We start from the raw sequence: 1,019,006 nt of genomic DNA, 5'->3' as shown, positions 1-1,019,006 counted from the left end.
GCTGAGGGCCCTTTCCACAGCGAACCCCTCAAGAGCAGCTTCAGGGGATCATGGGGCCTGTTCGCAGACTCAGCCAATTGCCAGGTTGAAGATTGAATGGGAGGTGTGGAAGATTTGTTGGCTCATTTAAAGAAGATTGGAGGGAAAGGTAGGATTGACAGTGTTTCAGACAGAAAAAGGATTATATGCTGAGGATAAAGCACAGGTACAGAGGGTTGCAGTTAGTGCAGAGATCTTTTAAAAAATCATTTTAACCCAACTTCCAGGGAGATGGCATTTCTTCTGCCAGTCAATAATACCATCAAGCTGGGAGTTGGCCCTGACCCCTCCAGTCTTAGCTCCTGCTGCTGTAACAGAATAACACACCAGGTGGCTTATAAAGAACAGACATTTCTTTCTTACAGTTCAGGAGGCTGGAAGTTCAAGATCACGGTGCCATCATGGCTGGGTTCTGGGGAGGGTCCTCTTCTGGGATGCAGTGGCCAACTTTTCATTTTCTCATGGTGAAGGGTAAGCTTGCTTTGTGGCCTCTTATAAGGGCACTAATCCCATTCATGAGGCCTCCACCTTCATGACCTAATTGCCTCCCAAAGATGCCCTTCAAATAGCATCTTCCTGGGAATTCCATTTCGACATGAATTGTGGGGGATACATTCAGACCGTAACACCTCTTTTTCTCAACCTTCACATCCACTTGGCTCCCAAGCCCTGGTGGTTTTACACACTAGATAGGTCTTAAGTTCATCTCTATGCCTGCCATGGTTTAGGTTCTCATCATTCCTCCGGATTTGTCTGCAACACAGGCTGCCTGGTTGGTTCCGCACCTCCTAGAGCTGTAAGAGAGGGCTCTCTGATTCTTTACACCCCTGCCTCAATCCTCTGTTGCCTGAATTACCATCTCCTCATCACCTAGGGCATATCCCAGCTCCTTAGAGGCATGGAAAGCCTTCCATGTCTGACCCTGTCTCATACCTCAGACCCCTAGACCGCTGCTGTACCCCAAGGAGGTTATCTGCTCATTGGCCCCACTGTCTGGAGTAACCCCAACCCAATTCCACCCAATTTGGGAAAGCTTTCCAACCCCTTCCCTCCACCACCTCAAAGCTAAGTGAAGTGACCCTTCTTGCCTCCGTAACACCACCATGCACATTTCATACAGCCCTTGCTGAAACATAATCTAGTTCCCTGTTAGACTTAATGTTCCCTAAAGGCAGGTTTGAACCTTATTCATCTTTCTACATGTGGTGTCTAGAATAGTGCTTGCTTTATGATAGGCGCTCAGTAAAAGTTGTCTTGAATGAGTTGAGCAGATCCTCTAGGGATAGGAGTTGGGGAGCAGACTGCAAAGCCTCATAAGGGCAGGGCCATGCCTCTCTTCCTGAGCTTGGAATCTCCAGAGCCTAGTTCAGTGCCTGCCATGAAATTGTTCACTTCAATTGAGTGTTGGATGAGTCGGGGGCAGGGGGACCATGATGGTTTTCTTTCTCTCAGAAAGAAACCAGAGACTCAAAGCCCCGGCACCCTTCCTACAGCCACCTTCAGGATTTCATGTTAGAAGTGGCCCAAGTGATATTTTCTTTACTGTCCTATGAAGACAGCATATTGGCAACCCTGCAAAAGCAAAGAACCCCTCAATTCATGGCTTACTTACTTGCTACAAATGAGCTTGTGTTTCTTTCCATATAAGGAAATATCTGCTAGTATATGCATTAACACATCAAGAAGAGGCCAGATAGGATGGCTCACATCTGTAATCCCAGCACTTTGGGAGCCCAAGGCAGGCGAATCACGAGATCAAGAGATCAAGACCATCCTGGCCAACATGGTGAAACTTCGTCCCTACTAAAAGTAAAAACAATTAGCTGGGTGTGGTGGTGCGTGCCTGTAGTCCCAGGTACTCGGGAGGCTGATGCAGGAGAATCGCTTGAATCCGGGAGGTAGAGGTTGCATCGAGCCAAGATTGCGCTGCCGCACTGCAGCCTGGGCAACAGAACAAGACTCTGTCTCAAACAAACAAAAAAGAAAACATCCAGAAGAGCTGTGCACAGTGTCCCATGTCTGTAAACTCAGCCACTCAGGAGGCTGAAGTGGGAGGATTGCTTGAGGCCAGGAATTTCAGGCTCCAGGGAACTATGATTGCACCACTGTCCTCTAGCCTGTGCTGAGACCTCATCTCTTAACAAATAAAAATAAAAAGTCTAAGAGGATACACAAATTCTTAAGTGTTTACCTTTAGGGAAAGGGATTATGGGATCAGAGGTGAGGGAACTCGTGGTTTGGCTATTTCTCAATCTTTCTGCACTGTTTCAAATTTTTACAAGTGTTTATGATTGTACTTTTAAAAAGATTAGCTTGGCAACAAATCTCGCCTGAAGCGGGTGCTATTTTGAATAGTCTGAGTGAACAGTAAGAATTTAAATGAAGTAACCCCTAAACTCAGCCAGTCCCATTTTCTTTTAAACACTTGGAATATCTAATTCCATTTACACTCCATTCTTCAAATGTAATTTTAGAAGATGTCTTTTGGCTCATCCCTCGGTTTTAAGTATTATTATACCCTTTGGAGACTCACAAAACAAGCAGTCCCTAAATTCTTGCCTAGGAAAGTATCTTAGATTAAATGTTTTTTGAGAACCTTGAGAGTATATATGCTATGAAATAGAAGAAACAAGAATAGATAGTCATAAAGGCTGTTGATCACAGGCAATCTCTGCCGTCTGTAAGGTAAGTATAATATATATGGCAACCTGCTGAGTGTGAACCTGCAGCAGGTGAGGAAGGAACTGTGAACTCAACAGTCTTGTTTCTTCATTTCCCAGAGAGACACTCAGCAAAGTGAAAAGGACATTTCCTTCCAGATTATCTGAAAGAATTTCAATGCTTACCTTTAATCATGTGACATTATTTATCTTATTAATAGAAAAGAAGAGGTATTTATTTTGTGCATATTTTCAATAAAATATATGAAATGCAGTTGGTATATAGTGCAAAATATCATTAATTGAAAATATTTTAGCCTGATGCGACCGATTGTTGTTGCCTTTTTAAAATTCTGTTGAGATGAGCTTGTCAAGAAAATTTGAAAGATTCCAGGGGAAACATCAGAGTATTAAAATGCTTGGTTATTTTTAAGATAATGGAACTCTTTTCAGAAAAGGTAGCAATTAGCTCCAAGAGATATTTCAATGGCTGATATAAAGCTTTCCTTCCAATCACCATCAGATTTTTCATTACATTGCTTTGGGCAAGTACTAGCATCCAGTTTGAAACCGTTGGGAATGCTGAAGTACGGCAAACTGAGGTGACAACTTGGTCCTCAGTAGAGCCAGGCCTGCTTCCTAGTCTGTGGGATTCCACTTCTCTCCACTGGGCCTTCAAATTCAGTCTTGAGGCTAGGTGTGGTGGCTCATGCCTGTAATCCCAGCATTTGGGAGGCCGAAGCAGGTGGATCACCTGAGCTCAGGAGTTTGAGACCAGCCTGACCAACATGGAGAAACCCCATCTCTACTAAAAATACAAAGTTAGCCAGGTGTGGTGGTACATGCCTGTAATCCCAGCTACTTGGGAGGCTGAGGCAGGAGAATCACTTTAACCCAGGAGGGGGAGGTTTTGGTGAGCCAAGATTGCACCATTGCCCTCCAGCATGGGCAACAAGAGCAAAACTCCATCTCAATAAATAAATAAATATTGAATAAAGTTAGGAATCAGATATCAGTCAGTGGATATATTACCCCCCAACCAAAATAAAAACAAATTGGTTAGTTACAGATACAAGGAAATTGACACATCCATTAATGTTTTTTAGTCCTGTTTAGCATAGAGATGAGTTTGGGTACACTTCTCTTTTGCAGTAAGAAACATTGTCAGTCAACTGAAAATAATTTAGAAACCTCATCAGGCTTCAATTGTGTGTTATTACCCAACAGATCAGATCCAAGTCAAGAGAAAGACCCTGTGAAACTTCTCAATTTGTTAAAATTGACCATCGACTGGGAAAAACAGAGAAACAAACCTTTTCCTAAAAGTTAGAGACAGGGAGGCATGGTACCCGTTCTATTTGCTAAGGCACTCAAGGAGAAGGATCATATGCAATGGGTAATGTCAGAACCAAAAGTCTAGCAATTCTGCCAGACACATAGTAGGAACTTAAATATTTGTGGAATGGGCAAAGTCACATAAGAGGATTGGATGTCAAGAAGCCAGCTCGTGCCCTCCAGAGATTTTCCAGGCAGTTTCAGAGATGTGCTGCCCCCGTCTAATTGAAGGAAGGAAACAACTGTATAGAAGCAAATCTGCTCCATCCATCGCTGGCCTTTCAAAACCTACAATTCAGTGATGGCTGATAATCATAATGATGACTCATAAGTGTTGCAATATTCCTGCAGTACCTTCTGAATCATCAAAGACTCATTAAAATTCAGTATCACTTCACTACTAAGTACATTTTACCATTTGAATTACTGTATTTGAAGGTTGACCACCCAGGTATGATAAATGTGACCCCTGTCCTTTAACTGGAATATAGATTAGGCAAAATGTTTCCCTCCCCCTGCTATGCCAGATAGCAGAGCATCTGCTGCTGCTATAACCCTGTGGCAAAGGAGCCAAGCCTGACATCGTTTAAGCTAGGGAGGGGTGCTGAAGCGAAGAACACAGTTGATCAGGGTGAATGGAAAGACGCTATGGGACGAGGGAGTGTGTCCTGACAAGGATGTCAGCTCAAGCCCTGGGACGAGGGAGTGTGTCCTGACAAGGATGTCGTCAGCTCAAGCCCTGGAAGCCGAAGCGGCTGGTGTGTGGCAGAGTTGAGTCATTTCATGCCACTAGCATTGAGGGGGAAGGAAAACGCTAATTTTGGATGGTTTGTATCAGATTAGCAGGAGCATCTGACTTAAGAAAACAGAGTAATTACTGGTTTTTGTCAAGTGAAAAGTGAGGTTTGGTTTTGGATGCCACCTTTACAGTTTTACTTGAAAAGTGAGTAGGGTTGAAGAGAACGGGGGGAAGTTGAGATCTCTGGAAGGTAGGAAGAGAGAATGAATTTTCTAAAGGCTTTGTAATATAAGTAGCAAAAATTTGAGGGTATGTCGTTTGGGATGAGAGAGGAAAGGAAAGAGTAATGATGACATGACTGCCCCCAAAATGGGGAGAGATGGAAAGGACTTTACCCAACCATTTTCCTACCAACATTAAAGGGATAAAACATGCCTTCTGTAGGGAAAAGGATGTCCCATTCCAGAGGGATGCGTGTGCTTTTTTTCTAGACGGAGTCTTGCTCTGTCGCCCAGGCTGGAGTACAGTGGTGCAGTCTTGGCTCATGCAAACTTGGCCTCCTGGGTTCAAGTGATTCTCTTGCCTCAGCCTCCCGACTAGCTGTGATTACAGGTGCCCACCACCACACCTGGCTAATTTTTGTGTCAGGGTTTCACCATGTTGGTCAGACTGGTCTTAAACTCCTGATCTCAAGTGATCCACCTGCCTCAGCCTCCCAAAGTGCCGGGATTACAGGCATGAACCACTGCACCAGGCCAACGTCCATTTTGTAGAGTTGATTGGTTTCTGGTTATCAAGGCTGTGCTAAGATTTGTAGTAAGAGAAGAATAAACATTTATCTGTCTTTTAAGCTTCTATTCCAATGAACTCAAACAGTGGTTATGACATTAGAGAGAGGAAATACTGGCTGGACAAATCGCCTTTACTTTTGCCTTAGCTAAGAACACCAAGAGGTGAAATATTTGCTGTAATATGGCATTTGTGCATTCATTTGTATTATCTGTTCATTCATCAAATATGTATTGGGCTAGATCCTGTGTCAGGGCTGGACATACAGTGTTAAGAAAGTAAAATCCCCTGCCCTCATGGAAAGCAACATTCTTTGCAGAGTTTGTAGGGAATAGACTCCCTCCAGTACCTTGTGTTGCTCAGGTCTTAAAGTCGTCTTCTGCTCTGGATTTAAAAGCAAAAGAGGCATCTCCTGGTCTCTCATGTAATATTTGGAGGAACATTATACATTGCCCATGTCTATTTCATGCCTCTTTCCCAAGATTTTACTGCTGCTTCTACATGCAGCTAACAGTAGGTAGAAAACTTTAACCTTTTTTTCACTTTGTCCCCTTAGGACCTCCAGTTTTGGACTTCATCAAGCAAGCCTGGTTTCATTTCTTCTTGCTTAGCCTGATAAACCAGTATGCTGTGTACCACTGTTGGTAACACCTGTACAAAGTCCTGGAGCAGAACTCTTTCTGAATGTTAATCTCTGTGTTGCTGTGCCAGAATCAGGTAAGAAGGTGTGTGGGTGTGTGGGGTTGTGCGTGCACGTGTGTACTTACAAATGTACACCATTCTGTATGTTAGAAGGAAAGTCTGTGATCAGCTGTGAGCATAAACACAGCTAAGTGGGTTCTGGGTTGCTTCATGAATGCAGATCCCAGAACAGCTGTCAAGCTTTCCCCTTCCTTATCTCATCACGACCTTTTGGGAACAAAAGTGCCCAGACATCTCCCCCTCGAGATTAACAAGCTGCACTTCAGAGGAGCATTTACTGATAAACATCTGCCTTCCAAAGAGAAACCATTTATTTAACAAGCTGCTCTTTGGAAATTTATAGTTGCAGCTTGCCTTCTTGCCATTGCTCTAAACCAATATTCCCTTCTTTGTCCTCCTCTATTTTTCTTTACTAAAAATTTGCTTTTTGGGCATTGGTATAATTTCCAAGGAGTCAGTGTTCACACTAACATAAATTTTTTTTAAAAGCCCCAGCTCACTTCAAAATTACTTTTTTGTTCACTCATAAAGGGTATTTATGAGTAAAATCTATAAAGAACCCAGTTTGTCATATTAAACTGCCAGGCTGTGCCCTCAGATGCCTGGAAAAGAGAAATTCATTTAACCACCAGATCTCCACCAGACTTTATCCTCATCACTCCTCGGTTCTGTGTGTGTTGACTTGCGCCTAGTCACTCTTGTGTGTTTGAGGGTATAGATAATTTTGTAACTTTACTTACTTTATGTGGTATATGTATTATCTCCCATATTAAATTGTGGGATACTCAAAAAGGTAAGAACTGTCTCTTCCACTTGCTTTGTATGTTTTAGAAGCTCTAAGGAGTTTGAAGAGAGCAGAGGCGATGTGTGTTAACTAATAGTCTGACCTGAAGTGCACAGTTGTGTGAGGAGGCTCTGAGGTCAGACCTACCTTTGATCTTTTCAGAAAACCCGTATATGATTAGCTGTAGTGCATAAATAGGGTTCTGTGTTGTTTCATAAATGCATCCCCTATCATGCCTTCAAAAATTACTCACTAGGTGACTGTGGGCAGTTGTGTGGCCTGTCTATGAGGCGGCTTTCTCATCTGTAAATGACCGTAATGCTAGCTGACACTCACCTCATAGACAGTGCATGAACTCAATGCCTTAATCCACAGAAGACACTCAGCACAGAGCTTGGCTTAAAAAAAATCTGCATTAACTGAAGAACAATAATGAAATACATAATACGTTGTTGCTGACTATAGCCACTCGACTCTGCAGCTGTGCCTTATTTGTTCTATCTAACTGTATATTTATACCCAGTAACCAACCTCTCTTTATCCAAACCCTTCCAACCCACATACCCTTCCCAGCCTCTGGTATCTATCATTCTGTTCTCTGTCTCCATGAGATCAATTTTTTAGGCTCCCACATAAGTGAGAACAATATATACATATATTTTTACCTCATTTTTCCCATTCAGTTTTATGTCAGTCTTCAAAATGTTTTAAATGCCTATAGAACAGTCTATTTTAAACATGTACTGTAATTTTTGTAACCTTTTTTTTTTAATAGAACATTAGGGCATTTCCAGTTTTTCAGCATTGTAGGTTACAATAGAGTGAGTATAATTGAACACTAACCCTTTATTCATATGTCTGAGAATTTTCTAAGAATGAATTACTCAAAGCAGCATTACATTTAAAACCGTTGGTATGCTTAAGCAGATTGCTTTCCAAAAGGGTGTTCAGTCAGCAGACAGTGAGAATGCTGAATAGCACATCTTTTCAATATACTTGCTCAGGTGCAGGTGCAGAGTATCTCCAGAATCAGATGAGAACACCTGTGAACTTGAAGGACCACAGTAGCAGAATCTGCTTGCTTATTTGGGAACAAATAGCCTCATTTTCCTCTTTCTTTCTTTCTTTCTCTCTCTCTCTCTTTCTTTCTTTCTTGACAGAGTCACTGTGTTGCCCAGGCTGGAGTGTAGTGGAGCAGTCTTGGCTCACTATGACCTCCACCTCCTAGGTTCAAGTGATTCTTCTGCCTCAGCCTCCTGAGTAGCTGGGACTACAGGCTCCTGCCACCACACCTGGCTAATTTTTATATTTTTAATGGAGACGGGGTTTCACCATGTTGGTCAGGCTGGTCTTGAACTCCTAACCTCAGGTGATCTGCCCGCCTCTGCCTCCCAAAGTGCTGGGATTACAGGCATGAGCCACCATGCCTGGCCTCAATTATCTTTAGAATCAACAGTCTATTTTGAAAAATGGGGCCACTCACAGTGGCTCACGCCTGTAATCCCAGGACTTTGGGAGGCCGAGCTGTGTGGATCACCTGAGGTTAGGTGTTTAAGACCAGCCTGACCAACATGGTGAAACCCCATCTGTACTAAAAATACAAAATTAGCTGGGCATGGTGGCGTGCACCTGTAATCCCTGTTACTTTGGAGACTAAGGCAGGAGAATTGTTGAACCCAGGAGGCAGAGGTTGCAGTGAGCCGAGATTCTGCCACTGCACTCCAGCCTGGGCAACAAGGTGAGACTGTTGAGAGAAAGAAAGAGAAAGAGAGAGAAGGAAGGGAGGGAGGGAAGGAGGGAGGCAGGAGAAAGTTAGTCTGGTGGAGTTTCGTCTGTTGAGATTTTGTGGGCTTGGGTTAAAGGTGTTGGGCCACTGCATGTCAGCCTGGGCAACAAGGTGAGACTGTCAAAAGAAAAGAAAAGACAAGGAGAGAGAAGAAAGAAAGGAAAGGAAAGAAGGAAGGAAGGAAGGAAGGAAGGAAGGAAGGAAGGAAGGAAGGAAGGAAGGAAGGAAAGGGAAGGAAGGAAGGAAAGGGAAGGAAGGAAGGAAAGGGAAGGAAGGAAGGAAGGAAGGAAGGAAAGAAGTAAGTACGTAAGTAAGTAAGTAAGTAAGTAAGTTAGTTAGTTAGTTTGGTGGAGTTTCATCTTTTGAGATTTTGTGGGCTTGGGTTAAAGGTGTGACCTTTAAGGAATTTCTTTCTTTCTGGCATACCAGAGGTGAGATCACCAGACCACAGAGATAGTATAAATTTGAACTGCAAATACAGGAGAAAAACGATTCATGGCTAGAGTTCTCAGAGTAGTATTGGTTTTAAAGATAATGTAACCTTGAAGACAAGATGAGACCAGAAAGCTTTCTTGTCACATCTCTTTGCCAGTGGGTGGATGTTATTCTTTATCTACCCTTTTACTGAAGTGTAAGCCTTTGAGGATGCCAATACAGAAAATGAACACTCTGGCTTCCTACTGTAGATCCAAGGCTTTATGTCCTGTCCTTATGCGGCCATTAAAATAGTAGACCCTCGGTGATCAAGCCCAGCAAAATTTATCAGGGCAATCTGAACTGCATTTCTGTTTCATTTCTCGCTTTGTCCCTAGGGATTTCTCTTACTTTTTTGCAGGTTTAGTTATACATTTGAAATGATTTTTATTAGATTTGGTTCATAATTTCCAAGCATTTTTTTGGTAGGAGGGTTCTCAGTTAATTAATTTGCTGTATTGCAAAAAATGGAAGTCTGCCCCCTAAATTCCATGATTCTGTGACTGTTAACCACTCTTCTCCCATTAGCTAATTTGGATATTTATCTTATTTCATCGTAGCTAACTGGATGTTCTGAGTACATGATGTGTTGGAAGTATCCTCAGTTCTGTTGGAGGCATAGTAATAAGAAATTGCAGAAATGAACTAAAAACCTAAAAGCTAATGGCTATAAGTTTGATGTTTGCATGTTGTGGCTGACCCTAGCATGGAGATATTCAGTTGTCCTCCCTCTAGTATTTCAGCCTATGCCGTGATACAGACCATTAGGGTCACTTGTATTACTTTACTAGGTGAGTATATCTACCATATTGTGAAAGATTAAACTTAAATGGCAATATTATATTTTGGCAAAAGTTAAACCAGTGGTGTTCTAACAAGATTCCAGTTCTATCTAATGCCTAACACTGGGGAAGGTCTGACAGTCCCTTGGACTGGGTATAGTTTTGGGTTTCTTAGACACTGGAGGTTGAGGTACCTTATTTAGTCTCACAGTTCTGGAGGCTAGACAGCTACTATTAAGGTGTCAGTAGGGTTGGTTTCTTCTGAGACCTCTTTCCTGGCCTTGCAGATGGCCATCTTCTCCCTGTGTCCCAACATGGCCTTCCCTCTGTGTATGTCTGTGTACTAATCTCCTTTACTTATAAGGATACCATTCAGGTTGGATTAGAATCCAGTCATATAACTTCATTTTACCTTAATTATCTAAAGGCCTATCTCCAAATACAGTCACATTCTGAGGCACTGGATGGTAGGACTTCAATATTTGAATTTGAGGGACACAATTCACCCTCAGGCATGTAAAAGATGCTCTGCTAATAGGCCTATGGATTATCAAGTCATTATTTTTTTATTTTATTTTTTTTTAAGATAAGTGATTGTGCTTCTTTCTAGAGGTATTATAGCAGTTCATACTGGCTTAACTTTATTTTTTTCTCCCATTAATTTTCTAATTTGATAAAAGTTAAAAACTATCTGTTATGAAAAATTTCAAACAAAATAAAAGTTAAAACCATGTATTATGAAAAATTTCAAACTCACACAAAAATAGAGTAAATAGTGTAATGAATCCAGTGTCCTTACTGCCTAGTATGGGTTGAATCGTGTTTCCCCAAAATTCATACGTTGAAGTCCTAACCCCCAGCACCTCAGAATGTGACTGTATTTAGAGATAGAGTCTTCAGGTAATGAAGGTAAAATTAGGTCACATGAGTGGACCCTAATCCAGTCTGACCAGTATCCTTATAAGAAGAGGGGATTAGGACACAGACACACACACAGGGAAAATCACGTGGGGACATAAGAAGATAGCCATCTACAAGCCAAGGAGAGGGGCCTCAGAAGGAACCAATGCTGCTAACACCTTAATGTTAGTTACGTAGCCTCCGGAACTGTGAGACAGTAAATTCTGTTTTATAAGCCACAGCAGACACATGTTGCATGACTATTTTTTTCAGTACAGAATAGGCAAATCTGTAGCGATAGAACATAGATTAGTGATTGCCTAGGGGCTTATACATTGGAGGTAATTGGAAAGTGATGGCCAGTGGGTATCATGTTTCATTTTGAGGTAATGAAAACGTTTGAAAATGGACTGTTGTGGTGTTTGCCCAACTCTATAAACATACTGCAAAATATTGCACTATACACATTAAACGTGTGCATTGTATGATGTGAATTATAGTCCAGTAAACCTGTTTTTAAAGACTCAAAAAAATGAAAGAATGACTAAAAATTTCCATGTTTGATGAAAATTCCTAAGTTACAAATCCAAGAATCTCAGAAAAGCTGAAGCAGAAGAAAGATGAAGAACATGACCCCCCAAACACAACATAATCCAATTGCTTAAATTTGGGTCCTTTGGAATTAAAAGAAGAGAGAGAGAGAAAAAGTAGTGATAAGAAGAAAGCAGTCAGAGGGAGTTGGGGAAGGACGTTGTTTACAAGATGACAACAGATTTCTTCTCAGAAAGCAATGTAAACCAGAAGACAATGGAACCACACTTTTGGAGTTTAGGTGTTCCTTGACTTATGATGGGGTTATTTTCCAAAAAACTCATCATAAATTGAAAATATCATGTTTAAAATACACTTTGAACTTCTGATACTTTCAATTTATGATGTGTTTATCTAGACATAATCCCATCATTAGTCGAGGAATGTACTGAATGTGTTTCACTTTATACCATCATAAAATAAAAAAATCTTAAGTCAAACAATTGTAAGTCACAAAAAATCTGTACTGCAAGAAAAACACTGTCAACCTAGATATCTTTGTCTAGTGAAAATATCTTTCAGAAATAAAGATGAAATAAAGGCTTTTCATACCAGCAAAAGTGGAAAGAATTCATCGTGAGATGGTCTGCATGATAAGAAATGCTGAAGAAAGCCCTTCCCGTAGAAGAAAATGATATCAGATGCATATCTGGATCTCCACGAAGGAACAAAAAATACTGGGAATGAGAACTATCCTATGTGGATAAATACAAAGTTTAACAAATTATTTAAATCTCTTTAACGTGTTTCTTGATCTGGTTTTAATTTTATTCCCTGACAAAGCATCTTTAGACATTTTTCCGCTGACCAAATTCTCCCCACCTCCTGCATAACATTTTAACACCACAGATGTACCATGTATTTGTTTATGTTCTGTGGGCTTTTGGGGAACTATAAGTCATTGTGATATTGAACATTTTTTTCAGTCTCTAAGAACTATTTTTTTTTCCCCTTAGTGGGTAGGACTGGGCAATATAACCCCACTGAGAATGCAGGCTTTAAAGAAGAATTGATTGTTTAAAGAGAAAATCACAAATTATTGTGAGCTTTATGACGTACGTGGAAGTAAACTATATAGCAACAATAGCACAAAGCTGAGAGAAGAACTGAAGTATGTTCTTATACTATTTGTGAAGTGATGTAATATCACTTGAAGGTAGACTGTGATAACATAAGATGAATAGTATAGATCCTAAATCAAACACCAAAATAACACAAGAAGGAGGTTTAGCTTATATGACAACAAAGGGGGTAAATTTAAATAATAAACAAAAAACCTCAATCCAAAAGAAGGAATAAAAAGAGTAAAGGGAACAAAGAACAGATGGGACATAGAGAAAATCAGCAGCTATATGGCAGATTTAAATCCAATCATATCAGTAATTACATTAAATATACATGGTGTAAACACCGCAATTCAAATGCAGAGATTGTCAGATTGGACAAAAGAACAATATCTAACCATATGCTGCCAACAGGGAACCCACTTTAAGTATAAGAAACAGCTTACTTAAAACAAACAAATCATTATTGCCATCTATCAAGAATCCCCCTCTTATTTATTTATTTATTGAGATGGGGTCTTGCTCTGTCACACAGGCTGGAGTGCAGTGGCACAATCTTGGCTCACTTCAACCTTTGCCTCCTGTGTTCAAGCAATTCTCCTGCCTCAGCCTCCCGAGTAGCTGGGATTATAGGAGCACACCGCCACGCCTGGCTAATTTTTTGTATTTTTAGTATAGACAGGGTTTTACCATGTTGACCAGGCTGGTTTCAAACTCCTGATCTCAGGTGATCCACCTGCCTCAGCCTCCCAAAGTGCCAGGATTGCAGGCATTAGCCACCATGCCCAGCCTATTCTTATTTTTAAATCTTGTACTATGTATATCTTTCTGAGCTTCATCAAGTCCTTCCTGGAATGAGGCAAGATTTATGAGTGATGCTTGGGATGAAACATAATAGCTTTAAACGCTTATTTTAGGAAGGAATAAAGGCTAAATTTAATATGAAAAAATGAAGTAAGATAAAAGAGATGAAATCAAAAGAATGTAGGAGCAAAAACAAAAATAAGAGCAAACAGTAATTTTTTTTTTTAAATCCTAGAACAAAGCCCAAATTTGGTCTTTAAAAGAGACTGAAAAAGTAGTCAAATATCTATTGAGGTTGGTAAAGAAAAAATAGTAATATTGAGGTGAGAAAAAGGGCTATAACTACAGATACAACCACAATTAAAAGAAAATAATATAAACAGCTTTATGGTGATGAATTTGGAAACTTAGACAAAATGGATAAATTCTTAGAAAAATATGAACTATAGAGAAACTGTCTCAAAAACAGAAATAGTAAGACTGACTGGCTTGGCCAGGCGCGGTGGCTCACACCTGTAATCCCAGCACGTTGGGGGGCTGAGGTGGGCGGATCACAAGGTCAGGAGATTGAGACCATCCTGGCTAACACAGTGAAACCCCATCTCTATATAATACAAAAAATTAGCTGGGCATGGTGGCATGTGCCTGTAGTCCTAGCTACTTGGGAGGCTGAGGCAGAAGAATTGCTTGAATCTGGAAGGCAGAGGTTGCATTGAAGTAGTAGTTAAATTTTTTTACCCAAACAATACACCATGCCCAGATGATTTTTACAGGCAAGTTCTAAAAAGCTTTCGAGGAACACATTATTCCAATCTTAGACATGCTTTTCTAGAGCCTAATAAAAGATCAAATATTCTCCAACTCATTCTATTAGCTTAATTTAATCCTGATGGCAAAATCAGGCAAGCCCAGCAGAGGAAAAGAAAAAATCGAATTGCAACTTTAGTAGCAAAGATGAAATTCTAAACAAGTGATAGAAAATAGAATCCAGTTATAAATGTAATAAAAGATACTGTATCATAATCAACCTAGATTTATTCCGCTAATGAAAGAATAGTTTAATATTAGTGTGATGGCTAATGCTGACTGTCAACCTTATTGGATTGAAAGATACCACGTATTGATCCTGGGTGTGTCTGTGAAGATGTTGCCAAAGGAGATTAACATTTGAGTCAGGGGGCTGGGAGAGGCAGACCCACCCTCAGCCTGGTCTGGGTGGGCACCGTCTGGTCAGCTGTCAGCATAGCTAGAATATAAGCAGGTAGAAAAATGTGAAAACGGAGACTGGCCTAGCCTCCCAGCTGGATCTCTACATCTTTCTCCCATGCTGGATGCTTCCTGCCCTCGAACTCCAAGTTCTTCAGTTTTGGAACTCGGACTGGGTCTCCTTACTCCTCAGCCTGCAGGTGGCCTGTTGTAGGACCTTGTGATTGTGTGAGTTAATACTCCTTAATAAGCTCCCTTTTTATACCTATTCCATTTGTTCTGTCCTTGTAGAGAGCCCTTAATAATACAATTAGGAAAACATACCACACACACACAGCCCTTTATAAAATTAAGAGATGAAAGGAGAAAATAATATCACATCATAGATCTTATCAATAGATACAGAAAAATTATTTAATGCTTTTTAATGATAAAAATGTAGAAAACTATGAATATTAAAGAATATCCTGGATCTGATAAAAAGCTGTCTATTACAAAGTCACCTAAAACATCAGTCTTATTTTTTTAGATTCAGGAGGTACATATGCGAGCTTGTTACATGAGTATATTGTGTGACGCTGAGGTTGAGCTTCTCCTGATCCTACCACCCAAATAGTGGACAAAGTAGCTGACAGGTAGTTCTTCAACCCTTGCTCATCCCTCCCTCCCCTCTTTTGGAGTCCTTAGTGTCTGTTGTTCCTGTCTTGCACAAAACACCCATCTTAATGAAAAACCTCATGAGCATTCTCATTAAAAGAAAAGGCAAGTTACTTAAACATTGAATTGGTCCTATTCAGTGCAGTTAGACAGGATATTTGAGCCATAACTTACGCTTCTGGCTAGGACAAATTAGGTTACAGTGAACTGAAGTTTCTGTAAGAAAACAACTGGAAAGATTATGTTTTTGAAGATTAATTTTAAAACATCATCTGTTGTTTCCACTGAAAGCATCACAAGATACCTGAGGCAAACAGGACCTATCGGCTGCGATCCCTAGAGCAGAGCCCCACAGTGAGGGATGCCAATGTTGTGCCAACTTCTTTCCCTCCCACTATTTGCCAGTTGTTGGTCATGGGAGGGGGGAAGATAAGATTCTGGGCAGAAGGCTTAGGCAGAAAGCTGCTGCTAAGAAGAGAGATGCCTGATGAAATGTTGGCAATCTTACAAGACTAGAAAGACAGAAATCGGAGTTTAGGGCTAATAAGTCTTTGGAATTTGGAGTGGAAGGGAGCAGAAGTCCTGGTCACAAAAGAGGCACAACACATGTCTGCCCAACAAACTGCTGTTAGTCTTTTTAGAGATTTGTTGACTTTTTGAATTCTTGAACTGTTCTTGAAAACTCCTAATGGGTAAAGCAGAATTTTCTTCCATCTCCCAGTGCTGGGGAGGCCAGAGTTGGAATTTAAGACACACTAAGGGAGAAGGGCTTCAGTCAGCACTCCAGAACCTCAGCTGAGACTCCTGGCAGCCGTACCCTATGTGTAGGGAAAATGAGAGGTAGATGGAAACTAAAAAAAAAAAAAAAAAGCAAACCAGTCCCTTATTAGTTATGAGTTTATTTGCCTACCAGAAAATAGGACTAGCCCTCTCTGGAAGATGATGACATTTTCCAGAACCTCATACACAAACAAAAATTACCAAGGATACTCATAAAGAGGAGGAAAAAAGACAATGTAAGCAGACATACAGGTCACCTACTTATTGCAGTTAACAGATGGATGTTCAAATCTTTATCATTCTTATATTCAAGAGAATGAATGACAAAGAGGAGAATTCCGCTGGAGAACCAGTTAACCAAGGCTAGATGGGTTTATTGAAAGATTTTCCCAAGTATGAATAAAGCCACTGTAAATATTCTTGCACAAGTCTCTTTGTGAATACATTTTTATTTTTTAGGTAAATGCCTAGCAGAGAAATTGCTGGGTCATACATAGGGTCGGAGTATTATAACCTTATAAGAAACTGTCAAAATGGTTGCACCCATTTATATTCCCACAAACCTTATTCGTAATAACTAATCCTGAGGGGGAAAAAAATGTTCATTTAAAGAATGAAATCCTGGCCGTGCCTGATGGCTCATGCCTATAATCACAGCATTCTGGGAGTCCAAGGCAGCAGGCTCACTTGACCCCAGGAGTTCAAGACCAGCCTGCGAAACATAGTGAGATACTGTCTTTATAATTTTTTTTAATAGCAGGGTGTGGTGACACACACCTGTGGTACCAGCTACATGGAAGGCTGAGGTGGAGGACTGCTTGAGTGCAGGAGGTCAAGGCTACAGTGGTTTATCGTCACACCACTGCACTCCATCCTGGGTGACAGAGCAAGACCCAGTCTCACAAGGAAAAAGAAGGAAGTCCTGTCATTCAGGACAACATGGATGAAAGTTCAGGGCATTATGCCAAGTGAAATAAGCCAGTCATAGAAACAAATACTGCATGATCTCACTTAGATGTGTGATATGATCTGGCTCTGTGATCCCACCCAAATCTCATCTTGAATTGTAATTCCCATATGTTGGGGGAGGGACTTTGTGGAAGCGGATTGAATCATGGGGGCAGTTCCCCTGTGCTGCTCTCATGATAGTGAGTGAGTTCTCACGAAATCTGATGGTTTTGTGAGGGGCTTTTTCCCGCTTTGATCTGCACTTTTCTCCATCTTCTCTTTCTTGCTGCCATGTGAAGAAAGACATGCTTGCTTCCCCTTCTGCCATGATTGTAAGTTTCCTCAGGCCCAGCCCTAGGGAACTGTGAGCCAATTAAACCTCATTCCTATATAAATTACCCAGTCTCGGTTATTTCTTCATAGCAGCGTGAGAATGGACTAGTACAATGTGGAATCTAAAATAGTCAAGTACATAGAAGCAGAGAGTAGCATGGTGGTGGCCAGAGGCTGCAGGGAGGGAGAAACGGGGAGTTGTTCGACAGGTGGAGCTCCAGTTAAGCCGCAGGAGTGTGCTCTAGAGATCTGTTGTGTAATGTAATCACTATAGTTAACAGTACTACATTGTACACTTAAAAGTTTGTTAAGAGGGTAGGTCAAAAATTTGTGGGCCCGGCGCGGTGGCTCAAGCCTGTAATCCCAGCGCTTTGGGAGGCTGAGGCGGGTGGATCACGAGCTCAAGAGATCCAGACCATCCTGGTCAACATGGTGAAACCCCGTCTCTACTAAAAATATAAAAAATTAGCTGGGCGTGGTGGCGCGTGCCTGTAATCCCAGCTACTCGGGAGGCTGAGGCAGGAGAATTGCCTGAACCCAGGAGGCGGAGGTTGCGGTGAGCCGAGATCGCGCCATTGCACTCCAGCCTAGGTAACAAGAGCGAAACTCCGTCTCAAAAAAAAAAAAAAAAATTTGTTAAGAAGGCAGAGCTCAAGGCAAGTGTTCTTACCACAAAAACAAAAACGAAACCGATGTCCATCAACAGCAAATGGGTAAACAATTCATGGAACATTCATACACTGAAGTACCATTCAGCAGTAACAGGAATGAACTGCTGCTGGAGATCCAGCAGTGTGAACAAATGCCAAACGCGCTCTGTTGGGCAGGAGAGCTCAAATGAAGAACACATAATTTCCTGCTTTCATTTATATGAAGTACAAGAATAGGCTGAAGTCAAGTCATATGCCGTGGCTTACTCCTGTAATCTCAGCACATTGGGAGGCCAACATAGGGGAATCCCTTGAGACCAGGAGTTCAAGACCAGCCAGAGCAACATAGTGAGACCCCCAATCTCTACAAAAATTTAAAAAATAACCATGCATGGTGCTGTGTGCCTGTAATTCTAGCTACTCAAGGCAGGAGGATTACTTGAGTCCAGGAGTTCAAGGCTGCAGTGAGCCATGATTGTGCCACTACACTGCAACCTGGTAACAGAGCTAGACCCTGTCTCTCAGAAAAAAAAAGTAGAATAGGCTGAAGTATTCTACAGTGATAGACTTCAGAATGGTTATCTGTGGGAGCGAGGACTGACTGGAAGAGGACAGAGAGCAATTTGTAGGATAATAGAAATGTCCCATGTATCTTGGTTGCAGCAATAATTCTATGAGGTATAGATGTATCAAACCTCAATTGCACCCCTAAGATATCTGCATTGCACTGTATGCAAATTTAACCTCAAGAAGAAAAATAATTTCAACACCATCAAACTCTAGGTAATAGGTTTGATTTTTTCAGTGGTTTGGTGAAATTGGTGAATTGGTTTAGCAATTCTAAAACTATTATAGCTATTTCTCACTGTCAGAGAAAGTAGTTACAAACATGGAAAGGAGAAAAGACCACCAGCGTTCTCTGGTATTTTTTAAATTCGAATTTCTTAAAAAATTCTAGAATTTGGAGACATTTTGGATAAATGGGAATTTGTTGTAGAATGGATTAGAACCTTGATGCTTACATCTTTGATATGTCGCTTCTCACTTAGCATTAATTTCAGGACTGTATCCTAGGTGTCTAATAGATTTTGCTTTACTTTGGAGTTTCCAAAGAATGATTTTTAGAAATCCTTTCCTATAAAAAGAAAACAGTGGTTTTTCAAAACATGTACATAGAACAAGAGGACTTTCCTGTCAAAATAGGCAGGGTCCTCAGTGAGACCTAAACTGTCTGCTGTTTCCACTTTAAGCCTCTTAGCTGCGTTTCTGTTTCTATAGAGCCAGAGCAGATCTCAGAAAAGCAATTTTTCTTCTTTTGTTGAAACTTCTTTATCTGGCAGAAAATTGTAACTCATCAAACCTGCAGCAGAAGGCAACTTTTCAAGTCTCAGTCAATTTGATCAACATTAAACATCCATCAAATGTAGGATCGGGAGTGATAACCTTAAAAAACCCTGCTAGGCTACGGGTTATCGATTCTCTGTTCAGCCTGATGGATGAAGATGTGAAGGCAACAAGTGAAAGTGCAGACCTGGCTGCCGGCCTCCTCCGTGCCATGTTAGGCAGGACTTGAAAGGCACCATTGTTGGTTTTACCAAAAACGCACTGCCGTCATCATCATCAATCAGAATGTCATCCTAGCTGGAGATCTGCTCTTCCTGGCCTTTCCTTGGGATTTTCAGAAAAGCTCAGAAAACAATTTACCATAAAACTTAACTACTTTTAGCCTGGCAGTTTGTGACCCACAATGATTGGAACTATTTTAAGGATGATGTTTGCGATTTCTGCCAAGAAGAAAACACTGGGTACGATAGTAGTGTGGAGGAGCTTGTAGGAAGGGCTTACTTTGTTGTAGAGATTAAGTTCTTTTTGAGGGCTTTAAAAGCATTGATTCATATTAGAATAATAAATGTGCTAATTACAGTTGAATCCTTTCAACTCATTAAGCCAGTACCACAAGACCTCTCATTAGCCATGCAACATGAGTGGTTAAATATGGTTGTAGGTGGTGTCCAAGAACTCCAGTAGTCAATCAGCTGGTGCACGGCAGGGCTAGCCTTGAATAACATCAGAAAGTAATAGATCTTTCTGGCAGCATCCTTCTCCCTAAATCCCGCCCCCAGCCCTGTAAGTGTTCAGTGCCCTTAAGTTTTCTGCCTCTTAACACCTTTTGAGAGGTTTCCCTGGTCAGTTGCCTTAAGAAGGATCAAGTTAATGAGCTATGTTTTATGATGACACTTGCACCATCTTGTTATAATAATTTATTTAGGTTTCTCTCCTACTAGACTGTAAATTCTAGTCAATAAATTTTTATTGAATTAAATAATGTATAATTAAAAATGCTATAAATAGCACTATTTTATCTAAGTCAAAGTCATTAAAATTTAATAAACTAGATTGAAAGTTCCTGGTAGACAAAGAGTAAGTATTATTTAAGTTGCAGCCCCGGGGTTTGAGACAATATCTGACACAAAATGGCCACTTAATAAATAATAATGAAACAATGGTGACAAATCTCTTAACTGCAAGGGAGCAATCTCTGTGGGAGAATTATTTCTTTTTTTTAGAGATGGAGTCTTGCTGCATTGCTTAGACTGGACTTGAACTCCTGGGCTCAAGTGGTCTTCTCACCTCAGCCTCCTAATTAGCTGGGACTACAGGCACAGGCCACTGCACCTTTACAAGAGAATTCTGACCTTAGAGGAGAATAGATTATTGGATGAGCATCTTTCCAGTTGCCCCAAGGTTGTGGCCTTTCACTGGGAGCTCCAAAAGGGGAAACACTCGTGTGAGTGCCTCCCTTTAACCCGGACCCAGCAGAGCCATAGCAAATAGCTGGCTGACAGTAGTGAGTCTTCTGTCACTGGAAGTGTCCAGGGAAAGTCAGGTTGCATGAGTTGCTGGATCAGGGTCCCTCTTTGAGTGGATTATGTGAGCTCTGTGGTTCTCTGGATGGAACACTTACTTACTCCATCATTCACAGAGTGACAAAAGGGAACTGTCACTGTTATCTATCCGTGGCTCAGCATTACCAAAGAAACATGAGAACATTTTCCAACGCAGAGCGTGAAATGCTTGTCGCAGAATGCGCGAGCACACAAATCAGTTTCCATGTTAATTAGTATCTGCTCCACCCTGAAAATGGAAAGAGCCACAGAACCAAAGTTAAATAACTAACTTCCGGCTCCAGCCTGTGTCACCTGAAAATCCTTTCAGACCCTTTGTTCTGAGGATATCTTTCCTGTCTGAGAAACTGTGATTAAACAGATTCAGGCAAACAATTAATAAGAAAATATTTCAAAACCTCTCTTCCTGTGAGAGGGTGTAATTTGGCTGCATGTTGTATATTTACTTGAGTTGATTGAAAAAGGAAAACAGAAACTCATCTGGTACCATGCGAATTCAGCTCGTGAAACATCCAAAGGGTGTCATATTTTTATGAGACAGTCCAGCTGATTTACAGTGTTGGCTTAGGAAAAAAATATTATTTTACCTTCGCCCCTAAGTTAAAGGTTTGTTTTGAAAACGGAAAGAAACTCAAGAGTCACTCATGCTCCTTTCCAGCACTGACACAGAGGCAGTGGAAAAAAGAGACAGAGGAAGAGGTGATGAAGGTGCATTAAAAGACGTGATGCTGATCACGGGGCTGCAGCGGGGAGGGGAGTCTGTGTCCCTCTTCCTCAGCCCTCTCCCAGCTTCTTACAGCTTCATCCTCTGCCAGCAGGGACAACATCTTCCTCTAAGCCTTTTGAGGTAGGAGGTTTGAGCAAAGGATGACTTAGGCACACGTCTGGAGGATTCTGGGGAGGGATGTGTGTGTGCACTAATAACCATGTAAAATCTAAGGATTTTCCAAGTTCTAACATTTTTATTTCATCAGAGAGAGATTTTCTTAAAAAACTGTGAGGACACCATAGAAGGTGATATGGCTAGTCTGTGTCCCGACCCAAATCTCATCTTGATTTAATTCTCGCATGTTGTGGGTGGGACCCAGTGGGAGATAACTGAATCATGGGGGCGGTTTCCCCCATACTGTTCTGTGGTAGTGGATAAGTCTCATGAGATCTGATGGTTTTATAAATGGTTTCCGCTTTGGCTTGACTCTCATTCTTTCTTGTCAGTCGCCATGTAAGACGTGCCTTTCACCTTCCACCATGATTGGGAAGCCTTCCCAGCCACGTGGAACTGTGAGTCCATTAAACCTCTTTTTTCTTTATAAATTATGCAGTCTCAGGTAATTTATTGTCTGTCTCCTTTACTACAGAGGCAAGTCCATGAGGCAAGGACTATTTTGTTAATAGCTATGCCTTCAACACCTGATGTCCAGTGCTTAGTCAGAGTTCAGTAAATGTTTGCGGAATGAATATATCAATGAATGACTGTAATGTGTACCTATTTGCTCCCCTCCTCTCAGTTTTTGTGTCTGAACCTCTTTCCCTACCCCACACAGTGCCTACCACTTGGGAAGCTCCAAAGTGCCCTGAAAGAAAAGCACCTGTTCTCTTCCCTGCTCCTTTTATCTTCCAGCTACCGAGAGATTCACTTTTAACTCTCTAGTAGTTACTCCAGGACTACTTAAGTAATGATTATGTCATGACCCATGTTAGGTCATGCCTTTATTAATATAAAATGGGTATGAATGATGGGTATACATTTGTAAACCAAAAATAAAATTCGAAACCCCTTGAACGTCTGAATAGAGCCCTCCTCTTGGCCAAGGACATCCCAAAGTAAACCTGAAAAACGATTTTGGGCCATAATGGGAAGTGGGGCTCCGTCCTGTCTCTTAATCATTGACATGAACACAGACCGGAAGACTGGTAGAATAAACTCTCAGGTCTGATAAAAAGCATTTACAATCTGTTCTCCCTGAAGCCGGCTACCTGCAGCCTTCATCTGCATGACGAAACCTTGGTCTCCACAGCCCCTCATGATAACCCAGGCATTCCTTTCCATTGGCTCCAGGTCTTTAGATAATAACTCACTCAACTGTCAGAAAGTCTTTAAATCTGCCTGTGACCTGGAAGTCCCTGCTTCCAGTTGTCCTGCCTTTTTGAATAGAACCAATATATATCTTACATGTATTGGCTGATGATTTTTGTCTCTCTAAAATATATAAAACCAAGTCATAGGCTGTGGGCACATGCTCTCAGCACCTCCTGAGGCTGTGTCATGGGCATGTCTTTAAGCTTGGTAAAATAAACTCCTAAATCAATTGAGATATCTTGAGAGACCTCAGATACTTTTTGGTTTACAAGCCCTTGGAGCTCCTTCCAGGAAAACGTCATTATTAATGGTTGTGATTCTTAGGCTGCTTAAGATGGGAAGCCATCTGTAAGTCCTGCTGTTTACTTTTGATTCATGCCCAAATAACTGTTATGTTTGTTGACAATCAAAAACTTACCTCCTCAACATGAAAAGGCTTAAGGCTAATGGCCTTTCTTTTTTCTTTTTCTTTTCTTTCTTTTTTTTTTTTTTGAGCCAGAGTCTCACTCTGTCTCCCAGGCTGGAGTGCAGTGGTGTGATCTAAGCTCACTGCAGCCTCCACCTCCTGGGTTCAAGAGATTCTCCTGCCTCAGCCTCCCAAGTAGCTGGGATTACAGGCATGCACCACCATGCCCAGCTGATTTTTTGTATTTTTAATAGAGATGAAGGTTTCACCATGTTAGCCAGGCTGGTCTTGAACTCCTGGCCTCAAGTGATCCACCCACCTCAGCCTCCCAAAGTGCTGGGATTACAGGCATGAACCACCACGCTCAGCCAGGCTAATGGCCTTTCCTCCTGCTGTAGTAGAGATTTCCTCCTCCCAAATGGAAGATGTGCTGACCCTATGGAACAGAGCCAAGATGAAAAGGGCCACCTTATCCCCACCAGTGTACCCTCAGCCGGCTCTCAGTTCCCCCTCAGCTCACCCTCCACTAGCCCTGCACAGCTCTGCTCACTTAGCAGTTTCTATGTGACAGCTCTTCACTTTGCCTGAGCATCTAAGGCGGCTGCCAGACTAGGTAATGCTTTTGTTTATTGAGGATGTGGTGTCAGGATCACCCAGCTGCCATTGACTTTAATTAACACTCCTCCAGGCTGTGAAACTTCATTACCTGAAGCTAGTGACAGCACAAAGTCGTGAGAATCTTTGGAACCCATCCAGTCTAGCCTAGAAAACACCAGAGGAGCCATGATGACCATCCCTAAGGGGTTTTGGAAGTTGTTTCTTGAGATAGTGACCCTGGTGGTGAATGGTCCCACTTCTACTTCCTCCACCAACCCACAGTCCTGTGATAATGCAGCACAGTTGCATATACACCATAGAATTTAAACACAATACAACTTGGTGGCCTGGAAACAGTTAATTTGATGTGTGAATTGGTTTAAAGTTTTGTCTGATCTGATCATTTGGTTGTGCTCAGTTCCTCTTGACCATTACCACTTGGTCTCCCAGATGCATGTTCTCCTCTCAGCCCACTTCCCTCCCTAAGGTGGTATATGGAGCAGGGGTGAGGCTTATGCACATCTTTTGTGGTAGGGAATAGCTGTGATGCTTAAAGGGGTTCTGGTCTTTAAGCCAGAGGGGTGAGATCTCTGGTCTGCCTGGGACCTTCTCACCCTGCTAGCATTTGCAGTGTTAGCCTATGGCTACATAACTTGTGAACTGGTTTCTGTACCTGGCTAGAGCCCTGCCTGCTGGGACTAGATCCCTTCTGAAGTCTAGCTGTGACTCTCACTGGTCTGACACGAGCATCCATTATAGCCCTACAGATCCACCTCTTCCCTGCTGCTATGACCTCTGGGCAGCCACTTCTCTGCAGACTCCATCAGTCACTGGGGTCTTGCAAATACTCCCCTGGAAGTGAAGAAGGCTCAGCTGAGCTCACCTGACCATCCTGTGTAGCCCAGGTGACTGTGAGGTGATGGCATCCCAGGCTGGTACAGGAAAGCCTATGAGGATGGGAGGAATATCACCCTTTTCCCACAGGCCCTCAGAATAGAAAGGGGGGCTTTTCTTTTAGCTTCCTTTGGTCATTCTGTTAGTTTCCTGTGGCTGAACAAGTACCACTCACTGGGTATCCTGGACAACAGAAATGTATTGTCTCACAGTTCTGGAGGCTGGAAGTTCAAGATGAAGGTGTCGGCAGGGTTGGTTCTTTCTAAGGGCTCTGAAGGAAAGATCTGTTCCAGGCCTCTTTCCTTGGCTTGTAGATCTTCACGTTCACATGGCGTGCTACTAGATGGCTGCCTGTGTCCATATCTCACCTTTTTGTAACAACATCAGTCATGTGGATTAGGGACCACCCTCATGACTTCATTTTTACCTGATTACCTCTTTAAGGCCCTGTCTCCAAAGGAGTTCACATTCTGAGGTATAGGAGGTTAGGACTTCAACCTATGAATCTTGGGTAGATAGAATGCAACCCATGACGGTTAAAGTCCACTTCTCTCATACAACTCAGGTTGTAGAGTTATCCGCACCATGTAGCTGTCATGAGCCAAATGGGTTACCTTCTCTTCATTAGGGAGATAACTCTGTAATGAGAATCATCCAGGCTTGATGGCTGATATGCCCAGACCAGGAGACATATTTAGAAAATCCTTTATTAAAGCTGTAGCCTAGTCACAAGACCATTGCCTTTGTACTTAATCCTACAATATAGGTCAAAATCTGAATATTAAATAAGTCTTTCACTTAGCATTTTTTTCTGTGACATTCTTAATCTTCCCCTAGTCAACACCTCCTTCCCTCAACTGGTGTCTGCCCCCAGGCAAATGGTTGCTCACAACCAGCTATGAAAAAGTCATGAAATTAGAAAGGCAAAACACAGAGTATCACCAACCTTTCAAATATCCCCATTACAACCAATTGATGGGTAAAGTCAGTAACCTTTGGCGGGAAGAAACAATCTTGTTGCTCCTCTATTTGCCAAGCTGACTTTTAGTCAATTGCTTACTGAAACCCAAGGATCCTCTTTTTTAGTAGTATTAGTCATCGAGAGAATCTGGTATCCAGATTGGAGAGAGATCAATCTGAATTTAGGAAAAACACGTATAATTCAAGAAACGAATAGATTCAGGAAGCTAAGGAAGTAAGAGCAGCATACGACTAAGAAATAAAACTAAAATTCTAAGCCCCACACAGACTGAACAGACTCCCTCTTGGCCTAAGGTACCCCAGAGAAACCTTGGAAGTGGAATTCCCAGCTATGGTGGGATGGGAGATTAGACCAGCTTTGTTACATGCTCTTCCTCCCTAGTTGCCATTAGGCTTTCCTCTCCAGGGGCTAAACAGAAACTAGCCCTTTCAAAAGACTCCACGAGAGACTTCAACCATGACTGCTGCCCCTCTTTTCTGTAGTTTCAACGGGAGAACCAACCAGCATTCCTTCCTGTTAAGAGACCACCAACCACAGAGTGGTTCTGGCCAGTCTATGGAGGATGTGCAACAAGAGTTGTCCTCTGCTCCACCTTTTGACATCAGAAGGCTGAAAACCCCACCCTTGGATCATGTTAATGCTGCCATTTGTTCAACATGGGTCCCATGGAGAGGCGTGAAGCTCAATTGTGCATGTGTGTGTTTCTCCTTTCATAAATATTCATGACTGCTCCTATAGCTTATGGAATGTATGTATTTGGCCACTCCATCCAGCATCAATCCCTGTCTTATTCTTCTGATCCTTGAGGTGCCTGTTTTCGGCTTCTGGCCAGAGGCTATACTTCCCAGGCCATCAGAATGGCCATCCTATACTTTATAAGAAATAAAGCTCTCCTTTCCAGATTTATGAACCTCTTCTTCAGTTGATGTGATAAAATGTTGAAAGCAAATAATAGACTAAAGGTGAGTGGTTGGAAGTCTTTCTGCATCATTTTCTCCCCCACCTTCCCCTTGTTCCTCAATTCTTTCTTTTTCTCTTCCTACTCGCTCTCTCTCTCTCTCTCTTTCAGATCGAATCATGCTCTGTCACCCAGGCTGGACTGCAGTGGTGTAATCTTGGCTCACTACAACCTCTGCCTCCTTGCTTCAAGCAATACTTCTGCCTCAGCCTCCTGAGTAGCTGGAATTACAGGTGTGTGCCATCATGCCTGGCTAATTTTTGTATTTTCAGTAGAGACAGGGTTTCACCATGTTGATGAGGCTGGTCTCGAACTCCTGACCTCATGATCTGTCCACCTTGGCCTCCCAAAGTGCTGGGATTACAGGCGTGAACCACTGTGCCTGGCCCCCAACTCTCTTTTTAATTTTTCTTCTGCAGATCTTGCCTTCAGACCCTGGAATATTAGTACTTAGATGAATTACATATGAGTTAAAGGGATTTTAGGCATTGATGCAGAGATCCAACATTCCCATTGTTTTATGATTCCGTTTTTATTTTAAAAACAACATTGCACCATTGAAAGAAAACTGTTACTCATATTTCTATTATTCTAATACAAGCATATTCATTTTTCTATAATGCCTTCTTGGCAGGCCCATAGACATAAATGTTTCTCTGAAATTGTAAGCATGGTACACATACCAGTGGTATTTTCTAACTCCTTTACCCAACATTATATCACAGTTGTTTTCCATGCAACTACATTATTGATGCAATCGTTTTTAATATTTGCATGCTGTCACAACACACTGGTTTCTCATAATTTGTATTTATGTATTTTTTTTTTTTGAGACAAGGCCTCACTCTGTCACCTAGGCTAAAGTGCAGTGGCATGATCACAGCCACCTTATTCTACTGAATAGCTGGGACTACAGGCACTCACCACCATGCCAAGCTAATTTATTTATTTATTGTAGAGATGAGGTTGCCCAGGCTGGTATTGAACTCTTGGGCTCAAGTAACCCACCTGCCTCAGTACTGGGATTACAGGCATGAACTACTCTGTGCCCGGCCTTCTTAATTTCTTAAACCTTTCCTCGTGTGTATGTGGCACGATTAGTATCTAGTTTTTAAGTTTAACAACAAATAATTGAACATCTTTGCTCTTTTTGTGTTCAATTGTTGTCTCAGGGCACATTCCTTGAAGTGGTATTCCAGGGTCGATAATTATGAACACTTCCATGGTTTTTGACATGTATATGTAACATTTCATGGAAAAGTATTTCAAATGAAAATTTCTGAGTTTTTCAAATGAACTGCTATATACATAAAATTGTATCACGTTGTTGGTTTTTAAATTTTTGAGATTGCTGGGTGTGGTGACTCATGCCTGTAATCCCAGCACTTTGGGAGGATCAGGCAGCTGGAGATCAGCCTGATCAACATGGTGAAACCCTGTCTCAACTAAAAATACAAGAAAATTAGTCAGGCATGGTGGCACCTGCCTGTAATGTTAGCTACTTGGGAGGTTGAGGCAGGAGAATTGACTGAATCTGGGAGACGGAAGTTGCAGTGGGGCAAGATCACCCCATTGCACTGCAGCCTGAGAGACAAGAGTGAAACCCTGTCTCAAAAAAAAAAAAAAAATAGAGAAAAATTTGAGATTGACTATTTTGTATTATATTTGCACAATATAAATTTATACTTCTGAGTACAGGCACACCAAATGGATCAGTCTTCTCCTGAGTAGTGAGCATATTCTTGGCTTTGGAGAGCTACACTACTGTGCCTGAGGGCAGGATTTCTCTTACCTTTCTGTCCCCAGGACATGCTCAGCCTGCAGAGAACACTAACAAACGCATCTAGCTGGATTCTGCCACATGAGCTGCAGCAGGGGAGGAGAGGGAGTGTCTCTAGTGTACTGAGGTCTTTTTCCGGAATATTTCTGTGGGCGGAAGGAGTAGGAAGTGTTGTCAAGGCCTGAGAAACAGGACCCAGCTGCTTCTCAGAGCTCTCTAAGGAGATGGGAGTTTTCCTTGTGGGTTGCTGTCTATCCTCTTTCAGGTGAAGCCACAGTTTAACTATCTCGCTAATGGAATTCTCAGGAGGAGCATAGATTTGATTTTCTTACTGGAACCTGCAGCCAGCTCTCAAATACTTTCAACAGCTGGCAGGGCTGACGACAAATGTGTCCAGAGACAAAGGGATTTGACAGAGGAGGAAGAGGAACATGTCTCGCCCCTTCCCTCCCTTTCTTCCTCCATTTCTTCTTTCCTTTCTCTCTTCCTTTTTCACCTTTCCTCTGCCTTTGTAAAGCATTTGAAAACCCCCAGAACATTTTCCTTCAAGCGAAGAGCCAAATGTATGCAGCACATTTCAGAACAAAATGTGCTTCCCTACAAGAAGCCGTGGAAAATTGAGATTCTAGACCCTTCCCCACAGCTGTGTGCTGGGAGCTCCCCTGTCTCTCCTAAGCCTTTTACCAGCTAAGATTAAATTAACATGGCAGCCAGTACAGAGGCCAATGAGTGATGAAAGGCAGGAGCTCAGACTCAGCACGGCCCTGCTTTCTAATGAACCGTGGAAGGAGAATAATAATATTCTTCTTGAAGTGATAGGTGATGAAGCTGGATTTGGATCTGTTAAAGAAGTAGCTCCAGGGATGGGGATAACTCTATACCCTGTGTAGACTGGAAGCCATATTGAAATAGGATTAGCATAGTGAAGACGATCAGCTCTCAATAATGGCTGTCACGATGCATGTCAGGCCTTGTATCTTGAGCTCATTAATTCGCGTCTTCGCAGTGTGTTGAGGCATCTCACAAGGATCCCTAGGCACAAACTGCACTATCTTCCTGTCCACACTGAATCCATAGAAATAATAAAAAATATATTTTGAAAAATATGTATTTGTACCTCAAAACAAGAAGGAGAACTTATGGTGACTTGGAAACTTGAGAAATCTCCAGGAGAAAATAAAAGGAAGCCTCAGGTGCCAGGCCTGTACTTTAGAAAGCTGGCATCTCTCACACACACACACGTCCACACACACATTGATCAGAGGACACCTGGGTGCCTGGGTCCTGTGATCCAGCGCTCAGCTCTGGCACAAGGAGACCTGTAGTCTGAACATCTGCCCTTGAGACTAACACAGCTCAGGCCCCAGGGAATTACTCTACAGCTTTGCCCACTGTCTTCTCTTCCATTCTCTTCCCCAGGCCAAGCAGTGACAGTCAGGGTCCTTGTCTCTAAATAGGAATGGTGAGTGTGGGAGCCTGGGATGTTGAGAACAGAGTCCCAGGCAACAACACCACTGTGAACATGGAGGCCCCTGGGTGCCTTATCCAGTAGTCCAGACTGTCCTTCCCCTACTACCGCTAAAATTGGAGCAGGTTGGGGCAGTGGTGAACAAGCTTTCCCTCTCCTGAGCAAACTGTGGGGCCTTGACCACAGGAATGATAATGCAACTGCGAAACACCACATGCTTGAGAAAAGCCCACAAAAGGAGATAACAAACCGAACTTACACCTGAGGACACAAAGTTAATTGTACCATCAGAACAGGATTGTGGCAAAGCAAACTTAAAATTCACAAAGAAATAAAGAAGGGTGTTCTATCCATAAAATAAGAACAGGTGGTTATGAAACAAGAACATGTGGCTTTGAGAAGAGACCATTTGGTTATCCTGGAAACAGAAAATACAACTTTGCAAGAGCAACAGATCCTTCACTGGCAAAGCCGGAAGTCAGAACAGGCAGGAGGAACAGTTTTCAAGTTCTGAGAAAAAAAAAATGTGAATGCAATTCTACATCTAGCCAAATGATCATTTAAGAGTGGGGATGAAGCAAAGATATTTTCAGTCACATAAGATCTTTAGAAGATTCTCATATATAGATTCTACCTGAAAAATAACCAAGGAATGTGCTCCAGTTACAAGATAAAAGAACCCAAGAGCAAGAAGTGTTATACAACGTGAAATACTGAGAAATAAGTAAGCAAACTATGTTCTTTGTTTCAAAAAGTCTTTCATTACAAATGTGAACTGTCATGTAACCTGCACATGTTACAGATATCCACAGTTGTAAAGCTGGAGGAAGTGGGTATTAGAAAGTGTGTCTCTGCGGGACATAAAAAGTGTGTTCCTCGCTTGCATTAAGAGAAACGATATCAAGCTGAACCATGTGAACTTAGCATTTTTATAAACTAAAAATGGTCTAATATCAGCAATTTCACATGGGCATATAGATAAAAAATGACTCTACAAAGATGTCCATGAAAAGAGAAATAGGATGCCTAACTTTCAAATAAATTGAGGGGAGCAAATGGGGGATACTTCGCAGATAAAGAAATGAAGATATTTAATCAGTTGTTTTGGATTGGAACGTTGGTCTAGTCCTGACTCCCAGGACTCCAAGGTTACTTCAGATCAAGAGGGAAGGACAAAAACGCCAAACCACAAAACAAAGAGCTAGTGAACAGAACAGAGATCCCGCCATCACCCCTCCCTTCTCCTCAGTCCCTCACTCTTACCGAGGGTTACCTCTTTGGCACTACGCACCTCACCCGAGGGACCCATGCTGGATGCTGGAAGTTCCTCCATGGCAAACAGAAATTTATGAAGAGCCCGGATTGAGTCAAGATATATCCCCTGGGGCAAGCTGATCATTCACTCTAACCTCTAAGGACCTCTGCATTCTCTCCCCTCTGCTCTCCCGTGGGCATGGCCCTACTCCATTTGGGCTGCTAAAACAAAAATACCTTAGGCTCAGTAAATTATAAACAACAGAAATGTGTTGCTCACAGCTCTGGAGTCTGGGGAGTCCAAGATCAGAACACCAACGGATTCTCTGCTTCCTAGATGGTGACTTGTTCCTCACGTGGTGGGAGAGGCTGGGGAGCTCCCTCCAGCCTTTTTTCTAAGGGCACTAGCCCCATTCATATGAGCTCCACCCTCATGACCGTGACCGAGTTACCTCCCAAAGGTCCCACCTCTTAATACCTCTTAATCACTTTGGGGGTTAGCATTTCAACATACAGATTCAGGGGGTGGGGCACATACATTCAGATCACAGGAGTGCAGAAGCTTGAATTTGTGTTAGGGATAAAATGGAATCTTTGGGTAAGATCCCCACCCCCGGCCGGGTGCTGTAATCCCAGTACTTTGGGAGGCTGAGGCGGGTGGATCACGAGGTCAAGAGATCAAGACCATTCTGGTCAACATGGTGAAACCCCGTCTCTACTAAAAATACAAAAAATTAGCTGGGCATGTTGGCGCGTGCCTATAATCCCAGCTACTCAGGAGGCTGAGGCAGGAGAATTGCCTGAACCCAGGAGGCGGAGGTTGCGGTGAGCCGAGATCGTGCCATTGCACTCCAGCCTGAGTAACAAGAGCGAAACTCCGTCTCAAAAAAAAAAAAGATCCCCACCCCCAATCAAAAGGGCAGAGCTTTTGGTGGAGGGAATCAAGGGGCTGTCAACCGTCAGTCATTGTACTTTGGGGCGGCTTCATATCATATCTAAACAGGCAGGGACAGGCTCTGACTTGTGGGGAAGAGGCCCTTGAGCCCCCACACCCCACCCCAACCAAGGAGGCCTAAAGGAGGTCAGCGTGGGGTCTGCGGATACCACTGAGGGGCTTCTACTCCAGACCTAAAGCTGCTTATAGGGCTTACCCCATGTGAGTTACCTAGTGTTCACCAGAATCTGTGTGTGTGTGTGTGTGTTTTAATAAGTTGGGGAATCAGTTCAAGAAATTGTGGAGGCTGAAAGTCTGAACTTTGCAGGACAGCCTGGCTAGAGACCCAGGAGAGTTGATGTGGTAGCTCAGATCTGAAGGCTGCCTAGAGGCAGAATTCCTTCTTCCTCGGGGAACTTTAGTCTTTTTCTCCTAAGATCTTCAACGGATTGGATGAAGCCCACCCACATTATGGAGAATAATCTGATTTACTCAAAGTCTACTGATTTGTATATTAATCTCATATGAAAAATACTTACACAGCAATATCTAGACTGGTGTTTGACCAAATATGTGGGTACTGTGGCCTAACCTAGTTGACACACAAAATTAACCACCACTCCATGATTCTTTTCAGGGGATTTTGTTCAGTGTTTCAGGGGAGAGGGCAGCCATGGCCTTCCCACGTGCCTCATGACAGCAGAGCTGCAGCGAACAGGAGGATGAGAGTCAAGGGTTCTGAGTCTTGCTGTCTGTGTCTTATGAGAATACCAACTGTGCATGACTTTGTCTCCCTCCTGCCCTTCCCTCTTTGTCCAAAATAATATAGTAAATGTTCTTCAACTCCAGGAATTCAAGACCAGCCTGGGCAAAAAAGTGAGACCCTGCCTCTACAAAAAATACAAACATAGCCAGGCATGGTGGTGTGTGTCTATAGTTCCAGCTACTGGAGAGGTTGAAGTGGGACGATTTCTTGAGCCCTGGAGTATGAGGTTGCAATGAGCTATGATTGTGCCACTGCACTCCTGCCTGGGTGACAGAGCAAGACCCTGTCTCTAAAAACAACAACAAAAACCAAAACACAAAAACACTCAGTCTATGGTGTTTTTGTTATGGCCACTTGAGCTGTCCGGGAAATTTGGAGATGGATGGACCTGACTTTGTGTGCCAGCCCTATCATTTGTTAACCACTTGACTTTGAATCTCTTGAAGAATGAGTTCTTGAAAATAATTCGTATGGTTTTAAGAGACCGTGTGGGCAGTCCCTGGCACATAAAAGGCAACTCACAAGCACTGGTTTCCTCCACTTGTGTGTGAGGCAGATAGGAGGATTTTCAGGGCCCAAGAGTGGGTACATGAAAATTACTTGGCTTTATTAAAAAAAAAAAAAGAAGAACAACAGATGGAACTGTTAACTCAGGTGATGTAAATACTGATATTTTGAGATGAGTAAAACTGCTTTGGATACCTTCCTTCTGGGCTATCCTAAATTTCACAGGAAACGTGTAACACTAGGAAGTATATATCAGACAGTACAAAGCTTCTGAAGGGAGAGTCCTGGGATTATCAACGAGCTCTGCCTGTAACTTGCAGTGTGGCCCTGGGTAAGTCATTTTACCCTTTGTGGTCACCTATTAAGGGGATTGCGCCACTGTCTAATTTCCTCCTAGGTATAATATTTCATGGTTCTACATACCAGTGTTTGTATACTAAGGGTATTCAACTAGGTGTGCTATTTTATGGTTGACATCAAGCAGTGTTAAGTGCTGTAACGTGATGTTACTCAGTGACAGGCCTGTATAGTTTACAGCTAGAACAGTAGTCATTTCTGAGAGCAGATGCCTGGTTTTTAGTGAATTTTGCTTCTTACTACTCTTTTTGTGTGTATGTGAATTGGTGTCTCCCTTCTCCCCCTACCTACTTGCATAATCAGAGTCCAAATTCTGTTGACACAAGTTATGTAGTCTGGATTATTCAGAAATTTCAGCTTATTTTAGAAGTTCTGAATTCTGTAACTAATTGTTTTGGATCTTGCAGAAAAATCTTTTCTACTCCCCCAGAGAAACCTTTCAGTGCTTTCGTTTTGAATTAAAATCATAAATTCAACATTATGAGGAAGACACAGTTTTTCCCCATGGAGTCTATTGTGGATCTAATCTTATTTTGTAAAAGCTTAAAATTCATCAGAACTTGTTTATGATATCCCCTCTTCTGAAGCAGCCCAGGACTGAGCCCTGCCACCGCCATGACTCGGGCAAGCGCTGTCTGTCACGTCCAGGTTGGGTTGGGCTGTCTGAGAGAAAGATGGCGTATGAGGGTCCACTGGTTCGCAGGGGCAACTCCAACCACTAGGCTCCTGCCACTCATATGCTGTGCTTCCAAGACACAATCCCCAGCCAACAGAAGGATGAGGATGGGCAGTTACATCTACAGGCACATGACACATAGACTCACAGTTGGATTCTCATTTTTTCTCTCCCAAATTCCATTCTCTCTAAAAATACTGAACTTGTATTCAGATCACCTAGCTTCCTATTTGGACCCTGTGTCACCTTCAGCATGTCACTCAACTTCTGTAGACTTAGTTTTCTCATATTCAAAAGAGAACCACGGACTAAACTGGGAATGGCAAATCCAAGACCTGCACATTATCAGCCGCCCAGCCCACACAAAGGCCAGACATCACTAATCAACTGTAGCACTCCCAGCACTTGAGAAAGCCGTTATTAATCGATTGAGGTCGGCACATAAAATGGCAACTGTCATTCCTGCATGAAATGACCTCTGAGGTCTCCTTCAGGTTGAATTATCAGAGAGTAGAATAGGTTGCCAGTGGCCAGAATCTCCTCTACCTAGAAGTAGGAAAGTCCTACTGGAAGGCGGAGGAATAGGTAAAATGAACTTAAAATTTCTATGATCATTTAGCAACTGAACTCAATTAAGCCAACATTTATTAAACATCATCTATGATCAAAGATCTCTGCTAGTGAAGCTGGAATGCAAAGACAATGACCATCCTTTATCTCAAGGAACTAAAAATTGCACAGAAGAAGCAGGCAGAATGGCCTACATGTAAATAGCAATACATAAGCAACACATGGGCGCACAGGTGCTCGAAATAATTTTTTCCCTGTTCTAAATGCTTCAAGAAAACAAAACTCATTTTGTCCTCTCAAGAAGCACATGAGGAGGTATTTGTGTTATGCCCATTTTTCAGGATGAAAAAACTGAGACCCCATGAGGTTAAAAAATTTCCCCAAACTCATATAACTAGTTTAATAGCAAAATCAGGACGAAAACTCAGGATTAAAATCCTTTGTTAGGCGCCAACAAAGGATTCCAAGGGGATTAAGGTCAGTGTCACAGTAGGTAAACATCTGACTTGGAAAATTAGAATGATTTTAATAGGCAAGAAAAGGAGCAGGACCTTCCAGGCCAAGGAGTCCTGGGAGGGCCTGATGTGCTATGGGCCTTGAAGAACACCGTCAGAGCTGATTGCAAGCTTGTGTTCTGTTTATAAATATTTCCTAGCAAGTAGCAGATCCCTGGCTGTAGCAGAGGCCCAGTCAATGTGGATTCTATACATGGTGTTTGGATGAACTCTAAGGTGCATGTAGTGGGTGATGAGGTTGGAGAGTAAATTTGGAGACAGATTTTGCAGGACTCAGAATGCGACGATTATGAACAGCAACTTGGGATTCCCATTCTTGTGGAATTCTTAGAAGACCTGTGATGCAACTGGCCTTATGCAAGGATGATGATTCTGGCATTAATGTGATTGATGGATCAGAGAGGCGACAGCCTGAATGAGGGCAGATGGGGCAGGAGGTGGGCAGAGTTGTCTGGGGCTGAGGAGACCAAAAGATCCTAAACAAGGACAGTGTCTGTAAAACTGAGGGAGAGGCGTGGGCAGGTGAGTAAGTGAGTGTGGGTGAGCAGGCTCAAGATGATGCCACGGTTTGTAGTCGGGGTGACAGGGAAATATAACATGCACACACATGCAATGATGAATTCATGACTACACATGCACGTGTGTGTGCCCACATGCCCATGCTTCTGTGTCTTGGTCTGACACTATTCTGAAACTCATTTAGTGGCCAAGTGCGATATGCTTAAAGGCAGTGAGATCTGATTCCACAATCTAGTGGCTCATCAGATTTACAAAACAGAAAGCAGAGTTGGCCAAATAGAATCCTCTAGAGTTTGAGTCATTGCAGCAGAGGCCATGTGAGGGCAGGTAGATACACACAGAAGCAAAGGTGGGGGTTAACCCGAACCAGATGCTTCTTTCTAGAGTGAGGACCATTGCCTCTGACGTCAGAGTTGTTGATCTTAAGCAGGATGCTTCCAAAGGATCCAGGGAAATATGCTATCTGAGCATGCAGTCAAGCCCAGGAAGCAACGACTTATGCAGACATAAAATAATGGGATGAACTGTCAGAACCATCAACGTCAGGGGCAGAGAAGAACCTATTAGTTCAGCCAGTTCAGACCCACTACCACAACTGAGTCTAAGAGCTTGTCACCATGGAAGGCCACCTGGGAACAAGGTCCTTCCTGGGACTGACTTCCTTCTGAAACACATCCTGTTGAGATTATCAGATGGGTATGGAGTGGGGAATCCAGTCTTGCTCTTTTGTTACTAGCTGTGTCACTTTGGCAAGTCACAGACTGAAATTCTACAGATTTCTTCACCTGTAACACAGAAATGTTTAGAAACATTCCTCCCGGGCTGTCATGAGGTTTCAATGAGATTGTGCAATTAGCGCAGTGGCCGGCACATAGTTAGTGCTCAATAAACGTCAGCTATGGTCCTCTTATTAGACTCATTCACAATTTGAATGTGTCTCTATGGATTACATGCTGTCGATCTCAGTCTCCAGGTAGAATTTTTAATCCATCAGGTTTTGAGTTATTTGTAACAGATTCTGGCAGGAATCTTAGAGGTCATCTAGTCTAACCTCCAGAAAGAATCCTGGATGTAATGCCCATGTTCACATTTGCATTTCTTCTTACCCAAAGCAAAGCCTCTATGTTGGGATGGATATACAACACACATGGAAACCAAACAATTAAGAGCAAGTCCTCTTGAGGCAGCAGGTGGGCAGCGTTCAAATCAGCTGCTCTTGGCGAGGTGGGTGGTGGTGGTAAGTGCAGGAAGCTGTGTGGGGCGCAGGTTTCTGAATCACGGGGAGACTTTCCAGTAGCACTCAGGCTGAGAGATGCTCATTACCAACACGAGCTCGGGAGAGGGAGGGAGAGGGAGAACACGAGGAAGAGGGGGAGCCAGAAATGGGGAGGGGCAGAGGGAGACAGGGAGAGTGCAGAGAGGAGGAAAAAAAAGAAAAGGGAAGAGAGAGGGAGAAAGAAAGAAAGGGGAGGAGAGAGGAGACAGGGTGTAGAGAGAGACTTTTTACTCCCCCAGCAGAGGAAGAAATTGCAGTACAAGCATTGAAGATGAGCTGTAACTTCTTAAATTCTAGGATTTTGACCAAACTACATAGCAGCAAATAAGAACAGATACAGTCAGAGCTACAGAGATGCTGTTGATGACAATTCCAGATTTAGCATAAAGCCTTTCACCTGTTCTATTAGGCTCTATTTGCTGGGCTTCCCCTGCTGCCAGCTGTTACAAAGGATCCGTTGTTAAAAGTTCAGGTCCTTCCCTGCGGGTAGTCAGAGTGAGTTCAACCTGGAGATGTTAAACCTTCACTCAGCAGATCCCTAGGAGCCCAGAGGAACACAGAGCAACAGCTTCTCTCTCCTCTCTGCTAGAATTGGCCAGGGGCCTAAGTTCCTGGCGGTAATCAGTTTCCCTCCCATTTCCCAGCTGGGATGGAGGTCTATCCCCTAACCCCAGCCTCGCTTGCTGGGTCCCTGAAATCTTTGGTCAATTACTGCCAGCCCCTGCTCCACAGTGACTGAGCCCTGCTCCCTGTTGTCCTTGTAGCAGTTTTGGACAGAACTTTCTGGCCTCTGACCTTAGCCTTCCGAGGACAGAGACCCCTTGCTGCTGTTACCTTGCCTCTGGTCAGATCTTGGTGTCGTCAATGTGGCCCCAAGCATGCCAAGATTATCTACAGCCCTGGGATTCAGCAATGGCAACTTCCAGCCTTGCTTGACTATGAAGCCCATGTCAGGTTGAACTCCTCCACCCAGTTTTGTCCAGTTCATCTTTTATTCACACCGAGAAAAGCTGTCTAATCATATAGGAGGAGCCTGAGAATTCCCTGCAATGTATACAGTGGCCCTGACACAGAAAAGCAATGAGGCCACTCTCAGAACCAATGACCTCATTTGTGGAGTCCAGTGCAAAATGTAAATATGGGGCCCCTGCTTCCAAAAGTACTGAGAATTTCAAAACAGATGAAGCAGAGCATTGAGCCCAGCACGGGTGCCTTGTTCAAGGCTGCACACCCACAAAGCCAGCCTCGGCCTCATGGAACAAGAGAGGACACAGCATACACCAGAAAGCAATTCAGAACTGGGTGCCAGTACCTAAATGAGGACCTGGGCCAGTCCCGCACACTGAGAAGAGGTTGCATCCATTCCAAAACACATTGTGGTCATCTGTTATTTATGATTGTATGTCATGTATTTGAATAAACTCAATAACTTTATTAAGCTGAATACTGCCTTTTATTCTTGAGACTGAGTCTGACTCTGTTGCGTGATCTCAGTGTAGTGGCGTGATCTCGGCTCACTGCAACCTCTGCCTCCCGGGTTCAAGCGATTCTTCTGCCTCAGCCTCCCGAGTAGCCGGGAGTGGGATTATAGACACTCGTCATCACACCCAGCTAATTTTTGCATTTTTAGTAGAGACAGGGTTTCACTATATTGGTCTCGAACTCCTGACCTCAGGTGATCTGCCCGCCTTGGCCTCCCAAAGTTCTGGGATTACAGGTGTGAGCCACTGCACCTGGCCTGCTCTTTTTATAGAATGGTACCTGTTCTTAGTAAATAGCTTCTGTGGTTGTCACTGTCAGGCCCCAGATTGAAGAAGGCCCTAGGTATTGTTACAGTGTGAAGAGTTTACATGGATGTTGCAGTCAGGTTTCTGTTGCAAGCTGGGCGCAGTGGCTCATACCTGTAATCCCAGCACTTTGAGAGGCTGAGGCGGGCAGATCACTTGAGGCCAGGAGTTTGAGACAAGCCTGGACAACATAGTAAAAGCCCATCTCTACAAAAAAATACAAAAATTAGCTGGGGTAGTCTCAGATACTCGGGAGGCTGAGGTGGGAGGATTGGTCAAGCCCAGGAACTTGAGGCTGCAGTGAGCTATGTTTGCACCACTGTACTCCAGGCGGGGTGACAGTGAGACCTTGTCTCAAAAACAAAACCAAAACAAAACAAGGCTGGGCACAGTGGCTCATGCCTGTAATCCGAGCACTTTGGGAGACTGAGGTGGGCAGATCACTTGAGGCCAGGGGTTTGAGACCAGGATGTTTAACATGGCGAAACCACATCTCTAAAAAAAAATTCAAAATTATCCAGGTGTGGTGGTGAATGCCTTTAGTTCCAGCTACTTGGGAGGATGAGGCAGGAGAATTGTTTGAACCTAAGAGGCGGAGGCTGCAGTGAGCTGAGATTGCGCCACTGCACTCCAGCCTGGGTGACAGCGAAACTCCGTCTAAAAAATAAAAAAAGAAAAAAATATCCAACCAAACAAAAAGGCTGCCTTTTTAGTGGTGCCTTAAAAAAAAAAAAAGAGAGAGAGAGAAGTTTCTGTTGCAGTCAGGCTTGGGCAGCAGCCACTTTTTTTGTTTTATTGTGTGTTTATTTTGTTTGTGTTTTTGGTTTTTTTTGAGACAAGGTCTTGCCATGTTGCCCAAGCTGACCACCTTCATTCTTTAGTAACACAAGTGGATTCTGGCCAGGTAGGCAGCAGTGAACATCTCGGGAATTCAGCCAGGTTACTGGTAATCTTCAGGCCGCAGTTGGAAGGATATTTGGAATAAATCCTAGAGTGTGCTTTGCATTAATGCATCTCGCTTTTGCAGGAAAGAAAGGAGGAGTCGTGTTGGTTCAATCAACAAATATTCTGTTCATCTGGGCAAGGCTTTATAGCAGGTGTTGCAAGGGCCCTGAAAGATGAAGAGGCAGTCCTGGCCCCGGAATGTGTCCTCACGGAGGCGGTAAGTTGCTGTGTAAACAGTGGCTAATGGGGTGGTTCGGCCTTTTGTTCCTAAGAATATCCACGTCCCCCAGGCTGGGGAGGGCTACCTTGGATTTGTGGCTGGGTTCTGGGGGAACTCTGAGCAATTCTCACATCTTTTCTGAGACTCTGGTTCCTCATCTATAAATGGAGACGGTAGCTCCGTCAGACACGTTTGTCAGGATAAAATGTTATGCTGACTCTGATGGCACATTGTTACGCGTGTAAGCCTATACCAATATCAGATCACAATGATATCAGGATTTTCTCCTTCCCTTTCTCTGTAGCTTCCTCCTAATCCAATCCGTCCCCCTTCCTACGTCCTTGACTCCCTTATAATTCTTTGGGAATCTTCTCCAGACCTTTTCCTGACTGGGACTCACCTGTTTCTCATTTCTACTCCAGATCTCAATTAGCTGGCAAAGAACAGAGGATGTGTAAACCAATTTACATTTAGAAGTGTATCCAGGCCGGGCACTGTGGCTCACGCCTGTAATCCCAGCACTTAGGGAGGCCAAGGCGAGTGGATCACTTGAGGCCGGGAGTTTGAGACCAGCTTGGCCAACATGGCGAATCCCTGTCTCTACTAAAAATACAAAAATTAACCAGGCATGGTGGTGGGTGCCTGCAATCCCAGCTACTCGGGAGGGCGAGGCAGGAGAATTGCTTGAACCCGGGATTCAGTGAGTCGAGGTCACACCATCGCACTCCAGCCGGGGTGACAAGAGTGAAACTCCATCTCAAAAGCAAACAAGTGTATCCATTTGCACTGGCTACCGTAAGAACATGCCAGAATTGGGGACTTAACAGAAACTTATGTTCTGACACAGCTGGAGACTTGAAGGCCAAGGTTAAGTTGTCGGCAAGGTTGGTTTCCCTGCGGCCTCTCCCTGGTTTTCCGATGCTGTCTCCTCCCTGTGTCCACATAATCTCTCTGCGTGAAGCAGCATCCTAATCTCCCCTTCTCATAAAAGCGCCAGTCAGATTGAATTGGAATCTGCCCTAGAGCCTTGTTTTAACTTAATTACCTCTTCGAAGACCCTATCTGCAAATACAGTTACATTTGGAGGTCCTGGGGGTTAGGATTTCAACATATGAATTTGGGGGCACATATCCCATAACAAGGAGATAATGAGAAATAATCCCCCTCTTTTAAAATTCTTTGCATGTGTAAAGAGGATGCTGAAGGAGAGAAAAGTGTAAAGCCAAGGATGTCTGAAGGATTTAGGATCTCAAGACCAGTTGGACATGGGGGTATTTTTGGCTGGGGACCCTCTTGGCACTCCTCACATACCAACATATAGACAACCACCTGCTCTGCCCGCGAACACGGCTGGCACTGGGTAGACAGACCACATTTTCATCCTCTTTCTGGATTCCAAAGAAATAAAGCAGCCTCACCTTCCTGCCTCTAATGAACAGCAGGATTTTTTAACTGGTTCCTTATATGGCAGCTGTTCCAGCTCTGCCTAGAGAATTTAAGCCGTCAGCCTGGCCAACTGTTGAATACCACAGGGAGAGGCATTATTTGGCTCCCAGGAAATAAGAACTCCAAAATACCTACAACCGCAGGGCGTAGTCCTGAAATGACTGCCACTTCTCCAAGCCATGAAGCCAGACTCTGCTCCCACTGTGGCGAGTTGTAGAGAAGTAAATGACTGCCTGTGTTTTTGTGGGGTAGAGAAATGAGCTTTTTAGCTTTCTGTAAAAAGAGCGGGGTTCCTGCCTTGGGTAATTCAAACTCGTTGCGAGAATATGGAACACGTCGTTGGCAGAAAACAGAGGTGAGCCCAGCAGGTATGAGCTGCTTGCAAGGGAGGGTGTCAGGAACTCCACCTGTCCCCTGGAGAGACTGACTTCTTCAAATGAGATCCATGACTCATTTTTTGCCTGGAAAAGACAGAAACCTTTCATTATCCCCTTACTTGTAGAAAATAGGTTTGTGTGTATGCGCACAGAAATTTTGACAACATAGGCGTTGGAATTCAGAGACTGCTGGAGATTTTAGAACAAAAAAAGTTACAAATGCAAAATAATCTTATCTTGCTAATTGATCTACACACACGTGCGGTTAATTTTGTGCATTATAAAATAGGTGAAATGTTTTGCTCCATCCTCTGTCCTTGTTCACAGAAAATGAGGCTCACCGCACATCCAGGCCATCATAATAAGGATTGCTTTCTTAGTCTTTATAAAGCTCTCAAGCTCTAAGCCAAAGGCTGTTGTTTGTTTGTTTCCATTTACAGCTTGCCAGCAGCCTGCTAGGTGATGGCCCAGAATCCATAACTAGCTGCAGTCTTGCCAGACAAGACCTGGGGAAGCTTCTCCATCTGCCCCCAGTGGCAATCAGACCTGTACTGATGAAATGGCCTAAGTTCAGGGAAGGCTGGGATTCAGATAGTCAGAGAGATGAGGGAGGTAGACGTTTCCCTAGGACATGCTTTTTAGTCATTTGCTGAAAAGGCTTTCATTGCTGTGTAAAGCTGCTGGCTATCTAGAACAAAGAAAATACATAAAAGGGGCATTCTTGGGAATAAAAGGCATCACTACCTTTAGCAAAGAGGAATAGGACACAGGAACAGATATAGAAAAGATTCTGAAGGAAAAGGTAGATTCTGTTGCCCAAAAGAAAGCAAGATAGCAGAGGTTTTCTGGAGTATGGATTGGAATAGGAGGTGAATGGTGACAAGGGAACTGAAAAAGCAAGTCAAAGGGACATGTTTCTGGATAGGCTGTGTCATAGTGTGACAACAAGTATGACACAAGTTAAAACAGTCTAAGTTCATTTTTTTTTTTTTTTGAGACAGAGTTTTGCTCTTGTTACCCAGGCTGGAGTGCAATGGCGTGATCTCGGCTCACCGCAACCTCCGCCTCCTGGGTTCAGGCAATTCTCCTACCTCAGCCTCCCGAGTAGCTGGGACTACAGGCACGTGCCACGACACCCAGCTAATTTTTTGTATTTTTAGTAGAGACGGAGTTTCACCATGTTGACCAGGATGGTCTTGATCTCTTGACCTCGTGATCTACCTGCCTTGGCCTCCCAAAGTGCTGGGATTACAGGCTTGAGCCACCACACCCAGCCTCATCTTAGATATATTTTTTCTGACCCAGCTTTTAAGTTTACTAATTCTCTCTTCAGCTGTGTCTAATCTGATGTTAAACTCATCCAATATGTTAATTTCATTCATAACATTTATCCATATTAGAATTTCCATTTGGTTTACTTTTTATACTTTATAGGCATAATTTCCAGTTATCAAAATTTTTAAGTGAGTCTTTTATATTCTTAATCATATTAATCATTTCGTTTTAAAGTTTGTCTCTATTATCTGGACTCCTTATCAGTCTGCTTTTTCTGTTGTTTCTTTGGCCATAACTTATCTTCCTTTATGACTGATTATGTCTTGATAGGTGTCAGATATTATATATTAAAGTAGAGAGATAATTTGAGGCTTTGAATGCTGTTATCTTCTTCTAGAGAGGGCGCACTTCTGCATCTGGCTAGCATCTAGGTTAGAAACACTAGCAGTTTCAGGTCATATTAATTCAGCCAAGGATAGATCATTTGAAGCCCTACTTGAGGCCCCGTGAGGACTAACCTGTTGGTTCACACTTACGTCCGGGTACCTGGTAGCTCAGGGTGTTTACTAGGATCCCTAGGATCCCTCCTCCTCAGCAGTCTCTGAAACCTGCAGTTCTTTGATTTTTGGAGAACTCTCTTCAGCTTTTCAGTCTTTTAGCTTCCACTTTTAGAATTTGCATCTGCCTCTGGGGAAAAGTGGTCCCAAATTCCAGGCTCATCTCTGAGCCTCTGTTCTCTCTCATACTGTTTTCCTCACTGATTGGATATGTCTCTGATGCCTCTAAATGGATGTTGTTATATTTCACTAGGCTTTCTCGTTGTTCTCAGTATGAGAACCATTTCCAGAAAGACAACTCTAAGAAATGATGTTTAGATGAGCTCTGAATGAGGAAGAACTAGAATTATCAAAATCTGAGCAAGAATGTCCAAGCAGGGGAAACATCAAGAAAGATGTGTTGGGGTGAGTGAAAATTTGGTTGTTTTCAAGGAATAGAAAAGCTATGGTGTGTGGAAATTAGGGAGCAAGGTAAATGACTGACATGAGGTCAGCAAGGGTCAGATCACGTGGGCACTGGAGGCCATGAGAAGGAGTGAGGATATTTTTTAAAGAATACTTTCTATTTACAATCACAAAAACATGGAATCGACCTAAATGTCCATCTATGGTAGACTGGATAGAGAAAATGTGGTATATATACACGGTGAAATACTATGCAGCCATAATAAAAAAAATGAGACCGTGTCTTTTGCAGGAACATGGATGGAGATGGAGGCCATTATCCTTAGCAAACTAACACAGGAACAGAAAACCAGATACTTGCATGTTCTCACTTGTAAGTGGGAGCTAAATGATGAGAACATATGGACATATAAAAGTCAACGACACACACTGGAACCTATCGGAGGGTGGAAGGTGGGAGGAGGGAGAGGATCAGGAAGAATACCTAATGGGCACTGGGCTTAATAGCTGGGTGATGAAATAATCCGTACAACAAACCCCCGTCACAAAGTTACCTGTGTAACAAACCTTTGCATGTACTCCTGAACTTAAGAGTTCAGAAAAAGAATATTTGAAGAAGAATGGACTCAGTTCCCTATATGTGTTGTTGAATTGGCCTCTGCCTTCAGGGAACGTTCATAGAGGATGGTTCCTGTGTTACGTTCAGTTCTTAGGATCTTGAAATACATGAATGATCCAAAGGCTCTACTTGTAGACTTGAGAACTTCATCCAAGGTTCCTAAGTATTTGATTTATCCATAAACCAGGCTGCCTACCTACATCAGAGTAGCTTCGGCAAATTGGAGTAAAGTGCCATTCACTGGCACGGAGTAGCAGCCAGGGCTCTGGGAAAGGGCCAGTTGGAGTGCTTTTTACCACTTCTCCTGTTTCTTTCTCTCTATTGCCTGTTTTTTGAGATGCAGTCTCACTCTGTCGTCCAGGCTGGAGTGCAGTGATGTGATCTCAGCTCACTGCAACCTCTGCTTCCCAGGTTCAGGCGACTCTCATGCCTCAGCCTTCTGAGTAGTGGGTACTACAGGCATACACCGCCACACCCACCTGATTTTTTTACTTTTAGTAGAGGTGGGGTTTTGCCATGTTGTTCAGACTGGTCTCGAACTCCTGACCTCAGGTGGTTCACCCACCTTAGCCTCCCAAAGTGCTGAGATTACAGGCGTGAGCCACCCAGCCTCTCCATTGCCTGTTGCTTTCATGCCATCCAGTGTTTGGTCCAAAGTCCCCACCATGTCTAGGCCTTTTGGGAAGCCTGAGCCAAGCTTCCCCATTCCCTGAGGACGTGGCCCCATCTACTTACGGATCTCCACCCTGGAGAGTAGTAAATACATACTGAATGAAGGCATGGCTGAGTGAGCAGCCTAACTCACACAAAGATGTAACTTACTGTCCCTGGAGAGAGTTTTCTCACCTAACTGAATTGACAACCCCAAGATAACGTAGAGGAGCTAATTTTGAGCAGGATTTCAAATTATGTTTCTTTTCTCAAGAGCTCTTCCAGGGAAGAGAGTGCCTGTTCTCAGCATCCAAACCTCACATATCAGCCCCATTTCTCCCCCACCATTTAGAAATGGCTCACCAATTCACAAGTCGCCGGAGACAGAGGTTACTGCTTCCAGAGAGAGGCTTTGGTATGGGAAGACATGTATGAAAAGGCCCAAAATTGGAAATCATGTTTCCACGAATTCAAGGGGCTCATGCATTGGGTTCAGCTCACGGAAACTTGAAATCCATGATCCAAGAGCCTGACTTTGTAGACGAAAGACCCCATCTATCCTGAGTTTCAAGTATTGCTAGTTTATCCGTAAACCAGCCAGGGAAACCTACATAAGAGCCTACGGATATTCAAAACAGCAAAGAGCAGAGGCCAAACATCAGAGCGGAACCTGCGCCTGGCCTGCGCTCCTGCAGTTAGGGGCTGCAGTCCTGTTGCTGGTCCTCAGCTGGGCTGATCCACTTTTACATGCTTGAGGGTCTGGCGATCGTTCTGAACCCAGGCATGAATACCTGCATGATTATGCCACTAACAGGCATTGCTGAAAAAAGAGGAAAGAAGAAAGAAAAGAAAAATGCCTTTCTTTGCATTAAAATTTTGTCAAATGACATTTTCTAATACTGTGTCCTTCAAGCAGATTGCACCCATGGTGAAGATCTCCTGGGCTTGTAAATGCATCTTCTGTAGAAAAGGCCATCTGGCCAGGTAATCCAAGCACTTTGGGAGGCCGAGATTGGCTGATCCTGAGGTCAAGAGATCGAGACCATCCTGGCCAACAAGGTGAAATCCCGTGTCTACTAAAAATACAAAAAATAACTGGGTGTGGTAGCACATGCCTGTGGTCCCAGCTACTCAGGAGGCTAAGGCAGGAGGATTGCTTGAACCTGAGAGGTGGAGGTTGCAGTGAGCTGAGATCGTGCCACTGCACTCTGGCCTAGTGATAGCACGAGACTCCGTCTCAAAAAAAAAAAAAGGTAAACCATTCCATCTAAGGGGGTACGACGTGCTTTGGCATGCTCAGATGTGGATTTCTTGCCTTCCATCTGTGCTCACTGATGAGCCACTCATACGGCCTTGTATGCAACCCACTGTGATTTCTCTAAGTCCGTACCATTTTCACCCCAGAGCTCTTGCAGATGATGCATCAGCCTGCTTGGTTGTTTCCTGCGACATGTGTCAGGAGTCAAGCAGCATCTGACCATTTCATTCCAAATGAGCCAGGAAGGGTCTCAGCACTGTGCTCTTTGACCAGGGAATTCAGGGCCGGAAATATTTGAGAACACACAGCTCTGGGCTCTGGAAACGGCACTGGCTTCCTGCTCCATAGCTCCAGCTTGGGCAATTAAGATCACAGATGGCAGGAGAACAGGACCCTTCTGGGAGCTTTCTTAAATCAGATTCTAGAAAGAATATAGAACATAGTCGTTGTCCAGGAAGTGCCTATGAACAAACATCCTGGGTTCAAGAGCATGAGATTCTATTTACAGCTCTGCATGCCTCACAGGCAGGTGACATACTCATTTTTGGGTCTTTGAGTTAGGTAAAGAGCATCTTATGGGGAAAAAATAGAAAATGAGAGAGGTAAAGTGACTTGCTCAAGATCACTTTATGAGGCAGTGCCAGGTTGTTCTGAAAGGACCTAACTTCCTATTCCTGAAGCTCAAGATTTGGCAGCCCTCTCTGTTAACTGGCAGGGAGGGGTCCGAAGGGCCAAGTATTGATTCATTCAATTATTTTCATGTGAAGAAAGGGGCATATTTCACACTAGGCATTGAAAATAGCTGTGGGGAAGGCAAATTTGCTCTCTGCTCTTACAGAACTTTTATTGCATGGGCAGACAATAAGAAAAAAATCAGGATTGTGGTCCATTCTACGAAGGAGGGGCACAGGATGTGGAGAGAGTGGGTTCCTGAGAGAGGCTGGGGAGGCATCTCTCAGGAGGGAACGTTCAGGACGCCATGAGGGAAGGAAGTGCTGGAGCCAGCCACGTGGAGTCTGGGCGAGAGAGTGTCAGGAATGGGAGGTGGAAGAACAGCCTGGAACATTCTAGAAACAATCCTAGGCCAGACTGGGAAGCACTCGAGAGAACAGGGTGGGAAATTTCATTTCACTCTGAACACAAAGGGAAGGCAAGAAGGGTTTTAAAGCACCGAGGCCATATTTGATTTGAACTTTTATTTTTTATTTATCTTTTTTTTAGTGATGGGGTTTGTAAGTGCAGTGGTACAGTCATAGCTTACTGCAGCCTCTACCTCCTGGGCTCAAGCAATCCTCCCACTTCAGCCTCTGGTGTAGCTGGTACTACAGGCATTCACCATTGCGTCCAGCGAATTTTTTCTTTTTTTTTTTTTTGAGATGGTGTCTTGCTGTTGCCCAGGCCAGAGTGCAGTGGTGTGGTCTTGGCTCACTGCAACCTCTGTCTCCCGAGTTCTAGAGATTCTCTTGCGCCAGCCTCCTGAGTAGCTGGGACTACAGGCGTGTACCATCATGCCTGGCTAATCTTTTATAGAGATGGGGGTTTCACCATTTTGGCCAGGCTGGTCTTGAACTCCTGACCTCAGATGATCTGCTCACCTCAGCCTCCCAAAGTGCTGGGATTATAGGCATGAGCCACTGCACCCAGCTGTGTCTAGCTAATTTTTAGGGTTTTTTAAGAGAAAAGATTTCACCATGTTGCCCAGGCTGGATACAAACTCCTGGCTTCAAGTGATCCTCCTTCCTTGACCTCCCAACGGGCTGGGATTACAGGTGTGAGCTGCTAGGCCTGGCCTTACTTTGTGCTTTTAAAAGATCACTCTGGAGAGTGTGTGAAAAACTGAGAGTTTGAAGGCAAGAATAGCAACAGGAGGCTGAGTACAGTGGCTCATGCCTGTGGTCCCAGCTACTCAGGGTCTAAGATGGAGGGATTGCTTGAACCCAGGAGTTTGAGGCTGCAGGAAGCTATGAGAGTGCCCCTGCACACCAGTCTGGGCGACAGAGCAAGACCCTGTCTCAAAAATAAGAAAAAGTGTAGCAACAGGAGTTTGTTGCATCAGAGAGAGAGAATGGAGAATGGAGGGTGGGCCTGGTGGTGGCCATGGGGTGGGAGGAGTGGGTAGGGTCTGAATACATTCTGCGCATGGAATTGGCAGGACATACAAATGGTGGGTGTTGGGGTGGGCAGGATGAGGGGAGGGAGGAATCAAAGACATTACCTAGATTTTGACTTTAGTAAGTCACCAAGTGGAAAGAGGTTCCATTTATTGAGGGGGAAAGACAAAGGAGGAGCAGGTTTGCAAGTTGGGAGCGCAAAGAGTTCTTTTTTGCATATTCTATCCAAAAAAAAAAAAAAGCAGATGTGGGAATGGGCGGAGAAACACCCTCTCTCCCTTCCTCTCTTTCTCTCTCTCTCTTTTCCCCTCTCTCTCCTACTGAAGATGAGTCTGTATATTAAAATTCCAAAGCACAACAAATATAATGAAAAATAGTGAACAAACTGAACAAGTAGGAACATTAATTCCTGAAGCTCTTCAAATAATAGAGCAAAGTCTGAATTGAACTTAAGTGTATTTTATTCCTCAGAGACAAAGGTGATAATAACAGCTGTAAGGCAAGCATACAAATCATGAGCCAAAAAACAAGCGTCAAAAAAGTGTGAGAAGTTGGGCATGCTGGCAGACACCTGCAGTCCCAGCTACTCGCGGGGGGCTCAGGTGGGAGGGTCACTTGAGCACAGGAGTTGGAGTCCAGCCTTGGCAACATAATAAGATCCCATCTATAAAGAAAAAAAAAAAGGCATGGGAGCTCTGATTCCTCTGTCTGAGAGCACAGTGACCCCTGGCCCACTTGTCCCTGATTCCTTGCTTCCAGTGGTCTCTGCTTCTCTATCAGCAGAAGTGAAGAGGGAAACCCAGAGTCCTGTATGTCCCTGGTAAGACCCCCACTCCCCTCTCCTCCTGCCCTCTCCACATTTCTCCTCATTGCCACTCTGAGGCTCACTATGCCTTTTATCCCCGGTGACCTTGATCCCCATGAAAAAGCCAAGGTCATGCAGACTTCCCTTTCTCCTAATCAGCAAGGCAAGTCTTCACACTCTGTTCTCCTCCTCTGGGGTATTGTTTTCCACAGCACTTACCATTAACTGAAGTACTCTATGTTTTATTTAAATATTTTACTGAATTACTCATTTATGTCAGGAGAACGTATGCTTATGTCTTTTATTACTGCTGAGACCCCAGAACACAGAATAGTGTTTGGCATTTTGTAGATACATAATAAATGTTGTTGAATGAATGAATCGCAGAGATTTAAAAAATAATAGTAATGAAAACCTGCTGCCTTAACTCCTGAATCCCTACTCCCAAATCCCAAATCCCAATTATAAACTACAGGAAGGACAAATAGGGTTATTGAAATAATAATAAAAACATAGATTGGGTAAATCTATGGTGAAACTGCCTACAATCGAAGAGAGAATTTATGGATTAGATTATACTGCCAAGAAAATGACCCGGAACACGGCTCAGAGACAACAACATTGAGAAGACAGGTTGACAGGCTCCACTATAAGCCCAGCAGGGGTTACAGAAGTAGGTAAGAGCAGGGAATCAATATTTAGAAGAATTTCACTGAACTGTGAAAGACATGAATCTTTAAACCCTCAAATTGAAAATGCACACCAGGTGACTAGCAAGATAAATACAAATGAACCCATCTCTATACACAGAGAAACATCATAGTAGAAATGCAGAGTGTCAGGGATAGAGAGAAAAATCTAAGAAGCTACCAGGGAGAAAAGACAGGTTATTGTAGAAAGAATATCAGGCTGACCGTCAACTTTCATGAGCAATGAAGGGTACCAGAAATCAGTGCTGGGATAAAATAACTCATCAAAGTGTAGGTCAAATAGCTGTGTCGGGAAATCTATACACAATTAAACCCTCTTTCAAGAATGGGGAATGTAATGAAGACATTTTCAGGCATATGCAGGCTAAGAGTTTATCACTCATAGCACTTCTCTGGAAGAATTGCTAATGAATCTATTTTCACAAGAAGGAAAGTAAGCCCAGAATTAGGAGTGGAACATAGCAAAGACTGGTAAACGACCATATCAGTGAAACGTGTTGGTAAAACTAATGAACTACTGATCATTCCTATTAAGAATAGTTAGTATTTTGGCCGGGTGTGGTGGCTCACGCTTGTAATCCCAGCACTTTGGGAGACGGAGGCGGGTGGATCAAGAGGTCAGGAGTTTGAGACCAGCCTGGCTAACATGGTGAAACCCCGTCTTTACTAAAAATACAAAAATTAGCTGGGCGTGGTGGTGCACGCCTGTAATCCCAACTACTCTGGAGGCTGAGGTAGGAGAATTGCTTGAACCTGGGAGGCAGAGGTTGCAGTGAGCTGAGGTTGCACCACTGCACTCCAGCGTGGGTGACAGAGCAAGACTCTGTCTCAAAAAAAAAAAAAAGAATAATTAGTATTTTGTCTTAAGGCAAGAGTGGAGTGAGGAAGTGGTGATCACTTGCCAGCATAACTTTTTGAACAATTATTGTGGCTTTTCCTGATGCTTCAGTGTTTCATAATCTTCCATCCTTTCATTCACCGGCTGGCAGGTATTCAGGGAGCATTGGTTCTGCAGATTCCACCCTAGACTCCAGGTACAGCACAGAAGACGATAGACACATCCTCCTTCCCTTTTCTCCCTCCCTCCTCTCTTCCTTCCCCTGTCTCTACTAAAAATACAGAAAATTAGCCAGGTGTGGTGCCGGGCACCTGTAATCCCAGCTACTTAGGAGGCTGAAGCAGGAGAATCACTTGAGCCCGAAAGACAGCGGATTGCAGTGAGCTGGGATCACACCACTGCACTCCAGCCTGGGAAACACAGTGAGACTCTATCTTATAAAAAAACAAAATCAAAAAAACTCTTTTTCTTTATAAATTACCCGGTCTTTCGTATATCTTAATCAGCAGTGTGAAAAGGGACTAATTTCCTTCCCTCCCTCCCTCCCTCCTTCCTTCTCTCCCTCTCTCCTTCCTTCTTGCCCTCTCTCCCTTTTTTCCACTCCCCCTTCCTTTCCAGGATTCTCATGCTCAGTGGGATTCTCTCTGCCCTCTGCCCCTCTGCTAGGTGGGTGAGAGGGTGGGAGGGTCCCGCAGGTGTCAGTCTAGCTGCCTCCCCTCCCTTACAAAACAGGGCTCATCTGGGAAACACCAGTGAGGAGTGTTCACAGTGAAAACGTAAGACATTCTATTTCCTAATATTATTCTTGCATCTCACAGCTTAGATCAACTGAGTCCTTTGCTTCCTGGCTTTTGTCTATCACAAACATTTAAGGTTTTCCTCTCCTCATTCTGGTAGAAAAAGAGGCAATAAAAACTGGGAGAAGGAAACTCTGTATTCAACAAATATAAAGACACGAGAAAGGCTGGGGCTGGGCATGGTGGCCCCACACCTGTAATCCCAGCGCTTTAGGAGGCCGCAGTGGGCAGCTCACTTGATTCCAGGAGTTCAAGACCTGGCAACACAGTGAGTCCCATCCCTACTGAAAATTGAAAAATTAGCCAGGCATGGTGGTGCACCTTGTACTCCCAGCTACTTGGGAGGCTGAGATGAGAGAATAGTTTGAGCTTGGGAGGTTGAGGCTGCAGTGAGCCACGGTCGAACCATTCAAGATCTGGGGGCAGAATTCCTCTTAGGGGAGAAGTATTATTCAGCAAAGCACATAAGAAACCATTTGGCCTTTTGGAGTGTCAGCCCTCAGAATATGGCTTGACAGGCCAAAAGGGAGATGCAGAGACATGTCTCTGAGAGCTCTTGGGGGTATTTAGGAAGGAGAGAGAAGGAAGTCTGGAGAGAAAGAAGGGGCTCAGAAAAATAGCAGAATGCTGGAGGCCAAACCAAAAAGATCGTGGATGGTGGGAGGAGCCGAGAGCTCTGCAGAGCAGGTGAGTCTAATATTCCCCCCACCCCCACGGTCTGCCAAACTGAGTTACAGCATGGACTCCTGCCGTAACTCTTGAAACCCTAGCAAACTACTGTGCACAGTTATCTTATGTAAATGGTATTTGTTACGCATCCAGAAAAAGGGATGTCTTTGTTCTCTGCCTTCTACATAGAGCCCTCTGTGTGTGACCTTCCTGGGTAGGAGAGAGGAAAGTGGGGGTATTTTGATCTGTATCAGGCCTTCCCTCCTTTCGCCCCATGTTAATTTTTCCCACATCAGTTTTAAGAGCTTTGTGCTTATAGGAGGAAAAGCGTATCGGTTCAAATGTCGTTTGTTCAATATCACACTTGCTCAGGAAGAGTTAAAGCTTTGTCCGTGAGTAGAAAATTATTAAGTGTTCTGATCTCCTAGTAGGGTTGACTAAAGAACTCCAGAGAGTGAGAAGGGCTTGGACTTTAAGGATTATTATTTTTTCCATCAGGAAAAAGCCAGTTGGTTCAAAGGAATTAAACTGAGAAAGGGAGTTTCAGCTGAGGGTAATGAGGCTGCAGCAGAGGCCGGCCTCAGGGCGAGGCTGACTTGGCATTACATGGAGAATAGCCAGGAAAGAGGACTAGGGATAGGGGGTGCTGAACTCAGTGGGGTCCCCAACGCTAGAGACATCAGAGACAGACTACAAAAGATGAGGGGCTCGGTGTTTATCGGGCAATAAATAACTAGAGGAGGAAACCATGAAAACTAATCAAGTTGTTAATTCTGTGTGGACAGAATCAATGCTGAAAAGATCCCGGGAGAGGGAGGGGCAGGATGGTGGTCAGTGAGTACATTGGGAAGGGTTGCTCAGGTTTGCATCATGCTTCAAGCACCGAAACTCCTCGTGCTCTCTCTAGATCGTATTGGATTGGAGGAGAAAGTGCTGCTGGGATTACATGCTTTGAGAATGTGGAACCAAGGTGGGATGGAGCTTCTTTTTTTTTTTGAGATGGAGTCTCCCTCTGTTGCCTAGGCAGGAGTGCAGTGGTATGATCTCAGCTCACTGCAACCTCCACCTCCCAGGTTCAAGCGATTCTCCTGCCTCAGCCTCCCAAGTAGCTGGTATTACAGGCGTGCACCACAACACTTGGCTAAATTTTGTATTTTTAGTAGGGATGGGGTTTCACCAGTTTGGCCAGGCTGGTCTCGAACTCTTGGCCTCAAGTCATCCACCTGTTTTGGCCTCCCAGAGTGCTGGGATTACAGGCATGAGCCACTGTGCCTATGTTGAAGCCCTCTTACTCTGTGTGTGTGTGTGTGTGTGTGTGTGTGTGTGTGTGTGTGTGTGTGGTCCTCTGAGGATGGGGTACACTGCCTTAAGGTCCTGCGAAGGGCCAAGGAAGCATGCCCCATTGCTTCTACAGGGCTTCCCTCTGGGCTTCCTGGCAGCCACAATGGCAGGAGGGGAGGAGAAGCCTGGCCGGGATCAACAGTTGTAGTACCGGACAGGATGGATTCCACAATAATTACATGCAAGAAAAGGTACTTAGCTTTATTTTTAAAAGTTAGATTTAAAAAATTAGATTTAGATTTAGCTCTAAGTCTCACTTAGCATAATTTTGAGTAATTTAATCTTAATCATGTTCTGGGGGATGGGGTTGTTGGAGTTGAGGGGAGGGGAGGAAGGGCTACCATCTCATAAAATCATTTCAGAGTTCTTGGGGGTTAAGACATACACATCTTAGAAAATTTGAAGGGGCTGTGGCTGCTCTAACAAATTAATACCAACTTGGTGGCTGACGACAGCAAACATTTATTCTCTCAAAGCTCTTGCAGCCAGAACAAAAGTCTTCCATCAAGGTGTCAGCAGGACTCCACCCTCTCCAAAGCCACTGGGGAGAGTCCTCCTTGCATCTTCCAGCTTCTGGCGGTTCTTGGCATCCCTCGACCTTCCTTGGCTTGTGGTCTTCCAGTCTCTCTTCATATTCGCCTTCTCTGTGTCTTCTTTTCTCTCATGAGGATACTTGCGATGGAATTTAGGTCTCACCAAGAGAATCCCTCATCTCAAGGTCCTCAATCACATCTGCAAAGACCCCTTTTTTCAAATGAGATAACATGCGCAAGTTCCAGCAGGTGGACATGGACATCTCCTGGGAAAGCATTTTTTAGCCTCCCACAAGGACCTTCTGGTTTTATCTGCCTTTGCATTGCTGCAACCTTTTCCCAAAGCATATGATCCCTTTCAAAGCTAGAGTACAGGGGTGTTCAAACTGGGGTACAGAAGTGTTCAAACTGGGGTACAGAAGTGTTCAAGCTGGGGTACAGGGGTGTTCAAACTGGGGTACAGAAGTGTTCAAGCTGGGGTACAGAGGTGTTCAAACTGGGGTACAGGGGTGTTCAAACTGGGGTACGGGGTGTTCAAGCTGGGGTACAGAGGTGTTCAAGCTGGGGTACGGGGCGTTCAAACGGGTACAGAGGTGTTCAAACTGGGGTACAGAGGTGTTCAAACTGGGGTACAGAGGTGTTCAAACTGGGGTACGGGGTGTTCAAGCTGGGGTACAGAGGTGTTCAAACTGGGGTACGGGGTGTTCAAGCTGGGGTACAGAGGTGTTCAAACTGGGGTACAGAGGTGTTCAAGCTGGGGTACAGAGGTGTTCAAGCTGGGGTACAGGGGTGTTCAAACTGGGGTACAGGGGTGTTCAAGCTGGGGTACGAGGTGTTCAAACTGGGGTACAGGGGTGGGGTGTTCAAGCTGGGGTACAGGGTGTTTAAGCTGGGGTACAGGGGTGTTCAAGCTGGGGTACAGAGGTGTTCAAGCTGGGGTACAGAGGTGTTCAACCTGGGGTACAGGGGTGTTCAAGCTGGGGTACAGGGGTGTTCAAACTGGGGTACAGAGGTGTTCAAGCTGGGGTACGGGGTGTTCAAGCTGGGGTACAGGGGTGTTCAAGCTGGGGTACAGAGGTGTTCAACCTGGGGTACAGGGGTGTTCAAGCTGGGGTACGGGGTGTTCAAGCTGGGGTACAGGGGTGTTCAAGCTGGGGTATGGGGTGTTCAAGCTGGGGTATGGGGTGTTCAAGCTGGGGTACAGGGGTGTTCAAGCTGGGGTACAGAGGTCTTGTAAGGAGGATCCCAAATCTTGGCATTTAGTATCCTATTACCCTAGATCTCTGTTATCTAAGAAAACTTCATTCCCTCACCCCTCTACACTCCCAGAGAATATCTTTCCATGGGGCCTGGACGTCTTCATGCAAGCTCATGCTCCATTCTCCAGTTTAATCCTCCCAAAGGACTAGATTCCCAAACAGAGAGATTCGTGTCTGGCCATGGAGGCACAGCCTAGCGGGGGGTTACCAGGGCCATCCCAGGAGGACGTAAGCTAAAAGGATAATAGGAAAGACCGGGCTGCGGAGCGTCTAACAGGGAGAGCATAATAACGTGTTGGCTCATGATCCTTCAAGGTGCTGGAACACAAGCCAGCATTGCCAGTAATTACTCAGTGCTTGTCGCCTTCAAAACTCATATTTGAAATTTAATCCCCAATTCGGCAGTATTAATAGGTGGAGTCATTAGCAGGTGCTTGGGTTCTGAGGGCCCTGCCCTCATGAGCAGATTAATCCATTCATGGATTAATGGATTGGTTGATTAGTAGGTTATTGTGGGAGGGGAACTGTGGTTTTATAAGAATAGGAAGAGCAGGGCACAGTGGCTCATGGCTGTAATCCCAGTACTTTGGGAGGCTGAGGCGGGCGGATCACCTGAGGTCAGAAGTTCAAAACCAACCAGCCTGGCCAACGTGGCGAAACCCTGTCTCTACAAAAATACAAAAATTAGCTGGGCATGGTGGTGCATGCCTGTAATCCCAGCTACTCGGCAGGCTGATGCAGAAGAATCACTTGAACCCAGGAGGCGGAGGGTGCAATGAGCTGAGATTGTACCACTGTACTCCAGCCTGGGCGACAGAGCAAGACTCTGTCTCAAAAAAAATAATAATAAAATAAAGAATAGGAAGAGAGACCTGAGCTAGCACACTCAGCCCCCTAACTGTATGACACCCTGCGCCACCTTGGGACCCTGTAGAGAGTCCCCATCAGCAAGAAGGCTCTCATCAGTTGTGACTCCTTGACCTTGGACTTCCCAGCCTCCAAGAAATATATTCCTTATAATTATGGAGGCCGAGAAGTCCAAAGTCGAGGGGCCACATGTGATGAGAGCCTTCTTGCTGGTGGGGACTCTGCAGCATCCCTAGGTGGTGTAGGGTATTGCATGGTGAGGGGACTGAGTGTTCCAGTGTGCCAGCTCAGGTCTCTTCCTATTCGTACTAAAGCCAGCAGTCTCACTTCCATTATAATTATTAATTGATCAATAAATCAATCCCTGTAATGAGGGCAGAGGCCTCATGACTCAATCACCTTTTCTTTTGAGACAGAGTCTCGCTCTGTCACCCAGTCTGGAGTGCAGTGGTGTGATCTCGGCTCACTGCAACCTCCACCTCTCAGGTTCTGCCTCAGCCTCCCAAGTAGCTGGAACCACAGGCACGCGTCACTACACCCAGCTGATTTTTGTATTTTTTAGTAGAGACGGGGTTTCACCATGTTGGTCAGGCTGGTCTCAAACTCCTGACCTCGTGATCCACCTGTCTCGGCCTCCCAAAGTGCTGGGATTGCAGGCATGAGCCACCACACCTGGCTATGGATCACTTTTTTTTTTTTATTGCATTTTAGGTTTTGGGGTACATGAGCAGAACATGCAAGACAGTTGCATAGGTACACACATGGCAGTGTGTTTTGCTTCCTTTCTCCCCTTCACCCACATTTGGCATTTCTCCCCAGGCTATCCCTCCCCACCTCCCCCTCCCACTGGCCCTCCCCTTTTCCCCCTATAGACCCCAGTGTTTAGTACTCCCCTCTCTGTGTCCATGTGTTCTCATTTTTCATCACCCGCCTATGAGTGAGAATATGCAGTGTTTCATTTTCTGTTCTTGTGTCAGTTTGCTGAGAATGATGTTCTCCAGATTCATCCATGTCCCTACAAACGACACAAACTCATAATTTCTGATTGCTGCATAATATTCCATGTTGTATATGTGCCCCATTTTTCCAATCCAGTCTATCATCAATGGGCATTTGGGTTGATTCCAGGTGTTTGCTATTGTAAACAGTGCTGCAATGAACATTCGTGTGCATGTGTACTTATAGTAGAACGATTTATAGTCCTTAGGATATATACCCAGTAATGGGATTGCTGGGTCAAATGGAATTTCTATTTCTAAGGCCTTGAGGAATTGCCACACTGTCTTCCACAATGGTTGGACTAATTTACACTCCCACCAACAGTGTAAAAGTGTTCCTTTTTCTCCACATCCTCTCCAGCATCTGTTGTCTCCAGATTTTTTAATGATCGCCATTCTAACTGGCGTGAGCTGGTATCTCAATGTGGTTTTGATTTGCATCTCTCTGATGACCAGTGACGATGAGCATTTTTTCATATGATTGTTGGCCTCATATATGTCTTCTTTCGTAAAGTGTCTGTTCATATCCTTTACCCACTTTTGAATGGGCTTGTTTGTTTTTTCCTGTAAATCTGTTTGAGTTCTTTGTAAATTCTGGATATCAGCCCTTTGGTCAGATGGGTAAACTGCAAAAATTTTTTCCCATTCTGTTGGTTGCCGATTCACTCTAGTGACTGTTTCTTTTGCCGTGCAGAAGCTGTGGAGTTTGATTAGGTCCCATTTGTCTATTTTGGCTTTTGTTGCCAATGCTTTTGGTGTTTTGTTCATGAAGTCCTTGCCTACTCCTATGTCCTGGATGGTTTTGCCTAGATTTCCTTCTAGGGTTAAAAGTGTGGAACGCTTCACGAATTTGTGTGTCATCCTTGCGCAGGGGCCATGCTAATCTTCTCTGTATCGTTCCAATTTTAGTATATGTGCTGCCGAAGCGAGCACTATGGATCACTTTTTAAAGGCCCTACCTCTCAATACTGCTGCACTGGGGATGAATTTTCAACATGAGCTTTTGAGGGGACAAATACTTCAACCATAGCAATGTTATGTGAGTTTTAGATTTCCTTTTATTTGGTTTTGGTCTTGCTCTGTTGCCCAGGCTGGAGTGCAGCTGTGCGATCGTAGCCCACTGCAGCCTGAAACTCCTGGGCTCGGGTGATCCTCCTGCCTCTGCCACCTTGCCCAGCTAATTTTTAAAAAATATTGATTCAGGTTATGTTTTGGTTTTCTTCAGAAAAATACCAGTATGTAATTATCTTCTAGAGAAAATGCAGAAATGAAGTCGTTACTGAGTCATTCCGTCCCAGGCATCGCTTTTACCTGAATGACCTAGAAAGTTGAGATCAAACTATATTTTGACCCAAATATAACAAGAACTGCTTCAATTTCCCCATTTTGTCAGTGGCAGCCACGCCCTAGTTTGCTGAGATAAATTAGATTTTAGCTGAATGCAGTCATCTCTAGCCTAACTAATGATAAGTAAATGAGATTTCCATTTTATCTCTTTTTAAAATGAGGCCTTAGATTTACACTCATAGGTCATGGCGCTCGCGAAGGCGAGGTCATCAGTTCAAGGCTAACCTGAGCAACTTCATAAAGCTCAAACTGATTGGCAAAAAAAAAAGATTTACACTCATAGTTCTTTATGCACTTGACATGCCTCTGTGTGCACTACATTTTTAAACTGTGTGCACTTTTACTCTAAGGCTTAAGTAATCTTGTTTATAGAATAAATGCTTTGTTCAAATATCAGAAGAGCTACTGGTTATTGGTTTATTTCTTGAATTTGTGCCCTAGAGTCTGCCTCTTCCCAATTTTGAGCATAGTTTCTTCAATCGTATTTGAAAAGGGGGATTTTCCTTTCCTCCTGTCACTTTCTCAGTGAGTCCCCTCCTGAGAAGTGGCTGCTTCTTTCCACCTCACCCCTTGTTCCTTAGTCCAAGGCAAAAATACGAAATAACGCATAAAAACTAACTGGAGAGAGATTCTGTGTGTGTAGATCAGAAGGCTCAATATTGTGAAGACAACACAATATTGTCCTTCCCAACTTCGTTTATAGATTCCTTGCAATCCTAGCCAAAATTCTGCAAGTTGTTTTGTGGATAACACCAAATTGATCAGAAAATGTATACAGGAAGGCAGAACACCAGTAATAACAAACACAAATCCTGAAAAAGAAGACAAAGTTAGAGGGCTGACACCATCTGACTTCAAGACTTGTTTATAAAACTACGGTAGTCGGGGGAGTGTGCTGCGGTGAAAGAATAGACGATCAATGAAGCAGAAAAGAGAGCTCAGAAATAGACCCACGCCAATAGTCCACTGATCTCTAGCAAAGGGGCAGAGGCAGTTCAACGCAGAAGGGTTAGTCTTTTCAACAAATGGTGCTGGAACAATTGAATCTCTATATGCAAAACGAAACCAAAAATGAAACTAAACACAGACCTGACAACTTTTGCACAAATCAACTCAGAATATCATATATAGACCTAAATGCAAAATGTGAAACAAAAAAAAAAAGTTTGAGAAGAAGAAAACGTAAGAGAAAATCTAGTGACTCTGGGTTTGACAATGACTTTTGAGATACACCAAAAATGTGTTCCATGAAAGAAAAAAATGGATACGTTGGACTTAGAATTAAAAACTTCGTCTCTGAAAAAGATGCTAGTAAGAGGATGGAAAGACAAGCCACAGACTGAGAGATTCTCTTTGCCAAACACATATCCGATAAATGACTGGCATCCAAAATGTACCAAAGAATGCTTAAAACTGAATTTTAAGAAGACAGCTTAAAAAATCAGCAAAACATCTGAACAGACACCTCGTAAAAGGAAAGAGAAAGATAGGCGGACAAGGTGGCTCACGCCTGTCATCCCAGCACTTCGGGAGGCCAAGGCGGGTGGATTGCCTGAGATCAGGAGTTCGAGACAACATGGTGAAACCCTGTCTCTACTAAAAACACAAAAGTTAGCCGGGCACGGTGGTGTGTGCTTGTAGCCAAAGCTGAGGTGGGAGAATTGCTTGAATCCAGGAGGTGGAGGTTGCAGTGAGCTGAGATCACGTCACTGCACTCCAGCCTGGATGGCAGAGTGAGACCCACCTCAAAAAAAAAAAAAAAAAAGAGATAAAGATGGCAAATAAGCATGTGAAAAGGTGTTCAACATTATTTTTCACGAGGGAATTGCAAATTAAAACAGCAATAAGATATTGCTACAGACCTATTAAAATAGCCAAAATTTAAGAGAAGACTGATAATACCAAATGAGAATCATGATGTTGAAGCAGCAGAAATTTATTTAAAACCGTTGATGAGAATGCAAAATGATACATCTACTTCTGAAGGCACTTTGGCAGTTTCTTTTACTTTTCTTTCTTTCTGTTCTGAGACGGAGTCTTGCGCTGTCGCCCAGGCTGGAGTGCAGTGGGTGATCATGGCTCCTTGCGGCCTTGACCTCCTGGGCTCAATCGATCCTCCCACCCACCTCAGTCTCCAGAGTAGCTGAGACCACAGGTACACGTCACCATTCACGGCTAATTTTTTTTTTAAGAGATGGGGTCTTGCTATGTTGCCCAAACTGGTCTCAAACTCCTGAGCTCAAGTGATCCTCCTGCCTCGGCCTCCAAAACTGTTGGGTTTACAGGTGTGAGCCACCACATCCAGCCTATTTATTTTTTTATTTAAAAAACCCAACATCCCTTGTTTGATGTGGGTATGTCAGAGGGACACGGTAGTCAATAAGAAAACTCCCAATAACCAAAGCGGAAAGAATTCAACTAACAACACAAGTGAAGTAGTACTGGAGTAGCATAAATTATAAAATAAATATGTTTCAGTCCACACTGACACAAAGAAATGATTAGCTACATTAGCAAATGGAGGAGGAAAATAAAGAGACAAATCTCCCATGCAGAAGAATTCCCAATAATTGACTAGACAGCCCCAGGGAAGGGGAGCACAACTCCTCACTGCTTAGTGTGGGCTGCACCAGGAGCTTCCTTCCAACAGGACAGAAGAGAAAAGGGGGAAAAAAAGAGTAACTTCACAGTGGAGAAAGGAAAAACACAGCCGCAGTCAGGTGATCAAGTTTAAGGCCAACAGTAATCAATCATATTGTTAGGATATATCCTGTGTTATGGGATGAATTGTATCCCCCAAAAGACATGTTCTGAAGGATTAGGGATTAAGACAAACCCTAATCTCTAATCCCTCAGAATACGGCCTTATTTAGAATTAGGGTCTTTGCAGATGTAATGAGTTAAAGTGAGATGTGGTCATACTGGAGTGAGACAGGCAGTTCATCCAATATGCTTGGTGTCTTTATAAGAAGAGGAAAGAGTGGGCCTGGCCTGGTGGCTCACACCTGTAATCCCAGTGCTTTGGGAGGCCAAGGCAGGCAGATCACATGACACCAGGAGTGTAAGACCAGCCTGGCCAACGTGGTGAAACCCCATTTCTACTGAAAACACAAATTAGCCGGTCATGGTGGTGGATGCCTGTAATCACAGCTAGTCAGGAGGCTGAGGCAGGAGAATCTCTTGAACCCAGGAGGCCAAGATTGCAGGAACCGAGATTGCACCACTGCACTCCAGCCTGGGCGACAGCAAGACTCCTTCTCAAAAAAAAAGAAGAAGAAGAGGAAAGGCATGCATAGAGAGGGAAGAAGCAACGTGAGGGTGGTGGCAGAGTCATGGAGTTATGGGGCTAGAAGCCAAGGAATGCCTGGGGCTACCAGAAGCTGTAAAGGGCAAGGGAGGATCGTCCCCTAGAGGGTTGGGAGAGCACAGTCCTACTGACACCTTGATTTTGGACTTCTGGTCTCCAGAACTGTGAGAGAATAGATTTCCTGTTTCAAGCCATTCCGGTTTGTGGTACTTTGTTACTGCAGGCCTAGGAAACAAATGCTCCGGGATACCATCTGATGACAAGGCACTTTGTCTCTGTGCTCTTCCCTTAAAAAATCCATCACTCCACTTTGGGAGGCCGAGGCAGGTGGATCACGAGGTCAAGAGATCGAGACCATCCTGGTCAACATGGTGAAACCCCGTCTCTACTAAAAATTACAAAAAATTAGCTGGGCACGGTGGCGTGTGCCTGTAATCCCAGCTACTCAGGAGGCTGAGGCAGGAGAATTGCCTGAACCCAGGGGACAGAGGTTGCGGTGAGCCGAGATCGCGTCATTGCACTCCAGCCTGGGTAACAAGAGCGAAACTCCGTCTCAAAAAAAAAAAAAAAAAAAAAAATCCATCACTCCAGTCTAATCATGGGAAAAACATCAGGCAGATTGCAATACAGGGCATTCTACAAAATACCTGACCAGTACTCCTCAAAACTGTCAAGGTTGGCCAGGCACAGTGACTCTCGCCTGCAATCCCAGCACTTTGGGAGGCCAAGGTGGGAGGAACACTTGAGCCCAGGAGTTTAAGACCAGCCTGGGCAACATAGCGAGACCCCTGTCTCTACAAATAATTAGCAAATTAGCTGAGTGTGGTGGTGCACATGTGTGGTCTCAGCTGCTTAGGAGGCTGAGGTAGGAGGTTTGACTGAGCCTGGGAGGTTGAGGCTGCAGTGAGCTATGATTGCACATTGCCTGGGCGACAGAGCAGGACCCCGTCTCAATTTAAAAAGAAAAACCTTTTGAGGTCATCAAAAACAGGGTAAGTCTGAGAAGCTGTCTCAACTAAGAGGACCCTTAGGAGACATAACAGCTAAATGTAACGTGGACTCCTGGATGGGATATTGGAACAGAGCAAGGTATACAGTAAGGAGATCTGAATAAGCTATGGACTTTAGCTAATAGTAATGTATCAATAATGGTTCATCAATTCTAACAAATGTACCATACTAGTGTAAGATTTTAATAATAGGGGAAACTGGGGGTGGGGTATACAGGAATGCTCTGTACCATCTTCTCAATTTTGCTCTAAATCAGAAAGTGTTCAGATTAAAATTAAGTCTTTGAAAAATGAACATAAAACTAAAAAGAAAACAAAGGAACACCAGGTAGCCTTGCTGCTTTAACTCATAGTCAGCCTTCTTTGCTTACATGCGAGCAGTCTGCTTTTTATCCTCCCGTCATCAACATCCTCTCCTGCCCCTGCTTCCGTGAAGACTGGCTTCTCTTTAGTGTCCCCCACTTCTCTTCCCATCAGCAATCTCAGTACAGTATCACCGCTGTGGTCCATTTCTCAAAGTCCCCGGTTTTGTCAGGAACGTTGGCAGTGGGCTTTGGAGCTCTTCATCCCTTCTCATCTTCATCTCAAGTCTTACTCAATGTGTATTTAGAATACATTGTTTCTGAGAATAACTGTATATCCTTGCAAGAGATGAGAGGGAGGATATTTGCAACACAAATAACTAGCAAAGATCACTCAAGAATAATAAAGAGTTTCTAAGAATCACTAGAAAAAAGACAACCCAATATAGAAAAATGAGCAAAAGCCAGAGAAATGCACTTCACAGAAGAGGAACCACATATGGCCAATAAATATACAAAAAGATGTTAAATGCCAGGGGACTGCACAGTATCTGCACAAAGACCATTTTATTCCCATGTGATGATGAAATGAAGCCTGCCGATCCCAAATATTAGAGATCAAACGATCAGTGGAATCTCCTACATATTACCAATGAGAAGCGAAATTAGCACAATCGCTTTGGAAAATAATTTGGTAGTATTGTGTCTAATGGAATATTTGCATATTTAATATTCTACTTCTAGGGAAGTATCCAAGAGAATCTTTAGCACATGTCCACCAAGATAATGTACAAGAATGTTCACAGAATTCTTGTTCTACACAGGAAAGAATGGAAAAAAAGCCAAATATCCTTTGACAAGAGAATAGACAAATTTTAATATATCTACACAATGGAATATCATACCACAGTGAACATACCACAGTAACTTCAGCCACGTTCAACAACGTGGATGAATTGTAGCCATGCAATGTTAAGTAACAAGCAAAATTAAGCAGTATATCAGTTAGACCATACACATGTGCAAGATAAACCAAAACCAAAGGCAGAAACGGAGCAGAATGATAAACACAAAATTCAAAGTATTAACTTCCTTTAGGAGGCAAGCGGGGACATGTGATGAGCACACTGGGAGATGTATCTTCTTGGTAAATTTTTACTTTTTGAGTGAGGCTGGCTTAACAGTGTTTGTCTTGCAATAAAAATAAATAATGGAAATAAAAGAGGGGCTATGTAAGGACTGAGCATGATTATGTGTCATGAACCAAGGACTATGCTTGGTACAGTGCCATGCATTTAAAGCCCAAAATTAAACAAAATGAAAAGCTCAGTTAATAACTGTCTTAGTCTAGTCCTGCTGCGATGACAAAATATCACAGACTGGGTAATTTATACAAATTTCACAATAGAAATTTATTTTTTCACAGTTCTAGCGGCTGTGAAGTCGGGTTTGGTGTCTGGCGAGGGCTTCTTCTCCACTTCCAACATGGCGCCTCTCGCTGTATCTTCCGATGGCAAAAAAGGTGACAGGGACTATGGTGTTTCCTTCCACCTCTTTGACAAGGGCACTAATCCCACCGGTCACAACGATGGCTTAATCGCCTCCTAAAGGTCCCACCTCTCTTAATACTACTATCACATTGGTGATTATATTTCAACGTAGGAATTTTGGGGCCACATTCAGGCCATAGCAATAACTTTTTTTTTTTTTGAGACAGAGTTTCACTCTTGTTGCCCAGTCTGGAGTGCAATGGTGTGATCTCCGCTCACTTCAACCTCTGGCTCAAGCCTCCTGGGTAGCTGGGATTACAGATGTGCCCCACCACACCTGGCTAATTTTGTATTTTTAGTACAGATGGGGTTTCTCCATGTTGGTCAGGCTGGTCTTGAACTCCCAACCTCAGGTGATCCACCTGCCTCAGCCTCCCAAACTGTTGGGATTACAGGTGTGAGCCGCCATGCCTGGCCAGCAATAACTTTTATGATAAGAAAGACAAAATGTTTGGCTGATCATGGGAGTAAGAGTTGCATTTGCCCAGATAGCGACCTGGGTGACACATTCCAGGGGGAAGCCTTTCCTTGGAGTTTTTTCTTGGAAGCCCTGGGCTCCCCTTTACCCACCTCTGCAGTCCTGTGCCCGCTCCCTTCTCTGTCCCAACTCTCCGATCTTGGTACAGGTAGCTTTCCTGGCCCATTGCCTGTCCTCGGTGCCCACTGTCCATGTAATCACATACTTCTCATATTTTAACTTTATTTCCTTGTAGCTACTTACTTTTAAATTCATTTACCATTTTTGTTTTACCTCAGAAGTTTACTAACTGTTGCAATTAATTAATAATTTTTTGAGACAGGGTTGCCCAGGCTGGAGTGCAGTGACACAAACGAGGCTCACTGCAGCCTCAACCTCCTGGCCTCAAGCGATCCTCCTGCCTCAGCCTCCCTAGTAGCTGGGACTGCAGGTATGTGCCAGCACACTCGGCTAATTTTCAATTTTTTTGTCAAGATACAGTCTCGCTATGTTGCCAGGTTGGTCTCAAATTCCTGGGCTCAAGTGATCCTCCTGCCTCGGCCTCCCAAAGTGCTGGGATTATAGGCAGGAGCCACCATGCCCAGCCACTTGCTGCAATCTAAAAAGTGAACCACAATAAAGCAAAGTCAGCGGAGACAAGAAGGCAAGGAATTGAGCTTGCTGGTAAAAACTTGTTCCATTCCATCCATTGGTAAGATTTGGTCAAACTTGATTTTTTCCATCATGCCTTTTTTCTCCCCTTGGTGCCTTTAGGTAGGAGAATATCTGATGTAAGCCACAGAGTTTTACTCACAAATAGCACATCAGAAGTCTGGAGATTGGCAGTCCCAGAGGTGGTTCATACACTGCTTCCACCGTGTCAGGAACCTGGATGGGCTGCTCTTGGCTTTCCCTTTTCTGGTGCCAGCTCTGTGCAGCTGCAGAACAGAGCACCAGGTCCTCACAAGGCAACGTCCAAGCTAGGAGGCAGGGAGAGCGCTCTCCTATCAGGGAGGAGTATCTTTTCCCAGGTGTCCCAGATCTGAGTCGAATCACATGCCTGCCTCAAAGGAGCAAAGAAGGAATGAGATTTCCATGATTCATTCAGCTCAACTGTGATTCATTCCAGGGCACCAGACATAAAGCCAGATGCGACCTGAACACAACTGGCATTCAGCTAGCAAGAAAGAGGTGTGGAATGGAATGGCTGTTAGGAAAGCCAACCATGGCCTCTGTCACCCAGTTGCTCCCTGGGTGCTCACTTCAGAACTGGCATTCAAGTGATAACACCAATGCTCAGTATCTCATAGCATTTTGCAGTTTGCAAAGCTTTCATGTACATTGTTTCATTCGATTCTCACCACCACCGTGAGAGATGCAAGAACAGTTGTGCTTCTCTTTCTTGGACAGAGAGGGAGACTGAGGACTGTAGGCAGCGAGTGATTCACCCATGGTTTTGCAGCTTCTCAGAGCTAGAAATAGAACAAGGCTTGACATGGACGTCCAATATCTTTTCTATAATTTCTTCCAATGAGTGCGTGTGGAATATTACTGGCAACTCATAGATGTAAGTTGCTCTGTAAGTTCTGTGTGACTTTCCTCCATGGGCTGATGCCCTACGTGCTCCCAACAGATGTAGCGTGATGGGTGCTGTGTGGCTGAGCAGAGGCAGCTGCGGAGGAGTGCGTGGTGAGACATTTTTACAAGACATGTCTTGTGCAAACTAAGCAGTGCCTGGAATGAGGATGGTGTCCTGTGCTGAAGCAGCAGATGGAGGCTGCAGATGTGTGAAGGCTGCGTTCTGCCCACGTGGAATACAAGAGCTCCACAAGGCATCGTGGCTGTCCAACTTCCTGTCAGAATTGGCACTGAAAGGAGTGCCAGCTCCTAGCTTACACTTGATTTAAACCAAATAAGAGAGAGGAGATGGCTTTAAGGAAGCATCTGGGTGCACGGACAGCAGAGAAAAGCAGGAGATTGAAGGCAGTGAGAGTTCCCAGGATTTACAAACGGATCCCCTTGTCATTGCTTGTTATCTGGTCCCATGTCTGGTCCCCACCTCACGGTCAGCTGAAAAGCTGTCTGATAATGCGCTCTGGCAGGTATTGCTAGCAGCATGCTATGTTGAAAACTCCTTTTGGAAAATAGTTTGGAAATATATATGATATGTGAAAATGTAAGACCACTGAAACCATGGACCCCATTCTTGAGACTTCATATTAAGAAATAACTAAAATAAAGGAAATAATTAAAATGAAGGAGGCTAGGTGCAGTGGCTCACATCTGTCACCCCAGCACTTTGGGAGACTGAAGCGGGCAGATCACTTAAGGCTGGGAGTTTGGGACCAGCTTGGCAAACATGGAGAAACTGCATCTCTACTAAAAATACAAAAATTAGCCTGATGTGGTGGTGTGTACCTGTAATCCCAGCTACCCAAGAGGCTAAAGCATGAGAATCATTTGAACCAAGGAGGCGGAGGCTGCAGTGAGCCGAGATTGCACCACTGTGCTCCAGCCTGGGCAGCAGAGAGAGACTCCATCTCATAAACGAAACGAAACTAAACTAATGTAATAAAATGAAGGAAAACATCCATAGGTATGGCGATGGCTGTTATTTTGTTGTGCGTATGCAAGTGAAGAGTTGGAAGCAACCTAAGCCTTCAACAGCAGCGACCCTGTGGTCTACTTGATGGAGTCTAAGCCATGTTAACAAGCAGAATTATGAAGAGGGTGATGCATTCAACAAATATTTATCGAATGCCTCTACTAGGCCAAGCGCTGTGTTACAGACGGAAACAGTGAACAAAGCAGTGCAAGCCACGCCTCCTCCCAGCTGATGCTCTAGTGTGAACGGCAAAGGAGAGCTGATGCAACTAGAAAAAGGTGCAGACTCAGAGTTAAGTGAAAAACGCAGAGGAGAAAAATTACACCTATCACGTGACTCTTTCCATACAATGTGTTCAATTCCATGAGCAAGGATTGAAAGGAAACAAGGGGCCGGGCGTGGTGGCTCAAGCCTGTAATCCCAGCACTTTGGGAGGCCGAGGCGGGTGGATCACGAGGTCATGAGATCGAGACCATCCTGGTCAAAATGGTGAAACCCAGTCTCTACTAAAGATACAAAAAATTAGCTGGGCGTGGTGGCACGTGCCTGTAGTCCCAGCTACTCAGGAGGCTGAGGCAGGAGAATTGCCTGAACCCAGGAGGCGGAGGTTGTGGTGAGCCAAGATCGCACCATTGCACTCCAGCCTGGGTAACAAGAGTGAAACTCAGTCTCAAAAAAAAAAAGAAAGGAAACACAGATAAATACAGCCAGCTGATGGGTGCTGTGGCTCCGAACCAGTTTCTTTCCTTTATTCTTCTTCTAATGTCTTTAGTGCAATATTTTTTTAAAAATCAAAACAAGAAAAATATCTGATACTTTTATCATGTGCTCTCCTGTTTCAAAAGAGGTATATTTATCCAACTTTGTAGAAGCCAAAGAAAAAAATATCATAAAAACATGTTTGTTGAAAGAAGGGAAGGCTGGGTGTCGTGGCTCACATCTGTAATCCCAGCACTTTTGGAGGCTGAGGTGAGAGGAGTTCGCTTGAGTCCAGGAGTTCGAGAACAGTGTAGGCAACACAGGAGATCCTATCTGTACAAAACATTAAACAATTAGCCAGGTGTGGTGGCGCATGCCTGTGGTCCCAGCTACTCGGGAGGCTGAAGTGGGAGGATAGCTCGAGCCCAGTAGGTGGAGACTGCAGTGAGTTGTGCTCATCTCACTGCACTCCAACCTGTATAACAGAATGAGACCCTACACCCGAATCCCCAGAAAAAAGGAAGAAGGGAGGAAGGAAGGAAAAGAGAAGGGAAGGGAGGGAAATGGACAGATGTAGCTTTTGTGTTTATTTTAGGCTTTAATCTGAGCCCTTTTTTCTGCACACTTATCTCTCTAGGTTCCAAGCCCATGAGAATGAAATGAAAGGTCTAAAATATCATTCTGATTTGTTTTTGCAAATGATTCCGTGTATATCGTCACCACTGTAGTTCACTTGAGATCTAGTAAAGGCAAATTCTCTAAACATCTACAAAAACATCAAGTATCTGGGGACCTCCTGCAGCCAAATTGTATTATAACCTCTAAATTCTTTTTTTTTTTTTTTTTTTTTTTGAGACGGAGTTTCGCTCTTGTTACCCAGGCTGGAGTGCAATGGCGCGATCTCAGCTCATCTCCACCTCCTGGGTTCAGGCAATTCTCCTGCCTCAGCCTCCTGAGTAGCTGGGATTACAGGCACGTGCAACCATGACCAGCTAATTTTTTGTATTTTTAATAGAGACAGGGTTTCACCATGTTGACCAGGATGGTCTCAATCTCTTGACCTCGTGATCCACCGGCCTCAGCCTCCCAAAGTGCTGGGATTACAGGCATAAGCCACCGTGCCTGGTTTTTTTTTTTTTTTTTTTGAGAAGGAGTCTTACTCTGTTACCAGGCTGGAGTGCAGTGGCATGATCTCGGCTCACTGCAACCTCTGCCTCCCAGGTTCAAGTGATTCTCCTACCTCAGTCTCCCGAGTAGCTGGGACTACAGGCACCTGCCACCACGCCTGGCTAATTTTTGTATTTTTAGTAGAGGCAGGGTTTCACCATGTTGGCCAGGATGGTTTCAATCTCTTGACCTTGTGATCTGCCCACCTCGGCCTCCCAAAGTGCTGGGATTACAGGCGTGAGTCACAGCGCCTGGCCATAACCTCTAACTGTAAACTGTTTTCATAAGTACCTACTGTCTAAGTCCCAACCACCCATCCAGCTAGACGCAGGTGGCTCTATGTAGACTTTACTGTTGTAGGAAGACTGTGCTGTGTATTTCTTTTAAAACACTTTCTTTTCTTGTTTTCCAGATCCAGTGGGCAGAGTCCAGGGCACTTTTGGTAAAGAGGTAGAATTATGAAGCCCTTTTTTGCTGCTCCCTATGTTTTCTACCATCTGCTTCCATATTCCAGCTAGTTAGATTCCACCTGCTGCTTCAGCCATGTCATTTGTCTTCAGCTCCTGCCCTGGGCTCCTCTGTGACATTGCCCTGAACCGAACAGCTGTTGTTTCAGGACAGGCTGCATTTCTGTGAGTACAAGATGGTCTTTGCAGGTGGCTGGTACATGAATTTTAAGCTTGTTGAGTGCTTTGAGATAGGAAGCTAAAAATACATGTGAGAGGTGTGTGTGTATGTGTGTGTTTGTGTGTGTGTGTGTGTGAGAGAGAGATTATTCTTTGTACAAAGAAAACGTGGCAAGGGGTTAATGCTGCTGATGTTGCTGAGTCATCACAATCAAATACTGTTTATCAAGCTTCCTTCATATCAGTAATGTCAAGGGCTTGCAGATTCTTATAAGACAAGGGCTGGTTTCTCTTTTCCTCCTCTCCCTGTACTCAACCTTCAACATCATTCCACCCTTCCACCTCTTGCCTGAGCAGTTTTGTACTGGTTTTTGGACTAAGACTTGCATACTCAATGTTTCGAAGAACAGGAGTGCTGTGGTCAAAGAGGCATGTCCTAACCCGCAAAGCACACACCCTCACACCTTCTCAAAGAATACGACAGACATCACTTGAGCCTCTCTAAGGAAGCCCTGAAATGGTGTATCATCCTCTCTCATGGGGAGGATATTAAATACAAGTAGAGGGGTTCTGCTTTCAATAATGTCTTAGAGACTCCTTCCAATAAAGCCTTGTGGTGGCGCTAGAGATGCAGCACTAGATCCCCCTGTTGCAGGTGTGGAGAATCCCCTCACCTGCTGGAAGTGTGTAGGCAGACAGGAAGGCCACATCCAGTGATTGATCATGGCAGGGATATAAAGGCCGGTCTACTTTGGACCAACATGGGACAGACAACATGGGCCATGTTAGTTCCAGCACTCCTCATGGGTAATCTGTCACTAGCCCTACATCAATCTGAACTCCTCTCTGCCCAATCCTGCTTCTGTCTCCTTCTTGATACAGCTGTTAACCCAAGGGCCCTCCGTGAGAAATATTTAACCCTGCCTACTATGCACCTCGCTGTCTGCTTCCTGGAGAGCCCAATCTGCAATGATTGATTCTAGAAATGACTCAAGAAAGAGAAGATGGCTGGGCATAGTGGCTCGTGCCTACAATCACAGCATGTTGGGAGGCTAAGGTGGGAAGATCACTTGAAGCCAGGAGTTTAAGAACAGCCTGGGCAACATAGTGAGACCTTGTATGTATTAAATTTTTTTTTTAGAAATTAGTTGGACATGGTAGTGCGCTCCTGTAGTCTCAATTACTCAGGAGGCTGAGGCAAAAAGATCTCTCAAACCCAGGAGTTTGAGGCTACAGTGAGCTATGTTTGTGCCACTGCATTCTAGCCTAGGTGACAGAGTGAGACCTTGTTAAAAAGGAGAGAAGGTAGGGGGAGAGGGATGGAAGAAAGAAATGAAGAAAAAGAAAGAAAGGAAGGAAGGAGAGATACACAGAGAGAAAGGAAGGAAGGGAGTGAGGGAAGGAAGGAAGGAATAAAGAAGGAGGGAGGGAGGGAGAGAGGGAAGGAGGGAAAGCAAGTGTTAGATGAAATTTGAGATGAATCGCTCCCTGGCTGGCAATGAGGAACCTGTGGCTGGTGGTCAGTGGAGCAAAGACAGGCCTGGCACAATGTGGTGACCCAGTTGTTATGGCTTGTCGCTCTACTGAATGGTAGGCCAGAGGCAAGGAATGTTCTAGCTGGTGGAGGTATCTGGCATTTTAGGAATATGTGGAAATGGTAACTACAAGGACAACAGAATTGGGGAGCCACTGATGATCTGGAAGAAAGGGATGAAAGGCTAAGTGTATTACGAAGCTCTTATATTTTCCAGGAGGAGGACAGAGAAAGCTCAGGACAAGGCACAGGACTTCATTGTCAGCGTGGCAGAACTCCAGAGAGTTCTTGTGCATGAATGTTCATTGCAGCATTCTTTACAATTGCCAAAAGGTGGAAACAGCCCAAACGTCCATCACTGAACTGATGGATATCAAAACATATATCCACACCGCATGTGAAATACGATTTAGTCATAAAAGGAATGAAGTGCTGACACATGCTCCATGGTCAGACCTTGAAAACACAATGTTAAGTGAAAGAAGGCAGTCTCAAGAGTCCAGATATTATATATTCCATTCATATAAAAGTCCAGAAGAGGGAAATCTATAGAGACAGTAGATTTGTGGTTGCTTAGGGCTAGGGGTGGGCTAAGTCATAGAGATAGGTGAATGATAGCTAAAAGCAGTGAGTTTTCTTTTAAAGGTGATGAAAATGTTCTAATTTTAACCACAGTTAAAATGACTCCATGAATATACTAGAAAATAGTGAATTGAATGCATTAAATGAGTGACTTGGATGATATATGTAAGGTATATCTCAATAACGTTATTTAAAAAATAAAGGTTGGGCTGGGCGCAGTGCCTCATGCCTGTAATCCCAGCACTTTGGGAGGTTGAGGCGGATGGATCATGAGGTCAGGAGTTCGAGACCAGCCTGACCAACAGAGTGAAACCCTGTCTCTACTAAAAATACAAAAATTAGCCAGGCGTGTTGGCATGCACCTGTAGTCCCAGTTACTTAGGAGGCTGAGGCAAGAGAATCGCTTGAACCTGGGAGGCGGGGGTTGCAGTGAGCCAAGATCACACCACTGTACTCCAACCTCGGTGACAGAGCGAGACTCTGTCTCAAAATAAATACATACATAAATACATAAATAATAATAACAAAGGTGGGAATACCTAGGTGCAGACACCTTACAATACTAAATGGCAGGGGGCTGGGGGAAGAGGCCTTCTGCTGGTAATTGAGGCAAAACTCTCACCTCCATGGAGCAGCAAGACTCGCTCCCTCAGCCACGCAGAGTTCTCTTAAGATGATCTGACTGTTGATGGATAAATGCTGTCATTCATTGACATACCAGTTGACACACTGCAACAAAAATCACTGTGATGAGGGCAGAAAAAGTAAGTTCTACTAGATTCACCAAATCAATGACAAATGAGCAAGTCTACTTTCATAGCTGGGCAGACCTTTATAAAGCAAGCTGAGCACATTTCCATCAGGCCAGGCTGAGTCAGACTTTTCCAGCCATTGTGCGTCTCTACCGCTGCTTTCTGTCACCTCTTAAAGGGCATCAGAGGTTATTCCACAGAGGCGAAATTCCTGGTGACATATTTCTGGGAGACACATGATAAGGAGCCAGAGATTTCTGGTTATAGAATTGCCTCTGCCACCAAAGGCTGAAGATCTTTTGGAAATTCATTTAACTAAATGCGGAAAATTTCATTTTTTTTTTCCATCTAAAAACGCAGAGGGTGTACTCTGTGGTAACCTAACCTCTTGCAATGAGGATATTCTAGATGCTATTTTATGGGATACCTGAGAGCCTTTTGGTCTGATTCTGGATTTCAGGCTGAAATTCTACAGAGTACAATAACTGTGTAGTTGAATGTCATATTCTAAGACTGAGTTGAGCATCATCTGCCAAAAAGGGTCCTTCTGGCTTTGTTCTTATGGGAAGTCAGGAGCAGTGAGTGGTCCTATTATGTGGTTCTGGCACTCGGCTTTCCTAAGCTTTCATCTTGGAGAGGACTCTGGATCCCATCACCGCCCTCCATTAGAAGCTCTTCCAGCAGAATTGCCAAAGACCTCATCATTTCCAATAGCCTTTTAGTAGTTATTACCTTCTCTGTGGTAACATTTAATACCCTTATACCCCATGTTGTCTACAAAGCTCTCCCATTCTATGACTTCATGATGTTTTTTGTCTTTCTGCTACTCTGCTTCTTCTGGAACACACTTTGTCTGTCTCATGGGTCCTTCTGTGTTGTCCTCGCTTTGGAGTGGACATCCTTCCCTGTCTTCCCTTGGCCTTCGTCTCTCCCTTCTCCACTGGCTTCTTCAGGGAGATGACTCACTCTCACAACTTCAGCTGTTATTTTTGTGTCTCTCTGTCCTGGAACACATCTCCACCTCTGACCACGTTCTGGAATTGTAAGTTTCTAATGGCTTGCTGAACATCATCACTTGAATGTCCTGCCAATGCACTGAATTCAGCATACTCAAAATAGACCTTGTCTTTGTCCCCAAAGTGGTTCTGTTTCCTAACTAGCGTTTCCCAGGCACCTGGTGTCAAAACTCCCAAGGCATCCATTGATTACCATGGACACCTCCCCTACCCTCAGATCCCATATTGGGTCTGGTCTTCACAGTGTCTTGGCAACCTCTTAACTTTTGGATCTTCTGTGCCCCACTCAGTGGTAGACTTGCAGCTCTCATCCTCCCTTTCTCATGCCGTTGGGTATGAGAAAGTTTCCCTGATGGTGCTCTAGCTTCCATCCCCTCAGCCTCTTCGGCAAACGTCTCCATTGTTGCTGGCATTGCGTGCTTCTCTCCTCACTCTTCAGACTTTGTGTTTACATCAGTATTGTAATATCCTTCATGTCTGTGGAGAACAAGTTATCTATGCACTTATTTATTTTTCAGAGAAAAGGTCTCTGTCATCTAGGCTGGAGTGCAATGGCATGATCATGGCTTACTGTAACCTTGACCTCCTGGGCTCAAGCAATCCTCTAGACTCAGCCTCTTGAGTAGCTAGGACTATGGGTGTGTGCTACCATGCCTGGCTAAGTTTTATATTTTTTTGTAGAGATGGGGTCTTGCTATATTGCCCATTCTGGTCTTGAACTCTTGGCTTCCAGCAATCCTCTTACCTCAGCCTCCCAAAGTGCTGGGATTATAGGCATCAACCACTATGCCTGGCCTATATATCAACCTCTTCCTCCCATTAGCTTATGTTTAATTAAAATATTATTCACATACCATAAACTCTACCTTTCAAAAATACATGATTGAGTGGTTTTCAGTATACTCACAAGGTCCTGCAACCATCGCCACCATCTAGTCCCAGAACATTTTCATCATTCCAAAAAGAAATCCTGTACCATTTAGCAGTCTTTTCCCATTCTTCCCTTTTCCCAGCTCCTGGCAAACACTAATTGATTCTTTGTCTCGGTGCATTTGCCTATTCTGGATATTTCATATGAATGCAATCATACAACACGGTCCTTTGTGGCTGGCTTCTTTCACTTAGCATAGTGTCGACAAGGTTCATCTATGTGACAGCATATATCAGAACTTCATTCTTTACTGTTGAATACTCTGGCTTCTATTCAGATCTCTTTTGCTGTTTATGGTTGAATGATATTTCATTGTATCAATACCACCATTTTGTTTATTCAGTTCTTGATAGATGTTTGGATTTTTTCCACCTTTGGCAATGACGAATAATGCTGCTATAAATACTCACGTCCAAGTCTTTGTTTAAACACCTATATTCATTTCTCTTGGGTATATATCCAGGAGTACAAAGGCTGGATTCATGGTTGACTTTTTGAGGAACTTCCAACTGTTTTTCAAAATGGCTGCACTATTTCACATTCTTACCATCAATGTATGGGGCCTCCAATGTGTCCTTGTTCTTGTCAACACTTGCTATTGTCTTTCTTTTCTAGCCATCCTAGTGGATGTGAAATTTGCATTTTCCTACTGACTAAAATGCTTAGCATGTTTTCATGTGCTTTTGATTATTTGTATATCTTCTTTGGAGAGATTTAAAACTACTTCTCTATTTTTTTCATTAAATATTTTTAGACAGAATATTTGTGCTTTATTTTTTACTAGTTTTATTTTTAATTTTAATTTATCATGCCATATTGCAAATATCAAAGGTAAATTAAAATAATAAAACCAACACCCATATTCTTAAGAAATAAAATGTTACTAGCCAGGCATGGTGGCTTACACCTGTAATCCCAGCCCTTTGGGAGGCTGAGGCAGTGGGCAAATCACTTGTGGTCAGAACCTCGAGACCAGCCTGACAAATATGGTGAAACCCTGTCTCTACTGATAATACAAAAATTAGCTGGAAGTGGTGGTGCCTACCTGTCATCTCAGCTACATGGGAGGCTGAGGCAGGAGAATTGCTTGAACCCAAGAGGCAGAGGTTGCAGTGCACCACTGCACTCCTGCCTGAGCAACAGAGTAAGACTCCATATATAATAATAATAATAATAATAATAGATAAAATATTACCAGTGCCTTTAAAACCTTTGTGTACTTCCTGCTGATTGTATTCCTTCTCTATCCCTCCCCAGGGTATTTTACTTTTCTGTTTAACATTCCTATGATTTTTATTTGAAATCTCTCATTCCTTAACAACATTGCTTTTAAGCTTATATAAATTGTATCCTATTATATGTTCTCTTCTGCAAGTTGATATTTTTATTTAACTTTATGCTTATGAAATTCATCCATGGTAATATGTTTAGCTCTGGTTCATTCGTTTTCTCTGTTTTATTTCACTATATGAATATACCACAATAGACTTATCCATTTTTATGATTTGCCCCCCCAAATCAGTCTTCACACTGCTACTACAGAGATCTTTGTAAAATGTAAATTTGATTTGAATGCTTCCCTGTTTAAAATCTGCTAGTGTCTTCTCTTTGCCATCAGAAAGGAAAAAAAAATCTGAAGTTGTTTGCATGGTATAAAAACTCCTTGTGATCTGCATATAAATTCCTTGTGATCTGGTCTCTGTTACTTCTTCAGACTCATCTTTTTGTCTCGCTGCTCATAATATTTTCACTCCATCTTTCAGCAGTTTAACCATGTGTTTAGTGTGTGTTTTTATATATTTTTGTATGTGTGCATTTTATTTATCCTGCCTGGGTTCTCTCTGAGCTTCTTAAATCCATGGTTTGTTGTTTTTCATTAATTTTGAAAAATTGCTCATTTTATTCTTCAAATATTTCTTCCCCTCCTTTCTCTCTCCTCCTCTTCCTTCTCTTTCTCAGATTCAAGTTCCATGAATGGGTTGGGTATGGTGACTCATGCCTGTTGTCCCAGAGAGTACTTTGGAAGGCAGAGGTGGGAGGATTCCTTGAAGCCCAGAGTTCAAGACCAGCCTGGGCAACAGGGAGACCTTATGTTTACAAAAAATTAAAAAAATAGCCAGTATGGTGGCATGCACCTGTAGTTCTAGTACTTAGCAGGCTAAGGTGGGAGGATCACTTGAAACCAGGAATTCAAGGTTACAGTGAGCAATGATTGCATCACTGCACTCCAGCTAGGACAACAAAGAGAGACTTTGTTTTGAGAAAAAAATCTATAAATGTTAGACCATTTGATATTGTCCAACTGTCAGTGGATTCCCTGTTGTTTTTTTCTATTCTTTTTTTCTCTTTGTTTCATTTTGAATAATCTACTTTGTCTATATTCAAGTTAACTTTTTTCCTTAGCTGTGTCCAACTTTCTAATAAGCTTATAAAAGAAATGCTTGATATCTGATACTGCATTTTCTATTGCTAGTATTTCCATTTGTCTTCTTAAGAGAGTTTCCACTTCCCTGCTTAAATGTCTTATCTGTTCACGCATTGGCCCATCTTTTCCACTAGGTACTAACATATTCATCACAGTTATAAAAGTCCCTGTCTAATAGTTACATAATCTGGGTCATCTCTGGGTCTGATTCTATTGATTCCTTTGTCTCCTGATAGTAAGTTGTGTTTTCTTTGATTTTTTTTTGTGTATCTTGTAACCTGTTATTGAATGATGGTCATCATTTATAGAATAGTAGTGAATTAGGTAAATATTATTTACGCCTAGAAATAGAAACACCCCTTCTTTCAGCACATTAGTACGTGTGTAGTGGGTGGTTAGTCAATCTAGTTAGTAGTTGAGAAGGATTTGGATGTTGTGGTTTATTATCCTCAGTGCACCACAGGCTTCATATTTCCCTGTGGTGGGCTGCCAGAGGGACTTCTCAGTGTTTGTGCTCTCCTTTCAGCTTCAGTCATCTCTGCACATCAGTCTGATAGGGGTTCCCTCTCCACACCTTCCCCTTCTGTAGTGGGAGACTACTATTATTACTTAGTGCTGGGCTCATTGTGAGGGGTAGGCAGCTAGGGGAGGACCAGAGACAGCACCTGTCATTGATATGAGTGTGCAGGAAGTGAATACTGCCTCTTGGTCCAGCTCAGTTTTAGGCAGGGCCTGGGTGCCTCAGGTGTGAGGACTTCTTGGGATTCCTCCCTTTTCCCCCATCATAGCCAGACTTTGCCGTGTATCTTTGGTATATCTTGGGCAGGAGAGTATTTCCTACCTCTTCCCTGCAACAGCAGACTCCTGCCATATATTGGCACAGGATCATGGATCAGTGACGTTTTCCTGTCCCTCCTTCTGGAGCAGACAACTGATGCTTCTACCCTTCCTCCAGACATAGTAGGTCTTTCTTTGGATAATTCTGGGGCAGGGGCAGGATAGAGGGGTTTTTACTCTTTCCTTAGAAGCAGACAGGAGTTCTTCTTCCTTTTGTTCATCAGCCCTGGGGGAGACAGGGTTGCTGCTGCTCCCTCATGGCATGAGCTGATTGCATCATAGGAGAGGAAGGTCTGAGGAAGCAAGCAGTGTTTCATGCCTGTCCTGAGAGGCAGCATTCACTTCCTGCACACTTGTGTCAATGACAGGTGTGCTCTCTGTGGTCCTCCCCTAGCTGCCTTAAATCTTTCTTGCAGGTACTTGGTGGAGATTTATGGAGACCTTGGGATGAGTGCAAACTTTCTATATATCTGACTCTCAGTTCTAAACGGATAGGCTAGCCACCTATGGCTTTGAGGAATTTCTTCAATTTTTAGCTGATTTCTTTCTACAGACTCCTACCACTACTTCTTTCTCCTCCTGTTCTCTTCTAGTGGTAAAAAAGTTAATGTTTCATTTGTCTTTGTAGGCACTTGTCACTCATTAAAATTTAGTTCCTTTGGTTGCTTTTAAACCTCAGCTCTCTATTGGGTTCAAGGCAAGCTCTGATTTTGTAGATGATCCAGTTTTCTCTCAGCATTAGGATATGAGAAATATTCTTTTGGGGGCTTTGCACAACCTAAGAAGACATAGAACTCCCTGACTCATCTCTTTGCGCCTTCTCTTTGTATCCTAAGGCCTGTGGGAACAGAGCATTCTGTGCTACTGAGGCCATGCCACGCTGTTCCCTCTGCTAGAACTGTCCTGACCTATCACTTTCTTTTGCTTTTATTTATTATGTTGTTGTTTATCAAATTTATTCAGACATAGTTTAAAGCAAGCGTGTTAAAAGTCTTTCAAGTACTAAAGGCAGAGGTCCCTGCTCCTTCTCTCCCCCTTTTAAATCCCTTTCCAATGGGCTCCATGCTTGACTCCTTAGCTGATTATTTTGGCATCTACCTTCATATTTCCAAATAACATGCTTAGATGGCTGCGTGTTGAATTTTCAGCTTTCTATCACTATCAAATTACATTCCATTATGACGTATGGGGATTTGTCTCTCTTATCTTTTTCCTCCACCACAAACATCCACCTGTTTGTTTCTCCCATCCCAACTCCAAAAACTTTTATCATCATGTTGATAAGATTAATATTTAGGGGTTACTTTAATATGACTTTTTTTGAGACAGGGTCTCACTCTGTCACCCAGTCTGGAGTGTACTGGTGTGATCTCAGCTCACTGCAACCTCTGTCTCCCAGGCTCAAGTGGTTCTCCTGCCTCAGCCTCATGAGTGGCTGGGATTATAGGTGTGTGCCACCAAGCCTGGCTAATTTTAAAAATATTTTTAGTAGACAGGCTTTCGCCATGTTGGCCAGGCTGGTCTTGAACTCCTGGACTCAAGTGATCCACCTGCCTTGGCCTCCCAAAGTGCTGGAATTGCAGGCATTAGCCACTGCTCCTGGCCTAATATGACTTAAATGATTTTTTGATTAAATGTTAATCAAAACATAGCCATGCCATAGATTGTAATTACTTTAACTTTCATAAAAAATATTTTGCTTTCTCTGGAGTTGTCATTGTCTTATTTGCTTGTCTGCTTCATTTCTATCACCAATCCAATCCTAATAATTAGTTGAACCCTAAACTCTGTGTTCATGTCTCAACTTTTTCTTGATGCATTCCAATGCAACAGGTAACCTATCAATTTCATCTTCTTTCTAACATGCTCTAGTTTGGACCAGCTGCCTTTTATGCCTGGAATGTAGCTGTTATCCTGGGTCTTGCTTCTCTATCAACCTGGTGAATTCTCTGTGTGTTAATCTGTTTTTACATTGCCATAAAGAACTACCTGAGACTGGCTAGTTTATGAAGAAAAGAGGTTTGATTGACTCAAAGTTCCACAGACTTAACAGGAGGCGAAGACTGGAAAGCCTCAGGAAACTTACAATCATGGCAGAAGGCAAAGGGGAAGCAAGCACCTTGTTCACATGGTGGCAGGAAAGAGAGAGAGAGAGTGAAAGGGGAAGTGCCCCACACTCAAACACCCAGATCTCCTGAGAACTCACTCACTATCACGAGAACAGCATGGGGGAAATCCACTGCCATGATCCAATCACCTCCCACCAGGTCCCTCCCCCAACACTGGGAATTACAATTCAACATGAGATTTGGGTGGGGACACAGAGACAAACCATATCAACCTGTTTCCTGTGGCTGTGTCTTTATCTTTTCTTTTGTTTCTTTCAGTATTTTATAACTTCCTTAGCTAATTGATGTTCCCAAGGTTTATGACAGGTAAATTTATAAGATTTTACACATCAAAACATTGAAACATTTATTTTTTCCTATGTGGTTAATGGTTAATTTTAGGTGTCAACTTGACTGGATTAAGAGCAACTAGATAACTGTTAAAGTAGTATTTTTTAATGTGTCTGTAAGGATTTTCCCAGGGGAGGTTGGCAGGTTAGTCAGTGGACTAAGTGGAGAAGATCCAACCTCAGTGTGGGTAGCACCATCCAGTCAGCTGGGGGCTTGGGTAGAACAAAGACAAAGAGGAAGGGCAGATTCACCCTCTCTCTTCTGGAGCTGGAATGTCCTTCTTGTGACCTTGCACATCAGAGCATTAGACCTTTGGACTCCAGGACTTTCACCAGGGGCCTCCCCAGTTCTCAGGTCTTTCAGACTTGGGCTGAGCCATGCTACTGGCTTCCCTAGTTCTCCAACTTGTTGATGCCCTTTCATGGGACTTCTCAGCCTCCATAACTGCATGGGCAAATTCCTCTAATAGATCCTCTTTTATCGTTCTCTCTCTACGTATATATTCTATTGGTTCTGTCTCTCTGGAGAACTCTGACTACTATGCCCTGAAATCTGATTGATAATTTGACTGGGTAAAGTGTTCTATGTTGGAAATAATATACCCTTTACATTTTATAGACATTTCGCATTGTCTTCTCTTTCTGGTGCCATTTTGATTTCTGCTCCATTGTTTGTCTCTGGCATTCTGAAATTTTATGACAATATCCTGGGTACTTCCTGTATCCTTAGAAAAAGAAACCCTTTTGGTTCTAGGAAATTATGTTATGTTGTTGATAATTTCTTCCTGTTTCTTTTCTCTTTTCAGGAACTCCTTTTGGGTATTAGATCTCCTAAATTGGTACTCTAGTTTTCTTATCGTGTCTTCTGTGGTCTATCTATTTTTCTGTCTGCTTCACTTTTCTTGCTTTTGATAAGTTTCTCATATTTTTAATTTTTAAGAGTTGTTTTTTTCTCTGAATGTTCATGTTTGAAAACATTCTGTTTTTGTTTTATGAAAGCAATATCTTTTCTCTCTGGTGATACTTAAGAGAAGTTTGTACATTTTCTTCTGTGTAACTTCTGTTTCTTTCAAGTTTCCTTTTGTTGTTTGTTATTTTGGTTTCTAACATCTATTTTAGGGGCTTTTCTCAAGTGTCTGGTTTTCTTGGTTGCTCATTGTTAAGAGTGGCTTACTAAGAAGACTGTTGAAAGCTGTGTGTTTGTTCGTGAGGCTGGTGGAATTGTAGGAATCACTGTAAGGAATGTAACTCGGCTGTTGGGTTGAAAAAATAACCGTTAGTAGCATGAAGCCTTTCTTACAGGGAAAGTCAGATTCCTCTGTGAAGGCTCTTCCAATATCTTACCTAGAGAGATAGTATGTGCCACCAGCACGCTGGGAACTGAGTTTGGGAAAAGGGATGGGGATTTCAGCATCTATAAATAAGTGTTCACTGAGCCCTTTTGCTCTCAGTATTGTGCCCTCACTCCCAGCTGGACCTCCATCTCTAGTCCGGGGATCTTCTTCAGAGAACAAGCCTCCTGTCTCTTGCTGGGGCATCCACCCAACTCTTTGGTGGGAGGGAAAGGGAGGGAGTTGGGGAGAGGATCTCAGAATCTAACTCATAAGCAACTTAGCACCATTCACTTATACCTACTTTTACACACAGACACACACAGACACACACACATGCAAGCATACACATGTGCACACACATGCATATATGCAGACACACGCACACACATGCATATATGCAGACACACGCACACACATGCATATATGCAGACACACGCACACACATGCATATATGCAGACACACGCACACACATGCATATATGCAGACACACGCACACACGCATATATGCAGACACACGCACACACGCATATATGCAGACACACGCACACACATGCATATATGCAGACACACGCACACGCACACACCTGTTTTCCAGAGGTAACCACCGCCACCGATTCTTGTGACTTTGGGGATTCTCTGGTGTTAATTGGATTGATTCTTGGCCTCCTCCAATACTGGTTTAGCATTCAGCTTTCTCAGGTCTTCTAATTCATTATCACTCTCCCCAACTCACCCAAGCCCTCCCATCGGACCTTGAGAGATTAATCTGTCATCAGTATGTCAAATAAAAAAGTAGCTGGGTGTGGCAGCTCACGCCTCTATTCCCAGCTACTCAGGAGGCTGAGGTGAGAGGATCACTTGAGCCCAGAAAGTCAAGACTGCAGTGAGCTGTGATCGTGCCCCTGTGTTCCAGCCTGGCAACAGAGGGATGCCCTGGCTCCACAAAACAAAACAAAATGTAACAAAAATAACCCCAATCAAACAGAACAACAACAAAAAATCAGAGAAGGTTCAGGGGAGGAGTTAATGGAAGTGGCCCAAGTAAAGACAGGTGACTACAGGCTTCTGAATAAAGATGGCAACTTAAGCCTACACGTTTACCATTTCTCCCACCCGAAATGATAGCGAAGTAACTGTTTTGAAGGCAAAAACAAACAAACAACAACAAAAAAGACCTCTCAGGAGAAAAAGATGGGAGGAGAGAGGTAGCTCACATTAGGGAGTTATGAAGAATATAGTAATCAAGATCAGGCCAGGCATGGTGGCTCACGCCTGTAACCCCAGCACTTTGGGAGGCTGAGGCGGGAGGATCACATGAGCCCAGACAATCAAGACGAGCCTGGCTAACAAAGTGAAACCCAGTAGCTACTAAAAATAATTTTTTTAAAGTTAGCTGGGCCTGTTGGCAGCTGTGGTCCCTGATGCTCAAGAGGCTGGGGTGGGAGCATTGCTTAAACCTAGGAGTTTGAGGCTGCAGTGAGCCATGATTGTGCCATGGCACTCCAGCCTAACAGCAAGATCCTGTCTCAAAAAAAAAAAAAAGGAAAAGAAGTTGGGGTACAGCTGCATGGGAAGTTTGAGTTTCTCATGGGTGGCTAAGGTGAACGGTACTGACAGACTTGAAGGGATCCATCCTCATGGCCTATTTCAGTGGAAGGTGAGTCAAATGTCCAGGCCTAAAGTGTTTGACTAGAGCCATGGAGCCTAATGTCCATGGGTAGTTGACATTATGAAGTCTCTGGGCCATGGTTCTCTCTTGTGATAGAAACAAGCTTATTCCAGCAGACACTCAAGTTTTTGGCATCACCAATCTCTGCTGAAGCCCTCAGTTGGTGGGGCCTTTTGGAAAGGGTAGGTGTCCCTGGAACAAGCACATGGAGCTTCCTCAAGGTGCTCTGACAAGGGAAATATTGGGGCCCAGGGGAAAGTCTTATGGAGCACAGGGGCTCTCTACCCAATGTACACAGAAGCCAATGCTGGCCAGGCACTGTGGCTCACGCCTGTAATCCCGGCACTTTGGGAGGTGGAGGCGGGCGGATCATGAGGTCAGTTGATCGAGACCATCTTGGCTAACACAGTGAAACCCTGTCTCTACTGAAAATATGAAAAAAAAATTTTTAGCTGGATGTGGTGGCACACACCTGTAGTCCCAGCTACTCAGGAGGCTGAGGCAGGAAAATCGCTTGAACCTGGGAGGTGGAGGTTGCAGTGAGCTGAGATTGTGCTACCACACCCCAGCCTGGGTGACAGAGCAAGAATTCATCACACACACACACACACACACACACACACACACACACACACGAAGCCAATACTATGGCATGGGCTTTTGAGAAAAAAAGAGAGGTTTTATTGCAAGATGGGCCAGCAAGAAGACAGGAGGGAGGCTGAAAGCTCTCTCCTCCACTGGGGGTATGGGACAAGTTTTAAGGGCTCCCAGGGCATGGGAAAGGACTTAGGAATAGTTGTCTGAGCAGGGTCTGATAGGAGGATTTTACATTTGACCATTTAGGGTAAGGTATGTTGAAGCAGATTTTACCCCTGATCTTTGGGGCCAATGGACTCCTCACGTCTGAAAGAGTTCCAGCATTCAGGTTCTGGAACTTATGGAAGGACTTAGTGGTTCTGGGTGTTATTGGGGTGAATGCCTTTTCTATTGCTCGGGCTACATGATTGCAGTTTCTGGCTGTGTTATACCTACATGGTAACTTGACATTTTGTTATCAACCAAGTAGGCCGAGTTTCAGTTAGGCATGGTGGCATGTGCCTGTGTCCCGGCTACTCGGGAGGCTGAGGTGGGAAGATTGCTTGAGCCCTGGAGGTCAAGGCTGCAATGAGCCATAATTGTGCCACTGCACTCCAGCCTGGGTGACTCAGCAAGACATTGTCTCAAAAAAAAAAAAAAATATATATATATATATATGTGTGTGTGTGTGTGTGTGTGTGTGTGTGTATATATATATATATATGTATATGTGCGAACATAAAATTCGATTTAGTGAACTCAGAGTTCATGATGGTTGATGATAAGACTTTTGCCAGGCAGAGGTTTGGGGAGAGTAAAATGTTACAAAAATTCCAGATGGTGAGAAGCGTCTGTGATCTCTTGCTGTTATTCCTTCCCCCAGGACTGTCTTTCTGGCATGGTTCAATCGGTCACACAGACTCCATGACCCTGTGCCCCATGCCCTTGAATGGAGATGTGGGTTGCTGCTGGCACCAGGCCCCTGCCCATCCCGTGGATGACACGTCTGACCCACGTCCCCTCATGCCCTCCTGCTGACAAGACTGTGCTCACCAGCTTTGATAAAACCAAAGAGTGGGGAACAGCTTCTGGTCACCTGCTGGAGAGGCAGCATCTACACAGGGTGGCCTCTGTCCCCTCCTTGGCTGTTGGCTTTTTACACGTCAGTGTCCTCATTTCCCCCACAAGACCAAGGGCGCCTGACACTCCGTGTTACTCAGTGACTTCATTTGTGAAGAGAAGGGAAACAGGGCCAGTGCTGTGTTTCTCTAACACCGAGATCGACCTTTCAACACCAGAACAGCTGGTAGAAGGACACAGTTTTCCTCATCCTCACAGCTCTGGAGAAGAGGAAGAAAACACTCCCAGTTAAATAAAAAGCTTCAAAAGGCATCGTAAATTCCCATAGCGGGATATTTAAAGAATGATTTTAACGATCAGACTAAATAAGGCGACCTGACTCCGTGCCTGGAAAACTCACCCGGCTCAGGAGAGCTTTGTCATTATTACCTCATCTGAGAGCCACTTAACCCAGGCAGGCCCTGGACATGCCTTGCTGCCTGATCTCATGCGGGACTGCCGGTGCAGCGCAGGCAGGTGGCAGGCTGGCCCTGCCTCCTCACAGGCCCTGCCTGGTCACCACTGTTCGGATCCCATTCTTGTTTCTGTGCTGCTCAGAGAGCATAGAGGACACCTGCATGAACAGCAGCCGAGGCAGGGTCAAGGCAGGGGGTGGGCGCAGGTGTGCTCCTCCTTTCTGTCCATTCCTGCTGGGGGGCATTTCTCTAGGGAGAGGGAGTTAGGGTTTCTCTACAGCAAGAAACCCCCTTGCCCTTCCTCTCCATGATTTTGTGAGGATTCCCGATTCTGGCTCACGTGGTCCAAGTCCATTCAGAGATGCAGGTGTGAGCCAAGCCCCTGCCACTGACTTACTGTGTTAGCGAATAAATCACTAAGACTCTTTGGACAATTTGGGGACATTTAGGGGCCTTCCAGTTTGCAGTATTCTGTAATTCTGACAGCTCTCTGGGTGTCCATGGGTAATGCACAATTTTGCCTTTTATTGGCAGGCGCTGAGGATCATATTGATTTGGTTTGGTCTGAGAAGCAAGGAGGCCCAGGCACGCATCTTCTCCTAATTAATTTTTCATGCTCCATGGCAGCGATTCCTCCTACAGCCAGGAGAGGCTGTGCAGCGGCTTCTCTGATGCTTTTTTTTTTTTTTTTTAGCATTGGTTGTCAGCAGAAATGGCCCACCTCCTGGTCCTGCAGTCCCAGTGGGTGTCTGGGGAGGGGACACAGCTGTCCCTTCTGTCTTCTCAAAGACAGATGGCAGGGAGGAATTGGGGGACGGGACGGGGGGAGAGAGAAAGGAAGACAGAAAGGGAGAGGGCAGGAAAGAGGAAGAGAAGAGAGAGAGAGAGAGAGAGAGAGAGAGAGAGAGAGAGAGAGAATGGCTTGAATAATTGAATGAGAATTGTCTTCCCCAAGTTCGGCATGGTGGCTCATGCCTGTAATCCCAACACTTTGGGAGGCTGAGGCAGATGGATCACTCGAGGTCAGGAGTTTGAGAGCAGCTTGGCCAACGTGGTGAAATCCCATCTCTACTAAAAATACAAAAATTAGCTGGGCATGGTGGCGCACGCCTGTAATCCCAGCTACTCAGGCAGGAGAATGGCTTGAACCTGGGAGGCGGAGGTTGCAGTGAGCCAAGACTGCGCCACTGTATTCCAGCCTGGGCGACAGAGTGAGACTGTCTCAAAAAAAAAAAAAAAAAAAAAAAGCAACAACAACAAAAAAGAGAATTATCTTCCCTGAAAATGAAAAGGATTGTTTCCCAGCAGGAAAGCACTGGAGCCCCGGCACCCCCGATGGCTTCCTCTGGGTCAATGACAGCATAGCTGCAATGTGAGCTCCTGTTGGTTTTCTTCACTGAAGTAGGGCTGCTTTTGCCGTGAGTTAAGACATCAACCTATTTTGATCTTTCCAAATAGTCACTGAAAATAGTGGGGTGCATCCCCACATGCTCTCAGAGGGCTGTTTTTCTCTTACGGAGAAGTCCTGTGGGTCTTGTCCCACGGGGCCATGGAGATGTGGTTGGCACAGGGGACACCCCTTCATGCTTAGAGCACAATCGTACTGCTGTGGACTTGCTTTGTCTGAGCTCCACCAGGCTGTGAACGCTCTGGAGAGAGGAAGTCTGTTTTGTTTGTCTGGCTCCCAGGACCCCATCCAAAATCAGGAACCTAGGAGGTATCCATCAAACAGTTGTTCAGTGGATGGGAAATAAAGGAACATAAATATGACCCTTGCTGGCTGGGCGCAGTGGCTCATGCCTGTAATCCCAGCACTTTGGGAGGCTGAGACGAGCGAATCACGAGGTCAGGAGTTCAAGACAAGCCTGGCCAAAATGGTGAAACCCCGTCTCTACTAAAAATACAAAAATTAGCCGGGCATGGTGGCATGTGCCTATAATCTCAACTACTCAGGAGGCTGAGGCAGGAGGATCGCTTGAACTCAGGAGGCATAGGTTGCAGTGAGCTGAGATTATGCCACCGCACTCCAGCCTGGATGACAGAGCAAGACTCTGTTTCAAAAAAAGACTCTTGCTTGTATCTTCCCTGGGCCTCCCAGGCTCTGGCACTTAGACAAATGGTTCCAGTCTACAGAAGATGATTCTGTAGCACTGTGGTTTAGGAGCACAGGGCAGAGGTTCAGCCCAATGATCGCCCTTCAGTGCGTCAAATGCCCTGTGCTTCACTGCCAGCCTTTTTGAGGTGGCTGAGAAAGTTTACATTCAATGTCAAAATGCTCTCCTTGGGGAACATCTAACATGGTTCCCTTGAGAAAGTAAGTTAATTTCTCAGGTTGCTGCTGGTCAGTGTCCCTCTCACTGCCTGCTAGGAATCCTGCTTTCCAAGCCTGCACGCCTCTTACCATGTTGTTCTCACCCACTGTTGAGTCACTTCTTGTAAGAATAGAAATAGTGGCCAGGTGTGGTGGCTCACGCCTGTAATCCCAGCACTTTGGGAGGCCAAGGCAGGTAGATCACCTGAGATCAGGAGTTTGAGACCAGCCTGACCAACATGGAGAAACCTTGCCTCTAATAATAATATAAAAATTAGCCAGGTTTGGTGGCAGGTGCCTATAATCCCAGCCCCTTGAGAGGCTGAGGCAGGAGAATCCCTTGAACCCAGGAGGAAGAGGTCACGGTGAGTCAAGATTACACCACTGCACTCCAGCCTGGGCAACAAGAGTGAAACTGTGTCTTAAAAAAAAAAAGAAAGAATAGAAATGGTAGATGGTGCTGGTGGCTCACACCTATGATCCCATTGCTTTGAGAGTCCAAGGCAGGAGGATTTCTTGAGGCCAGGAATTCAAGACCAGCCTAGCTAGCCTGCGCAACTTAGCAAGACTCCATCTCCTCCCTGCCCCCCTCCACCTGTTTTTTAAGAGATAGTCTTCCTACGTTGACCAGACTGGTCTTGAACTCCTGGCCTCAAGTGATCCTCCCATCTTGGTCTCCCAATATGCTAGGATTACAGGTGTGAGCCACTGCACCCAGCCTAACAAAATATTTTTAACTCAGCTGGGCATGGTGGCTCACTCCTGTAGTTCCAGCTACTTGGAGGCTAAGATGGGACAATTACTTGAGCCCAGGAGTTCCAGGATGCCTTAAGCCATAATCATGCCACTGTAATCCAGCATGGATGGCAGAGCCAGACCCTGTCAAAAGAAGGAAGGAAAGAGAGAGAGAGAGAGAAAGAAAGGAAGAAATAAAGAAGGGAAGGAAGGAAGGAAGAAAAAGCAGAAGGAAGGAAGGAAGAAGGGAAGGAAGGAAGGAAAGAAGGGGAAAAGAAAGAAAAAGAAAAGAAAAAACAGTAAGGGCGGTGGGGGAAGAAGGATGAAGAGAGGGTGGTAATGGGTACAGACATATAGTTAGAAGAAATAAGTTCAGAGGTTTGATAGCACACTAGGGTGATGATACTTAGCATCAATGTTATGCATATTTTGAAGTAACTAGAAGAGAGGAATTGAAATGAAGCCAACACAAAAATGATAAACACTCAAGGTGAGGAATATCCCAATTACCCTGACTTGATCATTACACGTTCGTTGCATGGAGCAAACACTCACATGTACCTCATATACTCACATGTACTAATTTACATTAGTACATTAGTATACATCAATAAAAGGAAAACCAGATAATGAAAAAATAGAAATGGAATAGATTAAAGAATAGAAATTGAAAAGCAAGTATAGTAAGTGGTGGGGGGAGGGTGATAAAGTGAAGTGAGTTGCTTCAGAATGCAGTGCTCACCTTTGTCACTGTCCATTGGTTACCACGAAGGACTTGAAATTGTCATTTTTTTTCTGGATAAAACAAAGGGAAGGTAGGTATATATTCTGGTATCTCCCCATTTCTTTCTCTTATGCCTGAGGTTTCTCGATGAGTTTTGTTAAGTTCATTTGCAACCCGTTTGGAAACAGAGCGTCAGCTTGTTCTCTCTCTCTCTTCTCTCCATTCTTGCCTGGGCTGGGACTCTGTTTCCCGGGGTGATGGCAGATTGGCCATTGAGCTGCATCCTTGGTGGCTTTTCCTTCTTCATCTCATTGCCAATGAGGACACCGAGGAGGAAAAGGAGAAAACCAACCACCATCCACCGTCACTAAATGAGCACGCCAGGTTGCCATGCTGCACAGCTCCAGCCATATGGCCAAGATGGATGGATCCCTGACGAGGCATCCAGTGAGCCTGCATGGCCTGGGCAGCCCTGAAGTCAATAATCCTGCAAAAAAGTCATTCCTTCCCAGCAGAAGTCAGTGGGCTATCTTCCACAGACAGCCACGAAATTTCCCTCCTTTTCCTTCCATGAAGGGCTGGTGAAAACGTCATCATGGATCTGACCTGCATCTGGAGACCATCCTTCAGAGGCGCCACAGAGCTCCTTTCTGCCCGGGCATTTACGGTGCGTGAGAACTTGGAGAGGCGAGCTCTCAAGGGAGTTGGGGTTTTGACTTTGCCATGACTACTCAGGCCAGGATGAAGGCTGATACTTAACATGTGCATCCTTTGATTGACCCTTCAATCCTCACAATAACCCCATGTCACCAGGAGGAAACTGAGGCAAACTCCACACAACTGGCAAATCAGGTGTGACTCTCATTCCATCACAGCACTTTGCTGGGCACACACCGGAAACCAGATGCTCAGGTGAGTTAGTTCCAGGGGCTGCTTTCTTGCAGCCCCCAGACCTCCATTCTCTTCCCCTGCCGCTGACCTGTCACTGTTGCCTTCTTGGGGCCCTCCCAAAGCCTTGCTGATTTTCTCCCCCCCTGGGCTTTGACCAAGGCTTACTCATTTGGCCACACTCTCAGCAACTTGGGGGAAAGGATATGAGGTTGGACCCATTTCCCTTAGGAAGGGTCTGAGGCTTCTTATGCTCCGTCTAACAATCGTGTCTTTCTCAAAATATACAAATTTATGTTCCACAAGAGACTCAACACACAAGTGTACAGGTGACACACAAGGTAGCTTTTTGTCTACAGAGAAAGTGGAATGCAGGGTCCAGCCCCGCAGGGTCTAGCGGGTGTTCTTTTGTGTGTAGAGACAATAGATCGCAGGAAAGAAAGACACGAAACACAGAGATAGGAGAGGAATTCAGCTGGGCCTGGGGTATCACTACTGCCAAGGCGTGGAGTCCAGCATGGCCCCCAGTGCCCGGACACTCTGATTTTTATTGAGTACAAAGCAGTGGGCAGGGAAGGTAGGCGAGGTAATGGTGGTCAGTGACAGGGTCAGGTAAATCACGTGTCTTGGAGATACTGGCCCAGGACTTTCAAGTAGCCGAGGCGAGGAGAAAACCTCATGCGTCAGCACTTTTTCATACTTGTCAAGAAAGAACAAAGACATTAAAATTTATGTTACTCTTTACTGAGTCTATCTTTTAAGAAAAGGAGGGACCAGGTGTGGAAGTGGAACATGAAAGCGGACATGGAACGTGACCGCTGAAGCACAGCGTCACACAGAGACAGTGAAGCCCCCGGTGTCTGTGGGCCTCCCTGACAGCATCAGGCCCATCGCAGGAGCGTGGGGGAGCGGAGTTTTCTCCTCATCCCCCAGGAAGGAGACATCTCAGCCATTTTAAACATCTCCTTCCCTAGCTGGCTAAACAGCAGGCACTTTCCCAGCGCTGGTGCTGCCGCACAGCCGAGGCGCCCTCCAGCAGCCCTTATGCGGGCATGACAGGGGGCTTAGAGCACCTTGCCTTAGGATCACTTTGTTCACAGTGTCACCTCAGTTCCATGCTTCATAACCTGATAATCATTAGTAAAATCAAAGGTTATATTCAGTAAATATATTTCTGTGATTACATATGGTTAACTGTGTGATTATTCATGATTGTATATAGGAGTAACTATGTATGGCCCTAATTCTTTTCTAGTTCCGTATGCATACGGGAACAGGCTGAGGCTTCAGACCTTTGGCTCAGCACTTGCGGGGTCTCCCACGAGGTCTCCCACCCACAGTGGAAGCATTGGAGGAGCCACAGAGACAGAAGTGAGGGGTGGCAGGTGAGGGCAGCGTGATGTTTCTTCCTCTCTCAGCCAGGTTCGGTCCCTTCTTGCTCCAAGGGACAGGCTGTGCCCCTGTGGGAAGCCTCTGACCTCACTGCAGTGAGAACGGCAAAGAGAGGAGGCGACCCAGCTGGCCTTCTGCCTACTACGGCTGCGCAGCAGGATGAGCTACACTTATTGGCCAAACCCGACGGCGGGCCTTCGTTGCTGCTTTTCTATCCCTTAGTAGTTTATAAATGTTCCTTTCTCTTTTGCAGCTTTGAACTACACACCATTCTTTAAAGAATGTCAAAGTAAAAGTGGATACAAAAGAATATTTCTCACCATCATGCCATATCAGTTTTTACGTGTAATTTTGTGGCTATGCTTTCCAACCAGAGATTAGTGTTATAATATTCCGAAGTGAAAAGCGTAAAAGAGTTATTGCCACTGAGATGTAAATATGGATAAACACCCTTTTTAGAATCCAGTGATTTCGTCAGGCTTTCAGGAATGCTTGCTTGTCATTTTATATTTGCAATGAAACTGAAAAATAGACCTGAAATTATACAAAAATGCATCGAGGAGTGCCCTGTGTCTATGTTCTCCTAGTTTTTGAAGGCAAATTCTCTATGAATAGGACTTAGAGGGATTCTAATTGATCTTACAATTGAGTTTCCAGTAACTGGACATACCTTTTAGTCTTCTTTAGTTCAAATCATCATTTCGTGTCTTCTTCGTTACAATTACTGGTGCTGGAAAATAAAATGCAATCCACTGTGATTCGTGTGTAGAATGCTGGTTAGTTCAGCTCCAAAGAGCAAATAAGATGTTCTATGCACAGCTGTCTCCTGGGCCTGCTCATAATAGGTATTCAGTAAATATTTGTTGAATGATTAAATAAGTGAATGAGCGAATGGATACAAGGGTGCTGCTATGTAGCATATGTAACTTGATCAATTATCGTGTGTGTTTTTTACTGTCTCTCTCCCCTCAATAGGATGACGGCCTCTTGAGGGCAGAGGTTTTCGTATGATTTGTTCACAGGTGTATCCCAGGCACATAGTGTGATGACTGGCATGTGAGATACTCGGCAAATATTTCTTGAACCATTAATGAGTCTGAGGCTGTAGCCACAGATTGCACTTTCTATCTCAGCCAGATGGTTCTTAAATGTATATCTTCAGTCATAAAGGGAATTGGGAGAAATATTTTAGATGTGTTAAAGAATGAGAGCAGATTGCTCGCCGCTCCTGGTCTCTTTACACAAATGAGTCTGCCCACAAGAGCCCTCACTGGAAATGTGTGACAGGCGACTGTAGACCGCAGCGTTTCTCTCTCAGGAATTCCTTCAGGCCACCTTTAGTTTGTGTGCTTTGCAGATTCTCACCTTTTGTTTTTCACTTTTTGGTTCCTCACCACACTCATTTCTCATGAAAGCAGGGACTCAAACAGATGCGTATGCCCACGTTCGTTGTGTGCTGTTCACAGTAGCCAAAAGGTAGAAGCAACCCACAGTGAATGAATGGGTAAACACAGGGTGGTACATGCATACAGTGGAGAATTACTCAGACTTTAAACAGGAAGGAAATTCTGACACCTGCTGCAACATGGTTGGATCTTGAAGACATTATGCTGAGTGAATAGGCCAGTCACAAAAGGGCAAATACAGGCTGGATATGGCTCACACCTGTAATCTCAGCATTTTGGGAGGCTGAGGTGGGCGATTCAAGGTCAAGAGTTCCAGACCAGCCTGGCCAACATGGTGAAACCCCATCTCTCCTAAAAATACAAAAATTAGCTGGAGGTGGTGGCACATGCCTATAATCCCATCTACTCGGAGGGCTGAGGCAGGAGAATCACTTGAACTGGGGAGGCGGAGGATGTAGTGAACTGAGATCCCAACACTGTACTGCAGCCTGGGTGACAGAGCAAGAAAGACTCCATCTCAAAAAAAAAAAAAATACTGTGGTTAAAATGGTAACATTTATGTCATGTATAATTTTATCACAGTAATAAATAGTCTTTAAAAAGACCCGTCCATAACCACCCATTTGGGCTCTATGGCTCCACCCATGCCTTTGGCTTTGACTTGAGGTCCTATTTCTGAATAAATTTTCAGGTATGAATCTTGGCGAGACTCGAGGACTCAGCTATGTCCCTGACTCAGGTTCGATTGGCACCTTCTCTCGGTCACCATCTCAAACCTAAAGCAAAGAACCCACTCTTAGATGTCGTCTTGGTTTCAGTCAGGGACCAGCACAGGAGCGTTCTTTACTACGGTTTTCAGTTAAGCGTTCCGCTTTTTGCGGGTCCCTCAGAGAAGGTGAAAGGATTAATAGAAGATGAAAGGGCTGGAAGCTATAGATTGTGATTATTGTACTATTAAGATGGTGTTGCTGCTAGGAAGGAAATGACTCAATACGAGACATATGTATACACACACATACGCTTTGAGTCTATATAGAAATGAGTCGGTGCTTTCGGAAGTTGCTGACATATTATCCTAGAGCACGTGTGTTATGAAGGCAGGGATGTTTTCATTTTGTTCATTGTTTTATTCCCACTGTGCCTGTTATGGAGTAGGTGCCCAATCAACATTTGTTAAGTGGATGAATGATGTACATTTTAAACACACACACACACACACACACACACACACACACACACACACACACACACACAGAGATTGAGAGACAGAGTCATTGCTGCTTCTGGCTTAGTGCCAAAAAGAGTTACCTGCAGAGAAACTCAAATCTATTAGAGCGTTCAGCTTGTGACAGGCTTTCTTTCCTCCCACACCATAATTGTGTACTGTTGTAAATGATGTCTCTTCCCATGCTTTGGAATGTCGCCTTCTTGCCCAGGCTGGAGTGCAATGACGCCATCTCCGCTCACTGCAACCTCCACCTCCCAGGTTCAAGCGATTCTCCTGCCTCAACTGGGATTACAGGCACCTGCCACTGCCACCAGCTAGTTTTTGTATTTTTAGTAGAGAAGGAGTTTCGTCATGTTGGTTGGGCTAGTCTCGAACTCCTGACCTTAGGTGATCCCACCCATCTCGGCCTCCCAAAGTGCTGGGATTACAGCCGTGAGCCACCACGCCCGGCCAATTCTCCCTTTCTATACTGTTTTGCATATTTTCATTTTATGATCAGGTTGGAAGATGAATTTTAAGGGAGTTATTACCTATGTTTAGAGTACATAAAGAAGAAAAACACTGAAATTTTCTTTGTACAGTTTTAATGCTCTCATGGCAATTAAACAATTATTTAAGCAGGATGTAAAAAGTCATGCAGAGCGTGGATGTATTTGAGACACAGGTCACATGATAATTATTGGTGTTAGTAATACAGTTAGTACATGAACCCAATATTTGTTCATCATTACGTAATTCATTTTGTTAGTTGACTTTGGGTGATTCCTCTAAGGAATATAAGTGACCACACTTTTTTTTTTTTTTTTTTTTTGAGATGGTGTGTTGCTCTGTTGCCCAGGTTGGAGTCCAATGGCACAATCTTGGCTCACCGCAACCTCCACCTCCCGGGTTCAAGCAATTCGCCTGCATCAACCTCCTGAGTAGATGGGACTACAGGTGTGTATCACCATACCTCTCTAATTTTTTGTATTTTTGGTAGAGACAGGGTTTCTCCATGTTGATCAGACTGGTCTCGAACCCCTGACCTCAGGTGATCCACCTACCTCAGCCTCCCAAAGTTCTGGGATTACAGGCATGAGCCACTGTGCCCGGCCTACATATTATTAATTCTCATAACATTCTTGGGAGCTGAATATTGTCGTTCAGCAGTAACAGCATCTCAGATGTTAACTGATTGGCCATACAATAAAGGGGCTTTATTTATAAACATTCAGGAACAGTGAAAAATTAATGGTACATATATTTTCTATTTAGAATTGCTCTCAAAAATTCATGCCTGGTCCATTTTATCAAGCAAATGTGCAGCATGTTTCCCCTATAATTCTAGCTTTTCTTTCTATACAAGATTGAGCTGCAGTATTGTGCCTCTCAGGCAGTGAGTCTCAGGGCAACTTTGTGGTGGGGACACCCATACTGTGTTTTCCACTCCATGGGGACCTCGGACTTCCTGAATGCCCAGAAAAGAGAGAAAAGAGAGGCCGGGCACAGTGGCTCATGCCTGTAATCCCAGCCCTTTGGGAGGCCAAGGCAGGTGGATCACAAGGTCAGGAGATCAGGACCATCCTGGCCAACATGGTGAAACTCCATCTCTACTAAAACTACAAAGAATTAGACGGGCGTGGTGGTGCACGCCTGTAGTCCCAGCTTCTCAGGAGGCTGAGGCAGGAGAATTGCTTGAACCCAGTGAGCTCAGACTGTGCCACTGCACTGCAGCCTGGTGACAGAGCAAGACTCTGTCTCAACAAAAAGAAAAAGAAAAGAGAGATATTGAAAGGAAAGGTTAAGTTCTTGAATTCCTATTTAAATTCTGTGATGCCAAAGGGGTTAGATCGTTGCCAAAAGCTTACGCAACTGAGCTGAAAATAAAGCTTAATTGGAAATGATATAGCGAGAGAACAAGAGTTGGGTCAGCAGGTAGGAGTTGGTGGTATGCACTCCCTCTCTTTCGTTTCCCTGAGGCCTCTTGGAGGATCTCTTTCCCTCTCCTGACTCCACGTGTCCATCACCTGCCTCTGTTCACGCTTCATGGCAGCATCAGCAAAGGCAAGTCAGCCAGGGAGGGCCGCTGAGAACTGAGGTTCCAAAACAGGGGGAGCAGAAGGGGAGGGCTTGGTTTTTAAACTACTTCAGTTCTTCCTCCTCCTCTCTCCCTCTCTCTGCTGCCTTTCCCGGCTCATTTCATTTTCCTGTGCTGCCATTCTTTCTAAGTGCAACCACAAAGACACTTTAATATAGCATTAAAAATCCAGTTACCGAAAATCAATTTGCCTATGCAAACTATGGATGCAGGATAAACAGGATGCTCATTCTCTAACCATCTGAGGACTCTCAGCAGGAAAGGCAGAAATGCTGTGGGGAGACATTGACGTCCTACATCCATCCTGTGATCTTCCTTGTCCTGTTCATAAGTGGCGGAATGAGAGCAACTTGACCTTGACAATCAGGGCTGGAGAGGCCATTGTTGGGCTTAGGAACCCACAGGTAGAGATAATACTGCAGATAGAAAGTGCTTCAAACACAGTAACTGCGTCCACGGCCCAGAGAACAGGTATAACACACAAGGAGCAGGGCTGTGGCTAATGTGTTGGCATCTGGGGCTAATATTTCTTAAAATGATGTAATCTAGAGGTAGAAAAACAACTATCTTGTCCAAAATGAATGATGAAGAGCTGAAGTCACTATCGAAAGGACAGCAGCCTACTAACCAACAGACAAAGTAAAACATTTTCTAATCCTGTGTTAGATATACATTTTAAGTGATTTAAAAACAAATCTCACATAACCTCACAACAATCCTCTAATGTAGGCAGGAAACTATTACCACCCTCGTGTGACAAGGAGATCAGCTAAGTGCCTTGCCAAAGTCACCTGGCATTCACGTCTATCTGTGCTGCTGCAGTCTCTCTCACCCTGGGAACCTGCTTATTTCTGAATCATTCGAATTGCGGGTCACCCGTGCCTGGGCGGGGTACCTCCCGCTTCTTTCAAGCCTGCAGATTCCTCCTCTCCTTTCCCACCATGTTCTCACTAGCCCAGGTCCCTGTGGCCTCACTTTTGGTTACCTGTCAAGAGCCCCCTAGCTAAGGTCTATCTCTTCTTACAGGCTCCTCCATTCCCAAGGCTGTGGGACACAATTTTAATTCTTCCTGATGTCACTGTCATCCCCAGATGTCCCTGCAGTGCCCAGCACACAGTAGGTGTTGAATCAACCTTTGGTAATGGATATCTTTCCACTCTAAGACTCCACTGCCCTGTCTGCCCCTCCAAGTTCATCATCTAGCCCTGTTTTCTCTCATTTCACTGAGCCAAGACGCAGGCAGCCTTCCACCTTCACACCCAAACTTGCTCTTCATCTGGAAGGTAGTATGCTCTTGAAACTACCTTTGCAAATTTATAACAATAGGAGAAATATGACATAGTTGACTCCATCTTTCTATTTGTTTATTTATTTTTTGAGATGGAGTCTCTTTGGTCCAGGTTGTCCAGGTTGGAGTGTAGTGGCACGATCTGGGCTCACTGCAACCGCTGTGCGGGTTCAAGCAATTCTCCTGCCTCAGCCTCCCAAGTAGTTGGGATTATAGGTGCCTGCTACTGTGCCTGGCTAATTTTTGTTTTTTTTGGTAGAGATGGGGTTTCGCCATCTTGGCCAGGCTGGTCTTGAACTTCTGACCTCGTGATCCATCCTTTTTGGTTTCCCAAAGTGCTGGGATTAGAGGCATGAGCCACCGCACCCGGCCCTCCATCTTTCTTTTAACCTCCAAGCTGTCCTTTGTCATCCCTGGGTATAGGCCAAGATAACTTTGGTAGAAATTCAGTTTATAGTTTAACCGTAAAGCAAGGATGATAATAGCCCTTCCCCAAAACTAACCTGACTTTGTAAAACCAATGAAAGGCTTCAAGGTTAGGAAGATGAGAGGGCCTGAATTCTGAGATGTAGGCATAAATGATAACCAGCCATTGTGTTGAAGGTCACATGACTTACAACTTTACCAATTACTCCTGTAGATAGCATTTTTACTATTGTAGAAACTAAAGTTTGTCTTTTGAGGTGTTTTTTGACTCCTGTATTCCTGATAACTGGTTAACTCCTCCTAGACCTGCCCATTTTCCACAACCCTATGATTTCACCCCTAACCAATCAACAGTCCCCATTTCATAGCCCCCTGCCCACCAAACTATCCTGGAAAAGTTATAAGCTCCAAGCCTTTGGGGAGACTGATTTGAATGACAGATAACTGCAGCTGGTCCAGTGTGAGCTGGGTTCATGTCAATTCAACTCTTTTTTTTTTTTTTGAAATGGAGTCTCTCTTTGTTGCCAGGCCGGAGTGCAGTTGTGTGATCTTGGTTCACTAAAACCTCTGCCTCCAGGATTCAAGTGATTCTCCTGCCTCAGCCCCCTGAATAGCTGGGATTACAGGCACATGTCACCACACCCAGCTAATTTTTGTATCTTTAGTAGAGACAGGTTTCACCATGTTGCCCAGGATGGTCTCGATCTCTTGACCTAGTGATCCACCTGCCTTGGCTTCCCAAAGTGCTGGGATTATAGGTGTGAGCCACTGCACCCAGCCAATTCAACTCTTCCTTTACCACAATACCATGGTCTCAGTGGATCAATTTTGTCCATGAAGTGGCAGAAGAATCTGTTGGGTGATTATGCTCTCCTCCTTCCTGTGAACAAAAAGTAAAATTCTAAGGCCCCCAACCAACGGAATGAACCCCTCTCTAGGCCAAGGGGACCCAAAAAAACCTGAAAAACTAGGTCAGGCCGTACGGGAAGTGGGGGTTGGACATACCTTATTATACTTTCCTCCCTTTAGTGTTCAGGTGTAACTGAGCAAACTTAACACTAAAATGGAGATCTTTTTTCTTTTAATACTTTAAGTTCTGGGGTACATGTGCAGATCGTGCAGGATTGTTACATAGGTATACATATGCCATCGTGGTCATCTATCCATCCCCCTGTCATCTACATTAGGTATTTCTCCTAATGTTATTCCTCCCCAATCTCCCCACCCTCTGCTATCCCTACTCTAGCCTCCCCACCCCCAACAGGCCCCGGTGTGTGATGTTCCCCTCCTTGTGTCCGTGTGTTCTCATTCAGCACTCACTTATGAGTGAGAACATGTGGTGTTATTTTTTCTGTTCTTGTGTTAGTTTGCTGAGAATGATAGTTTCCAGCTTCATCCATGTCGCTGCAGAGGACATGAATGAATCCTTTTTTTTATAGCTGCATAGTATTCCATGGTGTATATGTGCTGCATTTTCTTTATCCACTCTATAATTGATGGGCATTTGGGTTGGTTCCAAGTCTTTGCTGTTGTAAACAGTGCCGCAATGAACATATGTGTGCATGCGTCTTTAAAATAGAATGATTTATAATCCTTGGGTATATACCCAGTAATGGGATTGCTGGGTCACATGGTATTTCTATTTCTAGATGTGTGAGGAATCGCCGCACTGTCTTCCACAGTGATTGAACTGGTTTACACTCCCAACAACCACGCAAAAGTGTTCCTATTTCTCCACATCCTCTTTAGCATCTGTTGTCTCCAGATTTCTTAATGATTGCCATTCTAACTGGTGAGATGATATGTCCATGTGGTTTTGATTTGCATTTCTCTAATGACCAGTGATGATGAGCGCTTTTTCATGTGTTTGTTGGCCACATAAATGTCTTCTTTTGAAAAGTGTCTTTTCATATCTTTTGCCCACTTTTTGATGGGGTTGTTTATTTCTTGTAAATTTAAAACAGATCTTAACACTGACAACACAGGTGCTTTGTAGCAATAAGATACCAAATTTCAACCTGACTCTAGTGTGATATCACATGACAGATAAAAAAGGAAATTGAAATATTTTACCCCAAAATATGTTTCCTTGACAAAGACCTGGGATTTCTTTAACAAAGAAACATATTTTGGGGTAAAATATTTCAATTTCCTTTTTGGAAATCATATTTTGGGGTAAAGTATTTTGATTTTTCTTATTTGTTTCCTATATCTATATATTTATTTATATATATATTTTTTTGAGACAGTATTGCTCTATTGCTAGGCTAGAATATGGTGGCACAATCTCGGCTCACTGCAAGCCCTGCCTCCCAGGTTCAAGTAATTCTCCTGCTTCAGCCTCCTGAGTAGCTGGGACTAGAAGTATGTACCACCTTACTTGGCTAATTTTTTGTATTTTAGTAGAAATACAGGGTTTCACTATGTTGGCCAGGATGGTTTCCATCTCCTGACCTCCTGATCTGCCCACCTTGGCCTCCCAAAGTGCTGGGATTACAGGTGTGAGCCACCGAGCCCTGCCTCTTTGTCATATTTTGAAATGGCCCTGCAAAGTCATCTTTTTTGGGGGAAAATATTCAGCTGTAAAAAATGTCTATCAACATAACCAGATCTTTCCCTGTCCAGGTCCTCCCAATCTTGAGGAGATTAACTGAGAGTCTAGCACCTTTTAGAATTCTGAATAGCAAACATTTGCCATCTATTATTTCTAAGGGTGGCCACCTATATGACTTCATCTACATAATAAAAAACTTGGGCTGGGCACAGTGGCTCACGTCTGCAATCCCAGCACTTTGGGAGGCCGAGGCAGGTGGATCATGAGGTCAGGAGTTCAAGACTAGGCTGACCAACATGGTGAAACCCTGTCTCTACTAAAAATGCAAAAATTAGCAGGGCATGGTGGCAGGCACCTCTAATCCCATGTTCTCAGGAGGCTGAGGCAGGAGAATGGCTTGAACCCGGGAGGCAGAGGTTACAGTGAGCTGAGATCAGGTCATTGCATTCCAGCCTGGGGGACAAGAGCGAGACTTTGTCTCAAAAAAAAAAAAAAAAAAGAGAAAAAGAAAAAATCGACAAATGGAAACCTTTTTCTCTGGTCCTATGATTTAAAAGCATTTAAATGTTAGTGTTGTCTACTTTCTAGATATGATCATCTGAAAGTTGAGGTAATCTGGGGTGGTTTTATTTTATAGTCACGTTTTCATTTTAGTGTATCTGGAATATTTTTGAATGCTGGTAGAGTCACGCAGTTCTATACTTAGCTATTTGGCCTATAAATAGAGTATGATCTTAAAAATAATTGCAATTGGGTGACGAATGTGACAGACGGGTGAAAGAACTTCGCGTCCACCCGGGTTGATGGTGCCAGGTTATAGAGGTGACAGCCAAGGAGAAGAGACAAACTCTCCCTTCCCACATCGTCGTTGGTCACCCCACTTTCCTTTTGGCCAACTTTTTACAGCTGGGCTCTGGATCATTCTCCTGAAGGCTCAACCAAGCTCCTGTTTCCCGCCTAACCCACACTGGAGGCACGAAGCGTATTAAAACTTGTTCTTCCTCTACCAAGATTCAGAGTGAAGACTGGGAGGAGAGCTCCAGAGTCAGCCCCAGTTCCCAGGGGAAACTCACCACTTTTCCTCCCAATGTCAGAAAATCTTAGGGAGTGGGCTTTGGCCATGGCTTCCTCTTCCAGTTCTGACCCTGCCTAGGCCATAGTCTCTACTCTGTAATGAGGTGTCTGGTACAGTGGTAGGAACTCAGCAAGTGGCTGAGCCAGATACCTCATTAAACAGGTCTCAGAGGATGGCTGAGTGTTTAGGTAGGTTCTGCCCTTGATGGCGGTACCATTGTGCCTCCTCTGGCTCTGAGACTCTGGTGTCCCTTGATGCTGTACTTTGTCAGGGGGACTGGGCCTCAGAAGGGAGCTTCCATAGCCTCTCAGTGCTCTCCATCACTATGCCTCATGTCCGTGTCTCAAGTTACGCCCAGGGTGAGACTAAATCTATGAATGACAACAACCTTTACCATTTATTGAGTTTCAGCGATAGGCTGGATATTATATTAGTGCTTATCACATGTCTTCTCATTTAATTTTCACTGCAAACCCACAAAGTAGGAATCTCCCTTTCCATTTTACAAATGAGAGGGATAAAAGGGTCAATAAATATAAGTAACTTGCAAGGATAAGGATATCTAGCTGGCAAATGAAAGTTGGAATTCAATCCAGGGCCATGTGAAGCTAAGCTAATACTCTCTTTTTTCTTTTCTTTTTTTTTTTTGAGGTCAGAGTCTCTCTCTGTCACCCTGGCTGGAGTGCAGTAGTGCAGTCTCGGCTCACTGCAACCTCTGCCTCCCGGGTTCAAGCGATTCTCCTGCCTCTGCTTCCTAAGTTGCTGGGACTACTGCGCACACCACCATGCCCAGCTAATTTTTTTGTGTTTTTAGTAGAGAGAAGGTTTCACTGTGATAGCCATGATGGTCTCGATCTCCTGACCTCATGATTCACCCACCTCGGATTCCCAATGTGCTGGGATTACAGGCACGAGCCACCGCACCCGGCCAACCTCATACTCTTAACAAATATTAGGACATGTTGACTTTCAACAAGATTTTGGATTTTTTTTCCCTTCCCAAACTACCTTCCTCTTTTCTCTTTCTGTTTTTAAGACTCAGAAGGTGAAATACCTAGGTCGCGTAAGCACAAGTTTATTTTATTTATCTCATTTGCATTATGCCCTTGGCTGGAGCAAAGTCTGTTTAATGCTTTTTTACAAGAGTATTTCCAAAGCCCCTGGATCAGTGCTGTGTACATAGTTGGCCCACAGTAGACAGGGATTGACTAATTAGGGCTAGGACCATGTTTCATAAACATAGGGAGAGGAGAGAGCGTATGACCTAGCTCACACTTTGCCCCAGAATCTGGTACGCTGGCAAAACCAAGTCCCTGACAGCACATTAGTCGCTATGGACTTGGCAGGGCATGCACCTGTCATCTACGAATAGTAGTTCAGTCAGTAACTGCCCTTTGTAGGCTGATGGGATGTCTAGCCCTATGTAAACATTTCTTTTTTAGCACGAGTTCTTAATTCCTGAAGCACTTGGTTTGTCACCAGTTTCTTGAGAAAATAATCTGTCCATGTTCTCCCGTCATGGGATGGTGACTCAGGCTGGGGATTCAGGCTGTTCTCTGTGCAGTAGCTGGACTTGCCGCCCTGTCCTGCTTGGACCCAAGCCAGCACACCGCGGAGAGGTGCTCCTTCCACCTCCCGGTGACCCATGCCAGCCCTTCTGCTCCTTCCCCTCTGCTGCTCTTGCCTCTGTGGTTGCCAGAGTAACCATAAAAATATTACTCCACATGCTGTAGGAACAAAATGTCATGCACTTTACTATTGTTTTAATTTAAAAACTAACGTGTGAAAATAACTCCAGCCTGGGAGAAATGCTCTTTCTGGCAGACGATTCCTTTTGGAAGGAGAGGTACAAAATCAGTGTGAAGAACTCAGGGGGCAGGAACGATACCTAGGTTTAGGATAAGAGTCTAAGCTTCTGTGTCCTATGTCAATGGTTAGTGTCCCATACATGCCTCTCCAATGAAAATGAAAGAATGAAGGAGTGGAAAATGTGACAAACTTTTCTGAAAAATTTAGGAATATATAAATGGGACATATGGATTTTAAAGTAAAACTCTTAATGCCTATCATAAATTATAGTAGAAATGCTATGATAGAGTTCAGGATGGTGAGTGAAGCATGTTGAGTAGTGTGCCCCCAATTTCATGTTCTTCTAGAACCTTGGAATGTGACCTTATTTGGATATCAGAGTCTCCGCAGACATAATGAGTTAAGGATCTCACAGTGAAAGCATTCTGGACTTAGGATCGGCCCTGATCCAATGACTGATGTCCTTACAGGAAGAGGAGACTGACAGGCATGGAGGCTCGTGCCTATACCTGCCCTTTGGGAGGCCAAGGTGGGAGGACTGCTTGAGGCCAGGAGTTCAAGAACATCCTGAGCAACGCCCCCAGGACACCCCCACCCCACCTCTGTATGTATAAAAAAATTTTTTTTCTTCATGTGGTTTTTTTTTTTTAAATTGTACTTTAGGTTCTGGGGTACATGTGCAGATCATGCAGGATTGTTGCATAGGTATACACATGGCAATGTGGTTTGCTGCCTCCATCTCCCCACTACCCACATCTGGCATTTCTCCCCATGTTATCCCTCCCCAACCTCCCCACCACCCCCGGCTGTCCCTTCCTTGGCCCCCACCAACAGACCCCAGTGTGTGATGCTCCCCTCCCTGTGTCCGTGTGTTCTCATTTTTCAACACCCGCCTGTGAGTGAGAACATGCGGTGTTTGATTTTCAAAAAAATTTTAAAAATTAGCTGGGCATGGTGGCACACACCTATAGTCCCAGCTATTTGGGAGGCTAAGGCAGGAGGATTGTTTGAACTCAGGAGTTCAAGGCTGCAGTGAGCTGTGATTGCCCCACTGCACTCCAGCCTGGGTGACAGAGTCAGACCCTGTCTCAACCATAACAAAAATAAGTTTCCTACAATGTAATGAGTTTATTTGTTCTCCCTCATTGAATTACCTGTCACCTTGATCAAAAGTCAATGGAGCTGGGTGCAGTAGTGCACATCTGTAGTTCCAGCAATTTGGAAGCTGCAATTGGGAGGATTGCTTGAGCCCAAGAGTTCAAGGTCAGCCTGGGCAACATTGTGAGACCTCATCTCTTTAAAAAAAAAATTTATTTTTTGAGATGGAGTTTCATTCTTGTTGCCCAGGCTGGAGTGCAGTGGTGCAGTCTCAGCTCACTGTAACCTCCGCCTCCCAGGTTCAAGAAATTCTCCTGCCTCAACCTCCTGAGTAGCTGAGATTACATGCACCCACCACCATGCCCAGCTAATTTTTTTTGTGTTTTTAGTAGACACGGGGTTTCACCATGTTGGCCAGGCTGGTCTTGAACTCCTGACCTCAGGTGATCCAACTGCCTCAGCCTCCCAAAAGGCTGGGATTACGGGCGTGAGGTACCACACCTAGTCAATTACAAATAAATTGATCACATATATGTGGGTCTATGTCTGTACCCTCTGTTCTGTTCTATTGGTTTATCTATTCTACGTTAAGAGCACACCATTTTGATTACTGTGGTAAAGTGAGTCTTGAAATAGGTAGTGTAAATTTATTTCCTTCCTTCCTCCCTCCCTCCCTCCCTCCCTTCCTTCCTTCCTTCCTTCCTTCTTCTCTCTCTCTCTCTTTCCTTCCTTTCTTCCCCCTCCCCTCCCCTCCCCTCTCCTCCCCTCCCCTCCTCTCCCCTTCCTTTCCCTTCTTTTCTCAGGGTCTCAATCTGTCACCAAGCTGGAGTGCAGTGGCATGATCACAGCTCACTATAGGCTCAACCTCCCAGGCTCCAGCAATCCTCTTACCTCCTGAGTAGCTGGGACTGCAGGCATGGGCCCAAATAATTTTTTGATTTTTTATAAATACGATGTCTTACTATGTTGCCTAGGCTTATTTTCTTTTTTAAAAAAGTTGGTTTGGGCTGGGTGCATGCCTCACCACTGTAATCCCAGCACTTTGGGAGGCTGAGGTGGGAGGATCACCTGAGGTCAGGAGTTTGAGACCAGCCCTGGCCAACATGGCAAAACCCCATCTCTACTAAAAATACAAAAATTAGCTGTACGTGGTGGTTTGCATCTGTACTCTCAGCTACTTGGGAGGCCGAGACAGGAGAATTTCTTGAACCCAGGAGATGGAGGTTGCAGTGAGCTGAGATCACACCACTACACTCTAGGCTGGGCAACAGACCAAGACTCTGTCTCAAAAAAAAAAAAAAAAGTTGTTTTGGCTGTTTTAGGTGCTTTGTATTTCTATATACATTTTAGAATTGGCTTGTGAAATTCTAAAATGTTTGCTAAAAGCAGGATTGCATTGAATCTATACATCATATTGGGGAAAACTGACAACAATATTGACTCTTCTGATCTAGGAATACAGTATATCTTTCCATTTTGGGGGGTCTTCTTTAACTATTTTTAGAATGGGATGCAGCTTTCAATGTACAGTTCTTGCATTTTAAATGAAATCTATTTTCAAGTATTTTAATTTTCGGTAATATTAGAGATTTGATTTTTAAAATTTCCTTTTCCAATTCTTTCCTGTGCCTGATAGAAGCACTCTTGACTTTTATACATTAACCTTTAATATTCTCTTGTTGCTGAACTCACTTTTTACTTCTAGTAGCTTTTTTGAAGCTCTTTGGATTTTTTTACATAGACAGTGCTATCTGTGAATAAAAACAGTATCACTTCTTTCTTTCCAATGTGATGGCTGTTGTTTCTTTTTCTTGTCTTTTTGTACTAGCCAGGACTTACAGTACAATTTTGCAGATGAAGGAAACCAAAATATTACACCCCAAAATATACGGCTTTAACATATTTCGAGATGGCTATTCAGCATGGCTGAAAAGCTGTCTTTTGTGGGGGAGATTTGCATCTATAGAGAAAGTCTGCATTGATGCCACTAGACTTTCTCTGAAGCTCTCTATTGTCTGATTTAGCAAAGACTGAGAGACTAACACTTTTAAGGTCTAAAAGAAACATTTACCACATAACTGCTATCTGTGTGATTTCATCCACAGAACAAAATGACCTTTGCTAGCCAGACCTCCTCTTCTCTCCCTCCCAAACCTTCTTGCCACCATAACCTGATTTACTACCATAAACTGTTTTTGGCCATGCTCTGAGCCAATACATGCTTTGGCCATTCTTTCTGTAACCTCAAGATGGAATATAAGCTTCTGTACCTTACTGGGGGGTTGTATCAATCCCTCCGTAGTTCTCCTCCATGCACCTTAATGCATTTGTATGCCATTTCTCCTACTAATCCTCCTTTTGGCGAATGATTTTTCAGCAAATCTTCCAAGGTGAAAAGGGAAAATTTCCCCACACCTCTATACACAGAACTGGTAAAAACAGACATCTTTGCCCTTTTTCCTAATCTAGGGGAAGGCGATCTTCACCAAAAAGTGTGATGTTAACTCAAAGTTTCTCATAGGTGGCCTTTATCAGGTTGAGGAAACTTCCATCAATCTTTAGCTTGTGTGAGTTTTTATCAGGAATGGACTTTGGATTTTGTCAGATTTTTTTTTTTTCCTGGACTATTGTGATGATCACATGGCTTTACTTTTTCGGTGTGCTGCCATGGCAAAAATACATGGATGGATTTTAATATGAAGTCAACCTTGCATTCCTGGAATAGAGACCCTACTTGGTCATGATGTGTTTTTCTATTATTCGTTGCTGAGTTGGATTTCTAATGTTTTGTTAGAAATGTTAGGATGCATGTCTGGCTATGAGGTTATTAGTCTCTAATTTTCCTGTCTTATAATGTCTTTATCAGGTCTGTTATAAGAAAACAAGTAGGAAAGTATTTTATCTTCTACTATTTTCTGAAAGAGTTTTCCTGCAATTGGAATTAAATTTTCCTTTAGTGTTTGATAGAATTTGCTAGTGAAACCATCTAATCCTGGAGACATTTTTGGGAGAAAAGTTTGTTGACAGTGAATTGAATTACTTCAATAGATAGAGAGCTAGTTGCATTTGGCTATTTCATTTGTGTTGCTTTTGATAATTGTGTGTTTTGGGAAGTTGAATAATTTCATCTAGTTTGCAAAATTTATTGACAAAAATATTCATAATGTTACCTTGTTTATTTATTTATTTTGAGACAGAATCTCTTTCTGTTGCTCAGGCTAGAGCACTGTGGCACAATCTTGGCTCACTGCAACCTCTGCCTCCTGGGTTCAAAGTGATTCTCCTGCCTGAGCCTTCTGAGTAGCTGGCTTTACAGGCATCCGCCACCATGCCTGGCTACTTTTTCTATTTTTAGTAGAGACGGAGTTTCACCATGTTGGTCAGGCTGGTCTCAAACTCCTGACTTAGGTGATCTGCCCACCTCAGACTCCCAAAGTGCAGGGATTATAGGCATGAGCCACCAAGCTTAGCTTACCTTATCTTTTTAATGACTGTCATAGAATCAGTAGTGATTTCTCCTTTTTCAGGTCCTTATATTGGTAATTTGTGTTCTCTCTCCCTCTCTTTTATCAGCTTAGCTAAAGTTTTATCAATTTTATTCATCTTTTTAAGAAATTTTTTTTGTTTTATAGATTTTGTTTCTATTGATCTTTGCTCTTAACTTTATTACTTTTTTCCCTCTGTCTGTGGTGGGTTTAATTTGGACTTCTTTCTTTGGGGTTTTAAAGTGGAGGCTTTTCAAATTATTGATTTGGAATCTTTCTTTTCTTATATGTTTATTTCTGTGCATTTCCCTTTCCACACTATTTGTCCTCTACCTGTACATTTTGATATATGACATTCTCATTTTCATTCAGTTCAAAATATATTCTAATTTTCCTGGTGTTTTCTTGTTTAATCAATGGGTTATCTAGAAATATGTTGCCTAATTTTGAAGATTTTAGGAATTTTTCAGATATTGTTCTGTTATTTATTTCATTGTAGTCAGAGAACATACTTTGTTTGATTTTTAGTACTCTTACATTTATTAAGACGTGTTTTATAGCCCGGAATATGGCTCATATTGGTGAATGTTTCATATAGACTTGGAAAAAATTTGTGTTCTGCTGTTGCTGGGCAGTGTTCTACAAATGCCAATTAGATCAAGTTGGTTGACAATGGTGTTTTATAGTCTCACTGATTTTCTCTCTACTTGTCCTGTCAACTCAATCAGAGATAAGTATTGATATCAACTAAAACTGTGAATTTGTCTATTTTTCTTGTCAGTTCCAGTTTTGCTTTGAAGTTTTGTTGCTAGGTACATACAAATTTAGGATTATATTCTCTTGATAGTGATGCTTTTACCATTATGAAATAATCATCTTTACTGAAACATATTTTATCTAATATTAGTATAGCCACTATGGATTTCTTTTTATTAGAATTTTGTGGCATATTCTATTTCATCCTTTTACTTCTAAACTATTTGTTTCTTTTTAGTTAAAATTAATTTTTTATAGATAGCATATGTCTTGCATTTTTTAATATCCAGTCTGATAATCTTGTTTTTTAATTGAAATGTTTAGTCCATTTACATTTAATGTAATTAGCGATATGTTTGGGTTTAAATCTACTGTTTTGCTATTTGTTTTTTGTTTGTCTCATCTGTTTTTTGTTTCTATTTTCTTCTTTTCTGCCTTCTTTTTGTTATATTATTTCTATGATTGTATTTTTGGGGGCTTATTGGCTATGCTTTGTTTTATTATTACATTTTGTGGTTGCTCTAGGATTTACAGTGTTCATCTTTAACTTATAGTTCAAATTTTCAAATAATATTATGCCACTTCACATATAGTGTAAGAACCTTACAACAATATACTTTAATTTCCTCTTTCCACTCATTGTCAAACATTTTACATAACTTTATACCATTTTATAAAAACTCTGCAACACATTATCACTTTAGTCGACTATCATTTAAACATGAATGAAATAAGAAAAAATGTTCCTTATTACAGTAAAAATAAGATAATGATATTTCCTTGCTTAAAACCTTTCAACAGTTTCCTGCTGCAGTTTCCATTACATCTAAACTCAAAATGTTTCACAGGTATAAGCTAGTTAGGGGGAGGGAACATGTCATTGTGTTTTTAGCATCTAGTTCCATGCTTCTTTCATGAAAAGTACTCAAGAACTTGTTCCATTATTAACTAATTTTCATTTTTGTCTAGTTTACATATCAAAGGAACTAATTAACCTAAATGAGTACCTGATGGTAAAAACTATAAGGTGACAATTTTACCACACTGCTCACTCTAGCTCCTAGGCAGAAGGTATATTACATAAGAGAGGGACATGTTCATTATTGTCTAGCACAGCTTCAGGCTTATCATAAACAGTAAGTATAGCTGAATGAATGTAGGGTATGTTGTCTTTCCAAGGGTACTTACTTACTGTTTTAGTTTCTGCTACTTCTCTATTTCCCAACAAATTACTGCAGCAGCTAGTGATATACCCAGGATCAATATAGAATTGTGCAAATTGAATCTTATACACCAGCTTGTCTTTGCCTTTGCTAAATATTCTGTATCCCGTGGTGCTTGGCAGACAAGAAATGAGAGCTTTAGAACATTTGTTCATCTTAAAAGACCTCTTATTTCAAAGGAGTCCTTGAGAGGCATTCATAGCCTGTTTATACCTTTCAAGACTTTTTTTCAGCGTCAATGCCAACCTAACTTACCTTCCCAGACTAAAAATTTTTTGAAAGTACTTTTAGCCTGTTATCACAGTTGATTATTTTAATTTCCTCATTTTTTACTCTCTTCAATTTCACTGTGTGTTTGTTGAGAGTGATTAAGTAATGCATACAGTATTCCAAGCATAGACACCCACAGTTTGTGTGTGGAGTTGGAGTCTCTTCTTTATTTATTTTTGTTCATTACTAAGGATGCCCAGCATAATGTTACACCATTTGGCCTTGGGGACACATAAGGTTTTCTACTTCTGGCAGTGACCTTGCCCCAGAGCCTAACATCTTCCTTGTGTATTTGAATACTTTCACTCACTTGGAAACTCATGGACCTTCTTTTCTAGCTCATTTCGGCTTGGGAAATCTTTACTGAGTTTTCAGGACCCAAAGTTTCACTACTTAGAAAAACCTTGATGTCATGGGTCACACTTGTGATGCTGTTTATTCTGGATTCCAAGTCATGGATATGTTTAAATAAAGTAGGTCTGGTACCAAGCCCTTGGGGACCCATGGGGTTTGTATTTAATTCTTCCTCTGTTTCCTATATCTAAATAGATTTGCTGTCCTAGAACCAGATTAAAGGCCCCTTGACAAAAAATTTTAAATAAATCACATGCGCAGGTTCAATCCTGTCCATGTGTTCTTTGTTTCCCTGAAAAAACTGAAGATGAGTTAGGCGTGACTTCCTAGGACAGAAATGATGGTGTCTCGTGCTCCCCCTTTAGACGCATAATCTGTATATTTCCAGGCACATGTTGCTATGGTGTGAATTTTGTGTCTCCTCAAAATGAATAAGTTGAAATCCTAACACCTCCCCAAGCTGATGGTATTAGGAGGCGGGACCTTTGGGAAATGATTAGGAAGTGGGATTAGAAAGGGATTTGGCCTGTAATCAGGCAAGCTCTTACCAGCTGCGAAATCTGCCAGTGCCTTGATCTTGGACTTTCTAGCTCCTAGAGTTGTAAGAAATAAATATGTGTTGTTTATGAGCTGCCTGGTCTATGGCATTTTGTTACAGCAGCCCAAACACAGGAAGACGTTTGTGATTCCACCTTTTATTGTTGTTTCTGCCAGTTTATCTGGGATGGAAGTAGGATTTACTGCCTGCTTGCTTGTGTGCACCTGCTCACTCGCTCTCTTTCTTTCCCCCTCCCTCCCTCCCTCTTTTCTTCCTTCCTTCCTCTTTCTTCTTTTCTTTCTACCCTGTGCTGCAGTTTTTTAGAAAAACACTCTGTTATTAGTTACATTAAATTTTTAAGAATATGGTCTTTGGATTTGTGATGTACCTTTCACATTTGTCTTGTGTTTTTAACAAGGTGTTTTGAAAACCTAGAGATTTTTTGCAAGCTATTTGCTCTGTTTTAAAAAAGACTGCTTTCTTCATTGGCAGGGCTCTGTTTGCTGGTGTAGGTCCTGGCTGGCTCTCTTCCTCAGCACCCGGAATTTAATTGTCCTGTGACTACTGTTACCCAGAACCACTCTGCACCTGTCGCTCTTAACAACTCAGTGAGCCGTCCAGTATATTTCCTATCCTGTGTTCCCTGAAGTGACTTGTTCTAGCCCCATACCTCATCTCCATGTGATCTAGATGAGGCACTCTGTCTGTGTGTGGGTTATGGGAGTTCTCCATTATTCTTAACTGACCGAGTTTGACGTTTCTCAGTGCTGTGGTCTGTCCCTGCCCAGTCTCAAGGCTTGGGTAGTGTTATTTCTGGAGCACTGCTGTGTCCCTGCTGTGCCCTCTCTTCATTCCTTCTGATGCACCATGCTGAGTGGAAGAGCGGATACATCCTTGACTCGTGTGGTCTGCTCCTTTCTCCAAACAGCCTCCCCTAGCCCATTCCAGGCAGCAATTTATTCACTCATTCCTTCTTTCAATCAGTGTCATGAACTACCAGGCCCTGGGACCTCAGGTACAAAGTAGCAGATTGCTCCCAACAACTCTTTGGCCTTTCAGTGATTGTAATTGGCTGTCTAACTTGGTTCTAAAGGTTGTAATTGTGATAATTAAATAAGAAAGTGTGAGCTGGCACAGTGGCTCATGCCTGTAAACCCAGCACTTTAGGAGGCCAAGGCGGGTAAATCATCTGAAGTCAGGAGTTCGAGTGCAGCCTGACCAACATGGTGAAACCCCGTCTCCACTAAAAATACAAACAATTAGCCAGGCGTGATGGCACACGCCTGTAATCCCAGCTACTCGGGAAGCTGAGACAGGAGAATTGCTTGAACCCAAAAAGCAGAGGTTGCAGGGCAGTGAGCCGAGATTGCACCATTGCACTCCAGCCTAGGGGACAGAACAAGACCATCTCAAAAAAAAAAAAAAGAAAGTATGGACCAGATTCTCTCCTCTTGCTGTATTGATGATGCCACATGGTAACGATGGTAATGTTGAACGTTTTCGTGTCTCTTGTGGCCATCTGCCAACTAGTCCTGCCATGGAATCGTCCTTGGTTTGGGCAGACCCTTGGTTTGGTTTTCTTATCACTGTCTGCTTTATTTATTTATTTTTAATCTGAAACTTCTATGAGTTAGATGACAGACAGACATATTTCCTAGAATGGAGCTCCACATCCTTCACCTTTCTCTATTTTTCCCCCTCTGTATTTTCATTCTACTTCTCGGAAATCTGCTCAACTTTAATTTGCAACCCAGAAACTGTTCCTTGTTTTCTTCTTATTCCTTCTGCCTAAGCACCTGTTCTTACTGGATGGCATAGTATCTTATCATTTCTGTGATGACTGTCATTGTTGCTGTTGTTGTCATTGTTTAGCTGTACTCTACATTCTGCACTTTCTCTGTTTTTTGGAGTCTTTTTTTGGTTCTTCCTGGTTTCTCTTTTTCATGTTAGTGGCTTTCCTGAGATGTCTGCTTATCCCTGGCTTTATACTTTATGTATGATTAAGATATAGTATAAGTTAGGAGTCGAGGACAAGTTTCAATAACACAAGAGGCCCCAAAACTACAGTTGCCTAAATACAATAGATGTTTGTGTATTTCTCTCATGGGCAGACTAGAGGTGAGTGGTCAGTCCCTGTTAGTGGGACAGCTCTCCTCTACAAGGCCATTCAGAGTCCAGTAAAAGGTGACTGTGGGCCAGGAGCCATAGCATGCCTGTAATCTCAGCACTTTGAGGGCTGAGGCAGGTGGATCACTTGAGGTCAGGAGTCCAAGACCAGCCTGGCCAACGTGGCGAAATCTCCTCTCTACTAAAAACACAAAAATTAGCCAGGCATGGTGGTGCACACCTGTAATCCCAGTTACTTGGGAGGCTGAGGCAGGAGAATTGCTTGAAGCTGGGAGGTAGGCAGAGGTTGCAGTGAGCAGAGATCGTGCCACTGCACTCCAGCCTTGGTGACAGAGTGAGAGTCTGTCTTTTAAAAAAAGAGTGATTGTGGCAATCAGCACCAAGGATTTGGGAAGGAACAGTAGAAACAGAAGACAGAACATGGAGTGAGTGAATGCACAACAAAAAGCTTCAATACAAGATAGAGGAGAAAATGAGTAGCACTGGTGGTGATTGGTAGATCAGGCGCAGAGACACCACCACCCAGGACTGTGCTCAGTGGCTTTCGCCTGTAATCCCAGCACTTTGAGAGGCCAAGGCTGTTCGATCACTTGAGCCCAAGTGTTCAAGACCAGCTTGGGCAACATAGGGAAACTCTGACTCTACAACAAATTAGAACATTAACCAGGTACAGTGGTGCACGCCCGTAGTCCTAGCCACTCTGGAGGCTGAGGTGGGAGGATTGCTTGAGCCCAGGAGTTCAGGGCTGCAGTAACCGTGATGGCACCACTACATTCCCCTGGGTGACAGTGTGAGACCCTGTCTAAAATACCTATATTGCCCAAGCTTATTTTCTTTTTTAAAAAAGTTGTTTTGGGCTGGGCACAGTGGCTCACCCCTGTAATCCCAGCACTTTGAGAGGCAGAGGCTGGTGGATCACTGAAGTCAAGAGTTTGAAACCAGCCTGACCAACATGGTGAAACCCTGTCTCTACTAAAAATACAAAAATTTGCTGGGAGTGGTGGTGGGTGCCTGTAATCCCAGCTACTTGAGAGGCTAAGGCAGGAGAATTGCTTGAGCCTGGGAGGCAGAGGTTGCAATGAGCCAAGATCGCGCCACTGCACTCCAGCCTGGACAACAAGAGTGAAACCCTGTCTCAAAAAAGAAAAAGGAAAAGAAATGGTGGCCAGGGAGACCTGTTGCACAGGATGTTTCAGCCAGGATCCAAATAGAGATAAGGAACCAGTCAAGTGACCTCCCAGGGAGAGTGCTCCACAGAGGAACACTTAGTGGGTGGCCTTGGCCAGTGCAGTTAAAGTGCATTGAATGAAGGGGGCAGGTATGGGACAATGAGAGGGGTGGGAAAGAACAGAGAGGCAGATCCTTGTAGGTGTGTGATCAAGGGCATGAATTCCACTCAAGGACAAAGAGAAGAGGTATGGGGGACCAGACTGGGTGGAGGCAGGAGAGAGAGGCTTTGGAAGCAGAGCAGAGGGGACCTCGGACTAGGGCACTGGCAATGGGCGTAATTAGGAGCATCTAGATTTGAGATCTATTTAGAAGTAGGACTTGCTGATGGATTAGATATGGAGATTGAGGAAAGAGAGTGAATCCAAAGATGATGCCTGCGTCTTTGGCTTGATAAGGAGGCACCATCTACTGAGATGGGGAAGACTTAAGAACAAGAGGTTTGGGGAAGAGATTTGGGAGTTGGGGGCTCTATCTGGGAAATGTCCAATATGAGGTGTCTACTGTCCATTCACACAGAGGGGCTGAGTAGGTTGTTGGATAGAATTGTGGAGCTTAGGGGAAGAGATGGATGCTAGAGATAAACTATGTAGAAGTCACAGCCTAGAGGTAATATTTGGATGATCTTATTTAGATTCTCATAATTTCTCTGGAGGCAGTTATGAAAAAAGAGTAGATGGGCCGGGCACAATGGCTCATGCCTATAATCCCAGCACTTCAGGAGACCGAGGTGGGCAGATCACTTGAGGTTAGGAATTCAAGACCAGCCTGGTCAACATGGTGAAACTCGGTCTCCAGTGAAAATGTAAAAATTATCAGGGCATGGTGGCGGGCACTTGTGATCCCAGCTACTCAGGAGGGTGAGGCACGAGAATTGCTTAAACCCGGGTGGAAGTAGCAGTGAGCCAAGATGGCATCACTGTATTCCAGTGTGGGGGCAACAAATTGAGACTCAGTCTCAAAAAAAAAAAAGAAAAACAATTAAATTAAAAATAAAAAACAGGCTGGGCATGGTGGCTCACGCCTGTAATCCCAGCACTTTGGGAGGCCAAGGCAGGCAGATCACCTGAAGTCAGGAGTTCAGGACCAGCCTGGCCAACAAGATAAAACCCCATCTCTACTAAAAATACAAAAAATTAGCCAGGCATGGTGGCGGACTCCTGTAATTCCAGCTACTCAGGAGGCTGAGACCAGAGAATCGCTTGAACCCAGGAGGCAGAGGTTGCAGTGAACCAAGATCGCACCATTGCACTCCAGCCTGGGCGACAGAGCAAGACTCAGTCTCAAAAAGTTAAAAAAATACATAAATAAATAAAAATAAAAAACAGTAGATGATGGCAGGTATGCCAGTCATCCATGGTGACCAGGCGTGTTGGCAGAACTCAAACTGCGGGAAGAATAAGAGCAGCAAGGAGGAGAGGTCAGGTCAACACGGGTTTCCAGGTCCTCTGTCTCTTGAGCAAAGCCTGACCAGAATAAACAAACAAAACTATTGCAGGAGACATACTTACACTAAGAAATTATTTGATACTTACCTGAAATTGAACTGTATCTGGGTGTCCTGTCTTTTGCCTGGCAACCCTACCTCGACATCAACAGAGGGTTGAAGGCTGCTTCTTTCCCTATAGGCCCTACGTTTTAGCATGCTGTGCTGTAATTGCTCTGAACCTTTTTCACTTAGACTTTGTGTGCTTCCTGAAGGCAAATCTTGTGTGTGTCACGCACCGTTGTGCAATTGTTACGTGGAAGGACCAGAGTTCAACAGGGATGCTGAAAGCAGCTGTATTCTTTCCTCTCGAGGTCCCTTTGCAACCTTGTGGAGGCTTGTTTTTTGCCCAGAGGACATTCCTGTCACTTTTAGTCCCGAGAATAGTCTTGGCTGCATGCTGGAATGTTCAGTCCAGTTTCACAACCAGGACTTTAAACTTCATATAAAAAGTGTGTCCCTCCCAGAGAATGGGAGGATCTAGCTTGGGAGGTCAGCTTCCCTTTAATTTCCCTCCTTTGAGCCTCCTTGCACCCTCACCAGGAGCCTCGTACCTTCCAGGGCTGGCAGTGGCCACTGAGAGTGAGGCCAAGAGCATAGCAGGAAGAGTCTTAAGTTACCAGCACTGGGAAGATTTTTCAAGGCGATTCTCTGAGCGATGTTTTTAGGGGTTGCTCAGAGGGCCACCCCTCTCCTCTTCAGCTACTTGCAAGTGGTGATGCCTCTGGCACCTCACCTCTCCCCAGCCCTGGTGCCTGCATCTTCAGCACACCTCCATCCAGACTCTTCGTGCTGAGGTTGCTCAGCCCCTGGCAGGTAGTTTTCTTGGGTAGGCTCTCTTAAGACAGTCCTAGGTTGCATGTCATAGCTTGGCTAAGGGAAATACTTCTCTCTGCAGTCTGTGGCTGGCAGCTAGCTCCTGGTGTGGCTGTGTATGGTCCCCTAAAAGAGCCGCTTATCTCCGAGTGCAGTGTCTCACGCCTGTAATCCCAGCACTTCGGAGGCCGAGGAGGGCAGATCACGAGGTCAGGAGTTCGAGACCAGCTTGACCAACATGGTGAAACCCTGTCTTTATTAAAAATAAAAAAGTTAGCCAGGTGTGGTGGCAAGCACCTGTAATCCCAGATACTAAGGAGGCTAAGGCAGGAGAATTTCCTGAACCCGGGAGGCAGAGGTTGCAGTGAGCTGAGATTGCACCACTGCACTCCAGCCTGGGGGACAGAGACTCTGCCTCAAAAAAAGAAATAGCTACTTACTATTTGCATTTCTCAGGCATGAGTCAGATAGAAATCTCCAGGGGACCCATATCAAGCTTTCTGTGTGGTTTGCTTGCAGCCTATCTTCCTGGCTTGAGCGGGGGGATGTATGTCTTGTGCCCCGTCTCTTCTCCCTGAGATAGGTGGGCGGGGTTAGGAATAGGACAGTACTCCAACTTTCTCCAAAGAAATCCTCTCTCTCAGCCGCTTCTACCTCTACTATAAGCTTCAAAATCAGTGTCCAGCACCCTCTCTGCAAGTCCCACATAGGTGTCTTAATATTGTCTTTAGAATGTGGTAGTCTTGTTTACCTGTTTTGTTGTTTTTGACCTTCTGGTGCCCTAGCTGAGGCTGAGATGAGAGAGTGCCATCCTGTTACATTTGTATTTTTAGCACCTTGTTCAGTGCTGGCTACATAATAGGTACTCAAAAACTTGTTTTCTTTTTTGAACAAAGAAATCATTAATAAACTACAGTAAGAAAAGAAGGGCCAGGTGCGGTGGCTCACGCCTGTAATCCCAGCACTTTGCGAGGCTGAGGCAGGTGTATTACAAGGTCAGGAGTTCGAGACGTGGCGGATACGGTGAAACTAAGGCACTGCAATATACAAGTACTAAAAATACAAAAGTTAGCCGGGTATGGTGGCGGGCGCCTGTAGTCCCAGCTACTCAGGAGGCTGAGGCAGAATTGCTTGAATCTGGGAGGCAGAGGCTGCAGTGAACCAAGATTGTGCGACTGCACCCCAGCTGGGCGCTAGAGCAAGACTCTCTCAAAAAAAAAAAGAAGAAGAAGAAGAAAAAAAGAAGGTTGGCAACTGCCAATCCAGATAACCCATGAGTGTAACCCAGGCAAAATATTTCCTTGGACCCTGAGATTTCACAATTGAGGCAAGATGAGACTTCAGGGAATTGAGAATGTCTGCTAAATTCCTGACTCCTCTAAGTACAATATAAAACTTGAAAATAAATCAGGGATGAGCTTTTATGTAATGACTTGGCCCGTCTCAGTTCAAGTGCAGATTCCTGGGATGATGCCACCATTTCTTTACTTCTTGGGTTCATCTCTAAGATCGCTTCCTTGGCCTTGGTCCTTCTTACACCCTTTCATCATGAGGGCCACTGGCCTTCCTGGCCCTTCCCGCCTCAGATCTGGGTGATGCCTTCTTACCATTCAGCTTACAAGTCACTTGCTCCAAGGAACATTCCAGCCTTTCCCCTCACTGCCCCATCTTATCTACCAGTCACAGCACTCACCTGTCTGCACTGTACACCTTGTAAGCTCCAGGAAGCAGGCACTGCCTTGTTTACTCAGGGAAGCAAGTGCAGAACCAGGCAGAAGTAATGCTGAATGAATGGGTGGATTGGTGCAAGAGCGTCAGCTGCAAACCCTCTGAGTGAGCCTTTACGGTAGGCTCGCCCTGCACATCTGCCTTCAGCTCTCATCAGTGCACCGCATATATCAGGAAGAGGATGTTGATCTGGGCAACGTCCACCTTCATGGCCGAACCAAGCCCCCACTGGTGGCCCAGCACACCTGCTGCCTGAAGTGTAAGCTCAGAATTCTGCCACATATCACAGCACAGAGGCTGAAAAATCACGTCACGCTTGAGGTTTAGAGCTCCTATTCTCTAATTCACGTTCCTCAGTCCTTCACCTTTAGAAATTTCCCTATGCTCACGATATCCAATGACAAATTCAAAAAGATAATTCCGTTTGTATCATAGCACAGTGACTCGGCTGAAGTCTAGTTAAGAGCCGCAGAAGCTGGTGTCAGCATGCTCCTGGATTTCCTAACCTTCCCAAAGCATCACCGTCTTAGCTCTGGATGTAACCTACCATTTTTCACCGGAACCACCTCTATCCCAGACAAATATAGTTAAGTCAAGTTGAAGCTAGAACATGGTAGGATCTTGTAGTTTAAACAACAACAACAACAACAAAAGACCCCCCAAAACCCCGACTCCAACATATTATATACAAAAGACATCTAATGTGTGTGACAGGAAGCTGTTTTAGAGATAGGGTCTTACTCTGTTGCCCAGGCCAGAGTACAGTGTCATGGTCATAGTTCCCTGCAGCCTCATGCTCTGACAGGAACATTTGATTAAACTGGAATCTGAAAACAAAGGAGGCTATTTTAGTAAATTATGTTATTATGTTTTTTGACATTTGAGGAATGTTAAGTATTTCCATTTGGAAATGATGAACATGAACCCCCTCATTTGATGACACAAAACATACCTCTTTTCTTAAGGGATTGTCTACAGTTCATGAGACTATCCTCTTAATCATAAAATCTAACATACTACATACATGTATCATATGACAAGACAGTTGAGGCCAAATCTGCTGGTTGCCTATTTAATGTTCACCTTCCTTTTTTTTTCTTGTCAAGGGAGCCCTAATTGTGTTGAGGGTGGCAATGGAGCCAGCTGAAACCCATATTTCCATTGCGTCTCTCATAAAGACAGGTGACTAAATTCTAGCCAATGAGATAGACGTGAAAATTACTGGTGGAACTTCCAGGAAAGCTGTTTAACTGGTGGATTAACTCATATGGCATGCTCCCTTTGCCCCACCATACAGGCCCTGCTCCCATCTGGAATTTGTTTGCAATGGCTGCTGCAGCAGCAGCCATGTTGCAACAGTGAGACTTGACTCCATGAACGAAGGATGAGGGACTGATAAGACGGGAGGTTGGCACACTGATGACATCATGGAGCCATGGCACTAGTTTCGGACTGCCTACTTTTAGACTTAATGTTACATGAGAGAAATAATCTCTGTTGTTTAAGCACCTCTTTTTTTTTTTTTAGGTTTCTATTACTTGTAACTAAAAAAAAATTCTAAAAGATAGTGGAATATTATGAGACAGTGAGTGTTTGTGCATCAGACGAGAACTTACCAAAGAAACTCTTTTAATATTGGTAATAATAATCATGACAGAAAAATTAGAAAAATCTATATTTTTAAAGTTGTTGCACTGAACATACCATCTGATTGATTTTATTTCTGATAATATAAATAATTTCAGTTCTAAGTTTAACAGGAGCCACAAACTTACATAAATACATACACATACATGCATGTACAATTTAGTGAGTGCGTCCATATTCTAGGCATTGCACTCTGCAAGATAGAGTCATTGTCTCATTTAATCAACAGGAACCTTAGGAGGTATTATTATTATCTTCATTGTATACACAGAAAAACAGAAGTTTAGACAGTTAAGTAACTTGCTAGTGAGTTGAAAGGAAGGGAAGAGAACTGAGTCTGTTTGGCTTGAAAGCCTATACTCATAACCATTATCTCGTCCTGATTCCTGGCAGCAGGTGAACATGAGTCCATTTGTTTACACCATCTCTCAAGTCAATAACAAGGCTGGTGAAATGTAGGGTGCCTTAATATCACAATGAATAAATACAATCCACCAAGCTGGACTTCTTAGCATACTTCAACAGGTAAGGAGAATTTCTACTCAGATGGTAGATTTCTAGTATCTAGGAATGAGAAATGCATAGAGAGCGTGGAGATTCAGGTCAGATGTTAAAATGGGTAGCCAGCTGGCCTAGTTGAAACCAGACTGAGCACACTAAACTCTTTTCCTGAAAAAAAAAGCAATGGATGTTCCCATTCGGAATGGGCAGGATGTGTGTTGTGTTCGCTGCCTCCCTGACCTCATCATCCAGCACCTTCCTGCTCCCTCTTTGCTCCGCCCATAGTGCACCACTGCACTGCCCTGCCCTGCCCTCCTCACAATCCTTCACACATGCCATACACACTCTTACCTCCAAGCCTTCACACATAGAATTCCTCTGCGTGGAATGCTCTTCCCTTAGAGAGCCACAAGGCTCATTCTTCGGCTTGATTCAGGCTACTGTTGCCATGTGACTTCATCAGGGCTGTCTTCCCTGACCATTTTCTCTACAAATCTGGTCCCTCTATTACCTTTATCCTGCCTCTTCCCTCCTTCCCTCCCTCCCTCCCTTCTTCCCTCCCTTCCTTTCTTCCTTTTCCTTCCTTCATTCCTTCTTTCCTTCCTCCTGTCTCTCCTTCCTTCCCTTTTCTCTTTCTTTCTTTTCTTTCCCTCTCTTTCTCTTTCCTTCCTTCCTTCCTCCCTCCCTCCCCCCCTTTCTTTCTTTCCTAGGGTTTCTCTATGTTGAGACCCTAGGAAAGGGTCCTTCTTTCTTTCTTTCTTTTCCTTCTTTCATTTATTTTCTCTCTTTCCTTTTTTCTCTTTCTCTCTTTCCTTTCCATTCTTTCTTTTCTTTTCCTTCCTTCCTTCCTTCCTTCCTTCCTTCCTTCCTTCCTTCCTTCCTTCCTTCCTTCCTTCCTTCCTTCTCTCTCTCTCTCTCTCTCTCTCTCTTTCTTTCCTCTTTCCTTTCTTTCATAGGGTCTCACTCTCCACTCAGGCTGGACTTGAACTCAAGCAATCCTACTGCCTCCACCTCTGCCTCCTTGGTACCTGGGGCTGCAGGCATGAGCTATTCCTCTCGGCTTCTGCTTTGTATTTTTGGTAGCACTCAATGCACGTGACATTCATTTACTTGTTGGTGTCTAGCTCCTCCCTTGGAATAAAAGCCCCATGAAGATAGGGCCAGTGCTTTATTTGCTAGGAGAAAGCCTAGGACACTCACAATAAATTTCTATCTATGAATGAACAAATAAAGAGTTCAAGAACCTGCTCATGTCCTATTGTTCTGTAAATATCTGGTAAAGGTTTCATCATGCTACTCAGACTGGCACACAATTAAAAATGTAGGAATTGGGCTGCATAGTGGCTAACGCCTGTAATCCCAGCACTTTGGGAGGCTGAGGCCCGTGGATCACAAAGTCAGGAGTTCGAGACCAGCCTGAGCAACATGGTGAAGCCCCGTCTCTACTAAAAATACAAAAATTAACCAGCTGTGGTGGTGTGCACTTGTAATCCCAGTTACTCGGGAGGCTGAGGCAGGAGAATTGACTGAAGCCAGGAGGCAGAGGTTGCAGTGAACCGAGATCATACCACTGCACTTCAGCCTGGGCAAGAGAGCAAGACTCTGTCTCAAAAAAAAAAAAAAGTAGGAATTATTTCTGGAATTTTCCATTTTATATTTTGGAACTTTGAGTAACTGGAACTGCTGAAAGCAAAGCTGTGGATAAGAGGGGTCTACAGTAATAAGCAAACCTCTAGTCAGGAGGGTCACCCGCTCTGTGTTGCCTAGGGCTCTTCTGGTTCCAAGAGGTAGATCACGTGTATTTTTACCATCTGCATGTAGTTCAGTCCTGACTCTGGAAATCAGAATACTAATTGTAGTTTGGGGCTTCATATTTTTAAAAGGAACTAATACGACAGTGATGAATAACCTTCGAGTCTTGAAACATTGATTTCCCCTAAGAATTCAAACAAAGGCATAACTTGGATTTTATCGCTGAACACATGGTAATCCCTGTTTCTTTCCAGAACTTACTTGGCATTCCAAGAGCTAGCAGGACTTGCTTTGGCCTGAAACCAGGGACAGATCTCCCGGGGCTGCCAGAGCCTTTTATAGCCCGTGCTAGTCTAGACTCTCTTTCGTGCTTTCTGATTTGGGATGGAGGTAGGGGAGTAGTCCTCGGACCCCTCCTCATCACTCAGCAGCCGCATAATCTTGGCCAAGCTACTTAACTCCTTTAAGCCTTCATTCCTTTTTTTTCCCAAAAGTGACATTGCTGGAAGATGAAAAGAAAAAATAAAATGAAAGTGCCTGAAGCATAGTAAATGCTCAATAAATGAGGTTTTGTCACCATTGTCATCATCCGTAATGTCATTGAGGTTTTGTCACTATTGTCATCATTCGTAATGTCATTTCTGGCTATCTTGCATTAATGCAGACCCAGAGATTCAGGCCATGTGATGGATGTGAGGACTTAGTGACCCCAGGGATTTATTTCTAGGACAGGTGCTCATCAGAATTCTAGTATTTTAGAACATGTGTAATAAGGATGTAAATAAAGCAGAAATTTTGTAAAATGTTGGTTTGTTGAGTTCTGAAGTGGGAATAGAAGATAGGTATGAAACGTTCCTTAGAGATTTTGAAACAGGAAATCTGAGTTAACAAGAAATGGGCTAAATCTCAGGATGTTAGAAGCTCTCTAATCCTAATTTTATAATGATTTGATGACAATTCCAGAGGCTTTCAAGTCAGTAATGAAGCCTTTAATGTATGTGATCGTAACTGAAAGAAGCTGAATTAAAATGATAACATTGAGTATCTTAGCTGAGTTTCCGTAGAAACCTTGAGGAAGAAGTTAATTTTTTAAGCTCATGTACATCATTGGGGAGCTTAGTAAGTTGTAAGTCAAAATGAAAAATCTTACATTTGTCCTAATTTTTTCTTCTTTAAGGCTGTCTAGCATAGTGAATAAGTGGGCTACAATGGCTCATTCTTACTTAGATGACTGCAGAAAAACTCTTAATTAAAAAAGGGGAAATAAAATTTTCCCTCTCTTGCAGAATATAAAATTAGTCATAAAGGAGAACATTTCCCAAATTTGGACTAAGAAACATAGAGATGTCATCCTCTGGACTTCTTATTAATAATTTCATGATTAATCAAGATTTAAAGTGGAGTGTTATATATTGAATATGGAGATTATAATAAAGCAATATTAATATAATAAAAAGCAAAATAAGCTATTATACATAACACGGATTCAGAAAAGGACAATTTTTTGCTTGAGAGAAGATCTTGCTCTGTCAGTCAGGCAGTAGGGCAGTGGCTTGATCATAGCTCACTGCAGCCTCAGACTCCTGGGCTCAAGCAGTCTTTCCACTCAGTCTCCCAAGCAGCTAGGACTACAGGTGTGTGTCACCATGCCTAGCTAATTAATTTTTTTTTTCTTGGTAGCGATGAGGTCTCCATTGCCTAGGCTGGTTTTGAACTCCTGGCCTCAAGGAATTCTCCCATTTTGGCCTCTCAAAGCACTGGGATAACAAGTGTGAGCCATGATGTCCCGTCAAGAAATATTTTAATAAAAATTACAAAATACATAGATATCAAATACTATATTGTAATGAACATGGTAAATAATTTTTTCTGTTGAACTATAGTTTTGTGCTTAGAAAAAGGTCTACTTGCTAATTCCTTTTAGTCTGAGTCTACAAGAATTAAAGACAGTAAACATAAACTTTAAGCTGTATCCAAATTACATATACTTTTTCTCAAGTAGGCTTAAAATTGAGGTCAGTTGGTATCCTATGATCTTTGCACTGGAAAACAAATTTTATTTTATTTTTTAATTGAGACAGAGTCTCACCTCTGTTGCTAGGCTAAAGGGTAGTGGCATAATCTCGGCTCACTGCAACCTCCATCTCCCTGGTTCAAGCGATTCTCCTGCCTCAACCTCCTGAGTAGCTGGAAATACAAGCATGTGCCATCACGCCCAGCTAATTTTTGTATTTTTAGTAGAGACAGGGTTTCACCATGTTGGCCAGGATGGTCTTGATCTCCTGACCTCGTGATCTGCCTGCCTTGACCTCCCAAAGTGCTGGAAACAAATTTTTTTACAATTGTCCACCAGAAGAAGAAACTAGGAAATTATAACTAAACCATCCAAAAGAGTTAATTTTTTTAAAAAAAGCTGTAAGTAAAAAGTTTCCATCGCTTTCACTGAAATTGCTTTCTTATAAAAGTTATTGTTATATAATTATGAAATGCAACAGAATATCAGAGTTCCAAAAATAATATTCCACCAATATGCCCATCAGCAATATTAAAACACTCTATATTTGCTTTGGTTTTCTTCTTTTTCTGAGAAAGATTCTCGCTCTGTCACTCAGGCTGGTGTACGGTGGCCCAATCTCGGCTCACTGCAACCTCCACCTCTTGGGTTCAAGCAATTCTTCTGTCTCAGCCTGCCCAGTAGCTGGGACTACGGGGGCATGCCACCTCACCTGGCCAATTTTTTGTATTTTTAATAGAGGCTGGATTGCTTTGTTTTTCTTTTTAAAAATAAATGTTGTATATCATTCTTAAACATATTTTTATAGTTTTAGAACAGACTAGAGATCCATAAACCTCATAATTTTGTATATATGTGTTGTAAAGTCCGCATACATGGTATAGTTTATAAACATCCTCTGCTCTGTGTCTACTTGCTGTTGAAGGCTGTATGGGGTGAATAAGAATCATTGAGTGTCTAGGCCATTTAGCATTATTCCACTTACACTGAGAGAACTAAAGAAATAATAACCATAACTCTTTCTGGAAAAGTTTACAGCCTAGTTAAAATGCCAAAACGAAGATGTGGTAAGAGTTTTTATATTATTTTACCTACCATCTGGGTAGAATGGAGTAATTAAGAAACCCGTCTCTGCATAGTTCCGAAAAAAATACTTTAAAATGTCAATTTGATATGTTCTAAATTTGGAAGATCATTTAACATTAAACTGTGAGCCAATTTCAGAATACAGTCATTGCTCATGGAGCACTTTTACCTGACCTTTTGGGAGCTCACTGGTTGTTCATTTCGAGACTTTGTAAGTTCACATAAATGTTATGTAAACGTTCACATTAATAATAATGGTTTAACGTTGGTTAGCCGACATGGCTACAAGGATAGGACACGTTTTTAGGTAAGATGACCAGTGTACTTCCGTGAGATAGGACAGAACAGTACTAGTTCCATCACGGCGAGTATTTATAGATATGTTTATGGTATTCATTCTCCTGGAAATATACAAAACCTACCCCAGTAAGTACAAAGTTAATGACTGCTTAAAAATAAAACGTAAACTGCGTAGAACTCACGGGTCGATTTTAATAACGAGTTAGATGCCGCAGAATGTGAGATGTAGGCAAACGGACGCCAAAATCCTTGTTTTACAATGATTACATCTGTAGTACTGACATTTGAAAACTTTACTTTGCACATACTTATTTTAAGTACGATAAATGAAAGCGCTGTGGACTAGGAACAAGAGATAAATGCTTTCTTGTCGAAATTGTCTCAGCCACTGTATTTTCTTAGTCGTTTGTTAAGCAGGGATTTGGTAGACTATTGCATGGAGGATTGCAAGAGCAAGATATTGACACCTGCGGTGGAATGCCCGAATTTCTTCTCTCAGCAAGGATAATGGATACCATAGTCTGAGTTTAGAGCCATCCAGGGGTTCAGACTTACAGATATTATCCCCTACTTTACTGCACTTCCTTGTTGAATTAAGGCTTGCTCTTCGATTATAGACTATAAACTCCTGGGTCTGTCTCGTACCACATTGCCTGGCATAGGAGCTCACTATATATTTGTTGAATGAATTTGTTAACGTTCTGTGCGCCCAGACCGTGCACTTTGCATCGATTATCTGCGAAAAGCATGGCACACTAAAACTAGATATTGAAAAATTCCCATGTTGATCATGAGTAGAGGTAACCCAAGTTTAAAATATCAGGTGTTGGGTAACCTCTATTGAAGATTAGCTACCCCGTGCGCCCAGGTGAAAGATATCGTGCCGTGCGATCCGCCCAGGTGAAAGATATAATGCGGTGCGATCCCGAGCGCCGTGGAAGTTAGTGCCCTAGCCCAGACCAGGAGGAAGAGCCATCGTGCCGGGGGTTTTAAGGTCAGAAGGAGCAGGGGAATGAGCCCAGGGACCCCAGAGGGGCACAGGTAGGAGGCTGTGCGCTCTCCGGGTGCGCTCCGGCCCCAATACCCAGCGCAGCCAGTAAGTGGCGCTGGGCCTCGGGTTTGGCGGCCCGGAGGAGCGGGCTGCGGATTACCTGCAGCAGCGGGGAGCCGGCGAGCTCCTCCCCGCCCGCCTCCACTCCCCACCCCCACCGCGGCACTAACCCCGGCTCCGCGGGCTCGGCGCACTCGCTCGGAGGAGCCGGGGCCGAGCGGACCGCCGGCTGCAGGCAGCGAGCGCGGCGGGGCTGCGGGGCTGCTTCCCCGCGTCCTCCGGGCCCGGCCGCCCTCCTCCCGCACAGTGCGGCGCACGGAAGCCCCGCGCCTCGACCACCCCCGCCCGAGAGCCCGCGCCCGCGCCTTCTCCTCCTCCGCTCTGCAGGCGGGGACCGCCGGGCGCTCGGCACCCGGCAGCGAGGCCCCCTCCCGCCCCCGGCTCCCGGCAGCAGAAGCAGCAGACAGCGCCAGGGGCCGCCGCCGGGCTCCGCGGGGCTCGGGAGCCGGCCCCGGCTAGGAGGCGCCGAACCATGGCCGATGGGGGCGAGGGCGAAGACGAGATCCAGTTCCTGCGAACTGTAAGCGTCTAGCGTCGCGTGTGCTCCCAGGGGAAGGGAGCGCCGGGGCTTCCACTAGCGGGGTCCAGGCAGAGTGACAGCGGGCAGCGGGGACTCGCGGGCGGGGGCGAGGGGTGCCCCCGGGGGATGCGGGAGGAGCCGGCATCGCCAAGTGTGTGCAGGTGTGCGTGCGTGTCGGGGCGAGGGAGGGCAAGGACGCGTGTCTGTGCGCGCGTGTGGAAAGCCAGAGGATGGAGCGCGGCGAGCCGGCGGGAGGCGCCCAGGCTTGGACCCCGGGCACGGGGGACCGGCGTCTCGGAGCGGCGGGAACCGGGGGAGGAGGGGACGGCCGGTCTGGCCTGCCCGGCGGCGGGGCTGGGACCTCCGGGGCGGCCGGGGGCAGGTTGTAGAGCGGGGTGGCCCGTGGGGGCGCGGGGAGCGGCGGGGACTTGGGCTGTCTCCGGGAATACCGCCCCCGGGAGGTTTCTTGGGCTTTCGGGCTGGACCCGCGCACCGTCACGGAGCGAAGACAGCGTGCGGCGCAGCTGGCCGGGGGCGGGGGTGATGGTGCAGGACGCTGCCGGGAGGTTTCCCCCAAGTCAAGGTGCTGCGAAGGCGGAGGAGTAGTCGCCTCCCTGGTCCCCGCGGTTCCTGGGGACGGTGCCATCCGTGGTGGTGCTGTGACCGCTTGCAGAGCGCGGAAGGCATGGGAAGCGAGTGTGTGTGCGTGTGTGCGTGTGTGCGCGCGGGTGTTGGTGGGGGAACATCGTGAACGTGTCGTTCTCTAAACGCTGGCTTATTGCATGCCAAGTGCAGCAAACTGTGTGTGTGTGTGTGTGTGTGTGTGTGTGTAAGGGCAGGGTGGTTGCCCCATACTGGGTGGCAGGCAGGGAAAGATTGGCTCCACACTAATACAATTCTTTCTCCTTAAGTACCTCTTGGTACTGCTCCTTCCTCTCTCCGATTTGTTCGAACACTGCAGATACCTCCCAGGCTGAGGCATTGCTCACCTCCAAGCTGGGACTGGAGAACCTCTCCAGAAAAGAAAATGTCCTAACTTCCTCCTAAGAATAACCTAGTTAGCATCCTTTGAGTCCTTCCTTCTCCACTTCTGCCCTCCTTCCCAAAGGATATTCCCTTGAAGGATTCCCCAGAATTCCCTAACCTAGAACTGCAGCTTCTGCTGATACTTCGTTACCTAAGCAGTTAAAAAATAAAAATAAAAAAAAGGGTACCATTTCCCAGTTACCTATAATCACAGAAAATTGTAGAGATGGTGGAATTTTGGAATATTAACTTTTAGGTGTGAAAATAGTCTTGATGATGTATTTGGGTAATAAACATGTGAAAACTGAATTTTCACAGGAACATTGTAAATGACTCTCTTTTTGCTCTTTTTCCTCTTTTTCTTTGGAGGTGGGGGAGGCAATCATTTGTGCATTAAACCGAGTGGGAGAAAGCTTTGGGAAGGATAAAATTCCAGGGTCCGCATCAGATGGCAACCTAATAGTAATCCAACCTGATAGCTGCATGGTATGAACCATTGCATATGCTTTTTAAAGTACTGTTGGCCCAGAATCAGGCTTGGAAGAGCGTCTTCGCTAATACCTTGCTCATGTATATATTAAGCCTGCTAGTAATACAGTTGTCTTTTCTGTAGAAAATTGTCTATAAGGTTTTTTTTTTAAGTAATTAAAACCACATTAGATTTTTTCTCAAAATGAAGGAATCTTTTATTCAGGTGGACAAATTTAGTTGCTGCATGATTTTTCAATCAATTTGTATTAAACTCTATGGGGTTAAAATTAGCTGGGAAATTTTGGTAGGCTTCATGCACTCAAAGGCTTCCTGCGGGCTTAACTGTTAGGCTGAGCTCATAGAGGTGGTGTTATCAGAATACTTAATGGGGACCGAGGGAACGTGCTGGCTGATGGGGTTTTGCACATATAAAGTAATGTTAACTCAGTGCCACTCAGCAGCTGCCTGTCAGCCAGAGCAACACCTTTGATAACTAGGTCCTGGGTAGAGATCTGGCAGTCCCAGGCTGGGATTTTTCTTTTAATAAAACATCCTTAGGTTGTTGTGCTGATGATAAATGACCTTGAAGGAGGTAGCACAGGGGAGCAGAGGGATTTTTTTTTTTTTGGTATAGCATTAACATCTAAAAGGAAAACATGCCTTTCCTTATGATTTTACAATTTTCATATGGAAATTCTCAAATCCTTTACCAGCTCCTCCAGCTATTACCTTTTCTCCTTTACCCACCCGCCCCCCTCTTTTTCCTCTTAACCTGAGAATGTTGGTGGTTCAGAAATGATGGGGTTAATAACAGGGAGACTGTAGTTCCTACATTAAAATAATTTCTTTTCTTTTCCTGAGGGCATTTATTTCTCTGTTACATACAAGCTTGTCAATATGAGTTATTTCTTCTTTTTTTTTTTAAACCAAATAGTCCAAGGAGTATTAGGAATCTGTACATCTTGATAAAACAGTTGTAGATGGAAGACTTTGTGATAGTGATGGATGAAGCTGTTTTGCACAGAAAAAGAAAAACAGTCATTAAGCCACCATAATTGTGAATTTGGCCATTTCATATGTTCTGATGAGAACGTCTGAATTATTGTCTTGAGCAAATCATTGTCTACTGGATTTGTATTCAGCACTCCAGCACATTGAGGCATCTTTCTTTTTGACCCCTGTCCACAGAAAGCGTTTTTTTTGCTTTTCTTGTTTTAGAAGAGGTCTGAGATCACTGTTAAGGGAAGAAGAGGTGAAATCTTTAATGGGCTGTATCTGTGAGTTATGTCTGTTCTGTAAATTAATTCCTCATTTGCAGAGGGTTTTGTCACTGGTTACCCTGTACCGGTCTCTCTGGCATCTCTGTTCCATTTGCTGCTGCTTCTCCAGTCGGCTCACATTCCTTCCAAATAGTTACGTAGATGAATGATCCTCTTCAACTCAGTGACTCCCCCATCTGCTGGAAACCTGCCCACTTGGGCCTGTTTATCTTTAAGAGAGATTGAAAATATGTTTGTGTAAACTCTGGATAGGCTGGGATACTTAGGAGAGAAAAATCCTATCATAAAATAAGCTCTCAGCCCGTAATGGATTTGTTTGCTGTCATATCCAAATATACCCATGATTTGGAATGTGTGTTTTATTTTAAAGGTTTTGTTAACTTACCAATGTAGCAACACACTGTCATTTGGTATTTAAAAACATGCATCCTTTTAGTTATGGTCCTTTTTTTTTTTTTTCAAGCAATTGTATAGAATTTTATAGAAGATATTCCTCTGACTTTAGGAAAACCATGTTATAAAATGACCTTGGTCAAGGATTTTTTCTCTTTTCTTGAGTACTTCATCTTTCTTTCATTTGTGTAAGCACAGCTGAGTTACCCTTGGGGTGTACTGTGTCATGTAGTTTTGTATTTACCCGTAGATGGAGATCTAAAACTTAGCTCTGGCTGTAAAAATGGTTCTGATAGGAATGCTTACAGTCTTCCCTCTTTGCAGAATGAAGTACTTCATCATAGATTTCTTCTCAGTGTTTATACATCTTGTTCCATAATGACAAGACGCATCTTTAAATATATTCATTGACAAATAGTAATAATTATGCAGTATAGATGCCGGTGTACGACACTGTGTAGTAGGTTGGACAATGGTTAGCCCTAGTTTGTAGAGGTCTGGGAAGGTTAATGACATGAAGTCAGTGCTCAGCAGTGCAGAACAAGGACTAAAATTCAAATCTTAGGCTAATAGTGTCCTTTCCAGGAGAGAAAGGCCTCTTTATCTGCTGTTCAAGTATGTTTTAGGTTTATACCAAATCAGTTTTCTCAGCTGTAGGAATGTCACAGAGTATAAATGAAAAGATGGAGTGAGCAGTGGAAATTTGCACTTTTCGCTCCCTTCATAATCAAGCCACGAGGAGCTTTAGATAGATACGCACTATGGCATTTTCCCAAGGAACTGATGGAAAGCCCACCCAGGCTTACATCATCAGACTTTTTATTTTTTAACTTAGAAATTAGCATGTACACATTGGCAGGAAGGGTGGGATCTAAAATACTTAGGGCACTAATTTATTTGACATTCAGTTGTATTTGTACTTTGGCTTCAGGTAAGTGTTTTTATCACAGCTGAATTACTCAAGAAAGGATTCCAGCAACACTAGGTGACTGCTTCTTTAGATAGCTTTTGGGAGAGAGGGAGAGGTGGTGAAGCACACATTTGTCCTGAAACTCTGACACTGTGGGAATTAGATTAATTTGGAAAGCATTTGTTGAGCACCTTCTGGATGCATAGCATGCTAAGGAAGTATTTAAAGTAAGTAAGAAGTGGTTTGCAGCTGTAATTGCAAAGAAAAGATTTAGAGGGTGGCGTGAAGCGATCAGAAGGGAAAGATGCATAAACAAACTCCAAAACATTAGGGTAGGAAGAGACCTTTAGAAAACATTACCCTGTCTACCCCTCCCCATGCCTCTCAGCTTTTGCAGATAAGGAAAAAAAAGTTCAGAGAGCCAAATGACTTGGCCCAGTGTCACACTCCAACTTAGTGGCATTTAGTAATGCAGAGTATGTGAAAACCCATGAGGAATTTCCAGAAAGGACGTTTACCAGCACATCGTTCTTTACAGAGTAGATTTAAACCCACTTGTTCCATTTTATCCTTAACTTGACCTTCATGGAGTTGCCTCTCCAAATCTGTCTCTTTGTCCTTCCAGCCACTGGAAAGGAGGGTTCTTTTCTCTTTTCTAATGTTATAATCCCCCACATGGCCTGAATCTTGGTCTAGGAAGCCAAGATGGGAATCCATCCTTTCCAGTTTTTGGGGTTTTTTTTTTTTGCCCTCCTATCCACTTACTCCTTTGGTTTATCTTGAAGCCTGTTAATTTCTCCCATCTCAAAATATCTTTCTTTGACCCCAATACCTTATTTGATTGCTCCCTTCCTTCAAACGTAGTCTTATCTCACTGCCGGTACCCCTGTTTATGTAATTATCTAGCTTCTCTTCCTTCTTAAATCCACTTTTGTGGATGTCCCCAGTAGCTCCCTCCTTGCCAAGTCTAAACGTCCTCATTCCCTCAGACCCCTTCTCAAGCTTCACTTCCCCGACTTTGCTTTTTGAAGCTACTCCTTTGACTTTGCAGACATGGTACCTTCTAGGTAATTTTTTACATTTCTGATCGTGCTTTCTCCAGGTTCCTTTCATTCCTTTTACTCCAAGTGTGTGGTTATCCCAAAAGATTCTGTCCTATTTCCTATTCTGTCTCTTCTGCCTTCATGAGCTTACCTATGTCACAAAATCTGGGATCTCTTAAATAACTGAGTTTGAAAAGACTTAACAATGACTTCATCCAGCTCTGAGAATCAGATGAAAGGAATGTTCCCAAAGCAACTTCTTTTTTTGTAGGAGAAACCCACTGCAGATTCTACAGCCTTGGGTTTTCATTTCAAGCCTCTGTTTAGACTTCCCTCCTGCCTCTCATAGCCTGGAAACACCAGCTTGAACTCACTGCCTGTCCAGTTCTCTTCCTCGTGTCTCTGCTGATCAGTGGCACCTGCCATTTCTGGCTCTGGCTCCAGTGTGATCCTAACCTGCAGCAGACCTGAGTCTGAGGTCCGAACCCACCAGTACTCAGCTTTATGGACTTGGAGCAACAGTGCCTGGCTCATGGGAGGGGCTCAATGTCTTGGTCTAGTTCTTTCTTCTCTTCTGTATCTAATTTGTCATCATGGCACATCATGTTTCTCTTTGCAGTCCAACTCAGATTTCGATGTCTTTCATACCCCATTCGCTTTTCGTTCTTATCCCAGGGCTCATTTCAACCTTCATCATGCTTCTCCCTGCAACGACTCGGCAACCCACCTAGAATCCTCCCGCCGTTTTAGGCCTCCTGAAGCCCTCGTGTCCATCCCCATGCCTCAGCACACATCCTTGCACACCCAGTCTCATTTCTCTACTTGGCTCATGAACTTCTATGATATGCCCCTTGATACCTTGCCTACGCTTTTCATCCTACACGGAGCTTTCTTGGATCCCTCCAGCCAATTCTGATTTTACCTTTCTCTGACCATTTATCACTAATTAGTAAAATGTATGGAACCAGTTGGGAAACTCAAACAGTGATGGACAGATAAGACTGTGACCATCATGCTCTATGGGAGAGTTGGGACCCTGCTGGGCATCAGTTTCCCATGATGCTTAGTGCACCATTACCTACAAGGACGGCCTTGAGAGAAATCTCATGGCAAGTAGAAGATCAGGAAAAGAGAAAGGATCCTCCTGCCCACCAGTTTAATGTGACTCTCACTTGAATGTGTCCAAATGCAGAAGGAAGGAACCTGCTATGAAGGAAGTAGGCAAAGATAGTGGGGGCGGGAGAATGGAAGTAAGATCTCTTCTAGAAGCAGAAGAGTAGGAGGGTTGGTGGATGAAATTTTGAGATGAAGACAGAGGAGGTGTTTAGGGTGTAGGTGAGAGAGGCCAGGGTGGTGTTTGGTGCTTTGAGAGGCTGCAGTGGCTCCCAGGTCCAGTACGAGAGGTCACCCAGAGAAGGCAATTAGAGAGAGGATAGTTATAGTCACTGGAGCAAGTCAACAAAGGATTAACTGAGTCTCAGTGACTGGGGCTGCCCAAAAGAAATACTGGTTTAGAGTCAGAACCTCTATCTCAAATGAGTAGCTTCCAGAGGGTGAGGTGATTGCCAGGGGCACTGCTAGAGTATCCAGTGGACCATTTTCATCCCCTTACTTTCCTCTGTATTAATCACGGGAAGAACATTGGGATGGGGACCCTGCCAACAAATGGTTCTGTGACCTTGGGGCTGGCAAGATCAGATAGAAATCTGTTTTGGAGGGTGAAACGGGGAGGTTTTCTCAGAGAGGCTCTCTGCGGTCATTTCCCATTGTCATGTTCATAGTCTTGGGGTCCACCAGACTCAAACCATTCCGCAGGATGAGCATAGCAAAACCTCACTCTGGGACAGGGAGGAAATGCTTTGAATGATCCTGGCGTCCCTGGAAATTCTCGTCCTGGTGGATCACAGGTCCTGAAAGCTGACGACAAGCTTTGTGCCAGGATTCTTGATGGTGGGCGGTTCTCTTTCAAGGAAGAGATGTTACCAGTGAGAGAAGGTTGCAGACAGGCATTTAGAAGGAGCTAGGAGAGGAACTCTCTCATGCCAGTGGTCCCCTTAGGAACTTAGAACTAAATGAATTTGGATCCACTTAGTAACTAAACTCCTAGTGAGCATGTCTGCAAACCCTCTCTGTTGTCCCAGCTGTGCTTTGGGTTTTTATGTTTGTGGTTCTTTTCTTCCTTCTTTCCTTCCCTTTCCCTCCCCTCTTCTCTGTACTTGCCTGGCTTCTGCAATCACCTTCTCCCTGGCTGGTGAAGAAATGACCCGTTTCTGGGGTCTCCTGAAATGTTACAGTCCGCCTCAAAGCCCAGGTGAAAGGTGTATTTACTGGTTTCTATTGCAAAAATTCTGTGGTGGTGTTGCTGCAATGACATGGAAGTCCGAGGCTTTCCCTGTTAGAAATGAAGTGTTCAGAGGACCTACACATAATTGCGTTCATACTCGTTACCCAAGCAAAGGACAGAGAGCGGAGTCGCTGACACGTGATCCCAGGGGGACCTTCCCTGGATGGCTGGGTGCAGGTACTTACCGCCCACCAACTGACTATCAGTAGCTGCCAATTTACTGGAAGAAAACCTGAAATCTAGCTGTGGAGCCAAGATGGAAGCTGGAGAAAGTGAATGGAACAGCAGAAAGTATATAGCAGCTCAGAGGCTGGCAGGGCCTTACTGAGTCTGGGAAGGGTTGAGGTGGGAATGAGGACACGTTTGCTCACTGGGACACGTGGTTCTTAGTGTGCAGGGGGAAACCACATGTGGTCACCAAGTGAGCAAACAGGCCCACACAACTCATCACCATGGAGGAAGGAACAATTCAATGTGGCCAATTTACTTTTTCTACTGGGCAAGCACTTTTATTCCTTTAACATTTTTGGTATTTTAAAAGAGGCTTTGTACATTTGTTCCACTTCTAATGAAATTTTAATTGTTTTTCTTTCCTCCTGAGTTTAAAATCTGATTCATAATGTACATGGGAACCCATGAATTTCACTCATATTTAATGCATACCCAAAGATATAAACTGAAATGGTACATTTTGAGATCAAGAAAAGAAAAAGGAAAATTACAGGAAAAATTATATCCTTCGTCTTGGGTAAATTGGGATATTGTTAAAATGAAACTGACTAGCACACTGAGTTGATAGCTGTTAGAAGTTGCATTCTTATCCTCCACAGCAGGTTTCTGGGTTTCCAAATAAAAGCGATTATGATTTAAATTGTTTGAGATTTTACTGGAGTTTGTATTTACTTCATAATCAAGGAAACTTTACATGAGGAAAGTTTGGCGCCACACACACACACACACACACACACACAACACACACACGTGCACAAATGAATGAACGGTATTACGTCGTATTTCTTTTCACCAATTTTGACTGCGGTGTAGAATTCAGTTAAATTAGTTCATGGGTAGCAGTGAATTGTCTGTTGGTCTCTGTTACTGCTTCCAGTGCTTTGTGTTTTTATGTTTATGGTTCTTTTCTTCCTTTCCTTCCCTTTCCCTCCCCTCCTCTTTGTCGTCCCTTTCCTTCCCCCACTTCCCTCTGCTCTCCTCCCCCTCCTTTCCATTTCTCAGGGCTCATGAGTGAGCTGGTTGTGAGTGATGCTATTTTGATAGTGGCAAGACCAGCAACAAACCTGTACCATCTCAGCATTCAGGAACAGTGGTGTCCACATGTCTTCTTGAGGTCGTTTGGGGCATTCTTAGGGCACATCTGAATAGTCCCACTGGCTGAGAGAAGTTCCTCTTAAATACTGTTTCAGCCCTGAGGAGTAACCATTTCTGTTCAGGAGATCAGAGCCCTTTTACCCAGTGAGTTACCTACTGCTGTTGGCAACTTTATTTCTTGGTGGTGGGTTGATATGTAATTGTCTTGCAGGTCTCTTCTAAGCATTCCGTGTATATTTTCTCATGAAATCCTTACGAAATCCCTCGGAGGTAGCTACAAGAGCGAAGTCAGCAGCCCAGTGTTTGCAGATACAGGCAGTGGGGCTGCAGTGTCAGACCTGGGTAGGCCAGCTCTAGGACTCTTGCTTAATCTTGCCACACTGGGGTCCTTTCTGGCGGGGACGGACATATTTTAAAACGAGGGAAACCTGGTGCCCTGCTTCTACCTTCAGGAAGGTACTTTAAAAAATCCAATGTGAATTTCTTACACTCCTAGTGCCTTGCAGGCTGTCTGCCTCATCACAGGCCCTGTGCTTAATGTTTGTGGAATTGCACTGAACTGATTCCATGAGATAGCATTTTACATAATAAAGACAGAAGAGGGTGATTGTATGCAGTTTAACTAGGGTACCTTAATGCAGTGTGCACGAACGGGATAGCTCTTTTGTCTGCAGGATTATACTCGGTACCTAGGAGATACTGTGGAGGTGGAAGCCATAGTCCTGTAGAGTTGAGATGCTCAAGCAGTGGAACCTTCTATGCACCATCTTGGGAAGAGTAAGCTTGTGGTCCTATGTGGATTGTGTCCTATGTAAAATTCAGAGGGTCCAAAGGGTGAAGAGATGATGGATGTGGTCATGGTATTGGGCTCCAAACCTCATGGAGTATATGGCCAGTGGCGAAGTACATGATGGTAAAAGCAGAGATTCTATTTCATTATAAAATATGGAAATAACAGGACAGGCATAATCCAGAATATAAAACATGTAAGGCAGGAATTAAAGTTTGAATAAAAATGCCACCTTGATCTCTAAAAGTGCTTCAGAATCTCTTTTGTAGCATTTTGTGAAATTTTGATTCATTTTATCTTTGAAACAGTTGACATTTGGGGAGGGGGCTAAGGAATGAAAATGTTTCAACATGCTTGTTTTTTTTTAAGGACAATATTTTCAAGGACTGTACTGCAGGGACATGTAACAGTATGAGCCTGTAGGGAGGAACAGAGGTTTGTTGTACATATTGAAGGATGATTAAGGCATTTGAAAAATGTAACGGAAACACACATGCACGCACACACATTTGCACACACACACATGCACATACATACATGCATTGCATACACAGGATTCAATCCCTGATGTTCTGTTCCTCTCTTGTTATTTTTTAGACTATCCCTTATTCCCCTTTGGTCTTAGACGCGTCTGTCATGACATCTTTCCAAGGACAATGCCCACAGTTGGGCACACATCCTTGTAGTTTCAACAGAATGTCAGGAGAACATTTCTTCTTGAGTCCCAGACAGATGAAAAGCTGGGATGACATGTTGATTGATGGCTGTCAGAGAAGCATAAAGACTTCTGCTTCACTGCCATTCCCTTTGTGACAGGGAAGGGGCCACCATCTCCTGAAGATGGGGCTGTGCTTCTGAAGTCTAAATGTCCTGCTCCCGTCGTGAAGAATTGCATCACACGGTGAAGCCTGCAAAGTCAGCCCAGCTTGAATCAGTCCTACTCACACCCAAGAGGATGTGGAAGCTGGTGAAGGATGAGTGAGAATTGGGATTTCACCTCTTCCTGCACCAACGCCTGGTCTCTTCTCCTTCATTCTGAAGTGTTCTCGGACTGCCTGATGCGTGCCGTGCTTCACACTGGGCAGTGGGACTCATATCCAGGCTTGTCCTGCCTTTGAAGATCTTATTCTATCTCTATGGGTGGGATAGGGAATAAGGAAAAAGCAAATATTCTACTACACAGCGGACGTAAGAGTCAGAAAACCGCCAGAGGACAGGATGTTGAGGAGGGAGGGCGCCGTGTCCCAGGAGTATGATTATCTAAGGCTGCGTTTCCAGCCACAGAATTTTCAGACTGAAAGGAACTTCAGCGATTGGGTCTAACCCCGTGATTTCACAGTGAAAGAATATGAAAGGACAAGTACACTGGCCGCCGTTATTCCTCTCAGACAGTATAGCTGCAATTCATTTGATTCCTGGAACAATCCATTTAGTCTATAAAGCGGTTAATTGCATTTATACAGATCAGGAAACTGAGTTGCAGAGAGGTGAAACCACTTGTTCAAGGGCAATTAATGAGGAAGTGATGTTGCTGGCGAGCCCAGGGTTTTAGATGCCAAAGTCCTTCTTTCTCTCTCTCTCCTCCCTCCCTCTCTCCCTCCTTTCTTACCTTCCTTTTTCCTCCCTCCCTCCCTCTCTTCCTCTCTCTCTCCCTCTTCCTCCCTCTCTCCCTCCCTTTCTCCATCACTTCCTCCTTTCCTTCCCTTTTCCTTCCTCCCTCCTTTCCTTTTTTCTCTACATCCCTCCCTTCCTTCCCTCCCTTCCTCCTGCCTTTCCTTCTTTATTCCCTTCCTCCCTCCTTCCTCCCTCTCTTCCTCCTCCCCTCCCTCCCTCCCTCCTCCCCTCCCTCCCTCCCTCCCTCCCTCCCTCTCTCCCTCTGTTCATCAGGAAAAATGGTAAAAGATTGTAAATTGGATTATAAGGAATGATTTGTGGCTCTCCTATCACAGTTGTCCATTTAGGTTATCTGTGCTTTTCATTTGTCTGGGAGCTCTCTTGCTACTCCGTTCAATTGTGGAAAACTGATAGTAACGATTCCTGAACTGTTGATTCTTTATTATAGAAAACGCAAATTGTGTCTTCTGGAATGCAGTTGTAGATACTGAGCGGGTTGCCTCTTATCCCGCAAATTCATCTCAGCCTTCCTGATGGGCTAATGCCTTTGTCTGTCCTTTGGAGTCCCCCTTTGAACCTGCTGTGGTACCACCCTGGTTCTTTAATGAAGAAATTAAATAAAATCTTTGATGTGCTCATTTTGTATTTGTTTGAGTCGTATTTTTGCTGTAAAAAAATTGCCGTTAACATCACTACTATGCTTCCTAAAATAAAAATGAGAGGGATCTTGCTGAATTTGGGTGGGGAGGTCAGGAAGGCAGGACAGATAAAATAGGAAGGTGAGTGGAGGCCGCGTGCTGTTGCTTCTGTCTCCCAATCCCCAGGGTGACTTTCCAGTCTTCTCTGCCCTGCTCTACGTTCAGGAGGCTCCTACTCTAGGCAGTGCTGGGAACACCATTTCCTCTCTTTGTTGCCTCAGATCAAGGGTAGGAATAGCTTCCCACTGTTACTGGTCCCTAGAAGTCCTGCCTCTGTCTGATGCTGTCATGCTCCCAAACCTACACCTTGGTAAAAGATCCCGTGTTTGCCTCTCTTTGGTTAAAACTTTGAGAGTGCTGTCTGTTTTTTGACGGGTTCCTGATACGCAGGAGGGAAGCACAGTGACACGTTGGGGAGGGAGATGGATGACCTGTGAGCCCTGCTGTGTCATCCTGGGGGCACTGGGGAGCCTTGAGACCAGGGTCAGGGGTTTGTTCTGAATTCATAAGGGAAAAGGGGCTCTGGAAGTTACTCATTTCTTCCTCCTTAAGGGAGAAAAATGGGTCAGAGCTGTCCATTAGAAAGATTAATGGGGCAGCAATTCATAAGATAAATTGGGATAGAGAGAGATCAGAGCAGGACTGGAGCTGAGAAGTCTATTAGGAGATAGTCACCACAGAGTTGGTGCAAGATAATTCGGGCCTAAATTTGGGTGGTAGTGGTGGGAATGGAGAGGAGTGGCGGGTGGAGGAAGGGTTTAGGGGTTGGTAACTGTAGATTTAAGGAGAGGAAAAAGACAAAGATGGTCTTCAGGTGGTGGTGGTCATCAGGAAATCAGGAGGAAGGGAAGGTTTCAGGGGAAGGCACTGGGCTTTATTTTGATGTATTTATTTTGAGATATGTTATGGACTGAATTATGTCCCCCTAAAAAGGTATGTTGTCATTCTAACCCACTGGACCTTAGAATGTGACCTTCCTGGGAAATAAGGTCTTTCCAGAATTAGTCAAGTGAAAGTGAAAGGTCATTAAGGTGGCCCTGGTCCTATGTGACTAGTGCCCTTATAAAAGGAAGGGATTAGGATGCAGGTACACACAGGGTAAAGATGGTGTGAAGACACACAGGAAACACACCTGTGAGGACTGGAGCACCACACCTGTGAGGACTGGAGCACCACTCCTGTGAGGACTGGAGCACTACACCTGTGAGGACTGGAGCACTACACCTCTGAGGACTGGAGCACATCACCTGTGCGGACTGGAGCACTGCACGTCTGAGGACTGGAACACTGCACGTCTGAGGACTGGAGCACTACACCTGTGAGGACTGGAGCACTACACCTGTGAGGACTGGAGCACTACACCTGTGAGGACTGGAGCACTACACCTGTGAGGACTGGAGCACTACACGTCTGAGGACTGGAGCATTACACCTATGAGGACTGGAGCACTGCAACTGTGAGGACTGGAGCACTGCAACTGTGAGGACTGGAGCACTACACGTCTGAGGACTGGAGCACTGCATCTGTGAGGACTGGAGCATTGCACCCGTGAGGACTGGAGCATTACATGTCTGAGGACTGGAGCACTACGTGTCTGAGGACTGGAGCACTGAACCCGTGAGGACTGGAGCACTACACCTCTGAGGACTGGAGCACATCACCTGTGCGGACTGGAGCACTGCACGTCTGAGGACTGGAACACTACACGTCTGAGGACTGGAGCACTGCACCTGTGAGGACTGGAGCACTACACATCTGAGGACTGGAGCACTACACGTCTGAGGACTGGAGCACTACACATCTGAGGACTGGAGCATTACACCTATGAGGACTGGAGCACTGCAACTGTGAGGACTGGAGCACTGCAACTGTGAGGACTGGAGCACTGCAACTGTGAGGACTGGAGCACTGCAACTGTGAGGACTGGAGCACTACACGTCTGAGGACTGGAGCACTGCATCTGTGAGGACTGGAGCACTGCACCCGTGAGGACTGGAGCACTACATGTCTGAGGACTGGAGCACTGAACCCGTGAGGACTGGAGCACTACACCCGTGAGGACTGGAGCACTACACCTCTGAGGACTGGAGCATTAGAACTGTGAGAGGCATGGAACAGATTCCCCTTCCCATTCTCAGAAGGAACCAGCCTGCCAACCCCTTCATCTCCGACTCCTGGCCTCCAGAACTGGGAGAAAATACATTTCTGTTGCCTAAGCCACCCAGTCTGTGATACGTTGTTATGGCAGCAGTAGGAGTTGAACTCAAGGCTCAAAGCTAGAAGTGTGGATTTAGTGTTTTGGAGAGAGGAGGGACCCAATGAGGCAGATTGGAGGCCACTGATGTGATTGAGAAACCACGAAAATAGGCTGGATGATCTGGGAGGAACTTGTAGAGGAGTCCGCCACAGAGGTTCAGAGGAAGGCACCTGAGGAGACTTTTGATGTGATCATTATGGGAGTTTCTAGAGGGAGGTTGAAAGTAGACTCCCGAGAAACAGGAACACTTTTACACTGTTGGTGGGAGTGTAAATTAGTTCAACCATTGTGGAAGACAGTGTGGCAATTCCTCAAGGATCTAGAAATAGAAATACCATTTGACTCAGCAATTCTATTACTGGATATATACAGAAAGAATGATAAATCATTCTATTATACAGACACATACACAGATATGTTTATTGCAGCACTGTTCACAATAGCAAAGACTTGGCACCAACCCAAATGCCCATTAGTGATATGCTGGATAAAGTAAACGTGGCACATATATACTGTGGAATACTATGCAGTCATAAAAAAGGATGAGTTCATGTCCTTTGCAGGGACATGAATGAAGCTGGAAACCATCATTCTCAGCAAACTGACACAAGAACAGAAAAACCAAATGCTGCATGTTCTCACTCATAAGTGAGTGTTGAACAATGAGAACACATAGACACAGGGAAGGGAACATCACACGCTGGGGTCTGTCGGGGGTGAGAGTCTAGGGAAGGGATAGCATTAGGAGAAATACCTAACGTAGATGACAGCGTGATAGATGCAGCAAACCACCATGGCACGTGTATACCTATGTAACAAACCTGCACGTTCTGTACATGTACCCCAGAACTTAAAGTACAATTAGAAAAACAAAGTAGACTCCCAATTTCAGGAGACCCAGAAGCAACAGAGCAGCTGTAATTGGACACAGACTATAGAGAGCACCCCATGTGCTGAAGAGGAAGAGAGAGGAGGCTGGAGCTTAAAAGGGAAGGAAGGGTAAAAGTTAGGGATGCTTTTCTTTTTTCATGAAAGAGACCATAATCTAAGGTTGCAGAGGAGGAGGGGTGATTGATGTTGCAAGTTCCTAGGTACCAGATGGGATATAGATGCCCCCAGCGCCACCAATATACATCACCACTGTTGGACACACACCTAAGCTGATGTATCGCCCCTCTTTGCAGATACCTAATTACTTACTGCTTTCCTTATTGAGAGTGCATACTATTTTCATTTGCCTTTGGTCTAGCTTTGCATCACTTCATTTTCTGCTGGGGACCTTTTGATACATAATTAAAATCAGAGCTCTATAAAGCTTAGTTGGTTCAAAGCTGGACGTGTTTTGTTTGCATGTTGCAGGGTGTTGGTGATGAAATAAGCCAGCAAGGCTTGAAGAAAGCATGTCTCATTAAGACAAGTGGGAGAAGTTGATATTGCTGGTGGGGTTTTTTCTCATAGATGCTAACTCAGAAAGACTGTAGGGCTTATATAGGTAACTATGCATAATTTTAAGCAAATGGTCAGCTTAGGAATATATTGGAGGGATTTTCTGAATGCTCAGGTTAGGGGAAAAAGTTGAAATATTTTAGGGAACAGAATGGTTCCGCTGGTAGTGACTGGCCTTGGCTCTCCTACTATGATAGACGCTGGCTAAAAAAAGTTCCAGTAATTTTTCAGAAAATTAGCAATTTATATTTTAAGAGATTTTTTTCCTTCACATTTTTGTGTAATTGGCACTATGCTGTACATATGATTTGTAGCTTGCAAAGCACTGCCTTTCAAAAAAAATCTGAAGAGTAAACCTATACAGTGTTTACATGTGTAAATTCCACATTTGTTCCATACTTCACACCGTTGATTTAAAAGTGAAAGCTTTCAACAAATGTCTGCACTTGACAACGGAGCATATATCTTCATCTCTTTAGTGTTCTGAATGAGTGCCTGTGATAGTTTCTTACAAGGAATCTTCCTTTGAGGCGGGGTGTGCGGTGGCTCACACCTGTGACCCCAGCACTTTGGGAGCCAAGGAGGGTGGATTGCTTGAGCCCACAAGTTTGAGACCAGCTAATATGGCAAAACCCTGTTTCAGTGAAAAATACCAAAATTACTCAGGTGTGGTGGCGTGTGCCTGCAGTCCCGGCTCCTCCGGGGGCTGATGTGAGAGGATCACCTGACCCAGAGAGGTGCAATGCATGGTGATTGTGCCACTGCACTCCTGCCTGGGTGAGAGAGAGAGACCCTGTCTCAAAAAAAAAAAAAAAAACGAAAAAGAAAAAAGGAATCTTCCTTTGAGATGATGATGCTTGTAGGACTTGCTCAGAACGAGCCAAGCTGCATGCTTACCATGCTTCAAATACATGATTAAGATGAAAGTATGTTACTTTCTGGCCCTGTCGAGTTAGATACAGTACATTTTACCTTACCTAAACGCATATGGATATAGAATGTATGTATTTACATAAGTATATGTTGGACGTCAATTCGAGTGCTAAAGTCTCTACTTTTTTAAGATGGAGTCTCGCTCCGTCACCCAGGCTGGAGTGCAGTGGTGTGATCTTGGCTCACTGCAACCTCCGCCTCCTGGGTTCAAGCGATTCCCCTGCCTCAGCCTCCCAAGTAGCTGGGATTACAGCCATGAGATGGGGTTTCATCATGTTGGCCAGATGGTCTTGAACTCCTGACCACAAGTGATCCACCTGCCTCGACCTCCCAAAGTGTTGGGATTACAGGTGTGAGCCAACACCGTGCCCAGCCATTAAATTCTCTAACTTTTTAAGAACTTTCTTTAACCAGTGCTAGGCGAGGTGCTAACGCTGCTGGCACTTCGCGTCCTTTAAACATGCAGAGGCCCCCCCACAGTTTGAAGGTCAAAGGTTCTACCTTGCCACACACCAGAATAAATTTAAGAAGAGGCCCAAACTCAAACTCACCAAGCCGCTCATGCTTAGTTCTCTCCCTTATTAGAAAACGAAACCACTCTTGCGCAAATATTGTAAAAGAGGATTTGAGAATCAAATGGAAGGAACGTAAGAGGTTGAACCAAATGACATACAGGCTTCTTCCTTCCTCCCTGGAGACCTCACCATCTTCTCACCTGGTTAAGGTGCTAATGGATGCTGGTCTGAAGAAGCGGAGAGAAGGGGCTTGGTAAGAAACAGGCACCGATTCGAAGGTGGGAGATAGCTCCTTACATTTTTTTTTAACTGTAGAGTGATAAAAACGGCCATATTGGGCCGGGCGCGGTGGCTCACGCCTGTAATCCCAGCACTTTGGGAGGCGGCGGGTGGATCACGAGGTCAAGAGATCGAGACCATCCTGGTCAACATGGTGAAACCCTGTCTCTACTAAAATAAAAAAAAATTAGCTGGGCATGGTGGCGCGTGCCTGTAATCCCAGCTACTCGGGAGGCTGAGGCAGGAGAATTGCCTGAACCCAGGAGGCGGAGGTTGCGGTGAGACGAGATCGCGCCGTTGCACTCCAGCCTGGGTAACAAGAGCGAAACTCCGTCTCAAACAAACAAACAAACAACAAAAAAACGGCCATATCTACTGCTCCTTGAACATTCTCTAGTTTTGGTCCTGCCTAGGACATTTTCTGCAGAAAATTGTTTTTTAGAATTTCACAGGTCTAGCAGAGCGAGAAACTGGGCATATGTTATAACCAACAAAAACGTTGCTCTGGGCAGGTCTAAAACAAGGACCTGAACGTCAGTAGGGAATGGACCCAGTGACTCCATAAATGACACCAGTTTCATGCAGTCATTCTGTATTTCATGCACACACTACTGTGTGACGGCATGAAACTGGTGTTATTTATGGAGTCACTGGTTCCATTCACACAGTAGAGAGGGAACAGAGATCGTTACCGTATTTCCTTCTAAATGGGCAAAATGAAGCCCACAGTTTTGTTAAGAGAGGGGGCTATTGTGTAACCCAGTTGATTTGCTAGGCTACAGAAATGGACTCTAAAATCTCAGTGTTAATAATGATGATACCATTGCCATCTAACATGAATAATGGAGCAGACTAAAATCTGACCCAAACAGAATCTGGGAAATAAATCAAGGAGAAGGACTTGCAAATCTTTGCATAAGAGAGGAAATGAGTAATGGCACTCTCTTTTGCTTGTTGTTCATACCAGCAGGAGTCAAGAACTCTGCATAACTTAGCAGTTGAGCTTCCAAGAAGGGCGCTGATATCGTGGATAAATGGAGTCTATTTTTAAGGTTAGATAAATCCAGCCTCTTTTTGTGGGCAGGGAAAAATTATTGCTGAAGTGTTTTTGATAAGATTCTTCTGTGCCATAAACTGAAATACTGAGAGCACAACAACTTTTTCATAAGAGGGAAGGAAGAAAAACTGTAAGTTATAGGAGACTAAGGCGATGCGTTTATTTGGGGACTGCATTAATACGTTTTCAGGCATTCACTTTTATTTAGCTACATGATTGGCTCTGCAGTTGTCCCAGTGCATGAAGAATGCCATAAATATTGGATTGACCATGGCTGATGATTTTTACTGCATGATAATACTATGAATGTGTTAGATGGAACCGTGATTTCCAATATATGTGTATTCTTTTTTTTTTTGAGACAGAGTTTTGCTCTTGTTGCCCAGGCTAGAGTACAATGGTGTGATGACCTCAGTTTACCACAACCTCTACCTCCCAGGTTCAAGTGATTCTCCTGCCTCAGCCTCTCGAATAGCTGGGATTATATGCATGCACCACCATGCCTGTCTAATTTTTTGTATTTCTAGTGTAGATTGGGTTTCTCCATGTTGGTCAGGCTGGTCTCGAACTCCCAACCTCAGGTGATCAACCACCTTGGCCTTCCAAAATTCTGGGATTACAGGTGTGAGCTACCATGCCCAGTCTTATTATGTGTATTATTTCATTCATCAAAATATACTAACTGCCTCCTGTGTGTCAGGTGTCTGTGGGGTGCTGTAGGCTTATACTTAAAGCTTTCTTCTTCATTTGTATTTTAAAATGGTTTCCACATAGTTATGAATAAGACTCCTAAATAGGAAGGGGCTGAGGCTGGAATCTGATGACCAACCAGGTAAAATTTCCTTCAAAGTCTGCGTCAAATCAGTTCTACATTTCTCTACATCAGTCTACATTTTTCTATTTTATTCAAAGGGATATTAACAAGGAAGATTAAATGCTGGCTGGAAGCTCTCATATTTGTATCCATAGAAATACAAATTATATATAAAATTAGATGATTACTACCATTATCATGATTATGTTCTTAGCCTTTCCAAATTCCTATTATATGCAAGGCTTCTACTAAACTCCATGGATATAATGGGCTATATAGTCCTCGCCCACAAGAAACTATTGCCAACACTAATTTATTTGCCTTTCATAGACTGTTTTTTCCCCTGTTAAATCTTAAGTAACTTTAAAAGAAACTTCAAAAGTTGGAGTGTAATGTATAACATACGGATAGTAAAGTACATAAATCTCAAGGGTACGGCTTGATGAATGTTTGCAGTGTGAACGCAGTTGTGTAACTACAACTCAGATCAAGACTTAGAATGTTCCCAAGGCTTCTCTAGCACTCCCTCCCAGTAGTTACCTGCCTTTCCAAAGGTTACCATTCTGTGGACTTCTAGAAAAATAGATTAATTCTGCTTGCTTTTGCACTTTGTGCAAATGCAATGACAATGCAATAGGCACTCTTTCGTGTCTAGTTTCTTTTGCTTCATTTGTACCTGTGAGATGCTGGTATGATGTTGCAGCTCCTGGTGGCTTGGTGCTCTGTGCCACAATTCATTTATCCATTCTGTTCATAGACGGTGGGTTGTTTCTGGTTTTACTAATAAAAACGAAGCCTTACTAATAAAAATAAAAACATTCTCAAATATGAAAGATTTAAATATTTAAGTGCACACCTGACGTAAGTGTACATTTCTGCTGGGTATTTACTTATGAATAGAATTGCTGATTGGGTTTTACACGTTCAGCCTTCTAAACACTTCCGAAGTAGTTGCCGCTGTTAACGCTTCTACTAGCAGTATTTAGTAAATGTTAGTTTCGGGAAAAAATAAAAATGAATCATTATGGTAGATGGGTAGAGGTGTTTCATTGTGATTTTCATTTGCATTTCACTGACAACTCATGATGGTGACCACCTGTTTTATATCTTTAATGTCCATTTGGATATACTGTATTCTTTTGTGAAGTACCTATTCAGGCTTTAGACTGTTTTGCAAATAAGGTGTTCTGTCTGTCTGTCTATCTAGTCACCTATCTAGACTGGGTCTCACTTTGTTGCCCAGGTTGGAGTGCAGTGGCGCAGTCATAGCTTGCTACAGCCTTGAACTACCCGGCTCAAGGGCTCTTTCTGCCCCAGCCTCCCAAGTAGCTAAGACTACAAGTGCACAACCACGCCCAGGTAATTTAATTTTTTGTAGTGATGGGGTCTTGCCATGTTGCCCAGGCCAATCTTGATCTCCTGGCTTCAAGAGATCCTTCCAAAGTGCTAGAATTACAAGTGTGAGCCATGGTGCCTAGACAGAATTGTCTTTTTAAAAATTAATTTTTGGAGAGTATTTGTTATGAATATGAATCTTTTGTTAGATATGTCTATTGCAAGTATCTTTTTCAACACTGTTGCTTTCTCCCCTCTATTACTGATGTTGTTAGTGTTGATTAATAGTTTTTCACTTTAAGGAAGTCCAGAACCAATTTTTTTAATTCATGGTTTGTGTTTTTTTGTATCTTCTTTGCTATGTTGTCTTCTAGAGCCTTTACTATTTTAACACTGATATTTGGGTCTGTGATCTTAGAATTGATATTTTGTTTATAGTTTGAGGTGTAGGGATCAGTCTCTCCACCTAAGGATGTCAAATTTATCCAGCATTAGTTATTTAAAAGACCGCCTTTTCATCATTGCATTGCAGTGGTTCCTGGGTAATGAATCAGGTGACTGAGCATGGATATCTGTTACTTGACTGTTCTGTTTCACTGGTCTATTTGTCTTTTCTTGGTCCAAATTTATAACTTTTAAATTAACTCTATATTTTTGTTGTGTGTTGATGTTCATCTTCTAACTTTGCTCTAATTCTTGAAAACTATCTTTGCTATTCTTTTATTTCAATTTTAATTTTGGAATTAGCTTACAAATCTCCACAAGATGAGCTGCTGGAATTTTTAATGAAATAGTGTCAAATCTGTAGATCAGTTTGAGAAGAATTAACATCTTTACAACATTAAGACTTCCAATCTATGAACATAGTATATCATTCTTTTATATATTTAGATATTTTAAAATTTCTCTCAGTATTTACACTTAGTTTTCTACAAGAGACTTGGCACATTTTGGGGGTCAGATTTATTCCTAGGGATTTGATGTTTGTTGATGTCAATGCAAATTATATCTTTAAAAAATTCTTTCTTGGATTGTAAACATATAATTGAATTTACATGTGACCTAGCTAGTAACCTTGCCAAGATCACTTACTAATTCTAATAGTTTATAGATTTTTTTGGATTTTCTGTGTACCCAGTCATGTCATCTGTCCATAATGACCATTTTATTTTTTGCTTCTGTTTTCATTTCTTGTTATTGCCCCATTGTACTTCCCAAATTCTTAGTAAATGCTGACTAGCAGACATGAGAGCAGATCTTTGATCCTTTCCCTCAGTTTCAGGGAAAATTTAGAGAATTTCATCAAGGACTTCATGATGTTTTCTGTGGTTTACTAAGCTGTTTTGTTTTGTTCTTGTTGTGTTTGGCCGCTGAATTCTGCCTTGACTTGGGAGTCTTACCCTGTGCATATAGAGCTTAAAAATATGAGTTTTAAAGTATGATTTTATTGTTTCTTTTCCTGTTACTGCAATGCGCTGTTTGTGTCTGCCCCCAAAATTCTTACGTTGAAATCTTAACCCCCAATGTGATAGTAGTAGGAGATGGTAGGTGATTAGGTCATGAGGGTAAAGCCTTCATGAATGCAATTAATGCCCTTATAAGAGAGATGAGCAAGCTCTCTTGCCCTACCATGTGAGGACACAATGAGAAGACAGGAAGCAGTCTGCAACCCAGAAGAGGGCCTTCACCAGAACCTGGCCATGCTGGCTCTCTAATCTCACACTTCCCAGACTCCAGAGTGGTGAGAAGCACATTCTTGTTGTTTTATACCCAGTCTGTGGGACTTTGTTGTAGCCGCTTGAGCTATGATAGTTCTTTTATTTCTTTATTTTTTCATTTTTTGCCTCTCTTTAGATTAATCAAATATTAACAGGCTTCTATTAGCTCGTGAGTTATTCATTCTTTTATTACTCCTTCAGTGTTTATACTAGAGATTATAACGTCCTTAATTTATTAGTATCTACCTTAAATGAATACTTTCATATTTTTCTGAAAAGCAAGTCTTTATATAATACTTTAACTTTATTTCTCCTCTCTTTTTGTGCTCTTCTGGCTATGTATTTTAATTCTACACACACACACACACACACACACACACAAAGTCTTCAACTCCTTAAGACATTATTATTGTTCTTTAACAGTCAGAATTGATGTAGATTTACTTGTGTGTTGTACTGTCTAGTGCCTTTCTGTCGTCCTGTTTGCCATGCTCACTCCTGGGATCATTTTGCTGCTGTCTGAAGAACTACCTTAGGATTTCTTTAATGATGGGTTTACTGACAAAATGTTCTCTCAGTTTTTGTTTAAAAACATCTCTGTTTCTCCTTGTTTGCATATGGAATTGGCAGTTGTTGGTGATCCACCCCCAGCCCCACCCCCAGCAACTCTGGTGTCCATTATTTCTCTCTGAAAGGCCAGCTGTAAGTCTTACTGTTTTCCTTTAAAGGGGTATTTTCATTCTGTTTATCCTGCTTGGGGCTTGTGAAGTATGTTGAATCTGTGGCTTGGTATTTTTCATCCACTTTGGAAAATTCTTGGCCAGTATTTCTTCAAACATTGCTTCTGCCTCATTCTCTCTCTCCCTTCTTTTTCGAATTCCAATGATAGATATTTTGTTCCTTTTTCTCATGTCTCTTTTACATTATTTTCTGTATTTTCATTCCTTTTATTTTTCTCTTTGTGCTTTAAAGTCTTTCCCACTGCCCTTTCTACCAATTCACAAATATCTATCTTTTTTGCTTTGTCGAGTCAGCTGGTAAATCCATATATTGAATTCTTAAATTTTGAGCTATTTTTATTTTTTAGTAATTGATTTTACATTTGATTCTTTTTCTAGATTCAAATTCTGTTGTAATAGTCTTCCTTTTCATCTATTGTCAAAGATATTTATTATTGTAATTAAGTCTAATACAAGTATCACATTTATGTTTGTTTCTATTGCATTTTTCCTCTGGGGTTTCAGACCTTTGGTCTTATTATCTGGCAAAAATGGTATTTTAAAATTCATTGGACATAATGTAAGAAAAGATGTAGAGGTTCTAGATGACGTTACCTTCTTCCACAAAACATTGGTTTTATTTTGGTAGGTATATAGAGTATGGGCACATCATTGTAATCTAATCGAGGCTTGTTTGTTTCCATATTACACTTCTGAGTAGGCATAACTCTTCTGAGGCCTCATGTGAATACCTGTGTGTGTGTGTGTGTGTCTGTGTCTGTGTGTGTGTGTGTTTACCACCTTCTGTCTGGATTGTGAAATCTCAATTCAGCATAACATTGCCCAAATTTCTACATTCTATGTAGGAAAATTGCATGCAAGCCTGCTACATCCTATGATTTGGTTGCTCTTCAGTGACTTCAAATAATCTTCTATTTAAGCTAGTGTTTGTACTTATACTCAGTAGAAAGTTTATTTCAGTACCAGCTTCTCCATTATAATCTGGAACTCATCCCCCACAAGAAGCCAACTTTTGGTGGTACATAACATCGTATTGTGTGTTTTATTTTAACTTGTCTTTAAGAAACTCTTCAGGTTGAAATAATGATAGAGTCACAGGAAGCTGAAACTCTCTAGTCAGTGTTCTCATTGGTTATGTTTTACCTGATATAGTACAATATTAAAAACAGAAAGTTAGCAATGGTATAATGTATGTATATGGTTTTATGCTGTTTTATCACCCATAGATTCACGTAATCACCACGGTGATCAAGATACAGGACTGTTCCATCCTCACAGTGAGCTCTCCTGTGCCATCCTTTTCTAGCCACACGCTACCCCCTCACTGCCACCATCCCTAGCCCATGGCAGCCGCTGTTTTTTCCTCCATCTTTGTAATTCTGTCATTTTGACAATGTAACTGTATGAGTCCGTTCTAGCACTGCTATAAAGAAATACCTGAGGCTGGGTAATTTATAAAGAAAAGAGGTTTAATTGGCTCATGGTTCCTCTGGCTGTACAGGAAACATGACGGTTTCTGGGGAGGCCTCAGGAAACTTTCAATCATGGCGAAAGGTGAAGGGAAGCAGGCATATCTTAAATGGCTGCCACAGGAGGAAGTGGTTTTAAACAACCAGATTTCAGGAGCACGCACTCACTATTACTAGAGCAGCATTGAGGGGGAAATCCACCCCCATGCTCCAGTCACCCCCAACCAGGCCCCACCTCCAATACTGGGGGAGATTTGGGTGGGGGCACAGATCCAAACCATGTCAGTAATATAAATTGAATGATGCAATATGAGACCTTTGAGACTGGCCTTTTCATTCAGCAAGATGCCCTTTTCATGCTGTGGACATACCACATTTTGTTTGATCATTTACAAAATGTCTTGCAAAATGCCCTTTCCCATGTCTCCTTTACATTCTTTTGCAAGACATTTTGACTGTTTTCAGTTTCTGATTATTGCAATGAAAATGGCTGTGAATCATTTGACACAGGCATTTATGCAGAAATGAGTTTTGTTCCTTTGGGACAAATGCCCAGGAATGTTTGGTGGGTTGTAAGGTAAGTCATGTTTAGTTTTTAAAGACCTGCTGCAGTATTTTCCAGGGTGGCTGCAGAGTTTTAGATTCCCACCAGCAGTGGTTGAGAGATTCCGTTTCTCCACACCCTTGTCAGCATTTGGTACCGTTATTGTTTTTAAATTTTAGCTGTTCTGCTAGGTGTGTAGTGATATCTCATCATGGTATTGATTTGCATTTCCCTAACGGTTAGTGATGTTAAACATCTTTCACGTGCTTATTTGCCATCTGTGCCTTTCTTTTTAGTCAAATGTCTCTTCTTGTCATTTGCTTATCTTTTAAATGGACTTTTTAAAAACTGTTGAATTTTGAAAATTCTTTATCAATTTTAGATGTAGCTCTTTTACCAGACACCGTGGTTTGCAAATGTTTTCTTCTTGTTTGAGGCTCATCATTGTTTTCCTCTCAACAGAATCTTTCAGAAACATGGAAGTTTTTAATTTTGATGAAGTAAAATTTATTGGCATTTTTCTTTTATGGATTGTGCTTTTAGCTCCATACCTAAGAACTCTTTGCCAAGCCCTTGGTCTTGAATATTTTCTCTTACCCTTTCTTCTAAATGTTTTATAGTTTTATGTTTTTCATCTATGATCTGTTTTTGAGTTAATTTTTGAATAAGGTATGAGACTCAGGTAGAGATTCTATTTTTTTTCTGTTAATCTCCAATGATTCCAGCAGCATTTGTTGAAAAGATTACCATTACTCCATTGAATTGCTTTTGTACAAAATTATTTGATCATATTTGTGTAGGGCTATTTATGTATTGTCTCTTCTGCTTCATTCATCCATGTGTCTAGCTATCCACCAATATCGTACAGTGTTGATTACTGTAGCTATATATACCAGAGTGTTTGCTCTCATTTAATTTCTCTTTTGCAAAATTGTTTTACCATTTCCTTTGTCTTTCTATGTAAGTTTTAAAATATTCTTGTCTATATCTACAAAAAATTTCACTGGGATTTCGATAAGAATTGTAGCAAACTTGTGTATCAATTAGGGGGTGAATTGTCATCTTTATTATTTTGTATTCCAATCCATGAACACTGTAGCAGGGGTTTTGATTTGGCTTGCTGTAACATTGTGGAAGAGTTCTTCCTGACTAAACCCTTTTCTGTTAACATCCTAGGCTTTCATCACTGCATCCTATTTCCTTACTTCCCTTAGCTGAGCTTTGAAACCTGCAGACATGTCCATTTCACATCATTTCTCTTTGATGATGTAGTGGATCTCTATTGCATTGTACTATACTCAGTTTGTGAGTATAATTAATCATGCCCTACACTTAAGTCCCTAGCAGATTCAACATTGCTTTTATCCAGCACTTTGCATTTTTTTGCTAAGAACTGTACCTAGTTTTAGACTCTTTTACTTTCTCATCATGTCAATATCAGACAATAGATAGCACTAGTATTTGGCTTTCTGGGGCCCGTTTTCCTCAAAGAAGCAAGACGTTTTGTTGTTTTTTAAAAAACACTTCTTGGCCGGGCGCGGTGGCTCAAGCCTGTAATCCCAGCACTTTGGGAGGCCGAGGAGGGTGGATCACGAGGTCAAGAGATCGAGACCATCCTGCTCAACATGGTGAAACTCCGTCTCTACTAAAAATACAAAAAATCAGCTGGGCATGGTGGCACGTGCTTGTAATCCCAGCTACTCAGGAGGCTGAGGCAGGAGAATTGCCTGAACCCAGGAGGTGGAGGTTGGGTGAGCCAAGATTGCGCCATTGCACTCCAGCCTGGGTAACAACAGCGAAACTCCGTCTTAAAACAAACAAACAAACACACACAAAAAAACACTTCTTGAAAACAAGTATATACAATATGGTAATTACAATAAAGTCACACTGACATGCAGAGACTAAGCCATCGGTGGGATTATCAAAATACAGCCAGATTATCAGTAAACAACATAAATGGGATACCTATAAATAGGCAAAATTTATGCCTCAGCAAAAATATTAGTTTGCTAGGTAATAAACCTTTGGCATGGCTCAAGAACAGTTGACATTGTCACGTTGCCCACGTGCTGTTGCAGCCTTTACTCTGATAAGATTGGTAAATTGTCCCTTACGTGGCCATTTGTGTCAATACATTCTTTACTTCAGTCTGTAATTGCGCATTTTCACTAGTGGATGAATATTCTCTATTCTTAGCGGTTTTTAAAAACCACTTCCCATGTGTTAATTTCATCTCATCTACCCTGTATTCTTCTTATTACGTTTGCTCTGACTTCTGCAAAAATGGGTTGGTTGTGAGAATTTCTTTAAGAAAGTCTTTACTGTGTTATGATTGAAGTGAATATGTAAATGAATTCTTCACTCATTTATTTTTACTTCGAGCTTTAAGTGGTTTTGCTGACTCCATTCTCTGGCTTTTGGTGTATAAAATGAACTTCCTTTTGCTGTTTTTAGATTTCTCTGTGCTGCGGCCTTTAACTGGCACTTTTCTTCCAATCTGCTCCTAGGTGAGCCAGTTGAGAAAAAATACATATAATGGAGAGATTGCACTGGGGCAAAAAGCTCCTGCGTCTCTTAATATTTGGCATAACTTCAGCAACTCTAGTAGAATTCCCTTTTTCAGAAAAGAAGTTATCAGTGTAAGAAAAGTTTAATGATGGGTGGAGGAAAATAGCTCATTAGGACATCATGGCCTCTTGAGCTGCGAATTGTTTAAAAATGAAATTAAATTCTGCTTTTCATAGGTTGTTCTGGCAGAGTGCTGGCGAATGAATTTTCTAGTCCAGGCCCTAGAAAAATTCATGAAATAAATTGCAGCTTATCCCATGTATATGTTGTTTACTGATAATCTGGCTGTATTTGGTGATGATAAGAGAAAGTGGGAAAGACTAATGGGAACCACGCAGAGGTTTAGCAATAGAACTTAAAGAGAGCAATTTTCAAAGGGTAATTTTGAAACATGTACTTAATATGTGAACATAAATGGATTTCTTTTGGAATTTAATAATTTTAATATCATTTATATCTATTATAAGTAAATACATTTCAAAACAGGGCACAGCAAGTTGGACATTTATTGCCTGTACGGTGAGTACAGAGAGGACTTTTGTACTGGACTTAATTATTAATGCCTGTCATCCAGATTACTAAGAGGAGTTCATGAAAATCAGGAATGTTTATTTAACATTTAACTTAAGAGAGAAATATTTCCCAAGGAAAATGTTTGATGATTTTTTTTTAAATCAGTCAATGCTACTGCCTTTCATAATTTTTTAAAACCTTAGTGAAATACTGAAATCTCAGGAGTGAGGAATTTCCTTCAGTATTCTGGAGAAGTCCATTAAAAAAAATGGTGTCAGGCAAGAATGTAGACTTCTTAATTTATGCTTTATTTTCAATGCTACTCACTTCAGGTTATTTTTATTAGGCTATATCTCAAGGAATATATTTAACTTTTTTGGTTTTTACTTTAATATTGTTTTTCCCTAACAATTACATTTTATTAGGAAGTTTTTCCTGAAAACTTAATATTTGAAATGAAATGTACAGACTATGGCATAATATTAATAAACATTTTCTTTTATTCTCTTACATTTTAAATTGTTTTCCATTGCTCATTGTGTTATAAAACTGGTCCAGGCAAGCTCTTAGAGAATAGTGTTACAGACCTGTTGGTGTTTTAACATTTTTTATTTTTGAGACAGAGTCTTACTCTGTTGCCCAGGTCAGAGTACAGTGGCATGATCACAGCTCACTGTAGCCTTGACCTCCCAGGCTCCAGTTATCTTCCCACCTTGGCCTCCCTAAAGTGCTGGGACTACAGGTATGAGCCACCATGCCTGGACTGTGTTTAACTTTTTGCCTTTCTGTCTTTCTTTTTTTTTTTTAAATTATACTTTAAGTTCTGGGGTACATGTGCAGAACATGCAGGTTTGTTACATAGGTATACATGTGCCATGGTGGTTTTCTGCACCCATCAACCCACCATCCACGTTAGGTATTTCTCCTAATGCTGTCCCTCCCCTAGCCCACCTTTCTATTTTTTATGAATTTTTCCTGCATGCTGACTTGAAGCAAAACTGGCAGCACGATCCCCCTGCTCAGCCTCCTGAGTGGCTGGGACTACAGGTGCATGCCACTGGGCCCAGCTAATTTTTAAGTAAATACGTCAAACCATCCTCCAACAGCTTAATTGGACCAGTTTTATAATATGATGAACAATAGAGAACAATTGAAGGAATGAAGGTCTTGTACTCCTGGTTTCAAGAGATTCTTCCGCCTCAACCTCCCAAAGTGCTGCTGTCACAGGATCCTTAGGGTGTGGCTTCACCAGCCAGAAACCTCTGTGGCTGGTGGTGCCTCTGCTTGGGCTTTGCTCATGCCCACTGGGCTCATTTCGCCCACTTGGCCCGGCAGCCTGTGCTTGGCTTACACTACGTGCCCAGATCCCATGCCTGCCAACGGCGGGCCAGGCACAGAGATAAGGGTTGTGTGAGCAGGTAAGTGTGGGGTCCAGCCCCTGCACATAGCTAGGCACACTGGCTGGGGTGGGGCGGGCTGCTCCAGGTGCTGGCGCAAATGGCAGCTCCATTCGAGGCGTGGGTGGATCAGATGTACTGCAAATGGCTTCTGCTGTGAGCACCAGTATCTGGACAAGGAGAATGCAAAAGCTTGGAGATGCCGGGAACTGCAGAGCCCCAAAGAGTGTTACAGCATGTCACAGCCCTGGCTCAGGGAGCCCCAGGGCCACTGCTCTTCTCGTTGCCTGCAATGTGGTGAGTGGGGGCATGTTTCTGCCCTGTTTGTATTATAGCTCTTTCAGTCCCACCATTCAGTGGGTCCTGAGTTCTAGTCCAGCATCCAGGAAGAATGAGGTTTGCAGACAACTGGAGGGTGAGCAAGTCCGAGAGGAGCTTCACTGAGCAACAGAACAGCTCTCGTGAGACCTGAAGTGGTCAGCTCCTTTCCGCAGGCAGGTCTTCCCAACGTGTGGGCGAGGCCAGCTGAGTCTAGAGTGCATGCTGACTGCTCCATGGTCAGCCATGGACAGGCCTGGAAAAAACACCATAAGCTCTTACCCTGTGTTGGGAATTCCACTGGGAACTGGCAGCCTGGCTGGAAGGTGGGGCTTCACCAGGGACCTGCCCCTTCCCACCTAGGAACCTGTCTGCCTCCTGTGGCCATCAACATTCTGTCTATGGCGCCCAGGCCGTTCACACCAAGGGATGCCCACCGAGCTGCCCTCAGCCCCCACTCCCCCACCAGCCTTCCTCCCTGCGCTTGTAGGTGCCCAAAGTATCAGAGGAGCATGAGGCAGCAGGGGGGCTGGTGTGTCAGTGCCGCCTTGAGAGTGGGCATAGCTGGCCAGGTTGCGACAGTGCCTGGGCTTGGCTTCTACTTTGCTGTGAAATTGGAGCAGGAACTGGGGGTGGGGAATGGCCAGGGAGCAGGCACTTCTGACCCTGCTGGGGGAAGAGGGCTTCCCTGGGCCCCCAAGAGCACGTGGATGCGCAGGTCTGGAGCCACAGCTAAGCGGCTGGGGCTGTGTCTGGAGCGTGGGGCTCCCACTCTGCCGCCTCAGTAAGGTACGGGGGTCCTGCCTGTTCCCAGTCCCCTCCGGCTCCATGGGGCATGCAGCCCCGACTGTGCTTCCCCTGATGCAGCTGGCATCCCCACAGTGGCTCCTTCAGACGGGCCACCGCCACCACCACTGGGATTATAGGCATGAACCACTGAACCCGGTTTGTGCAGCTTTTGAGATCAGTTGGAGTTTAGGAAATTTGACTTCCCACTGATCAGGGTCAACTTCCAGGCATTGGATGGGCAGAGAAGATGAGAGACAGATGAAGAGAATACTCCCAGCATAGGGTAAAGACAAGGAGATGTGAGCTGGTGTGGTGAGCGAGGGTTCATGACAGAGTTTTCATTAGTGCACCAGCCAGCAAGGGGGAAGTGAATGCCAATGGGAGCCATGAGGGGTTTTCTAGAATGTCAGTTATAAAGCTACTTGTTGCATGCATAACATGGATTTGGAAACCTGTATTTAATTTTAAAATCTTTTAGTGTATGCCAGAACATTTAAATCTGAAAATATTTAAAAATACTCACTGGTAATTCCAGCATTTTGGGAGGCCGAGGCGGGTGGTTCACCTGATATCAGAAGTTCAAGACCAGCCTGGCCAACATGGCGAAACCCTGAGTCTACTAAAAATACAGAAAATTACTCAGGCGTGGTGACAGGCACCTGTAATGCCAGCTACCTGGGAGGCTGAGGCATGAGAACCACTTGAACCTGGGAGGTGGAGGTTGCAGTGAGCCGAGATCATGCTACTGTGCGCCAGCCTGGGTGACAGAGTGAGACTTCATCTCAAAAAAAAGAAAGGAAAAAAAAAAATATATATATATATATATCAATCAGTTAGTATAACTAATGCCCCAGGAAGATGCTGCACATTTATCCCAGGGTCTATTTCTATCTTCACCCACTGTGCACCAAAACAGACACTTTAGGACCTAGCATAGGGGACTGTGAAGAGGGTTGTTATAAGGAGTTAAAGGCTAAAGCTGATTGTTATTTTAAGGAATTTGGATTTTATCCTGGAGTCTTTAGTTGATCGACTATTTAAAAAACATCTACAGAATGCCTGATTTGTGGTGGGTGTTGACAATACAGATAGGGGTCCTGCTTTGGAAGGGCCTTGCTTTCCAGCAGGCAGGGAAGATGGTGTCAGGTAGATGAATCCATACACAACGTGGACCACAGGTAGTGAGAGGGAGCAAGGCCAGAGGCGAACCTCCTAAGACAAAGGCAGACCATGTAGGAAGGAGGTCACTCTCCTGCTTTGCATTTGAAATAAGCATGTGGCTGTTGAACGCTTGAAATGTGGCCTGTTTGAGTTGAGGTGTACTGTAGGGGTAAGATACATAACAGATTTCAAAGACCTAACATGGCAAAAAGAACATAAAATATCTCATTAATAATGCTTCAGGCTGGGCACTATGGCTCATGCCTGTAATCCCAGCACTTTGGGAGGCTGAAGTGGACGGATCACCTGAGGTCTGGAGCTCAGGTCCAGCCTGGCCAACATGGTGAAACTCTGTCTCTACTAAAAATACAAAAATTAGTTGGACATCATGGCACGCACCTGTAGTCCCAGCTACTCAGAAGGCTGAGGCACAAGAATCGCTTGAACTCGGGAGGCAGATGTTGCAGTGAGCTGAGATCACACCACTGCACTCCAGCCTTGGCGAGAGAGCCAGACTCTGTTCTCCTGCCAACCCCTCACCAAAAAAAAGCTTCAGTATTGATTGAGTACATGTTGACATGAAAATGTTTTGCAGATATTAGATTATATAAAATATATGGTTAATTTCACCTTTTCCTTTTAATATATATATTTTTAAAAACACACAGCTATAAGATTTAAAATTTTTTGTGTAGGAGTCCCAAGTGGTGGCTCATGTCTGTAGTCCCAGCTTCTTAGGGGGCTGAGGTAGAGGATTGCTTGAGCTCAGGAGTTTGAGATTAGCCTGAGCAACGGAATGAGACCCCAATTTCTAAAAAAATGAAAATAAATTAGCTGGGCAGGGTGGTATGTTCCTGTAATCCCAACAACTTGGGAGGCTGAGGCAAGAGGACCATTTGAGCCCAGGAGTTCAAGGCTGTAGTGAGTTAACAATTATGCTACTGCCCTCTCGCCTGGGTGACAGAGCAAGATTGAGGCTGGGTTTCAAAAAAATACATAAAATTGTATATGTGTATAGTCTGTTGGGCAGCACTGCCCTAACCTAGGTACCAGCTGTGAGAAGGGGAAGAAAAGGATGGCTCCTTGGGAGGAAGATGTTGGCAATGGGAGGAAACTGATGGATAGAGGTTGTTTTACATCTCTGAGGCCTCAGGCAAGATTCTCCATGAGGTCGTCTGCATCCATCCAAAGTCACCTGCTTCTATTTTTATTTTTGCATAATTTGTTTCAAATGTTCTACCACAACCTCCCCCAGCCCAGACATACTTACGATGTCATTTTATCATTAGTCAGTCACCATTGGTAGAATGCTTGTTCCAGTGGCACATCAGCTATGACTTATGCAAACCCCGGTGGCCCTTTGACTTGGTCCTTCTTTGTCCAGTGGAAGAGTCTGTCCTGTGCCTGGGGAGGGCAGTCCATCAGAGAGGATTCAGGAGGTGTTACATTAGTGTGACTGGAACTATTGCTGTTTTATTAATAGGTAGAGGGCCATCCCTGCCAAGAGTTGATTTGCAGGTTAGGATAATGAGTCACTGATCTTGAAGCTGGTGTATGTCTAGGACGAAATACCAAACATGCAGCTCAATTGTGCAGCCAGGCCTTGTAGAGGGTCTGGGCTGATCCCACATGTTTGGGAGCCGTATTCATAGAGAGAAGGATGAGGGAGTCACCCATGGTTAGGCAGGCAGAGACCCAAGCACTGAAGCCATTCTCATTTAGGTTTTATGCTTGGATATTGGTGCTGTGAATTTAAAATCTGAGCCTCTAAGCAACACTTTGGAAAGGCTGTTTCACAGTTCTGCTTATGCAGGATTTTCTACCTTTTTTTTTTGGGTCCGTGTGTTTTTCTCTATGCTTAGAGGGAAAGAAATGCGAGAAGAAAGTGTGTTGGAAACAAAGTCAATCAAAGTCTGAGCCACAGACTCGACGTATCTGCTTTGGTTCAGGATCCACAGGTTTGTGCCCCTCTGTCCCCTTGTGTGGGCACCCACGACCCACACTTCAGGGAGGGCCAGGTTCTAAGGGGACAGCCAAGATCTACAGGAGACAACTCTCTTCCTTTACATATATGTACATGTATATATAAATACACCCCACATATGTACACAGGGACACATACATATTCATCACAATTTAGAAATTTCTCATGCATGCATTGTATGTTCCAGATATGTGTGTATGTTCCAGGTATATATCATACATATGGTGCGCTCCACCCCGTCTCTGTCAGTATTCCACCTTAATGACCCATCCAGGTGGAAAGATGGTTTTATTGGCTTTCATCAGAAACCTTGCCCTTCCTAGAAGACTTCCCTTGTTTATACGGATAGGAGGCAGGCGTTCCAATCGAACGACACAAACCCTTTTCTCATGAAGAGTCTTCACTTTCTCCTGTGGCATGGCCTTCCTGTCCCAGCTGCCATCCTTAAACTCTTCTTTTAATGGTGAGCTCCACTGTGCACTACTTGGAGGTGATCCCTGGCAGGCAGGAGACATCAGCACCTCAGGAAGGGGAAAAGCGAATTACTCCGAGATCACTGAATTTTTAATGGGGAGAAGGACTCAGCAGGCAAAGAATTCTTTAGCGATGAAGTTTTGGGTCCTAGTGACAGGCTGTGTCAGCAAGGTCCCCAGGGAGAATCTCGGTTTTCTGTGACCTGGTGCTGATAAGTATTAACTGATGAAACTAGTAGCTGACATTATTGAGCATGTACTGTGGGCCAGGCCCCGTTGTGAGCAGCTTTCCTGTATTGACTCATTGGCTCTTCACAGGACCATGTGAGGTATATGCTGTTATTAGCCCCATTTTAACTCAGGCACGGGGAGTTTAAACCACACAGCTCATCGTTTTGCGCCGGGACTTAAAACCTGTGTCAGAACCTAAACACTAAGCACTACTCTACTCTGCCATTAAGACAGAGGACTTTTGTAGGAAGCCAGTGATGAGCAAAGATGCCAAATGTGTCTAATGGTCTGGAAAAGAAGTATTAAAATTGTTATTGTCAATGCACCTTTGCATTAGTTTGTTGGTGCTCCTTTCATGCACTGCCTGTTAGCTTGATGGAGTTAAAGCCCCTGTGTTATATTCTTCAAATAGGAAAAAATTATATATATACAATCAGAGTAAACTGCCTCTTAGAGCTGCCCCTCCTGCAGTCTTGCGTTTCCAAGTTCTCAGTACCATAAGGTGAATCCACCAAGTCTTGGCTAAGCAGATGTGTGTGGGCTGAGTGCTTGTTAGTTTCTGTGAGTTTTTTCTATATGTAACAAGTGTTAAATTGGACCCTGCTATTGTTAAGGTTCTTTATTTGAGCAATTTAATAGGGAAAGTTTAGAAGTTACAAAATTTAGGTGTGAAATACACATTTTCATCGTCACCTGGTTGTCGGGTGATATTCTTTCATCTCCTTGCTTTTCTTATAAAATACTAGAGAAATCACGAAAGCCTGATGAATGTCTAGTTTTCTTGTGTTTCCAAGTTCTCAGCACCATAAGGTTAATCCACCAAGCCCTGGCTAAACAAAGACTTGGACATTTTAACAATTTGCTCAGGGATTTACCTTCTGTAAGCCCTTGCAGACTTTCTTCTTTATAAATGTTTATAGTAACTTGTTGCGCATTCAGAATTACTGCCTGGCCCTGCTTCTGGCACGCAGTCTGGTCCCACTGTTGCCATGAGTCCCCGTTCAGAAGTTAGAGGGAGCCATCAGCAGTTACCCTTTTCAACATTCATTTATTTGAAGATGAGGGAGGAGAAGGAAAAAGCAGCCAAGTGCTCTCTGGCAGTTTGGTGCATGCTTTGAAATTAGTGAGAAAATTTCTGACTACCATGTAGAAGTTTCCTGATAAATTTATATTCGGGTGGGTGTGATGTCTCACACCCGTATTCCCAGCACTTTGGGAGATCGAGGCAGGTGGATCACAAGGTCAGGAGATCAAGACCATCCTGGCCAATATAGTGAAACTCCATCTCTACTAAAATACAAAAAAATTAGCCAGGCATGGTGGCACCTGTCTGTAGTCCCAGCTACTCAGGAGGCTGAGGCAGGGGAATCGCTTGAACTCGGGCGGTGGAGGTTGCAGTGAGCTGAGATCGTGCCACTGCACTTTAGCCTGGGTGGCAGAGCAAGACTCCGTCTCAAAAAATATATGTATGTGTTCAAGTGGTGGCATTTGTGCAGGCAACAGCCAGATGAAAAGCCCGTAGAATCCCAGGTTCCAGTATGCACTTGTGGCTCTCATGCCATGCTTCTCTCAGGCCAACCAGGTAACCCTCTCTCAGCACTTCTAGCCTTTCACTCAGTGATCTCATGCAGAATTTAAAACAAAAATCAAAACAGAGAACGCCTAAGCTCCTTTCTTGATAAATTGCAGAATGCTGCTTTATTCCACAGCCTTCTCTCCTCTCTGCTTGTGTTGGTATATGAGCTTGTTTCCAGACGGTTCCGTGGGGATGAGAATGTGAACTGATGAGGCAAGTATGTCTGTGTCTTTCTGGGGAGAGAAGGAGATATGGGGTTATTTACAAACATCTGCAGGTCTTCCCTTTCACAAACAACAAAGCAAAGTGTCCCTTAACTCCACTCCTCTATTTCCCTGTCCCCAAATGCTTGACACAGCAGTGGTTTACTTACTGCTTCTGTACTACTGGCCTTAACACTCACCGAAATAGCACTCTGAAAGATAATCAGTGAGCTCACAAATGCTTTCCTTCAGTATTCATCCCCTCGAATGTCCCTGGAGGATATGGGACTTTTGTCCACTTAGGCATGAAAATGCAGTGTGTGTGTTATGCTCACAGTACATCTCAGTGCAGACCAGCCACAATTCAGGTGTTCGTGGACACATGTGGCTACCATATTGAACAGTGTGGCTCTGAAGAGTGGTTATTTTATGACCCACCCCCATTCTCCCTGGGCCTCTCTTGGCTCTCCCACTGTGCAAATGCGAATGCCTCCAGGGTGTGGTCCTGGGTCCTCCATCATCTGCCCACACATTCCAGTCTCCTCTTTGAAGATCTCATTCACAACCACAACACCAACTCACCGTGGCAAGGACATTACCCCGTGCCTCGTCCCCATTTTCACCTGGATGCTCATGGTATTTCAAACGCAGCTTATCCCAAATCAAATCCATCTGTGTCAAGCTGGCTTCTCTGCTTTCACCCATGCATCTTTCATTTTCCTGGCTTCTAATGCTTCGCTAATGTTATAAAGCAGTTAACAAGGCAATCAGGCTACGTAGGCAGAAATCTGTGAATACTAAGACCCATGAGCTGAAATTGAATGGTACTTGTAAGAAAGCCCAAAATGTATAATGATGTGCATAATTCTTACAGGCAGCAAGGTGACTAGGCATGTCTAATTATTCATGAACATTAAGGTTGTTATTGCTTTAATTCACAAGCAGAGCAAGCGTTTTGGGTAACAGATGGCAGGCGGAGGAGGGTTAGTTTGTGGCCCTCAGTCCCCTCACTGCTGCCAGGAGTTGAGGCTTGGCTTTCATCATCCCTCCTCCCAGCTACAGTTTTTTGGTTCCCAGCGTCACTGGTTAGGGAATAGTCCTTTGCTTTTGGTCAGGCATTTCTTTCTTTTTGAGACGGAGTTTCGCTCTTGTTGCCCAGGCTGGAGTGTAGTGGCGCGATGTCAGTTCACTGCAATTTCCGTCTCCCAGGTTCAAGTGATTCTCCTGCCTCAGCCTCCCAGTAACTGGGATTACCGGTGTGCACCACCATGCCTGGCTTATTTTTGTATTTTTAGTAGAGACGGAGTTTCACCATGTTGGCCAGGCTGATCTTGAACTCCTGATCTCAGGTGATTCACCTGCTTCGGCTCCCAAAGTGCTGGGATTACAGGTGTGAGCCACTGCACCCAGCCCTTGGTCAGGCATTTCTTGAATGTGCTAGTCCCTTTTCAGTTCCTTAAGAAGAGGATTAAAAGCTGACTTGGGTCCCGGTATAATATGGAGTCAACTGCTAATTTCACCCTGCAGGAAGCGTGAAAGTGCGTGCTTAAAGGGCCAGGTGCGGCCCTCTTGTATGCCCGGGTCTCAGAGAGCCCAGAATAACCTTGCTGCCAGAGCTGCATTCCTCCAAATGCTGACTGATGATAGGAAAGCACAAAATTCACATCGGCTTTTTATTTTCATTATTTCTTATTTTAAAGTAGGTATTTCAGTGAGTTATCTTTCCGCAAAAACTACTCAAGGGTGTGATTGCCGTTTATGTTCATTTCTTTTAGCATGAGTTGTGAAATTAGAAGTGCGACAGATATTTTAGTTTCTCTATAGGCTTACATAGTAGAGTGCATCCAATTAATATTAATTTAAAAATGATCTCGAGGGATATTAGGGCAGTGTTTACAGTGACTTATTTTTTTCCCTAATAGAACTATTTTATAAAACTTTGCTTATTTCAGCTACTGGTATGGAACCATGACTTGGCAAAAAAAAAAAAATAGTCTTTGGAGTCAAAACTACTGGAGTTTCAGTTATTGGTTCTACTATTGGAAAAGTTACTTTTTGCTTTCTGAGTCTCTTCCCTGTCGCGTAAAATAAAATCTACTTCATCAGATAAAATTCTTTAACTTGCTCAGCACATGTTAATTTCCTCTCTGCCGTTCCTGGAAGCTGAAGGAGAGAAGGGAAGCTGTGAGAAAGACCAGGAGGCTGCAGGCACAAGGGTATACAGCAGCTCTGATTTTAGAAGAGTGCAATTGCACTCGTGTGTGTTTAATCTATTTGATTAGATTGCTTTCCTAATATCAAGAACCAAGAGCATTTGAGGTGAAATGCCCCATTCTTTGATCGCAGTTGGAGGGGCCTGTAATCCTGGGGACTTGAGGGGAGAAGGAAGCTATTCAGACATAGGAAGATCAGTGAAGCACCTGCTTCTGACTTTTTTTTTTTTTTTGAGATGAGGTCTCCCTCTGTTACCCAGGCTGGAGTACAGTGGTTTGATCACAGCCCACTGCAAACTCCACCTCCCGGGTTCAAGTGATCCTCTCAGCTCAGCCTCCCAAGTAGCTGGGACCACAGGCATTTGCCACTACGCCTGGCTAATTTTTTGTATTTTTGGTGGAGACGGGTGTTCACCATGTTGCCCAGGCTGGTCTTGAACTCCTGAGCTCAAGCGACCTGCCAGCCTCGGCCTCTCAAAATACTGGGATGACGGGTGTGAGCCACCGCACCCAGCCTGCTTCTGACTCCTTGGCTTAAACAAACAGACATTTATTTCTTCACAATTCTGGAAGCTGGAAATTCAAGATCAAGCAGGCAGGGCTGCTTTCTTCTGAAGCTTCTCCCCTTGGCTTGTAGATGGCTCTTTTCCCTGTGTCCTTACGTGGTGTTTCCTCCATGTGTCTGTGTCCTAATCTCTTCTTCTAAACCCACTAGTCATATTGGATTAGGGCCTCACCCTCTTGTCCTCATTTCAACTCATCTCTTTAAAAGCCCTGTCTCTAAATGCAATCACATTCTGAGGTCCTGGGGATTAGGACTTTAACATAAGAATTGTGTAGGGGAAGGGACACGATTCAGTCCTTAACTCTTGTCATCTCAGTGGCCAACATTTTTGAACTTTTTTGTGTTTTAGGTTCACCCTTTCCTTCTTCCCAGTCTATTACCTTTGTCTTAAGATGGTGTTATGATGGGGAGGAGAGGGAGGGTGATGACCTCAACAGAGAGCCAGCCTGTGGCTTATCTAATCCAAGCCAGGGCTTGCACGGGGGATTTTTATTTCCCACAGTATCATGGGTACCCTGTGCAGGGTGGTGACGGGTACTGGGTGGGACCGTGTCACTTTACTTTGTGATGCTGGGAGTTTGTGGGCTTTGGGCGGAAAGGTCACAGCAGTGTTGTGGTTTGAGCAGGTAGGGATATCAGACCTTCTCTCTCCAGCTGCAATAGAACAAGGTTGGCAAACAGCAGTCAAACTTAGCTTTTAAACTAGATACGGTTGATAAGAATGGACAAGTTGGTGCTATCCCCGGAGGAACCTGACTACCTGTATTTGCATATGTATATGTCTACAGCTCTCAAATTACAATGTTAATGGCTTGTTGTGGTGTAGAGTTCTCTTTTCAGGCTGCAATGAATATTTTCATGGCCACTGACCTTGAGAAAGCAATTCTCAGCATGCACAGGTGAAAGATAGGAGGACCTCCTTCACATTAGAGACATGAAAGCTGTGGTTCCCTGAAGGAGGCACTGCATTTGGGAAAACATCCAAATTGCTGAATTTCTCTTCTTCCCTCATTAGTTGCTATTGCTTCCAGATGGCACCTGAACCAGCACCTGGGCCAAGAGAATAGGGTCCTAACCAGTCTTCATTCATTGGGCTTGGTTTTAGTGTGTGTGTAGCAACTCTGTTACATTTTCTCTGTTTCCAGGTTCAATTCCAGGTTTAAGATACACTGGTGATTTCACTTTCCTTTCCTCCTCCTCCCTCCTCCTCCTCCTCTCCCTCTTCCTCCCCCTCCTCCTCCTCTGCTAACCTGGTTACCTACCATGATGAATCATGTGATTTTATAGTCTCCCAAAATCAGGATAAAAAATCTAAATGTTTTTGTTTAAATGGAGATGCAAAATGTGAGAAGCGTAATGAGTAATGATTCACTCTTCAAGTACCATTTGGGGAGGGAGATTGATTCCTAATGCCAGATGCACCAACACATAGTTTTTTTTTTCTTTTCAGCCCACAGAGATGTCAATAAGCAGAAAATGGCATTCATGTGTCTTGTTAGAAACCAAGTGCATGGAAGTTTAACTTATCAGTGGATCTCACCACATTCTTATTCTTGGTGAATAATTTTTTTTAAGATATATATTTTATTGCACTTTAGGTTCTGGGGTACATGTGAAGAACATGCAGGATTGTTGTATAGGTACATACATAGCAATGTGGTTTCCTGCCTCCATCCCCATCACCTATATCTGGCATTTCTCCCCATGTTATCCTTCCCCAACTTCCTACCCTCCACTGTCTCTCCCCTAGGCCCCCCCTACAGACCTCAGTGTATGATGTTCCCCTCCCTCTGTCCATGTGTTCTCATTGTTCAACACCCACCTGTGAGTGAGAACATGCACTGTTTGATTTTCTGTTCTTGTGTCAGTTTGCTGAGAATGATGGTTTCCAGGTTCATCCATGTCCCTACAAAGGACATGAACTCATGGTTTTTTATGGCTGCATAGAATTCCATGGTGTATATGTGCCACATTTTTCCTGTCCAGTCTATCATCGATGGGCATTTGGGTTGGTTCCAAGTCTTTGCTATTGTAAACAGTGCTGCAATGAACATATGTGTGCATGTGTCTTTGGTGAAATTTGAGAAAGTCTCCATTGAATTGTGTGTGATTTTCACCTCAGAAGTTCTCACATTGTTTAGAATAGAGGAAACATTGTAGATGACTTTAGATAGATGGTATTCAACACAATTATTTCTCTGCGCTTGCTGGGTTAAGTCACTGGTATTTGTGCCACCATTTGGCACCTGCTGGCACCAGCTGAGAACTGTGCCCTGTACCTTCAGATTAGAAGTGAAATGAAATGCTGGCTGCCTTTGGAAATTAATGCAATATTGGATATATATAATATGGGATACTATTGGAAATTAGTCTAAGTGGAAGACACGATACTCACCGAATTTACTTTTTTTTCCAATCCCAAGTTGCTTGGGACTAGCCGTCTGTAAAGGTGTGTAAAGCACGCATGCCTGGCATGTTTGCGTTTGTGGATTGGCAGCCCTTGGTATGTGTGCCAAATGCAGATGTTTAGTGAGGTCCTGGCCGTCTCCACACTCCTGTGACCACCACTCATGAAGCTAGTGCCTGGTCAGGACGCTTGGCTACTTGTCCTTTCCTTGACCTTTTCTATTTTCCTTGCAAGACTAGACCATATTTACAGGTTCCTTCAGCAGATACGTAAGCGTGTATTGGATGCCTCCTGGAAGTTGAGTACTGGAATAAATGCTTTTCATAACTTGTTACCTTGAACTCCCGTGCCCTATGAGACAAAACAAAATAAAAAACAAAAGCCGGGGTGTTGGTGTTGTATATTCCTTTTCTAAGTTTGCTAATCAGTGATTTATCATTCCTCCATGTTTTTGAGTTCATTACTCGGCTTAGGATTAAACCAGGGACTCAGACATTAGCCTGGATTGGTTTTATGCTGTAGAAAGTATTTGAGGGGTAAGGTTAAGTTTTCTACCTACAAAATGCATTCTCTCCAGCCTTGTTTTTGTGATACATAGTCCTTTCTCCTAGTACTTAGATACTTTAGGTTAAGTTGTCATGTGAAAGTTGCAAGATATGGCTCATAATATCTTACCTTCGAAAGAGGCGAGGACAGTATTCTGAGAGAAGGCATTTTATTGAATTTCAGTTGAGTTTTTCCGTTACTTATAAAGCCAAAATAACCCTTTCTTGCCGGAGTTTCCACTGGAACAGGAGAGAAACCTTTTCTATTCCCAAATCACAAACCAAACCCACATGGGTCCCACAGAACCGGACCTCTTATCCTTAGATTAAAAATAACTGCAAATTCATGGAGAGGCATCCTTTAGTTTTTTGCCCTTTCCACCTGCTGAGTCACCTTTTAAAAATCTCAGACCTCTCAGGAGATCCCCTGCCAGTTACATCCATTTCATCTGCCTCCAACTTTAACCATTCTCAATGCAGGGTAACTGTATTCCATAATGGAGTTCAGATTAATTTTTCTTAGATGTAGATGAAGAAGGCTAATATCTAGGAAGGCCTGTTTGAGAATGAGCAGAGCCTTTTCTTCCCATTCTTTTAATTGTCATATTTAAAAATGCATTTCCAACTAAGATAGCAGTGTAGAAAAAATAACCATTTCTTTCCATATACTGTTTTATTCTTTTTGACCACTACATTTATTATAGGAAATTATTTTTTTGTTAATTCTATTACTAGTTCGGATATGTCCCTAAGAAATAGTGAGAAAGAAGTAACCATCTAGCCACGTGATTTTCTTTTTTTCTTTTTTCTTTTCTAACCATATGATATTAAAGAAATCAACCACTGAAAGTGAAATTAAACTAAATTGTATCTTGTGAAGTTTATATATGACCTCACATTGTATTGCTAGGCTTCCTCAAGGGATACAGCGAAATCCACACTGCTTTTAGCCAATAGAATTGTATGTTATCTTGTTAAGAAATATGAAAAGGTAAATAGTTCAAAATGGTTTAGAAGAATAATTCATCTTCCTTTTAGCGAATCCCAGTGTTTCCTGCCTGGTGCTGAAATGCAAAATGCAAGTATCAAACTTCAGTTGCTGGGAGCGTACGATGAATTTTTAAGTAATCTCTGGTATTTCAGAAGACTATTCTTAGTCTGCAGAGATGTATTTATAAGGCTGGTGTGGTCGGCTGAATAAGGGCCTGTATTAGTCCATCTTCATGCTGCTATGAAGAAATACCTGAGACTGGGTAATTTATAAGAAAAGAGGTTTAATTGACTCACAGTTCCACATGGCTAGGGAGGCCTCAGGAAACTTACGTGGCAGAAGGCACCTCTTCACAGGCGGCAGGAGAGAATGAGCGCCGAGAAAGGCAGGAAGAGTCCCTTTCAAAACCATCAGATCTCACGAGAACTCGCTATCATGAGAACAGCGTGAGGGAAACTGCCCCCATGATTAATTACCTCCCACTGGGTCCCTCCCATGACACGTGGGGATTATGGGAACTACAATTCAAGATGAGATTTGGGTGGTGACACAGCCAAACTCTATCAGGGTCCTCCATGAATGTCCATATTCTAATCCCCAGAACCTGTAAATATGTTACTTTACATGGCAAAAGGGACTTTGCAGATATCATTAAGTTAATGATCTTGAGATGATCTGGAGGGGGTGCAGTATAATCAGGAGAGTCCTTAGATGAGGGAGGCTGGAGGATCAGGGTGAGAGGAGATATGATGATGGAAACAGAGATCAGAGAGAGAGGTAGTTGAAGATGCCACACTGCTAGAAGGCCAGGAGCCAACAGATTTTCCCCTAGAATCACTGGAAGGAGTGCAGCCCTGCAGACCCATTTTATTTTAGATGTGTGACCTCTAGAACTATAAAATAATAAATTGGCATTGTTTTCGGCCATTATGTTTGCAGTGATTTGTTATAGCGGCAACAGGAAACTAATGAGGGAAAGCAGTATAGGAATGTGGGAAGCTGGCATAGACTTTGGGTATCCTTGGTTATAAATGACTGAATGACGGCCCTCTCTGATTCCTGGTGAAGTGCAGTCTGGCATTTGATTTTTGAGTGTGAAAACCATTTCAGTTGCAGAAAACTCACGAGACTTTTTTTTACCTGGCCAAGGGTTTCAAGAAGAAGCCTCCATTTGGAGAAAGAAGGTTGGCATGAAAGTTAGAGGCTCAATAGATGCTAGGTCATGTACACAGTTGGCTTGAGAGCATCACCCCATGTGCATTACACAATATAGTAATTTTGTAGTAAGTTAAGCCATTGAAATGGAAATTATGTACTTGTGTTTAATGTCGTACATTGATTTTGGGAACAACTTTCACGTGAGATTTGTGTAGAGTAAGAACCTGGTTTGGTGAAGGAGTCTTACTGTTCTGGAGGAAGACAGCAACAGAGATTGAAGTAGATGCTTAACTTTGAAAATGTGGCTTGGGAAATGGACTGAATAGCGAAAAGCCCGGGATCAGGCACCCATGCTAATCAGTGGAGGGCTCTGTGAACACCGGGAAATACAATTGGCAGCTCTTGTAGTGTGAACTTCACCATCAAGCAGGTTGTTTCAGGATTCTGACTGAGGGATTAAAACATTCTCTTGCACCCAGTCCAGTGAGTTTAGCATCCCTTAGGAAATGACTTAACCTAAGGAGGACACCATTCCCAAATCCCTGTTGTTTGACTCAAAATTATGGAAACACCAGGGACTTTTTAAAATATTTTGAGCTAGGGTCTCGCTCCATTTCCCAGGCTAGAGTGCAGTGGCGTGATCTTGGCTTACTACAACCTCCACCTCCTGGGTTCAAGCAGTTCTACCTCAGCTTTCTGAGTAGCTGGGATTACAGGTGTACAGTGCCAGACCTGGCTAAGTTTTGTATGTTTAGTAGAGATGGGGTTTCCCTATGTTTCCCAGGCTGGTCTCGAACTCCTGGGTGCAAGCGATCCTCCCGCCTTGGCCTCCCTAAGTGCTGGGATTACAGGCTTAAGCCACTGCTCCTCACCCAGGGACTGTTTTAAGATCTGTTCTTTAAATCCTAAATCTGAACTCTGATGTCTCCTTCCCCTTGGTCTTTAAATTCTAGACCCATGCTGCCCAGCGTGGCAGCAGCCAGCCAGAGCATTCCTAGACAAAGGAGCCCTGGTGCCCTGGAAGCAGAAAGCACAGCTTTTGATACCAGGGTTCCTGGCTAAGAAGATGGGAATGTGGAGAGAAGAGCAGAGTGTCTACAGGGATGCTTAAAATAGAGAAATGACACCGGGCATGGTGTCTCATGCCTGTAATCCCAGCACTCTGGGAGGCCACGGCTGGTGGATCACGAGGTCAAGAGATCGAGACCATCCTGGTCAACATGGTGAAACCCCGTCTCTACTAAAAAAAAAAAAAAAAAAATACAAAAAATTAGCTGGGCACGGTGGTGCATGCCTGTAATCCCAGCTACTTGGGAGGCTGAGGCAGGAGAATTGCCTGAACCCAGGAGGCGGAGGTTGCGGTGAGCCGAGATCACGCCATTGCACTCCAGCCTGGGTAACAAGAGCGAAACTCTGTCTCAAAAAAAAAAATAGATGTTTTGATACGATAGCCATGTGTTCTTTTTTCTTTTGTTTTGTCCTGTTTCTTTCCAGCTGTCTCTGGTCTTGATTTGACATATGGATACAGCTGGAATGACAACCATCTGATCAAAATATACTAGCGCATCTTTATAATACTGATTTCCGAGGAAAAGCATGTTGAGAGAGAAGATCAGCCATAAGGACATGTTGTAGAATGGGCTGTAGTCTGCCCACCCTTGGGTTAACAATGGGTTGATGTTACCTGGTAGCCGTTTAGAGTGGTGTTAAGGTCAAACAAAGGAATGTAATAGCAGGTTGAGATAGCCTTAGACACACTCCAGATGCCCTTTTTGATGCCTTGTGAGTCCGTCAAATTAAACAGTGTGTGTTTCCTTGACGGAGACCTGCTGTCTTCTCAGGCTTGCTGCTTGCTCTTGTGTGACTGTGCTATTCTGCCGTGTGAAATGTCCCATTTGAAACCATGTTATTTTAAAATACAAGTAAACATTCTTAACATATGTGATATACTATACAGATCAAAGATAGTCTTTTTTTTTTTTTTTTTTGAGACAGAGTCTGACTGTCTCTCTGTCACCCAGGCTGGAGTACAGTGGTGTGATTTCAGCTCACTGCAACCTCCGCCTCCTGGATTCAAGTGATTCTCCTGCCGCAGCCTCCTGAGTAGCTGGGATTACAGGCATGCAACACCATGCCCGGCTACGTTTTGCATTTTTTAGTCGAGATGGGAGTTTCACTATGTTGGCCAGGCTGGTCTTGAACTCTTGACCTCAAGTGATTGACCCGCCTCAGCCTCTCAAAGTGCAGGGATTATAGGCATGAGCCACCACGTCTGGCCAAAGATAGTTTTGTTATTATTTCAAAACCTAATTCAACTTGCTTCCTTCACAGCATTTCTTGGATAAATCCCACAGGAGCAGAATTGCCTTCTCCCTCTATATGCAGGACCTCACTTTGCTGAGGCCAGAGCAGCAGTGTGGGGTGTGTATGGGTGCTCTGTGACAGCACTGTCCCATAGAACTCCCGGCGAAGATGGGCATGCCTTATTGTCTGTGCCATCCAGGACCACTAGCCACATGTGGTTATTAAATCCTTAAAAATGTGACTGATGTCATCAAGGAACTGGATTTTAAATTTTATCTTATTTAATTAACCCAAATTTAAATACCCACAGGAGGCTAGTGGCCACCTTATTGGACAGCAGTGATGATTCCGTAAGATCATTTGAGTAGAGTGAATAGCCGCAAGCTAAGGATTGTGGGAGGCTCGCTGAAGGACATGTTGTGGTGACTTTGGCTGGGATGTGACCTCAGGAGCTCATAGTCATGGTGGGCTGGGGGAGGAGCTAAGAAGAAACTGAGATGTTCAGGAAAACTTCAGAATAGAAATTCACTCATATCATGGAGCTGCCCAGGCAGTCAACTTGGAAAGAGATATCAAATACGAGAGACCAAGGACAGTGTAGAGGAGCAGTGACAGGAGCAGCAGTCCCGGCGGGCTTCTGCAGGGGAGTACAGGCTGACCCTGGCTGGGCTTAGGTGACTGGAGAAAGCAGTTTCATCCCTGAGGACTTAGGTCTTTGTTTCCCCCGGACCGTGGGCTCTGGACAAAGTGATCAGCCCCGAATGGAGGTGGAGGGAGACATAAGCATTGGGCAGAGGGAGTTAGGAAGAACTGAAGGACTCTTAGAAACTGGATCTTAATGAGCAGCCAGAGCAGTGGCAGGCATGGGATCCGAGTGGCCAGAGATTCATCGCTTCTTCTGCCTAGTGAGGTAGCAGTGATGGTTTCCCTGTAATTGAGATAATCTGTGTGTGGCCTGTGTTTCCTGGGGTTCTTCTCACGCTGAAGTGATCAGGCCAGTTGAACAGCTGACTGAGCCTGGCAAATTTTAATTAACCCACAGAGTGGTGCAGCGCCGGCCATGGGTGGAGAAGCCAAAGGAAAGCAGACATCTTGGGCATTTGGAGGATCGATCCCCAAATTGTAGGCAGGGTGACGGGAAGGAGAGCAGGCCGCCGGGAGCCTCTGTTTGGAAGGGCCAGTGGGGCAGGCAAGCTGGCCTGACCCCTTTCTTCGAGTCCTCCGTTTCTACCTCTGTGTCTGCACAGATGCATCTGGCTTTACAGACAGAGGTGTTCTTGGAAAAGGAAGTCAAATGAAACAAGAAAATCTACGTTCAGCTCACATGCATTTAGGGGTCAGCTCACTATATACAGGAACCCTGCGGAGGATCCTTTTATTATTGCCAATAATTACCATCTAATTCATTGGTTCTTTGGCAGCTCAGTTGTTCCGTAGTTACACTTTAACCTCCTCTGTCTGTAGCATCTGTAAATGCCCTTAGGTGTTTTCAAAAGTGTATATCGCTAATCCAGCAGGTGATGAAATCCTTATGAGCAAAAACCATAGTATTTATTTTTTGGAGGATTCCGTTTCTCCATGCAATCTTTGAATGTGAAGACGCTTAATAAATATTGATGGACAGAAGTGACGTAATTTTTATCAAACTCCCCAGTTTCATGAATGCATCATTTGTTTTGTGTTCCTAAATATTATGAACGAGTAGCCCAAGCCATCATGGATCTGTTGCTTCCTGGATGGCTTGTCCTGTGCTAAACATAGTGTGTGATTTATGTCATGCACACCTCCAGCAGCTTTAGAGGTGGGACTGAACTTTAGAGATGCGACTTCTGAGGCTCGGAGAGGTTAAGTCAAGTCTTTGGGTTATGGTTGCAAATTAAAGTGTTGAAAGTAAGACCATGCACGTGGTGAACCTTTTCTCCCTTTAGTATTTTTTCCTAAACGTGTTAGAGACAACAAAGGGTAGAGGACATGTCAAAGGTATCTAAGACAAACTTTCTTTTCTTTTTTATTAAGACGGAGTTTCGCTGTTGTTGCCCAGGCTGGAGCGCAATGGTATGATCTCGGCTCACTGCCACTTCCACCTCCTGGGTTCAGGCAATTCTCCTGCCTCAGCCTCCTGAGTAGCTGGGATTACAGGTGCCCACTGCTATGCCTGGCTAATTTTTGGTATTTTTAGTAGAGAAGGGGTTTCGCTGTGTTAGCCAGACTGGTCTTGAACTCCTGACCTCAGGTGATCTGCCCACCTCAGCCCCACAAAGTGCTGGGATTACAGGTGTGAGCCACCATGCCCAGCCCAAAATTTCTTGATTGAATCAATTTTGTCTTGGCTGCAACTGTGAAACTTGGATGATTTGATCCAGAGTTGGGCACCTCGCATTTCTAGACCCTGGGTCTTCCACCGAACACTGCTATACCACGCATTTCTATGGCAGACGTTTCCATTCCAGGGCCGTGCGGCACTGTTGTGACATAGACAATGTTGAAATTACAGAACAACCGCCCTCCCACATATTTACAGAAAAGTGTAACATTCCACTAGGATCATCCCTGAAAGCACTCTCTAGCTGAAAAGTGCTATACAAAGCCAGAGGGTTATTTATCATAATTTTAGCTGACGGCAGGACTGCTGACATCTCTTTCTCACTCAAGGGAAGTGCCAACGAGGCGAGCTACAGAGCGTCCCCCTAGCCTGGTGACTGGAGATCAAAGAGGTAACCTTTAGTGTTCCATCTGTGAAGAACACTCTGCATCTGTGAGGCTTTGGGAAATGCTGGCAACCATCCATTTCCACAGGGTGGTCCCAGCTGGGGAGATTACATGCAAAGGAGATCCCTCAGAAAGCAAGATGGCATGTAGTGGGCATGTAATAAGCTACTCACTGCATGGCTCAACACAGCTCAGGTGACAGCTCAGGCAAGAAGATTCTGCAAAAAGAGGGATGGATGTCAGCGGGCTAGGTGGGGAAGTAGACTGTGGTTGACCTTGAAGTCTGGGCATTCCAGGTGGGAGGAACAGCATTAGCCCGGAGGAAGCCAGTGGAACCATTTTACTAGAATAGTTTTCATTTCTCATGCGGAGGTCCGGATCTTCAAATAAATTATTCTGAAAAACTGGACTTAGAGACTTATCACAGGACAATGATGAAGGTCACAGCCTCTGGGATCCTGAAAATTGTTTGGCACATTTATCAAGTTTCACAGTCCTGGATTTCTGGGCAGGAAGAATAAAAATCAGGTTTGACAGTGTCTTCGTCTAACAGAAGGGACCTGACATTAAGTAATGTCCTATTCAAATACTTTCCACTGCACAAAGGGTGCTGTCCACTTGCCAGTCTGGGAAGTCTCTTCCTGGGTTTGTTTGGTTTTGGGATTAAATCACATGGAACGCTTTTCTTCAGGTTGTGTCATAATATACTTGAGACACTGCTGTTTCTTCCCTTTTATTTTTAAATCGTGAACCTTTTCTTCTGCTTTTATTTCAACCCAGAAATGTGCACTTCTTGTTTATTGTTCTTATGACGGCAGTTTCTGTACAGCGATAGGAGGCCGATCGCAAGACCGGAGAGTTCAAGTGCGCAGGACCTCACCGCTTTCCATTCTAATTTTCCTAAGTGGCTTTGCTTAGGGAGGCAATATACACTCGTATATATCGGTATATATATATATGGCAAGAGAATATACATTGATATCTTATTTTTCTTTTTTTGTAGTTCTTAAAGGAATTTATTTGTATTTGAGGATACTTTTTTTTAAAATTATACTTTAAGTTCTGGTGTACATGTGCAGATCGTGCAGGATTGTCACATATGTATACACATGCCATGGGGGTTTGCTGCATCCATCCCCCTGTCATCTACATTAGGTATTTCTCTTAATGTTATCCCTCCCCAATCCCTCCAGCCCCTGCTCTCCCTTCCCTAGCCCCTCACCCCCGACAGGCCCTGGTGTGTGGTGTTCCCCTCCCTGTGTCCATGTGTTCTCATTGTTCAGCACCCACTTATGAGTGAGAACACATGGTTTTTGGTTTTCTGTTCTTGTGTCAGTTTGCTAAGAACGATGGTTTCCAGCTTCATCCATGTCCCTGCAAAGGACATGAACTCATCCTTTTTTATGGCTGCATAGTATTCCATGGTGAATATGTGCCACATTTTCTTTATCCAGTCCATCACTGATGAGCATCTGGGTTGATTCTAAGTCTTTGTTATTTTAAACAGAGCCGCAATAAACATACATGTGCATGTGTCTTTACAATAGAATGTTTTATAATCCTTTGGGTATATACCCAGTAATGAGATTTGCTGGGTCAAATGGTATTTCTATTTCTAGATCCTTGAGGAATCACCACACTGTCTTCCACAATGGTTGAACTAATTTACACTCCCACCAACAGTGTAAAAGCATTCCTATTTCTCCACATGGTATCTCATTTTTCTTACCTCAGTCATGATGTCTGAAATTATTGTTGGCTTTAGACTAAGCCATTCACTATTTTTAACCTTCAGAAAAAATAATTGAAGATACCTAACTATAAAATAAAGGCTACTTAGATTTTACCCCTCTGACAAAAGTTGAAAGTTCCGGAAGAGTACAAACTGAGCTGCCATGGCATGTTGTGAACCTGTTTTCTACGACATAGTCGCTAGACAGGGACACCTCATGCCCCCTATAAATCTGAGGGTGTGTCCAGGAAAGCCTGCCTCCTACATTGTATTGAATTGGAAGCCCTGTGCCTTGGAGGAATTGGCACTGATGGTGTGTCCTGCAGGTCTTCTGTTGGAGAAAAGTCCCGAGTGAAAGCTGTGCAGTTGCCCCTGCGATTTTAGTCTGCTTTAGTCTCGTCTGTTTGTTCAAAACCTTGCTAAAGTTGGAGTTGACTAATGACCTCCTTAAACTTCGATCGATTGTAGCTTGAATATGTATTTTCTTTTTTAACTTCTGGGTGGCTTATATTCCAACAAATATGATTCACGTATTCCAGTGAAGGATCCAAACTGTATCCCGTAGGTAGGGAGATAAATAGACAGTGGAATTCTTTAGAGCTACCAGACGGACCTTTCCCATCAGCCACTAAACTGTCTGAAAAAAGGTATTACGATTTAAGACCTTGAGTCAAAAGGGGGAAGAAGTGGAGCTGTTTGTTAAAAGATCCAGGGGACTCTCCTGTTTGCTTGTTCATTCTTGTGTATTAATATTTAATAAGGAAGTGAACCCCAGATGACAGAACTGATTTTTTTTTTTTTTTATTGAGTGACTGTCGAAATCTTTTCTGTTGCTTAAATCAGGTTAAATAAGAGAGAATGCTGCTATGTAAGTCTGGCCTCTGGGTCTCTGGTATATTTACAAAGATTTCAACTTAATACCCATTTCTGTTTCTCAGGCATCCTCATGACACCACCTTTTAGTAGAGGAGACCCAGAAGGATAAGATGAAGGCAAAACATTTTGTGTAATGCAATCAAAGCAACTTTTAATTTTTTTTGGCCAGGAGGATATGGGTTTAAGTAAAAGACTCATTTTACCCTTTCTGGGAATTAATTTATTTTTTAAACCAAGTACAATAATATTCCATGTACCTCCTCTACCAGTGATATTGACTATTGCTGGTCAGTGTCACCCCCAGGGATGGAATGGGCTGGAGACCTGGGGAGGCAGAAACCGAGCCTCGTATGCTGTGATCGCTTGACAAGTAAGTGCGTGGCATTTGTGCTGCAGGAGTTTTATTGGTGAGATTTGTATTTTAGATAAATATGTTAGGTCACAGTTGGAATTTCAAATGGAATTTTCTTTGCCATTTTTCTTTATTAAAATATATCCGTTAAAATTTTTATGCATGAAGTCAAATATCGAGATCGACTGATGATGTTTTATTCCCTATTTTATTTCCCATAGGAATGGTAACAATTCAATTATTCATCTATAAAAATGGCATTTAGGACCTTGAAAATGAAGAAAATTTGGAAAGTCGCTTGTGCTGTAAAATTTCTGAGAACAGAAACAGGGCCAGTGATTCAGTCTATATGGATCGATTGGTTGATTGATTTTAACTTCGTCTCCAGCTTTATTGAAGTTTAATTGACAACTAAAAATCGCATATATTCAAAATGGACATATGATGTTTTGATTTCACTGTGGAATGATTACCACAATCAAGTCAATTAATATGTCCATCACCTCACATAGTTGCCATTGTGTGTGTGTGTCCATCATCACCTCACATAGTTGCCATTGTGTGTGTGTGTGTGTGTGTCCATCACCTCACATAGTTGCCATTGTGTGTGTGTGTGTGTGTCCATCACCTCACATAGTTGCCATTGTGTGTTGTGTGTGTGTCCATCACCTCACATAGTTGCCATTGTGTGTGTGTCCATCACCTCACATAGTTGCCATTGTGTGTGTGTGTGTGTCCATCACCTCACATAGTTGCCATTGTGTGTGTGTGTGTGTCCATCACCTCACATAGTTGCCATTGTGTGTGTGTGTGTGTGTCCATCACCTCACATAGTTGCCATTTGTGTGTGTGTGTGTCCATCACCTCACATATTGCCATTGTGTGTATGTGTGTGTGTGTCCATCACCTCACATAGTTGCCATTGTGTGTGTGTGTGTGTCCATCACCTCACATATTGCCATTGTGTGTATGTGTGTGTGTGTCCATCACCTCACATAGTTGCCATTTGTGTGTGTGTGTGTGTGTGTGTGTCCATCACCTCACATAGTTGCCATTGTGTGTATGTGTGTGTGTGTCCATCACCTCACATAGTTGCCATTGTGTGTGTGTGTGTGTGTGTCCATCACCTCACATAGTTGCCATTGTGTGTGTGTGTGTGTCCATCACCTCACATAGTTGCCATTTGTGTGTGTCCATCACCTCACATAGTTGCCATTGTGTGTGTGTGTGTGTCCATCACCTCACATAGTTGCCATTGTGTGTATGTGTGTGTGTGTCCATCACCTCACATAGTTGCCATTGTGTGTGTGTGTGTGTGTGTCCATCACCTCACATAGTTGCCATTGTGTGTGTGTGTGTGTCCATCACCTCACATAGTTGCCATTTGTGTGTGTCCATCACCTCACATAGTTGCCATTGTGTGTGTGTGTGTGTGTCCATCACCTCACATAGTTGCCATTTGTGTGTGTCCATCACCTCACATAGTTGCCATTGTGTGTGTGTGTGTGTGTGTGTGTGGTGAGTCATTTAGGGTGTACTGTCATAGCAAATTCCAAGTATACAATCCAGTATTATTAACATGCTGTCCATTATTCACAACAGGCAGAATGAGGAAACAATCTAAGTGCCTAAGGCTGGGTGAATGGATAAAGAAAATGTGGTATATATACACAGTGGAATAATATTCAGCCTTAAAAAGAAGGAAATCTGGCCTGGCATGATGGCTCATGTCTGTAATCCCAGCACTTTGGGAAGCCAATGTGGGCAGATCAAGAGGTCAGGAGTTCAAGACCAGCCTGGCCAATATGGTGAAACCCCGTCTCTACTAAAAATACAGAAATTAGCCAGACATGGTGGCATGCATCTGTAATCCCAGCTACTCAGGAGGCTGAGGCAGAAGAATTGCTTGAACCTAGGAGGCAAAGGTTGCAGTGAACCGAGATTGCGTCACTGCACTCCAGCTGGCAGAGTGAGGCTCTATCTAAAAAAGAAAGAAAATAGGAAATCCTGTCATTTGTGACAATGTGGGTGAACATACTGGACATGATGCTAAGTGAAGTGAGTCAGACACAGAAAGACAAATACTGCATGATCTCACTTATATGTGGAATCTAAACATGTCAGACTCATAGAAGCTGAGCACGGTGTTTTCCAGGAACTTGGTGGGAGGGGAAATGAAGGGGTGTTGGTCACAAGGATACAAAGTTTCAGTTGTGCAGGATGAATAAATTCTGGAGATCTAATGCTTCCATCTTGACTGAAAGAGAAGTCCCTGTGATTTAGATTAGACTCTGCAAAATATTCAGCTAGGACCTGAGACAGTCTCTCTTCGTGGCACACCTCAGCTATCTTTGCCTCTGAATCACACATCACATTCACAAGTACAATGAAAAGAGCTCAGACAACCACTGTGCTTGTCACCTGCAGGGACACCAAGCCACCTTACTCCCGATAAATAAATGAGCTTTAAAAAATCATATTTCAACAACAAGAAGGTAGTGTGAACAGAAAAAAACCCCAGGAAAGTCAATATCACCATAAATATAATATTTAATTCAGCCCAGTTGGTCAGCAGAGGTTGATGTTATCACTGTGTTCCAGAACCACAGATGGCAAGCCAGCCTTGATGGCTTTTTAAGAAAATATTTGAGATACGGTCTTATTCTGTAACTCCAGCTGGAGTGCAGTGGTACGACCGTGGCTCACTGCAGCCTCAGCCTCCCGGGCTCAAACAATCCTCTCACCTCAGCCTCCCAAGTAGCTGGGACTATAAGTACACGCCACCATGCCTGACTAATTTTCAAATTTTCTGTGGAGATGAGGTTTTGCTACATTGTCCTGTGCCCAAGCGATCCTCCCACCTTGGCCTCCCAAAGCTCTGGGATGACAGACATGAGCCGCTGTGCCCGGCCTCTCAGTGACCTCAACAGCCCTTTGCCATTGGTTGCAAGATGAATCCAAGAAGACAGCGTAATGTATGAGGACAAATGACAAACTAAAAATCTTACACTGTACTAGGAGATTGTTCAGTACCACATGCTGCATGGCAGATCAATAGAATCTTCCTTTGCTATGAAAAACTACATTTTGAAACAAAAGTTTTGGTGTTTATTGGGGGCAGTGGGAGAGGAAGGAAAAGGTGACCCTATTGAGTGCCAGGCACTATTCAAGTACTTACTCATTTAATCTTTCCCCAAATATGAGGTAGGTGCTGGTTTTTTCCCTCCAATTTACAAATGTGGAAACTGAGGCAGAGGAGTTTTGTAACTTCCCCCTGGTTAAGTCGCAGTTAGAAGCTGAACTGGGATGTGAACCCAGCGGAGGGACTCTGGAGCTGCGCCCTCCAGCTGCACAGTATCCTCAGTGCTGCCTCAGCTCCTGGGGTTAAGGTCAAGGTTCCCTCTCTACCTTCTTTCCAGGACCCTTCTGCCTGCCCTTGTTAACTAAGATTAGAAATGGGTTAGTTTTCTGTTTTCCTTGGGTCTCCATTGGACAAGCTTGGAGCTTTTTGAGGGAGACTGACTAAAGAATATAAGCGGGGGAAAATGAGAAAAAAATAAAAGGAAAAAGCAAAGAAGGAAATAGATGAGGTGAAAGAGCATGAATTTTTTTCCCATCATCCACTCATTATTTCATTATTTTCTGAGTCCTCCCTGGACATGTCTGGGCCTTCCAGGAATTCCTGATCTGGGATGGATAGATTCATATTCTCTCTCTCTCTTTCTTTCTTTCTTTTACAGAGTCTTGCTATTTCACCCAAGCTGGAGTACAGTGGTGCAATCTCAGCTCACTGCAACCTCCGCTTCCCGGGTTCAAGTGATTCTCCTGTCTCAGCCTCCTGAGTAGCTGGGATTACAGGTGCCCACCGCCATGCCCAGCTAATTTTTGTATTTTTAGTAGAGATGGGGTTTCACCATGTTGGCCAGACTGGTCTCCAAGTCCTGACCTCAAGTGATTCACTTGCCTTGGCCTCCCAAAGTGCTGGGATCACAGGCATGAGCCACCGTGCCCAGCCCTGATCTGGGATTTAAAAGGGCAGTTGCTGAGCAAATAGAAGCCAGGGCAAGAAAGGATTTATGTGCTTGGGATTCTTGGCATTTTCCAGTCAGCCTCCAGTTCTGATATTTTTATATGGAACACTAGGGGTCCTTCTGAAGTTATCCCGGCCCCTGGGATGCTCATGTGGTATGGGGCCCCCTTCTGCCCTTGTCTCTTTCATCCCATCTGTCCTGGCCCCAGAGCCTGTCCTTGTTCCAGTCTGGTCCTCTCTGTCCTGCTCGGTTTGTCACCATGTGATGTTGGGATGGCTCGTCTTTGCCGCCTCACTTCCTAAGCTGACAGACGCATCTGCTAGGGGCCACCAACTCCCAAGCCATGTGACGGTGCTTTCCTTCAAGGTCCACAGACTTCCCTTTCAGCCTGGCCCATCTCCCACCTCCTAATGGCTCTGCTGTCTCTGGGGCAGCTCTCCTTTTTAACTTACTGGCAAAGCTGGGATGACGTTTAGGTCCCTGGCTTGGTGAATAAGCAAGATCAGAGACTTGGCTTTGGCCATTTTGTTCTCTTAGGCTCATCCTTGAATGCCAATGCGGAAATTACCTGCCAGGTTTCAGTCACTACTTTTTAGAAGTGAAAAACAACAACTCTCACAAACAAAATGTTTCCTTTTTGTGCAGGCACAATATGTAGTCTCTCTACTAAGAAGGGATCAATCTCCTTAGAGCAGTGGTAGATTTTTTTTTTAACATTCTTCATCTGTCTTTATTTCCATTTTTTCATCCTATAAGTTAATCAGTCAATTAATATTTATTGAACAGTTACTATAGGTGATCAAAAGCAAACACACACCTTCGATCTTACGAGAGCAAGAACTGCTTTTCATACATATACTTTCTCAATCTTGTTTAAAGTACACATACACATAAGGAGATAATTAATAGTACAAGGCAGAATCAAGTGCCACGTGGGTGGCAGGTGGTTTTATAAACACCACACAAACCTTTATTTGTACAAAAGAAAAGCAAGCAACCTCATCGTTAGGAGAGGACTTATGTCCCATAACCCAGGAACGTCTTAAAAATAAATTATACAAAGTGTACTTTTCTTTTTTTACTCTTTTTTTTCTTTAGACGGAGTCTTGCTCTGTCACCTAGGCTGGAGTGCGACAGTGTGCTCTCTGCTCACCACAACCTCCACCTCCCAGGTTGAAGCGATTCTCCTGCCTCAGCCTCCAGAGTAGCTGGGGTTACAGGCACGCATCACCACACCCTGCTAATTTTTCATATTTTGAGTAGAGAGGGGATTTTACCATGTTGGTCAGGCTGGTCTTGAACTCCTGACCTTGTGATTTGCTCTCCTTGGCTTCCCAAAGTGCTGACATTGCAGGCGTGAGCCACTGTGCCCAGCCAACAAAGTGTGCTTTTCATCTCTCTGTTTTTCACTTCTTCAGTCAATCAGGCACTTACTATTTCTTAAGTATTTCTTCTAAGCAAGACGGGGGAGGGAGAGAAAGAGATCATTCCTATGTTTATGATTCCAAACTTGTTTAAAGCTTTTTCATAAAACGCGAGTTAATAAGGTGGGCGGCAGATGAGTGCCTGGTGGGCCTCTTGGTAGTGAGTGTTACAGGAGTGTAGAGGTCAGAGGAATTGCTGTGGACCATGGTGGTGTGTGAAAGCTTCACGGTAGATTTTGACTTGAAGGTCAAAAACATTGTTGTGAACTTTGGTGGTGTGTGACGTCTTCATGGTAGACCGGGGCTGAGATGAGCCACTGGGAATGACCAGGACTTGGATGGGAGCTTGAGGAACAGGACAGACAGGTGGGGAGAGTGTCCCAGAGCAGCGAGGGATGGAGAGGGAGTAGATCAGTCAGCCTGGAGTTGAGGGTTTGTTTATCGGCGAGGTGCTGGTGAGGGTGGTGGAGAGGCATCCAGGAAGGTTGAAAATATATTTCTCTCGCCACCTGCCACCCTGCATGCATGCACACACACATGCACAGCAGTGGTCCTCTTACTGAGTGCTGCTTCTCGCTAAACACAGATACATCCATGAGGCTTACACTTACCGCTCATTTAGTAAAGCAGTGACGTCCCAGTGGGAGCTTGGGCATCAGGAAATAAACACTCAGATGTTTTCTTTCTAGTTTTGATCAGCTGCCCTGAAAGAATGAGATTTTAAAATAATTTGACAGCCCAGCATTTGACGGTGTCTCATGCCTCTAATCCCAGCACTTTGGGATGCTGAGGCAGGTGGATCACTTGACGTCAGGAGTTCAAGACCAGCCCGGCCAACATGGTGAAACCCTGTCTCTACTAAAAATACAAAAATAGGCCGGGCCTGGTGGTGAGCACCTGTAATCCTAGGTACTCGGGAGGCTGAGGCTGGAGAATCACTTGAACCCGGGAAGTGGAGGTTGCATAGGCAAGATCATGCCACTGCAACTCCAGCCTGGGCAACAGAGCAAGACTTTGTCTCAAATAATAATAATTTGATAGAGAAAATTGTTTCATTGTCATAAAACACACATATAAAACTTATCAAAACCATTCAAAACGATAAAGTCCAATTGTGTTAAGTATATGCATATTGTTGTTAAACAATCTCCAGAATGGCTTCATCTTACAAAACTGAAACTATCCATTAAAAAAACAACCAGTAACTTTTTTTTTTTTTTGAGTTGGAGTCTAGCTTTGTCACCCAGGCTGGAGTGCAGTGGTGCGATCTCGGCTCACTGCAACCTCCGCCTCCGGGTTCAAGCGATTCTCCTGCTTCAGCCTCCTGAGTAGTTGGGACTGCCGGTGCCCGTCACCAAGCCCGGCTATTTTTTTGTATTTTTAGTAGAGACGGGGTTTCACCGTGTTAGCCAGGATGGTCTCGATCTCCTGACCTCGTGATCCGCCTGCCTTGGCCTCCCAAAGTGCTGGGATTACAGGTGAGAATATTTTTACTTGAGCACAAGGGTACTTTCTGGGATGGAAGAACTGGAAGCTCAACGTTGGATATTACTGTGGAGCTGGGATTATGGATGGATGCCTGGGGCCAGTAGGAACCCAGAGACCATCCAAAATAAATGTATCCGTTGGAAATTGTGTTAGAGTCAGAAAGTGCTTAGTGGACATTATTATTTTAAAATTTGTTTTGGATATCCAACTTCGGAACACTGTCCTACATTTGGGAACCTCACTGTTGTGTGAGTCATGGCACCTCCTACAACAGAAGCTGGAAAAGTCAGGACCTGTTTTCTCACGTCCTGCCACCTGGGACATGCAACTGGACTTCAGCATGACCAATCTTCCCGGGGCCTGGGACTTTGAACCTGAAGAACAGGGGACAGGTGAGCGCCCACTCAGGTGTGGGTGCTGCTGATCCTAACTGCTTCTGTGTGTGTCTGGGCCGTGGGCCTTCTGGCCACCACCTTCTTTCCGTTCCTGCCCATTTTCCAGGCTACGTTCTCCAGTTTCCCTGTCAATTCTCTGAACACCTGTCAGCATTCCAACTTAGCTGGTTTCTGTCATTTGTAACCGAGAACTCTGCGTCTTTTATCTCATTGTCCCTCTGTGGTCAGCATGCCTTTCTCAGTCTACATCATCCTGGGCTGAAGTTCCTCATGTGATTCTTAGTTTCTTGTGGCCAAAACCTGCCTTCACTGCAGATGCATCAGTACCTCGTGATTTCTCATCTGGACTGCAAGGGGCTTTCCTCTTTCCCATCCGTCTCCCACCTTTTCATTTTGTAGGTAGAACCTGGAGGCAGCAGCAGTAACTCATCATCCCTGGAATGTGCCTGTCTGTGGCCTGGACCTGTGGGATTTGGCTGGTGTTCCCTTTGCATTACATTTGGTACTTGGAAGCAAGCATTCCTCAATAGTGACAAGGCTCCAGCTGTCCCTTTCATCAGGGCCCTGCCAAGGAGGTTTCCTTTGTTCAGCACCTCCTCCTGCCTGCCCTAAGGACCATCTTCCAAAAAAAATCAGCTCTGCCCTCACCCCCTGCCGTTCCCTCCCACCTGTAAGACCCAGCCAGCGCAGCACCTTTCCCTGTCTCCTTGTCTAGCACTGCTGCTTCTGTGCCATGCTCCAGCCTGGTGAGTTGACCAACACCATCGCTTAAATGTGCCGTGCCTTTTACAATGATGTGGCTTGGCTGGTGCTGTTCCTCATCTTTTTTTCTTTGCCTGATGAATTCTGTTGGTTTATCAGTCACTTCTCCTTTTGGATAGCCTTTGTGACTTTCTTAGCTGTTATTGGGCCCTGGTCATTGCCCTCCAGAGCCTTGTGCAAACCTTTCTTGCAAGTTTTTCCCACGGCACTGTACTTACTTGTATGTGAACGTCTCTCCCCGCCTAGACCTCCACCTCCCTACCGATAGGAAAGGAGTCTCCTCTTAATCTTCGTTCCGAGTTTGTAAGCACAGTGTCTGAGTGTGGGAGGCCCTCTCTCTGCACATGTTTACTGTCATGCAGTGGAGATTCAAGCCAGCTTATCTGTGCCTGGTGCATAATGGCTGTGATGGGTTCACCACGTTCCCTTCTCCCTTGAGGCATTTTCCAGTGATCTGATGGCTAATGCTGGGAATTTCAGGTATTCTGGCAGATTCTCAGGAGAGAAATTTCAGTGCGGAAGGGACTCTAGAACCTCATGAATAAGGGGTGCTGCTCACATCTTGTGACTTGAGTCTCAGTTCTGACAAACCTGGTTGGTTGAGCCCTGGGCTAGCCCAGCTGCTTTCTTCACCTTGTGTTTGGGGAAGGCTGAAATGTTTATTGAGCACCGACTGTATTCCACGCACTATTCTAGGTGCCTGCAATATACTGTTGAACAATACTCAGCCTTCATGGGGCTTAGGGTCTGGTGGAAGACCAGACTTTTTCACAGGGAAGACTTGTTAGAAAATAAATGTATTAAGTGAATTGCATTGCATGCTAGAAGATCGTAAGTACTCTGGGGGAGAATGAGAGTAGAACAGGATAAGGGGGTGAAGGAGGGAATGAGGGTGATTTTGAGTGTAGTTATCAGGCTGGGCACTGTGGCTCACGCCTGTAATCCCATCACTTTGAGAGGCTGAGATGGGCAGGTCACTTGAAGTCAGGAGTTTGCGAACTGCCTGGTCAACATGGTGAAATCCTGTCTCTACTAAAAATACAAAAATTAGCCAGGCACGGTGGCTAATACCTGTAATCCCAGTACTTTGGGAGGTCAAGACGGATGGATCCCTTGAGATCAGGAGATCGAAACCAGCCTGGCCAACATGACGAAATCCTTTCTCTACTAAAATACAAAAATTAGCCAGGGGTAATGGTGTGCGCCTGTAATCCCAGCTACTAGAGAAAGTAGTTGAGGCACATGAATCGTTTGAACCCAAGAGGCAGGAGGTTGTAGTGAGCTGAGATTGTGCCATTGCACTCCAGCCTGGATGACAGAGTGAGACTCTCTCAAAAAAGAACAATTCCAAATGAAGAATGTAGATATCAGAGTGGGTCATTTTTAGATAGTAGCAGTTGAGCGGTTTGAAGATAGAAAGGGAGTTAGTACATGGGCTTCCAGGCAGAGGGAATGGCCAGTGCCAGCACAGAGGTGGGAGTGTGCCTAGAGAGGTCAAGGAGCAGAGGAGCAGTGGAGGGAAGGCCAGAGGGGCTGGGGGTGTGGGCCGGGGCGGGTGGAGAAGGCCTTGAGGGCTGTCAAAACGACTGGGCTCTTGTCGTTAATATTAGTCATCAGGGAGGCATTGCAGGGCTTCGAGCTGAGGGCTAGCGCATTCTGATTTTCATTCTCAAAGGACTTGTCTGGCCATTGTGTTGAGGATAGATGCTGCCAGGTAAGTGGGGGAGGGCAGGGAGACCAGCGCCCCGACACCAGCTGCTGCTGGGCTGCAGACAGGATCTGATGTGACTTGCAGCGCGCTGGCAGCAGAGAAAGTGGCACTGAGCAGCAGGACCCTGGATATTTTCTTGGACATAGAAGGATTTCCTCATGGTTCTGATGAGGCTTGAGAGAGAAAAGAGAAGTCCGGATCAACCCAGGGTTTCTGGCAGATAGCTGACGTTTCACCAACCAAGATGGAGCAGGGCTGGGAGGAGTGAGCATCAAGAGTTTTGTTCTGGAAATAGGGGGTTTTTGCCATCTGTCATGGAGCTCTGGGGGTGCTTCGCGTGGGCTTCTGGAGAGAGGGCTGAAACTGTCCTTGAAAACAAGGATCTCTCAGTGTGGGTCTACAGTGTCCCTTTTTCGGACATGGTGTTTTGGTCCATTTGGGCTGCTATAACCAAATGCCATGGACTGGGAGGCTTATAAACAACAGAAACTATTTCTCACAGTTCTGGATGCTGAGGTCCAAGATCAAAGAGCTAGCAACGTGGTGTCTGCAGAAGGCTTGCATCCTGGTTCGTAGGCTATCTTCCTGCTGTATTGTCACGGGTAGAAGGGACAAAGGAGCTTTCTGAAGTCCCTTTTTAAAGGGTAGTAATCACCTCCCAAAGGCCCCATCTCCTAAAGCCATTACATTTGCGGGGCGGGGTGGGGGTTAAGTTTTTTTTTTTTTTTTTTGAGATGGTGTCTCGCTCTCTTGCCTAGGCTGGAGTGAAGTGGTGCAGTCTCAGCTCACTGCAACCTCTGCCTCCTGGGTTCAAGCGATTCTTCCAAGTGGCTGGGATTACAGGCATCTGCCACCAGGCCTGGTTAATTTTCTGTATTTTTATTTATTTATTTATTTTTAATTTTCTGTATTTTTAGTAGAAATGGGGTTTCACCATGTTGGCCAGGCTGGAACTCCTGACCTCAGGTGATCCACCCACCCCGGCCTCCTAAAGTGCTGGGATTACAGGTGTGAGCCACTGCGCCCGGCTGGCGTTAATTTTTAACATACGATTTTTGGGGGACTGAGGGACACAAACATTTAGTCTATAACACATAGGGAGGTTAATTTGGATTCAGAAATCTAAGGCCATGCAGGGGAAGTAAGATGGAGGACTAAAGAAGGATGCACCAATAAAAGTCTTAGAAGCATTATTGTATTTGCTAAAATCAGATAGACCAGCACATTAAACAGTGACATCAAAACATCCATGACAACATATGCTTTATATATCTTGACTCAGAAGTTACAGATGCTGTGGTAGGAGCCCCATGTATGAGTTCTTGCCTAATAGAAAACGCTGCAGGTTCTCACTTCTCTGCAGCTTTAGTTTTACCGACTTGCTGTTAAATTTACCTTGCTCTATTACAGGCAGTAGACGTGAAGCACTTCCAATTCCTGGCTCAGAGCTGGTAACTTCCATCTTCCACGGAAGGTGCCTCTGAGTCCACTCAGGATCCAGTGTGGTTGCAAGGGTGTGGGAAACATCTGGACACCTGAGGTAGAAGATGCTTTGGGGTAGTCCCTTCCAGAGCCAGTGTCCTGCCGCCTTGGCCCTTTCCAGAAGCACTGCATGCGTGTGGTGTCCACCTCGCCTACGCAGCCCAGGCTCCTCCCTCCTTCCCTAGGGTTCTGCTGGGCTTCACCCATCCTCATCTTCCTTTATTTTTCTTGAGGCATTGTTGAAAAACCTCTGCTCCTTGGTGGAGCTGTTTTACCTCCTGGTAAAAAGGTTCCAGTCCTGAGCTCACGGTGGTTTCTCTAAGTTCCCCTCATGGTTCTGATGAGGCTTGAGAGAGAAAAGAGGAGCCCGGATCCTCTGGGAGTAGTTAGGGCTAACCTTCACGATGGTGCTGGAAACGTCGGTGGAAGCTGGTTCAGGGATGCCTCAACTTTGCATAACAGGGAACACGACCCCAGAATATTCTTTAGGACAGCATTTCCCAAATTCCCAGTGCATTAGCATCTCCTGGGCTCCTGATTTAGACTTAGCTACCCAGAACCTCGCCTGGGGCTCTGCACTGTGAGGCTACTCTTGTTGGAGGGGTCTGAGGGGCCCAGTATGTGATCCTCGCCTTTCTTGCCCACTTCTGAATGAACTGAGAGGAAAAACAATGACGAGGACAAGTGAGAGGTCAAAATGTCCTCATAGAGGCTTGGCTGGAGGATGTTGTGTTAAGTCAGCCAGCCCAGAATGCTTGCTAATTGAATTCCTGGAATGAGGCTGATGTACGGAAGAGGCCTCCCTGGGAGCAGGGCCTCTGGAGCAGCAGCAGAACCTTGCAGCCTGCAGAAGCTCACGACCAAAACAGAGAGAGGGCCGAGGTGCGCTGAGCAGGGCTCTGGGATTCTCTCAAATCTCTCAGTCCAAGTTGATTCTCCTGAGGAGGACAGGGAGGAGAGAGGCCAGGAGTGTGCAGGGGGAGGCGAGGGTGTGTCTGCGGGGTGGAGGAGAGTCCCGCCTCCTGGCCATCAGGAATGGGAAAAGCATCTCCTTTACACACCCCCGGGGATTTGCATGATCAGGGAAGTCTGGGAATTGGGCCTTAGGAAGCCTGCAATGCTGTCTCTTGTCTGTGCTTTCCATCGCTGTTCTAGTTTGGCACTTTCAGTATTTCTGAGTGAGCTCAGCTTCTGTGTTTTGGGATTCTGGCTCCTAAGAGCAGCTGGGGGTGTGATTAGACAAGGATCCGCTTCACTAGTGTATTTCCATTGTGAGCGCACTCGAATATCACACTTTACATGAACGTGAGCAAGTGGGTTTAATTCTGAAGTCAGGGCTTGTGATTCTTGCCTTTGTGTCTGTGTATATGTGTGTTCAGCAGAATAACCAGCATGAAACCAAACCTGACATAACCGGAATAACCAGGGTAAAACCAACCATTTGTGAATATCCACACAAATATATATAAATGTGTGTGTTTTATATATACACATACATACATGTATATATGTACACATGTACTATGTATTTATATGTATATGTACATATATGTATATTATACATGTATATATGAAATATACATCTTTTATAATGTGTATATATAAAATGTGCATTATAAAATACATATACATATTTTATATATACATATACTTATATGTATATATGTAAAATATATATATATTTATATATAATGTATACATGTAAAATATACGTATGTAACTTTTATTTTGAGGTAACTGCAGCTTCACAGGTTGCAAAGGAAAATGTATAGGGAAGCCCCATGAACCCTTCCAGTTTATATGTTTTGAAATTGAGAAATATAATCTTAGAAGATGGTAAGGCTCTTTTTTTTTTTAAGTTGGCAAAGAATATGAAGTTAAATTCAGGCATGGAGAGAAAATTGCTTTGAAAAGGAAGATTTTTCTTGCATTGATTTTTGTGTGTGATACTAGGTGTGAGTTGTGGAAAATCTAAGAGCAATATCTGATGATCTGTGCTTTCTGTCCCTAACACAACCAACACCCAGAGGCTATTGACTCTTCCGAAGGGCCTGTGTGATGGGCCTGGGCAGGCGGAGGCCTCTGCAGCCTGCGGGCGGTGGATGGGCAGCAAATCCTCTCTGCAGTGTGATTGGCTTCAGAAATTTCCAAAAATATTTGCTGGGGTGGGTAGGGGGCAACAAATTTAGATAATGGTCAGCCTGACTACTGATATTTTCCCTGGATGATTACCTCCGTGAGGGCCTTTTTGCTTGAAATGTCACCTTCATGGTGTTCAGCAATGTTCACGGAGCGTGTGACCTGGCTTTGTGCACCGAGGAAATTGCCCCCTGTAACAGGTGCCACAGCTTGGTCACAAGACAGACCCAGGGCCAGTAAGGTGCGGTCAGGTGCACCCGCTGTGCTAAGCTGTGAAATTCTAATCCCCCGGCCCCCTTTCTGACGGTGGAAATGTTGGATTGTCCTATATCCTTGGATTAATTTTCCCTGTGGAATGATAAGACCCTAGAAGTCAGTTGTCTGTACTGCTGACTTTTATTCAGTTTTTACTCCAGTTGGTTCTCAAACTTGAGCGTGTGTCAGTCCCCTGGAGAGCTTGTTAAAATGGAGATTGCTGGGCCCTGGCCCCAGAGTTTCTGCTAAGGTGGGTCTGAGGTGGGGCCTGAAAAATGGGCATTTCTAACAAGTTCCCAGGGATGTTAATGCCTTGGTCTGGGGTTTACACTTTGAGAACTCTTGCTCTGGGCCGAGCTGGCAAGTTTGTCTCAGGTAGGGGCACACCCGCTATCTTCCAGGCAGGCGCTCTCCCTCTACTCCTCTGGGTCCTCACAGCTTCATTTCTCCCTCCGGGTACCAATGCTCCGAAACCTCCCAATGTGGACTGAAACATTCTCTTTGATTAATTCAAACTAAATATTCTATTTGGCATCAACTCAAATTTGCAGATATCTGGTGTCCCAGCCACTTTGCTGCAAGGTACTTGCATTTGTTATTTCATCTCTACCACAACCCTGCGAGGTCAATTTTGAAGTCCCCCTTTAATGAGACTCAAGAATTCGATGACATTGTCAAGGTCAAACATGATGCCAGGTCTCAAGCTTGGAGCCTCTGGTGCTGGGCCACTGTAATTCCTTCTCTCTAGCTTCAGCATCCTTCTCAAGAGCAATAGGGTTCTTTGTGAGGATGCTTGGAGGTTAACTAAGTAAAAGAATATCTGTTTGGTAAAACTGTTGACACGCTGTATCAGGCCACTCTAAGGGAGGGAAAGAGTTTGGGTTTGGAGGATGTCCAAGCGCTGTGCTTGTTGGGACATTTGTAGGACCGCCCCATCCAATGATTACATTTTGCTCTTCTTTCCCTCAAAAGTAGAAGAGGGTGGAGAAGGGGAAATGATTATAATTCCTTCCTTTCTCCTGCCTGCCAATTTTTTACAATACCCTTATTGGGAGGCCAAGGCAGGTGGATCTGAGGTCAGGAGTTCAAGACCAGCCTGGCCAACATGGCAAAACCCTGTCTCTACTAAAAATACAAAAATTAGCTGGGTGTGGTGGTGGGCACCTGTTGTCCCAGCTACTCGAGAGACTGGGGCAGGAGAATCGCTTGAACCTGAAAGGCAGAGCTTGCAGTGAGTATGCTGAGGTCCTGCCACTGCCCTCCAACCTGGGCAACAGAATGAGACTCTGTCTCTTAAAAAAAAAAAAGAATAGTGCACATTTGAAGTTCTGAATGTGAAGCAAATAGAAATGGCCAAAGAAAATACCCAGTGGAAGTCTCTGCCATCCTTGGGACTTCCTTTAGTTTTTGCTCTTTTTCGCCCTGCCTGCGAGGGTCACAGAAAGCTCTGGGATTTGGAGGTCAGACAAGCCTGCCTGGCTCCTGCCCTGATGCTGCTCCTTGAGTGTTCTAACGCAGGCAGCACCTCTGGCAGGTTGGAGGATTGCACGTCTCTGATCTAGAGAACTGGCAGAAGGGCACAATGTGATTGACTCCACGGTAAGCCCTTCCAAAGCAGGTGCCTTGTTTGTTTGACACCCCAGTGGCGGCCCGTGCCCCACCCAGCAGCTGTCACTGGTTGGGGGTGGGTGGGGGTGAGGATTAAATGAGATAATATGCAAATAGAGGGGAGTAGGTAAGGCCCCTCCATCACTGGATGTTTTTACTACTACCCCCCCCCCACCCTGTCTCTCTCTCTTTTTTTTTTTTTTTTTTTGAGATGGAGTTTCACTCTTCTTGTCCAGGCTGGAGTGCAGTGGCATGATCTTGGGTCGCCGTAACCTCCACCTCCTCGCTTCAAACGATTCTCCTGCGTAGGCCTCCCAAGTAGCTGGGATTACAGGCATGCACTACCACACCCCGCTAAGTTTTTTGTATTTTTAGTAGAGATGAGCTTTCACCACGTTGGCCGGGCTGGTCTTGAACTCCTGACCTCAGCGATCCGCCTGCCACAGCCTCCCAAAGTGCTGGGATTACAGGTGTGAGCCACCATACCTGACCTGCTCGCTGTCTATTTTTATCTCTCAGCTCTTTAGTTGTGTTCATTTTTGCACTGTTCATTTAATATTTTATGCATATTTATTTTGTTTAATATCACACTTTTTTTTTTTTTTTTGAGACGGAGTTTCACTCTTGTTACCCAGGCTGGAGTGCAATGGTGTGATCTCGGCTCACCACAACCTCCGCCTCCTGGGTTCGGTCCATTCTCCTGCCTCAGCCTCCTGAGTAGCTGGGATTACAGGCACGCGCCACCATGCCTGGCTAATTTTTTGTCTTTTTAGTAGAGATGGGGTTTCACCATGTTGACCAGAATGGTCTTGATCTCTTGACCTTGTGATCCACCCGCCTCGTTCTCCCAAAGTGCTGGGATTATAGGCGTGAGGCACCACGCCCGGCCCTAGTTATGTTCACTTTTATTTTGTTTACCTTTTCTGTTAAGGAAATTTTTGTCCAGGCTACACTTTAGACAGGGAGGAGAACTCCCACCTACCTCTTCTTGTGAAGCCACAACATAATAAATAAATAAATAGCTAATGGCGCTCTCCTTCCAGGCTAATTTCTAGGATTAAATGACTTAGTGCTTTCTTCCTCTGATCCAGGCCCACCTTGCCAGCCCACATACAGTAACGATTACAGTTTTATGTTTTAGGGCTCCACTGGTGTTTGATTTCTCTCCCCACGAGGATGTAAGCCTCTTAAGAATGGGGATCATGAGTCTCCCTGACTTTTAAAATAACTGAGTTTCCGGCTCCTGTTTAGTTTATGCTCCATTGTGTAATGTGCTGTCATTCTCCTCTTTAGCTGGTTCATTCTTAATCCTGTATCTCAGTTGTTTGCTTTTTTATCCCTAAGCGCCCTACCTTGCAGAGCCTTGGCATCTTGTATTTATTAAACGAACTTGAGGGAACCTCCACGGGGGCGCCGTTCACATGTCCCAGTAGTGTGCCTCTTCTACTTTCTGCATCCAAGGCATGATCCTCATAGGAATTCAGAACAAACCCCAGCTCTTTAGCCGCAAATGGTTTCTGAGGTTCGATTTTCAGAAAGTCAGAAAGGGGACTTTTCTCCCTCCCTCAGTGCCATCGATATTGTTGGCCTTTCTTTTTTAAAATTTATTTTATTTTTATTTTTTGAGATGGAGTCTCGCTCTATCACCCACACTGGAGTGCAGTGGCACAATCTCGGCTTGCTGTAAACTGTACCTCCTGGGTTCAAGTGATTCTCCTGCCTCAGCCCCCCGAGTAGCTGAGATTATGGATATGTACCACCACACCTGGATACATTTTTTGTATTTTTAGTAGAGACAAGTTTCGCCATGTTGACCAGGCTGGTCTTGAACTCCTGGCCTCAGGTGATTTGCCTGCCTCGGACTCCCAAATTGTTGAGATTACAATCATGAGCTACTGCGCCCAGCCAGCCTCTCTTTTAGAAGACTCTGTCCCATTGCCCTTTGGGGCATATCCCTTCCCTGGAGGTCAAAATCTTGTCATACTAATTTTTGCAATCCACAGCTCCTTGCACAATTCCTGGCCCAGGGAGTCAAGGTATGTGGAACAGGCTGCCATGAAATAGTGTAAAAAATCCACATAGTACACTCGTGAGAAAAGAGATAAGAACCAGAATTTTACAAGCAAAGGGATAGAGTGAGCTACAAGGTGGAATTTAGCTGGCTATTGGATGTCAGAGAGATAAATTTCAATCACATTTATTTAAACCTCTGTAAGTGCAGTATTTTTAAAGATCATACAAGAATAAAACTGTAGCATTGAACTTTAAGTGCTGAAGTGAAGGAAACGAATAACTCAACACAGGCCCTAGTAGACTCCGGCAGAACAGGTGGTCTTGGCATGACATTGCGCCAGCATGCATACAACTTGTCTCTTACTCTCTCAGCTCTTTGTGCCACTATTACGTGGTTGCCTGGGCATTTCTTTAGAAAGGGGGCAGAGACTTTTATTTCATGAAAATACAGATGTCCCAGGGAAAAATAATAATCCAACTGGTATAAGTTTATATCCAATCATATAGAGGTGTTTTTTTCTGGTTAGTCATTTTCATGAGGGTGAGAGAGTAAAGTCAGAGAACCGGGGACTTTCAAAGACACGCTTGGTCTGGTCAGTATTACTAGGATTGGCCCAGATGCTACCAAATCAAATCTTTTTTTCTTCCAACTTATTGAAAACACTGTTAAATTTGATATGTGACATATTTTTTCTCTAAAATGGTAGCCTTAGGAATAACATAATTTGCCTTACAAATTATGCAAAATGTCTTTGATTGACAAAGACATTCTATCACATTAAAGCCTTTGAAAGTGATGAAATGGACATGACATCTTCACCTTAGTGAGTGATACTGAATTAAAGAAGTTTGTATTACAGAATGGAGGAGTACAGGATAAAATATTTGAGTTCAGACACTTTAGAACTTGAACACTGTGAGAAGCTTGGAAATGCTTAGATTTTAAAGCTGCTACTCTTCCATTTACCTCACTGCAAGAAACCCTTTTAGAAATCATACTCTTGAGGGAAGAAGACATGAGGGATAGAGCATCACTCCACTGAGAAATGTTAATTTGGGAACATGATGAGGGAAGGGGCTGTAGCCTAGGGGTTAAAAACCCATGCTCTAGAACCAGACTGCCTGGCTTCACAACCCAGCCCTACCATCCACCCCTCCTTTTTTTGACAGAGTCTCACTCTGTCTCTAGGCTGGAATGCAGTGGTGTGATCTTGGCTCACTGAAACCTCTGTCTTGCAGGTTCAAGCAATTCTCCTGCCTCGGCCTCCCAAGTAGCTAGGACTATAGGTGTGTGCCACCACACCCAGCTGATTTTTACATACTTAGTGGAGATGGAGTTTCACCATGTTGGCCAGAATGGTCTCTATCTCTTGACCTCGTGATCCACCCGCCTTGGCCTCCCAAAGTGCTGGGATTTTGGGCATGAGCCACTGCGCCTGACCAGCACCTTTTAACTAGGATAGTGACCTTAGGCTGCTTACTCAACCTCTCTGATGCTGCTGCTTAATCTGTAAAATGGGATGTGTGGTAATATTGGCCTTGTAGGGTTATTTGGAGGATGACTTGAGTCAATGCCAGTGTAGGCACATCTTTAGCAGAATGCGATGACTGGACTTGCACTTAACTGGGGACTCCTTTGTTGTAAAGATTATCCAGGAAATTGGGAGGAGCAAGGTAGTCACTACCAAGTATAGGACTTGAGGGAGGTTTCCAGACCTTTGAGGTCCAAATTCCAAGGAGGAAGGGAAGAAAGGATGGCCAGGCAACAGTTAGGAGGGAAGTGATGACCCCAGGCTGTCTGTGGGTACCATTGCTGGTTTCTGGGAGGGGCAATGTCTGGACTCTGGAGACCATGCTCACTAAGAGACCACGCCTCCAGAGGCCACACCCTTCAAGAGACCACACGCTTCCAGAGGCCACGCCCTCCTGGAAGCCACACCCCCTTGCTCTGGGCCAGTTGGCAGCCCCTGCTCTTGTGGATGGACCACTGCTTCCCTGAGACCATCCATTGTACAGGAAAGCACCGTGGGCTTGGAGGAAAATCCCTCTTCCCTCTCCAGATCCTCAAGGACTGCAGAGAGCAGCCCTCACACAGCAAGGCTAACTCCTGGAAATCCTTAAGAACCCCATATCAGCTTGATTCCAACACAGAGGAGTAATCAAGGTGGTTCAAAAGGAGATGATGGCAAGTGTTTTGTGAAGCCTTTTTCAAAAGTGTGATGGAAAATTTTGCTTGTAGGGAAGAACATGTTCTCCTTGGAAATGAAGTTGATTTTAGTGATAATGACTACCGAAGACAAAGGTTCACTTTCACACAGACAATGTGATGAAGCCCCAAACACTGGAATTCAGCTTCGATTTCAAAATAGAGGTGTGAAGGTATCTACGCTTCTGGGTGAGAACAAACTTGTAGGCCTTAGTACTTTTGAAGGTGTGAAATGTTCTCTTTAAAAACTGCAAAATTCACTTAATAAAGTTTGAAACTTTGCTCCAAAGTTTTAAAAATCTTTTAAATAATTCATCTAGGAAGATTGAAACTGATACTGATGTTAACAAATTGCCCTATTTTTTCTTAGTGGATTAATTCCTTACTCCGAACAATACATTTCTTGTGTTTTCTTATCAAATGGCTGAAATACGAAAGAACGTGTGGACCCATAAGGAAAAAGGAGAAAACTATGAGGGGAATTTAATAGGATTGAGAGATGATTTCAGGTGATTTTTAAGGCTGAAATTATGATATTAAAATCTGAATATCCTTTTTTTTTTTTGAGACACTGTCTTGCTCTCTGGTCAGGCTGGAGTGCAGTGGCATGATCTTTGCTCAGTGTAACCTCTGCCTCCCGGGTTCAAGCAGTACTCCTGCCTCAGCCTCCCAAGTAGCTGGGACTACAGGCACGTGCCACCACTCCCAGCTAATTTTTGCATTTTCAGCAGAGACAGGATTTCACCATGTTGGCCAGGATATTCTTGATTTCTTGACCTTGTGATCTGTGTACCTTGGCCTCCCAAAGTGCTGAGATTACAGGGGTGAGCCACCACGCCCGGCCTAGAATCTGAATCTCTTTGATTTAAGAACTGTAATTCCTTTTGAGTGGTTTTGCAAGCCTTCTTTGTGGATCTTTGTGAATCCTTGCTGGGAGGGGAGAGAAGGTATCGTCTTGTTCTTGTTACGCAGAAGAAAAAGGGGAAACAGGCTGAGCACCTTGCCCAAGCACTTACCTACCTTGCCTGGACTGTTGCTTTCCAGGTGGGGGAGACAGCTGGGAGATTGTTCCTGTTCTTTCTTCATTAGGAATTTACTCTGTGCCGGAAACTGTGGTCAGGCATTGGAGAGTCACAGCTGGCTAAGACACCTTGCCTGCCTTCCAGGATTTTCTGGTCTCATGCAGGAGGCAGACATAATAGGGGGTACTCTTATATTAGTTGAGGTTCTCCAGAAAAGCAGAAGCAATTGAAACAAATAATTATATATGTTTATTTACTTATACACACAAATATACATATATTTACATACAAGAATGCATACATATATACATATACACCCATATGTAATTTATTTACTGTTTACTGTATTTATTTATCATGAGTAATGGGCTCACATGATCATGGAGGATCTGTCCTCTTCACGCTGAAGACCCAGGAAGGCTGCTGATATATGTAATAATTCAGTTGGAGTCTGAAGAGAAACTGAGCACCAGGGAGCTGATGGTGTAAATCCCAGCCCAAGGGCCAGAGAAGATGAGGGGAGATGTCCTAGCTCAGGCAGTGAGGCCGAGAAAAAGGCAGCAGATTCCTTCCCCTGCCTTTTGTTCTATTCATGCCCTGAATGGGTTGGGTGATACTTACCTACATTAGGTAGGGCCGTCTCCTTGACTGAGTTCACCCATTCACATGCTAATCTAATCTGGGCATCCTATGGTCCAGTTAAGTTGACATATAAAGTTAACCATCACATTGTCAGTAGAGGTGTGAGCCAATGGTCTGAGCTCATGGACCAGGAAGCAGTAACCTTGGTGTGTGTGAGTTAAGAAAGGCCTGTATCATGGAAGGCTCTGTCTTTGAGGGCAAGTAGAAGCTTCTTAAATAAAAAAGATGACAGAGGAGAAGGAAGACGAAATAGCAAATGCAAAAGTAGAGAAACTTAAGAGAACATTTTTGACAACAGTGAGAAGTAAACAGTATGAGATATTGTCTGGGCAGGATGGGGGACATGGTGGGAGCATCAGACAAGGCTCAGGTCACAAAAGACCTTCTCCATTTGCTAAGAGAGTCTGACCCATTTCTCTAGGTGGGGAATTCAGTGGAGGTTTATGAACAGAGGAAAAGGTCAAGTTGTATTAGGAGGAATACAGTAATTTGGAGGATGGACAAGTTGGGTGAAGGGAATAATTTCTTTTTGATTGTCTGCCTATATTGGGCATTTCTGGATTCCTGAAATGAGATTAAGTAGGGCTTCATGCCCTGGCCTGAGATACTGGCCATCATTAGGAGGAGGTAGGGTCCATGATTGATTTACTATTCTTTCTTTCTTTCTTTCTTTTTTTTTTTTGAGACAGTGTCTACCTCTGTTGCCCAGGATGGAGAGGAATGGCTCACTGCAACCTCTTCCTCCTGGGTTCAAGTGATCCTCCTGCCTCAGCCTCCCAAGTAGCTAGGTTCCACCACACTTAGCTAATTTTTTGTATTTTTATTAGAGACAGAGTTTCACCATGTTGGCCAAGCTGGTCTTAAATTCCTGACCTCAGGTGATCCACTCACCTTGGCCTCTCAAAGTGTTGGGGTTACAGGTGTGAGCCACTGCGCCTGGCTGATTGACTGGTGTTTGAATCAATTTTCAAACTTTGTTGTTTTCCAGCACGTACACGAATACCTGCAAATATCCTTTCTCACATTTTAAAAGAAATTGAAGGAATATATACATGCATAAGTACATTTTAAATTGAAATGAATTGAAATTTATTACTTCTTGGAGGATTCTTTTTTCTGTTACTGGATTTTTTTCAGGTGCATCTAAAACTTGAACTACACCGTAGAGAATGACAGTTCTTTCAATCCTCCTTACAGAAAGTCCTTTTCCATATCCCATGTGACAACTGTAGTCATTATGGCAGCCACAGACATTTGCTAGATAAAGTAAAGCAACTGGCATTTTTATCATGCAGTATCCTGCCACAACTCTATACTAGATTCTGTGCTTTGTCCTGGGGAAACACAGATAAAATTGGTAATGGTTGCTGTCTTCAAGTGGTTGGCTCATTAGCTATTCAGAAATACTCTATAGTCAAATGCACAGACACAAAGGTAGAACGATGATTGCCAGGGGCTGTTGGGAGAGAAAACAGGGAGTTGTTTAATGGCTGAAGAGTTTCAGTTTTGCCAGATGAGAAGACTTCTGGAGATGGATGGTGGTGAGGACTGCACCACACCGTGAATGTGCTTAATGCTGCTGAACCGTACACTCAGTATGGCAAAGATGGTGAATTTTATGCTAGAGGGATTTTTACCACAATTAAAAAAAATAATACCTGAGAGCTTCTGCACAGCAAAAGAAAGTATCATTAGAGTGAACCAGCAACCAACAAAATGGGAAAAAATTTTGCAATCTACCCATCTGACAAAGGGCTAATATCCAGAATCTACAAAGAACTTAAACAAATTTACGAGAAAGAAACCCCATCAAAAAGTGGGCTAAGGATATGAACAGACACTTTTCAAAAGAAGATATTTATGCAGCCAACAAACATATGAAAAAAGGTGCATCATCACTGGTCATTAGAGAAATGCAAATCAAAAGCACATTGAGATACCATCTCACACCAGTTAGAATGGAGGTCATTAAAAAATCTGGAGAAGACAGATGCTGGGGAGGATGTGGAGAAATAGGAACACTTTTACACTGTTGGTAGGAGTGTAAACTACTTCAATCATTGTGGAAGACAGTGTGGTGATTCCTTAAGGACCTAGAAATAGACATACAATGTGACCCAGCAATTCTATTACTGGGTATATACCCAAAGGATTATAAATCGTTCTATTATGAAGACACATGCACATGTATGTTCATTGTGGCACCGTTTGCAGCAGCAAAGACTTGGAACCAACCCAGATGCCCATCAGTGATAGACTGGATAAAGAAAACATGGCACATATATACCATGGAATACTATGCAGCCATAAAAAGGATGAGTTCATGTCCTTTGCGGGGACACAGATGAAACTGGAAACCATCATTCTCAACAAACTGACACAAGAACAGAAAACCAAACACCGTGTGTTCTCACTCCTAAGTGGATGTTGGACAATGAGAACACATGGACACAGGGAAGGGAACGTCACACACCGGGGCCTACTAGAGGGTGGGGGAGCTAGGGGAGGGATAGTGGGGGGTTAGGGGATTGGGGAGGGATAACATTAGGAGAAATACTTAATGTTGATGACAGGGGATGGATGCAGCAAACTACCATGGCACATGTATACCTGTATAACAATCCTGCATGATCTGCACACGTATGCCAGAACTTAAAGTGTAATAAAAAAAAATGTGTGTTTGTGTAACTTAATTATTTTCAAAGTATGTTTGAGTACTGTGATGGTTAATATTGAATGTCAACTTGATGGGATTGAAGGAAGTAAAATATTGTTCCTGGGTGTGTCTGTGAGGGTGTGCCCACCCCGATTGAGTCAGTGGATGGGGGAGAGGCAGACCCACCCTCAATCTGGGTGGGTAGCATCTAGTCAGCTGCCTGCACAGCTAGGATGAAGCAGGCAGAGGAACGTGGAAGGACTAGACCTGCTGAGTCTTCCGGCCTCTATCTTCCTCCAGTGCTGGGTGCTTCCTGCCCTCGAACATCAGACTCCAAGTTCTTCAGCTTTTGGACCCTTAGACCTACACCAGTGCTTTGCTGGGGACTCTTCGGCCTTCGGCCACAGACTAATGAAGCCTGAACTGTTGGCTTCCCTACTTTAGAGGTTTTGCGCCTCGGTCTAGCTTCCTTGCTCCTCAGCTTGCAGACAGCCTATTGTGGGACCTCACCTTGTGATCACCTAAGTCAATATTCCTTAATAAACTCCCCTTCATGTATATATTTATCCAAGTAATCCTGTCCCTCTAGAGAACTCTGACTAGGCCGGGTGCAGTGACTCATACCTGTAATCCCAGCACTTTGGGAGGCTGAGGTGGGTGGATCACCTGAGGTCAGGGGTTCGAGACCAGCCTGGCCAACATGATGAAGCCTCATCTATACTAAAAATAACAAAAATTAGCTAGGTGTGGTGGAGGGCGCCTGTAATCCCAGCTAGTAGGGAGGCCGAGGTAGGAGAATTGCTCGAACCTGGGAGGTGGGAGGTTACAGTGAGCTGAGATCGTGCCATTGCATTCCAGCCTGGGCAACAAGAGTGAAATTCCATTCCAAAAAACAAAAAGAACCATGACTAATACAGGTATGTGATCTGTAAGTACTGCAGAAGGTCTCACTGTCTTTATACCATAGATAAGGAAGCTAAGGATCAGAGTTTAAGAGCACACCTGGTCAGAGAGCGTGTGGCCAGTCAGGAGAAAACAGTATTATGATTCTTTTTCTTTTTTTGTTTTGAGACTGAGTCTTGCTCTTGTCACCTAGGCTAGAGTGCAGTGGCACAATCTTGGCTAACTGCAACCTCTGCCTCCCAGGTTCAAGTGATTCTCCTGCCTCAGCCTCCTGAGTAGCCAGGATTACAGGCACGTCCCACCACGTCTGGCTAACCTCTTTTTGTATTTTTAGTAGAGATGGGGTTTCACCGTGTTGGTCAGGTTGGTCTTGAACTCCCAACCTCAGGTGATCCGCCCACCTCAGCCTCCCAAAGTGCCGGGATTACAGGTGTGAGCCACCACGCTCCACCTTAAAATTATTTTTATTAAACATTTTTTCAAAATACGAAACTAATAAATGGTCCCTAACCCTTCTTGATATAACTTTGGCATAAGGATACATGTGAGTGTATTTTATTTTTAAAATTGGTGTCATTTTGAGCAGAGTTGTGTTTGATAACTTTTTTTGTTTTTACTTAGAGTTAGTTGTGAACATTTTCTAAGTCATAGACATTCCTCTATACGTGCTTTTGGATGATTGTGTAAGATGCCATAATACAGTTTATTTAATTCTTCAAATGCTGGACGTTTTGGAGGTTCCTAAAATTTGCTAACATAAAGCATGATGTGATGAACTTCCTTTTACATAAATGTTGTGAGTCAATCTCTACAGGCTGAATTGTTGGGTCAGTGGATTACATCTTTTTTTTTTTTTTTTTTGAGATGGAGTCTTGCTCTGTTGCCCAGGCTGGAGTACAATGGCATGATCTTGGCTCATTGCAATCTCTACTTCGTGGGTTCAAGTGATTCTCCTGTCTCAGCCTCCAGGGTAGCTGTGATTACAGACACCTGCCACCACGCCTGGCTGTGTTTTTTTTTTTGTATTTTGGTAGAGACAAGAGTTCACTGTATGCCCAGGCTGGTTGTGAACTCCTGAGCTTATGCAATCTGCTCGCCTTGGCCTCTGGAGGTGCTGGGATTACAGGCGTGAGCCACTATGCCCGGCTGGATTACACCTTTTATAAAGGTTTCCTATTCTTCTTAGTAACAATAGCATTCAAGTAGTTATGTTTAAATAAAGAAGCCTGAACTTTTTTTAAAGACCTAATTCACATGAAAAAGAAAAATCCCCTTATGCAAAAAATGAATTTTAGAATGAAACTGTTCTGACTGGGTAAAGAAGTCCATTTCTAATGTGGGGGGATGGGCTGAATGGTGTCCTTCCAAAATTCATATGTTGAAGCCTTAACCCCCCAGTACCTTAGAATGTGCCTATGATTGGAGATGGGGTGTTGAAAGAGAGATTGAAGTTAAAATGAGGTCATTAGGGTGGGTCTTAATCCAATAGACTGGTCTCCTTAGAAGAGGAGGAAGAGGTACCCGGAGGGTATGTGCGTGGAAACAAGGCTGTGTGAGGACATGGGGAGTGGACAGCCATCTGCGCGCCACAGAGGGGCTTCCTGAAGAAACCACCCCCGCCAGCACCTTCTCTCAGATGTCCAGCCTCCAGGACTGTGAGCCAAGAAGTTCCTATTAAGTCAGCCACTCTGTGGTACTTGGTTGAGGCAGTCATAGCAAACTGCTACAGTAATCGGGGGAACTGCGTGTGTTTGTGTGTGCATGTGAGTGTGAGCGTGAGCGTGTGTTAGTGTGAGTGTGCGCATGTGAGCCTGTGAGCGTGCACGTTTGTGCATGTGAATGTGTGTGTGTGCTCTCGGTGCACCTGTGCCAGCATCTGAATCCTCGAGTTGGTCATGACACACAGGACAGAGTGTCCGGAGGTGTCTCCAGGTGTCCGGAGACAGATGTCCAGGTGCAGTGGCAGGTGGGCCATTCAGGTTCCATGGATCCATCTCTCTTGCGATGGTCAGTTTGTTTGGAGGATCACATGGGATGAATGGAAGGAAAGGATAGCTGGCCTCATGGCCATGGCACTGTTCAACCCATAAACGCAGAAGTCAGGACCACAGAAACAGACTGTCCTAAAGTGGAGGACCTGCCTTTCGTTGCCATTTGGTTCTGGGGAGGCCCGGGGGAAAGCCTTTCACCTGGATGTGAAGATCTGGGTACTGATACCACATCTTCAGCCACTGGATCTTTCTCATCGCTCTTCTTCACAGTTTTGGTCTCTGGTTACAACATTCATGTGATTAAGTGATAAATGATTCCTAACTTTTTTAGATTAATAAGACACAGCAATCACCTCTCTCTCCGAGGGCGCAGGTAAATGTTTTTGGGCCATGTAGTCCGGAGGTTGTTTTAAAAAGCCTGGGTACCACGTAATGCTTATTTTTCTGATCTTGAGTCAGATCACTGGGTTTTAACTCCTGTCTCCTCAGTCTGCTTTGTATCATTTAGCAAATTGTCAGCTTCCCTGACCCTCAGTTTCATCATCTGTAAAATGGTTTAATAGTCATTTTTTAAGTCATGGGGTATTAAGAAGATTAATGAGGTAAGTTATTGTTTATATCGCGTTGCCTGATGCATAGTAAGCGCCTGATAAATGTGAGCACCTATTATCACATTATTAAGCATCCCATCAAACTGCACTTGAATTATAGTGGCTAGGAAATGCACTTTCAATCCCACCAGTTCTGGACTATTTAGCTCCACTTAAATTTGTGTCCGAAGTATGGTCGATGTAATGAAGCTGGCTCATCATTAAAATGCAAAGCTGTCCCGAATCTGAAAAGAGATGATGTCTGGGAAGTATTTAATATGGGCCCGCAATTTTCTAAGTGATCAATAAATGGTGGCAATAAATGTGCAGAGTCAAGATGGGTATGAGCTTGGTTTGGGGCCAGCTCTTCCAGTAAGTAGCTTTGTGACCTAAGGGACATCTCTTAAGTTCCTCAAGCCTCTCTCTCCTCATTGGTAAAGTATCAACAATATTAGAACCTACCCTTTTAGGTTTGTTGTGAGGCTCAAATGTACTTGGTGGGGCTTTGCACTGCTTTGTATTATGGTAGTGGTGGTTTTTCCCTGATATAGCGAGATATAGGACATATACGTATCCTCTCTAGGATATGTAATGGTGAAGGAGGGATAAGGGCTTTTCTAAATGGAGCTCTGAGCGGCTGTGAGAATAATCTGTGTGGTGCATCTGTGGCCCCACTGGCTGCCAGGTTTCTGGAGACCTGTGTGCCATCTTCCCCCCTCATGCCATGTGCCTCCCTCCTGAGGCTGTGGGCTGCATCCAAGAGAATGACCTTCCTCGACAGAGGAGGGCAGCTCTCCTGAAAGAGAAATGGGAGGAACTTCTTTCTGCTAGAACCCGCAACTACAGGTTTAAAATGCTCGTGTGTGTGTGTGTGTACATGCATGGATGTGTGCACGCGTGCGTGTGTGTACATCTTTAGTTAGAACACAGCAGGTGGTCTCCGGTGGTGTTTAGAAGGCACGGTGCTGACTGGAAAGGGAGGCAACAGAAATGATAACTAGGGAAGTGAGGCTCATGCATTTTGCAAAATGCAGACAAACTAGCATATGCCGTGTTTTTAAAGTTACATTTAGGTCAAGGAGAAAATGAAAAAGCCTTACTTGGGCTTCTGATGAAACGGCGAAAGGAAGAAAGCAAGTGTTTTTGGGCACCAGCTTAGTGCCAAGCACTGTGGCTGGCACTTCCCAAAAAATTCTTTCATTCAGATCAAAAGAGAGAGCACTCAACTCCTTTTTCCTTCTGTCTTCTTGATCAAGGAGAAAGCTGTTTACAGTAAAAATGTATTTGCAACAGAATTTAAGCCCGAGAAAGGTTAGAAAATGGCAAACTCCAAATGAGTTGGTTTCCCGATCCAGATTAATCATTTCCTAAGATTTTTCTCATGAATCATTAGTAGACATTGCTGGACCACTGTCATTAGTCACTGAGGAGCCGTAGAGAAAGAGGCAGTAGAAGGCAGAGATCTGAATCCTGCTAACTGTGGGTTGGTGTTTCTGATCTAGTCCCAGGTGCCATCTTGGACTGTTGTCATGTATACGTTCTGTGAGAGAGGGAGGTAGCAACCACCAGAACCCACCGTGGGCTCACTGGGGCAAGCATGGCGGGTGACCTCTGGGTTTGCAAATAGCAGCACTATGCCGGAAGCATTAGTGGAATATTGTAGATGTGGGATCTGTAAATTTAGACGTGGGGTATTTGATTAAAGTCTTTCATGGTATCCTTATAGAAATTAGGGCATGAAGTGCAGGAAAACAGAATGGATGATGGTTCATTGATGTGGAGACAAAATTAGCTCAGTGGCTGATTCCTAGAATACTGCTGGGTGATTTGAGAGCAGAGATCCCCTTGAGGAACACCTGCCTTATCTGTTTTGGACTCAACGTTTTTTATCAGTGCCTTGAATAAGGACCATGTATAACAGGCTTATAACGTTTGTGGGAAATTTAGAGTTACTTAAATGTTAGTTGCCAGAATGTTGAAGTTGCAGTTGGAGGCCGGGGATGCCGATGGGAAGCAACCCAGATGTGTGGGTCACATCAGCAGGCAAGGTCCCTCCACATCAACCACATGCTGATTTGAAGTGAAAAATGGGCAATCCCATTACTTGGTATATACCCAAAGGATGATAAATCACTCTGCTATAAAGACACTTGCACGCGTATGTTTATTGCAGCACTGTTCATGATAGCAAAGACTTGGACCCAAATGCTCATCAATGATACACTGGATAAAGAAAATGTGGCATGTATACACCATGGAATACTATGCAGCCATAAAAATGGATGAGTTTATGTCCTTTGCAGGGCCATGGATGAAGCTAGAAACCATCATTCTCAGCAAACTGACACAGGAACAGAAAACCAAATACCGCATGTTTTCACTCATAGGTGGGAGTTGAACAATGAGAACATGTGGACACAGGGAGGGGAACGTCACACACTGGGGCCTGTAGGTGGGAGCGGGGTGGTGGGAGGAATAGCATGAGAAATACCTAATATAGATGACGGGTTGATGAGTGCAGGAAACCACCATGGCACATGTATACCTGTGTAACAAACCACATTCTGCACATGTACCCCAGAACTTAGAGTATAATAAAAAAAATGGGTTCCTCAGTAAGGAAGGACTTAACATAATTATAATTTTTTTCTTTTCAAAAGAAGAATGTTAAAAGGGAACATGCACAAAACAATAGCTTACGTGGGATGAATAAAGACATAGCAAACTCTGGCCAGGTGCAGTGGCTCACTCCTGTAATCCCAGCACTTTGGGAGGCCAAGGCTGGATGATCCCTTGAGCCCAGGAGTTTGAGACCAGCTTGGGCAACAATATAGCAAGACCTAGTCTCTACAAAAAATAGGAAAATTAGCTGGATGTGGTGGTGCGTGTCTGTAGTTCCAGCTACTAGGAGGCTGGGATGTGAAGATCACTTGGATCTAGGAGTTCAAGGTTACAGTGAGCTGTGACTGTGCCACTGCACTCAAATCTGGGTGACAGAGTGGGACCTTGTCACTTAACAACAGCAACAACCAAAAAGTGATGAAGACTTCCTCCTTCCTTCCTCCAAAAACGGTCTCATTAGTCACCGTTTTTAAAACAGTGCGCTGGCAGAGAGTTAATACAGGTTTAATGCAATAGCTGTCTTTTCTTCTAAGGAGAAATTGTTTTATGTTATATCATATTACATCATTTTAAATGATGTCAAATGAAATACTTTTAGATAGAGAAGAGTTTCTATTTTCTAGCTGGAGAACAGTTACGGTGAGTGTCCTAATCATGAAACAAGCTGGCATCTTGCCATTGGTTTATGGACCATTTTGCAATGACGTGCCCAAAACCTGTCAGCCATCACATGTCCAGGAATTAGGGAAAAGAATTGCTTATAGACTCTTAGTGTAGGAAGGGCATGTAGAGGTCGTCTAACATCTCACCTAGCGCAGGGGTCACTTCTATAGTAGTTTCACAATTGACCATTCAGTATCTCCTTGATTACCTTCAGAAACAGGGGGCTCACTGTGTTAGTTTTTTTAACTTATTGCTGTAACTGATTACCACGTATTTTATGGCTTACACAAATTGATTATCTTACAATTTGTAGTTCACAAGTCTGTAATGGATCTAAGTGGGCTAAAATCAAGGTGTTGGCACGACTGCATTTCTTTCTGAGGGTTCTAGGAGAGAATCTGTTTCCATGCCTTTTTCAGTTCCTAGGGGTTGTTAGCATTCCATGGCTCATTCCATCTTCAAAACCAGCAATAGCTACTAGAGTCTTTCTCTCTTTCACTCTGTATCCTGTCACTCTGACCCACAAGTCTTTTGCTTCATCTATCTGTAACCTTAATTCTCTCTCGATGGGTAAGGTAACATTCACAGGTTCTAGGAATGATGATGTGGGCCTTTTTTGGGGGTGGAGAGCGTTGCTGTGCCTAATCACCCCATCCCATCTCCCCAGCTTTCCCCCTGGCAAGCCAATTCTACTTTCTGATGGTTCTAATTTTGAGAATCACACATGTGTTGACTTATGACAATGACTTCTATTCATGCAGCAGGTGAGTTTTTAAAAGTAAAATAAAGAATTCTGAAACCTGGAGATTTTCAACTTTGAGACAGTGAGCCATTACCAAGGCTGAAATGGAGAGAAAAGGGGTAGAAACTAATTCACGGGCAGTAACGTCTCCCTCTACTGGCTGCAAAGTTAACACATGCATTTTGCACAGAGAGAAATGCTTGGTGCTTGCCAGAAAGAGGATAAACCATGAGCTTTGAATAAAGAGCCGGGGAGAATCTGTGAGGTCCTAGGCTGGTGGATATCTTAGTTGCACGCTACTTACTTGATCAACGTGGAGAAGGTATTTTTAAGGTCGCCACGCCCAGGCGTCGAAGTTCGGTGGGTTGGGAGTGTTTTGGCAGTTGTGATTTTATTAGGGAGTTGGACCTGCTGAGGCGCGTGAGTTTGGGGTGCTGCTTGCGACTCTCATCCGCAGAGGGGAAATAACTAAGCAAAGGGATGACTTAACAAAAGCTGTTTAGTTTAAAAAAAAAAAAAAAAAAAAGGAAAACTTATAGATCCTAGTTGTTTTATTCTCTTAATGCTGAAATTGCAACGAGTTGAGTAGCCCTTTAAGTTATTTCACTATTATGAGGATGCCTTCATTTTGGAGGATTAAAATTTAATTGAAGACCAAAAACAGAAAGTTTAAGGAATTACATAAAAATGTTAACGTCATTTTTTTTTTTTTTTTTTTTTTTTTTTTTTTGAGATGGAGTTTCGCTCTTGTTACCCAGGCTGGAGTGCAATGGCGCGATCTCGGCTCACGGCAACCTCCACCTCCTGGGTTCAGGCAATTCTCCTGCCTCAGACTCCTGAGTAGCTGGGATTACAGGCACGCGCCACCATGCCCAGCTAATTTTTTTGTATTTTTAGTAGAGACGGGGTTTCACCATGTTGACCAGGATGGTCTCGATCTCTTGATCTTGTGATCCACCGGCCTCGGCCTCCCAAAGTGCTGGGATTACAGGCGTGAGCCACCGCGCCCGGCCAAGGTCATTGTTTTTATACTAAGTTCCTCAAGGGCATTTTAAATATCGTTAGACTGAATGAAAAATCAGTGTAGACAGCTTTTCAAATTAAATTTCTTTGTGAAAAACAAAATAAACCTATATCATAAAACATCACTTTTTCCTTTGTGCCTATTTTGGTTTTATTTACGCACAGGCAAGAGGAGGCCTTGTCACTTATAAATGAAAATATACATTTTCAAAATGCCACTTTCTATAATGTACAAAACTGAGTAACTTGGCAAAAACATGTGGCAAGAAGAGACCTTTGTTAGTTAATACATGAAAATATTCGTTTCGAAAGTGCCACTATCTTTAATGTACAAAGTTGAGGGTGGGCACGGTAGCTCACTCCTGTAAGCCCAACACTTTGGGAGGCTGAGGTGTGTGGATCACCTGAGGTCAGAAGTTTGGGATCAGCTTGGTCAACATGGCAAAACCCCATCTGTACTGAAAATACAAAAATTAGCTGGGCATGGTGGTGGGTGCCTGTCATCCCAGCTACTTGGGAGGCTGAGGTAGGAGAATTGCTTGAACCTGGGAGGTGGAGGTTGCAGTGAGCCGAGGTTGTACCACTGCATTCCAGCCTGGGTCACAGAATGAGACTCCATCTAAAAAAAAAAAAAAAAATTTGAATCATTGGCAGAAAACCCTGTGGTGGCCAGGGAGGTATGCCACTCAGCTGTCCTTCCAGGGAATCTACTATAAGAGTAATTGGTGACAGCCTTCAGCTATGGAGGTTATTCCAAACCCGCTGTCTCCTGGGGCCACCTCCAGCTGATGACTGGGCGTCATGGGTGTAGCTGGAACTGGGCCCTCCATACCCTTCCTGGGATTCTTCTGATGGGCAGCCTTTTATCTCCCTCCCTCCTACCATATCAGCCTGGCCAAGACTTGCTCAGAGCTCCCCTGCAGTCTGAGGCTCCTTCTCCATAATCTTCCTTCCTTCCCTTTCTCTTCCACAAGTGTCAGACTTACATCTGGGTCTGACGGTTGTCTACGCCTACTCCTCCTTTTCCCCGTCATCCTTCCTGGGTGTTTCCTCCAGAAAACCACTGGCAGGCCTCATTCTGTCTTTGAGTCAGCTCCCTGAAGAATCTGAACAGGTCCATGTATAAAGACTCACGGAAATAATTTTAAGATCCCTTCAGAAAATTGTTCAGTTGCCCTCTGCCAGTGATAGCAAAGAGGGTGGTCTAGCTGGAGTAGAGTGAATAGGGGAGGGAGTGGTAACAGTTGAGATTAGAGGTGGAGGTACAGATTGTGTAGGACCTCTTCGACCATTTTATGAATTTGGACCATGACTTTGAGTAAGTCGAGCCATCTGAAGTTTTGAGCAGAAGAGTGACATGATCTGAGGTATATTTTTAGTGAGGTCACCATGGCTGCCAGAATAGACTGAATGGCACAATTGGGAGGTCAGGATGGGAAGGACCAAGGTATAGTCAGAGAGAACAAGTGGGAGGCTGTTGGAGCGATCCAGGGGAGAAATGGTAGTGGCTGGCATCAGATGGCAGCAGGGGAGGTGGGAAAAATAGGTTGGATTCTGGATATATTTTGAATATAGAGCTGACAGGAACAGAGGCTGGATATGAGTAGAAAAGGTGTTAAAGTGGACTTCAAGGTTCTTGGCCTAAGCAATTTCAAGAATAGAGCTGTGATTTTCTGGAGTAGAGAAGATTGAAGGAAGAGAAGAGTAGCTTTGAGTGGGAAGAGGAGGGTCTAGATTTTGACTTGTTAAGTTTGAAATACATTTTAGATAGTCAAGGGCAGATGGAGAACAGGTAGTTAGATATCGGACGACTTTCCCCCACCCCTGTTGCAACCCTCCCGGCCCGAGACCCTGTCTTCCCTCATCTGGATTTCTGCAGGGCAGGAGCATCCCAGCTGATAGTCTTCCTTCTGCCATTGTCCCTTTGCTGTTTCCACACAACAGCTACAGTTAGTTCCTTAAAAATATAAGTCAGAAGACTTCTGGTTCATGTATTGATGGACTAGGCATTTTGGACCCCTATTGCTGTTGAAGGCAACCAAGAAGCCTACATAGTCTGAAAAAAATGTACTTGAAGACAGGTATTAGCTGCCTAGTGATGCCTAATAATGTGATGAAGAATTATTGTCCAAGATTTGGGAGAACACGGAAATCTAGAGAAGGGAAACTGACACTTGGATACATTTTTCGGGAGATGCGCGCTTAGTTTAGAGAATGCTGCTGAGAGTTCTAGAAGCAATTTTGACAGATTTAAGAGTCTGTGGTAGTGCAAATCTCTCTTCAGCATACAGATTCACACTTGCCAAGATAGGGAATCCACCTAAGTGTCTATATTGGGTAAAGAAGTGTGGTATATATATATATATATATATATATATATATATATATATATCTGTAGTATTTATATATATATATATATATATATACACACACACATGTATCATATGCATATATGTATATATACATTATATATGTACATATATATCTCATTGTGTGTGTGTGTGTGTGTGTGTGTGTGTATAGTGTAATAGTATAATGAAATACTATTCAGCCATAAAAAAGAATGAAATTCTGTCATTCTTGGCAACATGGATGAACCTGGAACTTGGCTAAGTGAAATAAGCCAAGCATCTAAGTAAAAATGCCACATCCTCTCACTAATATGTGTAATGTAAAGAAGTTAAATTCATAGAAATGACTAGTACAGTTGTGGTTTTCGGGAGCTTGGCTGGGGTTCGGGAGGACAGGGAATGGGGAGATAATGGTCAGAGTAGGAAGTTTCAGTTAGACAGTATGAGTAAGTTCTGGAGATCTATTGCACAGCATGGTGACTATGGTCAATGTATGCTTGAGAATTGCTAAGAGAGTAGATCTTAAATATTCTTACCACAAAAAATAAGTATGTGAGGTGATAGATGTGTTAATTAGTTTGAGTTAATCATTTCACATTATATACATATGTCAAAATATCACATTGTACACAGCAAATACATATAATTTTTATTTGTCAATTATACCTTTATTAAACTGGGGGAAACATGAAAAAGAGAGTATGGGGGAAAATGTGAAATTCCAAGCCAGCTAAGGGATTATCCTTTGTGTTTGAAATTGGCCCTAGAGAACTACACAACTAGGAAAAGAGTGAACTGAAAATAGACCAATAGACTGGTTATCACAGGGCCTTAAGGCCCCTTAAAAATCCTCTCACTAACAGTAGCCTAAGGTGATCCTGGAGTGTCAGACATCTAGCAGAAGCAAATGTTAATCTTTTCTAGAGAAAGATAACATCGCCATATGCTTCAAATTATTTATATGATCAATTTTTTAGATACGGGGTTTTATAGAAATCTAAAATAGCCCAGGTGTTTGCTGGCAGATGGGAAAGAAATTCTGAGAAAGTCTCATTTCTGAGACAGGCACACAGGGCTGTCTAAGACTGAGGCTGTGGTAAGAGAAATGAGAAACTCTCCTGTCTCCAATCTGAGCTTTACACCAAATAAAAAGCAAGACTATTATACTGCTGAGCAGGGGCAAAAGCCAGAGAGAGATAGCCCCTGGCACAGATGAGCAGGGCCTGCTGAAAGTGATTGTGAAGCAGGAATACTGAGAAAAGATACCCTGGGCCTCACATTAAGCACAGGGTAATGATAGTTCTCCATTGGAGAAATTTGAAGTCTGTGGAACGTTGGAGACAATGTTCCTGTAGTTACAAACATGTTTTAACTGTATGCTAGATCGACTTAACTTCTCACACTAATGGCCCGATAGAAGAAAAGGCAGGTACCATTGCTGGTTGTAAATGTTATTAGCTTTGATTCTTTTAAACAGAATGTTTAGTAATTGATAAAACATTATTAGATAAACAAAAGAGCAAGTGGTGGGGTAAGGGAGAAACAAGGCCCATTGTCAAGAAATACAATAGTCAACAGAAACTGATCAAGAGATGGCTTAGATACTTGAACTATTGGACAGGGCCTTTAAAAATAGCTATGAGTAATAGGTTGAAGGACTTTATGGAAAAGGTGAATAATAGGCTTGAAGTAATGGGGAATTTCAGGAGATTTCAACTAGAAATGCTGGAAATGGAAAACATAATATGGAGATGAAGAGTTATTTTGGCAGGATGGTAGCTAGCCTCCAAGGTGGCCCATAATGATCCCTGCTTTCAAATATTCATAATTTTTTTTTGATAGTCTCGCTCTGTCACTCAGGCTGGAGTGCAGTGGCATGATCATGGCTTATTGCAGCCTCGACCTCCAAGGCTCAAGTGATCCTCCCACCTCAGCCTCCTGGGTAGCTGGGACTACTGGCATGCACTACCATGCCTGGATAATTAAAAAAATTTTTTTTTTTTTTAATATATGGGGTCTCCCTATGTTGCCCAGGTTGGTCTCAAACTTCTGAGCTCAAGCAATCTTCCCACCTTAGCCTCCCAAAGTGCTAGGATTATAAGCATGAGCCATCGTGTCTGGCCCAAGTATTCAGAATCTTGCATGCTTTCTTCACACACTGAATAGACTTGGACTATGTAGCCAAAAGAATATTGCAGAAATGACTGTAATTTCTGAAGCAACATTGTAAAATATATTGTGGCCTTTGCCTTTTCTCTGGTCAAATGTTGTGAAGGAAACTATTCACTCTGTGATAAGGACACTCAAGTACTCTATAGTGGGGCCTGTGTGGAGAGAAATTGTGCCTTCTGCTAACAGTTAGCACTACATGAGTGAGTCATCTTGGAGGAAGATCCTCCAGCCCTAGCAAGTCCTTTAGATGGTTACAGCCCTGCATGACTCCATATTGGTAGTAATGTCATGGCAGAGCATGAGCTAGAGCCAATAGCTTAGGTGCTCTTGAAGTCCTGATCCACAGAAACTGTGAGATAGCAAATACTGATGGCTTTAAGCCACAAACATTTCATTGTGGGCTACTTTGCTATAATAGTTAACTAATGCTGATGGGCATTTCAGCAGACTGGACACTTCAGACACAGAGTTGGTGAACTTGAAGAGAGGTTAATAAACGTCATCCAAACCAAACACAAATAATGGGAAAAATGACAAAACTGAACAGTACATCTGAGATATGTGAGGAAAATATGAAGCACATGCAGTTGGACTCACAGAAGGGAAAGAAAGGGGTAAAAGGAATTTTTTTTGTTGTTGAGACAGAGTCTTGCTCTGTCACCAGGCTGGAGTGCAGTGGTGTGATCTTGGCTTGCTGCGACCTCCACCTCCTGGGTTCAAGCGATTCCCCTGCCTCGGCCTCCTGAGTAGGTGGGACGACAGGCGTGTGACACTATGCCTAGCTAATTTTTTGTATTTTAGTAGAGACGGGTTTTCACCACATTGGCCCGGATACTCTCGATTTCCAGACTTTGTGATCCACCCACCTTGGCCTCCCAAAGTGCTGGGATTACAGGTGTGAGCCGTGGCACCCAGCCAAAAGAAATATATTTTTTTAAATGGGGAAAATTTTTCTAAAATGAATAAAAGGAAACACATTACATATCTGAGAAGCTCAGAGAACCCCCAACAGGGTAAGTACATTGAGAGTAAGGATTGGAAAGATGTCAAAGTGTGAAGGAGAGAGGAAACTGGAATTGTGTGGGATGGTATGAGAGTAAACAGGGAAATGTCAGACGATTGACACTGGTCCCTCAGTGCAATGTTCCGGTAGAGTTGGGTTTTTACCAGGGATGGCTTTTTTGCCAGGCAAGTAAAGGGAAGGAAGAGAGGGTAGGAACTGAGGAAGCATGCAAGGGAGGTCCGTGATCATGGCTGATTGACTTGCTCTGGGTAATGAGAGAAGTAAGGACTTTGGAGGAGAGAGGGTGGGCTGGGAGACAGTGGGCTGGTGGCAGGATTAGGAATTGTAGGGTTCAGGGCTCAGACAGGTCTGCACACAGGACTTCTGAGAATGCAAGTGAGATGCTTGGAATTGGGGCTGCAGGGGGTGAACGTAGTAAGGTCCACGGAATGACCCTAGGTGTGAGAGATGGAGATCAGGTGGAAAGGTCAAATCCTGGGAGAGAGCTCCAAGGTCACTGGGAGAGAACAAATCAAGAAAGTGACAGACTGCTTTCTGAAATGTGATCGTCTGTGTGCTTTAGACCGTTGGTTTAGAATGCATTTCCCAGGCTCCCTTTTTTACTTGAATATTTATAAAAGGAAGTAAATGATTTGTTTAATCTTTGATGAAGACCTAAATATTTTGCTTACCTCCAGGTTTAATAGGAGGGAGGGTTGAGTTCTTTGTTGGAAGCTGAGAAGTCTAGTATTCCCACTCATTTGGAATGTCTTCGTTGTAATTTATGTACAAAAAGGAAATGTATAGATACTGTATGGTCATGGTTGGATTGTCACTCCAATTAGACGTTCCTCCTGTTGCAGTGTTGGTCAAGAGTAGGAGAAGAGAGCAACTTACATGAGAAGCGGGAGTCCTCCTTTAGTTAGGAAAGGTGTGAAAACTTATACCCTTTTGGTTGTCCATGTTTCTGTTGGTGGTTACTGGAGGTGTTTCCTTGGGTCTGAAGTACAAGCTCGCTAGGACGACTTCTGAAGGATTGACCATGAATCTGACTGAGCCAGCACTTGGGATGCATGAAGGACATGGGGCAGCTTCTGAGACACTGTGGTTTAGGAAGCTCATGAAGTTCCTGGCATAGAATCCACACTGATAAGCCTCGCCCATCCCCTTACTTGGCACACATTACTGAGACAGTCTCTTCCTTAGAAAGAGCAGTCACTGATTTCTGGGTGTTCAGTTATTTTTTTAACCAGTGTCTGTGTCCATTTTTATGCTGCTAATAAAGACATACCTGAGACTGGGTAATTTATAAAGGAAAGAGGTTTAATTTACTCAAAGTTCTACATGGCTGGGGAGGCCCCACAATCATGGCAGAAGAACAAGGGATGTCTTGTATAGTGGCAGGCAAGGGAGAGCTTGTGCAGGGAAACTTTCTGTTATAACATCATGAGGTCTCATGAAATTTAGTCACTATCACAAGAACAGGATGGGAAAGAACCACCCCCATGATTCAGTTACATCCCACTGGGTTCCTCCCATGACATGTGGGAACTGTGGGACGTACAATTCAAGATGAGATTTGGGTGGGGACACAGCCAAACCGTATCAGTCAGTTTGTTTGATGTTCTCTTTAATGATAATCTATGTAAGGATGATCAGGGTGAAATAGAATTTAATACTTCCTTTCAAAGCAGGTGGTCAAAGGAACTGTCAAAATATTTGATTCGATCATAATAATAAACAGCAAGTGCCAGGAATTGTTGTAAGCACTGTATTAACTTCCTTAATTCCCAGAACACTGTGATGATTTTTATCATCCCTGTTTTACAGATGGGGAAATTGAGTCATAAGCGGCAGGGCTGTGCTTTAAACTCAGATAATGTGGCTACCAGCTGTTAGCCTCAATCACTGTATAATCCTGTGCCTCCTGGTGGCGGGAAAAATGGACATGCCGATAACTGTAACGTGCAGCCAGAATCTAGAAAACATAAAACGTAGGTCAGTTTCATTTAACAAGTCAGCTGTTTGCAACATATTTAGTATGCAAGCCGGTGGTGGGAGATGACTCATGCTTTCAATGCCTTATGTAAGGTTGCTCAGACACATTTCATGTATTTTCAGGTATCTTCAGGAAGTCTTAGTAACAGCAACCAAGGAAGGTGTAGCATCACTTTTCATTTGTCTTTGTAATGGAATATCACGAGGCAAGTCAAAAAAATAAGTCCCTGTAATAGAATATCTTGGAGAACAGAAATTTCTCATCATCCTCCGGGGTTACAGATTTTAAAATGACACTGTCCAGCCTCCCCTCGGTGGCTTTAACTGTATGTATTTTACAACGAGTTTTTATTTATAGCTTATTGAGCGTCTCTCATTGGGATGTGTTTGTGTTTTGCACTGCTTTTGCTTTCACACATCGTGTCTATGTCAGAGAAGCCTTCCCATGCTGAAGGCAGACTTTTGAGTGGAAGATGTAAAGCCAAGAGAAAGGGCAGAAAGTCTGGCTACTCCTCCGCTTGGCTTTGGGGTCACTGGGAGTGCTGGAGTGGCCGTGGTTCATTTCCCACTGCTGTTGTGCAGGAAGCCACCTGCTTCCCTTCTTCAGATCCTGCATATTTCCACGGTGGCTGGGCTCCTCACTGGCCCTCGGGAAGGAGAGATGCATAGAATTACTAACATAACTTGAGTGTTCATGACAAATGACCCTTCCGCTGCTCTCCTAAACCACCAGCTTGGCCTGTTGAGTTTTATCACTGTTTGATGCAGTGGTGAACTGGAAGCCATGCTTTGCTACCTGCCCAGGATAGCATTGCCATGTAAAGGCAGTGATGTGGAGTGAAATCACCATAATGCGGGTCTTATTGGAAAAGTATCTAATGCCAGGCAGAGTTGCATAAGGGACTGAATAATCCCGGGTTAGTCTTACTGTGAAAAATTCCCTTACTTTTTTTTTCTATAGTTACCTGGGTTATGTAAGAGGTATGCATGCTGGGCAGGAAGGCCTCTGAGAGCTCTAGATGACACAGGGTCAAATTGACCCCTTTTCCCACCGACTGGGGTGTCAGTCCCAACCAGCACATGAAGAACACACCCTGCCTCCTCCAGCAGGCCCCAGACAGGCCCTCTGTCTCGCACAGTAGTGGTTTAGAACTCGTGTTGAATGCTTGGATCTTTCTAGACCAGGCTGTATATGGGAGGGGGAATATTGGCAAGAGGAAGAAGGTTTTCCTGTTCAAGCACACTACAGTGGGAAAGCAAAGTTGTGTTTTTTAGCACACCAACAGTTATAGGTTGGTGGTTAAAAAAGATGCTGAACAGGCTGGGCGTGGTGGCTCATGCCTGTAATTTCAGCACTTTCGGAGGCTGAGGCAGGTGGATCACCTGAGGTCAGAAGTTTGAGACCAGTCTGGTCAACATGGCAAAACTCCATCTCTACTAAAAATACAAAAATTAGCCAGGAATGGTGGTATGTGCCTGTAATCCCAGCTACTCTGGAGGCTGAGGCAGGAGAACTGCTTGAACTCAGGAGGCAGAGGCTGCAGTCAGCCTAGACCGCACCACTGCTCTCCAGCCTGGGCGATGGAGCAAGACTCCTTCTCAAAAGAAAAAATAAAGATGCTGAACAAAATATTTTATGCTGGTTTCCCTGTAGCCAGTGGCTTTACTCTAGTGTTCACGGCCTATACTAGGGACTTTGCAAAAGTTTACTTTGCTTCATGAATCACCCAGTAACATGATTTGTGTGTGTGTGTGTGTGTGTGTGTGTGTGTGTGTGTGTTTTCTCCTCATTGTGACCATGAATTTCAGTCCCTTTCAGGAACAATTCTTTGCTGATGGCAGGAGCCTGCGTCAGCAACAGTGGGGCACGGTACTTACCCCTCTATCACCTTGTCATCATGCCTTGGTGCTTGGGGGCTGAACTCTAGTTCTCCAGCTGGAAATAGTTTACAAGAGAGCAGGCACGGGGGCATAACAGTGAAAATGTTAAGTCTTCTAGTAGCTGCTGTGAGATGTCCTTTCCATAGCTCATAATTTCTTGGTGAGGAGGAAGAACAGGTGTGACCCTGAGGGTTGTGCTTAATTTAGACTTGACAAGAATGTCGAAGAGTTTATGATCTTGCAATGAACGTAATTTTCCATCAGTTTTAGCAAATGATGTTTCTCAAGCAGAGTCCCCTAGAAGAATGGGTTATCTTTGGAAGCAGTGCTGCTGCTTATCCTGACAGATAAGATGTGCGATGTGGCCTCCATTTGAACAAGTAGGAAGGATCAAAGGATGGTAATTTTACTCTTTGCCATCTTTTGATTGATTTTAAGTAATTTATTTCATAAGGCAAAAATCTCTCATTTCATACTGGTAAGTTTGCATGGGAAAATATTTGTTTTTAACCTTATTGTGAAATGTGAAATCCATACAACATCTAGAAACAGTTAGTAAATAAGAAGCAAACGCCTGTTTAATCACGACCTGAAATAGAACTTCATGAGCATCACGGACTCTCAGCGTGTGCTTACCCCTTCCCCAATAAATAGCCGCTATCCCGACTTTTATAATCATTTATTTGTGTTACTTTTTAATTTTATGAGTTTTGCACTGGATACATTTTATTTTATTTTTTTGGGGGATGGAATCTACCTCAGGCTGGATTGCAGTGGCACAATCTTGGCTTTCTGCAGCCTCTGCCTCCCGGGTTCAAGTGATTCTCCTGTTTCAGCCTCCCAAGTAGCTGGGATTACAGGCGTGCACCACCACAGCTAATATTCGTATTTTTTGGTAGGAACAGGGTTTCGCCATGTTGCCCAGGCTGGTCTGGAACTCCTGAGCTCAGGCAATCCACCCGCCTTGGCCTCCCAAAGTGTTGGGATTACAGGTGTGAGCCACCGCACCCATGCTGGATATATTTAAAAATGTACCCTGAAGGTGTTATTAATTTTGTTGTTCTTTTTTTTTTTTTTTTGAGACAGTGTCTCACTCCGTCACCCAGCCTGGAGTGCAGTGGTGTGATCTCAGCTCACTGCAACCTCTGCCTCCCAGGTTCAAGTGATTCTCCTGCCTCAGCCTCCCGAGTAGCTGGGACTACTGGTGTGCACCATCATGCCCGGCTAATTTTTGCATTTTTAGTAGAGATGAGGTTTCACCATGTTGGTCAGACTGGTCTCGAACTACTGACCTCGTGATCTGCCCTCCTCAGCCTCCCTAAGTGCTAAGATTACAGGTGTGAGCCATCACCCCCAGCCTTTGTTATTGTTCTTGTTCATTTAGTTCTGCTAGAAAGAACCATGGCCTGGGGAACGAGACAATGATTATTTTTGTTTTTCCAGCCCAATCTAGATTTGTCATTTAAAGTCTCAGGGCTTGTTTTCTTATATGTGAAAAAATAAGTGGATGTTTTTATTAGATTGGTGGTTTCATAATTATTTTCTTTTCTTTCTTTCTTTCTTTCTTTCTTTCTTTTTCTTTTCTTTTCTTTTCTTTTTCTTTTTTTTTTTTTTTTTGTGATGGAGTTTTGCTCTTGTTGCCCAGGCTGGAGTGCAATGGTGCGATCTCCGCTCACCACAACCTCAGCCTCCTGGGTTCAGGCAATTCTCCAGCCTCAGCCTCCTGAGTAGCTGGGACTACAGGCATGTGCCACCATGACCAGCTAATTTTTTGTATTTTTAGTAGAGATGGGGTTTCAACATGTTAACCAGGGTGGTCTCGATCTCTTGACCTCGTGATCCACCTGCCATGGCCTCCCAAAGTGCTGGGATTACAGGCGTGAGCCACCATGCCCGGCCCCATAATTATTTTCTTTTAAAAGTCAGATGAATTTTATGAAACCAGAATATAAAAACAAATTAGTATTTATTTTCTAAGTTCAGAGGTATAGAGTTTGCTCATTATAAAGTTAATAGATGAGAACACATTGACATATTGCCAGTATTCAGTGTGGGAAAATTTGGAATCTGGAGGTCCGCTAACTTAAAAGTAATTCTACTTTAAAAGTATGTAAAAGTTGAATGTGCCAAAGCCAATCAGCACATGAGAAGATGCTCAGCTTTGTCGGTTATTAGGGAAATGCAAACTCAAACCACAATGAGAAAGCTCTTCACATCCACTGGAATGACTGTGATGAAAAGGGCAGATAAGTGTTGTCAAGGCTACAGAGAAACCGAAAGTCTCATACACTGCTGGGGACCTGGTATAGCTGCCATGGAAAACAGACTAGATTCCCTTCAGAGGTGAAATATAGAGTTACCATATGACCCAGCAATTCCACTCTTAGGTATATGCCCTAGAGAAATGAAAACATATATCCAAGCAAAAAGTGGCTCATGATTTTCCTAGCAGCATTATTCAGCCAAAAAGTGAAAACAACTCTAATGTCCATCAGTTAATGAGTGCCTCAGCACAATAGGTGGCTTCCATACAATGGAATATTATTTGATCATAAAAGGAAATGAGATACTGATATATACTGCCACATGGATGAGTCTTGAAAACGTTATATTGAATGAAAGAAGCCAGCCACAAAGGAAAACATTTGTGGGATTCCAATGATATGAAGTGTCCAGAATAGGCAAATCTATAAAGGTAGAAAGTAGGTGAGTGACAGTCAGGGGCTGAAGGCAGTGGGAGGATTGTGTGGGGCTATGGGATGCAGAGCTCCTTTTTGGAGGGATAAAAAATGCCCTTATATTGATTGTGGCAATCAACTGTGTACTTTGAATGACTGAATGGTTTACGAATTCTATCTCAGTAAAGCCATTATATAAAAAGTTGAATGTGCCAAAGCAAGATCATAGTCTTGCGTGCTATTAAGTAGGGAGTGAGTGGTAGGAAGGAAACATCCTGTTCCTGAGAAAAACGTACCATGATAAAGCCTCTGTGAGCAGTACTTGATGTCTGTCTGGTGGGTTCCTTTTCTTCCACACTGATTATGACTAGAGTCACCTCTTCTGGCATGCCTACTGCCTGATGATTTTGTCTTCATTACCATTAGCATTTCTATTTCCAAAATATTTCTATTTAGATTCATTTTCATACAACACAAAACACTAACAGATTCAAATCATTTCACGGACTCCGTGGTACTGAAACTATGGTGGCTTTGACGAATTGGAATCCGTGTCTGGCAGGCAATGCCAGCAGTGTGCGAGCTCACAGTGTGTGTGCAGACATGCAGGCGAGTTAAAACTCGGGGGTGAGTAGGCGACGTGTGCCTGAAAGTGAGGTTTGTTCAAGAGCTAAACATAGAAAAGGGGATGACTGACTCTAACACATTTGAATGTGTATGTTTCTGTAAGAAAAGAAATCAGAATGAAGTGTTTATGGAACCGTTTGTAAACCACAAAGTTGAATTACACCTAAGGTCTTTTTTGGCGTTCATATTTTATGGTTTTACTTCATTTATAGCTACATTTGAACGTCTGTTTATCAGCTTTCATCCAAAAGACTTGATGGATAGATTTCTGATATGTGCCATCTTGGTAGAGTAATTGTTGTGCTTGATTATTTAGACAGTAGAGCTTAAAATTAACTTCAGTGGCATTGCATAATGGAAACTTTTTATAAGATACGCAAATGTATTATTAAGTGAATCATCACAAAATGAGTTGTGACTAGTTCACCACTCTGTGAATTTAAATTTTCTCCTGCAAAACACACAACAGTGATGCCCGTATTGAGGGTGTCTGAAATACCCCAGCACAAAATCCATTTACTCACAGAACTTATTTCTGTTCTCCTTATAAAATCGGAGACAAGAAAGGAATTAGGGATGACATGTTCCACTTTCTCATTTCCAAATGTGTGAATAGATTGAAATGAGACACTCCTAGTTGTGGAGTTTCTTGATAACATCTTTGACATCATTTTAGGAATTTGAAATGAGACCATATTTGTTCCTGAGGAAGAGGATTCATTATTGTAAGGTCACTCTGAAGCGTTGCAGCTGTGTTTGACTCACTTTGGATCATAGGATTTCTCTGGAGTATCTGCCTGAAGTCCATCTATTAAACAATGACCTGGTCTCGCCTTACCCAGCCTCTTAGTATCCTTGAGATACGCAGAGCTAGGCCGAGCTCAGTGTCTTCGTTATTAGCAGCTGCAGATGAGGGAGTGCATCTGCTGTGTTATAGTCACTTTTGGAAGTATAATGCGATGTATTTGTACATTGCCCTGTTGATGGACACTTGACTGTTTCATTAAAAAAATTTTCTCATAGAAAATAATTCTACAATGCACAATCTTGTACATGTGTTCTCATGCAAAGTGTGAGAACATCTGGATGCGTTTAGAAATGGAATAGCTCAGATAGAGATGCACATATTTTGTTTCTTTTTCTTGTCTGGCTGTAGCTTCTAGAATTTCTAGTACCATGGTTTATAGAAACAGTGTTGGTAGGTGTCCGCGTCTTCTTCCTGACTTCAAGGGGGATTTCTAATGTTTCACCATTAATTAATGTGCTTGCTCTAGGTTTTTGGTATGATCTCTTTGTCATGTAAAGGAAGTCTTCTTGTTTGGAAATAATTTTTATCATAAATGGTGGTTGAATATTTTCATCTTTCTTTTCCGCCAACTTGTTTTGATCCAATCCTCTGAGATCCTTCTAATGAGGCATTCCTCAAATTGCCACCTTAGTTTACGGGGTAGTCTGGGACCTTTGGTGACTTATATTTAGCCTTCATGCCTTGGGTGCAGTTAAGAGAAACACTGGGGAGTATAATGCCTCCCCTAGTCCCCCAACTAGGAAGATGTCCAGAGACCAAGGAATGACTCGCTTGGCAAGTAGGTAAGTTTGTTAAGACTTACATGTGGGGGTCTACTGGGCAGCAGCAGTTTAGCTGTAGAAATCAGTCCTGCCCACCGTTTCTAAGATGCTTTTAAGCTAGCTTTCTGGCTCTTTGCCTGCTGTGTGCAATGGAACTTTTTTTTTTGCTGTTCCCAGATCCTCTCCAGGATGTCCGGGTTCTCAGAGACACCTGCTCATTGGCTGGGCCCTGTGGCCTTGGCTCAACACTTGGACTTCAGGGTTCAACCAGTGGACATATGCCATTAAGTAACCTGATGGGGGACCTGTCACACTACAGAAGTCATGTGACTTTCAGTTAACCACTGTGCCAGGATCTTCACTTCCCCAGGGCACTTGTGGGATTTGCAAATAATAGATCCCTTCTTACAGCCAGCCAATCAGATATATTCTTACCTAAGAGGCTCCTTACTGGAGATACCTTATGACCAGGTGGGACCCCCATTGCCCTGACTGCCTCCTTGGGTCTTGTTGAAGCTCTGGGTGGCTGTCCTCAGGTTCTTGGGCATGTAGAGTGGCTCCAGCAGCCCAAGGGAAGGCATAAACACTTGAATACACCTGAGAGGGGCCCGAGCTACCCTCTCTCCTATTTCTCATGTTCTTATGCCCAAGAGTTTGCCAGGAGCTTGTATGAAACTGAAGTGCTAGAGTCTGTTATTCATGGACAAAAAGGGAGATGCTGTATTTTTGGTAATATTTGATATCCCAGTGCCCTATTGGCTCTAAAGGAAAGTCAAACAAGGCTGGAAGCTGGGGCTTTGAATTAAGAAAATGACCTCATGGTCCATTTATCTTAGGTAAATTTGAAGAACACTTCTGGGATTGGGCCCCTGGGAGGGAAGCAATATGGTCGATAAAGAGGAATACCCAGTAATTTGGAGTGCACCACGGGGGCATGGAGGAAAGGGGAATCCCACAGCTGACTGCTGCAGTGCTGCCAGGGTTCCCGCCGCCCTGTGATGAGGGGCTCTTCATTGGTTGGGCGTTGGGAAGAGCACGCTGCTTTCTTTGGGCAAAGAGATTTCCCATGTCATAGAGTTTGATCTCATCTGCACTGTGAGCTCCAGATCAGACACTTGGAGGGGTCTCTACTCCCTGGAGTGCAGCACTTCACTGCGCATTGATAGTTTATTCTATGTTAGCCTGCCCTTGTTTCACTGGAAGCTATGTATGGAGAGAGAATGCCAGAGGTATCATTACCTCTCACTTTTCTCTAATACAGATGGAAACCAGAATTGCGGGTAATTTCAGGGGCCTCTCGGTCGCACGGGTTCCCCACTGGGAAAGACATGCATCAGCTCCCTGCCTGAAAAATTGGCCAGCTCTCAGTAGGTGGATGCTATCATTTGTACTCCTTCCTTGATAAAAAGAAGGTTCAGTCATTCCTCAGTGTTAAACTTAACACTCACAGTTTGTCTTCAGTGAGTAACCCTAAGGTCCCTAACTGGAAATGCATAAATTTGCCAGGGCACAAAAGTACCTATATTTTCTATTGTGTTGCTATTCTCATTTGATGATGCAAAATGTAAATCAATGTAAATCATTATGTAAAACACAAATTGAGACATTCCTTTGAGGTTTTCTGAGAGCTTCCATTGCATTTAGGGTGAAACCCAAGCTTCCTTACATGAGATGAAGTAGCCACAGTGTCAGTCCTGCCTGCGTCTCTGAGCCTATTGCAGCCTGCTCTGGTTCACAGGGACTGTGTGCAACTCTTACCCCCCGCCAACTTTGGAGAGCTTTGTCTGGCCAATGTAGACCCTGTGACTCAACTTTGGAGCTGATTCTTCCAGACACTGCAGTTGCTTTGCCTATCGCAGCCCGTGGCTGTGAGTTAATGTCCCTGGCTGTCCCCAGCCTCCCGTAATTGTCCGGTATGGAAGCGTGAAAGCCCAGTCCATGCTTTCATGGGGCAGAACCTACCGTGTAGAGTTCTGTTTGAGTCTGCCATGACCTCCTTGCTTGGTGTCCACCCCATGCCTCTTTTGCTTCGTCCACACCCTCACTAACCTCCTACAGACACTTCTCTCCTAATCTTGCATTGGACTCTTCCTCTAGCACCTGTGCCTTGGGAATCCAACCTAAAATACATTACCCAATTGAAATAACCCCTCTCCAACCACTGCTGGGGGAAAATAAGAAAAACCAAAATCTCTTCCCAACCCAGTAAAGCACTCTACAAAGGTAGCAGAGAAAGAAAACAGTTTTCTTATTGAATAAATATTACACCAGAAAGTGACGCACATGACAGGCAATCTACTGAGTTGCCAAGACGGAAATCTGACCCCTTCGTATGGCCAAGTAGACAGAGCCCATTAGATACTTGTTCTCAAGACAGACTACTCCTTAAGAAAGAGGACTTGACAGCACTATTTGCTACATATAGTTTATGCTAAATTCACCTAGTAATTAGGGTAACCATTGGAGTTAATTCATTCCTATCTTTATGTCGGCAGGTAGTTTGCAGCCTGGCGCCTGGCGCCTGCTGAAGTTAGGCTGCTGTCTTCCAACAGAGTCTCCGAGATAGGGACGCTATCTTCTATGGATGTTTGTATTCCAAAGAGATGTGCGTCAGGTCCTGGAAAAAGACATTTCTGGGTCACAGAGCTGAAAGACACTTCATTTAGCTTTTAAAATAATTTACATTTATTTCAAAGAGACAAGAAAGGACTTACAACTTTTCTATGGTAAATATTCTAAGAAAAAGGATGGGCAACATCTCTTCCCTTATTTTTTATCTGTGAGAATTACACCTCTTATTTTAAAATTTTATTTGTCCTCATGCTACAGGTCTAGCTGCCCCAGAGACTCCATCATACTCCTTGTGTTATTTTATGCAGAGCTTTCTGAATGTTTGATACACACACAATAATTGATGTAACGTATATTTAAGTTATAAAGTCTGGTAATAAAGTAAATACCAGTGAACCATGCGTCCAGCTCGAGAGCCGGCTCTTAGGTATCCCTGATTATACCTGCAGAGGTCCCCTAACCTGCATATTATGTTTATTAGCACCTGGCTTGTACCACATACACACGCTTTCCTAACCAGTAGTTCTAAACGAAACCTGTAGTTTACCTCTGCTTAGTTTCGAAGTTAAGAAAAAAGGTGCACTGTGTGGAGACTCTCCGTACTAGCTTTTCACAATTAGCATTGTTTCTAAGACTCCCAGGCGGTTGCATTTGGCTGTGCATGTTCAGTTTCGTTACTATTTAAATATTCCTTTACGTGAATACATAAGCCTTTATCCAGTCTCCTGTCTGTGGACAACTGGGTTGTTTCCTGTTTTGTGATATGAGGAAGACGTTTCTCTGAACATTCCCGTTGTGTCTCCTGCCGTCATATGCGAGCGTTTCTCTGATGGGTACGCCTAGGAATGGAATGACTGGGCTCTCTGTTTTATTGTCCTATGGAAGCCTCTGAAAACATCTTGTTCATCGCTTGTTTCCTGCTCGCTGTGTGTCCCCTTGCCTCGTACCAGTGTCACCAGGGCTTTGTCCCACTCTTGGTACATGCTCAATCTAGACCTACTACTGTACCCGTGAACGTGAATGACCCAATTCCAGATGACCAGTTTTTTGAAACAGATCCTCCAGAAATCAATTACTATCTATTCTTGTAATAGCAGTGAAGATAAAAGTGAGGAAAACTGCGAGCCTGAAAATAGAAGTTTTAAGGGAGGAGTTGGTTGCCTCAGCTATATTTTTAAACATGGGGGTTTCTGACTGTCAAAGTCTATTATTAGTTAAAGTTAAAAGGGTTTTCTCTTCCAGCCGCCACTGTGTTTGAGTAAACAGAAATCCTGTGTAAGACTTCAGAATCTCAGTAAGCAGGGTAATGTCTGTATTAATAAAAATGTTAGAGTAAAATTTGCCAAGAGTTAGTGTGCCGATACGAGATGTTGGCAGCAGGGGGACAATAGCATAGATTTGGGTAACAAATTTGATACGTGGTGTTGTGTTTGGTATAATGAAAACGTAAGTCATTGTTGAATTTCTCTTAAAAAGCCGTCTCTTTAGAAGGGGTGGGAAGGGTTTATCAAGATGGTAGGGTTTGTAAATGTAGGCATGTGTTTAAATGAAACTTAAAACCTTACTTCATTGATTCCAGCAGTTTTAAGGCCATATTATAATGTAGTGTTTGATACCTATTGGTCCTAAGCCATCCATCTCATGAACACGGTGGTGCTGGAAAGGGGCATTGCCGAATTTAGCGTTGGTTTGTGTCTTGGAGAACGTTGTTCAGTTGACTTGGAGAGGAATGTGTGGGAATGCAGTTCCAAGAATCACTGACACGGCTCTCCTGGGAACCCACTTCAAATATGTAGATAACATAACATTCGGCATTCTTGGCGTAAACAATTCCCACTGCTTTGCGGGATACGTTCCTTCTTACAGCACTTTGCTGTACTACCAGCTGTTTTCCTTGACTAGTTCAATTGTGACAATGTAAACCCTTTTAAAATTCATTTTTTTTTTTTTACCAGTTTCTGTCCACTAGTAAAAATTTTCTCTCAGCTCCACTGAGAGTTGGGCTTTTTGAAATTGTCATGTTGCCAGTTTTCTTTCACTTGGAGGATGTGTTAATCTATTTCCAGAATGCATTTTAAGTATCACCCTCATCTATTCTTAAACTACAGATTTATCATGCTGTTTAATCTTTTTAAAAAAGAGATTAGAGTTAAGAGATACATCTCCTTTTGGAATTTCTTTCCAGTTAGAAGTTAGAACAATTGCCTGCTTATAATTAGTTTAGTGTCAAACATAATACTTTTTAAAATCTAAAATTGCCCTTAATTTTCTACCAGCTTGAAAGTTTGGGGAGCTGTAAATGCCTTTTATTCTGGGGCTGAGGATGATTAATGTGTGAAAAAAAAACTATAGGCAAACTTCAAGGTCAATTAGACAATAAATATCTCAATATCTGTTGAAAGTATAGCTCTGAAATCTCAGGAAACTCTTTTTACTTAAAAAAGAAATGCCAGATATAGGTGATGGGGAGGAAGGCAGCACATCACACTGCATGTGTGTACCTATGCAACAATCTTGCATATTCTTCACATGTACCCCAAAACCTTAAATGCAATTAAAAAAGAGCATTAATGTAAAAAAAAAAATTAAGTGCCAGAAGAGATTACGGATACTATGCTGAACTGCATGTTTAGTTGAAAAATTGAGAAATCTTTCTCTTCTATTGAAAGATTAAATGAATTTTAGAGCATTTTTAGTTTAGGTTAATAATTAAGCCAGTAAGTGAGATCTTTGTTAGTCTTGCTAGTTTTAATAAATGTCCCTATCCCTGTTACTATCAGAGGAAAAGGGCGTGCAGCTATTCTAGTAATGCCAACAGTATCCAATGAGACAGTAGTGTGAGGGGATGGGGGAGGGGTGAAAACACAATCGACTGTTGCTTCGAGTATTCTTTTTTCAATCTTTTCATCTACACCTGAGCCTCTCACAATTCTTCCTTCCTTCTGTTCAATGACCATTTTGTGCCTTCAATCTGAATGTGTCTGGGAGCAATCATGCAATTAAGGTTTCATTGGCGATCACATTTTAAATTTCATCATGAGTAATTTTTCACTAAGGTGGCTGCCAACCTCGTGGTGAATACATCATGTAAAACCAGCTCCTGGATTAGAAGAGCTGTTTCTTAACATTTGTACATTCTCCTCATGGTATACCTGGCACTTTGTCCTTGTGCCTTGAATGTTTGTCGAGCTGAATCCTTTGAAATCCTGTGGCTATCAGAGAGTCACAAAGTTTAAACTGGATCTAGCAAAGTCCGAGTGAGTATAGTTCCTGCAAAAGCTGCTTATGTTGGGATAATAGTGGTGGGATGTTGGCCAATTTCAACGGTGTTTTATTAAACAGAACCCCGCTACTCACCTTGACTTGACCTTGGCCTGTTCACAGCACCCTATCTGGTTTTATTCAAGCCAGACTTAATGTTAGTAAGGAAGTCATATGGTTGACTCATCTGGAAATTTTGCATAATATGACAGTTTTCTCCTAAAACAGTTTACAGCACATGTTGTGTGACGCATAGATTATGGTGGAGAAGGCATGGGCCTGCAAATGGACTTGAGCTGAAGTGTCTAGGGTCTCATAAAAGTCAGATGGTAGGATAAATAAGATAGTGAATATAACAGCTTCTAACTTCCCTTTTTAAAGGAGATATGTTTTCACTGAAATATGTGCATGTGCAGGAACAGAAAACCAAACACCGCATGTTCTCACTCATAAGTGGGAGGTGAACAATGAGACTACATGGACAAAGGGAGGGGAATATCACATACAGAGGCCTGTCAGGAAGTGCAGGGGAAGGGGAGGCAGAGCATTAGGACAAATACCTAATGCGTATGGGGCTTAAAACCTAGATGATGGGTTGATGGGTGCAGCAAACCACCACGGCACATGTATACCTATGTAACAAACCTGCACGTTCTGCACATGTATCCCAGAACTTGAAGAAGAAGAAATAATATGAGCATGTGGTGTGGTTATTGTAAACACAAGTTTATTGAAAAAGGCAGCATGGGAGAATAGTAAGAATTTGGGTTTTGAAGCCAGCTGGTCTGACTTCCTGGGTCCTGGACAAGTCAATCTGAGCTTCCATTTTTCTCTCATAAAAATAGTGGTAATTGGCCGGGCACGGTGGCTCAAGCCTGTAATCCCAGCACTTTGGGAGGCCGAGGCAGGTGGATCACGAGGTCAACAGATCGAGACCATCCTGGTCAACATGGTGAAACCCCGTCTCTACTAAAAAAAAATACAAAAAAATTCGCTGGGCATGGTGGCACATGCCTGTAATCCCAGCTACTCAGGAGGCTGAGGCAGGAGAATTGCCTGAACCCAGGATGCGGAGGTTGCGGTGAGCCGAGATCGTGCCATTGCACTCCAGCCTAGGTAACAAGAGCGAAACTCCGTCTCCAAAAAAAAAAAAAAAAAAAAAAATAGTGGTGATTATACCGACTTTGTGGGGCTGTTACCAAGTGTCTAGTACACAGTAGGCATTAAATACTAGGACTTTTGTGATTTTATTGTCATTGGAATTGCCCTACCCTTTCGGATCTGGATAAGATTGCCTTTGACCTCTATTTTTCAGATTTTGGAAAATCCAGTCCCCTACCCCAAATTTTGTGAATTCTTCAGGTTCTTACATTTTTGTGTTCACTTCTGTTCCTAAATTCTAGCTTCCTCTGAATTAATTTTCCTCTTTGAGTGAGCAAATCAAGTAGGATAAGTTGTTCAAAGCATGTCTGGAGTGCTCGGAGAGTCAAATGTATTGGGAGATAATCACTCTTTGAAAACTAAGGCAATAATTGATACCAACGATGATAGAGGAAATATTTTTAGATCTGGATAATTTGTTTGAAAGGTGCCACTTATTTTCTATGCCTATATCCTTGAAAGTTTCGGAATTGAAAAGACAATTTTAGTTTGAGGCTAGCCTGAGCAACATGGTGAGACCCTGTCTCTACAAAAGAAGAAGAAAACATTAGCTGGGTGTGGTGTGGTCCATGCCCGTAGTCCCAGCTACTTGGGAGGCTGAGCTATGTTTGCACCATTGCACTCCACCCTGGGGGGCAGAGTGAGATTCTGTGTCAATAAAAGAAAAAAAAAGAAGAAAGAAAAAAGAAAAATAAAGAAAAACCCCCCAAACAAACAAAACACGACAATTTGGAAAGGGCTGGAATAGAGGATTTGAGAAGTACATGGGATGGCTGGTCAGTTTACAAGGGTGTGGTGATGAGATTTAACAGTTAGACCTCAAAAGACACCTGAAGCCAAGTGCCATCAACAAAATAAAATAATGGATCATTTAATAGGATTAAGCCTAGGTGGCATTCCAACTCTGAGGGGAAGACTACAAGATATTCGCAGAATAATTGTCAGATTCCATTAAGAGCGGAATGAAGGCGTTTTTATTCTGTGAAGTGTGGTGAAGTTTCCCTCCCACACACCTGTTATACATTACCACAATATATTTGATTAGTTTAACTTTTATTTTGACTTCTTTATAAATTTCATTGGAACATTAAGATATTTTATAACTCATCATTGGCTATCTTATTTCCTTGTTTTCATGTGAATGAAGGCCAAGCTACTTCAATGCTCTCTTGAAATGCTGCCCTTCTGGGAATTTTTAGGTGAGGAAGATAGACATGAATATTTTCAAATACATGAACCGCTGGCATGATCGTTGCACACGCTGGCCCCTTTCCCACCCAAGACAGCTCATTAGGGGGCTTTTGTGTTGTATGATGAGTTCGAAGGCTCAGCTTCATACAGTAATTGCTACTGCTGTTGTATTAGTATTACAAAAGCAAGCAGCATTTACTGAAAACTTACATATGCCAGGCACAGTGCCAAGTATTCTCTGTGCATTGTCACTCAAGTGTATGCAGCAGAGTTGGGCCTCAAGCAAGACCTGTGTGACTCCAGAGCTCGCACTCTTGATCGCTGCTCTGTGGGTTTGCTTCTATAACAGCTGCTTCTGGAGATGTGGGAATTCAGAGGCATGGAAGGAAAGATAGCGTCTGGTTTCCTGTTGGATTATGGCGTGGCCCTCAAACTATCAATATTATTGATGGGATGAGTTCAGAAGATGAAAGGTTCCTGGAAAACAAGTTTCTAGATAGGGCTGGGACAGAGGCTTTTCTGTTTTTATATCCCCAGTGCTTCCCATAATACCTCGAATGTGGAAAGCCCCTGAAGACAGATATGGCAGGCGCTTTTCTTGGATTAGCAGTTGAAAAGAACTAAAAAACCACATAGCATACTCTGTACAAACATCTCCTTTATTCTCTGAAAGAAAACACTAGGTAGAAAATAGGCTAATGGGAATATTGAAACTATGGTGCATTTTCCAGGTTTTCAATAATAGATTTGAGGCATTTGACGATGCGAAGATGAAGCTCTTGAGTGTTTTAGCTGGAGGATTCTGGAAATCCTTCTGGAGTTTATGTCTGGAGGAATTAATAGAGAACGCCTCCAGAGTTTGGTTCTAAAGCTTTCGTTTTGCTTTTGATTTTCAGGGGTCTACTTAATTTCAAGTGCTCTGGAAGAAGAGAATGCTGCTTTGTTAACCTAAGGGTCAAGTGGTTAACTTAGTGGTTTTAGTTTTGCTTGGATAAGCTTTCTTGTTTTAGAACTCAGGGTTTCAATTCTGAAGTGAGATTAAACGAATACATCGAAGTCACAGGAAAAAGTAGGTTGGGCTGATCAACTTTCATCTAGATTTTAAAATGTATGATTAATTTTAGATCTAGGAATAATGGTACTGTTAGGAAAATAGTTTTAGAGGCTATTTAATTTTGCATTAGGAGTGTACTGTGCCTGAGTTTTCGTGTAGCTCAGTATTAAGAAATTAGTATTCAGATGTAGTTCTACATCTGCCAGAGCTGTCCAGAGGCAAAACTGCTTCTCCCGAAGGGCATCATTACGTACTTGAAACAGAAACTGGGTATGTGCCTGTTCCAGTAATGGACACGTCAGAGTGGAATAATTACCCTAACAGAGGCAGCCACCCTAACTTCTTGTGTTTTGACTAGAGAAAATAACTCTTAGTGATGCATAAGACACCCCCCAATGTGTTCTTTGAATGGTTGCTAATGCTATTTAGCAATAACCCAAATTAAATCAAATTTCTTGCTGTAACTGAGCTGTAAGCAGGGTATTGATATGATTATAGAACTCAGACCTAAGTTCAGAGTTTGCTACTTGGAATCTACCTGTATTTCCTTAAAACTTCAATTTCGTCATCTGCTGGGTGAGGATGTAAGTACTTGAAAAGGTGTATGGTGTTCAGCCAGGGTGTGAGCATCGTGTGTGTTGTTGGGTGTGATGATGCCAGTGTCATGATGACTGCTGATAAAACAGAGGCATACCCTTATAGTCAGTGCCCTTTAGGAAGGGATGGTGGGCTAGGGACAGAGTCAAAGGTTTTTAAGCAGTGGGGTGTGGTATGGACATGAATCAGCTCTTTTCTTTCTTTTTAAATTTTGTTTTCCTTTAATTTCTGGGCGACATGTGCAGAATGTTCAGGTTTGTTAAATAGGTAAACATGTGCCATGGTACTCTGCTGCACCTGTCAAGTTGTCACCTAGGTGTTAAGCACTGCATGCATTAGCTGTTTGCCCTGATGCTCTCTCTCCTGTACCCTCCCCCGCCGACAGGCCCTGGAGTGTGTTGTTCCCCTCTCTGTGTCCATGTGTTCTCATTGTTCAGCTCCCACTTATGAGTGAGAACTTGTAGTATTTGGTTTTCTGTTTCTGTGTTAGTTTGCTGAGGACGGTGGCTTTCAGCTTCATCCATATCTCTATAAAGGACCTGATTTCATTCCTTTTTATGGCTGTATAACATTCCATGGTGTGTATGTACCACATTTTCTTTATCCAGTCTATCATTGATGGGTATTTGGGTTGGTTCCATGTCTTTGCTATTGTGAATAGTGCTGCAGTAAACATACGTGTGCATGTGTCTTTATAATAGAATGATTTATATTCCTTTGTGTATATACCCAGTAATGGGATTGCTGGGTCAAATGGCATTCCTGGTTCTAAATCCTCGAGGAATCGCCACACTGTCTTCCACCATATTTGAACTAATTTACACTCCCACCAACGGTGTCAAAGTGTTCCTATTTCTCCACAGCCTCACCAGCATCTGTTGTTTGACCTTTTAATAATCGCCATTCTGCCTGGCGTGAGAGTATTTCACTGTGGTTTTGATTTGCATTTCTCTAATGATCAGCGATGTTGAGCTTTTCTTCCTATGTCTGTTGGCTGCATAAAACAAATATTTACTCCAGATGGATTAAAAACTGAATGTAAAACCCCAAACCACATAAACCCTAGAAGAAAATCTAGGCAATACCATTCAGAACATAGGCATGGGCAAAGATTTTATGATAAAATCACCAAAAGCAATTGCAACAAAAGCGAAAATTGACAAATGGGATCTAATTAAACTAATGAGCCGTTGCACAGAAAAATAAACTGTCATCCAACAGCCAACCTGCAGAATGGGAAAAAAATTTTTGCAATTACCCATCTGACAAAGGTGTAATATCCAGAATTTACAAGGAACTCCAACAAATTTACAAGAAAAAAAGAGGAAGATGAGTGGGAATTAAAAACTGCAACTTGGAAGAGGTGCTCTGGGCTGCATTGCAGTCATAAAATAACACCGCTCGCCTGTAATCCCAGCACTTTGGGAAGCGGAGGCAGGTGGATCACGAGGTCAAGAGATCGAGACCATCCTTGCCATGATGAAACCCTGTCTCTACTAAAAATACAAAAATTAGCTGGGTGTGGTGGCACACACCTGTAGTCCCAGCTGCTCGGGAGGCTGCGGCAGAAGAATCGCTTGAACCCAGGAGGCGGAGGTTGCAGTAAGCCGAGATTGCACCATTGCACTCCAGCCTGGCGACAGAGCAAGACTGCGTCTCAAAAAAAAAAAAAAAAAAAAGATAACACTGCTGATTTCCAATGATACCCCTGACAAGAAGCAACTCAGGAGTTGTGGATGCGGATTATGAGTTATGCAGTTTTTATGCAAATAAGATTCTGGGCTTCTCTTCAATTCCGATTTACATTTCCAAACACTCCTAGGGGGACTGGTTTGGTACTTTATTGTTATTTTATGATGACACAAATAAGAGGCTTTATCCAGTGATAAGCGTGTGATTCACTGCTGTTCTGAAGAGCTGGGAGCCGAGTGCTTTGGTGCAGGCAGGCTGAGATCTGCTGAAGCCTTCAGTGATGGAGATATCCCTTGCGAGGCTTGAAGGACTGTTGGCTGAGGAAAGTCAGTTGCAGCTTATTTTCAGTTTTTGATTGGTCAGTGAAACCCTCCAAACCTGCTTATCTAGCTTTCTCAAAATAATGTAGATTTTCAGGCAGGTGCAGTGGTGGGCCTATAATCCCAGCTACTCAAGACGCCGAGGAGGGAGGATTGCTTGAGCGTAAGAGTTTGACACCAGCCTGGGCAACCTAGCAAGAGCCTATCTAAAAAAAAAAAAATGTAGTTTTTAAACCAGAGAATTCAGTAATGGCCTGTACGGATTTGGCCCTTCTTCCTATCCCTAGAGGGAGATTTTATAGACTTCATCATATATAACATACATTGTTTAAAGTGTATTATACGTATATATGTTTTTCCTCATATTTTCTTCTTGTTAGCTTTAAGGATGAAATAGGATTTTTAAAAAGTTGTGTAAGTTCCTCTGTAGCAAGCCACCATTTTTGTCAGTAATAAAGGTGAAAAATGCCTTATTACTGAAAAGAAAATCAACACTTTCTCATTGTTCATACTTACTCCTCCTCCTTCAGATGCCGCTGGGGGCCAGTTGCATTCCAAGCCTCAAGGATCCTTAGGGGTGTTGGGGTTTACTTTGGTGACCATTGTCTTTTTCTGTCCTCAAATTAAACTCCCTGATAAAAGAGGGGAAGTGAAAGGAATTACTACGTGAAACCAAGAACTGTTATTGGATAATGGTATATTTAAGTAAGGAAGAGGAAATGAGGTCCCATTCTGGAATTTTATTTAGGGAAAAGGATAGATGATTTGATTGGAAGCTGAAGGTAGGTGCTTCCAGTTTGTATTGGAAGAAATCTTATTAAACTTTCACGAAACAATGTTGATGTTCATTGAAATGTTCTTACAGTTTGTTTCTAAATGGCTTAGCAGTCTTATGTATGGCCAGCTACTCAGTGATCCTTTGATCATGAAATATGCAGTTACATATCTCATTGGGATGAATGGGAATGGTTAGGATTGTTGCTGCTTCCTCTCCCTGGAAAGAGAAATTGAATTCTGGATCTCTTAGAAGGCATAAAAGTTTACCATCACCATGGCACTGAGGAAGGTAACACAGGCATAAAGTGATCTCATTGTTCAACCTTGTTACCAGTTGACCAGACGTTGGCTTACATATGGTGGCACCCTCTCTGAGAGCCTGTGAGTATTTTTTATAGCCCTGATCATGTGCTGTCTTTCTTAATGCTGGGCCTTTACCCTGCTGTTCCCTCTGCTGCCTCACACATGTGTTTCCTCTCTGACTCTGGTTAGACATTCAGGCTTCTTTCTGTTGGAAAGAACTGCCCTGGTCCTTCAACAGCGGTGTGGGCTCTGTGTTCTCTGACAGCATCCTATGCTTTTTCTACTGTATTCCTGACCATCCTGTCAAGTATTTCTCAAGATGTGTTCTCTGGGACCTTACCCAGGTTCCATTCTCCACAAAATCTGTTCTCAAACGTTCTAGAATGGATAGTAAGATGGTTGCACCACATTGTGAATGTACCAAATGCCATGAATTGTACATTTTAAAGGCTAAATTTGTTATGTACATTTTACCACAACACAAAAAAGAAATTCTGGGAAACATTCATATTACACTCACCTCCCAGAGGTTTTACAGTGCATATTAGTAAAGAATCTGAGATGTCTTAGAGGAAACCATTTAATTTTGCTTGATTGAGTGTTCCCAAAGCTATTAATAGACTTTAAGAAAATGCACAATTACCTGTTAATGTCCAGCTAGGTAATATTCTTAGGGATGAAAATTGTAATTGCCTGCTTAATTGTGCCTCTCCTATACTAAATGGTAGGGATGGGAACATATTTGTAGTTCTAGATCAGAGATCAGGATAAGTCTTCAGTAAATATGTATTGAATGAAATACTTAAGTGAATATAGTAACATGCAGAATGCAGTGGGGCATTGTGAGAGGGACATGGAGTAAGAGAGGGCAGGGGTTCAGTCCTCCCATGATCACATTTAGCTGTGTCACCTTCAGTGAGCCACTTGAATTCTGACCTTTGATTTCATCACCTATTAAATGGAAATACACCCCAGTTAAAATAGCTCTTATGAAAAAGGCAAAATAGTAGATGCTGGCGAGGATGCAGAGAAAGGGGAATGCTTGTGCCCTGCTGGTGGGAATGTAAAGTGGTACAGCCACTATGGAGAACAGCATGGAGGTGCCTCAAAAAAATAAAAACAGAACCACCAGATGGACCAGACATGGTGGCTCATGCCTGTAATCCCAGCACTTTGGGAGGCCAAGGCGGATGAGTCACCTGAGGTTACAAATTCGAGACCAGGTCTGGCCAACATGTTGAAATGTCAGAAAAAATTAGCTGGGCGTGGTAGCATGTGCCTGTAGTCCCAGCTACTTTGGAGGTTGAGGCAGGAGAATCACTTTGGACCCGGGAGGTGGAGGTTGCAGTGAGCCAAGGTATCATACCACTGCACTCCAGCCTGGGTGACAAGAGCAAAACTCAGTCTAAAAAAAAAGAGTTGCCATATGATCCAGCAGTCCCACTGAGTAAATATCCCAAACGACGGCAATCAGGATGTCTAAGATATCTGCACTCTTACCTTTATTGCGTCGTTATCCACCATATCCAAGATCTGGAGTCAGTCTAAGCGTCCATCAGTGGATAAAAGGATAAAGAAAATGTGCTATATACACACAGTGAAATATTCTTCAGCTGTAAAAAAAGAATGAAATACTTTCATTTTGAAACATTGTATCTTTTTGTCTAAAATATTCCATTTCTGTGAACAGTTAGACTAATAGGTTGTGAGCTCTTTTAGGGCAAGAATCAGGTCCATGTTTTGTCTCCTCAGTGCCGGGGGTTGTGTCAATACACAGTGGGTATGGAAGGAATGATCGCCAAATGAAGGAATGAATGAAGAAAGAGTGGATCTAGTTCCATGGACCTAAGACTGAGACCCTTGACCTCTAAGGTGGTGTGTGAAGTGCGGCATGGTAGCTGCTATTAGAAAGCTAGTCGTTTCCTCCAGTCCTGTTGTGATGTGATCTGGCAGAGGGCAGGATGCCCGTAAATCAACACACAGTAGTGTCAGTCATCCACTGCTGTTAGAAAGTTATGAGTAAAAGCAAATATAGAAATGGGAATGAAATCATAGTTATTTTGGTCCAGGATTAAGTATAGTCTATGGAGCACATATCTAAGGAAGAAGAGGTGATCAAATAGACAGGGGAATCATGTTACATGTGTGTAGATAAAGGCTCCATATCATTACAGTGATAAATACACATATGTTTTATGGTACTGTTCATTCGATTACCTACTTACGTAAGTGTGAACTCAGACCAGGCACAGATTACGGGCTCATGCCTATAATCTCAGCATTTTGGGAGGCTGAGGCAGGAGGATTGCTTGAGTTCAGGAATTCAGGACCAACCTGGACAACAAAGTGTGACCCTGCTGTACAAATAATCATATTAAAATAAATATGTACTCAGCAGTAGGTTGGGAATCAGAGGGCTACAAAGAGATTATGATGGAGCAATGCTTTGGGAAAGTTTCAGTTTATAGGGAAAGTAAACATAGAAATCGGAGCCATGTTTTAAGGCCTGTGTTAATCACCATCCCCACAAAATCAGCTCCATTGAGTGGAAACACTCCTTTGAAATTATTAATGCGCACTTGAAAACTTAATTTTACGCCACCTTATAGTATGTATTAATTGCTCACTCTTTGAGTATTAGCTTGTTTTCTTTTCGAGTGTGAATATTTGAGGTTAGGTACCATGCTTTATTAATGAAATAATCAATAGGAAATCGGTCACGTCCATGGAATATTCTTATGTGATTCCTGAAATCTCTAACAATCAGTACTTGACAAACACATACTGTTATCAACAGCAGAATCTTTGGATTAACTGTCTTAATAATGAAGAAGAATATCTTATACTAGTATAAAGCAGATCAATTTATAAAACACGTTTGTATGCATTATTTGTATCCTAATTTCATTAGGATCTGGAGCATACACAATGATCTAGTTTAGAAACAGTGGACTGTCAGTGGGTAGATGAATTGTTTTCAATGGTGCCAATGTGCTTCAATCATTTTATTATGGTCTTCAATTACATTTTCTTCCTTTTTTCTTCAATATTGCTTCTAAATTCTTAAAGCCTACTGATCAGTAATACCAAGTGATGTTCTCTTTTCTATTAAATTGTCTAGATTTTGCCATTCTAAAGGACAATGAGATTTCATTTTTATTTTTTTGGTCGGGTTTTAAGTCCTTGTTGTAGATTTAGAACTGATGTCTGGGTGTTTTTGGTGGTGGTGGTTTTATTTTTTTTAATGGAAGGGACTATGGGCAGTGTAGCCCTGGGTGTCTGAGTGTGTATTCATCCTGCTAATTGAGTTGTCCATTTTACTAATGTCTTCTGACAGCCTTTCATTGATCTTTATGGTTCTTTTCTGGGAAGGTGAGATTTTCCAGACCCAGGGTGATTAGTTTAAACTTGGAATTTTTTTCCCTTCTAATAGATGGTTTAAAAAACCCCCAAGGAACTAAGAAACTAAGAGTTGATTCTGAAAATTGATAAAAGAAAGAATTGTTCTTTGTGACTTCATTCTAAATCATTATAATTTATATTTTATTACTAATTACTTATACGTGTAGAAACAAAAATCATTTCCACAAAGGCTTATTCACATTCTTGGATTTTAGACCCATGATGAGATTGTGTTTAATTAGAGGTATTGCTCACTGCAGTTGCTTTTTTTTTTTTTTTTATACAGGCATTTAAGAAATCATGTATTTTAAACTTGCTTAAGATAAATCTAAATAATACATTGGGTGGCATATTAATTAGGAGACACTGATATTTATAGATTAGGAATTATTTGTTTAAACTGTGGACTTTGCATGAAAATATTGTAGGTAAAAAGAGCCATTTAAGTATTTTGAAAATCACATTTAACCATATGCTGTTGTGATTATAATGTCTATATCATTATGAACTTTTACTTCTTACAACAAACAGGATGGATTCGAAGCACTTTTGTCTAATGATAATCCCAAAGATTTAAATAATTTTCTAGATTTTTGTACTTTCCACACTATGTAAGACACTCCTGTCTTCCCTGTTAAGAAAATTTTGGGGAAAAATTCCATTGTGCACAGAGTTGATGATGAATTTAAATATTACTAATGGAAATACTTTGTATTTATATCAACTAGGAGGTTTTTTTTAGTTTATTGATTAATTCAGGCGTTTTAACTTAAAAATTGACTCTAAGAATGCTATTTCAGCTGCATTTGAATAAATGTGCAATTCACTAAACATCCTTTTCATGTAAATATCCACATGAATATTTCAAATTGTTAAATTACAAATGGATCTCTCTCTATGCATACAGGAGACGGCAATTATTTTGGAAGACAGTGTTTTTCATCCATTTACCCCTTTACACATTTATGGATACATGCAAATATTCTTATTAGACTCTTTTTCTAATGTAATTAAAGATGTGCTGATGGTACAGTGATGAAAAAAGACCTGACAACTAACATAAGGAAGTTCAAATCTGGGTAGAAACATACAAAACAATAAAGCAAAATATCAGAGCTAGTGAAATAGCTAACCAGGCTTCAAATGAAAGTCTACTGTTTCCAAAACCCACCTGTTTTCCATAGCAAATATGGAAAATCTTTGCTCATTTGTGTAGTGAACGTTTGTGGAGCATGTTATGTGCTAGAAAAAAATTTTGTTTGGTTTGTTTTGCATTGTCTAATATGGCAGCCTCTAGCTAGGTGTGGATTTTTAAATTTAAATGAATTAAAACAAAATAATATTCTGCTTCCTGAGGCAAATGTGACAACCAGGGCATCATCAGAGCAAGTAGAGGAGCTTGGGATAGTCTGTTAATCGTCTGCATCATACATCATAAGAGGTACTGTGCTGGAATTAGTGTTCTGAGGCCAGAGGTAGCTTCCTCTGGGGAGGGGAGGTTTGTAACAGATTGCCAACCTTACTGCTTTTGTGGATTTTGTACCTTTCTGCAGTATGTGAATGTGGAACGATCACGCCATCACGTAATTATGTAATTCGTCAACAAATCTTTATTGGCCACCTGCTTGTCGGAAAGCCTTTCTCATGAATAACCTTAGTCTCGATATCCTCAAGGAGCTTAAAAATGGTTAAATAGAGATAATTAGCAATGCAATGACCAAAAGCTACTTTAAATTTAACAAACATAAATAATTTGAACTTTACGAATATCTGATAAACTAGTAGAGAAGGAAAAAAATGGCTTCCCTCTTCCTTTCTAGGTTCTTTGGCTACGCTATGAATTAAATGGACGTAAAACAAGTTAACAGGAGAAAAGCCCATGTTAATAGGCTTATATAGAGAAGCCCTATGTAAACAGGAGGAAAATACCTAATTATGTATGTGTGCATTGGAGTCACACAGAAATAGACTCAGAGAGGGGCCAGATGATGGAAATTTATATAGCATCCTGAGCTACAAAAGGAATAGAAGCTTGTGGCTTCTGGTGACTGGGGATGGGCATTGGAGATTAAGTCATGGAAGGGTAAGGGGAGGAAATGTATGGGGAATAAAGATTGCTTTGTTATGCAGATAAGTCTCTCAGGTGATAGAAGTAGTCTTACTTAGCTCAGCTCTCTCCAGGATGTAGACACCTTCACATGAAAATTTCCTTTTTAGATGTAAATTTCTGTTTACAAAAGTGCAGTTTTTCAGAGCTACTCCCATGCCAGCAGTTTCTCAAAATAGCCAGCTCAAAATAATCAGTATGCCAAAAATACGTATTTTGAGGTATATTCCGATCTCCTATAGTTATATTTTGGGATGCTGTCTCCTTGGCACCAACAACCCAAAGCGTATTTAAATACATTAGCTGAAAGTTTCCAACTTTATGTTGCTAATACAATATTTGGATTGGAAAGTCAATGTTTTTGTTGTCGTCGAGTAATATTGATAGGAAATGAAACTAAATGTTGTGGAAAAATGCTAAAATAACCATTTCCAGATTTTTGAAATGTCTGAGAGGTACCATGGTGCACTATTATCTGAGCGTTCTGGTGGTTTAAGGAATGTGTGACATGGATAATTTTATATTTTAATATTTAAATAAGTGCTCTTACCCATTGCCTTTGTTGCAGAATGAAAGGTCTTAAATGCAACTGCTCCAGCCTTAACTTTTCAGCGAGTTTGATGGTTGTATCACATAAATATGGTATAAAAGTCACTTTGCCATTTCTTTTTTCTTTCTTTCTTTCTTTTTTATTTTTTGAGACGGAGTTTTGCCCTTGTTGTCTAAGCGGGAGTGCAATGCTGTGATCTGGGCTCGCCACAATCTTCACCTCCCATATTCAATTGATTCTCCTTCCACACCCTCAAGAGTATCTGGGATTACAGGCAAGTGCCACCATGCCTGGCTAATTTTTTGTATTTCTTTTTTTTTTTTCTTTTTAGTAGAGACAGGATTTCCCCATATTGGCCAGGCTGGTCTCGAACTCTCAGGCAGATCACCTGAGGTTGAAAGTGCTGGTATTACAGGCATTAGCCACAGTACCCGGCCCAACCATTTCAAAAACATATAACCTTACCAAGAAAGATATTAATTCTTTAAAATTCTTAAAATGTTTTCTTTCTACTATGAAGAAAAAAAGGGAGGAAATTGAAAAGGAAACCAGCATTTGATGACTTTCTATTTTGGACACACACTTGTACTTACTTGCACGTATATAAATGTCCTAGGGGAGAAAAGGGTAGTATCTTTACACATTGAAACGTTCATGGCTGACACCCCTATAACAAAGAGATTAACAGAGGAAAGCACAACATATTTATCTAATGTAAGTCTTATGTGACATGGGAACCTTCTGAAATGACAACCCAAAGACCTAGGGAAAACCGTGTATTTTTATGCTCAGTCTGGTGAAAAAAGTGGATAGTCATGGAGAAACATGATTAGACAAAACAGTTATGATTTAAAGGTAATAAACCAGGGGCAGCTTAGCAAGACCCATTTGTTCAGATTCTTTTTTGTGTCTCTGAATTATATTCCTCTCTCCTCCCCTCACCTCCATGGGCATGGGGGCAGGACACCTGTCAAATGAGAATCTTCAGGGAAGAAGGGAGGAGGGCAGAGAGTGATCTTCCTAGGATTTATGGCTTGCTTTGGGAAAGAGAAATTCTAGTGTCTATGGTTCACTTCTGGAGAGAAAGGAGGCTGGAAAAAAGGAGGTTAGGAATGATCAGAGAGCTCTTTCTTCTGAGGCCCTCCCAGTCTCCTTCAGCTCAAATACTCAGCATGCCGAGGTGCCATACTTTGTGGGTATTGTGTTCTGAACCCCCAACAATGCTCATTAGCTAATTTTCTGGATCCAGAGACATGAAAGAGCAACCTTTGTTCTTTTGGCTGTGGTTGTTCCAAGTCAACAGTTCTCAAGATTTTATGCTCGAAATGTATTGAGGGCTCTGAAGAGCTGTGGTTTATATGGATTATATCTATCATTATTTACCATATTAGAAATGCAAACAGAGAATTTTAAACATTATGAATTCATTAGACAACAGTAACAAATTCATTACATGTTAACATAAGAGTTTTTCTTTTTTTTTTTTTTTTTTACAAAAAGTTTTAAAAATGTGCAAAGAATGACATTTTTTTCATGTTTACAAATTTTGAAGGTTTGGCTCCATAGAAGGCAACTAGTTTCTCACATCTGTTTTTGAATTCAGTCTGTTGTGTTATGTCACTCAGCTACTTATTTGAAGTATATGAAGTAACTGTAGACTCACATACATCTGTGATTGGAAAAGAGAGGACTCCTGGATGAGGACCCCTTGGGGTGCTCAGATTTTATGGTTCTCATCTACAAACTCATCAGCTTTATTTTTATTTTTACTTCTTTATTTTATTATACTTTATGTTCTAGGGTACATGTGCAAAGCGTGCAGGTTTGTTACATAGGTATACATGTGCCATGGGGATTTGCTGCATCCATCACCCTGTCATCTACATTAGGTATTTCTCCTAATGCTATCCCTCCCCTAGCACTCTACCCACCAAGGCCCAGGTATGTGATGTTCTCCTCCTTGTGTCCATGTGTTCTCATTGTTCAACTCCCACTTATAAGTGACAATATGCAGTGTTTGGTTTTATGTTCTTGGGTTAGTTTGCTGAGAATGACTGTTTCCAGCTTCATCCATGTCCCTGCAAAAGACATGAACTTTTCCTTTTTTATGGCTGCATAGTATTCCGTGGCGTATATGTGCCACATTTTCTTTATACAGTGTATCATTGATGGACGTTTGGGTTGGTTCCAAGTCTTTGCTATTGTGAACAGTGCTACAGTAAACACACGTGTGCATGGGTCTAATAAAATGATTTATAATCCTTTGGGTATGTACCCAGTAATGAGATTGCTGGGTCAAATGGTGTTTCTATTTCTAGATCCTTGAGGAATCGCTACGGTGTTTTCCACAATGGTTTAACCAACTGATCAGGTTTTAAATAAGGTAATGAATTTGACAAAAAGTTGCCATCCCCAAAGGCTCCAGGCTTAGTATGGTAATAGCATATAATGAATCGACTCTGTTTGATTTAACACGCATTCTGGTAGCAGAGGCTGGAATTTGGGATACCCTTTTATTCATGTATGTAGTAAGAGCATTTTTTTCTTTTGTATTGTTTTATTGAGACAGGCTCTGGCTTTGTCACCCAGGCTGGAATGCAGTGACGTCATCACGGCTCACTGCATCCTGATTTCCCAGGCTCAAGTGATCCTCTCACCTCTGCCTCCTGAGTAGCTGGGACCACAGGTGCACATTACCATGCCTGGCTAATTTTTGTGTTTTTTGTAGACACTGGGTCTCAGTATGTTGCCTTAGCTGGCATCGGACTCCTGGGCTAGAGCAGTCCTCCTGCTTCAGTCTCCCAAAGTGCTGGGATTTCATAATAAGTGTGACTCTAGGGCTCTTCTAAATTAGGGAAGGAGGGACGTTGTAAAGTGGAAGAGTACTTACCCTGCTATGTAGAGAAACAGTTTCCATGGGATAGTGTTTTGTGGGCTGGAAAGATGAACTGCACGGCTCCTCGTCTAAACGCCCGCTATACATAGAGTTAGAATGTTCTCCAGGAGTCTAATGGGGCTGTTACAAAAGGGTGACTAGTAAGCAATCTGAGACTCTCCAAGGGAAAGAGGCTTCATCTCTACAACTGCTACTTCTGTAGAAACAGGAGTCCATCAGAAACTGCATCTGCTTATCCAGTGCTATTTGATATTATAGTTACTATGTTCTCTGTGGAATAGAGACAGAGAGGTTGAGTAATAGCATCCACTGGCCTTAGATATGTTCCTGTTTTAGCTTTTAATTTTGACTTGAAATAGACAGCCACCCCTCTCTACTGGTTGCTAATTTTGGGAACCCATGGTGGTCTCTAAGACACCTGTAACCCCATCCGTACATGCAGTGTTAACCAGCAGTTCTCCCTTTTACTATCCACCTAAGGAATATGCCAAGGCACATTCCCATCAGTTACAGAAAAGAGGTTGTAGCTTGCAAAAAGTACCGACCCCCTACTCCACAACCCCAGGCGTTTCCAGCATGCAGGAGGTAAGCTTGAGTACCCTCCCAGCCTCTGGGCTTGACCTTGGGATTACTGATGTAAATGTTGAGTGGTTCATCCGCAGGTCTCATGGTTTTATTTTTGTTTATTTGGATGCACACATCTGGGCCTGCATCTCATTGTGTTAAGGTGAATAATTCCTTGAGGACTGTTTCTTTGACCTATTTTTATAAAGGGTTAGTTATGGTTGGGCACGGTGGCTCAAGCCTGTAATCCTGGCACTTTGGGAGGCCGAGGTGGGCGGATCACGAGGTCAGGAGTTCGAGACCAGCCTGACCAACATGATGAAACCCCATCTCTACTAAAAATACAAAAATTAACCATGCATGATCATGGGCACCTGTAATCCCAGCTACTTGGGAGGCTAAGGCAGGAGAAAAATTGCTTGAACCCAGGAGGCGGAGGTTGCAGTGAGCTGAGATTGTGCCATTACACTCCAGCCTGGTTGACAAGAGCAATACTCTGTCTCAAAAAAAAAAAAAAAGTTGAACATACCTAGTTCTCTTAAGTTCATGTTAGTTAATGAGTGGTGGGAAAATTGGTCTTCCGAAAAATAGAGACAATAGACATAGGGGAAATACACCCCATGTTTGCGTTAGTTCCTTAACTTCTGGAGTGTTAGTTTTACCAGAAAGATTTGATCAACAATTGAGAGGTCTAGACTACAGATGTCAAACCTTTTGAGTCTGTTCGTGTGCACAGATACACACGAAGGAGGAAAGCTAAGGGATTGCCAAGGCATATCTCTGGGTGCCTGACTGCTCACCCAGACTGCTGATGGAGGCTCTGCCAGACTTCAGGATCGGAAACCTAATTTCATTAGTGACTGGGAGTTAATGAAACTACTGTTTCAAATTCCAAAAGCTCATATGAAACTGAAGGCTGGGTGCAGTAGTTCCTCCCTATAATCCCAGCACTTTGGGAGGCCGAGGTGGGCGAATCACCTGAGGTCAGGAGTTCGAGAACAGCCTGGCCCACATGGTGAAGCCTTATCTACTACTAAAATACAAAAAATTAGCTGGGCATGGTGGCATACACTTGTAGTCCCAGCTACTCAGGTGGCTGAGGCAGGAGAATCGCTTGAACCTGGGAGGCAGAAGTTGCAATGAGCCGAGATCACGCCACTGCACTACAGCCTGGGTAACAGAGTGAGACTCTGTTTCAAAAAAACAAAATAGAAACAAGTTCAGAAAGCTCATATGAAACTGAGGAATAACATCAGAATGCTGATCTGTTAACTGATGCTCAGAAATGGTACTGTCACCCGGGCTGGGCTTTCGCAGCTGCCCTGCCATAGATGTGGTGCGCCATGTCACTGTTTGGCGTACAGTAGGTTTAGGCTCTTGCGGTAGGGTGTAATCAAGACAAATATTCAAGGTTGGGATGAGAGGGAGGTGGAGTTTAAGCAGAGACAGACAACAAATAAATAAAAGAAGAGGTACAGCTCCCAGTTACTGATGAGGGCCAGGCGGTAGGGGCCGGCAGTAGGGCATTGTGGTTGGCACTGGCTGATGCTGGGTTAGGTGGGCTGGCCAGTGAGGCTTCTTGCACACTTTAGCCAAAGGGCCCTTGGTAGGCTTAAAAGGAAAGACCTTGACAACCTTTTACCATTTTGAATAGACATAGGTTTTCTTTAGTTATGTTTATCAATACAATCCATTTCAGGCCAAACCTCAAAGTTGATTTTGCATATTTTTCTTTTCAGTTTTGTTCTTCCCCACCTTTACTGGGGCTTGTTTAGTTCCTGTCCATACTCTGTATACCTATTCTGATGTATTTAAAATCGTAAAATAATCCTACTCTGTGTAGGAATATATTTCAGAGAATTATTTACAGTGTAAATGATTTCAGATGTTGTGCTGTTTATTCTTTTTTTGCTTTTAAGAGACACCGTCTCACTCTGTTACCCAGGCTAGAGTGCAGTGGTATGATGATAACTCAATGCATCCTTGAACTCCTGGCTCAAGCAATCCTACCTCAGCCTCCTAAGTAGCTGGGACTGTAGGCGCAGGCACCATACCTGGCTAATTAATTATTCTTATTATTTTTTTTGGAGAGATGAGGTCTCACTATGTTACTCAGGCTTGCATTAATTTATTTTATTTGAACAGATAGGGCAGGAAGAAGAGAGATAAAGTTGTGGATGTCCTGGAGATGATTGAAAATCAGTAACATTATAGAAATGAAACTTATTTTCAGGGGAAAAGTCTTAAGTGTTAATGAAAAATTCATGGGCAAACTCCTGCTGAACTAATAGACACAAATGTTCTTGAAATGGATCAAAATCACTGATCTTTTGGTTTGCTTCATTGAAAGCACTGTAAAGACAGATTGGTGAATTACAAATTTTTGAGACTGTCAAAAACTGGGCCCTGGCTTTCCTTTGGGTGGGGAAAGTTATGATCTGCTTATCCTCAAAGTACACAATATTGTTTAATATATTCTAAATAATGTCCTTCTATTTATAATTAAGTGAGGCCAGACATAGTGGCTCATACCTGTTATCTCAGCACTTTGTGAGGCCAGAGTAGAAAGATTGGTTGAGATCAGGAGTTCAAGACCAGCCTGGGCACCATAGTGATAACTTCATCTCCACAAAGAAACTAAAAACATTAGCCAGGCATAGTGACAAGGGCCTCAGCCTCCCAGCTACTTGGAAGGCTGAGGCAGGAGGACCACTTGAGCCCAGGAGTTTGAGACCAGCCTGGCAATATAGTGAGACCTCTTCTCTCAGAAAACAAAAAAAATTAGCCAGATCTGCTGGCTCATGCCTGTAGCCTATTGGCAGGCAGGGGTGTGAGGATTGCTTGAGCCCAGGAGTTCATAGCTGCAGTGAGCTATGATGGTGCTACTGCACTCCAGCCTGAGTGACAGAGCAAAATCCTGTCTCCAAAAATTAAAACAAATCCATCAAACAAAAACCCACAAAAGCTTGAAAGGGAAAAACTGTGTGAAGATGATCTTAATGACCCATTATCAGGATGGTGCCAGTCCTCTGTCAGGCCCCCACTGGGTGTTTATCTAGATGTGTGTTTCTAGGGGCTGGTTCCATTAGGCTGAAATGAGCCTGGGAATTTAGCTTAAGGACCAATGCCAGTTATCTGACCTAGAACACCTGGGTGTCTTGCCAACTTCCATCTACTTCTCTGATACTATTTGTCAGCAGTCTTTCAAAAATAATATTAGACAGTACCAGCAAAAACACAGTTACTTTCCGCGTGAGTGTGTTGGGAGCAGAAAGAGAAGCCAATTAAGCTATGAAACATTTGTACACATGGATGGAGCTTTGGAAATTTGTGATTTGCTACTCTTCAATGAAATTTAAGCTGAAGTCTCTCTGGTGCCTAGATTTTAAAATTATTTGCATTTTTTTTTAGCATGAAACTCTATAGTAAGTGAAATTAGCCATCTATTTTTAAATGCACAAACATAACAGAGTTAATGTTGAATAGCAGGTGAAACCTAGCACGTATGTTTTTCTCAATGTGGGATTGAGTCATGTAATACGAAACAATTCCCTGGAATGCCCGAATTCCATGCTGGCGAGTGGGCGCTATAAAGCATTTGCAATTCTAGTGACAAATTATACTGCAGTGCAGAAGGTCTCATGGAGCTTAGATCATTTGCTGCCTTACATATTGGTTCAGAGATGAGAAAATAAAAACATCACGGTGAACGTGCTAGGTTCTAGGGTTTCAGGTTCAGTCTCTGTACAGAAAGGCTTAACAAGAAAATCAGTAGTCACCAGAGATTATACTTGGCATTAAATTACACAAAGATGAAGTTAAATGCTTATGTTTGGGTTTGAACAAAAATATGCTGACAAATAATGAAGCAACAAATAAACAAAAGCAACCTCTTCACTGCAGATGGGCTGTTAACACTTAGCATTCTAAGCTCACCCATAAAAGCTGTAACCAAAGCTTTTTTATTTGATTTTGAAAGCTGTGCTTTGTTGAATATTTGATGAAACCGACTGCAGGGATCTGCAGTGATTTCTTGGTGAATCCCTGTTGGCAGCTTTAGGAGTCTGTCCTTTTGGAGATTTCCAGCAGTTGATTCTCATTCTGGGGAAGAGGGTGGGGGGAAGCACAATGATTACAGTCAAATGAATAGGCACCAGATATAGAACATTCCGAATTTTCTGCCTTTCAATAAAAATTTCACATACCGGTTAGAGCAATGGTTATCACCTCAAACAGAGTAATGGTCCTGCTTTTTTTTTTTTTAGAGGCTCAAGAACTGTTCAGCAACTTGGCTCCAGTAAGGGCTGCTTTGCTGAGTAGTATCTCGGGATGATGGTGAGGCTGTCCTTTAGTTTGCAATAACTTTTTGACTTGAGGAATAGAATAGTGTGATCATTCTTGCCTATAGGACAGAGAGGTAAGCAAAGCAGCTGTCAAATAGTAGTTTTCTCTGAGTTACGGAATAAAAGTAGTTATTCTTTAAAAGAAATTTTTGGAAGTTGATATTCTTTCAAAAGTTTTAATATCACATCATTTGAATTTGTCTTGACGCATTATATGAATGAGTTACTGTGTGTGATATTATTTAGTATGTGAAATTGATTAATGTGATATGAAATTGATCTGATGTCTGATTGATGTTCCACCTCGTCTTTTTTTTTTAATTTAGAGATGAGGTCTTGCTATATTGCCCAGCTGGAGTGCAGTGGCTATTTATAGATGCGCTCATAGCAGCCTTGAACTCCCTTAATTCACTCAAGTGATCCTCCTGTCCCAGCCTTCCAAGCAGCTGGGATCACAAGCACATGCCACCATGCCAGGCCATAAGTATAATTCTGTGAAGTCAGTTTAGAGAGAAAGTTCTTTAAAAAATTTTGCATGTTAGGAGCCTAGTCAGGAAATAAGCTGAATTTCTGTTTCTTAAAGCAAACCACAAACAACAACAATTCCTTCTTTTCCTGGATACCCACCCAGCCAATGGAAAACTGATCTTCTGAGGTACTGATCTCAGCAGAACAATAATCCTGGAGCTTGGGCTATCACAGTGTGTCTTGGAAAAGACCTGCAATTGCATGCAATTCATCTATAATTGGGATTTGTAGCCCTGGCCAGCTGTAGAGTAGAGGACAAATGTTAGTTTCATTCCATGTCAGTGTCCTTCAAGGATTCCCGGGCATTATTTGTTAAATGTTGTTAGGAATGAAGCTTTAAGAAAAACAGGTTTGAACTTCTTCATTCAGGGGGGTGCTGGGATGCTCTAGAAATAATTATACTATGTGTATCTAAATAGGTTTCTGTTGTATGGATAATTCATATATTATAGGCATGATAACCTGTTTACTGAAAATTCTAAGCATGTGGATTTTCTGTCTTTTGTGAATTTTTCATTTAAGAATTTCCTTTAAAATCAGCTGTTTTATATTGATTTAGCTTGAGTTTGGACATCTTTTTTCATTTTTTATTCATTCAATGAGTGCTTATTGTGGAAAGTCAGTATTATTGGTGCCAGAGATTCAGTGGTGAACCAAGTAGACAAATGTCTTTCTCCCTTGAAGTTTATTTTGGAAGACGGAGGGATTCTGGCAATAAAATAAGCAAACAGGGCATTTGCAGGCAGCATTTGGTTGTAAAGAAAAAAAAAAAAACATGGTGATAGGAAGAGAGCAACATGGAATTTGAGAGTAAAAAGGAGGAAAAGGTAGGTGAATCCAGTTATCCTTTTCTACGGATGTGCCACTTGGGTTGAGTCATGATGATGAAAGGGAACCACCTCTGGAAAGTTAGTGGGAGAGTATTCAAAGCAGAGAAGCAAGCAGCAAGTGCCAAGCTCTTAGGCAGCAGAAAGCTCCACATGTTTGAAGGCATCAGGAGGGAGTCTGTATATCCATTGTGGAAGGTGGAAGGTTGAAGGCAGAGGAGGCAGGTTCCCAATGAGGACTTGAATGATGATTATGCTGAGAGCTGTGGCCCTCTTCCGTTTCTGCTGGGTGGTCTGGGCAACTTTGTTGCTAACTGAAGACTGGTTGACTAATTACAAAATACGACTAAACAGAAACAGCTTTGTAGCTTAAAAAAGTATGTTATTTCATCTCATTTCACTCTCATTGAAGGCCTTTGTTTTGTCCTAAATCTTTGCAGTAAATATTTGTTAAAGTGCCTCATGAGGATACAAGAAGGAAATTTGGAAACTAAAGAGGTTATTATCCTACAGATACAGAAAATCTTTCATGAAGACGTTGAGGAGGAAGAAATGACCTATATCAGCTACTGTGTTGTGGGGCTGGAAGAAGATGTGGCTGGTGCAAAACACAACGTGCCTGAGCTTAGAGGTGGTTCTGGAAAACAGATTATGTCTAGGTGTAGGTTTCTGTTTAGGTGTGAGTCGAGAAGTGTAGGCATCTGGGTGACACCAGTGATGTTCAGTCTGCGTTCTGTGTAGTTCTAGTTCTTGGAGGTTCCAGAAGAGATGTTGTTCATGGTACAGGGGAGGAGGATGAGGCCAGCTGGGTGACTTTTCTTGAAAATAGATCCTCCCATTAAAAGAAGATATTTAAAGTACTCTCTTTTAAAATGTCGGTAACAGTATACCCTTTGACATGTAGTAGTCGCTAAATGATTGATACAGCTGCTGATGTTTTGGAGGTAGAGGACTTTCTCACTCGAAACCCTGTTTGCCACCTATCACTCACTCGCCAAGCCTGTCCTGTTGATCACCTCTAGAGGAAATACAGGCACCAATATGAGTAACGGCATCGGAATGCCTTTGGTTTATTTAATCTCTCTTCTGTATACTTATTTCCTTAGGATGTGTTAGAGACCCTCTCAGCCTAGTGTCTTAGATAACCGTTCTGATGAAATTTTGGCGGATCACCACTTGCACTATCAAAATACGAATCACATCTTATCTAGAAACAAAAATCTCTGAGAGTCCTCTGGAAACTATTATTCAAAACCTGATTTCCTCAGCCTTCTCTAATTATGCAGTGCAGTGGGTTAGAAAGAGGCTGCCATAGCTGCATCTGCATCTGCCTCGCTGCTTGGTAGTTTTGCATCTCACGGTGAATAATGGTATGGCTTTGCTTCCCAAACAGGTTAACGATTGTGAAGCTCGATGCTCACGTAAGTAGTTTTTCATCAAGAATATCTGCTTTTACCCACGGGTCTTTCTGTTTTGCCCCCGAGAGGTTAAATGCAGTTTTCATTCTCACCCAATTTGCCTTCACATCAGCGTCTGCGAAGCTGCCAGTCAGCCTAGCTTGGCTGTGCCCTTCAGAATATGCACATTTGAGAAAAGAGGAGGAAATGAATCACGGTCCCTGGCTTAAATGATAGCCATTCTCATCAGTACTATTGAGGTGTAATTAAATCGTGGTTTAATTCTTTCTGTTAGGGAGATCTTATTCCTTTTTAACCAAGTTCTTAATGTACGGTCCTAGAAGGCAAATTTCATCAGTAGGCAGTTTCATTAGACTTTGAATGTTGTTTGCTGTTGGGTAGGTGAAGCTAGGCTTAGGTCCAGACACACAACTTTTATCATTAACCTAGTTTTCATCAAAGGAACAAGGTACAAACCGGGTACCACCTGTGAGAAGCATCATTAAGAGGCCAGAGATGAGAATCTAGAAAATTATGTCACCTTGCTTGTTTAGAGGCCATTGTACAGAAGACACAAAAAACCTGGTAATTTAAAAACTGCTATTTTTTATCTTAAATACCCGCTTAATTTTTTTTTTTTTTTTTTTTTAATGAGGAAAGGCAATGCTTCAGTGAGAACATTCTCACAGGCAGGTAACAGATAGCATACTTTTATTAGGAGGGGTAAACAGAGACGCAGAAAGCAGGAAAATCTTTTCAGAGATGCATTAAATACTAAATTTTCTTTTGCGTAGGATGTTTCTGGCAAAACCAGAGTTTTATTGATGAACTTTCTTTACATACTCACTCGGCATTAGCTGATACATTTATAAGAAATCAGTGTGGCAGATTAGCATGTTGGAACCATAGGAGCTGCTGGCACAATTTGATTATACATGTGACTGTGGGGCCCCAGGGAGGTTCCCGAGGTTCTGGCTGGTGGTTCGAGTCAGGACTCAGATTTTCCTGTCGTTTGTATTATGCCATGTCATAGGCACGAAAGTACTTGGGATATTGAATGACAGAACTTGTTTTTAGAGGGATGACAGCAAGAAGCCTGCTAGTATGAGCTGTTGGCAATAATATACCCCATGTCATCCTAATAATAATTCTGTTAAAGTTATTATTATTACTGATACTACTAAAGCATATTGACTTAAATTTGTAGATGAGGAAAAAGGTTCGGAAAGATGAATTTCAAACCCAGGTGCCTTGACGTAGATGATACATGTAGATACAATGAGCTACTCATTTTTTTTTTTTTTTCTTAGCAGCGTGATACCTCCAGACAGGGTTTGAAATGGCTCTGAAAATAAAGGAAGCTCAAGAGCCCAATAGTTGTGTGTCTTCCTGCTTCTACTGGGGTTTGAAATGGAAGACAATTGGTTTGAGTCCTAGCACCTAGCTTATTAGCTGCATGCCTTGGGCAAATTACTTAATCTCTTCAAACCTTTATTTCCTCGTTTGTAAACTGAGGACGGTAATAGAACAGGATCCATCTCACTGGGTTGTGGAGAGAATTACAGGAGATACTTGAAAAGTGGTCTGAAGGGCACCTGCACAAGATCAGCTGTTTGTGATTGTTGCTAGTAATATTGTTAAGATTACTTTGAGAAAACACACTGACCATAAACCAAGGGTGCTTGCTGGAAAGAGTAGCTGGGCCAGGTGAGAGTCTTTCACCTTGGAGTGACTGATCTCTCTCTTTGCATGTTTTCTATTTAGACAGGCTGAGATATACATATATACATACTACAAAATACCTGTCTACACATGCACACAGACAGTTTATATGTGTGACTCTTAATTTCTTGGTAGACATTATAGAAGGGGACAAGAGCATTAAAAGAGGCTTTGACTCTCATGATAAAAGATTAACAGCATTAAAGTCATTTAATTTAAAAGAGATTGTTTCAAGATGCTTAGTTATGGTGGAGAATTCAACATTATGAGAATTTTTGTTTGATTTTTCTTCATTCAACCTAGTTTAATATTTAAACAATGTATTTAGTGAGGTTAAAGGCTGATACATTTATAAGAAATCAGTGTGGCAGAGTTTTCCTAAAGAATCTTGAGTTGGAATCTGTCTTTAGATCAGTAACAACATCAAAGAAATAGTAAATAACCGGTCTGTTCTCACTAATATCACCCCGGCTTATATCCCCTTATGTGACCTGGTTTCTTTCTTTTTTTTTTTTTTTTTTGAGACGGAGTTTCACTCTTGTTACCCAGGCTGGAGCCCACGATCTCGGCTCACTGCGACTGTCCTCAGTTTACAAACGAGGAAATAAAGGTTTGGAGAGATTAAGTAATTCTCCTGCCTCAGCCTCCCGAGTAGCTGGGATTACAGGCACACGCCACCATGCCCAGCTAATTTTTTGTATTTTTAGTAGAGATGGGGTTTCACCATGTTGACCAGGATGGTCTCGATCTCTTGACCTCGTGATCCATCCACCTCGGCCTCCCAAAGTGCTGGGATTACAGGCGTGAGCCACCACGCCCGGCGTGTGACCTGGTTTCTTGCTGTGCTAGGGCATCAATTTTAGTCCCTTCCTCCTGAAGTAGGCTCTGTTTGAAATGAACTTTGATTTCAAATGCCCCTGCTCTCTATTGATGTTGGCTGTTTGCATTTATGAATCTTCCTCTCTCACTGCTCACCTCCGACCCAGCCCCTCGCCTCACTTCTCATCTGGCCCTTCCCTACCTTTGATAACGCTCAGTGCAGTGAGTGGCCATTGCCTGTCTAGTTTTTGTTTTCCCTTAGACCTAATCTGAGATTTGCCAGTCTCATGTTCTGATATCCCAACTGCTTCTTCAAGTAGGAGTTAGCAGAGTATGGTGACTCCATTTTAATTTGTGCTGAATATTTAGGAGTAAATTCACAAATAGGGCTCTTCTGGACTCTGCTGTTAGAAATGCTCCAGCAGTGACACAGGATCGGGAGTCAATGGTATTTGTCAAGTGTTTCCATTTCTAGTGAGGGAAAAATGATCTATTAAATATACTCCACATTAACAAAAAAAAGTCCCTGATTTATGTAAGTTGATCAATGAAGTTTAAAAACTATGTTAACACTAAGGTTTTCTATTTGCAGAGTTTTCTGACAAATGTTTTTTTCTCCAGATTTTGTGTGTTATTATGAGTCAGCGTTTATGTTTGCAAAGCTCTAGTCTTGTTAATAATGTGTAACTTCCAAATGAGTCATATACTTATGCAGCACACTTAAATATGCAGATTTTATGACACAAGCTGAAGGCTCATATTTTTCTGTTTATTTTTAAAATGTTAAGTCTCGTTTGCATTACATTTTATAGATCTATTATGTACCATATAATCTCTACGAATCACAATCAATCTAGATAGTGTCCCTTAAGGCATGTTAATTACATGCAGTAGTTCTAGAATCCTTTTATGTGCTTTTTTAGAAATAATTTCTCCTTTTTATTTTCCTTATGAGGCATCTTAAAATAGCAAAAATGGTTGCTTTGGAACCTACCGTTATAGCTGCCAGTCTTCTGGAAGTGTTCCAGATTTTTTTTTTCTTTTTTGGCTTTTGGAACATTAAGTATTAGAGTTATGCCCATTATCCATAAATGGTATTTTTCAGTGGATGTCTGTCTCTATCCACCTACCTACTTATATACTCATGCTTGAATGTGTATATATGCACCAAAAATGTACCTGAAAAGTGGCTGAGTTGTCACTGTTTTAGTAGAGGAACTGAACCATTGATGTGAAGTCTTTGGGATACACTGCATCCATCTTAATGCCTGTGTCATACCTTACCTATAATTTTGAATGGCTTTTGGAGCTAAGGTATCTCTGATTTCAAGTTGGGTGCCCTGCTCACCAAGACAGTCCCAGCCAGGACAACACCTGTTGGGTTCTAGGTTCATTCTAGTCTTGTTCCTGTATTCCTCATTTCCAGGCAGAAGGACCTGTCACAGTGCTCTTTCCTGCCTCAGCTATTGCAACTTGTAAAGCCCGTGGCAGGTTTACTTGTGTGCTCCATAGCAGCAGCTCTGAGAATGTTAGACAACATGGTAGATGTGACGTGTTGGAAATTTAAATTTATGTTTTCTGGACCAGGCGTGATGGCTCACGCCTTTAATCCCAGCTCTTTGAGGGGCAGAGGTGGGAGGATTGCTTGAGCCCAGGAGTTCAAGGCCAGCCTGAGCAACACAGTGAGATCTTGTCTCTACAAAAAATCATTAGCCAGGCATGGTGGTGTGTACCTTTAGTCCCAGCTATTTGGGAGGCCAAGGCAGGAGGATCGCTTGGGTCCAGGCGTTTGCAGGGAGCTAAAATCACTCCACTGCACTTTAGCCTGGGTGATAGAGCAAGACTTTGTTGTTTAGTTTTCCGGGTGGGGGGAAATATATATATATACACACACACACACACACACACACACACGAAATATATAAAATATAAATGTATAATTTTTTTAATTAACTCTGGCAGATAGCAAATGTTATTTCACTCACATTCATGTTGTAGAATTTTCTCAGATAATGTTGTCTAATGATATCTAAATGTCTAAATGGTATCCACAAAATACCATTTATGGATAATGGGCATAACTCTAATACTTAATGTTCCAAAAGCCAAAAAAGAAAAAAAAAATCTGACAACACTTCCTAATTTGCTTTAAATTATGCTATCATTTATAAACGTACGGTTCTTATGAAAATCACAAAAATGGCCAAAAAATGATTTTGCTGGTTTCTGGCACTTTGTTGCCCTGAATGTCCTTTGAAATAAATAAACCCTTGATTTTGACTTGAAAGTCTTATTAAAAAAAAAATTCCTGCAGTATCACAGATTTTCTCACAGTCATACATTAGCTTTCGTATTTCTTCGATTTTTCTGCATTTGTGGTCCAGCTGTCAGTATGTTCTGTGCCTTGGCAACTACATGTTCTTTTAAAAAGTAAAATGTTTAACACTTCGGGTGTTAACTGTTTGCTTGGGATCACAGTGAAAATATTGATAGTTTATTTGATACAGTTGGTAGCAAACCTTCCATTTGTATTTTATTGCTGTGTGTCTGGTGAAGATGTTCTCAGTTTGTGTGAAAGCATAGTAGAAGGTTCAAGAACATACAGTACTTCAAGAAAACTTTGTATCTGCAACAAGTTAATATTAGAAGGAGATTTGTGTTTCAGATGTTTAATTAAAGAGAAGGAAATAATATCTTGATATTTACTGAGATTACCAGTGATTTTGCAAACAGATTAACTAGATGTTTTTGTCACCAAAACCTTGTCTTTAGTCTATGTTTGTTACTGTAGAAAATATTACCTCCTTATCAACCTCATAAGACATGGGAGCCTGGCTTTGGTCACTGTTATGAGCATTTTGCTGCTCTCTTGCTGGCAAGATCTTTGCATGAGTCCTTCTGAATTCGCTACTTCACATTAAAGTCAACTGTCTGCTTTGGAATGGCAGTATAATTTTAGGACATGTCAAGACCTAGCCGATTTTACCTTAATTTATTTTAATTAATAAAATTTACTTATTTAAAATCACATTACAGATATGTAAATCATGAAAGCTAATCATAAATTGAAAATGTGAGAGTACACTTCCCAGTTTAAGAAGCATTAGTAACTCACAGTGGTTCTCTGTAAGCATGTTCCTGAGCACAATTCCTTCTTCCCATTGATAACCCCCATCCTGAATCCTTGGCTTATTCTCTTGCTTTCCTGCTTTTTAAAAACTGCATGAGTGTGTTACTTTAAAATGATTTCACATACCATCTATGTATTCTGTTGCAACTTGCTATTTTCACTTATTATATCTCTAAAATTGATCAGCATTGATGTTTATAGCTATAGATCATTTCTTTTGACAAGTATACAGCACTCTAGTAAATACGCAGCAGTTGAACCTACTGTTGATAGTCCTTAGATTGTTCCTTTTAAAAACTATGCTATGAACAATCTTGTATATGTTCTAATGTACATGCAAGAATTTTAGGGTTTAAACCTAGAAGAGAAATTACTGAGCTGTAGAATATGGACATGCTCATTTTCACAAGATAATACAAGTTATTTTCCAGAGTTTTCAAAGAAACATATATAAAGTGCTTATATATAGAAAAATAAATGTTTTCCAGGATAACAAATACAGATTATAAGACAAAGACAAATGTTTTTCAGTGCGTGTCAGAGAGAATGTGTAAGAATTCTGGTCCTTCCACATCTTTGCCATCCTTGATATTGTCAGGCATTAATATTTTTGCTTATATGATGGATGTAAAACAAAATTTTAAGGTTTTAATGAGCCTTTCCCTGATTCCTTATGAGCTCAGATATCTTTTCATATGGTTACTGGCTGTTTATCTTTCTTCTAGAAATGCTTCTCATTTGTCTATTTGGTTGTCGTTTTTGTTAGTTTCTTCATTCTAGGTGCTGTCAGTGACATATGCCAAGGACATCTAACTTCCTCTAATTTTTGGGTGTATGTGTGTGTGTATGTGTATGTGTGTGTGTGCATGTGTATGTGTGTATATGTGTGTGCATGTGTGTGTATGTGTGTATGTGTGTGCATGTGTGTGTGTGTGTATTTAAAGAGATCCCTCTCCCTTCTAAGGTCATAGAGTTACAGTTTTACAAATTTTCTCTTAAAAATGTCAAAGTTGGCTGGTTGCAGTGGCTCACACCTCAAATCACAGTGCTCTGGGAGGCTGAGGCAGGAGGATCACTTAAGGCCAGGAGTTCAAGACCAGCCTGGCCAACATAGTGATACCCTGTCTCTGAAAAAATTAAAAACTTGTTTAGGCATGGTGGCTTATACCTGTAGTCCCAGCTCCTTGGACAGAGGTGGGAGAATCACCTGAGTCGAGAGTTCAAAGCTACTTTGAGCTCATTATACCACCGCACTCTAGCCTGGGTGACACAGCAAGACCCTGTTTCAAAAAAAGAATAGGGCCTGGCGCGGTGGCTCACGCCTGTAATCCCAACACTTTGGGAGGCCAAGGCGGGTGGATCACGAGGTCAAGAGATCGAGACCATCCTGGTCAACATGGCGAAAACCTGTCTCTACTAAAAAAATACAAAAAAATTAGCTGGGCACGGTGGCACGTGCCTGTAATCCCAGCTACTCGGGAGGCTGAGGCAGGAGAATTGCCTGAACCCAGAGGCAGAGGTTGCGGTGAGCCGAGATCGTACCATGGCACTCCAGCCTGGGTAACGAGCGAGACTCTGTCTCAAAAAAAAAAAAAAAAAAGAATAAAACATCAAAGTTTTGTTTTCAACCTTTAGGTTCTTAATTCACCAAGAATTTCTAAATTTCGATTTATGTGTTATATGGTGTGAGGTAGATATATAATATTATTTTTCCAAAATACATACAAACTACCATCCTTGCACTGCTGTTGGATTAGGCTGTCTTTGAGCATTGCTGCTTTTGTTGTATGTGTGTTTCTGAGATCCAGTTTTTTAAAATTTGCGTATTTCTGTGCCAGTGTCATCTTGCTGAATCATAATAGCTCTTACAATAAATGTGGTAACTTTTGGGGCAGTCTTTGCTCTCTTATTTGAGAATGCTTTGACTAGTAAATTTTATCTCTGCTGTATGGCTGGTGCCAGAGAAACAGAAAAAGAATTGGAATGTCCTTGTTGTTTCACTCATCTTCAGAAATATTTCAGATATGAAGAGACATACTCTTAGAGCCTGTTAGATAAAGATTCATTAAAACCACTATTTGCTGATAAGACTAATTACGTTGTATCGAACTCAGTCTTTCTGATTATATTTCTTACAGGCAAGGTTGAAGGTTTACCAAGAAATTCAGAAGCTGGTATTAGATTTTACTTGTGATCACCCCAGGAAATTCTTTATATTTAGGAGACTAGGAATACCTTCAGAAGTCCTTGAGATAGTCTTCTAGAAATGGGGAGGAAGAAGGAAGCAGAGGAGAAGAACTAAGATTTATTGGCATTTATGAATACCTACTGTTCCACTGAACTCTTTTTTTTTTTTGGAGACAGAGTCTCACTTTATCACCCAGGCTGGAGTGCAGTGGGTATAGTGGTATGATGTCGGTTCACTACAACCTGTGCTGCCTGAATTCAAGCAATTCTCCTGCCTCAGCCTCCTGAGTAGCTGGAATTACAGGAGACTGCCACCACGCCTGGCTAATTTTTGTATTTTTAGCAGAGCTGAGGTTTCACCATCTTGACTAGGCTGGTCTTGAACTCCTGACCTTGTGATCCACCTGCCTCAGCCTCCCGAAGTGCTGGGATTATAGGAATGAGCCGCCGTGCCTGGCCCCACTGAACTCTTTGTCTGCATTATTTCATTTAACTTCCTTGTATCTTTGGAATGGGATTCTTCTTCTTGTCTTATAGCTGATGTGTGATCTGACCTACATACCCTCTCTGTCTGGATCCACAATGTACATTCTTACTGCCCATGTACCAGCTGCCCCACCAACTGTGTTGCTGATGGTTCTCTGGGGCTAGCCAAGAGGAATGCCTGGAAGAGCTGTGGGTAGCCTCTTAGAGAGGAGTTAACTTTCAGCAGATGGTGCATCTGGAGAAGTGTGGGGGAATCTGCAGAGCTGAGTATGAAAAATGTTGGACATAGCTGGCAGCATCTATTGTCTTTGCTCTATGCTGGGACCACATTCTGCTTGATTGACCAAGTAAAAGCAAAATAGGGTCACCATGTCATTTGTAAGCTGGAAGGGCAGAGCAAGGTTTCAGATTGGCACTGGCTCTCTGATCATATTTCAGGTCTTGATGCAGCAAGCGATTAAGTTTTGACTCCTGGGTGTGTTGTTGGTGGGAGACCTGACTTCCTGAGCCATGTCCCTGTCATCCTGTTGGAAAGGGTTATTCAGGATCCTCAGTAATGAGACTGGCTGGGAGTTAGAGCCTGGGACAGTGGCCTGATGGGAATGCTGCAGTCAGTCCCCAGGTGAGGAGGCTCCGGGGGCTGGCTGGAGGACAGACAGGGGTGAGCACAGCTTAGGGGAGGAATGACAAGGGCAGATTCCATGCCGCTTACCCCCAGCCCTCAGAGCTTGCCTGTTCTCCCTCTCCTTTCAGCTGTGGGCACTGGGCTGCTGGCCGGGGCTTGCCTTTCACATTTTCCCAGTGATTTGGACCCTGACGTATCTCTTGATTGCTCTCTGGTAACGGACCCTCCAGCCTCTTCATTTCCAGTCCACAACTTGGCTTTATGTCCCTCAGACGCTTTCCCAACTTTTGATCTTTCAGTGCAACCCTTCTTTTTCTGCTTAGTCTTTCTGTTCGGCTCATATCGAAAAAATCCCAAATATATATATACACATATATATGTACACATATACATATATACACATACATATATATGTGTATATATATATTTGGGTTAGTTTTGATATAGTTATCTATGTAATGTATATTTGTGTATATTACTAACATTAATATTTACATCATAATAGCATGTCTCTATGTATATGTATATATATGTTTGTGCCTATAACATATATATACATAGATACATGCTATTATGATATAAATATTAATGTTACTAGTAATGTGCTAACATATCAACACTTACAGTCATAATTAACTAGCAATATTAATAAAATATGCTAATTAAATATATTTGATTATTATATTTAATAAATATGTAAATGCTAACATAGTGATTAATAATAAAAATTGCTAACCATCACTGAGTAGATTTAGCCAATATGCTAAGCACTTTTATTATTTATTTATTTATTTATTTAAGATGGAGTCTCGCTCTATTGCCCAGGCTAGAGTGCAATGGCATGACCTTGGCTCACTGCAGCCTCCACCTCCCATGTTCAAGTGATTATCCTGGCTCAGCCTCTTAAGTAGCTGGGATTACAGTACCTGCCACCATGCCCAACTAATTTTTTTTTTTTTTTTGTATTTGTAGTAGAAATGGAGTTTCACCATGTTGGCCAGGCTGGTCTTGAACTCCTGACCTCAAGTGATCCACCCACCTTGGCTTCCCAAAGTGCTGGGATGCAGGTGTGAGCTACTGTGCTTGGCTAGTACTTTTATACATTAACTTACCTAATCCTCACAGTAGCCCGAAAAACAGGTTCTAACAATTATTCCTATTTGGAGACACAGGAAAATTAAGTTCTTTACTCAAGGTCAACTGGTTGGTGAGTGGTGGAGTCAGAATTTGAACCCAGGTTGGGGGCTCCAGAGAGGTTCTTTCACATCCATGCATCAGGTATACTGTCACTCAAGAGACAGATCAGCAGATGTAAAAACCGTTAGGGTGTGTCAGATGAGAGATGTTTTAGATGCTGTGACAAAGCTGGGGACAGCCAAGACTCTCATACATACAGTTGGCTCTGGTATGCCTCACCTAGAAATAAAGCAGTACATAGGACACGAAACCAGCCAACCCGTCGACCTCCACGTCCTGTAAAAATCACCAGTGCACAATGGCTGCTGAATGTCTTGATAGGTCTAAAGGATGGGCTGCATGAATGCACAGTAGGTTCTGTGTACAGAGGGTTAAGAAACTGGATGATATAGTTAGTTTTGATATAAAAAGAAGGATTCATGATGACCTAACTTTTTTTTTCAAATCTGCAATTCCTGTAACAGCTGATTAGTTATGTGGTGGTTAATGGAGACAGACTAGACTCACAATCTTGTCATCAAAAATCGGTGACTCACCATTGCCAGAGCGAGTGTGAGTTAAATTGAATTGCAGTCTGGTCGGAGGCAGCTGTGGTCTGGTTCAGCAAACATGGACTTACATTTCTTTTTAAATTATGAGACATTTGGTACATACAAAAAAATGTATGTTGTGCATATGTAGATTACGTGGCATAAACGTAAGAGGAAACTCCCTTGGTCTTCTCTTTAATTATATCCCCTGCTTCACCTCCCCTTCCTGGAAATTGTCATCATCTTATTCTTATTTCTTACCCCCCTGCCTGCCTTTATTTTTTACCACAGGAATCATGAATATATTGTTAAACAGTATATTTTTAGATTTGCTTGCTTTTGAGCTTCATGAAAATGGTGTCAGATACTTTGTATTTCCTTCGGTGACTTGATGCTTCTAAAATACATCTGTAGAAATCCATCACTGCAGATTATGTGTTACAGCTAGTCCATTGTATGGACATACACAATTTAAAAAATCTGTTATAATAGTTTTTCTGGTTTTGGAGGTTGAATCCAGCTGGATATATTTGTGAGACCCGCCCCCCCCCAGCCCCCCCCAAAAAAAGAAGGCCAGGAAGATGTGAAAAGTACCCAGATGGCAGACATTCAGGCATTACAGGGCAGCATAAGGAGTGTGGATTTGATTCTAAATCCACTGAGACACCATCAAAGGATTCTAAGTATAAGTAGGGACCTGATATGATTGAATTTATGATGATTTACTTCATTTTATCTTTCAGAGTATCTCATTTATCTGGTGAAACAGCCATGAAAACAGGTAACTCTGGTTCAGCGTGATAAGTGCAAGCATTAGGTAGTTTGTTGATGAGTCTCTGCTCTTTGCCATCAAGATCCTGACTCAGGCCCTTCTGTATTCACCACTGTGAAACAAAATGGCTGTTTGGGACTTGCAGAGTGGAATAAAATTATAAGTCACCATAAATCTCTCTCTTTTTCAAAATATATCATCTTAACTTCTCAACCCTTTACACGCAGAATCTGCTTTGCATTGATTTGCTAGATTTATTGGTAGACTCCTAGGGCAAGCCATTCATGAGGCATTTGGTAGAGGAGAAAGAATCTGTAAAATGTGACTAGGAAAGATTAGTTGGAGCAAAAGAATTGGAAACAGGGAAGAGAATTTTAGAAGGAGGCTGGTTTTCAGTGTATAAAGAAGTCAGTAGTGGCAGGGGTAAGTGAAGTCTGTGGGTTTGCAAATTTCAGGTAGTCCTTTGGATTTGCCGGTTAGGAAGCCATCAGTGACCTTTTGATAGTTTAGGAAAGACATGGGCAGGGAACCACTGAGGACCTAATGAAGGAAAGAGTATTGAAATGTTAATACGACATATCAGGTTAGGAGAAAGAATTTTCAGGTAGTAAAGACAAGGCAAGAAATGAGTTTTGGGGGACTTTTTGAAGATAACCTCAGAGAGAAAGTAAAATGTTGCAGTGGAGATTTAGCCTAATCAAGAAACAGAGATGGCCGAAGTAACCTTCCTACATGTTGACGAAATATTTTGTCTCATCCTATGTTCAATTTAGAGACTGACTTTTGCTAAAATGCTGGTAACAAGGGGACGGGGGCCAATGAGAAGGCAGCATATTTATCTGTCGATGAAGGCAGCTGATAGTAGTCAGATTTTTCATAATCTCTTAGAGTTGAGCTGACAAGCAAAGAAATTGCTTCATATTGCATATCAATTTCTAGACAAATCAATGGTGAGAACTCTGAAACTCCAGCTACATAAGAGAAGGAGATTCCAAACACCATAAGATCTTGCAGTTAAAGTAGACGTAATCTTTTCCATATATTTTGTTGCTATAGGAGGCCTTTTGGGAGTACCTGTTCTAGCACTGATTTGTAACCCTTGGGCAGGATACACCCAGAGTCGGGTTAGCTGCAGCGACCTGGCCTGCCACTGCAGAGGGTAGTTGGGGAAAAGCCTACGTTCAAAGCAAGACTGACTGTGGCTGCAAAGAAGGACGCTGGCTCCCAGGAGCAGAGGACCAGGGCAGGAATGAGGAGGCGGCTGCAGAGTGCTTCATCTCCCTGCTGTCTTAGGGGGACTGTGGCTTCTGCCCTTTCTCCCAATTATGAGATGAGAAGATGCTGACTCAGGTTTCTCTGCTCTACGTGGTGCAAGTTTTTAAGTTTCCTCAAATTATGAAACACAATTGACAAGAGAAGAACTATTTTTCAGGAGCTATAAATAACCTTTATTAAAGCTTAATGTTATCAAGAGTGTATTTTTCAGAGACTTACATAATCCGTTTTCTGTTAAATAATAGGCACAGTTGCATGACTTGCAAGGTTTTGGCAGCATAAATAGTCTTTGACAAAAATAATACGTAGTCTACTTTTATTTAAAATTAGATGGACTTTAGCTGTTAGTGAAGTGCGATGCGAGGTATGATGGTGGACTTGTGAACGATCTGGGAGGTCCACAGCTTTGTCTTGGACGCTAATATTTATCAGATGATAATGCTTGTATTTTCCTAGTGTGATCACCTTAGTAGTAGGTTTTAATTTTTATTAATTAAAAGTATGCAGAACTTACTATGGTCTTGCCGAAAATGATGTCAGTTTTGTCTTTAGTTGAGTTGAAGTATCTTAGTACTTTGTGAAGAGGTTTTTGTTTTGTTTTTGTTTTTTTGACAGAGTCTTGCTCTGTTGCCCAGGCTGAGTGCAGTGGCATGATCACAGCTCACTGTAGCCTCAAACTCCTGGGCTGAAGCAATCCTCCTGCCTCAGCCTCCCGAACAGCTGGGACTGCAGGCATGCATCACCATACCCAGCAAATCTTTTATTTTTTGTAGAGATAGGGTGTACAGTGTTTCCCAGGCTGGTCTTGAACTCCTGGACTCCAGCAGTCCTCCCACCTCGGCCCCTCAAAGAGTTGGTACCACACCTGGCTGATTTCTTATTGTACCATCACAGCTGGCTAATTTTTTGTCTCATGTAGAGATACAGTCTCACTATGTTGCCCAGGCTGGTCTTGAACTCCTGGACTTAAGCCATCCTCCTGCCTTGGCCTCCCAAATTGCTGGGATTACAGGCATGAGCCACCACACCTGGCTACATAGAGGCCTTTACACCAAATATTCCTGCTCAGCACTGCTATACTGTTAACATAATCATAACCTATTTAGGTCCTGGTGTATTTTTCAGCGTTGGCTTTAGTTAAATTTTGTGTATCTAAAACAGAACTCATCACCTTTCCTGCACCTGCCATTTTGTCTCTCACATTCTCTGTTTCTAGCACCTTCACCCCTGGTCATTAGGTTGGCGGCCCTTGGATTCAAAAGAGACATCTCTGACTCTCTCTCAGTGCTTCCGTGTCAGTCAAATAACAAACCTTTGGTTACTTATGTGCAGTGGGGATACAGATACATAGCAGATAAGATTCCCTTGCTCATAACCTTCTGGTCTAGTTGGGACAGGAAGTGATGGTGTGTGGTTGCACATTCTCAGGGTAAAGTGAATGGGCATTGACCAGTGCTGTGGAAATTCCCAAGGCTTTATTTCTCTGGGACCGTTAGACTTTTAGAGATACAGACAACAAGCGAATCCGAAGTGAGTGACAGCCAAGCAAGCGTGAACATTTTGGCTCTTCCTGTGCTGGTTTTATGTGCCATGGTTAGACTTCAGCGTAGCTCCTGGCCGTTTCCGCCATGCGGTCCTCACTTTACCCTGTGCGTGTAGCCCCTGTTTCCTCAGGGGCTGGGCTGGAGAATTTTATTGTCAGGATTGCATGGATACAAATCGATCCCTGGATCTCAGGCCCCTGCTTTCTTTGGTTTCAGGGATCTGAGGGTTGCCCCTGCAGGCTCTCACGGGTCTACAACCTGGGAGCTGATGTTCCTTTTGAAAGCTAAAGCCCTCTTGCAGGTAAATGCCAAATCCTGATCCGTGAAAGATGGGACATTCATTGCCTTGCAGGGCTTTACAGTTGTGAATTAGAAAAATGTTTTCCTCTCTCTTTCTCTTTTTCTGTGTTCCTTTCCCAGATGTAATTATTCCCTGTGGTCAAGCTCCCTGTTAGTACAGGCAGTACATTCAGCACTGTTTTAACACAAGCGTGATGGCCACGTTTGCCTCTTTTATAACACACCATTCTGTATGTAAAACGGGCATGTGGTCCAGCGAGAGCCTTAGTACAGTAACGAGGAATCCATATTCCACTGTCAGTCCGATGCAGGGACATCTTAGCGTCTGTTTAAATCAAACACCTGGAGCTGCGTATTGAAATGGTTTGATTTTTTGGTGATCCCTAATTTTAGGCCAGATGCTTTGGTTTCCATTTGTGCTTTTTTCAACTTTGATTCCCCAGATTGAAAGATTTATTCTGGCTGATGATTCTGGGTGTTCCTTCTAATGGATCAGCAGACACAGAACAAGACTCGCTTGTAAAACAGGCCCCATCCCTGGAAAGCTGAAAAGCACAGGCTGACCTTTCCCTCATGTCCCCAGAAATCCCGTCATCTTGATTGACTGTTGAAAACAGAGAGAAAAGCCTTCAAAACATAATTATTCACGTTTCCTTGTGGCTGTGGCGGAGCTGAAGCCTGCAGTAAGTTTTCAGCATCTGGATGTATTTGTGTCAAATGGCTGCAAAACCGATAAGCTGCAGAGGCTGCAGCCCGCATTGAGTAGCCTCCGGAGAGCCTGGCTCTGCCGGCCACGAGCTCCTTCCACTGCGGCGTTTTGAGGAGGAGACACATGCCTCAGAGTAGCTCTGGGACTTGCCCTGATGAGTGAAGGAGCCTGTGGAAAGAAGGTCAGCTTTTTCCCAGCTCCAAAAGTCAGGCAGAGGCGGCTGTGTTGATTTACAAAGTGAATCAATGGGATAGTTGGCATCCCCACCTTCCAAATTCAGATTAGACTTGTAATAAAAGCATAGTGGCAAGAATGTCACATAGACTTTTTTCTTGGTGGGGAGGGTTCAAGTCTCACTTTGTCACTCAGGCTGAAGTGCTGTGGCACGATCATGGCTCACTGTAGCCTCAGCCTCCCAGGCTCAAGTGATCCTCCCACCTCAGCCTCCTGAGTAGCAGGGACTGCAGGCATGCACCATCACACTGGCTGATTTTGTAATTTTTCGTAGGTAGGGTGTTTCCTAGATATGGTGTCTATGTTACCCAGTCTGGTTTCAAACTCCTGGGCTTAAGCAATCCTCCCACCTCGGCCTCCCCAAAGTGTTGGTATTACAGGCGTGAGCACCTGGCCCACATAGACTTGTAAGTTATGAAATAGCTCTGGACAGAAAGCAGATGGCAGAATCACAATCTTCTGCAGCCAGAGAGACTCTTGGGATTATTTTAAGAACCTAAAGTACATCTTTTAGAGCAGGGATTTCTTGGATTTGAGTTTTTAGGTTGCAGTTTGCTTTTTAGTTGCATTGCCTGCAAAATCTCTTTGCTGGTTGTGACACGGTGCATACTTCTCAATGATTTTCTCTTTCCATTCTTTAACTTACTCCTCTCCGTGCCCAGATCACTAACGCGGCATGACTCAGCCAGCAGGATTAGCATATTCATCATCCCCAGGCCACGAGCAGCTAGTTTGAAAAGCTGAAGTAGGGCCGGGCGCGGTGGCTCAAGCCTGTAATCCCAGCACTTTGGGAGGCCGAGGCGGGTGGATCACGAGGTCAAGAGATCGAGACCATCCTGGTCAACATGGTGAAACCCCTTCTCTACTAAAAATACAAAAAATTAGCTGGGCATGGTGGCGCGTGCCTGTATTCCCAGCTACTCAGGAGGCTGAGGCAGGAGAATTGCCTGAACCCAGGAGGCGGAGGTTGCGGTGAGCTGAGATCGCGCCATTGCACTCCAGCCTCGGTAACGAGCGAAACTCTGTCTCAAAAAAAAAAAAAAAAAGAAAAGCTGAAGTAGATCTGGTGGCCTCATTGACTGCTGTTTTAGGTGAAGGAAGGTAATTTTGCTGTGGCAGGCCAGCGGATGAGTTGCATCTGTAAATGTATTTCTCCGAAGGTGGCTTTCTAGCATTGTGTGCCTCGCTTCGGTTGCTTTTTAAAGTTCAGCATTGCTTTTTCTTTTTTTTGCTATTCGTTTTTGGTTAATTAGGAAAAAGACAGCATCCGTTGTAGGTTTCGTTGTCTGGTGTAGATGACTGCTTAATCAGAGAAGGCCTTAGATCTTGCAGTTAGCAGTTGGACATTTCCCAGCACAGGCTTGGGGTGTGACTGCAGGATGTGACCACGCTAAACCTCACTATTTTATAGAACATGGAGATAATAATTCTAACAATTTGAATTATTAAATGAGATAATGCATGTAAACCTCTGTGCAGTTACCGTTAGGTAATTTAACATGGATTCTTTTTTTGCTTTTTTTGAGACGGAGTTTGACTCTTTGTTGCCCAGGCTGGAGTGCAGTGGCGTGATCTCAGCTCACTGCAGCCTCTGCCTGCTGCGTTCAAGTGATTCTCCTGACTCAGCCTCTTGAGTAGTCGGGATTACAGGTGCCCCCTACCATGCCTTAATAATTTTTGTATTTTTAGTAGAGACAGGGTTTCGTCATCATGGATTCTTAGATGACTTGGTCTAGGGAGTCTAGTGTCACAGCTTTATTTTGTAGACTCAGTAGTGGACTGCCTTAGTATTTGAACAGTTTTTTACAGTGTTTTGCTTTATGTCTTTCTTTTTTTGTGATGAAAAACATAAAACATTAAATTTACCATCTTGACCATCCCCAGGCATATAGTTTAAAAGTGCTAACTAACCATATGCACGTTGTTAGGCAATCAAGCCACAGGAACTTTTCATCTTGCAAAACTGAAATTCTGTACCGATTAAATACTAATTTTCCTTTCCTCGACCCCTCGTCCTCCCAGCCCTTGACAACCATTTTTCGACTTTGTCCGTATGATTTTGATTACGTTAGATCCTTTATGTGAGTGGAATAAAGGATCTGTTTGTTTCTCTCTTGCGACTGGCTTGTTTCACTTAGCATGGTGATCCTGAGCTTTATCTGTGGTGTGGCATGTCACGGGATTTCCTTCTTTTAAGGCTTTATAATATCCCATTGTGCATCTGTTTATATACATCACATTATCTTGTATATGTCTTTTGGATATAGATACCCATGTTATGGATGAAATATGTCCCCACAAAATTCACATGTTGAATTCCAATCCTGATATAATGGTATTTGGAAGTAGGGGGTTTGGGAAGTGATTAGGTCATGAGGGTGTGTACACATGAATGGGATATAGTGTTCTTTTAAGAAAAGGCCAGAGAGCTAGGAGGCTCCCTTCTGCCATGTGAAGATACAACATAAAGGTGACATTCTGCACCTGAAAGAGGGCCTTCAACAGAAATGGACCATTCTGGCCCCATGATCTTGGTCCATTCTGGCACAGTGAGGTCTCTAACTGTGAAAAATACATGTGTGTTGTGTGTAAGCCACCAACTCTATAACACCTTTTTATAGTAGAACACACGAAGACAACCTAAAAGGGGGATTGCTAGATTGCATGGTAGTTCTTTCTTTAATTTTTGAGAAGATTCCATACTTATTTTTGTTTGTTTTTGAGATGGAGCTTCGTTCTTCTTGTCCAGGCTGGAGTGCAGTGGCACGATCTTGGCTCAAATAATTTTCCTGCCTCAGCCTCCCAAGCAGCTGGGATTACAGGCTCCCACCACCATGCCCAGCTAATTTTTTAAAAAATATTTTTAGTAGAGATGGGGTTTCACCATGTTGGCCAGGCTGGTCTTGAACTCCGGACTTATGATGATCTGCCCACCTTGGCCTTCCAAAGTGCTGGGATAATAGGCATGAGCCACAGTGCCCAGCCATACTGTTTTCTGTATGGCAACACCACTTTACATTCCCACCAACAGTGCATAAGAGTTCTGCTTTCCCTGCAGGTTTGTCAACACTTATTATGTTCTTTTCTGTTGATTGTGGTCATCCTGATGGGTGTCAGGTTTTGTGATTTTGATTTGCATTTCTCTTAATGTGGTATTGAGCATCTTTTTGTATGGTTGTTGGCCACTTGTATATCTTCTTTGGAGTATTGTCTGTCAAATCCTTTATGCATTTTAAAATCAGGTTTTTTTGGTGGTTGAGTTGTAGAAGTTTTTTATTCTGGGTATTAATTGCTTGTCAGATACAGTTGTCTCTACCTGTGGGTTCCTTATCTTTAGATTCGATTAACTGCAGATTGAAAAAGAAAAACCAATAAAAATAACAATACAATAAAAAATACAAATAAAAATATTGTATAACAACGATATAACATTCACATTGTATTAGATATTATAGGTAATCTAGAGATGATTTAAAGTATACAGGAGAATGTGCAGAGCTGCCTGCAAATACGACACCATTTTATATCAGAGACTTGAGCATCCACTGACTCCAGTATCCACTGGTACTGGAACCCATCCTCTGAAGATGCCGAGGGATGACTACATATGATTTGCAAACATTTTCCCCCATTCTGTAAGCTGCCTTTTCACTCTGTTGACCTTTCCTTTGATTTGTAGAGAGTTTTTAAGTTTGATGAAGTCCCAGTTGTTTATTTTTGCTTTTGTGGTCTATGCTTTTGGTGTCATATCCAAGAAATCATTGCCAAACCTGTCATCTGGAAGCTTCCCCTCTTTTCTTCTAGGAGTTTTACAGTTTTATGTCTTAGTTGACGTCTTTAATCCATTTTGAGTTAATTTTTGTGTATGGTATAAGGTATGGGTCTAGTTTCATTATTTTCTATGTGGATATCCAGTTTTCCCAGCACCATTTTGTTGAAGAGACTGTCCTTTTCCCATTTTGTACCCTTGGTACCCTTGTCAAAAATCATTGACCATATATGCAAGAGTTTATTTCTAGACTCTTTATTCTGTTCTGTAGGCCTATATAAGCTTCTGTGCCAGTACCACACTGTCTGATTACTGTTGCTTTATAATATGTTTTGAACAGGGAGTGTGAGACCTCTAGCTTTGTTCTTCTTCTTCAATATTGTTTGGCTATTTGGGGTCCCCTGAGATTCCATGTGAATTTTATGTTTTCCCCCCCTATTTCTACAAAGAATATCATTGAAATTTTGATAGAAATTGCATTGAGTCTTGACTGTCTTAGATTGTATCGGAAACAATCTGTTTACCAGGCTTAACAAGAAATGTGAGCTATGGATAGAAAATATTTCTTTTGCTGCAGAGGGGTTCATGTTGCCAAGTGCGTGTTCTGATTGAGGCTGGCTGAAAGAACAGCACAATCAAACCATTCAATGCAGTCTGTGAACAAATCATCTCCAGCTCAAAATGATGAAAAGAATATTTTAACAACTTTTGACTTGATTTAATGATCTAAACAGTGATTATTTCTTATTCTTGCTGAGAAATATCAGTTTTATGTGAAAAACCCTCAATTAACAATTTAAGATAGCAAATGACTAATGGAAATTTTTTCCAGGGGAAGAAGTCAGAGACAGAGCTCTCTGTTGTTGCTGCTGTTACCTGCCAGATAATATTTGCTACGTTTTTGGGTCAGGTCCCTTAAGTGAGAATAAGTGGGTTTTGTGTATCTAAGTCCCTAATTAACTACAGTGATGCCTTTTTGAATTCCTTCTGTGGTCTTGTCACCTGCATCGAAGTAGGTGATGTAGGCAGAACAGGAATTTTTGGGAGATATTCAGTATGAAGAGACTAAGCTTAGAGAAGTCAGGCGATTTGTTTGAGGCCTGGTAACTCACAGGGACAGAGCCAAGAATTCAACCCATGCTTCACAATACTGCAGCCTCTGCTCTCTCCAGAAAAAAACATTTTATTTTTTTTTTAAACAATATTTATTTATTTTTTTGAGATGGAGTCTCACTCTGTCGCCCAGGCTGGAGTGCAGTGGTGCAATCTCGGCTCACTGCAACCTCCACCTCCCAGGTTCAAGCAATTCTCTTGCCTCAGCCTCCCAAGTAGCTGGGATTACAGGCACTTGCCACCATGCCTGCCTAATCATTTTTTTTTTTGTATTTTTACTAGAGATGGAGTTTCACCATGTTGGCCAGGCTGGTGTCAAACGATTTACCTCAGGTCATCTACTCACCTCAGCCTCCCAAAGTGCTGGGATTACAGCTGTGAGCCACTGCACCTGGCCAACAAAACCATTTTAGATAGTATTTAATAAATTTATTAGTAATTCCAAACTCTGTGACCTCACTTAATAGGAACTACATATTCTACTAGTAGGGCAGTTAATTAGCCTTGGGGCATTGCCTTTACACAGGAGTCAAAATATTATGGGAGACATTGATCATCTTAAAATTCAAGAAAGGGAGGAAGGCAGAGGGCATTTATTTTCAGCCAAGGGGTTTAGAAGAGAGATGTATGACTTAAGTATAGCTTACTAAGAGTCGGTTGTTTTGATTTTTATTTTACTTTATTTAAATGGGCTTCTTCAATTAATAGCAATAAATACTCACAATATGTATAGTAATCTGTGATAGTATTCTAGATAATATATGTAGTTAAATTATTTGATGTTATTTAGAATCCAAACCTAATGACACAGATAAAGCAGACGTGTTTTCCAGTATTCTTCCAAATCCCAAATTCGTGGGCAAGATAATACCTGATTGGAGTTTCTCTAAAAATTACCTTTCTCTGCCTTTGAAAAATATCTTGAATGATATATATATTTTCTGAGATGGAGTTTCGCTCTTGTTACCCAGGCTGGAGTGCAATGGTGCGATCCCAGCTCACCGCAACCTCCGCCTCCTGGGTTCAGGCAATTCTCCTGCCTCAGCCTCCTGAGTAGCTGGGATTACAGGCACGCGCCACCATGCCCAGCTAATGTTTTGTATTTTTAGTAGAGATGGGGTTTCACCATGTTGACCAGGATGGTCTCGATCTCTTGACCTCGTGATCTACCCGCCTCAGCCTCCCAAAGTTGGGATTACAGGCTTGAGCCACCATGCCAGGCCGAGTGACTCCTTCTAACTTGTCACAGTGGTGATGTTCAGTGATTAAAATGCTGAATCCGGAGGGAGTTCACTGCATTTCACAAATCAGTACTTTCACTGCCCTCAGCACTAAGCATTGAATACTGCTTTTTTGTGGGGGAGGGGGAGAAGCTGTTTTAAATTGCAGATGTATTTGGATTTCATTTTTATGTAACTCACATTTCTTACTTTTCAAAACTCTGGAGTTGCCTCTTTCCTCTAATGTCAAAACTGACGAGTCCTTATAAAGAGATACAAATATGATATAAAACACTATAAAACAAAATTATAGATAGCAGGACTTAGACCAGATTCCAGAAGAATGTATTTGTTACATCTGTCACTATTTCTCTCACTGCACTTCTAATAGTTGAATAAAAAAAAAATCTTACGAAGAAAGGATTGCCTTTCTTTTGCCTCAGACATTCTCATAACTTCTATTCTATTTTGAAGTTTTCCTTTTTTCTTCTAAACTTTGAAGAAACAGAATCCTTTTGATGTCTGAGTACTTGCCATTGATTGGAGCACTTGAAAAGGAATGCTGCTTGGAAATAAATGTCTTTTCCCTGCATTCTAAATATTTCCTTTGCATAAATATGTTTCATTTCTTCTTTTCTTGACCTTGATGTAATTGCTGGCAGAGTACAGCAAGCAGCTCTATGAGTTTAGAGTTCTTTGGCTTCTACTGATTCGCTTTTCTTATCCTGGACATTCGGGGTTGGCTTGGAGGGACCTAGATTGGAAATCCAGAGAAGGAAAGAGATTTTTTGGCTGTTGCAGTTCTACCAGGCACACAGTCAAGATCATTAATGAATTTATTATTCTTAAGCCCTTTGTTGGACCCATCATACTATACATGAGTGAGAAACAGCAGCAAGGAGCTCACAGTCCAGGCTCTGAGATTCCCGTGTAGGACAGGTAGGTCTGGGAATATTGAGCAGTGGTGTCAAGTCCAGGGGAACAAGGGGCGGAATCCAGGCGGATAACTGAGATAGGAAGGGATCGGGAGGGCCCAGAGCACTAGACCGCCAGGTGCTGGGGTGACAGAGTTCAGGAATTCAGTACTGACCATCAATATAGACACTGCCCACCCATGTGGATTCTGACCATGAGCCAGAGGCAGGCCCATATTTCTGTACTGAAGTAGCGGGGAGTGAGTGAGCAGGGCTGACAGAACTGTTCTTGTAGGAGAGAAAGATGACAAAGCATCTTTGCTTCTCCTGGATGCTGCCAAGGAGGTCCAGGAGTTTCAAGGGGTTTCAGCTGCCTGTTTCCAAACGTCATATAGTCTTCAACTGAATCTTTCCTTGGTATCATAGAAGGGCGGCCTAAGAATCGTCAGATAAACCCTGGGCTAGAATTCTGCTTTCTGTAGGAATTATCTGAACCCCAGTTTCTTCATAGGTAAAGTGGGGATCTTAAGAATAAGATGATGTGTGCACAAGAGGCTCACACAGAGCCTGGTACCTATTAGGTCGTCACTAAATGTTTATTCACTGACCTGTGAATAGGTATGTGAAGATTTTTCCAAATGTTTTTAGCTCTTTTAAGTTATCACTCAAGTTGTTAGGTTCATGCTCATAAACATATATTCTTGTAATTTTCCTAATATATTTACTTTTACTAGAAAATTTGAACATGCTGATTGTATATATTTTGTAAAATGTGAAATATAGAAAATACATAAAATGTAGGAAAATAAACTTCAATTCTTAAAATTGATTTAAAGTGAAAAATGACCTAATATCTTGGCACTTAGCAATAACCAGTGCTAGAATTTGTTGCTTCTCCTTCTTCCTTTTCTTTCTCTTTCTCTTTCTCTTGCCCTTTCCCTTTCCCGACAGAGTTTCACTCGTTGCCCAGGCTGGAGTCCTGGCTCAGCCTCGATCTCGGCTTACTGCAACCTCCGCTTCCTGGGCTCAAGTGATTGTCCTGCCTCAGCCTCCCGAGTATCTGAGATTTCAGGCATGTGCCACCATGCTGGGCTAATTTTGTATTTTCAGTAGAGATGGGGTTTCACCATGTTGATCAAGCTGGTCTCAAACTCCAGACCGCAGGTGATTCACCCACCTTGGCCTCCCAAAGTGCTGGGATTATAGGCATGAGCCACTGCATCTGGCCTCCTTCAGTCTTTTTTATACATTCATTAGGTAGTGTTCTCTATTTGACTTTTGCACATATGTGTGCATATATTGAAGGAGTATGGGTTAGTGCCTACAAGTATCATATTTGATACCAAATAGGATAGGCTCTAATGCAGTCATTGTATATTCTTGGCTTAGCTATTTCTCCCTTTTAGGCCTATTTTCTCATCAGTAAAAGGTGGTAATATTGCCCACTTCCTTCTGCAGAAATGAGGAATGAATGAGATAATATTCGTAAAGGGCTCAAGAAAGTACCCGGGAAGTAGTCAGCACTCAACAGATGTTAACGGTGCTTATTCTTGTTGAATTGTGAATATTAATGACAAGAGCAATTTGGGAAAGGTTCTTTATAATTGCAGCCTTAAAATAGCCAATGATCTCAGTATGTCTTGTTTGGCAAGTTGTAAAAGTTTTTGGGTCCTGAAGAGTTACTGAAGAAAATCCATGTGACCTTTTAAGGATATCATAGCAGCTCTTTGCTTTTTATAAGAAACCATTAATTACAAATGTCAAGTAAATGGCAGCTAAGAAACAACTGAGTATATTGTGGTCTCGGAAGTGTCCTTTTGGTAGGCTTTTCATGTTCTGATAACAAATTATCTTCAGAAGCATTTAAACTGCGATAAATATATTGAGACAAAGAAAATTTTAAAGAATTGTTGAGTTGGATAACAGGTAGAACGTGGAAACGTGCTTATCTGGCTCTGTAATAATACAGTTGCCTTCTGTGTTTTATGGTATACTTTGTGCTTTTCAAAGTGTTTTCATTTGCACCATCTTACTCACTTCTCCACAAAATTCTAATAGCTAGTTAGATATTAAAATGACAGCCTTTAATTTAAAAATTTTCTTCTGCTGGGCATGGTGGCTCACGCCTGTAATCCCAGCACTTTGGGAGGCCGAGGTGGGTGGATCACGAGGTCAAGAGATCGAGACCATCCTGGTCAACATGGTGAAACCCCGTCTCTACTAAAAATACAAAAACTTAGCTGGGCATGGTGGTGCGTGCCTGTAATCCCAGCTACTCCGGAGGCTGAGGCAGGAGAATTGCCTGAACCCAGGAGGCGGAGGTTGCGGCGAGCCGAGATCGTGCCATCGCATTCCAGTCTGGGTAACAAGAGCAAAACTCCGTCTCAAAAAGTAAAATGAAATGAAATAAAATAAAATTTTTCTTCCATGTCTTTGAAAAGTTTCTAGGTTTTACTTTTCACAATTGCTTATTGAATCCACCTAGAATTTATTTTGGGAGTTAACTTTTTTTTCCCATATTGATAGTGATTTACTGTTGTTCACCTTTACCCTGATTATTTTATATGTCAGCTCCAATATATATCAAGTTGTCTATACTTATGGATTTCATTTGGTCTTTGCAAGTCTGGGCCATTATCACATTATTTTAAGAACTTTACAATAAGTCTTGATGAGAAATACTCTACCTCGCTTTCATTTTTAAGATGTTCTTAACTATTCCGAGCACTTTGCATTTTCATACAAATTTAAGGATCAGCTTGTTAAAGTCTGTAGAATACAGGGTCAGTATTTTAATTGGAATGGCAGTGAATTTATGGATCAATTTATGGATTGAGTTATAAAGTTCATAACTTTATCGTATTGAGCCTTTCTGTCCATAAACATGCTATAGCTCTACATTTATTTTGTTTCTGTTTAAAGTATACTGATGAAGTTTTATGACTATATTCATAAATTCTCATGCATCTTTTGTTATATGCTTAAGTATGTCATTTTTTCTTGCTGTGAATGGACTCTTTAAAAAAGCATATGTTCTGTTTGTTTCTGAAATATATTAAGTAAAGTGCTTTTAAAAAATAGACTGGTCTTATATTTAGTTACCTTGCTGAATTGTCATTCAAATAATTTGCTGAAAGATTCCATAGCCAATCATATTGTCTATGAATAATGTCTTTTGTAATCCCTACACCTTTTTTTTGGTTTTATTTCATTGCACTAGCTCATACCTTCAGCTCAGGGTTCCATAGAAGTGGCAAAAAGGAGGTATTAACTATGATGTTTGCTATCGGATTTCAATATCCTTTATCAAGTTAAATTCCCATTCATCTCAATTTACCCAGTTTTGTTTCATAAATTGGTGTAAATTTAATTAAGTACTTTCACTGAACTTAATTTTCTGTGTCTTAATCTCTTGATTGTACATTTCTTAATTATGTCATCATATAATATTCAGATATTGAGGCAAAGTCTTTTCCAGATGAAAAGGACCTAACAGTTTTATCATAATGAGGAAAAGGAATCAATGTAATTAGTTAGGCAAATTCCTGAAAGATGCATTTATGTGGGTGTGGTGACAGGAACATATAGTTGACGAGGAGACTGAAGTGATGTCATCTTCTAGGACTGAGGGTGGTAAGGGATTGCATAGGGAGCTTGAAGAAGTGGTGAATGTCTGAATTGCAGCGGAGGGACTAGGAAGCAAAATGAATAGTGGTAGTGACCAGCTACAGTGTGCTACAAATTACATTTAAAAGAATTGAGACAGAGTTTTACACTTGTTGCCCAGGCTGGAGTGCAATGACACGACCTTGGCTCACTGCAACCTCCGCCTCCCGGGTTCAAGCAATTCTCTTGCCTCAGCCTCCCAAGTAGCTGGGATTATAGGCATACACCACCATGCCTGGCTAATTTTTTTATTTTTATTTTTTTCAGTGGAAATGGGGTTTCTCCATGTTGGTCAGGCTGGTCTCAAACTCCCGACCTCAGATGATCTGCCCACATTGGCCTCCCAAAGTGCTTGGATTACAGGTGTGAGCCACTGTGCCCAGCCAAAATTATATTTTTAATAGCACTTGTTACTAGAGTCTTAGTGGTCCTGCTCCATAGCTGGAGTTCGTGGGCAGAGCCTGGGAATTCAGGTAGTTGGATTGATGTAAGGATTTGAGTTTGCAAGCTGCTTATAGCATAGAATAGGGAACTACTGAGGGAACTGGTTTGAAAAAGCAGTTGATTGGATCTATCATAGGTTAGCGGATGTGCTGCTTAAGGGAGGAAGTGAAATAGAAACAGGTCTGAAACACGTGGGCATATTTTTGCTAATGAGGCAGTGGAAAGATGGAAGAAGATTGTGATCAGATAGGGGAAATTTGAGTGAACATTTCAGAGAGAATGAATGACTCAGTCCAGATTATGGTCATGCATTTTGGTGTTCTTGATAGAATGGTTTCCAGAGAGCACTGTAGGCGAGTCAGTTCTGGTCAGGCTGCCTGAAAATGAAATGACCCACTTGTTCTCAGCTGTAATAATAGTGTTTTATTACCACAGGACTATTTATGTGTCAACTCTACTAAAGTGTTGAGCAGTTATACAAATGTATTGCTATCTGAACCACGCCTCATTTTTGTGAAATGTGGTGTGTGGCGTCATAAAATCCTTGCATTTTATAGCGATTAGATTTTTAATAATCTTTTTAAGTATTTTTGAATAGAGTGTTTCCTTGACTTTTTTTGGTATGGAAGTATTTTCCTTTGAATTCCTTATTGTATGCTAGTTTGTACCTCTTTAGCATTTAGGAGAAATGCTAAAGGTGGAGAAAATCTTTGTTTTCTCAAATAGCTTTTCACTTTGAAAAATGTGAAGAAATTGATTTTCAGCCCAGGGAATTATTTATTCCTGGCAATTTGGCACGAACTTGACTATTCTTAGGAGCGACTATAGTTTAAGTGGTAAATAAATAATCTTCCCATTGGAGCAAAGGTCAGAATCTAATGAGTATCTAGACTTTATTTTGAAATTCACAATTTTTAGGGCCTTGGAAAACTTGGAGAGGATTCAGAAAACCACTATGGAAGAAAAATGTTTTAGACATACATAGTTGTATCTATTTTTTTTTTTTTCTGGAGAAGTAATAGTCTATGTGTAAACTAAGAAAGATTTTCAACAACTTTAAAAATGATAGGCTAACCTCTTTGGCCAGGTTTTCTTCATTTGCACTAAGAATTTAACAAACTTAATTAAATCCAGGTCAATGCCATGAAAATTATTGGCTGAGTAATTCAGTTATGATCGATTTGATAAATGCAAACTTCATGGGTGTTTCCTTGCCAGAGTCCTGCCCAGTGTGTGAAACAGAAGTTAGATATGATTTTTGTCTACAAGGAAATTTTACTGTCAGGATAGGGGTGAGACATTCTGTATTAGTCTGGGTTCTTTATAGGGACAGAACTAACAGGGTAGCTGTATATATGAGGGGGAGTTTATTAAGGAGTATTGACTCACATGATCACAAGGTGAGGTCCCACAATACTGTCTGCAAGCTGAGGAGCAAGAAAGCCAGTCCAAGTCCCAAACCTCAAAAGTAGGGAAGCCAGCAGTACAGCCTTCAGTCTGTGGCCGAAGGCCGGAGAGTCCCCGGCAAAGCACTGGTGTAGGTCTAGGAGTCCAAAAGCTGAAGAACTTGGAGTCTGATGTTTGAGGGCAGGAAGCACCCAGCACGGGAGGAAGGTGGAGGCCGGAAGACTCAGCAGGTCTAGTCCTTCCACGTTCCTCTGCCTGCTTTATCCTAGCTGTGCAGACGGCTGACTAGATGGTGCCCACCCAGACTGAGGGTGGTAGGGTGGGCTGCCTCTCCCTGTCCACTGACTCCACAGTTAATCTTCGGTAACACCTTCACAGACACACCCAGGATCAATACTTTGCATCCTTCAATCCGATCAAGTTGACACTCATATTAACCGTCACACATTCATTGATGAAAAATTAACGATATAAAACAGCATATGGTTGCATAAATTCTCAGGACTCTTTCAAATGTGGATCTGTGAAAACTAATTTTCTGTCTGAAAGCATCTTACACGCATGGAAAAGCCTGAATATTAAAGTTTCCTACTAAGTTAAATCTGTCATCTACACTAATATTGAATAAATTCCAAATTATGGCCAATTTGAATTTATATCAGAAATGTTTGTTAACTAGCTGAGTTTTGTTTATTGTAGTAAATATTTCAGGAGTACTTGCTGTGTGCCTGTGTACAGGCGGTAACGCGTGTAACCCGTCACAGGAAGTCTATGAGATAGGTCTATTATGATCGTCACTCTTTTAAAGATAAGGAAACCAGAGAGGTTAAGTAGTTCACCCAGTCACATCCCTGCTCTGGGGTGGAGCTAGGATTTGAATTCTGCCATCTACCTTCATCATGCTATGCTGTCTTTTTATTTATTTTGAGACAAAGTTTCACTTTGTCGCCAAGGCTGGAGTGTGGTGGCATGATCTCAGCTCACAGCAACCTCTCCCTTCTGGGTTCAAGTGATTCTCCTGCCTTAGCCTCCCGAGTGGCAGGGATTACAGGCACCCAACACTGTACCTAACTAATTTTTGTATTTTTATTAGAGATGTGGTCTTACCATCTTGGCAAGGCTAGTCTTGAACTCCTGACCTCATGATCCACCCACTGTAGGCTCCCAAAGTGCTAGGATTACAGAAGTGAGCCACTATGCCTAGCCCATTTCCTTCTTTAATGAATGAAGTAAAAGTAGATGTTAATTAGAAATGAAGCAGGAAAACTGCAGATTCTGGAGGGATTACTTTTCCCATTCTTGAGCATATTTTTAATAATCGTGACTACATTGATACTTTGGGTTGATATACCTCTTCTCTGGCCAAATAAGATAGACAGAAATCATAGAAAACAGCATAGTACATTTTCTAGAACAGTAGTGTGATTTTGAGTGCATATTTCTTTGAATTTGGTTTAAAACAATCTCAAATTTTCCATTGATTGCTAAAGTTATACATTCTCTGACTACTTTAGTTTTGATTCTCTCAATTATTTGCTTAGGGGTCTCATCCAGTTTAGTAATGGAGCTGAGACATCATTCAGGACACTGGCGCTATCAGTGTGTCGGTCACATGAGAGTCATCAATGGAGGGTTTCCAAATCTCATTATTTCTATTCCTTTTGCTGTGCCTATGGCACAGGATGACAGTTCTGGAAAGACAGTAAGGGTAATGATAAGAAACATCAAGTATCATTTTCTTGAGTTCTGATGTTAAAATTAGCCTCATTTAGCCAAGAATTGAAAATGACTAGACCAAGACATGTTTGACCTGTGTCTGTCATTGCCTTCCTCAGTAACTGAATGAGGAAATCAACCTCCCTTGATGTCTGTTAACTTCTTAAGTCTATTAGTGCCACACTGAGGTCCTGACACTGCCCTTACTGTTATTCAAGGTCTTGTTTTACTGGGAGAACTTGATCTCGACAGCTGTCTCTTTTGTTTCCCCTTAATAGTTCTGGACAGGTATGTTGATTTGTAGCAGCAGATGAGATGCACACTTGTGAGTCCAGACTAACATAGCTTTGTGAGTCTTGCTGTGAAATCTCATTTGTGTTTTTCTGGCCATTCTAGGGAAATTGCAGGCAGATATGAGTAGGATGTTTTTCTTCTAAAAGCTTGATGTATTAGATATGAAATTAATTATCGGTCCATAGCTTCAGTGCTTGCAGTAATTTAGGGAAGCCCATTATGCAAACTGGCATTAGTGTCCTCTCCACCTCCTTTCATCATCGTCATTATCATCATCACTGAGGTTGAAAAAAAGGGACCACTTTCTGGGTAGAATTCTCATTGGATGAGGGGCTCCCTGGGCTGACGAGGCCTCACTCTTCTGTGACTGTCTGATGACTCTGGCATTGAACTTTTGTCGGGAAGGCTGATGACAGTCCCGTTGTGGGCTCACATTATCTGTCAGAGATGGACTGGAAGGTGACGTATATTCAGGATTTGTTTGATAGGCACCATTGGGTTCTATCTATCTGAGTTATTTTATATCTACTGATACATTGAATTACTTGCCAGATGAATCGGAGACAGGCTATCTCAATTTGGCTGGATTTTCTCAGAGAAGAGAAAGGCAGCTGTAGATGAATGTGAGTGCAAGATAAAATGTTCGTAGAGAAATTGGAGAAATAAGGCTGGGGCAGACAGAAACCTTAATGTAGGATTCAAAAGGTGCTATTTGTTTTTTTCCTGTAAATCTGCTTGAGTTGTTTGTAAATTCTGGATATCAGCCCTTTGTCAGATGGGTAGACTGCGAAAATTTTTTCCCATTCTGTTGGTTGCCGATCCACTCTAGTGACTGTTTCTTTTGCCGTGCAGAAGCTGTGGAGTTTCATTAGGTCCCATTTGTCTATTTTGGCTTTTGTTGCCAATGCTCTTGGTGTTTTGTTCATGAAGTCCTTGCCTACTCCTATGTCCTGGATAGTTTTGCCTAGATTTCCTTCTAGGGTTTTTATGGTGCCAGGTCTTATGTTTAAGTCTTTAATCCATCTGGAGTTAATTTTAGTGTAAGGTGTCAGGAAGGGGTCCAGTTTCTGCTTTCTGCACATGGCTAGCCAGTTTTCCCAACACCATTTGTTAAACATGGAATCCTTGCCCCATTGCTTGTTTTTGTCAGGTTTATCAAAGATTGTATAGTTGTATGTATGTTGTGTTGCCTCCGGTGCCTCTGTTTTGTTCCATTGGTCTATATCTCTGTTTTGGTACCAGTACCATGCTGTTTTGATGACTGTAGCCTTGTAGTATAGTTTGAAATCCGGTAGTGAGAACACATGGACACAGAAAGGGGAGTACTAAACACTGGGGTCTATTGGGGGGAAAAGGGGAGGGCCAGTGGGAGGGGTAGGTGGGGAGGGATAGCCTGGGGAGAAATGCCAAATGTGGGTGAAGGGGAGAAGAAAAGCAAAGCACACTGCCATGTGTGTACCTACGCAACTGTCTTGCATGCTCTGCTCATGTACCCCAAAACCTATAATCCAATAAAAAGTTAAAAAAAAAAAAACAAAAAAAAAAAACAAAAGGTGCTATTTGTTATTATGAATTTTATTATACGTACAAAAGTGGTTTTATCCTAACACCAGTAAAATACGATATTTACTTATCCAGTTTACATTAACATTTCCCTCAAGGTAGGCACGTGTGCCTGATACCCCATGGATATATTTTTGCGTCTGATGATATTCTCCCGTTTCTTGGTCATTCATTTCTTATTGCATTCTCTTTTTCTGTCGGGGCACTTGAACGTTGGGAACAGATTTGATGGTCACTTAGCAAAATCTCAGTTTCCCCCAGTGCATTTCTTCTACAAATTATGCCGGTATTTTCCTTTAAACAACCTTTTTTTTTCCAGTCAGAGTCTCGCTCTGTCACCTAGGCTGGAGTGCAGTGGTGCTATCTCAGTTCACTGCAACTTCTGCCTCCCAGCGTCAATTGAGTCTTCTGCCTCAGCCTTTTGAGTAGCTGGGACTACAGACACGCATCCCTGCACCCAGCTAATTTTTCTATTTTTAGTATAGATGGGGTTTTGCTATGTTGGCTAGGTTGGTCTTGAACTCCTGGCTTCAAGTTATCAACCCACGTCGACCTTCCAAAGTGCTGGGATTACAGGTGTGAGCCACCACTCCTGGCCTTTAACAACACCTTTTTAACAGAAAGCTTGCTCTGAATGGTTTTCACTCAGGCATTCTGAAGATGGCCACCTGCATTTTTTAGCTTGCTTCTTCCCCACCCATTTCCTCTGGGCTCTGATCTCCTTGCTCTATGGTGGAAGGGGTGGAAAGGAGTTTAAGGACAATAGGAACCAGGAGAGCAACATTGTGAACGCTCAGCCCTTCCAAACAACATAGCCACCATAGGAACAACTTTCTAAAGTAAAATAATAGCATTTTCTTGAAAAGATCACCTGTTTGCTACTCTTGGAGGCAGGGGAGGCAGAGGCCCAGACACGCAGTGGCCCAGATAGCAGCCTCTAAGCAGGTGGAGCCTACATCCACCCCAGTTTGGACAAAGAAGCCCCCATACTCCCTGTGAAAACGATTTGCAGAAGCCGTTGTGAAAAAGCCACCACCACCAACAGCAAACACCACCCACCCCACCCACTCACCAGCACTAAAGATCATTTTTGAGTCTGATTTGAGAACTAGGGTCACATGTCATCAGGCCGATTGTATATTAAATGGGTGTTAATACAGATAGGTTACTTAGAACAGTTCCTAGGGTATATTAATTGCGTGAGTTTTAGAAACTATTGTTATTATTGCTGTTTAGTGTGTATTATCTTTAAATGTTTATAAAATGACAATAATGTTGGCTAAGTGGAAGAAATTAGTCTTTTCATACATTGTAGGTAAGAGTATACATTGGGTCATTATTTTGGGAAGAAAGTTTTACAATATGTCTCAAAAGTCTTAAATGAAATCTTTAATAAATAAAATTCTACTTTTGGCAATTTAACCTATAATCTGTATAAATATTTGCCCTAATGGATATTCATAGCAGTGTTACTTACAATGGTAAAAAGTTAGCAAAAACTTGACCTCCAGGTAAAGAGGTGGTTTTAATTTATTCATTAATTTCATTGACTCTGTAAACTTCATTAAAACTATAGTAAAAATGTTATTTTTTATTGAGGTAATATTTACACAAAGGAAAATACATATATATTAAATGAACGATTTGATGAGTTTTGAGAAATGTATACACACGTTAGCAAGCTCCCAGTCAAGAATCCCTCCACCCTCCTAGACAGCTTGCTCCTGCCCTCTTCCATTCAGTCTCCGCCTCCGTGGACTACGCTGTTCAGATTCCGCTCACCGTAGATTAGTTTTCCTTGTTTTTGGACTTCACATAAATGAACTAATACAGTGTGGGCTCCTTCGTGTCCGGCTTCTTTCATTGAAGATACTATTTCTGAGAACCCATTCATGTCATTGGGTTTTTGTCTGTTTGTTTTTGAGATGGAGTCTTGCTCTGTTGCCCAGGCTGGAGTGCAGTGGTGTGATCTTGGCTCACTACAACCTCCTCCTCCTGGGTTCAAGTGTTCTCCTGCCTCAGTCTCCCAAGTAGCTGGGATTAAAGGTGTGCGCCACCATGCCCAGCTAATTTTGTATTTTTAGTAGAAATGGGGTTTCACCATGTTGGCCAGGCTGGTCTTGAACTCCTGACCACGTGATCTGCCTGCCTTGGCCTCTCAAAGTGCTGGGATTACAGGTGTCAGCCACTGCGCCCAGCCATGTCATTGTTATATCAGTAGTTATTCCTCTACTTTTGATTCCCATATCCACTGCCCCTTTATTGCTGAGTAGTGTTCTATTTTTGAGTATACTAGAATTTGTTTATTTTCCCATTGCTGAGACTGTTTTTGTTGTTTTTGACTGTCATGAATAGAGCTGTTATGAACATTCTTGCAAAAAAAAAAAAAAAAAAAAGGAAGAAATCTAGGGTCGAATCCGGCAAAGGTGTTCAGTGGCAGGGTTCTACCCTAACAGCAAGGTCTGTGGGTCTCATCATCACATCTGGGAAAATGCTCCATTCTGGTTCTGCTTTCAGACTTCACTCTATATTGGTGGGATTTTAAAGCTAGAGGGGCCTTTATCCACTTACTCTTATGCATAGATCTGAATATGGAGGTTGAGAGGGGAAAGCGACATGTCCTAAGACATGTTGAACCAGAGGAGATTCAACGAAAAAACCAGACAATCAATGACTGAGCCCCTGGCATTTGCCGGACATTGGCAAGCTGTGGGGATGTGGGGATGGAGAAAGCAGCTCTTCTTTAAGGAGCTCAGCCCAGCAAGGGAGGCATATTGTTTGCAGGTAGGACCAGGCTTCCCTGCAGCAGAAGGAAAGGAAATCGGGGTCATGAGCCTCAGCAGGGATGGGTCTCCACGCTGCCCTGAGAGGATCGTGTGTGGACCCAGGGCTGTGGCATGGCCCTGCTTTGACCAGCTAGCTGAGCAGCAGGGCCAGGTAGGGCCTGGAGTGGTCTGAGCTAGGGGCTGATGTGAGCTTCCCCAAGGCACTGCATAAGTAATGTTAGCTTCTATTCGCACAGCAAAATCAAGGACACGGTTTTCTGGAACACAGGCTGCTTCTCCCTCCCCCAAGCCTAGCGAATGGGCTGCCCTGGTTGATGGGCCCTTGTATGTGACAGAGATGGAACTCTCTGCAGGGTTCCAAGTGCTGAGTTGTGGCCTGCAGGTAACTGGCAAGTGGAGGCAGAGCTGTGGAGCCCTTGGGAGCCACGGAGGGCCTGCTGCCTGCCGTGAAATACTCTCTCAGCAGCTGCTGGCCTGGCTGTGGGCAGCCGTACAAGCTATTTACAGCATCCTGGGACAGGTGGCCACAAACATGTGGATGCCATGGGGGAGCCAGGCATGCAGTACCACCGCGGCTTTTGTGGCCAAGAGACTTCATGCAATCAGAAGGAGGGAAGAGCTGGCCCAGTAGAATTTCATCCAGGTTGAAGGCCACAGAAAGGCCTGAGGCAGGATGGGGCTGGCACCCAGGCTGGTGGTGGCCTCACATCACTTATGCCTGAGGCCAGTCCTGGATTTCCTTCAAAGAAACAGTTTCTTTACTCCAAAGACATCCAAAGGAGTAAAAAAATGAGAGCCCAAATGCAGTCTCTGCTGAGGGAGCAGTCCTGTCTGTGGAGGGGCAAGGGGACAGCTGGAGAGGGAGCTCCTGCAGCTGCAAGTGAGGCCTCTGCTCTTCCTGCACTGGGCAGAGAGCCGTGATGTGCCTCAGCAGGCCTGCATGGAGGAAGATGCCTACTACCTGGACCTGGACCGGAGGCTTGGAAAGATGCAGGACAAGGGGAAGCTGTGAGTCAGACCCACGACTGGCTCAAGAAGATTGCACAGACCTGGCCTGGGAATTGGAAAGGACCTACCAGTTTCCAGCAGGAGATCCTCTTCCACAACGAAATGGCTCATGAAGGGTGGATAGCCACCAGGTCCACCGAGAGAGTGCTCCAGGAGCTCCGGGAAGAGTATGACTCCAAGAGGCAGAAGCCAGCTCACTGGGAGGCCAAGTTCCAGCCTTTCTGGACCAGCCCCTTGGCTCCTAGAGCTCCACCCATAGTCCATAGGGCATGCACCAGGAGCCGCCAGGATCCCCAGGTGGGAGGTGAGTCATCGTGTGAGGCCTGGGTCCAGAGCACCTGCCTGTGTGATTCCATTTTCCCCATGGCCGGGTCCTGAGCACGCTGAAACTCAGCCGAACGTGAGCCAGAGCTGCTCCCTTGAAAACACTTTCATCTCTTGTAAGTTTAGGTACCATTTATTAATTGAAACTGAATTGTTCTTGAAGAAGTTGGATAGATAGGAGTGTGAGATACTGTTCTACCATTAAAGATTGTTAGATATAAGAAAGACAACATGTTCACATTCCTTTCACTGTAGTAATTCAACTACTTCTATGTGCATTTGTGTTAAATTACGTCCCTATGCGTATAATACTAAGAGAGTTTTCCATAGGTTCACAGATACTTGGCAGTGTCTCATCCTATTATAATTATCTGTAATTTAATGTTAAATAATATTGTGTCATTTGGATATGCTTTAATTTATGAACTTAACTTCCCTATACAAACGATTTAGTTTATGTCCATTGGGTGGCTGTTACAAATACTGCAAATTAGTTTAATTATTCAGAAAATCGTCATTCGGGCATTCACCAGCCTACTGTTGGATGCTGTCCTAGACACTGCATTTTATGGGAGAATTCTAACATTGAGAAGTCCGCTAATAATGAGTTCCATGGGGCTAGCTGTTACAGGAAAAGTAGTTATTGTGGAATATTTTATGTTAGTTTACCTAACTTCCAAGGAGAACTATCCTATGAAAATGTTCATCATGAGCTATGGAACAAAATCTATGTATTCACTTGTGGTTTGAATGCGTTTCCTCTAAAATTCAGGTGATGCTTGGCTGGGTGCAATGTTTCATGCCTATAATCCCAGCCTTTGGGTGGCCAAGGTGGAAATCTCTTGAGCCCAGGAGTTTAAGACCAGCCTGGACAACATAGTGAGAAACTGTCTCTACCAAAAACAATAAAAAAAATTGAAATTCAGGGGTTGCCAATGCGACAGTATTAAGAGTTAGGACCTGTAAGAGGTCATTAGGTGATGAGAGCTCCTGACTTGTGAATGGGATGAAGGCCTTTCAAAAGAGGCTTCACAGCCAGGCATGGCAGCTCATGCCTATAATGTCAGCACTTTGAGAGGTGGAGGTGAGTGGGTCACTTGAGGTCAGGACTTTGAGACCAGCCTGGCCAACGTGGTGAAACCCCGTCTGTATTAAAAATAAGAAAATTAGCTGGCCCTGGTGGTAGGCACCTGTAATCCCAGCTACCTGGGAGGCAGAGGCAGGAGAACTGCGTGAACCCAGGAGGCAGAGGTTGCAGTGAGCTGAGATCATGCCATTGCACTCCAGCCTGGGTGACAGCAAGAGGCTTCTTGCAACCTTCATCCTCTTTTGCCCTTCTGCCGTGTGGCCATGTTGTAAGAAGCCCTCACCAGATGCGGGCTCATTGATCTCGGGCTTCCCAGCCTCCAGAGCTGTGAAAAAATAAATTTCTGTTCTATATAAATTACCCTGTCTTGGCTATTTTATTTTAGCAAAACGGACTGAGACATCACTAGTAGAATACCTATCCTCTAAAGCAATTTTCTTCCTTTTCACCTTGGCACATAACTGCAAAATGATAGTATTAGATTGGTGCAAACATAACAGTGGTTTTTGTAATAACTTTTAATCGTAAAAACTGCAGTTATGTTTGCACCAACCTATGAGCATATTAATCTATTTTTGTTTTTCACCTTAGATGGGGTCTTTGAAACTGAAGAGTATAAGGATTCAGATTTGCTCTAAGTGAAGCCCACACAGTTCTCACCCACTGTGTCTCCCAGGATGGGTTGATGTTGGTTGGCTAGTGAGAGTTATGGTAATAGCTCACACACGAGGGCACGTTTGCTCTGTTGCAGCCAGCACCGGCACACCGGATGCATGCATTTTGTAATTGTTTTTGTTGAATCAATGAATATATGTTGCATAGCTGATCATTGTGAAGTTGTTGCTGGTACCCATTGAGCCAGAGACAAAAACAGGTGCTATCTTCATGGAGTTTGCTGACTCTAGGATTTCTTGACATTAGGGACGATTTTGAGTGTTCAAGACTTCACAGTAATGTGGGTTGATGAGTGATTGCCTTCTTTGGGGATGTATGTGTGGGTTTTCTTCTGCTGGAGCATTCTGTAGTCTACATTACATAAAATAAGATGTGCCGTGTGATTTTTTTCCAAGAATGCTTGTGTAATATAGTTGTTGAACTGGAAGTGCTGAGCAGTATATGCTTCTTGGGATGCCTTATGTAGCTTTTGGTTGAATGGACCTGATTTTCGAAATGTCGTCATCTTAAAAGTTTTATTTCTGCTTTATGGTGGTATAGTTGACAAAATTGTATATATTCAAGGTGTACAAAGTGTACAATGTGATATACACATGCATTATGAAATGATGACCATAACCAAGCTAACGAATATATTTATGACCTCACAGAATTATCTTTTTTCTGTGTGTGTGGTGGAAACACTTAAGATCTGCTCTCTTAGCAGATTTCACATATCCAATGCAGTATTATTAACTACAGGGACCTGCCTTACTGTACATTAGGTCTCCAGAACTTATTTGTTTTATAACTTCAAGTTTACACCCTTTGACCAACATTTTTGCATTTATCCTCCCTATGACCCCTGGTAATTACCCTACGACTCCCTCCCATCTGTACAACCAAATGTCTATATAAATGTACTGCAATTGAGCTATGATTCAGCCATGTGAAAAATTTTTAAATAAGAGTTTAATATTAATATATGTGTGTAACACTTATATAAATATATTTGTATATTCTATGTGTGTTAGAGCACATATGATTATATACATATAACAGAATACATATTTATATATATAAATGTACTACAATTGAGCTATGATTCAGCCATGTGAAAAATTTTTAAGAGTTTAATATTAATATATGTGTGTAACACTTATATAAATATATTTGTATATTCTATGTGTGTTAGAGCACATATGATTATATATGTATAACAGAATACATATTTATATAAATGTGCTACAATTGAGCTATGATTCAGCCATGTGAAAAACTTTTAAATGAGTTTAATATTAATATGTATGTAACATATATAAAAATATTTGTATATTATATATGTGTTAGAGCACACATATGATTATATATGTATAACAGAATATATATTTACATATATAAATGTACTACAATTGGACTATGATTCAGCCATGTGAAAAATTTTTTACAAAGAGTTTATTGATATAGAAATGCTAATGATATAGAAACTTTAAAAAAGCCATGAATCATATGAATAGGAGGATTCCAAATTCATTTTTGAAAATAAAAGCAGAAAATATAAATATATATAGATAAATATATCTTTATCTATCTTTATCACATTTTCTCTATCCATTTATCCATTGCAGATTAATGACATAACAGATCTTTACAAATTGCATATAATATATAGGCATATGTGTCTTATTTACACATATTAAAGCCTTATTCTGATACTAGAGTTTATGGTACAGTGTAAAATCAGCTTATATATCTATATGTTGTTTTCTTTGGCCAGTGTGAGTCTAAGCAATTTGACAATGCCAGAGAGGGCTGGCACAGTGGCTCCTGCCTGTAAGCCCAGCACACTGGGATGCTGAGGCAGGAGGATTACTTACGTTCAGTAGTTGGCGACCAGGCTGGGCAACATAGCCAGACCCTGTCTCTACAAAACATTTTTTTAAAATTAGCCAGGTCTGGTGACGCATGCCTGTGGTTTCAGCAACTTGAGAGGCTGAGTTGGAGGGATGACTTGAGCCTGGGTATTTCAGGCTGTAGTGGCCTGTGATTGTGCCACTGCACTTCAGCCTGGGTGACAGAGCAAGACTTTCTCTCAAGAAAAAGCCAGAGAGCCAAGTGTGACAGCCTTAAAGCATTTCAGGATTTGAGAGGCTGTGCACCTCTCTCTGAATTTTAATTCTTTGTGATACTTTTAATGAGAAATATAACACGTAGACAATTTGGAAAACACAAAAATACAGACAGAAGAAAGTGAAACTGCTTGCAATTGTGCTGCCCAGAGATAAATTGCTGTTGAGATTTAACATATTTTATTCCGTTCTTTTTTCTATGTATCTGCATATATTGTTCTTTTTTTTTTTTGAGACGGAGTTTCGCTCTTGTTACCCAGGCTGGAGTGCGATGGCGCGATCTCGGCTCACTGCAACCTCCGCCTCCTAGGCCCAGGCAGTTCTCCTGCCTCAGCCTCCTGAGTAGCTGGGATTACAGGCACGTGCCACCATGCCCAGCTAATTTTTTTTGTATTTTTAGTAGAGACGGGGTTTCACCATGTTGACCAGGATGGTCTCGATCTCTTGACCTCGTGATCCACCCGCCTCGGCCTCCCAAAGTGATGGGATTACAGGTGTGAGCCACCACGTCCGGCCATGTCCTTTTATTTTTAAAAATAAATTTTTAATCATCCTGTTCATATAATGAATGTCTTTTTAAACTTTTTATATCATTAGCATTTTTATATCAATAAACTTTTTGTAGAAGTTCAGTTTGAGTGCCTTTCTCTTCTGATAATGTTGGCACTATTTCCTATTGGAGAGTCTTATCTACTTAGTTGGATGCTATTTCACCCCATTTATCCATTTTTGAATTTTAACAAAGGTGTCTTTTTTCTTGAGTACTCCTGAAATTTCTCCTTGGATCTGGAGGTTAAATTAGTATAGCAATCCCCGGCCAATTTCTGATGTCTCATTTCCTGTGTCTCTCATGCATGGTTCTGGGGTGGATGTTGGACTGAGACAGGATTTTCTCTTGCTTCTCTTGTAAGGGGATGTCCCTGATTTTTTCTGTCTCTGCCATTCCATTCTACTGGTCCTATAACCCAAGATCTATTGACTCCCCGGTCTCTGTTCTTTCTTATGGTTTGCATCACTGGGTGCCTTGTGTTGGCCTTGTGACAATCTCTGCAAAGAAGCTCTGATGCTGGCTGGGTGCTGTGTGTTGTGGGGCGGGAACTTCTCCCACTGTCTTGGAAAGCAGGCACCGGGCACCACAGGCAGGCTAAGATCCCTAGGGAAGACAGCGCTAGGATCATCCAGGCCAAAGTTCAGGATGATTTCTCAGGGATTGATACCTACTTAACTGATACTTTAAATCTTCAGCTGGTATACCTTTGAAGCTTTTATGTGTTGTCATGGGTGTTTCTGTTGGAAAATGTGGGATGGCAGATGGAGCTTAGCGAGTTAGCTGCTACTGCCACAGAGACGTCTCACACAGATCTGTCAGGGATGGTGTTGGACTGCTGGGATAGTGGCCTAATTCAGTACCATGTTCGATTTCAGCCTGCGCCCTGGATACGGCTTAGGTGATTGGGTGGCATTACCGTGTGGGGACGTGGATGCACATGCATTTTATCTTTGGTGAGATAGGGCCCAGAAGCCTTATCCGTTTGATAGCATCACAGAGTACAAAGGTCACCATGGCCTGTTTCAAGTACAGCACCTTTCCATGGCACTGACTCAGGAAGCTTTTCATAGACTGTGCCAGTACTTGGATTTAACTATATGTGTACAAGTGATTAATGTACTCTGCAGTGTTGCTAGAGAGGCTGAGATGTGTAGACCTTTGTTGTCCTCTTTACAAGTTATCTTTGTTAGCATGATAATTTGGCATTTGTAACCTGAACAACCTTCTCATATTTTTCAGTCACTATTCTTGCAGGTGAGGAGGTGAAAGTTGAGATAGATAGGCTTGCTGGAGTTTTCCCAGCTAGTACGTGCTACAGCTGGGATGAGAACAGAGATTTCCCTCTATTTAGTCCAGGGCTTTTCCCACCATGGCACCAGTTTTTAAACCAAACCACGGAATCTTCTACTTTCCAGAAGGCCATTTCATTGCAATGGGTTTATACTTTGCTTCATCATTTATCCATTTGACAAGTCTCTGAACCATGATTGCCCCATTTTAAAGAAATACCAACAGTGCCACACTTGATTTACCTGAATGCCAAAGTGCTTTCGGTGTGTATTGAGTAATTGTGGCATGTGTTTAAGGATCATTCTTAATGAGCCACTCCCCTTAATTTCACTCCATATGGCAAGATTTATCACTCCTGAGGATGGTTGATAAGTAGGATACCCACTCGAGGGAGGTGTCACCTTTATGGTGGGACATACGATAAAAATGATTATTGAAAGAGATGAAGTTAATTAGATGAGAAGTTAAAATATTTGAAGTCAGATGTGCACAGAACAGTGAAGATACTTGGAAATTTCATGATAGTGTTATCTTCATCTCCGGCAGATTGTAAGATGGTAAGCATTGAAAAATTGCAGACATCTCTCATTTTTGACTTTCTTTGGCTGTGTATTTCGTTTGTTTTGTTGTTGTTTACAAAGAAAGTTCTTTGTAAAAAGTTCAGAAAATACTAGAAATAATACAGAAAATATTAGGTTCACCCTTAATGCTGTTGTCTAGACATAAGTACCCCCATGCTTTTTTCAGTACTATACTTATTAATCTTTTTCCATTTACAACTATGTTGTAGACGTGTGTTCTGGGTATTAGGAAATCCAGTTGCTCACCAACATTTTTAACGGCTTCATGGTGTTCTATTTTATTCATCCCCCATTAATGAACATTTAGGTTGTCCCAGTATTTCACCATTGTAAATAATAATGCAGAGAATATCTTTATACATGTGCCTCTGAGAACTTGGGTTGACTTCTTTTTTTTAAGAAAAAATGCTACTTGGCATGGTGGCTCCATCCAGCCTGTAGTCCTAGCTACTTGGGAGGCTGCCGAAGGAGGATCAGTTGAGCCCAGGAGATGGAGGCTACAGGATGTTACATTGCACAGTGTACTCCAGCCTGACTACAGAGCAAGACCTCTTTTGTTACAAAGCAAAAAGGAAGCTTAGAAACAAAATTGCTAGATTAAAAGGCATGTAACTGGCCGGGCACAGTGGCTCATGCCTGTAATCCCAGCAATTTGGGAGATTGAGGCAGGTGGATCACAAGGACAGGAGTTCGAGACAAGCCTGGCCAATATGGTGAAGCTAAATTTGTATTTCTCTACAAAAAAAAAATACAAAAATTAGCTGGGCATGGTGGGGTGCACCTGTAGTTCCAGCTATTCAGGAGGCTGAGGCAGGAGAATTGCTTGAACCTGGGAGGCGGAGGTTATAGTGAGCTGAGATCATGCCACTGCACTCCAGTCTGGATGACAGAGTGAGACTCTCTCTCAAAAAAAAAAAACAAAATGCACATTTTAAAGTCTTTGGAAACATTTTGCCAAAAAAGTAATAATACTAATTTGATAATCTGCCTTCCCAGATATGGAAAATAATGCTCATTTTCCTGCAGGTAAACCAAATTGGTTATTATTATTATTAATCATTTTTACTTGTCATTCCAGTAGGTTAAAAAAAAAAGAAAAACCAAATACCTGTTTTTGCACTTTGGCTTATTTTGTAGGTTTTTAGATATAGATTTTTGAGACAGTCTCGCTCTATCATCCAGGCTGGAGTGAGGTGGTGCATTCACAACTCACTATAGTGTCAACCTCCTGGGCTCAAGTGATCCTCCTGCCTCAGCCTCCCAAGTGGCTGAGATTACAGGTGTCCATCACCACACCCAGCTAATTTTTGAATTAAAAAAAAAAATAAATGTGATCTCCCTCTGTTGCTTAGGTTGGTCGCAAACTCCTGAGCTCAAGTGATCCTCCTGCTTTGGCCTCCCAAAGTGCTGGGATTACACGTGTGAGCCACTGCATCTGGCCGATTTTTGTTTTGTATCTTAGTAGTGAGGTTGAACTTTCTCTATGGTTGAGTATATTGCTGCTTTTGTGAGTTTCCTACTTAATACGTTGTTCACCTGCTTTTCTAATGGGAGTGCCTCTTCTTCTCAATATGTAATGGCTGTTTATATGATAAGATTATTTACCCTTAGTGAATTAAGTACAATTGCTTTTCTCAGTTTGTAATTTACTTTCCACAAGGTTTATAGTGTGGTGCTTTTACATTTTTATGTAGTCACATATGTTTATCTCATCCTATCTGTATTTTATTAAATCATTTCATATTTTCCCCACTGTTAGGACTTAAATTTTTAACCTATCTGAAATTTATTATGGCAAAGCACAAGGAGAGCTTTGTTTTTTCCCCAAATTGTTAGCCAATTGTCTTTCTTTTTTTTTTCTTTTTTTTTTTTTTTGTGAGACAAAGTCTTGCTGTCACCTAGCAGGAGTGTAGTGATGTGATCTCAGCTCATTGTAACCTCCACCTCCCAGGTTCAAGTGATTCTCCTCCCTCAGCCTCCTGGGTAGCTGGGACCACATGCATACACCATTGTTCCCAGTTAAGTTTTGTATTTTTAGTAGACGTGGGGTTTCACCATGTTGACCAGGCTGGTCTCGAACCTCTGAACTTACCACCTCAGCCTTCTACTAAACTGCTTGGATTACAGGCGTGAGCCACTGTGTCTGGCTCCAGTCCATTTATTCTTATTGAACGTAGCTTCATTTTTCATTAGTATATTGTCTTTGTCCATTTGTATTGCTATAAAGGACTATCTGAGGTTGCGTAATTTCTAAAGAAAAGAAATATATTTGGCTCGTGGTTCTGTAGGCTGTACAAGGAGCATGGCACCAGCATTTGTCTCTGGTCACGGGCTCAGGAAGATTCCACTTACGGCAGAAAGGCATGGAGGAGCAGAGCAGGCATCACATGGAGAGAGAGGAAGTTAATGAGGAGGAGGTCCCAGGCTCTTTAACAATCAGCTCTCAGGGGAATGAATAGTGGGAGAACTCACTCATTACTGCAAGGTATTCATGAGAGCTCCATCCCAGTGGTCCCAACACTTCTTGCCAGCTTCCACCTCTGACACTGGGGATCACATTTGAACATGAGAATTGGAGGTGACAGATATCCTAACTATATCATATATTTTTCATATGTATTTGATTACCATAACTTTATTTTGACATGTGGTAATTGTAGTTTCACTCAATGCATTTCTTTTCATAATATTTTCTTTGCCTTTTTATGAATGTAGTCTTCCTGACAAACTTTAAGAATAAAATAAATGTTTATTGAATATATTTGCAATATTGATGTGAGAAATATACTTGGATTTAGATTGTGTTCTCATAGCAAAGGCATCCTGGAGTTTGAAATGGACTTGTAATTCTGCAAGGGATTATGGTTATTGAGCAGGAGAAAGAAATTGACCCAAGAATGTGTTCCTCATATTACATGATGTCAACTCAAAGAAGGTGAGGATATTATGGTTTAAATTCATTCTGTTCTGTAAGAACTGGCAACTTAATTTTGTCATTTAGTATATCTTCATTTGGCCTAAGAATTGAGCCAGGAATCTCAGGGTGAAGCAACCTTGAAATTTGTGTTTTTCCAGAATAATTTGAAAAGCTTTCCAGGAGGAAAACCTGTAGAATTGGCAAGATCTGAGTGAGATACAGTAGCCCCTCCTTTATTCTCAAGGAACAGATAAAACATGGAAGGAGAGATTAACTCTGAGACTATGTGGCAATGCTGCAGGTATATAGGGAAAACCCGTATATACAGGGTTCACTACTATCCCCAGTTTCAGGGACCCAGTGGATTAATGCTGTAAATGGGAATTCTTATTTTTTATTTAGCTGTTCTTGAACTCCTGGTATCATATGTAGTATTTTTAAAAGCATATTTGACTTCATATTTCCTTTATCACTTCATATTTTTTCTCTGTATTTTTGCTTCTAAGCAGGTATTTTGGCACTATAGTAAGCATTGTAAACTTATTAAAATACATGTGGTGTTTTCACATACAAATAAAGAGGGAAAGCAGAGTGGATTTTGAAGACCAGCAGAAAAAGATTTACTGTTTTGGAACCTTGGGAAATTGCCCTATCCTTGCCTTAAAGTGGGAAGTACGCAGGATGATGTATGTAAGATTTTGCTCCATTCATGGGATATGGTAGGTGCTTTCCATGACAACTAAAAAGCTTCTCTATAAATTCATGACAAACAGTTGGGGTTCAATACTGTTTACAGAATTCCCTGCCAAAGTTTCACATGTTAATGTTTAACATTAGTAGACCCAGGGACTGAACTTTACAGATTGTGGCAAGTCCTCCAAATATTTTTTACTATGTTCTAGTAATTACTAAGTTTCTGTTAGGTTACAAATTTTAAGCAGTTAAAAATATGGAGCTCTCACAGTGTCATCCCACACCAGTATTATTTGCACTTCAGTTTGTCCTATTAAGTCAATATTTACACGTTGAGATAAACATAAATTAATGTTTAACTAAGGAAACAATGCATTATAGCATTATCTGTGTAACTTCTGTAACAATGTATGGAATGAAAAATATTAATCCAATGAAAACATATATTAGGACCTTCAACTTAAAATCTAATTTTTAAAGAATTTTCAGGTTCATAGATGAAGGTTAGGTTCCATATTACATCTGATTCTCTATGAATTCAGTCTTTTTAGCTTATGTATGTGTTGCAGTAGTTATATTGAATTCACTATTCACCCGTGAATATTGGGTTTGAAAACAAAATTATCTGTGATTTTAAAAACAATCACTAAGCTATCTTAGGAATTTTATTTAAAAAACGTAGAAAAGTGAAGATTCTAAGCCTTAAGTGGAATGTTCAATTGATTGAATCTTTTAAAAACTATAATGTGGGCCGGGTGCGGTGGCTCCCACCTGTAATCCCAGGACTTTGAGAGGCCGAGGCAGGTGGGTTACCTGAGGTCAGGAGTTTGAGACCAGCCTGGCCAACATGGCGAAACCCCATCTTTAGTAAAAATGCAAAAAAAGTCGCCAGGCATGGTGGTGGGCACCTGTAATCCCAGCTGCTCAGAAGCCTGAGGCAGGAGAATGGCTTGAACTGAAAGCGGAGGTTGCAGTGAGCTGAGATCATGCCACTGGGCGACAAGACCAAGACTCTGTCTCAAAACAACAACAAAAACAAACTTCAATATACTATATAGGTATTATAATTTGAAGCATTTAATTTGGGGCCTGGGTAGCACGTGCTGCATAAATGGTGGCCCAGTGCTTTGTACATAGTGGGTATTCAGTAAATGTTCATGAAAGGGAAGGACTCTTCCCCAGATCATGCCAGCTCCTCCAGGGTACCTGAAATTTCTGTGACTGGACATATGTTTAGTCTCTAATAAGAATAAGGTTCAGGGCCGGGCGCGGTGGCTCAAGCCTGTAATCCCAGCACTTTGGGAGGCTGAGGAGGGTGGATCACGAGGTCAAGAGATCGAGACCATCCTGGTCAACATGGTGAAACCCCGTCTCTACTAAAAATACAAAAAATTAGCTGGGCACGGTGGCGCATGCCTGTGATCCCAGCTGCTCGGGAGGCTGAGGCAGGAGAATTGCCTGAATCCAGGAGGCAGAGGTTGTGGTGAGCCGAGACCGCGCCATTGCACTCCAGCCTGGGTAACAAGAGGGAAACTCCGTCTCAAAAAAAAAAGAATAACATTCTTACAAATTGGAAGAAGTCCTATCCAGATTTAACAAATTTAACAAATTGGGTAAGACTATTCGGATCCTTGCCCAAGGAAGGGTGCTTTTCTAGGGGAGGTGTCTCCGATGGGGACCTCGACTGGCAGGACACTGAGTATCATGGGTGACATGGAGTATTTATTATATTATAGCATCATTGCATTATTATAATATAACCTTTCCCTGTTCAGTGACTCAGGCTATAGGTAGTCTACATGCCTGACTTGTTGATCTACTCATCTTCCTGATGTCAGGAATTAAAATACTTTAAAAAAAATGTATATATTTTTTGAGACAGAGTCTTGCTCTGGAGTGCAGTGGCGTGATCTCGGCTCACTACAACCTCCACCTTCCAGGTTCAAGTGATTCTCCTGTTTCAGCCTCCTGAGTAGCTGGAATTACAGGTGCTTGCCACCACACCTGGCTAATTTTTGTAATTTTAGTAGAGATGAGGTTTCACCATCTTGGCCAGGATGGTCTTGATCTCTTGGCCTCATGATCCACTCACCTTGACCTCCCGAAGTGTTGGGATTACAGATGTGGACCACCATGCCTGGCCCAAAAACAATTTTTGAAGACTGTGGATACACCTAAAGTGATCATAGAAATATTGGGGAAATTATAGTTTTGGGTATCAGCTAGTTGTTACCAAGGTGCTTTAGGTAGTGGCTGAAAGTGTCAGCTTGCCTGGCTTTGAATCTCAACTGCACATCCCACACCAGCTGTGACCCTAGGCGGCTTCTTTTCTGGGCCTCCATTTCCTTCTCTGTCAAATGAGAATAATAATAACAGCACCAAGTTCATAGGACTGCAGAGTACTCAAGCAGTGTCTGGTACATGGTAAGAAGTCGGTACATATCAGCGGTGATGATGATAGGATGTGTGTGAATTCCAAGGTACTGGGTAGGCACAGCGTGAGGTGGTTGTGTCCATTGATTAGATAGTGGTGATGACTGCTGACTTGCTTTATTCTGTGCCTATCAGAAGAGACCCTCAGGTTCTGTCTGATATACCCTGAGTATGCCCCGAGAGAGAGCAGAGATAGGATTTGTGATTTGCATATGGAAGCTTTGCTGTATTTGTTTTGCTTGAAGGCTTATTGCTGTGGTATTCAGAATGTGAAATAATAGTTAATGGAGACAAGGGGATTAATAGCAGCATTTAAAGTCATTTAGTGACTAATAACTTTGTGGCTTCTAAAATCTGTACCTTGATATGCAGGGTGACTGTTCGATTAACATTTTTAAGCTGTTTAAAAGTGAGTTGGATGCTTTTTGGTTACACATTCATTTTTCATCTTTGCTCTTCAATTCAGGAAACATCAATAAAGTTTAATAATTTTCTGTCATTTCTGGAAAAATAAACAAGATTATAGATTGTTAAGGGTTATTTTTCATTTTGATGGTAGATAAACATTAGGAGGAATCCTTACTGAATGAAAATTGTGAATTATTGATTATGATCACAGGATTAATATGAAACCACTCATGTATTCCGATGTGCTTAGCTTTTTTTCTAGTGCTGTTGTGGATGGATTGAGGAATGCCATTAACTGTGATTATTGTGTATTAATCATTGAGCACCTACTATGTACCACACTGAATATATGACTTGTATGCATTGTATCTGGCCTGACTTTAGCTTCTCAAAGTAGGTATTTTATAGTTAAGGAAATGCAGGCTAGTAGAGGTTGGACAACTGACCCATCAAGGCTTTTAATATAATTTTTTTGCTCCTCAAAAAAATGGCTTTTTTTAACTTTAGTGAAATCTAGACTTCTGTAGGAGAAGATTCACCATGGGGGATTTGGCATTTGAGTCTTGAAGTTAAATGGCGGGGTGTGAGGGACTAAATTATTTGTACTCAGAATCCAGAGGGGAGTTATCACAAAGCCAATGCTTTCTTTTCACCCTGTCTAGTGTAGGGTTGGGCTCCCCCCATACAATCGAGATCCAGTCGAATACAGTAATCAAAAGAGTAAGCTGGGGAGTCAGAGAGACCTGAGCCTGGATATCGGGCAGTACATCAGTTGGGATGCTTTCAGCTGTAAGTAAGAGATGCGTCATCCCAAATGCAGTTTATCAACATAAGTCCAGAGGTGGAGCCAGTCAAGAGGTAGCAGCTGACCCATGTGATCCATCTTTCTTCTCTTCTAATACTTGATGTTTTGTTTGTTTTGTTTTGTTTTGTTTTTTTGGGGGGGACAGAGAGGACAGAGTCTCACTCTGTCACCTAGGCTGGAGTGCAGTGTCACCACACCTCTTCTTCCTGGGTTCAAATGATTCTCTGCCTCAGCCTCCCGAGTAGCTCGGATTACAGGCGTGTACCACGACACCTGGCTATTTTTTAATTTTTATTTTTAGTAGAGATGGGGTTTTACCATGTTGGCCAGTCTAGTCTCAAACTCCTGAGCTCAAGTGATCACTCACCTCAGCCTCCCAAAGTGCAGAGATTACAGACGTGAGCCACTGTGCCTGGCCTACACTTTTTGTTAATCCGCCCATTCCCTCATAGTAGGATGACTTCAGGACTTTCAGGTATCCCATTCAGATGAGTCACTGTCTGGAGGAGACCATTTCTTCTTGTGGCCCTTTCTTAGAAGAGGTGAACATTTTTCCAGAACCCTCTTGCCCTGGGAGACTTCTGCTTATGTCTTATTAACCAGAGTTTGGTCAAATGCCTGTTCATAATATAATTACTAACAAAGTAAAAATAACCTCTATAAATCAGAGTGTGATAGTGTCCCTTGAGGCACATGGCTCTGCTGGGGAGGAGTGAGTATTGCACAGACCTGAGATCCCATTAGAAAGGAAGAAGGAGGGAGGGGATATTAATCTCAAAGACTTAATTTCTTCCTGGATAAGTGGAGATCATAACACTTTCCTGACATGGTTGTGTAATGAGACAGCTACTGAAAACCAGCATCAGAACAAGAGATTGCTACACATTTTGAAGGAGTATGAAACCAGATGCCACAGTCTGGCCTCTGCTCAGGCTTTGTTACTTAAAACTGTGCAATTTAAAGCAATTTTAAGATCTCCTTTTTTCATTTACTTGACAACTGTCTTTTGAGAACCTATCATGTGGTAGGCACTGTGTCAGGAACTACATTCAGGACATACCTGTCCTGTGCATGGAAGTATAATAGCTGTGATTATGTGTAGCATAGTATGTTTGATTGGTTAGGCATTGATTACTGAACAGCTACTCTGATGGCCAATTTTAGGTATCAACTTTACTGGATTGAAGGATGCCCAGATGATTGGTGAAGCATGGCTTTTGGGTGTGTCTGGGAGGATGTTTCCAGAGAAGACTGACGTGACAGTCAGAGGACCTTCAGTGTGGGTAGTGGGGCACCATCTGTCTGGCTGGAAGCCCAGCCGAGACAAATAGGCAGATGAAAGGGGATTCACTCTTTCTGCCTTCTGTGTCCCTTCTGAGCAGGTCACTTTTTCTCCTCCTGCCTTTGGACATCCCAGTCTAGTTTATTTGGTCTTTGGAAACTGGGACTTTTACCAGCAGCTTCCTGGGGGCTCTCAGGCCTGACTGATGGTGCTCTGTTGGCTGCCTTGCTTCTGAGGCTTCCAGATTGACACTGAGCCTTGCTACTGGCTTTGAGCCATGTTAGCTGCTTCTCTTGTTCTGCAAGCTAGAGCTTGCAGTCAGCCTATATCGTGGGACTTCTCTGCTTCTGTGGTCCTGTGAGCCAGTTCCTCCCAATCATCCCTTCCAAATATACCGTATGGTTTCTGTCTTTCTGGAGACACCTGCCGTGTTTCACTCTGTGTTATCAATCTTACATGCATCATCTCTGATCCTCACAAAACCTTTTCAGAGTAGGTATTTTACAACTGAGGAAGCGCATGGAACAACATCAAGTGCATATTATCATCAGGAAGTAGTGGTTGGGGTAAAACCCCTCAGAATTAGAAAATATTTTTGCTGTTTTGAAGGAGTACAGTTTGTTAAAGTCCACCTGCCTCTTTCATTAATGAACATCGGGAGGCCAAGGTGGGGAGATCACTTGAGGTTAGAAGTTTGAAACCAGCCTGGCCAACATGGTGAAACCACATCTCTACTAAAAATACAGGAAAAAAATAGCTGGGTATGGTGGTGGGTGTCTGTAATCCCAGCTACTTGGGAGGCTGAGGCAGGAGAATCGCTTGAACCCAGGAGGCAGAGGTTGCAGTGAGCTCAGATAGTCCCACTGCACTCCAGCCTGGGTGACAGAACGAGATTCTGTCTCAAAAAAAAAAAAAAAAAGCAACACAACGCAACAAACAAATGAAAAACATTGGGGATAGGTCTGCGTGTCTTATTAGTTGGTAGCCGAAGTATCTCATGTGTTTATATTTTTGAAAATCCATTTTGTTTCTGGAATATCTTAATTTATTGATACTTTAGTCAGCAAAATATCATGCAAAAGACTTTCATGGAATAATTGATTAGATGGAACACTGAAACAGCTAAACCTTGCTTCCGCTTGTTTAAGACATCAAGCTGTTTAAAGGTCAGCTGGATGCTTTAATTTATGAAATGTGTAAGCAGAGGAATGATTTTCTGAAGGAAGTAGTTTATATTAGAAATAATGATTTAATTACCTGTTTTGATTACAAGCATGACATTTCTAACAGTAAACTTTATAGATAGTAAGATCATTGGGAAAGATTTATTTTAACAAGAGAGGGATATGAAAACACGGGGAAATTTCAGGATGTCGCAAACATTTCGCTAATAACACCTGTATTTTAGTCACATGTTCTGCAAATTTTTCAAGGAGAAAAGTTGTTTTACCATTTCCTTTGTTAGCTAAATTCAGAAGTAGAGTTGATAGCAGGTTCATACGTACTTCTTCATCTAAACTGCTTCTATTCGATTTAGTAAGAAGGGGTATGGTTTCATCTCATTATCAAGGGCTCGCTGAAGTATTGTTTTGTGGCTGGTGGTTAGCACAGACCTGTTTTCCATGTCAGAGGGTCAGGCTGATCCTTTCAGCCTTGCCCTGGGGAAGGTTGTGTTGGCATTTTCCATTTTTGTAAATGATATCACAGTCTTTCAACTCAATGGCTAGGGTCTCTGTTTTTTTTTTTTTTTTTTTTTTTTAAGACAGAAGTCTGTGAAATTTAAGGAACCACTTTCTCTACAGCTGATGATGTGGGAGATTTGTGAATAACCATTGGTTGGTCCTATGTAAAGGAGAGGAGGTAGCAGTCCATGGGGACTTGCGCACATGTTTTTATCTTGGAAATATTGCATTTGTGGTTTATCTTCTCTTTCAGAATGTGTCAAAATGGAAGCTTGGGGCCGGTGGACTTGTTGGTCCATATTAAATGGGTTGGAGAGACATGATCTAAATGTCACGGCTCTTCAAACATACTCCAAACCTCTCCTATTTGACCAGCCAGAATCTTTGTTATTATTGTTGCTAACCCCTCTTTCCCTATGTTTTTGATAGTTCACTGGAAAGAAATACCTGTCTTTAGTGAGGTTTTGATGATCCCTGCAACATAGACGAAAGCTAGGGTTTTAGGTTGGGGAAAGTTTCCTACCAGTACTCCAGTAGTGGCAGCATTTCCTAACCCCAAATTTATGTTTCTTCTTCATATTACTGTTTTAAATATTCTATATTGCTCTGTTATAGGTGAGCAGGCACTTGTGTTACTGTGTAATACTGTATTAGTCCGTTGTCTGATGTTAGGACAGAATAGCAAATGGAAAGAACAGACATTTCTTTCTCATTGTTCTCAAGGCTGGGATATTCAGGATCAGGGTACTGGCATCTGGTAAGGGTCGTCTTGCAGTGTCTTCACATGGCTGAAGGTGGGCAAGAGACATGAAGCCTCTTTTACAAGAGCCTTAATTCCATTCATGAGGGGAGAACACTCATGACCTGATTTCTTCTTAAAGGCCTCACCTTTTAATATGCCATCACATTGGTAATACCTGAATTTTTGAGGGGACACATTTAAACCATAGGATTAAATGAAGGCATAAAATCAATTTTGGTTGCTTATGCCAAAAAAAAAAAAAGATCTCTGACAACCTAACGTTATTCCTGTAGTTGGTATTTTAGCTGCAGACAGATTTGGTTAATTAAAATGTAATCTTGGGGGTCACATGACAACATTTTCCTTCCTTCCTTCCTCCCTCCCTCCCTCCCTCCCTCCCTCCCTCCCTCCCTCCCTCCCTCCTTCCTTCCTTCCTTCCTTCCTTCCTTCCTTCCTTCCTTCCTTCCTTCCTTCTTTCCTCCTCCGAGAGAGAGAGAGAGAGAGAGAGAGAACTCACTAGTCCTGGGCCATAAAAACTCTGAGCAAAGGATATGTGACTTTTCTTCTGTCAACCAGACATTATATGGTCACACCACAGGTTTGTCTGACCACTGTCTCATGAGGCAGTTTACACATCAGAAATTTGAAGAGCAGGCCTGAGCAATTATTGACATGAAAAACAAAAATGGAAACACAAAGCACTTTTAAAATATGTATGCCAAAGGAGTGCACTTACAGAATTTTCTCCTTTTGGTCTGTGAGGCAAAACTTTTTGAGGTGATGCTGTCTACGGTATACAAATGTGAGTCATTTTCCTACAATTTTTAAATTATTTCTAGTTCATTATTCTTAGGGTTCCACTGTAGATGTGAATTTAGAGAATGGGATCTGACTTATAATGGATGATTTCCTTTTTGCAAATCATCTTGTGGAACAAAATAATAGCATTAATAACAAGAGAAATGGTAATACAGTTGACCCTTGAGCAACATGGGTTTGAACTCCTTGGGTCTACTTATACACTGAATTTTTCCAATGAATATATTGGAAACTTTTTTGGAGATTTGTGACCATTTGAAAAAGTACTCAAAGATGAACTGCATAGCCTGGAAGTATCAAAAACAGAAGAAAAAGGTATATCATGAATTCATAAAATATATGTAGATGGTAGTCTATTTACATGTTAATCAACTGTTTGTGTTATAGTAGCTGTGTAGTTGGCAAGGTTTCTAGGCAACAGTAAGCTATTTTTAGTTAAGGTTTTGAAAAGTCAAAAGTTATATGCAGATTTTTGATTGCGCGTCTATGCCCCAACCCCCATGTCATTTGAAGGTCAACTCCATTAGTAATAGTAAAAGCTGTTAGTAAGAGCTAACATTTATTTAGCTTATAATGTCCATGTACTGTTCTAGAGTCTTCACATATATTAATAATTATGACTTACAGGCTAAGCATAGTGACTCATACCTGTAATCTCAGTACTGTGGGAGGCCGAGGGAGGGGGATCACTTGAGACCAACAGTTCAAGACCAGCTTGGGTAACATAGTGAGATTTCTTCATAAAAACATTTTTAAAAGTCAGATGTGGTGGTGCACACCTGTAGTCCTAGCTGCTAGAGGGACTGAGGTGGGAGGATCACTTGAACCCAGGAATTGGAGGCTGCAGTAAGCCAGGATTGTGCCATTGAACTCAAGTCAGGGTGAAAGAGCAAGACTTTGTCTCCTAAAAAAAAATTGTAAGTTACTATTTTCATCCCCACTTTACAGATGAGGAAAGTGAGGCCCAGGAAGGTTAAGAAATTTGCCCACAGTTTATAGTTGGCAGAGAGGGATTCAAACATTACATTCGCATTCAGATTTCTTGCTTTTAACCACTATGCTGTGTTCCCCAAGGTTCTGATCATTTCATAGGGTTTGTTTTCTGTTGTATGACTCAGAGAGCTCACTTTTGTTTGCATTCTTTCAGGCGGTATGAGTGCTCTGGAGTCTGAGTAGGCCATGTGAACAGCATCCATTTTCTTGTCTAGGTTCAGAAGAACTTGGGAAATACAAGAAGGGAGATGAAAGATTAAAGTGTCAAATTGATTACTGACGGAGTGCTTGTTCTTGGGAACTGCCCCCAAGGGGAAGAAACAGCTGGGCTGAGACTACCCACCTGTATTAGTCCGTTTTCATATTGCTCATGAAGACATGACCAAGACTGGTCTTTCTAATTTACAAAGAAAAGGAGGCTTAATGGACTCAACTTCCACATGGCTGGGGAGGCCTCACAATCATGGCAGAAGGCAAAAGTCACGTCTTACATGGCGGCAGATGAGAGAATGAGCCAAGTGAAAGGGGAAACCCCTTATAAAACCATCAGATCTTGTTAGACATACTACCATGAAAACAGTATGGGGGAAAAGTCCCCTATAATTTAGTTATTTCCCACGGGTTTCTCCCACAACATGTGAGAATTATGGGAGCTACAATTCAAGATGAGATTTGGGTGGAGACACAGCCAAACCGTATCATCACCTATTTTCGGATTTACCAGTCAGCTAAGTTAAGCCATCTCCTGGGGGTAGAGGGAGTGAATGGGACAGAGGGAGCCATAGAGTGGGTGGTTAGACATCAGAAGAGGGTTAAAAGGGATCCCCTGTAACACTGGCATTATGTGTTAAGTCTGGTATACAGAGAAAAGTTCACATTTCTGTTAGAACAGGGAACGGAGGGGTTAATGATGTGCACGAGCAGTATTATGGCTCAGTGGGAAAATTGCATGTTATTAAAATGTAGTTGGGATCCTCTACAATTTAACGTTTAATTCACGTTAAATTGCTGTGTATTTCACCTCACTGATTGCTGGAATTAAAAAATGCATTCCTCTGGACCAAGGTATTTGTGCTTCCTTTCCATGTCTTTGAAGTGCTTTTCCCCCCGTTAAACTGTCAATAGTGTGGCTTACCTGTTTTTGTTAGTGATAGTGTGGCCAATTATTGTGTTCCAGAAGGCATTGTTGTCTCTGAGGATGTTACATAATGTGAGTAGCAAGTTTATTTATTTAGAAAAACACCTCAGATCTCAAGCCAATTTGGAGAGCTAAGAAAGCAGTACTTGGAGAGACATTTCCGAGAGATAACTGAGTACATCATCAGAGTTCTCGTTCCTGATTCTAAGGGCCATTTAAGTGTGTGTCACTTTGGACTACTAGTGGGCCACATAGAGAGAAAGTGATTGGTGGTGAAATCTGTGGTACTTAAAAGTGATCACGGTGTAGGAGGACAGATTTCAGTTTCTAGAAGTGTCATTTTAGAATGGAGTGGAAAGGCATATATGTCATATAGTGGTTTATTTTGTTGTTGTTTATTTGTTTTGAGACATTTTGTCACCCAGGCTGGAGTGCAGTGGCTTGATCTCAGCTCACTGCAACCTCTGCCTCCTGGGTTCAAGCAATTCTTCAGCCTCAGCCTCCTGTGCAGCTGAGATTACAGGTGTGTACCACCACGCCTGGCTCATTTTTGTATCTTTAGTAGAGCTGGGGTTTTACCATGTTGGTCAGGCTGGTATCGAACTCTTAGGCTCAAGCCATCCACCCACTTCAGCCTCCCAAAGTGCTGGGATTACAGACGTGAGCCACCACGCCCAGCCTGTCACATAGTGTTTAATAACAATTATGTGTAGAGATGGAAAAATATTGGTCAGAGGGCACAAAGCTTCAGTTAGACAGGAGGAATGAGTTCTAGTGACCATGCTGTATAGTTCTAATGTAAGTATATAATACATTATTATTGACTAGAGTCACCATGCTGTATAGTAGAACTATACTCTAGTCAATAATAATGTATTATATACTTACATTGCTAACAGAGTAGGTTTTATATGTCCCCACCACAAAAAAATAGTAAGTGGGAGGTTATGGCTATGCTAATTAGCTTGACTTAATTTCCCAATGTAGATATATATCAAAGTATCATGTTGTATGATGTAAATATATACAGCTTTTATTTGTGAATTACGTCTTTGTTGTGAAAGCGGCCAGAGCCTATGCTAAAGGAATAGGCATGGCTGTGTTTTGATAAACATTTCTTTACAAAAATAGGCAGAGGGGGCTGAACCCAGTTTGCTGATGTCCCAAATAAGTAAGTTTTGTTCAATATTGTTCCATCATAACATCTATGAGCAAAAACGAAAATGGATTTTCTGGGCCAGGGCCAGTGTCTGAGTGGAGTTTGCATATTCCCTCCGTGTCAGCATGGGTTTTCTCTGGGTACTTCAGTTTCCTCTCATAGCCCAAAGCTGCACACATTGCATTTATTGGCATGTCTACGGGGTCCCAGTGTAAGGGTGGATTTGGGTGTGAGTGTGCCCTGTGACGTGGCCTGCCCAGGGCACATTGTTGCCTGACACCCTGAGCTGCTGGGATGGAATCCAACCACTTGCAACTCTGCACTGGAACAAGTGGATGATTATCTTACTTTTTATTAATCTTTCTTAAATATAGGTGTCGCTCACATTGATTTTGATGTTGAGTAGTAGAAGTGTTTTGGTCTTTATTTAGAAGGTTGGTGGTGGTTTTGTGACCAGAAATGTGTTGTAGGAACTTAACTCTTGTTTTTGCTTTTAGATTATGTTTTATTTCCATACGTTTTGGGGGACAGGTTTGGTTACATGAATAAGATCTTTAGTGGTGACTTGTGAGATGTTGGTGCACCCATCACCCGAGCAACATACACTGAACCCAATTTGTAGTCTTTCTTGTTTTTTGAGATGGAGACTCACTCTGTAGCCCAGGCTGAAATGCAGTGACGTGATCTCGGCTCACTGCAACCTCTGCCTCCTGGTTCAAGCTATTCCCCTGCCTCAGCCTCCAGAGCAGCTAGAACTACAGGCATGTGCCCCCACGCCTGGGTAATTTTTGTATTTTTAGCAGAGACAGGGTTTCACTATGTTGGCCAGGCTGGTCTCGAACTCCTGACCTCGTGATACACCCGCCTTAGCCTCCCAGAGTACTGGGATTACAGGGTGAGCCACTGCACCCCGCTACAGTTTGTAGCCTTTTATCCCACACCCCGCTACAGTTTGTAGCCTTTTATCCCTCACCCTCTTCCCACCCTTTCCCACAAGCCCCAAAGCCCATTGTGTCACTCTTATCCCTTTGCATCCTTATAGCTTAGCTCCCACTTATTGGTGAGAACATATGATGTTTGCTTTTTTCATTCCTGAGTTACTTCCCTTAGAATAATAGTCTCCAATTCCATCCAGGTTGCTGCAAATGCCATTAATTCATTCCTTTTTATGGCTGAGAAGTATTCCATCATACACACATACACATACACATACACACACACACACACACACACACACACACACACACACACACACACAGAGTTTCTTTATCCATTCTTTGATCGATGGGCATTTGGGCTCATTCCACATTTTTGCAGTTTTGATTGTGCTGCTATGAACATTGCATGTGCAAGCATCTTGTTCATATGACTTCTTTTCCTCTGGGAATTTAACTCTTCTATCATCCTGTTGTAAAACTCGTTTCCTTACAGGTCCTTTCCCTTAAGGTTTTGCTTTCCAAGAACCTATGGACAACATTGAGGATTTGCTGTGCGTGTGATAAACAACATAGCATGCTGATTGAGAAAAGGAACTCTGTGTTAGACCACCTAGGTTTGAATCTCTGCAGCTTCCTTCTCTATGACCTTGAGCAAGCGATTTAACCTTGCTGTGCCTTGCTTTCTCATCTGTAACATGAAATAATAATCCCAGTACTTTGGGAGGCCAAGGTGGGTGGATCATGAGGTCAGGAGTTCAAGACCAGCTTGGCCAACATGGTGAAACCCCATCCCTATTAAAAAAAAATTAGCTGGGCATGGTGGCAGGCATCTGTAATCCCAGCTACTTGGGAGGCTGAGGCAGAATTGCTTGAACCCAAGCGGCAGAGGTTGCAATGAGATCGAGCCATTGCACTGCAGCCTGGGTGACAAAATGAGACTCCATCTCAAAATAAAATACAGTAAAAAAATAATCATCCTCATAAGGGGAAAAGAAAAGTAAGAACCTGTGCTGTTCAAAGATTCTCTTCCTTTTTATGGTTTTTGAATGCTAGTTCGTGTGTAGCTTGACCTAGAAGCTTTGGGTGACGTCAACAAAATAGGGAGAAAAATAGTGATAGCTAACGTTTATTATGCACATGGTGCACCCAAGGACTGTGTGAACTGTCCTGTATCATTGCTTCATTTCACTCCAGGACATAGTGACCATTCCACAGATGTGGAAGCTGGGGCCTCGTGTGGTGGAACTGCTTCCCCGTGGTCTCATATTAAATTGGGATGGACTGCAGACCCAAGCCTTGGGACCAGATGCAGCATCTTCTCCAGGAAAGGAGAGAGGGTGGGCAGTGGTTTGCTTACCTGATTTTAATCTGGTGGAGGGGATAAACCTGGAAAAATACTCAAATGCCCATATATTAACATATGAAAAAAGAAAGTATTCCGCAGGAGAAATGTAGTACTTTATGGCCTATCATGCATGGTGGGGTGGGTGGTTTGCTGTTAATATTATACTTTGTTTCTTTTTGAGACAGACTCTTCTCTGTTCCCCAGGCTGGAGTGCAATATCGCAATCTCAGCTCACTGCAACTTCCACCTCCTAGGTTCAAGTGATTCTCCTGCCCCAGGCTCCAGAGTAGCTGGGGTTACAGGTGCCCACCAACACGCCTGGCCAATTTTTGTATTTTTAGTAGAGATGGGGTTTCACTGTAGTGTTATGATTGTTTACCTTTTGGGTTTCATTTCATTTGCAGCAGTGAGGCTTATCCTTTAATATTACTTGAATGAAGGACATTCGTTGAAGGTCTGTGTCCAAGGGCTGCTTTCCTGCTGCTCCAGCACAGTTTCTGGTGACCCGGAAGTGATCCTAAAATGGGGAATGTGGGAAGGCTGTAAACATCCTTGAGCTCCTGTCAGGGCATCGAAGGCATTGCCATCCCGGTGCCTCACACACAAGGCCTTAAGAGGCTGCTGGGGTGGGGAGGTGGCATTGGTGCTGGTTAGCTACTTCTCAGAATTCATGTGCTGGCAGGTGTTTATTTTATCTTGATCAAAACACAACAGAATGAAAACCAGGGGCTTTAAACTGAAGTGTATTGTGCTCTTAATTAAGTCCAAGGACACTGTATCTCTGTGGGTTCTAAACATAAGGTCTCCCACTATCCCTGTATCCACTCAGACTCCAGCACTGATCACCTTGTTGGGGTTGGAGATTTCCCTCTCAGCATCATCTCTGTGTGCTCATGTATAATGTTAGGCTAAGAAGATAGCCCTCCCCTTTTTTTTAATAGAGCTTTGCCATTTGCCTCCACAACGCAATCTAAATTATTTCTTTAGTATCCTCATATGTGTTTTCCATTTTAGAGATGGATAAAATGTGGAAATAGTATATTACCCTAAGAAAAATAACTACAATTAATCATAAAAGCAACTGTTTTAATTTATGCTGGAAGAAAGACAATTAAAAACAACCAGCTAACAAAAGAAAACCTAAATTGTTGCTCAGATAGGCAAAGAGTGGGAAAATGTAACTGAATGACAGATTGGATTTCTTTAAAAACAAATGTTACCAATATTATACCTAATGCTATTTTCTTTGCTTAGAAGAGAATGCTACATTAAACCTCACCTTTATATGTCACTATTATAGGTCTAGATTTGTTATCAAATCACTTCCTGGAAAATAGACAAAGCAAAGCAACACCCAACAATCACTTGAAATGAATAATCAGGTCTCTCAAAATTATGCTACATTTTTTTTTTCAAATCAAGATAATTGTAAGGAATTGACAAGTGGAGACAGTTTTTGTAGTGTTCTGTTTTTTAAGAAAGTAGGTTATCTTTTTACCAAATGTAGTCTTAGTCCTTCCCCTGATATTTGTCTTAACAGAAGTCAGTTATATACTAGGAATGTTTTTATTTTTTTATTTTTTATTTTTTTTGTTTTGAGACAGAGTTTTGCTCTTGTTACCCAGGCTGGAGTGCAATGGCATGGTCTCGGCTCACCGCAACCTCCGCCTCCTGGGTTCAAGCAATTCTCCTGCCTTAGCCTCCCGAGTAGCTGGGACTACAGGCACGCGCCACCATGCCCAGCTAATTTTTGTATTTTTAGTAGAGACCCTGTTTCACCTTGTTGACCAGGATGGTCTTGATCTCTTGACCTCATGATCCACCTGCCTCAGCCTCCCAAAATGCTGGGATTATAGGTGCGAGCCACCACGCCCAGCCTGTTTTTATTTTTAAAATGATAATCTTGGCCGGGCGAGGTGGCTCACGCCTGTAATCCCAACACTTTGGGAGGCCTAGGTGGGCATATCACCTGAGGTCAGGAGTTCAGGACCAGCCTGGCCAACATGGCAAAACCCTGTCTCTACTGAAAATAGAAAAACTAGACAGGTGTGGTGGCCTGTATAATCTCAGCTACTTGGGAGGCTGAGAGGAGAATTGCTTGAATCCAGGAGGTGGAGGTTGCAGTAAGCTATCGTACCACTGCACTCCAGCCTAGGCGACAGAGCAAAACTCTGTCTCAGAAAAAAAAAAAATACTCCTCAAATTATGACTAGTTGTAATTTAGAGTATGCCTGCTTTTTCCTGTGTTCAGGTTAAATCTTTGATCATCTTAAGAAGAGCATGATTTTAGCGTGGAGTGAGGAATATGAGATTTGTTTATGTAACTGATTGAATGTTTTGTTTCTAAGTGGTTGTATATCAAGGACTATCAAATAACTATATCTGTCATTTTCGTGAGTCTGTTTTTCCCCGTTTATTTTTTAAGTCAGTTAAATTCCTTACTGAATGAGAGTAGGGGGAAGAGAGAGGGTGGAATGATTGCTTTTCAGAGCTTCCTCAGCAAATTTAGTTATTTTTGTTCCATCTTTTTCAAAATAGAGATAGTGTCTTTTTTTTTTTTTTTTTAAATGGAGATAGATTCTTGCTTATGTTGCCCAGATTGGTCTTGAACTCCTGGGCTCAAGCAATCCTCCTGCCTCTGCCTCCCAAATAACTGGAACTACAGGTGCACACGGTTGCACCCATCCTTTAGTTCTTGTTTGCTGGATGTATATGGGGCTGTGATGGAGAGCCCAGCATTAGCAGTAGGGGGTAGACATGGCTTATTAAATCAAATGTCAAGCCTTGCTCGGGTTTTGTTTTACTCATATCAGCACCCCTTGAGGCTAAAGCTTTTCGTAAATCTCTCTGTAAAACAGAACTATAAACATAGAGCATGCTTTATGATGTTCTCTGATGAGAATTATGTGTGGATTTAGAGAAATCCCCAGCCAGGCAGTCTGGACTCAGTGGCCTATAGGGACTTATGTTCATAACACTGTGGTTATGACTCAAGCAAGTAGCAAGCCTTTGCCACTTCCCGACTGCCATCTGATTTTGTTCCATGTTGCTTTTTTCAAAGGAGGCGGCATGGATATCTCTTCTTCGCCATGAATGAGGGCGATGATAAACAAACTACCACTTAGCATCTCTGGGATTTCTGTGGACAATTGCTGTGATGTGTAGGTGGCAAATAAGATGAGGTCTTCCCACTAACGGCCCAGGATTTTTTTTTTTTTTTGAGACAGAGCCTTACACTGTTGCCCAGGCTGGAGTGCAATGGCACAATCTCGGCACACTGCAACCTCTGCCTCCTGGGTTCAAGCGATTCTCCTGCCTCAGCCTCCCGAGTAGCTGGGATTACAGGCATGCACCACCACACCTGGCCAATTTTTGTGTTTTTAGTAGAGACGGGGTTTCTCCATGTTGGTCAGGTTGGTCTCGAACTCGCGACCTCAGATGATCCGCCTGCCTCTCAGCCTCCCAAAGTGCTGGGATTACAGGCATGAGCCACCACGCCTGGCCTGACCCAGTATTCTTTAGCTTGTTTTCTAGTGAATTAGTTTTAGGTAGCAACTTCCTTATTCTACATGAGAAAATACGAACAGGGGAGTGATATTGTAAAATACGTACTTGGTCTTCAGTCTTTTTTTCTGGTATACAACTCCCAAAATTCTTAGAATCTCCAGAGTGATGTCTTTTGTATGCTAATGAACTGACCCATGGCTGGCAGAACTTAGGTAGCTTCAGAATTAATTCTGGTCACCTGAAAGACCCAGACAAGAAAAGAGGGTCGAGATTTTTTAGCCCCACCCCCAACAGCCGGGGAGAGAAGAGGGTCTGAAGGTTAAGTTGATCACTCATTTCCAATGGTTTAATTAATCACACCTACATAAGGAAGCCTCTATAAAACCCAAAAAGACAGGATTCAGGCAGTTTCTGGATAGCAGAACATGGGGGAGTGGAAGGTTCCTGAGTAACAGATGGAAGTTCCTTGTACCTTCCCTCATACCTCACTCTATGCATCTCTTCATCTGTACCCTTTGCAATATCTTTTATATTAAATAGAAGTAGGTGTTTCTCTGCGTTCCATGAGCCGCTATAGCAAATAAATCAAACCCAAGTTGGGGGTTATGCTCCAGATCATCCCAACTTGAAGCTAGTCTCTCGGAAGTTCCCGAGGCCCTACATCTGGACTGGTCACTGGTGAGAAGTGAGGAGGAGGGGGCAGTCTTGTGAGACTGAGCTCTTACCCGGGGCATCTGAGGCCATCTCCAGGTAAACAGCATTGGAATTGAGTTGGAGGACAACTAGCTGGTGTCTACTGCAGGACTGATTGCTTGTCTGGTGTGTGGGGAGAAACCAGCATGTATTCGGTCACAGAAGTCTTCTGTGTTAATGATTCCTGTGGTATCAGAGCAGAGGAAAAACCTCATTCAAGAGGACAGAAAGTTTCTGAGTGCTGGAACGATAGGAAATTGCATGAATGTGTTCCAGCATGGAAAGCATTTTGTTGACTATCACCCACGGAACGTTAGCAGTAAGCTGTGCATAACTGATACGTTTGTCAGCTTTGGACGGAATGACAGGATGCAGGAGAAAACCAGGAAGCCTATAGAAAGTGTGAAGATGAAAGAAACGCCACCTTCACTTAGGCAGGGCACCTTCATTAAGAAGAAATACTCGGAGATCATTCCTGTGTTCCAGGGAATGCTGTAAATCAGTTGGTATCTGTGTTTCCATTCACTTTAATGCCTAAAAAGGTGTTTATACTGCGAGAACACATTCCTAGATTGGAGTTCAGGCTGCTTTTAGAAGATCGTAGATGGCTTTTTCCTTCTTGCAGTTTCTCCTTGCACAAGCTTAACTACATCAGGTGAACAAACGTGTGTTATTTTTGGGAGAGGAGACATTTATGATGTAGATGATCATTTTAGGCAGACAGCGTTTTTCTTTTCTTCTTGATCTCATCCAGTAATCTTTTGTTAGTATTTGATGGAAATGTTTTAGGTGACTTTTTATACTCAGTTTTTCTTAGGTGAATTCTGATGAATGTTTACTGTATTTTTGTGCATGTTACATGGCTAGAACTCAGCATATGCATGAATCAGTCAAGAGTAATGGCTATTCGTTTTGCTATTCCCAGCTTGGTAGTCTTATTATTAATATCATTATTTTGAGCTGGAACCTTGCTCTGTTGCCCAGGCTGGTTGTGTAGTGGTGTGATCTTGGCTCACCACAATCTCCTCCTCCCGGGTTCAAGCAGTTCTCCTGCCTCAGCCTCCTGAGTAGCTGGAATTACAGGTGTGTGCCACCACACTCAGCTGGGACTTGAGGGGCACATCACCATGCCCAGCTAAGTTTTGTACTTTTTTGTAGAGATGGGGTTTTGCTATGTTGCCCAGGCTGGTCTTGAACTTCTTGGCTCAAGTGACGCATCCACCTTGGCCTCCCAAAATGCTGGGATTACAGTCATCAGTCACTGTGCCCAGCGACCATGTCTTGAAATTAGTCAAGGGTTAAATTTTTGAGGACCTGTAAGATATTGGGTCTGCTGGTCATTGCTAGAGACATATACGTGAAATACTGTTTAACCAACCTCAGGGCAATCACAGGGAATGCATGGAGTATGTGTTTTCCTTGATTATTAGATTATTATATCCTGAAGTAACTTGACCGAAGACTAGATCCTTTATTCTTCAGTAAGAATCGAGTCTCTCCCATGCCATTGCACCTTTTCTTCTACAGGCACAAATTCTTAGATAGCCAGGTCATCGAATCATAAGAAGTGGATGGAACCTTGGAAAGGAACTATGGAATCTTCCTCTGTCATCCCCGACAGTTTATGTGGGGACCCCCCAGCAAATTAAAGCATTTCATGCTTGTATGAATTCTTTTGCATACAAAGCCTATGAAAGTTGCAAGAGTTTACATCTAAAGTATCTGTTCGGTGGCAGTTGGCATGTCATTGAATCTCAGGTGTTAAAATACATTTTTACTTAATCTGTGTTGGAATGATGCAAAGTTTGTTAACGGAGGGAACGAGTTAAAATATGTACATTGAAATGTTGAAAATATGCTCATAATTGAAAATTAAATTTCTTTTTATTATGATTATTAAGCTGGTGGCAGATTCAAGGATAATATTCTGGACATTAGAAAATGTTTGTAGAGAGTTTATAAATTTTGCTTGGATACATAGAAATTAAGTTATAATTCTTTTTTTCAATTGTTCTTTGATTCAGCAACATTTCAGGGGTACTATTTTTTAAGAATTCCAGTAAATGTAGGGGATTCAAAGTTGTTATCTGTGGCTTCTGTCATCAAAAAGCTCGGAGTTTTGTGACTTTTTTCTTTTTAGACGGAGTCTTGCCAGACTGGACTGCAGTGGCGCGATCCTGGCTCACTGCAACTGCCATTTTGTGGTTTCAAGCAGTTCTCTTGCCTCAGCCTCCCAAGTAGCTGGGACAGGCAGGCACCACCACGCCTGGCTAATTTTTGTATTTTTAGTAGATTTCACCATGTTGGCCAGGACCGTCTCTACCTCTTGACCTTGCAAGCTGTCCACCTCGGCCTCCCAGTACTGGGATTACAGGTGTGAGCCCCAGGACCCGGCCATTATTTTTTTTTTGTTTAAATGCCTAAGAATTTGAATTTTTAAAGTAGCTTATGGATGGTGTCAAAAATGTGCCCTCTATTCTTAGTGACAGAGGTCCTTAAAGGCACTGATGTAGCAACCCAGGGTCCACTTGGTGTTCCTTTGAAGGGTCGTGACTCAGAAGCCCAGGCTTCTTCTCCACTCTTCTGACTGATTGTTGAAGGATTCAGTTTTGCTGTTAGATGTCTTTTTTCCACTCCCATTCTGTATTGACTTTCCCTTGGTGTATCGTATTTGCAAAAGAACAGAAAACATCCTAAAGCACTGTGATTTAACCGAAGGAACTTGGCTGGTTTTAGCTGAAGGCCCTTGAGGCCGGATCTAGCCTTTCCCAAGTTGCCTTTTCCCTTTCCTATGCACAGCTGCTACTGAGCTGGCATCTGGCCTCTTGAGAACAGCCTTGAGCGTGAAATATGGAGTTGGTGTTCAGCTGATGAAGTCACATGGGGATTTATAGAACTTCTGGTCTTGGCAGTACCAATCAGATTCTGTGTCTTGGTTAGTTTTATGGTTTCTGTAAACCACGGGAGTGTTTCTCAACGTGGTTCCCAGGTATTAGCCTCAGTTAATCTGAATTTGTGGCACAGTTCCTTCTGTAGTCACCAGCAAGCACAGTGGAGTTGATGGAGTGAACTGCTTTTGTCTGGTTTTCCAAACAGCCTGATTGACAGAGTTCAGGCCTGGGCACAGTATATATATACATATATACACATACATATATATATATATTTCCCATCTCTCTCTCTGTCTTTCTCTCTCTCTCTATATATATGTATGTGTATATATGTATATATATGCTATATTTCCCATCTCTCTCTCTCTATATATGTATGTACGTGTATGTATGTATATATACATGTACATACATATATAGACACATACATACACATATAGAGACATATATATGTATGTGTATATATGTATTTATGTGTATATGTATGTGTATATATGTATATATGTGTATACACATACATATATATAGAGACATATTTATATATATATAGAGATGGGAAATATATATATGTATGTGTATATATGTGTCTATTTGTTATTATTCCTTTTGAAAATACTTCTGCACTTATGCAGGTAGAGTGCTCAGCCTTTTGAAGCACGATTGTTTATCTGGGGTAATACGTGAGGCTTGTTGCCTCACACCAAGGAAATCAAAGACACAGACACACAGTGAGTGAGGTTAAGAGCAGAGGTTTAACAGGTGAAAGAAAGAGAAAAGCTCTCTCTCCTGCAGAGAGAGAGGGGCTTCCAAGTGGGTCTTCTGGTTTCATGGGGAAATGCATGGGGTTTTCTAGACTAGCTTGAGTAGGCAGTGTCTGATTTCCGTAGAGCCCAAAAGATGGATTGGACCAGGTGAGTCATTTCCATAGCAAGTGAAGAAGCTGGCTGCCCCACCCTAATCTGTTTTGTTTTGTTTTTTGAGACTGAGTGTAGCTCTATCATGCAGGCTGGAGTACAGTGGCAGGATCTCGGCTCACTGCAACCTCCACCTCCTGGATTCAAGCAATTCTTATGCCTCAGCCTCCCAAGTAGTTGGATTACAGGTGTGCACCACCACTCCCAGCTAATTTTTGTATTTTTAGTAGAGCCAGGGTTTTACCATGTTGGCCAGGCTGGTCTGGAACTCCTGACCTCAGGTGGATCTGCCTGCCTTGGCCTTCCAAAGTGCTGAGATTACAGGTGTGAGCCACCGCACCTGGCCCCACTCTAATCTTTTATTATGTAGATGGGTTTTCTATCGGCCCACACCATGTTGCTGCTTCTTTACTGCACACCTGGCGACAAAGAAGAGGGAAGAGGGAGCTTCCATGTTAAACATACCTGGCTTCCAGGCATCCCTTTGCTGTTGGCACAGCTGCCGGCATTTACCCATGCAGGCTTCTAGCGCTTATCTATGTTTGCAGCTTGATTTTTCAGGCTGCTTTGGGTTAGAAAAGAAATAATTTGGGGGCTGCTTTTTACTAAAAGGAAAATCTTTCTGAGGGCTCTATTACCTCACTGGCTAAATAATTTCTTTTTAGCTCCTGTATCACTTTGATGATCATACAGCAGTGTGCTTGCACAAGGCTCTTAATTTTTCTAGGAGTTGCTGCTCTAGGCAGTATATGTAGCAAGAGAACATCTCACTTTTTCATCAACTGTTTACTCTGTCACATTGCAAGGACTCTGAGGAATAATTAAGATATAGATATTCCCATCAGGGAGAGAAGAAATTTGGATAAAAGAGTATCTTTCCCTCTCTTTCTCTCAGGATTTTATTATTAGAAAAGATCATTTTGCTCCATCATTAAAATTGCCATTGCTGTTTAAGCAGAAGAGACACATACGTTTACCATATATAGTCTGTTGTTTTCACCTGGTCTTTTAATTTATTAGAACATAAAAGTATTTGAATTCCAGGTATTTTCAGAAGTTTTGGCATTCTGCTGATGTGAGATTACCATTGTCTAAGGCAGCTAGCAGCCCCCTTTTGCCAGAAAAGTTATAATTATTAGGGATATTTGGAGTTCATCTCCTGTCTGGCTTTTCAACACTGTATAATTCTGTAAGGACACAGAATTCTGGAGCACTGAATATCCCATAATCCCTCAAAAAAAGTGAATCAAAATATAATTCTAAATGTGACCCTTGGTGTTTATAGGTCCCAAACACCTTTTATTAATAAACTTACTGAGACTGTTTTATGCTGAAGTAGAAAAACAAAGGTGACACATTTGAAATGTGTATGCTGGTCATGGTCCTGTTACTCATTGTCTTGGTGGCCTTGAGTACGGTACTATAAACCAAACATTTTCACAGTGATAAAATGAGCCTGTTCTACTGGATGGCCTATAAATTCCACTTTGGCTCTGAAATGATGACTAAATACTTTCATTTTATATTTAAATATAATAAGTCAGGTGTTATATTAACCCCCTCTATAAAAGTAAAAAGAAAAAAACATACAGTGGGTCAGAGATACTATGTAGAGGATGCTCACATTGTTGGCTAAATTGGGATAAAGATCTTTAGGTTTCCTTCCTACTCCAAGATTTCATATTAAAGGTACTTTCTTCACATATATATATATATTTTTAAGTAGGTTGGTTGCTTAGGATAGAAAAACATTTCATAAGTGAACAAATGAGAACAGTAATGCTACTTTTAACATTATCATCATCTTAAGATGATATGGCATTTTATATTTTTCAATGAACATTCACAGGTAACATTTTAGATCAAATGGAAATAAGGTCAAATGAATAATATGGTAAATGTATATGCCAAACTGTAATTGTTAGATTCAAGGATGGTAGCATTTTAGGCAGAAGACAAATCTCTTTAATTAGAAACCCATACTGCTAGGCACAGCCAGTAATGAAGAGAGAAGAAAAGTCACACAGGGCGTACTGTTGGAATGCAGTGTTCTTTTGTCCAGGTCAGCCTAATCACCAGGCTATGAGGTTATACTAACTGCACATCAGCATATCTGCAGTATCATCTATGAAGCGTTCTTAGGTTAAACATGTTGAAACGTGACAAAAAGTGTCTTAGGATTAATGAAATGTAATATATCCCTAGAGCTGATTTTGGAAACTGATGGGCAACAGTTTGGCATTTGAATTACTCTTGCTCAGGCTAAAGTCTTCATATTAAATATTGTTGGTCACTGTATTTAAATATCTCTAAATGAAGAATGTGATGTAGTGATTGATATGTGGAGGTATATCTGGGGTGAATCTCAAAATCTGGACTCTGCCCAAGAGGCCAAGTGGGTTCTTGGCTTTACATAGGAAAGAATTCAAGAGAGAATAACAGAGGAACGAGAAAGGAAGTTTATTTAAAAAGTAAAGGAATAGGTCAGGCATGGTGGCTCATACCTGTAACCTCAGCACTTTGGGAGGCTGAGTTGGGTGGATCATGAGGTTAGGAGATCGAGACCATCCTAGCCAACATTGTGAAACCCTGTCTCTACTAAAAATATAAAAATTAGCTGGGCATCGTGGCACGTACTTGTAATCTAGCTACTTGGGAGGCTGAAGCAGGAGAATGGCTTAAAACCCTGAGGCGGAGGTTGCAGTGAGCCAAGATGCTGCCACTGCACTCAGCCTGGTGACAGAGAGAGACTCCGAAAAATAATAATGATTAATAAGAATAAAGAAACTGAAGGAATAAAATGGTGACTACACCATAGGCAGAGCAGCTCTAAGGGCTACTGGTTGGCTAGTTTCATGCTTATTTCTTGATCATATGCTAAACAAGGCGTGGATTATTCATGAGTTTTACAGGAAAGGAGCGAGGAATTTCTGGAACTGAGGGTTCCTTCCCTTTTCAGACTATATAGGCTAACTTGCAGACATTGTCATGGCATTTGTAAACTGTCATGGTGCTGGTGGGAGTGCCTTTAGCGTGCTGATGCATTGTAATTGAGTATAATGAGTAGTGAGGACGACCAGAGGTCGCTTCTGTCATCATCTTGATTCTGGCTGGTGTCAGCTGGTTTTGGCTGGCTTCCCTACCATGTCCTGTTTTATTAGCAGGGTCTTTTGATCTGTGTCTTGGGAAGCTAGTTCTACCCCAATAAATAGTTGAAAAGGTAAATGACAGATAGAGGGGCATAATTTTCTTCTCGACTGTTTTAAGGATTTGAAGTCTTCAGAGAAACAAAGTAAAAGAGGAAGAGTCCTGTTACTACTAGATATACTGTGGTGAATGAAAAAAGGTGATTTTTCCAGGGCTTACTCATGAGGACAGATTCATAACATATTGGTGACTTGGTTATGTCTGTCTTTTCTGTGTTGAATGCTGCATTTTTCAAGTCTAGGTTTTAGTTTCAATATGCCTAGGCATATTTTAATCACTGTTGGTTTTTTTTTTTTGGCCAGGTTTTGAACAATAAAATCACATGTGAAAAATCCTCAGAGAATTTTAAGAAGTAGGAGAGACTTTAGAAATCATTTAATATACCTTCTTCACATTACTAAATAGCGAACAGATTCAGGGAAATAAATGCTGTGCTCAGGAGGATAAACCTAAGTTATTGGCAAAGCTAGTACTAGAACTTCCTAGCTCCTAAACCAGGACAATTTTAGGATAACTAAAGGCAAGGACAGTAAAAAGCAGAAAGATGATTTTTCAAAATTCTGAATTGTGAGTCTTGTGGATGAAATAGATACTTTTGAGCCATAGGATCTTATGTAACCTAGGAGAAATTAGAGAAGACTTTTACCAACTGAGAAGCGTTTAACACACAGGACATGCATCCATACCATAGACGTTTTCACATGTTACTGTGCGATAAGGGCTTGAGAAGATATGTAACATGAATGTTCATGAAAGTCACTTCAGCACAGGTCCCTCTGAAATTTCCTATAGAAAATGACCTCCCTTCATTGAAGGTTTTAGGCTGAAGGCTCTGCAAATTGGAATTCTAATGTTGTCAGTGCTGTGTTGATTTGCTTGAGTTGTTGATGATAGGAGTCTTTGGTTATATTGGAGCTCTTTTGGATGTACTTGTAGAAACCTAACTGAAACTGGTGCAAGCCAAAATAAAGAAGTGATGTGTTACTGATTCACGAGTGAAAAGTCGAGGGTAGGGCTCAATTCAAGCATGACTTTTTCCAGGGCTGCAGACTCCCTCATTACAGCTGGCCCCCCTGTTTCCTGGTGGCCAGCACTGGCCTCATACGCAGGCAGGTTTTCCCCAGGAAAGAACTTTTCTTTTCCCCAAAAGAACTCTCCAACTGTGATTCTTTCCTGCGCTCACACTACCACAGCCATCAACACAAAAGAAGATTTCTGTGACCAAATTGGGGGGGGGTTCCCCACACACAAAGCATGAACCCTAGCTGAGTGTCCTCCTCCAATTTGCTTCTACACTATCTACCCAGAGAGAGTGTCAGATCCCACCACTTTGGGGCTCAGTCCCCGCGAGGTTCCAGCAACCCTAGAATCCAGTCTCAAGTCCAGGCTCCCAGAACGTCTGACCATCTGGCTTTGAGTTGGGGTTCCCACGATCCCCTGTTCGGGTTTTGTTTTTGTTTTTTTGTTTTTTTTTGAGATGGAGTTTCCCTCTTGTTACCCAGGCTGGACTGCAATGGCGCGATCTCGGCTCACGCAACCTCCGCCTCCTGGGTTCAGGCAATTCTCCTGCCTCAGCCTCCTGAGTAGCTGGGATTACAGGCACGTGCCACCATGCCCAGCTAATTTTTTGTATTTTTAGTAGAGACGGGGTTTCACCATGTTGACCAGGATGGTCTCGATCTCTCGACCTCGTGATCCACCCGTCTCGGCCTCCCAAAGTGCTGGGATTACAGGCTTGAGCCACCGCGCCCGGCCCCCTGTTCGGGTTTACTTTGCTGGATCTGCTCACAGAACTCAGGAAAACTTATTTGCCTGTATCGGTTTATTATAAAGACTCCTGCAAAGGATACAGATGAAGAGCTGTGTAGGGCAAGGTATGGGATGCAGAGCTCCGATCCCCTCCACGTGTTCAGCTCTCCAGGAGCTCCCCAACCCAGGACTCTTGGGTTTTAATGGAAGCCGCTTAATGTAACCATTCCTTTCCCCAGGGTGTAGGGTGGGACCCTATCTGGGAAGGGGCTTAGGAGCCACAATCAGAAAGGTTCGGTAACATTAGAGTCCTGCCTTGGGGCCTCTAATCCTGTTTGTGTTTACTTTGCTGGAGCCACTCACAGAACTCAAGAAAACACTTATTTACATATACCGGTTTATTATCAAGACTCCTGTGAGGGATACAGATGAAGAGCTGTGTAGGGCGAGGTATGGGGGAAGGGGTGCAGAGCTCCCATGCCCTCCCTGGGCACCACCACCCAGGGACCTCCACATGTTGATATCCAGGAGCTCCCCAACCCAAGACCCTTGGGTTTTAGTGGAAGCTTCTTGATGTTACCTTTCCTTTCCCCAGGGTGTAGGGTGGGATCCTATCTGGGCAGGGTCTTTGGAGCCACAATCACAAAGGTTAGGCAAGATAAGAGTCTTGCCTTGGGGCAGGTGAAAGGAGGGCAGGAGAAGATCAGAGAGATTCTGTTTCCTGAGGTCTGCTCCTGGGGCCAAACACACCCAACATTATAACAAAGGACTATGGGAGTTATGAGCCGGGAACAAATACTATGAACAGAAAACTGTATGTATCTATGTATCATAGCATTATACCACGATGGTCACCAGCAGCTCCAATCCCACATGATGCTAGCTGTGAGATAGGCAGAGAACTCCTCCTTCTTCCGGTTCATTGCTGGGATTGAGTCTCCTGCACCTTCCGGGGCCATGTCCCTAGGAAGATGGGAGGTATTGGTGCAGAGGTGTGAGCAGTGTGTAATCACCTTTATCCAAATCACTTGAACTGACAGTCTGGAGAGTGGATGGCTCCCTCTGAAGAGGAATATCAAGGTGTCTCACTGACAGGGGCACTGCCCATTGGGCTGTCCAAACAACAGATAACTTCTTCCTTTTGCTTAAATGTCACCATGTAATATCCCAGCGAGTTAGAAGTAAATGCCACGCTCTGAGTTCAAATTATGAGTCCTTTATTCAGCCAGTGACCAAGAGTCGGCTAACGCTCAAAATCTGTTGCTCCGAGGAAGGGGCTTGATTTCCCTTTATACCTTAATTTGGGTAGGGAGGGGGCAGCCTAGCTGGAGCGGAATTTTACAGAAGCAGAACAAGCAAGTTAGTAGGAGGAGGCTGGTAACCAGGGGGCAGGAGGCTCCCAGGATTATTGGTTGCTTAGGGTATTTCCATACAGTCACTAAGCGGGGTAGCAGGGGGAGCTTTCCTTACAGTCACCAAGGAGGGTATTCACGGTAGCAGGTAGACTTGCCAAGCAGGATGGTTACAATGGTTACAGGTGCTGTCAGCAGTGTGAACCACTCTTAACGGTTCAGAGCTTTGATTGCAGCGTGACCCAGTAATCCACCTGAGGGGCCGGGACAGGGAGGGAGAGGTCGAGAGCGCTTGTCAGGTTTGCTGCTAAGATGGAGTCAGTTAGGCTAACCCAGCTTAGGTTATTACAACCATTTATCAATGTTCATGCACAAGGTAGTAGTTAGGAACTTAGAAAAAATGTCATCTTGCCACATTCAGTGGGTCTTTGCTTCCAGTCTGATTTTGATATAGGAGTTCAGAAGAAATTACCTAGACAGATAGTGAGGGTAGGAGAGTCCTTGGTAAGATGTTCCTTTTCATGTAAAGCGGCCCCAAAATGGCGTGTCCAAAACGGCGGCTCCGTCTTCCCTTCTCTTTATCAGTCATGTGTACAGTAAGGGTCAGAGAAGATGGTATCTGTAGAGTGGAGAGTCTGTTTGCATAGTAAGTTTGGATGGGGTGGCCAGGCTTCTCTGCAGGCTATGTAAATGTCACACCTGATCGAACCGATGTGTGGCCCCCACGTAAATCAGATACCAGCTCCTCAAGCCTGCCTATAAAATCAGCGCATCCACCCCAGCTGGCTTTTTTCTCTCCGAAGCCCATGTCTGTTGCTAGAGAGGGAGCTGTTTTCATTTCTCTTTTGTTCTCTTTCTTTTGCCTATTAAACCTCCCCTTCTAAACTCCTCCTGTATGTCTGTGTCCTAAATTTTCTTGGTGCCAGACAATGAGCCTTGGGTATTTACCCCGAACAACATAAACACTTCAATTTCACTAGTCCCAGTGGAGGCTCCCATTGTCAAAGCCCTTTATAACAAAGCTCTTTAAGTATATTTGTTTCATAAAGTCCAAGGGATTCATTGTCTTATGTTAAAACTAATGCTTAATCACTCATTGTTTTTATGTTTTATCAGCACTTGTCAAAGATAAATTGGCTTGAGGCCAGGAGTTCCAGACCCGCCTGGGCAGTATAGTGAGACCCTGTCTCTAAAAAATAATAAAAAAAAAAAAATTAGTTGGGTGTGGTGGTGCATGCCTGTAGTCTCAGCAACTTGGGAGGCTGAGGCAGGAGGATCCTTTCAGCCCAGGAGTTTGAGACTCCAGTGAACTATGATTGTGCCACTGGACTCCAGCCTGTGTGACAGAGGGAAACTGTCTTTGTGAGGGGAGGGAAGCTTGTATTTGTACTGTGATCAGCCTCTTTGGAAGCCCCTGTTTGAATGGCTCTCCTTTTTTTTTGAGATGGAGTTTTCGCTCGTTACCCAGACTGGAGTGCAATGGCTCGATCTCGGCTCACTGCAACCTCTGCCTCCTGGGTTCAGGCAATTCTCCTGCCTCAGCCTCCTGAGTAGCTGGGATTACAGGCACGTGCCACCATGACCAGCTAATTTTTTGTATTTTTAGTAGAGATGGGGTTTCACCATGTTGACTAGGATGGTCTCGGTCTCTTGACCTCGTGATCCACCTGCCTTGGCCTCCCAAAGTGCTGGGATTACCGGCGTGAGCCACCCTGCCCAGCCTGAATGGCTCTCTTTAGAGATTGGGCATGGCATGGCTTACATTGAGCAATGGCATAACACCATTTCTAAGTAGGCTTCTAAAGGGAAGCCTGCAGCTGTTAATGTGGAAATAAATTCAGCTGTAAGTCCATGTTTGTCAAGGGCCCAGAACAGTAAGAATGTAGGGTTAGAACATGTAGGGAAATCCTTATTTCCATTAAAGCATATAAATAGAGGGAGGGTAGAGCTGTCAAAAACAAGTCCTCCCCACATTTAGACCGTTAATATAAATTAAGAAGTTGTCAGCTGTGTATCAAGGTGGAAGGAAAGACTCAACAAAGATAATGCTGGGAAAGGGCCATGTTGATTAGAGAGGATTTACAGGCTGATTTTGATTTAGGAAATGTCTTCCATCTACAATTTTCAACATTTTCTTTAATTCTAGAAGCAACTTTAATCTAGAAGTCACTTTATGCCTACATGTTTTGATCTGTTTTCTTTTCTTTCTTTGTTTTTTTTTTTTCCTCAAAACAGTCTTGCTCTGTTGCCCAGGCTGGAGTGCAATGATGCAATCTCCGCTCGCTGAAACCTCTGCCTTCTGGGTTCAAGTGATTCTCTACCCTCATCCTCCCAAGTAGCTGGGATTACAGGCATGCGCCACCATGCCTGGCTAATTTTTAGTATTTTTAGTAGAGATGAGGTTTCGCCATGTTGACCAGGTTGATCTCAAACTCCTGATCGCATGATCCTCCCACCTTGGCCTCCCAAAGTGCTGGGATTACAGGCATGAGCCACCATGGCTGGACTGCTTTCTTTCTTTTTCTCTTTTTTTGAGACGGAGTCTCGCTCTGTCACTAGGCTGGAGTGCACTGGCACAATCTCAGCTCAGTGTAACCTCTCCCTCCAAGGTTCCAGCAAATCTCCTGCCTCAGCCTCCCAAGTAGCTGGGATTACAGATGCCTGCCACCATGCTTGGCTAATTTTGTTGTTGTTAGTAGAAATGGGGTTTCCCCATATTGACCAGGCTGGTCTCGAACTCCTGACCTCAGGTGATCTCTCAGCCTTGGCTTTCCAAAATGCTGGGATTACAGGTGTGAGCCAATACGCCCGGACGGTTTTCTTTCTTTTCTCAGTTGGTTGGTCCTATCTCTGCCAACAGCATTATTGCATTACCTGGGGTTTGCCAGTGCTTCCTTTCCCCTTTCCTTTCCTTTTGTGGGGCCTCGCTATGTTGTGTCGAACTCCTGGGCTCAAGCAATCTTCCTGCTTCAGCTTCCCAAGTAGTTAGGGCTACAGGCATGTACTGCCACACCTGGCTTTGTGCCACTCTTTTTAAGGGAGGTATCATATTCTTTGCTTTGTTGAATGCCAATTTTGTTTATGAAACATTTGAATTCTCAAGTAACCTTGGTACCTTTACTCATTTTAAAAGTCTTTGAATCTTCCTCTTCTTTCATACATTTTTGGCCCGATTTTTTGTGGCATTTGCTTTATTATATTTGATTGGAATTTTGCTCAGTAATAAGATTCCACATCACGATTTTCACCTTTCAAATTTATTTTTGGATGATTCTATTCCATCTATAGGATTACGTGACTTAATGACTACTAGCATATAAATTCACTCATGAAATGGAGAGTCTAAACAATTGGTTACTAATTTTAGTTGGAAGATGCACAAAATTTTTTGTCTCAGTTATAACCTCATTTCTTGTGGTCCTATATATTATTTTGCGAGTGGCTATTGATATTAACTGAAAGATAACTTTTTGAATTTTTATTTTGTCTAGTAGTATCATTGGTATAAATATGACTATCATCTGCTCCTCATTTTAATTTGAAGGGAAACATCTTTTAATGATTCCTGCCTTATAAACCCTACAATGATTTTCTTTCCTAAGTTTTCTATAAGACTGCTTGAGAAGAAGGAAAAGCTCTCGACGCTATGAAATAGCTTACTGGAAGAGGAAGCATTTGAGCTTGTGCAAAAATAAGTGTTTCTTGAAAAACTGCTTTTTAGCTACAGCTACATTTTTCTTGTCATTTCCTTTTGCTCTCCAGTTTTAAATTACACAGACTTTCGCCGAGTGCCCACTCTCCCTTTCTCACCCATTCATTCTCTGGAAGGATTCCTGTCAGGATTAATGTTTAATAAGAGAGGCAGTTACAGTAACTATAGGGTGAAGAAGGGAACAGTAAAACATGAGCCCACTCAGATGTCAGGGCCCTGAAAGGTGCTGGTGGGTTGGAAGCATCATTATGCTCAACTGCCACAAGAGATTTCCTCTTGGCAGATTGATTAAGAAAAGGAGCTCAGATGACAGGTTAATTGGCTGCCCTTCGCCAGCCATTGTGGCTCAGCCAGGAGTGGGCATACCATGCAAAGGACACATAAAAGAGAAACGTTTTGCAGAACAAAGACCACTCCAGGGGTATTGAGGAACCAGGAGAAAGGTGGAAAAGAACCTTGTGGCAATGAAGGAAAGAGAAAAGCCATTGTTTTGAGTGGAAGTTCTGCTGCTGGTTCTGCTGGAAGAAAGTAGAGTCCAGGATATCGTAGGTGGGTCTTAAAACCGAAAAGTTACACTGTAATTGACACTAGGGGGAGGGTGAGCAGAGATCCAGAGTTTCCATCAGTGTTGGTACCTCAACTACAAAATAGGAATCTTAAAGGTTTTCACAGAATCTAAGTAGAAGTGATATAAAGATGACACATCCACTTTGGGAGGCCCAGGCGGGTGGATCACGAGGTCAAGAGATCGAGACCATCCTGGTCAACATGGTGAAACCCTGTCTCTAGGAAAAATACAAAAAGTTAGCTGGGCATGGTGGCGCGTGCCTGGAATCCCAGCTACTCAGGAGGCTGAGGCAGGAGAATTACCTGAACCCAGGAGGTGGAGGTTGCGGTGAGCTGAGATTGCGCCATTGCACTCCAGCCTGGGTAACAAGAGCGAAACTCCGTCTAAAAAAAAAAAAAAAAAAAAAAAAAGATGACACATCATTTAAAAAAAATCCATTGGCTTCAAAGGAGAAACACTGCTTTGGGTTGTGCATTAGTTGCTATTTATTTGACTGAGTCATGCTTTGCTAAGTATCTTCAACATGAACTGTGGGGATATTTTCTTGGTGTTTATTTCCCCTCATCACTCATCACCCAGAGATTCCCAGGCTGGAAATTTCTTTCTTTATTCATATGAAATTTTGTTTTTGCTGGTAATGTAGATTTCACATTGTTTTCTTCTTAGAAAAGGAAGTTTTAATATAACCTGGTATAAGCTGTGTTGAGGCATGTAAAACAATGAGGGGACTTAGGGAAATACAGTTGTGACAGTACGTTAATACTGAGAGATTTTTTAAAAAATCTAGTTTGGATTTTTAAAGACATACAAAGACGACTAGATATTGAATGAATGTACTCTTAGACAATTTTTTAAGTCTTTAGATTGAGCATCTTTGGATATCAGATACCAGTCGAGTTAAAATAACTAGTTTCCATCTAGACGAAATTTTGATGAGAACTTTTGGAAAGTTCTGGAAATTTTTGGAAAAATTTTTGAAAATCTCTTTGTCCAAACCAAGTGTAGTTTCTGATTACTCATAGTAAATGCCATTTTAGTTTTTCCTTCAAGATTTGTCTTGCTTAACACTGCTGACTGCCTTCCATGGGTCATACTGACCCAGGACAGGGTCCTGGTGGGTGTTCAGATCTCAGCAATATTGGTTTCTGATGCTGCTCAAATTGCATATGACCTTGTTCATGACCTCTCGTGCTACTCCAAGTAGCTGGGACGTGGATGTTAGTATTAGTAACTATTTTGTGGTACTTCATGTTTGCAAAGGGCTTTCATATGTTTTACTTAATTTGATTTTTATAGTAACTATGTGATATGGTTAAGGAGTAAGGGTAGATTTTTTATTAATGAATGAGATAATTGAATCTCATCAAAGTGGATTATTTCAAGGCTGACCAGCTAGAAAGAGAGATTTGGTATTTTTAAGTCAAGTGTGTCGACTCCTAGTTCAGAGTTCTTTCCACTCTAGTGTTGGCCTCAAACCCTAAGAAATTTTGTTAGTTCCTTCCTTTATTTTTGTGCTTTGGCTAGAGTTTTATTGGCATAATTTTAGATTAGCTTCTTTTCACTTGCTCATTCAATCACCAAACATTCTTTGAACAACTGTTATATTCCAGGGATGATGATAGACACAGGTGCAGCAAGAAGAAGACATGAGCCTCGTCCCTGCAGAGTACAGTCTAAGAAAGAGGGAGCCAAAAGTGAGCAATGTGATGAGGGTTGTGAGATGTGGTCCCAGTGAGGAAATCCATCAGTCTGCTCTATGATTTACAGAGTAGTGTGCACTTTGACCCTGTAGAAATGCAGTTTTTAGGTGAGTGGAATGGTCTTTCCTAATATGTCTCAGCTAATAGGATGGACTAATCCTAGGGAAGGGAAATTGAATGGCAGATTGAGAATAGCTTTACTGGTCTTTGTTACGTTTGACAGCTGGAGAGACCAGCACAGCAGAAAGATCATTGCTCCCCTCCCAGCGTGGCTCTTGCCTTCCGTGCACTGCGCTGGCATTTCGATCTTTTTTGTCTTGAGTCCTGTATTATACACAGACACCGTCAGGATCACTTATCTACTGGGTCCCTCAGAGTGGTCTCTAAGTACTTTGAGGGGCCTTGTTGCCAACATTTTTAGAATACTTAACTCAGCATGTCCAACTTGTTCACATGCCAGTAACGCATTTTATCTTCTCAGCCATTCGTCTTCTTCCATTCTCTATGTTAATACCACTTATTTCCTTGGTATCCTAGAGCTTAAAGATGTCTCTTATTTACAGGGATATCATCCAGTGTTCAAGTTTTGTCTATGTGTCTGATCTCAAGTGGGTTCTGGCCGTCCTCCGTTTCCCTGTCTCTTCTTCCTCAAAGCCCCTCTCCCCTTCTCATTCCCAGCTAATTTCACTGAGAAAACAGAAGCAGTTGGAAGAGAACTTACACATCCTCCCACTCCTAAATCAGCCAAACTCCCAGCAACTTTACCTTTGCTCCCATCTGAGGCCACCACCTCCACCTGTGCCTTGATCCCAGGTGGAGATACACCTATCCCACCTCTTACCCAAATCACTGCTTACTTGATCTTTTCAGGATTATTCCCGTCAGCTTGTAAATACATGATCATATCCCCTTACCGTCCCTCAAGTGTATCAAGAAGACTGTTCTTGGAACTTTCTCCTAGCTGGCCTATAATTTTCTCTCTCACAAATTCAGATTATGTTAGCAGAGACGTCTTCTCTGTATAGCCCATTTAAAACATCGACTCTATTTCTCTGTCCTACCCTACTTTGTTTATACCCATTCCCCAACAGATGTGTGCATGTGTGTGCTTGTGTGTGCTTTGTGTGTGTGTGTGTGTGAGTGCATATAGATACATTTTCTTTCCCTATTTTATTTCCATAAAGACAGGAGTTTTGTCTGTTTTGGTCTTTTCTTTCCATAGTGCCCAAAATAGTGCCAGAAATACCACAGAAACCCCCAGATATTTCCTTTCTTGACCCCATATCATGTCTAGCTACTGTACTATTTCTTTGCTCACCTTTGTATAACAAGCGAAGAGTTGTCTGTATCTGCTGCTCTGCTTCTCTTCTCATTCATTCTGGATCTCTTTCCCACAGCTCCACTGAAATGATCCTTGACCAGGCCACCAATGAACGCCACGTTGCCAAATGTAATAGCAGATCTAAACTACCTTTTCACTCAACTTCTCGGTAGAGTTCTACCTGTTTGACTATTTTTTTTTTTCTCTTTGCAATCTGTTTTGATTGGTTGGCCCTGATTTTCTTCCTGCCTTAGAAGACATTCTTTATAATTAGCCTTTATTGAATTTCTCCCCTCTTCCCAACCTTATAACATTGGTGTACACCAGGGCTCACTTTTAGATCATCCTGTCTTTTAGTTACCCATTCATTCCCTTAGTGATTTTGGCTGGTATCATGCCTTTATGTATATTCTTCACAGGGATGACTCACAAATATTTATCTTCAGCCATGGCATTTTTCTTGAATTCTAGATTTACATATCCAACTGCCAACTTGACATCTCACTCTGAAAGTACATCATCACAAACCTAACTCATCTGAAGCTGGCTTCACATTCTCCTCCCCTATTACCAACTAACTGCCCTTCCCTCAGTATTCCCCATTTCAGCACATGGTACCACCATTTACCCGGTTGTTCAGCCCTAAACCCTTCTAATCATTCTTTCTTCTACTGTTATCCCGCATCAGCAAATCCTGTCAATTCCACTTTCAACGAAAATATATCTGGATTCAGACCTTTTCCCAGCATGTCCACAGGTAACATCCTAAGAGAAGCCACCATCATCTTTTGCTTGGCTACAGTAATAACCTCTCATGCTCCTAGCATGGCAGCCTGAGTGGTACTTTTAGAGTGGAAATGAGCCATGTCATTCCTCTGCTTGTAACTCCCTGTGACTACCAAAGTACTTGGACTAAACTCCAAAGCCCTTCTCAGGCCTACATGGCCCTCTGAGTCTACCCTGCCAGGTCTCTGCCCTCCTTTCCTCCTATTCAGTCCACCAGCCCATTTGTTCTTCCTGGAACTGACTGAGACATTTCCTACTACAGAGCCTCTGTGTTGGCTCCTCTTTCCTACCTGAAATATTCCACAGGCTCACTCCCAGCTTTATGCTTTTCTTGGCTCAGTGTCCCCTCATCAGAGAGGTCATTTCCGACCACCTTATGATATAGCCCCCTTGATCCTTTAGCCCTGTCCTTAGAATTCTTGGCTTTTGTCAGAAGCTCACAATACATTTTGTAACTAGTCATTTACTTATTATCAATCTCTTCCCAAGTGTAAGCTCCATAAGTGCAAGAACTTGTTCTGTCTCGTTCACAATCTTATGTGTTGAATGAATGAATTTAATTTTTATAAAAATAGAAATGAGGAAGTAACAAATATTCATAGTCTTTTATATTCTGGTAATTGTTTCCTGGGTACTTCATTAAAATTATATTTTGATTAATCCCTTGTGACAATCCTCTAAGGTGGAGGTTTCAGAGAGGAAAAAAATTGCAATCCTGTGACTAGTAAAAGGAAAACTAGAGAGCTGGGATTCAAACCCTGGATGTATCTATTACAAAAGCAAATCTGTTTCCACTTAATCTGTATTATATATTTGTATAAATTATAAAATAATGGCTAAGCACAGTGGCTCATGCCTGTAATCCCAGTACTTTGGGAGGCTGAGGTGGGTGGATCCCTTGAGGTCAGGAGTTTGAGACCAGCCTGGCCAACATGGTGAAACCCCATCTCTACTGAAAATACAAGAATTAGTCGGGTCTGCTGGCACATGCCTGTAATCCCAGATAGTCAGGAGGCTGAGGCAGAAGAATCACTCGAACCTAGAGAGGGAGGTTACAGTGAGCTGATATTGTACCATTGCACTCCAGCCTGGAAGACAGAACAAGACTCTGTCTTAAAAAAAAAAAAAGTGATATAGTGAGTATACAGTGGATAAGTTATTACAAATTATTATTATATGACATTATTTCTGTCTAATCAATGACATCACTAAGGATGAAGTGACAGGTGAGTTACCTGGGGTCATGCCACTAGACCCCACCACTCATGCTGGAAACAGGACTTCAGAACCTGGTTCTGATTTGGCTTCACTAGGCTGTTTCTGTACAGCCACAAGATTTCTGCAGCTCATTTTAGCTGAGCAACTTTTATGTTTTCCACCCATTATATTTCACCCCTTGTAAACTTGCAGAGGCTCACATTTGTAAGTTCAACACCAAGCTTTTCAAAACCTGGTCCTAAAACTTGTATCATGATTTTGCTTCATGAAGTCCAAGCTAACTTTTGGTTTGTCTTTATAGTACCTGTGGAAACTGAATGAAAACAGCAATGGAACTGAAATTTGCTATTTTGCTTGTACTTGCTTTCTCCTATGCCAATGTACAACTGGACTCTTATCAGGAATAGTTTATTGCTCAGTTATAGTTTGCTGATTCATTGATTCATTTTCAGGCTAGAGAAAAGCCTTCAGCTGAAATATTTACCAACGGCAAATTTACAGAAAGTCTATAAAAATATGGAAGTGGTGGTGCCTGGTACACCAGATGATAATCTACATGTTAATTAAAGAATTACGTTTATAATTAGCCTGAAAAAGAAGATAATTTAATAAGTTGGTCAACTGCAGAAATAAATTGAAGGCTGACATTGCAAACTTATATTTCACTGTGTTTCTCAAAAGCACATCTTTGAATTGATAAATATTATATCCATACATACAGAGCTATGAAACGGTTCTATTAACATGAAATTGGGGAGATACATGCCAAAACATATCTCAGAGACAAGATTAAAAGTACTTATGTGAATACTATACCATCCTCCATGTTTTGCTGAAAACTCATGGGTGTTTATTCTCATACGGTGGTATACTAACTATCTGTCCAGATTATTGTTACATTTTTTTTTTTACTTTGTCTTGAGAATTTGCCCCATGTTTGTGAAATACAAGAAAAATACACTTGCTGAAGGTCATTGTGTTGTGGAATACAAGAAAGGACCATGTCTTCAAAATCACCTTTTCTTGAAATAATAGATTTTGGATGGAGAGATTTAGATGTTGAAAATTGCTTCTAAAATTACTTCTCCATCTTTTCTTGTGCAATATTTGGAGCTTATGCAATAAACCAGTCTTTCTGGTGTCTCTCTTTGAAATGTGATTTTTTTCAGCATCCTTCCTTAACGTGGGATAATTGTACACAGTGGCTTTCTTTTCGGAATTTTAACATGGTGTGTGCAATCTGAGTCTGGTATGGGTCTTTGAGAATGCCCACCACTTGTTTATTGTGGTATCATTCTTTAGAGAGGAAGGAGGATGGTTTTCAACATTCTAAAATATGCAAGCAACGGACACCAACGCATTATGGACACCAACATATTACTCTGTACATATATTTATACTTACACATGGGTCTCATCTGCTTTGCTTAGATACTAAATATTTCAGAGTAGTATGAATAAATACAGTTAATGTTTCATTGACGCATATATCTCACGGTATGTAGACTAGACAGTGCTCTCTGGTGTGATTACCAGGCTGATCCTAAGGGGCCAGCCTGCCTGGCACTGGCTTTCATCTCTGAATACTTCATGCTTATGGATTAACTAGATGACAAGGAGATGCCGTGGAGTGCTAAATTCTGCATGTGTCTATGTTTGATTTGAACTCTTTACATGCTAATGGGAACACTCATTTTCTTTAATAGCCACTTCTTTGGGCCTATTCTGTTTGTAGGTATGAGAGGCTCAGGAAAACTCTCTTATCCTCAGCACACACATTATGATGGATTTTAACCAGATTCTTGATAAATAAGCAGTCTTCAATGCCAACGGGGAAATTCAGATCATTCAGAACTGGGAACATAGGCATAGATTTTATTCATGCTATTTTTTAAGTGGAAAAGAGAAACAGGTGCATTTTTGTTGATGTTACTGTTTAGTGAATGTATCTGTCAATGTTAATTGCCTCTCACATGAAGCAGACACTGAGTTTGAATGTCTGAAATATGTCCAGTCTCTTTAGATCTGATGTTTTTACTCATATGCCAACTTTCTTAGGATAATTGTCAAATGCTTAATTCTTATAGTGGCTTCCATTGGTATGATTCCATGTAGATGACAACTATTATCCAAGCCATTTTAGGCTCTTCAATTCTTTTTATCTTTTTCTAAAAGTTAAAATATTTCAGGACCTTACTTAGTTTAGGGGATTATAACATAGGAACAAACAATTTTCCTTTGCCTCCTGGTTTCTGGGAATCTTTCTTTGCTTAGCATTTATCAAGAAGTATAGTTTGCCATCATTACATCTAATATGTATTAGATGATATTCATAAGGACAGTCTCAATTTTTTTCGCACATTTTAAAATCAGATTTCACCAGAGAATAGATGGGATCTGCCTTGCTGAAATGGATTTTCATGTGATCGTATGGACACATTGACCCCGACTACATCAGTTCTTCTGTGATTGGCACTGGATTGACTGCAGGAGTGGATCTGCATCCACAAACCTTTGTGTGCTGTTCTACTTATGCTGCTTGCTGTACCAGCTTGTATGTGTAAATTTAGCTTTCCTTTAGTAATTTCGTGGCTCTGATATTCTGTGGCCTGCAAAGCGGTACACAGGGGTATGGTAGAGGGAGCAGTCAGCCAGGTAGTTTGGAGTTTATTCCCTGACAGTCTTTAGAATTGCCTGTTGATGTGGTCTAGTTGTGTCCCCACCCAAATCTCATCTTGAATTATATCTCCCATAATTCCCACATGTTGTGGGAGGGACTCAAGTGGGAGAAAATTGAATCATCAGGATGGTTTCTCCATACTATTATGGTAGTAGTGAAGAAATCTCCCGAGATCTGATGAGTTTACAAGGGGAAACCCGTTTTGCCTGGCTCTTCTCTCTTGTCTGTCGCCATGTAAGACATGCCTTTCACTTTCTGTCACGATTGTGAGGCTTCCTCACCCATGTGAAACTGTGAGTCAATTAAACCTCTTTTTCTTTATAAATTACTCAGTCTCTGGTATGTCTTTTATCAGCAGCGTGATAACAGACTAACATGGTAAGTTGGTACTGGAAGTGTGAGAACAGACTAATATACCTGTGTATGCTGCTTATAGAAAGCAAACCAAATTTTCATCAGTAGATTACTATTTCAAAGCTCCCTACAAAGTCACCACCTGCTTGCCTGCATCCGGGGCTGGCTGTGCCCTTGACTACTCTACCTCCCTTTGGCTCTCCACTGCTCCTTTTAATGATTCTGTTTCCTGGATTTTAGGGTAAAATGGAAACTTATGAAAGCAGTAATTGAAGAGGAAATCACTCTTCTGACTTCTAAGCCAAAAACTTTGTTTTATCAAGTACTTGAATTAATTCCAAAGGATATGGCAGATGTTAATACATTCATTTTTCCTACGGTAGCCCAAAAAAGGAGGCTTACCTCTAGTGTTTCTCCATCTCTAAGATAAAAACTGAAAAGGTCACTTCCCCTCTTCTATGTTGATCTCCCTCTTCCAGTCTGCTTTTCTCTCCTTTACTAAAAATTTGAGTAGCCTTACTTTAGACTGCCCTTCTTAGTCTAACTTTTAATTACTGACTAAATTTTAATGACCTATTCATAATATATTCAGCCTTCTTTTTCTCACCTCACCATTGCATCCCACTCCTCCATTCAAACCAACTTGCTTGGAATTTTCTGTAAATTTGTTTTTCATGTGGTTTTGTTGTCATTGACACTATTCAGTGTGAATACAATAGGTCTATAGCCTATTGACGTTAGCTGTAGTCCACTATCTAAAGACATTTGGGCAATCACAGGACTGTACTTTGTCTTTTAGGGTAGTGGTTTGATGTCATTGTAGGACACAATCTAGCCTTGAGGCTAAGAGCATAGATTTCAGAGTTGTGTGGGCCCAGATTTAAGTCTCATTTGACCACCTGCATATCCATGGGCAAATGGCTTACTTACAATGGCTCTTTTTGCTCATTTGTAGAGTAACCATAATAACTGTAATAATACTTCACTCATAGAGCTCTTCATTTCTTAGCCATTGACGATCCCTTCTGTGCCAGATGATGTGCTAAATCATAGCTATAAGTTGATAAATAAGACTATCACGAACCTCCCTTTGCTATTTCATTGAGTCAGTAGGTAGTACCTGGGAATAGATGCTTAATGATATACCTAGGAAGGAGGTAGTTCTAGAATGTACTCAATGGTAGCTCCTTTCCCTTTTAAAGGTATTAAAGCATCATTTATTCCTTATTCTTCAAATAGAGGATTGAGTATCTGCTATGTGCTGGGTACCAGGGATGTAGTATGAACAAGGCCGGCAGAGTCTTTTTCTTCATGCAGTGTGCATAGTTGTTGTAGAGGACAGTGAGCAAGGAAACAGTTGAGTAAACTAATCAGTTACAGAGTGTGATGCATGTTATGAAGGAGCTAGAGAGATAGGATGGGAGGGCAGGCAGGGTGGGAAGGAAAGGAGAAGACTAATAAGACCTTAAAAATGGGACAGAGATTGTTCTTCTGGAGGACAAACAATCAAAGGGCTTTGTGGCTGGGTGTGGTGGCTCACACCTGTAATCCCAGCACTTTGGGAGGCTGAGGCAGGCAGATCACCTGAGGTGAGGAGTTTGAGACCAGCCTGGTCAACATGGTGAAACCCTGTCTCTACTAAAAATACAAAAAACAACCCAAAAAATTAGCTGGGGGTGGTGGTGGGCACCTGTAATACCAGCTACTTGGGAGGCTGACGTAGGAGAATCGCTTGAACCCAGGAGACAGAGGTTGCAGTGAGCTGAGATTGGGCCATTGCACTCCAGCCTAGGCAACAAAAGTGAGACTCCATCTAAAAAAAAAATACAAATACAAATAAAAAAAACCAAAAAGGTGAAGGAAAGGGCTTTGCACATCTGAGGAACAAAACAGAGGTATGTGTGGCCGGATTGTAGCAAGCAGAGTGGGGCATGATGTGAGAAGGAAATAGATCATTTACGTCTGATGGACTGTGGGAAGGTGACTTCCGCTGTGGCTGGAGTGATATCAGGGCAGGTGACAGGACTACAAGCAATCAGGAGGAGGAAGTTGTCAGGATGCTGCCCAGGTGTCTGGCATCCATTACTGTTGGCTTGGCAGTGTCACTTATCAAGATAAGGAACTATGGGGGATGGCAAAATTTGGGGTAAAGAAAGATTTATCTTGTAGACAGGTTAAATTTCAAGGAAGATAATAGACCTGTTAAAATGTGATCATTTTTGGTGGCTATTCATAAAATAAGGCTTATCTATAACTTCTTTTATGTTCCTCTTGGTTTCTCTGACATTTAAGAAAAACATTCAAAACTTTCTCTGAAGATGTCTCAAGTTTTAATTTTTGCTAAGTCTTAGTTGGCAGAAGCTGAAACTCCAGTTCACTAAAGATTGCTGATGGCCTATGAGGACAGCACAGAGTGAGATGGCATCAGCTGGTTGGCAGCAGTCAGACTGTTACAGAATGCTAAGGAGTTAACTTAGAGTTTATTGGTACAGTATACTTGCTCAGCACTGGTGGATTTCCTGATTTAGTGTATTAAAGATGAAAAACTCAAGTTCTTTTCTGATATAAGTGTTTATTTCTACTAAACGGGGAATAGAAAAGAGTTGATGAAATGTTTACATATTCAGAGCAACATTCTGCCTTCTGCCTTCTGCCTTCTGCTTGGCCGGCTGCCATCTCTGACTGCTGGAAATGAAGTGAGGGGTCTGACGTCACCTAGATGGTGTCTGGTCTTTGGGTGTTTCTGTCCAGTTCCCTTTGGTTGACATTACCAAGGCACATTGTTAATTCTGGCCTCACAGGCCATAATCTCTTACGTGTCATTTTATATTTAAACTTTTGCTTAAGTGTCATCAGCACACAGCAAAAGACTACTTCTGTAGCTATATTATTTTTTAGATAAAAAAGATATTACCAGGCCAGGTGCGGTGACTCACACTTGTAATTCCAGCACTTTGGGAGGCCAAGGCAGGAGGATCACCTGAGGCCAGGTGTTCAACACCAGCCTGGTTAACATGGTGAAACACCATCTCTACTAAAAATACAAAAATTAGCCAGTCATGGTGGCAGATGCCTGTAATCCCAGCTACTTAGTAGGCTGAAGCAGGAGAATCACTTGAACCTGGGAGGCGGAGGTTGCAGTGAGCTGAGATTGCACCACTGCACTCCTGCCTGGACAACAGAGTGAGACTCTGTCTAAAAAAAAAAAAAAGAGAGAGAGAGAGAGAGATACTGCTGTCATCTTGTATAAAACCATATACATAGCGTAAATAGTTAAGCCTGCTAATGAAATATCCTGTAGTTTCTCTGTTTAATAGAAGGCAAGAGATAGATCATACAGTAAACATGTGAAAGATAGAGTTAATTTCTCTGCTTGAATTTGCACATAGGAGGAATTATCTTCTCCCCTTTTGCCCTTTTCACTGAACCATAAATGTGAGGGCTGAAGGGACCTTGGAGGATGTTCAGTTCATCCTCTGGTAGGGAACTGAAGACTAGATAGTTACACTGTAGTTCAAATGCAATCACATCACTGCAATTAACATGATGACTGAGGAGACTAGATTTTTCTGTAATGTCACCATATTATGAATATGAATCACTGTCAGATAACAGATGTACATCATAATCAGTGATCAGTCACATCACTTCTTTCAGAGTCTGTGCATGATTGGTCACTGCATATGGGTTTTAGTCCATATTGGATAGAAAGCAAAGTGTGTAGTGATGTTACCTCCTTGTTCTCCAGTGATCCAAGATGTACAAAAAAATGAGTAAGCGGAAATTGACTAACACAGATGAAAGTGCATCAGATAAACAAAAAGTGATAACATTGGAACTGAAATTCCAATTGAACATAGAGGGGTTCTAAAAGGATGACCTGCCTGTGGCGTGATGACAGTCTTGACCTTTGACAGCCTGTAAATACACAGCCGGAGGAGCTTAGTAACAGTGAGCGTATTGACATGTACAAGGAAAATGGTTGTGACCAATGGGATGTAGGTGTTCCAGAGTAAATGACACCAGCTGAAAAACTTCACAATGAGCAACTCTCAGAGAGATTTCAGCATGTTGAAAACACAAAGGAGAAAATTCCTGAAGCTGTTTCAAAGGTAGGAGTGTGACAGTTTGTCTAGGGATAGCAAAGATGCTCACTCCACGAGACAGTTACATTGTGGGACAGTGAGGGCAGGTCACAATGACAAAGAAATTAAACACTTTGGTGGGGTGCTGTGGCTCACACCTGTAATCCCAGCACTTTGGGAGGCCGAAGTGTGCATGGCTTAAGCCCAAGAGTTCTAGAACAGCCTGGGCAACCTGGTGAGACTCTGTTTCTACAAAAATTAAAATAAGAAATAAAACACTTCAATTCTCTATGTTTCCAATCTTCTAAATTATAGTGTAATAAATACATTTAGTTTTACTATTTAAAAATTATTTTCTGTCCATTTATAACTCATAGGGAGTTTGTAATATTTGGGCAAAAATTCTTGAAGGTCATGGAACAATGATAAACAATGTTAATTTTCCCAAAGCTTGTCTGAGGACAGTCATTTTTATCGTCCTGCACTAGCATGCAAACTGAGGACTGCTTGTATTTTACATGAATAAATATAGACTCAGTGAAAGTCCAAAAATATTGGCTTTTTAAATTTGGAATTATCTCAACCTGCCCTGTTATTTGCTTTAAGAAAAAACAAATAGCATGCATAACATTTTATTTGGCTGTATGGCAGAAAAGTCAAAAGTAATGATGGGCTAAATGAGATCAACTTGTGCGCACTTATCACAGTGCCTGCAACATAATTGATACTGGATAAATGCAACATATATCTAGAATTTGATCGCTTCTCTCTGTGTCCACCATTACCATTTTGGTCTGAGCCACCATCTCCCTCCCTGAATGGTTGCAGTGACCCCTGCTTGGGTAACTCTGCTTCTTCCTTGCCTTTTTGCACTCCACATTTAGTACAGGACCCAGTGGCTCCTGTGCCCCTCAGTAAAATTCGGAGGTCTTACACTGATATGAAGGCTTTCATGGTCTGGGCCCATTACCTCTGACCTCATCTCCCACCTACCTCCCTGTAGCTTACTCTGCTCTACCTGCAAATTTATTGATGATGCCAAGACCGTGCTCTTCTGCCTAGCGGGCTTTTCACCATCTTTCCCTCTTCCTGGATTGCTCCTCTTCCACATCATCATTTGGCTAATATCTCATTCCTCCTTAAAGTCTTTGCTCAGAAGGCACCCCCTTAATGAGGCCCTGGCAATTCTGTTCAAAACCTCAACTTCCCCAAGCCCAGTAGCACTTCTGATCTCCTTATACTGTTTTTTTGTTTGTTTTCACCATAGAACTTTTCACCTTCTGGTCAGGTGCAGTGGCTTACGCCTGTAATCCCAGTACTTTGGGAGGCTCAGGTGGGTGGGTCACGGGATCAGGAGTTCAAGACCAGCCTGACCAATATGGTGAAATCCTGTCTATACCAAAAATCAAAAATTAGCCTTCTGGTCAGGTGTGGTGACTTACGCCTGTAATCCCAGTACTTTGGGAGGCTGAGGTGGGTAGGTCACGGGATCAGGAGTTCAAGACCAGCCCGACCAATATGGTGAAATCCTGTCTATGCTAAAAATACAAAAATTAGCCAGATGTGGTGGCACGCGCCTGTAGTCCCAGCAACTTGGGAGGCTGAGGCAGGAGAATAGCTTGAATCCAGGGGATAGAGGTTGCAGTGATCTGAGATCACACCACTGCACTCCAGCCTGGGTGACAGAGTGAGACTGCATCTCAGAAAAATAAAAGAACTTTTCACCTTCTAAGATTTTCAGAGTTTTAGTTTGTTATTTAAAACTCACTCTTTTCTCTTGCTAGAATGTAAGTCTAATAAGTTCAGGGATCTTTTCTTTCAGCCAATTTAGCTGTTACACTATTTCCTAGCATGTGTTACATCTGAGTGAATATCTGTTACATGATGAGTGACTATTGAAAGAAACTGTTGCTGTTGTTTGAGAATTGTTCTCTGTGTTGTATTGTTCCAGCAGAGTTAGCAACAGGGATTGTGTAAATCATCACAGAATTGCCAGAATCAAGTATTCCAGTTCTAGCCTTTCTTCCATAAATATTAGATCTCTGTTCTAAAGATTTTTTTGTTTTTCTTTCTTTTTTTGAGATGGATTTTCACTCTTATCACGCAGGCTGGAGTGTAACAACACGATCCCTACTCACTGCAACCTCCACCTCCTGGGTTCCAGCAATGCTCCAGCCTCAGCCTCCCGAGTAGCCGGGATTACAGGCACCTGCTACCATGCCCAGCTAATTTTTTGTATTTTAGTAGAGACAGGATTTCTCCATATTGGCCAGGCTGATCCCAAACCCCTGACCTCAGATGATCCACCTGCCTTGGCCTCCCAAAATACAGGGATTACAGGGGTGAGCCACTGTGCCTGGCCAAGTTTTAAAGTTACAGGAAATACACAAAAGAATTCAATTCAACATGCATTGTTGAATGTTTTCTATGTACAGTTGTCTAAAATTAATAATTAACTTGGGCTTTCAGGAAAGCATTTATTTTCATCAGTCCCCTGGTTTCTGTGGAGTTTAAGCTGACCTGCTGGAGAGAGAACCACAGGATAAGGTATATTTAGTGAGCTTTCTGAGTTGATGCTAATTATGGAAAATTCTCAGGATGTAACTTAGAGGACCAGTTACACAAAGTCTAAACTTGGAAAAATATCTTGGAAGACAGGAGTAGTAAGAGTTTAGGGAAAATATTTGGTATGGTGTGAGAAATTTTTTTAATGACCCGAGTTATTAAGACTACTTATTGGGTTTTCAAGAGTATAATATATGATTGATTTGTTTAGATTATGAACAGAAAGAGCATTGTTGTACTTAAAATAGGGGAAAAAGAAGGGACTGCACTGCTTTTTCCCAGTGATGCATTGGGTTTTATATTGATACTGGGGATGCTTATGATACATTAAAATTTGTCACAGCTATAATAGATAGGATCGGTAATTTTCCTCCAATATTGCCGTATTTCCTGGCTGCATGAAACCATGATATCACTTAATGGGATCATACAATACCAGCTTTGATTGGAAATTAAAGAAGATCTTACCTTGGCAGTTCTAAAAACAGACTCTGTCTGTCAGCATGACAGCATGTATTTATGAATAATCCAAAGGTGGATTGTGATAAATAGTCACTTGTTGAGTATGTTACACGTGCAGGCACAGTGTTACACAGTAGAAATATACTGGTGAATAAAACGGATCTTGTTCCTGCTTTCACACAGCTCCTAATACCATGGAAACCCATAGAGATGGGCAGAACTGGGTCTAAGTAACTGCAAAGGAACATCACTATCATGGCTTGTGAACTCTTCCTTGTTATTAACTATCATTTAGGAAATTGATGTGAAAGTGGCATGGGGAGACATTAAAATGTGTAGGCTCACCCTTGAATGCTTCAAAGATGTTTGTGTGGAAGGAATGGCATACCTTTTCTTTGATTCTTATTTGTTGTAATGGAAAGGCAGAAACGCCCCTAAATGCTACCCCTATGTTGTGATGGAATTGCGTTAGAGGTCATCTATTTATCTCTCCCCTCATCTAACAGACATTTTTTGATTGAGTGCTTCCTGTGAGCCAGTATTCTTGTAGGCTTTGTTGTTCACTGTTAGTAAATGTGAGAAGGTCCTTTCCCTTGCAGAATTTGCATTCTACTAGGGGAGGCTCAAAACATTTTTTAAAAAAGCAAATAGCATGTAATATAGTGTCAGGTAGTGATAATAAGGGGAAAAAATAAGACAAGGGACTCAGAGGTGATAGGGGCTGGTGTTTTACATAGGGCGACTGTGGAAGTGGTTTTCCGTGTGTGTGACCTCACAGGTTTGTGAGCAGCAGTCAAGCTAGCTTTGCTCAGAATTACTAAATGTACAGACACACGCACACACACACACACACACACGAGCATGCACATATGCTTTCCCATAATTCACTCCTCGACATGTCCCCATCGTACCCCCCTCTTCCACTGTCACCACCCCTGTGCCAGCATATAGGTGTTTCTATCCCTCAGCTTTCAGCTTTCTCTTTCTCCTGCTTTCGACATCTCCGGATTCTTTGAAGGTTTTCTGTTTTCTTTCTCTTGTTCTGGGATCATCTGGTGTACTGTCTGGCCAAGACTGAGGTCCCTAGGCATCCCTGAATGGCTTACCTACTTGCTTTGCTAGGGCTTGTATATATCTGCATTGAGGCTACAGTTTCTCATTTGTCCAGTCCTCAGTGTGATGATTTGGGGAAAGCAACATTTCTTCAGTGTTGAGAAAGATCTCATGTTGAACTTTGTCTCTGAACGGCAATGTCCAAATTGGGCAATTCAGTGAAAGGCTATTGGTGATTTAGTGGTATTATTACAAATTTTGGGCATTGTTTGTTCTTATTAATTCAGCTACTACTGGCAGGTCGCTTTTATATACCTAACATTATGCTAGATACTAGGGCTATAATTCTAGAAAGTAACAGACTCAGTTTGTTTTTTATTTTTATTTTCTTTGATACAGAGTCACGTTCTTGTTGCCCAGGCTGGGGGGCAGTGGCGCTATCTCGGCTCACTGCAACCTCCGCCTCCTCGGTTCAAGCAATTCTCCTGCCTCAGCCTCCCGAGTAGCTGGGATTACAGGCACCCACCGCCACGCCCAGCTAATTGTGTGTGTGTGTGTGTGTGTGTGTGTGGGTGCGTGTGCACGTGTGTGTGTGTGTGTATTTTTTTGTAGAGATATTGCTTCACCATTTTGGCCAGGCTGGTCTCGAACTCCTGAACTCAGGTGATCTGTTCACCTTGGTCTCCCAAAGTGCTGGGATTACAGGCCTGAGCCATCATGCCTGGCACAGACTCAGTTTAATAATCAGACAAAAATTACACAAATAAATGCATAATGGCAATTGAGGAAACTAACGAAAAAAATACAATGTTATGGGAGCACAAACCAGAGGAATTAACAGCCTGGTGGGTCCAATCTCAAAGAGCTTTGAAAGGATGCCTGGGTTGAGATTTGAAAGATGGATAAGTGTTAACCAGAGAAGAGAGAAAGGGGTTTAATGGTGCATGCAAAAGTCCTGTAGGAGCACAGGGATGAAGGAAGTTTGGCTGGAGATACTGGGCTGGTGCCAGACCACGCAGTGCAGGGCCTTGTCGACTGAAGGATTTTGTTCGTTTGTTTTGAGATGGAGTCTTTCTCAGTTGCCCAGGCTAGAGTGCAGTAGTGCAGTCTTGGCTCTCTGCAGTGTCTGCTTCCTGGGTTCAAGAGATTCTCCCACCTCAGTCTCCTAAGTAGCTGAGACTACTGGTGCACACCACCATACCTGGCTAATTTTTGTATTTTTAGTAGAGACGGGGTTTCATCATTTTGGCCAGGCTGGTCTTGATCTCCTGATCTCAAGTGATCCACCTGCCTCAACCTCCCAAAGTGCTGGGATTACAGGTGCGAGCTACTGTGCCTGGCTGGCTGAAGCATTTTTAGCTGTTAGCTTTAGAGCAATTGGAAACCACTGAAGGGTTTTAAGCCAGCATACAGTATAGTCCAGTGTGGCCTCACGCTAAAGCTACTTGGAAGGGAGTTTGTAGGGTGGAGAACCATTCAGTGGATTTTGAAGATGTCAGAATGAGAGATGATGGTAGCTTGGACTAGGGTGGTGAGAAGTTGATGGATTGGAAAGTATTGATGGAGTAGGATCCATAGGACTCCAAGGTGGATGTCACCCGTATGTAAGTGCTTCCATTTATCTTATTGCTCATGAGGTTTCTTGTAAATGGTTGATTATTTATTACTGCATCCAGAATTTGTATAAAGAAGGATCAGTAAATTAGTTTTTTCAAGTTTACTGAGTAAAGGGTGAATATTTAGGGTGCTTTCAGTTTTTATGGGCCAAGGTAAGAAAAATGATGGTCATCATGTGCATTCAAGCACTCAGAAACACTATTGGCACATGCAACCAAAATGCAACAGCAAGACCTGAATTACAGGTCTGCACCTCAGGGGCTGAATGGCAAACACTAATTCAGAAGAGGCCTTATGACCCAGGACGACACACTTTAATTAATATCTTTATTGTTCTGTAATGCAGGTTAACCCTCTGGATCCCGTCACTATTAGGTAGTGTTGCTCTTTATTCTTGGAAAATAAACTAGACTGTGTGTGTGTGTGTGTGTGTGTGTGTGTGTACACATACGTGTGAGCACGTGTGCATATATCCTTAGGTACTCTTCATATATATGGAAATTAGGAGATTTATTACGTATGGATAACAAGAAATAGAAAACATTAAGCTATTTATCAAAACCTCTCAATTGCCTACTCTGCATGCTCTCAGACCGCAGTGATTCTAGAGAGACAGTGTGCTTTGAGATGAATGATGGGATAATTAAAGGCAACCGGCAGGTCGCTTGTGAATTGGTGTTTGGTTTATTAAGTGTTCGGTATATTTTACTTCCTGTCCAAAAGGAACCTTTTGCTCACTGGAAAGTAAAATAAACACAGCTCCTGGGTAAACTGGCCAAAACTTTGATGAGTCTGTTGGGTTAGGTTGTGCCATTCAAAGCCGAACCGTGATTGAGAGCTGTGGCTATGGCCTCTCTCCTTGGTGGTAGAGCATAGCTCTCCTGAACTTAATGTTGCTTCATTGCCAGGTACTCCGTCATACAGTGTCAAGGCACTGGACTGATGTGAAACTTTGCATAAGTGAGTTGCTTTCATAGATTGGATAGGATAGCTTAATATAGCATTTAAATTTATTCCTTTCCCTTATATAATTGTTATGTCTCTCATGTTAATGGGCATCTCCACATGAGCTCTAATTTCTGATTTGTCCAAAGTACATAGGCTTAATTTGATATTTGACTGTTAATGATTATCTTCAAACTTCTATAGGTTTCCTATATCATATACCAAAAAGATACTCATATCTGGCTGGGCACAGTGGCTCATGCCTGTAATCCTGGCTCTTTGGGAGGCCGAGGTGGGTGGAATGTCTGAGCTTGGGACTCTGAGTCCAGCCTGGGCAACATAGTGAGACCCTGTCTCTATTAAAAATATAAAAATAGAGCAGGGCATGGTAGCGGTTGCCTGTAGTCCCAGCTGCTCAGGAGGCTGAGGCAGGAGAATCACTTGAACCCAGGATGTGGAGGTTGCAGTGAGCTGGGATTGTGTCACTGCATTCCAGCCTGGGTAAGAGTGAGACTGTGCCTTCAAAAAAAAAAAAAATACAAAAAACAAATAAAACAACCAAACAACAACAACAAAAAATGATACTCATATCTTTCTTAGAATCTGTATCTTTTCCGGGTCCCTTTCTGGGCCCTAGATCCTCAGCATGTGGGTTATACTTGAAAGCTTGTTAGAAATGTACAGTCAGCCCCACCAAAGAGCTTCCCAATCAGAATCTGCATCTTAGCAGGATCCATGGGTGGTAGGATGTACTATAAAAAGTGGTAAGAAGCACTTTTATAGACAACAAACATGGTAAAAATCAATTGAATCTCTAGAAGCAGTGTGGGACTACAGACTGAATTATATGAATCTAATTCAGATAAATTAGGCTTACTGATCAGTTTCTGGAAATATGTCTGATAAGCCCTCTGAGAGTAACAAGTTACTTTCTGCCTCATTTTCCTCATTTAGATATGTGTGGGTCATCGTTATACCACAGGGTATAGTGAGGATTAAGTAAGGTAATGCCAGGATGGGCATTCATTGTACTTTTGGTAAAGATGGTGTGCCTTCTCTTCTTCTGGGGCTTACTGAGTAAGCTCTGTTACTCCCACTTGTCCCATATGCCTGTGGTTTTGTTTTCACCCTGCCTTGCTGTCTTCTCTTATTCTCATTTCCAAACTGTCTTCAGTTAGTAACCAATTGTGTAATAATTTGTATTTAGATAGCCTCTAGCATCTGAAAGAGCTCATCTTACTCAAGAGTGTAGTTTGCATGTTAGAGTTAGTTCCGTAGGGTAGGGGAGACAAAATAGTAAACGCCTCTGGTGATCTGATAAGGCATTGAGCACATCAGCACAATTTTTGGTTCTTTTTTTTATTACACTACATATTTGGAACATGATATAGCTCTGATCTTGCAGATTATATAAGCTCCAAAGGACTTCATGATTGTTTTTATTAGAGCCATGCTGCACATGAATTTATAATCAGATGTACCCATCCTATGAGAGTAATGCTATTTCTGTAGCAAATGATTTTTTAAAGAAAACTAATGAATGTTCACTGAAAATCAGTGAGCACCTGCAAGGCCAGTTAGGAGGTGGTTGTTAAAAAAAATTTTGGCTTTGCCTGTGGCTGGTGCTGTAAGCTGTGCTATTAAATATTGCTGCTACCATATAGGAAATAAAGGCAAAGACACATGTGACAAGGATTTTAAATACAAATTAGAGTGGCACCTTTTTCATTTCTATAGCATATTCTTTAGTTAGCCAAACAAAACAAAACAAAACAAAAAACGTGTCTGCTTTTGAGGCTTGATCCCTATCACTTCTGCCCTGCCATTCTGCCTTGGTAAAGAGCTTCTAGAATATGTTGTGCGTCCCTTTTCTCTCTAATCAGAAGGGTTGATTATGTTGCTCATTCACTACTCTGTTACATTTTCTTTTGTTGAGGTTGACATGCCAAAACACGTAAATGGTCAGACTTTTTAGGTACTTGCCACTTAGAATCTGTATTTTCCATTTGCTTACTGGGCATTTGGCACCTTTTGTGTGCTAGTCATTTTGTAAGATGCTTTATTGGATTTCCTTCATCATTTTAGAAATTCAGTGCTTTGCCTCGAATCGTATAACCCACTGCATGGTGAGCTGGGATGGGGATCCAGATCCTGCTTCTTCTGAAGTCCACGATTTCTACAGCACTCCCGCTGCCTGTATTGAGTCATTTTATTTTTCATCTTTTCCCATGTACAGTTTCTTCACTAACCTTGCTTAACTAATTGATCGGAAACCCGTTTTGGCTTTCTGAGGACTGAAATAAGAAATTGTCTCTGTATATTTTCGAGCCATCCAGAATCCTTCCAGATATGATGAAGCAACTAATGCGTGGTTGGACTAAGATGACTTTTACCATCACTCTGAGAAGGTTCTGTTATTGACCTGTTTCCCCGTGTGAGTTTTGAAATGACACGTGCGCCTGCTATCCTTGGTGATACGTGGTGTCCTGGAAATGCATCAGACAATTGCTTGTTAATCGTGATGACTAAAATAGTGTTAATATGAAAATCCTGCATTTTACTTTCATTTGTTCAGGTTGCCTCTGGGGATCAGTCAGTACAGTCAGAAAACTACTGATTGCCTTGAACGGCGGTGGCTCCCGTCTTCTCCCCCCAACCAGTTGCCTTTTTGCAAATAAAAAGTGCATTAGGGATTGATTCTGTAGAGGTCTCATTTGGTTGTGTTTTTGACAGTAGGTATTTTGTTTTTCTTTTTCTTTTTTTTTTTTTTTTTTTTTTTTTGTGTGTGTGAGCCCACAATCTGGGCTCACTGTAACTTCTGCCGCCTGGGTTCAAGCAATTCTCCTACCCCAGCCTTCTGAGTAGCTGGGATTATAGGCATGCACCACCATACCCAGCTAATTTTGTATTTTTTGTAGAGATGGGGTTTCTCGATGTTGGTCAGGCTGGTCTCGAACTCCCGACCTCAGGTGATCCGCCCGACTCAGCCTCCCAAAGTGCTGGGATTACAGGCATGAGCCACCTTGCCAGGCCTTGACAGTCGTTTTTGCATTTGTCACAGGTTTTTAAAATACACTGAAATAACGTTCTTCAAGATCCGATGGGGACTGTGCAGTGGTGTCAAGTCTCACCTTTTCCCTCTCTTCCCCTTTGCAGGATGACGAAGTGGTCCTGCAGTGCACCGCAACCATCCACAAAGAGCAGCAGAAGCTATGCTTGGCAGCAGAAGGATTTGGCAACAGACTTTGTTTCCTGGAGTCCACTTCCAACTCCAAGGTGGGGTGAAGCCTTTCAAGGCTATTCAAATACGCAAGTTTTACTAGTGGCATTGAAGTTATTTATGAGCTCGTTACTATTTTCTGTGGAGCACATACTATATCAATGAAAGGGGGTATAAAAATGTTTTCACTCTCCATTAAGCTGATTTTTAATTGAGTCTCTCCTGGGTACAAAGAACTAGGGATGTGACTGTTAGCAAAAAATACACAAAGTCCTTGCCCCATGATGTTTGTATTCTAGTAGAAAAGCAAAGAAGTACATGAATGATATAATTTGAGAACTAATAAGGGCTTGGAAGATTTAATGGATTATTCAGTTTGAAAAGGAACCAACAGTCTTAGGCTAATTACATATTTTATAAGCTTTAATATATTAACAAAAAGTCAAAACTCTAGTTCTCAGTTCATGTTTAAAATATGTAAACTTGGGTATAGATGTATCTCACATAGATATATCTGGATTTGATTTTCATTGGTAGAAAATGGGATATGGCTTTTTTCCTCAAATTGGTATCTCTTGCATTGATCATAAAGGTGGCAAGGACAGAAAGATTGTTGGTAGTAAGTAGTCAGGCACTGTAAGTTATGTATGTACCCTTGGAAATGAAGCCAGAAATATCTTAAGCCACAGAATTTTAAAATCAAAGGCAGAACTTACTTTTTGAGACAAATGCTCCTAGGATATTTATTCTTTTAGGCCGATCTTTGCCTAAAAGGGAGTAGTTTATAATTTCAGCATAGATTTTCTCGCAGAAATATAAACACTTTAATCTGTTGATACATTTTGATTAGTTATTCCTGATTCCTAATTGTGGATAATTACTGTATATTCTGTATATGAATGACGTTTCATTGGTGTCTCTCTATTTCAGGAATTAGAAGTTGAGGTTTTGCTTTTAGGAGCTATTTACTTTGAGACAGACCCACCTTGTTGTTATTAAAAATTTAGGGAGAAATAAGAAATTATCAGGAAGGTATAGTTTTTCATCTCTTTGAATCTCATAGAACCAGATAGAGCTATGAAGAAGGTAAAACTCACACCTGTGGGTTTAGAGTATCTAAGACAAACTAAGTGGCAAGTTATTCCTACATATGGTGTCAGTTAATGTGTAGAAAAAGTGCAAGAAAGGCAACATGATTCTATTGTCTCCGAAAAACAGTGACAAATCCTTTCTGGAAAGCACGGTGGGCCAATGTGAAAACCGCAGCCACTCTAGGTGCGGTGGCTCACGCCTGTAACCCCAGCACTTTGGGGTCCAAGGCAGGCGGATCACTTGAGGTCAGGAGTTCAAGACCAGTCAGGCCAACATAGTGAAACCCTGTCTCTACTCAAAATACAAATATTAGCTGGGTGTGGTGATAAACACCTATAATCCCAGCTACTTGGGAGGCTGAGGCAGGAGAATCACTTGAACCCAGGAAACGAAGGTTGCAGTGAGCCGAGATCATACCACTGTACTCCAGCCTGGGTGACACAGCAAGGTTCTGTCTTATAAGAATAAAACAAAAAAAAAGGAAAAAGAAAATAAGCAAAACTAAGAGGGAGCAAAGGAGCCATGGCATGGTAAGGCGTGTTGTTTCTGGAATAACTTTGACCCTATGGAGTTTTATGACTTAACATGTAAAGCTCCTTTACAGGTCAAAGACCTGCTCTGCGAAGAAATTGCAGGGGTGATGGGGCAAAGGATAGAGAAGGATCAAACCAAAACATTAGAGGAAAGCAGAACCCACAGATATCAGAAGAGGCCATGTTTCTTTTTTCTTTCTTTTTTTTTTTTTTTTTGAGACAGTGTCTGGCTCTGTCGCCCAGGCTGGAGTGCAGTGGTGCAATCTCGGCTCACTACAACCTCCGCCTCCCAGGTTCAAGCAATTCTCCTGCCTCAGCCTGCTGAGTTGCTGGGATTACAGGCGCCTGCCACCTTGCTTGGCTAATTTTTTGTATATGACTAGATATGGGGTTTCACCATGTTGCCCAGACTGGTCTTGAACTCCTGACTTGGTGATTCACCCACCTCGGCCTCCCAAAGTGCTGGAATTACAGGCGTGAGCCACCACGCCCAGCCAAGAGGCCATGTTTCAAGCAGTGGTGAGAACCACAGAACAAGGAGCTCTAGAGCTGTAAAAAAACAAACAAAAAAACCCCAGAAAAACAGCACTCTCTCTTCTCCCTAAGAGTACAATAAAAAGCATCTCAATTTTTATCTGGACATTTGATGTGCTCGTGTTGCCTGTAGACATTATAATTTTATAATATGTATATAATTATGATTTATATGTATTAGTGGAGTAATGTAACTTACATAATTATAATTATACTTAATATGTAATTTACGTGCATATATATACTTTTATATATAAAAAAAGAATAAGCAGAATAATGTCTAAAGGTAATGAAGGTCAACTAGTTAAATAAAACTATGTCAAAATGAACTAAAAGATCAACATTCTTTTTTCTTTTTTTTTTTTGAGATGGAGTCTTGCTCTGTTGCCCAGTCTGGAGTGCAATGGCACTATCTCGGCTCACTGCAACCTCTGCCTCCTAGGTTCAAGCAATTCTTCTGTGTTCCGCCCTGAGTAGCTAGGATTACAGGTGCCTGCCACCACACCCAGCTAATTTTTGTATTTTTAGTAGAATGGGGTTTCACCATGTTGGCCAGGCTAGTCTTAAACTCCTGACCTCAAGTGATCCACCCACCTTGGCCTCCCAAACTGCTGGGACTACAGGCATGAGCCACCAGGCCAGGCCAACATACATTCTTAACTCAGAAGTAAGATGAGTAGATAACACAGATTTGGAAAAGGGAGCTGAATAACAGGCGCAAATTCCAAATTAAAGAAAAACCAATTTTAGACCTGGAAACTGCATGAGAAGGGACACCAGAACACATAAACCCACAGCTTACCATCTGCAGAGACAGAGAAGATAGAAAAGCAAAAACCTTCGAAAATACAAAGGAAATGATTTTGTGCGAGACAATTTTTCCATGAACCGGGGCTGGGGGGTGGTTTCGGGGTGATTCAAGTACCTTACATTTATTGTGCACTTTATTTCTATTATTATTACATTGTAATATATAACAAAATAATTCTACAACTCACCATAATGTAGAATCAGTGGGAGCCCTGAGCTTGTTTTCCTGCAACTAGATAGTCCCATCTGGGGGTGAAGGGAGACAGTGAGAGAACGTCAGGCATTAGATTCTCATAAAAGGGTGTACAGCCTAGATCGCTCACATGTGCAGTTCACAGTAGAGTTCGCACTCCTATGGGAATCTCATGCTACTGCTGATCAGACATGAGGCAGAGCTCAGGGTAATGCCAGCAATGGGGAGCCGCTATGACTACAGATGAAGCTCACCTGCTGCTGTGTGGCCTGGTTCCTAAGGGGCCACTGACTGGTACTGGTCCATGGCCCAGGGGCTGGGGACCCCTCCACTAGAGAAAACCAAATTACATTAGAGAGTCTGATATGAGGAATGGTAGTGAGCATTCAAGACACATTTATCCCGGGATCTGAGATGGAACGATGGTTTTAGGTGGGAGGGTGTCTCAGAGAATGGTTTTATCCTCTGACAAGGAATCAGTATGACTACCAAAAAATCGGAGACTGGGGAGAGTTTATAAAAATTCAACTTTCTGATTGCTTTATAGGTATAGTCTAAAAGAAAACAATAAACTTTAGTTGGGAGACAAATAATAGATTAGCTATTTGCAATATTGGTCATAGAACTAAGAAATAGTAATCAAAAAAAGGCCTTAAGGATATTATTTTAAAATATAAGTATTATGGAAGCCCAGACTTCCTAAACAAAAGAGATATATAAAAATATATATTACATATTTTATAAACATTTATATTATAAATAGTACAATAAAAACAAATACATTTATATTATAAATATAAAATATTTTATACATTTAGATTATATATTAATATATTTACATTATAAATTAACATATTCATATGTTGATTAATGCAGATTATATATTTTATATGGTATATGATATTTATAACATATATTAAATATTTACATATTCACCTTTATAATATTAATACTATAACAATTAATATAGTCTTAATATTTAATATTAAACAATATATACTTTATAATAAATATATAAACATGTGTATATTATAAATATATTTAATGTAGCTATGTGATAATGTAGATATGTTTCATTTAAATATAAAAATGCATACTAAATGCTCATATATATCCTATGTATATGATGTGAATATATGCATATTTCATATATATGCTATGGCTGTGTACTACACACCACATATATGACAGTGGTCCCATGTAAGATTATAATGGAGTTGAAAAATTCCTGTTGCCTAGTGATGTCTTTATGATCCCAGTCTCATGTAGGGCTATGACAATGTGTGTTTCAGTCTTAGTTTTCAACAAAAAAGTTTAAAAAATTAAAATTTTTTTTTAAATAGAAAAGAGGCTTCTAGAATAAAGATATAAAGAAAATATTTTCCTACAGCTGTATGTGTTTGTATAAGCTAAGTGTTATTACAAAAATAAAGTTTAAAAAAGTTTGTAAAGTAAAAAGTTACAATAAGCTAAGGTTAATTTATCATTGAACAAAGAAAATGTTAAAATAAATTTAGTGCAGCCTAAGTGTACAGCGCTTCTAAAGCCTACGGTAGGGTCATGTCAGAGGCCTTCACATTCACCTGCCACTCGCTCACTGACTCACCAGAGCAGCTTCCAGGCCTGCAAGCTCCATTCATTGCAGGTGCCCTATATGGGGGAACCATTTTTACCTTTTATATCACATTTGTACTCTTTTTATTTTGTGATATGTTTATATAAACAGATACCACTGTGTTACAGTTGCCTACAGTATTCAGTGTAGTGATATGCTGCACACATTTGTAGCCTAGGGACAATAGGCGATACCATATATACCTAGGTGTATAGGAGCTGTACCATTTAGGTTTGTGTTACCTACACTCCATGATGTATAGATAATGATGAAATCACCTGATGACACATTTCTAGAATGTGTCCCCATCATTAAGTGATACATGTCTGTGTGTGTGTGTGTGTGTGTGTATGTATATATATCATCCATGGGTGATACATACACACCCCCCCCCACATACCATACACATAAAATATTTTAACTAAAAGGAAAAATTTCATTTTTATTTAAAATGAAATTATATATTTACGGTAGCTTTAATTAAAATATGCATTTTAACAATCAAAGAGAATTGAAGCCAAAATATATCAATTATATAAATAATTATAAGTGAGTTTGACTTATTTATTAAAATAAGAACTTACCATTATAAGTGTGACTACAAAGCCAAATCTAACACTATGTATACAAAAACAAAGGCATTCAGAAAGGGCAAAATGAAAAGATAGAAAAGGATATACCAAGAAGAGCAAATAAAGAGAAAGCTGGCGTCTTTATCTCATGATTTCACAAGGTATAATTTAGACTAAGAAACTTCAAGATGAAGAAGGATTTTTTTTTATAATGCTAAAGGGTACAGTTCTCAAGAAGACACAGTAATTTCATGACCCCAATAACAGATTTAATTTTTACAAAGTAGAAACCTCAGGCGTTGCAAAGAGAAACAGATATATACCAATAATAAGAGATGTAACACATTTTAACTTGAAAAAAATAAGTAAAATGCTTAGCATAATCAATAAGGTTGACCTTACAGAGGTATGTCAAAATATGAACTGAAAAAATAGAGTATACCTTTCTTTAAAGTTTACAAACCATATTCAAGAATATTGACAACTTTGGGAGGCCAAGCGGGTGAATCACGAGGTCAAGAGATTGAGACCATCCTGGTCAACATGGTGAAACCCCGTCTCTACTAAAAATACCAAAAATTAGCTGGGCATGGTGGAACATGCCTGTAATCCCAGCTACTCAGGAGGCTGAGGCAGGAGAATTGCTTGAACCCAGGAGGTGGAGGTTGTGGTGAGCTGAGATCGTGCCATTGCACTCCAACCTGGGCAACAAGAGCAAAACTCCGCCTCAAAAAAAAAAAAAAAAATAGGCCACAAAGAAAACCTCAGTAGGTTCCAAAGAGTAGCAATAATACAAATTTAACTATGAAGAAATGAAACTAGTGAATTTTTAAAAAAGCAAAAACAAAATCACCCCCCTAAAAAACAAAAACTACACAAAAGACCTCTCTATCTGAAAGTTAAAATGTATACCATTAGTTAAATCTTGGGTCAAAGGCAAAATATAAAATAAAATTGAAGAGTTTCTTGAACATAATGATAATGGACATATGATGTTTCAGAAAGTGTGGGCTACAGCTAAAGGAGTTATCAGAATAAAATGTATAGCATTAAATGCTTATATTTGTATTTTATTTTATTTGTTTAATTTTTTGAGACAGCGTCTCGCTTTGTTGCCCACACTGGGGTGTGGTGGCATGAACTCGGCTCACTGAAACCTCCCCCTCCTGTGTTCAACTAATTCTCCTGTCTCATCCTCCTGAGTTGCTAGGATTTTAGGTGCCCATCACCATGTCTGGCTAATTTTTGTATTTTTAGTAGAAATGGGGTTTTGCCGTGTTGGTCGGGCTGGTCTGGAACTCCTGACCTCAGTTGATCCACCTGCCTCAGCCTCCCAAAGTGCTGGGATTACAGGTGTGAGCCACCCTGCCTGGCCTAAATGCATATATTATTAAAAATAAAAATTTAAAGTAAATGAATTAACCAGATAAAAACTGGGAGAGCAACAAAGTAAGCAAAATAAAGCAACAAAATGGTATTAATGAAGGTAAGAAGGAAATTGACGAGTTATTTTTGAAAACTGTTTTTTGAAAGATACCATCGACATAGACACACCATGAGTTGATCTAATCAAGGGAAAAGGGAGCACAAATATTCAATTATTAGACGTTACATATGGGTTGGAAGGGGATAATGATCAAAGAAGGAAATTAAGTCATAAGGGACCATTTGTGTAACTACATGCAAGTGAACTTTAAAATCTTCATGAGATGAATAATTTCAATAGAATAAAAATTTACCACATCAAGTTCATAGTGTAATGAAAATATTTCCGGCCACGCACCAACGTCAGATACTCCCTACTTAACTATGCTGCTGAAATTCTTCCAAAGTATAGTAAAAGAAGGAAAAGTTGCAAGTTTATTTTGTCAAATAAATGTAATATTGGTTTCAAAATTTAAAAAAAATTCACAAAGGTAATTGTAGATCAGTTCTATTGACACAAATTTGCTGAGATAAAATATTTTAAATAAATAAACCAATGTTGCATTAAAATCTTTATCATGACTAATGCAGGTTATTCCAGGAATCCGAGAATAGCTCAATACTATAAATCAATTAATATAATTATTCATATTAGGAAAGATAAGAAAAATTCTTTGAACTTTTCCATAATAGGGAAAACACACTGGACAAAATTCAAATTCTATTTATGTTTAAAAGATGATGGACTGGATAAAGAAAATGTGGCAGATATACACCATGGAATACTATGCAGTCATAAAAAAGGATGAGTCCATGTCCTTTGCAGGGACATGGATAAAACTGGAAACCATCATTCTCAGAAAACTGACAGAAGAACAGAAACCCTACATGTTATTACTCATAAGTGGGAGTTGAACAATGAGAACACATGGACACAGGGAGGGGAACATCACACAAGTGGGCCTGTTGTGGGTGGGAGAGTAAGGGGAGGGATAACATTAGGAGAAATACCTAATGTAGATGACAGGGTGAGGGATGCAGCAAACCACCATGGTACGTGTAAGCCTAGGTAGCAAACCTGCACGTTTTGCACATGTACCCCAGAACTTAAAGTATTATATGTATATACATACGGGGAAAAATAAATAGCTGGGTGCAATGGCTCATGCCTGCAGTCACAGCACTTTGGGAGGCCAAGGCATGCAGATCACCTGAGGTCTAGGGTTTGAGACCAGCCGGACCAATATGGAGAAGCCGCATCTCTGCTAAAAATACAAAATTAGCTGGGTGTGGTGGCACATGCCTGTAATCCCAGCTACTCGGTAGGCTGAGGCAGGAGAATTGCTTGAACCCAGGAGGCAGAGGTTGCGGTGAGCTGAGGTCACGCCACTGCACTCTAGCCTGGCGACAGAGTGAGAGTCCGTCTCAAGTAAAAATAAGTAAAAATAATAAGGTACCGACTTAACATTGTTTTATAAGCACGTGTGCACACACACACTTCAGTTCAAAAGTCAGCACTTTCTTTAAGGTAGTGCACTAGCAGTTAGAGTGAGGTATAAGTTAGAGAAGGATGTCCAGTATGGCCTCTGCAAAACATGCCTGTGCTGGAGGTAAGAGCCTATGTAATTAGACATAGAAGATCAGCCATGAAGAGGGCAAACTACTTCTAGTTGAAGATAATTTGATTATATACCTGAAAATCCCCCAAAATTCATCAATGGAAAAAACTATTACAGGAATGGATTGCTGAGAGAAATTCGTAATATAGCAGGTGATAAAATCAACGGCCACATAACCTGGCAACATACTGAGACCCTGTCTGTCTCCAAAACTAAAAAATTAGGCGAGGTTCGGTTTCTAAAGACCAGACCCTGTCTCTACAAAAATTTAAAAGTTAGCTGGGTCTGGTGGCATGTGCCTGTGGTCCCAGCTATTCAGGAGGCTGAGGCAGGAAGATTGCTTGAGCTCAACAGTTTGAGGCTGCAGTGAGCTGAGGCAGAAGTGAGCCGAGATCGTATCGCTGCATTGCTACCTGGGTGACAGAGTGAGACCCTATCTGAAAATAAGTAACTAAACAAATAAGCAAAAATTAATAGTCTTAGTCTAACTTCTCACCAATATAAAGTCATTAAACTTTAACATTATGTATGTTTATTTGCTATTTTTGATAATCTCACGAATGTACTATGTTCTCATCATGTATACCTGTGCTAATAAATTAATTTCCTATATTGGTACTGCATCAGTAGATTTTTCAGGATCGCAGATTTGAAGTGCAGTTTCTGTTTTTCTTGTGGATTTTTAATTTTGTTTTGAGTCAGGGTCTGGCTCTGTTGCCCAGGCTAGAGTGAAGTAGAGTGGTCTGGGCTCACTGCAGCCTCTGCCTCCTGGGCTCAAGCAATCCTCCCACCTCAGCCTTCCAGGTATCTAGGACTATAGGACTATAGGCACACACCACCACACGCAGCTAATTTTCGTTTTTTTTTTTTTTTTTTTTTTTTTTTTAGTAGAGATGGGGTGTCACTATGTTGCCCAGGTTGATCTCAAGTCCTGGGCTCAAGCGATCTTCCTGCCTTAGCCTCCCAAAGTGCTGAGATTACAGGTGTGAGCCATGACACCGGGCTGGGAGATTTTTTAAATTGGATAAGAGGGTTATGTAAATATAGTAATTCATCATATAGAAAATAATATGTACTCAGTCCCAGGAACCTTTGTTCTTGAAATAGAAAATATAGTTTTACCTTATTTATATTATTTTAATTAATGCTTTTAAAAATCTGATTAACTTTTAGAGAGAGAAGTATAGTATAGAACCATTTCTGAGTAGGAGATTAGGGAATATAATTTGTATTCCTGAGAGCTGGTGTTAAATTTTTGCAACCCAGTTTTACTCTTGGGCACATCCTTTTTATTTTTTTTTAATACTTTAAGTTCTGGGGTACATGTGCAGAACATGAAGGTTTGTTACATAGGTATACGCGTGCCATGGTGGTTTGCTGCATCCATCTCTCTGTCATCTGCATTAGGTATTTCTCCTAATGTTATCCCTCCCCTAACCCCTCTACCCCCCGACAGGCCCCAGTGTGATGTTCTGCTCCCTGTGTCCATATGTTCTCATTATTCAACACCCACTTATGAGTGAGAGCATGTGGTGTTTGGTTTTCTGTTCTTGTGTCAGGTTGCTGAGAATGATGGTTTCCAGCTCCAACCATGTTCCCCAAAGGACGTGAACTCATCCTTTTTTATGGCTGCATAGTACTCTGTGGTGTATGTGTGCCACATTTTCTTTATCCAGTCTATCATTGATGGGCATTTGGGTTGGTTCCAAGTCTTTGCTATTGTGAACAGTGCCACAGTAAACATATGTGTGCATGTGTCTTTATAATACTTTGGGTATATACCAGGTAATGAGATTGCTGGGTCGAATGGTATTTCCATTTCTAGATCCTTGAGGAATCGTCACACTGTTTTCCACAATGGTTGAACTAACTTCTCAACCCACCAACAGTGTAAAAGCGTTCCTACACCTTTTTAAAAGGAAACACACTCTGTGTGAATTTGATTTTAGTGTGGATCGTAAAGACTTAGGCACTGAACATGGTCTGGGCAGGCTCGCTTTGCTGCCAACCAGCCGTTGGGGTGGAGAAACATACTCCTGGGTACAGCAGCTCTGTCCTCATAGCCACCGTGAGGACATATTTGGGAATTACTCTTTCTCCTTTTTGCTTATAATTACTTTTCAATCAGTAAAATATTTGATTAAGTGGAATAATTGCCAGTTAAGCTAATGTTCCTTTAATAATATTTGGGTTACTCTAGGGTTTTAAGTCAAAGTACATCAAGAAACCATTCATAATTGCTGTTCAGTGGTTACAGTCAGGCATATTTCATATATGAGCAGATTTTAAATGTGTTATATATTTTTTTCATAGAGCAGAGTAACTTTAATCCACAGAAATGGATCAGACTAGTTTGAGTTTCCTCTTCAAGGAACAAGGATGTTTAAATAATGATTGTAAGAAGAATGGGCTAAGTAAAGCTGCCTTTGCACTTCTGTGAAGGATTGCTATAGTATTTGGCTCGACAATTTCACTGGAGACTAATTTATTTGGCTTTTCATGTTCATGACAGGGTGCAATTTATAATAATAAGCAATGGTTAACATGAATCATTTTATAAGACTGTCTATACTGCTGAGTCTCACCTCGTTCAGATGATCTAAAACAATAAATGCTTTAACAAATAATTACATATCTAATTTTATACTGAATGACATTCTAATGATTGTACTCCAGCCTAGGCAACAGAGTGAGACTCTGTCTCAGTCAATAAATCAGTTAATTCGATCCCAAATTCTACTAGATTATGAAGCAGTGATAGTTTTTAAGTGTTTGAGAATGATTATTACAGAAGTTTAAAATTGAGCAAAAAATGTTGCAAAGCCAGGAAAGATTTTAGCATCATTACACGAAGTTGAATCTCATGTAACACAGGGAGCAGTTTTATACAGGTGAGGACCATCATTTTATACAGATGTGACAGCTGAATCAATATCATGCAGTGCTGCCACCACAAAAGGGACATTCATTAAAAAATGGTATTCTTATTCAATTATCTGACTGCTGTAAGCATAGTTTTCTGGTATTGATCATCATGGACTCTGGACAGAGACAGTAAGAAGATCTTTAAGATTTGTTTCATCCAATATTTCAATTATTCTGTATTTCTGAGACTGATGCATATTCACAGTATGTATAAAACAGTATTGTTGATTTTTTTTTAAGGGACAGGGTTTCACCAGGTTGGCCAGGATGGTCCCGATTTCCTGACCTCTTGATCCACCTGCCTCAGCCTCCCAAAGTGCTGGGGTTACAGGCATGAGACACCGCGCCCAGCCCAGTATTGTTGATTTTTATCAGGTTTGCAAAAAGGAAGCTGGCCCCTGTAGATACAACAATATTGAGAGCTCTTTCTGTTTCTTTCAATTCTATGGCATCACTTTAATTAAAAGTATTTCTTCTCATAATGGAACATGATAGAGCAATACTTTATATTCGGTGACTTCTCATTATTCACCAGCATAAATAATGCATTCGGATATTAATGATGCATAATAGTTGTGATATTCCAGATGAACTGATCTTATTTAAGTGAGAATTTTTGAAGAATAAAAGTGTCAGTATAAGATAAATGCTAGATGATGTAAGAAAGATTCACTTCATAAAGTGTAGAAAACAGCTTAAACAGCAGTTACTTGTTTCTTAACGATTTCCCTAAAAATTTATTGAAATAATAAATTCTTATTTATAAGGAAAATAAATATTAACATTGTTGCTGTTTGTTCTCTCTACTTTCTTCCTTTTGACTTGTATGGAATTTTGTTTGAGGAAATGAGAGGCAAAAGACCACCGTGGTTGGGAAAGAACATAAATGATCAATAACGATATTTATTTTTCAATATTCTTATGTTTCAGTTACATAATTAATATTTGTTTCCCAATATTTTTAGGGAAAAGCAAAGTAGATGGGAAGTGTGGCAGAGGGGAAATATTCTAATATTTAATGATTATCTTGTCTATGTAGAATAAGAGATTAGATACTTCAACAGAGTTCGTATGGAACAAAAGAGTTATAAGAAAATATTTAACAGTTTTTGGCAGATAATTGGACCGGAATGGAACTGCTTGTTAAATTGTGATTTATAAGTTATGTGGAAATAATTCTTCTTAGTTTCTTTTTTTTTTTTTTTTATTTGAAACGGAGTCTCACTCTGTCTTCCAGGCTGGAGTGCAGTGGCACAATCTCAGCTCACTGAAACCTCCAACCTCTGCCTGCTGGGTTCTAGTGATTCTCCTGCCTCAGCCTCCCAAGAAGCTGGGATTACAGGCACATGCTACCATATCTGGGTAACTTTTGTATTTTTAGTAGAGATGGGGTTTCACCATGTTTTCCAGGCTGGTCTCAAACTCCTGACCTTAGGTGATCTGCCTGCCTCAAAGTGCTGAGATTACAGGCTTCAGCCCCCATGCCCGGCCTCTTCTTAGTATTTTTAACAGGCATTTGTGCTGCTTTCCAGTTAGGGAAGAGTGGTGACACAAAGGACACAGATGACATCATTGAAATTCCCAAAATAGAAGGCATTTTATGGAATAGTTGAATTACGTATCTAATTTTATACTAAATTAAATTCCAATGAATAATACAACATCAGTATCTTACCTAATAGTCCTTTGTGATATGAGCTAAAGTCTCATTCTGGAAATTTAAAAAAGATTTTAGAGAATTCTCATTGTAGTCATAGATGAGCTCCTAATTTCCCATTAAGTTTCTCATGAGATACAGAAAATGAAGCGAAATCAAAACTTAGGAAAACACTGAAGTCTGAGAGTCTCCACTAATTATAAGACAGAGGGAACCAGTTGGGAGAAAACCAACCTGGAGTTCACCTGTTGCACAGTTTCATCTCGAACACTGCAAAAAGATTGGCAGATGTTTTAATCCGTCTAACCTGTCAGCCTCAGACAAAGGGGGCTGGGCTATCAAGCAAAGTGCGCATCCAGCTTTTGTTCCTTCCTTCTCCTCTGCTCCATCCCATCATCTGTTCAGACTCCCCCCAGATGGTACAGGCGTTGCTAGGCAGTAAGCTGCTGATGTGCTGATGACCCGTGCTGTTCTGGAAGCCTTGGTCCTCACAAATACGGTATGGAGGGCTTATACAAACAGAAACAGCACCGGTGGAAATACAGATCAGGGATTGTGGTTTTGATGATGGTGTACCCACTGTAATAATAGAGAACAGCACTAAGGGTAGGGGAAGGAGAGGCTGTTAATTTAGATGATCAGAGCTGAATTAAGCGAATGCTTGTGAAAAACTGAAAACTACACTTGGGGTTTTATATACTTACTTTCTGAATTTAAGAATATGATTTAGCCATCACCGGAGCGAACGCACTACAGCAGCTGAAGCTGTAACACAGAAGTTGGCGCATTTTATTTTTCCTGTAAAGAGCCAGATGGTAAATATTTTAGGTTTTGTGGGTCAGATGTTTTCTATTCATCTTCGACATTGTAGTGTGAAAGCAGCCACAGACCATATGCAAACAGATGAACATGGCTGTGTGCCTAAAAAACCTGTACTTATGGGCACTAAGAATTCAATTTCATATTTTCATGTGCCATAGAAGTTTTTTTTTTCTTTTTCTTGCAGTGTTTTTTCAACTGTTGAAAAAAGTACACGCTATTCTTTTTTGAGATAGTCTCACTCTGTCGCCAGGCTGGAGTGCAATGGTGCAATCTTGGCTCACTGCAACTCCTGCCTCCCAGGTTCAAGGGATTCTCCTGCCTCAGCCTCCTCAGTAGCTGGGATTACAGGCACGCACCACCATGCCCAGCTAATTTTTGTATTTTTAGTAGAGACGAGGTTTCACCATGTTGGCCAGAATGGTCTCGATCTCTTGACCTCGTGATCTGCCTGCCTCGGCCTCCCAAAGTGCTGGGATTACAGGTGTGAGCCACCGCGCCTGGCCCCAAGCCATTCTTAACTCTTGAGCTGTCATTTGGTTTATGGCTGTGGTGTGCTAGCCCAGCTCTAACATATGGAAAGTATTATATTGCTAAAGGGAGAGCTAGAACAAATGCAATGGGAGCAACCGTCAAAGATACAATAGAGGCAAAGTTTTCTGCCTGTAGGTTCAGTGTACCTGCCTTCCTAACGCTGGGAAAGAGAATACTTATGGCTGGAGCTATTAGTGAAGTTGTATGAAGGTATAGGGATGGCATCTGAGTGGGACTCCCTGACAGATGGTACTTAAATTAATGAATGTTTTTGATGTTCAAAAGAATGAAAGAGTAAATGGGTAAAATGTGAATATAGCTCATTAGAGTGTGATATGGAAGGAAGTATTCCTTAAGGAAAAAGAACAAAGGCATAGAGAAGAAGCATTTGTTGGTGACTGGGAACTCCCAAGTGTTCTGCTGAGGGGTAAGGTCAGGTTTCAAATGCCATGTAACCAGCACAATTTTATTTGAAGGATGAGGGGAGCTTAGGAAAGCTTTCTAACAGTAGATCGCATTTTTCCTCATGTTGCTACTTGCCAATTTGCAGATTTAGACATGCACAAACATCCTTTGGATATACTCCGTTCTCTCTCTTCCTGGAAGACCATTGTACATTCTTCACCTGAAGGAAGCCTTTTCATCTTTAGATATCTGTAAAATGTTTCTTCCTTGTAAAGCTGTCCTGCATTTACAGTGTATCTCCCTCCTTTTTTTTTTTTTTTTTTTTTTTTTTTACAAAAAAAGACAGGGTTTCACCGTGTTGGCTAGGCTGGTCTTGAACTCCTGACCTCAGGTGATCCACCTGCCTCGGCCTCCCAAAGTGCTGAGATTACAGGCGTGAGCCACCATGCTGGGCCTGTATCTCCCTCCTTTACGACAAAGTAACTCTCTTTTCTTTCTTGCTTACTTGCTTGCCTGTCTACCTCCTTGCTTTACTATTTTTCTCACTCTCGTACTTTCTCACTTGCTTAGTTTTTCTTTCTCCCTCCCTCCCACGCTCTTCTTTTTCAAACAAAATAAAGTCCCCCTTTGACTGTGCAACTTGCTGCTAACTCCTGTGTCTCCTTACATTTACTTTGGCCTTTCTCAGATTATGAAAGCAGCTGCAGGCAGAGATGGCCTCTCAGTCATCTTGTATCACAGGTACATAATACAGTTTGGAAGGAAATAGAGTCTCAGTAAGTGTGCATTGATTTTGACTGGTTTTCCTTCTTTAGATAATACTTTCCTTTTTTAATAATACTGATGTAGCTATTTTAACATTTCAAGTTCATTTGACTTTTTATATCAAAAGTTCATTTGACTTTTTATATCCTACTGTAGTCTCCAAAGAATATACAGCCATTATCTTCCTGTTTCAAGGAATTTAATGTCTTCAGTGTTGCTGGTATAAATATTGATATTTGTTACTATATTAATGCTTAATCCTATGTAAATTGATAATGGTCTTGGTATGGTACATTTGTAGTAATATTTAATTTACTACTTTGTATCAATTTCTTTTTTATTTCATTAATTATTGGGGTACAGATGGTACTTGGTTACATGAGTAAGTTCTTTGGTGGTGATTTGTGAGATTTTGGTGCACCCATCAACTGAGCAGTATATTCTCCACCATATTTGTAGTCTTTTATCCTTTGCACCCCACCCGACTCTTCCCAAGTCCCCAAAGTTCATTGTATAATTCCTACCCTTTTGCATCCTCATAGCTTAGGCCCCATATATTGGGGAGAATATACAGTGTTTGGTTTTCCATTCTTGAGTTAATTTACTTAGAATAATAGTCTCCAGTCTCATCCAGGTCACTGCAAATGCTGTTAATTCATTCCTTTTTATGGCTGCATAGTATTCCATCTCTCATATACTCACATATCACAGTTTCATATATATACATATTTCATATATATATATATACACATATATATGTCATAGTTTATCCACTTCGTTGACTGATAGGCATTTTATTTATTTATTTGTTTGTAGCTATTGCAAAAGGGATTGAGTTCTTGATTTGATTCTCTACTTGGTTGCTGTTGGTGTATAGAAGAGTTACTGATTTGTAAGCTAATCTGTATGTTAATCTCGTATCCAGAAACTTTGCTGAATTCTTTTATCAGTTCTAGGAGCTTTCCGGAGGAGTCCTTAGGGTTTTCAAGGTAAACGATCATATCATCAGCAGTGACAGTTTGACTTCCTCTTTACTGATTTGGATGCCCTTTATTCTTTCTCTTGTCTGATTGCTCTCATGGCTAGAACTTCCAGTACTGTGTTGACGAAGAGTGGAGCAAGCGGGTATTCCTGTCTTGTTCCAGTTCTCAGAGGAAATGCTTTCAACTTTTTCCCACTCAGTATTATGTTGCTGAGGGTTTGTCATAGATGATTTTTATTACATTAAGGTATGTTCCTTGTATGCTGCTTTTGCTAAGAGTTTTAATCATAAAGAGATGCTAGATTTTGTTGAATGCTTTTTCTGCAGCTATTGAGATGATCGTGTGATTTTTGTTTTTATTTCTGTTTATGTGGTGTATCACATTTATTGACTTGCATATATTAAACCATCCCTACATCCCATGTATGAAACCCACTTGATCATGGTAGATTATCTTTTTGATGTGTCATGGATTTGTTTAGCTAGTATATTGGTAAGGATTTTAGCATTTGTGTTCATCAAGGATATTGGTCTGTAGTTTTCTCTTTTGATTGTGTCCTTTCCTGGTTTTGGTATTAGGGTGATGCTGGCTTCATAGAATGAATTAAGGAGGTTCATTCTTTCTCGATCCTACAGAATAGTGTCAAAAAGATTGGTACCAATTCTTCTTTGAATGTCTGGTAGAATTCTGCCGTGAAGCTGCTGGGTCCTGGAGCTTTTTTTGTTGGTAATTTTTAAATTACTGTTTTAATCTCGCTGCCTGTTACTGGTCTGTTCAGGGTATCTAATGGTATCTAATGATCCCTGATATCTCATCAGGGAACTTATTCATCTTTTCTAAGTTTTCTGCTTGATGTGTGTAAAGGTGTTCATAATAGTCTTGAATGACCTTTCGTATTTCAGTGGTGTCAGTTGGAATATCTCCTGCTTCATTTCTTAATGAGGTTATTTGGATTTTCTCTCTTACTGGTTAATCTTGCTAACGGTCTCTCAGTTTTATTTACCTTTTCAAAGAATCAGCTTTTTGTTTCATTTATCTTTTGTATATTTTTGGTTTCAATTTCATTGATTCTGCTCTGATCTGGGTTATTTCCTTTCTTCTGCTGGGTTTGGGTTTGGTTTGTTCTTATTTCTCTAGTTCCTTGAGATGTGACCTTAGAATGTCAGTTAGTGCTCTGTCACTATTTCTCATGTAGGCATTTAGGGCTACGAATTTTCCTCTTAGCACCACCTTTGCTGTATCCCAGAGGTTTTGATAGGTTCTGACATTATTGTTGTTTGATTCAGATATTTTTAAATTTCCATCTTGATTTCGTTTTTGACCCAGTGCTCATTCAGCAGCAGTTTATTTAACTTCCACGTATTTGGATGGTTTTGAAAGTTCTTTTTGAAGTTGATTTCCAGTTTTATGCCACTGTCGTCTGAGAGACTGCTTGATATAACTTCGATTGAGGCTTGTTTTATGCCCTATCGTATGGTCTATCTTGGAGAAAGTTCTATGCACTTTTAATAGAATGTGTTTTCTGCAGTTGTTGGATGAAATGTTCTGTATATATCTGTTAAGTCTATTTATTCCAAGGTATAGTTTAAATCCATTGTTTCTTTGTTGACTTTCTCTCTTGATGGTCTACCTGTCCAGTGCTATCAGTGGAGTATTGAAGTCTCCTATTAGTATTGTGTTGCTGTCTGTCTCATTTCTTAGGTGTATTAGTAATTGTTTTATAAATTTGGGAGCGCCAGTGTTAGGTGCATATATGTTTAGGATTGTGATATTTGCCTGTTGGACAAGGCCTTTTACCATTATGTCATGTCCCTCCTTGTCTCTTTTAAGTGCTGTTGAAAGTTTGTTTTGCCTGATATAAGCCTAGGTACCCTTGCTCATTTTTGGTGTCCATTTGCATGAAATGCCTTTTTTGACCCCGTTACGTTTATGTGAGTCTTTAGCTGTCACCTGAGTCTCTCTCCTGAAGGCAGCAGATGATTGGTGAGTTCTTATCTGTTCTGTGGTTCTGTATCTTCTAAGTGGAACATTTAGGCCATTTACATTCAATGTTAGTATTGAAATGTGAAGTCCTGTTGCGTTCATCACGCTCTTTGTTGCCTGCATAGCTTGGTTTTTGTTTGTTTCTGCTTTTTAACTTATATTTTTGTTTTAAAGGTCCTATGTGAATTATGCTTTAAGGTGGTTCTGTTTCGATGCTTCCAGGATTCATCTCAGGATTCAGAGCTCCTTCGATGGTGGCTTAGTCATGGTCAATTCTCTCAGCATTTGTTTGTCTGAAAAAGACAGTATCTTTCCTTCATATACGATGCTTAGTTTTGCTAGATACAAAATTCTTAGCTATTTGAGGAGGCTGAACATAGGGCCCAAATAGCTTCTAGCTTGTAGTGTTTCTGCTCAGAAATCTGCTCTTTATCTGACAGGTCTTCCTTTCTGGGTTACCTGGTGCTTTTGTCTCACAGCTCTTACGATTCTTTCCTTCATCTTAACTTTGGATAACCTGATGACAGTGTGCCTAGGTGAAGATCTTTTTGTGATGAAATTCCTGAGTGTTCTTTGTGCTTCTTGTATTTGGATATGCAGGTCTCTAGCAAGGCCAGGGAAGTTTTCCTCAATTATCCCCCCAAGTATGTTTTCCAAGCTTTTGGAATTCTCTTCTTCCTCAGGAATACTAATTATTCTTAGGTTTGGTCGTTTTATATAATCCAGGACTTCTTGGAGGCTTTGTTCATATTTTCTTATTCTTCGTTGTCTTGGTTGGATTGAGTTACTTTGAAGACCTTGTCTTCGAGCTCTAAATTTCTTTCTTCTACTTATTCAATTCTGTTGGTGACACGTCCCAGAGTATTTTGCATTTCTCAAAGTGCATCCAAAGTTTCCTGAAAGTTTTATGGTTTTTCCTTTAAGGTATCCATTTCCTTGAATAGATAGCTTTCTCCCTTCACTTCTTGTATTATTTTTTGGATTTCCTTGCTTGGGGCTTCGCCTTTCTCTGGTCCTTCTTTGATTAGTAACTAACATCTTGAATTGTTTTTCAGGTAAGTCAAGGATTTCTTCTTGGTTTGGATCCATTTCTGATGAACTAGTGTGAATTTTTGGGGTGTTGAATAGCCTTGTTTTGTCCTATTACCAGTGTTAGTTTTCTGGTTCCTTCTCATTTGGATAAGCTCTGTCAGAAGGAGGATCTAGGGCTGAAGACTATTGTTCAGATTCTTTTCTTCCACATGCTGTTCCCTTGATATAGTACTTTCCCCCCTTTCCTATGGATGTGGCTTCCTGTGAACCGAATTGCAGTGATTATTGTCTGTCTTCTGGGTCTAGCCATCTGGTGAGTCTGCCCGGTTCAGGCTGGTACTGCGGGTTGTATGCACAGAGTCCTGTGATGTGAACCATCTATGGGTCTCTCAGCTATGGATAGAAGTGCCTGTTGTGGTGAAGGTGGAGGGAGTGTGCAATGACTCAATGACAGTTCTCAGCTGTCGTGGTTCAGTGTGCTACTTTTGTGCAGGCTGGCCTCCTGCCAGGAGGTGGCACTTTCCAGAGAGCATGAGCTATGGTAGTATGGGGAGGAACTGGCAGTGGGCAGGGACCTAGAGCTCCCGAGATTATATGCCCTTTATCTTCCACTAGCAGGGTGGATAGGGAAGGACCATCAGGTGGGTACAGGGCTAGGCATGTCTGAGCTCAGACTCTCCTTGGGTGGGTCCTGCTGCAGCTGCTCTGGGGGATGAGGGCGAGATTCCCAGGTCACTGGAGTTGTGTACCTAGAGGATTATGGCTGCCTCTGCTGAGTCATGCAGATTGTCAGAGAAGCAGGGGAAAGCCAGCAGTCACAGGCCTCACTTAGCTCCCATGCAAACCGTGGGGCTGGTCTTGTTCCCACCATGCCCCCCACAATGACAGCCCTGAGTCTGTTTCCAGGCAGAGGGTGTGATGGGTTTTGAACACATACTCCAGGCTACTCACCTCCCAGCTGCAAAACAAAAGGGCTTGGTTCTTCCCCTGCCTGTGGAGTCTGTATAGTAGGTTTGCACCCTTCCCTGAGGTCTGGCCAGACGACTTCTCACCCCATTCAAATTGTTACAGAGTTCAGCTAGAGATTTCCTTCTGCCTGTGGAGTTTTACCCCATGCTCCTCTCCCCTTGGATCCCTGTGGTTCCAGGCAGGAATGGTGGCCTGCTAGGGGACCCAGCGAGCTCCCAGGGCCTTTCTGCTGCTTCCTTTACCCTTTTATGTTGCTCAGCAATCCACATTGACTCAGCTTCAGGTAAAGTCAGAAAGTTCTGCAAACAGACCTTCAGCTTCTCTAATGGGAGTGTGTGTTTGGGAGAGGAGGGTCTCCCTTTCCCACTTCTGTGGTTGGGGTACTTACAGTTTTGGGTGGTCTCCTGGGTCCTTCAGAGGGACTGTGGATCCTCTCAGGATTGCTGGTTTGTTTTTGCAGTCAATCTGGGGCTAAAATTCACAGTGCGGGCCCCCATATACTGCTCTGTCTGGAGCTGCAATCTAGTCCTGCCTCACACACTATGATGACCCTCTAATTTACTACTTAGTATTAGTCCATACTCATACTGCAAATAAAGACATGCCCAAGACTGGGCGATTTATAAAGGAAAGAGGTTTAGTGGACTCACAGTTCCACAGGGCTGCGGAGGCCTCAGGAAACTTAAAGTCATAGCAGAAGGGGACGTAGACATGTCCTTCCTCACATGATGGCAGCAAGGAGAAGTGCTGTGCAAAGAAAGGAAAGGTCCTTACTTACCATCAGATGCTGTGAGAACTCACTATCACCAGAACAGCAGCAAGGGGGCAGTCACCCCTATGATTCAATCACCTCCCACTGGGTCACTCCCATGACGTGGGGATAATGGGAACTACAATTCAAAATGAGATTTGGGTGGGACACAGCCAAACCGTATCATACTTTATATAAGGGATTCATTTTTGTTAGCATGCTTATATATAATTTAATTCAGATGCTTTACAGGAAAATCATTAAATATATAAATAATTATTAATAGATTTGGTACAGAAGGAAATGCTAAGTTTTTTTGTCACATAACTTTCTAATCCTTTAGCATAAAATTATTTTAGTTGCACTTTTTTTTACAGTAAGTAATATAGAACTTAAAATTATATTTCAATGCAAGTCGTGGTTGCTTTGGAAAACTGTTTGGCAGTTTTATAAAATTAAACATACGTTTACAATACAACACAGTGGCCTACTCCTGGTTATTTACCCCAGTTATTTATCCCGTTTCTACCCAGAGTCTTGTACTCATATGTTTGGAGCAGTTTTACTTACAATAGCCTCAGACTGAAAATGACCAAAAGTTCCATCAACTGATAAAGGGATGCTATGTGGTAACAAAAAGAATGAACTATTAATCTGTGCAACAACGTGGATGCAACTCAAAATCCTTAAGCAAAGTGACAGGCGCAAGACACTAAAGACTGTATAGCAAATGATTCCATCTGTATGAAATGGTAGAAAGGCAAAGCTAGAGTGACTAAAAGCAGATGAGTGGTTGGCAAGGGCTGGAGGAAGTAGGTGGGAATTTACTGCAGAGACATGCAAATGTTTTTATTCCATAAAAAAGATGGAAATGTCCTATTTTGTGATTGTGGTGATGATTAGATGATTGTAGAAAAGCATTAAATCTCATCAAGTTGTATACTTGTAAGTGGTAAATTTCATTGCATGTCAATTATACCTCAATAAAGCTGATTTTTTAAAAGTTCCCCAAAGCACCAACCACGAAACAAAGTGAAGATATATTTGACTAAATTAAAATTAAAGACGTCTGAATATCAACAGACACCATAATATGTAAAGCAAATAAGCCGGGCGCGGTGGCTGATGCCCTTAATCCTAGCACTTTGGGAGGCTGAGGTGGGTGGATCACCTGAGGTCAGGAGTTCAAGACCAGCCTGGCCATCATGGTGAAACCCCATCTTAAAAAAAAAAATATGTAAAGCAAATAAAATGGCGCAACATAAAAACTCCATTCCTACCACCAGCAAAATTATAAACCTCAGATTGGGAGAAGGTATTTTTAACATGTAAATATAAGTGGATAAAATTTTACTCTCCAAAGTCATAAAGGTCTCCTACCAATCAATAAGAAAGAAAGACTATCGTAGTTGGAAAATGTTCAGCATATTTGAAGAAATACTTCATGGAAAGGAGCACTCAGATGGCTTTCAAATATTTTAAAAGATGTTCAAGATTATTAGTTATAAGGAATGCACAAATTAAAGTCACATTCAAATTCCCATGCATGAAATTGGCAAAAGCTTTCGACTTTGACAATGTAAAATGGTGGCAAAGATGTGAACTAATAACAATTCTCATGCGTTTCTGTTAGAAGTGTAAATTGACATTACCGAGCAATGTGGTTGTACTACTAATGTTTAAGATGGTCATAACTGGAACCCAGCAAATTCATTCCAAGAAATATACCCGGCCTAGACCCACTCTTGCACTTGGGCTCATGAAAACATGCACATACGTATTTATGTCAATGTTATTTTTGTAATGGCAAGAACAAGCAAAAGATCACTATACATCTATCAGAAGAGCGAAAATACAAAACTCGGACCACCTCCGATGCTGGCGGGAATGTGGAGCAACAGGAATTCTCATTCATTCTTCATGGGAATGCAAGTGGAACAGACACTTTGGAAGATAGTTTGGCAGTTTTTTACATCGTTTTTCAAAGTAAAAAGCGATACTTTTACAGTCCAGTCCAGCAATCACAGTCCTTGGTATTTACCCAAATGAGTGCAATCTTATGTCCCCACAAAAACCTGCAGACAGATGTTTATAGCAGCTTTGTTTATAACTGCCAAAATGTGAAAGCAGCCAAGATGTCCCTCCGTAGGTGAACACATAAATGAACAGGTGCATCCAGACAATGGGATATTACTCAGTGATAAAAAGAAATGAGCTATCAATTAATAAAAAGACATGGAGGAACTTAAATGATTGTTACTAAACAAAAGAGGCCAATCTGAAAAAGGCTACACAATATGACATTCTGGCAAAGACAAATCTGTGGAGATACTAAAGAGATCAGAGGTTGCCAAGGATGGGGGCAGGGAGGGATGAATAGGTGAGCCCAGCGCATTTTTAGTGCAGTGAAACTATTTTGTAAAATACTATAGTGGTGGTTACACATCATTATAAATTTCTCAAAATCCATCAAATATCTAACACAAAGGGTTAACCCCAGTGTAAACTATACACTTTGGATACCTGAATGTAGGTTCTTCAGTTGTAACAGAGGTATCTCTTTGATGAGGGATATTGATAGTGGGGGAGGCTGTGCATGGGTAGGGGCAGAGGTATGTAGGAACTCTCTGTACCTTCCTACTTTTGCTGTGAACCTAAAACTGCTGTAAAAATAAATAAATTCTATTTGAAGCACAAACCAGCCTGCCAACCAACAAGAGATCCCTAAATGTTCAGCAGTAGAGAAACTGATGAAGCATATTGTATTCAAGCAATGTCATACTGTATATACAGTGGAACTATAAGCACACATATCCACAGGAATCAATTCCAGGAATGTAATATTCTGCAAAACTGAAATTGCAGTTGGATATCGGCAAATTGCAGATGAGCAGTGTGATACCATTTATATCATGTTGCAAATTAAAATTTGCAAAATAGGTATGAAATGTTAGAATATATATATGTGTTTACAGGAAAATTCTAAGAAAGTACACATTAGTGATAAACACTAAATTCAGTAGTGGCTCCCACTTCGAGAGAACAGGCAGAAGGAAATCAGGCCTGGGTACCTGCTTAGCTTTGATTGTGTATGTGTTAGAATATCGGTATTTATCGTAGAATTTTTATATATTTTGTATTTATGAAGCACTCTATTAGAAAATATCCATGGAAAATGCTGCTTGATTTGCAGCCAGAATATTTTAAAAAGAAGCAACAAATTCTCAAGAAAATAATCTGGGAGGGTTTTGATGCTGTAATAATTTTTTGTCTTGTGAGAATTACATTTTCAGGGCTATGCATCAAAATTCTGCAGAAGAAATTGCCTGTTCGATTTTCTTGTAACCCAAGGTTTGTGCTGGGGGAAGACAGTCGAGCTGGTGAATAGGAATGCCGGAGAGGAGAAGAGCTGAGAATGTTTGCGTGAGATAACTATACTGCAGCTCTGGGTAGGACTGGTCTGCAGTTTGCCTTGATTGTCTGGCCACTGCTTACTAAAGTCTCACTAAAATTACAAGCCTCCATTTGCATAAAACTTAGGTTCAAAGTTAGAGTTCTGGGAAAAAAGAAGGAGAATCTTTTTTTTCCTCTCGTCTCTCACATACCACTCAACACAATTCTGATACCAGGTGTGTGGGGGTTTATCTCCACATACCAAGCAGTTCTCCAGCGATACTAATTGAATGTTCTGTAATTTACCTCCGTTTTGACATTGTCTACCTGGTGATAGCATCAGATTCCACAAATTGACCCCTCAGCCATACAAGACTGCCCTCTACTTCAATTTAATTTTTCTTTCATTGGGTTGGGGGGTGGAGTCTCGCTCTGTTGCCCAGGCTGGAGTACAGAGGTGCAGTCTCAGTTCGGCTTAATGCAAGTTCCACCTCCTGCGTTCAAGATTCTCATGTCTCAGCCTCCCAAGTAGCTGGGACTATAGGCAAGTTCCACCACGCTGGGCTAATTTTTTTATTCTTAATAGAGATAGGGTTTCACTATGTTGGCCAGGCTGGTCTCAAACTCCTGGCCTCAAGTGATCCGCCTGCCTCAGCCTCCCAAAGTGCTGAAATTATAGGCACGAGTCACCGCACCCCACCTGCCCCTACCTCACATTCCAGTTACAGGTAGTAGATTGTCATCTTTACTTCTGTCTGACTGATTTAAATCAGGGATTCCCATGATCTGCCCTCAGGATAGAGCAGCTCACGTAACTCAGGAAAACACTTTACTGATGTTTACCTATTTATTATAAAGGAGAGTACAAAGCATACAGATGAACACAAAGACGGAAGAGATGCCTAGGGCAGGGAATGTGGGAAGAGGCACGGAACTCCCGTGTCTGCCCAGCATATTACCCTCCAGACACCTAGTTTCAGTTTAGTAACCTTGTTTTAATTCCAACTTCTATCTTTTTGGGTTTTTAAGGAGGCTCCATTTTGTAGGCATGGTTGATTACATCATTGGCCATTGGTAATCAATTCAACCTTCAGTCCCTCTATCCTCCTTGGAGGTCAAGGGTGGAGTTTGTTGGGGAAGGTTGAAAGTTCTGACCCCCCAATTGTGTTGTTGGTTTTCCTGGCAACCAGCCAACATCCTGAGGCTATCCAAGAGCCTACAAAGAGTCACTTCATTGGAACAAAAGATGATATTGTTATTTAGGAAATTGTAAGGGATTTTAGGAGTTCTATGTCAGGAACTAGGGTCAAAGACCAAATATCAGAACAGATATTCTCTGTATTCTCCGTGAACTATCTAAAAAGTACCAGAGGATATTAAAATGATAAAAAGAAAGGAAAACAGATTTTATACATTGCTCACATAAAAAAAAGCAAATTACACTATTGAGTTTGCTTTGTTTGGCAAAAAGAATCACTCTAACAGCATTAGAAACACCAAAATGGTTTTTATGCCCACTGTGGCACTTACCAGGTTTGTGTCCATGGGTCATTTTTAGCCTAATGCCTCAGTTTCTCATTATCTTCAACTGGAGAATATGTGAGGTACTAATACTTACCTTTTGGTGTTTTTATACTGATTATGTGAGATAAAGGATTGAACAGTCCCCTGTGTGTAAGTGCACAGTAAATGTCACCAGTTGTTTTTAATGTTTACTATAATTTCTGTTGTGGCTAATTAGAATGCCAATCAGTTGTTTTCCTTTACTACTGAAAATTAGATGTGAACAGATTCTAGTAATGATTTTGGATGGATTTACGGAAGAGTTTCTCAGAAATCATAGACAACACAAACAAATGGAAACACAGCCCATGCTCATGGAAGGATAGAATCAGCATTGTGAAAATGACCATACTTTCTAAAACAATCTATAAATTCAGTGTAATTCCCATCAAAATGCCACCATCATTCTTCACAGAACTAGAAAAAACAATCCTAAAATTAATATGGAACTTAAAAAGAGTCTACATAAGACTAAGCAAAAAGAATAAATTTGGAGACATCACATTACCCAACTTCAAACTATACTGCAAGGCCATAGTCACCAAATCAGCATGGTACTGGTATAAAAATAGGCACATAGACCAATGGGACAGAACAGAGAACCCAGAAATAAAGCCAAATACTTACAGCCAACTGATCTTTGGCAAAGGAAATAAAAACATAAAGTCAAGAAAGGACACCCTATTCAACAAATGGTGCTGGGGTAATTGGCAAGCCACATGTAGAAGAAGGAAACTGGATCCTCATCTCCCACCCTATGCAAAAGCAAGTCAAGATGAATCAGGGACTTAAACTGAAGACCTGAAACCATACAGATTCTAGAAGATAACATCGGAAAATCCCTCTTGATATTGGCTTTGACAAAGACGTCGTGACTAAGAATCCAAAAGCAAATGCAACAGAAACAAAGATAAATAGATGGGACTTCGTTAAACTGAAAAGCTTCTGCACAGCAAAAGAGATAATCAGCAGAGTTAACAGATAACCCACAGAGCAGGAGAAGGTCTTCACAATCTACACATTGACAAAGGACTAATATCCAGAATCTAGAAGGAACACAAACAAATCTGCAAGAAAAAACCATAATCCCATTGAAAAATGGGCTAAGGACATGAATGGACAATTCTCAAAAGAAGAGAAATAAATGGCTAGGATGCAAATGCAAAAATGCTCAATATCACTTAATATTAGGGAAATACAAATCAAAACCACAATGTAATACCACGTCACTCCTGAAAGAATGGCCATAATCAAAAGTTAAAAAAAAAATAGGGCCGGGCGCGGTGGCTCAAGCCTGTAATCCCAGCACTTTGGGAGGCCGAGGCGGGTGGATCACGAGGTCAACAGATCAAGACCATCTTGGTCAACATGGTGAAACCCCGTCTCTACTAAAATTACAAAAAATTAGCTGGACACGGTGGCGCGTGCCTGTAATCCCAGCTACTCAGGAGGCTGAGGCAGGAGAATTGCCTGAATCCAGGGGGCGGAGGTTGCGGTGAGCCGAGATCGCGCCATTGCACTCCAGCTGGGGTAACAAGAGCAAAACTCCATCTCAAAAAAAAAAAAAAAAAAAAGATGTTGGTGTGGATGTGATGAGAAGGGAACACTTGTACCCTCCTGGTGGGAATGTAAACTAGTACAATGACTGGGAAAACATTGTGGAGGTGCCTTAAAGAAGTAAAAGCTGCTTGGTCCAGCACTAGGTAAAAGAAGTTATGTGAAAAAGACACTTGCACACTCATGTTTATAGAAGCACAATTTGCCGATGTAAAAATATGGAACCAGCCCAAATATCCATGAATCATCAAGTTGTAAAAGAAATTGTGGTATGTGTACACACACACACACACACACCATGGAATACTACGCAGCCATAAAAAGGAATGAAATAATGGCATTCACAGGAACGTGGATAGAATTGGAGACTGTTATTCTAAGTGAGGTAACTCAGGAATGGAAAACCAAACATTACATGTTCTCATAAGCTGGAGCTAAGCCATGAGGCCACAAAGGCAGAAAAATAATACATTGGACTTTGGGAACTTGGAGGAAAGGGTGTGGGGGGTGAGGGATAAAAGACTACACACTGGGTGCAATGTCCACTGCTTATATGATGGATGCACCAGAATCTCAGAAATAAAAAAATTAAAAAGTTTCTTTCTCTTAAACGTAATTAAGCATCAGAATAACCTATAAATGACATTGGCAGATTTTTAATTTTCGGAGTTAAGAGAGTTTCTCTTGGACAGCTTGGAAATTTACTGATTTTACACTGGAAAGAAGGATTTTATTTCTCTAGGCCTATATCCCTGTCTCTTAAAAATTCTAAATATGTTTGTGAATTGTTGGATAATTTGTTAAAATTTTACACTTAGAAAGTTTTAGGCTCCAGGCATCGTAGGATATGTGACATGATCCCTAGTATCATTTAACCTATATTAAGCAGTAAGTTTTAGGCTCTTGGGAAAATATGATAAATGAATACTGTGTGGTGTTCTTGAACTTTTAGTGCCTGATATGGAGGCAAGAATTAAGTATTTGTCTACATATCATGAGTTCAGTCTAGGGTTCAGCACAAGATGCTAATGGAGCCCACAGAAAGGTCACCTTGCTCAATCTTGGGCTTTCAGGGAAAGTGATGCCTAAGTCAAGCCCTGAAAAATGAGCAAGGTTATTTGTGAGCAGAACCTGGGAATTACTAGACCATGGTTACACAGAGAACCTGCATATTATAGCAACAGAGAAGGTAGGTCAGCCTCTCAGAAGGGAGTGAAGCATGTATGGGTTTAAGTTATCTTTGGGTGTGTTATTCTTTGGGAAAACACAAATGTAGTAATAAGCTCACTCCTCATTGATACAGAACTTGCCTATTTTGTGAGATGTACTTTTGAGGTTTCAAGTTTTAAGTCAGATTTCTAAGGATGATTGAATATTTGGAAGAATTTCGGAATGAAATCAAATTTTGAGACATGACTTTTAGAATATTGACTTGTTATATCCGTTGAATGTTTCACATTTCATTGTTACTCAGGAGTTGACTGCTTGCATTGAACGTTTGCCAGTTTTAGTGAATAAAAGGAGATTGGTAGTAAATTGATAAGCAATAAGTTAAAAAATTTAAAATCAGTGAGTTAATAAGTTTACTGCTATAGCATGATTATGGCTCTCCTGATGTGTATAAACACAGGAAAGAATGGGTACTATATTCTAAAAACTTGAATTCCAGTTTATGTTTAAATGTTTTGGTTAAATTTTGGTTTAGACAGACCAGTCTAGTACTCAACAGTTATTTTTTTCTGATCCCCTTTTCCTTCCATCCTCCACCTTCAAGTAGCCCTGTATCTATTGTTCCCCTCTTCATGTCCATGTGGGAAGCAGTGTGTTGATTCCTTTAAGTGCTAAAACTGGAACTACCATTTAACCCAGCAATTCCACTACTGGGTATATACACAGAGGAACATAAATTATTCTACTGTAAAGACACATGCACATGAATGTTCACTGCAGCACTATTCACAATAGCAAAGACATGGAATTGATCTAATGCCCATCAGTCACAGATTGGATAACGAAAATGTGGTACATACACCGTGGGATACTATGCAGGCATAAAAAAGAACAAGATCATGTCTTTTGTGGGAGCATGGGTGGAGCTGGAGGCCATTATCCTTGACAGACTAATGCAGGAACAGAAGACCAAATACCGCATGTTCTAACTTGTAAGTGGGAGCTAGATGTAGAGATTTTCTTGAATGGTTTTTCATTAGTTCTAATGAAAATAGTTATAAAAAATTTTCAGACCCATCAGGGTAAATCAGAGAGGTTTTAAGGGATATTTCTAACCTTTTTACTTACTTATTTAAATAACATTTCATGAGTAAAAAGTGAGTTGACTTAAAATATAAAAATGATTTATTTAGTTGGATCAAACAGGGACAATGAATGTTTAAAATAGTAATGGGCAGCTGATCAGAAAAACTGAGTGTATTAAGGAAGACTTCTGAGGCAGTATACATTGTTATTCGCTTTGAATTGAGAGGCATATCAGTTGGCAACATAGTATTTGTATTGAGTTCAAGAAACGAGGTAGAACATAGTAGAACCTTTTAAAATATGGAGGCCCTTTTAATGTCAAAAGCATTCAGGACTCTAACATTGTTGTAGTTGTTTCTTTGGTGTCTGTTTATTGGGAAAATGGAAAATGACTAAAAATACTATAAATTCAGAAACACTACTGCATATTTAAGTAAAATATTTTATTGGATTAATCAAATACTTTTAAAATTGTACTTGCAATTTCAAATATATGTGTGTGTATACGCACACACGTATACATATATTCTCAAAATACATAAATTATTTGGCATATAGACAATGCTTCTGGTGTATACGGTGGTTTCAGTGATTGTTTTTTGTAACAGCCAACCCTCTGGCCCACAGGTATTGGGGACTGCAAGAAGGGTTGCTTAACTAGGGCACAAAGTCTTCATGAGGGGAGTTAGTGAAATCTTAATGGGTACAGTTTTTTGGGGGGAGGGGATAAGGGAGTGATATGAATAACATGGTGTTTGAGAAATTGTACTCAGAGGCCAGGTGTGGTGGCTCACGCCTGTAATCCCAGCAGTCGAGGAGATTGAGGTGGAAGGATTGCTTGAGGCCAGGAGTTTGATACTAGCCTGGGTAACATGGCAAAACCCTCTCTACAAAGGGTAGAAAAAAATTAGCTGGGTGGGGTGGTGTGCGCCTGTAGTCCTAGTGATTCAGGAGGCTTATATGGAAGGACAGCTTAAGTCTAGGAATTTGAGAATTTGAACCTGTAATGAGCTATGATGGTTGCACTGCACACCAGCCTGGGTGAAAGAGAAAGACCCTGTCAAAAAAAAAAAAAAAAAAAAAGAAAGGAAGAAGAAGAAGAAGAGGAGGAAGAAGAAGAAATTGTACTTCAGTGTTTGGAACAAAAATGAGTGAGGAAAGTCAAAAGGAGAAAGGGCTACTTTTTGTAGTAATTTTAATCATAATGCAATGAAAAGTCTGATCCAGATGCGTACAAAAGGAAGGGGCCCAGGAAATTTGGGGACAAAGCTATAGCAGTCCTTGGTGGTATTTTGCACATTGCTGGTAAAATTCAGATTAAATTCCTTAAATCTGGAGTAACATAAAATATGTTACTTGAGACAAAAAGACATTGAAATGTTAGTTATCTGCATTTTTATTAATTACTGAAAGTACAACAATTCAGAATGTCTAATTAACGCTATGTAGGATTTATAGGTACTGTAAAGTTCTGGAATATTTTAAACATTGTCTTTTAATATTTTTACTGCTAGAATTTCTATGAAAATTGTCTAAAATGACTAGATTTAATTGAGATCTTTTAATATATGTGATAATTTTCTATAAAAAGGAAAAAACCCATTGCCATAAAATTCATACAGTTTTAGTTTGTGTTTAAAATATATTTGTTATATGCACACAGTATATGACTATGTGCTAAGCAATGTCAAAGCTATGGGGACAGCAGTGATGGAGACAGGTTCATCATCTCATGGATATTTCATTCTAGTGGATGAAGACAGGAGATAAACAGTTTAGCTACTAATTAGTGATACATGTCATCGAGATAATTAAAATAAGTAAGGTGGTAGTAAACGACAGATGGGTCTGTTACATTGGATTGGTTTGTTGTAGAAGACCTCTTTGCTGAATAGCCAGAAGGAACCAGCCATTGGATATTTGTTTAGAGAGAGAGGAACTTTGAACTTATGTAGAAGATAGCGCAAAGACCCTAAGGTGAGAATGAATGTGCACTGTGCAAAGACAGAAAGAAGCCAGTGTGGCTGAAGTCCAGCAGGTGAAGGGGGTAAGTGATAGGACATATGACATCGAAGAGATGGTTGGGGGCTGATTATCAGGGGCTTTGAAAGCTGATTATCGGGGGCTTTTATTTTAAATTCAGTGGAAAACAAGAACTTTGGATTTTATTTTAGATTCAGTGGAAAGCTGTTGGATGTAGTGTATGAAAGGATTTGAATGATGTTTCTAAATAATTTTACTCTATGAAGAGGGGATTGAAGAAGAGATGAGAGTAATTGAATAGGGATGGAAGTAAAAAAAATACTTTGATTCAGAAGTTTCGTCAGATTGGATTTGAGAGGTAAGAGATGAAAGATTATTGGATTTGAGGATGTTGGTGAGCTGAGGAAGGCAGAAGGTGTAGAGAAAGGCAGACTTAAGTTCTGTTTTGATTGCGTTTGGTTGGAGTGAAGATGTCAAGTAAGCAGCTCGATGTTAACCTGGAGTCTAAGGAGAAGTCAGAGCTGGTGACTTAGATGTGAGAGTCATTGGGTTATATTATGATATTTAAAACCACAGGTTGGCATGAGAATCACCTGCAGGAATATGTAGTTACAGAAGACAAAGGGGCCCAGGTCAAGCACTTCCAGCATTTAGAGACAGATCACAGGAGAATGACTCAGGAAAACAGACACTTTTTTGAGTCTTCTAAAAAGATAAAAATCTTTCTTGGAATCCTTATTGTCTAAATAAAAGTGAAACAATGGACTATTCATTTAATAGGACATTAGCACATATTCATTTAATGTACAGAGCCATTGGGCGCTAAAGTGTAAATTCTGTATGCACTTGTATTTTAGTGGTAACTATATTTCATTGCTGCAAAAGTTGAAATGCATATGATGAACACAAAAAGTAAAATCACAATTTTGGAAATGACTTAACAGATGAACGTACCTGGGGAAAATCAGGGATGTAAAAGAAACAAACAGTTGTCAAAAAAGCAAATGATAAAAGTACAGTTATAATTATAGTCCTATTTCTTATGTGGAAGCGGAAGAAAAAAATTAATAGAAAACTCCATTCCAGAAATAGAAATACATGCAAGGGCAAAGATTGATTTATGAAGAAAAGGAGGGAAAGAATAAAGTAAAACCAAGCCATGAGCTGATCCATGAATTTATATATTTATAAGGAAAGGTCGTGTTTATTCTTTATTATAACAACTTGCAGGAACAGATAAGGTGTACGCTCTTCAGTGTGTTTAACACGAGTAATGACTTCTGTGAAAATTGAAATCGGCTGCTATTTTTGTAATACGCTACCCACAGAAAAGAAAGGTAAAGGTGGGCATTGGACTTAAAGGCTTCAGTACATCTTTAAAACTCAGGAACAATAGCCATTTCAAACAGTTTAAAAACATTTTAGTGGAACCACATCAGTTCGAAGTATAACATGATGGTTTCATTCAAAATAAGTTTGGATAATATTTAGGCTTAGATGTCTTCCCAGTTTCTAAAAAGTACTCCTCTGGAACTCATACTGAGAGTTTCACTGTACAAGAGTGTTCCTAATATATTGGGAACACTCACATGTAAGTTCAGTAATTGGCTTCTTTTAACAGGCTGTGCTTTGTCTTGACATAGTTTTGAGCCACAGGTCTTGCTCTTTTGCCCGGGCAGGAATTCAGTAGTGCAATTATAACTCACTGCAGCCTCAGTTTCCTAACCACAGGTGATTCTCCCACATCAGCCTTTCAAGTAGCTGGGACTACAATCATGTGCTACCATGCCTGGCTAAATTTTGTATTTTTTTGTAGATATGGGATTTTTCCATGTTTCCCTGGCTGCTCTTGAACACCTGAGCTCAAGCAAGCAGGCCATCTCACCTCCCAAAATTCTGGGATTATAGGCATGAGCTACAGTGCTCAGTCATAACTTAAGAAAACATTACAGTGATGCTACTGAGGAGTGGGAATCATTTGTTCCTTCAGAAACAAGTTACACCATTCTCTTAACCAAGCACATTATTCTTTATCATAATCACTCATCCATCACTCAACCATGGGTTCACATTCTCATTCATCAGCTCTCCCATCACCTGGATGCAGACATTGTGCTTGATGCTGGCAAAGGAAGACTAAGATGCAGTTCTTGAATTCAGGAGAGCAGAATTTCATGCCTGGACTCTAGTAATCCAAGGAAGGCCTTCAAGACTCAGTTCTTGGGTGGTATATCCAAAATGATTCATCTGCATATAGATTTTTAAAATCAGATTATCAATGAGATGTGTGGCCCAAAAGAAAAGACAAAGAATTACTGGTGTAGGCTTTACAGATGTAATGTGTGGTTGGAATACACAGTTTTGATTGTTTTAAAATTATTCTAAATTCTTCAATCCTCTCTACTTATGGGATCAAAATCCTTAACCTTGGCTTTATTAGCTTCATTCTGTTTTCTGTGAGCTTCCATCAGCACCTAGAGACCAGTCCCACTGTAGCAACATACCACTTATGTGCATTTTTTCATATAAAGGAAGTTTTAAGTTTTTCTATATAAAACTGAAAAATATTTTTTAAAGAAATATTAACTGGATGTAGTGACTCATGCCTATAATTCTATCACTTTGAGGGGGCTGAAGTGGGAGGGCTGTTTGAGCCTGGGAGTTTGAGACCAACCTGGGTAAGATGGCAAGACCCCATTTCCACAAAAAAATTTAAAAAATTAGCTGAGTATGGTGGTGCATGCCTTTTAAAGGCCGTGCTTTGTCTTGACATAATTTTGAGCCACAGGATCTTGCTCAGGTGGTGGTTCCAGCTACCTGGGAGGCTGAGGTGGAAAGATCCCTGGATGACACAGTGAGACTCCCCTCTTTAAAAGATGAAGACTTATTATTATCTTGCTTTTATATCATATGCATGCCTCTGTTAAATTACTCAACACATATCTAAATGTGCTCAGTATTATTTTTCCTGATCAAAATTATGAACAGTACAATTCATAGAGTTTTGGTTGTTTTTTTTTTTTCATTTCATAGGTCTACATAGGTTTTGGCCTAAATGAGAAACTGAGAGTTAATCTTCGCTTAAATCCTTAAAATGCTATGGACTTTTCTTTATTCTTATGGTAGAATTAAGATCAGAGTGTTTTCACGCTATTGTGGTTCCCCAACTGTGACTTTCTGCTAGAGAGAAAGAGCTGGAGATGAAACTGACCCTAGTTGAATATGAAAGAATAAAATTATAAGGTTGAGTTATTCAGTGGGTTGATAAAGAGAAGGAATGATACAAAATAAAATTATGAGGTGGGGTCTTTGAACATGAAACTGCTCTCAAAACTCTACAATAGAGAAAACTGTCAATACCATAAGGATATTTTTGATGTGCTGGACTTAGGGGCCAGAAGAGGTTTCCTTAGACACACAAATGCTTATCTCACATCCATCAGTTCCAGGTTATGAAATAGTAGGCACCGGGTCTGAGGATAGTATCCCTGAGTGGTGAGTCACACTATGGCTAATAAAAAGTTTTATACTTTGACATGTTCTGCTAAGTTTTTATTACGGGTTGTAAATGTTTAATGTAAAACGTAAAAGCCTCCTAGGGGCTTTTAGGAGAATATGTTTTCACAGCACATGTGGTGCTGTTATACTCTGAACCAAAGTAATGGGCTTTAATTATGCCAAAGGCTGTGGATCCCGGAAATGCCGACAAATTCATAATGTGTTTTAAATTGCTAGATGGGAAGTACAAATCAAAGGTTTAACCTGGAGTAGTGTTTAGAAAATAATTTCCTTTGCTAAGATGCCACCTGTCATTCTAATTTCTCAAGTTGAAGAATGTGGTTGAGTCATTCATGTATCTCATGTGACATTCCTATCCTTACCATGGAACAGACTAAACGCTGAAGTTGACTTTAGGAAACCCAGATTTGAGGCCCATGTTCTCACTCACTTTTTGTTTGAATTTGTACAAGTCACCTGATTTGAAAGACTTCATTTTCCACGGGTGTAACATAGGGGAGTGCTGTAACATGGGAAGACTGACTTAGTATTATTGAAAGAACCAAATGAGATGTTACATGGACCAAAAAGAAACATGTGAGAGAGCTCTTCCTTGTTTTAGTTGTGGGATGTTTAAGTTGTAACTAGCAGGCCTGCCAGAAGTTCTCTGCTTAGTTGGGAATCTAGTCAATGCTATTAAGATTTTTCCCATTTGATCCACATTGCAGGCTTCTAAGCTACTTCATTCCCTTATTCTATATAACATGGCTATCCTGGGGGTTTGCCATCCTTCCTTTTGCTTCCCAGTTGACATGCAGTCTGTGTAATTTTGGTATTTGCCTGATTTCCTGGTTCTGAAAATGGAAGAGGACCAAACACTGCTTGTTATTAAAGTTTCAATGAAGCTCTGCTCCAGTGATAGACATTTCAGTGATCACATACACTGGCTGACTGTTCATGAGTTGCAGGTGATCTTCAGGACAGAATTAGATCTTCAGTGCTGAGTTAGGCAAAGCACTTCTCTCCTCATTTTCCTGACAACACCCCTACAGTTTGCCATCAGATACAGGTAGCAATGATGATGATAGGGCATTAATTGGTACTTCAAAGGATACCTGTGACCTTTCCATATTTTTTTTTAACAACTGGTAATCAATTTATTGAAATAGATGACTTAAAGATCTGCACTGGTGATTTACACCTCAACTCCTGACTCAGTGCTGATGGAAGTAATCTGCTTAACCATCTCAGCGGGACTGTGCAAGTCCATGAGTCACTTGTCGATTCTCATCTGGAAATGATCCCATGTCTTAGAACCTTCACCACAAAGAGTTGCTCTTGTAGTGATTCTCAAAGTCTTGGTAGGCATTTGAACTGGTCCTTTGACTTTGAGATTCTTTTCCTTTGCTCCTCCAATCAAGTCAGCACACACCTTCTCCAGGGATTTTACCTTGCAGCTGGTTAGAGTGATTCAAATTCAGTGAATTGCCACTTCGGCTCCATGGGTGTTTTTCCGATACCCTTAAAAGCCATGGGTGCTGCGTGGCTTCCTGACCGACTTGTTCCTCGGCAAGAGCCAACAGCGGTGAGTCGGGAGCAGAATTGTGCAGATCCAGCTACAACCATGCCTTCCTCAAAGAGTACTATCTTTTATAAAATAAAGACTTAGGAGTTTTCTGGGGGATTCCATTCGTTACTCCCATAATACCGAGGACATCATCATGTCGATGAAATCTGTTTAGTTTTCTGCCAGTCAGACCGATGTGGAACCAAATATGTATTACTGTCTTATAATCATTGAAGTGAATTTAATGGAAAAGCAGAGTTCCTGGTCTATTGTAAGGACTCACTAGATGTTTGTGAAATTGAACTAAGGCCTTTCATTCTCAAAGCAGAAGGAAGTTGTTGTGTTTATTATAAGTAATCGTAGAAATTATGAACACATGGCTTTAAGTAGATGCTGACTTTGCAGTGCCCAGTCAAGTGCCAGTAATCTTTAAATACTAATAAGTTAAATCTAATAATTAGTTAACAGACTTTGAAAAATCACAATTTCATAATGAAAATTCTACATAGAGACTGAAAAGACCCTATGCTAATCTCTCCCTTAAGCTCATCTAAGATTGTCCTTGGTTGAGTACATGCCACTCAAATCTGTAAAACTCAAGGTTTCAAGGAGGTATTAGAACATGTAGTTTATTGTGTTTTTGTGAAGGCTGTGGTCGATCAGAATTCAAATAGTCAAGCAACCCCTTTTCTGAATACAGAGCTTTCTGCTACAAGTGTAAATTTTCTTCTTTAAGACATTTCTCCTAAATAAGGTATTATTAAGCAGAACCAGTTTCATATTAATGAAGTTAATAAAACAGGCCAGTCTGACGATGACTTCTGTGTCTTTTTAGAGACAAAAGCAATCTAATAATGACTTTCGATCCATGTCTATCAAGAGTTAAAGTGCTTGTGATAAAACCAGTAGCCTCACCTACTAAGGCCCAGGGATCTAAGTAAAAATCTCAGGTGCAGTATAATTGTCTAACTGTTGCTAATATTGTATCGGATTCTTTGACACTGTTCTCTTTGAAGAACTAACTCTGGGCCACACCACTTGAATTAAGACATAATTTACCTGAAATGTGAATGTGTAAATATATTATTGCAATATATGTTTTCACTTAATTTATAAAATTTGGAGTGACATGATCATTAAGGATATGTCTTTAAAAAATACCAAGCTTCAAACTTCCACTCAAAAGCTTTTGTTATTTTATTGATTCGTCCATTTATTTTCTGTCAAACAAGCAAACACTGAATTAGAAATGGGAAACTTTTCCATATTTCACTTCCCTTTACCACTAATTTAATAGCTTAACATTAGTTTTTAGTGTGATAGGAAACATACCAGCATGACTTATAATTATGGTAAAAAATTCAAATAGGTATAGACCCTTTTAACTTAGGAATTCTTGGAATTTAGACCAAAGGTGCAATCATTATGATAAGAGATTTCTGAGAGGTCATTACAAGCCTTGCTATATTTACAACGTCCATTCCTACAGCCAGTTCCTAGGTATGTTGTATTGGTAAATTGGAGTACCTGAGTTATACAGGAGATTCCTCTCACTACACAGCCAGCTAAGCATATCCTTCAGAAGTTATCCGCATTTGATGTTGGTTGTTATAGGCTTAGGAAATAACAGGAACATAGGCTAAGAGAATTGAATCTAAATTTATCAGACAGACAGACACGGAAGCCAGAATACCTTCAGCTAAAATCTCAGCTCTGTCATTTATGTCTTTGTTTGTTTTCCATTGTTTTTCTATTATAAACAGTACTACACTGAATATTCATAGGCAAAATAAATATCTCTGGGCACTGCTCAATATTGCCTTAGAGTAAATTCCCAGAAGTGAAATTCTAGGGTAAAGTCAGGTACTTTTTAGGGCTTTTGATATTTACAGCCATATTGCCCTTCAGAATAGTTGACAGTCTTATGAGCTGTGTTTCTACATCTGCACTGGGCATCAAAATAAGAAAAATCCTGCTAATCTGAAAGGCAAAAGATCTCTGTTTTGAAAAAATTGTACTTCTTTGATTAGTGGTGAGGCTGACCATTCCTGGTTCATATCCTTCGCTCATTCTTCAATTAGAATGTGTCTTTTTTTTTTGGCATATAGCTGCCATTTATACACATGAACACACACCACATGATATTGCATGTATATAACAATTTCCAGTTTTCTTGCTAATGTATTGCTTTGGTTATTAAAGTTCTAGAGGGTATATGTGTTAATAATTTATATAATTCATGTGAAAATAGCTCTGTGGTTGTCCTTTTTTTTTTTTTTTTGAGACAGTCTCAGTCTATTGCCCAGGCTGGAGTGCAGTGGTGCAATCTTGGCTTACTGTAACCTCTGCCTTCCAGGTCCAAGTGATTCTCCTGCCTCAGCCTCCCAAGTAGCTGGGATTACAGGTGCCTGCCACCATGCCTGGCTAATTTTTGCATTTTTAATAGAGATGGGGTTTCACCATGTTGGCCAAGCTGGTCTCAAACTCTTGACCTTAGGTGATCCTCCCCTCTCAGCCTCCCAAAGTGCAGGGATTATAGGCATGAGCCACCGTACCCAGCTGGTTATCCTTTAAAATTTAATATTTTAAAAGAATTGTATTACCTGAAAACTTTGTGAATTCATGGTATTAAATATACATACATATCTTTTTCTCACTTTTTTCTGCCAATCATATAAATTGTGACAGTCTTTGAAATCACATTGAGTAGAGAGGTTTTCTCTAGTTTTTAACATCTGCCTCGGTAATAACTCAAATATATTTGGAGACTGCTTTATATAATTATCTTATTGCTTAAAAATACAGACTCACAAGGTCAATTCTAAGAAATACCATCTAGCCAACCGGATATTCCTAGTTATCAGATAATTAAGTAATTCCAACCATCACAGGCATGTTTTCCTTTTTTTGTGTAAATTTTCTGTGTGGAGTAAGAGATATGTGAGATATTTCAGGGAAATCTTGACTTAGTAGAGAATGAATGGTGTGGAGAGCTACAGATCATCCTGTAATTCAATCTCAGCACTTTATGGACCCAGCTTTGCAATAGGGTGATTTTTGAGTATGATATGATTCTTTTATACAAGTATAATTCTTTGTACAAGTTGACTACATGGATGAGTCATATTTAAAAAAAAAGTCATCCCCCCTGCCTTGACAGTGTTAATTTCCCTTGGAAGGCAATCTAGTACTAAGGAAAGCCTGCTGGCTAGAGGTCAGGAGCCCTAGACTTGCTCATCCCATTTTTGGCAAGTCCCTTCAGCTTTTTTGTTTTCTGAGTTCTGAAGTGACAATAATAATTCTATTTCCTCATCCATTATAACTAAACATCATATAAAATATGCAAAGTACACTGAAAATACAGAAAGAGCTACAGAAATGTAAATTGTTCTTAAAGAGGAAAATCTCTGCCTGATTATTCTGAATCTCGGGATGTAAACTCAGTGCTCAGAAGATGCATATATGAGCTGTCACTTGGGCCGTCTGTTTCAAAGGCTACTTATTGATGTTAGACGTCCTCAGGCTATTATGCCATCTTCCGTTTCTGGGTGTGAGGAACATGAGATCAAGTTTTCAAAATAAAGGCAATTTATTTATATGTGTTTTATTCTTACAGATAGATAGGAGGATTATTTCATCAACGAAAGAGCCATGAATATTATATGAATGTCATTTTAACAGTAAAGCAAAAAGTACAGACTAGCAAAGAAAAACTCAGTTTTTAAAATTTGGTTTGTTAATTAGCAAAACATAAAATTTAAGACCTGAAAATATCCAGAATACGTAAAGTATTGCGGTCAATCAATACAAAAGTGACAACCAAATAGAAAAAATAAGAGATGCATTTCACAGAAGACAAAACACAGATGCTCCATTATAATGTGAAAATATCCTCAGCCTCATTATCAGTTGTAGAAATGAAAATGAAAAGGAGGCCAGCCATGGTGGCTCAGGACAGTAATTCTAGCACTTTGGGAGGCCAAGGCAGGAGGATTGCCTGAGCTCAGGAGTTCAAGATCAGTCTGGGTGACACGTTGAAATCCTGCCTCTACTCAAATACAAAAAAGTTATTTGGGCATGGAGGCATGTGCCTGTAGTCTCAGCTACTCAGTAGGCTGAGGCAGGAGAATTGCTTGAACCTGGGAGGCGAAGGTTGCAGTGACCCAAGATCATGTCACTACATTCCAGTCTGGGTGGCAGAGTGAGACTCCGTCTCAAAAATAATAATAATAATAATGATTAAAAGTACAATGAAGTATCATTTCACAGCTTGGAATGTGGAGAAATAGGCACTTTCACTGACTTCTGATGGTATAAGCACTTTGGCAAACTGTAACTATTTGGTAAACTTGAAGATTAGCATATAATGTAATTTAGGATTTTCTCTTAGGTTATTACTATATATAATAATATATAATATTGGAAAATCCTAAATTACATTATATGCTAATCTATGTAATTTATTATAGAACCAAATCAAAATATAATGTAATTTAGAATATATTCTAGTAAGACTTTTGCACATGTATACAAGGAAACCATACATAAAAATATATGTTGGAATATTGATGAGAGAAAGAATTGGAAATAGCAGTCTGGGGAAGAAGTTGAGCTATAGTCATACAATAGAAAGATTCTGAGCAATAAAAATGAATGACTGCAGGAGTCCATATCCACATCGATTAATCTCAAAAATATAACATTGTATCACTCAAAAAGTACAGAAGAATATATACTTTATAATACATATTTTATGTTTCCAGTTATATAAAGGGCAAGACCCAACAAAATTTTATTTTTGAGACAGGGTCTCACTCTGTCACCCAGGCTGGAGTGCAGTGGCAGTCACTGCTAACTGCAGCCTTGACCTCCTAGGCTCAAGTGATCCTCCTACCTCAGCCTCCCAAGTATCTGGAACTACAGGTATGCGCCACCACGCTGGGCTAATTTGTGTATTTTTTGTAGAGATAGGGTTTCACCATGTTGCCTGGGTTGGTCTTGAACTCCTGGACTCAAGTTATCCGTCAGCCTCAGCCTCCCAAAGTGCTGGTATTACAGGCCAACACATTTCGATAACATATTGTATAGGTCCACATAAATTTGTGGTAAAATTATAAAAAACAAAACAAAACAGGAAGGTTGTGGAGACACACAGAAAGCTCTAAAATTACTCATATTATTGAATTCTTCTACCTAGTTGTTGGATTCACGGGTGTTAATTTTATTTAAAATATGCATATATTTTCATACATACTTTGGAATATATGATATCTTTCAATAAAACCACGAGGGCCTAGAAGATGTTGGTTTGGGCTCAGTCTACAGACTCTGACCATAGCCTACAGAATTGTTAGCCATGAATGGAAAATTGTGTCTTAACTATTATTTTTACTGATGCTGCATTAATAAGCAGAGGAACTTGTATATAGATAAGAAAATGATTGACTCACAAACTGAAGAGAGAAATATTTACTAGGACTAGATTATTAAATAATCATATAGGTAGCTGATAGGATTAAATGCCATTTAATAATTTTCTGACTGTCTGTTTACCATGCTAAAAATTCACCCAATGAAGTCTTGTATTCAGTCAAAAAATGTACATTTTACTGTGTCTGGCCTGAAGGTAGTTCATGTGCCTATTAAACATCAAATTACCTGATTTCATGTATTTTTATCCTTGGATTGGGCGATGACTTAGCAATCAATGACAGTAATCTGGCACTATTTTAAAATACTTGTGTATGCTGAGTCTATGAAATATTCTATCGTTTAATCTTTTTTATGATAGAAAGTTTCAATTATGCATATCCCAAAATTTTGAGGACATTTAAATTGATTTCTTTGGATATTGAAAATGGAAAATAAGCAGTCAACATTGTTCTCTTGGTTGGACTTTATATGATTGACATTTAAATAATTATTTGACCTTTTCTTATGTGTGATAAACATCTTTCTCTTAATGCTTTGACTTTTTCATGTGGGTTTTAGTTTTCATGATTTAAATTGTCTTTGTGGCATTAAAAACCACAGAGGTAGATTTGTTAAGGATGTAACCAAAAAGAGCTAGAAGGAAAAGAAGAAGTAATTTTACATCTTCCGGTTTCATCTTGAAGAATCTGGGGCATGGAAGGTTAGGTGACACAACAAAAATTAGTCCTTTTAATGGTAGAGTCAAGCCTTATTTGGGCCTTCTGAGTTTTAGTTCTTCATTTCTACTATATCTCTTCTTCTCTAATGTGATGATTCACTATAATACAAATGTACAATTTAATTAGTAGAAAGATGTTTTTAAGTCTTATGGATACTTAATTATACTATAATAATTTCAGTAACTTGTTCCTAAGAAAATTGTAATACCTCAATGAGTCATATTTATTTTCTCTATTATATATTCTCTATTACAAGATCCCATTTTGTCTGCTGTACTTCAGCTAATATTTTCTTTTCTACCTAAAAGCTCTAGGATAATAATGTCATTACCACTTTTTACATGCACACGGTGTATCAGAGACTCTGCTAAGGCATTACACATACATTATTTTCATTTACTCTTATTACATCATGAGCAATAATCTAAACTTCAGAGTTTAAGTGATTTACTCCACATCACATAGCTGATGATAGCAGAACCAGGATTCTAATCCAGTTCTTTCTAATACAGCATGTCAAATTGTCCTTAGCATGAACTAAGAACTTTGCTCAGTAGTAAATTCACAGAATGTTCTTAAGCTTAAAAGGAACAAGGAATGCTAGTCTAGATTTTTATAGTATAATGACAAGATAGTCACATTCTTGTAAATTATTGTACAAAGCAGAAGTTTTACAATAATTCTATAACTGCCTTCGTAAATATGTTCAGTACGATTTTAGCTTCTATGTGTATTCATTGGCTTATTTGCTTTTTGAAATTTGTCATTTATTTATCAAGTTAACTTGAGTTTTGTTTTTGTTTTTCGTATTTGTTAGCATTCTGTGACACTTCAGGGATCCTGAAATAGTCAGTGCTTTAACCCTTAGAGTATGTTCTATTCCTTATGATATTTATGTAGATCCTGAAAACTGTTGCTTCCAGGTCTAAATGCAGTTTATTGTCACTTTACATATCTGTGAGTTAATTTGGGCTATTAATAGATGTCTTTCAAGTATGAGCCTTCAGTTTGCTGTACTTAATATTTTTTAAAGTATACAATAACAAAATTGTGCAATAAAGTTTGCATAATATTGTCAGAGGCATTCGAACCAGAGTGACTCCATTTTGAGCGAAGGCTAGGAAAATGAGGCCAGGACTTGCTAGGCTGCATTCTCAGAAATGTTGTAAGTAGAATTTTCGATTCCACAAAAGAAGTAGCACTCGAATATAAATTTCCTCAGAGAGGCAATTTACTTCTATAGAAGGGTGTGGCTCACAGATGGAACAATGGCGAGTGCACACCTGGACAAGGAGGGGAAGGGGAACTTATGCCTGACGGAGGCCGCCCCTACTGTTGTGTCATTCTTCTATTGGCTAGGGTTAGACTGCACAGTCTAGTCTAATTCCAACTGGCTATTTTAAAGGGAGCAGGGGTACCAGCGGTGGGTAGTTTGGCAAGAAGGGTGGTTACAGGCAGGTCAGCAGGGGTCAGACCAGATGACCAGGATGGGGCAGGGTACTAGGGGAATGGATGTGAACTATTGATTAGAACTGGTGGAAGAGGTTGTTTACTGAAACTACAAGGCAGTTAAACTTTAAAGAATTAAAGAATAAGAGAGCTGAACATTCTGATTCTTTGAAGAGAGACTTGGGGTTTCTCTTCACATTCTTATAACAAAAACAAAGTGGAAAATTGTGTGAAAAATAGCTATAATGGTTGACAATCCAAATCTTATTTCCCGAAACAGTAAATGAGCTCTTCGAAATCAGGACGAGACAGATTCCTCCTCCTACCCACAAAATTGGACATAAAGAAGAAATAAAAAATACATATGGCTAATAAACATGAAAAAATGACCAAACTCAAAAACAAAAGAAATACAATTTAAGACAGTGGTTGGGTGATCACATTGGCAAAAGTTTTAAATATTTATCTAACAGAAAGTTAGGCATTCCTAGCCTCTGGATGTTTATTATGGTTAAGGGAACAAATTAATAATGTTTACTAAACGGACCCAGACTTGGGAGGGTTGAGATATCCCGATAACTGCAGAACAAAGGCATTCCTAATTTTGCTTTAAAGATATCGATTCTTGCAAACAATAGTAATTAAGAATATTAATCCTTCATCACCCATCCTTACAGCAGAATACATCTCGCCATCTATACAAGCATTTTACCCGGAGTGGATGCACACTCCTCCTCTTACTTTTAGGAACATCCTACTCTGTCTGTGGAGTAGCTGCCTTTTCACCACTGTACGTTCTCAGTAAACTTGCTTTTGCTTTGCCCTGTGGACTCACCTTGAAATCTTTCTTGCACAAGATCCAAGAACCCTCCCTTGAGATCTGGATGAGGACAATATCATTATTCTGTTGCGATGTTTAGGATGATGGATGCTACTATCTATATTACTGTAGTCGTATCTACCACTTTAGCAGATACAAAGCAATTCGGTGGGGTGTGGGAAGATAATGTGAAAGGAAAACAAGAACTTGGGATCCCACTTCACTCTGCCAAAATGAAAAAATTAAACTGAAAGCTGAGTCATGCGAGAAGCTGCCTTTCCTTTTGTTTCTGAGCAGATAGCTACAGATAAAAGGTTAAATATCTCCACAGGTAGCTACTCTATGTTCACCTGTCCTAGGTAAAGTGCTGATTTACCCATGAACATGCGTAATTGACTGTTACCCTACTTGATCCTTTTCTTTTGCGCCTTGTGGATTACCACACCCTGCTCTTTCCCCTCCAGCCCACTTTACCCTTTAAATACTGAAGCCCTCAAATTCAGCTTTGGAGAAAGGCACACACTACAGCCTGTTTCTGTGATTCTGGGTCATTTTCTTCCGGGTGTGTCTTTAACCTTGACAAAATAAACTTCTAAATTGATTGAGACTTGTCTCAGATACTTTCTGGTTTACAGTAGTATAATGTCTCTTTATATATTATTATTATTATTTTTTTTAAATTTTTTATTGGATTTTAGGTTTTGGGGTACATGAGCAGAGCATGTAAGACAGTTGCGTAGGAACACACATGGCAGTGTGCTTTTCTTTCCTTCTCCCCTTCACCCACATTTGGCATTTCTCCCCAGGCTATCCCTCCCCACCTCCCCCTCCCACTGGCCCTCCCCTTTTCCCCCCAATAGACCCCAGTGTTTAGTACTCCCCTTTCTGTGTCCATGTGTTCTCATTTTTCATCACCCACCTATGAGTGAGAATATGCGGTGTTTCATTTTCTGTTCTTGTGTCAGTTTGCTGAGGATGACGTTCTCCAGATTCATCCATGTCCCTACAAACGACACAAACTCATCATTTCTGATTGCTGCATAATATTCCATGGTGTATATGTGCCACATTTTTCCAATCCAGTCTATTATCAATGGGCATTTGGGTTGATTCCAGGTCTTTGCTATTGTAAACAGTGCTGCAATGAACATTCGTGTACATGTGTCCTTATAGTAGAACGATTTATATATTATTTTTATCCAAAAATAGGTAAGAAAGAAACAAGATTTCATTAATATTTACTGTACAACTTGACTGTCTTTCCCTCGGTTGGTCTGAATGACATTTGGTTACACATCACCATAATTTGTTGTCTAAGTTATGCAAGATATTTTGTTAACAGGAATTTTGCAATTAGGGTTTCCTTGATTGGAGCATATCATGACAAAATATCAATTTGGTTTATTTAGTAGGTATCTATCCTATCTAAGCTTCCTGATGAATTGGAGTTACTAAGTGTCGAGTGCTTAAAACAGTAACAGACAGAGTAGGCAGTAGTTGAGTGTCTGCATTATCATTATTGATTATATTATTATTAAATAATCTGGTTCTGTCTGAATACACTCGAAAAATAGTTGGCTTTAACAGTTTCTGCAGAGAAGACACACAAGTTGAAAATTATGCTAGTTATGTAAGCACAAGTGGGAAAAAATAAACATAAAAGCTGATATTTCTTCATTTTCTAGCACAACTACTTCGTCAGTTACACTATGAGATCAAAAACATCCAAGTCTGTCAGAAAGGTATATGTGAATTTACATTATTGTTAATTATAAGTCTTATGGTGTCTATTGTGCCTTCAGCTATAAACTAATGACAGTGTGAAGTCATTACAGTGAGACATTTAAAAACTAAACATTTAGAACATGAAGTTTGAGTATTATATGATTTGGAATGTCCCTGAAAAATACATAGTTTTTAAGTCTAGATCTCACTCTGTGGCCCAGGCCAGAGTGCGGTGGCAAGATCTTGGCTCACGACAACCTCTGCCCCCAGGGCTCCAGCAATCCTTCCACTTAAGCCACCTGAGTAACTGGAACTACAGGTGTATGCCACCACACCCGGCTATTTTTCTTTTTTTTTGTGGAGATGGCGTTTTGCCATGTTGCCCAGGCTAGTCTCCAACTCCTGGGCTCAAGTAACCCACCTGCCTCTGCTTCCCGAAGTGTTGGAATTACAGGCGTGAGTCACCACGTCCAGACTGAAAAAAACCTTTAGAACTGTCTTTTGTGTCTTCCTTAACAGTGGAAGATAAAAAGCCATAGTCATTTGAGAAAACACTTATCATAGAAGTGGCTGAAATAATACTGTGAAACCATATTATCACATGCTATGTTGCAGTTCTATGCCTGTAAATATTCTTAAGAAATGTGTGGACAACATTGCTCAATATGTGAAAGAAGTATTAGGAAAATTACTCAGTACTGGGAGATTGACTATAGAATTGCATGGATTGTGTTTCAAGAATGAAAATCTTGAAGAGCTACTTTTTCTGAAGGAAAAATTATAGAGATGATAGATTGTGAATAGTGAACAAGTTCTTTGGTAAAAGCAAGGATTTGGGGGAGGTGTTCATGAAGCGTGTTCATAAAGAGAAACAGGTAAATATAACCCCTAATGGAGTTGGCTGCTTGACTGGGAAATAAAATAACAATCCCCAGGTAAATTCACAAAACTAACTTCCATGGAATTCATTATTTAACAGGCAAGCTGTTGCAGCAGAGATGTTAGAACCAGAATATAAAATCTGAATAGTATTTTATGAGATGTGCAATGACTTTACCATGGACTGTCTTCTTTTAATCTTGTGGCCAAGTACTTAAAATGATGAATTTTACAAAAAGTTAAGTGTTCCACGTTTGCAGTAATAATCTGGAGCTTTGTATGGCATACTCCCTGGGAGATATTTTCAGGGTGAAGATGACATTTTTAACAAGGGAAGACTATCTGCTTTCTGGTAACCTACCTTGGAGGGAATATTTTGAAATGGATGTTTGGATATGTTTTCCCATTACACAAATATGTCACTGAAAATGATGTAACACATCATGTATAAAATCTGTGACATAGGGAGACTATAAACCTGAAAGCCAAATTTCTTAATCGTTCAGATAAAGAGCTTGGGTGAGATTTGAATTCATTTCTTAGAAATATGAAAGTGAAATGTGTGGTTAGTTTGTAAGAACTTGGTGACAACAGGGAAAATTGGAATTTACTAACTGAATTGCAACAAAATCTTTTCATAATTGGTGGAGTAAAATGAAAATTAATCATTTTCCATTTGTGTTTGTGCATTTTTGTAACATTTCTTTTTCGGCCTTGAAGACCATTAAAACAAAACACTGAGATAGACTGAAGTTGAAACCAGTTCTTTATAGTATTGAATCACAAAGTTTTAATATAAGATATTTAATATAAGATATGAAGCATATTCAGTTGCATAGCATTAACTAGCAAAATATTATCTTTTATTAAAATATACAATATAGATCAAATTATTTTCTTATTTTTAATTTTAATTTTTAAAACAGGATATGTAAGTATTCAAGTACAGATATGGTTAAAATTATTAATATACTCCTTTTTGCAAATGTGTGTTCAGATACTTGCTTATGGAGTATGTTGCAGGCTGAATTGTCCTGAAAGATACCCCGTTTCTAATTCAGGGAACCTATGAATGTTGCATGATATGACAAAAGGTGATTAAGTTAAGGATTTTAGGGAGATTTTCCTGGATTATCTGGGTGAACTCTAAATGTAATCACAAGTGTCCTTGTAAGAGAGAAACAGAGTGAGATTTGACTGCAGAAGAGGGGAAGGGGATGTGATGGCTGAAGTAGAGGTTGGAGTGATGCACTTTAACGACGGAGGAAGGGGCTGCATGCCAAGGAATGTAGGAGGCCATTAGAAACTGAAAACAGCAAGGAAACGCATTCCCCCTGGACGGCTTCAACCTTCACTGATTTCAGACTTATAATGTCTAGAACTGTTAGAGAAAAAATGTAGTTTGTTTTAAGCCACTGTTCATGGTAACTTGTTACAGCAATGTGAGGAAAATAACACTAGGTATGTAGAAAAAGAAATTTGGAAACCATTATCTCTACTCTGGTTTCTAACTTAATGAAAATGCTTTTGCTAGAGGTTACTGAAATTATCCTTAGGTGCTTTATAGCATCCCGTTTTTTATTTATTGTCTTATTTATTTACTCACTCATTCACTCTCTGGCTATCTGTTATTTTGCTGATTTCCATGAGTTTCTGGACCAGATCCTAGTATTCAACATTTTCATTTTTTTTTTGAAAGGTTACATGAATAACTTGATGGCAGAATCAAATTTAGAAACGTGACTACTCAGCAAAAAAAAAGTTTTGTGTTTCAGCGTGAATTTCAAAGGCAAAAGTACTTTCACACAACTCATTAGGCGGGTTTGAAAATAAAACTTAGGAAGGAGCTCTCTTTTAAAACATGTTTATAGCTGAAGGTTTAAAATAATATGGGTTAAAAAGTGGTACTAGCCTTCCGGTTACCCAGGTTGCTCATCTGAATTTGTATATGTTATGACAAAGAAATGATTCATTTTATTGAGCATGTATCAATTCAACAGGAGCTGTTTAAGGTGGTTAGTATTACAGGTATATCATAAACTCAAGATGGTTGAGCAGTGAAATGCTTAAAGATCAGAATATCCTTTTGAAGAGAGATGAAGGCTTTCTTGAAGTCCCCGATACACTGTATTGCTTGCTCCTCACTTATCTTCATGTCCTGGTGCTCTGTCACAAAGCTATTTAATTTGGTTTCCTCAGGAAATGAGACTGGTTTAACAAAAATGCACTTCAGCGGGCACCAGACATTTAGTAGATTCATTCCTTAACCACTATGGCGGTGAACATAAACTGTGGCACAATGAAATTAACATAAACTGGGATTAGCTTGGAGAAAAGAGAAGGGTGGTTATTTTAATGATGGATTATACTATTAATATTAAATCTCTTTATGAGGATCAAAACTAACGGAAACCATTTGGCTCTATGATGGTATTTGCCATAAAAATATTTAGAAGTAGGTAATTTTTCACCAAAGAATTTGACTCCTGTAAAGGTCCTGTAGATCTTTCAGGTTAGTAACCTACATGTGAATGAACAAGATGAGTACATGTGTGTTTTCTTTCTCATCTTTGTCCTTTGTCCAATTTCTAACCATGCCTCAACTCCAAGCCTCTACCTATATGTGAATGAATTGGGTGTATTATTTCTACAATGCAGCATTCTGAAATAATGCAGATAAATTCTGTGCAGATGGTTCTGACATTTTAATGTTTGACTCTGAAGATATGATTTTTTTAACAAGCATAAATCATAATTTTTAGACTACCATCAAGTTTTTACATTATTTTAACAATGTACTCTTGAAAAATCATATCTACATTATTTAAATACTTGTTAATATTTTTAAATAATTCAATTTACAAACATTTCTTAGGGCTTATTTACAAATATTTTTTGGTGGTCCATTTGCAGCGAGGTGATAAGTGTTGTCATATCACAAAAATTGGGTTTTTCTGTAATATACTTTGAACAGGATACACATGCAACAATGAAGAATATTTAACAAAATGCATAATAAGTAGCCCCTGTGGAGGATGACAAAGTCCCAGTAGCTTATAAAGTCAGGTGGAAAGTATGTTGTAAAAAAATATGTGTAATACAAGGCAGTTTGAGTCATCAAGGAATGCTTCATGGATGAGACAGTATTTGAGTTTGGATTGAGGGATGGTGGAAACTGGACAAAGGACAAATGTGAGAAACGAAAATGTGTTTGTGAATAATAGAGTTATGTAATGTAGCTTAATAGTAACCATTATGTCCAAACTTTTTATCAAAAATTCAAGATACCAGAGAGGGGGTTTGCACTTAAATGTTTAAACGGTGGGATTTTTTTGTAAATCTCTGACCAGTCTAAAGTGATATTGAGGAAAGTCTAATTTGGTGATAATAAGTAGAAGGGACTAGAGATGAAGACATGGGGGTTAGAGAGATGACATTTAGGAAAACAGAGAAGACAGGTGTGAAGATTAGGAATGTTACCAAGTAAAATAAAAACTGATTTTAGAGATTACATTGAGAAACTGAATTTAAAATTCCCTTTCATGTCAGAGTTTAGTTTCTGCTTGGTTTCCAGTATCAGATGTGGATACTACAGCTTCTTTAGGACATCGATGCTTTAATTAAAAGTATATGTGAGTATATTAATGGCACCTTACGTCATTTCTTGCCTTTCAAGATACTTTTATACTTCCATTCTACATCTGTTATTGTTGTATGGAAAACCCAATCTTTTATAGCAGTTTTGAAATAGATTCTTCCCCTTTTACTAAAATTGGTGTCTTAAATCTCTCTGGTGATATCTTACTCATCAGTGCCAAAGGCTCTGACTTCCTCACCCTGTTTGACCTACATACTGTTGTGTATTCTCCACGGATGTATTATCTTCCTGCTCAGATTTGCTTCTCCTCCTGTGTTCCTTACGTCAGCTGATGGCAGCACCATCTGTGCAGTATTTCAGGTTCAAAACTATGGATCAATCCCAGTTCCTCCTCTACCCTCGGCGTCCAGTTAGTTTTCAAATCCCGTGTTTTCCCTTCCCTTGAATACTCTACATCACATTTCATTTTTACTCTGGTTTGGGTTCTTCTTAGCTCTATTAATTTATTTTTCAAAGCTGTTCATTTTACTTGCCTCTTTTCTGGGACTATTATTACAAGAGACAGGGATCTGATCACCTTGCTCCTATTTTTTATGGCCCTGGTATTGTCTGTGTGGACTTCCTGGATGACCAGCAACCATGAACCAATTCACTGTGCCAGAGAGAACCTGCAGACCCCACTGGTAGAGTGAGGGGGTTTCAGTGTTGCTACCACAGAAGGAGTGGTAGGCATTTTCTAAATTTAGATCATTTCCATGACTATTGGAAAGGACCCTGCCTCTCCACCCCCACAAAAGTCTAGTGATTGTGCTTCAGAGTAAATGGAAGTGGATGGAGGAGTGTTTATTTGTTCAGCTGAAATCAGTGTTATCCATCTCATTTAAAATGCAAAACTTCCAGTTCAAAGAAACACTACATACAGACAAAAAGCAAACAACATTTTGCATTGTTTGACTAGCTAGTCAAAGCAAAACCAACTAACTCTACCTCGGAAGTGTCTTCACTTAATGGTAAGATCTGTTGAAAGGCACATCAACATCATCAGTTACATAGTTCCACTCAGTTTTAGGGAGGAGTTTAACCATCCTGATGGGGAAATGATACAAAAGTTTATACATAGTTGCAGTTATTTAATGTCTTGATTATTTAAAGAAGGCATAATTTATTTTCTTACTGATGCTATTATGAGTGTCCTTGTTTTTCTAATTCCATTTTTCAGATGTTTTTATTAGTATATAGAATAGTTGATTTTTATGTATTGACCTATATTTCGGCAACCCTGCTACACTCATTTATTAGGACCAGTAGATTTTTTGTGAGTTACTTGGTATTTCCAGTGTACACTATCGTGGCATTTGGAAATACAGTTTTGCTTCTTTTCCAATCTGGATGCCTTTCATTTCTCTCTTTCTCCTTCCCTTCCTTCCTTTGGTTTTTAATCTAATTGTCCTTTCAATAGAAACAGTTCTTGTCTAAAAATCTATTTTCTGTGACTTGATGTAGCTTTTTCACCTCTCTAATGGTTAATGTTTATGTGATATGTATTTTTTTATGTTCTTTTACATCCAACCTATTTGTGGTTTTTTTAATTTATGATGTGTTTGTTGTAATGAGCAAACAGTTAGATCATATTTTTTTATCCTGACATCCTCTACATTTTGATCGAGTGTTTAAAACATACATACTTTGTGTGATATTGATATAATTGGATTTGCATTTGCCATGTTGGTTTTTCATATGCCTGCTGTATTTTTGGTTCCTCCATTCCCCCATTATTGCTTTCTTTTGTGCAACATAATATGCCATTTTGAAACCTCTGTTGATTTTTTTTACTATGTAGTTTTCGAGTTATGCTCTAAATTCTTATGTACTATGGGACTGCAATATGCATAATTTTAATTCATCTTAACATTGTCATAACTTCTACTTCAGAAAATACTGATTTAATTCCAGGAATAGAAAACCTCTCCAACATAGCTTCATTCCCTTTCCCTTTCTTTATACTCTTTGTGATATATATATAACCATACATCATACAGACAAGTTCCTAAACCAATAATATACTATTATAACTATTTAACAATTTCTTTATACATTCTTATATCTTTTAAAGATGTTAAGAAATAAAATTTTTAGAGTCTTTTATATTAATCCGCAGATTTTCAATTTCTGATATTTTTCAGTTCTTTTTTTAGATTTGAAGGAAGCTCCTTAAGAACTTCTTTTTGTATATAACTCTGCTAGGAACGAATTCTGTCTTTGTTTATCAGAAAATGTCTATGTTGTCTTCATCTTTTGAAAGATGAGATATGAGATTCTGGATTAAAAGATTTTTTCTTTTGATTCTTTGACTGTCTTCTCACTGCCTTCTGTCTTTTCTTTTTTCAGATGGAAAGTCAGCCATTAATCATACTGATGATCCATTTGATGGGATGTGTATTATTTTTCTTTTACTGCTTTAAATGCTTTTATTTTTGTCTTTGACTATCACACAAACAGTTTGACTGCAGTGTGTCTGGGTGTGGATATCTTTGTTTATCCTACTTGAGGTTTGTTGTGCTACTGAGATGTGTAAGCTAATATTTTCATCACATTTTGGAAGTTTGGGGCCATTCGTTATTTCTTCAAATGCATTTTTTTCTAACCACTTTTTTCTCTCCTATTCTTCTGAGATTCGCATTACACATCTATTGATGCACTTGACATTATCCCACAGGTTTCTAAGACTGTGTGCATTCTTTTGTCAATGATTTTTTTCTGTGTACTTCAGATTGAATAATTTCTGCTAATCTAGCTCTGATTCTTCTTCAATCTGAAATCTATCCTCTGTATATATTATTTTAGTTATGGCATTCAAATACAGAATTTCCCTTTGGTTTATGTTTGTAATTTTTACATCCTTTTTGATAATGTCTATTTGTTGATTTGTTGTTTCAATACTTTAATTTTTTAAGCATGCTTTTCTTTAGTTCTTTAAAAATATTTATAATAGCTGCCTTGAAGTCTTTGCCTGTTAAACGCCTTTGTCAAGATACCTAGAGAGTTTCTGATGACTATGTTTTCCTGGGTTTTTATTGTCTGTGTCATGATGTTTTGTTAAAACTGGACATTTTAGATAATATAACCCTGATTTCTTTTATGTCTCTACTGAAGGTTGTTGCTGCGGGGTTTTGCTTTTTCTTTGTTTAGTAAATTGCCTGGCCTGAGTCTGTGAAATGTCTCCTTGATGTTATTGCTTAATGTTTTACAAAACCATTCTTGTTTTTATGTTAAGACTAGCTTTCTAGGGACTTCCCTGTTGCTTCTTATCTTAGAGTTTAGGCAACGATGGTACAGAGGTGGTGCTCAGATACTTTGAGGAGAAAGTTTTTAGGCCTCTACCAGTGGAGCTGTGTGTGGATAGGGAAGTGTATAAGAAGTTCAGGTCATTTCAAGTTTGCCCAAGATTTACTTCCTGCTGGTTTTTAGGTGTCTTTCTTGTACCTGTCCAACTTTGGTCAAAAATATACTGAGTTAGAGTTGGTAGAGGGTCACAAGGTGTGTGCTAGCAGATCTGTTGGACCTCCCTGGGATGTGTCACTTTCATAGATGGTGCAGTGTTCATGGCATCTGCTCCAAATCAAGTGAGGCCCCTTTGACAAGGTGGCACAGCTTCTGCTTTTCACAGCTAGCCCATGCTGTGCCATGGTAGAACCTCCACATTAGCTGAGCTGTGGGGAGATGGGAGTAGCCCCGGGAAAGAACACCACAGATTTACTGTTCTTACCCAAATTTCATCAGGTTTTAGGCATAAAAGTTTCTTATATCTTTGTATGCCTTTGGTTAATTCCCACAGCTCTGAAGATGTTATTTTTGTCAATTTTATCCAGCTGGCTTTTAGGGAGAAGATTTGCCAACCTTCTCACTTGATCATGGGGGGAGGTGTGTATAATTTCTTTTAAAAAATGCAGTGCAGCTTATAAATATTTTTATCCTGAATTGATCCTTCAACATACAAAGAAGTGTTACATCATGGCTGTATCTTATCAGGTACCCAGCTGCTAGAGTTATCTTCCAAAAATACTCTTTGATTTGTTTGTACTACCTATAGACTTCTCCAGAGCCAAATTGTAGGTTGAGATGGAATTTTTGGTTTCATTAGCTTCAGCTATAGGTTTATTGTCTCTAAGGCTTAGTAGGGCCCTGGAGTACCTCCTGACCACCTGCTGTTAAGTCAGAGTCACATCTTATAAATACAGCTCTAGTTTCCATTCCATAAAACATTCCTGGCCTCATATCCTAAGATATATACCCTGACCTAGTTGTTTAATTACAGCATATATAACTCTGTCATCAAGATTCTTCAACCAGAAAATATATCTCCTATGGAAATGGTGACTCATCTGCAGTTAGCAAAGGAAAGCCCTCTACATCCAAATACATCTACAGCACATCCAACCAGAAAGGATCACAATATTATTGCCTTCTGGCTCTTTTGCTCCTGCTAGTACCTTCCCAGAGGAGCTCATATGAGGCTACAAGCTTCTAAAATGGCCTTTAAGCCAAAGTCATCCAGTGGAGGGTATTCATGACTCCATTCTCTCTCTCTCTCTCTGCTTTTTTAGAGCAGGCTCTCTGTCACTTTAGGTTTATTTTGTCATCACAAATTTTGCCACAAATGGACAGGGAAATAAAAGAAAATAACTGGGAGGCAGGCTGATATGACCTTGAGGGAGACAGCATGGTATGAATTTTAGGCTAAGCAGATAGGGCTTTTAATAGTTTCTGGCTTAAGATATGTCATTCAGTGTTCTAATTCACTAGTTACTCATTTCTAAAATGGGGATAATACTACTTATTCCATCATGCGAATTATGACCTAACACAAAGAGGACTCTTAAAAAGTGATATAGCTATTATTAATTGCATAACTGTCTCTACATTTTTAATATTCTTGAAACTGCATAGAAATTTCATGCTAGTATAATTCCTGGCAAGAATTCCAAGACACTGAATGTCTCAGTCTGAGTCTGCTTGGAGTTTCTCATTTTTATTATACTTCATTATTTCTTAAATAACAGATTTCTTAACCTGGAACCCAACTTCCCAGAACATCCTTCCCATATACTTATATGACTAGAACTTATGTGTCTTAGACAGAACCTAGGAAAGGGAGCCAAGGATGTTGCTAGAGGATCACCAGCTTCCTTGTCATAGAGTGATAACAGGCCAGTGCACAGAAGCCGTGGGAACTGCAGCAGAGAAAGAGCTTAATAATAGAATGACACCCAAATGAGGGGATGGGAGGGAACCTCAGAGCCTCTTTTTGGAGGAATATGGGACTAGGATTTTTAAGGGAATTTAGGTACACAGAGGGCTGAGGACTGGGGGCTGCTGATGAATTAGGGCATTGGGGATGAAGTCATAAACTGTATTTTTACGTTGAGTAAGTTCTTTAGAGGGGTCTTCAGCCTGGCTGGTGTCAGTGGAATAATACAGGATCTGGAAAGTATCTCAGCATGGAAAACATGCGGCTTCTTAATGTTAAGGATGTTATCTACAGAAATAGCAAACTTGTGACAGGGGTACCTGATTTTTAAGCAGTACCTATAAGGAAATGGGCTACAGGGCAAGCTGGTTAATGCTTAGCCATGCTTCTACTAAAAGGGTATGCTTTTATTGAAAACCTAGCAATTTAATTTTATCAATTTTATAAGGACAGTTTCAATGTTACTGAGTTGATTTCAGCTTGATTTGTTCAAACTGATACTGAGTAATTAATTTAGCTCTTGTCATTTCAAATCAATTTAGATGAAATTAATCCAACTCATATTCACAGAATGAGACACCTGCATGCAAACAGTGAGATGGTCGGTATTCGTATGGTTATGCCTGAATGAATCTGCACTGTATTACACAACTAGTTAAGTCTGAAGCCATCTTCTTATCACCTACACCACTTTGATTGTGGAAGCCGTACTTTCTGTCTTCACCTTTCTTTTCGCCTTTTGACTTCTTGTGAAACTCTGATAAGTCAGAATCTGTTGGTTGCCCTCATCTATATGTTTGTGTGAATTCTTTTTCCTTCTTCAAGGAGGGTATGAGACGGCGGACTACGGCTACTGTGGCAAAGGTCAAATTGCTGTATTAAATTGACCTGGTTATTGTAAAAAAATTTTTTTGTCCCAGATACTGTTTCAGGCAATAAATCTATGAATGGATTCCCCACAATATCCCTCACAGAACTCCCTAGAGACAACACTGCTGCTCGTCAGAAATTTTCACTGAAGGCTCTAACAAGTGTGTTCAGTCTGCGGTTCACTGAGATCCTGTAGACCGCAAAGCTGAGAAATTACTGCAAATAACAATTTTTGTAACAAATACTGAGTTCGTGCCACTGCACTCCAGCCTAGTGACAGAGCTAGAATCCATCTCAGAAAAGAAAAAAAATATTGAAAAAAGTTATAATGGTATCGTGCTCCAGGATTCAGATATCTTCCCAGTATTGTTTTCCCCAATCCTTAAAAAAAAAAAAACAAATACTTAGGCCATATGTTATTTTTGTCTTGGTTATTGCTGATCCCTGTTATCATAAGTAGGCTAACATGTAGGATGCCAGATGCTTCCTACATATGTAATAAACACGTGTGTGTGTGCATGTGTGTGTACATATAGTGTTAATTTTTTTTAAATAAGCAAACCTCTTTTGAGTAAATTGTGAAAATTTGCTCCAGAGTAATTTGTGGCTACAGAACCTGCAACAGTGTTTCAGATATTTCCATTTATTTATTTGTCCCTGGTGTGTTATTCACCCATTTCTTCAGAGATCGCTCAACTCTCTGAATTTAGTAGTAAGACTCCATAACTTTTCAAATAGTAGATTTCTCAACCTAGAATTCCACTTTTCAAAACATGATTCTGATATACTTGCTTGGTAGACTTGTGTTTCAGAGAGTTGGTATATGGAGCTTTTATTGAGATTATGACTGATTTTTTTTTTAATCATGAATAGTAGGATAGAAACCAGCCTGCCTGAAATGAATTTGAATTAGCAATGTTGAGAAGCGAGAGCCTACATCTGATGAACCATTAGGTTGCATATATGACTTTCAAGATACTTACATATTATCTCGAGCCTCAATTCATAGCAGTAGAAGTCTCTTTTCTGCTTTCTCTTTGAGTGTTTTGCTTACAAACACTTCCATGTAATTGTGTGCTCACGGACAATGGCTTTCTCTGATTTGACCTGAGTCAACATTCTCCTTATGGTATTAGAATTACAGAGGTATTATGGAACAGTTCGTCAAGTTTGCACTGACACATCTGAATTTTAAAATAATTGTGAAAATCAGATGGATTGGCCTATCTACTTAATATTAGATTTAAAGGATGTTGTATTATGAAAGTTGTATGTCAAGGAGCAAAATGAACACTGAGCAAACTATATGGAATGCTACCAATCCACTGGGGATTTTCATAATTAACCGCTAAGCTGGCACAGCTGTGGCTCTTTGTAGTGGCAATGTACTGCTAATTACCACTCATTTAAACCTGTTAGTATACCCCCTCCCACCTGGACCTTACTGTTGTCAAGAATGCCAAGGGAATGACTTGAGTTTTTCTGAAGATTCGAAGGATTTAGGACCAGTATAACCCAGAGACATCAGCTTCATGTGTCAGGATCGCATTTAGCCTTGTCTTTGAAAAACCTGACCAGAAAGAACTAGTTCACACAGGAAAAATCTTTCTTTCTCAAAGGCAATCATGTTAACCTCTGGTGCAAAATGGGTTAAGGGAAAAAGAACATGACAAGAAAAACTACCCAGAACTATGAACAGCCCAAAATGTGAAGCTCTGGAAATAACATTTCCAGACTGGGAATATGGTGAAATGTTACGATTGGGGTTTTGAAGCAACGTAAAGAGGAAAAAGTGAACTAAGATTCTTAGATCTCGCCTGGTGCTTCCTTTCCACAGTGTTTCCTATGAGTCAATGGGATATAACGCCACGTGTGTGTGTGTTTTTTTTTTGTCACTGGAGAATATATAAACATTTTAAAGGATATTATTCCCCATCTTGTAAGTGGCATTTTGCCTAGTTCATATCTCTGGTTGGTAAATTAAAACAACCACCACCACTTTATCTGTTGGAGGAGATAGGGGTTGAAACCTCCATCGTTTGGGGAGAAGTCGACCCTCAGCAGTGACAGTGCCTTCCCGAAGGCCTCGCAGCAGATGGGTGCCTAAGCAAAAACAAACCTGCCTCAACTTCAGACCATCTGCTCAGTTTTAAAGTATACTGTTTTCACATCTCTTGGTGGAAGAACAGCTTTTCTCTTAATTTATCTCTCTCTGATTCTGAGCTCTCAATCTGATTTAGGGTTTTCTTAAATTAGGCAGATAAAATTATAACTTATTGGCATCATCCAGATTATCATGCATTGATTTTCTTCTTTTGGCATCTTTGAAGTAGGATGTAAGAATTTTTTTTTTTTTCACTTCATAGGTGGGGAAGCTCAGCCTGACCCCCCTGAGGTATCTTGGCTAGTTACCCATCGGCTCTGAATTTGGTGTTCCTGGTGCAGTGACTTACCCTCTGCTGTGCTGTCAAACTCAACATCTACTGCATCGTTAATTTACAAAATACATTTTGAGATACCTGTGCTATGCCAAAAGTCACTTGGAGCCCAATTGAAAGGCAGTGTGAAGAGCGTAATTAACTTCTTTGCTTCTGTGTTAGAAACCTAGGGTAAATAGCCAAACCAAAGTAGATTGGTCATTAGGGCTCTAACTGCCTGTATCTCTATAGAATATATGCAGCTGTTTAACTTTCCAGAAATAGGTGAAATTGCAGTTTGAGGTTAGTTTATCAAACACTGAACATTTTCTTTGTGTAGATCATTGTATCAGGGCTGCCGCTGGTGGTGGTTGTGAGGTGGAGTGGGATCCAAGCTGGATAACAGTACTGCATGGCAGAGCACTTAGCTTTATCTTCAGCAGGAATGTGGTATATCTAGATTCGGTAGCGGTCATGATGATGAAGCAGATATATCTTTACTGGCAGGCGCTGATCTCCAAGATATACCAGCAAATTTAAAAATTGTAGTTTATGTAGAGTGAACCCACTAATGGAAAAAGCTAATCTATGTGTTTCTACTGGATATGAAAGCTTCTGCTGCTGTGGATACATAGCATATGTATACATGTAAATGCATAGAAGGAAATGGAAATACAGTATAAAGCTAAAGGAAGGGAAAGTGAGTATAAGTAAATTTGGAAAGAGAATTTTCTGTTTTTCAGTATTGTTTGACTTCCCTACAAGGAGATGTTTTTATGTGTGATTTAACAATATGAAATAGTTTGCAGAGATGGGGACCTTCATGCTGAGGGAGAAGAAAAATGTAAGCAAATGCATCAGGATGTGAAACAGAATAGTTTATTAGTATGCAGTTTTTACACAGTAATAATAAGAAGGATGGCGGCTTAATGTGACTTATATAGTCCTAAATTATTGGTTGTTATTCAGTTAAGGTAATGACATGTTTCAATAGGTTTTTAAGTGGGTTAGGCAGATAGTATCTGGAAGCCAAATAGTTTGATGGATACTTCACTTGGAAACCTAATTGATTTTACATAGCCTCCCCAGAGCCAGCAGAGCCAGATGCTGCTTTGTGGTTATTCTTGAGACTTTCTTTCTTCTCTAAGAGAATATGTTTGCCAGGCAGGGGAGGATGATGATCAGTTGAAAGAAACAGAGAGAGAGAACGAGAGAGAGAAAAGGGAGAGAGGAGAGAGAGCAAGAGTGAGCTAGTGAGCGCACATAGCCAGGCCGCCAGCCTAAAGTTTGTTACCTTTCCCAAAGTATACACATCCTGACAAAATTGGTGTTGTCTCCATATAAAAAGCATTATTAACCTCCTGCCGGCTTGCTTTGGGCACTATTCTGGGTAGAATAAATACACATGGACGTTTAGACAGACCAAATCTCTTTCTGTGATTTAATTTTGCATTACAAGTAAATGTCGAATGTGGTGTGTAAGAGGCAGGTAGGTATACATGCTTCACTGCAGTTTTTGGTTTTGTGTTCTGATGTGATCTGGGTATGTCAAAGCACTTACAATGCAGAGCATACTATATGAAAGTTCTCGTCCTTTGGTAGCACGCTCACGGTGAGGGCGAGGAAAAGTCTTACATGTTGAAGTTCCAAAAATTAACTTTCTCAGTAATAAGACTTGAGCAAAAACAAATTAAGACTAAGGAAAAGATGATAATTTGCAAATGGAAGCCTCTACTCTACATGTTTGTAGAATGTTTTACCTTATCTGCCGTTGCTGGTGTTGGGAATCATTTTGGTTCAGGGCCATTTATCAAAGATGAATGAATGAGGCCCTTTATTTTCCAGTGATGCTGCTTTATTTTTGGGAGTGGTAACAAAGGCTCAACATGCTACCATGGGTGTAACTGTACCAGTTTCAGTGTTCTTTGAAGACATACACACCTAAATGAAGAAATACTTCATTTGTTGCTTTAAAAGTTACCAAATTATACTGATGATTCTGTTACCTGAAATAACTAGACCATTTTTCTTTAGAGCAAAACAGACAACACTACAAAGTTCTGATGTGTACTGTTTTAAGTTTTCCTGAAAGGTAAACACTATTTTTTGAAAATGTCTCAGCTTTTCTATTACACTTGTGTGTGTAGGGGTAGCTGGGTACAAAGAGAAAGAGAAGGCATGGTGAAGATGACTCAGAACAAAATGGATGGCATGTGTAAGAGATAGAGAATTGCCTTTGAAGATTGTTGGCGTGTTTATTTATGCTAACTCCCACTATTTGGAAAAGTATCACTAGGAGGCTCATTGCTCTGGGGAAAAATAAAATTCATTTGACAGGATTAATTCATTTGAAACCCATGTGATTTTCAAGGATCTTTAAAATAATATGAAATATTATTTCAATCTTTTACATTCTGCTCTAAGTGAGGCATGAAACTATTGAAATGCACCCAGAATATAAACTTTTAAATATTACCGGAAACTGTCTTTTCTTAACAATACTGGAAGATTTTGGATGTTATGAACAGGTGCATAGTTATAGATCTGTGTTTTTAAACACTATTTGTCCAAAGTAGATTCCATGCAAGAACTGATTCTAAGAAATGAGTGGTGCTTCATAATTTCCAGAAATGGAGAGGAATTACAGTATGCAAAACTGATGATAATAGCTCACTTATTTTAAGTTCTTTTTATATTCCTGATACTGTGATAAGCTCCCTACATCTCATTTATTCATAACAACCCTATGAGAAGGGTATAATTACTATCCATTTTCTTTAGGGAAGGAAACCAAGGATTATAAAAGTTAACAGCTAATAAGTAATGATGCCAGTGTTTTTGCTTAGGTGGTCTGTATATAGGAGCCATGCTTTTAACTGTTAGGATATGCTGATTCTAAAGCAATTAATGGATATTTGTCTGAAATCATCAGTCTAATGGCATGCTGAAAACAGCTCTTTCAAACCGCCAAGAGTTGATTGTGAGACATTTTGGATTTTTGTAAGCTGGTTTGTAAACGTTGATCATTTGAAATCAGCAGCGATTGGAGTATTTACACCACAGGAATGGGCAAATGCTACAAATCAAGGGATTTTTTTTCGAGTCAGTTCACCAGCACACTATTTAATAACATAGTGCTCTGTCAGCACTGCCGAAGTATAAACCCTCACATTTTCAATGGATACAATGAAATAAAACCTTACATTAACAGATTTTCTTTTTACATAAGCATTTGTCTTGATCTCAGGAGACTATAATTAGTATGATTAGAAGTTTAAAAATTAAATTTAAGATCATGTATTCCTAAATTTCATAGTAGAAGAGAGTTCTTTTCCTAGCCTTTGAACTTTCATATGAGGATTTTAGAAAGAAAGCCCTTTCCTGGCCAACTGCGGAGTGTAAAAGCATTTAGCTGTGCCAGATTTGAGAGGACTCTTTGCTGGCTGAAACTGTTGGAGCAGGAATGGAAACTGATTGTGTTGGGTGAACAGGAGCCCGTGATAGGAGGATGGCAGAAACCAGAAAAGGAAATTTTATTTAAAAAAAAAAACAGAACAAAACATGGGAACCAGGGGGATTTGTGGGGTATGCATAAGCTTGTGGCCTTGTTGTGAACATCATTTATCCATAAAATAATTTTAGCTTTAATTTTGGAACTCCATTACTTAATTCTTCCTTGCAACCATAAAGCATCATTTTATGCTGCTGATGAAAAATCATTCCAATTATAGTGGTTCAGTTTAATAAAAACTTAAAACAATGCAAATTGTAATTTTGATGAATCGCATCAGCTTATCAAATTTATCCTCCTAATGTTCTTTTTGTGAGAAAGGCATAACTTGCTTTCGTGTTGTGTTTAATGTATTTGTACTGTTCTTCTGTTGCGAAGATCCTCCTTTGAACGTTTGCTTGGACCTGTCTGGTCTGCATACTGGATGATGCTCATCTAAGCAAAAGCATACAGGCTTCGTAGCTTACCGTTCTAACTCACCAATTAGTTATTTTTTGTTATTTGTCTTTATTGGAAAACATTTCCATAAATTGAAACAAAAGAAAGAAATGCACTCACAATTTAACCACACAAATGGAATTATCTTCCTTTTTTTATTTTATTTTATTATTCTTATTATTTTAGTGCTCAGCAAGCATATTTGTTGGTGGCATTGATAATTAACATTTTTTTTTTCCATTTAGGTAGGTTATAGGTCCAAATGATGTTGAGATCATTGAAGATTTTGCTTCCTTTCTATGTAAAATTACAGTCACATTACAAAAATAGGAAAAAAACTTAACATGAAAATGGAGTTCACCACCTGGGCTGTCAATGGCACTGTATTTTTTTTATTATTATATGTTAAGTTCTGGGGTACATGCGTAGAATGTGCAGGTTTGTTACATAGGTATGCACGTGCCATGATGGTTTGCTGCATCCGTCACCCTGTCATCTATATAGCATTAGGAGAAATACCTAATGTAGATGACGGGGTGATTGATTTTTATTTTTTGAGACATGGTCTTGCTCTGCCCCTTAGGTTTGTATATAAGGGTGTGACCATGGCTCACTGCAGCCTCAAACTCCTGGGGCTGAGCCTTCCTCCGGCCTCAGCCCTCTCAATTGTTGGGGCTACAGCCATGTGCCTTTTATTAATAAAAAAATTAAAATTTATGTAGATTAGTATTTAGGAAGTTCAAGTACAGCTCTCCTACATACACATATTGTGTGGTGGTAAAGTCTGGGCTTTTAGTGCACCCATCACCTGGGTCGTGAACAGCCAGTCCACTCATCCTGGTTCCTTCACCTTCTGAGTTGAGATTTTTGAGAATTTGCAGTATATTGATTGAGATAGAAGTTTAAGAGAAAGAGAAGAGAAAACAAATGGAGGATGAAAAAATAAAGCAACATACATACACACCGAGCAGTCGCCAAATGACCTTACTCTGAGTTAGAGGCAAAATACAGCGTCCAACTTGAATAAAACGAAGTAATTGCCATGTTTGTGGCTAAGGAGAAACCTGTGTCTGTGAATATTTTATACTATTTCAATTTTATATTTGCTTGACTTTGATATTAATTTGAGACGTGTTATTTTTCTGTCCTTTATTTATTTTTTAAAATTATTTTTTATCAGCGGACTGAGAGGTAAGTTAGAAATGAAGGCATGAGAGTAAGAGAAATCTGGATTTTAATCGTTAGTGTGGAAATTTTATAACTCTGTGACTTTGGAAAAGGAACCTAACTTCTGTTTCGCCTGTTCACACAAGTGATAGTAATAATCCTTACTACAGACGACCACAGGAGTTGTAGATAAAGCTCCCAAGACAGTGCATAGCAGAGTAAGCACTCAATAAATGGCAGCTGTTGCTGTCCGTGGTGGTTGAAATGCATTAAATGTGAGGAGTAATGACAGTGTTTCTTGATGATTGGGGAACGTGTGGTGGAAAGTTGACAAATACTCTACGAAAGAAACTGGAGCCTCCTAAGGTAAGCTGGGTCTGGATGCTCGATGAAGGTGACGCTACTAATGGCTCTTCCTCTTTCGGTGCAGAATGTACCCCCGGACCTCTCCATCTGCACATTCGTGCTGGAGCAGTCCCTCTCTGTCCGGGCCCTGCAGGAGATGTTGGCTAACACCGTGGAGAAATCAGAAGGGGCAAGTACCGGATTTATGTCAACTTGTAGTATTTTAATGAACTCACCTACTATAGGAACAATTTCTTTCACAGGTGTCAGGGATTTTCTTTTTGCTGAAATAAGTCAATGCCTTTCAGTTGGAATTTCCTTACCTTTGACTTTCTGCTTTATCCAGCGTATTTGTGGTGTCTTGAAAACTTAAAAAAAAAAAATCCATCCTTGATGTGATCTGTGTCACTAGACCTCGTGCTTATGTCTGTGGTTTAAAAGAGACCGTTCTTTGAGCACATCTGTGTCTCCTTACCTTTTCAGAGCTGTTATTGTTATTTTAACTCATAGCTTCGTGCATGGCTATTTGTCATCAACCTTTATTTCACTGTCCAATGCCTCTCACTATGTGACTCTGTTCTGAGCTTTTTCATGGCAAGTAAAATTTCATGGCACTGTTACATATTTTAAGTAACCAAATTTTGGTGTTAATGGTTTTAGTCAATTGTAATTTTGCAAACAGCTAATCATTTTCTTCTGAAAAGTGAAATATTTTTGTGGTCTCCTAATGCAAGTATTTTTCTTTCAAAGCCAGTTTGGTTATTTTATTTTCAATGAGACTTGCTATGACTGACATCTGAGCTGTTTACCCAGTCTTAATCAATTTTTTAAAGTTTAGAATTAAGCAGGAGGATTAATGGTCAAATTTTCATTTTGAGGGTTTTTTTTAATTTTTATTTTTTGGTACTGTAATTACTAGTTTAATATATTTCCATAAATAAAACTGAAAATTTTATTTTGCCATTATTGATCTATATATTGCTGTTGTTATTAATCATTACTCTGGTCTGGATAAGTAAAGAGATTAAAAAATGATAATACATAAGTGATTATTGATAGAACTGAGTGATCAATTGTAACATTTTCATCAGCCTTGTAGTTTTTAAAATTTTAGTGTCATGCAGCTTAGGACTTTACTTGACCTGTGTATTAATTCTAAATTAATTTAAATTTTAGCAGTATGCTGTTAAGTAGGGAAAGGAAACTTCAGTGATTTTTATTTGATATTAGATTAAAAGCTTATTATACAAAAAGCTTCAAATATGTTGTTAGTTTTTCAAGTTCATTTTTGTTTACAACAAAGTTTGAAACTATAAAGATATATAAAGCTTCTTTTAAAAATTTCTGTTCTTTAATGTAAACCATTTTAGGTACACTTAAATTGTGAAAGAGTAAAAGAATTCTCAATCTAGTTTCATTTCCACCTGAAATAACCCCTCCTGATTTTTAAACATCCCTGAGTCGCATCAACTTTGATATGCAAATATGCCTTTATAAAGAAAGATCATTTTTATTTGGCATTAGCATTTAAAAATACATCTTACCATTTCATCTCTCTTCATAGATAACAGCTTAGAACTAAATTGCCATAAATTTAATTTTTAAATTGCTAAGCTGCACTTTTTAAATTTAACAACATTGAGAAGATCTTTTATCTTCCTCAAATCATGAAGTTGGGCTAGGCAAACTCTACCGTTTCTTAGAATATAGGAAGTAATTTGAAATACTGTTTTAGGATTTATGGTTTTTTTTGAGATGGTGTCTTGCTAATTACCCAGGCTGGTGGTGAGCTCCTGAGCTCAAGCAATGTTCCTGCCTCAGTCTCTGGAATAGCTAGGATTACAGGGGCATGCCACTGTACCCAGCTTCTAGGATTTATGTTTTTAAGACACTTATAAGTTAGAATTTCTGGATCTCCTTAAATATTTTTATTTAGCTGAATTTAGTTTTGAATTGTTAACTCTCTAGAATGTCTCCATCACAGATAAAGTAGTAATTTGTGTGCTCTGTTGAATACTATTTTATAAAGCCCAGTATGGTTACTGTAAGACATTAATTTGAGAAGTATAATTTGAGAAAAAATCTGCAAGGAAGAAATACATTTCATGAAGCTGAAACCTATTTCTGGTTATTAGTAACTTTTAGAAAGAAACCAATGTCAAAGAGTTCAACAGGGTAGTGTATATTAGGGAAAATCGAAAGATTCTCTCATACTGCTGAGTATTTTTGATTACATATAGGCAGGAATGATATTCACTCCTAGCTTGCTACAGGTGCAAGTTAATTAGCATGGCCGAAGCCACAGCATCAGAGGAAGGGTTCTGGAAGTCTCTATTATATTAAGCAATGGGGGGTGTCCTGGAGGACCTCTGGGGTGGTCAGGGTTAGGGAGCACTGTGGGGACTTGGAGAAGCAACAGTTTACCAAGAAGAATAGATGTTTTCTACTTAACCATTTTATTCAAAAGAGTGCACACCAGCTAAATATCACGTCTGATGTTATGTGATCCATGAATGATATGTGATCCATGGATGCTGCTGGCAGTTGTAGGAACCAAGTCTTCTGGACTTCAAATGTCTTTTCTTTCTTTTTTTTGAGATGAATCTCCCAGGCTGGAGTACAGTGGCATGATCTCAGCTCACTGCAACCTCTGCCTTCTGGGTTCAAGCCATTCTCCTGCCTCAGCCTCCCTAGTAGCTGAGATTACAGGCATATGTTACCATGCCTGACTAATTTTTGTAATTTTAGCAGTAACGGGGTTTCACCATCTTGCGCAGGTTGGTCTCAAACTCCCGGCCTTGAGATCCGCCTGCCTTGGCCTCCTAAAATGCTGGGATTACAGGTGTGAGCCACCACACCTGGCCCAAATAGAATTTTTTTCCAGTGCTTTATAATGTCTCCTTTACACTCATTATGGAACTCTAATGGGGAACCCTTTTATCAATCAAATTACTGTCTCCAGGTTAATAAATCATATGTAGTTTGTTTAAACAAAAAGACACTTTTTCTAGGATGAAGTGTGTCACAAGGGAATGTGAATTTTCATGAAATCATTTTTTTTCTTTCAGTTTAACAGTGAATCAAAATGAACCTTGTGTTCCCTGATTCCCAATTCTTTCATAATCAACTTTCTTTACAAAGCCTTGTTCTTTTTTTATTAAATAATTCTTTTTAAATTTCTTATGTAATTGAGTAAATTAAATAATACTGATACTATTTCATGTCCAAAGGGCTATCATATGCACATAGTAATACCAACACACTTGGTGATAAGGAAAAAATTTTTCATTTAAAACCATGCCTTTGTTTCTCGTGGTTAAGGACCATTTTGCTAGTATTCTAAGGTCATGAATAAATACATGGTTTTCACAAAATGGTTAAGGAAACTTAGCAAAAACCCCCAACATCATTTGTGATGAAGTAAATCATGAAAATTATCATGCTAACAGAAGAAGAGATGGGTAAGGAGAAATGGGAGAAAACATGACCTCATTTATGAACTTTGGGTTCCCTAAAAAGGTGCTTATTGTGACTATTAGTAAAATAACTCATATTTTTGTGGCATCAAAATCATTCTGAAGGAGTTGATCTAAGAGGATTTTCTAAAATGTCTGTTTAATTTAAAAAAAAGAAATATATATATATATATGGAGAGAGAGAGAGAGAGAGAGAGAGAGAGAGAGAGAGAGAGAGAGAGAGGGAGAGAGAGGGGGAGAGAGAGAGAGAGACCTAGATCCAGTATCTATATGATTACATTGAATATTGTTTAGCTTTTATTCTTCTTAAACTCATGGCAATAGGAAATAGGCCAAGCCCTGTTACCTCAGTAGCTGCCCACACAACCTTTCAGATCCTGAGGATGGAGACGGTAGGCAGACACAAGAGGGAGAAGGTGTCTGTTGAACAGCACCCATCTCTGGCCCCACTGTCTCTGGGCGTCTGCAGGTGCATGTTCTTGCCTCTGCTGTCCTTTCTATTTCTCCCCTGGGTTTTATGTAGTTCTGGATAACTTGTCACTTCCACATTTACCTCTGTATTTCTCTTTTTGCTCTCCAGATCTATTTTGCGTATGGATGATATAGCACAGGGTTACAACAGGGGCTTGTTGCCTTAGAGAACTGTTTGAGAATACCAGTTCTGCCGTAGGTTAGCTCTGTGGCGTGGGGAAAGATAACTTTATCATCGAGTCTTGGTGATTATTAAATGATGGTGCATGTTATTATTGTTTTACTTACTCTTTTTTGTGTACTTTTAAACTCCCTGGGTTGGACTGTTACTAATTCCTGACTGCCTTTTTTCTGGCCTTGACGGCTTTCTTCCTTCCCTGGGACAGAGGCAGTCCAATTCCCACTTCCTCTCCTCGACCCCGGTATCCTAACCAATTCTGGCACATGTAGTTGCCAATTTAATGATGCTGTGACAGTGATAGAATATGGAGTTGATGGTAGCATTTGCTTATTTCCATATGTTTCGTAGTTAATAAAGTTTCACAATTTAGGTGATGTTGTGCTTTTGGCTCTTCATTTTATCTTAATTCACAATATTATGACGACTTTCTCTCATACAATTCTATTTGTAATGCCTGATTTAATTTAAGGAGTTCATCTCACGAGCACAGATACCAAGTGAGAGGTGACACAGTATAGTAGAAAGAGCTCTGGTTTTAGAGTCCAGGAAATTTATTGAAAATTCTGTTTCAAATAATATTTTTAATAATTATCACCTGTTGTAAAGGTATTGCTTTGATTTAATGCCGTGAGTCCAATATATGGTTTGTATATTCTGTTTAGGACCGCATATTTTAAAATATAACATTGAGTATCCTTTCTATCTTTCGGTTTAATTGTTTTAGGAAATTGTACGACCCTGCCCTTTTCAACTATCGCTTATGGCCACTTGACTGTTGGTCCCTTTATTGTTAGAATGTTGCAGATTAAACTAGAGAAAAATTAAAATAACCACTCTTTGCTCCTTACGTCCTGATCTTTGATGGAGAAATAGGTTAACATTTATAATTTAGGTGATTATGATTTGGATCATTCATCCATTTGCTACATATTCCTCATTATCATGGGTATTGGGAGTTTACCATACTGTAAGTTATAAATGTACTTTAAAAATCTATAAAATTCACAATGTAATATTATAAATACTATTTGTGATGAGCAAATCATATTGAATTGAATATCAAATAAATCCAATTATCACTTAGTGCTAACTTTTTGAACATTTTAGAGATAATTTCTATCTTATGAAGGCTCTATGTAAAGACATGTAAATGTGTATTTTGTCACTAATGACTTTACAACTGCAGGAATAGAAAAACAATTATAGTACAATTTCAGGTATGTTACAGAAGTATATATATAGTTATGTTAGCATGAAGAAGGAATTATGTATGTGGAACTTGTTATTCCTTTAAATTTTCTTGGCACTTTTTAGAATCATTTCCAAAACAATTAGAAGTAATATTAAAACCATTAATAAAAAAATCATTTCAAATTTTTTCCAGGGAACAACTTGAGCTCATTAGGCAATTCCTTAAAATTTTAATAGAAAACTACGCTTGTCAGAAAGGCAATCCAAAACATGTCTAGAGATATTCTTAAAATGATTTTTATGTTTCAGTTTAGTAAAATGGCTTATTGCTTTATAAGAAACCATAATAATGTTTCCTCTTTCTACATTATGTACTGTCTTCAAAGTAGAAAGCATTACAATGACTTAATTATTAACAGAGGTATAGATGAGACTCAGACATGTCCAGTTTTTATGGAAAATGGAGCTATAGAATGTGGAGTAGTAAAACACTTGTGTCAGCCGAGCATGGTGGCTCACGCCTGTAGTCGTAGCACTTTGGGAGGTAGAGGCGGTTGTATCACCTGGAGTCAGGAGTTTGAAACCAGCCTGGCCAACATGGAGAAACTCCATCTCTATGAAATATACAAAAATTAGCCAGGTGTGGTGGCACACACCTGTAATCCCAGCCAACTGGGAGGCTGAAGCAGGAAAATCACTTGAACCCAGAAAATAGAGGTTGCAGAGAGCTGAGATTGCACCACTGCACTCCAGCTTGGGCAACAAGGCAAGATTTCATCTCCAAAAAGTAAATAAAATAACACACTTGTGTTATTCTTTTTATAAAACCCCTGTCTCTTTAAGACATGTACTCTAAGAGCATTCGAAAATGCATGGGGCCAGGTGCGGTGGCTCATGCCTGTTGTCCCAGAACTTTGGGAGGCCAAGGTGTGTGGACCACTTGAGGTCAGGAGTTTGAGACAGCCTGACCGACATGATAAAACCCTTTCTCTATTAAAAACACAAGCCATTAGCCACACGTGGGGACATGTGCCTGTAATCTCAGCTACTAGGGAGGCTGAGGCACGAGAATTGCTTGAACCTGGGAGGCAGAGTTTGCAGTGAGCCCAGATCGTGCCACTGCGCTCCAGCCTGGGCAACAGAGCAAGACTCCATCTCAATAAAAAAGAAGTAAAAGCATTAGGAAGCAACTGGCTAAATTTACTGGTAAATAAATTTTTTTAAAGTACATTTTGAAATACTGAAGCCCATAAATTACTTTTTAAAAGTGCATTTATCAAACACTGAAGCTCCAGTTTCACACAGGTAATTGCATCTAACATCATTTTTTATAAATGCAAGAGCAAAAGATGAAGAAGATCTGTGTATTTTTTCATAGTGGTTAAAGCTCATAGGTTGTAGTGCTAACTCTCTGAGTTCAATTCCTGGTAAGATAAGTTACTTAACCTTTCTGAGCCTCAGTTTTCTTTTTTATAATTTGGGGAAAATAATAGCATCTCCCTTGTAGAATTGTTTTGAGAATTTCATAATATAAGTAAAGTGTATAGAACAATCTTGGCACACAAAAAGCACTGTGTGTATCCTACCAGCATTGCGATGGTCTCTGCCTTGAGTATGCCTGAGTGAGCTCCTACCAAATCTGATCCTTCTGAGGAAAACAACTATAATCTCAGGAAAAATATAAAAACAAAACAAGCTGGGTGTGGTGGCTCATCACTGTAATCTTAGCACTTTGGGAGGCTGTGGTGGGTGGATCACCTGAGGTCAGGAGTTCAAGACCAGCCTGACCAACGTGGCGAAACCCCCTCTCTACTAAAAATGCAAAAATTAGCTGGGCGTGGTGGTGCACGCCTATAATCCCAACCACCCAGGAGGTTAAAGCAAGAGAATTGCTTGAACCCGGTATGCGGAGGCTGCAGTGAGCCAAGGTTGTCCCCTTGTACTCCAGCCTGGGCAACAAGAGCAAAACCTGGCCTTGAAAAAAAAAACAAACAACAACAACAAAAAGTGAACACCCACAACAATAAAACCTTCAGTTATCCAAAGGCTGTAACTGTACTTGCTCTATGGCTGCTGTTACAAGTTACCACCAAGCTGGTGGCTCAAAACAACATAAATTTTTTATCTTCTAGCGTTAGAGGTCACAAGTCTAAAATCAGTCTCCATGGGCTAAAATCAGGGTGATGGCAGCGCTGCATTGCTTCCAGGGGCTCTAGGGAAGAATCTGTGTCCTTACCTTGTCTAGCCTACATTCTTGGCTTGTTGACCCATCCTCCATCCTCAAAGCCAGCGGTGACCTACCACGTCACATCTTCACAGGTCCCCAGGATTAGGACGTGCATGTTTCTGGGGTACCATTATGTGGCCTACCCTATCATGGAAGTACTGAGCTTGAGTACGATGTTATTGACAAGATCAAATGAAAATTAGAGCAATCCAGTTTAAAAATGACTGAAAAGTATACTTTTGGATTTGACAGGGGTCTGATTTTCTTGCAAACTGATCAATATGAATTTCAGTCTATCTTATGTACATACCAATTCATAGATTCACATACATTTTGTATTTAACAACTTCATTTTCTGAAGGTTTTCTGAGTTTTCAGTAATCACATGATTTAGAATTTAAGTAGATTTGCATATTGCGTACATAGTAGACACTAATTACTTTTAACAATGGCATCAATCAAAAATAACTAAATCAAAAAGGAGATATATATATATATATGTGTATGTATGCAATTTGTTGAATTCCTATCATATTCCAGACAGGCATCTTCCCGAATCACAAATAAAAAATAGTGAGTGTGATACTATTTTTCTTTTTCAATAGGGGCCTGTTCAGTCTGTGGCTACGGTCTCCTCCGTGGCAGATAGCTACTACACTTACATTATTTAAAGTATGGTCACAGTTCCAATAGCAGATCTTAACATTTCTTTTCTATCCTTATTTTTCTATATTGTAAAGGCTTCTTTGTTTAAGCTCTAGGGCAGATAGATCAAGGATCAAAATGAAAAGAGTTAATGTTGTGTCCACTCTGGTTGAGGTATATATTGATGATTTCTTTCCATTTGCTTTTTTCTCATTAAAGCACATTGGGGTAATGTGGAGGAAAAAGGAAGAGCTGATGAATTTTGTGGCTCATATGATATAAATTGTGTTCTGTATGTTATTAAAAGTAAGTTTCTCAAGTGGCTGGGCTCATAAATCACTGGAAAAGAATGGAGTTTGACACTTGATATTGTTCATTCATTTTCAAATATGCTCTTTTTAAGTCTCCAGTAAAATATAGAATTAAACTCCATCAAAATACAGAATTAGGATGTAAAACTGTGACCATACTTTAAATTGTGTAAATGTAGTAGATATTTGCACTATTTAAAGTATAAATATCCGCTACTGAAGAGACTATAGCCCGAGACTGAACAGGCTCCTGTTAACATAGAAAAATAATACCACACTCCCTATTTTTTGTTTGTGTTTCAGGAAGATGCTTGCCTGGAATATAATAGGAATGCAACAAATTGCATTTATATTTATCATCATTTGTTTATTTACTTATTTTTAATTAATGCCATTGTTAAAGGTAATCAGTGCCTACTATGGATACAATATGCAAATATACTTAAATTCTAAATCATTGAAATGTTTTATTTTTATAATAGTAATATATGAGTATAAAATAAAAATACCCTCTTTATAATCCTTATTCCCCCCTAAGATGGCCACAGCTAAAAGACTGGTATATAACCATCTATACTTTACGTATAAAAATATTTTTATGTAGATGGAATCATATACTGTCTTGTCATCTTTTACCACTTAATTATATATGGTTTCAAAAAAATAAGGACACAGAATGTTCAGAGGAAGAGAATATTCAGGTTTGATCCAGCTTTGGCTTAGATGTCTATAGTTCTCCTTGCTCTGTTCTGTGTTGCTTGGTTCATGATTACAAAACACCTTGTAGGAATTTCAGGGATGATATCCAAAGTCAGCATCATCAATAGGCACAAAAAGGAGCTGATTTTCTTTATTTCTAAAAGCAAGGCACTTTCCCCAGGAACTCCCTGGCAGAATTTCCCTCATGCTCATTGTCACACACCCATAGCTAATGTATTTACTCACAAGAGAAAATGGGGCCAGAACAACTGGTTCTGACCATGGAGATGGCAAGAGGGAAGGATGCTTTTTAAAACGAGGTTCTTTTATTGGGAGAAGGAAGAGAATTGTGTGGGAAATGAAGATCAGATAATTTCTAACACTGCTGCATTATGTGGCAGATGGGTCGTCAGCATCTGTATGCTTTCACTGGAAGTGTTTGTATTCGAAACCCTCCATGTTTCTGAGCCAAACTAGGACCAACAAGTGAAAAGAAATTTAACTCTGTGCTCAGGCGTCTCCATGGCCGAGAAATAGAAAGCATGTGTTCATTCTCCACTTGACTCATTCGCACAGTGTTCATTCTACAAAAATAGATTGAGTTTCTTCTGTGCATTCTGGAGCTAGGGGGACAGGGATGAATAACAATGCCTCCTTGCTCTTGAGAATCTTAGCAATCTAGTAACAGAGAGAAGATAAATATAATGTGATATGAACTGGCTTTGATAGTAAATAGTTCAATGAAAGAGCAGAGCAAAGATCTAATTACTTACCCAACACCGTCCCTTTGTACATCCTCATAACTGCGAAATGCTGAATGGATTGGTGTGTTTATATGGTAGAAAATATGATGCTACTAGCTATTTGTGTCTGAAACTTCAGACATAAATTTATGTTTATATTGTAGACAATATGATGCTACTAGCTATTTGTCTCTTAAGTTAGACTAGATATTTTGTATTTTGTATTTTAGACTAGACAGAATATCTAGTCTAACTTAAGAGAGTGTGTTCTGTTTACCTTCCTACTCAGAAGCATCCCTGGTAAAGCATAAATAGTACTTCAATAATGAGGTTATAATGCCAATAAATTCACAAATATACTCATTAATGTAATATTTAGCCAGCATCTTGTCCAAAACTCTGTATATAAATATGTACCTGCCCTTCATCTGCAAAATTGATGCAGTGATTTAAAGGTGAATGTGATCATAATCTCCTCAAGGGCCCACAGCTAAAAATATTCACTGAGCAACAATTATCTGTCACTTAGGTGAATGTGGAAATTTGTCTGTGGTTGAAGGATGCACCTTTTGGTTTTACTGTCTTTCTGTTTCTAGAAAGACAACTTTCTAATTTTTAATTTTTTTAAATTATTATTATTATTTTTTGAGACGGAGTTTCGCTCTTGTTACCCAGGCTGGAGTGCGATGGCGTGATCTCGGCTCACCGAACCTCCGCCTCCTGGGTTCAGGCAATTCTCCTGCCTCAGCCTCCTGAGTAGCTGGGATTACAGGCACGCACCACCATGCCCAGCTAATTTTTTTGTATTTTTGGTAGAGACGGGGTTTCACCATGTTGACCAGGATGGTCTCGATCTCTTGACCTTGTTATCCACTCGCCTCGGCCTCCCAAAGTGCTGGGATTACAGGCTTGAGCCACCGCGCCGGGCCGAAAGACAACTTTCTACGCAGAAGCCAAGGATACTCCATACTAAGCATTTGAATGACGTGGCTTCCAGACTCTGTCATCAAACTCAATAAGGAGGTCAATTTGAGCATCATGTAATTTAATCACAGTGGCATAGTTAGGCACTGTTTTAGATTATGAATCTTGAATGTATAGGTTATTTTATTTGATTAGTCTCATTCAATTTGTGTGTGCTTATAATAGAAAAAAGTTATTTATAAACATAGCAAATAAATAACATGGTGCATTTCTGATTCAGTTTTAATAAACTATTCTGCAATTTATGAGTGACTTAAAGATATGTGGAACCTATTGAGTCAGTCATTCTCTAATGTTTTTTTTTCTAGACAGAATCTCATTCTGTCGCCCAGGCTAGAGTGCAATGGCGCAATCTTGTCCCCTACAAAAAAAACACAAAAGCAAAAACAGAAACAACTAACACTCCTCCCTGCATTTTTTGTGTTTTCTTCAAAGCACTCAACACCTCCTGAAGACTGTGTATTCCTGGTCTGTTTATTGCCTTCCCATCCCCAGTAAAGTGTAAATCCCAGGAGTGCATGTCTTTGGGTCTGTGGAATTCACTTGCTATACCACTAACATCCAAGACAATGCATGTTATATACTAGATATTTAGGAAATATTTGCCAACTGGAGGGGGACCGCAAGATAGAATTCACAGACCAAAAATTAAGGGGCTGAAAAATACCAAAAATTCTGTTTCTGCTACTGTAGTAACAGGTTTTGAACATATGGTAGAGTTTTTTTTGGCTATTAAGTACGGCTGTTTTTGAATTTCCCTCTCTATTGTGGGTAAAAAGGAATGTTTTTGAAAGTGAAAGTCAGAAAATGACCTTTTGGGTTCGGATATCATACATCCTTGTTTGCCTGACACAATCCAGGTTAATACCTGTGGTCACAGCTTCATCACTGTTAGCTCCCCTCTTTCGCTGTCCCAAGTGTCCCAGTCTGGATGAGAAATTACATGGTTATCCCTTGTCATGGTGTCTTTGTGAATCAGATACAACTTAGAGATTTAATTTATAGAAGGCAATATGCACACATACAAAATCTGGCATATAGTCTCTGATTTGAAGATTTAAAAGAAGTCCTTTTTGTTTTGAGTTAAGTAACTTCCTTTTATTTGAGTTTATTCTTGCTCTGTTACCGAGGGTGGAGTGCAGCGGTGTGATCACAGTCTCGGCAGCCTCCAGTGCTGGTTCTCAAGGAATCCTCCTGCCTCCTGAGTAGCCAGGACCACAGTCACAAGCCACCATGCCTGTAAAGATGGCTCCTTGGTATATTGCCCAGGCTGGCCTTGAACTCCAGACCTTAAATGATCCTCCCGCCTTGACCTCCCAAAGTGTTGGGCTTACAGGTGTGAGCCACCTCATCCAGCTCACACAGCTTCTGTAGTAATTACAGCAGTCACACATTCTGAGAAGATACACTTTTTTTTTTTTTTTTTTTTTTTTTTGCATGTAATCCCAGAACTGTGAGAGAAGGGCAAAGACCAGCAGGATCTGTATAACCTGAGGGCTACAGAGACCAGATGGAACATTCTGATGGTGAGCCTGAGATCAGTACTGGTAGTACAACCTGATTACTTTCATGTGGCTTCTGAGATCCGGCCACACGTGAGCCCTGAGTTCATGGTGAAGCATTAACTCTTAAAGCCACGTGGACCTGTAGAAGAGTCCTGGAACAGGAAACCTTAGAACTGTCCTTAGACCACTGAGAAAAGTACAAAGAGCAGCACAGCAAGAACACACAGAATGAGTCTAGTATCATAGCACACTGATTTCCGCAGCTCTGCAAAAAGTGAGCCATATGGGAGACAAGAACAACATATTGAAAGCCTTAAAGTATCTGACAAAAAAAGGAAAAGTAGGCCAGGTGCAGTGGCCCACGCCTGTAATTCAAGCACTTTTGGAGTCTGAGGTAGGAGAATCACTTGAGCCCAGAAGTTTGAGACCAGCCTGGGTAACATGGTGAAACTGTCCCTACAAAAATAAAATAGCCTGGCATGGTGGTTAATAGCCATAGCCAGTGCACCTATAGTCCCAGCTACTTGGGAGGCTGCAGAGGGGGAAGTGCTTGAGCCTGAGAGGTCAAGGCTGCAGGGAGCTGTGTTTGTGCCACTGCACTCCAGCCTGAGTTACAGAGCGAGATCCTGTCTCAAAAACAAAAAAAAGTGTCCCAGATCTCACACAACAGTGAGATTGGACAGGGCAACGATAGAGGTAAATGACAGTTAAATAACATCAGAGACCACAGAAGAAACAGCAAAATGTAATACTTCATAAGCTGGTGTTCACCGCAGTTGTTTACTGTTGATATATGATGAGTAACCATGTTCTAGATTCTGTGTAGAGTAAATAGTGAGAGAACTGCGTTGCCACAGATGCTTCTTCCAGAACAGGACATAAATGGAATGTGTGCATTGTAGGTATAAACACTCAATAAATGTTTTTTTTTTTTTTTTTTCAGATGAAGGAATAGAAACAATATACCAAGGTCAAAGATAAAAACTGAGATTATCTTGACACACTCATGGCCTGTAAATTTTGTTTTGGTTCTAATAGTTTACAGAAGTGTTTGTGTGAATGACAATTACATTGCATGTAAGGAAATTAATTGCACCATTTATTGGTTCTTGAGGTACAGGCTCTTAAAGCTCCAGCGTGGATTGGAGGTAGATGGTATTAATGTTACAGATATTTAAGTTTTGTTGATTTGTATGTAGTTTCCCCATAAGGGATTTTTTTTTCCTTTTTTTTTTTTTTTTTTTTTGGAGGTGGAGTTTAGTTCTTGTTGCCTAGGCTGGGTTGCAGTGGCATGGTCTCAGTTCACTGCAACCCCTTTCTCCTGGATTAAAGCAATTCTCCTGCCTCAGCGTCCCAAGTAGCTGAGATTACAGGCACCCACCACCATGCCTAGCTAGTGTGTGTGTGTGTGTGTGTGTGTGTGTGTGTGCACCCACCACCATGCCTAGCTAATGTGTGTGTGTGTGTATTTTTAGTACAGACGAGGTTTCTCCACGATGGTCAGGCTGATCTTGAACTTCTGACCTCAGGTGATCCGCCCACCTTGGCCCCCCAAAGTGCTGGGATTACTGGTGTGAGCTACCGCCTGGTCATTGGTTCGGAAGAAATATGTGCACCTGGGTGAATCCAGCTAATGCTTGGATCACTCTCATGGTGTTTTGTCGGGGTTGCCTTGATGACGTCTTCTTAGATGTGGGTCTCTAACTTGCCTATGACTGCTGCACACTGTCTTTCCAGCAGACCGTTCCTAATTTAATTGCTATCATGTGACCTCAGTTCTCACAAAGGAATCTAAAACTTTAATCTTTCTTTATTTCTAGCTTTAATTACTTCTTTATATTATTCATTCTCTATCCAAACTGAGCTCATTCCCTGAATATGCTATACTTTCTTCAGGTGTATGTTCTCATATTCTTGTCACACGAATTCCTCAACTTAGAATTCTGAGCCTTTCAAAAGTTTACCCCACCATTCTCTGCAAATGCCCAAGGAGGCATCTTCCTTAAACCCTCTCACGATGCTCCCAGCCAGAAGTAGTATTTCTGCTCATAGAGTTCCTTATCACTGGGTGTTTACATCTTCTTATTTTTGTCTCTCATTTTATAGTATACAGCGATTATTTGGTATGTATTTGACACATTTTATTTACATTAGAATACGGTTTTGTTCAATATCCATTCTTTAACCAACATCACATTGTCTTGATTACTGTAGCTTTATAGTATGTCTTTTTGGAGACAGTCTTGCGCTGTTGCCAGGCTGGAGTATGGTGGCATGATCTCGGCTCACTGCAACCTCCATCTCCCAGGTTCAAGTGATTCTCCTGCCTCAGCCTCCCAAGTAGCTGGTACTACAGGCACGTGCCACCACACCCAACTAATTTTTGTATTTTTAGTAGAGATGGGGTTTCACCTTATTGGCCAGGATGGTCTTGATCTCCTGACCTTGTGATCTGCCTGCCTTAGGCTCCCAAAGTGCTGGGATTACAGGCATGTAATCTGAGCCTATAGTAAGTCTTGAAGTTGTATATGTCTCTGACTTTGTTCTTCTCCAATATTGTGATTACTCTGGGTCTTTTGCCTTCACATATAAATTTTAAAATCATTTTGTCAAAATCTACAAAATAACTTGCTGAAATTTTGATTGTGATTGCACTGAATTGTTAGAATCTTTTTAAAAAGTTCTTTATTCCTCTATGTACCCACGAGTTTTTAATAGTAGGCAGACCTAAAATTTATTTGAGTTTATTATTATATGAAATGTATTATTCATAATAGATCTAGCTGGAATTTAAGAGTAGTAATTAAATTGATTTTGTTCTACTAATATTAGCTAACCAAAAGTTTCATCATTATTCATGACTGATGATTTCTTTCCTTATATTTATTGTCATGACTTTTTTTTTTTGAGACAGAGTCTTCCTCTGTCACCCAGACTGGAGTGCAGTGGTGTGATCTTGGTTCACTGCAACCTCCACCTCCTGGGTTCCAGAGATTCTCCTGCCTCGGCCTCCCAAATAGCTGGGACTACAGATACCACACTCGGCGAATTTTTTTTATTTTTTAATAGAGACGGATTCACCATGTTAGCCAGGATGGTCTCGATGTCCTGACCTTGTGATCTACCTACCTGAGCCTCCCAAAGTGCTGGGATTACAGATGTGAGCCACCACACCCAGCTGAATCTGTTCTTAAATTAGATTATGGTGATGGTTCAGTACTTTGTAACTATACCAAAAGTATTAAAATTGTGTACTCTAAATAAATGAACTTTATGATATGTAAATTATATTTCAATAAAGCTATGTAAAGAGAACACGAGACCAATAGACTACAAGTAATATATGATACAAATAACTATATAATAAATATAAACTCATATTTCAAGAATAGAATTAAATGTAAGTAGATTAAATACTTCAATCAAAATTCGTAGATTATCAGATTTTATTAAACAACTGCATTGTATGCTGCTTACCAGAGATATCCTTTAAGACTGTCTTTCAGAAAGAGTGAAAGCAATAGGACGGCAAAATTGTATATACGGTAAAGTTGAATCTAAAGAAAGCTGGTATAACTATATTCATATTTGAGAAAGGGCCAGGCGCAGTGGCTCACACCTGCAGTCCCAGCACTGTGGGAGGTCAAAGCGAGTGGATCACTTGAGGTTAGAAGTTCAAGACCAGTCTGGCCAACATGGTGAAACCCCATCTCTACTAAAAAAACAAAAAATTAGCCAGATGTGATGGTGTGCACCTGTAATCCCAGCTACTTGGAAGGCTGAGGCAGGAGAATAGCCTCAACCCAGGAGGCAGAGGTTGCAGTGAGCTGAGATCACACCATTGCACTCCAGCCTGGGTGACAGAGTGAGACTAATACCACAAAAAAAAAAAAAAAAAAGTGATTGGAGAAAGAATTTAGGGCAGAAAGTATTGTGAAAAATCCAGATGGACATTTCTCTATTATAAAAAAAAAGTCAGTTTATAAGAAAAAAATAATTCTGAATTTACATGAATCTAATTATATAGCTTTCAAACTTATAAAAGCAAAAACTGCCAAAATTATCAGGAGAAATCAAACAGCAGTCAATGTATAAGACCACACTTCTCACAGTATTACAATAATCAGGCAAATAAATCAATGAGGATACAGAAAATCTAAACAGCATGATTAATTAACATATTGACATTTATAGAACACTGCAGCATATGCTGAAAAAATACACATTTGTTAAGTGCAGATGGAGCATTTACCAAAATTGATTATGGAGGAAGTATAAGTAAATTTCAAAGGTTTGAAATAAGAACTTATGCTTTTCTCATAATAGAATTATAGGGGAGGGACAGCGGGGGGTGGGGAGTTGGGGAGAGATAGCATGAGGAGAAATGCCAGATACAGGTGATGGGGAGGAGGGCAGCAAATCACACTGCTGTATGTGTACCTATGCAACAATCTTGCATGTGGTTCACATGTACCCCGAAACCTAAAATGCAATTAAAAAAATAAGTAACAAAAGGATAAATTGAAAGTCCGTAAGTCGATGAATGAACAAGTTAATCACAATGGCAAATTATAAGATATTGAAATTGGATAATAGTGGAAAACACGAGACATATCTAAAACTGATTAGAGGGAAACTTTTGGCCCTAAATACATAAGAAGAACTGAATAATAATCATCTAAATATCTCAAGAAGTCAACAAAGAAAAATATTAAACTGAAAAATGTAGAAAGAAGAAATAATAAAGAGCAGAATTTATGAAGTAGAAAGAAACATAAATCATACAAGCCAATAGCTGGTTTTTTGAAAAAACTAATAAAATTGATAAGCCCTTGGAAAAAATGAACACAAAAAAGAGGATAAAATTAACAAAAGTAGGAATGAAAATAGGAAATCACTTGTAAAACCTCCAAACAATGAAAAGATAATAAGGGAATATTGTGAATAGCTTTATTCCAAAGAAGTTAAAACTTTCTAAAAACAATATAGTGTTAGCAAAATACAGTTTACCAACCCTAACACTAGAAGTGGGAAGTATCAACTGTCTTATATTTATTAAATAAAATGAATTGATTATTAAAACCTTCTCACAAAGAAGACCAGGCCCAGATGGCCTTAGTATTGAATTCTACCAAACGTAAAAGGGAAAAACTAATACCAGTCTTAAACTTTCAGAATTCTTCCCAATTGACTTTATGAGACCAACATAATCCTGATCCTAAACTATGACAAAGACCTTGCCAAAAAAAAAAAAAAAAGAGGTATAGAACTCATCAGAGACCATAGATGTGGAAATCCTCTACAAAAAATAAGCAAATCTATTCCATTGAAATATCAACTCAATAGCCTGTTACAACCAAGTTGGGATTCAACACCAGTTACTGTTGTTTACCTTATGAAGAGAAGAAAAAGAAAAATATTTTCACTATAAAAACATTTGTAAATATTAAGCACCTATTTATTGCAATATTAGTAAGTTGGCATGTAAGAAAAGTTACTTAAACTGATAGAAATTATCTATCAAATGGAAAACTGGTGAAATCTTGAATTCTTTCAGGGCAGTGTTGAATAAAGTTGGGAAAAGTTGGTACTTTTAGAATTAAAAAATGAGCTTAGCAAAGTCATAGCTCACTATAAATAACTCAGTTACATTTTTATATTCTAGTAAAAAGCAATTACAAAATCAAAATAAGTCAGTCCACTTGTTAGTATAATAAAACAATGTACATTTAGGAATAACTCTAATAAAAGATGCGCAAACCTTAACACAGAAAATTGAAAACATTTTGAGAAAAATAAAGGTGACCTTAAAAAAAGGATAAATATATCACATTCATATATTGGGAGGCTCAGTATTACAAAGATGACAGTTCTCTTCCAATTGATCGGGTAGGTCAGTGCAATCTCAGTCAAAATCCCAGCAGGTTTTCTTTTTGTGTGCATGAGAGTTGACAAAGCCAGTTCTAAATGAAGAAGAGCAAGATTATCAAATACAACTTTCAAGAACAAAGTTAGATACTTTGACTACTGGATTTCAAGACTTATTTTAATGATACAATAAGACCATTTGGTATTAGAACAGAGATAGAAAAATAGACCAGGATAGAGTTCTTAAGTAGATCCACACGTTTGTCTCTTGACACATTAGTAAATGACAATGCCGTGCTAATGGGAAAAACATTTATTTTTTAATAAATGGTCATTTGGATAGGTATATGAGGGTGGGTAGGGGAGACAAATCTTAACTCCCTCCCTACCATCTTACATAACAAATCAATACCAGGTGTGTTGTAGCTTTCAGGTAAAAGGCAAAGTAATGAACTTTCTAGAAAATTTAATAGCTTTAGTAGCTTCGTGTCATTTTATTTTGTTGTATGTATAGCTCAAAACCTGCCACATGGTAACTGCTTTAACTTTACAAAATTATCCATCTTAAACAGTAAAATAAAGTTAATCAATTTGAAAGAAGCAAGCCAACTATTTTTTTTTTTTTTTAAGACTAGTCAAGTGCAGTAGTGAGAAGGGGGGAAAGAGTAGAACAAGGAGTTCGATCTGTAGCTGACTGTGAATAATCACTTGAGATAACTCATTACCTTCGGATCAGCTCCAAACTTTTTTTAAAAAAAGTTTTCGGAATAGTTCATGTTTATGTGCCCTAAATTTATACTTAAAATATGAATGTACAAGGTGGTTGGATCAGTTGAAGTCAGAAGTTTGAGACCAGCCTGGCCAACATGGTAAAACTAAAAATAGAAAAAATAGCTGGGTGTGGGTGGCAGGCACCTGTAATCCTAGCTAGCCAGGAAGCTGAGACAGGAGAATCTCTTGAACCCAGGAGGTGGAGGTTGCAGTGAGCCGAGATCGCGCCACTGCATTCCAGCCTGGGTGACAGAGTGAGACTCTGTCTCAAGAAAAAAAAAATGCAAAAATAGAGACGTCATTTGAATTATTTACATTTCATATGCTGATTTAATTTAAAAATGATTACTTTTATATTAAACTAATGTCCTCTCTGCTAAATCAAGTTGGCGTTTAAATAATTATTGTTTCTTTTAAAGGAAATTTTGTTTTTATTTTTAAAATGAAATTGCTCTTTTTATTAGTATTAATATGATAAAATATTTAATTTCCCACAGGTATTAAAATAGTCATTCTTTAAAGTAAAAATATCCATATGTATTTTTTAAATTCCACATACTTGGATAAGTTATTAGAAAAAATGTGCCTTTGTCTTACATGTTTTATAGGTTTGTAATTGCTTAAATTCTAAAATTGGCTAGGTTTACTGTAAATTTTGTATTTCCTTTTCTTGATTAGCTCCAGTTGAATCATTCTCTTCTTCACTGTTTGCAGGAATTTAATTAAATGATTCTTGTTAACAAGAGTAAGAGACGTGTCATGAAATCGTTCTGCATGGCTTATATGTGATAACAACTTTATCGTATGTTAGTGTTTTAACTGTGTGGACCATTTGTCTTGTCTTGTGTGTCTAGCTGATAATTCACTCGCAGCACATGCTGTTGCTAAGCCTTTCTTTGGGTATTTGGATATTCTGTTTATTACATTATTGCTCCTTGATGAATTGTGTTTGTTTTTTGTAATATAGAGCATTAAAGAGCTTCTGTTACTATTATTAGTAACTGTGACTCTTGATTAAAATTCTTTCCTCTGGAAACTTTTCATGACTTTATCTTTGCACTGATGGGAGTGTGTGTGTGCGTGTGTGTGAACGTGTATGCATGTGTGAATGTCTAACATGCAGAAGTGAACTTGCTGATGGCAAAATACAATGTCTTTGATAATCACTGATAGCACTACAAATATGGCATGTTCTGTTTTCCTGACGAATATGAAAAGGAAGTCATTTTTTTTTTTAGATTTTTTTGGGGAAGAGAATAAATATAAAAATTCGTCCTTTTAGAGGTAGAAAAATGCACAACAACGGCACTGTGCTGGACATGCCTCTTTTGCCTCCCTCTGCCCCAGGATCTAAAGAAGTGGATCCGTCATTCCAAAAGGTTAATGTTTAAAAGGAGATCTTCAGCTTTCTAATAGCAACGAACTATCTTGAAAAATTTGTAGTGAAAATCAGGCCTTTCTGCTCAGTCAAGTGTTTTTCTTTTTCTTTTTTTTTTTCTTTTTTTTGAGGCGGAGTTTCGCTCTTGTTACCCAGGCTGGAGTGCAATGGCGTGATCTCGGCTCACCGCAACCTCCGCCTCCTGGGTTCAGGCAATTCTCCTGCCTCAGCCTCCTGAGTAGCTGGGATTACAGGAGGCACACGCCACCATGCCCAGCTAATTTTTTGTATTTTTAGTAGAGACGGGGTTTCACCATGTTGAGCAGGATGGTCTCGATCTCTTGACCTCGTGATCCACCCACCTCGGCCTCCCAAAGTGCTGGGATCACAGGCTTGAGCCACCGCGCCCGGCCCTCAAGTGTTTTTCTTAAATAACAACAGTGTGTTTTTAAAATGCAAAGGAGGAAGTAAGTTTAGAACAGATTTTTCTGAAGACTAAGTGAATTACCAAAGAAGCCAAAACGCTCCGTTACAGGTAACCTGTTGAATTTCATCAGGGCTTCCTAACATTCTACCTGTATATTTAGGTTGATATCTTAAATATCACTTAGAACATTTTCAGAAGAATCACTCTGTGTGTTGCATTTTATGCACATCGCTTCCCCGAAGCTTGCTTGCCAAGGCGTTGGAGATTCCTAGCCAATATCCCAAGATTTCTGCCTAAGTAGCATTAGCTTCTTACCTAATTAATGAGTTTTGTAAGGAAAAAAAAATACAAATAATCCGTCAGACGGGAAGGGTGTGAAGCAAACCAGTTTCTACAGGACACCGATTATACATGCTGTAGATGGGAGGTGAGTTAAGAAAACTTACCTTTGAGACTAAGTATGTCTCTCAGTGTTGAAATTTTAAATTCTGATTTAGTCTTTGTTGACATACGGCTTTTGTGTGTGTTCTATTTACAATGTATATATGATTATAGTCACGTTTTAAAGAGTCACATAATGATTGAGACTAACATTCACTCATAAATACAACTTTAAAAATAATTTGATGCCCATATAACTTCAGAACTATTTGTTAAGGCATGCCTTTATATTGTGAAATTTAATAAAATGCTAGAAAGATTAGAGTAAGAGACATTTTAAGTGTCATGAGAGAAACTGTAGTTAGATACTATGTCTCTGAATTGTTCTTTTTAATTAAATCAATTTTTATAGTTAGAGAATAGTCGTAGTCTTAAATCAGAAGGCCTGTTGCATCTGAGAATTAGAGAAGTATTCATATTTGCTTTTGAATATATTGGATTTTCATTATTTCATGTACCTGATGCATTTCCAGCCTCATGCCTTTTAGAGTTCTGATGACTAAATTAATTGAGTTCTTTTTGTTTAGTGAGATTAAATGTTGTAAATGGAAAACTTGAATACAATGTTTACACTTTAGAATTGGAAAGAGATGGTGGTGCAAGGACCGAATTGCTTTTAATTCATTTAAATGATAGTAATTGAAACATTGCTAGGTATTTGTTTGTTTGTTATTTATTTTGGCTTTTTCTTTCCACAGCAAGTTGATGTGGAAAAATGGGTATGTGTTTCCATGTATTTGCAAAGAAATTGTGATCTCACAGTGCATGTTTGCTATTGCCTCTAATCTTTTACTTTGCTTCCTAGTGTGGCTTGTACTGTTAGTGTTCAAACTAACTGCCTCGTTGCCATGAACACGTGTTGTACAGATCTCTAGTGACAGCCTTATGTTTCTGGTTTTGCTTCATCTGAAATGGAGTATATTAAAGTACTTTCCATCCCTAGAACCATATAGTTTTTATATAATTGGTTTTGTAATTATGTGCTTCTGGCCAGCAGAAAGCTGTTTATTATTCATACTGTATATCTTTTGCAAAAAAACCTTGACTGTTTAATCTCAAAATTCCACCGCTTAGCCTTATATTTTTGCATGTACTATAGAAGAAGATAATTATATATATAGTCATAGAACTTTTTTTTCTCTTTCTCTCTTTTTGGTATAGACAGAGTCTTACTATGTTGCCTGGGCTGATCTTAAACTCCTGGGCTCAAGTGATCCTTCTGCCTCAGCCTCCCAAAGTGCTGAGATTACACACAGGAGCCACCATGCTCAGCCGTGTATAATCTTAAGCAGTGAAGGTGAATGACTGTATCATGTAGAAAAAGGCAGTTACAGGATTCTGGAGGCTAGTTCTTAGGGCCTATGCTGTCACGAGTTGTGCAAATAAGTTATGTTGCTTCTTTTGATCTCAAGTTTCCTCATATGTTAGGAATAAATAAAGGAGAGAGGGAATACACCAAGGTGCCTTTCAATACTTAACACACCAGGATTCTGAATGGAAATTAAAGTCTCCCCAAGACTGATATTCCTACTCCACTTTTTCCCAGGAGTCTAAAACAGTGAGGCTCTTTATTGTTGAGATGTTTTGTTTTATTTGCTCTGTGACTTTATATGATAGATCCTTTAAGATGGACTTAAGTGAAAGCTTCATTTTATCTTCATTATTTTTCTGGTCTTAGGATCCAATTTTCTTGATGCAATATTTTGAGAACTGTGCTGTCTTTTCAGTGCCCTTTCAGCAGTGCTTTCCAACAATTTAATGTTCACTTATCTGTTTTTGATGCTTTTAACCCTTTAAAGACAGGACACTTTTGTTTTCTAATTTACCATTTGGTACTGACCTTCAAGAACTACGACTGCTATGTTCTATTGCTGAGAATAACTTAGTCTTCATCTCTCTCTTTATAACTGAACTACTATTACTTTTGATTAACTATTTGTTTTTGCCATTTCCTACCTTTGTCTTTGATTAGAAAGTGCTGATCCAAGCTTCACAGTTGTCTTGTCTTGTGAGGGAAGCCTGCTTTCTTCTCAGATCATGTATGATGCCTCTTTGTCCTGTCCTTCCCTAGTATCAGCATCCTATAACACAGCCCTCTGTCCTTTCCATCTCTGCATCCTTCACTTCCATTATGCTGTTTCTGTGCCATATCTGGATTGGTATTGACCAGCCACTCCAGCTGCTTTTAATTCTTTTGTAAATATAGTTTGGCAGTAAATAAATCATCTTTTCACCATTGTCTGAAAGTCTTCCCCTCTGTTCTTCTGCAAATTTTGTTACTTTTAGATCTGCCTACTGTGTTATTTTTTATTGTTTATTCCTATAATAATTTATTTTTATTAAGTTTATTTGTAAATTATTGTAGAGAAGATTGCCTTCCAGTTCTGAGAAAATATTTCAGGTATTTTCTTAGTTTAAAAACCATGAGGCATATGTTTGGCAGTGACTGGCTTTATAATCTTTACGTAGACTATTTATTGGCTATAATCTCCTTGTTTGTAGATTAGAATCTCCATTACTCCTTTTTTTTTCTTAAATGTTACTATTATGTCAATGCTAAAACATACTGGCGCCAAAAGTATGTTCATTTAGAAGTCATGTAATAAAAAGATTCAGCTGGGTTTTAGACCACTGATCAGTATGTGTAAATGTTTCAACACATTTTAGACTGGAGCTATTCCTTTCTTTGAAGATCTATCCAGTTCAAACGTTATGCTTTGGCCATTACAAATTTGAAATTCTGCTGTTACAGATATACCTTGAAGGCCAACGGAAAATAACTTAATCCTCTACCCACCTACCTCAGGACTATGCAGACTGCTCTGTGGGGCTGAGCAGTCTCTGGCTCTCTCTCTTTGGTATAGACAGAATCTTACTATGTTGCCCAGGCTGGTCTTAAAGTCCTGGGCTCAAGTGATTCTTCTGCCTCAGCCTCCTAAAGTGCTGAGATTACACACAGACTCCCAAAGTGCTGGGATTACACACAGAACAAGAGACTCCTCTGTCCCTTGGATTAAATTAGAACCCGTCCCATGACCTTATTCCAAGAGTGAAATACCCCACAGACATTTCAAGTCATACAGATCTCACTTCAGTAATTAAAATGCCCAAACCTATATCATAAGCGAGCTTGAAGTTAATTGTCTGGGATGGAGCTGGAGGGAGGGACATCTGGGAAGCTGTTTCTTGCTTGCCCCGCCAAGTTCCTCATGCCCTACTTGGTACCTGGAGATTCTGCCACTCTCAGGTGCTGTGGGAAGGAGATAGAAGAGAAAACTTGGCATGCAAGGTCTGCTTTGATCATAGTATCATGTATTGGGCTTGCCAGGTTTCTAATGCTGACTTTCTCTGTGGGCGCTTCACACCGGTCTTTCAGGGAGCTTCCGTTTCCAGAAATCTCTGACCTGTGGGAGCTTCCGTTTCCAGAAATCTCTGACCTGTGGGAGCTTCCATTTACAGAAATCTCTTGCTGCAGACAAATGTGTCTCCACTGGCTGGTCAGTGGTGATTCCTTCCTCTTCCTCGGAGCTCTTGAGGAGCTCCTGAGGAGGCCTCTGAGACAGTCCCAAGCTGGCTCTGTCTAGTGTGGCCCCCATTTGCTTCTTGGCAGTGTGATCACTTCCCAGTTGTGGCCCTATAGGGCTCTACTCAGCCTTTTGCCTCTCGATCTCCAGGCATAGTCAAATACCAGTCTGCGGTGTCCCAGCTCCCGGGGGCATCAGGTATCCCTGAAGCCGCCCTTGCTAGGTTTGAAGTGAGGGCAGCTTGGGAGGCAGGCAGAATTCCAAGGCCACATGCACTTCTCTCATAGAAACTGTCTCTTTGCTCCCTGGCCTCTAATGACACGTGGAGGTGGGCAGTCAGCTAAGGGCAGCCAGTGGATTTGCAGCCACCCTCTATGGCATCCCTGCTTAGGTGGCATATGAAATATGTTTTGGAACATGACAGAACAGGTGCTCCTCCACTTAGAATGGGGTTACAACCTGAAAAACCCATCCAAAGTTGAAAATATCGTAAGTTAAAAATGCATGTAATACACCTAACCTACAGAACATTATGGCTTAGCTTAGCCTCCCTGAAATGTGCTGGGAACACTTACATTAGCTTCTAATGGGGCAACATCACTAACACAAAGCCTATTTTATAAAAAGTATTGAATATCTCATATAATTTATTGAATGCTATACTGAAACAGTGGTTGTATGGGTACTCAAAGTACAGTTTCTGCTGAATGCAAATCACTTTCACACTGTTGTACAGTTGAAAAATCATAAACAGAACCATTGTAAGTCAGGGACTTTCTTGTGAATCCCCTTCGGAGACTGGTCATTGTTTTGCTTTGGGACAGATGTCCTGTTTTAACTTCTGCTATACTTGCTTGTCGTGTGCATTTACCACTGCCAGATTAAGACCTTTGGGAGCCTTACAAAACTTAAATAAATATTGAAGTTACATGGCTTCTGTATAAATCTTCTGATAATATTATTCTGGATAGTTTCATCAAAGGTTCATCAATCACTTTCTCTTTCTTTCTTTCTTTTTTTTTTTTCTGAGATAGAGTCTCACTCTGTTGCCCAGGCTGGAGTGCAGTGGCTCAATCGTGGCTCACTGCAACTTCCGCCTCCTGGGTTCTAGCAATTCTGCCTCAGCCTCCTGAGTAGCTGGGACTACCTACAGGCATACGCCACTATGTCTGGCTTTTGTGTGTGTATTTTAATAGAGATGGGGTTTCACCATGTTACCCAGGCTGGTTGCAAACTCCTGAGCTCAGGCAATCCCACCCACCCCAGCCTCCCAGAGTGCTGGGATTACAGGCCTGATCTTTCTCCTTTTTCCCCTCCCTCTCTCCATCCCCTTTCCCTTTATTCCCTTCCTGCCTTCATCTCCTTCCTTCACTCCCTCATCAATATCTCTTTGAGCAGCTGTGCATCTGTTTAATCATAAGCCCACTGAGTTATCAAATGCTGCTCGTTATACTTTAAAAGAGAATAAAACTTCTGAGTACTGAATAAGAAAGTAACTAACGGTCATTTCTACGTACTCCACCCCCAGCCTTTTTCTAACCTGTAGCTTTGGTTTCCAATGTGGAAACCTAGGATTCAGGTCATGAGTAGGGGTGAAAACAACAGAAGCATGAAAGAGACTGAAATTGTTGTCAGTGAAACATTGCCTATAGACTGAATGATGTCTTACACATGTAGTTTCTCTTAAAAAAATGCTGGGATGCTGTTGGAATTGCTAAAATTCATAATCATTTCAAATGTTTCTCACCACAGAGTTTTTTCAAAATGCATAGCATACGGCTGCTATTACGTGAGGACCTGCAAAATGCTTTCATGCTGTCAAGGTTCATTCACGTTCGAAATGGTTTTTAAAACTATGTGGAGTCTTCTGTAATCTGATATGGGCAATTTTTTGTGTGTAGGTGGTGATTTGAATATAGGGCAAGCTTTGTACGTCTTCAGGACATTATTATCCATTTGCCCTCTGTAGAAATCAATGTGTTGTTTTTGATTTAGAGAAATTCTCTATTGAGACAAGCTGGGAAATGAAGAAAGCCCTAGGTGCCTCTTCTACTTCATGTTTTAGGCATTTATGTAGATCTTTGCTTTATAAATGTGTCACGGAGATAAAATGTGAGAACTTATAGTAGCTTATTGGAATCATTTATTTTTCTTTACCCTTCTAAAGAAGAACTAGATAATTATGTGTACATATATATGTCAAATTTATTATTCTCAAAAGAAAAGACATTCCATTTAACTACTGTCTGTACAGAGTTGTTGATAGGTTGAAAAAAAAAACAGTTGCTATAAATCTGCCAAAAAATAGAATGAATTCTTTTTAAAAGTATCTGCATCTCACATAACTAGATTCTTGTGATGGTCATTCATATGAGTGACACAAGGGCATTTCAATGGAATGTTTTCTGTCTATAATTGCTTATTCATGGGCTGACGGACAAGCCTCTTTCAGATGATTTCTGTACCTATAATCAACATGTCTGTCTTTTCACAACATCTTGGACATTTTCAGCAGGGGAACCCTAGAAAGTTAAGCATTTCCGTAGGATATATAGAGATACTTTTTAAGATAGGGTCTTGCTCTGTCACCCAGGCTAGAGTGTGGTGACATAATCACGGCCCATTGCAGCCTCAATGTCCCGGGCTCGAGCGATGCTCCAACCCCAGCCTCCTGAGTAGCTGGGACTACAGGCGTGCACCACCATGCCTAGCTAACTTTTAAATTTTTTTGTAGAGATGGTGTTTCACTATGGTGCCCAAGCTGATCTTGAACTCCTAGGCTCAAGCAGATTCTCCTGCCCTGGCCTCCCAAAATGCTGCGATTACAGGCATGAGCCACTGCACCCAGCCAGATAGTTTCATCATAAGTTAAGGTTTTTTAACCTTATATGCTATTAGATAGTGTATATTGATACATGTTTGGAACTTGGAATTGTTAGTGTTTTTTCTCCTAAAAATTGTTGAAACCATCATTAATTAACTATAGCTACCTAGAAACCCAAGTTTTTGGTGGTGAAATGACTTTCCTCAACATAATGAAATTTACCTGCTATTTCCTCACAAAGGAGAGGTTACCAATTGGAGAACTATGGAGAATCTTAGCACCTTGATACATGGAGAGGAAAAGATGGCAAAGAGGCTTAAATCTGATGCTTCTTTTGTGTGCAGAGTAGGGTATTTTGCCTCCTTAATAGAAACTTCATGCTAGAATGACTTCTGAGGCGATTCTGAAATTGTTGCATTTGATAATCCTTTTTAATGGCAAGTCCCCAAATATTTGGTGCTTTGTCACTAAATCTTTATCTATATAATTTTCGAGGAGGCATTTCAATAAAAGTTTCTTTTTAAAGTTCTAAGATAGGTATTCAGAAGTGTTACTTTTTAAAAATCATTTCTTAGTTCGTTAAACTGAAATACCAGTTTTAAAAAGTCAGGTTGAACTGAAAGCCATCATTAGGATGGAGGCTTTTCCACATCACCCGAATTACTGTTTCCTTCTTTGCACCAAGAACAGATTAAATATGCATTCTCTTGATATCCAGTATTCATTAGCAATTGTCAGAGTAAAGTATTGCTATTTGATTTTTCTATTCATAATCATTTGCATTTGCTAGGAAAATTCCTTAGGTCTTTTAGATCTACTACACTGAGTGGCTTATGCTTATAGAGAAAAGATGATTCTGCTTCTTTTTGTCATCCATTTGCCACCCAGGGCCATCTACGTGTGAAAATGTAGTGAGAGCAATTTCTCTTCCTGGCTTCCATGTTGATGGAGCATGTGCCGTCAGCTTTTGCTGTATTTGGAGCTTCCTCTCATCTGTCAATTCTGGATTAATCTAACCTGGGATGCCGACTTACTGACACTTGCAGTTTTACCCTAAATAACTAAAATTTCTGCCTTTGTGTTTCTGTGCAAATCGAACGTCATCCAAAAAGTTCTAAGACAGAAAGCAGGTTGGAATCCATGCTGTGTACCTGTCCTATAATTGTCCGTATAGTCATCCCTTACTCTATTTTGTGTAATGAAATTTTAGCTCTTGTCTATTAAACTTCTCATGAGTGAAATACATCAAATAGTTAATTTGCTAAACTTACCGTAAGCACAAAAATTACATTCTTCACACCCAAAGAGGCTGCTTTCTTCAATATTTATCTGTTTGTGTTTTCTACTTTCCATCATATCCATTTTTAAAGGATTTTTGTTGTTATTCTTTTTTGGTTTGTTGCTTTTATCATACAGAAACAGTGCTTACACTGAATTAAGCTAATATACTCACTTTTTTTTGTTTTAATGCACTTTGCTTTCTTCTTTGCCCTTCATTGATCTTTTTGAATGTTTCCTGATGCTATAATTTTGGTAATATCTAGCACTTAAACTAAATTGAAAAAGAAACTATTTGTACAGAGAGTTAATGTCAATAATGCCACTAGTACCACAAATAATTTTTCATGTTCTTGATTATCTTTTGGAAATGACATGTGTGTTTACATCTGCTCTTCTTTCTCATTCTGCAGAAGGATATTTCAGCATTTGCTGATTTTGAGGAGTCTTTCTATTTAATGGTGTATGCAGATTGCTCTCTGTGTCTTACTCTTCCAGCAGTTGGACATAACTTAGCAATGCAGAATAGCAGACCTCAGTCACTTGGCTTACCACTCTTTTTTACTGTTCATATCCTAGTTTTAAAGCAGTTCAACTTAGATTACCTGACAAAATCAGGCTGAGAATGTTTTCTAAAGAAAAATCTCTCATACCTAGCTTAATTTAAAACAAAAGTCTCATGAAGAAAGTATCTCTTACAAGCCATGTGCTGTACCAAAATGTTAGGTTTTTGTGTTTCTTTGAAAAAGGCTTAATAATGATTTTGCCTAATTCTTTAGTGATATCTCTACCATTAGTGAGTCACATGTAGGCATATGATTGGTCGGTTTTCAACATGGAAAGTATGTTTTCTAATATTATTTATAATTAATATCAGTTATAAAAATGTAACTAAACAGCCTGTATTTTCTAAGCCAAGGATGAAAGCTTCTTTATAGTTTTTCCTTAAAATTGCAATATTGAAAATAAAACAATTAGTTTCAATAGAATTTCCCTTTAATAATGTACATGTTACTATGTAAATATGTTTCAGGGAGAAGTTGTGATATTTACAAGTATCTATATTAGAAAACTTTCTTTGCTGTTTTTTCTTACAAGTAGTGTCTCTGTGCATATTTTTTTCCCATAGGACTTAGACATCAACCTGACAACTAAATTCGGCCCTAAGTTTGGAAGTACATTTTTTTCTTTTTCATACTCTTTCATCTGTATAACTCTCCTAGGAATACGAAGTCAAAGAAACTTTAGAGGTCTAAAGAAAAATGAAATTATTTGTAAATACGCATATACACACACACATACATACACATGTATACACATTATGTTTTATAGAAAAAAGGCTATTATAATTTATGAAAGGAGACTGTCATTTTAAGAGAAAAAGAAATGTTTTTGCGATTTTTCTTTGAAATTCACCTTTCACAATATTCAGTGTCTAAGAAGTTGCTGTTATTTTGCATGAAATGAGAGCCGCTCATTGCAGCATATTAGTTTACAATCTACCTTACCTGTTTTAATCTACTGTTTTTATTAAAATTGGTTGGGTTGCTGTTTGTTTCTATCACTACATTTTTATGCAAAAGATGGAAGTTTGTTTTTTCAGAAAGCATTTTCAGAGGACCGATTTTTAAGATTATATCTGTTTGATGCTTAAATAGGTTGTAAATGAAATCACTCGTTAATGTAGAGCAGCATGTTTTCACAGAAAAAGGAAAACTGATGTAAAAACATTTTTAAAGAGTTTTGCTTGCTCCAGCTTTCTCTAGCATGTAGTTGGTACTAAGTATTGCCGCAATAACACAGTGAATGTTTTTTTTATGTTTATTGTTTATATAGCTCCATTTAGGATAATGGAGTCTTTATAAATAAGAGATATTTTTAAGTAAGTCTTTGATATCATGTATGTTTAATGTTTCCTCTCTTTTCCTTATGCCCCTACAGAAATTCATGATGAAGGTAAGACATCTTAATAAATATGCGATGTATATATATAGCAGATATATTACTGTATATGGATTGTATATGTATATATATGCATATTAGTATATCTGATATATATATATGAAACTATCAGCTATATATATGTATGATATTTTGTGTGTTTTATGTATGGTTATACAGATTTGTTTTACTTTTGAATCCATGTAACTTTTCTTAACCTACTTTTAAAAAGTTTTTAAAACTTAAACTTTGGAACTTTTAAATTTAGATAAGTCACGTTTAGATTTAGCAACTCAACAAACAACATTTGACGTTTTTGGGTCATATTGTAACATATTACATTTAATTAGCTAACGTTAAGAATTTCTCTTATTAAAACCATTTTAATAGCTTGCCATTTAGAATGTTCCCTCTGGGGATTATGTTGACTTTGCCTTTATGCAATTTGGTATGAACACACAATGGGAAATCCTTCCACTGGGAAATTCGGAGAGGCACCAAGACACTACTTCTCCTTACTCCAGGAGAAGTGACAGTAATTCATCCAGCCCCTTTTCATTCCTCAACTAAACTGGAAAAGTGAAAATATTGTAAAAATAGACAAATAAAAAGAAAAGAGTAAAGCATGTGGACACGTCATTGAAGGAATATGTAAGGGACAAACAAGACCTGAATATGGTTATTTTAGGATACATGATGGAAAATTTTTGTTTCATTTTTGTATGCCCACTACATTTCTCCTACAGCATTTATGGGCTTTAATTTTTTAAATGTTAAGCGGCAAGAAACATTGGGTAGGTAGAAAAATTTATCCATATTCAGTTAATAAAGGCTTAATAGAACTTATAATTTTGAAAGAAATAGACTATGAGAAATATTAAATCAAAATTCCAAACGTAAATGGAAAAGGTTGCTTTGGAAAAAGGAAAGTGTTTCTTGCCCATCTGTTGAATTTTGTGGTTAAATCCATCATGTGTTATAAAACCCTGAACCAGATGCATTGAGGGATACCCTAAACTGGACCTATTCACTAGCAGTAAGAATTTGGTATTTTGGAAGGGATTACAGAACAGAGCATTTTTTGAAGCTGTCTGTCAATCAGGACATGGAACATCTTCCAGAATTTCAAATAACTTGAGCTTTTATTTTTCAGTAGAAAATATTATGATTACATTGTGAAGAGAGGATGTTAATCCCTGAATTAGACATATCATGAAATGGTAGTTTGGGTTGAAAAAATACTTAAAAACAGCAGCAAAATAGGAGTGTTTCCTCTCCTTGCAAATACTGATAACTAACTTGTGATTTTGGGTTGGAGAAAATTTAGGTTTTCATGCTATATCTGCATTTGCTATATTCATTTTATCTCATTCTTAATCCAGCTGTACCATACTGTATGGACTTCCCCTTATGGAAAGGTGAATGAAATGGTTGCCTGAAACAGACATCTTAAGGTCTCTTGTGAGAACAAATGGATATAAAAACCAGAGCGAATAGAAAGATGATGTAGAATTAGTTAAAACCAGGTGGTATGCCTAAAATAATTTAATTAGGCCCCCAGTTCTTTTAACTTCGAGGCCAGAAGGCCGATAGTTATTTTCACACTTGCGGTGGATGATCTGGAAAGGTTAGAATTGGATTAAGGGGAGGGCATATGCATGCAATTACAGTAATTTAAGTCACTTACATGGAAGAACATGGTGAATTTAATCTTGCTTTCACCGTCAATCATACTTTGCTTGGGGTTTCATATGGAAAAGGCATTAGCTTTTCAGAACCAGATGGCTGCTTTCTTGTGGTGGGAGTCTATTTCTGCTGGTTGGTGCTAAACAGTGATGCATTAGGACTTTCCTAAGCCTGATCTGTTCCCTGAGGAGAATTTCCATGAAGACACCATCCCAAGTAAGCCAGTCCATGTCCAATGGATGTCTGGACAATGTTACACTGGCCTTTTCAGGCACATTTATCTTGAACTGAGGCCAGGATTCTCATTGATTGTACAGTCCTTCCGTGACCCTGTTGTGTGATTCACTACTTATTTTAGTTTTTAAGAGACAGTGTCTTGCTCTGTCACCTGGGCTGGAGTACAGTTCCTGTAACCTGGAACTCCTGGGCTCGAGTGATCTCCCCACCACAGCCTCCTACGTAGTGGGGATGACAGGCATGAGCATTGCCTTGCTCTGCTCTGCCTGTATGTAAAAAACACAGAGCCAAACACAAAAAAAGCAAACCAGAAAGAACAAAATACAGAGCCAGTGATTTTCATGTGTGTGTAAACCTCTTTAGTAATATACACACACACTCACACCCACGTATTATATGTAAATGAAATATGTAGGCAAAGCTTTATAGTAAAAGCACTTTCTGGATAACTTCAAGATCTTGTCCTTCACTTAAAAAAAAATTGTTTGACTAGTGTGGCTGTTCAAGTGGACTTTGTAGCTTTGGAACTGAAATCTGTAGGAAAATGTGAGCTTCTTTCAAAGTAATTCAAACCAGACAACGTAAATAAAATTGTTCTTGGCCACAATAAATCAAATGTGGTATAGAAAAAATAAGCACTCTCTAAAGAGAGCCTCGTTTTCTGAAGAAGTATAACTTTTCAAAGTCGATTTTTCCCTTTTCAGTTATGTGAAAAAAAGTGATTTTTTCAGAAGTTTTTATTTTAATACCTTTTAATATATGTTTTTAGAATAGTTCTGAATTTTTTCAAGCAAAACATAAAGTTATTTTAAGAAATTATATGGAACAATAAAAATGTGATATATGCTTACTAAAAAGGTTATAATAATATTGGATATTAAAGCATCTTTCTGCACTTCCTTAAAGGACAGGTCAGTATCATCACTCTTATCCCCAAAATTTTTAAAGACCTTTTTTTCCTGCAAAAAGAAGTACAAACTTCTTGTCATAATATTTTATGCCTTCCATGATCTTTCTCTGATTTAATTTTATAATTCCTGTGAAGTTTTTCTATGCAACCCAACACTAAAATCCCATGATTACCTCCCCTTTCTTTCTTTCTTTCTTTTTTTTTTTTTTTGAGATGGAGTTTTGCTCTTGTTACCCAGGCTGGAGTGCAATGGCGCAATCTCGGCTCACCGCAACCTCCGCCTCCTGGGTTCAAGCAATTCTCCTGCCTCAGCCTCCCGAGTAGCTGGGACTACAGGTGCGCACCACCATGCCCAGCTAATTTTTGTATTTTTAGTGGAGACGGGGTTTCACCTTGTTGACCAGGATGGTCTCGATCTCTTGACCTCGTGATCCACCCGCCTCGGCCTCCCAAAGTGCTGGGATTATTATAGACGTGAGCCACCGTGCCTGGCTGATTGCCTCCCCTTTCTTACATACCTTGTGATTATATACCATGAGCCCTTTATACATACTCCTTACTCAGCCTGACGCGGGCTTCCCCATACCCAGTTTTTCATTTGACAGTTGTTTACTGAGTGCTTACCATGGCCTGACTTCAGGCTTAAAGCTGGAGGTGAAATGATGTTCAGGACAGTGTCATTATTGTTGAGGCGTTTTCAGTCTGATCAAGAAGAGGGTTCTTGAGGTGTAGAGTGTCAGGTCAATGTACGAGTATATAACTAGGGCTGGAGGAGGGTGGGGAGAGTGACTAGCTTTGAGGAAACTGGATGAGGCTTCAGAGAGGAGGTAGTCTTTAATCTGAGTTTTAAAAAGTAGAGGGGGAGGCTGGGCGTGTTGGCTCAAGCCTGTAATCCCAGCACTTTGGGAGGCCGAGGCGGGTGGATCACGAGGTCAAGAGATCGAGACCATCCTGGTCAACACGGTGAAACCCCATCTCTACTAAAAATACAAAAAATTAGCTGGGCATGGTGGTGAGTGCCTGTAATCCCAACTACTCAGGAGGCTGAGGCAGGAGAATTGCCCAAACCCAGGAGGCGGAGGTTGCGGTGAGCCGAGATCGTGCCATTGCACTCCAGCCTGGGTAACAAGAGCGAAACTCCATCTCAAAAAAAAAAAAGTAGAGGGGGAAACAGTCTGAGTATAAATGGGTCCATGCAATTCAAACTTGTTCAAGAGTCACATGTACATACGATATGTAAAAATTTCATTCCATTCTTATAAAGGCTTTTATAAAATCAATACATATTCCATACAGTTTGGAAGTTACAGAAGAAAAACCCTTCGATTATACGAATAGGAGAAAACTGTTGGAGGCTTTCTTATTAAAAAGGTTTACAAGGCAGAGAAAACTACAGAGAGGGAATGTCGTGTTCCGAGATGGGGCGGCAGGAAAGCAGTATGGCATTTTCAGGGAAGGGAAACTGTTTGGGTATGTTTGGAGCACAGGGCAATTGAAGATGAGGCTACAGATGATTGAGACAAATGTCTCTCTGTGCTTCTCAAAGTGGTCTCTGGACCAACAGCGTCACCATCATCTGGAAAATTATTGAAATGAAACTTCTCTGTGTCTACCCCAGACCTACTGAATCAATATCTCAGTTGTAAGGCCCCGGAATTTGTGTTTTTACAAGCTCTTTAGGTGATTCGAAAGCGTACTACAATTTAAGAAGCACTGTTCTACTTCATGGAAAGGAATTGAACTCTCTCCTATAAGCAATTGGGAGGAATGAGAAGCTTTTAAGCCTGGGGGCGTGTTATGGTCAATTTTGTGTTTTAGGAAGACGTATTCATTGAACCAACATTTATTTAGTGCTTCTCGTATGTCAGGCATGCAGGTAGGCACCTGGAATACAATGGGGTACCATGGTTCCCACCCAATAATAGGAAATAGATTATAATTAAGTACACTATGAATAAATAACTATAAATTATAATTATTTACTGATACCAAGTTTATTTTCAAGAGCTGGATAAAATGCTAACCCCATAATAGAGGTTGCATTCGCTTTATTCCAATGTACGCATTATTTCAACAGCACTTTGTCTGTAAGTGCTCTTAATGCATTCTTTCCTACTAACTTTCCTTTGAGCACAAGAGAGCATTTTATGGACTTGGTTAAGTTACTCCTTTGTGTTTTTCTCTTTCTTCTCCTTTTCTCTCTTCTCTCTAAAGACTGCTCAAGGTGGTGGTCATCGAACACTCCTCTACGGACATGCCATATTGCTGCGCCATTCCTACAGCGGCATGGTGAGTTCACCTTTTATTCCATCTCCCTGTGGTCATGCTGATGCATTTGGGGATACACAGTCAGAAAATGCTGGTAGCATCATTTCTGCAGTGGTATGAATGAGCTTGGATGTGTATGTTCTTTAATATCTTTGTACCCTTGTTAGTTTCTCACATAAAAGATGAAAGCTCAGATGACTTTTAAGGTCCTTTAATTCTATTATTATATGATTACCATTTTTATTGTCTTTCTTTTGGTAGAGTAGTTTTAGGAGGAGATAGGTGTAAGAGTCAAATAAGAGATATTTCTTTTCTGATTTTGTTTTAAGGGCTTCATTTATTAGAGAAATAAGATATCTTTACTGAAAGATCAGATTTTAAAAATATAGTGAGGTCCAGTATTAATTGTACTCACTAACTTGTTTTTCTTCTTCACTGGGCTTCTCTTTTTCCACAGCTGCTCCTCCTTTCACCCCATTATTCATTAGGCTTCTCTTGGGCACAGTTTTCTCATTCTCTGCTTCATATATGTGTGTATATATTTAAATAAGTATATACGTAAATGTTTTGAATATATCTTTTATAAATAATATATTCATAGATATTACATATACAGCTGACATTTGAAACAACATAGAGTTGGGGTGCCAATCTCCTGCGCAGTAGAAAATCACATATAAATTTTGACTCCCTCAAGAGATAACTGCTAATATCCCCCTGTTGACTAGAAGCCTTACCAATACCAGTCAACATATATTTTGTATATGTATTATATACTGTATTATAGTAAAACAAGCTAGAGAAAAGAAAATACTAAGAAAATCATAAGAAAAATATATTTTCTATACATTAAGTGGAAATGGATCATCATAAAAATCATTCTATTGACTTTGTGTCAAATAGGCTAAGGGGGAGGAGGAGGAAGAGAAAGAGGAGGAACTGGTTTTGCTGTCTCAGGAATGCTAGAGAGGGAAGAGAACCTGAGAAAGCGAGCCCGTGCAGTTCAAATCTGTGCTGTTCAAGAGTCCACTGTATATCAAATATATAAAACTATGTAAAAGTTTCATTCCATTCTCAAAAGAGCTTTATTAAGTTATGAAAGCAATATGTATTCTATATGATTTGGAAGTTGCTGAAGAAAAATTCTGAGCACACTAATAGGAAAAATCTGTTGGAGACTTTTTAAAAAAGTTTTAATCTCTTCTGTCTTTAAGGTTTTTTTTTTTAACATAATTGAGATCTTACTACATTATCAAATTTATATCCTTTTGTATTTTGAGATAGGGTCTTTCTGTCACACAGGCTGGAGTGCAGTGGCGTGATCCTGGCTAACTGTATCTTTGAACTCCTGGGCTCAAGCAATTCTCTGGCTTCATCCTTCTGAGTAGCTGGGACTACAGGCATGTGCTACCACCCCTGGCTAATTTCAAAATTTCTTGTAGAGATGGGGGTCTAACCAATGCCTAAGCTGGCCTTGAACTCCCAGACCGAAATGATCCTCTTGCCTTGGCCTCCCAAACTTCTGAGATTTTAGGCATGAGCCATGGTGCCTGGCATGATTTTTTTCCCTTTTATTGTAGCATAAGCATTTTCCATGTTGCTTAAATTGTCAACATTATTTTAGTGACTACATGATAATTCAATATCTAGAATATTATATACTGTATATAATAATGTACTGATCATTTCTTTTAAAAAGTAGGTGATTCCCATATTATGCAAGTTGTTCTAAAGCCAGAGGCTGAGTATCAATACCGCTGTCAAACAAGTGCACACAAATTTTCAATCTCAATCATGGATATTTATGTGATAACCTGATTTTAAATGTTTATTTAATGAAATTCAAAAGTATAGGATGAGAAGTATAGGAAATACATAGACATGATATTCATGATGATTTAATAATATCATTTCTATTAATGTGTTATCACATAAATAGTTCAGATAAGAAAACGTGATTATCTTAGCAAGTGCTGGAAATGTCTTTAATAAAACTCATTGCTCATTCTTAATAAAAATTAAACATTGATTATTTCCTCAGTGATAAAGAATATCAGTGTCAAATCAATAGTGAACATTGTAATTGTGAAACACTGAAACCGTTTTTTAAATCAAATTAACTAAAATAAAAATGTTTTATCTACCATTGCTAACTAATGTTCTGGAAATTTTGGCTGACATGTCAAGATATGAAATAACATAAAACAGTTTCATAAAGTGGCTGGATATAAGAAAAATATGTAAAAACAATTCGTATGAATAGAATAGTCACATAGTAAAATTCATGGAAAGAATTTCACATTCTACAGCAATTAAAATGCATAAACCGCATGAAATAATAAATGTGAAGGTTTCCTTTAAGATAGCTACTCTCTATACATAATAGTTGGGTTAAGAGCCTGAGCTTGGTTGTTAGATTTGGATTCAGTCTCAGTTTGCCACATGCTGGACAGCCTGGGATATTTTGCATGATTAAGCCTGTAAATATATCTGAAAATTTTATGTATTCATTAAATAAATATTATTTGGCATCTACTGTGTGCTAGATACTGTTTTAGGTCCTATGGTATAGTAGTGAATAAGACCAAGTTCTTGCTTTCATTAATTAACACTTGGTAGAATAATCATAGTATCCACCTCAGAGTTACTGGGAATATTAAGGAGAAAGTGTATGTTAATAGTTACAGTGCCTAATACTGTACTGTTATTGAAAAATATTACAAAAGGCTTTAATAGGAATCACTTTGTTTTTGTACGGGAAGTCTGATTATTGCAAAGTTGTTACCCTTTAAAAAAATAAAGGCAGATGTTAAGCACAGTTTATATATGAAGTCTATAAACCTAGGGGATTATCATGGGCTGCCTGTCTTAAGGTCAGACTGACACTTCTGCTGTGGCTAAAAACAGGTTTAGGGACCCGGGAAGCCTCTTTACTGTAACCTTGGGAGCCAATGCTCTGCAGTTAAGGGTCAGAATCAGAGTCTGAAGGTCAGCTTGGTTTCACATCCCCAAAGCACTGAATTCCACCTAACCTACCAGCATATCTGACACTGATATGCTGGTTCATCTGCCTTCTCCCAGTCACAGAAATGCCCTTAGCTGGATGGACCCTATACCATAATGAGAAATTTCTAGGCTTTGTATTAATTGTGCAGTGATTCTAGAGGGGCTTTCTGGCAGTGCAGTTGCTTGGTGACACTACCGTATTTAGCGTTCCCACCACGTTCATCTTTGTGTCTCTGTTCTTACAACACTTTGTGGCATGGAAGGTGGGAGCAGTAGGCTTTAAACACGGTCCTAAACTTTATGTTCAGGAATATGCAGCTAGGAAAACCTAAGGGTGGCAAGAATAAGGAGATGATGGTGCTGCATGAGTTTGATTCCTCCTGCAGAAATGCACACGTATGTAGACACATGAAAAACCTCATCTTGGTGCGGTGATATGCTGTGCACCAAAATAAATTCGAAACGGATTTCAAAGAGTTAAACGTTTTTTAATGAAAACAAAACTAGAAGATAGAGAATAGTTTTCAAATTTGTTTGGGAGAAAAATTTCGAGCTGTCAGACTACATTGTGCTTTTGCAGATGATCATGAATATCACATCCCCAGTTACTTGTCTTCCTGTACTGACAGAGAATATTTCCTTAGCCTTTTATGAGGGGAAAAAGACTACAATTCCTTTAGGATATTGTCCCTAATGCATGCTATTCTGCCTCACAGACATTTAAAAATCTGGCCTTTGTTCAGAAGCATCCAGATTTTCAGGAAAACACTGAGCATAGCAGGGATAGGTGGAGGCCAAATTACAGGGCAGAGAAAGTCTCTGCTGATACGACTATACACCTCAGTAAGGGCCGGTTGCGGTGGCTCATGCCTATAATCCCGGCACTTTGGGAGGCGGAGGTGGGAGACTGACTGACTCTCGGAGTTTGGGATCATCTTGGGCAACATAGGGAGATCTCATATCTATGAAAACAAAAAAATTAACTGGTTGTGGTGGTGCACACCTGCAGTCCCAGCTACTTGGGAGCCCGAGGGAGGAGGATCGCTTGAGTCTAAGAGTTCGAGAACAGCCTGGGCAGCATGATGTAACCCCATCTCTACAAAAAATAAAATTATCAGCCTGGCATGGTGACGTGTGCCTGTAGTCCCTTAGCAGGCTGAGGTGGGATGATCACTTGAGCCTGGTAGGTTGAGGCTGCAGTGAGCTGATACCATGCCATTGCACTTCCAGCCTGAACAACAAAGTGACACCCTGTCTCGAAAACAGACAGACAAAACCTTTACTTACAACTACTGATTTTGTATTTTGTAGTATCTGTGCTGCCTGTCCACTTCCCGGTCTTCAACCGACAAGCTGGCTTTTGATGTTGGCTTGCAGGAGGACGCCACAGGTAAGCACCTTGTCCTGAGATGAAGCCTTGTTCAGAGAGAGCCTTGCAGGGATTGTATTAGAAGAAGCCAGGACATGTGATACACGGGATGAATGTTCTTTTGGACGGAGTCAGGAAAAAATGTTCTAATGGAAATTTATCCTGGAAGAAGGAAGTGTGTAACATTTCTCTTGGGTATTTCCACATCATGAGTTGGATGTTCAAACTAGGCTTCAAACCATATTAATGTGCACTGATTCGTTTATGAAGTAGTTCTACATGTCTCTCTCATAGTAAAAATGCTTTTAAGTCTAAAAATGTAACATACTTGATTCCGACATTCAAATATAAAGGCCAAAAATTAAAGTCTCTTTCATTTATCTGCCCACAGGGCATTCTTCTATGTATCTGTCCAAACAGACATGCATTTTCAGATTTGTGAAACAAAAATTTCCTTATTAACACATTTATTTTTTTGGGGAATCAAAATAGGAGAACACAGACTTTATGTTCTTCTCAGTGCTCTGTGGACTTTGCATTTACTTTATATACCCCTATAAAATTGGACTGTTTTGTCATTTACAATGAGCATCCATCACTTTGGAATTAAAAATAAAGACCAAGTAGAATAAAGAATGGAAGGAAATAGTTCAACTTTTATTAAGTTACTTCTTTCAAGCATGAGATCAAGCTTTTCTCTTACTCCACTCCCACTGTTTACAATATTTTCCCATATTCACTAAATTTTTTACAAACAACAAAAAGGTAAAAATAAAGCTATGTTTACCAGTCTGATAAACTTTTTAATAGTCCAACACATCATCTTGTAGAAGGAATTCCAAGAACCCCAGGCACCAGAAAGATAAATAAATATATTATTCTGCTTTTGTTCTAAATAGGCTCCATCATTCCTCTGTATTGTTGCTAGTTTTATAGTTTTCTTATTTTAATTAAGGCATTCCAGCACACAGTTAAATGAGAAAGTTGTCAGTTCTGTCTTCAAAAGAAGAAAAGACAGACATAACCTAGAACTTGTTTTCATCCATTGAGAAGATTATATAATAGTCAAAACAAGTCGACGATTCTCCCTACGTCCTGATTCTCTTACGCTACTCTATTTTTTCCCATAGTTCTCTACATCTTTTGAATTTCTCAGTTATTTATTGTATTTATCATTTGTTGTCTGCCTACCTTCATCAGAATTAAACTTGCAAGGCGGATAATTTTTTCTTCCTTGTTTACGGATCTATCCCAGCCACTTAAGCAATGATGAGTCAATAGTGAGTGCACTACAAATGTTTGAGTAAATGAATGAAAAACTACCTGCAACTGTAAAAATTTGAATTGGATGAATGAAGAGAAAGAATTCTGCCAGGTGACATTCAGGTTAGATTATGATTTATATAAGAAAAGCAAGTTAGGCTATGATTTCTGTAAGAAAAGCACAGATTACATCTTGACTGTAGGAATACTTACAAAATATTATTTGGTAATTCATTTGTTCATGCATGCAAAATGAATTTGTATTGAGTGCTTATAATATGCTAGTAGGAGCTGGAGAAACCTCAGTAAACGAAACATACCAAGTCCCACTGTTAGGAATTTGCATTCTGGCATTGAGGAATTAGTCAAGAAAAAAAAGAGTTATGGAAAAACCACAAAGTTGAGTGAAGGGAAAGAATGACAAATGGTGACAGATGTCATGAAAACACTACTCTCATTCTGGGATAGACGTTGCATTTAGGTCTTAAAAAGTATTATGAACAGAATGAATAATGGTGTGCTGAAGCTTGTATGTTAGGTATTGGGAATGAAGAGTGAAGGAGAGACATGTGTCTCGTGAGGCATATGCTTGATTTGTCCTAGAAGAAATTGGTTGATGTAAACCAAGATCTTTTGTAATTCATTCTTCTACAGAAGGATTCTCTTATATGTTACCTCTAGAAGAATAGTAAACACCACATTTTAAAATAACAAAAAAGTAAAAAGGGGACTGGATAGTACAATCTTTAGATGACAGTACTTTGCATCCTTTTTTGAGTCAGTATCCCAAAACACTACCAAGAAATTTTTCAAAAAGTTGTTATAACACAGTTGTCACATCACAAAACCCAGAGTCCTTATGAAAATTTATCACATCACAAAACTCCAAGTGCTTATAAAAACAGAAGATGATTTAATAGAAACCAGTTGAACAGTATAATGGCATGTGATTGTGTAAGAATAAAATCAGATCAGTGTGAGTGGAGAATTTAGTCTTACGTGAGTATAATTAAATTTCCTTGTAAAGCAATACATGGTGGGAGCAAAAGACATCAACCTTCCCAAAGTATCACACCCAGTTTCTGTGAAAAGAAGATTAGCATCTTTTTCTAAGCTAAGTCTTAATTCTTTATCTTTTCCTGGAGTAGGAGATTAATGTGCATTAATTCCAGATTTCTGAATGTTGTGTTTTTGGAATCATTGGCCGAGAAAGTAGATTTTATTAAGAGGAACTTTTTTGTGTTTCACGTATTTGTGTCTCTGCAGGTGAGGCTTGTTGGTGGACCATACACCCTGCTTCTAAGCAGCGATCAGAAGGAGAAAAAGTAAGAGTTGGAGATGACCTCATCTTAGTTAGTGTGTCCTCTGAAAGGTACTTGGTAAGTGTGGAAAGTAGGATCATTTATCTGGTGATATACTAAATGACAAGTCAATACAATGATCTCTTTAAGGTTTATATGGTAAATTGTCTATGAAAATTGCTTATCAACACTCCTCTATCTCTATTAGATTAATTATAAGTAACTTCCTAAATAGAAGAATAATGTGATGTGAATAGAAATATAGCTTATCAGGTTTGTTTAGGCAGGCTTCCCTCGTGACCTTGAGATGCATGTTCATGATATTGATTGCACCTTTTGTTAAATTTCTTTATTAATAGAATGTAAATGCAGTCTAATCAGAAATTTAAAATTCCATAGTCTTTATTTTCTGCTTGATGCAAAGGCTATATTTACTGAGGTTGTGATTACCTATTTTGATATTTATGAAAGCAAATTATTATGTGAGAAATACTTGCCACGTTAAGAAAGGAGAAATAGACAAAATTAGGAATAGTTTGAAGTCTATCATTGACATTGCATTGTTTCAAAGAGCAGGGACTGGAAATGGGAGAATGAAGAAAGAAGTTTGTGTTTAATCATTAAATGCTGTATTAGTTTATTTTCATGCTGATGATAAAGACATATCTGAGACTGGGCATTTACAAAAGATAGAGGTTTATTGGACTTACAGTTTCATGTGGGTAGGGAGGCTTCCCAATCATGGCGGAAGGTGAAAGACATGTCTCACATGGCAGCAGACAAGAGATGAGAGATGTGTAAGGGAACTGCTCTTTTAAAAACCATCAGATCTCATGAGACTTAATCATTATCATGAGAACAACACGGGAAAAACTTGGCCCCCGTGATTCAGTTACCTTCCACCGGGTCCCTCCCCAACATGTGGGAATTCAAGATAAGATTTGGGTGGGGACACAGCCAAAACATATCAAATGCAGTTTGAACTTTTGTGGTGAGGTCAATATGTATTTAATTTATTAAGTAAGTTGTAGTTTGCCAGAGAATAGTCCTATACAGAAGTTTATAGTAAGTTGAAATGAAGATGTGAAGGATGCCAGAGCAAAATACTCGTTTTGTTTTGAGGTTGAAAAGTGACTAAATGGATATAAAATACCTCATGTTATATACAGAAATGACTAAATAGATGTAAAGTGAGGCATTTTATATCTGTTTAGTTGCATGAAATTTTATGTGAATATTCATATGAAAATATTCACATGAAAAATTCCAGGCATCACAGTGTGTAATGATTGAAACAAAAATCTGAAATAGAGCATGTGGCAATTTATTAGATACTGGGTTATAGAAAGTGTTTTACAACTACCATAAATCAAAATGTAGTTCATGTGTTACTGGTTTAGGATTAAGTAAGTAGTTGGTACCCCTTTGTTCTATGAACACGAAATAGGGTCAGTTTGGAGGTGTTGTATGTCAGTTTTGGTTTACCAATACGTTTAATTCCAGATTTGAAACACTTCTAGGAAGATTGGTTTTGTTTTGTTTTACTTGCTTTACAGAAAAGGTAGTGATGAAGACTGGGAAATGGTATAACAGTGCCTCGTGTAACTGACAGAAACTATTAAATAGAGTGTCTGATGTTGCATAGCTATAGGGAGGCCTGGAGCATTTCTCTACTTTTGTCCCTTAACCAATGTAGGTAGAAATAGTCACCATGCGAATACAGGTGTGCAGACTGTAAAATAACCATTTATTAAGCCCTTCCCATATGCATGTGCTAGCTATGTTAAGATGATGTCTTTTGATCAGATGTGCAGTTTGAATTGTAGTTGTACCTGGAATCCAATAGCAGTAGAAATAATTCATGTACACTCTTCAATATATAAATTATACACAGTTTTTCTTGATTTTGACATAACTGTGAATTTTGTTCTTGTTATACACTGTGTGCTGCTGCTGTGTATCAGAATTTATTTGACAGAATAACGTCATTTCGCGCTGAAAAATTGAATATTCAGACCTCACAGGGCCAGGACTTGGAACATCTATTCTGCAACTACCTTCCTGAGAAAGCTGTCTCATTGTGTGAATTCTGGCTTTCTCGTTTGTAAAATGCAGTTGACACTAATAACAATACTCAGTGCCAAGGTTATTGTGAGGGAGCAGTGAGGTGGTGGATTTAAATATGGGCAGAATTAAAAAGCACTATACAAACAAAGGCAATAATAATGATGGTGCATGAGTTTTACCTCCTATGAAAGGAAATAACCTTATGATTAATTCAAATTTACGAGTAATTTCCAAGCTACATTTTATTTTATTTTCTCTATATTTTGAGACAGGGTCACTGCAGCCTCAACCTCTTACCTCCCCAGTCAGCCTTCCAAGTGGTTGGGACTGCATGAAGGTGCCACACCTTGCCCAGCCTATGCTGCATACCCAGTTATTTATGTTCTCTTTCCTGGTAATCTTTTGTATGGAGCTACAAGAGAGCAGTCAACCAGGTTGTTAACATTTGCTTCCATCTGATAATGAAGTTGTTGCTTTTATTGTTCATCTCTATGGACCTAGCATATAGCAGAAACAACAGGAAAGGCCAGGGACACATTATTCATGCTTTCCATTCTCGAAGAATTAGTGGAGAAAACAAATCAAACACATATGAAGCGGTATGAGGACATTGTAAGACAGTAAGTACACTTTACAGTATAGGCTACAGATGCTGAAGGATCTTCCTATGGGTATAGAGATGGTGAATTATTATCTTACATTCCCACTGCGGTGGATTAGTAGCAAGTATATGAAGTGCTATGGTGTGGATTCAAAGACTTATATGGAGGACTCAGTGAAAAGGATCTAGAGAAATTGAAAAATCAAGAAGTGAGTTCATAAAAGGACTTTGGGATAGACAGAGGGATTTGGAATAGTCTATAGAATAACTAAAGATGGGCTGTATATGTATTTGTTTATTAGTATGAAGCCTGGTGAGTGAGTATTAACCTGGGTCAGTCATGTAACCTTTTGAAACCCTTAGTTTCTTCATCTGGAGTCTGGGGGATAATAAAGAACTTAACTCATTGGGCGTGATGAGGATTAAATGCTGGAATCCAACAAGGCTCGTGATTCTGTGAATGGCACATAAAAATGACTTAGTAAGTTACTGTCACTATTTACCTGGGAGATTTGTGCCTGTTAAGAATGATTAAAGAGGCCAGGCACGGTAGCTCACGCCTGTAATCCCAGCACTTTGGGAGGCCAAGGCGGGCAGATCACTTTAGGCCAGGAGTGATTAGATTAGCCTAGCCAAAATAGTGAAACCCTGTATCTATTGAAAAATGCAAAAAATTAGCTGGGTGTGTAATTTTATTTTACCCATGTAATCCCATCTACTCAGGAAGCTGAGGCAGGAGAAGAATTGTTTGAACCGGGGAGGCAGAGGTTGCAATGAGCCAAGATCATGCTACTGCACTCCAGCCTGGGCGACAGAATGAGAGACTCTGCCTCCACTCCCCTCCCCTCCCCCCCCAAAAATGGTTAAAGAAACGGCAGATATTTAGCCAGAATAAGAGATAGTTGGGAAAGAAAGAGTAAAGGGAACATTATAGGTGATATGAAATAAAGATCTATCATGTGAAAGCAAGGTTCATATTCTGAGGCAATACTGATGTTGTTAAAAATAAGTTTAAAAATGTGTATGATAACAAATTAGTTAAAACTAACTTCTAAAGATAAACGTTTCCGGTCATTGATTTTACAGCTCCTTAGTCATCGATGTCTATTGACTGATGAACTATCTTTTTTCACTAACAGTGTTGGTTAAACTAAGATTAAACTCATAGTGTATGGGGTACACTAATAAAGCTTACAACCATTGCAATTCTAAACCGGTGAAGACTGGTTTAGAGGGCTGGTTTTCACCCTGTCCTCTGAGAAGCTGCCTTCTGGACAGAAGGGGAGGCTGTGGTCAGCACCTGGGTGGGATTGCTCCTCTGTTGTCTACTTTGTATATTGAAAATTGAGGCACAATTTCTGAGGTATAAAGAAACTTAACCTCTAAAAATGGTTGTAAACACCTTACCCAGATAATTTCTTTTCTTATTTTTGCCATTTTATATTCTAGTGTAAAAGGATATGTTAATCTTCTTTTCAAAAATATCCACAAGGATATAATTTTTTTTTGCCCATATTGAAAATTGTCTTTTCTTTTAAAGAAGGCTTTAGCAAAACACCTTAAGAGAAATAGACAATTTAAAATAGAGAAAACACTGCCAAGTAGATATTACTGACTGAATTTATTTGAAACTAAACAATATAAAGCTTACAAAATAATTTTTTCTGTGTTAGGTGCAAAAATCACTCCAGTATGCACAAAGGTTTTCCATTTGTGGATTGGATTGTTTGCATTGGAAATGTAGATTTCCAACTGTTTTTCTTCTGATTAGGTTACTTAATGAAACAGGTCAAGTGTTTCTGATCTGTGAAAACATTGGCAGATCAACTGATTAAAATATATTAGGAGGAGCAGGATGCTTGATCTAAATGGTGATGAAAAACGCTTAAGAGGAAGCTCTTCTAGGGTTCAAAAAATTTACTTCTTTCTTACCCACCTCTAAATTTTTAATAAAAAATGTAGGTAATTATGGGTTGCATAATTGCTGAATTGCCTCAAGTTGCGTGAAAATAATGATAAAAGAGTGATCATAAATATTTTCAAATGATTTATTACATGAACCAATTCATTTTTGATTAATTTGCCTTGAGCCTTTCTTTCCTCTGTGGCTCAGGTAATGGAACCATAAAATGTTACATGTGGAAAGAGCATCTATTTCTCTGCCTCTCGTTTTTTTTTTTTTTCAGAAGAAAAAACTGATGGCTGAGGAGTAATGTGACTTGTTTGCTTGTGCTTCCTGTCCCTAAATGACAATTTCTTCAGAATATTGCATCACCAGGGCCCACGTCCCTGGAAGTTTAATAAGAGATGAACGAATGAGTGAATAAGTGCATCAGATAAGGGTTCCATTCAGATTCTTGGTACGAACTTTTTGTACCATGGATTTCCATTGCAGACTGATAAAGCTTATTGACCTCATCATAAAAATGGTAAAACACATAAATACACAGGATCACAAAGGAAACTAAAGGTATTGAAATACAGACTGTGTAATCCAGCTTAAGAACTACTGAGAAGTGATTTATCATGTCCCTTCCATTTCTGAGACGTTGTGCTTCTGTGATATAATGTCTTGTTACTCTTGGATCAGCAGTCTTGATTGATAAACCTTCCGTCTACTCTGCACTCCAATCTCCTTTTTTTTTTTTTTGAGACGGAGTCTTGCACTGTTGCCTAGGCTGGAGTGCAATGGTGTGATTTTGACTCACTGCAACCTCCACCTCCTGGGTTCAAGTGATTCTCCTGCCTAGGCCTCCGGAGTAGCTGGGATTACAGGTGCCCACCACCACGCCTGGCTAATTTTTCTTTTTTTTTTTTTTGTACTTTTAGTAGAGGTGGGGTTTTACTGTGTTGGCCAGGCTGGTTTCAAACTCCTGACTTCATGATCCTCCCACCTTGGCCTCCCTAAGTGCTGGGATTACAGGTGTGAGCCACTGCGCCCGGCCCCAATCTCCATTTGTAAATACAATATCCTCTGAAGGTTCATGTGTATATTAGAGCTTGAAAATCACGAATCCTAGGGTCAAAGCGAGACCAGGGTGCCCAGAGACTGGTCCCCAAAGCCTCCGTACTGCTCTTGGTGGACTGATGCTACCACATTATTGGGTAAGTTATACAGTGGTTATATATTTCAGCCTAAGGCCAACTTGGCTTTCATCCTCTGCCAATGTCTGTTTTTGCTTTAAGGATAGCTCATCTTGGTTTCAGTCGTTGAAACTGTTGTTGCTTTCTGAATATTGCATACCACAAGCCTGATGCGATGTTGTTTTTACCCAGACTTCCCTTTCCTGTTTAAGCAGCAAAATTGGAAGCATTCAAAGTAGAATATTTTCTTTAGAAGAGTAGACTTTATTTAGAGAACTTTATATTCCTGTAATGTGATCTTAAGGACATATTCAGGACCTTTTCCCACAGACTGAAAGTTTCATATGTTTGATTCTCTCATATTTATTACTTATCTTTAGGCGTAGATATGATTTGGAAATGGCTTTTCTCACTTCCCTACCCTGCTGTAAACTCCTTATTGCCTTAAATACAAGGTCCTTGGTCTGGCGCCAGCCTTTGTCTGCGGACCTATCACTCATTCCACCTCTTAGCTGTGTGTGAAGCTCTGGGCTGTTATGTATGTCCCTGTGTCTCCACCCTTGAGCTAACACCCTTGTCTTCAACACATTCCCCTTATCATGCATTTCCCTTCTCAGAACTTCTTAGAGGGCCAGGGGTCCAGTCCACTCCTGATAGCAAGCTTTCTGGTATATTAAAAATAAAAATCCCCTGCCGGGCGCGGTGGCTCAAGCCTGTAATCCCAGCACTTTGGGAGGCTGAGGCGGGTAGTTCACGAGGTCAAGAGATCCAGACCATCCTGGTCAACATGGTGAAACCCTGTCTCTACTAAAAATACAAAAAATTAGCTGGGCATGGTGGCGTGTGCCTGTAATCCCAGCTACTCAGGAGGCTGAGGCAGGAGAATTGCCTGAACCCAGGAGGCAGAGGTTGCAGTGAGCCGAGATCGAGCCATTGCACTCCAGCCTGGGTAACAAGAGCGAAACTCCGTCTCAAAAATAAATAAAATAAAAAACCCCAAATTGCTTAACAAAAAATGTTGGTATGTTTTAAATGTTTGCACATAGCACATTAACATTAATGCATGTACTCAAATGCAATGTATGTATACACTTGTTTGGAGACGGCATCTCCAAATATATAAATGTGAGACTCAGGCCAAGTGATCCTACCGGCTCCCTCAAGGCCCCCAACCCATGAGAAACTCTGCTCTCATTTTGTTGTCCAGAGCATTCTCTTCTTACGATTCACACATTTTGTTGTTGTTTGTTTGAATTTCACTCTTGCTGCCCAAGCTGGAGTGCAGTGGTGCAATCTTGACTCACTGCAACCTCCAACTTTGGGTTGAAGTGAGTCTTTTGCCTCAGACTCCCAAGGATCTGGGATTACAGGTGTGTGCCACCACGCCCAGCTAATTTTTTGTACTTTTAGTAGAAATGGGGTTTTACCATGTTCTCTAGGCTGGTCTTGAACTCCTGACCTCAGGTGATCTGCCCACCTCTACCTCCCAAAGTACTGGGATTACAGGCGTGGGTCACCATGTGTGGACTGACACCACAACATTTTTTAAGGCTTTTTCCCACATTCCATATCCTTATTTATTTATTTTTAATTTAATTGGTATATAAGTTGTTGGTACAAAACGTCACATGTAGCCCATGCATATACATATATATGTATGAGCTACATGTGATATTTTGATACATGCATACAGTGGGTAGTGATCAAATCAGGGTAATTGGGATATCTATCACCTCAAACATTGCACACAACACTTTATATACTGAGGTACAGCATTTTGTGTGTGTATTTTACTCTCTATGAGATTACAAGCACCCTTGGACTGGAGAATGTGTACTATTAACATTCATTGAACCCATGATGAATTAACAAATGATGGTAATCTATTTATCATAATATTGCTTTTACTTGGTCACAAAATATAAGCACGGGTATGTTGAATTATTTTCAGAGTGTGATTAAAATTGGTATTATTCACATAGATTGTGTGTGTGTGCATGTGCACGTACATTTTTTATACTAAGTCATTGAAATAGGAGTATGTATGGAATAAATTAAAACATGCTTTTAAGTTTATGACACTTTGATTTTATGATTTTAGTTAGCTTCTCCACATACATGTTTATTGAATAACATTGCCAGATGTTAGGAATACAGCTGTGAACCTGTATCAAGTAGCTTCTAAAAGGGCAAAAGAAAATGAGCCCAATAATTTAATTGTGTGATCATTGCTTTGAAGGGAAATATATTTTGCTTGTTAAAGCAGATGGGATGTGATTTCTTTGTAAATGACTAAATAGTATTAACATATTGGAGAAGAAATTGAGTCAATAAGGGAATCTTAGCTGGGATTATGTGTAAGAATGACAGATGGAAGTGGAGAAGAAACTGTACCAAAGCAGGAAGCTAGTTGAGGTTGAGGAGAGGACTAAGCAAATTACCGCTAAAGCTTATGTATCAGCTGGTACACTTTCAGACTAACTGACTGGAAAAATTACTGACAAGTACTGTGTACCTATCACAGTGTCAAAAGTTTCTTTGGTTTTATTTTTAAGAGAAAGAAAGTGAAAGACCTCTTCTCGATGGTGACTTAAGAAGAGTATCTTTATGTTAAAGAGACCCTTAGGATGTTTAAAAGGCTTGTGCAGTACACCGAAGGTGACTGGGAAATTTCTGGTCTGATTGAAGTCTGTGAAAACTTGGGCTGGCATCAGCACTGGCAAAGTGTTGTAGAAACATTGCAGGGATATTGGCGATGTTTACTGAGAAGACTCCACAAAAACAGGTGGTTGCTCTAATGTAGTTTGAAATACTAGAGTCAGCCAAGTAATGGTTAGTGAAATAAGCAAGGCATATGGCTGTGCTCATAATTTTGTTTTTCTTAGTTAACATTTGATAATTCGGTCTTATGGCTCTAAAATATATTAAGTATGTTTTATTTTAATATGTTTCTATTTTTAAGAAGGAAAATCTGAAATTTGGTAATATCTGACTTTTGGAAGAAATTGATCTCGGTTTTAGATAGCTTTTAGGAAATATCGCCATCTAATGGCTGTTACATCAAATTGCAGATCACAGTTCCTGAAGGACTCAAAGGCCCCCTACAATGCCTAAGGACTTCATAAAATGAAGACTCCTTAAAATTGGTCAAATAGATTTCACTTATTTCGTCATCAAAAAACTGTAAGAGTGTGATATGCAGAAAACCTAATTATAATTTTAAGTGCCCATTTTGTTCATCAATAATCCTTAAGACAAAACTAGCATCTTGTTTCAAATAAATTTATTTAGTATATTCATTTATGCATACTTTGATTATTGACTTAAGTCAGTAACTGTTCGAATGAAGTTTAAACATTTCTAACTTCAGAGAGGAACTTCGTTTCTTCTGACTAGTTTTTTGATTCTTGGATGACAGGTCGAAACAGATGTTCTCTATGAACATATCCAAATCGGCCATGTTAAGTTTGCATTGCTAGAAGCGTTTACATGTTATGGCTTACCAGAGTCTGAAGTGATGCCTCCTTTTGCCTCTTGATACAGCACTTGTCTTACGGCAACGGCAGCTTACACGTGGATGCTGCTTTCCAGCAAACTCTGTGGAGCGTGGCCCCAATCAGCTCAGGAAGTGAGGCAGCCCAAGGTAAAAACTCCACTTCAATTAGAAGGCCTGTCCTTCATGCACAGTTGACAGTCATCTTTGTAATTGTGATAATGAGCTGATTGTTAATTAGAGCTCTTTGTGTGTGTCTAAATATTCTGTAATGCAGATACCTGACATTTGAGGATCTTGTTTAAATTGCTGTTTTGAAAATGAAGCTTGGGTAAAGATTTATCTTCCCTTATTTTTATGCAACTGTCAGCTTCTGTTTATTTGTATGTGTCTTCTGTGATAGCCTCCTTTGGATTGTTCTCTTCAACTTTTTGACCTTGGGGGATTGCCTGGTTGGACTAATGTCAACATTCCTTGATTTCTGGGGTCATGCCTTATAGCTGGATCATGAATTTTACAATGAAGTAGGGTTTTCTAGGGAAAGATCTTCATATGTTCTGGTTATTCCAACTTATATAGGTTCACATCTGACTCTATACATGTTTGTATGCAACAGAGGATTTTATGTGTCTGAGGTCATGTCTTTTAGTGGGAATTTCCTTAACTGTAGGACTTGGGTACTCGGGACTCAGAGGGAGCTGCAGACACCATCTATCTCTGTGACCTTGGCCAGGTCCTTAAGCCTCACTAGACTAGATGATCTGCCCAGCTAGCAACATCTGACCCTGACAGTCCAAACCTGAATGATTTTTAATCCTTACAGGGTATCTCATTGGTGGTGATGTCCTCAGGTTGCTTCATGGACACATGGACGAGTGTCTCACTGTCCCTTCAGGAGAACATGGTGAAGAGCAGCGGAGGTTGGTACCTGAGCTCAGTGCCTTGAGACTTGTACTCTTTTGCCTTGATGTAATGTTTTCTAAAAAAATTAGGGATCCATCTGTTCAGGCCATTGGCATTATCCAAGACGGGCTACTGATATTTATTTGTTCCCGGAAGTTACCGTTCATTGGCCTCCTTAGTTTTTCTCATGTTATGTTTCTATTACCTACCAAGAGAAGAACTGAAAATTTTAGTATAATTAAACATATTAAGAAACGCTGAACAGCCAGGCATAGTGGCTCATGCCTGTAATTCCAGCACTTTGGGAGGCTGAGGTGGGTGGGTCACCCGAGGTTGGGAGTTTGAGACCAGCCTGACCAACGTGGAGAAACACGGTCTCTACTAAATATACAAAATTAGCTAATTAGCTGGGCATGGTGGTGCGTGCCTATAAACTCAGCTACTCAGGAGGCCGAGGCAGGAGAATTCCTTGAACCTGGGAGGCGGAGGTTGTGGTGAGCTGAGATCGTGCAATTGCACTCCAGCCTGGGCAACAAAAGCAAAACTGCGTCAAAAAAAAAAAACATAAAACACTGAACAAAATAAACGAAGTGGGAAGAGTGACCACGTTGCATTAAACTACTTAGAACATCATTAAATGCTCATTAGTTATGATTAATTTTCTTTTTAGAATGTTTAATCTCAAATTTAGTTTCAAAGTCAGAGTTCTCAAATTGTGCCCAATTTTAGGACCCTTTTCTACGACCTCTCATTTACTGGTACAGATGATAGAATTGATCACTTTCTCTCATATTTAATGTGATATAATACCTTTCTCCTGTTAATTTATTTGGCACTGGGACAAGATTAAAATAGTATGAATCTACTGAAAAAAGTGCACAAATATTACAAAACCATAAAAATATTTAGGATAGTTTGATTGCCTCCGCTCTCTCTCACAAGTGAATGAATGTGGTAAGATGAGTGTATAAACGAGATTACAGTGACAGAAGAAGGCATTGTGATGGTTGTTATGTATCTTTAAATCTTTTAGTGGACGTTTTTCATGTTAACATAAACACTTAGGTAACTATTAATAATTATTATAATTTAATAAAAATATATAGGGAAAATTTAGAAAATTAATAGGCATTTAACCAGCTGCATAAGTCTCAGGAAAAGTCCCTCTGAGACCTGGGTACTGGGCCTTAACCTCTGTTCCCAGGCAGACCTAGATGATGGTCAAGAGTGACATGCAGACCCTGGGAACATTCAGTAACCTAAAAATGCCTCTTTCAGTTGGTTTAGGAACATGTCGATGGTGTAAGTCGATGTAAACAGGGTATGTATAAAAGATAACAGAGGTTTTAAGACACTTGGATTAAGGACTTAGTTTCAAACAGAAGCATAAACTTAAGAACTAGAGAGATAGGAGGAAAATGGAGGAAAAGGTGGAAAGTAGGCAAGAGAGTGGTTTGGTCAGCTTTGAAGGATCCTCAGTGCCCTTTCCGTGGGTCGGCTTTTATTCTGAGGTCCTTAGGAAGGGATGCAGGGATTGGAATGGAATAGCTGGGTCTCTTTAAAATAACTCTGTAAGGCCAGGAGAACTTAGATTAGAGGTGAGGAGAATCTGAGTCAGGGAAATAAAATGCAGTAATTCACGTGACAAAATCTAAGAACTTAACCCAGAGAATGCCATCAGAATGGAGAGGTTTACTTGCATCATAGACATTTAGCTAAAAGCGACGGGCTTAGGGAAGAACTGGATACAGGCTGTGAGAGGAGGTGTCAAATCCAGCGCCATCTTGTTTCTGCCTGGGGAAGACAGATGGAGCTCAGGATTGCAGGAGGTGGTACATGTTTGCTGTAAAAGGTGGAGTTAAACTTTGGTTAGAGATGAGTACAAAGTCTATGAGACGTCAAGTAGGAAATTCGGATTTCTGTGTCTAACTTAACAAAGCTTAAGATGGAAGTAAATTATAAGTGTAAGGGGATATTTAAGGAATGGGGTCCATCATATGTTCATCAGATAGAGAGAGAGGAGCTGTGATCAGATGTGTCTACCAACTTGGGCATCACCTTATGAAGGCTGTGAAGCCCTGGCATGGCCTAACCAGGCAGAAGGCTGAGGATGGATTCCTACAGAATGCTGATGTTTAGGATGTGGACAGAGAAAGAGTCAGCAAGAGAATCACAGTGATAGTTTAGTGGGGAACGAGGGAAGTTAGTCACTGAAGCCAAAGGACTGGGCTGTGAATATGTTAAATGCTATGATGTGTTCATTTGGAGTCAGGGCTTGTAAGAGACTGTGCGAGAGTCTTTGGATCCTCAGTCCCTGATTTGTTAAATGGAAGACTTAGACTAAGCGATTCTTTTTTCTCTTTAGAGGAGTTTCGCTCTTGTTACCCCGGCTGGAGTGCAATGGCGCGATCTCGGCTCACTGCAACCTCCGCCTCCTGGGTTCAGGCAATTCTCCTGCCTCAGCCTCCTGGGATTACAGGCACGTGCCACCGTGCCCAGCTATTTTTTTTTTTGTATTTTTAGTAGAGACGGGGTTTCACCATGTTGACCAGGATGGTCTCGATCTCTTGACCTCGTGACCCACCCGCCTCGGCCTCCCAAAGTGCTGGGATTACAGGTGTGAACCACTGCGCCCGGCAGACTAAGTGATTCTTAGAGCTCTTTTAGCTCTGTCGACAGACACTGTAGAGCTTTGTGGTTAAGGCAATGGACTCTAGAACCAGACAGGTCTGGGATTGGGCTCTGCTCTGCCACTTACCAGTTGTGTGACTCATGTAGGCGACATCATTTCTTTAAACAGAGGTTTTCCCATTTTATAAAACGCAGCTTAAGTATTATCTCCTTCTTTATGGGGCTATTGAAAAGACTAAGAAAATACACATAAAATGCTTGATGCATATTGAGAAATAAGAAAATTTATTGTTGTTATTATCCCTGTGATTCAGACTCAAGAGGCAGCATTTAGCCAGATATGATTGAAAAGTCTGAGGGTCCCTGGGCATGTGGATGACGGAATGGTAGAGCATACACTCTGTAGGAAGAAAATCTAGACTAGATCCAAGAAGACCCTGTAGATGGCTAGTTATTATTGCAGAGAAATCTAGGGGACATTTCAAAGATATTTTAAGAAGGTTCTAGATCCACTTTCTTTTTGCATATATGTTGAAGCCTGCTCCTCCTTTCCAAATAGTATCCTTGATTTCACGTTGATAATTTCAGTGTCAATTTAATCTCAGTATGTAATCAGACCAACCTATCAGGACTCTCAGTAGGTAGTGATGGTGGTAAGAACACAGTTGTGTGTGTCCCTTTTTCTAGCATACTTACATGGGTGAAATTAGATTAAAATGGATGCCAGATTATGACTCGAGGGGAAAATCAGTCAGCAGTAGGTGGCACGGAGAAGAAATAACTATTTGTGTTGATGATAGTGGGGTTGGGCAATTACCTGAATAGAATAAAAAAATTCCTTGAATTTCACAATTATACAGCACTTTTTATTTGTAAATCTTGTTAATGTCATTGTTTAGAAAAACTTCAGCCTCCCTCTGTTATTTCCCTAGGTCATTGTAAGGAAACTGGGGGAGGCAGAGGATCAGCCTGGAAGCAGCCTTTCTTTATTTGGTATCAGTCTGTACTGGGGCAGAAATGCATAATGATGATCTAAAAATATATTTTTTCATTCATTAAAAAAAGAAGTAGAAGTAATGTAAGTTTTGGACACTGATTTGAAAGCTGGAGAAGTTCCTGGGAAATATATAAGATTTTCTTTTACCTTATAATTCTTTCCTGTAATTGTGATCTGGCTATACTCATTAATTGCATGCTGTTGTTAAAGTTTAATAACTAAAGTCCAGTTTACTTTGTGATAAGACATAGTGGAAACTATGAAGGAAATGGCCAGAGGAGATGTTTACTTCCGAGTGACTGAGGACTAGTCTGGTCACACATGCTGTGTTTTTGCATGTAGTTGTCCACCGGTTCCTGCTTTGTTCCATTGACAGTTATTTAATATGCATGACTGTAGTTGTAGCTACTGAAAATCTAGCTCAATTATGGGCTTTATGAGTCTCGATATCAGTGGAGTTATATTTACCTTCCTCTTCACATTTAGATATGTATGTGTGTGTGGTTACCTATTCATTCTCCTGAAGAATATTAATAAAGCTCTTAGAATGAAGAGCACATAGAGCTATTCAATTAAGAAGAACTGAATTGGAGACGAGTCCTATCAGAGTTAAACTATATATATATATATATATATATATATATATATATATATATATATATTTTTTTTTTTTTTTTTCTTCATGCTTCCTGCCCATTTTGCTTTTATGGATTAAATTCTGACATGTTCATGAAAGACAGCATCACTATTGTTTTAAGTTACTTGAGATTTTTTTTTTCAGGAAGACAAGTAGCTCTAAAATGACTAGTAGAGGACTGGGTGTGGTGGCTCATGCCTATAATCCCAGCACTTCAGGAGGCCAAGGAGAACGGATCATGAGGTCAGGAGATCTAGACCATCCTGGTTAACAGGGCAAAACCCTGTCTCTATTAAAATACAAAAACTTAGCCATGCACCTGTCGTCCCAGCTACTCGTGAGGCTGAGGCAAGGGAATTGCTTGAACCTGGGAGGCGGAGGTTGCAGTGAGCCAAGATCGCAACACTGTACTCCATCCTGGAGACAGAGCAAAACCCCATCTCAGGAAAAAAAAAAAAAAGAAGACTAGTATACAACTTGTCTAAACAACAATAAAAATAGTAAAAATACATCTATAGTGATTGTGAGCAGTCAGGTAAAAGGGAGAGATCCCATAAGTATTAATGTCATAACTTTTTAGTTCTTATTAAACTCTTCAATTACTGAGATAGAATGAGTTAAAGGGTAGCTAGTCCGGTAGCTGGGAAGGGATGTGTCAGCATCCCTTGTCAATCATGTTTTAATTGTTGCTTTAAAAATAGACTTTTGCACAATAGGGTAACTACAGCCAACAATCAATTTATTGTACATTTTAAAATAACTAAGAGCGTAATTGAACTGTTTGTAACACAAAGGATCAGTGCTTGAAGTGGTGAATCCCCCATTTGCCCCGAAGTGGTTATGAAGCATAGTGTGCCTGTATCGAAGCATCTCATGTACTCCATAAATGTATTCCTACTGCATACCCACGAAACTTAACGACAAAAACTTAAACAAAACGGACTCATTCAGCAGGCTTGAAATTTGATTGCTAAATTTTATTTCAAGCCTGACAGATTTTATGTGGAGAGTATTTTCTGTTCTAGATTTTGTTTCAAGATTGCATCTCATTATTTCCATCCGAAATTTTATGTGACTATACTAAAATATCAACAGTGACATTTCCTTGATGTGCACATAACTTATTTATGGATTCGATATGCACTCTGTGAATGAACTCTGCCATGCTTTTACAGTAATACAGTTTAAAATGGATACATTAGGGGAAGATTATTTGGGGCCTTTGGTTTGGAAACCTATTAAGGAAACGTTGTTTGAATGGCGTTATGTTAAAAACAGGTTTGCAGTCTTGAAACTATTTTATCGATTCAGTAAGAATTTGTAGAATGACTATTATTTTTGAGGTGCTGGGTCTGTAGTAGTATATAAAAAAGTTACAAAGTTTATTTTCTCAAGAAGTTTACATTCTAGTGGGCATATATGACACTAAATATGTTTATTTATAAATTCATAACTTACCCACATATACACAGATAAAAATGCATTAGGTGATGATAAGAGCTAAGGAGAAAAATAATGCATGGAAGGGGGTGGAGAGTGTTCCTGCGTGTGGTACATTTTGTGGCGTGGTAAGAGGGAGAGGTGGGGAGAGGAGAGAAAGGTTGTTCTTCTTCCACCTTATCTGGCAGTACTGGCATATGCTTGCTGTGTCTTGTTACTTTCAAATGCAGGACAATTAAGTCATAGTTTCTGACAAAATCTGGAAATAAATGCCAAATTTGCTTTCCAAAATGTGACTCAGCAGAGAAAAGCTATGCCATGTGTATGCATGACAATATTTTTACCTCCATGCCCCTTTTAATATTATGATGGTTTAGTGAGCTTTAGTTGTAAATAATTGATAAGGCATGAGATGGATTGGGTGTCATGAATTAAATGTCTCTCCATCTGGCTTAGAAAGAGATGCATAGTTGATATCTGTGTACACAACTGGATGACTAATATCCTTGTGAGGATATTTGTATGCCTTGGTCACCACCTAGGAGGAAGCTTTGAAAGCTACTCTGTTGTTCTCCAAAATGGTCAAGGATAAAGTTTATCCTATGAGGGCTTTTCTTCCTTTTCTCTATCTTCACGTCCTGCATCTATCTTTTCAGCCTGGAACTGAAAGTAAGATGAGTTTGCTAAACAGTCTTGATGGAAGAGTCAGTACATAAAGGAGAGCTACCTTCTGCTTGTTGCCTCTTCTCCCTTGGGGGAGATTTGACTTTCCCCCCAAACTTAAACTCCTTGCTGATCGCAGAGAGCACAGTGGCTGCTGTAGTTTGTCATATTCTAGCAGCCTGACCTGGTCTAGAGCCTCACTCTCAAGGCATGGGCTGGCTAGAATGACTGCTTTAAAACGTGAGCTTTTAACACAGACAATTGAAAATATTTATAGGAATTTGAGTTGTCAAATCTTAGTAAAAATGAAAAAAAAAAAAAGAGACATTTGATGCATGTGGAGTATATGAATAGAAAAAGACAATAGATTAAAATCAGCATTATACAAAAGAAATCTCTCAATTATATTCTCAGTTAAAATTTAAGAACATGACTTGTCTACATTGGGTTTATTAACCTAATCTGGATGTAAGCAATGTCTTTCAGAAGAAAAAAAGAGCAGCATCTTCTTTTTTTAAATTTCCAGATGCCTTTATGGTTGTATTGTATTCTGCACGGGGTGCAAAGTAAAGATAATAACATGTATTTTGTTGTTGTTCTGCTCTCGTCCTACTTACAGGATCCTTTCCATGGTGATTCAAAGTGTAAGGGTATTGCTGTTTCAAATCCATGCTGATTCATTTACATTTCATGGAGAGATGTCATCTCAAAACATACCTATTTTCCCTTGTGCAGCAACTTGAATGGAGCTATTGTTGCAAACTCAGCCCCTGAATAAATAAGTAATGCTTCTTGAGATGCTGGTTAGGCAAGTACTTCCTGATTTGTTACTAGAAAGACTCGAGACAGCTGCTTTAGCACCTGCCTGTGGCTCAGCTGCTCAGCCACACGCTCCCAAAGGTAACAGCAGCAGAAATCCTCCTATGAAAATGTGTCAACCGAAACACTTATTTCACTCTGAAATCACCTTTTAAGGCTGGGTCTGCTTTTAAGTCACTTCAACTCACTTCCTTTAATATTTATTGAGGGACTTGGATAGCCCAGACCTTTTTGGTATGTGCTGGGTATAAAAACATGTCTGAGGCCCAGCCCCTATCTTTCTGGAATTCACCATCTGTATAGTCTGTTCACATACTGCTATAAATAGCTGAAACTGGGTAATTTATAAGACAAGAGTTTTAATTGGCTCACGGTTCTGCAGACTGTATAGGCAGCATGGCCTGAGATGCCTCAGGAAACTTACAATCACAGCAGAAGGTGAGTGGGAAGGAGGCATGTCTTACAGGGCTGGAGAATAGCCAGCCCCTATGATCCAGTCACCTCCTATCAGACCCGTCCTCCAACATTGGGGATTATAATTCAGTGTGAGATTTGGGCAGGGACATGAATCCAAACCATATCATCACCTTTTAAGATCTCAACAACACTATTTTCAGGATGAAGTGAATGTTAATCTGGGAGAAGCCATTTATAGTTTTTATAAAACTTAAATGGTAGAAAACGTATTTTACCATTCAACCGTATGAGAAAGATCAGTCAAATCTTTGTTGACCTTTGATTTTGAAGTGAAATTTTTGTCAGCCTATAAAAAGTTAATGAAAAAGCTTTTCTTTTCACTAATTAGTTTGAACCTGCTATTCAGTATCATCTCTAAATGGGCATTGCAGGTGTGATTGTGGGTGACTGTAACTATTTTTCAGACAATTCCCACTTGCATTTAAATACGAGGGTCTAGTCATACAGGAAAGTTAACTTGATTGAGGACTGTCTTTAACTTCCCCCATCTCACAGGGCCACTGATTACCCGTATGGATCTGCGTATTCGTCTCTTTCATTCAGTTTTCAGCTACAGTTGTGCCATTCATTTCTTGCGTGCCTTTTGCATAGCGAGGTATATATGGGAATCTGCATACAAATGGTTATTGTTTTGTATTTGTGAAAAAAGAAATGGAGAAAAAACTCATGCACTTTAACGTAAATTTGTTTAAAAATGGCCATATAGAGAATCACTCTTGGTTGTGAGGTCCCCCATTTATATTATTTTGTCAATCCTTGAAGGATTGTTATCTGCCAGCAATTAGGGGAGGGGAAGGAAAGCCCTCTTAGTAAATCAGTCCAACAACCTGGGTGAATAGAAAACTATTTTGAGGACTATGAATGACTCCAATATGCTTGTCTAAGTCATCTATATTGAAAGTACTTTGATTTCAAGTGAATAACTCTACATATGGGAAGAGTCTCTGAACCATTAGAACAGGAATCTGAACTTTGATGATAGTGATTTAAAATAAAAGCATTTTGGGGTTGTATCTTTGAGAATCTAATATATGCTACAGAGTCTCTTCCTTAGAAAATTTTCATACTTGCCAACATAAACAATTTTTGTGATGTTAAATTACGTTTTCTCCCAGCATTTTCTCTATTCTTTCTTCCCATTTAAGCAGCCAGCAGTCCCTGTGTTTCTTTGCCTAATGGGAGGTATGAGACTTGGCAGAAAGCTTCAGTATTCTAAAAGGCATCTCTCTTCCTGACTTTCAGTCCCCAGAGACTAAATCTAAGGTGATTGTTATGCTTAATGGCTTGGACAGAAAGGAAAGAGGGATTGCCTCAGAGAGAAAAAGGAGACGTTAGACTTGAAAGACATTCACACGGAGCAACTGGACTTCAATACATACCTGAACAAGAACCTGGGCCTAAACTTCACATTTTATATCAAACCCAATTCAAAATAAATCACAGACTTAAATATGAAACACAGACTTTTAGGAAAACAAATGTAAAAGTTTTTTAAAAAAAAGAAAAGATTGAAAAAAATCTTTGGGATCATAGAGTTCTTAAACTTGACACCAAAAGCATGTCTATAAAAGAAAAAATGAGACTGGATGCAGTGGCTCATACCTCTCATCCCATCACTTGGGAGGCTGAAGCGAGTGGATCACCTGAGGTCAGGAGTTTGAGACCAGCCTAGTCAACATGGCGAAGCCCCTTCTCTATTAAAAAATACACGAATTAGCCAAACATGGTGGTGCACACCTATAATAGCAGCTACTTGGGAGGCTGAAACAGGAGAATGCTTGAACCCAGGAGGTGGAGGTTGCAGTGAGCCAAGATTCTGCTACTATACTCCAGCCTGGCTGACAGAGCAAGACTCTGTCTCAAAAAAATATGTCTATGTCTATAGATATAGATAGACAGATAGGTAGATAGATAGATATAAACTGTGTTAACAGAGAAAAGATACTCTATAAAATATTCTACAGAGATGTATTCGAAGTTGATATGAGTGACTATAGCCAAGTGAAAAACAAACTCAGGAAGCCTTGAGTAAATGGTCCCCAGGCAGTCATGTCACAACCCTGTTTTATACATTCTGGGGAAGTAGAAGTTGCAGGCCAACTCCTAAATCAGTACACGGAGGTTATACGTCAGCTTTACCTAAAAAGGTGGGATATCTTTTTTTCTTTTTTTTTTTTTGAGACAGAGTTTCGCTCTGTCGTCAGGCTGGAGTGCAGTGGTGCATTCTCAGCTTACCGCAACCTCCGTCTCCCAGGCTCATGCGATTCTCCTGCCTCAGCCTCTCGAATAGCTGGGATTATAGGACTGCGCCACCACACCCAGCTAATTTTTATATTATTAATAGAGACAGGGTTTTACCACGTTGGCCACGATGGTCTCCATCTCCTGACCTCATGATCCACCTGCCTTGGCCTTCAAAGCTGTTGGGATTATAGGTGTGAGCCACCGCATCCAGCCAAAAGGTGGGATATCTTAGAGTGGTGGCTTACAGATCATATATGGGTTCAAAGATTCTTTAATTTGCAGTTTGTTGGGGAGTAATACTTTGTCTAAACATTTTGAGTCAGCAGAAAGTCATGTTTAAGGTAAGATAAGGAAGTCTGTTAACCGGTACCCTGGGTCTGAGTGACCTGTGGGATGAGGGCCTTAACACTTGTCTTCCCTGGCCTTATGTCCTGTTTATAATTTGGTATCTTACTGTCACAAAGAGTCTGTTCTCTCAGTCTTCTGGGCTCTATTTTCCCATGAATGCCAGCCAGTCATTGTGTCTAGACTCCAAAAGGAAAGGGGATAATGAGATATGCCTGACCTCTTGTCTCATCATGGCCAGATATTCTCAGTTTTTCAAGTCCTCAGCCAAGAGAGGACCTGCTCAGTCAGTTGGGTGGCTTAGTATTTTATTTTCAGTTTACAATTCATCAGAATGAGAAAGTGTGCTTTGCTCTGTAAAAATCCACATGAAGAGGGTAAAAAGACAAGCTACATACTAGAAGAATATTTGCAAACCATGTATCTGATAAAGGACTAGTATCTAAAATATATAAAGAATCCTCAAAGCTCAATAGTAAAATACAAACAATCCAATTAGAAAATAGGCAAAAACCATGATGGCTATTGGTAAAAGAGGATACACAGATTGCAAATAAGCACGTAGAAATATGTTCAGCACTATGACCCATTATAGAAATGCAAATTAAGAACAATGAGATACTACTATATGCTTATCAGAATGACTCCAGCAAAAATATTGACAGCCACATGCTGGTGAGAATGCAGGGAAACTGGATAACTCATATGTTGCTTGTAAAATGATACAGCCACTCTGGAAAATATTTGGGCAGTTCCTTAAAGAAACTGAACATGCATGACTATGTGGCTTAGCAATCATACTGCTGGCCAACACTTTGATTTCAGCCTGAGACCTTGAGCAGGAAACCCAGCTGCACCATGCCCAGACTTCCAGCCTATGAAATGGTGGAATAAGAAATGGTGGTGTTTCTCAGCCATGAGGTTGGGGGTAATCGGTTACACAGGAATAGACTACCAAAAAATCCTATATGACATCACCTTGGGAATAAGCACATATAGTAAAGGACTGATCCTAAATTGAAGAGATGAGGAGCTTCTAGCAAAGGATGCAACCGCGAGTGATGTAGAGGGAAAACCTGGGAAGTGTGTGGAATCCTGGAGTCAGAGCACACACTTGTCAAGGGCAGTGGGGTGATCAGCTATGTCAAATGCAGTCCTCTCCTCAAATATATCCACAAATGGAATACCCTGGAAACAACATGTTTTCGTTCCTTTCTTTCTTCTAGCCTCAACTCTGAGCTTTATGAGTTACTGTCAAGTCTAACCCCCAGACTCGTTCTCCTGAACCTCTATCCTAAACGTTCAAGTCCTTACTGCACATGTTTGCATAAATTTCACGAGACGGCAATTCAAATATTCAGATATATCAACCTTAATTTAATTCCGTCAGAGAGGTTTTCCCTCTTACAGTCCATAACTTGGTTATATATACCAGGCTACTGTGCTCAAAACTTTGCCTTGACTTTTCTTTTTTGAAATAGGACAGAGAAGGACTTCAAATCCTTTTGATTTTATTGCTAAATTCTTTTCTTTATTAGACTTGTTTTTCTTGCTGTTGTCGATTTTAAGGGTGTACCTTCCTGTTTACTGTGAGTTGAGGGTTCTGTTGTGCTGTTGCTTTCAGATTAATATCCTATCTCCTTATCTTTATTTCTGTATCCTTTTTAACTTTGTGGATTTGTGATCCCCATTGAGAAAATTTTCTTAACTTTATGTCTTCATCTGATCATCGACCACTGAGTTATTCTTGCACTTTCAACATGGTAGCATTCTATTTCAAGATTCTGTAGCCTTTCTACTCTCACTGCCACACTCTCATTCCTCATATACTCATTCTTTCCTTTGCATGCTGAATCCTTACTCAGCTCCAAGGGTGAACCCAAATACCTCTCCCATAAAATCTTGCCAGAGCTCTTCTTGACAATTTATGTCCTTTCATCTCCTCCCTCCCTCCCTCCCTCCCTCCCTCTTTCCCTCCCTCCCTCCCTGCCTCTTTCCCTCCCTCCCTCATCTCTTTATATGATAGTTTCTCCACACGATCACATAGGCGAGTGTTTGTTTTTCATGTCTTTCTTACCACGTTAAACTGCACATTCATGGATATAGGAACCTTGGTGTTTTGTATTTCTTTTTCCTAAAATACATACTCATGTGTCTAGAATATGAATGATAAGCAATTAGTGTTTTTTTTTAGCTAAATGCAATTATACTTTTAATTTACTGTTGTTTATATGAAAGAGAAAGATCATAGTTCTTCATATTATTTACTTTTGCAACATTTACACATACACATTTGTAGCTGTCTATCCTTCTCTTTTAAAGAGAATAATCAAAGTTTATTTGAGATAGCGTAGTGTTATTTCATATATTCTGGAGGAAAAAAATGCCTTAAAAACTATCTCCTTTTTTCCCCCTGCTAGTATATTCCTAAGATATTTTGTATTACTATGTTAATATTTGTTGAGTTGGATTTCTTAATGAGTTTTTAAAGATTAATAGACTTTATTATATTCTTTTAGGTTTACAGGAAAATTGAGCAGAAAGCACAGAGAATTCTCCTTCACCAGTTTTTTTGTTATTAACATCTTGTCGTCATGTGGTACCCTTGTTATAAGTGATAAAGCAATATTGACACATTATTCTTAATTCTCCAAATTAGGCTTACTCAGTGTTGTACATTCTATTGGCTTTGACTAAGGACATGTATTTACAATTGCAGTATCACCCACACACAATAATATCATTGTCTTAAAAGTTCCCTGTTCTCCATTTATTCCTTCTTCATTTCCCTGAACTCCTGACAAAAATAATTTTGTTTACTGTCTCCACAGTTTTGCTTTTCTCAGAATATTAGATAATTGGAATCATATAGTTATAGCCCTTTCAAACTGGCTTCTTTCACTTAGAAATATGCATATATGGTTCCTTTATATCTTTTCACGACTTAATAGCTAATTTCTTTACATCACTGAAAAACATTCCCATGGATATAGTACAGTTTATCTATTCACATATCAGAAGACATCTTGATTGCTTCCAAGTTGTGTTAATTAAAAGCTATGAATGGCCAGGCAAGGTGGCTCACGCCTGTAATCGCAGCACTTTTGGGGGCCGAGGTGGGTGGATCACCTGAGGTTAGGAGTGCGAGACCAGCCTGACCAACATTGAGAAACCCTGTCTCTACTATAAATACAAAAAGTAGCTGGGCATGGTGGCACATACCTGTAATCCCAGCTACTCAGGAGGCTGAGGCAGGAGAATTGCTTGAACCTGGGAGGCGGAGGTTGCAGTGAGCAGAGATCCTGCCATTGCACCCTAGCCTGGGCAACAACAGTGAAACTGCCTCGAAAAAAAAAAGCAATTAATATTTACAGGCAAGTTTTGTGTAGACCTAATTTATTTGGGTAAATATCAAGGAGCACAGTTGGTGAATCCCTTGGTAAGAGTGTGTTTAGCTTTTTAAGAAACTGAAAAACTGTCTTCCAAAGTGGCTGTATCATTTTGTATTCTCACCAGCAATGAATGGGGTCCTTGCCAGCATTTAGGGTTGCAGTATTCCAGGTTTTGGCCATTGTAATAGATGCATAGTGACACCTCAAGTTGCAAATGATGACATATGACATTGAGCGTCTTTTTATACGCTTGTCATCTGCATATCTTTAATGAGGTGTCTTATTTAGGCGATTTTTGAATTTTTATCGTTGAATTTTGCATATTTTGGATGCCAGTCCTTTCCCAGTTATGTGTTTGCAAATATTGTCTTTCAGTCTCTGGCTTCATTTTTTATTCTCTTAATAGTGTTTTCTTGCAGAGCAGAGTTTTTTAATTTTAATGAATCCCGCTTACCAATTTTTTATTTCGTGGATTATGCTCTTGATCTCTAAAACATCATTGTCAAATGCATAATTAACTAGATTTTCTCTTATGTTAGTTTCTGCAGTTTTATAGTCCTATGTGGTACATTTAGGCCTATGGTTCATTTTGACCTAAATTTACTGGAAGGTGTCAGGTATGTTCTAGATTTGTTTTTCTACGCATGTGTATCAAGTTGTTCTAGCACTATTTGTTGAAAAGACTATATTTTCTCTTTTGTATTAGGTCTCTGATCCATTTTGAGTTAATTTTTATGAAGTGTGTGGTCTGCGTCTAGATCTTTTTTTTTTTTTTTTTGGCAATAGGATATTCAGTCTTTGCAGTACGACTTGGGGAAAATTTCCATTGAATTACTGATTCTTTGTTAGAGAACAGTGTACTATGTATGTTGGGTCTATTTCTAGGCTCTCTTTTCTGTTCCATTGACCTATTTATCTGTTCTTTCACCAACATCCTACTGTGTTGATTACTAGCTTTATAGTAAGTCTTGAAATCAGATAGTGTCAGTCTTCCAACTTCATTCTTCTTCAATACTGTGTTGGCTCTTCTTCTGGATCTTTCACTTCCCGTATAAACTTTAGAATCAGTTTGTTAATATCTACAAAATAACTTACTGGGATTTTGATTGCAATTGCTTTGAAATTAACTGACATCTTGAAAATATTGAGTCTTCCTATCTATGGACACAGAATATCTCCCAATTTATTTAGATTTTGTTTGACTTTTTAAATCAGAGTTTTGTAGTTGTCTTTATTTAAGTTTTGTACACATTTTATTAGATTTGCATTTAAGCATTTAATTTTTTGGTGTTAATATAAATTTTTTTTTACTTTAAATGCATATTGTTCATTGCTGTATAGAAGAAATCAATTTTTGTATATTAGTGTCCTACAACTTTCCTATAATTGTCTATTAGTTTCAAGAGATTTTTGTTATTTGTCTTGATTCTTTGAGATCGGGATAAATAATCATGTCATCTATGAAGAAAAACACTTTTATTTCTTCCTTCTCAGTCTGTATACCTTTAATTTCCTTTTCTTATCTTATCGCATTATTGAGAACTTCTAATACAGTCTTGAGTAGTAGTGGTGAAGAGAACATTCTTGACTTGGTCCTGACATAGAAGCAACAACTTTCTCATCATTACGTATGGTGTTAGTTGTAGGTATTTTTTTGTAGCTGTTCTTTGTCAACTTGAGGAAGTTCCCCTCTATTCCTCAATGCCTGAGAATTTGTATTATTAATAGACATTGGATTTAGTCAAATACCTTTTCTTCATCTCTTGATATGATCAATGATATTTTCTTTAGCATGTTGATATGATGGACTATACTATGGTTCAGTGATATCTTAATTACCTTATGTATACAAAAGGAGAAAATATTCATTTTTGCTATCATACTTGTATTCAAGCAGTACATTCCTTTTGGAAAAAAAAGTGATTTCTAGAAATACCTGTTATGACATTTATAATGTATGTCATTTATAATATATTTATATATAATATATAAATGTCATATAGATATGAAGTTTATAATCTGTTTAGATAATAGAATGCTGATTTTTGAAGGGAGAATTAAATTCTGTGATATATCACAGAAATTCTTTGGTATATCCATTGACGGTTGAGTTTAGATAAATGAAGTAGTATTTTGTTACTTCCTGGCATTGCAGTAACTAAAATACATTGATATGGCTTTTTCTCTGTCCCTATTATATTCTGCAGAAACATGTAATTATGATATGGATTGGCAAGGAAATATTCAGAGTCTGGTAAACTGTTCTTCTCTATTTTGAACATATGTAATGGCTTCATGATCAAAATTTGATGGACTGATTGAATTGTCTTTTATTATTATTGTTTACCTCTTCTGGTGTTCAATATTTGTTATACACTGTATCCTTTTTCTTGACAAAAAAGTGAAACCAGAATGTGTATGTATACAGAAAGTAGGACTCTTAATAGTTCTGTGTCATTTCCCCATTGCTCTAAAGTCATGGTAAATTTAAGAAAGAAAAAAATAAAGTTCACTTAGAGCCCCTCTGAAAGTATCTGTGATACTGCAATAATAATAGACGATGTAAGCTGTTCAGCATCACTGCACTAACCCTCTCAGGGCTTTCTCATGTTGAAGAAATGAGTAGATTGAATGCCCTGATTGTTCTTTCATGTGGCTTTTTTGGATAAGCCAAGTGCTCTGAAGCACGGTAAATTTGTCTACATTTCTCTTAAAAGGAATAAAGATCTGTCACAACATAGATAGGAATTCCAGATTTAGAAATGTGATTCAAGATAGATAAGCTAAGACTTTTCTTCCAATTTATGAAAGACTCTAGACCCTGGATTTTATCCAGCTAGCTTTCTCTGAGATTAAAATGACCAATAATATGGGTAGAATATTCTTGATCTAGGATTAGCCAATCCAGGCAGTAGGTCAAATCTAGCCAGTTGCCTGTTTTTGTAAAGTTTTGTTGTCATCAGTCATTCTATTTTTAAAAATATATTGTCTATGTTTGCTTTTGATAACAACAGAATTCAATAATGGGACAGAGACCATATGGCTCGCAAAACCTAAAATATTTATTATCTGGCTCTTTACAGAAAAAGTAGGCCCACTCCTGTTTTAAGCCACCATTTCATGGTGACAGTGAGAGTCATAGTGTAGGCTGTCAAGTCCTACAGTTCTGGAGACAGTGGATCCCTGTGCTGGAGCTAAAGGAAGGGTAACAAAAGATGATTTAAATAGCAGAGAAGGTAGTTAGGAAAAGAAGTATTCTTTTATTTGATATAATGTATGCATTCTTTTCAGAGCTTGAATTTTTTTATAGTGTCATTTTACAAGAGTATTGCAATGCATACACAATAGAATATTATACAACCTTAAAAAAGAAGGCAATCCTGTTATTTGCAACAACATGGATGAACCTGGAAAGACATTATTATAAGTGAAATAAGCCAGGCACAGAAAGACAAATACTGCATGATCTTACTTATGTGTGGGATCGAATTCATGGAAGGAGAGAGTAGAATGGTAGTAGCTAGAGGTTGGAAAGATGTTGGTGAAAAGATAAAAAGTTTCAGTAAGACGAGAGGAGTAAACGTATTAAGAGCTATAGTATACAACACGGTGACTGTTCATAACCATGTATTCCGTACATGACAATTGTTAAGGGAGTAGATTTTAAGCGTTCTCACCTCAGAAAAATAATGAGAGGTGACACATATGCTAATTAGCTTGATTTAGCTATTCCACAATGTATACATGTTTCAAAACATCATGTTATGTACTATAAATATATACAGCTTTTGTTTGTCAGTAAAAAAACAAAGTGTATTGCTGGAGATGCCCAAGAAAAACATATTGACTAGAATGTGAATTTTAATACTGCAAATATATTCAGAATCATTTTGATATAGAGAACTACTAAAAGCAAATGGAGGCCAGGCATGACGGCTCATGCTTATAATCCCAGCGGTTTGCGGGGCTGAGTTGGGCAGATCACTTGAGTCCAGGAGTTCGAGACCAACCTATGCAACATGGTGAAACCCTGTCTTTCTTTACATAAAATGATACAAAACTAAGCAAGATGCGATGGCATATGCTTGGAATCCCAGCTACTCTGGAGGCTGAGATGGGAGGGTCGCTTGAGCCCGGGAGGCAAAGGTTGCAGTGAACCAAGATTACACCATTGTGCTCCAGCCTGGGTGACAGATTGAGATTCTGTCTCAAAAAAGAAAAAAGAAGAAAAAAAGAAAAAGCATATGGATATGCCTGAAAAGGAATGCTGATGTGTAAATGCATCTGTTTGCTGTCCTGGAGGGATGGTCCCTAGTTTTCATTAGATCTCAGTGACCATGTGACTCCATAAAGGTCAAAAACCACTGCTGAAGAATATGCTGGGCATAACAGGACAGGCAGACAGGGTAGGTGAGGGGAGTAAGGCCATGCCATTTTGTGAAAATGCTCATGCAAACCCATGGAGAGAATCACATAGTAAGGAACTGAAACCCTGTGACAGCCATGTGGTTAAACCATCTTGAAAATAGGGCCTCCAAACTCTAGTTCAAACTTCCAGTGACTACAGCCCTAGCTCTCATCTTGACTGCAACCTGACAAAAGACCCCAAGGCAGACGCCAAGCAAGAAGCATCTAATTAACATGCACCATATTCCTGACCCACAGAAACAGTATAAAGTAAGGTATTTATTATTTTAAAAAAGGAATGCTGAGAACCTTTGAACTGCAGGAGGAGGTTAGCACTGAAGTGACTGATTTATGATGTCACTGTTAATAGGTAGGCTTCATTTCCTATTTACATTGTCCTGAGTGATTTCAAAATTTAGGGCCTTTGAATATCGACAAGCATGCAATACTATTGATTTTGCAGTAATCCATTCAATTCAGGCAAAACATTACTGAGTCTTACTCCCTATATGGAAGGACTGAATATAAATCATGACCGTAATCATGGTCTTGATCATCACCATCACCATCTGCACCCTCAGAGGTGACATTTCTTGTGCAAGGACTCTTCCACGTGGTCTACGGAGGTTATTTCACTCATTCATTCTTCACGGTAATCCGATGAAAATGATTCCCATTTTCTGTATGAAGGAAATGAGGCAGAGAGGAGGTCAACACTTTGAACAGGTTCACACAAAGAAGTGACATTTTCAGAAAGTTAATAACAATCGAATGTGAAAGTGATTCATCAACTTTTAGTTGCCCTGCAGAACAAGCAGGAGAGTAACTGTGATGTCATCTGTTGACTGAGCCTTTGGCAACTCACAATGAAAAGAAGTGGTTTCCTTGCAGGGTGGAGGTGTCGCTTTGCCGTGTGCAATCTTTTATTAATAATGTATTTTATGATTCTGTACTAAAGCCCACTAATTAGGATTGTGTGTCCTATAAAATTTTATTGCAAATATATGCCCAACTGTCAAGCTATGAAGAACTTGTAAGGATTTGTGCTTTTATTAATATGCTAATGCTCGTCTTTTCTGGGCCTCAGATTCTGAAGATGAACTATTCTAGCTGTCAAAGTGCCTGCTTTTTACAGAGAAACAAGTGATTTGACAATTGAGATAAGACTCAAGTTGTGTTTTATAGCCAAGAAAGCAAAAATAGCTAATGACTTTTGTATCAGTGGACAATATTATAATAATAGTTATGAGCAGTGGAATTGATGGTACAACGGGAAGGATTTGTACTTAGAATAACCTTAAAGCGCCTCGTCAGGCAGTTTTATGGGATCAGCCTGAAATAGGAGTTTCTTAATGAAATGTATTATATTGGGGGATAATGCGTTATGTAGGCATAACTTACAGCCTGAAGTCTGGAATTTTTTAAAATACTGTTTAACAAGCTTATCCTGCTGCACGTGCCTATTTTTAAAATTCCTGTTCAGTGAAATTACAGTGACTTTGACTTTGTCTGATTTGTGAGATGAAAGTTTATTTTCACAAAATTCTCTTCAAAATAATAACAGTATGCAGTTCTTTTGCATATACTCCTTTTCTGAGTAGCGGTAACACTGTTTAAGTATGTGGCAAAAATAGCCTCAGTTAACAAAGCTGCATGAGCTCTTTTGTATTTTCATATCCACTGACCTTCATGAATTCTGGCATCATTGCTGCCATTTGCATTAAAATCTTTTGTTATGATTAGCTCAGAACGTGCTGTCGCTATCAATCTGTTTAATTTCTTAGTGAATCTTTATCTGTTTTCAGTCTTCCTGTTGGAAACGGCATTTGCTCTGAATATAACCATTTATTTGTATGAGTTCCAATTTGGCAATACAATTTGGGAGACTGGTTGGTCTTTAGAACAACTGTCCTTCTAGACTCTGATTTCGTACTTGACATGCATTGCAGGGAAAAGGGACAATCCCTTAATAGAGCAGGTGTATTCCTCTAGGTGGGCTGATTTCTAAATAACTTTGAAGGCCCTTGATGTCCTTTATGATGGACTGAAGTTCCTGTTTATTTAAGATCTTGATATTGTGGTACCAATTTTCAGTCTGAAACAGCCCATGAAGACTTGATTAGATAGCCATTGACATTCTGCACATGCTGTATATTTATATGGGGAACGATATAATAGCAAAGATTCCCCGATTAGCAATAAATAATCAAAAGCAGTCATCAGATCCTCTATACCTGCCAACGAAACATTTAAAAAACTGTAAAGAGGAATAATTCAAGGCACAAGGACCTTAAAGATAAAGCTGAAAATATTTCAGGTAATCCCAGCACTTTGGGAGGCCGAGGCGGGTGGATCACGAGGTCAAGAGATTGAGACCATCCTGGTCAATATGGTGAAACCTCATCTCTACTAAAAATACAAAAAAATTAGCTGGGCATGGTGGTGCGTGCCTGTAATCCAAGCTACTCAGGAGGCTGAGGCAGGAGAATTGCCTGAACCCAGAGGTGGAGGTTGCGGTGAGCCGAGATCAGGCCATTGCACTCCAGCCTGGGTAACAAGAGTGAAACTCCATCTCAAAAAAAAAAAAAGAAAAAAAAATATTTCAGGTAGGAAGGAGGATTCAACTTCCCTTTTGACTTGATATTTGTCTTTAGAATTTTAATAAACATACCATTAAATTTTTATAAAAGATCGTTGTTAAATTCAAATGGTAAAGTTATCAAAATAAAATATTTGCATGATAATTCTTCATACACTTTATTGTATAAATCGATATAATTTTCCAAAGACATATTATTCATGCTGTTTGTATCTTAGAGACCTTTTTAAAAGTTTTTGAGCTTAATTTCTCTATACCTTGTATAATTGTTCCTCTAATGTAATGAATACTAATAGTTTGATGTTCATTATTTTACAGTTTTCTCCATGCTCATACAGATATATATTTGCTTATATACATATATGATAGATTTTTAGGGATAACTTGCACAGAAAATGTACATAATTTATACTTCTGCATCTTATTTAACAGCACATCATTGAGTTTCTTCCTCTTTCTAGTTTGTGTTGGTTTATTTTGTTCTCTATTTTATGTCTTCAGGCAATTCTTTTTTTACGTGTTTTATTTAATAATTAAAGCATTGCAGACTAGAAGTGTTTAAAGTTTACCTGTCAATCATAGATTTGTTAAGAAGTGTTTTTGCCTTCATTATATTCTAGATAGGGTATAATTTTGATTCCCTCTGTGACGCATCAATAATTTAGAAGAGTTCCTCATTTTCCAAGTTGTTAATTTCTTTTCTTTTCAGTATTTGTTTCTACGTCTTTTTGTTTATGATTAGAAACTATGATGAGTAAAAGTCTTTTAAAAATCTGATAATGTTTTCTTTGTTTTCAAGTAAAAGACCTTTATTAAAGGTCAGATGTATTTAAAAAGCCGTGTCTGTGGGTGAGTGTATTTCTTTCTGTATGTGTGTATACACACACAGACACGTGTACAATGTCTATATTTTGTCATTCAGTCTTAATTAGTCGAGTGTTATCTGTGCTTTGGATTTTTTAAAGCTTTTCATGTGATTCTAATATACAACCAAGATTAAGTACCACTGCCAAAATGAAATAATCATCTAGCAAAGTGGTTCTCAAAATATGGGCTGTCAATATCACCTGGGAACTGGTTAGAAATGCAGATTCTTGGGCCTCACCCTAAGAACTGGCCACTCAGAAACTCAGGATGGGGCCAGCAATCTTTTTTTTAAAAACATTATCAGTTTTAATTGGCACATAATAATTGTAGATAATTATGGGTACAATATATTATTTCAATACATACATACAGTGTAGAATGATCAAATCAGGCATTGCTGTGTCTATCAACTCAAACATTTATAATTTCTTTACGTTGAGAATATTCAAAATCCTCTCTTCTAGCCATTTGAAAATAAATGATAAATTATTAACCACATTCGTGCTATAGTTGCTATCAAATACTAGAACTTGTATCTCCAGTCTAGTTGTAATTTTTAAATGACATTTTCTCATTCATAGCAACATGGTTGAGCCTAGAGGATGTTATGTTAAGTGAGAAAAGCAATCTGGGTCTTAACAAGCCCTCAAAGGGAGACGATTCTACCTCACAGAAGACTGAGAACCACTTACGTATGTCAGTCACTCTACACTGAGGGTGACTTTGTCCCCAAAGGGACATCTGGCAATATTGGAGACCTCTTTTGGATGTCACAGCTGGTGGGGGACTACTGCTGGCTACTGCTTCTATAGTCGATAGAGGGCAGGGCTATAAACCTCCTGCAATGCACAGGACAGCCCAACAGAAAATCACCCAGCCCCAAATATCAGTAGTGCTACGGTGGAGTAACGTACAGACTGTGCTTTCCAATGCTTTGCTTCCCATTGCAACCAGCAGGAGAGGTTTTAAAGTCGTGACTCCAGGTCTGTTTAATGTCACTGGTGACGGTGCACGTAAGGATTTTAAAGACTCTCCACGTGAGTACTTTATGCAGCAAAAGTTGGAAATCACTGCCGCGGACATTGGTTACCGATGGCAAAAACCACAATAACTTTTGCACCAGCCTAATACCTAAAACTCTTAGGTCCTAATGGATGGATTAGGGTGATCCCAAACCAACTGGTCAATTTTTATCTAAAGAAATAGACAACTAAATACCCCCTTTTGTGTTATAAAGGGAGGTGCAAACACCTATTTGTATAATGTTCTTGCCAAAAATTCAAACTTGGACAAGCTTCTAGATTTCTAGATCTCACTACCAATTTAGAGGTACATGTTAAAAAACACCATAGGAAAAGGCTGCCGGCTAAATCCAGAATGTAGAGAGTCCTCTGGACATACGGCACAGACTACTTATCCTCAAATAAATGGCAAAAGGGAAAGATAGGAGAGGAATCAGGACTATTCTAGAATAAAACAAACTTAAGGTCCCTAACTGATATTTCTTTTGGAACTTGATTTGAAAAGGCAACAGAAGAAAATTAAAAACATCTGTGAGTCAGCTTGGGCAGTTCAAACACAGACTAGATATTTTGTAATATCAAAAAATTATTCTTAGAGCTGCATGTGGAGGGGTAAGTACAGGTTACCAGTGAAACGCGGTTATACCTCTGTTGATCGTTGTTGATGTCATGTGCGGGGTGTATGGGGACTTATTTTAATATTCTCCTTACCTTTGTGTATGTTTGAAATGTTCCACGAGAAAGATAGAATAAGAAGGAATATCTAAACAGGTGGGAGGAAAGGCAGGTGAGAATGGTGTTAGAAAAACTTGGAGTTTCCTCAGTATTAAAAAGTAACATCCAGTGAAACTTCAGCGAAATATGTTTCATTGGAGAAATGGGTCTGGAAGCAAGATTGGAGTCCACTGGAACTAGACGGGAGTAGACATGGTATTATCACTGTTTTCAAGGCAGGACAGGCTTTCATGTGTTTACGTAAGACAGACCCTATAGAGAGGAATATAGTGAACACTCAGGAAAGAAGCAGGGCATGTGCATCAGCTTTGCCCTGGTGCAAACATTAATTTGTATCTCAAGGCATTGGTGCAGACATTAACTTGGATAATTATGGCATTTACTTAGCATTATGTATGGCATATTAACACATTATTATGAGGGTTTTGGAACTGGGGTGTGTGTGATATGCATCCAAAGAAGTTCCTTTTTGGATATTTATATTTTGATATAAATTGCAGATTGCTATATTAAAATATTAAGAATTACTGCTCTTACATTTCTTTAAAATGTTTTAAATCTAAAACAGAATTTGGAAGTACAAATAGTTATATGTGTATGTTGAAATAATGTTACCTTAAACTATACCTAAACTTATCACAGAGTACTTTCATGGACCTAAGTGAGATGAGTAAGGTGAGAGAGAGAGAGAGAGAGAGAGAGGAGAGAGAATATGAATGGGAGAAAATATGAATGAGATTAGAGGGAGAAAATGGCAAGAGACAATATATTTAAATCGTTGTTTTAATTCAGGGAAAACTTAGATTGATCACTGTTACTGTTATTTTGGTTATTTTTAATCCAGCTATATTGTCTCCTGGCAAAAAGTATAAATTTAACTGTTCACTCACAGGCTATTTGCTTTGCTTTTCTAATTAGCTTCAAAAAATTAGATTCCAAAGAATGAAACATGTTTAACTCACATGTGGGCTTTTGTTTGTTGAAACAGAACCGTTCATTATGAAGGTGGCGCTGTGTCTGTTCATGCACGTTCCCTTTGGAGACTAGAGACGCTAAGAGTTGCGTAAGTAGAACTTCTAAACACAGCCCCATGCACTAAGTGTATCAAATGGCTCAGTGTTGTGCTTCTATGTCAGCTGGTCATGCTGTAAACTACAGCAAGCAAGTGAACAAAGGAAACACTGAGAAAGTGGTGGGGTGTTTCTCTTTGGTCTCTTTCCTTCCACCTACCTTTATAGTTCCTTAGCTTCAGTTCACCAGCTGGCAAACCTGAGAAATAAGCAGTAATTTTGTACAGTGTGCTTTTGTCTTTAGCCTCACTCCCTTTTTAATATCATCTCATCCCAGACCATGCATCTCTTGGCAGAAAGGGCTACTAGGAGAGAGCAATATAAGATTTGGAGACAAAACAAGTTCTTTGCAAGCCTGTCACACCTTTCCAATCTGACAAACTATGGATTTAACCCTCTAAAAGCACATTTAAAACAGAAAACTTGAACATGAGCCATAGTACAGAGTCATTACTGGAAGTCACTATATTTACTTAAAAATCATTTGATAGCCAAGAACAAATCTTCATTGCTATAAAAGTCACTGTGTATTCATTATAGTAATGAGAGGTTTTATATATTAATATTTATGGTGCATAAATATATAAAAAGAATTTCTGATTACTTAAAAAACACTGAATATTTCCTTTTAGTTCCTGTAAATAAATACGATATGATGAGAAAGGTGTCATTTTGGACTATTTTAAGTAGAATTAGAATGTCAGATTTTTTTTTTAATAATTGGAAGCTTTAGTCCTTTGCCTAAAAGCAATAAATTTTCAATGTATTTGTTTCCCAGTGCATTGGGCTTTAAAGACATTATTGGGCCAGGCGCAGTGGGTCACACCTATAATCCCAGCACTTTGGGAGGCCAAGGCAGGCAGATCACCTGAGGTCAGGAGTTTGAGACTAGCCTGGCCAACATGGTGAAACCTTGTCTCTACTAAAAATGCAAAAAATTAGCCGGGTGTGGTGGTGGATGCCTGTAATTCCAGCTACCCGGGAGGCTGAGGCAGGAGAATTTCTTGAACCCGGGAGGTGGAGGTTGCAGTGAACCAAGATCACGCCATTGCACTTTTGCCTGGGCAACAAGAGCAAAACGCTGTCTCAATCAATCAATAAGACACTATTGATTTAGGATGATAACTGATTTGTATTGGGCTTTAAAGAGATCATTGGTCTAGGATAACAGACTCCATGGGTGGGAATGAGGGCTATCTTACTCTAGTATAACTATCTTTATAGACCTTTTACTTTGAGACTATTGCCTGTCTGATGGTGACGAGAATAGTTAGTGGCCTTCAGTTGTTTTTGCTCATGTTTCCTATACAATAATTTTGAAAAATTTTGTACATTCTTGAACATTGTGAGGTTGACATAGAAATCCTTTCATTATCAGTTTAGATGTTTAGAATATAACTTCTAGTGTATTTTAAATAGTGACACTTTAAAATAAAGTGGTTACGTCACCCTTTTTGAAGTATCCAACTAATGGAAAGTAATGCTGTGATTTAACACTTACCTTTGTTTATTGAAAATGGTTCTTTAACAATAAAAATATATATTATTAAGTTTTTCCTTTTCATTACATCCTACTCCTGTGCAACAAAAATATTCATATTAATTTCTTATATTTTTCATGTTAGTAAGTCTATAACTTTAAAAGGTTTTTCTGTATTGTCATTAAGAACCAACTGATAATTTTAAATTTCCTTGATATAAATGCACAATTGATCAAATCTACCTAAATATTAAACTGATATTAGTTTTGGTGAACACTAAACTTAAAAGAAAATTTTTATTGGAAATGCATATCATAGTGAGATGGAAAAAGAAGAGACAGATTTCTAAGGCAAACAAAGAAAAAACTCATAGGTTTTATATGCTTCGTAATTATTCAGATAGTTTAAGAAAAAAGTAAGTATTACTCACATTTTTTACTTTGTGTATTATAAAATGAAAGATTAAAGAAGTGTTTATACAAATTAATTGTATAAATAATGACTAATTATATATGTAATTAAATACTCTAAGTGCAGTTTAGAGAGGTTGTACAGCCCTTATAAAACAGATTGTGTGTTTTCAAAATGCAGAGAAATACCTATGCTTCATGACTGAATGCTAAAAGAAATATATATCTTCTTGTAGAGACTCTAAATCTGTCTTATTTTTGGTTAAAAAAAATAGCACAAGAGCTTCTGAAAACCTAACAGGACTTTGTTTTCATTGTTAATATTTTTGATGAGCTGCGACTACATAAATCTAGATTATTCTGCAAACTTCTGCAGACCTTCCATGACGTAGTCTTGTTTCTGTCTCTCTACTGTTGCTTGTGTTTGTATTTTGAAATAGAAGCCTGAAGTTTATTTTCACGTTGATTATGGGTGATTGACATATAGAAAGGACATGATCTTATGGCCAACCACAGGGGAAAGGGGTTGCTAATTACTTCTCAGAGTCCAGATGCCACTGAGGGGAACACCACAGAGAAGGCAGAGCAGGTAGTTTTTCAACCATTTAGCAGCTTAAAGAGAGATATTGTGCTCTGCTCTGTGACCCTTCATTAAATTTCACCCTCCTGCCTAGCAGCCGGAAAGTAGGAGATTCATTTGTAAGATTCAAATATAATTATTTCAAGAAGTTTTTCAGATTACACTGACTCTTTAAATGACTTTGGCAAATATGCAAATTGAGCTACGTTCAGTTTAGGCTCTTTTATTATTTTAAATTAAATCCCTTCCATTCTGGGAAGTTTACATGTCTTATTATATGCAATGGCCACATAATTAGTAGTTTTGCTTTATATTTAGGAATTTATAGTGAAGATCCTGCTTTTGTTTATGATAGAACTATGTTGCCTAATACCAATGTTTATATTCCTTATTTGGTATATTCTCTTTTCTCCAATGAGATCCTAAACCATATATTTGTTGTAGTTGATGTGGCCCATTCATTATATATTTTATAGTGCATACTCTTTCAAATAAAACTATTGTTGTCAAAAGTTTTTCAGTATCATGGCCTTTTCAATAAATCATTTTAATACAGGAAGTTAAATTTAATAGAAAATGCTCTCATATTTTACTCTAAGGCAAAATTATAGGGATATTGTAAATGAGATGTATGTTAGTTCCTGTAATAGGAATAATCATTGAAATAAAAAATATGAATTACATATAGTTCAAGTTCTATTTTTATGACACAAATAAAATTAAATTGTGACATATCATAAAGAATTACTCACTATTCCCCAATTCCCTTTGAGATAATTTTGAATAAATATCGATAATACGTAGGGCACAAGTTTTTTGATGTTACCAAAGGAAATTGCTTTATAAAACCCCATTACTATTGCTAATTTTAGTTTTTACTGCATATTATTTTCTTGCCTCTTGATACTTTTGGGTTTGTCCTCTTTAGCTTGGGTGAGGGAGGAAGGGGGTCTGGGCATGTGAGACCCGGCTAATTTGAGTGGCTGGAAAGGAAGCAGATGTGCTTAGACTTCACAGTGTTTTTGCCAAAAACTGGCCACATTCATTCCATTTCTACCAGAATCCTCTTAGTGCCTTGAAAGGAGCACTGATACATATGAGTTCAATTGAATAGAACTAAGCCTAGAACACCTGCCAGATATCCTAGTAAATAGTATGTATCTGGTCAAAATTTTGAGCTATTTTGAAAATGAATAACATCCTCATCTATCATGATTAAGATGAATTGTTATTTGGAAGTGACTTCTTATTTCCAAACCTCACATTTTCCAAATATTTTGTTGTTTTTCAAATAATGGAAACAAATATTAAAAATAATTGTGGCCAGGCATGGTGGCTCATGCCTGTAATCCCAGCACTTTGGGAGGCTGAGGCAGGTGGATCATGAGGTCAGGAGATTGAGACCATTCTGGCTAACACAGTAAAACCCTGTCTCTACTAAAAATACAAAAAATTCACTGGGTGTCATGACATGAGCCTGTAATCACAGCTACTTGGGAGGCTGGGGCAGGAGAATCACTTGAACCCAGCTTGCAGTGAGCCGAGATTACGCCACTGCACTCCAGCCTGGGTGACAGAAAATAAAATAAAATAAAAAATAATAATTGTAGTTTTCATAGTATTTGAAAACAATGCCCCTAATTTTATAAGAGGAGAATATTTAAAAGCTCATTTATTATCAAAATAAAAATGTTTTAATGTGCTATTATTGGTAGATGAACTTTAATTTCATTTTAAGACAATACTCTGTAATCTGGGTTTATTAGTACATGGTTATTAATTTAGTTGGAGGACTTTCCAAATTAATTATCTTTATAACAAATTCATGTGAAAATGAACTTATTATAACATAATTCTACTGCTAATTTTCTATGCTAATATCTCAAATAAAAAATCCAGGTTAGAAAAACAACATTAAATTGATTTATAATTTACCAAAAGATTGCTAGCTTTGACAAAACGTATTCTCAATTTGTAGAACACAAACCTTTTTAATGAGTCTATAAAAAAAACAAGTTTAGTAATTAATAAGATTATATTGAAACCCTCCATATATTTACTTCTTGTTTGACTCATTGCGTTTTGACAAAATCATCTACTATAAACTGTCTTTTAAAAATGTATCCTTATATTTATTTTCAGTCTGTTGTTGACATGTGAAACTTTACAACCTGCATTCATTTTAGAGTATACACTTTTTTTTAAATAAAATATCTGGCTGTATACCTTTTGTGCTTTTTGGCCTTAAATTGGAATTTACCTAATACCAAATTTGTCATTATTTCCTTTTGATGTTTATTTGCTTGCTAAATCTTCTCTACTCATTTGATTTTAGTTTTCTGGCCTGCTTTGATCTTAAGCATGTCTCTGAGCTATGATATGTATGGGCTGTCCTCACTTTGCATGGTACAGCGTTAAGGAAAGTCATACACAATAGAACTCTCATCACGCTACACCTTAGCACGGTTAAAGCTCCCAAATGCACAACCTGAAATTAACAAGGTAATGTGCAAAGCAATAACAGCCTGTATTTTGATTTTTCTATTTTATCCTACCTGAAAGTCATTTATTTTCAAAACTGTACATACTTACGGGATACAAAGTGATATTTTAATACAGGTAATGTATAATGATCAGATCAGAGTAATTGGCATATCCATCATCTTAAACATTTATCATTTCTGCAGATTAAGAACATTCAGTATCCTTCCAAGCAAATTTTTAATGATCATAACTTATCTTTTTACCGAAACTGTCTATATTTTCGGTTTATTACATTTTTTCTTGACATTTTTAGAATTTTCATTTTCTTGGTCATCAGGTTCTAATAATATAATTGTTTCACAATATTAAAATCTAAAGTGTAAGAATACATTTCTTTTGTCAGGTAACTATAGTCTATATACTTCAGCTTATATATATGAGTTCCAACTAATAATCATACTTAGATGTTGACGATACTACTACTATTTTTTCAAGTCTATGCAAATACAACAACAGTTCTTAACTAGTAAATGCCAAAATATTTGATGTTGCACTTCTTCATTATAGGTTGACTAATCTGTATTAGAGGCTGACTTGGAGCACAACTTCTTAGTTATTTCTGCATAGAATAGTGTATAGTGTGAATTGTATGGCATTTAAAGTTGAACACCTTGAGTTAAACTTAACTTCTACTTACTATAAGCTTTGTGACTTTGTATATTACTTAATCACTCTCAATAGCCAGTTTGTTACTTGTGAAATGAAATTAATATCACTAACATCCTACGTTTTTTGAGAACATTAAGACAATATATATGACTGTTCATTGTCTGACATATGTTTTGATAGCTACTCCTTCTATGAGTGTAGGTGCTATTGGATCAAATCCTAACTGTTTTCATTAGGTGGAGTGGAAGCCACATAAGATGGGGCCAGCCATTCAGACTACGCCATGTCACAACAGGAAAATACTTGAGTCTCATGGAAGACAAAAACCTTCTACTCATGGACAAAGAGAAAGCTGATGTAAAATCAACAGCATTTACCTTCCGGTCTTCCAAGGTGAGAGAGAAAATATTATTTGGGTGAGAGAGAAAATATTATTTGGGTGTTCTATAAACGTTACTCTGACACATTTTCTTTGAAGTTAGAAATGAGAAAATAAATGATGTAAGCATATTTCATGTGTATTTCTAAATTATCAGTTTTTCTTACATCCATTTTTTTCCAGTAAAACCCATTTTCAAAACCATTAAAACCTGCCTATAGAAAAACCTAAATGTGCAACAAAGAGTAATGATTACACAAAGGGTAATGATTACATAAATCATAGCATATACATACATATTGGGATAGTACAACACTGTCAGAAATATAAAATATAAAAATGCCTATTATGCATTATCAAATGAAAGGTGTTTCATGTGGTTTATAGTTCTTAAAACACATTCATCCAGCTCCTTCCTGTTTCCTTAAGCATTGACAGTGTATGGTGACCATAAATATTGTGATGTTTTTGGGTTACAGTATGAGGTAAAGCACACCGGGATCTTTGTCTCAAAGATACATTTATACATCCATTCTTATAGGCAGACCTTTATCCTTAACCCTGTTGAATCATTTTTATGATAATTGCTATATTAGTCCATTTTCACACTGCTATAATGAAATACCTGAGACTAGGTAATTTATAATGAAAAGAAGTTTAATTGACGTACCCTTCTGCATGGCTCTGAAGGCCTCAGGAAATTTACAATCATGACAGAAGGGGAAGCAGGCAGGTCTTACATGGCAGCAGGTGACAGAGAGAGAAAGAGAATGAGTGTAAGGAGGAACTGTCAAACATTTAAAAAAAAAATCAGATGTCATGGGAACTCAGTCACTATCAGGAGAACAGCACAGGGGAAACTCCCCCCGTGATCCAATCACCTCTCTCTTGACACGTGGGGATTGCAAATTGAGATGAGATTTGGGTGGGGACACAGAGCCAGACTGTACCAATTGCATGTTTCTGTTGATCATTTAATGAAGATTCTGAAACTTGAGAAAGATGACTGGAATGATATTAAACTACCAACTAATTTTCATCTTAGAAAGGCGAAACTTTGTTTCCTTAAGTAGATAAAGATTTGACATGTGTTTCTGCGATTATACCTACTCATCTGAGGATAGGCATCTTGACAGTGTTATTCAGGGCTCATTTAAAAAAACAAACAAATGTATTATTTCATTTTTTTACTATTAGGAAATTCTAAGGATTCAATCACCCTTCCCCATATTTTGTATGCTGCCTCAATTCAAGTTTGATTTTTGATAGCAGTATTATTAGATGAGGAAAAGATGTTAAATAGTATGTAAAAATATTCAAACAAGGTCATATTTGGCTTCAACTATAATACAAGCACTACAATGCTTTTAAAATGTTAGATTAGTTTTAAATTTTTACTTTTCCTCTCTATAGAAACGTATATGTTAGGTAAAATCTTCTAAATATTTTACAAGCATTAACAAAGATTATTTTCTATTTAGGTAAAACACTTACCCTAAAAGACCAATTTTCTGTATGTTTAATAAATTCCATTTTATAATCTTATAATGGTGTCCCGTAACAGCATAGGATTGGCAGCATAAACGTAAATACTTACTGAACTTTGAAGGTGTCCTGCAGAACTTGTATTTGCAGAGTTACCGCTAGAGGCCACTGGACTTTATTTCTACATTAGGTCTATGGTGTGGATATCTCCAGTGAGTGCAGAAAATAGAGAACATTAGTTTTCCTAATTACAAAAAGAAGCTATTTCACTATAGTCTTAATAGTGTATTTCATATAAATAATATCTAACATGCAAGAAAACATATTATTTAGAGTAATAATTATAACAAAGTTGAAAGTAGTTATTTAGAGCTATTTAGATTTTTTTAGTCCTTTAATCGTATTTTATTTCTTCTGATTTTGAAAGCAATGCATGTTTACCTTAGAAAGTTTAGAAAATACAAAAAATATGTAGGAGTAAGAATACCTAATTATGCAGAATACCAACATTTTGATAAATTTCCTTCCTAATCTTTTTCTTTTACCGTATAAATGCATACAACCTTGCAACATGGGGATTAGGAGCCACCAATACTCCTCCCCCATGCAATTGAAATCTCCATTTTGACTCTCCAAAAACCTAACTACTGATAGTCTGTTGTTGACTGGAAACCTTACCTATAATATAGTTGATTAACTCATAAAATATTAAAATACTTAGAAGATTTTACCTAACATAAACATTTTGTGTATTAATTGTATTCTTCCAATAAAGTAAGCTAGAGGAAAAAATATTATTAAGAAAACTGTAAGGAAGGCTGGGCATGGTGGCTCACGGCTGTAATACCAGTACTTTGGGATTCTGTGGCAGGTGTATCTGGCCAACATGGTGAAACCCTGTCTCTACAAAATTAAAATATACAACTTAGCTGGGGGTGGTGCATGCGCCTGTAGTCCCAGCTGATCAGGAGGCTGAGGCAGGAGAATCGCTTGAACTCAGGAGGCAGAGGATGCAGTGAGCCAAGATCGTGCCACTGCACTGGGCGACAGAGTGAGACTCAGTCTCAAGAAAACAAAACAACAGCAACAACACACAAAACCCAAAACTATAAGGAAGATGAAATATATTTTCTATGCTGTAGGTAGAAATGGATCATCAAGAAAGTTGGTCCTTGTTTTCATGTTGAATAGGCTGAGGAGGAGGAGGGAGAGGAAGAGGGGCTGGTCTTGTTGTCTCAGCGGTGGCAGAGTGAAGGAAAATGCATGTATAAGTGGACCTGCACAATCCAAATACATGTTGTTCAAGAATCAACTGTACATTACAAAATACGAATGTGGTTTGTGTTCTGCTTTCATTTGATGATGTATAGTAGGTATTTTTATATTTTATATTTTTGACAGCTTCATACTATCCCAGTATGTACATATACACTATAATTTAGTCATGACTATGTAATCATTACTCTTTATGGTACATTTAGGATCCTATAGTTATATAATATATACATATATTAATACATATCTATCATTATAAATAAGACTCAAACCAAAGTAAATTGTGGGGAGACCAGAAGTAATTCTGAAAAGACAGTATCCTGAATGAACATTCCCGACGCCTTTCTCTTTCAATTCCTGTTCTGGGTTACTCTGAATGGTAGAAGATGCCTTGGAATCTATGAGTTAACCAGAGAGCTCCAGAAAAGACAGTCGGGGTAGGTCTTTATTCTCCATTGTGAAAATAGAGAGGCACAGCTGGTAAACCCTCATTATCCTTACAAAGCATCTGTATCTATATATTTGCTGTGTGGACTCTTAGAGGGCCTCGACAGTGGGTACTCAGTGGACCTCAAGGTGGGCCAGAATGGTTCCTTGTCTCTGTAATTGGAAAGCACAATTAATCCCATTATGGGACGTGGGCTTCTTTCTTAAATCTAGCTTGCAAAGGGGTGGGAATTTGCTAGTTTGTTAACTGATAGCACTTCAGTCCAGAAAGAAAACAATTCAACCCACTAAAGAAGAACCAATTATCTCATGGTAGAAGCCCTTTTCAAGTAGACAAGAGGGTACCTATTAAAATGACATTCAGCTTTATTCCTTCTAGAAAAATTAGAAGCAATCGGCATCTTCCTTACAAAATATAACTTACCCAAAGAAAATCTCGAAGAGGTTGAAAAAACATGAACTCTTGTATCACAATGGAAGACGTTGGAATGATTTTCCAAACTTTAGTATTTTCAAAAGCTGGGACCCTGTGGTGGGAGGATCTCTTGAGCCCAGGAGTTTGAGGCTGCAGTGAGCTATGATCATGCCCACTGCATTCCAGCCTGGGCAACAGAATGAGAACAAGACTCTATAGAAAAACTAAAAATAAAAGAAACAGGCAGAATATATCTAACAAAAATTGGAGGAAAAGAGGAAGAGTGAAAGGTACAGTAGGTACTCCAATTGCCTTCTGTGAAACAGAAGTCAAAGATTTTCTTAAGATTGAAAATTTGAGTAATGGAAGCATAAATATTGAACAGCCAAAAAGTAAACACTGAAATATAATAACACTCACTGAAACAAGATGATAGAAGAAAGTTGGTGAGAGAAAAAGGAACATGCTACCTTTTTCATCATGCATGATCCAGCCTAATAAAAAGAAGAAAAGGGTTGCTAAAGAGCCAGAGACATAAACACAGACACAGACATGCAGTCAATGAGAAAAATTAGACCACAGAATGAATGGGTGTAAAAAAAAAAAAAAGCATGGAAACAGAAAACCTAAAATATGACACAATGAAAACCTAAACTAAGGCCCAGTGTATTTGCTTAATATATATAAATGGACGGTCTCGCAATTTAAAATTAAAATAATTTCATATTAGGGATACAGTATAAATTATGCTGACATTAAGAGGCATATCTGAAACAACTTTATTTGGAAAGGTTGGAAATGAAAGGATGGCTAATGGAATACTAAGAAAACACACACAGACAGGGTGCAGGGCCCCCTCTGTAATCCTAGCATTTTGGGAGACCAAGGCAGGCAGATCACTTGAGGTCATGAGTTTGAGACCTGCCTGTCCAACATGGTGAAACACCATCTCTACTAAAAATACAAAAATTAGCTAGGCGTGGTGGCATGTCTGTAATCCCAGCTGCTTGGGAGGCTGAGGCAGAAGAATTGCCTGAACCTGGGAGGTCGAGGTTTCAGTGAGACAAAATTGTACCACTGCACTCAAGCCTGGGCAACACAGCAAGACTTTGCCTCAGTAAAAAGAAAAAAATGAAAGAAAAGGGCATCTGATCTTAATAATAGATGAGATGGAATTCAGGCAAAATAAAGAATTACAGGAGACGAAAAGAATATTTCATGATATTGAGTAGAGTGCAAGTCACTGAAGTTGTAACAGTAGTTAAATTTATACAACAAATAAGATGTATTAGTATTCCTAAAACAAGAATTAGCATTCAGAAAACAAGATAGTATTCGTAAAACAAAAATAGGTGGACAAAGGATATGGACAGACATTTCTCAAAAGAAGACATTTATGTGGCCAAGAAACATGAAAAATAAAAAAGCTCATCATCACTTATCATTAGAGAAATGCAAATCAAAACCACGAGATACCGTCTCACACTAGCCAGAATGGTAATTACTAAAAAGTCAAGAAACAACAGATGCCGGAGAGGATGTGGAGAAACAGGAACACTTTTACACTGTTGGTGGGGATGTAAATTAGTTCAACCACTGTGGAAGACTGTGGTGAGTCCTCAAAGATCTGAACGAGAAATACAGTTTGACCCAACAATTCCATTACTGGATATATACCCAAAGGAATATAAATCATTCTGTTATAAAGATATACACACGTGTTTATTGCAGCATTCACAATAGCAAAGACATGCAGTCAACCCAAATGCCCATCAATGATAGACTGGATAAAGAAAATGTGGTACATATACACCATGGAATACTGTGCAGCCATAAAAGGGAATGAGATAATGTCATTTGCAGGGACATGGATCAAGCTGGAAGCCATCATCCTCAGCAAACTGACGCAGGAACAGAAAACCAAATATTGCATGTTTTCACTCATAAGTGGGAATTAAACATTGAGAACAACGTACACCTGGGGCCTGTTGCCGGCGGGGTGGGGGAGTGTGAGGGGAGGGAGAGCATCAGGATGACTAGCTAATGCATGTGGGGCTTAAAATCTAGGTTATGAGTTGATGGGTGCAGCAAACCACCATGGCACACTTATATCTATGTAACGAACCTGCGCATTCTGCACATGTATCCTGGAACCTAAAAAAGAAAATTGCAAGTCACTGAGGTTGTAACAGTTGTTAAATTTACATAACAAATAAATATAGGGTAGTATTCGCGTTTATAAAACAAAATCTCCAGGAGCTACAGGAGAAATAAACAGAAAATGTTAGTATTAGGAGATACCAAGCCATCTTTTCTCAGTTCATACACACAACACACACCTCACGCCACTGAGGCTTTATGGCATCTGGAGAGCTGCTGTGGAAGCCCTGTCCCTACTTGGACATTCGTTTTGTTTGCTCAGGAATATTGCAGGGCTGATTTGAGCTGGACTAGGAATGGGGAACATGCCAACAGTTAGTGCCCTCTGAGAGCTTGGGAGGGTGTTCAGGAAGCAGGGACCCTGTCCTTGCACACTTGTTGGCTTTTTAAATATAAGAATTGCTGCCATTTTGTGATTTCTTTTAAGTCAACCAACAGAGCTGAGCACTCTCTATAGTTGATCTCACTGAGTATCAGGACTCCCATTTTACAGATGGGGAAAACTAAAGCAGAAAGGATGAGTCACTTGGCCAAGTTGCAGGGCTAGAAACACAGAAGAGTGGGTGGACACACACCAACTGGCCAGGATGGTTACAGAGAACAGGGGCATAGCTTTCTGGGCTCGCTGATCGCTTGTTCAGTTCACCCCAGGCAGTAAGGACTGCTGTGGGAGCCTGAGGCAGGTCCTTGTCCTGTCAGGGCCTCACCCAGTTAAAATGTCATCCCACGCCTCTACAGGCTACTGCCTAACCCTATGTCTAATTGATCTCTCAAAATCCTACCTTGCCTGCAGAAAGCTGGATAGAGGGCGTCTTTCTCATTTTATCCTTTCAGTAGTAATCCTAATCCTCCTGGATGCAAATGATACCTGTGGCAAAGCAGGTTATTCATGTGGAAATGGAAATGCAAAAAGGAAAAAGTATATTAACATACTTCGAAAACATTCTTATTTAGCCTTTCATTCATTGATCTATATAGTTTTAAATTGGGGTTGGGGGTGGGAGGGTACTGTCTTACAGAAATAAGGTGAAACTGACAGGGAAAAATACATGTGCAAGTGAATTTAATCATTCTTTGTCATGACAAAAAATGGAAAGGTCACAAATGTGCAATAAAAATTATTCTATATCTATAATATTAAGTGGTACTGGCTGTCAAAATGTATTGATCTGGAAAGATATCCATGAAAATGTTGTTGAGTAAAACAATATTTTCTTGGATGTATTTTTCATGGCTATCTTTTCAGATGAATATATATCAATACATTGTTTTATATATCCCCAGATCAATATATAGTTATATATATAAAACATTATATAACAATGTATATCTTTAGCAGAGACAGAGTTTCACCATGTTGACCAGGCTGGTCTTGAACTCTTGACCTCAGCCTCCCAAAGTGCTGGGATTACAGGTGTGAGCCATTGTGCCCAGCCCTCTATATATGTTATATATTGATCTGGTGATATGTATAACAATATATTGATCTGTAAAAATATCCATGAAAATATTGTCCAGTAAAATATTGTTTTACTCAAGATTTTGAGTTGTAAATTGTAATAGGTATTGGAAATCTTATAATAGGTTTTAATGTAATCTATTGTTGTAGTATTATAGGTATTACCAATCTTATTTTTGTAATTAAAAAAGAAATTTTTATACTTATGTTTGTATATATTAGGGTAGTTGTGGAAGGAAATATACTATGCATTTAGAGTATTTTAGAAAGATCAAAATGGAAGCTGAATGAGAATGTGAGGGCAGAGAGAAACTTTAACTTAAAAAACTATTTCTCTGGATTATTTTGGCTATTACGATAGTCATATTTATTTTACAACAAAATCATTTAAATAAAAAAAACCATTGCACTGACATTCTGGGACATAAGTTCTGTGCACATTTTTGATTTGTTTATTTAGGATGGATTCCTAGAAATGGAAATAGTGACTCAAAAGCTATAAATATTTTTTAAAGTTCTTGATACAGATTGCCCAAAGCAATAGCTTTTGCAACCTTTTTCTCTGAATCTCTCTCCTGATAGGCTCTCAGTGTTATAATAGGCCTCGTATTTGAGGACTTCTGACTCTCCAGATCCTTCTGTGATTTCTGCTCAGGGTTTCTGTTTCTGGAATTTGGCAACTGTGTAATGTCACAGCTTGCATGGAGGAAGAGAGGCCAAAGATCACACTCTTCTTTAACTAAACAATTCTGTTTTTCTAAAGCTACTTTCCTGCCTGGTGTTGGGGGACCACTCGCGTGTACAGGTTAATAACTTGCTGCCACACTCACTCAGTGACATACATACTCAGTCACTTCATTCATGCAGGTAATTTCATATGATTACGTGGTTGAAGGCAGTGAAAGTGAAGGTGGGATTTCAGGAAAAAAGTTTTTTTAAATGACAGTAAGTTTTTAATTTTAATATCAATGGAAGATTAATAAAATTTTTTTCATAAAATAGAGACAATAACCCTTCCATTTTTTCTGTTAAAATGACCTTTTCAATGATATATTTAATGCATAGTCATTAGAGAAAAACATAAAGGTAGTACAAAGTTGGAGAAAGGAGAAAAGTAAGTTGACACACAATCCGTCACTCAGAAACAACCTTGTGTGTGTATTTGAGTTGTTAGCAAATAGTACGTATTTTAATGAAGCATAGTGTTAATTATATACTGTTTTGGGTATACTTTTTATTTAATAATATATACCACTGTATTTCTTCTTTAATGGAATTTTGGCAATAATTCAACATGTTATGTAGATTTATCGTAATTCATGCAACTACTTATTATGTTTGAATATTTACCTTTTTTTTTTTGAGACGGAGTTTCGCTGTTGTTACCCAGACTGGAGTGCAATGGCACAATCTTGGCTCACCGCAACCTCCGCCTCTTGGGTTCAGGCAATTCTCCTGCCTCAGCCTCCTGAGTAGCTGGGACTAAGGCACGCACCACCATGCCCAGCTTATTTTTATATTTTTAGTAGAGATGGGGTTTCACCTTATTGACCAGGATGGTCTCGATCTGTTGACCTCGTGATCCATCCGCCTCAGCCTCCCAAAGTGCTGGGATTACAGGCTTGAGCCACCATGCCCGGTCATTGAACTTATTTTTAATATTTTACTTTTAAGCTGAATAGTTTTATCTCTGAATATTTCTATGTATTGCTGAGCACCTTTTTTTGGAAGTTGAACTGTTTGGTCTAAGAATATGAAGATTTCAAAAGTTTTTGGTACTGGAGGCTGTCAGAAGGCAAAACAGTATCTGTTTTGTTCACCATAGATAGTGCAGTGCCTGACACTTAGTGGGGATTGCTAAATGTCCCTGTAAGTGAATGGTCCCGGCCAAAGTACTCTTCAGAACTTTGCACCAGTATTTATTCTAAGCAGCAGGGTAGGAAAGTTTACATTTCTGTCTGACCTCATCAAGAGAAAATTTTGAAATCTGATAATTTTGATAGATGAAAAATCAGTTGTATCCTATTTTATATTAGTAAAATAAATATAAATAGTATATTAGTAGAGGTTAACTTACTTATAAGTTACTTACTTATAAGTAAGTTAACCTCTTTTACTACAAAACTCCTATCATGTTAAAGCAACTTATAATGATTTAGTATTCCAGTGAGTGAAACAAATGGCACAGTAAGCAATTTTTAGCAATTGGCTTTCTTTAAAATTTCTCGTACTGCATGTGGTTTTTTTAAGCAGATGAATTTGAACTTTTGTGCCCTTCATTCCATAACCCCCAGAGCAATGACTTCAGCCTTTTTAAAAATATATTCCTTTACAGCTTAATCTCTAATATACTTCAAATTATTCAAGGCATTTAATATGTCTTAAACATATATTTAGCTCATAATATTTCAAATGAGCTCCCAATCAACTTGTAGGGACGTAAATAGAATCAATAACAACAGTATGTTTTAGATTGGGAACTTCTGAATTGAACGGCAAAGCTGTTCTAAGACTGGGCATAAATCAGTTGGGAATGGAAAGAAAATTCCTTTTTTAAATTATAGCATTTTAAAAAATTATACTTTAAGTTCTGGGGTACATGTGCAGAATGTGCAGGTTTCTTACATAGGTATACACGTACCATGGTGGTTTGCTGCACCCATCAACCCGTCATCTACATTAGGTGTTTCTCCCAATGCTATTTGTCCCCTAGCTCCCCCAGCCCCTGAAAGGCACAGGTGTGTGATGTTCCCCTCCCTGTGTCCATGTGTTCTCATTGTTCGATTCCCACTAATGAGTGAGAACCTGCGGTGTTCTCTGTTCGTGTTAGTTTGCTGAGAACGATGGTTTGAAAATTCTTATTATCTGGTGAGTTGAAGTGCTATAGAAGGATGTGATTCTCCTGACCCCGTCTTCTCTGGGAAGGGAAGGGATGGAGGCTTTTTATACCCACTTCCAAATTCTTTGAAATTCTGCTCATGTCCTAACTTGAGCTTTCTGTAATCATGGTTAGTGCCTTTCCAACTAGGCCTGTCTCTGGATATTATGAATTGGGAATTTAAAAAATGACCTTTGCTTACAAAAATGTCTGACTTCCGAGACTATGGGACAGTGCTTGTGACTCAAATTCCTGTTTCATTTGTTAAAAGTAGAACCATTATGTCTTTTTCTTTTATCTGTTTTTCTGTCATCATCATCATCATCATTTCTCAAACAAATTAATGCTTCTGGATAACTTAGTTCCTTTAGATTGAACAGTACTCTTTTTACTGTATTTATTTTACTACCGTATTTTAAATTTTTTAATTCTTAGATCCCTGATTTTCAGAAGTTTGTAGATAACCGATAACTCTATAAGAGGAGAGCTTAATTACATCTACCAGATCCTTTGACCTCATCTAAGGTAACCTAACTGCAGGAGTGATACTGCGTCATATTCATTGGCCCCACTCACACTCTAAGGGATGGCATTGTATGGGGTGTTAGAGGCTCTTCTTTAGATGCTGTGACCTTAAGCTCTGTGACTGCTGCTGTGGAAGCCCCTCCAAGACCCCTTCAGCATGAAAACTTAAAAAATCCCTTTTTCATAAACTCACTCGCCAGAATATCTTCTCCTGAGAAGCCCTGGGATAAAGGGTGATATACCTTTTTTTTTTTTTTGCATTCTGTCCTGGAAGGGTCAAGCCCATGCTGGCCCATCAGTACCAGTCATTTCTCTCTCTCATCATGTAACATTTTTAGACTCTCTTTTCACAGTGACCAACTTTTCTGTGCTGCAGTGTGGCACCATAAATGAGCAAATAAAACAATTTCACCATTTTTGGTTAAATTTTTGGTTAAATGCAACCAAATTTTGTTAAGTGATTAAAAAACTTTAACCTCTTAACACAGTAAGAATACTCTACAAATCGATTTTGTGGATTATTTTAACCAAAAAGTAACCATTTTTGGTTGTATTTTTTGTTAAATTTAACCAAATTTAGTTAAATGGTTAAAAAAACTTTATTTTTTATCTTAGAGATACCTGGCTCTTAAGAAATAAATAAAAACTCCATCATCTAAGGATAAAGGACTTTTTTCTTCAGTCACCTGACAGAGTAATTTGGATAGACATAGGATGATTTTAACTAATGCTAGAAGAATTCCTCTGAACTGCATGCTCTGTATTATAAGAAATAATTCTGTAGGACTAGTTTTAGTCTAGTTTTGTATATCTAGTACGTACATAGTGTCGCTTGGTATATCTATGTGTATAAGGCCACAGTTCTTCAGAAATAGTTTTGGCTTTCTTATGAGCCAGTTTGGTACACACCCAATGCCAAATATCACTTAATACTTTTCAGACCAATCTTTTTAACATCTGGATCTATTTTAACATTCATTTAAAAATTAGATGTTTCAAGCATTTTTGAATGGGATTATTTGAATGCTCATAATGGGAGGAGTTTGTCAGCACAGTTTTTATGGGAAATCTGAAGGGATTTCTAGAAATTCATTCATTCAGTCATCTTCATCAAGGATCTGACATTTGCAGGTACTGTTCTGGTCTTGAGGCTATGGGGTGTCAGGTTGGAGGAAGCAGACATATACTTCCTGCTCTCAGAAAGGTGAATGATAGTCAAGTGGGAAAGAAGACAGTTGAGGAATGGTTTTAACAAAGTGCTAACATTTCTCTGCTAGTGGAAGTACTACATGCTATGAGAGTACATGCATGTAAAGAGACCTATCCATGCAAACCTCTTAGAGTGAAAAAGCAGTGTTTGCAATAATTCTAGACTGTGCTGAAAAGTTATTTTGAATATTTTTATAGGTCTTAAGATCTCAAGATTATTCTTGCAGGATAGGTAATTAGAAGACTATAAAAGTTAAAAATTTACAGGTTTTAATGAATAAGAGAATGTGTATAAGGTAATGCTAAGATTAGGAGGATCTTGACATTTTCTTGATTAAATGTAGGAGGTATAAGAATTAAATTTTATATAGTCTTTTGACGGAAGTTTCCATTTAATAGCAGAATACTTAAGCTAGAGTGTTCTAATGGCAATTTGATCTTCAGATTAGAAAATTTCTTTTGATTAACTTTTTTCTTTTTTTTTTTTTTGAGACGGAGTTTTGCTCTTGTTACCCAGGCTGGAGTGCAGTGGCGCGATCTCAGCTCACCGCAACCTCCGCCTCCTGGGTTTAGGCAATTCTCCTGCCTCAGCCTCCTGAGTAGCTGGGATTACAGGCATGCGCCACTATGCCCAGCTAATTTTTTTTGTATTTTTAGTAGAGACGGGGTTTCACCATGTTGACCAGGATGGTCTCGATCTCTTGACCTCGTGATCCACCCGCCTTGGCCTCCCAAAGTGCTGGGATTACAGGCTTGAGCCACCGTGCCCGGCCTTGATTAACTTTTGATTTAATTAACTCTTTTTTTTTTTGGAGACAGAGTCTCTGTCTCCCAGGCTGGAGTGCAGTAGCAGGATCTTGGGTCACTGCAACTTCCACTTCCTGAGTTCAGGCAGTTCTCCTGCCTCAGCCTCCTAAGTAGCTGGGATTACAGGCACACGCTGCGGCCTGGCTAATTTTTATATTTTTAGTAGAGACAGGGTTTCATCATGTTGGCCACTCAGGTCTCTAACTCCTTACCTGGTGTTCCACCTGCCTCACCCTCCCAAAATGCTGGGATTAAAGGCCTGAGCCACTGCGCCCGGGCCAATTTAATCAATTCTTTGTTAACTCCAATCTGATGGTAAGATGGTCAGTTAATTTTGTATTTATTCTTTCTATTTTTCTGTTTTTTTTTTGATGTACATTTTAGCTCTTCATTATGTATATGCTTACTTTTAGATCCTTGAACATATTTTATATTTATCATAGTTGCTGTAAAGTCCTTGTCTGCTGGTTGGAAGATCTGGGCCATCTTGTGTTGCTTTGCACTGCCTGTTCTGTTGTGGTTTTGTTTTTCCAAACATATATAGCTCACATTTTCTAGTTTCTTTACATCTGCTTAGTTTTGACAGTATATTGGATATTGGAAGTGATATGTAGTAGAGGCTCTGAATTTCAGGTTTTTTCTGAAGAGCAGTTTTGGTTTTGCAGACAGTTAACCTTGCTGGATTGAAACTTTGTTTTTCTCTCTTTTGCATGAGGAGTTGCTTATATTTTTGCTCAAATCGTTCAGCTTCCATCTGCTCCCGTTATACTGGGATTTCCTCCAGCACACACAGTTTAGAGGTCAGCAGAATTTGGATACATTTTTTTACAAAGATTTTGTAGATATCTGATGTGTCCAGGATTTAGCCCATCTAATTATTTCATTGCTTGTGAACTCTGAAGCATCTCCTCTGATACCTCAAGCCAATAAAGCAGCAGATTTCTCCTGCCAGAGTAGCAGACAGATTGGACACAGCATGCCCCAGAGCAAAAGGCAGCCACTTACCAGCCACACAAGGTGCTGTTTGCCTTTACAGAAAGATCTGCTTTCCAGTTTCTTCTGCTTTTAAGTCGATTCTTAAAATTTTATTTTTCTAAATTTTATAATAGTTTCCATAGGAGAATTTGCTCCATGCAGCGACTTCATGAACTTCTAAAGTCGAACAAGTCAAAAGAAAAATAAAATGGAAAAGCTGATGCCAAAATTAAGCCTAGTCATCTAGATACATTACGGCTAATACAGAGTTTGAGTAAGATTATTACTTGCCTAATCTGAGCACTTTATTTCCAGGAATACAGGCTAATTTTCTGTTGGATGCTTTTCTACATGTCACATTCATGGTTCATGCTATGCTTCAGCTTATGGTTATTCAAAGCATCTAGATTATTTTCATCTGAATTTCTCCTAAGCTTGAGCTACAGAAAATGACAGAAAATAAAAGAAGAAAGGAACATGGATGGTCTTTGGTCTTTCGTTCAGCAAGTGATCTCACTTATTTTTTCTAATGTAACTTCAGCATTTCTTACCTCACTCAAGGGTCAGAGTAATTATTAAAACGTAGTCATTGGCTGGGAGTGGTGGCTCATGCCTGTAATCCTAACACTTTGGGAGGCTGAGGCCGGTGGATTACTTGAGGTCAGAGTTTGAGACCAGCCTGGCCAACATGGTGAAACCCTGCCTCTACTAAAAATACAAAAATTAGCCAAGCGTGGAGGTATACGCCTGCCATCCCAGCTGCTCAGGAAGCTGAGAGAGGAGAATCGCTTGAAACCAGGAGGTGGAGGTTACAGTGAGCTGAGACTGCGCCACTGCACCCGAAACTGGCTGACAACAAGAAAAACATAATCATCATGAAATTTCATAATTAAATCTTCAAATCCAGAGACGGATGTGAAATACTAAAATACAAAGAAAGCATGATTTCACAATTAATGATTGTGTGACTTCTTAATATACCGTCCATAAACCTATAAATAATCTAGCCACAAACTAATTTGCTTGAAGAAAAGACCAAAAAGAAAAGAGTTAGAGTCTCACTGTTCTATTCTAAAGAGATAATTACAGTGTTCTGTTTTTATCACCAGAATTTAATTTTCCTACTGACAGGGTTGGTATAAGTAGATTAATAGTTTATCTAGGTTGATAGAATGAAATTGGAATGGTTTTATTGTCTGTTTTATTACAGATGCTTAGACTAGGGGTTCACGTTATTTGCATAATGATTGAATCAACTTAATTGATAATTATATATTTTCTTAGATGACCTTGACCTTTTGTGTTAAAAATTTCAACTCATTTTAATTTGAATTTTCAATTATTTATGGAGTGTTCATAATCATTTTAGGGTCATTAATTATTAGTGCAGTCTGCAAATAACATGAAAAATCTTAAACTCTGGGGTTGTTTTAAAATTTTTCCTTTTTGTATAGCAGACAAATTTTACTCTGACTGAATCTTCAAAACACTTCTGTCACTATAATTCCAAACAAAAGTCATATGACCAGAGACATGGAAGGCACTTAAAGTGGCAGGGTGCAGTGGCTCACACCTCTGTAATCTCAGCACTTTGAGAGACTGAGGCAGGTGGATCAGAAGGTCAGGAGTTCGAGATCAGCCTGAACAACATGGTGAAACCCTGTCTCTACTAAAAATACAAAAATTAGCCAGGTGTGGTGGTGGGCGCCTGTAATCCCAGCTACTCAGGAGAGAGAGGCTGAGGCAGGAGAATCACTTTAACCTGAGAGGTGGAGGTTGTGGTGACCTGAGATCGTGCCACTGCACTCCAGCCTGGGCAGCAAGAGTGGGACTCTGTCTCAAAAATAAAAGATGCTTAAAGTAAATTAACAAGGACAGTTAGACCAAGGAAGAGAAAAGACGAAAGAAAGGAGGTACCATTGGCTTTTTCACTGTTGCTTTAGGCACTGTTCAAGACTTTAAGACACAGTGAGTTTCTGAATATCAGAACTATACATGGGAGGAAAAATGGAAAGAGAGCATGTTAGAGGAGGAAGTATTGACAGTATAAACAGAGATTTGAAAGAGACATTTGGTTAGTGTCAGAGGATGGTTTGCTACTTCCTAGCAGAGGAAGCTTGGCATAGTAGCCCTTTTAAGAGTCAATACTTCTGTAGTCCAAGTTTGAGATTGCAGTAGTGGAAACTGAATTTTAGCTTTGATTAGTTCAAAATAAATAATCATTTTAATTAACGGGTTCATTAACAATCATCGTCACCATTATTACTGTCAAAATTGTCAAAATATTTGAAGTGTTTATCCCAGCGATACTATTCTGAAATCTACATACATTATCTTTATTTTTTTTGATCCTATGGAGAGAGATCTTATTAGCTTTATTTATGGATGAGAAAACTGAGGCTTAAAAGGTTTAATTCAGTTGCTAACACCTTAGAGGTAGTGAGTGGCAGAGGCTGGACTCAAAACTAAATCTTTCTCTCCCCCAAACCTATGTTCTTACCAATAAAAAAAAAAAAAAACCCCCACAAAAACCCAGGAAGGTTATTTAGCTTAAACTACTAATTTTAAGACCTCTGGTTTGGAGTTTGCATATGCAACATAAAATTTAAAAATGTTACATTATGGCCAAAATCATGTTCTAACGTGAATGATTCAAGCATATGTTAGAGATTGAGCTGTTAGAGTATAATATTTGGCCACTATCTCAGGGGACATCAGAGAGCGGAATTTTTCAAGAAACATATTTACAATAAGGCAAAATTCTGAATTTTTCAAGGAACATATTTGCACTAGTATTTTTGAAATGTTTACTGATCTTTTTCCCCCTCACTCCTTAGGAAAAATTAGATGTTGGGGTGAGAAAAGAAGTTGACGGCATGGGAACATCTGAAATAAAATACGGTGACTCAGTATGCTATATACAACATGTGGACACAGGCCTGTGGCTTACTTACCAGTCCGTGGACGTGAAATCCGTGAGAATGGGATCAATACAACGTAAGGTAGGGGGATAGAAAAAACGTAATGTATAGAAGTGATGTTTTATGAATCAAATACACAAGGGCAAGTCAAAAAGAAATGGCTAACCTTTTCAGTCACCTGCAAAAGTTCATACTTTTGCAAGCGAAAGCGCAAATTCCACTGTAATAGACTCTTTAGTTTTGTAAGGTGAACAGGGCTGGATGTTACATCACTAATACATAGGATGATGGAATGTACGTATTTAAATATGGAGTGAAGAGATACACAGTGCCGTCTTCTGGATTCTACTGTAGTCTAGTTCACTTTGTCCTCCCTGCTGGGACAAAGTTCACTACTGGCACCTCCTTGCTTATGAGAAGAGGGTTCCACCGTTTGGTACTGACAATGATACCCTTCCCAGCCTGTGCCGGTCTCCTCCTCTCTCCCTGACTCCCAGAGGTTGTCTTCAATTTATATTCCTATTTATTCTATTGTCCCAATAATATCTTTTCTAGTTTATTAATCAGGATGCAATCAAAATTTATACACTTATTTTTATGGCTTTCAGTCTCTTTTAATCTAGAAGAGATTTTCAGCTTATTTTTCTCCTGTGCCATTGGGTTTTTTAAAAATCCATGCCAGTCATAGAATGCCTCTTATTCTGGATATGTCTGACTTTTTCCTCACTGTCAGTGCTCTTGGTAATTCCATGAACCTGAAGTTAGGTATACGGCTGTGCTGTCCAAATCAGTCACTGCTAGACACATGTGGCAATTTGGTATTTATATATAACTAGAACTAGATTAACAAAATTTTTAGTTTTGTTTAACTTTCATTGAATTTTTGAAACATACACTTAAGTGATTGGAACACTTTTATGTGTGTTTGGAATGAGTTGGGTATGTGAGTGTGCTTTTCCTGTCTTTGGTTCCTGTTTTTGTGCCATTTTAGTTTAGCTAGTTTCTTTCTCAGGAACATGGCAGGTACCTCCACTCCTCGCTGGCTGTCTTTCCTCTCCGTGTTCTCCCTGACCTTTTCTCTACACTTCGCTTCTCGAGTATGTCTACCAAAGTACTCATTTTTTCTTTGGTGCTGTTCTGTTCGTAAGCCCTTTCTGTGCCTTTAAAATTTTAGTTTTCATGCTTTTTTTTCTTGTCCTTATCTCACCCAGCTCACCTTTTTATCTCAGCTTGCTGTTCTTTCGTCTGGTCTGCAGGTTTATTATCTCAGCATATTTTCCCCATTGTGAATTTCCACTCCTATTTTATAGAAGTTGTGACTTGCATCCTGAGGACAGTTGAAATTGTTTTTATGTTTAAGTAGCCGTCTGCTATTCCAGTTTTACTTAGCTTTTAAAAAATAGCAACGATTACTGAATTTTATTAATTAAAGAAGATAAAAATCGTGCATTGTGTCCTTTAACTTGTTGATAAAAATAAGTAAGCTACCAGACCTCTCTGATTATTAAGGAGTCCTTACATTCACAGAGTAAATCCTACTTGAATATAGTGTATGGTTCTTTTGAAATTCTGCTAGTTGTAATTAATTCATATTTTATTCAGAATTATTACATGTATATTCATGGAGAAAGTTTATTTCTCTTTATGGACATTGAATTTTATACAACTTTTGTGTTTATTGATTTTTCTGTGTCATGAAACATCATTTTACTCTGGTCCTTTTTTCAACCACTTAAAAATGTAAAAGCCCTTCTTGGCTCATGGGCTATACAGAAATGTGTGATATGCTGTAGTTTGCCCATCCTTGGTCTAGAGTCTGTCATGAAAGGAAGCTGTTCTTTGAAGCTTTATCACAGCTCACCTGTGAAACCGTCTGGCCCTAGGTCTTTTAAATATTGGATCTTAAATTATCTTTTCAATCTTTTTCTGAAGAAACTGGTCAAATAGAGTTGGATTCCTTTTGATCAGTCTTATTTTTCTAAGAACCTGTCCTATTCCCCTGGAACACCCAGTTTTGTTTGGTTGGCTGAGTGTTGGTTTTGCCATGGAGTTGCACACTGTACTGTGTTATTATAATTTCCCGTTCTCTGTGTTTTTGCTTTCTGTTTTATCTTTAGCCTGTTTTGTGAGAGTTTTATTTATCATTGCAAAGAATCAAATTTTGAGTTTACTAGTACTTTATTTGACTTCTAGTTTATTAATTTCACTTAATCTTCATTAGTTCTACTTTTCAACTTTCTCTGCTGTTCTTTTCTTAGAATATGAAAATGAGTAACAAGTCCCTTCATTTTTGTCATTTTTCTGTATTAACGAGGGCACTTAGGGCAATAATATTGCTGTTGAATATAGATCTATCTGTGTCTCACTGATTTTTATATAAGGAGTTTCCTCATAACATTGCTTTCTAGATAATTTATAGTTATAGTTCCAGTTACTAAATTTTGTTCAGTACACCTGGGTAGGTTTATTAAATTATCTTGCTATAAATGTTGAATGAAGACAAGCACAAATGGGAACAAATGGTTCTACTTATATATAGTACACAGCTGATCTATGCTGTCAAGAGTCTGCAGGGTGGTGAACACTGTGAAGGGTAGGGATAGGAAGGGAGCACTGTGGAGGATTTTAAGATACCATAAGGTTTTCTTTCTTGAGTCAGGTATTGGTCATACAGGGATGTTTACCTGTGAAAATCATTGAACTGTTTTTTTTTTTTTTTAAAGATTTTTGCATTTCTCTTTCCTAAGTTATATTGTCATAGAAAGTTCAAAAACAACAAAAAGCTATCAAAAGAAATGAAATATATGTTTACATTTTTATAATTTAGATGATCTATAGGCATTGTTCAGTATTTATTGATTAACTAGTCTATGTTAACTAGTTCAAAACTACTGTATGTTAGGTGTGCCAATGCCAGGTTTCCTTTGCTGCTTTGGCCCAAGTCTGTTTAGGTTATGGATCAGTCATTCAACGTAGATGTGTGAAAAGGCTCTGCTATTTGTATTGCTCAACTCATCACATTTTTTGAGTAGTTCTTTAAAATGATACCTGAGCTGAGCATGGTGATGTGTGCTTGTAATTCTAGCTATTCAGGAGGAAGAGGGAGAAAGATCATTGAAGCTCAGGAATTCAATACCATCCTGGGCAACGTAGCAAGATCCCATCTCAAAAAAAAAATAATTAATATCTAGAATGGCTAATTTGTATAGGGACCTGTGCATATGATTTTATCTGAACTGAACAGCTTCACAGTCCCCTCTAACTGCCTTTTGATTCTATCTGCTGTTATGGCTCAGCTGTTTGAGTACACATCTCTCTAATTCTAGTTTGGGAGTAATGGCCTTATTTTTGCTTTCTCACAGGCTATAATGCACCATGAAGGCCACATGGATGATGGCATAAATTTATCAAGATCTCAGCATGAAGAATCACGCACAGCAAGAGTTATCCGGAGCACAGTCTTCCTTTTCAATAGATTTATAAGGTACTTTTTCTCTTGTAGGCTTAGCTGTTTGATACTTCATTTTCATTTCTTTATTGGATATGCAAGTAGAAATTTTAAAAGTATGCTATGTTGGTAATAAATCTCAGCGTTTGGTGAGTCAGCAGAAACATTAGGAAGTGTTAATTAGGCAATTTAATGTCTTTCTTTTAAATAAACTTTAAAAAAGAGTATGTTTTTAGAAATTAGATGTGTAATTTGTGATTGATAGGTATAGATTAGGATTATTTTACGACTATTCTTCCTTGCACTGGACCTATTTAGTTCCTTTTTCAATGAGGGCAGTGAATCCTAGATATTTGGTGAGTTTTGACATGTATTTTTAAAAAGCAATTCTCGTAAGAACTGTTTTTCCACTTAACAATTTCAATAATTGCATATCTACTGTAGGGAGCCAGCACCCACATCACCCGTGGGTACCCTGAGTTCAGTGGTGACAAATGAGAAAAAGACAGATTAAGAGTGAAAGTAGGACTAGGGGCCATCCCTTGTTTACTGGAGGCAGTGAAGGCCCCAAGCTCTGATCTCTCACACCATTTGTTGGTTACAGTCACTTTGATCTATAGGGTAGGGGTGGAGTGATGGTGCCGGAAGTGAATTAGTGACCCGGAAGTGAATCAGTGAGCCGGAACTGATGTGTCATTCTAAAGATTGATAACAATGGTGGTTTCAGGAGTTTCACAAAACAGGAATATGGGGTTATCTTGAGCCTATTATGTGTGTGCAGCTGGTGGAACAGGGCCTTACAAGGAGCCTGCAAGTCTGGCTACATCGTAGTGCTACGAAGGGGTTTTACGTCCTTGAGTACGATGTTTATGGTAACAGAGCGGAGGTCACCCTGCCCCGGAACATGAGGCTTGGAGAGGCCTTCCTCCTCAGAGGCCTCCTGCAGCCTTCCATAGTTTGTTGTTCCTTGTTTACATGTTAGTCATAACCAATTTATGTTGGAACTCTAAGTCCTTTCTCCTTTGCTGCTTCTCCCAACATTTACAAACTAAATTCAACTTGCGGCCAATGCGTTTTCTGGTAACATGATACCAATATGTGCTCTGACTTGTGGGAGATTTCATTTGTCTCTTTAAACTTTACTAAATTGATGGGGGAACCTTTTTGTTGACCATCTTTCTTCATTTATTTTTTCTTTTGTGTTTAATCCTATCATTTGTTAATATTTTCTGTTAAGCTGTTCTGAGCTTCTGTTATGTTTAGAGATATTCATTTCCTGTCATCATTAATTGCAAACCTTTTCACCAGTTTATCAGTTTGGAAAAGAATTTTGAAGGATTTTTGTAGTACTTGAATCGGTAAATTATTTTTTTGGCTTTACAGCATAAAACATATCTTCTCTCCTCAAGATTATATTATTTTCTGCTTCTTTTATACACCATCCACACTGTGATGTGTGTGTGCACGTATGTCACCCAAATCCAGCCTTTGGCCACACACTTTTAGTCTTTAGCCCATTTCTCTGCCTCATCTAAACTCCAAGGCTTATCCGATGGAGCAAAGCTTAAATTGGATGGGGTAAGCACCACATTTTTGTATTTTTTATTACTTGTATTATGTTTCAGTGTTATTCGTATTCTTGGATTTTTATATAGTATTTATTATAATAAAAATTGTATTACATTTTAATGCAGTATAAAATTAGTCAAGAAGTTCTACTTGGAAATTATAACTTATTTTGGTAACAAACTTAGCCTTTTTGTATCTTGTTCTTCCCACTAGTTTTTCTTCACTGGAGCTGGTTAATCCTATGATAGGGAGTGAGTGAATTAATCATAAATCTTTGAAATGGCCAATTTCATATTTAGTCAGTACTGACTTCTTCAAATATGAGGGACTTTTTTTATTATTCAATTTGACTTCTGTCGCGTATTCAGTGGCACTACAGAGATTCCATTTGGTAAGTTAATACCAGACCAACATTGGATCTTTGTTTTGAAAATTGTTTTTTGGGGAAGTTACTGTCTCAGTGTTTAGATGTAATGTAGCGATAGTACACCATAAGTGACATTTTTTTATGCTGGATGAAATACCAAATCATCTTGAATGTGGTTTACTTTACTTTAGCACATCTGCTCTTTGGAAAAATAATTTTAAAGTTTAACAATTACTTTTCTGATTAAATAGAGTACCAAGACTGAGAAATTTGGATTCTTTGGTAAAAAATGTTGGATTATACACTTGCTGCTCTATTAAATCTTGAAAATTATTTTTCGTCTGGGCTATTTGAGTGAAATTCATTTGTTATATAAAATAGGATGGTTATATTAGCCCCTATTGACTATGAAAATATTTTGTGATTCCCAGTCTGATCTTTTCTATTTTCTTTCTTCTTACCTTGCTCTCTTTGCCTAGCTTTGTAAGATGAATGCTGATATCATTAACTTGAGACCTTTGTTGACGTAAACATTTAGCGTTGTATATTTCTGTTTTTAGTGATACCTCACTCATTTTTCTCCCCTCCCTCCCTTCTCTCTCTCTCCTTTCTTCCCTTCTTCTCTTTCCCTTTCTTCCTTCTGTCTCTCTTCCTCCCTCTCTCTCCTTCCCTTCTTCCCTCTCTTTCTCCTTCCCTCCATCTCTCTCTTTTCCCCTTCCCTTCTCTTTCTCTCTCTCCTCCTTTCCCTCCCTCTCTCTCTCCCTCCTGTCCTTTCTCCATACTTTCCTCCCTCCCTCCCTCTCCTCTTTCTACTCCTCAGTCTCCCTCTCTTTCTGTTGTCTAGGCTGGAGTGCAATGGCATTATCTCAGCTTACTGCAACCTCTGTCTCCCAAGTTTAAGCAATTCTCTTACCTCTGCCTCCCAAGTAGCACCTGACTAATTTTCTTTATTTTTAGTAGAGACGTGGTTTCACCATGTTGCACAGATTGATCTCGAACCCCTGACCTCAAGTGATCCACCCACTTTGGCCTCCCAAAGTGCTGGGATTATAGGCATGAGCCACCACATCTGACCTTGATATGTTTTCTTTCAGTTTCCCCTTTGATGACTCTTTGACCAGTGGATTTTTTTACTTTCCAAATATTTGGAGATTTCCTGAATATCTGTTACTAATTTCTAATTTACTGCCATTATGGTCAGAGAATGTACTTCGTGAGATTGATTGCTTTTAAATTTATTAAGACTTGTTTTATGGCTTATAATAAACTTTATTTGCTAAACTTTATCTTGAAAAGAATGTGCATTCTCCTCTTGTTGGGTAGAGTGTTCAAAAGTGTAATTTTTTTCTAGTTAGCTGATAGTATTATTTAGATCTTAATTTTCTTCCTGTTTTTCTGTCTCATTGTTCTAATAGTTATAGAGAGAAAGGTATTGAAAAATTCTGATTATAATAGTGGATGTTTCTGTGTCTCCTTGCTGTTTTTCACTTTTTCTTTATGCATTTTGAAGCTCTGTTGTTAGGTGCGTACATGTTTAGGATTTTATTCTTTTGACAAACTGACCCCTTTATCATTCTGAAATTACCTTCCTTAACTCTGGTAATATTCTTTGCATAATACTTTGTGTAATACGAACATAGCCACTCTCATTTTCTTTTTCCTTTGGTATTAGCATCCTATAACATTTAACCTGTTTGTATCTTTATATTTAAAGTGCATTTCTTTTAGGCAATAGGTAGCTGGGTCTCGCTTTTTTATCCAATTTGATAATGCCTGCTTTTAAATTGCATTGTTTAATTCATTTGCATTAATGTGATTGTGGATATAGTAAGTTTAAGTCTGTCCTTTTGCTGTTTATTTTATATTTGTCCCATCTAGTAGGATAAAGAAGAGATACATGCACACATGCACACACACGTGCACGCATGCACGCACACACCGCACCACCATCACCACCCTTACATGGGGGAATGAGAGCGGATGGGTTACAGAAAATGACAATGGGTTGTCATTGTCCCATTTCTTCCCTTGTCTTCCTTCTTTTGGATTAGTTGAGTATTTTCTGTTATTTCATATTACCTCACTTTTATTAGTTGATTAGCTGTAATACTTTATTTGTATTTTAGTGGTTACTTACAGCTTATAGCATGTATCTTTAATTTGAGTCCACCTTTAATTGATATTTTCTCTCTCTATGAATAGTGTAAGAGCATTACAATAGCATACTTCCCTCCCAGTTTTTGCACTTTGTCTTACATTTTACATTTATAGATGTTATTAATTCCACACTATATTTTATCATTTTAATTTAAACAGTCAATTAGTTGTTAAAGAGATTTAAATAACAGAAACATCTATATTTGCACATATAGTTATCATTTCTAGTGCTCTTTATTTTTTTGTGTGGATCTGGATTTCCTTCAGGTATTGTTTTCTTCTGCCTGAAGGACCCTTAACTTTTCTCCCCCTCCCCTTCCTTCTCCCCTTTTCTGAGACACAGTCTCTCTCTGTCACTCAGCCTGGAGTGCAATGGTGTGATCTCAGCTCACTGCAACCTCCACCTCCCAGGTTCAAGTGATTCTCCTGCCTCAGCCTCCCCAGTAGCTGGGACAACAGGTGCCCTCCACTGTGCCTGGCTAAATTTTGTATTTTTAGTAGAGACAGGGTTTCACCATCTTGGCCAGGCTGATCTCAAACTCCTGCCCTCATGATCCACCCACCTTGGCCTCTCAAAGTGCTGGGATTACAGGCGTTGAGCCACTGCGCCTGGCTAACATTTCTTATCGTGCAAGTCTGCTGGAGATAAACTCTTTCTGACTTTTTACAACTGACAATGTGTTCTTTGCTTTCATTTTAAGTGATATTTTTGCTCTGTACAGCATTCTAGATTGACAGTTTGTTTTCTCTTGGTTGACTAATTTTACTCCCTATCAATGAGTGTATTTCATAGTTCTTTATATGCCTGCTCATTATTGTTTAATTATCAGACATTGTTAATTTGTTAGATGCTGGCTCTTTTTGTATTCCTGTAAATATTCTTGAGCTTTTTCCTGGGATCCAGTTAAGTTACATTTTGATTCATTTGGTTCTTGCTTTTAGAGTTTTCTAGGTGGGAAGAGCAGCGTTTAGTCTAGGGCAAATTATTCCCCACTACCGAGACAAGGCCCTCTATCCAGTGCCCTATGCATCCCATGCATTGTAAAGTTTTCCAGTCCAGCTGCTGGGGCAGGTGCTGTTTCAGGTCCTGTGTGATGGCTGGTGATTCCGTTCCCTGTCTTGAGTAGTTTTCTCATGCTGTTATCATGTGTGTTCTGCTGAATATTTGGGGGGGTCCTTCTGTAGGTCTCCAGGGTTCCCTCTTGTGCAGCCCTCTCCTCTCTGTGTCCTGTGAATTGTAGCAGTCTTGGTCTCCCCAAACTCTCAGCAGTGTCCCTTCAGCTCATGGAGACTGTTGGGCCACTCCTGTGTTCCCTGCCTGCTCCATGGCCTGGAAGTTCTCCTAGGCAGTAAATGGAGGCAGCTGTAGGACTCACCTGATTTGTTTCTCATCCCTTGGCATTCCTGTCCTTTATTCATTGCTATCTAGTGTCTTAAAAGTTTTTGTGCTGTTTTGGTTACCCCCCACCCCACCACCCCTCATTATACTTTGTCCGTTTTTTGAGTTGTTTCAGAGGGAAGGTAAATCCTGAATATTACCATACCATTTTGCTGATACAGAGAGCAGGAATGGGAGTGTAATATTTATTTGCATTAACAACTTGTCGTGGTTAAAGCATATTACAATATCAACTACAGTAGAGGTTTTGTTCCATTCTTTTATTATATGCGTTTTTTTTAATCTTTATATTTTGGAATACTTTTGATTTGCAGACACATCTTAAAATTCTTTTCAGATATATTGAAAGCTATGAGCTTAAAAAATGAGAATCTCAATAATCTCAAGAAATCAACATATTTACATACCAGTAATATATCTTTTTTTCCAAGGCTAGAAAATACCTCATGATGTTTTTGTTAATATAATTTTTAAATCCATTTCTTTCAGATAATAGAAAAGCATTTTATATATTATTTATCGATTAATAAGCAAATTTTCTAAACATTATTAGAAAGTATTTTTTAACTGGCAGGAATTAAACAGAATGGCAAGCCAGGGTCCATGAAAACGTAAGAATTCCTTTTTAAAAAGCAAACAAACCACAGGGAAATGTCAGAATTGTGAATCTGGGAAGGTACAACCTGAAACCTTAAAGTGTGTAGCGCTTTCAAATGAAAATCAATTGATTTCTGCACATTTCCACTATGGTTTTGTAGGCATTGGTCCTGTGGCCTATAAGGTTATTCTCTGGGTGAGTGGCCGTGGATACTGGTTTTTATAACATAGTGTTACACAGTTCCTGACTTGAATCAGAATTCATTATTGCTGCTTGAGAAGCAGGAGGACCTTTCTGATGTGTCCCTTTTACAGTGGTGTAGGGAGAGAGATTAATGGTCTGGAATCACCTATAAATGGAAAGATGATAAAGTTGTGAATCATTGACAATAGAGAAATGTTCATGGTTTATTTTAGGGGCCTTGATGCTCTCAGCAAGAAAGCGAAGGCTTCCACAGTCGATTTGCCTATAGAGTCCGTAAGTCTAAGTCTGCAGGACCTCATTGGCTACTTCCACCCCCCAGATGAGCATTTAGAACATGAAGACAAACAGAACAGACTACGAGCCCTGAAGAATCGGCAAAATCTCTTCCAGGAAGAGGTGCGTTTCTGTCAACACTCCTTTCTCTTCTGTTGTTCTTTTGTAAAAGCAGCTTCTTGGTTGGGGGAATTCACCATCTATTTGACCATCTTGGCGTTTTGCAATGAAGAGGAGAAAGTGTACTATTGAACAGGAGAAACAGGCCTTAGAGAAATCTAGACATGGTTTTTATTTCTCTATCCATGAGTATTAATTTTAAAAAGTGAGTCTTTTCATTCCCCTGGCAAGAGACATCTACTCTGTGCTCAGCCCTCACCCTGGTCATTTATAAGCACTATAGTTCTCTGCATGGGGTTGTATCAGTTAAGCATCTTAGAGTGTCTGAATGAATACAGGCTTTAGAAACATCAGGGTTTTCAAACTATTCAGCAAGTTCTTGCGTGCTCCTTAGAAATGGCTCAAGATCCACAGGAAGCCTCGTGTTGGGGACAGAAGCTGCCAGGAGCGGGCTACTGGAGTGGGCTGAGCTCCAAGAACCCTACTTGGACAGAGCAACCCTACCCTTCCCCTTTGCATATATTACATCTCCATTTATGATTTTACTGCACCAAAAGTTTCACTGCAAAAAGAACTCAAGTGCCATCTTTTATAAACGGTATAATAAGGACCAAATGATATGTCTAATGTCCTAATATGGTTAAGAGCTTCAGTGGAGACTACCGGTGTTGGTGGGATAAATCAGGCTAGTTCAGCTGGATTCCCATTCTTTTCAATGCAAATGCATCCTATATGGAGAATAATGATTTTTTTCTACATAAATACATAACTTTGTAAAAGTATCTATCAAAAAAGGTTATTCATTGAGTACACATGGACACAAAGAGGGGAACAGTGAATACCAGGGCTTATTTGAGGGTGGAGGGTGGAAGGAGGGAAAGGGTTAAGAAACTGCCTCTCAGGTACCATGCTCACTACCTGGGTGATGAAATTGTTTGTATATCAAACCTAGTGACATACAATTTACCCACGTAACAAACCTGAACGTGTACCCCCCGAGCCTAAAAAGTTAAAGCAAGAGAAATAAAACTAAACAAACAAACAAACAAAAAAGAATGATTGCCAGGTCCTCGTAATCCTTACATTTATCTGCTAGTTTTAAAGCTGTTTTCTAATATCCCATCAGAAACCCTTGAAACTGATATAATTTTTGTGGACATTCCCACTGAGTATTGAACAGAAAAGACCTATCTGGAGACCCCAGTGGCAGAAAAGCAAAAAAGTGTCAACATAAACCAACAGGGACTAGTTTATTGGGAGCTTTACACATTTGCCCAAAATATTAGACTCTTTTACGATGCTGAGTTTATTTAATATCAGGAAGAAGTAAAACTAAATATTGGGCTGTAAAAATTAAATTACTGGTTCAGTTTTTTCCCCCCAATTTCTCATATAAGACAACATGGATGGGGATGTAGAAATGTTCTTAGGTCCGTGGTATCTCTAAATTCTGTGTGAAATAAGTTAATTGAATTAGACAGTGGTTTATAGCTCTTTATGTGGTTTACCACACTTCTTACAACCTTGACCTAGCAAGGATAATAAAAATAGAGCGTAATTTCAAACTCAGGCATTATAGCATTTTTGATTTGCTTAAAAAATATCTTTCCATGAGCTTTACCCGATTACTATATCTTTAATAATAATAATAATAACAATGCCTATCTAAGAAAAAGGGTCTGCTCTTGCAGTGATTTAACAATAGAGTGCCATACGCATGCAGTACGTATTTTTAGATTGTTATTCCACTCTTATTTGACGATGGCATTCAGAGTTTAAAATACGCTTGAACTATCTGCAGAACATTTCACTTCACATGCAAATGTGTGTCTTCCTGTCCTTTGAATGAATGATCGCAATTTTCGTTATGATTAGTGGATGAACCTTCAGTGAGACTTCTATTTTTAAATCAACGTAGCATTTTTAGTCTGTAAGCAGAGTGACAGCATTGGATGTCTGATGGTGATTTTTGTTAACCTTCCAGGGAATGATCAACCTGGTGCTCGATTGCATAGACCGACTGCATGTCTACAGCAGCGCGGCACACTTCGCTGATGTTGCTGGACGAGAAGCAGGGGAGTCTTGGAAATCCATTCTGAACTCTCTGTATGAGTTGCTGGGTAAGAAGCATGACTGGGTGCTAGGCAACGGAGTTACGTCCATTATAAATGACCATATTTGAGCTAGGTGTGGTGGCTCTTGCCTGTAATCCCAGCACTTTGGGAAGCTAAGGTGGGAGGATCGTTTGAGGCCAGGAGTTTGAGACCAGCCTGGGCAACACAGCAAGATCCTATCTCTACAAAAAATAAAAATAAAAAACAAAAACAAAAAATAATCATATAATGTCTACAGCAATTTTATAACATGCCTCCTAATTGAGACTTAATTTTTAATTTAATGGGCTAAATGAAATGATGCTTAGTATTAAAACCCATCTCTTAGTGAGAAAGTTAGCTAGAGAAGTAGATTTGCCTTTAGCGAAGGGAGGAGAAAATCATCCAGGGTGCAGTCTTTGCAGATGAGGGGCCTTTATATGGATGTGTATTAAATATTTCCTTTTTGGTTTTGGTGTTAGTTTCGCAAGGGTCCCTCTTAATTCCTTACATTCCCATCTTATCAGTTCTGCTCCAGTCTTCTCTCTATTCTTTATAAGATCTCCGTTTGGCAACTTCTAAGTGTGCCTGACATTGATTAAGCGACACTTGTTGTGGTTTACACTGCATTCCTATGGGCTCTCTGCAAACAGGTCTTCATTATTTTTGACCTGCTATAGCTTCTACTTGTCTCTTGTCAAAAACTAAAGGGTCTGAGATTTTCACCCTGTTTGCAAGGTAGTAAGTTAGCCTGCAGTTAGGGTAAAGAGGGACCCTTTTCTAGTAGTCAAAGAAATGGCTGTAGCTGTAGCGATTGGCTGTGGTGCCAATTCTCTGAGCCCCAGTTCTCCAAGGATGATGTGAAAGGGGCTAATGACACCTGCACATGCAGCTGGTTGAGCTACAGAAAAGGAATCCTGAGTTGAGGGAGCGTGAATTAGTTACACCAGACAGAAAGCCTGCCTTCCTGCCCTTTGCTGTGGGTGGAGACATCTTCCTTTTACACGGCCTCTTGCGCAAACATCCTGGAAAAGGTTTCCTGAAACAAATGCTTCCAATGGCTTGTTTGCAAGATGTGCAAAAGCAGAGACCATGGGGAATGGGCTGTTTCTCTACCCTAACCCTCACCTCCTAAGTCTCTGATTCATCCTGTATGTTGCAACTATGTATCACTTCCCTGTTTAGAAATTGTTCACATTTCAGTATCATTCTAGAAGATAAAGCTCACCTTGTATCTGGTATCCGAGGCCCAGTTAACTCTTCCAGCCTCTTATTTCCCAGTCCTCTTCTCCTACTCTCTTATTTGAGCAACATCACAGTTTCCTGAACTTTCCATACACATCACACCTCTGGGATGGTTTCTGACTGTCACCTTTTCCAGAATTCTTATATATCCTTCAACACCCAGTTCACATGTCACTGTCTTTTAAAGTTACTCTCAATGGCTGGGCGAGGTGGCTCACGCCTGTAATTCCAGCACTTTGGGAGGCCGAGGCAGGCGGATCACCTGAGGTCAGGAGTTCCAGACCAGCCTGACCAACATGGTGAAACCCTGTCTCTACTAAAATTACAAAACAGTAGCCGGGCATGGTGGCAGGAGCCTGTAATCCCAGCTACTCAGGAGGCTGAGGCAGGAGAAGCACTTGAACCTGGGAAGCGGAGGTTGCAGTTAGCTGAGATCACACCACTGCACTCCAGCCTGAGTGACAGAATGAGACTCTATCTCAAAATAAAAACAAAAACAAACAAAGTAACTCTTGATGTTTCTCCTAACTCTTAAGTATAATTAGCCCTTCTTTTCTGGTTTCATGCCACTTAGTTTTTACTGGTATTTTATAGCACTTGTCACATTTCCTGTTTAATTAGAAGTGTGATTAATTTCTAAGGCAAGAATAGCACCTTCCTAGTTTTTGTATCTCTGTTATTTAACTGAATGTCTGGCACATAGTAGATACTCAATAAATGTGTATTCATTGAATAAGTTCTGATAAAATAGGAAAGTATAGAAAAGAGATAATGCAAAAAAATTTTAAAAAGAGGTAATGCATTTTTAATGGGAAGAATGAAAGATAGTCAAAACATTTGAAAATTCTTTACAATCTAATTAAATGTCATTAAAATTCATAGAGTCATAATACAACCTAGCAAATAGAACTCTCGTGCCTAATTGTTACTGTGTTTTCATTAGTGGGCCATTTGACATGCCATTAAAATTAAACACTTGTAATTTGGTGCTTTCAGACTGAAAGGTAACGTGCAGCTGTCATTTCTGAGAACAGGACCAGGGGATATTGAGGCTTTTATGGGAATCTGGATGCATTATTTTACCCACAATAATCATTGGGATAAAGGTTTTGTGAAGCCAAAATACTAATGACTGCATTTCTTTGCAAATGCAGAAGTTATAGCACTAAATTTCATGATACAGCAGAGACTGACGTATGGCGGTGTTTTTAACACACAACCTACCTTCTTGACTTGGTGTAAGATGAATTTCTTGGATAAACTCGATGCTTTAGGTAAAGGGTTGCATCACCTAGCCTGGGCTGCACAGGAAGATCCTGTCTCTAAATAATAATAAAAATTAGCTGGAAGCAGTGGCTCATGTGTGTAGTCTCAGCTACGTGGGGGGCTGAACTGGTAGGATTGCTTGAGGCCAGAAGTTTGAGGCCAGACTGGGCAACCATCTCCAAATTTTAAAAAAGAAGAATTTCATGTGTGTATGTTTGAGGGTAGAAAGTATTATGTTTGGAAAGTACATTGTTTTTGTAGGTAAATCTGGAAAATATGCATCTTTTATTTTAATATCAACTGTTTTTATAGTCTCTGTTAATTGGTCCCTTCAATGGATATTGTATCCATGAGTAGCAAAAATAAATAGAAAGAATTACATCTTTTTTATATATAATCATAGAAAACGTCCATTGCAGCAAAGTGAGCACTTCGCTTTATCTTTCTGAGCTAGTTATTTCTCAAGCCAATACTCCCTTTAACTCTACAGAGTTATTGGGGATTAAGTTAGATTATTTTAGTACCTACAAAAGTAACATTAATATACTTTACAAAATAATGGGGACTTGGTGGGTATGAACACAGTTCCTGCTTCTAATTAGTTTTGAGGTTGGCTTTTACTGGAACGTGGCTAGAGATGTGATTTTAAAATGGCTGTTGTAGGCGATGTTTCTCTTGGGATGTGTTCAGTTGGAAATAACAGAACACTCAGTCTCAAACTGGCTTCAACAGCAGAGGGGATTTTTTTGGCTAGCGCAGCTCGCAGTCTGCCAGTGGGCTTGACACAATGGCTTCATCTTATCTCCAGAACCAGCTTCTTCATGTCTCCACTCTGCCTTCCATGGGATCCTCTTCCTCCAGTGCTGGCTTTTCTTAATGGCCTCAGCTGTCTGCTCTCAGTTCCTAGTGCTGCGCACTTTCTTTCTGACATAGGAAAAGTGAAAGAGGGTTTGCTCCAGAAGTTAGCCCTCAAGAAAGAGTGTGCTATTTTGTAAAATCCAAATATACCACTCCTTGCATCTCATTAGCCCGGATTGTGTCTGGCCATTCCTGAACCAGTCATCTGGCAAAAGTAGGGGAATTTTACCAACATTGGCCTTGACTGATCAGGGATCCAGTCTTGAAACTGGGTCAAGTCCTTGGACTGCCTGTCTGTCATACAGGGAATGAATGTGATAGAGGATGCTGGCCAAGAAGCTGCAGTGTCCACCCTAAATGTTAGCTCGTACACTTATTCAAAGGGTTTTATGAACTGAATTCTAATCAGAATGCTTGTATTCACTACCTAGCACTATGCTTGAATAGACAGTAAATAAATACTTGCTTAAATTATTTAATAAATACGTTACAGAGATTTCCATAGACTTTTCACTAGCAGGGTGGATTTGGCTATCAATTTAGTGTATTGAAAACCAGTGGAGGCCGGGTGTGGTGGCTCACGCCTGTAATCCCAGCACTTTAGGAGGCTGAGGCAGGTGGATCACGAGGTTAGGAGTTCAGATCATCCCGCTCAAGATGGGGAAACCCTGTCTGTACCGAAAATACAAAAAAATTATCTGGGTGTGGTGGCAGGTGCCTATAATCCCAGCTACTCAGGAGGCTGAGGCAGACAATTGCTTGAACCTGAGAGGCAGAGGTTGCAGTGAGCTGAGATCATGCCACTGCACTCCAGCCCGGGTAAAAGAGTGAGACTCCACCTCAAAAAACAAACAAACAAAAAACCTAGTGGACCTCTTACTCCTCTTTCATTAGGTTGCTTTCTTGAAAAATAAAAACCTAACCTTCCTTTCAGGCATACAGCAAGGGGCACCTATTTTTATTATAAATATTGCCTGTAAAATGGCAATCATCATTCCCCTCACAAGGTTGTTGGGTGCCTTAAATGTTATATAGAAAATGCTCAGCATAACATATTATTGTTCTTCTTCTTACTCCCATTTCTTTTGGACACTTGTTATCATCCTTCCCCTGGTTAACACCGTGAAACTTGCGCCTCTAACTTCTTGCTCCATTCTGACTGTCGTTTTGCTTTTCAAATATGTCCTAGGAAAGAAATTTACTTAAGATTTCTTGGATATAGCAAAGAATGTTATGGATTAGCCTGTAGAACACGTAGGATCCTGAATATTGTAGGTGTCTACTGGTTCTTCTTTTCCTCATCAGAAAATGGTGGGAAAAATGTTTCCTTTATCACTATCTTCAGACTGCAAATGTTATATTCTGTTATTGTACCCATGTTTGAACACAGTATCACACATCTGCATCTTAACCATCTGGCATATAGTTAAATACTTCAGATCTCAATGACATTCAGATATGGTAAAATTGGTAATTAATCTCTTTACCATCCGGGCGCAATGGCTCAAGCCTATAATCCCAGCACTTTGGGAGGCCGAGATGGGCAGATCACGAGGTCAAGAGATCATGACCATCCTGGCCAACATGGTGAAACCCCGTCTCTACTAAAAAATACAAAAATTAGCTGGGTTTGGTGGTGTGTGCCTGTAGTCCCAGCTACTCAGGAGGCTGAGGCAGGAGAATTGCTTGAACCCGGGAGGCGGAGGTTGCAATAAGCTGAGACTGTGCCACTGCACTCCAGCCTGGTACTGGTGACAGAGTGAGACTCTATTTCAAAAAAAAAAAAAAAATCTCTTTACCTCCACTCCTCTTCTCCAGTCTTTACTCAGACCTCAGGGAGCTCTCATGCACTTCTCATGAATTTTCATAGACTCTCTGACCTGGGTTACACCCTTCTTTTCAGAAGGGCCTTGTCTCTCTCTTCCTTTCACCTCTGATGTTGCTGGTCTGTCTCTGATCTCTCTGTACTGCATTCTTCTAGTTCTTGGTCTGGTCTGTTTCTTCCTTTCACCTCTGGTGTCGCTGATTCTCTCTGGTTAGGCGGCTACTTCTTGGGAGAGGGATCTTGATCTTTTATTTTTCTTTATTCTGAATCTATTAACATGCATTATTTTTATAATTGAAAAAGTAGTTAACATATATCTCTAATGCCAGATAATTGATAGTAAAAGGGAAAACAGAATGTATTAATTATAGTAGAATAAAAAAATTTATATATTAGTGCAAATAAAGAAAATCTCTTTCCATAATCTACATGGTAGTTTTAGTATGGATAGAGTTATGAGAGTTTTTTAAAAATATTTTTGATTTCTGGTGATTTTCTTTTTGTGTTTTAGTGAGCATTGATTTCATGACCAGAAAAAGGGTAGCAAAGACAACTTTATGTTGAATTTTGTCATGCAAAAGACTTCAGAACCATCTGCGGCCAATAGTTTTTACTGCATTCATTGTAATCCTAAGATAGCCATGTATACTTAAATATATACTTCAGTTTGTCTGAAAAAGTCTCAGATCTGCAGCAATAATTGGAGTCCTGTAAGACATGTGTATCTAAACCTCCTTCTTTACTTGGCCATCAAAACCTTTGATTCAAATATTAACTCCAAATTTGGTAAGCCTCCTTCCCATTATTCCAAATAGATAGACCATAGATTCTCTCCTGGGGTTATACATGAAATAAGCCACTGTCTTTGTCTTTTTTCTTCAGTGTGTCTATTTTGCACGGAGAGAAAACCAAGAAGGTGGGAATGAGAATCTATAACAATTTTGCCTTCAACATGGATACGTTCAATATGTGTTTTAGGTGGAGAATGACAAAGGTAGATTTATGAGCCTGCTGTTTGGAATAGCTCAGGATCTTAGAAACAGCAACACGCACAGTCTGGAAAGCATCACTGTGGCACGCTTTCATACTTCTTTTCTGACGTCTGCCCGATTAATCTGTGGGATGCTTACAAGCTAGAATGATTTTCTAAAGATGTCTGAGAAATGGCTCTTTGGCGAACTTTCTCTATGAATACTCATTTTCTGATGATTCAAAGTATGACACCAACAAGGATAGATTCTCTTTGAGTCTGGCCGAAATGAATGTTTGAAGACTTGGAAAGGGCACAACCAACAGGGAGTTTTGCACACCCAGACCATTTTCACATCAAGATATTGAAGCATGAAGCCTCCGGGGGTAGGATGACACCAATAAAACAGATGAATACTGCATGATTCCACTGATAAGAAATATAAGTGTCAGGGAGGCAGATCTCCCTAAATGCCATAAAACGTTGAAAAAAGGCAGTTAAGAGGTGAGAAAGAAGGAAATGGGCTTTAGACTGCATATTTCAAGTGTTATTCTAGCGTTTGTGCACCTAGATAGTTCCAATCTTGTTCTCAGGAAGTCTCAGAAAGGTTATTTTATAAACAAGGCACACCCTTTATTAGTTTCAAGTTGGTAATAGTTTCATTGTCTCTCACTCTTGCAAGTTCCTGGGTAGGAGCCCTCAAACTGCAGTTTAAATATCCCCAAAGGCAGGGACAGCTCTCCAAGCTCACCAAGCAGTTTCAATGCATTGTCTTCTTAGATTCTTCAGCATCTTCTGAAGTGTTTTGTTTGTTTTTTTTTTTTTTTTTGAGGCGGAAGAGCATTTGTTAATCTCAACATTTTGAAAAATGTTTCTGGATTTTAGTCCGATGAGCCCCTCATTTTGATGGGCTCCATGAGCCCTGCTTACTTAGCGTTCCCAGGCTTTGAAGGTAAACTCCGAGAGGGATGTCATTTCATTTCCTCTGTATCTCCAGCCCCTAGTACAATGCTTGACACAAAGCAGGGAATCAGTATTTGTTGGATAAATTTTAAAAGTGAAGATGTTTTCTTTGGAATTTCTTTAAATCTAAATCCACCTGTAAGTCTCAGATTTTTTGAGTTTTTTTGCGAAATTTTGAGTTCAGGAATTTAAAGACGTTGAAGCATAAAGCCTTCGTGGATAGGATGGTACTAGTAAAGCAGGTGAATACTGCATGATTCCACGTATAAGAAGTATCTAGAATGATTAAATTCATAGAATTAAAGAATGGGGCCAGGCAAAGTGACTCATTTCTGTAATCTCACAGCTTTGGGAGGCTGAGGCAGTGGCATCACTATCACTTCAGGCCAGGAGCTGGAGACCATCCTGGGCAACATAGCGAGGCACTGTCTCTACAAAAAGTTTAAAACTTAGCTTGATGCAGTGGCATGTAATCCCAGCTACTCAGGAGGCTGAGGTGGGAGAATCACTTGAGCCCAGGAGGTTGAGGCTGCAGTGAGCTATGATTTCGCCACTTCACGCCAGCTTGGGCAGCAGAGTAAGACTCTGTCTTAAAAAAACAAAACAAAAACAATCAAAGATTGGAATAGTGGTTGCCCAGGGACTGACGGGTGTGGAATGGGTGTAGAATTTCAGTTAAGCAAAATGAGTAAGTTCTAGAGATCTACTGCATGACATTGTACCAAGAGTCAACAGTACTGTATTGTACACTTTACATTTTGTTAAAAGGATAGATCTCATGTTAAATGTTCTTATCACAGTGAAACTAAATTGTTAAAAAGTAAATAAATGCAGCATAGTGTATTTATTTTCAAAATTTTTTATTAATTGGAATATTGCATGCCGTTCCTATTCAGATTGGATAAAACTATAGGGAATTAGTTATTTAACATGAATAAAATTGGTTTGGTGAATTAGCATTTCCTTTGTAAGAGCTTAGTTCTAAGTATTTTTATATTATTTAATTTGGACTGCAGTTATTTAACCACTGATATTTTATAGGAGATTGGGCACTATCATTCAGTTATGTTAAGAAATACTATACCTACTAAGTTTCAGGCACCATATCAAATGTAATAAAAGAGAGTATCGTATATAAAGTAGCTTAAAATATAACAGAAGAAGACCTGTAAGTCATCGTATTGTATTTATTCACATTTCATTTGAGCTCGTATTCACAGGGCCAGCTGTAGTGACTGACACAGTCACATGGATATTTCTGAAATATATGAGAAAAAGATCTTTATGGAAGATGAAAGGTCTTAACTTAGTTGTTAATTAGGCAGCAATTAAAGAGTATTGTCAAGTTTTAGGGGAGGAGATTTGTCTTGAATTCGTTTTCGTGCCTTGACACGATACAGAGTTGCCATTGCACTTTGGAGATGCTGGTGGTGCTCTGAGACGTCTCATAAGGAGAGCCACTACAGATACGGATGGCATGGTGCTCCGTTTTATTTTTGGAAAGACATTAACTTTGTTGTACTATTTGGTATTAAAATCCATACACTGTAGATAAGGAAAGAAATAAGAAAAATTACAAAGGTAAAAACTACTCTTAAACTTAAGCACCCATTTTAATCTATAACTTCATAATGTTCCTTTAAATCTTTATCACATTATAGACATACAAAACGTTTTGCACAGCTGCACACATACATGCAGAATAACATTGTATGTGCGTTATCTGTGCGTATCTTCGCACCAAGACATCGCCTATTCCCTCCTCCCCTTGACGATTGGCTCGTCTTGCTCCAAGTTCCGTGTTCATGGACTAAGATAGTCAAAAGGCTTTCCTTTGACATTGGTATGTTTTAGAGGTTTATTTGGTTACATGTTTTCAGAGTTCCATGCTTTTTTATTGTCATCCGTTTTTTTCTCTAAGAGTAAAATTGTGATCACAGAACATTACCTCTTCACATCCTAACTTCCATTCTAATTGAGCATTTGTGATTTCTTTTGACAGAATTTATCACAGGTTCAAAGGGTCACTGTGAAGGATCATACTGCAGGACATGGCCCCTTTGTTCCCCTCCTGGATCCATTCTTCTTCCACTTTATTTTGGAATAAGAATATGTACTTTTTGACCTGGGGAAGCAGTCCCACTAATATTAATCTTCCTTATGGTCTCTGTTTTTTTCTCAGGCCCTTATCCAGATATTTTTTCCCCAAAATATTAGTCCTCGTTCTCCAAGAAATATTCTAAAAAACACAGTTTTCTCCATGCTGTGCATGTAGAAATGCATTCAGTGTATGCATTTATTTTACAAAAATGGAATCATACTATCAATCATACTATCAATGTTTTATATCAGATGTTTTCAATTAATTCTACATTGTGGGCCTATATCCTTGGCAGTAACTATAAACCTTCATCAGGCCTTAGGAGATGAACACTACTGTGTACATGCAGCATATTACCATACTGAATACTGTAAGCAATTGTAGCACACTGGTGTTCGTGCATCTTAGCATAGAAAAGGTACAGTAAAAGTACAGTGTTATGATCTTAAGGGATGATCATTTTATCTGTTTCATTGTTGACAAAAACATTAATATGCAGCACGTGAAATACTGTAAAAATGACTTATTTATTGAATTTGTATGAAAAGGTTTTGGTCTTTGACATACTTCTCAATATTACTCATGATTTTTTATTCTATTCAAATATTCTCCCTTCTATTGGGTCAATTTTAGTGACAAAAAATACATATCTATATATCTATGTATCTGTATCTTGAGACCATTCTTTTTACCAGATGTTCAAGGTTATAGTGTAAAGATGTATAAAATGGTTGTGTTTATAATTTTTTTTTTTTTTTTTGAGATAGGGTCTCACTCTGTCACCCAGGGTGGAGTGCAGTGGTGAGATCCTGGCTCACGGCAGTTTTGACCTTTGAGGCTTAAGCAGTCTTCCCTCCTTGACCTTCCAGGCTTAAGCAGCCTCCCAAGTAGCTGGGGCCACAGGCATGTACCATCATGCCTGGCAAATTTTAAAAATGTTTGGTACTGATTGGGTCATGCTATGTTGCCCCGTCTGGTCATAAACTCCTGGGCTCAAGTGATCCTCTCACCTTGGCTCTGAAGGTGCTGGGATTACAGGCATGAGCCACCATGCCTGCTTTAATGCCCTTTTCTTAATTTTGTCCTTTTGTTCTTTACTTTTTGATTAAAGTAGTAGTTGGTAGTTAGCTTATATTTTAAAAATAGTCCTTGAATGTATTCTTGATCATTCTTACTGTTATATAAATTACTTCTATTTCTAATGTATTAGTTTCTACTTTTATTGCTATTTATAGTTTTTCCATTTTACTGATGTTTATTTGATGTTCTTTTCCTCTGTTTCAAAAGGAGTATTTACCATTTTTCACCCAATTGCTTAAAAATTAAAGTGTTTAATTGATTTTGCCTTGAGTATACTTTTGGTCACTTACCATTGGTTGTGTTAGGTAGTATTCTAATTTTTGATATTTATTATTTTATAATATGATATTGATTCCCTTATTTACCCAAGAGTTATTAAGGAGAGAGTTTATATTTTTATATGCTTTGGTTTTTTTTGTTTGTTTCTGCTTTTCTTACTAAATTCTAACATAGTTCTGTCCAAGAACATGGTTTATACCAAGTCTGTTTGCAGTAAATTTAATGAAATTATCTTTGTGGCTTACTCTGTAATTCTCTTAAAGGTCCCATCGGTTATTAAAAGAGTTCATTCTTATACTATTAGTTTCTTTCAAGAGTCACTTATGTTTTATATATATATATCATCAATATAATTTTAGATAGCTAATATGACAATGATATATATGTTATATATGATATAGATATAATTTTAAATAATACAATAGATAGCTACTATATACAATTTTAGATAGCCATATATAATTACACATATAATATATATATATATATAATTAGTTTTACAAAATCAGAAATAAAGTGAAAAGCACGAGTTAAGTTTTAAACAAAAGAGACTCTAAAAATTCAAAAACTTTATCACGTTCTTTTTCCCAATTGCTGTTGTTCTAAATTGGGAACAGTTATTCTTAGAGGTTAAAATGAGAAGTTCTGCTTAGCCGTAGTGTCTCTCATTCCTCTGCTATATTCCACCCCTGTCTCTTGTCCCCTGTACTCTGCAGTGTGTGAGTAAATCTGGCCCTTAGGGAGGCTGCTGGACCCAGGGTCAGAGAGAGCCTGAGAAATTGAGTGATTAGCTCTTCATCTCCCTACCTTTGTCACGGAGGCTCTATACACATAAAAGCTCTGCTCCTGCAGATGTCGTGTTTCTGTGTGTTTCTTTTCTTACTCTCCGGTCAGGTAATAACTTTATTTCTTTATTTTTGGAAAGAGGAAATGTGAAGGACGTCTTTAATTGTACACTGTCACTGTAGGGCCTTGTCCCTCCTTTTCTTAACAAGGAGGTTAACAGTCAGTAGCCTCAAGCTTCAGCTACTAGATTTTCTTTTTTATTTTTTTGAGACAGAATCTCCCATTGTTGCCCAGGCTGGAGTGCAGTGGCACAGTCTCAGCTCACTGCAACTTCCACCTCCCAAATTCAAGCTATTCTCCTGCCTCAGCCTCCCAATTAGCTGGGATCACAGGCGCCTGCCACCATGCCCAGCTAATTTTTTATAATTTTAGTAGAGACAGGGTTTCACTATGTCAGCCAGGCTGGTCTCAAACTCCTGATCTGCCTGCCTTAGCCTCCCAAAGTGCTGGAATTACAAGGGTGAGCCACCATGCCCGGCCTGCCAGATTTTCAATAATGATTATTCTTACAGAGATATCTTTCTCTCTTTAAATATCATATTGTCTAAAAATCTTGCTATCCCTTTGGAAGCAATTATACTGTTTCTCAGTAAACTTAGGGGTATAAAGGTAGAAAAATATTTATCAGACTTGTTTTGAAATAATTTAATGTTTTTGATAAAAATTTAAAATTGAGTGTATAAACTAGGCTGAAATTGATCAGAAAAGTCACATAGGAATTTTATTTAAGATGAGTTCTTCAATCAAAGAAGTATAGAAAACAATAGTCTAAGCCAAGTTAGAATTCATTTCTTTGCTGCAGATTTTCAGGTCTTTATTATGAATTGTGAATCTCCAGATCCAAAGAAACAATATAAGAAAATAAAAGTGTTTCAAAGTTAGTGACTACTGGTCTTCCCATCCATTATTTAGTGTGACATTTAGTTCTATTTCTCTATATACCTGTTAGAGTTATAATTACTATTTATGTCTCCTAGTATTTTGTAGTGCATTTTCAGGAAAACTGATTTGCTTTTAGCTTCTTCCTTATATAAGTAAGAAAATTGGGCTTGAGAGAGACAGAATAATTTAATCTCATGGCTAATTAAAAGCAATGGATATTAGAACCCAAGTGAGGGAACTCCCAGGAGACTGGTTTTTTCATTACCCTTCATTATTACCTCCCAATGTGAAATTTACTTTCTGAAATTACATTTCTTCTAATGAACAGTGGTTTTCTTCCGTCTCAATTAATAATCATTAATCTGTCTTTTAATATCTCAGTGTTGTATATGTATGTGTATATATGTTGCATAAGTTTTAGATGTAACATGAAGATACTTTGTTCTTGATACAATATTGTAGGGCCACTATTAGCCTACGTTAATTTTTGGGCCAAAAAATCACATAAAGGTGAACTCTATTTCTTTTTTTGCAGCGGCTCTAATTAGAGGAAATCGTAAAAACTGTGCTCAATTTTCTGGCTCCCTCGACTGGTTGATCAGCAGATTGGAAAGGCTGGAAGCTTCTTCTGGTATGTTTTCTAGTTTTCTCCATGTTGTGATAGATCACTGCTGTTTTTCTTTGCTTCATGTCCTTTAAGAAAAAAAAAAACTTTGAGTGGGGTGTGGTGGCATGTGCCTAGTCCCAGATACTCAGGAGACCGAGGTAGGAGGGTCACTGGAGGCCAGAGGTTTGAGGCTGTGGTACACTACGGTCACTGCACTCCAACATGGACAACATACTGAGACCCCAGCTCTAAAAAACAAAAACAAAAAACTCTAATGCTTGGTGTAATATAAGTCTTTTCCTTTTATATTAGGTTAAGTGTTTTTATTTATTGAAAAAAGCATTAGTATTTTCATTAGTCATTTCTGAATAGTCATCTAACAATATCATGTCCATTTATATTTTTAAAAGCCCATATATAAAAGCCCTGAAAAACACTAAAGAGCCAGAATTCTCATTCTGTTTCAGATTCTTGACTGCTAGTCTATTCTACAAATAAAAAGATCAGTTCGGAGTTCTTATTGTTTTCCCTGTATTCAAAAGATTATTTGGACAGATTGGGGAGAAAACTGGTTTTCTAAATTCTGTAGCATAATATTTTATTTAAAGGAAATTTAGTAAATACTAATAAATGATCTCTGTAATAGTAAAATATTTACAGGCAGTCAACCCGATACACACATCTCTAACAAGATGTTAGTTGTATTTTGGTATTGTGGAGACTTATCCGTATCAAATCAGTGATTTGAACTTGTTAAAACTCTCTAGTTCAAACGTAATTGTTAGAACTCTCTAGTGCCATAGATTGACTCAGTGACACCCAGATGAATCTACTGCTCCTCCATCTGTTTGCATAGTATTTTATTATTTGCCCTTCTTTATCGCTAATGCCTCTTATGTTACTTAGTTTTCCCCTGAGTTTCCTTCATTAGTAATGAACTTCTTGAAGGTAGGGGCATGGTTTCATTGATCTTTGTTTTCTCTGGATCTACCATACCATCTGGAACCCATAGGTGTTTAGTATTGTTGAATGAATGAATGGACGAATGTTTAAAATCCACCCAAAAAAAATACCATTGTCCAGACAAAATAATTCTGCAACTTTTGCATGATAAAGACACAATCAGGAATTGAATGAACAGAGAAGAGAAACGGCTGTGATCAGAGAGGGTAATTTTAAGTCCCAGAGCAAAATGTGTAGGGTTTAAGATAGTGGAGGAGAAACATTTGAGTCACAGCGAGTTCTTTGGCACTGCTTGATTGCTGGGTGGCAGAATAAGATAGAAATGGAGACTGTTATAATCAAAACACAAAAATAATTATGAGGGTGTTAACAGTATCAGAACATGAATGTAGCAACTGTGCATTAACTGCAGAATATATTAAGGAAAAAATACGTAACTACTAGGAGAAAAAAGTGATCAAAGAAAAGATAATGGAGCAAAGTCATTGTCGGGGATAAATTCCTGGGATTTGTTGTCTTGCACCAAGAAGATTAAGAACATACACACATGAGAAGAGAGTTTAGGAGCAGAGGTTTAATAGGCAAAAGAAAGAGAAAGGAGAACAGCTCTCTCTCTTGAGAGAGAGAGAGAGAGAGAGAGCGAGAGAGCGCATGCATGCATGCACGCACCCAAATGGGAAATCTGGCCTCTGCCAGAGTGTACCAGATTTTTTAGGCAGGCTTGAGAAAGTGGTGTCTGATTTGCATAGGGCCCAAAGATTGGTTGGACCAGGTATGACATTTACATAGGATGCCAGGAAGGCTGGCCACCCAGCCCCGCATCTTGTGCAAATGGCCTTACCACTTGGCTGGTGCCATGTTGCCTGCCCCTTACTGTACATGTGGCTGGCAAGGAGAAGGGAACATGGAGCCGCCATTTTGAACATGCCTAGTCCCAGGTGGCCTTTTCTCATTGGCACAACTGCTGGCATTCACCTGTGCTAGCTTCCAGCTTGTCTATGTCTGCAGCTTCATTTTGCAGGCCGCTCTTTAGGCAAGGAAATGATTTGGGGGCTGCTTTTCATTAAAAGGGCCCCTGTACCCTTACTGTCTGCCTAAATAATTTCTCCTTCATGCCTATAGACTACAAGAATGGATAAATGTTTAGGCCAGAGTGCCCAGAATCATTGGAAAGCTCCAGTAGACATTTAAAAAATGCTGGTCTCTTCTGCTGGACCCACTGGGATCTGCAAAGAGATACGTGCAGGGCAGATTCAGAGCAGAGTGTTAACACGGAATGAATCAACTGCACAGCAAGATGCTTAACTCAGAAACAAAGAGGGAAGGCACAGACAGAGCCAAGCATCCTTAAAGGTCAACCAGGTAGAGTCTAGGGGTTTTAGAGTCTTCAGTTTGGTCAGTTACAGGTACAGTTTCTTCAGATACAAATTATTTGTTGCTGCGTTTTCCATTCAAGCTGTTGATGGCAGGCATTCCTACTGAAATGGAAGCCCTGTGCTCAGAGATACTTAATGAAAGTCGGGGAAAGAGGACCCTTAGAGAATGTTTCATCTAACATTCTTACTTTAAAGGAAAGGAAATTGAGGCAAAGAACATTTACATGACTGATTAAAATTCCTAGAATTAATTATTGTTCCTGCCAGGGTTAAAAGTCCGCTCCCTAGCATCAGACTTGAAATATGTCCGTGATACTTTGTAGCTTCTGGTTTTTAGTATCTAAAATATATTTGCTAAACAATTTTTTCCATTGTAGTTATCATTTATGCTTTTAATGAACTGTTTTTTTCCCCAGAGGAAAAAGTGCGTTGCTTAGTTTTTAGAGGCAGTAACCATGATGATATACACATGTATATGTATATAACTTATTTCAATTGTGCTTGATTTTTACTAAGTGCATACATATACGTCATTTTATTTTCTCTCTGTAGTAACTGACGTTGCTGAATACATACTCTCCTCATCTTGTTAGTGCTCTAGCTGCAGATTGAAACTGAAAAATTCTTGAGTAGAAAAGGGATCTTAAGTAGGGTTACTGGGATCTAGACCCTTCTAGTCTTAACTGCCTTGGCAGGTCTCCAGTGCCTTGTTCGTTTTGGTTGACATCTGGCCTGAAAAACCTAGTTTACCATTGCCAGATACCGAAAAATGCCCAGAGTCGCCTTAAAAAACAGAATATTGGAAATGAAGTGATGAATCATAGGTGAACAGTTAAATTATATTACAACAATGTTTTCAACTATATTATAGATATTGCAAGGAATTGTTTAGATGTATATCCTGAAATTTATTTAGATTATATTTTAAGTTGAAATTTCACTTTTAGAATGTATGTGATGAGATACATTTTTGTAAAAAAAAAAAAAAGATAAAGGAAAGTAGTAAAAGAAGAAACGAGAAAAGGAAAGAGGGGCAAAACCCTGCATAATGTGTGTATATGTCTCCTCATGCATAGTCTGTAGAAATATATACACCAATATTTACTTTGGTGACAAAGGAGTTCAAATTAGAGGAAAGAAAGGGCAAAACACTAACAAGGTTCTCTAGGACGGGGAATTGCTTGTCAAAACCTGTGATAAATAGCAAATGGGAAATAATTAGACCCTAAGGATTGAGAACCATGTAGAAGAAGAAAGGGTCTAACGAACAGTGACACCAATTATTTTTTCTACCTTCCTTTTCCTTTTTTTTTTTTTTTAATTTGCTTTATCCATTATTCTTTACATTCTGTCACTAATTTAGTGGCAGGGACAATAATGTTATCTACCTGATAGGGATGTTAGGAGGACTGAATGATTAATATTTATAAAGTACATAAAAAAGTATTTGGCGGCCATGTGCAGTGGCTCACACCTGTAATCCCAGCACTTTGAGAGGCCAACATAGGCGAATCATCAGAAGTCAGGAGTTTGAGACCAGCCTGGCCAACATGGTAAATCCCCGTCTCTACTGAAAATACAAAAATTAGCCAGGCATGGTGGCGTGCACCTGTAATCCCAGGTACTTGGGAGGCTGAGGCACAAGAATCACTTGAATCTGGGAGGCAGAGGTTGCAGTGAGCCGAGATTACTCAATTTTACTCCAGCCTGGGCAACAGTGTGAGACTGCCTCTCAAAAAATATATATATTTTAAATTGGTGAACTATAACTGTATATATTTGTGGGATATGGTATAATGTTATGGTATATAATATAGGATGGTTAAATCAAGCTAATTAAATATCTGTAACCTCAGTTACTTGTCAGTTTTTGTGGTAAAAACACTAGTGACACCAGATACTATACTGAGTGTATCTGATCCATTTGTAAGTGTGACCATACTCTGAATTCCTTAGGGGAATGAAGGGTAAGTTACATATTTTCCCTGACTTCATGTGTGTCTAGTGATTGTGTTGCTGGACCAACATTAATTGAAAAGACAAAAAATTGGTATGAGTGAGTACAGTTGATGAAGTTGATGTATTTCAGAATCCTGGGTTTTTCTTCAGGGTGTTCTCAGTCCTTGAAATGCTACTGGGGGCAAGAGGTACCTGACTGAAAACAGCTAGTCAGGAGGCCACGGAGTTTTTCTGAGTTTTACTTTTTGTGCAGTCTGTTCCCCGCACAGTTTTGGAGTGAGGAAAGTGGTTTCACTCCATCCTGGCCAACACGGTGAAACCCCCTCTCTACTAAAAATACAAAAATTAGCCAGCCATGGTGGCGCACACCTAAAGTCCCAGCTACTCAGGAGGCCGAGGCAGGAGAATCGCTTGAACCCAGGAGGCAGAGGTTGCAGTGAGCCAAGATTGCGTCATTGCACTCCAGCCTGGAGTCAGAACAAGACTTCATCTCAAAAATAAAAAAGAAAGTGGTCTCTCTTTGGCATTCCTAGCATTTCTTCCCCACTGTTTAAGTGCCAGTGAGTGAAGTCCCATCGGTTTAAGCCGAAGAAGGAGCTTTTGAGGCTGGTCACAGTGGCTCACGCCTGTAAGCCCAGCACTTTGGGAGGCCGAGGTGGGCGGATCACCTGAGGTCAGTAGTTTGAAACCAGCATGGCCAACATAGTGAAACCCTGTCTCTACTAAAATACAAAAAATTAACCAGGCATGGTGGCAGGTGCCTGTAATCATCAACTACACAGGATGCTGAGGCAGGAGTATTGCTTGAACCTGGGAGGTGGAGGTTGCAGTGAGCTAAGATCACACCAGTCTCAAAAGAAAAAAAAAAAAGGAGTCTTTGGGTGGGCTCCAGATACCAAAGCTTCATCCCCATGTACAGTGCAACTTGTGGTACCTGCAAATAAGATAGTTTAAAGATTCCAAGGTTGTCACAACTCTTTCTTGCAGAGTATAAGCTCATCATTGTTCAAAGATGAAAAATGTGTAAACTGTGGAATAATTTGTGCTATAATTTGGTGTAGCAGAACGTTTTCCTCCTTGATATTTACTTAAGTGTGAGCAATTGAGTTAGAAAGAGTAAGAACTCCCAGGATATTTATGGTTTGAGATCTGCTGTTAGTGATGCAGAAATCATAGCTAACTGATTTGAGTGGTATCAACAATTCAGGCAACTCTAGTGATTTTCTCCAGGGTTGGTTGGAGGTGGGATACCAGCAACCTGAGCTCATTCACTACTTTTTTCTGATTCTATTTCTCCCTGTGCATCACCCTTTAGGGTGGCAGCCCACAGAAATCTTGGTTAGCCAGAGGAATAAAAGAGGAAGTCTCGTCTCGGGAAACCCACCAAATCCACTAAGAACTTACTTGAGAAAGACCTTATTGGAAAACAAAATCACAACCAGTGATACACACATTCCACCTGGCCTGTGCCTAGTCTCCTATAGGAACTGAGCCTAAGCTTCGTTGTCAGGAACAGAACGGAAGTTTTGGCTTTTAGGCACCGTTACGGACAGGTGGCTATTTATCACTGTTGTCTGGTCTCATTGCATCTTGCTCATGCCTGGGACTGAGTTCATAGATGCTTCTCTGCATTGTGAATAACTTAGTCCTTTCTTCTCAAGCCAACTAGCCCCTTAATGGCCCTTTTAGTACCTGAGCTTTTAAAGTAAGAGCATATTGATGGAAATCATTCACCACCTATCCAAACCTTCCATCAGCAGTATCAAGGGAGGGGCGCCACGGTCCAGGCAGTGCCCTCAGGGTCAGTGTGTATAGTGAAAGTAGTCTTGGTGGATATTAGCTGAGCTGCTTAAGCAGCCATGCAATGTGCCTGCTCTGGAGAGGGGTGACCAGGGTGAGGTCTCAGAGGGTAGTCAGCCCAGCAGGATACAATGTCCTAATTGTGGGCAATGGGGCCTGTCCCAAAGTTTCCTGTTATTTCATTATCTAAAACTGGGTTCATCCCTACCAAGACTGAGTCATCAGAAATGGCAGCTCATTTAAAAATCATTCTCCTATTTTTTTTTTTTTTTTTTTGAGGCTGAGTCTCGCTCTGTCACCAGGCTGGAGTGCAATGGTGATATCTTGGCTCATTGCAACTTCTGCCTCCAGGGTTCAAGTGATTCTCCTGCCTCAGCCTCCCCAGTAGCTGGGTCTATAGGTACGTGCCACCATGCCTAGCTAATTTTTGCATTTTTAGTAGAGACTGGGTTTCTACCATGTTGGCCAGGATGGTCTTGATCTCTTGACTTCGTGATCCACCTGCCTCGGCCTCCCAAAGTGCTGGGATTACAGGCGTGACCCACTGCGCCCAGCCTTATTTTCCTATTTCTACCTTCTTTGTTGCTATGTTTAGGAGAAGCGGAGCTCATGGGTTGCAGGTATGGATTTTGGAGTTGGCCTGGCTTATTTCCAATCCCAGCTCCACCCTGTATCCAATAGCTGCACGACCTTAAACAAGTCACTTAGCTCTTATCCCATTTTTTAACCTGTAAATGGGAAAAATATCTAACTCAAAGTGCTCTTAGTGGCACTACAAATGTGCTTATTAAGTTCAATGAATAAAAATACCACAATACACACCTAGCAACTTTTGTTTTTTGGATTTAGTAGTTGCTGGTAGCTACAAGATTAATTTGATTTTATTAAAAGCATGGTTTTCCCATGTTAACACTGCTAGGGTATGACATGGAGAATTACAGATGAAAAAGCATCATAGCAAAGGCGGATACGAGTTTTACTCTGTTTTAGATACTGTTCTAGTCTCTTTAAATATATCAGCTTAATCTACACCATAACTTTATGAAGTGAGTAATATTAGTATTCCCATTTCACAGCCAGGAAACTGAGACATGGTGAGGTCGCCTTTCCAAGGCCACAGAGCATGTAAATCACCGAGGCAGGCCTTAAGCACCACCTTCTCCCTGCCTGCCCCCTGCCCTGCCCGCCATCTGCCTGTGTATTTCATACTCTTTCCCTTCATAATAGATACGTCTCAGTTGGGGGCCAGTGGGGTGGATGATGGTGGAAGGTGTGTGCACTGTATGTTGTTATAATGTGGTGAAGGAATAGAGTAACCCTCTCACGTAAACAGGCAAGTTCAATTGTCGCAGATTTGTAGAATTTCAGAGTGAAAGTGAAAGTGGTTTCTGGAGGCTTCCTAACCCACCTAGCGTCCCTTGCGGCCTTGCTACCCCTCTCTTCAGTGACGTTGGATAATGCAGGTTTAGTGGTGAAGGACTCAAAAATACTACTCTTCATTAGATCACGAAGCGTTTTGGTCTTCTGGTAGCACTTTCTCATATTCTCAGGTCTGAAGCGATTTACTCCGTTTTCTAAAAATATACCCACTTTTAAATGCGTTGTTAAGTTGTTGTATTTCACATGTACGTACTGATGTATCTCAGAACTATGCCATTCTGCACGCAGCGCCCTATCTAAAATTGTGCTTTTTGCCAATGTACGCACAACCTTTCTCTTCCCCGTTACTTCACACTTGCTAATTCAACAACTAGCCTATTCTGTGCATTTTCATTTGTTTTCTTTACGATCATTGGCACTGATACTGTTGGTTTGTCTTTATAATTCAGGAGAACTTTAAAAATTGATCTAACAATGAAGCTGTTGCTATGCTGAGTTTACATTTTTGCCCAAAATGATAGCTCTCAATAAATATTTGCAGTTTTGAGGTACACGTCTTTTTGAAGAACTGATTGAACTGTATTTATCTTGCTCCAGGGATTCACCTTAAAAAATGCTCAGATGGGCTGAGCGCGGTGGCTCAAGCCTGTAATCCCAGCACTTTAGGAGGCCGAGGCGGGTGGATCACGAGGTCAAGTGATCGAGACCATCCTGGTCAACATGGTGAAAACCCGTCTCTATTAAAAATACAAAAAATTAGCTGGGCACGGTGGCGCGTGACTGTAATCCCAACTACTCAGGAGGCTGAGGCAGGAGAATTGCCTGAACCCAGGAGGCGGAGGTTGCGGTGAGCCGAGATCGCGCCATTGCACTCCAGCCTGGGCAACAAGAGCGAAACTCCGTCTCAAAAAAAAAAAAAAAAATGCTCAGATGTGTATGTTTTGTAAACATTTGAGTAAAGACTGTAGAGCAAACAATGACATCTGCCAGCATTTCTGTGGGTACTGACTTTTCACAGGGAGACACAGTCATTAGATTTTTGAACATTGTAATGACTGCATAGTTTTTAATTGAGCCGCCAAGGAAATCTCAAGTGAATTTAGGCTTCTGTGCTGTGTCGTATGCATTACTTCACTGGATTTCCACAATTATTCTATAAAGGTCTATTATAATTTCCATTTACAAATGAAGAATCTGAGGCTAAGCAGCTCAGATGTCACTCAAGGTGAAAGGAAACTAATGGGCCAAGGAATGAACTTCTGTGGTCTGTAAGCTCTATGAGGCCAGTTTTGCTCAAAACCCAGATCTAACACAGTGATTGGGCCATTTGTTATACTCAGTGATGAAGGAATGAAAGAGACCTCCAGAAAACCAGAACCATGAGTGTCAATAGCAAGACAGTCATATCCGGCTGGGTACGGTGGTTCATGCCTGAAATCCCAGCACTTTGAGAGGCTTAGGTGGGCAGATCACTTGAGGTCAGGAGTTCAAGATCAGCCTGGCCATCGTGGTGAAACCTTGTCTCCACTAAAAATACAAAAATTAGCTGGCGGTGGTGGCATGCACGTGTTGTCCCAGTTACCTGGGAGGCTGAGGCAGGAGGATGGCTTAAGCCCAGAAGGCAGAGGTTGTAGTGAACCAAGATCACTCCACTGCACTCCAGCCTGGGTGATGGCAGTGAAACCTTGTCTCAAAAAACAAAACAAAACAAAACAAAACAAAAAGAATGAGTGAATGAAAGAAAGAAAAGAATATCTTAAAGTATTAGTGATTTCCAGTCTGGCATTCCACATTCTCTTAGGTTTTGAGATGTGGCAATTTATATAAATAAATACTTGTATAGAATAAAATTTCTAATACCGTTATTTCATTGTATAATGAACTGCTTTTCGCTGATACTCTCTTTTAACTGGACATTAACTTCTATAGTTTGTCTACTTTTTATAAATCATGATTCCTCAAACTGCAGACAGCAAACCATCGGAGGCCTAATTAAGGCTGCATAGTACGTTATAATTACAGTGCTCATTTTATGTTTTATTTCAGCTAATTTATTTCAGGAAACTCGACTTAGATTCATCTTTTCTTCTAATAAAATACCCTTGCTCCATCATTTTTGTTTGTGCTTTGCAAATGCATCCATGACATTCCCTCATTCTGTATATGAATAACGATGTGATCCACCTTTTATCTTCACTGATTTCCATTTTTACTAATTTTTCTCTCCTTTCCCTAATGTTGCTAAGCCGTGTTATATTTTAGTTTTAACCTCTGTCACTTTTTTCTCCTTTTTGGAGCTTTATGAGTGCTCATTTTACTCATTAGCCTCAAAACCAGCATAAAAATATGAAGCATATGCAATTATGTATTTTCGTAATTGGGCTTGAGACCACATTGCTTGGGATTGTTATTTTTAAGCCTTTATATATATATCAATGTTCATATCAATTTATTTTTCCTCCTCTATTTGTGCGAGATACAGAAGCTCTATTTAGAGGAACGTATTTATTTCAAGAGTTAACAGGAAGCAAAATGTACACTGCTTCTTTTTCTTTTCTTTCTGATTATTTGTAAAGAAAAAAAGTCAAAAAATAATTTAGCAGTTTATCTTATATTGAAACTCAAATGATTTATTGACTTCAAATGTATACTCATTTTAAACAAACAGAAACATTTTTCTCTGGCTCAGTCGTGCTTCAGTTTGTGATACACAAAATTCACTGCAAATATTTAAAAGATGTGTTGTAATTATGCTGTCTATTGGTTCAGTATTCAACTCTTTCTATTTGTTTTGGGTAGACCCAGCTCTTCTTAGTAGAAAGAGAAAACTAAGCTTCCAGTTAGCTCAAACTAGGAGTTTCTGTAGTTCCTACTGTCTCATTTTCCCTCGTGGTTGGGCTTACTCCTGAAAATAAGACAACCTAGACGCAGTGCATACGTTATCACTCATGGGCAGTTTACAACAGATTTGTGCCTTTACAGAACTCTCTGAAGTGCACAGGCCCAGACACAAATTACTGCTTTTACACGTAACTGAGATTCTTTCCCTGACAGCCTCACCATTGCTATGTAGAAAAAAAACCAAAAAACTCTCCCAGACTCCTTGGATCTTTGGCCAACATGGAGCTAGCTAGGCCGTGTCTTCTGCTCCTGCAATTGCTGCTGCTTCATTTGCATGTGTTTCTTTCTTCATGTTGTTAGTACCGTAAGAAGACACTCCTGTTAACCAGGGGTGCTTTTACGTCCTGTTTTAGCATTTCTTAAACACTAAGTCTACTTAGTTGAACTTTCCCTATTTTTTTTTTCATTTATGTGAATACATAGTAGGTGTGTATGTTTATGGGACACATATTTTGATACAGGCGTACAATGTGAAATAAGCACATCATGGAGAATGGGGTATCCATTCCCTCAAGCATTTATCCTTGGAGTTACAAGCAATCCAGTTATACTCTTGAAAGAGTTAATCGTATACTTAAAAGGCACAGTTATTATTGGCTATAGTCGCACTGTTGAGCTATCAAGTAGTAGGTTATACTCATTCTTTCTATTTTTTTGTACCTACCTATCAGCTGTCTCTAGCTCCTAGAGCCCGCCACTACCCTTCCCAGCCTCTGGTAACTATCCTTCTACTCCCTATGTCCATAAATTCAAATGTTTTGATTTTTAGATCTCACAAATAAGTGAGGACATGTGACGATTGTCTTTCTGTGCCTGGCTTATTTCCCTTAACATAATCATCTCCAGTTCATCCGTGTTGTTGCAGATGACTGGATCACATTCTTTTTTTATGACTGACTAGTACTCCATTGCGTATATGTACTGATTTGCTTTATCCATTCATCTGAAGATGGACATTTAGGTTGCTTCCGAATCATTTCTATGAACCGTACTGCAACAAACATGGATTGCAACAAACGTGGAATGCAGATATCCCTTCGATATACTGATTTCTTTCTTTTGGGTGCATACTCAGCAGTGGGATTGCTGGATCACATAGTAGCTCAATCTTTAGTTTTCTGAGGGACCTCCAGAATGTTCTCCATGATGGCTGCACTAATTTGCATTGCCACCAGCAGTGCAGGAGGGTTCCCTTTTCTCCGTATCCTTGCCAGCATCTGTTACTCCCTGTCTTTTGGTTATAAGCCATTTTAACTGGGGTGGGATGCTATTTCATTGCCATTTTGATTTGCACTTCTCTGATGACCCTTCACTGCGTTTTTGACTCAACTCTCCTGTAATCTCAAGAATGCAGAACTTTCTGTGGTTCTGTCCACTCTCTCTCCTTGTTTCTTTGAGTCTTGCTGTCTCTCTCGCCGAGATCTAACAGGCTGGTTTAATTTCTCCTGATTTACTAATTTTCCTTATTTTATTTTAATAACTAACTTTGATTCCATGTCTTCATGCTGATTCATAGATAGCTCCCTGAATTCTCCTCTGATCAGTGTTGTCCATTCGGCATTTCTCTCTCTCTCTAAAGACTATAATCACTGCTTAACAAAGGAGCATATTGGTAATTCTTCCCTGTTGATCTTTGTTTCATTTGCCTTATTTTATTTCGACCATAAAATAATAGCAATACTTACACAGCATGGGTTTGATCTAAGCTCTGTTCTAAATGCCTTATGTGTATTGCCATGCATAACAATTTCCCCTCCCCTGGGCCCCATTATTATGTCCATAAATGTGGACACTGGAGCACAGAGATGTTAAATAATTTGCTAAAAACCTGCCAGGACTCAACCCTGGGCACGTCGGCTTAAGTGCATGCTTATCACCAGTATAGGATACAATAGAATAATAATGATACCTCTTATTATGATATTTCCCATTAAGTTTGTAAATACCAAGGCTACCAATCAGTTACTCTTTCTGACGGATGATGGTCTGTCACATACCTAAGTTCTTTGCGTTCAGGAATGCAAATGTCACTCGTGTTCTGTGTGATTCCCTGTTCTTTCTCAGTCATTTCTCAGTTTACTTCCCCATCTTTTCACTTGTTATGTCACTTTATCTAATGACTCAGAACGAAAAGACAAATTTTCCTACTTTCACTGACCCATCAGTGAAATCTGAAGATAAGATTCTGACCAAAAAAGCTCTAAAGGGTTTCAACTCCCAGGTAGGAGGGAGAAATCCCCAAACAATAACCTGTGGTTGAATAATTTGTAATTCAGCAGGTCTCAGATTGTGACTTCTTTCGTTGATATGCTGTGGGTACCGCCAAACTATTTCACTTGCACCCTGTGTCAGTGTTTCCTTTACATGAGGCAGTTTAACTCCTACTAATTAGCACTCAGCCTGGAGTCTTCCTGTATGCTTCCCTCTAGCTTAGACGAAAGGGTTTCCACACGCAATTTTCAGGTGAGTCCATGTGTTCCTTCTGGAATAATCTTTTGTTTGGTATTATTACTCCCACTTGAAATACAAGTGGAAGAGAGACTTTCCTTCTCCCAGAGCGGAATCACACTCCTGTATCCCTCATGCGTGGAGAACTAGGTTCCATCTAAACCCACATCCATCTTGGTGTTCTGGGGTGATTTTGACTTTGTTTTCTTTTTGCAAAACAATTGGAACCACAGGTGAGGAAACAGTACCCTGCGGGGCAGGGGTTGCTGGGGCGGGGCGGGGGGGGGGTGGTGCTGGCACTGTGGTTTCTGAGTCGGTGGTTTTCCTGGGCTTTTGGCCGTGATCATGGCCACCAGTGTCATGGCTTCCTTTGTCCCCACATTGGCCTCCTGTGCCTGAGTGGCTACCAGTCTAATACCACTCACTTCTCCCAAATGTAAGCTTATGCCGACTTACCGTGGGGCAGAATCCCCAGGCTAGATGATTCTTGGTTAAGTCGAACTCCATAGAGCACTCCTGCCTTGTGGCTTGTTTCTAGTTCTCTGCGGATTCTCAACTGATTTTGTTCAACCTCAGACAGCCTGAGCTGTGACCTGTGAATAGACAACAGCAAAGTTAACTTTGATCTCTGATGAAGCTCCTACCGATCTGTAAGTCAGGTAACAAAAATCTAAGTCTATTAGTAAAAAAGCAAACAGGACCACTGTTTTTTTGGGTCCAGAAACATGATAAGGAATATTCTCTACCCATGATAGCGGTTGGCCACTGCTCCCAACGCTGTTAAGTTATTCCTAGACATTTAGTTACATCTGTGGAGATTTTCCTTTCTCATGAGAACATAATTCACAGTTACAATCATAAAAGTTTTAAGGCAAATGGCTAAATACTTGCAAGTATTAAACATGCAGTGCCTGCAGCCTAATTTTGTGTTCTATGCACAAACACGCAGAAATTTGCCTAATTCACCAAGTAAAATTTTTCCTCAATCAAATTAAAACACAGATAAGGAAATCCTAGCACTAAGAAATATAAATTCTCTATGTTAAGTCTTCTGTCTTTTCTACCTTTAAAATAACAAATCAAAGGTTTTAAATGAAAATCTCCAAAAAGAAAGGTCAGTTATTCTATTGACACTTAACAATAATGAATTTTGTTTTGAGTAAATAAACAAATGGCAGATTTATTTTGTGTAAACAGAATGTGAGAACCAACAGTCGATTTATGTTCATTCACTTACTCATTTGGCAAACATGAGATGGCATTCCCTGGGTCAGAGTGAGCTGGGTGACAGGGAGGCAAAATTAAACCAATATCTGCTCTCAAGGGCTCATTCTGTAATGGGGGATTGAAATAAGAATTTTGAAAATGTTAATACAAGCTAGGCATGGTGGCAGGAGCCTGTAATCCCAGCTACTTGGGACACTGAGGCAGGACAATTGCTTGAACCTGGGAGGCGGAGATCACAGTGAACTGAGATCGCGCCACTGCGCTCCAGCCTGGTTAACAGTGCAAGGCTCCGTCTCAAAAAAAAAAAAAAAAAAAAAAAGTTAATATAATGTGCTTGATACTATAAAAAAAAAAAGGAATAATTAATTCATCTCAGGGCATTAGTAAAAGCTTACCTAATTAGGTAACTTTGAACCTTTGTGAGATAATTGAGATTTGCAGTCTTGGAAGGTGGGAGTACATTTAGATCTGAGAATAACATGGGGGAAGGATTGAAGGTGAGCAAGTTCTTGTAAGTTTTAAGAGGGCCTTGCCTGTCTGGTTCACTGCTGATCCCATTCCTTGGAACAGTGCCTGGTAGTGCTTATTTATGATTAATATGTAGGTATATATATTCATTGTTCTTTGTGGGAGGAAGTGGCAGGAATTGAGGCTGCAAAGGAAGGTTGCTCTATCTGGTGTAGGACTGATATACTTTGCTAAGGAGAATGGACTTTGACCTTGGAAGGTCTGGGAAGCCATTGAAGATTTTAAGCAAGGGAGTGACATGGATTAAATGTGTGTTTCAGAATAACCGCCTGCAATCTAGAGGATGGGTTGGGGAGGGAGGAGAAACTGGAGGAGAGGAGATAGTAAGAGGCTATTCAGTGAAAGGACAGGATGAGTTTAGGAGATAAATTTGGATACAGCATTATTGAATTTTAACAATTATGTTTAAGAAAATGAGAAAGTGAAAGAGGATTAAAAATGACTTCAGGTTTTTAGCTTGAATATTTGGATGGATGATGGATGAGAGAAGCAATTTTACATGTATATGTACAGAGAAAGGTGTTATGTTCAGCTTTTGGAAAAGTTAGTAGGGGGTACTTAGAGACATTCTGATTGAAATGTCCAGAAGACGATTAGGAAATGATATTTGAAATCAATCTGGAGTAGTCAACCTAAGTTCTTATTACTTGTCACTGCTAATCAAATCATGCGTATAAAATGGCCAGTGTGCCCTGAGACCAACCCTAGTTCATTGCTGTATAATACTTAGTCCTGATAGAAACACTCAGTACTGTAATTTGTGTGTTCTCTGTGTGACAAATGTTAGGTTTTGTTTATGCTTATTCCATTCCATGGAATGAAAATAAATTTATGTAACTTGGATGAAGTATAAGACTTAAAAAGTCTTATTCTATATATTAAAAATTGACTATAGCTCTATCCTATAGAGAGGAAAGGCAGGGAATGTTACTGGCCATTTGCTGTCAGGTTTACACTGAGTTGGATGAATTGAATATTCAGTTTATTGGCTGAAATAAAATGTAAATAGACATTACTTCCTATTGTTTTATGATTCTTCTAAAATATGTTTCTTACTATAAAAGTTAGGCATGCTCATTTCCCAGAATTTATGAAATACTGGGAGAGAAATATACAAATCCAGAAATAAGTAAGACTAACCTTTTCAGGGAATAACTTCTGGTGTTTTTTGAAATGTGTATTTTATACAAATGAATATATTTTACATAGTTGCAATTAGAAGGTATATGTTATTTCGCATCTACTCTTAAAAAGTTACAGGTTCACTCAAATCATTTCTATACATTTATTAAAACTTATAAAATGCAATTGCTTTTCCTTACTAGTTATTGTAATTGGTTGGGATTTTTAAAAGTAATTTGTAGGCCGGGCGCGGTGGCTCACGCCCATAATCCCAGCACTTTGGGAGGCCGAGGCTGGTGGATCACGAGGTCAAGAGATCGATACCATCCTGATCAACATGGTGAAACCCCGTCTCTACTAAAAATACAAAAAATTAGCTGGGCATGGTGGTGAGGCGGGAGACCCAGGCATTTGGCATTCCCTTTCTCTCTGTCATTCACTGTGCATCTCAATAGAAGAAAGAGTAGGCCAGCTGGCCTCTCCTTGCTCCCCTAGGAGCCTTGGGGAAACTCTCCAGAAGGCACTATTTTTACTTAAAACAAGATCAACCCAGAAACCTTTTCACATGTGAGTCCTAAAACTGTAAACCGGAACCGTTTCATATGTGATTCCTGAAACTGTAAACTAAAACCTTTTCACATGTGAGTCCTAAGACTATGAAACTAAGATTCTTCCACGTGTAACATCTAAAGTATAAGCCTATATAAAGGCTGAACCTTCCTTGGTTAGATGAGCTTGGCTGTTAGGCACCTATGCCACCTTGCTCCCAGCTGAAATGAATTCCTTCCTCCTGTATTTGGTGTCCGGTGTCCCAGAGATCCTTTCCCGCAGCCGCTCCTGCTACAGTGGCACATGCCTGTAATCCCAGCTACTCAGGAGGCTGAGGCAGGAGAATTGCCTGAACCCAGGAGGCGGAGGTTGCGGTGAGCTGAGATCACACCATTGCACTCCAGGCTGGGTAACTCCGAATTTACCCAGAGCGAAACTCGGTCTCAAAAAAAAAAAAGTAATTTGTAGCATATTTATAATTCTTTCATTTCATAATACTGTTATGATCTGCCAAGCTTTTAAATTTGAGAATCTAACAATAAGCTTCATGACCATAGCTATTTCTTGGTCTTACTGAATGTATTTAGCATTTAGTGGTCAAATGATTATAACTATTGCTATTGTAATTTTCATTAAGCACTGTTTCTCCGCATCGTTTTTCACCCAAGTGTTCAAAGCATATATCAGCATAATTTAAATATACACATGATATTGTATAGCCATTCCTTTTTTTAATTTAAAAATGGGCTCTTCGGGGTCTCCCATTTGTTTTAAGAAATTTTTATTATACAAAAGCACATTTGCTGTTTATTTCAATAAAAATGAAAATCAAATTTATTTTAGGCTGGGTGCTGTGGCTTGCTACTATAATCTCAACACTTTGGGAGGCCAGTGGGAGGATTGCATGAGCCCAGGAGTTCAAGACCAGTGTGGGCAACGTAGTGAGACTACCCTCCATCTCTACAACAACAAAAAAAAAAAAAAAAGGAAAGAAAGCTCAGCATGGTGGCACATACCTATAGTCCTGGCTACTCAGGAGGCTAAGGTGGGATGATCGGGGCCGTAGTGAACTCTGATCATGCCACTGCACTTCAGCAACTTAGTGAGAGTCTGTCTCAAACAAAACAAAACAAAAATTATTCCAATAAACCAGGGTTCTTCTCAAGGTGCTGGTCATCTAATATGCATGTATATTTCAGTCTATTCCAATAAAATTGAAAATAAAACGTGTTTTCTCTGACATTTTGTTGTCAGAATTAGTAGAATTAGTAACAGTCAATTATTTTCAACTTTGTTGGATTTCAATTTGTTGGATCTGACCCGGTAGAATTGAAAAACAAAAAACGGTTTTAATGTTAAACCCAGAATTCTGAAAGATTTCTATTAGACTAGGGTAAATAGAAAAACCAGGGATTTGTTTTCATGCAGCCTTTCTTGCACTTTGTGACATATGCTACTTACTTCTAAAATCCAGTCATATCTTTTCTGATATATTCAGTTTATTCACTCTGTGGGTCTTCATGAGTGAGGGCCTTGAACAGTAAAACAGAATTTATTGTTCTTTGTTCTGACTTCTTGCTCTTTTTTCTTAATGGTTACACTCTATTCCATGATTGGCAATCTTTTCTGAAAAAGGCTAGTGTCTTAGTCAATTGGGACTGCTCTAACAAAATATAATAAACTGGGTGATTTATAAACAACCGAAATTTATTTCTGACAGTTCTAGATTCTGGGAATTTCAAGGTCAAGGCTCCTGCAGATATGGTGTCCTGAGGGCCTCCTTTCTCATAGAAAGTCCATCCTCATATTGTGGAAGGGACAGCAAGCTCCCTTGGGACCTCCTTTATAAAGGCACTAATTCCATTCTTAAGGGCTCTGCCTTCATGACCTAATCACCCCGCCAAAGGCAACATCTCCTAATATCACCTTGGGGGTTAGGATCTCAACTTATCAATTTTGGGGAGACAAAAACATTCAGACCATAGCAGCCAGATAGTTATCATTGTGGGCTGCTTGGACCATGAGACCTGTTAGAACCACTCAACTCTGCCTTTGTAGTGAGAAAGCAGCCATAGGCAGTATGTAGTTGAAGGTGCATGGAATACACAATAAAATTTGATTTATAAAAATAGGCAGTATGCATCTGACAAGGGTCTAACATCCAGAATCTATAAGAGACTTAAATAACCCAATGAGCAAAACCCAAATAACCCCATTAAAAAATTGTCAAAATACTTGATCCCGTTTCAGCTTTCTGCACATGGCTAACCAGTTTCCCCAACACCATTTATTAACTAGGGAATCCTTTCCCCATTGCTTGTTTTTGTCAGGTTTGTGAACAATCAGATGATTATAGTTGTGTGGCATTCTTTCTGAGGTCTCTGTTCTGTTCCATTGGTCTATATCTCTGTTTTGGTACCAGTACCATGCTGTTTTGATTACAGTCTTGTAATATAGCTTGAAGTCAGGTAGCGTGATGCCTCTGGCTTTGTTCTTTTTGCTTAGGATTGTCTTGACTATGAGGGCTCTATTTTCTTTTTTTTCCAATTCTGTGAAGAAAGTCATTGGTAGCTTGATGGGGATAGCACTGAACCTATAAATTACTTTGGGCAGTATGGACATTTTCACCATATCCATGAGCATGGAATGTTTCTCCATCTGTTTGTGTCCTTTCTTATTTCCTTGAGCAACGGTTTGTAATTCTCCTTGAAGAGGTCCTTCACATCCCTTGTTAGTTGTATTCCTAGGTATTTTATTATCTTTGTAGCAATTGTGAATGGGAGTTCACTCATGATTTGGTTCTCTGTTTGTCTGTTATTGGTGTATAGGAATGCTTGCAATTTTTGCACATTTATTGTGTATCCTGAGACTTTGCTGAAGTTGCTTATCAGCTTAAGGAGATTTGGGACTGAGACAATTGGGTTTTCCAGATATGCAAGGTCTGAAGTTGAGGTAGCAATTAATAGTCTACCAACCAAAAAGGTCCAGGGCCAGACAGGTTCATAGCTGAATTCTACCAGAGGTACAGAGAGGAGCTGATATCTTTCCTTCTGAAATTATTCCAAACAATACAAAAAGAGCGAATCCTCCCTAACTCATTTTGTGAGACCAGCATCATCCTAATACCAAAACCTGGCAGAGATGCAACCAAAAAAGAAAATTTCAAGCCAATATCCACGATGAACACTGATGTAAAATCTTCAATACAATACTGGAGAAATGAATGCAACAGCACATCAAAAAGCTTATCCATCACGATCAAGTCGGCTTTATCCGGGGGATGCAAGGCTGGTTCAACATCCGTAAATCTATAAACACAATCCATCACATAAACAGAACCAAAGACAAAAACCACATGATTATCTCAGCAGATGGAGAGAAGGCCTTCAACAAAATTCAACAGCCCTTTATGCTAAAACTCTCAATAAACTAGGTATCGATGGAACGTATCTCCAAATAATAAGACCTATTTATTTATGACAAACTCACAGCCAATATACTGAATGGGCAAAAAATGGAAGCACTCCCTTTGAAAACTGGCACAAGACAAGGGTGCCCTCTCTCACCGCTTCCATTCAACATAATATTGGAAGTTCTGGCTAGGGCCATCAGGCAAGAGAAACAAATAAAGGGTATTCGAATAGAAAGAGAGGACCTCAAATTGTCCCTGTTTGCAGATGACATGACTGTGTCTTCTGTATTCTATAATACCTTTGTAAATGTGAAATTTTATATTTCTTTTCTAAGAATATGAACTCCACTTGAGAGGTATGACCCTTTCCACAGGGTTCCTCTGGGCCCTTCCCAATGCTATGTAACTCTCAGAGGTGATGTTTTCTGTATGTTGGGTCTAATTGCTTAGAATGGGATCCATTCACATTGTTGACAAGGCAAGCTTGTTCTGAAAAAATAAACACAGGGATACACATTTAGCTTTTCAAGTTCATGCTAAAATTTCTGATAATGAAATTCATTTTCTTTTCTTTTTAAACTTTAAGAAAAGGTATATGCTATTTTTTCTTTCTTGGTGGATAGTACCTTAAAAAATCACTATTTTTAATCCAGTTTTATATAATGTGTTATTTCTACTCATTTTTGTCTTATTTTACACATTTCTCTTATTTAACAAACTAATAAATCTTTTCAACTGTAAACCGCAAGGAGAATATGATCCCCATGGATTAGGATGCATTGTATGCCCCACATTCAAGACTTCACTCATGCATGTACCCCCTTCCTTTCCTGGAAAGCCTGAAAATGATCATGAACATATTCTTTTTTTTTGAGATGGAGTTTCGCTTTTGTTACCCAGGCTGGAGTGCAATGGCACGATCGCGGCTCACCACAACCTCCGCCTCCTGGGTTCAGGCAATTCTCCTGCCTCAGCCTCCTGAGTAGCTGGGATTACAGGACGCGCCACCACGCCCAGCTAATTTTTTGTATTTTTAGTAGAGACGGGGTTTCACCATGTTGACCAGGATGGTCTTGATCTCTTGACCTCGTGATCCACCCGCCTCGGCCTCCCAAAGTGCTGGGGTTACAGGCATGAGCCACCGCACCCGGCCCAATCATGAGCGTATTCTTTAATGCCCACATCCATGTTGCTCGGTTTACTCCCTCCTCCAGAGCAAACCTGCTTCCTCTGCTCAACACCACATCTAATTGTTTGCCTTTTCCTTCCTCAACTAACATGTCATCATCTTTGGATATTAGTCCCTTCTCCCAAACACCACCTGTCACCTATCACAGTGCCTTGTGGCAGTCACATTGAGCACAGATAATTACATGTTGTACTGAATGCACATATGTAGAAAAAGGAAGACACTGGTTATTATATACCAATTAATCATGTTTTTTCCCCCTCTTTATTTGTTTTATCTTTAGGCATTCTGGAAGTTTTACACTGTGTATTAGTAGAAAGTCCAGAAGCTCTAAATATTATTAAAGAAGGACATATTAAATCTATTATCTCACTTTTAGACAAGCATGGAAGAAATCACAAGGTAAATGAACTATTTTATTTCCCTGAATGAATTCTCAAATCCTTTCAGATATATTTTTTAAATAAGATAACATTTTAAAAGTGTGTCAAATTTTTCCTATTTTTCATCTCATCATTATTATCTTGAGATGGAGTCACGCTGTCACCCAGGCTGGAGTGTGGTGGCGCGATCTCAGTTCACTGCAACCTACACCTCCAGGGTTCAGGCAATTCTCCCGTCTCAGTCTCTCGAGTAGCTGGGACTACAGGTGCACACCACCATGCCTGGCTAATTTTTGTATTTTTAGTAGAGATGAGTTTTACCATCTTGGTCAGGCTGGTCTTGAACTCCTGACCTCAGGAGATCCACCTGCTTTGGCCTCCCAAAGTGCTGGGATTACAGGAGTGAGCCACCACACTCAGCCTGCATCTCTTAATTATGATGAAGTAGTAGTGTTCAGTGTTTATTCATAGCATCAGTGGGAACATGAAGAAAAGTTGGAAAATTAGTGGGAAACACACTGTAATGTTTACATAACTGAGTAAAATGTAACTGAAAGAATGTGTTTGCTTTGTAAAATGTGCTGCTTATGCTTGATTCTGAAGGGGGAGTTGGAATCAGCTGAAAGTGACTGGGTGCAGTGACTCATGCCTGTCATCCCAATACTTGGGGAAGCCAAGATGGGAGCATCATTTGAGGCCAGGAGTTTGAGACCAGCCTGGGTAACATAGCAATACTCTGTCTTTACAAAAAAAAAAAAAAAAATTAGCCAGATGTGGTGGCATGCACCTATAGAGGCTGAGGTAGGAGGATGGAGGAGTGCCCAGGACTTCGTCTGTGCCCGGGAGTTCAAGTCTGCAATGAGCTATGATCCCATCACTGCACTTCTGCTTGGGTGACAGAGTGAGATGCTGTCAGGAAGGAAGGAAGGAAGGGGAAGGGAGGAAAGGAGAAGGGAAGGGGAAGGGAAGGGAAGGATAGGATGAAAGGATGGATCAGCTCAAGGTAATTTCTCTTTTCAGGTTCTGGACGTCTTGTGCTCACTCTGTGTTTGCCATGGGGTTGCAGTCCGTTCTAACCAGCATCTCATCTGTGATAACCTGTTACCAGGAAGAGATTTGTTATTGCAGACACGTCTTGTGAACCATGTCAGCAGGTAAATTTAGACAGACAGTGTTACCTTGCAGGTAACATGACAAAAGAATTCATGTTCTTGCCCTGTGGCTGATACTGTATTGTCTATTTTTACAATTAGACTGTGTAGTATTATTTTCTGTATTTTTCCAGTGAATAATGTCTTTTTCTCTAACAATCAGACAGGATAATAATAAGCGAACCTAGCAAAATATGGATTTTTGCTACACAACACATGTATAAGAGCTTTTATTTGAATTCCTGTATGGATAATCATTGACAGCTTCAGGAGCAGCCTGACAATTATATGGGGATATGGTTGTGTATAATTATGCTGGTACCTAATGTTCATTGAATACCATGTGCCAGCTGTGGTGCTATGGGCTTTACCTGTATTCTGTACTGTTTGTGTCTGTTTTCCTAGGTACCATCATGATTCACATTTTATAGATGAAAGAACTGGATCTAGAAGTGGAACGTAGATCTAAATCCGGAGACTGAGCTTACAACCACCATGCCACACTGCCTTTCTTATCCCCTGTGTTAGTCCGGGTTCTCAAGTGGCACAGGATAAATAGGATAGATGTATAAATGAAGGGGAGTTTATTAAGGAGTTCTGACCCACAGGATCACCTGGTGAAGTCCCACAATAGGCTGTCTGTAAGCTGAGGAGCAAGGAAGCCAGTCCGAGTTCCAAAACCTCGAAAGTAAGGAAGCCGACAGTGCTGCTTTCAGTCTGTGGCTGAAGGCCTGAAAGCCCTGGCAGAGCACTGGTGAGCCCAAGTGTCCAAAAGCTGAAGAACTTGGAGTCAGATGTTCAAGGGAGGGAAGCGTCCAGCACGGGAGAAAGATGGAGGCCAGCAGACTCAGCCAGTCTGGGCTTTCCACATTCTTCTGCCTGCTTTTATTCCAGATGTGCTGGCAGCTGATTAGATGGTGCCCAACCAGGTTGAGGGTGGGTCCACCTCTCCAGTCCACTGACTCAAATGTTCATCTCCTGTGTCATCACCCCCACAGACACACCCAGGATCAATACTTTGCATCCTTCAACCCAGTCAAGTCCACACAGTATTAACCATCACATCCTCCATTGGAACACATAAATAAATAAGAAATAACTGCTTACAATCGACAAAATACTGTGTGTGATAGTAGTGACACTGACACGCTGTATCTAGCAGCAAGCCAGAAGATACTGATTACTTCAACCTGTTTTAAACAGAAATGCAGGGTTTGTTGTGTATTTCTATGATATGGGTTTTTTGTTTGTTTGTTTTTGAGATACAACTCTTGCTTGGTTACCCAGGCTGGAGTGCAGAGGCACGATCTCTGCTCACCACGACTCTGCCTCCTGGGTTCAGCCATTCTTCTGCCTCAGCCTCCCCAGTAGCTGGGATTACAGGTGTATACCACCATGCCCAGCTAATTTTTGTATTTTTGGTAGAGTCGGGGTTTCACCATGTTAACCAGGCTGGTCTTGAACTCCTGACCTCGTGATCTGCCCGCCTTGGCCTTCCAAAGTGCTGGAATTACAGGCACGAGCCACCGTGCCCAGCCAATGTGTTTTTAAAATATATATACACTTATTGCATATTCACCCTATGGCAAAGACTTTATAAACATTTATTCTGCTATTCAATCCTCACAACATGCGTCAATTTATAGATGTTTACCAGCCCGTTTCCCAGGAGATAAACGGAGGATGAGCAGAGTTTCACAACTAGTGCCGGGTCACACAGCTAGCAAACGATGCTCAAATTTTCTCTCTGACTCTTCCAGCTATACTTCCAACCACAGTGTGCTGGAAAAATGGAAATCGTAGGGAGATGGATACAGCTGGTTATTTTCCTCTGCTCCTTTTCAGGAGCTCCTTCTCAAACTCTGTCAACTCCACATTAAATTATGTTTCCTCCGTAGAGCTGCGCAGCAGAGTCCAAACACCTGTGTTGTTTTGTTTATTGTTTTTTGTTTGTTTGTTTTGGATTTTGGTTTATGAGGGTTTTTTTTTTTACAGCATTAAGATTTCCTTCTTGGTTTTTTGTACAATAGACCCGACGTTCATGAGCAATACGTTCTTAGACCTTCATCCATCTCTACCTATTATTACCACAGGGTGTATGTCCTCTCCTAAAATGGAATTAAACACAACTTACTAAAAATTCTTCTGTTCACAGTGGGCATAATGAACAACAAAGCTGATTACTCACCCTGGTTCCTTCCAAAACAACATCACCTACCTCAGCCCCATATCCCATGTGGCTCAAAGCTTAGCTTAGGAAAATTTCTGCATGTCCTCGATCTCTAATAACTCCATTAATTCTAAAAGTCTGCTGTGAGTGTCTCTGTTGGTGACTTAAATACGATTAATGACACACAACTTGCTGAAGAGGAATGAAGACAATATAACAGTCCCTTGAATGACACCGCCAAGAAATTTCAGAACTAAAAGTGCTCATGGAATGTTCACAGTGGAGCTGGCTTTCACTGTGTACTACCTCAGTTGTAGTTTTCATAATTTTTTAGTAATAAAGAAAATATATATTTAATATGTTGGCATCTTAGAGAAGCATGACTAATATTTAAAATAGTGAGATGTGGCTGGTTACAGTGGCTCATGCCTGTAATTCCAGCACTTGGGAAGTCGAAGCAGGAGGATCACTTGACCTCAGGAGTTTGACACCAGCCTGGGCAATATAGCAAGACCTTATCTTTACTAAAAATAAAAATAAAATAAGCTAGGCATGGTGGCATTCGCCTTTAGTGCCAGTTACTCAGGAGGCTGAGGTGGGAGGATTACCTGAGCCTGGGAGATGGTGGCTGCAGTAAACTATGATCGCACCACTGGCCTTCAGCCTAGGTGACAGAGAAAGACCCTGTCTCAAATAAAATAAAATAAATATAGGGCTGGGCATGGTGGCTCATGCCCGTAATCCCAGCACTTTGGGAGGCTGAGGTGGGTGGATCATGAGGTCAAGAGATCGAGACAATCCTGGCTAATATGGTGAAACCCCGTCTCTACTAAAAATACAAAAATTAGCTGGGCATGGTGGCGCACACCTGTAATTCCAGCTACTCAGGAGGCTGAGGCAGGAGAATCACTTGAATCCAGGAGGTGGAGGTTGCAGTGAGCCAAGATCACGCCATTGCACTCCAGTCTGGTGACAGAGTGAGAAAGTCCATCTAAAAAAATAAGAATAATAAATAAAGTAACAGTAAAGTAAAATAAAACAGTAAAATTGTGAGATGTAAATGAAAACAATGAAAGTTTTGTTTGAACTTTTCTTACATGCATGCTGTTTCTGTCTCTTTAAAGCATGAGACCCAATATTTTTCTGGGTGTCAGTGAAGGTTCTGCTCAGTATAAGAAATGGTACTATGAATTGATGGTGGACCACACAGAGCCCTTTGTGACAGCTGAAGCAACTCACCTGCGAGTGGGCTGGGCTTCTACGGAAGGGTATTCTCCCTACCCTGGAGGGGGCGAAGAATGGGGTGGAAATGGTGTTGGAGATGACCTCTTCTCCTATGGATTCGATGGCCTTCATCTCTGGTCAGGTACGTGCTATCCATTTTCTCTCATGGTGTTCTAGAAGGAGATCTTTTGCTCTTGCCAGGCATTTCCGAAAGCTCTTGGTGCTGCTTCCATTGGGTACTGCTGTTGGGTATTAGTCAGAGATTTAGCACCGAGATGATGAGTAAGAGTATTGGAGAAAAAGCACTATTTCACTAGGGGAGAAAGAAAACACTTACAAATATAGTCCGTTTCCAAGGGACTGCCTAGCTCATGACAATGCTGTGTATTTAAAGAGTAGATTTTAAATAAGAGTGTATTGCTTATGAACAATACTGTGTATTTAAAGTGTGCATTTGAAGGCATGAATGAACTGCAAGAAGCTTGTGTGTTTTCTGCTTTGATTGGTATGTTCAAAGCTTTAGCTGCCAAAGTAAAAGAACAAAAAACAAACCTTGGAAAATAATGGGAAGAAATAGACTAAGTTCAGCCTTCTGTTAGATAATATAATGGTGGGAAATCAATCATTTGTAAAGTGTAGTGTGAGGACTCAGTCCATAATCAAATGACACTTTGTTTCAGAAGTATCAAGGTTTTAAAATAAAGGAATTGGTCATTTCACCAGCTACCACCGCTTAGCTTTGCTGGTTGAGTATATATTAAAAATGAATACTATGTATTAAAAAATAATACTTTTCTCGGATTCATGAAGAAGTAGAGTTTGGTTAGCTCCACTTAATAGCTTAGCTCTTGATTATGCAGGTTTTTTAGATATTAAAATTCATCTGGATTCTGCAGACGTCTGCTTATATTGATAAAGCTGCATTTGGCATCTAGTCCGAGTACGAGCTTGGCATAGTTTATAAATCATTTAGCATATAGAAGATACAGAAAGTTACCTTAGGTTATAAAGCTGAATTTTACCTCTTGTTTGGTACAAATGATAGACATTTCCGAATGCTTTATGGGCTTAATAGCTTGTGAAAAGTAAGAATTAAATTGAACTAAACCTAAGAGTTTATGGTAATGATTTTATATCTAAAAGCACTCAATGTAGTTGCGTTTAACGATGATACTCACTGAATTGTTTCTTCACTGAGTGCCATTAGCTCGGTTGTCTAGAAGAGATAAAGCTGTATTTTTTTTTTTTTTGGTGAATTTTAAATTTAAGTTTTGTATATTATTTATTTATTTATTTGAGACAGAGTCTTGCTCTGTTGCCCAGGCTGGAATGCAGTGGCACAATCTCAGCTCATTGCAGCCTCTGCCTCCTGGATTCAAGTGATTCTCATGCCTCAACCTCCTGAGTAGCTGGGCTACAGGCTTGCATCACCATGCCTGGCTAATTTTTTAGTAGAGTATTTTTTAGTAGAGTTGGGGGTTTCACCATGTTGGCCAGGCTGATCTTGAACCTCTGGCCTCAAGTGATCTGTTCACCTTGGCTTCCCAAAGTGCTGGGATTACAGGTGTGAGCCACTGTGCCTAACCTGAATTTTTCGTTTTTGTGAGTACACAGTAGGTATCTGTATTTATGGGGTTGAAACTGTATTTTGCATATTTCATCTAACCTCTGAGGAATGTGGTTGGAGTCCTCACAGTACTGTACACTGCTTTGTACAAGGGTGACCTGTGCCAGTCAGACCACAGTCACAGTTCCTTGTTCCCATAGTAAGATTTTCCTGCTGACCAACCAGAGAGAAAGAGCCCTAACTTCAGAAGACCTATTAAACACAAAATAGGGCTAATGTCCATTTTATAAAACGTTTTAACTACAATCCTTTAGATATTATTACCCTTTCCCTCTAGCTCTTGGTATTGCTCTGTGGGAAATAAATACTCAAATGAATAAATGAAATATGTTAACTTGTTTTCCCATTACACAGAGATTAGATTAAAAAAAATTGATCAACAATGTCAAGTTGCTTTCACTTACTCTATCTGTATAATAACGTATTTTACCACTTTTGTTTTGTATTCAATTTGCAATTTTCTTTCAATACATTAAAAGTACCTGGGCCTTACGCAATTGAATTGTGCCTCTTATTACAAAGTATCTGTTAAATACAACAGTAAGAACAACAACAAAAAATTTTAGTAATTTAGGTTAGGACATGTACCAGAATGGATGGTAGGCAGTGGAATTTCAGGAGAAAAGCATCCTGAAATTTTATTTATTTTTTTTTAAATGGCGAGGAAATACATACCGTATCATGCCTGTAGCTGAAAAGTTTTTTCTCTTAAGCCACTGGGGGTTTGTTAAATGCTTTGCTAATTTTAGATTCATAGTCAATTAAGACAAATCTAAATTAGTTGGAATCTGAGTTACAAAACTTGAATTCGTAGTAACAGATAACCTTGGGGGTCCTTCCCCTATTCCTTTTCTTAATGGTTGGTGTACAATTTAAAGTATCAAATATCAGTGATTTCTAGGATAGAACACATTCTCTGCTACTTAATATCTTGTAATGGAGAGTGGCAGTATTTCTTGCTACGAGGATTGGACTCAAAAGCAAAAGTTTTGAGCTATGTCTTCATTTCTTCTCTTCAATTTAAACGTTGCGGTGTTGCTACGTTTACTCTCTATCCATACAGAACTGGATTTTGGGAATCCAGGTCCCAGGTGTTTAAAAGGACCAAAAGGTTGAAAAATTTTGGTACTTTTAGAGAATTTAAATACAGAAGTAGTGTGGAGGAATGTACAGGAAAGATGGGTACAGGTTTCTAGTACAGGATCTATAAAGCTGTCATATCCCTCAAACTGAGCAATATATTTGATTATAGTAAATATCTTTTTAATATCACTTCTATTTGCCACAGATCTTGGTACAAACAAGAAACTAGACCTTTTTCTGCATTGCTTTTATATGATTTTTTTTTTAAAGCTACCTTTGTTATATTCAGGGAATTCTGAAAGAGACACTTGATAGTGAATGCATTGCCTGTGGGTTTGAATATTGGTAAAATAAGAAGTGTCCACATTAAAAAAAATATTCTCTACTACTGGGATTTCACATTTAAAAAATAGGTATTCTCTGGATGAATCTGGAGAACATCATTCTCAGCAAACTGACACAAGAACAGAAAATGATATACCGCATATTCTCACTCATAGGCGGGTGATGAAAAATGAGAACACATGGACACAGGGAGGGGAGTACTAAACACTGGGGTCTATTGTGGGGAAAAGGGGAGGGTCAGCGGGAGGGGGAGCTGGGGAGAGATAGCCTGGGGAGAAATGCCAAATGTGGGTGAAGGGGAGAAAGGAAGCAAAACACACTGCTATGTGTGTACCTATGCAACTGTCTTGCATGTTCTGCACATGTACCCCCAAACCTAAAATGCAATAAAAAATTTTTTAAAAAATAGGTATTTTCTACTACTGGCATTTCAGATATGTTCTTGGTAAAGATATTGGCATGCTAGAAATAAAAAGAGTTACTAAAAATACAAAGCATGTATCACAAAGTCTGTTTTTGTCTCTGCTCACACTCAAGGGCTTGTTCAGGTTTGAGAGCATGTGTATTTGGGAGGACCTTCCCTTCTTGAATGGGCTTAGACCATAGGTTGGTCTCACCAGGGCGAGAAATAACATTAATCCAGTATCATTTTCATGCCCCCTGGTTATTTCGTGCTTTACTTAAGAAGCCGACCAAGATCTTCTGTGAAATAAATGCAATCGTAAAACAAAAACCAAGTGGCCTATAGCTATTTCACAATAAACAACGCACTGCAGGAATGAATGATCACGTTTTCTGCTTTCCTTATCTTTATGTATTTTTATTTTAAATTGATAGAACAAAGGGACTTCAGCATTTGAAAAGGGGACTGACAGGAAGTGCCTGCTGTGCCTGAGACTCTGTTACTTGTAAAACATTATTCATCAGAATAATTAAACAAGGTGATGGCTATTTGGTGTTCTGTTTATAAGACATCAAAATTAAGAAAGGTTAAGTAATTCGGTTATGGTCTTACAAGTAGTAGATGGTAAGGTACCTATCTGAAGTCCCTGGAGATGTTCCTTTGACATCATTACATAATCTGCTCTTAGATAATTTCTGCATCAATTGCCATTCATCTATGTGCAGAAATTTCTGTGTATCAGAAGGTCCATTTTACAACATAGATAGCAGTCTGACTCCTGAAATAAATTTTTTTTGACAGTGGGTATAACATGTAACATCCGTTTACATTCAAGCTTTGTTCCTTCTGGTGTTGTGCATTGGTTTGTCACTACCTATTCAAATCCTTTGACTTTGGCTCTGAAGACAATTCTCTGAGATAAAAAATACATGATCTTCCTTAATGTTTTTTCCCCCAATAGGTTGTATTGCTCGTACTGTAAGCTCACCAAACCAGCATCTGTTAAGAACTGATGATGTCATCAGTTGCTGTTTAGATCTCAGTGCCCCAAGCATCTCATTCCGAATTAATGGACAGCCTGTTCAAGGAATGTTTGAGAATTTCAACATCGATGGCCTCTTCTTTCCAGTTGTCAGTTTCTCTGCAGGAATAAAGTTAGTATGTCTGTTTTTTGGTCTCTTTCCTTTCTCATTTCTCATACCTCCACAGAAGACTCTACACTGCCCCCATTGCCTTGCTTCTCTAATCATTATTTCTCTCTCCTGGGCATCTGTCCTCCATGCCTTTTGCCTGTGCCTTGAGGGAAGAGGTAAGGCTCACCCAAGAGGGGCAACTTGCAAGGCTGAATGCTTTGTGTGTGGATCGCAGTGTGTTTACATGCGGGCAGTCTCCCTCAAACCAGTGTCCTGAACTATTTCAAGATTTTTATTTTAGTTCATTTAATTAGATGAAATGAGCAAGGCTGCTTAAAAAATACTGCTTATTTTCTTATATTTTCATTAATTTTCCCTTTTAAGCCATAGTTCCTCACTCAATTGCACACCCCCTTATTTCAACAGAAATTAAAGATTGTTTTTGTTGATGAGGCCCAGATGGCTTTCTTCAGCATTCCTCTCCACCTTTATTCTCTTAATTTCTTTATTCTCTGCCCATGGTCAACTGTGCCAAGATAGTTTCCTCACACTCTTTCCTTATCTGCTATTACCAGAAGGAAGGAAATTAAAATGATAATCCATTGTAGTTCTGCAAATACAACTTTAATAAATGTGGTGTGTTATAGGTAACTATTCTGCCATTTATTTTTATACACACGCCCCTGTACACTTAGAATGACTCCCTTTATTTTAGTTACTCCTTTTATTATAATTCTCCCAGGAATAATTTCTAGTTATAAAGCATCATATTGAAGAAGGAACAGAGTAATCATGAACTATTAACTATCCCTGTACTGGTTTTTTTTTTTTATATGTATTTATACAAATTTTGTTTCTACAAGCTTCTGGAAAGTTTTAACATTTTCATTTTTCTTCACTTTTCTTTGCTTTTATTTATTTTTGGTCTAGACCTGATACACAAATTAGAAAAAGAATTATGGCCAGGTGCGGTAGCTTGCACCTGTAATCCCAGTGCTTTGGGGGAGGCCGAGGTACAAGGATTGCTGGAGGCCAGGAGTTTGTGACCAGCCTGGTAAACACAGTGAGACCCTACCCTATCTCTGTAAAGGTTTTTTTTTTTTTAATTGGCACCTAGTGTTACATGCCTGTAGTCTTAGCCACTTGGGAGGCTGAGTTGGGAGGATCACTTGAACCCAGGAGATAGAGGCTGCAGTAACGTGTGACTGTGACACTGTACCCCCACCTGAACACCAGAGACCCTGACCCCCAAAAAAAGAATTACAAGGAAAATGAAAAATTTAAATTTAATTTTGTAAATCCAAGAACCCCAGGAAATAGATATCACTTAACTGTTTCAAAAAGTGTTGTTCCAAGGAACTCAGATTAAAATAGGTTTGCTTAAATGAGCAGACTGTATAAAAGATTTTAGTAAGTTCTTTGTTGTTGTTGTTGAAATTGATAAACAATAAGCAATAAGGTTACCTGCCTTCTTCAAGTTGAAGTGGCGTCTGAATCTCCTTTAAGGCGGCAGTCCCCAATCTTTTTGGCCCTAAGCAGTGGTTTCGTGGAAGACTATTTTTCCACAGGCCAGGACCAGGGTTGAAGGTGGGGAAGGTTTCAGGATGAAACTGTTCCAGCTCAGATAGATCATCAGCATTAGTTAGATTCTCATAGGGAGTGAGCAACCTAGATCCTTCACAGGCACAGTTCCCAATAGGGTTTGCACTCCTGTGAGAATCTGAGCCACCATTGATCTGACAAGAGGCAGAGCTCAGGCAGTAATGCTAGCTTGCCCACACAGCTCACCTCCTTCTGTGCAGCCTGGTTCCTAATAGTCCACAGACTGGAACACATCATGCCTGAGGGCTGGGGACCCCTGCTTAAGAGAATCTCATTAGGAAATTGGACATTGCCAAGGGACTATTTTTTTTCCTCATTCCTTGTGAAGTCCTATAATTTTAAGCATGTAGATATTTAGATCAAGTTTTTATCTGTTGATGACTTGGGCACTTTGGGACATTAAGTGACCAGTTATTATGGACATGCACTTGATTCCCGTAAGAATGTGGTGCATGTGCCTTTCATATTTCTCCAGTGGGTGATGTCATCACTGACCCATTAATTAACAGCAGCTGGTTTTCTCTTCTGATGACCGTGATGTCCTCACATTTTACCTTTTATAATGAGAGGTCCTGGAGTTCTAAGTGATCACATTGTGCCTATACTTAGGAGCAAATGTGGCTTCTGACAAAATTACTTTTGTACTCATGATTTTTTCCTAATAGTTCGTTAATTAGAAAACTTCAATGTGCACCAGAGATAAAACTGACTGTAACAAGCATCCTTTTTAGGGTACGCTTTCTGCTTGGGGGGCGACATGGAGAATTCAAATTTCTTCCTCCACCTGGGTATGCGCCTTGTTATGAAGCTGTTCTGCCAAAAGAAAAGTTGAAAGTGGAACACAGCCGAGAGTACAAGCAAGAACGAACTTACACACGCGACCTGCTGGGCCCCACAGTGTCCCTGACACAAGCCGCCTTCACACCGATCCCTGTGGACACCAGCCAGGTACCGAGATCAATTGTTTGTACTGGAGTCATTCTGACACGGCTTTCACACTTGGGCTGCAACCCATAGGAATGCATTTCACAGTAATACAATTGTTCAATTGACATGTAGGACTGAAACAAGTCTCATAAAATAGTACTTACCTGGTCAACATAGTGAAACCCCGTCTCTACTAAAAATACAAAAAATTAGCTGGGCATGGTGGCGCATGCCTGTAATCCCAGCTGCTGAGGAGGCTGAGGCAGGAGAATTGCCTGAACCCAGGAGGCAGAGGTTGCAGTGAGCCGAGATTGCGCCATTGCACTCCAGCCTGGGTAACAAGAGCGACACTCCGTCTCAAAAAAAAAAAAAAAAAAAAAATAGTACTTACTTTTACCATTTCCACTCATTTTCTATTCTATGTTTTTTTTTGTTGTTGTTGTTATCATTTTTTTTTTTTTGAGATGGAGTCTCACTCTGTTGCCCAGGCTGGAGTGCAGTGGTGTAATCTTGGCTCACTGCAAACTCTGCCTCCTGGGTTCAAGCGATTTTCCTGTCTCAAGTAGCTGGGATTTCAGGAGACGGCCACCACATGCAGCTAATTTTTGTATTTTTAGTAGAGATGAAGATTCATCATGTTGGCCAGGTTGGTCTCGAACTCCTGACCCGCTTTGGCCTTTCAAAGTGCTGGGGTTACAGGCATTAGCCACCACACTCAGCCTCTGTTCTATATTTTAAGAAGTTTTCCCGGCCAGGCACGGTGGCTCACACCTGTAATCCCAGCACTTTGGGAGGCCAAGGAGGGCAGATCACAAGGTCAAGAGATTGAGGCCATCCTGGGCAACATGGTGAAACCCCGTCTCTACTAAAAGTACAAAAAAATTAGCCAGGTGTGGTGGTGCGTGCCTGTAGTCTCAGCTACTCGGGAGGCTTAGGCAGGAGAACTGCTTGAAACTGGAAAACGGAAGTTGCAGCGAGCCAGGATTGCGCCACTGCACTCCAGCCTGGCAATAGAGCGAGACTCTGTCTCAAAAAATAAAGAAGTGTTCCCAACCCAATAAACTGATTCCCTAATGTACTAACAGATTACAACCTGAAATGTTAAAAACACTGTTCAGGGTTGTCTTTAAACTTTTATTAAAATAATTAATATTACTCAGTTTATAAAGTACATGTTATACTTTTAAAAATAGGCAATAATAGCAACAGACGGAAGTTAGTGACAAAAATCATAAAAGAAATTTTAAGGCATAATAATGCTAAGATTTCATATCTGGGGTAATTATTGCTCTTGAAGTAACATCATACAGATGTGGCACACACTGATTTTAGAGTGTACTTGTTAAGTTCCTAACCTTTCTGGCACTAGGCACTGGAATCCTGGAAGGCAATTTTTCAGTGAACCAGTGGGCCTGGGTTGAAGGTGGTTATGGTTTTGAGATGAAACTGTTCTACCTCAGATCATCAGGCACTAGATTCTCAAAAGGAGTGCACGACCAAGATCCCTCACAGGCACAGTTCACAACAGTTTGCACTCCTATGAGAACCTAAGGAGAATACAGAGAAAGATGAGGATACTGATGATTTCCTTCTTCCATACAATTACGTAGAAAATATTAACTGACTTTGTCTTGCGTATAGATTAATATCGGGAGCTCTAGAGTCAAGATGCCTGGCATCAAGTGCCTACTCTTCCCTTGGGGGAGCTGCTCACCTTGTTTATTGGGATGCTGACAATACATTTGCCATAGTTAATAGACACCATATTACTTGGCAAATAGGTACCCAACGAATGTCAGCCGTTGTTCCCCTTTTTCTGTTTTATAGATGTAATGGTGTTCTGAGGTTGGCAATGAATTAAATATTGATTTGTGTTGATGGCGAAGTAGCTTCAGTGAGGTTGGTTAGATACTGAAAGGTGGTTTATTAGTTTTTAAAGAGCAAAGACATTGTTTCTGAAGCCTGAAGCTGAATGACTACCATGCCTCAGAAGCTTCACTTGCTTAGTTCCTTGAATCCTATTTCTTGTTCCCCCTTTGTATATCATGTTAAAATGAACATGCCAATGTTGTTCATGGCCAAAATTCAGTCTGCATTGCCCACTGCTAAAACGTGGGAGGATACGTATAGTGGTACCTAAGTTTATAGGAAAAAAGATTGGTCCATAGAAATGGACAACTAGATTATGTCATGGTAGGACCTTAAGGATTACCTGAGATGCAGAAAACTTCCATCAGGGAAAGGAAATACTCATCACCTGCTTCTCGTGGAAATGACACCTCGTCATTGGGCACTGGGGTTATTTGCCCACTCTTACCCGATGTTCTCTATGAACATTACATTTCTTCCTTTCAATGGTGACATGTAAAGTTTCTTCTTGTTTCTGCAAGGCTTATATTTAGAAACCACTAACAATAACAGAGTAGGGGAAGACATCAATCACTACAGTCAGACATTTACCTGCTCAGTCGGCAATGTCTCTCCCATTGCCTGATTTCCTTCCTTCCCTTCTCTCCCTCCCTCCCTCCCTCCCTCCGTCCCTTCCTCCTTTCCTCCCTTCCTGCCTTCCTCCCCCCCCCCAAAAAAAAAGACATTTACCTGCTCAAAGATCCCATGGATTATAATGTGGGCACTGGGTTGCCTTTACCTTGGCTTATGAATGCTGGCCAGGTAGGTGTAAGAGCTTTGGGGTGGTTTCTCATTTTAAATAATGCATTCTTTGGTAGTTGCTCCATGTCCATTAAACATCTTTCAGTTGTCCCCACCATCACTCCAATTTTTTTTGTGGCTCATAAATTGATTTGGAAACCTAAGTTGTCAAAAAAAAAGCCCGCAAATTTATTTAAAGAATGGCATGAAATAGATGGTGTAGAATTTTGTTATATGATTGTTTTAATGGTTTATGAGGCAGTTTCATTTAAGTCCATTGGCAGTGAAGACCGTCTTACTGCATTTGTCTCCGATGTGTCTTTTCTTTTTCTTTCCGTAAATTTTAGATCGTGTTGCCTCCTCATCTAGAAAGAATAAGAGAAAAACTGGCAGAGAATATCCATGAACTCTGGGTTATGAATAAAATTGAGCTTGGCTGGCAGTATGGTCCGGTACGTAATTTTGAAATTTATTTTTGGATTCTGTTAATACATCTTTCTGAAAACATAGCTTTTTCTCCCTTTTCCTGCCATGAGGTGACATCAGTCAATTGGATGGATTTTTTTCCCCCTACGCATTAGTTTTTGTGCAGTTTTGCTTTACCACATTATTATAGTAAATGGGGCTGACAGCTGTTATTGTCAGGTTCACTGAAGGACGGTCTAGCTGCCCAGACAATTGAAACTTACCAGTCTTTAGGCTGAACGTTCTGTTTTCAAATCGCAGTTAACATATACAGATAATAGATATTGATTTTTAAGTCACTTAGAAAAACTCGGTGAAATTGAAAGTGAAAACTGAAAATGGAAAGAAATAAGGCAACATTTCTTATAAGAAACATCCCTTGCTGAGGTTCCTTTTCTTTCATCCCAATTCTGTGTGGAAGCAGAAGATCTGCAGGCAGTAGTTACTAGTTGGTTTCACAGGTAGAATGAAGACTGGGAAATCATGATTGCATGCGTTTCTAAATGATATTTTACTGAAGATCTTAGTTTACAACTTAATAAAATTCAGATTTAAAACAACTTCCTGTGTAATCTCAGCATATATCATATGCCTGTTTTCATCAAAACCATGGTAATGCTTTCATTTTTATGATATTATACGAAGTGTTCCAAAGGCTGTGACACTTTCTTATACCTGACTGAATATAGAAATTAATGTACTGACCCATCATAGTTTATTGCATTGAGCTCTAAAGAAATAATATTTACTATTAATGTTAGCAGTAGTATCGTGTGAGACTCCACACTACTCAGTAACATTTATATATTTATTCAGTGTTTTGCATTCTCACGTACAGATTATTAGGTTTAAGTGTCATTACAGTGAACTGGGTTGTTTTATTAAGTCAGTGGTACTTATGATGACCTTGCAGATAGTTCTTGCGGTTGTGAAATGCCTTGGCAAGCATCACATAGCTAGTGAGTAGCAGCTCCAGGACTGGAATCAAGGTTTTCTAAGACAGAGTTTGGAAAGTGACTGCAGGTCACTATAAGGCTTCCTGCAGCATGACCAGAAAATGGGATGCTTTTATGAGCTAAATGATAGACATTTGTTACACCAGCAAACACCTGGGTACCTAGTTTTGTGCTACATTCAAAAAAAAAAAAGTTCTTTTTTCTCTTCTTTTCTTTTTTTAATTAAAACAGAGTTTCGCTCTTGTTGCCCAGGCTGGAGTGCAGTGGTGCGTCTTGGCTCGCTGCAACCTCCACCTCCCAGGTTCAAGCGATTCTCCTGCCTCGGCCTCCCAAGTAGCTGGGATTACAGGCACCTACACCAACTAATTTTGTATTTTTAGTGGAGACAGGGTTTCACCACGTGGCCAAGTTGGGTTTCGAACTTCTGGCCTCAGGTAATCCGCCCGGCCTCAGCCACCCAAATTGCTGGGATTACAGGCTGGATTACAAGTGTGCCTGGCCTCATCAATTCTTAAAATTGAAGGACAGGTATAAATGCCAAATAAAAGACGGAACTGTCTATTAGTCAGTTGGAGGAGAGATAGTACAAGCGTGTAAGTAATGGATCGCCAGAGGAATTACAGGCAATGTTCTGCACAACTTTCAAACATAGGAAAAGATAATTAGATGCCAAGAAGATTAAAAAAAAAGTTAACATAAAAAACAAACAAAATATAAAACAGAACCCCATATTGTAATAGCAAATATTTTACTGGGCTTCTAAGACGATCTCTATTGCAAACTCAGTAAGTTCCCCTAGACGATTCTGTTTTGCAGTGAAAGCTTAGGAAGCTTAGGTGTGTTTCTTCTTTAAGAACTGACTGAAATATAAGGTCTCATTGATTCTTCCAGTTAAATTTAGTTCTGTTTAATACCATACATCCTGTCATGTTCAAAACACTCTTCGAGTTTTCAGACACTGACAGATAATACGGTACCTACCGCAGAGCCAGGAAGCTCACAATTGACCCAAGTTAATCCTTTGCTGGGCCTGAGGCCAGTTGAGGCAACACTGGGCTTGACGTACCTCTGGGGGAGACAGCAACCCCTTGGTCTGCTGCTGTTGCGTTAGTACCTGCATCTTGCTCTCATCTCATGTATGATTTGCAGCCTGCTTCTTTTCCAAGATCTTCCCTGAAACACCTTTGTGTGCAGTAGCAATAATCCTTGACCTGTGATTGCTCTTATTCTAGACTAAGATAGGTGCCTATTTCTATGCTGATTTCATAAATCCTTTAACATTTTAAGTGATGTTTTGAAGTATTTTTTGGGTGGAGTAATTTATATGCCCAGCATGCTGGATTTTTTTGTTGTTTTGAAGAAGTTATAGTTTCTTTGGGATCTGTTTCCCAGGAGCATGGTGCAAGGGCGCTATTTTACAGAATAACGAGGCAGATCCATCTGTCATTTATTTGCCCCTTTCACATTGATTGTATGTCTGGGGTGTGTAATATACTGGGGGCCCAATTTTGAAAAGACCTTGACTCTTAAGGTGTTGTGTTTGCCTTCTTGGCTTTTCCTGTTTGGTTGAATGATAGCTAGGCAAACAATTACAGAGTAAAGAAGAAATGTTTAGCTCTTTCCTGGGAAATCAGGTAAGGCTTCCAGGAGAAAGTAAATATTTGACCCAAGGCTGAGGGGTGGGTACAAGATGGCTGGCAGTCAGAGAGCATGTGTAAAAGTGAGAGGCAGAAGAGACAGGACGTCTGCATGACCTTTCAGTAGCACCGTGTTGCAAGGGGACTCCTCTTCTGTGGTGCAGACTAGAAGAGGTGGGAAGCCAGCTCATTTAGGAAGGAAGTGTGTCACAAAAGGCTTTGGGAAGAATGTGACTTCATTCTGCAGGGGACTAAAGAGCATTGAAATATGCTTAGCTGGGAGGTGGCAGACTTATGTCTGCTTTCAAACGAAGCTCTGCTGTGAATGTGGAAGAGGAGAGAACCTAGAGTCAGGAAGAGGGACAGGGAGAGGGCATAGGGACCCCAGGTGAGAGGCGACTCAGAACCCCGCAGCAGGGATGGAGAGACGTGATTTCAGGAGATGTTTCAGTGTTCACGTGTGGGATGTAGTAGGAGAAGGAAGGGAATCTGGGCAGATAGCTGGTTTGGCTTAGACCCTTGAGAAGATAGTGGTGTTGGTTATTCTCTGCTATAGAGTAGTGGTAAAGTAGGGATGACCTAAATGGCGAGATTATCTCCGGTTTCAGACACATTCATTTTCTAAATGTTCATTTGGTGTTTCATTTGTAGGGTTAGAGACTGAGACTTTAGAGTTAAATTACATAACTCAATTTCATCTTCAGAGTTATGCAGTTAAATAAGTATACCTAATATATGCTTTTATACAAGTCTTGTTCATTTGTAATAATGGCCAGAAAGAAAGGAATAAATACATCATTTCTAACTTGGTGACCGCAGCAGACTTAAAACAAAAAAGCTCACTCGTATTTACGTACTTGATATGTGGCATTTATAGGACCAGGTAATGATGCTCATGAGGTAATTTGTTCCCTGACAGCATACGGCTGCTATCTGGGCGCCGCCACGGCATTAATGCCGATGCAATTTAGGTCTCTGAGAAGATAACAAACCTAATTACGAATGCAAGGAGAGGGAACATCTTTCTCATTAATTCATTCCTAAAACCTTGCATGTAGTTTAATGTGACTGCTAATAGCAGTTTCAAGGATTAATATAAAAACCGCCTGCATAGGATGCTAATGGATTTTGTGAAGGTAATAGGGTGATTTGTGAGATCAGGAGGTAACTTGCAGGGGTAAAATGAACAGCCAGAACCACCTCAAAGTGTGTATGTCAGTGAGTCCTGTCATTAACTGATGTCTGCCATCAGTTTGGTTCTACACAGGAAATTTACTACGAATTAAAACGAAGTCATTACCACAGCCTTCTTATACAGAATTTATTTCAATTTATAAAACATGTGTCAAGTGCCTACTCATACCAGGCATCTGTTAGGTGTTTGGAACACATCAAAGAACAAAAGAGACCAAAATGTGTGCATTTTTGATCTTCTAATTCAGGGAGACAGACAATAGCACAGTAACTCAATAAATCCAATCTGTTAGAAGGCGTGTGGACAAAAAAAAAAAAAAAAAAAAAAGAGTAGGGTGGGCAGGCAGACTGTCCTAATTAGGCAAGTGGGCAGGGTAAACCTCACCAAGAAAGTAATATATAAACAGATGCTGCAAGGAGCTGAGTGAGCAAGCCTGTGGGAATCTGGGGTATGCGCGCGCATGGCGGGGGCTCATGGAAGCTCTGCCAAACAGAAGGGAAGGAGCACGGATAATGCCAGCTTTCACCAATGACCTCAGACACTCACTGCACCTGCGAGGTTGTGGAGGCAGGTTTGCGGGGCTGGTGATCTGGGTGTTGCTCCTTGCCTTCCGCCTCTACTTTCCACCACACGAATTCCATTGCTAGTGCCTGGCATTGGAGACGATTCTGTGTCAATTTCCTGTCCTGTTTCAGGTTAGAGATGACAACAAGAGACAACACCCATGCCTGGTGGAGTTCTCCAAGCTGCCTGAGCAGGAGCGCAATTACAACCTACAGATGTCACTGGAGACCCTGAAGTGAGTTTCTCAACTTTTTCTATTTTCCTATCTGCCTTACCTGGAAACAAACAAACAAACAGAAAACCACCTATTGATGTTATATGTTAATTCAGCTATGAAGTGATTTTTGTTAAGAGTAGTGAAAAGTTATTTCCACTGAAATTATTTTACCAGGGACCTGGAACGTAAAATTTCAACCTCATTTCAAATTCTAGAATTTGGGCTCGGATATAGAGTCATGAGCTGCATAACAGCATTTGACTCAATGATGGACTGTATATATGACGGTGGCCATGAGATGATAACAGAGCTGAAAAATTCCTATCGCTTATGACAGCATAGCTGTCATACTTCCTAGTGCAATGCATTATCTTTTCTTTATTTAGACACCCAAATACTTACCATTGTATTACAGTTGTCTTCAATATTGGTGAAGTAACGTATACAAGTTTGTAGCCTAGCAGCAATAGGCTATATTGTATAGCCTAGGTGTGTAGTAGGCTCTAGGATCTAGGTTTGGACAGGTATACTGTGTGATGTTCACAAAATGGTGAAATTGCTGAAGGACCCATTTCTCAGAGTATGTCCCCATTGTTAAGTAATGCCCAACTCTGTATCCTCAAGGACGCAGATTATCATGGAAATACACACATTAGGCATAGAGTGAGTTTAGGGTCTACTAGGAACTTAAAAGGAACAGCAATATATACACATCAAGTAAACTGAGAACCTAAAGTTGAAAAATGAGAAGGTTTGCTTGTAGTAAGGAATGCATAATGTGCCTGTAATCCCAGCTACTCAGGAGTCCTGAGTACTTGGATTCAGCATCTCTGATCTTCCTTTGTGCCCTTGACATGAGGTTTGCCTATTTAGCGTAGTAATTCATGGCAGCTCATTACTTCTTCATCTTTTACAACAAAATGTTTTATTGAAAGGTCATGGTCTAACATAATTTAAACTTGCATTGCATTCCCTACCATGTTAGCAATTGACAGCTAAGCCAGCTATTGCAGAGAGTAAATTCTGGAGTGTAGAAATCTCTGTATTTGGGCCGGGCGCGGGGGCTCACGCCTGTAATCCCAGCATTTTGGGAGGCTGAGGCGGGTGGATCATGAGGTCAAGAGATCGAGACCATCCTGCTCAACATGGTGAAACCCTGTCTCTACCTAAAATACAAAAAATTAGCTGGGCACGGTGGCGCGTGCCTGTAATCCCAGCTACTCAGGAGGCTGAGGCAGGAGAATTTCCTGAACCCAGGAGGTGGAGGTTGCGATGAGCCGAGATCGCGCCATTGCACTCCAGCCTGGGTAACAAGAGCGAAACTCTGTCTCAAAAAAAAAAAAAAGAAATCTCTGTATTTGCATTCGGCATGCTGTGCCTTTGACTGTTACATGTAATCCAATGTCATTCTTACCAGCTGCTGGTGGCTGGTTTGGTTAATCTTCAGACGGCACGTACTGTGGTTTTATTCTCTCTGGCGAATGTAAATCACCCTCTTCATAAGCAAATTCTTAACACTTCTTTGTGGATTTTCTTTTTTGTTTTTTGTTTTTTCTGAGATGGAGTCTTGTTCTGTTGCCTAGGCTAGAGTGCAGTGGTGCAACCTTGGCTCACTGCAACCTCTGCCTCCTGGGTTCAAGTGATTCTCCTGCTTCAGCCTCCTGAGTAGCTGGGATTACAGGTGTGTGCCACCTCACCTGGCTAATTTTTGTATTTTTAGTAGAGACGGGGTTTCACCATGTTGGCAGCCTTATCTTGAACTCCTTATCTCATGATCTGCCCACCTTGGCCTCCCAAAGTGTTGATTTTCTTATAGCCAGTTTATATGATGGACTGATTTTTATTGATTGATTGATTGATTGATTTATACATCAAATTAGGGGAAAACACCCATACTTCTCTAAGATTTATGCCATCCCCAATTCCAGTGGTTTAGAGAAGGTACAGTACTTTCTTTCTATATTTCCTTTAGTCACTTATTTAGTTGGCAGGCCCCAGAGCAGTGTAGGTAAGAACGCAGACTCTGGAATTGCGTCGTCTGGGCTTAAGGGCTTGTTCCACCAAGGGAATGTGGCTGGAGTCACTCAGCTTCTCTGAACCATAGGTTTTCTTCTCCTTAGTAAAATGAGGATTATAATGCATTTGCTTCATGGAATTTTTATAGGGACTATCTGATAGGATATTGATAAAGCCTTTAACACCGTGTTTCTGACAGAGGAAGCACAGTCTAGGTTTTTTGTTTGTTTGTTTAATAAATATATCATGGGAAGGATGAACAGCTTCATTTGTTTAAATCTTTAGAAGTTCTAAATAACAAATAAGCAAGAAAGTACTCCAGAATATCTCTTATTTTGGGTTGAGGAGTGATTTAATCAAATGTAAATTTTGGATGCTGTGTCTGTGATTTGTTTTCTTATGTAAATTGTTGACAATGACAACTTACTTTAAACTTGCATTATCATCTGGGTATCCTAAAATTGTGACACTCTCAGAACAGCACAGCTTGGCAGAGTATGCCTGCCAGACGCCCTTAATGTGATCAGTGTTACCAAAGGCTCAGTTTCTGGTTCAGTTTTCATTATTTTCCAAATTCCAGATCTTGATTTCAAAATAAACAGCTCACATTTTAGAAATAATTGATATAAGGATTTTTAATCAACATATAATACACTTTCATGGAATTTATTTCTTTGGAAGTTAACAAAAATAGAGTGACACTACAATGATATGATGTTTTTCTCCTAGCAAAGTATTTTTCCTAAAAATTATTTTTAGGTGATGTAGTATGCTTGTACATGTATGCAGCAAAGGGTGGGAGGAACAGTAGGGACCCAGGACATAGGAATGGAGAAGAAAGCAATATGGAAGGAGACAAATAACAGATAAGGGGAGAGGTGGAGCAAGGGAGCAGGTTGGTTTCTCATACCTCTATTCCTCCTCCTCTTCTCCCCCAACCCCCTCCCCCTCCCCTCCCCTTCTCTTACTTTCCCTTCTCCTCCTCCTTCTCCCTCCTATTCCTAATCTCCCTCTCCCTCTCCTTCTCCCTCTCCTCCTCCTCCTTCTCCCTCTCCTCCTTCTCTTCCCTAATCTCCCTCTCCCTCTCCCTCTCCTTCTCCCTCTCCTCCTTCTCTTCCCTAATCTCCCTCTCCCTCTCCCTCTCCTTCTCCTTCTCCCTCTCCTCCTCCTCCTCCCTAATTTCCCTCTCCCTCTCCTTGTTCCTCTGCTTCTCCAACACTCAGTTAATGTATATCGTACCCATTAAGTAATTTCTCATCGTCTACTCCCTTCCAATCCCCTCACTCTTCCAGGTCTCCATTATCTATAATTCTACTCTCTGTCCCTGTGTACACATTTTTTAACACCCACTTATGAGTGAGAACACAGGTATTTGCCTTTCTGGGTCTAGCTTATTTCAGTTAAGATAATGATCCCCAGTTCTAATCAGGTTGTTACAAAAGACATGATTTCATTTTTCTTTACAGCTGAATAATATTCCATTATGTATAAATACCACATTTTCTTTATCCATTCATCTATTGATGGACACTTAGGTTCTTCTGTATCTTTGCTGATGTGAATAGTACCACAATAAACATACAAGTGCAGATGTCTTTTTGATGTATCAATTTATTTTCCTTTGGGTAGATATCTAATAGTAGGATTGCTGGATTGAATGGTAGCCTTATTTTTAGTTCCTTGATAAATTTCTATACTCTTTTTTTTTTTATAGAGACTACACTAATCTACATTCCCACCAATAGTGCATAAGAGCTCCCTTTTCTCCGCATCCTCGATAACATCTGTTTTTTTGTTTTGTTTTGTTTTTAATGATAGCCATTCTGGCTGGTGTAGATGATATCTCATTGTGGTTTTAGTTTGCGTTTCTCTGATGTTAGTGATGTTCACCATTTTCTCGTGTATCTGTTAGCCATTTGTATGTCTTCTTTTGAAAAATGTCTATTCATGTCTTGCTCACTTTTTAGTGAGACTATTTGATGTTTTTCTTGTTGTTGAATTGTTTGTTTCTTGCATCTTCTGGGTTAATGAGTAATTTGATGTCAGATGAAGTGTTTGCAAATATTTTCTTGCATTCTGCAGGTAATCTCTTCACTCTGTTGATTCTTTCACTGTGCAGAAGCTGATTAGTTTTAACAGGTCTTGTTTGTCTATTTCTCTTTTAGTTGCCTGAGTTTTTGAGACCTTAATCATAAATTCTTTGCCTAGACCAATGTTCAGAAGAGTGTTCTCCAGGTTTTCTTCTAGTATGTTTTATAATTTTTGGTCTTTGTTTAAGTCTTAACCATTCTTGAGTTGATTTTTGTATGTGGTGAGAGATAGGGGTCCAGTTTTACTCTTGTGCATGTAGTCATCCGGTTTTCCCAGCAACGTTTATTAAAGAGTGTATTCTTTCTCAAATGTATGTTCTTGTTGGCTTTGTGAAAGCCAACAAATATGGCTGTAAATATGTAGCTTTATTTCCAGGTTCTCTATCCCCTTCCATTGATCTATTTGTTTTTATACCAGTACCACGCTGTGTTGGTTACTATAACCTTATAATAGAATTTGAAGTCAGGTAATATGATGCCTTCTTTTTTCCCCCCTCAGGATTTTAGGATTGTTTTCCCCTAATTCTGTGAAAAATGATAAAAATGACATTGGTTGTTTTCTTTTTTTTTCTTTTTGAAACAGAGTCTCACACTGTTCCCTGGGCTGGAGTACAGTGGTGCCATCTTGGCTCACTGCAACATCTGCCTGGTGGGTTCAAGCAATTCTCCTGCCTCAGCCTCCCAAGCAGCTGGGATTACAGGCACCCACCACGAACCTTGGCTAATGTTGTGTATTTTTGAGTAGACGTGGAGATTACAGGTGTGAGCCACTGTACCCGGCTTACAGTGTTTTTCAACCAATCAAAATTACTGGTATTTTGATAGGCGTTGAATTGAATTTGTGGATTGCTTTGGGCAGTATGATCATTTTAACAATATTCTTCAGATTCATGATCATGGGATGGTTTTCTGTTCGTTTGCGTCATCTATAATTTCTTTCATCAGTGTTTTGTAGTTTCCCTTGTAGAGATCTTTTATCTCCTGAGTTAAATATATTTTAATTTTTATGTGGATATTGTAAGTAGGATTGCCTTCTCAATTTCTTAGCTAGATTGTTATTGGTCTATAGGTATGCTACCAAGTTTTGTACATTTATTTTGTATACAACTTTACTGAATTCATTTATCAAATAAGAGTCTTTTGTGGCATCTTTAGGTTTTGTTTGACATTAAGATCAAATCATCAGCAAATAAGGATAATTAAACTTAATCTTTTCCAGTTTAGATGCCATTTATTTCTTTCCACTGCCTAAATGCTTTGGCTAGTCTTCCAGTACTGTAATGATAGGATTGGTGAAAGTAAACCTCCTTGTTTTGTTCCAGTTCTTAGAGGGAGTGCTTTCGACTCTCTCCATTCAGCATGATGTTAGCTGTGCATTTGTTGTTTGAAATTTTTAATGATCCTTCTTGGAATATCCTAAAGATACTTTTAAAACATGTAACATTTTAAAATTTGGAACCCTGCTTGGTTTTATTATAATTCTTCACTCATCGTCTTTTCTCCTATCAGACTGTAAATACTGTCAACAGAAACATGTGCAGTAGTCCTCCTGAAAATATCCAATGGGAAATTTTGGAAATAACGCTTAAGTTTTAGATTGCCTGCCATTCTGAGCAGTGTGATGAAATCTCACACCCTGCTACTTTTTCCTCCCCAGGCTGTGAATCACCTCGTTGTCTCTCTGGTGCATACTGGATAGGCTACCCTCCTGTTACTCACTTAGTTACCATCTTGGTTATTAGACTGACTGTCATGGCATTGTAGTGCTTTCATTCAAATAACCCTTCTGGCCCCAAAGCACAAAATTAATGATGCTGGCAATTTGAATATGTCAAAGAGAAGCCATAAAGCGCTTCTTTTAAGTGAAAAGGTGAATATCCTCAATAAGGGAAGAAAAATACTGTATACTACTGGGCGCAGTGGCTCATGCCTATAATCCGCACACTTTGGGAGGTCGAGGTGTGTGGATCACCCAAGGTTGGGAGTTTGAGACGAGCTTGACCAACTTGGAGAAACCCCGTCTCTACAAAAAATATAAAATTAGCCGGGTGTGGTGGAGCATGTCTATAATCCCAGCTACCTGGGAGGCTGAGGCAGGAGAATAGCTTTGACTTGGGAGGCAGAGGTTGCAGTGAGCTGAGATCATGCCATTGCACTCCAGCCTGGGCAACAATAGCAAAACTCCATCTCAAAAAAAAAAAATACTGTATAGTGAAGTTGCTAAGATCTACGAAAGCAATAATTCTGTCTGTGAAATTATGTGAAATATACTGTTATGATCATTCTGTTTTCAATTAGCTACTTTTTTTTACGATGTCTAATTTACATGTAAAATTTTAGTTTGTATCATAGTATGATGGATAGGGAAAAGTATAGGGTTTGGTACTATCTGTGGTTTCAGGCATCTACTGGGGGTCCTGGAACATATCAGCCATGGATAAGGGGGGACTAATATACTACAGAATACATTAGACATGGTGGTAACTCTAAATATTTATGGGCTTACATCTTTATGCACATGTGGTCTATTCTGTTCACTGTCCATGTGAGTTGAAGTCATACTTTTCTAGGTAGTTTGCACTGGGAAGAAGATTATGAGGCTGAATAAGTTATGAGAAGATTATAACTGTTGGCATAAAACAGTGGCTCTCTCAAAAACCCTTAAGGATGACATTAACTACTGAAATTTTCTATGGTTCAGGCCTGCTTTTGATGTCAGCACACCATGTGACTTTGTCTCTCAGTCCGGACTCACATTAACTACATTCATGGCATGTAATACTGAGGTGATAACAACTGCCTTATAACCCAAAATATTCATTTTTACAGATCAGCTTGGGAAGACACATTATAATCAGAAGATTACTTGGTGGACATGTGCTCAAAGTTTAATTGCCTGAGTTTGTGATAAATCCTAATATTATGATTAATCTTGAGTTCTTTTTTTTTTTTTTTTTGAGACGAAGTTTCACTCTTTTCACCCAGGCTGGAGTGCAATGCCTCGATCTCGGCTCACCGCAACCTCCACCTCCTGGGTTCAGGCAATTCTCCTGCCTCAGCATCCAGAGTAGCTGGGATTACAGGCACGTGCCACCGTGCCCAGCTAATTTTTTTTATTTTTAGTAGAGACGGGTTTTCACCATGTTGACCATAATGGTCTAGATCTCTTGACCTCGTGATCCACCCCCAGTTCCCTCTGAGCTGGATTGGACATCCCTCTTTGATACTTTCCTAGCCTTATGATTATCTCATTGCACTTAAGTTACTGTCATAATTGCCTATTGTCTGTAGCACAGGGCCTGCCACTTGATACCATTCAATAGGTATTTATTGAATGACCAAATAAAGGATTGGAGGATGCTGGTAGAATCTTCCTGTTCTCTGGATAGAGTTTGAATAAGTATAATCCATATTTGTTCCTGTGAGTCTGTTTTCTGTTCTCTTTCTGACCAATCCTATTTCAACGTGCACATTCTTTATTTAGCTTGTTTTATACCTTCAATGAACTCTTGGTCTATCCACAGTTTTGCAATTTAACACTAGAAAGATAATTTCATGGAGTTATTTTAATTTTTCATGTATTACTAAATTTAATTGATAATTGTGTGTGTATAGATGGATAGGTAGATATCCATATGTATAAGCTTATATATGTCTGTCTATATGGTTAAGCTTATACATATAGATACCTGTCCATATGGAAATACATACATATATATACTATCAACCTATCTATCCATACATGATTAAAATATTATAGGGATAAGTATTATGGGTTTTAGATAATTCCTACATTCTTACTGGAACTGACCAGACTTTAGACATTCTGTTATCCCAAAATATTATGCCATTATTTCTTACTCTGTCAAGGCAGGAGAAACCACTCAGTGCCATGGGTACTAAAGATAAATTCTCTCAAAATGTCTCTTGTGTATACCCATTTGTATAAAAGGTAAAACAATATCAAACACACCACACACACACACACACACACACACACTTTAGTATGTGCATAGACTCTCCAGTAAGATATTGAAGAATTGGTAACAATCGATGCCTTTAGGAGAAGGAAACAGAACTACAAGGAGAGGTTGGAGGGACTTACTTTTCAGTGTATTTCTTTTTGTGTCATTTCAGTTTGCAGTGTCTTATCCCTTAGTCAGAAGTAAAAATTATCAAATCAATAAATATTTTTTTTGCTTTTAAAACACAGCTTCTGCCGTGCTCTCAAGGTCATACCTCATTGCCACTGCTGTCGTGTTGGGTTGCTGTAGACAGAGAGGGAACGGCCACACTTATCTCTGGTTTTGTTTTCCAGGACTTTGTTGGCATTAGGATGTCACGTGGGTATATCAGACGAACATGCTGAGGAAAAGGTGAAGAAAATGAAGCTACCCAAGAAGTAAGTTGAATGACTAGGCAACATTAAATGCAGAGTTTAGTGCAATCAAATAACTCTTGCTGGGCACACAGATGCCTTGCTTATACTGAAGCTTTAAAATTCAGATTCAGGGCTGGGCGTGGTGGATTATGCTCATAATCCCAGAACTTTGGGAGGTGGAGGTGGGCTGATCACCTGAGGTCAGGACTTTGAGACCAGCCTGGCCAACATGGTGAAACCCCATCTCCATTAAAAATACAAAAATTAGCTGGGCGTGGTGGCACATGCCTGTAGTCCCAGCTACTCAGGAGGCTGAGGCAGAAGAATTTATTGGACTTGGGAGGCAGAGGCTGCAGTGAGTTGAGATCATGCCACTGCACTCCAGCCTGGGCAACAGAGTAAGACTCCATCTCAAAAAACCAAAAACAAAATCTGATTCAGAAATTTAAACTAGCCGAATTGCCCTAGGGGTTACATTAAGTATCTGGTGAGACAGTAGTTTCTATCACGTTGCTGAGTGATGAAACAAAGCTCAGAATATATTTGGGAGTTGATTATAAAAATTGTGTTATTTTCCCAGTATGTTTGTATGTGAACAGAGATATCTATATTTCTGAATGATTACATATAGCTTTCTACTTTCTGCCCAAAAATCTTTATAATCGTATTTACTTTTACAATGAAAATATATTTGAGGAATAATTATGAAGTCAGTATTATCCTCCACATTTTAAGATGAGAAAATTGAGGTAGATACATATTGTGGAACTGGTTTGGCCTGCTCTTCTATGACCTATGTCTATGATCCTGTTTAACTTAAGACCTCACCTGGGCCGGGCGCGGTGGCTCACGCCTGTAATCCCAGCACTTTGGGAGGCCGAGGCGGGTGGATCACGAGGTCAAGAGATCGAGACCATCCTGGTCAACATGGTAAAACCCCGTCTCTACTAAAAATACAGAAAAAAAAATTAGCTGGGCACGGTGGCGCCTGCCTGTAATCCTAGCTACTCAGGAGGCTGAGGCAGGAGAATTGCCTGAACCCAGGAGGGGGAGGTTGCGGTGAGCCGAGATCGCGCCATTGTACTCCAGCCTGGGTAACAAGAGCGAAACTCCGTCTCAAAAAAAAAAAAAGACCTCACCTTTCTCATCTGCCAATGGGCATTAATAATACTTACTTAAATGGTAGCTGTTTTATATTACTTTCTTATTTATTTAAACTTAAGTATTCAAGCTACTTTTCTGAAGCACAAGACTTGTCAATAGCAGACCTGTAAATGTATTAAATAATAGCATCGAGATATAATCAAAGTAGCAGCCCCATCATCTCCTTCAGTCACCCCAGGCCTCATGTTGCCCCAGAAAAACATAAAATCCAAGTAGAGATTGTATTTTTGCTGTGCAAATGAAGATTTAAGCAAGTCTTCTAGTCCAACAGTCTGTGAACATTTTTCTCAGGTGCTCCATAAATGAGTTTACAAGACCTGCATTGGTACTTTGCACATTTTTAGGTTCTGATATTTTTCTTTGAAAATTTAAATAGTTCCAAAAGATGTGATTTTATGGTACATTTTACATACTTACATTTCAAAATGATACTTTTATATAAACTTTGAGTGTATCTTATGACAGCAGACCACAGTGTTTAGATATTTGCCATCATCCGTTTAAAAATGACATAAAAATGTTGTTGATAATAGAGAATTTTACATTATTTCATTTTTTTGAACTGTATTTCCAAGCTATTTCTCTTGTATATTATGCTAATAATCAATATTTTATGCTTGGCAATCTTTGAGTACTCTATCCTACATTATAACTAAGATATGTATCGAAATTGATTTTTTTTTTTTTTTTGAGACGGAGTTTTGCTCTTGTTACTCAGGCTAGAGTGCAATGGCGCGATCTCGGCTCACCTCAATCTCCACCTCCTGGGCTCAGGCAATTCTCCTGCCTCAGCCTCCTGAGTAGCTGGGATTACAGGCACGCACCACCATGCCCAGCTAATTTTTTGTATTTTTAGTAGAGACGGGGTTTCACCATGTTGACCAGGATGGTCTCGATCTCTTGACCTCGTGATCCACCCGCCTCGGCCTCCCAAAGTGCTGGGATTACAGGCGTGAGCCACCGCGCCCGGCCGAAATTGATTTTTTAATTGTTTTTGTTTTCTGTGACCATAATCATTAAGGTAAAATTTTCCTGCTGAGTTATCATATTATTTTAGTATACAGGTGCTCAAAATAACATAAATGAATTTTTAATAAAAATTCATAAATAAAATTTTCATAGGAAATAGCTCATAGTAAGATGGATTTAGCTATTCTTTATCCACTTAGGTTTCCATGTACAAATAGTATTTATTGATAGAGACAAGTTGGGAGATTGGTTGCATTCTTTTTTCACATAAATACTTTTTGTTATTAAGAAGATCATTGAGTTAAGTGAACCACAAATCATAATTGTTTATTATGAAAAATCATATTTAATGATTTTTCAGGGTGACAGCTTAATTATGCCCTTGTTCAGTTTCTTGAAAGCAAAAAAATTGGAATCTACCTAATTTGCAGAAGAATTCATTATCCTCTCTTTAAAGTTGTTCACTCTCAGGTTTTTTTTGGAAAGTATCCAAAAAAGGCATTATTAAGGCTAAAACAAAACCAAACTAAAAACCAAAAAAATCAACAGACTACTAATTATACCTGCTGTTCTTTTACTTAGAAGGATAAGAAAGTAGAAATGCTAATTTCACATTACCTTTGACAGCATAATACATTTAATCAATTATTTGTATCAAATGCTGTGTATGTGTATGTGTGAGTGTGTGAGCATGTGTGTGTATGTATTTGGGGTACAATTCAACTTATTTCATGCATGGAATCTATCTGTTATAAAACCTGATTGATAAAGGCAGTTTTCACCATCAAAACAATCAGCTAAACAGAGTTACCTTTTGTCAAAAATGTCTGGTTTTCTTTTTCTGTTGAAACAAATAGGTTAATACCTGTCCTCATGATAGTCATCTCAATTCTAATTTCTAACTTTAAGAGAGGTAGATGATAGATTGTTAGAAAGACAGATAGGACACAGGGATTAAAAGTAAGTTTGTCTCATTGAGGAACTAGTGTCCTCTGCCTTCAGTATTAATTAATGCTTATTTTTTGTGTTGCTGTCACAATGCAACACAGCAATTATTTGAGAGAAGGTGAAGATATGGAAAAGCTGAGGCCCTTAAATGAAAATTATACTTGCACCTGCTGACAGTCTATATACTATTTCTAAATTTGCCTTTAGATAACAGTTTTATTCTTTCCCTATTGACAGAAATCTTCATAAAACAGATATTCATATGTATGCAGATGAGCACAAGCCTAAAATGGGGATTTTTTTTAATAACCATTTTGCAAGCGATTTGGCATCGTGTGAAATTAAACACTTACACGTCTTGCTCCGCAGTAGTTCCACTCTTGGAGATATACCCTAGAGACAATTTGTACCAACAAACAGGCAAACTATTGTTCATAGCAATATTATTTGGAACAGCAAAAAAATAAGGGGAAAGTTATAGGAGGTGGGAGAAATATTCTTGAATAAGGAAATGAGTCAAGTTGGATATAGTCTAATAATAAAATCAAGGAAACATAAATGACAACATAGATGAACCTAAAAAATAACAAGGGTGTAAAAAACATATCCTATAAGGTAACACCATCTTTGAGGCTCAATAATAAGTAAAACTAAAATATATAAACTATATCTTTTAGAGATACATACTTTGATAAGGACTGATTATTTTTAAATCAATGAAATTATAATTCTAGATAGTAATTACCTTTGGTATAGAATATAGGCAGAGATGTAAGATGGGGAGGAGCACACAGATAGATGTAATGTTAGTAATGTTCTAATTATCCACTTGGTGATGGATTAATGAAGTTAATTATAATGCTTTGAAGCATATACTTTTGTAGTTATTTTGTAACGATTTCTAAAAACAAAAATGTGATGACAGCTATAAATTGAGCTATATCATTAGTCATAACAAATGTAAATGGATTAAATTCTCCACATGCATAACAGAAATTGTTAGATTGGATTAAAAAAGATAACATGGTATACAGCTATAGGAGGTACATCAAGAACTTTAGAACATGGAAAAGTTGAAAATAATGAGAAAATGATATACCAGGCAACACTGCTCAAAATGAAACTGATGTACTTTCCTTCTATCAGTTTCTACATAAAACAAAATTGCCCTTAAAGCAAAATTAATAATAAGGAAAGAAGGTCACTAGATGGAGGATCGGGAAAACAAGCATCATGCTATACTACTACTCATGTGTACACCAAGTAAAACAGCTTCAAAAATCAATAAAGAAAATAGTAGTAGATTTTCAAAAAGAAATAGACAAATACACAATCAGTGATAGAGCTAACACAACTCTCAGAAACTGATACATATAACAGATAAATATTAACAAAGATTAATAAAAATATAAACACACACCAATTAAAAGCTTGACATATATGGAATGCTGCATGCATGAAACATTTATAAAATTTAATATCCTTTAGGACATGAGACACTGATATCGTAAAGATCATATCCACTGAATCACAAAGAATAACAGAAAAAATCATAACAAATCAGGATACATTTAGACATTAAAAATATACTTGTAGGCCAGGCACAGTGACTGATGCCTGTAATCCCAGCACTTTGGGAGGCCTAGGTGAGTGGATCACGAGGTCAGGAGTTCAAGACCAGCTTAGCCAACATGATGAAACCCCATCTCTACTAAAAATATAAAAATTAGCTGGGCGTGGGGGCAGGCACCTGTAATCCCAGCTACTCGGGAGGCTGAGGAAGAGAATAGCTTGAACCCAGGAGGCGGAGGTTGCAGTGAGCCGAGATGGTACCACTGCACTCCAGCCTGGCTGACACAGTGAGACTCCATCTCAATAAAATATATGTACTTCTAAATAGGTTATGGATCAAGCATATCACCTGGAAACTTATTTACCACTCTGCCTTTGTTTATTTCTGATTTTAAAAGATAACTCATATTTTTGATCTTGCTAAATAAACCTTTCCTTTTTTCATGCCTTTATAATCTTATAAAAGGATAAGTCAAGACCAATTTTTAAAAAATTAATATTTTTATTTTACTTTTTAGGTTCATGAATACAAATTGCATACATTAATGGTATGCAACATGGTATTTTGAATATGTAAATGTTGTGGAATGGCTAAATTGAGCCAATGAACATATTTATTAGCTCACATAATTTTTTTTTTGGTGAGAACACTTAAAATCTACTCTCTTAGCAGTGTTCAATATATAATACATCATTATTAACTATATTAACCATGCTGTACAATAGCTCTTGAATTTCTGTGTCATGGAAATTTTACAACATAATAATGGAAAAGGAAAATATTTCATAATAAAACATATGGCTTGATATATAAAGTATTACTTGGAGAAAGTAAAAGAAAATAAATTATAATAAGAGCAATACTAATGAATTTGGAGGGGGTGGCATGAAATATAAACACCAGTGATGCCAAGAGCTTGTTTTAAAAACCTACTAAGCAAGGGAGAAGACACTGAAAAGATTGACAAAGGAAAAAAGAAAAAAAATTTGTTAGCAAACTTAGGAATATTTTGAGAAGTGTAATAAATGTACATCAAAACAACTATCTAAAGGTAAAAGTGTGGACAATTGTGTAGAATAATATAAAAACTGATCCAATAAGAAAGAAAATATGAATAGAATTATAACTATCAAAGGAATTGAATCAAAACACACACACACACACACACACACACACACAAACACACAAACACACACACACACACATGCATACATCCTAAACAACTTTTCTATTGATTTCTACGAATACAGATAGTCTCAGTTTATTTTTTGATGATAGGACTTTATATCAGATCAAGACAGTATGAAAAAGCAGAATTATAATCCATTGTTATAGGCATAGATGCGAAAGTGCTAAATAATGTACAGCTAAACAACTCAGAAGTGTATTAACAAAGTATAATAAGACCAAGCCGAGTTTATTCTGGTAGTGAAAAGATAAGTTAACATTAGAAAATGTATCTATTAAATTCATGCCTGATAAAGAAGAAAATTCATATGACCATCCCACAATGTTTCAAAGTAAATAATTCATAAGATTTTTTATTTATAAGCATATATACTCTTAGAAGGCAATAATCTGAGAGAATCTTTTAACCTAACAAAGGCCAACAGAAACCAATAATCTATAAGTTAACCCCCCAATTTTTCCTTTAAGATCCAGGAATGAGGCAGTATAAGCCTCATTATTCAATGTACTGAATAATGAATACTTGATGTATTCAATATGCCAATGCAGTGAGACAAGAAAAAACTCATGAGGCTTAGAAAGGAAAAAAACCAAATTGTCATCAATAGCAGGTAATATTATTGCATAGGGGAATTTGCAGAATGATTTCTAACAATAAGATCCTTGACCGTCTCCTTAACCTTACTTTATTTCTTTCTAATTGTGCTTCTACACTTGATGTTATTTATTTTTCATGTCCTCTAATCTGAAATATGCACTAAGTAAAAAAAAAAATCTGTGCATCAAAAGCAGCTGTTAAGACTTGCAGAATAATATCAAGAACTCCTAAAATCAATAAAAAAATGCCCAAATAGAAAAATGACCAAAGGATATGAACATAATTCATAAAAGAGAAAACCTGCAGATGAAATAAGTGTATGAAAGATGCTCAACTTTAGTAATAATCAAGGAAACGTAAATTCAAATCACAATGAAAAGCTATTTCACCCCCACAAGGTGAGAAAAAATGGAAGACTGTGTAAATTAGTACAACTACTATGCAGATTAATTTAGCCTAATCTTATAAACCTTATAAAGTTGAGGGTGGGCCGGGCGCGGTGGCTCAAGCCTGTAATCCCAGCACTTTGGGAGGCCGAGGCGGGTGGATCACGAGGTCAAGAGATCGAGACCATCCTGGTCAACATGGTGAAACCCCGTCTCTACTAAAGATACAAAAAATTAGCTGGGCATGGTGGCGCGTGCCTGTTTTCCCAGCTCCTCAGGAGGCTGAGGCAGGAGAATTGCCTGAACCCAGGAGGTGGAGGTTGCGGTAAGCCGAGATCGCGCCATTGCACTCCAGCCTGGGTAACAAGAGCGAAACTCCGTCTCAAAATAAATAAATAAATAAATAAATAAATAAATAAATAAAATAAAGTTGAGGGTGACCTATTCCTTTTCCAGACATAAAATTAGAGAAACTTTTATACTCATGCAAAACAAACCTGAAAGGAATATTCATTGGAGCATGGATTCTAACGGCACTGAATTGGAAACAGTTTAAATTTCCATCAAATTCCCATCAATCCCTTAAGAATATAAATATAGTTTTTATAGATTTATGTAACAACATACTACAGAGCAGTGGAAATGAATTAACTATAGCTAGATAGATTGAATGGACAAATTTCAAAAATACTACTTAGAGCCAAAAAAATAAAAGCATGTTACTGAAAAGGTGGTACAGTGTAATACCATCTGAAGTTTAAGAGCGTAAACTACAATTTTACAGATAATTCATAGAGTCAGATATACGGAAGAACAGTATAAATATTATGTCGAGGAATAGTCAATTTCAAGTTCAGAGTAATAATTCTCTCTGGGAGTAAGGAGGGGATTGGAATTGAGGTGGTAACAGAAGGAGATCTTCAAGTGTATTCATACTTTTTGATACTTTTGCATAGGCCTGAAAATTTTCATAGTAATAACAAAGAGGTGATTGATAACTGAATCCCGGTTTTAATCAACTAAAAAAAGTGTTAGTGGGAAAGAGGAGATAGTAGATATAACTGTGGATATAACCAGTCTTTAAGAAGTTCAGTGAAGATGGTATTCATTTCAGAAGGAAATCGTGATTAAAGTTTTTTTGGCTGGGTGTGGTGGCTCACACCTGTAATTCCAGCACTTTGAGAGGCCGAGGTGGGCGGATCAGTTGTGGTCAGGAGGACCAGCCTGACCAACATGGTAAAACCACATCTCTACTAAAAATACAAAAATTAGCTGGCTGTGGTGGCACACATCTGTAATTCCAGTTACTCAAGAGGCTGAGGCAGAAGAATTACTTGAATCTGAGAGGTGGAGGTTGCAGTGAGCCGAGATCACACCACTGCACTCCAGCCTGGGTGACAGAGCGAAACTCTGATACACACATACACATACACACACAGTTTTTTTTATATATAAAGCATAGGAGACACATGAGCATGTTTATGTAAATAGTGGGAAGAAACCGGAGGGGATGAATTTTAGAGATAGGTGATGATTAAGAGCAAGATTTCTTTTTTTTTCTTTTTTTTTTTTTGAGATGTCATCTTGCACTGACTCCCAGGCTGGAGTGCAGTGGCGCGATCTCGGCTCACCACAGCCTCTGCCTCCTGGGTTCAAGCAATTTTCTGCCTCAGCCCCCCAAGTAGCTGGGATTACAGGCACCTGCCGTCATGCCCAGCTAATTTTTGTATTTTTAGTAGAGACGGGGTTTCACCAACTTGGCCAGGCTGATCTTGAACTCTTGGGCTTGTGATCCACCTGCCTCAGCCTCCCAAACTGCTGGGATTACAGGCATGAGCCACTGCACCCCACCTAAGAGCAAGATTTCTTATTTCCACCCTCGTCCTGGTGTCTTGAATTCTACCTTCCAAGGGACTTAAATACTGACTGGATTAGGGAGAAGACATAGACAAAGCCTAGTGGATGATTTACATTCTTCTTCTTCTTTTTTTTTTGTTTTGATTTGTTTTGTTTTGTTTAGAGACAGGGTTTCACCATGTTGGCCAGGCTGGTTTTGAACTCCTGACCTCAGGTGATCCACTCACCTTGGCCTCCCAAAGTGCTGGGATTACAGGCGTGAGCCACCATGCCCGGCTGATTTACATTCTTCTGAACATTCTGTATGGATGCACAGGCCATATAACCTAGATACAACCTAGATACACTGATAAAAGTAGATTAGAAATTCTCTTAGCTTTTCCTAAAATACATTATTTAAGCAAAATATAATGTTCACAAGAAGAGTAACCTTTGGTTAAAATCTTGATAAGAACTAGTATTGTTTCCTACCATGTCTACCTCTGTCATTTCTAAGTTTGGCTCTCACTTTCCTTTGCTGAAAGCATGTATTTCCTGAGTGCCAAGGTTTCATATGATACGCCTATGCATTTTAAGTTGCTTTTGTGTAACTATCAGAAATATGGTCGATTGCTGCATGCATCCCTTGGGCTGTGATCTGTGAATGAGCAGTATCATAGCATAATAACATTTCCACAGCCCAGAATATTTCTACTGCTGTCTCATTTGCATATGTTTTAGAGACATTTTGATAATCAGTCAAGTTCCGTATATCTAGATGCTATATTCCCTATTAAAAATAGTCAGTTTTTTCGGCTGGGCGCGGTGGCTCAAGCCTGTAATCCCAGCACTTTGGGAGGCCAAGTTGGGTGGATCATGAGGTCAAGAGATGGAGACCATCCTGGTCAACATGGTGAAACCTTATCTCTACTAAAGATACAAAAAATTAGCTGGGCATGGTGGCGCGTGCCTGTAATCCCAGCTCCTCAGGAGGCTGAGGCAGGAGAATTGCCTGAACCCAGGAGGCGGAGGTTGCAGTGAGCCGAGATCGCGCCATTGCACTCCAGCCTGGGCAACAAGAGCAAAACTTCGTCTCAATAAATAGACAGATAGATAGATAGATAGATAGATAGATAGATAGATAGATAGATAGATAAAGCCAGTTTTTATACTGTGCAGCCAGTGGAGCTGGAAGTCATTATCTTCAGTAAACTAATGCAGGAACAGAAAACCAAACACTGCATGTTCTCACTTATAAGTAGGAGCTGAACAGTGAGATCACATGGACACAGGGAGGGGAACAACACACATTGGGGCCTGTAGGGGGTGGGGTGGTGGGAGGGAGAGCATTAAGAAAAAGAGCTAATGCATGCTGGGTTTAATACCTAGTTAATGGATTGATAGGTGCCGTAAACCACCATGGCACACGTGTACCTACGTAACCTGCACATCCTGCTCATGTAAAATGGAACTTAATAAAAATAAAATTTTTTTAAAAATAGCCAGTTTTTGTGTACATCCTGCACATGTACCCCAGAATTTAAAATAAAAATAAAAATTTTTTAAATAACCAATTGCTGTTAGATAATAGACATAATTTAACTGAAAATTCTGAAGAATTTTTGAAGAATGGATGATTCATTGTAGTTTTTGTCTCTTTCTTCCTGTGTCTCTTTTCTCCTTCTCAAACAAGCAAACAGTAAAGAGTACAACACACTATCATCTATTCTTAATTTCACACATCTTCCCTCATTTATTGTAGCTAAACTCTTGACACACTCCATAGTTTGATGAGCCTAGAGTTAAATTATTATATGAATAAGGAAATGTACAACTGAAAAGGAATCCATTCACCCCAAGAACTTCTGGTCCTCAATATCTCATATGCCTAATTGAGCGTTTGAGATTGTTCCAAAAGCTGTAGATTTAAATGAAAATAAAATTCTGTCTGAATATCAATGGCATTTATTTAAACTTTCATTTAGCATTTATCTGTTACGAAATCGACAGAAAACACAGCAAGTCAAAGGCTGCTTGAGTCCCGGCACTTTCAGAGGCTGAGGCAGTTAAATCACCTGAGATCGGGGTTCAAGACTAGCCTGGCCACCATGGTGAAACCCCCATCTCTACTAAAAATAAAAAAACTAGCCGGACGTGATGGTGGGCACCTGTAATCCCAGCTACTTGGGAGGCTGAGGTGAGAGAATCACCTGAGCCTTGGAGGTGGAGGTTGCAGTGAGCCGAGATCGCACCATTGCACTCCAGCCTGGGCAACAAGAGCAAAACTCCATCTCAAAATAAAAAAAATTTAAAAAGCATATTACAATCATCTGAGAGGTCTCTAAGACTACTTCTAGGTTTTCTGCTCTTCCCAACATGGCCTTACCCCTAATGCTGTGAAGCTACTACATGAGACAGGAAATGGTATATCTCTCAGACATAGTGGGGCAGATAAAAGGCTGAGAATGTTACGCTTTGTGTGTATGTGTGTGTGTGTGTGTGTGTATATACATTTAAAATGACTTTCTGAAATGAATGCATTAGATACTGAATGTGTACCCATATGTATATTGTTTATATAGACATAAGCACATGTACAAAATTTAGTTTTTGTAAATATTTACCTAAGTGAAAAATGGTTTAGAAATACAGTTGGATTTTTCTGTAAAGATGAGGCACTGTAATTATGAAGAAAAATAAAACCCTTATATACTCTCTTTGTGTGTAGTGGGTAAATTTCACAGACCACAAATTTTAAAATGCACCAGTGTGCAGCGTTCTTTATTTTCTCTGATTGGGCTTAATTTAGGATTTAAATCCAATGGGCCTTGAAGCCAGAATGCAGCCTGATAGTGGTAAATTAATTCTAGTTTTTTTAGGGCAAATGTAATTAAATCAATATTTTCTGTATCTAGTCTCACCTTTAGGTCTTAATTCCAATGATATCTTCTCAAGCGGTCTTCCTCAACTTCTTTAAAATTGTACCCTATTTAAAAATGTACTTCCTCCTAGCCCCTTTTCCTACCTTATTTTTCTTCATAGCATTTAAATCTTCTAACACAGAATTATATTACTCTTAATTTGGTTTAGTGCTTGATTCCCCATTGGAATGTAATTTCTATAAAGACTTTTTTTTTTTTTTTGAGATGAAGTCTAGCTTTGTCACCCAGGCTGGAGTAAAGTGGCAGGATCTCTGCTCACTGCAACCTCCAACTCCAATGTTCAAGTGATTCTCCTGCCTCATCTTCCCGAGTAACTGGGACTACAGGCACGTGCCATTACACCCAGCTAAATTTTTGTATTTTGAATAAAGACTGGGCTTCACCATGTTGGCCAGGATGGTCTCGATCTCCTGACCTCGTGATCTGCCCGCCTCAGCCTCCCAAAGTGCTGGGGTTACACACATGATCCACCGTGCCCGGCCCACATTTTTGTCTGTAATATTCAATCATGTATTATTAGTTCCTAGAATAGCACCTGAAAGCATTCTACTGCTGAATGAATAGTTGATGGTGAAATTGAACACAGAGTTTATCCCCGTCTTACTCCCAGGGCTGCTTATGTTCAGGGAGGAGACGTTCAGTCCTTGTCCATTCTCATCTGAGTTTGCTGTCATCGACTGAATGGTCTTCATTCACCTCTGCTGGCGTTTTCTGGGATGTATGCATTCTGGGCTGATTTGGTATTGAGTTCACACTGGGTGTCCTCCTCACCTCTGTGAGTCAGTTCCTTCTTGTGCCTCATCCTGGCCTCATTAGGAGTGCTGGAAACCTAAGAATGCTCTCTCTGGCTGCTTGGAGATTGCAGCTTATTGTGGAGGGAGAAGGAAGGGTTGCCACAGCCCTATCAGCCTGAAATTAGTTTGTCACCATGTCTGTACTGTTCACAGGTTTGGATCTGCGAAATTATGGGACCTGGCCATTTGGCTGAGTACAATCTGGGAAGCAAGATAGAAGTTCACTTTGGCTCTGGGATCTGTCCAGTCCTCCCTTGGGCAGAAGGGTGGGGAGAACTTGTTTCCTCTGACTCTTCCCCACTCTAGGCTCTGGAATTTTCAGCCTATCTTAGATTGAAGGCCCTGGGTTCTTTATCTGTTCTTTTCTGTCCTAAAGCATAAGGGCTTTGCTCCTTTGGTATTCAAAAGCAGAGATTTTAATATCATAGGGCCCTGCTATAAAGATCTTTATCTCTGCGTTGAATTTTCAAAGACATTTTAAAATCCAAATGCCAAGTATAGCTTTTCTTTCCCTCTCTCTCTTGAAATGCCTCCTTCTTGAGAGCAGTGGATACTTCATGGTCTTGTTTCAAAGGAGCTGAGGGGTAGAGGAAGGCCTTCAAGTAAAAAAAGGAGTTGTTTGGGGTTGGGGGGAGTAGGGCACATCTTCATATTACACATTTTTATTTAAAAACAAAAAAAAGTGAAAAAGTAGCAGAAATAGAACCCTTGTTTTCTCCCTTTAATTTCTACATTGAAATTAATCCTTCTGAATTTGTTTTCTGGAGAATGATTTTGAATATTCTCTGTACCCTTTCTGTGAAAATGGCAGGCTAGTATTCATTTCTGGTAGATGTGTTTTCAGCAAATCTTGCTCTTCATGTCTCCAGTGTGCGGTCATCTGAGATTTGCATTGTTCCAAGGTACTCGAAGGGCTGATTTGGCTTTGAAATTTACAGCTGACATTCCCTGAACTGGGATGTAGTCTTTACATGTTTATGGTACATCTTTCACAATATAATGATTTCCAAGCTTCATTTAACTTGATTTATATTAAACAAGTAACCTTGGGAAGTGGGGTGGCTTTAAAAAAAAAAAGGCTTGGTGCTGTTTCTGGTATTCTGCCTTGTTTTTATTAAATCACATTAATTGGCCCTCTAATAATGTTACACTGAGCGCTTAGATTTAAAGGCACTTCTGGAATACCTGCTTAGGAAAAATGTGGGTCAGATGGGAATACAACACAATACTGAGCTGCAATTTATTTATTTCTTTTTTGCTTTTTTTTTTTTTTTGAGATGGAGTTTCGCTCTTGATACCCAGGCTGGAGTACAATGGCTCGATCTCAGCTCACTGCAACCTCCGCTTCCTGGGTTCAGGCAATTCTCCTGCCTCAGCCTCCCGAATAGCTGGGATTACAGGCATGCGCCACCATGCCCAGCTAATTTTCCGTATTTTTAGTAGAGACGGGGTTTCACCATGTTGACCAGGATGGTCTCGATCTCTTGACCTCGTTATCCACCCGCCTCGGCCTCCCAAAGTGCTGGGATTACGGGGATGAGCCACCGCGCCCGGCCCTGAGCTGCAATTTAACCTGACAGTTCCTCAGCGGAGCCAGGCACTGTCAATTTCTTGTTTATATCTTTGGTGATTGGATACAAATGGAATGGAGAATTTGCCAGGATTTTTGTTGTTTGGTTTTGTTTTCAGAGGTATTTTAAAAGGAAATTTTACTATCAGGAAAGTAAAGCCTAGACAGTTAGGTGTTTTATTACTCTCAATGTTGTTTTATTCTTTTTTATTATATTTTATTAAATTATATAGTTGCCAACATAAAACTAAGAGCTAATAACTATTTTGATATTTTGTAAAGTGAGCATATTGAATCATTTGTTTAACTTTATATATATTCCTCATAAGCTAATTTTGTAGGATGATTGATGACAGAATTTGCACATTAAAGTAAGTGGGGAAAAGCTACGTATGTCTATTATATAAATAGGAGGAGAGAAAACTCTGTTGGCTGATTCTGGCAGAAGTTTCTCATGATGTTTGAGAAAGTGGAATGTAATACAGAGACATCTTAACATCAGCTCTACGTTTTTTTGTATTAATATAGTAATGCTACTTTTTTCCATTTTGGTGGCTATAAAATTTTACTTTCCAAGAGTTATTTTACTATTTTTTCCCTTTATTTAGTTTAACATTTTAGAAATCAATCTGAAATTTTACTTGAAACCATTGAGCTTGTGATTTATGTCAATTACATTTGATTCAAAACGCTTTATTTTTAACCACAAGAAGATAATAATTCATAGTAGCAGTTGGTTGTTAATGGGTACCTAACTAAATTGTGTTAATAAGGTGAAATGGACATTGTTTGTCAAAGTGCATTTATTTACTTTTAAATATATCTCATTTTGATATAACGATTTGGTTCTTAGTTCGTCAGAATGTACTACAAACAGAAAAACAGTTTTTTAAATTATTGCTGTTACCATTAATTCATATTGGTGAAACGATGATGTCAATAGTTCTATCCATTATCATTGGTTAAAGTCCATGAATTTCATAGATATTCATATTTATTTTTACTGTACAAGTGATTTGTTGTTCAAAATAGGTGGAAATAAAAAGGTTCAGGTGAAACGAGAGTAACTATAATTTTGATGGGATTATTAGCAATTTAAAAAAACAATTCTAAGCTTCAAATCCTTTCTTGTACAAGGGTATAGAGAGAAGAAAGTAAAATAAGTTATAATTTACATATGAAAATGAATGTGAACAAATTATTGGGCTAATTAAACATGCAAATACATCTCCATAAATTTTCATCGAGATCACAGATTAAAGCTATTCTAGAAGAAATCTGTAGGGGAAGAAGAAAACTTAGAAAATAAAGATGAATGATTAGGTCAATATTATCCAGTTTCACACATTAGTAGAATTGTCTGTAAGTTTTTATTTGGAAGGACCTCCTTCCCACCTTCCACCTTTCAAAAGTACTTCCTAGGCCGGGCGTGGTGGCTCACACTTATAATCCCAACACTTTGGGAGGCCGAGGCGGGCGGATCATGAGGTCAAGAGATCGAGACCATCCTGGTCAACAAGGCGAAACCCCGTCTCTACTAAAAATACAAAAATTAGCTGGGCATGGTGATGCGCGCCTGTGGTCCCAGCTACTCGGGAGGCTGAGGCAAGAGAATTGCTTGAACCCAGAAGGCGGAGGTTGCGGTGAGCCGAGATCGTGCCATTGCCATTGCACTCCAGTCTGGGTAACAAGAGCAAAACTCCGTCTCAAAAAAAAAAAAAAAAGTACTTCCTTATTCCAGGAGATATTGCAAGAAAGTCTACCACTAAAAATTGGTTTCTGGAAAGGATCACTCCTCTTTGGGAATGCATGTATCCCTCATTAGGGTCGAAATGGCTCTAATCAGTGATTCGCAGGTGAATATCGAAACTTCATCATCTGTGTGGCCTCGGTGGCTGCTAGATGGGATCAAGGCTGTTGGAAAATGAGAGATTGTATGCTGCCTTATGCTGGGTGACTATGGGCCAGTTGTGGGGAGTGAGAAGTTGTTGGGGGGCGGGTAAGGAAGTACAAAGACTGGGCTATTCATCATGTAACCTGAGGCTGCCTCCAGCAACTGTTAAACTTGGAAATTAGACTATGGCAGTGTGATTACCTGTTGGTGCATTTGAAATATACTGGGAGCTTTCTCTTGGGAAAAAAAAACCCAAAATTCCAGGCCAGGAGTGGTGGCTCATACCTGTAACCCCAGCAATTTGGGAGACTGAGGCAGGTGGATTGCTTGAGACTGGGTGTTGAAGATCAGCCTGGGTAGCAAAGTGAGACCCCAACTCAAAAAACAACAAAAATAAAAACCAAAAACATGTAAAAATATATATATAACCAAACTATGTATAATTTCTACAGATATATGAATGTTTTTGGTTTTTTAAGTACATAAATATGTTTATATATTCTAAAGAAAAAGAAAATACTTTCCAAATAAGAACTTATATCTTAGCTGTGATTACAGTTTATAGGTTTTTCTATTTAAATGTCAAAAATCTGTCAAATACAATGATTTATATGAGTTGTTAAAAAATTCCCACGTAGCTTCTTTATGAAAAAACAGAGCTATGGTTAATTGCCCATACATACAGAATTTTTATTTAAATGGAACAAAATTTAATGTCCATAAATTTAACTTATATGAATGTAAATTGAATGACATACACCGGGAATTTGCTGTAATTGTGATAATCTGATCCACTCAAAAGAAAACATTTGTAAAGCTTTTGTCTACAGAAAAATTACTTTTTTTTGTCTACAGATAGATAAAATGATTTTTTTTTTTTTTTTTTTTTTTTTTTTTTGCGACAGAGTCTTCCTCTGTCACCCAGGCTGCAGCGCAGTGGCACAATCTTGACTCACTGCAATCTCCACCTCCCAGGTTCAAGCGATTCTCCTGCCTCATCCTCCCAAGTAGCTGGGATTACAGGTGTGCACCACCATGCCCAGCTAATTTTTTGTGTGTGTTTTTAGTAGAGATGGGGTTTTGCCATACTGGCCAGACTGGTCTTGATCCTGGCCTCAAGTAATCCACCTGCCTCGACCTCCCAAAGTGCTGGGATTACAGGCATGAGCCACTGTGCCCAGCCTTTAATTAAATTGCTTATGATAAATGGGGTGTTTTTTATAATAAAATAGAAGTAATTAAGCTAAAGCCAGGTTTATTCAACCTTTAAAAAGTTATTTATTGCTGTAACATATTGATTCATTCAACAAATTTGTACTGAATGCCTACCATGTATTGGTCACTAGTCTAGGTGCTGGGGGGTCACTGTGAATAAAATGGACTAACTCCCTACTCCCTGCTTTCAAGGAGCTTGCCTTGTAATGTTGCCAGTCATAGCCCAGAGTAGTAGTTTATTTTTAAAAGAATGTATAGTTTATTTTCAAGAGCATTTTCTCATGTTATTTATTTATTTATTTTTTCTGAGATGGAGTCTTGCTCTGTCACCTAGGCTGGAGAGCAGTGGCGTGATCATGGCTCACTGCAGTCTCTGCTCACTGCAATGTCCACCTCCTGCATTTAAGCCATTCTCCTGCTTCAGCCTCTTGAATAACTGGGATTACAGGCACCCGCCACCACGCCTGGCTAATCTTTGTATTTTTAGTAGATACTGGGTTTCACCATGTTGGCCAGGCTGGTCTTGAACTCCTGGCCTCATGTGATCTGCCAACGTTGGCCTCCCAAAGTGCTGGAATTACAGACGTGAGCCACTGCACCCAGCATTTTCTCACATTTATTTTAAGAGCATTTTCTCATGTTTTAGTAATTAATTTTGTAACTTAGCATAATTACCTAGTGAATGTTCTTGAGTTGAAGATGCATGTATGTCTATATTAATTTGGTAAATAAAAATTAATTCTTTCAGCAACTACATATCAAAAGGCTGTTATCTGCTGGGAACTGTTTTAAGGATAATGGCAGTTAGAAAAATGAATCAGAAACAAACCCTGACCTCAAGGTATAGTGAGTGATGGGGAATACAACAGTGACGGAAGAATGAAAGGAAAGCAGTTATAAAATAGGCATTGTGCCAATCTCAGTGGTTAAATAAAATGAAACACTATGTGTGTGGAGCAGGGCAGTACTCTTGCCCTTATAGGTGTGGAGTGAAAAGTTAATATTTTCAACTTTGAATTTCTTCCAGTGATTAAAACTTATACCTGTTTTATTATAATAGTAGCTTCTCTCTCCAGCCTAGAATGCAGAAGGATCTTTCTGCTAAGATATCCTTGAACTCTAGGGAAATAAAATGCAATCATATTTTAGATTATTATATAGCTGAGATTTTCTTTACTTTGTAGTCTCTATCTTATTTAAAGGCTTCCTACAAAATATGACTAGCAGTGACAATAAGGAAATAAATTACAAATACATTTAAATTTCCCTGTAGAATAAGAAATATCTGAAAGGACATAATGATTTATCAAAGAAATATTGCATTAATCTAACATTTAACAGTTGAAGAAAAATGAGGACTTCACAAAAAAATCTCTAAAATATTTAAATAACCAATACTTTTGTTTATACAAAAGCCTCAACTATTAGGGACACAAACAATGTCAGGTCCTTTTCATCTTTAAGAGACAGGTATGTCATCCCATTTCTGTCTTATTGATGTAAAAATGAAAACACAAGGATTATATGGCTTTTCCATCTGATCAGTTATAGCTGAAGTTGAGGGAACCCAGGCTTACAGTCCGGTACTTCACCAGTGGTTACCACTGCGGTTTATGGAACAACTACAATGAGGTAGGGATGTAAAAGGATGTTTACAGGGGTTTTTGTGAAAAGGCCAATTTTATACAAATTTATTTGTCTTTGATTTGTAGTTACCAGCTGACAAGCGGATACAAGCCTGCCCCTATGGACCTGAGCTTTATAAAACTCACCCCATCTCAGGAAGCAATGGTGGACAAGTTGGCAGAAAACGCTCACAACGTGTGGGCCCGGGATCGAATCCGGCAGGGCTGGACTTACGGCATCCAACAGGTACCTGGGGATTAGCTCTACAGCATGTGCTCTGAGACTAACTTAAGTGGGAATTACCGTAATTTGTTTTTTATTTTTGGTTTATTTATTTATTTATTCTTTTGAGACGGACTTTTGCTCTTGTTACCCAGGCTGGAGTGCAATGGCACGATCTCGGCTCACCGCAACCTCGGCCTCCTGGGTTCAGGCAGTTCTCCTGTCTCAGCCTCCTGAGTAGCTAAGATCGCAGGCATGCACCACCGTGCCCAGCTAATTTTTTGTATTTTTAGTAGAGACGCGGTTTCACCATGTTGACCAGGATGGCCTTGATCTCTTGACCTCGGGATCCACCCGCCTTGGCCTCCCAAAGTGCTGGGATTACAGGCATGAGCCACCGCGCCCGGCCAATTAGCATAACTTGTAACCGGAAAGATTAAACGATGACTGTTTTAAAACTCGTATCATACAGATCACGTATAGTGCATATTTGGACTGAAACACTTCTTTAGTGCTGGACTCGGGAAAGTACATCACCTTAGCTCTGGCTGTGTCATGAGCACATATCAGGCACACAGTGAATAATACTGCGTTGGTGACTTACAATGTGGTTGTGTGGTATTTCTCTCTGTGAGACTGTATTTTAGGAGAAACTTTGAAATGTAAGAAGATTGGGATAAAATGATACTAAAACGGGTGCACAATTCCTTATTCATAACCCCTGGGGCCAGACAAATGTCAGAATTCAATCTTTTTATTTGGTTTTCCGAATGGAGATTTGAGGATATATTACATATATATACATAACAACCTTGTAGGGGAGCTGACTTCAAATTACGGTTTATTCCACGCAAGGCAGGCAAGGTAATACCAAGAGGGATAAAGACTATAAACATGAGTTTATAGAAACATCGCACCAATTCAGGTTTCGCTACTGAGTTCCTGTTACAGATCGTTTTACTCCAGGCCTCAGTAGGTATTCAGGTATTTAGGTACTTGGGTATGAAAGTAATCAGGATTAGGTATTCAGTACAAATTTGCCTGAAAGAGGAAAGGGAGAAAAAACAAGAAACAGTATTTCTGGCTGGGCATGGGAGCTCACACTTGCCGTCCCAGCACGTTGGGAGGCTGAGGTGGGAGGACTGCTAGAGCCTAGGAGCTTGAGACCAGCCTTGGCAACATAGTGAGACTCTGTCTCTACAAAAAAATTAAAGAATTAAGTGGGCGTGGTGCACATGCCTATAGTCCCAGCTACTCGGGGAGCGGAGGTGGGAGGATCAGTTGCGCCCAGGAGGTTGAGGCTGCAGTGAGACTCTGTCTCAGAACTACAACAGCAATAAAACCACAACAGCAACATACAGTATTTATTCTCTGGTTTACCGGAACAACCCCTGTCTGCTTCCATATCTTTCTTTTTTTTCCTTGGGAAGGTGTGGTGAGAACATCCACAGCTTCCCAATTCCTGTTTATGTTAAAGTATTGAGAATTGATTATGCTTCTTGAAATGTGGGAACTTGCGCAAATACTGCAGCAGGTCTCAGGGACTGAATGGAAAGAAGTCATTTCCAAAGTGGCAGTGCCCTACACATTTGTAGGAGTTGCTGTGTCTCCCCCATCCCATGGAAGTGAGTTCTGTGCTCTAACATTGAACATCCTTTTGCCAAGATAGTAAGATAGCCTGTTCTCTCTCTCTCTCTGTCAACACATTTTAACCCCTGTTTAAATTTGGACCCTCTTTTATAATAGACAAGTTATGAGTTTTAAAGTCATTTTAGTGCCCCAGACATTGCCTGGTTTCGCTGGTTGATGGATTCAACCCAATGCATATTTTTTAATTAGAGACATGGAAGGATGGTCCATAACACACTGGCTTTTTTCTGAAGGAGGGAAAGCAGCCTTAAGTTGTTCACTGACTGAAAACCACTGAGGTGGACCAGTACTAATTTGGCTGTTCTTGGAATAAAACCCCGTCAATGAACTGTACTCGGAAATTATGTGTTCCGTAAATTCATCCTTTGCCATGTGGATGTGGCAGATGAAAGTGGTTAGAGATCACTGAAGTTGTTTTTTGTTACTGTTGTTTTTCTTTCCCTTGGAGAGGGCCTGCTTTCCATACATGTGCTTATTCATTTGATTAACTCTTTTATATTGACAGTGTTTCGGTGACTTTGCAGCCTGGGAAGACTCGTGGATTGTGGAAGGGTCAGGTTTTTCTCATGGGCTTTAAAGTTTGATGTATTTGGTAGTTACTTATTTTTGAAAGCCCTCTGCATTGCTTTGACGGTTGTACACTGTTTTTCCACGCAGGACGTAAAGAACAGAAGAAATCCTCGCCTTGTTCCCTACACTCTTCTGGATGACCGAACCAAGAAATCCAACAAGGACAGCCTCCGCGAGGCTGTGCGCACGCTGCTGGGGTACGGCTACAACTTGGAAGCACCGGATCAAGATCACGGTATTTTGGTTTTACTTTCCTCCTCTTCACTTGCAAAATCACCTAGTAGTTCTTTAAAGCCAAATAAATGAATAAAAGGGGGAGTACTTGATAGAGTTCTCTAGTCTGCGTGTGGAATTTCAGCGAAGTGGATTGTTTCTTCCCCTGAAGGACACCTGAGGGATTAGACCTTCTCTCAGTAGGGTGGCTCAGGATGCTTATGATTTTGTGGGTGGAGAAAATGGGCCTATCTTCTTCAAGAGTCTGAGATCAATAGGTACCTCCCTTATTATGATATCATAATCCTCCCCTATCCCACCAGCCCTCCTCCAGAATAGCTGATTTTTGCTGATTTGGGGAATAAGCCTGTAGCTAGTGTTTTACAGAATTCCACCTTCATCATTTACACACACGTACAGACAACATTGAGTTAATTAATGTGATATTTTGCTTTAAGGGAAATGGATTACAATAGCTACTCAATAACTATGCGTTGAGCACATAGATTTTTAAAGGCTCTGCAAAAATACATTTTCTTAAATAATTCCTTTGAAGGATATAGTTTAGAATGATCCACTCTTTAATCCTTTGCTCCTGCAGTTTGAGTTAATTTAATATCCATTTTCAAAAAATTGGCAATAACGAAATGAGGATTCTGTGTTTCATCATAGTGCCTATAATTTTTGATGGAAAATTTTAAAACTGTACTACAAATGTGTTCTAATGGCTCATATTTTCAATGCATTATCTTTACATAAAAGTGGATCTTAAATAATAATAGTTAATATTTACATATTAAGGATATAAGTGTTTCTAAGACTTTTACTATTATTATTTATCCTCACAATAACTCTTATGAGGATGATAATTGTATTACACTCATTTTACAGATAAGGAAACAGACATTCAGGGACTTATGTGTCTTCCATTTAAAGTGGCAGATCCAGGACCCTAATCGTAGGCATTCTGACTTATTTTAAGTCCTTGAATTGAGTAAGTACACACTTAGCATCTTGACAGATCTTGTCAATTACTGGATTCTTATATTTGCTGCAAATGAAATGAGATATCCACTTGTTAATAATATCCATAATGCTAATATAGTATCTATCTTGAGGTGAGCTTTATAACAGTAGAGATATGGTTCACTCATTATGAATCAGATGCTGTTAGGTGTGCAAGATGCCAAGAAGGTCCTGTCTCAAAGGGTGTGTGGTTCATGTAACCACTGGGAAGAAAGTAAACAGTAAAAGGCTTGTAAGCCAGAAAATGGCAATCAGAAAGACTTCTGTAAGTCTCTGGTATAGAATAAACCCTCAAAGCTAATTGGTTCTGCTTACTGATGTTTTTAAATTGAAATAGAATTTATATACAATAAAACGTACACATCTAAAGCGTTCCATTTGGTAAAGTTTGACAGTTGTAGAAACGAAAGGGACCACTACCAACACATCTCCAATATTTTCTTCATTCCAGAAAGTTTCTTTGTGTTCTCAACAAGGTAACCACTTTGTAAGTTCTGTCATTTACAGATTAATTTATACCAAGCAGAAATATAAATGTAATCTATAAATGTAGATTTTATAGTTATGATCACTATAATATGTGTTTTTTATATCTGGCTTCTTTTGTTCAACATAATACTTGTATGATCATGCATGTTTTATGTAAATCACAAGATCTGTTACTCAGTGGCATTGCTTAAATAATAATGCTAATTTACAATTTGTTTATTCGTTCTCCTATAGATGGAAGATTTGGGTCATTTCCAATTTTAGGTGATTATGAATAGGCTGCTATGAATATTCATATGCAAATCTTGGTGTATAATTAATCGTTCATTTCTCTTAGACTCAATACCTAGGAGTGTAATTGCTGAGGCATGTTTTCTAATTTGTGTTGGTCTTTTTACTGAATTGTGTCTTTAAAAGTGTATTTTATGTAGAGGAGCCATGTCAGGTATTGCAAGATTTCCTTCCATTCGTAGGTTGCATTTTCATTTTCTTAATGAGGTCTTTCAAAGAGCAGACATTCTTCATTTGAAGTTCATTTATGATTTTTTTTACCTCTATAGTTGTGGGTTTTATGTCCTAGGACATCTTTGCCTATGCAAAAACAGAAATATTTTCTCTTACATTTCCTTTCAGACTTTTATTATTTTAGCTTTTACATTTAGGTCTATGATCTAAAGTGAGTTAACATTTGTGTATGATGTAAGGTGAAGATCAAGGTTCATATTTTGTGCAGATGAATATCCAACTGTCCCAATATCATCTTTTGGAACAGTTATCCTTACCAAATTAAATTACCTTGGCATCTTTTCCAATATCTATTGAACATATAAGTCAGTCTATTTCTGTATATTCTGTTCCATTGATCTGTATGTCTGTCCTTAAGCTAATACTCCATTATTTTTGTCACATAATCTTAAAATCAGGTAGGGCAAGTCCTCCAACTTCTTCCATCTTTCTTAAAGTTTTTTTTTTGCTCTTCTTCTTCTTTTGCATTTCTATATACATTTAGATTCAACTTGTTGATTTCATTTGGATGGGATTACAGTTGAATTCATAGATCAGCTTGGGAAGAATTGATATTTCAGCACTGTTTAGTCAACTAATTCATGAACATGGTACATTTGTCCATTTATTTTCATCCTCTTTAGTTTCTTTCAGCATTGCTTTGCCGTTTTCAGAGTAGAGGTCTTATACATTGTTTGTTAGATTTATCTGATATTTTTGATACTATTAAGTTAAAGTAATTTCATTTTCCAACTGTATATGAATATGAGATATATAATTGACATTTGGATATTGACCTTATATCCTATGATTTGGCTAAATTTATATGTCAGTTCTATTTTTTAAATAAATTCAATGGAGTTGTTTATATACAATATCATGAGGTCTGCAAAAACCAAACCTCACTTTTTCTTTTACAATTGTTATTGCTTATATGCTTCTTGATTTATTGAACTGGTAAATAATTCAGAACGCTGTTTAATAGAAATGGTAAGAGAGGTTCTTCTGCCTTATGGGGGAAAGTTGTAATGTTTCACCATTAAGAATGATACTAAGTATAGCTTTTAGTAGATGTCCTTTATGACACTGAAGAAATTCCCTTCTATTCTGTTTGTTGGGTGATTTGATCATAAATATGGTCTTGAATTTTGTCAAGTGCTTTTTTTTTTGCCATTTATGGAATAGATCATGTATTTTTCTCCTTTATTCTGTTGCTATCATGAATATCAGTGGTTTTCAAATGTTAAACCAACTTTTTTTTAGGATAACCCTCCTTAGTCATGATGCATTGTCGTTTTTGATGCAGAGCTGTACTCTACTTGTTAATATTTTGTTTAGGACTTCCATATTTAAGTTCGTAGGGAATGCACTGTTATATAATTTTTTTTTCATATTATGTCTTTGTTAGATTTTGATATCAATGTAAAGCTAGCCTTCTAAGTAGGAAATTTTCTCCTATGTTTTCTGAAAGAATTTGTGCTAATGCTGTATTACTTCTTTTTCAAATATTTGATAGAATTTATAATTGAAACCATGAGCCTAGAATTTTGTCGTGTAGGAAGGGTATTTTATTATGAATTCAATTCATTTAGTAGCTTGAGAGCTATTTAGATTTTCTATTTACCCCTGTGTCAGTTTTGATAAATTATGTTTTTCAGTAAATTAGTTCATTTAATTTAGATTGCCATATAAAGGCATAAAATTGCATTAATGTGCTCTTATTCTTTTAATGTCTGTAAGATTGGTAATGATGTAATCCTTTTCATTCCTGATATTGATGGCTTGTTTTCTCTCTTTTTATCTTGATCGTTCCTCTGAGGGATTAATTGATTTTATCCATCTTTTCAATGGTTAATTGATCTTAAATATATTTTTGTTTTGGCTAAACTCTCAGACATTTAATAATATTTGGATTGAATAATCATGGATTATGATGAGGGATCTGCCATGGTTATGCGTGACTATGTCTTACATTCCTTAAGGAAAGCATGGCATTTTTGAGTGACCGTGGCATCCTCTGGAGAACGTCAATATTCAGTCACAGTGTCAAGAGATCCTGGTTTCACAGCTTTTACATGACCTATTAAGTGTACTTTCTAATGAACAGATGTATATATCAGGCATGCAGATATTCACTAACCTAACATTACCTTATGATAATATAGTACTCCCAGTAGTGTTCTTGCATATTTTCAAATATTTGATTCAACTACTCTGTTTAGGCAAAAGAAGGGCGTAATAATCATAGAATTCTGGAGCTTCCCTCTACCTTTATAATTCTTTAACATTTTTGTATCCCTGGAGGATGTAAGTAGCAGAGGTGACAGTCAATATATTTTTAGGTTGGAAAGATACTTATGATAATGATAAAGTTTTGGGAAAAACACTAGCACATGGTTTTATAGTCTGATACATCAACCATTTGATTTCCTTATGTTTACATTTCTTTACATATGAATATTTATATATTTGGTATCTATAGTCTTAATAGAGATATAATTACTTATTTTCCTTCCACTCCCTGGCTCTACTTAACATCAAACATTTTGAAAGTTATTTACTCTACATTTAGAAGGAATTCTCACAACATTGCTTTCATGATACTCATTGAAAATTACAAAGAGAGAATGCCAAGGTCTGGTTGACTCAATTCTAAACTTACAGATAGTAAGATAATAATAAATATATGAATTATCTAAAAAATATTATAGATAATAACTAAAAATAAGGGGAAACAGTACAGTTCAGAGAAATGATAACCTGGCGTCTTCAAGGAAAGAGTTAATTATGATTGGTATCCAAGAAAAGGAGTACATTTTTCCCTGTACATAGAAATATGCATTACATGTCAGATAGAAAAGGAATCCATGATGGTTATATTTTAAAGATACTGTCACTTAAGGGCATAGACTGTATTCAGTGACACATGATACATTTACTTTAGAGATAGCTTTACTCCAGAATGATGCTGGATAAGTAAAATGTTAAGATGTTATTCTGACATACAGTGTTTTATACTGTTTTAGCCACTATATATTAATAGTTTCATCTTTCTAACAAACTTATGGACAACTTACTGCTATCTTATGGGTACCTACTTTTTCTGAATTATGTGAATTTCAAGGAGACAGAAAAGAGCTTATATTTACAAAACCTGTGCTGCACTTCTTTTTCTTCCATACTTGAAATTCTTCTCATGTCCATTTTATTTGAATACGTAGATATGGAACATGTACTGTGCCTAGTTCTGGGAATTCAGTGATGAATACGAGTTTTGTCTTATGTAGCGCTCAGTGTAGACAGGGAAAATAGACTAAATTGCCACCACTACCATGCAATAGAAGTGTTCAGCCCGAGAGTCCTGTCACATGGGGTTTAACTCTGCTTGGTGATACAAGTGAAATCTTTACAGAGGAGGTCTGTTGGTTATCTATTCCCTACAGCAAACTACCCTTCCCCACCAAAAAACGCCTCAGTGGCCTAAAATACCAAGCATTTGTTATCTGGTATCTCGAACGCTTCTGTGGGTTATGAATGTGAGAGTGGTATAGTCAGGTGCTTCTGGACCATGGTCTCTCTGAGGTTGCTATTAAGTTGGCCAGGGATTAAGTCATCTGAAGACTTCTCTAGAGTTGGAGCGTTGGATACTAAGAGAGCTCACTTGCATAACTGTTGGCTAAAGAACTCGCTTCCTCTCTGGCTGTTGGCAGAAGACACAGCCAGATGGGCACTGCCTTGCCACACGGAGCTCTTCATAGAGGTGGTTGAGTGCCTTCACAAGGAAGTTGACTTCCCGCAGAATGAAAATCTAAGAGTGAGTAAAAGGAGAAGCCTGCAATGCTTATTCTAATTACTTATCATATTCTGTTCGCTAGAAGTAAACCACTAAGTGAAGCCCACACTTTTTGAATGGAGGTGTACTAAAGTATTTGTGGACATATTTTAAAACCACCGAAGTAGGTAAAACTAACTCAACTGGGTTCATGCACTTCAGGCAGAGAGAATAGTGTATATAAAGGCTTAGAGACACAAGGAGGGTAGCAAATGGGAATTTCAGAGACGTTTGCATGACCATATGTACAGCGGAATTTGAAAAGTGGCAGTAGATCCAGTAGAGGAGGCAGGAGTTGAAACAGATTTTTTTTTTTTTTTTGAGATGGAGTCTTGCTCTGTTGCCAGGCTGGAGTACAGTGGCACGATCACAGCTCACTGCAACCTCCACCTGCCAGGTTCAAGTGATTCTCCTGCCTCAGCCTCCGGAGCCCCAGGGACTACAGGCATGCACCACCACACCCAGCTAATTTTTTTGCATTTTTAGTAGAGATGGGGTTTCACCATGTTGGCCTGATGGTCTCAATCTCTTGACCTCATGATCCACCTGCCTCAGCCTCCCAAAGTGCTGGGATTACAGGTGTGAGCCACTGCACCTGGCTGATTTTTTTTTTTTTTTTTTTTTTTTTTACCTAAAAGAATGATTCTAGTGGCTGTTTGGGGAAAAGCCTGAATGTAAACAAAACTGGAGATGAGGACAGCAGTTTGATGACTAAAAAAAGAGTATAGATGAGGAATGTTGGAGGCCTTATCTTTGGCAATACTGTGAACAGAAAAAATTATTTGGCATTTAGCACTAGAATCAGCAGAAGGACAAAGGAGGCATCTGAGATAGTTTCTGGATTGATAGATGTCAAGTACACGTACGTTGATTGGGAGCACAGGAATTGGAGCAGATGGACGTAGGGTAGTAGGAAGATGCTGTATTTTATTGTAAACAAGTTTGAGGTACGTGTAAGACAACTCAGTAGAGTTACCAGGATTCAATTACATATGTAAATATAAACGTGAGACTGTCGCTAGAGAGAAACAGAGAGTTAAAGATTTCACTTTTTAAATGAAAGAAATTTGGGCATTTTTACACTAAGGGAGAGAGAGATTGAAAATAGAGTAAGAGGGGCTTGATGAACTGTGGTCTCTGAGGAAGTTGAAGGGAATGAAATTCAGAGCATGGGTAAAGGGATTGGCCTCATATAAATGGAAGAACAACTCTTGCTCCCTTAAGGTTAGTAGGAAGGAAGTGAAGATTGAAGACGATGCAAAAACCTTCGAGAGGAAACTGAGGGCAGTCTACCGTACAATTACTGTCTTCAGGTTGAAATAGAAAATAAGTTTATTTTCTTAAGGAGTAGAAGTCAGGGAAGCCTGGACTAGATTAGAAGCCTTAAAGAGAGCATTAAAGATGTGTTGGTTATAGAATTCTCAGCTGACAATTTTTTGTTTTGTTTTAGTAGTCAGATATATCATCCCACTGCCTTCTGGCCTTTATGTTTTCTGATAAGACATTGCCAGTAATCTTTTGGTGGGTCACTTGTATGTGATGAGTTGCTTATCTCCCTTGCTGTTTTCAGGATTCTCTCTCTGGTTTTGGATTTGAACAGTTTGATTATGACATATCTGGTTTTAATTTCTTTGAATTTATCCCTAAAGTTTACTGTATTTCTTAGATGTGTAAATGAATGTTTTCATCAAATTTGCAAAGTTTCTGGCCATTATTTGTTCATTCTTTCTTCTTTTTTGTCTTGCCTTACAATCTGTGACTTTTTTTTTTTTTTTTTTTTTTTTTTGAGATGGAGTTTCACTCTTGTTGCCCAGACTAAAGTGCAATGGCATGATCTTGGCTCCCCGCAACCTCCAGCTCCCAGGTTAAAGTGATTCTCCTGCCTCAGCCTCCCAAGTAGCTGGGATGACAAGCATGCTCCACCACGCCTGGCTAATTTTGTATTTTTAGTAAAGACAGGATTTCTCCATGTTCGTCAGGCTGATCTGGAACTCCCGACCTCAGATGATCCACCCACCTCAGCCTTCCAAAGTGCTGGGATTGCAGGCATGAGCCACTGCAGGCTATCACAGTCTGTGACTTATTATGTGTATGTTGATATGGTTGAGTGTATCCCACAGACTTATCTTTCTTTATTTCTTTTTCTTTCTGTTTTTCATACTTGACTAATGGACTTATCTTCAAGTTCATTGATTCTTGTCAGCTCAAATCTGTTGTTGAGCCCTCTAGTGTATTTTTAATTTCAGTTACTGCACTTTTCAGCTCCAGAAATTTTGGTTCTTTTTAATAATTTGCCTCTTTATTGATATTTAGTATTTGGTGAAGCATCATTTTTATACTTTTTTTTTTTTGAGATGGAGTTTTGTTCTTGTTGCCCAGGCTGGAGTATAGTGGCATGATCCGAGCTCACTGCAACCTCCATTTCCCGGGTTCAAGTGATTCTCTTGCCTTAGCCTCCCAAGTAACTGGGATTACTGGCATGCACCCCCATGCCCAGCTAATTTTGTAATGTTAGTAGAGACGGGGTTTCACCATGTTGGTCAGACTGGTCTCAAATTCCTGACCTCAAGTGATCCACCTGTCTCAGCCTCCCAAACTGCTAGGATTATAAGCATGAGACAATGCACCCAACCTTATCCTTTTCTTTAGTTCATTGCACATGGTTTTCTTTAGTTCTTTGAACATATTTAAAATACCTAGCTTAAAGAATTAGTCTAATAAGCCCAACATCTCGGCCTCCTGAGGAATAATTTCTAATGACCGCTTTTCCCCCTTTATATGGGACATACTTTCTTGTCTTTTTGCATGTCTCACAATTTTTGTAGTAATGTAATTTGGTAACTCTGCATTCGCCCCTATTTCAGATGTTGGTGTTGTGCTTGTTGTCATTGTTTGTTTGCTTAGTAATTTGTCTAAGCTAGATTAGTAGACACTGTGTTGCCTGTCATATGTGGCCACTGAAGTCTCAGTTTCATTAGCTTCGTGGTCAGCTAATGGTAGGACAGATATGTCTTTAAATGCCTAGAACCAATAAGTCTGCCAGTCTTTACCAAAGGAGAGGCAATGTAATGTGAGCATGTTGACACGTGCCTTCAACCCTCAACTAGGCAATTTACAAGTTCAGTAGCCTTCTCTTACTGCACGTGCAGAGCCTCAAGGTCTTTCAGAGGTGTGAGCTTTCTCATGTTTTTCCCGAATACATTCACTGCCCTGGGCCTAAGCATGGCTTTCCAGAGTCCCAGGAATATGTTGGAGAGTCTCACATCCCGCCATGGATCTTTCATTCAGCAGCTTCTCCTTTTAAACTTCTTGGTCAGTGGTCGTTTGCCTCTACTATCGTTGCTACCTCACAATGCTGCAAGGCGGACAAATTGCCTCAGATGATGTTCAGTGAATGTCCTTGGGGAAATGACTATTTGCATTGGGCAAGCTCTAAGTTAAGTGGAATAAAGACAAGTTTTACAAGTGGAATTTTCCAGAAAAAGTAACATAATGACAGTGATCTGGAACTGGGCTTTGGAGGAGTTCCAACTCTGTTCCGCCCACTTCAGGGGCTTGTGGGTGGTGATTTTCAGTGTGCCGTGGAATGAGAGAGAGGGCGATGTAGCTAAAACATAACTAGTTTGCTGTTCTTACCAACATTTGGACATTTTTATCAAATAAGCACTCCCTGGATTTTTGCCAGCCTGTAGTTAATTTCCAGAGCTATGAGAAATCTGATTTGCATAATTTTTACCAATGTTCTCATTAATTTTATGGAGAAAAGGATTTTTGGAGGTTCTTTCTCTACCATTTCTGCTGATGTCACTTAGCAATAAAGATTAAAAATAGCTGTTTTGTGGGATGGAACGGAGAACAGACTGCAAACAGGTAAAAGCATTGTGGAGAAACATTGATAGTCCAGTTGAGGTTAGAGACTGTGAGTTAGTGGTGCCAATCGCTTACGTGCATGTGTTCTCTGGCCAGCTCAGCAGAGCAGGTATAGAGGTTGAGAGTGAAGGTCGTGAAATCGGACACTCATTGGGGTTAACAGAGCAAGTAGGAGAAAAGGGAATAAGGACGAGAAAGTATGGAACGTTACATAGGTAAGGAAGGGAAGGAAGAAGGAATTTAACGAGTTGGAAGAGTGAATGTATTTGTATAAGAAAATGAGAAAACCAAGAGGAAAAAATGGTGATCGCACAAATGGCACATCTCTGAATTTTAAGAATTTAGAGATAGAGCCACTGGCAGTTGTTTGACAAGGTTCGATTGTACTTAAGTTATGTGAACAATGAGCAAAGAGAATAGAGTTGTATTCTACAGCAGAAACTGAGATTATGTTTATTGTTGTATGCCAGAATCCAACAGCGTGCTTCATAGCAGGGATGTAGGTGAACTCTATGGAAAATACATAAGAAGAAAGATTAATTTTCCAGTGGGAGGAATCAAGAAAGGGAGAAAATGTCTTCTGAGTTAGATGTTGGGAGGATCAAAATTTCAGCAAGTAGAGATTAGTGTCAGAAAGGCCATCGCTACCAGAAAGAAAGTACATCTGATGTGATTAGGTACAGAAAGGGTGAGGAAGGGTAGATGGTCCACTTAGGATGAAGTATAGGATGCTGCTGGGGAGAGAGGACAGTCATAGGTGAAGGTAGAAGGATCAGGACAAAATGTGGAATATCTTGCAAACTCAGCTCAGAAATGTGGATAAATTTATATAAGGACTACCGACCAGCTCCAGGAAGTTTTAAAGCAAGAGCTTGACGTGTGATCACAGTTTACAATAGCAATATAACTATGGCAACAGTGGGAAGGGACAGATTGGAGCGGGGAGTGCTTGGAGATAGACTGGTTGAGAGGCTTTAGAAAAATTGTTTTGTTGAAAAAGGATGATGGGAATGAAAAATTAAAAGAGAGATGTTGAGGAGTGTTATAGCATAAAGCAAAATCAGTCTGATTATCACTAAGATGGGATTAAAAACATTAATTTATAGGAATATATACTGCTGTTGCTGACTTTTTTAAAAAGTTGAGGACATAAAAAATTTAATAAAATAGAATCGAGCCTTATGTAATTAATCGGAATTATAATTTACTTTCTCTTATGAGAATGCTTACATATTCCAGATAATAGGCGAACTCGGTATTTGAGTTGTAGTATCTTCGGAGTATTGTTCTCAATAATATTTTAAAGCATTTAAAATGGAATTTATTCTTATTTACTACTAGGTTTAATCAACGTTTGAATTGTTTTATCCAAAATAATACCAGGAAGTTGAAAGGATGGCTGATTAATACCAATAATTTTAAAGTGTATTATCATTAGACCTAAAAGATTCTAGATATGTGTACAATTTTAGCTGTTCCTTATAGCTGCTTGAGTTTTTAAATACATAGTTAGATCTTGACTGCCCTCTAGTGGCAAATGTTTTTAGATGTATAGTTTGGAGAGGAGGGTGTATGGTTCCTTTAGGCCTTTTTAGGCCCTAGTTAGGTCATTGGCTGTGTGTCATGCCTGGGAGGTACTGGGAACACAGTCTTTTCGCAGTCCTTTGCGTTCATCTTGAGGTGGTTCGTTAATGATATAATTCCTGAATTGTTTTCCTTTGAGTACAAACAGACTTGATAATGTATGACAGAACTGTCTCCCAGTTACTCATTTTTAAATGTCTATTATTATTATATTCATTATAACAGCATAAGCATCACTTATATAACACACTTACATGAGTTGTAATTGCCTGCCAAATGCATCAATGTATCATGCTTAAAACTAAGCAAAGCATAAGGACGTTTGGGGGAGAGTACTATGCCTTTGACAGGATGCCACCCATTAGCTGTTTGCCTGAGCTCCTGTATCCAGAGCTTGGAAGAGTCTCTGTTTCTAGGTACAGTTTGGCAGGTATATATGGAGCACTTACTTTGTGCTCAGGGGATTGTTGTTATAAGGTATGCAAAATAAATGTGTTACAGACTGTCTGGATCTTCTTTAAAAACTCCTACAAACCCAGATTTCACTTTGTATCGGTATTTTAGCAAGAGGTGTGTGTTGAACTATTGCTTCTTTAAAAAGTGGTTGCAAACTAACATAAACTAACTTAAGAAATCTATACCATGGGCAGGGCACGGTGGCTCACGCCTGTAATCCCAGCACTTTGGGAGGCTGAGGTTGGTGGATCACCTGAGATCAAGACCAGCCTGACCAACATGGTGAAACCCCATCTCTACTGAAAATACAAAAAGCTTAGCCGGGCATGGACGGTGGCACATGCCTGTAACCCCAGCTACTCAGGAAGCTGAGGCAGGAGAATTGCTTGAACCTAGGAGGCGGAGGTTGCGGTGAGCCGAGATCGCACCATCGCATTTCAGCCTGGGCAACAAGAGTGAAACTCCATCTCAACAAAAACAAAAACAAATAGGAAAATCCACAGAGATTAAAAAAGAAAAAGAAGCGTTTTGTTTTTTTGGGTTTTTTTTTTTTTTTTTTGGTGAAGTTTCAGGCATGGTAGTGTCTGTCTGTGAACCACGTTTGTTTCAAGTTCAGGTTGAGTGTCATTAATGAGCATAAGAATAATACAGCATTAGGGCCAGGAAAAAGGATGCCAGGGCTCAGAAATTCTGCATTGTTCTTGCACTATAATCTCCAAATAGCACTCCTATTTTCATTCCCTGTAGTAATAGAAGGGATTAATGGTATGTTTTAATTCCAAGAGAATTTTGTAGGGGGCTTTTGGGGAAATTATCTATTATATTTTGTACCAAATTTGCCTTCTAAAGTATTTGTTTTGGCTAATATTAAAATTAGTTTGTGTGACTTGAGCACACTATACATATTTGTGATGTCTAGATATCTTGGAAATCAAACAGAAAGAGAACCTGGGATTTTTCAGTAGTTTAGTTTAAAAAAAAAACTAAATTCTATATTTAGAAAATTAGAGGTTAAATCTATTAATGCATACTAGAAATGTAATATAAGATTTTATTCACAAATATAAATATAATTAAAAATAAGGATAACTGCTTGATAATTTTTTCTGTTGGGAAAATAATCTACAAATGTTTGTATAATTTATAGCTCATATTTAACATCTTAGATTCATTTAGGGAAGGTTACAGGCATATTTTAAGGAAGGAATTGATCAGTAATCTGTTTTTTGAGAAAATATTAACTCTGAATGAAAATTTGACTTTTCCTGTTTATTTAGTATTGCAGCACTGAGAACTAGTTTCTTTTCTTTTCTTTCTTTTTTTTTTTTGACGCAGAGTCTTGCTCTGTTGCCCGTGCTAGAGTACCATGATCTTGGCTCACCGCAACCTCCACCTCCCAGGCTCAAGCAATTCTCCTGCCTCAGCCTCCCAAGTAGCTGGGATTACAGGCATATGCCACCGTTCCTGGCTAATTTTTGTATTTTTAGTAGAGACGGGTTTCACCATGTTGGCCAGGGTGGTCTCGAACTCCTGACCTCAAGTGATTTGCCTGCCTTAGCCTCCCACAGGTGTGAGCCACTGCACCCGGCCAAGAACTAGTTTCTTAAAAGCACAAACTACCTTTAGATATTATAAAATCTGATAGAATTTTTTACGCTCAAAAACAAAGTTTACGATCCTATTTTTCAAAACATATTTAGTTACTAAGTAATAGGCATGAGAATTTACACTTAACCATGGAGATGTTTCTGTCTCTTATTCAGAGACTTAAGCTAGTTTTGGAAGGGTTAGCCAGCAATTACAATTAGTTCTATGTTCAATAATCACCACCACCATTATCAAAAAGCAGTTACTGGTCATTTCATTAACAAAGCCCATGTGGTAGGAGCTGTCTCATGCTACAGCCCTGTTGTCTTCAGCTTTACTTCATCTAATTTTTAACTGTTACATATGATCTAGCTGTATGTTTATTGGCAATGTTTAGTGCTTATCTAGATTATTTTTATAGTTCTGATTTGATCATACCCAGTCAATGATTGAACTGTTGTTAAGTTTTTAGTATGCGTAAGGTTTTTCCTAAATCTTTTTTTTTTTTCAAGTCAAAGCTGTTTTATTATCGTTCACATTATTTTATAGAAAAAGGAATGTAGCAAACAGGTCATGGTTGTACATTTAAAAAGAAAATCCAGGTTTGTAGAGGTTGCATTATTTCCACCTGGGAACAGGGGTGCCCCAGCATCAGACGCAGGAGCTGCACTTATCCAACGCCCCTTTGCAAATGCAGCCCTGGGCACACTTGGCACAGCCCACAGGGCAGCAGGAGCAGCAGCTTTTCTTACAGGAGGTGCATGTGCACTCTCTGCACCTGCAGAAGCTGGCGCAGGTGCAGGAGTCACCGGCGCGCAGGAGCAGTTGGATCCATAAATATATGGAACGCTTCATGAATTTGCGGGTCATCCTCATGCAGAGGCCACGCTCGTCTCTGTATTGTTCCAGTTTTAGTATATGTGCTGTTGAGGCCAGCATGGTCTTACCTAAATCTTAAGGAGAAACAAATAGGAACTAGTTTCTCTCTTTCTTTGTCTTGGTTTGAGGCAGGATATCACTCTGTCACCCCGACTGGAGTGCCGTAGTGTGACCGTAGCTCACTGCAGCCTCGACCTTCCAGGCTCAAGTGATCCTTCCGTATCAGCCTCCTGAGGAGCTTGGACTTACAGCATGTGCTACCATGTCTGGCTGAAATTTTAAACTTTCTGTAGAGACAGGGTTCTACTATGTTGCCCAGGTGGGTTTCAAAGTCTGGGCTCAAGCGATCCTCCCACCATGGCCTTCAAAAGTGTTGGCATTACAGGTGTGAGCCACCACATCTGGCTGAGAACTAGAATTTAACCAGTATCTAGTGACTCTGTGCCAGCTATTGGACGCAAAGTAGGAAGAAGAGGGGTTATAACACGAGGCAGCTCCCAAATTCCACCATTTTTAATTTGGCCAAGTCTGAAGTTTCCTCCTCTGCATCTAACTTAGATCTTAGCTGAGGTGACCATCTTCTTTGAGACATCGATTCAATGGACACTCCTTCCCATTCCCTGTGATTTCTGAGGGACTTATCTTCTCATTATCATTCTGGCCCTGGGTTCCTCAGCCTGAAGCTTCCCCCTCTCAATCTCACCTGCATCTCATTTCCTACAGATACTTCTCCCTCTTTTGCATCATACTGGTCCCAGTGTTGGATGCTGACCTTCTTATTTCTTCCCCAAATCTGTTAAGTACAGCATTTGTATGTGTAGCAGATTACACTGAAGACGGATGGGAGAATGGAAAAGTTTTGTATCACATTTGAGTTCCTACCATCCTGTAGGGGAATTTTACAGTTGATACTGTTGTTACGCTTCTCCACTGTTGATAGCTTTCCCTTATTTCTGTCTCTCTTCCCTTCCTTGCTTTGTCTTCCCTCCTCTCTCACCCCTAAATGTCTACTCATTTCTTACCCAGAGCAGTTTGGATCTTTTATCTTACTGTCTTCTTTCCATCTCCTCCTCCACAACCAAAGCACCAAGCCACTTTTGGGTTTTCTTCTACAGAAAAGTTGTTCTGTCCTGAAAATCAGGCTGATGGAGGGAACGCCACCCACCTTGGTGACGTTACTGAGGTTCATTCTCCAGGGTCTTCAGCACAAGCCCTGTTGCCTTCCACTTCACCCAGCTGGTCTGCCAATGGCTGATCCTAGATAAGAAAGCACTTGGTAAAATGTGAAAGAAGAAAAGAAGGTATCATTATCATCATCGCTGCAGGTTGAATTGCTAAAGCAATTCATGATGTCTCTTTCCTCCTTTTATTTATGGGATCTTTCTCTTTCAATTTCCTATCCAATGACCACCAGAAATCTCTGTCCGTTTCTCAGCAGCCAGAGCCGAAGTATGCAGTGGCACTGGGGAAAGATTCCGAATCTTCCGTGCTGAGAAGACCTATGCCGTGAAGGCGGGACGGTGGTATTTTGAATTTGAGGCGGTCACTGCTGGAGACATGAGGGTTGGTTGGAGTAGGCCTGGTTGTCAACCGGATCAGGAGCTTGGCTCAGATGAACGTGCCTTTGCCTTTGATGGCTTCAAGGTGAGTGGACTTTGCCCCGTACCAGTCATCTGCTGTACGTGCTGGAGGCTCGCCGCCTCTGCTGTTCCTCTGCGTAGCATCACAATACTAGTGTTTTCCACAGCGCAAACATGGAAAACTATTTCACGGAAAAGTGTTTGTCCTTGTAGTCTCAAAACTCTTCCCTACAGCCCATGAATACAGTGAAATTCATCAAGTAAGACATTGCTTTTCCATGGTTATCAAAAAGATAAGTCATCTTTATCTGTCAGAATGTTAAAGATAACTATAAAGTTAAAAATGCATATACATTGATACAGCAATTTCATATCAGGAGTTTATCTTTAAGCAATAATTAATGGTATGTTTATATAAATGTTTAATGGCCACGATGTTGAAGGCAGGGTTGTTTATAATCACAAATGGTTTTCATTTGCAACATTATTAGTAATTTCTATTAAGTTGGGTGGAAGCTGGTCAGGCGTTTGTTTTGTTATTTATGTATTTGTAAGTGTTTAAAAAAATTTTTTTTTTTTTTTGAGACGGAGTTTCATTCTTGTTACCCAGGCTGGAGTACAATGGCACAATCTCGGCTCACCGCAACCTCTGCCTCCTGGGTTCAAGCAATTCTCCCGCCTCAGCCTCCCGAGTAGCTGGGATTACAGGCACGCGCCATCATGCCCAGCTAATTTTTGGTATTCTTAGTAGAGACGGGGTTTCACCATGTTGACCGGGATGGTCTCGATCTCTTGACCTTGTGATCCACCCGCCTCAACCTCCCAAAGTGCTGGGATTACAGGCTTGAGCCACTGCGCCCGGCCCAAGATTTTTTTTTTTGAGATGTTGTTTCACTTTTGTTGCCCAGGCTGGAGTACAATGGCATGACCTCAGCTCACAGCAACATTCACCTCCCAGGTTCAAGTGATTCTCCTGCCTCAGCCTCCTGAGTAGCTGGGATTATAGGCATGCACCGCCACACCTGGCTAATTTTGTATTTTCAGTAGAAAGGGGGTTTCCTCCATGTTAGTTGGGATGGTCTTGAACTCCCGACATCAGGTGATGGTGATCTGCCCCCCTCAACCTCCCAAAGTTCTGGGATTACAAGTGTGAGCTACTGCGCCCGGCTAAAAAGATTGTTTTATATGCATAAAATATTTTGTTTAATAGTATGGGCTAGGTGCCTGTAATCCCGACACTTCAGGAGGCTGAGGCAGAGGGTCACTCGAGGCTAGGAGTGCAAGACCAGCCTTGGCAACAAAGTAAGACTCCGTCTCTACAAAAAAATTTTTTTAATTAGCCAAGCATGGTGGTGCACACTTGTGGTCCCAGCTACTTAGGAGGCTGAGGTGAGAGGACTGCTTGAGCTTGGGAGGTTGAGAGTGCAGTGAGCCATGATCACACCACTGCACTCCAGCCTGGGCAGCAGAGCGAGACTTTGTCTCAAAACAAATGAATGAACAAATAATAATAACAACAATGTATATATGCATATAGCCACAATAGGATAGTAATAGTCACTTTTGATTGGTATGGTCATAGTTTTTTGAAGTCTTATTTTATTCTTTTGATTTTTTAAGTGAATTTATATACCTTCTCACATGAGGGGAAAAAGGTACTTTTTTTTTTCTTTTTCTTTTTCTTTTCTTTGTTTTTTTTTTTTTTTTGAGTTGGAGTCTCGCTCTGTTGCCAGACTGGAGTGCAGTGGCACAATCTCAGCTCACTGCAACTTCCACCTCCCAGGTTCAAGTGATTCTCCTGCCTCAGCCTCCCGAGTAGCTGGGAGTACAGGTGTGCGCCACCATACCCAGCTAATTTTTGTGTTTTTAGTAAAGATAGAGTTTCACCATGTTGGCCAAGGTGGTCTTGATCTTGATCTTTTGACCTTGTGATCTGCCCACCTCAGCCTCCCAAAGTGATGGGATTACAGGCTTGAGCCACCGTGCCTGGCCAAAAAAGCTACTTTTTAACTAGGAAAAATTAAATGAGAATAAATAAGCAGTCATGAAGAGATTGGACCTTTGGTTATTTCTTGGTATGTAAAGTACTGTGTAGAAAAGCATTTCTAGGCTTGAAATTAGGGCACTTTATCCACTTAGTTCTGAAACATCACATTTCCTGAATACAGTCTTTGTTTTTCATTTCAAATAGAAAAATTTAACACCTTTTTTGGGGGGCTCAAAGTTAGCAAACTTTAAACTTCAAAAAAATAAAATAATAGATAAAAGGCAGCTTTAGGTTTGTACTTCCTGAAGATCAGATAGAATGAACTGGAGTAGGAAGTATTCTGAGGAAGTTGAAGTAACATTTACTTCCAATCAAACAATAGGCAAGAAAGCGTACTCCCAGTTTGGGAACGGGCATGGGGTGGTGGGGTAGGAAGGAGAACACCACAGCCAGGTAAGTGTCAGGCATGTTATGCCTTTGGATTCCTGATGTAAACTTTTTACAAAGCACAGTGTGTTATATTGAGAATTATATCATTGTTTTATATTGACAACTGTGTCCTATAACATATATAACATACCAATTCACAGTGAAGGTGAGGCTTAAGCAAAAAGTTAAAAGATGTATCTGAAAAAATAATTTATATAACTCACATGTCCCTATAAAGCAATGGAATATACTTGTAGATCCAAAAAATCACATTTATCAAAACCGTGTTTCGAATGTACTTACAGTATGAGATTTCACTTTATGTATATATAAAAAAAGGTTGGCATCTATATTCAATATTTGGCTTGTTACTTCAGCAGATATCCTAAGGATATCTTTAGGTTTGATTTAAAGCTTTTTTAACTTTTAGTATGTAACCGAAATGCTTCTAGATTTCCATTTTGTTAAAGTATTTGTGCCATCGGTTCTAAGGAATAACATTTCATTTTGAAACAGATGAAAATTACACTATCATTTTCAATGACAGCTGCCCAGCTTGATTCGCTAGCTCGTAATTATTTGTATTTGTGGGAGTAGAGAAAAACAACCCATATGCTGGGAAACATTCATTGTAGCAGAAAAATAGTATATTCTGAAGGCATATCATTTTTCTTGCAGTAGAAAATATGTGAGGTTAGATTTTAAAATAATCGGCTTACAAAATCATGAAATAGCTATTGGATTTTTTTTTCAAGATTCAGTAATATACTGTGTTAATATTAGGTAGAGATTTAGAATTCCCAGACAGCTTCATTTTGCTTAGGACATTGGAGTAGACTGATAGCCAGCCCGAGTTTCTCCTACTGTGGTGTAAATGGAAGGGGTTGCTGTTGAGTTATGACAGAGTGGTGGGTGGGTGCTATTTTCTTGGCTTAGTCCGTGACAAGGGACTTTTCTGTACTCCATAGGCCCAGCGGTGGCATCAGGGCAACGAACACTATGGGCGCTCTTGGCAAGCAGGCGATGTTGTGGGGTGTATGGTCGACATGAATGAACACACCATGATGTTCACACTGAATGGTGAAATCCTTCTGGATGATTCAGGGTCAGAACTGGCTTTCAAGGACTTTGATGTTGGTGACGGTAAGTCTACTATGTTTTGTGTTGTTTTTAAGATTGCAGCACAATGAAGCTTCCTGACCAGCCATTTCTGCTTAGGGGTGAATGAGCACATGAGTTGCAGTTATAAATCGTGAGGGCATCGTGTGGCTGACTGGAGCGGATGCCCTTGATATTACTTTAGTAGAAATGCTCCCTATATGACTTAGCTAGGATTTCGATAAGGCTGAAATGGCTTTTATGAGTATGAATAAGAAAATAAATAGCAGGCAAAAGAATTGTTTTCCATCATTGTTAAATTTTCATTTAGAACTTCCCTGTTTCATCAGCTTCCTAGAGGCTCTTTCTGTTTATTCATTTTGTAAAAAAGAAATGAGGACCCACCATGGATCAGGTGCTTTGCTGGATGCTGAGGCAACAAAGATGAATAGGACACTGTCAGATCTTTGTGTAGATTACAGATTACCTTCTGGGTAGGTCGACACTTGTGTAGTTTCTGTTTGGTGTCTAAGTTCAAAGACAGAAATGCTCGTGCTGCTGCCTGTGAGGCCCTGAGATGACCTTTGTAAAGGTTGTAAAGAAGGAGGGTGTTGGTGCAGTGAGGAAGCCATTTAATCTTCAGAGATGTGCTCCCAGTTTGATGGCCACTGGCTGCACAGGGCTGTTTACATTTAAGTTAGTTGCGTTTTTTTTTTGTTTTTTTTTTTTTTTGAGGTGGTGTTTTGCTCTTTTTGCCTGGGCTGGAGTACATTTGTGCAATCTCAGCTCACTGCAACCTACACCTCCAGGATTCAAATGATTCTCCTGCCTCAGCCTCCCAAGTAGCTGGGATTACAGGTGCCTGCCACCGTGCCTGGCTAATTTTTATATTTTTAGTAGAGATGGGGTTTCACCATGTTGACCAGGCTGGTCTCAATCTCCTTACCTCGTGATCCACCCACCTTGGCCTCCCAAAGTTCTGGGATTACAGGCGTGAGCCACCGTGCCCAGCCTAATAATAAGTTAAGAAGTGAGTTTCTTAGTCACACTGGTCACCATTTGGAGGGTTCAGTTCCCATGGGTGGCTAGGGATGCCTCTACTGGACAATGCAGATAGAGAATACTGCCCTCATCACAGAAAGTTCTCTTGGATAGTGTTGCTCTGGAGCACATAAGCAAGACAATATTCGATGAAAATTATTTAATTATCTTATTTCAGCCAGGTGCGGTGATTCACACCTGTAATCCCAGCACTTTGGGAGGCTAAAGTGGGAGCATAGCTGAGCCCAGGAGTTTGCGACCAGCCTGTGTAACACAGCAAGACTCTGTTACAAAATTTAAGAATTGGCCAGGTGTGGTGGCATGTTCCTGTAGCTCCAGTTACTCAGGTGACTGAGGAGGGAGAATTGCTTGAGCCCAGGGAAGTCAAGGACAGCAGTGAGCTGAGATTGTGCCACTGTACTCCAGCCTGGGTGACAGTGTAAGACCTTGTCTCAAAATAATAATCTTAATTCAAAAACAAGCTAAACTTATTTTCAAAAATATTTTTGAATATATTGGTTATATATTTGCATATAAAAATGTCAGCATATTTGCATACATATCATCTTGGATTTTAAGATATATATCTCAACCACCATTTCTAATAGTCTATATAAATTTGTCACTGATCTTCAAAATGTTAGCCAATTCATTACTTGTATTTTTATATTCATTCCTTTAGCTAGCTTTTGACTAGGTATGAACATTATTTCCCTAACACAGATTTGCAGAAATAATAATGTTACATTTGTGTAACTCAATTACTATTCTTAAAAATTTTCATTTTTACTTTTTGGAGATGCATAGTCTAATATGTATGATGCACATGAGGTGTTTGATGCGGGCACGCGATGCATAATAATCACATCATGGAAAATGGGGTACCCATCCCCGCGAGCATTTTTCTTTTGTGTTACAAACAATCCACTTATACTCCTAGCTATTTTTAAATGTATGATTAAATTATTACTGACTATAGTCATTCTGTTGTGCTATCAAATATTAGGTCATATTGATTTTTTCTAACTATTTTTTATATCCTTAATATCTATTTTGAACACATATATCTGGGTAGTTAAATCAGCGCTTGTACCCTCCCCTACTTGCCTCCCTTTCTCTGATATTATTTTTAGGGCTGTCAGAGTATTAGAGGAAAGGGGAGAGGAGGGGTTTTTATTGGTGTTATCTGTCTACACTGGCTGCTACTATGGATGTCACCTAGGTTTCATTTTTTAACTGGTTTTATTTAAAAAAATACTTATCTGCTATACTTCTTTCTTTGGACATTAAAAAAATTTAAATGCATGTGTGAGTTCTGTTTATATGGTATGTGGTTCACCTAATATACACAGATTTGCTGAATGTTCACCCAGGTTATTTAAGCACGTACAAATGTTAATGGTAGCACACAACTGCATAGACCAGTCACCACTGCAGTAAAGAGATAGGCTCAAAAGTGTGTCAGAGCAGCACATAGTTTTGAACAACTTTGTCTTTTGACTTTGTACTTCATAGAGTTTTTAAGATTTAAAAACGGACTGGAACTTTATATCAGTGTCTCTATCGTAGCGTTAATATCAGATTTTGATGCATTGTCTGAATTTTGTGGTTCATGTTGCCGGGCTTTTATTAGAGGCTTTGGGAAGACCTGCCTTTTGGTCTTCAAGGCAGGGTGTAAGCTTTATGTAGCAATGATCGTTCAGTAGTAACTTTGTAGGGTTCTCTAATAAATCTAAATGTTCTACCATAGAAAGGGCTTCAGGGTTTATCCATACCTATGACTTTTCAGTGCTTTTTGGTACTGGAATATCTCTTCCCCACCCCTCTTCTTCCATATTAACTTTATATAGCTTCCTTAAAAAAGGAAGCTCCTTAATTTACTGTCACTACTGAGAGCTGGCTTTGAAATAGCCAGGGCTCCAAGGATCCAGTTTGAAAATGATTAATTTAGGGTTTTCTAGCACAGAAGCATACTGTGGTTGCTGAAGCACTAAAGTTGACTCATAAGTGGTCTATTTTAATTTTTTCTTAAACTGAGCCTGTCTATATGTCTGTGTCATGTTTGAATTGGCATTTTTAACTATCTTCATAATTTCTTCTTATTGCTACAGAGAAAGCCCAGTTGTTTATCCATTGACTATTAAAGCATATGGTAAGATGCATAAATGTAGAAAATATTATCCATGGAGACACACACACACACACACACACAGATCCATACATATGTATATGTGTGTCTGCATACACATACACACAGACACACACTATTAGATCCCTGTCTGGTCTGCTTAGTAGACAACATGGCCAAATATGTTTTGACCTTTCTATTTTTTGCATAGTTTATACAACTGAAATGATATCCTGAGCAGTATACGTTGTTTCTATATAATACCAAAAAGAAAACCACAAACTGTTGAAAGACTGATATGGCCATCCATTGAAATCCAGGTGGAGCCATGGCATCTAGTTCTGGAAGAGGATAGGGTTGTTCCATAAAGATGCTGAGAGGAACAACCCTCCCGTCTTTTAGAAATAGATGGTGGATCATGAGGTCGGGAGATTGAGACCATCCTGGCTAATATGGTGAAACCCCATCTCTACTAAAAATACAAAAATTTAGCTGGGTGTGGTGGTGGGCACCTTGTCGTCCCAACTACTCGGGAGTCTGAGGCAGGAGAATTGCTTGAACCCAGGAGGCAGAGGTTGCAGTGAACCAAGACTGTGGCACTGCACTCCAGCCTGGGTGACAGAGCGAGACTCCGTCTCAAAACAGACAAACAACAACAGACAAAACAAAGATGCTGCTAGGGCCTTTCTAAGGGTCTTCAGGCCTCTTGGTCAAATAGGGACTGCAGCGTCCTTCAGGAAACTCATCTGTTAACTGGATGAAAACCGAGTGACAGAAGCTCTGGTCTCTGGTAGAAGGAACAAGACTCTCATTCCCTCAGCTCCTCCTCAAAACCACACTCACATGGTCAAGGTCAAGAGCACTGTTGAGCTAGAGTGAAATTCCACTACAGTTTCAGGGTTTAAAGGCTGCATTATCTACGTGGCAGATCCTCTGTTAGGATTCTCCCTTCTCTTTGACTTTTTATAAATCTCTTCAGAGTATCTTTGAGGAAGGCAAAAGAATTTCTCGAATCATCCCTTTTAAAAGACCACTCTGACTGTAATGTCAACACTGGAATAGTGCACAGCTTGTGTAGAAGCAGTTTTTGGTAAGCTTAACTTTTTCTGTGAATTCTTGTCTCTTTTCACCATTGGGCTAATAAACATTCAAAATCAGGATTGGGGAAGCCCAGGAAAAGAAGTTGTGGTGTTCACTCTTATGGGCAGAATGCTAAGATTGCTCCTAGAAATCTTTCCCTGTGGTGTACACACCATCTTATATAACCCTCTCCTCTCGAGTGTCAGCAGAACTTGTGACTATGATGGGTTATCCCTCATGATTAGGTCACTAAATCAGTTTACTTTGAGTTAATCAGATAGAGATTATACAGGTGGTAATGACCTAACCTGACAAGCCCTTAGGGATTGGGCCCTTCCTGAAGTCAGAGAGAAACAAAATATGAGATAAATTTTCCTGCTGGACTTGAAGAAGCAAACTGCTGTGGTATGAAGAGAGCAACCTGCAGGCTGCTTCTAAGAAATCAGAACAGCCCCATGTTGCTAGCTGGCAAACAAACAAACAAACACAAAACAACAAAACTCAGCTCTACAGCCCAAGGAACCAAAAAATCAACAACCAGGGAGCCGGGAAGCTGACTCCAACCCTCAGATGAGAATGCAGCCCATGCCACCATTTTAATTTCATCCTTGTGAAACCCTGAGCAGAGAACCCAGCCCTACCATTCCTGGACCTCTGACCCGCAGGACTCTGAGATAATAAATGAGTGCTGCTTTAAAAGTTTGTGGTAGTTTGTTCCATAGCAATAGAAAACTAATGTATTGATCAAGGGGCTTTCTTAGGTTCAACCGAACCTTCAGACTCACAAGACTATTAAAGACTACCCATGACACAGTCTGTTTAGCGAGACAACAGGAATCGTGGCTTGCCAGCAGGGCACCCCCAAGGATTCCTCTTCTAACAGGAGTGTTTTTAGATGTATGTATAATTCTCCCAGTTCATATGCAGTTAACCAATCAGAAGGCATTTTTATTATAAGCCATGCTGCCTAATAACTTAGTTGACATTTACACTTTTACCCACAGAGGTATAGTAGCCAATCAAGTTATGATACTCCTTCATACCAAGAACCCAGAAGGAGCTCTCCTGGCACATCCATGGTCTAATGCATTTTATCAAAACCAGAGATTATTCCACATCATGTTTTCAGACTAAAGCTTTTTATATTAAAGCAATGATTTCAATATGGAGCATCCCTTTATGTACACATTCCTCAAGAGTCTAGTGGAGATGATCCTCATCACATTAGTTGGGGGACAAGAACAGGGATAGTAAAGGTCTGAGATCTCTCTTCTTCCTCCACCCCCAGCATACATATATACATTTCCAGCCATCTTACCACATAGTTATTTTCATTACTTTAACAGCCAATGTATGTATGTCTGAGCTGACTGACTGTGTAACAATAAGAAGGAATTACAAAGATGGCAAAACATGCCATATCATGGCACAGACACAAAGACAGTCTAGTTATATGAGAAATTAAATTACAGAGAACTTATAAAACGTTTCAGTACTTTAGCAACCACAGAATATTCCTGTGCTAAAAACTTTTTCTAAATTGTTTCTCAAATTTGTAATATGACAAGAAAAAGAAATTGGAGCTGATAAGAATTTGAGTAAAAGGAACAAATTTATCATGATTTGAAAACAATATAAGTATTTACAGAGAAAACCCTAAAGAATCTACACACATTACTAGGAACAATTGGAGTGTTCTGTAAGGTAGAATTTCTATTCTAGCAGCAGTCAAGAAAAGTAAATTAAATATACCATTTATAGTAACATCAGAGACTAGCAATAGCTAGGTATCATTCTAATAGAAGGTATATAGTACTTTTACTGAGAAAATTAGTAAAACTTATTGAGAGATGGTTGACTTTATTAAGAGACTTATTACCAAATAAAAAGAGGTGTATTGTGTTCATGGAGAAAACAATAGCCTGAGGATGTTAATTCTTCCAAAAGTGATCTATAGCTTCAATACTGTCGATCATACTTTTCAAATAAAAATCCCAAGTGTCTTTATGGGAGTTGATGTGATGCTTCTAAAATGTATATAGAAGTGTAAAGGACTAAAATATCTTCTGTCTAAAAGCAGTGAGGGGATGCATGTCCTACCAAATATGTGATTCACCTACCTTGGCCTCCCAAAGTGCTGGGATTTATTGTGAATCTATAGCCACTAAAATTGAGTGGTATTGTTGTAGGGATAGACAGATTGACCAATGGCATAAAGTAGAGATGTCAGAAACACACCAGCACATGTATGGAAGCTTAGAACATGACAAGGTAGTGTGTCAGCATGTTGGGGAAAGGCGGCCTGTGACAAAAGGGGATTTGTATGGAAAACATGAGATGGCTCACTTCCTCACATCATATATGATAACATACACAAATATGATATCATATGATATCATATAAACACTTCCTCGCATCATATATGATAACATACACAAATATGATATCATATATGATAAACACTTCCTCACATCATATATGATAACATACACAAATATGATATCATATATGATAAACACTTCCTCGCATCATATATGATAACAAACACAAATATGATATCATATGATATCATATATGATAAACACTTCCTCGCATCATATATGATAACAAACACAAATATATCATATGATATCATATATGATAAACACTTCCTCGCATCATACATAACAAACACAAATATGATATCATATATGATAAACACTTCCTCGCATCATACATAACAAACACAAATATGATATCATATATGATAAACACTTCCTCACACCATATATGATAACATACACAAATATGATATCATGTATGATAAACACTTCCTCGCATCATATATGATAACATACACAATTATGATATCATATATGATAAACACTTCCTCGCATCATATATGATAACATACATAAATATATCATATGATATCATATATGATAAACACTTCCTCACACCATATATGATAACAAACACAAAATGCTCGTTAGTGTCAAAAACAAAACTTTGAAACCACTGGTGGATAATACAGACAAATTTAAGAACATTAATTAAAAAAAAAAACCTTAAAGGAAGCAGAAAAAGAATCATCTGTTAATGGAGAGATGCTATTCACAATGTGTAAAACTGAAAAAAAAATGTTAGTGCTAAGAACATACGATTTCTGACATCAAAGTGATGAAAAGGTGTGAGCAGGTATTTCACAGAAGCAGCAAATACTTTCTCTCATTTTATAGATTGTCCTTCTCAGCATTCTTGATTCACATTCTATCATCTATTTAACCTATAGAAACTTAGACAGATGAATTCACATCTTAGCTGTTTCCTCGTCTGAAAGAATGGGATTAACATTAAATAATATACGGAAAGCTGCTTATGTATTACAGGGCAATAGTAGGCCACAGGCAGCTAGCTGTTACCTTTTCTTCTGATCAAAAAATGTGAATGTACATCTTAGTATAATATTGGTCATTTTTACCTGCGTTTTGGCCATTTGGTTTGAGTTACATATTTGATACATGGATTCCTAACTGCATTTCAGAAATGTTAAAAATTTGAAATCATTTATTAGGAAAAGCTGGTCCGCTTGTGACCTGCTTTATCTTCCTTTTATTGTAGCCCCAACCAGAGATTCCATGCCTGTATTTCGCCCCTGCATCTTTGGGGTTGCCAGCTCCCTGGCTGGGCTTGCATGCTCATCACACTCCCCTCTGCTCTGGAGGGAGGCTCATCATCACAGAAAGTTAAAATTTGCTGAAGCCATCTGTCTTTTGTTGGAGAAAGCATCTCAGCCATAAGTTGTAGCTACTGTTTTAACCGATTTGCAAATAAGGTGGGTCTGGCTTAAGCCCGAGTAACTGACTGGGCTCATGTGCACTAATTTAAGATCCACTGCTAGAGTGAAAATTTCCCTTAGATATCAGGCTCTGTCATTTGCAGGGTGTCGATTAAGGTAACTAGATAGAAGATCAAGAACACAAAGGACAGGAAGGTAGGACCCATATTTTACATATGCTGGGGGAGAGGCATGATTTTGTGGAAATCTGTTTTATTGTGCCGAAATATTAGTGTGTGTTCTGCCTGTCTCATGCTAATAAAAAAATGGAACCCTAGTTATCATGTTTTGCTATGGAGTGATGATTAAGAGTGATGTCATCTATCAACCCGTCTTGTTCAATGTATGTCAAACATTCAGTCTTAATAGCATTTATCATTTCCTGGCACTGTATGATATATACAGTGGTATACAATGGTAACTAGTTTTTTATTTGTCTGTTATCTGTCTTTTGCACTCAACATTGTGCTCCAGAAAGTCAGGCGCTATTTTTGATTTTGTTCACAGCTCTATTCCCAGTTCGTAGAACAGTTCCTGGCTTATGGTAGGGGTTCATTAAATATTTGCTGAATGGAGGCACCTGGTACTCTATGAAGACAATGCAGAACAGTAACTTAGAGAAGGGGTTGGCAAACTAAGGCCCAAAGGCCAAATCCAGCTCACCACCTGCTTCTGGTGCGTGTGTGTGTGACGGAGGGTCTCACTCTATCACCTAGTCTGGAGTAGCATGATGTGATCATAGCTTATTGCAGTCTTCAACTTCTGGGCTCAAGTGATTCATCTCAGCTTCTGGAGTAGTTGGGACCACAGGAAACTGCCACCATGCCCAACTAATTTATAAACTTTTTAAATAGCTCTTTGAAGAACAAAGCTAACTCCTAAGCAGTGTGCCAAGAGTCAACCTAATTTGTTAATTTTTTTTTTTTTTTGTAGTATCAGGATCTCACCATGTTGTGCAGGCTGGTCTCAAACTCCTGGCTCAAGCGAGCCTCCTGCCTCAGCCTCTCAGATACAGATACAGGCATGAACCACTGCCTTGGCCCTGCTCTTTTAAATAAAGTTTTATTGGAACACAGCCACACTTGTTTGTTTACATACGGTCTATGGCTGCTTTTGCACTATAGCTCAGAGTTGAGTAGTTGCAACAGGGACCATATGATCCATGAAACCTAAAATGTCTACTCTCTAGTCATTTATAGAGTTTGCTGAGCCCTGGGTTGAAGCATGGGCCTTGGCATCCACCAGATTTGGATTTACTGTCTGGTCACTTGGTAGCTGTGAGGGCAAGTGATTTAAGCTAAGATTTTGGTTGCCTCATGTGGAAGAGGGTACCCATGACTTTTATCTCATTGAATAGTCGCAAGGCTTCACCGAGATGAAATATCAGGAAGCATTAACTACTGATATGGAGCCGTGTGTGCTGGGAATTTCGTTTGTTGGCCGCCTCTTCATTGTGCAGGACACTTGGCTGTGTACTAAACAAATGGAGGTTATGGGGGCCTGGCCTTTTCTCTGTGTGACACCTGTACAGTACCTGTGGATTTTCTACACTCTGTCTTCTTTGATCTTGTTGCCACATAGTTGTCTCTGCTGTGTATAGGCCAATTTTTAAAAGTAAAGGCAGTTTCTAGAAAGATTGGTTACTTTGTCACCATAGATTATTAAAACTATAATCTCAGAAGTCAGAACAAGAGGCCGGGTGCGGTGGCTCACGCCTGTCATCCCAGCACTCTGGGAGGCCGAGGTGGGCAGATCATGAGGTCAGGAGTTTGAGACTAGTCTGAACCACATGGTGAAACCCCATCTCTACTTAAAATAATAAAATAGTAAATATAAATAAATAAATAAAACATCGGAGTGTTAGTGCACATCTGTAATCCCAGCACTCTGGGAGGCCGAGGTGGGCAGATCATGAGGTCAGGAGTTTGAGACCAGTCTGAACCACATGGTAAAACCCTGTCTCTACTAAACAAACAAACACACACCGGAGCGTTAGCGCACGTCTGTAATCCCAGCTACTCAGGAGGCTGAGGCAAGAGAATCACTTGAACCCAGGAGGCGGAGGTTGCAGTGAGCCGAGACCGCGCCATTGCACTCCAGCCTGGGTAACAAGAGTGAAACTCTGTCTCAAAAAAAAAAAAAAAAAGAATATGATTTGATTTTTACTGTTAAGTTCTGCTTCACTTTAAATGAGAACAAAAATATGCTAGTTTCTTCTTGTGGATGTACTTGCATAAGTACGTTCCTTTAGAGGTGACCAGAACAATAAAGCAATACATAGAAATACCATCTACCAGTACAACTGCTATAAACTAGTGAAAAAATAACACGTATTCAAAAATAATATATTGTTTTTGAATATTTGGAAAATACGCAGGAATATAATGAAAGTGACTAAAAATTACAAATATTCCCACCACACAGAGAAAAATTGACTTTTAATGTATCTCTCCCACTTAAAGAACTGAGATGATATTGTAAAAATTATTTCCCATCACGCCCTTTTAAACTTAATAGTATAAATTTTGTCTAAAGGCACAAAAACATTTTAAACATCTTTTTTAACCAACTTTTTATTTTGAGAATTATCTGCCCTGCAGAAAAGCACAAGAAGTAATGTAGTAACACCTGTAAATTCTTTCCCTGGGATCGCAAATTATTTTTATTTTGCCATGTGATTTTTTTCTCTCTCTGCAAGTTCATTTTGGTGAGCCCTAAAGATGATTTTTAAGGGCTACACGTATTTCATCCTGTGTATGTATCATAGTTAATCATTTTCTTCTCAGGAATAGATTAGTTTGTTCTTTTACCTTTTTTCCTATTTAAAATGTACTTCACTGAGCATCCACACCAGGTAGTATATGTATAAGTCCTAACTTTAAAACCGTAACCCTAAGGGGTAAGTGTTACAGGAGATAGGATTACAGCTTAGAGAACTTAAGTTACCTGCCAAAGATCAAGTAGCTAATAAGTGGCAGAGCTAAGACTTGAATCCTGGTTTACTGGACTTAGAACTCTGTGTTTTTAATCACTTCCTAGTACTATCTGTCTGCTGTCTTCTTACATGTTAACTCTTCTGCAAAACCTTCCCAACTCCCATCTCTTCACACTTCCTTTGCTCCTAGTGCACTGTCTACTTAGATGGGTAGTAGGCTATTTCACTATAACTTCTTTTTTTTTTTTGAGATGGAGTTTTGCTCTGTCACCCAGGCTGGGGTGCAGTGGCTCGATCTCGGCTCACTGCAACCTCCACCTCCCGGGTTCAAGCAATTCTTCTGCCTCAGCCTCCCATGTAGCTGGGAGTATAGGTGCCCACTACTATGCCTGGCTAATTTTTATATTTTTAGTAGAGAAGGGGTTTTACTATGTTGTCCTGATCTCAAACTTCTGGCCTCAAGTGATCCACCTACCTCAGCCTCTCCAAGTGCTGGGATTACAGGCGTAAGCCACCACGCCCGACCAGCATTACTTCTTCACTTGTCTTTCTCTGTCATTACACCATGAGCACGTTTTGCCTTGGATCTGTTAGTCATCCTTTACTCCTGCTTTCTAACATATGGTAGTTGCTTAGTAAATATTTATCAAATAAATAAATGAATGGTTGAAAGCTTCTTAATGCATATAACCAAATTGCTCTACATAAATCTTGTACTAGTTTAATTGAACTAGAACGATTTCTGTTACCGAACTCGCCACCTACCAACACTGAGTGTTGGGACTCGATTTCTGTTACCGAACTCGTCACCGACCAACACTGAGTGTTGGGACTCGATTTCTGTTACCGAACTCGCCACCGACCAAGACTGAGTGTTGGGACTCGATTTCTGTTACCGAACTCGCCACCGACCAACACTGAGTGTTGGGACTCGATTTCTGCTACCGAACTCGTCACCGACCAACACTGAGTGTTGGGACTCGATTTCTGTTACCGAACTCGCCACCGACCAACACTGAGTGTTGGGACTCGATTTCTGTTACCGAACTCGCCACCGACCAACACTGAGTGTTGGGACTCGAGCAGCGTGTTGTTGGGGCCGTTTTATGTTCTCGTCACTCTCACAGATTTCTTTATGAGAAAGATGTGGGTCTGCCCCATTTTATTAAATGAAATTTTAAAAGTGAAAGCTATTGTTTTCTTAATAAAACACATCTACATTGAAGAAAATTTGTTAAATTGGAAGCCATACATAACAGAAGTGCCAAACATCCCACTACTCTGAAGCTAATTTTTAAATTAAAAAACCTACTGGTATTTTCCTATCTAAAAATAAACCATAGGTTATCTTTATTTCTTTAAATAATAATTACTTGGACTATTTTTCTGTGCATTAATGAGCCTCTGAAAACTAAAATTTCAAAGGCTGAGTAATGTTCCTCTCACGAAAAAGTGTCTTTATTGTCAGAACATAGCTATGGGAAACAATTTAGGACATAAATATTTGTGCATATTACCAGTCACTTCATATTTTAAATGAAAGTATTTCAAATATGCAGAAAAGTTCAGGTATTAGTAAAACAAATACCCAAAAGTCTTACTATACATATATTTACAGCTATCTAATAACTTTACACGTAGGCTAGGAACTCGTTCTACAAATAAAGTGATTAGAAAGAAATAGATGTTTACCATTTGAGATGTTTCTATCTCGGTATCTCCTAGTTTATGTCCAATGGATGCTGGATTTGCTGATTTGTGCTAATGCAGTTCAGGCTGTCCAAGATCTATTGTGTCCTTTGTCTTTCATTTCTTTGGGGACACTCGTTTAAAATAACTTTTCCTTGACTGTTGCTTTAAGAGCTGGCACAGCTGCAGATACAGCTGCAATTTTTTTTTTAGTTTTAACTAGAAACTCGTCATTTACACTTCCTTGGACACAGCTGGATATGTCCTTTTTTCCTGGTTGGTGGCAATGTTAGACAGCTATTCATTTGACTATATGTTGATGGATACAAACTGGGTGAAACCATTATGAATTATTGGATGTAATTTTTATCATCTTTTGCTATTTTGGGGGTTATATATTGCTTTCACTGCCACTAATTTCATCAAGAGAAAAGTATATAAATCATAATGACAGAGCTAACTACAATTCTTGTCAAAATTGTTGGCTTATTCTTTGGATCTGTTGCTTTTATGCTCTACAAATTAGAGGATCTAATTTGTAGTCTGCATTCCAATACTGACAATTTTTAGTGTGCTGCCTACTTGAACATACATGTAAAACATTATAGAAGGCCGGGTGTGGTGGCTCATACCTGTAATCCCAGAACTTCGGGATACCAAGGCAGGCAGATGACCTGAGGTCAGGAGTTCGAGACCAACTTGGCCAACATGCCAAAACCCGGTCTCTGCTAAAAATAAAAAAATTAGCTGGATGCAGTGGTGCACACCTGTTGTCTCAGCTATTTGGGAGGCTGAGGCTAGAGAATAACTTAAACATGAGAGGCAAAGGTTGTGGTGAGCAACCTCCATATAAAAACAAAAAGAAAGAAATGAGGAGTACATAAGCACCCACCCCTGAAGAATATCATCTCATCCCTTGCCAAAAAAAAAAAAATCTTGTCTCCTTTCCAAAAAATATCATCTCATTGTCTTGCCAATCAATTCCAAAGAACTCAAAGAAACAATTAACAAAGTTAGTTTAGTTTTCCATTCTTGTTCCGTAGAGGAAAGATTTGCTAACTCTGACATACATGAGAATAGCTTATGAAATACTTTATTGGTTTTTGCTGTACTGCTCATTGCTGTTTCATATAATATAAAATTATATATATGATTTGTGAATTTTATATATATATTATTTGTGCATATCTTATTCATGCATAAGTACATGCTTCATTCATTAAACATGTATTTTTTCACCATGCTTAGATCCAGTTTATTCAAGGAAAAAAAAAAAGCCAAAATTTTCTTCAACGATCAAACGCAGCTATCAGTGGCTGGAGAACTTAAATTTTTGCCTCCAATTCTTTTGTTTTCTTGAGCTATGTATGAAGAAATCTATAGCTCAGACTGTGTCTGGTGTTTGTGTGTATGACGCTTTTTAACCCGGAGGAAGAGCAAGGCAAACGAAACACATCCATTGGTACTTAGTTCTTTCTCTCTCACTTTCCCGATATGAGAGAGTGACATGCGCTCTTGAGCAACGAGTCTGTAAGGCCGGGATCTCTAGAATCCTGGGAGGACCCAGGGCTGCACAGCAGTCACTTCATCTTACACAGTCAAGTCTGGGATGAGAGAAGGGGTTTAATCTAGGGCCCACAGCTGGTAAATTACAATGTCAACATCAGATCCTGGTTTTTCTCACCCTTACAGGTAATATTTAATGTCAGTGTTCCCTTTATTACACTTTTCTTCACCCTAGGGTGACAGCTCTCACAAAGTTCAGTCCTAGAACAATATGTTTGATAACTCCATGCTAACAGGATCATATACTAATGGTACTGAAGTGTTTGATTTTTTTTTTTCTTCCCAGGATTCATACCTGTGTGTAGCCTCGGAGTGGCTCAAGTGGGCAGGATGAACTTTGGAAAGGATGTCAGCACCTTGAAATATTTCACCATCTGTGGCTTACAAGAGGGCTATGAACCATTTGCCGTTAATACAAACAGGGATATTACCATGTGGCTGAGCAAGAGGCTTCCTCAGTTTCTCCAAGTACCATCAAACCATGAGCATATAGAGGTTTGCTTTCCCTTTAAAAATCAGGCCATTTCTAAAAAGCAGGAAAAGAATATACATAGGAGTTTCTGCTTAGACAATTATTGTGACTTACTTAAAATGGTGATCTCAATGTGTTACCTAGTAGTGGAATCTAAGCAAAGATGGTACTTCATAGTAGCTATCAGTGGATGGGAAACTTTAAAATTTTTGTTTTCAGTTCTTTTCTTGAGTATGAAGAAGTCTATAGCTCTGATTGTGTCTGGTTTCTATGCATCTTTAACTAGAAGAAAGATCAAGGCAAAAGGAACCACATCTATTCTCATGTTAGATACTTTACAAGTAGCTTATTAGACTAATTAAAGATAATTTCCTTTTTATGTATAGGCAACGTCAGGTTGAATCTGAATATATACAATTACACATTTCCTAAACCATCTTTGGAGTCAGAAGCAGAACTCTATGACTGTATCCATAGCACAGTACTCTGTTTAATCATTTCTTGCAAAAGGACTCCATGCGTGGACCGCATTTGGGATTCTGAAAACGTGATGTGCCTTAGTCATCTTTAGAATCAGGAAATTGACAGTGGTGATTGGAATGTGAACTATTCCTTCTTCATTTGCTAGGTGACCAGAATAGACGGCACCATAGACAGTTCCCCGTGCTTAAAGGTCACTCAGAAGTCTTTTGGTTCTCAGAACAGCAACACCGATATCATGTTTTACCGCCTGAGCATGCCGATAGAGTGCGCAGAGGTCTTCTCCAAGACTGTGCCTGGAGGGCTCCCTGGGGCTGGCCTTTTTGGGCCCAAGAGTGATTTGGAAGACTATGATGCTGATTCTGACTTCGAGGTTCTGATGAAGACAGCTCATGGCCATCTGGTGCCTGATCGTGTTGACAAAGACAAAGAAGCCACTAAACCAGAGTTTAATAACCACAAAGATTATGCCCAGGAAAAGCCCTCTCGTCTGAAACAAAGGTTACTAACTTAAATGTTACGATTTTAGATTTACAGTTAGGTGAGGAGTTTTACCGTCGAAAGTAAAGGGTCTCCTAGTGTAAATTTTTTCCTCCTCTTCCTCTTTGAGTCAAGGATTCTATAGGGAAAAATAAATCAACCCGTTAGTCATCTAATTTATTAGCGTAGATGCAGTCTGTCTCAAGAGTTACTTTTTAAGATGTCTGTGTTTACATTCTTGCCTGAAACCTGAAGAGTATTTTCTCCAAATAGTATTTTTTATGATAAAGGCGGCAAGTTATTTTAACATCCTTTCTTATACTAAATCAGAGTGTCTCAGTCTCAACAGTGTTGACACTCTGCCAAACAGTTCTTTGTTGAGGACACATTTTGGACATTGAAGGATGCTGAGCAGCATCCTGATCTCCACCGACTAGATACCAGTATTATCCATCCCCCAGCTGTGAGAACTGAAAATATCTATCTGCAGATAGTCCCAGATATCCCCGAGGGAGCAAAATCACCCAGGTGTAAGGCAACTCAATTGATTATATGCTCATATTTGAAGTAGGCAGAACATCTTAATGTTGCTTATTGTTAGTCCTCTAAAATATTTCAGATTTTTGTTGAGAAGAACAAAGCCGGATTACAGCACAAGCCATTCTGCAAGACTCACTGAAGATGTCCTTGCTGATGATCGGGATGACTATGACTTCTTGATGCAAACGTCCACGGTATGAGGCTGCAGCTTTTGCCATTTATTTCTGTATGCCTCTTATGCTTACATCTTAAATAACACACACTGATTCGTCCTATTTAGTAACATTATTTTAAAAATATCTGCTTCTACTTTTGGATATATTTTTGGGACCAAAAGTTTGAAAAAGTTTATATATTATGTTGGATATGATTTTTTTTAAAAAGCTATTTTAGGAAACATATTTTTAATGGCAGACATAATCTTAATTTTACTATCATGTTTCTTGACAGAATTCTAAATTGCCCTTGAATTTTTCGACTATATATGGTTTTCTTCATCTTACTGACTTGTCTAAAGGAAGATCCATTGTTATAATTTGTGAGAAGTCAAGCTTTAATCACGTCCATTGTAAATTTTCAGTTATTTCTAAAATGCTACATTGAAAAAATATTTAGTTGTGTTTGTTGTAAAATGCTCCCATATTTGAGTTTGATGTTCACATGTTAGATCTGAACTCTTTCAAAGTGAGCTTAGGCTGGGTGTGGTGGCTCACGCCTGTTATCCCACCATTTTGGGAGGCCAAGCCGGGCGGATTACCTGAGGTCAGAAGTTTGAGACCAGCCTGGCCAACATGGTAAAACCCTGTCTCTATTAAAAAAATATGAAAACTAGTGGGCTGAGTGCCTGTAATTGTGGCTACTTGTGAGGCTGAGGCAGGAGAATTGCTTGAACCCAGGAGATGAGGTTGCAATGAGCCAACATAGTGCCACTGCACTCCCACCTGGGAGCAGAGTGAGACTCTGTCTCAGAAAAAAAAAAGTAAGCTTAAGGTGTCAAAATGTTACATTTTAGAGAAAGAAAAGGCCAAGTATGCAAAAAGGTGGGTGACAAGGATAAAAAGCCAAACATTGGCCAACTGAGGCCAATGGAAATCTCTCGAACCCTGGAGGCAGAGGCTGCAGTGAGTTGAGATCGCACCACTGAACTCTAACCTGGATAGCAGAGTGAGACTCTGGCTCAAAAAAAAAAAGTTCCAACCTAGATTTGCATACATGTATAAGCTTGAAGGATTTGAAGCTTTCTTATGCTTAATGGATTCAGATTTTGTTAACATATAATGTATGTATGTATACATGTATGTATATGTGTATATTACACACATGTACACACACACATGCTCACCAGTATAAAAAGCCTTAAATCACTGAGCATGTTTGCTCAGATCACGTCTTTTCTCCCTTTCCTGTTATTTCTTATTTAATTCAGCATCTCTGGTAAAAGACCTTTCTTAGTTTGTAGTGTGAGTTCTTTGTGCCTACGATATTTTCATTCACCCAACGGTTTTAAAACAAGAAGTAAATTCTTACGTGATTCAAAGACTCAGACACAGTTAGCATTGCAAATCCAAGTTCTGTTTTGTTTCACTTTGCCAATATTTGGTTTTGCTATCTTCACAGTACTATTACTCAGTGAGAATCTTTCCTGGACAAGAACCTGCTAATGTCTGGGTGGGCTGGATTACATCAGATTTCCATCAGTATGACACGGGCTTCGACTTGGACAGAGTTCGCACAGTAACAGTTACACTAGGAGATGAAAAAGGGAAAGTGCATGAAAGGTTGGTTTTCCTCCATTTTTTACAAGAATGACATCTGAAAATAATATTGGTGAACTTAGCTCTTCCTTTTTCTTGGATTTTGTGACCAAGATATTTCTATTTATAGGAACAATATAATCAAACCATTAATGTCAATGCCCTTTTTGTCACTCATACAAGCCAGTAAGGAATCTAAATGTATTAAACATGCAAACATTATGCAGTAAGAGAAATGCAGTCTTTTTAGAGTAATGATCATGTATTCCTTCAGGTAACGTGACTAATAGCTTGAGTTTCCGATACTTACCTTTTGTTTTAGGGATGAGAGATGGGTGAATGTGAGGCTTTTAACAAATGACTTGATGTATATCTTGGGAACTAGCTATGTAGTGGGGAGAAAACTGTGAAGACAATGTGGGCTGGTAGTTTAGACCAGGTGGACACATTTGAACTCAGACTGAGGAGCAGTGGGTTCTTTCCTCAGCTTTGCCATTGACTCGCTGTGTGGCTTTGGGTAAGTCAGTTACACTTTCTGTGCCATCTTTTTTCATTTGTAAAACAAACCAAACTCAAACCAAACCTTCAAAAAAGTGAAGAACGCTATCTTCCTTGCAGAACAAGACAAGAGAAGATCTGACCATTGGCTTCTACCTTTTGTGCCCATGCATCCTCTCTGATCTGCTGTGACAGGTCTCAGAAAGAGTCCTTGATAACATTGCTTTTCTTCTATACTTGCACCATCATTTTTTTGGGAAACTCACTTTCCTTCCCTCAGGTTGTAACATATGAAGCGTAATGGACTTAGCATTTGCAATGGGGGCCCAGCAAAATTCTCTAATGAAGAGCTCTTTACATAAGTATGGGACAAAAAAAAAAAAAACAGGTGTCTCCAGGAATATTTTTGGGGGCCACACTTAATTTTCAGGGATGGCAACAATATAAATAAAGAACTCAATATAGGGATGGGATAACTGAAAGATGATTTTGTTGTAGGAAGTGGAAGATAGGGAAGTGTCATTGGATTTTACATACACAGTGTGAAGAAATGCAACCTACATCTGATTACTCAAAAACGGATTGATTTCACAGCCTTTTTGTTCTTTTCCTTCTGCTTGTCTGCCTTTAGCCTTTTTTTGCTAGTTTTGTTAAAATATGTTCACTGTATAGTGGCAGAGAAAGAGAATGCTAATAAGGCTCTAATTACTGTCTGTAGTAAAAGTTTTAGGGAAGGTGAAAATTAGGTGGCATTTGTGGTTAACATCACTGGGCTTTTTTTTTTTTTTTTTTTTTTTTGCATATTCTAGCTAAGTCTGTCTCTCAGATCACTGGGAATTGTCCAGAAAAGGGCGACATTTTAGCCAAATTATAAATATCTGAAATCACTGACGGCTTATGCAGAGTTTGCCTAAGGACTTTGCTAGTGTTTGGAAACAAATGCTCCTCATCTCAGAACAAGTGGTAAAAAAAAATAAAAAATATCCACGAGATGAAAATTACAAATTTGGATGATTTTTAAATAGTTAAACTTTTTTGAACCTCAGAAAAATGTCCAGTTTGGTTTGAGTTTTTGGAGAGAAGGTGCAGGTCAGTTCTTACTTGGTTCCAACTTGCTGACCTGTCTTCATTAGGTGTGAAATGTAGAGACGTATAAGACCTGATTCAGAACGTCCACTGCAGTCGATGGAGTTTTGCTCAGAATCACAGAATTGGGCCCATTGTGCACCTCTCCCATTACAGCATGAGCTTGTTGCTTGCGCAGCATAATTTAGTTAGTTTGCAAAATATACCTGCTTTATCTTTTATCTGTGGTTGTACAAAGATAAAAATGTTCTTTTGAAATTCAGCATCAAACGCAGCAACTGCTATATGGTATGTGCGGGTGAGAGCATGAGCCCCGGGCAAGGACGCAACAATAATGGACTGGAGATCGGCTGTGTGGTGGATGCTGCCAGCGGGCTGCTCACGTTCATTGCCAATGGCAAGGAACTGAGCACATACTATCAGGTACGTGGTCAGCGATGGTATCAGGCTTCAAGGGAAGAAGACCTTTTTTCCCCATTAAAGGAAAACACAGTTTGTAAGATCAAAAAGTAAAGCAGACACATGTGCATGTGCCCCTGGTCTGAAAACCAGCCAAGCAGACCTGCCCTCAGCAAGCCCCCTCCTCTAGCTGTCTCAGCTACTGCACTCCTGTGACCTGAGAACCAGCTTGGTGGGCTTACACTAACAAAGCTGCACCATCACCACCACAAATGCCTGTGGCTAGATCAAAAAGGCTCTTACACGTGCTGCTGACATAAATTACAGCTGAAGAATCTGCACAGATACTACCCTACTGTATCCACCCAGAACCAAAGCCAGTGTATCCTACCCAACCAACCTGGACCCCATCTACAGGAAAAACTATTTTCCTACAAAAGCTATTTCATAAAACTGGAAGAGGCTACTGTTTTACCAGATAAGCAGATATAAAAGGAGCACATGAAACATGAGAATGGAAGGTAACATGACTCCTCCAAAGGAACACAGCAATTCTCTAATAACAGATACCCCTCCCCAAAATAAATTTATAAAATGCCTGGAAATAAATTCAAAATAGTGACCCTAAGGGAACTCAGTGAGGTACAATAAAATGCAGATACTTCAGCAAGATCAGGAAAACAATTTATGATCTGAATGAGAAATTTAACAAAGAAATCTATATAATAGAAAAAAACTAAATAGAAATCTTGGAAGTGAAGTGTTCAATAAATGAAATAAAATATTCAACTGATGGTTTCAACAACAGACTAGATCAAGCATAAGAAAGATTTTATGAACTTGAAGACAGGTATTTTGAAATAACCCATCCAGAGAGAGAAAAAGAAATAAGAATAAGAAAGAAGGAAGAAAGCCTATAGAACTTACGGGATGCCACTGAGCAATGGAGAAAGGCACAGAAAACATATTTAACAAAATAGTGACTAAAAATTTTCCACATCTTTGGAAATATATGGATATCCAGACCCAGGAAGCTCAAAGGATCCCAATGGAATCAACCCAGAAAGGTCCTCTCCAAGGTACATTATAATCAAACTGTCAAATATCAAAGAAAAATAATTCTAAGAGCAGTGAGAGAATAGCACCAAGCCATATATCCTGGGATTTCCATTGGACTGTCAGCAAGTGTCTCAGCAGAAACCTTGAAGGCTAGGAAAATGAGATGATATAGTCTATGTGCTGAAAGAACTGCCAACCAAGAATACTATATCTAGCAAAGCTATCTTTTGAAAATGAAGGAGAAATAGAGTACTCTGAAGACAAGCAAAAGCAGAACGAATTCACCACCTCTGGACCTAACTTAGAAGAAAGGCCAAAAGCAGTGCTATAGTTGGGAGCATGGAAATGTGTAAAAGTATAAAACTCATTCATAGAAGTAAATTTTAAATCAAACTCAGAATACTGCAGTACTGAAATGGTGCTATGCCAAATCTTTTAAAACTCTAGTACTCTAGCATGAAGATTAAAAGTCAAAATTGTCAAAAGTAACTACAGCTTCAAATAGTTATTAAGGAACACACAATACACAGAGTTGTAAATTAAGGCAACAGAAATACAAATTGTGAGGGGAGGGTAAAAGTCCAGAGTATCTTTTGCCACCAAAGATAGCAACTGAAGATAATCTATTATAACTACAATATTGTGTCTCTTAGTTTCATAGTGACCACAAAGAAAATACTGCAGCAGTCACACTGAGAAAGGGAAAGATCAAAGCTTAGCAGCATGAAAAGCTGCCAAACCACAAAGGCAAGCAAGAGAGAAAGAAATAAATGAAGGATCTAGAAAACAATAAACAAATGTCAGGAATAACTCCTTACCTATCAATAATAACCTTTAATGTAAATGGATTAAATTGTTCAATTAAAATATATAGAGTGGCTCCATGGATAAAAAGCAAGACTCAACTATATGCTGCCCAGGAGAGATTCACTTTACCTGTGAGGACAGACAGACTGAAAGTTAAGGGATGGAAAAAGATACTCAATGCAAATGGAAATTGAGAGTGAGCAGAAGTAGCTACACTTCTATGAGGTAGAATAGACTACATTTTTTTAAATGTCAAAAAGAGACAAAGAAGGTCATTATTTAATAATAAAAGGATCAATTAAGAGGATGTAACGATTGTAAATATACATGCACTCAACACTGGAGCATCCCAATGTGTAAAGTGTATTTTATCTAAAGGGAGAGATAGGCTTCAATACAACAATAGCAGGGGACTTCAACAACCCACTTTCAGCAAAGGCAGATAATCCAAACAGAAATTCAACAAGGAAGCAGCAGATTTAAACTGTACTTCGCACCAAAGGGGCATAAAAGACATTTACAGAACGTTCTATCCAAGAGCTGCATAGCTGAAGAATACACATTATTCTCAACTGCTCAAGGGGCATTCTCCAGGACAGATCATAGGTTAGGCCACAAAACAAATCTTTAAAAATTTGTTATGATGAGGATGACATCATATGTATTTTCTGATCACATGGACATTAAACAACATGCCCCTGAATAACCAGTGGGTAAATTAAAACATTAAAAGAGAAATTAAAAATTTTATTGACACAGACAAAAATGTAAACACAACATTCCAGAAGCTATGGAATACAGCAAAAGCAGTTCTAAGAGGGAAGTTTACAGTATTAAATACCGACATTTAAATAGTAAAAAATAACCAATAGCATTGCACCTCAAAAAAATACAAGGACAAACTAAACCCCAAATTAATAGAAGGAAATAAATAATAAAAATTGGAACAAAAATAAAATAGAGACTAAACAAACAATAGAAAAGATTAATGATATGAAGAGTTGGCTTTCTGAAAATACAAAATCAATAAATCTTTAGCTAGACTAAGAAAGAAAGAGATGACTCAAATAAATAAAATCAGCATTAAAAAGGCATTACAACCTATACCACAGAAATACAAAGTATAACGAGAAAATGTTATGAAAAATCATATGCCAAAAAATTGGATAACCTAGAAGAAATGGATAAATTTCTAGATATAAACCTACCAAGACTGACTTATGAAGAAACAGAAAATTTGAGCAGATTAATAGTGAGTGAGGAAATTGTATCAATAATGAAAAGTCTCTATTAAAGAAAAGCCCAGGCTAAATGGGGGAAAAGTTGAAAGCTTTTTTTTTTTTTTTTTTAAATAACCCTACAGCTAATGTTTTAGTGAAAGATTGAAAGTTTCCCCCTAAGATTGAGAAGAAGGCAAGGATGCCCCTCCCTCACCACCCCTGTTTAACCTCATACTGGAGGTTCTAACCAGTGCAATAGGAAAGAAAGAAAAAAGGAGACAGACAGATTGCAAGGGAAGAAATAAAACATTCTCTTTTTGCGATGACATGATTTTTTTTTAAGCTAAAGTTATTTATTTATTTATTTATTATTTTATTTTATTTTTTTTCTTTTTTATTGCATTTTACGTTGTGGGGTACATGTGCAAAACGTGCTAAATAGTTGCATAGGTACACACATGGCAGTGTGTTTTGCTGCCTTCCTGCCCTTCACCCACATTTGGCATTTCTCCCTAGGCTATCCCTCCTCAGCTACCCCCCCCCCGCTGTCCCTCCCTATTCCCCCCAATAGACCCCAATGTGTAGTACTCCCTTCCTTGTGTCCATGTGTTCTCATTTTTCCTCACCCGCCTATGAGTGAGAATATGTGGTATTTCATTTTCTGTTCTTGTGTCAGTTTGCTGAGGATGATGTTCTCCAGATTTGACCATGTCCCTACAAAGGATACGAACTCATTGTTTTTGATGGCTGCATAATATTCCATGGTGTACATGTGCCACATTTTCCCAGTCCAGTCTATCATCGATGGGCATTTGGGTTGTTTCCAGGTCTTTGCTATCGTAAACAGTGCTGCAATGAACATTCGTGTGCATGTGTCCTTATAGTAGAATGATTTATAGTCCTTTGGATATATACCCAGTAATGGGATTGCTGGGTCAAATGGAATTTCTATTTCTAAGTCCTTGAGGAATCACCACACTGTCTTCCACAATGGTTGAACTAATTTACACTCCCACAAGCAGTGTAAAAGTGTTCCTATTTCTCCACATCCTCTCCAGCATCTGTTGTCTCCAGATTTTTTAATGATCGCCATTCTAACTGGCGTGAGATGGTATCTCAGTGTGGTTTTGATTTGCATCTCTCTAATGACCAGTGATGATGAGCATTTTTTCATATGATTGTTGGCCTCATGTATGTCTTCTTTTGTAAAGTGTCTGTTCTTATCCTTTGCCCATTTTTGAATGGGCTTGTTTGTTTTTTTCCTGTAAATCTGTTTGAGTTCTTTATAAATTCTGGATATCAGCCCTTTGTCAGATAGGTAAACTGCAAAAATTTTTTCCCATTCTGTTGGTTGCCGATTCACTCTAGCGACTGTTTCTTTTGATGTGCAGAAGCTGTGGAGTTTGATTAGGTCCCATTTGTCTATTTTGGCTTTTGTTGCCAATGCTTTTGGTGTTTTGGTCATGAAGTCCTTGCCTACTCCTATGTCCTGAATGGTTTTGCCTAGATTTTCTTCTAGGGTTTTTATGGTGCCAGGTCTTATGTTTAAGCTGTTTTTTCTAAAGTCTGGAACAAGACAAGGAATTTTCACCACTTCTGTTCAGCATAATACTTGAAGTCCTAGCCAGAGAATTTGGCAAGAGAAAGAAATAAAATGCATACAAATTGGAAAAGAAGTCATCAAATTGTCTCGGTTTGTAGATGACATGATCTTTCTTATAAAAATACCTTAAAAAGTTTACTAAAAGACTGTTAAAACTAATAAACTCAGTAAGTTTGCAGGATACAACATCAGCATACAAAAATCAGCATTTCTTTACACTAGTAGTAAATGCTCTGAGAAAAGAATCAAGATAACGATCTCATTTATAATAGCTTTAAAAATCAGTTATCAGCCAGGTGTGGTGGCTCAGGCCTATAATCCCAGCACTTTGGGAGGTCAGTAGTTCGAGACCAGCCTGGCAAATATGGTGAAACCCTGTCTCTACTAAAAATACAAATAAAAATTAGGCATGGTGGCGGGTGCCTGTAATCCAAGCTACTGGGGAGGCTGAGGCAGGTGAATCACTTGAACCTGGGAGGCAGAGGTTGCAGTGAGCCAAGCTCACACCACTGCACTCCAACCTGGGTGACAGAGTGAGACTCATCTCAAAAAAAAAAAATTTATCTAGGAATACATTTGACAAAAAGGTGAAGGATCTCTATACTGGTTTTATACATTGGTGAAATCAATTTTAGAGGACAGAAATAAATGAGAAGATATCCCATGCTCTTGGATTGGATGAATTGGAAGAATTAATATTATTAAAATGTCTAGAGTACAAAAAGCAATCTACACATTCAGTGAAATCTTATCAAAATGTCAATGACATTATTCACAGAAATAGAAAAAATGATCCTAAATTTCTTATGAAATCACAGAAGACCTCAAGTAGCCAAAGCAATCTTGAAAAATAAATAAGTAAATAATAAATAAATCTGGAAACATCACACCAGCTGAGTTAAAAATATACTACAAAGCCATAGTAACCAAAACACTACCAGACTTGAAAATATACTGCAGACATATAGACCAATTAAACAGTATAGAAAACCTAGAAACAAACCCATGTATAGCCACCTAATTTTCAACAAAGGTACTAACATGCATTGGGGAAAAGACAGTTTCTTCAATAAATGTTACTGGGAAAATTGGAAAATTGGATATTCACATGCAGAAGAATGAAACTGGACCCCTATTTTTCACCGTATGCAAAAATCATCTCAAAGTGGATTTGAGACTTAAGACCTGAAACTATGAAACTAGTGGAAGAAAACACGGGGAAACACTTCATGACCCTGGCTTGGGCGAGGATTTTCTGGAGCAGACCTCAGAAGCACAGGCAACAGAAGCATAAACAGACAACTCGGATTATATCAAACTCAAAATCGTCTGAACCGCAAAGGAAACAATCAATGGAATGGAACGATAACCTACGCAATGGGACAAAAGTTTGCTAACTGTACATCTGATAAGGGATTAACATCCAGAATACATAAGAAACACAAATAACAATAGTAAAAACAATCTAACTTAAAAGGGGGCAAAAGACCTTAATAAACATTTCTCAAAAGAAGACCTACAAATGGCCAACAGGCATATGAAAACATGCTAAATATAACTAGTCATCAGCAAAGCGCAAATCAAAGCCGCCAGATGACCTTATTCCAGTTAGAATGGCTATTACCAGAAAGACAAAGGACGACAGGCGTTGGCAAGGGTGTTGAGGAAGTGGGAAATTCATACACTGTTGGTGGGAACGTAAATTAATACAGCCATTATGAAAAGCAGTCTGAAGCTTTCCCAATAAAATAAAAATAGAACTACCGTATGATCCAGAGTACCCCATACTGGGTATATATCCCAAGGAAATGAAGTCATTGTGTAGAAGGGATATGTGCACTCCTGTGTTTACCACAGTGCAATCACAATAGCCAAGACAGGGAATCAGCTGAAGCGCCCATCCATGGGTGAATAAATGTGGGACACATGCACAATGGAATACTATCCGTGTACCCATCAATGGATGAATAAGTGAAGAAAATGTGGTATAGATACACAATGGAATACTATGTGGTCATAAAAGAGAATGAGAGCCTGTCATTTGCCCCAATATTGGTGAACCTAGAGGATATTGTGTAAAGTGAAATAAGCCAGACACAGAAAAAAATACTGCATTGCCCCCTCATATGTAGAATCGAAACAGCTTAATCTCATGAAAGTAGTGAATAGAACAGTGGTTAACTGAGCCTGGGAAGATTAGGAGAAAGTTGGGGAGAGGGATATCTAATGAATACAGGGTTAGCATATAGAGGATATCCAACAGATATAGAGTTAACATTAGAAAGGAAGAGTAAGTGCTGGGGTCCTATTGGACGGTAAGGTGACTATAGTCAACCAACAGGTATTGTATATCTCAAAATAGCTGGAAGATAGGATGTTGTACATTCTCACCACAAAGAAATTGTAAGTGTTCAAGGTGCTAGACATGCTAATTACCCTGATTTGATCATTACACAATGTATGCATGTTTCAAAATATCATATTGTACCCCATTAAATATGTACAATGTGTCAATCAAAAAACAGTAAATTAGAAATTTTAATGAATGAAAAAAGCTGAATTAATTATGTATGTTTACTTCTCTTAAATAATGACAGTGCCATAAGCCCTTCAGAGTAAACAAAATACATTCCCCCCCCGCCAGCAGTGTTCACGTAGTAATGAAATACTCTAATTCTTGAAGAGGCACATCAATCAATATGCAAGAAAGGAAAATCTCTGGGCTCCTTCTGTAAAGTATTCCTTTGTTGTTATAAAGAAAATATTTTTCCCTTGTCTTCTCTCATTACTAACATTATTAAATTCATTTGTTTATTTCAGGTGGAGCCAAGCACAAAATTATTTCCAGCGGTTTTTGCACAAGCTACAAGTCCCAATGTTTTCCAGTTTGAGTTGGGAAGAATAAAGGTAATAAAGATTCATTCCTGGTATTATATTTGCATTATTTTCTATTAGGATGCAGCATTTATTTATTCTGAAATGAATTCAATAAAGTAGTACTGATAGGAATCAAATAAATCATGCTTTCAAAAAAAGATAGCCTGCTTGAAAATCTTTCAGGTCACCATAATGATTAAAAAGTATTTCTCTTTAGTTATTCTATGTATATTATTCAATAAAAGGTGTATAAGAAACAAATAAATGGACAAAAAAATACCATATTACACACATTGCAATAATCACTGAACTCATAGGGGAGCTAATGAATGGACTTAGTCCTGAAACCATGCCACTTACAACAGTGCTATGTATTGAGTACTCCAGTAACATAAATGAAAGAACAGCTCGGTTGGATGAGCTTAAAGCTTAAAGAAGAGGTAACATTTAGTTCGATGTTCCTGGGGTGCATTTATTAGGAGATGTCATTCTAGGCAGAGGATGAGAAGAAGCAAAAATATGTAACAGTGAAAGTGCTGAAGGTTTGGTACTTCAGTGTTACTGTAACAAAGGATGCCTTCCAGAATGTGGCTGGAGATTAAGATGGATAAAAGGTAGAACAAATCCAAGTTGAAAAGGTCCTATGTGGCATGTTAAAAGATTACCACCTATTACAAAGATAGGAGAAATCCATTTGAAATTTGAAGAAGGGGATTGAGTGTAATGAAACTGGTTTTGGAAAAATATGTTATTAGTAATGTGGGGGTAGGCAAGAATGAGAAGAGTCAGTAGCAATAAGGTATCAATGATTTGATACTGTCTGTGTGGAAGACAATGGTGAGAGCCCTGGAAAGTCAGAATGAAAAATGGTAACTGTGAACATATTTTATAGAGGAAATTAATAGGATTTAGCAATGAACTGGACTAACAGAATTTGTAGATGATTCAGGATCTCAACAAGAGTAAGAGTCAATGGCTAATTAAAAATTTTAGTCCAGACAATTTGGCAGTGCTAATGCAAAAAGTAGAAGAGCTTGTTGAAATTCAGGAAAAGAAACGTCGGACTTAATTGTGCAGTTGTAAAGCTGAGGTTCCAGGCACACGTCGGAGTGAACAGAGTAGATAGTCTTATTAGTCTGGCTTGGCGACCTTGGATGCTTTTCACAAACTATGTGAGCTCAGTTTCTGCCTCTATAAAATGGGGTTCACAGCATCTGTTTTATGAAGTTGATATAATTAAACATCTTGAACAATGTTTTTTTGTTTTGTTTTGTTTTGTTTTTAAGACGGAGTCTCACTCCGTCTCCCAGGCTAGAGTGTAATGGTGCGATTTTGGCTCACTGCAACCTCTGCCTCCCAGGTCCAAGCAATTCTCTGTCTTAGCCTCAGGAGCAGCTGGAATTACAGGCACGCACCACCACGCCTGGCTAATTTTTGTATTTTTAGTAGCGACAGGGTTTCACCATCCTGGCCAGGCTGGTCTTGAACTCGTGACCTCGTGATCCACCCTCCTCGGCCTCCCAAAGTGCTGGGATTACAGATGTGAGCCACTGCAACTGGCCCTTGAACAGTGCTTTATCCATGGTATCTGCTCAACAAATTTATATATAATATACATATATATGCATACGTGTATACACATATGTATACACAATTGTGCTAAAAAGAGCTATGCTGGAGATTAAAATTTTTGTCCTCAAGAAATCAGTTGTAATTCATCTTTGAGTGTGAATGGAATATTCGAGGGCAGATGTAGAGAGCGAGAAGAGATGACTGAGGGGAGAACCTGGTTGTATCAACTAAAAAAGAGGAACCTATGAGAGAAGCTGAGGGCAGAGCTGTCAGGAATGTTGGAGAACTGAAAGAGACATCTTAGCAGAAGCCAGGCAAGGATGGAGATTTATACGTAGGAGTGGCTAACATCAGATAGCAGATGCCACAGAGGGACTAATACAACTCGGACTGAAGGAATCCCTGGCCTTTGTTCATGAAGAGGGCTTTGGTGGCCTTGCTAGAATAATCTCGGCAAAACTACGGGGAAGGGGCTGGTCTCAGTGGCTCAGGCTTGTAATCCCACTGCTCTGGGAGGCAGGAGGATCGCTTGAACCCAGAAATTTGAAACTAGCCAGGGACACATGGTGAGACCCTATCTCTACAAAATAATAATTAAAAAATATATATTTTAGGCCAATGAGGTGATGCATGCCTGTAGTCCCAGATCCTCTAGAAGCTGAGGTGGGAGGATCACTTGAGAGCCAAGACGTCGAGGCTGCAGTGAGCCGCGATGGTGCCACTGCACTCCCTCCTGGGTGACAGAGAGAGACCTTGTCTCAGTTACCATATATAAAAAATGATGAGAGAAGCCATGTTACCATGAATTCAACACTAGACATGCGAGAAGGGAGGCAGCAGTTCAGATGACTTTTTTCACCCCACAAAATTTGACAGAGTGGTAGTTTCTCAGAAGCCTGCCTGATACATTGGTATCTATTGACGTCTACTGACATTTCCGTTGGATGACTAATAGCTATCACAAATTGAATGCATCCAGACTGGACTGCTCGCCCCTCCCTCCCTCCTTCCCTTCCTTCTTTCCTCTCCCTCTCCCTCTCTCCCTCTCCCTCTCTCCCTCCCCCTCCCCCCTCTCTCCCTTCTCCCTCTTCCCCTCTCCCTCTCCCTTTCCCCCTCCCACTCCCTCTCTCTCTCTTGCTCTCCCCATCCCCATCCCCATCCTCCTCCCCCTCCCCCTCCCCTTCCCTCTCCTTCCTTCCTGCCTTTCTTCCTTCTTTTTCCCCTTCCCTGTCCCTTTTCTTTCTTGCTGTTGGAGTCCCACTCTGTCACTCAGGCTAGAGTGCAGTGATAGGATCTCAGCTCACTACAACCTTTCTCTTTTTCTCTTTCTCTCTCCTCCCTCCCTCCCTCCCTCCCTCCCTCCCTCTTCTCCTTCCTTCTTCCCTCCCTCCTTCCCTTCCTCCCTTCCTCTCTCCCTTCCCTCTTCCCCCCTTCTTCCCTTCTTCCCTTCCCTCTTCTTTCTTTCTGATGGAGACTCACTTGTCAACCAAGCTAGAGTGCAGTGGCAAGATCTAAACTCACTGCAACCTCCACCTCCTGGGTTCAAGCAATTCTCCTGCCTCAGCCTCCCAAGTAGCTGGGACTACAGGAACACGCCACCATTTTTGTATTTTTTTACAGGTGAATTTTTGTATTTTCAGCAGACACAGGGTTTCACCACGTGGGCCAGGCTGGTCTTGGACTCCTGACCTCAAGTGATCCACCCGCCTCAGCTTCCCAAAGTGCTGGGATTACAGGTGTGAGCCACTGCACCCAGCCCAGTCTTTCTTTAAATGTCACTTTCTCAATCACACCCATTCTGACCACCCCATTTAAAATTGCTGCCCTGCATTCTGGTTCCTTCATTCTGGCTTTCCGTCCCCCAAACCCCCAGCCCCGTGACATCTCTTCTGAAATACCATTTAATTCATTTAGTTTATTTGTTGATTTTATTTCATACTTTGAGTGAGAAAAATGGAAGCTCTATGAGGGCAGGCATTCTGTTAGTTTTATTCATCAGCATTTAAATCATATCATCAGCATTTTAACCGGTACTTGGCACCCCCGCCCCCCATTGTTAGAGGGCAGTAGGAAAGCAGTTGGAGGATGAAGCAGAGCCGGTGGTTGAGGGGACTTTAGAGGAGAAGGAGCAATAGAAGGTAATGCAGAAATGTGAGATAATGCTTTTCTTTTTTTTTTTTTTGAGATGGAGTTTCGCTGTTATTACCCAGACTGGAGTGCAATGGCACAATCTCAGCTCACCGCAACCTCCGCCTCCTAGGTTCAAGCAATTCTCCTGCCTCAGCCTCCCAAGTAGCTGGGACTACAGGCACGCGCCACCATGCCCAGCTAATTTTTGTATTTTTAGTAGAGACGGGGTTTCACCTTGTTGACCAGGATGGTCTCGATCTCTTGACCTCGTGATCCACCCGCCTCAGCCTCCCAAAGTGCGGGGATTATAGACGTGAGCCACCGCGCCTGGCTGAGATAATGCTTTTCATATGGTCCCATAAGAGGCAGGCAGGGGTGCTGTCCAGATCATAGGTAGATGAAGAAGCTTTTGCTAAAGCAGAGACCTCTCTTTCTTCAACACCAGAGAGAAGGAATTCAGGATGGCTGAAGATGATAGTGGAGGTGGAGGAGAAATAAATAGGTTGATGAATGCCTCACATACTCTGTTTTCTTGGTTAGTAGTCAGGTTTCTGTGTTGAGTTTTATCTGGAATACTCCTGGCTAGAGGCAGTGATTTAAGGACGCGTTGGGTGACAGAGAACAGACAGTGAGAGGGGGAGCCGGGAGATGCCACCTGTCTGTCTTTCAGGAAGTTTGACATCGGAAGTTCCTATAGTCTTGTCAGCTTTCCCTGAGGTCCCGGCCTGGTAAAGAAATATAAAGGATGTATGGATATGCTTGGTTGCACTTGGCCTTCTCTGTGTGCCGTTCAGTATATGGGAAAGACACATCCCAAAACCTGTTTGACTGCCCTAAAGCCATAGTTTTCTCTCACCGTGTATTTCCTGATTTGTCCTTTCAGAAACTTTTCAACCCAATTTCTATGATTTGTTATATTGACTTGACTTGTAGGCTTATCTTACTTTCCCTGTCGCTGTCCTGGGCAGAATTCTCGTCATTACTTTGTGAAACCCAAGTGATGTTCTAAATTCGTTCCCTTTCTGCCTCCTCATTACCCTAGAACGTGATGCCCCTCTCGGCGGGATTATTCAAGAGTGAGCACAAGAACCCCGTGCCACAGTGCCCCCCACGCCTCCACGTGCAGTTCCTGTCACACGTCCTGTGGAGCAGAATGCCCAACCAGTTTTTGAAGGTAGATGTGTCTCGCATAAGTGAACGCCAAGGCTGGTTGGTGCAGTGTCTGGATCCTCTGCAGTTCATGTCTCTTCATATCCCTGAGGAAAACAGGTCAGCCCCATGAATCCGTGACATTCTCATTGGAACGCTTGGGATTAGCCGGCTGCCCAGGGCCTCTGGTAGCGGTGCGGGGCAGGGGTGGTTCTGAAGAAACACAATGAAATTTACAAAGATCCCGATTCTTTTGCAATGGAGTCATTATTCTGCGTATTCCAAGTTTAAGTTTATTTCTCAACCACTTTGTTACTGAAAAAAAATTATTCTGTAGCCAAAGATGCCGTATGATGGTTTCTTCATTCACTCTTGCTTGACTTATAATGACAACAGCAAATAAAAATTCAGACAAGTGCAATTGCAGTCCCACTTATGACTTAGCAAAGTACTGTAAGGGAGAGTTGTGAGATAATAGAGATGGAATCATAGGAAGCACTTAGGATTCCTCTGTTCAACCCTTCATTTTATGGATGTGAAAAACTGATCCCAAGAGACAATAATGAAAGAAAATTGGGAAAATACTGTGAGTGCCTTGGAAACACGTTTATATGTGTTCTAGGCAGTAATAATAAGAAGAAAGTATAATAAATATTCAAAGGTAGCTTGGTTTGTCATTTTCTGTTTTTTCATATGACAGTCCATTAAATTGCAGAGATTTCATTTAAGCAGGCTTCTTATCAATAAGGAGCTACATTTGTAAGTTTGGGGCCAAGATTTCCCTCCCCAATGACCATCGAAATGTTCAGTCACAAACTGAGTAAAAGCATATCATGAAAGTGATGCGCAGACATATTTGTGTGTTTTAAGTCTTTAATCTGAAAATAATTCTTGAAGCTACATCCAGGTTTATATCTTCAGATGTTCTTGGCATTTTCGATTTTAATATTTTTGAAATTTAACCTATGCTTTGGAAAATAGTTTGTCATTTCCTCAAAAAATAAAATTATAGCATTGCTGTGTCATCTAGCAATTCTACTTTTCATATATACCAAAGAGAAATGAAAATATGTCCATACAAAAACTTGTACAAGAAAATTCATAGAAACATGAATAGTAGTAAGTAATGGGAACCCCAAATGTTCACCAACTTATGAATCAATAAACAAAATGTGATATGATATATCCATATAATATGATTTGTCAATAAAAATAAAGTACTGATACATGCCACCAAATGCAAGAACCTTGAAAACATTACATTAAGTGAAAGAAACCAGTCACAAAAGTATCAGAAGTGACAGGATCATACGAGTGTGGGATTTTATGTAATTGAAAAGTTCATAATAGACAAATCTGTAGAAACTGAACTGCTAATTGGTGCTAGATTCCTTTTGGGGTGATAAAAGTGTTCTAAACTCTATAGTTTTAGTTACACAACTCTATTAATATACAAAAACGATTATGTATTTCAAGTAGGTAAATTGTATAGCATGTTAATTACAGCTCAACAAAGTTTTTTTTTTTTGAGATGAAGTCTTTCTCTGTCACCCAGGCTGGAGTGCAGTGGTGCGATCTCAGCTCACTGCAGCCTCCACCTCCCAGATTCAAGTGGTTCTCCTGCCTTAGCCTCCTGAGTAGATGGGACTAGAGGCACATGACACCATACCCAGCTAATTTTTTATAGTTTTAGTAGAGACAAAATTTCACCATATTAGCCAAGGTGATATCAATCTTCTGACATCGTAATCTGCCCAGCTCGGCCTCCCAAAGTGCTAGGATTAAAAGCATGAGCCACTGCACTAGGCCTAAAAAATACATTTTAAAACAAAAGAAAATCAAAGAAAAATTAATCTGGCAAGTTAATTCTTTTTATATATTAAATATGTATTTATATATTTTTACATGAAATAATTAGGTATCTTTCATAATGTACCTTGAGATGGTTCAGTTTGATTTCAGTTTTATGCTGCTTTTTTTTTGTGAGAAGAGTTTTTATCATAATTTTTCATCTCATGATGTTTTTTAAGAAAACACTGAACAACCAAAACAGACATAACATTTGGGAAGGAATTCTTGTTTTTGAAGGAAAATGTTGTCTGTCTACTAAGCATGGAATTTTAACATTATAATTTAACATTTTGGCATGCTGTCATCAGAACCCAACATAACTCCCTGTCTCAGTACTTTGTAATTTATATTAATTGCTTGTGATAGATGTATATGTATGTGAATGGATAATTTAAACTCTTGCTAAGATGGTAAAGGATTTGAGGCAGTTTTCCAAACGGTATGGAACATGAATGTCTAAAAATGTGTTGTTGGCATCGGGCCGTAGAAACTGGGGCTAGGAGTGACACACAGTCATTAATACTACACCGGTTAGTAGAGTTGAGGCCCACTTTGAGACGTCACTCACCACCTGCGGAAGTCTGGCCTGCAGACCAGCAACAGTCTGGCCGTGAAGCAACAACAGATGAATGAGATGCACTCTCACACCATTACAGTGATACGGGGGGTAGGGAACGGCAGTTGGCTGCTTTCAGAGGGCAAAATGCAACCAAGTGTCTCAGACTCTCTGTTCATCCACACTTTTACTCCATAGACGTTATATGCACTTGTGGGTAATTAACATGGTTAAGAGAATGGTTTTACGACTAATAAAAGCTTTAGCTTCTGGAACACAGAGTAAATGCTATTAATAGGTAATTCCCCTTTGATCTTCCTGGGAGAGGGACACCCAGCACAAAATTTATGTGAGTAAACAGAGTGGAGACAGAGGGATGTGGGGTAAGCAGACTGAAATTTGGAAGGCCTTTCATTGTCTCTGTCTTTCCTATGCTAATGTTAATGGGTGGCTGCTTTCAGCTTGCCTCAGTAAAACCTTTTGGCCTTCCAAAAGGTTTGAGATTACAATCTATAACTTTTCCTAGTAGTTAATATCTTGCCAGCCACCCTGAGTGAATTGCAACACCATGTTAGTTCCATTCTTCCTAGCAGACAAAGAAAAATATGATGAGTTTCAAAATTCATATCCCAAAAAGGAGGTCTCAACTAGCATGGTTGAGAAGAATCTGATGCCCCAGTAACATGACAAAGCATTAATATTTTAAAGTTTGCAGTGGTGGTAGATGTATGTCAGCGTGTACTTTGTTTCTCCCTAACACATGTCACAGTTTATAATTTAATTTACTCCATTTTGGTCAGTGGGAGTGGTTTACTCTCTCAATTGAATATAAGCTCCCTGAGGGCAGGAATCATGTCTGTATTATTCACCATCGTATCATCAGTGCATAGTGATAATACATAATAGGCACTCCGTGATATTTGATGAACAATTGAATGACAATGACATATGAAATAAATTTCTTCACTAGAGACTTTTGTGTTTTTTTGTTGTTTATTTGTTTCTTGTTTTGAGGTGGAGTCTCGCTCTGTTACCCAGGCTGGAGTGCCGTGGCACAATCTCAGCTCATTGCAACCTCTGCCTCCTGGATTCAAGCGATTCTCCTGCCTCACCCTACCCAGTAGCTGGGATTACAGGTGTGTGCGACCACGCCCAGCCAATTAAAAAATTTTTTTTTTTAATTTTTAGTAGAGATGGGGTTTCACCATGTTGGCCAGGCTGGTCTCAAACTCCTGACCTCAAATGATCCACCCATCTCAGCCTCCCAAAGTGCTGGGATTGCAGGCATGAGCCACCATGCCTGGCCTCCATTAGAGACTTTTACAGATTATTTTCAGCTGTATTAGTTAGCTTTCACTACAGTGAGAAATAGCCCCCCAGATCTCAGTGGCTTGCAAACAAACATTGGTCTCCTGCTCCTGTTACATGAGGACATAGGTCCCTACAGCTCTATTCAGGGCTGGGGTGGACTATGGGAGTGGCCCACATGCCTTTTCGCCCTCAGTCCTAAGCTGATAGGGCAGCCCCAAGCTGGGACAAAGTTTTTATAACCGAGGGTAGATGTACAAAAGGGGTAACAAAAACCTCCAGGCTCTTAAGAGTTTATTTTTGGTTGTGGCAGTTGTTACGTCCACTTTATTGGCCAAGGTAAATTATATGCTCAAGCTCAAATTAAGTGGGGCAGGTGAGATGACTCCATGCAAGAAGGAAGGAGGCTATTCGAGGACAGTAATGTAATCTCTACCATGTACTAGAGCTGTAGTGAGTTACATATTTGACATTGACTTTAGATAAAATAATGGGTTATTTTTTTTTTTTTTTTGCTTGAGTTTAAGCCATAGTTCCTTCAAACATGAATAATCACACAAGGGCTTCATGTGGGAAAACAAACTAATTTAGTGCCAGGATACCCTTTTGTTTGCCTTGATCCAAGTGCAAAAAGTTAGAGAACTATATAGATGGCTTCTCCATTAGACTTCATTCATTCATTCCTCAAACACGTATTGGTTCCTGCTGCCTTCCTGGCACTGAGTATAAAATGGTGAGCAAATATGACCCTTACCTTCAAGGACTTCATGTTTAGTAAGGAAGAGAGAAACTTTAAAGAAAATAATATGGTATCATGGAGTGAATAATGCTGACAGGGAGGGGGAATTAATGGATCGGGCAGGGCAGCAACAACGTAACCTGTAGTATTCTTAGATGTTATTTCTGGCAGTTAACATCTGGAGAGAAATTAGACAGTAGGCTCACTTGAGTTTTTCAGTAAGCGCCTAGAGCACAGATGTTCTGTGTTGCTATGATGGACAGATATGTATATCTGGGGCATTATAGTCCTCCTAGGAGATTAAGTTCTTTTTATCTGGAATTTATTCTGGTTTCTGGAAGTTTAACTAGTATATGGGGCAGCTAATCATTTGCTTTTAGTTTGTAATACAGGAGGTTTCTGATGCTAAGATTTGGGAGGTGGATCTCGAGATGGGAGGTGGATCTTGATTACAAGCCACCATCGAGCCTTGTAATCAAGGCTTGTAATCGATTGCCTGTTACTTGGAAGGCATAGATGTGGTAGGTAGGTGTGGACGGGATGGTGGAGTGCCTGAGGATAGTGACAAAACTCAACCGCAAAGGATGGCAGATCTTTATTCAACATTTCTGGGTGTTAGGTACTGTTTTAAGTGCTCGGTGCTAGAAGAACAGTAGCAAACAAAACATACATATATATATATATATATATATATATATATACACACACACATATATATATGTATTTACATGTACATATATACATACATGTTCTCGTAAAGGGAAATACTAAGTCTCAGTAAGGACACTTTTCTAGATGAATGAGTGATTGTTTTGATTATGAGTATATTAAGCTACTTTTAATGCTACAGTGTCACCTATGTAAAATCTGTGTTATTTAAGTAGTTTAGAAAACATCAGCACATCTGAAGGAACTGTGTACTCTAAAAGGAATGACTTGGCTTTAATCATTTTCTGGCCATACGCTTTAGGTCTTATTTGTTGAAAGAACATATGGTAGAGGCAAAATGATATGGATTATTAGCCCGGTGTCAACTCCAACTCTAATTACTTGAGGTGCCTTTTTATCTTGACACATAGAAAATGTCATTTACAGTGTCAGTTTCATGAGCTGCACAAACCTGGGTGGACACTAGGGGTAGCGGGAGTTCTTTGAGTGCATGACAGATGTGTAAGAGGGTAAATTATGTCAGAGGAATTGGTGTGTTGTTTACCTATTTCTGACTGGTTGGGCTAATGCCTAATCCTAGGGCAGGGACAAAGGCTGCCTACCCTAAGGCAGAGCTTTCTGGCTGCTTGATCCAGATTAGCCAGTCAAAAAAGGAGATTCAGGATTCCATGGTTTCCAAATTGTGAAAAGAGGGAAGTCCCAGGTTGAAGCCCAGATCCTCGATACAATGGAGGAGGAAGGCGGTGCTAGATAAATGTCAAATTCTACGTAGAAGAAAATTTGTAAAACATCTAGAAATGATTAAAAGTACTATGCAGCCATTAAACGCATCATAGAAAATTAAAGATACAGGTTAGGTGTCCCAAATCCAAAAATCTGAAATATGAAATCATGTTGGTTTTGAGTACCAACATGATACTCAAAGGAAATGGGGTACTTCACATTTCAGACTTTCAGATTCAGGGTGCTCAACCGATAAGTATAATGCAAATATTCTGAAGTGTGACAAAAGTCCCAAATCTAAAACACGTCTGGTCCCAAGCATTTCAGATTAGAGATGTTAAACCCGCAGTGTCCATTCCCATAACCTTTTTCAGATTTTTTTAAAAAGTCATTCATTTCTAGGCTGGGTGCGGTAGCTCACACCTATAATCCCTGCACTTTGTTGAGACCAGCCTGGCCAACATGATGAAAGCTTGTCTCTACTAAAAATACAAAAAATTTACCAGGAGTGGTGGTGGGTGCCTGTAATCCCATCTACCTGGGAGGTTGAGGCAGGAGAATTGCTTGAACCTGGAAAGCGGAGGTTGCAGTGAGCTGAGATCATGCCACTACACTCCAGCCTGGGTGGCAAGAGCAGAACTTATCTCAAAAAAAAAGAAAAATCGTTCATTTCTAATCTTACTACCACTCTCCTCTCTTCTACAGATCTGTTGACATCTTAGAGTTGACAGAGCAGGAGGAGTTGCTGAAATTTCACTATCACACTCTCCGGCTCTACTCAGCCGTCTGTGCTCTTGGGAACCACCGGGTGGCTCATGCCCTGTGCAGCCACGTGGATGAACCTCAGCTCCTCTATGCCATCGAGAACAAGTACATGCCAGGTTTGCTGCGCACTGGCTACTATGACCTGCTGATTGACATCCACCTGAGCTCCTATGCCACTGCCAGGCTCATGATGAACAACGAATACATTGTCCCCATGACGGAGGAGACCAAGAGCATCACCCTGTTTCCTGATGAGAACAAAAAGCATGGCCTCCCGGGGATCGGCCTCAGCACCTCCCTCAGGCCACGGATGCAGTTTTCCTCCCCCAGTTTTGTAAGCATTAGTAATGAATGTTACCAGTACAGTCCAGAGTTCCCCCTGGACATCCTAAAAGCCAAAACCATACAGATGCTGACAGAAGCTGTCAGAGAGGGCGGTCTTCATGCACGGGACCCAGTTGGAGGGACTACTGAATTCCTCTTTGTACCTCTCATCAAGCTCTTCTATACCCTGCTCATCATGGGCATCTTTCACAATGAGGACTTGAAGCACATCTTGCAGTTGATTGAGCCCAGTGTGTTTAAAGAAGCTGCCACTCTGGAGGAGGAGAGTGACGCGCTGGAGAAAGAGCTCCATGTGGAAGACGCAAGGCTGCAAGGAGCTGGTGAGGAAGAAGCCAAGGGGGGTAAGCGGCCCAAGGAAGGCCTGCTCCAAATGAAACTGCCAGAGCCAGTTAAATTGCAGGTAACCAGAACAAGACATTTGAGTGAATTTTAGAATTACTAAGCACTGAGGTATTGGAACCCGCCTTTGTTTCTTTCTCTGCACGTGCGTGTTGATTTCTTTGCATTCCTGTGTAATGGTGGTTCTTCATAAGATTAACTAACTTCCTGTTCTTCTCCCTCTTACTCATTAGCGATCTCCTCTTATTTCCCAGATGCATTTTACCTTGATTACACCGGAATACCTGAACTATAAGCCACCAAATACCGCATTTTTACACATATTTCCACTCTTACCAACCTTAGAATGCGTGTTTACCAGTGGATGCACCCACTGTCACAGGGCAAGGGTTTACTTTCCCGTAATACACTTTTCGTTGTAGTTGTTGCTGTTTTTAATAACAAGATCTCACTCTGTCACCCAGGCTGGAGCGCAGTGGTGGTGCAATCGTAGCTCACTGCAGCTTTGACCTTCCTCCTGCCTCAGTTTCTGCAGCAGCTAGGACTGTAGACATGCCACGATGCCCAGTTATTGTTTTTTATTTTTAGTCGAAATGAGGTCTCACTATGTTGCCCAGGCTGGTGTCAAACTCCTGGACTCAAGTGATCCTCCCTCCTCGTCTTCCCAAAGAGCTAGGATTACAAGTGTAAGCCACTGCACCCAGCCACCTAGAATGTCTTTAAGGAATCAGACACGTTGGCTGTCTTTATGCTCATCAAGATGTTTAAAGGGTCCTTTCCTAACACCTCGTCTGTTCGTTAAAGTCAATTTGCTGTTTGCATCAGACCTGCTTTTTTTTTTACTCCTTGTTCCTTCAGTTAGGATTGACTGAAGCCTTACTCTGGGTCAGGCACTTACGGGATACACAAGTGAACCCTGCCTTTCAGAAGCCCACAGCCTCTAAAACAATATACACTCATTTATGCATTAAAAATCTTATTGCTAATTTCATTAAATACTCTGAAGACAAAGAATGGATTACTAAAAGAATGTTTAGACTGGATTGCTGTTATAAAGTTGAGGGGGAAGACCCCTCAGAGATTGTGACTTTTAAGCTGAGGTCAGATTTAAGAGTTGTGTGCAGCAGTTACAAGATAAAGGAACGGGGCAGGGTGTTCTAGGAGCTTTCCATGCAGTACAGATAGCCCAGCAAAGGTCCTGAGGCAGGAGGAGGCCAGTGAGGCTGCTGGAAGGGAAATCGGTAAGGGAGGAAAGAAAGAGTCACTTAGCATCTGGTTAGTCAGGAGGCTTTCGTGCTGGTCCAAACCCTAGGAAACCATGCTCAGAGGAGGGTGGGGCAAAGGAGAAGGAGAAAGGGGGATGGACACTGAGACTACTTCAGAGACAGCATTGACAAAAATGGTTGTATTGTAGATGGCGACGCAGAGGGTTTGAAGTTCCCCTTTGACACCATCGCGTATTTCTATCACAATGAGTGTTGTGATAGAATACACAATTAGATAGCTAGAACACCCTGCCAAATTAGATAGACAGAGCACAATTGGATACATAGAACATTCTATGTATCTAATTAAACTTTTAAAATTAAAATTTAAAAAAACTATATTTTAAAAAATGATTATATTGTAGATGGCAATATAACCATTTAAAAAATATAGATTTTGGCCGGGCGCAGTGGCTCACGCCTGTAATCCCAACACTTTGGGAGGCCGAGGCAGGTGGATCACAAGGTCAAGAGATCGAGACCATCCTGGTCAACATGGTGAAACCCCGTCTCTACTAAAAATACAAAAAATTAGCTGGGCACAGTGGCGCGTGCCTATAATCCCAGCTACTCGGGAGGCTGAGGCAGGAGAATTGCCTGAACCCAGGAGGCGGAGGTTGCGGTGAGCCGAGATGGCGCCATTGCACTCCAGTCTGGGTAACAAGAGCGAAACTCCGTCTCAAAACAAAACAAAACAAACGAACAAAAATATATACAAACAAAAATATATATATATATATATATTTGTTCGTTTGTTTGTTTGCTTTTTTTTAATATTTGGCAGAGTGTTCTTTTTTAGGGATGTTTCTAACAGCATACTCAGTTATAAATCTTTTTGATTTTCAGTAGGGGAAAGACCCAGGTAACCCCTGAATGGATGAGCATTCACCACTTAATTATCGTCAGTTTCGGTTTCTAGAACTGGTACAGCAGCTCGGTGATGTCATCCAGAACCCGGATCTCGATGTCTTTCTGCTGTGTGATCCTCAGCCTGTGGTTTCCTTCCTGATATGCTCATCTGATTCTTTCTACAGTAACCATGTCATCACCCAATTACACTCATTTTGAGAGAAGGGCATTCTGATCTCTTATCACTGATGGAATATCATCCCTTAGCAAACTTTCCATTACATATTTTATTGACCATAACACCTGTGGCTGAATGGGAGGCTGGGAGGGTAAGGGTATCAGTCTGTTCTCACACTGCTAATAAAGACATACCCGAGGCTGAGTAATGTATAAAGGGAAAAAGGTTTAATTGAATCCCAGTTGCACATGGCTGGGGAGGTCTCACAAGCATGGTGAAGGGCAAATGAGGAGCAAATTCATGTCTTACACAGCAGCAGGCAAGAGAGCTTGTGCAGGAGAACTTCCATTTATAAAACCATCAGATCATGTGAGACTTATGTACCACCATAACAGCATGGGGGAAAACACCCTCATGAGTCAGTCATCTCCACCCAGCCCCACCCTTGACATGTGGGGAGCATTACAATTCAAGGTGAGTTTTCAGTGGGGAAAGAGACAGACCATATCAGTTAATGTCCACTAAAGGGACATATATTCGCCATTTTTGCTTAGACAAATTATGTTTCATCTCCTGGGACTGAACACATTGCTGCCTATACGAAATCAGGATTCTGTTTCTAAGGGAGAAGAAGAGGCCGCCAAGTATGTTGACCACAGACTGTGACTTGATCAACATTACTAAAGGATTTAGGAATTAAACTTGGTTATCTTTTCAATGGTCTTCTTAGATGTGCCTACTGCTTCAGTACCTCTGCGACTGCCAGGTCCGGCACCGGATAGAAGCCATCGTAGCCTTTTCAGATGATTTTGTAGCTAAGCTCCAAGACAATCAACGCTTCCGATACAATGAAGTTATGCAAGCCTTAAACATGTCCGCTGCACTCACAGCCAGGAAAACAAAGGAATTTAGATCACCACCTCAAGAACAGGTACGGAAATGAAATGAACGTCCTTTGTATTTATTTTGGTTTTTAGTCATTCAGGATCTGTGCCTTGCAGAATTCTATGGTAAGTCACCTGTATTGTTGTCCTTGTTCTGTTTAAACTCATGAAGTTGATTTAGTTAGTATTTCTCGTTTCACCAAAAGAATTTACTTGGTTAGTTTAAACAAAAGAGGGACTTATTAGAAGATATCAGGTATATCAGACTCTTTGAGAAGGCCAAGATATACCAGAATCTGATGTTCTTTAAATAGGAGCAAATTTCAACCACAAATGGGTCTTCATCATCTTCCACTCATAGGAATGTTTTATTCATAGGACTTGTTGCTAGAGGCTTCTCATTTGTACCTACCATAGAAGAAATACGTGTGTCGTTCACCTTGCTTGCCAAAAGACTGATTACCCTGTTTGTGGTTCTCCCTCTCATTGCTTACCCATCAAGTCAGGTCTCCTGAGGGTAAGACAGAATCAAGGGCACCTGCCTGAATCAGAGAATGGGCCAGTTTGGGGATGTGAATTTTCTGAAATCTACCTCAGGATGGGCCTCAGAGTGTGAGAAGTCACCAAGGTGTAGGGATGGTGGTTAAACAATGTAGTTCACAGACGTCATATTTGATTTCTTACCCTTACCATTTTCTTCTCTATCCAGAGTAGCTCAGAATGAAAGTGTGTATAAGGACTAATTCTGGAATTTATTCTTTCTCACCAGAATGTAATTTCTTTGAGGGAAGGGATGTGGAATTTTCTTAACTGTTATAAACAGCATTTATCGAGCAGAGAACGGGTCCAGCCTTTTCCAGATTAACTCTGTTAAACTGCCATTGGGAAAGTTCTGGTTCTGGAAAGATGGGGTACATGTGCTTCTCCCGATTCTTCCTTTTAAGTACAACGAAAACCCAGGACGTTACAAAGAAGATGACATAAGAAGACTTTGAAAGATAGAGATAAGAAGGGAGGTTGGCTACAGAACTTGGGACCCAAGGAACAACATGGTGCTGAGTTCCCTGGGTTTTCTTTTTGCCTCATCTATCCCAGATTGGAAGCTAAAGAAGCCGTCAACCAGGAAACACCAATGGGCATAGACAAGAAAAGCTGCAACAAAAGCCTTCTCTCTCTAGACAGAGGATCAGGAAAGGCACAGCCTAGCAAGACAGAAATATGTTAGATAACTGCACTACTCCAGCCAGAAGCCACAGAGAAAACTGTGTCCCACCCACATTTGGCATAAGCCGAGTGGGAAACCTTGACTTTCATTCTCTCCAGGCTGTAACAAGGTGCCCCAGTAGATGACAGAGCTGGGACTTTATCTCCACTGAGTAGTAACAAGGCCTCCTTCTTCCAAAGTATCAGCAGAGGTTATGGAAGGAGAAGTAATAAGACACACTTACGCTTTTCTAGCAAATGTCACATCAGTACCGGCCTAGTGTGGAACCAGAACTTTTCCCTGGGCCCAGCAGTAACAGGAACCCTTCCCTCCTCCAGATGTGCAAGGAGGCCGAGTGGGAAAATGGACTTCCTCTGCCACCTGGCAGTTAGAGGGTACCCAAGCCCTTCTCCTGCTGGTTCCTCTGCTGCCCGGCAGTTAGAGGGTACCCAAGCCCTTCTCCTGCTGGTTCCTCTGCCGCCCGGCAGTTAGAGGGTACCCAAGCCCTTCTCCTGGTTCCTCTGCCGCCTGGCAGTTAGAGGGTACCCAAGTCCTTCTCCTGCTGGTTCCTCTGCCACCTGGCAGTTAGAGGGTACCTAAGCCCTTCTCCTGCTGGGTTGGGTCAGAGGAAGCAAGTAAAACAGAGGTATAAATAAGACCCAGAGCTCCTAGCATAATCCTCAAAATGTTGAGATTTCAATGAAAAATCACTTATGTGAAGAATCAGGAAAAACTTGGATGAAAAAAGCAATAGACACCAACACTGAGATAACAAAGATGTTAAAACTATCTGACCAAGTTTTGAAAGCAATCGCCCTGTGATTCCTTCAAAACGGAAAAACTAGAAAGCCTCAGCAGCAGAGAAACACAATCTATAAAGAAGAACCAAATGGAAATTTTAAATAAGAAAATAATAACTGAAAATTTGAAACTCAGTGAATGGGCTTAAAAGCAGAATGAAGGGAGAAGCAGCAGCAATTGGTGAACTGAAGAGAGAGCAGCATCAACTACCCCACCTGAAGAGAAGATGAGTATAACAAAACATCTAAATGTGTGATGATGGAGTCTCAGAGGATGGGGGAAAGAGGGTGAACTGAAAAAAGGTTGAGGAAAATAATGGCTGAAAACTTTTCAAGTTCAGTAAAAGGTAAGAAGTTAGAGATTCAAGGACATGAGCAAATTCTACATAGGATAAGCATAAAGAAATCTGTACCAAGACACATCAATCAAATTTCTGAAAAAAATTAAAGACAGAGTCTTTAAAGAAATGACACTACCTCCAGGGGGAAAAGCAATTTGAGTGACAGCAGGTGTCTCATTAGAAAGTATGGAGGGCAGAAGGAAGTGGCACAACAATTTTCAAATGCTGATAGAAGACACTGTCAACTCAGACTTCTGTGTACCTTGAAAATACTCTTAAGGAATGAAGGGGAAATCAAGACATTCTCAAGTGACAGGAAGTTGTAAGAATTTGATTACAGCAGACTTACCTTAAAAGAATGCTAAAGGAAGGTCTTTAAACATAAAGAAAATGATAAATGAATGAAATTTGGAAAATCAGAAAGGAAGAAAGAACAATGGAAAATGTTAAAATATGGCAAATACAGTGCATTTTTCTTCTCTGGAGTTTTCTAGTTTATGTTTGATGGTTGAAGCAAAATCATAAAACTGATGTGTTTGTAAATATATGTATAGGGAATATTTGAAAATTTTAAACAGAGGAGAATAAAGGAACAGAAAGGGTGATAAGGTTTCTTTCCTTCACTCAAACTGGAGTCTACTGGTATTGACATTGTACCGTTTGATACATCGTCAATACCAGTAGGCTGTTTGTTAGGTTTATTTAAAATAATACACAGAACAAGCACTAGAAAAGCTGTGCAAGAGATCCACTGAGAAATACAGATACATAAAAATAGGATTGTAAGTATTGTTCAAGTAATCCATAGCAAGTCAGTAAAAATAAATCAGAGAGAACAAACAAAACCACAGGTGAAATGACAGACTGAAGTCATAACGTATCAGTAATTACATTAATGTAAATAATCTAAATAAACCAATTAAAAGAAATTGGCAGAGTGAATTTTAAAAACTGTATGCTTGCTAGGAGAAACTTACTTCAAATATAATGTGTAGAGATTAAAAGAGAAAAGTTAAATGAATATGTATTATGAAAACATTAATCAAAATAAGCAGGAATAGCTATATCCCATAAAGTAGAGTTCAGAGCACAGAAACTTACCAAAGAGACAGGGATACATGATGGTCAATCCATAAGAAGACAAATATATATGAATTGAGCAGTAGGGCAAAATATGTGAAGCTAAAACTGATAGAACCAAAAGGAGAAATAGACAAATCCAAATTATCGTTGGAGACTTTAAGACTCCTCTTGCAGTTGATAGAATAGCCAAACAGAAAAATCAGCTCTGATATGGGAAAACTCCATACTATCATCAAGTAATAGGTTTATCAAGATTTGTAGACTACTCCACCCAACAACAAAATACACACTCTTTTCAAATGTCCTTGAAACATTTGATAAAATGGAACATATCCTGGGCCATAAAGTAACCTCAAGAAATTTTAAAAAGTTAAAATCATACACATTTTTTATCACATTGTAATCATATTAGAAATCAGTAACAAAAAGGTAACTGGAAAATCTCCAAACTCTTAAAGATACTAAACAGCACGCTTCTAAGTAATCCATGGTTTGAAGAGGAAGTCTCAGGAGAAATTTAAAGATTGATTAAACTGAACACAATTGGACACATCACATAGGAAAATTTGTGCCACAGCTAAAGCAAGGCCAAAAGGGAAATTTCTGACACTCAATGCTGACATTTGAAAAAGTAGAAACCACTCAGATCAATAACCTAAACTGCTACCTCAAGAATTTTGAAAGCAAAGAGTAAAAAAACCTAAAGTGAGCAGAAAGGAATCACTAATGTAGATAATAACAGAAAGTAAGGAAACTGAAAACAGGGCAGTAGAAAAAATGGATCCAAAAGCTGGCTATTTAAAAAATAACAATAAAATTGACAAACCTCTAAAAATACTGACAAGAGAAAAAAAAAGAAGGTACAAATTACCCATACCAGGAATGAAACCAGCTATCACAGCACACCATGCTGACGTCAAGTGGTCATATGGGATTTCTTTCATCTCACCACTGAAATAATAAGTAGATGAGGTGATGAATATGTTAATTATCTTGATTTAATCTTTCTACAATGTGCATATATCAAAACATCACATGGTACCCCATAAATACATACAGTTAATATTTACCAATTAAATAAAAATATTTTTGAAGGATCGTATGGGAATACATCCACACATACTATATGATTCTGTGTATGTAACATTCTTGAAATGACAAAACCATAGAGATGGAAAACAAATTTGTGGTTGCTATTAGTTAAGGTTAAGGGGCAGACAGGGGATATGGGTGTGGTCATAAAAGGGTGATGGGAGGAATCTTTGAGATAAAGGAATTCTCTATTCTGACTATACTAACATTGCTGTCCTGGTTATGATACTGTACTACAGTTCTACAAAGCGTTACCACTGGGGAAACTGCATAATGGGTACTTGAAGTCCTTCTGTATTATTTAGTACCATAGCATATAAATCTATATTTATATCAAAATAAAACTTTAGGGAAAAATCACATAAACACCAAAAAGAAAATCTAAAATAGTTTCTTAAAGGAAAGTTATAGAGAAACAGCTTTCTTTTTAGAATTTGTAAATTTAATATTATTGTTCCAACATGAATGGAAAACAGTTTCCTGCAGTTTAATTGAACCATTAATGTTAGCAGCAGCCTAGGTGTCCATGACAACGATTAGGCATTCCTAACATCAAAATTCGAAACCCAGAATGCTCCAAAATCCAAAAGCACTGATGTGACATCACAGTTGGAAAATTCCACACATGAATACTTAGTACAAAGTTTGTTTCATGCCAAAATTACTTAAAAGATTGTGTAAATCTTCCTTCTGGCTGTGTCTGTAAGGTGTGTATGAAACACAGGTGGATTTCACTTTTAAACTTGGGTTCTAGCCTCAAAATATCTCATTATGTGTATGCAAATGGAGCTGGTCCTCTCTATCTGTGGGTTCTGCATCTTTGGATTCAACCAACGGTATATTGAAAATATTCAGAAAAAAAATATCCACAAAGTTCCAAAACACAAAATGTGAATTGGCTGTGCACAAATTACTAGGTTTGATACACTTAAATGAAGTGATGTGTCAGCACTATTAGGGATTATGAGTAATTTAGCAATGATTTAAACTATATGTAAGGGTATGAATAGGTTATATGCAATTTCTGTGTCATTACACATAAGAGACTTGATCATCTGTGGATTTTCATCTCCATGGATGGTCCTGGAACCAATTATACTAAAGGATGATTGTATTCCAAACTCTGGAAAAAAAAAATTCCTAGAACTTAAACACTTCTGGCCCCAAGCATTTCAGAGAAGGGATATTCAAACCTATGTTACTTTTCAATTATATTTTTCCTTCTTCTTTGTATCTGTATTCTCAAAAAGAGTTCTTTTAAATATTCAATATACAATAAATATTCAATAAAGTAGAGATGTTAGCTAGAAAATAATGGAAGTTTGGGATAAGCATAATAAAATATTTTTTTAAAATAGCATTTAGATCTCTTAGGTAAGAATTCTTAAAGTATGCAAGAGTCTAACATTGCGGAATTGAGAAAGAGGAAGAAGCATTATATGACTATTTTGCCGCTTGATAAGCTTGGGATGATTTGATTTATTCTGCAGGGTTGGATTGAGTGATGGACACTTGTGGAGGAATAATTTATGAACAATCAGAGATTTCGAGTATTTTGGTCTTATGGTAGTTGCTATGCTATCCTTTTGTTTTTTTGTTTTTTTTGAGACGAAGTCTCACTCTGTCACCAGGCTGGAGTGCAATGGAACAATCTCTGCTTATTGCAACCTCTGCCTTCCATATTCAAGCGATTCTCCTGCCTCAGCATCTTGAGTAGTTGGGACTACAGGCATGCGCCACCACACCCAGTTAATTTTTGTATTTTTAGTAGAGGTAGGGGTTCACCATGTTGGCCAGGATGGTCTTGAACTCCTGACCTTGCAATCCGCCCCCCTTGGTCTCCCAAAGTGCTGGGATTACAGCTGTGAGCCACTGCTCGCGGCCCTGCTGTGCCATTCTTGAATTCACCTTTCTTTTCTTCCTTCTTCTTCCTCTTTCTTGTTTTTCAAACTTTCAGATCAATATGCTTCTCAATTTTAAGGATGACAAAAGTGAATGTCCATGTCCAGAAGAAATTCGTGATCAACTATTGGATTTCCATGAAGATTTGATGACACATTGTGGTAAAGTCTTTTTAATTAACAGCTCTTATTAATGGTGTGTTTTTAATTCTCATATCCTGAGACAAAATTAAGTGTACATGCAAATATGTTCACGAATACACACAATACCTATTAGAAGATTATGGAAGAACATTTATTATTATGGCAGAATGGCAAAACTCCCTTTGTGGGGAGTCCTGAGGGATAGAGAAATCAGAGAGGCTGTTAAACTGAACAGAAGATGACCAAAATTCTTTTTCTCTTTTCCCTCCTTCCCTTAGTGATAGGAAAAAGGAAGGGGGACATGTGGCCAGGCACCTCTGGCAGGGAGGTTAAGTGTTAGGTTTAGTCAATGGATACAAAGTTTCAGTTATACAAGATGAATAAATTCTAGAGATCCACGGTACAACAGAGTGCTTCTAGTTAACAATACTGTATTGTGCACTTACAATTCTGTTAAGAGGGTAGATACCATGTTACGTATTCTTAAAACAGCAAACAAACAAAAACAAAAAACAAAGAAGCACTAAGAAACTTACAGGTGATGGATTTATGTCTATTCCGGTGGTGGTGTTGGTTTCACGGATGTGTGCATATGTCCGGGCTCATCATGTTGCGTGCATAAAACATGTACAATTTTGTTTATATTAACCTCAGTGAAGCTGGGGTTTTTTTTCTTTTTTAAGTAAGAAATTTGATCACAAACAGTTGTATTTAAAGCAGTTGAGGGAATACTTTCTAGAAAATTTAGATTATTATCTTTTGAAATTAGTGAATGCCTGTGGAAACCCTACATTGAGTTATATGGGGAATAATTCAAAAGCAGGGGAAATCTCCCATCCTTTTATTCTAAGAACTTTGAAAATGGAATTGATTAGGTATTTTGGATGTGTGTGTAGATGTTTTATTCCTTTATGCAGTGGTATAGATAAGGTTTGATGATTCAGTGAAAGAAATGAACTAGCTGTTTAAAGTTATAGCTAAAAATAACACAGCTCAACTAGTTTCACCAGTGGTTACCTTATTTTAATGAAGATAAATAAAAATACCACTTTGCATATTAATTTTATTAATGAAGTACTACTAAATGACTCCCAGAAAATTATATTCTCTCTCTGTGTGTGTATGTGTATCCCTTGTATCTCTACAAGTATCCCTTGTAGAAATATGTGTCTATGTGTGTGTGTGTGTGTGTGTGTGTGTGTGTGTGTATGTGTGTGTATACATATGCATAGATATATTTCCACAAGTATCCCTGTATTTCTAGGGACACTAAAACTTTAGAATTCTTGCTTCAGATAGAAAGCATTCCCTGGTTTAGAGGACCTAATTATGCCTGTTTTCTCTGTTTCTCAACTAACCAAAATACTACTAAAATTTTTGGAGGCAAGAGAGGAGAATTAAAGTCCAGGGGGTTTTTAGGAAGGGCAGGCTGTAAGTCCAGGAGACAGTGTCTCAAGTCAGAAATGCCCAAGCAGCAGCCCAAATAGTGGGATTGATCTTTGCCCCTAAGAGAGTCTTTTTGGTCTTTGCTCAATGTTGTATTTAGTTCAGTGTGATAGTCCTGAGCCCACAGGAACAGAAGAAAAGGAGAGAGGAAGAAAAGAGGCCAAGTCATGTTATTCATGAGGGCTGGTGAATAAGATTGCTTAACTTCATGTCAGATGTTTTTGATGTTGCATGAAAGAAATTGCCAGGCCTGAGAATTATTTGCCCAGATGTATTTTTTCAATATTTTTTTTCTGCTTCTCTGTTTTTTAATACTAGGAATTGAGCTGGATGAAGACGGGTCTCTAGATGGAAACAGTGATTTAACAATTAGAGGACGTCTGCTGTCCCTGGTAGAAAAGGTGACATACCTGAAGAAGAAGCAAGCAGAAAAACCAATTGAGAGTGACTCCAAGAAGTCCTGTAAGCAGTGTGAGAGGGCACTGGCAAAATGATCCAGCCGCTGGCACTCACTCGTCCTGTGAGCGAATGTTGTACTAGATGGGCCAGTGAGATGATTGAGCTTGCAGCTTCCAAGAATCAGACCCTTAAGTAGATGCCTGTAGCTCCCAGAAATAGACAACAGCATCAGTCTACATGTATAGCCACAGGCTGAGAGGTAGCAGCATGATAAGGATGGATAGTCTCCATAGAGAACTAGAAATGTAGGTATTTTGATCAGAGATGATAAAGAGAAAGTGAAAAGGAAGGATAGTAATTTAGCCTTCATATCTAAATAGGAGGTTGATTTTTAATTATTGCATCAAATTAAACCTTTTTCTTAAAATTTAAATAGATACTGTCTTTATGTTTTGGTTCTGAAATATTTCCTAAACTGTTAAACACTTCTGGTTGATCCATGTTCTATTTAAGGATAATGGCTGCTGCCCCTTACAACCAAATAAACATCCTTGTGCTGTGAGTTTCTCTGGCACAGCACACTGAGTAGGTCTGAGGGATCCAGCTTACTTTTTACTTCCCTTCTAAGACTGCATTGATTTTAATATGCAGCACTGGTTTATTCATAGCTTTCTCTGAAATAAAAAAATATAAACTTACACAAACTTTCACAGCTGTTTTTTACTAACTTACAATGGAAAACTTTTATTTTTACAGTTACTTCTAAGTTCTCTTTTCAGTGTCACAATCAAATTTGAGCCAAGTTTTCTTTAAAATCAGAATCGGATTTTTTTTTTTTTTTTCGAGATCGTCTCCCTTAATCGCCTAGCCTGGAGTGCAGTGATGCATTCTTGGCTTACTGCAATCTGCCTCCATGTCTCAGACTCCTGTGTAGCCGGGATTACAGGCATGTACCAAGACACCTGACTCATTTTTTGTGTTTTTAGTAAAGACTGGGTTTTACCATGTTGGTCAGGATGGTCTTGAACTCCTGGTCTCAAGTCCACTCACCTCAGTTTCCTGAAGTGCTGGGATTACAGGTGTGAGCTGCTGTGCCTGGCCAGAGTTCAGTGTTTTTTGTGAATCACTTTCTATTACTATCAAGTTTATGATCTTGAATGATTAAAATGACAATGTGGTTTTGAGATATAGGGGAATATATTGGCATTTTGTTTGCATTTTGTGTTCCGTTAAAAATGGTAGTTTTTTGTTTTTACTTAAAAAACTCGTAGATGCAAGGAAAAACAGCCTCTTTTGAAAATCAGCCAGCATATTAATGCTAGGATTAAGTACCTCATCATTCGTGAATTGATTACCCCACTTAATTTTGGTAATTTCACTGTTTATTTGAAAAGATTTGGGGCCAAGTGCCAGTGGCTCACACCTGTAATCCCAGTACCTTCAGGAGGCTGAGGGGGGTGGATCACAAGGTCAGGAGACCAGCCTGGTCAACATGGTGAAACCCTGTCTCTACTAAAAAAAAAAAAAAAATACAAAAATTAGCTGGGCATGGTGGCAGGCGCCTGTAATCCCAGCTACCCGGGAGGCTGAGGCAGAGAGTTACTTGAGCCTGAGAGGCGGAGGTTGCAGTGAGTGGAGATCACGCCACTGCACTCCAGCCTGGGTGACAGAGAGACTGTCTCAAAAAAAAAAAAAAAGTAAGAAAGAAAAGATTTGGAAGTTTCTATTTGTTTTAAATGTATGTTTCAAGTTATGTTGCAAGTAATCTTCTATGTATGTACTAACTTTTCACTTTAATATAAATTCACAATCAAATCTTTTTGAAGACATTTTAAATGACAAATATGAATACAATTTAAAGTGAAAACATAATTACATGTGGTCACTAGTACAAATAACTCGACATAGGAGACAATTAGATAAACAGACTACTTTTTGAATGTCCATGACTGAACTTTGTAAGGGTAAATGATGTCAGGCCTTCTGGGAAGAAAATAATAGAAGAAAACAAAAGTAATAGGATACCTTATATCAGTTGCTGTACCTTCAAATACATATGAATTGCCAATAGTAATTTTGAAAAAGTGATATAACTATAGCTTTTTTAAATATAAGAATGGGTTTTAAGGAAAGGTTTGTGTATAGTTTAATCCTTGCATGATTGTAACTGATCTGTATTGAAATATATATTATCCAATGAAGATTATTGTCTTCAAAGAGTATCTATAGCCTTTTCAAGTCTGGTACAAACAGAAATACCAATTTGGGACTGCAGGATATGGAGTTGAAATGTCCAACTGATTTGTCTTCTCTTATTTTTCTTTTAAAAAATATCCATAATGACTTTGCAGCCACTCTGCAGCAGCTGATCTCTGAGACTATGGTCCGGTGGGCTCAGGAGTCTGTTATTGAAGACCCCGAGCTGGTGAGGGCCATGTTTGTATTGCTGCATCGGCAGTATGATGGCATTGGGGGTCTTGTCCGGGCCCTGCCAAAGACCTACACAATAAATGGTGTTTCCGTGGAGGATACCATCAACCTGCTGGCATCCCTTGGTCAGATTCGATCCCTGCTGAGTGTGAGAATGGGCAAAGAAGAAGAGAAGCTTATGATTCGTGGATTAGGGTAAATTATTTAACCACTACAACCCTTTGTCTTATAAATGTTTTCTTTCTAATATTTTGATGCAAATATATCGTCTGGATTACATGATGATGATGCTAAATTGTTGTTTTTCTAGAGATAGAAACAAAATTAAGCTAAATTAGAAAATTCCTCAGTAATGAAATGTGACTAATTTTACAGTGTGGCACACAGCCCATATCTTTCAGGTTTTTTTTAAGTTTCATAGTAATCTGCAATAATATATAAAATCATAGGACAATAAAAACACATTGATCTATAGATCTATTTGGTGGTTAAACCATTAAAAATTTTGAAAAACACATTGAAACGCAAGGTGGGTAATGGGAAATAGGAACAGGAAATGATAAGGAAGCTTATCAGTACCTACCGGGCCTCGGAAAAAGAAGGGGTAGGGGGAACAACTTTTCCGAGAATTCAGCATCGTGAGCTTGTGTTTCATGTGGATTTTGGGGTTAAAGATAATATCCCATATTCAAGAGTGAGGATAAAACAAAGATGTTTCAGAATATTGACTTATAGTCCCTCATTGGAGGACCTTCTAAAATTTTTATGCTAAATTTTAATATATACATTAGGGAGAAGAAAATGGAATTCAGAGAAAAAGAATGGGATGCACTAAGTTTTTTTGAGTATACTACTGACTTATACATGTGTAAATCTAAGCAATCATTAATAATAAGCTTGTATAGTTTAGGGACTTGAAATAAGATGGAAAAATTACCTGTTGGGTAGTGTTCACTACTCAGGTGATGGTACACCCAAACCCAGACTCCACCATGAAAAAATATATGCACGTAAGGAATCTGCATTTGTACCCCCTAAATATCTAAAACATTCAAGAACTTAATTAAAAAAGAAAAACTGAGATGTAATCAAGATCATAACAATGATACAAATTGTGTATATTAAGCTATGTGATGTTCCTAAGAAAAATACCTAAACATAGAAATGTAGAAGTCTGGAGGACAGGGTGTTAAATGCTGATAAGACAAACGTATAGCAGAAGAAAGCAAGCTGATGTTGTTACATAGATCTCAGGCAAAGAGGAGATCATAAAAATAACTGCTACATGAATAAAGAAGAACCAAAGAAACAATAAAATTGATCAAAGAAACTTAGAGTTAGTTCTTTGAAAAAGATCAGTAAAATACTAAGTTTCTCTTTGACAGAACTCAAATATAATCCTGAGGGAAGAAAACAAGTGTGTGATGATACAGATTGTTTCATATCATTCCTATACATTTTAACTCGGAAAACAATATTGCATATTGCTCATGGACCTAGTCAGTATTTAAAATTATAAAGATGGACTGAAAAGTTCTATTACAAATTCACGGTAATTGTTGGCACGCTAAAAATAAATATACCAATGGGACAGAGAGGGAAATCAGAAAAGCCAACTGAGAAAAGCAAATATTATAGTCTTTACAATTGTATGAGCATAGGTCTTATTTGAGTACTAACATTTAAATCTAACCTGGGGAAGCCTCTCATAAGAAGTTATCTTAATTAACCAAATGAAAATGAAAGCCTTCCATGAAATGGGGGTCACATTCTTTCACAACAGTGATATGTACCATTAAAAAAATAAATCATCCATTAGTGATAAAACTCAAAATGATGTTCAAAAGCAAAATGCTTCTTTTTGTGATATTTTAAAATATTTAACACAAGAGACATTCTTAGTAAATGACAGCCTGACTGCTGGGGAGGAGAATTATAAGTCTATTTGATTACCTAAAACTAAAAGCAAACGAAATTGTAAAACCAAGTTACTTCATTCAAAGGTTTGAATTAATAAGACAATGAAAAGGAAAAAGCTGCCTTTTGTTTACCTTAGTTTGTTCTTGGATGAAATAAGACAGACCTATATTAGAGCTGGACATCAAACTGTGTTTTTGACTTATGCTGTCTAAAAGCCCTCTTCCTTAAAAATAATAACTACAAAAATCATGCTATCCCACTTTCTTGATATAGTCAGAGTAACTAAAGTTTTGCATTTGACTAAGTTAATTGGTGAGTAATTCAACTAAGGAAAACTAATTTGAAGAGAAGTTTCAATTTTCTTGAAGGTTGTATGTTATATTCTTGCTGTAGATCTGACAAGAAAATGTTTTATGCAAGAGACTCTTGGCATTGATTTGATTTATGTTAAAACGGAAATCAAGAGAACTCTTTATTTGCAATGAATGACACTTCCTCCTGAACATTATGACCTTAGGAATTCCTTACACACATCTTACAAGAATACGTAATGCAGTAATGATAATATGAGACATTTTAAGTGTCACCTAATATGGTTTCTTGAAACTGGATGCCCATTTTAATGATTTAGATTACTTTTACCTGGACTTCATGTATACTCAGTTTCTCTTGGAGAATATAAATCCCTTAGAGTATTGCTAAAATGACACTATGAATGTAATAAGAACAGTATTGTAATTATATATTCAGTATACAACTCTGAATGTAGTTGTAAGCATATATATGAAAAGAGAGATACTTATATATGAAGAATTTTTATATAAACATGGTATAACACTAATTCATATTTTTGTACAGAACAAGGTTGGACACATGGTTGGATATCGATAAAATTAGGAAGATGTGTCTAAAATATATTTCATATTAACTAATGTTTACATATTTACTATATTTGTTACAATTAAAAAGAATAGACACTTGTCTACCAGTTTTGGTAAATGATCAATATTTTGAGGAAAACTCAAGTAATTATATTCATTAACTTTTGTGGATTATTAAATACTGTGGTTGCTTTTGCTTTTTGACTCAAATTATTTTTAAAAGAGTTATGAGAATCTTGGGTAACTATTTAAATGATGCTCTGAGCTATCCCATACCTCCATTGTCCTTTCTAGGGATATAATGAATAACAAAGTGTTTTACCAGCACCCTAATCTCATGAGGGCACTGGGGATGCATGAGACTGTGATGGAGGTCATGGTGAACGTCCTTGGAGGTGGAGAGTCCAAGGTAAAGTCATTGGTTCTTGAGATGCTATTTAGTATCATCTCCTGGAGTATATAGATTACAGATTCTTAACGAGAATTTATTAAATCCTCTTAGGATGACTGTTTTTGAAGGATGCTTTTTGAAAAAAAACACACAAACGTTAGAGAGTTGAATGTGCTACTCTTTTTTTTCCTTGATTCTGATCAAAATTTCCTGTCTTATGCTGTGTAATTTTTTGTCTCCTAAATTATTTTCCTTAAAGGGATATTTAGAAACTGAAGTGTCTCCTTTAGGGGATATTTAGATACTTAGAAACATAAAAGTTAGTCTATGTATTAATTTATTTTAAATTTTGAATTGTAAGTCAGTTGTCATCACATTACCAGTCCACGGCACAAGCACATTCTTTAGTCCCAGCCATCCTCCATGATACAGACATTGGTTGGTTTCACTTAATTTCCAATCCAGATTGAGATTTGATGATAATATTCTAGAATGTATTTGTTGTAGAATTCTAAAGTGAACTTTTAAGTGACCACAACTTCATGGTCTCAAAAAACTAAATGAGGAGTAGTATCATAAAAAAACTTTATATAATCAGTATAAGTTCAAAACCTCTGATATGAAAATATATTTTGATACTTTAAACCTTAGAGGGTATTTTTCACAATATTGAAATAAGCCCACATTTCATATAATCAGTCTGTTTACCAGTTAGACAGGCTTAGAAGACTTTTCATAATATATAGTACTTTATTATAGATGAACTCCAGAGAGTATCTGGGGTACGCTATAGTAATATTTGGTTTCAAGGAAGATGTGTTTGGTGGGGTCAAACATGCAGGCCTTCCAGTCCAGAATCATTTCATGAAGTGCAAATCAGGGAGGTTGTGAATCCCTGAAATCAGTAATTCTACTAATATTAATACTGATAAGAACATCCTATTATACGTGCCAAGTACTCAACTATATATTTCTCAGAAATTACCTCAATGAATTCACTCTGCTACCCCTTACCAAAAGTAAGTCTTATTATCTATATTATTCCAACAGAATCAAAGAGATTACATAATTTCCCATGGAAGCATAGCTGATAGTGGTGGTAACACATTACAAATGAATCTGCCTGTCACCTTTGAAAATAGGGTGGTAAATCAATTTCTAATCTAACCCATTGATGGTAATGAAGTTTCTGAATTAGTGCCGGCCTTATTTTCATTGGCTCAAGGATGAGGTAAATCATTGGAAGATTTTTAGTATCTGAAGTTTGGCACACATAGGCACACAGGGATTGATGATATGATTGATACCTCAACTTCTGAACTCAATTTTATAAAGATCATTTGCTTTCAGTAGCTAATGACATGCCTTCTCTGTAGGAAATCACCTTTCCCAAGATGGTGGCCAACTGTTGCCGTTTTCTCTGTTACTTTTGTCGTATAAGTAGGCAGAATCAAAAAGCTATGTTTGATCATCTCAGTTATTTACTGGAAAATAGCAGTGTTGGTCTTGGTAAGTAAATGGCTTTCATTTCATCTGTAAGATGTAAAATATTATACGTAATACATTTAAAAAGTAAACATTATGCTGGGCACAGTTGCTCACACCTGTAATCCCAGCACTTTGAGAGGTTGAGGTGGGCAGATCACAAGGTCAGGTGTTTAGGACCAGCCTGACCAACATTGTGGAACCCTGTCTCTTCTAAAAATACAAAAATTAGCTGGGTGTGGTGGCATGCACCTGTAATCCCAGTCACCCAGGAGGTTGAGGCAGGAGAATTGCTTGAACCCAGGAAGCGGAGGTTGCAGTGAGTGAGATGGTGCCACTGCACTCCAGCCTGGGTGACAGTGAGACTCTTATCTCAAGAAAAAAAAAAAAAGTAAACGTTTTATTAAAAAATGGGCAAAGGACCTGAACAGACATTTCAGAAAAGAAGACATGCAGTTGGCCAATAGGTATATGAAAAAATGCTCAACATCACTAATCATCAGCAGAGTGCAAATAGAAACCACAGTGAGATATCACGTCACACCTGTTAGGATGCCTATTATTGAAAAGATGAAAGATAGTAAGTGTTGTCAAGGGTGTGGAGAAAAGGGAAAGCTTATATATGTTGGTGGGAATGTAAGTTATACAGCCATTTTGGAAAACATTAAGGAGATTTCTCAAAAAATTAAAAATAAAACCATATGATCTAACAGTTTCACTTCTGGGTATATATCCAAAGGAAATGAAATCGGTATGTCAAAGAGATACCTGTACTTCCGTGTTCATTGCAGTGTTATTCACAATAGCCAAGATGCTGAATCAACCTAGGTGTTCATCCATGGATGAATGGATAGGAAAAAGGTGATATATATTCACAATGGAATGCTATTTGGCCTTAAGAAAAAGAAGGAAATCCTGTCATTTTCAACAACATGGCTGGCCCTGGAGGATATTACATTACAGGAAATAAGCTAAGTGTAGAAAGACAAATACCACATGATCTCACTTTCATGTGGACTCTAAAATCAAAGTTGAACTCCTAGAAACAAGAAAGTATAGGCCAGGTGTGGTGGCTTATGCCTGTAATTCCAGCACTTTGGGAGGGAGAGGCAGGTGGATCATGAGGTCAGGAGTTCGAGGCAAGCTTTGCCAACACAGTAAAACCCTAACTTTACTAAAAATACAAAAATTAGCTGGGCATGCCTATAGTCCCAGCTACTTGGGGGACTGAGTCAGGAGAATTACTTGAACTCAGGAGGTGGAGGTTGCAGTGAGCTGAGATCATGCCACCGCACTCTAGCTTGGGTCACAGAGCGAGTCTTCATCTCAAAAAGAAAAAGAAGAAGAAAAGAAAAACAGAATAGAATAGTGATTACCAGGTGTGGGGAGGAATGGATGGGGAGATGTTCAAGGATGCAAAATTTTGGTTATGTAGGAGGAATAAGTTCCAAAGCTCTATTTTACAGCATAGTGACTGTAGTTGATAACAATGTATATTCTTTAAAATTGCTGCCAGAGTAGATTTTGAGTGTTTTCACCACACAGAAGCGTATGTGACATAATACATACATTACCTAGCTCAACTGAGTCATTCTGCACATATACACACATATTTCAAAACATGTACACAATATATATAATTTTTGTCAATGAAAAAATACTTAAAAGTTAAACTTTGTAAACAATGTAGATGAGTACACTATGTATGGTGTTTAGAAACTGAATTTTAAGGGGCAGTGAATTTTTATATGGAGTTTATAGTTACAGCACAATCCAGGTTATGTTTCCTCTTCGTTTGAATTAACAGCCTCCCCAGCTATGAGAGGTTCCACACCTCTGGATGTGGCCGCAGCGTCAGTGATGGATAATAATGAACTAGCATTAGCTCTGCGTGAGCCAGATCTGGAAAAGGTGAGCAGTGTTCCGGCCCTGTGTGTTTGTTTGAATTATGCTTTTTCACAGTTCTTTCTCATTATTTTAAATATAACTAAGATTGGTGCAAAAGTCATTGTGGTTTTTGCAATGAAACGGTGGCCAGAACTCCAATTAATTTTGTACCAACACAAAATGTTATAGTGACAATAGATTTAAAGCGTATTATCATTTACATTACACACTACATAATGTTATATATTACGTTGTATATAATTCTACTATACATTATATTGTAGTTAGATGTTACGAAGAACAAGAAAAAATTTGAAAAAATGAATTTTCTCTGATCACAGATGTTTTCCTGTGGAATGAGAGCCATCTTTCTGTATCTGTTTTCTTATGTGTTTTTGTCTTTTCATGAAAGCTGCTGTCATTTTTGACTTAATCATAGAGTTTCAGTTTTCAAAAAGGTGATTTTGACATCTCGTATGTACATTTTGTGTCACATACTTTATGTATCCTAGCACAAAGCATCAGTGATATTTTAAAACCATGCACTCTAAAGATATTAAGCCACATATGTGGCTACCAGCATTTAGAGAAACTTTCCCCGTATTGTAGTCGCAAATAGTATTCTTTTTTTAATTATTTTTTTATGTTTTTGAGATGGGGTCTCACTCTGTTGCCCAGGCTGGAGTGTGTAGTCAGCTCACTGCAAACTCCGACTCCCTGTGTCAAGTGATTCTCTGGCCTCAGCCTCCTGAGTAACTTGGACAATAGGCGCTTGCCACCATGCCCGGCTAATATTTTATATTTTTAGGAGAAACTGGGTTTCACCATATTGGCCAGGCTTATCTTGAACTCCTGACCTCATGATCTGCCCTTCTCAGCCTCCCAAAGTGCTGGGATTACAGGCGTGAGCCACTGCGCCTGGCTGTAGTTGTAATAGTATTCTAAGTAGTCACCTGATTTTTTTCCTTGCTCCTCTGGAATCTGTTCTTCCCTTATCAGCCAAAGTGACCCTCTTGAGAAGATCATGCCAATCATCCAACCAGTGTTCCCCAAAGGCTTTCCGTCTCACTCCCAGTAAAAGCCAGAGATGTTGCAACAGCTCCTACGCCATCTGATGCTGCAAAGCAGCCTGACTTCATCTCCTGCAGCTCTCCTGCACTCTCTGTGCTTCAGCCACACTTGTCCCCTTGCTGTAGCCAGAACATGCCAGCTGTGCTCAGCCTCAGGGCTTTTGCATCTGCTGTTCCCACCATTTGCAATATCCTTACCCAAGATATCATCATGGCTCTTTCTAGGCATTCTTTCAGTCAATGCTCCTAAGTCACGTTCTTGATCAACTCTTCCATGTCCGTGCTATGTAAAATGGAAAGCTTATTCTACTTCCTTAAACTTTTCCTGTTTTCTTTCTGCTTTATTTTCAACCATTGGAAACATATATATTTGTACGCTATATGCACAAATGTATACTTTTGTTTTATTTGTATTTATATAAACATGTTTTAAATAAATATTAAGGTAATTATATTTAAAATAAATATATTTAATCAAATTCTATGTAGTTAGGTATTTTAAAAAATTCATCCCCTAGGCCGGACGTGGTGGCTCACGCCTGTCATCCCAGCACTTTGGGAGGCTAAGGCAGGTGATCATCTGAGGTTGGGAGTGCGAGACCACCTTGACCAACATGGTGAAACCCTGTCTCTACTAAAAATACAAAATTAGCCAGGCATGGTGGCACATGCCTGTAATCCCAGTTATTTGGGAGACTACGGCAGGAGAATCACTTGAACCTGGGAAGTGGAGGTTATGGTGAGCTAATATCGTGGCATTGCATTCCAGCCTGAGCAACAAGAGCAAAACTCTGCCCCCTCCCCCAAAAAATTATCCCCTACTAAAATGTCAAGCCAGAGTAGTTTTTTCTGTTATTACCTGTTTTGTCCCAGCTTTAGACAACAGCTTCAGCACTGGGCAGACAGTGGATGGCTGCTGAAGACATGAAAGAGTGAAACCCTTCCCCAAATCGTCCGGACGTACCAGTCCGGGATTGCAGAGCCTTGCATCTCTGATACACCCCAGGACATGTTTCCCGCATATGTTGCTTCAAATCTTTTAATCTGCACACTCGTTAAAATGGCTAATATTAAAGAAGCTGACAATATCCAATGTTGAGGAGGACAAGGAGCAGCTGAACTCTCTTCTCTTGTGATGAGTAGTGGTACAGTCAGCATGGAAAGAAGTTTGGCAGATACTAACAAGTTTACATGTACCGTAAATTATATGCCTAGCATTTCCACTGCTAAGAATTTACCCAATAGAAAGGAAAATGTATGTCCACACAAAGATTTGGGCGTGAATGTTTATAACGGTTGTGTTCATCATAGCCCAAAACTGCAAACAACTTGAATACCTATCATCAATGTATTAGTTGATAAATAACACTGCGATATACCCATATATGGTGAAATGTCATTCCATAATGAAAAAGAATGAAGTGCTGACACGTGCTACAATGTGAATGAATCTCAAAAGCATATGTGAAGTGGAAGAAGCCAGGCACAGAAAGATATATACCGCATGGTTACATGTACAACTGTTCTAGAGGCCAAGGCAGGTGGATCATGAGGTCAGGAGATCGAGACCATTCTGGCTAACATGCTAAAACCCCATCTCTACTAAAAAATACAAAAAAAATTAGCCGAGTGTGGTGGCGGACACCTATAATCCCAGCTACTTGAGAGTAATCCCAGCTACTTGAGAGGCTGAGGCAGGAGAATCACTTGAACCCAGGAGACAGAGGTTGCAGTGAGCTGAGATTGCGCCACTGTGCTCCAACCTGGGTGACAGAGCTGGACTCTATCTCAAAAAAAAAAAAAAGACAAGAAAGAAAAGAAAATGTAAACTCAATTGTAGTGAGAGAAAACAGGTTGTCTAGAACTAGGTGGGAGAAAGGAACTGCCAAGGGGCCAGGGAGCTCTGAGGAGTGATGGAAATGTTCTGCATCTGGATTATGATATGTTTTCACAGATGTCTACATCTTTCAAAGCTCATTGAATTTACACATCAAATAGATGATTTTATTGTACCTCGGTTCTCTTATTCCACTATAGTTGATATAAAACATTTTTAGCTGTATTACTTGTTTCTTTTTGAAACTGATTTAACTTGAGCTGGATGTAACTCAGTTTGCTTGATAAGTTGCTCTTCTAACAGTCTCACTTCCTTTGATAATGACTTCTTTAGGGCTTTCTTTTAAAACTGAATTTCTCATGAAATATTGTAGAGAACCAGCATTCATATACAACCAGAGTATTTTAAGAGGAAAAGCCGGGCAAAAATATTTCCTGTGCTAATTTCATCAATACCGAAAAATGGGTCATCTTATTAGAAATTTCTGGGACACTGAAACCTTGGCTTAAAAAGTAAGAGTAACTTGCTCAAAATGAGGTGTCCAGTAAATGCTGCGCATCTGGTTTGAACCAAGGATATTTGACTGTGATCTTATGTTTTTCTCTCTTTATGTATTCTCTCTCACCTGTTTCCCCATTACATTGACATGTACTTTGGAAACAATTTCTCTCTTTAAAATGTCTTTGCCTCTCAGATAGATCTTTTGATATCTTGGGTGGATTCAGCTTTTACATTGCACCAGAGGTCATCAGACATTTTTGCAATCTATAACTTTGGTCGGTAAGGACCTCAAATTAGATGCTATAAAATTCAGAATATTTTTCTTTTATAGTTTTATACATAATTTTGCAGCTCCTGGCCCACCCAGGCAGACTTGGTTGCCCTGTCTAAGACAGTAATCACGGGTGGATATACACAGCAGGCACTGCTGGGTGAAGCTGCTGCTTTATTGTCTCCAATGTGTTTAAGGAGATGGTGTAAATAAAACAGCAATCCGTGAGTCTTGAGCCCCAGACAGATGCATCTGTGGCACTCATTAAAATGAATGTCTGCTTACAGAGAGTTTTAAAAAACAAAGCTTATGGCAGGATCATAAATATTTTTATTCTGATGCCACTTTATGACAATATTTAAATATTTCTAAAGTCTAAGGTTCTACTAAAGGGAATTTAAGTGAATTATCATGAGATTAAAAAGAACTTGCAAAAATGCATTTGTTTGAAAGCATCCTTTGAGGATGTCATTTACCATATGCAATGTAAGCATCTAATGACTTTTCATCGAAGGGGTAACTCTTTGTTAATCATGTTGTTTGCAGGTGGTTCGTTATTTGGCTGGTTGTGGACTGCAAAGTTGCCAGATGCTGGTGTCTAAGGGTTATCCAGACATTGGGTGGAATCCAGTGGAAGGAGAGAGATATCTTGACTTTCTCAGATTTGCTGTCTTCTGTAATGGTAGGACTTGATTGCTTGAGGTCTTTTGGGTTATTATTAAAACTGCATATAGATATGTAAACATAATAAGGATTTATCCCAGCACTTTCACGAAGGACGTATTAGTAAAGTAATCACATATTTTATAATCAATAGGGTTTTTTCCACAGTAATCACTTATAATACAATATTTGTTTATATAGTTCTTTCATTGTTTAAATTTTTTAGGCACCTAAGTTCTCATACATTTTTTATTTTGAATTCTAATAATAGTTTGGATAATGATATTATTCTCTAATAATAGCAAGTTAGTGCAAATCAATAGTTTATGCCTCCATAATGCTTTACTCTGAAAATTAATGCAAGAAAATAAATTTACCGTGTCTTGTATACCTAAAGCTGGTAATTTGGGTTACATTTTGGCTTTATTAGTATATTGTTGGTTGTTCTTATAAATATGAAATGATTAGTATGACATTTATTTGTTCAGAATAATCAAATACGTGTAATCATATTTGTTTACTTATCTTCCCTATTCCACTTTAGGGGAGAGTGTGGAAGAAAATGCAAATGTTGTGGTGAGATTGCTCATTCGGAGGCCTGAGTGTTTTGGTCCTGCTTTGAGAGGAGAAGGTGGGAATGGTCTTCTTGCAGCAATGGAAGAAGCCATCAAAATCGCTGAGGATCCTTCCCGAGATGGTCCCTCACCCAACAGCGGATCCAGCAAAACACTGTAGGTCTAATATATACACCCTCACGAGTGATCCATACTATTTAATGTGAAATTTTACAAAATACATTCTGCGTCCTGTGAATTGCAATATAACTTGTGGTACTGAAGATTTCTTCCTCTACAAATATAATGTCTTAGATTTGGAAGAATGAATGGAATTTGCTGCTGGAATAGTTTGAATGAACAAAGAGAGCTGAAGAAGATTGTGTAAATTTAGCAGAGAGAAATTTAGGTTGTAAGAGATGCATCTTACAAATTTTCCCAGGGGAGCTAGGACAAAGTGAGTTGTTCTAAATGATACGAGGTGAACCTTTGGGATTGGACTGGAGTTTAGCAGGAAGGTAGTTAGAATGAGGTTTTATAATTAGAGACCTTTCGCAAATGAAAGGGAGACTTGACTAAACTGGTGTGATGGTAAAATCTAGAAGAGGTGTCACTCTGAGGAGTGTAATGCTTGGTTAAGATACAGGAGACAGATACGGGAAGCAGTTACTATCTTACATTTATCTGCAGGTATATGTTGTTAGTACTAGATTCCAGTAATGGACACAAGCAAATCCAGGGATGATGTTTGTCTGTTTAAGTGAATGTCATCCTGGGGGGGTCATGTACCCACAGTGCTAGTGCCTCTGGTGAAGCTATAACATAGGGCTTTATTGAGGCACATTTCTGAACAAAAAAGCGATAGAGGGCGCTCAGTCCTGCAAACTCCTTTTCTTTTACTTATAAACTAGACATAAATGTTCCATGTACACCATGGCCAGATTTGCAGACTGGGAGCACTCCTCCAGCAAGAATGAGCACTCCCAACACACACACACCCCCCATTCTACATGCTGATCAGTTACCCATGAAGGAACCAGGAAGCTCTTAGGTTCTCTCAGTAGTAGAAAATATATCCAGAGACCTCTGGCCAAGGACCACACTAGCAAGGGTGCACCTGAAAGCCACAGAGACCGCTTTGTATGCCCAGGAGTGAGGTTGTCATTCAGGGCCTCACTGTCACTCTGCAGACTGCTGTATTCAGTGGAGGCAGCTGTCTGCTGCGTTACCAAGGAGGAAGGATGTGAGCCTCCAGGACCATTCCCGATTTGGGTCTCATCAGCAAGAGAATATGTAATTATGTTTTCCCTACAGAGATGGGGAGGGAGATATATTGGATTCTTTGGGGGGCATTGCAGGAGGTTGAGTAGTTGTTACAAAGGTAGGTAAGCAACTGCAATAACATTTATAAAGTACTCCGGGCAGAGCACTGTACTGGATGCCTTACGTGTGACCTTATATGACATCTTTGTCACCCTTTCTCTACATGTGTGCCATTTATTGACATAGTCTAAGCTCATATGTCCTTCTGTCAATTATTTTCTTTGTTAATGCACTACCTCTAGAAAGGAAAAGAACCCATCAGATGAGTGATTCCTCCTTTTCCCTTCAAAGGGATCTTAATACTAAAATTTCCACAGATGTTTCTTGGTGATACAGTCTCAAGTCTGATCTTTTACCAGTTGTTATTCCCCCTTAAAAATGTCAAGCTCGGCCAGGTGCAGTGGCTCATGCCTGTTATACCAGCACTTTAGGAGACCAAGGTGGGTGGATCATGCGGTCAGGAGTTCAAGACCAGCCTGACCAACATGATGAAACCCCATCTCTATAAAAATACAAAATATGGTGAGTGTGGTGATGTGAGCCTATAATCTCAGCTACTCAGGATTTTGAGGCAGGAGAATCGTTTGAACCCTGGAGGTGAAGGTTGCAGAGCTAAGATCATGCCCCTGGACTCCAGCCTGGGTGACAGAGGGATACTCCGTCTGAAAAAAAAAAGTCAAGCTCTACATTTACAACATATATGAAACATATCAGAAGAATAATGTGTTACCTCGTAGTCCCTTTCTTCAGAGAGATATGTAATAAACATGAAATGTCAGTTATCCCATTTGCTTTCTCTTTCTTTTAAAACATCCATGAAAGTGATACGGAGGAGGAGGAAGATGACACTATCCACATGGGGAACGCAATCATGACCTTCTATGCAGCTTTAATTGACCTCTTAGGACGCTGTGCTCCTGAGATGCATGTGAGTGCCTGGGGATTCGGGAACAGCAATCCTGATTTCTCTACCTTGAGACATCTATAGCTGGCCAAGAGAATAACAGCAACCGAAACCAATGATCTTCATGCTCCGTTAAAAATAATAGCTGCAGTCTAATTTTTGAACAAGTGTTTGTTTAGTTGGAAATGTCTTGTTGGTTGTAAAAATTAGTAATGGGATTTCAGTGCAAGTCATTGATAGAATACTTGGTTACTCATCTATCTCTGAAGCTCATACAGCCTCCCACATCATAAGAAGAAAACAACATATTTTCTCTATGCAATTTCCTCTCCTGTTACAGCACATGCAGAAAGCAACTGCTCTTACCCAAAGTCGTTTTCTTTTGTGTCTTTAGCTTGATGTGTTTGCCATTGGTTTACAGGAAAGTGAAGGGGAAGGTGTAGGGGGTGGATATTAAGAGCTATTTAGACCATACACTGTTTCTTGTTCTCTCCACTTCCCTCTCCTCCCCTGCCCTCCCCTCCCCTCTTCATTTCTTTCTTTCTTTCTTTTTTTTTTTTTTTTTTTGAGATGAAGTCTCACTCTGTCATCCAGGCTGGAGTGCAGTGGCACGATATTGGCTCAGTGCAACCTCCCCCTCCCAGGTTCAGGCAATTCTCCTGCCTCAGCCACCTGAGTAGCTGGGATTACAGGCATGTGTCACCACGCCCAGCTAATTTTTGTATTTTTAGTAGAGATGGGGTTTCACCATGTTGGTCAGGCTGGTCTCAAACTCCTGACTTCGTGATCTACCCACCTTGGCCTCCCAAAGTGCTGGGATTACAGGCCTGAGCCACCATGCCTGACCTATTTCTTTCCTTTTTAATTGAGGCAAGGTCTTGCTCTGTCTCATCTCACTGCAATCTCAGCCTCCCAGGTTCAAGCAATTCTCCTGCCTCAGCCTCCTGAGTAGCTGGGACTACAGGCCCACACCACCCCACCTGGCTAATTCTTGTATTTTTAGTAGAGACTGGGTTTTGCCATATTGGCCAGGCTGGTCTGGAACTCCTGACCTCAAGTGATCCATCCACCTCAGCCTGCCAAAGTGCTGGGATTACAGGCATGAGCCACCACACCCAGCCTAGATTAGTGTTTTCTGAAACTTTTTGACCTAGGTTAGTCTTTTCTGAAACTTTTAATGAAATTAAAGTTTCATGGAATAATACTTTTACTCTGTAATAGATTCTGATATTTTGTTCTTTATTTTATTGTAGTTGATTCCATGTTATTCTAGTATATGCATTTAAAAAAGAAATCCTAGCCAAGGCCCAACACATCTTTTATGAGCAACAAACCCCGTGTTTGAAACACACTGACTGGTGCAGGGGTAGTAATGAACTGCAAGTATACTCCTAAATTGGGATGAGCGTGGAGCCAGGGCTTCCTACGAAACGTCTTTCTTCCTGCCCTTATTGTCTAGATTCGCTTTGGTTTGGGGTGGGTTTTTTTTTTCTTTGGTTGGTTGGTTGGTTTAGGTTTTTCATACCCAGAGGTTAAAACTTCCCTGACGTACTCTTCTGTTGTGAACAGAGAGGAATCACAGGATAGAGAAATGTTAGAATGTTAGAAAACTGGAGTTTGATTTTTATCAAAACTTAAACTTTGCTTCTGGTAAGATTTTTTTTCATCTTAGTAAATGGAAACAGACTTAAAAATTTGTATACTAGAGGTGATTGCTGACAAAAAAAAACTTGCTCACAATATTTGTTCTTTTTCCCATCTCAGAAAAAAATTAGAGAAACAAAGAGGATGTATACTAATACATAGAAGTTTTCCTTCTGTTCTATTAGTGGAGGCGAAACTAAGCAAAGTAATAGGGGGCCAACCTTGGCATTTCTGAAATTAATGCATCTTTACAACTATTATTTGAGGCCTCCTATGCACCAGAAATTGTGCTTGAGTTTCACACCCTGTAATGAGGTAACAGATGCCCATTCTGATTCTGCAGGCCTGATGTGTCCTAAAGACTCGCTGAGATTCTTGACTGTGTCTTCATCCACAGTCATCTTGGGGACTTCATGTCAGTCTGAAAGAACTGTTAGGATTTATGTTCATCATGTCCTCCATGTTATAAATTCAGCCTTGGGAAAAATCAGGGTGGAAGACATGGGTATGCAATTCATTTCTTAGCACAAAGCAAGATAGAAGCTAATTCGGCCATAAATATTAGTATGTGTTGAGTCTAATGATAATTATTTTTTCTTTTATTATTGCTCATGTTATTGATGGGTATTTACATGTAATTTTAAAAGGTAAACTTTCATAAACGTGTCAGATGCTCAGTATATTTTAACAGTCCCCCAAAAGGATAAAAACTATTGTTCTAATGGATGAATCAACTGGCTTAGACCGTAGTATAAATAATTTGGTGTATGCTGAAGTCAGTGACAACTGTGTGAGCAAGTAAATATCTACAGGTAAGCCAGAAACTGTTTCTGAGGGAGGTGTAACTTTTATGTATACTAATCAGAAAATGATTTTGGACTTGGATTCCCATACTTCAGATTTCCTAGACAGAATTGTAACATTGATGTCACAAAGTTGTTCTAATGTTCTTTTCTTCCCCCCTGTGTAGTTGATTCATGCTGGTAAGGGAGAAGCCATCAGAATTAGGTCTATTTTGAGATCCCTAATTCCCTTGGGAGATTTGGTGGGAGTTATCAGCATCGCTTTTCAGATGCCAACAATAGCCAAAGGTAAGGCCAGCTTCAGTACGTCCTAATTCAGTAAGATGTTGGATGACATCATGTTCTAAAGAATGTTATCAGTATTCAACATCCTCTCCACTTCCTGAAGTATGTCTATACTACTTACATTTCTTTTTTTTTTAAAGCTATAAAGTATATATGTTGTACTTTTTCCGCTGTTTTTAAAGCTGTATTTGCATTGAGATTTTAATTTTCTTTGTATGACATTTCAGACAGCTTATAGAGAAGCAGAAATGTGCACTGCCATCCTCCACTGTCTTACGTCACACCCTGCGACCTTGGTCCTACGCTATTCTGTCTTTCTTGACCTCAGTTCTTTAGTTCAAGTGTTTTGATAGTTTTCATTGTCACTTTCTTGTAATGCGTTTCTATTAAAAGCAATGATGATAGCTTTTGACTTAGAGATTTAAAAGTCCCCTCTCTGTTGAAAGGAGTGTTCTTTTTATTAGTAAGGAGGAACTTTTTTCTTTTTTTTTTTAATTTATTTTCAACCGCATTTTGCAGATAAGAAGAAAATTTTTTTAAATGTTAAAGAAATTATTGAAGACAACTAAAAGACACATTAAATCCCAAATTATAGTTTGTTTTTACTTTATCAAATGTGTTTTTTAGTTTTCATTACTTTATTAAATATTTATACATAAATCATTTACATGAAGGACTTCTAATTGCAGAACAAAATATAGTTAGGGGCTGGGCACAGTGGCTCATGACTGCAATCCTAGAACTTTGGGAGGCCAACACGGGTAGATCACCTGAGTTCAGGAGTTCGAGACCAACCTGGTCAACATGGCGAAACCCGTCTCTACTAAAAATGCAAAATTAGCCAGGCATGGTGGCATGCACTTGTAGCCTTAGCTACTCAGGAGACTGAGGCAGGAGAATGGCTTGAATCTGGAAGGTGGAGGTTGCAATGAGCTGAGATCACACCACTGCACTCCAGCCAGAGGAGCAGAGTGAGACTCCATCTCAAAAAAAAAAATTTTTTTTTTTGCTGCTTTCCTTTTGTGGAGAAGGTAGACAGAAACCTGTAGGTTTTTATATCACCATAGCTGTTCATTGAACTTTATGTGACTATGCATTCACTGCAAAGCTTAAACCACCAGTATTTCTTTCTCCATTTTAATGACAATTCAATTGGTCTATAAGCATCACCAGGTAACAGTAATAATGGTTATTATACGTTCTATATTTAGTATGTGACTTTTGTCTCTAGAGAATGATATTTTCCCTTCTCAGGGATTAGCTAAGGTCTTCCTCAGACAATTTTAATATATTTATTTCAGAGCTAGAGTATGCCTCAGAATAATAATGAGAGAAGGAAGGCTTCAGAAAACTTGAAGGACAAGCACAGATTCCTGCGCTCTTGGCCCAGGCAGATTTGGTCACCCTGTCTGAGGCAGTGATTGTGGGTGGATGTATACGGCAGGCACTGCGGGTAATCACGGGTGGATATACACAGCAGGCACTGCAGGGTGAAGCTGCTGCTTTATTGTCTCCAGTGTGTTTGAGGAGATGGTACAAATAAAACAGAAACTGGCCTCAATCCCTGAGTCTTTCCCAGGCAGGTGCATTTGTGGCATTCCTTAAACTTAATATCTGCTTGGATTAGAGTTTAAAAAGTAAAGTATATAAAGCAGGATCAGTGACTTCCTTTCCTTTTCCCTGGGCACAGCTATGCTTTAAGATAATAGAATGCTATACATTTAAATTCCTTTCAAATGTGATGTTTAAGAGAATTGAAATTGAATTGTATATAGAGTTTTAATTGAAAATTACAGCATACTGATTTGACACTAAAGTTAAGTTAGCTTTGGCTGGATTTTAAATCCAATTTTAGTTGGTTTAAATACCACTTTGTCAGTTACTAGGTATATAACCTCGGACCGGTTACTTCTGTAACAGCTAGTTTTCATCATTCGTTGAATGAGAGTCATAATAGCAGCTTCACAGTTGGGTTGTGGGAATTGGGTAAGATCATGTCAGCAGTGTTCCTAGTGCAGTGCCTGACAACAGCACAACACACCAGAACTGTCATTCTTACAATGGAAGGAAAGGAATGTTAGTTATATTAGGTGTTATTATCATTACAAGGAATGAAAACTACCGGGAATTATCCTTTCATCTAGTTTCCTTTAGAACACTATTTGTTTGTTTTCATGAATCACATATAAAATATGTTCATTGATTATACGTGAAAACAGAAAAGTTGTCATTCATTTATCCAGTTCATTCCGGATGATTATGGTCATGTGTCATCTTTCTCTTGAGTTCTTATTTCTTTGATGTTGTATGTATATGAAAAATTCTGTGCTGTTATTTGCAGTATCACACAGTGTGTGATCAGCACCAGTTTGGCGTAATTATCATATGGTCAAACAGAAAATAAATCCATTCTTCAGTACTCGAAATTGACACATAATCCCATGATTTCTCATATCAGTGGTCTCCTATTAGGGAACCTATGGAGTTACTATAAAGAATTCACTAATCTGTATAGGCATAAAACTTTGACTATTGATAGAGAAAACAATATGACCCTCAAATGTGTTTTAAATGCTAGTAGGATTAATGAAACATATTTTACATGAAAGCCATACTGGTTTTATAGTGTCATTTCACCATGTGGTTATTGTTCTAAGCCATGAAAATGTAAATATACCAAGATTGTCACATAAGGGTAGATGAGCTTTATTAATGTTTAAAAGAGGCTTTCTTAGAAAAGAGGGAACATCCTCACTTTACATTTTAACTTTCCTCAATTTCACTTGGAGTTTTAGAAAGTAGATTTTGGGTGCCTGTTTTTTCTCCTAATTATCTAACAATGCCATGTCTTGTATCATGTATGCAGTTAACAAGTGGATGTGTATATAACATGTAAATGACCTTGGCTTTAAATTACACTGCCTTATTTTCTCAGCAGGCTCGCATAATAGCTTGAGGGTAGTCCAAGAACAGAAAACCATTTCATTGAAAACTTTATTTAAAACGCAAGAAGTCTAGAAAGCCGCCATTTGTAATCTATCCCATATATGGCATGGCCATTGACACCAAAATTCACTTCTCTCTTTTAGATGGGAATGTGGTGGAACCTGACATGTCTGCGGGGTTTTGCCCAGATCACAAGGCAGCCATGGTTTTATTCCTTGACAGGGTCTATGGAATTGAGGTTCAAGACTTCCTCCTTCATCTTCTTGAGGTTGGCTTTCTGCCAGATCTCCGGGCAGCTGCTTCTTTAGATACGGTGAGATTGGAGCAACTGGCTTCCTCCTGTCCTGACTCTCCACTCTGTGCCTTATGGTGTTCTTTTATATATATCCATTCATTAATTTATTGACAATGAGTGTTTATTGAGTACCTGTAATATTTTCAGGTAAACCATGGGTAAACAGAAAATAAACCAGACCGTTGTTCTCAGGGAATTCACTGAATAAACTGACAACCTCTAGAAACTGCCCACTGACCAAAAAGAATATGATAAGAGTTCTGATCAGGTGCAATGGGACTCAACAAGAGGTTCACATAATGCTCATCTGGGAGGCCACAGTGACTCCTGCTAACTTCTGTTCAGTATCAACCTCTAAATTGGTCTATAAATAATTATGCTTCTCCATAAAATCAATTAAAGAATTTAGACGATTTAACAGACATTGTTGAGTCATCATTCTCTTGGTATCTTCCTTTGTTAAGGTACAAATGGGCTGAAGTCTGTTCTGTATCTTGGGTGGCCCACATAGAGAATCTGCCGTTATCAGCATATACCTCCTGCCATTATCAGCATATACACATCTAATACCTACTTTTATGTACTCATTAATTTTATCAATTAAATGTGCCTTTTTTTATTTCAAAGCGCTTCAGGACTTCAGTTGACAATAGCCCCTTCATGAGATATATGAGAGCAGAATCACAAAAATGAAATGACAATTTCTTTTTTCTTTATTTCGTATATTCACACGAAATGCTGGACCTAAATAGTATAGATGATAACACAGTAATACAGTCAGGTTTTGATTATTGGTGCTGTTAGACACAAGAAGAAGAAATATGAATAATAAAGAGAATTCAGAAAGAAGGTACACCTATGAGACCTATTGTGAGAATAAGCTCCTCTTTTTCCCCAGCAAAGGAAAATACATCTGTGATATTATTGTCTTCTTATGTTGATCCTACCATTGATATTTAATGATAGAATCTGAACCTCTGTTAAGCTTTTTGAGGATGTAGGTATCATTTCATTCATTTTTGTCTATTTATGAACAATTAATAGTTGATTGTTTTTAGTGATAAAAATCATATGAACCACATTTAAAGATATGTGGTTTTTCATAGTGCTGTCATTTTCTAGTTAGCGAAATTATATGTCCTCATGTTAATCCCTTTGAAAGTTATCTGTTGCCAAACACAAATGGCCTTCTGCTCTCTGATTCTTTTTCAGGCTGCTTTGAGTGCCACAGACATGGCCTTGGCCCTCAATCGGTACCTTTGCACAGCCGTCTTGCCGTTGTTAACAAGATGTGCTCCTCTCTTTGCTGGCACAGAGCACCATGCTTCTCTCATTGACTCATTGCTTCACACCGTGTATAGACTTTCGAAGGGCTGCTCACTAACCAAAGCTCAGCGGGATTCCATAGAAGTTTGTTTACTCTCTATTTGTGGGTAAGTGGATAACAAATTTTATGCCAGCTTCTTTTTTAAAAAACAGAATTTACAATGTGGCCTTTGACAAATTATTTGGAATGTTGGAAACATTTTCCATACCACAAATTGAATTCATTTTAGGTAGTCCCATATACTGAGGAATGAGTCTTCTCTGAGGAACCTTGCTCCCAGTCAGGTTCCAGAGTATTCCCCCAAGCCTCCCTAGGGTATCCAGCTGTTGGATATAGGTTTTGACCAGTTACAGAATACTATTCTGGGGGATGGGAGTGGGGAGTGATTGTGTCCGGTGTGCTTGGCCACCTTAGGTGAGATAATTCGATCTCCCCTTTTGACTGTGTGTGATAATTGACCTCCTCTTCTAGAAGAGAAAGAAAAAAGAACTTCTTTAGTATAAAATATGATACAGCATAATATTAAAACCATATTTATGTGTGGCAATGTTGAAGGCTGAAAACCATTCTCTTTAAGTAGAAGTGCTAGAATGTCTTACTATGAAAACTAGAAACGTATCTCCCCTGATGAAGTTTTGACTGTGAAAGTGACAGCTTCTCAAGCCTCTAGAAAGGTCATGGCTCCTTTCTAACTGCTCATGAACTCTTGAGGTGCAGCCAGAAGCCTGGCAGTCCCTGGGGGAAGGGCAAGTTTTCACCCATGGGCGAGTATCTGAGTTGAGAGCCAGATGGCACTGAGGGAGGTGGAAAATCGGAAGAGTAATACTTTAACTTCCCTAATCTAAGATTATTTAAAATTGAACCAAAATGCCTATCTCACAGGTTTTCTAAGTATTAAATGAGGTAAAACACTTGCCGTTACCTGACACAGTGCATGTTCACTGTGTATTCATTTTCTCTCCCTTCCTTCTCTGGCAAATTTGCTGTCTCAGCCATTTGTTCCTCCTTTCGGTTCCAATATTCCCTCTTTTTGCTTCTTACCATCCATTGGAATGAGGGAAGGGACAATTTACTAAGATTAATGGAGGAAAGTCTTAGGAAACAGTGGGGTCTGCATTTGTGAGTGGTTAGGAAAGGAAGGAGGAGAACAGAAACGCCTTCTGTAGTGAAGAAGGGGTGGTCTTCAGATCTGAGGGGGATAGAGATGAGTTGGGAAATCTAACCTTACATAAAATTAAGTAACGAAGTGGCTAATCTTTGGACGAAGAACACCTAATTAATTACCTAATTAATACCATCTGAAGAGAGGTATAGATTCAGGTCCTTGGCTTTTATAATTCATTCTAATGAATGATGTACTTAGTTTAGACATATTTCTCGGCATCATTAAAATTAGCTTTGTTCCAACAGACAGTTGAGACCTTCTATGATGCAGCACTTACTAAGAAGATTAGTATTTGATGTTCCATTATTAAATGAACACGCCAAGATGCCTCTTAAAGTAAGTATAGGAAATGTTTGTAGATATTTGGTTACTGTTTCCTCTGACTATTTTTTATTTTAACATATACATTTCTTAGATACATTGTGTTCGATGCTGGGAAATTTCTCCCAATTATTGAAATGGGTATAGAAGTTATAGGAATGTATACATCAACTTGAGATAAGCAAGTTCTGTAAGATTATAGAAATCTTAACATTGATTGCCATGGAAACAATGGAAATAAAAATCACTGGAAATGAAAGGACCACACGGAAAAGATATTCTGAAGCTGAAAATATGATTCAGCTTCAGAAATACGATTAGAATTTCTGGCCTAAAATACGATTAGAAACCTTGAAGGATGAAGACTAGGCTTTATATACGACATTCTTCTAAGTGAATAATCACATGACAGGTTCCAAATGTCACTTCACAGGATTCAGAGATAACCTCTCTGTATATGCAGTTATAATTTGTTACACAGTATGGAAAAATTGCTGATATTTTTTTCAGTCATTCTTTTTAGGATCAAGTCTCATTCTGTCTTACTGACTTGGGAATGTTTTCTTGCCCTTTAGTATCCTAATCTAGGCTCAGAATATAGTGTTTGCATCAAAGTTATATGGTAATGTGATGGAATTTTTTTTTTTTTTTAAGAGACAGAGTCTCACTCTGTCGCCAGGCACCAGGCTGGAGTGCAGTGGCGCGATCTCGGCTCACTGCAACCTCTGCCTCCCGGGCTCAAGCAATTCTCCTGCCTCAGCCTCCCGAGTAGCTGGGACTACAGGCACGCGCCACCACGCCCAGCTAATTTTTGTATTTTTTAGTAACGACAGGGTTTCACCATGTTGGCCAGGATAGTATCAATCTCTTGACCTCATGATCCGCCCGTCTCAGCCTCACAAAGTGAGCCACCGCACCCAGCTGGATTTTTTTTAATAGATGACCACACTGCAATGCCATCTAGTAGCATTATTTTTTCCCCAATGGCTACCCAATACTAGTGCTGGAAGTATGAGATATAAAGCAGTCGATATGGAGCTGTTACAGTATGCATCCTGGATATGTAGCAAAAGTAGTCTTTCTCTATGAAAATTGACTTTGGTTTAATAAACCTAGATACATTACTGAATTAGGTAAAATAAATTATACCCTTGCTAAAAATCCTATCTTTTATGTTTTTTATTGTCTAGAATGGTCCTTGTCTTGCAAAATGTTTTGATACAAATGAGCTGGAAAATTTGTGAAAAAAGATGCAATCTCATGCTGTTACCTTTATGCAATAAAACTTTTTTACATTAGTAGAGACAGGGTTTCACCATGTTGGCCAGGATAGCAAATTAGATCTCAGTGTTTCATCATTTGTGACTCCTAAATTGTGTAGATGTCTGTATGTGTTCATCTTTTGTAACTGGAAGGGAAAGTAAATGAGTTGTAATATTTTAATGGTAAGACACACAGCCTACTTTAAGAATAGGAATTCTTACAATTTATTTTCTTCCTTAGATATAGATCAAAAATAAATTATCCAAAAAACTACCAAATAATTGGAAGATTCTGTGTTTGTCCTTGACCTTCCAGTTTAGTTCTAAACAAACAGTATGCATAGGTGAAAATGTAAGGACGATGTAGACAATTGGTAAAGTAATAAATTACATCCATGGCCACCAAAGAAACATAGATAAAGAGATCCAAATAGAGCAGGTTTGGAACTTGAGGCCAAAAGAGAGGCAGAGAAGGAGCAAAAAGAATCACAGACCTATATTCCTTTATTGTGGTTCTGGGTCATCCTGAAATCAGTCCCTTCATTTTACACATGGATTCCGAGATAATAATAACAATTCATAAAATCATAAGTCAGTGATTAATGTAGAACTCAGGGATACGTAGACATCCAAACAACCTCATAAAGAATGCTGTTCAAGATACAGTTACTTGTAAAATTGGGTGTTTGCTTCTCATGTAGCAATCAGTGTTACATTTGAAAGAGACATAGTGTATTAGTCTGGGTTCTCTAGAGGGACCGAACAGAACTAACAGGGTAGAGGTGTATATGAAGGGGATTTTATTAAGGAGTATTGACTCACACAATCACCAGGTGAAGTCCCACAATAGACTGTCTGCAAGCTGAGGGCAAGGAAGTCAGTCCGAGGCCAAAACCTCCAAAGTAGGGAAGCCAGCAGTGCTGCCTTCAGTCTGTAGCTGACGGACTTTGACCCCTGGCAAATCTCTGGTATAAATCCAAGAGTCCAAAAGCTGAAGAAGTTGGAGTCTGATGTTTGAGGGCAGAAAGCACCCAGCACGGGAGGAAGATGAAGGACGGAAGACTCAGCAAGTCAAGTCCTTCCACGTTCCCCGGCCTGCTTTTATCCTAGCTGTGCTGGTGGCTGATTAGATGGTGCCCACCCAGATTAAGGGTGGGTCTGCCTCTCCTGTCCACTGATTCAAATGTTGATCTCCTTCATTTGAGTCAGTGGACAGGAGACTGACTCAACACCCTCACAGACACACCCAGGAAAAATACTTTGCATCCTTCAATTCAGTCAAGTTGACCCTCAATATTAGCCATCACGCTTAGTATACATGGTGATAGTATTCTCCGAGAGAATTCATGTGGGATTGAGCAATTTCCCTTCAGTTGACCTTATAATGTAGCATTAGAGTGCCATGTGAGGAGAAATGAAAACAAATTGATATAAAAGATTTTGATTTCTCATTGCTTTTATAATTGTTTTCCCACATAGCTGCTGACAAATCATTATGAAAGATGTTGGAAATATTACTGCCTGCCCGGAGGGTGGGGAAACTTTGGTGCTGCCTCAGAAGAAGAACTTCATTTATCAAGAAAGTTGTTCTGGGGCATTTTTGATGCCCTGTCTCAAAAGGTAATTTAGTGTTTTGTGGGTCTGTTTGTATCAATAAAACGGTATAAAGCCACACGTTCTTAGTAAGGTAGTATTCCTAGTCGAATACTGTCTTTGCTAACCAAGATACATATGGCTTGATTTTTTTTCTCTTTTCTCAACTTCATAACAAATATTGAAAATGCAATTTATATTTATTTTTCTTAATCACAATGGTAGCATTTTCCTTGTGATTGTGATACTGTTTCTGAACTTAAAATAGCTAAGCGGTTCAGGAAATTATGCTCATGTTGTTAAGTTTCTGGTGTGTTTGGACTCAAGCTCTCCCAAGTCCCATCTCCAATCTTAGAAAGGCTGAAGAAATTATATCCAACAGAAAATTATAAAATATGAAATCTTATGTAATTGTAATATCTCATTGCCCTACCAAAGTTTCCAGCTTTCCTGCTATGGAGATTTAGATACCTTCACTCAGTGTTGCATTCTATGTGTGACATTGCCTTATAGTTGCAAATTTGTAATGAATAGTTCGTGTTTTCAGATGACTGGCAGGTATTGATGTTAGAGAAACGTCAGAACAACAGGTTTCTTATGTTCATGCTTAAATTAATCAAAATTAGTTTGAATTCCCAGACTGACATTATTAGATGATTTAGAGCAGTATAACTACAAGTTTATTACATGACAGAGGAAAACTTGTCTGCATTTACATTTGGTAGTAACACTTCAATGCTTTTTCTTACTGAACTTTCTTTTGTAACCTGAGTCCTTTTAAAATAATGTGTGAAGTATTTTTAGAATCGTTGACAACATTTGTTTAAAATTGAATATTTAAAGTGAGATAATTTATTACTATTTTTTATTTCTTAGAAACTCTATGTTTAATTATGTCATTAATTACAAATGCCTCTTCCTATAAATTTTTATTATGCATGCTTTCTATAGAATTTCTTTTCCATCTCATAATTCTGTTTTTCCAACCTTTATAATGCAACATGGATCAGTTAAAATTTTTTACTCTCTAAAATGTTATGCTTTATGTGTTTTTCATATATATAGTCAATATAATGGACAGGAATTATCTATAACTAACTGTAAGGAATATAGGCCCTATTGATTGAAATTATATTTATCTTGTAAAGATATTTTACACATTGACAGTATTAAAGTTTACTTTGTGGTGGGGGGATTGGAAAGGGCTAGCAGGGGCTGGGGGGATTAGGGAGAGATAGCAGGGGCTGGGGCGATTAGGGAGGGATAGCATTAGGAGAAATACCTAATGTAGATGACGGGGCAATGGATGCAGCAAACCACCATCATGGCACGTGTATACCTATATAACGAACCTGCGCGATCTGCACTCGTACCCCAGAACTTAAAGTATAATAGATAATTTTTTAAAAAAAGAATACTGACTACTGTGACAATGATAACAGTGGGCCAAGGGAGAAATGCTACAAATCTGTGTATGAAGGTCCAGTACTCAACACTGTAAAACAGAAAATGTTGTCAATAAGTTTAATGGGCTCCCTCATTTTATAATAACACTTGTGTTGAATTTAATAACTACCAATTATCAAGCACCTGCTAAGTGCCAGGCATACATAATCCCACTCTCTTCTCCCAGTAACCCAAAGATGTATATGTGGTGGTAGTGGTTGTAGTTGTGGTAATTGATGCACTGGTAATAATAAAAATAAAACGTAACAATTTCTGAGTAAAAAAATAAAGTTGACTTCATTTCCAATGTGTTGGAGAATCAAAGATTTTATTCTCCTTGAGCAGAAACTGCAGTAAATAGAGTTGCAGCTTCTCTTACGTTTGATGGGATTTTAGGCTCTGTGTTTCATTTTCTAGAAAAAGAATTATCAGAGGTTTCAGTTAGCCCAGGGTAATTCAGCTTTTCCTCTGCAACCGTCAGCCGTGGTGATCATGCTGAAAACTTTTGCTGTATAGTAATATAGTAATAGTTTTTTTGGTCCTCCGTTTTTCCCAGAAATATGAACAAGAACTTTTCAAACTGGCACTGCCTTGCCTGAGTGCAGTTGCGGGAGCTTTGCCTCCAGACTACATGGAGTCAAATTATGTCAGTATGATGGAAAAACAGTCATCAATGGATTCTGAAGGGAACTTTAACCCACAACCTGTTGATACCTCAAAGTATGGACTCTTTCTATTGCAGCAGATTTTTATTGTAAATGATGTGTGAAGTCTGAAATTGAATAAGGTACTAAAGTGAACTTTCTCTAATACATGCCCCCTTTGAATTGGTATCCTTTTAATAGGGGTCCCTTTAATTTATAAAATGATAGTAATAATAATAATGATTATACTACCATCAGAAATAGATAAGATGTAACTTCTAGGATACTCTTAACATAATCAAGACTCTGTATATGTAATATCTATAGTAGAATTAAGAAAGTATGTCATTTATATTTTTAGCTGAAAAATTGCCCTAAATGTTTATTAGTAACTACAGTCAACCTCTATATAACATCTTTTACTTAGGATGATCCCAGCATGCATTGCAAAGCTGTTTCTGTGAGTGGCAAGGGAATCACTTCACCCATCACTACATCTGAGCAAGGCCCAGGGTTAACAGCTGATGTTCAGCATGATAAAACATAGCAGGAGATGGAAGGGAATATCGGATGAGAATTTGTATGGAAAATTCAGCCTGCAGTTAGAATGCAGTGTGACCATCACAACTAAAGATAAAACAACATTATTTAACACTATGAAATTTGTTACATGTACTTAGTTGCAAAACTTGTTCTACAAATAGGATGTTTGGGTACTTCAGGAGTTTGAAGTCTGAGCATTTTGTTGTTGTTACTGTTTTTAAGTAGGACCATGGTTCTCCATGTGCAAGGAAAGCTGCCTCTTCATGCCACATTATCTTACTGATTCCATGGTGACTCAGCAAGATGAGTTTTAGCAAGGTAGACACTTGGTAGTTATTATCCACGGCTTCTGAATTTGCTTGGGAGTTCAACTTTGAGGCTTCTGAGTCGCCCCCAGCCGATTTAGCTTCCATAACCAGATCAGAATTTCAACCTGAGTGGTATGCCATTAGTTTGATAATGCCTTAAATTTGCATGTTTGGTCTTTGGTGACAGTCCTGTAAGAAAAGACCCTTTTTCCCATCCCCAGTATTTGGCTTATGTGATTGATCTTTTGTATCTCTTCCGAAGTAAGTAAACCAAAATATCACATGTTCACATTCCTACATGGGTAAGTTTGTGGTTTGCTAACATATGATCTAATCTGAGATTTTTAAATATCAGAACAATGTCATGGATTTGGTGTTGGTTAATTAAATCCAATTAATTAATACGTGTGGGCATGGATATTAATTTACCTAGGATTGCCCCTCTGGGGACTTCTTAACAGATACAGGTTTATACGGTGGTATCAATGATTTCTAGATGATTGCAATTTTTTATGTGTTGCTTCTTAAGTATGTGTATATCTTATAGTTCAATTTCTGGTAATTGCTGGAAAATAACAGCAAACCATCTTATACTAGATTTTATGTATGATTTCATTCTCAAAGTTAATGCCTTAATAAGATATATTCATTAATGAATGGAATTATATGTATATATATTTAATTTTCCATTCATAGATCTCTTTAAAGTCTCAAATTTATCATCAGACTTGGTCATCATTTGCATGTCCTCAACATCAAAACAAGGAATTAAATATTTATTTAAACACAAAAGGAGTCAAGAATAAATATTATCAAAAGCAGGAGTTAGTTCATTATTTTCCCTGTAGTTAATACTAATAACGTTTGCAATGTTATTTGTGGATCATGAATATTTAAAATTTTTTAACACTTCACTAGTTGAATGAAATTAATTTAAAAGTTTAGTACATTTTTAAAAAATGAAGCAGATCAGATTTCAGTAGTCTTTTTATCCATTTATGGTTGTTGGAGAAGAGACCTGAGTCAAAAAGAGAGAAGAACCTTAATAAGAAATGGGGAGAGAAGTGTGTCTTTAAGCTTATTGATTCTAACCATAAAGTTAGTGTTTGTTTTTTCTTTTTTGTCTAATCTATTGTCCTAATCTTTGAATGTATTTTAATTATTTCAACTTAGCTATTTAATAATTGTTACTATTGTAGTTTTTTGATATTTAATTTGTTATATTAACATATAAAATATGACTCAGTATAAGATGAGCATTATCTGCTTGACTTACATTGTTCTGAATATAGGAAAATGTAATTTTTTGTTAAAACTAGTATTTAACAGTTTTATATGGATGAAATCTAAGCATTCATAAGCTGTGAGTAAATTATTAATATGTTTTCCTGTAAATTATGTGAAAATCAAGCTCTTTTGTCTTTACTTTTCTCATAGTATTACAATTCCTGAGAAGTTGGAATACTTCATTAACAAATATGCAGAACACTCCCATGACAAATGGTCAATGGACAAGGTAAAAAATCAGAGTATTCTAATTCGGTCGTCATTATTAATGACTGATCACTGTTCAGATATTTCTAACCAGGACAGTTTTCTGTTTTAAAATGAGAACTTGATCTAAATTAGGAAAAAATACTTAACTACAATTTGCTTATATAATAATAGTTAGCAAGCTCTATCAATACAAATGGGATACACATATGAATAAACAGTATTTTAAGCTTTCAAAAGATCGATTAATTAAATTATAAATATAGTTTTTAAAACATGTATTGTTTATAGGAGTAAGAAATTAACAGTCACCAAGGGCTTCAGGAGTAGGTGTCGATCCCGGGTTCACAAGTCACGTTTTAAGGAAACTTTGGTTGTATATGTAGTTTTGTTTGTTTTTGAGTCATGCTCGTCTGCCCACGCTGGAGTGCAGTGGTGTGATCATTCTCCACTGCAGCCTGCAACTACCGGGCTCAAGCAATCCTCCTGCCTCAACCTCCTGAGTAGTTGGGACTACAGGTGCATACTACCATGCCTGGCTAATTGTTAATATTTTTTATAGAGACAGGGTCTTGCTATGCTGCCCAGGCTGGGCTCTACCTCCTGGCCTCAAACCTCCCAAAGGCTGAGATTACAGGCATGAGCCACCATGCCCGGCCAGGTTTTATATGTAGGTCTATATTAGATCAAATCTTGAAAATTCTTAATCAGTATTTAATAATTATTTACCTCTTCTACTCTTCTGTTGTATTTCTTACTACCAACTAGATCTGCAGTTTGCTGAAAATAGATTATGTCAGCCAGGTGACTTTTTTAGTGTTTTCAAGGAAAACAAACACAAGTGAGAAAACTAAAGCAGCTCCATCTATAAGATAATTTCTGCATATTATGAGAATTTTCTAAAGGAAATCTTATGCGCAAATATTCACATTTCAGTTGAGCCCAGTCTAAACTTGACAGAGGATAAAGTAGGTTCGTCAGAGAAGTTGTTGAGATGGTCAAGAACCTAAAATACTCACATACTGATTTGGTGAAATGAGAATCAGACACCAAAGATTGCTTCCAAAGGATGTGAATGCTACGTAACAAATCACGATCATCATGCTAGAGATGTCATGTCAAGTTTCAAACTTTGCCCTGGACAGCCAGTCTTTCAGTCCCTCTAAGAAACCCTTTGTTGTTGGTTTTGATAAATGTCTGGTTCTTCATTCGGTAATTGATTTACCAGGTAAGTCAGTAAGGATAGATCTTATATAAAAACTCCGCTAAGTACTGAGCGGTTGGAGTTGGTGTAGGAGAGGAATATTACAGGAAGATATTGCAGTGTAATTACTCAGATTCTGTAGGTGGAAATGATATAGGGAAATGGTGATATGTACAGATGGGCAAAATAACATGGAATGAATGTGTTGAGAGACAATTTGACGAAAGAATGGGTAAAACAGCTGGCATCATTCAGAGAAGACTCTTGAGATGTCTACTCTAGTTTTCCTATTTAAAATGCATGTTTCATATTTACACTTCACAGGTGGGGTCCCAAGATGGGTTAGAATAAATATCCTGGGGACCATGCATCCCTTTAGCGTCCTCCTATGGGAATGCTTATTGTCACAATTACAAGACCTTGGTCTGTTTAAGGAAGATCAGGTGCTTCTAATCTCTGGATAAAAAGACTTGTTCCAGATGATTACTGAAAATACTTCATGCAATATATCCACATAATAAACCTGCATATTTACTCCCTGAATCTGGAATTTAAAATAAAAGAAAACAACATGGATTAGGATGGACATCTTTGTTTGTTTGTTTGTTTTTGAGACACAGTCTCACTCTGTTGGCAGGCTGGAGTGCAGTGGTGCGATCTCAGCTCACTGTCACCTCTGCCTCCTGGGTTTCAGCAATTCTCCTGCCTCGGGCTCCCAAGTAGCTGGGACTATAGGTGCACACCACCACACCCAGCTAAATTTTTAATTTTTTTTAGTAGAGACGGGGTTGTACCGCATCAGCCAGGCTGGTCTCAAACTGCTGACCTCATGATCCACCCAGCTTGGCCTCCCAAAGTGCTGGGGTTACAGACATGAGCCAGTGCAGCCAGCCAGATGGGTGTCTTTATAGTGACTTATGCTGGATAAAATTTCAATCTTAACCCTTATCTTAGTTCATTTTAGGTTTATTTTATCAAACATACACTTAAACAGCTGTATATCTACACTCTTTAAAATTAACACATGTAAAACAATTTTTAATGGTTGTGTTTTTTGTTTTCAGTTGGCAAATGGATGGATTTATGGAGAAATATATTCAGACTCTTCTAAGGTTCAACCATTAATGAAGCCATATAAGCTGTTGTCTGAAAAGGTGAGGTGTTTTAGTTTGTAAAGTTTTTATTCTTTTGGAAATTTTTTTCTTTGTCATATATTTTTATATTAAAATGTCTTATTTTAAATTTGGTATTTTTTCTCCAAAAGTCCCATTTAAAAAAAAATTTATATTTTGTCTTTTCCTCCCTATTCTTATTTTCTATCAGTGTTTCTGTGTTAATTCTCTTCTCTCCTTCACATTTTTCTTTTCCTTTTTGGTTTTTATTCCTCTTTCATATTTTTAAATACTTAAAAAAATCTTCTTATCGGCCAGGCGCGATGGCTCACGCCTGTAATCCCAGCACTTTGGGAGGCTGAGGAAGATGGCTCATGAGGTCAGGAGATTGAGACCATCCTGGCTAACACAGTGAAACCTGTCTCGACTAAAAATGCAAAAAATTAACTGGGCATGGTGGCACGTGCATGTAGTTCCAGCTACTCGGGAGGCTGAGGCCACAGAATCGCTTGAACCTGGGAGGCAAAGGTTGTAGTGAGCCGAGATCATGCCACCGCAATCCAGCCTGGGCCACAGAGTAAAAAAAAAACCTGTCTCTGTCTCAAAAGCAAAACAAAACAAAACAAAAATCTTATCACGCTTAAGAGTTTCTTGATAAGTGATGATAAAGTAATAATGTGCTTATTATGTATAGACTTTCATATATTTTACTTCTTTGGGAAAAAATGAATATCTTGACAAATAAAATGAAAAGGATTTCACTTCATTATGACTCACATGTATATCACATAAGCGGCCCCTTTTTTCTCTGTCTCTCCCTTCTAGTTTCCATGTAAGGTCCTTGGAACCGGGAAGCTAGAGGAAATTGACCTTGATGCTATATAATGAACAAAACGAGGATCCCTCTTAGTAACATTAGTGAAACTAGATCTCTGCTCACACTCTGCTTTTTAGAATTTTACTTTCCTTTTTTATTTTTAAATAAGCTATGCTCATCAAATTTTTAAAAAGTGAAGGCAGTCTATTTCAGAGCAATGCATTAAACACTTAAAATTTTTATTTCCATTCATAATATATCTCTTGCTTTTTGTTTTTTGTTCTCTAGGAAAAAGAAATTTATCGTTGGCCAATCAAAGAATCTTTAAAAACAATGCTGGCTTGGGGTTGGAGAATTGAAAGAACTCGGGAGGGAGACAGCATGGCCCTTTACAACCGGACTCGCCGTATTTCTCAGACAAGCCAGGTAAGAATTCATCATCACTGTAATCCCAGCACTTTGGAAGGCTGAGGCGGGTGGATCACGAGGTCAACAGATCGAGACCATCCTGGTCAACATGTTGAAACCCCGTCTCTACTAAAAATACAAAAAATTAGCTGGGCATGGTGGCGCGTGCCTGTAATCCCAGGTACTCAGGAGGCTGAGGCAGGAGAATTGCCTGAACCCAGGAGGCGGAGGTTGCAGTGAGCCGAGATCGCGCCATTGCACTACAGCCTGGGTAACAAGAGCGAAACTCCATCTCAAAAAAAAAAAAAAAAAAGAATTCATCATCACAGTGATGAATCAACTGTTTACGTTATGGATCAAATAATTTTATTTTTTAATTTAATTACTGGGTTTTTCTAAAAAATAATTTGAAAATGCTGAAGCATCATGAAATTTAGAAGGGTGAGGAAAAAGCTATGTTACTTTTTCTTTAGTTTGAAGGGAGGTTAAATGATGATTAAGTGACTGGACTTCATGTACAAGCCTTCCTTTTCCTGGATAGCATAGAAGTAACCAGTTGTAAGGTCTTGAAGTTTTCCTGATGAAAGCGCTACCTCATGTTCATTCGCTACAGCTAGTTTGTCTGTAGAGCTTTCTTCTCACTTCCAGTGGGATCTGAGGGTTGGTTCTTAGGAAAGAGTAGGGTGTTCAGACAGTCGTGATCCAGATCTAGAACGCACAGGGGTGCTCCTGTCTGTAGAGGGAAGGCTACACAGGCAGAGCAAGAATTCACAGAAGATGTTGCTGCCGGGCCACATCAAGGGAGTTCCAGCAACAAGCAAGACTCTACTCATAGCTCTTCAGTGCTCGAGGTGGCAAGAGTAAGGCACAGCCTAGATGTGGAAAAGCTGGGGTTTAGGGTGGAAACCAAATAGCACCCGTTAACGTGTAGTCACAAGGTCATGTGAGCTGCTTACCTTTGACCCTCTCATTTCTCCTGGGAGCTAAACCTGTCATTATTCTTCTTCTGACCCCTCAGTTCGCTATGTATTTGGTTTACACCAAATATTGTTTATTATTGCTATTTTACACAGATAATCCTTTTTCCAAAAAACTGAGGGAGTAACAGCATGTGCTTCACATACTTTCTATTTGAAATGCACTTTTAAAAAAATTTGTGAAACTGTGTATTGTCATCTCTTACATTTAATCACTTTTTTCCCACCTCTCCATGAATAAAATACTTAAAAATTTGAGCAAAATTATGTAGACCTTCAAGTTATAATTTCATCTAGACAGATTTTTATCACATAACCTACGATAGACCTATATCTATTCCTGTCCCTAATTTTCTACCTTGTATTATTCTACAATTATTTATGTAGTAATCTGATGTGAATGTTTCTTCAATTCTATGTTATAGTATCCTAACTTCCAGTGTGATAGTATTGGGAGGCTGAGCCTTTGGAAGTTAATGAGATCACAGGGGTAACGTTCTCATGAATGGGACTCTCTGTTTTTATAAGTGCCCTTATAAAAGAGGCCCAAGAAAGTTGCTTTCCGTCTTTAACTACACGAAGACACAGCAAGATGTTACCATCTGTGAACTAGGAAGCAAGGCCTCAGCAGACAATGAATCTGCCAGTGCCTTGAGCTGAAGCTTCCCAGCCTTAGACTGTGACAAATAAACGCTTATTGTCTGTAAGATGCCCACATTGTGGCATGTTGTTATAGCACCCTGAACAGACTAAGACATGCTCCTGTATTACTACTCTTACAAAATATACTTTTAAATAAACTGAGTTCTGATTTGGGCATATTTTACATTAAATTGCCTTTGGGATGTATCACACATGGATGGAAGCTTAAGAGTGTATTTTACCTATTTTTTGTGTCTGTGTACTTTTCTAAGTAGATCAGCTTTTATTTAAATCCGTTTCAACAAATGCTGAGCACAAACTGCATGCTAAGTAATAAGAATACAAAGATAGCAAGACATTCTAATCCTAAACATCCTAAAAGAGAGATAAGGAGACGTCACATCTGTTACAACATGGTATGGTAAGGGTGGGACTAGTCATATGTAGTATGCAGTATAGACAAAGCGATGATTTTTTAAAAATTATTCTGTAAGGTAGATAAGAAACAAGAAATTACTACCAATGGAGCTGACTTTAAGCTTCATGAAAAATAAGGTAGATTCTCCCAGTGCTCTTAATAGCAAGCAAAAAATGTGTACTCTAGTTTAAAATTGTACATGTTTTATATCACTCCCCTTTCCCTTTCTCCTTTCTGTTCTAATGATAAGCCCTCAATAGAGTCTATTAACCCATAGAACTCCCTCTCATGTCTTAGTGATTTTTACAGTAACGTGATTTGTGAAATTCATTCTCAAATCTCATATGTGATTTCAAAATATTAGGCAATGCTTGTCCCAGAGGCACAGTTTGTAAGATAAGACGAAGGGCTATGGAATTGCACCACTTGGCCTTAAATCCTAGAAGTGCTGCTTTCTAAAAATGTACTTTTGGGTACTTGATCTCAGTTTGCGTCATTAAATGTGAACTCTTATTGTTACTATTGTTATGTCAATATTGCTATTGAGAGCATTTCATTAGTGGTAACTGAAATAGTATGTTTGTGTTTGTAGCATTTTGACCTGTAAGTGGGAAGGAAAGAATATTTCCATCAGCCTCAGAAATGGGGGGTATTATACACCAAAGGCCACAAATCTATTTATAACTCTTGTATTATTTTTGCCCAAAGGTTCTTCAAGCATAAACCAATATTATTTGAACCGTTAACATAGATTGTTAATTCTCCATTACTTACCTTATAGTGTTCTTTTTCAACTATTATCTTGTTAAGCTTCTTTGTCTTTTTTTTTCTGTTATGATTTCCTCTGTGACTATAAAGCAATTTTCTATTGTGTATAACTCTTCTGACTAAAGGAACACTTTTTATAGCATCATTTTATATAAGGAATATAAATGGACGAGTGATTCTGAGCTTGAATTCCTCAGCTTTTTTCCACTGGGGCTCAGCACTCCCTCAGGGACATACGAGTGGCCCGTGGTTAATGGCAGTCTCTGGCACAGCTGGCCAGGGTTGACATTCTGGTCTCACCACTGAGTAGCTAGCTAGTTATGTGAACTTGGATAAACTAGTTAACCTTTGTATGCTACAGTTTTCTCATCTTGAACATGAAGCTGGTATGAGCAACTGCTTTGAAAGAATGTTGTGAGTGTTCTGGTTATGATGCTTATATATCACATGGCAGCAGAAAAGAGAAGGAGGAGGAGCCAAGTGAAAGGGGTTTCTCCTTATAAATTCACCAGATCTTGTGAGACTTACTCACTACTGTGAGAAATGTTTGGTGGAAAACACCCTCATCATTCAGTTATCTCCTTCTGGTTCCCTCCCACAACAGGAGGGAATTATGGGAGCTACAATTCAAGATGAGATTTGGGTGGGGACACAGACATGATAATGGATCAAGGGGAGTAAGCTGAGATGATTGCCCTGGATTCTAGCTTGGGTCTCCAAGTCGATAGCTATGTTAGGTGAGGTAAACACCATAGGGGTGCTGGGGACAGCAAGGAGAGAATAATGACTTTGATTTTATATGTTGTGGTAGGCAAAATTATGACTCCCAAATATGTCCACCCACTCCTCACTACAACTGTGGGAACTATGGCGTTGATGGTAGATATGGTGGTAGTAGTGACAATGATAATATAATAGCAATGAGAATAGCCATTTAGTAAAATTCCTGATCCATTTCTTTGTGTCAGGAACTTTGCTAAGGGTTTTACATCCATTATCTAATTTCATACCAGCCTTTGAGGAAGATGGTCTATTCAGCATATTAAAAGAAAAACATCAGACAAATTAAACTTAACGGAGTTTACTTGACCAGAGAAGCAACGGCAGTCCCTGGAACCAGGACAGGTCCAGTGAGAGTCCAGAACTGCCATGTGGCTGGATAACATTTATAGACAAAAAGGGAAGTGATGCTCAGAAAGTGGAAGTGAGGTACAGAGAAAGCTGGATTCATTCCAGCATGGCGTTCGCCTTCTTTGAACAAGGTTTGAGCGGTGTCCTCATGGCGAAGGCATAGAAGCTAAGGTACTGTCAAAACTGACCTGTGAGTTAAGTATCACTCATGAGCCTATTATTATTTACAGCCTCTGTTACACTCACTTTTGTTTTACAAGCATGATAATGAGCTATATTTTCATTTTGTTTTTAGTTTGTTTTTTGTTTATCCATTTTTAATAAGAAAATATATACAATTATGAAATATATCAAGATATGGTTTTAGATTGACAAGCAGGAGGCAGAGCTCATTTCTGTGGTGCACTTTCACATAATATGGCATTGGATGGAAGGAGGTAAGTGCCCAGGATGGTAGTGAAACTTCCTTCAGATTGATGGAGAGATGTATTTCATTTTTTGAAGCTTTAATTCAGAAATGAAAGAAGTCTCCTCCTTGAGGATTGCCATATGCATTATTGAATCCATATGATATACTATGATAATTTAAAAGTTGGTTTTACTTTATCCTAACATTTGACCTATCAAGACATTTCTAAATATTGATGTCTTTGATTAACTCTCGCTTGCATGAGGAAGAGTAAACTTCATTACAGCCAACTTGGATTTGTAAGAAGCTCAAAAATTTAATGGTCCTTTGCATAAGATAATGTTTCAGAATTTTGGATTTATCACACAATATGTCAAATTCTGATAGTTAATGTTTGGGATCATCAATCATAAATCATTTTCAGACACTCAAATATAATTTTAATGTGGGAGATGTGTTTGCGACATCATTTTCTATAGAAACTTACCAGTTTTATGTGAGGAAACACTATGTTTGGAAGTTTGCATTATAGTTTTAAAGTATAATTTAAGTCTCTCTTTACAAGGTTTTTAATGTGGCACTGTTTTTTCCATAAATGATCTAGGTTTCTGTAGACGCTGCCCATGGTTACAGTCCCCGGGCTATTGACATGAGCAATGTTACGCTCTCTAGAGACTTGCATGTAAGTACTGCTAACTTTTAAAACTTGTCTCCAAATTTAACTTTTAAGGAGCATAATGTAACACTTTCCTGCATATATTTCGCAGCATGGTTTATTCGACTGTGGTGATCTTATAATGGATCCACAGAGTTTATAGATTATATACTCTAATTTTTTAGTACTATCGAAATTGATAGCTGGGCATGGTGGCATGTGCCCGTAGCAGCTACTTGGGAGGCTGAGGCAGGAGAATCGCTTGGACCTGGGAGGTGGAGGTTGCAGTCAGCTGAGATTGCACCACTGCACTCCAGCCTGAGTGACAGAGCGAGACTCCGTCTCAAAAAAAAACAGCAAAAACAAAAAAGCCAAGTTGATACAACTTTTTCTAGGGTGGTACAGCCATGTAATATATTTTCCTTAGAGATAATAGCCATTTAAAAATCCCTATGTTAAATAGTTGTGTGTGAGAAGACAGTAAGCTCTGTGCAAATCCGCCTTCTTTTAATTTTTCCGGAGAAATTGATCACATTTGCTCGCTTCATTCATAGTCTCGTCTGTTCTTTTTTGTCACTAAGGAACCTACTTTGAAATACCAGATTTGAAAGTGAGATGAAATTTATTGCTTGAGACATAAAGTTAATAGGTCAATATGGTCTTCAATTAATATATTATCATTGTTGGTAACTATTGTTCCAAGAGAAATAAGGATGTAAATATAAAGTGTACATGTTGTGAAATTGTTTGGCTTGCCATTTATTATTGCTCCAGTGTGAACCTATTAAAATGACACGGTAAACTTGAAAATCAAATGTGAAAAGAATCTTAGAGGTAATCTTATCAAAACCCAAAAGGTCACAGAAAGATGAACTTGGCTAGTCTAGAATCTTCTTTTAATGCTGTGGAAATTAAAACAAGAACTTGCAAATAAAATATTCTTTGCTGAAGTCCATAGCTATTTTGGTTTCATTATTGAATTAATGTTTTCATTATGAATAACAATGACTAATCTCATCTGCTGTTTAGTTACTGTATAATATTGCAAATCCTTACAGTTCTCTGGGATTCAGATTCTAAAGAAGAGTGTTTGATTATCTTTTAAATGTATCATAGCACTAATACTCAATGAGTTATTCCTTTAAGGCATGTTTTGATATTACATATTAGCATGGCTGGGCACGGTGGCTCACACCTGTAATCTCGGCACTCTGGGAGGCTGAGGTGGGTGGATCACAAGGTCAGGAGTTGGAGACTAAGCTGGCTAGGGTGGTGAAACCCCATCTCTACTAAAAATACAAAAATTAGCCAGGCGTGGTGGTGTGTGCCTGTAATATCCCAGCTACTCGGGAGGCTGAGGCAAGAGAATCGCTTGAACCCAGGAGGCAAAGGTTGTAGTGAGCCGAGATCGCACCACTGCACTCTAGACTGGACGACAGAGCAAGACTCTGTCTCAAAAAAAAAAAAAAAAAAAAGCAAGTAATGTCCTTTTTTACTTAATGAAGTAACAAATATTTTTGTTCATTTAAGGCTATGGCAGAAATGATGGCTGAAAATTATCATAATATATGGGCAAAGAAAAAGAAAATGGAGTTGGAGTCCAAAGGTAATCTTTTCTAAAAACCTTTATTAAAAAATAATCAGAAATCAACTACATGAGTGTATGGATGAAGTAGTCTTTTTAGCATAAAAGCTTATAACTTTTTAAAAGTAGAATGGTTCAAATGTGCCTGTAACAGATTGAAGGTGGAAATGCTGTCATTTTCTAGCTGCTAGTATATACTTTCTTGTGTGTCAGAATTTTGACGGCTTTTACCCATTTTAGCTTAGAGATTTCTATACGTCTCATCCTGGTATCTGAGTTGTCCTATGACTTACTTAGACTTCCCTCCCTCACTCTCTTCCCCAACTTACATGGTCTCCTGTCTCATCCCTTTTTATTTCTATCTCAGCCTCTTTCTTTTGTCTAGTCCAGCTGTGTTACTGTCTCTCACATGCTTTTGCTTGCACTTTTCCCCGTTTTTTAAAATTATTATTTATAATGTTATCTTGGTTATTTCTCTCTCTCTCTCTCTTTTTTTTTTTTTTTTTTTGAGATGGAGTCTTGCAGTGTTGCCATGCTGGAGTGCAGTGGCACAATCTCAGCTCACTGCAACCTCTGCCTCCAGGGTTCAAGCGATTTTCTTGCCTCAGCCTCCCGAATAGCTGGAACTACAGGTGCACGTCACCACACCCAGCTAATTTTTGTATTTTAGTAGAGACAGGGTGTCACCATGTTGGTCAGGCTGATCTGGAACTCCTGATCTCATGATCCATCCGCCTCCGCCTCCCAAAGTGCTGGGATTACAGGCGTGAGCCACTGCGCCTGGCTGTAGTTGTAATAGTATTCTAAGTAGTCACCTGATTTTTTGCCTTGCTCCTCTGGAATCTGTTCTTCCCTTATCAGCCAAAGTGACCCTCTTGAGAAGATCATGCCAATCATCCATCCAGTGTTCCCCAAAGGCTTTCCGTCTCACTCCCAGTAAAAGCCAGAGATGTTGCAACAGCTCCTACGCCATCTGATGCTGCAAAGCAGCCTGACTTCATCTCCTGCAGCTCTCCTGCACTCTCTGTGCTTCAGCCACACTTGTCCCCTTGCTGTAGCCAGAACATGCCAGCTGTGCTCAGCCTCAGGGCTTTCGCATCTGCTGTTCCCACCATTTGCAATATCCTTTCCCAAGATATCATCATGGCTCTTTCTAGGCATTCTTTCAGTCAGATTTTACGTTTTTAAATTGCGTATTTCAAAATCCTGCTCAGGGATAATATGCCAGTATTCTAAAGCCACCCTATAATTGTTTGGTAAATGAGTGATCAATTCATTTTTTGGCTCCTGGATGCATAGATTAATGGATGGATGGCAGACGAGTCACAGAGTTTTGTTTTGTGAAATTCTTGTCAGGGCATTGCCTGCATAACTGGTAAACAAAATCACTGCTTATTACATGAGCAGATTACATGGAAAAAAATCTTCCTTTTTTTTTCAACTATGTTTCAGCTGCTATGGTAGAGTTAAAATTAAAAATAATAAGCAGCGATTTTATTACAAGTCGACTCTCCCTCATCTAAAATGTTTGGAACCAAAACTGTTAGAAATTTTTTATTTTTTCATATTTTTAAATATTTGCATATACTTACTGGTTCAGGATCCCAGATCAAAAATCTGAACTTTTAAATGCTCCATTGAGCGTTTCCTTTGAGTATCATATAGAGATTCAAAATGTTTCTGATTTTGAAACATTTGGACTTTGGATTTTTAGATTAGACATGCTCAACTTATATGCTTTCTAAATAAGTATGATAGGAAACCATGATTACTTTAAATTTCTGAGCCAGGGCCAACGTTTGTTTCATTTAAGCCATACTGCTTGCAAATGGGATGACCATACTTCTGCATACAACTTGTATTGGCTCAAATGTATGTCATGTAGTTGGGAAACTAACCTAGTTGCCGCAGACTAAGTGGTGAGGTAGGGGAAATTTGTCCTCACGGTCTTTAATTCTCTTACAGCCCACATGCATCTCATTTTAAAACAGGAAATTGTTTAGAACCAAAATGTCAGACCAGTAGGAAAGGTGTTGAAATATACAGTCCTGGATCCTGGCTTTTAGGTTATTGAGATTAACAAACCAGAGAAATCAGTCTTGGAAATAGAAGTTAGGTTACAGACTGTGGACAGTTTTAGAATAGAAATTATCTGTGTCTTTTTATTCAAAGTTATTTTCTCAATGTGGGGAGGAGCCTTATAGCTAGCAGCTGTAGGCAGTGGGAGGAATCTGTCACCACCCAATATCCTGATCCTGGGTGTGTGTGTGTGTGTGTGTGTGTGTGTGTGTGTGTGTGTGAGAGAGAGAGAGAGAGAGACAGAGAGAGACAGAGAGAGAGAGAGAGAGAGGGAGAAATAGAAATGAGAAGTCAGAAACAGTAAAAGAATCAGTCCCAGCCGGGCGCGGTGGCTCAAGCCTGTAATCCCAGCACTTTGGGAGGCCGAGGTGGGTGGATCACAAGGTCAAGAGATCGAGACCATCCTGGTCAACATGGTGAAACCCCGTCTCTACTAAAAATACAAAAAATTAGCTGGGCACGTGTCTGTAATCGCAGCTACTCAGGAGGCTGAGGCAGGAGAATTGCCTGAACCCAGGAGGCGGAGGCTGTGGTGAGCTGAGATCGCGCCACTGCACTCCAGCCTGGGTAACAAGAGCGAAACTTCGTCTAAAAAAAAAAGAGAATCAGTCCCAAAACTGCACAATTTTGTTTTCACCCTTCTGTTGTCTTTCAACATCCCTGCATCTGTGCAGAGATGAATCTGCTTTAGGAAAATTTTTTTAAATGCCTCTTTTGCTTGCCTTAGTCATCTGATTATCAGTGCTCTTTTGAAATCTATAAAATTCTGAGGGGAAATCGGATGCCATAAGGAATTAATAGAAATAAAGGAGTGTAAGTCCAAAAATTATGATCAGTGCTCCCAGATTAGTAAAAAATGTCATTTTCCCCCTGCCACTTCAAGTATTTTGTATTATAATCACCTGTTGTTAAGCCACAGACAGCTCACTGGTGTGAAGTGATTTTTTACCCTTTGGTATGAATGCGTTCATGAGTCCATGCTAGTATGTTTGCTAATATCCTTGGAATCACTGCTAATATATTTACCTCTCCATGTAGCTAGTTTGCTTCAGCACAGGATGTCTACACCCATGTCATAAATGGGAAAGACAAAGGATAGAAGAGCAAGGTAAATGTCCATGGTCACACTGCTTGTTAGAAGTACAGCAGGTTTCAGTCACCTGGCAGGCTTTAAAATACCTTAGCCATCTAATCAGCGGAGGTCTAATAGGGTGTAAAGAGTTACAGAGTTAATGAGTACTTTGTATTCCTAGGATTTTAAATTATAGACCTCTTTCTGTGTCTCTCTCTTTCTCTCCCTACTTCCCCCCATCAATAACTTATTGGTCTGTGGCCCCCCAAGTCACAGATGACAAATTAAGTTGCCAAATTTATAGCATTCTCTAGGACTAAATGCACTTAGGGAGTCTGAACTAGATGATGTTTGATTAAATCAGGGTGATTGAATTTGATGCTTGAGTTTAAAAATATTTTTGCTTTTGTATTTAACTGATACATAATTATCTATATTATGAGTTACAGTGATATTTGCATACATGTATACAGTGTGTAATGATCAAATCAGGATAATCAGTATATCTGTCACCTCACACATTTATCATTTCTTTGTGTTGGAAGTATTCAAAATCTGCTCTTGTAGCTATTTGAAAATACATAATAAATTGTTAATTATAGTAGCCTAATAAAGTGTCCTGTTAAATTACATCTTTGAAGAAGACAGAAGTCAGATTTGGTTCCTACTGAACTGAGTAACATATCCTATACCCTTTTGCTGTTCTCAAGTGTCTGTTACTATTGTCTTCTGACACCTGTATTATGCTTGGTATTATTAATAAACTGTGAAGTAACTGATTACTCCTTGCTATAGCATTCGTTAACTTGGTAGTTCTTGAACCGCTACCTTGCATTTACGATAGCACAGTGTCACCTAATGGTATTAAATGAAGTTCAGCGGGTGATTGGATGTCTGTAGATGGCGCTCTCGGCCAAAGCCAGCAGAACATTTCCTCCTTTGCTTGCTTATTTATTGTGTAGGGCAAATCCAACATTTGTGATTGTTGCAGTAGCTCCTGACTAACTGTATTGGAAACTGATTTAATAGGCTATATGTTGTTATAATTCAAACAATATTCGTTCTCAATTATTCTTCCTGGAGTTTCCCTTCCTTGAAATTCCCTTCGAAGTTGTATTTCAAGGTAGTTCAGTTTCCCACACGGTCTATCTCACCACACGTGCTTTACGGTCGTTAAGTGTGCGGTTCTCACCACACGTGCTTTACGGTCGTTAAATGTGCGGTTCTCACCACACGTGCTTTACGGTCGTTAAATGTGCGGTTCTCACCACACGTGCTTTACGATCGTTAAATGTGCGGTTCTCACCATACGTGCTTACGGTCGTTAAATGGTTCTCACCACATGTGCTTTACGGTCATTAAATGTGGGGTATACCATGCTGTTCAGTCTGCTACTGCTTAGGAGCATCCTTTGTAGCAGATCTTTACATCTGAAATTAACAGAGCATGTTTAAATATTTTTATAATTTTTGCAAAATTTTAACTCAAATGTTTACATTATTTACAAAGTTAGAAAGGTTTTATTTCTTATTAGTGTTTTTAAATTTATGTATTTTCTAGAAGTTTCAAATCTGATAGACTTCTTTTAGTAAATATTTCTTATCAAGATAAGTATACTAGAAATCTAGACTCTTGCTAAAATTTACTTGCTCAAATTTTCTAAAGTCAAGTATTAGACAATTAAGAGTGATCCACTTTTAATTTAGCACATCCACCTACAGTTTTGTATATTTATAAATAATGTGACTACAAAGTACTCTCCGATCTGAGAGATATAATAAAAATTCCATATTTAAGACTTTCTCTTCTCTCTGTGGGGCAGAAAATGAAGCATATCCAGCTAAGTATGATTTAGCATTTATTTCCACTCTCCACATTCAGAATTGCTTTGAACAGAGAAGAGAATACAGTTACCTTCCTCTCATTGATGAATGCAGATATTATTGTCACTCAGTGTTACCAATGCATGCATGTTCATAGTTTGTTTTTTTCTTTGAGACTGAGTCTCGCTCTGTCACCCAAGCTGGAGTGTAGTGGCGTGATCTCGGCTCACTGTAACCTCTGCCTACCAGGGTCAAACGATTCTCCTGCCTCATCCTCCCAAGTAGCTGAGACAACAGGCGTGTGCCACCATGCCTGGCTATTTTTTTTGAATTTTTAGTAGAGAGGGGGTTTCACTGTGTTAGCCAGGCTGGTCTCGAACTCCTGACCTCATGATCCACCTACCTCAGCCTCCCATAGTGCTGGGATTACAGTCGTGAGCCACCACGCCTGGCCGCATATTCCTGTTTTAACTGCCTCTTAGAAGGCATACGCACAGTCTTTCTTTGAATAATTTTCCTGAATTAATTGAAACATTAAAGGCAGACAGAAGAGTCTTATATCCTCTATGTATTACTAAAGGATATGAAAAGTTTTGTAGTGTGGTCCAATTATATATCTGTGTCTCATCTCAGATTATTTTCAAACTGCTATGCTGTGTTCTTGTTCTGACATACTCTTAGGAGGAGGAAACCATCCCCTGCTGGTTCCCTATGACACACTGACAGCCAAAGAGAAAGCCAAGGATAGAGAAAAAGCACAGGACATCCTCAAGTTCTTGCAGATCAATGGATATGCTGTATCCAGGTAAAAGTACACATACCCTGATTACGCTCTCTTCGTAAGAGTGAATATTTAAAAATCCCCATCATATTTAAAGCTGCAAACGAATTCAATGATCCGTTTACATCTTAGAACTACTGTTTAGTATGTTTAAAATCACACACATCAGAAATATTAGCACCCCTAGCTGTGTGCCACATGTCTGAGTTCCTTTTGCTGCTTAGGCAAAAGGATCATTTAGGCAAAATCCCTTGGCAAAAAATCAGACTCTGTTTTTGTAAATGCAACATTTGTTGCATAGTAAGAGTTATTCACTGAAACTTCATATCATATGCAAAATATTCTTTATATGTTAAATCTTTTTTCCTTGAGCTACAAGAATATTAGATAAACTTCAAAAATATATATATGTAAACATATATAAAAACATATATGCATGTATATATATGCACACATATATAAACATGTTATATATAAACATATAACATGTTTTATATAATGTGTTAATGTGTATTAACATATATAAACATGTGTGTATAGATATAAACATATATAAAAACATTGTGTGTGTGTATATAGTGTATGTGTATATCTTTACACACACACACAGAATTTTACCTTCTAAGAGACTTTGTACAAATTGCTTTCCATATTTCATTTTTGCTGTTCCAGAGGATTTAAGGACCTGGAACTGGACACGCCTTCTATTGAGAAACGATTTGCCTACAGTTTCCTCCAACAACTCATTCGCTATGTGGATGAAGCCCATCAGTACATCCTTGAGTTTGGTAGGTACCATAGTCCCATTGCTGATAGCCCAATTTTTGTTGTTCTTAATGTTTCCAACATCAGGATGTAAAACGACACAGACCACTGAGCTATGTGTGATGGTATAAACCCATCTCTTCGCTGTACTACTAAGTAGAGTTCAACAGTCAATATACTGACAAGTTCTTGCAGAGTGAGTCAAGTTTGTGAACTTTTAAAAATCTAACATATAAAATGTTCTCTTTAATGTTTATTGGCATTCATTTTTTTCATTTTGAATAATACATTGGAAGGACATCAACATTTTAAGGGAGAGTTAAATCTTGCCTATGAAATTAATGACCCATAAGATAAACTTCCCAAACTATGGATTTTCAAAATTTGTAAACACTGTAGAGGCCTCGAATTTAGTCTTTGTAGGGAAACACGTTAATACTAGAGTATCTGCAGTGCAGAATACTTTATCATGTTCTTAGGGTACAACGGAAGACCTCTTCCCCATGTGGCCCAGTGCCATCTCAGAATTTTTTAAACCTTATTCTTCAAGTCCTAGATTCAGCACAGATGATCAAAGCAGCCTCTGGTCACTTCCATTATTTTATAATCCTCCCACATTGTTGAATTAAAATTCAGCTTGTTAATTGCTCACGTTAATGTCAGATCACCTTCCAGCCACTGAGTGGCAATATGACATAAGGAAGTCCAGTTTGTTTCCTTTTGAAACCAGTGTGCTCCTCTGGTGCTTATTTTACTTCCATTTCTGTGCTCAAGGTTTTCACTTTAACACCCACTCCTTTTGTCTTTCACCACCTTTCCTCTGGGACTGTTTATCTTGGATCCCTTAGCTTCCATTTTTCTTAGGATGTAAATCTAGTTTCTGGCATAGCATCAGATTAAAGTTTGTAGAAATTAGAGCTCTGGTATTTTCTTCTTTCTGGCCTCTTGTAACCTAAATGTGATTAAAGATTTTCCAGTTGAGCGTTGTTCTCATAAACAATTGACTTCTCTTTCAACCTGCCTTTACAGTTCAAATGCTATATTATTGCTCTCTTCGAAGCCATCTTTTTCATAAGAACTTACTCTACAAGCTAATTTATAATCTGTAATCTCTCTATGACTCATTCGCAATTTTAAAAAATATGATTCCGCACTCATCCTAATATGTATCCAAATTGATCTGAATTAATGAAATTTAACACAAGAACAAAAATGAGGTAGGGGTGAATTATTGAAGCTTTTACACACAAATCTAAATATTGCAATTTCTGATCCACATTTGAAAGGTTCCGATATGGATAGCAACTCTAATATCCAGTCTTGTTTTTGGAGAAGCAAAGGACAGAGAAAGAAAGAGTCATCAAAGGAACAAGAAAGTTGTTTGTTTTTTACCCTCACATTGGAGAATACAAACACAAATTTGAAGGGAAGAAATGTGTTTAGGTATTATTCACACTTTATTCACATTTCTGAATAAACTCCCTAGTACAGTTTTCATATATAGGGGTGGTGAGAATCTCACTCCAGGGGACATTCACCCACTTGACGCATTTCATTCTTTCCATAGAGTAGAGGGTCTTATAAACAAAACACTGGAGAGAAAGGAGGCTACAATGACAGAGCCCAACCAAATTACATTTTCACAGTTTCTGGTGTTATACGTACTGTTTTCAGATGGCTTTGCCAGGGCAAATTAGGTACAAGAACGCTGTTAGAGAAGCAGATAGAGCTGTGATTGTCAATATCATGTTTATTTTAATTTCCCTCTTTTGTTGTTCTCGCCTGAGAAACTGCTATATCGCCTTCTCCCTTTCTCCCTTACTGTAGTGACTTTGCAGCATGTCTCTAATGTGGTCATTCCTAGACCTAAGTTAATTGTGGTAGTAAAAATATGCATATGCCTTTTTATAATTTTTGTATTATACCATAGATTGTATTCCCTCCAAATCTTTTTCACATTTTGCATATAAGCATTTTTTAAAGGATGTAGTAAAAGACATTTCCTACTCATTGCAATATTAGCAGATTTGGCTGTATACAAAATTTTGTCTTGATATAATATTATATGAGAAAGTCTCTTATATGAATCCAGCCATTTTGCATAATGTGCTTAAAAGAGATTCAGATGCCAAAGTGGCGTGCAAATTACATTTGCAAGTGTTAAAAAACCACAATTTTTGTCTGGGTGCATGGCTCATGCCCATAATCCCAGCATTTAGGGAGTCCAAGGTGGATCATCTGAGATTGAGAGTTTGACACCAGCCTGACCAGCATGGAGAAACCCTGTCTCTACTAAAAATACAAAATTAGCCAGGCATGGTGGTGCATGCCTGTAATCCCAGCTACTCGGGAGACTGAGGAAGGAGAATCACTTGAACCCGGGAGGCGGAGGTTGTGGTGAGCCAAGATCGCACCATTGCACTCCAGCCTGGGCAACAGGAGCAAAACTCTTTCTCCAAAAAAAAAAAAAAAAACCCAAAATTTCCTTTTACATGTTCATGGGGAGAGCATTCTGAAATTACAAAATAATTGCCTGAATTCCCTAAAAATTATTTTGTATTTTTGTCTAAATACAAATATCAAAACAAAATAGTTTTGATAAACTATTATCTCAAGTTATTTTTATTTTTATTTGTGCAAAATAACTTTTTCAAGGAAAAGTCAGAGTGGTTTTTAAATATCTGGAAACTCTGCTTACAAATTTTACTAAAACCTGATACCAATTCTGAGTTTTTTAGCTCTCCAATATGTTTTGCAGATGGTTATTATAGTTTATTATTACCCCGCCTATTAACATATGCATGAATCTTTCCATATGCATGAAGGAGGTAAGAAAGGCCACCTTCTAAGCTAAATGTATTAGGTTAATCAATTCTTGACCTTGAATCATTTTCTAAACCATGGGGAAAACATGGGAGTTTCTGCTTCGCTTATGGAAATTACCTTTGACACAGGTCAAAATTTCTTTATTCTTTAGTGGAATAATAATTTGCCAACCTAATATTAAAAAATTGCTTTCCTCCTCCTCATCGTGGATCCTGACGGCCTGCAGTTTTTTTAGTTTGTATGTTAAAATGAGAAGCTGTAACTTTCAGTCACACCAAGAGGTTATCTTTATTATCAGAGGCCAGGGTTAATATCTAACCAATGATGTTTATTTAATTTACACTCACTTTCCTCTCCCCAGTGAGCTTCTTTTCTTAAAGGGTACTGAAGATGAGAGTTTTTTACTTGATTTTATTCCATTTTCCCCTCTCCGTGTCAATAAGATCTCAAAGCTACACAAATGTGTTTGTGTTTCTAACCACAGCTATGGTTTGTCCTCAACAGCTTTTGAAATGTAGATTTGGATATTTAAAAATTCTTTTATTGTTGGTGACACTATTTGCCTTTATAGTTTTGGTTGGCTTTTTACATTCAGTTTAGTGGGATAATACATGTTGCAGTGTTTTCTAACCTTTGTGTTATAGATGAATATCTTGCGATGTTTCAAGTGCCGCATTTACCTAAAAACTCTTCACATCTACAGATGGTGGCAGCAGAGGCAAAGGAGAACATTTCCCTTATGAACAAGAAATCAAGTTCTTTGCAAAAGTACAGTATACAGTCTATCTTGTTTTTGCTTCAATATGTTTGTTTACATACTATACTCATTAGATCGTTGCCCTTTTCAGAACATACTTGTCCACAAATGTGTATTTTACTGCACGTAAATATTCTGTGGCATGAAAAGCATGAATCATCTTCCCAGCGTACCTGGTCAGACTTTAACTCTGCATTCCACACCATATTCCTTCTTCAGATGACTTCATTCTCTCTGAGGTTTAATTCAGTTTGCAGTTTTTTGGTTTTATCATGTGATATAGAATAAAAATATCTGTTTTTTAGGTATTTGGATCTTAGATATTAGGATATTTTCTATTTGGATAGTGTAATGATTTAAAATTTCTAGTTGGAAATTTCTTTTATAAATAGGAAAGGTATTAGGTAATTCATAAATGGGTACATTGTAAGAACATTTAGTATAGAATCCTTATTGTGGGACCTTAGTCCTACCCATTTTACAGAAGATCAGAGAGGATAAATTGTTTATATACCGAGTATATCCCATTGCTGTTATTTATTTCATTTTATAAGGATTTATCAGGAATTTGCTATATTACTGGAAAATTCATCACTTTTTTCAGCCAAAAAGGGATGGACACGAAGAGTTAAAAAGTCTCCAAAATTTTAATTCATTTACTCAGTATTTACTGTGTGTCTGGTCTGGGTCAGGCATTAGGCTCCGTGCAGGGACTGTCATGAATGTACAGTGCCCCTGGGTAAGCTTTCCTGTTTAGGATAACTTGCGGTAAGCCTAAGGCCTAATTATTGTTGTCTATACTTACATTTAAAGTACTTGCTTTCAGTGACTATTACCGATAGTTTTGCTATCAATACAACTTTTGTGGACTTTAAAATAGCATGCTTGTTGATTAATGAACTTTTGGCTTAGTATGTTTTCAGTATTGTGTTATTTACTGTAAAACAGATTTCTGTTGTCTTTTCTTCCCATTCAATGTAGCACTCAGAGTCTGTTCTACTCATTTGAGGATCCAAAGTTTGTCCTGGGGTGCACATAGTCAGCAATTGTTTAATTGATAGATTCGCATATATATATCTTCAGTCTCTGAGATGGTAATCTTTCTTGATAGCCAATTATCAGAGTGCTGTATTCATGGCCTCTAATTATCCCTTTAAAGCATATTCTTGTGTTGACTATACTCAGCACCCCTTAGTGATTCTGTTTACAGATGCTTACAGTGGCTTAATTTCTACTAAGTCCGTAATTCATTCATTTACCATATTGAGTACCTACTATGTGCCAGTCACTAAATTCAGGCAATGTCCCGACTGTCGAGGAAGAGCAATAAAAACTGGTCTAGTCCCCATTATATATAACTATGCTATGCCACATGGTAGGGAAAAGAAGTATATTTAGATAGACTTGAGTTTGAATAATGGTAGTACCTATCTTGTTCTCACTATGGACCCTTCGCAGACCTTAGCACTAGGGATTCAGTGGTAAAGAGAAGAGACCAGTTAACAGTTCTGGAGGCCAGGAAAGGGCTATAATGGGAAACAAGCCCAGAAATGTTTCCTGTTTTTGTGTAACTCATAGGATCCTGGAAAGAGAGACTTTAATCCAAAGTCACATATATACAATGTAAAATTGCAAATGATGTTATCAGCACGTAGAATGTGGGACTTTATCTAGTTGAGATCAGCAAAGTGCCACTGAGTGGAGATCTATACAGAAGGACCAGAGTGTCTCTGGGAAGAGCACCACCAGACAGAGGGAATGGTGTGTGCAAGGCCAGGTGATGTGAGCAGACAGAGTGAGGAGGAGGAATTGGCCCAAGGCCATCAGGATGAGACGTGCATAGAAATGGAAAGCGCGCTTTGAGAAAGGCCAGGTTAAAAGAACATTGGGTAGGCAAGTAGGTAGCAATGTAACTTTCAGTAAGTCACACATTTCTGTGTCTCTAATACCTATAATGCAGGGATGATGGATCTCCCTACAGAGCAGTTGCTATTATCAGTTGCAATTCCCACACGTAGTAGAGACTCAACATATGGTAGTTATGGATTATTTAGGGGACCTGTTGGGCACTGAACTGTATTATATGAAAATATTGAGAATGTTTCCAAACTCTTGCAAGTTTGCTCTGTTCCCCATAATCACATCCTGCAATACTCCACTGTCCCTGCTCTGAACTGGAGGCAGGAGAGTGACATTTAAGAGAGGCACACTTGTTGCATGTGAACAGAACTCTGACTGCTCCAAAGCCTTGGCTCTCATTCACCCCCTGAAAGATTCCACTACGTAGATCTGTCTTCTTTTCCTTTCTTTCAGGTCGTTCTTCCTTTAATTGATCAGTATTTCAAAAACCATCGTTTATACTTCTTATCTGCAGCAAGCAGACCTCTCTGCTCTGGAGGACATGCTTCCAACAAAGAGAAAGAAATGGTGACTAGGTAAAGAGCTATAAAAATAAACACTGTTGTATGACTTAAGTGTGTATGCATTGCAGAGAACCTGCGGACCTTGAGGTGGGACCGTACAGAGAGTATCCTCCCATTTTCCTGGCCCATGTCTTCATGGAAACAAACACTAGATGAAGACAGTTTCTACAAGTTAAGATATGTGTTCTAGATGTCAAGTTTCTTTATCTTTTGCTGCTAAATCTAATGCTGGATAGAAGGATGAAATGTCACTCATTTCAGAATCTACACATAGAGGCTGGACATGCATCACCATATCAGTATTTGTGATAAATGGTACTTTTGATATTTGTTTCTTCAACATTTCCACAAATCTGATGTTCTTGCCAGCCTTTATCGTTCAGGACAAAATCCAACATATACAAATTTTGTTAAAAAAATAATTGGCTGGGTGTGGTGGCTCACACCTGTAATCTCAGCACTTTGAGAGGCCGAGGTGGGTGGATCACGAGATCAGGAGTTTGAGACCACCCTGACTAACATGGTGAAACCCTGTCTCTACTAAAAATAGAAAAATTAGCCACGTGTGGTGGTGGGTACCTGTAATCCCAGCTACTTGGGAGACAGAGGCAGGAGAATCACTTGAACCCAGGAGGTGGAGGTTGCAGTGAGCAGAGACCATGCCATTGCACTCCAGCATGGGCAGCAGAGTGAGACTCTGTCTAGAAAAAAAAATGGCCAGTGCTGGAAGAAAATGAAGTAGAGATACATACATAATTTCTAAAGGCTTCCCTTCTTAGCATTGCTTTTTCATTTCTGTTTAAAATATTCTTTATGGACTTGTGATTCTGCTGGGGATATCAGGTCCTTTTGCTCAAATTCTGCTAGAATTTAATATACACGAGAATCAGTTATGGAACAGGTTTACTTCTCTATTATTACATTGCCCAAAAGTCCATACCAAGTTTTTAGATTGTGCTGGAACAAAATTTCTATAAAACTGAATAAATGGTATAAAGCAGAACAGTGGAGAAAATATAGGCTTTCCTCGGACTTGACATTAATGCTATGCTGAATAGCAGTATGGTCTCCACCTGTTAGACAGAGTGAGATGAGAATGCATACAGCCTCCATGAGAGGGTGGAGAAGTAAGATTGCTGCACTGCGTAACATTGGGGAATGCAACTGGAATAGAAGTTTCAGTTCATCTCTTACTGTCTATTTTACCAAGTAGTAAGTGGCCAGTCATGTGATATGGAATTGCAACAGTATAACACATGTCCTCAAACTTCTTTAAATGATCATTTTCCTATGAAGTTGATAAAATGGATTATAGTTAAAATAGCAGCGGAATCCATCCCAGTGGCATACTTTGTTTCCACGAACTGCTGCCACAGGGAGAGAGGCAATGTAGTTACTTTCCAAGATACAAATTTCCACCCCTTCCCACTTGGACATGACCTTCCTTCCCACCTTCACTGGAAGCAGAGCAGCTCCTCCCTCATAATTTCATATGCCCACGCACCCATCACTCTGAGCCAGTATCCCCCTGTGAATTAAGAGTACACTCAAGTAGCTAGAATATCCCAAGGCACCAAGTTACCCTTAAACGTCATGAAATTGAGGACACCTTGAAGTCTCCTACTCCTCTCTGAATCTGTTAGCCTTTTTTTTTAAAAAAAAAAAACAGAGTCTTTCTCTGTTGTGCAGGCTGGAGTGCAATGGTGCGGTCTCCGCTCACTGCACCCTCTGCCTCCCTGGTTCAAGCAATTCTCCTGCCTCAGACTCCCAAGTAGCTGGGATTACAGGTGCGCGCCATCATGCCTGGCTAATTTTTTTTTGTATTTTTAGTAGAGGTGGGGTTTTACCATGTTGGCCAGGCTGGTCTTGAACTCCTGACCTTATGATCCTCCAACCTCAGCCTCCCAAAGTGCTGGGATTATAGGTGTGAGCCTCCTCGCCCAGCCTGTTAAGACTTTTTTAATAGGAACTTTGCTCTCAGGAGATGTTGTTTGTCTAGATATCACTCAGTTACATAAAGATAAAATAAAATCAGAGAAAATAGAGAAAAACTCCAATAAATTGATGCAAATTCTGCTATTTTCTTCCTCTCTTATCTGTGTTTTATTCTCTCCATTCAATTTCAGCCTTACCCGTAGAACTATTCACTGAGCACAAACTATGCATATATCAACACATCCAATTGTGTGCTGAATATATATGATTTTTATTTGTTAAGTATACCTCTATAAAGTTGGAAAAATTTCATGGAATTATACACCCAAAAAGAAAATTGGCCTGTTTTCCTTGACCAATTCTGTATCCCTCATAGAATAAATCAGACGTACATCGCTGTTTTGTGCTAGCCTCAGCTGATGTCCCTTTGGGGCTGTAGACTACCTCTAGCCTACCCTCTCTCTAATGGCACTGCACCAGAATGTTTTTAATTACAATCATGCACCGCATAACAACATTTCCGTTAACTTTGAACGGCATATATGACAGTGGCCCCATAAGATTGTAACACTATATTTTTACTGTTTTTTTAAAGATATGTTTAGATACACAAATACCCTTCTGTTACAGTTGCCTACAGTATTCAGTACGGAAACAAGCTGCACAGGTTTGTAGCCTCGGAGCAATAGGCTCTTCCATTTAGGTTTGTGTAAGTACATTCTATCATGTACTTACATCATGTTCTTATGTGAATAACAATGACATTGCCTAATGATGCATTTCTCAGACTGAATCCCCATCATTAAGCGATGCATGACTGTATTTCATCTTCAGCTTTTCTTCTACCAATAGAAAAAGGGTTGGTAAATTTTACTTCTCCCATTAGTATTTAAAACAAGGAGCATATGCCATTTAAAATTACAACGCATAGAAAATCAGGTGCATAATAAAAGTAACTTATGTTATTACAGTACTTTAGTGTCAAACATAAGTAGAATTTAACCTCAAAGAGAAAAACAATCATAGATGAAAAAATGAAGAAGGAAACGAAAAATGATGGCACGTCTGGACAAAATGGTGTGCAGTCATTAACATTAGGATGGATATGAGGGACACTTTAGGAAAATGATCATGATAAAATACAAAATATATGTTCACATAGTATTAACCCAATTTTTAGAGAAAACTTAATTTGTATGTATAGAAAAATATTGGTAGGGTATAAACTTAATAGGTAGAAAACTGGCCCTGCCACTATGAATAGGCATATCTTCATTCACATGATAAACACGATGACAGTGATTTTAAGTGTTTAAAAGATGTGAGTAGTAATAGTTATGTGGGTCGAAGTTAACTTTTCCACAATTAAAAACTGATGTTTTCCTGATGCTTAGATACTTCCTGGCACAAGAAATGATTATATATTGAGCATTTGCTGTATCTAAGGTCGGTACGATCATGTCTGGAGTATACTTTGCAATAGCTAAATACATGAACGTGAGTACAGCCCTAATAAGAGAGAGCCAGGCAATGCAAAGCGTTCAAAGTAAAGTAAGACCGACTTGGATGGATATAGAGGGGCGAGAGTTTTATGGAAATCAAGCCAGTTGAACTTGATCTTGAACAATTTGTAGGTCAGAGATTAAAGAAAGAAATATTTTCTTAATGCAGATAACATAAATAAAATGTAGGAGCTGGTAATTTAAGGGAAAGGTAGGTAGATGGTAATGGATATTAACTGTCAGAATTAGGAGTTTCCTTTTTAAAATTGTATCACAATTTTTTTAACCTAATTCATTAACACTAAGAAGCCATTGAAACTTTTTGAGTGAAAGAATGATCACAGCTTCCCTCTGGGAAATACAGCCTGGGTAAAAGTATGATTGATGAGAGCAGGAGTGCTGGGAGGCCATGGGAGGCACTCGGAGGCCTAGACAGCAACCCAAGCTATAGCACTGGAACTGCTGCCTCAAATAGGTGGTGCTGCCCACTGATCTCTTTAGCAGATGTGTCTTGTCTTTTCTTCTTCCTCTTTTTATTTTTTTGGAGATAGAGTCTTGCCCTGTTGCCCAGATTCAAGTGCAGTAGCACGATCTCAACTCTCCGCCTCCCAGATTCAGGCGATTCTCCTGCCCCAGCCTCCTGAGTAGCTGGGATTACAGGCACCCACCACCATGCCCACCTAATATACATATATATATATATTTTTGTATTTTTAGTAGAGACGGTGTTTCACCATGTTGGCCAGGCTCATCTTGAACTCCTGACCTCAGGTGATCCACCCACCTTGGCCTCCCAAAGTGCTGGGATTAAAAGCAGGAGCCACCGCCTGGCCTGATTTCTGAATGCCAGCTGTGTACGGCATGCTGCCTGAGGCCTGAAGATAAAGACACACACACAATAACACAATTCCTAACTTTAAGAAATTTAGAAGTACAGCTAAGTAGACACATCCATATAGAGCTACCTCTACCAGCAGCTGTGATGAGTGTCAGTGGAGATATCTGCAGGGTGCTGGGAATGTAGAAGAGATGCAAGGAGCTGTGTGGGCGACGGGGAAGAGACAGTCAGCATGACTTGGTGATGAGTAGTACGGCAAGTAGAAAGGGGTCCACTTAGGGCTGAAATTTCAACTCTGGATAGTTGGAACGGCGTTGGTATCGTTAACAGAAAGCAGCACAGTTAAGAAAAAGAATTGTTTCTAAGAAGAGGTTAAATTTGGTCGGATATTTATTGGAGTAGAAGGTACCCGCAGGTCATTCAGCTGAAGAAATCTAGCAGATTGGAAATATTAGTGCGTGGGATTAATAGATTAGAGCAAGAGATGACATATTTGGGGATTATCTGAACATATCTATAAAATGCTTGAAGCTCTGAAAGTAGAGAAAACTGAAGGAGAACGGAGAACGAGGCAAAAGCTTGGGAATACCAATGTTTGAAGAATTATTACATTTACAGGGTTTTCAGAAGTAGGTCTTCGAAGAACATGAAGAATGATTAATTAGAAAGAAAGCAACAATTTAAAAAATTACTGGAAAACAAAATGCAAGGAGGGCAAGAGTTTCAAGATTTAAGTAATAAACAGTGCCCAATACTGTTGAGAGCTCTCCAAAAAAGAAAAGGTTGTTATCCTTGCGGATTAGGGGCATTGGCGAACGTCCAAGGAGTGTTTTAGTACAAGGCAGTGAGGAAATGCTGAAGAAGTTGATGCCTTATAAATTCTGGAGAATATTGGTAATAACAGGACAACATTCTCCGAGAAAGGGGACAACAGTATTATAGAAAATATTTTTTAGAGAAAGTATAGGCCAAAGCTTATAATAATTAATTCTTATAGTTTGTGTGAGTACATGCCCTGAGAGTAGATTGCATAGCAGAGGAAAAAATATGATTTGCCTTCTTTGAGGACCTTGCCTTCTGTATCTGTATTTCTCTCTGGTGGCACATGTGGTAAGGAATCAGCAGAGATTGTCAAGTCATTTTTCTCTGGCAGACTTTTAGGCATTACCTATACATTGGTAAATGGGATATAGAGCAGTCTGCTATTACAGCAAAGCACCCTAGGCTTGGATTAATTGGACAAAACCTAAACGCAGCATTATAAATTCTGCTTCATCAGGAATATCTCAAAATGTTTCACTCTGGATACCAGACAGCAATAGGTAAAATGCATGACTTAAAATAGATTGGAGTACAGGGATCTAAAGCGTGTCCAATTCTAAGCTGAATTATTCTCTACAGACAAAGGCAGACCCTTGCTGAGTTAGCATGTGTAGCCATCAGCCATCTAGCTCAGTAAATAAGGGCATCTGGACAAAGTTTCTCCTGTTTTATTGTCTTAAAATTATAGCACAAAGATAAATAATGCAGGTCAAGGGCCTCATGTGTAATCTTATGTCTAGTAGCCACTTGAATTGATCATTGTTTTAAAAACATTTTGTTCTGATAAGAAATTCACCAAAGCCTCATATTCACTCAGACATTTATAGATGAACGCTTTCTTGGAAAAGCTACAATATACCCCTATATAATGTTCATCAAATACGTGAATCCACATTGTTACGGAAGTGAGGGATGATGGCTAAAACTTAGTGTAAAAGAGGTCAGCCTCACAAATGTTACCTTCTCTGCCCTCTCTTCCCATCCTGCCATGGGTCAGCCACTTTCATGTTATTCCATGGCTGGTCTGTATCCCGAGCCCTGGGGAGCTGTACATTTGAGCTCAGCTGATAATACAGAGCTTTGCAAGAGAACATGGTCAGTGAGGACTTAGCTGTTCTCATTATTGGGAAAAATCAAGCTGAGTGTGGGTGGTTCTATACAAAGGCATCTTCAGGGTTAGAGTGTTTTTGGTAAGCGCTGGCTGGGTAGAGCCTGTGCTCTCTGAGAACTGAGAAGAGTGTGGGTAGATGTGAAAGTAATGTCACTTGCATTGGTAGAGATTTGCAAATGGCCCCTGGGAGCAGCTGGACGGGGACCTCTTGCAGCCTGGGTTGTGAGCGGTAAAGGGGGGCTGGATGTCCAAACGCTGGTTTCTTAAAATAAACTCATTCTGAGCTGAATTTTGAGGGATGGGTAGACAGGAGTATAGCATGGAAGTGAGTGAAGGGTATCTCTCAAAATAGGAACCTGCGAGGATCCCACCCAACTGAGGCTTGGTGAAAAGAAAGGACAAATAGCAAGGATCTCCCAGGTTCAAGGGTCTGATCTGAGAGTTAGTGGATCTCAGCTTTGTCAGGCTGAATGTGGGCTGCCATTATTTGGAATGACTCTTTGCTAATTGTCATGAAGGACACAAAGACATAGGAACCTGCTCTGGAGCAGATAAGAAATATACTTAACTTATCATTGGCATTCAGAGTCTTTAAGTTATAACATCTATAATGCTTTCCTCTGAGTGATTATCAGTTGCTCACATTCTGTTCCTACTTTACTGTATGCAAATCCACTGGATGCTTATGTTCTGTAAGGAGTGTGATCAAGGTTGGGGAAGAAGGAGATTTCAAATAATAAAACATATTAAAACTTAAAGGAACATTGTATGCCCAAAGCACCATACTTCGGTTGTAAAATAATGTCCATATATATATATTTATATTTAAATCTAGAGTTTCAGTGGTGCATTTGGGGAGATTAAACCAAATTTTTTCCTTGTGGTTTTCAGTAGTTATATTTTTGTGGGGTTCATATAGGTTGCTTTTATATTAATTAGCTTTGCTTTCAATTTTTTTTTGGTTTCTTATAATCCGTGCTTTTTTTAACCATGTTTGTTAAGGATATGCACTCAAAGACTCTTTCTTTAAGACCTGTACTCCACATTCTGCTCAGAGAATTGATTCTTTCTGCGTGACATCATGTTGCTTTTTTCCGGCTCATGTATCAGCTGTTTTTTTTTTTCTTTTTTCTTCTTCTTTTATTTATTTTTTTTTAAATTTCCCCCCGTTTTCTACCTTCCCTCCCCCCTTCCCTTTTCTCTTTTGTTTTTCTTTTGTCTTCAGCCTATTCTGCAAACTTGGAGTTCTTGTCAGGCATAGGATTTCACTATTTGGTAAGGAGACCCTTGAAAAAATACCAGCATGGCCATCACTTGCTTTTCTTTGCCATTTCTGCACCGTGTTGTGTGCTGCTATGTTGCATGGATGCATGTTTGCATGGCTGCATGCATGGTTGTTGCAGGCCAAGATAAGGTCCTCGAGGTTGTTCATAAACAGCATCATGTATGGTGAAATTGAGGACTCTATCTTTTTTATACTAGTCCAAAGCATATCTGAAAATAAAGACTACTATTAAAGAACAAATGAATGAAAATGGCAGGCTGCGCCATATTTTATCTCAGCGGTAAAAACAAAACAAAACCAGGCCCCTGGATTTGTGTTTGGTTACCTCTGATAGATTAAATAATGAGCTGTTATAAATCAAAATTTTAAACCGCACTTACTTTTTCTGATGCTCTTGACTACAGATTTGCATGTCTACTACATTCCAAACATTGGGACGTCATAGGCAAGACACTGGCGCCAAGGAGCTTCGGAGCTTCACTTGGCAAGAGTGGCTTTTCTAGCACCACTCACTCCAGAGTCAGTTTGTTTGTTTCTGAGAATTCACCTAGCTGAAGTCCGTGTTCCAGAGCACCTGCTTCCGGACAGCCATGCAGGGTGGGCACTCACTTTCCGCAGGCTTTCCCTGCCGTGGGGCTTTAGAATCTGTAGTGGCTGGTGGAGTTTGTGTTTCACACTTCCCTGAATCTGATTTTATAAACTGCCAAAGAAAATGTGAACCCTTTGCTCTCTAGGTTTTGAGACAATGTTGGGGGTAATTTTAGTAATAAAACATTTAATGTATTGGTAGAGGTATTATAAGTTCAGTTCTATTTACAGGAAAAGCTAAGGATTAAAAAAATTCAATCATTTCTACAAAGTCACAGTTAAACTGAGGAATGGGCATATGTATATACACATATGCACAAATAAGCTCTTCGCATATTTTCTGAGAAATAATAGTTTCTGGATATAGTAGGTTATTGCTATATTTGGTTTATAGAGTTATATCTAACATAAGCTGGAAACCATCAATCTCAGCAAACTGACACAAGAACAGAAAACCAAACACCGCATGTTCTCACTCATAGGTGGGTGTTGAACAGTGAGAACACATGGACACAAGGAGGGGTGCATTACATACCAGGCCCTGTTGGGAGGTGGGAAGTGGGGGGAGGGATGGCATAGGAGAAATACCTAATGTAGATGATGGGTTGATGGGTACAGCAAACCACCATGGCACATGTATATCTGTGTAACAAACCTGCATGTTCTGCACATAAGCCCCAGAGCTTAAAATATTTATTTAAAAAGATGCTTTTAAATTTGGTAATGAAAATTTATATTTCATAAAAATTGCCTGAGTTTTTACATTAATATTTCAGTTATTTAAGATCAATGGGGCAGTTATCTTCAGAATAATTTCTAGTTCACTGACTTTTGTTTCACTTCTCTTCAACAGAGAAAAATTATGAGCTTGTTCAGGCAGGATTTTAACAGTGGATGCAAATATTCTCCATTTGTCCTCAGCAAGTACTATCTAATTATGCATATCTTTGATGAAGGGCCTGTTTCTCAGCTGCTGTTTTGCAGTTTTATAAATGAGCATAATAATAGTTTCTATGGTGCTATTTCTAACTTTCTGCTTATTGTATATTCTTGGTTTCCTGTTATACCTCACTATAATATCCTTAAATATTTTTTTGAAGTATTCCATACATGAAACACACAAATCTTAAGAACATCTAGGCTAGGTGTGGTGGCTCATGCCTGTATCCCAGCACTTTGGGACATCATGGTGAGAGAATCACTTGAGGTTAGGAGTTCAAGACTAGCCAGGGCAACATAGCAAGACCTTATCTCTTTGACAAAAAAAATAATTAATTATCCAGGTGCAGTAGCACACACCTGTAATCTTAGCTACACAGGAGGCTGAGATGAAGGATCACTTGAGCCCAGAAATTTGTGGCAGCCATGAGCTATGATCATACCACTGTACTCTAACCTAGGAAACAGAGCAAAACCCTGTCTCTAATACAAGCAACTAAAAGAACAACTTGATGAAAATTTATATACATATGCAACTATTTAATCATTGCTCAGGCCAAGGCATAGAACATTTCCGGTATGCCAGAGAATCCCTTGTGTCATTTTTCAAATTATGCCCATCCCAACTGTATGTGGACTTCCATTCTATGGATTCGTTTGGGTGCTCCTTGATACTCCATTTTTCGTTTTGAATATATCACTTAAGTTTGGTCATTGACGACAGATGCATAATACAGTTTGTCATACTTGTTAGGGGAGAAAAACGATACCTTAGCATTAATTCCTTCCCTGTGTGATCCTATATTTCAATTAGACATTGTGGTTTCATGCCTTCGCCTTCTAATACTACTATTTTTATTTTTAAGGTAAATATATTGGAGACCTGATAGGTGTTTTGTTACATCTCAAAGTGTATTTTTGTGCATTTTTATATTAAAGTATATGTAATTGTTTCAAATTTGCTTTGATATTTGCCTATAAAATATAAACTTCAAGAAGCCTTTATTAATCAAACATATTCTAGTACAGACTTGCCAGATTATTAGTCTTTAAGTCTTTTATTTGTTTGTTTGTTTGATTTTGAGACAGAGTTTCTCTCTTGTTGCCCACCAAACTGGAGTATGGTGGCACGATCTCGCCTCACTGCAACCTCCACTCCCGGGTTCAAGCGATTCTCTTGCCTCAGCTTCCCGAATAACTGGGATTACAGGCGCACACCACCACGCACGGCTAATTTTTTATATTTTTAGTAGAAGCAGGGTTTCACCAGTTTAGCCAGGCTCAAACTCCTGACCTCAGGTGATCCACCCCGCTAGGCCTCCCAAAGTGCTGTGATTACAGGCGTGAGCCTCTGCACCCAGCTGAATCTTTTAAGTCTTAAGCATTTAAGCTTCACATAATATGGGTATGGGGATAGCGTTTAAACTGCGCATATTATGGGCTTTAGATGCCAATATGACATCCCGGAGTGAACAGCCGGTTTGAAATCAGAAAACCTAGCTGTAAGTCTTGTGTTTCTAACTCAACCAGCATTATTTGGATGAGGGACTTAAAGTCTCTGAACACGCATTTTTTCGTTGTTAAAGTGGGCTAAAATACCTAATAAACCTAGAGATCTATTTTGTGTGAAACAGTTTATGTGAAAGTGCTATGTAAAGTGTAACCTTATAGTTTTCACATATAAGATGTTTCTAGACTTAAGAATTACTAGATTTTATTTATTTATCTAAAGCTTTTTATGTTTTATTTACATAAATTACATACAAACTTAACTAGGAGAGTCGGCCATTTAAAATACACACACGGGGCCAGATGCTGTGGCTCACACCTGGAATCTCAACACTTTGGGAGGCCAAGGTGGGCAGATCCCTTGAGGTCAGGAGTTCAAGACCAGCCTGGGCAACTTGGTAAGACCTCATCTCAAATAAGAATATAAAAAACTAGCCAAGAGTGATGGTACACACCTGTGGTCCCAGCTACTCAGGAGCCTGGGTGGGAGGATTGTTTGAGCCTGGGGGGCAGAAGTTGCAGTGAGCCGACAGTGCACCATGCTCACACAAAAATACTAACAATACAGCCTCTATAATCCACCCATTTCCAGAACGAATCAGAAATGTTATAACCCAACTATTTATTTTTTGATTTATCAGCTATGCCAATGTGGATTTTTCCAAATGGAGAAATCCAATAGCATATATTCAGTGTTTGTTTGTATATGGTCATATTAATTTATTTTTTTCACTCTACCTTTAATCATTTTCTTGAATTCTGGCAGGAAATGGATTGATTATCAAATCATATTTTCTGTACTATCTTGGTTTAAAGATTTTTTTCATGACCTAAACCAAAGAGTAAATTAAGGCAGAATTGAAAGTTGAGGGTAACAAGAAAATATGGGAGGTTCGTGATGATCAGCAAAGGTAAGGATGCAGAAAGATACATGTTGACTTGAATTATGTCAGAAACTGGAGACAAGACAAGAGCATTAAAATAAATGAAGAGACACAGTACTTGTTCTGGTGGCAGTAATTATGGTGAGCAGAGTTTGATGGGTAATGGAATATTTATTGTAGGTTGGCTGCTCCATTGTAATCATATCTCCAAACCTCACCTGTGCTGGAAATATTTTTCTGACATATGAAGTCAGGATTCTCAAAACTTAGACTTTTATATTTTTTATCTGTTATCTACTTTAAAATATGTCTTCTCCATTGATGGACACTATCCAAGAATTAAGATACAGTGTTTTTATGCCTCATCTATTCTCTTTGAGGTGTTTAAACAATTTTATTTTGTGTTTAAAAAGTTAAGGGTTATAAAAAGGAAGACAAGCCGTATTGCTCACAGAATTCTGATGAATCAATTAGAATACCTTATGGAATGAAAAAAAAAGAAAGTAGCGTCTTGTTTACATATAGGCTTGCCTGTTTGAATTCTGAAATGCTTGTAGTGAGTGTAAGTTGGCACACATGATAAATTTTGGAAATCCAGGTAGGATATGAATAGGATGTAGGCAGGTTGACAAGTGATATCCATATCGTTTTCCATTTTCAAGGACCAAATGTTGACTAAAGAAATAGTGCTTTTAGGCCGGGCACAGTGGCCATGCCTGTTATCCCAGCACTTTGGGAGGCCAAGGAGGGCAGATCATGAGGTCAGGAGATCCAGACCATCCTGGGCAACTTGGTGAAACCCCGTCTCTACTAAAAATACAAAAATTAGCTGGGTGTGGTAGCACGTGCCTGTAATGCCAGCTACTTGGGAAGCTGAGACAGGAGAATCGCTTGAACCAGAGAGTTGGAGGTTGCAGTGAGCCGAGATCGCACCATTGCACTCCAGCCTGGTGACAGAGTGAGACTCCATCTCAACAATAACAACAAAAAAAAAGAAATAGTGCTTTTATTTCCAGAGTTTCCCCTGACTTTTGCTACAGAGAAATTCTTATTATGAATTTCAAGGCAGTTAGAGGATACACAAGCCCTTCCATTACATTGTTAGAATCTTTCAACTGTTTTTAGAGGAAGCAGCATCTGATAACTAAGACTCCAACAGTAATAGTGATGGTGGCCCAGGTAGTGCACATCAGAGCTCCTTAAAGCCTTTCTTTTTACATGTGAAAAGAAATCTAATGCCTTAGTGATACTCATTTTATGCATCCATTCAATAAACATGTATGTCTGCTATGTGAAAGGCATATGCTTAAGATACAAGGCTAGGAAAATGGATTTATTTCTCTTTCCACTCCTGAACCCAGAGCAATATGCAAACATCTTTTGCTTGTACTACTCCAGGAGCATACCAACCATTCTCTTTGAATCCCCTTCTGCCTCTCTCAACTGTGTTCCACCATGATCTTATCGAATCTTCTCAAAGCACACTTCTCCCATCACACTCCTGCATATTCAGTTTCTTGCCATGTCTTTGGAACAGGAAGATTTCTTAACCTAGCCATGTTCGTGTTTCACACTCCATTCCTCACGGGCCATTCCATGTGCATGTCCCAGCGTGGCCTCTCCTACTCACTACTCTCCTTCAGCTTCCTTGGCTTTCTCTCTGCCTCTTGAATACGTTAGATTCCTTTCTACCCAGGGTTTTTGCACGTGCTGTAATTATTGCCCGAGTGAATGACCCCCATCCATACGCTCATCTCCTCAGTCCTTCACACTCATAACCAACTATCCATCCTTCAGACTTCAATCCAAATACTACTCTCTCAGGAAAAGCTTCCCTGATCTCCCTGATAATACTCCCTCCTCTCTCTATTGTAACAGTCTCTGGCCCCTTGTACTTTTCCTCCGTATCACTGAAGGTGTGCTTACCAGATTAACATCTCTGTCGCAACAACTCTCAGCTCTGTACTGTAGCATCCTCAGTGCCTAGCAGGAAGTCTGGCACACAGTAGGTATTTTATGATTATATGATGAATGAATGAATGAGCCAACCAGGTCCAGCCTTCAAGAAGCCTACAGTCTAGTAGAGAAGGTGGATAAGTTAGCAGAGACTTTCTCTGAGACAAGTGCTAAGAACTTAGAAATTTTCTTACATTCACGAATGACACAAGCTTTCCTTTGTTTATTTTTCTTAAGAGATTATTAAGAAAAACGTAGTACCTAATTATCCTACAATTTGTGAGAATCATGTTTTTTTCCCTTATTCCTTAAGAGGTCCATGAAAACACTTAGGCCACTTCCACTGAAAAGAAAATAACACATAATTAATGACCCTTTAAATAATAAGATCATGAAACTCCTCAACAATGATTTTTTTTTCAGTTCCAGGAACTATTTGAAAAGACTGGCACAAAAGATTTATCACTTATAGGCCTTTCCTACCTTTCAGTTTTCTGGTACCTTTTTAACATCCTAGTGAGATGTTAAATGACCTGGACACTCCTCAGAGTTATGGAGAATTTCTGAATTAGTGACATAGGTACATCTAGGAATACCAGCAACAAAGCCAGCATTTTGTAATATGATGCGCATAATATTGCAACACTTCTTCTGTGTTGACTTAGAACCCAAAATATAACATAGTAATACAACTCCAATGTTACAGGAGTATTAAACAAGATAAATATTATAATATGTTTAAAATGAAACAGTACCTGTTGTTAAAATATTCAGTTTTTTTCCAGGTGAGTATGTCTAATTTGGACCAGTTGCATAAATCTTAATGTTATGTTTGGAAGAGTTTTAAAAGTAGATACTAAGTAAAGTACTACAGTGGATTCTATCAACTCTTATTTCTCCTTAATCAACAAATTAGTGGATTAAGTTTATGTGGAAACTTCTAATATCTCTCCCTAAAAACGCAGACATATTTAAATGATGATTGCTGTCTCATCTCAGCAGTTATTATATTAGAAAATTAATAGGTTTTTATTATCTCTAGCAAGGTTCAGATTGTGCTTCTGTTTGTTTGGTAGGACACATGTAATGAAAGGAAAAATACTTAAAGTTCCCAGAATCACTGAGGATAGAAACACTTGAGGATTCAGTGTGCCATTAAGTTGAGAATTTAATGGCTCAATCGTGCATAATCTATCACTGTTTTCTTATCCTTGTTATTCATAACTGGAGGATCGCTGAGATCTTTCTCTAATTTAAAACTTCTGTAGTACTGTGACAATATGCATAGCAAAACAACTATTTCCTAGATTTAACTTATTATATTGTAAAAAAATCTCATTTTTATAGAGAAATGAGTTCAGAAATATTGGAATCGGATGCCTATAGTGAAAGTAATAAAGTATACATAGTATTAGAGCAATACAGATAATTCTTTCAGTTGAGCTAGCACTATGGGAGAATTTCCTGGCTTTGGGAGAAATGAATAGAATATGTAGTTATTCAGCCTGTGTCCTCAGTTTGACTAAAACTTCTCACCAAATTAGGGAACCAATAATTTTACTCTTTTCAATATTATAGACTTCAGAAATAACAAAGTCATTGACACTCTTCAGTTTCTCTCTATTCTCTCATCATTGTGAGAGAAATTTATATCTTCTGGCATAATGGTATTTCACATTATTAATAGAATTCTGCCAAGATTAAACATTTCTTAAGAAAAAAGAATACAATATTACAAAAGTAGAGAAGAATGAAAAGTAGAATGACTGCCATCACTGTTTCCAGAAGAAAGAGAAGTCAACGTCCTGTGGATCCTCAGTGTATCAGATTATAAAATAGAACTAGTATATGATACGTCAAATTTGAGATAACATTGAGAACTCCTTAGTCATAGAAACTTTATTAAAAGACCACAGAACAAAATTTGGGATTAATATGCAAAAATTATTTATATTTGTATTATGTAATTTTGTTTTTATTATTTAGAGAGTTGTATATGACAGTTTTTTTTTTTAAACTCAATGTTGTCTCTATTGTTATTGGACTCAGGCTAAGTTGTTATTTTAATTATGTACTTTTTATGTTTATACACACCTTGTTGTACGGTTACAAATACACAATCTTAAGGACAAATAGGCAATCTGTGTTTCCCTAAGTGTTTAGAGGTGATGAGAGGTATGTATTTGAGGACAAGAGAAGTAACTGGGTCCTTGAAATACTGTGAGTTGAAAAGTATCAATTTTTTTTTACACCACCTAGAGCAATGAAGCAATTACATAAACTTAAGTACATAAAATCCAGTAGCCACCTTAAACTTTTATCATCTTATAAATACTCTACTGGCCCTTCCTGTTCTTGCTAATACTGAGATTGACATTTCTGATTATGGTAATCTGGATAGCTTTAAGAAGGGCAATATTTAATCTGTTATTTTATTTAAAAGCCTTACTGCATGCTTTATCTCTTTGAGACTAATCATCACGTGCTAATGGGATTGACACTTTTGCTTAGCCTGTAAATTAAAATACTGAAGACTCAACTTTTTCTGCATCCACAGTTCGTTTCCCTCCATTTTTTACATAGAGATGTTTCTATTTAAAGTTGTGCTGTGTCTAAAAGGGGTCTACCAAAATGTAAAAATTTGTGGAGTTTATAATTTATTCCTTTATCAGTCACAGAAATTTCATATTCCCAGTACACAGTTTCAGTCAACCTGCAGAATGTCTGGCCACTGGTGCCGTTTCCTACTCTTCTTACATCCCACAGTCAGTCCACAAATGTTTTAAGGGCCTGCTGTATGTCAGACACTATTCTAGGTGGATGGAAGAAAGCAAACCAAAATCCCAGCCTCTCAAGGGTAAATGAATAGAAGTTTAAATATCCCTGGCCACCCCTTATGGGAAAAGGGCATGGGTAAACTCAGTACAAAGTACACACAGTGAGAATCTATAGTAAGAGACAGCAGATTAGAAGGGAAAGGGACAGACAGAGAACTGAGTGTTTTAGGAAAAGTGAGGGACCAGCCTCTCTGGTTTCGGGCTGATGAATAGTTGCATAGGACTCATACACGTTGCACCTGATCTCTTCTTCCTCATGGGCCTTCTCTTTCATATTTTCTATACTGCATCTTTCTTATCTTCTCTGCCTCCAAAGACTGGAGGCCCTGGGCCTTTTTTCTTCTGTACTTATATTTCTTCTGACTAGTTTCATTTAGACCCATGATGTTTAAAATTAACATCTGCCTCCAAAGACTGGAGGCCCTGGGCCTTTTTTCTTCTGTACTTATATTTCTTCTGACTAGTTTCATTTAGACCCATGATGTTTAAAATTAAATGTATGTTTACGATGCCCAAGGCTCACATCTCTTCCCTGCACTGCAGACTTTTTCTTTTAATCAATTGCCTATTCTACATCATTACCAGAATTATTAATAGGCTCATCACACTTAATATGTGCAAAGCAAGGGTCAGGACCCGCCTTCGCCCCCGCCATCCTTTCCTCCCACGGTCTGCTTCTTCCTGTGCTCTTTCCATATCATTAAATGGTGCTATCTTTCACGCAGTTGCTCAGGCAAAAAACCTTACAGTTATGCCTGACTCCTTTCCTGCTCACCTCACATTCAATCCACAGGTAAATCCTTAAAATATATTCTCCAGTTCTTCACCACTAACATCCTATCTGAATTCACCGTCACCAGTGACTGATTCAGTTACTGCAGCAGGTCCCTAATTATCTTCCACTCTTGCTCTTCCAGAATTTCCCATATTGGGAATTAGTTCTTTGAAGATATAAATCATATCCCATCCTGATCAAAACCTAAGATTGTCTTCCTACTGCACTGAAAATGCAAGGGCTTGCTGTAACCAAGCCTAGAACCTGACCTCTCCCCACCTCTCCACCTCATACTCGACTTGGTTCCTCTTACTCTGACCACCTTAGCCACTTGACCCTCCTTGCTGGGAACACCAGGTTTATTTTTTGTCTCAGGGCCTTTGCATGTGCTCCTCCTGTGCCTGGGTCTCTTTCCCGTATATATGGATGGTTTGTTTCTTTATGTCATTCCAACCTCTGCTCAAATGCTGCTTCCAGAAGGACTCATATCCACTCTCCCTGTTATTCTACGCAGTTTCTGTTGTTCTATAGATACATAAAATATATGGAATGAATATATATGCAGATATATATATGTAATTGTGGCCTGCTATTATATGTTGATATTTTGTTAAATGATTTTTTTTCTTACTGATTCATTATCTATATCCCTCTTTACAGTGCAAGTACCATGAGGACTATTTCGTTTATTACTGGAAATTTGAGAGTGCCTAGTTTTTACATTTAATTTTAGGTTTTTTTGAGACAGAGTCTTGCTCCATTGCCAGGCGCCAGCCTGGAGTGCAGTGGCACAATCTCAGCTCACTGCAACCTCCACCTCCTGGGTTCAAGCGATTCTCCTGCCTCAGCCTCCCAAGTAGTTGGGACTACAGGCGCATGCCACCATGCCCAGCTAATTTTTGTATTTTTAGTATTTTTAGTAGAGAGGGGTTTCACCGTGTTGGCTAGGATGGTCTAAATCTCTTGACCCGGTGGTCCGCCCACCTCGGCCTCCCAAAGTGCTGGATTACAGGTGTGAACCACCATGCCCAGCCTAGTTTTTATCTTTATTTGTTGAGACAATGAATCATCAAATCAGTACTTCTCAGGGTTCCAGGAGAAAGCCTAGCACTGGCATCTGCCAATGGACGGGGAAATAACAAATCCTACCTTTCTGCTCATTTTGTCTTGATTATTACCAGGAATTTTGAGACTTGAAGCACAAGGTGAGGGAATATTTTTATAAATAACTCAGAATCTCAGTATTAAATACCTTATTTTTTCTTTTTTGTATTATATCACTAACCTGGCTTGCCCATGTTCTAATACACTTATGAATTTCAGCGTATACTTTAGTCATTCATTTTAGGTTACTTTTTTGTATAAAGAATATAACATATACCAGTATTACAGAAACTTACATTCAAATTGAAGTTGCCAACCTCAGGACCAAGGAGATGAGTGCGTGTGCGTGTGCGTGTGTGTGTGTGTGTGTGTGTGTGTGTGTAATCAAAGTATAGAATGAGGAACTGATAATGTCAAACTGTATTGTAAATGGTCAAATTATTTTCTTACTTTGAATTTATTTTATTTGCTTTCTGTATATCGATTACAAAGAAAAATATATGTAACGCTTTTGTCACTCATATTTCTGTACTTCCTGATAAAATATACCAGTCAAAATGAGTGAATTTTATTTTACTTTCAAGAGCAGTTACTATCATCTTGAAATCTCGGAGGAGTATTATTTAACTTCTTTAGTCACTGATTTTTTTTTTTACATGAAGGTTTAATGCTTTTTGGTTTTTACCAAAGACCAATAATATTCAAGGAAATTAATTTACCTTTTTGCAATCTAATTCAGGCAGATTAATTCATCTTAATGCAGTGGAATGAAATAAGAAAGCAGAGCTACTTGGTGCAGTTAAAATGGAATTAAATGTTTAAACTTTAAGCCCACCTCATTTCAAAAAGGATATCTGCTGACCTCAAAAGTCTGTAAATATACGATGAGATGGGAGGGAGAGGGGATCACTGAAAACGTCATTTGTAACTCTGTTAGCCTGGTGCAGTGCTTTTGAATGCTTTTCTGCTGACATCTGCATAACCACTTTTAAGCAGAAAAACCGCATGATTTCAAACTTGATTATTAAAAATCTTGAAAATTAAGTTATTACTATTGAGTTGTGTCATTGACTAATTTTTCTAGCACAAATATTAGTAGAAAAGAAGAACATTGAGAACTTCTCAGGGCAATTTATACAGCATTTTGTTTCCTCTTTAGGTAATGATGCAACGTCAATTGTCAACTGTCTTCATATTTTGGGTCAAACTTTGGATGCAAGGTAAATAGACACTTTGACCTAAATAAATTACTATAATAATAATAATTATATATATATAAAAGAATATTAAGAACGACCCAGTTGTGTTGATTTTATTTGGATTTGTAACAATGTCTTGTGTAGGTGAAAAGAAAAACTCTTTAAAATTACTAGTACAGGGGCAGCTTATTTTTATGATCATACGTAGATGATTATTTAATGCCACATCGTTTCTGTAGCAGCCAGGAATACTACTGAGAGTTAAATTGATAATGTGTCATGCAGGAAAAGTGGCAAACTGACAATTCTAGAGATCCTATCAGCTTCCAGGCATGGTCTTTGTGCTTAACATTCATAATAACATTTGGCTTTTTAGGAAACATGAGAGTTTTATTCTCATTTTACAGATGAATAAAGTGATGCTTAAGATTGCATACTAAGTGCATAGGTAGATGAATTCCCTTCTGTATGCTTCCCTCTCTGCCCTGTCAACTTGACCAGGAATCTAGCATGTTGACCAAGTACAAAATCAGTTCATTTAGCATGACCAATTCAGCCTTTAAGCCATACATTTAGTTTATATGTTGCATAGGTAAATCTAAATAGAAGTGTATAAATGTCTCCTAAAGACAATATTCCACAGTACTCTGGGATTATCCATTCTTGTGTTTAAGATTTCATTTAAGGTCTGTTCTTTAATAAATACAGAAAGGAGATACCATTACAGACCTTCACTTCCTACTAGAAATAGCAGCATTAGGGTGTCACTTCTGAATGATTTCAGCTTTCAGTGGCTGCTTTAGACTTGACTGCTACACCTTAAAACACACATCTAAGCCGAGCGCAGTGGCTCACGCCTGTAATCCCAGCACTTTGGGAGGCTGAGGCTGGTGGATCACGAGGTCAAGAGATCGAGACCATCCTGGTCAACATGGTGAATCCCCGTCTCTACTAAAAATACAAAAAATTAGCTGGGCACGGTGGTGCGTGCCTGTAATCCCAGGTACTCAGGAGGCTGAGGCAGGAGAATTGCCTGAACCCAGGAGGCGGAGGTTGCGGTGAGCTGAGATCATGCCATTGCACTCCAGCCTGGGTAACAGGAGCAAAACTCCGTCTCAAAAAAAAAAAAAATTTGTATCATTTATTGAGTTGGTTTAGCTGACATGAAATGTTTTTTCCTGCCATTGCCTCAGGAAACATTCTAGTTTTGTGGGATTTGGGATTAACTATACTCGCCTCACAGCTGTGTTTTGTTGGTTCAATTGGAGACCATTAATGATAAACACACAGCCTTAGCACAGACTTTTGCTCCGAGGTTTTAGTAAGTTGTCTATGACGGCATTTGGAAAAGGTGATTTACAGAGCAATGTGCTGTAACTTCAAGTATATTGAAAAGACTTGTTTTAGAGTTGATTTTAAAACTTGGTTACCAGATGGGCACAGTAATGGAGAAATAGACATAATAGGAGAACCACATTTTATTTGTATTTCATTTGTTCCTGTTGGAAGATACAAGTCCTCCCTTAACTTCCTAGGACAGTGATGAAGACTGGCCTGGAGAGTGTTAAAAGCGCACTCAGAGCTTTTCTGGACAATGCTGCAGAGGACCTGGAGAAGACCATGGAAAATCTCAAGCAGGGCCAGTTCACCCACACCCGAAACCAGCCCAAAGGGGTTACTCAGATTATCAATTACACCACGGTGGCCCTGCTGCCAATGCTGTCGTCATTATTTGAACATATTGGCCAGCATCAGTTTGGAGAAGACCTAATATGTATGTAAATTTATTTCTTGGAGTTTTTTAAAAATCAAAATACCCAGTAGTACAATCAAAAACAGTAGTGGCCACATCTGGGTTACTAAAGTACTATTTACATATTAAAATGCCTTTTTAAATTGCAAAACATAACAGGTTGACGTTAGAGTCATAGACACCATTCTTACAGAAATAGATCTCTGAATTACATGGATCCGCAGACAGGACAAGTAAGGTACTGGTTATAGAAAATAAGTTCTGCCTGTAATCTCAGCGCTTTGGGAGGCTGAGGCAGACCCCATATCATGAGGTCAAGATATCAAGACCATCTTGGCCAACATGATGAAACCCTGTCTCTATTAAAAATACCAAAAAAGAAATAGCTGGGTGTGGTGGCATACGCTTGTAGTCCCAGCTACTTGGGAGGCTGAACTAGAAGAATCGCTTGAACCTGGGAGGCGGAGGTTGCAGTGAGCCGAGATCGTGCCATTGCACTCCAGCCTGGTAACAGAGCGAGACTCCATCTAAAAAAAACAAAAAGAAAAGAAAGAAAAGAAAAAAACTTCCACATTGTAAAAGTTTCCAAATTACTATTCTACATTGCCTCTTTTCACATAAATGTTTTAATGCAGTTGGACCATATAACATGCAACATCAAATGTTTTCAAATTATTTCTGAATCAATACAGATTGTTCCTACAAGCTTGACAACATAATAATGTGAAGACTACTGAGACAAAGTCTGTGTCTAAATAATTGGTCTTTTAGAGTGTCTCAAGTATCTTCTCTTTACAGATTTCTGACAGTTTGTAGGGAAGCTTTTAATCTGCTGTTTTGGGCTGGCACTCAGTAGTGAATAAAAATATACACAGAATGGCCAAGATTACATGGAAAAAATAGCACATGAGCTGTTTTAACTCTCTACTGTCCTGCTGATAAGAGCAGGAGATAAGACATGAGCCTTTGTTGAGCAGAATCACAGACTCAGACTCTTGCCTTGCACGTTCCTCAGGTGATGGGCACCTCTGCAAAAACTGCTGAGTCATTCAGTGGATGCCGCAACTACCAGTGACAAAATGTTTATTTTAAATTTTGTTTTAAGAAAGCATGTTAAGTCGGGATGCTGGCTCATGCCTGTGATCTCAGTACTTTGGGAAGCCAAGGCGGGTGGATTGCCTGAGATCGGGAGTTCGAGACCAGCCTGGTCAACATGACGAAACCCTGTCTCTACTAAAAATGTGAAAATTAGCCAGACATGATGGTGCGCACCTGTAATCCCAGCTACTCGGGAGGCTGAGACAGGAGAATTGCTTGAACTCAGGAGGTCAAGTTGCAGTGAGCCGATATTGCCACTGCACTCCAGCCTGGGTGACAGAGCAAGACTCTGTCTCAAAAAAAAAAAAGGAAAAAAAAGAATACTTAAATGTGCCTTTTATTTATTTATTTTTATTTGTATAAATTTATGGGTTACACGTATAGTTTTCTGGGCTTGTAAGGTATCCATCACCCAAATAATGAACATCTGTGCCCATTAAGTAATTTCTCATCATCCACCTCCTCCTACCCCCTCAACCTCTGAGTCTTGTCTGTTATTCTACTCTCTGTGTCCGTATGTACACATTGTTTAGTACCCACTTATAAGTGAGGACATGTGATATTTGAGTTTATATGCCTGGCTTGTTTCACTTAAGATAACAACCGCCAGTTCCATCCATTTTGCTGCAAAAGACATGATTTCATTCTTTTTATGGATGAGTTGTATGGAGCCTAAACTGAATAGTATATGGCTTAAGCTTTTACAGGGCAATGTGTAAATAAGTGGGTTTTTCTTTCAAGTGAGATTCTCTTTTTCCTTAGTGGAAGATGTGCAGGTGTCTTGTTACAGAATTCTGACTAGCTTATATGCCTTGGGAACCAGCAAGAGTATTTACGTGGAAAGGTAAGAATTTTTAAAGTTTAACTTTGTATCAATTGCTGCTTTAAGTTTTATAACCGTTTATTTCAAGGATCTTTACTTCATAACCTATTTCCTAGTTATAAACTAAACCAGATCGACCTTTTAAATTCCTTGGAAGTAATTAGACAATCTTTACCCAAAATAAGAATTGATGTAATAAAGGATAATGAAGTTATGCAACGAAATTAAAGCACCAATGATAAAGACTATACTTAATATGAAGTTTCAACTTCGAGTGTTTGAGTCTTATGAAAGCACCTGCTAGTACAGTTACTCATTATATATCAGAAATTCAAAGTAGGTACGACTATGAGCAGTTATTTAAACAAGTTTTATTTTTTCATTTTCTCAAGTTTCAGGAGGGAGTAGTTTGCAGTGTTAAAGGGTGTGAATAGGTAAAGTAAGAAAAGGTGTCCCTAGTAAATTTAAAATAAAGAGATCACTGGCAACTTCAGTAAGACGTTTCTGTGAACCAGAGAAGAAAAACAGGGCAGTTTTAAAAGGCAAAAGTAAAAAAAAGACAGTCTGATAGAAGATTTAATTATGAATAAATATAAATTCTCCCTACATTGATGTATAATTACAATACAATTTCAAACAGAAATTTGCTTTGTATCCAACTTCACAAAATAATTCAAAAGTTTATTTCAAAGAATAAACCCATGAGACTGGCCAATAAAATTTAGAGAGGAATAAAAGAATAAGGAGCAGGTACGCATTTGGCCTACCAAATATTAAGACCTGTAAAGCTATAATAATTAAAATAGGATGAGATTCGTACACAAAAATAGAAAACTAGATCAATGGAAAAAATAATTGGGTTTACTCTGAACATTTTAACATTTTTTTACCTGCATTTTAAGTAAACTCAATTTTCATATTATTTTTATGGTTATGAAATATATTAAGGAATTAAAATAATTCATTGAAATGTTATGGTATTTTTGACATGTTGGCTGTTTTCTGTCTTTCACTGATATACCAAATGCTAGATCTATGGTCCTGGATTCCGTTGTGTTTTATGCTTAGTTCCCTTAGCTGTATTCTCAGAATTTGGAATTATAAGTTAAAGGGTAAACCCATATTACAGGATTATGGTACTCATTTCACTGCCTTTTCAGCAAATTGATACAATTTATATTCTCAAGTTTTACACGTGAATGCTAATTTCCTCATTTGTTCCTTACTTCAGATTATCTTTTTTTCTTTTCAGTGCTTATGAATGTGATACTTGAAAATAGTTTAAATATATATATTTAATATATATAATATAGTATAATCTATATTATATAATATAGTATAATATATATTATATATTAAATATATATCTTAAATAGTATAACTATAAAATAGTACTATTTATATATATTTATATATAAATATATACTTTATATATAGTTACACTATTTATGTAAATAAATAACTATATATAGTTATTCTATATATATATACACTATATAACTATATACTATATATAGTTATACTATTTATAGTTATATAGTATATATAGTTATATGGTATATATAGTATACATGTAACTATATGCAGTTGTATATATATAACTATATATAGTTATATAGTATATATAAAAATATATATAGTTAATAGTTCATATAAATAGTACTATTTATATATAAATATATAAAAAGTGCATTTAAAAATATAAATAGGGTTAGTGCTATTTACATATACATGTGTGTTTTTTAATGCACTTTCCTGATTACCATCTACCTGCTATTTTTTCATGTTTACTTTGCCATTTGTTTTTTACTTTATGAATTGCTTTTCCTCATCTTGCATCTAGTTTTCTCTAAAGAAATTGTCATGCTTATTTGTAATAATCCTTTTTTTATTAAAATGATTATTGTTTCTCCTGTTTTTGTGAGTTTTAGCATTTTTATACCTTTATAGTGCTTATATATAAAAATTGTATGCAGATAGAGTTTCATGGCATGGTAATGTTGAATTTTTACATAATTGTGACATAATCAAATCTATCAATTATTTCATATATGTTTCTTCCTGTTAGTTTTATGATTCTGATAAGTTTAGACTACACATTTTATTAAAATTTCACACATTTATTCTCCTAGACTTTTCATGCTTCCAGTTCTTTATATTTAACTTCCTAATTCTATTGTTTATATACTAAGTATTTATTAAATGCCAGATGCTAAGATACAGAAATAAACAAGATACTTCCCTACTCTCATAGGTTCTTTATCTGGTAGGGGAAACCAAACCAAACAAGCAAACCGATAAATACTATAGTGGCAAGGTATAGACTGTCCTATGAATAACCACAGAATTTAGAGAACAATGTAGTGGAGAATGTATCTTTTAGAAGGCGACTTTAGAAGCTTATAATTTTTCTCTATGCAACAGAAAACAGGTAGAAGCTATATTAGGTAGGTCTGTGTCCAGTGGCTTTCGTTTTTCAGTGAAGGTTGACTTGCGTTCTCATCCAGATGTTGGCTGAGAAAAGAAGTGTGAAAGCTCAGGGAAAGTCAAGAATGTCTAGAATGCTCACCTCTGAGATAAGAAGGAAATGTGCTAGAAACATATCTGAATTTTATTTCCCTTCAGTATTATGTAGGATTCAAATTAAATTTTGTAAATCATCAACTGTGTGTAATGTAGTCATTTATAAAATATTTATTTTATTCCCTGATTTAAAATAAAACCATCATATAAAGCAATATATTTACGAGGTTCCATTCAGAATTTCTATTCTGTTCTCTTATTTGATTTTTTTATTATTAAATCAGTATCTTCTAGCCTGAATTGCATTTAAAAAATATTTTAATATCTGGTTTTAGATAGATTCCTAAAGAATATCAGCGTTTAAAAGTTCAGCAAGGAGAAGAGAGTCAGTAAGGAAACTGGCAACATTAAGAAGGGAGCCAAAGAAGGCTGGACACATTGATGTTAAGAAAGAGGGGAGTTTTCGGAAGAGGGAATTGGTCAGGGATGTGGAATGGCACTGAATGGTTGGGAAGGTGAGGTGTAAAAGTGCGATTTTGCTGAGCAGTGAATAGAATAATTCTTTCTTATTGCTGTTGCTTTTGTTTTTGTTATTGCTGTTTTTGCCTATGTATTTATCTTGACAAAATTTGAGGCCATTTTTTTAGATTCTGAATAATGTTTTTAGCGGTTGGTGGCTTTTTAAGTCTTTTTGTGCAATTAATTTTGCACAAAATTAATTGTAATTTTTGTGCAATTAATTTTGCACAAAATTGGAGAAAATAAAGAAAATAAAATTTCAAAGGTAAGAAAAAGAAATTTTTTAAAAAATGAAAAAGTTACACTGTTCTAATAAAAATATAGATATTTTAACATAAGTAATCCAAAAGAAAAATTTATATTTCCCAATTACCAATACAAATTATCAGAATCATATCTGAGAATGACTAATTGAAACAGAATTTTAAAGTGAATTAATGAAATAAAAGGACCACTCCAGTCAGATATAAGGAAATGAGTTGACAGATAATTTTTTGCTAACTGATAATTTAGTTTTTTTTTCAAATGGTGGGGATATTGCTATTGAAAGCATATGAAGTTTGGCAATACAGAAATTGGAGTTGAATATTAGCATTCCTTCTTAGGTTAAACTTGCTAATTTTAATATGACTTTTTTAGTTACTCATTTGGAAGACATGAAAGCATGGAGTTTTTCTATTTACAGACAACGTTCTGCATTAGGAGAATGTCTAGCTGCCTTTGCTGGTGCCTTTCCTGTAGCATTTTTGGAAACTCATCTGGACAAACATAATATTTACTCCATCTACAATACCAAGTCTTCGCGAGAAAGAGCAGGTAACACAGAAACACGTGCAATATTTTGAGACATGAAGCTAAAACTTAATGATACTTATCATACTTTCCAATAGTGATGTTTAATGAGCTTGAATGCCTCCAGCCTTCTTTGTTCTTAAGTGTTATTGTTTGGTATTACATGTTTTGGAACGCTATATTCAATTTCCCTAGTGTTTCTGATAGAAAATTCAGGTGTATCACGAGGTCAGGAGTTCGAGACCAGCCTGGCCAACATAGCGAGACCCTGTCTCTACTAAAAATACGGAAATTAGCAGGGTGTGGTGGTGGGCACATTTTCCCAGCTACTCAGGAAGCTTAGGCAGGAGAATATCTCGAACCCAGGAGGTGGAGGTTGCAGTGAGCCAAGATTGCATCACTGGACTCTAGCCTGGTGACAGAGCAGGTTCTATCTCGAAAAAAACAGCAATAACACCACAGAACAGTAAGATGAGTAGATTTGCGTTTCAGAAATGTATCATACAACAATAAAGAACATGAATAGCTGCAAGTCAGCAGTTAGGATATGTGGTGATTCAAAAGCAAGACTGAGTGAGGCCCCTTGGACAGCATGTGTGTATGTTGATTCTGAGAGCTCCTAGAGGTAGAGTCATCTCATGTGGCAGATGAGCGGACATTGCAGCCTAGACATTCTCCCAGGTTTCTTGCTTGGGTGAATGACTGGAAAGTGTCCCCAACAAGTTAGTGCACGCTCAAGACAGGCTGGAGAGAAAAGGAGAAGTTTAAATTTAGATCCATTGTGTTTTTGTTGCAGGTAAAACACCTAGGATGAGTGAGAACAGTTTTTAAGAAACATGGTTTTGAGAGTTATTAGCTTATAGCAGAAAGAATGGCCAAAATTGTCTAGACAAACATGCAAACCAAAAAAGAGGATCTAATCAAAGATAGATTCCTAAAGAATATCAGCGTTTAAAAGTTTAGCAAGGAGAAGAGAGTCAGTAAGGAAACTGGCAACATTAAGAAGGGAGCCAAAGAAGGCTGGACACACTGATGTTAAGAAAGAGGGGAGTTTTAGGAAGCGGGAATTGGGTCAGGGGTGTGGAATGGCACTGAATGGTTGGGAAGGTGAGGTGTAAAAGTGCGATTTTGCTGAGCAGTGAATAGCAGCTTGGTTTTTGTGGATGAAGAGTGCATGGAAAACTAAGTAATCCAGGAAAGATTTGAGTATATGCTGGGTAGGAGGTATAAGAGGGCTGAAAATACAGGCCTGAATGAGGCATCAGGAATTAAGTGAGACCATGAGTGGTGGACTTCAAAACTTCTTCAAAAATGGGCAATGGAGGCCAATTGGAGCCAGTCATAAATGCCTTGCAGGTCATGAGAGCAGCAAGTTAGAAGAGGAAATATTTGATACTCTTGTGTGCTGTGAAGTAGGAGGAAATGTTATTTTCTGGTAGTGATGGTACGGTAGGAACTTGGGGGGGAGAGAGAAGCTGTCAAACAGCTTCTTTGAAAAACAGGAGAAGGAGCCAGTTGAAAATGTCCCAGGTCTTGCTAAGTTTTGAAGTTCAAAATGAAATGGTCGCCTGCGTCTGTTATAAACAATGGAAATCTGCCATATCGTCTCAGCACTTTCTTTGACTCGAATCCATTTTTATGTATATTTCTCCAGCTCTCAGTTTGCCAAGTAATGTGGAAGATGTTTGCCCAAATATACCATCTTTGGAGAAACTCATGGAAGAAATCGTGGAATTAGCTGAGTCCGGCATTCGCTACACTCAAATACCACATGTCATGGAAGTCATATTGCCCATGCTTTGCAGCTACATGTCTCGGTGGTGGGAGCATGGACCTGAGAACAATCCGGAACGGGCCGAGATGTGCTGCACAGCCCTGAACTCAGAGCACATGAACACGCTTCTAGGAAACATACTGAAAATCATATATAATAACTTGGGGATTGATGAGGGAGCCTGGATGAAGAGGCTGGCAGGTAAGAAACTGCAAGAAGACCCCTTACCTGTGTTTTATTTCCAAAAGAATTTTAAATACATAACACTAGAATTTTCCCCTCACAATTTTTATTAATATTTTCTTCTATGCTCAAAATAGTATTTATTTCTCATGCTATTTTTTAAATGTAGATACAAACAGCTATTGGGTATATTTTAAATAGTTACATTTGAGTAAACATTTTTTTGACTTGTCAGTCTCTGTAAGATTAATCAGTAAACACAGCAGTAAAAACGAATGATTCTATAGCCAGAGACAAAAATAAAACATTGAACTTTTAGCAATCCGCTTTTGGCCATCTGTCCTACAGAGAATGGGAAGGGAGGGGAGGGTAAACCAAAAAAATGTAGTCTAATGCCTTTAATTATTGCATTATTTATATTGAAAAGTTAGAGGCAATCTAAGTACCCAGTAACTAGAATATGGCTAAATAAGTTGTGTACGTCTATATGCTGGAATATTATGTCATCTTTAAATGTTAAAGTTTCAACATTTTTTTTTTTTTTTGAGACAGAGTCTCACTCTGTCACCCAGGCTGGAGTGCAGTGGCACAATCTCGACTTCCTGCAATCTCCACCTCCTGGGTTCAAGGGATTCTCCTACCGCAGCCTCCCGAGTAGCTGGGATTACAGGCACATGTCACCACGCCCAGCTAATTTTTGTATTTTTAATACATCCTGTTGGCCAGGATGGTCTACATCTCCTGACCTTGTGACGCACCTGACTCGGCCTTCCAAAGTGCTGGGATTACGGGCATGAGCCACCATGCTTGGCCTCAACAGTGTTTTATGCCCTGGAAATACTTATGTAATGAAGGGCAAAAAAAGAATGAATTCAGAATGTTATATGTATAATATATATGTATATGAATTTGGCTATTGATGAAACTCCAAAGAAATGCAGCAATTACTTATTAATTTGGGTAGATCATTATGGTTGACTTTAACTTTTCTCTTATATACTTTTCCCCAGTGCATATATGTTACCTTCAGGGGAAGAATCATTTAAAAAATGGCCCAATCAAGATTAGAACTGTTATTAACAACTATACAACTACGGTTATTATTGTTATTTTTTTTTTTTGAGACGGAGTTTCTCTCTTGTTACCCAGGCTGGAGTGCAATGGTGCGATCTCGGCTCACCGCAACCTCCGCCTCCTGGGTTCAGGCAATTCTCCCACCTCAGCCTCCTGAGTAGCTGGGATTACAGACACACACCACCATGCCCAGCTAATTTTTTGTATTTGTAGTAGAAACGGTGTTTCACCATGTTGACCAGGATGGTCTCGATCTCTTGACCTCATGATCCACCCGCCTCGGCCTCCCAAAGTGCTGGGATTACAGGCGTGAGCCACCACGCCTGGCCACAGTTATTATTAAGTAAAAGAGCAGTGTTCCATGTCATCTAACGCTTCCATTGGGCCAAGGATGGGGATAGTTAAAATGAGATAACTGTATGCAGTCTCATATTGTAATTATGTAGCAGAGCTTGTCTCTATTCTAAGGGTTAAGGGAACCTTTTCCATTTAGGGATTGTATTTCTTGTGTGAAAATGATTTCCAAAATGAGTGAAAGTCTTACTTTCTATTCTAAATTAGCTATCAGTCTTTTCTAAAAACAAGGAAGATCATTGAATTCAACTCAGTAATCATTTTTTTTAACAGCAACTATGCAATTAGAGTTGGACTAGAAAAATGGCTAAGGCAGGAGCTGTCCCCTTAAGGAAGCCCTGTGCCAGAGAAGGAGGCTTTAATCATGTTACAATTAGGATTACAATCTATCATCATTTTAACCAACGGTTATACAGAGCAGAATACTAATGTCTGTCTTTATACAGTGTTTTCCCAGCCTATAATAAATAAAGTGAAACCTCAGCTCTTGAAAACTCATTTCTTGCCATTGATGGAGAAACTCAAGAAAAAGGCAGCCATGGTGGTGTCCGAGGAAGACCACCTGAAAGCCGAGGCCAGGGGCGATATGTCGGAGGCTGAGCTTCTCATCCTAGATGAGTTCACCACACTGGCCAGAGATCTCTATGCCTTCTACCCTCTCTTGATTAGATTTGTGGACTATAACAGGTATGATCAAAAGTAACTGAGTAGTTTTCCTTAATTCAGTCATAACCTTTCTTGGCTCACACATCTCTGTTGAATTGTTTCCTTCATTATTTGGCCATGATCTTGTTGGTAATTATGCCACAATTCATTGTTTATAGGTAAGTTAATTATTGGCTTAAAATTAAAACACCTTAAAATTAAAGTTGGCTATTTCATTCTGATTTTGCATGTAAAAGTTAACAGTTTGACACTTAGGATGTTTAATTTTTTTTTTAAATGTTACAACTCTATGCTGAAGCCATTATGAGCTCTGTGGTCACTACAGTTATGTTTGGGAGGGTGATTTTTTTTTTTAATTAACTTTAAGGAGTAGCTGAGAAACCACTTTATTTATTATGTGATCCAGGGCAAAGTGGCTAAAGGAACCTAACCCAGAAGCAGAGGAGCTCTTCCGCATGGTGGCCGAAGTGTTTATCTACTGGTCGAAATCCCATGTGAGTTAGAAAATATTGACAGGTCATGCCTACTATTTGATAGGCACCTGCCTACTTGCCTCCTAGGGTTCATGTAACAGTTGAGGAGAGAGAATAATTTCCCCTGAGGAGTTTGAGGGAATATAAAGCCTCTTTTGAGTTTTGTAATTTATCTTTTAAAAAAGTCACAGGGATTTTTAATTTCACTCCATAAATGTATTTTAAGTTTGCCCTTAAATTCTAGACTAATACTGACATTGCATAAAGATGTACTATTTTTACTGTCTAGTGTTCTCTGTTTCTTGGCATTTTGTTCTCTTCATTTACAGTACTCAGTTTGAGACGTGCTTAAATAGACTAGCAATGTCCAACAATAGCACACACTCATTTTACTTGTAAAGGTACTGCTTCCATAAATTTGTTTTATCTTCACACACTTTACTTCTATAGCAATTAGTTTGGCTCACATTTTAGAATATGTTGGCTTTGAAAATAAAGCTTCTTTCTACTAGCAATCCTGTTAATAGAATTTCCAAAGTACATATTTGGTGAATTTTCACTATTTTGTATATTGAAAGTGGAACTATGTATTTTTAAATCTGGAAATGATTTAAATCATAGGAATTGTAGAGTATTCTATCATTTATTTTCAGTAATTAGCAGAATATTAATGAGCATTGATGATTATCCTGAATTATTGTAAAAGTTTAGAATTTTTATATCAGTTATAATTCTATGCCATTCTGTCAATGGGAGACAGAGAAAGTAAAAACTTCAACCTTAGTTTTATCATCTGAGATGTCTTACCAGTGTACTTCATCAGCTTGTTGTACAAATCAAATTACTTTGAACGCATAATATTTTTAAAATATTCATATCTATTATTTAGGATATTATTTATTGCCTACATTTGAGGAATCTGTCAAACTTAACAACAAACTTCATATAAAAATGTACATTAAAAATATAATCACTTGGAAAGGATATATGAAATAATGCCTTTTTACCATGCAAATTTGTATCTTCACAAGGATACAAGTTTATCCTGTGTAACTCATGTTTGGGGAATGCAATAGATCATCCAAGGTATTCTGAAGGAAAACTCAAAATCCACTCTCGAAAGATAAATAGATTAGATACGTAGATAGATAGATAAATATGCCAGGTGACAGGTGGGAGGACTGCTTGAGTTCAGGAGTTTGAGGCTGCAGTGCCCTGTCATTGCATAGCTGATAATAGCCTGGGTGACAGAGTGAGACCCTGTCCCTAAATACATACATGAATGAATGAATAAGTCAATAAATTCCAGAAGGAATCAGTTTATTTTGAGCTGCCAAAGAACAAAGATGAATTTTTGCTTTTTGCCTCTTATTTTCTCTTTGGGGTTACTTCACCTAGAATGCTTAATGAGAAAATAGGGGGAGCCCAGGAAAAAAAATTACTAAAAACTGCGTATTTTTATTTGAAGAACTGAAAATCTTCAGCTTTCTCAATCGTGAAAATGCTGAAGAAGTGTCTTTAGATTTACATACAAAACTAAAGTTTGGAACAAGAGTATGTATCACAACCAGTACATTTTCAGATGAACATCTAATCATACTTTCGGGAATAAGCAAAGTATCTGAATATGTGCTTTTGAATCTAGTGGGCATATGTTAATATAAACACATATTGGTTAATGTGTTATGTTCTTCCCCAAGTATTTAAAGATAAATTGATTTTGCCAGTCATTTTATGTTCGCAAATTGAAAGGGAATAAATAATGATACGATATTTTAAAAAGTAAGTAAAAATTCTGACAGAAAGTAACATCATATTTCTGTGTGTCCTTAGAAAGTCTTTGTTAATCTCAGGAATCAGCAAATGTCTTTCACCAGCTAAACTGGGGTTTGAATATTCATTCTGCTCCTTGGTAAATGTGTGATCTTGCAATTAAATTTTCTTCACCTCAGTTTTCCCATCTTTGCAATGTGCACATGCATATCTAGTTCCCAGAATTGTTGCTCCTAGCCAAGTACCCTCATTAGATACTCAAGAAATACTTTCTTGATAATTCTTATATATCAAATTAATACTTATCTCTGTGAAAACTTGTAGGTTCTGTATAACCTCTAATTATACAGACTTCTTTGTGTTAGTGGTTTTAACTGAAATTTCCTTTGCAACTTCTCAGAATTTCAAAAGAGAAGAGCAGAACTTCGTTGTACAGAATGAAATCAACAACATGTCTTTCCTTATTACTGACACCAAGTCAAAGATGTCAAAGGTATTGCTGGAAACTATTTCACTGTCCTAGAAAATGTCTGAATGTGACTTTCATGAATTGACTTTGTTTTTCAGATGTTCAGAGATCTGTAAATGGAATCTGATAGATTTGGTAATGTTATGAATTGGTTAAAGCACTCAAGCTGTTTTAAGGTTATCCGGAATTTGTTTTAATCAGGCATGGTAAGACATGCAGACAGAAAATAACTGTCACGGAGGAAGACATTTCTACTGACAGATCGCTGGAAACAGGAGGCTTGTCATCCCATGCAGGGCCACCTGGGGAAGGGTCAGGGGCAGTCAGGAGGCAGAGACAGCCAGAAGATGTGGGCGAGAGCTTGTCTTGTGGTTTCCACTGGAAGGAATGGACAAGGCAGGGCAAGCAGTTTCATGATTGGCTGATTTGAATAATTTTTATTGGCTCCACATCATAGGACATCCTTGGTTGTCTGGTACTGAGCCCGAGAATGAGTAGGGCAGGTGGATAGTAGCCCAGAGTATAAGAGCCAGATAGGGGAGGTGGGGGTCAGTGTGGGTCCTGGATTGGTTGATTTGTGTATGAAAAGCAAGCTCCCCAGACCAGGGAAGCCATTTCTTTCTCTAGGAATTGCCTAACGATGGGAGGGACTGCCCCCAGGATCAGCAAATCTCCAAGATGTCCAGCAACAGAATAAAGACATGCTTCACACGCACACACACACGCGCGCGCACACACACACCCCACCCCACTCACACAATTATCAGTCAGTATACGTTTAACAAGTCAACACTATGTATCCATCAAGTGTGAATATTTGTGTGCTTACATGTACCAAATAAACCTCACAATAAATTAGCTGTATTATTTAAAAGCTACATGGATGAATTCCAGGTTCTCACACATGAAGTGGGAAGTATCCTTCCAGATTTTTGTTTTCTCTATCACTCATATTGGAGAGGGGAGGAGCTTCCTTTTAAAGTATTTTTAAAGGGCTTTATATATTAATTACTGCTAAATGAGAAATAAAAATATTACATGTGGTAACACATACAGTATCCTGCTAAATGGCCAAAGATCCAAAAATGAGTGATACTCAGGCAAAGGAAATTAGCCTCTACTGACTCAAGAAATTTTGGCAACAGAGTAGCCTGGGAGGCACACCGACTCCACTGACCTCCAAAAGTGACCGGATTCTCAGGCCTGCTCTGTGATCTACCAGCAGCGAGGTAGAATGGCATTGTTTGATAGGCCTCATCTTGTTTAGAGTTTTGAATGCCATGTGTTTGCCGTGACAGCACAAGAACTAGAAGCTAATGCCAGAAGTCTGTATTCTTGCACAAACATCCTTTTCCCTCTTTTCCATCAGTTGACTCCAGTGATTCTCAAAGATACTTTAAAAGTACTGCACGTCGTAGAACCTAGAGTGAGGCATCCATAAACATTGACTAACAGTAACATTTACTCTTACTTGCAAGAAGGAAAAAGGGAAATAATGGTTAAGAGCCTCTCACTTTTAACACGTCTGACCCACAAATTTTCTCAAACTGAAAAATTGTTGTTTTTTTTAAAACGTGACTTACAGCACTCAGACAAGACAACTAGAAAATAATAGTAATTCTCAGTGCTTTGGGAGGGTGAGGTGAGAGGATTGCTTGAGGCCAAGAGTTTGAGACCAGCCTGGGCAACATAGTAAGACCCTATCTCTACAAAATATGTTAAAAAATTAGCCAGGTGTGGTGGCACACACCTGTAGTTCTAGCCACTTAGGAAGCTAAGGTGTGATGATTGCTGGAGCCCAGGAGTTTAAGGTTGCAATGAGCTATGACCATACCACTGTGTGTGCGTGCGTGTGTGTGTGAGTGAGACAGAGAGAGAGAAAAGAGAAGAGATGAGAGGGAGGAAAAGAAAAGAAAGAGTAATTTCTAAAAGTTGAAATGTTTAGAAATTACTGATTATAGTTAGCATCCTTATTTTTAACAATTTAAAAACTGTATTTGTAATTTTATATCACAGAAGTATATAATATACATTTTTCCCTTGAAATAATGTTTCCAGTTCAAACACTGGAGTCAACACATTCATGTTTTATATTGTTTTGCCCAAAAAATCATGACACCCATGTGTTTCAGCATATGGGTGGATTTGAGAGTAATTATATTGGCCATAGAAGCATGGTAACTGCAGTTTTATCAGTGTTATTGAGGGCTCTGAGAACCTGGATGGCTGATGGACAAAGGTGAGATGTCATCAGGGGAACATGGATTTCAAAAGCTGAGCTTCCCAAGCCTAGTGCCTAGTGGTTAACAGGAGGATTGCCATACGTGGTATGTATGAGGCTGAGCAGATGAGGAGCTGTTTCCCCTGTAATGCAGAGAGGACAGAGATGCCCAGTACTTCAGGGATTCTTGTAACAAGATGCCATCTGCCTCAGGCATTAAAGCAGCAGATAGAAACACCATGCAGAGTTCTCAAGGAAAAAGGAACTCATTTGAACAGGTTTAGACCAAATGCAAGTATAAACAAGAATCAGAAGACAAATGGTTTCTATCAGTCTTCAGCAAGTCACTCAAGCAAGGAATCGTCACTATTTGTATGGAATGCCAGTTCCAAAACTCTTTTTTTTTCTTTTTCTTTTTCTTTTTTTTTTTTTTTTTTGAGACAAAGTCTCACCCTGTCGCCCAGGCTGGAGTGCAATTGCACAATCTTGGCTCACTGCAACCTCCACCTCCTAGGTTCAAGTGATTCTCCTGCCCTAGCGTCCCAGGTAACTGGGATTACAGGCATGCACCATCATGCCCGGCTAATTTTTTGTATCCTTAGTAGAGATGGGGTTTCACTGTGTTGGCCAGGCTGGTCTTAAACTCCTGACCTTGTGATCCACCCACCTCGGCCTCCCACAGTGTTGGGATTACAGGTGTTAGCCACTGCACATGGCCCAAAACTATTTTCTAAATATAAAAAGATTGAAGCCAGCAGATCAGTCTAGAATATGGTGATCTGGGAGAGGGGATCTCATTTGGACATAGAACAAAATGTACGTAGCTCATGAGGCAGAGAGAGGCCAGTGGATAGAAAATTGACCATAATGCTCTTAGAAAGAAAGTGACCACCTGTGTGTGGTGTGGAAACCCTCGAAGATGTGTGTAATGGTGGTGGCAACTGTGGCAAGTGGACCTTAGTTTTCTTTTACTCAGTATGTCAGTTTGCATATAACAAAGCTATATGTATTGGGATGCAAAAGCAATCGCAGTTTTTGCCATTACTTTCAAGGGCAAACACTATAATTACTCTTGCACCAACATAATAGCACGTGAGTGCTTTCTTCAGCAAAGCCTTTCTCTTTCTGCTGTCCCATGGGAAAGAGCCCTTGGTGTCCCTTGGCAGGACACTTGGCCCATTGTTCTGCAATCCATCTGTGACTTAGGTATCTGTTCTTCAAGGGCAGGAAACATATATCATTCAGTTGGTAACTCTAAAGCTTAATGCAGTGCTCGGTATATAGTAGGTATCTAATGAATATGGATGAAGTAAATTAAATTTTGACTTTAAAGAAATAAAAATGTGATCATTAATTTGGGCTTTTAAAAAATGTACCTTATTTTGCTTCGCATTTACTGACTCATTGTGGCAGTGGTACAAAGTCCACAGTGGCACTGCATTCTATGGCTAGCGTTGTTTGAAACTTTCCTAACTTGTTTTATGAAACTTGAGGTTCATGTCACTTGTTTTAAAAAACATACACTGATAGCATTCATGACACGTTCTCTGTGTTTGTGGGTGTGAGAAAAGGTGGGTTTTGCCTGTTGCATTATATAATTGTACTTTATTTATTTATTTATTTATTTATTTATTTATTTATTTATTTATTTTTGAGATGGAGTCTCGCTCTGTTGCCAGGTTGGAGTGTAGTGGTGCAATCTCGGCTCACTGCAACCTCCAATTCCCTGGTTCAAGTGAATTTCCTGCCTCAGCCTCCTGAGTAGCTGGGATCATAGGCACACACCACCACACTCACCTAATTTTTGTATTTTTAGTAGAGACAAGGTTTCACCATGTTGGCCAAGATGGACTTGATCTCCTGACCTTGTGATGCACCTGCCTCGGCCTCCCAAAGTGCTGGGATTACAAGCGTGAGCCACAGCGCCCAGGCTTATTTTTTCTTAAGATTTCATTTCCAGTTGAAAGGTAATCACGGGCTTTGGACATTTAAAGATAGGCTTATTTTTACAATTACTATATCTAAAATATACAAAAAAAAGTAAATTTTTTGTGGGTTTTTTTGGGAGATAATTTTATTGTAGGAATATTAGAAAGTTTTTGTAAGTTCCCACAGAAAGATCGTGTGATAAATACAACTGATTAAAAATGTGCTTCCCATTATAATGTGGTAAAGGAAAGAGCTTGGCTTTCGGAGGCAGATCAGTCTCGAGCTCTGACTCTGCCACTTTGTAATCCCTTCACTCATCTTAAATCTCACTGTTTGTAGCAGCAAAATGCTTGTCATGTTGTTTACCTTGATGGAGCTTGTAAACATCAGAATAATGTATGCATTGTGCCTCACAGGTTGTAGGCACGCAAGAAAGTTTAACAGATATGAATTTTAGTAACAAAATGATAAAGTTAAAATATAACTGAATATCTAGCAATTATGTAGTAATAAGTATTTAGAAAATATATGAGAAAGGCTGGGTGCAGTGGCTCACGCCTGTAATCCCAGTGCTTTGGGAGGCCAAGGTGGGTGGATCAGGAAGTCAGGAGTTCAAGACCAGACTAGCCAATGTGGTGAAACCCCGTCTTTACTAAAAAATACAAAAATTAGCTGGGCATGGTGGTTCGTGCCTGTAATCACTGCTACTTGGGAGGCTGAGGTAGGAGAATTGCTTGAACCAGGTCCTGGGAGACCAAGGTTGCAGTGAGCCGAGATCACGCCACTGCACTCCAGCCTGGGCTACAGAGCGAGACTCCATCTCAAAAAAACAAAAATGTATGAGAGAAAGAAATTGATAGGATAGTCAAAGATTTCAGAGGTAAGTGCCGATTTTAATTAGGTATTGAAAAATCAGTTTTTCTAGATGGGTCATAAGGAGAGAGGGTGGAGGAGCCTGCTCATGTCCCATTTTATGCAGCGATAGCCCTGTTTTTGCTTAAGTTTTTGCTTATTTAAATAACAGCATCATTTAGAATAGTCTGTTTGATGTCTTTCTTGCCATTGTCCTGGTCCTCTATTAAATATAAGGCTATTTTCTGTGAAATTATTACAATCATATTTGTTTGTGGGTGTGTGAGAGAGAGACAGAGGGGAGGCACAAGCTGAGGCTGATTGATTGATTGGTTGGTTTAAGAAAGGGCTCAGGTTATCCCGCTTCCCTTCTTTAATATGCCCACATATTGGCCATGTTATTACATCTTCATATCTGATCCAAATGTTAGGGCACAGATTGAAAATGAAAAAGTGTACAAATCCATTCGCTTTACCCGTTCTGGTTAAGTTATTGAGCCGCTCCTATGAACAAGGAACAGTGCTTGGCTTTGAAGACCAAACAGGTTTGGCAGTTGCCCCAGAGGAGCTCCATAGTTTGGGGAGGAAATAGGCACTAAATAAACAAACCAAAAAACCCAATATATATGTACAGGAGGATATTTTATTCCTCATAGATTTAATTTCCTCATATCAACAGTGATACCATCCATAAATGTTCAAATATTTACTAACTTCTCGTTCCAGTTACAGATCTTCTGGGGTGGAAAGCAAAATTACTGTTTGTGCATAGGGAGGAATTTCTTTACCTAGTGTTACTCAAAATCGAGCAATTTATTGATGCCTTTAGTGTTGATTTGATTGTTTTATTATAAGGTCACAAATATTTATAAATATTAAACCAGATATAAGCTCTTTCTGCCTATGTGTCCATAAAACCAAAATAACTTTACAGGTTAAAATCAGTGAAAACTCTAACACCAATAAATTTAGACTATGAAAACTTGAACACCAATAAAATTTAGACTATCTTGGGGGTGTTGCTTTGCTGAAACTAAATTACCAGTATTGGATAGAAGTATGTTTGTATAATTTGTATCAATTTGCTTAATTTTTAGGATAGTGGTTCTTTATTTTGGTAATTATTTTTATTTTAGTTATGTTTTCCTTTGAACAGAGAGTTCATTTTAAATGACTGATCCATTTTGTTAATGAGTGAATCAATTTAACAGTACAAATAATTATTCATCATATTTTTCCTAATAAGCTTACTGAGAATAATCTACAAGTTGGTACATATGAAAATGGGATTCATGCAATAAGCACATCTTTTTGGAACACAAGTATGATTCTTACTGCTATGGTTCAGAAAATTATAGGCTTAATGTAACACATCAATATATAGTATAATTCTTACATAATTATATGTCATATAATGTAACATATAAGCTACCATTGCTATATGGTGACTCATTTGTTTCACTACTTTTTACTGTCCTAAAAATGTCTTTCAACCTCATGCTATGATATATTTACCTTCTGTTAAGTAAAACAGATCATTTGTATATTAAATTCTATTTTTTTCTCAATAGCCTAAGACTATTACAATATGTCATTATCCTAAAACTATGTTCCAAGTTTGAATTACTGCTACAAAATATTCAACAAGCACAAATGGATTTGGAACAATTATTTTAATTTTGACATTAGAACATGCCCTCTTGATAGAAAGAATACTCATTACCCAGTGAAAATTAGACTCTGTCATTTAAGGTGACCCTGTGTTACTAGCATAGGCTCAAAAATATCACAAGAGAGCCCTTGAATAACAAGGCAGTATTCAGTTGCAGATTGGTTATCCAGATAGTCCTGAATATTTATGAAGCACCGGTTAGTATATTCCTTCTGTTTCTACTAGAGAGGGACTGAGGCTCTAGGGAGTCAAGTTTGCAGAGTGTATAAAAGGAAAATGCATTTTATAATTGTTCTAGGTATATTATTACACACGCACACACACACACACACACACACATCATATATATGTGTATATATTTGAAAGCAAGCATTTATCAAAACAAAAATAAGCCCTTTATTCTTACATTTCTTTTTTAAGCATTGATAATTAGGAAAGCGCACAATATCTGAAATTACTATAGAATTTTTCATGTATTTATCTGCTTCCCTCAAATTACAATTTTCATTTTTCTTCTAAAAATTACATGGGAATCCATAGCAGTGAATTATGATGACCTAGGAATCTGAGGGTAGGACTTAAAATTAGCCAAAGATGCTAGGAAGGGAAGAGAAAAATTATTCTCAAAACAATAGGATCTTCAAAACTAGGGAGCAGCAGCAAATGAGGAAGATGAAGTGACAGTCAAATTAGCGAAGAGTCATGGTGGTTCGACACTTCGGATCCCAGCAGTTCTCTTTGTTCCATAGGCAGCTGTTTCTGATCAGGAAAGGAAGAAAATGAAGCGCAAAGGAGATCGGTATTCCATGCAGACCTCTCTAATTGTAGCAGCTCTGAAGCGGCTGCTGCCCATTGGGTTGAACATCTGTGCCCCTGGGGACCAGGAGCTCATTGCTCTGGCCAAAAATCGATTTAGCCTGGTAAGTCTCCTTTTCATCCCAGCGGTAATAATGATTATCTGACCTCCAGACTCTTGATGTTTGAGTCCTTTTTCTCACTGCCCTGTGTCAATATTTCATTTTCATTACATGTTTTATTAAGCAGGTTTTCTGCACAGGCCTCCAGACTCAAATATAAAGATTTTTTTTCTGAGGCTGGTTTTATTCCTAAGTTATGTTAATCACCTCCGGGGCACATTCAAGAACCTAACAAAAAAAAACACAAATCAATCTCTGTTAGTGAAGAAATAAATGGATTTTATATAAACTGCTATATAAAGTTTGGGATGAGAAGTATATTCAAATTTATGAAGGGTGATTTTTCAATGTAAGAAGCATAATGTGCCACCTGTGGGTAGATAAGGTGTTGACTTTTAAATCAGCTGCTCTTTTCCTCGGCAAGATTTAAGTTCTCAAGATTTTACAATGTCCTGTAAGTTTCTCTTCTTCATAGCTATGCAAATGAGGGTGCAATATATTGCACATTGGAATTTCTATTTTATATTTATGTAAATTGGAGGACATAGTCTCCATTTCACGTTGAATCACTGAAGCTCCTCACTGTACATGCAAAGTCTGACATTCTAAAATGAGTGAATTGAGGGGAAGCTGTGGGAGTGGGCTGCATTATGCAGCTCTCTTGGCAGTTGTCAAGAGTTGGAATCTTAGCTGTATTTCCCTTGCTCTTGCTAGATTGTGGAGGATGTTACTAAGAGCTAAAATGACTTTGTGGAGATTTGGGAGAATACTGGAGATCTACTTCTATTTCGGCCCAAGGAAACATGCTATGTCCCCTTCTTGTTATGAACTGATAACTTGATTTCATTGAATTTTAATGTCCTTATTGTGGAGGTAAAGCAGGTCATTGCCTTGTTTTAGGCTACAGTTGTATCAAGACGTTGTTTAAATGAGAATGCCCCAAATTGGTGGCACGTAATTTTATAAAGATGTTTCTCAGATATACACTATTTCCAAAGAGGTTTGGGTTGTTTCTATTGACAGAAAGATACTGAGGATGAAGTACGAGATATAATCCGCAGCAATATTCATTTACAAGGCAAGGTAAGCCAAATTTTATTCTTCAGGCACATTTACTGTCTATACATTAGTTAATCTCTCTTTACAACAGTACTACAAGTGATGTTACTTTAAACATTAAGGTAATTGACATTTTAATTAGTCATTATCCTCTTTGCAAAGCCTTTTGTGTTAAAAATTCTAAAGATAATAAATGGTGTATTTTTAAAGAAAATTACCAGAGATTGTCCAATTTTGGGGAAAAAAATCACCAGTTCAAATACTGATTGGATGTATTCTTTTTATAGATGAGTTTTAGGGTCTTTTGGACATGAATACACGTGCCTATAAGAAAATGTTGGCTGAGCACAGTGGCTCATACCTATAATTCCAACACTTTGGGAGGCCAAGACAGACAGATCACTTGAGCCCAGGAGTTTGAGATTGGCCTGGAAAACATGGCAAAACCCCGTCTCTAAAAAAATACAAAAATTAGCTGGATGGTGGTGCACACCCGTAGTCCTAACTACTTGGGAGGCTGAGGTGGGAGGATGGCTTGAGCCTGGGAGGCAGAGGTTGCAGTGAGCCAAGATCATGCCACTGCACTCCAGCCTAGGTGGCAAAGGGAAGCCCTGTCTCAAAAAACAAAAAAATTACATTGAGTCATCAGTAAATATATATGTATATTTTATTAAAGGTATATAATATATAATAAATATATAATATACATTAAATATATAATAGTGTATATAATATATACATTTATGCATTTAATGTATAAATATATAATATACATTAAATATGTATTTATATATTAAATATATATTTAATATTTGAATATATAATAGTTAATATATATTTAATGTATATTATGTATACATATATAAATATATACGTGTATATTATATAAACATGTATATATTTACAAATATAAATATACGTGTATGTTTTTGTGTGTATATGTATAAGTGTCATTAGTCTATAGGTGAATTGGGCCTTTCTTGCATTGTTATATAGAAATACCTGAGACTGTGTAACTTATGAAGAAAAGAGGTTTAATCGATTCATGGTTCTACAGGCTGAACAAGAAGGGAAACACAGGCATCTGCATTTGGGGAGGCTCCAGGAAACTTATAATCATGGCAGATGATGATGGGGAGGCAGGCATCTCACAGGGTGGGAGCGGAACAAGGGCAGTGAGGAGGGAGGCGCCCCACACTTAAACAACCAGATCTCAGGAGAATCTCGAGGACAGCACCAAGGGGATGGTGCTAAACCACTCATGAAAAATTTGTCCCACGATCCGTTCAGCTCCCACCAGGCACCATCTCCAACACTGGGGAGTACATTTCAACATAGGATTTGGGCGGGGATGCAGATCCAAACTGTATCAATAGGCTGTATTGAGGTTTGCAGCAATAGGAATAAATGAGTTTACCTAAGGAGAAGAGTATACATTTAGAATAAGAACATGGATGAAAATCCGTATAACACCTACCTTTTAATGGTGGGCGAAGGATTGTTAGAAGTAGTTTTGGCAATTCGGTGACCATTTACTATTATTTGGAAATTTTTTTAAACCAGTGAATAAATTATATATTTCTGTGATGCAGGTTAAAAAGTCACGCGAGTAGTCTGACTCAGCCTGTTGGATTCTATTCTGGTGTCCCTTCTGAGGATTTTTTAAAATTACAAATGTCAAAAAGTAGCAATAACAATATAATATATGCCCTTCTTGGTATTCAGATGTCTCTTTCCAAAGATCTAAACCATATTCTTTTTAAATTTGTACTTTAATGTAAAGGTGTGACATGCCTTTACCATATTCACAATGCACAAATATTTATTTAGAGCAAAGTTCATGTGAAATTTGATGTGTACTCAATTGTTTACTAACAATTCCTTTAGAGTAAGAGATTAATTACTATTAGAGTATGATCTCTTTTCAGTAGCAAAAATAATTTGAACATTTTAAAAACAGTTTATAAAGCCTCTCTTAAAACTTCAGAAAAAGAGCGTACACTACAAACATTTTTCCCCTTTAGAGAGAGAGAGACAATAAATTGTTTTTACGTACATGGGTATTTGAGAAGATCAGGTACCCCATGAAAGGATGCTGGAGAGCCCAAAAGGACCCTAGACCACACTTGTAGCACAACTATCTAGTTCAACAATTACTGAGTTATAGACAGGGATAGCTCAGTACCTCTGAAGAAGGAGTCTATGCCAATCTCAAGAAATGGTTAAAAAGCTGGTTATGGTTACAAGCAGAAAGAGGTTTGTCCATTATGTTCTAAAAGTCACTTGTAAGAATACTTCGGACAGCTTAGATGATATATTAGGGAGAAAGGAAGAAAGAAGAGAGCAAAAAATGGAACACTGATAGTCAATATTTTACCTCCAAATGAGTAAGACCTGAAAATAAAGAAGTAGTAAATATGTATTCATCTTGTCATTTTATTCTAAACTTTCTTACACTAGGGGTTAGGCAGGGATATGAAGGAGATACACAGTTTCAAAAAATGATTTTTTGTTTTCCTAACTTCTTGAAGACATTGTCTTGAAATTGTAGGGCTAGTCATCCTGAGGCCAGAGGAATAATTTTATGTTAGAATAAAGATTCTACTTCATTAAATATGTTTATGTATTAAATAGAACTAAGAGTACAGATTAAAACCTGTAAGTATCAAACATAGTCCTCAGACTTAACAAGTATATGGATGAAAACATTTTACGTTATCAAAAGATAAGTGGTCTTTACAAGTCATTTATATACAAAGCTCTATCTAGCTGTGTCTGCCTGTAGATGCAAGTTATTTTTGACTTGTTGAGCCATGCACTGTCAGCCTGGGTGCTGTGAAGTTTCAGATGTTATCTATTCATTTCTGCTTCGTAACATTCAATCTCCCATTCCCAATGGAGATTCTAAAGTAGAAGAGAAAGACAAGGGGATTGCTTTGTCCATTTTTTGTTTGTTTGTTTGTCTGTTTCAGATTGAGTCTCAGTCTGTTGCTAGGCTGGAGTGCAGTGGCATGATCTCGGCTCACTGCAACCTCCACCTCCCGGGTTCAAGTGATTTTCCTGTCTCAGCCTCCCAAGAACTAGGATTACAGGCCTGTGCTGCCACAGCCCACTAATTTTTTGTATTTTTAGCAGAGACGAGGTTTCACCATGTTGGCCAGGCTGCTCTCATACTCCTGACTTCAAGTGATCCATCCACCTTGGCCTTCCAAAATGCTGAGATTACAGGCGTGAGCCACTCTGCCTGTCTGCCTTTGTCACGCCTGTAATCCCAGCACTTTGGTAGGCCGAGGCAGGTGGATCACATCTGGTGATCATCAAATTTCACCAAGGAAGTTAGATGGTACTGAAAAGTAAGATGTGTAGACTCCATTATGATGAGTATGATTTAACAAGTTCTATCGATTTATACAATTTAATATCTCTGTCTCAGTGAAATTAAGCTCTGTTGTAAAGTCCAAATATTTCTAGGTAAACGCTATCCTATATCCTTGCCCATAAAAATAAACATAGAAATATTTCTACAGTTAGAAAGTGAATGGGGAAGAGAAAGAGCAAAGGTGGGCTTACCTATTTTGTTTTTCAATTTCTAACTCACCCTTAAGCCCTAGTTACAACGTCAAGTGTTTAGGGAAATCTTCCCAGCCACCAAAAAGTAAGATGCATCTCCTGGTACTTTGTATTTCCTTTTAGTAGCCCTTATCGCAATTATAAATGTTTAGTGTCTGTCTTCTCTAGTAGATGACACATTTCATGATGACAAGGACTCTGTCTTTCTCTCTTAGTAGTTTTAATTTTTAATAATTGTATACAGTTAAGGTATCCAACAGGATGTTTCAATATACATATAGTGAAGTGATTAGTGTAGTCAAACAAATGAGCATATCCATCTCCTCGTGTAATTACCTTTTGTGTGTATGTGCTAAGAGCTCCTGAAATCTCACTCTCAGCAGATTTCCAGTATGAATTGCAGGATTCTTAACCGTAATCCCCATGCAGTACATTAGATCTCCAGACCTACTCATCCTACGTAACTGCAGCTGCGCGTGGTGTTTTGGCTAGTAAGCTCTGTAAAGCCCAATAATAATGGTGGATTCACTCTTCCCATCTTTCGATTGTAACCTCTTATTGGATTTGCCTTTTCCTTTTTTCTGCAGTTGGAGGATCCTGCTATTAGATGGCAAATGGCTCTTTACAAAGACTTGCCAAACAGGACTGATGATGCCTCAGATCCAGAGAAGACAGTAGAAAGAGTATTGGATATAGCAAATGTGCTTTTTCATCTTGAGCAGGTCAGGCTGTGTATCAATTCAGTATTTGCCTTCGTCACATGCAAATATCTTAAAAAGTGAATGTGTGTTAATTTGTTAACTGTGACCTAAAAAAAATATATGTTCAGCATATTCATTCTAAAGATTAAGAGTCAGGTGTGCTTAGTAATTAATAAAGACGATTTCTAAGCTTATAATTCTTGTAGCAAAATATAGATTATATATTTTGGGAGATTCTGGCCTTTGTTTTATTTTCTTTTTTAGATATTTCTAAAAGTATTAGGATTATGTATTTAAATAATTCTAACCAAGAAAATCAGGAGTTAGACCTGATTTCAAATATTTTATGCATATTTCATTTTTTATTATTGCTCATAAAAACATGCTTGAGATACTCTCTTTTACTCAAAGTAATATTTAGTTTAATATTTGAAATTTTTTTTGTCACTTTGTTTGACCTTGCCTTTTATTAGGTATATTTTTGAGCTAATTTTCTCTGAAATCAGAAACAAATTACATTTAGAGAAGAATAATGCATTGATATTAAAATCAATGCATTGAGAGATATCTATCATTGATATATAAGAAAGTGGTATTATATAATTTTTCTGTTGTGTTCTACTTTATACTACAAAGCTCATTTTCATTTTCTTATTCACTACCTTTGCACAAGAATGTATAAAACAATAATACTTGAAGCATTATCAATCAGAGGATTATATTTTTATAGAAGGGATCATCTGGCTTAGGTAAAATGTCTGTAACACAGAGATATATTATCCATTTCTCATCAAGTCCATTCAGCAAAATAATAACATATAAAGAAGCTCATTGTAACCTGACCATCTGATCTGTCACAGGGCTCTTCAGATCATGCTGTTGATGACTTGGTTATTTTATGCTAATTATAAAATAATAAGCTGCCCTATGGCATCTCAGGAACTTTGCCACCTAAATGTGTGTGTGTGTGTGTGTGTGTGTGTGTGTATGTATTGTAGTGCCTTTAGCCATATTTGAACATAGTATCATAGCAATAATAAACATTTTGCTTTTATTCCTATTTTATATTATCTGAACACTCATCCCTGCCTGGACAGTTTAATAATGCAAGGACATCATCTAATGTAGTATCCTTTTAATTTCCTTCTTGCTTACTCAAATGCCCTCCCAAAAACGTTAGTAATTTGTCCATTGCCATGCAAGTTATCAGTACACTTGATGAGATTAAAGTCACGAGGATACCCTTAGACCATATGGCATTAACATATATTTACATTATGTAATGCCTTGGAACTTAGTACTTTCTCCTGAATAACTTACATAATGTATTCATGAAATATTAAATAAATACAAATTCTCATCAATCAGCAGGTGACAAGACCCGTAATGAAATTTTAAGTGATTTATATAAAGTCATAGAGTTGTGTTTCCAGAATTACATACATATTTAAGATGATTAAAGGTTAATTAAATGGCTGAGAGGACCATTTCTGCCAGCGTTCCTCTACCATCAGTTTTTAATTCTTCCTAGTGTTAATACATCTATCTAGATTTGCTTGAATAAATGGTAGATACAGTAAATGAAGCTTATTTAAATCCGATTATATTATATTCCCGTATATTTATAAGTGTATCCGATCGTGGTGAATGATGGCATTTCTAAATGAGATTCACTTTTCTAAGCATCCATTTATGCCTTGGGTGTTTACGGGGTGTCCTGTCCTAGGGGCAGGCTTATCCTCAGCAGGTCCGGAGGATGACTGCTATCACTCGGCTCAAGTATCTCATGCTCTAAGAGAGGAAACAGACACTTTAACAGATAAATATGGGATGACACAGAGGTGTTAGGATATAAAAGGAGCTGAAGAAGGTATGGAAGTGGCTGGGCACGGTGGCTTTATGGCTGTAATCCCAGCACTTTGGGAGACCAAGGTGGGCAAATCACCTGAGGTCAGGAGTTTGAGACCAGCCTGGGCAACATGGTAAAACCAGTCTCTACTAAAAATAAAAAAAAAATAGCCGGGTGTGGTGGCATGCACCTGTAGTCCCAGTTGCTAGGGAGGCTGAGGCAGGAGAATTGCTTGAAGCTGGGAGGTGGAGGTTGCAGTAAGCCAAGATTGTGCCATTGCACTCCAGTCTGGGGAACAAGAGCAAGACTCCATCTCAAATAAAAAAAATAATAAAGAGGCCAGGTGAGGTGGCTCACACCTGTAATCCCAGCACTTTGGGAGGCTGAGGCGGGTGGATCACGAGGTCAAGAGATCGAGACCATCCTGGTCAACATGGTGAAACCCCGTCTCTATTACAAATACAAAAAACTAGCTGGGCACGGTGGCGCATGCCTGTAATCCCAGCTACTCAGGAGGCTGAGGCAGGAGAATTGCCTGAACCCAGGAGGTGGAGTTTGCGGTGAGCCGAGATGGTGCCATTGCACTCCAGCCTGGGTAACAAGAGCGAAACTCCGTCTCAAAAAATAATAATAACAATGAGAGAGAAGGTATGAAGAACCTAAACATAATGTAGATGTGAAGTAGGTAATCCCTGTATGAATCTACAGTAGGCATTATCTAGAAAAAGGTGGGAGGATCAGATTTCATCAAACTGTTAAAAATATGGCAAGATTGGTTTATCATGAGAGGAGGGTTTTTGAGTAAAAAGAAATTGTCAATTGTCAAAAAGCAGTCAGAGATATCCGTGTGTCAAATTTATGCCTTCAATACCCCTCTGATAATGTTAGCATAGGCACAGAGAAGTTTATGAAGAATATTTTAACTTGCAGAAGTCAGTGTTAAAACAGTAGGTGGACAGGACACATTTGTTGATTTAATTTATCTCAAGTCTCATGTATATTTCCTGTTGTTATCAGAGTTGGTTATCTCCTTTGAATTTCCTAATAAGCAAATTCTACCCACATGAACACATCAGCACATCAAGACATTCAGGCAGAGTTAACAAAGTACATCTTGGTATTCATCTTTAGGTCACATATCTTACAGATAACTACCTAATTATAATTGATTTAGAGGAAAGCACACTATTTCAGGTATTTCCTGAAATACTTGAAATATAATAAAACCCCTGGGCAATAAAAACCCCTGCCACAAATGAAAAGCTTCGTGGTGGCAGGACTCCTCTCTGTTGTGTTGCAACTGTATCTTAAATGCCTTAGGAACTTCATACATGTTTGTTGAGTGTCGCTCATGCTGATCATAATGCTGTATTCCTGTGAAAAGCTGTAATTTACAGACTGGGATCTCAACATGGAAATTTGAATTGAAATATATTGGGTCTCATGGAAAACTATTGCCCTTGATTGCTTTTACTGCAACGTTAAGGCGTAACAATAGTTTATTTCACTTGACACAAGCATCAAGAAGAAAACTGAAGTGGATAATTGTCAAAACGTGTTTATTGATCCTAGCCAGGGAAGAGCAGCACAGAAATAAGTCCTTTTCCATTAAACAAGTTGCTTTCTTAGAATTTCTAAACCACTGTAGCCCAGACATTTTAAATGTTTACTTTAGACATTATTACAATCGCTTTGTGACTCTTTACTGCAAAGGATAATAAATGTAGTTTTACTTTTTTTAGCTAACATAACGTTTTTATTTCTTTCAGAAGTCTAAGCGTGTGGGCCGGAAGCATTACTGTCTGGGAAGTACAGTGCTCAGTGGCCTAGAGATTACTAATGAATTTAGATTTATATGTTGGGATTTCTTTTCTTTCTAATACAATTAATCTCTTTCTTCTCTTGGAGTTCAAACACTATTAGTTAAATAAATAACTTGCTTGCATCATTTATTGCAACTTTTGAATTTATATTTGTTCCTATCTAACAAAATATTTACATATTTAAACATTTTTACAAAATTTACTCACTCCTAATACTGTGTTCACAAAGCCTTGTCTTCTCTTTATCTTGTTATGTTAAAGAATAGTAGAATTTTCATTAACTGTCTCCATTTGTGTGTATTGCTTTAGCTCTTATAGCAAAATTAGTTACAATTGATACACAAATAAGAATGAGGTAATATTTTATGTAGGCAGAAAATATGTAATTAGAATCCTAAAGAACCAAATAAAATTTCAAGAAGGAGATAAAATGATTTTATATGGAATGATTTTCTCTTTCTTTGATTTTAGAGATTACATAGCTTTAAAGTACATAGTATTGGGAAAATGTGATATTCTTACTAAGGGAATGACATAGCATTTGCAATTGTCTAAAATTTATCTTTGGGTAAGTTTTAGGATATGGTCTTCTCCATGATAATCTTAAGGTACTTTTGGAGTTGAAATTCCAAATAGAGTTTACTTAAGAGGTGCAGCTGCTTAATACTATATTTTTGAAGGTAGGTTGGGGTATAAATATTTATTTGTGTTATTCTACCTCAGGTGGAACATCCTCAGAGATCTAAAAAGGCCGTATGGCATAAGCTACTCTCTAAGCAGAGGAAAAGGGCTGTGGTCGCCTGCTTCCGGATGGCCCCTTTATATAATCTGCCAAGGTCAGAATTCTTTTATTTTTTTATAACAGATGAGAGTCATTTTTTTTCCTAATAAGTGACAGGTGTTTAGAATCTACCTTAACAGGAGTACAATAGTCCAAGAGAAGGGTGGAAAAGATTTACTGATTCTTCTTTATAAAACTTGACTAATTTTGTTGGGTATTCTCAGAGAACTGTGGTCTGTCGTGTAATTATTAAGTGACTCTTACTGAGGAATATCTACTCACATATGTGAGGCAAGAGAGAGCCATTAGGAATGTATTCTTTGGTCTGGATTTTGGTCGGGCCATGATTTGAATCATTTTTTGGCATCAGACTTACCTTGATTTGAATTCCGGCCTCCCACCTTTTCTGCCCTATGACATTGGTGATGTTATTTACAGGTCTTCATTACAGTTTTCTCATCTGTATCATAGTGGGACCAGCCTCATAGAGTTGTTCAGATTATTTAATGGGTTGATGTATACAGAGTGCTTAGAAGTGAGCTAATAAGTTTATGTCATAACAAATGTTAGTTATTATTATTATTTTTGTAATTATTAGCATTTGGAGAAAAGAACTGACCTATGGGAAGAATGTAAAAAGATTTGACAGGCTCGTCAACCTTCTCTTAGATGTAGAGCAGACGTACTTGTTACTAGAGAAGTGGCCTGGTACATTCAAGTCTGGCTTGGTGGTCCAGGATACCACTTCAGCCACCTTGTAGTTCTGTTGAGAAACTACACTCTTTCCCACTCTGAACTGTACACAAATCGCATCATGTCTGTGTCTCATAAACAGGTCTCAGCTCACCCACATCTCTTTTCTGGAACCTCTGACCAAGCCATGCTCTTCTGTTCCTTGCAAATCATACCACTTTCCTGCAGTATTGAGGCTATTTGTCTCTTTGATCCAGACTTTGAGATCCTGTACTAGTTTTGTTCAGTTTTCTTTCTTCAGCACCTAAAACAGTGACTTATACATTGACATTCAGTAAGAAAGAGTTTGAGTGAATGTATAAGGCAGGGAAAAAACTGAAACAGAATCAAAACACACAGACGAAACCTCATACTTTTGCCTTTTGCTAAGACAGTTGTATTTCTTGCTGTCATGTCACACTCACTGGGTCTAAAATACATTAGTCTCCTCCTCAAATGTGCGACTACTTCTCGATTCTCTGACTCAATTATGCTGTCACCTTTTGGTCATATAGAATATCAACCTTAAGATCTAGGAGCAACAATAGAATTTGACCCAGCAATCCCATTACTGGATATATACTCAAAGGAATATAAATCATTCCACTATAAAGACACATGCACATGTATGTTTACTGCAGCACTATTTACAATAGCAAAAACTGGAACCAACTCAAATGCCCATCAACGATAGACTGGATAAAGAAAATGTGGCACATAAACACCATGGAATGTTATGCAGCCATAAAAAAGAATGAGTTCATGTCCTTTGCAGGGACATGGATAAAGCTGGAAGCCATCATTCTCAGCAAAATAACACAGGAACAGAAAACCAAATACCGCATGTTTTTACTATAAGTGGGAGTTGAACAGTGAGAACACGTGGACGCAGGGAGGGAAACATCACACATCAGGGCCTGTCAGGGAGTGGGGAGCAAGGGAAGGGAGAGCATTAGGACAGATACCTAATACATGCAGGGCTTAAAACCTAGATGATGGGTTGATAGGTGCAGCAAACCACCATGGCACATATATACCTATGTAACAAACCTGCACGTTCTGCACATGTATCTCAGAACTTTAAGTAAAAAAAGAAAAAAGAATATTAGCCTTGAATTCACATTCTCATTTCTTTTTGGTTACTCCTGTACTGTTGTCACGAGACTTCATCAGTTTCCCTTTGAATCACTTCACATTCCCACCCTTTCCTTCATCGCCACCTCCTCAAGTCACTTGTTCTTGCCTCATATCAAGTTGATGGCTGTGGTTTCGGAGTTAAGTTTCTATGATGTCATAAAGTTCTTCCATTCTTTCCAAAATATCATTTTCAAAATGGTAGGCTTTATTTCAATGGGTCTTCAACCTGGTGCTTTTAAGAAATACACTTCAACTCATTTAAAAAGTATCCAGGCCTCCACTTTTTTATTATTATGCTTTAAGTTTGGGGGTACATGTACAGATGGTGCAGGTTTGTTACATAGGTATACATGTGCTGTGGTGTGGTTTGCTGCATCCTGTCATCTACATTAGGTATTTCTCCTAATGTTGTCCCTACCCAATGTCCCTTACCCCCCAGGCCCCAGTGTGTGATATTCTCCTCCCTGTGTCCATGTGTTCTCATTGTTCAACACCCACTCATGAGTGAGAACATGTGGTGTTTGGTTTTCTGTTCTTGTGTCAGTTTGCTGAGAATGATGGTTTCCAGTTTCATCCATGTCCCTGCAAAGGACGTGAACTCATCCTTTTTTATGGCTGCATAGTATTCTGTGGTATAGATGTGCCACATTTTCTTTATCCAATCTATCATTAATGGGCATTTGGGTTGGTTCCAAGTCTTTGCTATTGTAAACAGTCCTGCACTGAACATATGTGTGCATGTGTCTTTATAATAGAATGATTATAATCCTTTGGGTATATACCCAGTAATGGCATTGCTGGGTCAAATGGTATTTCTAATTCTAGATCCTTGAGGAATCACCACACTGTCTTCCACAATGGTTGAATTAATTTACACTCCCACCGACAGTGTAAAAGAGTTTCTGTTTCTCCACATCCTCTCTAGCATCTGCTGTCTCCTGATTTTTTAATGATCACCATTCTAACTGGTGTGAGGTGGTATCTTAATATGGTTTTGATTTGCATTTCTCTAATGCCAGTGATGATGAGCTTTTTCTCATGTTTGTTGGTAGCATAAATGTCTTTTTTTTTTTAAAGTATTTGTTCATATTATTTGCCTACTTTTTGATGGGGTTGTTTGTTTTTTTCTTTGTAAAATTGTTTAAGTTCTCCATAGATTCTGAATATTAGCCCTTTGTCAGATGGGTAGGTTACAAAATTTTTTTCCCATTTTGTTGGTTGCCAGTTCACTCTATTGATAGTTTCTTTTGCTGTGCAGAAGCTCTTAAGTTTAATTAGATCCCATTTGTCTGTTTTGGCTTTTGTTGCCATCATTTTGGTGTTTTAGGTCATGAAGTCCTTGCCCATGCCTATGTCCTGAATGGCATTGCTTAGCTTTTCTTCTAGAGTTTTTATGGTGTTAGGCCTCATGTTTAAATCTTTAATCCATCTAGAGTTAATTTTTGTATAAGGTGTAAGGAAGGCATCCAGTTTCAGCTTTCTGCATATGGCTAGCTAGTTTTCCCAACACCATTTATTAAATAGGGAATCCTTTCCCCATTGCTTGTTTTTCTCAGGTTTGTCAAAGATCAGTTGGTTGTACATGTGTGGCATTCTTTCTGAGGTGTCTATTCTATTCCATTAGTCTATATCTCTGGTTTGGTACCAGTACCATGCTGTTTTGATTACAGTAGCCTTGTAATATAGTTTGAAGTCAGGTAGTATGATGCCTCCAGGTTTTTTTGGGGTTTTTTTTTTGCTTAGGATGGTCTTGGCTATGCAGGCTCTTTTTTTGGTTCTGTATAAAGTTTAAGGTGGTTTTTTTACAATTCTATGAAGAAAGTCATTGGTAGCTTGATGGGGATAGCATCAAACCTATAAATTACTTTGGGCAGTATGGCCATTTTCATGATATTGATTCTACCTAACCATGAGCATGGAATGTTTTTACATTTGTTCGTGTCCTCTCTTATTTCCTTGACCTCTTTGAAGAGGTCCTTCACATCCCTTGTTAGTTGTATTATTAGGTATTTTATTCTCTTTGTAGTAAACATGAATGGGAGTTCACTCATGATTTGGCTCTCTGTTTGTCTGTTACTGGTGATAGGAATGCTTGTGATTTTTGCACATTGATTTTGTATCCTGAGAATTTGCTGAAGTTGCTTATCAGCTTAAGGAGATTTTGGGCTGACAGTGGGGTTTTCTAAATATACAATCATGTCATCTGCAAACAGGGACACTTTGACATCCTCTCTTCCTATTTGAATACCCTTTATTTGTTTCTCTTGCCTGATGGCCCTAGCCAGAACTTCCAATACTATGTTGAATAGGAGTGGTGAGACAGGGCACCCATGTCTTGTGCTAGTTTTCAAAGGGAATGCTTCCAGTTTTTGCCCATTCAGTATGATATTGGCTGTGGGTTTGTCATAAATGGCTCTTATTATATTGAGATACAATCCATCAATACCCAGTTTATTGAGAATTTTTAGCATAAAGGACTCTTGAATTTTGTTGAAGGTCTTCTCTTCGTCTATTGAGATAATCATGTGGTTTTTGTCTTTGGTTCTGTTTATGTGATGGATTATGTTTATAGACTTGCAGATGTTGAACTACCCTTGCATCCATGGGATGAAGCTGACTTGATCGTAATGGATAAGCTTTTTGATGTGCTGTTGGATTTGGTTTGCCAGTATTTTATTGAAGATTTTGTATCAGTGTTCATTATGAATATTAGCCCAAAATTTTCTTTTTCAGTTGTCTCTCTGCCAGGTTTTGGTATTAGGATGATGTTGGTCTCATGAGTTAGCGAGGATTCCCTCTTTTTGGATTGTTTGGAATAGTTTCAGAGGGAATGGTACCAACTCTTCTTTGTACCTCTGGTAGAATTTGGCTGTGAACCCATCTAATACTGAACTTTTTTTGGTTGGTAGGCTATTAATTTCTGCCTCAACTTCAGACCTTGTTATTTCTATTTAGGAATTCAACTTCTTCCCAGTTTAGTCTTGGGAGGGTGTAAGTGTCCAGGAATTTATCCATTTCTTCCGTATTTACTGGTTTATTTGCATTGAGGTGTTTGTAGTAATCTCTGATGGTAGTTTGTATTTTGGTGGGATCGATAGTGATATCCCCTTTATCATTTTTTATTGCATCCATTTGAGTCTTCTCTCTTTTTTTGTTAGTCTGGTCTATTTTGCTGATCTTTTCAAAAAACCAGCTCCTGGATTTATTGATTTTTGAAGGGTTTTTGTGTCTTTATCTCCTTCGGTTCTGCTTTGATCTTAGTTATTTCTTGCCTTCTGCTAGCTTTTGAATTTGTTTGATCTTGTTTTTAATTGTGACATTAGGGTGTCGATTTTATATCTTTCTCTGGTGGGCATTTAGTGCTATAAATTTCCCTCTAGAGACTGCTTTAAATGTGTCCCAGAGATGCTGGTACACTGTGTCTTCATTCTCATTGGTTTCAAAGAACATCTTTAGTTTGTCTTCATTTCACTATTTATCCAGTAGTCATTCAGGAACAGATGGTTTAATTTCCATGTAGTTTTGCGATTTTGAGTGTGTCTCTTAATCCTGAGTCCTAATTTGATTGCACTGAGATCTGAGAGACTGTTTGTTATGATTTCCATTCTATTGCGATTTCTGAGGAGTGTTTTGCTTCCAATTATGTGGTCAATATTAGAATAAGTGCAATGTGGTGCTGAGAAGAATGTGTATTCTGGGGTGGAAAGTTCTGCAGATGTCTATTAGGTCTACTTGGTCCAAATCTGAGTTCAAGACCTGGATATCCTTGTTGATTTTCTGTCTCATTGATCTGTCTAGTTAAATTAGAATTTCAATGAGAGCCCAGCATGTATGCCATTTAAAAGCTCCACAGGTGACTCCAATGAACCAAGAAGGCTGAGTCCCTGCCTTGGCATGCCTCTCTCATGTACAAGAATGTGTGATGATTTCTAGCACTTCTGGCTGAGTCCCTGCCTTGGCATGCCTCTCTCATGTACAGGAATGTGTGATGATTTCTAGCACTTCTGGCTGAGTCCCTGCCTTGGCATGCCTCTCTCATGTACAAGAATGTGTGATGATTTCTAGCACTTCTGGCTGAGTCCCTGCCTTGGCATGCCTCTCTCATGTACAAGAATGTGTGATGATTTCTAGCACTTCTGGCTGCATTGACAGTTGCCCTCTCTGATTTTCAAAGCCCTTTATAAACCTATCTAACTGTTACCTCTCATGAGTCCCTAACCTAATTTGTTATCATAAAGCTCAGCTTGCCATCCTGCAATGGCTCTGTCTCTCATTCTGTCACATCTTTTGTTGTTTTACGATGTTCCCTTCATGACATTCTTTTGTTCTTTCTTACGTTGAAATCTTATCCACATCTGTTACTGACTTCATCATGAACTTCGCTGATTCTTCTCATCTTCACTGGTCTTTTTTCATAGGCAGCCATTTGTTATCAGTATTCCTGGTTTAATCTTTGAATATGTACTCCCATAAAGTTCACATAATACCTTTTATTTTGGATCCTCAGGGCCCGTTTTTTATGTTTGCTTGAACAGAGGCTAAGTCCTCTATTGATACTGATTACGTTGCTTATTAAGGGACACATAGTATAATAGACATCATTTAATCAACATCTAACCAATGTGATTTATGTCTTTTACCTCATTTTAAAGCTTAGAAAACTGAAATGTAGATGGAGTTATCCTAGTTTTATAAAGGAATAAACTGAAATCTGGGAAAGTGGAATCACTTGACCATGTTACAAAGATTGGAAATGACTGAGCCAGAATTTAAATGCAAGTCTCGTGTGCTCTGAGAAACCTTACTCTCTTTGCTTTAAGAAGCATCGTCTTGCAGGAGGAGAATAAAGAATAGGGACTTTATTTTTATTTCATACTTTAAGTGTACAGGTAATCTAGTAATAAAGCACTACTCAATACATTTCGATTTATTTTTTAAAACCCCTTTTTCTGAAATTTTGCTTACCTTTTAGGCATCGGGCTGTCAATCTCTTTCTTCAGGGATATGAAAAGTCTTGGATTGAAACAGAAGAACATTACTTTGAAGATAAACTGATAGAAGATTTAGCAGTATGTTTTTGATGGGGTTCTAAGATGAAGGAGGGTCTGGGCTTGGTGCAGCCATGTTGGTGTGAGCAGCCATCATATAACATTGAGGGAAAAATCATTAGAGTATATGGGTAGTAGGAAACATTTAAATCTAATTGTTACTGCATTCAGCACTTATGGAAAAAATGTGCTCTTGTCGTTTCTAAGAGATCTAATCAACATCAAGAGAGTGAGAATTTAAAATGAGTAATACAAATGTATTATTAATTAAACATGATTCAGTTATTCTTTTAAATTCCTTCTCAAAGTACATAGAAATACCTGAATACCAGGATAAACTATAAAAGCCTGAACTGTGAAGAACTTATCCACCAAAATCAAGTAGACGGTGAACAAAAGTTGTTTGTTTTTAAAAATCAACAGGGCAGAGAATGATAGACCGAACACAGGAGAGGATGAGGCATGGTAAATGCGGAGCGTGAGAAGTAAGATTTGTATGCGACAGTGCTACTAGGGAGCTTGTGGTACTGGGAGTTCAGTACCCGGAACAGCAGTCAGTATCATCTTTTCCAAGTCATGGACCCATTTAAACATCTGACAAAAGCCATCTTCTCAAGAAAATGTACAAGCCATCTCCAAACTTGGCACACTACTCAGAGAATTCATGATTCTCAAGATAAAGACCTCCTGTCTGAAAGTTATTTTTTAACTTACTAAGTATTAGGGAATATGATGTATAAACTAATTCTTAAAAGCCTAATCTTGAATGCCCCCGTATTTTAAAGTGAATTTTATCTGTCTTTAGAATAAAAAATATGTAGACTATTAGGATATCTTGTGGAAAGCTGCCCAGTATCCACATTAACGATTAATTATGGGAAAGAACACCATTCGTGTAGAAAGACAGTTCGTTTGTCAGGGTAAGTCAGTGGAGACATAAAACCCAACAAAACGTTGGATGTAATGGAATTCTACTGCCAATAAAAATGCTAAATAATCTTCCTCACTGTTAAAGTTCTGCCCAACAGTAAAAAAAAATTTCAAGTTTTAAAAGTAACTGAAAATGAGAAAAAAGTGTATAAGTGGTTCAGGCATTAACTCGTTTCGTATTATTCGCCTATCATGCTGTGTAAGCAAAGAAAATGTTTCAGGTTATAAGCAATTTGCATTGCTCTGGGAACTAAACTTTCACACTTGTGGTGACTACTTAGGACTGTGTTGGAAATATTTGTAAACTGAGCTCTCCCTAAAGCTAAACGTCTATGTAGCAAATACACTTTGAGTTATGAATATGCTTATAAGAATGGCATTTAGTATTTTCAAATGATATAAATTGTCCTTGCTTGTATTATTTTTTGGTGAAATTATTAAATATCTCTGTTTTAGCTGCATAATTTCACATTGGTAATGTAACAGATACGTAGTGTATTATGTTACATTTATACATACATTATAGTACTTATATTACATATACGTACAACACATACACATGCAGGCATTTATATACACCTATGCACATATGTACATATATAGCATGTATAATTCATGTAAAATACACATGTGCTCACACATAGACACACACACACACACACACACACACACACACACACACCCCCCACAACAGGGAAACAGGAGCATTCCTTTTATTCTTCATTCCTGCCCTTCACATTGCTTTTGGATTTGAGTGAACATTGTTTTTCATGTGACATTTTATAAATTTGACTTTTTTTTTTTTTTTTGCAGAAACCTGGGGCTGACCCTCCAGAAGAAGATGAATGCACTAAGAGAGTTGATCCTCTACATCAGCTGATCCTTCTGTTTAGTCGGACAGCTTTAACAGAGAAATGGTATGGTTGGGAGGGTGCCTGTGAGACAAGGGAGGAGCAAATACTCATGGCTGAGTATTCTGTGCCGTGTGTTCACGTGTGAAGTTCATCTTGATGTTGTTAGGAGAGAGAATTGTTCAAAGATACAGCCGGCCTGGCATGTACCTGTGGTACATTCAGTTTGAGGCTTTAACAACTACCTATTAGTTCTAGTTCTTCTTAACAACTTTGTAATTGATGATGTAGTTGATTCTGATTCTTCTTATGAACTGGTTTTTCTCTTTATCACAAACAGCCTTTATAAATAAAACAAAAGAAACAAAGCAAATTCCAGTGCCACAATTGTATGGAGATCAATGGACACCCCAAATTTTCTGGATAGTTAGTGTTTCCATTTTGCCGTGGATCTTAGGAAACCCCCAGAGGCTAAGTGAGCCATCATCTCAACTTGTGGGTATCTCTGAGATCTGTTTCAAGGACATTGCCCGTTTCTCTTGTCTTCTGCAGCCTTAGTCAGAGGCATTCACCAAAGCCACAAAGTGCAAACCTCTACGAAGTTAAATAAGAAATGCAGTGGTAGGCCCGATCATCAAAATGTGCTCAGCATCTGTTATTGCAGAGGGCAATGCATAGATTGGCTGTGCAGATGGGACCTTGCAGAGGCTAGAAAACTTTTATCTGCTTCCCTGAAATGGGGAAAAAAGCCTGTTTTGCCCCAGGCCTTTCCCATTCTCTGCAGAACTTGGGAGTAATTTAATTATAAACTCATGTCCACATGAATCTCCTCAGAAGCCTGAAGAGTTCATTTGACCTCTTTGCATGCCATAATAAGGTACATTTCTCCCTCTTAGCTAATGTGATCCATCCTTTCTCTCACTATTTTTCTCTCTCTCTTATTATTTCCTAACTAACAAAATCATCTCATTCCTAAGCCTAGAGCAACTCTCTGTCTGGCATTGTCAGGTAATGAGGTATTTCTCATAAGTGAATTTTTCTCGTGGGCTGAAGTTTAAAATTGCTGAATTAACTTTGCGAAGTTTAGGTGTATTTCTGGTGGAAACTTTTCTTTATGTATTTATGGTTTCCATGCTTCTTAAAAAGAAGATAATAAATATATTTTAACCTTTCTTAATTTTTAGGAATCATTATTATGGCCGTCTTGTTTTTTAATTGTAACACCATAATTTGGGGGGAGTCTTTCCGTCAGTGTCAAATTTCACTTCTGTCAAAACCCCTACCTCATTTAAGTTTGCTTGTTTCAAGTTTTATAGTCTGAAGAAAATTAAAGTTATTACATATTTATGTAAATCAAAGGACATACATTTTGTGAAAATTGAAGGCCCTTCTGGAGGTAAGATGGGACAGCTATTTAGGAGCTCCGAGATCTTTGTTTTCTGATTTCAGGCTAGTTCTGAATATCCTAATATTGTCTACGTTTTGTGTTCATTTAATTTTAAAAGTATACTTGTTAGAAAAACAGAGGTCATTTTATACAGTGAAGATATGTTTGCATGTGCCTAGCCTTCTGCCTAACACTGATGTTTTCTTCTTCTTTTCCCCAGCAAACTGGAGGAAGATTTTTTATATATGGCTTATGCAGATATTATGGCAAAGGTAAATAAGTGCGTTCTTGATTTTCATGTTTAATTTTAATAAAGGGAAGTCACTTTCATCTGAAGAGGATAAGAATTCATGTGTTTCATTAATTTCAACCTTTTGTTTGTTGCATGGCTCTTCGACTTCCTTGGCAGGTAATCATTGTTTCCTACTTCAACATTTTATCTATGAGGAGCCATAAATTTTTCTGAACATTCATTCATTCAACAAATATTTGCTGGGCATCAATATATTGGAGATAACGTGAAGAAGAAAGAAGCGCACACACCACACCTTCTTGGAGTTTTTTGTCTTATGGGGAAAGTAACATTTAAGCAAATGGTCGTATAACACCCCTGATGAATTTAATGGTAGAGAAATGTATTAGTCTGCTTTACACTGCTGTAAAGAATTACCTGAGATTTGGTCATCTATAAAGGAAGGAGGTTTAATTAACTCACAGTTCCACATGGCTGGGGAGAGCTCAGGAACTTAACAATCATGGTGGAAGGCAAAGGGGAAGCAAGGTACATCTTACATGGCGGGGAGAGAGAGAGAGAAGGGTGAGGGGGGCGTCAGACACTTTTAAACCATCAGATCTTGTGAGAACTCATTCACTATCGTGAGAACAGCATGAAGGAAACCATCCCCATGATCCAGTCACCTCCCATCGTGTCCTTTCCTTGACACATGGGGGTTTCAATTCGAGATGAGATTTGGATGGGGATACAGAGCCAAACCATATCAAGAAACTCTTAGAAGTATTGGGAGCATGTCTCATGGCATAGTAGTGAGTGAGGTCTGCTTAAGGAAGTCTTTGGCTGTTGAATCATGAGTTGGCCATACAAAAGTAGTACAGCTAATATTTACTGAATGTTTGTATCATTTACTCTTCTTGACAAGTGGATAAATTGGGGATAAAAGTGGACTCGAGGTTTTGCTGAGGTTTCTTGCTTGGGTATCATGTACTGAGATGGCAGCACCAAAATAATTACAGACCTGGAGCGAAGAGAGAAGAAGGAAAGATAGATTGTGGACATGGTAAAGATGCCTGTGAGACATCTAAACGGAGATGTCAAACATGCAATTAGATATTCGTGTCTGACATTCATTCTCTCCGGTAAGGCTTATACATACAGACTTGGGATTTATCAGCGTTAGATGGTATTTGAAGCTGTAGGAGTAGATGATCTTACCCAGGAAGAGATGACAGCATGAGGAACAGAGGAGGCCTTGAACCCAGCCTGTAAGGACACAGAACGTTAAGAGTTGGCCAGAAGAAAAGGAGCCCATAAAAAAATTGGAGAGAACCTTAAGTGTGAGCTAGCATGGGAACTAGGAGCTATGGGAGTGAGTGTGTGGTCAACAAAATCATATTCTGCTGTGAGGTTGAGCAAGATAAGGGTTGAAAATCTACAGATTTATTTCATGTAGATCACATGAGCAGAGTAAGAACAGCTTCTGAGGATTGTGGAGAGGGGCCATGGGTGGGGGACGTGCTGTAATGTGGGAAAGTAAGTAGTGGTTCAGATGTGAACAGAAGTAGTATAGATATTTCTTCACCGCAAAGATTAAGAGGGATCAGAAATCTATAAGGTGATAGATATCTAGATGGAATTGTGAAGTTGAAGGGGAATATTTTCGTTTGTTTGCCATTCGTTTGCTTGTTTTTAAAGAGAGACAGATCTAAGCAGACATATCTTGTGGTGAGAAGGAACCAACAGAATGGGCAAGGGAATCATCTGTGAAGTGAGGCCTGGAGTCCATGAGGCCTGCTGGAGAAGACAGGTTACATAACATAAGGGAAAAGCCATGGCTTTCTAATTTATTTTAAACTCTAACCTACAGCAAGAAATACACATACCCAGTACAGTCATCTCTCAGGATTCATGGGGGATTGGTCCCAGGACCCCCAGTTGGATATCAAAGTCCAAGGATGCTCGAGTCCCTGACTAATGGCATCGTATTTGCATGTAACCTACACACATCCTCCTGTATACTTTGATCATCTCTAGATTACTTATAAGACCTGTTTATATGTAAATGACTTGTAAATAGTTGTTCAACTCTTTTGTTTATGGAATAATGACAAGAAAAATGTCTGTACACATTCAGTACAGACACAATTACCCATTTTATTTTCTCCAAATATTTTCTATCCACAGTTGGTTGTGTCCATGGATTCAGAACCCATGGAGGGCCAACTGTGTGTTTATAGAAACATAAAACTGTATGCTTAAAGTAAATATAAAAATATATACTATGAAAGAATAGTTTCACGAAATTTTACTCTTCTATGAGCAATGTAGTCTGAAATTTTCCATTCTATTTAAACAAAGAGTGTTTTTGTTTATTTTATCATGAATCACTAAATTGCTTTTCTGTCAGACTCATGGGCTGAAACACATAGTTTAATAAACACTGGGTTAAAAGATAAAAGGATAGGGCTGAGCACAGTGGCTCATGCCTGTAATCTCAGCCCTGTGGGAGGCCGAGGTATGTGGATCATTTGAGGTCAGGAGTTCGAGAGTAGCCTGGTCAACATGGTGAAACCTCATCTCTACAAAAAATAGAAAAATTAGCTGGGTGTGGTGGTAGATGCCTGTAATCCCAGATGGGAGGCTGAGGCAGGAGAATGGTTTGAACCCGGGAGGTGGAAGCTGCAGTGAGCTGAGATCACACCACTGCATTCCAGCCTGGGCAATGGAGTGAGACTCCTCTCAGAAAACAGACAAACCAACCAACCAACAAAAAGATAAAAGGATAAAAGATGCAAAGGAAAGAAGGGAAGGCTGCCAGGATAACGGCAAGTTGGAAATATTTCCTTTTCAGGTCATTTGCTCTTTCTCCAAAGACCAAAGGATAGCCATCTGCTGAGACTGCAGTGTTTGGTGCAGTCTATAGAAGAAGGCTGGAGGAGATAGAGGAGTGCTGAGAGAGACATTGTGGCAACTGACTGGCATGGCGCATGGGCGAGAAATTAAAATAGGATTCACGGGCTATGTAGGAAGCCTGGTTTAGGCTGCTGTCTATGAATTGGTAGCAGTAATGCTCCCCCTGGCTATGTGAGGGTAACTAGCGATTCACAGAACCAACTGCAAATTCTGAGAAGGCAGGAAGTTAGATTCATTAAGGGTAAGGATTTCTACCAGACTGCTGTTGAGAACAGTAGATGAAAGCAGGTTTGTATGTTGCTAGGAGGTGGCTTGTAGGGAAATGAAGAAAGAGGGCGGTGAGGAAGAGATCGTGAAGCAGCCCCAAGACTGGTGCTCTCTGCGGTTGAAGAATCAAAGTGGGCTGACCAGGTAGAAGCTCCTGGTTTGGGACTAGGTTGTTTCTGATTGGTTTTTTTTTGTTTTTTTTTGTTTTTTTTTTTTGAGACGGAGTTTCGCTCTTGTTACCCAGGCTGGAGTGCAATGGCACGATCTCAGCTCGCCGCAGCCTCCTCCTCCTGGGTTCAGGCAATTCTCCTGGGTTCAGGCAATTCTCCTGCCTCAGCCTCCTGAGTAGCTGGGATTACAGACACGCACCACCATGCCCAGCTAATTTTTTGTATTTTTAGTAGAGACGGGGTTTCACCATGTTGACCAGGATAGTCTCGATCTCTTGACCTCGTGATCCACCCGCCTCGGCCTCCCAAAGTGCTGGGATTACAGGCGTGAGCCACCGCACCCGGCCCTGTTTCTGATTGTTGAAGTTCTTCCTTGTGTCTGAAACAGAATCTGCCTCCGCGTTTGATTTTGTTGAATCCTAAAGATAAATCTAGTTTCTTTTGATAGATGATTAAATACTTGAGGATGGGTTCCTTGCTCACTCTTTCTCTCAAGATTTTCTCCTTCATAATGAAATAATCTTATTCCTTTACTATTTAATGTAACTCAGGGATGTCCAGCTTGCACCACCCCCTTTGCTATACTCTGCACATTCTCCAGGATATTAATATGTGCCACCCAGAAGTTAATCGAACACAGTATTCCAGTCATGACCTCACCTGGGTAGTGTGTATGGGGACTGTAGCCTCACTTACTGTGCCTTAGGATGTTACACTTCTGCCATCAATGGCAGGAATGCATTAATTTTTTAGCAGCCAGATCACATCACCTACCCTGTATTTAGACTGCTGATTTTTAATTTTTTAATTAAGTATATATCGTCATTTCTCTAAATCAAGCCAGACCATTGCCCTAGGCTGAAATCTTTTTAACATTTGGTTCTGTCATTCACTGTTATCTCTTTCCATTTATGTTAACCACAAACTTAATAAGTGTGATCGTTTTTTTGTTTGTTTGTTTGTTTTTTCTCTTTTTGAGAGAGTTTTGCTCTTGTTACCCAGGCTGGAGTGCAATGGCGCAGTCTCGGCTCACCGCAACCTCCGCCTCCTGGGTTCAGGCAATTCTCCTGCCTCAGCCTCCTGAGTAGCTGGGATTACAGACACACGCCACCATGCCCAGCTAATTTTTTGTATTTTTAGTAGAGATGGGGTTTCACCATGTTGACCAGGATGGTCCCGATCGTGATCCACCTGCCTTGGCCTCCCAAGTGATCATTGTATCTGTTTATGTAAGTTGTTGGTAAGGAGCTGATATTTTTATACCCTTTCCCAGACTGGTTAAACTACCTTATTTTCAATCCATCTATCCATACTTTTATAAAACTCTTTTTTCTCATCTCCTTTCATGAGATACTTAAAGAAATCAAGATGTTACTGTGATGGCTTAAAATTGAATTCTAACTTGATTAAAACTGGCCAAGTGGATGAGTATTCCTCTGTTATTCGCTTGATAACCCATTTTAGACTGTTGTTAATGATTAATATCAAACTTCCTAGCAGGTAGTTTTTGAAAGCTGTCTCTCCCCGTTTTAAAAATCAGCATCCCAGTCGTCTGAAACTTCCTCTTGGCCTTCATGGTTACCAGCAGTCATTCTGCATCCGTATGTGCTACTTTTGCTTTGAGTCTTGAAACTTGAGACTTGAACTCATTTTAACAGACTCACGTCTGTGTCTTCCTCCACTGTTGCAGGTCCCTTGGAAGGCATCATTTATATCTTACTTAGCTTTTCGTTTTTCAGTTTTGCTTTTTAAGCTTAGGAACACAGAGTTGGGTCAATCATAACTCTGGATGCATGATGCATACTCAATATTAGTCCACTAGTGTGTACTTTTAAAAGTTACTTAGCTATTTCTAGCAATGTGGTAAGTACCCAAAAACACAACCCTCAAGAAACAACCGGGAGAACTTACAAGTTACCCCATGGGCTACTTCTCATTAACCCAGGCCCTGTCTCCCCACACAAAGGAGCCATTACCCTAAACCTTGTGTTCAAGATGCCCTTGTTGTTCTTTTCAAGATAAATCGTTTTGATTTATCTGTTTATGTATATATAGAGATTTTCTTTTATCTATCTTTCTATATATGTATAAGTTGTTACGGACTTTTAAAAGGACAGTATGCTGCGTGTAATCTTTTGCGCTCTACTTACTGGGTTACTACCGTTTTCTAAGATTCCTCCATCTGTTTGTGTGCTGTTGGAGTTCATTTGTTTTGATTGTTGTGATACATCCCTTTGGGCAGATATACCAGTAGCTTATTCATTTACTTTTTCTTTGTTGATAGACTTCGTATTACCTCTGTGTTTTGCTAATGCAAACAGGGATTGAATGCCCATTCTTATTCATTTCACCTATTTTACAAGAGCTACAGAGTGTACAAAGTTTAAAGAGACACGTCATACTGTTTTCCAAAGTTATTGCATCAAACATTGTTAACAACAATGGTTAAGAGAGATTCTGGTGATCCACATCCCCTCCAGTGTTTGATGTATGACTCATTGGCTTTCCTCAGCCAAATGGGTATGAAATGGTATTTTGCTGGAGTCTTGATTTTCATTTCTCTTGGCTAGGTACTTTTCTATATTAAAAAAAATCACTTCTCATTGGTGCTGAAGTCTGAAACAAAAGAGCTGACGAGTAGTTCTGCACATCCACTCTGTGATTATAAATGCAGCATCTGCCCTCAATCATATACTTACTGCTCCTTGTTGACCATACTTCGGCAATAATTTGAAAAACCATTTTACATCTTTGTATTTTTCAAGCCAGACTTTATTCTAAACTTAATTCCTCTACTTCCATCATATATACTTCCTCTTTTTAAAATCCTGTAGAGGGTGGGGCCTGGTGGCTCACGCCTGTAATCCCAGAACTTTGGGAGGCTGAGGCAGGCAGATCACCTGAGGTCGGGAGTTCGAAACTAGCCTGAAGAACACGGACAGAGTAACCCCGTCTCTACTAAAAATACAAAATTAGCCAGGTGCGATGGTGCATGCCTATAATTCCAGCTCTTTGGGAGGCTGAGGCAGGAGAATCGCTTCAACCAGGGAGGTGGAGGTTGCAGTGAGCTGAGATTGTGCCATTGTACTCCAACCTGGGCAATAAGAGCAAAACTCTTATCTCAAAAAAAAAAAGAAATCCTATGGAGAACTTCAGTGCCTCCCATGGGCTTGCTGTTCTACCCCTTATTTCCGTCATCATGCCTATCCCTGCTTGATTCCTTAGTGTCTCTTTACCAGCTCTCATCCCTCTTGGACTGTTTGAAGCTGCTCCACCCTAATGGTGGTTTACCCATTTGAATAAGTGTGGAGAAAGCTAACTGAGAATAAGTGATACTATAAATTAAATACTTAACAATGTTGCTCCTGTTTCTACTGTTTTGAGTTTCCACCTAAGGCAACCCTTTCTTCCTATTTCTCCTCCTTCACTTACTGACTTTTTAAAATATTTCAGATACACATTGTTATGCACAGTGTTCCATTCTTTCTTGGTTAAAAGTATAAAACGCTGCAATCACTTACGAGTTTTTCTCTTCTGTTCCACCCATTAACTCTCTGTTAGTCAGATTTAAATCCACACTGAAAGTTTCTGAGTTTTGGCTCCTCAGTCTTCTGTGGAGTTATCAAATCAGAAAGGCAACTAAGGAATGAATGCATGAAATATGCTTCTCTTGAAGAATGAAATTTTCAGCAGATACTGGCAAGCTGAAGAGCCCTCGTTACTGCATTATGTATTTGCGTTACCAGTTTTGAATTCTGTTCTGGATACCTGAATGGTCTGAAGTGTCCTCCATTTTAATTTTTTCTTCTGAATTCTTTATTCCATGCATGCCCCTTTAAGTATTTAGTTCATTCACCTTCAGGAAGGACTCTTCCTTGCCTAGAATTTAGCATTCCAATCCAGAAAACCAAATCCTGCCACAGGACTGTCTAATATAATTTCCCATTTGCTTAGCAGTATCATCTATGTCACGTGGATGCCATTTGCTACTGAAGAACATATCTTTTGTTCCAATACATCCTTCTGTTTCTGGACAGTATATTTAAAAGCTGCTAGAAATCTGATACCATTTTTTGTGATCTTGGCATATTCTCAAGCTAAGTAGTAGAAGTTTAAAGTTGTTTTTATAGGTTGGATGGATTTCTCAGTTACAATATGTAAACCAAGTAAATGCAGGTTTAATAGTTTTTTAAATCACAGATTTTAACCTTATTAGGAGCAAGTCTCATTAAATTTTTCTAGGAATTTTTTTTTAAACAATTAAAAATATTTTACTTCAAAATATTTCTTTATAAATTTTTTTTTAGTTAGTGCTTTAAATGGATAATTTCTTTGTACAAAGCAAACATGGCTTAAAAACATTTCATTATAATCCCAAATATCAATCTTTCTGAGTATATTCTTTATCTCAAATGTTGTGCCTCTCCTGTGTTTCTGAGGGTCATGAAATTTATGTAGAAGATTATGTCTTTGAGAAAACATAAAATTTCATATTCTTAAGACATTTTATATTAATACTCTAATTTGCATCTAGAGTAAGAATGCTTGTTATCTGATAAAATCCCTACTTTTTACTCGTGTTTACTAACGCACATTACTAATTATTGGGAACAATGGGAGACATTAGAATAGGTCATCTTAAGAAGCAGCTACGCAAAATTCCTCTGGTTTTGACATTAGATGTACGGTATGTTTTGATGGAGAAACACAGACTTGCCTTCCAAATCTGTTTTGCTAAAGTTCTCATGAGTTCTTATTTTATTTAATCCTGGCTAATGAATAACATGGGAGACAGAGTGACAGAAACTCAAAGGAGAACATTTCCTGCTTTCTAAGTGAGTCATTAACATCTTTGCTTTTGCGATGAAATATGCAGTTTACATCTTACCTAGGCCCGCGACCCTACCTTTATTTCCTCCTCCGCAAACTGTGTTCATGTGCCTAGCATTATCAACAGAAAGTGTGGTGCTCAGTATATATTTGTTGAATGAATGAAAGAATATGACAAACCTTTTAGATCTGATCATGGAATGAGTGGAAAGGTCACGTTGTTTACCTTCCTTCCCATCCCCAGTTCATCTCCATGCCCAGAGTACTGTGTCTCATTGAATTAAAAGTATTTTTATGATTCATAGCTTATATTTCATTATATGCCTTTGTGCACCCCATGGAAACACTGAATGCTTACCAAGCAGAAGAAATACATATAAGGGTTGAAAGGAACAATCTGACTTTGAAGAGCTGTTGGCTTCTTCCTGCCATAGCTGTTGGTTAATGACCAATTTCCTCTAGTCACTGTTCTACTACAGGCAATAATAATAACAATGGCAGCTGAGATTTCTTAAAAGCGTATTATTTTTCAGACTCATTTTATTTTTATTTTATTTTTTTGAGGAGTCTCATTCTGTCACCCAGGCTGCAGTGCAGTGGTATGATCTCAGCTCACTGCAACCTCCACCTCCCTGGTTCAAGGGATTCTCCTACCTCAGCTTCCCAAGTAGCTGGGATTACAGGCGCGCACCACCACGCCCAGCTAATGTTTGTATTTTTGGTAGAGACAGGGTTTCAACATGCTGATCAGGGTTGTCTCAAACTCCTGACCTCAAGTGATCCGCCTGCTTTGGCCTCCCCAAAGTGCTTGGATTACAGGCTTGAGCCACCGTGCCCAGCTGACTCTTTTTTCTGAGTGGCATACAATGTATACGTATTAGCTCACATGCTTCTATCAAGAACCTGGTGCTCTTTTTCTTATTTTTATCTCAAATATGAAGTAAAGGAGATACAGAGAGATGAAGTAACGTGCCCAAACCTGAACAGCTAAGAACTGGCAGCACCAGGGCTGGAACCAGGCAGTCTGCCACCTGAGCCCATGTTCCTGACCACCTCACCCCTCTGCCTTTTTAGCAAGCAAAACTTTCCACTGTGAGAAAAATACATGCATAATTTAGCATAAATCCTATATATTAGTTCTGGGAAAATAACCCCAAATAATAGAACAGTCAGTTTTAATCATTTTTAGGTACAAAGAATAAAATTAGTAGCAGTTTGAGTTTTACTTTCTTTTTTTTTTTTTGGGCCAAATACAATAAAACGTAAACTAAAGAAAAGGGAATACAAGAATCGCTTTAATTAATGGACATTGCTTTTTATTAATTTTATTATTTATTATTTATTTATTTATTTGTCTACTTATTTATTTTGAGACAGAGTCTCACTCTGTCACCCAGGGTAGAGTGCAATGGCACGATCTCGGCTCATTACAGCCTCCGTCTCTCAGGTTCAAGCAATTCTCCTGCCTCAGCCTCCCAAGTAGCTGGAATTACAGGTGCCTGCCACCATGCCCAGTTAATTTTTGGTAGAGACAGGGTTTCACCATGTTGTTCAGGCTGGTCTCGAACTCCTGACCTCAGGTGATTCACCTGCCTCAGCCTCCCAAAGTGCTGGGATTGCAGGCATGAGCCACTGTGCCTGGCCTAATTTTAATTAATGGTTATCATATGTGCCTGTATTCGTGCATTGCAATGGCAGCATAAAAAATAGAGAAAAACAAGAATCATTTGAAGTTTTGTAGCTTAGTTTGAATGAGGCAAATGCATGAATACTGGGTACAGTATGATATGGACCTCATCATTATCTGTTACCTATAAAATATGTGACTTAATATTTTATTTTTGTAAAAGCACAATGTATATAATTTTCTTTCAGGTCATGAATTCACTGATTCTGTCATCTAAGAATTGTATCTTATATTTAAACAAGGTTGATGATAAATTAATACAAATAATTTGCTGTTCTGTGTCAAATATTCTTTTGCACTTTCTAAAGTCTCAACATATTCCTGTCCTTCCCTCCATTTTTTTTTACATGTATCAGAGTTGTCATGATGAAGAAGACAATGACGGTGAAGAGGAAGTGAAGAGTTTTGAAGTAAGATGGATCTTTCTGGATTTGTCTTTTTCCTATCTTGAAACATTGTTTCATAGCTTATAACTGACATTTATGTTTCTTGCTTCATGGCTTATTGCAGCTTATTGTGTCAAGGAACTGCATGTCAGAGCTGGATGGACCAACCTGAGTCCTAACATTTGCTGAAGTTAAGACCACGGATCATAGAATAGTTAAATCATACAGTGAAGCCCATATGTTCAGAATGAGTGTTCCTGAGAATCCTCAGAGATGAGACAGCTTCAAAGTGTTCTCATCTCGGTGATGATATGGTCTGGAATTTCCAACAGACGTGAGGAAAATATTTATTGAAGAACAACATGAGATCAAGTTTTTCATGAAACCCTTGGTTTGATATTTTCCCCTGAATAGAAGTCTTAAAGATTTGGCCTTAAAGACTTCTGCCCAATCAGGTCACTCATTCCATGTACATATGCAGATAGTGGCACACCACGCAGTTTGCTTGCATGAGGTAGGAGTGCCTGTATCCCTAGGACCGTATTGTATTTTATGATGATTTTCTCAAATGCTCTCAGCTTTTAAATGTCCTAGATAACTTGAAATGCTGCTTAATGTTACTTAGCCCACAGGAGAGTTAAGAGCATTTTCTCCCTTTGCTTATACTATACTTTCACTTTTTATGAGAAAAACGAGTTGTTGCTAACTACCACTCTTTTCATCGGTTCTTTTATTTTTTGTTTGTTTTATTAGAATTTTCGCAAAGAAATTAAGTGCAGGGAAATAGAAATTAGATTCTTTTTTTCCTTTTAATTTACCTGTCTGGACTTTGAGCTAGAAGTCTGGAAATGCATCAGTAGCCAGCAATGAGTCTTTAATTAAAATGGACCCACAGAAACATATCAGCCAAGGAGTAAGCTCAGAGCAGTGACCTTCCAGGATCAATTTGTTCTGAGCATCTCTGCAGCACTGAAGTCAATGTGTCAAAAATACAAAAACAGTCTAACTTGAGGAACCCATGACTATTGCTGGCTGAGAAAAATGCCATAAGATTAATTTCTATAATCTTTTCTAATGTATGTGTTTTCTATTCTCAAATTCATCTTATTGATAAGAAAGCGAGGTCAGTTAGAATGAGCTGTGAGCAGCAAATGATACTGTTTTTCTGACGTGCACACCATTTATGGTCTATCAGTTGTCTTCAGAGCAATTGTTTATTGCTATTTTGCTTCTTGTCCTCATCCTTCCTTAAGGTCACAGGATCCCAGCGCAGCAAGGTAAAACTATATATATGTGTGTATTTGTCTGGGTCTGAGTTTCAGTTTCTTGTGACATTTACCTTTGTTAGACCCAACATCTTGGATTCTTTTGTAAAAAGAAGGTCTTGAAAATCTTTCTACAAGTTTGTAGCTCCAATACAATTGGTCTCTTCAGGATCCCTTTCTTGGACACAGGTTTATTCTTCTTGGAATTTAAATGACTCATAATTTGAAATTTTATTCTCCAGTTAACTTTGAGCTGTATGCTATGCTGGGATAAAGGAGTTCGGCCCTTTAGATGACAAAAGTTTTAAGCCAGGGACTTCTCATTCTCAGTGCAGTGTTCTGACCTTATCCCTCTTGATGTTTTTTCGACACCAGTTTCATTACTGAAATCAGAGGTGATAAATGGTATTGCTGTTGAGATTGGAAAGAAGCCTGCTTTTCCGTTGTGCTATTAATCACTTCAGTTAGTAACTGGAGATTATAGTCCATGATTTCAATATTTATTTCATCGTTGCATTAAAGGGAAGTACTAGATAACTATTTCTCTCTTAATATTTTGAATACTGAAAACATTTGCTAAAAGAAAGTGTTTTGATAATAGAATTACAAAATTGTTTACATTCATATCAAACTTGTTGAGCTCACATTTTATTTTCATAAGGCTGTTTAGTAGGAAAATCAATCATAAACGTTCTGGGAAGATGATACCCATAAATACTTCAGTCTTTTTTTTTAAAAAAAAAAAAAAAAGCTTTTTATGTGGCTGGGTACAGTGGCTCATGCCTGTAGTCTCAGCACTTTAAGAGGCTGAGGCAGGTGGATCACTTGAGGTCAGGAGTTTGAGAACAGCCTGGCCAACATCGTGAAACCTCATCTATACTGAAAATTCAAAAATTAGCTGAGCATGGTGGTGCACGCCTGTGATCCCAGCTACTCAGGAGGCTGAGGCAGGAGAATCGCTTGAATCTGGGAAGCAAAGGTTGCAGTGGCCTGAGATTGCACCATTGCCCTCCAGCTTGGGCAAAAAGAGTGAAACTCCATCACACACACACACAAAAAGCTTTGTAGTTTGTAAATCTAAACTATTCCACTCTGCCTTCTGTAAAAAAAAAAAAAAAAAAAAAAAAAAAAGTGAAGCATTTGCTGCTAAAATGAATTTTAGACTGTCCCAAAGAAATTATTTAAAAAGCTTTCTTTTTTATTTTTTCAACTCACTATTACAGTTGTAGGAATGTATTCTTGTATCATCATCCTTGTAAATCTCAAAATGTAGATCATGCATATACTATCAGATGCAGCTCTGATCTGATGGATATCATGGTTAATGGCACATAACATACCTAACATTTCATAGTATATTATGGGCTTAAATAATAGATAATAATAGGTATACTAATAATTTGGTAGATTTTGATTTTTTATCACTAATTATTTCATATAAAATTTCTGTGAACTGTCGAGACATGAAAACATGAAGGGACTCCTAACATCAAGTAAAGAACTGATTTCCTAGTAACATTGAAGTTAATGCCTCCAGAATGCACTGATAGTTGTATGATGGGGCTGGATGATGGAGAAGGTGTTGTTAGTCAAGCAAACCATTTTACTTTGAAAGAGGAATGCAGTTTCAGAGAACCAGTTTGATAAACAGGGTCAAACTGAGTGACAGCAGAGAGGTTCCTGGTTCAGAAAAGAAGTCTGAAAGAAGACTTAGTGGTGGAATCTTAACATTTAGATGCTAGGATTCAGGCCAGACTAAGGATGAGAAATCAAATAAGATATGGAGCATGACCTGAGAGAAAGGGCTACCTTTGAATTTAGAATAGTGGACAAGTTCACATGATGGTGAAATCTGGCAATTAATCCCAAAATAGAGAATATAGACCAGCAGGTGTGACTGTCTCAGCAAGAGACAGGCTTTTAAACGGCTGGGAATTGCCACACGTTCATGGGTGTAATGCAGGACACCAGATTTGGGGATTTGCACTTCCTAATGAGATTTTTATTTTAGTGATTTCCATGAGATTTAGGACTATAATTTATAATTTACACCTAAGTTATGTAACACGCTACTCTTAACAAAATACTATTGTAAGTAGTATGAAATATTACAGCCGGGTGCGGCGGCTCACTCTTGTAATCCCAGCACTTTGGGAAGCTGAGGCGGGTGGATCACGAGGGCAAGAGATCGAGACCATCCTGGCCAACATGGTGAAACCCCGCCTCTACTAAATACAAAAAAAATTAGCTGGACATGGTGGCGCATGCCTGTAATCCCAGCTACTTGGGAGGCTGAGGCAGGAGAATCCTTTGAACCCAGGAGGCGGAGGTTGCGGTGAGGCGAGAATGCGCCATTGCACTCCAGCCTGGGTAACAAGAGCGAAACTCCGTCTCAAAAAAAAAAAAAATGAAATATTACAAAGTTGAGAAACAGAGTTATGTATAATTAATTCCCTGTAAAGATACTCTTCTCTGAGGTTGTGATGCCAACAAAACCACTGAAAAATTTCTTGTTTGTAAATGTAGTAATCTACCATACTGTTTACCTTGAGATGTCTGTTTGACATAATTTAGGCATAGTCTAATAGTGGAATTATTCACATAAGTTATCAATTTAAAAGGCTATTTGTCAATTTCAATAATTTTCATAACAAATTATATTAAATAAGTTTGGAAATAACATAAAGTGTATGGTAATTGAATTCTATCCCTATACCTGTTGATTATTAATATTTGCTATACTTTCTTTGCGCTTTTTTTTGAGACGGAGTTTCGCTCTTGTTTCCCAGGCTGGGGTGCAATGGCGCGATCTCAGCTCACTGCTACCTCTGCCTCCTGGGATCAGGCAATTCTCCTGCCTCAGCCTCCTGAGTAGCTGGGATTATAGGCACGTGCCACCATGCCCAGCTAATTTTTTGTATTTTTAATAGAGACGGGGTTTCACCACGTTGACCAGGATGGTCTCGATCTCTTGACCTCGTGATCCACCTGCCTCGGCTTCCCAAAGTGCTGGGATTACAGGCTTGAGCCACCGCGCAGGGCCCTGCTATACTGTCTATTTAAATTATTTCCCCGTAAAGTATTCAACAAAGTAATTGAGAAGAAAAATAAAGTAGATAAAAGGGAAAGTGATATTACAGAGAAATTTTCCATGAAGAATGCAGTAAAGCTCAAAAAACATGGAAAACAAGGAGAGAGGAATGACAGGCCGAGTACTTGCAGCTCTTTAAATGTATTATTGATATGATCCTGTTAAATTAACCTGATTACAAAATGTCCTGTTTCATCTGTAATGTATGTAAATACGCTTTTCCTATAATTTCTTACTGAATAGCTTTATTGCATATTTAGTTAATTATCTTTTAGGTTTGGAGCTACTTTCATCTCAACAGCATTAAAAAGGACAGTTAAATCTTACACAGAGGCCGATTTTAATTGAAATGGAAGAAATGTTTTACTAGTTACCTGAAAAGGTCATTATTGCAGTTGAATACTAGATTTAGCTTCTTAATTTTTGCCAAGACAAATAATAATAATAATGTTTCAAGTCAAATAATATCATTTTTCTGGAGCAAAATTGTTTTTTCTCACCTAGATCAACAAAGAGCTTTGATACTGCAGTAGACCACATTTATTAACTATGATCTTATTAAAAACTCACAAACATTCTTTAGATGATTACTTCTTTTATTGCTCTTTTCTAAAATCTGAGCATATGGCATTAAATAATTTAGTGAAAGCATTTCTTTGGAATGTTAAGGTACGATAATATAGATTTATTGTTTACCGCAAAATCTAAATTAATGAAAGTGAAGCTCAGATAAGCGGGAGGAATGGAGTATTAACTTGTCTTCTGGGCCATCTTTCTCGAATATTAGGCAAGCTGCATCTTCCTTTTGGCAAATGCCCAATTTCTAATTCACAGATGAATTATCTGATGAGTCTGAGGTCCTGTTTTTCTGTACTATTGATTAAAGAGAATTTCTTGTGTGTTAAATACTAAATATGCCTGTGGCAGGGTTGGTAATTCTGAAATAAATACTTAGGAAACCAGAATATTCTCTCAGATGGACTTGAGACACAACTAAAATATCATGATCCCCACTAACATAGTCAAACCATACTCATACCCTGTAGTATGCGCCATTAAGTATGGAAGAACCAATCTAGGTAAAAAATGTCTTAAGGATTGATATTACATAGCACTACACCAGTGAGAAAAAATTTTTGTCTGACCCATCCATGATCTAACTTTCAATAGAATACAATGTTCTGGCAATGCTACAAGAATGAATTGGCTGTAAGATATACCACCCCCATAGCTATGTAATTTGAACTTTGAATGGGTTTATTTGGTGCTTTTCATAGTAACACAGCATTTTAAATTAAAAGGTCTTTCTGAATCTCAGCAAAGAGAATTTTTAAATGCATAAAAGTTAAAGATATAGCTATGGATATAAAATGTTGACACAATTATTCTTTATATCAAGAAAATGTACAATTCTTTAGTTCCTACTGCAGAAGCTGTATGGTATCCAAAATATGGACTAAAGCCTTAAAGTTGCTTTTCATTCTGTTGAATCATGGAGAGGAGAGAGGGAAGGAATTTGATGGCCAGTGTTCTCCAGTACTCACGCTGATTGCTGCAATCTGCCAACTACATTTTTATACGATAAAATTATGCATCTCAAGTAATCATCTCATGTCTCAGCTCAGATTTCCTAAAAAACACAGGCAAAAGCTTACACGCTAACACTTTATTGGGGGAAGGGGTGTTACAGTCCCAGGGAATTAAGAGTGAGGGAAAAAGGGAAACGATATAGGGAATGAGGGAGAGCAAATATAAGATCAAGTGTTCTTGAGCTGATCACAGCTGTTTAGCAGTTTCAGCTTGTTGCTCAGTTGTGAGGGATGCCTCCTGAGAGACCATATTCATTACAGAACAGAACAGTGCTTCTTGTGGAAGGAGCATACAGGTTCCTTACATCTCCTATCACTTACTGGTCACAAAGTGTTAATTTCTTAATACTTTCTGCTGATACTAACCAGTTCTTCCAGGCAACCACTGGGGAAGCCAGAGCCACCTTGGGTCTAGCCAGTTGAGTGTTCAGGGTCTCTCCCTGACCATCAGCATGGGGTCCCCTTGGTCAGTGGTAGTGATGGTAGCAGCTGGGCTTTCAGAAGCACACAGTGTGGTGTCAGTCATTTCTAGGGCCATTCTGGCTCAGAAGCAAGGCAAGTGGCCAAGGCTTAGAGAGAAGGGAGTAGGTTGGGGTGAAGGTCCTGGCCCTCATACAAGGAAGATTCCCAGAAAGCACAGCCCTCTATACTGTATATGGTAATTCATGCATATGAGTATGTGGAACTAAATAGCAGTCTGTATAGAAGACATACAGCTGGCCTTCTGTGTTTGTGGTTTCCACATCCTTGGATTCAACCAAGTACGGATTTAAATATTTCAAAAAATATTTGCTTCTGTACCCAATAAGCACAGACTTTTTTCCCTTGTCACTGTTCCCCAAGCAATACAGTGTAACAACTATTTACATAGTATTTACCTTGTATTAGGTATAATAAGGGATCTAGAGATTATTTAAAGTAGACAGGAGGATGTACGTAGGTTATATGCAAACATTCTGCCATTTTATATAAGGGACAGATGTTTATATCTGTAGGATATCCTAGAACTAGCCCCCCAAGGATACTTGGAGACAAACATATATCAAACATATACTTGTACATTTTTCATATGCAAAGTAATTTAACTTCATATGTTGTCATTTTAAAAATAATCTCAGTTGAAGTTTATACATGAGCAGATTAGGTACAGTAAATGGAAGGCAGCAGACTCATTAAGAGCAGACACTCAGATGGACTTCCTGTGTTTGAATCCCAGCTTGAACATCTAGCTGTGTGAGCATAAGCCTCAATTTTTCTGTCTATAAAGTGGGGCTAATTATAGTATCTACTTCACAGGACTGTCATGAGGACTGAATTAGTCAGTACATATAAGGCATTCAGAACATTGACTATCATATAACCATCACTAAATATTTGCTATTATTATTATAATTAATCAATTTCACTTTCTCTGCTAAAAACGAGTCAGGGAAGCCCACAGAGAAACTTCTACAGTATGGTGAACATACACCACACAACACAGGAGACCTGGATGATCAGCTAGGTGCTGTGTGACCTTAACCTCTCTAGGTTTCAGCTTTCTCTTCTTTGAAGAAAGAGCTTTAAACTAGATGTTCTCAGGTATCAAACCCACCTTTGAAAGTTGTGTGGTTTGCTACGCAGGTATAAATTCTCTTCATTTTTAAGGGCAATTTAACAGTTCCTCTAAATGCATAAGTACTGGTAAAAACATGCATGTTTGAATCACTTTTTATCATTTGTGGAGGACTGAAAAAGAAATAGACTTCATGTTTTTTAGAACAGGAATGTGACAACAAAAATGTTTTATTGAAAATAATGTTGGCTGGGCGCAGTGGCTCACGTCTGTAATCCCAGCACACTGGGAGGCCAAAGCGGGTGAATCACCTGAGATTAGGAGTTCAAGACCAGCCTGGACAACGTGATGAAACCCCACCTCTACTAAAAATACAAAAATTAGCCAGGTATGGTGGCGTGGGCCTGTAATCCCGTCTACTTGACAGGCCAAGACATGAGAATCGCTTGAACCTGGGAGGCAGAGTTAAAGTAAGCCAAGATTGTGCCATGCATTCCAGGTTGGGCAACAGAGTGAGACTCCATCTCAAAAAAAGAAAAGAATGTCTTCTGTACATGCATACATATCCCACCCTTTCCTAGTTTAGTATTTAAAGAATCACAGAATTATACATAATACAGTAAGCCGAAGGAAAGAAAAAAGCTGTTGAAAGACAAACAGTAGGGCCTTCCAAGAATAGGTTCATCTAGAAACCCATGCCATGGAGTCCTGTCAGTTTGATGTGGATTGTCAGCATATTTGACTCCAAGCTTTCTAGGAGCCAACGTGAAATTACATACATTTAACATAAATGTGATTACATAAATTTAAATTACATATGAAATTACATAAATGTAGGCGCCAACATGAAATTACACAAATTTAAATTACATACATTTTGGTGCCAACAAGAAATTACATAAATTTAAATTACATAAATTTAGGATCCAAGATGAAATTACATAAATTTAATAATATAATTTAATAATATAATGAACTATGTAATTTACATAATCATAATTTACATAAAATTCATTATAAATATCAATATCATTATTAAATATAACATGTAATACATAAAACATTAAGTATATTAAATGTAATAGTATTTAAAATATAATTTTCTTGACTGGAAATAAGAAATTCCTAAAGTTAAAATTCAATAGCATTTTTTCCCCTGAGGCTGACTAAAAATGTCCTCAACAATTCAGTTAACATCATTTTTTGACAGTTTATACAATAAAGTCCAGCTGTACAGATGCTACCTAAAGATGGATTAACGTAAAATGGGTACCAAGTATCTGGAAGAATTGAAGAAATACATATGTACCATCTTTCTAGACAGTCTCCAGAAAAATCCTCTTTCCAGCTAGTGAGATAATTCTAGGCAAGAGGTTTGGGACTGTATCAAATACTTAGAGTACACCTGTTTCTCAAGAGTTGATTTGAGGTAGGCTTAATAACCATTTGTGAAAACCTAGAATTACAGACACTAGAGCTTCTCGAGTTGTGTGTTTTCAAAATTCAAGTAACGAGCTCTTATGATTCAGTCTATGATCAAAGTTATTCTAACTTCTTATTTTCCCACTAATTAGTCCAAGACTCCGGTACCCTCTTGACCTAACCATAGCTCTGTATTCTGAGTGATTGCAAGTTTTCTTCTTGTTCTTATTCTCTTTTGTTAGGCTATGCTAGGAGAAAAAGAACTGCATAGTACTTTCTGAATTCAAGGCAGTATATCTAATGCTTTTTAAAGCGTAAACCAATTAATTAGTAGGTAAATGAAGGCTGCTTTAAATCAATATTGCATTGAAGAATATACTACATTCCCTCTAATGATAAGTCAGCTTAACTTTGCTAACTTGGTAACTTCCGATTTTAGAGTTACTCGTTCTTTCCTTTTTATACCTTGTGAATTAAGCTTTGGGTGGTAAACTGTGACAACTGGATCCTGAAGTAGAAAATTATTTCAACTCAGTTGAGTTTTATTGCTTTCCAGTAGTTTTAAATTAGTTCTAAATATGCTGAATCCCTGAGAAACTATTCTGTTTCCCAAAATGCAAGTGTATATAATACTGGAAGAATTAACCTGTAAAATCACATTGTACAGTATACTTAACGTCAAAGCATCTAGTGCATTAACTATAGTACAGATTCGGCACTCAGAACATTGACTGTCACATAACCATCTCTAAATATTTGCTATCATAATCAAGTATTAAATCAATTGTTAATCAGTTATAATCAGAGATCCTGGTTTAGTGTTTCTTTTGTCTCTGTACATTAGTAAAACTTTGATTCCATTTTTTACAAAGTGTTAAAAAGACGGCTTTAGAAAATTCGTTTATCCTATCAAGAAGTAGAATTCCAGAAGATTATTACACTGTTTGAAAGATCAGTAGTAAAGAGACTGGATAATGATGAAAGATTTGAACGAAAAATTCAATGAGCTAAAGCCCTCAATTTAATTATTGTTTGTATGTGTATAATTCTGAAGACCTCTTTAAGCATGAACTGAAAAACAAACTTTTAGAAGCTACCAATTTTGTAGCACTTCAAACAAAAAGATAACATTCGTAATATCTTGGATTAATTGCGATCATAAACAATTGGATATCACATCTTTTCCTTCTGTCATTTATTCATGCAAATTTCTTGAACACCTGTTATTTTCAGAGAACTGTCCTGGTTGGACAGTGTATGTGTACTGGTGTAGTTAAAACAAAGAAAGCCCCCGTCTTTATGGTTAAAACAAAGAAAGTCTCCTGTCTTCTAGGAAACTTCACGTAGATTCATTCATTTATTTATTCAGAGGCAGAGTCTTGCTCTGTTGCTAAGGCTGGAGTGCACTGGTGCAATCTTGGGTTCAAGTGATTCTGTCACCCAGCCTCCCAAGTGGCTGGGCCTGCAGGTGCACACCACGAAGCCTGGCTATGTTTAGTTTTTTGGTAGAGAGAGGGTCTTGCTATTTACCCAGGCTGATCTAGAGCTCTTGGGCACAAGCAATCCTCCTAGCTCAACCTCCCAAAGTGCTGGGATTATAGGCATGAGCGGCTATGCCTGGCTCATTTATGCAATTTAAAAAAAAAAAAAAGGAAAAGAATTTAGGAACCACTTATTTTAAACAAAATTGTAATCTTAGTATTATTTCCCCATCACTGTGAGTCAACTCTACAGAAATGTGGCTAATCTAGATTCTTCAGGAACTGGAATACAACAGAAAAAAATTAATTGAAGGGGAGAAGGTGTCTCTTATCCATGCCTTTGACCTTCCTGGGTCTGAGTTGACCTGTGTGCGCTGTAAACGAAGTTATTAGTACCGTTTCCCTCCTTTCCTTGTCCCCATTGTTATCCAATTAAATCTTCTACTTTTCAGTCTTTTTATTTCTTATAATATCGATATTCAACATCACCTTATAGATCATCACTATATTTAGGATGCCAATTTAAAATATTTTATGTTGACCTATGACATTACCAAATAGTGGGAAATGTAAAGAGTTTTGTTCCTGGATATTTCTGTTCTCTTTATAAGTTGCTTCCACCTACAGTTTCTGAGGAAAAGATGAAATCCTTTTCATCAGTTGTTGAAGTTGTGGAAATACAAAAAACAACAACCACCAAACAACAACAAAAACACACAGAGTAGTTGGGCTCATTTTGTATGATGCACAGATGACAGCTTTGGTAGACTCAGCCTGTGATCCGCTCAAGTGCTGCCCCAGAGGTCAATGGAGCTAAGGCAGGACCTTCAGAAACCATGTAAATTCCTCTCCTGTAACCAGGCTGCCCTGGTTCAAAATATATTTTCATCTCCATTACTATTAGGCCAGTGGCAAAAACCGCACTTACCTTTGCACCAATCTAATATCTTCTCCAGCAAGGAGTAAGGGACAATTGTAATTCTCCTTATTTCGGTAATTTTTCTCTCCCATAAAGCAAGTGGCCGAAGAACTAAATATAATTGTTTTCTTCAAGCCTTTCTACTTGTTTCCCCGAGTGTTAGAAGCTTGACACACTCTTAGACAAAACGAAGTAATACCAGCAATGTTACCACAAACTTCAGTGATGCGGAAGCAAAGCCTGATGTCAAATCCTTCCGTTCAGTGTCAGTGATGTGATCACGGGTCTGATTTATGGCCACATTTGACGCTGAAAATCCTCATAACAGGCTTATTAGGATATGCACTGATACTTCTTGGTTGCTCTTGGCAATCAGAACATTTTGCCTAAGGGAAAATTTAAATTCTGGAAGTGCTCTTTTTTTCCTCACCATACTGTGTATCCTTGAAATAACACAAAGACTGAATTGCAGGTGGTGTCTAAGAGCCTTAGGCAGTTTAAGCAGAATCTGGTGTGTCAGAGGACTCTATTTTTGAAAAGGTGCTTTCAAGACGTTATTTTCCTAAGATGCTCATAAAAGATCGATCTACAGTTTGTTCAGAAAAGCTAATCTGCAGTTTAAAAAATTCTTTTTACATAATTCATCTTAGTGTCTGAAAATTTTCTGCTTTAGCTTTCAGGGTCTTATTTTTTTAATTTATAATAAAATTTTCCGATGCCAGACTAAATTACATGCCCAGAAGCTGTTCTCAATGGACAAAGTACTAGAAAGAAATAATATTAAAGAATCCTGAAGGGAGAGCTTCCAATTTCAGTCCAACCAAGAAGAAATTCAACAGAGAGGTTGACCTGATCTCTCTTTATGAAATACAGTATTTTTCTGCGTGTAGATCAGTATGTCTTTTGGGCTGAAGGTTTTTGGTTTTTTTTAATGACTTTCATCATCTTCCTCAAAATATTAATTATTAAAATTTAGATGCTATATGTATGTATTAAAAAGAGTGACCTGTCCAGGGAGTTTATTTTTAAACAAGGTAGTTGGATAACCTTATTTCTTGGTGCTTGTAAGGTCCGTACCGCATATGTTGATTTCAGTTACTGAAGAGGTTACCGATTAGGGCTTTGAACTGATCTTCCCACTCCTGGAGCACAAACGGCAAATTGTTGTTTTGCTTTGTTTTTTCTCAAGAGTGTGTGGCGTGTTGCCATCTTCCATCTTCTGTGAGTTTCCTGATGACTGTCTTTATGTGTTCTATTAGGTCAGTAGAAGAACTTCTTCCTGACTCCCTTGCCTCTTTAGTTGATGAAAACGATAGGGCGGTTTTGTAAGCGAATCATTTCTTATCATTTTCTTACTGAAAAACTGTGTCACCAAAGGAGTTGGTTAAGCTTTAAGCGAAAGTTCCACATAGAGCTCTGGCAATGGGAGGAATGTAAAAGATTGTTGGGTCTAAAAGGAAGAATCAAATGCTGCTCGTCAGTGTTAAACAATATCTGAAGAGCAGACGAAAGGGTCCTCTTTCGGTTTTTCTGAAACTGTGTTGTAATGACAGAATGGTTTTGTGTGTCTGTGTGGTTCTGTTTCTGTTCTGTTTCTGACTTCACAGGAAGAGGTTTAAACATGAAGGCAAACCTTATAGATGTTAGCATGGCTACATATAAAGCAAAGCTGCCTCTTTTTTTTTTTTTCTTTTCTCTGCTTCCATTTAGGCCTATCACATAATTTAAGAAAACATAAAATTTAACCACAGGAGCGCTAACTATAGTGTGACAAAAAAAACCCTGATCAATTTTGTTTTCGCAGCACGATATTATCAAAGATTTAAGAAACAAATTTGCCAGCCTCGGCGAGAACTCTCTGGTAACAGCATAAATGTCTGTGTCGGTTGCTTTTGATTTAAAGGTTTCTTTTTTCATTTGTTTGAGCCCATTTATTTTCCCCCTCCTTTTAGTTCACTTTATTTCTCATATTCTGTAACTAGCAAGCCTTCATTTTTTAAACCTCTTCCATCTTCCAGTGTCTATTTTCTGTATTTTGGATGGAAAGTTTATGGCAGCAAAGCTGTCATTCTGGCTACCTCTGCTGCAGCTCTTCCTGCTCTTAGGTCATATATGTTTTGGCCGTTGTGTTTATGGACATGATACTAATTGACTGTTTCATGTCCCATTGACTAAGCTTCTCTACCACACCATTTGATGGACTCACTGTCATAGGGCTCTATGCAACTTTCATTCTGCAACTTATACTGCTTAGTTCCGTCTCAATTCTCCAGCGAACTGGATTGCTCAAGTGAATGGTCATACCAGTCTTGAACTCGCTGTGCCTTTATATTTTATTTTTATTTTCTTCTTTATGTTTTCAGTGGTAGCTTAAGTGAAAAGAATGAACTCCAGCCATTGCTCCAGCAGCACCATGCAGTATCGTTTGTTACCACCAGAGAATACAAAATATAAAGGCACATTGCATCTCTTATCCTTTGGGGGTGATTGGGGAGATCTGTATCGTAAATCCACGACTTCGTTGAAGCCTACCTTTTTATTCATATCAGCTTTCAATTTTGCTTAAACTTCGAGACATCTCAGTTAATGTTTTTCTGTGATTCAGTGGCACCTTGCAACTCCAGCCATTTGCTGAGCAGTATCAAGTTATGGCCATGGCATGGGAGATTATTAAAAACGCGACAAACTTATGCACAAACGTATAAATCAGAAAGTGCAAGTTTCAGTGCTGAAGTACAGTACTTCAAAACTGTGATACAGGCTTTGGATGAATCAAATCATTACAATTGAGAAAAAACAATCCATGCTGATAAACCAGTACCAAAAGTCTATCAAGCAAACCGTAAAGGGGAAAAAAACCAAGAGTCGAATATGTTAATAATATCCGTTTAAGAACATCGTTGGTGTTGAAATGGTCCATAATGTTGTCATAGAGCCCATACATGAAGAGATGACTAAAAATATGGTCTAGACAAATCTATGCTTACTGATACTGTCAACATAAATGGTTGGGATTTGTGTTCAGGAAAAAGAAATGGAAAAGCAAAAGCTTCTATACCAGCAAGCCCGACTCCATGATCGCGGTGCGGCTGAGATGGTGCTACAGACGATCAGCGCCAGCAAAGGTAAGATTCCTTAAGCTCTCCTCACGAGTGTCTGTTCTTCGGATTTCCTCATAGCGTGCAAGATCCTCCCTCATTTCAATTCTACTGATTCATTTAGTCCTGGGACTTCTGGTTCATGACTGTATCAGGGGCCTATTCACAAATATGAGCTCTCATTGTTTACACAGGCCACTGTTAATTTTTTTCAGAGTTTTAGTATACATACTCATTTTTATTCTGTTCTTTAAGTTTTGGAAACTATGTTATAACTAAATCTTAGCAGAACGATCCCATAAAATAGGGGTGGGCAAGCTGCTTCTGTAAGGCCAGAGTCAATATTTTCAACTTGGAGGGTCCTGCAGCGTCTCCACTCTTCAGCTGTGCCCTGTTAGCACGGAAGCAGCCAGACACAATAGGTAACCAAACAGGGTGGCTATGTGACAAAACACCTTTGTTTACACACACAGGTGGGGGGCTGTCATTTTGGTATATGTGTAATTTATCATATTTTACCACAGTTTGCTGAACCTTGATACAAATGTGGAGAGTTTTAAAGTGAGCCTTTTTTTTAACAATCGAGATGCGTATTTCTCAGTAGATGGCTGTTTCAAGATGACTTTTTGTACATTCGTAAGATCTTCTTTGTGAAAACATTTTAAATATAATTTGTAATAGAATGGAAAAGTAATGCTGGTACATTCTACTATTAGGCACCCTTATCCTTAAATAGAGATTGTTTCTATTTCTAACATAAATAGAGGTGAATGATGAAAAACAAAATATGATACACTAAATAAAAGTTGGTGTTATTACCTCAGGTACTTAAAATTCAGAATAGTCTGCTTAATAACCAGACTACAAATATATTAAAATAGAAGTGATACAATGAAAATGGTGAAAGTTCTTCAAATATAATATAGTTGAGGGAAGGGGGTAGCTCATACTTATTTTAATGTTTATTAAGCTCATGATTAATTTTGAATCAATAATATCAGGTCTCAGTATTTCAAAATCAATTGTCTTCCTATTCTGTCACTTCTATATCATCATATGGTTTCAGCTCTTAGATTCTACACAGAATTTAGTAAAACTGTTGATGCCAAATCATGCATTATTATTGTTTTAGTATTTTTTGGTACATATGTCAATCTCCCTTCGCCATGATACACATTGCTTGGGGGGGCATAATAACTTTTTAAGTGCAGCATTGAAGGGAGAATAGGTTAACATAGAAGGTGAAATGACACAAGGAACACTACTTTTTTATATTTCTTAGGTGAAACTGGACCAATGGTAGCTGCTACTTTGAAACTTGGAATTGCTATTTTAAATGGTGGGAACTCCACAGTACAGCAGGTAAAATCTTTCAGTCATTCATATAATGTACTTTTCAAACAAATGAACCATATAGGAAAGAACTATTTGTTGTAATTTTTTAAATTTTCTATGTAAAATATGGCTCAATTTTAGTTTGCCACAGTACTCAAGGGAGAGCAAAAGAGGGAAAAAGTAATTATGTGATAGTATTACAAGTCCAAACATGAAATGATGTCAGAATATCTGAAAACATCAAGAGTGACCTTCTACCATGGAAAATGAATTCTGGTGCCGAGGTAGGAACCACTCTCTCACTGTCCGTATACCAAACTCCGGATATGTGGTTGTGGAACCTGGCAGGGGTAACCAGCTTGTTCTGTTACCAGAGTAAATGATTATATATCTTTTTTTTTTTTTTTTTTTTTTTTGAGACAGTCTCACTCTGTCACCCAGGCTGGAGTGGAGTGGAAGGACCTTGGCTCACTGCAACCTCCATCTCCTAGGTTCAAGTGATTCTCCTGTCACAGCCTCCTGAGTAGCTGGGATTACAGGTGCATGCCACCACGCCCAGCTAATTTTTTTGTATTTTTAGTAGAGACAAGGTTTCACCATGTTGGCCAGGCTGGTCTCGAACACCTGACCATGTGATCTGCCTGCCTCAGCCTTGCAAATTGCTGGGATTACAGGCATGAGCCACCACACCCGGCATGATGTGTAATTTTTAGAAAAGAAAAACTAAAACAATCTCTCCAAAACATTTATCAAAACACAATGTCTCTTGCTTATGTTTTACTTAAGAAGACCCTCGTTACTTAGTATATATATTCAGAAGTCCTTAGATCCAGAGACAGTAGTGATAGATCCTGTAACGTGTACTTCTTATCTATGCAGAACTTGTCTGTTTCCTTTATAATTTCAAATATGTATGCCACCGTCTCCTTTGACCCCGTAAGCCACGTTCCTTGTTTGAAAAGACCAATGATTAAGTGTCTCCTTCATTTGACCAAAAGTTATCACACCTTCGATAAATGGCTATGTGTTTTTGTGTCTATGTGCGTATATACGTGTGTTTGTGCATCTGTGTATCATACATACACTATGTGTGTGTTTGCTCTTTGTGCATGTGTGTGTATATACATATGTGCATATACTTTGTGTGTATGTATCTTTTACATATTTCATTTATATTGCCTTTGCTGTCTGAAAAAGATTACTACTAAAATTTTGTCTGCTTAGCTGAGCCCTTTTTAGAACAGCATTGACAATAGGGATTATTCTGCTCTTCAGGATTTGGAGAAAAACAATATTCTTATTTCCTTAAACTTTTGAGCGTGCTTTCTATCATCTTGTGTGTACTTGTATATTTGAAATCTAATACATTTTAATCATATCAGAAATAGCTGTTTCATTGTGCTAGGTAATAGTAAGCTAACAAGACCAAGCATTGCTTTAGCATTTTTTACATTTCTGTTTTACCAACATTTTGACCATAGATTCTGGACATTATTCTGAGAACAAATGAGAAAATTTTAATAGCCAAAGGATTCCTATTGTTCTTTCAATTGAGAGACTATGGTGATGGAAACTGAATTTTTGCCTATAGCATTAGCATATGGCAGTCAGAAATCTTTGCTGTTTTTTTTCTTTTTTGAGATGGAGTCTAGCTCTGTCACCCAGGCTGGAGTGCAATGGCGTGATCTCGGCTCACTGCAGCCTCCACCTCCCGGGTTCAAGCTATTCTCTTGCCTCAGTCTCCCAAGTAGCTGAGACGACAGGCATGTGCCCAGCTAATTTTTGTATTTTTTAGTAGAGATGGGGTTTCACTATGTTGGCCAGGCTTGTCTCGAACTCCTGACCTCATGTTCCACCTGCCTCAGCCTCCCAAAGTGCTGGAATTACGGGTATGAGCTGCCAAACCTGGCCTGTGATGCGCTTTTTTTTTTTTTTTTTTTTTTTTTTTTTTTTTTTTTTGAGACAGAGTTTCGCCCCTGTTACCCAGGCTGGAGTGCAATGGCGCCATCTCGGCTCACCGCAACCTCTACCTCCTGGGTTCAGGCAATTCTCCTGCCTCAGCCTCCTGAGAGGCTGGGATTACAGGCACACGCCACCATTCCCAGCTAATTTTTTGTATTTTTAGTAGAGACGGGGTTTCACCATGTTGACCAGGATGGTCTCGAGCTCTTGACCTCATGATCCACCCGCCTTGGCCTCCCAAAATGCTGGGATTACAGGCTTGAGCCACCATGCCTGGCCGATGCTCTTTAATGAAATCACTTTGGTATGGAAACCTGCGAATAACATCTCTGGGGATTTTCCTCCCAGTTAACTTGCATTAAAGTATGCGAATTGCCAAATTACTCAAAGAGTGACCAGAAGAGAATGAAGAGTAACATTACCCCCTGACATTTTTGGTGCTTATCTGTCTTGCTTTCACGTGTGTCCCTAATTTGCGATAAAGATGACATAGCATTATTTGTATGCAGTGAATATTTTCTGTCTTTATTCTAGAATGGAAAGCCTGTTTTGGTTGTTTATTTATTTAACAAACAATAAGGTTTGTGTTCAGTGTCCTTATGGGAATTACAGTGGTTTCTGTAATTCCCATAGAAAATGCTTGACTACCTCAAGGAGAAAAAGGATGTGGGCTTCTTTCAGAGTCTGGCCGGCCTGATGCAGTCATGTAGGTAAGGACTCACTTCTTTGGGTTCTTCTTGGTGGTGGTATTTTTCTGAAGCATTGGTTTTGTACTCTGATGATAATTACACGTAGAAGAATAGTTAATGAAGAACAACACTTTAAAGTGGGATAATGAGCAGTGTCTGTTTTCTATCTTGTTTTTAGGGTATTGGTAATGCCATAATCAATAACTCACAGAATGTTAATAATGCTTTAAAACAGCTTTCCCATGCTACTGTAATCCTAGAGCTTTGGGAGGAAGAGGTAGGAGGAACCCTTGAGGCCAGGAATTCAAGACCAGCCTGGGTAACAGGGCAAGACTTCATCTCTACAAAAAGATTAAAAAGAAAAATAGCGTGGCATGGTGGCACATGCCTGTACTGTAGTCCTGGATACTCAGGAGGCAGACGTGGGAAGAGTTCTTGAGCCCACAAGTTTGAGGCTGCAGTGAGCTATGATAGTGCCACTACTCCAGCCTGAGACCCAGAGTACAACCCTGTCTCTAATAACAAAAAATTAAATTTAGTTTAAAAAAGCTTTCCCCATGCTTAAACAGGGATCTTGGAGAATTCGTGTATATTCTGCATACTTGAAAATGACTTCTGTATGCGTTTTTAAAAAATAAAATTCTGGGCCGGGCACGGTGGCTCAAGCCTGTAATCCCAGCACTTTGGGAGGCCGAGACGGGTGGATCACGAGGTCGAGAGATCGAGACCATCCTGGTCAACATGGTGAAACCCTGTCTCTACTAAAAATACAAAAAATTAGCTGGGCATGGTGGTGCATGCCTGTAATCCCAGCTACTCAGGAGGCTGAGGCAGGAGAATTGCCTGAACCCAGGAGACAGAGGTTGCGGTGAGCCGAGATCGCACCATTGCACTCCAGCCTAGGTAACAAGAGCGAAATTCCGTCTCAAAAAAAAAAAAAAAAATTCTGTTTAGTTTTATTTGGGTGCTTATAGGCCATTTCTCATTTTTATGACTAAATGATCATTCATTCATTTGTGATAATTACTTTCTAGATTTTTTAAGATTTAAAATCATTCAGACATCATTTGATTAAGGAGTCTGATACACATTGAATGTAACGAGCTATTCTAACTGCAGATACCTAATTATCAGAGTTTCATTTCTGCGTGTCTGCTAACTGTGTAATGTACTCCCCATGCTGAAACCTATGAATGCTTTATGTTTGACTTTCACACGGATCATTTCAGTGTAGGCCCAGGGGAGACGCTAGTCTGCCGCTGAGAAAATATGGTTGGTAAGCATTGAATGGAGACATGTTTTCAGCATATGATAACATTTGGTTTATATTCCAAGATATGTGGTGTTTAAATGTTTCCTCTCCTGAACAAAGGAAGTGTTCTGTTAGTTCTCTAAATGTTTTTCTTTTTGTTCTTATAGTGTCCTTGACCTAAATGCATTTGAGCGACAAAACAAAGCTGAAGGTCTTGGAATGGTGACAGAGGAAGGATCAGGTATTAATTACTTACATTAAAAGGGTCACCGGTCTCCCCTCCCTCCCTGAAATGAGTCAGTTATCAATTATCTTTCAAATAGGGAGATATGAAGTTATTTAAAATTGATGAAATGCTTACATGACTCATTTCAAAGTTCATAGTTGGACACAGGTCGCACCCCAAAACCAACCTTCCACGTCCGTCATTAACTCCTTTTAAAGTGATAGTCCCGTTGCCAGTGGCCTTTCCCTTTGTTGGGTTTTGGTAAGAAACAATGGTTGAATGGGGGATCAAGATCCTTCACTGGAGGATTTTCTGTGAAATCATAAACCACGTGGATGAACCTTTGAATGTTTGACTTTCTTTGGCCACTTTGGCGAAGAGGGCCCTCAGATTCTTCTGTTTCCTTCGAATAGTAATCCTGTGAGATCCTTCAGTCCACTCTCATTCCCGTTACCTCCTCTTCCCTTCTAGCGCACTGATCCCCGTATCCATACATGTTTGCAAGTCTAGATTGATGAAAGAAATTAAAGAGCAGTCATTGTGCTTAAATAATTCTGTGCACATGATGTTAGAATTCTTCTCTCTTAAAATACACGCTGGTATAAACTAGAAAGGTTAGCATGCAATGCATTTAAAGCAGAAATAACCATTGCTGCCCCTTGATTTTAGGAGTGTCTGTTGAGAAAAAAAAAATCTTCAATTTTTTTTGGTTTGATTTGTTTCTATTCTTTTGTGATTTTTAAACTAGTTTTGCTCAGGCCCCGTGTGTTTTTGTTTGTTTTGCGTGGTTTGGACATGTCTTGTCAATTATTACTTTTGGAACATTGGGTCTTTTATTGGACTAAACTTATTTCAAAAAATAGTTTTGCTTCCATCTGCCATTTCTAGTCTATGTTTATCTCTCTGAAATATTTTAGGATGAACTAATCTATATGTATTATTTTTTGTTCTTTTGCCTACTACCACGTGGCTTCTGTGTTATTTTCTGCTTGACATTTAGATGGATGAGTCCAGTCATCAAACATACGTCACGTGGTAACTTAAGTGAGTTAGCTGCCTTCAAGAAAAACCACTGACACCATTCTATGACTTCTTAGAGTTTCTAGCGTAAGGTTCTGGCCTGAGGTTCAGAAGGACTGACCTTCAAGAAAAATCACCAGTACCACTGGAAACTTACTTAGGTTTTCTGGGCCCATGTGGAGAACTTGGAGCCACTGCCCACGCAGGGCACGTCACTTACCTGCCTCCAGTGTCTCTCCAAAGTCCTAAGCAATTTTCAGCTAAGATTTCGAAAATCTCTAGAAATGAACGAACTCTCTGTCCAAAGCCTGACTTCCCTGTCTTGGAATTAGAAATCAATTTCATTTCCCCTGTAGTTATTACCTAATATTCCAGAGACTCTGACCACAAAGCCATTCATTAGTCATTCTGAGTCACTGTTCATATCAGCTCCCAAAAGGAATAGCAGCCGCTTAGGTTTTTTTTCCTTTGTCAGGCAGATGTGAATTGGAAAAACATTTCTGAGTCCCAAATCAGAAACAACTTGGTGAGAGTGACCATTCTGATGTGAGAATTCTTTATATCTCTCAAAACAAGATTGATTTAGCGTGTGCATTCTTTAACACACAAGAAAATAATTGCTCAAACTGATTAACACATTTTGTATTATTTCCTTACAAACAGAAGAACAAAAGCAAAATCTCAACTTTTTTCTCTTTCTCCATTTCCTTTTCTTTCGACTACTGTAAATGTACTATCCTCTCTTCCTCAGTCCTCACTCATGAGCGTGGTAATTATTAAAAATGAACTGTCTTCTGTTTATTTGCTCTTTTATTTGTTGTTAGCTTGGTGTACAGACTCGATAGTGACCATTTTTGTGCATTCTTTTTTGTTATAGACTGTTTTAACGAGTAGATTGTTTAATTTCCATCATTATCCATCCTGTTATTTTTGAAATTTACATATCTAGCTTTCCTCCTCCTCTTTCTTGTTTCTCTGAGGATGTACAGTTATTAGTATGTCAGATCTGAAGGGGCAACAAGCATTTCAGTTACATTTGGGATTGGTTTTGTTGTCTTTCTTTCAGTTCAAAACCTTTCTGGGGGGCCCAGTGTCTGCAACTGTTGTGTAAATGAATGAATCCTAGAATGTGTGCCCTAGTCTCCCTGTGGCATTTCTGTCTTGAACATACTGTGGCTTTATGGCTGCACTGATTGGTGCATGGGAAATCAGTGACAGATTCAAGGTGGACTGTGACAAGCTGAGTCTCCTCCTGACCAGTGTCCTTGGCCAGCTGCCTTCCAAGTATTGAGAGGCCAACTGAGGTTTTCTCTACTCCTTTGAAAATCTGACAGATTAAAAATCATTTAACATCAAAACTAATTTTTATTCTTGTGACTGAATTCAAAGAGCAGTAGCCACAATAGCAACTATTTACCCCTCAAACGAATATAATAACAAAGATACCACTCACAATTCAAAGTAGTTTCTGAACAACGTTCTATGCAATGGAAATAATGGATGAGATTTTAGATAGTACCTAGTAAGGCAACAGACTCCAACGGTTCAATTCTGCTTTCTGAATACATGTTATTGCCTTAATCAAGAGACCTATTAGAGGCCACTCATTACCTCTAGTAATATTATAGTATTTTCCAGATTAAGAACTCTAATACAGACTCTTTAGCATATTAAAATATATCTGTTCTGAGACCACCCTTTTGTTTAAGATGCTATAGAAGTTAAGGAAAGCCTATACACACTCACAGGAGAAGAAAAATCAATCATCCCTCTTGGAAGGCATAGAAAAGGCTGAAAAAGCAACATCTGTTAGTGATGTCAGTGCTTCAGAACTTACGGCTCAGAGAACATGAGCTTAGCACTGAGAAAATAATCTACTGTATCTGAATCTTCTACATCCTAGCCCACGGTCTTTATTAAGTCTCTTCCTAATGACGATAATATGAGCGTTAATTATATAGCCACAGAAAATGTATAAGCTTAAATACATGAAGTTTGGATACTCGCAACCCTCCAGTGAGGTAGCCATACCTTGATTTTATAGATAAGGAAACATAGGAACAGAGAGGTTTCTTGACTTGTCCAGCGTCACACAGCTAAGCAGCAAGGCTGAGACTGAATGCAGGCATTCTGCCTCCCACTGTTTAATTCACAGACCTGCGAACCAAGTCACTTCCCTCCCATATTTTCATATGCTTTGGGGCTTACTTCATGTCTACCATTGCCTTAGGTAGCTTTTTTTTTTTTTTTTTTTTTTTTTTTTTTTTGCCCTTTGTCTTACTGTTTGTTTATTTGTTTTTGGGATAGAGTCTCAGTCTGTCACCAGGTTAGAGTGCAGTGTCTCAGTCTCGGCTCACTGCAACCTCTACCTCCTGGGTTCAAGCGATTCTCCTGCCTCAGCCTCCCAAGTAGCTGGGATTACAGGCATGCTACTACACTCAGCTAATTTTTTTATTTTTAGTAGAGATGGGGTTTCACCATCGTGGCCAGGCTGGTGTTGAACTATTGACCTCAGGAGATCATCTGCCTCAGCCTCCCAAAGTGCTGGGATTACAGGCTTGAGTCACCATGCCTGGCTGCCTCTTGGCTTACTGTTCTTTGTTCCCTTCCAGGACACAAATCTCTTGTCAAATTTTGCATTTATTTTTAAGTTTCAAAATTGCTTTTGAACTTTTTATGGTTACAAATGTTTCTAACCTGGTATTGAGATACCATGAGGAACTGTGTGTTTCTTTGAGGTTTGTGTATAAAAATTTCAGAAGAATTATTTTTTTCCACTGCCGTTATTGTCATGCAAGTGTGACCTGTGTCCCCTTTCATACCAAATTTCTCTCCTTTCTACAAAAGCCTGAGCCTCCCAGTTTTTCTTTTTAAAGATTCTTCAGGAAATGTGTTAGATATAGTGTGGAATGTGTTCAATGTTGTCTGTGCTATATATTTTATATGTGTTTTCTTATAATTATTTACTACAGTTCAAAAACAAAACTGTATGACTATTAAAATGTCATTTCATTCTTGGAGTTTTAATTTTTTTTATCAGAACCATTAACCCCATTACTAAATCATTGTGATATTGAAAGTGCAATTTTCCTGCTTTCAAAACTCTTTGTGGAATATAGCAGAGGATACTGAATTTTATTTTTGATCATTGTGAGGTGGTCCCACACTTCATAAAAGCAAGATGAAGTTTTGCTTATTTCTTAAAAATAGTTTGATTTTTTAAAAAACCTCACTATAACATTAACTACCAATTAACCTTCCCCAGATTTCCATCTGTTTCTGGTAATTTATTTCAATGAGGTTTTTTACTAATATAGTTATAATGATCTCATCAAATTATATGAAGTTGAAGCAACAAAAATTAATTTTAAATAATTAAGCAAAAGGATTGACTTGATCTTTAAATATTAGTTACCCTAACTTTTTGTTACTGTTTTTATTCCTTAATTATTTATGGGCTATCTTTCTCTCGGTATTTTCCAAATATTTTCACTAGTTTAGTATTCTGCGTACCTTATTCTACCATTCCTGTGAGTAAATTTCTCTTCAAGGAAAACCTGTGATGTTGGCACAAATACATTTTCTTAACATCTTTGCACAGTTTTTAAGCTCTTTTTGCGGTTTTTAACTTTGCACAGTTTTTAAACTTTAAGGCACACATTTAGAGTGACTATTATGTGCTAGGTGGTGTCCTAGGCATTGGAAATGATTCAGGAGCTCAGTATTGTATAGACAGACTTGTAAACAAATAACTTAAGAACAATGCTTTATGCATATAAAAGAATGTAGGTGGAAGTACTTAGCTGCTGGAATGTGGGGCTGCAGGAACATCACAGAAGTAACATGTAGTCTGAATTAGGAGTCAAGCTGGTGGATAAGGAAGGCAAAGACATTCGATGTAAGGGAACAGCATATGCAAAGTTTAAGGTACCAAACATGGCAAAGAATGATGACTAACCTGTTGTAAAGGAAAATGATCGGACTAGAAGATGGAGAGATAGTGAGAGGCCACAAAGGACCTTCTCTGCCCTGCCGAGGAATTGGCACTATTTTTTATGAGGCCATAAAGAGCCATTAAATAAATACCTCTTGAGTGCTACTATGTGTAGTGTTAAACGATCCACCTAGAATTGAGTTCCTAACATTTATTGTTCAAATAATGCTTCTGGTAGACTACTAACAGTAAAGTATAGATTTCTCATTTCTCAGTTTTGCTACTAAATAGAAGTTGTCTCCTCCAAAGATAGTGACCAGCATTATTTCCCTCATGGCAGTGGGACAGCTCTGAGTTATGCCTAATGAGAGATTATAGGGAATTCTTCAGAGTAGACTTTTCAAGCAGTTTTAAAGAAATCCATCTCTTTACCAGGGGAGTATGATAATTGGATTGGTGCTTTTGAAAAATTACTCATAGGCAACATTGTGTAAGATAGGTATCAGAGTCTCAAGGCAGGGAGATCAGTAAGGATGTTGATGAATGCAATGGATGAAAACCAGTAAGAATTTCAGTGAGTTTGACAGCTGAGAGGCTTAGGCTCTGGCTATGATAGAAACAATATGCAAATCACATTGGAAAGCAAAGGGATTTTTTTTCCCTCTCCAGCTACTTTAAGTTGACAGAATGTACTTTAATTTTGTTATCCTTAGGACAAACCTAATTTATTTCACATAGTGGTCATTTTTGTTGACTTGGCATCAGAAATAGGAATGCATTGTATACACTGCTGTCAGATTGTTCATTAAATTTTAATAAATGCACTCAGTGGAATTTATAGATCAAATAACGGTCATATTCACAACACATAGAAATTCTGTGTCTTAGAAATTTAGGTCATTTGAGCTAAGGCTTGACAGCATTGAAACCTGACGTTTATTTCTGTTGTGCTTTGTAGCCTTCAAAGCACTTTTAATTGTTTGAGCCAATTTAATTCTCCCAACAGTCCTATGAAATGAGGAGTTGAGGAGTCTGTTCATCTCCACATGAGCATGATGAAATGGAGGCTCGCAGCAGTGAACTGACTAAAGTCACATATCTAGAAATTGTTTTCCTTTGATTCTAAAATGACAAAAACAAGTATGAGTTCACAATTAAATAACATATAGTATGTGTAATGATAATTAGTCAAAGATTTTATTAGTTACTGATGCTAACTTTTCAATATTTAGATACTGTAGCACACTGAATTCAGAAAGGCCATAGAATACTGAAATTATCTGTTCATTTCCTATGTCTTCCATTAGACTGTGAACTTCTTTTTTTTTTTTTGAGACGGAGTTTCGCTCTTGTTACCCAGGCTGGAGTGCAATGGCGCGATCTCGACTCACCACAACCTCCGCTTCCTGGGTTCAGGCAATTCTCCTGCCTCAGCCTCCCGAGTAGCTGGGATTACAGGCACGCACCACCGTGCCCAGCTAATTTTTTGTATTTTTAGTAGAGATAGGGTTTCACCATGTTGACCAGGATGGTCTCGATCTCTTGACCTTGTGATCCACCCGCCTCGGCCTCCCAAAGTACTGGGATTACAGGCGTGAGCCACCGCGCCCGGCGACTGTGAACTTCTTTAGGTTCAAGATTATGTTCACCTCACAAGATGCCTGCCATAGAAGAGACACTTAGTGAATGTTTATTGAAGTTTACTGGAATCATATACTTTGCCAGTCGATAGCTGTACGACGTTGGTTATTTAATGGCATTACATTTAGCTAGTTTACAGGATTATAATAAACCTGAATTGAAATGATGAGATAATATAGCACAATGCCTAGCACATTGTAGTCACTAACTAAATATTAACTGTAACCTTATTTTTTAAGTTTACTTTTAATTGAACTGGGATATAATTGAAGGGGTCATACTTAGGCCACTTAAGCAGCAATATTAAAACCACCCACATGGAATAAAATACCTGACATTTCACTATGTTAAAATATTTTTAGCATTAATTCTTCAGATTTAATTTGGCAGAATCGATCTTTAAGTCGTCTCAAGATCAGCGATCAGCGTAATTTTTTTTACAGCAGTGGGGTGCTTTTGAGTCAACTATGTAGATTATAGGGGAATCCTTTAATGTGGCCAGTCTAACACTTCATGACTCACCCTTTACAATTGCATTATTTTAGATATTGACATAACAGGACCTTATAATGAGAATGTTAGTCTTTTGCAATCCGTTTTACCAATTGTAGGTAGAACAGTGGTGTTTAAAAATGTGTTAACTTTATTAGATGTTTAAAATAGGACTTACTGTTTTACACTTAGCTTGATTAAACAAAATCTACCTAGATTATTTCCAGGAAGCAAATGGTAACTTTGAGAACATTTTAATCCATAAAGATGGCGTTTGGGAGATAGAAGAAACACAATACATTCAAAGAGCTATATTCAGCCGCTTGGAAGGATGTTTTCATGTTTTTTTTTTTTAGTGTTATTGCCACTGCACCTAATATATTAACCTTTCAACAATTTGTAAAAAATTACCACAGATTATGAAGAGCCAGGGAAATAGAGCACATGTTATCTTTATTTTATACAAGAGAAAATGAAGGTGCAAAGAATGAACTCAGGAGTGGCAAGAAATACTTCTCCCTTTATTATAGTATTAGAAATCTTACGCCTTTTATAAAAGTGAAACCAAAGGGATGCCCTTCACGATATTTACCTTGAGCCCTCAGGCAGCAATTACAAATCGCAATTGACCAACGTAGGAGCACTTTCAACATGTTACTCCACCCCGTTATTTATTACTGATCTTAGTTTCCATCTTGCAGTGGAATTTCTTTTGCATACATCACAAAACAGACTGTCGATCCTGTACCTTCTGCAGACATAAAGCCATCATCCATCTCTGTTACTCTCCCACCTATTTGCAGCATGGGCAATGGCAGCATTTTAATCACATAGGAATGTCTTCATTAAGCAGCAGCACCCCAGCTTATACCCGGTATCACAGGATGGCAAACGAAGGTCTGACTCATCCCCTCCCTCACTGCTTCCTTCTTCCCATCGTTCTGCCATCTGCAGTATGTCCTTATATAAGTGAAGTTACATGTACTTGTTTGGGTATACAGTGAAGATAATACTGAGCTTGTCAACAAGAAACAAAACCTTATGTGATAAATCGTGATGTGTTGTGCAGAGCATTTTTAGGTGCACAGGTAGATTTATATTTATTTCAGTGTTTTTCTGAATACTTTTTAGTAAGGATACTTCTTCCACATTGAATATATGAACACTTAAAGTGTGTACATGGTTTATTGAATTGATTGGTTTTTTAAAAAAAAAAATGTATATGGGCTCACAGGGAAAGAATCAAAAAGCCTATGTAATGAAGTCGTAATATTTTGATTTATAAATATCACTTGAAAGACTCTTCTGATTAAAATGGCTCATGAAAATGGTACTAAGTATCACCAATGAAGAGTTAAGTTCCTTTATTAGCCTAAAACGTTCTCCCTTTTGTTGCCTATCTTGTTGTGAATTTAAACACTGAGGAATGGACTTATCAGCCATCTATGGGAGATCAACAAAACAATGTGGCTCAAACACTTAAACTTGCCATGTCTGATTTGCATACTTGGTGATTTTAGCCTGGTCACCAAATTTCGTATCTTGTGGGCTAACAGGGAAATGAGTACAGTGTTTTCATGTACTTTTTTTAATGTTTATATTAGTTTTCAAAATGGTTTTGCTTCCTAACCCTACCATTATATGAAGCCTCTCACTTTGAAAGTCACAGACTGCGGACTGGTAAGTCCATCAGCTCTCTGTCGCTGTAATCCTTCATAATTTCACTTAAAGTAAACATACGATCATTGCGTAGTTTTCTTTCTCAGCCCAAAGTATTTCCATTCTGTAAAAAGTTCTTGTTTTTTTTGAAATACGTAAGTCCATTCATTCACTGGCTATCTTTTTTGTCATTTTGCTTTCAAAATCAATTTATATTTGGGAGCTGGTGCTTGTATTGTGGAACTGTTTCCCTCCACTCCCCCGCACCCCCCACAGATACTTTCTGTCTTGAAAATCAGCTTCGTTTCTGTGGTACTGTTCTGTGTTTGTTTCTTTCCTTGTGTTTTTGCTTTCAAAGTAACTTGTGATCGAAATACATTGAAATTGAAATATAAGTAAACTGAGCCCTTTCCTGAGGTTTTCTCCTTGCCCCAAAAGTATTTGTTAGTGTTGAATGGTGCAGAGAAACTTCTATAACTAGGAGATGCCTTTCTTTTCACCTTTGTTAGTTTTAGCTCTCACAACAGGAGCCACCAAAGTCTTTCTTTTGACTTGATATTTCAAGGTTTGCCATTTCATCCTCCTTTGGAAATAATGCTCAAACCAGTCACATTTCTGTTTTAGATTTCAGAAGTCTTTCCTTTTTTTTATTCATTCAACAAGCTGATAACAAAGCTAATTAAAACAAGTTAGTCAACATTTTCTGGTGATTTACAGCTTTCACAGAAATCAATGAATTATCCTTTAATAAAACAAACTCTTGACCCTGCTTTTTTGGATACACTGAATGCTTTACATTGAATCTTTTGGTCATTATCTGGGTACAAAGCAAATTTAACCTGTGTGAGAGATACAGAGATCGCTCCTATGCACACCTTGCCAAATACAAGAACATAAAGAAGAAAGCAAAGTTTAAGCCTTTAGGTCGTTTGTAAAATGTTGCCAAACCCATGCTGCTACTTTTAACAGAGAAGTCTGAGTTTTAAAATTCAAATGTTCTTTTCTTACAAAGAAAAAGTATCTCTATCTGCCAAGCGCATGATGTTCTGAGCTTCAGATAGAAAAGTGGCTATGACTTGTGACTGTTTTTGGTTTAGAACAATGCTAGATCAACATGCAAATTGGATGGAGGTGGGGACAGAAAGGGAGGGGGAGGCTGGGGTAGGTGGTAATGTTTGATCCCTCTGGACTTCCCGCAGGAGAAAAGGTTCTGCAGGATGACGAGTTCACCTGTGACCTCTTCCGATTCCTGCAACTACTCTGTGAGGGACACAACTCAGGTTTGTGAGGCCCCAGATTTCTATGGTACTAAGGAATAAATAATGTTTTCAAGCCAGTAATAACAGGAACCTGTTGGTTCCAATTATGCATCATTCTAGAGACAACAAATCGTCCTAGAGCATGGCTCTGCATTGGGCACTGAGACGTTTTATATATTGCTTCCCTGCTTTCACAGTCCTCGGATAGTTGTTTCACTTTAGTCTCATGGATTGTTTGATGTTACAGAAGACACATGAGGCTGGGCATCGTGGCTCACCTGCAATCCCAACACTTTGGGAGGCGGAGGTGGGAGGATTGCTGGAACCCAGGAGTCCAAAATCAGCCTAGGAAACATAGCGAGACCCCCATCTCTACAAAAAATCTAAAATATTATCCAGAAGTGGTGGTGCATGCTTGTAGTCCCATCTACTTGGGAGGCTGGGGCAGGAGGATTGCTTGAGGCCAGGGATTTGAGGCTGCAATGAGCTGTGATTGTACCACTGCACTCCAGCTTAGGCAACACATCAAGATCCTGTCTCTCAAAAAAAAAAAAACAACAACTTAATTTGATCTTTGCTGATCGCAGCACTCTGCACAGTACTGAGGAGCAAATGATTAATGAATAATTTCCTCCTTATGTCCTCAAGAATGACAACTTTTTTAGTCATTCACTTGCTCAGAGCTTTAGAACTAGGAATAAGGAAACTGGTACTAGCAGCATCTGAAACAAAAATTGCATATTGATCATCTGTGGAGCACCCAGATATGCTTTCGGGGTGGATCACTTTTTATGGAAAATATACATTATTTTCATATTAAAACTATCATAGGAAAACACTACACTTACCCACAATGATTTTGCTGTAGAAAACGTCATTTGCTTTTGGAGTTCTTAGAATAACTCAACTTGAACTTCTGAGCAAGCATTGATAACATTTTTTGGTCTTGCGTAGATTTTCAGAATTATCTGAGAACTCAGACTGGCAATAATACAACTGTCAACATCATTATCTCCACTGTAGACTATCTACTGCGAGTTCAGGTATGTTGCTTTGCATATTAGTAACATGAAAATGGTTGGTATGTTGAAACAATACGGCAGAATTTTAATGAGTTTGGGTTTATAACTAGACAGGACATTTTGAGATAGTTTATCTGTGATCACAGTCTTTCTGGAATTCTTAGAGCAAAACTGCCACTGTTATCTCTGCTTCTGATCCTACCTCTTTTCCTCTTATTTTATTTCTGTAAGTGGAGATATTTTCTGCTCTTTTTTTTTTTTAGCTTGATGGTATTCTAAAGTCATTTTCATTTTATAAAGCACTTTTATACTCTGCTCCTTCTTCTACATTGATAGAGAAACTGGGGATAGTATTTGGAATATTCATAGGAATAGGAAAGAAAGGCTTTCCAACTGCTACCATACATTTACATTTGATAGTCTAAGGTCAGTTCTATTCCGCCGTCCTAATATTTGCATTCATTTTCACACCTCATTGCCTAAAGATCTCTGATATTGTAATCATGTTTGATAATGTTAATCAAACTGAGTTGAAGATAGAGGCCTCTTAAATAATGAAAGCCCTGTACATCTTATTTTTTCCTCTCATTTTATTTTATTTATTTATTTATTTTATTTATTTTTTTTTTTTTGAGATGGAGTCTCGCTCTTGTTACCCAGACTGGAGTGCAATGGCGCGATCTCAGCTCACCGCAACCTCTGCCTCCTGGGTTCAGGCAATTCTCCTGCCTCAGCCTCCCGAGCAGCTGGGACTACAGGCACGCGCCACCATGCCCAGCCAATTTTTTGCATTTTTAGTAGAGACGGGGCCTCACCATGTTGACCAGGATGGTCTCAATCTCCTGACCTCGTGATCCACCCGCCTCGGCCTCCCAAAGTGCGGGGATTACAGGCGTGAGCCACCATGACCGGCCCTCCTCTCATTTTATTTATAAGCCAAGCCAAGCATAGTATTTTAAAAACTATAAATGCAGACTTTCAGCTTTTTCCTTAGAGTGTGTAAAATCACAGTTTTTTTTTCCTAACTGAAAGCTTAACGTGGTGGGGGAAGGTCCATTTTGAAGTCAGTACACCAGGAAGTGTTGCTGAAAACACATTTATAATTTTAAAAATTGCCTGCAAACCCAAATGTAGTTCACAGGCTGAACTAAATTGGATTATTTACTTATCCACCCAAAATTTCTTTAAAACGTACATTATTGTTGGAAACATCTGGTTTATAAAGATTGATCTTATTGAGATATTTGTTTACAATTGTTAGTATTTATAAAGAATCCAACCAGTTTCCTCAGGGATAGGTACGGAAGCCATGGATGTCAGCAACTGGCTTCCTTGGAGAGAAAGGAGACCAGATGTGGGTACTGCAAAAAACACTGTTCCATGATTTGTCTGTTTTCTGTGCTCACAGAGTGAACATCTAACTTTGCTCATGGATAAATATGCTCTAGATTTAATGAATCCTTATAGTTATGAAGTTCAAGGTCATCAGATAGTAATGTTTAAAGCTGTTTTCTGCTTCTTGTCTTCTCTTCAGTTGTTAGTAATATCTTAGAAGGAGGTAGCCATATTATATGTTCAAGAAAATCATTGAAGAATGACATTTACTTCACAGATATTTTTGTTTGCTACCATATCTATTATTTGAAATACTTCTCAGGTGTAGAGTCCAAGACTGGTTAGTCAATCGTAACTTTAGAATGTGACTTAATAATAAATAATATCATCCCTATTTTCCAGGAATCAATTAGTGATTTTTATTGGTATTACTCTGGGAAAGATGTTATTGATGAACAAGGACAACGGAATTTCTCTAAAGCTATTCAAGTGGCAAAACAAGTCTTTAACACCCTTACAGAGTACATTCAGGTAAACATTTAAACATGGCTGCTATCTGTACCATTGAATTCCATAGAAAAGTGTCCTATGTCTAGAATAATTTCCAGATCTCCTATTGACCCCTTCAGATTTTCTTTGCAAATTGCTATAATTAAAATATTAGGTTGAGATGTGAATTTATGTGGAATGAAACTGCTTCACCATTTGGGAAGCTGGCATATGATCAGCTCCTCAGAGGCATGGAGTACGATGTTAGCGCTACTGTATCTCCAGGGCCTGATATATACATTAAGCACGTAGCAGATATTAAGGAAGGAAGTGCGAGTGGACACATTAAACCATTCTTTATAGTATTGCACTAAAACTGGGAAGAAGTTTCATAGAAACCTAAAGAGTGTTTGAAAACATCACATATATATATTATAGATACAATTTCAAATGCCATATAGAATATTCTTTTCTTTTTTACATTGATGTATGTTCTCCTTGGACCAAACTTCTAGCCTTAACTTCAGATTTTTTTTAAAATTTTATAAAATTTTGGGGTTTTTTTCCAATCAGCAAAATTTTGCTGATGACCAGTCGTTTTTCCTTTCTGTCTTGTCTCAGTGGGCAATGTTACCCTGAATCATTCAATATGTTTGACGTGTCCCTAGCCTGGTGCCTCGTGTTCTTTTTCTCATGATGTATGTGCCTATTTTCTCAGGCTGTATGCCTGAAATGCTAAGGATAAAACAGGAGGAGGGAGAAATTTATAATTGGCTTTGTGAGACTAAACATAAGCTTGGGGAAGAAGAAGGGTTAAGTTAAAACTAAATTGTATCCTGGAGCCTAAGAGTGACAGCTGTTTCAGTAAATGAATGACTCATGACCAAGTAAAGCCAATAAATGCTACAGAGGTAGGAAATCCTCTAGGCTCACTCTCCTCTGCATTCAGTCCCTCGGAAGCATGGCACTTTTTGTACTATTTTTTTGCCCTGGTGGGGAAGAGGAACCTTATTTCAGCATTTCAAGATGGAAAAGTCATGCTTGATAATTCTAATAAAATTTCCTTTAAAATCAAATCAAAGTGAAAGCTTCAGTCAGTTTGGGTCTACTCATAGTCCTGTTTCCTTACCTCTCCTGGCTTACATTATTGCCTTAGGATTCTCATTCATGGCTGGAATGATGCCAGTACAACATTCACGTGTCGTGTCCTGAATAAATGACAGGATTGACTGATGGCATTAGCAAGCCACTGGATTTTGCAGAAATGGGAATCAGGATGGTTTCTATAATATATTCCAAATGAAACATCAATACCATTTCAGCTAACAGTGGGAAGTTCTTGGTTCCTAAGACAATTGAGATTCATGAATTTATCAAAAGCTAGAAGCATCCATTGAGCGCTATGTGCAAAACTCTTCATTAGGTGTTGTTATAGAACAGATTTCTACTTGAATATTCAAAGGATATTGGATAAAGTCACATGGTTTATCATGCTTGGTTCATTTTAACTTCTTTTTTCCACGACATTTAAAAATAACAATCATTTCTGAAGTACGTATTTTGGAATAATTTTAGGTATTCAGAAAAGTTGCAAAGACAGTACAGAGGGTTTCTGTATATGATTCACCCGGCTTTCCTAGTGCTGACATTTTACATACCCATGCCACATTCGTCAAAACTAAGAAATTAACATTGGCACATCCTGTTAACGAAATTATAGGCTTTATGGATTTTACCGGTTTTTCCATTCATGTTGTTTTTTAAAATTCTGGGATACAATCCAAGTTACCACATTGCATTTGGTGAAATATATTTTAGAGAAGCTTGACTTAGTGGCATATCTACTGATAAATATTGATACTGTGGAGACAAGCTTATCGTTAGCTTTGTGCTTATTTTGGACTGCCTTTGAGATTAGAGCATTGCATATTGCTTTAGTATTCAAGCTTTTGCTAACTATAGAAAGTTATATATGGGGGAGATCTAACACCATTGAAACAAGTGGAATTACACCTATGAGATTGTTATCCCAGTTTAATAAGAGGGGGAGAATTGTTTGAGGAAGAGGACATTATATTGTCAGGGTTCCGAGGGTAAGACCTGAGGTAGTTGTTGAGAAGAGAGAGCTTGATCTGTCCTTGGCCCAGGTCCTTCTGGTAGTTAGCAAAGCTTTTCCGTTTTACAGGCACATACATCATGAGAAAAAATATGCAAGGCACCAGGATAGGCAGATTGCCCGGAAGATGAGTTTACAGCTCCCAGAAGCTGATGACCTATGGTTGAGCAAGTCCTGGAAAGGATATTCTGTGTGTTTCAGGTTTAGAAGAAAAAGTGGGTACTTTGGCTTTGGGCTTGCAACTCTGCACGTGAGGGTTGGTCAAACAGCTTTTAGGCGCCTAGGGGTTGCAGAAGAGCGTCGCCCCTTGTAATGCTTTCACTTTTGATTTGAACTTTATCACAGAAAGAAAATTATTTCTGACTTGAAGGAAAATCAAGTTTATTTTCCTAGAAATAGCTTTCCAGGGTTCACCTAATGGCCTCTGGTACTTTTCATCTTCCCTAATTTATATACCATGGAACACCAAGCTGACACTGAACATGAACCACAGGAAAATCCTAAAGATGTACTGCTTTCAAACCAGAACTGTAATAGCCAGATGGGACTAATTACAACCAGAGATGAGGGCAACTGTAAAACTACTATATCTGGTATATTGAAAGAACTGGATTTAATAACCTATAGATTAGCATAATCTGACTCCTTCTCCCCACTTCAGACTTGCTCTGTCGACCATTTCTTTACCACTAGAAGGAATCCTGTGCCATTTTCAGATAAATAAAATTATGTCAGTCACTTTGTCACAAGAATAGTCTCATTTCAGTAAGACCTCCCCTCATCCTTGGGCCTGATTTTCAGCTGGAAGCCCTGGAGTGAGAGTGTAGGCAAGAAGTCCCATCTGGATGTTGTCCAATCTGGGCTTTTTACTCTCTCCCCTTAGGGTTCTGCTCTTTCTCTTTCCCTCTCCCCTCCTGGTTAACCCCAGGCTTCCTCTGGATGGGAGCTGTGGGAGAGAAGAGGTGTAAGGAAGGAAAGGTCTCCCCTGGGGGACATGTAATCCCAAATTGCACCATGGAGCTGGCCCTCTAATGTGGTGTGTTGAATTTTTTTTTCTCTAACATGGGAGCCTGGCCCTGTTAGTCCTCCAGTGCCATGGAAAGGACTCTTTTCCCATCCAGTTTAAAGCTATTAAATCAGACCTTGTGCATCTGGTGGCTCCCATCCACCTTGGCATTATGTTACCATTTCAGACTGATTTCAGATGGGGCAGAACGGCCCCTTCCTGGGTAGTCCATGTAAGGAACACACGTCCTTTTTGTCAGATGTTGTCTATCACACTTTCCAATACCAGACCTTATGCTACCCAACTTCAGAAGACAGGAACTGTGCCCACATGAGGGTTCTCCTGAAGCCTCTTCTCTCACTGGGTGTAAGGGGAGGCAGAAATCACGAAATGGAGATGCTCAGCACATAGAGAACCCTCTCCAATGTCTCCCCCTTCTCAACTTCAACCCTCTTATATACTTAAAGTGGAAAGATCTATTTTTAGTTGCCCCTTTTGCAGGTAGTGAGTCTACTGCTTTTGTCACATGTGGGTACATGTCATTCTCATAGTTATGTGAGAATACATGGTCAGTATCTCACTGTGATCTCAAGAGATGCTGAGACAGGAAAAAGTTCGAGTTGAACATTTGGATCTTGCCATCTCTTCCAATCACTCGTTTTCTAGTGTAAGATCTGAAACGTTTTTATGTGGTCTGCAATTTAAAGTTCTTATGAGTTATTTGCCTAAAGGAATGAATCAATTTAAAGTTAAGAACAGCATTTTATGTACCTTTTTGCTTTCTAAGTAAAATCCTGTTATTTATTTTCATGGTGGATGTAGATGGGTTTACAAAACTGAATGGTAGCATCTTTTTCATTGAAAAGTGAAAAATGAAATTGGCTCCATGAAAATAGTCTGCCTGCTATAGCTGATTCTCTCTAGTATTGATACTTCAGAAGTGTTAGCTAAGAGAACAAAGTTAAGTTTGTTAAAAGATAAACTTAGGTGTAATAACATCTTAAGTTTATCTGAGCATTCAACTATTTATGAATAGAGCAACACCAGAACACTAAGGGTTCAGCACTTCACCAAGGGTGGGGGCACTTTTATAAGGTGCTCCTGGAGGCTAGACAAAAAAAGAGATTTGGTTGGTAAAAGTGGAAAGTCCCTAGCTGGAGATGAGTTGGCAGTTTCTGACTGGTGAACGCTCTAGTTGGAAGTTAGTTGGCAGATGATGATTGGGTAAGCTTACATTTACCTTGAGTCGGGATTTGGTTTTCTTGGGGAGGAACCCAAGACTCTGGAGCCATTTCAGCCTAATGACCTCCCAATTCGTTATTTTAACAGCTGCCAATTGTCTTGGATTCTGGATTCGTGAAATTAATAGCCAAGGATTACTCTTTTAAAACACCCCAATGGTTGTGCCACTCGTATAACAGTTGGATATTAAGAACACGTTGAAGAGCATTTTTTTTCTATATATGAATGCTTTGTCCAGGTTACTAATTAGGAATAAGAGGTAATCACATCTCATCTTAAGCATATTCTCAGATTCTTTTCAATACAAAATAATAACTACTGATTAATAGCCAAAACAACCAGACCTTATTTTTGCCCTTTAAATAAAGGAGACCAAAGCCAGACCAAAAAAAAAAAAGATTCACAAAATATAAAAATCCTTGAGAAATGATTTTTGGAACATATTAAACATTTCAAAGAGGAAAGTATTCCTCTCTTAAGGGTACCCTTATCATCGCTTCTCTTTCACTTTCGAGTTTCTATCTTTTGAGATAACGTGCTAGTAGTGAGGTATGTCAGCACTAAGTCGACTTTTCTCGTGACTGTAAAGTTTGTTTTGGCAAATCAATTATGAGGCATGACTGCCGTTTGTCTGTTTATGCTCCAGGGTCCTTGCACTGGGAATCAGCAGAGTCTGGCACACAGCAGGCTGTGGGATGCTGTGGTCGGCTTTCTTCACGTGTTTGCCCACATGCAGATGAAGCTGTCACAGGTAAAGTTACTACCTTCCTGTCTCCCACGTGACACACTGAAGACTGTAATCAGCAAATGAAACGTGCCTTTTGGTGTCGGAACATTATGTTTTTAAAATCACTTTATCACTTGTCTTTTTAAGATCATTTTATCATGCCTCTTTTGCTCTACACAAAAGTATGTTTTAAATATAGAACATCATATAACTGGAGGATAGGATTCATTATTCAAATTTGAGACAGTGGATATTAAGAAATTGAATGTAAAGAAAAAATGAAACAGTCGAGTCCCCAAACACTGTACATTTCACAAACTACATCTTTCTAGCCATTGCTCACCACAATTTTCCTTCCCCTTATAGATAATTAAAATAGGATTTATAATCTGTTACAAGGGAGACAGTTTTGCGACAGGGTCATAAACAAGCAGATGTTCTCAGTAGGGTGATGTTTACCCATAACCAGTATATTTAACTTTGTGACAAAGAGAAAATAATAGCTATTATATGGATAGGCAAATAAAGAATAAACAGGTTTTCTACCATGTTTTAATGTTAACTTGAGAGTACCTATTGAAAACTGTCAGCTTGTTTTCTCACTGCTGTATCTGTTTCATTTGAAACAGAAAGATAGGCAAATAGAAAAGTTCTTGTGAATGTGTCTCTTTGATGCATTGAATTTTGATGGTATAACCTGAGACCTTCAGAGTGGGGGTATTTGCCAGGTAGTCAGGTGGAAGAAAGAATGACAGTTTAAATGACAGAATGGGCTGGGCGTGGTGGCTTATGCCTGTAATCCCAGCACTTTGGGAGGCTGAGGCAGGTGGATCACGAGGTTAAGAGATCGGGACCATCCTGGTCAACATGGTGAAACCCCATCTTTACTAAAAATACAAAAATTAGCTGGACATGGTGGCGCGTGCCTGTAATCCCAGCTACTCAGGCGGCTGAGGCAGGAGAATCGCTTGAACCCAGGAGGTGGAGGTTGCGGTGAGCGGAGATCGCGCCACTGCACTCCAGCCTGGGTAACAAGAGCGAAACTCCTTCTCAAAAAAAAAAAAAAGACAGAATGCTTCCATTCTCCTTCCCGGGCTGTCATGCCTTTTTCCACCATTGTGGGCTAGGTCTCTCTTCCCTGGGCCTTGTTTCCTCTGCAGTAAAGTGAAGAACACGTCCCTCCAGCCTGCATAAAACAATGTGCGGGACGTACTGTCAAAGATGGACAAGGCTGGATACCAGTAAAAGTGGGACATCTTGATGTCAAAGAACAAGGCTGGATACTAAACTATTAAGGACAGATTTGAATCAGTAGTGCTACTGCCACAAGGAAGAAGAGTTCCTCATGAACTGAACCCGATCTGATTTGTGCAGAGGTGACTGGGGATGTTAACGGGAGAATGAAGATTAGAGAGTGGACGAGACGGGGCTCAGTAGTGAGGGGAGTGAAAAGGTACAGAAGATTCACTGCTGGAAATCTGGTTAGACCAGCTATGCAGCCAATTGGCGGTTATCAGCGTCAGGAGTCTGTCCTTCTCCGGAGACTGAGACAGAGTCCTAGGAGTCTGTCCTTCTCCGGAGACTGAGACAGAGTCCTAGGAGTCTGTCCTTCTCCGGAGACTGAGACAGAGTCCTTATCCTTAGCTATTATCGGGAACAATCCATTTTTTTCTTTTAAATCAGCCTGCAGTTTTTCCTAGGCAAGTACTTTAGTGGGGGGCTGAGCTCATCCTAGGGACGCAGCCTTGAACAGTTAAAAACTATACTAGTGTTTGTTCAAGTCTTTATAGACCAAGGTTGAGGCCTAGTTGAGAAGGGGGCTCAGAGGTACCTGGTTAGAGTTTGGTCAAGGAAAGAACGTCAGTATGGAGTTACCGGTTTCAGCCAAATCGGGAAATTCCAGTCTTTCATTTAATCACTAGGGATATTTTGGTAAATAAAGGAAACTGACATGAACCAAATGTAGACACTCACAAGAGTTTTCATCCTGGTGTTTTTCCATCAGGGTACTAGCGTCTGGTGCAGCCTAGCAATTGTTCATGGTTTACAGAGTTTCTGTAACGGCTGTTTACAAAGAAAACATCTCATCCTCCCAACACTGTGGGAATTTAGCTTCATATGTAGCAAAATCCGAATAACATGCCTTATAAAATCTTTTAAAGGATAATTTAAATATGGATGAGATATGAAGTTATGCACATGTAAGTATGACCCATATTTCTAGGGACTGTAGCTAAGCCTAGTGATGTTTACACACAATATGTCTTTGAACAAGAATGTTTCTTTATGGTAAAAAAATCAAAAGCAGAAACAAAATTTTAACCAGAGTAATATCGGAAAGCTTAATCAAATTGGTAGTAAGACACATTGTATGATTTTAGTATAGGTAATACCTGTGTAGGTTTTTGGTTAGATTTGTTTATCTAACAAATAAATTTATAAGAAGTTTATCTTCTTTGGTGCTTATATGCCTTTACTTTTCTATGTGAAGTTGATTTTTACATAATAGCACCTAGAAGAAGTCAGAAGAAAAAAATGCAGGCTTTACAAATAAAAGGTAGATGGATGTCAAATGTGCAGAAGCTCTTGAGTCTTGTATTGGAGAATATACCGCTGTGATAGTTTTTTCATATTATCGCTAGATATGTTCATTATCCATACAAATACTTTTTTTTTCCCAAGACACAGTCTCACCCTGTTTCCCAGGCTGGAGTGCAGTGCCGTGATCTCTGCTCACTGCAACCTCCGCCTCCCAAGCCCAAGCAATTCTGGTTCCTTAGCCTCCTGAATGGCTGAGACTACTCAGCGTGCACCACAACACCCAGCTAATGTTTTGTATTTTTAGTAGAGGCAGGGTTTCGCCATGTTGCCCAGGCTGGTCTCAAACTCCTGAGCTCAGGTGATCTGTGCACCTTGGCCTCCCAAAGTGCTGAGATTACTAGACGTGAGCCACTGTGCCCAGCCTACAAATATACTTTAAAGAACATGAGTTGAAATAAGTAACACTTTTTAATTGTGAAGTGTAAGTTTAATATTTAGCCTTCCTTTGGTTCTATAATACTTTAAGTGCTTACTATGTATTGCCGGAGCAGTATCCTTTTTGTGAGAGTAAGTATGTTCTTGCTGCATAGTTTTCTTGTATTATCTCAAATGCAATGTTGTTATTTTCAGGATTCCAGTCAAATTGAGCTACTGAAAGAACTAATGGATCTGCAGAAGGATATGGTGGTCATGCTGCTGTCCATGTTAGAAGGTAGTTTTGATTTCTGGTTTTCAATTCCTTTTATTATTTTATTGAAAGGACGACTATGTGCTTGCTTATGGAATCAGAATGTAGCAGAGAATAAAATAGCACTATTAAGATGTAACAGAGGCCTTGGATTTATTGCAGGCTTATTCTTTTTCTCACATTAGTTTTTTTGTTTTTTAAAAAGGGAAATCCTGTATAGCTCAGTTTACATATCTACAGAAGGAAAACAGTGCTATTTTATAACAACACTTTTCATTTCATAGGGATACCCTAAAAAGTAAGCTCTCCAGACAGTCAGTAAAGACTGTTTTATTTGTTAGTGTGTTTGTCCATAATCGCTGGGGATTTCAGACATTGGGATAAACTCCAGCTGTGTAAGCTGCTGCTTTGAAAAGACGACAGAGTGACTCCTTTGCGTTCTTAAAACCCTGGCACTTCTGGGACAGCCTCAGTCCCCCAAGGCAGCTGGCAGTGGCAGTCTCGTTCTCCCCACCACAACCTCTGTGGTAATTTTCTTTTTTTTCTTCCTTGCCAGCTTATTTTGTTATTGCATTTTTTTTTTTTTTTTTTCTGTATCAGGTAGGAAATGTAGCAGTTCGAGCCTGGGCTGCAAATCCACGACCAGAGTTTAAATCTTGGCTTCCTTACCTCTGGGCGCTGTGACCCTGGGGCAAGCTACATCTGCATTTTTCAGTTTCCTCCTCTGCAAAATAGAAATGATAGATCGATGTGAGAATTCAGTGAAATCCTATAAATACAACCAAACCAACTAAGAAATGTTTGGTATTATGTAGTATGGTGCCTACCACATTTTTTTTTTTTTTCCTGAGCCAGAGTCTTGCTCTGTCACCCAGGCTGGAATGTAGTGGTGCCATCTCGGCTCACTGAAGCCTCCATCTCCTGGGGTTCAAGTGATTCTCCTGCCTCAGCCTCCTGAGTGGCTGGGATTCCAGGTGTGCGCCACCATGCCCAGCTAATTTTTGTATTTTTAGTAGAGATAGGCTTTCACCATGTTCATTAAGCTGGTCTCAAACTCCTGACCTCGCCCACCTCAACCTCCCAAAGTGCTGGGATTAGAGGCATGAGCCACTGCGCCTGGCACCTATCACTTTTTCTTAATTCCTTCCTATTTTCTGAGTCTGCCATACATGGCATAACTCCACTTTAAGTGAGGCAGTTGTCATGCCTCATGCTAGGACTTTGAAATGGCAGCAGTTGCTGAACACACTTAGTTGGCAGCAACTCTAAGGGGCTGAGCAAAAGTAGCCACTTACCCTCTAACCACAGAATCCGTTTGCCATGCATGGCCCCCATTCAAATTTTGGTTTAAATACCAACAGCAACAATAATAACTGCAGCAGGCCGGGCGCGGTGGCTCACGCCTGTAATCCCAGCACTGTGGGAGACCAAGGCAGGGGGATCACAAGGTCAAGAGATTGAGACCATCTTGGTCAACATGGTGAAACCCCGTCTCTACTAAAAAAAAAAAAAAAATACCAAAAATTAGCTGGGCATGGTGGCGCGCGCCTGTAGTCCCAGCTACTCGGGAGGCTGAGGCAGGAGAACTGCTTGAACCCAGGAGGCAGAGGTTGCGGTGAGCCAAGATCGCGCCATTGCACTCCAGCCTGGGTAACAAGAGTGAAACTGCGTCTCAAAAAATAACTGCAGCAGCCACAAGCAGAGCAGTGACTTAAAACCAGCCCCTTATAATGTGCCAGATGCTGGATGAAGTACTTATTTAATCCTAGTAACAAGTTTAAGAGTTTGATGGTATTATTATCTCGTTAGCAAATGAGGAAACTGAGGTACAGAGAGGCTGAGAAATATGCCCAGGTTACTGAGCACGTTAAGTCTGGATTCAAACCCAACACGGCAGCTCCAGGTCACACCCCCTTAACACCACGGTGCTTACTGCTTCTCAGACAGACTCTGTGCACCTCTGGCCAGCAACCTTTCTTCTGCTGCCTGTCTGTTATATAGCACATTCTGTTCAATGAATAAAAGCATTCTATGATCCTGGAGTTCAGGAATCTGCCGTCTTCTAACTGTAAACACTGAATCATGAAGAAATGTAGAAAGGTGCTTTTCGTTAGGAATCAGAAAGAGGGTACAGTTTGCTCTCAGAGGAACTGGTCTGAAGCCCTGGCACTAACCTTTAATAATTATACAGTGGGCCCTTTCACTGAGTCTTGTTGAACTTCAATTTCCTCATCTGTAAAATTAGGGTTAACAAAACATACCCGCCTTACATATGAACATTAAATCAGATATTGTCTAGGATAGTGATTTTTCAACTCTAAAGGGCTGAGCAAATGTTTTTATTATTAATATGAAACTTGGTTTTAGTTTGTGGCTCTTTGGCTCATTTTCGTCACCTAAAATATGTTGCTTCTTTGATTAATTTGAGGGAAAAAATGTCAGCTTTTTTCAATTATTATTTTATGTATGTCAGTCTAATTACTTTATAAACAGGGTTATGCATGTCTGTGTAATCGCTTTTTAAACTATGGTTTATAAATAATCATCTTTTTATAGAGTGAGAGAGAAGGCCATGTCCTTGATTCAGATGTTACTAAAGATCTGTATTGTTATTTTTTCTATAAACATTGATTTTGTTAAACTAGGATTTATAAATAATCATCTTTTTATAGAGTGAGAGATGAACATATCCTTGATTCAGATGTTTTTAAACACTGATATTATTTTCTCTATAACATTGATTTTGTTAAAGTTTATTTTAAATAAATGCAATTGCTTTGCCACCAGGTAATGTTGTTAATGGAACCATTGGCAAACAGATGGTAGATATGCTTGTGGAATCTTCCAACAACGTGGAGATGATTCTCAAATTTTTTGACATGTTCTTAAAACTAAAAGATTTGACGTCGTCTGATACTTTTAAAGAATATGACCCTGATGGCAAGGGAGTCATTTCCAAGAGGGACTTCCACAAAGCGATGGAGAGTCATAAGCACTACACGCAGTCAGAAACGGAGTTTCTTTTGTCTTGCGCGGAGACAGATGAAAATGAAACCCTCGACTATGAAGAGTTTGTCAAACGCTTCCACGAACCTGCGAAGGACATCGGCTTCAATGTCGCTGTCCTTCTGACAAACCTCTCTGAGCACATGCCCAACGATACCCGACTTCAGACTTTTCTAGAATTAGCAGAGAGTGTCCTGAATTATTTTCAGCCTTTCCTGGGCCGCATTGAAATCATGGGGAGTGCCAAACGCATCGAGAGAGTCTATTTCGAAATCAGTGAGTCTAGCCGGACCCAGTGGGAGAAGCCCCAGGTCAAGGAGTCCAAAAGACAGTTCATATTTGATGTGGTCAATGAAGGGGGAGAAAAAGAGAAGATGGAACTCTTCGTTAACTTCTGTGAGGACACCATATTTGAAATGCAGCTGGCGGCTCAGATCTCAGAGTCAGATTTGAACGAGAGGTCAGCGAATAAGGAAGAAAGTGAGAAGGAGAGGCCCGAAGAGCAGGGGCCGAGAATGGGCTTCTTCTCTATCCTGACGGTCAAGTCAGCCTTGTTCGCCCTCAGGTACAATATCTTGACCCTCATGCGGATGCTCAGTCTGAAGAGCCTGAAGAAGCAGATGAAAAAAGTAAAAAAGATGACCATGAAGGACATGGTCACAGCCTTCTTTTCATCCTACTGGAGTATTTTTCTGACCCTCTTGCACTTCGTGGCCAGTGTTTTCAGGGGCTTTTTCCGCATCATTTGCAGCCTGCTGCTCGGGGGAAGCCTTGTAGAAGGTGCTAAAAAGATCAAAGTTGCAGAACTCTTGGCCAACATGCCAGACCCCACTCAGGACGAGGTTAGAGGAGATGGGGAGGAGGGAGAGAGGAAAGCCCTGGAAGCCACCCTGCCCTCCGAGGATCTGACAGATTTAAAGGAGCTGACCGAAGAAAGTGACCTTCTGTCAGACATATTCGGACTGGATCTGAAGAGAGAAGGAGGACAGTACAAACTGATTCCTCACAATCCCAATGCTGGGCTCAGTGACCTCATGAGCAACCCTGTCCCCATGCCTGAGGTGCAAGAAAAGTTTCAGGTAATTGATCTGTAAATCACAGCAGCATTCTCTCTGGACTTGAGGTAGGTGTGATAAATGAACATTAGACCAGGTTTCATGCTAGTGCTAGAATGGTGTTACCTATGTGACTTGAATTTCCAAAGAAAAATGCTTCTTGGTAGGCAAAGTTAGTGTTTTTAAGAGTCCTTATGAATGATTAAATCATCTTAAGCTATCTAGATACCACTTCAGTACCCATTCTCAGGGAAGCCTGCATCTTTCTCCATGTTTATGTAATTTTATACACACATTTGGAACGTTGGGAAAAGAAAGAAAACTTTTAGGTGGCTGTAGTACACTCTTCTCACAGTGCATGGAAGTTTTCTCCTCTATTATTTTCTTTAGCCTGTTTTCATTGTACGTTCTTTCTAGTCATTAGTCTATGGAACCATCATTCCATCCGTAAATGTATCATATTTACCATGTGTCTGACACCATTGGGTTATCATAGGGAATTCAAAGGTAAGATGGGGTCACTGCCTTCAGATTACCTTAAAAAGTTTATTCCAGAGATAAAACTAACACACACGAAGAAACTAGAAAATGATTAAGTGTTAAATAGTGTAGGCAGGGCAGTAGGGGTTGCTAATGTGGAGAAAATGGAAATGCTTGTATGGTTTAACGTAATTAGGTAAGATGAAGACCTAAGACTTAAAGTGGCCTGAAGGATGAGTAAGATTTTAGTAGGTGATTAAGATAAAGATGAGTATTTCCACCAGGTGTGGTGGCTCACGCTTGTAATCCCAGCACTTTGGGAAGCCTGGGTGGCCAGATCACCTGAGGTCAGGAGTTCGAGACCAGCCTGGCCAACATGGCGAAACGCCATCTCTACTAAAAATACAAAAGTTAGCCAGGCGTGGTGGCAGCCGCCTGTAATCCCAGCTACTCTACTCCGGAAGCTGAGGCAGGAGAACCGCTTGAACTTGCGAGGTGGAAGTTGCGGTGAGCTGAGATGGTGCACTGCACTCCAGCCTGTTGTGAAAAGAAGAAGGGTATTTCTAAAATGAGAAAAGAGATCAAAAAGGAGTCCGCAAAGTTTTTCCTACGGGTGGTGCTGGTGCTGTAGGTCAGTGTGCAGCAGTGGGAGACGTTTGGCCCAGTATAATGAAAACCACCTGGCACTTTTATCATGGTGGAAGCAAGAGGGTGTCTTATATTAGGTTAAGGTTTGACGCATGGTCATATGGCTCCCTAAACTCACTCAAAGGTGATGGGTAATCCTGGTTTTCTTTTCCCCATTGACTCATTCAAGGAACAGAAGGCAAAAGAAGAAGGAAAGGAAGAAAGAGAAGAAACCAAATCTGAACCTGAAAAAGCCGAGTATGTATGTCTGTGACTTCCTTAGTTTCGGTTTGTCATTACATCTTTTTCCTTTTAACTGTCTTTGGGAGCTGCAAGGGGTACTCTCATATTGCCAAGGAGCCACAGAACTCATTCTGCCACCTCCGTGGAGAGGCTCTGATGGCGAGGGGTTAGGGATCAAGGGCAGGGATCAAGGTGACGCCCCCAAGGCTGCCATTCTAGTCTTTTCCTCTCTACCACGGGGACCTCCATTTGTGTGATTCTCATCAGGAAAGACTCCAGTGATTCCATGGAATGCTCTTTGTAAGAGGACTCATGGCCACAATTCTGTCTTTAAAAATCTCTCTTGTATTTCTGTCCTTTTAAAGAAGAGAGGAAACAAACATTCCAAATGCACTTTCATAGAATCCTGTGGAGTGATGCTCCTTAAACCATAGTCCCGGGGCCACATGCCTTAAAATCACCAGGAGAGTTGGTTTATTTATTTATTTATTTATTTATTTTGTTATGAGGTTTTTTTTTTTTTTTTTTAATTTTTTATTGGATTTTAGGTTTTGGGGTACATGAGCAGAGCATGCAAGACAGTTGCGAAGGAACACATATGGCAGTGTGCTTTTCTTTCCTTCTCCCCTTCACCCACATTTGGCATTTCTCCCGAGACTATCCCTCCCCACCTCCCCCTCCCACTGGCCCTCCCCTTTTCCCCCCAATAGACCCCAGTGTTTAGTACTCCCCTTTCTGTGTCCATGTGTTCTCATTTTTTCATCACCCGCCTATGAGTGAGAATATGCGGTGTTTCATTTTCTGTTCTTGTGTCAGTTTGCTGAGGATGATGTTCTCCAGATTCATCCATGTCCCTACAAACGACACAAACTCATCATTTCTGATTGCTGCATAATATTCCATGGTGTATATGTGCCACATTTTTCCAATCCAGTCTATCATCAATGGGCATTTGGGTTGATTCCAGGTCTTTGCTATTGTAAACAGTGCTGCAATGAACATTCGTGTGCATGTGTCCTTATAGTAGAACGATTTATCAGAATGATGTTGGTCTCGTAAAATGATTTGGGAAGTATTCCCTCTTTTTGGATTGTTTGAAATAGTTTTAGAAGGAATGGTACCAGCTCCTCCTTGTGTGTCTGGTAGAATTCAGCTGTGAACCCGTCTGGACCTGGGCTTTTTTTGTGTGGTAGGCTCTTAATTGCTGCCTCGACTTCTGACCTTGTTATTGGTCTATTCATAGTTTCAGCTTCCTCCTGGTTTAGGCTTGGGAGGATGCAGGAGTCCAGGAATTTATCCATTTCTTCCAGGTTTACTAGTTTATGTGCATAGAGTTGTTTGTAATATTCTCTGATGATGGTTTGAAGTTCTGTGGAATCTGTGGTGATTTCCCCTTTATCATTTTTTATTGCATCTATTTGGTTGTTCTCTCTTTTCTTTTTAATCAATCTGGCTAGTGGTAGGTCTATTTTGTTGATCTTTTCAAAAAACCAGCTCTTGGATTTATTGATTTTTTGAAGGGTTTTTCGTGTCTCAATCTCCTTCAGTTCAGCTCTGATCTTAGTTATTTCTTGTCTTCTGCTGGGTTTTGAGTTTTTTTGATCTTGCTCCTCTAGCTCTTTCAATTTTGACGATAGGGTGTCAATTTTGGATCTCTCCGTTCTCCTCATATGGGCACTTATTGCTATATACTTTCCTCTAGAGACTGCTTTAAATGTGTCCCAGAGGTTCTGGCATGTTGTGGCTTCGTTCTCATTGGTTTCGAAGAACTTCTTTATTTCTGACTTCATTTCATTGTTTACCCAGTCAACATTCAAGAGCCAGTTGTTCAGTTTCCATGAAGCTGTGCGGTTCTGGGTTGGTTTCTGTATTCTGAGTTCTAACTTGATTGCACTATAGTCTGAGAGGCTGTTATGATTTCAGTTGTTTTGCATTTGTTGAGCAGTGCTTTACTTCCAATTATGTGGTCAATTTTAGAGTAGGTGTGATGTGGTGCTGAGAAGAATGTATATTCTGTGGATTTGGGGTGGAGAGTTCTGTAAATGTCTATCAAGGTTTGCTTGCTCCAGGTCTGAGTTCAAGCCCTGGATATCCTTGTTTATTTTCTGTCTGGTTGATCTGTCTAATATTGACAGTGGAGTGTTAAAGTCTCCCACTATTATTGTGTGGGAGTCTAAGTCTCTTTGTAAGTCATTAAGAACTTGCCTTATGTATCTGGGTGCTCCTGCATTGGGTCCATATATGTTTAGGATCGTTAGCTCTTCTTGTTTTATCGATCCTTTTACCATTATGTAATGGCCTTCTTTGTCTCTTTTGATCTTTGTTGCTTTAAAGTCTATTTTATCAGAGATGAGAATTGCAACTCCTGCTTTTTTTTGCCCTCCATTTGCTTGGTAAATCTTCCTCCATCCCTTTATTTTGAGCCTTTGTGTATCTTTGCATGTGAGATGGGTTTCCTGGATACAGCACACTGATGGGTTTTGGATTTGTATCCAATTTGCCAGTCTGTGTCTTTTGATTGGTGCATTTAGTCCATTTACATTTAGGGTTAATATTGTTATGTGTGAATTTGATACTGCCATTTTGATGCTAAGTGGCTGTTTTGCCTGTTAGTTGTTGTAGATTCTTCATTATGTTGAAGCTCTTTAGCATTCAGTGTGATTTTGGAATGGCTGGTACTGATTGATCCTTTCTATGTGTAGTGCCTCTTTTAGGAGCTCTTGTAAAGCAGGCCTGGTGGTGACAAAATCTCTGAGTACTTGCTTGTTCACAAAGGATTTTATTTTTCCTTCACTTCTGAAGCTCAGTTTGGCTGGATATGAAATTCTGGGTTGAAAGTTCTTTTCTTTAAGAATGTTGAATATTGACCCCCACTCTCTTCTGGCTTGTAGTGTTTCTGCCAAGAGATCTGCTGTGAGTCTGATGGGCTTCCCTTTGTGGGTAACTCGACCTTTCTCTCTGGCTGCCCTTAGTATTTGCTCCTTTATTTCAACCTTGTTGAATCTGACGATTATGTGCCTTGGGGTTGCTCTTCCTGCAGAATATCTTTGTGGTGTTCTCTGTATTTCCTGCATTTGAGTGTTGGCCTGTCTTGCTAGGTGGGGGAAGTTTTTCTGGATGATGTCCTGAAGAGTATTTTCCAGCTTGGATTCATTCTCTTCGTCCCCTTCTGGTACACCTATCAAACGTAGGTTAGGTCTTTTCACATAGTCCCACATTTCTTGGAGACTTTGTTCATTCCTTTTTGCGCTTTTTTCTCTAATCTTGGTTTCTCGTTTAATTTCATTGAGTTGGTCTTCGACTTCAGATATTCTTTCTTCTGCTTGGTCGATTCGGCTATTGAAACTTGTGCATGCTTCGTGAAGTTCTCGTATTGTGTTTTTCAGCTCCTTTAATTCATTCATATTCCTCTCTAAGTTATCCATTCTTGTTATCATTTCCTCATATCTTTAAGTTCCTTAGTTTCTTTGCATTGATTTAATACATGTTCTTTTAGCTCACAAAAGTTTCTCATTATCCACCTTCTGAAGTCTAATTCCGTCATTTCGTCACAGTCATTCTCCGTCCAGCTTTGTTCCCTTGTTGGTGAGGAGTTTTGGTCCATTCTAGGAGGCGAGGTGTTCTGGTTTCGGGTGTTTTCCTCCTTTTTTCGCTGGTTTCTTCCCATCTTTGTGGGTTTATCCGCTTGTCGTCTGCGTAGTTGCTGACTTTTCGTTTGGGTCTCTGAGTGGACACCCAGATTGTTGATGATGAAGTATTTCTGTTACTTGGTTTTCCTTCTACCAGCCTAGCCCCTTCGCTGTACGACTGCTGAGGTCCACTCCAGGCCCTGCTTGTCTGGGGTGCACCTCTAGCAGCTGTGGCACAGTGAGGGATGCTACCCGTTTCTTTTTCTGCTATCTTTGTCCCAGGATGATGCCTGCCAAATGTCAGTCTTTTGGATATAGAGGGGTCAGGGAGCTGCTTGAGGAGACAGTCTGTTCTTTTTAGGAGCTCAATTTCTGAGCTGTGAGCTCTGTTGTTCATTCAGGGCTGTTAGGCTGCTATGTTTGATTCTGCTGCAACAGAGCTCATTAAAAAAACCCTTTTTTTCTCAAATGCTCTGTGTTGGGGGGTTCGGGCTTTATTTTTCGATGTCCGTTGAGGTGTCCTGCCCAGCTAGGAGGCAGACTAGCCACTGTTTGCCTGCCGAGTCTCTGCCCTGCTGTTGTGTGATTCGCCCTGTTCCTGCAGGCTCTGCTGTGGTCTCTGCCACGCCCTGCGGCGGAGTCTCTTTGTTGTAGCGTGTTGCCTCGGCAACGGCAGGCTGCGTCAGCAGTGGGTGTGTATCTCAGTAGGGACGGGTTGCCTCGGCAACGGCTGGCTGCGTCAGCAGTGGGCGTGTTTCTCAGTTGGGGCGGGTTGCCTCGGTAGTGGTGGACGCCCCTCCCCCACAGAGCGTCTCGGACCATCTGCCTGGGATAGTTTGAAATCGCGGTTTTGTTCATCCCACTGGGTACCCCGAACGCTCTGTCCCTGCAATCCCCTGGGCTGGCCTACTGTCCAAGTCTCGTTCAGTCTCAAGTCCAGCCCTCTCAAGTCTCAGGTTGCCGGTTCAACAGGGCACCCGGACAAGCACGCCCTGTGGGGATTGCTGGGTAGGGCCGGCCTCCGCCGCCCCGGCTGCCGGCTTTGCCAGGCAGACTTACTGCCTGGTGTCCCGTGTCTCCCTTACACTTGGGAGTTTCCCCGTTCTGTGGGCAACAAAGATCAGTCTGGAAATGCAACTCCGACTCACCTCTTTGCGGATTCAACGAGAGCTCCAATCCTGGGTGGTTCTCACAGCGCCATCTTGAGTCCTCCGTCAGGAGAGTTGGTTTAAACATTCCCAGGCCCCTAACCAGAGATCCCACCTCAGCAGGTCTGGTGTGGGGCCTGGGAGTCTTCATTTTCACCAACACTCCTGGTGTCAACAAAGCAATAAAGAAGAGCTGGATGTGAGGCGATGAAATGCGTAACTCCCTCATAACGTCAGGCTGCTGTTAATAATGGAAGCCTACATCTTTCTCTATGTTTGTATAATTTCATAGGAGCGATTGAAAAGTTGGGGGAAGAAAGAAAGGAAATTTTTAGGTGCCTGTGGTGCCACTACTAGTCTCACATAGAATTGAAATTTTCTCCTCGATTCTGCTTATTTCTTTGGTCTGTTTTCATTGTATGTTCTTTGTAGTCAGCACTATTCATTGTTATAGATCTTACACTATTGGGTCAGTTATAAAAATGGCCACATAAATAGCTATTAAGATAAAGAGTAGACGTAAATAACAGCAAGACAGGCATTTCAATGGCAGCTCTATAACTAATGTTAAAAATAATGTCAGATACCCCTCATGAGTTAAGTATAGCTTATATATTAGTATTTGTGGTTTACATATTAATACATGACTTCACTTTAATGAAGTCTGATATTTTGCACCTAAAAGATATCAAATTTCAATTCTTCTAATAACATTGCTATAATTCATTTTATTTTAAATTGACATATTTTATTTAATAAAATTAGTTAATATATGTCAATCTATGAGTATAGTGATATACTGTATACATGTGAACAATTAAATGTGTAGGCCTCTGATTTTAAATCTTAATGGCAAGTGTTAAAAATTGTAAGCCTCAAAATAATCCCAGCACTTTGGGAGGTCGAGCTGGGCAAATCATGAGGTCAGGAGTTCAAGATGAGCCTGGCCAACATGATGAAACCCCATCTCTATTTTTAAACACAAAACTTAGCCGGGCATGGTGGTGCATTCCTGTAATCCCTGCTACTGGGGAGGCTGAAGCAGGAGAATTGCTTGAACCAGGACCTGAGAGGCAGAGGTTGCAGTGAGCCGAGATCACGCCACTGCACTCCAGCCTGGGCTATAGAGGGAGACTCTTTCTCAAAACAGAAACAAACAGAAAAAAGCAGTCCAGCCTGGCCAACATGGTGAAATCTTGTCTGTACTAAATAAATAAGTATATGAAGTTACCTGTGCATGGTGGTGCATGCCTGTACTCCCAGCTACTTGGGAGGCTGAGGCCGGAGAGTCACCTGAACCTGGGAGGTGGAGGTTGCAGTGAGCTGAGGTCGCGCCACTGCACTCCAGCCTGGGTGACAGAGTGAAACTCCATCTCAAAAAAAAAATTGAGCATTAAAATTATAATTTAAAAATAGGGTATACTGGACAGTCACAGCACAATCAGTCTTCCCTGTTCTTTTCTTAAAATTAAATGTTTTTCTTGCAGAATTGGAAGGAATATAAAGATTCTTCAAGCCTATAAAATGTCCTCTCTATTTCAAATTCACAGAATTATCCATCAACAGGAGACTGTGATCAACAAGAAATCCTACTCCTCATTCTAAAATTTGGAGCATTATCACTCATGGGAAAAGAAATGGGTTTTCAAAAGTGATGCGATGGTCTACAGTATTTGTTCCTTTGGGTATTTTTCCACAACACCTGTTTAGTTTCTGGAAAGCTTATGTTTTGTTCATTTGTTTTCATAGGGGAGAAGATGGAGAGAAAGAAGAGAAGGTCAAAGAAGACAAGGGGAAGCAGAAGTTGAGGCAGCTTCACACTCACAGATACGGAGAACCGGAAGTGCCAGAGTCAGCATTCTGGAAGAAAATCATAGCGTATCAACAGAAACTTCTAGTAAGATGTTTTAGAATATTGGTTACTGATATAGTGGAGTACCGTAATACTTTAGGCTCAGTAAATATTTGCTGACCTTTCCTTGAGTGGCAATTAGGGAGCCAGGTTAGTCCAGCGCATGTTCTATTTGCTGATCGTAGTGTATGTGTCCTTTAGAGTGAATGTCTGTGGCCCACCGCTCCCTACTGTCAAACCCATAACGTCTACTTATGTTCACACTCCCTGAAACCCTTTTGTTTGGTTCTTACCAGGACAGTGCTCCCAGCGTCCTTACTGCCAATAAGGGTCCTGTGTGGAGAAATGACACAAACAGAGATGGGGTATGCACACATGGGGATTCCCATTGGTTCTCAGATCCACCTTCCAGGGAGAACCGATGAAAATGACCCAGTCTGCGTATGGTGGACAGCCTTGTTCTAGTGAGCATTGGCAGGAAAGATGGGGTCCTGTGTGGGGAAATGTCACGAACAGAGAAGGGGTGTGTGCACAGAGGGGGATACCATTCTGAAGTGTTAGATTTTGTTGTAGTCTTATGATGGGAGATCCCCTGACATAGCCACGTATGTTATATAGACATCTCCCACTTAATATTAAAACAAATACTTAATGTTCGCCATAACCTATTACTTTAAACCCACTTCTCTAGGCTTTATTTTTACCCAGCCCAGTAAACTGTACCAGCTGTTCACTTAGTTGCCTGGGCTTCCAACTTCAGAAGTTACTATCTTTGAACCCTCTCTTTCCCACCTTAAATACAACCCAATGACAATTCTCCCCAGTTGTTCCAAACACATCGAGTCTGCCAGTTCCTGCCATCTCCACAGGTACCATTAAGTCCATTCTGCCTCCTTCGGCTGCACCTCTGCCTGAGGTCTCCTAATAACTTTCTAACTGGTCCTCTTGCTTTCACTCTTGTTTCACTGCTATCAGTTTTCCACATAGCAGCTGGAGTAGTCCTTCCAACTCATAATCCGACTGCATCAAGCCCTCCTCAAATCATCCAACAGCTTCCCATCCAACCTAGAATAAAACATTATACTAGAATACATTGATTTAGATGATAGATATAATAATTATAATAAGAATTCATTTTTCCCATATTAACTCATTAAATCCTCAAAGCACACTTAAGAGTTAAGGTCTGTTGTTATCCCCACTTTGCATGTAGATAAGCGGAGTCATGCTATAGGAAAGATGACTTAGTATTTGTCCATATTCCACACTAGGAAAGGGAGGGAGGCAGGCTTCAGATCCAGATAGTGAGGACTCAGAGGTCCTAAAAGGAACCACCACACTGTCAAAACAAGGCAACCTTTTATCAGAAGCCTAAAAAACCCTGTCCCCTGCTCACCTGTCTGATCACATCCCCCAGTCACCTTCCACACACCAGTCTCTCCTCTTCTCGCTGTGTTTCTGTTTCTCAAACACACCAACATCACTGCTAACTCAGGGCCTTTACCCTTGTTGTTCCTCTCTTTGACACACGATTTCCCCGAATGTTTGCATGACTTGCTCCCTCCCTGCATTCAGGCCTCTCTGTCCAAAGCTCACCTCCTGAGATAAACCTTCCCAGACCAGCACCATCTAAAACAGCGCCCCTATTCCCTAAGCTCCTAACCTGATGTAGTTTTCTTCATAGCATTTAGCATTCTCTGAAATTATACTTTTATTTGTGGGCATGCTTTTTTATTCTTTATTTCCTCCGTGGTGGCAGAAATGTTCTCCCTCACCGTTAGGTCTGCAGCACCGAGAACAGTACTTGAAACATGGTAGGCTTGCGATCAATTGTTTGCGGTAAATGAATGCTTTATTTCCATTGTCTGCAGAGTTCAAGTCTCTTGATTCAGTGACCTTTTCATAATTTTTTTTTTTTTTTACCCTCAGAACTATTTTGCTCGCAACTTTTACAACATGAGAATGTTAGCCTTATTTGTTGCATTCGCTATCAATTTCATCTTGCTCTTTTATAAGGTACGTACATCTTCCAGTTTGAATAACTGCTATAAAAGTACAAATAGACATAAATGAATGTAAACATTTCACAATGAGCATATCTACTACTAGTAGTTAACACGTCTAAACCTATTATGAAATACTGATGCCCAGGCACCACTATCACTGTGCTCTAGGAAAGAAGGAACGATTCGTTCCTGAGAACTGAGAAGTGCCTCAACTGAAGGGCATCTGATTTGGCAGAGGGCTTGCCCACAGTATTCCCAGTCTAATTTAGCTGAATATCTTACTTGTGACTATGTCTGGGTGTGGCATACCTGTGTTATATTCTTTTGTAACTGAGAATAGAGCTTAGCCGTCTAATTTTGTCTTGCATGCACTGGAATCCTCATCGCTTTTGGCTGAATAAGAATGAATTTGTAAAGTATGTTCATTACTTGCCTTTGGTTGCTGAAAAGCTATCTTTTTTAGCCTTTGCCATTAGTTCATTATGCAGTGACTTCACATCCAGCTATTTGCTAAAAGGGCTACATTTCCTTTGTCTTTTGTTTGCAATAATATCTTAGATGCAGCAAACTGACTCTACTTTAAATGGTTTGAATCAGGTCTCCACTTCTTCTGTGGTTGAAGGAAAGGAGCTCCCCACTCGAAGTTCAAGTGAAAATGCCAAAGTGACTAGCCTGGACAGCAGCTCTCATAGAATCATCGCAGTTCACTATGTACTGGAGGAGAGCAGCGGCTACATGGAGCCCACGTTGCGTATCTTAGCTATTCTCCACACTGTCATTTCTTTCTTCTGCATCATTGGATACTACTGCTTGAAAGTAAGATAGTAAGGCATTAAGGTACCTGTGTGTATGTGTGTGTGTTGCAGGCTGGACTTCTGGGGAAGCAGGTTCTGAGCTGGAAATGTGTACAAAGTTTATGAGGGAATGCTCCCTGAATCAACACCCATGGGGCAAATGGAGGAAGCAGGACTGGACAGAGGGGAAAGTGGGCTACTGTGTAGACACAGCAGGTGCAGTCTCTGAAGCTGGGATGCCCACTCACGGCCGTCCTGGCCTGGGGCATTGGAGGTGGCCTTTATACATCTACATTGACTAGTCTGCTGTGGGAAGGGGATATGGCCGTGGTCTGGCTTAATGTAGCTTTCTTTCATGCATTGAAAATTATGCACATTAAGTAGACAATTTGGCCTGTAACTTGGCCCTACAGAAGTGAATTACTTTACTATGTCTCACGGTAATGCAGCATATTAAGACTTATAGATATACATTGTATTACTTCTAGGAGTCATTTTGATTGTTCTATTGTTAGGTAAGTATCTATTGCTATTCTTGGCAGAAATGCCTCATGATTTGTCACACTTCACCCAGAAAATAATGCAGCTTTATCCCTAGAGGCCTGCCAAGGGAACAATAAAATTTGGTGAATAGAATCCAAGATAATCTCTCCGAGTGCTCAGGGCTGTCCGTTACCTGTGCAAACCTCTTTATCTCTTCCTAGAAAGATGCTTTGTCACTGTAATGCTTTTATTTCACTTTCACTGTCCTCGGCCTCTGGTTGTAAATCTTCTAGAAGATGTTGAAAAACCAAGGCTCAGTATTCTGTTGCTTTACGGGAGTGCATATTCTTGGCTATTTCCAGACTATCTGTGTCTTGTAAAGTCTGTCCATATGAAAAGAGAATCAATATGTTCTGGAGATATTTTGACAAACTGATAAAGATTTTTGCTGATGTTGACATTAAAATTTATCTCAAAACAGCACGTGGCGATGCTGAGCATGAAATTATTAAAGAGGTTTCTCAAATCTGCATTTTAGTAGCATGCATCTGGGAACATTGCTACAATTGTTAAATTTTATTTCATTCATGTTGAGATGATATGTGTAAAAAGAAAATGATTTTGCATAATCTTTTGTCTTTGAAATTAAAAAATGATTTTATTAATGTATTTATAGGCCCCTTTGTGTTTAAAAACATATGCATATATGTCGTATCTATTCTAGCTTCTGTTTTTCCAAAACCTTCTAGGTGCTTCTTCCTGCTTGAATATAGCTGATTAATTTTCATTCAGTTTTTACCTTCCTGGAAGTCCACAGGAAATCCTTCTATCTAAAAGCTGTTTTGTAAAGATAGTGGCCACAAGAGATGCCAGTAAATCTCAAGTAATTTTAACATATTTGTTTTTCATGTGTAGGTTCCATTGGTTATTTTTAAGCGAGAAAAGGAAGTAGCACGGAAATTGGAATTTGATGGGCTTTATATTACAGAACAGCCTTCAGAAGATGATATTAAAGGCCAGTGGGACAGACTCGTAATCAACACACAGTGAGTAAAGAATTATATGAGACATTTCTGTTCTCAGAAATTTCAGGACATGAAAATATTTGGTTGGAGTTTCTGCAGATTTGTCAAAAGTTTAGCAGAGGTGAATGATAAGTTACATATTCAGCCAAGAAAAATCTAAAGACTAAGCGCCGTCAGCCTCCTAACAGATGTCCTCAATTTTTGCCCTCTGAGTTCTGAATTCCTTGATCAAAAATGGCTTAGAGTTCATCTCCACAGCACTGATGGAACATCACATCCATTACTCAGTGTTCAGGGATGTGTGTAGCAGGAAGAGCATAACCTACAGTGCAGGGTTATGTCATCCAAAAGCAGAGCAAGCAAAAACTATTCATTAAGGAAAGAGTTGTAGCATTAAAGAAAAAATATTGAATTTTAGACATTCCATACACCTGAGTGATCAACTTTCAGCACCATCAAGTAGCCTAGCGTAAAACTCACTAAACGTTAGGACATAGTGTAAAATGTAAGAGAAAAACAAATGCTTTTTCCATCCAACAATGATTGAGCCTTGTGAGATCACAACTAGCTGCTGTTCTGAGTGTAAATCCATCACAAAAGTATACTTTTTCACTGTCAAAACAATGAGTAGTGCAATATTTGTAGTTGTTTATATGTACGAATCGAGTGAAATATTTTTTAAATTGTGATTAGTTTTGCTTATTAGTTATTATGAAAAAGTTATTTGCTAATAGGTTCTGAGTTGTCAAATAGAAATCATTTATATGTGATACATGTTTATTCTAAATGCTAAATGTTCTGTTTAGCAATTCTACACGTTAATACTAAGTCTAAGCAAATCCGTCCCTTTAGGTGACTATGTGTTAGTGATGGTGCTGGAGCTGTGCTTCGGTGCTGTGATCAGTTTCCTTGAGGATAACTGATGGGAAGGAGATTTTTTTCTTCATAGGAAAAACAATGACAGGTTTCTACATACTTCAATTTTTAAAGGCAATTGACAGATCTATGTACTGATATGTTATAAACAAATAAGCATAACAATACTACCTAATAAATATGCTCATATTCTTCTCCGTTAAAGTATCAGCTTATAAGCTTTTATATATATTTACATGTTAATATTCAAATGCCTATGATGCAGGAATTTATGTGCTGTTAATCAAATTCATTGTAAGTTTACAGAGATGGCAGGGTATATGTCTATATATTAAGTATGCCATATATCCCAAATGATATGTTATTATTTATCATTAAAAAATACTACTGTTTACTTTTATGCTTTTCTATATTTTAGGTCATTTCCCAACAACTACTGGGACAAATTTGTTAAAAGAAAGGTAATTCTACTTGGAATCCTCTATATTTTTCTTAAAGCACAGTCCAGATTTTAATTTGATGTGATTCAGATGTAGAATAAGATACTGAGGTATAATTTACCTGCCTATTAATATCTTTTTTGAGATGCAGTCTTAGTCTGTGGCCCAGGCTTGAGGGCAGGGGTGCCATGTCGACTCACTGCAACCTCCATTGCCTGGGTTCCTGTCTGACGTCAAATGATCCACCCACCTCAGCCTCCTAAACTGCTAGGATTACAGGCGTGAACCACCATGCCCAACCTGCATTTTCACTGCTATGTGAGACTCAGGAGGTATATGAACCAGAAGCTGAGAGGAGCTGTATCCCAGAGTTGGACATGCTGAGCTCAAAAGGAAGCTGTAAGCCACATCCAAGCTCTGCTTTAAAAATACAACAAATGGGCAAAGCCAGGCAAATGGAACAGAAGAGAAATAAGCAAGGAAGCTGAGGGGGATTGTTAAGAATTAGTCTAATGATGATGGACATGGAATCTATACTAGATGATAATTAAAATGAGGATGGTGACAAGGTTGCCAGTCCTGCTGTTACTGAAGAATCCTGGTGTCAGGATACTCAGGGGAGTAGGGTGGAAAGATGGACATTGCGGCCAGAGAGTTGAAGGGTTGAAATCAAGACCATGGAAGGATGCCACCCTGTGACGTGCCCCCTATTGGCATGCAGAGGTCTATGTAGAAGATCATTGGGTGGGGAGTCCGGCACGGCCCGGATGCTTCCTGAACCCATTTCTTGCTAAGTTTAGCAAACTTAGGCACATTACACGAAGTCTTCTAAGATACAGTTTCTTTATCTGCACAATAGAATATGAATAACATGAAACCTACATGTTGTGACAGTCACATGAAAAGAAGCATAATTTCTGGCAATAAGTATTTGGCAAAGGTCATTGTCATTCTATTTCCCTCTATTTCTTATACCAAGAAAGAAGATGAGCTGAAATAAAAGCATATCTCCCTCTCTTGAAGGAAGAGACATCTTGTTCCTCTTATAGGTATCATTTAAAATGCTGTGAATTTTAGACCTTAAGCAGTGTGATCACAGAAGATGAGCCACAAATTCGATTTTAAGTGATTGTTAGGGAAAATATACAGTAAGTATAAAAATAATAATTAGATGTTGCTGGGTGCAGTGGCTGACACCTGTAATCCTAGTACTCTGGGAGGCCAAGGCGGTGGATCACAAGGTCAGGAGTTCAAGACTAGCCTTGCCTATATAGTGAAACCCTGTCTCTACTAAAAATACCAAAAAATATAGCTGAGCATGGTGGTGGGTACCTGTAATCCCAGGTACTTGGAAGGCTGAGGCAGAGAATTGCTTGAACTCAGGAGGCAGAGGTTGCAGTGAGCCAAGATCGCACCATTGCACTCCAGCCGGGGCAACAAAGCGAGACTCCGTCTCGAAAATAATTAGACACACATATAGTTGATGTTACTTAATGGTTGAAGCCAACAAAATGCTTTTTCTCATACCCCAAGGTTATGGATAAGTATGGAGAGTTCTACGGCCGAGACAGAATCAGTGAATTACTCGGCATGGACAAGGCAGCTCTGGACTTCAGTGATGCCAGAGAAAAGAAGAAGCCAAAGAAGGACAGCTCCTTTTCGGCTGTGTAAGTGTCACTTCTGCTCTGTGCTGCAGACTTCGGGGAAAACGTTAATATATTCTAACTTGTGCATCAATTTCCTTCAATGTCCAAAGAATAGATAGATGAGGAAAAAAGTATAAAAGTCTACTTTTATACTTCTAGGTATTTGGAACTATGGAATGACTGGATTTGTTTCTATTAATTTTGAAGGTGCCTTCTAATATTTACAAGAGAAAAGAAAGACTATTCATGTTCTTAATTTGCTTTTTCTGTCTTTAGCCCTTAAATCTAAGTAAAACATATGCAAATACTTAATATATGACTGAAAAATTGTTAATTTTCATATGTTTTAGAAAAGGGAACTATGTAGCCCTTTTATTTAAAGTGTTCAGAGGAACTCATATTACTTTATTATAGTTATTGTATTTTTTTGAATAGCGAAGGCTTAGTGTGACAGAAATAATATACCGTCATACTATTACTTGTAAAGTTTATTTGAAAATGAAGCACTCTTTATATACTGCTTTCGTGGAATGTTTTAACTATGCAGAAAATCATTGGCTGGGGAGTCGGGCATGGCCCAGATGCTTCCAAAGTGTAGCAACCTTAGGCACATCACCGGACGTTTTCTAAGATACAGTTTCTTTATCTGCAGATAAAGTTGAGTTGAATTCGCCTGAGTTTAAATGTCACACACACACACGAGTGTACAAATATATACATTCATCCATTTAGCAGATATGACCAACTGAATATGTGGAATAGAAGTAAAACATGCTTTTAAAAATATAATTTCTTGTTGCGGTCACTCAATGAATTTGAAAGAAATACTTTCTCTTAACATGAGTAGGGATGTTTACTTTGAAAACATATTTATGGTTCTGTAAAGCAGTATTATTTTCTCACCTAATCTGTTAGCCCAGCCAAACTATCTTTTAAATGCTATCTCATTGGTCATATGCGTTAGAAAATGTGTTTGTTAGAGCTACTTGGGTCTTTGAAGGTGAACTTGTTTTTGAATTTATTATTGAAAAGAACTTAGATAAGCTAATGTGAATTAAGGTACAAAGTATTACTTGAGTACTCTAGGAAAACAAGTGTATATTTAAAGTTTGGGTCACTGTATGTAAAACGAAACACAGATGGGCAATCCTTAGGACCTATGTCCCTTATGTTAAAATATCACACGAAACAAGACCTAGGGTGTGAGTGAGACTCAACATCTCACAAACGTCTTAGGATTCATAGAATTAAATAGTTTTACTGAGTTATGCATTTTTTGTGGTCATATTTGGGACTCTAGGAAAAAAGTCTGAAGAAACAGAAGGAAAGTTTAGACTGTTATTCTAGTACGAAGAAATAGTTTTAAATTGGCAACCTTTTCTACCATTATACATAGTAAATGTTAAGTTTGACCCCTAGCAAAGTGCCAAGAAGTTCATACAGCATTTAACCCCTTTACATACGGAGAATAAAATTAGAATAATACTTACCTGGTGGGGGAGATACCATGATCATGAAGGTGGTTTTCCCAGGGCGAGACTTATCCATTGCACTCCGGATGTGCTGACCCCTGTGATTTCCCCAAATGTGGGAAACTTGACCGCATAATTTGTGGTAGTGGGGGACTGCGTTCACACTTTCCCGGGGTCTTAATTAATTAGAAGAATAAAGTTCTGGTAAATAATGTACAACTAGCAAAAAGATTTTCATATAATGTCTCTTTAAAGCTCTTTACTAAAGCACTTAGAAAGGTCAAGTTTTAAAAGATTATCTGATTTCTATACGAATGAGATACAAGGATGATGTATGTATTTATTTATCAAACACATCAGGCTTAGTAGGTGCACATTGAAATAAGTGACCAGCTCCATTCCAGGGGGTGCAATAGCTGCAAACAGTCAGAAGGGCTGCGTTCGTCTTCATTTTATCCTCACCACCAGGCCTGCCGTACAAGAGCTCCTGAAAGAAGCACTAAATGTGGAAAGGAACAACCAGTACCAGCTACTCCAAAAACATACCAAATGGTAAAAAGCATCGACAAAATGAAGAAACTGTGTCAAGTAACCGGCAAAACAACCAGCCAGCATCAAAATGGCAGGATCAGATTCACACATAACAATATTAATCTTAAATGTAAATGGGCTGAATGCCCCAATTAAAAGACACAGGCTGGCAAACTGGAGAAAAAGTCAAAACCCATCAATGTGCTGTAGGAAACCCATCTTGCATGCAAGATATACAAAGGCTCAAAATAAAGGGATGGAGGAAGATTTACCAATCAAATGGAGAGCAAAAAAAAAAGCAAGAGTTGCAATCCGAGTCTCTGATAAAATAATAGACTTTAAACCAACAAAGATCAAAATAGACAAAGAAGGGCATTATATAATGGTAAAAGGATCAATGCAACAAGAAGAGCTAATGATCCTAAATAATATATACGCACCCAATATAGAAGCACCAGATATATAAAGCAAGAACTTAACAACCTACAAAGAGATTTAGACTCCCACATAATAATAGTGGGAGACTTTAACACTCCACTGTCAATATTAGACAGATCAACAAGACAGAAAATTAACAAGGCTATCTAGGACTTGAACTCAGACCTGGAACAAGCAAACCTAATAGGTATTTACAGAACTCTCCACCCCAAATCCACAGAATATATGTTCTTAGCACCACATCACACCTACTCTAAAATTGACCACATAATTGGAAATAAATCACTCCTCAGCAAATGCAGAAGAACTGAAATCATAAACAGTCTCTCAGATCACAGTGCAATCAAATTAGAACTCATGATTAAGAACTAGCTCAGAACTGCACAACTTCATGGAAACTGAATAACTGGCTCTTGAATGTTGACTGGATAAAAAAATGAAATGAAGGGAGAAATAAAGATGTTTTTCAAAACCAACAAGAATGAAGACACAACATACCAGAATCTCTGGGACACATTTAAAGCAGTGTCTAGAAGTAAATTTATAGCAATAGATGAGAAGCAAGAAAAGATCTAAAATTGACACCTTATCATCACAATTGAAAGAGCTAGAGGAGGAAGATCAAAAAAACTCAAAAGCTATCAGAAGACAAGAAATAACTAAGATCAGAGCAGAACTGAAGGAGATAGAGACACAAAAAATGCTTCAAAAAAAAAATCAATAAATCCAGGAGCTGGTTTTTTGAAAAGATCAACAAAATAGACTGCTAGCCAGATTAATTAAAAAAAAAAAAATCTAATAGATTCCATAAAAAACAACAAAGGGGATATCACCACAGATTCCACAGCGATACAAACCACCATCAGAGATTACTACAAACAACTCTATGCACACAAACCAGTAAACCTGGAAGAAATGGATAAATTCCTGGACACTTGCACCCTCCCATGCCTAAACCAGGAAGAAGTTGAAACCCTGAATAGACCAATAACAAGGGCAGAAGTTGAGGCAGCAATTAATAGCCTATCAACCAAAAAAAGCCCAGGTCCAGATGGGTTCACAGCCAAATTCTACCAGAACCACTCCTTCTGAAACTATTCCAAACAATCCAAAAAGACGGAATCCTTCCCAAATCATTTTATGAAACCAACATCATCCTGATACCAAAACTCGGCAGAGAATCAACAAATAAAGAAAACTTTAGGCCAATATCCATGATGAACATAGATGCAAAAATCTTCAATAAAATACTGGCAGCTGATTACAACAGCACATCAAAAAGCTTATCCATCACGATCAAGTAGGCTTCATCCTGGGGATGCAAGGCTGGTTCCTCATACACAAGTCTGTAAATGTAATTCACCACATAAACAGAACCAAAGACAGAAACCACGATTATCTCAATAGATGCAGAGAAGGCCTTTGACAAAATTCAACAGCGCTTTATGCCAAAAACTCTCCATAAAATAGATATCGATGGAATGTATCTCAAAATAATAAAAGCTATTTATGGCAAACCCATAGACAATATCATACTGAACGGGCAAAAACTGGAAGAATTCCCTTTGAAATGTGGCACTAGACAAGGATGCCCTCTTTCACCACTCCTATTCAATATAGTACTGGAAGTTCTAGCCAGAGCAATCAGGCAAGAAAAAGAAATAAAGGGTATTCAAATAGGAAAGGAGGAAGCCAAATTGTCTCTATTTGCAGATGACCTGATAGTATACCTAGAAGACCCCATCGCCTCAGCCCAAAAACTCCTGAAACTGATAAGCAACTTCAGCAAAGTCTCAGGATATAAAATCAATGTGCAAAAATCACAAGCATTCCTATACACCAATAACAGACTTAAAGAGAGCCAAATCAAGAATGAACTGCCATTCACAATTGCTGCAAAGGGAATAAAATACCTAGGAATACAACTAACCAAGGATGTAAGGGACCTCTTCAGGGAGAACTACAAACCACTGCTCAAGGAAATAAGGGAGGACACAAACAGATGGAGAAAAATTCCATGTTTGTGGTTAGGAAGAATCAATATTGTGAAAATGGTCATACTGCCCACAGTAATTTGTAGATTCAACGCTATCCCCATCAAGCTACCTTTAAGCCTCTTCACAGAACTGGAAAAAAACACCTTAAAATTCATATGGAACCAAAAGAGAGCCTGCATAGCCAAGACAATTCTAAGCAAAAAGAACACAGCAGGAGGCATCACACTACCTGACTTCAAACTATACTACAAGGCTACAGTAATCAAAACAGCATGGTACCAGTACCAAAACAGAGATACAGGCCAATGGACCAGAACAGAGGCCTTATAGGCAACACCACACATCTGCAACCATCTGATCTTTGACAAACCTGACAAAAGCAATGGGGAAAGGATTCCCTGTTTAATAAATGGTTTTGGGAAAACTGGCTAGCCATGTACAGAAAGCAGAAACTGGACCCCTTCCTGACACCTTACACTGAAATTAACTCCAGATGGATTAAAGACTTAAACATAAGGCCTTAAACCATAAAAACCCTAAAAGAAAACCTAGGCAAAACCATTCAGGACATAGGCATAGGCAAGGACTTCATGACTAAAACACCAAAAGCATTGGCAACAAAGGCCAAAATAGACAAATGGGATCTAATTAAACTCCAGAGCTCTGTACAGCAAAAGAAACAATCATCAGAGTCAAACGGCAATCAACAGAATGGGAAAAAATTTTTGCAATCTGCCCATCTGACAAAGGGCTAATATCCAGAATCTACAAACAACTAAAACAGATATACAAGAAAAACAAATAAACCCATTCAAAAGTGGGTGAAGGACATGAATAGACATTTTTCAAAAGAAGACATTTATGAGGCCAAAACATATGAAAAAATGCTCATCATCACTGGTCATTACAGAAATGCAAATCAAAACCACATTGAGATACCATCTCATCCCAGTTAGAATGGCGATCATTAAAAATCTGGAGACAACAGATGCTGGAGAGGATGTGGAGAAACAGGAACACTTTTACACTGCTGGTGGGAGTATAAATTAGTTCAACCATTGTGGAAGATAGTGTGGCGATTCCTCAAGGACCTAGAAATAGAAATTCCATTTGACCCAGCAATCCCATTACTGGGTCTATATCCAAAGGATTATAAATCATTCTGTTATAAAGACACATGCACACGTATGTTCATTGCAGCACTGTTTACAATAGCAAAGACCTGGAACCAACCCAAATGCCCATCGATTATAGACTGGACAAGGAAAATGTGACACATATACACCATGGAATACTATGCAACCATAAAAAATGATGAGTTCGTGTCCTTTGTAGGGACATGGATGAATCTGGAAACCATCATTCTCAGCAAACTGACACAAGAACAGAAAAACACCACATGTTCTCACTCATAGGCAGGTGTTGAACAATGAGAACACGTGAACACAGGGAGGGGAGCATCACACACTGGAGTCTGTTGTGGGGGACTAGGGGAGGGACAGTGAGGGGTAGGGAGACTGGGGAGGGATAACATGGGGAGAAATGCCAGATATAGGTGACAGAGGGATGGAGGCAGTAAACCACATTGCCATGTATGTACCCATGCGACAATCCTGCATGTGTTGCACATGTACCCGAGACCCTAAAGAGCAATAAACAAAATTTAAAAAAAGAAAAATAAAAATAATATTGCCATCATGTTACATTGTATTATTTTATATCAATTACTTAGAGTTGGAATATTGAAAGGCTGACAGTTTTAATTTCTAGCCCATAATTCAGTGACAAGTTATGGAAAAATGAAAATCAACATGTATATTTTAATAAATGTGTAATCTGCAAAGATCACAGATATTTGCTTTAGGATTTATTCATTCAGCATTTATGTACTTAGACAATCAGTGTGTGAGATATTGTGCATGGTGCTGGGGAGTTCACAGACTAGTAAGAGAGGCGTGTATCCACGTATATACATATACTAGCACCTACAACTGTAAGACAAAGTGAGAAACAGTAAAATAGTAATAAGAAGAGTTGTCTACAAAATGCTATGAGAACCAAGGAAGGGCTACATTCCTGCCTGGAAGGAAAAGGAAACAGAGAAGGTGAATTTTCTGGAAATGAAAGCAAGTAAAAACAAAATTTAAAAGCCCTTTCATTTATAAAATAAGGTAGTTGTAAAATAAATGTGTATAGTTACACTAGCTTTTAGTTGAATCAAAAAAAGTTATTCTGTTGGAATGCAATTGCAAGTGTATATGAAAGTGAAGAAACGTTTGATGTGTACACATGTTGGCCAATTTAGTATCATTTCAAGGAATAAACATCATATATATACAGCTTGGCGCAGTGGTTCACACCTGTAATCTCAGGACTTCAGGAGGCCAAAGTGGACAGCTGAGGTCAGGAGTTCAAGACCAGCCTGGCCAACATGATGAAACCCCATGTCTACAAAAACATACAAAAATTAGCCAGGAGGGGTGTGCATGCCTGTAATCCAGCTACACGGGAGGCTGAGGCACGAGAATCACTTGAACTCAGGAGGCAGGGGTTGCAGTGAACCAAGATAGCACCACTGCATTCTAACCTGGGTGGCAGAGTGCAACTCCATCTCAAAAAAAGAGAAAATGTTATATATAAAATCAGCTTAGCTAATACTGAATGTAGGAAAAAGAAAGGACTAAAATAACGTAAGACAAAGTGATGGTGTTTTGTTTTCCAAGATCCTCTAAAAACACATCATGAAACTCAAGGATTTAGTGTCAGACTTGGCTCTCAGCTTCTCCCTCGGCATCTGGGATAGAACTAGTTTCCCGAGGTTTCCAATTCTTGTCCCACTGAATGCGAATGCCATCAGGCTCTCGCAAGCCTATGAGTCTTTGGTTAATGTGCATAACTATACTTTTTTTTGTTGTTATTACAGACTGAACTCTATTGATGTGAAGTATCAGATGTGGAAGCTGGGAGTTGTTTTCACTGACAACGTAAGCCTACTTCATTACCACAAAAGAAAATGCACTGTGATTAGATAAGTCTGCGGCAGTTCTGCAGATGGAAGGATGGTTATTTAGAAAATTTTTCAAATACCAATTCACTTTATACAGACCAGATCTGGAGAGAGAACCATAGAAGATATGATTAACCAGCCCATCTTTCATTCCATTTCTTTCAATAGCTGAGAGATTAAAATGAAAATATATTTACACCAGAGAAAAACTGAGATGCAGGTTTGCGAGTACGTTCATTCAGGTCTTAATTGGCAATGGCATCATACCTCAGTCTTGTAGGTATTAAAAAGAAACCCCTAAATAATTCTAAAGGAACATTAATTGTGCTAAATTTAGGTTTCCCCCAAATTAAGTACATTAAATTATGGAGTTCTTTTTTTTCCTTTTTTATTAATTATTTTACCAAAGAGCCTTTGAAAACTAAATATGGGTCCCTAATATGTATCCAAATATAAATGGAAAAAAATTACCTATTACTAAAAGCCACAAGGTGTCTCAAGATTTCCCTCTTTAATTTTAGCACTGACTTTTATAGTTAACATTAGTTCTATTCTCCTATTTAGAAGCCTATGGCAGCCCCAAATTCTCCTGCCTATATCCTTACCCCTTCCCTCATCCAGCCATGGGCACAGAACTCTGGGTATCTTAGGAGTATTCTCTAAGAGTTCAAAATCATGTTGTGCAAGAATCTTTTAGAACCATAAACGATTAATCACTATCATACAACTAATTTCTCATCCAAATGGAAGCAAATCCCCTGAAGAACAAGAGGGCAACCTCAACTTTGGCTCCAGTTGGCGTTTTCCATTCAAGTGGCCAGTCCATCTTAAGTTCTGCCTGCTAAGCTCAATCTTCCATGCCGCAATATCTGCACAGCCACTTCAGCCCAGATGCGGCTTATCCATAATATTTATCTTGCTATGTCGTTTTTTTGTCCTCTAGTTAATTTGGGCATGGATAGATCCAGGACAGAGTCTTTCTTCAGACAGCTTTCTGCTACCTTAGTGGGCTTTTATCTACCTGCAATTTTTTGGCTTCTGTTTGGCCAATCATCTCTCAACATGTATCCATTCTTCAACATTACTGTGTCTCTCTGAAACACAGACATGCTCAACACACTTGTTGAACTTACTGTTTCATCTGGTGAAATTCAGAATTCCTAAATTTAAATTTTAGATAACCAGAAAATAGTATTTGGCCTAAGTATGTTCCAAATTACTTCATGGGACATTAAAACTAAACTAAAAATCATTTATTCTTTATCTCTGATTCAGATTTAACTGTGTGGCATATGTGTAGAATCTACACATGCACCTTTGGCCCAGCTTGTCACTTAGGTTCTTCCTCATCTTCTGCCCATGAAGTTGCCTTTTCCTTAGTCTTTGCATTTCTTAATCCTCATTGGATACCTTCATCTGAATGTCCCAAGGCAAACTTCTTGGGACATTCAGACGGAGGTATCTTCCTTCATCTGATCAAGTCATCTTCCTTCTCCTCTGCTCCTCCCCACCAAATCTAGTCTTCAGTCTACAGTTTTCTCTGTTACTATTTTTGTTTTTACTACCTAAGAAGAACAAATTATTCTAAATTTTTCATATGGACTCCTCCTCCTCTTCTAAATTATTCACATGGACTCCTCCTCTTCTTTCTCCCTCCAATGCATGTATCTGATTATTTGCTGAATCTTGGTCCTGTATGTGTCCTCTAATTCATTCTTCCTTCCATCCTTACCAGTTTAGCTGTTTTTTTTTTTTTTTTTTGCTCTGGTGACCTCACCCTGAGGCTTGTCCAGTAGTCTTCTAATTTAATGGCTGCACCACTTACAGTGATTTTGGACAATAGTTTAACCGGAGCAAGCTCACTTCCTCATATATAAATTGGGGTTAAACATGCCTATTCATCAGAGATCTTGCTAAAATAAAAAAAGACCATGTGTGCAAATATATTGAACACTGACCAGCACTTCGTAGGTACTCCAGAAATTTTCCTAAAATGTCATTTTCACAAACCATGATCCTTCTTACAGTACTGCAGTGGCACTCAAGTTCCTTTGGGATACACAGATGTCCTTTGGCTCGCCCTCGAGCCTCTGCAGCACTGCCATACTTTCCCGGCTTGATCTTGCAAAAGAGGAACCCACCACTCAAGCCAAATTTTCCTTCCCAAGCAAACTGCATACTCTTATCTCAGTGTGCTTTTTAAAAAATGCTATTTTCTTTTCTGCCACTTGACCTCTAGCTTCAGTTCTACGTGGTCCTTGAAATCCCTTTACTAGCTTAGCTTCCTCTTTCTGTTCTCTGTGAAAGATTAAGACATATTACAGTCAAAATGAGGGTGTCTACCCCTTCCCCAAATGGGCAGTTTCTGACTCCACTAGCAAAATGGGCCGTATGCCGCAGAGACTGGAGTCCCACAAGGAACAGCAGCCACTGTGTTTTTGTTCCACTTACGGTCCTCCCCAAAAGGTACATTCATTTTCCAGCCTATGTGAATAATCACATTAATTATAATCCAGGAGACTTCTACAACAGTCCCAGTTGTACTATAGCTTTCAGTGACACCACATAATTGGGTTTCAACTAGACTTAATGTGACTCATGTAAAGTGAGATGCTTGGTTAATAAAACGCTTCATGTAATCTCATAACTAGTAGGTCTCCGTAAACACTGATTTAGTGAGTGAATAAATCAAAAGGAAAGAAAAGGAGGGAGGGAAAATTGTTCTTTGCTGGCTGTAGAGCAAGGGTTCTTCTGTACTGGGGAACAGTTTTATCTCCTAAGTGACCTTTGGCAATGAACATCTGGAGACATTTTTGGTTGTCATACTCGGGGGAGAGGTGGGGTCAGTGCTACTGGCATCTAGTTGATGCTGCTTGCCATCCTACCGTGCACAGAACAGCACCCATAATAAAGGATCATCTGATCCAAAGTATCAGTAGCGCTGGGTTGAGAAAGCCTGCCGCCGCCAAGTAAGAAGTCAATAAATGTTTCTCCATCGGAGGATAAATAAGAACAATTACAGTTCCTAAAACACTTTAAAACAGTGTTTTCAAGGAGAATGACACTGACCATTTCAGAACAAACTAGGTATAAATAAAATGCACAAAGAACAAACTGATACAGCTAACTAGAATCATAAAAATGGACAGTGTACGAAGATGAAGTAACTGGAGTAATTGTAATAGAGTGAAATCAGAGTTGCTTTCTAATTTTTTGTAATTGACAAATAATTGTACATATTCATGGGGTACCTTGTGATGTTTTGATAAATATAAAGTGGGGGCTGCAGTGGCTCAGGCAGGTTGTCCTGGCGCATGTGGAGGGGAGGCTAGGAGTTCAAGGCTAGCCCAAGCAACATAGATAACCCCTCATCCATTAAAAAAAAAAAATTAGGCCGGGTGCAGTGGCTCACACCTGTAATCCCAGTACTTTGGAGGACTGAGAAGGGTGGATCACAAGGTCAGGAGTTCAAGACTAGCCTGGCCAGGATGGTGAAACCCCATCTCTACTAAAAATACAAAAAAAAAAAAAAAAAAAGAGCAGGGCATGGTGGCATGTGCCTGTAGTCCCAGCTACACGGGAGGCTGGGGCCGAGAATTGCTTGAACGTGGGAGGCAGAGGTTGCAGTGAGCCAAGATTGCACCACTGCACTCCAGCCTGGGCAATAGAGCAAGACCCCATCTCAAAAAAAAAATATATACACACACACACACACACACACACACAGAGAGAAAGTAATCACATCAGGGTAATTAGCATGTGCATTATCTTAACATTTATCATTTCCTTATGTTGGGAACTTTTAATATCCTCCTCCTAGCTATTTGAAGCTATATATTATTGTGATCTGCAGTCATCCTACAGTGGTATAGAACCCTAGGACTTATTTTTCCCATCTACCTATCACCTTGTAGCCCTATTCCTCCCGCTCCTTGTTCTCCCAGTCTCTAGTGTCCTCTCTCCTACTTTTTACTTCCGTGAGTTTAAGTGTTTAAGCTTCCACGTGTGAGTAAGAACATGCAGAGTTTAACTTTCTGTTCCTGGCTCATTAACATATAGCAATAGTCGCGCCTGCTGTTTCTGACACGTTTTCCCCCTTTTGTCTTAACAGTCCTTCCTCTACCTGGCCTGGTATATGACGATGTCCATTCTTGGTCACTACAACAACTTTTTTTTTGCCGCTCACCTTCTCGACATTGCTATGGGATTCAAGACATTAAGAACCATCTTGTCCTCAGTAACTCACAATGGCAAACAGGTAACAGCTTATCTTTCTTCCCCTTGCAGAAAATAAAAAAGCAACACATCAAACAAACATAAAATCCTCCCTCAAATGACGATGTCCAGTTTGAAAGATTTCTTTGAAGGGAGGGTCTCCTAGAGCTATCCTCAAGTCTTGGCTTGACTTTGGTTAAATTAATAGAAAATAATAAAAGTACATACCTTACCAGATTTTTGTGAAAACGAAATAAAAACAAATGTACATGCCTTAACACAACCCCTGGCACATATTAAACACTCAGGAACTTAGTTATTATTTTGTTCCTAGTACAGTGTTTGCTCCATTTGCTATTATGGGGAACTAAAATATGTTACAGGATCCTTCATTGTAAAATATGAGATGCTGCATTTTAATGTAATATTTTTAAGCTGGATGTTCATGTACTCTTTACTTTTAACTTGAGCAAAAAGGATGATGTTTCATATTTGAGAAGGTCATGCTGACTTGGAAGAAAACTGGTCTAGGTCCAGAAAATGCACTTATGTTCTAATGGAACCCATTTGTAATGTTAAAACTTTCCGTTATCCTGAAACGTATCACAGAAGGATGCATTTATTAATTCATTTGCTATTTTTCAAGTGTCCACTGGGTGGTAACACATTCCATGTTCGTTTTTTGGATTAACAGAATCCTTACGTTTTAAAGTAACTGCCTCTCTAAAAGCCTTGAACTGGGTCCACAGTTAAGTCCACATTATTTCTATCAGTTTTCTAAATATCAGCACGATTCTTATATATGTCACTTTAGATTCTGAGTATGACTGTGATGTGCACAGCAAGTCATGGGGCCAGTGACAAAAGTCCATTTATTCATCAGTCAGTCAGTAAGTTGTGTTTGAGTTCCCAGTATATGTCAAGAACTAGAGATGCCAAATCTATGTGTGTGTCTCCATAAGAGGTCTGGCACTGCTTTCAGTTTCTGAATTTGTGGGGTTTATTTCTTTTTGAGGTGTCAAATTTTTTGCTGTTGTTTTTGTTTTCATTTTAAGACGGAGTCTTGCTCTGTCACCCAGGCTGGAGTGCAGTGGTGCAATCTCGGGTCACAGCAACCTCCACCTCCTGGGTTCAAGTGATTCTCCTGCCTCAGCCTCCCACGTAGCAAGGATTATAGGCGCCTGACGCCACACCCAGCTAATTTTTCTATTTTTAGTAGAGACAGTGTTTCACGGTGTTGGCCAGGCTGGTCTCAAACTCCTGACCTCAGGTGATTCGCCTGCCTTGGCCTCCCAAAGTGCTGGGATTACAGGTGTGAGCCATCCTGCCTGGCCTCAAATTTTCATTTGCAGAAATATGTAGAGCTTTATAGTCCTAACAGGTAAAACACACAGAAATTTACAGTGGCTTTGTACTTCATTTATAGCAATGAATTAAACCCTCTGTCAAGAGAACATATTTTCTCCAGATAATTATAAAGTGACTTGGTAAAGACTTAATCAGCATAGGCTTATAGTTAAGACCATACTGATGTTTTGTAATCAGAGAAAGAACACATAAAGACAACGCATGTTAGCATGGTAGCATTTCTGTGATGTAACCAGAAATACATTTTCACCAACTTGGTGAAAAGCCACATTCATTCTATCAAAAGTACTATACAATTCTATCATATACATATATCTGTCAAAAAATTAAAGTATAATTTGGAATTAAAAACAGATTACCTAGAGCTGAAAGACCTTTCAAACGGAGACTTTAATTATAGATTGAGAAAAATAGTGTTGGTCATTAGCTGTGGCGTTTTTCACTTTGGTCATTATTTACAAAGCAAGATTTCTCAGTTTTAAAAAAAATATTTATCGTATACATTATTACTGGTTATGTGTCCCCAGATTTCAGGAGCAATACAAATTTCTATTCAGTTTTAGGATATGATTGAAAATAAAAAAATAATTTACAGTCATATCAAAAACAAAGTATGTTTTATTAAGAAAGTAAATTATTTATAGAAAATAGTCCTCACAGAATCGTGTGAACCCGGGAGGCGGAGGTTGCATTGAGTCAAGATCATGCCACTGCACTCCCACCTGGGTGACACAGCGAGACTCCGTCTCAAAAAAATATATATATATAGAAAGAAAGAAAATAGGTCTTGTAAACGTTTCTTGTAAAACGAAGAAAGCACTTATTATCTATACTCTGCAGTAGCTGATTAAGTAGTCAAATTTTGCATAAAATAGTCTGATAACTTGATAAAGAGAATATGAAAATGAATGTCTGCACCGGGGGCGGGAAATAAGTTACGGATCTCATTAGCTTCTAGTAAACACAGCTGTGTTCTCACTAGCGCACTCCCCACCCACGTAGATGTCATATATGTCAATCGTATGTCCTCTATTTCTAATGACTGTTCCATGTCACGTTGCTTTCCAGCTCGTGTTAACTGTTGGCTTATTAGCTGTTGTTGTGTACCTATATACTGTGGTGGCGTTCAATTTCTTCCGAAAATTCTACAATAAAAGTGAGGACGGTGATACGCCGGATATGAAATGTGACGATATGCTAACAGTAAGTTCATAATCTTTGATCTCTTCTGAATGAAAAATCCTCCTGCTTCTGCAATTTAAGAAATTGTGTATTTGTTCTCTAACAGCGCACAACAGAAAATAGTCTAAACAATAGGAAGCTGCATAGCTCTTTAAAGAGTCGGCAGTTTTCATTTTCAGCAGAACGTCAAGCACCTTTTCTGTCACTTTTCCATACGTGCTGCACAGCCTAATTAATTGAATTGTTGAGTAATGTAGTTAGAACTCAAAGGAGTAATGTCATCGCTTTAGCCTGTTGTAATGTCATCGCATAGCCCGAGACAGCAGGTAAAATTATTTCCCAGAGAACATTTGGAAGCCTTAGATTTTTGTTCACCTTAATGACTTTAACTGAAATTACTAAATTTCAAAAATATCTCTCTTCATGGAACTACTAGTTTTTTCTTTTATATTGAGTATCTTGGCTTAAATGTCTTTTTTGGTCTTGGTTTTCAAGAAGCAGCAGCTGTTAAAGCTTTCATAGTGCCGTGACTGTAACATTGACAAATGGGAAGTTCTCATACATGAGATCTTAGATCAGGAAGGGTAGCATGAGACAAAATACGTATCACTAGCTGGAAAGAGCTTCTCATTCAATAAGCTGCTTACCAAAATACCTACATAATTAGTGTTGGGGATGTAGGGATAGAAGCTGACATAGTGATACATGAATTACTCTAGAAAAAAATAGCCCAAAAGAGCGATGAGAGACATTGACCAGTGTTACAAAGACTAATAATTAAGATAGTTTTATACTAAAGAAGGACAAAGCAGTGGGACAGAATTGTTCAGAAAGAGATGCAAATACTCATGGAAATTAAAAGATGATGCAGGTGGCTTTTGAAGTAATGAAATTAAAAGTAACTTAAGACATGGCATTGGTACCATGGACAAGCAGTTTGGGGGAAAATAAAAATGAATACAAACCTTGCTTTTTCATTAAAAATAAATTCTGAATTGAGCATATTTCAATGAAATAAGAAGGAACAATAACAAGACAGAATTTGATGCCTTAAATGTAGTAATACTCATTTTTACACGGAGAAGTGTCTGACTATGACATAAAACCCAGGATCCATGAAAGCATAAACATTGTTTGAAAAAAGAATAACTATAAACAAAGTCCTAAAGACAAATGATAAACTGGGAAAAATATAGTTAACACCATAAGAAAGGGCCAGTCTCCTGAATCTACCAAGTCCTTATCATGTCAATATGGAGAAGCAAGCCAACAGGAAAACAAGCAAATCACATGACCAGACAATTCACAGGAAAATTAACTTAGTGGGCTTGTCAATTTGAAAAGATGCATAGCCTCCGTTAAAGTGAAAGAAATGCAAATTACGGCCAGCACTTTGGGAGGCTGAGACGGGTGGATCACGAGGTCACCAGTTCAAGACCAGCCTGGCCAAGATGGTGAAACCTCCGTCTCTACAAAAATACAAAAAAATTAGCTAGGTGTGCTGCTGGTAATCCTAACTGCTTGGGAGGCTGAATCAGAGAATTGTTTGAACCTGGGAGGTGGAGCTGCAGTGAGCCAAGATCGCACCACTGCACTCCAGCCTGGGTGACAGAGCAAGACTCCATCCGAAAAAAAGAAAAGAAAGAAATGCAGATTAAAACAGTGGAAAAACAACTTTTTCCCTTGTTTTCCCTTGTGAATACTTTGCAAAGTATTCACGTTTGTTAAAACTCGTAGTTGGTGAACTGATGGGAATATCAGCACTTTGGTGACTCTGGTTAGGAATTTGAACTGACAACCATTTTAGAGAAGTTTTGTGATTTGTCCAATTTTTAAGTATATATATCCTTTGACAATTAATTCCACTGCTAGTAATTTACCAGAGTAATTAATTCAGAGGCTTAAAGCCTCTAAATGTTCAAGGACATTAGCTGCCCTCACAAGCTAGAAATTATCTAAATGATCGTCAGTAGTGTCCTGATTAAATCAATTATAATAAATCCATAACAAATATGCATCTGTTCAAAATGAGAGAAATTCATATATACAGATATGGAGAGACATACAAATTACATAATTGAGGAGAGACATACAAATTACATTTTAATTATGGTTAGCTTAAAAAAAAAAACAAGATCCTGATCAGTATTATGATAGGATCCAAATTGTGTGATATTATATATACATATATGTGTGTACACACACACACACACACACACACACACACAATAATTCACATTTTTGATAGGCTAGAATACGCATAACATTTTTCTGGAGAGATTTATTCATGGACACTGAACAAGGCTTCCTCCAGGGGTAGGACCACAGATCACAGAAGAAAGAAAATTGTATGCTTTTCATTTTATAGACTTTAGCCCTGTCTGAATTATTGATAATTTCTTTTTATCATTTTTTTTTTATTTTTAAAAGCCTAAAACAGTTTTCTCCCCACCATGTTATAAAAGATAATCTGCTGGCCTGTAATCCCAGCACTTTGGGAGCTTGAGGCAAGCGGATTACAAGATCAGGAGTTCGAGATCAGCCTGACCAACATGATGAAACTCCATCTCTACTGAAAATACAAAAATTAGCTGGGAATAGTAGCAGTTGCCTGTAATCTCAGCTGCTTGGGAGACTGAGGCAGGAGAATTGCTTGAACATGGTTGAGGTTGTGTTGAGCTGAGATCATGCCACTGCACTGCCCGGGTGACAGGGCAAGACTCCGTCTCAAAAAATAAATAAATAAAAAGATAATCTGCCTTCTGTTCTTCTCCAGATTAGTATAACTACATACAGGGACGGTCTCCTAGCAGGGAGGAAAGAGCAGGACATACAGGTAGTGACATGCGGGAATTAAAGGACAGAGGCTCAGCAGAGCTCTGCTGAAACCCCATGTTACACTTTGATCCACCGCCTCTTCTTGAACCCTTTATTTATAGCCCGAGTTTCTTATCTGTGTCAAGACATTTTTCTGTGTTTAAAATTTTACCATAAATGATCATTAATATAGAGTTGCCAGTCCTTCTTCTCCTTTAAACAAATATTCTTTTATTTACTAATTGAGAGATCTTCAGACAAGATTGTCATTCTTTAGCTTTTCAATATTAGGCATTTTTGTTCTCTTCCCGACTTCCTTTTTTAATTAAAAAAAAAAAAAAAACTTGAGAATAAAGAACTCTCAAATGAATTGCAGGTTATTTTTAAATTGGGGATACCTAATAGCTTGTTAACATAAAAATTAATATTCACTTTTCATAGGTCAAGATTAATTTTCGAAAGCTTGGAACAAAAGGGATGCTTTTGATGGAGAATGCAGCGGAGAAAAAGCTTTCAACTCATCAGTCCATACATAGTTGGCAGCAGAGCAAATCATATTGTTCATATGAAAATCATTTATAACTTTCAACATTTCCTGTCATTCCTGCCGTTCTGAGATGTTTCACATAGGACTTTGTGACTTCCATGTGCTAGTGACCTATTTGGAAGACACAGAGTGTCAGAGCTGAAAGGACTCTGATGTTCATGGCTATTCATCCAGAGTTAATTCCTTCACTGGGAGAAAATGCCATCCCAGTTACAAATGCACAGTCTTGTAACATAGATTATTTATTTATCCAGTGCTTACATAGCACGTGGATATAAATGAGATTGTGCCAGGTATTGTCTCAAGAGCTTTACAAATACTAACTCATTAGTCTCCTGATAACTTTTTGCTGTAGGTTGGCACTGCTATTGTGGAGATTGGTCAAGGTGGTGGGAAAAATTATAGGGAAGATGGAAATCTTCCTGGAAGGCTAGAAGATTTTGCAAACGCTTCAGGAAAGGGTTATGGCTGAAGGCGGCCTAATTCTCTTACCTTGAGCTAATGGCAAAGGGCAGGTGAGGAGGGAGCGCAAAGGAATTTGTCTAGATAAGTTTACCTATTTCTCTGGAAACAAACCTTGGATCACCTGTGTGCAGAAGTGCCCCCTACTTGGGGCATCCATAGTGTTAATTACCCACAAATGATGTTCGCTCTAGGCCTTTGTCATTAAATCTCTACTAAATAAATGTGAGGGCCTCTGGCTTATTGGGGCTGTACTATCTTGTCAGCTGTGCTAAGCCTTGTGGTCCCCTAGCCGCGCTCACAGGCAAAAGCTCCTGTGTCTGCATACTCCATTCATCCGTCGCTCAGCCAGAGTCTGCAGGACAGACTCGGCATGGTATCATTCCCATTTTACAGATGAGGAAACTGAGCTATCAAGAGGTTGAGTAACTTGTTGTAATTCACACAGGATGAGGTTACACTCTTCAACCATTACTCTATGTTATACTAACTCACAGACAGTAATTTCATTAATGCTTATGTTATTAATTTTAGTGATATTTTTATACCAGGCATTTGTTAAGGATCAGGCTTGAGTAAGTACAGTCCCTGTCCTCATGGAACCTGCATGGTAAGCACCTTTCTAGAATTTCTGCAAAGCTCATTCTTTTTTCTAAGAGCTTCCAAGGAAAAAGAATGCCCCAGAAATTCCAGAAGTTTCGGGAAACCTTGTGGATCACTATTCCTATTGTATACAGAATATGTAACATACTATACAAAAAATAGTGAATTCACCATCACTACTCAAATATTGCAATGGAGAAGTTTCTTTACATGGCTACTAGACAGGGAAATAAAAATAACTTTTTAATGTCACATCATACTAGAGTGGAAGATACTGATGTGGACACAGATCAAGTGCCTAATATTTCCGATCCATTTGTCCTCATAAGTTGGCATGACTGAGATGCAATCCTTCCCTTCGGTACTCTTCTCTGATTAATTGCTGGACAAATAATTCACACACCTTGCCTGGAGCTTCTTCCCCGATGGCCTTTCTGTCACCCCCCTGATTTGGCCCACCTGCCCGCTTCTTAAAACCATCTCCTATCCTTCCTTTTGCCGCTTTTCTCGCACCACAGAGAAAAATTTATAATGCTTTTCTTTTTTTAACTTACAGCAACTGTAAGAAAACTGGATGTAGTGCAGTAAGACTGACCCATTACTATTGACAACACTCCATTAGTCACTGACATGCAACTTATCTCCTCCTCCCACACCTATTCATTCATTCCAGACCTAGGGCTGAGGATGGTCAAAGATCCTTCATCTCTTCTCCCATGTGCTGCCTTTAATATCAACCATGATCAGAGCCTCTCTACCCTGTGACCCTGAAGGAGGAGGGGATTGGGAGGCCAGGAAAGGCTACAAGGGACAAGGGAGGTGCAGAAGGTCCCAACAGCAGGTACACTGCCTATAGTGACTTCCAGGAAATTCACTTGTAGGACCAACACCTGACAAAATTTATAAATCTCACTATCTCCCAGCCTCAGGGCAGAAAGTTTACTTAGGTCATTTATTCCTAAAGGGTAGGATGCTCAGAGAATTGCTAAAAATGAATTGAAAATCAGAATGATTTCAGACAGTGAAGTTCAGTGACCTATGTCAGGTAGTAAGAACAACACGTGACTTGAGCTCCCCCTTTTATACCGTAGCAAGACCCTGGCAACACCCTGGTCTCTCCTATTATTATGCAGTCGTCATAGCGGACCCCGTTCAGGTTGTAATCACAGTATCCTTAGATGACTGCATTCTGAACCTCACTCTCAATAGGCATTTCCATTACTTTTGTTAGTTTTGCTTAGAAACACAACTGCCTTCACCTGGTTGATTTTGCCCAGTTTCGTGGGGCATGAATACAGAAGACAGGGAAATTTACATGCCAGTGAGGAAATACGGCCTGTTGATATTTTGAATTATGGACTTAACTAGGGCCTAGATTTTGTTCAGTTTCAGGGATTTCTGTCTTCGTGAGTGAGAGTAGTTATGACCAGCTCTGTTGCAGGTTTTTCTATCTCTACACATAACACTAGACTTACTATCTTGAATTTGACTGGGGTTGAGTCTATGTCTTAGACGTTTCCTCCCTGCAAGAGAAAACTCAGTTCCAAGACACCAGCGACGTTTTCATCCCTAGCTCATTCACAATGGTCTGCTGCTCCCAATCAGTCAAACCAGACGGGAGTCTGCGCAGCATTGCGCAAACTCGTATCCCAGTGATTGTCCTTAAAAACTCCCACATGGGGCTGGGTGCGGTGGCTCACGCCTGTAATTCCAGCACTTTGGGAGGCCAAGGCAGGTAGATCAAGAGGTCAGGAGTTCAAGACCAGCCTGACCAAGATGGTGAAACCCCATTTCTGTTAAAAATACAACAATTAGCCAGGTATGGTGGCAGGCGCCTGTAATCCCAGCTACTCAGGAGGCAGGAGAATCGCTTGAACCTGGGTGGCAGAGGTTGCAGTGAGCTGAGATTGCACCAGCATACTCCAGCCTGGGCAACAGAGTGAGACTCCATCACAAAAACAAAAACAATTTCCACATAAGAATGGAGGCCACATTACCTAGACTGATGTTTCAATTGGAGTGTCAGCCAAACACTTGCGTTTCATTTCTTACTAGGACTTGTGTATGGCCTTCTTCAAAAAGCCAACAAAATTTAAAATGTAACTGATCACTTATAGTAGTGCACTTTCAAAGTAGAGGCTTATTAAAACCAGCCTGCCAGCAAGAAAGCAGCACGGAATAGGAAACCTATCTAATTTGTCTTAGTTCTCAAAAGATAATCCTGTCTTTATGACAGTCCCTTAAACATTCCCTGTTCACAGGAGATGGCCGTATTCTCTCTTGAGATACATTTTCCTCACTAATGTCACATTGTATTCGCTTCATCCCGAGTTCCCACTGCCTTTGTTGTTTCTGCTGATCTGAGAACATCTCAGGTTTTGCAAGTAGACAACTTGCCCTCCTGTTTTTCATAACTTACAGTAGGTGGCGCCATAGCTGCAGCGTTACAGACTCAAGTCACACAGGGATTTTTTTTTTTTTTTTTTTTTCGAATTATGATGTTTTGAGCCTGAGAATCTAATTAAACCAGCAGTATCCTGATAGAATTTGAACCTCCTCTATAAGAATGTAGGAGGGGAAAGTGAAAAATGATCTAAAGTCCAGGGTAAAAAGATGACTAGCTAGATAGCCAGAGAGACTTTATAGGAGGGTGTTTATCTCAGATGGAGAGGGACCCCCTGGAACCAGAGGCTGCGGGGAGGGTGTCAAGACCTATGCACTTTGGGGAAAATGGCTTTCCAAGTGATCAAGATCAAAAGTACACTCCTAGGGAAATACATTTGCGCAGGTTCTAAATCACCTCACTTAATTATTGTCACTTATTTCAGTCTTCCTTCCCAACAAACAATCTAATTGTCTCCAAATTTCTTCCCCCTGCCAAGATGAAGGTCTCATTAGCATCTTCACCAGCAGCTGACCCTCGGTGTTCCCTAAAGCCAATAGAAACAGTGATCAATCTCAGAATGAATCTGTTTAGGAGATGGATAAGGGAGGGAGCCGCAGAAGATAACATCCCGGGAATCACAACTTCCTCTTCTCAATTTTTGTAGGACCAGGCACCTTCCTTCCTCATTACTCAGATTGTCTGAAAGAAGTGTATCTTTTTGTCTCACAGAATTAAACCTCTTTCCACCTCCAGCTCTCATTATCAGGTTTAGGCTGATTCTATGAAAAGAAAGGTGGATGAAAGCGTGTTCAGCTGCAGCAGGATAATTTGGTGGCTGAAAGCCTGACAGCTGTGTGCTAATAGTTGTTCTCCACATACCTCCTATTCCAACACCACAGCCAACTATGTACAATTGTCTAGGGTTGACCAGGTAGTATAGGATGGGGCTGAGAAAATCAGTATCAAAATCCCACAGGTGAACTGTACATTTTATTCTTGTTAAATCTGGTAATGTATTAAGCCTAAGTAAGCAAATGCACAAGACTCTCTTTTCAGCATGACTGTTAAATCCACTATTGATCTCTGCCAGAATCCCTTCATCAAAATGCATAAAACTGATGTAACATGAAGGTGAGCAATGAGGAAGGGTATCTCCAGGAAAGGCTGTTACATGGCTGACAAGAGAGCTGCAAAGGACACATTTTCTTTGGTAATTTAGCCTCATTCTATGGTCCTGTCTTCAACATTACCTGTCTAGAAAATACAAGCGAATCATTCTTTTGGGGACAGACTCACATTAACCAGTATACATAAGTCTGATGTATGAGTCTGAATACCAACATGCTACTCATTAAGAGTTAATGCAACAACTTGGCACATTCTCTTCCCAGACAAAAACCTATATGAGAAGCCAAATTATAACCCAAGACCCAAAGACTCCCAAGTACAAGACCAAGAGTCTTGGTCAGTAGGAATCACCAAGTGGAATTGATGGATGACCAGTTCATCCATCAGTTGCTGGATAATCTTAGTCATTAGCACTGCCATACACAGTTCCCCGAATGAGCAGGATGGAGAGCTAGGACATTCCAAGACTTGGACCAAGAACTGCACAGTCCACCACTGTTGGCTCACTGTGGGGATTGGAATGGGGACCCAAGGGACCAGAACTTGACATGGAGGAGTACCAGTCCAGAGCCAGGTATACTATCCAAATTGAGGCCCCAGAGATACTTGGATAGTATAAGGTGGGGGGGCTTCCAAGCACAAAGCTACTTGTGAAGTCAGGGAAACATGGGCAATGGGAAAGATGGTCTAACTAAAGGCAAAAGCAGCTGCCTTAACCACTCTTTATTAATTTTCCTGTAGTTGTAATTAAATACATATGAAGACACGGATTTGGAGAAAAGCAATTCAGGCTGGGTGCAGTGGCTCACGCCTGTTATCCCAGCACTTTGGGAGGCTAAGGCAGGCAGATCGCCTGAGGTGAGGAGTTTGAGACCAGCCTGGCCAACATAGTGAAACCCCATCTCTACTAAAAATACAAAATTGGCTGGGCGTGGTGGCGCATGCCTGTAATTCCAGCTATGCAGAGGAGGCTGAGACAGGAAAATCTCTTGAACCCAGGACATAGAGGCTGCAGTTAGCCGAGAATGCACCACTGCACTCCAGCCTGGGAGACAGAGCAAGAATCTGTCCCAAACAAACAAACAAGCAATCCAATTCTTAATAAAAATAAGAGACGTGTGGTAAAACAAATTCAAACAGTATGCCTGAGTACATGGTGAAAATAGTTTCCTCCTCTCACAGATTCGCTATTATCAGTTTCAAGCACTACGTTTTGAGAAACTACAGCAGTGGCCCCAGAATTGTTTTTTAAAGTGATGGTTTGTAAGATTTTACCTCCAGAGATTGATTCAGTAGGTAGTACCAGGAATCCAGAATGTTGCCAGGTCCAGGAGACTCTGATATGAGGTTAGGATTAGACACCATCAGCCTAATCCAGCTCTAAGGATCTGCTGGCCCCTTTGCAAAAGAGGCCCCTAACCTGGGCTCCAGACCAGACCTTGGGTGGGCACTTGCCGAGCTGGCCTTATAATGTTCTTTATCGTATGCCAGGCTGAATCTATGACATACCAGCCTGAACTTGTCCAATCTCATCTTTATATGCCAGGCTGATAAAACTTTTCCAAATGACACATTATTTCTTTTCCCTAAATTCCAGCCATCTAACCCAGGAGGCTTTTTCTCCTCTGCATCTATCAGATCCATCAGCTGCTGAACTCATGGTTGAAGTATGAGCATTTCGGTACAACCCTGTTGGCTGATCTTTGCCTACACATTGTGGGTTTTGGTTTTTGTTTTGTTTTTTGTTTTGTTTTGACAGAGTCTTGCTCTGTTGCCAGGCTGGAGTGCAGTGGCGTGATCTTGGCTCACTGCAACCTCCATCTCCCAGGTTCAAGCAATTCTCCTGCCTCAGCCTCCGAGCAGCCAGGACTACAGGCACGCACCACCATGTCCAGCTAATTTTTGTATTTTTAGTAGAGATAGGGTTTCACCATTTTGGCCAGGATGGTCTTGATCTCTTGACCTCATGATCCGCCCACCTCCACCTCCCAAAGTGCTGGGATTACAGGTGTGAGCCACTGTGCCTGGCCCACATTGTGCTTTTTAAAGTGTCCTGAGAATGTGAGATCTGTGGGTTGAGGCAGTGAAGGCTCCATGAGAACAGCTGGTCTCACTCCTCATTCATCCCACAAATGATTTGAGCACCTATCATGTGCTGGACATTATTTTAGGCACTGGCAACAGAGTAATAAACAAAGTATTTCTTGCTGGAATGCAGTCAGTCCTGGTGGAATGAGACAGAAAACACAAAATAAGCAAGCTGGATATCCAAGCGCGGGATTCAAGAAAAAGATCCAGGCCGGAAGTAGAAATGAGTGCGATTGGCACAGAAATGACACTTAAAGCCTGGAAACTGGGCAAGTTCCCCCGAGGGAGTGTCCTAGAAAGAAAAAGGTCAAAGAACCCAGCGCTAGGGCATTTGTTCATGAAGCTACAAGGAGATGAGGAAGACTTGGCCAAGGAGACTGAGAAGCAATGGCCAGGAATGAAGGACAGCAGAGGACTGTGGTGTTTCTGTGTTAAGGCCTTTGTCCCCTTCATTATGGTCAGCAGCAACTAACTAGGTTTGGCAGTGATGGGTGACGCATCCGTTGAGTAACGCAGGGTGTCTGGAACAATCTAAGAAAATCGCAGAGGAAGGATCGTTAACTTAGGCCCTGCAGGATGAGTAGGAACGGGAGAAGAATGGAAAAGGATATTGCAAGAGGAGAATGTATACACAAAGATCTGGAATCAGGAATAGTTTCATTTGGAGGAGGTATGAGGGGAGCGGAGAGAGCAGAGAGGGAGGTTCTTGGGAAAGGTGAGTGTGGCCAAATTCAAGGGCCTGAAAAGGGAGTTTGGACTTAGCTTAAATGATAAAATATTGGAGGCTCCAAGCCAGCGACTCCCAATCCAGCAGGACCTTATTTCTCACCTCCCCACTCCACCACCCCCAGGACACTTGGTATCTGGAGATGCCTTTTATTGCCACTATGAGGTAGGGTGCTGTTGGTGTCTAGGGGGTAAGATCCAGGGATCTTTTAAAAGTATCATACAGTGCACAGAATAGCCCCTGCCCAAAGAATTATCCAGCCAAAAATGTCATTGGTGCTGAGGCTGAGGACACTGCCCCAAAACGCACTTTAGTGAACCCCCCCTTACAGCGTACTTGTTGGTTGCTTTGATGCTTTAGGGTTTAAATAATAAGATGCTATTTCCTCCTTGGGTCTCATCTCTTTTTTCTTCTAGATATTAAAGTAGAAAAGAATTTCAGCACCATATTTCATATATCCTAGGTGAAGGGAGGGTGTTAGTATGTTTTCTTCTAGCTTAATTGCTAAGATTCCATCTTACTATTTATCGGGCTTTTACCTCACCTTTCCAACGTCTGTTTTGTCCAAAATAATTGAATACAATATAGTTGTATGCCCCTTCACGTGTTCATAATACAACTGCCTCCTTATCCCAGATGGTTCGCAGCCAAGATACCAGTGAAGTATTTTCAATTTTCCCCAGAGAGAGAAAGTGCTAAGCGTAGTAGGCAGAATACACTTTGTTTAAAAGATAGCAGCATGCAAAAGCCAAGTGTTTGCTTCACAGCTACAAATATTCAAACAAAAAGATAATATAGAATGCAACAATTCTCATTTCCAAAGTGAGGATTAGGAACTAGAGAACTCAGGTTTGTTGAGTATAAAAATGGGTAACATCAGCCAGGCACAGCGGCTCCTGCCTGTAAACGCACCACTTTGGGAGGCCGAGGTGGGCGGATCACCTGAGGTCAGGAGTTTGAAACCAGCCTGACCAACATGGTGAAACCCTGTAGCTACTAAAAACACAAAAATTAGCTGGGCGTCTTGGCAGGCACCTGTAATCCCAGTTACTCAGTAGGCTGAGGCAGGAGAATCACTTAAACCCGGGAGGCGGAGGTTGCAGTGAGCCGAGATCGCGCCATTGTACTCCAGCCTGGGCGACAAGAGCAAGACTCCGTCTCAACCAAAAACAAAGTGGGTAATGTCCCTCCAGGAAGTGACAGCATGTCTCTTTTCCAGTGCTATATGTTCCACATGTACGTTGGAGTTCGCGCTGGAGGAGGGATCGGGGACGAAATTGAAGACCCAGCAGGAGACGAATATGAGATCTATCGGATCATCTTTGACATCACTTTCTTCTTCTTCGTTATTGTCATTCTCTTGGCCATAATACAAGGCAAGTATCACCCTCACTGAAGCTGAGGAACATCTAGGTTGAGCCACGTATCGCTGAAGTTAACGATCAAGGTAGGGTAATCATGTCAAGCAGGTTTCTAGCAAAGCCACATCAGACTTTTCCTTTGAGTATTTCTTCATCACGCAATTGACAGGGGGAAATGAAAGCAGCATGGAACCCGGGTATGACGGGAACATACAATTTTATTTTGTCCTTTTCAAATAATGTGATGGAAAGGGCACTTTCCTTGGCTTGATTCCCACCCCTGGGTTTCAGACTCATGAACCCCAGCTTTACGTGGGTGGGTGAGCCATTTAACCCTTTAAACTTCTGAGCCAGTTGGGCATAGTGGCTCATACCTGTAATCCCGGCACTTTGGGATGCTGAGGCGGGTGGATCACTTGAGGTCAGGAGTTCAAAAGCCGTCTGACCAGCATGGTGAAACCCTGTCTCTACTAAAAATACAAAATTAGTCAGGTGTGGTGTTGCATACCTATAATCCCAGCTAACTGGGAGGCTGAGGCAGGGGAATCACTTGAACCCGGGAGGCAGAGGTTGAAGTGAGCCGAGATTGCACCACTGCACTCCAGCCTGGGCAACGAGAGGGAAACTCCATCTCAAAAATAACAACAACAACAAAAACTTCCAAGTCCTCTGGTTGTTGAGGTTTTAAAAAATGACATACAGTCTGGGCGTGGTGGCTGACACCTGTAATCCCAACACTTTAGGAAACCAAGGCGGGTGGATCACTTGCAGTCAGGAGTTCAAGACCAGCCTGGCCAACATGGCAAAACCTCATCTCTACTGAAAATACAAAAATTAGCCAGGTGTGGTGGTGCGCACCTGTAATCACAGCCACCCAGGAGGCTGAGGCAGGAGAATCAGTTGAACCCAGGAGGAGGAAGTTGCAGTGAGCTGAGATTGCACCATTGCACTTCAGCCTGGGTGACAAGAACAAGACCCTGTCTCAAAAAAAGAAATCGGAGAAGACATACCATTCACGTACCCAGTGTAATACCTGGTGCATAGTCAGTGCTTTATAAATAATCACAAAGCTCCTAATGGTATCATCGATGAGTACCTATTATCTGCTGGGCATATGTACTGACTAATTTTACATTTCAACAACATTATGAGAATGGTGCTTTTATCCGATGTGTGAAGTCACTGAGCCACAGTAAGTCTAAGGAACTTGGCCAAAGTGCACAGCTGGACAGGGCTGGGTCTGGAATCCATCCGTACCCGGGCAGTCTGGTCCAGAGCCCTGGAAACCACGGTGCTGTACCGACCCACTAATTCTTCCTTTTACGCCCTGGCAACTTGGAGTGTGGCGTTCTCCTCTTTCAGAAAAATCACGTTATCTTTTCTGCTTAACATATTTATCTGGGCTTGAATTAAATGTCTATAAATGTGACAATGTCTTTTAAGTTCCACAGACATCAAATGACAGTATTTTTTAGTTATGTGCTGTGGACAAGAGACTCATAATTCATTGTACCCTTATTGAGTGTAAAAATAACATGTTTTATAAGAGGGCAAAGTTATAAAATAACTTGGAAGAAAGTGTGAAGCCAGTGGGTCACAAGAGGGAAAAAGAGCTGAAACAAAACAACCAATGCAGTGTTTCTGATTACCACAATCAATGAAATTCGAGTAAGCTTCCTTATAAGGGACTTGTGAAACATGTGATTTGAGGCTCAGCACCATGGCTCATGCCTGTAATCCTACCACTTTGGGAAGCTGGGGCAAGAGGATTGCTTGAGCTTAGGAATTCGAGACCAGCCTGGGCAACATGACAAAACCCTGTCTTTACAAACAGGGAAGTTAGCAGGGTGTGGTGGGGTACGCCTGTAGTCCCAGCTACTTGGGAAGCTGAAACAGGAGGATCACTTGAGCCCAGGAGGTTGAGGCTGCAGTGAGCTGTGATCGCACCACTGAACTCCAGCCTGGGCGACAGAGCAAAACCATCTCCAAAAAAAAAATTGTCTTGACGCAAATTTCTTAGTTTAAGTGGTAATGTTTTATTTCCAAATTAGTACTTGAAAAATCTTATTAGTAAAGTTTTCTGTACTTACAAATCTCAGCTGCTCTTTTTCAGCATGAAGTAGGTAACAAGATAACATCTGTATAAGCCAAGTTAACAAAAGGTTTTTCCTGCTTTCACTTCATTTTAAAACACTCTTTCAGTGAGCGTATGCCCCCAGAGTGAGAACACCAGCTCCCTCTTCCTAGGAGTGTCAGATATGTAATCAGGTCTGCCTCAGTCTGAGCATTTTCCAAGATAGTCGTACATTTCCCCTTTCCCCGAGAAGATTAGCCAAGGAACTGTGAATTGCTGTTCATGGCTTGAGAAAGATTAAATTGTGTTTTTATTTAACTCCAGGTCTTATTATTGATGCTTTTGGAGAACTAAGAGACCAACAGGAACAAGTCAAAGAAGATATGGAGGTAAGTTTCTACAGGCGTGACTCAGCTTTTTGCTGTCCTGGGCACGCATTTTCCTCACCGCCTTTATCAAGACAATCGTGAATGTGGGAAGAGGAGGGGAAAGGGCACAACTTGTGCCTTCACTGGCCTGTTTTCCATTCAAGCAATACATAGAGTTGAATAGCGTGGGAGGCTGAAACTGGTGGACCCCACCTGCATGTAAGCAATAATAGGGACAGCATCCTGTCCCTCCAGAAGTGGGGAGACTATTCATTCAACACCAAAGATTCAATGACAAGTAAACAGATGATTACAGAGCAGTGTGGTGAGTCCTATATGGGAGTAAAGTCCTAGGTGCTGGGGTCTGTAGGCTGGTAACTGATTCATTCCTAGATGGTCAGGGAACTTCCTAGGAGGAGGAATGTCTGCACTGAGGCCTGAAGACTGTGCAAGTCTGTGGACTTTGACAGGGAGAGAGGATAGTTTGGGCAACCTCCCTATTCCCTTTTCCACACCATGCGCATCTCCAGGGGGTACCACTCATAATGGGGTCTATGAGAACATCACCATCTGAAATTATATCCCAAGACTGATTTTAGAGAATCTGATGCACAGGTTTTTCCTTAGCAGCCTCAGTGCTACCAGATGCATATTAAATTCTGATAAGGAGGCTGGAGAGGAGGACCAGTGAATGAAGCACCTAATCACTCATTTGAGAAATTTACAGTTTAATATACGGGATGTGGGAAACAAGAACAGGGCTTTCAGCAGGGCAGCCAGATGATCAGATTTGCATTTTAGAAAGATAACATGTGAGGCATGAACTAGAAACTGGCAAGAACAGGGGCAGGGAAGTGGGCCGTCAGCATTTTCTAGGTGGGAGATTATGAAGCTTTTGCTAAAGAAGTGTCACTTGGGAGTTGGCCAAGTACTGCCGGAATCCATCCAGCTCCTGCTTCCTCCGTGAGGAACTTGGTGGGTTGGCCAGATGGCAGAGGATGCAGAGGATAGAGCAAGCAAGGGGATATCCAGGTTTAGGCATGAGCTACCAGAGGAATGTGGCATAGTTAGCTCACACAGGTAACCCAGAGGAAGAACAGGTTCATTGGTAAAGCTGGTGGGTGTGGTTTGAGCCAGTTCAATTTAAGAGACATCACTGCGGTGGTAGAAGACCTGACTGACTGTTCTCCCAAATTCCTCAATGTAGCCTATCAGCTTTCAGCAGCTGTGGATCAGTAAGGCAGGAAGAAGTGCATACACTATCATAACCAATCACCTTACTGTAGTCCCTAAAATACAGGGCCTCAAACGTGCTTCAGATGACATTAAACAGCTTGCACCTGGCAGGGAAAGATGAGCACTCAAGTCACATGAGACAATAATTATTGAATACATTTGAATTGACACATGTGCAATTCTATTAATAAAATGGAGGGTCTGCTTCTCCTTGGGTTTTGTGGACCAGGCCTGCCGGCACGTGGCAGATTTAAGCAGGTGCCTCTCTATAGACTGCATGAGGAGAGGCACAGTCCAGAGAAGGTGAAAGCAAAAGGACCAGGCACCTGGTTCCTCGAGGGGAAAGTTGTTCTCTGTACACATCCACTGGTTAATTCTGTACCTAGTGCAGCACCTGGTGGACCCTCGCTAAATTGTAGATGGGATGCCTCATAGCTTGGTATTTGATTCGGCCTTTTCTAAAGGAAAGCAGTCTGTACCTTTCCCCGCTTGGTCATCAGATTTTGTTTGGGTGGGTATTAAGTTCGCAGTTTGAGTGGAGGACACAGTTAATCCTGCTAGGATAACTTTAGTCAACATCATGAATAGAGTTGATCACTAAGCTTGGACATTTTCACCTGGGCTAGAGAAAAGAAGGAAGAGACGTTGCTTTTCAGCCTTCAAGCTCGTCTTGTTCCCTGTCTGCGTCTGCTACTTCTTGCTGCTGGTACCTGTGTCATTTGAGCCAACACCAAGATAGACTTACAGCGACAGTTCCATTTATACTCGTGGGTTTGACACAACCTCCCCGTGATGGTCTTTGAGGTGTATTGAGTCAACCAAATAGCTGTCCCTACATGGCCAGTGTTTTCCTTTTGTTTCGCTTTCTGAACTCTGACGTGAATATTTTTTTGGTGTTCTAGACCAAATGCTTCATCTGCGGGATAGGCAATGATTACTTCGACACGGTGCCACATGGCTTTGAAACCCACACTTTACAGGAGCACAACCTGGCTAATTACTTGTGAGTGTGCCCGTTTCAGAATGTTTCACCTCTCCCTGTAGCCATCGCCGGTCCCTACCCATCTAAGACCAGAGAGGCATTTTTCTGCTTCTTTTTTAAGAAACAATTGCTGAAGATACTTCAAGAAAAAGACCAACAGCTAATTGGCTCTCTTTTCCCCTGGAATAGGTTGACTAGAAGTTAAATTCCAGCTCTTCATGTGAATGATACTTTCTAGAACTTGAAATGAAGAGGTGGACAGGGAGGAAGGGGCAGAGTCACTCTGGGAATCTTGGTCATGTTTCTCATTTCAGATAGGAATTCTCAGGCTGCTTCCTAGGGAGGTGTGAGTCTTCATTTTTCTTCTTATATATCCTATAGAGGACTTACAGATCTCATCAGGCACTGATGGAGAGCAACTTAAAAGCTGCGTTTAAAATATTACTACAGAGAAATCTTCCCATTCCTCGAGATTAGCCCAAACTATTGTTTGGTAAAATGCTATTCTTACTGATTTTCTGACGCAATTTCAGTATCAAACAGAAGAAACGCTGAGTAGCATTATAGGGGAAAAAACTGGTTTAACTATACTCAGTGGAACTTTATCAGTAAATTAATACTTTTCCTTAAGCTAGTTTTCAGTTCTAATTCATCAGTGTTGATTTGATTCTGACCAGTGTATAGATTCCTAACTTGAAGGCTCCAGGGTAAAATAGCATCAGATCAGAAAAGTCAGATCAACAACAGCCTTTCCTCTTTCTGGTACACTGTAATTTTTTCAAAAATTTGCACATGGTGTTTTCTCTGTGCTGGCCATAATTGAATGCAACATAACAACATAGCTAAATATGCCCATTTACCCTAATATTTCCATACAGTTCATTTCTGATCAGTTTCTCTGTATCTGTAGGTTTTTTCTGATGTATCTTATAAACAAAGATGAAACAGAACACACAGGACAGGTAGGTAAATTATGAATACATGCCATCTTCTGAAAGAAATGAGAAGCCCTAAATGTCAGAACAAAATGTGTGCATTGAACAGCAAGGGGTGGAATTGCTTTCAGATATTAGTTATCTTGATATAAAGTTCCTGTTGTGTTGGATGAGTATGGAAAAATATTGCCTTTGTTAAAGTAGAATTCTATACTAATTTTACTTAAGACAATAAGCTTTTAATAACTGAAAATGCTGGATTTGAGTTTTGAATTCCATTATTTAAAAAATGGAGTGTTCTTAGGCCGGGCACAGTGGCTCACGCCTGTGGTCCCAGCACTTTGGGAGGCTGAGCTGGGCAGATCACGAGGTCAAGAGATTGAGATCATCCTGGCTAACATGGTGAAACCCATCTCTACTAAAAATATGAAAAGTTAGCCAGGCGTGGTGGCACATGCCTGTAGTCCCAGCTACTCAGGAGGCTGAGGCAGGAGAATCACTCAAACTTGGGAGGCAGAGGTTGCAGTGAGCCGAGATCACTCCAGCCTGGGTGACAGAGTGAGATTCTCTCAAAAAAAAAAAAAAAATTCTTAATTATTACATAATGTCCTTGATTGTTTAATCAGATAGCAGATGATTTCCAACGAACTTCAAACCAAAGTATTATGTACAATATATATTAAATCTATAAGGTATTTAAAGCTATTTAAAATTTCTTTACCAATGTGCAAAGATTGTTAGTTTGAATTTGAAGGCTACAGTATTTTAAGAGAACGCTCAAAGGCATACACACACATATACACATATACATATATATTGTTTTGAGACTAATTCTTGCTGTTTTGCCCAGGCTGGAGTTAAGTGGCATGATCAGGGCTTACTACAGCCTCGACTTCCCGGGCTCAAGAAATCCTCCTGTTTCAGCCCCACAAGTACCTGGGACTACAGGTGTGCACCACCACACCTGGCTTTTTTCTTTTAATACAGACAAGGTCTCGTTATGTTGCCCAGGCTGGTCTCGAATGCCTGAGCTCAAGCGATCCTCCCATCTCAGCCTCCCAAAGTGCTGTGATTACAGGCCTGAGGGAGTGTACCCAGCCAACATGTTTTTAATTATTACATTACGATCAGGATTATGATTATTACTAGAAGTTAACAAGGTCTACTATAGTTAGTTACCATCTAAATGAATGTGGGCTTCTCCCTTACATGTGATACAGGTAACAGAAATATGAGTTTCTACCTTATGTTTTGTTAGCACACACTTTGGGGAAGATGTAAATCCATTTCCTTTACTTTTATAGGAATCTTATGTCTGGAAGATGTATCAAGAAAGGTGTTGGGAATTCTTCCCAGCAGGGGATTGTTTCCGGAAACAGTATGAAGACCAGCTAAATTAAACTCAGACCCCAATCACCTCTACAAACCAAAACCCCACCCCTCTCTCTCCCTCTCTCAATTTCTCTGCTCTCTTGGAAACATTTGGCTGATTTTGTGAATTGCCAGCATTGTGTGTTTCCTGGGAGCATCAAAGCTCTGTTTCAGACGGAAGACCTGTTCCCCCCACACACAACTTCTGTATTTTCTTTGAGACTAAAGACTGAAAAATAATCTAAATTCATACTCAGACAAAAAAGGAACTCTGGAAAGAAAACCATTCTGGACACTGTCATAACACACAGACAGATTTTCTTCTGAGACTCCTGGAGTCTCTTCGAGCTACGGGACCTTCACAGAGACGCGTGGCAGCCACACTCACCCGGCCTCTTTATTTCGCCATCCTGGAAGGAAACTGTCTAATGGTCACAGAGCACTGTAGCACTTAACAGACTGCTGTGGGCACCAGTTGCAAAGGGAAATAGTGCCTTACTATATGTGGGTTAAGCTATGCAGAAGATACGTGCATGACAAAGCATCTTTATTTTCTTTATGTCAACCTTTCTTTTCTTAGATTGATTTTGTGAGGTTTTTTTTCCTTTATTCTTTTCTTTGGTGGGGGAGGGTAAGAAAAGCAGTTTGCACCTTAAAACAAAAAACAACAAACAAAAAACACCGGTGGTGTGTCTCAGGATGAAAGGAGGCTCTTCTCATTCAGCTGAATTCACATTTGCCCTACCACATGCTCCGCTATGATTTTGGTAATGCTCCGATGCCACATTGCAACTTTAGGAAATCTTTGTATGAAAACAAAAGACTGCAAAAAAAAAATACACTTTCAAAAGAAACCATTCATTGCATGTTTATTATGCAAGTTTAAATGAACACAGAAAACCTTCCTTCAGAAACAAGTTGCTCAATGTGAGAGAAACTTCATAATTATATTCATAGTAATAAAGTGTCGTGGGCTTAATTGTCTATCTGGAGCCAGTGTCATCCACCAACAGTGTGATACGTTATGAACTTGACAGTAGTTTTGGGTTTTTCTCTTTCAGCCACCTGTGATCAGTTTTGTTGATTAAGGACTTTCTTGTCAGGCCATTTTTTAATATCAAAGCTGAAGCAATAGCCAGTCAGGGATTTCATCGGTTGCATCACAAAACACGGATGATCATAGACATCACTCCATTTTTTCCATTTTGAGTCCTTTTAAATGTAAAGCTAATCTTTACAGTTAAAAAGTCAGATTCAGAATGGAAACAAGGTCATTTTGCAAACATTGGAGCTCTTTTATTACAAGTCTGCTTGTTAATTTTAGAATTGTAAAACTGCTCTGATTAAACTATTTAACTAACTTTCTCATCCTCTTCTTTCTCCATTTAACTTATAACTGGGACTCAGAAAACTCTGAGCTTGTAAGTTGAGGTAGATAGAAGACAATCCCAAACACTACACTGAAACCTTGAACGCTGTCAGATTTCCTGGTAGCTCTAAGTCTGTTGTATATATGATGATCCGACCTCAGAGTCACCAGGCACTTGGCCCACCCCCTTTCCCTGTTATATGGGTCAGCCAGACCCCTTGAAAACCTCCAAAGACAGAAAAAAAACAATCACTATCTCCCAGATTATTTAATTTTTATATGGCTCTCTTAGAAAGCTCTTCTCTGCTCAGAGGAAATTCATTTCCTATAATAATAGGATTTCATTTTCTGTCTTAATATGAAAGAGAATCAGTACACTGGTAAGTGGTGTATTAAACGTTCAAATACCAATTGAACATTTGCTGTATGCCAAGTACTGCTCTGGGTACTGGCGACTTATCTGTCATCTTACACCTTACCAGCATGACATCAGAGCAACAGTATCCAGATTTTGCCATTGTCTTCTGGTATCACTTTTATATGGGGCAAGGAATAAACCTGACTGTACCATAGGAATTTTCAAGCCTGTTCAGGGAGGCGATCTGATGCTCTGAAGACCAAATAAAATAAATGAGGTCAGTCCCACAAAACATCAGAGAGCACCCTGCCATTTGCCCTGGAGCACTGCTGAGCAAGCATCCAGTGCCGAGGAATGAATATCCAGGACGTGAAGTCCACTGATACATTCAGGTGTTCTAGTTATGCCCAAATCAGAGGTGATACAGAGTAACAGCACAGGTGGGAGGTGAGTGAATAAACGCAGAGCTGCCCCTAGATTTTTCAGGCTCTTATAGGCCCTCCTGACTGTGCCCAGCTCTAAAGTTCTGGGAGGCAGCAGAAGGACTCGGAGAGAGAGGCTGGGATTTGGGACACATCCGTGTTGGAGAAAGAGCAAAGGAGGAGAGCTGGTTACTGGAGAAATTCACACTTTCCCAGCCTCCTCACTGGCCCACCAGTAGAGGAAGACCCCTCTTCCTTCTCAAGGCCTCAAAAGAGGAGAGGAAGCTTTTCTTTATCAACATGAATTCCCCCAGGAAATACCTCAGTGAATCTCAAACACAATGTAAGCTCTCCACTTCTCCAATTCAAATTCAACTCAGGACTGCATGACCCAAGGTCAAGAAATGAAGTCCTGGGAGGCCGAGGTGGGTGGATCACCTGAGGTCAAGAGTTCGAGACCACTCTGACCAACATGGAAAAACCCCATCTCTACTAAAAATACAAAAAAGAAAAAAAAATAGCCAGGTATGGTGGTGCATACTTGTAATCCCAGCTAACTCAGGAAGCTGAGGCAGGAGAATCACTTGAACCCAGGAGGCAGAGGTTGCAGTGAGCCAAATTGTGCCATTGTACCCCAGCCTGGGCAACAAGAGTGAAACTCTGTCTCAAAAAAAAAAAAAAGAAAGAAATACTAGACTAGACCAATATTCAAACATTAACCCCCAAAGAAAACATTATGATGAATGCCCACATATCCCTATTCTCAGCTACAACACTTAGGGACATCATTCTGCCTTTATTTCATCTGTTCCTCTCCTTTCTTTCCTTAGCAACATCTTTTGCATCTATGCCATAAAACGAATTTATACTCATACTTGTTTTCCAAATGCACTCTGGTCATCACTGTCCATTGGTACTCCTCAGATGGTCCTTTTTTTTGAGACAGTCTCACTCTGTCACCCAGGCTGGAGTGCAGTGGTGCAATTTGGCTCACCGCAACCTCTGCCTCCCAGGTTCAAGCAATTCTCCCGCCTCAGCCTCCTGAGTAGCTGGTATTACAGGCACCTGCCATCACACCCAGCTAATTTTTGCACTTTTAGTAGATATGGGGTTTCACTGTGTTGGCCAGGCTGGTCTCGAACTCCTAACCTTGTGATCTACCTGCCTCGGCCTCCCAAAGTGCTGGGATTTCAAGTGTGGCCCACCGCCGCAGCCAAGAGATAGTGATTTTTTTATGTGCAGGAGACTGTTCTCACCCCAAAAGAACTCATTTAAAGGTCATATTTTAATGAAAGTACTTTGCAAAAATCCTATCTTGGAAAATTGTACATTTTTCACTCTCTTGCTTCACCGGGGAAATGTTGACATGTTTCTGAAGCTCCTGTTTTCTGGGTGAATGAACCAACCAGTTCTACCCCTGTTGTTGTTAAGGTGTTTGGGTGGCCATCAGTGCTGAGTGCCTCATTTACTCTGGGCACAGTGAAAGAGAACTTTTTGAAAGTTAAATTTACCAAGCATGGAATTCATATAAACTTGACATGGAATAGGCTTGAGCAGTTAGACATTCCCCAGATTATTTCATACATGTCTGTTGTGTTGTGAAGACAGTGACCTCACTGTCACCTTCCTGATATTACTTCTGCCCAGCACTCAAAAATATCTGTGATAGTGGCTGGTTAAATAGCATCCTAATCTTGACACAAGTGCTGGATGGAGCCTGGGCTTTTTTTTTTTTTTTTTTTAAGCCAGAGTTTCATTCTTGTTGCCAAGGCTGGAGTGCAATGGCATAGTCTCGGCTCACCACAACCTCCACCTCCCAGGTTTGAACAATTCTCCTGCCTCAGCCTCCCAAGTAGCTTGGACTACAGGCATGCACCACCATGCCCAGCTAATTTTTGTATTTTCAGTAGAGACGGGGTTTCACCATGTTGACCAGGATGGTCTCCATCTCCTGACCTCATCATCCGCCCGCCTCGGCCTCCCAAAGTGCTGGGGTTACAGGTGTGAGTCATCATGCCCGGCCGAGCCTGGGCTTTTTAACAGCCATAAATATTAACAGCACACATCTCTCACAGAACAAAGTTCAGTATCATTTCATCTAAAATGGTGTAATTTAATTGTGTGGCTAATGTGAATCTAAAACAGGTAATTAAATCAACCCTTAAAGTTTCATGTTCCCAAAACCACAGTTTCGCCTGTCAACCATGCACATCCATAACATGTTCCAATTCCTTTAGTACGTTTTATATTGATTTTGTTCCAGAAAACCTATGAACTTCATATATGTGTATTCTATCTTAAGTACTGCTAAATAGGCATTTTAATTTTTCTTCATATAAAAAAAATAACTTTTTATGGGCCTGGTTAACAGCACAAAGTACAACATGTAATGGTCCTGACACGGGCTATATACTATATTAATGTGTAAGTGAAAACTCTTACATTTTTTTTTAAAAAGACCAAATCTAAAATTTGTTACATATAATTTGAATTACCTGCAGTTTTGAGCCTCGTATACAAAAATGTACTAAAATTAGATATGCATAACACCACATATGTAAATTCAGAAATGTAGATAGAGGCAGATGTAATGTCAAAAATAGGAGTAACGGATGATCTTAAGATGATTAGGCTCTTAGTTGCCAGAAGGAGAAATTGGAAATATCTACTTAAGCTTTTAATATTATGACCAAGCTATAGGGCCTCCCATCTACACAAAATCAAGATGAATGAAACAATTCTTGCCACGATAAGAGCTGGTAAAAATTCATGGCCTGATTATTGTTCTTTTATTTTACATACAAGTAGAAGAAAATCAATTATTTAAGCAGGGTTTTTTTTTTTAAGCCAGTGAGAAACTGGTAGAAACTCTTCTGGTTTTGTTTAAAGAGTCTAAATTATGAAATGACCGCCTGCATATTAAAATGTCATGGAGAGTAAGTTCCAGAATGAGTTGAGGCTACCTGCTACACACACAGAAATAAATGGGTTAGCCTATGATCCCAGCACTTTGGGAGGCCGAGGCAGGTAGATCACTTAAGGTCAGGAGTTCAAGAGCTGCCTGCCCAACGTGGTGAAACCTCATCTCTACTAAATATACAAAAATCAGTGGGGCACGGTGGTGCATGCCTATAATCCCAGCTACTCAGGAGGCTGAGGAAGGAGAGTCGCTTGAACCTAGGAGGTGGAGGTTAGAGTGAACCGAGATTGTGCTACTGCACTCCAGCCTGGGTGACAGAGCAAGACTCTGTCTCAAAAAAAAAGTTTTTATTCTTGTATTCCGTATTTGGCATAACAAACAGGAAAGGAATCATCCCGTTTATCATGGGTAGTGTCTCTATGAGGTATGCTCTCAGCTTGGGTTGTCATGACTAACCCGAGGCAAGGACTGAAGTGATTACACGTTACTGAGGCCACTACGACTGCAAGTGTGAGAAAAGCAGGGTATCAGTGAGTAGCGCTGCCCTCCCACGAGCCGGGAAGAACAACAGAGCTGTTCGTCAGGGGCCTCCAGCTGGCACACTGGAGCCTCACAAGGCATTCTGTAAATGCAAATAGTGTCTTGGAGCCGTCCATGGGAGGGAGAAAGAATGGGAATGAATCTGCTTCTTCTCTTCCATCTCCTATTTCTTGTTGGTCAAAGGTCACCCCAAGGTACAAGTCCCCCTCCACCTGCCGGATGGAATCATCGGACCTCTAGGAGTTCATTCTGGCTATCCCCATAGTAGGCAGTTAGAGCCAGAACCCCTAGGTGCAGCTGGTCAGCCTGGCTATATAAGGGGATCCAAAGGGTCCAACATGCCAAGGACAGGAGACTGGGCAGCCCCGGGCAGCAGAACCACAGAAAACATTGGGCGCAGGAAGTGGAGGTGGAACCAGTGTCTGGAGACCCAGGAAGCAAGTGGCACCAATGAAATCTGAAGAAGCACAAGAGGTTTGAGTCTGAGGCAAGTGTCCCGGCTACTTAGGAGGCTGAGGCAGGAGAATCGCTTGAACCCAGGAGGCAATGGTTGCAGTGAGCCGAAATTGCACCACTGCACTCCAGCCTGGGTGACAGAGCCAGACTCTGAAATTCTTGTAGTGTATTCTTTCAACTCTTTCAGGTCAGCAACGTTCTTTTCTATACTGGCTATTTTCTCTGTCAACTTCTGCATTGTTTTATCAACATTTTTAGCTTCCTTGCATTGGGTTTCAACACACTCCTATAGTTCGCTGATCTTCCTTTCTAAGCATATTCTGAATTCTAGTTCTGTCATTTCAGCCATCTCAGCCTGCTTCAGAGCTTTTGCCGGAAGAGTGACGTGGTTGTCTGGAAGAAGGGCACTCAGGCGTTCGGAATCGCCAGGGTTCTTGTACTGATTCTTTCTCATCTTATCTACCTTCAATCTTCGGGGCTGCTGAGCTTTGGATGGGTTTTTTTCCTTTTATCCTATCTGATGAGCTTGAGGATTTGATTGTAGTATAAGGTGGATTCAGCTAACTGGCTTCGTTTCTGGAAGATTTTTAGGGTGCCTGCACTCAGCTCCTGACTGCTAGCTACACTGCTGTACCTTAACTCTGCGGGCCTTGTATTGGGACCCGAGATTGTTCTTTGGCTCCTTGGAGTTAGAAATCTGCTGTACTAGGGGGCGCCAAGGGGCTCCTAGACCTCTGATCACTACTCTGAAGCCTGTTGTCAGCCAAAGTGTGGTAAGAGCGGGATCCATCCCTGTAGCAGCTGCTGCGGTACAGCGCCAGCAGGTGCCGGGGCGCGAGCAGGTTCTAGCCGCCATTCACTACAGTGGTGGAGGCAACCCAGTTGGGGGTGTGGAGGGGCTCTTGCTGGCAACTATGTGTCCCTGAAAGAGATGGGGAGAATGGAACCAATTTGGAAAACATATTTCAGTGTATCATGCAAGAGGACTTCCCCAACCTAGGTGGAGAGGCCAACATTCAAATTCAGGAAATGCAGAGAACCCCAGGAAGATATTTCACGGGAATATCATCCCCAAGACACATAATCTCCAGATTCAGTAGAGTACTCTTGGAGGATATCTCAAGAGAGTGCCTGGAGTGGTAACAAACAGGCAATTTGTAGAGGATTTTGAGAGCCAGGCTGAAGAGTTTAGAATTTATAAAAGAAATGAAATGTTAGAACTATAATTCCAAGGCAGAACTGAAAAAAATGTTAAAGGCAGCTAGAGAGAAATGTTAGGTCACCAACAAAAGGAAGCCCATCAGACTAATAGTGGAATGCTTAGCAGAAACTCTGTAAGCCAGAAGAGACTGGGGGCCAATATTCAACATTCTTTTTTTTTTTTTTTTTTTTTTTTTTTGAGTCAGAGTCTCACTCTGTCGCCAGACTGGAGTGCAGTGGTGTGACCTCAGCTCACTGCAACCTCCACCTCCCAGGTTCCAGTGATTCTCCTGCCTCAGCCTCCCAAGTAGCTGGAACTACAGGTGTGTGTCACCACACCCAGCTAATTTTTGTATTTTTCAGTAGAGATGGGCTTTCACCATGTTGACCAGGATGGACTCAATCTCTTGGCCTCGTGATCCGCTCTCCTCGGCCTCCCAAAGTGTTGGGATTACAGGCATGAGCCACCACAGCTCAACATTCTTAAAGGAAAGAAATTCCAACCCAGAAATTCCTATCTATCCAAACTAAGTGGAGGAGAAAGAAGATCTTTTTCAGACAAATAAATGCTGAGAAAATTTGTTATCACCAGACCTGCCTTACAAGAGCCCCTGAAGGAAGCACTAAATATGGGAAAGACCGTTACCAGCCACCACAAAAACACACTGAAGTACACAGACCAGTGGCACTATAAAACAACCACTTAAGTCTGCAAATTAACCAGCTAACACCATGAAGACATGATCAAATCTACACATATCAACGCCTTGAATTTAAATGGGCCAAACACCCTAATTAAAAGGCACATGATGGCAAGCTGAATAAAGAACCAAGAGCCATTGGCATTCTGTCTTCAATAGACCCATCTCATATGCAGTGACACACATAGGCTTAAAATAAAGGGATGGAGAAAAATCTACCAAGCAAATGAAAACAGAAAAAAAGCAGGGTTTCAATTCTAGTTTCAGACAAAATGGACTTTAAACCAACCAAGATAAAAAAAACACCAAGGAATTACATAATGGTAAAGGGTTCAATTCAACAAGAAGATCTAAGTATCCTAAATATGTATGCACCCAACACAGGAGCACCCAGATTCATAAAGCAAGTTGAGACCTACAAAGAGACTTAGACTCCTACATAATAGTTGTGGGAGGCTTTAACACCCCACTGTCAACAGTAGATAATCAAAACAGAAAGTTAACAAAGACATTCAGGTACTGAACTCAGCATTGGACCAAATGGACCTGATAGACATCTACAGAAGTCTCTAACCCAAAACAAAAAAGAATATACATTCTTCTCATCACCACATGGCACATACTCTAAAAATGAAGCACATAACCAGAAGTAAAACACTCCTCAGCAAATGCAAAATAATTGAAATAGTAACAATCTCTCAGACCACAGCACAATCAAATTAGAAATCAAGACTAAAAAACTCACTCAAAACCATATAATCACATGGAAATTGAATAACCTGCTCTTGAATGACTTTTGGATAAATAACGAAATTAAGGCAGAGATAAAGAAATTTTTTGAAACCAATGAGAACAAAGATAAAACGTCCCAGAATTTCTGGGACACAGCTAAGGCAATGTTCAGAGGAAAATTTATAGAACTAAATGCTCACATCAAGAAGTTAGAAAGATCAAGTTAACAACCTAACATCACAACTAAAATAACTAGAGAGCCAAGAGAAAACAAATCCCAAAGCTCACAGAAAATAAGAAATAATCAAAATCAGAGCTGGATTGAAGGACATAGGGACACACACACACACACACACACACACTCAGATCAACAAATCTAGGAGCTGGTTTTCTGAAAAAGTAAAATAGACCACTAGCTAGACTAATGAAGAAAAGAGAGAAGCTTCAAATAAACACAATCAGAAACAACAGGGAGGATATTACCACTAACCCATGGAAATAGAAATAACTATCAGAGAATATTATGAACACCTCTATACAAATACTAGAAAATCTGGAAGAAATGTATAAATATCTGGACACACACACCCTCCCAAGACTCAACCAGAAAGAAATGAAATCCCTGAAAAGACCAATAGCAAGCTCTGAAATTAAGCCAGTAATGAATAGGCTACCAACCAAAGCCCAGGACCAGAGAGATTCATAGCTGAATACTTCCAGATGTACAAAAAAGAGCTGGTACAATTCCTGCTGAAACTATTCCAAATAATTGAGGAGAAGGGACTCATCTCTAAATCATTTTATGAGACCAGCATCATTGTGATACCAAAACCTGGCCGAGACACAACAAAGAAAACTTCAGGCCAATAAATATCCTTGATGAACATCAATGCAAAATTTGTCAACAAAATATTGGCAAACTGAATCCCGCAGCACATCAAAAAGCTTATCTAACACAAGTAGGTTTTATACTTGGGATGCAAGGTTAGTTCAACATACACAAATCAATAAATGCAATTCATCACATAAACAGAACTAAAGACAAATCACTGATTATCTAAACAAGCACATAAAAGACTTTCAATAAAATCAACACCTCTTCATGTTAAAATCTCTCAATAAGCTAGGTACTGAAGGAGCATACCTCAAAATAATAAGATCCGTCTTTGACAAACTTACAGCCAAAATCATACTGAATAGACGAAAGCTGGAAACATTCCCCTTGAAAGCCAGCACAAGACAAGGATGCCCTCTCTTCCCCCCTCCTATTAAACGTAGTAGCGGAAGTCCTGGCCAGGGCAATCAGGCAAGCAAAAGAAACAAAGGGTGTCCAAATAGAAGAGAGGAAGTCAAACTATCCTTGTTTGCAAATGACATGATTCTATATCTAGGAAATTCAGTCTCAGCATACAGGCTCCTTAATGTGATAAACAACTTTAGCAAAGTCTCAGGATACAAAATCAATGTTAAAAATTAATAACACATCTATATACCACCAACAGTCAAATAGAGAGCCATATCAAGAATTAAATCCCATTTAATTTGCCATACACACAATTGCCATACACACACCCAAATATAAAATACTTAGGAATATAGCTAACCAAGGGCAGGGTGAAAGATCTCCACAAGGAGACCTACAAAACACTGCTTAAGCCAGCCACAGTGGCTCATGCCTATAATCTTAGCACTTTGAGAGGCCAAGGTGGGCAGATAACCTGAGGTCAAAAGTTTGAGACCAGCCTGGCCAACATGGTGAAACCCCATCTCTACTAAAAATACAAAAATTAGCCAAGCATGGTAGTGTGCATCTTTGTTCTAGCTACAGATCTGAGTCAGGAGAATGGTTTGAACCTGGGAGGCAGAAGTTGCAATGAGCTGAGATCATGCCACTGCACTCAAGCCTAGGTGACTTAGCAAGACTCCATCTCAAAAACAAACAAAAAATCCCACTGCTTAAAGACATAAATAAGAGATGACACAAACAAAGAGAAAAAATCCCATGTTCATGGATAGGAAGAATTAATTTTGCTAAAATGGCCATACTGCCCAAAGCAATTTATAGATTAAATGCTATTCCTATTAACCTACCAATGACATTTTTGACAGAACTAGAAAAAGTATTTTAAAATTCGTATGGAAGAAAATAAAATTGCCCAAATAGCCAAGGTAATTTTAAGCAAAAAGAGAAAAGCAGCTAGGCATGGTGGCTCATGCCTGTAATCCCAGCACTTTGGGAGGACAAGGCAGGTGGACCACCTGAGGTCAGGAGTTTGAGACCAGTCTGGTCAACATGGCAAAACCCCATCTCTACTAAAAACACAAAAAAATTATCTGGGTGTGGTGGCAGGCACCTATAATTCCAGCTGCTCAGGAAGCTGAGGCAGGAGAATTGCTTGAACCCAGGAGACAGACATTGCAGTGAGCTGTGATTGCACCACTGCACTCCAGCCTAGGCAACAAAGTGAGAATCCGTCTCAGAAAGAAAAAGAAAAAAAAGCTGGTGGCATCATGCTACCCAACTTCTAACTATGCAAACAGGGCTACAGTAACTAACAGCATGATACTGGTACAAAAACAGACATGTACTCCAGGGGAACAGAGTGAAGAACCCAGAAATAAGGCTGTACACTTACACTTTTCCAATCTTCAACAAACTGACAAAAACAAGCAACAGGGGAAGGATTCCTTATTCAATAAATGGTGCTAAGATAACTGGCTAGCTATATGCAGATTGAAACTGACCCCTTCCTCACACCACATACAAAAATTAACTCAAAATAGATTAAAGATTTAAATGTAAAACCTAATACTAGAAAAACCCTGGAAGACAACTTAGGCAATGCTATTGTGGACATAAGAACAGACATAGAATTCATGACAAAGACACTAAAAGCAATGACAACAAAAGCAAAAATTGCCAAATGAGATCTTGAGAGCTTCTGCACAGCAAAGGAAATTATAAGTAGAGCAAACAGGCAACCAACAGAATGGGAAAAAGTTTTTGCAATCTACCCACCTGACAAAGGGCTAATATCTATAATCTACAAAGAACTTAAACAAATTTACAAGAAAATAACAGCCCCATCAAAAAGTGGGCAAAGGATATGAACAGACACTTCTCAAAAGAAGACATTTATGCAGCCAAGAAACATAAGAAGAAAAGCTCATCATCACTGGTCATTAGAGAAATGCAAATCAAAACCACAATGAAATACCATCTCAAGCCAGTTAGAAAGGTGATCATTAAACAGTCAGGAGACAGTAGATGCTGGAGAGGATGTGGAGAAATAGGAATGCTTTTACATTGTTGGTGGGAGTGTAAATTAGTTCAACCATTGTGGAAGACAATGTGGCAATTCCTCAAGGATCTAGAACTAGAAATACCATTTGACCCAACAATCCCATTACTGGGTATGTACCCAAAGATGAGAAATCATTCTATTATAAAGACACATGCACATGTATGTTTACTGCGGCACTGTTCACAATAGCAAAGACTTGGAACCAACCCAAATGCCCATCAATAGTAGACGGGATAAAGAAAATGTGGCACACATACACCATGGCATACTATGGCAGCCACAAAAAAAGACAAGTTCATGTCCCTTACAGGAACTTGGATGAAGCTGGAAACCATCATTCACAGCAAACTGACACAACAAAAAACCAAACACCATGTTTTCACTGATAAGTGGGTGCTGGACAATGAGAACACATGGACACAGAGGGGAATATCACACACTGGGGCCTGTCAGTGGGTGGGGGGCTAGGGGAGGGATAACATTAGGAGAAATACCTAATGTAGATGATGGGGTGATGGATGAAGCAAACCACCTTGGCATGTGTGTAACTATGTAACAAAACTGCGCATTCTGCACATGTATCCCAGAACTTAAGGTATAATAAGAAACATTTTTTTAAGTGAAAAAATAATAGATGCTGGCAAAGTTGCAGAGAAAAAGGAACACTTATGCACTGTTGGTGAGAGCGTAAATTAGTTCAACCATTGTGGAAAGCAGTATGGCGATTCTTCAGAGATAAAAGCAGAACTACCATTTGACCCAGCAATGCCATGACTTGATATATACCCAGAGGAATATAATTATATACCCAGAGGAATATAAACTGTTCTACCATAAATACATATACATGTGAATGTTCACTGTCACCCTATTCACAATGATAAAGACAGGGAGTTGAACTAAATGCCCATCGGTGGTAGACTGGATAAAGAAAATGTGGTACATATACACCATGGAAAACTATGCAGCCATAAGAATGAGATCATGCTTTTGTGGAAACATAGATACAGCTGGAGGCTGTTATCCTCAGCAAACTCATGCAAGAACAGAAACCCAAATACCACATGTTCTCACTTATAAATGGGAGCTACATGGTAAGAACTCATGAACACAAAGAAGGAAACGGCAGACTCGGGGGTTATTTTCTGTAACTACCATTAATCTGTGGTTTCACAGTTCCTTTATCATTTCACAGTTCTGGAGGCTAGGCATCTGAAATCAAGGTGCTGGTAGTTTGGTTCTTCCTGAGGCTGTGAGGGGGCATCTGTTCCATGCCTCTTTCCTTTCTTTTGGTGGTTTTGGCATTCCTTGGCTTGTAGATCTCTGCAGACATCTCCATGTGATATTCTCATTCTCCCCATGTATGTCCATCCCTGTGACCATGTTTCCCCTTTATCATAAGGCCGCCAGTTATACTGGGTGAGGGCCCACCGTAATAACCTCATTTTAACTTAATTACCTCTGTGAAGACCTCATCTCAAAAAAAAAAAAAAAAAAGCCACATTCTGAGGTATGTACTGGGGGCTAGGGCACCAACATATTTGTTAGAAGGACACAGTTCAACCCGTATCAGACCTGAAGTAAAGAGAATTTCTTCATATAGATCATTGCTTCCTCAAACTGATGTTCAAAGATCTACTCTTTGATATCACCAAATTCTCCATAAGAATGTAAACTTTTAATATCTTGATTTGAAGTTAATATAAATTATTCATGCTGGATACTTCTTTTACTTGAAACAACTATAACAGCAAAACGACCTTAAGTTAAAGAAACATTGCTGGGAGCCTGGGGAAGCCAGAGTGGTAAGAGTTTTATGGGGGAAAGAACCAGGGAGGAAAAATGGAGACAGACAGAAACCCTTGTGATGGATGAGCCAAGCGTCCCGCTCTAGTCTTCAGCTGAGTACTGGCCCCCAGAAGCACCTAGGGAAACTACCTGAGGCCAGGAAAGGAAGTCCCTACAAGAACTTTCTTAGGCTAAATGTAGAAAAAAAAGAAAATGAGTCACAGCAGGTGTTACAGAGTCAAAGCATAGAAGGGAACTGGAGCCATTGTTGGCTTTAGAGATGGAGGAAGGGATCAGGAAGACAGAGACTCGGGTGGCCTCTGGAAGCTGAGAATGACCCTGGCCAACAGCCAGCAAGGAAACAGAAACTTCTGAAGTTTCATGGAACTAAAATTCTGTCGACATCCTGAATGAATTGCAAGTGCATTTATCCTCAGAGCCTCCAAAAAGGGGCACGGTCCTGCTTTGTTATGATAGCAACAGAGAAACTAACATGAGTAGAGGTACAATAATACAGCAATATAGTATCTGAGGTGACAAATACATAAGACAGAATTAACAGTTTAGACTGCATAAGACAAGACTAGTGAAGTTGATGAAATAGAAATGAAACTACCCCAAAAAAATACAGAAAAAAAGACCGAAAATGGGGACTTCATTTAAAAAATGAATGGCACACCCATACACCCAAACATGATCATCTCAATAGACTGTTGTGGAAAAGCACACAAAGTACTTTTTCCTATTCTACGCACAACAGCAGATCAACACAGAAGACTTGTGTGACCAAAGGCGTGGGGTTGCTACTTACCAACAAAGAAGCAATCAATCTGCAGCAGACAGCCGCTCAGGGTCCTCCAATTCAATTCTGACATTATCTATGTGGAAACAGTGTGAGATTCCACAGGTTGAGAGCTCAGCTCCCAAGACTGTTCCCTTCTACAGATGCCACTCCGAAGTCTGGGTCTACAGAACTTCTCATCAACCAGCTTCAAGTTGGGGTTCCCAGAGCTCCCTCCTCAGTTTTGATTAATTTGCTAAGTGGCTCATGGAACTCGGAAGAAACTCTGAAATGTATTGGCTTATTATAAAGGATATTACAGAGGATGGAGATGACAGGATGCACAGGGCAAGGTATGGGGAAGGGTTGTGGCGCTTTCCTGACCTTGGGCACTCCGCCCTCCAGGAAGCTCCAAATATTCAGCTTCCTTGAAGCTCCTCCAAACTGTCCTTTTAGGCTTTTACGGAGGCTTCATTACACAGGCATAATTGATCAGATCATTGGCCATCGGTGATCAATTTAACTTTTGGCCTCTCTCCTTTCTGGAGGTTGGCCAGTGGGGCTAAAAGTCCCAATATTCTACTCATGCCTTCGTCTTTCCAGTGACCAGTCCACTTAGAGCTACCTAGGGGCTACCAGCCAACAGTCAATCATTAGCATACAAAAAGTCATCACTTTGATGATTCTAAGGGTTTTATGAGTTGTATACCGGGGAAACAAAAAATGGGATTTCTGCAGACCAAGTGTACATTTCACACATGTCAAACATCCAAATCTCTTTGGTAATAAAAACTCAACAAATAAGAAACAAAGAACTTCTTTAATCTGATAATAGTATCTACTAATATCCCTCAACTAACATCGCACTTAATGGTGAAGGACTGAATGCTTTCCCCCAACTATAAGGAAACAAAGATGTCTGCTCTAGCTACTTCTATTCAACTTGATACTAGATCTCCTAGCCAGAAAAATTAGGCAAGACAAAGAAATCAAAGGCATCCAAACGGAGAAGAAAGAGGTAAATTGATGTTCATTCATAGCAGACCAAGCTCAAGAATAAAACGCACAGTTCTATCCATACGTATCACTATAGATTAAAAACCATGAATTCACACTAACCGCTCCTTCACTCTCACTCCCCTAGTGGGTGATGCCCTCCTCACTCTTCTGGGTGGGTGATGCCCTCCTCACTCTTCTGGGTGGGTGATGCCCTCCTCACTCTTCTGGGTGGGTGATGCCCTCCTCACTCTTCTGGGTGGGTGATGCCCTCCTCACTCTTCTGGGTGGGTGATGCCCTCCTCACTCTTCTGGGTGGGTGATGCCCTCCTCACTCTTCTGGGTGGGTGATGCCCTCCTCACTCTTCTGGGTGAGTGATACCCTCCTCACTCCCCTAGTGGGTGATGCCCTCCTCACTCACACTCCCCTAGTGGGTGATGCCCTCCTCACTCTTCTGGGATTCCTACATCCTACACTGGGCCGCTACAACTGCCTCCTCCTCCTCACCTAGACACCCACCTAATGGTTTTTAGGTTGAATTATTGAAGAGGAAAGGGACAGAGGAAGAAAGAGAGGGAGGGGAAGAGAATACTTTAGCTTCAAATTGTTTCTTGCCAAGGCATTATGGGTTTTTAATAAGTATAGTTCCGTGTAGTAGTGTCTGTTAAGGTGATCCTTTAGATGCCGTGTGATCCAGAAATTCCACTGTTAGGTAGATATACCCAAGTGTATATAGGTACAACCAAGATACACGTAATGATTTTCATAGGTGTGTTATTGAAAATAGCTAAATACTGCAGGAAATTACAAGTAGATTCTGTCCATGTGCTATATTCACACAATAGAATGCTATACGCCAATAAAAACCAAATGACCGCACAGACAACAACATGGATGAGTCTCATAGTGGAGTGAAAGTCAGATGTAAGAAAAGAAATACTGTGTGAATCCCAACAGGCAAAAATTACCTACAAAGGCAACTTGGTGGAAGGAGGGGTTTGTGACTAGAAGAGGCACAGGCTGGCTTTTGAAATGCCAGTAGGGTTACATTCATTCATTTGAGTGGTGACTAGACAGGTGTGTTCATTTGTGATAATCTGACTATGCAATTGTTTACACATGTTTATGTACGTTAGACTTTAATAAAAATGGTTAAACCAAAGTTGCTTTTTATAGTTTTAGTATTTTTGCTTTCCCTGGGATGATGAGGACTGTTAGCTACCATTTCACCAACAAGTTCCCTCTCTCCTGTACTTCGTATGGATTTTTAAATATTACTTTAATGACGGTTTTTAAGATGGAGTCTTGTTCCATTGGCCAGGCTGGAGTGCAGTGGCATGATCTTGGCCCACTGCAACCTCTGCCTCCCGGGTTCAAACTATTCTCCTGCCTCAGTCTCCCAAGTAGCTGGGATTACAGGTGTACACCACCAAATCTGACTAATTTTTGTATTTTTAGTAGAGATGGGGTTTCAGCATGTTGGCCAGGCGGGTCACGAATTCCTGACCTCAGGTGATCTGCCCGCCTTGGCCTCCCAAAGTGCTAGGATTATAGGTATGAGCCACTGCACCCAGCCAGAAAGTTCTTTTTAAGCAAACCTTTTTTATGAGAAAGTGAACTCCTAAAGGTCAGTGTTACTGCTTTATTCTCCTTCCACCAGGCGATGCTTAAAATAATTTTCAATAAGTTATAGATGTTCAATAAATGTTAAAGGAACAAACGTTTTGCCATTTGAGTTTGTGATGCGAGAATTTCAAGCTCTGACTTACAAAAATGTTTTCTGGGTGACTGGTCTTTTGGCTCTCTTGCAAGGCACTACCCATTGGAATGGCCTTGGTTTCATCTGCATGAGGCTGGTGGATTAACTCCTAAGTATCTTGGGGCTTTTCCTTATAAAGACACAACCATATAAACTGGGCAGGGTTCTCTTGGAACTCTGCATTCTACTGAAGCTGTTTCAGTGTTGGTAGTGGAGCTTGGCAACCTAATTAACACCACAGGAAAAGACATTATGAGCCAGGGAAAAGTAATTCAGCAGAGCTAAAGATAACACAGCATGCGTTAGTGGGGGCGGAGGGGGGGGAGTGCGGGGGGGGGGGCAGGGCGGCGGGGGGTGGGTGGTTGGTTGGTTCAGGCTGGAAGTCTCTCTAGGGATCACTACAGAGACAGCAGGGAGAGGCAGTGGATCACTCAGAGGCTGCTATGATAAAACCTCCAATTTTTATCAGCATTCTCTATTATAGGACCATGTCACACCACATTGAGACGACGTGACTGCTTCCCTGAAGGAGATGCGTTAACGGATATGGGACAGGATATTTTCTTGCCTTGGTGAATACAGCACACATCAGCCAAGTTGTACAACTCTGATTTTGTTTCTTAGCTATGTTTTAAATCTTTTCTGAAATGGCTTCATTCACTCATCTCCTGTAAGCACAATTTTCTTCCCTACCCTTTTACCCCCCAAAAATAAAAATCAGCACCATGATGATTACCTGAATGTTGACTACCTTGGAGTTTCATTTATTCATAAGTTTGGGGGTTTGCAGCTACTTCATTGAAGTATAGTTCCTCTAATTTTTAAAACCTATCTTGAAGTTAGATAGACCTCAAAGATTTGGCATTAGACATTCCAGGCGTGATTCTAGGTATCACTACTTCATTCATTCATTCATTTAACAGAGAATTACTAAATACCTTTTTATTAGACACCAGGCTGGGTACTTTGGACACCGGGGTGAACAGAATATGGCACATTTCCTAAACCATTTAAATCTCCGTTTCCACCTCTGTAGAATATCTTATCTCATTGCATTGTCATGAGAATTAAATGATAAAGCTACCAATATTAGTATGTATGTGAACAACGCTTGGTAAATATTAGTCTTTGTCATTCTTTTTAGTAATCTGCATCCATGTTTCAAACACATGGCAAATCAAATACATTCTCTTTGGTGCTTTTAGTTGTTTTACTAGTTAAAAAATACTGCAAAATCCAATTGTGGTTAGGGTTTGAGATTACATTCTAGCTATCTTCACAAAGGGCTTGTAATAAATTGTGTGTGTTTGAGATGACACTTTCCTGTGGCACATAAAGTTTATAGTCTTTTCTATTCATTTATCATTTACTTGCTTACTGGAAAGCTTCTCTTTTGTTCCTTAAAAGGAATTTCTCTTCCATATTATTTGCATATCTTCCACCTAAGGTACCCAAATCAATTATGGAGCAATTATTTTTAAAACCCCCCTTATGACAATGTAAAGAGGGAAATGGATCACAGTTTAAAGACATGAGCTGTGGCTCACGCCTGTAATCCCAGCATTTTGGGAGGCAGAGGCAGAGGCGGGTAGATCACTTGAGGTCAGGCTTCCAAGATCGGCCTGCCCAACATGTTGAAATCCCATCTCTAGTAAAAAAATACAAAAAAAATAGCTGGGCGTGGCAGCAGGCACCTGTAATTCCAGCTACTCTGGAGACTGAGGCAGGTGAATTGCAGTGAGCTGAGATTGCGCCACTGCACTCCAGCCTAGCAACAGAGCAAGACTGTCGCAATTCATCAATCAAGATGTTAGCAGGCTGCTTTTCTCTTTTGATGCATACCAAAGTACCTTCCTTCCCTGCATCTTACCTTTCTTATTTCTGTCAGGCTCATTCTAAAGTTTTTGCCACACCTTTAACTCCAGAACTATGAATGTTAAACTTGAGTCATGATTGGATAAGGGAATAAAATCATGTCTTTCTTTTCTCATCCATAATCATTTTTATTGAGTTGCAGCCAAATATATCCACAGCTTGCAGTTAAATCCCTCATTCAGACAAACATCCCTTCAGCATAACCTACTTGTCAGTATGTTCCATCCAGCCTCTAAAGTACACTTTCTGAATTGCCACTGTTTCTTACCGCCTTGCCCTTGGCTCTCCTCTATCAACACTTTACCTTCTGTCTTTGCTTCCTGTACTAGCTAAAGAGCATTCTCACAAATGTTCCTAATTTTTGTCTTACCTCCAACATTGTGTCTTCAATGCATATCACCTGCTTCACTGACGCAACCTCTCAGTGAATAACCAACCCCCCAGCCTCTTGCTGGCACCCCCACCAACACCACACGGCGTTATCTGGAATCTCAACTTCAACCCAGTTTTCCTTGTGTTGTTTTAGAAACAGCATAGAGAGATGCAATAAAGCTTATTCTCCCCCGGAAATTAAAATATATTTGAACTTTTAAAATGGCTTTAGACTGAATCTTTTGAGGCTAATGTCCAACGACACTGTCCTAATATCTTGCGCTCTTCCTAAAAACATCATCAGAGATAGAGAACTCACAGCTGATGAACTACAGTCCACGTGTCTATAGATTAGGTTACCAGCTCCCCTTTCTTCCAGGTTAGAGGATTGTTTTGCCTCGGGGCAACACACAGGGCTCTTTCGTTAGCTTAGATGGTGAAGGTCATGTTTTCTCTACATCTGAATATGAACCTTCTGTGTGTTACCGTCGGCATGCTTTTTAACTAGAGTTGAATAATTGATTTCTGAGGACACCCTGGCCTTTACATATTTGCGTGTCTTACTTAGCGTAATTTTCTCTTGCTTTTCAAGTACACGATTAGCCACAATGTGATAAGTATATAAATCAACTGCCTGCCCTCTAGGACTTTTCACATTTAAATTTAGACTTTAAATTACTTTTGTTACACTGGAAAGATTTGAAAATGCTCCACTGAATCACATTCAAGACACTTCAGAAGCCTGCAATAATTTCCTAAATTGCCGAAGGAAATTATTTTCCCAAATACATTCTGAGTTTTTTGTTTGTCTGCGATAGAGTCTTTCTGTGTCACCCAGGCTGGAGTGCAGTGGCGCGATCTCAGTTCACTAAAACCTCCGCTCCCCAGGGTTCAAGTGATTATCTTGCCTTAGCCTCCCAAGTAGCTCAGAGCCATCACGCCCAGGTAATTTTTCTATTTTTAGTAGAGACGAGGGGGTTTCACCACGTTGGTCAGGCTGGTCTCGAACTCCCGACCTCAAGTGGTTCACCTGCTTTGGCCTCCCAAAGTGCTAAGATTACAGGTGAACCACCATGACTGGCCAACATTCTATTTTGTAGTAAGCATTTCTTCACTACCTCCATCACCCAGGATTTGAAATCACCCAGCTTCCTACTCTTAAGGGCATTTGCAGTCAATAGCTGAAGTTTCAGACAGTCACTTGCTTCCATGGAAGTGGCAAGACGAGTATTGTGATTTAGGCAAACTTCCCTAATGCTTTATGAGGGGGACATCTCATCACTGTTAGCCCTAATGAGACACACGTTCCTCCCCAACTGATGACTCCTCTTAACGGTTCAAATGTGTTCCCCATACTTTAGAAAGCAGGTTCAAGTGATTTTGGAAAATTTTACAATGTTCTTTGAAATAACGGATAACACCCAGAGTACCATTAAACAGTGTAGGAATCACGTTATCTTTTTAAAGTTCAGTTGGAAATGAATAGATCAGAGAGAGGCCCTAAGGAAGGGTTGTGCCACTTGTGAAATAATAAAAAATAAAAAGGGCTGAGGGTGTATATGTGGATTGTATTTCCAGTGCCCTGTTCTAACCCCTGTGCAGTCATACATTTCTTAATGATGGGGATACGTTCTGGGAAATGTGTCCTTATGTGATTTCACCACTCTGCAAACAAACCTAGATGGTGTAGCTTACAGCACACCTAGGCTAGACGGTACAGCCATTGAGCTCCTAGGCTACAAACCTGTGCTGCATGTTACTGCACCAAATGCTGTAGGCAACTGTAACACAATGGTAGATATTTTTGTATTTTAACACAGAAAAGGTACGGTAACACACACACACAGTGCATAAAATAGAAAACAGCACATTTCAGTACGTTTGTCTAGGGCACTTACCATGCGTGGAGCCTGAGGACTGGAAGTTGCTCTGGGTGAGTCGGTGAGTGAGTGCTGAGTGAATCTGAAGGCCTGAGATGTTACTGTACACCACTGCAGACTTTGTAAACACTGTGAACTAAAGTTCCCTGAAAAAAACATGGAGAAAACAAACTATTCCAGTGAAGAGTTTGCAGCCTTCAGGGTAAAACGAAGCGGTGTTTCGGAGGGGAAAAAAAGCAAGCCCTCATTTTATAACAAAAGTTCCCACCTGGGGTTTCCAAGCAGCTCCACGTAGGCAATGAGGACTTGAAACGTGCTTAATGTTGATTGGTCAATGCAGCTGAATCCTAATTGGGTGATAGAGCTGAGCCCTGATTGGCCAAGGTAGGTGAGCTCTGATTGGTTGGTTTAGGTGAACTCTGACAGCCCCAATAATAAAAAGGTGCAGGTTTTCAGGGAACTCAGTACCTGTGTGACCCCTTAGTCAATAAATGGCCACTTGGCTGTATTTTAAATTTAGGCTCAGTTAACCACCTGGGATACATCTTGAAGGACTGGCTCTTTCAGATTAGCATTTGTTGACAACTGTATACTTAGGCTACACTAAATTTCTGAACAATATTTTTCTTAAACTTAGCTCACTGAAACATTTTTACCTTATAAACTTGAAATTTTCAGGTTTTGACTCTTTTATAATAACTTAGCTTAAAACACACATTGTACACTTGTATAAAAATATTTTATTTATGTCCTTATTCCGTAAGCTTTTTTCTATTGCTAACATCAAAATAAAAATGTAGAGATGAATCTCTAAATTTAAATTTTTATTTTGAAAGAAAGAATTGCACTTCAGGAGCTGTACACAGTGGCTGATCCTGTAATCTCAGTGCTTTGGGAGGCTCAGGTGGGAGGATTGCTTGAGGCCAGAAGCTGAAGACCAGCCTGGGCAACATAGCAAGACCTATCTCTACAAATATAAAAATAAAAATTTAGGCAGGCATAGTGGCATGGGCCTGTAGTCCTACTACGCAGGAGGCTGAGGCAGGAGGATAGGCTGAGCCCAGGAGTTTGAGGCTGCAATGAGCCATCATCTGTCTCACCGCTGCACTCCCACTTGAGCAATGGAGTGAGACCCTGTCTCTTAAAAAAAAAAAAATGCAGTTCAAGCCATATCCTCAGTTTGGGTGATCTTCACTATGTCCAAAGAACAAAGAGAAGGTTGGGGGTTTTATAAAGAACAAAAGAGGGATGATTTCTGTGGTGCTGAGACAAAGTTCACTGGTATTATTAGTAAGGTTTTGGCAAGCTCCGATGGATGGGCATCGGCAGTGGGCAAAATTAGTCCTACAGCTGCAGCAAGTTATCTCAGCACCTGTAGATGAAACTGGTTTTGCGTTACAACAGGCAGTTCCTTGCAGAGAATAGCATCATTCTAAAGCACCGTTAGGTACCATGAGTGGCTTTTCCTTCTGGTCCCTCCACTGTGATATACTTGAGTATGACAAAATGACCCTATTCATATGATCCACTTTCACACTATTTTTAAAAGTTTTTATATGTTAAACTTTTTTTGTTAAAAACTAAGACACACACACATTAGCCTAGGCACAAACAGGATCAGGATCAAGATGTCTCTAAGCTGTAGGAAGCTTTCAGCTCTCTGAAAATCTTACGGGACCATCACACACGCAGCCGGCCGTTGACCGAAGCAGTTGTTATGCAGCATCTACCAGCTTGCCTGGCCTGTGCCATGTAGCTCTTGTTTTATGCCCTGGGCTTCTCTGATGGTACAGTGTGAGATAACTGAGGTGACCTCCTTGGAGCACAGACACTTGCAATCTGAAGAGTTATATCCTATGCAGCCATCACCAGAGGCAATGAATCAATTCTGCCCTTATCTTCCCCTGGAAGGACAGTTCAGAGCATGTAGAAAGGCTTCTCAGAAAACGGCATGGGAGATATTGGTCAAAGGGCACACACTTTCAGTTAACAAGATGAATGACTTCTGGTTATGTAAAATCCAGGATAACTGTTAAAAAACAAAAAAAGAGCTTTAAGGCCAGGCGCAGTGGTGGCTCATCCCTGTAATCTCAGCACTTTGGGAGGCCGAGGCATGCAGATCACCTGGGGTCAGGAGTTCGAGACCAGCCTGGCCAACATGGTGAAGCCCCGGCTTTACTAAAAATACAAAAATTAGCTGGGCTTGGTGCCTCAGCCTCCCAGCTACTCGGGAGGCTGAGGCAGGAATATCACTTGAACTCGGGAGGCAGAGGTTGCAGTGTGCTGAGATGGCGCCACTGCACTCCAGCCTCAGCGACAGAGCAAGACTCAGTCTAAAACAAAACAAAAAAACCTTAAACACATTAAATTAACAGAGTTTAACTGAACAAAGGACAACCCTCAGGACCAGAACAGGTTACTCAGCTTTCTGGACACGCAGCATTTGTGGACAGAAAACTGAAGTGAGGTCCAGAGACAGCTTTATTGGTTCCAGCCTAGTGCCCAGCGTTTACCTTATTTCCCCACAGTATATTGGTTAGCTGCCTGTGATTGATTAAGCTCAGCTGCTGTGGCTGGCTGAGACTCGGCTACTTGTTACAAAAGTTTACTCCTAAGTCAGGGTTTCAGTGAGTTTAGGTTCTGATATGGTTTGGCTGTGTTCCCACCCAAATCTTCTGTTAAAATTTTAATCCTTAATGCTGGGGCAGGGAGCCGGGCTAGGAGATCATTGAATCATGGAGACACTTTTCCCCTTGCTGTTCTCATGATGGTGAGATCTCATGTTTTTGTGAGATCTAGTTGTTTGAAAGCATGTAGCAAGCATTTCCCCTTTGGCTCTCTATTCCTCCCACTCCAGCACGTGAAGATGTGCTCAATTACCCTTCGCCTCCGGCCATGATTTTAAGTTTCCGGAGGCCTCCCAGCCATGCGCCCTGTATAGCCTGCGGAAACTGTGTAACACTTAAACCTCTTTCCTTCAAAAATTACCCAGTCATGGGTAGTTCTTTATGGCAATGTGAGAACAGACTCATGCAGATACTAAGTTAGGTTGCAGTTTGTTATGTAGAGACTCAAAATATGAAGATAGCCTCAGGCCACAGTTAGTTTAACATGTCTATAGTTCACAACATTGTACCGTGTGCTTGAAATTTACTAAAAGAGATCTTGAGGTAGCTGGCTGTGAGGTAACAGATATGTTTATTAGCCTGATTGTGGTAATCATTTCACAATGTGTATCTGCACCAAATCATCACTTTGTACACCATATATATATATATATATATATATATATATGCTTTTTTGAGTCAGCTATCTCTCAGTAAAGTTGGGTTGTGGGGGACGAAGAAGAAAGGGCAGTAAGATGGAGCACCCATCTGTTGGAGCACTGGTTGCCCTGGCAACGTGGCCTTGCAGTGCCTCTGTCTGTCTCTCCTCCTGTTTCCCTCCCGCTGGTCCGTCACTGCACTCCCTGGATGACATCCAAGCATATGCATTCAGTACTGACACTGACGTGCAAACTACCTGCTCAGAAGTCTTTGTTCCAGTCTCTGCTCTCAGGGGAATTCAGGCTAAGACACCAATTGTTTAACCATTTCAGGAATTGCTCAATTAAACCAACTGGATAGCTTGGACCTCTCTTACTACCACCAACTTTCTCCTTTGGAAGGAAAATGGAAGGCAGTCACAACAGGTTATCCAGGCACAGAAGAATTCCCAGGGCCACCCAGCTACATAGATATGTTAGCAAAACAGAAGATTCACAAGCTAATCATCAACTAATGAAAAAACTAAATCAGTAATTAGGATAAAATCTCTTGGGGTGGGGAGAAAGGAGGAGGAAAGTGGCTTTAACAAATGCATATTTAATGACTTAGCAAGATAAGATAATTAGGCAAAGTCTGCAGAACTGTGGGTGTGGGTGGGGGTGGGGGTGGTGGAAACACTGTCACAAAACGGTGAGATCAAAGCTCATTGATAAAGTAATTAAATCCTAGTACTCTTGTTGCCCAAAGGAATTTGATTTTCAAAAAATTTTAATCTTTGACTCAACTTTTGCAAAGCTGGTTATGCCTAAGCCTTATAGCATGTTAGGAAATCCAGCTGGATTTGGGAGTTTACCTCAGCAGGAAGTGCTGAATTTGCATCCTGGGCCTTTCCTGTCCCAGCAAATGATGTGGGCAGTGAAGTTAGGACAGGTTCTCTCTCTTCCAGTGCTTTGAATGGCTTCCTCATTTAATACATAATGACCTTTAGAAGTAGGTGACTCCACACATGGACACAGAGAAGGGAAAACACACACCAGGGGTGCTGGGGGGTTGGGGGTGAGGGAGGGGAATTTAGAGGATGGGTCAACAGGTGCAGCAAACCACTATGGCACATATATACCTATGTAACACACCTGCACGTTGTGCACATGTATCTTTTTTTTTTTAGAATAAAGAAAAAGTAAATTTAATTTTTGGTTGGTATCTCCAGTTTACCAACCAAAAATGCGAGGTGGTTAGATTAGTTGAACTCAGAAATATGTCCATGTTTCACTTTGAGACTTGGGTGCAGACACAAGAACCCAGCTGTCATGATTCCTTGCTGAAAGGGGAGAATGTAAAGGAAGCTCTCGTGTTTTCTAGAAGCCTTACACGAATGGCACAGCTTGTATACAAATTTGGTAAAAGCTCTCAAACCGATTTCCCATTTGCCTTGGGAATACTGCTCGGGCAGCGAGCTTCACTTCTTTTTCCTCCAGCTAGGAAATGGGTTAAGCCCACAGATAGAGGTATGTTATTATATCGAGGTTTTCTACAAATAGAAGATAAATGTACTGGGCAGGGTTATTTAAGCATCCTCCTGCTGTTGCCAATTACAGATTTCATGGGAAATTAGAGTTGCCATTCTAGTTTACTCACCAGAGCCTTTGGAGTTTGAGTTTGTGTCAATTCTATAGAAATGAATCAAGACAGAGGAACTGGAAGTGAAGCTTCTGGATCTGTAAAGCTTGTGGGTCTGAACGTGGCAAATGTCCCATTCTTTCTCTCTTCCAGGCCTCATTAGCTCTGTCATACCCTCCTCACAGAAGCAGCTTAACCCAAAGTCTATAGGTTTCATTAAAATCACTGGGTAATAATGTGAGAAGAATCCCTACAATAATAGATATTGATATTCTGGCATAGTTATTATGATTTTAAATTATAAATCTCATCTATTCAGGTGTCAACCAACATCCAGAAAGAAACTATTGGTTCAAAAGGTATTTATTAAGTGGCACCTGCATGCTGGTCGCTACAGGTACAAAGATTAACAGCAATAAAAAAGAATAATATTTATATAGTGTATACTGTGTGCCAGCTATTATCCTAAGTGTACATGTATATTTAGAATGTATACATTTATGCTAGATGGGGTGTGTGTATATAAATATACTTCTTTAATTCTCACAATAAATGAAAATTATCTTCATTTGACAGGCAAGGAAACTGAGACAAAGGGAGGTTAAGTAACTCACTAGAGAGTAAGACATTCTGGAAGAATTCACTCGTGGGGAAGGGACACAAAGAAACCACATGTGATAATGCCATTACAGAACAGATAAAGCGTGCCCTTTCAGGAAAGGAAGAGGGCAAGTTATAACAAAAACCTTCCAGAGGATCTGAGGCAGCTTTCTTAGGCAAATGGACATCCGAGTGGCTCTTGAAAAATGAAAAGCAGCTTTCAAAATAGGGCAGGCAGGGCATACATGGCATAACAGAAAGAAGTCATCCAATCTATAGCTTTATGCATAATTGCATCATATTGAAACAAGCAAGATGTCCTTCCGTAGGTGAATGGATAAACAGACTGTGGTTCATCCAGGGAATGGAACCTTATTCAGCAGTTCAAAGAAATGAGTAATCAAACCATGAAAAGACATGAAGGAATCTTAAATACATATTACTAAGTGAAAGAAGCCAATCTGAAAAAGCTCTATACTGTATGATTCTAACATATGCCATTCTAGAAAAGGCAAAACTATAGATAGAGGCAGTTGAAAAGATCAGGGGTTGTCAGGGATTAGCAGTGTGTGAGAGGAGATGAAAAAGCAGAGGACAAGCAATTTTCAGGGCACCACAACTTTTCTGTGTTATATTGTAATGGATGGATGACAATATTCATTTGTCAAAACCCATAGAAATTGCAACACAAAGAGCAAACCCCAATGTAAACCATGAATTTGGTTAATAAAAATACATAAATAATGGTTCTCTGGGCTCGGTGGCTCACACCTGTAATCCTAGCACTTTGGGAGGCTGAGGTGGATGGATCACCAGGTCAAGAGATCGAGACCATCCTGGCCAACATGATGAAACCCCGTCTCTATGAGAAAAAATTAGCCGGGTGTGGTGGCATGTGCCTGTAGTCCCAGCTACTCCAGAGGCTGAGGCAGGAGAATCGCTTGAACCCGGGAGGCAGAGGTTGCAGTGAGCCACTGCACTCCAGGCTGGTGGCAGAGCAAGATTTTTGTCTCAAAAAAAAAGAGGTCCAATGTAAACACATGTATCATAGCAATGCAAGATGTGAATACTATGGGAAACTGGAGAACAGCGAGAGGAGGAGAAGTATAGGGAAACTGTGCTTTCTGCTCACCTTTTTTGTAAACCTAAAACTGCTCTAAAAATTAATCTCTATTGAAAAAGAAAGAGGAGGAGAAACAACTTTCAAAATAGTACAGATGGAGCATTATAGAAAGATGGCTTCAAGTCTTCAGAGTGCTTTCCAAAACCTGAATTAGTTTTGAAGTTGGAAATATTAAGTCATGAGTAATTTATAACTTAGTAGAAACTAAATTATGGGTTCATTTTCCTTGCTGTCATTAGCTGGCTTCAGGATGTGGAGAAAATGAAGATTCCTTTGGCCTCAAGTGAAACCTAACTCAGATTCCTTCGAGGGAAAGGAAATTTACTGGCTGACATAACCCGGAAGTGCTAGGTGCCACTTCTGACACTGGTCAATCCGAGTACAAAGGAAGTCACTGTAATGCGTCTCTCTTCTCGATACTTCCTCCTCTTCCCCCTCTCTCTTTCTGTCTCCCTCCTGCCCTCTTTCTGTGTCCTGCATAAATCAGATGCAGGTGCAATCAGGTTCTCTTTAAATAGTGCAGTGATTGCTCCTAGCGGGTCAGGCTCATGTGAATTTTTAGTTCTTCTCTCTGAGGGGAAACTGTCTTCTCTGTGTGCAGGGGTTCCTGGAAAACACATGAGGCTGGAGAGTCAGGCTGGTAAATAGGCAGGAGCCAAGGCAGGTCTGAGGATGAAGAAGCAGGTGACAGAACAGAGTCACTCCGTGGGAACCAGCTAGTGAGGAATCTCACCATCAGCCCTACCACCGCTAGGACTCAGTGAATGGTACCCTGGTTATACTTTGGTCAAAAATAAGAGCAAAGACAGTAGAGGCAACAGGGCCCTGACCTATTTATTGCTGTCCTTATTCTGCCGTGACTGAGTACTATGCCTCCAGTGCACGTTACTGCCTTGTTTCAAGAGACTACTTTTTAGAGTCACCTTAATGAAGGAGACAATGGAACCCCTGTTTGAACAGGTACCAAATTCCACAGTTTTAACTCTATTTGTGCCTTATGTGAAAGGGACACATTAATTCAAAAAAAATGTATATGCTAACTTTTCTCATTATGTCTCTGTAGATCTTGCTGATCCAGAACCAGTGACCCAGACCACAGCCCAGGAAATAGCCTCTTCCTATCTGAGAAAGTGATAGCTGATAGAACGTCCCCGCGGCTGCCTTAGGACCCTCCGTTAGCATCTAGTACAGGAGAAAAACTGCATCTGCTTTGCCTGTGTTATGCTTCTCCAAGGGCTCTGAGAATCTAAGTTGTGACATCAAGATAGAAAAGAAGTAAAAGCGATCTCTGTTCACATCATCTTCTACATTCAGTGACACCCCTAGATAGCTCTATTGTCTAGAGGTCAGTGCTGTCCAACAGAACTTTCTCCAGGGATGAGAATATTCTTAATGTAGTAGCTACTAGCCACACATATAGCTGCTGAGCAGGAAATGTGGCAAGTGTAAACAGGAACCGATTTTAAAATTTTATTTCAGTTAATATAAATCCAAATTCTACACATGGCTAGTGACTCTTATTCAGCAGCACTGGTGTATACAGTCTAATGTTAACACGTGCTAACAGAATCTGCCCCACCCACAATTAAGTGGCCATGTTTTATAGTACATGACCTTACCCTCCCACCTGATTGGACCAGAGGTGGTTACCTCCATCCAAGGACAACCAATCACAAGCTGCTAATGATCTATACTCTGAAACCTGACTCCAAAGATGAGCTACATCAATCGTATTTATCTCCCTGGATTTTGGAACTGGGAAATTGAGAGGGGATTGGCTATGGGAACTGAGCTTACTTCATTACACAGACTCAGGGCCCAGGTGGTAACTATGGGCCACCTGCAAACTGGGGCCATGAGAAAACAGGAGTCTTGGTATGTGTTAAAAGGGAGAACTGGCTGCTGGAGAAGGGGAGGATGGGTCAGATGTGCTCACAAGAGCAGACGCTGTCAGGGGCCCTTCCGGCCCATGAGAGAGAGGCAAACAGATTTGGCTTTTCTCTCTTTGGGGCTTGGCTGTATTCAGCTTATGCTCATGGCCGCTCATAAGATGCTTTTAGTTCCTGGAAATGCGCACCCTTAGCATAAGCCAGAGTAAGTGGAACTCTCTTTCCTGTCATCTAGACCACTTCTAATGAAATTATGATATTCAAATATAAGTTATAAAGAAAAGCATATTATGCACCCTAGAAGTAAATATTTCTGAGCTGGAAGTAAATTTGGAATCATGGAGTTTAATCTTATCATTTTAAAGATGAGATGGAAGTTCTCTTGAAATGTTGCTGTCTAAGGTCACAGAGCTGGTTTCTGAGAAATTTTCAAATGTTAATTTGCTTTCTGAAAGTCTGTTTTAAAAAAAAATCTGACATAGTAGTTTTGGAAAGATAAAATACAGTAGATGGATACCTCAGTTTTAAGTTGAATTTAACTTTTTAACAAGGCTTACTAACCTAATGGGTTAGTAATAGTTCATTTATAGTTAAAAACCCACGTTTTGTAGCTGTTTTCCCCTAAATTAATTAATCTGGGTCTCTGTTTTCTGTAAAATACCCTCCCACCCAAATACTTCTTGGGGGCCATGGCGTCAGGGCATGGAGGAGGGCTTTCCCAGATGCTCTGCCTCCAAGCGCCACTTGGGGGCGCTGCCTCACCACTGCCTGACCTGCGCATGTGTCCGGGGGAGCGCTGACCTCCGGGCCAAGGCCACTGTGTCCCGGCCGGTTGCCAAAGCGGTGTTGGCCTCCGCGCGGTTCGCAATTAACCAAAGTCACGTGAACTTGTCATCAGGGTGTTCCAGCGACAAGGCGGGGCGCTGCCCGTGTGGAGTCCCTGGCGAAAGCAGCTCCTTGGTTTCTGCCTCCAGCCATAAGGCTCAGACAGGAACCATGAACCCAAAGGTTGGATCAAAAATAAATGTGTCACACACAGTCAGCTCTCTGTGAGTTCCTCTGAGTCTCCGACAACCTGGGGCTTCTTCCCACATCCCCACCTCTTCCTGTTCTCCAACATTGCGTAGGCACAGTACAGCTTGTGTGCCAGGCAGAGCTACTTCTGGAGGAAGCTTCCTCCCACCCTCCATCCCTCTCTTCCTTCTCTCCCATCCTCCCTGCCTTCCACAGGAGGTTGGACACCAGTCCCTGGCCTCATGTTTCCACTTCTGATGCACTTCTTTGGGGCCACACTCCTGGTCCTCTCCCCATTTCCTGCTGTCTGTGAAAAAGGAGAGGCTAATCAGATCGGTGAGTTTGAGAGAGGGGACAGAGGCCCCAGGCCAGCTCCTTCCCCTCTGCAGGGCTCACCTCTGCCAGAAGCCTCTGTTCCTGCCTCCCACACTCTTCAGCTGAACTGCTCAGGCCTTTGTAAGGGGGACGTACAGTTTTCCATCTCTGTCCAGGATTGTGTGAGCACATTTAATTTTGGGATGAAATACCAATAAGGTCACCTAATGCCCCAGTCTCCTGTCAACCAGGACGTGATCTTTTGTCTCCGTATGTCTGAGTCCTTCGTCTGATCTCCCTGTTTGGTCCCAGACATGAAAGGATGTGACAGGTATTCATTTTTGAGCCTCAAGTTAAAACTCACCTGCTATGTACCTGACACTAAATAAAGTGTTAAGGATTCAGAGAATACCAAGACAAGCTCTAAGAATCTCCAGAGAGCTGGTGTCTGGGGAATAGGGACAGGAGGTGTTAGTGCCACTAAACAAAGCCAGTCGACATCTGCAGAAGAGGGTCAGGCCAAGTCAACCTTGGTCTCACAGTTCGTGGCATTTTTGGTTTTTTAATTAATTCTCTCTTTTTTTTTTTTTTTTTTGAGACAGAGTCTCACCCAGACTGAAGTGCAGTGATACGATCTTGGTTCACTGTAACCTCCACCTCCTGGGTTCAAGGGATTCTCTTATCTAAGCCTCCCAAGTTAGCTGGGATTAGAGGTAGCCACCACCATGCCTGGCTAATTTTTGTATTTTTAGTAGAGATGAGGTTTCACTCATGTTGGCCAGGGTGGCCTTGAACTCCTGACCTCATGATCCACCTGCCTCAGCCTCCCAAAGTGCTGAGATTACAGGAATGAGCAGCAGTCCCTGGCCAATTAATGGACACATTTTTGAGTCAGGTTGCGATTTCATAACCGTGGGTTTTTTCCTCAGTTGAGATTGTAATAATAGAATGCTAGATGATTTTAATGATATAATTATTGTAATGGTAGAATTTAATGCAGTGTTTTCCATATGGCATTGTGACTCCTAAGCATAAAAAATATACTGATAAAATAATTTTTGAATTAAAGTAGCAAAAAATTTTACCCTATTAGTTGTATATTTCCTTCCAGTCTTTTCTCCCCTCTAGGTACAGGTTTTATGTGCCTCTGATGACATGTTTGATTTAAATTCATCTGTAATTATTTTGTAATTTTCTATCCAGAGTTTGTCACTTAAGACTGTCCCCATGAGAATATTTTCATATTACAGTCTTCATAAAGATAAGCAAAAATGGCTCTATTTGACTAACCAAATATACTCTAGTTTATATAATGATTTCTCTAAGTTTGGACAATTATATTAGTTTGCTCCACCTTTTGCTATTATAAAATACCTAAAGGATGGAGCATTTGAAATCAGAAATGGCTCGAACTCAAGCCTTGATGCTAGTAACCTCGGAGCTTTGTGTAAGCTCCTTAGTCTCCTGAAGCCTGTTTTCTGTAAAATGGGAATATGTAACTCTTGCCTCATAGGTTATTTTGAGCAGTGAATAAATGTTGTACACGAAGCACCAAGAACAATGCTTGACATCTAGTACATGTTTAATGAAAGTAATCCCTACCTCTCTTTCTTATGACATGAATACATAACGTGACTTCTGACAGGCACTTGAGAGCAGACCATAGCAGATCACTAGAGGAATATGTTAAATTCGTAGCTGGATGTATTAAAGCATGAGCATTTTACAAACAAACTATGAAACTTACGTCTTCGGCCCGAAAGAGTTTACAATTTAGAGTTAACGATTTTTCCACCTGTCCCAAAAACCAGTTGTAAATCTAATAAAAAACCTTCACTGAAATGGATAACCTTCATGAGTAAGGCCTAATATGAGCTCTTAAATGAGTTTTCCTTTAGCATAGAATTTTTTCCCTTCATGATTGCGATTAAGATATGTTTGTTGAAACCCTGTCTCTACTTAAAATATGAAAATTAGCTGGGCAGGGTGGCACGTGCCTGTAGTCCCAGCTACTCAGGAGGCTGAGGCAGGGGAATTGCTTGGACTCAGGAGGCAGAGGTTGTGGTGAGCCGAGATTGCGCCATTGCACTCCAGCCTGGGCAACAAGAGTGAAACTCCATCTCAAAAAAAGAAAAAAATATATATTTGTTCATTCATTCATTCATTCATTCGGGCCTGGACCTAATAAGCCAGGAGGCTACTTGAGGCCACTCCTGAGTTTTGAAGATGGTATCAGCCTTCAGGAGGCTGCTTACCTTCCTCTTTGCTGGGGTGCTGGCAGTGTGGGAGAGGGCTGCTTACCGTGTAAATTGATGTGTAATTCTGATTAAAGGCTGCCTGCTCTCACTGGGAACTGGACTCTGATGATGCACATTTCCCTTGTGTCATTTACTCTTTCATCAAGCAAAGCTTCCTGAAGCATCTGCTGTATCAGGAGCCCTGCTAAGAGACACAGAAGAGACTGCAACTACCATTTCCACCAGGTGGCTGGTAGTCCAGTGGGGAGGAAGACCTGGGCTAAACTGCTGTGAGATAAGTACTGTGCACAGGTTTTAACACTCAAATGGATCAAGCAGAAGAAAGGATATTAGAGGTTGAAGACCAACTTAATGAAATGAAAAGACAAGATTAGAGAAGAAAAAGTAAAAAGGAATGAGCAAAGTATCCAAGAAATATGGGACTATGTGAAAAGACCTAATTTACGTTTGATAGGTGTACCTGAATTTCATGAAGAGAATGAATCCAAGCTGGAAAATATTCTTCAGGATATCATTCAGGAAAACTTTCCTAACCTAGTAAGGCTGGACAATACTCAACTCCAGGCAACACAGAGAACACCACAAAGATATTCCTCAAGTAGAGCAACCCCAAGACACATAATCGTTAGATTCACCAGGGTTGAAATAAAGGAGAAAATTCTAAGGGCAGCTAGAGAGAAAGGTCAGGTTACCCATAAAGGGAAGCCTATCAGACTCCCAGCAGATCTCTCAGCAGAAACCCTACAAACTAGAAGAGAGTGGGGGTGGTCAATATTCAATATTCTCAAAGAAAAGAATTTTCAACCCAGGGTCTCATATCCAGCCAAACTAAGCTTTATAAATGAAGGGAAAATAAAATTTTTTGCGAACAAGCAAGCACTCAGAGATTTCACCACCACCAGGCCTGCTTTACAAGAGCTTCTGAAAGAAGCACTACACACAGAAAGTAACAATCAGTATCAGTCATCCCAAAAACTTACCAAAAGATAAAGAGTATCTCCACAATGAAGTATTTATATCAACTAATGGGCAAAATAGCCAGCCAGCATTAAATGACAATATTAAACTCACAAATATCAATATTAATCCTAAATTTAAATGGATTAAATGCCCCAATCAAAGACACAGACATGCAAACTGAATAAACAGTCAAAACATATCGGCACTCTGTATCCAGATCCATCTCATAAGCAAGGACACGCAAAGACTCAAAACAAAAAGTTGGAGGAAGACTCACCAATCAAATGGAGAGGAAAAAAAAAAACAGGAGTTGTAACTTTCGTCTCTGACAGAATAGACTACAACAGTAACAGAGACTAAAGGAAACAAAGAAGGACATTACATAACGGTAAAAGGATCAAAACAATAGGAGTCAATGATCATAAATATATCTGCACCCAATATAGGAGCACCCAGATACATAAGACAGGTTTTCAATGACTTATAGAGACTTGGACTCCCACACTAATAGCAGGAGACTCTGACATTAATATTCGACGGATCAGTGAGATAGAAAATTAACAGGGACATCTATGATTTGAACTCAGACCTGGAACAAGTAAACTCAGTGAATATTTATAGAATTCTTCACCCCAGGTCCACAGAACATACATTTTTCTCAGTATCACATTACACCTATTTTGAAAGTGACCACATAAATGGAAGCAAATCACTCTTCAGCATTTGCATAGCATTTCACAGACTTAAATGAAATATTGGTTGGCTGTTTGTTATTTTCTTTCCTTATTTCTTCCTGTTTCCTCTGTTAAGCACAATTATCAGCATAAATTATCGGTTAATACCTACTTTTAGATTGCATTCCAGCCTGGGCAATAGAGCAAGACTCCTGTTCTCTCTCCCCCTTTTCTCTTTAAAAAAATAAAATAAAATAAAGTACTGTGATGGAAGCGTATCAAGCATTCATTCATTCAGTGATAAATGTCTATTGATGATGAAGCACCAGTCAGACCTGCACTGGAAACTAAGGATGCAGAGATGAGAAAACATTCAGGCCCTGCCTTCATCCGTCTGTCCATCCTGTCTAGCTGCTTGAAACTACCAGCATTCTTTCTCTCTCCTTTTCTTGGTGGAAACGAATTCAACCAGTGGTGTAGTCCGCCAGCAGTTTAAAATAGGACAGTGAATAAAACGAGCATTTTTCCCCAGGAACTCAGTCAGGGCTAAAGGATTTCACTCTTATCTCTTTGTACCAGATCCTGCCTTGAGGTAACCCCAGAGGACTTGCTTTTCAAATCCTGTGTGTTCTTTAGTAGCTGGAAGTGTGTTCTTCCTTTGTTTTAAAGTGGGGGAAACATTATGTAAATGAGCCTCAGTCATGCAAAGAAGATTTAATGGGTGATTGAGGAGTATAATCTTTCTCCTCCATTGAAAACTTGGAACTGGATTGTTCTTGGATCTAAACTGTTTCTTCCCAGGAGTCCTGACTGAAAGGGTCATCCCTCCTTGGCTGGGAGTCTAGTCCCCAGAGTCCAGGGCTTGCATCTTCTTCTGTTGTGCTAATTTGCCCTCTAGGAACTGTGTGGGCTCCTTTATCCAAGGATGGAGAAAGCCTAAATTATTAGTTCCCACTCCTCTCCTTGAGAACAAAAGAGGAGCAAATGATAGGAGTGTAGGACTTCCAAAGGGAAAGCCCTAATTCTTCTTTTGTTTGTTTTGAGATGGAGTCTCCGTCCCCAGGCTGGAGTGCAGTGGGAGGATCTCGGCTCACTGCAACCTCTGCCTCCCAGGTTCAAGCGATTCTCCTGCCTCACCCTCCCTAGTAGCTGGGATTACAGGCACGCTCCACCACACCCGGCTAATTATTTATTTTTAGTAGAGGTGGGGTTTTACCATGTTGGCCAGGATGGTCTTGATCTCCTGACCTCATGATCCACCTGCCTCAGCCTTCCAAAGAGCTGGGATTACAGGCATGAGCCACCATGCCCGGCCTGGAAAGCCCTAATTCTAAATGATTCCACTAATTAGCCATAGGACCCTATATGTGGTCCCTCCAGGAACAGGGATGGACTGGCTGGGTGATGGGGGTGGGGTGTCAGGGAATTCTAGTGAAACCAGGGAAGGAAACAAATTTACATTTAGAAATCGGGAGTCTGAAACCCCTTTGACATTTGTGATCTGAGACCCCAAGCTTAGTGCCCTTTAACTAACGGTAAGGAAATGAAAGTCACAGACAGTCTCGGAGCTGGGCTGACACGGCAACTTCCTAAATTCCTGGGGCTACAAGAAAAAGCACACTTTTGCTAAACTCCCTAACAGTAGGAGCCATCAGGAAAATTGTCAGGACCTTCCTCACTCTGATTTACAATCCAGACCCCTAGAACTCTGATTGGACAGAGGACCATCCTGCAAACATACTTTCCTGATAAGCAACTGCAGACCTGAAGCTAGTTCCAGACACATCTGGAGACTGCACACAAACGATCTTTGTGTTCCATAGTTCACCTTTTGACAGAGCCAAATTCTACCTCATTTGAATCTAAAAACCTTGCCCCAAAGTAAACTGAGCTGTGTTACCTGTGTGTTTACCTACTGTGCTTACACAAGACTCCCCTCATAAATATGTATAGCTTTCCCCCAAATCTGCTGACTATGTATGATTCTACTGTGTAATATGGAGCTGAGAGGCATAAAAGCCAACCTGCTCTTTCCTCTTGAAAGAGAAAGCACCTTCAGTAGATGCCAGAGACTGTCTCTTCCGTACAGTTTCTTTGGAAAACTTCACATAACCTTCTTATATATTGCTGGATTGTGTTTTGAGAAACTGGGCAATATACATGTCATTTGACCTAGCAATTTCACTTGGAGGAATTTATCTCAATGAATGACAAGCACAGTACATAAAGGTGTCTGTGTAAGGGTGTTCCCCCCTATGTTGTTTATGATACTATAAAAACTGGCCATGAAATAAATGTTTACCAAATGAAGACAGCTCAGTAAAGTCTGGTATGGCCATACAGTGTAATGCCATGTAGCTGTTTGCAAGAATTTTTTTTTTTTTTTTTTTTTGAGATGGAGTCTCACTCTGTTGCCCAGGCTAGAGTGCAATGGTGCAGTCTCAGCTCACTGTAACCTCCACCTCTGCGGTTCAAGCAGTTCTCTGCCTCAGCCTCCCGAGCAGCTGGGATTACAGGTGCCCGCTACCATGTCCAGCTAATTTTTGTATTTTTAGTAGAGACTGGTTTTTACCATCTTGGCTAGTATGGTCTTGAACTCCTGATCTCAATGATCCATCCACCTCGGCCTCCCAAAGTGCTGGGGTTATAGGCATGAGCCACCATATCCAGCCAATATATTTGTTTTAAAATATTTCACCATGGGCTGGGAGCAGTGGCTCATACCTGTAACCTGAGCACTTTGGGAGGCCAAGGAAAGTGGATCATGAGGTCAGGAGATTGAGACCATCCTGGCCAACATGGTGAAAACTGTCACTGCTAAAAATACAAAAATTAGCTGGGCATGGTGGCATGTGCCTGTAATACCAGCTACTCAGGAGGCTGAGGCAGAAGAATCACTTGAACCAGGAAGTCAGAGGTTGCAGTGGGCCGAGATCACACCACTGCACTCCAGCCTGGCAACAGAGCGAGACTCTATCTCAAAACAAACAAAAATTTCATCACATATGGTGTGTTAAGTTACACCTAAGTATAGCCATTGACTCACTCTGAAATTTAAGTCCATAGAAGTGGTCAGCTAACATTGTCATCAGAAAGCTATCACCCAGTGTGACCACTGTCAGGGTCTTCCTCCCCAGCTCTACATCAAACGTGGAGGCTTTGCTAATGACTAGAATGACTGTTAGGAATGGTCTTTATCGGCAAAATCAGTTACATGTAAGATTGAGTCTGATGAACTATCTGAAATACTGTATTTGCCTGAAAAAGAACATAAGAATTGAGCAAGGCCTGTGGCCCACAATGACACTTGGGATTCCATCCCAAAATCCAGGGGCCAGTTTAGATTCAGGTCCATCTTTAGACAGCACTCCAATTGCATCTGGATTCTGCTTTCCTGGTACTCAGGCTGACTGAATTCTATAATATTATTGGCTACGTGAAGCATTTCTGCAAGATGGCGAAAGGTCTAGAGTTGGGCTTTCCTCTAGTTCATGAAATAGATGGCATGACTGGGTAGGTGCGTGCAGTGGCTCGTACCTGTCATCCTAGCACTTTGGGAGGCCAAGGTGGGTGGATCATGATGTCAGGAGTTTGAGACCAGCCTGGCCAGCATGGCGAAACACCGTCTCTACTAAAAATACAAAAAATTAGCCAGGTGTGGTGTTGCGCACCTGTAGTCCCAGCTACTTGAGAGGCTAAGGCAGGAGAATTGCTTGAACCTGGCAGGTGGTGGTTGCAGTAAGCCAAGTTTGTACCACTGCACTCCAGCCTGGGTGACAGACTGAGACTCCATCTCAAAAAAAACAAAAGAAAGAGACAGATGGCATGACTATTTTTGTGATCCTTTCTCTTTGTGTGTACATGTGTGTGTATGTGTGTATGTGTGTGTACATGTGTGTGTGTGTTGTGTACATGTGTGTGTGTGTGAATTTGATCTTGTTTTCATTTGTGAGGGGTGTCGCTCTCAATTATCTCAGACTTTTCTGTAGCTACCATTCTCTACCATAAAGAACTTAAGGCATGTACGTGGCCAGATTGTCTAAGGTCCGTTGGCCACACCATTTAATGATGGTGCAGATTTGCATACGTCAGTGTTCAGATGTCTGTGATATATTGGTGCGTTGGTTACCTGCTGCTGTGCAACAAATTACCCCCAAGCTTTGTTGCTTAAAACAATAATTGTTTATCATCTATCACAATTTCTGCAGATTGAGAATTCAGACAGGACACTGTAGAAACAGCTTATCTCTATCCTGAAGTATCTGGAGCCTGGATTTATTTGAGGTACATTCTCTCACATGTCTAGGTGGTAATGCTGACTGGCTGTTTGCTACAAGACTTGCTGAGACCATTTACCAAATAATCCTGCATGGCGTGACAGCACGCGTCTGGGATTCAGGGGCAGGTGTCCAAAGAGAACGAGTGAGTGCCAGACAGAAGCCATCTGCTTTTTCTGACCTAGCCTCAGCCTTAAGCCCTCATCATTTCCAGCATGCTTGTTGGCTAGAAGCTGGTCACTAAGTCTATACCATATTCAGCCCAGGGGAATAAGGACCCCACTCTTAGAGAGAGGAACATCAATTTGCAGATATATTTTAAAACTACCACAGTTGACAATGAAGAGAAATTGGGATACACAGGACATAGAGTATACTCTTTTGTTTTATATATATATATATATATATATATATAAAGTTACAAAGGGTGCATACCAAAGGGTAGTGTATATTTTTACACTTCCATGTTTTCTAAAATCCTTAATGCAGGTGTATTACTTTTATAGTTACAAAAGACAAATTTCTATTTTCTTTTAAAAATTATGAATATGCTTGCCATGAAAATTCAAATATAGAGATCTACAAAGCGAAAAGAGAAGCCCCTCATCATTCTGCACAGATTTAGAAATCCCACCTGTTAAAAATGTTAACTGCACCTGTACAAATACTTCTCTCTCAGCCCTCTGATCTATTAACATGTCTATCCCATCTGGAACCATTTTCACAATGTTGACAGATTACAGCTTTAATAAAATGTTTTGGCATCTGCTGGACATATCAGTTTAGAGTATCCCTTTCACTTCCCCCCTACCCTGAATCACTCACCAATCTAACTTTCAAATTCCCAGGCCCTCATCCTGCAGGCTGGGTCCCCATATCAGCCACAGTCAGTAACCTTGCTTGAGTCTATCTTTGTATTACAGTTACCTCCGTAAAATTTCATTCTTTAAATGGGGAGTTCTGATCCTAAGTACCTCTCTCACACAGTGACTGAAGTCTGCAGAATGTTTAAGCAAAGGAATCTTTGAACAATGAATTCCACTTTTGTCTCCATCATATCCTTATCTTTGCCAGATGGGCGAAAAACTTTATCAATCTTGGTCAACCTCCCATGAAAAACTCAAAGGACATCTTTGGGTAAATAAGAGTAAACATGAGTCTGATTTTCTGTAATTATTTTATCTTCTATAGAATGCAGAATACCAAAAATATGCAATAGGTTTTACTATTTTTGCCTTTATGTCTATATATTTAATGGTTGTATTTATCTTTGTGGGCGTACTTGGATTAAACGGTAAGGAAATTTATTCCCATGTACCCAGAGATAGATTGACTCGTTGGCTCAAAGATGTCGACAAAACCCAGGACCAGACAGGTTCATGGCCGAATTCTACCAAACTTGCAAAGAGGAGCTGGTACAATTCCTTCTAAAACTATTCCAAACCATACAAAAGAGGGACTCCTCCCTAACTCATTTTATAAGACCAACGTCATCCTAATGACAAAACCCAGTAGAGACACAACTAAAAAGAAAATTTCAGGCCAATATCTACAATGAACATTGAGGCAAAAATCTTCAATAAAATACTGGCAAACTGAATCCAGCAGCACATCAAAAAGCTTATCCATCACGATCAAGTCGGCTTCATCCTGGGAATGCAAGGCTGGTTCAACATACCCAAATCTATAAACATGATTCACCACATAAACAGAACCAAAGACAAAAACCACACGATTATCTTAATAGATGCAGACAAGGCCTTCGACAAAATTCAACAGCGCTTTAGGCTTAAAAACTCTCAATAAACTAGGTATCGATAGAACGTATCTCAAAATAGTAAGATCTATTTATGACAAACCCATAGCCAGTATCATACTGAATGGGGTGGAGTGGTTACCTGATTAAATGCTGCTTCTTCAAGAAAGGAGGGGCTGGGTCAATCCTGGATAGCTCATCAGTTTTGCTCATTTTGTGGGTTACAACTTTAAGCTCTACACTGCAAATAAGTATGTATTTACTGAGCATCCTTTGGTGATAAAAATGATGGTAACACTGGTGATGATGACAATATGGAGAACTCTGTTTTGTTGCTTTTTGCCAAGTACTATGCTAAAGTCATTAAATGTATCACACTTAAATCTCACAATTCTTTTCTACATATTGATGTAATTTGATTGTTCCAGTATCCCAAAGTACACTCTGACGCTTTATGGAATGAATAAATTTTGAAAAGAGGTTTCAGGAAGAAAGCAAGCAGGTGCTCCAAGCAGAGAAGGGACTGGTTATAAAGTCCCCAGCTAGTGACCTAAATGCAGTGTTCCATTTAACAACTGCCTGGGCATGTGTCTAGGTGGTGATGCTGGCTAGCTGCTAGGGAACATGCTGGGGCTGCCAGATAATCCCACGTGGCCTCCCTGCATGTGGCTGGGATCCAGGGGCAGGTGTTCTGACCTAAAGTGGGCAGCTGAAGACTCAGTAGCCAGGAAAGACAAGGAGCAGTTAGATAAGGAAGTTGGAGGACAGCTGGTGAAGGATCTTGAAGGTCTTGCTTGCGACCGATATGTAACAGATGCCAAAGCCACCAGAAGAGCTATTTTGAGACAAATTGCTCAAATCCAAATTTCCAAAGTCCTAGTAGATGCTGAACTGTAATAAGGCAAAAGTCAAAATAATAAGTCACATTAGTGACTTACCCCACAGGTTGACTATCCCAGTTTATGCAGATGAGGGAGAGACAGTTATCCAAGCACACTGAGCAACAGAGAGGCTGAGAGGAAAAACCTCTCCTGCTGAGCTTCTAGGGCTGCTGAGATGCCAAGGCCACCAGCTTCCTCCCACAGACCTATCCTATATGAGGACCTATGAAAAGTGATATGAAGCCGAGGGAGTTCAATGGAACACTGCATTTGATATTTCCAAATTAAAGTGGAGAAAAATCAAGAGAAATACTAGAATGGAAAAGTATAGAGGCAGGTGCTACCATGGAAAGGGCATGGAATCAGAAAAACTCAAATCTAAACTTGGATTCCTGCGTGGATCCACTTATGCCCTCAGGTTCCTGGGCTCCCTAGAAGGTAGAAAGTCATGAAAAACATTCCAAAAACATGAATGAAATCTGGAGAGGAGATATGTGGGATGTCCTGGAAAACTGGGGATTTAAATTGCTTCTCTGTCATTTCTCAGACTCTTAGAACTGGAGGTGTTGCCAAGTTCAGCCTGCCCAGGACTGGGATAGTCCATTGATAACAATCATTTACTCATTTATTTATTAAATATTTATTGAATGTTTCTTATACAAACATGTTGCATCAATGTTAAAAAAAAAAAAAAAAACCTCAGAAATCAGCCAAGCATGGTGGCTCATGCCTGTAATCCCAGCACTTTGGGAGACCAAGGCAGGCAGATCATGAGGTCAAGAGTTCAAGACCAGCCTGGCCAACATAATGAAAACCCATCTCTACTAAAAACTACAAAAAAATTAGCCAGGCATGGTGGCACCTGCCTGTAGTCACAGCTACTTGGGAGGCTGAGGCAGGAGAATCTCTTGAACCTGGGAGGTGGAGGTTGCAGTGAGCCAAGATCACACCACTGCACTCCAGCCTGGGCAACAGAGTGACTTCATCTTTAAAAAAAAAAAAAAAAAAAAAAACTTCAGAAATCTCATTTTTTAAAGGTGGGAATAATAATGTAACTCACTTTGTGTTATTTATGAGCATCAAATAAAATAATCCATGGAAATTGCCTGCAGGGTTTCTGGCATGTTGTACATACTAAAAACTGGTAATTATTTTATGCTTTCTCAACATTTTAGGGGTTAAAATGCAGAAATTAATCTTTTCCTTTTAAGACCATCTGTTTTACAGAATAACCTTTCACTTAGATAAGTTCACCATGCTAGACTCATGATTAATTCAGCAACTCATTTTGTTTTTAATTTTACCCAGTGCATTAACATGAAATAAATATTTATCACAATCATAATATTTAAGTAACACTGGCTTCGTGCTCTGTGCATTTCCCCATTAATATTTTTGGGTAAAGTTTTTCATCAGACCTCTACTGGGGAAGTTCTCTGATTGTGCTACTATATTCCAATTACTAAAGTTTTCAAAATTTTTCCTTTTGTGGCCAAAGGTGACAACTCCTGAGGTACCAGAGACTAAATTCTGTTCAGAAGGACTAAAATGTCAGTCCGGGGAACCTTACAGAGTAAAGGCAATGGGGTGAAATAAGGAAAGGTCTTAGTCACAGGAAACGCAGAACATCAAGTTGACTGGCCCCAGATCAAGGGCACTGAGTCACCCCAGAGGTGTCTCCCGGCTTTGGTGTCATCTTACAAAAGTCACTCAAAGAGATTGTGTGCAGATTGTCTGCATGGTAATTGCAAGAAGGGCTGACTCATGGAATTTAATTGTGACTTTGACAGAGAGCTGCTTCCCTGGCCCTCATTATGGATGGACTTATTTATAGGCACCTTCCCATCACCTCTCTGTAGCTTCCTGGGCAACAGCAAATGCCAGGAACAGCATGCTTGCAGGTAGCGACCTTTTGAAGGAGACAAGGAAGACGGCACACAAGCGTTATCAGGATCCTGGAGCCTGAGCTAATGGCCAAATGCAGAACCTGATGCAAGGGCATGAAAGCACCCTTTACTCTGGGTTCAGCCCTCCCCATCCCCTAGTGTTTACTATAGGGCTCAGCAAAAAGGCCAACATACACTATTTCTTCCCATTGTATTCAAAACAAAGTCATTTTATAAAAGCAGTTTTTTCTATACTTTACTAGGCCCTGTGAAAGGATACAAAGGAAAATACACTGCTCAGAACTCCTGCAGGGCTCCTCTTCATCCTTAGCTAACATGTCCTTATTGTTTGTAGGCTATGGTTTCCTGGACAAGAGACTGATTATATATATACATGGAGAAAACCAACAGTGACATCTCTGCGCAGGGGAGCATGAATGGAGTTGTCACTTTTGTGTAAACTGAAGCGTGAACACTCTGGAAGCTCGTTTCTGGACATACAAGAAACTGAGCAGCAGTTACTTCGAGGGAAAGGAACTGGGAGTGGGAAATGGGATTTCTTTTTATGTTTTCTATGGCTTGATTTTTTCCAAATTTGGTCATTGGCAATTTTTTTTGTAGGTAAAATCGTGGGCCCTTTTTACTGTGTTTATTCCTTTTTAATATTTAAAGATAGTACATAAATATTATTTTGCAATGAGCAAAAAAGACGGACGTAAGTATTGGCAAGGATGTAGAAAAATTGGAACCCTCAGATATTACTGGTGAGAGTAGGAAAATGGCAGAGCCACTTTGGAAAACAGTTATGAATTTCCTGACAAGGTTAAACATAGAATCGCCTTATGGCCCAGAAATTCTATTTTTAGGTATATACCCAAGAGAAATAAAAACATGTTCACACAAAAACGCTTACATGAATGTTCATAGCAGGATTCCCAACCACCTGTAGGTGGAAATAACCCAACTTTCCCTCATCTTGTAAATGGATAAACAAAATGGAAAGGTGGATTATTCAGCCATAAAAAGGAATTGCTGAGTTTGCAGCAACATGGATATAGCTTGAAAACATCGTGCTAAGAAGCTAAACACAAAAAGCTGCATGTCGATTTCATTTATATGAAATGTCCAGAACAGGCAGGTTTGTAGAGATGAATTAATAGCTGCCACAGGCCGGAGAGAGGAGGGACTAGTGACTTATAATGGGTACAGGGTTTCTTTTGGTGTGGTGACGATTGCAGAACTGTTTGAATTGTATACTTTCAGTGGGTGAATTGTATCAAATGTAAGTTATATTCCAAAGCCATTTCAAAAATTATGAGATTATAGGCTCATGCCTATAATCTCAGCACTTTGGGAGGCCAAAACAGGCAAATCACGAGGTCAGGAGTTCAAGACCATCCTGGCCAACATGGTGAAACTGCATCTCTACTAAAAGTACAAAAATTAGCCTGGGATGGTGGCAGGAGCCTATAATCCCAGCTACTTGGGAGGCTGAGGCAGGAGAATCACTTGAACCCAGGAGGTGGAGGTTGCAGTGAACTGAGATTGCCCCATTGCACTCCAGCCTGGGGACAGAGTGAGACTGTCTGAAAAAAAAAAAAATTATGAGAAACAAAGGCTAAGTATAGCTGCCATTGGAGTTGAGATTTTTGAGACAGGGTCTCACTCTGTCACCCAGGGTGGAGTGCAATGGCATGATCTTGTCTCACTGCAATCTCTGCTCCCCCTCCCCCAGGCTCAATTCATCCTCCCACCTGAGCCTCCTGAGTAGCTGCGACTGGACTTGTGATGTTTCTTCATGGCACTTTTATTTTTATTGCGATCAAGTGCTTTTTCCTCAAGGGGATAAATGAGTTGTGGTCATATTAACAGGAAACCTCAAACCTGAGTGTTTCCTGATTGTCAAAAGATGAAGATAATTAAGTTCCAGTGAAAGTACAATCCTTTGTTATCACAGAGCTTTGATTTCTATGAGCCAAGAGTGTCATCCTGGAGATACATGAGTTAGAGTACAAAGAAGGGGTTACTCTCAGAGGTGGGTAGCCTGCTGGCCCTAAGAGGCCTCCCTGGTCAAAAACTACCTTAGGGAGCAAATGTGTTCTGCTTAAAATCCAGTCATTCTCTGGCAACTTTCTAGGCTCCTTTAAATCGGGTTAAATTATGTCATGGTTTGGTATGATTCACTCCACAAATGTTCTGAGCTCCTGCTCTGTGCCAGGCCCTTTGCCCTGAACAAGGACAACAGAATGTTTAGGAGGAAAGTCTGGCTTCCTGAGGTCTGGGTAGCATAGCCTTCCACCAAGGTGACTGACAACAAAACCAGCTTTCTCAACAGTCCCACACCGTACCAGTCTCAGGGCCACTTTGGGGTGTACTGCTCCTGTCTGTGAGGGAAGGCTGGCCAGTGGAAACATCTTTTCTGCTTTAACATTTATAAAAGCATATTTCAATTGACAAATAGTTGTACCGATCCTGTACGTTTGTTTTTTTGACAGTCTCACTCCGTTGCCCAGGCTGGAGTACAGTGGCATGATCTCAGCTTATTGCAACCTCTAGCCTCCCGGGTTCAAGTGATTTTCCTGCCTCAGCCTCCTAAGTAGCTGGGATTACAGGTGCACACTACCACCGCCAGCTAATTTTTGTATTTTGGTAGAGACAGGGTTTCATCATGTTTGCCAGGCTGGTCTCAAACTTCTGACCTCAAGTAATCTACCCGCCTCAGCCTCCCAAAGTGCTGGGATTTCAAGAGTGAGCCACCACACCCCGCCAACGTTTTGAAATGTCTATGTTGTGGAATAGCAAAGTCCAGCTAGTTACCACATGCATTACCTTTTCTTTGTGGTGAAAACACAATCTACTCTTAGTAATGTTCAAGAAAACATTGTTATTAACTGCAGTCACCATGTTGTAAAGTTCTTGAATTTATTTTCTTCCTAGCTGAAATTTTGTATCCTTTGACAAACATTTCAATTCCTAACCTTTCCCCTTCTATTTTCTTTGAAAATAATCTTCTAGGTGTTTATGACCCAAATAAGAAATTTAATGTTGAGTGGACTGTGCTTTTAGACTGGTGAGGGGATATAATAGTTTTAATGTCCCTTCCAAAACTCCTGAAATTGCCAGTCTGGGCTGGGCACTGTGGCTTACACCTGTAATCCTAGTACTTGGGGAGGCTGACGCAGGTGGGTCACTTGAGGTCAAGAGTTCCAGACCAGCCTGGCCAACATGGCGACATCCCATCTGTACTAAACACAAAAAAATTGGCTGGGTGTGGAGGTGCACACTTATAATCCCAGGTACTTGGGAGGCTGAGGTGGGAGGATTGCTTGAACCTAAGTGGCAAAGGTTCAAGTGAGCCAAGAGCAATGCTATTAAATGCCAGCCTGGGCAACAGAGCAAGACTGTCTCAAAAAGAAAAAGAAAAAAGCCATTGTAACAGTATTAAGAGGCAGAATCATTAAGAGGTCATTAGGCCATGAGAGCTTCACCCCTCAGTGCGGTTGGTGCTGTTATCAATGGTCAAGCTTGGCTGCTTCTCACCCTCTTCACAGCAAGGCAGCCTTTACCAGATGCCAATACCCTGATTTACGACTTCCCAGCCTCCACAGTAAATTCTGTCCATACTAGTCTCAGTTATTCTAGTGGCACAAAAAAACCAGATAAATTAACTGATCAGTCACATAAGAACACTCGGCAAATATGAAATAGTAACTATTTTAATTTAGCCCCTTATTCTAATATTTAGATTAAAAGAAAATTTTGTAGGTCCAACTTATTTTATCCAGTATCATTGGAGCCTATTATTCTGCCACCCTTAAAACAAAAACAGGCTAGTTTCATGGAAGTATCCTTCCCAACCACTGTGCTTAAAATGAGAAATTTCACTTGATTTGGCCATTTCTTGTCACCCGATTAGGTACTTGTAGGAACTGGAGAAGGTGGTTTCCTTGTGGCAATGTCTACTGCAGTGTCCTTCACATTAGCAAGGGTTAAAAGACCGTACTTCTTGGAAAAAGTGGGGAGAGGCAATTAGTAAGAGGCACAGCTGTCCAATCTGCCTCCTCTGGCCTGCAGATGTTGCAGTAAGACTCGATCAAACCTTTATTAAGCAGTAACTAACACTTAGCTCTTATAGGGCAAAAATGTGCAGTGGTATAGGACACAAAAGCATATTGTCCACTCACAGCATGAAAACTGAGCAAGAAATCATGGGAGTAGAGCTTTCAAGAGATAGTTGGAAATCAAGACCAATGGAAAATATGCCTCAGCCTCCTGATTAGCTGGGATTACAGGCACACACACCACCACGCCCAGCTAATTTTTTGTATTTTTAGTAGAGACGGGGTTTCACCATTTTGACCAGGATGGTCTCAATCTCTTGACCTCGTGATCCACCCGCCTCGGCCTCCCAAAGTGCTGGGATTACAGACATGAGCCACGGCGCCAGGCCCTGACTTCATTTCTTAATACAAAAGGGAACTGTGTCCAAAAGGATCCAATACAATGTTTCAATACAAGGAGCTAAAGTCAAGATACTGTTTCCAGTCACCTACCAGCTTCCTTGGGGATTCTCTCAGGTTAAACTTCCAAGGTAAGCCAAGACAAATATTTCCCTGTAAAGCAACCAAAAGAATCTTGATGCCTCTCAAGAATTCAATTCCGAAGTTGTCAGTGACCAGCAGACCATCAACTTCTCTCCATCTTGATTACATATTATAGAATTTCATTGGCTTTAACACACTTGTGCGTAACATGTTTGGAGACACGTATACATTATAGGATGGCTGAGTCATACTAACATGAATTGCCTTAAGAACATTTGTAGTCAACACATCATACAAAAGATCCCTTGAACTTGCTCCTGGTATTTTGTAGCCTTTGATCAACATCTTTCCATCTCACCGTCTACAAACCCCCAGTAACCACCATTCAACCCTCTACTTCTATGAATTCAACTTCAAGACTATACATTGAAGCGAGATCATGTGGTACCTTTCCTCTAAGTATATGTATGTCACATATGACAGGATTTCCTAAGATTGAATAGTCCATTGTATACATACGCCATTTTCTTCATCCATTGATAAACTGATTTAACCTCTCAGCTATTGTGAATAGTGCTAGAATGACTATGGGAGTGCAGACATTTCATCAACCTACCAATTTCACTCCCTTAGGATACATATAGACTAGTGGGATTGCTGGATCATGGGGGTAGTTTTTTTTTTTTTCCAAGAAACTCCATAACATTTTCAATGATGGCTATACTAATTTCCACTCCCACCTACAGAGTTCGAGGGTTCCCTTTTCTCTACATCCTCACCAACACGTCTTTCCTTTTTGATAATCACCATTCTGATGGGTATGAGGTGATCTCATTGGTTTTCATTTGCATTTCCCTGATAAATGAGGATGTTTAGTATCACTGATTTATTGGCCATTTGTATATCCTTTGAGATATCTACTCATGTCCTTGGCCCATTTTTATTTGGGTTCCTTGAGTTACATCTTAGACATTAATCCCTTATTAGAAGTATGACATGCAGCTGTATTCTTACTCCACAGCCTCTCTCTTCATTGACTTTGGAAAGCTCGTTTTGAGTCAGACATGAAGAGGAACACCCTGGCTAACACACAGGAGAAAATCCAGTCTAACAGGATCTGCAGTTAGACTCAAGTGTCAAACCAGAGATAAGAGCAGACAGACATATAGCCCCTTTCAGAGTTTCACAGGCAAGCATGACAAGGAGCTGACACTGCACTAATAGAATTTGTTTCCAAAAAAGAGGCATTACCTCAAGGCATTTAGGGGAGCAAGGACTGTTACACAGCTAGCATGAAGGCAAAACAAGGCAGGGAAAGCTGAGGCTGACAGCTGTGCGGTAGAAAGCTACCCCACTGTTAGAAGAGGCGGCTACATTGTCACGTAAGTGTTCTATAAGGTCAGTTAGCAAGAGGCACGCAAGAAATGAAAGGATTTTATTCAGAAAAAAAGATAAACAGGGATGAATTACACTATTCTGGATTGATCAGAAGAATCCTTTTGTTGGAGAAGAACGAACCATCGGTTCGACTAGAAATGAGTTAAACACATTTGGAGAAGAGTGAATACGAGTTTGGGGTAATCTTTTGAGAGTTACTTGATAGAGGCTACTTAGAACTAAACAGATGCCCCCCCAATTGAGCAGGTTTCACGGGGCATCTAAATGGGGGGGAAATCGTTTCTGGTTTAGCTAAGAGGCTACTATTAAACTCTAACTTAATGGTTCAAACTGACTTTTCTCGAGTAGTAATTCGACTTCAAGCCAGATTTTGGCCAGAGACTATTCAATTCAGAGAGGTTTTCAGCCTCTCCTTGTAACGCTCTGTAGTCAGACTAATTTTTAAAAGATTTTGTTAGAAACCCGGGAACACTGTCTGCAGAAGTATGTTCAATATAATTTCTTATTCTGAAAAGAGGTTTCATGGTAAAATATGGAAAATAAACTTTGCTCCCTTTGAAAGTATACACTGTATTAATATAAAAATCCCAGAAACCCTGCTAGAGAGAACCTGGCAAGTCCTAGGTAGAGGCTTAAGTACCAGGATTGTTTTCTTTGGTTGACTAAAGCATCCATTGGTTGGTACAGGTGTTACTACCTTCCTTGAGGGGCAAATGACCTATATGCCAGGTTCTGTGTTAAAGCTCTCTTCTTTTGGCAACTCAGATTCCTGGCTTATCAGGTCAGTTGCATTTAGAGGACCCTATACACTTTCTTTGTTTTATGGGGATAGGCTTAAAACTTATGCCCTTATCTGTTTCCTCATAGAAAAAGATGAGACTTAGCAATTCTCTTCTGCATTTAACCAACTGTTTTCCTTTAATCATCTGACATTTGTCAGAGTTGCTGAGGAAGCCTTCCTGCTCATTGCTTTATTCCCAGTGCCTCCTATGCTGCCTACATGGGCAATCTACATTTTAATTGAGTAGACTTGAGTCATAACACAACTAGCTAGAATACCTCTCTGCCAGCAGCAGCTGTTGAGCACTTGAAGTCTGGTTAGCATAAGAATTTTAGTTTAGAACAGGTACTATTCAGCTATTGGAAAATGGTTGGGTATGTCTTCCCAACAACCTAATATCTAGAAGTACATAGTATTTCCAATTAGTGTTTGACATTAAGATTTGCTGTGAGTATACTGGTTCAGAGATTGAATAAGCAAAACCTTGAATATATTAAAATATTCAATATTAAATTTCATCTGATTGTCAAGGTAGCTTATAGTTACACTTGAGTTGTTTAACCTAGTTACCCAACACTACCCCACTGCAGGCAGACTACTCTTCTCTAAACATCTCAGCCTTCAGCACAGGTCAGCAGACAGACCTTTGCATGTAGCATAGCCATGATCTCCCCAAGCCATCATCTTTCCATAAGCCTAAAATGACCTTTTGTGAAGCTGCATCTCTGCTACCACTGGTAACCAGTCTTTCTGAAGAACTCAGTTTTCGGTATCATGGGGAGTTAAGAGTACAGTTAGTGCTAAAACTTGAACTGGAGTCTATCTGTGTTGTTCAGGTAGCCCTGGGCAAGTTATTTGACTTGCATCTGTCCTAATATTCTAGACATTGGGGATGAATGTGTACCTGTCGTTTTCATGAGGTTCAAGGATGTTAACTTCAAGTTTCTCAGTTTGTTGCATGAAAAACATGTAGTATCCCTGTAAGGATAATGTTTAGCAATTTGAAACTCTGTTGGCTGACAACAGAGCTGTTCAGGAGTGTAACACCTTGACTTGCTGAAAGTTTACAAGTTATTCCCTGAAGAATAAGTAGGTGGAATTGACAGAACCAGGATTAGCTTCAGAACTTCAGTGAAAATAGAGAATACCCTGGAGTATGGCTGACGAGCAGCATCAGTTACAAGAAAGTTCCTTAAAACAGGACATTTAACTTGGGAAGTCAGTGATGGTCCCTACCCCATCCCCTTTAAAATAAACAAAAACAAAAAGAACTAAAGACTAGGAAACTACTTGTCAGTTCTGGCTCAAAACTAAGTCTCTAATGATCAAGCCACCTCCAGTTAGGCCAACTTATAATCAGATACCTTTTGGTCAAGGCTCTAGATGTTGGTTTAAGTCTGGTGCTCAGACCAGGGAAGATCAGCATCATGTAGGAAAGGGTTAGAAATGAGAGTTTAAACCTGTGTCCAGACCTACTGAATCAAACTCAGAGAATAGGATCAGTCATCTGTTTCTACCAGCCCTCCCGCAATCCTGAAGCACATTCAAGTTTGAGAACCAGTGATCTAGATTCATAATTACTTCTACCCTAGTTTCATTGATCTTATGGAAGAGTTTTATTCCATGTCTAAAACAGGCCTGTGCTAAGTGTGAAATTACATCAGTTTTTATTCTATTCTCAGGTGATTACTGCCACCAAACTTGAGAGAAAATGACATGAACAGATGAACTCATCTAAAATTAACCTTTTACCTTTCAAATGAGCAGCTCAGCACAGGCTGGGAGGACAATCTGGTTTTATTGACACATTTGGTTGGGGTAATTCATCCGTTTCCTGATAGCCAAGTAGGATACTAACAAGGCTCCAAGGATCAAGGTCCCAGTAAGACCTGCCACCCATGGAAGTTTTGAGTCTACAGAAGCACCTGGAGGATAGAAAGGTAGATTAGTATGTGCTAAAACTAAGTGATTCTCAGTGTCCTGATAAAGACTAGCAGTCTTCTGCTACTGGAGGTCAATGTCTTTTGACTAGAACAGTGAGGAATAGGAAGGAGGAAGGAGCTTCGGTTTGGCTGGTCATTTGTTTCACTAGTTTTGTCTCTTCCCTTTTGGATACTTACGGAGCTTTTCTGGAGGGTCCTTAGTGGCTTGGAGCAGAATCATGGGGCCTTTGCTAGAAACACTAGCAGTAGTGTTCTGAAAACTGGTGTCAGAATTTCTTCTTCTTCCTGTTAGAGAAGTGAGACCTAGTAATTCATTGGTTTTTGCATAGGGCAGGGATAGAAAATGTTATGGTAAAAGGCCAAGTCTCTCTATGTAAAGCTTGGTTCTGTGTCTTACAAAAATCTCATTAAGTATATTAATATGTACTTGAACAAGTGAAATTTTGTATCTGATGCCATTGCCTTAGTTTCACCAGGACTTTGGTGTAAAGGTGTTCTCTACCTGAACTGCCATCCCTTTCTAAATAGAGTACTTTGACAGTAAGATGTTTGTAATTCAGAGATCATTCCCCGAATTCAAAGGTAACTATTATACAACTTGGAGGGTGAGTTACAGAGAAAACATTAGTGAGAATGTTTAGATCTGGTTTTCAAATGAAGATAATTTGATTTACTTGAAATATAAGTACAGTTTTATGTTTTCTGTATCCTGTTGTATTAAGATGGAAATGGAAAATGAAAAAGTGAGAAACAGGACTGGGTACAGTGGCTAATGCCTGTAATTCAAGCACTTTGGGAGGCCGAGGCAGCGGATCACAAGGTCAGGAGATCGAGACCATCCTGGCCAATATGATGTGGTGAAACCCCATCTCTACTAAAAATGCAAAAAAAAAAAAAAAAAAAATAGCTGGGCATGGTGGCACATACCTGTAGTCCCTACTCAGAGGCCAAGGCAGGAGAATTGCTTGAACCCAGGATGTGGAGATTACAGTGAGCCAAGATCATGCCACTGCACTACAGCCTGAGTGATAATGTGAGACTCGGTCTCAAAAAAAAAAAAAAAAAAAAAAAAAAAAAAAAAACAAGTGAGAAAGAACACATGCAGGTAGACAGTGGAAAAAGAACAACAACAACGATTTCTGGAGTTTGAGACAAGCCCAGGCAACATAGTAAGATTCATCTCTACAAAAATAAAACAGAGGTCAGGTGCAGTGGTTCAGATCTGGATTTCTAGCACTTTGGAAGGCTGAGGTGGGCAGATCACCTAAGGTCAGGAGTTCAAGACCAGCCTGGCCAACATGGTGAAACCCCATCTCTATTAAAAATATACAATTAGCTGGGTGCCTTGGCACATTCCTATAACCACAGCTACTCAGGAGGCTGAGGCAGGAGAGTCACTTGAATCCAGGAGGTAGAGATTGCAGTGAGCCAAGATCACGCCATTGCATTAAAGACTGAACAAAGAGAAACTCCCTCTCAAAAAAGAAGACAAACTGGGTATGGTGGAACACGCCTGTAGCCCTAGTTACTTGGGAGACTGAACTGGGAGGATCACTTGAGCTCAGGAGGTCAAGGCTACCATGAACTATAATCATGCCATTGTACTCTAGCCTGTGTGACAGAGCAAGAGTTAGTAGGGATAATATGCATATTTGAAGGTGTTAAATTATTTGATGTTGTATTTTGCATAATAAGCACTAGTTAGTTACTCTGGTGTGCCTCAGGATCACAGGAGGGCTGGTAGAAACAGATGACTGGTCCCATTATCAGAGTTGGAGGGGACTTAAAGCTCCAGAGGTTATGAATTCCATCTCACTCAGGCTAGACAAATATAGGTAGAACCAGATAACAGTAGTCAGTGTATCTACATGTCTGAGAAGCATTGGCCCCAACCAACTGGAGAGGACACTCTAGGTCCAGTTCTTCTACTTATCGGTCTTTAGGCTGCATTGCCAGACCTGTCAAGCAGGTATAGACGTGCTTGTCAACTATCCAGGTGTATTTTGTTAAAATGAGACATAAGATAGGCCATAAACTGCCTTGGCTCCTGGATGAATTCAAGTTTATATGGAAAAAGCTAAGACTGAGAGTTACCAGAATCTTTGTAGCTTGTTTTAGGAGACATGGGATTCTGGGAAGCTAGTCATCTTTGCTCTATGGTAATGTTAAAGAATCCTTAATAAAATCAATATGCAGCGTGAGTCATTTGGCCGGAGTCTAGGAAAGGTTCGACATGGGACTCAAGACTTCAAGTCTGTCCTCTAACATTGACAGCTGGGATACTCACGGCTGAGGTCAGGACAGGTTACCACACAGGACGGTGGCTCAGCAGGCTGGCAGACTGACACGCTGCAGTGCAGATACACCTGGGAGCCAAGAGAGCAGGTCATTTGTAGTATCACCATGCTATGGGTCTCCAAACCATGCCATTTGTCTCCCCAGGAAGAGGGTCAAGGAAGTTATCAGAAAATTGAAATGGTCCAAGTTGGTATCACAATAGCACTAAAGAACTAGAGTGCGGTTGACAGATGTCATTCATGTGATTGGCAACATGGGGTGCTTGAGGCATTACCAACAGCCAGCATTAAAGGGCTTCCTTGGCTGCTGGAGTAATAGGACATGAAAAGAGTTCTAAGTTGGGGAGGTTCAGAGCCCTGGTGAGAGGCATGGAAGGGAACATCCTACCGGTCCCCTAAGGGCCTGCTTCACAGATGTAGGGTCCACGAAGCTGAAGGTGAAGATGCTGAAGCGCTGGTGGTGTGAGGGAAATGGCAGTTCCAAGGCTTTCTGGACTGGGATCAGCTGGGTCTGATAGTTGTCTCCGGTGTAGGGGCATCTAGACCGAGAGATCCAGAGTCAAGATGGGCTTGACAGTCTCAACACAGATGCATGGAAGAACACTTACCCCTTTACCAGGATGGGCCACTGTGGCCGACTCAGGGGGTCTGTGCTGGGTGTCGCCCAGCACTGATGCAGGAACAGCTCTAGGTGGGGGTCTGTTCTGTGAAGGATGGAGACCTCCACGTAAATGGGATCCCGAAGCAACTTCACCACTGGGTAGTCACCAACACCATAGTAGGATCCATAGTTTTTATCTGCAAGAGACCAAAATAAGGATTTAAAGTGGTAACCTCTCAGTGACTTGAGGGACCATCACCCCGTTAAACAGCTCTAAGTGTCTTGTTACTAAGTTAGGATCTTCATGCCCCAGAAGACTGGATTTAGACTACAGGCCAGCTGCTCCAGCCAAGGGGGTCATACCTTTGGCAATCTGAAGTTCCAGAGTGAGGGGTCCAGCCTGGGTCTCAGGAAAGGGTGGTGGGAGAGTGAAAACCTGGACGTTAACTGGGAGAGAGTTGCTACTTACTGAGTAGCTGCAGCTGACACGGAGCCTGCAGAGAAACGAGATTTTAGCTAGTTGGTTGCAGGAGGTGGGTGTCAGTTTTACCTTCATATCAAGGTAAAGACCTGTAAGGTCTTCCCTGATCTTTTCAGTAGGCATCCGTTTCTCATGATAAACGTTGATTTCTGCGTGCTTCTCTCCAGGTCAAACGTTGGTCCTACTTGGCATATTGGTCTCCCGAACTAAAATACAGCTCCTGGCAGGGCAGGAATGATAGGCTTCGTACCTGTAAATTTGTCTAGCACTTAATGGTTCCTTGAGTTAAGAAAGGATGTATAAGAAAAACTTCAGGAGGGAGAGCCTTATCCTATATAGAATAGAGCCCAGAGGCAAGGACGTGCTCGAGACCCTACGGGGTTCCAGAGAAGAACCAGTCTGCAATCAAGGAATAGTGAGTGAGGGACTGAGAATGTTGGAGGTGAACAGGCTCGAGATGAAGTAGGAGCTGTTTTATGCAGGGTCCTGATGCTCATCTGAAAGCTTTGTTTTTCCATAGCTTTAAGGTGTGTGATCTGACAGATGCAAGGTGTTAAAGGAATTCTTTTGGCTGCAGCATGGACAATGGAGAAGGCCAAGACAGAATGGGAAAATTCAGGCTGAAAAGGAGACTGGAGAAGGCCAAAATAAAGAAAATCCAGTTAAGGGAAATAGCACAACTTCAGGTGAGCTTGAGGCTTAGGAGGATTGGAGACAGAAACGCAGATGGCCTTAGTCAAGTAGTGGGCAGTGCGATTAGTGAACCAAGGTAGCAGACAGGCTCTCCTGTTGCCGAGGGGCGCTTGTTTGTGGATTCAGGGCTTACCGAGAGCTCCCATTTTATGGAAGAGGGGAAGTAGTTCTGGCCGAGCAGGATCAGGTTACCCAGACCTTACCTGAAGATGCTGTCACGAGTGACGGAGCCACTGCTCCCGTTTTTCACGTCTCTGGTTGCCATCAGTTCATTTTCATATACTGCTTGGTCTCCAGTGATCTACAGAAACAGATGGAGAAATCTTCATCATTTCTAATAGCATTATGCTGTTTGACTCCACTTGCTCCGAGTCCCCAGCAACACTACCCTGTTGTATGTTACATTTCCCATTCCTTCAGCAGAGGCAAGAACACACAGCAGCAACATCCCGGCCAGGTACCACTTTGCCTTATTTCGGGACAAAGGAATTGGAAGGGGAATTTGATTACCTAGAAGAGACAGCTGAAGCGCTACCAATTCCAGTCAGCATCCCTGGTTTTTTCCTCTAGCCTCGTCAAAGACAACCCCTTAACTAGATCATAGCTGTGATGGTCTTAAACATCCAGGGGAGATTAATGTTCAGTGATGAGGCATTCTCCTGCCCTAGAGACCCTCCCGAACTCCAAGCAGTAGTCAGCGTATCCTTCGTGGCACAAGTATTTCAGCTCTCCACCATTAGTCACCAGGACGTTCCCACCCGACTTCCAGAGCCAGGAACGGAGCCCGACTACTCACCTGTTTTGTGGTACCACAGGAAGTGAATGGAAACCGGAACAGGACAAAGGCTTGTGTTGCTATCACAGGTTTACACACACTGTCATTCCTAAAGGTCAAGTGCACAGAATCCAACAGCAGTGGTGGCGAAGCCACGTTCCGAGACACAGCGATAGAGAAGTGGCCCTCTTGGGTACAGTCCAAAGTCACTGAAACAGAGCAGCTGTGTTGAAGGCAGGTCATCTCTCCCTTTATGGGGAGAACCAGATGAAAGTGTAACCACTTCATTACTTTTAATCCCACGAAGAAGCTGGTGTTCCCAGCTGATGACCTCAATGCGAGATCGCCCAGTTTAACCCAGGCTCTAAATGAGAGCACGGGGTTGAGTTTTGCCTCCCCCACTCAATGTGGGACCTCAAGCAAGGTACTGAGCCTCCTTACTTCAGTTTTATGTGTAAGAAGGGGCTAGTAGCTCCTACCTATTTTGCTTGTCAGTTAAGGTCTTTGAATAGAGTGTGCTATATTAGATTGGTGAAGTAATCGCAGCTTTTGCCACAATGAAATGTCCAAAGCCGCTATTATTTCTGCACCAACCCATACATGCTCTTTGAGGGCGAGTTTATGTTAGAAAATCTCAGAATAAGACTTGAGACATGCAGAAAGCAACAGCTTTAAAGTGAGGCTCCCTAAACAATCCTAGACCATCACTTTAAGTCGCTGTTCCTTGGGGAAAAGTTAAGTTTCTATCAATTAGCAGTTACCTGGCACTAGCAATTATCTGGCACATAGCCTTCAAGTCTGAGCATTACTGGTTTTATATTTGGATCTGGCAGAACAGACGATGGAAACTGTAGAAAGGTCTGTTACATTGGGATCAAGTGTTCTAGGTCACATGGCCAAATAGCAGCCTGCTATCATTTGATATTTGCCTTCTGAGCACAGCCCTCTCCGGGTTTCACTGTAATGGGCGCACTTTCCTTCAGCTGCTTGTAGAGGTGTGGTCACTTACCAGTGTCCCCATAGAAGCAGGAATTCACCTCTCCAGGGCTGTAACAACAGCCCCGTTTCTCACAGTCTCCTCGAGAGATGGGTGAAGGGGCACATGGCAGCCTGTCTCCTGCTGGGATGGACCCACACCAGTCAGTACCTGGAGCATCTCGGGCTAGGTTTTGAAAAAGAGTAACTCAAGTTAGGTCATGGAAAAGTTAGTCTTGAATACCCTTTTGTTACAAGCCATTGACATCGGATTCCCGTAGACATACAGATGATGGAATTAGGTGTACCTATTCCATATAGTAGATACAGTCTTGGGAGGTTGTCAACATTAAGTCACCTTGTAAGAGTGTCCTGACAGTTTTTGAAAAAAGAATGCTGACAAGATTGGTGGAAGCAGTGGGGTCTCCTTACTCCTTCAAGTAAATCCTTCCTTCTGTTCTTTAGAGGTTTCTCAAGCCCTAGTGTGGGTATGAGTTATCTGAAGACTGTTTTTGAGTTCAGGTCTGGTTCAGAACTGGGGTGGGGCCTGCAATTCCTCATTTTATTAGCACTGCCCATCCTGGATACGTATTGGGAAGCAAAGCTGTGAATTGTGAGTTTGAGTCTGTTCTGACTTTGAGGACAGGCTCTCAGGCAAGACTTTCTAGAATAGGAACCATACTTCCTACCATATGCCCTAGGGAATGATCAGCTAGCCCCCAGCTGATGGTATGGGAGGCTTGTGTCCTCGTCTCAGTGCACAGCCAGCTCCGTGGAGATGTTTCAAGTCCCCCTTGCTAGCTTTAGATTTCTTCCCATGGGTGAAAAGCTCCTGGTTCTGGGAGAGTTCTTTGAATCCCAGCTCTGTCACTCATCAGTGATAGGCGCTTGGGCAAACTTCCCGGCAGGTGATAGCACTAATATTTACAGCACTAGGTTAGGATTAGGGAAGGTAACACCTGAGGTGCTTGCCCACAGTGCCTCAGTATTGAGGAGGACTTTCAATTGGTAGTTATCCTAAGGACTTCCCATGGAGGTGAGAGTTGGGAGATGATCCTTCTTTAGTGTCAGGTTTCACTGCACAGAGCAGGTCAGAGAAAACCAAGAACACTTTCACTGCACCCAGAACATGAGAGCTTCCAGCCTTTACCTAGAAGATCCATAGGACACTTAAGCAGCTTCCTCTCTGTGACCGTCTTGTGTTCAGCTGCACCTGCTCCTTCCACTCCAACTGGCATGATATAGTGGGAGTCCTGGAGAGACAGGCCCTGGGGAGTCAGCCTGGACAGTAGCATGAGGGGCTTCACCCAGTGTCCCTGGCCACTGAGTCATACTCACCCACTCAGTGACATAGCAACTGCTGTAGTTTGTTTCCAACACCACAGAGCTGCCCGGACCCTTTCTTATCCAGGTGCCACAGTCAGAGTCATTCTGTAGCTTGTGCAACAGCCCTTGCTTGTCTGGAGGGGTGGGGAGAGGTGAAAACACACAGCATTCAGTCTCCATCGTCACCAGTGCCAGAGAGGATAGTCAGCCTTGCCCTTTAGACCCCAAGGAGCAACTATCAGTAAGAGTCAGATTCAGATCAGATGTGGTTGTAACTTAGACTATTTCTTTTGCAGAAAGATGTGAAAGGGGGAAAGTATCAAGACAGGTAGCTAGGGAGAACTCTTAGGCAGTAGAGGAGATATATCGTTGCTTGGCTAAGCAAGGCAAGTCATACAAACTTACCCCAAGATATTAGTACAGGAGGAGACGTTGCCTCCTGGCTGAGGTTTACAGTAAACTGGAAGCTCCCCAGTCCACAGTGGAGCACACTGGAATAATCCGATGCCTCAGGCTTATGCTGGCCACTCAATGCAAGAGATAATGATGCACACAGCAAGACGCACTGCGGTAGCCACATGATGCCACCAGGAATTCCCGCTGGCTGGAAGCTCTCCACCTCCTCTCCCAAGAGCCAGTGGGTCTCCTGCCCAGATTCCGTTATATACAGAAGGCAGGCCTGGTTTCAGCTGCACATCTTTGTGACACTCAGGTGGGATGCCTTTAGAAAGGATAATTCTTCTATCTTCAGTTGCTTCGGGGCAGTTAGCAGCTGCCTCATATTAAACACCACAATCCGGGCAAACTTCAGAGCCCAAGAATGTAGTAACTTTTAGCTAACAAAAAGGAAAGAAAGCTTCCTCAGGGTTGCTCAGTATTGCATCTGTTCCACTCGTTTATTTAGCTTATTGACTTCAGAAGGCCAACCTCTAGAATTTTTCATATTTGGGTATGGAACTGCCATCTATGAGCTATGGGGTCTGGGTAAGTTGTTTTCCCAGGAAGACACATGCTTATCCGTCCTCTTTCGTTAGTAGAAGATTCAGAACTCTCTGAATCTTGGTTTTCTCATCTGTAGAATGGGAATGCAATCTCCTGGCAGTGGTGTGCTTGAGGATTAAATGAGAGATCCTAATGTCAAGTGCCTGGCAGGGGGCTTAGCCAAGCAACGAGTGCGCAGTCAACATTGTTGGGTGGGAGTTGGGGCCCTTGAGAAGTCATTCTTCTCCATCCATTCTAGAAAGCTCCCGTACAATTAGAGTCTGTCTTGAAATTCTATGAAAATCTAAACTTGTTTCCTGAGAAAGGTTGATTTTGAACCCTTTCCTGGTCCTAAGAGAGAATCCTACCACAGCAATCTTTCAACAAATTCCAGAGCATTTCGTTTTGCCGTAACTGTCCTACAGAGTTTGCTCACAGGATCTGGGGGAAATGTGGATTAGGCCATGAATTCCTCCAACTAGTTCTGCCTCTTACAGCAATTTTAAAATTTTATCATTGAGCAGGCTGGGCGCCGTGGCTCTTCCCTGTAATCCCAGCACTTTGGGAGGCTGAGATGGGTAGATCACCTGAAGTCAGGAATTCAAGACCAGCCTGGCCAATATAGTGAAACTCTGCCTCTAGTAAAAAAACAAAAATTAGCCTGGCGTGGTGGCAGACCCCTGTAATCCCAGCTACTTGGGAGGCTGAGGCAGGAGAATCGCTTAAACCCAGGAGTTAGAGGTTGCAGTGAGCTGAGATCCTGTCACTGTACTCCAGCCTGGTAACAGAATGAGACTCCATCTCAAAAAAAAAAAAATGTGTATATATATATATATATATATATATATATATATGTATATATAAAATTTAGCTGTATTTCAGGCATATTTCATAAAGATATCAGGGTTTCTTGCTTGCTTTCTACATTTTTGTTTTCCACATAAACTACAATTTATATACTCTTTGGTCCTTCTTTAGGCTAGTGTCAGACCAGCCCGTAGAGGAATTCGGAAAGATTTGGGGGTGAATGGATACGTTCCCCACTGGAGAGGTGAGAGGGTGAGAACTCATCTTCTGTAGTCTCCACCAATGTTTGCAAATTGTCCCCTGACTGTATTTAGACTGGCATTTCTCAGTTGACTAAACATTGTAGCCTGAGAATGTGTCACTAGGTATCTCTAGTTCTCTTCTACTAATGAAAGAGGAGAGATAAGCATGTGTCTTTCTGGGAAAATTGGTGACCCTTTGAACCTCGCGATGAAAAATGACACTGATGGAACGCTGGATTCTGCCCTCAGAGACAAATGTGGCTTCCCCGACACTCTCCACCTGGATTAGCTGCCCACCACCTGGTTATCATACACCATTTACTCACAGGATTTGCCATGTTGGATTGTAATGACCTCTTTCTTACCCAGTTTGCCTACTAGAAGCATGTGAGGCCAGGGACTGTTTTATTTGTCATTGTATCCTGAGTGCCTTGGATGTATGCACTCAGTGTTCTCTGAGTAAAGATTAAATCCATGGATATGCTTTCTTTAGTGGCCATGCCCTTGAAAATGTGGTTTCCAAACCTCACAGGTACAAATTCATTCAAACTCATAACCCTTAGGTATTTTTCCTTCAAGTAAATATCATGTGACTGCACATATAAGAAAGAATCTGAGGATTCCAATCATGCAGATGTCTCAGCAGTTAAAAGGCCAGTCTCCCGACTAGAGTTACTAATATTGCTTTATAAAGCAGCGAAACGTCAAGGAGAGTGAAGCATCGAGGAGGCAGTAGAGGATACTGTATCATACGAGCTTTGACAATGAGTGGACCTGCCTACAAATTCTGACTTACTCTGCAACCTCTGTGAATTTATTCATCTCTTTCGGTTACAGTTTTTATATCTGTAAAACAGGGATAACATGGACGATGTTATTACAAGCTTGTTAGATTGTAGATGATATAATACACGTGCAGTGCTTGTTGCATAATTGCTACGTTATCACTAACATCAACAGGACCGGCCTGGGAGAGAAAGCTGAGATGGGTAGCAAATGGAAACCAATGCCAAGCAATGCAATCATTTGCTCTCCATTTGCAGGGAGTCTGAGGAATAGCCTACAGTTGTGAGGCTGCATTCCCAAAGGAGGTCCTGTGTTTTCATAATGAAGTTGAAAAGTCAGAAAAGTCTGGAACTATGTGGAGCTATCTCAAAGTCCACCCAGAACGACACCAATCACTCTGATGCTGCAGAGGGTCAAAGATGGATCCCAAGCTAATGCCCACAGGGCTGGGATTAGGTCATGTCATGCTCATTCCTCTGCGGAATCTCCCAAGAACATCACCGCTTAATTTCAGGGTGGAAAAATGCACTGATAATGTGTGATCCACCTGGAGGAGCCCCAGGCTTCACAGAAAAGATATCCTCCCCACTATCATCGCAGCATGAATGCTCTGTCCTTTGAATTTGAGAGGGCAAATGCTGTTCTTTGTTTTCTCTTATGTTAGAATCACCCAGTCATTAAAAAAATTGTTTTAGTGAAATTACAAACAGAATATGAAGCATCCTAATGTGTACAGACTTATCAAAAGCCCCATAGTGGACATGGATGAAACTGGAAATCATCATTCTCAGCAAACTGACAAGAACAGAAAACCAAACACTGCATGTTCTTATTCATAAGTGGGTGTTGAAGTATGAGAACACATGGACACAGGGAGGGGAACATCACATGCCGGGGTCTGTCGGGCGGGTGGGGGTCTAGGGGAGGGATAGCAGATGGGAGGGGTTCTAGGGGAGGAATAACATTAGGAAAAATACCTAATGTAGATGACGGGGTGATGGATGTAACAAACCACCATGGCACATGTATACCTATGTAACCTGCATGTTCTGTGCATGTACCCCAGGACTTATAATAACACCCCCACCCAAAATAAGCCCATAGTCATAGTAGTATTCATATGACCCACATGTAGGTGGACTTAAGGATTCCCCTTGTGTTGCTTACCAAAAGTCCCACACTGAAGCCAAGCTGCCTATTCTTCATTCACTGATCTGGCCACTCAGGTCTTGAGGGCAACCTGTGTCACTGGGGAAAGGCAAACAGTGATTTCCAAAAACCTCCATCTGATCATATTTACATCTGAGTGTTTCAGTCTAACTGCAGACAAGGGACACAACCACACGAGGTCTGGACCGCATGGAGCTGTTGTACGATGCTTTCTGGCCACTGAGTGATTGCCCTGCTGTGACTGGAGCAGGGTCCTCCTAACTGGAGAGTGAAGTACCAGTCAAACCAGGCCCCAGGAAGCCCACTTCAAGTACGGAGAGGCAATAATCAAAATTATCCCTCAACTATGGAGAGATGATTAGACCATTGTTGTGTTAATCAGTAATTAGGGAGCAAGGATGGCGCATCCAGCTGCTCTCCGCATGTGGTGGAAATTAGGACGCTTCTCTTCTGAAGGAAGATGTCAAACTTAATTTACTGTAAGTATTTACATGGTTTTCCTTTTCAACAAGCAGGAATGAAGTGTAACTCAGAGTCCGTTGCGATGACTTTTATTACTGAGTGTCTTCTTTCAGTACCTCTTTTATGTCCGAGGCACAAGACCTGTCTCTGAAGTGTCTCCTCTGCGACTACACAGCACCTGCTCTGTTCTGATGTCTTTCCCCTCCTGCTCCACGATGGGTGGAAAATCATCATTCCCCTTCATAGGCAGGAGGAGACTCTACTGAATGGATAGCTGGACTTTGAGAGGAATGTCAGTATGGTTGACCCCTGAATAATGTGGAGGCTAAGGGTGCCAAACCCCCATGCAGCCAAAAACCCATGTATAGTTTTTTGGTCCCCCTAAAACGTAAGTAACGGAATTGCCTGATGGGTTTGTCCTACTTCCTGCACAGGCAAGATCAATTCCCTGAGACCGTGGCATTGCAATGAGGAAAGAGTGCAATTGATGTGAGGCCAGCCACATGGGAGACAGTTATTATCAGTCTCGCTGAAGGCTTGGAGGTTACCAGTTTTCAGGCATAGTTTGGTGGGCAGGGGACTAAGGAACAGGTGCTGCTGATACATTGAGAATGCACTCTTAGGGGTATGGAAAATGGTCCTTGTGCACTGAGTTCGCTTCTAGATCTGGGGGCCACAGGACCAGTTGGGTTGAGTCACAAGTGTGCCTCTGGGTGGGGGTCAGTCAGTGGCCAGAAGGCAAAAGTCTGAAAAATACCCCAACATATCGATCTTAGGTTCTACAATAGTGATGTAATCTATGGGAGTAATTGGGGGAAGTTACACATCTCACGACCTACAGAACAATGCCCGGTCATCTGTACGTACACCTAGATCTTCGCAGGATTCCAGCCCCTCTCATCCTAACCTTGCAGACTTTCATTAGTTTTACAAAGGTGGTTTAATATTGGGAAGGGCTATTATGAACCTTGCTTTAAGGTTAAATTATAAACTAAATTTCTCCCAAAGTTAGGCTGGCCTACTCCCAGGAATGGCCAATGACAGCTGGAAGGTTAGAAGAAAGACAGAATCAACTATGTCAGATTTCGCTTATGTCATAATTTTGCAAAGGTAATTTCACTAATAGCCTATTGTTGACCAGAAGCCTTACCAATAACAGTTGATGAACACATACTCTGCATGTTATATGTATTCTCTTATATACTGTCCTTTGATAATAATGTCAGCTAGAGAAAAGAAAATGTTATTAAGAAGTCATAAGGAAGAGAAAATATGCTTCCTATTCATTAAGTGGAAGTGGGTCACCATAAAAGTTTGCATCTTTTTTTTTCTTTGAGACGGAGTTTCCCTCTTGTTACCTAGGCTGGAGTGCAATGGCACGATCTTGGCTCACCACAACCTCCGCCTCCTGGGTTCAGGCAATTCTCCTGCCTCAGCCTCCTGAGTAGCTGGGATTACAGGCACGCGCCACCATTCCCAGCTAATTTTTTGTATTCTTAGTAGAGACGGGGTTTCACCATGTTGACCAGGATGGTCTCGATCTCTTGACCTCGTGATCCACCCGCCTCGGCCTCCCAAAGTGAAAAGTTTTCATCTTTATCATCCTCATGTTGAGTAGGATGAGGAGGAAGAGGAGGGGTTGGTCTTGCTGTCTCAGGGGTGGCAGAGGTGGAAGACAGCCTGTGTATAAGTAGACTCATGTGATTGAAACCCGTATTGTTTGAGGGTCAACCATATATTGATATTCCTCTTTCTGAAAGTGAAAGAAGAGATAAAGAGGTAGAGGAGTAAGTTGCTAAAGAAAGAAAAAGAGCTAAAATTAAAAACTTTTGCACTGAAAGTCCTGACTTCACCACCATGCAATATATCAGTGTAGCAAAATTGCACTTGTACCTCATGGACATAAGCAAATGAAAAATAAAATACAATTAAGGACTTTTGGGTGGGGAATTACAGATAAGGTTAAAGCATGCCAGGTGTGGTGGCTCATCACGCCTGTAATCCCAGCACTGTGGGAGGCTGAGGCAGGTGGATCACAAGGTCAGGAGTTTGAGACCAGCCTGGCTAATATGGCGAAACCCTGTCTCTACTAAAAATACAAAAAATTTGCTGGGCATGGTGGCATGCACCTGTAATTTCAGCTGCTCAGGAGGCTGAAGCAGGAGAATCGCTTGAACCCAGGAGGCGGAGGTTGCAGTGGGTTGAGATTGCACCATTGCACTCCAGCCTGGGCGACACAGCAAGACCGTGTCTCGAGAGGAAAAAAAAAAAAAGGTTAATGTAAATTTTCTGGCCCAGACAGACGTCTCTGTTGAAGTTCATGCCCTTCCACCACCTTTATGCCATCTACTTAAGTTTGGATGATGTTCTCCTCTTTTTACACCATGGGGTTGGCAGGCTGTCTTTGCGGGTAACAGTAAGTCTGAGCGCCATAGACCAGTAGGGTCTCCTCCAACATCCCATCTCTATATCAAAGCATATAATCACCATGGGTTCTAGTTCTAACTTTTCAAATGCTAATAGAAATAGGAAGACCCTGACTCTAGTGATTTCAAGCAGCGTGTCTTAGAATTTCTATAGACACGGCATTTAAAGTGGCTCCTGCCCACTTACCAATTATGTGTGCAAGCCTGTGGGAAATAACTCCTCCACTCAAGAGCAAGACAAAGTGGGCGGAAGGAACAAAGTTTATGACCAGATTGACTGGCAGCTGGGCAGGCCTGAGATTGGCAGGGGCCACTGTACCATTGACTGGCTTTTCATTTGAGTGTGGGTGGTAACAGCTAATTTTATACTGTCATGCAAAGAACAAGGGAACCCCTGGGAAAACATATCCTCTTTAGCATTTACTCAAAACAATACGAAACAAATCTTTCCATGCAATTGTAGTTGAGAATGAGGGCTATTACTCTGACTCCAAAGGCTACTTAATAGGACAGCGGGCAACATGTGGATATACTGTTGAAAATGACAAATGCCAAGATGTGTGTGGTATGTGTGGGCATGTGCCTGTGTGTATGCAAAGAATTTGAAATTGCCTTCTGCAGTAGTTTACTAAGGCTGCCCTAAGAAAGTACTGCTGACTGGGAGACTCAGAACGAAGGAAGTTTATTGTCTCAAAGTGCTGGAGGCCAGCAGTTTCCGATCAAGCTGTCAGTGGGGCCATGGAACCCACAGGGTAGAATTTCCTTGCCTCTTTATCTTTTGGTGGTTGCCAGAAACCCTTGATGGTCCTTGGCCTGTGGATGTATCACTCTGATCCTGGTCTGTACACATCACTGTACTCCCTGTGCCTTCACATAGTCCTCCCTTTGTGTGTATCTGTCTCTGTGTCCAGATTTCCTCTTTTATGTGGACACCAGCCATATTGCAGTAAGGCTGACCCTAATGACCTCATTTTAACTTGATTACCTCCAAAAAGACTCTATTTCCAAATAAGGTTAGTTTCTGAGGAACTGGGGGTTTAGATTTCAGACTATTTTTGTTGGGGGAGACATAATTCCACCTATAATACCTTGTAAGTTGTTTTGAAATTGCACCAGCCAAGTTAAACTTTGTTTGGGCTAGATTTTTTTTTTGTAAAGATGAAATGAAAACGGTCTGTCTTTCCCTGTTAAACTCCCTTTTGAAAATTCCCAATTTTGCCTTGACTAAACTTAAGAGATTTTGTGATTCCTTTTTGTTTAGAGGGAAGGAATCAGTTACACACCCCATGGCTGAATTGGTTGGTGCTAATGGCTGTTTCAGTTTAGAGGGTGGCCAGGCCTGGTGGGCTGGGGTAGTTCATGAGCAGAGGATTTAGGAGGAAGGGTGTGGGTCACATGAAAGCTATTCTTACTCTGGCCACTGCTTTATGCCTGATAACTATTCTAACACATTGCTCTCAGCTAACTGGAGTTGATTGGGTAATTAATTCACAAAGGTTTTGGGTCTGATGATATTTTATATCGTCCTACCTTGGTATCTGTGGGGGATCGGTTCCAGGACCCCTGAGGATGCCCAAATCTGCACACACCCATATCTGGCAGACAGCTTTACAGAAACTGCGTATAGGTAAAGTTGACCCTCATCCATGGGTTTCATATCCCATGAATACTGTATTTTCCATCTACATCTGCTTGCGGATGTGGAACCCATGATTACAGATGACCGACTGTATCCGTTGAAAAGTATGTGTAGAAATGAACCTTTGCAGTTCAACCCCTGTTGTTCAAGGATCAGCTGTACGCTGTGCTCCTTCTATATGACCCTAACTTGGTCGTAACCAGGATATTGCTTTGCTTTTCTACCAGTGTGCCTTTCATGTACATGGTTTCTGCTTCCTGGAATGTCCACAGCCTCATCTGTATTTGCCCAAATTCCTAATTTTCCCTTGGAGCAGAAGTTCTGGAAATTTTATTCCTAGATCAGGAAGAGCAGAATCACTTGGGGACTTGTTAGAAATGCAAATTTGTGGGTCTCACTCCAGACCTACTGAATCAGAAATTCCAGCCATGCGCCCAGCGCTGAGCTTAAGTAGCCTTCCAGGTGATTCTGATCTCATCGAAGCTTGAGGACCACTGCCTGGGGCTCCAGCTTTCTAGCTGCTCTTCTCCAAGCACTGCCCAATCCCCCAGCTGGAGGTCATTTTTTCTTCATTTGCTTTTCTTGTGCCATCAGTACTCCTTTTAGGGAGTGACTATTCCCCATTCTACTTTCCCCTCGTGGATTCTACGAAGCTTGAAGGTCAGTCATACTCACCTCTGTCTTCTCCACATTGCTTACCTCTTGTGCTCAGACAGCACTTGTTAGATGAGTGAACTCTTGATTATCTAAATGGCCTGCATCTACGCTTCACAGGGGAGCTGGTTTTGCAAGGCCTCCTTCATGTTCTGCCACCCATCTGTGTTTTTGAGCTTACCTCAGCGTATGAGTGAGACTTCCTATAAGATCCCGTCTCCTTAGCATGGCCACCCAATCCTCTTCAGTCACCCAACATGGCCTCTTTTCTCCCAGTGGCTGGTTAAGCAGAAGCCTCTGCAGTTTCCCAAACCCCCCTTGATCCCTTCCTCCCCTCTGCTGTGCCCTGTGCATTTTCTTTTCTGAAATACTCTTATCCTTTATGTGTGTGTGTGCCTGCTTGCTCTATTTCATTTTTATATTTTTTACTCTGTTTTTTACTTTTACACTATTTCTTTTTTTAGTATTTATTGAGATGGAGTCTCACTCTGTCACTCAGGCTGGATTTCAGTGGTTTAATTGCTGCTCACTGCAACCTCTGCCTCCTGAGTTCAAGTGATTCTTGTGGCCCAGCCTTCCAAGTAGCTGGGGTTACAGGAACCTGCTACAACTCCTGGCTAATTTCTTTCTAGTGGAGACGTGTTTCACTACATTTGCCAGGCTGGTTTTGAACTTCTGGCCTCAAGTGATCTGCCCACCTCTACCTCCCAAAGTGCTGAGATTACAGGCGAGAGCCACTATTTATTTTATTTTATTTTTTATTTTTGAAAGAACCTAACTGGGCTGGGCTCAGTGGTGGCTCACGCCTGTAATCCTAGCACTCAGGGAGGCCAAGGCGGGCAAATCATGAGATCAGGAGTTGGAGAGCAGCCTGGCCAATATGGTGAAATCCTGTCTCTACTAAATATACAAAAATTAGCCAGGCGTGGTGGTACACACCTGTAGTCCCAGCTACTTGGGAGGCTGAGGCAGAAGAATTGCTTGAACCTGGGAGGTGGAGGTTGCAATGAGCCAAGACAGTGCCTCTGTACTCCAGCCTGGGCGACAGAGTAACACTCTGGCTAAAAACAAAATGGGGGGAACCTAACTGAAGCATCATCTTTTCTGGAAATTCTTCTGTCCCCACCTCCGTTTCTTTTCTTTTTTCTTTTTTTTTATTTTTGAGACAGGGTCTCACTCTGTTGCCTAGGCTGGTAGGCTGGAAGGCTGTACAGTAGCACGAACATGGCTCACTGCAGACTTGAACTGGGTTCAAGGGATCTTTATGCCTCGGCCTCCCAAAGTTCTGGGATTATAGGTGTGAACCACTGTGCCCAGCCTCATCCTTCCCCTTGATCATTTTTGTGCCTTCCTCTCTCCTGGTCCTTTTCAGAGTATCTTAATCGTTCCTTCCTCTGTCTAGGTCCCTTACTCTGAAAAGGACCACAGTATCTTTTTTGGGGGTAGTCTGTCCTTTCTAACTCAATGCCTCCAACATAGCAAGGCCTCAAAACATATTTACAGAACGGGTGGATAATATTCTGAGAATTCAGCTTAAACATCAGTAATGACCCAGGATGCAGCAGGCCCCTCTACTCCCTGCTCTGTCTTTTACCTCAAGAGCTAGCTGTCTTCCCGGCATTCAGTTAAACAGAATTTTTTCTAACCTTTGTTACACCTTTCCCTAGAAGTGACACTAGTTAAATGATTTTGCCAAAGCATATTTGTGCACATGCAAAGACATATAATGAAGACAAGTAGTAGCTGCTATGTTCACCTCCCTGTAAGTAAGTATCAATAGAGTAATGAAATTTCTGTGTTAGGATATTTTTATTCAGCCTGAACACAAACAACTCAAGTCATACGGGGTAGTCAGTGCTTTGGAAATAAATCACGTTAATTCTACTATAAACAACTAATGTTTACCTGGCCCAACTCTGGGTCAAATATTTTCCAAGTTGCTAGGGATAAAGGGAAGCTCTCTCTTACCCTAATTTTCTTGTTCTCCCTCCCTCTCTTTCTTTTTCTGTCTCAATGATCTCTCTCATCAGATGCTCTCTGTCACATACAGTGCTAGCCTTGAGGACATAACAGTAAATGGGAGAGACTTCGTCTCATGGCATTTAAAGATAAGAGTCTCTGAGCAATAATTAATCACACGTGTATTCCCTATGCCTAGCCTAATATCTGGCAATGATGCTTGTTAATGAATCAATGAATCAAACAATGAAATCATGAATAAACTAATTTAAAATGTTCCTATGCATTTCACTTAAGAACAGCCAGCAGCTCACGTTTTATCGGTGTGCGCAATTTGGGGGCTGTCATTTCTGGCTGGGTACTGAGTATTCCAGAGAATTCCCTTACCGATATTCTCCTCCTCCATTCATTTATCACTCTCCTCTTTTGTCTTTCTTAGTCTCACATATAAATGATAGGTTAGAATCAGAACGAGAGAATCTATTCGAGGTTGCTTTTTATCTTTTTTTTAAACTTCAAGGCTCAGTTTTGCAGAGCCATCTGAATTCCTTGTGACGCTGACAAAATATAAAGTAGGGTGCCTCCAAGTTCATCAGAAGCCTGCCAACCGCTATCCTTTAGGCTGATACCTGCCACTGGAAGTGCCACAAGTCCAAAAGCCTGTAGAATGCTTCCCACTAGGAGTCTGCCCTGGAAGCTGACTGTGGCCCTCATCTGATAGCCTCACAGGAGAGCGCCTAACTCCCTTTCCTGCACTGAGGCTATTACTCACAAGTCTCCAGAATTGATGAAGATGGTTGCAAGGACAAATTTAGATAACAGTGGGTTAAAAATGGCTTGTGGATCAGCGATGCAAATTGGCAATGGCATTGGGTAATAAATGAGTCCCATCTGTGTACGAGGCCGGGGTCACGCATATTACCATCCCACACAGCGACACTGGTGAGAACAAGACTTTGGCAGGCGTTTATCACAGAGTATATTACAAACATCATTAGTGAAACATTAATATTATGAAACATTTTAGAAAGGCTGAAGCAATCATCTCACTTTAATAACCTAAGATAGTTCTCATAGATATCCTTTATTTTTTCCTCAAGCAGAAAATAAGGAACATGCCAGGATGATCAGATCTCACTCTGTTTGCAAACTGCAAACTGAAACGGTTGGTCATTTAATTTCTTTCTTCTTAAATCAGGTCTGCTTGACGTGTGACATGCCATGTATTTCTCTTTATTTAAGGAGACAGATGACTCCTGCTGTTTGGAGGTAAGGGAATTGCCCCTTGTTGGTTGAAAATTGTAAGCTGTGAAGATGGATTTTTTTAGATTTGCAATAAACACTGAGCTGCATTTGTATCATCTTCTACCATGCTTTGAGAAAAAAAGAGACCTCTGATGCTCTTAGCATAATAGCAAAGGCTTTAGTCACTGAGGGATACTTCCAAAGACACCTGATTTTAACCCTTGGAATCCTGGCCACTTCCACAAAGAGTAGCCAGGGAAATAATCTCATTGGCCTCTGTCAAACTTCTTTCTGGATTCAGCATCTATTATATGCTGTGTAATTGTGCTGGGGATTGAAAGGAGTATTAATAATAAAACCAAAAAAGACAAATCTGAATTTTTAAACAATACATAAAATCACTGACTTACAAAATATTAGAGCTGCAAACCATTTTAGGGCGCTCCCATCTTTTACATGAGAAAATGGAGGTTAACTGGCTTTGCTCAGACTAGTTGGGCGTATATGAGAGAGAATTGGGACAAAAAACTAGGACTTTAGACTATTTAGAGAAGGATTTTAAGACTTAGATGAGTGTCAAGGCAAATACAGTGAAGCAATTCAGAAATAATGCAACCACAAAAAAATCTCGAACACCAGTATGAGACATTACATAATCAAGTGACAAAAGATGCGATACAGACAGAAGGGACTAGGACCTGAGCGCAGGGGGAGGCCAGTGACATTAGAGTTGAAACTGTCTAAAGGTAGAATTTGGGTTTCAGCTGATGATGCTTGAGAGTGTTAAAATAGACGGTACGGAAAGAGGCTAGTCTAGACTTGATGAATTAATGACTAATAAATATTAAAGGGCAAAGGGCCAAAATGATCAATAAACATGTAGAATAAGGAATGGACAGGATATAGGTGGGAGACCGTAAAGGGTCACACCCAGTAGAGAAGGGGACTCGTGTTGAGCGATGAGTCTGATGGACAATGTAGCCTTAGCTCCTTTCCTGTGCCAGGCACTAGGAGTGAGAATAAAGGCATGAATAATTTAGATCTCCCGTCAGACCTGGATGGAGATCCCAGCTCTCCTAAATCCTAGCCTAAGGACTTTTCCATCGAAGCAAATAGCTTCGTGCAGCTGCTTCCTCTGGTGATACGTGAATATAAATTTTCTTCTGCGCAGTTAAAAGAACTTAGATTCATGCTTCCCAAGGTAGATTAGTCTGGGTTTCGTCTCAGCATGATAAGCCATCAATAAGTTGTAAAAATAAATAAGTAAACAAACTTAAACAACAGGTGACGGTGGTATTCTACACAGCTAAGGGGGTCAATGGTGGGGAGAGAATTGCAGGTACATACAATTGAAATAAAAACTGAGACTATCTAGGAAGGGGAGGCGGTTCTTCTGAATTCACTTTCTCTGAAACCGTATGAATTCACTTTGGTCAGAAATTCCCAAGTTTTTGCCCTTAAGTGATCAGGCTCACTGTCCAGTTTTCCCCCCATCCCATCTGGAGCTTTCTTCTCTGATACCGAGTGATGTGGCAAATTCATGTTACTGCAATAGCACAGAAAAGAAAAAGAACTTGTTTTGATTTATGCAGTGCAGTTTCATGGTCCGGGGCATAGATAATTTAGCAGTGGCTTGAAATGAAGGAGAAAGCATTTAAAGTCATGTGGAAATTTGATAATACCATTGGGCTGATTGTTATTTGCATGACTTTGGAAATAATTAATTTCCCAAACCTACTTTGTTTTCCAGCTTTACTAGTCTGCTTGTTGTAGGTGACACCTTAATGGTTAGCAAAACTCTCAGGATGTGGGGTTGGGTAAGTATCTGCTAATGAAACCAGGCATTAAATGGCATTTTATTCCAATGTCTCAAATAGAGCAGGCGACATTCCAATAGCCTGCCTTCCTTCGAAGGAGAGATCTTTGCCCAGGATTGAGGAGACCTGGGTTCTATCTCCAACTCTGATGAAGACAGTGAACTCCTCCGTGAGCAATTTACTCATCCATGGACTTCCCGCTCCAGGTCTGGTACATAAGAATTGTCAACTCACGAGTTGCTGAATGGATGGCGCGCTGGTTGTGCGATTCTGCGCATTTGCCTCTGGGTCTCAGTTTTGTCAGTTGTATAATAAAACCATCCTTGTTGATCATAATTAAAGTCCCCTTACTGCACTAAAATCCTACGACACAAGCCTTACATGATTTGGGTTTAACCTGTTTAATTATCATTTTGCCTCAATCTGATCAAAATGTTAGCTAGTTAGCCTGAGATAAATTGAAAAATCTCCCTGTTTTTTTCACATAAGAAGTCCGTTTAAGGCAACTATTTTTTAAAAAATCATATATAGACAGTTATGAATTATTTAGGCATGAGGCCATATCAATAGCAATGAAATAAAATATTATTTTAAAAATAGTTTGGTTTTTAACTATTATTTTTTAAAAAAAGTTAAATTTATGGGTCAGGCTGTATTACCATGGTACATTTGGCTTTAATTTTAAAAATTAGCCCAAATGCGTGGCTATACCATTATGAGTTACCTTGTAAGATAAAGGTAATGAGAAGAGAGTTTTGCCTGACGTAAGAGCTTAAGGAATCCATAGTGAGTCCATTGCTGAATGGTGAGATGTAGGTGGAGTGAGATTTATTTTATATTTTAATGTAAATGCAATGTTATATCCTTCTAGGGATTACATTTGTCTTTTTGCCTCCACTGAAACAAGAGCCAGAAATATGCCTTGCAGAAGTTTAGAAGAGAATGGTCCATCTTCAAGGATGGGTATTGGTCTTCCTGGAATTGCTGATGGTGTTCCCGGGGAAGGATAAGAGCTCCTGACATTATTGATGTATCTTCTTTAGATGGGTGAGGCTGAACAATAACCCCGCTTATTGTATAGTGAAAAAGAGTATAATCAGACATTTTGTGTTTTGTGTATTTAAAAGGGCAGGCTACTGAACCTCTAAAGGATGGGTTTCTGGTTGGAGAGGAGATCGAGTTGTTCTGGACCAAGGCGGTGGGTGGATACCGCAGAAGCAGCCATGAGTAGGCATGTGAAAGCCAACTGGTACCTGGGTGGTAGCTGTGTGTAGCAACGGAAAGATCTGAGCCCGGAACTATGCATACTTGGTGGCACGTTGGATTATTTTAACATTAAAAGAGTGAGTGGACCCTTCTAGAGACAGGCCTGAGCAGGTATCTGTTCAGGTAGAAGCTTAGATCCTGCTGGTGGAGTGGATACAGGCAAGCCTTCAACAGGAAGAGAGACTTCAGGAGGCAGTGAGCAGATTCTAGTTCTGACACTGCTTGGGTGAGGACATGTCTGCTCTCCCAACACTCCCTACTTTTGGACTTCTAAAAAGTAGCTGGACAATTCAGGAGGTAAGAGGCATCTAAGAGGTAGATAATAGACTTCCTTCTAATGATGCAGATCAGGGCTTGAACCATTCATTGATAAATAATAAAAAATATTTAAAATAATAAAGAAAAAAAAAGTTGTACTGGCAACTTGAGGTAAGGGAAAAATTTATACTATTTTTACAATTAATATGTACTCATTTAGAAAATGTAGAAAATGCAGAGTAGGAAAATTATGAGCATTCAAATTTACAAACTCAACAATGATCACTGTTAATATTTTGGTGTGAATTATCCCCTTAAGGAAATAGTGCTTTAATAAATGGATTGCAAATATTCGTGGGCCAACTGCATAACTTTTGATGGGGGAATACTTGGTGCAGAGTGGTGAGTGAGGCCCACCCCTCAGGCAGTGCAGCCTTCTAGATTCCACAGGCACCTAGGTTTGGTTTTTATTATGAACTAAAAGCTCCCCAAAGAATTTTTGTCTTGTTCACAGTTGACTCCCAGCAGCTAGAACAGTAACTGACCCATAGTTGCACTCAAAACGTATTTATTAAGTGAATGAATGGATGTAATTTGGGGTTACCAAATTTGGCAAATAAATAGCTAGCATTCTCCATTAAATATACATTTTAATAAACTTTTAGTGTAAAAATAATATAGCATGGAAATATTTGTGCTAAAAATTATATATTTGAAATTCAAATTTAGGTAGATGACCTGTTTTTTATCTTGTACCCCTTTTATGAGGTTCTGTTTCTTCTGTATTTTCTCATTCTATTGTATTTTCTTGTTCCTTCTTTTTGGGATATGCAAGCTGTGCTTCCCAGGTGAAGGGAGGTGGATGACTGAAACGTGACTTTCAAAAGGTAGAAGGAGGCTTCTCACAGCCTACTTTATCCAAATGGGCCCTTAACCTGCAGTCTTTCCAGCCTCTCAAAGAGTGAAACTTTGCAGCTGGCAGAGACGTGTATAGCACACCCATGCTGCCAATCACTAAAGGACCATGCCTTGGGAACCTACGGAGAAAAACTCAATGGCAACTCAATGTTAGTGAAAACAGGTGAAGTGGTTACTTATTTAATGTTAAGCTGTGAAGCGAGTCTATCCTCAATAAGGAAAGGATAAAAGCTTATCTATGAGAAATTTCCTATTCAGTTGAAATGAATACCTATCCTGCACCTTCTTCCTTGGGTGGCTGTGAATGTCAGCTCTCTCTGGGGTTCTTTCTTTGACCCACTTCTCTTCTTATTCTAGGTTAACTCCTCTATTCCCACAGTTTTAACCAAGGAGTGACAAATCTAATATCTGTAATGCAGAAATTCATCCAATAGGTGAATGTGGAACACCAACTATGTGTGAGCAAGATGCTTTGGGATAAAATAGAGAATAAAATATTCTTGTTTTCAGTCTTGATATTTGAAACAGTCTTTTTAGTGGAGATATAATCAAATATTAAGGAAATAGATATGAAAGTATTATGATCACTGCAATGAAGGAAAAACAGAGTAAAATGAGCCTGGCAGAGATACACACAGGATGGTGTCTCCAGGGTGGAGAGAAGGGAGAGGAGAGTTTTACAAGACAGGCATGGGCCAGTCACAGAGGCTTCTAGACCAAGTAAAATAATTTGTTCTTCATCATGAGAGCAGTGGAACTCCACTACAATGTGTTAAGGTAGAGAACAAAATAAACATGAAATATATTTTGAAGTAAACAATGAAATAAACAAGATTTACATTGTCAAGACTGACATTTTGAAAAGCTTGCTCTGACTGTGGTGTAAAGAATGGACTGAAGGACAATACTGGATATAGGTGAGGTCAGTTAGAAAGCTTTAGCAGTAGTCCAGTAAGAGAGGAAGGTAATTTGTTCTAGAATGTTGGTGGTGGAGACAGAGAATGAATGACGTGGGAGTTAGGTAAGAAGTAAATGGCAGGAATTGATGATGGGTTAAACGGGCTGGTGAAGATGAGGGGGTATCAGAATTGCTTTGTAGATTTCTGGAATGCACAGCCTGATGGTCTTATGCCATTTACTGAGCTATGGATAACTGGAGGAAGGCCAGGTTTGGAGAGTAAGATCCTAAGTTTGGGGACATCCTGAATTTCATGTCCCCTCTGAGCTTCATGTTGTATAGGCAGGTGTATTGGTACAGGCACTAAAGAAAAGGTCTGGGCTACCTATTTGTATTGGAACTCATTGACTGCTGGCTGGTGTTTGAAGCCATGAGCTTGCCTAAACCGAGATACAGAGTGAAAATAAAGGGAGGGGATATGTTTAATTTCTGAGGAGCTACCTATTTAAAAGATTATACAGAGAAGGATCCATTAGCCAGGGAAATTGGGAAGTGGACAGACAAAACCAATGCTGTGTGGTGCTGTCAGTGCCAAGAGCTGAAGGAAGGTAGACAGTCTCTTCATAGTTTAAGTTGAGTAGAATGGAGATTATCAGGGACAGGGCCTGGTGGTGAGGAAAATGGGGAGATGTTGGTCAAAGTGTACAAAGTTTCAGTAATATAGAATGAAACGTTTCTAGAGATCTAATGTATAACATGGAGACTATATTTAATAATACTGTATTGTGTACTTGAGATTTGCTGAGAATGTAGATCTTAGGTTAAGTAGATCTTAACTAGTTATAACTAGTCATAAAACGATGTGAGGTGATGGATATATTCATTAATTTGACCAGAATAATCAGCTCACTATGTATATGTATATGAAGACATTCTGTTTGTATATCTTAAATGTATACAATTATAATTTAAGAAAATAGAAAAATCAGGTTAAGAGAGATGAAGACCCCAAATTTTCCATTAGATTTATTGCCATTGGGGGTCACATAGCCTCTGTAGGGTTGTTTTGGTAGAGAAAGAGATGTAAGTCAGCTTGAAGAGTGTTGAGTTTTGGGAGGTGAGAAAATGAAGATGGCAAGTCAAGAACACGGTGATTTTGACAGTTTTGACTAAAGGAGGGTAGCTAGAACAGTGACTGGTTACAGAGGGAAGTCAGTAAGAAGGAGAGAAGATACATACAGGTAAAGAAGAGTTACTTGATAGTGTAAGAATTCTGCATAAGTGCATGAAAATGGGTCACAACCTAAGTTGAGGAACTGACCCGGGATAGGAAAAGAACACTTTATCCACCATAACAGCAAGAAACAGACATATTTCAGCTCTAACGGTATATAGGTTTGGTGTTGGAAAGTTGAGATCTCCTAATGATTTACCTGTTCTTGTGATGTACCCAGTGAGGTCATTCATCTACTGAGAGTAAAGGAAATTGGAGCACTGGTTCCTAAGTGAATTCTGCTAGTGTTTACATGAGCACCCAGCTACAGGGTAAGTTGAACACTCAGTGAACATTGCTGGATGGTTGGATGATGAGAACAGTGGTATGTAAAATTCTTCCTTTCAAAAACTTCCTGACATGGGCACCGTTAGCATTTTCTTCCTCCCAACATTTTTCTGGACTGTAATTATATATTTTCATGAGCAATATACCTGTCTAATACAAAAAAGCTAGAATTTCCTTTAAGTGTAATTAATTTTATGATGACAAAGCTAAAAAATTAGATTTGAAAAGTTATTTCCAATATGTAATATTATAATCATCTAAAAATGCCTGCAGATATTTCATTTTTATGCTTAAAGATGATTAGCAGTTATTGTTAGTACCAAAAACTCTTTTCTGAAACCACTGAATTGGAATTAACTTTACAATGGCATATGTGAAGTTAAGAACATGAACAATTGGTGTTAATGAACAAAATATAACTTGTTTTGAGTTTTTTCTTAAAGCCATGTCTTTCTTTTAAAAGGGTAAGTAAAACTAATTAAGTATAAATACTAGTGTTTGAAGGAAAAGTTAGAGTTGAATAAGGATAATGTATCTCAGAAAGTTTAGTTCTTTTGAACCCTGAATTAAATGAAGCAGGAATTATATCAGAATGGTTTTTTTCCTTCCCGTTTAACAATTTGCCATTTATGTAGAATATTTATATATTTAAAACTTTGAAGCTATTATTTCCTCTATGTCTTAATGCAAACACCCTGAAGTGAAATTGGGGGTTGAACAATCTTTTGTTAATCTTGTCCAAACTTATGCCAACACAGAATTACTTTTTGACCAATCAAATAAAATTTTAGAAAGATTTTTAGTTTGCTGAGTCCTGAGAGTCAACATTTTCTCCAACTTCTTGACATGTTTTTAAAAAGGGGCTTTTATTAGAAGCTGTCAGCAATATGTACAGATGAACTTGTGTTACTCATGCACTGAAACTCTTTTTACTGGGGAGGAGTAAGTATGCATCTTTGCACTTCAGACTACATCAAATAGGACAATGGCATTAGAACGATGCTAAAAATAAATTACACTGTAATATATTTTCAAATGCAGGACCAAGTCAGAATATAAGAGTTTAGCTGCAAACGGTCATTAAGATATATTGAATATATTGAGCAATTACTGAGGATGTACTAAATCTCCTAAATCTCAGTCATGACACCAGGGGTTAAGAAGGCAAAAGATGAACATATATTTTGCCTTTAAGAAACTAGAATAACTAATAGATGCTTTATAAGAACAGGCAAGAGTTGCATGCATCCGTCACTGAGAGGAATCCAAACTATGTGTGCCACTTGTTCTACCTCTAGCTGAGTTCTGTGCAGAGTAGCCAAAAGTGTTTCTTGGTATACCCATGAATGCCATGTGAACCAGCAATGTTTGGGATAATGGATTGGATAGAGGGTCAGTTCTGGGCACAAGGGCAGCCAGTATCTTACAGATGGGACTTAAGGGAGACTGACAGGCTGTGAGAAGAGCTGCCGTGGGGACTGTTCCTAATAGCGATGCCCCCCACATATGGTGACCAGCGCATCATGCCTTGTCATGTTTGGAATTTGAATGCAGACCCTTCACAAAGGCACACTCAAGCAGAAACAGGAAAAGGCAGAAGCCATGCATGATTCAGGAGAAGCCATGTAGAAGCAATGGCTGGAAGACAGAGAGGAGGAGCAGGACACAGGACAAGCCATGGGTGAGGCAGTGGTGCAGAGAGGGAGAAAGCCAAAGCCCACACAGAGGCTGAAGATCTTAGATGGATTCTTTCTAAGGATATTTTTAAAACAAAAGTAATTTCTGAACCCCTCATCGATATTGCAGGCTTTCCAGAGGCCTGACTGACCTTAGAGCTGAATTTCTGAATTCAATTAACTTACTGAATATCTGTTACAGTCTTTCCACCTGGGCTAATATAGGTTGATCTTATGCCTCCGTAACTATCCATAGCATGTGACAGCCTCACTCACACACCCTCTGTATCTTTCTAGAGCGTTCTGTCTAAAACATAAATGAATCAGGCCAATACTCAGGTTTTCCCTTCTTTGGCTGTGACTGAATCTATATTATTGTAGTGGCTTCTGGGACAAACTACCTGAAATTAGGCCAAACTTCGTGGATTAAGAACACAGTCCTCCACAGAACTGCCCTCACTGTAGACATCAGCTACACGCTCAGCAGTCTCGAAGCCTCTTGGACTTCTGACCAACTGGATACAAATTTGGAGGTTCTACTCCCACTTCAGGTTTACTAATTCAGTAGAATAGGGGACTCAGGAAAGTGCTGTATTTTATCACTGGTACACTATACAATAAATTACAGTTTTATTATAGCAAAAAAGGATACCAATCAGCCAGCCAAAACAAGAGACATAAAATAAGCACCCCAAATATGAAACTTCTGTGTCTTTTCCCCATCAGAATGCGGCATTAACCTAGCACGATTGTAGAGAATCAGGATAGAGTACTATTAGAAAGGAAAGTCCAACTGAACTTTAGTATCCAGAGCTTTTATTGGTTTCATAATACAGGAATGATTAATTGAATCCTTGGCCATGTGATTGAATTCCATCTTCATCCCTCCCCCTCTTTGTGGATGTTGGGTAGATATTACATGGCTCAAAGCCATGATTGGTCTTTCTGGTATGGCATAAACTATCTGGAGACCCAATATGAATCATCTTGTTGTATAAACTACCAGGGCTTACCATAAATAACAAAGATACCCCTATCACTCAGGAAATTCCCAATATTTAGAGAGATTTTCCCAGGAACTGGAGACAAAGACCAGCCAGGTTCTTTATTATATAAGAGTTATCTCATTTTTTAAAAATATATTTTAATCTCTTTCATATTTTGTATCTCCTGCCTCTCTGATCTTCAATTTAAGTAATTATTTCAGATCTATCTTCCCACTCACGAATTCCCAATTCTTTCTTTGGCTTCGGATAACATACTTTTAACTGAGTTTTTAACTTCAAAGATTATATTTTTTATTTATATTAGTTTCATTCAATTTTTAAAACATCTGTCATCATTGTAGATAGCCTATTGTTGCTTGTTCATTTTTTGCCATTTTATTTTATTTTAATTATTTTATTATTTTCTGTCTCTAAGCAGAAAATTGTCATTATCTATTATGTAATCAATAATTTTGTGAACTGTAGTTCTGGGGGTTTGAAATTTATTATCACTTGGTTTACATTATCATATTTGTTTCCTTGTGGGTTTGATGATCCTTGATTTTGAATTCTTATTTAGTGGATCCTCATCTGTGGGGATCATGAGGGCTTAAATTGGGGATGTTCTCCTCCAGAGAGGTTTCGCTATTGCTTTTCCTGGGATGCTGTTAACTTGGGATGATGTCCATTCCCGTCATTGAATCCATCTTAATTTTAGAGTTCTGTGTTTAGCATTCGTAACTTGATGTGAACCTACAACTTTGATTTGTCAGTTACAGGAAATTTTGAGGAAATTTGGGAAGAAGAAAAGCATGAATAAAGGGGTTCCTAGATATAGCTTTCACAATGCTGTCTCCAAACCTCCCTGTATATCAAATATTATGTCCTCTGTATCTTTCGGCTATTTCATGTGGATTTGTTGAAAGAAGTTGCAAATGATTTCCCTAACAGGGCTGTGCAGAGCCATGGGTGAGGATTGGCCAGAAGCAGAGAAGCCACAGGTCTTTGCCCCTTGCTCTGCCATTTTCACCACTGGTCTGGAGAAAAGCAGTAAGTAATTATCTTATTTGATATAATACTTTTTATATTGTGATTAAAAATGTTATGAATTATATACAAGAACATATGAAAAAGATTAGAACAAATTATTTTAAAACCTTAAAATCCATCTTTTGTGAAATTCACTGAAAAATACACAGAGTAGGGGATTTGAGCAATGTCAGTTGAGTAGCAGAGGCATTGCTCTTCCTGCTGGCTTATACCCTGGATGGGGTCTCAACACAGTATATGGAAGGAGGAAGCTGATGAGGAGGGAGACACAGCAATTCCAGATCAGGGGAGCTAGTCTCATTATGAGCCGGCTCTACAAGACTGCCAAGCCTTTGAAAGTGATGAGTATTTTAGACAGTATAGACTGCCACAGATAGAGTGACATCCAAGGGCCACTGCACACACAGCATGACCTTGGTGGTGGTGGTAGGGTGGAACCAATTTGATGTCATTGAGTTGGGCCAGAATTGAAAACGTATGCATCTCATGGCACCTTGAGAAGAGGTCTTTCCTGAAAAAGCCTTAGTATCTTCCTCTGCAAAAATGGGACTGCAACTTCAGTAGTATTATTACTACTGAATACCTCAATTATTTTATTTTGTAGATATAATAGGTTTGTTGCCCAATGTATATGGCAAGTAATATGCTGAGACACCAGGTTGCAGCAGAGAGAGAAGTTTAATTGCAGGGCCACCGAATGAGGAAATGGGAAGAAACCTCAAATCTATCGTTCTGAGTTGTTTAGGGATAGGGTTTTTAAGGGTTTTGAAGTTGGCTGAAGTGTGGCGATAGATCATTGATTGGTTCAAGGGTGCAGGATGAAGATACCATATTTTCATCCTGATTTGAGTCCTCTTTGGGGGTCTTTAAACTGGTTGGCATCAGCTGTTCTGCTGGAATTCAGAATCTGCTTAAGCAGTTTTTAAATAAAATCCTTACAGTTTTTAACATCAGAAATCAAAAGTATACGAACAATCGTGACACAAATGGTTGGTATCTAGTGTTACGTGACTTCTGGTTACAAGGAAGGGGTCAGGGTGCAGCCTGGCTGACGCTTAATTATAACTATATTTCTGTCCAGAATTCTTGTTAACCCTGTGAGGACAGTTTCAAAAGGCTTTGAAAAACATAGGCACATTTTACTTTTTATTATTAATTAGTTGGGGAAAAATTCCATCTTTGATGTCTTACATTATTGATTTCTTTGGGTTCAAGAGCTAAAGACTTCCAAATGTGAATGTAAACCTGTTAAAATCTCAGCCCAAATGCTTTGCTCCGTTAGCCTTATAGGGTTCTATCAGTTGGCCCCTGGGGCCCAGAGGGTGTTAGTAGAGGTAGGAATGGAGGAAAGTGGCTCCAGACCTTAATGGTAGGAGCCAGGGGGCACTGAGATCCTAGCTGTGGGCTTTAAGTGAGATGAACCCAAGCACCTACTTCACCATCTTGCTTTGCTACAACCCTCAAGGCGCAACTCTTACCCAAAATCACAGGTCTAAAAATAAATGGAGTAAGCAGCTGCTTCTCACTACCAGGCTCCTGTTTGATTCCACATTTGTCTGTTTGTTTCACTGGCTTTTAGGCAGAGAGCATTCTGTAAAATATTAGGAATAGAAAGATGGAGCACCGAAAATGCAAAGGCACAGGATATAAATCAGAACCACAGTTTCCTTGGTGTTACTCTTGTTTCCTTGTCAGTGATGTGGATTCTCAGGCATATTCTCAGAGGCTTCAGAAAGCCCTTCTTAAGGACTTTGAACCTTAATGAATAGCCAACCCTCCATCAGCTGGATCCTGGTTACCAAGAAATGGAAACTAGGCCAAAAATGTACACACTGCCCACGTGCAAAATCCTAAACAAAACAGAGAAGCCGGCAACAAAGGATAAGTTACCCTCATGGGCTCATTTTTTTCTAAATACTCCTTAGTTTAAGAATCATTCTTGTTATTAATTGCTTAAACAGGATTTTCAAATTTATATAAACATGAGTTAATATTGACTGGACAAGACTTAGAATTTTTTTCCCATTTAATTAAGAAGCAAAAATATCAGGATAATTATTAAATCAGTGGAAAGGTCAGAGGATTTAAGAACTTAATTCATCTGAATATCTCCCCTTTAGGAGCTCATTCTTGAAGTTATCTTTTACAAACATCTCAAGAGATATTTTCCTTTGCAAAAGTCGTTTCTTTTCATATTACTGAAATCTGTTGTTTCGAGTCTTGATGAGAAGACCTCAGAAAGTCAGAATCACTGAGAGGTTGCCTGGCTCCTTATTAATAAAATTTTGGGGGATGTATTGGCACATTCCAATTTTCTTATTAATTTGGGACGAGTCCAAACTATTTGAGTATGTCAACAAAGAAGAAATGAGATATTAAAAAAAGAAAGATAAAAGATATAAGGTATTTTGTATGCCCAGAAACAGCGCTAAGATATTTCCATTTACCGACATCAACAGCTTCCAATTCTAACAGTGTCAGAAAGGGAATTTCAACGGCTGCCTTGAAAGAACCGACATTTTACACCATAATGAAATCTGTTTTAGTGTGTCACTAACATCAGATGAGATGAGATGAGACAGCACAGCACAGCACAACCGGTATAGCACAGCACAACACAGCACACTGCTTCTTCCATTTAAAGCATGCACTTCAGCCTAAAATGCAGACTTCCGAGTCCATTAACCCACTTGAGATGAGCAGGGAGACTGCATGCCGGGTGAGCAATACCAAGGAAAAGCAACTATGAGTTCGTTCTTGGGAATGGAATTGATCTGATCAGTACGCTGCCAGCAATGTTTTGGAAATGTCCAGACTACCAATAGAAAAGAAAAATAAACTAAACGAAAAGAAACTAAAATGTTAGTGTGTGTTTACAAGTAAATCATGGTTGTTTCGACAAAAAGCTGTTGGCTGGGACTGAGGGGCTCACTGGGACTGAGGGGCTCGCCGGTACCTCTTCACAGATCTTGAGGATGTTGCAGGAAAAAGCGAGAGGGTGTTGCTTGGGAGCTGCTCACCTCTGTCCTAATACAGGGCACCGGATCGTGTTCCAATGGCAGACGGTGTGGGAGGCCATTAAAGTTCCTAGTTCTGCAGTCAGACAGCTGGTGTTGCATCCTCTGCCAACACCGTGCCTGGAAAGTGACATAACCTCTGCGAGTCTCAGTTTCTTCCTCTTTAACATGGAGATGACAGTACATACTTCACAGGTTTGTTACATGCATGAAATGATGTATGTATAAAACAGTACTGTCGGCTGGGCGCGGTGGCTCACGCCTGTAATCCCAGCACTTTGGGAGGCCGAGGCGGGTGGATCACGAGGTCAAGAGATCGAGACCATCCTGGTCAACATGGTGAAACCCCGTCTCTACTAAAAATACAAAAAAAAAAAAAAAAATTAGCTGGGCATCATGGCGCATGCCTGTAGTCCCAGCTTCTCAGGAGGCTGAGGCAGGAGAGTTACCTGAACCCAGGAGGCGGAGGTTGCGGTGAGCCGAGATCACGCCATTGCACTCCAGCCTGGGTAACAAGAGTGAAACTCCGTCTCAAAAAAACAAAAACGAAACAAAAAACAGTACTGTCTGTTGTTTATGATAATTATGATTCTAACTATTACAGTGATTATCCTTCTAATAATTTGACAGGAATTACAGCCTCTTTCCAAGTGAATTATGAAGAGCAAGCGTGGATAATGTGGAAGCTCATTCCAGCTAATGAGGAGTGCATGAATATCACATTCATTTTAGTCTAACCTTTTGGCCACAAGCTATTTCTGGACAAATATGAAGCATTATCCTGAAGTTGGTTGTAGTTTCCCACAGGAACACTATTATAATTTAGTTCCACAAATATGAATTAAGTACAGTGATGCCCCAGGCATTGTGCCAGGGCCAGGCACGTTATAAGGAAGTACAAGATGCTGCTTCCGGCTCAAGGATTCACAACCAAATGAGAAGAGGAGGCCCAGAAACTAGGAACCTTCATACAAGTAAGATTCTGGTGAGTGGGATCAAGTTAGGAGGCCAAGGATGGTTCTGAGGTCAGTCTGCCTGGGTTTAAATCCCAGCTCCACCTCTGATAACGTGTGTTTTTCTAACATTTCTGCATCTTGTTTTCCTTTGTGAAATTGGGATTAATAAAATTATCTTCGTTTGTGAGGTACTGGGAGGATTGAGTGAGGTGATCTCTGTAGTGTTTAGAATCCTGGTTTGTCACATGGTAAACCCTCACAATGTGGTGATCTCCATAGTGTTTAGAATCCTGGTTTGTCACGTGGTAAACCCTCGCAATGCTAGATCAACCACTTCTATTCAGTTGGAGCTCAGAGATAATGCTAATATATTTTAATGAGGGGAATAAGGAAACTAGTTAGATTTTATTTTTTCTAAGTCAGGAATGGTAAGATCTTGATTAGTGGAAGAAAAGAGCAAAAACGGAAAGAGAAAGAGAGAGGGAGGAAGAAAGGATAGGAAAAAAAATAATCTGTAGAGAGAATTGCTCAGAATGCAGAGTATTCTGCCTATTGAGGGAACAACAAATAATGTTTAACTAGTGAAAGAGCTCCAACTGGACTAGAGGGGAGGGGCAGCAGGGCAGTTTGGGTCAGAGTACAGAGCCCTCCTTCAATGTGTGCCCCAAAGCTGCTTTCCTGTCCAAGGATTCAACCTCAGTGAAGGAGACATTTACGCTGGTTAAAGGAAAGATAACACAACCATAAGCCTATTATTTCAGATGCTAAGATAAGCTGAGCACAGTGGCTCACACCTGTAATCCTGGCACTCTGGGAAGCCAAGGCAGTAGGATTGCTTGAGCCAGGAGTTCAAGACCAGCCTGGACAATGTAGTGAGACCCATCTCTGCACATTGTTTTTTTTTTTTTTAATTAGCCAGACATGGTGGTCTGTGCCTATAGTTCCAGCTACTTGGGGGGTTGAGGTGGGAAGATTGCTTGAGACCAGGAGGCTAAGACTGCAATGAGCTGTGATTGCACCACTGCACTCCAGCCTTGGGCAACAGAGTGAGATCCTGTCTGGAAAAAAAAATGCTAAAATTCAGTACCAAATCTTATATATAACATGGATATAGTTCTACCATAAGATGACCTCAAATTTTATGATGTACCAAACAGGCAAAACAGCAGCAAGTAGAACAGGATGCAGAAGGAGGTCACCGCCCTGACACCCAGTGCCGTGAAGATCAAGATCATCACACCCTCAAGAGTGCAAGTACTCTGTGTGGATTGGAGGCTCCATCCTGGCCTCACTGTACACCTTCCAGCAGACGTGGATTAGCGAGCAGGAGTACCAAGTCAGGCTCCTCCATCAACTACTGCAAATGCTTCTAAATGGACTGTGAGCAGATGCATAGCATTTGCTGTATGGGTTAACTCAGAAGCATAAATTTGCCCCTGGCAAATGCGTAGACTTCATGCTAGCCTCACAAAATAGGAATAAGCCTTTGAAAATAAATTGTCCTTGAAGCCTGTATCTGATGTCAGAACTGGACTGTAGAATGTGTTGCTGATTTTGACCTTGTATTGAAGGTAACTGTTCCTTTTGGTATTTGTACATATCTTTGATTTCAACTCTTACTACGTGTGGGTTGGTCACTTCGTGGCTGAGGTAGGAACGTGCATATGGAAGACAAGTCTGTGGTTTGGTGGGTCTATGTGGCCAGCAGCCTCCAATCTGGGCAGGGTATTAATGTGTCAGGGCTGAGTACTCTGGGATTCTCTAGAGGTTGGCAAGGGCTCCTGAACCAGTGGTTTTTGTCCTGCCAAGCTGTCAGGGTTGGAAAATCCAAGCCTTAGGACCCAGTTTCCTCTCTTAGCTGATGCTTTCCTGCCAGAACACCATGGGCTGTTACTTGCCGTGAGCTGGAAGCAGTTTGCATTCACACCTGCAAATGTATTCATCCTTTTGACTTATGTAAGGCTTTTTGTACACAATACTCAATTCTTTTTTTTTTTTTTTTTTTTTTTTTGAGATGGAGTCTCACTCTGTCACCCAGGCTGGGGTGCAGTGGTACAATCTTGGCTCACTGGAACCTCTCCCTCCCAGGTTCAAGTGATTCTCCTGCCTCAGCCTCCCAAGTAGCTGGGATTACAGGTGCCTGCCGCCACACCCAGCTAATTATTGTATTTTTAATAGAGATGAGGTATCACCATCTTGGCCAGGCTGGTCTTGAACTCCTGACTTTGTGATCCACCTGCCTCAGCCTCCCAAAGTCCTAGGATTACAAACGTGAGCCACCGCACCCAGCAGTTCTCAATTCTTTAAAGAGATGAGAACAAGTTCTTGTTTCCTACTATTATGTGAGAACATTATGCCCCAGCAACACATCACTGTGTAAGGAAAAAATAAAAGTGCTGCTATAAAAAAAGCGTGTTTAAAACATGATTATTGATTTAATTTATTTAACTGCTACAGGTGGATTCACATTATTTTTGTTTGTCTTAATCTTGGTAGATTGTATTTTTCAAGAAATTGATCTATTTTATTTAAGTCATCAAACTTGCAGGCATAGAGTTGTTTATAATATTTCTTCATTATTATTTTAATGCCCATAGAATCAGTAGTGGTTTTCCTGTTATTTTTATAATAAAAGACATAGAGGAAGAGGATTTTCCATTTTAAATGATAATAAAGTAGCAGTCAGTCAATCAACAAATGTTTACTTAGAACCTATAATAGACCAGGTATTGCTTTAGGAATGGCAGTGAACAAAATAAATGTCCCTGTTCTGAGTGAGCCACCTTTATTCTATTGGGAGAGAGAGAGTAACGAATTTCAATATATTGAATAAGTAAAGTTTGACAGAATTGAGATCTTCCCTATATCTCATGCTGTAATAATCCATCTACACATCCCATTTCAAACTTAGGACAACTCTGTGAAGTGCCTACTGAACAGATAACAAAACTGAACTCGAGGAAATGAGCGTCAAAGCCACTAATGCGGTAAAGCCAAACTTTCAACCAAATGTGATTTCAGAGCTCTGACCCAGAAAGTTCTGCTGCCCACGTCAGCTACTCAGATGTTAACGTTCTGTGCTTTAAATTACAGAGTGACACATATCTGAGACAGGCCTCTTCAAGTCTTCCTTATAAATGAGAAACTGAAGACTTTTCCAACAGAAATACTTCCGACTTCTCCAGAAGCTTTAATTTTGCCTAATAAGGTGTGAATTGATGGGATCTATTATTTAGAATGAGTCGCGCACTGGGAGCACCCTCAGCAAATCCTCTGAAATTGATAAAAATATGAGCTCTAACGGGACAGAGAGCATTCATTTGTTACACCCTTCCAAAGTTCTCTGTTATTTTCTGTGACATTTCCCAAATCACCTAGAAATTCAAGCTGTTAGAAAAGTTTCTCTGATCAGTCATCTCCAGAGGCTCATCAAACTGAGAATTGTGTATATATATATATATTTTTTATATATATATTTTTTTTAATCTATGTGGCACTTGCCACAGATGGAACCTTTGGAAGATGATATTGTTGGTGTCTAGCCTTAGGTTAAGATCAACACTTGATGGGTGATTTTAATATTAATAAAAACAGCTAGCTTAATGTTAAGCCTTTGTTTTTTAAAAGACCAAAGAGAAGAGAAATAGCATAAGTACACTTGGGAGTGTGATCACCAAGTATACTTTAAATGTGAAAATTCAGTGAAAACTCTACTTTCAAATTTTATTCTTAATATCCATTACTCAGATTTATACTTTGTCACTATGTGCTTATAATCATATCTGATTTCATGTTGGTGTAGATATCTTCACAAACATCTAATACACACATAGTTTTTTGTTTTTTGTTTTTAATTATGTGTATGTGTTGGCTGGGTGCAGTGGCTCACACCTGTAATCCTAGCACTCTGGGAGGCTGAGGTGGGTGGATTGCCTGAGTTCAGGAATTTAAAACCAAAACTGGGCAACATGGTAAAAACCCATCTCTTCTAAAATACAAAAAATTAGCTAGGAGTGGTGGCATGTGCCCGTAGTCCCAGTTTCTTGGGAGGCTGAGGCAGAAGAATTGCTTGAACCCAGGAGGCGGAGGTGGCAGTGAGCTGAGATCTCGCCACTGCACTCTAGCCTGGGTGACAGAGCAAGACTCTGTCTCCAAAAAAGGAAAATAAAAATATTGTGTGTTTTATTTCAATTTTTTTCCCCTTTAGGTTTACAAAAAAATAATATTGCCTCAGATGACCACTTCTTTATTGTTCTTTATAAAACAAATAAAGAAACATCAACATTGTTAAAGAACACCCAGTGAAATAGATAGCTAACAACTTTCTGAAAACTCTTACTAATCCCAAGAACTAGATTACAGCCTGATTAGCTTGTCTGTGGGCTGGTTCCAGTTTCCAGACTTAATATTATACTGGTGGGAGCAGCAGTACTGGTTTCTAGAGATTGCCGATTTATAAAGCATTATATAACATTGCTGTTACACTGTTCACATGGGTTTGGGAAAACGGGGAAAGCATCATTAGTTATCTTCCAGATTCCCACCACAGTTTTTCCTATAGCTTTTCCTTATCCCTTTTGGTTCCTTATAGGTAAAATGGAATGGCGGGCCAGGTGTGTTTCTGAGAGTTCCATTGTATCTGAAGATGACACTTGATTCCTGAGAATGGATTGTGTTCTTTGTTGACATCTGGAAAATCGCTTTCTTCATTATAGGACGGGAGCATGGTTAAGGACACAGTCTGAAGCCAGACAGCCAGGTGCCATCCCAGCTGTGCCACATATGAGCTGCATAATTGCAAGGAAGTCACTTAAAATATTTTAGTGTCCTAACCTGTAAATGGGCATATGGTATTACTTATATCTGGACCCTTGGAAATATTGCATAAATATTAGCTTATTATTAATGGTAGCACTTATTCCCAACACATGGGTTGTACTGTGTTTTTATATTCCTGCTCTAGCTGATAGAAAAGTCAGTTGGGTTTGTAATTTTGACTTCCTCTATTAACATTTCTAAAGCCAGTTCATCCAAATGCTTTGGCATGTGTTTTTTTAAAGGAGATCATGAAGGAGCCAATATTTAGAACATTGGTTTGATATTGCGATTGATTTCAGAAAATGTTTTGAGTCCTGCAATGGAAGTCAAGTTTAAAAAAAAGACACTCAACAAACATCAGGATTTGTGAAAACCAGGACCATATCTCCAGAACACTTTTGAAGCTTTTTTCCACTCACTCAGGAAAAGACATACCAAGTTCAATGGTTTCTAGTCAGGTAATTTAAGCTAAAAGAACGTGATTTCTCCCAAAGAAATATGGTGAAGACATATAGTCTGTACTCATATAGAAAGTACCAAGGGATCCATTGTAGAGATTGCTTTTCAAGAGCTGAGTGAGGTGAGTTTAGAAAGTATGGATTTGAATTGCCTGGTCAATCTCATGCCCTCTAAGTGGCTGCATAAGCACAAATTAGGAAAGCAGCATTATCCAGGACAGATAGACTCCATTCCAAATGAATGCTTAACTGTTAGATTCATCCAAACGAAACTTCCCTCTAGTTCCCTTTGTCTTGGTTTATGCTTTGACATTTCCAAAAGCATCAGTGCTAAAATCTCTCTGCCATACAATTAGCTATGATATCTGCTCTTCTAGTCCCAAGAGTAATTTCTAGACAAAGCATTACAATGGAGATATGCATGCAATGCAAGGTACAGGAATGTACTGTGATGATTTTCTACCTGTGAAAACTATGTGCTCCGTGTGAAACTGTACTTTCCGTTTTGGCATGAGAGATACTGAAATATGGTTGGGTTACAAGTTAAACAGTAAAAGTTTGGCCACTCCGTATTATCAGTAAAGGGTAACACCAGCTTTTCATGGCTCACACCATTGGTGGGAGAATAGAATAACCTCTTCAATAAAGTGTAAGGTTATACAAAGTAAATCTCAAGCCAGATTTGTTCATTGGATATTTACTATATGAGGCAGGCATTGCCCTGGGAGCTGGTGCATATGAGCAAGATGGGGTCCCTGCCCTGGACGGGTGCAGGAGAAACATTCTGAAGGAATGTAGGAATGTGAAATGCATCCTGGTAGATGTCAGTGCATCATTTAAAGTTCCTAATAACCCCGAGGAAAAGAAAGGCTAAACAACAAGCCCAACATGACAGGTGACAGTGGTAGACAAGAGATAAGACTGAGTTCAGTAATAATGAGTATTAAATACAAATCAGAGATAATAAGGGCTACAATTCAGGTACATTACATCTATCTGGGGAAATGAATTCTAGGCTGTGCATTAATGAGAAGATGGGACTTTATTTGGTCTCTGTGGGATGTAAACAATGAAAAAGGAGAGTATGTGCATGAGGGAGGAGAGATTGAGGGGGTGGAGAGAGAGAAAAAGGAGAATTGCAGATGGCTGGTAAAGAACAAAAGATTTCAGAGGTAGGAAAGGCCTCATTGCATCCAGAGGATGTTGAGTGGACACAGCTGGAGCCCTGGGTTGGCGTGAGGCAAAAAACCTGGAGATGCATCTTGTGGCTGGGAGATTAAGGTCCTTGGAGAAATAAGCCTTCAGAAGGTTTTGTAGAGGGTAGTTTTTGGAGATGACTTCCCGGGAAAGAAGTGAATTTAGGACATGAGAAAGTGTGGGTCTGAACTGCCTGATCTGATCTTTCCTCTGGAAGTGGAAGAGTGGTTTAGGATGATTAACTTGTGTGCATGATAGATTAGAAGTGGCAGCGGAGGGGGCACAGTTATCAGTCCATGGCGTAAGTCCAGATGAGAAGAGAAAATGTTCTGGGAAAGGTTGGCTGGTGGTGATAGCTAATTGTGTACCCCTCCATCCATCATCCCCTTCCTTCACAGGAATGGAAACCTAATCTTCCAGTGGGCACAGTTCCAGCTACCTCTAAAGCATCGTGGTTTTTACACTCCTTGCAATTGGATGTGGCACATGGCTGAGTTCTCTCGGGGGAGATATAAGAAATATATATGGACTTCCAGAATAGAATGGGCTCCCTCTTTTCATTGCCTTCCTCCTGGCTTGGAAGGGCTATATGATAGCTGGAGATCTGCCTGCTCTCCTGGACCACAAAGTGCCCCAAAGATGGCAAATGTGTGAGGATGGTGGTTTAGAAAGGAAGGGAGGACACAGCTCCTGATCACTTCCAGGGCTGCCACAGCAGTTCTGGATGCCTAATCAGGATTTTTTTTTAAGGGAAAGATGACTAAATGTTTATCTTTTGGGGGCCCCATTACTTAGGGTTTTCTATGTTAAGAAACCAGACTTGACCCCAGCTAAAAAATTAAGTAACAGAAGATGAAGTACTGGTAAATACAACAATTATTCATTGTGTTAGTTGGAGAAGTGACGGGTTGTTTCAGCCACAGCTTCTATTTTGTTCACGTGGCCTCCTTGACATTTCAAAGCATGGGAGAGGAAGCAGATTCCTAGTTGTGCTCATGTAACTTAGAAAGCATGATTAAGCTCACGCTGCTCAGAGGCATCCTGGGAGGAGGTACTTGTGAGTGCTTATGCTCAGGGTAAGAGATGACTTTCCTAAGGTCTGTATGTATTAGGTCTCTTTTTCACATTACTGTGTTCTTCTCCTTCCCCTCCCCATTCAGATAATTCCTCTGCTTCTGTGACTCTCATACATTTTTGGCATCTTATGACAATATAGACTAATACTGCAGATTCCTTTTGAAAGAAAATACAGACGGGGGTCCTGCTATGTTACTGAAGCTGGTCTCACCCCCCTGGCCTCAAGTGATCCTCAAGCATTTTTACTTTTTCTAGCCCCAAATCACAAGGAATCCTTTAACAAGACCAAAGTCAGCGACGGCTGCAAAACATCTCCTGACGGTTGTCTATTGTGGCAAAAGGATTTATTCTAAGGGGTTTTATCTAGATCATATATAGGGAGATGTGGCTAAAGCAGTATGCCATTATTAACAGCATGAAGAATTTTTATCGATGAACAAGAGACTTGGCAAGAACTTAAGTAGGTGTGACTCAGAGATGTTGGTCTCATTAATGGGAAAGGCAGAAAATTGTATAACGACGCCATTTGGTCTAGATATGTTGGATTTCAGATGATGGCAACATATTCTTATGGAAATGTCTAGTATAATTGTAGAACCAGACAATGTAAGCATTGCAGGAGACCAGTCCACCAGTGGTCATCTTGTCCATGCTTGTACACCTACATATTGCAAGAAACTCATAAATCAGCACATCCTTTTATTTGTCAGGGAAGCTTTGGTAGCTGTTTCTGTTTCTCCTGACCCAATTTCCCTAAACTCAGTTAATGGGCACAGGGTGAACATGTGACCAAGACTGGTCCACTTAGATGATTCTTTCTTTCCTTTCCCTTCCTTTTTCCCTTTCTTTCTTTCTTTTCTTTTCTTCTCTCTCTCTCTCTCTTTCTCTCTTTCTTTTGAGACAGAGTTTCAGTCTTGTTGTCCACACTGGAATGCATTGGCTTCATCTTGGCTCACCGCAACCTCCACCTCCTGGGTTCAAGTGATTCTCCTGCCTCAGCCTCCCAAGTAGCTGGGATTACAGGCATGCACCACCATGTCCAGCTAACTTTTTTGGATTTTTAGTAGACACGGGGTTTCTCCATATTGGTCAGGCTGGTCTCAAAGTCCTGACCTCAGGTGATCTGCCTGCCTTGGCCACCCAAAGTGCTGGGATTACAGGCATGAACCATTGCACCTGCGCAGATTCTTTCTCAGAAATTTGGAATTCAGACTGACAGCCAGCATGCCAGTTTCTTTAAAAACATAGCGTGGCCATATCCTACCCTGGGGACTGGAAGCAAAAGACAGAGTAACATCGATTTAAAAAAAAAATCCTCTGGAAAGTTTTGCTATTTCTGATTCTTGCACCTTCCTGAGGCTCAGCAGAACCCATTCTTTGTGATACATGGAATATCCCTCTTTTCTCATAATAAAACCTTTATTGCTCCATATCCTTTTTTCTCATAATAAAACCTTTGTTGCTCAAGGTACTTCAAATTGGTTTCACTTAATCTGCCAGCAAATGGTCTTTACAAAGAACACACAGAATATGAACATTACAATGATCTGAGCACCTATTAGGGGTCACAAAGAACCTTAGCTGAAACACATCGGACAGAACATGGGGGCATTTTTCCAAGTCACACGTGCACCCAAGACTCACTTATCCTCTTTGCATACTGCGTCTAGCTGACTACCAAAGCCTTGGAAAGGTGCCAACCTACCAGTGAAAGTGTTTCTCAGTACTTCTCATCTACTTTGACATGATGCACTACTAAATATGGGTAGGTTTGGATGTAATAACCTGGTAATTTGGTTGTGAGGAATTACCAAATCGGAAAAGGGACAGCTTACACTAAGAACAGGGTAACTAGGCAACAGCTAAACTATGGAGGATTTCTCAGGGAAAACACAGTGCTCCTCATCGATCTGGCAGAAACAAATTCCATGTGTTTCACGTTTCTCCTATGGGTTACCATGTGTATTAGACTGTTCTCATGCTGCTTGTAAAGAAATACCTGAGACTGGGCAATGTATAAAGAAAAGAGGTTTAATTGACTCACAGTTCTGCAGGGCTAGGGAGGCCTCAGGAAACTTACAATTATGGTAGAAGGGGAAGCAAACATTTCTTCACAGGATAGCAGAAAGGAGAAGAATGAGAGCGTAGCCAAGGTGGAAACCCCCTATAAAACCATCAGATTTCATGAGAACTTACTCACCTTCATGAGAATAGCAGCATGGGGGCCATTGCCTCCATGATTCAACCACCTTATACTGCATCTGTCCCATGACACATGGGGATTATGGGAATTATAATTCAAGATGAGATTTGGTTGAGGACACAGCCAGCGCATATCCCCATGTATGTATAATTGGGTTCTCTTAGTCATTCAAGATGTTGCTTTTGGACATGGAAGGCTTTATGGTTACAAATTTGGGAATGAAACATCAATATAGAAACAGGGAAGCAAAGCAGCTTAGATTTTAGAATGACTTCAACTTTGTTCTCTGCTTTCTGTAAATCAGTCGACGAAAGAACATCTAAAATCTTAGAGACAGATAGGATTCAAAATGTTTCATGATTCATACTATGCTTAAAATGTTAGCTGACTACCAAAAGCTGCAGTACATATCAGGCTTTGAAGCACCCCGCTCTCCTTGCCTGATCCATACTTCCTTTTTTCCCAAGGGTAAAAGATAAGGAAGGAGTAGTATTCATACATTATGTTGGATATGTAAGGTTCTGTAGCCAGAAGCCAGGCAGTGAAATGTATTGGATTGGCGCAAAAGTAATCAAGGTTTTCCCCAAAGTAATGACAAAAAACACAGTTACTTTTGCACCAACCTGGTATTAAGATGAGAGCTAGAATTAAGATGTTTCCTTGGTCATTCAGTGTAAAAAACTGTGACTGTTCTAGAAGTGCACATTTAAAATTCTTTCGTGTATAATAAATTGCTTGTCATGAAGTATGAAGAACTGTAGGAAGTGTGAACATGTCAGTATTTCACAGAGATTAATGTTAATGTTGGGCACAACCCGTGTTTACATATTTGGACAAAAATGTGAGATTTTCTTGACTTGCTGTTACCTCAGTACAACAGTCAAAAGTGATTAGCAGTTATTTCTCTTTGCTTTTGAAAAAACGACGTTTGGCCTGATTTGGCTGTTGTATGGGGGCATCCAACAATAATAAGAGAGTTTTATTTTGGATGATTTAGACTTCTTTGCATGCTACTTTCTGCATGGCAGCACATTATTCTGCTTTAGAAAGATTTTGCAGTTCCCCATGTTTCAGAAAGAGTCAAAGCAAAAGGCCAGTTTTCTCCCTCAGGGTGCTTGTTTGGGACAAGGGAGGGGACAGCTGCCTTACAGACTGTGGACATAGAGGACAGAGCAGCCTTTAAATACCAAAATGCCATCAAACCACTGGGGTAAGTCTACGTTACAAAGTGGGCTGGCCGATTGATTTCCAAATGTGTTTTCCTTCTCTTTTTGTTTTTGGTTCATTTGAGGCAAAGAATGTTGCATTGGGTAACTGATTAAACATCGAATTGCTGTTTTCTTAGATTGCCTATTATCAGAGGTAGGTACTAAGCTAGCTGTTAATTGTTTGTAATTATTGTAGCTGTTTAAGTCCTATTGATTCGTGAGTATTTGGTTCTTAAGATTAGAATACATAAAGGAGGTCATTCCTGGGCAGAGGATAAGAACTGGACAAAGAGGACTCTTAGTTATTGAATAGGGACACACACACACACACACACACACACACACACACACACACATATATATTAACTATATACACATATGTATATGTATTGTTAACTATATTTTTAGATATATATATTTAAAAATAATGTTTTAGGTTAAAAATCTTATATATTAAATTCTCTACCTCAAGTCACATGAGATATATTAATTTTGCTTTCAGCTTAGTTCTTTACTCATCTGGGCACTTTAGGTCATACTATGTGTAATGCACGATTCTCTGCCAAATAGTATAAAACAAATTTATGTAAATTTCTCCAAAGTACAAAAGTACTTCACAGAGGGAGATGCTCGGTGAAGGAAGGAGGTCTAAACAAGTTTGGAAAATGCTATGCTTTGTGTTCTCTCTTTGGGATTGACAAAGTGAATTCCCAGAGTAGTCTCTTAATTAAAAAGGTGTTTAGCCAGAGATTTGCCAGCAAAAAACCTTCTCCTGAGTGCTGTCTATTAATATCTCCCAGAACCTTTGGGAAATACTGCTGGTGGAAAGCGTGGTAATTCGATCAACTCTTGTGCTGAGGCCTCTTGCAGAGGTCAAATGGCAGCATAGTGAAACTGTGCTGGTGGGGAGCCCACTCAGACGTCGGTATTCCCTTGTCCCATTAGATTTCTACCGTAAGTCGTTCTCTGTTTGTTGCTCTTGTTTTTGAGTTACTTTTTAAAATCCTAAACTAGGTCACTACTGACTGCTCCCTGACAGATACTGTAGACCTCTTACGAATATAACTCTTTCCTCTGAACCCAAGTGCTCTTGGGACCAGCTCCCAAAGGTATGACTCTGGACATACTGATAGACTGCCTGCCCACTTGCATATCTGCATATTACTTGCCAGTTACACCACCATTACTAGCCTGGGTTTCTTGTGTTCATCCAAAACCAGATACTGGATGCCATTCATTTAACACATATTTACTGAGTGTGTACTTTGTGCCAGACATTCTTCTAGGCCCTGAGTACCGCAGGGAATATATCACTTATCTGCTCTAATGAACTGATGGTTGGGGAGCCAGGTAACAAACATCGGTAAACAGTGATGTATGCTGTGAGTTGGACACGAGGTTTGAAAATTCTAGAGTAACAGACCATACGGTGATTTTAGATATTGCGAGCTAGTAAAATCTCCCCCTTCATGAGAATCTGAGCTTCAGTCCAGCTGTCTGGATCTGTTTCTCTGGTAGTCTGATAAGGGTAAACATGCCAATTATATTATTTAGCAAGCTTGCTTAGGATAAAAATGATGCCAGATTAGTAGGTTGTATCTGAACCAGAAGGCACTGTAAATAAACTCTAAGTTGATTTATTTATAAAGAGCTGCTATGCTTTGGGCTTCTCTGAGTCCATGAGTCTTGTCATCAGCATGCTGGTTGTGGAGAGCCTATAAAAATGCATGGCTAGGCGTGGTGGCTCACACCTGTAATCCCAGCACTTTGGGAGGCTGAGGCAGGTGAATCTCAAGGTCAGGAGTTCAAGACCAGCCTGGCCAAGATGTTTAGTAGAGATGTAAAACCCCATCTCTACTAAAAATACAAAAATTAGCTGGGCATGGTGGCAGGCACCTGTAATCCCAGCTATTCAAGAGGCTGAGGCAGAGAATTGGTTGAGCCTGGGTGGCAGAAGTTACAGTAAGCCAAAATCTCGCCACTGCATTTCAGCCTAGGCAACAGAGCAAGACTCCACCTCAGAAAAAAAATGCCTGTAGATTTTTTGCAAAAATTATTCGTTCTTGTGGAGCAGGAGGCATTTAAACCAGGACAGTTCCTGCAGCGTGTGACATGGATCTCTTCCAGCCCCACTGTGGACGACAGATAGCACATGACTTGCTCAAGGCTGCCCACTGCTGTAAGGGACGCTTGAGACTACGGTTTTAGCAGGCTCAATTTGTTTCTGTCAGATCTCCTTTTTAGTCAGTTTGAGTCCTGCACAGTACCCCGCTGTCTTATGAGATAAGTGTAACCTAAGAAGGTCTCCCTGTGGATGCAGCAAAAGAGGTGATCATAATGAGCAGAAGAGAAGTGAGGGAGGGAGACAGGTGAAGATGATCTCAGGCAGGGGGAAGAGCAGGCACAGAGGCCCTGGAGTAGAAACAAGTTTGACATGATGCAAAAGAAGCAAGAAGGTGAGTTATGCAAAAGAATCCACAGAACTTTTGCATCTGTGAATTCACACACGTGCCTAAACTTTTGGAGAGTGGGCATGGTCATGGGAGTAACACAACCGAATGCAGTGTTCTCAAAGTGCTATTGGGAGTCACTTCATTCCTTTCGTAAAATATTCATTATTTCTGAGAAAACCGTATCCTTAAGCTGTTTTGAAGGAACAAAACTGCGATTTACGTTCACAATATACAGAGCTGTTTTCATGTGCCTTGTGACCAATATCACATTCCCTGTAGATACACGTTTTTCCTGATCTGGGAAATTCGGGGAGAGACAGCTACCCCTATCATCCCCTCCCTCCTCCTGCAACCCCAACCCTTCATATGCTTTATGTAATTGACACTCTCGGGGTTAGATGAGCATTATTGTCTTTAGTCTTCAGATGCAAAAGTTAAATGACAGGATCAAGGGCATACACTAAGGTGGTGGAACTGAGATATGAACTCAGATCTTTGAACAGTTGTTTTTCTACTGCCGCCTGGCGGTGGTGACCTTTGAGCAATGAGACACCTACCTGGTTTGTTTGTTCCTTTTCCTTTCTAGGTAGCCTAGCCTTCCTGTGGAGTTTCTCTGCATTTCCCTCCTTCCTAAAGAGTCAGTTCCTGTTCAGAATCTCATATTTGAACCTTTAGTAGCCGTCTGACTTGCTCTGGCTGTTTCCAAACATGGTCTCAGTCATTTAACTTCTGCTACCATTTCCCAGGCTGTGAATATTGGTAAGCTATCGTCAGAAGGGACCTTCTATTTCAGATGCAGTATCCATTAGCCGCAGATGTGATTGCTTGACCTGGTTGAATGCCCTGCAAAAGAAGGTGCACTCCAAGTCCAAGGAGGAATAGCCTTGATTGTTTTCACACTTTCCTAGTCTAAATTCAATCTTTTGCTATGTATCTCTGAAAGGAGCTCTAAGAAATTAAGATTGCTGGAGTTTGACGGGGTTTGGCTGGAAGACCTAGCATTGGGCTGAGAGAGTTCAGAGGTTGCTTGGCAGCAACAGGGGGCAGCAGAGAGTTGTTGCAAAGGGAAGCTCTGGTGGAGTTCGGGAAGACAGAATGGCTGCTCTATCACCAACTCAAGGCTGCAGCCACGAGCCAGCAACTAAAGATGCAGGTTCAGCCAGCCTTGAAAATGGAATAGGTAGCCATACAGAAGCAAGGATGACAGAAGAATCAAAGATAGCAAATGGAAGCCTTTAAGATGGCTCTGTCCAATAAAAATAGAATGCAAGCCTCAAATACATGTCATACATATGCTTAAATTTTCTAGTAGCCACTTACGAAAAAGTAAAAAGAAACAGCTGAAATTAATTTTATCAATAGGCCGAGCACGGTGGCTTACACCTGTAATCCCAGCACTTTGGGAGGCTGAGGTTGGCGGATCGCCTGAGGTCAGGAGTTTGAGACCAGCCTGGCCAACCTGGTAAATCCCCGTCTCTACTAAAAATACAAAAAAATTAGCTGGGTGTGGTGGCAGGTGCCTGTAATTCCAGCTGCTTGGGAGGTGGAGACAGCGAGAATCATTTGAACCCGGGAGGTGGAGGTTGCAGTGAGCCGAGACCTCGGCACTGCACTCCAGCCTGAGAGACAGGGCGAAACTGTCTCAAAAGAAAAAAAAAAAACAATATATTTTATTCAACTCAACATTCAAAATACAATTTCAACATGTATCAACAAAGAAAATTATTAGTGAGATATTCGATCTCTTTTTCATACAACAGCTTGAAAATCTGCAGTGTATTTTATATTTACAGCACCTCTGACATGGAGCTGGCCACATTTCAGGTGCTCAATAGCCACATGTAGTTAGCACTACCGTATTTTGACACAGCAGCTCTAGGATCATGCTGGAAAACAGACAGTGATGCAAAGGGGCCAGAAATGGTAGAAGGAAATTAATCAGAGAGGGAGGCTGGAGGCTGGAGGCACAGACAGCCTTGACTGGTAGTTGTACCTTTTTGACAAAGTGACAGCTTGAAGCTTCATTTTCTAACCTGGACCTTGCCTTTCATAATTTATTATAATATCACTGTTTAAAGAGCGTGGGTAGGAAGTATAGACTATCTGAGCTGGAAGGTGTCTTGGAGACGTCAGACTGAATGATAGGAATTGCAATTTGTTTTCTCCTCCTGAACCGGCTGGGATCAGTTGGCTGAAGCTGCCCAAACCACTAGGTTGAGAAGGGTTCTGATGTTATATCTTGCCTCAGTAGGGAGGAGCACAGTGATTGTCTTCCGGGGATGACACATATTTGCCATCATCCCTGTTGTAGTACAAAAGTCTCTAGGTTCTGGAGACCTCCTGGACTCTGTGAATTACTACCAAGCTCGGTTTCTTTATTTGTAAAATAGGAATAATTGTTAGTGATTTTCAGGATTTCTGTGGACATCAAATGATGTAATATACGCTAAGGGTCTGACACATAGTTATGAATGCTAATTTCCTTCTCATTTTTCCATTTACCATTTGATCAATATTAGTTGAGAAAGCAGCTGGTGCTCAGTATGAGACCATATTGTCTGGGAGAATAATACATGAAATGCTGTCCTTAACTGTCAGGATCCAGGTTAAAAAATTATCATACATTAAATAGTGAGCAACCTGAGGTAGTGTACACTTTAGTGTCTTATTGCAGTTCAAAACATATGTTATTTATAAATACATTCTTCACAATATAAATTTTTCTGTTAAAAGAAATGGAAGTCAGGGAAGGCTTTGTGAAGGATATCGATCTTGAGTCAAACAGTTACATGATGATATTCACAAGAAATAGACCATTTTAAAGGACATGGACTCAGAACTCTCAAATTAATTCCCAAAGTACACCCTTAAGCCTATCAGTTCAAGCCCTGCGAATTGATAACCACAGTTTTTATTTGTGGCTTACATTAACGAATTAGTGGAATGAATACTATATTCTTATATAGTTAGTTCTGGATGTCATCATGTCTCATTTATTCAAGTTGTCAACTTCTGAAAGTCAAAGCAGAAACTTTTTATTGTGTCCTAAAATTATGAATGCTCTGCCAGGCCTGAGTAATGGTTCCACTGCAAACTGTCTCCTCTGATAATCTCTTCTCATTGAGATTTCTTAGAAGGCAAAAGATTGTACTACAGCTTCAGTTTAAGCCATTCACATTTCACCTGCTTCAATTACTTCACCTTTAATTCCAAATCATTTTATTTCCTGCAGCCAAAACGAGTCTTTGAACTTTGCAGTCTTTAATCAGGAGATTCATTATTCCAGAAACATGCCTAGGTTTATGATTAAAATAAGTCAGGCTCCACACTTTTCATTTTTCCTGTAAGAACCCAGAAGCAGGCAGTAAAGAATCTGTGAAAGGTTTGCTTCTTTTAACAAGTATGGAAGCCAGCCACTTCAAGCCCTGAAGCTCTTAGAGGAATTCTAGACTTAATGAGTTTATGCATTAAACTTTTTAAGTGTGAAGGATTCTAGGCAAACTTTGAAATCCTCCTGTTCTAATGGCTCCTCTCCCAGGGTTAGCAGCTTTCAATTTTTAAAATTTGTGTCCCTGTTACCTTGTGACCCAGAGGGACACATGCACAAAATAACTGAAATTATTAGTTTCATAATCTAAAGCCTTCATTCACTTCATAGGATATACTTGATATTTTTTGTATTCCTTTATCTTGTAATGGGCTCATTTAAAAAATGAAACTGGTTTCACAGAATCCTCTAGGGTTATGGCTCGCAAGCTGAAAGTGCTGCTCTGTAAGTACCCACACTGCCCCTTCCAGGCTTCGTGCTGTTAGAATATTGAATCTTTGTGCTCAGCAGGAGAAACATCTGTCTCAAGTTGAAACTTACCACTAGTTGGCAGCAAAGGAGTATCATAGCTTCCAGCCACAAAGGTAGGGATTTGGACAGGGCATTAGGAAGAAGAGGCAAGGTAGACAGGTGGCCATGTTGTTTGATTCAAAGTCTTAAACCTTTGGCGGTATTACAGATTATAGCTCTCCTAAGGTCAAGAAGGACTCCCATGGATGATACCTGCTTCAGATCATGCCATGCAACATATTAGGCTTTTAAAAAACTTTTATTTCCTAAGTCAACTGATTTTTATAACTTACTGCCAAGGGGGAGAAAGCACATAACAAAACAGTGAATATAATGTGACAATGTTGTGTGGAAAATAAATATCTAGGCAAAGAAAAGCGCGCGCGCGTGTGTGTGTGTGTGCATGATACATATGTATTTTTTCGATTTTAATGAGAACAAATTATTAAAACTCCAGATATTTACATGTTACTCTAACTCCATAAGCTAGTTCTTTTTTTTTTTTCTCCAATCAGTTTGAGCTTATAAGGTTGCTCAGGTTAGCCTTGAACTCATGACCTCGCCTTCGCAGGTGCCACAACCTCCGGCGGGAGCCACTTTGGACCCCCATAAGCTAGTTCTAAGCTCTTAGTGTTATGTGACATTCTGTGGGGAGTACAAAGAGGGGCCTCAATTGTCCAAATGGCGCTCCTCCTCTGCCTTTAACAGACATGCAACAGGGTATCATGAAAAGAACGATCTTCTAGTCCTGGTTCGAAATCTAATCAGTTGTGAAGAGTTTCACCTGTGGGCTCACCTAACCCCTGACCTTGAGTTTGAGTGGTGACAGGTTGGTTCTTTCCTATCCAAACCCTTCATGGTCATCAGCAGAAAGGCTGTACAGGCTTTCCAGGGAAAATGCAGGGTTTTCCAGGGCTGGGCGTTTTATTTTTAGTCATGAACTTAGGTAAAACTTAGTGACACTTGTGGAGTCAAATCTGAAACTTTGCCTGATTCTCCCCTTGTAATACCCATGAATTTAATGGCTCACGCATGATTTATGAGTGTGGAGTTTCAGGTCTGTAGAACCGGCTCAAATCACTGATCTTTCACTTTTGCTTACTTTAGTGTTAGACTCCGGGAAAGTTGTGCAGTAGGACCACTCACTTCAAAACATCAAAGAGTTTGACAAGGTTATCGCGATCCAAAAACTGGGCTTAGCTGAATCGTCACAAAGCAAATCTACTCTGCCCTCTGCTTTTCACATGCAACCTCTTATTACGTTAACTTCAGATGAATGGCACAGTGAGCAGATACTAATATATTCTTGCCGAGTCACTATCTGTTTAGGGAATCTTTAACACAGCTCTTTGAAACAAAACAAGTTAATGCCTCTGTTAAAGCCGTTAGGCTGGGACTCAACAGTGTCTATCCAGGGAATCCTGCAGGCTACACTGTTGATGTAATGCGCCATATTGGTTCCTTGGGTATAGTTAGGGTTTAGAATGCCAGTTTGCATACAGGAATCACATAACATGCTGATCCATGTGAGGAGAGTGATGACAGGTACTGATGAATCCCAGGAGCTTTGCTGAGTGCAAGTAGTTGATGCTTGACCAAGATATGCTTTAGGAAAGTGGCGATGTGTGAAACGGAAATGATCTACACCTTCTCCCAGGCTGCCTTATGACAGCAGGAGTGTTTGATCTCTCACCCTGTGTTCCTTTGGTGCTACACGTCTGCATATGCACGTGATTCCTCCTCCTGCATGTGTGCTGACAACCGCTTCTTCAATAGTGTTAGGGCTCAGGAAAGGATACTGCTAGGTGAACGCCTCAGCAGCAGCCTCAGAAACAAAAGTTTCTCTCTGACCTTCTCCTGCCTGCCCTCCAGTCTCAGGTCCCTTGTGCTGCCCTGGGACCAGCCACAGAAACTAGAATCTTTCCCCAGGCTGGGTCAGCGAAACCAGAACCGCTTTCCCCAAAGCCAGCTGTAAAAGAGAAAAATATGACTTTAACTTTCCTCCTGCCTTTCTGTGTTAAAAAAAATGGCCATAAAGAAGTTATGTGCTAGGCACAGTGGCTCACGCCTGTAATTCCAGCACTTTGGGAGGCCGAGGTAAGTGGATCACAAGGTCAAGAGATCGAGACCATCCTGGCCAACATGGTGGAACTCCATCTCTACTGAAAATACAAAAATTAGCTGGGCATGGTGGAACATGCCTATAGTCCCAGCTACTTGGGAGGCTGAGGCAGGAGAATGGCTGGAACCCGGGAGGCAGAGGTTGCAGTGAGCTGAGATTGTGCCACTGCACTCCAGCCTGGCAACAGGGCAAGACTCTGTCTCAAAAAAAAAGAAAGAAAGAAAAAGAAAAAAAATTAATTCTGTGACCTACCTTATTTGACTGTAGGTCATCAGATCTCTTTTTTCCAGAGAGGATCCTGCCCCATACCCAGAAGAAAGGGTTGCCCAAAGGCCAAGAAGAACATAGACAGACAGGACTTGCTGGGTTCCCCACTCAGTCTATTGCTAATAATAATAATACTGAAGCATGTATACCCTTTATGCATTTTTAACTTATATATTATACCCTTTTAAATGTACATAATATACCTTTTGAAATGTATATATTATATCCTTTTTGTCCAAGCAAATTTCAACACAGCTGTCCATACTTGGTTGAACCTAAGCATAAAAATGGACAGTATTGGCCAGGTGCGGTGGCTCATGCGTATAATCTCAGCACTTTGGGAAATTGAGGCAGGGGGATCACAAGATTGGGGATCATGAGGTTCAAGACCAGCCTGACCAACATGGTGAAACCCCGTCTCTACTAAAAATACAAAAACTAGCTGGACGTGGTGGCACACACCTGTAATCCCAGCTACTGAGGAGGCTGAGGCAGGAGAATCACTTGAACCTGAAGGTGGAGGTTGCAGCAGTGAGCCGGGATCCCACCACTGCACTCCAGCCTGGGCAACAGAGTGTGACTCCATCTCAAAAAAAAAAAAGACAGTTTCCCTTGTATCACTGGATCATCATTCTAAAGGCTCCTGTTTCACATAAAACTAGGATTAAATACATTTGTATGTCTTTTCTCCCATTATTCTGCCTTTTGTGAACTGATTTTTCCACGAAACTTCTGAGGGCAAAGAGGAAGTTTCTCAGTGGCCCCTATGATGGCAATGGGCTTCACACGTTTACAGCAGTTCCTGGGAACATGTCTTGCATAGCCTCAAACACCCTTTAGGAAACTGCTGATATTTCTCCTGATCCTTTGTGCGAGGCCCTTCTCTGGAGAGGACTTGTGAGCTCTGAGTTGTGACCTCTTGGCAGTGCCCACTGGCAGGCTCCCTGTCTGCCGTGTATGATACCTTTGCTGCTTCTATTACTACTTAACCGCAAGTTAATTTATTTACCTTCTCACCTTTGGATGTTTATAGCAACAATACACTTAATACAATCATATGGTATTAATTAGAAGGCAAATGTTATCACCAGAGAAATATGTTATGGCAGGAACTTAAAGCCACGGAAGACTTACTTTCTTTTGCAAGAATCTCTAACCTTTTTTCTGAATTTCTTTAGGATCTATTGCTATCAAGGTTCTATATAAAAGAACCTCTAATAGGTATTGAGGTTCTTTTGCCTCTGCAAATGCACAAATGGACATACATGGCAAATGTTGTCTACAACTTCAAGGGCTTCTTGAAGTCTCAGCATTTATCAGTAGATATCCATGAGACCCATGTTGAGACCCTTGTTTAAGACTTTCTTTTATTTACAGGATCTTAGCTGACATAAGAAGGAGTTTTGTCACTGGGAGTATGTGCCCCATAAGGAACATTCCTTAGGACAAAGAGTTACTGGTCCCAAAGAGGAAAGAACTTTCATGCTACAGAATGTATTCAGTAACCCAGACCCAGACGCAAAACAAATATCTTTCTTTGAACAAATACTTTAGCCTCTGATGAGTAATCTGCTGAATGGAGGCTGTGGTACTTTACTTTTGAACTACAACAGGGGTGATGAATGACAATAAAGAGCTGAGTACTTACAGAATATTGTGACCTTTTTTATTATCCCTTAATACACAGCAAATCCAGCCTTTGCCTCCTTCACGATTACTGATTTCCTTAAAGATGCTTTAATTTCATATCCTTCAAAATGTACCGTTTTAAGGTGAAGATAAGAGAAAATCCTTTCTTTGGTGGAAGAAAGAGAAACTCTCACTTTGTGTTCTCTCCTGGATCCCTTTTACACATTGTAAAGCAGAGGATACAGTAAGAAGTATTGAGACAGTTGAAAAATCAGCAGCTTGAATGAAAGAATTAGGTTTTTCTCTCTCTCTCTCTCTGTCTCTCTGCATGTGTGTGTGTGTAGAGATGGGGTCTCACTCTGTCAGGTTGGCGAGTAGTGGTGCGATCATAGCTCACTGCAGCCTCAAACTCCTGGGCTCAGGGGTCTTCCCACCCCAGCCTTCCGAATAGCTGAGACTACAGGATGCACTGTTATTCCTGGCTAATTTAAGAAATAATTTTGGCTAGGCAGGGTGGCTCACACCTGTAATCCTAGCACTTTGGAGGGGCTGAGGCAGGAGGATTGCTTGGGCCCAGGAGTTTAAGACCAGCCTAGGCAATACAGCAAGGCCCTGTCTCAAAATAATAATAATAAAAAAATAAAATGAAATGAAAAAAAAAATTTAAGAGATAGGGTCTCTCGATGTTGCCCAGGCTGGTCTTGAACTCCTGGGCTCAAGGAAACCTCCCACCTCAGACTCCCAGCAGCTCCTTTGTACCCCATCAGAATTAGCTTTAAAACCCAACCTCACCACGTACTAGCTATGTGCCATTGGTCAATGTCATACAACCCCTCTAAACCTCCATTTCCTGATACAATAGTTGGGTGGTAATGAAATAATATACGTGGACAAGTACACAATTAGTTTTAAATACATAGTGACTTCTTAGTCTTTCTATTCTTTCATATTTTTTCCCCTCCAAAGGCTTAAGGCAATTCACAGATGTCAGGGGGAAAAATTTATTAATTCATTTATTTATTCATCCATTCATTCATTTGTTCACTCAATTTTATCAACAGGTTTTGCATACTTGGACTGCATGAGGAGGTGACCCTGCTCTCAAAGGAATCACAGCTTGATAACATATTCATAAAAAAGGAACCCTAGTCAGGGTGTGACACTTCCTTGAAGTTCCCTGAGTAAGCACTTTCTCTTTTGGAAGGTCCTTGCTACATTTTGTAGCTAGGGTATAAGAAAAAAAGAAGAAGAGAACGTTAAAACTGTATCTCAGTCCTCTCACATAGGATGTGTAAAGGCATTTACAAATCCGTAGTGTCCAGATTGGAAGGCTTGAGGCGAGAGGATGGCCACATCATGCTAAGTATTCCCTTAAGTCTGACTGAAACGATCAGCTGATCAATAAAAAGCCTGAATTATCGGTTTAGCTTATTCACTTGTGGACCTCAATAACTGCTAAGTTGAGTTTGCATTATTTAGTCTTAAAGGCTACTTAACATCTTAAAAATGCAAACCTATGGGAAGAGCCATTAATGAAAACAGTAACCATTAATGACTCCTGTTCTCAAAATTTCAGTTTAAAAAGACATTTCTTTTGTTCCAGTGGCTCCCTAGTCAGCATTTAGATACAAGTGGAAGAACGTTAATTTAAACCTTAGGGGTTCCTTTTAGTCTACGTTAATTTCTTTAGGCATTTAACTTCAAAGAAATTATATATGTTCCAGGGAGAACAGAGTACAATACATTATTTTCAAAGACTTTAGTTGCCATTATATATATTTTCTTCTTTTTTAAACAGGACTCATGAGTAACATTTTTCTATTTTTAAAAGTTAATAAGCTCAATTCATATTGCTTGCATTGAAAATGATAAAATTATAAAAAATTCTAAAGAATTGCCCCAGAGAACATGACTTTTAAGATGTCAGTGGAAATAAATAAAGATGGTTTGATTTTTAATTGTGTTAATGCAAAAATATCTGCAAAAATAAAACACCTCAAAAACAACAAAAAAAAAAGAAAAGCCCTCTAGATTTTTGAATTCAGAGGATCTCAGAGACACTGGAAATGCTGAAAAGAGCTTCATTAATTTTACTGGAAATTTCTGAAACTAGAGTGCAAGAATCAACATTTTTTCCCCTAAAATATTCCACCTTTTTGAAGAGGAAGCTTCTAATGTCAGGGAAATCTATGGAATTGCGGCCATGATATGGGTATAACAGAGAACCAATTACTTTTGTCACTGAATTTAATAAGGAGGTAATAAGAGAGAATATTAGATAGTTAAGAATTTTACCATTTTTTAAGCTCTAGGAAAAAACGTCTTAGCTGTTTCCATTTCAGCCCTTCCTCCTGCTACCACTAAACTATGGTGCTTCTTTTTCTTCTATGGCTGTCCTTTAGGAGGAAATCAGTTATCAGAATTCTTTTCTCACTAATGCTTGATAGAGTTTTTGTTCAGTTCCTTCTCAGGACTTCTTTTCCCCCTCAGATGATAGAATGCTTTGCA

At 40.2% G+C, this 1,019,006-nt stretch overlaps 2 protein-coding genes, 3 long non-coding RNA genes, 3 other non-coding genes and 1 pseudogene across 30 annotated transcripts; 5 read left to right on the top strand and 4 right to left on the bottom strand.

Moving 5' to 3' along the window:
- Nucleotides 1-58,762: 58,762 nt before the first annotated feature.
- Nucleotides 58,763-58,869, bottom strand: LOC118149661 (U6 spliceosomal RNA). Its single transcript, XR_004737215.1, has one exon. It is a non-coding gene; the product is annotated as a U6 spliceosomal RNA (small nuclear RNA).
- Nucleotides 58,870-66,248: 7,379 nt separating this feature from the next.
- Nucleotides 66,249-87,925, top strand: LOC118149534 (uncharacterized). Its single transcript, XR_013529958.1, has 3 exons — nt 66,249-66,360; nt 70,793-71,012; nt 86,005-87,925. It is a non-coding gene; the product is annotated as an uncharacterized LOC118149534 (long non-coding RNA).
- Nucleotides 87,926-89,158: 1,233 nt separating this feature from the next.
- Nucleotides 89,159-93,462, top strand: LOC144580444 (uncharacterized). Its single transcript, XR_013529959.1, has 2 exons — nt 89,159-91,338; nt 92,570-93,462. It is a non-coding gene; the product is annotated as an uncharacterized LOC144580444 (long non-coding RNA).
- Nucleotides 93,463-128,220: 34,758 nt separating this feature from the next.
- On the top strand, nt 128,221-910,027 carry RYR2 (ryanodine receptor 2). 23 transcript variants are annotated; one of them, XM_054248003.2, is made up of 108 exons: nt 128,221-128,608; nt 356,800-356,919; nt 422,601-422,705; nt 444,532-444,552; nt 453,401-453,415; nt 458,448-458,522; nt 462,819-462,897; nt 465,406-465,518; nt 474,736-474,835; nt 475,509-475,605; nt 499,852-499,926; nt 505,794-505,950; nt 522,409-522,573; nt 525,855-525,976; nt 532,447-532,630; nt 534,612-534,747; nt 547,571-547,666; nt 568,780-568,898; nt 569,900-570,033; nt 573,325-573,566; nt 577,844-578,036; nt 580,349-580,565; nt 583,541-583,645; nt 588,142-588,245; nt 596,652-596,735; nt 615,504-615,663; nt 617,947-618,094; nt 633,738-633,943; nt 637,264-637,438; nt 651,936-652,144; nt 652,750-653,102; nt 653,701-653,815; nt 655,239-655,399; nt 655,863-655,892; nt 657,223-657,382; nt 664,868-664,954; nt 669,669-669,895; nt 676,327-677,131; nt 680,093-680,293; nt 686,724-686,829; nt 688,576-688,719; nt 691,008-691,281; nt 694,182-694,296; nt 695,655-695,787; nt 697,571-697,674; nt 701,876-702,011; nt 702,537-702,723; nt 704,692-704,797; nt 707,388-707,508; nt 710,595-710,764; nt 711,959-712,179; nt 713,484-713,574; nt 716,301-716,441; nt 718,417-718,580; nt 720,793-720,871; nt 723,118-723,207; nt 724,271-724,408; nt 729,340-729,417; nt 730,921-730,996; nt 736,631-736,754; nt 737,403-737,518; nt 741,025-741,089; nt 743,392-743,513; nt 750,935-750,984; nt 762,746-762,806; nt 764,321-764,559; nt 766,399-766,480; nt 770,187-770,317; nt 771,948-772,268; nt 774,125-774,365; nt 774,751-774,838; nt 776,991-777,083; nt 784,483-784,653; nt 785,674-785,733; nt 789,867-790,001; nt 793,599-793,635; nt 794,377-794,488; nt 801,275-801,371; nt 803,094-803,197; nt 804,739-804,790; nt 814,977-815,030; nt 816,260-816,283; nt 829,354-829,453; nt 830,709-830,788; nt 833,357-833,433; nt 834,832-834,905; nt 843,625-843,657; nt 844,836-844,916; nt 845,850-845,938; nt 847,655-847,783; nt 852,752-852,856; nt 856,004-856,085; nt 858,849-860,146; nt 861,420-861,487; nt 867,999-868,146; nt 870,031-870,117; nt 870,705-870,923; nt 872,300-872,430; nt 873,704-873,746; nt 875,259-875,392; nt 882,733-882,793; nt 886,928-887,074; nt 889,468-889,602; nt 901,559-901,715; nt 904,099-904,163; nt 906,281-906,381; nt 907,271-907,322; nt 908,600-910,027. In XM_054248003.2, the coding sequence occupies exons 1-108, from the start codon at nt 128,561-128,563 to the stop codon at nt 908,693-908,695; spliced, it is 14,988 nt and encodes a 4,995-aa protein (XP_054103978.1). In that variant the 5' UTR covers nt 128,221-128,560; the 3' UTR covers nt 908,696-910,027. The 23 variants fall into 23 exon arrangements, with proteins under 23 accessions (XP_054103978.1, XP_054103977.1, XP_054103979.1 ...); XM_054248002.2 differs by having other exon boundaries at nt 633,735-633,943; XM_054248004.2 differs by lacking the exon at nt 444,532-444,552 and having other exon boundaries at nt 633,735-633,943.
- Nucleotides 393,504-393,903, bottom strand: LOC144580459 (small ribosomal subunit protein uS10 pseudogene; annotated as a pseudogene).
- On the bottom strand, nt 632,256-632,359 carry LOC118149585 (U6 spliceosomal RNA). Its single transcript, XR_004737162.1, has one exon. It is a non-coding gene; the product is annotated as a U6 spliceosomal RNA (small nuclear RNA).
- Nucleotides 876,854-877,017, top strand: LOC118149634 (U1 spliceosomal RNA). Its single transcript, XR_004737196.1, has one exon. It is a non-coding gene; the product is annotated as a U1 spliceosomal RNA (small nuclear RNA).
- Nucleotides 910,028-961,142: 51,115 nt separating the features above from the next.
- Nucleotides 961,143-969,173, bottom strand: ZP4 (zona pellucida glycoprotein 4). Its single transcript, NM_001267734.2, is given in 12 exon segments — nt 961,143-961,288; nt 961,484-961,591; nt 963,594-963,672; nt 963,992-964,142; nt 964,212-964,401; nt 964,568-964,698; nt 965,582-965,679; nt 966,175-966,362; nt 967,163-967,315; nt 968,279-968,381; nt 968,467-968,588; nt 968,860-969,173. Coding segments are annotated over 12 exon segments (1,626 nt in total). The 5' UTR covers nt 969,035-969,173; the 3' UTR covers nt 961,143-961,160.
- A 26,359-nt stretch (nt 969,174-995,532) lies between these two features.
- Nucleotides 995,533-1,000,547, top strand: LOC118149489 (uncharacterized). Its single transcript, XR_004736989.3, has 4 exons — nt 995,533-996,799; nt 998,140-998,215; nt 998,322-998,436; nt 999,820-1,000,547. It is a non-coding gene; the product is annotated as an uncharacterized LOC118149489 (long non-coding RNA).
- The last annotated feature ends 18,459 nt before the right edge of the window (nt 1,000,548-1,019,006 follow it).

The sequence above is a fragment of the Callithrix jacchus genome, chromosome 19 (genome assembly GCF_049354715.1).
Source record: "Callithrix jacchus isolate 240 chromosome 19, calJac240_pri, whole genome shotgun sequence".
NCBI classification, from domain to species: Eukaryota; Metazoa; Chordata; class Mammalia; order Primates; family Cebidae; genus Callithrix; species Callithrix jacchus.
This window is presented reverse-complemented; position numbering and strand designations above follow the sequence as displayed.

Excerpts from the sequence above, each read along its gene's own strand:
- RYR2 (XM_054248002.2), top strand. The coding sequence starts at position 128,561 with ATGGCCGATGGGGGCGAGGGCGAAGACGAGATCCAGTTCCTGCGAACT. Across the intron at positions 580,566-583,540 it reads TCCCTGTGGACACCAGCCAG|ATCGTGTTGCCTCCTCATCT; the intron begins GTACCGAGATCA and ends CGTAAATTTTAG. Across the intron at positions 664,955-669,668 it reads TTGAGTTGGGAAGAATAAAG|AACGTGATGCCCCTCTCGGC; the intron begins GTAATAAAGATT and ends TCATTACCCTAG.